This window comes from Mustela lutreola, chromosome 7, assembly GCF_030435805.1.
Source record: "Mustela lutreola isolate mMusLut2 chromosome 7, mMusLut2.pri, whole genome shotgun sequence".
Classification (NCBI taxonomy): domain Eukaryota; kingdom Metazoa; phylum Chordata; class Mammalia; order Carnivora; family Mustelidae; genus Mustela; species Mustela lutreola.
The window spans coordinates 34351637-35425219 of record NC_081296.1 but is presented as its reverse complement, the minus strand read 5'-3'; the positions used below and the strand labels follow the sequence as shown (position 1 = coordinate 35425219).

At 40.7% G+C, this 1073583-nt stretch overlaps 7 protein-coding genes, 1 long non-coding RNA gene and 2 pseudogenes across 16 annotated transcripts; 6 read left to right on the top strand and 4 right to left on the bottom strand.

Annotated features, from left to right (window-relative positions):
- Positions 1 to 33966: 33966 nt before the first annotated feature.
- On the top strand, positions 33967 to 58833 carry TSPAN3 (tetraspanin 3). Its single transcript, XM_059180295.1, has 7 exons — positions 33967 to 34222; positions 46977 to 47168; positions 47391 to 47465; positions 51753 to 51854; positions 52772 to 52924; positions 53187 to 53270; positions 57937 to 58833. Exons 1-7 carry the CDS (start codon positions 34160 to 34162, stop codon positions 58027 to 58029), a joined length of 762 nt encoding a protein of 253 aa, XP_059036278.1. The 5' UTR covers positions 33967 to 34159; the 3' UTR covers positions 58030 to 58833.
- Positions 58834 to 67933: 9100 nt separating this feature from the next.
- Positions 67934 to 115976, bottom strand: PSTPIP1 (proline-serine-threonine phosphatase interacting protein 1). 2 transcript variants are annotated; one of them, XM_059180292.1, is made up of 15 exons: positions 115490 to 115976; positions 95207 to 95307; positions 94756 to 94905; positions 86350 to 86384; positions 86002 to 86108; positions 83634 to 83696; positions 82904 to 83002; positions 82025 to 82070; positions 74149 to 74228; positions 73473 to 73571; positions 72338 to 72434; positions 71816 to 71906; positions 69507 to 69562; positions 69177 to 69301; positions 67934 to 68237 (listed from the first exon to the last, which is right to left on the bottom strand). In XM_059180292.1, the coding sequence occupies exons 1-15, from the start codon at positions 115523 to 115525 to the stop codon at positions 68106 to 68108; spliced, it is 1317 nt and encodes a 438-aa protein (XP_059036275.1). In that variant the 5' UTR covers positions 115526 to 115976; the 3' UTR covers positions 67934 to 68105. The 2 variants fall into 2 exon arrangements, with proteins under 2 accessions (XP_059036275.1, XP_059036276.1); XM_059180293.1 differs by having other exon boundaries at positions 94756 to 94830; positions 115490 to 115972.
- Positions 115977 to 148638: 32662 nt separating this feature from the next.
- On the bottom strand, positions 148639 to 164427 carry RCN2 (reticulocalbin 2). Of its 2 annotated transcripts, none has more exons than XM_059180290.1 (7): positions 164070 to 164427; positions 163572 to 163677; positions 160613 to 160809; positions 154927 to 155040; positions 150853 to 150949; positions 149838 to 149980; positions 148639 to 149471 (listed from the first exon to the last, which is right to left on the bottom strand). In XM_059180290.1, exons 1-7 carry the CDS (start codon positions 164211 to 164213, stop codon positions 149319 to 149321), a joined length of 954 nt encoding a protein of 317 aa, XP_059036273.1. In that variant the 5' UTR covers positions 164214 to 164427; the 3' UTR covers positions 148639 to 149318. The 2 variants fall into 2 exon arrangements, with proteins under 2 accessions (XP_059036273.1, XP_059036274.1); XM_059180291.1 differs by having other exon boundaries at positions 149838 to 149977.
- A 22413-nt stretch (positions 164428 to 186840) lies between these two features.
- On the top strand, positions 186841 to 708035 carry SCAPER (S-phase cyclin A associated protein in the ER). Of its 4 annotated transcripts, none has more exons than XM_059180288.1 (32): positions 186842 to 186934; positions 202855 to 202921; positions 210873 to 210990; positions 215834 to 215904; positions 223842 to 224039; positions 264358 to 264458; positions 270588 to 270704; positions 275489 to 275649; positions 316314 to 316576; positions 320257 to 320472; positions 325411 to 325581; positions 330518 to 330593; positions 330827 to 330944; positions 331217 to 331328; positions 334004 to 334144; positions 353590 to 353745; positions 360606 to 360748; positions 373829 to 373910; positions 375635 to 375787; positions 376336 to 376443; positions 431613 to 431749; positions 455273 to 455338; positions 464193 to 464319; positions 534969 to 535084; positions 558738 to 558861; positions 622099 to 622331; positions 646245 to 646400; positions 671932 to 672169; positions 677235 to 677384; positions 701643 to 701834; positions 704401 to 704452; positions 706772 to 708035. In XM_059180288.1, exons 2-32 carry the CDS (start codon positions 202916 to 202918, stop codon positions 706873 to 706875), a joined length of 4206 nt encoding a protein of 1401 aa, XP_059036271.1. In that variant the 5' UTR covers positions 186842 to 186934; positions 202855 to 202915; the 3' UTR covers positions 706876 to 708035. The 4 variants fall into 4 exon arrangements, with proteins under 4 accessions (XP_059036272.1, XP_059036271.1, XP_059036269.1 ...); XM_059180286.1 differs by having other exon boundaries at positions 320257 to 320490; XM_059180287.1 differs by lacking the exon at positions 186842 to 186934 and adding an exon at positions 189950 to 190104 and having other exon boundaries at positions 320257 to 320490.
- On the top strand, positions 662616 to 662715 carry LOC131837433 (U6 spliceosomal RNA; annotated as a pseudogene).
- Positions 708036 to 713285: 5250 nt separating the features above from the next.
- On the bottom strand, positions 713286 to 718913 carry ISL2 (ISL LIM homeobox 2). Its single transcript, XM_059179586.1, has 6 exons — positions 718760 to 718913; positions 717740 to 717929; positions 717196 to 717458; positions 715196 to 715479; positions 714442 to 714609; positions 713286 to 714032 (listed from the first exon to the last, which is right to left on the bottom strand). The coding sequence occupies exons 1-6, from the start codon at positions 718815 to 718817 to the stop codon at positions 713916 to 713918; spliced, it is 1080 nt and encodes a 359-aa protein (XP_059035569.1). The 5' UTR covers positions 718818 to 718913; the 3' UTR covers positions 713286 to 713915.
- Positions 718914 to 729312: 10399 nt separating this feature from the next.
- On the top strand, positions 729313 to 730201 carry LOC131835213 (large ribosomal subunit protein uL10-like; annotated as a pseudogene).
- Positions 730202 to 748112: 17911 nt separating this feature from the next.
- Positions 748113 to 829922, top strand: ETFA (electron transfer flavoprotein subunit alpha). Its single transcript, XM_059180283.1, has 12 exons — positions 748113 to 748269; positions 767513 to 767659; positions 769521 to 769602; positions 769704 to 769786; positions 775801 to 775900; positions 777148 to 777258; positions 777871 to 777972; positions 778296 to 778364; positions 784415 to 784497; positions 815118 to 815183; positions 820206 to 820286; positions 829625 to 829922. Exons 1-12 carry the CDS (start codon positions 748231 to 748233, stop codon positions 829661 to 829663), a joined length of 1002 nt encoding a protein of 333 aa, XP_059036266.1. The 5' UTR covers positions 748113 to 748230; the 3' UTR covers positions 829664 to 829922.
- A 9783-nt stretch (positions 829923 to 839705) lies between these two features.
- On the bottom strand, positions 839706 to 953999 carry TMEM266 (transmembrane protein 266). 4 transcript variants are annotated; one of them, XM_059180280.1, is made up of 12 exons: positions 953849 to 953990; positions 911786 to 911926; positions 908910 to 909040; positions 905072 to 905260; positions 888034 to 888188; positions 884923 to 884996; positions 873723 to 873779; positions 872499 to 872637; positions 868395 to 868510; positions 854627 to 854816; positions 842370 to 842432; positions 839706 to 840936 (listed from the first exon to the last, which is right to left on the bottom strand). In XM_059180280.1, the coding sequence occupies exons 3-12, from the start codon at positions 908945 to 908947 to the stop codon at positions 840341 to 840343; spliced, it is 1617 nt and encodes a 538-aa protein (XP_059036263.1). In that variant the 5' UTR covers positions 908948 to 909040; positions 911786 to 911926; positions 953849 to 953990; the 3' UTR covers positions 839706 to 840340. The 4 variants fall into 4 exon arrangements, with proteins under 4 accessions (XP_059036263.1, XP_059036262.1, XP_059036264.1 ...); XM_059180279.1 differs by lacking the exon at positions 911786 to 911926; XM_059180281.1 differs by lacking the exons at positions 842370 to 842432; positions 911786 to 911926 and having other exon boundaries at positions 953849 to 953999.
- On the top strand, positions 953532 to 967566 carry LOC131835744 (uncharacterized). The gene is made up of 5 exons (XR_009355358.1): positions 953532 to 953714; positions 958227 to 958288; positions 963104 to 963196; positions 963629 to 963732; positions 966279 to 967566. It is a non-coding gene; the product is annotated as an uncharacterized LOC131835744 (long non-coding RNA).
- The last annotated feature ends 106017 nt before the right edge of the window (positions 967567 to 1073583 follow it).

Sequence of the window (1073583 nt, the reverse complement as noted above, 5' to 3'; positions counted from 1 at the left end):
CCAGGCCTCGTGCAGCATCGAGCTTCATCTGCTACAGAATTCGCATAACTTTGCCTGTTCCTTAAAGTGTGTGCAGGAGTGTGTACTCACAGGGTTCTCAACGAGGGCCAACAGGCAAATATGCTGACCCTTAAGTAGCCAAGAGGCCGCCTGGCTTAGGCAGGAAGAGTCAGCAGTTGGCAGGGGTAGCAACAGCTGCATCATTATTATGAGTAGAATGGATGGAAATGCAAACGTGTAGATTCTAAATTTAGACCAGATTTTACACCTCTAAACCCTGTATGGTGGACCCTGTACCCACACTGGTGTTTCTGCTCCTCTCCACTAGCGATCATTCTGGAATTTGCAGATATTTAAGGCATATTGCTATCCGGTGGTTGCCAGACTCGAGTTTTGTGTTGTCAAAGAAGCAAACCCACACTGGCTTGGGCCTCAGAATTCCACCTGCACCATCTGGACCCGGGAGCAAGGGTTACAACAAAAGCCAGGAGTCAGCCCGCAGGGACATAGCGCTTCCTGCCACAGCTCTCAGCCTGCATGCTGGGGAGGGTCCAAGGAACTGCCCTTTCTAGCTGTGAACACAACACACCGGCTTTTGGCGGGGGGTGGGGGGGGGGTAACAGCTGGGGCGGAGCAGTCACAGAGCAGCAGCATTTACCAGCCAGGCTGTGGGTTAGAGCTCCATTGACCTGGGCCTCAAAAGGGTTTGGCCTAGGTGGCGGGACCAGTTCAGGGTTGCTCCAGCCAGACATGGCAAGGAGAGGCAGATCGAGGCTCAAGAAACTGGAAGCTCTGTTCTTCCAGGTCATTCTACACAGTATGGGATCCAGTCCTGGAAATTCTACCAGTGGGTCCTCCGCAAGACCAGTCTTCTCTTTTATTCTGGGTTGTGCGGGCATTAGGATAGAGCCTTTGGTTTCCATATGCCTACAGATTGCTTTCAATTCAGATCCAGACAATCTGGATCTTTCCCACCTGGGATTAACCAGTACAAGTTAGTCTCTGGACTCCTGGGGCTGTGAGTGTGCACCCTCTGCTCCGGGAGCTCTTTGCCTGCTCTCCAGGGCCCAGCAAATTACACTTCCTTTAAAGTGAGCCTGTGCTCTGATAGAGAGGGAACTTCATTGGTGCCTTAGGAGCCAAGAACTGCATTTGGCGGATCACACGCTGTTAAGAGAGGCTCTAGGCAATTATAGCAGAAACTTAAAAATTGGATTCTACATGGTGGGGGCAGGAGAGAGCTGGATGCCAAGATCTGGTTCTCCCAAATTTGCAGACCTCTGAATGGAAACAGGCTGCCTTGAGCACAATCCCTGACTTCCTGGATATCACAGGAAGGTCTTAAAGGTACCTGGAAGCAATCAGAAAGTGGAGTGGTTGGTGCTGGTCACCCGTCTCAGCTGGAGAATCGGAACATGGCTTGGGAAGAATGCCAGGCTGCTGGGGAAGCCGCCCAGGGGGACCAGGGGCCCTGAGCGGAGGAAACCCTGTGTGTCTGAGGCGGGGGCAGAGCTCACAGCTCTGTGTGTCCCGTCACCACCATCCTCCACTCGCCAGCCCATGCTGGAGCCAGAGTCCCCAAAACAAGGCATCAGAAGGCAAGACCAAGGGAAACCTCCACGCCCACAGCTCATCTTCCACTTTCCCTCACCCCAAGCTCCTTGCCTCCCTGCACCATGACCTACCGGAGATCCCGGTGCACGTCTGAAACCACCCCAGCCCCATTGCCCCAACCTTCCCAGCCCAGGCCCCACCGCTACCCCCTCTTCCTCCCCATGCTAGGAAGAGAACCCCACCTTGAGCATCAGCCTTGGCAGACCTCCCTCCCTCAGCACCCAGGCTCTGAGCTGCTCAGCTTCCACCCTCAACTATTCTCTGTCCTTAGCCTCCTGCCCCCAGGCCTGCCCCAGCAGGGCAGGGCAGCTGGCCTTTCCCAAGCTGTTCAGCGCGTACCTGGCCTGGGCCCTGCTCCAGAGAGCCCCCCCGGGCTCCAGCTGCGTGAGTATGGACAGCGACAGCGGTTCAGGCGTTCTGCTGTCCCACATCATCCTCACTCCACCCGTCAGGATCACTCCATCCTGTCCATTTTCCCCTCAACTCATCAAGGCCAGGATCTCAAACCAGAATCGGTGCACCCTTAACAGCCGGGTGCTCTTTCCTTATCCCCTTCCTGCCACCTAAGTGTGACCAGGATGCTGGGGGGACCGCAGCGCTCGGGGTAGAGCTGCCTGGGGGTGGGTGGAGAGCCTTCCTATTCTCATTAAGTGCCACGTGCCGGCAGGAGTTCTGCCCCAACCCTGACAGGACAGAGAGGCTGCCAGCTGGAGGGGGAGCACGGGGCACAGCCACTGCCTTACTGTGTGCCTGGAGAACAGTTTGGAGGAATGAGACCAGGGTCTGCAATGAATCGTCTTCCTTGGAAACCAGAGGCCTGTCTGCTGGGCCAGATATTTACCTGCAGACAATGCAAGGACCTCTGGAGGCCCACTTTGAGTCCCAGGGATGCCAATACCGCCTTACAGGTGCTGTCCCAGCCAGGCAGGCCACCAAGGGCCTCTCAGCACTGCCTGGGGCCAGCCGCAGTTACTTCCTGCCTCCAGGGAGCCAGAAGCCTGCCTTGAAGGGATCTCGAGCACATTCCTTAACTTCTGAACTCTGCTCAGGTACAGACTGGGGCCCCAGTTGGCCATCCCCTCCAGAGCAGGTAGCTGGGAGGATGGGTGGGTGAGGTGACATTTGTGCCAGTGTTTTAGCCTGATTTGCTAGAAAGTAGGGCGGAGACGAAGGCTTCAGAAGGAAGCTGGGGAAGGGAGAAGAATGTTTTGAGGGTTCAGACAAAATGGATCATTGCCCGCGAAGGGCCTTGGAGAGAGGGAGGCTATTTGAGGGATGAGACCCTGCTGGCCCCGTCTCCAAGCATCTGCACCCCTGATTTTACCCAGTCTCTTGACCTCCAGCCAACTTCAGGCCAATCCATCCCGTCCCGCAGAATGGGTGAGGGCCCCAGCCTGAGCGCCGGGCAGGGGTCCCCTCTTCAGAATGCCTGCGTCCCCATGGGACAGGCTCATCGGGGATCTACCTAAATGAAGTGTGAAGGAGCTGGGGGGCAAGGTCGAATACACTAGAAAACTGTGGTGGTGGTGCCTTCCAAGGTGAAGAAAGCTGGCTTCTCCAGAAAGCCAGCCCAGGGTGCTTTCCAGGAGTTAGCTTAATTTTATATCCACAACAATCAATCCTGTGAGATAGGTTCTAGAATTATTCCCATTTTACCAATGAGAAAACAAGAGGTTTTGTTTGCCCCGATCCCTCCATCCCTGTGAGGGACTGGGATTGTCCTCAGGCAGTGTGCCTCTCCCCCAGCTCCCTGGAGCCCATGGTCTTCCTCCCTCCCCCTCCTGCTGCCACCCTGGTGCCCAACCACAGATCCTAGGTCCCACCACCCAGCAGCTCTCCCTGCTGTCCAGACCCCTGCAACAACTTCCACCCTACCCGGCTGGCCCCCTTGCTGCCCTGTCAGACATGGTTCTGGATTTTTCCATGCCCACATTGTTCCTGTCCTTCGTCCTGTTCTGCAGGGTGCCACCCAGCCAAGAGGTTTTTGGGGTGACTCCAGTCAGACACATGCGCTCACCCATCTGAAATCTGCAATTTGCTCCTCGGGTTGGGCTCCTCTCTTCCTGTGAGCACCTCGGGGAGGCCTTGACTTCAGCTGTTCTCCCTGCTCTCCTCATGGGGCTCCTCAGATTCTGACTCACACTAGGGGAAGGGGAGAACAGAACTGCTCCTGGCTTCTCCTGCTGGTTTTTCCTGCACACAGGTCCTGGGCCGGGCTTCCCCACATTTAATGCTCACGAAAGCCCTATGACCCCCAAGCAACAGAGGAGCCCACTGAAACTCAGAGTGGGTAAGAAGCATGCCCAAGGCTGCACAGCCGGTGAGCCTCAGGGCTGCCTCAAGCCTAGCCTGACTGACGGGGAAGCCAGTCATCTCCCCACCACTTCACGAGCCCGTTCTCGTGCCAGGGGTACAGCCTGGGGTGCAGACACGCAGTCCAACCTGCCCAGACTGGGGCAGCCAGAAAAGGCTTCCTGACGTGGACAGGATTACCCCGCGGTGGTAATCAGTCCCCCCCCCCCCGTGCTCGTGCAGATGTAACACATGCACACATTTACCCCCACGACATGCACCACCCTCTGTCGGTTTGCTTTTCTCGTTTAGCTTGAGGGCTGACTCCAGTAGTCATGATGGTCATAGCACTTTCTTAAAAGGGAGCTTCTCCCACTAAAGATGAGAGTATTATATAACATACATATATGCAAATATATTATTCCTATTACTTCGGCTTCTCTGGGCATCCAGTCATCCTTGTAAGGATGGCTGAACAATGAAATACGAGAAACTACAAAACTCCCCTGAGAACTGTAGAGGGAAGATGACAGAGAAATGAGCCATTGGTTTGACTAGAAAGACTATGTCATCTCCCAAAATACTTCAGTAGCATTTAAATGAAAAATCTCAGTGTTTTGTGGTTGTTTTTTTTAACCTTTATAATACTTCTCAGAATCAGTTGAAAGAATGAACGGTGGAAGGATCCAGAAACTTAAAATCAAGAGGCTATTTAAACATAGGAGAAAGCTATGATCGATAAAAGTGTGATATGGGCACAAAAATAACATATAGGTCCATGTCCAAAACGGGTACCTAAAAATGAAATGTAATGAGGCACCTGGGTGGCTCAGTGGGCTAAAGCCTCTACCTTCGGCTCGGGTCATGATCCCAGAGTTCTGGGATCGAGCCCCTCATTGGGCTCTCTGCTCCACAGGGAGCCTGCTTCCCCCTCTCTGTCTCTGCCTACCTGTGATCTCTGTCAAATAAATAAATAAAATCTTTAAATAAAAAAATGAAACATAGTATGTGTAAAAATGTGACAAAGGGAGGCGCCTCGGTGGCTCAGTTGTTAGATGTCTAACTTTGGCTAGACCGTGATCCCAGAATTTCAGGATCAAGCCCCGCATTGGGCTCCTTGCTCAGGGGGAAGCCTGCTTCTCCCTCTCCCACTCCCCCTGCTTGTGTTGCCTCTCCCTTGTGTCTCTCTGTCAGTTAAATAAATAAATAAATAAATCTTTTAAGAAATAAATGTAACAAAGGATAAGTAAGACATCACTGCACAGAAAGGAAAGAAGGTCTTATCCAACAAAGTGTTCTGGTACAAATGGTTAGCTATTTGGAAAATAAAAATAATTAATCTGTACTCTGTAAGCCAAAATAAATCAAAACAGTTCACACAAACAGCTATGCGCCACAAAGGAAAGAAGAAAGAAAAGAAAGCCTAAGAACTAGAAAGAATGCTCAGTCCCTATCTGTTTTATCTCTTTTTGATAAAGGACTTCCTCAGCTAAAAAGCAATGTAAAGAAGGGGTCTGAAGCAGGGGCGTCAATAGGCAGACTCTGTGCAAAGCCGGAGAAACAAGATCGAGAAGTAGATAACCAGCCAGAAAAACTGTCTCAGTAAGTGTAACAGACATAGGGTTAAAATCTTTAGTTATGAAGAACTTAATACAAATCATTAGGAACAGAAAATGCCACTAGGCGGATGAGAACAGACAAGTCAAAGAATCCAGATGTTGAAATGTTCTAGAAATAAGAGAAATGAAACCCTAAGATGTCATATCTAAAGACCATTTTAATAGATTTCTCTGATTATAAAAGTGAAGCATGTTTATGGTGGGCAATCCGGCAAATAACACTGACCCGCTTGGTCACCTTCCAGAAATGACTAGCACTAACTTCTGCCTCCTGTCCTGCTCGTGGTGTCTCCTCGGCCTTTTTCTTATTTAGTTAGGGTTGTATTGTTGGCATCACATTTTCTGCCTATCAAATTAACAAAGATCTTTTTTTAAAGCTCATCCTCAGTGCCAGTCATGGTATATGGGGTTGCAACAGTGGCGGTGCAACTGAATCAGAAAGGTGCTTAAATCATCCTGTCCTTCGTCTGAGGCCACAGCTGAGCCTGTCTGGTGTCAGACAGGGGGTGACCCCAGGAGACAGGGTGGGTGTAGGGATTTCAATTGCCGAGGCCACAGCACCACAGTCTGCAGGGAGTTTTTTCACAGGACGGACTTGGGGGCCCCACCCGAGTGCAGTGATTCAGAGGACCTTTCTCCCAGGGTCCCCCAATTATGCTGAGCTTGCTGGCAGCCTATCTGCCCCGAGTCTGGCGGCACAGGTTGAGGTCCAGGGTCTATCCCTAGCTAGCCGCGTGGACTCAGGCACTCCCTGAGCCTTGGTTTCAACGGAAACTCCCACCTCTCGGGATCATCATGAGGGTCTAGCAAATGGTCTAGCGCACTGCCACACCATTACGCGCTCCAATATGGTTAGCTCCAAAGGACAAACTCCAAGTGAGTATTTGCTTTCTGTTTTTATAACAAAGGACTTATCAAGGGACTTTTGCTGAACAAAGGCACTATGAATTCAAATCTCTACTTCGTTGAGAACCAGAAAACTGTTGGCAGCTTTTAAAGGGCAGTTTCCCCAGCTTCCCAAATATCTCTTGGCTAAATTTCAGAAAGCCCTGCTAACAGTCCTTTCTCTGAACACCTCCTACCTGGTCAAGGTGACACAGCATGTCAGAGGCAGACGTGGTCCCAGGCCCTTGACTCCAAGCCTGCCCCATACTTCCTCCCAGTCTTGATCCTTTAATGCTCAGGGCCAAGTCACCGAGGGGGCAGAGGGACTGCAGGAGGCAGGGGGATGAGGCTGAAGGCATCTGTAGGCAGTCCCTACATAATGAGTCCAGTGGCTCATTATGGAGTCACTGTGCCCAGAAGTGTGGTCCCCCTCCCCAGACAAGGGGCTCAGGATAGGCTCTGGGCTTCCTCAAGAGTCCACTGCCCACATCCGGGGTACTATTTCTGCTCCCCCAACACACACCATGCCTTGGCATCCTAAATGCTCTAGTCGGATGTACTTTCTTTTTGGGAAAGTCATTAAATAACTTTTGTGGAAACATTTTAATTGAATTAGATTGTTTTCTGATTGTAATAAATGTTAATTAATTGAGTGGGCTGGGTGTCCTTGGATCTAGCTGGCTTCTTGCGGTTTAATTAGGAGGAGACTGTGGACTTCTTTCTTTTTGCCATGAATCTGTGGTTTGAATTTATCTATTGTGCTAATAAAGTGATCAGGGAGTGCAGGGAGCAGATTATGTCTTCTATCTGAAATTTAATAGCCTGCTTCACTCACTGAGCCAAGTGGCAAGCCCCTGCTTGGCGTCATCGGGCCGTGACCCTGTTCTGTCATCTGGGCTTAATGAGGTTTCTCCTTTTCTCTTGGGTAAAGAAAGAAGTTTTAAGTTCTGCAAACATCCCTTTGTTTCCCAAGAATACGAGTCACTTGGTTCCAGGGGTCGACGTTGCTGATTTCCATGGGCGCAGCTGACCAGAGAGGCAGGGGGAGGGCTGGGTAGCTGAACTCCCCAAGCTTTTTGTTCATACCTGGTGGAGGCAGGCAGGCCCCAAGTAGTGACAAAAAGAGACCCTGGCAGCTTCTTCATTATAGGGATGCGGAGTCTGGAGTCCAGAGAAGGAAGGAGCATGCCCAAGGCTACACAGTATGCTTCTGGGACAGTGACATCTATAGCCCAAGGAGTTTTAACTCCTTGGTTAACCAAGGAGTTTGAACCAAGTTTGGTTCAACCAAGACTGACATGATTCAAGTCCTGCATTAGATGTGAAGGCAAAGATAGATCCAAGGCCCCTAGAGAGGCTATACAACAGTGACTGTGATGGTTGTGTAAACCAGGGACAACAGAGGGGTCCACACAACATGGAAGGCAAGCCGGGGGGTCGGCATGTCACCTCACATAGTCTGGAGAGCCTTCAAGAGGAGGTGTGCCTGCACTGGGTTTTGAAGGATAAACAGGAATTCTCCAGGTGGACAAAGTATAGAGAAGGGCCTTCTAGACAGAGGTAACAGCATGTGCAAAGCCAAGTTCATTCTGGTGAACATAAGCACCAAGGATGCTCTCAGAGGCAGGACGTGTTCAGATGTGCACCGCAGGAAAGATCCTTCTGGCAGCTTCAGAGGAGAAGAGTCCAGATGGGGAATCGAGCAGCAGGGACAGCCAGGCGAGGGAGGCTAGGAGCTCCCCAGCTCGGCTCACTGCCACAAGGATGGAAGAGCAGGGCCAGATTCTAGAAATATTCAGGAGGTAGAGTCAAGAGTAGGTCAGGTCTCCCGAGGAGTCCCCTGGAGGAAGCAGGTGAGGAAGAAGGGAGAATTAAGACCCTCCCTTTTGGACTGGCTCCCCTGCAACAGCGTGGTTTTTTCTTCCTCTGAACATGCTTTGTGGCAATGAGCTTTTACGGTAACAACAACAGCTCCCGGGGCGCAGCTCTCTTTAGCTGGGAGCTGTTACCTGTGCTTTACCTGCATGCACAACACGTGGAATCTTCAGGATAGCCCTGTGACCTGTGTTCTGTTCTTAGCGCATTTCACCAGTGAGAAAACCTGGGCACAAAGAGGGTCAATGACCCCCCGAAGGTCAGTGAGCTTAGGAAGTGGGAGAGCTGCAGCTCCCCGGCTGAGCCAGGGCTCCTCCGACCTACCCCAGAGAAACGTGTGCTCCCAATCCACATAAGGCTTAATTTGCTCTTTACCCAAAATGGTCCATTCTAACAAGGCAATAGAAGTCTAAGTTTCCCTTTGAGAAATCGGAAGACCTTCTTAGCACCACACTGCCTTCCCTAGGACCAGACTGCGGCATCTTATTCCCTCCCCAATCCGTGCCCAGACCCATCCTGTCTGGTGGGAGGCGAGGGAGGAGTGCAGGTTGGAGTTCCTTCTCGAAAGTCCCAAGCAAGGAGGGCTTGGACTCAATCGCACTTACTATCTATATGCCCCTGGGCCAGCCCTTCTCCTCTCCGAGCCTCAGCAACCAACCATGTCTGTGACGGCCTCTCCCATGGCTACATGGTGTCCCCAAAGCCCAGGAACACAGAACTTGGTGGTTGCTATGATTATGGCTGTCCCAGCCTAGCTCCCGATTCTTTCCGGGCTGAGGTGGTCAGAGGACACAGGGCCACCCTCAGGAAAGGATCCTCACAAGGGCAGCCCCTAATCCCAGAAACTGGGTCCCAGGCCTGCCACCCAGGAATCAAGCTCAATGTCAGTGCAGACTCTTTCTTCAGCAGATCCTCACCCTCAGAGAACTCTTGGGTGGTTTCTTTGCTGGGGGCCCTAGAAGCAAACCCTTCCGCATCCATAGGCCAACCCCAACTCTGCCTGTCAGGATTCTGCTCACCCTTCAAGGCTTCGGTCTGCGCACTTCCTTTCCAACCCCATGGAGCATCTCCCTGACTGCTCTCTGTCCGCATCCACCCTGTCTGCCACAGGACATTGTCTAATGCTGGTGAGCTCCCAGGCCTGGTCTCTGCCTCTGACCCTGCCGGAGCCATTCTTGAGGGAGCTCCAGCTGAGGGTTGTGGGTAGTTGGAGATGGGATGGAATTTACCAGGATGGTATTCTATCTGCTCCCTGCCACCTCACATGCACACACAGAGGCGTGCCCATACACATATGCATGCAAACATACACACCATCTGGCCCACCTGCCATTTTGTGCAATGCTAACCTTCCCTCCAGCTCTGCCCAGGCTAGCCCTGGGATCTCTCTGCTCTCCACCCTTCCCTTCACTGGGCCCCTGGCAAGCCTCCCCACATCACCCTTCTCTCTAGGGCAGATCCTGACTGTGGGTCAGGGGCTGGCCCGAGGCAAGGCGCCACTACACACGGCAGCAGACCTGTCCCTGGGAGAATGAGAGGAACATGGCTTGGGAGCTGGTCAGCTACCAGCGGCAGGAAGCTCCCACAAAATCCAGGGAAGAAGCAAACCTAGATCCTTCCCATTGAGGCCAGGAAAGTGGACCATGAAAAGCAAGGTTGAGAAGGTTTTTTTCCTTCTTTCTCCCCACTTGCTAGAGAGCAAAGCAGCAGGGCCAACTTGTTCCCAAATGATGGGTTTCCTGTCAGCCCCCACCCCGACCCCCTGCAGGACAGACCAGCTGTTGGTGCCAGATTAATGGCCACGATTAAAAGCAAAATGCCCTTGCTGTGGCCGACTGTCCTCCCACACCTGTGAGTCTGGAGGCTGAGCTTTAAGCCCTGCGAATGGAAGATTTGTAATGAAATCAGACAGGCCTCTTAACCGCTGATGGTATCAGGGCCCAGGGGAGATGCAGACTTATTTCCTAATCTCCCGCGGAGCATCTGTCAGCCCCGCCACACAGCAATGTCACTCCTGTGTGCAGCAAGGACCTTCCATGGGGCGGACTGTCAGCTGCCTGCCCTGCTGCCCGCCTCCTCCCCCCCCTCCTGTGGTCCCTTCCCCTTGCTTGAGCTTGGGCGGCGCGGACATTCAGAAAGATAGTCACGCACTCGTGCACATACACACACCGGTTCATTCATAAGTTGTCTGCTCTGCTCCAGTTGCATAAATGGAAGAAAGAGAAAAATAAGAATCGCTCTTCAGCAACATTGGGAAACAGCAAAGAATACCATCGACGGAGTAAACATTCTGAGAGATTTCTAGAAGCTGAGAGGCAAATGAGAACAAAATGAGAATCCCATTGATGTCAGAGTCTGTGACTCACCAGGCAAACTCTAGGGACTGGTTTCCCCACCAGAACCCAGGGCCCCCACTCCCCAACTCTGGGCAGCAGGACTGGGTGGAAGGGTTGCAGGAGGCCTCCGGAGTAGCGACATCCAGCCTACCCTTTGTCCTCAGGATTTACTGGATTAGGACTGCGCGCTGAGTCAGTAGGGGGTCCAGGAGGCCTGCACAGCAGAAGGGGTAGGAACATACAATCCCAGCCAGGGGAACAAGGACAGGGACTCGGTCCAGCAGTGGTAGCTCCTATGATACCGGAAACTTCTCTATGGCTACTGGCTATTACAGCCTTAGGAGACCCTGAGGTCCCATTAGTAGGAGGTGTAGGAGTGGGTAGGTGGGAACAGGTGGCATGGCCTGGACTCTGCCCCTCCCTGGTCCTAGCCTCTCAGTGGTGAGAACTCCCAAGGAGACCTAGGACATGAGATGCAAGGAATCCTGCCACTCCTGTCTCTACATGGCCATTTGCTCTCAGCTCATGCTCTCATGCTATTGGGAGAGCATTTCCTGTCCACAGTCCCTCCAGGTTCAGATCAGGTCAGGAAATCCTGTGCTCCTCTTGACATTCATATTAATGTCTTACCTTAATAAAGGCTCTGAAAAGTCCTGCAGTAACTTTACTGTATAAATTACATTCAGTGCAGTTGCAGATCTAAAGTGTGCAGTTCAATGAACTTTGACAAGAGCACACTCATATAACCTAGAGTTGCAGCAAGATTTAAAGTATTTTCATTGCACCAGAAAGTTCCCCCATGCCCCTTTCTCATCATCCCCATCCCTACCCTAGAGGCAACCACTTTATAGCTTCCATAACAATAGAGTATTTTGGCCTGTCCTAAAGCTTCATATAAATAGATTCTTATACAGCCTGTGATCTTTTGTGTCTGACTTTTTTCCCTCCGCATAATAATTGCAAGATTCATCCATGTTGATCCATGTGCCAATAGTTCGTTTCTTTTGCTTATTGATCGTTTGCAGTTGTCCACTATAAAACCTTATCTATTACAGTTTGCTTATCTACCATTATTCTGGTAAATATGTAGGCTTCTTGAACAAAGCTGCTATAAACACGTCTCCAAAAGACATCATGAACGCACATTCTGTATTTTTCTTGGGCAGTTACACGTAGGCACAGAATTTGCAAGTAAATGCAAACTGCCAGGCTATTCTCCAAAGTATCAATTTGCACTCTGACCAGAAATGTGTGAGACTTTCTGTTGGTCCATACCCTCACTATTACTTGGTGTTGTTTCTGCGGTAACTTTTTAAAATTTTTTGTTTTAACTCCTCACTTCCAACACTTATTAAACCACTGAGCATTTTTTCCTATAAATCTTTCTAATACCCCATGGAAATAGTGTCCTGCAGTAGTCACTGTGGATAGTGAGGACCTGAACCTTCACTTATAAATAGAAGTCAAAACATTAGCAACAACAAATCACCAGAATATGAGGAGCAAGAGAAGGTCAAAAGAGGGGATTGAGGCAAGCACTCAGAAGAAAAGTCTCCAGGGAAAAGGAGTGAGTTTAACAAGTAACTTGGTAAAAATTCTGAGATTCAAGAGGATGTCACACAATAAAACTAGAATAGGCTACTGTGAAAGAGAAAAGAATTCGGAAATCACAAACATGACTGCCAACATGAAGGTCACCTTAGAAGCGTCTAAAAGGAAAATGCTGAAAATGCAGAGGGACGTGGAAAGAGAACCAAGAGTTCAAGAAGTTAGAGGAAAATATCCCCAGAGCAAGGGGAGGCTTGACTTCACAGACTGAAAAAGCACACTACATGTCAGGAAAGCTTGATAAAGAACAAGATCAATAGCGTTTGGTCCTGATATGTAAATGGACTAATTAAAGGGACAAAATTAGGGCCTCAGAAATACACAAAAATAATAAGAGAATCTAATTTAGGATAAAGGTGGTATTTTATTTTATTTTTTTATTTTTAAAGATTTTATTTATTTGACAGAGAGAGATACAGCCAGAGAAGGAACACAAGCAAAGGGAGTGGGACAGGGAGAACAGGCTTCCCACTAAGCAAGGGAGCCCAACACAGGGCTCAATCCCAGGACCCTGGGATCAGGACCTGAGCCAAAGGCAGATGATTAACAACTGAGCCATACAGGTGACTCAAAGGTGGTATTTTAAATCAGAGGGGAAAACTATCATTTACTAAAGGGTTTTGGTACAACTGACCATGTATCTAGAAAACAAAGAAGATGGTTTTCCTTGTTATTTCTTATTCTAAAGTAAATTCCAGATGGATTTTAGTTGTAAAAATAAAATTATAAAAACAATAGAATAAAACATGTATATCAGGTAAGGGGTTATTCAAGATAATTTCCAAAAATATCAGCAACTTAGCACAAGAATTTATTTTTTTGCTCAATTGGAGCCTGATTGGAGGGAAAGGAGCAAGCTGGAGATCTTGCTGCTTAGTATTCCAGAGACCCAGGACTAAAGAAGCTCTGGCATCTTCAACAAGTGGTCCCGGAGGTGTCCCTGAGCATTGACATCCATCGATGAGTTAGAGAATGAGAGAGAGGATCATGCATGAGAGAGCACACATATCCAAAATAGGAAAGACAAGTGGGAATAACCTTTGAAACTGAGGGATTTTAAAACTGACAAGTGGTTTCTCTCCATAATACTATGTAAATAAATTTGAAAAATCTAGTTGAAATGGTGATTTTCTAGGAATAGATTATTTATCAAAACTGACCCCAGAAAAGAAAGAAAGCCTAAACAAATAAATCTTAATGAAAAAAATAGAGAAAGTTGTTCAAGAGCCAATCCCTAAAAAAAAATTTCAGAGGGGAACTCCATAAAGCTGAAGAAATAAGACATTCTCAATGGTCATTCAATTATTCCAGAAAATAGAAAAAACAAGGGCATGAAGAGACAAAGCAAAATTATCCAACAAACCACTATGGAAACTCAGGCTGGCCTGGTAGTAAGTTGTATGTACTCGGAGGGCTACCCTTACCTCAGCAGCCAAAGCTCGATTTTTCACCAGGCTACCAGGTGCCAACAGTTAGTGTTCTAGACAGCTCTCTAAAAAACTGGTGTCTAAATTTAAATTGGACCTCTGACTCTTCTTATGACAGACTTGTCTTATTCAATAGATTAATTATTTTCTATTTATTTCTTAATATAAATAGGAAATTATATGCTCAAATACATTAGCTAATAATTTAAAGATAGGCACTAATAATATGGATATAGGATATGGAGCCTGAACACCACAAGAGGAACAAAGAAAAACAATAAAATACTTTGTCAACCCTACGAAATTCAGAAAAAGGAAAAAAGAAAATATTGAGAAAGAATAATGAACAGCAAACATGAAATAAAATGGCAGGAAGGCCAAACATTTCACTGTTATGTTATGACTATGAATTAGTTAAATTTCTTAATTAAAGATAAAGGCCTTAATACTGGGCACATATACACATATCATTGTATACACTCACACACATAAATCTGATGATACACCAGTTACAGGATACTCACTTAAAACATAATGACAAAGATTAACATCAACAGTCCAACAAAGGTATCTCAGGCAGATGCCAGCCAAAAGAAAGCAAGGTATGGTGTACTCATGTCAGACAAGTAGAATTCAAGGCAAGATGCATTTTTTCCAGTAAAAAAACACAGTCTACCAAGAAGATGTGAAATAAAAAGGGACTTGAACAAAACCATAATCGTAGTGAGAAAATTTATCATAACCCAGAACCAAATTCAGTGGAGGAAAGAGAAGGTTTGAATATCAAACTGAACAAGCTTCACGTGTAGCCCAAAAGCAAACTACCTGCTTTCTTTTCAAATTCTCATGGAATGATAACAACAACTGATCACACACCATGCCACAAAGAACTCAGTAACCAAAAAGTAGAAATTATGTGGTCCATGTTCCCCGATCACGATGTAATCAATCTAGAAAATAAACAACAAAAAGATAATGCCTTCACCTCAAGCCTAACCACGTGGAAATTCCCAAACATTCCTCTAAATACCTCAGGTTAAACTGAAAAATCAGATTAGCATTACAACCTGTCTGAAATTATTAACCACAAGAATATTTCATATCAAACCTAGATAATCTGACTGAAGAGTTCCTCATAGCAGTGGTTAGAACCTTAAACTCCTTTGGGTAAAGTCAGTGACTGACTCATCCATTCCACAAAAGTTTTCTGAGCGCCTATTGTAGGCCAGCACTGCTTCAAGTGGTGGGGACAGAGCAGTGATCAAAAAAGAGAATATTCCTCTTGGTGGAGGTTATGTTCAAGTGATAACTGTAAGAATTATTGAAAAAAAAAAAAAACATCCTGTATGTTCAATTCAAGAACCTGGAAAGGTACAATAATATGCCCTCAGAAAAGTAAGGGAGAAGAGTAAGGTAAATATAAAAATGGATGACTTCGAAAAAAAATAAAACAAACAGTAAAATTAAGATCTGAAAGTCTAGGGCACCTGGGTGGCTCAGTGGGTTAAAGCCTCTGCCTTCAGCTCAGGTCATGATCCCAGGGTCCCAGGGTCCCTGCTCAGCAGGGAGCCTGCTTCCTCCTCTCTCTCTGCCTGCGTCTCTGCCTACTCAGGATCTCTGTCAATTAAATAAATAAAATCTTTAAAAAAAAAAATCTGAATAGCTAAAATAAGAAACACAAGAAACAACAAGTGTTGCCAAGGAGGTGGAGAAAAAGGAATCTTCCCTCTTGGACTGTTGGTGGAATGCAAACTGGTGCAGCCTCTGTGGAAAACAGTATGGAGGTTCCTCAAAAAATTAAAAATAGAGCTACCCAATAATTGCACTACTGGGTATTTACCCAAAGAATATGAAAACACTAATTTGGGAGTGTATACGCACCCCCATGTTTATTACATCATTATCTATAATAGCCCAATTATGGAAGCTGCCCAAGTGGTCTATCAATAGATGAATGGATAAAGAATATGTAATATACATACACACACACACATATATATAAATATATATAACAATATATATAACATGTATATATAACGGACTATTATTCAGCCATAAAAAACAATGATATCTTGCCATTTGCAACAACATGGATGGATTGAGAGTATAATGCTAAGCAAAATAAATCAGTCAGAGAAAGACAGTACCATATGGTTTCCCTCAAATGTGGAATTTAAGAAACAAAACAAATGAACAAAGGGGAAAAAACCAAACCAGAAAACAGACTCTGAACTCTAGAGAACAAACAGATGGTTACCAGAGGGAAGGTGGGTGGGGATGGGTGACCTAGGCGATGGGGATTAAGAGCACACTCGTCTCGATGAGCACTATGTACAGAACTGGTGAATCACTGTGTTATACACCAGAAGCTAATACGATGCTGTATGTTAACTACATGGGAATTAAAATTAAAAACTTAAAATTAAAACTTAAAAATTAAGATTTGATCAGACTCTGCCATGTCTAAGAAAAAAGAGAGAAATCACAAATACGTATCCTTAGGGAGGACAAAGGGGATGATATGGCTGCAGATACAGAGAAGATTGTAAAGCTTATATGCAAATAATGTGTGTAATACAATGTCAAGAAGTGTAAAAACTTAGATAAAAACAGATGGCTACTGTGGACAAGATGAATAAATTACTAGAAGTATGTGAGTTACCGACATCAACTCATGTGGTAGAAAATTAGCATGGTCCAATAACTACAGAGAATTTGAAAAGATTGTTCAGGATCTACTCACCAAAACACATAAATACCTATACAAGTTCGAAGTAAAACTTGACAGACTATTGAGGCAAAGATAATCTTATTTAAACTATGTAGAACATAAAGATGGAAAGAGACTTTTGCAAGGCTGGAATGTCAAAATCTGAGATAGAACATGAACACTGGAATTACAATGACGAGAACAGAGGCAGGGAGAGCAGGAAGGCTGGAGCACAAACTGCCCTGAGGGAGGGCTGTCGCAGTGGGAGCTACTGTGTGTGTTTGTTTGGGTCCGTGAATGGCCTGTCACCCAAACATGGCTCTGGGGACATCCCAATCTGTGTCCCTGCCCACCCTTCATGCCCCACCACAGTCCACATCTATGGCTTTATGGGATACTCCTTACACTTAGCTGATCCCCTGAAAGTGGACTGCTATGGTGTTACTGTCCCATTTGGAGGGTGGCCCCGAAAGATGGTGGGAAGAGAAATCTTCTCAAGGACAGAATGTAGAACAATACATCTTCCTGACCACTTTCCCCAAAGGCAAGATGGCCTGAGTTACAGATTTCCATTGGTTCATGGACATTGGCTAGTGGTCTAGCTGGACAATTGGAAGCTCAGACAGAACAAGATTAGAGACTGGGGACAAGGTCATCTGGGGAGAAGAATGTGAATGGATCTCTCAGAACTCTCCCAGAGGCAGAGACTCCTCTTCAAAATATACTCTTCTCCAAAATTTTCCCCACTGTGAAGGAAATTCTCAATGATCAGGTGGACAAGATGCCCACCCAGTGGACAAGTGTATATCAGCTTTTTTCCTCAGTTACCCCTGAGCCTACTCAGAAATGAAGTGCTTTTGGAGGCAGGAACAGAGAACACCTATCCAAGTAAGGACTTGATAGCCTCTCCAAAGCTGAAGCAGCCAGTGCCATAGACAAGGCTCTAAATTCCAGCAGTGGAGACCAACTCTGCAAATTTGATATATTGCAGTAGAGATGACCTATCAGCATTTGACAGCAACTGGTTACGCTGGACTCCTTCCATCATGGAGGGTCAGTGATTTGTTCTCATTGGGATAAATATTTATATTGGAGTTCGATATGTTTTCTCTCCCTGCTTCTACCAGGACTACCTTGAGCGGACTTAAATACCACTTGAACAGCCCATATTCCATACTGTTTCTGCCCAAGAAACTCAGTTTAAAAAAAAAAAAAGTGATGCAATGGACCAATGGTCATGGGATTCACGGGGCTTTATCATATATCAGGAGAGTTTAACAGATAAAGAATAAAATGGGCCACTGAAGGACCAGTTACAGCACTGATTGACAACATCTTGTGAGTTTGGGACACTGTCCTCCAAGACATGGTAAGTAAATTCAACCAGCAATCAATGGATAGTGGTCAATTTTGGTATTTGTCACTATCGAACCAAATAACCCGCTTTCAAAAAATATGCTTCTCATTCCTGTGTCTGCTCTACATCTGCTAATTTAGAGATTTTGATATCCAAGGGAGGAAAGCTTCAGTGTGGGAACATATAATGGGTGCACTGAATAGGAAGTTAATAGTGCCAAGCCGTCATTATGAGCTGTCTGTGCCAGTGGATAAACAGGCCCAAAGAGAGGTCATAGTGTTGGTTGGAATGATTGGGATTTGTGCTGTCCAATTCTATAGCCACCTGTGGCTATTATAAATTAATTTAAATTAAGCAAAATTAGAAATTCAATTCTTCAGTCCCACTAGCCACATGTCAGGTGGTCAATATCTGCATATGGCTATTGGCTACCATATCAGGTGGTAACATATGGCTATTGTCTACAGAAATAGGCAGAGCAGATGTAGAATGTTTCATCACTGCAGAAAGTTGCATTAGATGGTGCTGATTTCAACAACCAAGAGTAATAGGGAGGTCATTTTGTGGGACACAAAGAAATGAGGTTACCTCTCTGGGACCCCGCTGCTCTATCTACTGGCACTGGTATGAGTGGAGGTCAATATGGAAGGAAGACTACAACAAACATATTTAGGCAGGACCATCAGGGTTCAGACCCCTCAAGAATAATGGTCCAGGCCACCTCACAATGTAAAGAATCCCTACCAACTGAGGTGTTGGCTGAAGGCAAAGTCAACACGGAATAAATGGTAGAGGAGGGAGGTCATACACCTTCGCCAAGGCATAGAGCCCTATATTCCCTCCTCATAGTTTCTTCCTTGCTCAGCCACATGTATATTCACATATTTAAATGAATTTCTCTTAGATTTCCCTTCAATTACATATATTGTGTGCAGAATATTGAGATAGGATTGGGACAGAATCAGAGAAGGAATGGACCTTGTCCCAGAAATCTTGGACTTGGAGTTGTATAGAGTAACTAATAAAAGAATGAAGATATTGGGGCGCCTGGGTGGCTCAGTGGGTTACAGCCTCTGCCTTTAGCTCAGGTCATGATCCCAGGGTCCTGGGATCAAGCCCCGCATCCGGCTCTCTGCTCTGCAGCTGGCCTGCTTCTCCCTCTCTCTCTCTGCCTGCCTCTCTGCCTACTTGTGATCTCTGTCTGTCAAAAAATAAATGAAATCTTTGAAAAAAAAAAAAAAACAATGAAGATATTTTCAGTTTGTTAGGTTACAACTTTGGTGGGGGTGGGGAGGGTGTTCTAAGGATGGAAATCAGGCAGAACTGTACTAAGAACTTACTGGTTGTTTTGGCCTCCAAGAGTTTGATTCTGCCAGTAGCCTTCCAGTGTTAGTTTAAGTAGATCTGGTTTCTGTTGTTTGCAAAGAGAATTTCTGATGGGTACAGAACTATAAATGTTGGCAAGGAATTGACATAGTTATTTGTGGATGACATGCTTCTCTTCCTAGAAGTTCCTGGAAAATCAAGAGAGAAAACACTAGGAAACAGCAAACAATTAACTGTGGTAACCAGATATAAATTGTCTTCCTGTTTATCCACTTTATTCTGCAAGAAAACTTAATGGTCAAAATCCCATTTTCAATGTAAAATAAAACCAGACCCTGAAGGGCCCTAAATGCCAGACCATTCTGTCTTGATGGTGGGGAGGAGCCAGAGAAGGTGTCAGAGCATCAAGACCTGTCAGCAAGCTGAATTCAGGAGTTTGGGGGCAGGGGGGTGGCAGGGAGGTGTCATGGCCCTGCCCCCTGTCCTGGCAGGTGCCTGTGGCTGCTGTCCACTGGGCCCAGGGATGGGGGCTGTCAGCTGGAGAGCAGTGACCACTCCAGTGTGCACTGGTGGGGCCGAGGGGGCAGGAGGGACAGGAGCCGTGGTGCAGTCTCTGGGGTGTGAGTCAGTGCAGCTCCTCAGGGGAGAGCAGACCTACATTTTGCCGTTCTTTGGCTTGTATACATTGGAGGACTTCTGTAAGGAAAATAATAAAAATTATAAATATAAAATAAGGTACAAACATGAATAATTACTTGGAATGAGAAAAGAAATTAAAACCATCCACAAATAAGAAAAGTCAACATAGTCCAAATATTGCATAATCTCCCCAAATAGCCTAATAGTTTTAAATGCTGCACACATCTTTGTAATACTTTTTTTTCCCCTTCATTTTTGGCTACATACCTTTTGGCGGCTTCTTCATATAATGATGCTGTAAAGTACAGTACATGACGTTTCCTATAAAGAGAATAAGTTAGCATTTCCTAAAAAGGAATAGAAAGATAATTCCCGGTGTGGTTAGCCAATCTGTTATTTTGTTACTAATAGTTTTGGAGAGTTCAACTTCAAGATCTGTCGATAAAGTTGGAAATGTTCAGGATTGTCGCCCAATTGGCGGCAACCTCTATCCAATATCTTTTACAAGTGAGCTGTAAGATTGCAGGGTGAGGGCCAATCTTAAATATTTGGAATTGACGGCTCGTTAACCAGAGCAATTCAGATGCATTCTTAAATTGCTGCTACATTGCTTTCAGCAGCGTAATTGTGTAATAAAATGACTCTTGCGCTATGTACACTGTAGTTATTGATGAATATGTACAGAAGCCTTGTCACGGGAACCCTTGTTCCTCCAGGCTGTCTTGCTCTGTTGGTGAAAATTTCATGTGCCATTTCATCTGGAGCTACCAGACCTCATCAGGACAAGACGCATCGGTCACACTGAGATGTGATTCCAAATAATGAGACACATAAAACATGCAACTTGACACAGAAGGACCGGGTGCTTGTGGAACTTGCCCAGGACTCAAGCCCTGCAAACAATGGAATCCTGATACATTTGATTCTGCATAAATCCCATGAAAGAGAAACAGAATGTGCGATGCACTTATAATTGTACATGTAGCGTTACAGAGTATATTCTTCAGCAGGAGTATATTTTTCTAAAGATTTTTAATTTATTTATTTGACAGAGAGAGAGATCACAAGTAGGCAGAGAGGCAGGCAAAGAGAGGGAGAAGCAGGCTCCCCATCGAGCAGAGAACCTGATGTGGGGCTCAATCCCATGAGCCGAAGGCAGAGGCTTAACCCACTGAGTCACCCAGGCGACCCAGGAGTATATTTTTGAGGGGAGAGAATTTCCAGTTTGACTGGGCATCCATGAGAAATGAGTCCTATGTTCTGATGGTGGAAGAATTTTTCACTGGCCCACTCTGGCTCTTTTCTCCTCCAAAACCTCATTTCTCCTCCAAAACTTGCCAGTACTGGGAGCTGACACATTCATATTTCAATATGACCTCTAGCCTGAACCTTCGTATCATGGTAATTGGTGAGCTGGCATTGTGGGTATTGGTGGGTAGGAATATTATTGCCAGAATGGCTAACAATAATTTAGGTATAAACAGGAGTGAGTATGAACTATATAACTATACCCCCACTAAGCTAAATAAACGTATCTTCAATTCAACTTCCCCTTAGCCAGACCCCAGAGATGTCTACAGCCATCCAACACCTTTCGACATGGTGGAACTATGACAGGGAAGTTACAGTGAAAGACACAATGGTCTTAACGGAAACATTTTACTTCTCTCAGTTTTACAGAACCATTATGACCATGTGAATGCATTGCTCGGATCCCTCCCAGGGCTTTGCAGAAGGCCTGTGTGAGTTTATGAAACATCACAGTATACCCACCTTGGCTTTGGCTGTCAGGGCAGGAGCTAGGGAAACAGCTGATACCATGCAACTTAGAACTTACAGAATTATTTTTATTTTTTTAACAAGTTTAATGGCTGATAAAGTCATATGGTATTAACTCATATGTGGAATTTAAGAAACAAAACAAATGAACAAAGGGAAAAAGAGAGAGAGAGACCAAGAAACAGACTCTTAACTACAGAGAACAAATGGACGGTCACTAGAGGGGAGGCAGGTGGGGGGGTCGTGACCTAGGTAATGGGGAGGGGAAGAAGAAGGGCACTTGTGATGTATGATGATGACCGGTGATGTACAAAAGTGTTGGATCACTATATAACACATCTGAAACTTATATTATACTCCATGTTAATTAACTGGAATTTAAATAAAAACTTTTAAAAAAAGACATTTTGGGGGCACCTGGGTGGTTCAGTGGGTTAAGTCTCTGCCTTCGGCTCAGGTCATGATCTCAGAGTCCTGGGATCGAGTCCCGCATCGGGCTCCCTGCTCAGTGGGGAGCCTGCTTCCTCCTCTCTCTCTGCCTGCCTCTCTGCCTACTTGTGATCTCTCTCTGTCAAATACATAAATAAATTCTTTAAAAAAATAAAAATAAAAATAAATTTAAAAAGACATTTTTAAAAAGTAACACACTATATATATTCCTCTGCATCTTGCTTTTTTCACTGAACTGTCCTGGAAATCATTCCAGGCTATAAAATGATGCATTGTTTTTACAACTAAAGTCCATGGTTTATGTTTGGATTCAGCCGACCCCACCAAGGGGTGAGACGGGGCCTGGAGGCCTGTCACTTCCTCAAAAACAAAGGAGAGGCAGGATCAGGAGATATGTCTGGTCTCTTTGCTGGTGGGAGAACAGAGAGACTGAGGCTTTAATCAGTGTCTGCAGGAGGCCAGGGCTGGACCTAGAGGGTTTGGCCCTGTCGGGGATGAAAGGCCATGGCTTGTCTTGCTGACCTCTGCCCCTCCCTGTGAAGTTCAGAAACAGGTTCCTCAATGACTTCATCATTCTGCCTCATCCTCTCTCCTACCACAACTGCTCCACCTGAGTAGGTGGCTGCAGAAAGGGGGAAGCTGCCCAGGCCTCCCTGGCTCTTCCCCCCTTCCAGTTTGTCTCCACTCCCTGAGGGGCCTCCTTCCCCTGTGGCAGCAAGGGCTGTGTGGGCCCAGAACAGGCAGCTTCCCTTGCCCTCTGCCCCTGGGGAGGGGGTTTAGGATATTGAAGGGGGCAGGAGAGGGTGCTGTGTTGGGCTCCCTTGCCTGAGCTCTGGAGATCTTTACCCTCTGCCTCCTTTCCACAGGCTTCCCCAGGGGGCCCAGGCCCCGATGGTGCCCTCCCTTACCTGTTATTTCTGTCCTCTGCCCAGCACCCTACCTTGGGCACTGGGGCTCCCCTGGATCTGACCCTTGGAATCTTACACCTTACTCCTTCTTTCTCCCACAATTCTTTATTCTATTCTTCTGTAAATTGCTTTTGTAATTCTATTCCTGCTGAAAGAAATGCCTTTTCCTGACTTTCCAGCCTGCTCCAAAACCCCACAATTTACTGCTGGTCACATCTTGTAAGGACCTCCAAAGGGTTTGCCTCTCTTTCTTCTCTCTCCTTCCCCTAACCCCGACCCCCTCCAATGTATTGTTTAGGTTATGGAAACATTAATTAAGGTCAGGACGTCTTTTCCACGGAGGAAGTTTTGTTTCTGATTCTGGTGGGGCATTCCACTGAGTCGGCGTCAAATGCGTGTCTCCACCTGAAAGAGGGATTATTTTATCTGCGTGCACATGCGCTGCAGCCGGCAGCCAGGCATGGAAGTCCCTACTGCAGTCAGTCCCTCCATCAGCAAATTCTCCCTGCAGCCTCCAGTTTGTGGGCTCTAGGCTGGGCAGCCAGGGACACACATAAGAACAGGACATCCTCGGGACACTTGGGTAGCTCAGTCGATTGGGCATCTGCCATCGGCTTGGGTTGTGTCCTAGCGTCCAGGGATCAAGCCCCACATTGGGCTTCCTGCTCAGTGGGGAGCCTGCTTCTCCCTCTCCTGCTCCGGCTGTTTGTGTTCCCTCTCTGCCTGTCAAATAAATAAAATCTTAAAAAAAAAAAAAAAATGGACATCCTCACTGCCCTCACAGGTGCCCCAGTGTGTTGTGGAGGACAAGGCATGCGCTAAGATAATCGGGAGCTACAGGTTGTATTTGTGCTGAAACTGTTTCCCCTTCAGCGATGGTGAAGCATTTTGAAGGCTCCTGTTCTGTGCCAGGCACTTATGTGGCCTTGTTTCATTTTGACAACCACTTGCAAGTTGGGCTTTGTTAACCTTACCTTACAGATGAGGAAACTGAGGCCCAGAGAGGTTGAGTTGCTCACACAGGTGACAGTGGAGGTGCAGCATCAGGATTTGATTCCAGGATAGTTTCACCCCAAGGCTAGGTTCCTTCCACTGGCTGGAGCAGCCCTCTCTCAGCTCTGATAGCAAAAAGGAGCAGATTTCACACTGGTTCGTTGCTTTGTCTCTTTTCTACCCCAAGTGTAACAGGCGGGGGATGTGGGAGAGAGTTGGGCCCAGAGGACAGAAAAGGGCAATTGGCCTGCACAGGGTGGGGGTGGGAAGCAATGCTTGTCTGTTTGCCTGCACATGCTTAAGGACACAGCCTGCGGGAACAGTAGATGTATGGGAGTGAATGAGGCTGTCCTTGCCTTTCATGCACCAGTGTCTTCATTTGTGTGGAAGCCTTAGTACCACGAGTATCACATCTGATAGGCCTTCCCAGCCCAAAAAGGAACTACACTGTTCAATCAACAACCCATGACTGCCTTCTCTACACAGGACATGGGATAAAGAGATGCTTAAGAAATGGTCCTTTCTCTTTTTTTTGTTTTTAATTTTTTATTTTTTATAAACATATATTTTTATCCCCAGGGGTACAGGTCTGTGAATCACCAGGTTCACACACTTCATAGCACTCACCAAAGCACATACCCTCCCCAATGTCCATAATCCCACCTCCTTCTCCCAAACCCCCTCCCCCCAGCAACCCTCAGTTTGTTTTGTGAGATTAAGAGTCACTTATGGTTTGTCTCCCTCCCAATCCCATCTTGTTTCATTTATTCTTCTCCTACCCACTTAAGCCCCCATGTTGCATCACCACTTCCTCATATCAGGGAGATCATATGATAGTTGTCTTTCTCTGCTTGACTTATTTCACTAAGCATGATACACTCTAGTTCCATCCATGTTGTCGCAAATGGCAAGATTTCATTTCTTTTGATGGCTGCATAGTATTCCATTGTGTATATATACCACATCTTCTTGATCCATTCATCTGTTGATGGACATCTAGGTCCTTTCCATAGTTTGGCTATTGTGGACATTGCTGCTATAAACATTCGGGTGCACGTGCCCCTTTGGATCACTACGTTTGTATCTTTAGGGTAAATATGCAATAGTGCAGTTGCTGGGTCCTTTCTCTTAAGAGCTCGTAGGTTAGCACAGTCCCTCGAAAACCAATGTGGCAAGTGACTTGACGGTAGAATGCCTGGGGGTTGGGGGCTGCCAGAGCTCAGGGAAAAGGACGTCACTCAGCTGGAGGGGTAGATCAGGAATCCTTCTTGGAGGCAATGACTGAGCTGAATCTTAAAGGATGAGCTGTCCTTCAAGGTCAAGGCAGGTGAGAGAGGGTATCCCAGCACATGTGCATGACATGTCCAAAGGCCAGGAGGCAGGGAGAGGCAGGCAGTTTTGGAGAACAGTAAATAGTTGGGTATGGCCAGAACCTCCTTCAGGCGCTTTGTTACAAAAGGTCATTTAGCCAAACTGGGAGTTTGGTCCCTATTCAGCAGATAAAGAGAATGATTGAAATCCTTTAAGTGAGGGTAAGGGATAGTCAGAGCTGCATTTTAGAAAGCTCATTCCAGGAGATGTCTTATTCTAAATGGTGCCTGGAGAGCAGTTCCTGTTGCAGCCTTCTGCACTTCTCGCACGTACTCACCCACAGAACACAAAAATGCATAACAATTCTGAAAATCAAAACTGGCAATCAATTACAAGAATCTGAAAGACAAAATAATTGCTTGTCCATGCTTGGACTAGGAAACAGAGCAATGCATTCACTTAAATAAAGGTAGAAATACACTTCATTCTGTTTGCCATTTGGAGACCCCAAATATTTAATAATTAGAAAATAGCACAACTGCCTTTTTGCTGTAAATGGGCTGCTTTTTTGAGGTAGCCAGTGCAATATTCTCATATTCCTGTCCCATATTTTTGAAGATTTACTTCTATTTTTTTAATTTGAGAGAAAAAGAGAGAGCTGGGTGATAGGGGTAGAAGGAGAGAGAGAATCCTAAGCAGACTCCGTGCCAAGCATGGAGCCCAGTGTGGGGCTCAATTTCACGACCCTGAGATCAGGTCCTGAGTTGAAACCAAGAGTCAGTTGCTTAACCGACTACACCACCCAGGTACCCTGTCTTTTTTTTTTGGTAAAGATTTAATTTTAAGTAATCACTATTCCCAATGTGGGGCTCAAACTCACAACCGCAAGATCAAGAGTCACATGCTCCACTAAGTGAGCCAACCAGGCATCCCATCAAATTCCGGTCCTCACATCTACCTTTTTGCACTAAATGAGGTTGCAATCCCCAAAGGAGAGAAAATAGGGGAGCCTACTAGGGCTAGCACTTATCATTCTGAAAGGTGAAGAATCTCAACACGAAGCCTTGAGATAGGAGGAGAGAAGGAAGGGAGAGCTGTTAATGATGCATGCTGATGCAGTTTTTCATAAACTCCACTGATCCAGAAGGGCAGAGGGACCAGAAAACAGGAACAGAAGATGTCCCCCACTTGGGGAGGAAAAAGTTAGAAAAGTAAAAAGAAGACTAAGCCCAAGTAAAGTAGAAGACATAATAACAAAAATGAGTCAAATAAGAAGACAATTCATTAATTAAATTTAGCAATGCAGCTGGATCCGCTCTATAAACAAAACTCCATAGTACTTCTACTAAGCACCTATAATTAGTGAGGTTCAAAAGCAATGCCATTTGCAGTAACATCAAAAAAGCAACAAAGAGTGCCTGGGTGGCTCAGGGGGTTAAGCCTTTGCCTTCAGCTCAGATTGTGATCTCAGGGTCCTGGGATGGAGTCCCACATCAGGCTCTCTGCTCAGCAAGGAGCCTGCTTCTCTCTCTCTGCCTGCCTCTCTGCCTACTTGTGATCTATCACCCTCTCTAAGAAGAAAAAAACAAAAACAAAAACAAAAAGCAACGAATATCTTGGAACACATCTAGTGAAATGTGTACAAGACCACATACATATTATTGGGGCACATTAAAGAAAATCTAAATTAACAGAGGAAGGGATATACCATGTTCATAGATTGAAGGACTATGAATATTCATACTGACACTATTCTAAATAGCCTAAACTGGAAACAACCCAAATGTTCCTGAACAATACAATGCACAAATTCATCATGATATAATCACCCAGTTGAATATATTCAGTAATGAAAATGAGTAAACTTCTGCTACATGCAACAGCTCTGATGAATTTCATAAACATAACGTGGAAGGATATGCACTGTGTGATTTTACTGGCCAAAGTTCAGAAACATGGGCACCTGGGGGTTCAGTCATTTGAGCATACAACTCTTGGTTTTGCCTCAGTTGCGGTCTCCAGGTCATGGGACTGTTCTCAACACAGAGTCGGCTTGAGATTCTGCTCCTCTCCCTGCTCATGCTCAAATCAATCAATCAATCAATCAATCAATAAAATATTTTTTAAAAAGTTCAAAAACAGACAAAACTCATCTCTGGTGTCAGAAGTCTGGATAGTGGGAGATAATGACCAACAGGGCCTAGGAGAGATTTCAGATGTTGGTCATCTAGTTCTTGACCTGGATGGTAGCTTCACAAGTATGTTTACTTTGGTACAACCAGATTGTGCATTTATGGTTTGTGCACCTTTCTGAATATGTCTTAATTCAGTAAAAATTTTAATAAAAAAGGAATAAATTAGGAAATGGGAAATTGTGGTATAAAGGATTTACAAGGCTACTCAGATTCTGTGATATAGTTGAATTCTGTGTCATGCATGGATACTGCAGCCCAGCAAGAGAGCTGAGCACTTTATAGTTACTTCATAGTTACTCACTTACTTATCAGCAAATGTCATTTTACAGGTGAGAAAACAGGCCAAGAGAGTTTAAAGGAACTTCCCCAGAGTCACAAAACAACTAAGCGGTAAGGTCCAAGAGTCAAACCTCAGCAGCTGGGGTCCAGGACTCACGCCCAATGCCACCCCACGGAGTCAGCTTGTCAGCTGTTTCTCTTCTGCTCCACTCCTTCCCCTGTCCCTGGAACAGTGTTTCTCAAACTCTATAATCGATTCCACAATTCATGGGGTGTCTTTGCCATGTTTGATGACACTAAGAACAATAGTGATTCCTATGGTGTTTCAGGACTTGCCAGTAATGGACAAACTTTTTAAGAGCTTGGAACAGTGTCAGGAAAATTGCCGAACAAAATGTCTTCTGTATTTTTGTCACTAGAAGCAGAGTTGTGACGGGCAGCATAATATGCATGTTCACTGCCAAGAAACTTGCATAATGATTTTCTGCATCTTTAAAGCCCTGAATCCATTAAGGCTTTTTAATTGGTATTGAGTAATATACCACATGCATGGCAGAGACTATCCATAGCCATCCCTGAGCTCCTCTTCACACTACCTTTTATCTAGAACTGTTAAAATTGCTCAGTTAACTATGCATAAATGTGTGGAATAATCAGTGTATTCTCAGCTATGTAAAAATGCAGAAAAAGATTTTTTAGGAAATACACTAAATTATGCACAGCAGTTATCTTGGGTTGTAGCTTTTTCGCATTGGTTTTTATTTTTTTATTTCTTGGTATCCTCAAATTTTCTACAACAAATCTGTTACCTTTTAAATCATATGATTTCTTTTTTTCTTTTTTTAGAGACCGGGAGGAGAGGCAGAGGGACATAGAGGCTCTTAAGCAAGCTCCTTGCCCAGCAAGGGGCCGAACCAGGGCTTGACCTTACAACCCCGAGATCATGATCTGAGCCAAAATCAAGAGTCAGAAGCTTAACCTCCTGAGCCACCCAGGAGCCCTAAATCATACAACTGTAAAATCAGCTTAGAGTATATGAAGTTTTATATAATCACGTACTTGTAATTATGTCAAATATATGTATATAGTAAAAGACTAGAAGAAGTCAATAGTAATTTTTTTCTGTTTGTAGAACAATGGGTTTTTTCCTTTCCTTTACGTTTTAGAACTTTACAATTTTTCTGTAGCAATCATTGTATCAGTCAAGATTCTAGTTTATAGGGGCACCTGAGTGGGTCAGTCAGTTAAGCATCTGTCTCTTGGCTTTGACTCAGGTCATGATCTCAGAGTTGTGGGATCAGGGTGCCACACTGGGCTCCACACTCAGCATGGAGTCTGCTTGAGATTCTCTGACTCTCCCTTTGCCCTTTCCCCCCGTTCACATGCTCTCTCTCAATAAAATACATACATACATACATACTTTAAAAAAATGATTTTAGATTATAAACAACAGAAGTTGACTCCAGTCACCTTAAGCAGTAAAGGATTTATTGTAAGAACATTAGGTGCTTCTCAGCATCTTTTGGAAGCTAAGGAAGGCTTAGTAGGAGAGAACCCAACCAAGGTCAAACCAAGATCAATGGTTTGGTTAGGACATTGTTGCTGGGACTGTCACCAGACATCCCTAGCCATCACTGCTGCTGGACTCCCGATGCCTGCACTGTTGTAACAAATATTCTTTCTAACTGTGCCTGTGTCTTCGTGTCACTCTCTCATGGTCCAGACTTCTGGGCAGAATCATCTGATTCACTAACAATAATCATGTGCCCATGTTCTAGCTGCCTGAGCACAGGAAGGACTGTTTGGCTCTTGCCAGGCTTCCTATAAGGTTCATACGGTAGAGATTCTTCCAAAGAGATAGGGTGTTCAAATGTGAGATAGCTTGAAATAGGATGAATGTCAACCACACTCAAATATTATTATTACAATTATTATTTGCAATGTCCCAAATCAGAGAGCAGAGCTGGTCTAATAAAGACACTAATTACCATAAGTAGGCATTGCTTTTATAATGGAAATAATATATTTTTTCTTTCTTGCTAAAATATAGACACTTGTATTACACAATGTGGATCAGAGTGCATTTTATTTCCCACAGTATGGACTAAAGAACAGGGTTTATAGAGGGAAATTATAAGCCAAGAATCGGTGAGAAAAAGCACAAGTGTTCCATCTTCTCCTTGTCCCCCAGACAGGAGTGTCACAGTCAGGAGCCACAGGGCACACAGTGGGTCTGTGTTTCTGAGGACGACCCTCACTCCTTGTTTGCTTTTTTTCTAGGTACAACTTTACCGGTAAAATAAGACTGCTTGAGCACGAGGCAGTAGGAATTTATAGAGGGCCAGGAGTTACCTGAGAAGGGTAATTTTCTAGAAAGGAGGAGTCTCCCAGTGGGTAGAAGGGGTCAGCGAGGGATACTGTAGGTCATGACACACTGGATAAGAAGACGGGTGTGATGTTCATTGAGCAAAACAACACAGACAGAAGAAGGGAATGTTTGGGAGAAGTGATGAGTTTGGTTTAGGACATGTTGGTCTGGAGAACATGAGTCACCCCCAGACAATGTCAAGGTTCCCATTATACACCCCCAGAACAGCCTGCAACTCTTTGTATTGCTTATCCCAATTACACTTTAATCAATAATCACAGAATTAGTATTGAATCTCCATTCCAGATTGTGAGTTCCCGAAGGTCTTGGCCCAGGTCTGACCATTTCACTGCTATAGCCCCAGCACCTGGCATAGGATCAGGCACAGAATAAGTAAGGAAAACAAACGTGTTGAATGAATTAATGAATCTACATGGAGCCCTGCAGCAGGCAGATATGTGGATAGGAAACTGAGAGACCTGGGATAAAGCTCTAGATTCAGGAGAATTCCACACTTAGATAGTAACTGAATCCAAGGCACTGGGTAAGATGGGTTACCCACCGAGCTCAGCTGGGTTGAGAAAATCAAAGAGCCTGAGCCAGAACCCCCAGGGAACATCATCATCCCAGGAAGACAATGTAGGCAAACGTAGGCAGAGAACAAAGGGAGGGCTGTTTTCTGGAAGGTAAGGGAGAAGAGAGTTATAGGTATGGAGGAGTCAGTGGAGTCAAATGCTGCCGGGAGGTCTTGTAAAATGAAAAACAGCAATGCTTATGAAGGACTGGTGGGCCACTCTCAGCTCCTAACAGCTCTCAGTGTACTAAATCTGTGTACTGAATTCAGTGTACTGAATTCTGGAGACCACATGTGCAGCAGGTGTTACCATCATCACTTCCTCCCTGCTATGAAGATACTGGGACACAGAGAGGTCACCAGCCAGTGTGGGGAGGCTGTATTTTGAACCCAGGTGATCTGGTTCCCAAGTCTGCGCTCTTCACCGTTATATATGCTGCCTCAGATCAGAGGTAACAGGTGGCTCATGGGTAACATTGGGATAACAAATGTCGGCTGTGCTGTGGGGTGAAGCCACATGGCAATGAGCAAACGGTGAGTCGGAAGCAAGAGAGTTAAGACCAGAAATCCAGCTTTTCCTTACAAAGAGTGGTCCAGCACACTGACACCACCTGGGAGCCCTTTAGACATGCAGAACCTTGAGCCCCAGCCCTATCTTCTGAATCAGACTCTGCAGTTTAATAAGGTGATTCATGTGCACAGTGAAGTCTGAAAAGTGTTGGATTAGATGATCTCAGGAATTTTGGTTGAGGAGCAAGAAAGAAAAGCACAGCATTAAGTGAAAGGTTGCTTTTTCTCTTTTTTTAGGTTGGAGAATCTTGAGCATATTTATAAACTGAGACCAATGGTTTGGAACTCCTGTAGCACATTAAAAGCACCTGGGATGGGACGCCTGGGTGGCTCCATCAGTTAGGCTGCTGCCTTCGGCTCAGGTCATGATCCCGGGGTCCTAGGATCAAGTTCCGAATCGTGCTCCTTGTCCAGTGGGGAGCCTACTTCTCCCTCTGCCTCTGCCTGCCACTCTGCCTGCTTGTGCTCTCTCTATGACAAATAAATAAAATCTTGATTTTATTTATTTATTTGACAGACGGAGATCACAAGTAGGCAGAGAAGCAGGCAGAGAAAGAAGAGGAAGCAGGCTCCCCGCTGAGCAGAAAGCCCGATGTGGGGCTCGATCCCAGGACCCTGGGATCATGACCTGAGCCGAAGGCAGAGGCTTTAACCCACTGAGCCACCCAGGCGCCCCCAAATAAATAAAATCTTAAAAAAAAAAAAAAAAAAACTTTAAGAAAAAAAATCACCTGAGATGCTGTTAAAATGACCAGTTTTCTAAGGCCTACCCTTGGGAAAGCTGTGTAGCATGTGGGATAGGGTAGAGAGCTACCAGGGGGGTAGGCACACAAAAGGAAGGACAGGATGACGGTGCAAGCACCGGGGAATGAAAAACGGATAAAGGCCTCTTCAGGGAAACAGGAAGGGATGGGATGAGAATGAAGAAAGCAAAGGAGATGTTTTGGAGAAGGAGGAAAGGCATTAACAATAAAGCAGAGAGAGGAATTTTTAGAGAGAAGGGTCCAAAAGGCAATAGATACTCAAAGGGAATTGTGCCTGAGAGCCATGATTAATTGCTTTTCTTTTTCTTTTTCTTTTTTTTTTTTTTTTTAAGATTTTATTTATTTATTTTAGAGAGAGAAAACGAGAGGGGGAAGGTCAGAGGCAGAAGCAGACTCCCCGCCAAGCAGGAAGCCCGATGCAGGACTCCATCCTAGGATTTGAGGCTCATGACCTGAGCTGAAGGCAGTTGCCCAACCAACTGAACCACTCAGGCACCCAACCAATTGCTTTCTTAAATGCTAACTAAGACATGCATGGTGGCAAGAATGGTACTTAAAGTCAGACGGGTTACTGGTCTGCTGAGTCTTGCAGTATCTTCCCATGACACATAGCTTACTAGGCACTTGGTGACTTTATTCTTGTCTTTCCACTGACCTCCAGCACACCAGGCTCTTCAGTGTTCCTTTTCCTACTTTCACATTCCAGCCTCAGGGCCTTTACACTTGCTATCCCCACCTATGGGCTGTTCTTCCTCCAGATATTCACATGGCCTGCTTCCTTACCTTCAGTTAGATCTCCTCCAGTGTACTCTCCGCAATGAAGTGATGAGGGTCATCACTCTCTATCCCCGTCCTCTGCATTATTTTCCATTACTGCCCAACATCAGTCCATAAAGCTACTTGCCTATTTGTTTAGGTCTGCTTTCCCTACCCGAATGCAAGCTCCATTGTCTTGCTCGCTGTGGAAAACCCACTGCCTAGAACAGTGAGGCATAGAGGTGCACCTGTAAAAAGTTTGGAGTGAATAAGTGGCAGATGCAACCTAGTACAAATGAATGGTTTGGTGAGATGAAAAGGTATTGCTGAGTGTGCCTGGGGAAGGTGATGAGCTAGGGAGGTTGAGGAACAACAGGGTGAGTAAGGACAAGTAAACAGGCATCTTAAGGGCCTGATTGAGGAGGAAGCACAGGGTTGTAACGGCAGGAAAGACTGCGGTTTCTGCATTAGACCACCCACTCTGTGTTGGTCTGGACAAGTTTGTTAATCTTCCTAAGATTCAAACCACCCACTCTGTGTTGGTCTGGGCAAATTTGTTAATCTTTCTAAGCCTCAATTCTCGCAACAGTGAAATGAGGCTGATAACCATAGTCCCTCCACCTAGGGTTGCCATGGGGGTTAAATGAGCTAGTAGCCAGAAAGTGTGTGATAGGCAGTAAGCTCTCAATAAATGCTAATTATTATGATCAATCCAAGATTGTGGGAAGAGAATGAAATGTTACAATGTTTAAAAAAAAGGAAAGAAGGAAGGAAGGAACGAAAGAAAGAAATTTACATTTCTGTAAACCATCGAGTCCTACTCTGAGACTGACTTGTTACCTTGCCACCTCACCACGCAAACGTGTCTCCGCCTTGCCAGCGCCGTTAGCAGCCCTTTCTCCTTTCTGATGACGCTTCTGAGAGCTGACCTAGCGCCTGGCCCAAGAAGTTCTCCATAAAAATTTGCTGGTGTTCACTGCACTTCTCCCAAACAGTGCTGCTTTGGTGCTACCTTGTCAGGAAAACGACGTGAAGTGGGAGAGATTCACGCTCCGACCTCTTTAGGGGAGAACGGGCTAGGCAGAAAGAGCCTTCTGCGAGCCCTCAATCATCTAGAAGGCTAGCATAGCAAACGTAGCTCAATAATAGGGGAGTGGGTTTGTTCCTCTGGAACTCGTCGACGAGACTAGGGCTTTCAAGGGCGGCCGGAGGCCAACAACAGGCGCTGAATCTTCGACTCCTTTAGGAGGCGTGGCCTCGCTGCAGCTACCGCGGGAGTGATTGGCTGAAGCTGGCGGGGGCGGGACTCGGTTGCCAGGGAGCGGCGCGGGGAGCCTGGGGATCTGCGGCGGCTGCGCGAAGAAGCGAGGTGCTTGCTGGGGCCGGGGCTGCGCGACGGCACCGGGGGCTGCGGTGAGCGCAGCGCAGGCCGGGCACTTACCAGTGGAGAGGCGCCGCCATTGCCGCCGCGCTCGGTGAGCGCATCCCGCTCGCCGAGCAGGGCCCCCGCGGGCCGCCGGCACCATGGGCCAGTGCGGCATCACCTCCTCCAAGACCGTGCTGGTGTTTCTCAACCTCATCTTCTGGGTGAGCGGGGCCGACGGGCGGGGAAGGGCGAGGGGCCGGCGGCGCGGCCCAGGGGAGGCCTCTACTGAGGCGCTCGACGGGCCCGGCGCTGCGGAGGCAGCGGTAACGAGCTTGCGGACGACGGGGCCCGGCGGCGGAGGCTTCCTCTTGGGCTGGGACGGAGGGCGGAGAAGGGAGCTCCCAGGGGCTTCCCGCGGCCTCCGCGCCTGGGGCTCCGGTCTCCGGCCCGCTGGCTCCCCGCCAGGGGCTCCGGGCTGTGAGGCTGCGGCCCTCTCCCTGGACCAACCTGCTCCATGGCGGGCTTTCACTGCAGATTCTTTCAGGACCTCAGGCTCGAAATAGGATACTCCCCAACGGGTCAGGCTCTGCTTCTTTGTCAGGGCCCGGAGCCCCCGTAGCTCCAGTGGCAGCCCCGAGGCGTGTGAGCAAACGTGCGGCTCCGCGGGGACGCTAGCGACTCAGGGCTGAGGGATTTTGACTTACTGCTCTTTGTGTGTAGAGAACTGCTTTGCTGGTTACCCGCCCAGAAAACTGAAAGGTTTCTACTTGATAAGCCAGATCATTCTTTGCCCAAGAAAATCGGTATATTTGTTTTGGTCACTGGGCGTGAGTAACGGGAGATCATAAGCCCTGGTTACATAGGATTCGGATGTCAAAAGACTTTGAAAGCAGTGAGTTCACTTTCAGCAAAAGGTGGCTTATGGGGGTTTTTTGGACACGCCCCCAAAGAAAGGGGTGTTTATAATCACTTCATGGCAGTTTAGGTTCTTATCTTGCCAGGAACTTTTGTAGTAACCGGTGTTGTTCCTATCACTCTCCACCCTCTAGTCCATTTGAACCTTGCACCCTGATAAATTAAGCATTTCTTCCCTCACATCATTTTATTAAAAAAAAAAAACAAAACAAAAAAAAACCAACCCCTCCCCCCCGGAAAAAATCGTCAGCAGTACAATAAGGTTCAACCTCCTCTTGGTATTGCAGCAGAAGTCTTAAGTCACCTTTCCTTATTCATGACTGGTCATGCTCTTAAATACTTGCTGTCCAGTCCCCAGACACTTCTTGAACATTCCCACTTCCCATACTTTTGTATGTCCCCATTCAGCAATTTCTCACACACACACCTCATTTGGAAAGAATCCTTGCCTTCTTACATGCCCCCACCTCAACAGAGGATGAAACTTTTTATGTTCTGTCTGCTGTAGCATAAAAAGGTAATTATATATAATAAGGCTCTACACAAAAATATTGCCATGGAGTCTTTTAGGTTATTTATGGTGTGATGGAAAGGGTCCTGCTAATACCTGTTCAAAATCACCCAGGTGACATTGGGGTTTCTATGACCTCTTCTAATTAGAGCAGTGTTTCTCACACTGTAGTTTGAGTTACAAACCTTTTTAAAAGGTAAAAGAATTCTTCAGGGATCTTCAAGTGAGAGACACTCTATTAGATAGTAAGGTACTTAGGCAGAGACTTGGTTTTGTACCCTTTACAGTTTCTTGGGATTTTTATGGGCATAGCTATTTGATTCTGAAAAACAGACTATCAAGTGAGTTCTAGACTATTCAGTCTCATGGACTGGAATTGTTGTTAATGTAACACAATATTTAAAATACAGGAACCATTTTCTTTAAATTTTGGGGGGCGATTGGGTGGCTCATTTGGTTAAGCATCCGACTCTTGATTTGGCTCAGGTCATGATCTCAGGGTCCCACGATTGAGCCCTGAGCTCAGCCCAGCTCTCACTCGTGGGGCATCTGCTTGGGATTCTCTCCCTCTCTCCCTCCCAGTTCCGAGCATTTTCTCTCTCAAACAAATAAATCTTTAAAACCATTAAAAGATAATTAAATTTTCATTTACTCTGAAATATCCGTTAATTCTAAGTGATTGCTCATGAATCTTTAGAAATGGTGTACGTATATGTACTACTGGTACTTCTGTAAAGAAAGGTTAGATTGAATTTCAGTTGTGCTTTTCAGAGTGGGTTATTGCCAAGACTAAAGTCATACTGTGTAGTAAAAATATCATTTTTCTAGGTTAGTAGGATAGTAAAGCTTTTGTGAGCTGTGATAAGTTAAGCAGACATGCAAGGGGGAGATTGTGGCTTAGAGCCGGATTAGTGGAACGTAACTAATGAGGAAACAGTATTAGATGTGTCTCCCACTAAAGGATTGGTTTAAGGACAGATTGTTGGAATCTGATGATGCTGGTAATAACTAACATTTGAGTACTTATTACACCCAGGCATTGTGCTGAGCAATTTACAGTGCTGTTCTTACCATAACCCCATCTGCCAGTAAATATTCTTATGCATATTTTACAGATGAGGGCATTAAGGTTTACTGAGGTGAAGTTGCACACCCAAGGTGTGGCAGAGTCTGTGTTCAAACCCAGGTTGTCTTATACTCTGGAGCCCGTGATATTAGAGCAAATCTTTTAAAAGATTTGGAAGGGGGAAGGAACTCATTAGCCAAGTTAGAGTCATTTTCTCTAAACCTGGCTAACTCATTAGCCAGGTTAGAGTCACTTTCTTTAAACCTGGTACAGGATTTAACTAAGGTTAGAGCCTGTACCATCATTTAAAGTACACTGACTTGTCAGTTTAAAAAATTAGGTCATTATGAGGAAGTACATACAACAGATGTTAACTGGTTTTGAGAATTTGTAATGCATTCTTCAGTTCTAATAAGTGTATTCTTTTTTTTTTTTTTTTTAAGATTTTATTTATTCGTTTTGACAGGGAGACCCAGCGAGAGAGGGAACATAAGCAGGGGGAGTGGGAGAGGAAGAAGCAGGCTTCCCAATGAGCAGGGAGTCTGATGTGACCTGGGCCAAAGGCAGATGCTTAATGACTGAGCCATGCAGACGCCCCTAATAAGTGTTCTTTTTTTTTTTTTAAGGTTTTAAAAAATTTATTTATTTGACTGACAGATCACAAGTAGGCAGAGAGGCAGGCAGAGAGAGAGAGGGAGAAGCAGGCTCCCTGCCGAGCAGAGAGCCCGATGTGGTGCTCGATCCCAGGACCTGAGCCGAAGGCAGAGGCTTTAACCCACTGAGCCACCCAGGCACCCCTAAGTGTATTCTTAAATAGCAGCCCCTCCCTCCTTTTAATGCCTTAACACACACACACACACACACACACACACACACACACGGAAGAATAAACATTCCCTGCATAGAGTATATCAAAAGTTTACCTAGGTTCCCTTGGGCAACTTTTTAAAGACTTTATAGTTCTGTAGCACCGCCTATTCACTATCAGATGGTAATGGCTTTTGTGGATAATGGCCGAGTGTGGATTAATTGCTTTGGCAAGAACTTTAAACTATTCCTTTTAAGGATGCCTGGGTGGCTCAGTGGGTTAAGCCTCTGCCTTAGGTCATGATCAGGTCCTGGGTCCTGGGATCAAGGCCTGCATCAGGCTCTCTGCTCAGTAGGGGCCTGCTTCCCCCCTCTCCCCCAGCCCTCCGCCAGCCCTCCGCCAGCCTCTCTGCCTACTTATGATCTCTCTCTCTGTCAAATAAATAAATAAAATCTTTTAAAAAAATTAACTATACCTTTTAATATCTTGATAATCCTGTTTTAGTTGACAGTTTGTTCAATGAGCTGTGGAACTAGATATGTACCTGAAATACCTAGGCTTGGCGCTAAATGGCCTGACAGTTGAAATTGTTAATATTGACTTGGTCTGTATCCTTTTGGACTGTGCAGTCTAAGAAGATTAACTGTGGAAAGGCACAAACTAAAAGGGGGAACAATTGTTACTAAAATCCTGAAGGCTGTCCTCATGGAACTAGAAAGTTCCTTACCAAATTCCAGAATGTTAGGGCCTGTAACTTGAAAGATAATTTTGGACAAGTGAAATCAGGTGTACAACTTGAATTTCTGTTTTTTACATGTTAAGTGTATTAGTGCTAGGCCATGATAATTTATGGAAGACTGGAGTGTTTGAGGACATGACTAAATGCTGAAGACTAATGGAATCGTCTTCAATTTATAATGAAATATTTCAAGAACTAATGCCTCTTCTATAAACTGCACCTTTGTACCAAGGTCAGAAAGGATTCTTAATTCACTGGGTCATTTGATCTGACCCAGAGGAGGACTCATCTAAAATAAGTTTAAATCAGTACTTTTTAATTTTCAAGTTTTTTTCTGGGAAATTGGTTGAGTATTCAGTCAAGTTCCACATTACATAAATTGGCTTTACTTTTTCTACCCTGTAAGAAAAAGCCAGTTGGCTTGTATTTATTTTGCTGATATGTGTCTTGGGCATTATAGGGACTGCAAGACAAAACTTTGTCCATGCTTGTAGAATATATAATGTGTCATATCTGTTTGGACTTTTTCATTTGTGTGAGAGGCAATAGTAATGCTAAAACATCTATGGAGTAGGAAGTACGACACGAAGGTGAGACACTTTTTAAGTGCCTTTTTAAGTAACTTCAGAATGTGGCACCTTCACTAATCATCATTCACTTATATGTAGTCCCCTATACATACAAATAATATTTGAAAGCCATATGTAACCTTTCAGATTTATCTTTTTAAGAAAAGCTTCACATCATACTTCCATCTCAATATATATAATTAAGGAAAGTTCCTTTGTTAAATATAGCACAGATACTTGGGCATTTAGTTTGTGCTTATGTTATTGATAAAATGATGGAAGAGACAGTGAAGATCTTACTCTTACTCTTACAGAACTTTCTTTTTAGGGGAGCAAGCAAAAATAAGCAAGAAAAATATCAGATACTGATGTGATTATGCAGACAATTAAAACATGGTAATATCACAGAGTGAGTGAGTTAATGGCTGCTTTAGGTTGGCAAAGAAGTCTTCCCTGAAGAGGTGAAATGTAATCTGGAGTATAAGGAGGAGCTGATTTGGGGTGATTTGGGGGTGATGAAGGCATTTAAAGCAGGGAACAGCCTGTACACCTAATGGTAAAAATATACTTGGTATATTTTCTTTTGGTAAATTACCAAAAGAAGATTTAACTATACATTCCTGCTTTTGTTTAAAAAAAAATTTATAATGAAATATTTCAAGGAAAACTTCTTGTCAGAAATCTCCTTATACATATTTTGTGTTTTCCAGCACTTCTTATGCATTTGGGTTGGGGATGTGATACTTTTAAACTGGAACTTTCATCAGACATACTGGAATTTGCTTCTCTGTTTCCCATATTTCTATCATCATGAATGACTGCTCTGACAAAGACTGTGTCATCTTCAGCTAACAGATTTTTTCCCCCCCATTATTGTTTTTTTTATATCACCAAAAGAAAAGCTAACTTTGACAGTAAGTTAGTCATGGTACATAACAGGAGACCTATTTCTCACCTTGTGTTTGCCCGTTAAGAAATTGAATGTTTCCAGTCTTAATTCATTTAGAGTCATCTGTCCACTGAACAAGTGCCTTGTGGCTCTGAGTAATTATTGACTGAAAGAACTCAGTCATTGGGACTCAAGTTCATTGGGAACTTGGAATCAGTCAGATGACCAAATGTAGGTGTGTTCTCTTTAGTTGGAATTTAAGGAATAGGTTGTTTCTTAGCTTTTTAGAATATTTGTCATGCATTAAAATATTTTCATGGATTTTGTTCCATAAGATCCAGTTCATTCTAGGATTTTTGCAGAAAACATATTCCATAAAATTTACACTTGCACCAGACAGGTATACCCTAAGAATCATTCACTCATAAATGCTTGTTGAATATCTGTGCTTTACTTGTTTCTAAGAAGTACAAAAACCAAAAAGATGGTCCCTGTTTTCTAACTGCCCATGGGGTGAGGGAGCAGATAGGCAAATTCTTCTAATACTTTATTGAATTTAATTTCTAGGTGTACCTTCCTCCCTCTCTCCCTTCAAGTAAATCTTATGGGCAGTCTCAAGTCTTCCTTTATGTCTTCTCCTTCCCCTGCCTTAATAATTTGGTAGAATCAGGTGATGAGAAAAATTACTTGTGTTTATAAATTTGTTTTTAATTTACTAAAGGTGGTATATAGTAAATGCCAAGATATTGTATTTACATTGTTGTTTCTACTGATTAAGTAGATTACTGATTAAATACTCACCTAATATGGACAAACTATAAAGTTTATGCATCTCAGGCTCCTATAGTAATAACTGATTCTTTCTATAGTCAGAGTAGATTGTGGGGACAGAAGGTCTCAGGAAGAAAATGCATGTTTAAATTCCATGCTTCTCAGATGACCCTTGGAGCCCTACAGTCTGAAAATAGCCAGTTTCCATGCTGTTAAAATAATCTGGCTCTGGTAATTATTTCATCTCCTATTTCATTACCACCCAAACTTTTGGGTCTTTCAGCTGGTAGCTATAAATTGGATTAGGTGAACAACTTTGTTAAACTAGATAAACAATGGCAAAAAACGGAATACAGAAAATGAAAAGAGGACAGAATTGAGGAACATGACCTCTGGCATATCATCAAAATAATAGCGGTGCAAAAAGATTAAGATATTTCTTCTTTAAGAATGATGACAATAATGCAGTGATACAGATAATGATGGCAGAAGTGGCTTATTGTCAAAACCTTGCAACCCTAAGTAGGAATTTTTTCATTTTTTTTTTTTACTTTGTCTCCTTGAAAGGTGATGTTTATGTGGTGATGGGGGTAGGATGGAAGGATAATGTGTACTGAAAGAATCAGAATTGTGTTAGATAATCAGAAAACATCTGAAGATGAGTCAAAGGCAGGTAGACCAGAGAAAAGTGATAAGCAGAGGAGATTGCCAGAGGTGCCTAAAGTATTTAGGGTGGAAGAGATGCCTGTTTTATGTTGGTGGTTAAGGACAGATATAGGAATTTATTTGTGAGAGAACAACAAAGTCTGAATTTCAGATATAATTTTAAATATTTTGGGATGCCTGGGTGGCTCAGTTGGTTAAGCGTCTGTCTTCAGCTCAGTCCATGATCTCAGGGTGCTGGGATCAAGTCCCACATTAGGCTCCTTGTTTCAGCAGGGAGTCTGCTCCTCCCTCTGCCTGCTGCTTCCCCTGCTTGTGCTCTGTCTCTGACAGATAAATAAGTAAAATCTTTAAAAAAATATATAAATATTTTACTTTTCTCATTATGCAAATAATGTATTTGCTTTTTAAGAAAACAAACTAATATCACCATAATTCCACATGCAGAGACAAAATTTACTGTTTTTTAATGTCCATATGTGATGTATGTTTTCCCCTTAGCACATTACATTATTAGTTATTATTATTAATTATGCTTTAACAAAATATTTAAAAGCTTTAATGCCAAGTATACCTCTGGATGCCAGGGTTTTTTCTTTTGTTTTGCTATAATTTTGTTACAATATTATAACATTTTGATAAACATACCTTCCATACAAATTCTTTGTTTCCATCTGACTTATTTTCGTAAGGATAGATTCCTAGAAGTGGAATTAATAGGTGTGAAATCATAAATACTGAGGCTAGTATGTGTTGCCAGATTGCTTTCCAAAAAGATTATTCTGTATTAATCTCTACTCCAGCCTGAGGATTCATTTCTCTGTACCCTCACACATCTTTGAATATAGCTTGGCCTGCTCGTTCCTTCGTTCTTTCTTTCTTTCCTCTCTCTCTCTTTCTTTTAGTGTACAGGAAACTGAATTAAATGTTAAAAGTTGTACATATGATGGATTTCTACTTGTTTTTTAACCCTCTGCTTTCTTTTTGAAATCTGCTTTCTTAAAAAGTCCAGAGTACACAGTGTTTTTCACCTTGCCTTTTCTTGATTGTTTTTTCTCCCAATATTCCAATCACTTTTATTTTACCAATTGATTCTTTGAGGCAAAAATTAGTCTGAAGGAGCAGTTCACACAGGTGGATAAGAACTTGTCAAACATTGTGATTTTTGCTGAATGACCTCACATGGTCCCTCAGCTGTACACTGTCTTGAGATTCTTGCCAGTTCTGGACATGAATCAATGACTATACCAGTGTAAGAAAATCACTTCTATTCTTTGCTTTATCTTCACCAGAATGTTCTATGGGATGCTTTCACCGTCACATTTCTAAACTTCCATATAGGTACACTTTTCACAACAGAACTGTTTTATTCCCTAGCTTTTAACAAGGCTGATAGTGCCACATTCCCTCCCCAAGTTGCACTGTGCATAATGTGCCCCCTTTTGTTTCATATTCCTTCTTCTTCTGAAAGAATTTAGTAGTTTTTTGGATTTCAGCATTTTATCAGCTACTTCTTTCACAGAAGTTTTGAAAAATAGAAACAGAACAAAGCAAAAAAAACCCTACTATAGTTTTATATAGCTTATAGTTTCTAAACTATAGAACAAGCAATCTTAAGTAAGAATGAAATATTTTACTTTAAAGAGACTTTACATTTGTGTGTATGTAGTAGAAGGGTAAAAGGATAAAATGAATATCATACTTCTGGAATTCTACTTCCAAAATTTGATAGCAAGATAGCTTTAGTTTTTAGAGAACAGCTTGGTATGGAAAAACACTCTCTCTCCTATAATTTTGAAATTCTGTGGCTTAATTTAGCGCATGAGTTTTTTAAAAGATAAGGAAGGATAGTTTTTAAAAAATTATTCTTTTGATAGTTTCAGCCCTCAGCCTTTCCTTTAAATTTCCCTTCATGTCTTTGGAAAAAGGATGAATATTTTTAGTATACTGTCCTGGCACAAATCCTCCTTCGAGGCTCAGATTTTTTTCAGCAGTGACTAAAGCAGTGCAGTGCAGTTTCTTCCAAGTTCTGCATTTCATCTTCTCTTCTGTGGCACCTCCCCCTCTGCAGCTGCTTTGTTGGCAAAGCTCAGATCCTTTGATAGATCCCAATCCCATCATGACCCTTCAAAAGCAGGATTTAACCCAGCTTACCTTTTAGCCTTTCTTATAGCCGTAATTCTTATATTAAACATCTGTGTGACGACTCTGCATACTAGTTAGGAATTATTTATAACTTCCTCTCTGTATGCCATACAGCTCTACCTTTGTTTTTCATACTGGTGGTTAGAATCATTGAAGAAGTTGTATATTGTTTTTAGCCCTTCAGCTATTGTTCAGATACCTACTCCATATTTTCAAAGATACTGATGTCATTTCATAAGTTGCTTATTATGCAACTTAAAATATAAACACTGTATACAGATATCAAAAGAAAATTTTGAAGTTGTCTTCAATTTAGGAAACAAAGCTGTTACGAGCCATTTGATTTATATACTCACCAGCAATCAGTGTAGTTTCTGCTTTGTGCAACTACTAAGTTGTTTCCCATCATGTGTTCAAAACAGAGTTCTATTATGTTCTCAACTCTGCTGTGTGAATTGCCTGTTGACTGCTTTGCAGCCTTGGAAAAGATACTGCTCTCAAGTCAATTAGAAAAAAATAGGCAGCCTTACAGATGGCATCTCCTGCTAGCCTTCCATTGCATTTGTTACATGTTTGGTCAGATCTGCTGTTGGTTGGTTTTCCTGCTTCCTCAGAGTCTCACTTTCAGTTGAGTGCTTCAAGTCTGGGTAAAGGGTGGCCGCACTGGAAGTATTTCCCTTGGCCCATTCCCAGGGAACACTAATTGTGAGTCTCTTTAATTGTGAGTCTCTTTAGGTAAAAGGCTCATCATTTTGTATTTAAAATGCAAGTACTTTAGTATCTATGCTTCAGATTAATTGAATACATATCTCTTCCAGTTTTATCTTGTTTTCATTCAGATTTCTGTAGGCTAAAATTTCATTTATTAGAAGCTCAAATTTATTTTAATTAAGCTTTCTAAAAAATAAGAATTACCTTTTAGAGTAAGAAAAGCTAAGAATCCGAAGGAATGAAAGATGATTAATGAAGACAAACTGGACAAAATTTGATTGATTCATATTTAGGATTCTAATTCAGTTGAAGACTGAAGATATTTACTTTAGCAAAATATGTATGTGTACATACATGTGTGTGTTTATCACACACATATATAGTAAAAAAATAATAATAGTAGTATTGGGGTGCCTGAGTGGCTCAGTCATTTGAGCATCCTACTCTTGATTTCATCTCAGCTCATGATCTTGAGGGTGAGATTGAGCCCTGAGTCCCTACTTGGCAGGGAGTCTGCTTGAGATTCTCTCTCTCTGCTTCCCACTGCTCATAAGTACATGTGCATGTGCTCTGTGCCTCTCAATTAATAAATAAATCTAAAAAATAAAAGATAGAATGTTTTTCTTTGGTAAGAATGTTAAGTAGCCCAGGTACTTCTGTAATAATGCACCCAAACTCTTAAGCTATTTTTCTTCTTTTCCCTTTCCTAGGCTTGCCTTCATCCCATAATAATATACCCCCTAAGTAAGTATGTCAGTGAACTCTGAGAACTTTTGAACAGGCATGGTTGCTATCAGTTCAGCATTTATAAACTAAAAATCTATTCTGGATGTGATGACCATCAGGAATTTAGTAAAGCAGATTAAGTTGCCAAATCATGTTTGAATAGTGAACTAAAAACTATAAAATTAGACCGAAGAGAAAAAACCAAAAACTAAATCTTATGATAGAAGAGGGGGGTGTGCGATTTCAAGGGAAAGGATAAGATGAATTATACTCAATAAATTTTGATTGCGCCAGACACCGTTCTAGGTGCTGGGTGGTGATGTGGGGCTAAAAGACAGATGGGCAAAATTTGTGCCCTAAAGGTGTGCTGAGACATGTATGGTTACTGCAGTTGTGTGTCTGCATGTGTGCACTGAGACATATTTAAGTTGCAACAGTTGTAATAAATACTCTGTTAGAGCCAGGTGATGTGGGAGTGCATAAAGGGCACCTATTCCAGCCTGAAAAGGCCAAGAACCTGCATCTTAATAGACAACAAGGAGTCCTCAGGCAGGTGTGGATAGGGCATTCTAACAAGTACAGCAGAGAGGTAAAGAAACGAGAGAATATGTGTACATTTGGGTGTAGCAGTTTTCTCTTAGGGTGTATGTAGGCTAATGGAATCTGAGGTGAGGAGCAGGGAGCAGCAGCTTTGTTCATCATGGGCCTTATTTTGCCTCGTTCTGATTTTAACCAAGCTCATGTCTTGATCTGGTTTGCCCAAACTAAATGTGTCCCATAGACTGGAGGAAAAAAACTGCGTGTTTAGGTTGAAAGAGTTAATGATATTTCTAATATCATTGTGGAGGTTGTTTTCTAGTTTGGAGATTAATGATTTATGTGTTAAATTTTAAAGGACAGTGAAACCATTCTTTTCCTGTGAAAGTCTCAAAGTGTTCTACAAATGATAAGTCATTACACTAAGTGTTTTAACACTTAGCCTCACACTGCATTTGATCATTCACATATAAACACGTGGCATTAAGCTGTCAGCATTGAGCAGGCACAAAATGATAACAAAATGACAATGATAAAGGAGAGGAGAATGCATATAAAACTGTAGTTGGAGAATGGTGTCTGGAGCAGAGGCGAAATAAGATAGATCTCTATTCTGTGACTTTCTGCACTCACTTTCCCTGTAGGAAGCCTTGTTTTCCAAAGTGTAGTGCAAGAACCAGCAGCATCAGCATCATCTGGGAATTTGGAAATGCTGAGTCTCGGGCCCCAACCCCAGACCTACTGAATCAGAGTCTGCAGTTTAATAAGGTCCTCACGTGATTCCTGTTAACTTTAGAGTTTGAGAAGTACCATTCTAAAGAATAAATTGAAGGGTTTGCAAAGTTCTTTAGTTAACTGAGCCTTCTGGCTTTACTATTGCAGTCTTAGGACAGTAAGTTTTTTGAAAACGGAGATTCAGGTTACTAACTATTATTGTATTTTCTTTTTCCAAGTAGGTGGATAAAGGTTAGAAGTGCAGATTTTGGAGTTAGATTGCCTGGATTCAAATCCTGGCTATGCCACTTGTCTATAACTCGTACATAATTTTTTTCATTCATTGAGGGCAACTACAGTGAGCAAAGGCATACCCCACCACCCCATCACTGATCTGTGGTAGACCTGTAATTGAGTTGCATATAAGCCTGTGTGTTTGGGGACGGTAGAGTTTGTTTGTTTGTTTTTTAAAGATTTTGTTTGTTTACTTGACACAGAGAGAGAGATCACAAGTAGGCAGAGAGGCAGGCAGAGAGAAAGGGGGAAGCAGGCTCCCTGCTGAGCAGAGAGCCAGATGAAGGGCTTGATCCCAGGACCCTGGGATCATGACCTGAGCTGAAGGCAGAGGCTTAACCCAGTGAGCCACCCAGGTGCCCCGGAGAGTTTGTTTTTGACAATATTTATTGGATTCATGGTTTCTTGATCTTAACCGAACCATCAGTTATTGAAAAGAAGGCAGCATTTGGGAAACTTTTCAACTTTAGTAAGGAAGTGTTCTTACTAATGAATAATAGTTTTTCAGCGTCACTGTAAAAAAAAAAAAAAGTATATGAGTAGATTTAAAAGTGATGGTCGGAGTTAGGGAAGGAAAAAATGGAACAAGATGGGATAGGGAGGGAAACAAACCATAAGAGACTCTTAATCTCAGGAGACAAACTGAGGGTTACTGGGGGTTGGGGAGGTAGGGACAGGGTGGCTGGGTTATGAACATTGGGGAGGGTATGTGCTATGGTGAGTGCTGTGAAATGTGTAAGCCTGGCGATTCATAGACCTGTACCCCTGGGGCAAATAATACATTATATGTTAATAAAAAAATTTTTTTAAGTGATGGCAAATCTCATTAAATAATATAACCTACTAAGAAATAGTAGGAACACTTTACTAACAGAGTTTAAAGATTTTTACCAGTGCTCTGATCTTGTTTTCTACAGGGGGCAGCTGGAATTTTATGCTATGTGGGAGCCTATGTCTTTATCACTTATGATGACTATGACCACTTCTTTGAAGATGTATATACTCTCATCCCTGCAGTAGTGATCATAGCTGTAGGAGCCCTGCTTTTCATTATTGGCCTAATTGGCTGCTGCGCCACTATCCGAGAAAGCCGCTGTGGACTTGCCACGGTAAGTCAGCACTTTACTGACTGTGTGTCATCATGGTATGTGGGAATATTTTGTATGTATTACTGGCTTGAATCGAGCATGAAACTCCATAGACTCTTTGGCTCTTACGATTGAAACAGAATTAGCACTTGTCTTCTAGCAGTTATCTCAGGTAACTGGTTTTATATCAAGACTATTTAGAGCAGTTTGTATTTAACTTTGACACTGTTTTCTTCCTTACAGTTTGTCATCATCCTACTCTTGGTTTTTGTCACAGAAGTTGTTGTAGTGGTTTTGGGATACGTTTACAGAGCAAAGGTATGTTGTCTGCTGTAACTCATATGTTTTAAAAGGCAGCTTAAGTATTTCAAGTGAAATAGAACAAATTCATTTTATCAGAATAAATATGTTCTTTTGCCTTACTTCAGTTTAGTCACTGCTTTAAATATCTAAAGTTCATTGGAAATTGCACAGAGAACAGATTGGTGGTTGCTATTTGTGGGAGGTTGGGTAAAATGGGTGAAGGGACGAAAGGTACAAACTTCCAGTTATAAAGGTAAGTCAGTCATGGGAATATAATGTACAGCATGGCAACTAAAGTCAGTAATACTGTAAGGCATGTCTGAAAGTTGCTAAGGGAGTAGATTTTTTTTTTTAAGATTTTATTTATTTATTTGACAGACAGAGATCACAAGTAGGCAGAGAGGCAGGCAGAAAGAGAGGAAGGGAAGTAGGCTCCCCAGTGAGCTGAGAGCCCCATGTGGGGCTTGATCCCAGGACTGTGGGATCATGACCTGAGCCGAAGGCAGAGGCTTTAACCCACTGAACCAACCAGGCGCCCCTAAGGGAGTAGATCTTAAAAGTTCTCTTATCAAAATAAAGAAATCTTATATATGGTGAAAGAATTAATTAGACTTATGGTGATCATTTTGCCATATAAAAAGTTTAAACCATGCTGAAACTAATATAATGTTAGATGTCAGTTTTGCCTTCATTTTGTGTGTGTGTGTGTGTGTGTGTGTGTGTGTGTAAGAAAACAAAATGCGTTTAGTAAATGCAAGTCCAGTTTTTGGCTTAATAAAGAATATATACCAGAGAACTGAGCTTTTGTTTTATGTTTAAGAATACTGCAGCAGGGGTGCTTGGGTGGCCCAGTCATTAAGTGTCTGCCTTTGGCTCAGGTCATTATCCCAAGATCCTGGTATTGAGTCCCACCTCAGGCTCTCTGTTCAGCGGGGAGCCTACTTCTCTCTCCCTCTGCCCCTCCCCCTGCTTGTGCGCTCTTTCTCTCTGCTCTTTCTCAAATAAGTAAGTAAAAGGAACTCTTTTTAAAAAAAGAATACTGCAACATTTCAGGCTCTTTCTGAACACTTCTTTCCACTGAAGATACCTATGTAGGCATCTAAGATTATGTTTAAATGTGGTTTCTGATCTCAGGAAGTCTCCTGAAAGCTTGACTTACTTCAGTTTTTATGTATTTTTCTACCACAGTAATTTTTTTCTATAATGTATTGTGTGCTCTGTAATTTGGGGTCTTGTAAGAAGCACATGCAAAAGTGGAATTCAGTGTACATGGATTCTGTTAGAGGAAGGTTCTGTGAGAGAACATGGGGAAGGAGCCAGGACTGGCTGTGAGCTATCAGGCCTGATGCAAGTGTACTCCCAAGTAGTTGTTAGTGTAATTATGTAGTTAATTAGATACTAAGTTTATGAAAAAATGAGTACACATAAAAGAAAATTGGGGGTGCCTGGGTGGCTCAGTGGGTTAAGCCTCTGCCTTCAGCCTCTCCCAGGGTCCTGGGATCGAGCCCCATGTCAGTCTCTCTGCTCAGCGGGGAGTCTGCTTCCCCCTCTTTCTCTGCCTGCCTCTCTTCCTGCTTGTGATCTCTCTCTCTGTTAAATAAATCTTAAAATAAAAAGAAAGAAAGAAAGAAAATTGGACAATTTGAAGAAACTTGGTAAAAACAAGTGGTCACTAAAACCTTTTTGATCAAATCAGATATGGGTATGATCACTGTATAGCTTTAGGGGAAATTTATTAATATTTAATAGATTCTACACTTTGATTTTATTGCAATGTTTCAACAGTTTAAAGAACTGGAAGTCACTGTCAATGTATTAAGGATGTGATTTGTGCAGAACAAATGATAAAGTGTTCTAATCAGTGAATCTTATGCAAAGACAAGACAGGCTTGCATCATAAGATCAGTGTGAAGTATACATTTCTGTGCTTTAAGCTAAATGAAAATGTTTACTTTTTTAAAAGCCCGTGATTTTTATGGACTTTCTCAGTTTACCAACCAAGTACTCCTTACTATGGGAGGCTTCTCCATTTGTTAAATACGGTATAACTGCCTTTGCCACTGATTTTTACATGTGAGGTAATAATGAAAAGCACAAGATAGTCTTTGGATTGAGAGAGTATGTGAAAGTCAATTTAGGTCATGATTAGGTCCTTTATTCCACAAATATTTGTTAGGAATGGTTTTAGAACTTTGTCAAAATCATAGATGGGCTGCTTGGATTTCAAACTATATTTGACAAATATATGTATATGGGTACCCATATATATACCCAGCTCACCCCCCAGTTGACCTTTGAACAACACAGGGGTTTTGTATGTATAAATTAATTTATGACATAAATCTCTGGAACTCAAAGGATAGAGATCAGCCAAAGGGTTTTCCTACTGTCTCATATATTCTCAACCCAAGATATGCTAGAGAATTTTCAGTTATCAGCTACATTACATTTCAGCTGTCTGTTGAAGGAAGGATTCATTTTAAAATTTGATTCATCCAGGCCCACTTTTAACCTCAGGCTATTTCATGTGGTTGATTTGTTCATGAAGAATTTCCAGCTAACCGTTAACTAAACTTTATAGGCACACCCTAGTGACTGTTCCACAAGGGGGAGATGTTACAGCCCTTTGTAAAAATCCTTCTGGAGCTTAAATTAGAGGCTGTTGTAATATCTGATCATAATTCACTTTCCTCATTTGAGGCAGGATAATAGAAGCATTAAACCAACAAGCAAGTGATTTCTGAACAAGATAGTTTCCTCTCTTTTCCCCTTGTTGGATTCTGCTACAGTGTATCTTCAAAAGATCTAGTCTGGGGACTCCGAATTCCTTTAGGGTGAGGCAGTCATCTTTGACTGTCCAGCAGTGGCAAGGTGTTATGATAGTAGATGAATTGGGTGATGGATTGAATAAAAAAAATTGTCAAGGCGTCTGGTCTTATTTATATAACAAAGTGTTCTGCTGTTCTAATTTGTGAGTATTTAACTTTCTTTACCTCAGTATGAGCTGCAGATGAATAGTTGGTCAGCTGAGAAGTTTGGTCAGATTTCCTTAGCCCATAAATGCCATGTATGAGAGGACGACATACAAGTTTTCTGCTTTCTGTTTTAGAAGAACTAAAGGACTTTCGAAGAACTAATGAGGACTTCATTTTCCTTTGCCTCTTTAAAAAAAATGCCTTGGTTCTGGACTTAGAAAAAGATAATTGTTAGTTGAGATCCTACCATCTATGCCCATCCGGAGGAGCAAGGGGTCCCTCCAACTTGAACACCAAGGGAGCCATTGCCAGCCACCCCCTTCTTGTCCCTTTCCTCTTTCTTAGTCACTTCCTCTTTTCTTTCACATATGTTTCTATGTTGCCCGTTTTTGCTATCTACAGTACCATTTAGGCTAAACAATCTGCCTTAAATTAATTAATTAGAGTATAACTTTAAAGCTATGATAAAGATGTAGTAGAAGTATTCCTAATGTAATTTACAGTTTTAAATGAAAGGCATAATATGCCAGTTTAATATTCAGACCATTGATACATAAGGCACCAGGGCAGCTGTGCTGCCAAAAAGGAATGCATCGGATTATACCCCTACTGGTTATCAACTTTATACTTGTATCACATAACTGGTATAATTACTAAGTAGGTCTCATCATCTTCGAAGGGTAAGGAGAATCTGGTACAAGCAAATTTTACTAAATGACACTTTCTTGCCACTTTAGTGATTGACAGCAATAAGTTAAGTGTATTTCCTGTCTCCTCATTCACACATTGAACTGCACTTTTTTCATAAAAGGCCACTGTTAGGGACTGATTTTTTTTTTTTAACTTGCTGATTACTTTTGCATATTTAACCAAATCTAAACATTGAATAAATAAAATGGAAAGCTTGTTGGTATTTGTTCCAAAGGGGAGGGGGGGCTTAAAGTTCTTTTATTTTTACCTCCCTTTGGAAAGGAAAATGAGCAAGTCCAGCCCACTAAAAGTTTATTTGAAATGGAAGGCAGTTCATTTATAATTTACAGTATCTGTCTCAGGGTTCAGCTGCTTTGTCCCTCTTGAATAGATTGTTAATCTGCCATCTTGCACACAATCTTCTCTTTGGATGGTTTTAATCTGTGTTGTAATGTGTCTGAATTTTCATCTGCATTTCTGTGGAGACAGGAAGGGAGAAATTTTTGTTTCTAATGAGAAATTCACAGAGCTATCTGGCAACTTGCCATACATGTTAGTTAGGTACTTTAGCTGGAGCCTTGACAAATGTTAATTTTACCAGTATTATTAAGGGACTGAGTTCTTTATTTTGATTCAGGTGGAAAATGAAGTTGATCGCAGCATTCAGAAAGTGTATAAGACCTACAATGGAACCAACCCTGATGCTGCTAGCCGGGCTATTGATTATGTACAAAGACAGGTGAGCTCTCTTGAGGTGAATTTCTTTTTGAAGGCCAGTTATTGTTGGGTCAATCTTAAACTCTATTACTATGTAAATTAGACATGTATTTTCATAGTCATGGTTAGCTTCATGATGTGTCTAATATTTTTACTTTCACCCTTGAAAAGTTTATTCCACTATCACCTAATCAAAACTAGATAAGAAGAATTTGACTTTTTACCAAAAAATAAATAAATAATTGGGAAGGTGATAACTGAAGAAGGGTATGGTCAATAGGAAAGGTGGATGCCTCAAGGGACTTCAGAGGTGGTAAGAGGTTTTTCATATACATTTAGAAAGCAAGACCAGGAAAGATAGCGTGGGGCTGGGGGCGGGGGACGGTGTGGAAGGACAATTTGAAGTACATGAAGGTAGAATAGTATAGTACCCATAAACCTACCCCCAAATTGTTAGTTTTTTTCAGTCTTATTTCATCTTGACTCCACATGGCTTTGCTAGATTATCTTAAAGCAAATCCCAGACATTTCAGAGAAAATATTTGAAGCACATTGTCATTGGAAATAATATTTAATTCAGAACCAGATTTTTAACATGTAAGATATGAAGATTTTTCTTAGCTATAAATTACCTCTTGTGGGTTATGTGCTTTTCATGTGGAGGTTCTAAAATTACTAGTCGTATGTGGCTATTTAAGCTAAAATTTAAAATTCAGTTCTTAGTCATCATAGCCACATTTTAAGTGCTCAGTAGCCTCAAGTGGCTAGTGGCTAACATGTTGAACATGCAGACACAGAACATTTCAATCATTACAGCAAGTTGTATTGGACCTCCTTGGTCTAGAGTAGATTAAAGCTCTGCAGTGCGCAGAACTATAAAGTTCAACACAGTTATGTGTGTCTTGTGAGGACTGATATTTCTGTTCTCTTCCCCACTAGCTGCACTGTTGTGGAATTCACAACTATTCAGACTGGGAAAATACAGACTGGTTCAAAGAAACTAAAAACCAGAGTGTCCCGCTGAGCTGCTGCAGAGAGACGGCCAGCAGCTGTAATGGCAGTCTGGCCCACCCCTCCGACCTCTATGCCGAGGTAAATTTGGTTTCTTGGCTAAGACTTGAATCTAGCTTGGTAGCCTGTTTTTCTCTGTGAATTGTCTTTACCTAGAACATCTTTTCTGTGCTCTTTTGCTTGTCTAATGTTGTTTTATGTTATTGTAAATTCTTTTTAAATGCATTGTCTCTCCTTCTTTGGGTTTCTATTATTTCCATTTCCACCACTAAAGTAGTAATATTCGACCTTGCAACTTTCACTTTTAAAAAAGACTTCTAATGAGGATGACTATGTGTTTCAGGGATGCGAAGCACTAGTTGTGAAGAAGCTACAAGAAATCATGATGCATGTTATCTGGGCAGCACTGGCATTTGCAGCTATTCAGGTAAGTGCAGCTAGCCAAGGAGTTGTTATCAGAGTGTGCTGATTCTCTAATGTCAGCCGTGAATGGTTTTAACCATTAAATGCTATTAAAACTTGGTGTATATAGATAACTTGGAAGTGATTGAGGAATAGGCCACCAGTTTCCAACATCTTCCATTTCCTGTCTCTAAATCTAGACCCAAAATGATTCTAAGAAACCAGAGATCTGGATGTGGGGACTGTGTCTGAGGGGACTTTGCTTTATTTTCTTGACTTGATTAATGAGTGGCCTCTTCAAAATACATACTGTTCCCAGTCTCAGTGTATTCTTGGAAGGTATTTCAATAGAACTTAACAGAATTTTTAAAAATTTTACTGCTTTATTTCACTTTGAAAATAGAAAGCTTTCTTTCTTTTTGTACTATTTCTTCTGCTTGCTTTTCTGTCCTCAAGGGTTTTCTATGTCCATGTATGTAAAGCAAGAACTGACTACAGCACTAGTCTCTTAAACTAGTAGAAACACTTTCTTTGCTTTACGGAAGAAAAGACCAATGAAAACTGAGGCTCTAATCTTTTCTGTATTGTGGACTTAGTTTTTTCAAACTGACAGCCATCAAGGAGCCCACGTCATCACTTGGCACCTCTGCAAATGGGTAGCCGAAGGGGCTTGTTTTACCAACTCCTACAGTCTTTTTTCCACCTGATAATGGCATGCTCAAAGTAGCTGGTGACTGTTAAATTACTTCTTACTTTACTCCTTCCTCCCTCTCCCACCAACCCCCCCACATCCTTATCCTTTACCTGAAAACAAAGAAGAAAGATAGCTATTTTTCTGCTTGTTGAAACTACATTGCTAGTTTCTCAGGTGTATACAGTATATCTTAGGGATTATATCAGAGGAATCTTAAACTGAGGAACAGCCAATTGTTTGAAATGATTGAGAATCCTTTGTGTCAGATCTAGTTCTCAGAATATTCTTTTGGTAGTTCTTGAAATATGCTTTAAGCCTAGAGAATCTATTTTAAGAAAGTGTAGGTATCTTTTAATTGTTAGATAAAATCAATGTAATTGCTAGTTTAAGTTGCTTGGGTTTCCTGCTCTCTGTATATTTGAACAAAAGCTAGTGTATTTGATGGGAAATGCCTTTTAAAATAGCAAAAAGGTGATTGTTTACTTTGCTGGTATTCAAACAGCTCTGAAATGATTCATTAAAAAGCCTAGCTCTTTATTTGCTATGGTCTCTGTCCTTCTAAGCATTTACTTTGCGGCTCAGGCTAGTAATAGGTTGATCAGCAGGCATGTTATTTCATATTTTGATTGTCTGAGCAAACACATTCATTTAGCTAAAAATAATGAAACATAAGGGAGGTCTTTTTTTCCCAAGGGAAATCCTGGTCTGTGCGTTCTTAATGATTTTACTTGTGTTACGAAATCAGCACATACTATCATGTGACAAAAAAAGCTTTGAAACTGTAAGGTGCTTGTGATCATGAAATATGCAGCATGTATAAAGAAGACCAATGAAAATCGTTACTTTAGCTATGTCCCTCATCTAGTTACGCTTATTAACCAGGCAGATATTGCTTCATTAAGTATTTTTCAGTGAGGGCTAATAAATATTTTAACTAGTCTCTTAACTTATGTATGCCTTCTCATACGCATTTTATACTTAAATCACCCTGATTTTAGGTAATGGCTGATAAAGATTTGATGTGTTCAGTTCAGCAAAACTCAGTCAAGGATTCAGAACTTTCACAGACTCAAAACCTAGTGGTTTTGAAAATTTAAAAACTTTGATTTTAAGGGAAAAAAAACATAGAGTTGAAATAGTGAGTTTTCCCTAATATGTTTTCTTTTTTAAAAGAGTACCTGTAAGTTTTCTCAACTTTTGATACTCAGAATCTGATTTAGATTGGTGTCCTCGGTGTGGAAAACCTGATCAAAGGCAAAAACAACTCAAAGATCAGTGATCTCTTGTGCTTCAAGCAAGGGAGCATGATGTAGGGCTTGATCCCAGGACCCTGGCTTGATTTTGACACACTTTTAAAGAAATATTTGAAGTAATTCTTCTTTAGAAAATTTAAACCAAGGCTTGGGAAGCTAATTCTTGAAGGACTAGGTTTTGTTTTGTTTTTATTTTAGAGGAAATTAAATCTTAATTGTTAACTTTTTTTAGAAGTGGTAAGTTTACCCATTTGATAGAATTCTTTTCAGATGATATAAATTTAGAAAAATGTAAGCCTCCCTCAGTCCTTGTGTGCTTTGTCCAGTTTCCCTCAGTGGTACCTTGAAAAACTATACTGTATCACAACCAGGGTATTGGCACTGATATAATCCACCAATTTTATACAGATTTTTCATTTCTATTTGTGTATATTCTGTTCTATGTAGTTTTATGACCTGGTTCCTGTATCCACCACCACGATCAAGATACTCAACAGTTCTACCACTACACTGATTCCACCTAGTACCATTTTATAACTAACTGCACCTGCCTCCATCCTGTGCCTCCTCCCCCCATACCCTGGCAAGCACTGATCTGTTCTCCATTTCTAAAATTTTGTCATTTCAGTATATAAATGGAACCATATGGTATGTAACCTCTGGTTCCTTCTTGTGTCTCACTGTGGCTGCATAGTATTCCATTTGGGGGACAAACTTTATAATTTAATTTACATTAATGGGCATTTATATAAGTCTTGCTATTATAGAAATGCAAGTAGTGGATAACCTCTGTATGCTTGTACAAAGTCTGTAGCAAAACTTTGTAGCTATGAAGTTGAGGAGGCCGTGGCTTTTTGATAGGTTTATTTCCACATTTTTCTTAGAAAAGGTTGTTTCCAGTGTGCAGTTCCAAAACCTTGTATAACAATACCCCCCCCTACACAGTATATTCTAGAACATTTAATCCTTGGCAGTTGTTTTTTTTTTTTTTTTTTTTAATCACCACTTGCCTCTCTCTTTAGCAATCATTTTTTGCAGTTGCTTGGTGTTATATTTAGACTAAGTGCACATTAGCTCTCATGACTTGAATATTGCAGGGGAAATTTTTATTGCAAGAAATAACTCTGGAGTTAAAATATTTCAAAGTCTGTTGTTGGAAAATTTTAATAATCAGTGAAATTTCTGTATAGCAGAGCTTTGGAAGTGAGCCTGTAGTACTTAGTGATGAGGTTTGGACTGTAAGAAGTTAATGTGTAGAGCTTAATGTTCGTAAACAGACTCATTCCCAAGCATGAGTAGGTTTTATCAAGCTTTTTTAGTTGTTTTAAAATCAGTACAAGTTGACTTAATTGAAATAAAAGTCAGGAAAAGAAATGATGCTTATTTCAGACCCCATTTTAGAATGCTGACTCCTTCAGTAGAAGTTAACCAACTGAAAGGAATCTGAGGGAAGTGGGATGGGAAGAGAGATTTTTTTTTTTCCAGAAAATCAGTATTTTCTGAGCTTAGCATTTTTATTGCTCAGTTTAACATTCCCTGGGAACATAATTGTGTTTGATTTTATAGCTGTTCTAAGAATATTTTGATGATGTACAGTGAATGGAAATGTATTTCTTTAAGAATTAGATACAAAACATGTCCAGAACTGGCTAAAGATATTTACTGAATTTTAATAATATCCACTTTTAGAATGTCTTCAAGGTGCTTTGTGCTATTATTGCACTTAGCAAATATTGATATAATGAAACTGATGGATTTAAGCAGCAAATATATATCCTGAATGGGTAGAAAGAATGTGGGTTAATTGAGGGCAGAAATTGGAGTGTGTGACTTTTATACCAGGGAGAATTCAGACTGAGGACATCCTTATTCTCTGTGTTTTGTGTCTCATTAGTAATCTTCCACTTCAGACTTTGAGAATGTGTTTATGGATCCAGTACATTTTGTTGAAATTGATTAACCCCATTTGTACAGAAAGCCTTGCCTTTTAAAATCCAGTAACCGAGACCTTTCACTGCCAATGAAAAGTTAGAACAGCAAATTAACTTACTCTTATTTAGCTCTTTGGTTACGATTTATATTTTGTAAGAAGCCAGGTCAAAATTCTAGAATCGTTTTCTCTTTAATCCATTTTAATCCTCTTGCTTATTCAAAATAACGTGGCATGACTTTATTACAATTCCAGTTTGCTGCCACAGAAGGATTAGGACTTATTAAAATAAAATGATGAAAGAAGAGTGACCTTTAAAAAGTAATGTGTGTGTAGTACCATAGAGCCAAATCGGGATTTCAAAAATAGTAAATAATTATGAAAGAGACAAAACCCTTCAAACCAATATTTTGGCATCAAGATTAGTTTTCCACCATAGGGCTTTTGGGCTATTCATGTACTGAATTTTGTGGATTGTTAATAGTCTGCGTCCCCAAGTCCAGATGCCTAAAAAGACCACCAGTAAGTTTCCTTGATACACATAGCCTTGGTCTTTCCACTCCCTAGACCTTTGTTGTCCAGTATGGTAGCCACTAGCCAGTTACATGTGTCCCAAGTTCAGATTAATCTAAATAAAATAAAAAACATAATTTTGCAGTTGGTTCCTAAAAAGATAATGCTTTCCTTACAAATTGTTTCTGTTCCTGTTTTTACTGTGGAACCTTGAAACAGCTCCATTGCCAACCAAGAAATACACACTTGCTATGAGAGGGTCTTCAGCCTTCTTTTTTCTCCTGTTATTTTCTTCCCACAGCTGCTGGGCATGTTATGCGCCTGCATCGTGTTGTGCAGAAGGAGTAGAGATCCTGCTTATGAGCTCCTCATCACCGGCGGAACTTATGCATAGTAGAACACGCAAGCCTGAGCTTTTTAGTCTTGTTATTCTGATTTGGAAGGTGAATTGAGCAGGTCGACTGCATTGGCGGCCTGAGTTCATTTAGTTAAAGCACACAGGTGTCGGACAAAGCAGCTTGGCTCTTCATGTGCCCACCTACTTCCCTACCCACCTACGATTTTCTTTTCCTCTAGTCTAGCTGACTCTCCATGTCCCTAAGTTTTTAAGTCTGGCAGTATATGTTCTAATTTCAGAACCATTTGCAGGTTGCATAGTGTGGGAGAATCAAAGGAGGGCCTGGGCCTGCTTCTGTTACCTCCATGCAGTAATGGGGCTGCTGCCAGAGTATAACTGGGCCCTTTCAGTCTTCATGATGGAGAACTCGGGCCAAAAGTTTTTGGGGGGAGGGGGAGGAAACCAGCTGCGGTTAAGTTAACACCAGATGGTGCCCCTCGTCAGTGTCCTTTTAAAAAACATATACTGTAGTCCAATAAGATAGCAAATGTATAAAATTGCTAAAATAGATTTTAGAATCATACAGTGTGTCTCTTGGTTCATCTTCAAAATCAGACTGATCTTTGAAACTAGCAGTTTTTAATCAAAGCTGGCTTTATAGGAGGAGTATAATGTATGCACTACTGTTTTAAAACAATTAGTGTGAGTGTGTGTGTGTTTTTGTATGATTGAGCCCATTCATTGTAAGTCTAAACTCGTTAGGATTTAATGTACCCATGTAGACTAGCAAAATAGTATGTAGATGTGATCTCAGTTGTAAATAGAAAAATCTAATTCAATAAACTCTGTATCACCCCTCAACATGTACTTTTTAATTATTTGGGGATACTTCAGTTCCCAAGCAGCAGTGTAATGTTTTAAATGTTGGTGCTGTCATGATTTGCATGTGTTTTAGTTATATCCGTTGCCAAATTCTAAAGGCCTTGGGATCCAGAAAACCACGGATGCTTTTCAGCCAGTATATCCTACAAATATGGAACAGCTAAGCATGTGCATACAGTGATGTGATACACCGGCATACAGTGATGGTGCCTTCCTTGCCTTTAAGGGTAATGTGGAGTCCTGTTATAGGAGGCACAGATACAGAAGCAGATAATTTCCCTACATGATTGTAGTAACAAAAGAGTGCAGAGGAGGTACCCAGAGGGGTCAGAGGCCAACTTCTTGGAGAAGAGGCCTGAACTCAGAGTTTGGATAGGCTTTGCAGGAGAGGATACACAGGAGTATGAGATGGGTTGGAGTGTGCAGGGAGCTGTAAGTAGCTTATTGTTCCTGGAGCTTAAAATACAGGGCTGGGAAAAGAAGTTGAAGTGGCAAAGCACAAGTCCTCTAGAGTGTCCCATGACATTCTGTGAAGGTGCAAGATCACCAGAAAATGGAGGCAGCCGAGTATGTGCCAATGGATGTGTTGTGGATGTCCCTGTGGCTGCAGCAGGGAGAATGATTGGAGAGAATGTGACTGGGCTTCAGTGAGGTGTGGGTGTCGTGGTTTGGGGGAGAGTGGGAGTGCCTGGAGTAGGGCACTGTTGGTGGCAGTGGGGAGGAGGGTGTCCCACTGGTTGCACGTGGGACAGTGAGAAAGGAGAGGATGGAAGGAGTCTAGCATGAGGCCCAGGTTTCTGGCTCAGTCAGTTGAGGAAACAGAATTAGAAACAGAGCTAGGGAGTAAATAAGGACCACATCTAGGGGTATGGGTTCACGTTCTGTTTTCGATCTGTCAGTTTTGGGGGAAATTATGCAAGTCTGTCCTGCCTGAAAATGGAGGTGTTGAGAGAGGAGTAAAAACTAACTCCTGTTCATAAAGTGGAAATTAACTAAAACAAGTCATGGTTTTTGAGAACTACAGATGGTTTGATATGTCCCCTGACCCATCCCCCCTCTACAGGTTGCACAGCAGGCAGGGATGTTTTGCTTGTCCGCACAACCTTTCACTAGTGCCTTCTCCCCTCCAGCCCTGTTTCTTTTCTTCCCCCTTCCGGTTTTTTATGTGTATCATTCTGTGGCTTCCCCGTCACAGGTTGGAGCTGGAGTGCGCGATGATCTGGACTGAGGTTGGTTGCCCTCAGCATTTTCTGCCCTCAGCAGAACTGAGCCTCCAAAGTAAGAAATTGCTTTGGGAAGATAGGCCATTGCTAGTCTACCCTTTGAACTTGCCCAAGATGCCCACACACTCCTTTACTCATTCTCTGCTTGCCTGGCAAAAGAACAGCTTCCTCCCTTTAATGGTGGACTAGGAGTTTGTATTACCCTGAAGTTCTTTTCCCCAGTGCTTATTTCTTCAGAGGGCAAAAGAGCCACTTTTTTGGTCTGAATTTAATGGATGAGCCCTCAGGCTGTGCCACTTTCCCCACCATTGTCTGCACATTGGAATCACCTAGAGAACTTTGGATCCCAGATCCTTGAGAGCTTCCAGAGAGCAGTGAAGCTAAGAACTGCAACCATATCCCGTTGAGTTTGGTTATTTTTAAGATTTTATTTATTTATTTGACAAAGAGAGCGAGGATCAGAAGTAGGCAGAGCAGCAGGCAGAGGGAGAGAGGGAAGCAGGCACCCCACTGAGCCAAGAGCCTGATGGTGGGGCTCGATCCCAGGACCTTGAGATCATGACCTGGGCCGAAGGCAGAGTCTTAACCCACTGAGCCACCCCAGCGCTCCCTTGTTGGCTTTTAAAAAATTTTTTTAAATTAATTTTATTTGGAAATAATCTCAAAGTTACAGAAAAATTACAAGAATAAGAATGATGCATCCAAGGCGGCCTCAAAACCCTTCATTTAGATTGACATATTCACATTTTGCCCTGCTTACCCTGTCATTCATGTTCTTGCATGTGCTGTCTCTCTCTGCACCAGTATCATGGCCTTTAGTACTTCAGTGGGTATGTCCTAAGGATAAGTATATTCTAATTGAGCACATGGAACACTGATACAATACTTAAACCTTCCATTTGTGTTTCATTTGACCTCACAACATCCTTTATACCATTTCCCCTCCAGTTCTGGATCCAGTCAAGGACCAGGTGTTATAGTTAGCTGTCCTTTCTCTTTGGTCTCCTGTAATTTAGAACATTGCCATAGCTTTTAATCTTATGACATTGACATTTTGGAAGAATATAGTCCCTTCTTTTAAATGCTGCTGCTCATTTTGGGTTTATCGGATGTTCCCTCTTGGTTAGATTAGGTTTTGCATTCCAGGTGGCTGGAGCACTACCCATGTCACGCGTCCTCTCAGGGTGTAACAACGGGAGCACACAGTGTCATCTGGCCCACGATGGGGATGTTTATTTTGATCACCTGGTGTAACATTCAGGGCCCAGTGGGGGGAAAAGTGTAAACAGGAAATGATAGAAACGATTGCTGAGTGTGGTAAAAACTGGTTAACTATGAAAAAGGGTTAAAGGAAAAAAAAAAAAAAAAAAAGGCCCGAAAGCAACTTAGTAGGAAACAGCTGCCACCCAGAGGGTCGAGAGAGAGAGGACAAGGAACTAGGAAACTTAGAGCAGGGCCCTGCAAGTCTGAGGCTCCAGCCTCCGACAGGAGCATGCCGCCTGCCCTATGCCGCAGGGTAGAGTGCCCGGAGGTGCCTGGCAGCGAGCCAGGAAGGCAGAGTGCTGGCACTGTGGAGAATGCTGCTGGCACCCGTGCCAGACCGAAACGCGATCTCCTTTAGCTGGGCCATCCTCTTCACAGGCCCCTCTTGGCTAGCTGGCGGAAGAGGAATGTCCCAGCGTGGCAAGGAAGGGAGACGCAGGGCAAGGTTGACACACTTGGTTAAGGTGGTTTCTACTCTGAAGGGTGGAGTTACAACCTAGGCCATTTCTGGAGACGTTCTACTATAAGACGAAATGTTTAACTATCCTGCTCCTCATCAAACTTCCTTCGTGGTTTAGCGAAGATCGCAGTCTGACCTGATTCAGGCTTTCTTCTGATGATTGTTGTTTTAGATTTTTTAGATTTCATCTTTCCTGTGATGGTCGTAAAACACTGTTCCATTCTGGCACTCCTTCCTAATTTACCAGTCCGTCCTCCCTCCCTTCCCCCCCCAGTTATTTTATATATCTGTTTATATTTGTTATGGACTGATGGATTCCCATTTTTTCCAGTGGTCTAGAAGATCTTATTTTCCTTTTGTGTTCTGTTTTTGGTTCTCAAATAGTTCCACATTTGGCCACTTGGGAGCCTCTTGAGGTTGCTTTCTGTGTCCTGACATTTTTGTTGAACATTTTTGTAATTTCTGACTTAATAAGATGTTCCAGGCTCTTCTTGTACCCCTGGTGCCCAGTCCTGGAATCCGTTTCTGAGGAGCCTTGGTCCCTGGCCCAACCTGTGCTCATTACTACTGGGGTGTCTTTGCCTCTCAGCCTATCAGAGCTTGTCTTACTCTTAAAATTGTTCCCCTCCCTTTTTTGTGTGTTTTACAAAAGTAACAGTTTTTTAAAAAATGTAAATCGTAACATATCTCTAAAGAAAAATGTACCCAGAGGTAGATAAGTATAGCAATGGTATGTATCCTTCCAGACTATTTACATATATATAAAACCAGATTTGGTGGTGGGGTTTAGTTTTGCTTTTCACTAATATATGAATTCTGTCCTACAAGGTCTTTTTTCCTTCTTCACCACATCGTATGTACTCTATATCAGAATGTAGACTTCTGACATTTTTGTTAGCTCCATGGATATATTAGTATCATGCTTAACAAGCATACAGTGGGCAGACATTCAGATGGAATCCAGCCTTGCTGCAGTGAATACTTCCATACACCTACTGTGAGTCATTTCAGTTTTTTTTTTTTTAATTTTTAAAAACTCTTTATTGAAGTGAAATTCACATAGTGTTCACTTAACCACTTTAAAGTGCCCAGTTCAGTGGCATTTTAGCACACTCACGGTATTGTGTAGCCACCTCCTCTCTCTGGTTCCAAAGCATTTACATCGCCCATGTTGTGCATTTTTATATGGACTCAAGGATGGAGTCTTTGTAGTGGGTTTACTCTGGACCAAAAGCCACAGTGAAGGTTTTTCATAGCTACATCCACTCGCCCTCCAAAAAGGTTATTCCAGTTTATATTCCCACTAGCAAATGAAAATGCATTTCCCTTTATCCTCGTTGACACTTTGGGTGTTATCAGCCTTTATTTTTCTTCCAGTTTGATAGATAAGAATATGTATTTTTTGACTAGTAGCTAGGCCCAGGATGTTTTCAAAGATGCCTCAATCATTTGTGTCTGTTGGATTTCCAAGTTTCTGTCATCTGCGTAGTTTGATAGGTTGTTAGCAGTGGGGTTTTTTTTTCCCTTACAGAGCTGTTTACTTAGGAAACTCTTCCGTGAAATTCAGTGCCTGGTGCTGCTGTGGTGTGTGAGCTAATCTTCCTGATCTGTTTCCTGACTGGTTATTGTTGGTGTGTAGGAACACCTGCACTTCGGATACATTGATCTTGTGTCCAGCATCCAGGGGTTCTTGAAAAAAGTTTGTATCTTCTGGGTGACTCTTTATTGCAGTGTCTCTGAGGTCTCCCGAGGGTGTTTGTGACCTTGTAGAAACACCCTAAGGTCTACCTACTGAACACCTTTCTGGATAGTGCTGAGTGCATCGCTAGTGGTGGGGAAATGGACTCACACACAGGTCTTTCTCTCCTGAGTTTATTTGCTGAAAGGAAAGTAGGTATGGAAGTTATAATAATAGGATAGAAGAGAAATTGTTTATCTTTGCATTTCCAGTACCTGGCACATAGTAGCCCCTGAGTGTCTGAAATAAGACACTGTGGTGCCATAAGAATATGATTTTTGTTTTTCTCTTTTTTTAAGCTGAAGAGCCCTTTAGCGAAAGATTCTTATCCCTGGCTGCATATTAGAATCACCAGGAGAATGTTTAAAATATTTATGCTCAAACTTAGCTGGCAGAGAATTGGTTTCAGTCTGTCGGAGGCGAGGCCAAAGCATGAGCATTTTCAAAAGACTTGTTAGTAACTGCCCTGCTTGTCTGCTACGTAAACTCTCTGAGTAGGGCTTGAGGTAGAGCGGGGCTCCCTCGCTCTTCCCGTCGGCCCCCAGCAGGGTTTGCTGGGCACAGTTTGAAAGCCAGGTCATCCCTTAGAACGTGTGGAGGCTGGTGTCCACCTGCTGGTGACAGTTTTGTTCGGGGCTTGTACTGCTGCCTCACACGCCAGGATGGGAACAAGGCAGACATCCTGGTTCAGCCAGAGGAGCTGGCTCTCCTGTGCTGAGGTCGCAGGGCCTGGGAATAGCTCTGGGAAGGTGATGGGAATTAGGTGTTGGGCCTCTGTGCATCTTGTCTGGCCAAATAATGGATTGCTTCTCCTTGACTCCTTGTCACCTTTGGAAGGGACTTCCTGGTGTAATCACAGCTCTCCAGATGGCATGCTGTGTGAGGATGGTTATGCCAAGCCCAGGGTTGCTGTTGATTATAGCCAAGATTCAGAAGTAGTGGGCCTTTTTGTTAAAAATGGCTTTTAGGTAGTGGTTTTATCTAATTTGAGCTTTATGGGGTTAGCAACTTACACAAGGGCTTATTGCACCTGTATTACTGATGATGAAAATGTGGTCCAGAGAAATGGCAGCTTGCCTAAGAGCACACAGGGAAGGCTGGGCCTGGCTCCACCCTGATGTTCTGACTTCAGGCGCCATTCTCTACCCTCCCCATTCCATCTGTCTGAGCAGCCCTCTGTTGGGAAGAGGGCTACAGTTATTTGTACCCCAGTTACACACATGCCAGCCCCCTCTTTGTCTGGCACCATCTCTTCTGCTGGGAGGGCTGTTGGTCCATTGATTGGTTCACAGCCGCTGAAGCTCTGACCAGCCTGGTGCACAGAGTGGAGAATGCTGCAGAGGCAATGAATCTGACTCAGATTCATTTGTGGGTTTTTTCCCTGGGATGAATTGTGACCCCCAAGTTGCTTTCAGTTCCATTCTCTCACTCCCTGAATGACTGGAGCGCAGGCTCTGTTATCTAACACTCATTACCCAAGTGCCCTCTGGGGCCCGTAGACACTGCAGCACCTGTCAGAGAGATGAAGATAAATATCTAGGCCAAAGGTTTTTTAAAAAATCTATGCAGTCGAATGGAATGCTCAATCAAGATGACAAGGTATTTTCAGAGGATAAATAAAGCACTGATACCTAACTTTCTCTTTTTCTTACCTCTTGGCTGCCCATACATCACCTGACCCTGGTGGGCAGTCTTCTCGGCTGCCCTGCCTCTTCTGGGCCCTTGCTCAGGCTTTGTCCCTGCTTGCTAACCCCTTCTCTGCCTCCTGCTCTGCCTCCTGTCCATCCTCAAGGCCTGGTTCAGCTCAGAAGTCGCTCCTCACCTCCTTCCTTTCCCCTCTTCCTGCTCCTATCTTACAGCCTATAAGTTACCAAGTCCTGTTGATCTGCTTCCCTTGTCCTTCCAGAATTGTTCTGCAGCCCCATTGTCACTTCCCAGACGAGCCACCATCACCTCTATGTTGGGTAACCTGGGCCTGCTCCCATCTCACCATGCTTGCTGTCTGCCTTGTGTCTGAGGGATTATGGCATCTGTGTATCCCTCTCTGGAATGAGTGAGCTCGTTGAAGGCACCCCTTTATCTTAGCACCCTTTGCCCCCATTATCAAATACAGGGTCAGTCAGGTCTCGTGCGTGGCCATCCCAGGCAAGAATTTTCATAGGCCTTTATACACTGACTACTCTGTCCTTTGCAGAGTATAAGACCAAGCATAAGATTACATTTTTATTTCTGAACATCCCTATTTATTAACGTCAGATGGGTCAGGGCATTCGGTCACTTCTCTTGTAGGATATGCCTTACAAGGGAAAAGGACATTTTCAGAAGGATTTAAGCCTCAGTCTGATTTTTCTCAGAAGCCCAAAGCCTTTCCCTACCCCATCTGCCACACATCCTGTGGTCGAAGCACTGGTGGGTGACACCCAGCGAAGGGCCAGCTGGAGTCCTGCTTCCAGGGGCCTACCCTGCCCCAGGCCACCTTGGGCTGTTCCACCCCTGCCTGCCCCAGCATGAGTAGTACTTGGGCGGAAACAACCCTTTCACTGCTTAATAGACTCGTGAGGTGTCCGCGCCTGAGAAGTGGAGAGGCTACACTCCAAAGGCACTTTCCCTCCCAGAAGAACAAAGCCTGTCCCCTCTGTCACCAGGTGCCATATTTGCTTAGTCACACACACTTGTTTGCTCAGCTGAGGAAGATGAGGCACGGCTGGAAGTCTACAGGGGCCATGGGAACAGCCCCCTTTAAGGGGCCCTCCTTGCCCTCTGCCTGGTACAGACCTTGGTCAGAGGCCTCATTTTTGTTACCGTGGCACTTAACATTTGCCTGGGCATGTGGGCTTTCGTGGGTGCCACAAGCTGCCTGTCACCAGAAATATTGACGTTGACGGCGGTACGCGGTGTCCAGTGCCCGTCCTGGGCAGGGCAGGCAGGCCTCGTGCAGGAGGTCAGATTAGATTCTCCCAGAGGCTCTTCTGGTCCTGGACCTTGGAGATTCCAGTGCTGACCCTCACTTCCTTCTCCACCACACATGAACCCTCTCTCAGCCCATGGCAGACTACTGCAGGCAGGCAGGAGCAGAAGGGAACCCCCCTTTACTCTCTCAGAATAGCCTCCCTGTTTCCTTGGCTTTTCTTGGGTCACCTATTCCCAGAAGTCTCATGACTGCTCTCAATCTCATGACTGCTCTCAATCTCAGGACATTTCCTGTACTGTCATTAACTTACTGGGCTGCTTGGTCTCTTGACTGAGTCAAGAGCTCCCTGAATAAAGCAAGGGACTGAGGCTTTACTCCTCTTGCTCTCACATGGGGCAGACCACAGAGGCTTACGAATGAGCAAGCAAAGGAACAGTTCTAGAGAAGGGTGGTCTGCAGGGGACAGTAACCCCTTTCAGCAGGATTTCTCAAGGTGTGTGCAGTGGAGAAGTATGGCATGTCCCCCTTCTGCCCCTGCAGTCTGGCCCCTTGTGCTGACAGTGTTGGGCTCCCACAGGCGAGTGAGGGGGAGGCCCAGGACTGAGAAGCCATCAGTTCGCACTGCTCTCTCCCTCACACCTAATCCTAATTCAGCAAGGGTGGAGCCTTCTGTGGCCAGAGCAGGGCTTTGGCAGGCCTTGGCCAGCAGTGGAAGTTGTGTTTCTAGGGGCCTGGGTCCAAAAAAGAGAAAGGCCTGAGAGCATGTAGAACAGAAGAGGAGTCGTCCCCGCAGGGCCCAGAGCCGGCCTGCATGGGCTCTGGAGCCCCTGCCTGGGTGGGATTTGCCGTGTCTGCAGCACTGGCTGCAGTGGCTTCCCTGTGCCTTAGCTGGGGGTGGGCGACAGGATCACTTGTACCCACGAGGTGCTAAGCCTGTCTTCCTGGACTCTGCACCATGGCCCCTTCACCTCCAGGGGACCCACTGCCTGTTTCCTTCCCAGACTGAGCTTGGCTCATCCCCAGAATGTTCTAGGCGTTTCTATCTAAATATCTTCATATCTAAATATGTGTGCCCATATTTATCCCACCTTGATGCTCTTCTCTTCTTTGTGCCTTGTCTATTGCTGCTCTTCCAAGACCCCTTTTTAGTCCCTCTGCCCCAAAGAAGGCTAGTGCCCCACTGCAGGTCTCCTGAGCCCTTTCTCATCGCCCCACCCTGTCCTCCCAACCCCTGCAGCCTTCTCCCATTTGCCCGCATGTGAGTGTGTCTCCCTCACAGTCTGGGAGTTCCCAAACTGGGGCCAGGCTCTTCTCCCCACCAGCAGACCTCAGGACAGACTGGACTGGGCCTCCGTGAGGACACTGAAAGTAAGTAAGCTCTGTCCCCCCAACCCCCAGACTTCTTCCCCCACTCCTTTGCCTCATTTTGGTCGGGGTATTTGGACATGGGGGCAGAAGAGCAAAAGGGACCCCTGAAGACCAAGGAATAAAAATGCACTCCTTTATTCCCTGCAGGAGAGACAGCTCAGGGAGCTGCCAGCATCTATCCTGGGGGACAGGCTCCATCTTGGGGCCCCAGCAAGGCCAGGGCAATGATTAGGGGTACCACTGGCCCCAGAGGCAGGGCAGGTCCAGGTGGGGGCTGCTGCCCCTTCCTCAGAGCTTTTCCAGGTAGGTACCAGGGACGAAGCCACGCTGCCCATTCCGTTCCACTGTCCACCAGCCATCCTCCCCCTCCAAGATGACTTCCAGGATGTCTCCAGCGGAGATATCCAACTCGTCGGAATTCTGGGCAAGAGAACAAAAGTGCGTTGGGCTGGAAGGGCCGCTTTGGGGGGGCTGGGGCTGGGCTCTGGTTGGCGCCCCACCCCAGGCAGTAAATGCAAGCTTGTCTCCTGGGTGGGCAGAGTCCTCAGAGCTACACGTGGCCTCCTGGAGCCACAGGACGAAGCTGCTCTCTGGGCCAGGGTGGCCTCTGGAGACAGGAAGGGGGTGGGGTATCTGTGGGACTCAGCCTCCCGCCCTCCCTGGTTTGTCACTGTAGGTGTCCCTCACCCTGGGGCTTCTTCTCCCCACTTGCCCCCTGCTGCCCCCATCCCCCAGCTCTGCTCCAGACACAGGGTCAGGTGTGCTCACCATGCTGCACACATTTCCAGGCCCACCGCATGCAGCCTCCCCGCTGCTGGTGAGCCAGCCCCTGTCATGCGAGTGCACTCTCATTCTCTTGGCCTGTCCCCCTGCCAGCCAAGGACCAGACTTTGGGAGTCTGCATGCTTTCCTTTGATCCGGGTGGACTAAGGGGGCTCTGCAACCCTCACCTCAAAGCAGGGAGCAGACTGGACTCCCAAGGATCTTGGCACAGCTGCCCAGTGGCCCTTGACCATCCTCTGTCCCCACAGACCTCGGAAAACCAACCCGGGCCCAGCTGAGGGGCTCATTCTGGCTATGGCCTGTTCTTGGCACCCACAGCCCCAACCCCAGGGCACAGAGGCTGACCCACAGACCCTTTCCTGCAGGTAGCCGCAGCCTCCATCAGCGCGCCTGCACCTGCACGCACACCTAGGCAGACACAGGCCCTCATACCCTTCATCGTTTGCTCAGCACAGGTACACAGTGGCAGCTGCTGTTCTAAGGGCACATACCCCAGCACACTTCCAGGGCACATGCCTCTCTGTGTGACCACGCTCAGACCTGGCCCGCCTGAGGAAGGGAGGGTGAGAGCCTCACCTGGGCCGTGTAGTCATAGAGCACCCTGTATCCCTGGGCTGGCAGGGTTGGGGGGCCCGGCGCCTCCTTCACTGCGATGGAAGAGTAGACAACCTCATTGTGTTCGGGCATTGGGGTCAGGGTCTCTGTGGAAGCGGAAAGCAGCATGAGAGGCCTGGAGCCCACCTGTCAGAGGCAGCGATCCCGGGAGACACCCCCGGCACGGAGCTCCCCCAGGCTTGGCTCAGCCACCCCCACAAAAGCATTTGGACAACCCATCCGTGCCATAAGGAGTCTTCTCCTTTCCCCTGGGGTTAGTTGTTTAGCAGCCCCCATGTCACCCCCAGTCACCTGCAGAAGCTGCCAGTGATATAGTCTTGGGACTTCCATGCAGCAGCCCAGAGAACCTGGGGACAAGAAGGAAAGCGGGTAGGCCCTGGAGGGAGGGGGATGAGGCAGGAGGCCTACAAAGCTTCAGGGCTAGGGCCATCTGGCCCCCAGGAACAGAGCAATATGGAGTGCCCCTCAGGCCAGAGGGCTCCCCCAAGGGTGGTCCCCTCAGAGTTCAGCCCACTCGTACCCCCCTGGGACCTTCTCCTGCCTGGACCCAGCCAATCCTAACTCCCTGCACTCCACCGTGACCCGGCCAGCCCAGCTACTACTCCCTGACCGTGCAACCTAGGGACTCCAGTGTCCACATGAGGCAGTGCCAGGGTAATTCACCCCTTCCCCTGTGCCTGGCTCAGGCCTGGGCTGAGCGGGAGTCATGAAGTTTTGTTGAATAAAAGAACGGAACAAGCAAGAAGCAGACACTCCGTGCACCGGTGGGGAGGCAGATGTGGCTACCCCATGAAGCAGGCAGTGCTGAGGGCTACATAAGTCGAGGCTGATGCTATTCCCAGCTTTAGGAAAGGCTTTCGGGTGGGGTCGAGCCAAGTCCTGAAAGAGCTTTACCAGGGAGATGGCACAAGTGTTGGCCAGTGAGCAGCAGCAGTGCAGGGGGAGCTCCGCATGGGGGAGGAGTTTGCGAAGTGGGCCCATCTGGGGGTGTCGGAGACAAGACTAGAATAGGGACCAGGCCAGACCCCAAGGGGCCCTGAGTGTGGCTCGCTACTGTGGGAGACTGTCCTGGAGTGCTACCTGGGGCACAAAGGGCCTTTTCCTACAGGTGGGGACACTCGGTGATCCCACCCTCACAAATGAGCCCCGGGCCTGGAAGTGGACACACATGCCCAGGATGGAGACACAGGGACAGGCGCGTGTGGGCCCCAGGCCAGGCAGCTGCAACAGCAGTGGCATAGTCCTGCCCCTTGGGCCACTGAGTCAGGGTAAAAGCCAGCAGGCCTGTGACTGGGAGGAGATCGTGGGCCCCCCCGACTGCCCATTTCTCTAGAATTATCTAACCCCATGACATCAGTTCCTTTAGGCACTTCCCGGCTGCTGCACACCCCTCCCCCGCTGAGCCTGGCTTCTAGCTGGCCCCTGTAGTGGCCCCTGCCCATCCTGCCAGGGGCCAGGCCCCCTCCACCCAGTTGGGCATCCCTCTCTGTCGTCCTCAGGAAGGCACCCCTTTCTCAACACCGCCCAGATGAGCTCTTCCATCCGGTCGTTTAAATGACCATCTGTGTTGAGCTCCAGGTTCTCCCCAGGGCTGCAGGGAGGCCCAAGTCCCCCACGATTCCACCAGGTAAGATGGTGGGGTGGGGGCTGCCCTCCTCCTGGGGTCATTGGCTCCTCACAGTTCCTGGAGGGGCACGCTGGGCTTCCTGTTGAGCACGGGTGGTTGACCTCTGCCTCCAGAGGCGGCCTCCAGGGGAGGCTCCAGGGTTCCTGAGGCCTCAGGAGAAAGCTGTCCTCCGAGGGCTGGGGGACCCATCAGCCCATCCTCATCCTTCCCCACCACCTGCAGCCTGGGCCTTCTCTGCGTGAGGCTGGACCGAGAGAGGGCATCACAGGGGCCTCAGAGTGGGAGTGGGGCGCAGGTACACATAAAACCCACAGATGCTCTCAGATCCCCAGCGACAGGGCACACAGCCCCCTCAGGAATCCGGCTGCTGGAGGGCTCCCTGAGAAGGCTGTAGTGCTCTCAGTGGGCTGTCACCGTTGTGCCCGCCAGGCCTGAACCAAGAGAGCCCTTAGGTTCTGAGTCTGACGCAAACAACTCAGGGGCTCCGGATCTAGAGAAAGCAAGTGACTTGTGCAGGTGACACAGTGACACATGTACGAGGGCCCTCTGCAGCCAGGCCAGAGAAGAGGCCCTGAGAAGCCCGGGAAACTCTCCCAAGAATCTCGGCCCTGCTCCTGTGTCCTGGTCCTGCCCCAGCTGGAGAGTGTCACCACTGCAGCGTGACTGTCCAGGGCACCAACCCAGGATAGCAGCTGGGCCCGAGGGACATGCAAGCCAGCCTGGGGCCTCCCTGGAGCTCCAAGCACAGTCACTGGTGAGTAGTGGGCTGTGATTATTTGCTTAATGTCTGGGACCCCTTGGGCTGTAGGTATCATGAGCCACATTGAGTCTGTCTTGTCCCCAGAGTGCCCAAGACCTAACACAGCGCCAGGTCCACAGCAAGAGCTCAATAAATGCATGTGGAAGAGCCACTTGCAGGTGGGAAGGCTAGACCCTCTTCCTGATGCTTCCCCAGCCCCATCAGGCTCCTCACCTCTTTATCATGCCGCAGGATGGCTGGACGCCAGGGCTGCCCGACGACGGGGTGACCTCCCGATCATAGTAGTTCTGGTAGGGCACAGGAGCTGTGGGCAGCAAGCTGGTGAGGCCCACGGTGGCCGAGGACAGGGCAGGCAGGACCTGTGCCACCTGATACTGCAACTTGTCCCCATCCAGAGACCCAGACTGAGGCCCCACTTTCCCATTCTGGCCCAAGGCTGCCTCCAGGCAGGGGAAGGGGCCTCTCTCTCTTCTATGAGACATGGAACCAAAGAGGTTTTAAGAGGGATCCCCAGCCCTACTCCCCTTTCTGAGTGTTGCGGCAGGCAAGGAACCCAGCCAGGGGCCTGCATCGTCCCTGACCCCTCCTCTGGGTCTGCCAAGTCTTCTTCACCCAGAAGTGAGCTGTGAGCTGCCCTATCTTGTCCCTGCAGGGGAGGCTCAGCTGGGGGCCAGGCATCCTTGGGACAGGTGGGGCTGGCCCCAGCAGCTGTGCTGCCTGCGGGCTGGGCCTCACCTGGGGGCTCAGTGCCTGTGCTCTTGGCTTGGATGAAGCCATCGATGTCGGCTTCCACGCTGCAGCCTTCTAGTGTCACCCGCACCTCCTCGTAGAGCTGGGGTTGGGGAAGAGCAGATGCTGAGGGTCTTTGATGCCCACCCTCGTCCAAGTCCTGCTCCTCAGTGCGCCTGAACTCTGGCCAGGGACCCCCATCCCACCAGCCTCCTCTCGGGCCTTGTGTGCACAGCTCAGTGCCTGTATTTAGGCACCATGGCATGAGGGGTCAGAGCCCTGGCTGCCAGCTTCTCCTGGTTCCTAAACACTAACTATGCACAAGGTCCTGTGCGAGGGGTGTCCCTCTCTCCTGCCCTCAGAAGTAGACACCGCTTTCCCCACTTCACAGACAAAGAAACAAGGCAAGTGTCTTGCCCAAGGTCTCAGAGCAAGAATTCAGTGCAGCCAGACTGGATTTCATTTGACAGGATCCAAAGCCCACACTCCTTCTTTAGGAGGCCACCAGGTGGGCTCAAGTCATCTTCAGGGGGGAAAACTCCAAACCCCGCAGTCCATGGGCAGAAGGGGTCAGGCAAGGAACAGCAATGGGCATCAGGGAGTCCCAACTACCTCAGAAGAGAGCTCATGGCTCTCAGGCTGCATTAACAGAGGTCAGAGCCCCTGGTGTGGAAGTGGCAGCCCCTCTTTCCTGGGGGAACCCCCCTGACACTCCTGGCATGTAGAGTGCAGTAAGGGGAACCAGGACACCCCACAGGGACTGGGGGCCAAGGAGGGACTCCTGCAAGCACCAGGTGGAGTAAGCTGCCCAGGGTCTTCCAGCCTCTGCAAATCTCTGAAAGGCAGTGTCCACTGGCCTCCCCAACCCCAACAGGGGGAACAGGCACTCTGCAGCCCTGAGAGCAGAGCCAAGGACCATGGAGCAGGGTAAGCAAGGAGGCAGATGCCCGGGCAACCCCTGAAGCAGCCTTCCAGGTGGGGAAGCCGGGGCCCTGCACCGAGCCTCTGTCCTCGGGACCCTGAGTACTTGTTGATGGACTCAGATGGACCCAGGCATGCTGCTGTCTGCAGGCTGCCCTCCCTAGTAACCCTACCCCCGGCTTACTCCCTGCCCCTCCCTGCCCACGCCCCCCACCCCCACCTCATCATCCTTGACACACTGCAAGGACAGCTGGTTGCAGTGCACCCACATGGCGTTGCGAAGGATGGTCAGTCGGTCAGACTCTTGCAGCTGGAAGGCCTGGGAGGTGGAGGCGGGAGGGAAGTGAGAAGTGAGGAAGGGCTTTAGGGCCAGGCCAGACTGGGCCCTGCTCGACCCAGCCGGTGCTGACTAGCTTACACCCTGCTCTGCTGAAAGCCAAGTCCAAAGGAAACATCCTTCTTGAGGGATCCCCATCCCCACCTCAGAAGCCTGAGGCTTCTGGTTCCTGCCCTCACCCACCCTCCAGGCTCCACCACACACTGGAAAAAGTCCTAGAGGAGCACTAGACCCGGAGCCCTGAAGCCTGTGTCCCAGGCCTTATCTACCAACAGGACCCAGAGAAGCTATGAGTTTTGTCTGAGCCTCCGTTTTGCCTTCAGCAAAAAAGGGGGAGGGATGCCTGCCTATAACAAAAGGGCAGGGCACAAAGCAAGATGGTGAGTTCCCAGAGACATGGACCCAGCACAGGGCCTGGGAAGAGAGTAGATGGGTGAATGAGGGAATGAGGCCTTCCTCCCACCACTGCCTTGCTTTCCCCCCATGAAGCAGCTATAGGAATGAACATCTTTCCCATTTTGCAGCTGGGGAAACAGGCTCCATGCCCGAGGTCACTTACCTCACAGGTGGTCCGGTGCTCCTGCTCCCACTCACCCCGCACCTTCTCCAGCTGCTCAATGTTCTGCTTGTACACTCGCTCTGGAAGCACAGGTGGTTCTCAAGGAGGCCAGGGCCCAGGCACACTCCCCGACCCCTACCCCTTTGCTCCTACAGTGCCCCTGTATGTACAGAGTGCCCTCCAGATCCCTGGAGTGCCCCCTCCTCCCACAGACCTGCCCTGGCTTGTGGTGCCTCATCTGAATGCCTGTTATGGCCACCTATTCTGGTACTGGTCTTTTGAAGGTGACTCTTCACTTCCCACTGTGCTCTGAGCTGCCCAGTGCTGCAGTCGAGCCCATCCCTCAAGATCAGAGTTCAGGCCTCTTGCCATCCCTGGGTCCCACCCCCTCACCCTTTGTAGATGGGAAAGTGAGGCCTGGAGAAGGCAGCACTGAAGGAGGTAGGAGCATGGGAGCTGTGGGGATGGAACCCAGCAGGTTTGGCCATGACCTCCATTCCCAGAAATCTGAGGGACACCTATCTGCCAGCCAAGGGAGAAGCTGGGTCCTGGGAGAGGCAGAGCAGAAAGGAGAGCATTTCCAGGGAGAGTGGGGGTGAGCTCTCTGGACTAGGAGGTGTACCAACAGAGACAAAGGGTGTTGGGGTTCTGGCATCAGGTGAAAAATAGAAGAGAAAGAGATCTAGAGGAGACTGTGTGAGGTGAGTGTGTCTCTCTCCCGTGATGGCAGGGCTGTGAAAGTCCTGGGCTCTGGAGCCAGAGAGCCTGGGCTGAAATGCAATCACCACCATTTCTTGGCTGTGTGACCTTAGGTAAATTACTTTACCTCTCTGTGTGTCAGTTTCCTCATTTGTTAAAAAGGGGGATGCTACAGTGTGGCCAAGCCACTAGGAGCTAACCTTACCCACTAGCACACCTGCAGCAGCTGCAGCCAAACCTGTCAGCTAGCCATGCTGGTCGGTGACTGGCCCTCCCCACCAGCAAGCCTGCAGCAGTCAAGGCCAAGTCACAACAGGAGTATATATGCAGCCCACACAGGTGATACCTCTGGAGTCCTGGTTCTCGTGAACAGGAAGGATTGTACTATTGGGCCCCACAGGAAAACTTCTACATAAGACCACTACTTTCAAGTCCAGGATTCATAACTGACCTACCTAATACATAGAAACAAACACAGAAGAAGAATATGTTCCAAATGAAAGAATAAAACAAAACCTCAAAAAAAGAAAACAAAACATAAACAATCTCCTGGTAAAGAGTTCAAAGTAACAGTCATAAAAATGCTCACCAGACTTGAGAGAAGAGTAGATGAACTCAGAACTTCAACAAAGATACAGAAAATATAAAAAAAGAACCAAGCAGAGCTGAAGAAATTAATAACTGAAATGAAAAATACACTCTAGTGTATTTTTAGCACCTGGGTGGCTCAGAGGGTTAAGCCTGTGCCTTCAGCTCAGGTCATGATCTCAGGGTCCTGGGATCGAGCCCTGCATTGGGCTCTCTGCTCAGCAGGGAGACTGCTTACGCCTCTTTCTCTGCCTGCTTCTCTGCCTACTTGTGATCTCTCTCTTTCTATGATCTCTCTCTCTTTCTATGTCAAATAAATAAATAAAATCTTTTTTAAAAAATACACTAGAGGAAATCCACAGCTGATTAGAGGATGTAGAAGAACAGATCAGTGACCAGGAAGATAGGGTAGTAGAAAATATCCAAGATACATAGCAAGAAGAAAAAAGAATTTTAAAAATGAGCATAGGTTAAGGGACATCAGGTGTACTAAAATTTGCATTTTAGGGGTCCCAGAAGGTAAAGAGAAAAGGGGGCAGAAAACTTACTTGAAGAAATAATAGCTGAAAACATCCCAAACTTGGGGAAGGGAACGGACATCTGGGTCCAGACTTCCAAGGTCCAGTAATCTCAGAAAGCCCCAAACAAGACACGACAAATCCAAAGAGGACCACACCAAAACAAATAATCATTATGAGGTCAAAAATTAAAGCTAAGAAATCTTAAAAGCAGCAAGAGAGAAGCAACTAGTTATATATAAAAGACACCATAAAGCTGCTAGCTGATTTTTCAGCAGAAACTTTGCAGGCCAGAAGATAGTGGTGTGATATGAATAAAATGCTGACAGAAAAGAAGAAAACAACAACTTAAGGGATGTCTAACTGGCTCAGTTGGTGGGAGTGTGTGACTTGATCTTGGGGTTGTGAGTTTGAGCTCCACATTGGATGTAGAGATTACTTTTTTTGTTTTTTTAAGATTTTATTTATTTATTTGACAGACAGAGACACGGCAAGAGAGGAAATACAAGCAGGGGGAGCGGGAGAGGGAGAAGCAGGCTTCCCGCAGAGCAGGGAGCCCGGTGCGGGGCTCAATCCCAGGACCCTGGGATCATGACTGAGCCAAAGGCAGATGCTTAATGATTAAATCACCCAGGCATCCCAGATGTAGAGATTACTTTAAAAATAAATTTAAAAACCTAAAATCAAGAATATTCTACTTAGGGGCGCCTGGGTGGCTCAGTGGGTTAAAGCCTCTGCCTTCGGCTCAGGTCATTATTCCAGAGTCCTGGGATCCAGCCCCACATCGGGCTCTCTGCTCAGCAGGGAGCCTGTTTCCCTTCCTCTCTCTCTGCCTGCCTCTCTGTCTACTTGTGACCTCTGTCTGTCAAATAAATAAATAAAATCTTACAAAAAAAAAAAACATTCTACTTAGCAACATTATCATTCAAAGAAAAGTTAAAGGAGTTCATCATTAAACTGACCTTACAAGAAATGTTAAAGGGATTTCCTTAAATGTAAAAGAAAAGGCAAGAAAGTGAAAGGGGAGGGAAGGGAAAGTGAAAGGGAAGAAATGTCACTAGTAAAAGCAAACATATTGTAAAAATAGTAAATCACTTATCAAGCCAGTATGAAGGTTTAAAGAAACAAGTAGTAAAATCAATTATATCTACAAAAAGTAATCAAGGAATATGGAAAATAAAAAGATGTAAACTATGACATACATAAAATGTAGAGGGAGGAGTAAAAATTGCAGTGATTTTAGAACATGTTGGAACTTAAGTGACCATCAACATAAAATAAACTGCTATATACATAGAATGTCACATATAAATCTCATAATAACCACAAACCCAAAACCTATAATAGATACACAACAAAGAGAAAGGAAACCAGGTGTAACACTAAAGTTATCAAGTCACAAGGGAAGAGAGCAAGAGAAGAACTATAAAAACAACCAGAAGACAGTTAACAAAATGCCAATAAATATACACCTATCAGTAGTAACTTTAGATATAAATGTACAAAATGCTTGAATTAAAAGACATAGGGTAACTCAATGGATAAAAAATAACACCTATCCAGGGGTGCCTGGTGCCTCACTTGGTTGAACATTTGATTCTTGATTTCAGCTCAGGTCATGATCTCAGTCTCATGGGATCAAGTCCTGTATCAGGCTCCATACTCATCCTGGAGTCTACTTGTCCCTCTCCCTCTGTTTCTCCCCTGGTCTTGCTCTCTCTTTCTCAAATAAATAAAATCTTTTTTTAAAAAAATAAGACCCATCCAAATACTGCCTATAAGAGACTCACTTCAGACCCAGAGACACATACAGAGTGAAAGTGAAGGAATGGAAAAAGATATTCCATGCAAATGGAAGCATCAACAATAACAAAACTGGGGTAGGAATACTTACATCAGACAAACAGATTTTTCAAAAAGATTGTAATGAGACAAAGATGGGCATTACATAGATAAAGGTATCAGTCCAACAAGAGGATATAACAATTGTAAATATCCACGCACCCAACGTAGGGACACCTAAATATACAAAGCAAATAGTGACAAACACAAAGGGAGAAACTGACAGAAATAACAACAATATTAGGAGACCAACTCCACTTACATCAATGGATAGATGATCCAGACAGAAAATCAATAAGGAAATGATGTCTTTGAATGACACTTTAGAGCATATGAACTTAAGATACATACAGAAGATTCCATCCCCAAACAGCAGAATACATATTCTTTTCAAGTGCACATGGAATACTCTCCCAGGTGGGTGACATGTTGGGCCACAAAACCAGGCTCAGTAAATTTAAGAAAATTAAAATACTATCAAGAGGGATGCCTGGGTGGCTCAGTTGGTTAAGCAGCTGCCTTCGGCTCAGGTCATGATCCCAGCGTCCTGGGATCGAGTCCCACATCGGGCTCCTTGCTCCACGGGGAGCCTACTTCTCCCTCTGACTCTGCCTTCCACTCTGTCTGCCTATGCTTGCTTTCGCTCGCTCTCTCTCTGACAAATAAATAAATAAAATCTTTAAAAAAAAAATACTATCAAGCATCTTTTCTGATCACAGTATGAAACTAGAAATCAATTACAAGGGGAAAACTGAAAAAAAAAAAAAAAAAGCCCACAAATGCATGGAAGCTAAACAGACATGCTACTAAACAGCCAATGGGTCAATTAAGAATACAAAAAGGAAACCAAAAAATACTTGGAGATGAATGAAAATGGAAATGCAACATTACAGAATCTCTGAGAGGTGACCAAAGCAATTATAAGAGGGAAGTTTGTTTATATCAATACAGGCCTACCTCACAAAACAAGAAAAACCTCAAATGAACAATTTATTTTACATCTAAAAGACCTAAAAAAAAGAACAAAGCCCAAAGTTAGTAGAAGGAAGGAAATAATAAAGATTAGAGTAGAAATAAATGAAATACAGACCAAAAAAAAAAAAAAAAAAAAAGATCAGATTAATAGAACAATAAAGCTCTTTGAAAAGAAACAAGATTGATAAACTTTTAGCCAGATTCATCAAGAAAGAAAGAGGACTCAAAATCAGAAATGAAAGAATAGTTACAACTGACACTGCAAAAACAAAGAATTATAAGAGACTACTAGAAAAAAAAAAAAAAACAGATGCAGGAAAACCATTTGACAAAACTCAACATCCATTCCTGATAAAAACTCTCAACAAATGGGTTTAGAGGGAACATATTTCAACATAATGAAGGCCATCATATGACCTGATCCACAGCTAACAGTGAAAAGTTGAAAGTTTTTCCTCTACGATCCGGAGTAAAACAAGGATATCCGTTCTCACCATATTTATTCAGCAATCAGAAAAGGAAAAAAAAATATGCAATTTGCTAAGAAAGAAGTAAAACTGTCACTGTTCACAGATAACATGAGACTATATATAGAAAGCTCTAAAGCTTCCACCAAAAAAACTATTAGAACTAATAAATGAGCTCAGTAAAGTTGCAGGATGCAAAATCATACAGAAGCCTGTTGTGATTCTGTACACCAATAATGAACTAGTGGAAAGAGAAATTAAGAAAACAATCCCATTTATAATTGCACCAAAAAGAATAAAATACCTAGGAATAAATTTAATCAAGGAAACGAGAGACCTATACTCTGAAAACGAAGGCCTTAATGAAAGAAATTGAAGACAACACAAATAAATGGAAAGATATACCATGTTCATGGGTTAGAAAATTTAATATTGTTACAATGTCCACACTACACAAAGAAATTTACAGATTTAGTACAATCCCTATCAAAACACCAACAACATTTTTCACAGAACTAGAACAAATTCTAAAATTTGTATGGCACCACAAAAGACCCTGCACAGCCAAAACAATCTTGAGAAAGAAGAGCAAAGCTGGAGGTATCACAATCACAGATTTCAAACTATACTACGAAGCTATACTAATCAAAACATGTACTGGCACATAAACAGATCCATAGGTCAATGGAACAGAATAGAGAGCCCAGACATAAACGCCTGCTTATATGGTCAATTAATCTATGACAAGGAGGCAAGAATATACAATGGGGAAAAGACGGGCTCTTCAATGAACGGCACTGGGAAAACGGGAGAGCTGCATGCAAAAGAACGAAACCAGATGACTTCCTTATACCATATACAAAAATAAGCTAAAATGGATTAAAGACCTAAATGTGAAACCAAAACCATAAAAGTCCTACAAGAAAACCTTGGCAGTAAACTCTTGGATGTCAGCCTTAGCAATGTTTTTCTGCATCTGTTTCTTCAGTGAAGGGAAACAAAAGCAAAAGTAAACAATTGGAACTACATCAAACTAAAAAACTTTTGCCCAGCAAAGGAAACCATCCACAAAATGAAAAGACAACCAACTGAATGGGCAAAGGACAATATTAAAAATATATAAAGAACTCATACAACTCTACATTAAAAAAAAAAAAAAAAAACCAACCCGGGGACACCTGGGTGGCACAGTCGGTTTAGTGTCTGACTGTGGTTTTCAGCTTGGGTCATGACCTTAGGGTCGTGGGATCAAGCCCCACGTTGGGTTCTGTGCTTAGCATAGAGTCTGCTTGAGTTTCTCTCTCCATCTCCTGATGCCCCCCGCCATGCATTCTCTTTCCCTCTCTAAAGTAAATAAATAAATCTTGGTGGTAGAGGCGGGGGGGGGGACCCAATCTGATTTAAAAAGTGGGCGGAAGACCTGACTTTTCCAAAAATGACATACAGATGACAAATAGACATGTGAAAAGATGCACAATATCACTCATTGTCAGGGAAATGCAAATAAAAACCAGTGAGATATCACCTTATGTTAGTTAAAATGGTTAGGATCAAAAAGACAAGAAACAACCAGTGCTGGTGAAGACGTGGAGGAAAGGGAACCCTCTTGGACTATTGGTGGCAATGCAAGCTGGTACAATTCTATGGGAAATAGTACAGGGATTCCTCAAAAAATGAAAAACAGAACTATCATACAATCTAGTAATTCTACTTCTGGCTATTTACTTGAAGAAAATGAAAACACTAATTGGAAATGATACATGCACCCCTATGTTAATTCCAGCATTATTTACAATAGCCAAGATGCGGAAGCAGCCTGAGTGTCCGTCAACTGATGAATGGATAAAGAAGTGGTATATATGAATACTATTCAGCCATAAAAGGGAACGAAATCGGGGCGCCTGGGTGGCTCAGTGGGTTAAGCCACTGCCTTCAGCTCAGGTCATGATCTCAGGGTCCTGGGATCGAGTCCCACATCGGGCTCTCTGCTCAGCAGGGAGCCTGCTTCCCTCTCTCTCTCTCTCTGCCTGCCTCTCCATCTACTTGTGATTTCTCTCTGTCAAATAAATAAATAAAATCTTAAAAAAAAAAAAAAAAAGGGAACGAAATCTTGCCATTCATGACAACATGGATGAATCTAGAGGGCATGATGTCAAGGGAAATAAATCAGACAGAGAAAGAGAACTGCCGTATGATTTTACTTTATGTTTGAAATTTAAAACATGAAACAACAAAAAACAGAAACAGAATCCTAAGAATAGAGAACTAGCGGTTGCTGGAAGGCAAGGGGCTAGGAGGACGAACAAAATAGGGGAAGGGGATGAAGAGCTATAAACTTCCATTAATAAATTACATGAATCACAGGGATGAAAAGTATAGCCTAGGGAACAGAGTCAGTAACGCTGTAATAACACTGCACGGTGACAGGTGGCAACCACATAGATCATGGTGAGCTCTACCTAATGCTTATGATTGTCGATTCACTATGTTGTACATCTGAAATTAATATAACAGCATACGCCAACTATGCTTGTTAAAAACTTAAAAGGGAGAGAGCAATAGCAGCCACCTCATAGGGTTGTTAAGCAGAGTAGTTGAAACACACACAGCCCCAAGAACACGGATGTCTTTATTTTACTCGCATGATTATATGAGAGTGGTGAGCGTGTGCCTCTGTGGAGTTATGTGTCCGTGTGCGTCCCCAGGGTGAGGAAAGAGTGCCGGGGGGCCGGGGCAGGCCTGTCTGACCACCCTCCCAGGTCAGAGGAAGCGAGCAGGGCCGCGTACCTGCCTCCATGGCTGAGTCCTTGCACTGCTTGGCCTTGTTCTGGCTCTGAAGAGAGAGAGGGAAAGCAGAGCTGAGCTGGCCCCAGCCCTCGGGGGCTCAGCCTCCCTGGGGTTGGGGGGCTCTGAAGGGCTTCTGTCCCAGCCTTCCTGAGCCACCCAAGAGGACACTCAGCAGCCAACTGTGGGCACATCCCACCATTAACTTCAGCCTCACCCCACAGAGGACCACAATCAAAAAAGGTCCAATACAAAAAAATAAAAACAGAAGCATGTAGCCCACGCCTACACGTGCGACAACTGGACGTGAAGACCTGAGGGAGAAATGTGGATGGGCAGGTCCCACCGCTCCACCTGGCCACTGCTGACCCTGCTGGCTGGGGCTTGGGCTCTGCCCTCGACTTGCTGCCCCTAACTCACCCTCAGGCCCCTGCTCTTTCTGGGCCTCAGCTTTCCTGTCTGTGCAATGGGCGAAATGCGCTCTTGGGCCCTGGTATCTCTGGCAGCCCACCCTGGTCCGGAGGCCAGAGCAGTCATGATCTTGGGCGCTTGATGACCTGGGTGTGCATCCTTTCTCCATTGCTTCCTGGCTCTGAGACCTTGGACAAGTCATTCACTGTCTCAGGGCCTGTTTTCCCTCTGTGACATGGGTCTCCTGAGCCCCTCTCCATGGGTTATGTGAGAGTTAAGCTGGCCGTGCCTGTCCATGCCCTGAGACTCCAGGAAACCCCTTTCGCAGATGAGGAGATGGAGGTTCAGAGAGGAGTGAGCAGATATCCCAGCTGCAGACCTTTCTTGGGGTGTCTACGGCACCTCCTTCCCAACCCGCCCTGTTCCAGCCCTGTATGGGTGACACCATACGGCCTCAGTGGCCCCACACACCTTCTCCACCTGCTTCTGGGGGCCGTTGGTGCTAATGCGTTCGAAGGCCTGCTCGGCATCATCAGCGTCCCGGCACTTCTGCTCATATGACTTCTTGGACTGGGTGGGAGGGGGTGGAGAAGTGTGACTGCAGGAGCGCCCACAGTGAGGGTCCCTGAACCCAGCCTCCCTTTTCCCTGTCGGGGGCCTGTGGGTGGAGTTGGGGCCTCCTCACCAGGAACAGGAGTCTGGGGGTCCAGAAGGGAGATGGAGAAGGGAGTTTTATTCCCAGGCCCTGCCCCCCTGGGGACTCTGGCCCTGCCCATGGCTGCATCCTGTTTAGAGACATGGTCCCCGCAAATGCCATGCATCCTCATGATGCTGGCCTGTGCCTGTGCTGTCCCCTCTTGCAGAACCCCTTTGCTCCCTCTCAGCTGGAGTCCCAGGGGACACAGCTCAGCAGTCTCTTGTCCCTCCACCCGAGTCCCCAACTGACAGCATAGATCATCCTGTGGGCCACTGTCTGGGACTGACTGCCTGCTCCTCAGTCAGGAGCCCCCCAAGGGCAGGGCCTGGGCCTAGCCACATGGGCCCTGGGTTCCCTGTGCATCCCGGAGCACCCAACAGGCCATGGCGTGTGTTGTTGGACAGGTGGTCAGAGGCTAGCCCCGTCCCAGGGACCCAGCTCAGGGCTCCTGGGGTCTGCACCATAAGTCCCCCACGCCTCCAGGCCCAACACCCTCACACTCACATCCATGGCCTTCTTGTAGAGCGACAGCTTGCTCTTCTGGACCCGGTCCATGACAGCCTCGTACTGTGGGGGACATGGGGCTCTGAGCAGAGGCGCTGTGGCAACCGGATGCTCCCCTAGGCCAAGAGGATGGAGTGGCCCCGGGATGAGGCACAGCATCCCCTCCTGGCTCTGAAGGGGACAGTGACAAGAAGTCCTCTCTCCCGCGCCCCACTCTTTCTCAATCTCTGTTCAGGACAGAAAACTAGAGCCCAGGACAGGATGTGTCCATCATGACTTTTTGCTTCAGACTCCAGCCAAGACTTGGTCTCTGTCCCTGGAATACCCACCCTGCACACACGCACGCATGCACGCACACAGACACACACACTTAAAGAGACCCCCTCGTGGCTTCTGTACACTGTGTTCTGCCTCACTGTGTACATACTCTGGCACACGCATGCCAAGCTCCACATGACACACACAGAAGTACACACTAACAGGTCCCCAGTGTCCCCACTGCACACACTTGCACATGTAGGCCTTCATGTGCGCATTCACAGGACGTCCACACACCACACACAAGGACACACAAGCATACTCTTGCACGTCCCTGTGCACAGCCATGGGCCTGTTCACACAGGGGAACACACACCCCTGCCACCAAACTTCTGCCGCCTGTGGGCACACAAGGCGTACACACAAGGCCAGTGCACCCTGACCTCACCTCTCAGGCTTCTTGTTCAGGCAGAGACTGAAAGGAGCTGTGACAGAGATCGGGGTGTAAGGAGGACCGGGGCTGGCTCTGCCTCGGGTCTCAGTGGGGCCAGGGCTGACAGGGAGCCCTCCAGCAAGCCAGCGGGTCACAGAGATACAGACACACACACACGAGACACACGCAGCTGCTCACAGGCAGGCACACACGTGTGCCGGGCCCCCCCGCTCCCTCCTCCCCCTCACACACACAAGTTCATAGGCACACGGGTGCATACACATGAGCCCAGGCTGTGTTCCTGCAGACTACCCCACAGTTCTTCACTGGGGGGGCCCCGGCCGCTCTGGGGAGGGCGTCTCTCTGAAACACCCGCTCTGGCCCCAGGAGAACTCAAAATAGGCAGTCTAGGGCCTCGCTGCCTCAGCGGGTGCTCTGCACCCTGCAGACAAGCCCCAGCTTCAGAGAGGCCACCTGCTCCGGCACCTCGAGGTGGAGCTGGCCTCTGGGGCTGGCTTCGGAGACCAGCTGTCTGCTCAGGGACCCAAATTTAGAATCGTGAAAGCCCGAGGCCCCGAGGTGGCTGGCTGGGTAGGCAGGGAGGGCAGCCACACTAGATTTCTGTGGTCAGAACCACTCATCAGAGCCGGAGCCTATCTGAGAAGACCGAGGGGGCGGGTGGCTGGACCAGGGCTGGGTCCCCAAAGCCTGCAGGAGGGAAACTTGAGGCACAAAAGGAGAAGAGCTTGCCCAGGACACCCAGGCCCAGCCTGGCTCCAGCCGACAGCAGGCAAGCCTTTCCCCTCACAGCTCAGTTGTGTGGACTTCTCCATTTCTCGGTTCTCTGGAGAGTCTGCAGTGATCCTTCACCTCCAAGCGAGAAGGGTTTCTGTGTGCTGGCCTCTCCCATCCTGCCTGGGGCGTCGCCCTCATCACATTGAGAGAGTGCGCACGTGGACCCAGCTGCCTTCCCAGCAGCCAAGTGCTCAGCCACTCAGAGAGTCTCAGGCCTGGGAAAGGGCCCTGGGACACTGAGATCACCAAGCCTGCCCCCACCCTACCCCTGTAGCTTCCTGACAAAGAACCTCCAGACTCTGCTTGCATATCTCCCGTGATGGGGACCTTACTTCCTTCCCATGTAGATCCTCTGCGCAGGGACAGCCACGCCCCATCCACAGGTGAGAAGTACCTGGGGATGCCAGGGAAGGCCTGGCAGCCCCCCACAGGCTCTGTCTGCCTCTCTCAGGCTGGCAGCGTGGCAGAACAGCTGCGAAGGCCAGCCGCCAAGTCTGCCTTTCTCCTGCTCAAACAGCCCTGACCCTTGGGCTGAGGACCAGTTTCTGGCGACTCCCCCAATCAGGCTACCGCCTTTGGATACTCCCAAACTGTCAGTGATCCTCCACAGTCTCTTGTAGGAGGATAATCAAGAAGACCCATGCCTTTCCCTCTCCCTGGCATGAGGCAGCTCAGGGGAAGACCCCCAGTGGGGTTCTCAGGCCTGCATGCTGGGCCCTGATTCCAGGGCCCCATCTCAGCGCACAGCCATCCTCTCACCATCAAGTCACTCTCATCCCCAAGCCTGGAGTGAGTCTCCCACCCTCCCTGGGCTCTGTCTGGAGGGACCATCCCCCACAACCTTCTCAGTGAGGATGCCCCACCCCCGAGCACCCCCCTCACCTTCTTCCTCTGCTCCTTCTGCCTCTCACGGAACTCCTCAAGGCTCCGCAGCTCCTCGCGCAGGGCCAGGGCCAGCTGGATGTGGGAGCTGCCCACATTCTCCATCTCTGGGGGCAGAGCACGGGGGTGAGGAGCTTCAACCACGCACATACTTACTTCTGCCCAGATCAGCCCCACACCCCCCAGATCCTCCACTAGCCTTAGGGCCCTGTGCGCAGCCTGAGCACCGCCCTCCTCCCCGCCTCCCACCCCCAACTAGCACCTATCTACCTCCACCTATGGGGACATGGCTGTTCCCAGAAGGTCCTGTCACTCTGCAGCCTGGGGTTGGGGACAGTCGGAACTTACGCTGCTTCAGGGAGTCAAAGGAGGCCCTCAAGGAGCTGCAAAACAGAAAGGCCAGGGTCAGCAGGAGGAGGGCATGACAGGACGGAAGTGCCCCACCCCCAGCCCAGGGACTTTTCATTTGGTGGGAAGGCTCTAGGTCACTCACACACACACTGATCCAGACCCAGACATGACCACCGCTCAGAAGCAAGCTGGGATTTCTGGAAGGCAGAGTTCCTCTTTTGGAATGGTAAAGCTATCACACCTCCTAGCTGTGGCGCAATGCTCCTGGCTTTGTGTTTTCAGAACTCTCCCTCCCTCAGCCAGTCCATCAGGACGAGCTGAAGCTGGACAACGCAGGGTACAGACCTGGCTTTAGGCAAGTGGCCTGGAGGGTGTTTGGCAGAAGCTGGAAGGGAGAGGCAAGCCAGGCAGGGGTACCAGAGGAGAGAGACGGTGGGGCAGGAAGAACAGGACGTATGGGGGAGGACAGTGAGAAACTGTCCCTGTTCCTGGCTGGTGTGGCTGGGCACACAGTGGTGACATTTCCAAGAGCGGACCCAGGATGCTGGGCGTACCCAAGTACGTGAGCCAGGAGGAGTATACAATAGGGTGCACTGAGCGGGGGTGGCTGAGAGAGCCTCTCAGGAGGAGTCAGGAGGCAGCATCGCGGCTGTTCTGGAGTAGAGATGTGGGCCCTCGAAGAGCAAGAAGGGAAAAGGCTGGCCCTGGGGGAGAACGCCCAGGGGTGGGGCTGCTGGACAGCAGAGAAAAATACAGGGCACCCAGGTACATGCGAATTTCAGACAAACAACAAATGGTGTTTTAATATAATGTAATATATGGATCACACTTACATCTAAAAAGTATTTGTTGTTTATCTGAAGTTCGCATGTAACTGGGCCTCCTATATTCTATGCAGCGGCCCGGCCCTACGGTGGGGACTGACCCCCAGAACCACAAATGAGCTAAGGTGTTGGAGCCCACCCAGGACCCAATCCTGTCTCCTGAGGGGTAATGGGGTGCCATGAGGCAAACATCTCCTTGGGTCAGAAACACAACCAACAGGGGTGAACGGCTCTCTCCAGGTCACTGGGGTTCAGGGGCAGGGACCACTCAGTGGGGTGAGCTCCCCGCCCGATGGAGCAGGAGAGTGACTGGCAATCCCAGCCTGGGAAGGCAGCAGGCCCTGGGCAGGGACTCCCGCTCCCTCCGCACTCCCACATGAATCAGAAGCAGACCCGGGAGCCAGGTAGCCTGGGTCCAGGCAAGGATCTGCTGCACACTCACTGTGCGACCTTGGGCAAAGGACTTACTCTCTGTGCCTTGGTTTCCCCCTCTGTAAAATGGGGATAATAGCACAAACAGGACGGTGATGAGGAATAAATTAATTAATAGGTCTAAAGTACCTCTGTCAGGACCTGGCTGCTGTTGTGCCACCCTCCTCCGGGTCCACATCTGTACATCCACATCTGCACATCCCCGTCCTGGGTGGGGGGTCCCCCAGGTCCCTGAACCTGACCTGAGCTATATACTGCCCCGCTTAAGAGCTTACTGGGTGCCCCCAGAAATCAGAAACCCCCCAGGTCTTGCTTTCAGTTAGGGGTTCCCTTGAGGTTCTCTCTGGGGTCCCTTCCCCCACCTCGGCCCCCCACCCCCACCCTGCCGCCCTTGCGGGCATTCGTAACAGACCGACTTGTGTCCACCAGCAGCTGTGTGAGGGATGCCTGGGCCTGTCGTGCCCCAGTGTGGGCCCATGGGTGCCAAGTCTCTGAGTGTACCCAGAGAAGGATCGCAGAAGTTGCAGACTGGACCTAAGGTAGTATTTGGAGTGAAATTCTCTGCCTGCGTTGGCAGACCCTTAACCAAGGAGGCAAAATAAATTGGGGCACCCTCTGCAACCAGGATGCCTTGAGGAGGCGCAATCAAGGCAGAAAGAGAAACTGAGTCCAGAGAGTGGCCAGACTTGCTGGATCACACAGAAGCAGCGGGCAGGCACCTCTCCCACCTCCCCCAACACGCCCCCCTTCCTCCACCGCCTCCCCCTCCGCTCCCCCCAGCTCCCCCCGGAACCCCCCGCTCGCCCCATCCCCCACTCGCCCCACCCCTGTTCCTTCTGCCCCCTCCCACCCGCCTCCACGCCCCCACGCCCCCCAGCCCCCACGCCGCGGTCGCTGGCCTCAGGCTCCGCGCTCCGCCCCTCGTGCTCCCTGCCTGCCTCTCCGCGGAGCAGCGCGCCCGCCCCCTGGTGGCCGTATGTCCTCATGACGCCCGCACGGAACAGCTCTGAGCTCCTGCCCTCTGCAGCGTCAAGGCAGGCTTTCCAGGGGCCTCCCTCTTCTCACTGGACAGTTAGGGAAACTGAGGTTTCAGCAACCTGATAGGACCCACAGGGATCCAGGCCTAGAAGAGAACTGCGGGGGTCTGGCCTGGGGTGGACACCATCCCTAAACTAAGTAGATCTCCAAGTGTGGACCCAGCACGGGCAGCCTGACCATCACCTGGGGGCCTGTCGGAAAGGCAGATCATGAAGCCGAAACTCCGGGGTGGGGCCCAGTTCCCTGGGTTTTAACAGGCCTCCGGGAGCTGCTGATGTCTGTTCCAATGTGAGAATAGTTGGCCTAAATTCTTTAATCCTCACAGCTCTGCCAGAGACAGTCCCCATTTCACAGATGAGAAAAACAAGCATCAGCGAGGTGAGGAAACTGACCCGTGGCCACACAGCGGGTGAGAAGGCAAGGCCAACCCCTGGCTTCTCACCAAAGGAAGGAGAGGGGGACTGCCAGGGTGACCCCAGCTGCCCTGGGGATGAGGGGCAGGACCCTTTTCTGACAGAATCGATACCTTGCCAGGGGCTCTCCCTCCGATCCCTCCGCTAACCCACACATCCATGTTCTGCCTCAGTCTCTCCATTCATGGTGAGAACCCCTCCAGCCTCAGTGCGTGCTCCCACTCCCCTCAGGCCCCAAATCCTTCAGGACCTCATCCCGCCACCAAGCTCAGGGCAGCCCATGTACTGCCTGGTTTTCACCTCTTTTTAGATCTCACAGCTCAGGAACACCTCAAATGCAAAGTGTTCAAGACTGGACTCAGCTCCCTCACAAAGCTTGCTTCTCAGCCCACTCCCCTCTCAGTGAAGGTGTCAGCCTGCACCTGGCTGTCTGCACCAGGAACCCAGAGTCGTCCTTTCTCAGTCCTCTCCCTCCCCTTCCACTGCCTTCTTTTTCACCTCCTCAATCTCCTCTCTGTCCGCCTCTCATTACCACCACCCCAGCCCTTGCCCCTTCAGCTCCTGTCCCCTAGCGTCACTCCCCACCTGGTAGCCCTGTTTTCTGGGCTACCTAGCCACCTGACCACCCACCAGTTCCTTCTGTCAAGTTCCTTCTCGCCTCAGGGCATTTGCACATGCTAATTACCTCTGTGCAACATCTTTGCTAGGCTTCCCCTTCTGTCCCTCTGAGCATTTGTTCCTCTTGTCACCTTGGGCGGATGCCTTGAGTGTCCCCCCACTGAACTGTGAGCCCACTGAGCAAGGTTCTCCTTCTGGTTCCGCCTGGTTCCCCTCCCCCTTATCCCTAGGGGGGAACAAATTCAACACTTGCTAAATACCAAGGCTTTTCTCAATCCCAAACCTACCCTGCCTCACCCTCCTTGGCCTGTGGACCCAGGCCCTCCCTCCCAGGCCCAGAGTGTCTGTAAGGAACACAGTCTCCTGGGACAGCTGGTCCTTCTCCCTACCCCACCCCTGGATGCTGGGAGCCCCTGCCTGAGTCCACGGCACTGCCATGTGACATGCAGTCTCTGTTTCCACCCTGGTCAGTCCTGATGATGACAAAGCCCATGCTCTCCTTAGGCTCCCATTTGTCCCCTGGCTTGCTGCCCATTGGGGCTGCAGGGGTGACGGTGCTCATTCTGCCTGGGACCAGGGTGGGAGGCAGGACTGTAGGCTGTGACCACTCCAGAAGTTCCCCTCCCCCGCCCCTTGCTCACTTCTGGGCTGCAGTCCTTCCTGCCCAGCCCTCCTGCACCCAGTGCCGGGGACCTTCAGGCCACCAGAGCTCCATTCACACAACAGGGCCCGGGACACCACCTCTCTTTCTTGGCCCCAGACTTTCAAGAAGGCCTTGGTTCTGTGGGGGGAGGGCGGTCTTTACTTCTCCTGGAACCAGAGGCAGCCCACGGTGGATTAGCCAAGACTCACCCCTGGAGAATGGCCTTAAACCCTGATCTTGTGGAGTATTTGTGGAGCATTTGTAGTCTTTCTATGCTCCATCTGACCCAGAAAAGATGGCATCTCATAGCTTTTCTCCCTCCCAGGTCCTCCCTCTTGCTGCCAGGACCTGCTCAAGCTTCTCTTCTATTGTGTCTCTGTCACATGGCAAGGACGGGGCCTCATGCAGGCCTCTACCCTCTGTTATCTCTCACCAGCATCCTTATGTGTGACTCATCTCATTGCCCTTTCTGACTTGGCTCTCAGGACGCACGGCCTGAAACGCTCGGCTCAAACATAGTCAAGAAATTCCGAGTGTGAACACCTCCTTCCATGTTCTCCCATTCATCTCGTGCCCCTGCTGGGGCCTCACTGCCCCTGCCCTCCTGCTGGCCAGAGGCTCTGGCCTCCCAGCTGCCAGCAGCAGGCTCTTCTTGCCTGTGTGCCAGAGGCTGGGCCTGGCTGCACTGCTGTCAGAGGACGCCTGATGGGACGAAGGCCTGCCTCCCTCCCACTAACGCCTCAGCATGTCTTCATTCTCTGAGTTCAAAAGAGAGATCATGAAAAAAAAAAAAAAAAAAAAATCCCTTCTGACAGGAAAACCACAGCATTTTCGGCTGTGACAAGGGCAGGTGAGGCGGGGATTCAAACCCACATGGCTGGAGGAGGTATCCTGACTTGTGGCAACAACCCCGGGGCTCACGGGAAGTAGGCCCCAGGACTGCCAGCCTTGATTTCCTTTCATTTCCAGAACCCCTGCCCTGTGGCACCTCAGGACCCTACCTGGGGCAAGGGGAGCAAGACAGGATGGGTAGGACTGCGCAGGGTAGAAATGAGAGCAGCCGCCAGAGCAAAGGCCTGGAGGCTGGAAGGGAGGGTCAAGGTGAATTTTCTGAGCCGACTATGCAGCTTAAACTGTATGGATAAGCCCGTCACCCGCGAAATGAGGTCTTCAAAGTGCACTGAAAGGGCTTGCGAGGCTCCCTCAGTGCGGGTCTTCTCGGGGCATTCTCTGTTCCACAGCCCAGCGGGGGCGTTAGCTAAGGCAACAGGCAGAGGAGGAGGAGGCGGTGGCTACTGTCAGAAATGGTGTGAAACAGAGCGTGACCTCCTTTCAGCATACAGGACTGCGCCTCCAGGCCCTAGCGAGCTTTCTGGCCTGAGGTCAGAGGATCGTGAAGAAATGCTGTCCCTTCAGGCAGCAGAAGAGGCCAGGGAGGCTGGCCCTCTCTGCCTCTCTGCTCTCACTGGGCTTCTCCTGAGGTCACTTAACTCCTCAGCTTGCATCTCCCCATTTGCTCTTGTCTAGCCTGTGCACCCCCAGTCCTCTACTTGACCCCCAAGGAACTAAGGGAAAGCATCCCATGGGACCTAGAAAGGGGGGTGGCCATGGCAAGGCTGGTTGCTGCACCCCACCGGGTGATGAGCCCTAATGGGCTGAACAGCCAGGCCATTCCCAGAGGCCAACCCCAACACACCTCCCAGTCTCCAGGACAATGAGGAAGTGACCCATGTTGTCCCGTGAGTCACACAAGGCTGAGTGTTTGGGAGGACTTCCTGGAGGAGGTGGAGCAGAAGGCCCTAGATGCAAGTGTTTTAAGGCAAATGATCGGGTAGGTTCCCCACAGTGTGCTGGAGAGAGTCTAGCTTTGGGATAGTGGGGCCATTTATTTTATGTTATTTTTAGATTTTTGAATCCACCTAACTCAGCAGGGCATGGCACGCACATCATTTAGGTGCTCCATAAACGCTTGCTGACTAAATGAATGGATGCTGGATGCTTGGCCCACCCTTAAAAAAAGGAAGGACTGCACGGTCTCACTAGTCTTAGTACATGCCACGTGGCTCAACAGCAACACTTACTGAGCACCTAGTGTGTGCAGCCAGCCCACTTGGGAGCTGCATAGGGCATGACCCTAAGGCAGGCAGCAGGTGAACCGGGTGGGGACGGTTCAACCCCTGCCCCTCTTGCCCACTGGCTTTGAATGTTCCCCAACTTTGCCCACCTCCAGCAAGTCCTCCAGCAGGAAAGTGTCTCCCCTCCCTCTCCGCCTCTCCCAGGAGGTGCCCTCCCCAGGCCACCCTGCTCAGACCACCACAGCCTGATGGCAGAGTCAAGGCCATGGTTGTTCTCACCCACCATTCCATCTGTTGTGGAAACCTGCGTGCTGGGCTGTGGGGCCCCCATGCTGGGTCAGCTGTGCCATGAGACCTGGTACTCCCAACCTGGGCTCCAGCCACCCCTTGGTAAGCAGAAGGCAGGCCCTGTCTCTACTCCTTGCTCTGGTCTGGGGCTCTACCACTGATGCTCCCACTTGGACCAAGGCTGCCCTTCCAGTGATGCTGGCCTCTGGCTTTTTGGGCCAGGGAGGGGTTGGGCCTTAAAGGAAATGGCTAGGTTGCCTGGTCAGGCTACTCGGCCCTAAACCAAGTAGGGCGAGCCCAGTTTGTCTGACATACACGGGTGCCTATAAGACTGGCAAGAAGCCACTGTTGATTGAGCACTGCCTTGACCCGGTTCTCTCTGTTTGACACGGTGATTCCAGGACACCTCCCAAGGGCAACTCCGCTTTCACAGCCCAGCACAAGACTCAGAGGGGCAGTGACCACCCCATGGTCACACCACACAGGAGGGCAGTAGACCTTGCAGGGGATCGTGACTGCCCAGACTGTTGCCCCCCCCCCCACTTCCTAGTCCTGCAGTGGGGCAAGATGCTGTGTCCCTCCCTCCCTTTCCCGCCATCCACCAGGATCTCCTTCCATTTTGTTCTCTCTGTCAATTGCTTCTCCTTCCCTATTTAAGTGCCCAGTGACTCACAGGCTTCTGAGTGTGAGTGTGCCTCACACGGCTCACCTCCAGCCTATCACAGTCCTGCCCGGAGCACCCTGTCCCCCCACCCCCAGTGGGTCTCCTCTCTTTCTGGGAAGGTTCTCCTTTTCCATCTGGCTTGGGTGGCTAAGAGGTGGGCGGGGACGCCTCCTGGGTCATACTCTCTCAATCCCTCTTCCCCAGAAAAGGCGAAGAAGGTTTTATCAGACTTCCATTCATTCCTTACCAGGTCGTGAGCCCTCCTTGAACCCAGTCTGCGTCCAGCCCCAGCCCTGCCCTGTTTCTCTGCACAAAGTGGGCAGAGGAGAACCCAACGCAACCTGCCCCCAGTCACACAGTTCGCAAAGGCCAAGTGGGGACAGGCGCTCATGCATTCTTACTTCTGGGGCTGTGTTCATGCTTTCTGGGCCCATGCACAGACCTTTGGGCATTAAGTGTTAATCTTCCCTGGCCCACACTACTTCTAAAACTTCCTCTAGCTCTTCCCATAGTTTCTCTGGCTCCTGTTTGGAAGCAGGAACCAGCCAGGGTCCCCTGTGTCTTTAGAAGACCCGAGAGTGTTGTGTATTCAGGGCGCTCAAATGAGGGAACTTGGTGCCAGGTTTTGGAACCACTTTCCTTGTGCAGAGCCAGATGCTGACTAGCTTGACCTCTGGGGGAGCAGCGGCAGGCTCTGCAGGTGGGGGCTCCTGGACAGAAGGTCCTGACCCAGGGGGAGAGTTCACACCTTCCCAAGGGCTGCCTTGGGAAGAAAGTTCTTCAGCTGCCCTCAAATCCTCACGCTCTCCCAGTCTGCACACAGGGACCCAGGCCTCGGGGCTGGAGAAGAACCTTGTTTCACAGCATCATCAACCACCCCCCTTGCCTCCCCTCCAAGCCAGGCCTGAGCTGAGCCTCTGGACCTCATGAGTCCTTTGAGGAAGGTTACGTTATTCTTCTGCCCTCTGTCAAGGAAATGGAAGCAAGGAGAGTGTCAGGCAGCAGCCTGACCCAGCCAATGATCACACAGCTGGCAGGTAAGGACATGTCCTGCCGCTGTCCCTGCTCACACCTCTCTCCTTGATGCTCGGCCTAAGCCAAGGCAGCACGGGGCACGGGTGACCAGGGGAGGCCGTGTCACCTGGCTCTCAGGACTTGGGTGGAGGCTACCCAGATGCTGAAGGCTGTGCCACAAACACCAGAGGACAGATGGCCTCTGTCCCCTGCCCACAGCCTTCTTGGCATTCAGACAGCTAGGTTTACCCCACACAAAACCTGACCTCACCCAGAATCCCCCGCCCTCGAGGGAGTTGTTCTCCAGGCATCTCTGCCCTGGAGCCATCCAGACCCTTCCTGGGCCGCCTCACTCCAACCCATCCCAGGGAGCCCAGGGGACGGGACCTCTTACTTCATCTCTGTCTGGCCACCTGCCTTCCGGGCGATCTGCACCAGCTCCTTGCCATAGCGCTCCTCGGCTTGGGCCCTGCAGGAACAAAGCGCCGGCTCCGTGTCCCCCTTGCTTCTGGCCTCAGCGACCCCTGTACATCTGTGCTGGAAACTGAGGGTCCACCCAGTCGGCTTCTGCGGGCCCTGCAGGCTCCTCCTTGAGAACGTTAAGTCCCAGCCCTTCTTTGAAATAAATGTTAGCCAAATACCTGCGCATTTGAGGGGGTGTCAGATTCTTGGCCAACCGAGGGGAGTCCCAGGCTGGGAAAGGCAGGAAAGTCACACTCCCAGGGATTGGGGGGGTGGGGGGTGGGGAATGTTTTCCTGACGGAAGCTTGGCTGGGAGGGGGAGGCTGCTGCTTCCACAGCCCCCGCCGCGCCCCCTGTAGGCCCCCACCTGGTGTCTGGCTCACCTCTGCCTCAGCAGCTCCTCCACGTCCTTGCACATCTTCCTGCCATCCAGCAGCCTCTGCAGCAGCACCTCATAGCCTGTGTGTGCTGTGAAGTCCCTGCACTGGAACACGGAACAGAGGGGCGCCTGAGGGCGGGCGGGGCAACGACCCCACTGTCGCCTCCAGGGAACGTCTCCCTGCAGCGACCCGGGCAGGGCCTGACCTACCAGCCGCCTCCCCCACACACCCACTCAAGGGCCGGGGCTCGGCTTCGCGCAGGCGCACAGCAGGGCCCTGTCCGTGGACGCACGGGGTGTTGAGCCCACCCGCGTTTAGAGCTCCCAATCCAGGACCGCAGCAAGTCCAACACGAGATGGCCGTGGAAGGGCCCCCTCCAGGGCCCGGGGATGACAGCCTTACAGGGTGTCCCGCACGGCTTGCTGCTGTCACATTCCCCATAACCCTGTCATCTCCCTGGTCCAAGGGAGCAAACCAAGGCACAGGTGGGAGAGGCTGCCGACAGGGACGCCGCTGCCTTGAACTCAGGCTGTCCGGCTCGATCCACGCTCTCCACCTCAACACCACATGGCTTCTGCAGCATCAGCACCAGATGTTTCTTGATGGTCAACTGTGTGCCATTTGCACGCCAGACAACCTGTGTGTAGACTCAGGGAATCCTCTCGAACCCGCAGGGTGAGGTGGGCATGGAGAGCGACGTCCGCCGCCAGAAGGCGCGCACACCCTAACACACACCTAGAATCCCTGGCACATGCTAGCACCCTAGGGCCAGCCGTCAAGCAAGACCGTGGGGAAAGGGGCATCTTGAAGAATTCTCCTGGCCACAGCTGGCCCTCCGACCAGGCACTTGCGCAGACTATCCTGGTGCTCCCAACCGGTCAGATTCTCCTTTCTCAGCCCTGGAATGGATTTTGAGCTGCTGCTTCTGGAAGCTGGGGAAGGGAGGTCATACTTCCAGGGTCTCCTAGGACATCCCCCCGGGTCTGAGGAGTGGGTCTTAGGGCCAGGCTGCACACAAGGCTGGCTGGCAGGGGAGGGAGATCCAGAAAGCGGTGAAACATTAAGCTGAGAGCTGGGTCTTCCTGCATCTGTGACCTGAGCCTGGCTCCAGCGTCCATGCTTGAGGAAGGACCCCTACCCCCACTCCTAACCCCCTGGATGCTAGGCCAAGCAACTGTAAATTGAGACAAGCCCTGAGATTCAGCTCCTAGTCTGTCTTCTTTTCCATGTGCATGGACCACCCCACCCAGAGCCTCGGAGACTAGAGAAACAGTCTACTTTCCTGAACATACGTATCATAACTCCATCTCAGACACAGTGAATCAGTGGGATCACAACCCTGGGGGAGGCAAGTCTAGCCCACCTTAGAGTCAAGAGCTGATGGTGCATCTTTCCCTGCCCTGTGCCTCTCCTCGAATGCTCTGTGTGGGTATGTAGGGAGAGGCAGGAGAGAAGTCTAAAGCCAGGAGAACTTCCCACAGGAAGAGTCATTCGAGCCAGTTTCTAGGAGAGAAGGTGTTGTTCTTCGAGGTATAAGTAGAATCAGACATGGTAGGAAGTTCAGAGATTGCACAAATTGCCAGCTCTCCCTCAGCAAATTCAAAACAGTGAAATTTCCAGGCCTATAGGATATATAGGACTCCAAGTTTATGCCCTCCTCCATAAGCATTCCTGGAAAGTCCTGAGGCCCAGGCTGCCTACTGGGTATCAAGCAGTGCTCATGGGCCCTGCTGGCTATTCAGGGCCCCAGCAGAAAGAAATCATCCCCAGGACCCCTGCCAGACTGTCCTGGGTCGGCGTCAGCCCCCACATTTGGGCTGGTGTGGTTGGGCCAGGCTTTCATTTCTCTGGCTTTTCTGAGTGGCCATTTGCCCACTAACTAGCCAGCAGACCAGGGCTTTCTGCCTCTTGGCCCCTGCCCTCCCTCCAAAGCCAGCTGGCAGAAGGTCGTGACAGCTGGGGAAGGGGAGGAATCTGGAGCCTCAGCCTCCTGTCCTCTCCCCAGCAGGGAGGCACCCTGAGCTGGACACCAGTGCTTTCAGGGCCCAGTTCCACAGACCACCAAACTAGGAAGCATCTTGTCCAGTGCCCCTCAGTCCTCAGGGAGGCTGAGGCCCTGAGAAGGGAAGAACCGACTTTAGGAAGCCCAGGCAGAGGCAGGAAAAGCGTGTGGACTTGCAGGGGACCTGTTGCTGCTCCACGAAGCCTGGGAGAGCCAGAAGTAGCCACCCAGCCCCTCTTCCTCCCCCTGTCCCCCACCCTGCAGCAGGACGCTCTGCTCTACCCTTCCAAGGACCCTGGTCCCAGCTCTACAGGGGTGCCTTCCATCTTTATGGAGCTGCTCAGAGTGAAAAGACAAGCAAAACCAAACCTACATTGGCCATTCCGTAGGAGGCAGAAGGCTGGATCCCCAGGAGCTCAGGTCCCCCAAGTGCCGCAGGCTCCAAAAGGGTGTTCAGCCTTTGCTCAGAGCAACAGTGGCGTCAGCAGCCTCTGTGGCCAAGTGAGCCATGGTCACAAGCGATGAGACTGTTCTGAGGAAGTGCCTCATTCCGTGGGGGCTGCTCCCTCCCAGCACTACACCCCTCCCCCAGCCTGCACCCTCCTCCTCACCCCTACCCCACCACCTCCTCCAGGGAATGAGGCTGCTCAAGCTGCTGTTGAGGAAATGAATGAACCAATCATTCAATTAAATAATCAATCAGTTCTGTAAGATCATAGTCCAGGCCCCACCACACATCACCCCTGCCGGAGCCCCCTGGCCTTCCTCCCCAACAACCCACCAAGCTCCACCCTCTAAGTGCCAAGGGCTCGCTGCAAGTCTCTCTCCTTCACTGGCTCACAGGTTCACAGTGCAGAAGCTACCAGGCAGGGCCTCGCTCCTCCTCCTTCTACCCACAGCCTCTGTTGCCCGAAACCCACCCATGGCCTTGATCTTAGTGAAATTATGGGGTCTAGGAGCCACACACTAGAAACATCACAGCGGTTTTCTTTTTTCTTTTTTTTTAAGATTTTATTTATTTATTTGTCAGAGAGAGAGCACGAGCACAACCCAGGGGTGGGGCAGAGAGAGAGGGAAAAGCCAACTCCCAGCTCTCTGGGGAGCCCAACGCAGAGCTCGATCCCAGGACCCTGAGATCATGACCTGAGCTGAAGGCAGATGCTTAACCGACTGAGCCACCCCATCATAGCATTTTGCTTATTGAAAATGCCTCTCACTCACGGAGGTAAGGACAGTGACAAGGAGACCCCCGGAGGAGAAGTGACGGCCCAAGATCTCTCAAGGGGTAAAGGTCAGAATCTGGGCTGTGAACCCAGGCCCACCTCTCCCCCAGGCCACATACCTACGTCAGTCATTCACAAGATAACCAGCACTGTTTTTCATTTTGAAAAGTCAAAAAATCATTTTGAAAGATCACTTTTGAAAATGATGACTCAAATTCTTTCCAGCTTAAATCAAAGCTGTATTTTGGGCTATCGTTCCATTCCCATGGATTCCCAGAGACAGGGTCTGAGCCCAGGCCGGGTCAGGGAAGCTCTTCCCTGGAGAGGGGCCGTGCTGGCTCCACAGATGTGCACACCGGGAAGCAGTGAACAGCCAGAATCCGGGCCTGGCCTGGTGACACCCCAGGGCAGTTCACCCCAGGGAGGGTGCCAGGTGTTGAGAAGCCACAGTCCCCTCCTTTAGAAGGCTTGCTCAAGCCAGGTGTGGGAGCCTAGGCCATCACACTGTGTGGCCATGCTGGGGCTCCCTTCCCCCCAGCAAAGCCAAATCAGAACAGCAGGAAGTCTCCCGAGGCTCTAGAAGGAAGTGCTCAGGGGAGACCTGAGCAGGTGGAAGCCTATTCCTACCTCAGCCTTCAGGCAGTGTGGCCCAGGTGCCCCTTGCTGTCCAGGGAAGCCCAGCGGCTTCCTTCTCCAGGCAGTTCTACCTGTCAGCCATTGCCCTAGTCCTGCCATGGCCCCACTGGGTAGATAGAAAGACAGTCTTTGCACCTACCACGACTTCCCCCTTTTCTTACCCATATCACCCTTTGGTGGCTGCAGGGGCTAGACCACAAAGACCAGGGCCTGAGGAATTTGGTGGGATTTGGTTTCCTCATTTAGGAAGTGGGGACAGAGGTCAACCTCTCCCCTCTGCCCTGACAACCTGTTCCTCTAGGGAACAGCCCCCTCAGGGCAGACCGAGGCTGCTGAGTCAGGGAGGTGCCTGAGAAAACTGTCTGAGAAACAGTCCAGACTCTGGCAGACTAGCTTTGGGTTCACATCTCGGGTCATTCTCCCTCTGGCAGGAAAGGGGGCCCAACAGTTCCCAGCACCTGAGGTGTTCTGAGAAGTCATGAAATGATGTGCACAGCTCAGAACGGTGAACAGAGAGCACAGCATGTCGGGTACAAGGCTGAGGATTATTACCCCCATTTTACAGGTGAGGAAGATGGAAAGCAGGGAGGTCACCTAATGTGCCTTGGGGACAGGCGGGATTTGAAGCCAGCTCTCCCAGGCCAAGATCTTAGCTCTTCACCTCCCAGTCTCACGCCTCTCTGCAACTCCCCAAGCTCAGTGGCTGCTGGGCAAGTGGTGTTCTCCAGGCGCTGCCCTGTCCCTGCCTGCCTGTCACCACCAGGCAGAGGCGTGAAAGGGGTTGGTGCGTCCAGGAACCGGCCAATGTTCTTCCTGGGGCCCAAGTGAAGGGCTGTGGAAGGGAACTGGGAAGAGCAGCTTTGGGACTTTCCATGTTCGTGAGAACTACCTGACAGGGAGGGAGGAGCCGCCACAGGGGGCCTCGTGGAGCCAACTGCTGGGTGCACTTCGAGGGGTCAGAAGTGGACAGCTGCAGGGAGCAGAGTAGGTCATCCTTGGGGGGACAGGCTCACCAAACAACCAGGAGAGAAAGGGCTACCCCGGGGGGCCTCTGCCACCTGCTGCACCACCACCAGCTCCCAGAGCTCCAGGGAAATAAGACTTTTAACCCCTTTAGAGTCACAGACCTCAGAGCCCACCCTGTCTGAGGAGACACCGTAAGCAGTGGTTATGGAGAGAACATGGCAAGTGAAGAAACGGGCCCGTCCGTTCCCCATTGTCCCCACTGTAGGCTTCCCATGTGGAGTCTGGAGACCGGGAGTGTTCAACTGACCAAGAGAGTGAAACTCTGACATTAAGGTTGAACTGGAGTGAGTTATACAGAGACTAGAAAAGGACTAGAAAAACTCTAACACATGCCCAGGCATGGGGAAGGGAGAGCCAACAGCAGCTTTAGAAGGTGGAAGAGAGAAAAATTAAGTTGCTGGCTTGTCCCCTACCAGGCTCAAAAACCATTTTGTAAAATGTTAACCATTTCTTGTTGAAAATCTTTCTAATGTCTGACATGCTATTGGGTTGATGGGCTCTTCATTCTTTTTTAATTTTTAAAATTTTTTAATTTTTTAAAAAAGATATTATGTGTTTATTTGACAGAGAGAGACACAGTGAGAGAGGGAACACAGGCAGGGGCAGTGGGAGAGGAAGAAGCAGGCTTCCCGCCCAGCAGGGAGCATGATGCAGGGCTTGATCCCACACCCTGGTGACCTGAACTGAAGGCAGTTGCTTAAAGACTGAGCCACTTAAGTTCCCCCATTCTTTTTTTAGACTTAAAAAAAAAAAAAAAAATCACCTTTTATCCGTGGGAGAGGAGACAGGAGACTAGACTCACTCTTCTCATCCCAGATGCCCCAGAAGGCTGGGACAGCTGTCGGAGCAGGCATTTGGGGCGGCACAGTCCCAGTGTCACAGAATTGACCTCTGCGGCCAGCATGCCTCCTGAGTTTGCTTACTGGCAACTATTTACTGGTGCTTGTCTTCTGTGGACTGAGAAGACAACTGGAGGTAGTGAGCACTGAGCTCTCCAGGAGGCAGCTCCCTGAAGGCGAGAAGTGGGTCTGTTTCTCTACTGGTTCCCAGAGCCCAGCATCTGCAGCACAAATACATTGGACCAAACAAATGTCTGAGGGAAGCCCTCGAGAGGATGTGGCTTTATGACTACTGGCTCAGGAGAAGTCCTATGGGGAGGACCAGATCATTGGCTTGCACTGCAATGACTCATTACCCAACACCTTTACATAAGCCAGACAGACTCATGCCCTCTACTTTTTAAACTATTGTTCTCTTCATTGTACAGACAAGGAAACTGAGGCTCAGGTTGGGTCAGTCCATGAGTAGCAGCAGGGCCCTTTCCACTGCCCTACAGCTACACCTCACAGTGGGGATCATCTCCACTATTCGTAGTTGGCAAATTGAGGAAGGCAAAGGACCAAAAACCCAGGTATGGCTTGGATGGTTGGGTGGAGAGATGGATGGCCAGAGACTTCAGTAAGCAAGCTACTTGCTTCCCTAGAGTATCCAGGGGAGGTTGGGTGAAGAGAGGGTCCCAAACCCAGGCACTCAAGAAATCACTGAGGCCTGTAGGCCTTTGTGGGGCCATCAGGAGCATAGGGAGAGTCTGTGGCTGGGGTCCCTGCCGGGACTCTTGGGAGTAGAGGGAGGGAGGCCATCTCCAGATCGGCACAAGGAAGAGCTTCCCAAGAGCCCAGCTGGTCCCAGATATGGTTGCACAGGGCCAGTTGCTGAGCAGGTGGAGAGCACCCCCCCACAGGTTAAGGATTCCACAGGGAGGGTGAGCTGGGTCAAAGTGTCCTTGACCCAAGGATAGGAGGGGTTCATGCATAAGCCAATAACTGTGGGGTGATTTACAGCTTTTCTAAGATGGCCCAGGGTAGGTGCCAGAGGGACAGCCATGAAGGCAAAGACGGACTTTTATTTTTAAAGAAAAAAAGCACACTGAATGCAGTTCGATGAGTGACCCTGGGTTCAGCTGCGCTGACAGGAGCTGGAGATTAGAAATGAGTTTCCAGAGGATTCCAGCTTTCCACTGAGCCCCAGCCTCCCTGGGGCCTTCAGGGCCCCTGACCCAAGCAGCCAAACAACAGAGCAGCCCTGCTGGCTGGGGCCCCTCCCCACATGGCCAGGGGTCACCCCGTGCCTTCCAGGGGCCCGTCAAGGCCCTGCGAACTTTCAGATCCTCCCAGGAATCCCACCTCACCAGGTGTGGGGTGAACACCAGAAGAGGGCCTCCTGTGTATGGGCCAGTAAGGGGAAGGGGCGCTTAGCTCAGTGAAACTGACGTTGGGTGCTGGAGGAAAACAAGGATGAGAGGGTTTATGCAACTAGTCCAGGCCCAGTCAGCATTTGTGTGGGCAGGCCTAACTTTCCACCAGAATCAAGCTGGTTTGAAAGTTGTGTGCTTTTAAATAAACCTCCTCAGGGGCGCCTGGGTGGCTCAGTGGGTTAAGCCGCTGCCTTCGGCTCGGGTCATGATCTCAGGGTCCTGGGATCGAGTCCCGCATCGGGCTCTCTGCTCGGCAGGGAGCCTGCTTCCCTCTCTCTCTCTCTCTCTGCCTGCCTCTCCATCGACTTGTGATCTCTCTCTGTCAAATAAATAAATAAAATCTTTAATAAATAAATAAATAAATAAATAAATAAATAAACCTCCTCAGATTAGCAGGAAGGGAAGATCTCCTGCAATCGCACTCCCCTCCCCCCAAGTTGGTGAGGCCCTGCCCACTTCCCCTTCCCTCTCTCAAGTCTTAAAGGCCCAGCTCACCACCCCCCAACTTTTTCTTCCTGCTTTATGAAACCAAAATGTGCAGAAAAAGTAGAACAGAGGAGCGACCGGGAGTGGACACCAGTCCAGGCAGCATTACGCAGATGGGAATGAGCCCCTGGGGTTCAGGAGATGGGAGGTCAGTCTCCCAGAGCTCTGACTGGTCCTAGTGAGACTTGAGCAGCTGTCTGAAGAGGGAGCCTGAAGCCAGCTGGAGGAGAGACTCAGGAGCACGTGTGGGGGCTTCCCAGGAAGGAAGGGGATCCAGGGTTCCCTTTCAGGCTTCAAGTTCAGAGGAAGGGAGCTGGGTGGGATGCAGGACTTAGAGGCCAGTGCTCTAAATATTTTGTAACATCGAATCCTCAGAAACCCCTGGAACGTCAGGACGGTGCCATAATTATCACCCCACCTTATGGAGGAGCATGTGAGACTCAGCAAGGTGAATGACGTGCTCAGGTCACACGGTTCCTCTATCGCCCCCACCACGATGATTTGGCAGCAGGGCTCCCTTGATCCAGCGCTCGGTGGAGTAGGAAGCAGATCTGAGTGGGCAAGGTGGGTCAGAGAAGCAGTGGGACGCAGAGGATGGTTGACGGAGGAAAGGAGCCATACCAGACCCTGAGCCCCGGAGGGGATGGACCCCTTCAGCAAGGACAGGCACTGTCCAGCCCCCGCCCATGGCGGGCCACACGGGGCTCCTTGCCACACAGGCTTCAGCTTGTGGTGAGCAGCCAGAAACCAGAGGCTGGCCCTAAAGGCCCACCTACTGTCCCTGCACAACCTGTTCTCCAAGTGTCACCCCTCCCACACTGCCTACCCCTCCCAGGGGAGGCCCCATGGAACCCCACCACAGGAGGAAGTCCAGGCAGCAGGACGTGGCAAGAGTTCAGGCATTGGATTCTAGTCCTGGACAGTTTCATACACACAGTCAGTGTGACCTTGGGCAAGTTACTTAACCTCCTGAGCACAGAGTCCCTCCTCCATAAAATGAATGTGAACCTACCGCCCACCTCTGGGCTGGAATACATGGAAGAGTCCAACAGCGGGCCCATAACACTGAATGTGTTCCTGGAAAACGGTGCCCACAGTGATGAGGACATATTAGGTCAAAGAAAGGAAATCAAAAATGGGAGCTAGGTTTGAATCTGGGCTGGAACACTTGTTTGGACTGGTGGCTTCTAATTTCTCGGACTCAATTTTTTTTTAATTTGTAAAATGGGAAGAACAATTGGCCCATGGGCTCTTGCAGGGGTGACAAGGGGTGTCTTTGTGGCTGTGAATGCTCCTCTCTGGGGCGTGAGACTTGCTCAGGAGACAGAGATGGAGGCCTGGAGTGGCAGAGATGGTCCATGGCCACGACCACACCCTTTCCCGAAGGCAGGGACACACCCCTGCAGCCTCTGCAGAAAGCCCTTTGGCCTCTGCCGGCCTTGGCAGGTTCTAGGTCTCAGCAATGACCCTGGGCTCTGGTTGCAAAGCTCTCTAAGCCTGTGTACAAGCTGGGCCTCTGCTCCTGAACGGGGTCTGCACATGAAGCTCCTTGCCCCGATGAGGCCTTTAATGGACATATTGCCAAGTCTCTATCTTCTAACCACAAACCTCAGTTTAATACAGACAAGAGGCCAGAGGTTCAAAGAGAAGAGGGACTCATCAGGGCCACTCTGTGAATGCAGTAGACTTAAAGCAGGGCATTGGGTTCTAAAGGCAGCGTGACAGAAAAAGATGGTGCCCTCCAAGGAAGGGTTCTGTGTTGGAGACTGGGAAATCGCTTTACGGTGCCCAATACAGCCATGTGTGCCTCTGGCGTAGAGCCATGCTACAGGAAAATTCATCTCTAAATAGAGCAAGATGCTCCCCCAGACCCTGAAGTGCTGGCCTACTTGAGGGACCCCTGGGCAAGCTGAGACCATATATGGTTTAACTTTCCTTATAGGCCACTGGGAAGTCTGGGGCCAGAAGTTTCAATTTTCAAAGGCTCCTCAGGTCCAGGCAGACCAAGACCAAGGCAAGGGCAGACATCAGTTCCCTGCAGGACGTTCCCACAATCCACCGAGGAACTCGGCGACCCGGCCGGTGTTCCTTAAGAGTGAGAGCCAGTGGGACCTCAAGGAAGCCCAGGAAGCCAGAAGGTATGGCAACTACAGAGAGGATCCCGCCATCTGGTGCTGGTGCCCGTAAGGACTATCACTCTGACATGGAAGCGGGTAGAAATTGACCCTGGGATTAAAGGAACAAATGTGGCCGATACCAGAACAGGAAAACCAGACTCTCTAAGGAGGGGGTTTCTCCAATGTGCCAGGCTGGGAGAGTTACGGAAGGTTTGTCAGAGACTGGTGGCCAGTCCAGGCTGGGCAGCCACAGGAAGGCTCAAACCTCAGCTTCCTCACATATAAAATGGGAACAATAAAAACACTTCCACAGGGGTGCCTGGATGGCTCAGTGGCTTAAGCCTCTGCCTTTAGCTCAGGTCATGATCTCTGGGTCCTGGGATCGAGCCCCTCAGGGGGCTCTCTGCTCAGCAGAGAGCCTGCTTTCCCCTCTCTCTCTGCCTGCCTCTCTGCCTATTTGTGACCTCTCTCTCTGTCAAATAAATAAATAAAACATTAAAAAAAAAAAACTAACCACTTCCATTCAAGACCTCAAATAGCCAATGATGTTGAAAAAGAACAAAGTTGGAAGACACACTTCCTGATTTCAAAACTTACTACAGTACTTTAAGTTACAATACTTTAAATAGTGTGTTACTGTCATAAAGAGAAACCAATGGAAGAGAATAGAGAGCCCAGAAATAAACACGTATATGACTTTCAACAAAGATGTCAAGATCATTCAATGGGGAAAGGTCAGTCTTTTTGACAAACAGTGCTGGGAAACTGGATATCCACATGTAAAGGAATGAAGGTGGACCCATTCCTTACACTAAACACAAAAATTAACTAAAAGTGGATTAATGATCTAAATGTAAGAGCTTTAGCTCTTTTAAGCGTAAAACTCTGAAAAGAGAACATAGGGGAAAAGCCTTAAGACATTGACTTTGGTAATGATTTCTTGGATTTGACACCAAATAGCATAGTTAACAAAAGCATAGTTAGCAGAAGAAAGAATAGATAAATTAGATTTTGTCAAAATGAAAAACTGTTATGCATCAAAAGATACTATCAAGAGAATAACAAGACAACCCACAGACTGAGAGAAGATATTTGCAAACCATATATATGATAAGGGATTCATATCCATAATATATAAAGAAACACAACAAACACAAATAATTCAAAAGTAGACAAAGGACCTGAATAGATGTTTATCTAAAGAAGATAGATGGCTAATAAGTACATGAAAAGATGCCCAACATCATTAGTCATTAGGGCAATACGAATCAAAACCACAGTGAGACATCACTTTACGCCCAGAGTCTGCTGTAATTAAAACACATGGGGGTTGGGGTGCCTGGAGGGCTCAGAGGATTAATCTCCTGCCTTCTGCTCAGGTCATGATCCCAGGGTCCTGGGATCAAGCCCCACATCGGGCTCTGCTTGGCGGGGAGCCTGCTTCTCCCTCTCTCTGCCTGCTTCTCTGTCTACTTGTGATCTCTGTCAAACAAATAATTAAAAAAAAAAAACCCACACAGGGGCACGTACACACACACACACACACACACACACACAGGTATTGGTGAAGATGTGGAGAAATCAGAACTCTCATGCCTTGTTGATGGGAATGGAAATAGAACACAGCTGGGGAACACAGGTTGAAATTACTGAATTGGTTAAACATAGGATTACTGTATGACAGCAATTCCACTTGAGGCTAAAGCCCCAATGACCTAAAAGTAGGGATTCAAATGGATATTGTACACTCATGTTAACAGCAGCATTACTCACAATACTCAAGAGGAGGAAACAGCCCCAGAACCCATCCACAGATGAATGGGTAAACAAAATGGGATCTTAAGGAGAATGGAATCTTGTCTAGCCACAAAAAGAATGAAATTCTGATGTCTGTTGGAACATGGATGAACCTGCTCTTTTTAAAGATGCTATTTATTTATTTGAGAGAGAGAGAGAGAGAGAGAGAGAGAGAAGGTGGGGGGGGAGGGGTAGAGGGTAAGGGAGAAGCAGACTTCCCACTGAGCAGGGACCCCAATGTGGGACTCAGTCCCAGGGCTCTGGGATCATGACCTGAGCTGAAGGTAGCCAGTTAAAGGGTTAACAGACTGAACCACCCAAGCACCCCGAAACATGCATGAACCTTAAAGACATGCTGAGTGACAGAAGCCAGACACAAAAGGATGAATACTCTATGATGCCACTTCTGCGAGGTTCCTGCCGTAGGCAGATTCCTGGCAAGCAGAACAGAAATAGGAGATGGGGGAAGGAAGGTGAGGAGTTATTGTTCCATGGGTACAGTTTCTGCTTTGGATGAGGAAAAGTTCTAGAAATAGTAGTGATGGTTGTGCAACAGTGTGAATGTAATGGATGTCACTGAATCACAGGTTTAAAAACGGTTAAAGTGGTAAGTTTTTTTTTTTTTAAAGATTTTTTATTCATCCATTTGACAGAGAGAGATCACAAGTAGGCAGAAAGGCAGGCAGAGAGAGAGGAAGGAGGAAGCAGGCTTCCTGCTGAGCAGAGAGCCCGATGCGGGACTCGATCCCAGGACCCTGAGATCATGACCCGAGCCGAAGGCAGCGGCCCAACCCACTGAGCCACCCAGGTGCCCCCAAAGTGGTAAGTTTTATATTACATTTATTTACCACAATTTTTAAAAACGTAATGGTAGAAGATTATAAGGCTAAAAAAACTAACACCAAGCTCTAGCCTCGACTCATTCACAAGTGAGTCAGACAAGGTCACATCAGTGATACTAGCCAGATGTGTGCTCCGTGTCCGCGGTGACACTGCACAAAGCTTCACCACGATGGTGGGCACTGATGCTTCTCAACCCTGGCCGCACAGGGGAAACACTCAAGAACTTCAGAAAATACTGTTGCCCAGCCTCCCACCCTGAGATTCAGATCTAACTGGACTTGGGTGTGACCAGGGCACTGGGACCTTGGAGAATACGGTCCTACGAGATTTGGCTCCCTGTTACATTTCCAATCTTAACTCCAAGTACTCCCCATCACGGTTCCTTGGTCCCAACCACACAGGCCCCCTTGTCCCTTGAACACATCAGGTAGCCCTCACCCCATCGTCCCTCCCCAGGAGGGCTCAGCTTCCGTTTTCCCCTTTTCTGCTGCCGGGAAGCCCTGAGCCCCATCTTGCCACCCCTTCGCTGTGCTGGCTATAATTTCTGGAGTGCCAGCTGGTGCTTCCTATTGCCCAATAGTGGATGCTGCAAACACCAGCGGGACGGGCTGCCACTCACCCACCCTCTCACCCAAAGCTCAGGGCGCCAGATCTTTGCAAACCACACACCTCCCATTAACCCCTAAGGGCACTCTGAGCCAGGCCTCAGAAGGGAGCAGCCAGGTCTGGCCCAGTAACCCCAAAGTCCACCTCGGTGCACCTCCAGGCCACACCTCCTCTGTGAGTTTTCTCTGCAAAACGGAAATAAGAATACCACGTTTGCAGGGCTATTGTTGAAATCAAATGTGTCCTGTCACTTGAAGCCATGGGAATGACTCTCAGAGGGCAGGATTCACTAGTGGCGAACAGAGTTGGGGAGGCATTCTGGGAATCAGGGGGAGCACACTGTCGCACCGTCGTAATTCTGGGACCTTGAGACCCTGTTTCTGTTCTGCTCACTCCCCTGGCCCTTAGCCCTGCCCTTCGCCTCCCCCTCTTCAAAGCCTTTGTCTGAGGTGACCATCACTCTGATGTCTTGCAGGTGAGGACACGGAAATTCAGAGAGGGGCAATCCTTTTCCAGAGCCCAGCAAGGGAAGGAGGAGGCCTGAGTGAGGCTTCAAAGCAGCATTTGACTCCTGAGTCTGGAGGGAGACCCCGCAGGAGTTGGTCCAGGGCGGGGCCCCGGTGTGGGCAGCCCCCGGGGAACAGGGGGCCGCTCTCTCTTGCTGGAAGCCCAGGCAGTTTCAGTTTCCACACCACGTTTCCCTTCATTGTGTGGTTTGTGGCATCAGCTAGACTCTGGGTGAGGAAGAAGGGCATCCCGCCCACGGCCTGCAACCTCCAGCCTCCTTTGCATGAGAGGAACACCCACCACTGGAGAGTCTGCAGCGGAGCAGAAGAAAGTGTTTCTGCCACGACCTCAGGCCGGTCAGGACCTTTCACAATCTGGCTGGGGCCTTCCCTCCCTACCGAGCTCCCTGCACCCTACTTTGAGGCAGAACACTGCCTCTAAAACCATTGTGCCCACTTCCCACTGGCACACCTTTGCCCTTGCAATTCCTTCTGCTGGAGTGCCACCTGCCCTCCTGCCACCCCCCAAACCTCTGCCCACCCTGCGAAGCCCAAGCAGGGTCCCCTGTCTCCATTCCTGGGGTTCCTGGGGAATAGCCAGGAGGGGTTCACAAGTCCCTGGGAATTGGAGTACAAAGAGGGCCACTGAGAAGCAGATCTCCTTTCCCACTTAGAATGAAAGCGAAGGTGTGGGTGACTCTCTTGCTCCACCCAGTAAACCTCCCAGACCCCCAGCTGCGGGCATCGCAAAGGCAGAGCAGGCAGAACCACTGACCTCTGCGATCTTCTCTCAGCACTAGCCAGCAGCCTGCATCCTGTGGAAGGCGCACAGGTCAACCAGCTCTCCAGCCCCTGAGCCACCATGTACCACCAGTGTGCACAGAGTGTGTGGAACAGCTAAGACTATCAGGCCCCAAATTTCGCCTAAAAACACCATCTTAGGCTTGAAAACAAGAACTGCTTAGTTTTGTTTTTAAATATTTTCCTTTTCAATGACATAAATGGGGAGGCCCCCTGGGTGGCCCCTTTGGTTAAGTGTCTGACTCTGGATTTCAGCTCAGGTCATCATCTCAGGGTTGGGACCTTGAGACCCTGTTTGTGAGCCCCACATAGGCTTCACATTGGGTGGGCAGCCTGCCTGAGAGTCTCTCTATCTCTCTCTCTCCCCCATTCTCTTTCTCTGCCCCTCCCCCAACCCCTCACACACCTACGCATGCACTTGCCATAGCTTTCTCTCTCTTAAAAAATTAAAAAGAAATAACATACATAATCTGTGTTCACTTATGGAAAATTAAGGGGCAGATAGAAAAAAAAAATAACCCTATTTCCAAAGCCACAGAAATCAACGCTAACATGCAGGGAACCCCCCACCCCCATTTGTCCTACACTATTTAGAACTCAAACAAGAATAAACTCACCTATCTCTTTGGCTTCAGGGGCAGAGTAAGATGGCAGCCCACAGGCCTGGGTGGGAGTCCCCGCTCTGTCCCGGACAGGTGACCCTGAAGGAAGCCTGCCCATGTCTCCATTCAGGAGATAGGAGGATGCTGACGGAAAGAGTCTGTCCCCATTCCTTCAGACAGACGCAGCCAGGGAGGCACCGAGAAGGCAGTGGGTAGCAGCAAGGGCAGGACAGCTAGGCCCTCCCTCTCCCATCTCCTCATGGTCTATGACATCCTGCTGCTCAGGAGGACCCATTCTTCAACCGCAGGCCTCCTTGACCTTCGAGGCCACGGCCCTGCGGCAAGTGCTCCCCCAAAGTCTGAGCAGCTTTGGTTCCCAGTAGAGTCCGTCCAGGTTCCTTCCCCCCCCCCCCCAGCCCCAACTGGGCCACTCTGGCCCCTTCTTCCTGGATCAAAAGACTCCTGCCTGTCTAGAAACGTGGTCCCATTCTCTCCCCCAGGAATGTCTCCTCTTCCAGGAATCCACTCAAGGAAATAATCCGCAAGTGAGAATTTTTGATACACAAGGATATACCCATTGCATCTCTATCCAGAATAATGAATAACTTGCAGCAGCAACCTGGCAGTCCGGCCATAGGGGATTGGATAAATGCTGAACGTCCAGCAATAGGGGATTGGATAAATGAATCATGCCTGTGTCTACAAACCCACAAGCTGGACTGGGTAGCCATTAACAATGGTGTTTTGAAACGAGGAAATCACACCCACACCCACACATGTTCAAAATGGAATTATGTTGAAAAGCGGAGGGGAGGGGTGTCCACAACAACGTGAGTACGCTTAACCCTACTGAACTGTACACTTAAACGTTAAGATGGTGAAATTCATGTTAGGTATCCTTTACCACAATTATAGACCAATTTTAAAATGCAAGAAAAACCAAACCAGGGAGAATACAACACTGTGTACACAATACACTTGCACCTGCGTGAGATACTCTTGGGGAAGCACAGCAAAATATTACCGGTTGTCTTCGTGTGGTGAGACGAAGGGTGCTTTTTTACCTGGTTTTCTCTATTTTCCTCTTTTCCTTTTAGGATCTTATACTGATTGATTTTGTTGCTTTAGGAGGTATATACATAGCTTCAAATGCTCAGAACAGAATAGGTGCCCAGAGAACATGAGCCTCTCCTGATTCTCTGTGAAGGCCCCAGGGTCATGACTGGCAGGTCCGGGGGGCGGGGCGGACAGGCCAAAGTGGGGCCTCTCTCCTAAATGGGGAAACTCAGAGTCTCAGAGCTGGGAAGAGGAAGAGGCAAGAGCCTCTTGAGCCGGCATGTGTGGGAAAGATGGGCCCATCTGTAGCTCCCTGTGTGTCCCTCGTGAGTCATCCCCCCAACCCAGAAAGTGGTGTCTGCCTCAGTCCTCTGCGTGTTGGGGAGCTCAGCCTCTCCCAGTTTGGCTGGTTTCTAGAGGAGGCTGGAGCCTCACCTCAAAGGGAAGCGATGTGGCTACAAGTCAGAGGGGACTTACTCCCTCCACCCCCTTGGCGGTTCTTGCCCAAGGTGAGGGGAGATGTCACTGTAGTATGTGGCCCAGCCTCCTCAAGCCCTTACTTTGCCTTTCACAATCTCAAAAGGGGTAGGACGTGGATCTCGCTAAAACCTGATTCAGAACTAGATTTTCCTTCTTAAGACAATATCCGGTGGCTCCTTTGCACAGGTCTGGGAGGGAGCGAGAGGGTGGGGTGAAAAGGCACAGCTCAAAGCCCAGCCCCTCCCTGGGCCTCACCCAGTCTTTAGGGAACCTTTGTCTCCAGTGCAGTACAGAGACTTCCTTGAGGGCCAGACAGTCTCATTCACCTGATTGGATGGATGTGGGGATAAGGCTAGGGATCCAGCTTAGACCACCTCCCAGAGGATCCCACTTGACAGCCATTTGTAGAATAGAACTAAAGTGAAACGAAGAAGAAAATGGGTTCAGGAAGGCGGTGGGACCATGGAGACATTCATTGTTCTTAGATTTATTGCACAAAAACTGAACACTACCTTGCTTGGTAAGGCTGTTGAAGATGCAGACAGATGTTTTCTGCAACAGAGTTGGGCTGCCTGCCTGGAGAAGAGCCACTGGCAAGGAGAGACTGGGAAGTGGGGCCAGGACCCCGCCTTCTCTGGGCTTCTGTGCCCCTCAGATTTATGGCTGAGGCAGGGTTTACAAGATCAAAAGCTGTCTCAGCTCAAGTACCTGATATTCTCATTCTCAGCTTTGTGTCACTGACAGGCCCCACTCTGAGGCCCAGCCACCAACTTCCTGCAAAGCTGCGATGCCCCTTATCATCTGTATAACAGAAATCAAATTATCCCCTCGCCCTGTGTCTAGTTCACCCCCACCTCACTCCACAAGTGGCCTGTATCCCAGTGTTTTGCCACAGGAAACAGTAGGCTATAAATAAATACCGGTGGCCACATTGATAAAATGACAAATACAGGCGTACTGAGGGACAGAACAGGCCTGCTCCCACGCTGGATGTTCCCCCTACCTCTGAGCCATTCTGTCTGCTTTTTAGAATATTTTGGTCTCCTCTTGCTCTCAGGCCACCCGCTCCCTCTGACACTGTCTTTAACCATTCAGGCCCAGCAGTATTTATCTGTCACCAACTGAATGTCAAGTTCCACATAGACCTCTCCTAACTGCTGTATCTATAAAGACCACATGACTGAGCTTGTTAAAATCATGGGTAAGATTAGGTTCATAGGCCCTAATTAAAAAATGATGGGGCATCTCATGTGAGTAAAGTATATGAGCTTTAATATAAGCTCTTAGCTCCTCAGAAAGCACTTTTGTTTCCTGCTCTTATGACGAACGAGTGCTGGGAACAGGGCTAGCTCTCACCTGTGTCCGGAATGGTTGAGGGTTGAGGGTTCTGGATGTTAACTGCAGTGCTATGGTATTAGACATGATCCTTCTAGTTCAAGGGCTTCCTCCCACTACGCAAGACTACTCATTTTCGAACTGTGAGGCTGTGAGGTTTAATGCCTTGGGCTTGGGTGGGGGCAGGTTGGGTTCTGTCTCTAGTACCCCCACAGCGATTAGATCACTGTGTCTTTCGTGTTATAGATCTGTCTGTAAATTGAGCTTCCAGTTACTTCCATCAGCCTCACCTGATCTTCTTACTTCTCTGGGTGGTAGAAGGACAGAAATTTCCCCTCTGTTTTGTCGATGCCCAAAGATCCAGTGATCCACTGGGTTGAGAGAGGAGGTTAAAGCAACCTGGGTGAGAGCCCAGACACGGAGCTAGCCTTTCAGGGTTTAATCCCTGCTGTGTGACCTTGGGCAAGCTACTTAAATTCTCTGTGCCTCAACTACCTCTTGTGAATAATAGGGATGAGATAATCTACCTCACCAGTTTAAATGAATGAATAGATAAACAGTCCTTTGAACAGCGCCCAACACATCTTTAGTACTCAGTGTTAGCAGTCCTTGTAGGCGGGGCTGGGCCAAGCCCCAGAGAGATGGGTTTAAATTCAGAGCCCTGGGGGCTGTGATGCTGACAGCGACCTTCTGGGGCATTTCCCCAGGCTCGGGGTTAGAGTCTCCTATGGGCCACTTCTCTACCCATCTGCCTCTGGCCTTCCCTGGGCTAGATCCTCACTGGAGCCCAGGGAGGCAGCAGGGGAGAGGAGGAGAAAACTGGAGCTCAGGAAGCCTGGGGTGGCGCAGAGGTGGGGCAAGCCCAGAGCATGGCTGCCTGTCCCTCAGTCACAGGTGGGCTCCTTTCTTCCTGCTGCTGCTGTCCCTGCCGCACCCTGCCCCCCACACACCATCCCCCACTGCCCAGATCCTGCCATGGGGACTGCTTCTTGCCAGAGCTCTGCCTTGGGAAGGTGGGGCCAGGAGCCCTGGGCTGTGACAGATATCCTAGAGGTAAAATGGTCAGGATCTCCTGGTCTGCTCTGGGCTACAGAGCACCCTGGATATCTAGGCCCTACCTCTTTCCCTCACTTTGCACTCTTAGGCAGAGCAGAGGTGATGACTCACTGCCCCACCCCCTACTGCCACCACCGCCCCTTTGTGTGAGCCCAGCTGCCAGCCTGGTGCTTGGCTTGGGCTGAGCCAGGTCTGTCTCCATTGGCATCTCTGACCTGAGCCCACCTCTTGTTTATAGAGTTGGGGAAATGGAGGCCCAGAGAGGAACGGGATACCCTCCCCTGATGGCCCTCAGCCCACTGTGTGGTCAGGGCAGGCAGGAAGCAGGCCATTCGCATGCTGGCCACAGGCCCCAAGCAGAGCACGGCCCGGAAGGGAAGGAAGGCTTGGCTCGTTAGCTCTCATCCTCCTGGCCGCAGGCCCCAGGAAAGGGCCCAGGGAGAGCCAGGCTGTTGGCTGAGTCTGAGCCGGCTGAGTGAAGGGCCAGGGAGTCCTCTACCGGGTGGAGGGGGGTGCCCTCAGTACGGCCTCCTTCCCCGGCTCTCAGCAGAGGGGTCTCAGCTGTTTCCCACAAGCCATTAGGAACAGCCAGAGCTTGAGAAGCAGAGGGACAGGTAGAGGCATAGCTGCAAAAAAAGCTGAGGGGATCTGGGGTCCAGAGTGGACTTGCAGGCTGTGTGTGGCCCACACTAAGCCATTTCACCTCCCGAGCCTGTTGGGGGCTATCATTTCATGGGGGAAAAGGACTTGAAGGACACCTGCCCTGAACTGAGTAAAGTAAGCAAGGAATTGCCTGGGGCCTGCAGCCTCCTCAGAGAACCCCAAGAGTCTGTGAGGAAGAGAGGTTGTGTGAGGGGCAAAAGAGTGATCATTTCGCGTGCCAGCAAGGTGCTGGGAACTTGATTACATGAGCTCGCCCCTTTAAATTCTCCCATTCCATTGAGATATTTATTAATATTGATCTGGACTGTGTAGCTGGGGAAAGAGAGGCTCGGAGAGGTCAAACAGCTCACCCAGTTGCTAAGTAGCAGAGCCAAGACCCAAATTCAAGTCTCTCCGGTCCCCAAACACTTGCTCCCCTCCCTCCTTCACCTCACATGGCCTTCTCAAGTTCCCACCCATATAGTACAGTTTCTTACTAAGATCCTGCTGTTGGGGGCAGGGTCTGTCCAAGAAGTTCAGGCCTGGGAGGACAGATGACATCCCTCGCCCACTGTGGTGAGGTTCCCAGAGCAATCAGTACCCCAGACCAAGGACCCCTCTTCCCCTTCCAACTCAGAAGGGACAGAAGCCCAGGTTATGCCCCATCATAATTAAGACCCCAAATCAACTGCTATTTTCATGAGAAAACCTCCCCCCTGCAGCCGCATCCCCGTTAACAGCCACGGGGCAATCCCAGCCCAGCTGGCCTCCCGGGGGCCCATTCCACTTGCTCAGTGTCCCAGCCAGTCTTCACTCACCCAAAAGGCATCTCTGAACTGGAGCTGGGGCATCATCGTCAGGGGACTGCCGCGGCTAAGCTCACTCTCCTGCCACAGACAGGGCTGAAGGAGGGCCAGGAGCCAGGCGCACCGTCCCAGTCCCGACAGGGCTGGCCCAGGCCCCCCCTCCCTGGCCGGCGCCGTCTGCAGCGCCTCAGAAGGCAGCCGCAAGCCAGAGAGGAGCTGCCGGAGGGAGGAAAAGGGCTCAACCTGTTTTGTTTGGGGCTAGAATCGGCAGCAAAATGAGGAAGGAGCAGTGGCCGTCCAGCGATGGGAGGGCGGGCCCTGGTGTCCGGCCGGCCCCCCGCCAGCCCTTTGGTGATGGAGGCACAGTCCAGGCTGCAGGACTGAGAGCACGGATGCCAGCCCTGGGTGGGAGGCAGTAGCCAGTGGGGAGGCAGGCTGGTGCACTAGCCAGGCGGGAAGGCAGCCTGGGGCCTGCGCAGGAAGGTTTGTGCAAGCTCCCTCCGGGGCAAGCACGGGGGCCCTCGCCCACAGGAAGTGGAGCCACAGGGCTCCCTGGTGCAGCCCCGCCTGTCACCTGCCACCCTGTGCCCGCCCCCTCTTGCCCCCTTCCAGAGCCCCAGCGGGGCCATGCTCAGAGGCCAGAAACTTTGGGAGCCTGAAGCCTAGACAAGGGAGAAGAGCTGGGGTCTCTCAAAGGCAGTGCACCTTAAGTCTCCGGGTCACACACTCTCTGGGGCAGGAAGACCCCTGCCCCTCCCCCAGAGTCTTCAGGCTGAAAGACTGTGGTTGAACTGAGAGACAGGATTGTAAAGGCAATGTGGGAGTGAGCCTGAAAACCCAGGTTGAGGTCTCTGTTTCTGTTTTGTCTGGTCCTGCCCTTGAGGGGTTGAGGGACCTTAATGTAGCCTCCAAGTCTCTTAGTTTTAGTTTCCCTATTGGCCACCCCCACCCCCCATCTTTATAAAGGAGATGATGCTGAGAATGTTACCGGGATTTCCGGTTTGGTTGCAGGCACAGGGTACAGGTCTGGTACCACCTTAGAAAGAGCCTTGGGCTGCTGACCCAAACAGCCCCAAGGAGCCAGGGCCTGACTACTCAGCAGAATATGCCTTCAGGGGGGCCTGTGCCCAGGCTAGGTAGGGAAGAAGGGATGAGTCAGCCTTGCCCACAAATCACCACCCTTACCAATGCCTGCTTTACCAGACTAGGGATGGTAAGAGAGATGAAAGCTGGTGCAGAAGAGAGCTAGGCCCCCAGGTGCCAGTTATGTGTGCCCCGGGTTAGAGATGAGGCACACCCATCCTTCTGAAATAGCCGCCCAAGACAGAATACTTTAGGGAGAACTGCAGAGCAGCGGGATTGCCCCTGCTAGACCCCGACCTCCAGAGCCCTTAGGTTTGAGCCAATAAACGTCTTCAGCACTGAAGGCACCCAAGCATTCTATTGCTTGCAGCTGATTTTGTAGTTGATGGTGTACACATCACCTTGAACTCTGAAGGCCAAATGCCGAGGCTGCACCTTATCCTACCGGCCTCTGATAGCACCACCTCCAACAGCACTGACTCAGCCTCCCGGGCCTCAGTTTTTTCATCTATCAAATGAGGTGATGCCTCTAGTGCTGGGGGCAGACTGGAAACCCTCTGGTTATAGAAGGCTTCTACCCTCTCATAGGCAGACAACTTCACAGCCAGTTTCCATCCCCTGCCTCTCCAGGGGTTCCTCCCATCACCCCCAACAAATTTCTGCTCCAAACAGACCTTTTTCCTTTCCCCAAAGGTCCCTTTCTCAGCTGCCACACTTTCCCCATCTGCTCTGCAGCCTCCCTCCTGGCATGCATTCCTTGACCTTCCTTACCTGGCCAAGTCCCCCCAGGGCCTACCTCAAGGATCCCACACAGAAGGCCTTCCTTTCCCAACTGCCCTGGTCTAGGCAGGACACCCCAGAAAGATTACCGTGCAGGTCGCAGGTCAGAGCAATTGCAGAAGGAAGTACTGGCAGGCATCTAAAGAGGCTCCCGAGTTCTCGGGTGCAGAGGTCTTCCTCCTCCCCTCACACCACCCTACCTTCTGCAGCTCCCAAGGCTGGGTGGCCAGAATAGCCAGCTTGGCTTTAGAGCCCTTGCAGAGGGCAAGGGGACCAGGAAGCTTTTCACATGGCCTACCCCTCTTAGCCCTCACCCCAGCCTGTGGGGGGCACCCTACCATTGCCTCCGCTTCCCAGGAGAGCATTCTAGGGATAAGAGTTATATAACTCACCCAAGGCCTCACAGCCCATGAACAGAGTGCTGGGCTTCAGACCCTGGTCTGTCTGATGCCAAAGCCCATGCTCTTGACCTCCATGGGTGTCTTTTACCAACAGCCCTCTCTTAATAATGGGTTTCAGCCTTCCTTTCTCCACTTCTGCCTCCTGAACATTTCACCCCAATCCAGAGCTGGATAAACTGAGTCTCGGGAGGTTGTTGGGGCTGGTGGTACTTCTGGGGGACAGTCCAGCGCTGGCACACGGTCGTCCATGTTCACTGTGTTACTTGCATCCACTTGATGCCTTCGCTACAAGAAACAAAACCAAAGTGTCTGGTGTGGAGGAAGTGTGTTGTCTCTACATACGGGGCCGGAGGCAGCGTGGTCCCCAGATGGGGTACCTCAGGGCTTCAGTGCAGCGTCTCTGTGGTTCTCCTCTATTTCTATCTCCCCCTCGGACAGCAGCAGCTCTGCTCTATGACTCCAGACAAAGCCACAAATACAAGAAGAAAAAGGCCACCTCTCCTCACATCTAATTTTCTTTGAAGTCCTCCCCACTCATCCTCCCAGGAGACCTCCCCCAGAGCCACATGTTCATACCTCACCACTGGGAAGGAGATCCCTTGGGGTGTCATGGATGTTGGGGGCCAACCACCATGACTACCACGGCTGTGTCTCAGCCAAGTCCACAAACACGGCTGGGAACTGACTCCTGCCAGATCTTGCTAGAATTGTGGCCCAGAGTGTAGGTAGCCCTGGTCTCTGTCTGGAGGGACCCACGGACAGGTTCCAGAAAGATTACTCCCAATGAGAAGTACCTTAGGGTAGAAGTTAAGGGGTGAAGTCAGAAGAGGGTGTTGTTATATTCCTAAGACAGAAAGAGTAAGTGAGATGAGGTGTAGGTGGGGCACCCAGGATGGGAGAGATGGATGTGAGTCATGGAGGAGGTAGAGAAGTAGGACAGACATCTGAGTGCCCCTCAGAAAACGGAACTCTTTTCAGGCCTCCTTTAGTCACCAGCCCCCCAAGGAGGTGAATCCAGTCCAGAAAATCACAGCTTTTAAATGACTGTTGCAGTTGCTTCAAAACACAGTTTGCCTTGAGGTGTGGGTGGCTAGGCCTCAGGTCAGGCTCTGGCCCCTCTTTTAAGGGAGAGTCCCCCCCATACAGGCAGAGCCCCCAACCTGTTTTGCCTGGTATTTGAACACATCTACCTGAAGGATTCAAGATGTAGTAGGTCCAAGGATTGAGAATACAATGCAAAATCAGTTGTCACATCGATCAACGCCTCCAGACCCTGGGCAGGGCTCCGCTCCAAAAGCCACTTCATTTAACCTTCGGAGCCAAATAAACAACAAAATCAATACTACTAGCCACCATCGAGGGCATCTCAGTATCTGCGGGACCTGCATACAGTTTGCGTGCTTTAGCTCACTGACTGCTTTCTACCAGGGCAAGCTATTTCATTTGTGGGGTTAAGGCAAACAGAAAATGAAGAAAACAGAAAGGACAAAAATTGCCGTTAAAGGCACTAAAATGTAAAGTTATCCTCTTTGCCATGTTCTCTCACTCTGTCATGGTGCTTTACTTCCTATTGAATGTGCTTCTGCCCAAACCCCATCAGCTGCTGGGTTTCCTCACTGCTGGACTGAGTTCCCTGGCTAGGGACAGGGAGGTTAGCCAGTCCTCTCCCCTTCCCCAGTGAATAGGAAACCCCTGGGGTTTTGCACACTCAAGCCAAGATGTGCTTGCTTGCTCTTTCTTCTCTTTCTTTCTTTCTTTTTTTCTTTCTGATTTTATTTGTTTACTTGGCAGAGAGAGAGAACAAGCAAGTGGAGCAGCAGGCAGAGGGAGACTGAGAAGCAGGCTCCCCACTGAGCAGAGAGCCCGATGTGGGGCTCAACCCCAGGACTCTGGGATCATGGCCTGAGCCAAAATGCTTAATAGACAGAACCACCCACGTGCCCCAAAGATGCACTTTTCACCTGTATCAGGAATGGGAGAAAGACTCACCCAACCTCCTACCCCCACCAAGTCACCTGTTGAATGTACCATGGTGCTGTCAGCCAAGGGCAGTGAAAGCCACTGACGTGCCCCATCCTGAGGTGCTACCAGGCAACCCTGAGCCTCCCCATACCTGAGCCCAGGTCCCTGCAGGGGGCAGAGAGTGGCCGTGGTTGCTAGGCAAGCAAGGAAGCTGAGAACCAATGCAGGGCAGGTAGTAGGAGCCAGGACCACATAGGAGCCCAGGCTCCAAGCCCTTCACTGTCTTGTGACACTGCACTTACAAAACACAAATTCGAAGATTATATTATTAAGAATTTCAAGGGGCTCCCCGGTGGTGTAGTCAGTTGAGCGTCCGACTCTTGGTGTCCGCTCAGGTCATGATCTCAAGGGTCCTGAGATTGAGCCCCACATCAGGCTCCACACTCAATGCCAAGTCTGCCTGAGACTCTGTCTCTCTCTCTCCCTTTGCCCTTCCCCACCCACTCACGTTCGCTCTCTATCTCTCTCAAATAAATAAACCTTTTTTAAAAAGGAAGACTTTCAAGACAGTGACTGGAGAGCATTAAGACCCAAGTGTAGGGTTCTTCTGAGCAACAGGACCCTGTGCGGAGCTGCTCATCCTTGAAGCCCGATCTCTTCACTACTGTCTGTTCCCCACACAACAGTGTCACATTTTCAGACCCAAATTTGATCTTGTGCCTTCCCATTGTCATCTTGCTATGACTTCCCATCATTCTTAGGACAATGGTCATTGTTCTTTTTTTTAAAGATTAATTTATTTGTTTTGGTGGGGGGAGACCTAAGTAGAGGGGGGGAGAGAGAGAAGTCTCAAGCAGACGCCCTGCTGAGCACAGAGCTCCATGCAGGGCTTGATCCCAGGACCCTGAGATCATGACCGGAGCTGAAATAAAGAGTTGGCCACTCGACGGATGGACCCACCCAGGTGCCCCTGATGCTTGTTGTTCTTACACAGATTAAAGACCCTGTGTGATCTGGCCCCAGCCTACCTTTCAACCTCTTCTTATACAGGAAAAATCTGAAGCAAGACCTTGGAGCATCCTGGAAAGGGGAACAGGCTCTAAAGAAGGAGTCTCTCAAAGCTGCTTGGTAACATCAGGAAGCCAGAAGGCCTTTACCATAAATTTCACTTGGAAATGGCATTGCCTGTGCTGCAAGGGGTATTTGTTTTGTTCCTTTCATTGTTAACATGCTGTCATAATACCATCCGTCATTATCCAGGCAGGCCAGGCAACGCATGCATCTCCTTCCCTCCTGCAGGAGCAGAGTGCACTCCCATGACATTGGCTGTGACTGTCAGGTGCCCAGTGGCTGAACTGGAATGTTCCTTCACCTGACCACTGTGGGGGATGCCTGCAGGGTCCTTCAAGAGGCACATGTCCCCTGAATTGGGGCTCACTCTCTCAACCCCACCTACTTTGCCTTGGAATGGGAAAAATCCCATTATAGTGCACCATGAGCTTCTGCTAAGCCTTCCTTCTGGAGACATGAAACAAGGCATGGCTCCTGCTAGTCTGGTAGGAGAGGCAGCCCAGGTGGGCAGATGTGCTGAGTGGCAGGACAGCAGTATATGCAGAAAGAGGCAGGGTCTGCTGGGAAGCCCTCCCACAGGAGGGGGATCTAGGGCCTGGTAAATGAGAAGGAACTCACTAGTGAGACCAGGCAGGAAGGGAATTCCAAAAAGACTGCCATAGCCTATTGGGGTCTCACTGTACCCGGCCCTGTGCTAAGCTCTTCATGTACCATGTGTCTCACTTAATCCAGCAGATAAACAAACTGAGGCTCAGAGAATTCATGTAATTGTCAGAGTCCCATCCTAAGTGGAATGTTACCTTCCTAGAGTGTGGGGCTGGAGGTGAGAGGCTGGGCCAGGGTCTCGGGCAAAAGAATGATGGGAGGGGAAAGAAGGGAAGTCCCCAGCTGAGGAGGAAGTGCAGATACCAGGGGCCCAGATGGCAGGGGTTGGGGCTCCCAGGTCATTTGTCTGACACTAGGAGATAGCCTTCTTCTCACAGACCCCTGATGCTTCCTGAGGGTGTGAGTCTCAGCCCCAATAGAGCTTGTTTTTCAATTTGCACGGAGAAAGCAGTTGCAACCAGTAAGGCTTCTTTCCACTCAGACAGCCCTTCCGAGTTGACAACAAGCTTTCAGATTTACTAATTTGCGGCCACAAGAGTGTGACTCTGAGTTTCCAAGTACTGTGAGTCTTCAGAAGATGGGGTGCTGCTCAGGATCATTGAGAGACGTCAAAGAGGTGCAAAGTGGCCAGTGGGCAGCTGGCAGAGTAACCAAACAGAGAACCAGCAGCTATGGGGCAGGGGCTCCTTCAGTGAGGGCCAAAAATCACTACCACCAGCTCATTGATCAGAGGACAGAGGCCTGCCATGGTGGAAAGACCCACAAAGGCCATCTGGAGGTTCTCAAACGTCAGGAGAGAAGCCTCCCAGAAGCCCTGAGATATTTTGTAAAAAAAGTGTATGGTGAGCTTCCAACTTAGACCTCCTGACTGGGAGGGGGCCAGGGAATCTGCACAGTGTGTAGGTTTCACAAGTGAGGCAGACATACACCCTTGGGTCAGAACTCCTGCTATCATCCTACTGCTTCATTTGGGGACGGAGAAACTGAGGCCCAGCTGGAGAGAACTCACCTGACTCTAGCGGGAAAGGCCGGATGTAACCACGTCCCGCCCACCCAGACCGTGGCCCCGCCCTCCACAGCCCCGGCCCCGCCCCCACCCCCACCCCGTCCAGCTTGTTTGCGTTTCCTTTTGCGCAGCTGTCTCGCCTGAGAGCTTCAGGAGTTTCTCCGCGTCCTCTCCCCAGTTGGGTTGGTTTTAATTTCGTCAGGAAATTACTTGTTCACTGTAAGGCCACGCTTGATTATGGCCTAATCGATGTTTACTTTTCACTGAGAACTTGGGGGATTCAGGGGTAGGAGACCCTTGACTTCACTTGGTGGAGGGCGGGAAATTCAGGACGTTGAGATAGGAGGAGGGGACCCTGGATGTAGGCAAAGAGAAGGGCGCGCGGCAATCCCTGGGGGTAGGAAAGTTGCGGCCCCGGTCCAGAGAGGCGGCTCCAGCCCTACACTTGGAGTAGGGACAGCGGACTTTGAAACCTGTCCCAGCCTCACCTCGCCGAGACTCGGTTTCCTTAACTGAAAAAACGGGGATAATGAGCCTGTGTATTTAAAGCGTTGCTCTAAATTAGAGCTTAAATAAGGGGCTTCGAATGTGCCTAGCCCAGAGGTTGAGAACGTGAAAAGGCGCCCAGCCAGCACACACAGCAGGCTTCCACCCCACGGTGGTGATGCGTCCTGAGAGCCGGCACTGCTGCTGCCCAAGCTGTCTTCTCTCAGGCTCGCAGCAGCAGGGCTTCTCATAGCAGAGCCAGGCTGAGGAGGGACGAGTGGCCTGGGCAGCGTGGAGAGCTTGACGGCGACTCCCCTTAGACCCTGAGACCTCTTGTTCTCGAGATGCTGTTGTCCAGCTCCCCAGTTCCCTTCCATGCCTGGCCCTCAGCAGCACCCTCCTCGCGGTTATCTGTAAGAAGCATGTTTTCCAATATGAAGGTTCCTCAAAAAGTTGGAAACAGAGCTACCTTATGACTGAGCAAGTGCGCTACTGGGTATTTACCCCAAAGATACAAATGTACTGATCCAAGGGGCACCTGCAGCCCAATGTTTATAGCAACAATGTTCACAACAGCCAAACTAGGGCCAGCCAAACTGGGCAAAGAGCCCAGAGGTCCATCCACAGATGAATGGATTAAGATGGAATATATACACGATGGACTATTGCACGGCCATCAAAAAATGAAATCATACCATTTGCTGCTATGTGGATGGAACTACAGGGTATTATGATGAGCAAAATAAGTCAATCAGAGAAAGACAATCATCGTATGATCTCACTAATATGTTGAATTTAAGAAACAAGGCAGAGGATCACAGGGGAAGAGAGGAAAAAATGAAAAAAGAAGAAATTAGAGAGGGAGACAAACCATAACCAACTCTTAATCTTAGGACACAAACTAAGGGTTGCTTGGGGAAAGGGAGTTGGAGGGTTGGGGCCACTGGGTGATGGACATTCAGGAGGGTGTGTATTGTGATGAGCACCTGGTATTTATATAAGACCGATGAATCATAGACCTGTACTCCTTAAAAAAATAATACATTATATGTTAATTAATTGAATTTAAATTTAAAAATAGTATTGGAAAAAAAGCACATTTTCTCATTTTTTAAAAAGATATTATTTACTTATTTGAAAGAGAGAGAGAGCATGAGAGTCGAGAGGTCAGCAGGAGAAGCAGACAGATGTGGGACTCGATCCTGGGACTCCAGGATCATGACCTGAGCCGAAGGCAGTTGCTTAAACAACTGAGCCACCCAGGTGCCCCCATGTTTTCTTTCATTTTTTAAAAAAATATACATTTTTATTTGGATATGATTTTAAATTTAGAGAAAAGTGTACCAAGAACTCTTGTCTCCTTTACCCAGATTTACCAGATTGTTTAACTTTTACCCCAAGTGCTTTATTATTGTTTCTCTATTTTTATACATGCATATTAATTTTTTATATTATGGACATGGTATCCCTTTACCCCTAATCTCTTAAATGTATGTTTCCTAAAAATAAAAACATTCTCTTACATAGCCACAGTACAATTTTTACAATGAAGATTTACACTGATACAACGCTATTGTCAAGGCTGCACTCCTCATTCAAATCAGATTACAGCAATCGTAATGTACCTTCAGTCTATTTTCTTCTCTCCTGCTCTCCTTCAGTCTGTGATGGTTCTTCTGTCTTGCTTTGACTTTCATGACATTGATGCTTTAGAAAACTGTAGGCCAGTCACTTTGTAGAATGTCTCTCTATTCAGGTTTGGGTCTAATCCTTTCCTCACGATGAGATTCTGATCATGCACAGACCCCAGAAGTGGTTCTGTGTCCCTCTGAGTGCATCGTATTGGGAGGCACGTGATGTAAGCTGGTCCCATGGTGGGGGTGTTGACTTCGGCCGCTTGACTGAGATGGCATCCACCAGTTTTCTTCACCACAAAGTTACTGTTTTCCCCTTTGTGATTCATAAGTATCTCATAGGAAAACTTTTTGAGACTATGTAAATATCTGTATCCTGTTCCTCATTGCAACTTCACCCACTAGTTTTGGCCTCCATTGATAATTTTCTAACTCCATCGTGCCAGATGTGTTTGTAGTTGGCATCCTACTGAAAAGGAAAGAGTCCCCTTTCCCTCATTTGTGTGTTTATCCATTTGCTCATATTAATGTGGACTCAGGGTTGTAATCTGTTACTATTATTTATTTTGATGCTCAAACTGTCCCAGATTTGGTGAGCACGAGCCCTTCCCTGGTGTTTTCTGTTTCCTTCTGATACAGCCCTACTGCTTTTTGAGCACTTCCTCAATTTCTTGCATAAGATGCAAAGGCTTATCTTGTAGGTTACCTCCCCCCAGCTCTGCAATCAACCTTTCTCCAAGGATCTTTGGTTCCTTTCAATGGTGAGCCCAAAGCTTTTGCTCTTAACTAGTTGCTCTTTTTCTCTTGTCTCCCAGAAATGGATGGAGTAGACTTTGAGGAGAGGGTCCAGGGTTTGTATGAGCAGGTAAGCCAAGAGGTTTTAGGTCATTGCTTACACTGAACCTGTAAGAGTGCCTATTCTTTGATGGAGCCTAGAAAAGCACGAGTTCTTTTATTATTATTATTGCTATTAATAAAAATAAACACTTCCATCCATTCAGTGACACTCACTGAGTCCCCACTCTGTGCCAGCCTGGGAAAAGCCAGGACCAGATCATAAAGCTATTACATGCCAGGCTAAGAGTTGGGACTTTGCGCTAAGGACACTAAACGGTTCTTGAAGGCCTTGATGGTGGCAGGTCCCATTTCCCTTCTCTTGAAGATTCAAGGCTCAGGTCATGCCTCCTCTAGGATGCCTCTCTCCCTAACATTGAGGACTCAGGGCAGATCACACAGAAATGGGAAAAGGAGAGAGATAATGTTTAACTAAAGAATAATCTGATTGCCCTCTCCCAGCAGAAAGTTTATTCCCAGCCCCAGGAACTAGCACAGGGAGTGGGGAGGGAAGTGGCAAGATGTAACAAGCCGGACTTTTCAAAACTGCCAGGACGGAAAATCAGAAATCAGTGTGCTCAGAGGATCTGACTCTCCTAACGGGGACTCCCTTGGTACAAATGCAATGATTTCTTATTTGATTTTGATTTTCTTATTTGATTTTCTTCTCCTTATTCACATTTTTTTTAAGCATCTGGACAAGGCACAGGTTTGTGTCCTCCAAAATTTCTCTTTCATGAGACTGCCTTGTATAGTTCAGCAGGTTGTTCATTGCCCAAGGTGGGACAAACGTGAAGATGCCCTACCCAGATCCCCCTTCATGGAAGGAACTGCTGCCCAGCTGTGGGGAGAGGAATCAGCAGTCTCCGGTGTCAGTTCCCTCCGAGCCTGTCTTGGCCGCAGAGTGAACCAGCACCTGGTAAGGGCGAATTCTTGTGTCAGATCCCATAGCGAGCTAGTCAGAGGGGTGCTGGGCAGCCTGTCAGAGCCCCTTGGTGCCCATTCCTGCCCATTTCTGATCACCTGGTACCTGGATTCACTTTAGGTCCTGGTATTAAACCAGCCCTTCCTGGGGCACCTGGGTGACTCAGTCATTAAGTCTCTGGCTTCAGCTCAGCTTATGATCCCAGGATCCTGGGATTGAGCCAGGCTCCCTGCTCAGCGGGGAGCCTACTTTTCCCTCTCCCACTCCCCCTGCTTGTGTTCCCTCTCTGGCTGTCTCTCTCAGTCAAATAAATGAATAAAATCTGTAAAAATTAAAAAAAACAAAAAACCCTTCCCTTTGGATCTCAGCCCCCTGGTCTTTATTTTCCTGTGGGCCCCTCCAGCCCTCTCCCTTCTCCTTCCCAGATCCCCTTCTGAGTCAGCCAGGAGATCACTTCTTCCCTCAGTTCTGCCCTCAGAACACTTTGTTCACTTTCCCTGGCCCTGGTCTCTCCCTTCCGCCCTGCTGTCTGCAGGGCTCTGGGGAGCCCTGGCTTGGTCAATGTAATGACATGCATGCTGGGGTAGTGGAGACACTTTAGAGCTAAAGTCTCACCCGGCAGCACCAGCTTACAGAAGGGCATGAATTCACACCAGTCCCCATCACGAAGTGTCACACTGGGGCAGTAAACAATTAGTGTGTGCCTGGCATGGAGTTAAATGCTTTATATTCACCAGGTCTACGCCTCACAAAGCTGCTCAAGGATTATCACTCTGTCTTACTCCCCTCAGGAGGGAGAATGAATGTGGCCAAAGCTATGAGACCCCCAGGTCTGTTTGATTCAACACCCACTCCAACCCTGTCTTTCTACTATAACCATGTACCTCCAGACAGACCTAAACACTGACAGTGCACAACTAGCATAGGGCGCACTAGGAAAACCATTTCAGAAAGTCCTTTGGCAGTAAATATCAAGGGACTGCGGAGGGGTTTTTAACATGTTGACATACTATCGGGAATTCCGTGACAAGAAATCTACTCTGAGGAAATAACAAGAAACCAAGGAAACAATTTATACACAAAGATGTTCGTAACAGCATTCTTTATGATAGGGGGAAAATAAAACCCTGAAAACAACCTAAATGTCCAAGCCTAATTAAATTATGGCATTGCTCTACTGGAAATACACTGTAGCCACTGAAAATATTTAGAGAGTTTAATAATAAAAGGGGAATGTGTTTATGACATAATGCCAAATAAAAATAGGCTTTATGCATACAGCTTGATCTCAACCATGACAACATACTCTGCAACTACAACAAAAAAAGAAGGAAGAGCGAGTCTTGAGCAACCCCAGTTCTCCGGTGTCCCCTGCCTGGTGGGGACATCGATCCAACAGCGTGGTGCACTCCTGCTTTGTCTGTCTCCCTACTAGGCCGCGAGCCTCTCAGACAGCGGGCACCTGGGTCTCAGTCCTGTCTGACTGAGCAGCAGCCAAGATAGAATCTGTTTCCAAGTGGATGCTTCCCCATTGTGGAATGAGTGAGCAAATGAAGGAACAGAAGGGGATGGAAGGGTTGGCCCCACTCCCAGGCCACTCACCTCTTTGAAATCAGTCTTCTGAGTGGCAGGATCTTAGATTTGCCACCTCCTGCTCTGAGCCCACAGCCAACCCAAGTCTCTCCGAAAGTCTTTGACAGCTTTGTAACCTGAGAAACGGGACAGTGTTTCCCCTGAGCCGTCCAGGATGGGGAAGCGGAAGTATCCCCATCACCCTGGGGCAGGGGTGGGGAATGGAGCCAGATGCCTAAGCTGCCACTCAGGAATGGGCACCTTAATACAATCATTCCTGCCAGTGCTCACAGCTCTAAAACATTAGAATTGCAAGCCCCTGTTAATATTTACAGAAACTAAGACTCAGGTTACAACTTGCAACCTGGGCTAGTAAGTTACAGAGCAGAAATTCAAACTTCTCTATCACCAGGACTGTAAAGGTGACCTTGGCCTGGTCCCTTTTCCTGTATGAGCTCTGGCTTCCCCTCTGGACAGCAAGGTTCCACTCTGTACAGTAAGGTGCTGACTCAGAGGGTTCAACTGTTCCTCCCCATCATCACAGATAACCAATGATGAGAAAATACTCTGATCCGACCCCAACCCCACCCCGATTCCCTGGGAGCTGCCTGGAGACTTGGAGACTACAGGATGGCAACCATCCAAGTGAGGTCATATCCACTGACCCCTTGCAAGCAGCCTTGGTCTGGGGAAGAGCTCCTGCCCTTTCCTGGACACTGGCAGAAAGCCCAGGAGCATAGGAGCACCTCACTCACACCACAGATCCAGACGTGAGTGGCACATTGCTGGCCATTTCCCCCTGCTTTACTCTCCCTGGGCTGGCCTCTGAGGGGCATGGGAGGGGCCTTCTGCTGGCTTTGCTCAGCTCAGGTCTTATGGCCAAGGAGCTCCAAGAAACAGTCATCTGCCTCCAGTCCCCATACATCCTCATTGCAGGCAAACCATTGTAATCACAGCCCACATCTGCACCAAATCTCCCACCCACCTTAATCCAGTAAGGTAGCCAGGACAAGGATGGGTAGTCCCGTTTTGCAGGTGGAGAGCTAAAGGCCCAGAGAAAGCCACTAGCTCTTCACAGGCCACACAGCTAGTCAGTGGCAGAGCTGGGACTAAGCTCTACACTCTCAAGCAAGTGTTTAGTATTCGCCAATCAGAGCCTGCATTTGTCCAATTTACGTGACACACGTTTATTGTTCATTAACCCCTGCCACAGGCAGGACACCGTAGATCTGTGAAATGGGCAAGACACAGCTTCTGCTGCAGAAGGGTTTGCAGCTGAGCGGAGCAGAGGAGGAAGGGTGGGGTCTCACATGGGAGGTTAATAGATGAGTTGCAGAGATCATGATACAAGGGGTGAGGTGAGTGGTGGTCATACAGTGAGACGCCTGTAATATCTGCCAAATGAAAGGTAAGCTGAAGGAGTGAGTTGTTATATTAACCAGATAGAGAGAGGAGAGCAGGATGGACAGGCAGGCTGTGGTGTGGCGGCAGGAATGAGCACATGCTGTGTGACACGTGGACAGGAGACACCTCTGAAAGGAAGGAGAAATAAAGCTGAAAGTTCAGTAGGATCACATTTTTTTTTTTTTTTTAAACTCCTTTAAATGCCAGGCCAGGAAGCTTCAGAGACCCTTTGTAGATAAAGGTCGCCATTATAATACATGTTCTCATACCATGAATTTGAAAGCAAAATAGTGAATAATCAGGAAAACAATGGCAGCTCTGGTAGATAGGTGTGAGGGGTAGGGCCAGAGACAGAGAGGCAGGGGAGGTTTCTAGAAAAGCCTGAGGAGCTTGTGACAAGGTCAGGCTGGCACAGAGGGATAGGGAAGGAGGGACATGAGTGACAAGTGTATGGGCTTGGCTTCTGATACTGTTCTGACATCGGGGGCACCCTGCTGGTCAGCCTCAGCTCCATCCCATCCCAAGGGGCAGGCCTGACCCAAGCAAGAAGACTAAGAAGCCATCCAGCAGCAGGTCTCATCAGCTCTGGCTGCTAGTCAGTTTTCCATCTGGATGAAATGCAGCAACACAGTGAGGTGCCTGACTTGGTGTCTGACACACAGTGGGCACTCAGCCCCTGGGGCTAACCCTAGACCCTGAGCTGCACCTTCCAGACCCCGTAAATGCCACTTCCTCTGGATGGAGGACTGTCCTGCCCCAGATGACAGAGCTGGAGTTAGGGCCAGGAACCCCAGGCCAAACTGCTTGTGTCCCTGATGCTAGGAGCCTCCTGGCTCCATATGTGTGTCTGTCTGGCCATTGTCAGCCTTCCCTGCTGGACCACACTACCCCGAGGCTGTGGCAGTAGAAACAGGGAAGGTGACTGGATATCAGATAAACCTGGCTGTGAATTCAGCTCTGTCCCTGCCCAGATACCCGTCCTTGGCAAGTTGCTTAACTTCCTGTCTTTGACAAGTTGCTTAACTTCTCTGGGTGTCATTTGTAGAAAAGGACCAACGATGCTCCTGGGACAGGATGTTAAATGGGTCTTTCCTGTCATCTCAGTGTTTTGGCTGACACCGAGAGGTGAAGATGAGCGAAGACATTAGGAGACTGCCTGTGCGGGTAGGGTCTGCCAACAGGGGCTCCAGATAGGTCCCGCACTGTTGCATGGCATCCGCCTCCAGCTTTAGGTAGAGTTAGGGACAGAGGGGAGAGCGGTGCAGGAGGATGAGCCCAGAGGGAGTTTTGGGGAATGCTGATGTATCTCCTCCTTTCCCCTCCTGCAGATTCAGAGAATCAAACCTGGTGTTAGAGCTTGATCAAAAGGTCTCTCCCCGCCCCCTCCTTTTCTCAGCTCTGTTCTCCTTGAGGTGGGCTCTACCCTCCGTCAGGCTCTTTCCACGTGGCTGCCCCTGGCTGTTCAAGGCTGACATCCTCATTTAGCATCCTCAGATGAAAAGGGGCACCCTTCTCCTCCAAGGCTCCAGTCAGGGTTTCCCTGGCCTAACTCCTTTGCCGCTTTGGGGTCGAGTGCCCATCTCTGAACCAATCACCGCGGCCAGGATGGGGTGGAGTTTTCTGATTGGCCAGATCTGCATCACATGTCCACTCCAGGCGCCCACGTGGATCCAGAGTGGCGGACGGAACTGAGAAAGCTGCTGCGTGAGAGGAAGGAAAGGGGTGCTGGGCAGGGGAAACATCGCTTAGTTCACAGCTTCAGCCACAGGAAAGCTCGATGTCTCCTTTCCTGATTGCCCCATCGGAAGTAGCTCCTTCCCGCCTCCTCCATTATTCTCGATCTCAGCAGCCTCCTGGTTTCATCATTGTTCTTCTTGCATTTTGTAACTATGTATTTTCTGGCAGCTTGTCTCTTCTGCCCTCCAGTGTCAGCTCCACGGCAGCAGGAAGGACGCGTCTCTTGTTCACAGTTGTATCCTGCAACTAACACAGTGCCTGACACTTAAGAGAGGCTTACAGAACGGTTGTGGAGGCAAGGAAGAAATGCTGCCCTCCCAGTGAGTGCCCTTTCTCTAGGCAGCAGCCTTACTTAGAAGGTCCGCCACCCAACACACCCCGGGCTGCCCCAGAGCGCACTGGCACCCCATGTCTCCTACTCACCTCTCCACTCTGACTTCCCCCAATCTCACTGGTCTTGCGCCAGCGTGGGTGTCCTTAACCTGCACTCATGCCCATAAGACAAGGGTCTAGAGGGCAAAGACAAGGACCCCCCGCCCACCGCCCTCCGCCCTGCTGTTTACTGTGTGGTGGTGTCTGTTATACACAGAAGTTGGGCTTGTGTCTTCCTGAGATAAGCCACCCTGGGGGCCTAGCAGGGAAGGCCACTGCTGTCCTGCTAGGGAGGAGAGGGGGCAGGACTGCAACACTAGCCAGTGGTGGGAGGAGGGCTCAGCCTGTCTCGGTCACTTTTGGAACGGTCTGGATAAATGGGAGGAGCTCCTGGAACGATGGTGAAAGGTGGTGCTGTTGGAGCAAGGTGGAAGAGAACCGAGCTATACCACAAAGGACTGGTCCGGGTTTGGGTTCTGCCTGGGCCAATTTCCCTTCATTCTCCACAAGCCATTATTTGAGTGGTCTTTACCATCCCCAGGAGGCCCACCAAGCTTTCCCTTCCGAGCTGCGCTTGGTTCTGGCTCAGACCCTCAGATGTGGAGGAACAGCACCCCCTAAAGGCCAGAAGGGTGAGACAGTGGAAATCAGCAAGAGGAGACCCTGAGGTCCCCCTTTGGGCTTGAAGAGCCTCATGCCAGAATCAGCCTGGGCATTTCTGAGTTGTATTTAGTGCAAGAAGCCTGAGCTTCCTCAGGTGGCTTCAGTCCAACGGTTAGTGAAGATGCTCCCCACCGGCCTTCCCCAGGTGCAGGGACAGGTGCAAAGGCACCATCTGATCCCATCAGATCCCAGGTATACCTGCTCAAGTCTTCTGCCTGCCATGCCTGAGTCTCCTTAGTCCTGGGTGAGAGATGGCTCTTTCCCTACTCTGAGCTGTGTTCAGTATTTAGGACTTTGTAAGCAACACCCGAGCAAATTCTTCAGAGATGTGGGGCCCCTCAACTGGATCCCAGGATGACTTTTCTCAGAGCAGAGACTGGCTGTTCCTCAACTCCGACTTTCATACCCCAAATCAATAGTTGGGAGCGTTAAAGCCTAGCACTAGGGAAAGGCAGTGTGGCTCTTCAGAGTCCAGAGCATCTCTTCCAGGCACAGGGAAAGCATTTTGGCATCTGCTGCACTAGGCAGGTTTCCAGGCTAAAGCCTCCATCTCAGTCCAATGACCCAGAAGTTCTTTCCACGGCCCGTGTTGGAGGAGGGAGCAGGTTGAGTCCAGCCGCAGGGTAGTGGATTAGTAAAACGTGGGCCATGCGCTGCAGGCACACTCAGCAACATAAATGCATCCTAAAATGGAATGATAAATAAATGGGAAATCAGATGAGATTCTATAACACGATACCATTTCTGTATATTAATAATACAGGCATGGGTGCACGCTGATTTTAGCATTGTACTATTGCCTTTGATGAATACTATCTTGTACCGGTGTAAAATATTTCAGGACTTCGCTTATTTGGGGGACACTGGGGGAATGTTTTCTCATCCAAAATTTGAATTAGGTGTCCTCCTGACACCTAACTTCATAGACCGGCATGATTATACAACATCTCACCTACGTGAAAATTTTTTTAATTTGCCACTTTTGCATCTTTCGCATAGTTGAAAGCTATTTCAGTAACTATGGTAATTCAGTACCATTCAGTAATTTGCACTATTTTAATAATAAAATTTGAAAATGTTATAAATTTACAGGAATAAGGTACATCAGTAAAAATGTAAGTATACGAGTTAATCACAATGTATTTTTGCTCCTCAAATTATTTTTCATCTTCACATTGCCTGGCCCTGGGTTTGGAAAAACATACTTATTCTACATGTGGATAAAGTTCTTGTAATGTATTAATGCTTATAATTTTCCACTTATATTAAAGAAAAATACATAGTTTTCCAGGTTAAAAATATATTAAAAATATATATACACACAGAACACATATAAGATTTCATGTAAATAAAAACATAGGTATTAAGCACATCAGAATGTTTATCTATAGTGGGGAAGGGGAAAGAAGGAAACTAGGATATAAAAGGGAATTCATCAATTCAAAATCAAGGGAGTCTCACTGAGGGGTGATAATGGGCCAAGAACACTGAGTAACTCAACCTTCCTCCTGACACCTAAGGGCAAAAAAACAAAGAAACTTGCAAAGCCCCTGTCTCTAGGCCAAAGCCAAGACCATCTTCTCCAGCTCTGGGGCCCAACTTCATCCAAGAGTTTGAATCAAAAGCCTGTGGCTTTTCACCCACCCAGAGATCCTGCATTACAGAAAATTTCTAGAAGCTTGTAGGGGAGATATTCAAGGCTCAAGTTTCACCCCATGACCTTAAAGACAGAGAAACGCACCCCCTAGAGACCAGAAAGGTGGCCTGTGGTCACAGAATTCTGTTTCTGGTCTATTTGAGTTGAACATAAACTTCCAAGAGAATGAGGCCACCATGGCTGCGAGGACAGGAACTGGATGGGCAGGTCGCTGGCACAGCGCTGGTCAACCTGAAGCCTGCTATGCCTTTGGTCCTCTACATCCAGCTCCGGAAAGAAATTCCAAAGAGACACAAGTTTCAGATTCACAGATTCTAAGCCTGGCTTAGAGAGCTCCGAAAAAGGCCAGGCGTTTTATGTCTGCGATACATTCTGTGTTCCCACCTCCTGCAGCACAGGAGCCCTTGAAGAAGGTAAACTTGGGTGGATGTCTCTACCCTATCTGAAGTCCTCTTCATTCTTCAGCCCTCCATTCAGGGGCCAGGATGCCTGAGCCTCTACTCCCCCAGCCCTGCCTGTGAGAAAAGCTGATCAACTTGTTCTCACTAAGGTGTGAGGGTCTGAAAGGTTTCCTCGGAGAAGTTGCAAGTTGCTCTAAGAGCCTGATGTATGTGTATTGCTGCTGATGCTAAGGAATGAAGCGCTGATGGTGGGACTTCAAGCAGCTGAGAAGCAGTTTCCAAACTAAGTCAAGAGACTGCCACCTGGCCAACCATCCCAATAACTCTTGGAGGCATTATTCCCTGCTGGTTTGGTCTTGGAAGCATGCCAGTTTCATCTTGGAAGGACAAGATGAATTCAATTTTAGTGAGTGTTATGACTTTTTAGAAGGTACATTGGGTCTAATTGAATTAATACTTATTTCCCCCATTATAAATAATATAATTATTTTCATAATATAATCAGAAGATGGATTCATCCTTCCAGGGTTTAAAATCTATTTAGAGGGGCGCCTGGGTGTCTCAGTGGGTTAAAGCCTCTGCCTTTGGCTAGGGTCATGATCCTAGGGCCTTGGGATTGAGCCTGCATCGGGCTCTCTGCTCAGCAGGGAGCCTGCTTCCTCTCTCTCTCTGCCTGCCTCTCTGCTTACTTGTGATCTCTGTCTGTCAAATAAATAAATAAAATCTTTTAAAAAATCTATTTAGAGTAATATTATAAATAATATAATTATTTGATATATAAACAATATATTATTATGTTATTTATATATTATATTATGTATTATAAAATAGATAATAATAAAATTGTTTTCACACTATATTATTTATATAATTATTTTAAACCCTCAAAGAAGGTTTAAAATGATTTAAGATGGCTTCCAGGATACCCTCTCCATCTGTGTGCCTTGATTTTGCTATGGCTTGTCATCTTGCTGTGGCAATAGGGTTGAGGACTAAGAAAATGATCCTTTTTCCAGCATTCTTTAGATGAAAGTCATGTATTTAATTATGGATTTTGAAAGCTCCAAGGGACTCACCATTTTGCTTCATCTGAGATAAAATTCCTGTCCTCCCAGCAACCGTCACTGGTATTACCCTGGAGACCCATAGACTCTGGGCCCCATCACAGCACTCCAACCACATTCCTCTCCATAAGGAGAGTCATAAGGAGTCAATAGGATCAAAGAGATACATCCATGCAAAGCTGTGCCCTCTTTCTGGAACAAATTTCAGACTCCTGAACCTCTGGAATAGCCTTCCCAAACTGCTTCTAAGCCTGCAAGGGCCTCTTCTTCACAACTATGTCCTCCTGAGGGTAAACTAAACTGTTGGCATGTGCGACATAGACCCAGAGGTTGGCCAAGGGGAGCTTGGGCAGACAGTGTGGACAGAGGTTGGACATGTGAGCTCAGATTTCTACGTGCATGTGCACACGTTTCGTTGCAACGTAGGACAAAGCGGGGGCCGGGGGATCAGGGAGGAAGAGGGAGCCCTTTTTAAGAGTCCATGTTTCAGCGCAGTCTTAAGTATTTTATTTTAGTAAATATTTTATTTATTTATTTCAGAGAGAGAGAGAGAGTAAGCATGAGTGGCATGAGGGGCAGAGGGAGAGGGAGAAACAGACTCCCTTCTGAGCAGGGAGCCCTATGCAGAACTAGATCCCAGGATCCTGGGACCATGACCTGAGCCAAAGACAGACACTTAACCCACTGAGCTACCCAGGCTTCCCTGTATTTCTATTTTTAAACATTTTATTGTGGAAAATCTCAAACGTATCCAAAAGTAGAATAGAAGGTGGAACAGAATAATGAACTCCCAGGTCCCAACATCCACTTTTAGCAATTATGAATTTAGAGCCAAACTCATTTCATCTCTACCCCCATTCCCATTCTTCCCCTCCTCCATTATTTCAAAGCAAATCCCAGACATTATATCATTTCATATGTAGATTTTTTCATGTATTTCTAAAACATAAGGACTCTTGGAAAAAAAAAAACCATAATTACATCACACTTAAAAACAACTAACAATAATTTTAGTGTCATCAAATATCCAGCCAGTGTTCAAAGTTTTAATTGTCTTTATTATTTTAATATTTTTATAAGATTTTCCTTCTTTTCTTCACCTGGCTAGCCAAGGAGCAGCCTGTGTAAACCAAACACTGACAATGCATGGGTGCATGGACCGTGATTTTCCTATGCCCACCCCCTTACCTCCTGGCTCCTACAAAGGGGGCTGACTTCATAGCTTCCAGGCCCAGCAGAAGCCCAGCAGCTCTACATGCTCAGTAAATGTTCATTGGATGAACATTGCCTTTCCTTTTAAATCAACAAAATCAGCTCCAGGTCACAGCCATGCCTCTCACCAACCAGAAAGTTAGCTGCACCATAATGAAATCTCCTTGGTGTTATTCTTTTTGTTATCCTTCTGAAGGGAAAGATTTTCCTGCCTGTTAGATGTTTATAAGAGTGATTCAAGTTATCATCACTATGGGGGAAAAAAAGATATCATAATTTAGAAACTCAAGGAGTCTGAGAATTTTACAACAGCTCTGGTTCTGTCGGAAAAAACAGACTCAGAGCCAGCAAGTGTTGGGCAGAGAAGGGAGGGCCCCCGAGGCCAGCCTTCCACAGCAGGTCCTTGGGCCATCTCACATTTGACCCCTTCAGAGTTGAAGATGTACAGCTCCCCCCGCCCCGTTCACCCTTGGGATTCCCACCAAGGCAGGCCCAGACAGGCTTCTGGGCTTCCATCAAGATGGGTTTCCCACAGGCATGGCAACCGTTCCATTCATGCCTACCTGTTGACTCGGGCTTTGGGGTCTGCCTGCCTTGTCATGTTTGCACTGAAGGCAGCTAAAGACTGGCAGGTCACACTTGGGTGAGCTCCAAAGACAGCCTCAGCCCCCTCCCGGCCACTGGGATCCTCAGCCTTGGCTTGCATGCACACGCACTGGGGTGCTTCTCTAGGGAGAGCAGGGGAGCCCTGTGGCTGCAGCTAGCACACTCCTGGATTTGTCACACACACACCCCCGCCCCCAAACAACGTTATCTTGTTGATGCCACATCCAAGGAAGCTCGTGGGCAGCTCAGGAGAAGCCTGGAAGGAGAAGTTCTGGTTTGAAAAGTTGTCAAAACACCACAGAATCAGAGCAACTCAAGTTGGAAGAGACCCCAAGGGTGCCCCAGGGATCACCAAAGAGGCGCCTCTTCAATCTGTTGTGTAAATTTAGGTACCACGGTGTACTATCTAGCTTGAAGAAAGAGTTCTGATGTTAAAAAAAAAAAAAAAAAAAAAGGTAGTAAGTCTGCAAAACACTCACCCTAAGGCTGTTTCATGCCTGATACAAGAATTCCCTTTCCTGTGGCATCTCTGTCACATGACCATCCAGACTTACATGCTCCCAGAGCCAGGAGGCTCCTTATTGCCCCTAAGATACCATTTCACTGCTGGGCAGCTCTCATGATAAGGAGCCCCCAAAGCCTCCAGGCTTCTCTGCATTGGTCCTATTCCTGTCTTTATCTCTTTGACTGGGCTGCATCCAGCTAAAGGCAGAGCTCCCCTCCTTCCCCCTGCTCCCCGCCCCACCTTTACTCCTTATTAAACATCCTCAGGTCCTTCATGGCTCCTTTGATATTTAACAGACCATTACCTCCCCTAAAGGGATTCTCTTGTCAGAAGTGAAAATGCTTTAAGGCTATCACTTCAATCTGTTGTGCTACTGATTCAAAACAGCAGTTCTCTCTTTAATGTTTTTCTTTTCTTGTTTCCTCCTAGTTGTGAGTTCTCTTCCCCGTGTGAAGATGGAAGGCAGGTTCCAGCAGGTCTGAGGTTGCCTCCCCAGACGTTTCCCAGCACTGTCCTTCGTCCCTTCCCCTCACGGAGTTTGTGGCTGTGGGGGTGGGGGGAGCAGCCTTATCGCCAGGTGCGGGGCGCAGAATTACACAGGAAAGGCTTTCTGAACTACAGGTGAAGAGGTCCGATGACCCACACCAACAGAAACTGTCTTTCAAGCTGGTTGTTTCCAACCTGAGCGCCTGCACTAGAATCATCTGGAGGGCTTGTTTAAACACATTCCCGGGTCCAGCGCCAAGTTTCCCATTATCAGGAGGCAAGGGGTGCGGCCCGAGAACTTGCATTTCTAACTGGTCCCCGGTCGATGCCCAATGCCTCTGCTAGTGGTCGTGGAACTACACGTTAAGAGCCACTGGGTGAAATGACCATGAGAAGCATTCACAAAGAAACCAAGGCTCCAAAGAACAGACGTGTTTCTAAGTGCCCAGGAGGGAAGCTTGTGGCCGGTTCTACACATTCTGCAGGTAGCTTGAGCCCGAGCGCGACCCCACCCCCAAATGCCTGCAGCGTCAGCCCCCAAACGGACCCTCACGGGCCTGGAAGCAGTGCGTCTGAAACACAAGCCTTGCTTTGCCAACCGTTTCATCTCCGAGACCAAAGGGAACCACTCCTCTGGACCCAATTTTGGCCATTAAAAAGGAATTGGTAAGAAAACAGCCATTTCATCTTGGTGGTGGCGACAACCAGAGAACGGAACATCCTGCTGAGCCCCGTTGTGCCCGCAACCAGCACTTAAGCGTCACCCATGTACGTCAAAGGGCCCTGCAGATGTGTCCGAGAGACCTCAACAGGGCACATTTCAAAATCCTGAGAAATACGGTTCCCAAGAAATGTGGCTCCTAAGAGATGAGAAATACTTGAACAATAGCGGCGACCTGATTTTGCAATCCCAGACCACGCTGCTCAGGAAGAGAAGCTGAGCAGGAAACCAGAGCTGGAGGCTGGGCTGTCATCGGGCAAAGAGGTGTGAGAATTTGGGGAGGCGTGAGGGAGGTTGTCAGGTTTTTAAAATTTTTACCACCATCTGAGCATCAAAGACTGACAACAGACTGTGAAACTTCCTGGTCCAAGAGAATGGGCAATTAACTTTAAGGGACAGGAGCTGTCAATTGGTAGCCAAGGTCCTTGGAAAAGGGGTTTCGTCTCTGGCATCTTAACTCCCGGCTGTGGGATTCATCTTCCCTTGCCTCCTTATCAAAGCTTTGCCCTTTTGTTGCTTAGAAAGTCACTTTATTGAGATCTTGAAATGCCAGAGTTTTCAAACCATTGTCAGCGGCTATCAGAACTTAGATGAGCTTTAATCAGAATGTGCGTATTTTCAGTTTTAACCTTCAAGAGGAACTGCTACAGTACCCACTGAGGTTTGACAAGAACTGTTTTATGACAGCAGGTTCCAGAACTTTCCTTCACATTGTATTTTGGCCGTGCTTGCTTCATCTTTTTATTATTACCTAGCAAGGAAAGAATTTCCTTTTTTTTTTTTTTCCTAGTCTAAACATTCCCCATGAGAAAAACAGTCTGCTTCTGAATAATAGGCCAAAGAGGCTGTTAATAAAAAGTAAAGTCTATTTAGAAATTAATGGTAGGTAAGAGTGAAAATAATTCATGTTAATCTTATTTTTGCTACCTGATAGAGCATAAAAAGGACATTGCCTTCCTGAGCTTACTTTGAAGGAATTGATTCTCTCCAAAATGTCTCCACTGTCTGTTGTGAAGGCAGTTGTCTTACCCTAAGGGCTCATTATTCCTTTCTAGATGAGTCAACATCTTCCTCACCCCCACCTCCCATCTCCCCACCCTACCTGTCTTTTCCTTCTCATTTTGTTAATAATCCATTTTCTACATACTTCCCCAAACACAGATCTCTCCTAGGGCCATGGATCCTCCACAGGAGGGCACCACAGAGCCCACCACCAACCTGCCTTTCCAGCTTCCCCTTGCTCAGTCTCCTAGTTCCCAGCTCCTGCCCCCATAACCTTTGCAAGTGCGTTGGGCAGCCTGGAGCTCATTCATTCACTGGACACCCACTGTGCCCTTACTTTCGCCTCGGGCTACAGTTTTAACAACAATAACAACAGCTAACACTTGCTGAGGACTTTTCAAGGGGCCAGGCACTGTCCCCCTTCAAGAACTCATTTGATCCTCATAATATTAGGTAAATATATATAGTTACTCATCATTCCCAGTTAATAGTATGAAACAGATGCAGAGAGATGCTAAGTGGCTTGCCCAAGGTCAGGTTTCACAGTTGTGGAAGAGACAATATCTAATGATTAAGTGCTTCAGTAGAGGTGTGAAAGTATAGTGGGAGATAGAGGAGGCTTCATTCATTCATTCATTCAATCAATCATGTTAGTGGTTTTGTGCATCTATCACTTTCCAGGCATTGTTCTAGGTGCTTGGAAAACAGGAGAGAAGAAAACAAAGAACCTTGCTTTCATGGAACTTACATTCTTGTGGCAAGAAATGGACAAAAGAGAACAGACGTTATTAGTCAAGTATACAGTGTGTTTGAAGGTGGCGAGTACTATGGAATCAAAAGAAGGGCTAGGGAAAGGGGAGACAGTATGTGACAGGCTGCAGTCATATGCTGCAGGTGGTCAAGATAGCTGAACCAAGCAGGGGATCTTTTACCAAGACCTGAGGGAAGTTAAGGAGTTACCCTCTGGCTGTCTGGGGGGAAGAGCATGCTCAAAAGAAGGAGCAGCTAGTGCAGAAGTCCTGAGGCAGGAATATCGAGTGCCTGGTGTATTTGAGGAACTAGAATGGTATTCTGTGTGGAGGGAGGGGAGTGGAGAAGCGGAAAGAGCAGGAGATGAGGTCAGAGAGACAAGAGGAGGGCGGCAAAGCCAGATTCTGTAGGACCCTGTAGCTCTCATAAGGACTTCGGTTTTCATGGAGTGAAAGGTGAAGTGGCGGGGAGCAAATCTATTCTCTGGTGCCCTCTAGAGAAGAGATTATGGAGAAGGAGGTGGAGGGTGGGGAAAGGGAGTCAAGATGGAGGCAAGAAATAAAAAGCAACAACATGAACCGAAGAGATATGCCCAGCAGGAGCAGCCAGGGGTGAGAAGTGGCTATGCCGGAAACGGAATGAGAGAGAGAGAGAGAGAGGAGTCAAGGACTCCAAGTCTTCCCAGGCCTCACTTAGAAGCCCAAGTGCTTTGCCTTTCACAACCCCCCTCCCCCGCCCCGCCCCCCCTACTGCCTCCTTTACAGTTTCCTCGGATTCCACTGTTGGCTCTTAAAGGGCCAGGCATCAGTTTTAGCTGGGTTTTGCATCCCCAGGGTCCAGAGGGGCCGCCCATTTGCCCTACTGCAGGGCTTTCCATACACATTGTGATCTATGGGCGCTGTGGCTGCCCTACCATGTCGCATTAAGGGGGCTCAATCAATGATTGTCAGAGAAAAAAAAAAGGAGAAGGGAAAGAAGGAACGGAGTGTCTATGAATTAGCAGCTTTGTTTGAAATCACGCACCCCAAGCTGGAAATAATTCAAAGAAGTTCCCTTAATATTAGCATTGTATTAAAAAAAAAAAACAACTATGTTAAAAAGATAACATCTACATTTTAAAATTCCTGCAGATTTTTTTTGTCTTTGAGACTTAAATTGTTAAATCCATCCTCTCCCCTTTTAAATTCCTCTCATAAAAAGGCACTGTTTCTTCCTGTCTGTTTAAATCATATTCCACACTGAAATTGGTTATGTAACTTAGGAATGAAAACAATGTCATGCCTTACTTTTAGTTTGTCCCCTGGGAGGTTGGTGCAGGAAACTTATTGAGAGGAGTGGGGAATCAATAAAGTCATAACCATAAAGCAATTTAATAAACTTTTTCTTAATTAAGTGGGAAATATAAAATTCTCTTCAATAAATGTATCAAGTATTAAAACACACTCCATTTCCAACTAGTTGCTAGGTAAAGCAGGCAAAGACAAAGAGAGCTGGAAGGAAATGTAAAGATCCGCTTTGTGTGCTATCTCTTCCCCAGCCCTCTGACAAGGACCCAGACCCAGGTAAGGAGAGAGTGCGGCCAGGATTGCAACGTCAGGCGCCAGGCTCCCTGGAGTGGCCGAGGCCCCAGTCTGCTCTGACACCAGCTAGTGCCTTTCCCAGACTCAGTGCCGCTGCTTCCTGCCAGAGCAGGCACAGAAAACAAAATTAGAGGCTTTCAAAACCAAGCTCTGAAAGCACTACCCGGAGCAACTAGACCAGTGGTTCCAAATGGGGTGATTTTACCCCCTGGGGGACATTTGGCAACATCTGGAGACATTATCTGTCACAATTTTGTGGGGGAGGGAATGCTATTGGCATCCACCAATAGAGGCCAAAGATGCTGCTCAAGAATCAGCCCCAGTTGCCAGTTGTGCTAAGGAAGAGAAACCCTGAACTAGATGGTGGCCTTTGAAATGAAGATAAAGCCAGTGAGGTGGGGCTCCCACTGTGGGGGCCAGGAACACCCCAGACTACTGGGACAGCTGCCCTGCTGATGGCCCCCAAGCTTCTGTTTCTTTCTTTCTTTTTTTCTTTTTCTTTCTTTTTTTAACATCCATTGATTTTTTTTTTTTTTTAAAGATCTATGTATTTTAGAGTGAGTGAGAGAGAGAAGGCGCATGTGATCAGGGGGAGGGGCAGAGGGAGAGGGAGAGATGGTCTTAAGTAGACTCCTTGGGGAGCCAGATTCTGTGCTCTATCTCAGGACCGTGAGATCATGACCTGACCCGAAACCAAGAGTCAAACACTTAACTGACTGAGCCACCCAGGTGCCCCCATTGATGATTTCCTAACTCCTTCATTTGTTCTACATTTATCAGTGGGCATTCTGCTATATGGAGGCAGGTTCCCTCTTCCTCTCACTTACTTTTTAACACATTACTTTATATGCCCACAGACTCATAGATTCCTTACTTCATTCAAAAGGTTATAATCTATGACCATGATTCATTTTGATGTGTAAACTGTCTATATTTGGCCAGGGGTAAACCCTACAAGCTGACTCCAGTGTCCTTTTGACATGTCCCCATTATTCTTCTTTTGGGAAATTTCAAGAATTCTAGGTTATCATTTAGTTGGTCCTCTAGTTTGCTCTGACTTCATGGTTAAGTCTCAAGAACAAAATGCAAATGAGATCTAACTAGAAATGGGAATTTTCTCACAATCTGCACATGGCAAGTTTATTTTAAAAGCAGATAAGACTGCATTATATACTTTGATTATTTTTGCATTATTAGATGCTACTAGCTTGTGGCCACATAACATCTCCAGCTCTTTTTCAATGTAAATTAACACAGGCTTCTGATAGTCATGGCTGACTGAAATCCTGCTCCAAACACATGGGAATCCTGGATAAAATATAATCTAAGACATTTAAGAATATAGACCAGAGTACAAAAGCAAGAAAGAGAAATTTCCAGGTGCTAGAAACAAAGAAGGAATAAAAACAAAGGAGGAATCTGGCCATAAAGAAAGGAAGACCTCTTTGAAATGGAACTAGAAAAACACCACTCACTGATCTAAAATGGAGCGAGGAAGTGTAGTACATAAGAAACTGGGATCCTGGGGCGCCTGGGTGGTTCAGTGGGTTAAAGCCTCCGCCTTCGGCTCAGGTCATGATCCCAGGGTCCTGGGATCTAGCCCAACATCAGGCTCTCTGTTCAGCACGGAGCCTGCTTCCCCCCTCTCTGTTTCTGCCTGCCTCTCTGCCTGCTTGTGATCTCTGTCAAGTAAATAAATAAAATCTTTTAAAAAGAAAGAAAGAGAGAAATAAATAAATAAATTGGGATCCAAAACTATACCTGTGTGGATATATGGGAGGTACAAATTCACTCAACTGTGAAGTATAGAAACTTCAGGCTGAGACATTTAACACAGAAACCAGCCTAGAACAGATAAAACCAAAGGGTTTAACAAAGGACACTTCCACAATGTTGGACATATGAGATTCCCATGAAAACAACTCTCACTAAATGTGAATTCAATCCAGATTTCCAAACTGTTATGAGGGAGAGTCAGTGGACTAACAAATAGGAATGTAACTAGAAAAAACAGAATCATTTCAAAGATACTTGAACATAAATATACTTAAATATCCAAAAAGATAAAGAACATAGAAACCCCAAGGCAAGAACAGGCTAAGAGACATAAAGAAAAAACCACACACACAGCCATTGAAATCGACTAAAATTATGCCTGCTCTCCCACCGTGTACTGTTAGTGAATTCATTCAGGAGGTGTCTACTGTGTACTGATCACATACTGGACACATGATGGTAAAGATATAGCTACAGCCCTCAAGAAGCCTACATTCCATTTTTTAAAAATGTAAGATGACACATTGATTTCTAAATAAACTGTTATGCTTTTCTTTTTGTCACACATAAATTTTATAAATACTTAGGGGTGCCTGGGTGGCTCAGTGGGTTAAAGCCTCTGCCTTCGGCTCAGGTCGTGATCCCAGGGTCCTGGGATTGAGCCCCACATTGGGCTCCCTGCTTCCTCCTCTCTCTCTGCCTGCTTCTCTGCCTGCTTGTGATCTCTGTCTGTCAAATAAATAAAATCTTAAAAATTTTTTTTTATAAATACTTAGCAGGTCTTTAAATCTGCAGGATAGTAGCATTAATGCAAACCATCCTCATCTCTTTCCCTCTGTAAGCATGTATTAATTGTTGTTTGCTTTGGTGGGTTGTTTGGGGGTTAGGGGGATTTTGCCGAGGTGTTGTGGTCTATAATGTGGAAGACTGAAGACTACATTGTTGTGTAACAATAGCTTCATCACAGCTCAGTCTCAGCTTAGCCCAGCTTCCCTTTCCTGACCGCCATGAAGGTAGTCCACAATTAAATGTGACCAAGTTTTTCATTAGCATACTTTTAGAAAATCTATCACTTGTATGATGTCACTGTCGCAGGTAGAACAACAAAACATCAATTCCGACAGTCCCTCAGAGGGCACAAAAAAGACCTTTGTTCATTATTTCAGTGTGTCCTTGTAATGGGATGGCCTCTTTACCTGTATTACCAAATACTACTAATGGTACAACAGAGCAGAACAGTGATATCCTCTGTTCGCTGGAACCTGGTCTCAGAAGAGAGGAAAAATACCTTTGTAGAACAGAGAACTAGGTAGGGCTTTATTTTTTAAGATACGTAAAACCAAGATTAAAGGCTATGTCATTTCTAAAAATCCCTTCAACCATTTTTAAATAGTTTTATAATCTCAAATGGTTTCTTTTCTATACCTCATGAACTGTCTTTGGTTAATTTGAAATGAAGATATGGTGAACTTTAGGTAATTGTTTTTCTATGTGCTTGGATTGAGTCTTTTTTTCCAAATAAAATTGAGATATTTTATATTTTGGTAGCTTCTCTGGAGGCCCTTAGGTAGCTGAGATACTCTCAACCAATACCAGTCATAAAAAAAATTTATAGCAGCCAGGAAATCTAGCCAAATATTTATTCCACAAAACTAAATGTTGAAATGAAGCAAATTAGTTGTTATACTTCTATCAAAAATTTAATTCCAGGAGCTCCTGGGTGGCTCAGTCAGTTGAACATCCAACTTTTGATTTCAGCTAAGATCATGATCTCAGGATTGTGAGATGGAGCCCCAAGTTGGGCTCTGCTCCGGGTGTAGAGTCTACTTGGGATTCTCTCTCTCCCTCACCTCCACTCTCTTTCTCTCTCAAAACAAAAATTCGACTCTAGTTGGCTTTCCTAAATCATTTTCTGAAGAAAAATTTCATACCTTAAGTAGAAATTTCTCACTTAGGAATATTGTTACACAAAAACCTAAAGGAAACAACAGCACAAATTTATTCTTACATTTAAACCAGTAAAGGAAGCTGAAAAGGCTACATACTGTTATGATTCCAGCTATGTGACATACTGGAAAAGGCAAAACTAGAAACAGTAAATTTGGTGGTTGCTAGGGTTTGGGATGGGGAAGGTTAATAGGCCAAGCATAGATGATTTTTAGGGCAATGAAACTACTCTGTACGATACTATAATTGCGGATACATGTCATTATATATTTGTCCAAACCTACAGAATGTGCAATGCCAAGAGTAAACCCTAATGTAAACTATGGTCTTTGGTCTTGGGGTAATAATATTGTGTCAATGTATGTTCATTGATTGTAACAAATACCACCTCTGGTGCAGGATTCTGGGAAATGGGAAGGCTGCAAATGTGGGGAGCAGAAAGTATATGGAAATTCACTATACCTTTTGCTCAATTTTGCTATGGACCTGTACATGCTCTAAAAAATAAAGCCTATCTAAAAAAACAAAAACAAAAACAAAAAAACCTGCAATGGAAAGAAGTAAGGCAAATATGGCATCATGGCTTTTGCCCTGAGTGTCCAGGTTTCCTTTAAATTTGTGTCACAAACTAGACACTCATTTTCTATCCTGCAAATTTGTCCAATCAGGACCACCTATGTATTGATTTGTACAAATCCTCTCCACTTTTCCATTGTGAAGTAGTACCTGCAGCCAAACAGTGGAAGTGATTACACCCTTTAGCCAGGATCAGCCAACAATTCAGAAAGCCACATTCTCTTCTTACTCTTATGCTGTAAGGATAAATTCAAATTCTCCTAATCCTATCAAAATAAAAAGCTTTATTTTTTAGAGTTTATTAAAATCCAAAAATACCCTTAAAAATAAATTTTTCTAGTTTGACTTAGCAGAAGATACAGAAACTCTTTTTAAGCAATTCTCTTTTTCTGTATGCTTATAAAAGCCAATTGTTTAATACTAAATCTTCACTCAGGAGAAGCTAGACTCCGCTGTGGCTAAACATATACACCCCCCCTTCCCCCAAATCTCAGAGGCTTAACACATACACAAAATCTCAGTGGCTTAACATAGTTAAAGTTTATTTCCTGATCATGTGAAGTCTACTCAGAGTCCAGCTGGTCTCCATGTGGTCACTCAGAAATCAAGGCCTCTTGGATCTTGTGGACCCATGTCAACTGAGGCCTTCTCTACAATGCCATGTAAAGGAAGTGGGTTTGTCCCTGGCCCAGTCTTGGAGTGACACATACTACTGTCACTCACTTTAACTGACCAGAAGTAGCTACTGTCTACCTGTAAGGGGGCTAGGAAGTATAATTTTCTCTTGACGGGAATGAAAGAACAGATATTAGTGAACACTAACAATGTCACCAAAATTCTTTTATCTGGTAATATCAAAGCTGAATATAGAATGCTAATTCTTAACTCATTAAGATGAAATTAAAATCTGTATCTAATGATCTATTAACAATTCTGGTATAGATTTTGAAGAATCTAGTAATAAAAACAAATTATGATGCTAATCAAATTATTTATTGCAAATAACCCAATTTCAGAAAGGCTGACAAGTAACAAGTGAGTGATAATGGTCTACGCTTAATTTTTAAACTGTTGTGACCAGATAGGTGTTGTAGGTTAAAATGAAAACCTTGTACTTTAGATACCAAGGGGAGAGAGCTATCAGTATGGTATGAAAGTTTACAACTTGCATTCATACTTCACATCAGCAAAGATGGGGATGGGAGAGAGGTAGGCAGATGCTGTCAGTTCTATCAGAAAAGAGCTTCTTGTTTTCCCAAATATTCATTAAGGGCTCATTAAGCCTCCAGAATGCTATGTGTGCCATAGAGGTTACAACTTAAGCCTGGGGAAAGATTAACAGAATACGTAACTGACATCTTCCCCCCACAAATAAAAGTAATTAAAAAAAAAAAAAAGAAAAAGAAAACCCGGGGCATCTGGGTGATTCGGTCGTTAAGCGTCTGCCTCCAGCTCAGGTCATGATCACAGGGTCCTGGGATCAAGCCCCACTTCAGGCTCCCTAATCAGCAGGAAACCTGTTTCTCCCTCTCCCACTCCCCCTGCTTGTATTCCCTCTCTGGCAGTCTCTCTCTCTCCCTCTCTCTGTCAAATAATAAAGTATCTTTAAAATATTTTAAAAATTAAAAAAAAAAAAAAAGAAAGAAAGAAAAACTATCTGTGGGTAAGGGCTAGAAAACACAAATTCCTCACCTTCTCACTTTTCTTATTCCTTGCAAAGGTAAATAAATTGATCTCCACAATAAGGTTAAAATTGACCATTTAGGTATAGACAAACTTACCAAGTATGATTTTACTTTTAGTATAATGGATACTGAGCTCTACTGGTGATAACTAACCAGCTCTACTGATTTCAACCTGTGTAATTCTTTTTTTATTTTATTTTATTTATTTATTTGAGAGAGAAGATAGAGGATGAGCAGGGGTGGGGAGGGAGAGAAGAGATGGAGAAGCAGACTCCTGGGGCTGGAATGGTGAGCCTGACCTGGGGCTTGGACCCAGGACCCTGCGATCATGACCTGAGCCAAAGGCAGATGCTCAACTGACTAAGCCACCCAGGTGTGCTGACCTGTGTAATTCTTATGATTATTTCTAGCATCAAACAGCAAGACCACATCTGTTACACAGCTACTGAAATATGTCAGGTATACATGCAATTGTAACATGATTCTCTTATCAAAAAGGAAAAAAAAACAAAATAACAATATGCATCAAGAATAATTCAAGGTTGGAGAGCAGTCACTACACAAATATAGGAACGTATAAGGTAAGATAATGTATAATTCAACAAAACCTAAATTCTAGGTTTATCTGGGAGATGAAAGAAAAACAAACAAAACATATAGAAAGATAGGACATTTCATTTTTAATCAGTCAAAAATGAAGAGTTCTGGACAATGTCAAATTCCACACACCATAATGCTATTGTTACACATTAAATATAATTACTATCTATACATATGCAAAAATATAAAGTTCTATTTCATACAATAAAACCCTTTATAGAAACCATTTTAAAAGTAAGCAGAACTTCTCAACATTAAAATGTGAGGTATAAGTCCTTCTAAAGGTTCCTTTAAAGGTTTTAAAACAAAATGCTAAATCTAAAAACAATGTCCTTTTTGTCAGTTCCCAAGTTAAATCTACTTAAAAGAAAAACTGATAGCTCAGTCACATACTATTTAAATAATATTGTTCAGGCATCTCTAAAATCCTCCATTTTTTCAAGTATGGATATAGAACTCAAATATCCCACAATACAGTACTAAACAGATGGAATATTTAGGAAAGACTTTGTTGTCATATGGCACAATATTGTTTTATTTCTTCAATACATTTTGAAATAAATACCAGGTTTTGTTTCATTTTTCTTCTAAAAAGCCAAAATTACAATCTACATTTAAGATAATTTTGACTGTGGTAAGACTTGAGTGTAAAATATAATATCAATATTTTATCACAAAAGTAAAGCTGGTAACAAATTATAAAAGAAGACAGTATTCTATTCTGGTCTACCCAGGGATTAAAGCTCATCATGATAGAAATATTCATCATGAAGCTGTCTGCCATAATCTGTAGCTTCACTGGTAAGAAACAAGTCCTGGTTCTCCAGAATCTCCGCTTCCGAGAGCTTTCTGTCACTATTCAAATCCATTTCATCAATTAGGTGAAGAGCCTTTAAAACAAAACAAATCAAGTACAATAAGTATTTTCAGCAAGATGTTCACGTTTCAATGTGATCTGATTTGTCAACAGTCATTCAGGTATGCCAAGTACTCATTACTGTCTGCGTATATCAAAACGCTACATTTTATAACCAGGGCTATCTATAGCTTTTCTCATTATCCTCTTTCTTAATTTCTGCTAGGCTCTGCCTCCTCCCCACTCAAATCCTATTTAGGATATCTCAAGGTTAAGCCAAATTAACAAATAAACAACTCTGTTCCTTCTTTCTTTGGCCTCAGTCTTTGCACTTTCTTTCCTACCAGCTGCACCTAACTTGGGGGAGAAAGGGGATATACAGTCCTTTTGTAACACTCACCTCCTCTTGAGCAATGCCCTGGTTATTGGGTACTACCCAAGACAACAGCTCTTGGGGATCAAGCCTGCCGTCAGTATCTTTGTCATAATCATTCAGGAATCTATCTTTCTCAACCAGTATCCACTCTGGATCTTCATTTGCTGCTTAATAGCAAAAATAAAACATACTATACATACACAAGAATGTAACATGTAGCCAATGAGAAGTACATTCCTAGAATAAAGGAAATGAACTTAAACCTCACTATAAAGGAAGCCTGACAAAATAGATCTACTTATCTAAAAAGTCCTGACATAGGTACACACTACAGAATTTTCAAAAGTGACACTTAAGTCTAAACAGCTCAGAGTTTCTTAATCGATATGTATTATCACAAACCAGTAAGTCTGTTAATTGCTGCTACTTGTTCTGGTATCTAGATTTTTTCCCCACAGTTGAGCTGGGTAATGTTTTTATGTACATCGTGTGACTATATAAAGTTTCCTACGTGTGCTTATAACGTAATACCATGTTTAATTTTAAAGTGAAAATCACAGTAAGTGATGCTTTTAAGCAACAATTCTGAAAAGACATCTGTGAACAGAAAAAGCTGCATATGCAAAATCCTCAAATTTTAAACACTCAGTGAGACACCTTCTATACCAGTATTTGTAGTATTTTGTTTCTTTTAAGATCTACATGAAAAGGTACAGGATTTTGTTTAAAAATATCAACCTTTACTTCCTCACCCATTTGAATTGAGAATTACATTATACTTGTTCGAAAAGGAAGAAAAATCTTTGAATCCTGACATGGAACTAAGAGTGAGTGAGACAGCATTCTCACATAAGCTGGGAGTCCTGCTGTTTTGCTTGTATTACATTTAACTTGGCAGAACAAGCAGAAATCATGCATACCCCTTCTTGTTCCATTTTCCTGTCAAATACAGCTCTCAGTGAGCAACACTGTCTCTCAAATCATTTCTTCTTTAATTCCAGGCTTTTCCCCCCTCCTTCCACACACCCAGGGTACTTACTTGGATCCCGCCTGTAGTCACCAAGAAATTCTTCCAAACTAACAAACCCATCACCATTTTTGTCATGTTCTTCCAAAGCCTCTTGAATGACAAATTCCTATTGCATGTTCATAAAAAACCAAAATAAAACAAGTCACAAAATTTTCCCACCACCATCTATTCCATTATGGAACTTCCTTAGCAATACTCATTTTTGTTGTCCATTCTTGCAAGGCAATCTTTCTGAACAGTGGAATTTAGAGGCAGGAATAAAACTGGAAGTACTGGGGCGCCTGGGTGGCTCAGTGGGTTAAAGCCTCTGCCTTCAGCTCAGGTCATGATCCCAGGGTCCTGGGATTGAGCCCAGTATCGGGCTCTCTGCTCAGCGGGAAGCCTGCTTCTTCTCTCTCTGCCTACTTGTGATCTCTGTCTGTCAAATAAATAAATAAAATCTTAAAAAACAAACAAACAAACAAAAACTGGAAGTACTGAGTAGCTTTGAATTCAACATCTTGAAGCTTCTGCTATCACGAACTCCACTGTGCCCTCCTAAACAACCTGGGCACTAATCTCAAACTCTTAAATTTCTGTATGTTCCCCTCCCTTCTGCAAAAGGACACCTCTTACTACCCTGGTCTTCCTTAACTTCACTTTTCCTCCACTCCATTAACATCCCTAAAAGAACCCTTATCTCAGATCCCTCTGCACAGAACTATTGTTCTGCCTCCAGATCTAAATCAAAGGTGCCAGTCCCCCATAAACCTATACTATACCTCCTTGCTTCCTCTTCAACCAAATCTATCCCATCCACCCCAAACTGCCCCAAATCTGTTCCTCATTCTATCATGGCTTATCAACCAATCCTCTCTAACCCAAAGATTTACGATTTCTAGTTACACTGGACCCAAGATGACCTGTTTAATGGCCAGCTGTTTCAGTTCTTTCCGTATTACCTTCCTATATCTTCTACCTTTTCTTACTTTGCCAGTCTCCACCCTGCACAGCAGACCCATATCATGTTCTCCTTTATTCCAGAATCATAAAGTCTAAAAGAAAGGGAAAGAGAAATACACACCTAACCCTTAAAATTAATTTTTTCCCACTTCAGTGGGCTCTCACTACAGTTTGGAAGTCTGTCTCTGCCTCAGTTTCCCTAACACATACTCTAAAGCTGTTTTTTGGAAACTCCACTTTGAGTCTTATCAAAACACTCTCCAAATAGCTCTCTCGGCAAAGATGTACCCATTTTTCCAAACAAGGTATAAGGCTTCTGAAATGCCTGTTTACCAGCATTGCATTCTCCCCTTGAATTACCTCTATTTTTATGCCTATTCCTCTCATCCTTCTCTTCAACCTCAGGAGTTAAAGTTATCTTTCCCCCTTCTCTAGGGTGAAGCCCTCAAGGGTCTTACTTGATTTCCCACCCTTTCTTACTTCTTGAGTGCTTTCTTTCACTCCTAACTGTGGCCTCTCCTAAGGCTCTACTCTCTTCTGTTAGCTCCTTCTTCTATGCTTTTAAACACATTCAAGTCCCCTGCACTCTTTAATTACCATCCTGGTTTCTTTTCTTCCATGCCAGGTCTCTTACAGGTTACGCTTACTATTCTCATTTCCTCACTACCTGTTGTCACCCAAATACCTTTCAAACCTGGATTCTTGCATCACAACTGTAATGAAAATACACTCTCAAAAGTCTCCAATTCTAGCCAAACCCAAGGGCTTCCTTTTTATCTGTATGAAATAACACTTAAATACAAATTGTTAGTTTTTAAGAAATCAAATGTTACAGATTTTATATATAGAAATCAGGGAATCTTAACCAGAGATCCAAAGATTACTTTTAGAGAATCTGAGACTCTTCTGAAATTATAATCCCATATTTTGTGTATATGAGCATATGTGATTTTTCTGGGAAAGAGTCCATAGATTGCTTATTTTTGTTTATTATTTTTGTGTGTGAGAGAGAGAGAACGAGTGTGCGCACACACATGTGAACGGAACGAACTTCGAGGAGGGAGGGGTGTGGGGGGAGGTAGAGACGGAGAATCTTAAGCAGGCTGGGTGCTGTCCTCTATCTCACAACCCTAAGATAATGACCTGAGCCGAAATCAGAAGTCAGATGCTTAACCTACTGAGCTACTCAGGCACCCCGATTGCTCCATATTTTTAAAGGAGTCTGTGATCTAAGATAAGTTAAGAATCACTGACTACAATGACTATTCCTCCATTCAAGTAATCCTCTTGGGAAACAACAGACTTATTTCAATAATGTTGCCATGGTTAAAATAAATTATATGACATAATTACATAAATTAAATAAATTTATTATATTTGTATATACTTATATTTATATGTAATTTATAACATAAAATAAATTACATAAATTAAAATAAACTACATGAATGAAGTTATCTCTAAATTCTAACTTTTAATCCAAATCAAAATCACCTCATTGATCTTGCACCCTGCCTTTCCCTTCATCAAATATATCCTTAAATGGAAAAAGTGATACAGCAGAACAAATAAAAGGTAAATAAGAATTAATGAAGGTGCTCTGAACTAGACACTTCATGGTCACACCTCTTATGTACTGCAATCAACTCCAACTCAGCACAAGCAAGTTGTGCTGACACACCCCATTCTGTCAAAGGTACTACCATTTTCATCACTTTACACAATCTCAAAACCTTAGAGTCATCTCTGACTCTTCCTTTCTCTTTTCATACTTATTTAATCAGTCAACATTCCTGCTTGCGCTTTCTTCAAAAGGTTGTTCATGTCCATTTCATTCCATTGCCACATCGAACTCTGGGGCCACAGCATATCATGCCCAAATTATTTCAATGCTTTCACTGGTCATTCTCCTCCCCAGTCTTCAATCATTCCTTAATTCCCCTGAGAATCAATATCCAGCATGCTCTGCCTGCCATGCTAGGTAGAGTTCAATTAGCTTGTCTCAACTTAACTTTGGCAGTTAAACAAATTGTGCCCAGCATTGTTCTAAATTTAAGTTGTATGTTTTGTTCCAAGGGAGAAATCAGAAGCCTCAATGGCACAAGTAGTGGCAATAGTCTTGTCTTGCCACTCAAGTATGGAGAAAAATGTTCTCTACAGCCTTGTTATTCAAAGTGGCAGCTTCTAACCATGACCCATTTAACATAAAGCTACATCTTCCCTCCCTGAAATATCCAAAGAACCAAGCCACACAGCTAGAAGCTGAGGCTAGACAATAAGCCTTAATATAAATGTTTAGTCTATTTCCTACAAAGCTATTTGTTATACTAGTCTTTACTCTCCAACATGACAGTTTCTCCTCTCAAGAAGCTTGCCAAGTTATAGTAGGGACTCAATCAATGTTTGTTAAAACTAGAGTTTTAACTGGAGTTAAAACTAGAGTTCAACAAAAATTCTGAAGAACTGGTACTTCTTTCAAGTATTGAAGGGATGAGAGGACTCGCTAGGCCTCTTGCTGTAAACATATTAGTCAGTAGGAGCTACCCCCCCTCCCAAAACCCCATGAAAGGGGATCCAAAGGTGATAAGCCTTCCCAGAACCAAAGTTTTTGGAGGTGATATAAACTAAATAGGAAGTACTGATGTTACTGATATTGGAAAACAAAGAAAATTCTAAAAGCTACAAAAAGGCAGGCAATAAAGGTAATGTGGCTGTGTGGGAGGAAATAGCCAGGAAGACTTACCTTCCCTCCTCATCAGCACTCCTCTTCCCACCACCAGTAACCCTCTCCCACCCCTATCTGAAGTGAGGAGAACTTTGGATCTTGCTGTCTCTTAAAATTCTGGTTGCCCCATATAATTCATATTAATGACTTAGAAAAAAAACAGGTTTTAAAGTTTTGGTCACCCAAGAATTCTCTCTCTTTTTTAAAAAAATTATTTATTTATTTATTTGACAGACAGATCACAAATAGTCAGAAAGACGGGTGGGGGGGGAAAGCAGTCTCCCCACTGAGCAGAGAGCCCGATGCGGGGCTCAATCCCAGGACCCCAAGATCATGACCTGAGCTGAAGGCAGAGGCTTTAACCCACTGAGCCACCCAGGCACCCCACAAATTCTCTCAAAATGTTTCTTCCTTACCGTCATATAATCAACTTCTTCAGGATGCTCAAAAGCAATAAATTCTTCAAGATTCAAACCAGGACTTGAATCTTGGTTCGCTTTCTCAAATCGCTTCTTGTCCTTTAAATGAAGCTTTGAAAATTAAATATGGAACATGATTAAGGTCTCATCCACCTGGAAACATCATTATACATACTTTGAAAATTACATACTATGTGAAATCTAAAGTACATTCTCATACATTATCTTATATTCACATTATCCCCTTGAAGGTACATTAGAAAAATCACACATATTTATGAGAAGCAATATACATAGACTGCAGAGTCAGAGACACAGATCTGAATTCCAGCAATGCCACTTACCAGCTGTGGTAAGAGCATTTTGCCTAACTTAGGGCAAAATGCTTAACCTCTCTGGTTTCCTCAACTATAAAATCAGGGTAAAAATCTCTATAAAGCAACTGGGATGAGGGCTCTTATCAAATTAGTAAACCTGATCATTTGAAAAATGTAATATGTCACATATTACATGATAGAAAATGGAAATTAAATGATTTATTGAGAGGTATGTCAGAAATACAGCAAAATAAGTTGGACTATGATTCTCCCTGTTCTTCTACAGTATTGTACACTCTCTTCTTTAACAATCTCAGCTGTTTTGAATGCCCAAAAAACAATAAATTCAGACTATGTGTTAATTCTTGATATGCCATTTTCAAATTGTTTCTGGTCCTTGTAATGACTTTGCAAAAATGTTAGTAGGTTTCAGAAAAACAGTCCTTCTATGAGAATACTTTTGATATATGTATGTTATATTTGGAAGTCTATTCTTGGTAGTCACTTTATAGTGCTAATAATTATGTATGTTCAGGCATAAACATCCAAAACTGAAGACCTATTTTGAGATTAAGTAAACACACTTTTCTATTTTCTCACACCCATCTTCCTTTTTCTCTTTTTGTAAAGTATGCTTAAGTAGTAAATCAAGTAGCAGCTATTAGGGACAAGGCTGCTTTTAATGCATTTCTCAAAGGTAATTCTGTAATCAAGAGCCTTGGAAGCCAATAGTGCTATATTGCTAATCCTGAATAAATTCCATTTTGAGCATTTCTGGGAAAAAAAAAAAAAAACCTCTCCTTTTTATAAACTGTATGTACTAAATAGCACATTTAAAAAACCACACAGTTTCAAATATTTTAGGAGCTTTTAATTTATGTGTCTTACTGTTGAAAAGAAATACTCTTTTCAGTTTTCTAGAATAGAGGTTGGGTGGCGGTCATTTACTGAACACTACTTTTACAATGACCGATTTACGGCGGAGAGGCTCACGTCTTCCCCCAAAGAATTCATCTTTTAGACCATCTAGTTTCCATTAGCCAGTTATACTTACCAAATCATGACAGAAAAACAACAAACTTGTTTCCAAATAGCTGCTTTTAACTTAACATTTCTTAATTTCAAATAACTAGACCAAATAATTTATACTTGATGTCCAGGGGTTTAACAAGGGGAGAAGCATACAAACAAGAATCTGAGATACTTTGTTGAGTCAATCAAATTCTTTTTGAATAAACCACTATTCAAAATACTAAGTGCTTAGATTTCCTTATGAAAGAACCCTTCAGTTTGGAGCAAAAAGGTCCATGTTTCAGCAGCAGGAGCTGAATTTGGCCAAATTTGCCTATGGAAAGAAAGGATCTCTTTCAGCAAGCCCAGATTGTTGTTTAAAAAAATTAAGGAAAGTAGTTTTCTGGTTCACATTTCTCAAATTTTTAAAATAAAATTAAATAATGAGATTTTAAGAAGCAGTTTTATTCGTGGTCATTTAAAGAAAACAATTAAAGAGCAATTCAAATTAAAGAAGCCAATACACAGAAAGACTGTTTTTCCAAAATGGCAAAGATAACAACAAAAAAGGCTGTCAGTTCCACAAAACCTCAGCACACTTTTTTTCCTTCTGTGTAAAAATTCTGTGTTCTAGTGGAGAGTAGAAAGTGCTACATGCAGTAGTAAAAAGGAGGAAAGGACAAAAATCATTTATTTTTATATATCAATAGAAACTTGAGAAGCACAAAACTGCCATCTTTTGGTAGACTAATGGTTTTACATGAGGAAACAGATGATGCCACAACAAAGTATAGGTCTTAAAAATTCTGATTAGTCACATGCTAGGTTGTACCTTACATAAATAAATATTGCTTGTACATGCACATTCAGCATCTGGCTTTGGGAGTTAGAACAACTGAACTTTTGCCAGGTAGGTCCCCAAACTTTAATTATCCTGCTTAAAAGTGCTGACTATAATTGTTCATCATTACATAAAGAAATGCTTTTTCAGGAACTTCATTGCACAAGAGGATCTCTACTCTCTACATGGAAGCTTAAAAATAAGAAAATTCAAGCATCAAATTGTTGTTTGTTTGTTTTAATATTTATTATTTTATTTATTTATTTGAGAGTATGAGAAGGGGGGAGCAGAAGGAGAGGGAGAGAGAGAATCTTAAGCATGTAGAGATGGGTTGTCAGAGAATTACCAATAGGACTACCATGGAGAAGTGTTCATTTTAGGGATCCATCAATTCCCTAGCACTATTAAGATCTAACTAATTCATTCTTAAAACGTACAGTCTTATAATCAACATGTACTGAGTACCTGGGTGGTGAACACAGTATTAGAACCAGACTTTTTTTTTTTTTAAAAAACAAAAACTGTTCATAAGTCGTTTATATTAATGAGTCCTATATCTCTTCAAAGTGAAGATTTTCTTCTCAACACCACCATCTGTTACTAATCACAACCTCCCAAGAATAAGGAAACTCAAGAAACCACACACACATTTCTCATGTTTTGATGGGATAGTCATTAAATTTTTGGAGTGCCAAAAGAAAAAAAGGACACAAGTATAATCTGATTCTAGAAAGATTTTAAAATACTATATTTAATGTCTCTCTTGTTACCTAGCAGGGAAGTTATAATACCATACCATGGTTTGGTTTTAGAAAAGTCTCAGAACTTGAATAGTGCTTTTAAGATTAATTCCTACAGGATATCTCTAGACAGACAAATTCCAAATCTCATTATCATTTGTTTCTTTTTTAAGCAACAAGTAGTACAAAGACTGATTTCTACTCTCTTCAGTCTGCTGTAAGATGAAAACCCAAATAAGGAGGAAAGAAAGTGAAAAGGAATCTTTTGTTTTTTAAAAAGATCTATTTATTTATTTATTTATTTGACAGAAAGAGAGAGAGAGAGAGAGAGATCACAAGTAGGCAGAGAGGCAGGCAGAGAGAGAGGAAGGGAAGCAGGCTCCCTGCTGAGCAGAGAGCCCGATGCGGGACTCGATCCCAGGACCCTGAGATCATGACCTGAGCCGAAGGCAGCGGCTTAACCCACTGAGCCACCCAGGCGCCCCGTGAAAAGGAATCTTAACTAACCTAAAGCTGATACAGTTAACAAATGCCACAAAAAATTTATTTATTTATTTATTTAATGATTTTATTTATTTATTTGACAGAGAGGATCACAAGTAGATGGAGAGGCAGGCAGAGAGAGAGAGAGAAAGAGAGAGGGAAGCAGGCTCCCTGCTGAGCAGAGAGCCTGACGCGGGGCTCCATCCCAGGACCCTGAGATCATGACCTGAACCGAAGGCAGCAGCTTAACCCAATGAGCCACCCAGGCGCCCCCTGCTACAAAAATTTTAAAAAGCTAATCATATATTAAATATTAAATGTAAACTTAGGTGGATCGCACATGCTTTCTTCAACAATATGCTCTTCAATCAACACACACCTGTTTACCAGCCCAACTGCTAGAACAGGATATTTCATAGTATAATATAATAAATATATTACTATTCCTCTATACTATTGTTATCCTCATTTTTTGATATGAGGAAACTGAGAGATAAGGAAGTTTAATAACTTACCCACAGCTACACAACTCTTAAGTTATACAGCTGGATGTGAAGCTGTGCAGACTGGCTCCAAGGCTGAAGCCCTTAAGCTCTACAATGGTGGCAGATGAATGATCATTAGCAGAAAAAGCAATACGCTTTGTGTTAGTGATGGCTATAGAGTTCAAGTGGCCAACATGATTCTAAAATAAACAGCCTGTATAATGATAAATATGGCCACAACAAAAACTAAAGGGTAGGTACTACAATGGGTAAGTTAAGGAATGAAAGAAGCTCAATGTTTTCCAAGCTTGACTAATATTTGGGGAATAACAGTTTGCAACAAGGTGTTTGGTTTTGTTTTTTTCCACATATAAAAATGTATCTTTTCAGAAAGTCCTTATTATAATGGGGTGCCTGGGTAGCTCAGTCAAGTTAAGCATCTAATCTTGATTTCAGCTCAGGTCATGATCTCAGGGTCCTGGAGTCGAGCCCTGAGTCAGGCTCTGCTCTCAGGGGGGAGTCTGCTTGTCCCTGTCCCCGCATGCTCTCTCATGCTCTAATAAAATAAAATCTGAATTTAAATTTAGAAAGTCTTTATAATTACCCTTGAAATATAGAAGTATGGAAATAGCAATTTCTTTAGCTTATAGTCCTTTGTCTTGAAAAGTTCCTACGTATCACTAAAAGTTCTTATTAATTCCTAAATAAAAATGGGCTTCCTCACCTCTGTTTAAGAAGCATTAGAACAAGACATCTTTTAATTTTGGCAAATTAAACCAGGAGAATCAACAAAACCTATAGTGATACTATATCTTCAAAAATGAGTTATTATTAAATAGTGCAGCTTCTGTGGAAGACCATATGACAGTTCCTTAAAGAATTAAAGAAAGAATTACTATATGATCCAGATGTTCCATTTTGGGATGTATACCCAAAATTATTAAAAGCAAGGTCTCAAAGAGGTATTTGTACACCCATGTTCATAGCAGCATTATTCGTAATAGCCAAAAAGTTGAAGCAACCCAAGTATCCATCAATAGGTGGATAAACAAAATGTGGTATATATGCACAATAGAATATTACTCAATCTTAAAAAGGAAATTCTCACACACACTACAACATTATGAGAACAGTATCTTAAGTAAGCTACTCACAAAAAGACAAAAAATGTAAGATTCCACTTATACGAGGTACCAAGAAGTCAAATTCAGAGATAGAAAGTAGAATGGTGGTTGCCAGAGAGGCCTAGGGGAGAAGGAATGGGAAATTGTTGCTTAAAGGGTTTAGAATTTCAGTTCTGCAAGGTGAAAAGAGTTCTGGAGATTGGTTGTATAACAATGTGAATGTACTTAACACTACTGAACAGCACACTTAAAAATGGTTAAATTTTATGTGCATTTTATTAAAATTAAAAATTTGTAATCATTATTTTATATAAAACTATCTGTTTCAAAGATGCAAATGGGTCTCTACAGTCTTCGTAACTATGATATAAAACTATTCAATAATAACAAAAATTAAAATAGCAAGATACATATTCAAAATACACCAAAAAGCAACTCGAAATGAGGACAAATGACGCCACTGAGAAAAACAGATGCAAGGATAATTTAGGTAGTGCAGAATAAGAGGCCAAAATCCGGCTAGAAAGGAAATCATCAAAACGACCACTGAAGTGGAACAAGTGATTGCCCAGAGAGCAAGGCAATCCCAGTCTATGACCTCAGACCGTCTTGTGCTCATTCATGCAGGAAGGAAAAGTGAACTGATATGATCAAAAGGAACAGCTTTTGCACAGCTACTCACCTGCCTAAAAGACTCCTCTTCGGCATCATCCAAAGCAGCATTCTCATCAAAGTCGATCACACGGTCATACATCTGAATGTTGTATTCATCCCACGACACACTATTATCACTGTTTTTGTCATATTCAACAAACTGTTGTTTTGCTTCTTGCATAGCATAATGTTTAAAAGACATCTGAATCCACGAACTGAGTTCGCCTGTGAGAATTTCCCAGACACAAATGAATGTTGACAAGTAATTTTGATATTTACAGAAGCGAAGGTTTCTAAACTTTCTCTAAAAGGAAAAAAAAACAACCTTGAGTGTTTTCAAATACTGAGAGTTGTATCCATAGAAATAGGAATAGAAGGCGTGAGAGTGGTTTGGAGCCCAAGAATATAACAATATATGATCCAAATAGAAAGCAAGCTCCTTGAATACAGAGTTCAGGTAGGTTTTGTTCATTGAGGTACTCTAAAGACCTAAAAAGTATCTGGCTCCATCACTTATTTGCTAAATGAATTGCCAACTGGCCAAAACAGTACTTGACTTTTAAAAGTTATCATCCACAAAATTGCAGATAATGTTTGCTAGCTATCACAGATCTCTCAGGAAGTACAAATATGTTAATAATGGCCTATTTATTCTAATATGTAATAGAAAAAAGTGTTTTCCACTTATGAAAGTAATATAAAGTTTCTCTTTAAAATAAATTTTATGTTGAGTTGAATCAAAACCATATTAAGGAAATAATAGATGGTAAATAGCTAGGGCCTAAATTGTGAAAATGTATTCAAGTGACTGAAGTTTGAGAAACATTGTTACAGTATATGTCCTTCGACCATCTTAAAACTTCTGGAGGAAATTTTAACAAAAGTTATGGGTAGCAATTATGAGCCAATCTTGCAATTGGCTCTCTGTCTTGGTACCTGAAGACATGGGGGAAAGTTTCTAAACCTCTAATGTCCGCATTCAGGTCAACTTAAAAAAAAATCTATTCAGAGATATTTACTACACTGTATTATAGAAAAAAGGTGGTAGGGAGAAGATGAATATTTGCAAGGATGGCAAGAGTATAGCATTTGATTTAAAGGTAATACACCATTTGGTTTAAAGAGTGCTACCCCTTTATTGGTCTAGGGGAGGTCAGGTGAATAGAAAAGTAAAGACATTGTCTCTCTGGAAACTCTAAATTAAGGCAGAATTATAATTACTATAGCAACCAAGTACTATGCTGGACTTTAAAATACAAATTAGCAAACTTCTCTGAAGGGTCCTTCAAGTACAATGAGGGTTTCTTCTGTTTTTTTTTTTAAAGAGATCATCATCACATAATAGAATACCGAACGCAAAAGGGGCCAGAAACATGGGTTCATTCTTCAGCTCTGTTATAAGGGGCAAGTTAGTCCTCTCAAGTTTTTGTTTCCTTATATGTAAAATGAAGATGTGAACTTTTAACTTTAAAAATTTTTAACTTTAAAAATTTAACTTTAAATTTTTAAAGTTTAGAGTTTAACTCTAAAGTTAAAAAAATTTTTAACTTCAAAAAAAAATTTTTTTTTTTAAAGATTTCATTTATTTATTTGACAGAGAGAGATCACAAGCAGGCAGAGAGGCAGGCAGAGAGAGAGAGGAGGAAGCAGGCTCCCTGCTGAGCAGAGAGCCCGACACAGGACTCGATCCCAGGACCCCAAAACCATGACCCGAGCCGAAGGCAGCGGCCCAACCCACTGAGCCACCCAGGTGCCCTAACTTTAAAATTTTTTAACTTTTAAAATTTAACTTTAAAAATTTTTAAAGTTTACTATTAAATATTTGAATATATACAGGCCTTTACAGAACGGAACCACAGTCTTCCAAATCAATTTTTTCTGTGTGCTTGCTAGTGTAACCAAAGATAGACCTATTCTTAGTGGACAACTAGAGTCTAAAGCTCTTGTTTTTATTTAGAGAAATCAAAACCTTAATATTCCCAAGGGCACCAAATTTACTGACAACACATCTTAAATTTACCAATTAGTTGGCAAGTCTCTCTTCAGCAACTTCAATTCTTGGATGGTGAGCAACATTTAAATAAGAGTTATAGCAAAATATCTCCTGAATTTTTTTGGAAAATCAACTTGGAAAGTTGATAGAGTTCACCACTTGAATTAAGCAATGAGGAAAGACAGTTGCAAAGCAATTGAATATTCTTTTAATATTCTGTGCATTTCATTTCTGACTGGAGAACCTAAGAGCACTCAGATTTTTTTCTTTTTTTAAAGTAAGCTCTACACCCAACCTGGGGCTTGTACTCATGACCCAGAGATCAAGAATTGCATGCTCCACCAACTGAGCCAGCCAGGTGCCCCTCAGATTTTTTTTTTTTTAAGTGAAGGATATTAAAAACTGAATTAAGAGCAAGAAATCTGGATTCTAGTCCTGGCTTTGCCACTCATTTTAGAAAGGCACTTACCCCTCTGGGCTTCAGTATCTTCAGCTCTACAAAGAGAGGTGGATAAGATAATTCTAAGACCCCTGCCAGCTGTAATAATTTGTGATTATCATAAATTCATATGCAACAGGTCTTTTTCTACTTATAAAAAAGATGGAAATTCTTAAACTCCTAATGAAACATATATCAAAACAGCAATAAATCATGTAAAAAATGCCATAAGACGGTTTCTGGCATATTCTTGACATTGATAAAAGTCCTATAAGGAATACGGTGTTTGGTCAGCGTACGACTTGCACATATCGATTAAGTCAACGATGTTTATGTATTACTGGAGAAAGTCCTGATTTATACTTGGGACCTATATCGAAAGATTTCCAGATATAAAACCTACTCAACATGTCCTTCTTTCCCCTTCTCACTGTACACCTCACATTTGTTGCAACAGGAGCAATCTACACGAAACAAACAGCCCTGCTTAAATGTTTGTGCTTTTATCTCCTACAAAGGGTCTTCTCCATTGTTAACTGTGTAGGACGTCCTTACTTTCCGTGAGAAAGCCATCTGAGTCCAAGTCAATTTTCTTTATGATTGACTTCAGTCTTTTGTGTTGCTCTTCGGGGGAGAGTTTAACATATTCATCGACTTCTTCCTTTGGGGGGTAAGCGATACACAGAGGGGTAAAGCATTACTATCACTGGGGCAAGATGGTGGCGAAAAAAAAAAAAGGCTACCAGAAGCCTTCTCTGTCCAGGGATTTGGGGGTGACCCACACCTGCTCTCCAAGGCCCCCGCCTCCTACACACCCTCAGCGATCAAGCCCGTGTACGGAGGGTGGAAGAGATCCGGCTCCCGGGCCGCGCTATTTCCTCAGAGGTAGAGGCCTCGGGGTCCCCCAGACAGTGAGCGACGCCCCGCCCGGACCCCATTGTCAGGCCGCCCGGGCCAGGCCTGGCCTGGCCGCCCCTCTTTGTCCCGGGACAAAGCCCGCGGCAGCCGCGGTGCGAGGCCCGGCCCTCCCAGCCCCCGGCCTGGCCACCTTACCTGGCCGCCCAGCAGCGCCTCACGGTCGTAGTCGCTGCGGTGCTCGCCCTGCGGGTAGTGCAGCTCCTCGGCCTCCCCGGCGCTGGCTGCCGCGGCGCACAGCAGCAGCAGCCCCAGCGCCGCGGGCCTCGGGCCCAGCCGCATCGCTCCGGCCCGCCGCGGACACAGAGAGGCGAGGAAGGAGACCGGCGGGGGCTCAGGCCCGCGGCTGCGCTCCGCGGGCGGCTGCGGACGGGCGGCGCGGCGTACGTGGGGAGGAGAGAACGCGACGCGCAGGGGGCGGTGGCCGTCGTTCCTCACCGTCTCGCCTCTTGAAGCCCGAGCGACAACTGCGGGGCAGGGGCTGGCGAGGCCGAGGCCTATATGGCCCGGGCGGAGGGGGCGGGGCGCCAGGCCGCGCCACTGATTGGGCCTCACCGCGCTGGGGGCGGGCCGCGCCGATGTGGCGGTCTGCAGCGGGCACAGCAGCTTCGCGGCGCCAGCGGTGGCTGCCGGGAGGGGAGACCCCCGCGGGCGCCTACCTCGGCCCCAGAGAAAACACGCCCCCACCTTATTCCCGCCCTGTCTCTTCCAGTCAGCCTTGTTACTGACCCTGTCCGGTCCATGTGTCCATCCGGCTTCCATCAGTGAGAAAGGCTGCCGATTTGAGTGGACAAAAAATACGGTACCCAGAAAAATGTTTGCCTTGAGGAACCAACCTACAGTATGAATTCCCCAGTCTTCAGTGTATGCCTACTTATTTATTTCACCAGAGCAGAATGAACAAACCCAGCTACTGAAGCCAGGTATTTTTATCTGATGCTCAATATCGTGACTTACAAGTTCATTGACCTTGGTCAAGTTACTTGGCCCTTGAAAAACCTGCTTGCTTATTTATAAAATGGGCATAGTAATAAGATGAGCTTAAAGAGTTGTAAAGATTACATTAAATAATATGCTTTCAGAACAGTAGCTAGGACATATGATTAAGTGTTCAATAAATGTGAGCGTCCGTCCATGCAGGTAGAAAAGCAGACGATTGTACAGAAGGAATGGCTTACCAAGTACCTAGGAAAACCTTTATGGGTAGAAACTGTATACTAGTGGGCTCTATGCCATGTTTTATCTGCGGGTCTATGTCATTTCTGTACCTCATACTGAGCACACTAAACCCGAAGAAATTTGTAGGCTGCAGCTTGAGCCCTTTTCTTTCATTGATTGCTCCACTTAGGATCAAGCCTTTCACACAGAAGAAAAGGCTTTCTCGGTCTTTTTTCTCTTCTCACAGTTTCTATTTGGATTGGGAGTAAGAATCCTGTTCCAAACTGAAAAACTGAGTGGGCACAGATCAGACAAATTTCCTGGGTCAGGGTGGAAATTTATTGTTTTTGGGCAGAGACCATTGAAAGATTTACAGAGCAGAGTAATTTCAAATGGGATCTTTTAACTGTTATAAAGAGCAATGAAGAATAAAGTCTTAAGTTTCAGAGTCTAAATATAGACTATGCCTTAGAGTTGATTTCTTTAAAACAAAAAAAGAAAAGAAAGGAAAAAACTTTTATCACCGGGCCATTTTAACTTCAGTTCCGGTTTTGAGGCAGTCTGTGAAAAAAGAGATAAATGTTCCCAACTCAGCTCTGTACCTACTGTTCTCCAGTAAGTACAAGGTAAACCTTGACTAACTTCTGATGTGATTCCAGTTCAAAGGGTAAGGGTAGGATACCAGGTATTATGGAAGTTCTTCCCATCTCAAAGGCTCCACACATGGAAGATTAGGGGCAAAGGAAATCTTTTTTTTTTTTTTTTTTTAAAGATTTTATTTATTTATTTTTTAAAAAGATTTTATTTATTTATTTGACAGGGATCACAAGTAGGCAGGGAGGCAGGCAAAGAGAAAGGGGAGCATGCAGGCTCCCCGCTGAGCAGAGAGCCTGATGCAGGGCTCAATCCCAGGACCCTGAGATCATGACCTGAAGGAAGGCAGAGGCTTAACCCACTGAGCCACCCAGGTGCCCTGGAGGCAAAGGAACTCTAATGATATCTGAAGAAGCAGTGAGGTGAACAGCATAAACATCTGAGCACCAGAAGCCATGGGTTCTGTCTTCCCTCAGTCCCTATAAAGGCTGCTTTCCTTCCTTGGGCCTATTTTGTTACTCCATAAGAAAAAAATTGAGTTAGCTCAGAAGGTCTGAATTTGAGATCCTTGGACTGCTAAGTGGGTCCTAAATGGTGTGATAATCTCTGAATCTCGTGCAAAATGTTGTACATGTGTACATTTCCGGACAGGAGGTCTATAGTTTGCTTTCATCAGAGTCTCAAAAAGATCCATTGTGGCAGCCCCCATAGAAGCCTCTAAGCAATTCTTCATCTCTCTCTATCTTTTTTAAAAAAGATTTTACTCGTTTACCTAACAGAAACAGAGAGAGAGCACATAATCGAGGGGAGCGGGACAGAGAGAAGCAGACTCCCCATTGAGCACGGAGCCCGATGCAGGGCTCAATCCCAGGACCCTGGCCTCATGACTTGAGCTGAAGGCAGTTGCTTAACCAACTGAGCCACCCAGGCACCAAGCAACTCTTCATCTCTTAAAATCCACAGCTTTATGATCTTGACAGTCAGGATTGTTAGGAAGCTGATTATAATAAAGACCCATGCTCAAGAGAGGCAAGACTAATGCCCTGTCTGTCATTACCTGTAATTAATCCATTTTACTCAGGGGAAAAATAAGTATCTAAAATAAGCAGACTATTAATAAAAAAAAAAAAAAAGGCATTGTGAGAATGCAGAGATCAGCTTTCTTGCCCTATAAAAGCACAGAACAAATTTGTTATTACTTACATTTTGAGGTATAATTAATAGACAACGAAGTGCACAAATCTTATGTGTACAGCTTAATGAATTTTTAAAAAATATTTTATTTGTTTATTTGACAGCTAGAGAGAGAGCACAAGTAAGCAGAGTGGCAGGGAGATGGGGAGAGAGAGAAGCAGGCTCTCTGCTGAGAGCCTGATGCGGGGCTTGATCCCAAGACCCTGAAATCATGACCCGAGCCGAAGGCAGCCGCTTAACCAACTGAGCCACCCGGGCGCCCCAGCTTAATGAATTTTTAGATACACCTGTGAAACCTGCCCAACACCCCCCAAATCCCCCTCCTGCTCTCCGCCACATCTCCGCCACACATAGTCAGTATTCTGACCTTTCTCCTCCTAGGTAAGTTTTGCTTGTCCTTGAACTTTCTATAGATGGCATCAGACAACACTGAAAATTACTAATCATATGCCCTTCTGCCCTGCTGGAAAGCAGTATGGTGCCATGGAAAGAACACAGGCCATCTTGGAATCAGATGTACAGAGTTTGAATCTTCAGTCTCCATAGCTCACTCACTATGTAACCTTGAACATGTGGCTTCGTCTTTTTTTTTTTTTTTTTGACTCTGTAAAAACTGGAATAATAAAAAAACCATCTGATAAGCTTTATGTGTGGAGAATATTAAATAATCTATATATCTGAACCATAGAAAGGGCTCAAAATTTTTTATTTTTCTTTCTTTCCCCCTGGAAAATTCTTATTCAATCTTCCAGACCCAACACAAGCATTCCCTAAAGGAGGCCTTTCCTAACTCCCTGGCAACCAAAATTTTTGATCTCTTAGGTCTCTCTGTTTCATCATTGTTCCAGCACTGTGCATATGTTCCTCTGCTCCAGCATTTAGCACAATCTACTGTGACTGTTTGTTGACACCCACTACAAGAAGGTGGGAGCCTTGAGGTCAGGAAATGTGTGATTGTGCCTGTATTTCACTAGTGCCCCTGCTAGTAAGAGAAGCTCAGTAAATTTTTGTGGAATGAATTCTGCTGTACTCACATTCTTTTAGTATGTACCATAGATAGGAGAGTTAGCTTGGAAACTTAAAAGAAGGACTTTACAGATTTCTTCTTGAGTTGGGTAAAATGTGTGTTATGATGAACAGCAGCTTAAAGAACAAAGCAATACTTAACACATATGGTGTGGGCACTTCTGTTATAGGCCAATTCCCATGGGGATGAGGGAGATTTGGCACAATAAACAACTGTAGTGGGAAAGCCAACAAACTCAATGAATTTGTAGCTTTTCCAAAGTTGGGAAACACAAGACAAAGGAACAGACTCTAGGGCAGTGACTGAAGGAACAACTTAGACTGAATGATCACATAATTAGAGGGATTTTGTTGGTTGTTTAATCTTTCATTCATCTTTTGAGGAGAGGAGATGTGAAAATCCCAGGGTTATAATGGAGTCCTAGATGGTGACAGAAAATAGGCAGGTGGGTGGGACTGTTACAATACCTAGAAACTATTTTGATTTCCAAGGAGTATCCATAAGTGTGTAAGTGGTCATAAAATCTTAATAACCTACAAGAAGTAATTCCAAGAAATTCAAGGTAACTGTTTCTTACCGAATGAGGATTCCTCAAATTAAACATGAATCAATGATCAAATGTAATGACAGCTCTATCCTCAAATAGGAGTCATCCTCTATATCCGGCAATTAACATTTATGGCCCCAGGCCAGTTACACCCATTTCTGCCCTAAAGCGGCCCAAGTGGACAGATATTAGTCAGATGCCTTCCCTGACTTGCTCTCTAAATCCACAGGGCAACTGCATATCTTGGTTGACCTGGCATAATTGTTAATCACGTCCCCTTTCATTCTCAAAAGTATTCCAGAATGGGGTGATAAATTATAATGTCACCTTACCTTTGGGCCTTACAATCAAACTGTTCAGCCACCTCCCAGACCTCCTCCCCAAGTCCCAGTCTTTATTAAGCCTCAGACCCCTTTCCCACACTCTTTTCCCCAGGTTTTCAACAATAGGTCCTTGAAGTCTTAGTCAAACACAGTAGCAGTAAAAATAAAGAGTACAAAGAAGGGAGGGATAAAACTTAGCTAAAGAAGGAAGTGTGACAAGGAGCAAAAAGAAGAGTAAGACTGTGGACTAAGTAGGAGTTTTTATGAATTATAATGAAATTGATTTTCTTTTGGCATTACTCAACCAGCTCTGAAGACTATTTTGTCAGAGAAACTCCAAAACTGATATGAGCAGAGCGGCTTCTTTGAAAGACAAAACTTCCTGAATGCATAAGTTTTGGGTGTTAGTACAATGAAAACTCAGGATTGCTTTATAGTCATACCATGCTTTCAAGCCTTACATGTTCTCAGATGCCAACTAACAGAGAAAATTTGGTTGCTATGATCACAATTCCATCAAAAGATGGTGTTCCGGGACTTGTGCGTGATTGGGGTTTCAGTTTTTTGGATTCAAAATCAAGCTAAGGTCTGAGGGCTTTTGAAGTTGGTTTCCATTAAAAAAAATAATAATAATAAGGTTTGTACTGTGATGTAGTGCAGAAACAAAGGAATTACAAATATAATCCATACTTATTTGCATACTTTAGGAAAGTCAGTGTATACAAATAAGCAAAAAGAAAAAAAATCACAAATCCCATTCTTCTAGATAACTGCCATTAACATTGGAGTTTAACTTTCCAGAGTTTTTCTGTATGTTATATATACTTTTGAAGCGGATATGCCTTGTGCAAAAATAAGATAAAAAGGAAGTTACTACTATCAATGAAATAGCTTAAGAAAGCAGAGGAACATAGCCTAGAATGTCATATAAGTTCTGGGGACAAGCTAAAAACATTCTGTCTCAGGAATTTCTTGGTGTCAATTCTGTGTATTGAACTTTTGCCTGGTAGGCTTTTCCTCATCTTTCCCCTTTCTAATTGCACGCCCCCCCCCCAAATCCTGCCTCATCTAGAGCCATCTCACCTCTAGGAACGTATAATCTATTTTGGAATCGAGTATAACAAACCAGACCTTTGAGTCTCCTCCAAAATATGGCTCCTGGTCTCTACTCTTACATTTTGCTCATAATACCCAAAATTAAAGGTAACTTTCATGCTCTAGCTAAACAGCCCCTTTCCCCCAGCGCTTAATAAGCGAGTGGAATTGGAACACAAGAGGGAAGGACAGACATGATTATATCTGTTATTTATTCTATTACAGAGGCCAGATCTTGGACTCGTACTGCCATTGTCTTTTCCTAAAGATTTCCACACAGTGTGCACTAGGGGAAAAGAAAAATTATATTTTGAAGTTGTTGATCGCAGTTTTCTATGTATATCTCTTAGGTAACATTTGTTTATTGCATAGTATGAATCTTTTTTATCTATACTGATAGTTTGCTTGTTTTATCAGTTACTGAGAGATACATTTCATAATCTCCTACTCTGGCTATTTCTCTACTTCTTTAAGTTTTGTCAATTTTTGTTATATATATTTGAGGCTATGTTGTTAAGGATACAAACTACTGATTTTTATCTTTCTGGCAGACTGACATTTTGACATTATGAAATATTATCTTTACCTTTAGTAAAACCTTTTGTCATAAAGACTATCTTGTCTGATGTTAGTGTAACTACATCAGAGTTCTTTTCATTACTGTTTACAGGTGTAATTTTCCTATTCATTTACTTTTAGCTTTGCTGAGTATTTATATTTAAGGTGTATTTCTTGAAAGCGGCATATAGTTGAAGATTTACATTCAGTTCTTAAAATTTTTCACTTCTAACTTACCTATTCTATTTTTGATCTAGTGACTGACAGATTGGGTTTAAAGCCATCATCTTACTATTTCTTTTCTACCAGTCTGATATGTTCTATATTCTTTTGTCTCCCTTTTCTTGCCTTTTTAAAATTAATTTTCTTTTTACTATTTTTTCTCTCATTATCTTGCTAGTTATGCACTGACCTACTGTTCCTTTAATGTTATCAAAGAGATTTTAACATACATTTCTCCAATATAAATTAGAATTTTTATTTCTTCTGTACAATGCAATGATCTTCGAATCCTTTAATTACATTTACTACCCACCACATGTCTTACTGTTATTGGTGTCATGTATTATAATTCTTTCTAGGTGTTAGGTTCTGTAAGATGTTATTATTATTCTACAAATCAATATTTATTTTACCCACATATTTACCATAGCAAGTTCCAGAAAGGGAGTCAGGGTGTACTTGGGTTCTACAGTAAAGCCATGGCATCCATGGCAGCTAAGAATTTTCTTTGAAAATGGAGTTAAACTCTATTTTAACCATTTGAAAAACATCTCTAGCTATGCTACTGTGTCTTGGTAAAGAATGAACATCTGGCTGTGATGACTTTGTGAGAATGGGTCTCCATCTTATTTCTCCCCTCAAATCAGCAATCATTGTATAGTGCTATTTCCCAGGCAGTATAATGCATTGGTTTGAAAACCAAAGAGTGAAAGTAGGAGCAGCCCCAGTCATCAGCAATCTCTAAAACCCTTTGAAAGAATTTGTCCCCCCACCCCCCAACTTTAGTTTCAATGGTAATTGACTTGGATAATCATGAGGAAACAGGCCTGCTGCTGCACAGTGGGGAGAGGCAGAAATGTGTAGTACTTGCAGGGTGCCTGGGTGGCTCAGTTGGTTAAGCATCTCACTCTTGATTTCACCTCAGGTCATGCTCTCAGGATCGTGAGATTGAGTTCTGCATCAGGCTCTGTGCTCAGTGGGGAATCTGCTTGAGATTCTCTTTCTCCCTCACCCTCTGCCCCTCCCCACACTTGTACACCCTATCTCAATAAATAAATATAAATACACACATACATACATCTTTTTTTCTTTTTTAAAGAAATGTTCAGCACTTAGATGACCACTAAGGAATCTCTTGGTACTCTCATGGCAGTTTTAACTATAAATGGAACTATAGTTGATAAGGGCATAGTAATCAGGATCTCAGGCTCCTCCAAGATGTGGATTGAGTCATCCCACCTGAAAAACCACCTACACCAGCAGAAGCAGTACCTGAGGATGAGGAGAATCTAGATTGGATGGTAGAGGAGAGAAATGGTGAATATCACTGATGGCCTTGGGTGCAGGCACAGTAGCAGAGGCTATAGCTCATCTCACAAACCCTCATTTCTTACATTTTTTTTTATAATTTTTTTTTTTTTAGATTTTATTCATTTATTTGACAGACAGAGATCACAAGTAGGTAGAGAGGCAGGCAGAGAGAGAGGGTGAAGCAGGCTTCCTGCAGAGCAGAGAGCCCGATGCGGGGCTCAATCCCAGGTCCCTGGGATCATGACCTGAGCTGAAGGCAGAGGCTTTAACCCACTGAGCCACCCAGGCGCCCCAGCTCATTTCTTACATTTTGCCAAAAATTATAATTGACCAGAATCCTGGAGAAGTTGTGACAAGATAGAATGAATCCAATATGTAAAGCACATGGGTCGAACAGTACAAGAGGTAGACCTTGGCAGACATTTTTGATGCTCTGCCTAGATCTTCTGAGCTCCCTTCTTCCACTTTGATTTTTGTGTCCATTGACCAGCTGCCATAGATATTTGGAGTAATGGGCCATACCTAGAACTTTCTTTGGAAGATTTCTCTTGTATGCTTGAAGCTTCTAGAGCTAGAAATTCCTGGGAGTTCTACCAACCTCCCATTTCATGAACTGTGGCCAACAAATGATTGGGGCAAAGGTACAAAAATTCTACTCCCTTGCTTCAAGGCAAGACAGGTCCTGCAGTGTTCTTTATACTCCCCAACTTCTTGTAGGATGAAGCTGAAACTAGATTTAACCTGAAAGCCCATTCTTGCATAATTTCTTGCCTCTCCTACTTTCCTCTCTCCCCTCCCTGTCTCTTCTGATTGTGTTCCAATAAATCACACACAAATACCCATCTCAGGTTGTTTCTAGTGAATCTTACTTGAAATTTTTGCCAAATAAACTACAGGTGCCAATTCTTTCACCAGAGTAAGAAAGCAGTCATTCATCCAATGGATTTTTAATATCTGGGAAGACCACATACCCCCAAGTTATTGTAGGAAGCAGTTCCTCAACTTCAACTTAATAAAAAAAAAATCATTCTCATTAAAATTGGATCAGAGCATATCTTGGCATACATAACAATATATTCCTAAGGCATTTTAATAGACTTTGATTCACATTCTATATGGAAGATTATGTATGTTTGTAGAAACTTCATTAACAATGAAATATGAAAGACTTCAAGATGTGAAATTAGTTTCAAGGGTATAAATTACAGTGACAAGAAATTCCATTTACCAAAGAGAACTTTTTAGCTATTAAGGTGGTCTCAGGTTAGGTTGAATTTCCTGTGCTCTTAGATTTTCAAACACAAGCTGGATGATCACCTGGTGAAAACATCAGAAGCATTGGATTGGTAGCTAGTTGATGCATTGGATTGGTAGCTAGTGATCTACAGTTGTGATCTGTATTCAGGAACTTAAATATGGTATTTTGAACCCTCCCTTGTTTGGAGAAAAATTAAACCGAGAAATTATTATTTCCAATCATTTACTTTAAAAAAATTTGCTTTCTGATACCTAGTACTAAATCCATCATTTGTTTTGTACACATTTTTCTTCAACCAAATCTCATCTTTATGGCAATAACTATGATCAAAAATATAATGAACACACTTCAATGAATTGTTTTGGGCAATGACTATGACTGGAGCTGTGAACTGAAAACCATCAGCTGGCTTCCTACAACTATAAATGGCTGTAAACCAGGTTTAATTTTCAATTGTTGAATTTAGACACTTATTGACACAGCCTTTCTCTTATGTGAAAATGAAGGCATTTATTGGGAGGTAGGATGCCTAGAATTGAAGTGGGATATATGGTAGTCTTTGGATAATTGCTGTCTGATGGTACCATTCAATATCCCTGCACACCATGCCTCAGACCATACCACCATCCATAACCCTTAACTATCTTACACACCATCATGTTATCCCATGTAATATTGCTTCTGGCAAACTCACTTCATGATGAAAGAGTTAAGGCAATGAACTGATGTCTGTGGGATTCATTGGTCTTATCATTTATTTATTCCATCACTCAGAAGCAGGTGGTCTTATAGGGAGATATAATGTCTATTGAAAACTCAGTAATAATGCTAGCAGGAAGATTTTCCAAGGTTAAGATACTACTTTACAAGGTGTGCTCTAAGTCAGCAACAAAGATATAGTCTTATTTTTTTCCACAGCAAAAGTACAGGTTCCAAGATGGAAATGGGAAATGTATGTTTTACACATAATGCAAACTAGAAAATTTTTTTGTTTTCCATCCCTATGATTCTTGATCAGCTGATTTAGAATTTAGGTCTGGTGTGCATGAGAGAAATGCTTCTGTCAGGGGACATACCAGTTCTCCTGAATTGGAAATTAAGACTGCGGGACTTACAGATCTCCTTGGGGTCACTCTTAGTAACGCCATATCCAGTGGTAATGTTAATGGAAGACTCCACCAATCTTATGGTGCAAGACCATCAAGGGCTTGAATCTCTTGGGAATGAAGATTTGGGTCATTCAAACAGGTAATGCCTGACCAGCTGGAGTTCTTGCTTTGGGCAACACAACGTGAAACAGGTGGTGGAGGATGGAGGTTAGAAATATCAATTACAGTTCTATGACTATTTGAAGAAATAAAGGTTATAGAATCTGCCTAATTTTCTCACTTGTTTTGCTATGCATATATTTTAAACTAGTTTTATATTCTTTCTCATCCCTTTCTTCCTGGGCATGCTGGTGGTGGTTAAACTTTGCAGTTTACTCATGGGTTACAGAATTCTGAGACAGGATCATGATGGGACCAGAAGAGGTCCCATAAATCAGCCGATCAAGAATCATAGGGATGGAAAACAAAAAATTTTTCTAATTTACATTATGTGTAAAACTGAATACCATATAAAGATTCAAGCTGGATTCAGCTATCAATGGGATTTGAGGTTATCATCATTTTAGGGAGGGAATGAGCACATTTTAATCTTTTCTTCTGTAGGATTAAATATGGAAAGAAGACTTCATGTTACTATTGGACAGGGGCAGCAAAAAAGTGAACTCTAGTGAATATTGTCACCTTTTTTCAACCAGCATCTGTCTTCCTCTTGATGACTGGAGAATTCCCTGCCTTAAAGTCTGCCTCTCACTCTGAAGCTGAAACTGGCAAATTCTTACTTTCTTACCTTCCTTACAGTTAGGGTATGGGTGTATGATCTAACGAGACACAATCGGCCAATACTCTATATCAAGAGTAACCCAAAGGAGGACTGTGGGGGAACTGCTAGGCAACAGCAACATTACAGAATGATCTAGTTTTTTGGGGCAGCAGTGGTATCTTCAATGACAAATTCCAGGGTATGAATCTTGGATATGTTTCTGGCTGGGTAGCAATGAGCCTGAAACATGTTCTTCCACTCTCCTGGCACCTCTAGAAACAGCTTCTATATCATGTTTTCTGTTTGCAAAGTTTGATTTTTATAAAATTTAATACTTATCAGCCAAATTGCCAAGAAGAATTAAGGAACCATATGTCCTTGGCGGGGGGTGGAGGGCAGAAAAAGAGCAAGCATGGGGAAGAATGGTAAAACAAATGAAGCAAAATGTGAGCAATTGGTAAAATTAAATGAAGGGAATATGGGAGTTACTTAACTTTTTTTTTTTTTCAGGGCTTGAATGCAGGGCCTGAACTCACAATGCTGAGATCAAGAGTCAGACACTTAACTGACTAAGCCACCCAGTTGACCAGTTCCCTAACTATTTTAGCAACACACACATACACACGCACATATTTTTTTTCTGATTCATCTGAAAATAAGTTGTAAACATTGTTCCATATCCCTAAATACTTCAGTGTGTATTTCCTAAGAAGACAGGTGTTCTCTTGCATAACCACCATACAATGATCTGAATCAGAAAATGTATCATCGATATAATACAATTATCTAATGTATAGTCCAAATTCAAATTCCTTTATCATTTAAACAAATTTATTTTCTGCTTAACTGAATCAGTGTTGGGTTCTGTGAACTCTGATTAATTCAAAGTTGCAGATATCATTTCCTCCAGGAAAAGTTCCTGGGCCCTAACTTTGGGTTAGGTGACTCTCTTACATGTACCCTCATGATACAGGGTACTCTACCTACCAGAGTATTTATAACACTCTATTCCTGATTATGTGTCTGCCTCTCCAACCTGAATTAAGCCACTTAAAAGGGTAGCTAGGTCTCTTTTTCACTGGTCTTTCTTCACTGACTAGCACAGTTTCTAACACAGTAGATGCCCATAAATATTTTTTGAATAACTGGATGGCTACCCTTTAGTGGAAAATCAAATTAAATATGTTCTAACTTGAATTAGTCATATTTGCTTTTTCAGTTGAAAGTTTTACATTTCAAGTTCCAATGCAGAAAGTAGAAAACATTCCAGGTATTTTTTACAGGAAGAAACTTATTATAAGAAACTGATGCCTGTAAGGTTTAGGAGAGCAAGAGCTAGGCTGGACCACTAGAAATTATTCCCAGAAAAATACAAAACTGGACCATCGGCAACATTCCAAGGTCATCACTGGACTTATTTAAGATATACCTCCATAGCCTTGATCCAGGAATCTGGAAACTGTAATCCAGAAGCTGTCCTCACCGCCACCATAACCGCCACCATAAATGGTATCACTGCCTCTTGGTACTCAGAAAGCTGGAAAATGGCCACTGGAATCCAGCTGTGGAAGGAATTCACATTTTCACAAGTTTTCTTGATAGTATAGAGTCTAACAAAGTGCCTTTAAACTTTATCTCATTTCTATGTGTCATATTTCACAAGTTTATCTCAATATCAGAAACTAATTCACATTCAGAAACCTAGTTGCAGAAGAGCCTAGAAAAGGCAGTTTTCAGCTCTCCCGGTTTTACAATGCAGGAAGATACTCCATGGAGCCTGAGTCAATCCCCAGGATGAACCACAATGGCATCCCCATTCATGAAGTTGCTGAAGCTAGACACCAGTGTGCAAAACTCAACTCCTTTCTGATGCCAAGATACTCTCCTTGGATGGAGGTGGTAGTGCCTCTTCTCCATGAGATTAAATGTAGAGGATTCAACTTAGTATTTGCAGAGAATGGGACAAAATACACCTTGGTTGACTGCTCCAGAATCACCGAACCTCTGAGCAGTTTTCTGCCCAAGAAAATGGCAGTCAAATGACCAACTTGGACCTTCCTCTCTCTGGAGGTGGCAGTAACATACTATCTCCTTTCCCACATACCCCGTGACCTCTGGGGTCAGTGAAGTGGAAGGAAAGTGGAGAAACCAAAGCCCAGAGAGATGAGATCTGTGTGACATTATAGAAAGAGCTTGGACTTTATAGTCAGGTGGCCTTGACTGGATTTGTCTCTTACTAAGTGTCACACTGGAATAAGTTCCTTAGTTTCCCTATCTCGATTTCCTCATATTTAAATTACCTATCTCTTTATCTCTCTCTCTCTCTCTTTTTTTTTTAAGATTTTATTTATCCATTTGACAGACAGAGATCACAAGTAGGCAAAGAGGCAGGCACAGAGAGAGGAGCACACAGAGAGTGGCCAAATGCCACTATTTGGCACGAGGGCCCCAAATAGTCATTGGCAGTTTCCTCTCTCTCATAGGAGAGAGCGGGAAGCAGGCTTCCCACTGAGCAGAGAGCCTGATGCGATGCGGGGCTCCATCCCAGGACCCTGGGATCACGACCTGAGCCAAAGGTAAAAGCTTTAACCCACCGAGCCACCCAGGTGCCCCTAAATTACCTATCTCTTATGGTTGTTCGAGGACTAAATTAGATAACACAGGTAAAATGCAGGTATATAAAAGTACATAAAAGAATGCAGGTTCCTTTATTAGTTTCCTATGGCTACTATGATAAATTGTGATCATCTCAATGGCCTAAAACACCATATATTTACTCTCACAGTTTTGGAGGTCAGAAGTCTCAATTCAGTTTGGGCTGAAATGAAGGTGTTGGCAGGGCTCCGTCCAGAAGTCCTTTCCCACCTTCTAGATTGTTTGGAGAGAGCTGGAGACATAGCCATTAATGGACATGTTGCCTGGAAGAAGTGAGAGAGCATAATGCCCTGCTTGTTCCCTCCTCCCACCCTCCAATTCTTTCAGGGCCTCTCACTGGCCAAATCTGTCTGGAAGCCACTTGCCAAGGGATGCCAGAAGATGTAGTTGCCCTAGAGTCAGAGCAGAGCAAGGGAAGATCAGGGAATGGACCAAGAGCAAATAGGCAAGTAAGTGTCACAATCCACATTGTTTGGTATTCAAAATATTTACCTCCTTTATCACGGGATCATACTTCTTCCTAACAGGATGCAACTATGCTTCACACACATAAAGATGTCCTCATCATCTGCTCAATGGGGGTGAGATAAGTTATCATTGCCATTTTAAAGTCCAAGATCTCTAGGGAATTCAGTTTTTTCCAATAAACCCTGTTTCTTATGGTCTGGTGACGTATGAACTAATTGGCAAAGTTAAATATCATTGACCTTCTTTGTGCAAAATAGTAAAGGAAGAAGGAGAAAAAAGAAAAAATGGTTAATATTAATATGTACATAAGAAAAATATGCATAGCTGTTAGTTACTTCAATAGCTGGTCAGAAGGGCAGACTTGATATCTATTATTTTCTTCTTTCACTACCCATTCCGTGCTTCTGTTGTTCTCTGTCAGTGTTTTGACTGGTTGTGATTTTTTTACCTGTGCAGTGACTGAAACCTTCATTCCTGAAGGCTCTAAGTCCTACTGCTCTTGCTTTTATTGGTTTTTGCCTTTTTTTGGGTTCTTCCTTTAAACTTCTCTGTTGGGGATGAAAAAAGAGAGGCACCCCAGTGCTTCCCCCCTGGATACCAGATAGGGTCCTCTCTGCCTTCATTGTTAATTGGACTTACCACTCCATCCAGTATTATAACCTCTCCTTTGGCTATCGGTTCATTGGCATGAGGGCCCCAAATAGTCAGATGGCAGTTTCTATTTCTCATTTACTTGGGTTATTATTGGGTACTCATGACAGTTTACCACCCTTGGGACTGTAGCAGATGAGGTAGATGCCTTTTTCCGTATCCCATCCATCCATCTGAGTTCATCTGCAGCTGCAATGGAGAGTTTCCTGCACAATGACAGCTTTTCCCTCTCTCTTGTCTCTTCTGGTGGGCTTTCTCTGGCACCCTGCCAAAGCGAAGTAGAGCCCAGAAATGTGAAAGAGTTAATGTCCTATGAGTTGGTGTTGATGAGTATATACCCTGCTTTCCTTCAAAAGGACAATTCTGAAGCTTGTTCCACACTGTTTTTCAGAGGATTCTTGGTGAGATTGAGCTTCAGTTGCCTACAGCACTCATCTACTCATTGTCACACATTTATTGGCTTTTCTCCCTTTTCTGACTCACTTTCCTTCTTTCCTCACTTGTCCTTCCTGGGACATTGCCCAGGGATCATTGCCCAGGCAAACTATCTGCACCCAAGATCTGTCTTAGGACCAGAACCCAGACTAAGACAGGAACCAAGACCTCTAAACTAGAAGAGTATGAGGTTATGGAGAAGGAAAAGTAAATTATTGTCAGTGGGTCCTTAGGTTTTTGGAACCTTGGGTATTTTGCCTGTAAGAGAAATAGCACCATCTGTTGGTCACTGGCTCAAAGCATATATTCCGTTCTGTAGGACAGCACTCTCGTCTCACAAAGGTGTTAGCCTACAGGTGGTGCTGTGATTATGAGTTCAGGAAGCCATTCCACCAATCTAGGTCAGTTGTTCCCAGATGATGGGGGTATGTGATAAGGTTGGTGGAATCCAATAATATGAGTCCATTTCTCTTGCTTTTAAATGAGACCCTTGGTGAGAAGCAACTTGTTTAGGATATCACAGCAATGAAATATGGATTCAGGACATTCCATAAGTCCACAGATGGTATTGCTGGCAGAACCATTTTGGATAGGGAAAGAGAAAAAAAAATCTATTTTAATGAAGACAAATCTCCGCCTCCCTGTGATGATAGAGGTCCACAATAATCAACATGACAGCACTGCCCCCAAAGAATCTTTACAGGGCTCAACACTGGCCTCTGCTTTTGGCAGGCTGGGCTTTCTGCCTTGGGGAGGAAGTTCATGTTGTTGGGCATACCCTTAACCCTGCTGCTGTGGCTACTAGTACACAGGCCCACTGTACCAAGACTGAGGTGGCTTCATAAAGGAGCTGATTAATATCAATAACACGGTTCATCCATCTGACTATACTGAGAGCCTTCTCTTCAGGAAATTCCTGTTGATGAGTGTTCATGTGAGAAGCAAAAATCCTCATACTATTGACCAGTTTTGAGAGATCCAACTGTATACCTCTTCCATAGATTTCCTTGTTACCAATATTCTGGTATCGTTCTTGCCAAGTCTCTGAGTAACAGGCATAATATTTAGCTACTACCCATGAACCAGAAGAGGTTTGTACTTTGGGCCATGTCTTCTTCAGGCAAAATGAACATCCAGATGTGCCGCCCAATGTTCTCCCCAATGAGAGAGCTGACTTTCACCATTTTCCTTAAGGGTGACTCCTGAATGTGATGGTAACAGTGCCACAGTCCACTACCACCTGATGATAAAATATTGCACAGACCCATCTTTAAACTAGGTCCAAGTTTTCCCCCCTGACAGCTGGTTATAAAGTACTTTTCATGAGGCCTTGGAGTCTGAGCCACCTGCCCATGCAACTTCCTTGTGTCCTGACCTGTTCAAGCGTGATCTTTTCTATACCATTTAACTTTCTATACCATTTTAATTTTTAATTGATTTATTGCTGTGTGTGCCCAGTCTTAATGGCAGTTCAAGAATGGCAGCCGAGATCACATCAATCTTGATGTCATCAGGACCCAGTCTCTACCAGTATCCAGTGCTCTTTCAGCAGAAGAGAACATGGCATTGTGTCAAAACCCTGGGATTCTGTGCTTTGGGTCTCTTGCTGGCATTTGCTAGAGGGTCCATACAGTATCCTGACTTACCATAGACACTTTGGATCTTTTGAATTATTAGGCTTGAGAAGCAATGTAGCTTGAACAGCAGTTGGACCTGCTGCAGAGTTTTTTGTTTCCTGGGAAACAGGATTTGCAGTAAATGGGTCAGAGAAATATACCCAAATCTGGTATATGTTGCCTCCAAAATCCAAAGAGGTCTATCAAGATTGTGCTTCTTTCTTAGTATTAGGATGTGCCAGGTACAGAAATTTGTCTTTCACTTTAAGGCCAGGATTCTCAACCTAATTTTGACATTTGGGCTTGATAAATCTCGGTTGTGGGGGGCTGTCCTGTGCATTGCAAGATATTTAGCAGCATCTTTGGCTTCTACCCACTAGATGCCCATAACCACTAACTCTTTTACCCCTCTTGGGACAACCCAAAACCTCTCTAGGTATTGCCTGCTTAATGTCCCCTTGGGAATAAAATTGCCTCTGGTTGAGAGCTTTTGCAACAATCATTTCACTGAATTTTTATGTCCCTGGCATTCATATGTCATATTGAAAATAGTTGCTGCTTCCTGTTCACCAAGCTCATAGCATGGTGTTATCAATGTAGTAGATCAGAGTGATGTTCTATGGGATGTCCAGATGATCAAGATCCCTGTGGGCTATACCGTGACAACACTTTGAGAGTTGACATGACCCTGAAGTAAGATTGTAAAGGTATATTGCTGACAGGTGAAACTTTGCTGTTTCTCATGATCTTTGCTAATTAATATGAGGGGGAAATGATCTGTCAGATAATAGCTGCATACTAGATGACAGGACTGTGTTGATCTATTCTAGCAAAGATGCCATATCTGGCTCAGAAGCTGCAAGTGAATCACTGGGTGGTTCTGTAACTGTCAAATGTAGGAATTAAACAGAGGGGTAATGAGCCCCATTAATCCTGCATCTATTAAATCTTTGATGGTGGCACTAATTCCTTCAATTCCCACAGGGATGTGGTATTACATTCAGCGTACTATTTTGTTAGAGAAGGAAAGTTCCAGGAGCCTGTATTTGGCTCTACCTACCACAGTAGCCCTTTCATTATGAGTTAGGGAGCCAGTGCAGAGAATCTGCTGGCTACCAAGTATGTCTAGTCAAAATACGCATTTAGGACCAAGAAATTGCCTCTGCATATATCTACAGAAGCCATTGAACCCTCTGTGTGATGGACTTGGATATAAATTTAATTTACCATCTGATCACCCAAATCTATTAATTTACCATCTGATCGCCCAAATCTAAACCTCAATCTATTCTTCTAATCTAAGCTGCCTAATGCTTGTGACGTTGTCAACTTATTCTACAGTCCTTGTGATTATCACTACTAATACATGGCAGAGTACAGAAGGTCCCCAAAGATATGCATAAACTCAGAGTCATATCTAATAATCTTTCAAAAATTTGGATATGTCCCTTTCCTCAGTGTACTCTTGTTGTGTTAATCATCACAGGTGGTTTTTTTGGGGGGGAAAGGCTTGGAGAAATATTTGTAGTATATAGTTGCGACAACATTACAGTGTCCTTCTTAAGGGGACTCAGTTTCTCCTTCAGTCACTGCTTCCTGGATATGTGGCATAATTGAGATCTGGGAACTAAATGAGAGGCTATGACTTCCTTTTGTGACCACTCAAGTCAGGTTTTCATGCACTAGATGTATAGTTTTCGCAGTTGTATATATCAAGTAATACTTTAGTAGACTACCCATCTATTTCATTCCTAGAGACCTTGTCATTGGGTCTCTTCAGGCATTCTTGGTCTAGAGTGGACAGTCATTGCAGAGTTTTCAAGGATACCTATGTTTCTCTCACTAATGTTTTCTCAGTCCCTTAATGCCCTCTTGTCCCTTCTGGGAAACATAGTCAGGAAAAGGGTGAGCCAGTTACACATAATAGATCCAGTCCAACATTCCCATCACCTTGATGCTTGCACATATTTTATCCTGTGGCTTGATCCCATTGAATAAGACCTTTTACATTCATTTCTCCACGTTGTGTGGTTGAAGTTCTGGCATCTCAGCTTCAATGAAGTCAATCAACCAAGTAAACCGTTAAAGCTGCTTCCAGGTGCTCAACTTAGTACATCAAAATCAGGACCTCAGGTAATGACGCCTGTATTCCAATTTAGCCTGGCTCATCAATATATTCTATCTTTTCTGATGTAGCATTCCTAGAATCTACTCCTATAGAGTTTTCTAGATTACTGGTGATATAAATATAGATGGTATTGCAATTCTTTGAGTGTATAAGTTTTTTTATTTTGTCCCTAGAATAAAACTTACAATTCTGTCCTGGGTTCCTGGGTTTGATTATGGAAGTGGGTTTGGAGTTAATGAGGGGTGATGCAAGGAATTTGGAGAGAAAAGACATCCATTTCTTTGCAGGGCAACTGTTGTTTATAGGATCTTTAAAAAACAGAAAGTCAGTTTCTTAAGATGGGAGATAGATCTGTGGTGGGATACTACTATTTTATATTTTTATTTCATGTAATTTCTTTACATGGATTAAATATAGTCTATGTGAAGTGCTTTAGCATAATAACTGCTACATAGTATGAGCTCAATAAGAGCTAACTATCTCTAGTATGTTATTACAGCATAATGATTCAAAGAGGGGCTTTGGAGTCAAACAGACTTGGGTTCAAATTCTAGCTCTACTTGGAGCATCTGAGTGACTCAGTTGGCTAAGGGATCAATTCTTGATTTCAGCTCAGGTCATGATCTCAGGATCATGATATCGAGACCTGCATTGAGCCTGGTGGTAATGAGCCCTGCAATGAACCCTACATCAGGCTCCTTGCTCAGCGTGAAGTGTTTTAGAGACTCCTCCCTCCCTCTGTCTCTCCCACAACTCATATACATGTTCTCTCTCACTCTCTCTCAAATAAAAAAATAAAATAGATCTTCAAATCCTAGCTCTACCCATTTCTAGCTGTCTGCCTCCGGAAAAGTAAATCTAGGGTCTTTGTTGATTTGTAAAATGGTAGAAATTACCTAATTCTCAGGGTTGTTTTCAGATGAAAAGAGATTCTCTCTATATATAGTTTGCACATAGGAAATGCTTAGGCAGAGAAAGCTATTATTATTCCAGTAATAAGGAACAACTTGAGCAAAGGCTCAGATAGGGAGGGAAAGAGAGAGAAAGAAGTGAATTTCAGGTCTCAATGTATTTTATTTTGTCTGGAACATAGAGTGGTTGAGGAAATGACCTGGAAATGAGGCCTGATTTGGGCCTTGTGGGCCATGTCAAGGATCCTGGAGAGACAGTAGAGCAAGTCATGCAGCACATGGGACAAGTAGTACAGGCTAGGCTAGGGTGCAATAACAAATGTTCCAAGCATCTGAGTGGCTTATGAAAACAAATGTTATATATCTATTGGGGAATCATGCAATTATATAACCTGGTTTTGTTCCATGTCACCCTCACTTTGGAACCCAAGTTGATGGAACAACTTTTCTCTGAAATAAATTGCTGCCAGACAGAAAAGAGATATGGTAAACCCACAAGCTGGCTCTTTAAACTTCTGCTTGGAATTGACCCTTCTGCTCATATTTTATTGGCCAGAGCAAGTCACATGGTCAAGTCTGCCATCACTGGGCCTGAGGAAGTGGCATTTTATGGAAGGGCATCAGAATATTTGGCAGAACAATAATAGAAACAGATTTTGTGGCAAAAGTTAATGAGTGGTAACCCAATTTAAAAATGAGCAAAGTATGTGAAGAGATGTTTCTCCAGAGACATACACAAATGGTCAATAAGCACACGAATAGCTATTGAACGTCATTAGTTATTAAGAAAAATCTAAATCACAACCATTGTTGATACCCACTAGGATGGCTGTAATCCTAAAGACAGACAATACAAAGGCTGGAAAAGATGTGGAGAAATTAGAACCATTATTAACTTCTAGCAAGAATGTAAAATGGTACAGCTGGTTTTGTAACTAGTCTGGCAATTTTTCAAGAAGTTAATCGCAGCTACCCTATGACCCAGCAATTCCACTACTAGGTATATACCCAAGAGAAATGAAACCATATGTCCACTCAAAAAGTCATACACAAATGTTCATAGCAACATTATTCATAACAAGGAAAAAGTCGAGATCATCTAAATGTCCTTCAGGTGATGAATGCATAAATCCAATGTGGTATGTCCATAAATTGAAATATTATTTGACCACAAAAAAGGATTGGAGTATTGATACATGCTACAGTGTGGTTGTACCTTGAAACATTATGCTGAGTGAAAGGGGTCAGTCACAAAATATTGCATGATTCCCTTTACATGAAATGTCCAGAATAAGGAATTGAAGGAAAATGGGCCACTACTAAGGAGTATGAGGTTTCTTTTTGGGATGATGAAAATATTCTAAAATTGATTATAGTGATGGTTGCATAATTCTGCGAATGTATTAAAAACCACTGAACTCTTTAAGTGTGTGAATTGTATGTTATGTAAGTTATATTTCACAAGGCTGTTTTATATCATATATAAGGAAGATAATGAGTGGTTTTTATTTTTGTCTTGTTGGTTTTGAGAGGGTCAAGTGGAGGCAACCAGGCAACCATGTGGATCTGGAGCTCAGGAGCAGAAATCAGGCCTGGTATATTTCCCAGGTATATACTGGGAAATATAAAGCACAAAAATGCTAACTGAAATTATGGGACAAGCAATCACCTAGAAAAAGTGTGTCCAGTGGGAAAAGAGAGAGCTTGCACCTATCCTTGAGTGATACCAACACTTAAAAGATGGAAGAAAGGAGACTTCAAAAGAGATGAAGAAGGGGTAGGTAGAGATGGAAAGGTGAGATCAAGAGAGTAAAGACGAAAGACAAGGAAAGAGTGTTTCCAGAAGTAAGGAGTGTCAACTAATGCAGAGAAATTAATTTAGGTCATGATGAATACGTTCACAGCACCTGCAGTTAGGAGATACCTAATCACTCTGGAAAGAATGGTTTCCATATGGCGGTAGGGCAGTAACACGAGTTACTACTGTACATGAGTTGTAGTTGAGGAAGTAGAGACATTGTTTGGATGACTGGAGAAGTGTAGCGGGAACAGGCAGATCTGTAAAGAGGAGGAAAAAACCAGATTGAAGTGGGGTTTGGTGGGTTGGGTAGGAGATTTCAAGATCAGAGAGGTATTTAAATACTATGGGAATTAAAAGAGAGGAGAAAAGGAATAGTTGAAAGGAGGAATAAAGCCCCAACCATCTTTTATGAAATTGCATTATGTTCCCTGATCCATCTTCTCCTACCGTAAGCTTATAGTCTTAATTGTGAGGTAGATTCAACTGGATTCCACGACTTCTGGATATTGTGGGTAGCAAGGGATAGGGAAAGGTTGGGTCCGAGCATCCCGGGTGGATGAAAAGTGATGTGTAATATTCATTTGACAATTACGGTCTGCCTTGAGTCTCTTTTCTGTTTGTTCAGAACTGTGATTTAAACACCGTTCGTGTGTTTACTTTGTCTTTGAAGTAGAGAAAACGCACTTGTTGGGTCTTTGTACTCTGAGCCTTTCACGGCTGGCGTACAAGGGACGAATAAAGCTTCACGGCGGAGGGTAAGCTGTGCTCAAAGCCTTTTCCCAAGTACAGATTTTTGTGAGGCGGCCCTCTAGGTCGTCAATCTCTGGGACTAACTGGCGGTAAAACGGGCGGAAGAAAGGGACTGAATCAAAGATTGTGGCTAAAAGCAGCGATGCGAGTGCAGCCCACCGAGGGGAATACATCCCGGGAAGCAGCGGCGCCGGGACGAGGAAATCTAACACCCGCCCAGTCTCCCGCCTCTCGGCCGGACGGCGCGAACCCGGCTGCGCCTGCGCGCGGGCGGCCGCGGCGAGAGGCGCGGAGCCTCGCGGCCGTGGCTGGAAGTCACGTGGTACACCGGGCAGCCGCCCCGCCCCGCCCCTCCGCTACTGCCCCTCCCCGCCCCGCCCCTTTCCCGGCGGGACGCTCGGAGCAGCCCCGAACTGCGCAGGGCGGCCGGGGGTGAGTGTCCGCGAGGGGCGCGCGAAGCGCAGACCGGGGAGGGCCTGGGCTGGGGCGCTGGTCGGCGGAATGCGTTGCGGGGTCCAAGGGACAAAATGGCGGCGACTACACCCCTTCACCCTTTTCCCTTACCTGGGAGTGCGGGCGGAGAGGGACAGCGATCGGTGCTGGGGGAGGGGAGCCGCGGCTGCCAAAGAGGGCCGGGGGTTCCCCTCAGTAGGCCTGGGGGGCGACGGTGGGCAGGCTCTCGGCCTGCCCAGTGGGTTCAGCTGGCGTGTGAGGGACGTGGGACCCTGTGCACCCCATGGGCCGGGGGGTGGGCAGGAGACTGCTCACCCCTTCTCGGGGTGCGCGGCCGCGCGCTTGTCGAGGCATCTGGAATGTCCAAACTGCAAGGGGCTCCTGGAGGGGACTCCCACAGGCCCTTCATCTGACAGGTGATCGCCATCATCATCTCATTCTCTGCAGGATTTACCACGCTTTCCCTGCTCGATGATTTGGGTCTTAGTTCTGCCAGGGAGGCAGGGCGGGAATGGGCTCTCCGTCTTAACGAGAGCCTAGAGGGGCCTAGAGGGGTGAAGAGTTGAACCAGTGCCTCGCACCTGGGAGTAATAGGACCCAGCCTTCTGCCTCTGTTAGTGCTCCTTTCCCACCACTTCCTTCGCGCCTTTCCCCCCTGCCAGTGAGTGACGGGATTTTTAGAAAGCAGACAGAAAACTGATTCTCTGAGCACCTGCTGCTGTCAAGTGGCTCTCCCTGAGATGGGGCTGCCTGCCTGAGAGCAGCTTCCTGTTGCTGGTGGACTGTATCCCTCATTTTGTTTGTGCCAAGATATTTTCCATGAACTTATTCATTATAGTCACTTGACGAACAGATAGCAATTCTTTGTATGTATTATAATTCGTTGCAATTTACACATTGATTTCACCAACATTAACTATTTCATTCTCATAAGAATGGGGAAACTGAGGTTCCAGAGACATTACGACTTGCCCCAGGGTCACCTGCTGGTAATGCTTGATCTGGGATGATGCTTTCAGACCTAGGGTTGGTAATCCGACCATTATCCCGCTCTGATTTATATTGGTGTTCCGGCCCTTTTATTTTTTTCTAACTATGACTTTTCCTCAAAATGTGTTGGATGCAGATTGATTTATGCCACATATGGAAATGATCCGAATAATATCCACTAAGGAATTAATATTTTATTTTTAGTTCGAGATTTTCTTTAAATTCAAGTTAGTTCACATATAGTGTAGTATTAGTTTCAGGGGTAGAATTTAGTAATTCATCAGTTTCATATAACACCCAGTGCTCATTACATCAAGTGTCCTCCTAGTGCCCATCACCCAGTTTCCCCATCCCTCCACCCACCCACCCACCCTCCAGTAACCCTCAGTTTCTTCCTTATATTAAAGAGTCTTTTATGGTTTGCCTTCCTCTCTATCGTATTTTGTTTTTCCTTCCCTTCCCCTATGTTCATCTGTTTTGCTTCTTAAATCCCACATATGAGTGAAATCATACGGTATTTGTCTTGGACTGATTTATTTTGCTTAGTGTAATACACTTCAGTTCCATCCATGTCGTTGCAAATGGCAAGATTTCATTTTTAAGGTATTAATATTTTAATTATTCAGAGTCCATTTTTAATATTATTTGGGAAGTTTCTTTGTGGGAGGAAGTGTGATAATGATGGTATTGAAGGCAAATTGGTAAGAGTTTGAATCCGAGCCTCACTACTTTGGAAGATTACTAAATTTTTCTGAGTCTTGATTTCCTCATCTGTAAAATAGAGATAATATCGTTCACCTCATATGTTTATTGATAGCAAGTAAATGAGGTGTCTGTGAAGAATTAAGAACTGCTCCTCCCCCAAAGTCTTCTCTCAACAAATGCTTGCTTTTTCTTTCTCCCCTCTCCCTTGTGCTGTACTTTTTTTTTTCTCTATAGTTAACCACTTTTGGTCAGTCGGCCTTGTGGATTATGCATGGAAGCATAATCAATGTTACTATATAAATCGATTTATAAATTATTTTGGTGACTAGGATTCAAAGGATTAGTGTTTTAAACATAGGCTTTAAAAATGTCCTTAGGGCTTCATAGATACTTAATAATCATCAAAAGTTTGATTTGATATTAATGTTATTAATACCTTCACTTAACCACTTTCAGGAATGTTTTAAAGATAAGATGGAAGGGGAGATTCTGTCTTAAAGGAGAAAAAAAATTATTTGGGAATCACATTGTGAACATTCTTTAAATTTTTAGAAAGTTGTGGTGGTATTTAGTGGGAAGTTAAACAGAATTCTCTCTAATGGTGCAATCTGATATCCATTGTGAAATTGGCATTTCTGAAATTGTAGAAGTGATAACTGTAAATGGCTTGAATGACTCAGTAATTAATAAATATCTGTTTACAGTTTTGTGCTTGGATGATAACCTTTTTCACAAATATGTTTGGCTTCGACAGTACATCTTATGTGGTATAAATAGCAAAAAGACCTGCAGTTCACTGGTGGAGCCACCTTAAAAAAAATTTTTTTTTTTTCCAGAGGTTCTTATTTTTATTTCAAAGATCTTACTCCACCTTAAAAAATTTTTAAGAGGAAATGATATATAGAAAGACTTTATTTACTGTGGACATGAAACACTAAAGATTTTATGAAGATTTGCTAAAATAATGACTACTTTTTATTTTATTTTAATTTATTTATTTAAAAGATATTTATTTATTTATTTATTTGAGAGAGAGAATGAGAGAGGGAGAGAGAGCATGAGAAGGGGAGTATCAAGGGAGAAGCAGACTCCCTGCTGAGCAGAGAGACGAAAGTGGGACTCGATCCCAGGACCCCAGAATCATGACCTGAGCCGAAGGCAGTCGCTTAACAGACTAGCCACCCAGGTGTCCTAATGACTACTTTTAAATAATTTCTTTCTTTCTTTTTTTTTTTTTTTTTTTTAAGATTATTTATTTATTTATTTATTTGACAGAGAGAGATCACAAGTAGGCAGAGAGGCAGGCAGTGAGAGAGAGGAGGAAGCAGGCTCCCCGCCGAGCAGAGAGGCGACGTGGGACTCGATCCCAGGACCCTGAGACCAGGACCCGAGCCGAAGGCAGCGGCCCAACCCACTGAGCCACCCAGGCGCCCCTTAAATAATTTCTTAAAGTAGTAAGTGATGTAGGAAAGACATTAGGATTCAAAGCCAACAGCCAAGAAAGATTTCTTGAGATGTCTCTGGGGGCAAAAATTTGGTTTTAGTATAGTGTGGGACAGGACCCATGGGCAGAAAGAGCTGCACTGGGGTCATGAGGAGTGGCCCATTATATACTTTAAAGCTGGGGGTTGGGGTTAGGGATAGTGCAAGTCTCTAAGGAATTTTGGAAGCAAGTTTTCCAGGACCTTGAGGGGGCTAGCTATTGTTGGGAAAAAGTCCTTTATTATTGTTTAGTAAAACCCTAGTCAGGAGACCCTTCAGATGTATATTGGTCAGTCATATGCTTGGGAGATGATTGCCAACGTGTATCTTGAGGAGTTGAGATAAAGGAAGTTTCCAAATAAATTTCTATATGTTAAAGTAGACTTACAGGAACCTGGAGGGTCATGTTAAGACTGCCTTTTGCCTTAGCAAAGTAGTAACATCAAGGCAGCTGAGTCCCTAGAGGAATGTCACTCTGCCTGTTTTAAGGACTTGTCAGTGGGCTATGGGTTGTAAGGAAATTTAATTTTTCTTTTGCCTTTTTCCCCCCATATCGATAAATTCATTATATATTTTGAAAACGTAGATTAGAATAGTAGAATTAATTGCTATGTATCAGTCTCTATATTTCAGTAATTATGTACACATGGACAGTCTTATCTTATAAAAGCTAACACCCCTTCATTGTTTTGAAGCAAATCTCAGACATATTTGATTTTTAAAGATTTCAGTTTGTGTTAGGCTTGTTTAATATAGTACTGCAAAAGAAAAGTAGTTTGGTATTTTCAAAGAGGCATGCCAGGTTCATGGGAGAAGATAAATGCTTCCTGTTTGATTCATTCATGGTAGTATATATGGGAGTGTGAAAATTGAAAAATTCATTAAACAGTTTGGAATTATAAAATGTCTGTGGGGTTCTTCAGAGTACTTATTTTACCATAATGCATTTATTTTCTACTCAGCAAAGATGTGAATAATTACTGATAGTTTTGGGGATAGTTTTTGACAATTGTTTAAGTACCAGACTCAGGGAAATACTCAGATTTTCTTCAATTTCAGAAAATGCCAGAACATTGAGTGATAGATTTTGTGAACATTGTATATTGCCAAATCCAGTTTTTCTAGAATTTACTGGCAAACATGAGAACAATTCATAGATGTACTGTCCTGGCTTCTATTAGATGTGCCTGTATTTTTTAGTTACTAGCAGTCTTCTACTATTTTGGGCCTGCCATTTACTTTTTGCCTTTTCAGGACCTGTGTACCTAAACTCAGGTAAAGAAGAGAGGCAGGCCTTTCCTGGCATTGGAATCAATCTGCCCATTGCCAGTTGTAGCACTCTCAGGTGTCTCCACAGACTTCATGGAACCGTAGGGCAGGCTAGGACAAGTGAGACTTCAGTTTATCACTGGCTCCAGATTGTTCCGGAATCTCTGGCCCAGTCAATCCTGGTGTCTGTTCCCTGTTTACTGACTTGTTTGGTTTTTGTTGTTGTTATGTGCTCTATTTTCTGTTTGCCCATTGTTTTGCTGTAACCTAGAGTTTCTTCTTAAGATTAATTTATTTGAATAACATTGCCAATATTTGCCATATCCATCTTTTATATAAACTGTTTGTTTATGGTAGCATTATAAATTTTCTTTTAAAATAGAAGTAAAAGTTTATTTAGAGAAAAATATTATGAAATATGAAATATTTATTACTTTTAAATATGAAAGTAATAACTGAATGCATAACATTTTGGAAGTTCTGGATTAGGTATTAAGTTTTTTTTTTTTTTTGAGTAGCTTTATTGAGATATATTTCATATACCATAAAATTTAGCCACTAACTTGTATACTTCAGTGGTTTTTAGTGTATTCACAGATTTGTGTAACCATCACCACAATTAACTTTAGAACATTTTCAAAACCCCAATATAAAACCTCATAACAGCCATTCCCCGTTCCTGACCTCCCTTGCTTCTCCATCCTATTTCCTTCACCAGCCCTAGGCAACCACTTATCTACTTTTTTTTTCCTCTGTGGATTTGCCTATTCTGGCATTTCATATTAATAGAATCATATAATATGTGGTCTTTTGTGCCTGGCTTCTTCATTTAGCATAGTGTTTTCCATATTCAAGTTGTAGCATGTATCAGCACTACCTTTTCCTTTAATACTTTTAATATTTTAGGGCAGTTTTAGGGTCACAGAGAAGTGGAGAGGAAAGTACATATCCTCCCTGCCTCCACTTATGCATAGCTCTCCCTGCCCTTTTTAAAAGAGTTTATTTATTTACTTATTTGACAGAGATCACAAGTAGGCAAAAAGGCAGGCAGAGAGAGACTCCCCGCCAAGGAGAGAGCCTGATATGGGGCCTGATCCCAGAACCCTGAGATCGTGACCTGAGCCAAAGGCAGAGGCTTAACCCACTGAGGCACTCAGGTGCCCCCATAGTTTCCCCTTTTATCAACATCCCCTACCAGAGTGGTACTTTTGTTACAATTCATTTAACTTACATTGACAAGCGCCTATCGCACCAAAGTCTGTAGTTTGCATTTGTATTTACTCTTGGTGTTGTATTTATGGGTTTGGACAAATGTGTAATGACATGTATTTTGTCCACCATTATAGTATCATAAAGAATACTTTCACTGCCTGAAAATTCTTTGTGTTCTATTTATCCCGCCTTCTTCGTAACCACTAAAACACTTGATCTTTTCCCTGTCTCCATAGTTTTGACTTTTTCAGAAACTTCATGTCTTTTATGGCTGAACGATATTTTACTGTGTGGGTATACCATATTCTGTTTATCCATTAGTTGATGGACATTTGGATTGCTTCACTTTTTGAATATTATGAATAATGCTGCTATAAACATTTGTAAGTTTTTCTGTGGATATGTTTTCATTTCTCTTGGGTGTATACTTAGGAGTGGAATTGCTGGGTCATATGGTAACTCTGTTTAACTTTTTGAGGAACTGCCAGATTATTTACAAAACCAGCTACAGCATATTACATTCCCCAGAAGCTGTGTATGTTGCCTCTAGTTTTTCCACATCCTCTCCAATACTTGTTATTGTTTGTCTTTTGGATTATAGCCATCCTAATGGGTGTGAAGTTGTATCTTATTGTGGTTGTGCTTTGTATATCTGTAATGACTAATGATGTTCAACATCTTCTCGTGTTCTTACTAGCTATTTGTATATCTATTTTGGAAAAATGAGGACATAGCCTTTTTAACCTCTTCATCTTTATAGATGAGAATACTGATACTCAAAGAGATTAAATGACTTCTCAAAGTCACATAGCCAGTGATTTGGTTGATTCCAATGTCTTATATACTACTCTCTGTACTATTTCATGCTTTAAGTAAAGAATACAGCTGAAATGGTCTGGAAATTCAGATGTAGAAGATCTCTGTCAGCTGGGGATGTCAGAATAGGCTTTTTGAAGATAACTTTTGAGTTGATCTGAAACAATTGGAAGGCTCTGGATATGTAGAAGCGTGAGAGTAAAGCAATTTGGTAAGCAAGTATTTTTTATAATGAACTTTATTTATTAGTAAGTAAGTATTTAATGCTTAGTCATTGCCAGGCACTGTTCTAAGTCCTGAAGCTACAGCAGTAACAAAACCAACAAACACCATGAAGCTTATGTTCTTGTAAGGAGAGATGGACAGTATACCCATTAAGTAAATAATGTGATAAATGCTCTAGAGAAGTGGGATAGGGAGTGTCAGGGGTGGGAATCAGGATAAATGGGTTGCTATTTTATTTTATTTAAAGATTTTATTTTATTTTTGACATTTTACAAATAAAGCTTTATTTTTCCCAAATAACAAGAAGTCCAGAAGAAGTACTTTCTGTCAGACATTCTGCTTTTTAATAATACTATTGGAGACCAAGCCTCTTTCTGTCTTTTTAAGTCTTTTCTCTTTATCATTCTGAGCATATTAGTTTTGAGCCTCTTACAGATTGTCTCGTGATGGCAAGATGGCTGTTATTACGCTTCAGAAAACAATTCCTCTTTTTTTTTTTTAATTTTTAATTAACATATGATGTATTATTAGGCCTGGGGATACAGGTCTGTGAATTGCCAGGTTTACACACTTCATAGTACTCACCATAGCACATACCCTCCCCAATGTCCATAACTTAACCACCTTCTCCCTACTCAGTTTGTTTTGTGAGATTAAGAGTCTCTTATGGTGTGTCTCCCTCCTGATCCCATCTTGTTTCATTTTTTCCTTCCTTACCCCCCAGACCCCCCACTTTGCTTCTCAACTTCCTCATATCAGGGAAATCATGTGATTCCTTTCTTTCTCTGATTGACTTATTTTTCTCAGCATAATACCCTCTAGTTCCATCCACATCATCGCAAAAGGCAAGATTTCATTTCTTTTGATGGCTGCTTAGTATTCCACTGTATATGTATACCACATCTTCTTTATTCATTCATCTGTTGATGGACATCTAGGTTCCTTTCATAGTTTGGTTATTGTAGATATTGCTGCTATAAATATTCAGGTGCACCTTCCCCTTCGGGTTCCTACATTTGTATCTTTAGGGTAAGTAGTACAGTAGTGCAGTTGCTGGGTCGTAGGGTAGCTCTATTTTCAACTTTTTGAGGAACCTCCATGCTGTTTTCCAGAGTGGCTGTACCAGCTTGCATTCCCACCAACATTCTCCTTTCTCTGCATCCTCACCAGCATCTGTCGTTTCCTGACTTGTTACTTTTAGTCATTCTGACTGGTGTGAGGTGGTATCTCACTGTGGTTTTGATTTGTATTTCCCTGATACCAAGTGATATGGAGCACTTTTTCATGTGTCTGTTGGCCATATGGATGTCTTCTTTTCAGAAATGTCTGTTCATGTCCTCTGCCCATTTCTTGATTGGATTATTTGTTCTCTGGGTGTTGAGTTTGATAAATTCTTTATAGATTTTGGATACTAGCCCTTTATCTGATATGTTGTTTGCGAATATCTTCTCCCATTCTGTCAGTTGTCTTTTGGTTTTGTTGACTGTTTCTTTTGCTGTGCAAAAGCTTTTGATCTTAATGAAGTCCCAATAGTTCACTTTTGCCCTTGCTTCCCTTGCCTTTGGCGATGTTTCCAGAAAGAAGTTGCTGCGGCTGAGGTCATAGCAACATCGAGGTCTTTCATCCATTTGGAGGCTGTTTTTGTGTGTGGTGTAAGGAAATGGCCCAGTTTCATTTTTCTGCATGTGGCTGTCCAATTTTCCCAACACCATTTGTTGAAGAGACTGTCTTTTTTCCATTGGACATTCTTTCCTGCTTTGTCAAAGATTAGTTGACTATAGAGTTGAGGGTCTATTTCTGGACTCTGTATTCTGTATTCTGTATCAGACACATTCATTCTATGTGTCTGTTTTTGTGCCAGTACCATACTGTCTTGACAGCTTTGTAATAGAGCTTGAAGTCTGGAATTTTGATGCCACCAACTTTGGCTTTCTTTTTCAACATTCCTCTGGCTATTCGAGGTCTTTTCTGGTTCCATATGAATTTTAGGGTTATTCATTCCATTTCTTTGAAAAAAATGGACAGTATTTTGATAGGGATTGCATTAAACATGTAGATTGTTTTAGGTAGCATAAACATTTTCACAATATTTGTTCTTCCAATCCATGAGCATGGAACTTTTTTGCATTTCTTTGTGTCTTCCTCAATTTCTTTCTTGAGTACTTTATAGTTTTCTGAGTACAAATTCTTTGCCTCTTTGCTTAGGTTTTTTCCTGTTTTTGGGAGTAGTTGTAAATGGGATTGATTTCTTAATTTCTCTTTCTTCTGTCTTGTTGGTATATAGAAATGCAACTAATTTCTATGCATTGATTTTATATCCTGACACTTTACTGAATTCCTGTATGAGTTCTAGCAGGTTAGGAGTGGAGTCTTTCAGGTTTTCTGCATAAAGTATCATATCATCTGCAAAGAGTGATAGTTTGACTTCTTCTTTGCCTATTTGGATGCGTTTTATTTCTTTTTGTTGTCTGATTGCTGAGGCTAGGACTTCTAGTACTATGTTGAATAGCAGTGGTGATAATGGACATCCCTGCCGTGTTCCTGACCTTAGCAGAAAAGCTCTCAGTTTTTCTCCTTTGAGAATGATATTTGCTGTGGGTTTTTCATAGATGGCTTTGATGATATTGAGGTATGTACCCTCTGTCCCTACACTTTGAAGAGTTTTGATCAAGAAAGGTTGCTGTACTTTGTCAAATGCTTTTTCAGCATCTACTGAGAGTATCATATGGTTCTTGTTCTTTCTTTTATTAATGTATTGTATCACATTGATTGATTTGCAGATGTTGAACCAACCTTGCAGCCCTAGAATAAATCCCACTTGGTCGTGGTGAATAATCCTTTTAATGTACTATTGGATCCCATTGGTTAGTATTTTGGTGAGAAGTTTCCCATCTGTGTTCATCAAGGATATTGGTCTATAATTCTCTTTCTTGATGGGGTCTTTGGTTTTGGGATCAAGATAATGCTGGCCTCAGAACGTGAGTTGGAAGTTTTCCTTCCATTTCTATTTTTGGAACAGTTTCAGGAGAATAGGTATTAATTCTTCATTAAATGTTTGGTAGAATTCCCCTGGGAAGCCATCTGCCCCTGGGATCTTGTTTGTTGGGAGATTTTTGATGACTGCTTCAATCTCCTTACTGGATATGGGTCTGTTCAGGTTTTCTATTTCTTCCTGGTTCAGTTGTGGTAGTTTATATGTCTCTAGGAATGCATCCATTTCTTCCAGATTGTCAAATTTGCTGGCATAGCGTTGCTCATAATATGTTCTTATAATTGTTTGTATTTCTTTGGTGTTGGTTGTGATCTTTCCTCTTCCATTCATGATTTTATCTGGGTTCTTTCTCTTTTCTTTTTGATAAGTCAGGCCAGGGGTTTATCAGTCTTATTAATTCTTTTAAAGAACCAGCTCCTAGTTTTGTTGATTTGTTCTGTTGTTTTTTTGGTTTCTATTTCACTGATTTCTGCTCTGATCGTTGTGGTTTCTCTTCTCCTGCTGGGTTTAGGCTTTCTTTGCTGTTCTCCTTAAGGTGTAGGGTTAGGATGTGTATTTGAGACCTTTCTTGTTTCTTGAGAAAGGCTTGTATCGCTATATATTTTCCTCTCAGGACTGCCTTTGCTGTGTCCCACAGATTTTGAACAGTTGTGTTTTCGTTATCATTCGTTTCCGTGAATTTTTTCAATTCTTCTTTAATTTCTTGGTTGAATCATTCATTCTTTAGTAGGATGCTCTTTAGCCTCCATGTATTTGGGTTCTTTACAAATTTCCTGTTGTGATTGAGTTCTAGCTTCAGAGCATTGTGGTCTGAAAATAGGCAGGGAATGATCCCAGTCTTTTGGTACTGGTTGAGACCTGAGTTGTGACCCAGGATGTGATCTGTTCTGGAGAATGTTCCATGTGCACTAGAGAAGAATGTGTATTCTATTGCTTTGGGATGGAATGTTCTGAATATATCTTTGATGTCCATCTGGTCCAGTGTGTCATTTAAGGTCTTTATTTCCTTGTTGATCTTTTGCTTGGATAATTTGTCCATTTCAATGAGAGGGGTGTTAAAGTCCCCTACTATTATTGTATAATTGTTGATGTGTTTCTTTGATTTTGTTATTAATTGGTTTATGTAGTTGGCTGTTCCCATGTTAGGGGCATAGATATTTAAAATTGTTAGTCTTCTTGTTGGACAGACCCTTTAAGTATGATATAGTGTCCTTCCTCATCTCTTATTGTCTTTGGCTTAAGATCTAATTGATCTGATGTAAGGATTGCCCCCCCCACCCCTGCCCCAAGCTTTCTTTTGATGTGCTGTGCATTAGCATGGTAAATTGCTTCCCCCCCATCACTTTAAATCTGGAGGTGTCTTTGCGTCTAAAATGAGTTTCTTGAAGACAACAAGTTGATGAGTCTTGTTTTTTTTTTTTTTTTTTTTTTTTTTTATCTATTCTGATACCCTGTGTCTTGACTGGGGCATTTAGTCCATTTACATTCAGGGTAACTACTGAAAGGTATAAATTTAGTGCCATTGTATTGCCTGTAAGGTGACTGTTACTGTATATTGTCCCTGTTCCTTCCTGGTCTACTACTTTTAGGCTCTCTCTTTGCTTAGAGGACCTCTTTCAATATTTCCTATAGAGCTGGTTTGGTGTTTACAAACTCTTTTAGTTTTTGTTTGTCCTGAAAGCTTTTTATATCTCCTATTTTCAGTGTTAACCTAGCTGGATATAGTATTCTCGGCTGCATGTTTTTCTCGTTTAGTGCTCTGAATATATTATGCCAGTTCTTTCTGGCCTCCCAGGTCTCTGTGGATAAGTCTGCTGCCAATCTAATATTTTTACCATTGTATGTTACCGACTTCTTGTCCTAGGTTGCTTTCAGGATTTTCTCTTTGTCACTAAGAATTGTAAGTTTTACTGTTAGAAGACAGGGTGTGGACCTATTCTTGTTGATTTTGAGGAGGATTTTCAGCACCTCCTGGATTTTGATGCTTGTTCCCTTTGCCATATTAGGGAAATTCTCTACAATAATTCGCTCCAGTATACCATCTGCTCCCTTCTCTCTTTCTTCTTCTAGAATCCCAATTATTCTAATATCATTTCATCTTACGGTATCACTTCTCTCTCTAATTCTCCCTTGTGATCCAGTAGTTGTTTGCCTCTCTTTTGCTCAGCTTCTTTGTTCTCCACCATTTGGTCTTCTATATCATTATTTCTCTCTTCTGCCTCATATATCCTAGCAGTAAGAGCCTCCATTTTTGATTGCACCTCATTAGTAGCTTTTTAAATTTCAGCTTGGCTAGATTTTAGTTCTTTTATTTCTCCAGAAAGGGCTTTTATTTCTCTGGAAAGGTTTTCTCCAATATCTTCCATGCCTTTTTTGAGCCCAGCTAGCGCCTTGAGAATCATCATTCTGAACTCTAGATATGACATATTACCAATGTCCATATTAATTAGGTCTCTAGCCTTCGGTACTGCCTCTTGTTCTTCTATCTTGTCATTTTATCCAGATAAGAATATATGAACAAGAGAATAAAATACTAAAAGGGTGGCAAAGGCCCCAGAAAAATGTGCATTAACCAAATCAGAAGAGACCCCAAATCATGGGGAGAAGAAAGGGTGTAAAAATAAGTTAAAAAAAAAAAAAGGTGTGTGTGTGTGTGTATGTATATATATCTATATCTATCTATATATATATATATATATGTATATATATTAGACTGGTGAATAGAACAGAGCCACCCACTGGATTTTGGGAGTATTTTGGTCTTTTAGAGGAAACTACCTCCCAGAATTTTAAAGAAAGAAACATACACACACACACACACACAAATAAGGGTAAACACGATGAAGGGATGGAGTATAACTGTAAAGATGAAAATTTTTAAAAAATTCTTAAAAGGAGTTGATAAGTTGGTTGGGACAAGAAAGAAAAAGAAAGTGGAGAAAATTTGCTAAGGCTGGAGACTAGAACAAACCGTGTGCTAGATTTAGGGTATATTTTGATCTATTAGAAGAAGTTGTGTCCCAAAAATTTTTAGAAGAAAAAACCCCATGTGTATACAAAAGATAAAGTTAGATTCAATGAATGATAAAATAGGACTGTAATAATAAAGGTTCAAAATTTTTTTAAAAGAAAGGTATTGTTAAGAACAGCTAGTTAAAAAATGTTAAAAGAGGAAAGAGTAAAAGCTAAAAAAATTAGAATAAGAAAAAAATAAAATAAAAAAAAATAATTTGCAAGACTAAAGAATCATGGGGAGAAAGCCATGAATTCCATGCTTTGCTTTCCCCTCCTCTGGAATTCTGCTGTTCTCCTTGATCAGTGAGCTTGGTCTTGGCTGGATTTCTTGCTGATCTTCTGGGGAGGGCCTGTTGTAGTGATTCTCAAGTGTTTTCGCCTGAGGTGGAATTGCACTGCCCTTGCCAGGGGCTGGGCTAAGTAATCTGCTCGGTTTGCTCTCGGGAATTTTTATTCCCTTGAACGCTTTCTGTAGAGCTCTGAAGGATTGGAAGGAAAATGGCGGCCTCCCAATCTCTGGCCCAGAGGAGCCGAGAGCTCAGGGCCCCACTCCTCAGTGTACCGTCAGAGAAAAGCGATCAATCACTCCTGTCTCCCTGGTCTCTGGCCGTGCTCCCAGCTCAGTCGGCCTGTGACCAAGCGTTTCTGTCTCTGGAACACAGCCCTGTTTGGAATCTCCAAACCCAGCAGATTCCTGTCGCTCTGCTCTTCTGGTGGCTCTCCCCAGGTCTGCCACTTGTGGGGTTCCTGCTCAAAGAGCAATGGTCTGGTTGTGCTGCAGATCACAGTTTAAGGTAACTCTGAGCTGAGAGCTCACTCTTTGGCTCCGTCTCTGTAGCCGGTTTCCCTGCTCTAATACCTGTGAGCTCTGCTACCCTCAGACACCCCGATCCTTCTGTGACCCCGCGGGACCTGAGACCACGCTGTCCCTGCGAGGATTCCACCCCCGCTTAGCCTCTGGAGTGATGTCCCTCAGTGGAGCAGAGCCCCTCACCCTGCAGTCTATCTTCCGGATGCTTCGGATTCACTTCTCCGCAGGTCCTACCTTTCAGAAAGTGGTCGATTTCCTGTTTCTAGAATTGCTCTTCTCCTTCTCTTTGATCTCCCATTGGATTTGTAGGTGTTCGAAACAGTTTGCTAACTATCTAGCTGAACTCCTGCTACCTGATGTCATCTCAGCTTGCTACTCCTCTGCCATCTTGATTCCTTCCCCCATTTTAACTTTTTAATGTAATCTTTACACCCAACCTGGGGTTCAAACTCAACAACCCTGAGATCAAGAGTTGCATGCTCTGCTGACTGACCCAGCCAGGCACCCTTGAATGGGTTGCAATAATAGAGTGTTTGAGAAGGCCTCACGGAGGAAGTGACATGTGAACAAAGGGAGTAAATCTTGAGTGTTGCAAATAAGTATCCAATAAGCATAAAGCCCTGAGGCAGGTGTGTGTCTGGCATTTTGGGGAACATAAAGAAGCCAGTGCGGCTGGAGTAGAATGAAATTCAAAGAGGAGAGGAGTTGAGGTGTGGTTAGAGAGGTATGAGTATGGTAGGCTACTGTGAGGATTTGGCTTTTACTCCAAGATGGAGAGGAATTGGAGAGTTGTGAATAGAGGCACTGCATGTAAAAACAAGTTAATTGAGATATAGTTCATACACCATACACTTTTGCCATTAAAATTTTTTAAGATTTATTTATTTATTTATTCATTTATTCATTTGACAGAAGGAGGTAGGGGGATAGAGAGCGAGCGCGCATGAGCACAAGTAGGGGGAGCTGGAGAGGGAGAAGCAAGCTCCCTGCTGAGCAGGGAGCCCGACATGGGGCTCAATCCGAGGACTAGAATCATGACTTGTGCCCAAGGCAGACACTTAGCTGACTGAGCCACCCAGGTGCCTGCAATTCAGACATTAAAAAAAAAGGTTTTTAGCATATTTACAGAGTTGTGCAGCCATCACCATAATGAATTTTAGAACATTTCGTCATCCCCCAAAGAATCTCTATCCTCGTTAGTAGTCAGTCCTATTTTTCTCCAAGTTCCTAACCCTAGACAGCCAATAATCTATTTTCTGACTCTATGGATTTGCCTATTCTGGGCATTACCTATAAATTATACAACATACTGTCTTTTGTGACTGGCTTCTTTCACTTAGCTTAGCATAATCTTTTTTTTTTTTTTTTTTTTAGCATAATGTTTTTAAGGTGCCTCCATGTTGTATCATGTATAAGTACCTTATTACTTTTTATGGCCCAATAATAATCCATTGTATGGATATACCAGATTTTAATTATCCATCATTTGGTGGACATTTGGGTTGTTTCCACTTTTGGCCATTATGTATAATGCTGCTATGAATACTTGGGAATAAGTTTTTATGTAGACGTGTTTTCATTTGAGGTGCTGCATTTTAAAAGGATTAAATTCACTTAGCAATGGGAATTTGCTAGGCTCTCATCCTAGAAGCACCTAGGTTCTAACTGCTGCTTTTCTTCATTCATTATAGGGTCAGGCCATTCTTTATAGCAATATCTCTGGCCCTTTGTGTTATATCTAGGTTTCTGCATGGTTTCTTTGAGTAAAGGTTTGGCTACCTTATGTTGATATCCTTAAAAGTAAGATCTGTTCTATGTGGAGGATTTTGTAATAGTAATTAAAAATTCTGATAAAATACCAGTTTTCGAAAGTTCCTAAAAAGAGGTTACAATGTTTTGTATACTAGTAGTCATTCATTAGTGGGTCTTAAATCAATTTAATGAAAGCAGCATTTGAAAAACAGAAAGATATATCAGAATGCATCTCACACAATAGGGATAAACATTACTTTGTGAAACTTGTTTCAATTAAGCATGTATTTGTGAAGGATATACTGTATGTGTGTTGTGTGCACTATATAGATGGTAGTAAAAAAAAATCTGCATTGAGATCTTACAGACTATTCATGTAATTAACAGTGTTTTTCTTCTATTTAACTTAAAAATTTTTGGGAGTGAGAGCATTAAGGTATTATTCAGTATAGAATATTTAAAATTTGCTATATTATATCCAAATAGGCAGTATAAAGGAGCAATTTTTTGTTGTTGTTGTTTAATATGATGACAAACTTGTGGTGATGAGAATTGATCTTTTTAAGTACAAACATTTTTGACAATGTTATGATTAAGAGTATATATATATATATATATATTTTATTGTAGGAGTCACATCCCAGGGGTTTATGTGCTAAATGAACTTCTTGGCATACAAGGGAATTAAAGAATGATGGTAAGTGATCGATCTACCTTAAACACTAACCTTAGGTTTTTTTGTCCTCCTTTCCTTACATCTCTTTTTCATTTAGTATCTTTGCAGCATATCCTATAGCATCAGAGCTCTTCATTTTCTTTTACTGCTTCATAGTATTTCCTACTGATTTGTCTTTTTTTTTTTTTTTTTTTTAAGATTTTATTTATTTATCAGAGAGAGAGGGGGAGAGAGCGAGCACAGGCAGACAGAATGGCAGGCAGAGGGAGAAGCAGGCTCCCTGCTGAAAAGGAGCCCGATGTGGGACTCGATCCCAGGATGCTGGGATCATGACCTGAGCTGAAGGCAGCTGCTTAACCAACTGAGCCACCCAGGGGTCCCGATTTGTCTTGTTTTTAAACAACTCTAATGGGCAAAATGTAGTAAAGCACTGCTAGTCTGCCAACCGTGACTTTAAGGAAGGTGGCCAAAAACCCAAGAGTAATTTAAAAATGCCTGTGATCGTCCATAACATACAGTGAAAGTATATTCACTGTGCTTGTAGAATTCTTGAACTTCATATTCAGAACCATAGTAGTAACATTCCCATAATTCTAATAAGTAAGAATTGAAAGCTGATGCCTGGATCAGAAGAGAAAATAATTGAAAATTAAGCTTTTGTGTTCTGCCCAATCATCAGGAAGTAAAGTAATTAAAAGGTCTAAAAAGCACTTTGGTCTGGGCCCATTTATCTTACAGGTACCATCCTCTGTACTTCTACGGCTCCTGAGGGCATATTATAATATCATACAAAAGTTGTTCATATTGATAACCTAAAAGTACCAAGAAAAGAGGAAATTCCTTTAGTAGCTTCCGTTTAAAAGTCAGGGAAGTGTGATTCAGAAATTTTTATCCAAAATGGTAAAATGGAAAAAATTTGTGCTTAGCAGGGCAGACATTAGTTATGGATTTATGTTGAATACCTCATTTCCCAATGATGTTGTTCATTTATTCATGACATACTTACTTTAGTTATTCGTGATTTCTTTATCATGTCAATTATTCGTCATTCATGGGGGAAGATAGATGGTAAATATCTAATTAAAGGATTTAAAATGTAATTGTGAGATGTACTGCAAAAGAGTACAGATTGGTTTGAGCATATAAAAGTGATCCTGGCTAAGTCTGGGGTTTAAAAAGACTTCATTCTGAGAGAGTTACTTTTTTTTTTTTTTTTTAAAGATTTTATTTATTTATTTGACAGAGAAGCAGGCAGAAAGAGAGAGGGAAGCAGGCTCCCTGCTGAGCAGAGAGCCCGATGCAGGACTCGATCCCAGGATCCTGAGATCATGACCTGAGCCGAAGGCAGTGGCTTAACCCACTGAGCCACCAAGGTGCCCCTGAGAGAGTTACTTTTTAAGTTGAGACTTGAAAGACCAGTAGGTTTTAGTTGGGCTAGAAGGAACACTATGTTAGTGTGCTTTCAGTAGCTTGTGCTCAACAGTGTCACCAAGGATTTGATTGCTTTTCAGCCATCTGTTTTGTTGCCATTATGTTAAGTTTCTCTTTGTGATCCCTAATTGGTTAGAGTCAGACTTTTTTTTTTTTTTTAAGTAGGCTCCATACCCAGTGAGGAGCCCAACATGGGGTTTGAACTCACAACCCTGAGATCAAGCCCTGAGCTGAGATCAAGAGTAGGCTAACTGAGCCATCCAGGTGCCTGTGGAGTTGGATTTTGTATTTTTTGGCAGAGTATCACATGATTGGTGGTGGTCATTTTGTTCTGTTTTAGGTCATGTTATCTTTGATCACTTGGTTAATATAGAGTATTGGTTTATCTTTTTAAAGTTTGTGTTTTCTCTTTTGAAATTAATAAGAGTTTGTTGAGATAGACTTTGAGGCTGTGTATGTACGCAGTACCTCATCAAACATTCACCTGCTAATTTTAGCACTCATTGATGGTAACATTTATTAAAGTTCTGTGAGGAAAACATTTACATTCTCCCCAACTGTCTGTGTATCTAGATTCTTGGATTTTAAAATTTTATTTGGTGTTGTAATCTGTTACTGATATTAATTTGATGCTCAAATTGTCCCAGAGTTAGCCGGTGGAAGCTCCTTCAACCTGGCTCTTGTGGTATGTCCCTATTATTCTTTGAGCATTTCTGTACTTACTGGTGTAACAAACTGAGACAGGCTCATTTTGTGCTTTCACTGTTTCCTTGTTTTTCTCACTAATTGTGCAGGTTAGGGCCTTCACTTCAGTACAGTGTTGAATGAAAGTGGTGATGGTGGGCATCCTTGTCTCTTTCAACATTATGTCATTAAATATGGTATTTGTTGTAGTTTGTGAAATTTTTATCACATGCTTTTTTTCATCTGTTGAGATAAGCATAAGGCTTTATTCCTTTATTCTGCTCATTTGGTAAATTACATTAACTGACTTAAAAATGTTAAACCAGCCTTGCATTTGAAATAAACTCAACTTGTGATATCTTACCTGGATTTGATTTACAAATGTGTGTTTGTTTGTTATTTTCACATCTTTACTCCTGAAATAGTTTGAACTGGTGGTTAACTTTGCTTGTTTATCCTCTTTGGTTCTGATATTAGGGTTATGTAGGTCTCATAAAATGAGTTGTGTTCCTTTTATTTTATTTTCTAGAAGAATTTAGTGTAATTTTTTGCTCCTGCGGTTTTGGAGAATTCATCCATGAAACCCATCTGGTTCTGAATTTTCTTTTTGTGGGATTCAGTTTCTTTAGTAGATGTTCAGATTCTTTTTATGTCAAGATTCGGTAGATTATACTTTTTAAGTCAACAATATTTCAGTATCAGTATTTCAATATCAAATATTATAAGTTGATATGTTAGTTATAATATCCTTTTATCTTTGTAAAGCCTGGAGGTTTTAGAATCTATAGTGGTGTTCCTTTTTTATTCCTCATATTGGTTATTCTTTTGTTAATGTTTTCAAATAACCCATTTTAGGTTTTGTTATTAGTTTTTCACTATCATATGTTTGTCTTTTTTTTTTTTAATTAATATGCTATTCTTTCTAGCTTCTTGAAATAGAGACTCTGATCATTGATTTTTAGCTTTTTGTCATTATGTCATTTTTATGGCTTTACATTTTCCTTTAAGGATAGCTTTGGCTGCTGTATAAGTACTGATGTGTCATATTTTTAATATGATTCAATTGAAAATATTTTAAAATTTCCGATGTGACTTCTTTGATCTGTAAGTTATTTAGAAATGTAATGCTTAATTTTCAAACATACAAGGATTTTTCTGGTTATCTCTCTTTGTTACTTTCTATTCTTTGAAATTTAGTGAGGCCTGCTTTATGACCCATGGTATCGACAGTCTGGAAAATAGCATACACTTGAAAAGAATGTATATTCTACCAGTGTTGAATGTTGGGTTCTGGATATGTCAAATATGTCAAGTTTGTTAATTATGTTGTTCAAGTCTTCTGTATTGTTACTTAACTGTTTTTGTCTACTTATTCTGCTAGCTTCTTAAAGAGGTATGTTAAATCTTCCATGATGCTTTTTTCCTATTTCAGTTTTTCTTTAGATGTTATTAGATGCACATTTAGAATTATTATAATTCACTGGTTGATGAACCTTTTACACTTATGAAATATCATTCTATCTCTAGCAGTAATCCTTGCTTTAAAGTCTGCTTTGTTCAATATTAATAAAGCTACCATTCTTTTTTTAAATTTAGTTTAATTCCAACATAGTTATTATATAGCATTATATTAGTTCCAGGTGTATAGTATAGTGATTCAGCAATTCCATATATTAGTCAGTTTGTTTCTTTTGTTTTTGTCCATTTCTTTTATTTCTTAAATTCCAAATATGATGAAATCATACGGTATTTGTCTTTCTCTACCTGACTTCTTTTTTTAAAAAAGGATTTTATTTTTTAATTTACTTGAGAGAGAGAGCATGAGTGGGGGGTGACAATGGCTAGGAACACTGGCAGTCATAGTTTAATCCTGCCAGATATTGAAATGATTCAAAATTGGCTCTGTTTTTTTGTGAGGGCTTATCTATTTCTAGTTTACCCTTATTCTTGGGGTGAAACTTCCAGGTTTCAACCTAATGCCTGGGTGGCCCTGGACAGATTTAGTTTCTGTACTTTTGCAAGTCTATCAAACCCTGCCAATTTTTCTGTTTTGGCTGTATCCGTTGGAATTGCCAGGTGCCTCTGGGGCAAAAGCAGCCCTGATTGCTGGACTCACCTTTTTAAATATCTTATGTTCCCTGATCTTGCTGTATAATTGCTTGCTTCCTTCACTTTTTTCTGGTGCTTTAAACAGATTTTTAAAACATATTTTCTTTAGCTCTTACAGTTTTTCTCAAGTGCATGGTTGGTCTGAATTACCTAGCCCTTTATAAGCAGAAAGGAAGTTTATTTTTTAATTTTTTATTATTTTAAAAAATATTTTATTTATTTATTTAACAGACAGAGATCATAAGTACGCAGAAAGGCAGGCAGAGAGAGGGGGGAAGCAGGCTCCCTGCTGAGTAGAGATGCGGGGCTTGATCCCAGGACCCTGGGATCATGACCTGAGCTGAAGGCAGAGGCTTAACCCACTGAGCCACCCAGGTGCCCCAGAAGGGAAGTTTATTATTCATATAATATTTCAGTGCAGGTATTCACTATTCAGCCTTTCACATTGTAATTCAGGAACCAACTCTTTTTTTGTTTTGTTTTGTTTTTTACTCATTTTCTAGAGAGTTCTGTGTTTGGATCATCTGCATCTGGCCAGTAAGTGGGAGAAAAGATAGACTATAAATGATGATGCATGAGAATTTCTTTATAAGCCAGGCCTGGAAATGGCTTATCTTATTTTTGCCTATATTTTAGTGTGCAGAATTTAGTCATATAGCCATCTAGCTTCAAGAGCCCAGTAAGTATTATCTAGCTTTGTAGCAGGACAAAAATGGAGTGGTTTTGGTGAACATATTATTGTCTGTCACAGAAGCTGTTATAATAATATATGTTTGACATGATGATGGCTCAGATTAGTGGATTTACAGTTTCAGAATATATTTAGGACATAGAATTAGTAAGATTCGGTATCTGTTCTAACAGATCTCAAAACAGAGCAGCCCATACAAGGTTGAAGTTTATTTTTGTCCCCTGTGATAGTCTGGACAGCCTTAGTTCATCTAGGACTTGATTTTACCTTTAGAAAGATGTGAAACATCAGTAAGATCTGTAGGTTACTGTACAGAATTCCATTCCACATCCTATGTTAGGGAAATTGTCCCAGTTACTCAGTTTCTCAGGTAAGTTTGTGGTTTGTTAAAAGTATGTATATGTGCTCCCACTCTTAGAATTTTAATGTACTCCTGGTGTTCAGTGACTGGTAATCTCTTGTCTTTGAACTACTTAAAAATATGAGGAGCTTTTTTAGTGAGAATTTAAAAGAAAGAGTTTTTGCTTAGTTATTTAGAAAGTTGAAAAATCATTTTAAAAAAGAAGGGAAATTAGTTTTATGAGCAAGTAGTATTATAGGTGTATTTTGAAGAACTGTGAGAAGCAGTAATTTTAATGGGGGTGCAAACATAAAAATTTAATAAATAGTGCTTGAAACCAGTTTGGGATTATGAACGAAGTTGCTTAAAGTAGAAATTATTTAGATTTTCTTAGCCTTAGCAGATAGGTCAAAAAAAATTTTTTTTCCCAATCTAGGAACAAGTCTCAGAAATTATGCACTTAAATCTCAAATAATTCTTTAAGTGTTAAACATAAAAACTTTAACTTAAGACTGATGGTTATGCTTTTTATTGAAACATTTAGTATTTGAACAAGCATCTGCAAAATCTCCTTATGGCACTAGGTGGCACACTGTGACTTTGGGATGCAAATAATGTATTTTGTTTAAGTCTCTTGGAAGAACCTAGATAAAAATTCTGTTTGAAGTAGGTATCTGTAATGTTATGAAGTATCTCAGAGTCATTAGATTAAAATGCTTAGATTAAAATGATTAAACTATTGTATTTAAGTTACTGCTGACATCTTTATAACAACAGGGTTATTAAAAATGACTAGTATTTGTCAGTTTATTGAAAAGAGTTCAGTTAGAATATATTACAGAATGCACCTGTGATTTTATGGAAAAATGGTTTTCAGTCAGATATTGTAGTAAGGTGAATGTTACAATGTTTTTGCATGTGAAGTATTAGAATTAAGAATTAAAGTTTTGAGTTGGTGATATATTTTTCTTTGAATTTGTGTATGTGTATTGAATACAAAAGAACTAACTTTTGGGTGCCTGGATGGCTCAGTTGGTTAGATGTCTGCCTTTCAGCTCAGGTCATGATGTTAAGGGCCTGGGATGGAGCCCCATGTGGGGCTCCCTGCCCAGCAGGGACTCTGCTTCTCCCTCTGCACCCCACACCCTGGCTTGTACATGTGCATGCTCATGCTCGCTCTCTCTCTCTCAAATAAAAATCTTTAAAAAAAGAACTGACTTTGCAAAATTTATGGTAGAATTGAAACATTTATAGAAGAATATTAGATTTCAAGTTTTCTGTTCTAGCATTATTATAACATTGCTATCTTTTGATCACTTTAGTTCCTAGAGAATTATCACTTTATGAGGACTCTTGAATTAGAGAATAATGTATAGAATAATGAATTTTATAGATTTTATGTGATTGCATAATTATCTGAAATTGTCTGAAAAAGAGCTGAAAAGTAGGCCACCTATTTAAACTTGTTCATCTGGCCTATAAGGAATAGTTATACTTCTTGCTTAAAACAATGTTTTGGTAACTTAAATGATAGATGCCAACCTAAGTTAGAGCTAATAAGCACTGGGAGATGTGTTTATTCCAAAAAAAGGAGATTTTATAGTGTTAACTTGATTGAAAAATATGGGAATAGAGATGATTCAAGAATTTTGCATAGGGTGGAGCTGGAATAGTGGTCACAGATTAATGAGTTTCAGCATAAACTTATGAATTAGGTAAGTAGATGCCATGTGGCTATCCAGGACAAGGTCAGAGGAATGAAGGAATGTGGGGGCAGGTATTTATTTTAAAGATGTGAAAGTTAAGTTCTGGCTGCTTTCACACAAAAAAGTCATGATTGACTAGTTGTCACAGAAACTGTATGACCTGCAAAGCCTAAAATAAAAAGTTGTTATCTGGCCCTTTGTGGAAGTTTGCTGACCCATGCACTAGAGTATAGTGCCTTTTTTCTTTTCTTCAAGTCAGGCTCCTTGTCAGTAAGTTACTTTGAGAATAATGTGTTGCTTTCTTTCACATATTCCCCAATAAACAAGCACTTAAAATTAACCAGTAAGTGAGGAGCACCGAAAACAGAACAGAAGAAGTGACATCTTACAAGGGAATAATGTAATCACATTGAAAGGGGTGAGGATGAGAAGAACCAACTTAAGTCATTTTGGGGAAAAAAATCCAGTACTTTGGATACTGTAATGCTAAAGATAAGAACTGTATAGAAATGTTGTGATCTTGTTAATAAATGCTGTGGGTTAGCAATTCTGAAACTATGTATGTATTAGAACTGAACAGATAAGTAAATATATTTTAGGTAATGAGAACTGGGTTTCTGACTGGCAGAGAAAGAAATTACAAATAAGAGAAAGGCTAAAATGAACCTGTGTGTAGGACTGAAATCCGAGGGATCAGACCTGTTGCTGTGTAAGTGGTGGTGGTGAAATGTGTACAAAGCAGTATTGTGCTTCTTAGGGCACATGTTCAAACCTTAGATTGTATTTATTCTTGAAAGAATTTGTTTATTCTTAAAGTTGTAAAACTAGTCTTTTCAGAAATAAAAAGATCTGTGACTTAACTTTCTTTTCTCTCTTTAACTACCTTTTCAATCCTAAATTAGTTTTAAGTGTTGCCTTTGTGAGAAAATGTGAGAAACAATTAATTTGTCAGCCAAATATATTTTATATGTTGACTAATCTAATAATCTAATATATATTTTCTGTATATAGGCATCATTCCAGCGCTCCAATAGTCATGACAAAGTTAGGAGAATAGTTGCAGAGGAGGGTCGTACAGCAAGAAATCTGATAGCTTGGAGTGTTCCTCTAGAAAGCAAAGATGATGATGGTATGTATTTTTAAACTGTTTCATTTTTGTTTCAAATTTAGGAGGGTCCATTTAGTCTTAAACAGTAGATAGATCCAAAACTTTATGATTTGAACTGTTGGGCAAATTAGCATACATGAAATAAGAAATAACTTTTTTATTGCTTTTTTAAAAAAGATTTTATTCATTTATTTATTAGAGAGAGGAAGCATGCATGCGTGGGGGAGGGAAAGAGGGAGAAGGAGAGTGAGAATCTCAAGTAGACCCTGTGCTGAGCGAGAAGGCCCCATATGGGTCTTGATCTCATGGCCCTGAGATAATGACTTGAGCTGAAATCAAGAGGTGGACAATCAACTGACTGAGCCACACGGGTGCCCCTTTATTGCCTTTTTTTCTTAGATAATATACAAATGGTTTTATGAAAGTGTTAGTTTTGCTGTTTCACATAGGAACGAAGGTAGGTTTGTTATGATTGGCAAATTAGTTTTCTTTTTTAACTTATAGGAGATTGAGATTTTTTCTTCTATTAAATTCTAATAAAAATAAACAGGTTTTAAAAAATTTACTATATTCACCACAGTTAGTTACAGGTTAATGTTTTAGGAAAAAAAGATTGTATTTCTTGAGTTGTTATTATTTGAACTAGAAAAAATACCTTTTTAGTCCTTTTACTTTCATGGGTAGGATCATTGTGAGCACTGCCTAAATCCTGGGGACTAGAAGATTGGATGGGGAGATAGAAAACAGGAGGTTGGGGTATACCAAAGAGGATCTTGCTTTGAAATTTTCTGAGGATTTGTAGACTATTCTTCTTATTGGGTTTGTGTGGTATCTTTTCATGCTTAGATTCAGTTATATATTTTTGGAGGGATTCTATAGAAATTATGTTGTTTCCTTTCCATCGGGTCATAGGAGGCATATGATAGTGGTTTTGTTTCGTTACTAGTGATGTCAACATTAATCACTTGGCTAAGGTGATATCTCCTGAGTTTCTGCATTGGAAAGTAACTATTAACTTTGTAATTAGTAGGTAATTTGTGGTAAGGTAGTTTGAGACTATGTAAATGTCCTGTTTCTCTGAAGTAGTCTACTCACTACTTTTAGCTTCTGTTGATAATTCTTAGCTAATTAAGTTACTACTCTGATGGTTGCAAAATGGTGATTTGCTGACCCCAGTGTTCTTTATTAAAAGCTGACATTCTAATGTAAGAGAGAGCTTTCCCTTTTCCCTTTAGTAGTATATGTGTAACTTTGCATTTATTTAAGTTTATATGGAGTCATGGTTCTTATTTAATGAGTTCTGATTTATCTATTTTGATGCTTAGTTCTAGGTTTGTCTTAGTTTTAGTTTTAGTTTAGTTTTGTTCAAACCTAGTCTTTAGTTCTAGGTTTGTCTAGATGAGTGGGAGACCTGTTAAGCTGTCTCCTGTTTCCTTTTGACATATTCTTTGAGAACACCCTTACCCAGGGAGATGTTTCAAGTTATATAGGAGTTCATCCATGTTTTATTCTTTTAAATTTATTTTACTTTTACATATTTTTTACGTTTTATTTTTTATACTTGTTATTTAAAAACTTATTTTTATTCTATCTTTATTTTTCTATACTTGTATCAATGATCCATTTGTAGTTTATTCATATATATAGTGTGAGTTATGGATCTAATTTTATCTTTTTCTGTAGGGATTACAAGTTGCTCCAGCACCACTTACTGTAAAGTCTATCTTTGCCCCATTTTTTTGAGATGTCACTGTATCATAAATTGAATTTCCTTATGTACTTACATTCTATTTCACCGAACTGTTCATCTAATTCATGTGTGAAAGCCACACTGTTTTAATTATAGAGGTATTATAGTATATTAAAATATCTGCTTAGACCAGTCCTCCCTCAGTAGCTTTTGTCAGTCTTCCTAATTTTTTTTTTTTAAGATTTATTTATTTACTTGTGAAAGAGAGATACCAGGAGAGAGCACAAGCAGGGGAGAGGAAGAAGCAGACTCCCTGCTGAGCAAGGAGCCCAGTGCAGGAAGGCAGGGCTCTAGGATCATGGTCCTGAGCAAAGGCAGATGCTTAACTAACTGAGCCACCCAGGCACCCCTTCCTAGGTATTTTTAAGGAGCAGTTACTTTGAATCAAAAACTACCAAATAGAGGGGGAAATTAAATTTATCTTCTTAAATTTACTCTGTACTAGCTGAAGTTTTCATAAGGAAGCTTACTGTTACTTTCATTTCTTTGGTAAAAACATATATCAACATTATTAACTATAAAAATAATAACATAAAACCTAAAAATTTCTTATGGTTGCTGTGTATGATTCATATTATTTTATGAAATTTTATTTTTTCACTTTCCATGGACTAATCAGAACAAAAAATAATCTGAGATTTATTAAAATTGCTTCTATTCAAGGAAGGAAAGAAAATTCAATAATGAATCACATATCTATATATAACCTGATTTTGCATGTAAGTACATAAAAAATTGGCCATTACAATTATAAAGCTTCATTTATGCTTGTTGCAAAACAAGTGAACTGTGAACCCATAGAATTAGAACTTTCTGAATATCTAAATGATGACAAAATAAGAATGTCAATTTCATAATTTCTGATAAGGATTATTTTATATTGTTAAAACTTTGCCAATAATAGCAAAATCTTTACTTGCTTTTTTTTTTTTTTTAAAAGCAACTCATTCTTATCTATAGCTATAATACATACTCAGATATTTCTGAGAATAATCTTTCAATTTTTATAAGTTTTCTTCTGTTGTTTCATTTCTGTGTTCTCTGATACTTGTTCTAAGCTGGTTATTCTACTGGATATTCAAAAAGTCCTGCTCCTACATTGTTCTCTATAATCAAAGGATGGATAAAGGCTGTGTAGTTGAGTGTCGAGTTCTGCTTTCATCCCTGGTAGAAGAGTTGAGGGAGGCCCACTTATGTGTGGGTAAATTGTTAGTAGGTGTTATGGCTCACTTCATTTGTACTGCTTCACAGGTCCTGGCCCAAAATTATTTTGCTGAAAGGAAAATTATTCTGTTGTACATTATAGATAGAATTTTATTTCTATTTTGAATTGCTCTCAAAAATAGAATGATTATGAAATAGTAGTTAGTATCTTTATTATAAAAAAGAGCAGGTGAGAAAGATATATCTGTTGGCAAAAATACAAAGAACTGAAAACTTCTCTTTTCAAATTAAACTGTGAATTTCATGAATCAGATAAGTTTGTCAAAACAAAATACTGGATTTTTAAATGGTAAAAAATGTATTCTCGATTTTATTGTTAAAATAAAATTTGAATCCAAAGAGTATTTTCCAGAACTGTTTATGAGTTGAGAAGTATCAAGTAACTTGGCCTTATTTATTTATTTTTTTAAATAAACATATAATGTATTTTTATCCCCAGGGGTACAGGTCTGTGAATCGCCAGGTTTCACACTTCACAGCACTTGCCATAGCACATACCCTCCCCAATGTCCATAACCCCACCTCCCTCTCCCAAACCCCCTCCCCCAGCAACCCTCTGTTATGTGAGATTAAGAGTCACTTATGGTTTGTCTCCCTCCAGATCCCATCTTGTTTCATTCATTCTTCTCCTACCCCCTTAACCCCCCATGTTACATCTCTACTTCCTCATGTCAGGGAGATCATATGATAGTTGTCTTTCTCTGCTTGACTTATTTCGCTAAGCATGATACCCTCTAGTTCCATCCACGTTGTCGCAAATGGCAAGATTTCATTTCTTTTGATGGCTGCATAGTATTCCATTGTGTATATATACCACTTCTTCTTTATCCATTCATCTGTTGATGGATATCTAGGTTTTTTCCATAGTTTGGCTATTGTGGACATTGCTGCTATAAACATTCGGGTGCACGTGCCCCTTCAGATCACTACGTTTGTATCTTTAGGGTAAATACCCAGTAGTGCAATTGCTGGGTCGTAGGGTAGTTCTATTTTCAACCTTTTGAGGAACCTCCATGCTGTTTTCCAGAGTGGCTGCACCAGCTTGCATTCCCAGAAACAGTGTAGGAGGGTTCCCCTTTCTCCACATCCTCGCCAGCATCTGTCATTTCCTGACTTGTTAATTTTAGCCATTCTGACTGGTGTGAGGTGATATCTGATTGTGGTTTTGATTTGTATTTCCCTGTTGACTTGGCCTTGTTTTTAAATTGTCAGACTATCTGACTTATTTAAGAGGTTGATGTTTTTCCTGTTCTGAGAAAGCCATACAATAAAATCAGTCCCTGGGAACATGGAAGTTTGTTTTTTATTTTATCTGTAGTTCATATTGATCACATATAGATTGTACTGTTCTGTGATCTCTGGAAGGAAATTATGTATTAGTATGCCCAAATGACTTATATAGTTCAATTTTGTACTACCCATTAAAAAATATTATTTATTTAAAAAAAATTATTTTTTAAAGATTTTATTTATTTATTTGACAGAAATCACAAGTAGACGGAGAGGCAGGCAGAGAGAGAGAGGGAGAAGCAGGCTCCCCACTGAGCAGAGAGCCTGATGCGGACTCGATCCCAGGACCGAGATCATGACCTGAGCCGAAGGCAGCGGCTTAACCCACTGAGCCACCCAGGCGCCCCCCAAAATTATTTATTTATTTAACAAGAGAGGGAGAGAGAAAGAGGAGAAGAGAGAGAACACAAACAGAGGGAGCAGCAGAGGGGGAGGGAGAAGCAGTCTCCCTGGTGAGCAAGGAGCCTGATGTGGGGCTTGATCCTGGGACCCTGGGATCATGACCTGAGCTGAAGGCATTTGCTTAATGGACTGAGCCACACAGGCACCCCTGTACTACCCATTTTTTGACCTTTATATTTGTCTATTTTTGCCTTGAAGGGAAATCCAAATGTCAAACTGGTGGAAAATCAAAGAGGACAATTCAAGGAACTCATAAAAATACTAAACAGGTACAGCATATGCAACTTTCTACTTACTGACTTTTAATTTGAATGAGAAAATGTAATTTTTCAGGATTTGAGTATTGTATATTTTGTTTTCGTATAAAATTCCAGTGTAACATTCTTCACTTAACAAATGTGTATACAGTACTGGGTGCCTAGCTAGTACTAAATACTTTACAAATATTAATTTATTTGTTTCTTGTAACAGTCCCTTCAGCATAGGCATTATTATTATCTAAATGATAATCTAAAAATGAGGAAACACAGGTAGGGAGAGGTTATATAACTTGCTAGTGAGTGGCACAGCGAAGATTTGAACCCAGGTCGTTAATTTCTAGTTTATGCTCTTAAGCCTTCTGCTACACATCCCATATTTGTGAATTCTTTTATGATTTTCTTTCTTGGTATAGTGATGTCTTTAGGTTGTAGAATAGTAAAAGTATTGTCTCTAAAAATTTCCAAATTGCTTTATTAAAATTTTGGAGAGCACAAGCTTATTTTAAAAGTGTTCTTTAGCACATTAGTACTGGCTTTTTAATTCATAGTACTTTCTCTGAACTTTTCCATATATATTATTTTGTTTTGATGTTATTAAATGTATCAATATGATTATGCAGACCCAAAACTTCACATAAGGAAAACATGAATTTCTAATCAACATGTCATTGTGAGTTCATAAAATAATCCCCAACTCCTCACCTACAATGTTACCAATGATAAAAAATTTTTTTACATTAAAAAGATAAAAGAAATAAAACAAATACACTGACAGGTGAGTGGAATTAGGGACACAAACTTAATGGACAAGTCTTAAGGGATTAAAGAAGGCTAAAATTCCCTGATTATGGTGGGGAAACAAATCCAGGCTCATGGTATAAAGTTTTGGGCTTATGCAGGGTTTGCACTAGGAGCAAAAAAAGCTATAATCTGCCTGGATTGTGCCCTGTGAATTGATGTCTGAAGCAGTAAAAGGAAGTGGCCCATGGTTTATGACTGGTTTTGCTAGTATTCTTGACAGGTGAGAGTGTTAAGTATCCAGTAAAAGACCTGTGGAAGTGGGACCACAGTGGGCTGGAAGATGGTCGCTGTAACAGTAGGATACATGGAATGAGGGTGAGCAAAATGAAGATCTAAAATACAAGAAATTCAAATTCAAAGTAAAATATCAAAGCACATGAGGAAAATAATGTTATAAAATACAGATAACACATTCTATGAGTGAGAGAATTTACCCTTGAGGTGATGAAAAAAGGCCATTTTCCTAAGGAAGACTTTCAAAAAAATGAGCTTAAGTTCCTCAAAGGAAAGAATAACTATAAACAAGAAGGAGATATTCTGAAGTAAAACAGATATCCATCTATTATATTAATTACATCCATTAATTTTGAACATTTATAGATAAAAGTGAGCCAGTTAGAAATCTTAAAATGAAAATATTGTCAATGAAATTTAAAAAACCCATAATTAATGGAATAAATGTTGTATTGGACAAAGAGAAAATTTGTGAATTGGAAGACACTACTGAGGAGAATTTAAAACATATTGCAGAGAACTAACAAGATGGAAAATAAGAGAATTTAAGATTGAGAAATTGTTATATAGGCCATATCGGACTTTTAAAAATAGAGGGTAAATAATAGTGTATTGAATATTTGAAGAAATAATGTTGAAAAATTTTCTCACTTGAGTTATGAAGAGCTTCAGAGCATGACTGTGGAGCTGAGCAGGGTAAGTAAAAATAGATTTATATACCTAGCTACATTCTAAAGAGTCTGAAGAATGTGAAGATTATGGGAAAAAAATCTTCAAAAAATACCAAGAAGTAAACAGAACCACAGAGGAATGATATATTAATACCCTTGTTATAAACAAAAGGATAATGAAGCAATATGTTCAAAGTTATAAGACAAAATTACTTTTAAAAAATGCTTTTAAAATTTTATTTATTTAAGAGTGAGAGAGCACATAGGGAGAGGGAGAAGCAGACTCCCTGCTGAGCAGGGAGCCTGATGTGGGGCTCAATTCCAGGGCCCTGAGATCATGGCCTGAGCTGAAGGCAGCTGCATAACTGACTGAGCCACCCAGGAGCCCTGACAAAATTACTTTTAACTCATAATTCTGTGCCCAGCCAAGTGCACGAATGAAATAGAACTATTTTTAGTTATTTTAGACAAAAACTAAGTGTTTGCTACCCACTGACCCTTAATGAAGGAACTAAAGATGAACTTCAGCAGGAAAAAAAGGTAACCTGGGGGAAGGAACTTGTTAAAAAGGTATCTGTAGTATGTGATATGATGAGCACTGGGTGTTATATGCAACTGGTAAATTATTGAACACTATATCTGAAACTAATAATATACTATATGTTGGCTAATTGAATTTAAATTAAAATAGATATATGTAAAATGTGTTTGTAAATCTCATTACCTGTTGATGGTTTGAAAAAAAAAACCCCTCATATGATTCGATTTAGAAAAGTAGAACTGTAGTTTTAGACAATATTAACATGAAGACTGGATTGTAGGGATTTTGGAAGGGGGCTAGAGTAATAAAATTCTTGTCTTATTTAGGAAGAAGTTTTTGTTAGGAAAATATGAATATAAGTGTGTATGATAAAAATTTAAGGTTATCAACTAAAAGCAGCCATGATTTCCAAATAGAGGAATATTAGCAAATTGTATCTTACAATATTTGAAAAGAATGATACACCATGGCCAAGTATATAAATTTAATTTTACGTAATTTATCCATGAGTTGTGCTTTTTGTTTTATCTATGAAAATCTCTCTTATTTTAAGATTATAAAAATGTCCTTCTAGATATTTTTAAATTTTTGTTTTCATAGTTGGTCTTTAGTCCATCAACAGACTAAAAGAAAAATCACATTATCACCTCAATAGGTTCAGTAAAAGCATTTGATAAAACTTGACACCCATTTATGATGAAAACTATCAATAAACTATGAGTAGAGGGAATCTTCCTCAACTTGATTAAAAAAATCTACAAAAAACCCTATAGCTAATGTGGTACTTAATGGTGAGAAACTAGAAGCTTTCACCCTAAGATCAGTTATAAGGCAAGGATGCCCCTATCACCACTGTTTTTCAACATTGTATTGGAAGTTCTAGCTAATGCGAAGACAAGAAAAGGAAGGAAAAGGTATATAGATTAGAAAGGAAGGAATAAAACTGTCTTTGTTTGCAGATATGATTATATAAAAAAATCTGAAAGAATCAACAAAAAACTGCTGGAAATAATAATCTGTTATAGCAGGTTGCAGGGTACAAGATTAATACACAGAATTCTGTCAGTGGCTTTCCTGTATACCAGTGCTTAGCAAGTGAAACTTAAAAACACAATACGATTTACATTACCACTCCCTTGAATTAAATACCTAGGTATAAATCTAACAATGTATGTACAAAGATCTATATGAGAAATACTATAAAACTCTGATGAAAGAACTCAAAGAACTAAATAAATGTAAGGGCGTTTCCATGTTCATGCAGGAAAACTGAATATTGTCAAGATGTCCTTTCTTCCCAGCTTGAGGTGTAGATTCAATACAATTCTGGCAAGTGATTGTATAGCTATTGACTGATTCTAAACTATAGGGAGAGGCAGAAGACCCAGAATAGCCAATGAAATATTGAAGAACAAAGTTGGAGGACTGATGCTAGCCAACTTTTAGACTTACTGTAAAGCTATAGTAACGATGGCAGTGTGGTATCGGCAGAACAATAGATAAATAGATGAATGGAGAGGGTAGAATATCTAGAAATAGATCCACATAAATAATCAACTGCTCTGACAAAGGAGCAAAGGCAATACAATGGAACAAAGGTAATTTTTTCAACAAATTGTCTTGGAACAACTGGACATCCCATATATCAAAAAATGAATTTAGACAGATACCGTACACCCTTCCCAAAATTAAACTCAAAAGTGGATCGTAGACCTAGATGTGAAAGCAAAAACTCTGACATTTCTGATGATAGCATAGAAAACCTAAATGACCTTGGGTATGGTGATGACTTTTTAGGTAAAATACCAAAAGTAGTGATCCATGGAAGAAATAATTGGTAAGCTAGATTTCACCAAAATTAAAAACTCTGCTTTACAAAAGACAGTATCAAAAGAATGAGAAGACAGGCCACAAACAGGGAGAAAATACTTGCAAAAGACATACCTGATGAGGGATTGTTATCCAAAATATACAAAGAACTCTTAAAATTCAAAAATAAGATACAGTGTTATGTTAGTTTTAGGTATACTATATAGTGATTCGATACCGTATGTTAACTGTACTAGAATTAAAATAATAAAAAAACAAGCAACCTGATTAAAAAATAGGCCTAAGCCCTTAACCGATGCATCACCAGAGAGGATAGATAGATGGCAAAGAAGCATATGAAAAGATGCTCCATATCATATGGCATCAGAAATGCAGATTAAAGTAACAATGAGATATTACTACATATTCATTAGAATGGCCAAAATTAGGAATACTGGCAACACCAAATGCTGGTAAGAATGTGAAGCCACAGGAATTCTAATTCATTGCTGGTGAGAATTCACAATGGTACAGCCACTTGGCAGTTTATAAATTGCGTTTATAGAGTCTTCTAAAACTAAACATATGCTTACCATATAATCCAACAGTCATACTCCTTGGTATTTACACAAAGGAGTTGAAAACTTATATCCTCACAAAAACCTGCACATGGATATTTATAGCTGCTTTATTCACAATTGTCAAAACTTGGGAGCAACCAAGATGTCCTTCAGTAGGTGAATGGATACCGAAACTGTAGTACATCCAGACAATGGACTGTTCTTCATTGCTGAAAAGAAATGAGCTATCAAGCTATGAAAAGACATAGAGTAACCTTAAATGCATTATACTAAGTGAAAAAAGCCAACTTCAAAAGGCTATATACTGTTTCCAAATATACAGCATTCTGGAAAGGCAAAGCGATGGAGACAGTAAAAAGGTCAGTAGTGCCAGAGGGTCGGAGGTAGGGGTAGGGAGAGGGAAATAGGCAGAGCACAGAAGATTCTTAGTACAATCACAGTACTATGTATGATACTGTAATGATGGATACGTGTCATTATACATTTGTCCAAACCCATAAAATGAACAACACCAAGAGTAAACTGTAAGGTAAACTCTGAACTTTGGATGATTATGATGTGTCAGTGTTGGTACATCAAGAAAATACATGTTTGACTTTATGTGCCCATGCATTTTTCTGCAATAGGTCTATAAACATTTTTAGATTCTCAGAGGAGTCAGTGAGCCCTTCTGACAGAGACAAGTCAGAAATCTCAATTTCTTCCTCTTTCCCTTCACTTTTTCTCTTTCTCTCAAAAGTCATTGATTAAAACAATATAACATCATGGAATTCAGTTGTGTCTAACTTTTCCCACAAATTGAGATTGCTTTGTCTTCTTGAGTATCTTGGAAGTAGTAGTAAGCTGTAGTATTAGGATAGTTACCTGATTTTTGGCTTTATCACTTAGTGTGAGACCTGGGGCTCATTACTTAATTTAGCTAAGCCTCAGTTTTCTCTCCTGTAAAAAGGAGATAATAATGTTACCTATGATACAAAATTGCTTCAAAGTTTAAATCAAGTACAACTGTATGGAAAGCACTTAGCACAGTGCCTGGCACCTGGCAAGTGTGTCATGCATGTGAGATGCTGCTGCAATTACTATTATCACTGCTATTGTTTTTATCAGTGGTAGGAGCCCTATACTTTGGAACTGTATACTGACTTAACCTCTACAATTTGATTTGCCAGTCTACTCTTTCACAGATTTGACAATTTTGCCATTAGTTTATTCACATTTTTTTTTATGAGCGTATTTCTTCTCTTTATCTTTCCCACTATAATCATACCTAACATTATTTGGGTACTAATTGTGTGCTTGGTGCTATGTAAAATGCTTTATTGTGTGCTTGGTGCTATGTAAAATGCTTTATGAACATGGGAAAAGTTGAAAGTCTAGGTTCTGGTTCCAGTTCCACCACTCAACCTTTTGACTTGCAAAGAAATTCAATCATTCTGAGCCTCAGTTTTGTTATTTACAATGGGAATAATAATATTTGTCCTGTCTTCAGTTTATTGTAATGATTAAATGAGATAATGTATTCAGAATTCCTTCATAAAATATGAATAAGCATGCAAGTATAAAGTATTATCATTTTGGCAAAGTTAAGTATCAAATTTGTGTAGCACATTGCATTTCAGATGGAATTATGTAACTGTAGTTTTTGTCTTACTGGCATCTTTCTTTGTAAAAGCTTCACCTAGAGCAATCACAAAGAATAGAGACATTTTAACCTGGACGCAATGGTGCCTATTTTACATTGTAAGAAAGGTTGGTAAAATATTTGATGCATGATAAATACGTAAATGGGTGAAACTGAGTGAGAGTACTTTTGAGAATTCCTTAAGATTAGAGTCTAAATTCACAGGAAGTTACTAACATTTTGCTGATCATGAAGAAGGTAAAATTGGGAAACCTCTCAAGTTAATTTTAACTTTGGATGGTGTACAGGAGGAGAAATGAGGTAGTCTGGAATATCTGGCCAAGCACTGGCAGCACAGGCCTGAGGCAGTATACTGGTAAGCCGCCAGTGTTATTGTAGAGCTCTAATGGGAAGATGGTCTTCTGTGGTTAGATGATCTTTGACAAATGAGTTATTAGCCTTGGGGCCTGTTTTCTAAACTGTAAAGTGGAGCTAATAATACCTACTTTAAAGATTGTGTGAAGGAGGTTAGAAATTTTGTGTTGTTGATTTATGATCTATAATCCTGTATAAATGGTCAGTTGTCAGAGTTATCAGGAGAGTGGACAGAATTAAGCTTTACTTCAGGACAGATGGTGCCTGAATGGGATTTTGAATTTGGTTTAATGCAAGGAGGGGATATTTGCCATTATAATAAAATTATTTATACTAGGGCTGTAAAGAACTTGGAGAGCAATTGAGGCAATGGTTTTATGGATTGTTGACATTACTTTAAATTTTATTGCTTGAGTATTGAGAATTTGTGCCTGGACCATGGCTATTGCATAAAATATTTGCTAATTTTCATTTGTGAAATCTGGCAACCCTGTCTGGATGGGGGACTTTGGAGGGAGGACAAGTAATTCCATTTTAGCCTCTCCAGCGTGTATGTATCTGTGTGCATACATGTGTTATGTGTGCTTCCTTTTTGGTGGTATACATTCTATATAAATCAATGATTGGCTATAAAAGATTGAAGTTTAGGAATCACATATATTGAAGGCCAAAGCCTAGAACAAAGCAGGAGGGCATTAACCTGTATTTCAGATACTCTCCACTCTGGGGCTCTCCTATGAAAAAGAAAAACAAGCAAACAGGAATGATACACACACATACAAAACAACCCAAAGAAACCTGGGATTGTTTGTTGCTCTAACTGTAGTAGAGGGTTAGTATTTATTTATTTTTCAGCTTAAGTAGCCAAAGAGAGATAAGCAACTCTTTTGGACTTCTAGTCAGAAGCTTTAGGTTTGCATTTTGAATTTCAGTCTTTATGTAAACTACATGCTTTTTAGTGGAATGATTCTGTGGTACAGTCTGTAAAACTATAGAATATAATCTTTATTTTCAAAGTTTGCCTGTGCAACTGAGGAAAGAGTGGGTCCTTTAGTGCTTATTTTTTGACTAAGGGTCTGTTCACTGTTGAAGCCATGCTAATCTTCAGTAAGACATGTCTGAACTAAAAAAATGACCTTACAAACCTGCTTTTAAGATGAGAAGCTTTGTTTTGATAAATTTAGTGTGATATAAGATAAAAAGAAGAATGTCCATTTTTAAGTATTTATTTTGAAAAATGTGTTTTATACAAAGATCAAATCCCTGGAGGCTTTTAAGAAATATTTTTTTAATGTTTTGTTTTATTTCACCAGAATGCTGCAGTAGACTGTAAAATAGCATCATCTACAACTGGAGATAAACACTTTGATAAAAGTCCCACTAAAACAAGGCATCCTCGGAAAATTGACCTAAGAGCTAGATACTGGGCATTTCTTTTTGACAATCTTCGTCGAGCAGTAGATGAAATCTATGAAACTTGTGAATCAGATCAGAGTGTGGTAGAATGTAAGGTAAGGTTTGCTTTGAGACTTTGTAATCCATCTAAAGCTAAATTCTCCAATTTTTATTAACCTGACCATATCATTTAACTCAATATGTAATACTGTATTATTCAGTGTAGTCACAATGCTGTGCATTAGATCCCTACAACTTACTCATCTTACAACTGAAAGTTTGACCAACATCTATTTTCCCCATTCCTTGGAACCACTGTTCTACCTTCCTTCTATGAGTGCTTCAGGTTTTTTTGGTTTTGATTTTTTTGAGTACTCTTGTGTTTTGCGTTATCTAATTGTGTAATGTTCTGAGTAAGATTTGGTACAAAGCAAGATTTGGTACATAGTCCTGGGCAAGAAATAAAAAAAGACGGATATGCACAACACAACCATGACACACAAAATTATTTTAAAGATCTCTCTTATCTGCATTGTCTAGTACTGTAGGTGGCACTAGTGAGATTTTCACATTCTTTGGTTTCATGTTTAATGTCTTTAATTGGACATTGCTTCCTTTCTGCTGAGATACTTATCACTCTTCTAATTCACTCTGGTTAGGGAAAAGTGAGATTGATGTCTAACCATAAACAATCCTGGGTGGGATTGGGATGTCATTGTAAGGTGTATTTTCTAATTTCATATAACCTTGTGTTTGTAATAGGATATTAGATACATAGTGCATCTGTCTGTGAAAATTCACTAAAAAGCCCAGTCTTTTAGAAAACAGAAACTATACACTATATTACTTTATACTGAATGAAATTATTTTGATAAAAACTAGAGTGATTTATCATCATAGACGTATTACACAGCTTGTATTTCTACAGTGAACAGGATTGAAAACCCTGGCATTCATTATTTAACCTATGAAATATATGAAGGGTCAAAGAAAAGTTACATGTTGAAACAGCAGCTGTGTTTCCTCTAAAATTGGAAACAGCTTAGAATAGCCTAAAAATATGGTTCATCAGATGCAGGTATCAGAATGAACAGTAATTGAAATCCTCCAAATTTAGTTTGGTTGTCACAAGTAATATTGAAAGCTGGGGTGGCAATCCTTATATCAGACAAATTAGATTTTAAACCAAAGACCAATAGGAGATGAGGAAGTACACTATTTTATAAGTAAAGGGTCTATCCAACAAGAAGATCTAACAGTTGTAAATATTTATGCCCCTAACATAGGAGCAGTGAATTATATAAACCAATTAATAACATAATTAAGCACATCGATAATGATACAATTATAGTAGGGGACTTTAACATACCACTTAGTGCAGTAGACAGATCATCTAAGCAGATGATCACCAAGGTAACAAGGGCTTTGAATGACACACTGGACTAGATGGACTACACAGATACATTCAGAGCATTCCATCCTAAAGCAACAGAATACACATTCTTCTTGAGTGCACATGAAACATTGTCCAGACTAGATCACATACTACATCGCAAATCAGGTCTCAACTGGTATGAGACCTGATCCCAAAAGATTGGGATCATTCCCCACATATTTTCAGACCACAAAGCTTTGAAACTGGAACTCAGTCACAAGAGGAATTTTGGAAATAACTCAGATATATGGAGGCTAAAAAGCATCCTACTAAAGAATGAATGGATCAAGCAGGAAATTAAAGAAGAATTTAAAAAGTTCATGGAAACAAATGAAAATGAAAACACAACTGTTCAAAACCTTTGGGATGCAGCAAAGGTGGTCAGTCCTAAGAGGGAAGTATATTGCAATACAAGAAACAAAGAAGGTCTCAAATGCACAAGAAAACCTAATCCTTAAATGGAGAATGAACAGCAAATAAAGCCTAAGCTCAGCAGGAGAAGAGAAATAATAAAGATTAGAGCAGAAAATAATGAAATAGAAACCAAAAGAATAGTAGAACAGATCAACAAAACTAGGAACTTGTTCTTTGAAAGAATAAACAAGATTGATAAACCCCTAGCCAGCCTTACCAAAAAGAAAAGAGAAAGGACCCAAATAATAAAATCATGAATGAAAGAGGAGAGATTGCAGCAAATACTGTAGAAATACAAACAATTACAAGAACATATTATGAGGGGCACCTGGGTGGCTCAGTGGGTTAAGCCTCTGCCTTCAGCTCAGGTCATGATCCCAGGTGGGATTGAGCCCTGAATTGGTCTCTTTGCTTGGTGGGGAGCCTGCTTTCCCCTCTCCCTCTCTGCCTGCCTCTCTGCCTATGTGTGATCTCTGTCTGTCAAATAAATGAATAAAATCTTAAGAAAAATTATGAACAGCTATATGCCAAAAAATTAGGCAATCTGGAAGAAATGGATGCATTCCTAGAAATATATAAACTACCAAAACTGAACCAGGAAGAAATAGAACACGTGAACATACCCATAACCACCAAGGAGATTGAAGCAGTAGTCAAAAATCTCCCAATAAAGAGTCCAGAGCTGGATGGCTTCCCAGGAAAATTCTACCAAACATTAAAAGAAGAATTGATACCTATTCTGAAGCTGTTTCAAAAACTAGAGATGGAAGGAAAACTTCCAGACTCATTCTGTGTGGCCAGCATTACCTTGATCCCACAGCCAGAGAAAGACCTGACCAAAAAGAATTATAAACCGATATCCCTGATGAACATGGATGCAAAATTTCTCACCAGGATTCTAGCCAATAGGATCCAGCAGTACATTAAAAGGAGTATTCACCATGACCAACTGGGATTTATTCCTGGGGTGCAAGGGTGGTTCAACATCTGCAAATCAATCAGTGTGATACACTAAATAAAAGGACAAGAACCATATGATCCTCTCAATAGATGTAGAAAAAGAATTTGACGAAGTACAGCATTCTTTCTTGATTAAAACTCTTCACAATGTAGGGACAGAGGGAATATACCTCAACGTTGCAAAGGCCATATATTAAAAGCCCACAGCAAATATCATACTCAAAGGGGAAAAACTAAGAGCTTTTCCTCTGAGGTCAAGAACCCAGCAGGGATTTCCACTATGACCACTTTTTTTTTTTTAATTTTTTTTTTAAGATTTTATTTATTTATTTGACAGAGAGAAATCACAAGTAGATGGAGAGGCAGGCAGAGAGAGAGAGAGAGGGAAGCAGGCTCCCTGCTGAGCAGAGAGCGGGATGCACGACTCAATCCCAGGACCCCGAGATCATGACCTGAGCTGAAGTCAGTGGCTTAACCCACTGAGCCACCCAGACGCCCCCCCCCCCCCCTTTTTAAAAAGATTTTATTTATTTATTTGACAGAAATTACAAGTACACTGAGAGGCAGGCAGAGAGAGAGAGAGAGAGAGAAGGAAGCAGGCTCCCTGCTGAGCAGAGAGCCCGACGCGGGACTCGATCCCAGGGCCCTGAGATCATGACCTGAGCCGAAGGTAGCGGCTTAACCCACTGAGCCACCCAGTTGTTGTTGTTCAACATAGTACTAGAAGTCCTAGCCCCAGCAATCAGACAACAAAAAGAAATAAAACACATCCGAATCAGCAAAGAAGTCGTCAAACTCTTATTCTTTGCAGATGATGTGATAATCTGTGGAAAGCCTGAAAGACTCAATCCCCAAGTTGCTAGAACTCATACAGGAAATCAGCAACGTGGCAGGATATAAAATAAGTGCACAGAAGTCAGTTGCATTCCTTTACACTAGCAATGAGACAGAAGAAAGAGAAGTTAAACAGTCCCATTTACAGTTTCACCCAAAACCATAACGTGCCTAGGAATAAACCTAACCGGAGAGGCAAAGGATCTGTACTCAGAAAACTATGGAACACTCATGAAAGAAATTGAGGAAGACACAAAGAAAGGAAAAACGTGCCATGCTCATGGACAGAAGAATATTGTGAAAATGTCTGTGCTACCTAGAGCAGTATATGTATTCAATCCCTATCAAAATACTATCAACTTTTTTTTCTCTACAGAGCTGGAACAAATAATCCTAAAAGACCCCAAGTAGCCAAAGCAATCCTGAAAAAGAAAACCAAAGCTGGTGGCATCACAATTCCAGACTTCAAGCTCTATTACAAAGCTCTAATCATCAAACTAGTATGGTACTGATAACACAGATGCATAGATCAGTGTAACAGAATAGAGAACCCAGAAATGGACCCTCAACTCTATGATCCTGGACAAATCAAGAAAGAAGAAATGGAGAAAAGACAGTCTCTTCAACAAATGGTGTTGGGAAAATTGGACAGCCACATGCAAAAGAATGAAACTGGACCATTTCCTTACACCATACACAAAAATAGACTCGAAAATGGAGGATGAAAGACCTAAATATGAGACAGGAATCCATCAGAATCCTAGAGAATACATGCAGCAACCTCTTTGACCTTGGCCACAGCAACTTCTTCTTAGACAAGTGTCCAAAGGGAAGGGAAAAAGGCCATGAACTATTGGGACTTCATTAAGATAAAAAGCTTTTGCACAGCAAAGGAAACAGTTGACAAAACCAAAACATAACCAACAGAATGGGAGAAGATATTTGCATATGACCTATCAGATAAAGGGCTCATATCCAAAATCTGTAAAGAAGTTACTGAGCTCAACACCCCCCCAAAACAAATAATCCAATCAAGAAATGGGCAGAAAGCGTGAAAAGATGTTTCTCCAAGGAAGACATATGAATGACCAACATACACATGAAAAATGCTCTCTACCACTCAGCATCAGGAAAATACAAATCAAAACCACAGTGAGATACCACCTCACACCAGTCAGAATGGCTAAAGTTAACAGGTCAGGAAATAACAAATGTTGGTGAGGATGGAGAGAAAGGGGAACCCTCTTATAGTGTTGGTGGGAATGCAAGCTGGTGCAGGCATCCTGGAAAACAGTATGGAGGTTTCTCAAAAGTTGAAAATAGAGCTACCTTAATTGCACTACTGGGTATTTACCCCAAAGATATAAATGTAGTGATTCGAAGGGGCACCTGAGCAGCAATGTTTATAGCAGGAATATCCACAGTAGCCAAACTATGAAAAGAGCCCGGATGTCCATTGACAGATGAATGGATAAAGAAGATGGGTTGTGTGTGTGTGTGTGTGTGTGTGTGTGTGTATACATATATATGTATATGTATATATATACTGGATATGTGTACACACATATACAGATACACACACACACAATGGAATACTACTCAGTCATCAAAAAATGAAATCATGGGGTGCCTGGGTGGCTTAGTCAGTTGAACATCTCCCTTTGGCTTGGGTCATGGTCCCAGGGTCCTGGGATTGAGCCCCACATCAGCAGGGAGTCTCCTTTTGCCTCTCTGCTTGCTGCTCCCCTTGCTTGTGCTTTCTCTCTCTGTGAAATAAATAAAATCTAAAAAAAATCATGCCATTTGTAACAATGTGCATGGAACTAGAGGATATTATGCTAAGTGAAATAAGTCAATCAGAGAAAGACAATTATATGATCTCAGTCCTATGTGGAATTTAAGAAATGAAACAGAAAATGAAGAAGAAAGGATAAAATAATTAAGACAATACAGGGAGGGAGACAAACCGTAGGAGACTCTTAATCATTGGAAACAAACTGGGGCTTGCTGGAGGGGAGAGGGGTGGGGGGTGGAGTAACTGGGTGATGGACACATGATGGAATGAGCAATGGGTATTATATAAGACTGATGAATTAGGGCGCCTGGGTGGCTCAGTGGGTTAAAGCCTCTGCTTTCGGCTCAGGTCATGATCCCAGAGTCCTGGGACCTAGCCCTGCATTGCGCTCTCTGCTCAGCAGGGAGCCTGCTTCCCTTCCTCTCTCTCTGCCTGCCTCTCTGCCTACTTGTGATCTCTGTCTGTGAAATAAATAAATAAATAAATGAATGAATCTTAAAAAAAAAATAAGGCTGATGAATCACTGACCTGTATCTCTGAAACTATTAATATATGTTAATTAATTGAATTTAAATGGACAAAATCTCATAAAAAAAGAGAAAGGTATGACATGCAATAAAAAGAGAGTGATATCACATAACTGTGAAGACTGTGACACAACAAACATATATATACTCTCATTGTTTCACACAGTCATTTAACATCTATTCACTGAGCATTTAATATGTTCCAGTTTCAGTACCAAGAATTGATGACAGAAGGATACAAAACAGTGGCGCTTTGGGGCACCTGGGTGGCTCAGTGGGTTAAAGCCTCTTCCTTCGGCTCAGATCATGATCTCAGGGTCCTGGGATCTAGCCCTGCATTGGTCTCTCTGCTCAGCAGGGAGCCTGCTTCCTCCCTCTCTCTCTGCCTGCCTCTCTGCCTACTTGTGATCTCTGACAGATAAATAAATAAAATCTAAAACAACAACAAACCCCCCCCCCCCAAAACCAAAACCCAATGGAGCTTTAACTAGACAGAGAGCTCAGTGTCTTACAGAGACAGATATAAAACTAAAAATACATGGGGTGCCTGGGTGGCTCAGTGGGTTAAGCCACTGCCTACGGCTCAGGTCATGATCTCAGGGTTATTTCAAATACTTGGTACGCATTTTGCCTCCATCGTCTGTCAGATACTTAGATATTTTGAAGTCTTTCACTACTATTGCAATTTCTTCAACATCTCTCTTAATTTCTAAGAATTTTTGTTACACATTTTGCTGTCTTATTATTACTTGTGTAAAGGATTATAAGAGGTTAACTTTCATTATAAGTTTAACATTTTCTCAGTATAAAAATGATCCCATTGTGCAGTTTAATGTTTTTCTTCGTGATTTCTGTTTTGTGTGATATTAATATTATAATTTTTTGTTGTTGTTTGCTCAATTTGCCCGTCACCCTTTAGCTCAGGTATTGAAATTTGCCACAGAGAACATGAGATTTTCCATGGAGATAGCAGGTTAAGAGTTCACCTGTTCTTTAATAGGAGTAGGCTTTTTTTACCTCACCATTGTCTAACATCCATCACCACACATAGTCAAAAATTTTTTTTGTTTTGTTTTTATGATGAGAGCTTTTAAGAGCTACTGTCTTGGGAACTTTTAAATATGTAATATAGTATTATTAACTATAGTCATTATGCTGTACATTAATCCCAGGACTTAATTTTTTTGTAACAGGAAGTTTGCTCCTTTTTAAAGAAGATTTTATTCACTCATTCATTCATTCACTAACTCATTTATTAGTGAGCGCTCACGTGCCTGAGTGAGGGAGGAATGGCAGGGGAAAGAGTTGGAGGAGGAGGAAAAAACCTCAAGCAGATTCTGTACTGAGTGAGCGGCTCAGTCTTATGACCCTGAGATCATGACCGAAGCCAAAACCAAGAGTCGGGTGTTTAACCCACTGAGCCACTCATGTGCCCTGGCAAGTTTTTTTTTTTTAAATTTTTTATTTTTTAGAAACATATAATATATTTTTATCCCCAGGGGTACAGGTCTGTGAATCACCAGGTTTACACACTTCACAGCACTCACCAAAGCACATACCCTCCCCAATGTCCATAACCCCACCCCCTTTCTCCCAACCCCCCTCCCCCCAGCAACCCTCAGTTTGTTTTGTGAGATTAAGAGTCACTTATGGTTTGTCTCCCTCCAGATCCCATCTTGTTTCATTCATTCTTCTCCTACCCCCTTAAGCCCCCATGTTGCATCACCACTTCCTCATATCAGGGAGATCATATGATAGTTGTCTTTCTCTGCTTGACTTATTTCGCTAAGCATGATACGCTCTAGTTCCATCCACGTTGTCGCAAATGGCAAGATTTCATTTCTTTTGATGGCTGCATAGTATTCCATTGTGTATATATTACCACATTCTTTATCCATTCATCTGTTGATGGACATCTAGGTTCTTTCCATAGTTTGGCTATTGTGGACATTGCTGCTATAAACATTCGGGTGCATGTGCCCCTTTGGATCACTACGTTTGTATCTTTAGGGTAAATACCCAGTAGTGCAATTGCTGGGTCGTAGGGTAGTTCTATTTTCAACCTTTTGAGGAACCTCCATGCTGTTTTCCAGAGTGGTTGCACCAGCTTGCATTCCCACCAACAGTGTAGGAGGGTTCCCCTTCCTCCGCATCCTCGCCACCATCTGTCATTTCCTGACCTGTTAATTTTAGCCATTCTGACTGGTGTGAGGTGATATCTGATTGTGGTTTTGATTTGTATTTCCCTGATGCCCAGTGATATGGAGCACTTTTTCATGTGTCTGTCGGCCATCTGGATGTCTTCTTTGCAGAAATGTCTGTTCATGTCCTCTGCCCATTTCTTGATTGGATTATTTGTTCTTTGGGTGTTGAGTTGCTAAGTTCTTTATAGATTCTGGACACTAGTCCTTTATCTGATATGTCGTTTGCAAATATCTTCTCCCATTCTGTCAGTTGTCTTTTGGTTTTGTTAAGTGTTTCCTTTGCTGTGCAAAAGCTTTTGATCTCGAAAAAATCCCAATAGTTCATTTTTGCCCCTGCTTCCCTTGCCTTTGGTGATGTTCCTAGGAAGATGTTGCTGTGGCTGAGGTTGAAGAGGTTGCTGCCTGTGTTCTCCTCAAGGATTTTGATGGATTCCTTTCTCACATTGAGGTCCTTCATCCATTTTGAGTCTATTTTCGTGTGTGGTGTAAGGAAATCGTCCAATTTCATTTTTCTGCATGTGGCTGTCCAATTTTCCCAGCACCATTTATTGAAGAGGCTGTCTTTTTTCCATTGGACATTCTTTCCTGCTTTGTCGAAGATTAGTTGACCATAGAGATGAGGGTCTATTTCTGGGCTTTCTATTCTGTTCCATTGATCTATGTGTCTGTTTTTGTGCTAGTACCATGCTGCCTTGATGATGACAGCTTTGTAATAGAGCTTGAAGTCCGGAATTGTGATGCCACCAACTTTGACTTTCTTTTTCAATATTCCTTTGGCTATTCGAGGTCTTTTCTGGTTCCATATAAATTTTAGCATTATTTGTTCCATTTCTTTGAAAAAGATGGATGGTACTTTGATAGGAATTACATTAAATGTGTAGATTGCTTTAGGTAGCAAAGACATTTTCACAATATTTATTCTTCCAATCCAGGAGCATTGAACATTTTTCCATTTCTTTGTGTCTTCCTCAATTTTTTTCATGAGTACTTTATAGTTTTCTGAGTATAGATTCTGTGCCTCTTTGGTTAGGTTTATTCCTAGGTATCTTATGGTTTGGGGTGCAATTGTAAATGGGATTGGCTCCTTAATTTCTCTTTCTTCTCTCTTGTGGTTGGTGTAGAGAATGCAACTCCTTTCTGTGCATTGATTTTATATCCTGACACTTTACTGAATTCCTGTACAAGTTCTAGCAGTTTTGGAGTGGAGCCTTTTGGGTTTTCCATGTATAGTTAGTATCATATCATCTGCAAAGAGTGATAGTTTGACTTCTTTGCCGATTTGGATGCCTTTAATTTCCTTTTGTTGTCTGATTGCTGAGGCTAGGACTTCTAGTACTATGTTGAATAGCAGTGGTGATAATGGACATCGCTGCCATGTTCCTGACCTTAGCGGAAAAGCTTTCAGTTTTTCTCCATTGAGAATGATATTTGCAGTGGGTTTTTCATAGATGGCTTTGATAAGATTGAGGTATGTGCCCTCTATCCCTACACTTTGAAGAGTTTTGATCAGAAAGGGATGCTGCACTTTGTCAAATGCTTTTTCAGCATCTATTGAGAGTATCATATGGTTCTTGTTCTTTCTTTTATTGATGTGTTGTATCACATTGACTGATTTGTGGATGTTGAACCAACCTTGCAGCCCTGGAATAAATCCCACTTGGTCGTGGTGAATAATCCTTTTAATGTACTGTTGAATCCTATTGGCTAGTATTTTGTTGAGTTGAGTATTTTTGCATCTGTGTTCATCAAGGATATTGGTCTATAGCTCTCTTTTTTGATGGGATCCTTGTCTGGTTTTGGGATCAAGGTGATGCTGGCCTCATAAACTGAGTTTGGAAGTTTTCCTTCCATTTCTATTTTTTGGACCAGTTTCAGGAAAATAGGAATTAGTTCTTCTTTAAATGTTTGGTAGAATTCCCCCGGGAAGCCGTCTGGCCCCGGGCTTTTGTTTGTTTGGAGATTTTTAATGACTGTTTCAATTTTCTTACTGGTTATGTGTCTGTTCAGGCTTTCTATTTCTTCCTGGTTGAGTTGTGGTAGTTTATATGTTTCTAGGAATGCATCCATTTCTTCCAGATTGTCAATTTGTTGGCGTAGAGTTGCTCATAGTATGTTCTTATAATAGTTTGTATTTCTTTCGTGTTAGTTGTGATCTCTCCTCTTTCATTCATGATTTTATTTATTTGGATCCTTTCTCTTTTCTTTTTGATAAGTCGGGCCAGGGGTTTATCAATTTTATTAATTCTTTCAAAGAACCAGCTCCTAGTTTCGTTGATTTGTTCTATTGTTTTTTTGGTTTCTATTTCATTGATTTCTGCTCTGATCTTTATGATTTCTCTTCTCCTGCTGGGCTTAGGTTTTCTTTCTTGTTCTTTCTCCAGCTCCTTTTGGTGTAGGGTTAGGTTGTGTACGTGAGACCTTTCTTGTTTCTTGAGAAAAGCTTGTACCTCTATATATTTTCCTCTTAGGACTGCCTTTGATGTGTCCGACAGATTTTGAACCGTTGTGTTTTCATTATCATTTGTTTCCATGATTTTTTTCAATTCTTCTTTAATTTCCTGGTTGACCCATTCATTCTTTAGAAGGATGCTGTTTAGTTTCCATGTAGTTGGATTCTTTCCAAACTTCCTCTTGTGGTTGAGTTCTAGCTTTAGAGCATTGTGGTCTGAAAATATGCAGGGTATGATCCCAATATTTTGATACCGGTTGAGTCCTGATTTAGGATCGAGGATGTGATCTATTCTGGAGAATGTTCCATGTGCACTAGAGAAGAATGTGTATTCTGTTGCTTTGGGATGAAATGTTCTGAATATATCTGTGATGTCTATCTGGTCCAGTGTGTCATTTAAGGCCATTATTTCCTTGCTGATCTTTTGCTTGGATGATCTGTCCATTTCAGTGAGGGGAGTGTTAAAGTCCCCTACTATTATTGTATTCTTGTTGATGTGTTTCTTTGATTTTGTTATTAATTGGTTTATATAGTTGACTGTTCCCACGTTGGGCGCATAGATATTTAAAATTGTTAGATCTTGTTGGACAGACCCTTTGAGTATGATATAGTCTCCTTCCTCATCTCTTATTATAGTCTTTGACTTAATACCTTATTGATCTGATATAAGGATTGCTACTCCTGCTTTCTTCTGATGTCCATTAGCATGGTATATTCTTTCCACCCCCTCACTTTAAATCTGGACATGTCTTTGGGCTTAAAATGAGTTTCTTGTAGGCAACATATAGATGGTTTTTTTTTTTTATCCATTCTGATACCCTGTGTCTTTTGATTGGGGCATTTAGCCCATTAACATTCAGGGTAACTATTGAGAGATATGAATTTATTGCCATTGTATTGCCTGTAAGGTGACTGTTACTGTATATTGTCTCTGTTCCTTTCTGATCTACCACTTGTAAGCTCTCTCTTTGCTTAGAGGACCCCTTTCCATATTTCCTGGAGAGCCAGTTTGGTGTTTGCAAGTTCTTTCAGTTTTTGTTTGTCCTGGAAGCTTTTAATCTCTCCTTCTATTTTCAATGATAGCCTAGCTGGATATAGTATTCTTGGCTGCATGTTTTTCTCATTTATTGCTCTTTCTGGCCTGCCAGGTCTCTGTGGATAAGTCTGCTGCCAATCTAATATTTTTACCATTGTATGTTACAGACTTCTTTTCTTGGGCTGCTTTCAGGATTTTCTCTTTGTCACTAAGACTTGTAAATTTTACTATTAAGTGACGGGGTGTGGGCCTATTCTTATTGTTTTTGAGGGGCATTCTCTGAGGCTCCTGAATTTTGATGCTTGTTCCCTTTGCCATATTGGGGAGATTTCCCCCAATAATTCTCTCCAGTATACCTTCTCCCCTCTCTCTTTCTTCTTCTTCTGGAATCCCAATTATTCTAATGTTGTTTCATCTTATGGTGTCACTTAGCTCTCGAATTCTCCCCTTGTGGTCCAGTAGCTATTTGTCCCTCTTTTGCTCAGCTTCTTTATTCTCTGTCATTTGGTCTTCTATATCACTAATTCTTTCTTCTGCCTCATTTATCCTAGCAGTGAGAGCCTCCATTTTTTATTGCACCTCATGAATAGCTTTTTTTATTTCAACTTGGTTAGATTTTAGTTCTTTTATTTCTCCAGAAAGGGCTTTTATATCTCCCGAGAGGGTTTCTCTCATATCTTCCATGCCTTTTTCGTGTCTGGCTAGAAACTTGAGAATTGTCATTCTGAACTCTAATTCTGACATATTACCAATGTCTGTATTGATTAGGTCCCTAGCCTTTGGTACTGCCTCTTGTTCTTTTTTTTGTGGTGAATTTTTCTGCCTTGTCATTTTGTCCAGATAAGAGTATATGAAGGAGCAAGTAAAATACTAAAAGGGTGTAGTGATTCTCAAGTGCCTTTGCCCCTGGCACAACCCCAGGAAAATATGCTTTAACCAAATCAGAAGAGATCCCAAATCGTGAGGGGGGAGAAAAGGGATAAAAAGAGGTTCAGAAAGAAAGAAAGAAAAAAAAATTAAAAAAGAAAACGAATAAAGAAAAGTATAAAAAAGAAAAAAATACATATTCGATAAACTAGTTAAAAAATGTTAAAAAAGAAAAGGGTAAAAGTTAGAAAAATTTTTAGCAGAAGAGAAAAAAAAATGAAAAAGAAAAAAAAATTAAATTAAGTGCAAGACTAAAGAATCATAGGGAGAAAGCCATGAGTTCTGTGCTTTGCTTTCTCCTCCTCTGGAATTCTTCTGCTCTCCTTGGTATTGAAACTGCACTCCTTGGTAGGTGAACTTGGTCTTGGCCGGATTTCTTGTTGATCTTCTGGGGGAGGGGCCTGTTGTAGTGATTCTCAAGTGCCTTTGCCCCAGGCAGAATTGTACCGCCCTTACCAGGGGCTAGGCTAAGTAATCCGCTCGGTTTTGCTTTCAGGAGCTTTTGTTCCCTGAGCTCTTTCCGTAGAGTTCCGGAGGATGGGAATACAAATGGCGGCCTCCTGGTCTCCGGCCTGGAGGAGCCGAGAGCTTGGGGCCCCACTCCTCAGTGCGCCCTCAGAGAACAGCGCCCAGTTACTCCCGTCTGCCTGACCTCCGGCCGTGCTCCGAGCTCACCAAGCCTGCGACTGGTTCAAGATAACCCTAAGCTGTGAGCTCACTGTCTGCTTGTCTCTGTAGCCAGCTTCCCCGTTCTAATACCTGTAAGCTCTGCGACACTCAGACACCCCCATCCTTCTGTGACCCCATGGGACCTGAGGCCACGCTGACCCGCGTGGGCTTCACCCCGGTTTAGCCTCGGAGCGATGTCCCTTGGTGGAACAGACTTTTAAAAGTCCTGATTTTGTGCTCCGTTGCTCCGCTGCTTGCCAGTAGCCAGCCCCTCCCTCCGGGGTCTCTCTTCCCGTCGCTTTGGATTCACTTTTCTGCCAGTCCTACCTTTCAGAAAGTGGTTGTTTTTCTGTTTCTAGAATTGCTGTTCTTCTCTTCGACCTGCTGATGGATTTGTAGTTGTCTGCAATCTTTAGATAAGCTATCTGGCTGATCTCCTGCTAGCTGAAGTAGTCTCAGCCTGCTACTTCTCCGCCATCTTGACACCTCCCTGTCCTGGGAAGTTTGTACCTTTGGACACTTTCACCCATTGTGCCTACTCCCACCCCATTAATAATTGTCCTTTTCCTTATCTGTATCTGTTCTTCTGAGTCTTATTCTAGATATTTCTTCTTTTTTGTGTTTTATTCATTTTAGGCTTACAATAAAATTTGCTGTCTGATTGATTAAATAATTTTTCTTATGTTTATAAGTTTACAAAATAGTTTGTGATTCAGTATTAAAGTTGTAGCGATAGATGAGTTTCATTTTAGTCTATTTAACATGACACTTAATTGATGATTTCCTCGTTGATAAATCTTTGTTTCTCATACCTTGTTCTCATATAATCAGTAGAGCATAGATTATTTTTCTTTTGGTTATTTGGGAGAACTTAATAACTGGATTATACAATTACCATGTCATAACTATTACTGGGGTTAGTTATACCCAAGTTATGAGCGTAGTTCTTAGGAGTAAGCCTCATACCATTTTATACCCTACTTTATTAATTGATTAATTTGTAAGTATGTTTTTAAAAATGTCATATTAATTTCAGGTGCACAATAGAGTAATTAAGCAGTTCCTTACATCACCTGGTGCTCATCTTGACAAGTATCCTCCTTAATCCTCATCACCTATATAACCCAACCCCCATTTCCTCCCCTCTGGTGACCATCACTTCTCTATAATTAAGAATCTGTTTCTTGGTTTCTCATTTTTTTGCCATTATTCTTCTGTTTTATTTCTAAAATTCCACATATTAGTGAAATCATAGGGCATTTGTCTTTCTCTGACTTATTTCACTTAGCATTATATTCTCTAGGTCCATCTATGTCATTGCAAATGGCAAGATTTTATCCTTTTTATAGCTGAATAGTATTCCTTTTTATGTATATACCACATCTTTTTTATCCATTCAACTGATGGGATGCTTGGCGGGGGGGCTTCCACATCTTGGTTGTTGTAATTAATGCTGCTATAAACATAGTATTGCCTGTATGCCATTGAAATAGTGTTTTTTTATTCTTTGGGTAAAGACCCAATGTTTGATTGCTGGATGGTAGGATAGTTCTATTTTTAACTTTTTGAGGAACCTCCATAGTGTCTTCCACAATGGCTGCACCAGTTTGCATTCCTACCAACAGAGTAAGAGGGTTCCTTTTTCTCCACATCCTTGCCAACACCTGTTGTTTCCTGTGTTGTTGATTTTAGCTGTTCTGACAGGTGTGAGGTGATACTTCATTGTAGTTTCGATTTGCATTTCCCTGGTGGTAAGTGATGGTGAACATCTTTTCATGTATGTGTTGACCATCTCTATGTCTTCTTTGGAGAAATGTCTGTTCGTGTCTTCTGGATTTTTTTGTTTTCTGGTTGTAGTAGAGGTTCTTTATGTATTTTGGAAATTAGCCCTTTATTGATTTTGTCATTCACCATTATCTTCTCCCATTCCACAGGTTGCCTTTTAGTTTTATTGATTGTTTCCTTTGCTCTGCAGAAGCTTTATACTTTGATGTAGTCTCAGTAGCTTATTTTTGCTTTTGTTTCCTTTGCTTCAGGAGATCTATCTAGAAAAAAAATGCTATGGCCTGTATCAAAGAGGTTACTGCCTGTAGTAACCTCTTTATGTTTTCAGGTCTCATGTTTTGGACCTTAATTCATTTTTTAAAAAAGATTTTATTTATTTATTTGACAGACAGAGATCACAAGTAGGCAGAGACACAGGCAGAGAGAGAGAGAGGAAGCAGGTTCCCTGCCACGTAGAGAGCCTGATGCGGGGCTCAATTCCAGGACCCTGAGACCACGACCAGAGCCGAAGGCAGAGGCTTTAACCCACTGAGTCACCCAGGTGCCCCACTTTAATTCATTTTTAAATTTACTTTTGTTTATGGTATAAGACAGTGGTCCAGTTTTCCTAACATTTGTTTGAAGGGACTGTCCTTTTCCCCTTGGACATTCTTTCCCCCTTTTTCGAAGATCAATTGACCATATAGTTGTGGGTTTATTTCTGGGTTTTTTGTTCTATTCCATTGATCTTGTGTCTGTTTTTGTGCCAGGACCATACTGTTTTGATTACTACAACTTTGTAACATAACCTGATGTCCAGAATTGTGATACCTCCAGCTTTGCTTTTTGTTGTTGTTGTTGTTATTGTTTTATTTATTTCTTGTTTGTTTTGTTTTGTTTTGAGAGCAAGAGAGTGCATGTATGGTGGGGAGGGAGTGGGCCAAATTGGGAGAAAGAGAATCCCAAGCAGGCTCAACACCCAGTATAGAACTTGATGCTGGGTTTGATTTTACCACCTTGAGATGATGACCTGAGCTGAAATCAGAATTCGGATGCTTTACCAACCCACTGAACCACCCAGGCACCTCTTTGCTTTTCTTTTTCAAGATTGCTTTGGCTATTCGGTGTCTTTTGTGGTTCTGTACAAATACTTAGAATTGTTCTAGTTCTATGAAAAATGCTGTTGTTGTTTTAATAGGGATTGCATTAAATATGTAGATTTCTTTGGCTAGTAGAGACGTTTTTAACTGTATTTGTTCTTCCAGCGCATGAGCATAGGATCTTCAGTTTCTTTTGTTACTGTTTTATAGTGTTCAGAGTACAGTTCTTTCACCTCTTTTGTTAGGTTTATTCCTAGGTATGTTGCTATTTTTGGTACAATTTTAAATAGGATTGTTTTCTTAATTTCTCTTTCTGCTGCTTCATTATTGGTGTATAGAAATACAACAGATTTCTGTACATTGATTTTGTATTCTTTAGCTTTACTGAATTCATTTATCAGTTCAAACACTTTTTTGGTGGAGTCTTTCAGGTTTTGTTTATATAGTGTCATGTCATGAGCAAATAGTTAAAGTTTGACCTCTTCTTACCAAAGCAGATGCCTTTTATTTTTTCTGTTGTCTGACTGTGGTGGCTAGGACTTTTCCAGGATTATGTTGAATAAATATGGTGAGAGTAGGCATCCTTGTTTTGTTCCTCACCTTAGGGTAAAAGTGCTTAGTTTTTCCCCACTGAGGATGGTGTTAGCTGTGGGTTTTTCATATATGACTTTTATTCTGTTGAGGTATATTCCCTCTAACCAATTTTGTTGAGGATTTTTATCAATAATGGATGTTGTACTTTGTTAAATGCTTTTTCTGCATTTATTGAAATGTACATATGGTTCTTATCCTTTCTCTTACTGATGTGATGATGTGTCACATTGTTTGATTTGCAAATATTGAACACCCTTACAACCCAGGAATAAATCCCACTCGATTGTGGTGAATTATGTTTTTAATGTATTTTTGAATTTGGTTTGCTAGTATTTTATTGAGGACTTTTGCATCTGTGTTCATCAGGAATATTGGCCTGTAGTCCTTTTTTAAGTGGTGTTTTATCCGGTTTTGGTATCAGGGTAATGCTGGTCTTACACAATAAACTTGGAAACTTTATTTCCCTTTCTTTTTTTGGAATGGTTTGAGAAGAATAGGTTTTAGCTTTTCTTTAAATGTTTGGTAGGATTCGCCTATATAGCAATCTGGCCTTGGACTTTTTTTTTTTTTTTTTTAAAGATTTTATTTATTTATTTCACAGACAGAGATCACAAGTAGGCAGAGAGGCTGGCAGAGAGAGAGGGTGGGGGGAAGCAGGCTCCCTGCTGAGCAGAGAGCCCGATGCAAGGGGGCTTGATCCCAGGACCCTGGGATCATGACCTGAGCCGAAGGCAGAGGCTTTAACCGACTGAGCCACCAAGGTGCCCCATAGTCTTGGACTTCTGTTTGTGGGAAGTGTTTGTTTATTTTTCTTACTGATTTAATTTCTTTCCAGGTTATCCATCTGTTCACATTTTCTGTTTATTCTTGTTTCAGTTTTGGTAGGTTATATGTTTCTAGGAATTTATCCATTTCTTATAGGTTGTCCAATTTGTTGGCGTATAGTTTTTCATAATACTGTCTTAAAATTGTTTGTATTTCTATGGTGTTGGTTGTTATTTCTCCTTTTGCATTGGTGATTTTATTTATTTTAGTCCTTTCTTGTTTTTTCTCGGTAAGCCTGGTTAGAAGTTTATTAACTTTATTGATCTTTTCAAAGAACCAGCTCCTGGTTTCACTGATCTGTTCAATTTTTTTTTTCTTAGTTTCTCTGTCATTTATTTCTACTCTTGTCTTTATTATTTCCTTCCTTGTACTGGTTTTGGATTTTGTTAGCTCTTTTTCTAGCTTCTTTAGGTGTAAGTTTAGATTTTTTTGAAAAATTTCTTTCTTCTTGAGATAGGCCTGTATTGCTATAAACATGCCCTTTAGAACCGCTTTTGCTGCATCCCAGAGGTTTTGCACTGTTGTGTTTTCATTTTCACTTGTTAACATGTAGTCTTTTATTTCTTCTTTTATTTGCCAACCAGCATGTTATTAAGCCTTCATGTATTTGTGTTCTTTCCAGATTTTTTCTTGTGGTCGACTTCTAGTTTCTTAGTGTTGTGGTCAGAAAAGGTGCATGTCCTGACTTCGATATTCTTGAATTTGTTGAAGCTAGTTTTGTGAGCTCTAATCTATTCTAGAGAATGTTCCATGTGCACTTGAAAACAATGTATATTCTGCTATTTTAGGATATACTGTTCTGAATAGATCTGTTAAATCCATCTGATCCACTTTGTCATTCAAAGCTATGTTTCATTGTTGATTTTCTGTTTAGGTGGTCTGTCCATTGATGTAAGTTGGTTTTAAATTTTCTATTATTATTGTATTGTTATCTATTAGTTCCTTTATGTTTGTTAGTAACTGTTTTATGTATTTGGGTGCTCCTATGTTGGATGCATAAGTATTTACAGTTATTATATCTTCTTTTGGATTGTGCCCTTTATTATATCGTCTCTTCTTACAGTCTGTTTTAAAGTCTGTTTTTTCCAAAATAAGTATTGCAACCCTGGCTTTCTTTTGACAACCGTTTGTATCATAGATGTTTCTCTGTCCCTTCACTTTTAATCTGTAGGTATCTTTAGGTCTAAAATAAATCTCCTATAGGCAACATATAAGTGGGTCTTGTTTTTCTATGCATTCTGCCACCCTGTGTCTTTTGATTGGAGCATTTAGTCCACTTTCATTCAAACTAAGTATTGATAGATATATATTTCTACTCTATGACTTGTTTTTATGGATGTTTCTGCAGAGTTTCTCTGATCCAGTCTTGTCTTTCTCTCTTTTATGTTTTGTTGATTTTCTTTAGTGATATATTAGGATTTCTTCTCTCTCTTTTTTAAAAGATTTTATTTATTTATTTGACAGAGAGAGATCACAAGTAGGCAGAGAGAGAGGAGGAAGCAGGCTCCCTGCTGAGCAGAGAGCCCGATGTGGGACTCGATCCCAGGACCTGCAGATCATGACCTGAGCCGAAGGCAGCAGCCCAACCCACTGAGCCACCCAGGCGCCCCCAGGATTTCTTCTCTTTGTTCTTTGCATATTTATTAGTGTTTTTTGACATATGATTACCATTAGGTTTGTATTATGGTTTATAGTTTGTATTGAGTTGATGGTCATTTAAGTTTGAAACCATTCTTTTCTCCTTTCCTCCTGTTTTAGATATGTTATTGGATTTTATATATTTTTCTTTTCCAAGGTCCTTGGCTGATTTTTTTTACAGAAATAGTCATTTTCACTGCTTTTTTAAAAAAAAATTACAGTATTTATTTATTTATTAAAAGAGATTTTATTCATTCATTTGACATAGAGAGCGATAGAAACTGTGAGTGCACAAGCAGGGCGACCAGAAACCAGAGGGGGAGGGAAAAGCAGACTGCCTACCAAGCAGAGGGCCTGATGCAGGGCTGGATCCCAGGAACCTGTGATCATGACTTATGTGGAAGGCAGATGCTTAACTGACTGAGCCACCCAGGTACCCCTTCACTGCTTTTTTGTTTCCTGAACTTATCTTCTTATTTTTCATTTCTCCTTTCCATTCAGAGTATCCCCTTTAATATTTCTTGCAGGAATGGTTTTAGTGGTCATGAACTCCTTTAGTTTTTGTTTCTCTGGGAAGCTCCATCACTCCTTCTATTCTGAATGATAACCTTGCTCTGGATATTCTTGGCTGTGGACTTTTCCCTTTCAGCACTTTGAGTATATCATGCCACTTTCTTCTGTTGTGCAAAGTTTCTATTGAAAAATCTCCTGCTAGCCTTAAGGATTTTCCCTTGTAAGTTAATAACTTCTTTTGTCATGCTGCTTTTAAGATTTTTTTCTTTATCACTGTTTTTATAAGTTTAATTACAATATGTCTTGGTGTGGATCTGCTTTTGTTGATTTTGATGGGAGTTCCTTGTGCTTCCAGGATTTGGATATCCCATTTCCTTCTCTAGATTAGGGAGATTTTCAGCTGTTATTTCTTCAAATACATTTTCTGTCCCCTTTTCTCTCTCTCCTTCTGGAACTCCTATAATAATAATGTAATTATCTTTCATGGAGTCACTGAATTCCCAAAGTCTATTCGTTTTATGTAATTCTTTTTTCTTTCTTTTGTTCAGTCTGATTATTTTCCATCACTCTGTCTTCTAGGTAACTAATTTGTTCCTTTGCTTCTTTCACCCTTCTGTTCATTCTATAAAGCTTGTTTCTCATTTCACTTATTGAGCCTTTGTATCTGCTATGTTATTCCTTATCTCTCTGTTTTCCATTCTTTTCTCAAGTCCAGTGAATATCCTTATGATCACTGCTTTAAATTTTCTATTAGACACATTATTACATCTGTTTTGCTTGAATATCTGACTGTGGCCTTGTCCTCTTGTTAAACCTGCATGCCATGCCCAGCTACTATGTAGGTACAAAGCTGTCACATCATGACCCATCCAGCAGCAGCACCCACACACACCCCCAGCCACTATCCCTTGCCAAGCCCATACATCAGGTTCACAGCTGCCATCTTGCACCCTCCCAGTCAGCCCAGCCATTTTCGTGCATGCCACACACTCCTGCCCCCTCTGGCCACAGTCTCCAGCTGCCACAGTGTTTCTGGGGATCCAACGTAGGACTAGTGGTATAACACAAATTTTGCTAACACTGCAATCCTCCTGAATTCCTCTGGGGGCATGCTTCCCCAGCTGGCCTGTCTGGGCCCCACTAATAACACGGAGAGCAGGCATAGTCCACAACAGGTAGAAAGTCAGTGTAGACAACTACACTGAAAGGAAAAGTGGCTCAGACACAGGAGCAGGATGTAAGCAACACATACAGGATACTCTCCTGAAGTGCCAGATTCTGGTGAAAAAGGCAGGTGTTTTTTTTTTTTTTTCCTTTATTTTTATTTTGTAACAGTATTCGTTGTTTTTGCATCACACCTAGTGCTCCATGCAATAGGTGCCCTCCTTAATACCCACCACCTGGCTTCCCCAACCTCCCACAAACAAGGCAGGTTTAACAAAATTTGCCCTGAGCCCTGGGCTGAGGCTAGAAGTGTCTGTGCAGCCTCACCTCCTATAGGTAGCTCTGTCTTTATGCTAGAAGGTGGGGGAAAAAAATGGCACCTGCTACGTACCTTGTTTTCAAAGAAGTACCCTAACACAGTCTGAAACCAGTATTAACAGATCAATCTCCCGTTGGCCCTGGTGTTATATAAACTGCCATTTTTATGTTGTAGTCATACAGGTTGCTGTTTAAAGGTGGCAACCCAGCTTTCTCACCCTCTGAATCAACTGACTTTTAAGCCCCACACTTGAAATTGGACTGATTTTACAAACTCATGGAATTCAGCCCCTTTGGTTTTTTGTTTTGTTTTGTTTTTTAAATTCATTCATTTGAGAGGGAAAGCAAGAAAGCACAAGAAAGGGGAGGGGCAAAGGGAGAGGGAGAAGCAGACTCCCTGCTGAGCAAGAAGCTGGGCTCAATCCCAGGACCCCGAACCCCTTTGGTTTTTCAAGCTATAGGTTATGGAAATAAGTCTTACCCATGTGAGCTCTATGGTTCAAGTGTCCATTTCCTTGCTCTGTGTGTGCAGCTCCCTCCCTCTCTTGGGCAGTTTCCATTTGCCTTTCTGATCTTCCTAACCTTCCAGATGCAGCTTCTTTTTCTGTATTTAGCAGTGGAGTTTGTTCTTCCAGTCTTTTTTTTTTTTTTTTTTTTAATATTTTATTTGTTTATTTGACAGCTAGAGAGAGAGCACAAGTAAGCAGAGTGGCAGGGAGATGGGGAGAGAGAGAAGCAGGCTCTCTGCTGAGAGCCTGATGCGGGGCTCGATCCCAGGACCCTGGAATCATGACCCGAGCCGAAGGCAGCCACTTAACCAACTGAGCCACCCGGGCGCCCCTGTTCTTCCAGTCTTTGGATAGTTCTCACTTGGATGTAGATGATACCTAGTAATAATGTGGGATGGGATGAGCTCAGAGTCCTCCTACTCTGCCATCTTCCCAAGCTCCCTCTCCATTCTTTTACTTTTAAAGTATTTCTTACTGATTTCTTTATTTCTGCTAATGAAACTACTGTTCTCCCAGTCACCCATATTTCCTCCTCTTGGTCAGCTACAAAGTTCCTGTCCATTCATCTTTTGCATTTTTTTCTTTTCTAATCACAGACTTCTTCTTTCCTAGTGTCAGTATGTTACATTTTAAAACCCTTATGACTCTGTGATGAGCTCTTGTCTTGTCTTTTTAGGTATGTCCTCCTCTAGTTCCCCCCTCCTTTATAGTTCTTACCAAGGACATTAATCTTTGTAGAGAACAGTTCTGATTTTATTATTCCCTTGCTATAAAATTTTTATTGGTTCTATCTCTATAGCCTTCTGAGTCCAGAATAGACTCATTGTGTTGGCTTTAAAAATCTACTATATGGTCTTCGTTGACTTTTTTCCAGGCTTGTTATAATCAGTGCTAACCTGCCTGTATACTGTATCATAAAGGGTTCATAGTTTGGGAGAGCTGAATCCTCAGGGTCCAAACCCAAATTTTAGCATTGCCTTAGAATGTGGGAGGCTTTGGGATTTCAACTGGGAACAGTTTACTGAAAATGGATTTAGTGTCTCTCATTTGAAAACTTGGATAATACAATATGGTGAAATAAGCTGTTCTCTGTGACTTCGTTGAATTTGATCTCAAGAGCAGCCACCTGTTGCTTTTAAAGAGAGGAAACTGGGTAGGATCTTTGAAAGTGGATGTTTGTTCAAGTTGGTTTGGCACAAAAGTAGTGTCTGGAGGTGAAATTCATCTCCACTTTATGTAATTTTGTTTGAATTCATTAGGTGCATAATTGTATTTTGGGGGGCTTTCTGGGCATGCCTTCTATCCATTTCATTTTTAGACATGAATTTTGGGGCACCTGGATGGCTCAGTTGTTAAGTGTCTGCCTTGGGCTCAGGTGACTGGGAGAACAGTAGTTCCTGGCAATCTCCATTCTTTATTTTAAACAAGAAAGGGTTTATTAACAGAATTTACAAACAGGAGCATATCTTGGGCAGCTGCAAGATTAGTAGGTGTCTAGTCTCTAACCCTACCTCCTATAAGACCTGCTTTTGTACCTCTAGAGTCTCTGAGTACAGTCCTATCTCAAGAGCAGACCATGAATGTTATGCCCCAAGGGTGTACTAGAGGGTGTGGTTAAACAAAAGAAAGTGTGGGTGGGGGCATGCTTAAGAAGGCTTCAGGTCACAGAGGGGTCATCATGGCAGATTTGTCCAAGATCTTCGTCTGGTCTGCACACTCTGTCCCTCAAATCTGATTCTTATAATTTCAGGAGCCCACCTCTTCTGCACTATTCCCTGAGCTCAGGTCATAATCTTGGGGTTGTGGGATTGAGCACTGCATCGGACTCTGCACTTGGTGTGAGCCTGCTTAATACTCACTCTCCCTCTGACTCCCCTACCCTCCACTTTTACTCTCTAAAATAAATAAATAAATTTAAAAAAATGCTTTTGCTTTTGTCTTCTCTATTGTTTTAACTAGGCCTCATTCCACGGTGCCAGTAATTTGGTCAGTTTTTGATTGTGGCAACATGTTAGACTTCTAGATCCTAAGTCTCTTTCTAACCATGCTTATGGCAAAGCAAAATGGGATATGTACATATAATGGAGTATTATTCAGCCCTAAAAGAGGACCACATTATTCTTGTAAAGCTAAAATTTTATTCCAGTTAAACAATAACTCGCCATTTCTTCCTCCCCTCAGCTCCTAGCAGTCTCCATTCTACTATTGTCTCTGTTATTTTAACTATTCTAGGTACCTTATGGCTTCAAGCCTGTGTATAGACTACCTCATCTTGAATCCTGTTCACTTGCTATAATCCTGTCCATGAATCCTGTCAAGGTTTTGCTCAATCCCTATTTCCTAGTATTCCGACCATGTCTTCCAATAGCAGGTTTCAGCTGTTCTGTCTATTTGCTCTGGCAAATATAAACAATTATGTACCTAATGAATTCAAACAAAATTACATAAAGTGGAGATGAATTTCACCTCCAGACACTACTTTTGTGCTTGAGATCAAATTCAACGAAGTCACAGAGAACAGCTTATTTCACCATATTGTATTATCCAAGTTTTCAAATGAGAGACACTAAATCCATTTTCAGTAAACTGTTCCCAGTTGAAATCCCAAAGCCTCCCACATTCTAAGGCAGTGCTTATCAGACTCGGGCTTCTTGTTGGAATGACTTTTACCACAATTATGTTAGGCAGATACCTCCTTATCTTTTCATGATTCCTAAAAATTTGAATAAATTGCACTTATAAAGTAGGATAACAGAATAAAACAAGGCAAGAACACTGAAAAGGTAAACATTGAATTCGTTTGAATTCGTAATGTTTACTGAATAATAAGCAAGTTTTGTTTCTTTGGTGAAAACTATTTAAAAGGAATTTACTGGTACCCTTGGACAAATCAGAGTTTGAGCTGATGTTCTTGAGAAACAGAGCAATCTTTAGGAAATTGATTTTCTAAAAGGGCTACAACCCAGGAAAATCCTGTCCTGTGTTTTTAGGCAGGAAGCTTCTTATTTCCTTTTCAGGAGAGGATGAGACAATCATTTGAGTGGGATCTAGGTACACTATCATGCAGTTGCCCTATACCATACCTCTTTTCCTCACTATTTTAAAATATTTAATAGAGGCAAAGTCCTATAAGTGAAGTGCTGCCACTGAGCTCAGAATGACAACATGCATGGTTATAACAGTATCGGAACTAACAATAATTAGCTCTCATATGGCTTATCTCTGCAGTCCTCTTAGTTGTTTTTGTTTTTTTTTTTAAGATTTTATTTATTTGAGAGAGGGAGCGCAAAACTGCGCATACACACTTGAGTGCAAATAAGAGGAGATGGAAAGTGGGAGGCAGAGAGAGGATCTCACAGACTCCCTGCTGAGTCAAGGGCCCAGCATTGGACTCAGTATCACCACCCTGGGATCATGATGTGAGCCTAAACCAAGAGTTGGCTGCTTAATGGACCGAGCCACCCATGTGCCCCCTCTTAATTTTTTTATGCACTAATGTCTCAGGTGAACATTCTCTTCAGCTATTTCAGTTTAGTTGGAATGATATACTTAATGATTATGGGATTGAGGTCTTTATACCAGTTTGCTATTCATTTCATTAGGTGCTGAAAATATGAACTACGTAGCACAATTTATTTATACAAATTATCCTCCCAACAAAAGAATGAATAAATGAAATAGAACAATTTGAGGAGTTTACAGATGTAATTGTTCCTAGTAGGACAAGTTAGACAGATTTCATGGTGATGTATTTGTGTAAAGATTCAGGTATCTTCTATGGTTTTCTTTGTTAATGAGTGTTCACATTGAAATTTGGTCATGATCTGTTTCTTATGTAGAAGTGTTTGGTGGTTTGTGTTTTTAATAAAATTGGAAGCATCTTTAATGAAGACCATGTCATGTGCTTTTTTGTTTCCACCACACTTCAGAGTATATGCAGTAAAAATGTAATAAATTGGTCTTAAATCTAGTCTGTGGTACTCTAGTAGAAATTTACAGGGCCTCCAAAATATGATAGTATTTCTATAATCTTTCCTTGGCAATTAGTTTATTTTTAACATATCATCTTTCTCATTAAACCTAAACTGCGGTGATCTTTCTCAGAGTATTTTTGTTTTAAAATTAAGTTAGTTGCCTCAGAAATAATCTTCTGATAAAGGGTAAAACTTTTTTTAAAATGTATACTTAATTTAATGGATACACTAATACTGACCTTGTAATTCAACAGTATTCACAATAGAGCATGATATTTCTTAAGAGAGTTGAGTTTTAGAAGTATTAAAGAATGAATTTATTAGGATTCTGGGAGATAGAGCAGTTTCCATAAAAGATACAGTTTTTGTTTCCTATTTATAATTAGAGAGTGTTTTCTTGTAAAATGTCACATTTAAAAAATCAAGAAATAGAAACAGACATAACTTTTAATTTAGTTTATCAGAAAAAAGAATTTAAAATGTACATATGATTTGTATTAGAAACAAAAATAACAGAACGTGAAATAGTATCATAAATCATGATACATGAATATGATTTGAGAAATTATATAATCCAGCCCTCTATTTTACCAATAGGAAACTGTAAAAATAAGTGACATATCTGACATTATGTAATGAATTAACAGTAGAGCTATAAGCTAGAACTCAAATGGAGTTATCTTTCAGGCAACAACTGTTCACTGGTTATTTATTATAGCATGTACTGTTTTGGGTGCTATTCATGGACCTGAAAAGCTGTTTCAGGTCAAACACACCAGGTTGATTTAAAAGTCAAAGTTTTATTACAGGTCACTGATAAAATAAAATTATATTAAATTTTTAAAAAGTCAAAGTTTTAAAAAATTTTATTCAAAGACTTTCTTTTAGAAAGAAGTATCTGTGCTACTCCTGTTGTGGGTATTATATTGGGTTATTTATACTTTTCATTGAGGGATTCTGTTTTTTAAATTTTTTTCAATTATTTTCTGCTGTTATTTTGAAATGATAGAAATTTACCAGATAATAAGTGCAACCCAGAACATAGATCTTCTTGGAGCCCAGATCAAAAGATGTACAGCAAAGGTTATCATTCTTTTATATTATTCCTCTGGGTTATGAAAAGAATTTGAGATTTGTTTGCTGAGGAAAGTCTGTTTATGTCTTTTTTTTTTTTTTTTTAATGGGGAGGGCATTTTAAGTATTTAAATTAATTTATTTGACAGAGAGAGAGAGAAAGAGCGAGCACAAGCAGGGGTATTTATGACAGGCAGAGGGAGAAGCAGGCTCCCCATTGATCTGGGAGCCTGATGTACTGATGTGGGGCTCAACCCCAGGTCCCCATGATTATGACCTGAGCCAAAGGCAGACACTTACTGACTGAGCCACCCAGGCCCCCCTGTTTATGTCTTTGAAATAAATTTTGCTCTTCCAAATATGGTCACTCAATAGAGGTTAAAATTTTAGAAAACCCTCATGGTATTTTTCTCTTAGGATGTGAGATGCACTATAACAAATAAATGGCATAGGGAAAAAAGTGTTTTTATCCCTTTCAGGTTCAGGAATAGCACTTAGGATTTTTGCCCATTAGTTATTATACTTGGTAGTATTTATAGCAGGAGAGGTGACTGGGCTGTAGGATTGTGGAACAGTTTTTGCATGTGGTATTTGTATTGTCGTTTGCAGGGAAAGTAGATCTCATGGGATAGTAGTTATTTCTGTGTTTCTGCTAAGCTAGTTGTATGACTTTAGAAAATTCACCAAACCTTATTCAACCTTTGTATTTGTAAATGAAGAGTTTGGTCTACAATGAAGGCTGAAGACCTTCAGTCTGAGTATAAGCTTTTAGTTTGGTATAGGGAAAATATTCTGGTAAAAGAAATGCCTTAAGCAGATGTTTAGGTAACTATGCAGGCTTCAGTGGGGAATTTGATTAAATATGTTACTTTGAGCTTTGTAACAAAATATTTTTTAGCATCTTTATTTATTCTTAGCTGCAGTAGGTCTTTTGAGTTTTCTCAGTGGGAAATACCTTAAAAGAAAAGTGTCTTCTCAAGCCAACTTGCAAATAAGTTGAGATAAAAATTAGCTACTGCAGTAAGATATTTGTATCATTACCCAGACAACTGCAAATTTTATTTATCCACAAAAATCCTGGTAAAGATTGAATTATAGGAGAATGGTTCTATTAGCATATTTTCATATATAGGTTTTCATTTATTGAATATGTTTTGTATTTCTTTTTAACCAAGCTGTTTATACTGAAAATTAAGGGGAGGTATTTGAAAGAGATGAATGATTGAAAGTTGAAGATGACCATGAATGATACTATTAGTTCTGAAAGTGGTTTACTTGGCATTTTCCTTTCAGCTGATTTCCTTTTTGATTTATTCTATTAGTAGCTTAAAAAAAATTAAGTAAGTTTTTCTTAAAAAATAATGTCTTTTAAAACTTTTCACTTTTGGTAAAGCTCTTTCATAGAAGGTCCCTTTATCACTGACTTCTCATGTGATGTATGTTTCCATCCCTGTGTCCCTACAGGGGTACACCACTGTGCTTATTCCTGTAGCTCAATCAGAGGGCTGTGTTGATGCCCTGAGCCCAAGGGCCTGTGCACTAGTATTGTGTGTCAGGAGGACAAAAGGGATGGCGCCAACCATCCTGCTCTGTGCGCCAGTAACTAGAATTAATTACAAACCAATCGAATCCGTTGCAGCCAATTGGTAAACTAATTGGTAATTTTAGCTGTATATCTATATGTAGTTATCTGAATGCCTATAACATTACTTTCAGAGCCACTTTTGTTCTGTTTCATCCTGCTTGACAAAATGGCCTTCATAGCTGTAGGGAGAAAGATGTGCATCAGTGACTAAGAGTCTGCTCCAGCTGCTTGTCTTGTTTGTATTCCCTTGTTCATAAAACATGACTCGGATTACAGTTGCATGGTACCATTCTGATCATTTCTGATAACATTGTGCTCAACATTCCTTAAAATAGGTTGTTTAAGCCACCAAATGTACTTTCTCTGTGCCAACTAGTATCAGAAGTATAGCTGCTTCTATTCTTAATCGTTAGAAGGTTTTTCTTCCTTCTCTTTTTCTTTGTCCTTTCCCTTTTTTTTAGCAAAAAGGGAAAGCAATAAAATCCTGAAATAAATTATTCTGAATAATATCTTCCTGTGCCTAATGTAGGTGATTTAAATTGAATTTAATTGAATTTGTATTATATTTGTAGAATCGAGAAGAGGAAGTCAAGTAAATTTTTTTAATTTTTCCTTTTCCGGATTGTAGAAGACTTTTTATTACTAGTGATTTGGCATGAAGGATTACCTTTGAAAGGAAATAAACAATACTTCTTTGTTCAGAAGAGTATTTTAAGTTAGAATATAACTTTTATGACTAAAGTGAAGTTGGTACTATATTTCATTTGTGACTAATTTGGCATACATTTATTATTAGTTTTGGGTCTGATTTCTGAAGTATATCTATAATTTAAAAAACATTTTTAAGTGAGAAGTGTTTTTGAGATTTTGAGTTCCACTGAAACTAGAAGGTGTCTAAGACTTACTTATGGAAAAATGATGTATTTATTAACCAAATAATCATTTTTTTAGTTGGTTGGTATTTTTTGATGATTATCTTGGGAGTATGGAAAGTTGTCTTTTATACTAAAATGAGACTGCATGTCTTTATAGTAAGGTGTGAATGGTATGATAAAATAAATACACTTTAAAGTTCTTTGTCTTATACATTTAAATGACAGCTTTAACCAGTTAACCACTGTCTGCACACATATTTACATTTGAGATAAGTTCTTTCTGAGCAATGAAATAGATCTCAGTGGTCTATGCTTTTACAATCTTTTCTTATATAAATTTTCATTGCCATTGATATGCAAGACTAGTGCCCAGAAAAAAACATCTTTGCCAGATGTGTAGAAAGTAGTGTCACAGTAATGTAACTTGGATTATCTAAAGAAGAAAATTAGATTTCCCTGCTGTAACAGTCACTGACATTTGCTCTTGCTGCTTATGTTCAGTATTGTACTTGAGGTTCTAACCAGGGAAATTAGACAAGATACAGAAATAGAAAGCATCCAGATGGAAAAAAAGAAGTAAAACTATATTTGCAGGTGACATGGGTCTACATCTAGAAAACCCTAAAGAATCTATGAACATATATAAACTATTGGAACTAATAAACTCAGCAAGGTTGCAACATACAAAATCAGTAGACAAAAAAATCAATTGTGTTTCCATCTGTCAGTAATGGACAATCAAAAAATGAAGTTAAGAAAGCAGTCGAATTAAGTTAAGTTTCATCGGAAAGAAAAAAAACATTAAGGAGTAAATTTAACAAAAGAAGTTCAAGACTTGTACACTAAAAACTAAAAAACATCATTAGAAGAAATTAAGGAAGACCTAAATAAAGAGGAAGACATCTGAACTTACAGATTGGAAGAGTTAAGATGGCAATGCTCTAAAAGCCACATACAAAAAGCCCACAGCAAATGTTCTTAATGGGGAAAAACTGAGCATTTCTTCTAAGGTCAGGAACATGACAGGAATGTTCACTATCACCACTGCTGTTTAACATAGTACTAGAAGTCTTAGCCTCAGCAATCAGACAACAACAACAACAAAAAAGACATCCAAATTGGCAAAGAAGAAGTCAAAGTCTCTCACTTGCTGTAGATGACATGATACTCCATGGAAAACTCAAAAGACTTAACCCCCAAATTTCTAGAACTCATACAGGAATTCAGCTAAGTGGCAGGATATAAAATCAATGCAGAGAAATTTCTATATACTAACAATGAGACAGAAGAAAGAGAAATCAAAGAGTAGATCCTGTTTATAATTGCACCCAAAACCATAACATATCTAGGAATGAACCTAACCAGAGTGCTGAAGGATCTGTACTCAGGAAATTACAGAACACTCATGAAAGAAATTGAGGAAGGCACAAAGAAGTGGAAACATTTTCCATGCTCATGGATTGGAAGAACAAATATTGTTAAACTGGAGCAATTTACATTTTAAGCAGTTACACTTAAATTCAAAGTGTAACTATCAAAATACTATCTATCTATACTAACTATCAAAATACTATCAACTCTTTTCACAGAGCTGGAAAGAATAATCCTAAAATTTGTATGGACCAGAAAAGACCCCAAATAGCCAAAGGAATGTTGAAAAAGAAAACCAAAACTGGTGGCATCACAATTCCAGACTTAAGTTGTATTACAAAGCTGTAAACATCAAGATGGTATGGTACTGGTGTAAAAACAGATGCATAGATCAATGGAACAGAACAGAGAACCCAGAAATGGACCCTCAACTCTTATGATCAGCTAATTTTTGACAAAGTCAGAAAGCCAATGGACAAAAGACAGTCTTTTAACAAACAGAAAGAATGTCCAGTGGATAGGGGCGCCTGGGTGGCTCAGTGGTTAAGCCGCTGCCTTCGGCTCGGGTCATGATCCTAGGGTCCTGGGATGGAGCCCCGCATCGGGCTCTCTGCTCGGCAGGGAGCCTGCTTCCTCCTCTCTCTCTCTCTGCCTGCCTCTCTGCCTACTTACGATCTCTGTCTGTCAAATAAATAAATAAAATCTTAAAAAAAAAAAAAAAAAGAATATCCAGTGGATAAAAGACAGTCCCTTTGATACTTGCAGAAGAATGAAACTGGACCATTTCATTACACCATACATGAAAATAGACTCAAAATGGATGAAAGACCTCAATGTGAGACAGGAATCCATCAAAATCCTACAGGAGAATGCAGGCAGCAACCTCTTTGACCTTGGCCACAGCAACTTCTTGTTAGATTAAGTGTCTAAAGGCAAGGGAAAAAAAGGCAAAAATGAACTTTTGGGACTTCATCTAAATAGGAAACTTTTGCACAGCAAAGGAAACAGTCGACAAAACCAAAACACAACCAACGGAACGGGATGAAAATATTTGCAAATAATCTATCAGATAAAGGGCTAGTATCCAAAATTTATAAAGAACTTACCAAACACCCAAAAAACAAATAATCCAATCAAGAAATGGGCAGAAGACATGAATAGGCATTTCTCTAAGGAAGACATACAAGTGGTCAATAGATGCATGATAAAGTTCTCACTATCACTCGGCATCAGGAAAATACAAATCAAAACCACAATGAGGTATCACCTCACACCAGTCAGAATGGCTAAAATTAACAAGTCAGGAATATCAAATGTTGGTGAGGTTGCAAACCCTTGCAAGCTGGTATTGCTACTCTGGGAAACAGTGTGGAGGTTCAAAAAGTTAAAAATAGTGCTGCCCTATGCCCTATGCATTCCTGGGTCCTTACCCTAAAGATGCAAATGTAGTAATCCGAAGGGGCACTTGGATACCAATGTTTATAGCAGCAATGTCCACAATAGCCAAACTATGGAAAGAACTCAGATGTCAGTGAGCAGATGAATGGATAAAGAGAATGTATATATATATACATATATATGTATACACACACATACACACACACACACACACACACACACAATGGAATACTACTCAACCATCAACAAAATGAAGTCATGACATTTGCAACAACATGGATGCAACTAGAAGGTATTATGCTACATGAAATAAGTCAATGAGAGAAAGAATTATCCTGTGATCTCAGTCATATGTGGAATTTAAGAGACAAAACAGAGGATCATATGGGAAGAGAGCTAAAAATAAAATAAGATAAAACCAGAGAGGGAGAGAAACCATAAGAGACTCTTAATCAGAGGAAACAAACTGAGGGTTGCTAGAGGGGAGGGTCCCAGGGGGATGGGGTTACTGGGTGATAGACATTAAGGAGGGTATGTGATGTAATGAGTACTCATTTTATATAGGGCTGATAAATCACTGACCTCCACCTCTGAAGCCAATAATACATTGTATGTTAATTAATTGTATTTAAATTAAGAAAATAAAATGGCAGTGCTCCTTGAAGTGATATGCAGATTCAGTGTAATCTCTCCCAAAATTCTAGTCTCCTTTTTTGCAGAAGTGGACAAGCTGATCCTAAAATTTGCATGGAAATGCAAGGGACACAAAATAGCCAAAACATTCTGGAAAAAGAACAAAGTTGGAGGGCCCATATTCCCTAAATTCAAAACTCACTACAAAGCAACAGTAAACAAAATAGCATGGTGCTGGAATAAGGATAGACATAGATCAGTGGAAAAGAACTGAGAGCCTGGAAATAAGTCCACACATCTGTGAATGTTGAAATTTTTAAAAAGATTTATTTATTTATTTTAAAGAGAGAACGAGTGCATGAGTGAGGTGAGGGACAGAGAGAGGGGGAGGCTTAACTGATTGAGCCACCCAGGTGACTCTGTAATCATTGATTTTTGACAAGGGTGGCAAGACCATTGAATGGAGAAAGAATAGTCTTGAGAAAATGGTGCTGGGACCAACTAGATATCCACACACAAGGAATGAATTTGAATCCCTTCCTCATTCCAAATATAAAAAAAAACTGACCTAGATTAAAGACCTAAATATAAAAGCTGAAACTATGAAATTCTTTGGAAAAAAAAAAAAACAACAGGTGTAATCTTTGTGACTTTTGACTTGGCAATAGTTTCTTAGATATGCTACCCAAATGCAAGTAACCAAAGGAAAAAAACAGATATTAATATTAAAAACTTATATGTGTTATAGAACTCTTATCAAGTGATAGGACACGCCACAAAATGAGAGAAAATATTTTCAAGGCATGTATTTGACAAGAGTCTGATACCCAGAATATATAAAGAACTCTTGCAGCTCAAAAATACAGAGGACAAATAACCTAGGTTAAAAATGGTCAGGGAATCTGGGTGGCTCAGTTGGTTCAATGTCTGACTCCTAATTTCAGCTCAGGTCATGATCTCATGGTTGTGAGATTAAGCCCTGCATTGGGCTCTGCTCTGGTTTGGGAGCCTGCTTAAGAGGCTCTCTCTTCCTCTCCCTCTGTCCCTCCCCATCCCACTCTCTAAAAAAAGGGGGGGGGCGGTGCAAATGATTTGAATAGGTGTTTCTTCAGAGAAGGTATGCTGTGTCCAGAAAGCACATGAAAATATGCTCAACAATTTTAGTCCTCCGGGAAATGCAGATTAAAAGCACAGTAGTACCACTTAACACTCATTAGGATGACTAGACTCAATAAGTTGGAAAATAGCAAGTACTCTAGGATGTGAATCATTGAGACCCTCATACAGACTTACCTTGGACATCCTGCAGGTTCAGTTCCAAACCACTGTGATAAAGTAAATACCACAGTAAAGTGAGTCAAATGAATTCTTTGGTTTCCCAGTTCATATACGTGTTATGTTTATACCGTGGTCTAAGTGCAGTACCATCATATCTAAGGAAGCAATGTGTTTGCCTTAAATAAAAATATTTTATTGCTAAAAATTGCTAACAGTCATCTGAGGTTTTAATGAGTTGTAATCACTGATTATAGATCGCCATAACAAATATAACAGCAATGAGAAAGTATGAAAATATTTTAAGAATTACCAAAATGTAACACAGAGACATGAAATAAGCACTGTTAAAAAAGAAATGGCATAGGTAGACTTGTTCAGTGCAGGGTTGCCACAAACCTTTAATTTGTAAAAAACATGTTATCTCCTAACTGCCATAAGACAAAGCATAATAAAATGAGATGTGCCTGTGTATTGCTGATCAGAATGTAAAAATGGTGCAGTGTTGATGAAAAAGCTTTGGTAGTTCATGTTAAATTTAGAGTTACATATGATTTAGTAAATCCACCGCTAGGTAATATACCCATGAGAATTAGAAACATGTTCATAGAATGATTTGTACAAAAATGTTCATAGCAGCATTATTCATAATGGGCACAAAGTGGGAACAAGCCAAATTTCCATCAACTGATAAGTGAATAAACAAAATGTGTTTATTTATGCTATTATTTAGTCTAAAAGTTACTGAAGTACAGATACATGCTATCAGGTAGATGAACCTTGAAAACCTTAAGTAAAAAAATCCAGCCACAAGAGGCCATATTCTGTATGATTCTGTTTATCTGAAATGTCCGGAATTGGCCAATCCATAGAGACAGAAAGTAGATAAGTGGTTTCCAAGGGTTGGAGGGAGAGGAATATGGGAAATGACTATTCATCAGTACTGGATCTCTTTTTGCGATGATGACAGTATTCTGGAGTTAGTTATACAACTCTGTGCATATACTAAAAATGACCAGATTGTATAATTTTAAATGGTAGATTTTATGGTGTATGAGTTATATCTTAAAAAAATGTTATATCTTGAGCAAAAAAAGTCAGTATTACACAAACTTTTCTAGAACATAGAAAAAGAGAACTCTTTTCAGCATAACCTTGATAGCCAATGCTTTTTCTTTTTTTAAAGATTTTTAATTTATTTATTTTGACAGAAAGAGATCACAAGTAGAGAGAGAGGCAGGCAGAGGGTGGGGGGAAGCAGGCTACCCGCTGAGCAGGGAGCCCGATGTGGGGCTCAATCCCAGGACTCTGGGATCATGACCTGAGCTGAAGGCAGAGGCTTTAACCCACTGAGCCACCCAGGCGTCCCGATAACCAAAGCTTTTATGAGAAAGAAAAGTACAGACCACTTAGCAGTACAGATGCACAAATACTAAAACAAATATTGATATATTAAATCTGGTGATTCAAATATCTAAAAACAGATGACAGTCAAATTAGGTTCATTCTGGTACTGCAATGTTGGTTTTAATCTTTCAGTATGAAAGTAATATTGCCAAATTAGATGATAAAGATGAAAAATCATATGATTGTCCAATAGATCTAGGAAAAGTATTTGACAAAATTCAGCACCTATTCATGATAAAAATAGCAAACTGAGAATAAAAGAGAACATCCTTACTGAAAGAAACTTCCAAAAAACCTATGTAAACATCATACTTACTGGTGAAATGTTGAGAACTTTCCTTCTAAAATTGGAAATCAGGCAGAGTCAGCTTTCTTTATTTCTAGTTAACATTGACTAACGTAATATAATAAAAATAATTAATTTTAAAAAGAGGGGCAAAAAAGGAATCTAGCCAACACAGGAAGATAAGAATAATATATAAAATATATAAGGCTTGGAGAGAAAGAAATAAATAAGTTATTATTCACAGTTGACATATTTACATTTACATATTTAGAAAATCTAGAAGAATCTAAAGAGAAATTATCAGATGTATTGAGTTATTTAAAGTTGCTAGATACAAGTTCAAAATATAACAATCAATAGTAACAGAAAATTAAAAAATATTTAAAGCAACTACCACTTATTCCTAGGGCTAAAGCTAATAAAAGATTTGCAAAACTTTTAGACAGAAAACTGATACATTTTGAGAGACATTGAATGAAATGCAAATGTATATATATAGGTATATGTGAATTTGTTCATACAATAGAAAAGACAGTATTATAAAAATGTCAGTTTTCTTCTAGTTGATCTATAGAATCAATAGTATTACAAATAAAATTCTACCTTTTTCCCTGGGAAATTGAGAAACTGTGAATTTTTATGGAAATGCAAAGGGCTGGCATTAACCCAGGCTACCCTGCAGTCAAAGATATGTTGGAGGATTTACTCTGCTGGGTTTTGAGTTTTATTTTATTATCTTATTTATTTATTTATTTATTTATTTAAGTTTGAGAAGTTCTTGTACATTTTTAGATACTGGCCCTTTATCTGATATGTCATTTGCAAATAGTTCTCCCATTCTGTTGGTTGTCTTTGGTTTTGTCAACTGTTTCCTTTGCTCTGCAAAAACTTTTTATCTTGATGAAGTCTCAATAGTTCATTTTTGCCTTTTTTCCCCTTGTCTTTGGGGACTTGTCTGGCAAGAAGTTGCTGTGTCTGAGGACAAAAAGGTTGCTGCCTGTGTTTTTTAGGATTTTGATGGATTCCTGTCTCGCATTTAGGTCTTTCGTCCATTTTGAGTTTGTTTGCTTGTTTGTTTATTTATTACATGTAGGATTTTTTTCCCCCCAAAATTTTATTTATTTATTTGACAGAGAAGCACAAGCAGGGAGAGTGGAAGAGGGAGAAGCAGGCTCCCCGTTGAGCAGAGAGCCCGATGTGGGACTCTGTCCCAGGGCCCCCAAGATCATGACCTCAGCCAAAAGCAGTCACTTAACCAGCTGAGTTACCCAGGCACCCCATTTTTGAGTTTATTTTTGTGTATGGTGTAAGGCAGCAGTCTAATTTCATTCTTTTGCATGTGACTGTCCAGTTTTTCCAGCACCATTTGTTGAAGAGACTGTCTTTTCTCCATTGGACAGTCTTTCCTACTTTGTCTAAAATTAGTTGATCATAGAGTGGAGGGTCCATTTCTGGGTTTTCTATTCTGTTCCACTGATCTATGTGTCTTTCTTTGTGCCAGTACTGTACTGTTTTGATGATTCCAGCTTTGTAATATAGCTTGAAGTCTGGAATTGTGTTACATTTTGCTTTACTTTTCTTTTTCAGAATAGCTTTGGCTATTCAGGGTTGTTTTTGTTCCATGCAAATCTTAGGATTGTTTATTCTAGCTCTGTGAAAAATGCTGGTGGTATTTTGATTGGGTTTGCATTGCATGTGTAGGTCTCTCTGGGTAGCTTAGACATTTCAGCAATATTTGTTCTTAGAATCCATGAACATGGAATATATATAATATGTAAATGTAAAACTGAAAATTAAAAAAGACTTAAAAAAAGAATTGATAAAATAAGAAAATAGCTGGGGCGCCTGGGTGGCTCAGTGGGTTAGGCCGCTGCCTTCGGCTCAGGTCATGATCTCAGGGTCCTGGGATCGAGTCCCACATCGGGCTCTCTGCTCGGCGGGGAGCCTGCTTCCCTCTCTCTCTCTCTCTCTCTCTGGCTGCCTCTCCGTCTACTTGTGATTTCTCTCTGTCAAATTAATAAATAAAATCTTAAAAAAAAAAATAAGAAAATAGCTGAAAAGGAAAAAAATATAAAACTGAAAGACTATAGAATAATACGAATGCTATATACTGTTTTCCCCCAGAGCTGGAGTTTTGCAGCTCTCTATGATCAGTTAACATGGGATTGGCTGGATGTTTCTGCTGGTATTCTGGGGAAGGGGCCTATTGCGCTGATTCTCAGGTATCATTGCCCTGGCAGAATTGTATCCTCCTTTACCAGTGGTCTGGGCTCAGTGTAAGTGGCCTGTGGTTGTCATATGTGGCTGTTTTGCTGCCTGAAGCCTTTCAGCAGTAATGGGGGGAATGAAAATGGTGGCACACTGATCTCTAACCCCAAAGCTGAAAGTTTGAGCACCCCCCCTACTCCTCAGTGAGTCCTCACAGAAAAGCAGTCAATCATTCTTGTCTCCCTGGTTTCCATCCACACTCTGTTCACCCAGCCTATGACTGAGCGTTTTTATCTCAGGCATGTGACCCCAAACCCATTTGGGAGTCTCCAAACTTTATGGACTCCTCAGGCGTGCACCTGCACCGTTCTTCCCAGGAGAGGTAGGGGATTCTCCCTGTGGGTCTACCTCTTAATGGACCCCTGCTTGGAGAGCACTTGCCCAACATCAGAGTAGTTCATGATTTATGGCAACACTGAGCAGAAAGCTGGTACTCGGACTCACTGTTTTTAGCTGGCTTCCCCACTCCAATGCTTGGGATCTCTGCCCCCATTCTTTTGGTGACCCCTGGGGATCTTGAGGCCATGCTGTTCCACCTGGGATTCTGCCCTGCTTCACCACCTGAGCACGTTTTAGGCAGACTTCTAAAAGTTCTGATTTTGAACTCTCCTGCTTGTAACACTTTCTGGTACCTGGCTTGTAGAGGCTCCCTCCCCACCGTGGTTTGTCTTTTGATATATCACCCCTCATTCACTTCTTTGCACCTTCTGCCTTGTGAAAGATGGTTGCTGTTCTATTGTAGAACTGCAGGAATTCTTTTCTCACGTCTCTGGTTGACTTCACAGGTGTTGAGAATCATTTGGTAATTCCCTAGCTAAATTCCAGGGACCAGAGGAAATTAGGGTCCTTTACATATCTGCCATACTAACTCCTCTGGGAGAGAGAATCTTAAGCAGGCTCCACATCCAGTGCCATGCCTGTCCTGGGGCTTGGTCTTACAACCCTGCGATCATGACCTGAGCTGAAATTAAGAGTGGGACGATTAACTGACTGAGCCACCCAGGCACCCCTTGAGTTTTATTTTAGAACTACAGCAGGGTAACTTAGTTTGGTATTGTTACAAGAATAAACAGACCAATATAACAGAGGAGAGACTCCAGAAAAAGACCCATGCTCTGAATGGCAGTGTTGGAGAATATCTTCCTGACCTATGGTAGGAAAATAATTTCTTAAAAATAACACAAATAGGGTGCTTGAGTGGCTCAGTGGGTTAAGCCTCTGCCTTCAGCTCAGGTCATGATCTCAGGGTCCTGGGATCGAGTCCCGTATCAGGTTCTCTGCTCAGCATGGAGCCTCCTTCCTCGTCTCTCTCTGCCTGCCTCTCTGCTTACTTAAAATCTCTGTGTGTCAAATAAATAAATAAAATCTTTAAAAAAAATGACACAAATAGTACCAGTCTTAGAAGAGTCAGAAGTTAGACTACCTCAATATTAAGAATTTATGTTCATCAAAAGATTCTATTCCATTATGAGGGTGGAAAGGCAAATATATGTGGTTAACATATATAACCAAAAAAGGGCTCATATCCAAAAGATGTAAGGAACTCCCTCCTATCAAAAAGAAAAAGTCAGGAGTGTTTAATAGGTGCTTGGGCTAGAGTCTTGAATAGGCACTTCACAAAATGAGAATGGCTAATAGCATGTGAAAAAGGGCTGAAAATCATTTATAATCATCATATTAAAACAAAAGCAAAACCATTACACAGCCATCAACCAGAATGGCTCAGGTTAAAAATAAAGAAAACCCCAAATGGATAATACCAAGTGTAGTCGAAGGTGTGGAGTAAGAGCTCATATACACTGCTGGTGGGGAGTGGCAAAGAGTTTGATGTTATACACTAGAGTAGAACATATGCTCATCTTGTGACTCAGTATTTCCTCTCTTGGGCTTATTCTCAAAAGAAATGTATACATATGTGCAGAGGACATACATATAAATAAGAGCATATAATTTGGAAATCATTCCAATGTTCTTAAACTGTAGATTGGATAAATAAATACACATACAATAAAATACTCTTCAGCAGTGACCTTGGAGAATGACAGTAAATGAATTGCAGGTTCATTCTGCAATATGAATGAACCTAGTAAAAAAAAAAATACAAAAGAAGTGAAAAAATAATAAATATGATTTCATTTATATGAATTTCATAATCAGATGAAATCAAACTATTAGAAGTCAAAGCAGTGGTTGCCTTGGAGCAAGGATAGAGTAGTCATTAGGAGGGGACACCAGGTAACTTTTGGAGACCAGCATTGGTCTGGGTGGATGGATGCATGGGTCTTTGCTTTGAAATAATCTGTATATTTTATGCATTTTTCTGTTTATTAAACTTAATAATAAAAAAAGGTTTATTAAAAGAATGGTCTTCGGGGGGGTGGTTTGAGAAGGAATATCAGTACCGTCTATCGATCCTTAGATTATCAGCTTAGATTTACTAACTTCGTCCTGTATAGTGAGAATAAAAATAAGACCTAAAAAACTTAATCAGTAGGGTTTGCTACTTTCTTGATGAGGAGTATAATATAAAAATTATTAATTCCCAAGTCCGTCAGTTCTTAAAACTTTTCGGGCTCAGGAAGGAATTTAATTATTATTGTTTGTTTTAATTAGGAGGTGCTAATGATGCTGGATAACTACGTAAGGGATTTTAAAGCATTGATTGACTGGATTCAACTTCAGGAAAAGCTAGAGAAGACAGATGCACAAAGCAGGTAATGAACTCTTATCTTTATAGCAGCTAGCAGTTTCAAAAGCAGTAATTGAAACTGACAATAACCTTGACCTAAGTTTAACTTGAAACCTATAAACAATCTAAAAATTGGGAGCTGTATTTCTCCTTCAGTTCAGTAACAAATATTATTGGGTCCTTACTAGTGCAAGGTACTTTTATCCAGTATAGAGATTTAATTGCTGAATATGATGCATTTACTACTCCCATGTTTGTAGTCTAAGGGTGGGATAAAAATAGAACTTATTACCACAAAAAAACTATTGCAAGTGTTCAGGGCAAGACGGGGTCATCTCTCTTATAGAGGATAGATCAGGAAAGATTTCATGGAGGATAGGAAGAAGTGTTGGAAAGATGTGGTGGATTTTAACAAGTGGTTGGTCTTTTAGATGAAGAGAGCAAGTTCAGACAGCTGTTGAAGTGCAGAGCATGTGTGAAGTGAAAGTAATATAGGGAAATATATATATTTCTTCCCAATGTAGGGAAACATATACTACCTTAAGAAGAAATACATATGTGAGGAAGGCAGTAAGGAAAATTGATGATTTTTGATTAGGGTAGTCATGAGAGATCAAAGTTACTTTAGAAACATTCACTTTTTTCTTTTCAATATTTAAAAATAATATACATTTAAAAAATGTAATATTACATTACATATAGTGTCATATTAGTTTCAGGAGTAGAATTTAGTAAGATATCAGTTCCATATAATCCCCAATGCTCATCATAGTTGCCTTCCTCAATACCCATCACCCATTTAATTCATCCCCCTGCCCACCTTCTCTCTAGCAACCCTCAGTTTGTTCTTTATAGTTAAAAGTTTGTTTTATGGTTTGCCTCCCCCCCTGCCAAGGTTCATCTGATTTCAGAAACTTTTATTTGGAATCCCCACACAACACCTAAGTCCTATGCACCAGGCTCTGGGACTGTTGCGAAGAAGGAAACAAGCACAGTCCCTGTCCTCATGAAGTATATAGTGCATTTGCAGGAAAAATTAATGTTAAATACTTAACAGTGTACAAAGTGTCATGAAAATACAGTGTACTTTGGGGATATAAGGAAAAGCACCATCAACCAGTTTGCTGAATCCAGGAAGACTTACTCAAGGAGGTCGTATTTAAGTGAGACAGAAATATCATGTAGGAGTCGGCATGACAACGAAAGTAAAAGAGTAACCGCATGTAGAGGGAATGGTATATGTGATAACCTGGAAGTAGAAGAGAGCATAGTAAGTCAAGGAATTTTGAGTGTAGCAGGACTGAAATGGAGAGAACAAGGGGAGTAGTAGCATGAGTTGAGCCTAGAGAAGTAGGCTGGGACCAGATCATGTAGAGTTCTGTGGGCATCATAAAAACTTTAGACTTTATTTTGAACCATAAAATGTTTTTAAGTAAGGAAGTGACCTCAGATTTGTGATTTTAAAAGATCTTTCTGGCTGTAGTGTGGTAAGGTTGAGGTACAGCAGTTTAGTTTATAGATTATGGCTACTCAGACTGGAGTAGTAGCAATGGGGAGAGTTGAGAGATATTCCAAAGATTGATGATCAGCTAGACTTAGTATTATTTCGGATATGTGCAAAGGCAGATATTCACTTATCCTTATAAATGAGACCTGATCCCTTGTGGACTAGGCCAAGTCACATGAAGCTACTATAATACATTCTCTCCCAGAGAAGACAGGCCTAGGCTGCCTCTTTTGCTTGGATTTAACCGTGGTTCAATTTCTATAAGTGGAATCATCCAGTAAAGAACAGGTTTTGTGTCCTATCAGCACCATGGGGAAACCAGGGGAGTGAAGGAATCCCACGCAATAAATCCAGAAAGTCTTGATCCCCAGGAAACCAAATCCAGGGAAACCATGTTGTGTTGGTCCTTGTAACATTTTTGTTTCTCATAATGAAAAAAAAAATGCTTTTAAATCCCAGTGTAGTAATATACACTGTTATATCAGTTTCAGGTGTACAGAATAGTGGTTCAACAATTATATACATATACTCCATGCTCATCACAATAAGTGTACTCTTAATCCCCTTTGCCTGTTTCACGCATTCACTGCCCCTCCTCCCCTGCCCTGGCTCTAGCCATCTGTTTGTTCTCTATAGTTAAGAATCGGTTTTGGGGTTTGTCTCCCCCAACCTTTGTTTTGTTTCTTTTTCCCCCCCTTTTTTCTTTTCTTCTTTTTAGGTTCAAATGTAGAATTTAGTAATTCATCAGTTGCATACAACACCCAGTCCTCATTATATCAAGTGCCCTCCTTAATGCCCATCACCCAATTATCCCTTCCCCCTGTCTACTTCCCCTCCAGCAGCCCTCAGTTTGTATCCTAGAGTTTGGCATCTCTTATGGTTTGCCTTCCTCTCAGTTTTCATCTTTATTTTTCCTTCCCTTCCCCTATGTTCATCTGTTTTGTTTCTTAAATTCCACAGATGAATGAAACCATATGATGTTTGTCTTTCCCTGACTGACTTATCTCTCCTCTCGTAATAGCAAGTTTTGATACGGTTTTTACTTGCTTTACCTACAGTCCCTGGGTAGATCAGGCCTAGTCCACATTTGTACCAAGCAGTTTCACCCTTAACCTCTGAGAAGTGATTAAATTTAGGGGTGATACATTCCTTCATTGGGTTGAACCAAGTTAAGGGATCATCATGCTGATCAGAGATTGGTGGCTCTATTGTTCTTGTGAAGATAAGTAGAAGAAAGCAAGTTCAAAGAAAATGGAATAGATATACAAGGGGAATCAGGGATGAAGGAAATCATGTGGTCTTTGAGAGTTTAAGATTGTTGCTTTTATGCTTCTTTCCTCTTGGTCTAATCCTCATGATTCTTTATTCCAGTTTTTCCCCACCTTGGATGTCCTTGACCTTTTATATAGTTTATATCCTTAGAGTAAATCTTCAACTTCTTTTTCTTTTTCTTTCTTTCTTTCTTTCTTTTTTTTTTTTTTTTAAGATTTTACTTATTTATTTAACAGAGATCACAAGTAGGCAGAACGGCAGGCAGAGAGAGGGGGAAAGAGGCTCCCTGCCGAGCAGAGAGCCCGATGCAGGGCTCGATTCCAGTACCCCAGGACCATGACCCGAGCCGAAGGCAGAGGCCTAACCCACTGAGCCACCTAGGCACCCCTCTTTTACTTTTTACATTCAACTTGAGTTTCTGTTTCTTATGTCCAAAAGGGTCTACAAATATCACCACCAATGCATAAGAAATGAGCTGATTTTTTTTTTTTTTTTTTTTTTTTTTGCCTGCCTATAAACTACAGTCAGGTAGCAGTGGCTATGTTGAGGATAGTATTAAGAAAGATTCTGAGGCCAAGTCCAAGGTGAACGCTGTCCTGGTACCATGGTTCAGAAGTATACCTGAGATTTCTCTTTTTATCTTAACTGGTTATCAGCATATCTGCTCTTTGCTTTTTGAGGCAGCTCCTGGTTATAGAAAACAACCTTAAATTCCCTAAAGATGACATTATCCATCTTACTTTCTTAAATCATGCATCAAAATTCATTTGAGATTCAAATGTAAAAACTGCAGTTGTACATAGAGAAGAAAACAGATAAATATTTATATATTTTTATTGTGGGTAAGGACTTTATAAGACAAAGGCAGAAACCACAAAGGAAAATATTAATAGGCTTGATTTAATAGGAATAAAATTTGCCTTTCTGCATAAAAGATTAAACTTTAAGTAGTTGTGTTATCTCTGCCAAAGGATATGTAACCATAGTAGTAGTAGTAGTAGTAGTAGTAGTAGTAGTAATAGTAGTAATAGTACTAAATTAGAAAATGATGAAAATCCCAGTGGAAAAAATGACAAAAGTTACCAACATGCTAATCCCGAAGAAGAAATTTATTTTTTATTTTATATATTTTTAAAGATTTATTTATTTGAGAGAGAGGTTGAGCACAAGCAGGGTCAGGGCAGAAGGAAATTGAGAGCAGCAGATTCCCCACTGAGCATGGAGCCATCAGAAGGCTTGATCTCAGAACCCCAAGATTATGACCTGAGCCAAAATCAGGAGTCAGACACTTAAATGACTGAGTCACCCAGGCACCCTCCCAAAGAAGAAATTTAAATGGCTAGTAAAAAAAAAGATCAGCCTCACTAGTAATGATAATAAAAATATATGATTTTTTTAAAAACAAAAAAAAAATTTGCTAATGAATTTTTTAAAAAACACACCATTATTGTGGTTTTGATTTGTATTTCCCTGATGCCAAGTGATATGGAGCACTTTTTCATGTGTCTGTTGGCCATCTGGATGTGTTCTTTGCAGAAATGTCTGTTCATATCCTCTGCCCATTTCTTGATTGGATTATTTGTTCTTTGGGTGTTGAGTTTGCTAAGTTCTTTATAGATTTTGGACACTAGTCCTTTATCTGATATGTTGTTTGCAAATATCTTCTCCCATTCTGTCAAACTGAGGGTTGCTGGGGGGAGGGGGGTTGGGAGAAGGGAGGGTGGGGTTATGGACATTGGGGAGGGTATGTGCTTTGGTGAGTGCTGATTCACAGACCTGGACCCCTGGAGATAAAAATACATGTTTATAAAAAATAAAAAATTAAAAAAACACACACCATTATTGAAATTTTTATAAGAAAAACACCTCGTGACTTTAGAGATTCTCTGTCTCCCTTCCCCTCTGCCCGTCCCACCACTCATGCTCTCCCCCGCCAAATAACTAGATAAATCAATAAGAAAATATTTTAAAAAGTAAAAGAAAACTCCTCACAAGACCAAAACTCTAGCATAGGAGTAAGCGAACTCTTCCTATAAAGTGTCAGGTAGTAATTTTTTTACTTTGCAAGCAATGCCATCTCTTTCATAAGCCACTGAAATTTCTAAAACAAGATCCTAACTGTTGGCAATGTTCAAGGGAAATGGGCACTTTTCATCTAGTAGAGGTGTAATTTGTTAGAAGCTTTCTGAAAGGTGATTTGACAATTAATTTAGACTTTATTTGGATAATCTTTTATCTTAATTTCTTGTTTTCTAATGACAAATACCACTTTTTTTTTTTTTAGAGAGAGGTAGAGAAAGATAGAGGTTGGGGAGGAGCAGAGAGAGAGGGGGAGAGAGAATCTCAAGTAGGCTCAATGCCCAGCATGGAGCCTATGTAGGGCTTGATCTCACAACCCTGAGATCATGACCTGAACTGAAATCATGAGTCAAATAAACCAGCTGAGCCTTGCAGGTGCCCCATCAAATACTACTTTTTAATGTGAGAAAAAAATCACAACCACTAGATTGAATGGAAGGTAAGAGGGAAGGAGATTCTGGGGAGTTATGGAGGGTTGTGCTGAGGCCATTAGAAATACAGGAAACGCTACTAGAGGAAAACAGTTTATCTATTTATTTATGTATTTATTTATTTATTTTTAAGGATTTTATTTATTTGTTAGAAAGAGAGAAAGAGTGAGAGAAAGAGCACAAGCACGTACAGGGAGAAGCAGGCTCTCCGCTAAGCCAGGAACCTGATGTGGGACTCAATCCCAGGAACCTGGGATCATGACCTGAGGGAAGGCAGATGGTTAAACCGACTGAGCCACTCAAATATCCCTGGAAAACAGTCTAGTATAGCCTGTGCATCCTTTCAAAGTTCTGGGGCCAGTGAAGAAGTTAGCTTTTCCAGCGAAGAGCAAGGAAATGTTTAAGCTCCCACTCTAATGTAGAGGAAAGGGGACTTCATATTTTCTTGTGTATTCTTCATTTAACCCTCAAAACTGTTTTTCTGTCCTGTTCTGCAACTCAGTTTTCCAGGACAGCAGACACAAGTTGATTTTTATAAGTAGTCTGATTTAGTACAATTGTCTTTTTAATATGTTTTTAGCTGAGTATGTGGAGGCTTTTAAAACGTAAATAGTATATCTCATGTCTTTGTAAACCCATGGCTTTTTTAGAGAAATAGGGTTATGTTGCTGTACTGCAGTGTGTAGAAAATCCTGGAACATGCATCATCTGTGTGGTTTATTGGGTAATATGGTAAACTTTCTGGTGACTCTAGGGAAAATTTGTGACCTGGTTATGTTTTCACCCATTAACGACAAAGGGAAAATACTAGGTTTTTCTCTTTATTCTCTGTTAATTTAATGTCTTCTATAATTTGAATTGACAGACCAACTTCTTTGGCTTGGGAAGTAAAGAAGATGTCTCCAGGACGTCATGTGATTCCAAGTCCATCGACAGATAGAATAAGTGTAACATCAAATGCTCGAAGAAGCTTAAATTTTGGGTGAGATGAACTCAAAAAAACTGACTTGGATTACAGTTAATTATTATCTGTGGATAATACAGTATTATAAACTGATATTCCACTATAAAAAATCCATGTATATGTTTGTTATGTGTTTGAAATTTTTTGAATAAAAAAAAATCCAAGAGAATAAAATTTAGCTTTTAGGAAATATAATGTATTCAACTATAGTTAGGATCCAGAAATTAAAACCCATAAACATATGTCATGCTAAATGATTCATAACATGAATTAGCAATTTCTTTTACAGCAAAAGATCTAAATATATATCATAAGCTGTGTTACTGTCATGAAAATTGTATCTTTATGCATTGTAATCCCATCAATGCAGTTTTATAATTATTGTTTTATGTGGTTATATTTTAAATTAGATAGAAAAAAGTTATAAACAAAACATACTTTTATATATTTTTTGTATTTACCTGTGTAGTTACTTTTACTAGTGTTCTTTATATCTTCATGTAGATTCAAGTTATTGTCTAGTGTCCTCTCATTTTGGCCTGAAGGACTCCCTTCAGGATGTGTTGTTGGGCGGGTCTGCTACTGACAGTTTTTCTTGGTTTTTGTTTTTCTGAGAATATCTTAATTTGTCCTTCGGTTTTGGAAGGATAGTTTCATAGTACATAGAATTCTTGGTTGAAAGTCTTTTTCTTTTAGGACTTGTGAACATGTCTTATTACTTCCTTCTTAATTTTTAAAAGTTCTTTTTATTTTTTTAAAGATTTATTTATTTATTTGAGAGAGGGAGAGAGAGAATGAGCAGGAGGGGCAGAGGAAGAGAGAATCTCAAGCAGACTCCATGCTGAGTATGGATCCTTACTTGAGGCTCAGTCTCACAACCCTGAGATCATGACCTGAGCTGAAACTGAGTTGGATGCTTAACTGACTGTGTCACCCAGGAACCCCCTCTCACTTTCTTCTGACTCCCATGGTTTCTGATGAGAAAGCAACTGTTATTCTTATTAGGGATCCATTTTGAGATGCCTCACTTTTCTCTTGCTGTTTTCATGATTTTATCTTTGTCTTTGAATAGTTTGATTGTGATGTAGGTCTCTGAGTTTATCCTATTTAGAGTTCATTTAACCTTTTGTATGAATAGATGAATGTTTTTCATCAAATTTGGAAGGTTTTTGTCCATTTCTGCAAATATCCTGCAAATATTCTTTCCTGGGAATCCCTCTATACCGATTTGGGATTTGTGATGGTGTTGCACAGGTCTTGGAGGTTCTGTTTTTCTGTTGTTTTCTTTTTTCATTCTGTTTCTCAGATAATCTCGATTGTCCTCAAGATTGTCCTTGATTGTGTTCAAGTTTGCTGATTGTTTATCTTACTAGCTCAAATCTGCTGTTGAGCCCCTCTGATGAATTTTTCATTACAGTTACTAATATTTTTCAACTCCAGAATATCTGTGTAGTACTTTTTTATATTTATTTTCTCTTTATTGATATTATAGTTGGTGAAACATTGTTTGCATACTTTAGTTTTTAGACACAATTTTCTTTTGTTCTTTAGTATCCTTTGAAGATAATTATAGTACCTGATTTAAAGTCTGTCTAGGAAGCCCAATGTCTGGGTTTCCTTGAGGACAGTTTCAGTTACTGTTCTTTTATTTTGTGTATGAATGTGTCATATCTTCCTGTTTATTTGCATGTCATGTGACTTTCTGTTGTTGTTGAAACTGAATATTTTAAGTAATTTGGCAGCTTTGGAGATTGCTACCTCTTCAGGATTTGTTGTTGTGGCTGCTTTGTGGTGGTAATATTGTTACTGTTCAAAAACACTATTGAACTTGGGACGCCTGGGTGGCTCAGTTGGTTGGACGACTGCCTTCGGTTCAGGTCATGATCCTGGAGTCCCAGGATCGAATCCCACATCGGGCTCCCAGCTCCATGGGGAGTCTGTTTTTCTTTCTGACCTTCTCCTCGCTCATGCTCTCTCTCACTGTCTCTCTCTCTCAAATAAATAAATAAAATCTTAAAAAAAAAAAAAACCCAACACTATTGAACTAGTTTTCTGCAGTCTGTTTTCTTTGTCATGTGTAGTCACTAAAGTTTCTACTTGATTTGACAGAAGTTTCCTAGTTCTGTGTATACGTTGTACCTACCTTCAGTGCTCTAGAATTCACTTCCTGCCTCCTCACAGCTTCAAGATTAGTTAGAAGTGAGGTGTTAGGGCCTTCTCAGATCTTTCTGGGGCATGCACTGAACCCTGACTTTTATATGTGGCCGTCTTGATTTTCAGGAGCATTTAGGAGCTTTTCAAAGCCCCCTGTGGCCATTCCATTCTCCAGATTTTCCTTTAAAGGTTTTTTGTTTAGACCCTTGTTTGCCCCAAGTGTTACAGCAACTTTTGGCAGCTTGTTAAACAGCCCTCACTATTGTTTTTCTTTAATGTTCCTGGGGAAATCTGTTTTTTAAGACAGTTTTGTTTGGACTCTTAATTCTTTAGAGTGACTCTTAATACTGGATGTGTAATAGAGGGGTGGTAAATAGTTTGCTCTGTCAGTTCTCTTTCCTCTGTTAAAACCTAACCTTTCTTAATTGCTTTTTATCCTCACTCCAACCATGTCACTGTCATCTTCATTTCTTGTTACTGCTGAGCCTTGCATCTACTTGTGTTATTATTACATTTGCCATGTAGTACAACCTTTTTAATGTTTCTTTTTTGTACTCATGCTAGGATCTTTAACACAAATTCTTGTCATATCTTCTGTATCCCAAGCACTTAAGATTGTACCTGGCATTTAGTAAAAGCTTATTAAGGTTGCTAGGCAGAACCAAATTTTTGCTTTCAGCTGAGATTATTGAATAGTATTGCCTCAGGTGAAAGTTAATGGATTTTGGAAACTTAGAGTGATTGTACTTTAATGGAATAGGAGAAAGGTATATAAGCAAACAAAACCAAATAATTGTATATTCAAGCACCATTTTAAGGGATGTACTTATATTATGTATTCCATTGGTCTGTGGCTCAGAATGTTGTATAATGCATGTTTTCTTTTAACATTGGAAGCCTTTAATGCATGCATGGTAAAAGTTCTTGTACTGATCTCCATATAATCATATTGTTGGATTAAATGGCACTCTTTATTATCAATGTAAAACCTGTTTTTTTCGGTGTGCTGAAAAATTGTGGTTCATAGTCTACTTTTAAATTATCTACTCACTTTTCTCCTACTGGTTGAGTTAAATGTTTACTCAGAATATATAGTAAACTAAACTTGCTTATTTAAGTTTCTTCGTTATTTTAACTCATAATTTAAATATTAAATAAAATGGTTAAGTATGATACAGAAAGAGTCATTGTTTCTGTGAAAACTTAAAGTTCTCATAAAGCTTTGATAAAGGTGAACTATTAAAGTTTTGCTGTCAAAAGATTGGGGAAAATATTGTTAAAGTTGAGGAGCATTATTCACTTAGAATGTTTAAGAGGTGTTACTAAATTCTCACTTCATTTTAAAGAGACTGAAGTTGGATATTGCCAATGAGGCATTATACTTGTGGTCATGGTTCATGTAAGAAATGTACACAAAGAGAAAGCCTGTTTTTTTTTTTTTTAAAGATTTTATTTATTTGTCAGAGAGAGTGAGCGAGAGCGAGCACAGGCAGACAAAGTGGAAGGCAGAGTCAGACGGAGAAGCAGGCTCCCTGCAGAGCAAGGAGCCCGATATGGGACTCGATCCCAGGACGCTGGGATCATGACCTGAGCTGAAGGCAGCTGCTTAACCAACTGAGCCACCCAGGCATCCCGAAAGCCTGTTTTGATAGTATCTCTGTCAATAGATTGACAAGTTAATGCACATTTATATTATTTAAAGATAGGAGTTTTTAAATCGAAATAAAATAAATGCCTAAATTGAAATAAAATATGTATTTTATAAGGATCCTCCATTTAACTGAAATTTTCTTTTAAACCGAATTAATGAGGGCTTTTATATTATCCCTGTTCCCATACAATATGTTGTACTATATTGGATTAATGAAGTATTAGACCAACATAAATTTATGACTGTATTTGACTTCAGTTTCTCTGGTTGTATGGTACTCCATATATGTGGATATACACACCCAATTTATTTAGAACTTAAATGTATTAAGTATATATTTAAGATTTCAAATTTTTTGGGGGGAAGTCGAAATAATTTTGAACTGTGCTAAATTTCATTTAAATAAACAAGATGTAAATAACAGTGATAGAAATGTGACATATAACCAAATGAGTGGGGAATAATATGTTATATTGCTTTTTTATTTGGAAATAGCCCAAGTTCTTCTTTTTTTTTTTTAATCATGCATATTGCATTAGTTCTTATTGGCTGCATAATATTTCATGGTATTTTTTCACTTTTAAATTTTTTTCAAATTTTTAAATTTTTTACAATGTAAATATTAAATATTCAATATGTAAATATTAAACAACACATTGCTGCACAAGCAGTGGACCAAATAAGAAATCAAGTGGCTAATCAAAATATGTCTCAAAGAAAAAGAAAATACAATGTTCCAAAAACCTATGGGATGTGGCAAAAGCAGATGTTAGAGTGAAATTTAGTCTATAAATGCTTGTATTAAAAAAATAATTAAAACAAATAAATTATACTATAAGGAACTGGAAAAAAAAGATACTTAGCTGAAATTTAGTAGAGGAAGGAAATAATAAAGAAAAATCAGAAAAAGAGACCCAAAATAATACTAAGTATATATTTAAATTTTAAAAATTTTAGCTTTTATATTTGATTTATTAATGCAGAATTTTCTCCATAGGGGTTCGCCTGGCACAGTAGCTGCTCCCCGTCTGGCTCCTACAGGTGTTAGTTGGGCTGACAAAGTGAAGGCTCATCATACCGGCTCTCCTGCTGCTTCAGATGTAGTTCCGGCTCAATCATGCCCACCAATGACTGTGCAGAAGACTTCTCGCAAAAATGGCAAGTGACTTTGTTTTTTTGTTTTTGTTTTTTTCATGAAGAGAGAGAGTTTCTTAAGCAGGCTCCATGCCCAGCATGGATCCTGAAGCAGGCTTGATCTTATAACCCTGCAATCATGACCTGAGCTGAAATCAAGAGTCAGATACTTAACTGACTGAGTGGTCCCAAAATGGCAAATGACTTTGAATCAATCTTTTTATATAGTAGACAGGTAGAAGCATATGGAGTTCTATATATTTTACCTGAAACTGATGCTAATAACATTACATATTTATCTTTGCCTTAAAATAATCTTAATAAAGTAATCTTAAAAACTGTATGAAAGCTTATGCAGATCATTCTAATCTCAGGGTTGCCCTGTGTAAACTTTACATCACTTCTTTTTTTTTTTTTTTTTTTTTTTTTTTTTTAAATTTTTTATTTTTTATAAACATATATTTTTATCCCCAGGGGTACAGGTCTGTGAATCACCAGGTTTACACACTTCACAGCACTCACCAAATCACATACCCTCCCCAATGTCCATAATCCCACCCCCTTCTCCCAAAGCCCTGTGTAAACTTTAAGATAATCATTCTTTCGTCAATTCATTTATGAAATCTTTATAACTCTTTTTTGACTTAAAATAGAAAAAAATTGACTACTAATTCATTCTCTAGGCAGTGTACACTTTTAAGTAGCATGTCACCATTTCATTTCATTTATATTTGAATATTATTTTGGCACTAAAATCATACTCAGTTTATCTTTGCTTACACATTTGTTTTCTATACCATGAAAATAATTATGGAGCACAAATAAATAGGGCTATTATTTCAAGGGCCTGTTTATTCCATAAGAATTTCCTTCATGGACTTTGACAACAATGGTAAAACCTAGAGTATACAGTGGAGAAGCAGAGGTCATAGGAAGGAATTTTAAGTGGACATTAAATAGTATCAGCCTTGATTTGGGAAGATAAATTTGTTGCTACAATGGGGAGGATGGGGACCAGGAGGAAGCAACTAACCATGATCGGTACCCTAGTGAGCAGTCTCACTAGGGAGTGGGATTCTTATTAATCAAAAAGAGAAGTAATGAAAATGAGAACATATCAGATCTAACCAGAATCTCTTTTGGAACATAGACATTACCTTTTCTCTCTTAGCTCAAAATTGTCTGAACTTAGAATATAAAAAGCCAAAACTGTTTATCTAATGTTAAAAAAAAAATTCTTTTCTTTCATAAAGTATTTTTATATAGAAATCCAGAGTGAATTTTTTTAATTGTACACATTTGCTAAGTTTAAGTTGTGCTAACTTCTGATATATAGAAATGTGTATCCACGTAACTGTATATTTATATGTATAAAAATACAAATATAATTCATATCTGTAGTAATATTTTGAGTTTACCTCTGGAATTAATTTTATTTTGGGTCAAATATTTCACCTTTTACTATAAGCCTAATCTGTTCATGAGCATCTTTAGTCCATCTGAGGTAAGGAATATAATCCTGGGTAGAAGAGGGATATGGTAGTAGGATGGTCAGAACAGCATTTAGCCCATACAGGGTGCCTTGGTACAGTTTAGAAAAAGGAGCCACATCATCTGAGTAGACACAGCCTTACACCAATTAACTTGGCTTGGTGAGTGGAGCCTGGAAGGATTTCAGCTTTCATTCACAGTCTTAGCCAGGTACCCTTGTAGGCACCACCTACATATAGGTGGCAATTTTACAATTATATATGTTATATATTTATATCATATATATATGTGTTATATATATGGAGGGGACTGCTCAGTGGTGGTACAAGCAGAAATTGATTAGGCAACCCTTGCAACAGCTTTACTTCTTGCTCTAAAAGACTGATTTAATTTGTCTGGCTGAGTTTGGTCAGATAGGGAGTCCATTCTTCCAACCACTGCAGTTGATTTAGTTGAAGAGGGAGATCTTGATGGGAGATCATTTTCTTGTTCAAGTGTGCACATGGCTATGCAGCATCCAATTGGACTTTAAAGGCTCAATCTTAGGAAATAACCCAGTGTTCATTCTTGACTCCTAAAAGTTATGCTGCCAAGCTGGCAGTAGGTGAGCTATGCGATTTCTCTCTTTTAAGTGTCCTTGAAATACAAACCATAAGGAAAGCCTATTCCAAAACCAAGATGAATTCTTCACTTGTAGTGGGAGATCAAACCATTGCTCTTGGAGCCTTGGTTCGCCTGCCTTTAGCCCGGGGTAGTGCAGAGAGGCTGAGGGGAGGAGAGAGAGAAGAGCCAGTGGGCAGTCTCCAGGCATGTTTTTGCTTCAGGCCCATGGGTCAGAGGACCAGAGCAGTGGACACCTTGAGCCGGGCCCCTTGGTGAGGTAGGTGTCCATGCCCTGGAGGCTGGCTTTGAGAACTCTGCCAGGCCCTCCCACTCCATCTGTCACTACAGTGGTTGGGAGGCTGTTGGACCCCAGGGACCACACTTTATTACTGGGGGCTGCCTCCATCCCCCCCAAGTGAATTTCTTATACTTCTACTGAGCCTTGGATTTTAGAATTATTACAGTGAATTTACGTTATGAATTAAGGAGCACACTGAGAGTACTGCTTTCTTTTTCTTTGATGAAAGATCCCTTTAGAACGTGTTCGTTCAAAAAGAAATGTTCTATTGGACATAACAAATGCCTTGCCATCTTTACATTACAGATATTCTTTTTTCCATTTTGGCCTCAGTAAGTCATGTTTGCTTATTTTAAATAATACTCCTTAGTCTTACCCAGTATATTGCCCTTGGTTTCTCTGTATAGACTAGTAGTAGTAGTCTATGCTGCCAAAATTGAGAGTAGTTGTGAGTTTTTTCTCTTAGGAGAAGGTAAGAGAATGTGGAACCAAGTTTAGTTTCTGTATTGTGAAAGAGTCTGAGAAAAATGTGTTAAATCTAATTGCAAAAAAATACCTTAAAGGAATCATGGTATTAAAGTATATCATGGTTTTGTTTAAAGCATTACTCTCAGATTATTTATGAGAGTGACTCATTTGGTTGAGATGAAATGATAGGTCTTGATTATAACTAGGCTTGAAAGTATCCATGTGCATATATCAGGAAATTCTGTTCTTGACTACTTTGATTTCCAGTTTTGGGGTTTTGATGTACTTTTATGAACATGAATTATGGTTTATATCATAAGTAATTTATAATAGCACTAGCTCTAGTATTGAAGTTTGTAATGATAGCCTATAAAAATGATTTTTGTTAAAGGTGACAGTTGGAGCACATACATTTACTGTCTTTCCTAAACTCAGCTAAAATGATATAAAAGGATTGAAAAATAGGACTTAAGGAAAAAGAGATAAGAGTTACAGACAAGTTTTTGGAAGCTGGAAAATAGACCAGACATTAGAGTGAGTTAGCTGAGTCCTAAACTCAGAGAGTGGGCAAAACTGTAAAGCAATCCAGTTTGTTCCACAGAACTCCCCAGAGGTTAAAAAATTGGGAACAGTTGTCTCTGGAAGTGAGGATAAAGGTAGGGTTTATATGTAGTCATCCCAAATTTCTCCCTGTTTGCCCTCAACTCTGAATAGTAGGATGACAGTATTTCCCTCACCCCAGAAGAATATTGGAGGTTTATTCTATATGGATGGTAAAAGAGATGGTGTCTTACCTGAAGGATACCAGGCACATTGGAAAGTTGGGAGTAATGATTGATAATAAGCAGATTAAGTGGAAGACTGTAAAGATAATGTTGAGATGCCTCTTCCTTGTTTCTGCTTCAAGCCCTCTTCTCCCATTGAGCTACCAGGTTTGCAGACCAAGAGAATTCACACCTGTGGAGCAAATCAAGATCCAGTATAGATCATGAGATATTGGACTTGTGATATTATGAAGTTGATACTGTAATTGGATGACTGTCTGCTCTTCTTAGGGGACTTGGGCAATCTGAAGCCACGTTGTGAACTATGGTAGATTGTATGCAAAGATGGGTGTCAACAATTTCTTCCATTCTTGTGCATGCATGCCAGTTTGATTGTCAAGTGGTAGAGTCTTTTTTTCCTCCCCATGAATTTTTGGTTTGCCCTATGACTTGATATGATCAGTAGAACATGACAAGAGTGATCGGTAGATTCCCAGTCTAGCCTGTACGAGGCCTTGCAGCTTCCATTTTTTCCATGTTGGAAGCCAGCTGCAATGTAAAGAAGTCCAGCATAGGCTGTTGAATAATAAGGGACTATGTGAGGAGAAAGAGGCCATGAGAAGGAGAACCTAGCTATCTCAGCCAACAATGGTGCCAAGACTTTAGGCATGTAGTGAAGACATCATGAACAGTCTGGCCTTAGGTGAGCCACTCTAGCTGATAATCATGTGTAGATGAAACCTCCCTCCACTGAGCACTCCTCAGATTTCTTACTCAAAGAATTGCATGGACATAACACAGTGTTTCTGGAGGGGAATGTGTACCCAAATGTTTATAGCAGCAGTGTCCAGAATAGCCAAACTATGGAAAGAGCCTAGATGTCCATCAACAGATGAATGGATAAAGAAGATACAATGGAATACTATGCAGCCATCAACCCCCGCTGAAATCTTGCCATTTGCAATGACATGGATGGAACTAGAGGGTATTTTGATAAGCGAAATAAGTCGATCAGAGAAAGACAATTATCTTATGATCTCACTGATATGAGGAATTCGAGAAACAAAACAGAGGATCATAGGGGAAGGGAGGGAAGAACGAAACAAGATGAAACCAGAGAGGGAGACTTTTAATCTCAGGAAACAAATAGGGTTGCTGGAGGGGAGGGGGGTGGCAGGAATGGAGTGGCTGGGGGATGGACATTGGGGAGGTTATGTGATATGATGTGTGCTGTGAATTGTGTAAGACTGATGAATCACAGACCATGATTATCCCCTGGAACAAATAATACATTATATGTTAATGAAAAAATAAAAATAAGTAAATAAATAAAAGATGCTAGGTTTTGGGTTTGCTATATAAAAATAGATATTGGAATTATCCACCATTTGAGTAACATGAATTTTAGAAAGCAGAAGGAGAGAATCATGAAATTAGATAATTAAAGGAGATTTCCTTTAACAGAGGATATAAGTTTCTAGACCAAAAGGGCTCATTAAGTGCCCACTTCAGTGGATGAAAACAGATTGACACCAAAACATGTTAGGAAATTTATGAATACTACAGATGATAAGAGTCTTAAAATTAGATAACATAGTCATTTTAGATACAGATGACCAGGAATCAGAATGGCATCTGCTTCTGCTAAATTGTGCCTAGAAGCCACAAGAAAATTGAGCAAAGTTTTCAGAATTCTGAAGGAAAATTATTTCTAATGTAAAATTCTATGCTCAGCCAGATTATCTATTAAATGTGAAAGCTGGCTGAAGATATTTTCATTCATGCAAGATCTCAGAATTTTTTTTTTTTTTGCCTCCATGGACCTATTCGCTACTGGAGGATGCCATCCCAGAAGAGAGGCAAAAGGTCATACTGTATGGTGGTGATCCCAGTATGATAACTGTTCCAGGTCTAGGGAGCAACCAGTCCAGATTTTTGATGGTTACAGGGCTCTGGAAGATAGGAATAAATGAAATTTTTAAAACATCTGATGTATTTGCACACATCAAAAAGAGTTTTAGAATTTAGGAGCGTTGGGATTGAATTAATTCTAAGTGCAGTAGCAAATATTTAGACTATTTAAATGGAGAAAGAAGAAACAGGAAAATGCGGAGAAGCACAGAAGAAGCATACCTATAAGTTGAGTCTGTGAAGGGGTTGAGTGAATGGTATAAAAGTAATGTTTGAAGAGATAATCCCTAAATATTTCCCCAAACCATTAAAATATCAGTCTCATATTTTAGAAGCACTGTGAACTCCAAGAAGGAAAAAAAGAAAACATATCTCATTTAGATGTAATATAATAAAAATACCACAAATCAGAGAATAAATCTTTACTAGTAGAGTAAAAAAGTAAATAAATAAATAAAAGATTTCAGATGACCCTGAACAATACTCGAAAATCCCTGTATAACCTTTGTCTCCCCCCAAACTTAACTAATAGCCTGTTATTGATTACAAGCCTTACTGACAACATAAACAGTCAACACATATTTTGTATGCTTTATGTATTATATACCATATTCTTATAGTAAAGGAAGCTAGAGAAAAAATGTTTATGAAGAAAATCCCAGGAACAGATACACTTAAAGTACTGTATCGAAAGAAATCCATATACAAGCAGACCTACACAGTTTAAACTCATGTTGTCCTAAGGTTAACTATACTTTCAAAGGAGTAAGATTAAGTTGATAGCTGATGGAAGCCAGATGATGACATCTAAGGCTGAAAGAAAATAATTGGCAAATAGTATTTTATATCAAGCAAGAAAGTGAATTACAGATAAATAAAAGTTGAGAGAACTTGAAATCAGTAGAATTACACTAAAAGAAGTACCACAAGAATTTTTCAGGTTAATGGAAGAAGATCCCAAATTGAAACCCAGGAATGCATAAAGAAATGAAGAACACCAGGAGGAGTAAACACATGGAGCACATTAAATGTTTAGTATTGACTGTGCTTGAAATACATACAAAATGAGAATTTCTGACAATATTCCAAAAAACAGGAGAAGAATAAATGGAGATTATATTTAGGACCCTTGCATTTTTTTGAAGTTACAAAAATTCTGACTTGTACTAGATATTATAAAACAGATGAGACAAATCAAAACCGAATTATAAAATGCAAAATGCAAACACCTCAGTTAAAGGTAAATGGTCTTTTAATTTTAATTTAATTTTATTTAAATTCAATTAATTAATATATAGTATATTATTAGTTTCAGAGGTAGAATTTAGTGATTCATCAGTTGCATATAACACTCCGTGCTCATTCCATCAAGTGCCCTCCTTTATTCCCATCACACAGCTACCCCATTCCACATCCCCCTCCAGCAACCCTTAGTTTGTTTCTTATAGTTAAGAGTCTCTTATGGTTTGTCTTCTTCATTGATTTCAGATTGTTTTATTTTTCCCTCTCTTCTCCTATGATCTTCTGTTTTGTTTCTTAAATTCCATATATGACTGAACTCATAATTGTCTTTCTCTGATTGACTTATTTCACGTAGTGTGATAACCTCTAGTTCCATCCGTGTCATTGCAAACAGTTAAGATTTCATTGTTTTGATGGCTGAGTGGTATTCCTCTGTATGTATATGTGTGTGTGTGTGTGTGTGTGTGTGTGTGTGTGTATCACACCTTCTGTCGATGGACATCTGGGCTCTTCCCATAGTTTGGCTGTTGTGGATATTGCTTCTATAAAAGGGGTACAGGTGCCCCTTCAAATCACTGTTTGTATCTTTTGGGTAAATACGTAGTAGTGCAGTTGTTGGGTTATAGGGTAGGTCTATTTTTATCTTTTTGAGGAACCTCCATACTATTTTTCAGAGTGGTTGTATCAGCATGAATTCTCACCAAGATCGTAAGAGGGTTCTCCTTTTTCTGCATTTTTGCCAACATCTCTTGTTAGCTGACTTTTTAATTTTAGCCATTCAGATTGGTTTGAGATGGTCTGTCATTGTGGTTTTGATTTGTATTTCCCTGATGCTGAGTGATATGGAGCATTTTTTGTGTGTCTGTTGGCTATTTGCATGTCTTCTTTGGAGAAACATCTGTTCATGTCTCCTGCCCATTTCTTGACTGGATTATTGGTTCTTTGGGTGTTGAGTCAATAAGTTCTTTATAGATTTTGGATACTAGACCTTTATCTGATATGTCATTTGAAAATATCTTCTTCCATTTTTTTGGTTGTCTTTGGTTTTGTTGAATATTTCCTTTGCTATGCAAAAGCTTTTCATCTTGATAAAGTCCTAATAGTTAATTTTTAGTTTTGGGGGGGGGCATGTCTAGCAAAAAGTTGCTGTGGTTGAGGTCAAAGAGGTTGCTGCCTGTGTTCTTCTCTAGGATTTGGATGGATTCCTGCCTCACATTTAGGTCTTTCATCCTTCATTTTGAATCTGTTTTTGTGTATGGTGTAAGGAAATGGTGCAGTTTCATTCTTCTGCACGTGGCTGTCCAGTTTTCCCAAAACCATTTGTTGAAGAGACTGTTTTTTATCCAGTGGATATTCTTTCTTGATTTGTTGAAGATTAATTAGCCGTAAGTTGAGGGTCCATTTCTGGGGTCTCTATTCTGTTCCGTTGACCTGTGCATCTGTTTTTGTGCCAGTACTATATACTGTCTTGATGATTCCAGCTTTGTAATATAGCTTAAAGTCTGGAATTGTGATGCCACCAGCTTCAATTTTCCTTTTTAACATTCTTTTGTCTGTTCGGGGTCTTTCTGGTTCCATACAGATTTTAGGGTTATTTATTCCAGCTCTTTGAAAAATGTTGATGGTATTTTGATAGGGATTGCATTGATTGTATAGATTGCTCTAGGTAGCAAAGACATTTTAATAATATTTGTTCTTCCATTCCATGGAGATGTTGAACTACCCTTGCAGCCCAGGAATAAATCCCACTTGGTCATGGTGAATAATGTAATGTTGTTTAAATATAATGTTGGATCATATTGGCTAGGATCTTGGTGAGAATTTTTGCATCCATGTTCATCAGGGATATTGGTCTGTAATTCTCCTTTTTGACCAAGTCTTTGGTTTTGGGATCAAGGTAATGCTGACCTCATAGAATGTGTTTGGGAGTTTCCCTTCCATTTCTACTTTTTGAAACAGCTTCAGAATAGATTAATTATTCTTTAAATGTTTGGTAGAATTCTGCTGGAAGGCCATCTGGTCCTAGACTCTTGTTTGTTGGTAGATTTTCGATTACTGCTTCCATTTCTTCCATTTCTTTATAGGTCTGTTCAGGTTTTCTATTTCTTTCAGTTTTGGTAGTTTATAAGTTTCTAGAAATGCATCCATTTCTTCCAGATTGCCTAATTTGTTGGTATACAGTGACTCATAATATGTTCTTATAATTGTTTGTATTTTTGAAGTGTTGGTTGTGACCTCCCTTCTTTCATTCATGATTGAAGAAAAGGGTCCTTTCACTTTTCTTTTTGGTAAGTTAGGCTAGGGATTTATCAGTCTTGTTTATTCTTTCATAGAACCAGCTCCTAGTTTTGTTTATCTGTTCCACTGTTTGTTTTTTAAATTTCTATTTCATTGTTTTCTACTCTAATCTGTATTATTTCTCTTATTCTGATGGGTGTGTGTGTTACTTGCTGTTGTTTTTCCACCTCCTTTGGGTGAAGGTTAGCTTGTGTATTTTAGTCTTTTCTTGTTTCTTGGGAAAGGCTTGTATTGCTCTGTATTTGCCTCTTAGGACTGCCTTCAATGCATCCCCAAGATTCTGAGCAGTTGTGTTTTTATTTTTATTTCCCCATAATTTTTTAAAATTCTTTAATTTCCTGGTTGATCCATTCATAGGATGCTTTTTAACCTCCAGGTATTTGTGTTCCTTCCAAATTTTCTCTTATAATTGTGTTCAAGTTTTAAAGCATTGTGGTCTGAAAGTATGCAGGGAGTAATCCCAGTTTTACTGGTTGAGACCTGACTTGTGACCCAGTATGTGATATGTTCTAGAGAATGTTCTATGTGCACTCAAGAAGAATGTGTATTTTGTTGCTTTAGGATTGAATGCTCTGAATACATCTGTGAAGTCCACCTGGTCCAGTGGGTCATCATTGCCCCTTTTCCTTGTTGGTTTGCATAGATAGACTGTCCATTGCTGTGAGTGGAGCATTAATGTCCTCTACTATTACTGTCTTATTATCCATGTGTTTCTTTAATTTTGTTATTAACTGATGTATATAATTGGCTGCTCCCAATATAGGGGCATGAATATTTACAGTTGTTAGATCTTCTTGTTGGAGAAACCCTTTTATTATGATATTAGTGTCTTTTTTCCTGTCTTATTGCACTCTTTGGTTTAAAATCTAGTTTGATATAAAGATTCCTTTCCCAGCTTTCTTTAGAAGTCCACTAAAGGCAAATGGTCTAAATATTAAATTTTTGAAATTATAATTGCATTAGAAATAATGCCCAAGTGTGTTAAACTTAAAGTGATATACCTTCAATTTGAAAACAGAAAAGTCAAAAGAAGATGGGAAAAGATATTCTGTACATGTCTTATTCAAATCAAAGGCGGTATTGCTTTATTACCAGACAAAATAGATACAGTAGCCAAGAAACATTTTAAAGAGAAATTGTTTTTTAGTTTTTAAAGGAGTATTTTAACAGAATTGGAAAATAATCCTTTTCTTTAATTTTATTTTTATTTTTTTTAAGATTTTATTTATTTATTCGACAGAGAGAGATCACAAGTAGGCAGAGAGAGAGGAGGAAGCTGGCTCCCCGCTGAGCAGAGAGATCGATGCGGGACTCGATCCCAGGACCCTGAGATCATGACCTGAGCCGAAGGCAGCGGCTTAACCCACTGAGCCACCCAGGCGCCCCCCCCCCCTTTTTTTAAATGGTAACTATTTCTTTCTTTTAGATTTTATTTATTTGACAGACAGAGATCACAGGTAGGCAGAGAGGCAGGCAGAGAGAGAGGAAGGGAAGCAGGCTCCCCGCCAAGCAGAGAGCCTGATGCGGGGCTCGATCCAAGGACTCTGGGATCATGACCTGAGCCGAAGGCAGAGGCTTTAACCCACTGAGCCTCCCAGGCGCCCCTGGAAAATAATTCTTAATGTAACACATCTTTTTTTTTTTAATTTTTTCAATTTATTTATTTTCAGAAAAACAGTATTCATTATTTTTTCACCACACCCAGTGCACCATGCAATCCGTGCCCTCTATAATACCCACCACCTGGTACCCCAACCTCCACCCCCCCCCCCCCCGCCACTTCAAACCCCTCAGATTGTTTTTCAGAGTCCATAGTCTCTCATGATTCCCCTATCCTTCCAATTTCCCCCAACTCCCTTCTCCTCTCTAACACCCCTTGTCCTCCATGATATTTGTTATGCTCCACAAATAACTGAAACCATATGATAATTGACTCTCTCTGCTTGACTTATTTCACTCAGCATAACCTCTTCCAGTCCCGTCCATGTTGCTACAAAAGTTGGGTATTCGTCCTTTCTGATGGAGGCATAATTCTCCATAGTGTATATGGACCACATCTTCCTTATCCATTCGTCTGTTGAAGGGCATCTTGGTTCTTTCCACAGTTTGGCAACCGTGGCCATTGCTGCTATAAACATTGAGGTACAGATGGCCCTTCTTTTCACGACATCTGTATCTTTGGGGTAAATACCCAGGAGTGCAATTGCAGGGTCATAGGGAAGTTCTATTTTTAATTTCTTGAGGAATCTCCACACTGTTCTCCAAAGAGGCTGCACCAACTTGCATTCCCACTAACAGTGGAAGAGGGTTCCCCTTTCTCCACATCCTCTCCAACACATGTTGTTTCCTGTTTTGTTAATTTTGGCCATTCTAACTGGTGTAAGGTGATATCTCAATGTGGTTTTAATTTGAATCTCCCTGATGGCTAATGATGATGAACATTTTTTCATGTGTCTGATAGCCATTTGTATGTCTCGATGGGAGAAGTGTCTGTTCATATCTTCTTCCCACTTTTTGATATGTTTGCCTGTTTTGTGTGGTAACACATCTTTAAAACATATAAAGCAAAAGCTAACATAATTGAAAGGAAAAATGGAAAAATGTATACTCACTCTATGAGCTTTTAAAATAACTGTCTCAACACTGACAGTACAAGTAAACAAACAAACAAACAAAAACCCAGGGTATCTAAACAATGTGATTAATGAACCTGATATAATTGATATGTCTAACAAATAAGCCTTTTTTTTAAACAAATATGCTATTCTTTTCCTTTTTCTTTTGATCCTTCAACCTGGAAACTTTTTACTGACATGTCTTCTAGTCCACTGGTCCTCTATTCTGTATGTCTAATCCATATTATCTTAAATATATTAATAATAGCTATTTTGAAAAGTCTGTGTCTGAAAATTAAAAATTCAAATATCTGAACTACCTGTGGGTTTGTTACTTTAAAAACATTTTTGGGGAGTTCTCAGGTATTTGAACCTTATTTTTTAAATGTGCCTCATAATATTTAATTGAATGTTTAACATGGTGTATTTAAAATTATAGAGGCTGTTTTCAAAAATATTGTTGTTTTTCTTTTGGGAAGAAGATAGAGCTTAGGGAGTTTACCTTAATCCTTGAAGGTTTGGTTTGAGGTTTTATTAAAGTTGATGTGTTTCAGTTTTGTCCTTATTCCTTTTGAGTCTTAACTGAAAATCTGGGGTGTTTGCCAAGACTACTACATTCCTGAATTCCTTACCACTCTATAGTTGATATAGTATCTGCTTAGTTCATTAGCATTCCAGCTGCTTCTTTTTCTGGGTATTTTGGAGTCTTGGTGTGTATGTGCAAAGCATAGTAGTTGTCAGACTCCTAAGGGAAGGTTAAATACAGTTCCTGCCTTTCCAAGACTTTTGCTCCTGAAGTCTCAGTTATTTTAGACTCATTGAACTCCAGTATTTGTTTCAGCCAGACATGACTGCTGGTTTCAGCTAGGACTCACTTCCCCCTGAATTTGAAATGTCTTCAGGAAAAGATTCTAGGGTCAATGTGGATCTCATCTTGTCCTTCTCTTTTCTCAGGAATGGTAGTTCCTCAAATCTTGCCTATCGTGATTGCTTTCCAATGCCTTTAGACAGTTCAGTTATGTAGTTGTCTAGCTTTTATAGTTGTGTTTGGCATGAAGAAGGTTAATTTTGATATAGCCTACTTTGTCTTGTAAGTCCAAATATATATTCAAGTATACATGGAATATTTACCAGACTTGACACATGCCGAGCCATTAAATTTCATAAAATTTTAGATGATTGAACTCATTTGTCTTCTTGAATACTGTAGAATTAAGTTAGAAATCCATTTAAAAAGATAGCCGTTTAATTCTCAAATTTTTGGAATTTTGGAATATATTTCTGAATAATCCATGAGTCAGAGAAGAAATCATAATGAAAAGTATAAAGTGGGAATTCAGTGAAAAGTAACATTTAAAATCTTGTGGGTTTAAGGTAATGCTGTGCTTTGAGGAAAATTTCTAGCCTCAATTTCATATATTAGAAAAGAAGAAAACCTATCTGTGGAAATTAGAAAGGAGCAAATTAAACCCAAGGAACATAAGAAAGAAGGAGAAGGTAGAGATGAGAAATGAGAAAATCAGCAGACCAAAAGGTTAATCTTTGAATAGGCTAATAAAATTAATAGACTTCTAATACTGATTATGGAAAAAGAGGAGACAAGACATAATACCATGTAGGAGATAAGGGCACGAGTGGAGATCACACAGATATTGAGAAGGTAATAGGATATTATGAACAATATTTTAGGCTAAATTTAGAAACAGAATAAAATGACAAATTTCTTGAAAAACAGTATGTAATCAAACTTTTATAGCAGGAATTACATAACAGGAAGGGATTCAATAAGTATTTTTTTTAGAAATCTGAGTGTATAATTAAACATTTTTTTCACAAAGAAAAATTCCTGGTCAGGATGGCTTCATTGTGAATTCTTTCAAACTTTTAAGGTAAAACTAACATTAATTATATGGAAACTCTTACTGAGAATAAAAAAGTGGATCTTGTTTTCTGATGCCAGTATAACCTAATAAAGGATATTATAAAATAGAACATTTTCTCTTGAAGAATGATAAATTGTAAACAGAATATTACTACATTAGATATAGTGATAAATGAAAATAGTAATATATCAGTCATGTTGGGATTATTCTGTTGCTTTTCATTTATGGTTGTATTAATTTGAATTTAATGTTACTTTATTAATGTCATCTGTAAAATATTAAAAATTATATAAGTTCTGGAGTGTAAAAACTATGATATGAAATAAAATTTTGAGTTTTCTGTATTTACAAAATTATTCTAAGTATTTAGAAGCTCTCTGACAGGTTAATTGCATGATTTGCTATTCTCAGCATACATTCTTCTTTATGGGAATAATTTTTCAATATAGTTTTTACTGAAGGCTCCTTAAAAATGTAATTTGTTCATAGCTAATTTCTTAGTGTCTAAGAGACCTGTGTTATAGTTTCTGTTTTGATACATTCCTCTGACTTGCTTCAGTTATTTCACTTTCTCTTTTTATTACATGGTAGTGTTTGTGTTGGCCATCATATTGGTTATGGACTAGGTTCAAGTGTTAAGCAGTATTTCTTTCTATAAGAAAGCTTTGAAAGAGGGTGTTTTTCTTTCCTTTAAAATGTAAAGTTATTAATCATACAGTTCCTAGGGGTGAGCCAGTTAAATTAAGTGGAAACTGAAATCTTTTGTTAAACTTAATTTCATAATTTAGTTACTTCTTTTTTTGGGTACATATGATTTTAAAAGGTTGATTTTATATTTTTAAATATACATTATAAAATTAATTAAATATAAATTAATAGAATATTTTACTAATTTTTTAATGTTAGGTTAACTATAGCACATAATTATTTTTTTTTTAAGATTTTATTTATTTATTTGACAGACAGAGATCACAAGTAGGCAGAGAAGCAGGCAGAGAGAGAGGAGGAAGCAGACTTCCTGCTGAGCAGAGAGCCCAATGTGGGGCTTGATCCCAGGACCCTGGGATCATGACCTGAGCCAAAGGCAGGGGCTTTAACTCACTGAGCCACCCAAGCGCCCCCATAATTAGTTTTAGATGTAGTGTTCAGTGATTCATTAGTTAAATATAACACCCAGTGCTCATCATAGCACATGCTCTCCTTGATATTCATCACCCTGTTACCCTTTCCCTCCACCCTCCTCCCCTCTGAAACCCTCAGATTGTTTCCTGGGGTCCATAGTCTCTCATGATTCATCTCCCTCTCTGATTTCTCCCCCTTTGGATTTCCCTCCCTTCCCTTTGGTCCTGTGTGCTATTGCTTATGTTCCACATATGAGTAAAACCATATGACAATCGACTTTCTCTGCTTGACTTATTTCACTTAACATAATCCCCTCCAGTTCCATCCATGTTGATGCCAGTGGTGTGTATTCATCCTTTCTGATGGCTGAGTAGTATTCCATTGTATGTATGGAACACATCTGTTTTATCCATTCGTCTGTTGAAGGGCATCTTGTCTCCTTCCACAGTTTGGCTGTTGTGGACATTGTTGCTATGAACATTGGTGTGCATGTGACCCTTCTTTTCACTACATCTGTATCTTTGGGGTAAATAGCCAGTAGGGCGAGGACTGGTAGCTCTATTCTTAACATCTTGAGGAACCTTGATACTCTTTTCCAGAGTGGCTATACCAGCTTGCATTCCCACCAACAAGAGTGTTCCCCTTTTTCCACATCCTCGCTAACACTTGTTGTATCCTGTTTTGTTAATTTTTGCCATTCTAACTGGTGTAAGGTGGTGTCTCATTATGGTTTTGATTTGTATTTCCCTAATGGCTGGTGATGTTGAACATTATTTCATATGTCTGTTATCCATTTGTATATCTTCTTTGGGGAAGTGTCTGTTCATGTCTTATGTTGTCGCTCTCGCCAGCAAGAACGACCAGGAGACCTCAGCGAAGCAAGCTTTATTTGTGCGTAGCTGTTGGCATCTCCACCCCCCACCCCCCACCCCCGTGCATGTCTATATATACCAAGGTTGCACAACCCATCACTCGCAGCCACATAGATACAAAATCCTAAGTTCCGCCTACTGGCTCGCATCCAGCCGCCATCTTAATGGCGTATTTACTTTCGGGCACCGAAAAAGTCGTGCGGCGCCGGGGCCCCCTGAGGGCCCAGCCGGAGCAGCTCCGCACCGTCGCCTCCGGGCGGTGGCGAGGGCTTGAGGCAGCAGCGGCCAAGGCAATGAGCGGGCACGGCGGGCCCGGAAGCATCACCGCGCATGCGCTATAAGCCCTCGGGCACCGACATTCTTTCCATTTTTGGACTGGGTTATTAATTTTTTGAGTGTTGGGTTTGAGAAGTTCTCTGTAGATCTCAGATATCAGCCCTTTATCTGTAATGTCATTTGCAGATATCTTCTACCATTTCATGGGCTGCCTCTTAGTTTTGTCAACTGTTTCCTTTGCTGTGCAGAAGCTTGCTTTCTTGGTGAAGTCGCACAAGTTTATTTTTGGTTTTGTTTCCCTTGCCTTTGGAGACGTATCTTGAAAGAAGTTACTCTGGTCGATGTTGAAGAGGTACTGGATTTTGATAGATTCCTGTTTCACATTGAGGCCTTTCACCCATTTTGAGTTTATCTTTGTGTGTTTTATTAGGGAATGCTCCAGTATCATTCTTCTATATTGTAACTGTCCAAGTTTCCTAGTACCACTTATTGAAGAGACTATCTAAGATTAGTTGACCTTAGAATTGAGGGTCCATTTCTTGAGTCTCTATTCTGTTCCATTGGTCTGTGTGTCTGTTTTTGCGCCAATACCATGCTGTCTTGATGATAACAGCTTTGTAATATAGCTTGAAGTCAGGCAATGTGATGCCCCCAGCTTTGTTTCTCTTTTTCATCATTTCCTTGGCAATTCAGAGTCTTTTCTGGTTCCATAAAAGTTTTAGGATTGTTTGTTCCAGCTTTCTGAAAAATCCCAATGGTATTTTAATAGGGATGGCATTGAAAGTGTACATTGCTCTGGGCAGGATGGACATTTTAATGATGTTTATTCTTCCAATCCATGAGCATGGCATTTTTTTCTATCTTTTGGGTCTTCCTCAATTTTTTCCATAGGTGTTTTGTAGTTTCTAGAGTATAGATCCTTTACCTCTTTAGTTAGGTTTATTCCTAGGTATCTTATGGTTTTTGTTGCTATTGTGAATGGAATTTATTCCTTAATTTCTCTTTCTACAGTTACATTGTTAGCATATGGAAAAGCCTTCTATATTGATTATAGATCAATATAGATCAATGCACAACAATGATTACTGTGCATTGATTTTGTATCCTGCCACATTGCTGAATTTCTGTATGAGTTCTAGTAATTTGGGGATGGAGTGTTTTGGGTTTTCCACATAAATTATCATGTCATTTGTGAAGAGGGAATATTTGACTTCTTTTCCAGTTTGAATGCCTTTTATTTCTTTTTGTTGTCTGACTGCTGATGCTAGGACTTCTAGTTCTGTGTTGAACAATAGTGGTGAGAGTGGGCATCCCTGTTGTGTTCCTGGTCTTAAGGGAAACGGTCTCACTTTTTCCCCATTGGGAATGATATTTACTTTGGGCTTTTCGTAAACAGCTTTTGTGTTATTAATATATGTTGCCTCTATCCTTACACTCTGAAGAGTTTTAATCAGGAAAGGATGCTGTATTTTGTCAAATACATGCATCAGTTGAGAGGATCATATGGTTTTTGTCTCTTTTATTAATGTGCTTTCTCACGTTGATTTGTTTGCAAATGTTGAGCCAGCCTTGTACCCAGGAATAAACCCCACCTGGTTGCATGGATAATCCTTTTAACATACTGTTGGATCCTGTTGGCTAGGATCTTGTTGAGTATTTTGGCCTCATGCTCATCAGGGATATTGGTCTGTAATTGTCGCTTTTTTATTTTTATGGGATCTTTGCCTGGTTTTGAGATCAGGGTAATGCTGGCCTCATAGAACAAGCTTGGAATTTTTCCTTCTGTTTCTATTTTTTGAAACAGCTTCAGAAGAATAGGCATTATTTCTTCTTTTAGTGTTTGGTAGAATTCCCCTGGAAAGCCTCCTGGCCCTAGACTCTTGTTTTTTTGGGTGGTTTTTGATTACTGCTTCAATTTCGTTACTGGTTATTGGCCTATTCATATTGTCTCTTTGTTCCTGTTTCAGTCTTGGTAGTTTATAAGTTTCTAGAAATGCATCTGTTTTTTCCAGGTTGCTTAATGTGTTGGCACATAGTTGCTGATAATAATTTCTAATAATTGTTTCTATTTCTTGGTGTTAGTTGTGATTTCTCCCCTTTAATTCATGATTTTGTTAGTTTGGATTCTTTCTCTTTTATTTTGGATAAGTCTGGCCAGAGATTTATCCATCTTAATTAATTCTTTCAAAGAACAAGCTTCTAGTTTCATTGATCTGTTCTAGTCTTTTTCTGGTTTCTATTTCATTGATCTCTGCTCTCATTTTTATTATTTCTCATCTCTTGCTTTGTTTAGGTTTTATATGCTGTTTTTTCTCTGGCTCCTTTAGGTTTAAGGTTAGCTTGTGCATTTGGGATTTTTCCACTTTGAGTGAGGTTTTGATGGCTATGTGTTTCCTCCTAGGACCTCTTTTGTAGTATGCCATAGATTTTGGACCAGTGTGTTTTCATTCTCGTTGGTTTCCATGAATTGTTTAAGTTCTTCTTTAATTTCCTAGTTGACCCTAACTTGGAAGGCTCTTTGCCTTCCAAGTGTTTTAATTCCTTCCAGATTTTTTCTTGTGATTGAGTTCCAGTTTCAAAGCAATGTGGTATGGAAATTTGCAGGGAATAATCTCGATCTTTTGGTATCTGTTGAGACCTGATTTGTTACCCAGTATGTGGTCTATTTTGGAGAATGTTCCATGTGCATTCAAGAAAAATGAGTATTCTGTTGTTTTAGGTTGGAAAGTTCTGTACATATCTATGAAGTTCCTCTGATCCAATGTGTCCCTCAAAGCTCTTGTTTCTTTGTTGATCTTCTTAGATGATCTGTCCAGTGCTGAGAGTGGAATGTTAAAATCTCCTACTATTAATGTATTATTTTCTTTATGGTTCTTTATTTTGGTTAATAGTCATCTTATATAGTTGGCTGCTTCCATGTTGAGGACATAGATATTTACAATTATTAGATCTTCTTGTTGGATAGCCCTTTAGTTATGATATAGTGTCCCTCTGCATCTCTTACTACAATCTTTAGTTTATTTTTATTTATTTATTTTTTAAATTTTATTTATTTATTTGACACAGAGAGAGATCACAAGTAGAGAGAAGGGGAGAAGCAGGCTCCGCTGAGCAGAGAGCCCGATGCGGGGCTCGATCCCAGGATCCTGGGATCATGACCTGAGCCGAAGGCAGAGGCTTTAACCCACTGAGCCACCCAAGTGCCCCGACAATCTTTAGTTTAAAATCAAATTTGTCTGATAAGAGAATTGCTACCCCAGATTTCTTTTGAGGATTGTTGGCATGATAAATTGGTTCTCAATCCCCTCACTTTCAATCCCGAGGTATTTTTAGGTGCAAAATAAGTCTCTTGTAGACAGCATATGGATGGATGCATTGATTTTGTATCCTCCCACATTGCTGAATTGCTAGATGAGTTCTTGTAATTTGGGGGTGGACTCTCTTGGGTTTTCTTCATTAAGTATCATGTCATCTGCGAAGAGTGTTTGGCTGCTTCTTTGCCAATTCGAATGCCTTTTCTTTTTGTTGTCTGATTGCTGTTGCTAGGACTTCTAGTACTATGTTGAACAGCAGTGGCAAGAGTGGGCATCCTTGACGTGTTCCTGATCTCAAAGGGAAGGCTGTCAGTTTTTCTCCATTGAGAATGATATTCACTGTGCGTTTTTCATAGTAGATTTTATGAAGTTGAGGAATGTTTCATCTATCCCTATAATTTGAAGAGTTTTAATGAGGAACGGATGTTGTATTCATCCCTAGTTACAAGCAATTATAAGTATTTTTTCCCCTTTAAATAAAATTACTTCCCTTTAGTGATTCATTTGGTGGTATGGTCTTGATACCCATAAAAAATGTAGTTTTCAGCTGTGATGTAAGTTTTCAGTTTTTCAGAAATATGTCTCAGAAAGCAGCCCACTTTTTCCTTTTAATTTTTTCCTGTTAATTTTTATACCACCTTTGTTAAGATACAATTCATATACCATACAATTCATCATTTAAAATATATAATTCATCTATTTTTAAAATATTCACACATATGTAGTACAATAACACAGTCAATTACAGAACATTTTCATCACTTTGAAAAGATATCTCTTGGCATTGAATTTTTGTATTTGACACCAAAAGCAAAGGCAACAAAAGCAAAAAGTAAGCATGACTACATCAAATTAAAGGGCTCTGTATAGCAAAGTAAACCAACAGAATAAAGAGGTAACCTATAGAATGGAAGAAAATACTTGCAAATCATATATATGATTGGGGTTAATATCCAAAATATATAAAGAACTCATACAACTCTGTATCAAAAAACAAGCAATGTAATTTAAAAAATGGGCAGAGGATTTGAATAGACATTTTTCCAAAAATGGTATCCAGCTGGCCTCAGGTACCTGAGAAGGTTTTCAACATCATGAGTCATTAGGGAAAAGCAAATCAAAACCACAATGAGATATCACCTCACATCTGTCAGAATGGTTATCAGCAAGTAGACAAGAGATAACAAATGGAGAGAATGTGGAGAAAAGAGAACATTTAACCTTGGGACATTGTTGGTGGGAATGTAAATTGTTAGAGCGACTATGGAAAACAGTATGAAGTTTAAACTTAAAATTAAAAAATTAAAAAAATACTTAAAAATACATACTTAAAAAATTAAAATAGAACTGCCATATGATCCAGCAATGCCACCTCTGGGGATATATCCAAATGAAATGAAAACACTATCTTGGAAAGATACCTGTACTTGTTCATAGCAATATTGTTCATAGCAAGATTATTTATAGTAGTCAAAACATAAAAGCGGTTTAAGTGCCCATTGATCCATGAGCTAAAGTACGTTTGGATAAAGAACATGTGGTGTATATATATTTGAGAGTTGTTAAAAGAGTAAACTTAGAAGTTCTTATCTCAAGAAAAAATATTTGTAACTAGATAAGGTGCTGGATATTAAACTTGTTTCCGTAATGATTTCTTGACATATAAATATATCAAACAATATATTGCACCTTAAACTAATATGATATTATATGTCAATTATATCTCAGGAGAACTGGAAAGAAAAAAAAATCTTATACCATTTACTTATCAGCCTTCTAATCCTAGATTCCCGTCAGTATTTGCACTATATTTTATTTAGCCATTCTGATAGGTATATTTTGATATCTCATTGTGGTTTTTAATTTGCACTTCTCTAATGGCAAAAGATGTTGAACATCTTTTGTGTGCTTTGTCATTTGCATGTACCTTCAGTGCAATGTTTGTTCACATCTTTGGCGCATTTTCTTCTTGTATTGTTTGTAATATTACTGTTGAATTTTGAGTGTTATTTGTATATTCTGGACGTTAGTCCTTTGTTGGACTGTTGTTTGTCTTTTCATTCTCTTCAGAGTTTGTTGCTGGGGGAATATTTTCAATTTTGATGAGATCCATTAGGCCTTCTGTTTATGGATTATGCTTTTAGTGTCAAGTGTAAGAACTCACTGTGTAGCCATACATTCGAAAGTTTTTTTTTTTTTTTTAAGATTTTATTTATTTGACAGAGATCACAAGTAGGTAGAGAGGCAGGTAGAGAGAGAGAGGAAAGGAAGCAAGCTCCCTCCTGAGCAGAGAGCCCGATGCGGGGCTCGATCTCAGGACCCTAAGATCATGTCCTGAGCCGAAAGCAGAGGCTTTAATCCACTAAGCCACCTAGGCGCCCCTCGAAAATTTTTTTGTTTTGTTTTGTTTTTCCTAAAGATTTCATAGTTTTACATCTTAAATTGGTGACACTTAAAAATTAATTTTTGGGTGAAGTGTGAGTTTTAGTTTTAGATATTGACTATGGATGTCTTACTGCTCCATCACCATTTGTTAAATATTCTTTTTAAATTTTGTCAAAAATCAGTTGGGCATATTTTTGTGGATGTATTTCTGGGTTTTGTATTTATTTCACTGATCTGTCTTGATTACTTGATTATTTCATTGATTGTCTTGATTACTCTTGCTATGTGGTAGACTTAATATTGAGTAGAATGATTGATTTTACTTTATTCTTCTCTCTAAAAATTGTTTTTAGGTATTTTAGTTTGTGTGTTTCTGTATAAATTTTAGAATAAGCTTCTCTAATATCTAAAAAAATGTTACTGGAATTTTTTTTTTACATTTTTAAAATTTATTTTTTATTTTCAGCATAACAGTATTCATTAATTTTGCACCACACCCAGTGCTGCATGCAATCCGTGCCCTCTATAATACCCACCACCTGGTACCCCGACCTCCCACCCCCCGCCCCTTCAAAACCCTCAGATTGTTTTTCAGAGTCCATAGTCTCTCGTGGTTTACCTCCCCTTCCAATTTCCCCCAACTCCCTTCTCCTCTCCATCTCCCCATGGGCTCCATGTTATTTGTTATGCTCCACAAATAAGTGAAACTGTATGATAATTGACATTCTCTGCTTGACTTATTTCACTCAGCATAATCTCTTCCAGTCCCGTCCATGTTGCTAAAAAAGTTGGGTATTCCTCCTTTCTGATGGAGGCATAATACTCCATAGTGTATATGGACCACATCTTCCTTATCCATTTGTCCATTGAAGGGCATCTTGGTTCTTTGCACAGTTCGGCGACCGTGGCCATTGCTGCTATAAACATTGAAGTACAGATGGCCCTTCTTTTCACGACATCTGTATCTTTGGGGTAAATACCCAGTAGTGCAGTGGCAGGGTCATAGGGAAGTCTATTTTTAATTTCTTGAGGAATCTCCACACTGTTCTCCAAAGAGGCTGCACCAACTTGCATTCCCACCAACCCTGTAAGAAGGAAGAGGGTTCCCCTTTCTCCACATCCCCTCCAACACATGTTGTTTCCCGTCTTGCTAATTTTGGCCATTCTAACTGGTGTAAGGTGATATCTCAATGTAGTTTTTTTAAAAAAAAATTTTAAATTTTTTATTTTTTATAAACATATATTTTTATCCCCAGGGGTACAGGTCTGTGAATCACCAGGTTTACACACTTCACAGCACTCACCAAAGCACATACCCTCCCCAATGTCCATAATCCCACCCCCTTCTCCCAAACCCCCTCCTCCCAGCAACCCTCAGTTTGTTTTGTGAGATTAAGAGTTACTTATGGTTTGTCTCCCTCCCAATCCCATCTTGTTTCATTGATTCTTCTCCTACCCACTTAAGCCCCCATGTTGCATCACCACTTCCTCATATCAGGGAGATCATATGATAGTTGTCTCTCTCTGCTTGACTTATTTCGCTAAGCATGATACGCTCTAGTTCCATCCATGTTGTCGCAAATGGCAAGATTTCATTTCTTTTGATGGCTGCATAGTATTCCATTGTGTATATATACCACATCTTCTTGATCCATTCATCTGTTGATGGACATCTAGGTTCTTTCCATAGTTTGGCTATTGTGGACATTGCTGCTATAAACATTCGGGTGCATGTTCCCCTTTGGATCACTACATTTGTATCTTTAGGGTAAATACCCAATAGTGCAATTGCTGGGTCATAGGGCAGTTCTATTTTCAACATTTTGAGGAACCTCCATGCTGTTTTCCAGGGTAGCTGCACCAGCTTGCATTCCCACCAACACTGTAGGAGGGTTCCCCTTTCTCTGCATCCTCGCCAGCATCTGTCATTTCCTGACTTGTTGATTTTAGCCATTCTGACTGGTGTGAGGTGATATCTCATTGTGGTTTTGATTTGTATTTCCCTGATGCCGAGTGATATGGAGCACTTTTTCATGTGTCTGTTGGCCATCTGGATGTCTTCTTTGCAGAAATGTCTGTTCATGTCTTCTGCCCATTTCTTGATTGGATTATTTGTTCTTTGGGTGTTGAGTTGCTAAGTTCTTTATAGATTCTGGACACTAGTCCTTTATCTGATATGTCGTTTGCAAATATCTTCTCCCATTCTGTCAGTTGTCTTTTGATTTTGTTAACTGTTTCCTTTGCTGTGCAAAAGCTTTTGATCTTGATGAAATCCCAATAGTTCATTTTTGCCCTTGCTTCCCTTGCCTTTGGCATTGTTCCTAGGAAGATGTTGCTGCGGCTGAGGTTGATGAGGTTGCTGCCTGTGTTCTCCTCAAGGATTTTGATGGATTCCTTTCGCACATTGAGGTCCTTCATCCCAACACCATTTATTGAAGAGGCTGTCTTTTTTCCATTGGACATTCTTTCCTGCTTTGTCGAAGATTAGTTGACCACAGAGTTGAGGGTCTATTTCTGGGCTCTCTATTCTGTTCCATTGAGCTATGTGTCTGTTTTTGTGCCAGTACCATGCTGTCTTGATGATGACAGCTTTGTAATAGAGCTTGAAGTCCGGAATTGTGATGCCACCAACGTTGGCTTTCTTTTTCAATATCCCTTTGGCTATTCGAGGTCTTTTCTGGTTCCATATAAATTTTAGGATTATTTGTTCCATTTCTTTGAAAAAGATGGATGGTACTTTGATAGGAATTGCATTAAATGTGTAGATTGCTTTAGGTAGCATAGACATTTTCACAATATTTATTCTTCCAATCCATGAGCATGGAACATTTTTCCATTTCTTTGTGTCTTCCTCAATTTCTTTCATGAGTACTTTATAGTTTTCTGAGTATAGATTCTGTGCCTCTTTGGTTAGGTTAAATCCTAGGTATCTTATGGCTCTGGGTGCAATTGTAAATGGGATTGACTCCTTAATTTCTCTTTCTTCTGTCTTGCTGTTGGTGTAAAGAAATGCAACTGATTTCTGTGCATTGATTTTATATCCTGACACTTTACTGAATTCCTGTATAAGTTCTAGCAGTTTTGAAGTGGAGTCTTTTGGGTTTTCTACATATAGTAACATATCATCTGCGAAGAGTGATAATTTGACTTTTTCTTTGCCGATTTGGATGCCTTTAATTTCCTTTTGTTGTCTGATTGCTGAGGCTAGGACCTCTAGTACTATGTTGAATAGCAGTGGTGATAATGGACATCCCTGCCGTGTTCCTGACCTTAGCGGAAAAGCTTTCAGTTTTTCTCCATTGAGAATGATATTTGCGGTGGGTTTTTCATAGATGGCTTTGATGATATTGAGGTATGTGCCCTCTATCCCTATACTTTGAAGAGTTTTGATCAGGAAGAGATGCTGTACTTTGTCAAATGCTTTTCAGCATCTATTGAGAGTATAATAGGGTTCTTGTTCTTTCTTTTATTGATGTGTTGAATCACATTGACTGATTTGCGGATGTTGAACCAACCTTGCAGCCCTGGAATAAATCCCACTTGGTCGTGGTGAATAATCCTTTTAATGTACTGTTGAATCCTATTGGCTAGTATTTTGTTGAGTATTTTCGCATCTGTGTTCATCAAGGATATTGGTCTATAGCTCTCTTTTTTGATGGGATCCTTGTCTGGTTTTGGGATCAAGGTGATGCTGGCCTCATAAACTGAGTTTGGAAGTTTTCCTTCCATTTCTATTTTTTGGACGAGTTTCAGGAGAATAGGAATTAGTTCTTCTTTAAATGTTTGGTAGAATTCCCCCGGGAAGCCGTCTGGCCCCGGGCTTTTGTTTGTTTGAGATTTTTAATGACTGTTTCCATCTCCTTACTGGTTATGGGTCTGTTCAGGCTTTCTATTTCTTCCTGGTTGAGTTGTGGTAGTTTATATGTTTCTAGGAATGCATCCATTTCTTCCAGATTGTCAAATTTAGTGGCGTAGAGTTGCTCATAGTATGTTCTTGTAATATTTTTTATTTCTTTGGTGTTAGTTGTGATCTCTCTTTCATTCATGATTTTATTTATTTGGGTCCTTTCTCTTTTCTTTTTGATAAGTCGGGCCAGGGGTTTATCAATTTTATTAATTCTTTCAAAGAACCAGCTCCTAGTTTCGTTGATTTGTTCTATTGTTTTTTTGGTTTCTATTTCATTGATTTCTGCTCTGATCTTTATGATTTCTCTTCTCCTGCTGGGCTTAGGGTTTCTTCCTTGTTCTTTCTCCAGCTCCTTTAGGTGTAGGGTTAGGTTGTGTACCTGAGACCTTTCTTGTTTCTTGAGAAAGTCTTGTACCTCTATATATTTTCCTCTCAGGACTGCCTTTGTTGTGTCCCACAGATTTTGAACTGTTGTATTTTCATTATCATTTTTTTCCATGATTTTTTTCAATTCTTCTTTAATTTCCCGGTTGACCCATTCATTCTTTAGAAGGATGCTGTTTAGTCTCCATGTATTTGGGTTCTTTTCAAACTTCCTTTTGTGGTTGAGTTCTAGCTTTAGAGCATTGTGGTCTGAAAATATGCAGGGAATGATCCCAATCTTTTGATACTGGTTGAGTCCTGATTTAGGACCGAGGATGTGATCTATTCTGGAGAATGTTCCATGTGCACTAGAGAAGAATGTGTATTCTGTTGCTTTGGGATGAAATGTTCTGAATATATCTGTGATGTCCATCTGGTCCAATGTGTCGTTTAAGGCCTTTATTTCCTTGCTGTTCTTTTGCTTGGATGACCTGTCCATTTCAGTGAGGGGAGTGTTAAAGTCCCCTACTATTATTGTATTATTGTTGATGTGTTTCTTTGATTTTGTTATTAATTGGTTTATATAGTTGGCTGCTCCCACGTTGGGGGCATAGATATTTAAAATTGTTAAATCTTTTTGATGGACAGACCCTTTGAGTATGATATAGTGTCCTTCCTCATCTCTTATTATAGTCTTTGGCTTAAAATCTAATTGATCTGATATAAGGATTGCCACTCCTGCTTTCTTCTGATGTCCATTAGCATGGTAAATTCTTTTCCAACCCCTCACTTTAAATCTGGAGGTGTCTTCGGGCTTAAAATGAGTTTCTTGGAGGCAACATATAGATGGGTTTTGTTTTTTTATCCATTCTGATACCCTGTGTGTTTTGACAGGGGCTTTTAGCCCATTAACATTCAGGGTAACTATTGAGAGATATGAATTTAGTGCCATTGTATTGCCTGTAAGGTGACTGTTACTGTATATTGTCTCTGTTCCTTTCTGATCTACCACTTGTAGGCTCTCTCTTTGCTTAGAGGACCCCTTTCAATATTTCCTGTAGAGCCTGTTTGGTGTTTGCAAATTCTTTCAGTTTTTGTTTGTCCTGGAAGCTTTTAATGTCTCCTTCTATTTTCAATGATAGCCTAGCTGGATATAGTATTCTTGGCTGCATGTTTTTCTCGTTTAGTGCTCTGAAAATATCATGCCAGCTCTTTCTGGCCTGCCAGGTCTCTGTGGATAAGTCAGCTACCAGCCTAATATTTTAACCATTGTATGTTATAGACTTCTTTTCCCGGGCTGCTTTCAGGATTTTCTCTTTGTCACTGAGACTTGTAAATTTTACTATTAGGTGACGGGGTGTGGGCCTATTCTTATTGATTTTGAGGGGCGTTCTCTGAACCTCCTGAATTTTGATGCTCGTTCCCTTTGCCATATTGGGGATATTCTCCCCAATAATTCTCTCCAGTGTACCTTCTGCTCCCCTCTCTCTTTCTTCTTCTTCTGGAATCCCAATTATTCTCATGTTGTTTCGTCTTATGGTGTCACTTATCTCTCGAATTCTCCCCTCGTGGTCCAGTAGCTGTTTGTCCCTCTTTTGCTCAGCTTCTTTATTCTCTGTCATTTGGTCTTCTATATCACTAATTCTTTCTTCTGCCTCATTTATCCTAGCAGTGAGAGCCTCCATTTTTGATTGCACCTCATTAATAGCTTTTTTGATTTCACCTTGGTTAGATTTTAGTTCTTTTATTTCTCCAGAAAGGGCCTTTATATCTTTCAAGAGGGTTTCTCTAATATCTTCCATGCCTTTTTCGAGCCCGGCTAGAATCTTGAGAATTGTCATTCTGAACTCTAGATTTGACATATTATCAATGTCTGTATTGATTAGGTTCCTAGCCTTTGGTACTGCCTCTTGTTCTTTTTTTTGTGTTGAATTTTTCTGTCTTGTCATTTTTTCCAGATAAGAGTATATGAAGGAACAAGTAAAATACTAAAAGGGTGGCAACAACCCCAGGAAAATATTCTTTAACCAAATTAGAAGATATCCCACATCATGAGGGGGGATAAAGGGGATAAAAAGAGGTTCAAAAAGGAAGAACGAAAAAAAAAAAAGAAAAAAGAAAAAAAAAGAAAAGAATTAAAAAAAAGAAAACAAATAAGAAAAATATCAAAAAGAAAAAATATATATATTAGATAAACTAGTTAAAAAACCTTAAAAAAGAAAAAGGTAAAAGTTAAAGAAAAATTTTACCAGAGGTGAGAAAAAAAATAAAAAATGAAAAAGAAAAAAATTAAATTAACTGCAAGACTAAATAAAAATCACAGGGAAAAAGCCATGAGTTCCGTGCTTTGCTTTCTCCTCCTCTGGAATTCTGCTGCTCTCCTTGGTATTGAAGCCGCACTCCTTGGTAGGTGAACTTGGTCTTGGCTGGATTTCTTCTTGATCTTCTGGGGGAGGGGCCTGGTGTAGTGATTCTCAAGTGTCTTTGCCCCAGGCGGAATTGCACCGCCCCATAAGGGCCTGGGTGAGTAATCCACTCGGGTTTGCTTTCAGGAGCTTTTGTTCCCTGAGCGCTTTCCATAGAGTTCCAGAGGACGGGAATACAAATGGCGGCCTCCTGGTCTCCGGCCCGGAGGAGCGGAGAGCCCGGGGCCCCACTCCTCAGTCCGCCCTCAGAGAACAGCACCCAGTATCTCCCGTCTGCCTGCCCTCCGGCCGCGCTCCGAGCTCACCGAGCCTGCGACCGGTTCAAGGTAACACCGAGCTGTGAGCTTATTGTCGGCTCTGTCTCTGTAGCCGGCTTTCCTGTTCCAGTACCCGCAAGCTCTGCGACACTCAGACACCCCCGATCCTTCTGTGACCCTGCGGGACCTGAGGCCACGCTTACCCCGCGTGGGCTTCGTCCCGGTTTAGCCTCTGGAGCGATGTCCCTCAGCGGAACAGACTTTTAAAAGTCCTGATTTTGTGCTCCGTTGCTCCGCCGCTTGCCGGGAGCCGGCCCCTCCCCCCAGGGTCTATCTTCCTGTCACTTTGGATTCACTTCTCTGCTGGTCCTACCTTTCAGAAAGTGGTTGTTTTTCTGTTTCCAGAATTGCTGTTCTTCTTCTCTTCAATCTGCTGATGGATTTGCAGGTGTTTGCAATCTTTAGATAAGCTATCTAGCTGATCTCCGGCTAGCTGAAGTAGTCTCAGCCTGCTACTTCTCCACCATCTTGACTCCTCCCCCTCTCAATGTAGTTTTAATTTGAATCTCCCTGATGGCTAGTGATGATGAACATTTTTTCATGTGTCTGATAGCCATTTGTTTGTCTTCATTGGAGAAGTGTCTGTCCATATCTTCTGCCCAATTTTTCATATGATTGCCTGTTTTGTGTGTGTTGAGTTTGTGGAGTTCATTATAGATCCTGGATATCAACCTTTTGTCTGTACTGTCATTTGTAAATATCTTCTTTCATTCTGTGGGTTGCCTCTTTGTTTTCTTTACAGTTTCCTTTGCTGTGCAGAAGCTTTTGATTTTGATGAAGTCCCAAAAGTTCATCTTCCATTTTGTTTCCTTTGCCTTTGGAGACATATCTTGAAAGAAGTTGCTGTGGCTGATATCGACGAGATTGCTGCCTATGTTCTCCTCTAGGATTCTGATGGATTCCTGTCTCACATTGAGGCCTTTTATCCATTTTGAGTTTATCTTTGTGTACAGTGTAAGAGAATGATCGAGTTTCATTCTTCTATATATAGCTGCCCAGTGTTCCCAGCACCATTTATTTTTATTTTCCAGCACCACTCTTTTTTCCACTGTATATTTTTTCCTGTTTTGTCGAAGATTATTTGACCATAGAGTTGAGGGTCCATATCTGGGCTCTCTACTCTGTTCCACTGGTCTATGTGTCTGTTTTTATGCCAGTACCATGCTGTCTTGGTGATCACAGCTTTGTAGTAAAGCTTGAAATCAGGTAACGTGATGCCCCCATTTTATTTTTGTTTTTCAACATTTCCTTAGCGACTCAGGGTCTCTTCTGATTCCATACAAATTTTAGGATTATTTGCTTCAGCTCTTTAAAGAATACCGGTGGAATTTTGATCGGAATGGCATTAAAAGTATAGATTGCTCTAGGCAGTATAGACATTTGAACAATGTTTATTCTTCCGATTCAAGAGCATGGAATGGTCTTCCATCTTTTTGTGTCTTCTTCAATTTCTTTCATGAGTGTTCTGTAGTTCCTCGAGTACAGATCCTTTACCTCCTTGGTTAGGTTTATTCCCAGGTATCTTATGGGTCTTGGTGCTATTGTAAATGGAATCAATTCTCTAATTTCCCTTTCTGTATTTTCATTATTAGTGTATAAGAAAGCCACTGGTTTCTGTACATTGACTTTGTATCCTGCCACGTTGCTGAATTGCTGTATGAGTTCTAGTAGTTTGGGGTGGAGTCTTTGGGGTTTTCCATATAAACTATCATGTCATCTATGAAGAGAGAGAATTTGACTTCTTCATTGCCAATTTGGAATCCTTTTATTTCTCTTTGTTGTCTGATTGCTGTTGCTAGGACTTCTAATACTATGTTGAACAAGAGTGGTGAGAGTGGGCATCCTTGTCGTGTTCCTGATCTCAACGGGAAGGCTGTCAGTTTTTTCCCCTTTGAGGATGATATTTGCTGTGAGTCTTTCATAGATAGATTTTATGATGTTGAGTAGTGTTCCCTCTATCCCTATACTTTGAAGCGTTTTAATCAAGAACGGATGCTGGATTTTGTCAAATGTTTTTTCTGCATCAATTGAGAGGACCATGTGGTTCTTCTCGCTTCTCTTATTAATTTGTTCGATCACATTGATTGATTTGCGAATGTTGAACCATCCTTGTAGCCCAGGGATGAATCCCACCTGGTCATGGTGAATAATCTTTATCATGTGCTGTTGGATCCTGTTTGCTAGGATCTTGTTGTGAATCTTAGCATCCATATTCATCAGTGATATTGGTCTGAAATTCTCCTTTTTGATTCGGTCTTTCCCTGGTTTGGGGATCAGGGTAATGCTGGCTTCATAGAAAGAGTCAGGAAGTTTTTCTTCTGCTTCAATTTTTGAAACAGCTTCAGGATAATAGGTGTTATTTCTTCTTTGAAAGTTTGGTAGAATTCTCCGGGGAATCCATCAGGTCCTGGGCTCTTGTTTTTTGGGAGGTTTTTGATCACCGCTTCAATCTCATTGCTAGATATTTGTCTATTCAGGTTGTCAATTTCTTCCTGGTTCAATTTTGGGAGTTTATAGTTTTCCAGGAATGCATCCATTTCATCTAAGTTGCTTAGCTTATTGGCATATAACTGTTGATAATAACTTCTGATGATTGTTTCTACTTCCTTGGTGTTCGTTGTGATCTCTCCCTTTTCATTCATAATTTTATGTTTTCGAGCTTTCTGTCTTTTCTTTTGGATTAGTGTGGCCAATGGTTTATCGATCTTATTGATTCTTTCAAAAAACCAGCTTCTAGTTTCATTGATACTTTCTACTGTATCTCTGGTTTCTACCTCATCGATCTCAGCTCTAATCTTGATGGTTTCCCTTCTTATGTGTGGAGTTGGTTTGATTTGTTATTGATTCTCCAGTTCTTTAAGGTGTAGAGACAGCTGCTGTGTTCTGGATTTTTCAATTTTTTTGAGGGAGGCTTGGATGGCTATGTATTTCCCCCTTGGGACCGCCTTTGCTGTATCCCATAGGTTTTGAATCGAAGTGTCTTCATTCTCATTGGTTTCCATAAATTGTTTCAGTTCTTCTTTGATCTCCTGGTTGATCCAAGCAAGGTGGTCTTTAGCTTCCAGGTGTTTGAGTTCCTTCGGAACTTTTCCTTGTGATTGAGCTCCAGTTTCAAAGCATTGTGATCTGAGAATGTGCAGGGAATAATCTCAGTCTTTTGATATTGGTTGAGTCCTGATTTGTGACCCAGTATGTGTTCTATTCTGTAGAAAGTTCCATGTGCACTTGAGAAGAATGAGTATTCTGTTGTTTTAGGATGGAATGTTCCGTATATATCTATGAGGTCCATCTGGTCCAATGTGTCATTCAATGCTCTTGTGTCTTTATTGATTTTTCTACTTCGATGGTCTATTTCTGAGAGAGGCGTGTTAAGATCTCGAACGATTAGTGTATTCATATCAATATGACTCTTTATATTGATTAACAGTTTTCTTACGTAATTGGCTGCTCCCATATTGGGGGTATAGATATTTACAATTGTTAGATCATCTTGGTGGATAGTCCCTTTAAGAATGATGTAGTGTCCTTCCATATCTCTGACTACAGTCTTTAGTTTAAAATCTAATTTATCTGGTATGAGAATCGCTACCCCAGCCTTCTTTTGAGGTCCATTGGCATTAAAGATGCTTCTCCATTCCTTCACTTTCAGTCTGGGTGTATGTTTACGTTCACAATGGGTCTCTTGCAGACAACATATGGATGGGTCCTGTCGTTTTATCCAATCTGCAACCCTGTGCTGTTTTATGGGCGCATTTAGGCCATTCACATTGAGGGTGATTATTGATAGATACGTTTTTATTGACATCGTGTTACCTTTGAAGTCTTTCTTTCTGTAGATTGTTTCTATATTTCTGTTCAATGCTATTCTTGGGCTTTTTCCTCCTTTAAAGAAGCCCCCTTAATATTTCCTGCAGTATCGGCTTGGTGGTTGCATAGTCTTTTAAGCCTTGCCGGTCCTGGAAACTCTTTATCTCTCCAGCCATTTTGAATGTCAGTCTTGCTGGATAAAGTATTCTTGGCTGCATGTTCTTCTCATTTAGTGCCCTGAATATATCTTGGCAGCCCTTTCTGGCTTGCTAGGTCTCTGTGGACAGTTCTGACGTTATTCTGATAAGCTTTCCTCTGTACGTAAGGATCTTCTTTGTCCTAGGTGCTTTCAATAGGTTCTTCCTACAATTATAATTCTTCATTCTTACTATTAGGTGTCTCGAGGACTTTCAAGAATCTGTAATCTTGGGTTGAAACCATTCGGCCTCTAGTACATGAACACTGGTTCCATTCACAAGATTCGGAAAATTTTCATGAATAACTTGTTCCACTATATCTTTTAGACTTTCTTTCCTCTCCCCTTCAGGGATTCCAATAATTCTGACGTTGGAACGTTTCATGGCATCATTTATTTCCCTGATTCTGTTTTCGTGGCTTCTAAGCTGTTTGTTCCAGGCTTCCTCCTGATCATTTCTCTCTGTTTGTCCTCCAGATCACTAATTCTATCTTCTATCTCAGTTACTCTAGCGTTGAGAGAATTTAGATTAGATTGGATCTCATTGAGAGCATTGTGAAGCTCATCCCTGGTAGCTTTCAGCTCTTCCCTAATATTGAATACATGATCTCTGGTCGTTTTCAGTTCAGCCCTAATCAATTCCGTTTGGTCACCCATGGCTTTCTCCAACCTAGCTATTGCTTGGATAATTGTTAGCCTGAATTCTCTTTCTGACATATTGTCTATGTTGATAGCGGTTAGCTCTGTTGCAGAAGGTCCATCCTCTGTATTTTTTTTCTGTTGGGCATTCCTCCTCCTCGTCATTTTGGTGAGGGATGGCTGAACGGGTGTAGCTGGGTGTATCGACTGTGGTGCAGTCAAGGTGTACCCTGGAATGCTTCTGAGCAATCAGGGTTCCCCACCCAAATGAGAGGAAAAAGAAAAGGAAAAGAAAAAAAGAGAGAGTGAGAGAGGCAGGAAAGAAAGGTGAGATAAAAGAGAAGGTTTAGCCTAAATGGGCCCCAAGTTAAGATTTATGAAGTATACAAACAGACAGACAAACAAAAAGACTGATAAAAGTATATGACAAGAGAAAAAAAAAAACATATAGATGCAAATAAAGGAAAAACCTCGTCAAAAAGGACCCTGAGTGTAAGATTTATATACTATCAGGACAAACACAAAACCACAGAAATACTGGTGGAAGAAAAAGATGGGAGAGTGGTTATAAATTCTCAATGTGGGTGAGGAAGGTTGTTTTGATTCTTCCTGGATGTATCTTGATATCTTTGTTAAAGGACTCAACTTTCCTAAGATAAGGGGGGGATTAGGAATTGTTTTACCTATAGGGGTGGCATTGATTGGGGAAAGGGGATTACCTTGAAGTTTAACTCTATATGAATATTAGAAAATAAATATTAAAAAGAGGAATAAGCTAAACTAAACTAAAATTAAAAAAAAATTTACAAAATAGAAATGGAAAAGGAAAACACAGGTGTATGTATCAAAAAGTTCAGGTTAGAAGGTTATTATGGAATTTGACATACTGGACATCTCACTGTGATGGTAAATAGGTTAAAAATTATCTATATAATAATAAAAAATTATCTATACAAAAAAAATAAGCCAGAATAGTGGGATCGAATTAATAATAAAAATTGTCCTATGACGTAGTGGTAGTTGTTCTCTTGTCGTCTTTTTTTTTTTTTTTCTTTTCCTGGTTGGTTTTCCCTGGGGAGGGGCCTGCCAGGTGGGTTTTCAGTCAATGATGTTCTCTGAGTTAAATCCTCCCGTCCCCCCTCAAAGGGGTGGGCTCTGAGGAAACTGGTTTTTTCAGGCTTTTGTTCTCTGGAGTTTTTTATATTTCTTCACTTTTGTTTTTCTCTCTCTCGCCTTGACTGCTTTGGATGGTTTTTGTAGGTTTAGAGGAAAGCAAACTACACCCTGACCTCCCTCTCAGAGAGAAGCCTTAGTCTGGCTGCAGAGCCCAAATAAATCCCCCCTTGGCCGCTGGCAGAGCAGGTTCCCAGTCGCGGTCCCTGGGGACTCAGGATTTTTTTTCTTGTACCCAAAACCTTTGCAGTGGTGGCTGTCTTGGCAGCTCCAGACTGCCAGATAAGTTCCAAGCAGGGATCGCACACAGATTTTCCCGCTGGCCCGGGCTGGGAGTGCCTGGTCTTTCTGGTCCCAGAGCACCTGGCTGGCGCCTGTGTGCACCTCTCTAGGGAGGGTGCGGGGCACGACACAGACTCTGATGGCATGGCAGGGCACTCGCGTGGGGACTGCAAAAAGGCTGTGCTTCTGTTGGCTGGCGAGGCTTCCAGCCCCTCACGGGAGCCACGCACTGTCAGGTGGGCTAGTGGTTCAGGGACCGAGACCTGGTTTCTCTGCCGTACTCTCTCTGGCTCTGCGCCAGGGGTGGCTGTCTTGGGTCTGGGGACTTAAGCCCTTGACCCTAACACCCCGATTCCTGCAATTTACCCCCGGTGATCCTTTGCTCTTTTTGAGTGCTTTCTACCAGACTCCGGAGTTAATGCTGGTCCCCAGGTGCAGGGCACTCTCGTATTGGGATATTACTTTCCAACGGGTGCCTCTGGTGGCTCTCTCCCCCTTTTGTTTATCTTCTGATATCAGTCCAACTTTCCCACTCTGCTTTACCTGCCCACTGGTGGCTTCTGCTTCGGTAGAGATCCGGACATGTATAATTCTGATCTCAGGCTGATTTTGTGGGTGATAGGAGTTCTTTGAAAGGTAATCAACTCACTTTAGGGTACGGGCTGAAAGGGTGCCTCCTCCTACTTCCCCGCCATCTTGTCTCTGTTAGTGGGATTTTGATAGAAATTGCATTATAGCTGTTGATCATTTTAGAGGAACCAACATTTTTACTAAGTTGAATTTTCTACTCAACATTTATTTTCTAATACATGTGTTATGACTTTTCATTTATTAGGTCTTTTTTTAATCAGTCTTTTGTAATTTTGTAACATATACTGTACCTTTTTTGCTAAATGTATTACTATTTTATTTTCTTCAGTGTAATTGTAAGGTTTTGTTTTGTTTTGTTTTGTTTTTTCCAGATTTTTTTTATTTGAGAGAGAGAGAGCAAAATTGGGAGAGAAGTAACGGGAGAGGGAAAAGGGTATTGCCTAATGAGCACGGAGCCAGATGTAGGGCTGGATCCCAGGACTTTGGGATCATGACCTGAGTTGAAGGAGATGCTTAACTGAGTGAGCCAGCTGGGCACCCCAATGTTGTTGTAAATTGTTTTAAATTTTAATTTTCACATGTTCAATGTTAGTATATGCAAATGTGATGGATTTGTGTGTTGACCTATATCCTACAAGTCTACTGAATTTATGTAATAATTCTGGAATTTTTATGTATATTCCCTGGGATTTTCTATGTAGACAATCATACCATTTGAAATTAAGGACGGTTTTATTTCTTCTTTTGCTTTATTTACTTACTTACTTACTTATTTTAAGATTTTATTTATTTGGCAGCGAGAGAGAGAGACAGTGAGAGCAGGAACACAAGCAAGGGGAGTGGGAGAGGGAAAGCAGGCTTCCTGCTGAGCAGGGAGCCTGATGTGGATGCAGGGCTCAATCCCAGGACTCTGGGAACATGACCTGAGCTGAAGGCAGATGCTTAATGACTGAAGCACCCAGGTGCTCCTTTTTTTTTTTTTTTTTTTTTTAAGATTTTATTTATTCATTTGAGAGAGAAAGCATGAGCAGGGGATAGGGGCAGAAGGAGAGAGAGAAGTAGACTCCTGCTGAGCAGGGATGCTGATGCAGGACTCAATACCAGGACCCTGAGATCATGACCTGAACTGAAGGAAGGCAGATGCTTAACTGGTAGAGCCACCCAGGTGCCCCTAGCTATAGGTTTTTTGTAGATATTTTTTATCAAGTTGAGTAAGTTCCCCTATATTATAGTTTAATGAATTTTTCTCTTGAGTGGGTATTAGATTTTGTGAAATACTTTTTCTGTATCAGTTGATAAGATCATATGATTTTCCTTGTTTAGTCTGCTGACCAGTAGTGGATTGCATTGATTTTTTTTAATGTTGAACCAGGTTTGCATTCCTGAAAGTAATTCCACTTGATCATGGTTTGTAATTCTTTGTATACATTGCTAGTTTTGATATGCTGTTATTTTGTTGATGATTTTTATATTTAAGTTCATGAGAAATATTGTTAGTTTTTTTTTTTTTTAATGTACTGTCTTTATGTGTTTTTCTATCGAGGTAAAACTGACCTTATAACTTGGGGGAGTATTCTTTCCTCTCCTGTTTTCTGGAATAAAAATTAGTGTTTGTCTAAAATTAGTTTTCATCCTTTTAAAAGTGTTGTGTAGGGGTGCCTGGTTGGCTCAGTGGGTTAAAGCCTCTGCCTTCAGCTCGGGTCATGATCCCAGGGTCCTGGGATTGAGCCCCACATTGGGCTCTCTGCTCGGCGGGGAACATGCTTCCCTTCCTCTCTCTCTACCTGCCTCTCTGCCTACTTGTGATCTCTGTCAAATAAATAAATAAAATCTTTAAAATAAAGTGTTGTTCAGAATTTGTTAGAGAAACCTTCTGGGGATAGAAATATTGTGAGGGAGATTTTAAAGTACAAGTTCAGTTTGTATAATAATTATAAGACTATTCAGATAGTCTGTTTCATCTTGGTTCAGTTTTGGTGTTTTGTATTTACTTTAGAATTGGTCTTTCCAGTTTATTTTATAGAATGAATATGGTCTATCATACTGAATGTTCTGTATATATTTTTTGTTTTTTTGTTTGTTTTTAATGTTGTTGAGTAGACTGTTCTGTATATGCTATTATTTCAAGTTGGTTGTATCTAGTTCTGTCAGTTCCTCAGAGTGAGTTAGAAGTCCCCAGGTATAGTTGTAGATTCTTCTCTTTTTCCTTTCAGCCTTATCATTTTATTCTCCTCTGTATCTTGAGTTTGTTTGGTGTATGTATTTAGGGATTTATATCTTCATTCACTTCATCTATAAGTGAAACCATATGGTAACTGACTCTCTCTGCTTGACTTATTTCATTCAGCATAATCTCTTCCGGTCCCTTCTATGTTGATACCAAAGTTGAGTAGTCATCCTTCCTGATGGAGGCATAATACTCCATTGTATATATGGACCATATCTTCTTTATTCATTCGTCCATTGAAGGGCATCTTGGTTCTTTCCACAGTTTGGTGACTGTGGCCATTGCTGCTATGAACATTGGGTTACAGATGGCCCTTCTTTTCACTACATCAGTATCTTTGGGGTAAATACCCAGTAGTGCAATTACAGGGTCATAAGGAAGCTCTATTTTTAATTAAGGAATTAAAGGAATCTCCATAGTTTTCCAAAATCGCTGCACCAACTTCCATTCCCACCAACAGTATAAGAGGGTTCCCCTTTCTCCACATCCTCTCCAACACACATTGTTTACTGTCTTGTTAATATACTGTGCCAGTCTTTATCATTTGGTATATTTAGATATTTTATAATTAAGGTAATTATTGGTATGTTAGGGTAGGATATAGGCCTGTCATTTTACTGTTTTTCTCTTGTCTCTGTTTCTCTTAACATTGTTTCCCTTTTTTGGCTTTCTTATCAGTAACTTTATGATTCCATATTGACTTATTTATAGTGTTTTGGAGTATATTGATTTGTTCATTTTTTTTAAATAGTTGTTTCCTTAGGTATTACATTGTACATATGTAAATTATCATACTCTATTGGCTTTAATGTTTTCCACCATGAATGAAATGTAGAAACCTAATTGTTTCCCTTTATTCTCTCAACTTCTATGTGTAATTGCCTTAATCATATTGTTTCCTGTATTCAATGGTATTTTAATTTTTTATTTCTTTTCAGCGTAACAGTATTCATTGTTTTTGCACCACACCCAGTGCTCCATGCAATACGTGCCCTCCCTAATTTTTTGTTTTACTTTCAAATGTGATTCAAGAGAGTGAGAAGAATAGTTTATTTACCTCCAGTTTTACTCATTGCAGTGTTTGTTTTTGTTTGTTATTTTTAAATCTTCTTGTCTTATTATTTTTCTTTAGGGAGCTTCCTTTAGCCATTCTTCAATGGGAGGTTTACTATTGATATGTTCTTTCAGTTTTTCCTTCATCTAAGAATGCCTTTATTTATTCTTCATTCCTGAGGGATATTTTAACTGGATATAGAATTTGCAATTCATAGCTCTTTCAGTCCCTGAAAAACATGTCACTTCCTCCTAGCCAGCAGTATTTCAGAGGAGAAATCTGCTGCCATTAGAATTTATGTTACTCTTTGGATAATATATTTTTCCCTGTGGCTGCTTTCAATAATTTTTTCTTTCTTTCTTTCTTTCCCCCCCCCCCCCCAGTTGTTTAATTATGATGTGTCTTAGCCTGGATTTGGGGAGGATACATTTCCCAATTTCTTGAATCCATAGTTTATGTCTTTCACTAAGTTTGGCTAGTTTTCAGCCTTTCTTTCATCAAATACTTTTTCTACACTCTCTTTCCTCTCTTTCGGGGACTCCAGTGACACATGTTACCTCTTTTATAATTGGCCCACAGGTCCCTGAGACTCTGTTCTTGTTCTCAATGACACTTTCCCAGGAAAACTGATACACCACATTTTACCATCTCCTTGGCTCCTCCTGGTTGTATAAGCTCATCCCTTCTTTGGGGCCCACTGAGCCAGGAAGGAAGGAAATGTTTAGTATACAATATGTGTTTATGATTGAAGGGAGGACAACTCATGCCATCTTGTTGCTGTATGGTGAGGTGGATTCTTAGGTTCCCTCCTTGGCAAGGGGAAGGGAGATCCATGTGCCAAGTAAACCTGCCCTCCAGCACTTCATTTTGTTACATTAATGTTGGTCTAGTGGGAGCTCAGCTTTCTTTTTTTTTTTTTTTTTAAGATTTATTTATTTATTTATTTATTTGACAGAGAGAGAGATCACAAGTAGGCAGAGAGGCAGGCAGAGAGAGGAAGGAGGAAGCAGGCTCCCTGCTCAGCAGAGAGCCCGACGCGGGACTCGATCCCAGGACGCTGAGATCATGACCTGAGCCGAAGGCAGCGGCTTAACCCACTGAGCCACCTTTCTATAGGGATCTGCTGATACTGGTGAAGGGGGAGAACAGAATGTTGACTAGTCCCTATTTCACACTCTGCCTTTGATGCTGAATGGAAGTGGAGGCTGTGCTTCCATTGGGCCCTGCTGACCCTGGTGTTAGGGAGGACCACTGTTTTCAGTTCTGACTTGCACTGCTTCATTCAGTCTCATTGCTGCTCAGTGGATATGGAGGTTCATCTTCCTACTGGGCCACACTGAGCGTAGGGGTGGGGGAAAAGGTCAAGTGATAAGCAACTCCAGTTCCTGCTACATCTTGGCTTTACCTTTCCTGGGCATGTGACCTTGGGAAATTACTTAATCTCTCTTCGTATCATTTTTCTGAATGACAAAGGGATAAATGAAATGACAATAATAGATTTTATCAATGATAAACTTGGGATGATATGGGACACCTGGGTGGCTCAGTGGGTTGAACGTCTGCCTTCAGCTCAGGTCATGCTCTGGCATCAAGTCCCATATTGGGCTCCTTGCTCCACATAGAGCCTGCTTCTCCCTCTGCCTGGAGCTTTCCCTGCTTGTTTTCCCTCTCTACTCTCTCTGACAAATAAGTAAATAAAATCTTTAAAAATAATTTAAAAAATTTGGGGTGATGGTACTGGTATTACAGGGTTGTTGTGAAGATTAAGAGTTATTCTGTGTAAAACACTTGGAACAGTATTAGCATATAGTATACACTGTATCAGGTACCTCATTAGCACAGTTGATAGTGCATCAGTCTCATGGTACACACTATATAAATGCTTATTACTACTTTCTGATTCTGTGGCCTTATGGCAGTCTTAATCTGAATCTCAGTTTTGTCATTTGTAAAATAGAGAAAATTATACCTACCCCACAGTGTAGCTGTATTAGATGCTACACATGCACATACACACACACATTATGCCTTGCATGAAATTAGTGTCCTGTTTGTATATTAGTTACATTTAGTGGGAATTAGATTGGAAATGTTTTTATTTTATAGATTTTTGAAAATATCATCTAAATAAATCTTGATTTATTTCCTTCCCTCAATTGCATAGAACGGAAAGATGCTGAAGGATGGGAGACTGTTCAAAGAGGAAGGCCTGTTCGTTCACGATCAACAGCAGTGATGACAAAAGTTTCAGTAGCAACAGAAGCATTAAGGTCAAAGGATGACAGTGATAAAGAAAATATACATCTTTTACCTGACGAAAGCATACAGAAAGGTGAATTTGCTGGAGATGGACTTTCTAATACTATAGAATTTCGGTCCAAAGACTCCTTACACTCTTGTGACCATCCTCTTGCTGAAAGAACCCAGGTAGTACATTCTGCAAATCCTTTTACTGCCTTTTTATAAAGGATATGTCTATGCTGGAATGTCTTATTTTCCTACTTAACTTTTTATTGTGAAATATTTCAGATCTCCAGGAAAGTTGCATGAATGAACAATGAACCCTGCTATACCCGCTTTACCTAGATTCACAGATTAAAATTTACCTCATTTTTTTCTTTTCTCTCTGTATCGATGCATCACAAACACAGATTGTATGTTGAACAGTTGAGAATAAAATGCAAACATCATAATTATTCACCTTTAAATATAGGATATATCTCCAAGGAATAAAGAAACTCTTAACCATTTTAATTGTAAAATTCAGGGAATTTGGCATCTGTATAGTGTTTTCATTTAATTTATAATTCATATTTGTGTCCCAGTGATTTCCTTATAGAATTTTTTCCCTTAGCCATGATCCAGTGTCTAAATCACTCATTGTATTTAGCTTTGTTGTTGTTGTTGTTGTTTTTTAAACATCTTTCACCTGGGGCAGTTTTTATTTTTGTCTTTCACTGTTAATGTTTTTGAAGAATACATTGCATTTCTTTTTTTGTAGAATGTCTTTCAGTTAGTTCATTATCCAAGTTAGCTTATGTATTTTTGACAGAAATAAAGCGATTGCTATGAGAGGGCATCTAGAGGCATATGATATTAATTTGCCCAAAATTGTTGATTTTTTGTTTTAAGTGGCATCCTTCTGCTTCATTTGAAGTATTATTAAAAATAATGATGAAAGTAAGGATCTTTTTGGACTTGCTCTCCTTTTATGTCCTGTAATCCAAGTGTAGAATAATTTGCTGATATTTAATACAGTTCTTTAGAGCTGTTGTTTTCGGTATTTGTGCTATTAGTCCATTTGAAATTTATTTTACTTATTTGATGAAGGAATGAATTTTTCAGGTATTTGTTTATATAAATATTCATGTTCAATTAGTATAATTTTATGTAAAATGAAATACAGGAGATATTGTATTTTAATATGTACTTTATTTATTTAAATTTATTTTAAATTGTACTTTGTGGACGACACAGGGGCTAAGTAGAAGAGTTGTAAAATAGTTATAATATTTCTCAGTTTAGAATAGTGTCCGATTTTTAATGTTTTCTTTCTTTACCTCTAGTATATTTATTATTACTAGAAACTCTACTCAACTTCCATGTTTTTCTTCTTAATGATGATAATGGCTCTTACTTGTACATTGTTCCTGATGTTCTGTAACTCCTTAATGTATATATGCCCATGTGAGATTGGAAGCTCCTTGTGAGCATTATCTTATGTTGCCTTTTAATTTCCCACATTATGGAGCAGAGTCCTAAACACATAGAAAATAATCAGTATTTTTTGGGGGGTATACCTTTAAGAAGCTTTTAATGTTAAACCTGATGAAGTCTCTCTTTTTAAAAATTGTTTTTTTTTTTTTTTAAGATTTATTTATTTATTAGAGTGAGGCTGTGCGAGGCGGGGGAGGGGCAGAAAGAGAAGGAGAGAGAATCTCAGGCGGACTCCCTGCTGAGCACAGAGCCCTACATAGGGCTTGATTTCTTGCTGAGATCATGACTGAAGCAAGATCAAGAGTCACTTAACCCTCTGAGCCATCCAGGTGCCCCAAGAAATCTTTTTTAATCACTTAACATATAGTTCAGCTTTGTTCATCCTCATTTTTATGACCTCTGCTTGGGACTGCATCTTGGTAATAGCATTTTTAATCTCATCCTGAGTAGATTTTAGTTCTTTTATCTCTACAGTAAGAGATTCTCTAGTGTCTTCTATGCTTTTTTCAAGCCCAGCTATTATCTTTATAGTTGTTTTAAATTCAGTTCAGACATCTTACTTACATCCTTATTGACTAAATTCCTGGCGGTGAGTACTGCCTCCTTTTCTTTCTTTTCATGTGAATTTTTCCATCTTGTCATTTTGTCCAGTAAAGAAAGGAGAATGAGGAAAACCAGTAAGAACAAAGACAACAGAAAAAGAAATCACTTAACATTAACACCTAGCATTTTTGCTAACATTTATTTTAGTCATAAAATTTAACAATACAATAATTACATTGGTTTTGTGTAATGAATAAGCTTACACGATTTGGGATTTTAGGAATAATCCTTACATATAGCTTTGAGTAATTAAAGTATTACTAAAATATTTCAATATAAAAAGTTCATTGCTATTGGTATCCAAGCTAATTGATAGAATTTTTCCACTGTTGTTCTAAAAATGGAATTAGCATATTTATGTATTTTTAAACATTATAGTTTAGCTTTGATTTTGTTGTATAAATGATACTGATTTTTTAATATGCAGGGTTGACTATATTGTAAACATCAGTAATGCTAATGTAAATATTGCCAAGAAGATTATAAACTATGGTGACTAATGTATAGATAATGTCGATAGTAATATAAACAATGTGATACAACTTAAATAATACTTATATTAAAATCAACACTTAGAGACACTCTAAGTTTTGACCAATAGAATTTTTATTAAAGATTTTTATTTTTTTATTTACTTGAGAGAGAGAGAGTGAGAAGGTGAGAGAGGAGAAGGTCAGAGGGAGAAGCAGACTCCCCGTGGAGCTGGGAGTCCGATGCGGGACTCGATCCCGGGACTCCAGGATCATGACCTGAGCCGAAGGCAGTCGTCCAACCAACTGAGCCACCCAGGCGTCCCGACCAATAGAATTTTTAAAGTAGTTTATAAGACTTGACAAAGTTTAATATTTATATAAATAATTAACCAAACTGGAGTTTTATAGCCACTGCCGTATTTATCTAAAGTTTAAGTAGTGATGTTAGTGGATTTTAAATTCATAATTTTAGATTTTAATTCTACCTGGAGCTCATTACTCTGAATATAATTGGAAAACACAGCAGCATTCTTCTATACTCTGTTATAATATGAAAATAAAAACTTGTTTCTTTTTACTAAATTGGAAAGTTAAAAAAAATGGATATGTATTTGGCTTAAGACAGTATTTTATTTGATTTAAATGGTTTAATGTGTTAAGTATTCCTAAAGGCTAATGAGGAGGATATGGAAATCTATATAGGAATTACATAAGTGGTGAGAATTCATGCTATGATATACTATACTTTTTATGGTATATTTCTCTTTAAATCTGAGAATTGGTATTGTGTACCATTGTGGTTATACATGAAAGATACTTTAAGGTTTGTTAATGTTATTTAAAGAGAGCAAGTGTCATGTTTTGAATAAAATGCCCTCAAAGTGTATATTTTGGTGAAAAGTGCCTTCATTTAATATTCGGCAGACAACCTTTGGAAAAACCACATAAATATCTTTAGTTATTTGAATATAAGACAAAGTATCATACTTCCAACTGGAATTTCCTTTGTGAGCTATATAAAATACTCATCAAGAATCATTACTAAAAAAATGTAATTATAATATAGCTTAATTTCATAAAGCATTTCAGACAGTGCCCTATATACATATTAGATGTGCAAATAAAATTTGTGGCTGCTTAATTTTTTTTTCTTTTTTTAAACTTGAAACTTATAAAAAAGACAAATGGGTCATCTGTCGGCTAGTCAACTGCTGCTTTAGTTGATAGGTTTAGTATAATCAGTTTTTCTAGAACGGAGTAGTTTGTGAGAATTTTTTATTATCTCTGAGTCATTCTGCAAATGTGTTTTGTTAGTTCACAGTGAGTCCGTTGGATGATGTCAAGAACTCTGGCAGTAGTACTTTACAAGACAGTTCTGTGAGAACTTCTGAAATACCTGCTGTTCATATTGATACAGAGTGTGTTTCAATTACTCAGCAAGCTGACACACCTCCTTTGCAAGCAAATGATGTATTTTCAGCAGAAAAAGCAGGGATAGAAACTGAAATGGATCCTTCAGATATTTCAAATGTGAGTGCTGCTAACTTGGTAAGAACAACTTATCAGAATTATGAGTAAATATATTAAAAGGGAATAAACCCTAGTAATAATTGTGTTGTGTGTTATTTTACAGTTTATAAAGCATTTTATATATGTTATTTCAGCTTAACATTTTATTCTTATAGCAAGCTTTTAATATAGTTAAGATTCTTCTTGTTCTGTAGAGGAGGAAAATGAGACTGTCCAAGTTAAATAACTATTGCTAAAATCATTCAGTTTGTGATCTGATCAAGTGTTCCTTAGTCTGGCATTAAGAAATGAAACCAGTAACAATAAAGTCTTCCATGCAACATCTAGCACTCTGATGGATGGGAAATGCTGCCTACTGCACTTTAAAAAATTCTCTAGCTTCTATCATTTGCTTGGAGTTGGTCTTTAAGATGAAATTTACTTACCATTTCTGTTGTGGAAATTTTAAAATGTGTTGATTTGGAATTAGAAGTTTATGTATTTGGATGACTACTTATTTATCTTCATGTCTTTCTGTTTCCAACTTTAGAATTAAGATACTTGACCAGAGGATAATCCAGAATGGATCATTCTAATTTAAAACTGACTTTCAAAAGAAGTAGGCACATATAAACAGTTGTTGAGAAAACTTACTCAAATTTTATTTTTTAGATAGCAACTATATACTATCATTTTCTTCAAGACTTAAGGCCTCATCATGCTGAAAGATGCTATCAACATATGGTATTAGACCAAATTATACATTTTTTTGACATAATACCATTAGATGTAGATGAAACTTGAGGGTTAAGAGAAAAATAAGGGTTATAGTAATAAGAAAAACATTTAAAATTTTAAAATAAGGAATAAAGAGCAAATTGTATTTTAACTTGGCTTTTTCAGTGTGACTGTTTTTAAAGGTTGAATATAATTGTGACCATATAAATACTAGACAATGTATGGGCTAGAAGTTGATCACTTTTATATTTTTTATATTCATAGCTAGATACCATATTATTACTTATTTTGTGAGAATCATATTTCAAGAGGAAAAGATCCCATACTTAAATAAGCATTAAAAAAGTATTTAAAAATTCTTCTTTCATCCTTTTTATTTTGATCACATATGTAAATAAGCTTGTGGTAGAATATTAAAAACTCTTGGTTATTTTAAGAATCAGATTTATATATTTTATGTAGTCTGCTTTATATATGACTCTTCATCTATTTTTAGAGTTGTTAGAGGAATTTTAATTAAACTAAGATTTTAAAAAAATTTGTTTTTGATTTGTCTTGGCAGAGATAAGTCTTTGGCTTGCTCTAGATGTACCTCTTTGTTTAGGTTCTCAGTGGGGGATTATAGAGAATTGCTGCAGTGATGAGAGAACTGTTTTCTTTCTTAATAAGTATCATCATATAGCTGGTTAAAGGTAAAACTCTGCAGTTGTCTCATTTAACAGAAATTTTGGTAAAAAATGACTTAGAACCTTTCTACTTTAAGGTCAACTGTTGCCACTATTGTAAAAATGTGGTAATATAAAACCTAGCTAACAATGGATCTGTGTTTTTAGATTTACTAAAATTTGAAATTTTAATGAAAATTTGAAAATTAAAAAAGTGATATATGTTGGTATTTATTTGAATTTCACAGTGTGAAAATACTAAAAGTTGTATATGAATAATTGAATCATTATTTCATCCATAAGCTGTACTTCTGCATTAAAGTCTTTTCAGATCTTCAGAGACTAAATAGAAATGTACATGTGGGGAAAATAAAATTGGGAGAGCAAATAGGCTCATGTGAGAACTTTCTGCAAAGTTATATATATTCAACTTTAACATTTGGATTTTTAAATTGTTCTTAAGTTGTAAGGTCTTTGTTGCACATTAACAACAGTCAGTTTGTATAATAATCTAGGGTTTATAGAGAAGAAGCTTATAGTGCAAAGAATTAGTCTCTCATCTAAACTCCCTCCCCCTCCCATTTTATTCCCCAGAAGCAATCTTTTGTGTTTTGGTGGGACAGAGTATCAAGAGAGTAGATAGAAGTTGGGGAGGGAGGAGAAAGCATTAATAAAGATACCAGTGCCCTTCTGCACTCTAAACCAATTCAGTTATAAGTTGGGGCTCAAGCATTTGCATATTTTAATACCTCTATTGAAGTATAATTGATTTTCAGTAAACTTCGGGTATCTAAAATATACAAATTATTAAAATTTTGATGTGTTTATACCTATAAAAACATCACTACAACCAAGAAAATGAACATACTGAATGAACAAACTCCGAAAGTTTTCAGATTTCCCTTAGTAATCCCTCCTTTCTGTCCTTCCCAGTATTTCCTTCCCAGGTCATCACTGTTCTGCTGTCATTATATAGTGATTGGTATTTTCAAAACTTTATGTAAATAGAGTAATATAATCTTTTGTTTGGCTTCTTTTACTCAGCATAATTATTTTAAGGTTCATCCATGTGGTTTTGTGTACTAATAGTTCATTCTTTTTACTGCCTTTGGAAGTATTCTACTGTATGCGTATAACACAGTATATTCATCCACACAGAATGTTCATCCATCCATTCACTTGTGGACAGATGCTTGAGTCCAGTTTCTATGTTATGAAAAATGGCACCATGAATGTTTGTCTTTGTTTTGAACATACGCTTTCATTTCTCCTACAAAGATACGTAGAGGTCAGTTTTGTTGAGAGTATTGTTCAGGTCTCTTAGATCTATGCCAGTTTTCAATACATGTTCTATCAGTTGAGAAAGAGATATTAAAATCTCTGAATATAACTGTGAAACTGTTTCTTTTTTTAAATACAACTTTATTGAGGTAAAATGTACATAGCATACAGTTTACCCAGTTAAATTTTACAATTTGATATTTTTCAGCATATTCACAGAGTTGTGCAACAATCACCATGATCAGTTTTAGGGCACTTTCATCACTACAGAAAGAAACCCAATACCCATTAGCAGTCACTCCCTTTCACTCCATCCTTCCAACCCTAGATAACCACAGACGGCTTTCTATCTGTATAGGTTTGTCTGTTCTGAACATTTCATGGAAGTGGAATATAATGTGTGGTCTTTTGTGACTGGCCTCTTTCACTGGGCATGATGTTTTCAAGGTTCATTGATGTTTTAGCCTTCATTCCTTTTTTGTGGCCAAAGAATATTCCATTGTATGGATACACCACATGTTATCCATTCATTACTTGAAGGACATTTGGGCTGTCTCTGTTTTTTTGGCTGTTATAAATTATGCTGCTTTAAATATTTGTATATACGTTTCTGTGTGGATATATGGTTTCATTTTTCTAGGGTAAATATCTTGCAATTGTTGGCTCATATGGAAACTTTATGTTTCACCTTTTTGAGGGATTATCAAACTGTTTTCCAAACTGGTAGCACCTTTTTTATTCCCATTAAGTTTTTTTTTTTTAAATTTAATTTTTTTCAGTATTCCAAGATTCATTGTTTATGCACCACACCCAGTGCTCCATGCAATATGTACCCTCCTTAATACCCACTACCAGGCTCACCTATCCCTTCACCCCCCAAACCCCTCAGTTTATTTCTTAGACTCCATAGTCTCTCATGCTTCATCTCCTGCTCCTCATTTGCCCTAGTTCACTTTTCCTTTCCTTCTAATGTCCTCCATGTTATTCCTTATGCTCCACAAGTTAAGTGAAACTGTATGATAATTGACTCTCTTTGCTTGACTTATTTCACTCAGCATAATCTCCTCCAGTCCCGTCCATGTTGTTATGAAAGTTGGGTATTCATCCTTTCTGCTGGCTGAGTAATATTCCATTGTATATATGGACCATACCTTCTTTATCCATTTGTCTTTTGAAGGACATCTTGGCTTTTTCCACAGTTTACATTTGCATTAAGTTTATTTATTTTTGTAGTTCAGTCCATTTCTGCTTCATGTATTTTGAATCTCCATTATTAAGTCCATAAATGGTTATGTTTGTTTTGTCTTTTTGATGAATTAAACCTTTTATTGTTACGAAATGACCTTTTTTTATCCCTCCTGATATTTTTGCTCTGAAGTCTGGTATTAATACTTCAGTTTTCTTTTGATTAGTGTTAGCATTGTAGCACTTTAACTGGTAATTTGTTTATATTCTGATATTTCAGTTAAGTTTCTTTTGGGCAGCATATGTTTGGATCTTGCTTTTTATCCCATTTGACAATCTCTATTAATTAAGGTGTTTAAACTATTCCACTCTATTGATTGATATGGTTCCTTTAAATATACTATCGTATGATTTGTTTTCTCTATGACTCACCTCTTTTTCACCCCCTTTTTCTTCTCTTTCTCTCTTCTTTTGGATTAATTATGTTTGATAATTCCATTTTTATCTCCTTTGTTGGCTTATTAGTCATAACTGTTTATTATTTCATTGTTTGCTTCAGAGTTTCTAGTACACATTTTTAGCTTATCATATGAATTTATTAATTAATGATTTAGTTGCATGTTATTTATACTTTTTTCTAATGTGTATTTTTAAGTTACATATACATGTTCAGAAAGTAACATTACCATTACAGAATAAAATCTTTCCTTGTTCCCTTTATATATTTTTCTTTTGTTTTAAAGATATTTGATCTACAACTGTTTTGAATTTTGGCATTCAAACTAGATTCATACTTTGAAATTAATAATATCTGTCATTTGTATAACTTCACAGTTTCTCATACATAGTGGTCTGATAAAGAAGGTAAGTCACAAATTATTGTACCATTTTGTGGAATACAAAATATGCTTTTGGTGTTAAGAAGCTTCTAAGTCACACAGGTAGCAAGTGGTTGAACCTATACTGAACCCCACATTTTATAATTCCAGATCAATGCTACTTTTTTGTATACTGTTGAATGTGTAGTTAGAACATAAAGAATAACTTTCTACTCAACTGATAATTCTTTTGTTTATTTTTAACTTTACAGTCCATGGCAGAAGTTCTTGCTAAAAAGGAAGAGCTAGCAGATCGTCTAGAAAAGGCCAATGAAGAAGCCATTGCTAGTGCTATTGCTGAAGAGGAACAGTTAACCAGAGAAATTGAAGCAGAAGAAAACAATGATATTAATATTGAAACTGACAACGACAGTGATTTTTCTGTGAGCTTTTATTTTTTTAATTTAATTTATTTATGTTTTTTATTTATTTCTTTTTAGCGTAACAGAATTCGTTGTTTTTGCACCACACCCAGTGCTCCATGCAATATGGGCCCTCCATAATACCCACCACCTGGCTCCCCCAACCTCCCACCCCTGCCCTTTCAAAACCCTCAGATTGTTTTTCAGAGTCCATAGTCTCTCATGGTTCATCTCGCCTTCCAATTTCCCTCAACTCCCTTCTCCTCTCCATCTCCCCATGTCCTCCATGTTATTTGTTATGCTCCACAAATAAGTGAAACCATATGATAATTGACTCTCTCTGCTTGACTTATTTCACTCAGCATCATCTCTGCCAGTCCCGTCCATGTTGCTACAAAAGTTGGGTATTCATCCTTTCTGATGGAGGCATAATACTCCTTGGTGTATATGGACCACATCTTCCTTATCCATTTGTCCATTGAAGGGCATCTTGGTTCTTTCCATAGTTTGGCGACCGTGGCCATTGCTGCTATAAACATTGGGGTACAGATGGCTCTTCTTCTCACTACATCTGTATCTTTGGGGTAAATACCCAGTAGTGCAATTGCAGGGTCATAGGGATGCTCTATTTTTAATTTTTTAAGTTTTTTTTTTTTTTAATAAAATTCCACTGTAGTTAACATACAGTATTATATTAGTGTGAGGTATACAGTATAGTGATTCAGCAATTCTCAACATTACTCATTGCTCATCATGATAAGTGTACTCTTAATCCCCATCACCTGTTTCATCCCCCTCCACCTTTGATATACTTTAGTTTAAATGTGTACCCTCAGTTAAAGGTATTTTTTTTACTAACAAGAACATTTTTTACTTGAAGCATACTGCAGAACACATGTTCTAAAGGATATATATAAAAGATTCCATCCAAGAAAAATTCAATACACATTTTTCTTTAAGTACACACTGAAGAATCCCCTGGCTAAATAATATAAAAAGAGACATAACAAATACTACAAATTTAAGGAGACTGAGATCATACCAAGTATATTTTCTATCCACAGTGGTACAAAACTAAAGACCACAATAAAAGTGGGAAAATCCACAATGTAAATATTAAACAACACACTACTACACAAGTAATGGGCCAAATAAGAAATGAGATAGCAAATCAAAATAAGTCTCAAAAGAAAAGAAGAAGAAAACACTATGTGTCAAACCTATGGGATGTAGCAAAAGCAGACATTAGAGTGAAATTTATGCTTTAAATACTTGTATTAAGAAAAAAAGTTGAAGTAAACAACTTAACATTATACCTCAGGGAAGCAGAAAAAGAAGAAACTTAGCTGAAATTTAGTAGTGGAGGGAAGTAAAGAAGATTCAGAAATAAATAAAATAGAGACGAGAATAAATAATAACATAACATTGAAAGTCATGACCAGTTCCCCTCCACCAAAAGAAACAAAATCGGCAGTGCTTTAACTATATAACTAAGCAAAAAAAAATTTTGAGTCAAAAACCAAAATGAGAAATGAAAGAGAAAATAATACAACAGATGAGATCACAAGAGATTACTATAAACAATTATATACTAACAAATCAGATAACTTAGGAAAAAAAACAAATAGATAATTCCTAAAAACATACAAGTTACTAAGATTGAATAATGAATCTTGAATCCAGAAAGTAGGAAGTCTTCGTACACCAATAACAGGAATGAAAGTTGAATTGGGAACCCGAAATCTCTGAGCAAAGAAAAGCCCAAGACCACATGGTTTCATTGGTGAATTCTACCAAACATTTAAAAAAAAATGACAATCTTTGTCGATATCTTATAAATAATGGAATAGAGGGAACACATTCAGAATCATTCCATGAGGCCAGTACTATCCTGATACTGAAAAAAGATAAAAACGATACAAGAAAAAGGTCTGGTTTGTCTGATATAAGTATTATGTGACAAATGTTTTTCCATCCCCTCACTTTGAATCTGCCAGTGTCTTTAGGTCTAAAATGAGTCTCTTGTAGGCAGCATAGAGATGGCTCTTATTTTTTTTAACCCATTTTGACACCCTGTTTATTTTGACTGGAGTGTTTGGTCCATTTACATTTAAAATAATTATTGATAGATGCATATTTATTGCATTTTACAGTTGTTTCTAGAGATTTTCTCTGATCCTTTCTTGTCTTTATCACTTTTGATCTCTCCTTTGCCCTGGAAGTGTCCCCTTTAATAATTCTTGCAGGGCGGTTTAGGGGTTATAAACTCATTTAGTTTTCATTTGTCTGAGAAACTCTATCTCTGCTTCTAAATTATAGCCTTGTTGGGTAGAGTATTCTTGGCTGCAGATTTTTTCCATTTAGTACATTGACTGTATCATGCCACTGACTTCTGGCTTGCTAGGTGTCTGTTGAGAAATCTCCAGTTAGCCTTATGGGTTTTCCCTTGTAAGTTAAGGACTTTTTTTGTCTTGCTGCTTTTAAGATTTTTTTTCTTTATCACTTTATTTTGCAAAATGAATTATAGTATTTCTTGGTGTTGGCCTGCTTTTGTTGATTCTGATTGGAGTTCTCTGTGCCTCCTATATTTGTATGTCTGTTTCCTTCCCCAGATTAGGGAACTTTTCTGCCATTATTTCTTGAAATAATTTTCTGTTCTTTTTCCCCTCTCTCTTCTGAGACTCCTACAAAACAGATGTTTTTACATTTAATGGAGTCACCAAGTTCCTAAATCTATTCTTGTGTTGCATAATTCTTTTTTCTCTTTTGTTTGGCTTCGTTATTGTCCATTATTTTATCTTTGAGGTCACTAATTTGTTTCTCTGCTTCTTCTAGCCTGCTGTTCATTGCATCAAGCCTGTTTCCAGTCTCATTTCTTAATTCTTCATCTCTTATTGTCTTTTATTTCTGTCAGTCTCACTGGTGTCTTCTATTCTTTTCTTAAGGCCAGTGAATATCCTTATGATTGTTGCTTTAAATTCTCCATCAGGCATGTTACTTATATCTGTTTTGCCATGGCCTTATCTTGTTCTTTCATTTGGGATACATTTCTTTGTCTTGGCACTTAGTCTAAGTCTCTGCCTTCTTCCCTGTGTTAAAAAAAGCCAGTTTTATCTCCTGAAAGTAATGGCTTTCTGAAGAAGAGGTCATGTAGTGCCTCAGGTCTGGCACTTCATGGAATATCTTTGGTATTTGTGTGCTCTGCTGTTGTGTTTTAGCTGCTTTATGCTTCAGGCCAGTTGTCTGCAGAGGCTCTCCATGCCTACTGGGGACACTGTTTAATCCCTGGGCTGAATGTGGTGAGTTTTAACTAGATGTGCTCTGGTATGTTTGTGAATTGAGACCTGACACCAACTCTCTGAACTGAGGCCTTGCAGAACTCTGTTCAGGGTTTGTGATCTGGGCAGGAGTTTATGCTGATCTTCTGTGGGGAGGGGCCTACCATTCTGGGACTGAGGCAAGCTTGACCAAGAAGTGCAGTTCTGCCAGAATGCAGGGGTGTAGGGCATGATGTAAGCAAATTAGGCAGGCAGCATTGGTGCTGAACTTCTTCCCTCAGATGGCTCTGTGTTTATGCTGAGGGGTGTAGAAGAGAAATGGCTCTTCCTAGCTCTTTTGTTCCCAGAGAGGCATCTCTGTGAACACTGTGCTGCACCTCAAGGAAATGCTCTTAGAATAGTGAATAATCTCCCACTGTGTGCCCCAGGTGTGCCCCACTGTTTCCACACTGTCTGCCCCTGGTTTTTTTGCCTGTCTTCTCTCCAGGAGCAGGGCTGTGCCCTCTGGGCTCCATCCTAGCCAAGCCTGCTGGCTTTTAAAACTCCAAATCTGTTAAGCCCTGCTGGTTGCAAGAACTCACAAAATTCAGCCCCTCTCATTTTCCAAACCAAAGGCTTTGGGGAAAGTTCTCTTTGTGCATGCCCCTTTGTGCTTGTGTGTCTCTCTCTTGCCCTTCCCTGCGACCAGTGCTCTCTCCCATTTGCAGTATCAGCAATCTGATCCATTTCTCCCCTAAATCATGTCTCTGTACTTCCAATCTTCTTCATTGTGACCTCTTCTCTCCCTTTAGTGTTAGTTTGTCCTGTCAGTCTTCAGGATGGTATCTAGGAGATGATTTGATAGTTACCTTGTTGTGTTCCCGGGACAAGATGAGCCTGGGGTCCTCCTACTTCACCGCCACGTTGGGTTCTTTCTGTGGCCTTTTAGAATTTTTAACATAATTGTTCAAAAAATTACATTTAGAAATAAAATTCATAGGGCCAGAGGGACTTTCACTTGTTTCAAAAACAATAGGAAATCCTTCTTTAGCACTTTTACCATTATAAAGTGTTTTTATACATAATTTCATTGATAAGCTGGAAGTTGTTATACATAATTTCATTAATAAGCTGGTAAAAAGTTTTACCAAGCGATAAATTGAATCTTCAAAAAAGTAAGAACATTAATCAGATTTTAATTGCAGAGATTGACATAGAATCTAAGGTATTTTAGTTTTTTCTTTTCCACTAATAAAAAGCAAATGATAATGCCTTGCTGTCACTAAGCCCTCAGGATATATATGTTGCTAAGAGGGACTTTTTACAGAATGGACGTAACCATAAATGTTTCAAATGTTTTTCTATTAAATTTTAATACCCAGAGAATAATCTTGAGCTCTTCTCATGTGTATTATGAATATGGCAGAGTTATGTGGTAATAATATGAGGCCAATATGTTTCTTTTAAATTTACTTGATTTGTTTCTGCTGTTAAAGAAAAGTAGGTTTATCTTCCTCTTAAAACGTATAGACTATAATATTTTAACTTGGTGATTAGTATATCTAAAAGAGGTATATAACGTTTTTCTGGTTTTGAACTGTTTGTTAAATGTATTAGGAAAATTACATTTGCAGTTCATTTTTTTAAGGTTATAATTATGTTCAAGTATTTCTTTTTCACTTTTCCTTATTACATTTTAGGCCAGCATGGGCAGTGGGAGTGTATCTTTCTGTGGTTTGTCAATGGACTGGAATGATGTCCTTGCAGATTATGAAGGTATTCTGTGTGTGTGTGTGTGTGTGTGTGTGTGTGCGCGTGCGTGCATGCATGCACACTGTGTGTGTAGCTAGAGGGATTTAAAGTAGATTATTTTACTAAATGGGAGTTTATGTATAAAATAAATAATTTGGAGTGGGAATGCTGATGCCTTTTAAAATTCTGTTCTCAAATGTTGGTTTTACAGAACTATGTGGTTAAACAGTTACAGTGGTTTTCTTTTCTTTGGGCAGCTCGTGAAACTTGGCGCCAAAATACATCATGGGGGGATATTGTAGAGGAGGAACCTGCTAGACCTCCAGGCCATGGAATTCACATGCATGAAAAACTTTCCTCACCATCTCGTAAAAGGTTGGGCTTTGAAAATTAATTTGAAATGTTTCACAGAAGGGAAAATAGCTACTCTTGATTATTAAATAGAGTTGCTAAACAACATTATAAGGCATATTACTCAGGATAGTTACAGATTCATTGAAAAGTGACAATGTTTTCCTGAAACGTTAGACCAGAAATATGTTTGTATACTTTTTATATTTACTTTAGGAATGTTAAAGACTAAAGGAAATATTTTGGCTTTATCATGTAAACATTTGTGTCTTCTTTCCATTTGTTTGTGTTAATAGAACAATTGCAGAATCTAAGAAGAAACATGAAGAAAAACAAATGAAAGCACAGCAGCTAAGGGAAAAGTTACGTGAAGAGAAAACATTAAAGCTGCAGAAATTATTAGAAAGGGTGAGTTTTTAATATTTAGAAAATTCTGATAGCCTTAAATTGATGGGCTGATTTTTAACTTGACTATTTTTTGTCTAAGAGAAGCTAGCAGAACTATAAAAATAATTAAATTTTCTAGGAAACAAAAGCGTTTCTACTTTTTGAATTACAGAAGGTTGCCTACAAAAAGAAAAAAGTTGACATTTCTAAACCCGCTAATAATTTTGATGTTTGCAGAATTGGCATAAGTTATTAAGCTGTGCTTTGTCTTTTGCCATTTTTATGGGGGTGTTTCTTTGGGGAGTCTTGTAGACAGTGTACGATGGTTGGTAGGATAGTCTTGAGCCTCAGATCATCAGGTTTGAATAAGTGGAGTACTGACTGAATTTATAGAAAAGATTCTCAGCTGATCAGTGTGATAGAGTGGGAAGAACATGGGGTCTGGAGATAGCCAACCAGGGATCAAATTCCGGTTTTTCCACATGATAAAATATTGCCCTGGGCAAGTTATTTGTCAATATTGCATATCAGTTTTTTTATTTGTAAAATGATAATTATAATTATTAACTTGACATGATTAACTGTGGCAATTATGTATAATAGTAGCATAGTGTTAGGATGACGGTTGCTCATTGTATGATCATTCTTATTATTACTTCAACATGCCAGATATAGGCAAGTACTATATTATTTACGTGTGCTGTATAGTAATGACCTTAAAACTGAGCCACTTTAAACAACAGATGTTTATTAGCTCACAGTATATGTGGGCAAGGAACCTGGGAGTGTCTGGCCTAATGATTTTTATTTGGAGTCTCTCGTGAGTTTGCAGTCATGCTATTTGCTGGGGTCAGTCATTTGGAACTGAAGGATCCACTTTTGGACCCACTCATGTGGTTATAGGCAGACTTAAGGTGCTGCTTACCAGTTGACCATGGTCTTCAGTTATTTGTCATGTGTGCCTTTCCACAGCCCAAGTGTCCTTGACATGGTCACTGGCTTCCCTACAGAAAACAGTCCAGGAGAAAGGGAGGAAAGTCGAAGGGGTTGGGGATGGAGATGAGGATGGAGAGAGGGAAAGAACAAATGAGCTCCAAAATTGAAGCCGCATTGCCTTTTGTAACCTGATTGTGGATGTGATATGCTGTCACTTTTGCTGTATTCTATTGGTCAGAATCCTGATACAGTGTGGGTGGGAATTACAGAAGGATCTGAATACCAGGTGACTGGGATTGCTGGGAGCCGTCTTGGAGCCTGCGTACTTTAAGTACCTATCACAACATGACAAAAGATATGTGACTGTTATAGTATAGGTGAGCTCCTTTGTTATCTTCTAGTACTAGAAAGGAGTACTAATATACAAAGATGAAAAATATTTGCTTTGGGGCACCTGGCTGGCTCAGTTGGTGGAGCATGTGAAAGTCTCTTGATCTCAGGGTTGTTAGTTCGAGCCCCGTGTTGGGTATAGAGATTATTTAAAAATAAAATCTCAAAAAAATATTATTTGCATTACTTACAATGTATATTTTAAATTTTGGAGAGATAATTGTATCAAATAATCAAATATTTTTTAAAATGAGGTGTAGTATAAGATTCTAAGTTTTGTACAATAGAAAAGTTGACTAGAAAAAGAAGGAAATCTGCAACTTTTATCTTTACCTGAATCTCAAGAATTTGTCATTATTTTTATTTTAATCATTTAGAATGAGTAAATCAAAATGAAAAAAGACTCCATGTTATGGGGTTCTGTAAGAGTTAATATATTATTTAATTTTTAGTTTTAGAGAAATGTTGTAACATAACTACAACTTCCCTCTTACTGTGTCTTTTTAAGTTTTATTTTATTTATTTATTTGGGAGAGGGCAGGTGAGCATGAGTGGGGTGGAGAGGGACAGGAGGAAAGGGAGAGGGATAGGCAGACTCCCCGCTGAGCAGGGAGCCCAGTGTGGGGCTCAATCCCAGGGCCCTGAGATCATGACCTGAGCTGAAGGCAGATGCATAACTAACTGGACCACCCGGGCACTTCTTACTGTGTCTTTAAGACACATAAAGTTATATAGTTTATTTTCTTATGTAATATAATCTGCCAGTATTCATGCAAACAGAATAATAAGTTCTTGAAATTGTACAAGATGTTAGAGGTTCTTTGGTTTAATTTTCCATTTATGTAAGTTTCTCTTTGATTTTAATGATAAATCTACTTTCTGTTTGTATAATAGGTTATAGTTTCAGCACTGTTTCATATGTGATCTCATCACCAGACTTCTTTGTAGCTCACAGAGTTGGACAGTTACTGAATTCCATTTTATAGGTGTGAAAAATGAGTCTAGGAGAGGTAAAGTACTGTTTCCAGTGGCATATGACTGATAATTGGCTGACCAAAGAGCTTTAAAGATCTGTCTTCTGGCTCCTAATCCAGAGCTGTTTCCACATCATACTTTTTTAGATGGTTAAGCACATAATTATATAGCTGAAATTCAACTGAAATGTTAGTTTTATTCCCACTCATGTTGAACCAACTTTTGCTTTTGCTAGCAAGGGACCAAGGTAGTTGTGAACTCCAGCAGTCTGGCTTCTTAGTCTGGGTTCTAAATCACAAGTCATGCTCCTTTAGGGCTTTCTAGGTTCTAGACTTTGTAATTCCTAAGCTGTTTATCTGTTAAATTACTATGTGTGATTATCTCACTCTGTATAGGAGAAGGATGTCCGGAAGTGGAAGGAAGAATTATTAGATCAACGACGCAGGATGATGGAAGAGAAATTACTTCATGCTGAATTTAAACGAGAGGTGCAATTACAAGCAATTGTTAAAAAAGCACAAGAGGAAGAAGCTAAGGTATATCTTAGGTACTTTGAACACTGAATTAGTTCCCTAAGTTCTCTTTTCAATTGTTAATATAAGAGGCTGATATTTGTGAAGTAATTATTCTGTGCCAGAATAATAGGCTCGCTTAAAACATATTAGGTGCAAAATCATATACTTAACAATAATCCTTTAAGATGTATATTAATGTTTTGCAGCTTTTTTGAGGTGCAATTGACAGACAACAAATAGCACGTATGTAAAGCATCAGTTTGATGAGTTTTGACATGTATGATTTCCTGAAACCTCAGCACAATGGAGATAAGAAGCAGTTTCCGGGCCCTCAGAAGTTTGCTCACGCTTCTTTGTATTCATTCCTTCCTCCAACTCTGTTACTGTGCAGTTGCTGATTTGCTTTTTGTCACTAAGGACGTTAGCATTCACTAGAATTTCATATGAATGGAACCATACAGTATATATTCTTTTCCTCTGGCATCTTTCACACAACATAGTGTGTATCACTTCCTTTTCATTGCTGAGAAGTATACCATTGTGTAGAAATACCATGATTTGTTAAGCCGGTCACCTGTTGATAGCTATTTGTTTACTTTCTTGTTTTTTGGCCATTATAGATCTAGCTGCTGTGAACTGTCATGTACAAGTCTTTGTGCAGATGTGTGCTTTTATTTTCTTGGGTAAATACCTAAGAATGAAATAGCAGAGCCTTATAATAGGTTCATGTATTTTTTTAATTTTTTATTTTTTATAAACATATAATATATTTTTATCCCCAGGGGTACAGGTCTGTGAATTGCCAGGTTTACACACTTCACAGCACTCACCATAGCACATAATAGGTTCATATTTAACTTATATGGTTTTCCAAAGTGGTTATTATATAGGTTTCCCCCCACTATCTGAAATTAGAGTGTTCCAATGAAACTTTTTATAATCTAAAATGGCATAAAGATGCAATTACCATTAATTTATATGGAAAAATAATATCTTTTAGGCTTTTCTGATACGTTAGGACACATCTTGCTAATGGATGCACAAAATAAATTGAGACAAAGCACAGATATTCACAAACACAATTCAAAACTGTGGTGGCCTGATGCTGAGATGCTGAGTGTAGTTTCCAGGGAAGGAGCTGGGCAGCGCCGCTCATACTGTTCGGGGTGTGCTGACTCTATAATGGCTCACTGTAAAAACAGACACTGAACATGATTTTTGTTTTTTTGCTTTTTTTCATAAAGCAGACATCCTCTTTGAATTTCTTTTGGTTAGCAAAAACAAGTGCTAGTGTAGGTCTCTCATAAAAGCAAAGTGGTATAATGAGAACTTTCAAAAAGCAGGGGATAGTTGTGGTATTAGATATTCTTACCAGCAGTGGATGAGAGTTCTAATTAAGCACATTCTAACCAACATTTGACATGGTTACACATTGTAATTTTAGCCAATCCACTTTATTATGTGTCTATGATATCTCATTTGGTTTTAATTTTCATTTTTGAACATCTTTTCAGTGCTTATTTCATATCTTTATCTCTTATTTGGTGAAATATGTGTTCAAACATCTTATTTATTAAAGTTAGATTGTTTTATTATTACATTTTTTAGCTTTATTGAGATATAATTGACAAATAGTAAGGCATATAAAGTATACAGCATGATGATTTGTTATACATATACATTGTGAAAGCATTCCCCTCATCAGGTTAAATAAGACATCCATCACCTCATATATTTATCTCTCTGTGTGTGTGTGTGTGTGTGTGTGTGTGTGTGTGTGTGTGTGAGAGAGAGAGAGAGAGAATGTTTAAATTCTATTCTCTTAGCATATTTCATTTATACACTACAGTGTTATCAACTGTAGTCACTGTGTTGCCCATTAGATCCTCAGAAGTTATTCATCTTAAACCTGAAAGTTTAAGCACTTTTACCATCCTCTCCCTATTTCTTTTCCCATTCTCAGCCCCTGGCAACCACTTTTCTACTTTGTTTTTATGAGTTCAACTTTTTTTAGATTCCAAATATAAGTGATACCATGCAGCATTTGTCTTTCTTTGTCTGGCTCATTTAATTTAGCATCTTGCCCTCCAGTTTCATCCATGTTGTCATAAATGAAAAGATTTCTTAAAGGACTTCCATGTATTTTAGATACTAAGACCTATGTTTTGTAAATAATTTCTTATGTCTTTGGATTGCCTTTTCCTTTTCTTCTCTCTCTCTCTCTCTTTTTTAAAGATTTATTTATTTGTTAGAGAGACAGAGAGAGGGAGAGCATGAGCAGGGGGAGTGGCAGGCAAAGGCAGAGGGAGAAGCAGACTGAGCAATGAACCTGATGAGGGACTTGATCCCAGGACTCTGGGATCATAACCTTAGCAGAAGGCAGATGCTTAACTGACTGAGCCATCCAGACATCCTGCCTTTTCCTTTTCTTTAAAGTGTGTTTTGAAGTTTTAAAAATTGCCAAAGTCCAATGTATTAACTTTTTTCCTTCTATACTTTGTGTTTTTTTGTGTCCTATATAAAAAATCTCTGGGGCACCTGGGTGGCTCAGTGGGTTAAAGCCTCTGCCTGGGCTCAGGTCATGATCTCAGGGTCCTCGGATTGAGCCCCGAGTCAGGCTCTCTGCTCAGCGGGTAGCTTGCTTCCCTTCCTCTCTTCTGCCTGCCTCTCTGCCTACTTGTGATCTCTGTCAAATGAGTAAATAAAATCTTTAAAAAATATAAATAAATAAGAGATCCTTACCTAAATTTATAGTCACTAAGATTTTCTCTTAATTTTTTTGTAGGAGTTTTACATTTTACAATGACGTCTATGTTCCCGTTTGAGTTAAATTCTGTATATGGTGTGAGGTAGGGTTGAGATTGATTTTTTATGTAGGGATATCCAATATTCAAGTACCAATTGTTGAAAAGATTATCTTTTTTATATTGAATTGCTGTAGTATTGTTGTTGAAAAGCTATTTGCCATACATATGTATGGGTCTGTTTCTAACTGTCTATTCTGTTTCATTTGTCTCTGTGCCTATTTTTATGCCAATACCACTTTATCTTGATTACCATTATAGTATTGTATCCCTTTGATGTATATGTCAATTTAGTGCTTTGAAGTTTTCAGTGTGAAAGTCACCTTATTTAAATTTATTCCTAAATATGTATTCTTGTAGACATGCTTATAAATTGGAATTGTTTTTTTAATTTCATTTTCAGACCATTTATTATTAGTGCATGAAAATACAGTTGAATTTTATATGTTAGTCTTGTCTCTTGCAACCTTGCTTAAACTGACTCTTTACTTCTAATAGCTTTTTAGTGGATTCTTTAGGACTTTCTATATACAAGATCATGTTATCTGCAAATAGATATAGGTTTATTTCTTTTCCACCTGGTTGTCTTTGATTAGTTTTTCTTCCTTTTTGCTTTAGGTAGGACCTGAAATTCAGTGTTGAATAGAAGTGATAAACGTGGACAGGATATCTTTGTCTTTTCCCCAGTCTTTATGGGAGGTATTTAGTCTTTCATCATAAAGTATGATGTTAGGTGTGTGTTTTTATAGATGCCTTTCATCAGTTTGAGGAAGTTCCTTTTTATTCCTATTTTGTTGTGTGTTTTTATCACAAAGGGATGTTGGATTTTGTCAAATTGCTTTTCTGCATCTGTTGCAAAATAGTGAGCTTTTGTTTTTTGTTCTCTTGATATTCGCTATAATACACCAATTGAATTTATGTTTTATATGCAACATGGAGGCTTAAGTGGGTAGAAGAATAAATGAAACAAGATGGGATTGGGAGGGAGACAAACCATAAGTGACTCTTAATCTCACAAACCAAACTGAGGGTTGCCGGGGGGAGGTGGTTGGGGAGAAGGGGGTGGGATTATGGACATTGGGGAGGGTATGTGATTTGGTGAGTGCTGTGAAGTGTGTAAACCTGGTGATTCACAGACCTGGGGATAAAAATATATGTATATAAAATATATGTTTATGAATTTATGTTTTATATATTTACCTAATTTTTTAGTTATTTAAGGTGAGAGGGTATATCTGGACCCTGTCACTCAGGGCCGGAAGTGGAAGATTTGAACTATGTATTATTATTATTATCTTTATTTTCTAGAGGGGCAATCTGAAGGTAGATTGTTGATGGTCACACAGCCAGAATTAAAATCCAGGTCTTTGTGGTTCCAAAGCCTCTGCTTTTACAACTGTGGTTTTGGTTTAGTATTCTCATTTTTTGGTCTTCTTTTCATATGATTTAAATGAATTTTGATTTGTCAAATTGCTTAATATGTTTACTTTATAAAATTATAGTTTTATTAAGCCATAGTGGCTTCATAAGCATATTAACCCAAACTACAGTTTAAAAACTCTCCATCAAGGTGAATGGTCAAGCTGCTGGCTGTCTTTACCTGAGAATATGAGCTGTCTTTTGTAATTTTAAAAATTCTTAATAATCAAGGTAAACTGAATCAAGAGTCTGTACTAAAATTATGGAAATATGAAACAGGGCTTTAAAACTATGCTACCAATTTCTACCCTATCCATTCTCTTAATTTTTATTTTATAGTTTTAAAACTATGCTACCAATTTCTACCCTGTCCATTCTCTTAATTTTTACATTCCAAAACTCCATTTTGGAATGTAGTATGTCAGGGCACCTGCATATCTCAGTCAGTTAAGCTTCTGCCTTTGGCTCAGATCATGATCCCAGGGTCCTGGGATCAAACCCTGCATCAGGCTCCCTGCTAAGTGGGAAGTCTGATTGCCCCTCTCCTTCTGCCCTCCCCCCACATGTGTTCTCTCTCTCTCTCTCTCTCACTTGCTCTCTTTCATGTTCACTCTTTCTTTCAAGTAAATAAATAAAATCTTTAAAAGTATTATAATTGAATTGCTCTTAGGGTAATTGCATAAATATCTAAAAAAGTTTTCATGAAATTTATCACATAATTTTATACCCAGACATACTAATTTATGAGACAGAATCTCTTCTTGCCTTTGGTTTTGTCACATGCCAGTGTTTTCCAAGGTTGCCTGATCATAACAGTCATCTGATTTCTAAGGTCTGTCCTTCCAGGGTCCTTCAGTAAGCTGGAGTGGGGCCAGGAGAACGTTATTTTTTATAGGTCCTCCAGGTGATTCTTAGAATCAGGAACTTTGGCTCAACATTCATCAAAGAATTGTTCCTTCTTCAAAAGTAATTTTTTGTCATATTGAAGACTGAAGTCTCTAGAGTTGGATAGAATTGAATTCAGGTCCTGACTTTACCAATTAGTAGCTGAACGACCTTAGGTTATTTTACCTTTTACCCTATTTGTTAATTTTCAAATTAGGAATGACCTTACCTACATCTCAAAAATTTTGAGGAAAGGATTAAATTAGTATATGCTTGTTTCAAAGCAGTCAGTGCCATCTCTGGTGTACTGTAAATACTTGATAAAATGTTAGAATTGTAGAACACCATATCCCATTTGTGTTCTACTTCTTAATTTTTCCTCAATGCATTTTTGTTGTATTATTACTAATCCAAGAGTGCTAATAATTCAGTCATTTTTTTACTGGCTTTAAAAAATATACTTAAGTTCTACTAAAAATTTAATTCCCTTGAGACGTATATACCAAAGACATTCATTTCTGTCCTGTTATTATTTTTTTTATATAATTTTTTATTTTTTATAAACATATATTTTTATCCCCAGGGGTACAGGTCTGTGAATCACCAGGTTTACACACTTCACAGCACTCACCAAAGCACATACCCTCACCAATGTCCATAATCCCACCCCCTTCTCCCAAACCCCCTCCCCCCAGCAGCCCTCAGTTTGTTTTGTGAGATTAAGAGTCACTTATGGTTTGTCTCCCTCCCAATCCCATTTTCTTTCATTTATTCTTCTTGTACCCACTTAAGCCCCCATGTTGCATCACCACTTCCTCATATCAGGGAGATCATATGATAGTTGTCTTTCTCCGCTTGACTTATTTCGCTAAGCATGATACGCTCTAGTTCCATCCATGTTGTCGCAAATGGCAAGATTTCATTTCTTTTGATGGCTGCATAGTATTCCATTGTGTATATATACTACATCTTCTTGATCCATTCATCTGTTGATGGACATCTAGGTTCTTTCCATAGTTTGGCTATTGTGGACATTGCTGCTATAAACATTCGGGTACACGTGCCCCTTTGGATCACTATGTTTGTATCTTTAGGGTAAATACCCAGTAGTGCAATTGCTGGGTCATAGGGCAGTTCTATTTTCAACATTTTGAGGAACCTCCATGCTGTTTTCCAGAGAGGTTGCACCAGCTTGCATTCCCACCAACAGTGTAGGAGGGTTCCCCTTTCTCCGCATCCTCGCCAGCATCTGTCATTTCCTGACTTGTTGATTTTAGCCATTCTGACTGGTGTGAGGTGATATCGCATTGTGGTTTTGATTTGTATTTCCCTGATGCCGAGTGATATGGAGCACTTTTTCATGTGTCTGTTGGCCATCTGGATGTCTTCTTTGCAGAAATGTCTGTTCATGTCCTCTGCCCATTTCTTGATTGGATTATTTGTTCTTTGGGTGTTGAGTTTGCTAAGTTCTTTATAGATTCTGGACACTAGTCCTTTATCTGATATGTCGTTTGCAAATATCTTCTCCCATTCTGTCAGTTGTCTTTTGATTTTGTTAACTGTTTCCTTTGCTGTGCAAAAGCTTTTGATCTTGATGAAATCCCAATAGTTCATTTTTGCCCTTGCTTCCCTTGCCTTTGGCGTTGTTCCTAGGAAGATGTTGCTGCAGCTGAGGTCGAAGAGGTTGCTGCCCGTGTTCTCCTCAAGGATTTTGATGGATTCCTTTCGCACATTGAGGTCCTTCATCCATTTTGAGTCTATTTGTGTGTGTGGTGTAAGGAAATGGTCCAATTTCATTTTTCTGCATGTGGCTGTCCAATTTTCCCAGCACCATTTGTTGAAGAGGCTGTTTTTTTTCCATTGGACGTTCCTTCCTGCTTTGTCAAAAATTAGTTGATCATAGAGTTGAGGGTCTGTTTTCCTTCCATTTCTGTTTTTTGGAAAAGTTTCAGGAGAATAGGAATTAATTCTCTGTTCTGTTCCATTGATCTATGTGTCTGTTTTTGTGCCAGTACCATGCTGTCATGATGATGACAGCTTTGGAATAGAGCTTAAAGTCCGGAATTGTGATGCCACCAACGTTGGCTTTCTTTTTCAATTCCTTTGAAAAATATTCCTTTGGCTATTCGAGGTCTTTTCTGGTTCCATATAAATTTTAGGATTGTTTGTTCTGTTTCTTTGGAAAAAATGGACAGGATTTTGATAGGGATTGCATTGAATGTGTAGATTGCTTTAGGTAGAATAGACATTTTCACAATATTTGTTCTTCCAATCCATGAGCATGGAACATTTTTCCATTTCTTTATGTCTTCCTCAGTTTCTTTCATGAGTACTTTATAGTTTTCTGAGTATAGATTCTTTGCCTCTGTGGTTAGATTTATTCTTAAGTATCTTATGGTTTTGGGTGCAATTGTAAATGGGACTGACTCCTTAATTTCTCATTCTTCTGTCTTTTTGTTAGTGTAAAGAAATGCAACTGATTTCTGTGCATTGACTTTATATCCTGACACTTTACTGTATTCCTGTACAAGTTCTAGCAGTTTTGGAGTGGGGCCGTTTGGGTTTTCAACATATAGTATCATATCATTTGCAAAGAGTCATAGTTTGACTTCTTCTTTGCCAATTTGGATGCCTTTAATTTCTTTTGGTTGTCTGATTGCTGAGGCTAGGACTTCTAGTACTGTGTTGAACAGCACTGGTGATAACGGACATCCTTACCGTGTTCCTGACCTTGGCAGAAAAGCTTTCAGTTTTTCTGCATTTGAGAATGATATTTGCAGTGGGTTTTTCATAGATGGCTTTGATGATATTGAGGTATGTGCCCTCTATCCCTACACTTTGAAGAGTTTTGATCAGGAAGGGATGCTGCACTTTATCAAATGCTTTTTCAGCATCTATTGAGAGTATCATATGGTTCTTATTCTTTCTTTTATTAATGTATTGTATCACATTGATTGATGTGTGGATGTTGAACCAACCTTGCAGCCCTGGAATATATCCCACTTGGTCGTGGTGAATAATCCTTTTAATGTACTGTTGGATCCTATTGGCCAGTATTTTGGTGAGAATTTTCACATCTGTGTTCATCAAGGATATTGGTCTGTAATTCTCTTTTTTGATGGGATTCTTGTCTGGTTTTGGGATCAAGGTGTTGCTGACCTCATAAAATGAGTTTGGAAGTTTTCCTTCCATTTCTGTTTTTTGGAAAAGTTTCAGGAGAATAGGAATTAATTCTTTAAATGTTTGGTAGAATTCCCCTGGGAAGCCATCTGGCCCTGGACTTTTGATTGTTTGGAGATTTTTGATGACTGTTTCAATCTCCTTACTGGTTATGGATCTGTTCAGGTTTTCTATTTCTTCCTGATTCAGTTGTGGTAGTTTATATGTCTCTATAAATGTATCCATTTCTTCCAGATTGTCTAATTTGTTGGCATAGAGTTGCTCATAGTATGTTCTTATAATTGTTTGTATTTCTTTGGTGTTGGTTGTGATCTCTCCTCTTTCATTCATGATTTTATTTATTTGGGTCCTTTCTCTTTTCTTTTTCATAAGTCTGGCCAGGGGTTTGTCAATCTTAATTCTTTCAAAGAACCAGCTCCTAGTTTTGTTGATTTGTTCTATTGTTTTTTTAGTTTCTATTTCATTGATTTCTGCTCTGATTTTTATGATTTCTCTTCTTCTGCTGGGTTTAGGCTTTCTTTTTTGTTCTTTCTCCAGCTCCTTTAAGTGTAGGGTTAGGTTGTGTATTTGAGACCTTTCTTGTTTCTTGAGAAAGGCTTGTACCACTATATATATTCTTCTCAGGACTGCTTTTGTTGTGTCCCACAGAACCGTTGTGTTTTCATTATCATTTGTTTCCATGAATTTTTTCAGTTCTTCTTTAATTTTCTGGTTGACCATTTATTTTTTAGAAGGATGCTGTTTAGTCTCCATCTATTTTGGTTCTTTCCAAATTTCCTCTTGTGATTGAATTCTAGCTTCAGATCATTGTGGTCTGAAAATATGCAGGGAATGATCCCAATCTTTTGATACCAGTTGAGATCTGATTTATGTCCCAGGATGTGATCTATTCTGGAGAAAGTTCCATGTGCACTAGAGAAGAATATATATTCTGTTGCTTTGGGATGGAATGTGCTGAATATATCTGTGATGTCCATCTGGTCCAGTGTGTCTTCTAAGGTTTTTATTTCCTTGTTATCTTTTGTTTAGATGATCTGTCCATTTCAGTGAGGGGAGTATTAAAGTCTCCTACTATTATTGTATTATTGTCAATGTATTTCTTTGATTTTGTTATTAAATGGTTTATATAGTTGGTTGCTCCCACGTTAGGGGCATAGATAATTTTTTTTTAATTTTTAATTTTTAATTTTTTATAAACATATATTTTTATCCCCAGGGGTACAGGTCTGTGAATCACAGGTTTACACGCTTCACAGCACTCACCAAAGCACATACCCTCCCCAATGTCCATAATCCCACCCCCTTCTCCCAACCTCCCTCCCCCCAGCAACCCTCAGTTTGTTTTGTGAGATTAAGAGTCACTTATGGTTTGTCTCCCTCCCAATTCCATCTTGTTCCATTGATTCTTCTTCTACCCACTTAAGCCCCCATGTTGCATCACCACTTCTTCATATCAGGGAGATCATATGATAGTTGTCTTTCTCCGCTTGACTTATTTCGCTAAGCATGATACGCTCTAGTTCCATCCATGTTGTCGCAAATGGCAAGATTTCATTTCTTTTGATGGCTGCATAGTATTCCATTGTGTATATATACCACATCTTCTTGATCCATTCATCTGTTGATGGACATCTAGGTTCTTTCCATAGTTTGGCTATTGTGGACATTGCTGCTATAAACATTCGGGTACACGTGCCCCTTTGGATCACTACGTTTGTATCTTTAGGGTAAATACCCAGTAGTGCAATTGCTGGGTCATAGGGCAGTTCTATTTTCAACATTTTGAGGAACCTCCATGCTGTTTTCCAGAGAGGTTGCACCAGCTTGCATTCCCACCAACAGTGTAGGAGGGTTCCCCTTTCTCCACATCCTCGCCAGCATCTGTCATTTCCTGACTTGTTGATTTTAGCCATTCTGACTGGTGTGAGGTGGTTAGGGGCATAGATATTTAAAATTGTTAGGTCTTCTTGTTGGACAGAACCTTTGAGTATGATATAGTTTCCTTCCGGATCTCTTATTATAGTCTTTGGCTTAAAATCTAATTGATCTAAGGATTGCCACCATAGCTTTCTTCTGATGTCCATTAGCATGGTACATTGTTTTCCACCCCCTCACTTTAAATCTGGAGGTGTCTTCAGGTCTGAAATGAGTTTCTTGTAGGCAGCATATTGATGGGTTTTGTTTTTTTTAATCCATTCTGATACCCTGTGTCTTTTGATTGGGGCATTTAGCCCATTAACATTCAGGGTAACTATTGAGAGATATGAATTTAGTGCCATTGTATTGCCTGTAAGGTAAATGTAATTGTATATTGTCTCTGTTTTTTTCTGATCTACTACTTTTAGGGTCTCTCTTTGCTTAGAGGTCCCCTTTCAATATTTCCTGTAGAGCTGGTTTGGTGTTTACAAATTCTTTCAGTTTTTGTTTGTCCTGGAAGCTTTTTATCTCTCCTCCTATTTTCAATGATAGCCTAGCTGGATATAGTATTCTTGGCTACATGTTTTTCTCGTTTAGTGCTCTGAATATATCATGCCAGTTCTTTCTGGCCTGCCAGGTCTCTGTGGATAAGTCTTCTGCCAATCTAATGTTTTTACCATTGTATGTTACAGACTTCTTTTCCCGGGCTGCTTTCAGGATTTTCTCTTTGTTGCTAAGACTTGTAGATTTTACTGTCAGGTGACAAAGTGTGGACCTATTTTTATTGATTTTTTTTTAATTAAAAAAAATTTTTTTTATTTTTTTTTATTTTTATTTTTATTTATTTTATTTTTTTTTTTTAAAGATTTTATTTATTTGTCAGAGACAGAGAGAGCGAGCGAGCACAGGCAGACAGAGAGGCAGGCAGAGGCAGAGGGAGAAGCAGGCTCTCTGCCGAGCAAGGAGCCTGATGTGGGACTCGATCCCAGGACCCTGGGATCATGACCTGAGCCGAAGGCAGCTGCTTAACCAACTGAGCCACCCAGGCGTCCCATTTTTTTTATTTTTATTGATGTTGAGGGGTGTTCTTAGCATCTCCTGGATTTTGATGTTTGTTCCCTTTGCCATATTAGGGAAATTCTCTACAATAATTCTCTCTAATATACCTTCTGCCCCCCTTTCTCTTCTTTTTCTGGAATCCCATTTATTCTAATATTGTGTCATCTTATGGTGTTACTTATCTCTCAAATTCTCTCCTCATGGTCCAGTATTTGTCTCTCTTTTGCTCAGCTTCTTTATTCTCTGTCACTAATTCTTTCTTCTGCCTCATTTATCCCAGCAGTAAGAGCCTCCATTTTTTATTGCACCTCATTAATAGCTTTTTTGATTTCAACTTGGTTAGATTTTAGTTTTTTTATTTCTCCAGTAAGGGCTTTTATATCTCCCAAGAGGGTTTCTCTAATATCTTCCATGCCTTTTTCAAGCCTGGCTAGAACCTTGAGAATCATCATTCTGAACTCTAGATCTGTCATATTACCAATGTCTGTATTGATAAGGTCCCCAGCCTTTGGTACTGGCTCTTGTTTTTTTTTCTGTGGTGAGTTTTTCTGCCTTGTCATTTTGTCCAGATAAGATTTGTTTTCTCCTCCTCCGGAATTCCACTGTTCTCCTTGGTGAGTGAAGTTGGTCTTACCTGGGTTTCTTGTTGATCTTCTGGGCCTGTTATAGTGATTCCCAAGTGTCTTTGCCCCAGGGGGAATTGCACCGCCCTTACCAGGGGCCAGGCTAAGTAATCTGCTCCGGTTTGCTTTTGGGAGCTTTTGTTCCCTGACCGCTTTCCTTTGAGTTCTGGAGGATGGGAATGAAAATGGCGGGCTCCCAGTCTCCTGCCCAGAGGAGCCGAGAGCTCAGGGTCCCGCTCCTCAGTGCACCCTCAGAGAAAAGCTCCCAAGCGCCGCCGTCTCCCGGGACTCGGGTCGCACTTGTAGGAAAGCGCGCAATCGGTCGCACTTGGAGAAAAGTGCCTGGGCCCTTCTGTCTCCGTGGTCTCTGGCCGTGCTCCAAGCTCACCCAGCCTGCGACTGGTTCAAGGTAACCCCAAGCTGAGAGCTCACTCCTGGTCTTTGTCACTGTAGCCGGCTTCCCCACTCTAATACCTGCAAGCTCTGCGACACTCAGACACCCCTGGTCCTTCTGTGACCACGTGGGATGTGGGGTTATGCTGACCCTGCATGGGCTCCCCCCGCCGTTTAGCCTCTGGAGCGATGTCCCTCCGTGGAGCAGACTTTTAAATATCCTCATTTTGTGCTCCATTGCTCTGCCGCTTGCCGGTAGCCGACCCCTCCCACCGTGGTCTATCTTCCTGTCACTTTGGATTCACTTCTCCGCAGGTCCTACATTTCAGAAAGTGATCGATTTTCTGTTTCTAGAATTGTTGCTCTTCTTCTCTTCGATTTCCCATTGGATTGTAGGTGTTTGCAATGGTTAGATAAGGTCTCTAGCTGATCTCCTGCTTCTTGATGTCGTCTCAGCCTGCTACTTCACCATCTTGACTCCTCCTTCTGCCCATTTTTAAATTGAATCACTCATTTTTGGTTGTTGTGTTTTATAAGTTTCTTATATATTTTGGATACTAACCCTTTATCAGATATGTTGTTTGCAAATATCTTCTCCCATTCCTTAGGTTGCCTTTTAGTTTTGCTGAATATTTCCTTCACTGTGCAGAAACTTTCTATTTTGATGAAGTCCTAATGGTCTATTTTTGCTTTTGTTTCCCTTACCTGAGGAGGCATAGCTAGTAAGAAGGTGCTATGGCCCCCGTCAAAGAAGTTACTGCATGTAATCATCACTAAGATTTTTATGGTCTCACATTTAGGTCTTTAATCCATTTAAATTTGTGTTTGTGTATGGTATAAGAGTGTGTTCCAGTTTCATTCTTTTGCATGTTGCTGTCCAGTTTTCCCAACACCATGTGTTGAAGAGGCTGTCTCTTTTTTCCACTGGATATTCTTTCCTGCTTTGTCCAGATTAATTGACCACGTATTTGTTCATTTCTGGATTTTCCATTCTTTAATCTATGTGTCTGTTTTTGTGCCAGTATCATACTGCCTTGATCACCTACAGCTTTGTCATATAGCTTGAAGTCTGAAATTGTGATGCTTCCAGTTTTGCATTTCCTTTTCAAGATTCCTTTGGCTATTTGGGGTCTTTTGTGGTTCCATACAAATTTTAGGATTGTTTGTTCTAGCTCTGTGAAAAATGATAGTGCTATTATGATCGAGGTTGCATTAAATGTGTGGATTGCTTTGAGAAGCTTTATTTTTATTTAAAAAATTTTTTTAAATTAAAATTCACTGTAGTTAACATATAGTGTATTAGTTTCAGGGTGCTTTGAGGATCTTTTAAATTTGATGTATTCCCAGTAGTTTATTTTTGCTTTTGTTTCCCTTGCCTCAGAAGACATACCTAGAAAAATGTTACTTCAGCTGATGTTTGAGAAAATGCTGCTTTATTTTCCTCCTTGAAAATTTTTATGATTTCATGTCTCATATTTAGATCTTTAATCCATTATGAGTTTATTTTTGTGTATGACATAAGAAAGTGCTCCAGTTTCATTCTTTAGCATGTAGCTGTCCAGTTTTCCTAGCACCGTTTGTTGAAGAGACTGTCTTTTTCCAATGTATATTTTTGCCTCCTTTGTCAAAAATTAATTGATTGTATAATCATGGGTGTATTTCTGGGCTCTTCTCTTGTGTTCCCTTGATCTGTATGTCTGTTTTTGTGTCTGTACCATACTGTTTTGATTTCTACAGTTTAATATTATATCTTGAAATATGAGTTTGCAATACCTCCAGTTGTTCTTTTTCAAAATTGCTTTGGCTATTTGTGGTCTTACATGGTTCCACACAAATTTTAGGGTTATTTATTCTAATTGTGTGAAAAAACGCTGTTGGTGATTTGATAGGGATTGCATTAATGGGTTGTATGGATGTTTTAACAATATTTCTTCTCCCAATCCATAAGCATGAATATCTTTCCATTTGTTTGTGTCATCTTTGGTTTCCTTATCAATGTTGTATAGTTTTCAGAAGATCTTTGACCTTTTTGGCTAAGTCTTTTCCCAGATATTTTATTATTTTTGGTGCAGTTATAAATGGGATTATTTTCTTAATTTCTCCTTCTGCTACTTTATTATTAGTGTATAGAAAGCAACAGATTTCTATATATTGATTTTGTATCTTGTGACCTTACAGAATTCATTTATCAGTTCTAGTAGTTTTTTTGTGAAGCATTTAGGGCTTTCTATATATAGTATTATATTATCTACAAGTAGGGGATGTTTTACTTCTTCCTTACCAATTTCTTTTTCTTGTCTGATTGCTGTGGCTAGGACTTCCAGAATGAAAGCAGTGAGAAAGGACATCCTTGTCTTGTTCCTGATCTAAGGGGGAAAGCTCTCAGCTTTTCACCATTGAGTGTGGTGTTAGCTGTGGATTTTTCATAGATAACCATTATTATGTTAAGGTGTATTCCTCATAAACCTACTACTGTGTTTAGAGTTTTTACCATAAGTGGATGTTGTACTTTATCAGACGCTTTCTTTCATCTGTTGAAATGATCATATGATTTTCATCCTTTTTCTTGTTGAGAGGTGTGTCGAGTTGATTGATTTGTGCATATTGAATTACCCTTGCATCCCAGGAATAAATCCCATTTGATCATGGAGAATGATTTTTTAGTGTATTGTTGGATTCACTGATATTTTGTTGAGGATTTTTGCTTGTGTGTTCATCTGAGATTCTGACTTGTAGGTCTCTTTTTTTTGTAGTGTCTTTATCCAGTTTTGGTATCAGGATAATATTGGCCTCACAGAATGGATTTGGAGGCTTTTCTTACTCCTCCTCCTCCTCTTCCTCCTCTTCTTCTTTTTCTTCTTTTTTTTTTAATAGCTTGAGAAGTATAGGTATTAACAGTTCTTTAAATGTTTAAATTTCATTGTTGGTGATCGGTCTTTTCAAATTTTATATTTCTTACTGATTCTGTTTTAGTAGATTATAGGTTTCTAGGAATTTATCCATTTTTTCTATGTTGTCCATTTTTTCGCATATAATTTTTCATGGCATATTCTTAAAATCCTTTGTATTTCTTTTGTGTCTGATTTTTTGTTTCTGATTTTGTTTGAAAAAAAATTTTTTTTAATGTGTCTATCTAAAGGTTTATCAATTTTGATGATCTTTTCAAACAATCTGGTTTCACTGATCTCTTCTATGGTTTTCTTAGTTTCTATTTAATTTATTTCTGTTTGTAATCCTTATTGTTTCTTTCCTTGTACTGTTCTGTTTATTTTGTTTGTTGTTCTTTTTCTAGCTCTTTTCGGTATAAGTTTAGATTGTTTATTTGAGCTTTTTCTTGCTACTTGAGGTAGGCCTATCTTGTTGTAAACTTCCCTCTTAGAAGAGCATTTGCTGCATCACAAAGATTTTGGACTGTTATGTTTCACTTATCTCCAGGTATTTTTAAATTTTCTCTTTGATTTCTTGGTTTAGTAGCATGTTATTCATTCATTGTTTAGTAGCATGTTATTTAATCTCCATATTTTTGTTCTTTCCAGAATTTTTTCTCGTGTTTGATTTCTAATTTCATGGTGTTGTGGTTGGAAAAGATGCATGGCATAACTTCAGTCTTTTGGAATTTGTTGAGACTTGTTTTGTGGCCACAACTGATGTTTGGATTCAGTTATCTATTTCTTGATGATTTTATTCAGTGGAACTCATCAGCTCACTGCTTCTGTCTTCTGCACTATCTGCTTCTCCTGAAATATGTATTTCAGATAATGGTATCACTAATTTCCCATTAACTTAGACTTGGCAAAGTTCTGATCATTTACTTTGATTCATTGTTGTTGTTGTTTTGAGTAATTCTTTTATATATAGCAAAAAGATAAGCTGATCTTTTCGACTTCTTCCTCCATTTCCCATATATATATATACTGAGCTGCAAATTTTACAGTTCTTTAGTCTCTCCTGTGTTTTTATGATAACTGCCACCAGGTTTTTTTTTTTTTTTTTTAATCTCCCTCCTAAATATTTGTAGTTGGTATGCTTGCCTTTTTTCCCCTTTTCCCTTTAAATTAATCTTTCTGCAAGATATTATTGTATTACTTCTTAGCTCAAAAACTTTCAGAGACTTTCGTTTATCTTCAAGTCTTAGTATAAATGCATTTCTTTAGCTTTCTTTAATATTATTTTATATTAAGAGTAGTAGCCATAATTATTATAGAAATAGTTTGATTTCATTTTAAAGAACTGAAGCAATATAGCAAGAGCAACTCAAAATTCCACCTCAGAACTAGCCACCAAAGAAATACCTAATGGCAAATAATGGCAAATAGAGAGATGTCCAGACATCTCTCTAGAATAATGTTCACATGGCATGAATATGTAACTTTAAAAAAATAGAATTATACTATAAATGGTACTTATGAATAAGAAGTATTAAACTTGATTTTATTTCCATTTTAGATGGAAATAAAATGGCAGTAAAATTGAGGCAATTTTTGATTTATAATAAATGTTTCTCACAAAAGGCATTGTTTTTAATAATTTCTTTTAAGATTATGAAAATTATGAAAAATTCAGAGTTTGGAATACTTATATTTACTACACTCTATTTCATTGTATAAAGTTTTGAGGAAACGAGCACTACCATTTCTTTCTTTTGTCCTAATCTCCTCCCAATAATTTTTCATAGTTTTATTGTTTTTACATTGTTAAGATAGATAACGTTTATACTTCTGAAATTATAAATTCCTTAATGTAGTTTTCCTTCTATATATAAATGGACTTACAGCTTCACCCATTCTCCATTTATGAGTTGTTTGTTTTGACTTGTCTCTGGTTGGGTGGATTTTATTAACAAGTGATTTTTTCAGGAAGAACTTATATATTCTCTATTCCTTGAGTTCTTCCATATCTAAGGCTGAGGGATTTCTTCTGAATACATTTTTGCTAGAGATCAGGTTCATGGTTCATAATGTTTTTCCTTCAAAATTTTGTAGACTATTTTCTTCTAGCATTAACTACTTCTGGGGAGAACCTGAGGCTATACTGAGTTTTCCTCCTCTCCTTCTTGTAGGTGATTTGCATTTACTGGTTGGAAGCTTAAATTTCTTCTTCTTCCTTAGCATTTTATTATTTAATAAGATTTAATAAGGATATTCTTGGTATTGAACATGTTTTCATGAAATAACATGTGCTCTTTCAATTTTCAGTTTGTTTCTTTTTTCCCCCCATAGAAAGTTTGCCATATTATATGTTGGAATATTTTCTTTTGTCTTTTTTGTTTTCAAAGATTTTACTTACTTTTTTATGAGAGAGTGCACCTGAGTGGAGGGAAGAGCAGGGGGCTGTGGAGAGGGACAAGCAGGCTCCATGTTGTGTGCAGAACCTGGAACTGGAGGCAGGGCTTAATCCCAGGACCCTGAGATCATGACCTGAGCTCTAAACCAAGAGTCAAGTGCTTAACTGACTGAACCACCCAGGTGCCCCTTGTCTTTCTTAACTATAGATATTATTCATCCTTGTATTTGGCGATCTTGGCCTGTTCATTATATTCAGAGCTTATTACTTATACAGAAATTTTCATTTTAAGTTCTGCATTAACATTGTTAATGCTATGTTAGCATTACATAATGTTAATGTTAACATTAAGACTTGCCTCTATTTAGTGATATCATTTTTTGTCATTTTTATTTGCTCCATGCTTTTTCTAATTCAGTAATAGAGTTAATTTTGTCCTAACTTTGTTTCCTTAGCTTTCTAATCTTTTATTGTTTTGTTCTCTTACCAGTTGTTTGCACCTTTAAATTCAGGGTTTTTTTTTTAACTCCTTTTATATTAAATAGTTTGCCGAGGGAGTTTTCTGGTTTTCCTTGGGTTATGTTTTCTTCTAGACTGGGTTTTTAATTTTTCTGTTAACTTCTGTTCTGTTTACTTATTTATAGCTTTATTGAGACATCATTGACATATTGAAATTATATATATTAAGGTTTACAGCATGATGTTTAGTATACATATACACTGTGGAATGATCACAGCCTAGCTAATTAACGTATCTGTCACCTCTACTTAATTACCATTTATGTGTTTGCATATATGCTGAGAAAATTGAAGATCTATCTTCTTAGCTAATTTCAAGTATTTTTTAAATGTCATCACCATGCTGTACATCTCTAAAACTTACTCATCTTGCATGATTGAAACTTTGTACCCTTTGACCAACATCACAGTTTGAAATTTTTACCCAACTTTTGCACACTCTTCCCTCTAACTTTAGTTTACTTATTTATTTTGTCTCTAGCATTAAGTCCCATTCCTATTTCTTTGATCTTGATTATGCTTAACATGTGAGCCCTGATGTAGTATGATTCCTTTTCCTTGAGTACAGCTGTTTGTCTTATACTTTCAGTACAGTTTGAAAGATGGTTATGTTATTATCCTACTTTAAAAAGTGGCCACGTGGCAAAGGGATTGGGAAATTGTTTTTAGACATATTCAAACTGTTTTGTCTGAGATTTTTAACATGCCTCATGATAGGTTTTATTCTACCAGCATGGATTCCTGGAGTCTGTACTTCTGTCAGAGTCAGTCTACCATTTCACTGTAGTATGCCTTCACTCTGGCTTTCAAAAATGAGAAATTTGATCCCAACTAACTTTTTCCAGCTTTATCTTTCGCTAAACTTTACTCATAAAAACTATGCTTTCTAGCAAAACTTGGCTAGTAAGTATCAACATATGTGAAGTTGAGGATGTCATAGATATTTTACTACCTGACAAATTGTCACTTATTTGCTGTATGTTGAAGAAAAATGATGTATTGCTTATTTTAAGTTTGTTTTCCCAAGTTCATTAGAATAACATGTATGTACCTATTTAAATCTTAATATAATTTATGTAATTGCAAATTGTAATTAATTAAGTAGAAATTTATGTTTTTTTTAAGAATCTTGATTTGTTTCTTAGCTTAAGACCTGCCACTAAAATATTTATTCTAAATCAATTCTTATGCCTTTGGGTTTCTTACATACACTGGATTACTATCCATTTTTGAGGCAAATATTAAAAGAAAAAAGCTGTTTTGTTTTATGCCTTATTAGTAGTTTATATTACTATCAAAGACTGCTGTTAGGTTTTTTATTTTTGTGGTGTTGTGTCTTAGAATTAACTTGATTTAATACTCACTTTCTTTGTTTTTATCGAAGGTAAATGAAATTGCCTTCATAAATACCCTTGAAGCCCAGAATAAGCGCCATGATGTCTTATCAAAATTGAAGGAATATGAACAGAGGCTTAATGAGTTACAGGAAGAACGTCAGCGAAGACAGGAGGAAAAACAAGCACGTGATGAAGCTGTTCAGGTAGAATTTTATTTGGCAAGCAGTTACTGAACACCTGCCATATCCTAGGCTCTGAGCTATGTGCTGAGGATCCAAAAAGGATTAAAACCTAGTCTTGACCCAAGAGTGCATGGTTTGCTATAGCATTCTGGAAACATGAAGTCTGATTGCCAAAAGACAATGTATATTCCTTCAGATAAGATAATCAGTGTTTTCATCAATACAGAGCAGTCAAACTAGATTGAGACTAGAGTCTGAATCTAGTTGAATCTCTAGTCTCAACCAGGTGAAAGACTAAATTGCTTTGGACAGATTATTTATTTTTTGCTAATTGGGTTTCATAAGAATATGCTCCTTCAATTCCACACAAAAGGATTGTGTTTGAACCAGTAGATGTAGCCTTACAGAACTGGGCGATCTTTATGCTCATGACAAGGAATGCCTATCCTTTATTGGGCAGTATCATCGGATACTTTTAGTTGCTTAGCTCTTGTCCTCTGTGGTTAAACCCTAATTTAGCTACCATTTCAGGATAGGAAGAAAGGTTAACACATAAATTGTACTGATATTTATAAACTGTTTTAGATTTTGACCATAAGACTTTATGGCAGTAGATAGTCTTGCCCCTAAGACTTTATGGCAAGTGTGCATTCTGAATTCAAATTATATTTGTGTCAAAGACTGTATTAGGAAAATAAATGTTTTTAGAGGAGGAGGATTTTTTTTTTTTTTGAGGTAGAAAACATCCTCAAATGTGGACATTCACCTAGATGTAAGATTTCAAGCTACATTTTCCTCACACTGAAAATATGGTATGACTCCAAATTTGCTTTTGAGTAGAGGTCCACAGAGAGATTTTGAGGCCACAGAAATACTGAATTTTGCTTAGAAAGAAGATGATTTCTCAGGGGTATATCCATGATTTCTCAGGGGTATATCCATGTCTTGGCTTTTCTACTCAGATTGCAAGCCAAATACAGTTACCATCTTTTCTCTCAGTTGCTATGGCACATTAAGACCAACACTTAAGCAAGTGAAGTAGTGTAGGAAATATATGATTATGACATATATATTCATACACATGTAAGCATATACATATACATAAGCATACACACAAACACACACCCACACCTACACACATTTTACCTTTTACAGCCAGGGTTTAGAAAAACTAAAAAAGAAAAGAACACAAATTTAATTTCACTTTGTCTTGGAAAAGGATATATTTTGCATATATATGTGCATGTACAAATTCACACATATATATGTGTACATGTATAAGTACTCATATACAGCCATGTTTATGTATGTATATATATTTGCTGTATATGACTCTTGCATGATTATTCAAATATAAAGGCATTGTATGATCATTCACATATTGTTTATGATTATGCAAATGAGTATTTTGATCTCTGTTCTGGACTGTTTCTGCTTTGCTGTTTCTTACCTGTGTCGTGATTTGTCATCAGTAGCCAGAGTAGGCCAAGCCCACATGGGATGAGAAGGCCAACCTCATCAGCTGGAAGTACTACTTACATGGCAATTTTTCTGGGTAGCATGGGTCATCAGAGTGGGTGTAGTGGCCAGGACTCCCAGAGAAGTGTGGCGGGCTGTTCACTTGTAGGGCGGCAAACCGAAAACTTGGGCTGGTAGTCCAGCAGGGAATCCAGTACCAGAGTGGCCTTTGATGTCAAGTGTTGGTGCACATTTCCATATGGAACCTTGGCCACCTGCATGCCAGCTGCAAGGGCCACCTCCACACTGTTAGGATTGTCTTCACAGACAAGGCCCATTTCCTTGGGAAGAGGAGGAGAAGACGTCTTTTGCCCAGTCTAGGAAAAAGGACTTGACATTTAAAAAAAATTTTTTTATAAACATAATGTGTTTTTATCCCCAGGGGTACAGGTCTGTGAATTGCCAGATTTACACACTTCACAGCACATACCCTACCCAATAGGACTTGACATTTTTGATGTTGGAAAAGTCCACTGATAATATATAGAATATATATAACTAAAATTTTTTTAATGTGTAGTCATTACTAGATGTGCAAGGCACTAATGCCACATATTCTCTAGATAAAATAATACTAAGGTCCTCTGTCTGCTTTACTTTCCCTACTTTAACATTTTAGCATTCCCATAAATGGTTACAGGCAATTGTGATCCTTCTTTTTGTAGGTAAAATACTAAGTAAATGCTGTCATCATATATTCTCAATTTGTCATTTTTCTTATGTAAATTATTGGTTAGTTTGAAGTCCAATTTCTTTAGATATTCTGCCATTGCTTTTGCCCTAATCATTTGAATTATAGGCCTAAATGGTAGGGATTTGTATTATAGGCCTAAAATGGTAGGGATTTGTATTATCCATTCTTAGGCTGCCATAAACAAATCCCTGACTATAAAGCAAAGTGTATGAGTGTTTCAGAGGTTTCAGAAGGCTAAGAATTAGACATCTTTCTAATTCATTATTTGTATGTGATTAGATTTATAATGCATATTATTTTATAAAGTTACGCTTCATTTAACAAATAGTTATGGAACTCCTGTCCTGTATGAAATGCTTATGTGGGGTACCAAGTTTCTTTTATTTAAAAAACTTAAATTTTAGAAAGGAAAATAGTAGCTGAATTTACCGATTTTATTCATTAACTATAGTTACCAATTATCTTTTTCCATTAATTAAAAACAAAAATTGAAAGACTGAATACAGTTTGAAATCCAGTTATTATTTATAAGACCATTTTATAATTTTTGAAAGTATATTTTTAAAGCTTTTAGTTTTACAAAATATGAAGTGAAAAGTTCTGGTTTAGTTTTTTATATTTAATGCCTAAGCCTTTTGGATTTCATTGTGAAACGTGTTTTCAGACATAATACAGATTTTTTTAAGCTTTTCTTTCAATTTCAGTTAACATACAGTGTTATATTAGTTTCAGTTGTACAGTATAGTGATTCAACAATTTCATACATCACCCAGTGCTCATCACAAGTTCATAAGTGCCCTTCTTAATCCCCACCACCTATTTCACCCATCCCCCCCACTGGTACCCCACCCTCCCCCCTGGTAACTATCAGTTGGTTCTCTGTAGTTACCAGTCTGTTTCTTGGTTTGTCTCTTTCTTTTTCCTTTGCACATTTGTTTCTTAAATCCCACATATGAGTGAAATCATATGATATTTGTCTTTCTCTGACTTACTTCACTTAGCATATACTTTCTAGCTCTGTCCATGTCGTTGTAAATGGCAGAGTTTTATTCTTTTCATGACAAAATAATATTCTGGGATGTGTGTGTGTGTGTGTGTGTGTGTGCGCATGCACGTGTGTGTGTGTGTGTGTGTGTGTGTGTGTGTGTGTATACCACATCTTCTTTATCCACTCATCAGTCAATGGACACTTGGGCTGCTTCCATATCTTGGCTATTGTAAAGAATGCTGCTATAAACATAGGGGTGCTTGTATTCATTTGAAATAGTGTTTTTCTGTTTTGGGCGTAAATACCCAATAGTGACGTTGCTGGATCAGAGGGCAATTCTATTTTTTTTTTAAGTTTTTATTTATTTATTTGACAGACAGAGATCACAAGTAGTCAGAGAGGCAAGGAGAGGGGGAAGCAGGCTCCTGGCTGAGCAGAGAGCCCACTGCGGGGCTCGATCCCAGAACCCTGAGATCATGACTTGAGCTGAAGGCAGAGGCTTAACCCCCTGAGCCACCCAGATGCCCCATGAGAGTAATTCTATTTTTAACTTTTTAGGAATCTTCATACTGTTTTCCAGAATTGCTGTACCAGTTTGCATTCCCACCAACAGTGCAAGAGGGAGGTTTCCTTTTTCTCCACATCCTCGCTGACACCTGTTATTTCCTATGTTTTGATTGTATTCATCCCCATACCCCAGGTAGCTCACACAATCTCTCCCTGGCCACACTGATCTAGGTTCTTCTAACTATTACTTATATAGCCTTGTGCAAGTCATTTTGCCTTAGAGAGCCCCAGTTTCTTGTGATGTCAAAACTGCTTATATAAGTATGGACTTAGCTAAGTGTTTAGCATAGAAAAAAAAATAATAAAGCTGTTCCTGTTTAGAGAACACTGAGAAGACATGAATACTTCTTTTTTTTTTTTTTAAATTTGTTTATTTGACAGAGAGAGATCACAAGTAGGCAGAGAGGCAGGCAGAGAGAGAGGAGCAAGCAGGCTCCCTGCCAAACAGAGAGCCCGATGCGGGACTCGATCCCAGGACCCTGAGATCATGACCTGAGCCGAAGGCAGCGGCTTAACCCACTGAGCCACCCAGGCGCCCCAAGACATGAATACTTCTAATACGTAATTACACTGACAACAGTAACTTCATACCTACAACAAACCCTATCTACCCCAGTGGAAGAAAATCTTTTTAAACTCGTAAGCCAGAAAGTCCCTACTTATTTTTGTTTTGGGGCTTTATTTTTTTTTTTTTTTTTTTTTTTTTTTTTTGTGGATAGGTGGGTCCAGGACAGGAAGGGACTGGGAATTAGAGAGAATGCACTGATTTCAGGAAGGCGTGTGTGGCAGATTACGGACTGCTGGAGGCATGCGGTTAGGTTTTTAAATATATTCTTTATGTCGGGTATACTATACACAAACTGGTTATAGTTATTTTACAGTACGCATAATATGTGGAAACTTGTGTTGCTCTCTAAGATCTCAAAAACTCTTTAAGAGTAAAATAATTAAATTTGGCACAGAAAATTATCTCCAATGAAGAAAATATAAACAAAAGAGTTTTCTCTTAAATTCAGATTTCTTTTTTCTTAAAAAAAGTCTGTATTGACAACCTATGGAATGGGAGAAGATACTTGCAAATACCATATCCACGAAGGGTTAAAATCCTATATATGTATCTTATATCTTATAAAGCTCAATACCCACAAAACAAATAATTAGTATTTCAGCAGAACATGAAAATATGTTCATCATTACTCAGTGCCAGGGAAATATAGATCAAAACTACAGTAAGATATCACTTCACACCTGTCAGAATGGCTAAAATTAACAACACAAGAAACCACAGATGTTGGTGAGAATGTGGAGAAAAAGGAATCTTCGTGCACTGTTGGTGGCAATGCAGACTGGTGCAGCCATTCTGGAAAATAGTATGGAGATGCCTCCAAAAATTAAAAATGGGGGCACCTCGGTGGCTTAGTCTGTTAAGCATCTGACTCTTGATATCATGATCTCAGGATCATGAGATCGAGCCCTAGTGTGGAGCCTACTTAAGGTTCTCTCTCCCTTTCTCCCTCTTTCCCCACTCACTTTCATGCTCTCTCTAAAAAAAAAAAAAAAAAAAAAAAAAAAAATCACTGTGTATAGCACCATTTTTTACACTAGCGAAGATATGGAAGCAGCCCAAGTGTCCATCGACTGATGAGTGGAAAAAGATGTGGTATATATACCTAAAATGGAATATTCAGCCATAACAAAGAATGAAATCTTGCTGTTTACAATGACATGATTAGAGCTAGACAAATGCTAAGTGAAATAAGTCAGAGAAAGACACGATATAATTTCAGTTATGCGGAATTTAAGAAACAAAGGCGCGGAGGAAAGGAAGAGAGACAAACCAAGAAACAGATTTAACAATAGATAACAAACTGATGGATACCAGAGGGGAGGCAGGTGGGGGATGGGTGAAATATAGGTGGTCGGGATTAAGGAGTGTGCTTGTGTGGAGCACCAGGTGATTAAAATACAAATAAAAAAAGATAATAGAAATGAAAAATAATATTATTAAGAGAAAATGAAGATGTAATAATATATACACTTTCCATGAAGAAAGAATAATAATTTCAAGATAGTCTTGAAATTTACCCATAATGCTGTATTAGTAAATATGGAGGTTAATATATTTAAAAGAATGCTGAAAGACATTGGAGATAAAAATGTCAACATGTGATTTTAACAAAACCGAACAAAAATATTAGAAGCCATGATGGAAACGAAACTTCTAAATACATGGTAGAAATTTTTTCTTAATTATATAACAAAATGTATCCTCATATTACAAGTGTATATAAAATGCCAAACAGAAAAATAAAACTATATGCACATAAAAATAAAATATATCAGTACAGCTAGTAATATGGTGATAGTCAGCAGTGTACTCCTAGTAGGCAAAAATATACATAGGGCATAGTATTTTTATTATCTTCTGCCTTGATGATGATCAATAATTACTGAAAATTTTCTATGCCAGGCCCTCTCGTAAGTATTTTTTATGCATTATCTCATCTGTTCTTCAGAATATCTGAAGACATTAGTAGTGTTGTTATTTGTCTTCCAGAAAACGAAGGCACATTTATAATATACCGAGACCAGTGTTCCTGAGCCAGTAAATAATAGGGTCATGAAACAAAATCAGGGAATCTGACCCAGTGCCCACTCTCTTACCCACTGTGCTGTATTATGATAGCTCTTTATCCTTGCCACAAGCCCCCCCCCCCCACACCCCTTAACTCCTTCATGAGTGCTTAGTTCAGAAATTTGTTAACTATACTTTTTCATCATGTTCTGGCATTTCTGAAATCTTCTGTAAATATGAGGGTTTAGAAGTGATTAACCACAAAATGCATGTTAGGTTCTCACAGAATATGAATAACATAGTGTCTGCTTCAAGGAGCATTTATTCTTATAATTATGTATAACACTGGTAAATGACATATGAAAACCACATATCACTGGTACTTATTATTTTTTTTTTAATTCTGAGAAGCATACCTACTAGCAAGCCAAGGATCTACTTGGCTTGATATATAAATTTATGTCAAAATGGTGCCACCTTTAATTATTTTCACTTTACACTTAATTCTAATATTTTAAACTTTTTCTTTCTGATTGTAGGAACGCAAAAGAGCTCTAGAGGCAGAACGGCAGGCCCGTGTAGAAGAATTGTTGATGAGAAGGAAAGAACAAGAAGCCCGAATTGAACAGCAGAGGCAAGAAAAAGAAAAAGCCCGTGAGGATGCTGCCCGAGAAAGAGCTAGGTACCTCATTTACTATTATGATTTTGATCCTGATGAACTTGATGTCATGAGTGGATATTCAAATCATGTCTAAAAGTAAAGCCATTTCTCGTCATGTAGATTTTTAAAGAAATAGTCACAAATACTGAAATTACTGAATTTCAATTTCCAGGAATTATGTGATTGTACTTTAAATAGAAACCTTTTGAATCTTCCTACTGAGTGAGAAACTTGATAATTCAAGACTTTTTGATGGCAGAAAACAGAATTTGATATGGGCTAGCTTAAGCAAGAGAGTTTTTGGAAAATATTGGGAGTAAAAGTGATAGGAAGTTAGAGGAACAAGCTTGGAAATGGTCAGGTGTCAAAGGCTAGGCCACAAGAGCACAGTGGTGGTCTTTTGATGGAAGCAGTCCTGTCAGCATATTGCCACTCTGATTATGATAAATGACTTTCAGCCATCCCTACATTTTGAAATCACTTAAGATTCAAAGATCCAGGAAAAGACATTTAATTGGCTACGTCCAAGTCATTTTGGTTGCTCTACACCTAATAATATATTTTCTGACCTCTTAATTGTGGCAAATTTAGTGTATGTGAAAAGATAGCTCTTTGTTGTTTTAATATACTTTTCTAGTTGGCCAAGATTAATAAGGCTGAGCAACTTTGCTCATACTTACCAACTACACAAGTTTTTTTTTTTTTTATGTAAAGTGCCTATTTAAATTTTTTGTTCCTTTCTCTATTGGAATATTTTCTTCTTGATATTTGGGAATTATCTTTACTAGATACCAATTCTTTGTCAGATATATTTGTTGCAAATATTTTTATGGGTTATTGGTTGTCGTTTTACTCTTTATGATGGCTTTTAATTAATATAATTCCTTTTCTTATTTTTTGTTTAAACTCCAGTTAGTTAATATACAATGTAATATTTGTTTCAGGTGTATAATCTAGTGACTCAGCACTTCCCTACAACACTTGGTGCTCCTCACCTACTTAATCACTCCCCCACTTGATTAATATAATTCTTGATTGCAATGCAGTAAAACTGAACAAACTTTGTGATTTGTGCTTTTTAAATCTTGTTTATGAAATCCCTTCCTCTCTGGATTCATTAGATATTCTTCAAAATGTTGTAGTTAAAGAGGACACATGTTGTGTTCAGCACTGGGTGTTACATGCAACTAATGAATCGTTGAACACTACATCAAAAACTTATGATGTACTATATGCGACTAAATAAAGGAAGGATGGAGATGAAAAAAAAACCCAAAATGTTTTGTTTTGGTGTTTTTTTAAATAGTAAAGTCATTATCTACTTAGAATTTATTTAATTGTATGGGTTGAGGTAGGAATCCAATTTCATTTTTTTTTCTCCATGTGGATACCCCATTCTAATTTAGGCATCAATTTTTTCCCTACTAATATATAAAATTTCTAATATAAATGAAGCTTCCATGTATGCATGATTCTTTTGTAGGCTCTATCTTCTGGCCCAGTGGTCACTTTTTCTATCTCCTTAAGTCTCAAAGCTTTACCATAATTCTTGGTATCTATTAGTATCCCTTACTTTATTTTTTATTATTAGGACTGTCTTGGCCCTTTTGCATTTCCACTATTAGAATTCAGCTTGCTCAATTCTATATTAAAAAAAAGGAAATTGTAAAAATTTTGTGATTTTTGGTTTTTTTGGTCTTTTTTTACTTTCAGGTATAGAATTTACTGATTCAACACTTATAAACTACACCAGGTGCTCATCACAACTGCCCTTCTTAATCCCCATCATCTATTGAATCCATTTGCCCCACCCATCTCCCCTCCTATAACCATCAGTTTGTTCTGTTTATTTAAGAGTCTGTTTCTTGATTTTCTTCTCTTTTCCCCCATGTTTGTTTGTTTTGTTTCTTAATTCCACATGCAAGTGAAATCATATGGTATTTGTCTTTGGCTGATTTATTTCACTTAGCACAATACTCTCTAGCTCCATCCACTTGGTTGCAAATGGCAAGATTTCATTCTTTTTTTATGGTTGAATAATCCATTGTATATATATACACCACATCTTCTTTATTCATTCATCCATTGATCAACATCTGGGCTCTTTCCATATTTTCACTATTATTGATGATGATTGATGATTGATTGATGATTGATGACTCACTATTATTGATGATGCTGTAACCATCAGGGTGCATGTATCCCTTCAAATTAGTATTTTTGTTTCCTTTGGGTAAATACCTGTTAGTGCAATTGCTAGATTGTAGTGTAGTTCTATTTTTAACTTTTGGAGGAACCTCCATACTGTCTTCTATAGTGGCTGCACCAGTTTGCATTCACACCAACAATTTAAGAGGGTTTCACTTTTCCATATTCTCGCCAACACTTATTGTTTCCTGTGTTGTTCATTTTAGCCATTCTGACAGGTGTGAATTAATACCTCATTGTAGTTTTGATTTCTATTTTCCCTGATGATGAGTGATGTTGAGCATCTTCTCTTCACATCTGTTGGCCATCTGGATGTCTTCTTTGGAAAAATGTCTATTCATGTCATGTCACAGATATACCATTTTTAACTGGATTATTTGGTTTTTGTGTGTTGAATTTTTAAGTTCTTCATGGATACTGGATACTAACCCTTTATCAGATATGTCCTTTGCAAATATCTTCTCTTATTCTGCTGGTTGCTTTTTAGTTTTCTTGATTGTTTACTTCACCTTGCAGAAGCTTTTTATTTTGATGAAGTCCCAATAGTTTTTGCTTTTGTTTCCTTTGCCTCAGGAGACATATCTGGTAAGTTGCTGTGGCTGATGTCAGAGAGATTACTGCCTGTGCTGTCCTCTAGGATTTTGATGGTTTCAGGTCTCACTTATAGGTCTTTAAGCCACTTTGAATTTGTGTTCATATATGGTGTAACACAGTGGTCCAGTTTCATTCTTTTGCATGTTGCTGTCCAGTTTTCCCAATATCCTTTTTTGGAGAAATTGGTTTTTTCTTTCTTTCTTCTTCTTCTTTTTTTTTTAAGATTTCATTTATTTATCAGAGAGAGAGGGGGAGAGAGCAAGCACAGGCAGACAGAATGTCAGGCAGAGGCAGAGGGAGAAGCAGGCTCCCTGCTGAGCAAGGAGCCCGATGCGGGACTCGATCCCAGGATGCTGGGATCATGACCTGAGCCGAAGGCAGCTGCCTAACCAACTGAGCCACCCAGGCGTCCCTCTTTCTTTCTTCTTTTTAAGATTTTATTTATTTGACAGAGAGAGACACAGTAAGAGAGGGAACACAAGCACCAGAAGTGGGAGAAGCAGGATTCCTGCTGAGCAGGGAGCACAATGTGGGGCTCGATCCCAGGACCCTGGGATCATGACCTGAGCAAAGTCAGGTGCTTAATGACCAGGTGCCCCAGAATTGTGTTTTGCTTTTTGTTTTTTTTGGATATTCTTTCCTGCTTTGTTGAAGATTAATTGACCATACATTTTTGGGTTCATTTCTGGGATTTCTGTTTTGTTCCATGGATCTATGTGTCAGTTTTTGTGCCAGTACCATACTGCCTTGATTACTACAACTTTGTAATAGAAATTGAAGTCCAGAATTGTGGTGCCCCCAGCTTTGCTTTTCTTTTTCAAGATTGCTTTGGCTTCTCAGGGGCTTTTCTGGTTTCCTGCAAATATCAGGATTGTTTATTCCCTGTGAAAATGCTGGTATTATTTTGATAGGGAATGCACTGAATGCATAGATTGCTTTGGGTAATATAGACATTTAAATAATATTTGTTCCAGTCCATGAGCATGAAATGTTTTACCATTTCTTCTTGTCTTCCTCAATTTCTTTCATCAGAGTGCAGATCTTTTACCTCTTTGGCTGGGGTAATTCCTAGGTATCTTATAATTTTTGTTGCAGTTGTAAATAGGTTTGATTCCTTCATTTCTCTTTCTGCTACTTCATTATTGGTATATAGAAATGTAACAGACTTCCCTGTGTTCATTTTATATCCTCTGACTTTGCTAAATTTGTGTATCTGTTCTACCAGTTTTTTTATTCTTTCAGGTTTTCTACATAGATTATCATGTCCTCTGGGAGAGTGAAAGTTTGACTTCTTCCTTGCCAATCTGGATGCCTTTTATTTCTTTTTGTTGTCTAATTGCTGAGGCTGGGACTTCCAGCAGTATGTTGAGCAATAGTGGTGAGAATGGATATTCCTGTCATGTTACTGACCTTAGGGAAAAAGCCCTCAGTTTTTCTCCATTGAGGATGGTATTAACTGTGGGTCTTTCATATACGACCTTTATGATGTTGAGGTATATTCTCTCTATCCCTACTTTGTGAGGGTTTTTTTCAAGAATGGATGCTGTATTTTGTCAGGTGCTTTTTCTGCATCTATTGGGAGGATTATGTGGTTCTTATTTCTCCTTTTATTATTGTGGTTTATCATGTTGATTGATTTGGGGATGTTGAACCCCCCCTGCTACCCAGGAATAAATCCCACCAGATCATGATGAATAATATTTCTAATGTACTGTTGGATCCTATTGACTAGGATCTTTGTGAGAATTTTTGCGTCCTTTTTCATCAGGAATATTGGTCTGTAATTCTCCTTTTTGTTGGTCTTTGTCTGGTTTTGGGATCAAGGTAATGTTGGCCTCATACAATGAGTTTGGAAGTTTTCTTTCCATTCCTGTTTTTTGGGAACAATTTCAGAAGAATATTTATTAATTCTTCTTTAAATGTTTGATAGTCCTTCCCTGGGAAGCCACCTGGCCCTGGATTCTTTTTGTTGTTGTTGTTGTTGTATTGTTTTGTTTTTAAAGATTTTACTTATTTGACAGAGCACAAGCAGCAGACAGAGGGAGAAGGAGAAGGAGACTCTCTGCTGAGCAGGTAACCTGATGCAGAGCTCTATCCCAGGACCCAGGAATCATGACCTGAACCAAAGGCAGACACTGACTGACTGAGCCACCTAGAAACCCAAGTCTGGCCCTGGATTCTTATTTGTTGGGAGATTTTTGATTATTGATTTAAGTTCTTTGTTGGTTATGGGTCTGTTCAGACTTTCTATTTTTTCCTGTTTCAGTGCTGGTAGTTTATATGTTTCTAGGAATTTATCCAATTCCTAGTCTAGATTGCCTAATTTGTTACTATATGAGAGCTCATAATATTCTCTTATAACTATTTCTATTTCTTTTGTGTTGGTTAAGACCTCTACTCTTTCATTCATCATTTTATTTAGGTCCTTTGTCTTCTTTTTGCTAAATCTACTGAAGGAGTTATCAATCTTGTTTATTCTTTCACAGAAACAGCTCCTAATTTTGTTGATCTGTTCCACTGTCTTTTTTTTTTTCTTTAATTTGATTTCATTGGTTTCTGCCCTGATCTTTATTATTTCTCTTCTGCTGGATTTAGGCTTTATTTGCTATTCTTTTTCTGGCTACTTTAGGTGTAATGTTAGATTATGTATGTGAGACTTTCTTGTTTCTTGAGGAAGTCCTGTGTTTCTATATACTTCTCTCCTAGGATGGCTTTTGCTGCATCCCAGTGGTTTTTGGATTGTCATAGTTTCATTTTCATTGGCTTCCATGTATTTTTTTTTAAATTTCTTTAGTAGGATGTTCTTCAACCTCCATGCATTTGTGTTCCTTCCAAATTTTTTCTTGTGTTTGATTTCCAAGTTTCATGGCATTGTAGTCTGAAAATATTCATGGTATGATGTCAGTCTCTTCTTACCAGTTGAGGCCTGATTTGTGACCCAGTATGTGATCTATTCTGGAGAATGTTTCATGTGCATTCGAAAAGAATGTATATTCTGCTTTAGGAAGAAATGCTCTGAATATATGTTATGTCCATCTGGTCCAGTGAGTCTTTTAAAGCCTTTGTTTCTTTGTTGATCTTCTGCTTAGATGATGTGTCCTTTGCTGTGAGTGAGGTGTTAATATCCCCTAATATTATTGTATTATTATCAATGAGTTTCTTTAAGTTTGTTGTGAATTGATTTATATATTTGGCTACTCCCAGATTTGGAGCATAAATACTTAAAATTGTTAGATCTTCTTCTTGGATAGGCCCCTTTATTAAGATGTAGAGTCCATTTTCGTCTTATATCACAGTCTTTAGTTTAAAATCTAGTTTTTGGGGTGCCTGGGTGGCTCAGTAGGTTAAGCCTCTGCCTTCGGCTCAGGTTGTGATCTCAGGGTCCTGAGATCGAGTCCTATGTTGGCCTCACTGCTCCGTGGGGAGCCTGCTTCCCTCTCTCTCTCTCTGCCTGCCTCTCTGCCTACTTGTGATCTCTCTCTCTGTCAAATAAATAAATAAAATCTTAAAAGAAATAAAAAATAAATAAAATCTAGTTTCTCTGATATAAGGATGACATATAAAGATAGCTTCTCTAGCTTTCTTTTGATGTCCATTAGCATGATAAATTGTTCTCCACCCCCTCGCTTTCAATTTGGAGTCATCTTTGGGTGTCAAATGAATCTCTTATAAGCAGTGTATCAATGGGTCTTGTTTGTTTTGTTTTGTTTTTTATCCATTCTGGTATCCTGTGTCTTTTGATAGGAGCATTTAGTTCATTTACATTCAGGATAATTATTGAAAGATATGAATTTAGTGCCATTGTATTACTTGTAAAGTCATTGTTCCTATAGATTATCTCTTCCTTTCTAGTCTTTACTTTTAGTCTCTCTTGCCCACTCACAGTGTCCCCTTTAATATTTCTTGTGGAGCTAGTTTAGAGTTTATGAACTCCTTTAGTTTTTGTTTATTTTGGAAGCTCTTTATCTCCTTCTAATCTGAATAACAGCCTTTTTGGACAGTTTTCTTGGCTACATATTTTTCTCATTTACTGTGTTGAATATATCATGCCATGGCTTTCCAGCCTTCCAGGTCTCTGTGGACAGGTCTGCTTCTAGCCTAAGTGTCAACCCTTGTATGTTAATGATCTTCTTTCCTGAGCTGCTTTCAGAATTCTGTCTCTGTTTTTGTATTTTTCAGGTTTCACTATGATATGTCATGATGTCGACCTATTTTTGTTGATTTTGAGGGGAGTTCTCTGTGCCTCTTGGGCTTGAATGCCTGTTTCCTTCCCCTGGTTAAGGAAGTTCTTACCTATAATTTGCTCAAATATACCTTCTGTACTTCTCTCTTACTTCTTTTGGACCCCAATAATTCTGACACTGTTTCATTTTATGGTTTTGCTCATTTCTCAAAGTTTTCCCTCATGATCCGGTAGTTTTTCTCTCTTTTCTTCAGTTTCCTTCCTTTCCATCATCTTGTCTTCTCTGTCACTAACTCATTCTTCTGCCTCATTTACCTTAGCTGTTAGAGGATCCATTATAGACTGCATCACATTAAAACATTTTTCATTTTGTCCTGATTAGATTTTATTCTGCACTAAGAGATTCCCCCAGTGTCTTTTATACTTTTTTCAAGCGCAACTAGTAACTTTATAATCGTTATCCTGAATACCATCTCTGACATTTTACTTATATCTCTACCAATTAGATGTGAAGCAAGAGAGTATTACCTCTGGTTCTTTCTTTTGTTGTGAATTCCTCTTTCTAGTCATTTTGCCCAGAGAAGAATGAATGGATGAGAAAACAAAATAAAAAATATTAACCACAACCCAAGCAAAATACACATTAGACAAATCAAATAGGTTGCAAGCCAAAAAAGAAAAGGAAAAGAAAAGAAGGGAGGTGGAAGGAAGTATATAATCTCCCAGGTGGACAAAACAGGGTGATTCACTTGGTCCTGAATGTAGTTTGGTTTGTTATAACACACTAAATCCAAAAATTGTAAAGAAAGCAAAACATATATACATAGTAGAATACAGTGAATGGAAACCAAAAATGAAGTTGTATCAATAAAATGTAAATGTAAAAATGAAAATTAAAAAAAGACTTAAAAAAAAGAGTTGATACAAAAAAACTAGTTGAAAAGGAAAAAAAAGAAAAAAAATTAAACTGGAAAAATAAAGACTTATGCCAAAAAACCTCTGATTTTATGTACTGTTTTACCCTAGCATAGGAGTTTTTCATTTATGAGTGATCTGTAAACTTGGTATTTGCCTGAGGATCCTGCAAGTCTTCTGGGGGTGGGGCCTCTTCCACTAATTTGCAGCTGTTTTTGCCTAGCAGAGTTGTATTACCCCTTGCCCTAGGGCAGGGCTCCTTGTAAGCTGCTTGCTCTATGTAGCTTTTGTTCCCTGAAGGCTTTTTGTATTGCTTTAGAGAATGGAAATAAAAAAATGGTAGCGCCTCAGTCTCCAGGTCTGGAACTGAATGATTGTGGCCCCCACTCTTTAGTGCACCCTCAGGGAAAGGTGGTCATTCCCTTTCCTGTGCACCAACTCCACAGACTCCTGCAGGCACAGACACACCAGTCCTGAGGGTGGGGAAGGGTATCTCATTATGCCCTGCCACTGGCTGGGCTCCTGCTCAGGGACTGTTTGCCCTATCCTGTGCATACCTGTGCCGCTACTCTGGGGGGAAGGAGCCAGATCTCCCAGAAGTTGTTGTTGCTGGGCCCCTTCTCAGAGACCTGTCACCTGATTATGCCATGGTTCATGGTTTATGACAACACTTAGCCGAGAGGCTTCTCTGGGGCTTGCTAATTGTAGCCAGCTTCCTTCTGCAATGCTTGGGAACTCTGCCACACTCAGGCACCCTCATTCTTTCTGTGACCCTGGGGATCCAAGACCACACTGTCCCACCTACAGTCTGGGCCACTTCATCACCTGAGCACCTTTCAGGCAGGGACATTCTTTTACAGGAGCAGACTTCTAAAGCTTACGATTTTGTACTTCACTGCTCTATCACTTTCCATTGGCCGGCTTACAAAGGCTCTCCCCACTTCCCGTGGTTTATCTTCTGATATATCCCCTTAGATTCCTGTGTCTGCACCTCTTACTTTGCAAAAAGTGGTCACTTTTCTGTTTGTAGAATTGCAGCAGTTCTTTTCTTAGATCTGAGGTTAAATTCAGGTGTTCAGAATGATTTGGTAGACATCTAGCAGAATTCAAGGGACCATATGAAATATGGATCCCCCACTTTTCCGCCATCTTTCCTCCCTCTTCCCAATTAAGATATTTTTAAAATTTTTAATGATTTTTTGATCCATGGGTTATTTAGAATCATTTTGTTTAGTTTCTAAGTACTTGGGGATATCCCCAATTTTCTGTCATTTTCTAATCTTTTGTAGTCAAAGAATATACTTTGTGTAAATTTAAATTTGTGTAAATTTTAAAGTTCCTTTAAATTCACTGAGACTTATTTTATAGCCTTGGGTGTAGATTATCCTAGAGATTGCACTATTGGGTATTTACCCTAAAGATACAAACATAGTGATCCAAAGGGGCACGTGCACCCGAATGTTTATAGCAGCAATGTCCACAATAGCCAAACTATGGAAAGAACCTAGATGTCCATCAACAGATGAATGGATCAAGAAGATGTGGTATATATACACAATGGAATACTATGCAGCCATCAAAAGAAATGAAATCTTGCCATTTGCGACAACATGGATGGAACTAGAGCGTATCATGCTTAGCGAAATAAGCAGAGAAAGACAACTATCATATGATCTCCCTGATATGAAGAAGTGGTGATGCAACATGGGGGCTTAAGTGGGTACGAGAAGAATCAATGAAACAAGATGGGATTGGGAGGGAGACAAACCATAAGTGACTCTTAATCTCACAAAACAAACTGAGGGTTGCTGGGGGGAGGGGGTTTGGGAGAAGGGGGTGGGATTATGGACATTGGTGAGGGTATGTGTTTTGGTGAGTGCTGTGAAGTGTGTAAACCTGGTGATTCACAGACCTGTACCCCTGGGGATAAAAATATATGTTTATAAAAAAAAAAAAAGTCAGTTAACTTAGTTGATTGTTTTGTCTAGACTTCTGTATGCTTATTGGTTTTCTGTTTTGTTTTATTAATTTTTGATAGATGGTTGTTGAAATTTCCAAATATTTTTGAATTGTCCATTTATATCTTAGTTTTGACAGTTTTTGATTTATGTATTTTGGTGCCTTAATGTTATAGGCATATGATATCTTCCTGAGGTATTGACTCTTTCATCGTTATGAAATGTTCCTCTTTGACTTTTAAAAAATATTTCTTGCCTTAAAGTCAACTTTTTTTCCTCTTTTAAGTATCTCCATTGTCATTATTTATATGATATATCTTTTTCTGTCCTTCTACTTTCATCCTTTTTTGTCTTTTTACTTCAACTGTGTCTCTCATAGACTAAATATAGTTGAGGTTTCCTTTTCCATCTATTCTAATTTCTGCCTTTGATTAAAGTATTTAGTCCATTCTCATTGAATGTAATTATTGATATGATCACATTTATATCTTCTACTTTGATACTTATTTTCTATATATCTGAAGGGTTTATTTGTTTTCTCTTACTACTGCCTTTTTTGTTAATACTTTTTAGTGCATAATTTAAATTTTTCTCTTCATTTCTTCAAAGATTTATTTATTTATTTATTTGATAAAGAGCACAAGCAGGGGAAGGGGCAGAGAGAGAGGGAAAGATGCAGACTCCCCACTGAGCAGGGAGCCTGACATCAGGCTTGATCCCACGAGCCTGAGATCATGCCTTGAGCCAAGATCAAGAGCCAAGATCAAGATGTTTCACCGCCTCACCTACCCACCAGGCATCTCTTTCTCCTGATTTTTAAACTCTTATTTTAATTTTGCTTAGTAGTTCCTCTCTTTATTATAATATTTTTGACTTAAAATGATCTACTTTTGATTAAAACTAACTTAATTTTTGTAAAATAGAGCAACTTTGTTTCATTATAGTTGTGTAGCCTTTCCCTCATGTTATTATCATCACATAAAGTATACCTACATATGTAATAAATTCAACAATGTAGTGTTATATTATCTCTTTATGTAGTGCCACATTTTTCAAAAAAATTAGAATAAGAGAGAAAATGTATTTTTATGTTCCTTTATACTTATTAACATACTTACCATTTCTGGGGTACTTCATTTATTTTGTGGATTCAGGTTACTTTTTGACATAACTCCTTTTTATCTACATGGGTTTCTTTCAATATTTCTTGTAAGAGAGTTTTGCTGTCATTCAATTATCTTGCATTTGCTTATCTGGGAATATTTTGCCTTCATTTTGGTTTTAAAAAATTTTGTTATTGTAGTATACTTGACATTTTCCTTCATTTTAAATGATAGTTTTTTTGGGTTCAGAGTTCCTGGTTTTGTTCTTTTTTGTTTTCACTATTTTGAATCTTTTAACTTCTATTTTTTCTGATACAGAAGTTAGCCATTAATTATTTTGATTTTCCTCTGTATGGGGGAATTGCTTTTTCTTTCCTGCTCTTCGAATTTTCTGTTTGTGTGTAATCAGACTATGATTTGTCTAGGTTGGTTCTATTCATGATTATTCAGTTCTGTACAATCAAGTTTGGGAAGTGTTTGGCTGTTATTTGTTCAGATGTTTAATTGTCATTTCTCTTCAGGCATCTCTGATTTGTCACATTTTCTCAAGCTGCACATAGTTTTGATGACCTTGACAGTTCTGAATAGTGGTCAGGTATATTGTAGCATGTCCCTCACGTAGACTTGTCTGATGTCCTTCTCCTGGTTAGATTGATGTTACAACTTTTTGGAAGGAAGAACACAGAAATAACTATGAATTACCATTCATAACATGTCAAAGGTTCATGCTGTCAATTTGACTTATCACTAATTTTTTTAACCTTGATCTCGGCTAAGGTAGTGTTTGTCAGATTTCTCCACTGTATAGTTACTCTAAAATTTTTTTCTATGCTATCTTCCCTGGAAGCAAGCCACTAAGCCTAACCAATACTGAAAAGATAGGGAATTTTACCTCCTTGGGAGGAGTATTCCTACGTAAATTATTTGCAGTTCTTCTGTAACAGGACATTTGTCTGTTCTCTCCTACTTAGTTATTAAATTCTTTTTTAAATGTCAGTGTGGACTTATAGATATTTATTTTATACACTGTGCTATAAACCAGTATTATTTTGTTGCTCAAAGTGTTCTAGGTTTGGATGTTGGGAGCTCTTTCTTTTAGCCCCTGTTTGCCTTCAACATACTTCATCATTTTATTTTTTGAGCACCTTCTTGCCCTTCTGGCACTGCAGGATCGTCCATACTCATCTTGTGTTTTCTCTGCTCCACCCGTAGAATCAGCTATTTGTTTAAAGATTCTTGATTCCTTTTATTGGAAAGTTGTCTTTGTTGTTTTTTTTTTACTTTTTATTTCTCTGTTGAGTTTCCCTATTTGTTGAATCATTATCATAATATTTTTCTTTAGTTTGGCATACTTCCTTTTAATTCTTTGAACATATTTGTAACAGCTGTTTTGTAGTCTTTGTCTACTAAATATATGATATAGCCTCATTCAGAGACAGTTTCAACTGACTGCTTTTTTCAAAGCCTGGTCATACTTCTTTGTATGTCTCATAATTTGTGATTGTTTCCTTTGCTGTTACTTTTGTCTTTGTGAGTCTATGCCTTTTCTGTTCATTTCTTGTGCTTTTAGTGTTTTGTTTTGTTTTGTTTTCAGAGAAAAATAGGTTTTCAACATACCATATTTAAATGAGAGCTTTGTTTGAACCCATACTTAGTGTGGGTCCAGAAACCTATTTTTATAACTATAACCTATTTTATAACTAAGAATTTGTGTTGCTTCTTAAACATTTATTGAGCAGTATATTTGGGGCTTAGGCACTCATAAAAGTATAACAAATAGCATGGAGGACAAGGGGAGATGGAGAGGAGAAGGAAGTTGAAGGAAATTGGAAAGGGATGTGAACCATGAGAGACTATGGACTCTGAAAAACAATCTGAGGGTTTTGAAGGGGTGGGGGGTGGGAAGTTGGGGGAACCAGGTAGTGGGTATTGGAGAAAGCACGGATTGCATGGAGCACTGGGTGTGGTGCAAAAATAATGAATAATGTTACGCTGAAAAAATAAAAAATAAAGGAAAAAATTTTAAAAATAATAACTCTTTAGAATATATAAGCGTATATATCCCAGTTGTATTTTTTTAATCTCATGAAATTTGTTATTCCAAGTAGTTGAATTTATAATTTTTACTATTTTTCTACAGAGATAGGGAAGAACGATTGGCTGCACTCACAGCTGCTCAACAAGAAGCAATGGAAGAGCTACAGAAAAAAATTCAGCTCAAGGTAAGGATATGATAATTTTAATTTAAAATTCTAGAGCTTTCAGTGGAGCATAAGATTAAATCTTTTATTTATGGAATGGTGAAAATTTTTTAATTAGTTTGTATTTTTAATATTAGATAATGAGACGTGATTTGGTTATGATCAGTTCTAACTCAACTATCTAAAAACTAAATTTATTTTAATAAGATAAAACAATGTGGAGAATAAGGGAATTCTAACATTTCTTGTTTTTTACTAACTAGTTTGTCAGTGACATGAAGGCATTACTATTTGGCTTCTGATATTCATACTTTCAATCATTTACAAATAAACTAGAAGATGATTAGTGTAAATCGTTTCACTTGCTCTTCAGTGCTTGTGAATTGTGCAGTTGTAACTTGGGAAATTATGATAAACTGCTATTTTCTGGAATATGCTTAGCATTAGGAATATAGTTTCTAGCAGTATATTTCACACTCTTTAACAATTATTTACACATTGGCTTCGTGCGGAGATAGAAAATTCCATAAGGTAGAGGACCATATTGTATTATTTATGTAGTCCTGGAACTTTTATCATTCATTTCAATTTAATGCAGCAAAAATTTATTGAGCTTTGTGGGAGTTATGGGGTACAGAGATGAGTAAGTCATGATCCTAAGTTTCAAGAAACTCTTAATCTAGTGTAAAATTCAGATGCTGATAATTTCCATATGGATAGAGGTGTACTTGGCATGCTATGGAAGTACAGATGAAGACACTTAGTCTAACATGAAGGGTTTCAGAAGTCAGGGGAAACATTTTAGAGATAAACTTCCGAGTTGAAAGAGAGAGGAGTTTAATTAATAGGAGAATAGGTAGGTTGGTTGGATGATATTTCCAGTCATATGAAAAAGCATGAGCATGAAGTCAGAAGTCTGGAATTGTAGTTCTTTTTAAGCTTGGTTTTTCTTTTGTTTGTTTTTGGGGGAAGTCACTGCAAGTGTATAACAGCCAGAAATGGTATGGTGTAGAGTTAATGTGGATAGAGGCCTGCATCATGATGGGTTTTGTCTGCTGTGAGGATAAGCTTAGTCTTCCCACATGGGTCAGCATTTCCCAATGTGTTTCCCAAAGTGCTTCTCAAAAGTGTATTATAGTCACATATATGTGTAATATGTTTCTTAGTATAAGCTAGGTTTAATTGAGTCATAAAGCACAGAAACATACTAGAATAGTTCTATTTTAAAAATCTGTTTAGCTTTAATTTAGTGTTTTAATTTTTTTATTTTTTAAGATTTTATTTATGTATTTGAGAGAGAAAGAGTAAGAGAGAGAGCATGAGAGGGGAGAGGGTCAGAGGGAGAAGCAGACTTCCTGCTGAGCAGGGAGCCTGATGCGGGACTTGATCCCAGGACTCCAGGATCATGGCCTGAGCCAAAGCCTTTTGCTTAAGCAGCTGAGCCGCCCAGGCACCCCTAATTTAGCATTTTTGAAATGTATTTGAAAATATATTTTTGTTTTGTTTCCACAAAATGCTTAGTATTCTCCCATGGTATAGTTCTATGAAGCACACTTTAGGAGTCACTTTTGTGCATGCAGGAGATATTGAAGGGCTTTATGTAAATTCTTATTCTTGGTGCTCAAGTTAACGCTGAATTAAGACATTCTTTTGTTCTAGAAAATTCAATGGAAATACTGTTTTTTCAAGTTCTCAGTATAATTTGGATAATTTTTTCTATTTTCACACTTTGACTTCATTCACAGCATGATGAAAGCATTCGAAGGCACATGGAACAGATTGAACAAAGAAAAGAAAAAGCTGCTGAGTTAAGCAGTGGGAGGCATGCAAATACTGATTATGCCCCCAAACTGACCCCTTATGAAAGAAAGAAGCAATGTTCGCTCTGCAATGTCCTGGTAGGTTGTCATTATTAATATTGTGATGATAGAATTTTTTACTAAATTTTATTAAACTATGGAAATATATTCTCCCAGTCTTTTAAAATTCATACTAAGGCATCTGATGAGTACCATGGATTACTGTCATGATTTTTATGCAAGGTAAGTACTAGAAAAATAGTATTGGCATTTAGGAGTGGCAGTGCAAAATGCCAATGCAAGCAGTTGCTGCTGAAATGGATGTATACCTGCTTAATTGTTAGCCCAAGCAGTATTTCTAGGTACTGGAAACAAAAAGGAAAAGAGCATTTTTAGTGCTGAAACTTGAACTTTAATACTTAGAAGAAATTATATCCTGTTAAGATTGGCTACAAAAGCATGTTTTTTTTGACCATGTATCTTCTAGAGGATTCTCAGAAGTGTGTTTTAAAGAAAATATTTGTAAGCCTAGTGTGTAAAGGCTAGAGTGATTTCAACTTGATATAATATACTGGCTTCAATATGTAATATTTACAATTAGATACAATTATATGTTGATTACAGCTGCTTTGATCTTATGCTTTTAGATCTCTTCAGAGGTGTATCTTTTTAGCCACATTAAAGGAAAAAAACACCAGCAAGCTGTGAGAGAGAATAGCAGCATCCAAGGGCGTGAACTTTCAGATGAAGAAGTGGTAAGCTTTACTTTTATTCATTTACACATATTGATTGAATATCTAATATGCGTTCTTTTATTATGAAGAATTGCATGTTCATATGTTAAAGCTATAACATTTAATAATGACTAAAATATAGTATTTAAATGTGTCACTTTAGTGTACATTTTAACAAACATAGGAATAAGAATGTAATACTGTTATTTATATAATTTTAGTGCAAAAAATGCTATTGTATTTTGAAATTTTAATATCAAAGAAACTGGAGGGTTTTATGCTAAGTGAAATAAGCCAATTGGAGAAAGGCAATTATCATATGGTTTTAAGCTCAAATGTGGAATATAAGAAACAGTGCAGAGGATCATAAGGGAAGGGAAGGAAAACTAGATGGGAAGAAGTCAAGAGAGGGAGACAAACCCTGAGAGACTTTTAACTGTGGGAAGCAAACTGAGGGTTGCTTAAGAAGAGGATGGGGTACTTTGGGTGGGGAACATTATTAAGGAGGGCGCGTGATGTGGTAAGCGCTGGGTGTTGCACAAACTGAGGAATTGTTGAACACTACATCTGAAACTAATGATGTACTATGTTTTGGCTAATTGAATTTAAATTTAAAAAATAGTAAAGGAAAGAATTGTTTAGTGATGCTCTACATTTCTTATAAAATAGTTAACAATATAAATGTCAAATGGATAGCATTTGTATAAATACAGTATGTAGAAGTTTTCAGAAATGCATTATTTATCTACCTATAATTGTTTGTAATGGAATTTAGATTTATACAAATATTTTTATAAATATTTTACAATCAGCTGTTATCTAGACGTGGATGACATTGCTAATCTATGATGTTGGTTCTATTTGTAATAGCTCATTTCTAAAGCTACTCAAAGATGAGACATTCGTGTTTGTCGAGCATCTGTTAAGATGCCCAGGAAAGGTTATTGTGGTTCTATGAGGGCAGTACCTGTGTATACATACATGTGTGTGTTTAACTCCTCTCCCGCTCCTTTGTGTACTCTTAATATATGTTAATATATGTACTCTTAACATCTTTTAAGAGTACACAAATTTCAAATATATAGCTTGATTAATTTTTACATATGTTTCAATCATATATAGATACAGATTATTTCTTGTACCACAGAGGGGTCTCTCATGCTCTGTGCCAGACGTGTCCCCAAAAGCTAACTAGTCTCTGACTCTACTGCCATTAGTTACTTTTGTCTGTTCTGGAGCTTTACTTACACCGTATCAGTGAGCATGAACTTTTTGTATCTGGTTACTTTCACCCATCCCTAACTGTGAGATTGATGTTTAATGTTTGTATGAAGCTAAAGTTCATTCTTTGTCTTAGCTTTTTTCAGTGCTTTCTAGGCAAAGACCATAAGGAACACATCTGTAGTTGAATAAAATTGGGTTTTATTAATTTATTAAAAGAATGGAAAATGCACATTGTGGAGCGTTATGGAGCTTCTCAATAAGGTGTTAGAAAGGACTTACAGGATTGGGGCTTGTGCTAGGTAATTTCATCTGGAGGGAAGGATTCAAGGATTTGGGGCTTTGGTCTGGATTGAATACTGTCAGGAAACACAGGGCTTCTTTTTTTGTGGCTGCTTCTTAATAAATCAATAAATCTTAGTGAGGTAGGAGCACTGAAGCCACTCTTTTCTTTCAAGTTTCTGGACATGACTCATGCTTGAAGGGAAATTGCACACAGTTACTTGGGCTTACTTCTCTGTGATTTTCTCCTTTTGAGGATTACCCCCTCAATTTCCAGTCACTTCGGCAGCTCCAAACCAAGTTCTCTCTCTTTAGCTCAGTAAGGCTGCTACTTTCAGCTTACAGTGTTCTCCCATGTCAAAAATAGGCATAAGCCCTTAAGGAAAAATCCAGAGTAGATGTGGAGCTCATTTCATGTGCTTCCTTTCTTTTAGGGATCATGGTCTCTCAAGTCCTGGCTCTGTTAGCTGTTCTTTAATGCCTTCAAATTGATATTTTATATATTTTGTGCAACATTTTGAGTTGGAAGATAGTCCAATATAAGCCAGTTCACTGTAGCTGGTGTTGGAAGTCTCCTAATGTTTAATTCCTATATATCCATTGTTTAACAAAATGCTTGACATATAGTAAGGTATTTAATAAAGGCTCATTGAGCTGAGTTGAACTGAAAGGTTATACATAATGGCTTTAGGTATTATTAATAAAACATATAATTAATCATCTATTAATTAAAAATTAATCAAATAATTTTTTGTCCTTTACTCAAATTGTACAGATATTTTAAGAGTGAATAATAAGGATTTTTTTTTACTTGAATCATTCATGTAATTATCCCCATTCACCATTTAAGTTTGTTGTTTAGAACTAGAGTCGTGTGTGTGTATGCCAGTTAGAAAAAAATCTTAAATTGCTTTCATTAGTTAGAATTTAATTATTCTATTACAAATGAAATTCTTCAATTTACAAAAATTATTTGTAATTAAGTTCTTTTAATTAAAAAATACATTATTTAATTTATAACAAATTGTTTAAACCTTTTCTGGAGTATTGCTATTATATAAATTGAAATCTAAATTTTATGTGTTTTACTTCAATGAGAAAAGTTGAGAAGGAAAGAGTAGTTTATGCAATTTGGAAGAAAAATGTGCAGTATTATCCAACTTTTGTAGCTATTACAGCATAGCCTGCTGTTTAGCTGTTTTGATTTGAGATTTGGTTGATGTGTTCATTTTGTGTACTATTTCAGCTCAAGGGAATTAAATTTTCTTTAAGTTCTCACTTAATTCATGTAGTTATTCTTGGTAATAGTCCTTTCTTCTTGAAAACAAGCATGCAATATAGCATATGAATTATGTGATATAGTAAAGCAATTTTATATTTACTCATGTGGAAGTTTCATTTTTAATCAGTGAAGGTATCTATAGTAAACATACTTGTTCTACTTAAAGTTATTACTTGTCATCTGTGATGTCTTTATGTTATATACACCTTGTCTGTGACCCTTCTTCTTTGACATGTAAGATTTTATTTATACCACCTCTGACCTAATAAAATTTTACCTTTGACCTTATGCACTTGACATATCAGATAACTTACTCTTGATCTTTGACACATTTTGTTTTAAGTCTGTTAAACATAATAGGTAGCTGCCCAGTAAGAAGGTTATATTGTTTTGTGTTTTTATTGTAATTTTACCAGGAAATTTTTCTTGTTTTTTAAAACTTCACAAAAAGAGCTGTTTTATGTTTTATTTTTTTCCTCTTTCTTTGTCTTAGAATCCAAATGATAAAAGTAGCTAATTTTTGAAGTTCCCAACATATGGGTGCTAGTATAAATACTTTCCAAAATTTAATTTTTATACATTGCTAAAGATATAATAAAGTATAAGTTTTAACTAAACCTCTGATTTCTGTGTCATCCTGTTTTCACACTAATATCTGAAGAAGCTAATAGTGATTTTTGTGGACATGAATGAAGTACATTCAGTCATACATAGAGAATGAAATTAAAAGGTTTTTTTTAAAAATCCATATATTTCTCTTTGTAAGACTCCTTGGGTTTAAAAACATGTAAAATATACGAGCTCTCTTTGTTAACCTGTGTACTTATATGAAGTTTATTTTCATTTGATGTATAGATGTATAAAAAGGACTTTCATGAAGGTTGTTAACTATAATTTATTGAATGTTTACAACCAAATGTGATTTTGAGAATCTCAAATTAGTATTTCAATGTGGAAAAATTATGCACATTAGGTTACTGAAAGAAAAAAATGATATTTTAAATTAGCAGAAACATAAATACATTACTGTATTTAATGAAATGTAAGCTGATTTCTTTTGTGAAAGGGTGCTGGTGTTGAGGTAAAAGAAGTCTCCTAGCTGTCCCCCAGAATTGAGGACAATTCAGAAAATAACAGATAATTCCTACTTGATTCATTTCCTCACCTTGCTTACCTTTGTAGAAGCAGAAGTATTTGTTCTTTTTTTATAATCATTTTAGGAAAACATTCTGTCTACTTTTCTACAGAAAATCAAGTCAAATAAACAAATTAGAACTCATTTAGAATAAATCTTTGTCCCCCCCACCCAGTACTTCAGTTGGGTATACTTTAAGTTAGACTGGGAAATGAGCTAAAAATGTCTTATCCTTTCTTATAGGATATAACTTCCATTGCCTAAATTTTCTTTCTAATAGGATGGGAAAAATTTTATGGAGTATCTGTGTGTGTGAGAGAGAGAGAGACAGAGAGAGTGCAAGCACCTGTGAGATTTGTGTGAGAAAGAACCTGCGTATGTATTCAGTGTATAACGCACACATATATAGTTGATAGTTAACTTCTGTATTTCTTCTAACTTTTGGAATTCTTATGGTGGTAAATTCACCCAAATTGTAACTAGAGACATGTGGAGAATATTTGGTTATTTATCCATAGCTGAGTTCATGTTCTTCATTAATTTAAGGAAGATTTTTAACTAGGTAACCAATTTGTTTTAAACCTTAGTTTGACCCAATAATTTAAACAGTTTCTCTGGTTTGTACCTATCTTCTTTTGAATAACAGCCCTCATTCCCTATATCCTTGCTTATCTCCTTGAGATAGTCCCTATATGAATTAAAGGAAGAGTATGGCTTACAGGACCCCACATTACGAGGAAAAGTTGAGATCTTTCTACATAATGTCTTCTGTCTTTTCTGATTTACGGTGTGAGGCCCTTCTCTACCTATTCACTTAGTCTTCTCTAGGCCACCAATCCTGAAGAATGGCTGATGAACCCTTGATCTGTTCTTTCCACTTAGTGTTCAGTCGAGTATCAGACATTTATTTTCTTCTTCCTGAGCAGGTCACTCCTCAGTCCTCTCTGCCTACATGTCTCTGAGTTTTTGCCATAACCATTCTGGCCCTGGCAGGCCTACTGGCTTCTACCACAGGGTTCACACCACATAAGAATTAAGAACATTTTGGAAAAGCTTAAACACAAGATCTCTTACTGATCGCATAACATGGCTATATTAATATAATAATATTTGGTGGCAGGGACAGGTGGAGAGATCATTTTTTTAAAAAAAGATTTTATTTATTTGGCAGAGAGAGAGGCAGGGAGAGAGGGAACACAAGCAGGGGATGTGGGAGAGGAAGAAGCAGGCTTCCTGGTCACCAGGGAGCCGGACCCTGGGCTCAATCCCAGGACCCCGGATGGCAACTTGAGCCAAAGGCAAGTGCCCTATGACTGAGCCACCCAGTTGCCCTGAGATCATTTCTTTTCAGAATCAAAATTACACTTTTGGTATTATTCTCACTTAGCTAATACACTGTCCCCCTTAGGATACATATTTTAAAAGTTTATTTCTCCTTTTATCTCCAAATTTTTTTGACTGGCAAGAAAAATTTTACTTTAACCATTCTTTGTCTTAATTACAACCAAGCAGCTAAGCCTTAAGGTTAGAAAAAGGAATTCTTTATATTGTAGAGTAAAACTATAGTTTGAATCTTCCAGGCCTCATTATTGACATGCTAAAGGATAAGATAGATAAATTTATTAAATCTCAGGCTCTTAGCTTGGTTTATAAACTTTTATGTTACTGCATATATCTGTTTTCCGTTTTAAAATTGATTATTAAAGAGTGTATTTTTCTTATATTTATTTTAGAATAAATTCTGATCACCTCTGTAGCCAAGTTGTATTGGACAAGTGCCATATGCTAAGAAGAACAAAAGAGATAATTACTCATAATTTTGAAATGTTACTCCATTGATACCTGTTTTTCATACTTTTTCTGTTGTAATATGACCCTTGCACTTTTACTGGTAATAATCACAGTATCTTTTCTGTACTGGTTTTCTTTTAATAAACATTCAGTTTTGGAGATATTGATCATTAATCAGTGATTCAGAACAAGAAGCCTAAAAAACTATATTTTTCTTAGAGATTTTTCAGATTCTGTCATTGGTTTGGTAAATTACAATGACATAATGTTCTCTTCCATGAATCTTTTCTTTCAGACAGTTGCTTTATTTTAAAATAAAATTTCTTATAGGTAAAATATCTCTGCAGTTTAGAAACTTAAGCTCGTTAGTGTTTGATAAAACTATTTTGTGACTCTTAGACAGTTCTCATAATACAATTAAACTATAGAAGTGTGAAAAGCCATTTCAGACATATTTCTCTGCATGAGTCCTTGGACCATATTACTATAACACATGCTGCTTTTTTGTTTGCATTACAGTGGCTATCTAATTTTACAGTTTGCCTAAAGTAATTAAGACTATTTTTTCCTCTTTACATCTGTTTATTTGGGAATTAGAATGGATAAGCTGATAATTTAAGTGTTAAAGTTATAACGTATTTTGGCTATCTTTTTGTAGCTGATACCCATTGCCTTTACACAATTAATTAAATATCTAAATACTGTTCTTTTTAAAAGACTATTTATAAATCTTTAAACTCCTTAAACTCTTGTTCAAGATCATGGTAGCTGGGAATGATTACAATAGTGACACTTGTATACCTCTACAGATTACAGACCAGTGCATTCTCATCTGGCTCTTGTGTGTCAGTTGTGAGGAGTTGCAGAATTGTGGCCATGGGCAACATTAAAAGACCAAAGCTGTTGTAATGATGACTTTTGCAGCTGCTCTCTTTCAGTTGGATGATAAAGGATCAGAAAGATTGCAGGGAGGCAAATTTATACAATCAAGCTGCTTCTACTTGAATATTCTCTCAAAGTTTTGTGATATGTACTTTATTATATGGAAATTTATGCATACCCAATCTTGAAATCCATAGTATGACAATTTCATGTTGGAAGAATAAAGAGAATGAAGGATTTATTAATAGAAGTTTATAAGCAGGAACAAGGGTGCCTGAATGGGTTGGTTATTTGAGGGCCTGACTCTTCATTTTGGCTCAGGTTGTATGTAATCTCAGGGTTATGAGATTGAGCTTCATGTAGGGCCCTGTGCTCAGCATGGAGTCTGCTTGTCCCTCTCTCTCCTCCTCTGCCCTCTTCCCCCTAGCTCGCTCATGTTCTCTCTCTCTTTCAAATAAATAAATAAATAAATAAATAATAGTCTTTTAAAAAATGGGATATTATAAGCAGGAACACTCTTTCTCTGACAAGGATAGCTGACAAGTTTAGTATTTTTCCTGCCTAATTTATATAACTCTTATTTTCCTTACCAAATAATTGATTATTAATGCTTTTGTTTTGGGACACCTGGGTGGCTCACTTGGTTAAGTGTCTGCATTCAGCTCAGGTCATGATCCTAGGGTCCTGGGATCAAGCCCCGAATCTCTGCTTCTCCCTTTCCCTCTGCTTGCTGTTACCCTTGCTTGTTCTCTCTCTGTCAAATAAATAAATAAATCTTCAAAAAAATAAATGTTTTGTTTTAATTCTGACTGTATTAGGTTCTTTATCTGAAATTCAATGGCCAGTATATTAGTTCCAAAGTAAATATTTATAGAAGATCGTATCTTTGATGAGAGTTAACTGAGTTTTAGTAATAATTATTTTGTCAATTGACTTCTTTTGGAATTGTTAGAATAGGCACATCTGTTGTGTCAGGAAATCACAAAGCTGTAAAACAAAATTTTCACAATCCCCAAATTTGGTCCTCTCTCATTTCTTTTTGGAGTTTACAAAATATTTCAGCATCGGAAAGAAGTGCAGTAAACCCCACATTCCTGCCACCTAGTAGTTAAATGATAACACTTCTTTTCTGGTCCCTCCCTACATGGAACGATGGAAGGGATACAACATATATCAAGTGTGAGTGGTGGAGCCAGGTTCAGGAAATAGAGGTAAATCCATGGTGAGAATTCCATTGATAATCTTAAAACTGAAAAATGAAGAAGTAGTAATACAATATAGATTCAGGAATATAGAGAAGAAAGATAAGTCTCCTAAAACCATTGCACCTGGATTGGGAAAGGAGTGGGGAAAGCAGTGGGAAAGTACTTTCTTTGAACCATTGACTATGTAAAGTATATTTGCTGGTAACTTTGACAAAAGCAAAAACATTTTTAAAAAAATTAAAGAAATATAACAGTGGTAATTATGTATACGCCCATGTTGCTCAGGAATCTTCTGTGTTCTGTCCATTGTTTTTTGTTCATGGTTAAATTAGAAAACACATCTGCAACCAAAGAAGGCCTTGGGAACTTGAATATTTTGGCCAGTTACCTCCTTAATTCTTTATTCTCTTAAATTTATTGCAGTATCCTTTGATGCCGTTAATCCAAATACTGGATTTTCTGGGTCGACTGGGTGGCTCAGTTGGTTAAGTGGTTGCCTTCAGCTTAGGTCATGATCCCAGGGTCCAGGAATTAAGCCTTGCATCAGGCTCCCCACTTCATGGACAGTCTGCTTCTCCTGCTCCACCACTTGTGCCCTCTCTCTCTCAAATAGATAAATAAAGTCTTTTAAAAAAGAGAAATATATGTATATTATAAAAAGCAAATACTGGATTTTCTCTTTTTTTGCTGTTATCTGTAGAATAATAATAAAACAACTATCTGTGTGCCCACTACTCATGTTAATGAGAATCTCCTGGTAGGAAATTCTGTTTTTGTTTGTTCATAGTACTTGAAAGTGAAAGATATTTTCACTGGGTGTAGATTTCTAACTTAATAATTATTTTCTCTAAAAATTGAGTAGATGTTATTTGCTGTTTTCTTGCTTCTATTCCTAATAGGGTAGATGTGTTCTTCTTTATTATTTTTCAAAATTACCTTGGCTATTCCTCTCCTTTTTTACTTGGTACATAACATTTCCAATTAACCTGTTAAACTAAGAAAATTCTTTTTTTGATTTTGAGATTGCAGTGAAATTATAGCAAGATTAAATTAATAAGTAGACATCTTTTAAATATTTTTTCTTTTCATCCAACAACATGTTTGCCTACTTATATCTTGCATTTGTTTATGTGTTCTTTAGTTAAGCATTCATTTTCTTGATTTAAGTCTTTTTTTTTTTTTAAAGATTTTATTTGTTAATTTGACAGACAGAGATCACAAGTAGACAGAGAGGCAGGCAGAGAGAGAGAGAGAGGGAGAGAGGGAAGCAGGCTCCCTGCTGAGCAGAGCGCCCGATGTGGAACTCTATCCCAGGACCCTGAGATCATGACCTGAGCCGAAGGCAGCGGCTTAATCCACTGAGCCACCCAGGCACCCTTCTTGATTTAAGTCTTAAACATTTCATAGTAAGCTTATTTTGTTTCTAAATTAATAGGTTTTAAAAGCATTTTGAATTTCAGGTGATTTTTTTGTTTTGTTTTTTGTTTTTTAGAGTTCCAAGATTCATTGTTTATGCACCACACCCAGTGCTCCATGCAATACATGGCCTCCTTAATACCCACCACCAGGCTCACCCAATCACCCCTGCCTCCCATCCAAAACCTTCAGTTTGTTTCTCAGAGTCCACAGTCTCTCATGATTCTTCTCCCCCTCCAATTTCCCCCAACTCACTTCTCTTCTCCAACTCCCAATGTCCTCTGTGTTATTCCTTGTGTTCCACATGTAAGTGAAACCATATGATAATTGACTCTCTGCTTGACTTATTTCACTCAGCATAATCTCTGCCAGTCCCATCCATGTTGATACAAAAGTTGGGTAGTCATCCTTTGTGATAGAGGCATAATATTCTGTTGTATATATAGACCATATCTTCTTTATCCATTCGTCTGTTGAAGGGCATCTTGGCTCTTTCCACAGTTTGGTGACTGCACCATTGCTACTATGTACTATGGGTACAGAAGACACTACACTTTTCACTACACCTGTGTCTTTGGCGTAAATACCCAGTGCTGCAGTTGCAGGATCATAGGGAAGCTCTATTTTTAATTTCTTAAGGAATCTCCACACTGTTTCCCAAAGTGGCTGCACCAACTTGCATTCCCACCAACACTGTAAGAGGCTTCCCCTTTCTCCACATCCTCTCCAATACTTGTTTACTGTCTTGTTAATTCTGGCCATTCTAACTAGTGTAAGGTGGTATCTCAATGTGTTTTTGATTTGAATTCCCCTGATGGCTAATGATGATGAACATTTTTTCATGTGTCTGTTAGCCATTTGTATATTTTCTTTGGAAAAGTGTCTGTTCATGTCTTCTGCCCATTATTTGATGTGATTGTCTGTTTTGTGTGTGTTGAGTTTGAGGAGTTCTTTATAGATCCTGGATATCAACCTTTGTCTGTAGTGTCATTTGCGAATGTCTTCTCCCTTTTGGTGGGTTGCCTCTTTGTTTTGTTGACTGTTTCCTTTGCTGTGCAGAAGCTTTTTTTCTTGATGAAGCAAAAGTTCATTTTTGCTTTTGTTTTCTTTGCCTTTGGAGACATGTCTTGAAAGAAGTTGCTGTGGCCGATGTCGAAGAGGTTACTGCCTATGTTCTCCTCTAGGATTTTGATAGATTCCTTCCTCATGTTGAGGTCTTTTATCCATTTCTAGTTTTCTTTGTGTAAAAGAATAGTCATGGGGCGCCTGGGTGGCTCAGTGGGTTGGGCCACTGCCTTCTGCTCGGGTCATGATCTCAGGGTCCTGGGATCGAGTTTCGCGTCGGGCTCTCTGCTCAGCAGGGAGCCTGCTTCCTCCTCTCTCTCTCTGCCTGCCTCTCTGCCTACTTGTGATCTCTCTCTGTCAAATAAATAAATGAAATCTTTAGGGAAAAAAAAAACAAAAGAATAGTCAGGTTACATTCTCCTATATATAGCTGTCTTTTTTCCCACTCCCAAGAAAATATTTTTTCTTGCTTTGTCAAAGATTAGTTGACCATAGATAGAGTTGTGGGTTCATATCTGGCCAGTAACCACTGGCCAGATCAATCTTACGGATTCTTTCAAAAAATCAGCTTTTAGTTTCGTTGATGTGTTTTACTGTATCTCTAGTTTCTATCTCATTGATCTCTGCTCAAATCTTGATTATTTCCCTTCTTGTGGGTGGGTTTGGCTTAATTTATTGTTCTCCAGTTCTTTAAGGTGTAAAGAGAGCCAGTGTATTCTGGATTTTTCAGGTTTTTTTGAGTGAGACTTGGATGGCTATGTATTTCCCCCTTAGGACTGCATTTGCCAATCTCCTATAGGTTTTAGACCAATGTGTCTTCATTCTCATTGGAGTCCATGAATTGGTTAAGTTCTTTGATTTCCTGGTTGATCCAAACATTCTTAAGCAGGGTGGTCTTTAGCTTCCAAGTGTTTGAATTCCTTTCAAACTTTTTCTTGTGATTGAGTTCCAGTTTCAAAGCATTGTGGTCTGAGAATATGCAGGGAATAATCTCAGTCTTTAGGTATTTGTTGAGCCCTGATTTTTGACCCAGTATGTGGTCTCTTCTGGAGAAAGTTCCATGTGCACTCGAGAAGAATGAGTATTCTGTTGTTTTCCGATGGAAATGTTCTGTATATATCTATGAGGTCCATCTGGTCCAGTGTGTCATTTAAAGCTCTTGTTTCTTTATTGATTTTCTACTTGGATGATCTATTACTGAGAGTGGCATGTTAAGATCCCCTGCTATTAATGTATTCATATTAATATGACTCTTTATATTGATTAACAGTTGGCTTATGTAGTTGGCTGCTCCCATGTTGGAGGCATAAATATTTACAATTGTTAGATCTTCTTGGTGGACAGACCCTTCGAGAATGATGTAGTGTCATTCTGTATCTCTGACTATAGTCTTTAGTTTAAAATCTAATTTATCTGGGATGAGAATCACTACCCCAGCTTTCTTTTGAGGCCCGTTGACATGAAAGATGTTTCTCCATCCCTTCGTTTTCAGACTTGATGTATCTTTAGATTCCAAATGGTTCTCTTGTAGACAGCATATGGATGGGTCCTGTTGTTTTATCCAATCTGCAATCCTGTGCTGTTTTATGGTAGTGTTTAGGCCATCCACTTTGAGAGTAATTATTGAAAGATACGTCTTTATTGACATCATTTTGACTGTGAAATCCTTGTTTCATAGATTGTCTATGTAAATTTCTGTTCTATGTCACTCATGGGTTCTTTCTTCTTTTATAGAACCCCCCTTAATATTTCTTATAGTGCCAGCTTGGTGGTCACATACTCTTTTAAACCTTGCCAGGCTTGGAAGCTGTTTATCTCTCCATTTTGAATGTCAACTTTTCTGAATAAAGTATTCTTGGCTCTATGTTCTTCTCATGCCCTGATTACATCTTGCCAGCCCTTTCTGGCTTGCCAGGCTTCTGTGGACAGGTCTGACATTATTCTGATGGACCTTCCTCTGTACATAAGGAAACTCTTCCCCCAGCTGCCCTCAGAAGCTCTTGTCTAAAATTATGATTTGTCTGTTTCACAGTTAAGTGCCTTGAGGTCTTTCTAGGTTCCTTGATCTTGGGGGGTGTTCTTTCTTCCTCTAGGACTGAATGCTTGTTCCATTCCCCAGACTGGGACAATTTTCATCCAGAGTTTGTTCAACTACATCTTCTAGTGTTCTGTCTTTTTCCATGCCCTCAGGGATCCTAATAAGTCTGACGTTGGAACATTTCATGGCATCATTTATTTCTCTGTTTTTATCATTTATTTATTCTGTTTTCATGGCTTCTAAGCTGTTTGTTCCAGACCTCCTCCTGATCCTTTTTCTCTATCATTTTGTCCTCTAGGTTACTAATTCTATCTTCTGCCTCTGTTACCTCTGTTAGAGTATTAGATTAGATTGGATCTCATTGATAGCATTTTAAACTTCTGCCTGGTGGCTCTCATTTCTGCCCTTAGAGATTCTATGTTGTCACTAATGGTTTTCTCTAACCTAGCCATTGCCTGGATAACTGTTTATGTCTATATCCAGTAGTTCTGATGGAGAGGGCACAGTGTCTGAGTTTTTCCTCTTTTGTGTGTTCCTCCTCCTAGTCATTTTGGTGAAAGGTGGTTGAGGGGATTTATAGCTGAATATATCAATCACGATCCAGACTAGGTGCACCCTGGAACGCTTCAGAGCAATGAGAAGTCACCACCAAAAAGAAAGAAAAAAGAGAGGGAGAAAGAGAGAGATAGAAAGGAAAAAGAAAACCCAGGCCCCAAAAGTAAGATTTATAAGGTATGTAAACAAAAACGGACAAAAAGACCGACAAAAGTAAATGACAAGAAAGAAAAAAAAAAAAAAAAAAAGAACCCAGTCAAATGAATTCCAAGAATAAGATTTATATAATACCAGAACAAAAACAAATACACAGAAACACTGATAGAAAGAAAAAGATGGGAGGGTGGTTATAAATCCTCGATGTGGGCAAGGAAGGTTATTTTGGTTCTTCCTGGGTGTATCTTGTCATCTTTGTTAAAGGACTCAACTTTCCAAAGATAAAGGGAGATTAAAACTGGTTTATATATAGGGGCAGTATTGAATAGGGAAAAAGGATTACCTTGAAGCTGATATCTATATGTATTTTTAAAAAAAGAAAAATAAAGCAGGCATATGTATGAAAAAAATTCAAGTTAAAAGGCTATTATGGAGTATGTTGTATTAAACCTCTAGTTATAGTGGTAGGTAGCTTAAAGAAATTAAAAGAACAAGAATAGTGAGAGTGAATTAAAAAAAAAAAAAACTGTATCTATGAAATATACATGTTTTAGGGCAATACCGGGAGCTTAATATATTGTTTTCTCCTGATGTTGGGGTTTTTCGGTTTTATGGGGACCCTGTGGTGGTTGTCCTCTCGTTCTTTTGGCTTGCCTTCTGGAGAGGAGCCTGCCATATTGTTTTTCAGTCAGTCTTGCTTGGGTTGAGTTGTCCTGCTCCCATTAAGGGGCTGGGCTCTGTGGAAACCAGTTTTTCAGGCTTTTGTTTTCTGGAGGGTTTTTTTTGTTTTGTTTTGTTTGTTTCTTTTTTCAGCTTTTTGCGGCTTTTCGGAGGTTTAGTGTAAAGCAAACTCCACCCAGACCTCTGCCTCAGAGAGAAGCCTCAGTCTGCTCCCCTCTGAGCAGTCCAGAACACACAGACTCTGGACCGTCCAGACTCCCCTGTGGGTAGTCCAGAACTTCCCCCTCTGCAAACTCAGCTGAACACCGCAACCTCCCACAGGCAGTGCATGTCCCCAGCCACTGTCTCAGGTGTTGTCTGAAGTGCCCATTTGTCTCTGTACCCCTGTGCCACTAAAACTGTGAGTGATATTGGTCCAGGGAGCCCACTTCTGGTGGCTGGTTTTGCTGGGACTGCTGTCTGGGGACCAGGCCCATGCCTCCAGGTGTGCGCAGTCATGAGGCTTCTGCTGCTGAGGAATCCCATCCAGGGATCAGGCCAAGATCTTTCAGGGTGGGCTGGAGCATCCAGACCCTCTTCCAGTCCTAGAGACCGCTGGCTAGTGAACACACGGAGCTCTCTCAGTCGCAGGCAGGGAATAGGGTCAGACCCCAGTTGCACAGTGCATGCAAAGCAAAGAAGGCTATAGTTCTAGAGAGCAGCCACCAGACTCCCTCATGTGCGACCACCCCACCCAGCAGTGGTGCAAGCAGCGCATAGCCAGGGGCGCAGGGACGAGGAATTGGAGGCTCTGCCACAGTCTGTCTGGCACGGGTGATCGCCAGCGGTGGCGGACCTTGGTCTATGGGTTTTGGCCTGTGCTCATGACTGCCTGATTCTACCAGTTGCCCCTTAAGATATTTTGCTCTTTTCGAGTGCTTTTAACCAGACTCCAAGTTAATGCTGGTCCTCAACCATAGGGCACTTTCATATTGGGGCATTACTTTCTAATGGGTCGCTTCTGGTGGCTCCCTCCCCCTTATTCTTATCCTCAGATATCTGTCCAAGTGTTCCCACCCTGCTTTACCTTTCCACTGGTGCCTTCTGCCCCCATAGAGATCCATAAGTGTATAATCCTACATCTCAGGCTGATTTCATGGGTGTTCAGAGTGTTCTGGTAGATATTTAGCTCATTTTAGGGGATCTGTTGAAACGGTGTCTCCTACTTCTCCACCATCTTTCCCCTCCAAATTTCAGGGATTTTAAAAGAAGGTTGTTTTGTTTTGTTTTGTTTTGTTTTTAGTTTTATTTTAGAGACAAAGAGCACACAAGCACAGGTAGGGGCAGAGAGAGAGGGAGAGAGAATCTCAAGCAGACTCACTGCTGAGCACAGAGCCCAATGCAGGGCTCGATCTCACTACCCTGAACTGTAATCAGGAGTTGACATTTAACCAACTGAGCCATCGAGGCTCAGTTTTTATTTCCTTTCATACTGAGATATTTTCAAGGTTATAGATTAAGAGGGGTTGCAGTACATTTTGTTTTATGAGGATAAGTGTACGTGTGTGTTTAAAAGATTCATGGATTCGACTGCTATTGTATATAGGGACCAGGCTCATCTTTTGGACTTGCTTTAATTTTAAAATATGTGAGGGGTGCCTGGGTGGCTTTGTCGTTGAGTGTCTGCCTTCATCTCAGGTCATGATCCCTGGGTCCTGGGATCGAGCCCCAAATCGGGCTCCCTGCTCAGCGGGAAGCCTGTTTCTCCCTCTCCCACTCCCCTTGCTTGTATTCCCTCTCTTTCTGTCTCTCTCTCTCTCTCTCTTTGTCAAATAAAATCTTTAAAAAGTATACATGTGATATTAAAATGAGTGCTATTTTGTGTTTTCAGTTTCAACTTTTATTGCATTATGATCAGAGATTATGGTTTATCCAGGTTCTACATTGGATGGTTTATTGATTTTTCTTTATTGCTTAATACATTGTAAAATTTTAACAAGAAGTCTTCTCTCTCTTTGGGTGTATATATTCGATCAGATTTGCTTGTTGTAATGCAAATATTCTGACTTTTTTAACCCATTTTTTTTGTCCTCCCTAGTATCGTTTTGTCAAAAATGGAAAGACTGTCAATATGCTATTACTATTATTTATGCATGTCTCCTGTGTTTTAAAATTCTTCATATATATATATATATATATATATATATATATCTCAATGTTTTATCATCACGATTAAAACTATTTACATAATTTTTATCTGGTGAATTTTACTTTTTAAGAATATGAAACATCTCTTTCCTATTTCATGCCTCTTCCTTGAATATTATTTTTATATGGTATTAATTTGGCAAACCTAGCTTTGCATGGTGCTGCCTGATATGTCCCTTTATTATCCTTCCTCTCCCTTCTTCTCCCTTTTGCTCTTGTCCCCATCATAGTTTTATTTTTGCATGTAGGTCTATTCCTAAAAAGTATAATTTTATTTTAATTGTTTGCTTCTCTGTTAGGTATATTATTAGGTATGTTATATATACCATGCTATATATAATCTTTTGGACTTAACTCTTTTCTACTGAATATTATAGTGCATAGATTCATATGGATTGGGAATTTGTTCTGTTTCTCAACATCTTTGAGGCCTATCATACATTAAGCTACACTTATTTTTAAGTTTACAATTTAATAACTTTTGGCATATTCAACCTATGAAACTATCATCACTATCATCACGATGAAGACAGTGAACATGTCTGCCACCTTAGAAAGTTTCCTCATTTACTATATCCTTGCTGATTTTTTGCAAACTTTTGTTCTATCATTTTTTGAGAAAGGGATATTGAAATCTTTTAATTGTGAATTTTTCTCTTTCTCATGGCAGTTTAATTGTTTTGCCTTATGTAGTTTCAAGCTGTATTAGGAGCATAAATGGTAACGGTTGTTATGTCCCCTTGAGTATTGATCCCTTTATTATGAAACGACCTTCTCTATTCCTAATAATATTGTTGTTACCTTGTCTAAATATTAATTAGGCATTTCAGCTTTCTTCTGTCTAATATTAGAGTAGTGTATCTTTTTCTTCTAACATATTTATTTTTTTGTATGTATTTTTTTCTTAAACACTTAAAAGTTAAATAGACTTAAGGAAAATCTTTGTTCTGGTGCTGTTGAGTTTGATGTGAAGCCACTGTCTCTGTCAAGTTCTTGTCACCTAGGGCTGCAAAAGCCACTCAGAGCTGAAAAGTTCTGGCCCCGTCTCTGAGCATTCCTTTTACTTTGATCTTTTTTTTTTTTTTTTTGAAAGGGTGCTGTTATTTGTGTCATATCATTACTGGGATATTATTGAAATGATTTCTAAGGATGAAGCCTAATTGCAGTCTAACATGCTGTGTTTGAAATCTGAGAATTCTCTGAATATAGCTTTCATTACAAGGCTTCGTTCAATATAACTGAACCATTTCCTGTTTTGCTATTGAGCTCAGACCTTTCTCCATCTTAACAGCATGATAAATTAATAGGCTTGTTGAACTCTGTGCTTTTCTTTGAGTCATCTGTTAAACCTCAGATCAGATCAGAAAGGAACATCAGAATCTGCAGAAGTCTTTACCTCATTTATCATCTCCACCTACCAGAAAACTGATGGAGTGTTTGTAATTGTCACTGAGTGGCAGGGGGACAGATGGCCAGCTATCATCCTATCCGAAGATGGCCTTTTCTCTTTGGCGTGGTGTCTGATTCACAGTATTTCATTAGCTATATTTTTCCTCTCTGTCACTTCAAACAATACACTATATAGACTGTAGTAGATAAAAAATAAAAGTATATCCTACACCTGTAGAAAGGGACCTTGGCAGACTTTAATCTTTTGTATAATTAAAATAATTTATTGTGTTTTAAAAGTTGTCATTGTCTTATGTTTAATTTTTCAAAAATGGATGCTATCATAAAAGACATTGTTTTGATACATTATATTTCAGATTTTTAAAAATTTACTGTTTGACAAAATTTTATTTAAATATAATGGAACCTAGGTGTGTCTGGGTGGCTCAGTCAATTAAGCTTAAGTCTGCCTTTGGCTCAGGTCATGATCCCAGAGCCCTAGGACTGAGCCCCATGTGGGGCTCCTTGCTCAGCAGGGAGTCTGTTTGTCCTTTTTCCTCTGCCCTTTTCTCCCACCCCTCATCCCCGCTCATGCTTGCTCGCGCTCTCAAATAAATAAATAAATAAATAAATAAATAAAATCTTTAAAAAATGGAGTTCTCAAACTTTTTATCTTTAAAGCATTTTCTTAGCACCTGCTTGTGCACTCTGCATTAGTCCAGGCACCAGGAAAGTACAAGTAAATAATGGCAGGGGTGCTTAACTCCTCGTTGTATGCTATCAGTCTGAGTTTCATGAATCTCTAAACACGCTCATTTTAAAAAGTGAGCTAGTTCTTTATATGGTGCTTTCATTTTTAGATAGTGTTTCAGTAATATATGTACATACTTTATTTTAATTAATTTTGCTTATTTTTAGTAGCCAAAACTATACTTTAAAAAATACTGTTTTATTTATATTCATGTATGAAAAAAATGGCTGTACTACCATGTTTACAGACATACCAGTATTGGAAACAGAATTCAATAATGAATTTCCTCTAAATTTTAAAAAGAGCACACAAACATAAAACTACTGATTGGTTATAGAAAGCAGAGCAGAGAAAAAAAGACATTTGTTATCATTTTCATTTCATTAAAGAGCAGCACCTTCTGAGAAGAATCAAGTCAATTAGTGATATTTATTTATATTTACATAGAAAAGTTAGTGATTGTACTGATTTTAGTTTTACTAAGCCAATTTATCTTCCTCACACTCAATGCAAAGAAATAAAACAATGTAAAAACTATGTCCTCATTGTTATTCACAATAAAAACAGTCTGCATCATTCTGCAGGCCTGGGCATATTATATAATAGGGAGTACTTAATGGCTCAAGTGGATCAAAATACCATTTTGATTCTGACCCACAGAATAGAATCTCACATATATTTGCAACTGGACTCATTCCATGGGAGCTGTGATGTACTGAACCATTTCTGTGGTGTCCCTAGATCTCACTAAATTAAGAAAAGATGCTGCACAAGAAAAAGATAACAATCTGTCAATAAATTATATATCTGTAGACTCTTTAGTGTCAGCTGTGAAAAGGGGCCCTTTCTTGAGTACATGAATACAAGTATTGTTGTGGTCTAAAGATTGCCAGATTGATATGGTGTCTGTTACAGTGAAAAAATGTGTACATCAAAGCCACTGCCAGATTAAGAAACTCCCACAATTTGTCTCAGTTCTTCAAATAACAGAGCAAGTTTCCTTTCTAGGCTGACAGTGAGACCTATATTGGCATTGCTGCTGGCTATGAAACTTACTGCCAAAGGTAAATGATTGAATTGAACCACTTTTGTAGGTGTTACAGTAACAGATGATTCTCTCAATTTTGGAAGTCCAAGTTTGCTCCTTTGGTCTGTTGTAAGGGCAAATGTGGATAAGAAACCAGGTCTCTAAGCATGCTCTAGAGCATTATCATTGGCCACTTAATAACAGGGACTCTGTCTCGATCTGACACAACAATAGCATGGAGCCCTTCAACATGTGGTTACTTTTTTTTTTTTTTTTTTTTTTAACCTGGTTACTTTTTAAACAGGAATCTCTTTAGGCCCTAGCTTTCTGGGTTGCTGTGTTCTCTCAGCTGTAAATTCAGGGACAGCTTGTACATACTTTATTTGATAACAACTAATTCCATCTCACAAATCCGTAATTACAAATCAGCTTTCCTCTGAAGTCATTTTGGGGTTTAATCTGCTGGAATAGTTTTATGGAGGAGTGATATCAGTCAAAATAATAGTTTACTACAGATTGTTTTGGTGTATTCTGGGTGAAACAGACATCCAGAGAATCATACCCTTTAACTTAAGCAGTTAGCATAAGCCCTTGGCAAACAGTAAAGTATTGAATTAAATGTTAGTAAACTAAATGTTAATGAGCTACACTACAATTTATTGTTTTCAGTATACCATATCTGTGGAGAGTGATATTCAAAATACATGGAAGAGTGCTATCTAAAAATACCATGTTGTTTTTAATTGAGTATTCTATTTTTTTTCTTCTCTTCCGTCATCTGGCTTCTCTTTTTCTCCCAATTTTTCTTCTTTTCTTCCCCAATGCCCTCATCTCTCCATTCCTCCACTCCTTCCTCATTCCTCACTTTTCTTACCTTCATCATCATCCAGAAAAACAAAAAAATGTTGGAGCCCTCCAGCCTCCATTTTTCCCCAGTTTTTGTAGAAGGCAATAGGGAAAGTTGTAAAATGCCTCCTATTTATCTTATTTGTTGTTCTGCCAGGCAGGCTTAAAAGAGTGGAATGCCTTGTGATATTTTTAGGAATTTAAAGAAAAACTTTATGTAACTCTGGAATAGACTGATGTCATTTCATTGGATTTTAGATTCAAAGTTGAAGTACTGGATGAGGTTTAGAAAAAAATCCTGTTTTTCCAAAGAATATTTGAAAACTCTTACATTAATTTCTCCTCTGTTTAGATTTTAGGTTTAGATTTAGATTTTAGAAGTAAGTAAGCCTCTTGTGTGTGAGATTGGATTTCTATAAAGGAAACTTGATTTTCAAAAAAAAAAAATATATTTGTGTCATTATAATGAAGCTTTAGTCCTTTTTCTTTCTCCCCAAAGGAGACATATTTAACCTTTTGAACTAGGATTCAAAGTTCTCATGTCTGTGTTACAATATTTTTTTTAATTTTTTATTTCTTTTCAGTGTAACAGTATTCATTGTTTTTGGACCACACCCAGTAGCTCCATGCAATCTGTCCCCTAATACCCACCACCTGGTTCCCCCAACCTCCCACCCCCCCCACCCCTTTAAAACCCTCAGATTATAATATTTTAAAGTAATGGAGAGCAGATTATTTTTTTTTGATGTACAACATTTTATGAACTCTGTTTATTCTGAGGTATAACTGGAGTTCTAAAAATGGCAATTTAAAAAATTCTATATTGTGTCATTTATGTTTTCTTGTGTATTCTATTTTTTTCATGTCTCTTTTAAGAAGCAAGGAACTATGAGAATCTTTAGGAGTCTGAAAGAATATTAAGGTCATAAACTTCTGTATGAATTATTTCATTAAATATGGTAAATTATAGTAGAAAAAAACATAAAAGGTAATTAAAAGAATAAGAAGGGTATAAACTGATGAGATCATGTCTGTATGGGTGTTAGTTTCTTATATATGTTATTTGTATTTCATACTATTAGCAATGGACTTAACAATTTGTGTGTGTGTGTGTGTGTGTGTGTAATTAGCCATCACTGATTAGCTTTTGGACTTGTTACATTGATTTTTAGAATGTTAGAAAAGGGAGGACTTTAGAACTTATTGTCTAATCCCTTTATTTTACTAGGGAAGAAACTGAGGCCCAGATAAGTTACTCTGTCATATGAGTTTCAGAATTTATCTTGGTGTAGGTATTTTGACCCTAGTTCAGTGCTATTTCTACTGCACCAACCTGATTTTTATGCCTATAAGAAAAACAGTGTTTCCTATTCATACTTAATTAGGATTAATAGTATCAAATAGTCAAAATGGCCAATTTCCTGCTTGGTAATAAGAGAGTAGGAGTTGCATTGAACAGGATTCCGTGAGGCTAAGAGGTGTACTTTTTTAGTTAGGAAGGGAGGAGATCTAGCAGCTTTTGGCGAGATTTTTTGGTCCCGAGTGCTTCATATTTTGAAAATGACTGAGTAAATCATAGATACTTTGTCTTAAAGAGTACATTTTGCTTTTCCTTATCTCTGTGGCATAATAGAACTGTGAGTAGATATGGAAAGTGAGTATATTTTTGCACAGTTATACTCATTATTCTGCAGCATTAATAAGCTTACAGCAGCTCTAACCTTGTATAAATCAACACTGTTTTCTTTAGAAAGCTTGCTTTCCTTTGCATTTCCATATTAGGATTAATTTTGTGATAATTAAAATATTAATATTAATTGTAGAAAACTAGATAAAAAATAATGCCTACTCTTAGCATTTTGGCTCATCTTCTGGTCTCTATATATAAATATATGTCTTACATCCTTATTTATATATAAACTACATTGCATAGATTTGAATCCTGATTTTTTAACATTATACATTGTATGTTTTTAATATCATTACTGTTTAAAATTTATCAAGTCTGTGTAGTATCATCTTAATGTATGTGCCATAATTTATGTAATCAATTCCCTACTGCTATTTTGTAAATTTTACTGCAGTGAATATATTTGTAGAGAAATATTTTTGTACCTCTCTGTTTCCTTATGGCAGTTTTGCTGAAGTAAAGTTATTTAAGCTAACTTTATTATTTTTTTTAATGGAGTGTTTTATTAAACATTAAGTAGACAGGGTTGTTTATATAGAATGGAGACAGAGAAAACAATATCTGAAAAGCTCCCTTTGTACATGACCAGAGCTATAGGTAACTTGAAGCACGTAACATTTCAAATAAAAGGAAATGAGATTGCTGTATTTTTCTGATCTCCGCCATTCCTTTCAAGAAAGGATGTCATCAAGGATTACAGCCCCAAAGGTTAGGTTCTAGGTCTCAGGGCAGCACTCAGATCATAGGAGGAATCTAGAACAATGAGGAGGGAGAGGGGGGAAAAAAAATGGAACCAGATTTTATGGAACAGATTACTGCTGAGCATAGAGTGAGAAGTGCTGCCTGTCTCTGTACACAGATGTGCAAGGATCGCTCAGATAAACTGGATGCTGGCCTTGTGCAAGATTAATTTCAGTGGATGAAATTATTAACTAGTGGATGGATCCTGCTAGTGTACTTCCTGTCACAACAGATTGGGCTATGGAATTAGGTGAAGAGCTTCAGGACCTTCATCTCTGACTCAATAAGCAGAGCATGTCTTTGTGGTTAGCACTGTTTCTTAGGAGGCTCCGGTTGTTTATCATTTTGTAATTGCTGGTTAACTTTTGCCTTGTCCCATAAAATAAAAATAAATTAAAAAATATATTTTATCAATAAAAATATATAACTACTTCTCTCAGTGAAGCACTTTCTTGTTATCTCTACTTTTTTGCAGGACATGTCTCCCATCCTTATAACAGATTTCACACTTGCAGTATGCACTTTAGTACTTGAATAGTCTGCACCTATGTTAATTACATTTTAGGTTCAGCTCTTAGATGCTTAAAAGATATGAATATATGATTTCATTTACTCCTTTTGGGAAGCCAGAGTTTTAAGATTCATGTGTACAAATTACTTTTCCTTACAAAGTGACTCTTCTGAACTGGCTATTATGGAGAATTTAAAACATAATAGCGGACAGAATAGTAAGCCATAATAATGATAAAGTCATGGTGAATCCCTCCCAAATACTATTTTGAAGTCAATTCCAGATAGTAATCCATGATAGCTATTTTTAAAAAGATTTTCTTTCTGATAATTATATATACTTATTATAAAAGAGAAAATTAAAAATCTGTCATATTCATCTGTGAAAATTTTAGTATTCTTCCTTGTTTTCTTATACTCATTTTATACATACACATAGAAGTATACAAAGATATTTATAGTTATACATACAATTTTTTGCACTATTACATTAGTTAGGGAAAAAACTAAACTATTGTAATAAAAGAAACAAAAATACAAAGATTCTTAAGAACATACAAGTTTATTTCTTACAATACAGCCTTGAGGTTAGCAGTGTAAGTTGTTAGGGTAGATTTCTGCCATGTGGTCCACCCTTCCTTCTTCCCTCCCTCCCTTCCTTCCTTCTCTCTTTAATTTTTTTCCTTTTGAGTACAGTTGATACACTATGTTACATTAGTTTCAGATGTACAACTTAATGATTTGACAAGTTTGTGCACTAGTATAAACTATGTTCACCACAAGTGTGACTACTGTCTGTCCTGCTACATCGCTAAAATAATATCATTTACTGAATTACATATGCTGTGCTTTTTATTCCCTTGATTTATTTCATAACTGGAAGCCTGTATCTGCCACTCCCTTTTTTTCATTTTGCCCAACGCCCCTCTTCCCTGCCCCTCTTCCCTCTGGCAACCATTAGTTTGTATTTATCAAATCCTGCTTTTTGTTTATTTTTTATTTTCTTAGATTCCACTTTTTAAAAAATTTTTTATTTTTTATAAACATATATTTTTATCCCCAGGGATAAAGGTCTGTGAATCGCCAGGTTTACACACTTCACAGCACTCACCAAAGCACATACCCTCCCCAATGTCCATAACCCCACCCCCCTTCTCCCATTGCCCCCCCAGCAACCCTCAGTTTGTTTTGTGAGATTAAGAGTCACTTATGGTTTGTCTCCCTCCCAATCCCATCTTGTTTCATTGAATCTACTCCTACCCACTTAAGCCCCCATGTTACATCACCACTTCCTCATATCAGGGAGATCATATGATAGTTGTCTTTCTCTGCTTGACTTATTTCGCTAAGCATGATACGCTCTAGTTCCATCCATGTTGTCGCAAATGGCAAGATTTCATTTCTTTTGATGGCTGCATAGTATTCCATTGTGTATATATACCACATCTTCTTGATCCATTCATCTGTTGATGGACATCTAGGTTCTTTCCATAGTTTGGCTATTGTGGACATTGCTGCTATAAACATTCGGGTGCATGTGCCCCTTTGGATCACTAGGTTTGTATCCTTAGGGTAAATACCCAGTAGTGCTATTGCTGGGTCATAGGGCAGTTCTATTTTCAACATTTTGAGGAACCTCCATGCTGTTTTCCAGAGTGGCTGCACCAGCTTGCATTCCCACCAACAGTGTAGGAGGGTTCCCCTTTCTCCGCATCCTCGCCAGCATCTGTCATTTCCTGACTTGTTGATTTTAGCCATTCTGACTGGTGTGAGGTGATATCTCATTGTGGTTTTGATTTGTATTTCCCTGATGCCGAGCGATATGGAGCACTTTTTCATGTGTCTGTTCGCCATCTGGATGTCTTCTTTGCAGAAATGTCTGTTCATGTCTTCTGCCCATTTGTTGATTGGATTATTCTTTGGGTGTTGAGTTTGCTAAGTTCTTTATAGATTCTGGACACTAGTCCTTTATCTGATATGTCGTTTGCAAATATCTTCTCCCATTCTGTCAGTTGTCTTTTGATTTTGTTAACTGTTTCCTTTGCTGTGCAAAAGCTTTTGATCTTGATGAAATCCCAATAGTTCATTTTTGCCCTTGCTTCCCTTGCCTTTGGCGTTGTTCCTAGGAAGATGTTGCTGCAGCTGAGGTCGAAGAGGTTGCTGCCTGTGTTCTCCTCAAGGATTTTGATGGATTCCTTTCGCACATTGAGGTCCTTCATCCATTTTGAGTCTATTTGTGTGTGTGGTGTAAGGAAATGGTCCAATTTCATTTTTTTGCATGTGGCTGTCCAATTTTCCCAATACCATTTATTGAAGAGGCTGTCTTTTTTCCATTGGACATTCTTTCCTGCTTTGTCGAAGATTAGTTGACCATAGAGTTGAGGGTCTATTTCTGGGCTCTCTATTCTGTTCCATTGATCTATGTGTCTGTTTCTGTGCCAGTACCATGCTGCCTTGATGATGACAGCTTTGTAATAGAGTTTGAAGTCCGGAATTTTGATGCCACCAACTTTGGCTTTCTTTTTCAATATCCCTTTGGCTATTCGAGGTCTTTTCTGGTTCCATATAAATTTTAGGATTATTTGTTCCATTTCTTTGAAAAAGATGGATGGTACGTTGATAGGAATTGCATTAAATGTGTAGATTGCTTTAGGTAGCATAGACATTTTCACAATATTTATTCTTCCAATCCATGAGCATGGAACATTTTTCCATTTCTTTGTGACTTCCTCAGTTTCTTTCATGAGTACTTTATAGTTTTCTGAGTATAGATTCTGTGCCTCTTTGGTTAGGTTTATTCCTAGGTATCTTATGGTTTTGCGTACAATTGTAAATAGGATTGACTCCTTAATTTTTCTTTCTTCTGTCTTGTTGTTGGTGTAGAGAAATGCAACTGATTTCTGTGCATTGATTTTTATATCCTGACACTTTACTGAATTCCTGTACAAGTTCTAGCAGTTTTGGTGTGGACTCTTTTGGGTTTTCCACATATAGTATCATATCATCTGCGAAGAGTGATAACTTTACTTCTTCTTTGCCGATTTGGATGCCTTTAATTTCCTTTTGTTGTCTGATTTCTGAGGCTAGGACTTCTAATACTATATGTTGAATAGCAGTGGTGTTAATGGACATCCCTGCCATGTTCCTGACCTTAGCGAAAAAGCTTTCAGTTTTTCTCCATTGAGAATGATATTTGCGGTGGGCTTTTCATAGATGGCTTTGATGATATTGAGGTATGTGCCCTCTATCCCCACACTTTGAAGAGTTTTGATCAGGAAGGGATGCTGTACTTTGTCAAATGCTTTTTCAGCATCTATTGAGAGTATCGTATGGTTCTTGTTCTTTCTTTTATTGATGTGTTGTATCACATTGACTGATTTGCGGATGTTGAACCAACCTTGCAGCCCTGGAATAAATCCCACTTGGTCGTGGTGAATAATGCTTTTAATGTACTGTTGAATCCTATTGGCTAGTATTTTGGTGAGAATTTTCGCATCTGTGTTCATCAAGGATATTGGTCTATAGCTCTCTTTTGTGATGGGATTCTTGTCTGGTTTTGGAATCAAGGTGATGCTGGCCTCATAAAATGAGTTTGGAAGTTTTTCTTCCATTTCTATTTTTTGGAACAGTTTCAGGAGAATAGGAATTAGTTCTTCTTTAAATGTTTGGTAGAATTCCCCCGGGAAGCCGTCTGGCCCCGGGCTTTTGTTTGTTTGGAGATTTTTAATGACTGTTTCCATCTCCTTACTGGTTATGGGTCTGTTCAGGCTTTCTATTTCTTCCTGGTTGAGTTGTGGTAGTTTATATGTTTCTAGGAATGCATCCATTTCTTCCAGATTGTCAAATTTGTTGGCGTAGAGTTGCTCATAGTATGTTCTTATAATAGTTTGTATTTCTTTGGTGTTAGTTGTGATCTCTCCTCTTTCATTCATGATTTTATTTATTTGGATCCTTTCTCTTTTCTTTTTGATAATCGGGCCAGGGGTTTATCAATTTTATTAATTCTTTCAAAGAACCAGCTCCTAGTTTCGTTGATTTGCTCTATTGTTTTTTTGGTTTCTATTTCATTGATTTTTGCTCTGATCTTTACGATTTCTCTTCTCCTGCTGGGCTTAGGGTTTCTTTCTTGTTCTTTCTCCAGCTCCGTTAGGTATAGGGTTAGGTTGTGTACCTGAGACCTTTCTTGTTTCTTGAGAAAGGCTTGTACCGCTATATATTTTCCTCTCAGGACTGCCTTTGTTGTGTCCCACAGATTTTGGACCGTTGTGTTTTCATTATCATTTGTTTCCATGATTTTTTTCAATTCTTCTTTAATTTCCCGGTTGACCCATTCATTCTTTAGAAGGATGCTGTTTAGTCTCCTTGTATTTGGGTTCTTTCCAAACTTCCTCTTGTGGTTGAGTTCTAGCTTTAGAGCATTGTGGTCTGAAAATATGCAGGGAATTATCCCAATCTTTTGATACCGGTTGAGTCCTGATTTAGGACCAAGGATGTGATCTATTCTGGAGAATGTTCCATGTGCACTAGAGAAGAATGTGTATTCTGTTGCTTTGGGATGAAATGTTCTGAATATATCTGTGATGTCCATCTGGTCCAATGTGTCGTTTAAGGCCTTTATTTCCTTGCTGATCTTTTGCTTGGATGACCTGTCCATTTCAGTGAGGGGAGTGTTAAAGTCCCCTACTATTATTGTATTATTGTTGATGTGTTTCTTTGATTTTGTTATTAATTGGTTTATATAGTTGGCTGCTCCCACGTTGGGGGCATAGATATTTAAAATTGTTAGATCTTCTTGTTGGACAGACCCTTTGAGTATGATATGGTGTCCTTCCTCATCTCTTATTATAGTCTTTGGCTTAAAATCTAATTGATCTGATATAAGGATTGCCACTCCTGCTTTCTTCTGATGTCCATTAGCATGGTAAATTGTTTTCCACCCCCTCACTTGAAATCTGGAGGTGTCTTCGGGCTTATAATGAGTTTCTTGTAGGGAACATATAGATGGGTTTTGTTTTTTTATCCCATTCTGATACCCTGTGTCTTTTGACAGGGGCATTTAGCCCATTAACATTCAAGGTAACTATTGAGAGATATGAATTTAGTGCCATTATATTGCCTGTATGGTGACTGTTACTGTATATTATCTCTGTTCCTTACTGATCTACCACTTGTAGGCCCTTCTTTGCTTAGAGGACCCCTTTCAATATTTCCTGTAGAGCTGGTTTGGTGTTTGCGAATTCTTTCAGTTTTTGTTTGTCCTGGAAGCTTTTAATCTCTCCTTCTATTTTCAATGATAGCCTAGCTGGATATAGTATTCTTGGCTGCATGTTTTTCTCGTTTAGTGCTCTGAAAATATCATGCCAGCTCTTTCTGGCCTGCCAGGTCTCTGTGGATAAATCAGCTGCCAATCTAATATTTTTACCATTGTATGTTACAGACTTCTTTTCTTGGGCTGCTTTCAGGATTTTCTCTTTGTCACTAAGACTTGTAAATTTTACTATTAGGTGATGGGGTGTGGGCCTATTCTTATTGATTTTGAGGGGCGTTCTCTGAACCTCCTGAATTTTGATCCTCGTTCCCTTTGCCGTATTGGGGAAATTCTCCCCAATAATTTTCTCCAGTATACCTTCTGCTCCCTTCTCTCTTTCTTCTTCTTCTGGAATCCCAATTATTCTAATGTTGTTTCGTCTTTTGGTATCACTCATCTCTCGAATTCTCCCCTCGTGGTCCAGTAGCTGTTTGTCCCTCTTTTGCTCAGCTTCTTTATTCTCTGTCATTTGGTCTTCTATATCACTAATTCTTTCTTCTGCCTCATTTATCTTAGCAGTGAGAGCCTCCATTTTTGATTGCACCTCATTAATAGCTTTTTTAATTTCAACTTGGTTAGATTTTAGTTCTTTTATTTCTCCAGAAAGGGCTTTTATATCTCCCGAGAGGGTTTCTCTCATATCTTCCATGCCTTTTTCGAGCCCGGCTAGAACCTTGAGAATTGTCATTCTGAACTCTAGATCTGACATATTACCAATGTCTGTATTGATTAGGTCCCTAGCCTTGGGTACTGCCTCTTGTTCTTTTTTTTGTGGTGAATTTTTCCACCTTGTCATTTTGTCCAGATAAGAGTTTATGAAGGAGCAAGTAAAATACTAAAGGGTGGCAACAACCCCAGGAAAATATGCTTTAACCAAATCAGAAGAGATCCCAAATCGTGAGGGGGGAGAAAGGGGATAAAAAGAGGTTCAAAAAGAAAGAAAGGAATAAAAAAAAGGGAAAAAAAAAGAATTAAAAAAATGAAAATGAATAAAGAAAAATATAAAAAAGATAGATATATATTAGATAAACTAGTTAAAAAACGTTAAAAAAAGGGTAAAAGTTAAAAAAAATTTTAGCAGAAGAAGAGAAAAAAAATGAAAAAGAAAAAAATTAAGTTAAGTGCAGGACTAAAAATATCACAGGGAGAAAGCCATGAGTTCCATGCTTGCTTTCTCCTCCTCTGGAATTCCGCTGCTTTCCTTGGTATGGAAACCACACTCCTTGGTAGGTGAACTTGGTCTTGGCTGGATTTCTTGTTGATCTTCTGGGGGAGGGGTGTGGTGTAGTGATTCTCAAGTGTTTTTGCCCCAGGCGGAATTGCACCGCCCATACCAGGGGCCCGGCTGAGTAATCCGCTTGGGTTTGCTTTCAGGAGCTTTTGTTCCCTGAGCGCTTTCTGTAGAGTTCTAGAGGACGGGAATACAAATGGCGGCCTCCTAGTCTCTGGCCCGGGGGAGCCAAGAGCCCAGGGCCCCACTCCTCAGTGCGCCCTCAGAGAACAGCACCCAGTAACTCCCGTCTGCCTGATCTCCGGCCGTGCTCTGAGCTCACCGAGCCTGCGGCTGGTTCAATGTAACACCGAGCTGCGAGCTTACTGTCTCTGTAGCCAGCTTTCCCGTTCCAATACCCGCAAGCTCTGTGACACTCAGACACCTCGATCCTTCTGTGACCCTGCAGGACCTGAGGCCACGCTGACCTCACATGGGCTTCACCCCGGTTTAGCCTCAGGAGCGATGTCATTCAGTGGAACAGACATTTATAAGTCCTGATTTTGTGCTCCCTTGCTCCGCCGCTTGCCGGGAGCCGGCCCCTCTCCCCGGGGTCTATCTTCCCGTCGCTTTGGATTCACTTCTCCGCCAGTCCTACCTTTCAGAAAGTGGTTGTTTTTCTGTTTCCAGAATTGCTGTTCTTCTTCTTTTCGATCTGCCGATGGATTTGCAGGTGTTTGCAATCTTTAGATAAGCTATCTAGCTGATCTCCTGCTAGCTGAAGTAGTCTCAGCCTGCTACTTCTCCGCCATCTTGACTCCTCTTCCCAGATTCCACTTTTTGAGTGGAATCAAATGCCATGTGATTTTTCAGGGACCCATCTTCTTCTTTCTCTAATATTCTATAGTATACGCCCTCCCCTTGAGACTCTGAGCTTGTTAGAGGCTCTTCTTTGTTCTAGTTTGCTGAGGAGGAATAAAGTGAATGGGCTTTCAAACACAGCATGCATTCATATTCTGTTGATTAGAATTCAGGCCCCTGGCTACCTCTACCTATAAGAGGGACTTACAAGACTAGGAAATTCAGTTCCTAGCCAAGGAATAATGTGACTTCTTAAGGCTCTATCACTGTACAGTGTGCTTCAGTTCAAGGTTTTTCTGTCTTTTCTATTACATGCCCAGGGGCAGATGAATCTAGAGGCCTGATCAGAGTAAGGTTCAACCCAAACCCATAATTAGTATTGAGTTCAATAACTGGGAAATCTATAATTGGTACTGAGTTCTTTCACCAACATGAACATAATAATGTCTTATTGTCTTTTTCTCATGTTTAATGTTTCAGCTATTGATTAAGGGGTACCTAGATCCATTAATTAATAGGTATATTCTAATTTTGCATTTTAGTTTATTATTTGATATATGTTTATAAAGAGATGCTTTCTCTCATCTATTTGGTTACTGAAAGGTAGGGTAAATTTTTGTTTGCCTGTTTTCAAAGTAATGAATTAGTTCCCTAATATTCTGCAAAGCTTCCAACTAGTTTTTTTAAAAAAAATATGTGTTATTAAACTCCTGGATTTGAACACTTCTTAGGGGTTTCAGTCATTTGAAATTCTCCTTTTTGGAGCTCAAATTATACCATATTTTGGTCAGTGGGAGCCTCTTAAAAAGTTTGCACTCATGTTCTTTTGACATGAGCTTATTAGTTGAATGTGATATTTATCCTTCTACTTGGTATGGCAAGATATTTACCCTTATGATCAGTTATTTCACTAAGAAACCCTTGTTACTTTTGCTTAGAGATGGTATTCCAAGAGCAATATTAGGATACATATTGCTACTGGGTTGGTTATTGTGAACAGAATTAGGAAATAAATTAGATATAGTGATACATATATGAGTTGTGTATGTATTAACACTCATATACATCTGCATGTGTACATATACATTTATTTTTTACTTAAAGATGATGGATTCATGAATTCTTAAAATTCAAATTTAAGATGACTGGTCTTTTATTTAACCTCCTGTGTATTGTATGTATATCTCTTTTCTTCCATACCAGACATTCTGGAAATCAAAGGCAGGGAATGATAAAATTACAATATCCAAAATACCCTTTACTTCATCCCATATTACACACACAACAGTCTAAGAACAGAATTACCTCTACTTCCACTTCCAATGTACTTACTGAGATGTAAGTTTTCCCATTCTTTCCATTTTTTAAAATGGTAATACTAAGAAAAGTCTGAGGTACAGCTGTTATATACTATTTTCTTCAGCCTTTAACCATCAGTTTAGTCTTAGCTCTCTAAGTTTGTAATGGTTAATACTAATCCTTATGTCTATGTCTTCCTAGTCATTTTGGTTTTCTAAGGCTTGTTCTTTTTTAAAAAATTTCCTTAAATTTATTTTTTTGTAGTTTTTTTTTATTATGTTAGTCACTGTTCAGTACATCATTAGTTTTGGATGTAGTGTTCCATGATTCATTGTTTTAAATTTTGTTTAATTTTTAAAATTTTTTTCATTTCTTTTCTTATTTAAAAATTTTAATTCTAGTACAGTTAATGAATATACTGATTCAGGAGTCTATACATTACTAAGTGCTCATGATGATAAGTGTACCTTTAGGTGCCCTCTGTTTCACACATCATACCACCCCATCCCCTCTGGTAACCACCAGTTACCATCTATATTTAAGATTAAGAGTTTGTTTTTTTCTTTGTCTCTTTATTCCTTTGTTCCTTTGTTTTGGTTCTTAAATTCCACACATGAATGACATCATATTATATTTTTCTTTATCTGATGACTTATTTAACATTAGATCCAGCCATGTTGCAAATAGAAAGATTTCAATCTTTCACACGGGATGGATATATATCACATCTTCTTTTATCAGTTCTACTGATGGACTCTTGGTGTGCTTCCATAATTTGGGTATTTGTAAATAATGCTGCAATAAACATAAGGGTGTATTTATCTTTTCCAATCAGTGTTGTTGTATTCTTTGGGTAAATACCTAGCAATGGAATTACTATATCAAAGGTAATTCTATTTTTAATTTTTTGAGGAACCTCTGTACTCTTTTCCACAGTAGCTGTACCAGTTTACATTCCCACCAGCAGTGCAAGAAGGTTCCTTTTTCTCCACATCCTTCCTAACACTTGTTGTTTCTTGTGTTTTTGATTTTAGCTATTCTGACAAGTGTAAGGTGATGTCTCATTGTGGTTTGGATTTACAGTTTTGATTTGCATTTCCCTGCCAAGGAATGTTTAGCATCTTTTCATGTGTCCATTGGCCATCTGTATGTCTTTGGAGAAGTATCTGTGCATGTATTCTGCCCATTTTTTAATTGGATTGTTTGTTTCTTTGGGTATTTAGTTGCACAAGTTCATTATATATTTTGGATACTGACCCTTTTTTGGGCATGTCATTTGCAAATATCTTCTCCCATTCTGTAGTTGCCTTTAATTTTGATTGTTTTGCTTGCTGAGCACAGCTTTTTATTTTGACGAAATCCCAATCATTTATTTTTGCTTTTATTCACTTGCCTCAGGAGACATATCTAGAAAAATGTTGCTATAGCTGATGTCAAGGAAATTGCTCCCTGTGCTTTCTAGGATTTTTATGGTTTCAGGTATTACATTTAGGTCTTCAATCCATTTTGAGTTTATTTTTGTTTAAAGTGCAAGTAAATGGTCCCATTTCACTCTTTTTAGCATGCAGTTATCCAGTTTTCCCACCACCGTTTATTGAAGAGACTCTTTTTTTCCTAATTGCATTTTCTTGCTTGTAGAATATAATTGACCATATAGAGTGGTTTTATTTCTGGACTCTGTTCTGTTCCGTTGATCTACGGTATCTATTTTTGTGCCATACCATACACTTTTAATTTCTACAACTTAGTGGTTTATTTTGAAATCTGAGATTGGGATACCTCCAAATTTTGTTCTTTTTCAAGATTTCTTTGGCTATTTGGGGTCTTCTGTGGTTCCATACACATTTTAGGATTATTCATTGTAGTTCTTTGAAAAATGTGATATTTTGATTGGGATTGCATTTAATCTTTAGATTGCTTGGTTGTATGGCTATTTCAACAGTAATTGTTCTCCAATTCATTAGCATGGAATGCTTTTCCATTTGATTTGTCATCTTCAGTTTCTTCTGTCAATGTTTAATAGTTTTCAGAGTACAGTTCTTTGCCTCCTTGGTTAAGTTTCTTACTAGATATTTTTTTGTTTATGGTGCAATTGTAAATGGGATTGTTTTCTTAATTTCTCATTATGGTACTTCATTATTAGTGTCTGGAAATGCAATGGATTTCTGTGTATTGATTTTGTATTCTACAACCTTAATAAATTACTATTTCTAGTAGGTATTTTTTGGTAGAGTCTTTAGGGTTTTCTATATATAGTATCATGTCATCCGCAAGTAGTGAATGTTTTACTTCTCCCTTACCAATCTGAATGCCTTTTCTTTTTCTTATCTGATTGCTATGGCCAGGATTTCAGGACTATGTTGAATAAAAGTGGTGAGAGTGTACATCCTAGACTTGTTCCACATCTTAGGGGAAAAGCTCAGCATTCACCATTGAGTATGATGTTAGTTGTGGGTTTTTCATAGATGGCCTTTATTATGTTGAGGTAAAATTTCCTGTAAACCTGCTGTGTTGAGAACTTTTATCATAAGTGGATGTCATAGTTTATCATATGCTTTTTGGCATCTCCTGAAATGATCATATGATTTTCCCCCTTTCTCTTGCTGATCTGGTGTATCACATTGATTGATTTGTGAATATTGAACCACCCTTGCATCCCAGGAGTAAATCCCACTTGATCATATTTACTGTTTTTTTTTTATTGTGTTGTTGGATTTGGTTTAATATTTTGTTGAAGATATTTGCATGTGTGTTCACCAGAGATATTGTGATATTGCCTTATTGTTCTCTCTCTCTCTTTTAGTATTTTGGTATCTGGTTTTGGTATCAGGATAATGCTGGCCTCATACAATGAAATTGGAAACTTTTCTTACTCTTCTATTGTTTTAAATAGTTTGAAAAGAATAGGTATTAACTCTTCTTTTAATGTTTGGTAGAATTACTGTGATGCCATGTCTGATGAGAGTTTTGTTGATTTAGTGATTCATTTTCATTGCTGGTAATCAGTCTATTCAAATTGTCTATTTCTTCCCAATTCAGTTTTGGCAGGTTGTGTGTTTTCAGTAATTTATCCATTCCTTCTATATTGTCCAATTTGTTGGCATATAATTTTCACAATAGTCTCTTGTAATTATTTGTATTTCTGTCGTGTTGTTTGTTATTTCTCTCTTTCATTCCTGATTTTGTTGGAGTCCTCTATATTTGTTTTGATGAATCTGGGTAGAGGTGTACCAGTTTGTTGATTTTTTTTTTTCCCCAAAGAACTAGCTCCTTGTTTCATTGATCTGTTTTGTCTTTTTTAAAGTTTCTGTTTCATTTATTTCTGTTCTAATCTTTATTATTTCCTTCCTTCTACTGGTTTAAGGTTTTGTTCTTTCTTTCTTTGCCTCTTTTTAGTATAAAATTAGGTTGTTTATTTGAGATTTTTCTTCTCAAGACAGGCCTGTATTACTATAAACTTATTACTATAAAGTTCCTTTTAGCACCACTTTTGCTGCATCCCAAGGATTTTTCACTACTGTGCTTTCATTTTCATTTATCTCCATGTTTTTTGATTTTCTATGATTTCTGATTAACCCGTTCATTATTTAATAATATTTTATTTAACCTCTATGTATTTGTGTTCTTTCCAGAATTTTTCTTCTGGTTGGTTTCTAGTTTCATAGTATTGTGGTTGGAAAAGATGCATGGTATGACTTCCTCTTTTCAATTTGTTGAGACTTATTTTCTGGTATAATATGATCTACTATGTAGAATATTCCATGTGCACTTGAATGTGTATTCTGTTTTAGGATGGATTGTTCTGAATATATCTGTCAGATCCATCTGACCCAATGTGTCATTCAAACCCATTGTTTTCTTGTCAGTTTTCTATTTGGCTATCTGTTCATTGATTTAAGTGGTTTTTAAAGTCCCCTGCTATTACTGAATTATTCCGTTACTTCTTCATGTTCATTAATAGTTGCTTTATGTGTTTCAGTGCTCCTATATTGGGCATATACATATTTACAGTTGTTATTCCTCTTGTTGAGTGTTCCCTTTATGATTATATAGATCATTTTTTGTCACTTATTAACAGTCTTTGTTTTGCCCAATTTAAGTATCACTACTGGCTTTCTTTTCACTGCTATTTGAATGATAAATGCTTTCCCATCTCTTCACTTTTATCTTCATGTGTCTTTATGTCTGAAATAGGTCTCTTGTAGGCAGCATATGGTTGGGTCTTTTTTTTTTTTCCCCCCTTAATCTTTTTTTTTTTTTTTTATTAATCCATTCCATCACCCTATGTCTTTTGATTGTCCCATTTACATTCAAAGTAATTATTGTTACTATATACTTATTGCCATTTTGGTACTTATTTTATGGGTTTTTTTTTTTTTTTTTTTTTTTTTTTTGGTAATTCTTCTCTGTTCCTTTCTTCTCTTGCTCTCTCATGGTTTGTTGGCTTGCCTTAGTGATATACTTGGATTCCTTTCTCTTTACTGTTTGCTTAACTATTATAGTTTTTGATTTGTGGTTACCTCTATATATAATATCTTCTGCATATAGTAATCTATATTAAATTGATGTCACAGAAGCTTGAACCTATTCTAAAAGCACTAAGTTTTTTCTTCTCTCTTCCCAATGTTTTAAGTATGTGGTATCATACTCTATATCCTTTTATTTTGGGAATACCTTCATTGATTATTATAGATATGCTTAATTTTACTGATTTTGTGCCTCTTACTTTTCTTATTCGTCCTTATGATTTTTCCTTCCCACACAAATAGTCCCATTTAAGGAACTGATTTAGTGGTGAGGCTGGTTTAGTAGTGATGAATTCTGTGAACTTTTGTTTGGGAAACTCTTTATCTCTCCTTCTATTCTGAATCACTGCCTTGCTGAATAGAGTATTCTTAGTTGCAGACTCTTTTTTGTTTGTTTGTTTGTTTGTTTTGTTTGTTTGTTTTTTGTTTTCAGCACTTTGAATATATCATGACCCTCCCTTCCTGCCTCTAAAGTATCTGGTAGAACAATCAGCTGATAGCCTTATGGAGTTTCCCTTGTATGTAATTGTTTTCTCTTCCTACTTTAAGGGTTCTCTCTCTCTTTCTCTCTCTCTCTCTCACTACTTTTTGCCATTTTAATTATTGTTTGCTTTTTTCTGGGCCTCTTTGGGTTGATTTAGTTGTGGGATCTCCATGCCAGCTGAATCTGGATTTCTGTTTCTTACCCCAGATTCAGGAAGTTTTCAGCTGTTATTTCTGCAAATAAAATTTTTGTCCCCTTTCCTCTCTCTTCTCCTTCTAGGATCCCTATAATGCAAATGTTACTCTGCTTAATGGTGCCCCTTTGTGTCTTTTATTATTCTCCTTTTCTATTCATCCTTTTTCTTCTGTTCAGCATGATTGCTTTCCATTACTTTGTCCTCCAGTTCCCTCATCTGTTATTTTGCTTTCTTAAGTCTACTATTTATTCACACTAGTGTATTTTTACTGTAACTAAGTTTTCCATCTCTGATTGGGTCCTTTTCTTTTTCAGCATTCCTCTGGAAATTTGGGGTCATTTCTGTTCCATAGAAATTTTAGGATTGTTTGTTCCAGCTCTGTGAAAATTGTCGATAGTCTCTTGATAGGAATTGCTTTGAATGTGTAGATTGTTCTGGGCAACACAGACATTTTCACAGTGCTTATTCTTCCAATTCATGAGCATGGAATGTTTTTCCATCTTTTTGTGTCTTTCTCAATTTCCTTCATAAGTGTTCTGTAGTTTATAGAGTATAGATCCTTTACCTCTTTGATTCGGTCTCTTCCTAAGTATCTTATGGGGTTTGGTGGTATTGTAAATGGAATCGATTTCTTGATTTCTCTTTCTTCAGTCACGTTTTTAGTGTATAGAAATGTAACTGATTTCTGTGCATTGAATTTATGTCCTGCCATGTTGCTGAATTGCTGTATGAGTTCTAATAATTTGGGGGTAGAATCTTTTGGGCTTTCAACATAAAGTATCATGTTATCTGTGAAGAAGAAGAGTTTGACTTCTTTGCCAATTTGAATGCCTTTTATTTCTTTTTATTATCTGTTGATGCTAGGACTTCTAGTACTGTGTTGAACAATAGTGGCAAGAGTGGGCATCCCTTTTGTGTTTCTGATCTTAAGGGAAATGGTCTCAGTTTTTCCCCACTGAGAATGATATTCTCTGTGGGCTTTTCATAGATGGCTCTTATGATATTGAGGTATGTTCCCTCCATCCTTACACTCTGAAGACTTTTAATCAAGAAAGGATGCTGTACTTTGTCAAATGCTTTTTCTGGATCTATTGAGAGTATCATATCATTCTTTTCTTTTCTTTTATTAATGGGCTCTATCACATTTATTGATTTGCAAATTTTGAACTACCCTTATATCCCAGGAATAAATCTCTCCTGGTCATGGTGAATAATCCTTTAATGTACTGTTAGATCCTATGGCTAGGATCTTGCTGAGTAATTTGGCATCCATGTTCATCAAGGATATTGGTCAGTAATTATTTTTTTTTAAAGATTTTATTTATTTATTTGACAGAGAGAGATCACAAGTAGGCAGAGAGGCAGACAGAGAGAGGAGGAAGCAGGCTCCCCACTGAGCAGAGAGCCCGATGCGGGACTCGATCCCAGGACCCTGAGATCATGACCCGAGCCGAAGGCAGCGGCTTAATCCACTGAGCCACCCAGGCGCCCCTGGTCAGTAATTATTTTTGATGGGGTCTTTGATTTTGGGATCAAGGTAATGAAGTCCTCGTAGAACGAGTTTGGAATTTTTCCTTCCATTTCTGTTTTTTGAAACAGCTTCAGTAGAATAGATATTGTTTCGTCTTTAAATGTTTGATAGAATTCCCCTGGAAAGCCATCTGGCCATGGACTCTTCTTTTTTTGGTTTTTTTTTGTTTTTTTTTTAAGGTTTTTTATTTATTTGCCAGAGACAGAGAGAGTACACACAAGCAGGCAGAGAGGCAGGCAGAGGCAGCAAGAGAAGCAGGCTCCCTGATGAGCAAGGAGCCCGATGCGGGACTCGATCCCAGGATCCTGGGATCGTGACCTGAGCCGAAGGCAGCGGCTCAACCAACTGAGCCACCCAGGCGTCCCCATGGACTCTTCTTTTTGTGAGGTTTTTTTTGGTTGTTGTTTTAGTTTTTGCTTTTTTTTTTTAAAGAGTTCTTTCTTTCTTTCTTTCTTTTTTAAGATTTTATTTATTTATTTGACAGACAGAGATCACAAGTAGGCAGAGAGGCAGGCAGAGAGAGAGGAGAAAGCAGGCTCCCCACAGAGCAGAGAGCCCGATGCGGGGCTCGATCCCAGGATGCTGGGATCATGACCTGAGCTGAAGGCAGAGGCTTAACCCACTGAGCCACCCAGGTGCCCCTTTTTGTGAGGTTTTTGATTCCTGCTTCAATTTTCTTGCTGGTTATTGGTCTTTTGATATTGTCTGTTTCTTCCTGTTTCAGTCTTGCTAGTTTATAATTTTCTAGGAATGCATCCATTTCTTCCAGATTGCCTAATTTGTTGGCATATAACTGCTGATAATAAGTTCTAATAACTTTGCCTCTATTTCCTTGGTATTGGTTGTGATTTCTCGCCTTTCATTCTTTATTTTATTTATTTATTTATTTATTTAATTTATTTATTTATTTGATAGAGAGAGATACAGCGAGAGGGAACACAAGCAGGGAGAGTGGGAGAGGGAGAAGCAGGCTTCCTGCCGAGCAGGGAGCCCAATGTGGGGCTCAATCTTAGGACCCTGGGACCATGACCTGAGCCGAAGGCAGACGCTTAACGACTGAGCCACCCAAGTGCCCCTCATTCTTTATTTCAGTAATTTGGGTCCTATCTGTTTTGGAAAAGTCTAGCCAGCAGCTTATCAATCTTACCAGTTCTTTCAATGAACCAGCTTCTAGTTTTGTTAATTTCTTCTGTTGTTCTTCTATTTTCTATTTCATTGATTTCTGTTCTAATCTTTATTATTTGTATAGACTTTATTTGTGGTTCTTTCTTCAGATCCTTTAGGTGTAAGGTTAGCTTGTACATTTGGGATTTTTCTAGAGTGAGGCTTGGATGGCTATGTGCTGCCCTCTAAGGACTGCCTTTGCAGTACCCCATATGATTTGAACTGATATGTTTTCATTTTCATTTGTTTTCATGAATTGTTTAAGTTCTTTTTCAGTTTCCTGGTTGACCCATTCATTCTTCAGCAAAATGCTTTTAAACCTCCAAGTGTTTGAGTTCCTTCCAAATTTCCTCTTGTGATTGAGTTTCAAAGCATTGAGGTCTAAAAATCTGCAGGGAATAATCTCAGTCTTTTGATATCGGTTGAGACCTGATTTGTGACCCAGCATGTGATCTGTTCTGGAGAAAGTTACATGTGCACTCGGGAAGAATGGCTATTTGGTTGTTTTAGGATGGAGTATTCTGTATACAGAATATCTATGAAGATATACACATATCTATGAAGTCCCTCTGGTCCAATGTGTAATTCAAAGTTCTTGTTATTTGTTGATCTTCTGTTTAGATGATCTGTTCATTGCTGTGAGTGGAGTGTTGAAGTTTCCTAATATTAATGTATTATTATCAATATGTTTTTTTATTTTTATTTTTAAATTTTTTATTTTGCTCCTGCATTCAGAGCATAGATATTTACAGTTGTTAGATCTTCTTATTGGATAGACCCTTAAGTATGATACAGTGTCCCTCTATAGTCTTTGGTTTAAAATCTAATTTGTCTCATGAGGATTACTACCCCAGCTTTCTTTTGATGTCCATTAGGATGATAAATGGTTCTCCATTCCCTCACTTTCAATCTGGAAGTGTCTTTGGCTCAAAATAATTCTCTTGTAGACAGCATATGGATGGGTCCTGCTTTTTTATCTAATCTGATACCCAGGGTCTTTTGATTGGAGCGTTCTGCCCATTTTCATTCAGAGTAACTATTGAAATATATGAACTTAGTGCTGTTGTATTGCCGAAGAAGTCCCTGTTTCTGTAGATTGTCTCTGTTACTTTCTGGTCTATATTACTTTTGTTGTCTCTCTTCACCTACAGAATCCCCTTTAATATTTCTTACAGGCCTGGCTTGGTAGTTGCCTGTTCTTTCTGTTTCTGCCTGTTCTAGAAGCTCTTTATCTCTCCATCTGTTCTGAATGACAGCCTTGCTGGATAAAGCTGTCTTGGCTGCATGTACTTTTCATTTATTAACCTGAATACATCTTGCCAACCTTTTCTGACTTGCCAGTTTTCTGTGGCTAGGTCTGATACTATTCTGATGTTCCTCTCTCCATATATAAGGAACCTCATCTCCCTAGGTGCTTTTTTGGCTCTCCAATTTCCAAGTTTCACTATTATATATATTAGAGTGTTGATCTATTTTTATTGATTTTGGGAGGGTTCCTCTCTGCCTCTTGGACGTGGATGCTTCTTTCCTTCCCCAGATTAGGAACGTTCTCAGCTATGGTTTGCTCAAATATACCTTCTAGGCCCTTGCTCTTTCTCCACCCCTTTGCAGAATCCCAGTAATTCTGACATTTGAACATTTCATGGAATCATTAATCTCTTTAAGCTTTTTCATAGGCTTTTAATTGTCTTTCCCCTTTTTTCTCTACTTCTTTCCTTTCCATCTGCCTATCCTCTACATCACTTATTCCCTTCTGCCTCATTGATCCTAACTGTCAGAGCATCCAGTTTAGACTACATCTCATTCGTAGCATTTTTAAATGCAACCTGATTAGATCTCATCTCCACCTTTAGAGATTCTGTATTGTCACTTATGCTTTTTTCAAGCCTAGGTATTAACTTTTTGATTGCTATCCTGAATTCTATTGCTGACATCTTACTTATATCCATATTGATTAGCTCTGTGGCAAAGAACAAGGTTCGTGTGTGTGTGTGTGTGTGTGTGTGTGTGAGAGAGAGAGAGAGAGAGAGATAGTTCCCCCTTCTAGTCATTCTTGCCAGAGAATAGTGGGTGGGCAAATGAACAGAGTCCAAAATATCAACCATGACCCAAGCAAAATCTACCTGAGAAAAATCCAAAGTGGTTGGAAGCCACCACAGGAAAGCAAACAAAGCCAAATGAAACACAAGAATAAAATAAAAATTTTAAAAACTTTTTTTAAAAAAGCAGAAGAAAGTGTATAATCTCGCAGGGTGGACAAAGCAGAGTGATTCTTTTGTGCCTGGGTGAATTTTGGTCTCTGTGTTAGAAGGCACCATATCCCAAAATTGTGAAAAAGTAAAAACAACAACAAAAAAACACCCATACACGGGGAGGAGTCAAGATGGCGGAGAAGTAGCAGGCTGAGACTGCTTCAGCTAGCCGGAGATCAGCTAGATAGCTTATCTAAAGATTGCAAACACCTGAAAATCCATCGGCAGATCGAAGAGAAGAAGAACAGCAATTCTGGAAACAGAAAAACAACCACTTTCTGAAAGGTAGGACCGGCGGAGAAGTGAATCCAAAGCGACGGGAAGATAGACCCTGGGGGGAGGGGCCGGCTCCCGGCAAGCAGCGGAGCAACCGTGCACAAAATCAGGACTTTTAAAAGTCTGTTCCGCTGAGGGACATCGCTCCAGAGGCTAAACCGGGGCGAATCCCACGCGGGGTCAGCGTGGCCTCAGGTCCCGCAGGGTCACAGAAGGATCGGGGGTGTCTGAGTGTCGTAGAGCTTGCGGGTATTGGAACGGGAAAGCCGGCTACAGAGACAGAGCCGACAGTAAGCTCACAGCTCGGTGTTACCTTGAACCGGTCGCGGGCTCGGTGAGCTCGGAGCGCGGCTGGAGGTTAGGCAGACGGGAGTAACTGGGCGCTGTTCTCTGAGGGCGCACTGAGGGGTGGGGCCCTGGGCTCTCGGCTACTCCGGGCCGGAGACCAGGAGGCCGCCATTTGTATTCCCGTCCTCTGGAACTCTACGGAAAGCGCTCAGGGAACAAAAGCTCCTGAAAGCAAACCCGAGCAGATTACTCACCCCGGCCCCGGGTAAGGGCGGTGTAATTCCGCCTGGGGCAAAGACACTTGAGAATCACTACAACAGGCCTCTCCCCCAGAAGATCAACAAGAAATCCAGCCGAGACCAAGTTCACCTACCAAGGAGTGCGGTTTCAATACCAAGGAGAGCAGCAGAATTCCAGAGGAGGAGAAAGCCAAGCACGGAACTCATGGCTTTTTTCCTGTGATTTTTTTTAGTCTTGCAGTTAATTTAATTTTTTCTTTTTCATTTTTTTTTTTTCTCGCCTTCGGGTAAAAAAAATTTTTTTTAACTCTTACCTTTTTCTTTTTTAACGATTTTTTACTAGTTTATCTAATATATATATTTTTTCTTTTTTACATTTTTCTTAGGTGTTTTCTTTTTTTAAAAATTCTTTTATTTTTTTTTTCTTTTCTTTTTGTTTTTTTTTTCTTTCTTCCTTTTTGAACCTCTTTTTATCCCCTTTCTCCCCACTCACGATTTTGGATCTCTTCTAATTTGGTTAAAGCTTATTTTCCTGGGGTTGTTGCCACCCTTTTAGTATTTTACTTGCCCCTTCATTTACTCTTATCTGGACAAAATGACAAGACGTAAAAATTCAACCCAAAAAAAAGAACAAGAGGCAGTACCGAAGGCTAGGGATCTAATCAATACAGACATCGGTAATATGTCAGATCTAGAGTTCAGAATGACAATTCTCAAGGTTCTAGCCGGGCTCGAAAAAGGCATGGAAGATATTAGAGAAACCCTCTCGAGAGATATAAAAGCCCTTTCTGGAGAAATAAAAGAACTAAAATCTAACCATGTTGAAATAAAAAAAGCTATTAATGAGGTGCAATCAAAAATGGAGGCTCTCACTGCTAGGATAAATGAGGCAGAAGAAAGAATTAGTGATATAGAAGACCAAATGACAGAGAATAAAGAAGCTGAGCAAAAGAGGGACAAACAGCTACTGGACCACGAGAGGAGAATTCGAGAGATAAGTGACACCATAAGACGAAACAACATGAGAATAATTGGGATTCCAGAAGAAGAAGAAAGTGAGAGGGGAGCAGAAGGTATACTGGAGAGAATTATTGGGGAGAATATCCCCAATATGGCAAAGGGAACGAGCATCAAAATTCAGGAGGTTCAGAGAACGCCTCTCAAAATCAATAAGAATAGGCCCACACCCCGTCACCTAATAGTAAAATTTACAAGTCTCAGTGACAAAGAGAAAATCCTGAAAGCAGCCCGGGAAAAGAAGTCTGTAACATACAATGGTAAAAATATTAGATTGGCAGCTGACTTATCCACAGAGACCTGGCAGGCCAGAAAGAGCTGGCATGATATTTTCAGAGCACTAAACGAGAAAAACATGCAGCCAAGAATACTATATCCAGCTAGGCTATCATTGAAAATAGAAGGAGAGATTAAAAACTTCCAAGACAAACAACAACTGAAAGAATTTGCAAATACCAAACCAGCTCTACAGGAAATATTGAAAGGGGTCCTCTAAGCAAAGAGAGAGCCTACAAGTGGTAGATCAGAAAGGAACAGAGACCATATACAGTAACAGTCACCTTACAGGCAATATAATGGCACTAAATTCATATCTCTCAATAGTTACCCTGAATGTGAATGGGCTAAATGCCCCTGTCAAAAGACACAGGGTATCAGAATGGATAAAAAAACAAAACCCATCTATATGTTGCCTCCAAGAAATACATTTTAAGCCCGAAGACACCTCCAGATTTCAAGTGAGGGGGTGGAAAAGAATTTACTATGCTAATGGACATCAGAAGAAAGCAGGAGTGGCAATCCTTATATCAGATCAATTAGATTTTAAGCCAAAGACTATAATAAGAGATGAGGAAGGACACTATATCATACTCAAAGGGTCTGTCCAACAAGAAGATTTAACAATTTTAAATATCTATGCCCCCAATTTGGGAGCAGCCAACTATATAAACCAATTAATAACAAAATCAAAGAAACACATCAACAATAATACAATAATAGTAGGGGATTTTAACACTCCCCTCACTGAAATGGACAGGTCATCCAAGCAAAAGATCAGCAAGGAAATAAAGGCCTTAAACGACACACTGGACCAGATGGACATCACAGATATTTTCAGAATATTTCATCCCAAAGCAACAGAATACACATTCTTCTCTAGTGCACATGGAACATTCTCCAGAATAGATCACATCCTTGGTCCTAAATCAGGATTCAACCGGTATCAAAAGATTGGGATCATTCCCTGCATATTTTCAGACCACAATGCTCTAAAGCTAGAACTCAACCACAAAAGGAAGTTTGGAAAGAACCCAAATACATGGAGACTAAACAGTATCCTTCTAAAGAATGAATGGGTCAACCGGGAAATTAAAGAAGAATTGAAAAAAATCATGGAAACAAATGATAATGAAAATACAACAGTTCAAAATCTGTGGGACACAACAAAGGCAGTCCTGAGAGGAAAATATATAGCGGTACAAGCCTTTCTCAAGAAACAAGAAAGGTCTCAGGTACACAACCTAACCCTACACCTAAAGGAGCTGGAGAAAGAACAAGGAAGAAACCCTAAGCCCAGCAGGAGAAGAGAAATCATAAAGATCAGAGCAAAAATCAATGAAATAGAAACCAAAAACACAATAGAGCAAATCAACGAAACTAGGAGCTGGTTCTTTGAAAGAATTAATAAAATTGATAAACCCCTGGCCCAATTATCAAAAAGAAAAGGGAAAGGACCCAAATAAATAAAATCATGAATGAAAGAGGAGAGATCACAACTAACACCAAAGAAATACAAACTATTATAAGAACATGCTATGAGCAACTCTACGCCAATAAATTTGACAATCTGGAAGAAATGGATGCATTTCTAGAAACATATAAACTACCACAACTCAACCAGGAAGAAATAGAAAGCCTGAACAGACCCATAACCAGTAAGGAGATGGAAACAGTCATTAAAAATCTCCAAACAAACAAAAGCCCAGGGCCAGAAGGCTTCCCGGGGGAATTCTACCAAACATTTAAAGAAGAACTAATTCCTATTCTCCTGAAACTCGTCCAAAAAATAGAAATGGAAGGAAAACTTCCAAACTCATTTTATGAGGCCAGCATCACCTTGATCCCAAAACCAGACAAGGATCCCACCAAAAAAGAGAGCTATAGACCGATATCCTTGATGAACACAGATGCGAAAATACTCAACAAAATACTAGCCAATAGGATTCAACAGTACATTGAAAAGATTATTCACCACGACCAAATGGGATTTATTCCAGGGCTGCAAGGTTGGTTCAACATCCGCAAATCAGTCAATGTGATACAACACATCAATAAAAGAAAGAACAAGAACCATATGATACTCTCAATAGATGCTGAAAAAGCATTTGACAAAGTACAGCATCCCTTCCTGATCAAAACTCTTCAAAGTGTAGGGATAGATGGCACATACCTCAATATCATCAAAGCCATCTATGAAAAACCCACCGCAAATATCATTCTCAATGGAGAAAAACTGAAAGCTTTTCCGCTAAGGTCAGGAACACGGCAGGGATGTCCATTTTCACCACTGCTATTCAACATCGTACTAGAGGTCCTAGCCTCAGCAATCAGACAACAAAAGGAAATTAAAGGCATCCAAATCGGCAAAGAAGAAGTCAAATTATCACTCTTCGCAGATGATATGATACTATATGTGGAAAACCCAAAAGACTCCACTCCAAAACTGCTAGAACTTATACAGGAATTCAGTAAAGTGTCAGGATATAAAATCAATGCACAGAAATCAGTTGCATTTCTCTACACCAACAGCAAGACAGAATTAAGAGATATTAAGGAGTCAATTCCATTTACAATTGCATCCAAAACCATAAGATACCTAGGAATAAACTTAACCAAAGAGACACAGAATCTATACTCAGAAAACTATAAAGTACTCATGAAAGAAATTGAGGAAGACACAAAGAAATGGAAAAATGTTCCATGCTCCTGGATTGGAAGAATAAATATTGTGAAAATGTCTATGCTACCTAAAGCAATCTACACATTTAATGCAATTCCTATCAAAGTACCATCCATCTTTTTCAAAGAAATGGAACAAATAATCCTAAAATTTATATGGAACCAGAAAAGACCTCGAATAGCCAAAGGGATATTGAAAAAGAAAGCCAACGTTGGTGGCATCACAATCCCGGACTTCAAGCTCTATTACAAAGCTGTCATCATCAAGACAGCATGGTACTGGCACAAAAACAGACACATAGATCAATGGAACAGAATAGAGAGCCCAGAAATAGACCCTCAAATCTATGGTCAACTAATCTTCGACAAAGCAGGAAAGAATGTCCAATGGAAAAAAGACAGCCTCTTCAATAAATGGTGCTGGGAAAATTGGACAGCCACATGCAGAAAAATGAAATTGGACCATTTCCTTACACCACACACAAAAATAGACTCAAAATGGATGAAGGACCTCAATGTGCAAAAGGAATCCATCAAAATCCTTGAGGAGAACACGGGCAGCAACCTCTTCGACCTCTGCCGCAGCAACATCTTCCTAGGAACAACGCAAAAGGCAAGGGAAGCAAGGGCAAAAATGAACTACTGGGATTTCATCAAGATCAAAAGCTTTTGCACAGCAAAGGAAACAGTTAACAAAATCAAAAGACAACTGACAGAATGGGAGAAGATATTTGCAAACGACATATCAGATAAAGGACTAGTGTCCAGAATCTATAAAGAACTTAGCAAACTCAACACCCAAAGAACAAATAATCCAATCAAGAAATGGGCAGAGGACATGAACAGACATTTCTGCAAAGAAGACATCCAGATGGCCAACAGACACATGAAAAAGTGCTCCATATCACTCGGCATCAGGGAAATACAAATCAAAACCACAATGCGATATCACCTCACACCAGTCAGAATGGCTAAAATCAACAAGTCAGGAAATGACAGATGCTGGCGAGGATGCGGAGAAAGGGGAACCCTCCTACACTGTTGGTGGGAATGCAAGCTGGTGCAGCCACTCTGGAAAACAGCATGGAGGTTCCTCAAAATGTTGAAAATAGAACTGCCCTATGACCCAGCAATTGCACTCTTGGGTATTTACCCTAAAGATACAAATGTAGTGATCCAAAGCTGCACATGCACCCGAATGTTTATAGCAGCAATGTCCACAATAGCCAAACTATGGAAAGAACCTAGATGTCCATCAACAGATGAATGGATCAAGAAGATGTGGTATATATACACAATGGAATACTATGCAGCCATCAAAAGAAATGAAATCTTGCCATTTGCAACAACATGGATGGAACTAGAGCGTATCATGCTTAGCGAAATAAGTCAAGCAGAGAAAGACAACTATCATATGATCTCCCTGATATGAGGAAGTGGTGATGCAACATGGAGGCTTATGTGGGTAGAAGAAGAATAAATGAAACAAGATGGGATTGGGAGGGAGACAAACCATAAGTGACTCTTAATCTCACAAAACAAACTGAGGGTTGCCGGGGGGAGGGGGTTTGGGAGAAGGGGGTGGGATTATGGACATTGGGGAGGGTATGTGATTTGGTGAGTGCTGTGAAGTGTGTAAACCTGGTGATTCACAGACCTGTACCCCTGGGGATAAAAATATATGTTTATAAAAAATAAAAAAAAATTAAAATTAAAAAAAAAAACCACCCATACACATGTGCACGCACACACACACACACACACACACACATATACGTGTGTGTGTGTGTATAATAGAGTGAAAAAAGGACTAAAATGATGCATATATCTATAAAATGTAGATTTTAAGAAATGCAAGTTAAAAACTCTGAAACATAAGTTGATATATTATGAATCTAGCTGAAATGGGAAAAAAGTAAAAAGGAGAAGAAAAAGAACAAGAAAAAGAAAAAAGGAAAGGAGAATTTTACCTGAAAGATAAATGAGTCATGAGGCAACACCTGGAGCTCAATATACTGTTTTCCCCTGGTGTTGGAGTCTTGTGGGATCCATAAGCTTGTTGTCCACCTGTTCTTTCAGTCTGTCTTCTGGGGGTGGGGCCTGCCATGCCGCTTCTGAGGTTTCCCTTCCTGGGCAGAGTAGTCCGACCCCTGTCAGGGGGATAGGCACAGTGGAAACTGGTCCTCTCTGTGGCTTTTGTTCCCTGGAGGCTTTCTGGTCCTCTCATAGGATCAGAGCAAAAATGGTTGTGCCCATTGTTTCCCTTTGATTTGTCCTTCAAAGACACTGAATCCCTACTGATGTTTTGGTAATATGACCTCACCTACTTTTTCTTGGGTTTAAGAGGATACATTGTCACCTTGTTTTATTGTAAATATTTTCTGTGATTTTTGCTTTTGAAACATAGTTGCTCTTTCTGTTCTATATAATAATTTAGAAAGAATCTAAAACTTTGCTGCCACTGCCTTCTTCCATCATAATCTTCTGTTACAAGCATTTTAATTACTAATACTTCCTCATGGAAATATACCAAAATTCTCTCAACCACTCCTTTTTCTAAAATTTAATTTAATTTTATTTTCAGTGTTCCAAAATTCATCATTTGTGCACCTCACCCAGTGCTCCATGCAATATGTTCCCTCCTTAATACCCACCACCAGGCTCACACAATGCCCTACTACCCTCCCCTCCAAAACTCTCATTTTGTTTCTTCGAGTCCACAGTCTCATGGTTTGTCTTGCCCTCTGATTCTTAATGTTGAACATTTATGCATGCTTTCCATCTTCAGAAGCCATCTCAGAAATGTCCTGTATAAAGTCTTTATGGTTTTGATGGGAAAATAACTATTATTCTCCATCATATCCAACAATGTGTTTCTTTTATTACCCAGAACCAATCTGTTTCTGACAGAAAGTAAAATAGAATGAAAACCACTAGAAGGAAATATATAAAAACTTGAAATGTGTTTATACAAACCTAGACAAAAGACACATTTTAAGTCACAGAGGACAAAATACAAATGATCTAACATACTAACACCAGTATTTCAACCAAGAGATTGAGAGATTTACAAACAAAATAGAAATACTAGGTACTGGCAGATCCCTTGTGGAGATAAAATTTAACTCCCATTTTGGTTCAGTTTGCGAACACTTAATGAAAATCCTTAAAAATATGTGTAATCTGCGATGCAGGAAGTTCATTCCCATGATTTGATCATAAGGGAAAAGTAGATTATGTGTTCAAAATTTTAACTATAGAAATATTTGTTGCAATGATTTTTATAATATTGAAAATAAAATTTTATCCAAATATCTAAAAATAAAGCATTTAGTAAAATTATGCATATTCATGGAATGGAATACCTTACAGCCACTAGATTATGTTGTTGAATATTATGTAATGGTATAAATATATGTGCAGTTTTTTAAAATTAAAATTTTTATTTATTTATTTGAGAGAGAGAGTGAGCACAGGTGTTGGGTGGGGGGGCAGTGGAGTGGGAGACATAGAATTAGTGTGTTTGGGGAGGCCACCATGCTGCTCATTCTGGGCTCCCAATTGGCCCCAAGGGGACCAGGGATGCTGTGTTTTTCTGCAGAGACGCAGAGAGTCTCCACGAATTGCTCAGGGTCCCTTAGCAGATGTGAGCCAGAGGGCTGCTTTCCGCACACCTCCCAGTTGAGCAGGGAGCCGGACAGGGCTGGATCCCAGGATCCTGGGATCATGACCCAAGCTGGAGGCAGATGTTTAGTTGACTAAGCCACTGAGGCCACACCTATATTTGCAAAGTTAAATGAAAAAAAAAAAGTTTATTAAAAAAAAAACAGTTTATAAAATATCATAAATGGTATCTCCCACTTTTACAAAAATATATTTACAAAGAAAGGTTCTGGAAGGATATAATCAAATTATTATTTTTAGGTGTTACCGTTATAGATTTTTTCTTTTTTGTTTTTGTTTCTTAATATTTTTTGAGATTTTTATTTCTTAATCTTATTCATATATTCTATAATTAACACCTACTGATTTTATATTAAGAAAGAACTTACTGAGGCGCCTGGGTGGTTCAGTGGGTTAAAGCCTCTGCCTTCGGCTCAGGTCATGATCCCAGGGTCCTGGGATTGAGCCCCGAATCGGGCTCTCTGCTCAGCAGGGAGCCTGCTTCCTCCTCTCTCTCTGCCTGCCTCTCTGCCTACTTGTAATCTATGTCAAATAAAGTAAATAAAATCTTAAAAAAAAAAAAAAGAAAGAGCTTACTATTAAAATAGTCATAAAAATCGAATATGTTCTCATTTGTTTATAGTTGTCAGATTTTTAAAAAATGTTAATATGAGTACATAATGCATGTATGTTTGCATATGTAAATGAATTGTTCTTTAAAAAGATGTAATTTTTTATAGTTCTGGATAGAGCCCCAAGTTTTCTTATGTAGTGTCTGCATTTATTTATAAGGATCCTAAGTGGATTCTATGAGATATCTAAATGACATTTATATATAGCTGAAAATAGTATAATTGGAACTTTTATAAAATTAAAGATGTCATTTAAAATATTACTTTTCCTTGGTGTAGAAATAGAAATTTACATGAGAGACTTAGTCTGTGTGAGCCATGTTAAATATTTGCAGTGGAGGGAATGTAGAGTACTAGAGAGTAGAATGTAGAGTACTAGAAAAGCCTGGTCTTGTGAAGTCAGCCAGTTGTGGTTTTGACCTTGAGCTTTGTGACTGTGGACATAACAACAACCTCTTTGAGCCACTGTTAAGCATCTTGTAAAATGTAAACATATTTCCACCTGTTTTGTGGGGTTGAGATTATAGGAAATAACGTATGCCATTTAGCCCTTTGCTGATCACACAGTAAGTATTAAAAAATGATAACATGGATGGTGATAACTTGCTTTGTACCATGTACCCTTAGGAGATATGGTAAGAGGATTATCTTTCCTTTAATTTAATTTTATTTTATTTATCTTTATTTATATTATTGCTTTCATTTGATTTGAGACCTGCATTACTTTTTCTAGTTGGATTTGAAATAAAGGGACCTAGCTTATCAAAGAAAGTAATTGCTTCTACTTTTGAGAGAATATATTCTCCCTTTGGCTATAGAGTTTTGGGTTTATTTTTAATTTTTGGTTCTTTATGATTTGAAAACTTTCATAATGAGTACAATTCTGTGGCCCAAACTTATTTTCCAGTCATATCTTCAAGGTATAGAGTATAGAAGTATAGAGGTATACAGTATAGAAGCCAAGAGTATAGAAACTAATCATACTGTCTGATTTAAATTTAGGCTTTATCACTGTACCCTCTGCAAAAGTTACTCAGTTATGATTTTGACATTCTCACTTTGGGCAAGTAATTTGACTTTTTGTGTTTGTTCTTATAATTTAAATGGGAATAATAAAAATACATATCTTCTATGTATGTAATAAGTATAGCTAAAAGGACTAAATGAGCAATTATATGTAAAGTATAGCTTAGTAATAAGCCTTCATAAATATTTTTGTGTTTTTTTAAATTGAGATAATTGACATATAACATTGTATTAGTTTTAGGTGTACAACATAATGTTTTGAATGTGTGTGTATATCTGTGTGTATATATATACATATATATGTAGTGAAATAATTATCACAACTAATTTAATTAATATCTATTACCACATATAGTTACAATTTTTTTCTTGTGATGATGAAGTCAAATTACTTGCCCAAAGTTAGAAAGTCTTCTTTCTTTCTTTTTTCTTTTCAATTTTTAATGATCTAATCTATTAGAAACTTTCAAACTTTTAATACAGTATTGTTAACTATAGTCACCATGCTGTACATTACATCCCCAGGATTTATTTAACTTATGTAACTGGAAGTTTGCACTTTTTGAGCACCTTCACTTATTTGACCATAAATACTGTTATTAGTTCTTACTACATTACTCTTTTCTCATTTAGTCATTTATTGAATACATATTTATTGATTGCCTACCATATGTGAGGCCGTAATACCCAGATACAGAAACATCAATGAACAGAACAAAGTCATTACCCTCATGAAACTTGTATTCTACTGCAGGAGATTGCAAATGAATATTTGATGTTAGGCAAGTCCTATGAAGAAAGATAAACAGAATAAAGAGAGGGCAGCTAGTAAAGAGTGTTACTTGAGATTGTGTATTCATTTTAGCTTAGACCATGCAAATACTTGGAAGAAGACTATTCTTGGCTCAGGGAACAACATAAATAGATTTCTGAGGCAGTAACAGTCCTGATGAATGTGGAGAACAACAACATCCACTCTACTGTGGATGGAGCAAAGTGAATAAAGAAAAGAGTAGTATTCTTGCCATTTGCAACGATGTGGATGGAACTAGACAGTATTATGCTTAGTGAAATAAGTCAATCAGAGAAAGACAACTATCATATGATCTCCCTGATATGAGGAAGTGAAGATGCAACATGTGGGGTTTGAGGGGTAGGAAAATAATAAATGGAACAAGATGGGATCGGGAGGGAGACAAACCATAAGAGACTCTTAATGTCACAAAACAAACTGAGGGGGGAAGGGAGAGGGTAGTGGGCTTATGGACATTGGGGAGGGTATGTGCTGTGAAGTGTGTAAACCTGGCGATTCACATACGTGTATCCCTGGGGCTAATGATACATTATATGTTTATAAAAATTTTTTTTTAATTTTAAAAAATTTTTAAAAAAGAAAAGAGTAGTATATGTGAGGTCAGAGAAATCAATGATAGAAGCTTGGTAGGCCATTGTGAGGACTTTGGATTTTACTGAAATGTGGTGAGAAGGCAAAATTTTAATATGAAGAATGATGTGATTAATATTTTTAAAATATCACTGACTGCTTTTGTAACAAAAAGACTTGAGTGTCTGATTAGAAGTTGGGAGACCAGTTAAGAGGCTGTTGTGGTAGTACAGACAAGAGCTGATGATGGTGGTGGGGAGAAGTGATTTGGTTTGGGATGAATTTTGGGATATATTTGGAAGTAAGCTCCTAAGATTTGCTGATGTATTTGTGAGCAATTGTGTGAATGATAGTACCATTTACTGAAATGGGAAACACTCCGGGAAGGGTATGTATATGGGGAGTATAACTGTTTTGTAATGGACTGTTATTTGGAAATGCTTGTGATGGAAATATATGGAGATTTTTAGACAGTTTGATATAGGAGTAGAGTTCAGAGGAGAAGTCAAGGCTAGAGATAAAAATTGGGGAATTGCCTTTGTGCAAGTAGTATTTCAAGTCACTGTATTTGATGAGTGAGTTTGGATAGAGAAGACTAGTTGGGGGATGCTCCAACATGTACTGGTTAAGCAGAGCAAAAGGGTCCAGCAAAGAAGAGTTAGAAGATGTGGCTTATAGGTTAGGAAGATAGTGTAACATCTGGAAACCTAGTGGGGAAAAAATTTCAGGAAAAAGGAGGTGATCTACAGGGTGTTAGAAATTTGAGGGGAAAGTCTAAAATAATTTCTGGAGTGTGTGGAGAAAATAGTTTGTTTCCTTGATTGCCTGGCAATACTAGAGGCCATTTGAGGTGTAATGTCATAAATTTAATGTGAGAATAGTCAACACAATTTGTAATTATAACCACTTTAATCTGCCCAGGTATGTGTACAGAGCAGGGTGAAAGTTGGATTTGGAGTTTGGATTTTGCCATGCAAGTATGAATAAAGAAGAGAGGGGAAGGGAATGTACACACAAGGAAGTGATTTTTAGTGAGGGGGATAAAATCAAACATTGGTAAGGAGGGACATGGGACCAGATTCTGCGTGCTCCAGCTAAACCAGATCTCTGTTGCCAATAACCATATTTTGTTTTCATCTCTGCTTGTGTTTTTTGAGTTGCCCTTTTTATTTTTCCTTTCTGCCACCTTCCTAACACCCAGTCCAAACACACACACATATATCCAATATCCATATGTTCAAATTCAGTCTGTCCTTCAAGAGATAGCAGACCTGGTACTTCCTTCTTGAAACCTTTCCTCCTCGCCCCCAGTGAACAGTGCTTTTGTTTCCCTTTTGAACTCCTGTAGCACTCTAACTTTCTAATTGGCACTTATTGGTTGATATTGTAGGTGTGTGTGTGTGTGTGTATTTTAAACCTCTCTACACTGTGTGGTTGTGAGGGACAAGCATATGTCCTTGTAGCCTTAGCATTTATCACAGTTGATGTGCAGCAAATGTTTGATAAGTCAATGAAATCCTTTTTTAAATTTAAATTCAGTTAGCCAACTTACAGTACATCATTAGTTTCAGATGTAGTGTTCAATAATTTATCAGTTTCATATAACACCCAGTGCCCATCACATCATGTGCCCTCCTTAAGTCAATGAAATCTTAAGTAAAACAGTTTCTTCAGTGTTTTCCAAAGCAATTGTGAAAAACAGAATTTCTTTTTTTTTTAAGATTTTATTTATTTATTTGACAGAGAGAAATCACAAGTAGGCAGAGAGGCAGGCAGAGAGAGAGGAAGGGAAGCAGGCCCCCTGCTGAGCAGAGAACCCGATGTGGGACTCGATCCCAGGACCCTGGAATCATGACCTGAGCCGAAGGCAGCGGCTTAACCCACTGAGCCACCCAGGCGTCCCCAAACCAGAATTTCTTAAAGATTGCTTTTACTTTCATCTGTGTACCCTTTTATACTCACTGTAGTCTGTTGCAATGCTGTCATTTTTTAACCAACATCATCATCATCGTTTTTTATCTTGCAGGAGCATCTCTCTTTAAAGAAGTATGTTATTGACATTGTGGTTGAAAGTGCAGCTCTACCAGAACCTTTGAAAGATGGAGAAGAGCGGCAGAAAAATAAAAGAAAAGCCAAAAAGATAAAAGCCCGGATGAACTCCAGGTACCATAAATATCCTTCAAATCAAAACAGAAACTGTTAGTGATATATCCTTTTTAATGTATATCTGAGGAAGACCCTCTGCCTCACACAAAAGTTTAAACTTGTTTGCTTTAAGAAAGCCTTGAAAATAATACTGATGAGCCTAATTTATAGCCACTTTCTTTGATTGAGAAAGAGAACTGCATATCGATCTAAAGCCCTTGCTTTCACCTGTTAAGAGCTCTTCTTATAATTGGATGCCAAAGCCCTGCCAAACTTGTGCCTTCTCCAGCATTCAGTAGTATGTTTAAGTATGTGTAAACTAAGCCTATTTTTCTTTCCAACTATTGATTTTTAAATGAGGTATCAAAGAAAATCAATAGCAATCAACAAATAGAAGTCTGCTGGCTGTAGTGTCAAATCCCATGACTAGGTTTAATCAATTTGGTTGCCTGTCACAACAAGAAAAAGTTCAAGAAATATCTTGAAATGGAAAGTGAGTTGTCAGACCTGTAGTTTATCATCAGCCTCCAAAGTAACATCCGAGGATCAGACAGCTGTGTAGTAGTACATCATTACCTCACATGCTTTGAGCATCACCTGATGACTGATGAGTCTTAGGACACAGATGTAGTTCCTCTGTAGTGTAGATAATTTTTGCACTTTGGGAGAAGGTAATCTAAATATGTTGTTTTACTTTTTTTTTTTTAAGATTTTATTTATTTACTTGACAGAGATCACAAGTAGGCAGAGAGGCAGGCAGAGAGAGGAAGGGAAGTAGGCTCCCTGCTGAGCAGAAAGCCTGACTCGGGGCTCAATCCCAGGACCCTGGGACCACGACCTGAGCCGAAGGCAGAGGCTTTAGCCCACTGAGCCACCCAGGTGCCCCTGTTTTACTTTTATTACCAGATGTTTTCAAAGTTGAAGAAGCTTGACCTGTGGGATTATTGCAATACAGTTCTAGAAGGTGAATGGTGGTTATCACTCTAGTTTCCAATTTCAGATTGTAATTAAAGGTGTCCATTTCATCTTCCAGAATCAATGAAAACTTGCAAAGTACTCATTCAAGCAAAGAATAGAAAAGGCTTTTTTGTTTGTATTTTTTGAGATCCCTCTAACTTCCTAAAAATATTTTCGTAGTATACTTGAAGGTATTCCTGACCTTCATTTCTAGTTTATGCTAAGAAGTTTGCTGCCCTGACACAGAAATGCTATTTTTATGAATTCTTTTTTTCCCTCTGTGTACACATTTCGTTGCTAAGCTCCCCCAGTCCTGTCTCTGAATATCATCTACTTAGTAATGACCACCAACTTAATATCTTCAATTTACTCCAACACAAGCTCCTGTTCTCTCCCTCACCCCACTCATCAAAACCCCTTCATCCCATAGTCTTCTCTGTCTCAGTAAATGGATACTGTATTCTAGCTTTGTATGCCAAAATTCTTGACTTTCTTTCTCCCACACCTCACATCCAGTCCAACTGCAAATTATGTTAGCCTTAATTTAAAATATATACATACATTCAGAATTCGACTATGCTTAACTTCATTGCTTCCCCTGAACCAGTCCGTCGTCATCTCTTGCCTGAATTACTGTATGAGCTCTGTGACTATTATCATTGTTTCTGACCTTGCCTCCTTCCAGTCTATTCCAAATTCTCTAGCCAGAGTATTAAAATGTAAATTAGATCATGTCACTTCTCAAAACCTCAGGTTTCCTCTTCCCACATATATCCATACACCTACATCCCTTATCTCCTTCTGGTCTTTGCCCAAATGTTCCCTTTTTGGTGGGGCTATCCTCAAGAGCTTGACTTTTGTTTTGTTTGTCTTTTGAAACATAAGTAGTGGTAGTTTATTAAAATTATAAAATTATAGGAAAAATCTCTACAGTTCTGTTCCTAATATTTTCTATACATATCTACTTCTATCTGTAGACTTTATTCTTCATTGCAGTATGATTTATTTAAGTGAAATGTAGAGTGATTCAGTATGGTTTGTTGACTTCTGACAGATCTAGATACTCATGTAATCCATACTCCTATCAAAATTGTCTTTGTGCCTCTTTCGGGTGGGTTTCTTATCACTCCTAGTCTGTGGTAATCACTGACCTGCTTTCTATGATTATAGATTACTTTTTCCTGTTCAGGAAAGGCATACCAATGAAATCAAACTCCCTTGTGGCTGACTTTTTTTTACTAAGTGTACCGTTTTGAGATATATCACTGTTTTATGTGTAGATAGTTTTGAGTCTTTTTATTATTATACATATCGTTGTGTGCATATCCTCCAATTTTTATTTATTCATCTGTTGATAGACTTTTGGGTTTCCAGTTTTGAGCATTTGTTAATTAAGCTCCCCTCAAGTCTTCGAGTATATATTTTTTCATTTCTCCTGGGTAAATACCTAGAAGTGGAATACCCTTTTCCATAGTGGTTGTACTCTTTTACATGCCTACCAGCAATATGTGGGAGTTCCAGTTGCTCCACAGTCTTCCCAGTACACACTTGATATTGTTAGTTTTTTCAAAATTTTAGCCTATTTCAGTGAGAGTGTCAAAGTATCTCAGTGTGTTTCTAATTTGCATTTCCCTAGTGATTAATAGTATATTGAGCATCTTTTCATGTGCATTTTAACCATTCAGTATCTTTCTTTATGAAGTGTCTTCTGAAGGTTTTTGCTCATTTTAAAAGTTGAGTTGTCACCTTACTTTTGAGTTGTTTATATATTCTGACCACAAAGTTCCTTGTCAGATATGTGTATTGCTAATTTGTTCTTACAGTCTGGAAAAAGCCTATTACATTTTCTTGAAGATAGCCTTTGATAAGCAAAGGTTTTTACTTGTGATGGTGTCTGTTTTGGGTTTTGGGGTTCTAAGAGGTCTCTGAACAAAGGTTAAAAATCCTTCTGTATTTTTTTCTAGAAGCTTTGTAAGTTTTATTTTTTTATTTAGGCTTATGATTAATCTCAAATAAATTAATGGTTATGATATGAAGCATTGGTCCAAGTTTATTTTTCCATATAGGTAAAGAGTTGCTCTAACATTATTAGCTGAAAAGGTTTCTTTTTCCATTATACAGGTAGCATTTTGGGGAAAAAAAAAGAAAAGAAATGGGGCTGCCTGGGTGGCTCAGTGGGTTAAGCCTCTGCCTTCAGCTCAGGTCATGATCTCAGGGTCCTGGATCGAGTCCCGCATCGGGCTCTCTGCTAAGCAGAGAGCCTGCTCCTTCCTCTCTCTCTCTACTTGTGATCTCTCTCTGTCAAATAAATAAAATCTTTAAAAAAAATAAAGAAAGAAAGAAAAGAAAAAAGAAAGAACAAAAGGAAAGGAAAAGAAGAAAGGAAGGGAGGAAGAGAGAGAGGGAGGAAGGGAGGAAGAAATCTTCCCTTTGTGTATGAGTCTGTTTTTAGACTATTTCATTCGTCTATTTTAAAACCTTGATAAAAAATAAAAATCAGCCTTTGAAGTGTAGATCCATTTCTGGACTCTCTGGTGAGTTCTGTTCCACTGATATATTCATCTGTCTTCAAACTGTCTTGGTTACCATGGCTTTATATTAAGTATTGAAATAAATTAGAAGTCTTCCAACTTTTTTTTTTTTTTTTTGAGATTGTTTTCTTTTTCTGGGTCTTTTGTTTTTCCATAAATATTAGGATTAATTTTTAGTTTCTAAAATAAAAAGACCAGTTGGGATTTTGTTTGGTGTTGCATTGTATCTACAGATTAGCTTAGGAGTAACTAGAACTAACATCTATCTGATAGTATTGGGTCTTCCACCCATGATTAGGGTGTTTAGTTTCTTTAATTTCTAGTAATATCTTGTAATTCTCAGTGTAGAAGTTTTACAAATATCTTACTAAATTTATCCCTAGCACTTTTAGTTTTTTGATGCTATTGAAAATAGTTTTACTTCTTTTTTTGTTGTTGTCAGTATACAGAAACAACTGATTTTTATATTAACTTTATATACTGGGACCTTGCCATATTGACTTATGAGATCTAATAGTTTTGTGAGTTTGTAATATTTCTTTAGGTACATAAACATATATGAGAATAAAAACAGTTTTGTTTTTTTTCAATTATATACTGTCTACTTCTCTTCATTGCCTCTTGCACTGTATTGCATCTTTGTGCAAAATTTTGAACAGATTTTGTCCTGTTCTTAGGGAGAAAGCAATTAGTTTTTCATGTTAAGGTATTATGTTAGGTGTCATTTTATGTAGATGCCCTTTATCAAGTTGAAGCTGCTTTTTTTATTCTTAGTTTCCTGAGAGCTTTTTTCATAGATATTCGATGTTTTCAAAAGCCTTTTCTGCATCTATTGAAATGTGCCTTTTAATTTTATCAACAAACTTCATTATATTGATTTTTATAATAGTTTTATTGAGATATATTCACATCCTATACAATTCACATATAAAAACTGCATAATTCTATATTGATTATTGAGATATAATTGACATATAACATTGTATTAGTTACAGATGTACAAGATAATGATTTGATGTTTTTATATTGTGAAATGATCACCATAGTCATTAACATCTGTCACCATATATAGTTATAGAATTTTTTTTATTTTTTAAGATTCAATCTCAGCAACTTTCAAATATACAGTACTGTATTATCAACTATAGTTGCTGTGCTATACATTACAACCCATGACATTTATTTTATAACTGGGAGTTTTTACTTTTTGACTCTCTTCTACCATTTTGCTTCCCCTCATGTGGCAACCATTAGTCTGTTCTTCATCTGTGAGCTTGGTTGTTTTTTTTGTTGTTGTTTTGTTTTTGGTTACCAAAATGAGATCATACGATATATGTCTTTGTCTGACTTATTTTGCTAAGTATAATGCCCTCAAAGTCCATCCATGTTGTTGGAAATGGCAATTTGCATTTGTATATGACATTCTGGAAAAGACAAAGTTATAAAAACAGCAAAAAAGATGTGTGGTTGCCAGAGGTTGGGGAGAGGGAGAGATGAATAGGCAGAACAAAGAGGATTTTTAGGTTAGTGAAAGGACTCTATATGATACTTATAATGGTGGATACATATAATTATATATTTGTCCAAACCCATAGAATATAGAACACTATAGAGTAAATTGTAATGTAAACTATAAACTTGGGGTGGTAATAATGTGTCAGTGTAGGTTCATTACTTGTAATGAATGTACCACTCTGTTGGGAGGTGTTGCTATCGGAGGTAAGCATGTTTGGGATGGCAGGTATATGGGTGTAAATCTCTCTGAATCTTTCTCTTAATTTTTCTGTGAACCTGAAATTTCTATAAAAAATGAAGTCTTTCAAAATTTTTATCATTTTTTAAACCTGTAAGAATCTATACTAACACCCCCTTTTTTATTCTGGGGAATTATAATTATTCTTTGATTATTCTGGCCAAGAATTTATCAGCTTTATTAATCTTTTCAAAAATGAACTTTTACTGTCATTGACTTTTCTTTATTTTTTCTATTTCACTTATGTTTTTTTTAACTTTTATAAATAATATTTAATGTGTTAAATAATACTAAATTGCCAAAAATTGAGTTTTTTCCCCCAAGATTAAGGTGCCACCTAATTCTAAATAGCAATGACAACAATGCACACATTGCATACAACAATGCATACATGTACACACTGGTGAGGGAGGCTGGGAAAGAGGCAGAAAGTGTCCTGAGAACACGTTCTACAGTGTAATATAGGGAAATGAGCACTTAGGAATTCAGGCTATTGGTAAGAGGAGAAACTGTTCTGTATCAGTGTTTGTATTTCACTTATGTTTTTAATTATTTTTTCTCTGCTTACTTGGTATTTTTTTTCCTAGATTCGTAAGGTAAAAATTTAAGATTGCTGATTTGAAACCTGACTCCTTTTCTAATATATGTGATTATAGCTATAAATTTCCCTCTAAGCTATGTCCCACATATTTTATATGTTGTGTTTTATTGTTCATTCAGTTCAAAATATTTTCCAGTTTCAGGCTCCTGGGTGGCTTAGTTGGTTGAGCGGCTGCCTTCAGCTAGGGTCATGATCCTGGAGTCCTGGGATTGAGTCCTGTATCGGGCTCCCTGCTCAGCTGGGGGTCTGCTTCTCCCTTTGCCCCTCCCCCTGCTCATGCTCTATCTCATTCTCTCTCTGTCTCTCAAGTAAAAAAAATATATTTTTTCCAGTTTCACTTCAAATTCATTGACCCAGGGGGGGACAAGATGGCAGGGAAGTAGGAGGAGGCGCCTTTTCAACTTGTACCCCAAAGTGAGCTGATTACCTACCAAAGAACTCCAATCACCCATGAAATCAGCCTGAGATCAGAATTATACATGTCTGGATCTCTACAGGGGGTGAAGACACCAGTGGGCAGGTAACGGCGGACTGATATCAGAAGATAAACAAAAGGGAGTCCAGAGGCGACTAGTTGGAAAGTAATTCCCCAATATGAGCCAGAGTGCCCTGCGTCTGGGGACCAGCATTGACTTCGAGACTGGTTGAAAGCATTCAAAAAGAGTAAAAGATCTCAGGGGAAGTTGTGGGAATCAGGATGGCTAGGGACAGGGGCTTAAGTCCTTGGTCCCAGGACAGCCTCCCCTGGTGCTGAGGCAGAGAGAGTGCAGCGGAGAAACCACTCCCTAAGCCACCAGCGCGCCCGAGAACAAGTGGGGTCCATTTCCTGTGAGGGTATGGGAGCCACGGGCGGTAGAACACGCGAGCCCTGTTACAGAGCCTGAGATACTCCCCTGAGAGAGGTATAAAGGCCCAGCCAGTGTCCTTTGATACGCACCATTGTTTCAGAGCCTGCACCAAACTCTCCCCACAGAGAGGTGCGCGAAGGCCCAGCCTGGTGCTCATGGACCTGCGCCCCATTCTCAGAGCCTGAGATCCGCGCGCGAACCTCAGCCTCCCCTGAAATTGGTACGCGCAAGCCGGGCACTCTTAGACCCAGAAAAACCAGGCACTCCCAGCCCGGCCAGCTGGAAAATCTCAGTGTGCGATTGCTGCTTGGAACCTCTCTGGCGGTCTGGAGCCGACCAGACAGCCGCCACTGCCTTGGCTTTGGGTAAACCTGGTGATTCACAGACCTGGGGATAAAAATATATGTTTATAAAAAATATATGTTTATAAAAAATAAAAAATTTAAAAAAAATAAAAAAAATTAAATAAATAAATAAATAAATAAATAAATAAAAAGAGCTCATCCAAATCAATAAGAAAATGAAATACTCTAATAAAAGCAATTCATAACAAAACTAAAAAAAAAAAAAAAAAAAAAAAAAAAAATCCTGCGTCCCCCGGGACCGCGACTTGGAACCTGCTCTGCCAGCCGCCAAGGGGGAACTTACTTAGGCTCTGCAGCCAGACTGAGGCTTCTCTCTGAGAGTGAGATCAGGGTGCGGTTTGCTTTCCTCTAAAACTACAAAAACCATCAAAAGCGGTCAAACTGAGAAAAAAAAAAAAAAGTGAACAAACATAAAAACTGCCAGAGAACAAAAGCTTGGGAAAAAAAAAAAAAAGTTTCCTCAGAGCCCACCCCCTTGAGAGGGGTGGGAGGACTTAAGTCAGGGAACATCATTGACTGAAAATCCAGGTGGCAGGCTCCTCCCCCAGAAAACAAACCAAGAAAGAAAAAAAAAAAAGAGGAAAAAAAAAGGAATACAAGAGAACAACCACTACTTCATAGGAAAACTGTTATTTTTCATTCATTCCCACTACTCTGGTTCATTTTTTTTTTTTATAAATATAGGTAATTTTTTTAACCTAAAAACCATCACAGCGAGCTATCCAGTACATCAAATTCCATAATAACCTTCTAACCTGAACTTTTTGATACATACACCTATGTTTTTCTTTTGCATTTCTATTTTTTGAATTCCTTCTTTTTTAAAAAATTTTAGTTTAGTCTGGTTTATTCCTTTTTATTGTTATCTTCTAATATTCATATAGAATTAAACTTCAAAGTAATCCCCTTTCCCCAATCAGTACTACCCCTATAGGTAAACTAATTTTTAATTCCCCTTTATCTTAGGAAAGTTGAGTCCTTTAACAAAGATATCAAGATACATCCAGGAAGAATCAAAACAAACTTCCTCGCACACACTAAGAATTTATAACCACTCTCCCATCTTTTTCTTCCACAAGTGTTTCTGTGTTTTTGTGTTTGTCCTGATAGTATATAAATCTTACACTTGGGGTTCTTTTTGACGAGGTTCTTCCTTTATTTGCATATATATATATATTTTCTCTTGTCATATACTTTTATCAGTCTTTTTGTTTTTCTGTTTTTGTTTGTCTACTTCATAAATCTTACCTTGGGGCCCATTTGGGCTGAACCTTCTCTTTCATCTTCCCTTTCTTTCCTGTCTCTCTCTATCTCTTTTTTTTCTTTTTCCTTTTCTTTTTCCTCTCATTTGGGTGGGGAATCCTGATTGCTCAGAAGTGTTCCAGGGTGCACCTTCACTGCACCACGGTTAATACATCCAGCTACATCTGTTCAGTCATCTCCCACCAGAATGACTAGGAGGAGGAATGCCCAACAGAAGAAAAATACAGAGGATGGACCTTCTGCAACAGAGCTAACTGCTATCACCATAGACAATATGTCAGAAAGAGAATTCAGGCTAACAATTATCCAGGCAATAGCTAGGTTGGAGAAAGCCATGGATGACCAAACAGAATTGATTAGGGCCGAGCTGAAAGCGACCAGACAGGATGTTCACAATGTTAGGGCGGAGCTTAAAGCTACCAGGGAGGAGGTTCACAATGCTCTCAATGAGTTCCAATCTAATCTAATCTCTCTCAAAGCTAGGGTAGCTGAGACATAAAATAGAATTAGTGATCTGGAAGACAAACAGATAGAGAGAAAGGATCAGGGGGAAGCCTATAACAAACATCTTAGAAACCATGAAAACAGGGGCGCCTGGGTGGCTCAGTGGGTTAAGCCGCTGCCTTCGGCTCGGGTCATGATCTCAGGGTCCTGGGATCAAGTCCCGCATCGGGCTCTCTGCTCAGCAGGGAGCCTGCTTCCCTCTCTCTCTCTCTGCCTGCCTCTCCGACTACTTGTGATTTCTCTCTGTCAAATAAATAAATAAAATCTTTAAAAAAAAAAAAAAAGAAACCACGAAAACAGAATCGGAAATAAATGATGCTATGAAACGTTCCAATGTCAGAATTATTGGAATCCCTGAAGAGAAAGAAAGAAGTCTAGAAGATATAGTGGAACAAGTCCTTCATGAAAATTTTCCCAATCTTGCAAATGGAACCAGCGTTCATGTGCTAGAGGCTGAACGGTCTCCACCCAAGATTATACATTCCAAAAAAAATCACGACACCTGATAGTCAAATTGAGGAATTATAATTGTAGGTATACTCTCTTGAAAGCTGCCAGGGCAAAGAGGCTCCTTACTTACAGAGGGAAGCCCATCAGAATAACGTCAGTCTTGTCCACAGAGACCTGGCAAGCCAGAAGAGGCTGGTTAGATATATTCAGGGCACTAAATGAGAAGAACATGCAGCCAAGAATACTTTATCCAGCAAGACTGACATTCAAAATGGATGGAGAGATAAAGAGTTTCCAAGACTAGCAAGGATTAAAAGACTGTGCAACCGCCAAGCCGACACTGCAGGAAATATTAAGGGGGGGTTCTATAAAAGATGAAAAATCCTAAGAATAGCATTGAACAGAAATATAGAGACAATCTACAGAAAGAAAGACTTCAAAGGTAACTCGATGTCAATAAAAACGTATCTATCAATAATCACTCTCAATTTGAATGGCCTAAATGCGCCCATAAAACGGCACAGGGTTGCAGATTGGATAAAATGACAGGACCCATCCATATGTTGTCTACAAGAGACCCATTTTGAACCTAAAGATAAACCCAGACTAAAAGTGAAGGGATGGAGAAGCATTTTTCATGCCAATGGACCTCAAAAGAAGGCTGGGGTAGCGATTCTCATATCAGATGGATTAGATTTTAAACTAAAGACTATAGTCAGAGATACAGAAGGACACTACATAATCCTTAAAGAGACTATCCACCAAGATGATCTAACAATTGTAAATATCTATGCCCCCAATATGGGAGCAGCCAATTACATAAGAAAACTGTTAATCAAGATAAAGAGTCATATTGATATGAATACACTAATTGTAGGAGATCTTAACACGCCTCTTTCAGAAATAGATCATTGAAGCAGAGAATCAATAAAGAAACAAGAGCATTGAATGACACATTGGACCAGATGGGCCTCTTAGATATATACGGAACATTCCACCCTAAAGCAACAGAATACTCATTCTTCTCAAGTGCACACGGAACCTTCTCAAGAATAGACCACATACTGGGTCACAAATCAGGACTCAACAGATACCAAAAGACTGAGATTATTACCTGCATACTCTCAGATCACAATGCTGGAACTGGAGCTTAATCACAAGGAAAAGTTCAGAAGGAATTCAAACACCTGGAAGCTAAAGACCACCTTGCTTAAGAATGCTTGGATCAACCAGGAGATCAAAGAAGAACTGAAACAATTCATGGAAACCAATGAGAAAGAAGACACTTCGGTCCAAAACCTATGGGATACAGCAAAGACGGTCCTAAGGGGGAAATACATAGCCATCCAAGCGTCCCTCAAAAAAATTGAAAAATCCAGAACACAGCAGCTTTCTCTACACCTTAAAGAACTGGAGAATCAACAAAAAGTCAAACCAACTCCACACATAAGAAGGGGAATCATCAAGATTAGAGCTGAGATCAATGAGGTAGAAACCAGAGATACAGTAGAACATATCAATGAAACTAGAAGTTGGTTTTTTGAAAGAATCAATAAGATCGATAAGCCACTGGCCACACTAATCCAAAAGAAAAGAGAAAAAGCCCAAATTCATAAAATTATGAATGAAAAGGGTGAGATCACAACTAACACGAAGGAAGTAGAGACAATCATCAGAAGTTATTATCAACAGTTATATGCCAATAAGCTTAGCAACCTTTATGAAATGGATGCATTCCTGGAAAACTATAAACTCCCAAAATTGAACCAGGAAGAAATCGACAACCTGAATAGACCGATATCTAGTAACGAGATTGAAGCAGTGATCAAAAACCTCCCAAAAAACAAGAGCCCAGGACCTGACGGATTCCCTGGGGAATTCTACCAAACTTTCAAAGAAGAAATAACACCTGTTCTTCTGAAGCTGTTTCAAAAAAATTGAAGCAGAAGGAAAACTTCCAGACTCTTTCTATGAAGCCAGCATTACCCTGATCCCCAAACAAGGCAAAGACCCTACCAAAAAGGAGAATTTCAGACCAATATCACTGATGAATATGGATGCTAAGATTCTCAACAAGATCCTAGCTAACAGGATCCAACAGCACATTAAAAAGATTATCCACCACGACCAGGTGGGATTCATCCTTGCGCTACAAGGATGGTCCAACATTCACAAATCAATCAATGTGATAGAACAAATTAATATGAGAAGAGAGAAGAACCACATGGTCCTCTCAATTGATGCAGAAAAAGCATTTGACAAAATCCAGCATCCATTTATGATTAAAACCCTTCAAAGTATAGGGATAGAGGAAACATTCCTGAACTTCATCAAATCTGTCTATGAAAGACCCACAGCAAATATCATCCTCAATGGGAAAAAGCTTGCAGCCTTCCCGTTGAGATCAGGAACAAGACAAGGATGCCCACTTTCACCACTCTTGTTCAACATAGTATTAGAAGTCCTAGCAACAGCAATCAGACAACAAAGAGAATTAAAAGGTATCCAAATTGGCAATGAAGAAGTCAAAGTCTCTCTCTTCGCAGATGACATGATTCTTTATATGGAAAACCCAAAAGACTCCACCCCCAAACTACTCATACAGCAATTCAGCAACGTGGCAGGATACAAAGTCAATGTGCAGAAATCAGTGGCTTTCTTATACACTAACAATGAAAATACAGAAAGGGAAATTATAGAATCGATTCCATTTACTATAGCACCAAGACCCATAAGATACCTGGAAATAAACCTAACCAAAGAGGTAAAGGATCTATACTTGAAGAACTGCAGAACACTCATGAAGGAAATTGAAGAAGACACAAAAAGATGGAAGACCATTCAATGCTCTTGGATCGGAAGAATAAACATTGTTCAAATGTCTATACTGCCTAGAGCAATCTATACTTTTAATGCCATTCTGATCAAAATTCCATCAGTATTCTTCAAAGAGCTGGAGCAAATAATCCAGAAATTTGTATGGAATCAGAAGAGGCCCCGAATCGCTAAGGAAACGTTGAAAAACAAAAATAAAACTGGGGACATCACGTTACCTGATTTCAAGCTTTATTAGAAAGCTGTGGTCACCAAGATAGCATGGTACTGGCATAAAAACAGACACATAGACCAGTGGAACAGAGTAGAGAGCCCAGATATGGACCCTCAACTCTATGGTCAAATAATCTTTGACAAAACAGGAATAAATATGCAGTGGAAATAGTCTCTTCAATAAATAGTGCTGGGAAAACTGGACAACTATATGTAGAAGAATGAAACTCGACCATTCTCTTACACCGTACACAAAGATAAACTCAAAATTGATAAAAGACCTCAACGTGAGACAGGATTCCATCAGATTCCTAGAGGAGAACATAGGCAGTAATCTCTTCGATATCAGCCACAGCAACTTCTTTGAAGATAAGTCTCCAAAGGCAAAGGAAACAAAAGGGAAGATGAACTTTTGGGACTTCATCAAAATCAAAAGCTTCTGCACAGCAAAGGAAACAGTCAAAAAAACCAAAGAGGCAATCCATGGAATGGGAGAAGATATTTGCAAATGACAGTACAGACAAAAGGTTGATATCCAGGATCTAAAAGAACTCCTCAAACTCAACACATACAAAACAGGCAATCATATCAAAAAATGGGCAGAAGATATGAACAGACACTTCTCCAAGGAAGACATACAAATGGCTATCAGACACATGAAAAAATGTTCATCATCACTAGCCCTCAGGGAGATCAAATTAAAACCACATTGAGAATTAAAAGGTATCCAATAAAGCTTGAAATCAGGTAACGTGATGTCCCCAGTTTTATTTTTGTTTTTCAACATTTCCTTACACCAGTTAGAATGACCAAAATTAACAAGACAGGAAACATGTGTTGGAGGGGATGTGGAGAAAGGGGAACCCTCTTACACTGTTGGTGGGAATGCAGGTTGGTGCAGCCTCTTTGGAGAACAGTGTGGAGATTCCTCAAGAAAATAAAAATAGAACTTCTCTATAACCCTGCAATTGCACTCCTGGGTATTTACCTCACAGATACAGATGTAGTGAAAAGAAGGGCCATCTGTACCCCAATGTTTATAGCAGCAATGGCCACGGTCGCCAAACTGTTCAAAGAACCAAGATGCCCTTCAACAGACGAATGCATAAGGAAGATGTGGTCCATATACACTATGGAGTATTATGCCTCCATCAGAAAGGATGAATACCCAACTTTTGTAGCAACATGGACGGGACTGCAAGAGATTATGCTGAGTGAAATAAATCAAGCAGAGCGAGTCAGTTATATGGTTTCACTTATTTGTGGAGCATAACAAATAGCATGGAGGACATGGGGAGTTAGAGAAGAGTAGAGAGTTGGGGCAAATTGGAAGGGGAGTTGAATTATGAGAGACTATGGACTCTGAAAACAAGTGGCAGGGGCTTGGGAAGTTGTGGTACCAGGTGGTGGGTACTATAGAGGGCACGGATTGCATGGAGCACTGGGTATGGAGAAAAAATAATGAATACTGTTATGCTGAAAATAAATAAATCTAATTAAAAAAAATTCATTGACCCATTGGTTACTTAAAAATGTAAGTGCTAAATTTTCAAATAATTGGGAACTTTCCAGATATCTTTTTTTCTTGATATTTCCTGTGGTGAGAGAAGATATTTGCATAATTTCAGTTCCTTTTAATTTATTGAAGCTTGTTTTATGCCCAACATCTGGTTTGTCTTGGTCAGGGTTGCACTTGCTTGTGGTAGGTGTGGTTTTTATAATGTCAGTTAGGTCTAGTTGGGTGACAGTGCTGTTAAAGTCTTCCACATTGTATCTCTAATATTGTCTGTTTCATATTGTATCAGTTACATAAAGAATATTCACCTTTCTGATTATTTCACACTTCTATCTCACGCTTCAGTATTGTCCAGTTTTGCTTCAAATTTTGAAGCTTTGTTGATAAATAGATACAAATGTAGTATTATTTTATCTCCTTGAAAAATTGATCCCATTACCATTACAAAGTGCCCTTCTTTGTTTTGGGTAATATTTCTTACAGTGAAGTCTACTTTATTTAATATTAGTATCATTTCCACTCAGTATTTTCATGGTAAATCTTTTCCCATTCTTTTAGTTTTATTCTTGTAACTTCATCTCTGTATATTTTTGTGCACCTTTATAATCATCATATGTGCGTCTTTTCTGACAGTCTGTTTGCAGTTTTTCATTAGTTTATTTTTAGTGAAATTATTGCTATAGTTATTTTAACCAACTGAGCTATCCAGGTGTCCCGCTATAGTTGTTTTAAGTATACTATTTCACTATCATTTGTTCTTCTGTTGTTCTTTCCTTTTTTTTCTTTTCTCCCTCCTTTTGGCTTATTTTTTTAGTATTCCATTTTTTTTTCCTTTATTGATTTAGTATCTCTACTGCTTTATTTTTAGTGTTTGCTTCATTTAAAATATGTAACCTTAAACTATCATGATAACTATATAATATTAAACCACTTTAATTATAAGTTAAAATCTTATAGTAGTATCTATATTCTCTTGTTTTTATGTAATTATTGCCTCATATTTTACTTCTATATGTATATTCCACATCCCACTATAATTTTTTCTTCTGATTTTTCAGGTATCTTTTACATAATTTACAAAACCATTCCCTGTGCTTTTCATTTTTACATGTAGTTCTCAGGTTCTATCTCTTACCTTTTTTCTTCACATGAATTACTTCCCTTAACAATTTTTATATTGCAGGTCTACTGGGAATAGATTTTCTTATCCTTTGTTTGCCTGAAAGTGTTTATTTGACTTTCATTTCTTTTTTTTTTTAATTTATTTATTTTCAGCATAACATTATCATTATTTTTTCACCACACTCAGTGCTCCATGCAATCCGTGCCTTCCATAATACCCACCACCTGGTACCCCGACCTCCCACCCCCCTGCCACTTCAAACCCCTCAGATTGTTTTTCAGAGTCCATAGTCTCTCATGATTCACCTCCCCTTCCAATTTACCCCAACCCCCTTCTCTCTAACTCTCCATGTCCTCCATGCTTTTGACTTTCATTTCTGATTGATGTTGAATTATGTGATAATGTTTTTTTTTTCTTTAATCACTTGATAGTTTTGTTCTATTATCTTATGCTGGGGTTGTCCCTGATTAAAAAGCAGCACACAATGCCAGGAACTAATAATTTATCATGTGTTAAATAACTTGAATTTAAATAAATTTTTTAAAAGAGGCAGCACACATTCTAATACTTTTTTACTACATACATACAATATTTCTGGTTTTCATTTGGCTGCTTAGTATATTTTTCATATGATGGTTTTAAGCTATTCCATTATAGTATACCTTGATACGGTTTTGTGTTTTTTTCTATTTTTTGTTCATTAAGTTTCTTGAATCTGTGAGTTTATGCTTTTCCTCAAATTTAGAAAAATTTTGGCCACTGTTTCTTCAAAGAAATTTTTTAAAGATTTTATTTGTTTGTTCTTCAAAACTTTTTAATTTTTTTATTTTTATTTTTTTTTTTTTTAAAGATTTTATTTATTTATTTGACAGAGAGAGATCACAAGTAGGCAGAGAGGCAGGCAGAGAGAGGAGGAAGCAGGCTCCCTGCCGAGCAGAGAGCCCGATGCGGGACTCGATCCCAGGACCCTGAGATCATGACCTGAGCCGAAGGCAGCGGCTTAACCCACTGAGCCACCCAGGCGCCCTAATTTTTTTATTTTTTATAAACAAAACTTTTTATGTGCCAGACCATTTATTTTTCTTTTCTGGGTTTTCAGTTGCACTTAAAATAGAGTATTTGATGTTGTTCTACAAGTCATTTTTCTTCCTCTGCATCAATTTGGATAGTTCTGTTGCCTTATATAATGTTTTTTTCTGCTCTTCGTCATCTGCTATTAAAATTGTCTGCTGAATTTTTCATTTCATATGTTCATTTTACATCTTTCAGAGTCCCTTTTAGTTCTTCCTTATACTTTCAGTTTACTTATTTCTAATTTCTGATTTGTTCTTTTTATATGTTTATGGTTTCATTTACTTTCTTAACACAGTTATGAATTTATTTGAAGTCCATCATACTTGTAATTTCTCCATCTGAGATGGTTTATTGATTGGGTTTTCTCCCCATTGATTTTGTTACTATTATTTTTATTTTTATCCTTTCATTGGACAATATGAACTCTATGTTATTGTATGTGTGGATTTTATTGTTTGTCTTAATAGAATGTGGAATTTTCTTCTCTCATACAGGTTACATGCCTTGATTGTAAGTTTTGTGAGGTGGGTTTTGAGTAACCTTTAATTCTAGATCAGATTGGCCCTGCTTCTAAATGTTTGGCCTTTATAAAGTCTCCACTGAATAACTGGAGTGTTCAATAAATTTTGTAATATAGCATTTGAAACTCAAACACCTCTCAGCTTTATGCAGACTCTGGTAATCGTTGAACTTACAGTTCCTTGGTAGTTGGTCATTCCTCTGCCCTGCAATGTCTTGCCATGCTCATTCACAGATTAATATGGCCAAAGACTTAAAGAGGACCTTTGGAGTTTTCTGGGCCTTTGTGGCACACATTCCTTCTTTTTCTCTATTCATAAATTCCACCTGTCTCCTTGGCTCATCCATCCTGTTTTGCTTTTTCTCTCATAGATAGCTACTTGGAAAGTGCCTTCAGGCAAAAGATGAAGGAATCATGGAACCTAGTTAATTTGTTTCCTTTTGCTCAGGGATTACTGTCCTAGGCTACTAGTTGTCTATAGATAAAAATCACTCATTCCATATGCTTTAGGAACTTGTATTGTTGTTCGTAACAGAAGGGCCAGTATGATGCTAGTTTGTCTATAGTGACTGAAATCAAAATTGTCAAACAGCATCATTGGCATTTCTGCAGCTCTTTTTGCTGTAGCACTTACCATCATCTAAAGTCCTCTTTATTTGGTTATTATTTACATATTGTTTTCCTCCCATTAGAATATAAACTTTATGAAGATTTTTTTCTCTGTTGCTGGCACCCAGTATATTTTCAACAAACACTTGTTAAAAAGAATTAGATGAGATTAGACTGTGGGACTAGTGTTCATATCATTAGGATTTTTTCGGCTTTTAAAAACTGGATAAAGGAACTATGAGTCTTGCTGGCTTTTTAAAAACTGATATGCTTGGATTTCTTTCTCTTAATTCTGTGCATATTGATTTCAGTTTTTTGTTTGTGGTTACAATTTTTTTTGTATATAGCACAAACTGTATATTGCAGCCTCTATTAAGCTGATGGGCTCTTAAGCTTGAATCCATGTTTTAGATATATGGTATCACTTTTTCCATATTTGTATTTTGTGAATCCTTTGACTGATATTTACAAATAATACTTACTTTTACTGCTTTTGTGTTTCCCACTTTTCATACTTTTACCTATGGTCTTTTCTTTCCAATTAAAGTATCCCCTTTAATATTTCTTCTGGCCTGGTTCTATGTACTCTTTTAGTTTTGTTTGTTTGTTTTTATTTAAGAAACTATCTCTCCTTCTATTCTGAATGATAGCCTTGCTGGGTAGAGTATTCTTGGCTGCAGATTTTTCCCTTTAAGCACTCAGCTGAATGTCATTAAGAGTGTTTAATGGCACTTTATTTTACCCTGATTCCACCTTCCACTCCCCAGCTCAGGTGCATCTTTGAAGATAACCACGTGCATCCCTGATACAACCTAGTTCTGGAGGGAGCAAATCTGACCTTACATTCAAAGATGTATAGTTGTTTTGACCTGTTTGTTGGTTCTCTGAAGGATGTTGCCTTTCTTTTATCTAACTCAAAATTCTCCCAGAATTTTGATGCTACCTGGGGGCAATTGTCAAAAACAATTTAAAGGCAAGTGTATTAGTCAGTATAGTCTGGAGCAAGGAAAAACAGAGCAAAAAATAGACTAATCAAAAACCTTGTAGGAGTTGGAGGATGCTGAGAATCTTGTAGGAGATGTTGGAAATGCTTTGAGTAATAAGGGCTTTGAAGAGCTCCCACATACTCTGAAAAATCTAGACAGGCATACTGAGGCCTGAATGCATGTTTGGAAAAGACCTGAGAAGTTCCTGAAGTCTTATCTCTGGCTGACCATCAGGCTTCTGTGCAGTAGGAAGTGAAGGCTAAGGAAGAGTTGTAAATGGCCAGAGTTTTGTCATTTTGCCTCAACCACACATACAGCTCATTTACAAATATTAGATTAAGACCTTTTTTTTTTTTTTTTTTTTTTGTCATTCCACGTATTTAAAGGAATCACTCTTATCACTAGTTGATCCCTAAACTAATTGAACAGAGACTTCAGTAGCCATAATGACAAAGAATACAAACTTTAGAAAATTAGTTCAGAGAGGTTACTAAACAAATATATGAAGCTACATCAAGCAGCAAAAACACACCCTGTCAAAGGAGGGAAATTTGATTTTCATCATTGCTACATTATAGTATTTAAGTTGTCTAGTTTTTGGCAAAATGTTAGAAGGTGTTCAAACAGAAAGAAAGTTAGCCTATACTCAGGGAAAAAAAAATTAATAGAAATGTCCCCGAGGAAACCCAGACATTGGCCTTACTGGACATACTTTAAATTAAAATGTTAAAATATGCCCAGAGAACTAAAGGACCCATGCAAACAATATCTAACCAACTGGGGAATAGTAATGATGATGTTATATTAAATTTATATTTATATTTTAATACATATAATTAGAAATTATAAAAAGGAGTGAATAGAAACTTTGTTGTTGCAAAATACAGTGACTGAAATGAAAAATTCACTTGGAGAATTGAGCAGCTAATTTGGGTAAGTAGAAGTAAGAATTAGTGAACTTGAAGTTAGATCAGTTAGATTATCTCCACAGAACAGAACGGGAAATGAATGAAAAAAAAAATGAACAGAGTTTGAAAGACTTATGGGAACAACATATACAGAAAGGAAGACCCAGAAGGAAAGTAGAGAGAAAAAAGGGCAGAACAAATATTTGAGGAAATTATGGGTGGAAATTTTCCAAATTTAATGCAAGATATTAATCTGCATATCCAAGAAGCTTAACAAACCCTAAGAGAAACTCAGAAATCCACACTATAACATACTATAATCAAACTGTTGTTAAGACAAGAACAAAGTAGTGGCACCTGAGTGGCTCAGTCGGTTAAGTGTCTGCCTTCAGCTCAGGTCATGATCCCAGGGTCCTGGGATCAAGTCCTATGTCAGGCACGCTGCTCAGTGGGGAGTCTGCTTCTCCATCTCCATCTGTCCCCTCCCCCTGCCTATGCTGTTACTCTCTCTCTCTCTCTCTCTCAAAAATAAAATCTTAAAAAAAAGAAAGTAAAAGAGAAGCAGTTCTTCATATAGAAAACATTCTTAATATAATTAACAGCTTATTTATCATCAGAACCTATAAAGGCTAGAAGGCAGTAGGATGACATATTCAGTTTCCTGGTTACAAAAACAAAAACAAATTGTCACCAAAAATTCTGTCTGGCAAAACATCAGAAATGAAAGAGAAATTAATATATTCCATGATAAAGCCCGAGATAATTTGTTGTTATGACACCTTCACTTTAAGAAACTCTGAAGTAGAAGAATAAATGAAACAAGATGGGATTGGGAGGGAGACAAACCATAAGTGACTCTTAATCTCACAAAAGAAACTGAGGGTTGCTGGGGGGAGGGGGTTTGGGAGAAGGGGGTGGGATTATGGACATTGGGGAGGGTATGTGATTTGGTGTGTGCTGTGAAGTGTGTAAACCTGGTGATTCACAGACCTGTACCCCTGGGGATAAAAATATATGTTTATAAAAAATAAAAATTAAAAAAAAAAAAAAAAGAAACTCTGAAGTATTTTTAAATATTATATATATATACATACACATACACATATACATATAGTTATGCTTGAAGAAATGAGAAGAGAATGAAAATGGTTCTCTGGAAAATATCTGACACAAAACAAAGCAGTAATAAGGAGAAATTGAAGGACAAAAGATGTATAGGAAATAGCAAAATGGCAAAAGGCAGTCCTCATCAGTTACTACATTAAATCTAAATGTAAATACATTAAATACTCTGGTTTGGCAGAGTGGATTTTTAGAAATGATTCAAATATATATATATATATATATATATATATATATATATGTGTGTATATATATATATATATATATATATATATTTTAATAATTGACACACTTCAAATAAAAGGACCCAAGTGGTTTATTGTGAAAAGGATTGCAAGATATTTTATGCAGAGTACCTCTACAAAATAATATAGCTGAAGTAACTATGTTGTCATACAACATAGACTTTAAGACAAAAATTGTGCAATAGAAAAGAAGGACATTATATAATCATGAAAGGGTGAATTCTCATCAAAAAGATAATTACAAACATTTATACACCTAACAGAGCCCCAAAATATATGAAGGAAAAAGTGACAGAATTGAGGGGAGACATAGAGATAAATCAACAGTAGTAGTTGGTGACTTCAGTACCCCACTTTAAGTAGTGGGTAGGACAAGTACACTGATGATCAACAAGGAAATAAGGGCTACACATTATAAGCTCTCATTTACTCTGCTTCGTAGACTTGGATATCTTTTCATAGTGTTATGTCTTCTTCTTCCTTGTGGAGAAGAAATTCCTTGAATATTCTTACTACATTTATGCCTCATCCTTGCTATGTTTGTACCTCTTAGTTTATACAGAGCAGACACCTGGAAATAAGTGTTTGATTGCTGAAAAGTGAATCAAGACAAGAGTCAAGTTAGGAAAAAGTGATTATCCTCAGTTTGGGTAAAGTTAGAATTTTCTGGATAATTTTTTAGTTGTATGTACATGAATGAGAGAATGGATTTGATCCGTCCCACTTTAAGTTTTAGATAAATGTATTTTTTTATATAATAGATATCCTCTTAAGCCTCAATTTCTCCTTTGTAAAATGGGGATCATACCATATCGAGTTTTTAGGACTGTGTATGAGACAATGGATGTTCAGCTCCTGGAAGAATACTTGGAATATATTTAACCTTCCATAATTGTTGCTCTTTCTCCCTTTCATTCAAGTTCACAATTATTTGCTACTACAATGGTTATTTCCCCATTTTCATATGCTTTAATATTTTGGCTTATAGCGATGAGCATGTGTAGCTTACAACAATATATATATATTTTTCATTTTTTAAAGTAATTTTTAAATTTTTTATTAACATATAATGTATTATTAGCCCCAGGGGTACAGGTCTGTGGATCGCCAGGTTTACACACTTCACAACACTCACCATAACACATACCTTTCCCAATGTCCATAACCCAGCCACCCCTTTCCCTCCCCCCTCCTCCCAGCAACCCTCAGTTTGTTTTGTGAGATTAAGAGTATTTTAGTTTCATTTATTCCTTTTCTATCCCCCAAACCCCCACATTGGCTCTCAAATTCCTCATATCAGGGAGATAATATGATAATTGTCTTTCTCTGATTGACTTATTTCGCTAAGCATAATACCCTCTAGTTCCATCCACATCATCACAAATGGCAAAATTTCATTTCTTTTATCAATGAAACAAGATGGGATTGGGAGGGAGACAAACCATAAGTAACTCTCAATCTCACAAAACAAACTGAGGGTTGCTGGGGGGGCGGTTCGGAGAAGGGGGGGTGGGGTTATGGACATTGGAGAGGGTATGTGCTTTGGCGAGTACTGTGAAGTGTGTAAACCTGGTGATTCACAGACCTGTACCCCTGGGGATAAAAATATATGTTTATAAAAAACAAAAAATTTTTTTAAAAATTTCATTTCTTTTGATGGCTTCATAGTATTCCATTGTGTGTGTGTGCGCGCGCGTGCGTGTGTGTGTGTATATATATATCACATCTTCTTTATTCATTCATCTGTTGATGGACATCTAGGTTCTTTCCATAGTTTGGCTATTGTGGACATTGCTGCTATAAACATTCGGGTGCACATGCCTCTTTGGATCACTACATTTGTATCTTTAGGGTAAATACCCAGTAGTGTGATTGCTGGGTTGTAGGGTACCTCTTTTTTAACTTTTTAAGAACCCCCATGCTGTTTTCCAGAGTGGTTGCACAAGTCAGGAAATGACAGATGCTGGTAAGGAAGATGCAGAGAAAGAGGAACCTTCCTACACTGTTGGTGGGAAAACAATACATAATTTAATGTTTAACTCTAATATATTCTTTTGCTCCCATGTTTAACCTGTGTTAGTTTCCCTTTTCCTTATTAAAGCTGTTATAGGGACAACTGAGTGGCTCAGTGTGTTAAGCCTCTGCCTTCGGCTCAGGTCATGATCTCAGGGTTCTGGGATCGAGTCCTTCATTGGTCTCTCTGCTTAGCAAGGAGCCTGCTTCCCCCACTCTCTGCCTGACTCTCTGCCTACTTGTGATTTCTCTCTCTCGGTCAAATAAATAAAATATTTTTTAAAAATCTGTTACAATTTGCATCTTTCATGATTTTTTTTGAAGTATTACTTATTTTATCATTGCAGTCTAGATTGGTATACACATTGTGACTAATTCTCTCATAGGTCACTAGACTAATTTCTTTGAGACTAGGACCCTTTGGGTGAGCAGATAAAATTTAAATTAGTATTTTCCTCTTTTTCAAATTTCAAAAGGTGACATTTAAAATTAAGGCAATAATAATGGATTACTATAGTGACACCTATGTTAGATTGATTAACTATTGATGGTTCTCTGTATTGGTTCAAGTAAGCTGGAGCCTAGTTAGACAGTGGCAGAGAAATGTTATCTCAGATTTTTCCAGACTTTAGGTATTTAGCAAATATAAGTAACAAAAACAGAAGAAGACAAATCTTTGAGTGTGTAGTCATTTCCACGGCCTTTTAAATTATTTCTCATGGTAAATAACTCTTTCTTGTATTCAGTTTTGCATTGTACACCTCTTAAGGCATATGGCTATTTAGTTATTTCAGCTATCTTGTAGAAACTTCTGTGATTTCCAATTTAATTATCATGATTTTAACATTTCTGAAAAATAAGGCCCATTCTATATTAAGTCTGTAAACTGATAATTGTTTTTATGAAGCTCTTCTTTATCTTATGAGGAAATAACTTATTTTTTAGTCATTTTTGATAGCATTTATAGTATTTTAAAGACATATTCTCAGAAATCAAAGTGTTACACTAGTTTCTAATACTGGGATAGGAAAAAAAATAGGAATGTAGTTTGTTTTAAAAATTGGCAGCAAAATAACTAACAGTGATACTTTTTTTTTCTCTTCAGGGCCAAGGAATATGAGAGTTTAATGGAAACAAAAAATTCTGGATCTGACTCACCTTATAAAGCAAAGTGAGTATATTACTCTGCATTTTACTTCTATTTTATTGATGTCTGTCTTTATAGAAGTTTACTTGAACTTGTATTCCTGTGACCCTAAACTTTATATCTGAAGCCTAGAACTTCATTTTTCTAACACAATGGTGTCCAGCAGGGAACAGTTGTGGCAGGGGACATTTGGCTATGCTTGGGGATACGTGAGCACATTTTGATTACGATAGCTGGGAGAAATGGCGTTATTCCTGTCAAATGCATAGAGACCCGAGGATGCTCTTAAACACTCTTCGTTGGGCAAGACTGAAGCAAAGAATTATCTCATCCAAAATGTCAGTAGTGCCCCGGTAGAAAAGTCCTGCTCTTACAGAATAGGTTCTGGCAGCACTGCGCTGGTTCTTGCTCTGAGGAGGTCTTGTTCAGGACTGTTGCTAATGCCACTTGATAGATGAGGACTTAGACTCCACCACTGGGTGTTAGTTTCACTACACAATAGCTATACAAAACCACCATCATTTTGCTTCTCTCAAATATATTACCAGTAGAGGTGCAGTGAGGAAGGTACTCAAAAACACTGCTGATGGGACTGCAAGTTAGTGTAGTCTTATTGAAAGGTAACCTGAATCCAGAACTTAGAACATCTACTTTAGGCTGCTGAGAGAAGTAATGCAAAGTGTACCTGAACATTTATGTACAAAGATTAACTATTTATGTACAAATATTACTCCTCATAGTGAAAAATTCAAGAAAGAACTTAACTGCCATAAATTGAAGGATATCTGTAACCAGTGGTTAGTGTAGATATGCTATAGCATTTTGATGCTGCAGTTATTTACATTTAAAACAGAAATATTGTTGCCTGTGAGAAATGAGATAACCGATCAGAAAATTACTTTTATTAATTATTGTTTTAGTCATTGCCATTCTAAAAGAAAAAAAATTTGTAAAATAGTAAAGAAGTTAACAGAATTATCAAGATTATGATGATACTGCATATCTGAAAAACCCAAGAGAATAAAGTGAAAAATTAGTAGAAATTAGAGAATCAATTCAGTAAGGTGGCTGATCACCAAATTAATGTGATAATATTAATAATAGGTAGTTTTTAATGAACCTTCGCTTCATTCCAGGCTCTTTACCTGTGTTGACTCTTTTATTTCTAACAATAACTCAATAAATTTCATTAGGGACGCTAAGCCTTACAGAGGGTGAGTAACTTGCCTTGAGGTTATGCTGCATCTAGTCTACAAAAGTAGTATTTTCTTTTCTTATAATCACTTAGGAAACATAAACACCATTTACAATAGCAATAAAAAATAAACTAAAAATAAACTTAAGAAATGTGAAGTCTCCATAAAAATTAAAAACCTTAAAATCCTAACAAAGGGTATTAAAAAAGACTTAAATAATGGAAAGACAAATTATACTCTTGGATAGAAAACATGGTATAGTAACTTCTCTAAATTCTCCTACAAATGAAACATAACCTGAATAAAATAACTACCTTTTAAAAAATAGAATCATTTTAAAGAATGTATGGAAAAATAAAAGAATTTCTAGGAAAAAATGTAAAAGAAGAATGAGGTAGGTCTGTGCTAACAGATACTTAATAATATTTTGATGGTACCTATGTAGTTAAAATAATTTTGCATCAGCACATGAATAAAAATGTAAATTGATAGAAGCAGTTTTTAAAAACAATCTAGAAATAGATTCAAATATTTGAGTAAATTTAATATATGATGGTGGGATAGTGTTTACAAAGATAGCCAGAAGTTGAACTGTTCCTGGAGGCATGCCCCTATGTAATATAATATAACTTTGCCACTATTCCATCAAGAGGTGAACTCTCTTTCCTTTCCTCTTGAATTTGTCTGACCTTTTGACTTGTTCTGACTACTGTGGAAGCAATAGGTGATAACAAGACTTGGCCATAGAGGTCTTGAGCCTTCTGCTTTCAACCTCACTTTCTTGCTCTCGGCTGTGATTGCCCTGTAAGGAAGCCTGGGTCAGCCCTCTTGAAGATAAAGCATCACTTAATCATGGTGATAATCCTTTTAATATGTTGTTGGATTCATTTTGTTTGTTCTGTTGAGGATTTTTAAATTAATGTTCATATGGGATATCAAGTCTTATTAAGCCTCTGCTTATGTTATTTTGCTTATGTCACATTGGCCAAAGCAAGTCATTTCACCAAGTCCAGAGTCACTGTAGGAAACTATACAAGTCTTGGATAGCAAGACAATTCAAGGGGAGCCTTTACATAACAGTGTATTACAGAACTTTCTCTGGATTCACCTAACTGGCTACTCTTTTTCAGTATCTTGCTTGGTTCTTTTTTGTCTCCTTGACCTCCAACATCCGCATACCTTTGTCTTGAGAATTCAAATGCAGAATTATTCCCTTGGCAATTTTACTCAGTTTTGTAACGTTAAACATATAGTCACTGATGGATTTTAAATATATGACACCATACCAGTCCTCTCCTCAGAGCTCCAGACTCATATATCCAGCTTCCTGCTTAATATTTCCACATGGATAACCCACCCACAGAGGTTCAGGTAGACCCCTCCTGAAATTTCCTCCCAATCTTTACCCCTCATATTTTTTTGCTCATCTTTAGGAAATGGTAAGTCCATCCTTTGAGATTAAAAGCTTTAAAGTCAACCTCTCTTTCTTTTCATTTCATTTTTGGTCCATCAACAAATTCTGTTGGCTCCATCTTTAAAATATATTCAGAATCTGACCACTATTCATTACCTTCATAGTAACTACTGTAGTCTAACCTATGATCATCTCTCATCTGGGTTATTGTAGTAGCCTCCTAATTAGTCTTAAACTGGTTCTGCTTTTCCTTACTACAGTCTATAGGCCACTGGGCAACCAGGATGTTCCTTTAAATTAGAAACCTAGAAAAAAATGTCAGTAACTACAGAAGCATAATTTTGTAGTGTCTCCAAATCCTCACATAGAAACAAGATAAATAGTTAAAACCAAAACCCCCTGGCAGCATTTACAAAAAAAACCCACATTACCAGATAGCTCCAAGAAATCCAAAAAAAAAGCAAGCAAATCCAAACAGCTACAAGACTTGCATGGCATTTACATCAGTGTGAAAGAAAGCAAAAAGAAACAACTGAGATAACATTTGTAAAGAAAGGGAACGAACCCCCAAATAACTAATATTTTCACTGCAAAGTATAGGGAACCAATTTGACAAAAGCACGTGAATTACATTTTCATATTTCATTATGTTCAGTTAGCCACTGAACATGTTTTTGATGTAGTGTCCAGTGATTCATTAGTTACATATAAACACAGCGCACATAACAACACATGCCCTCCTTATTCCTTACACCATAAACAAATATATAAACTCAAAATGGTTGAAAGACATCAGTGTGAGACAGAAATCTATCAAAATTCTAGAGTAGAACATAGGCAGTAATCTATTTGATATCAACCACATTAACTTCTTTCAAGACACATCTCCAAAGACAAGGGAAACAAAAGCAAAAATGAACTTTTAGGATTTCGTCAAGATAAAAATGTTCTGCACAGCAAAGGAAACAGTCAACAAAACCAAGAGGCAACCCACAGAATGGGGGAAGATACTTCCAAATGACATTACAGATAAAGGGCTGGTATCCAAGATCTATAAGAACTTACCAAATCAACACACACACACAAAAAAAAGGTTTAAAAATGGGCAGAAGACATGAACAGACACTTCTCCAAAGAAGACACAAATGGCTAACAGACACATGTAAAAATGCTCCACATCACTAGCCGTCAGGGAATTACAAATGAAAACCACAGTGAGACACCACCTTACACCAGTTAGAATAGCAAAATTGACAAGACAGGAAACAACAAATGTTGTTGAAGATGTAGGGAAAGGAGAACCCTCTTCCATTGTTGGTGGGAATGCAAGCTGGTACAGCCACTCTGGAAAACAGCATAGAGGTTTCTCAGAGAGTTGAAAATAGAGCTACCCTATGACCCGGCAATTGCACTACTTGGTATTTACCCCAAAGATACAGATATAGTGAAAAGAAGGGGCACTTGCACCCCAGTGTTCATTGCAGCAACATCCATAATAGCCAAACTGTGGAAGGAGACTAGATGCCCTTCAACAGATGAATAGATAAAGAAGATATGATCCAGTTTCTGCAAAGAAGACATCCACATGGCCAACAGACACATGAAAAAGTGCTCAACATCACTCGGCCTCAGGAAAATACAAATCAAAACCACAGTGAGATACTACCTCACACCAGTCAGAATAGCTAATATTAACCTGTCAGGAAACAACAGGTGTTGGTGAGGATGCAGAGAAAGAGGATTCCTCCTACATTGTTAGTGGGAATGCAAACTAATGCAGCCACTCTGGAGGAAAGTATGGAAGTTCCTCAGATAGTTAAAAACAGTGGCTGTTGAAACCCAAGCATGGTGAGAAAGTATTACCACCCAGACTGGGGAGTCAGAGCCCAAGGGGACATAACAGCATACATATGGAAACAAAGATGGGAGGTGCCTGGGTGCCTCATTCAGTTAAACACCAGCTTTAGACTCAGGTCATAATCTTTGAGTCCTGGGATCTAGTCCCATGTCAGGCTCCCTTCTTAGTAGGAAGTCTACTTCTCCCTCTACCCTTCCCCTGCTCGCTTCCCCCCCCCCCCGCAACTAAATAAATAAAATCTTGAAAGAAAGGGAGAGAGAAAGGAAGGAAGGAAGAAAGAAAGGAAGGGGGGGTGGATGGGTGATAAATTACATGTGGGGAATTGGTCAAATACATAAGATAAAGTTAAGAATGATGAAAGGCAGATTGCTCGCTGTTGGAGAAGAGTTAAAAATATCTAGGGACAATAGAAAGACCCTGTAGCAAATTGGAATTGTAGGTATTGGTTTTAATTATATTTTCCAATATATAGAAATAGAAATATAGATGTAAATATGTAGGGATATATATGATATATATTTTAAATATTTATTTATAAAATAATATATGCATTTCCTAGCTCTTTCCACTGAGAGCGAGGGCCTGGGAATAGCAACATCCTGATAGCAGTGAGCACATCAAGTACACCCATGTAAATGAAGGCAAGGTGGTTCCTTAAAAGGGATAGATGGGTTCTTTTTCTACAAGAAGGGATGCTGGCACGTAAAAATGAAAGGTGTGCAATGTAGGAGGCAGTGTATGTACACGGATTTTTTTCATCTTATGTAGAGATTTCTTAGGCTCTTATATTTCAAAATAAAGCCTTCAACATATTACTTAAAAATAGAAGGGGAACCAATTGCCCTGAATTTAGACTATGTATCTTTCAAATCGAGAAAGTGAAAGAAAAAAATGTTAATGTGTTCATGTCTTCCTGTCCATTGTACTAAAGAGCAACATTTCCTAAAGTGGGCTCAATCTCCTTAAATTTTTCTAATCATCCCGGTGATCCTAATGAACTGACCAAAATTTGACTGTGATACAGATTAGGGCTTCTTACAGAAATTTATTTACATTTCACATTTACCAATGACACAGTTGAAGTTGGAATTGTTGTGGGAATTAATGTTTTAGTTTTGAGAAGAGAGTATTTGACCTTACAACATTCTCCACAAAGCTATTTATCTGACAGATAATATTCATGCTCTAGGCTAGGAGTTACAAAGCCTCTACTTCTTCTTTTCATGCTAGAAAATTTTTCTGCCAGAAGTAACTCAGATAACAATTTCTGTACTAAAAACTGCACCCTCTAAACAGCTTCTTTTCTTCCTCTATAGGGAAAATATACTTTTCAGGGCCTACGTCCTGACAGTCTGTAATTACTCATAGTATGAATCAAAATCTGATGGTTTTCTCCTTGAGAGGGGCTATATTATTTGTGGTACTTCTGTGGAGGCAGGGAATGAAACAGAGTTTTATCTCATGTTACCAAAGCATCCCCTTGATTTGGCATTCTCCCTTGAAGGGTAGGTTCATATGAATCCCAGATTTGATTTACCTCAGGGTGAAATATAAGCCTCTTGTATTCTGTGAATTAAAATGGTCCTTTTGCCTCCCTAAGTACCCCTGGTTTTCAGTGGAATGTGACCATTCTTGGTAAGAATACTGCTAGATTCATATGCATCCATGGCTATGGCTGGATATTTAGTTACATGGTGTGCAGGCTTTATTCAGCCAAAAGCCGAAGTGGCTACTTATCTATCACACGATAAAGTTCGCTGCCAATATTCCTCAACATGATAAGGTCAGTAACTTTAATCGGATGGGACTCCAGCCCATATTCGATTGAAAGGGAAAAGAAGTATGTTGTTCTTATTCTATTTCTGTGTTTTTTATATTCTCTTTTTCCTTTTGTTGGATTGAGACCTTCTGTCAATGAATAGTAATAATAGTTGACCATTTATTGAATGTCTACCTTACTCCTGAATGGTGTTAGGTACATTACATTAATTACTTTCAATCTTCAAAAGCTCTGAAAGGGGGGAAAATATATATATATATACACATATATATATTTACATGTAATATAAATATGTATTATTCTATGGTATTGTTTATTTGTGAATAAAATGTCCTTATTGAATTGATTAGTATGGTTTGGATACAAAAGCATGAGATTTGAGGACCAAAGGGCTAGTCCTAGTAATAACTTTTACCCCTTGTGAGACCTTGGGAAAGTCATTGAATTTGTCTGAGCCTTAGTTTCTTCATTTTTCAAATGGGAAAAATACTAATGGACATTGTTTTCATAGGATTACATAAAATCATGTAAATTAATGTATTTTTTAACCTATGAAGTTATAGATATTATTAAGATTAGAGAAGAAATTTTTTCTTAGTACACTAATCATTAAGCATCTTTTGAGTGCATTTATGTTAACGTATTAGGTGCTGTGGATAGGCAGTGAACAGGTAGACAGGAGCCCTCTTTCATGCAGTTAAGACTGTGCTTCTGCACTGTTTAGTAAAATAGCTTCTAGCTACAAGTGGGCATTTAAATTATTAAGATTAAATACAACATAAGGGGCACCTGGGCGATTCATTTGGTTAAACATCTGACTCTTGATTTAGGCCTAGATAATGATCTCAGGATTGCGAGATCAAGCCTTGCAAGGGGCTCTGTGCTGAGCATGAAGTCTGCTTAAGATTCTCTCTCTGCAAAAAAAAAAAAAAAAAAGATTCTCTCTCTGCCCTTCACCATCCCCAACCCCTGCTTGCACACTCTCTCATAAATATAAATAAATAAATAAATAAATAAATAAGACTTAAAATTTAGCTCCTTAGTGATACTAACTATACTTCAGGTGCGTAATGACCACATTTGCCTAGCAGCCACCATAGTGGGCAGTACAGATACAGAACATTCCCATCATTGCTAAAAGTTCTGTTGCAAACCTCTCCGTGGGAAAGACTTGTGATGAGTGATTTAAAGGACTAGTCAAATCAGAAAAAGCAATGTCTGAGCTGAAAAATCAGGGATAAGTAGAAATTTTCTAGATAATGTGGAGTTGAGGAAAGCGTTTCAGAAGGAATGAAAGAAGAGTGTTTGCAAAGACACTGAAGTGGAAGAATAGGGTGATTTTGATAGAAGGACTTCATGTACACAGATTCTGTGTGGCAGGATTAGGCCTACATAGGAGGAATTAGTCTTCCTTGATTGTAATAGGAGAAGCAAAGGAGGGTATGGCTGAAATGCAGATAGGTTTGTAGATTTTGTGGCAGAAAGTGAGGATTTTCCTGTTCCGGTAGTTCCACGTTTATTCTGAAGTGAAAGATCTTCTTTTGAAAGCAAGGGGGGAAAGGAAATGATGGAAGAGAATAGATAATGTATGAAGCAAGTCTTTGTGGAGAGTGGGAGAGTGAGAATGCTAAATGGATTCACTAAGATTCTGAATGTGTGGTCATACCAAGATCAGAGATGGAAAAGGCTGGCAGATGTTCATTATCCAGCCAACTAAATTAATACATCAGGACACTGAGAATGGTGCCTACAGAAAGAGTTAAATATTAGTGACTATTACCACTGCTGGGGTTTGGCTAGTAGGAGTAACAAACAGAACAGCAGAGAAGGAATGTAGCATGTTTGCCAGAAAGTGACTATAATGATGGCCTACAGAATCTATCATAGGTAAAAATGAAAGTGAGACAACAGGGGAGTGATGTAAAGGGGAGAAGTAGAGAGATCTGGGAGTGTGTCTGGTGAATATCTGTTGGTGGACTACTTAAGCAAGTTAAGTGGAAAGGAGAGGATTGCTAAGAATGAGGTATATGAAGCAGAAGAAGGAAGGGCTACAAAGAAATATTACACATACTTCACTCACTAAAGAATCCCACAGTCTAAGTAATGTGTGTTATTTCCTGGTGAAAAGCAAATAATTGCTTTGTTGCCTAAGTAAATGACATCATCAGTGGCAGGCAATCCCCAAATGGCTTGTAAACTGAAACATGGGGAGTTTGACATTTTGAGAGTTTACAATGCTTACAACATGATATCCAAGTCTACCTTGAAGATTTAAATCCAAATATGAAAACCCAGAGTTTCTTATACTCATTTTCTCTGCCTGCATAGTCTCACCTTCTCCCCATCTGCAGTTCTGTTCTAGTTTAAATGTCACACAGAAACTGATGGTAGCTGTTGTTCTAGCTAATCTACTGTCCTCTAGTTCTATTTTGTGCCATGAGGACTAGGTCGATAATCATGAATTTAAGTAATATCAGCCTGAGGAGTGGTTTGTTTGTTCCTTCTCAGAGCTGTTCTGTGAAGCAGTTTCTAATACAATAATGAAAGTAACTTTTCTTTCAAAACGTTGAGGAAAATGAAATATAGTCTAATTCATTAAAGTCATTCTTCCCTTTCATTTTATTTTGAAGGCTTCAGCGATTAGCTAAAGATCTTCTAAAACAACTACAAGTACAAGACAGTGGCTCATGGGCAAACAATAAAGTTTCTGCTTTAGATCGGACCCTAGGCGAGATCACTAGAATTTTGGAAAAAAAGGTATGTAACTAATCTTTTGCCTTGCTTGGCCTTAATATTTGTGGTTCTTTCTCACTATGACAGGGCATACATAGGACTATAAGGCTGACTCTCATTTATGCAATTTGTCTGTGTTTCCAAAACCTGGTCAACCACTGATCAATGTTTTTTTTTTTTTTCCTTTCATTAATTAAACTGATGTTGTTTTCAGTCACTTAAATTGGAATCCTCAATAGCAAAAACATGATCATTGGGTCAATCATATTTTCCCCCATACAAACAAAAACAAAATTATTTTAAATGGAATCACAGTAATGAAAGTATACAACTTTATGGCAGAAAATATAAAACTTTGAATTATAGAACTCATGAATCACAACCAGATTTCTACAAAGCACCAATTTCCTTACAGTTTCCAACAGAAAATTTGGCAGTTTTCTTTAGTGACTTAGAGACAGTGAATGTTCTTGTGATAGTTAAAAGATGTGTTTTGGTGAGTGCTGTGAAGTGTGTAAACCTGGTGATTCACAGACCTGTACCCCTGGGGATAAAAATATATGTTTATAAAAAATAAAAAATTATATTAAAAAAAAGATTCTTAATGATTTCTAAAGTATTTATTACTCAATATAGAAAATTTTCAATGCACAAAGAAGTCAACTCCCTATAGTACCCACTGTTGACATTTTATTATATTTTCTTCTTACTTTTTATTGTACATTTCTCACATAATTTTTTTTCATATTATTTATTTTTTTTTAATTTTTTATTTATATCACTTAGTTGGTTTCTAATTTTTCCATTTGATGTAATGGCCATCTTTGTTTATTACCTGCAATTTTTGTTTGTTTATTTTTTTGTTTTCTGGGTTTAAATTTATAATATTTGAGATACACAAAAGAATGTAGTGATAAAAATAACCTAAATATAATGAACAGCTGTGAATTCACCACCCAACTTAAAAACTATACTGTTCCCAGTACACCTGTGGTTCCTGGTGTGATTCTTCCACCCCCATTCCCATCGCTGCTCCCTTTGAAGGAAAGGGATATCTTTTCTTTGTTTTTTAATAAGCTTTTTCTTTATCACCTTTATAAATGTATTACATAATATATTATTTAGTTTTGCTTATATTTGACCTTTATAAAATATCATACTATAGACTTCTATGATTTTTTCAATCAAAATTATGATTCTAAGTTTTATTTAGGCTTATAAATATAGCTGTTTTTTATTTATTTTCTCTATTATGAGTGAGTACTTCATTGTGTTAATAATACAGTTTTTAAATCCATTTTCCTGAAACGGACGTTGTTTTCCAGGATTGATTCAGAGTTGAATGTGTATCGGTTTGTGTGTGAGAGAGAGAAAAGAAACTGAGCAGTTAGAGACAGTGCTGCTCCAGCATTCTTGTATCAGAGCACATAAACAAATTTCTCCAAAGTGGGGAGTCTCAGACTTTAGTCTACATCAGAATCATTAGGACTTGATAAAACACAGCCGACCTTCGGTTTCTGATTCATTAGTTCTGCAGTGGGTCCTAAGCATTTGTATTTCACAGGTGACACTGATGCTGCTGGTCCAGGCATCATATTTTGAGAATCATTGCTCTTGTCTAGGGCATATACCTCAGTGGTGGAATTACTGGATTCTCAGGCATATTCACAAGATGGTGTTCAGCTGCATTTTGGGGTCAGATTGTACAGTTCTCTGTAGGAACTGAGAGCAGCATATTCACTGAGGCATTGCAGCAGAGCCACAGAGTCAGTTCTGTGGAACGCATCCCTTTCAGAGTGTCAGAGTTCAGAAACTGGTAGTTATCAGACATGTGCTAGATGGGAGTGTTTGGAGATTTGATATACCTTGGAAAAAATCTCTATTTTAAAAATTAGCACTGATTATTTTTATAAAGGGTACTTACACTTTGAACTAAAAGGGATTTACTTGAAGATACAACTATGTGCACCTTATCTCATGAATATTGTTTTAGATTGAAGTAATCAGAGAATTTTTGAGGAAAAAGTAAAATGATCTGTATAAGAAAGGTATTCAGTATGAAAAGCTAAGTAAAGTTATTTCATTCACAAAGGGGCAATTTACTGGAATACCACTGATTCCTTATAATTTGGGGGAAAAAAATGTAGTCTGGCTCCTGGTCTAAATGGTCTGTGTCAGAAGCCTTGCTGTAAAGCTGTCCTCAGAGTATAAACTGCAGGACCACCTGAGAGTCTAAACTTACCTACAGTAAGATCCTTTTGCTATTTTTATAACTAAAATCCCTTTTTTACCTAGCCAAGACAGACTCACTTTATGTGGAATTCTGTTCATAGAGTTATACTGACATTTCAGTGTAATTCAGCTGATATTTATGATTTCAGTTTAGGAATTGTAAATAACCATTCGTTTTTGTTTGGAAAACTCCCTGGAGTAAGAAAATCATTAGAGCCAAAGCCAAGTACCCAGTGAAGGAATTGAAGACAGCCTAGAAGTGACAAGGGTGGGCCTGGTAGAACTTGGGCAAGCACTCCCTGAGGAATGGTGAGAGATCAATCTTGAGGTCTTTACCTTCTTAATTGAGATCTCAACACACTGATGCTTTTTGTTAATGCTTTGATACAGTTTTCCTTAGATAATTCTTCTGGAACTACTTTAGAGATAGCAGGTTAAACTTTGTGATGCGCAAAGTTGTAATGAAAGATCAGGGAACTGAGGAAACATGCCTATTAGTACTTACCATTTGTGTCAGGTCCCTTCTTACTTTCAGGTTCTCTGATTCTGTTTAGAATTAAAAAGCCTGTAGGCTGTGTTGCACATGTTATAGTTTTTAACAAACTCCACCCAGTTCTGCAAGAAATACAATGGTCTTGGGTACTTGCACCCACTCTACCAACAAAAACATCTAAAAATACTGGTTTTTCTGTCCCATTTTTATGCCTCCTTATTTGTTTCTCTTGACTAACTGCAATGGCTAGCACCTCCATTATAGTATTGGGTAGAAGTGGTAAGAAGAGACATCATTGTGTTACTCTGGTCTTAGGGAGATAGTGCTGAGTATTTCAAATTTAGGCATCTTATCAGCTATAGGTCTTCCTTAGATGCTGTTCATCACATTGACAAGTTGGCTTGAGTTTGTATTTGTATCATGAATGGTTGGCAAGTTGTGTTAAATACTTGTTTAACATTATAACCTAATTAAATGATTAAAAAATACTGGGAAAAATTTAAAGTAGCTTTCTTAAAAACATCAAATTGCTAAGAAAAAATTGAAGAATTACCGGGTCAAAAAAAAAAAAAAAAGAATTTAGGAAGTTGTATTCAGTTATAACTGAATCCCCCAAGAGTTATGATTTGCAAGCCTCATGGGGTAGGGAAGAAAAGTAAAAGCTTAAGGGCTGCCTAAGGTATGACCTCTAATAGGTTTTCTGTTTACAGAGATAAGACCACCATAACCTATTCTGTGATATAACCATGAACCCACTTACTTCATTCTTAGAGACTGCAAAGAAAGTGTTATGGCATAGTGCAGAAGTTATAACTATAATCCAGCCCTGGAGTAGACTTTCAGCCAAAACTCATATCACCTGTATCATTTCAAATGGTGAATTGAATTTGAAGTAGTCCCAGATTGATTAGTGATATCCCTAGACACTTGGCAGAAGGAAATGCAAGTCCTCACTTAAAGAAGACACTTATAATCCTGGGCTTTAGATCATTTCTGTCAAATAAGTTTCAAGAACAGATAGCCACAGCCCAAAAAAAAGGTGTGCAAAAGTAAATAAATCATTATGAGTTATAACAAGCAGAGACTAGAATTGCAAATCTTTGTAAATACCAGTTACAGATTGTAAAACTATGATTTTTATCTTCTAAGGAAATAAAAGGATTGAAAATATCTAAACATATGGGCAGGGTATATAAATCAGAATAGTTCTACTGATGCCAATTAATAAAGCTTGACAAAATATAAACTGGAGCTGAATTGCTAACAAAGTGGTAAAGAATTACTGGGCTGAGATCTGGAAACAAGGCATTTTGGGGCTGGGTATGATTGGTGATCCAAAAGAAGTGGATAAGAAACTGAGTAATATTTTTGACATTATTCAAAATTGGTGGATTAAAAGTGTTGTAGTCTAGGACTGTCAAGGGTAGATTGGAAGTATGCCAGTCATTGCACAGACCGCAGCTTAACTTCAGATCATCTGGGTGGCTGAAAAAAAAAGAAAGAAAGAAAGAAAGAAAAAACAGTTGTTGGGGGGGAAAATAAACAAAGTGATCTTGGATTGCTAATACCTCCAGGTGCCTAACAAAAGCAAATGGGAAATCTACTGTGAAGAAAGATAATATCAACCTAAGTCTCAATTATTTTGACAAAATAAGTTTCAAATACAGTGTCTGACAGAGAAAGGTAGTGAACCATATAAAGGGGCAAGATAACATGGATAAAAATCACTGGGAACAGACCAATGGGGGCTATGCTTCCTATGTTCAAGGATGTAAGTATTAACCATTTTTAAAAAGGTATAGCACATTTGAAAGAAAATAGAAAATCAAGAACTGAACGTTTTGGTAATCAAAATTAAGAAAACTATTCATCATGTAACAGCAAAATAAACCCACTGAAGAGAAAATAAGTATATTCTAAGTCCTAAGACTAAAACATGGAGAGAATATATGAAAAATAGAGAAAAGAATAGAAGCATATCAAATATAGTGAGATTTTTAATTTATGTATAATTATTCAGGAAGAGAGGAGAGAAAAGGGCAGAAACAGTACCTGAAGTGATTCTCATTTAGAACTTTCTAAACCTTTACAAATAAACTCAGATATTCAAGAAACCCAGTGAAGCCCAAACAGTGAAAATAAAAAAGAAATCTACACCTATGTTTATAGTAGCAATGGCCACGGTCGCCAAACTGTGCAAAGAACCACGGACGAATGGATAAGGAAGATGTGGTCCATATATACTATGGAGTATTATGCCTCCATCAGAAAGGATGAATACCCAACTTTTGTAGCAACATGGATGGGACTGGCAGAGATGATGCTGAGTGAAATAAGTCAAGCAGAGAGAGTCAATTATCATATGGTCTCACTTATTTGTGGAGCATAACAAATAGCATGGAGGACATGGGGAGTTAGAGAGGAGAAGGGAGTTGGGGGAAATTGGAAGGGGAGGTGAACCATGAGAGACTATGGACTTTGAAAAACAACCTGAGGATTTTGAAGGGACAGGGGGTGGGAGGTTGGGGGAGCCAGATGGTGGGTATTAAGGAGGGCACGTATTGCATGGAGCACTGGGTGTAGTGCAAAAACAATGAATTCTGTTACACTGAAAAGAAATTTTAAAAAAAGAAAGAAAGAAATTTACACCTGAATACATCATCATGAAACTGTAGGAAATCAAATTATAAGCCAATCTCATTCATGAACTTAGATTCAAAATTCCTTAACAAATTTTTGTCAAACAAAATGTTGCAATGCATACAAAGAATAGTATATCACAACAAAATTGGGATTATTCAAGGTATTCAAGTTGATTTAACACTGGAAAGTCAATCAGAGTTTATCATATTAATAGATGAAAAGAGAAAAAGATGTGAGCATCTCAAAAGACCCAGCAGAAGCATTTGATAAGTTCAGCATCAAATCAATTCATCATTGTAAACAAGGAATAGAATACAATTTCCTTAACTCACAGATTGTATCTAAAATAAAAATGTAGCTAATCTCATAAACTAATAAGTTTAAAAAGTCTACTAGGTTACAACAACAGTATATAAAAATCAATCTTATTTATATCACCAACAAAATATTAAGTATCTAGGAGTAAATAAATCATGTTCATGGATTGGAACCCTCACTATAGTAATATACCTTTTCACCACAAATTTATTTGTAGATTTAGTGCATTTGGAATGAAAATTCTTTATTTTATGGAAATTGAAATGCAGATTCTAAAATTAAAATACACAATTTCAAAGAACTAATAATGGCCAAGACACTGTTGAAAAATAATAATATGGGAGGATTTGCTCTACCAAGTATCAAAACTTACTATAAAGTTGCAGTAGTTAAAATAATGTGTTGTTGGAGCAAAGATGGCAGAAACGAAGAATGGAACATACTTAATTAAATTCATATATAGTATGCTTAATGAACAATGTGAGGCAGTTTTTTATGTATATATAGAAAAAGGAAACATGGCAGAACATTAGGGGAAAATATGGTCCCTTTTGTAAATGTTGCTATAATGATTGAATATCCTTAATCTTTTAAAAATAAAACTTGACCCCACCTAACATCATAATCAAAAAATCAGATGGACCTAAATGTGAAAAGTAAAAACAACCTTTTAGGCAATAACAAAGAATATTTTAACTTTGGGGCTTTGCTAGAACAAAAAAAGGACACGAGAAATTAGCTATATAGGGAAGTGAAATTTTAGTTAAAAATCTGGTATCAAAAGATAACAGAAAAACAGTTAAAAGACAATATGATGGAAGAAAATCTTTATCTTTATAACTCATGAAGAAGTGGAATCCAGTGTATATAAGGAATTCTTTTTTTTTACTTTAAGATTTTATTTATTTATTTGTTAGAGAGAGAGCATGCACAAGCAGGCAGAATGGCAGGCAGAGGCAGAGAGAGAAGTAGGCTCCCTGCTCAGCAAGGAGCCTGATGCAGGACTCGATCCTAGGACCCTGGATCATGACCTGAGCCAAAGGCAGCGACTTAACCGACTGAGCCACCCAGGCATCCTGTATAAGGAATTCTTAAAGTTAAAAAGGAAAAGAAATAAACAGCACGTAGGAAAATGGTAATAGGCATTCCAAAAGACGTCTAAGTAGCCAGTAAGTAAATGCAAAGATAGTCAATCTCTTTGGTAATCAGAAAATTCCAAATGAAAAACATAGTGTGATGCTATGATTCACTTGTCAGAATGGCAAAAATTAAAGACTGAAAATACCAACTATTGCCAAAGATCTAGAGTAATGGAATTCTCATACTCTGTGATTATATAAGTTGGTACTACCACTTTAGAAAGCAGTTTGTTATTATTGACTAAAGCTCAGGCTTTTTTTTTTGCATCATATTTTTCTTCTAGGTCTATACCCTAAGACAGCAATGCATTTATGTACCAGGAGACACATATACAATTGTTTGGTGGCATTTTTATAATTACCAAATACAGAAAAAAGCCCAAGTATCCATTAACAGTTAAATATATAAATTATGATACATTTGTGTAATAGAATATTATTCAACAATAAAAATGAACTACAGCTATTGGTAATAGCATGAATGTATCTCAGAATGTTTCGTGGGCAAAACAGGTCACCAAAAAATATATGTATGAATATATGTACATGTGTATATATATATATATATATATATATATATATATATATATACACACACAGAGGTGAACATACATAATACACTGTTACATTTCCAGTTATGTAAAGTCTAAGAATAGCCAAAAGTACCTATATTCCTTTGCAATAGACACATAGAAGAGAAAACTATAAGGAAAACACAGGAAATATTTATCATAAAAATCAGGATAATGATTATTCAGAGAGTTGGGAGGGAGATGTGATCAGGAAGATTCATGTAGGTGGCTTCTTGAGTGTGTCTGGTCTTCTTTTTCTTGACCAGATGGCAATGATATACAATGTTTAAATTACAGTTATTCTTCAAATTGTACTTACATGTTTTCTCATTTTTCTCACTTTTCCGTATGTCTGTTATGTTTCACAATGAAATTCCATTTAAAATTCAAGTTAAAATAAATGCTCCAAGAACCCTTTTGTTGCAGAAATGTTTAATTATTTCAAATAAAAGTTTCTAAAACCTCCTTATACATGCAGAGGAATTTTCCTTGTTTGTGCCATTTTATGAAATTTGGTCCAAGTGAGCATGATTTGTATTTTCATTGACTTTTCTCATTACTCTGTGATGATGAACATTGCATTTGATTTTGGATAGTAACAGCATCCCAGAAGCTTTCTGTGGTTTATCAGTAACATGAGACATTTGTATGCTGTTACTGTAAGTAAACAGTTTAAGCAGATGGATTGGATATGGAGTTTTTCCAATTCCCTTTCCTGGCTTTTTTTTTTTTTTTAATCCTGCCAAATTTAAATAGAGATTCAGCTGTGATTCTCTTGAAGCTGAATAAGCAAACAACATAGCTGACAGCAATCATAATTTGAACTGAATTGAGAGATAGATGTCAAATCACTTTTTGATACCTTTAGTAAACCCTGCCATGTTTCAGTGTTTTTGAAATTTATCTTGCAAAATTTCACCAACAAGTAACTATGAAAGGTAGAAACATACAAACTTTTCCTGACCCTGCCCTTTTTTTTCCTGCTTTTTTGCCAACTGAGGTTTGTGGCTATTTTACACATGCGTATACTCAGAGAAGATAAACAAGTCATCCCTCAGAGCTTTTTCAGTCTAATTGCATTCAGAAAATTGTGTTCAGGTCTGACTAGACACTGCCTGTCTTCCAAATTTCATTCTCTTTTTCATCTGTCTTGCTATTGGTGTAAAGAAATGCAACTGATTTCTCTGCATTGTTTTTATATCCTGACACTTTACTGAATTCCTGTATGAGTTCTAGTAGTTTTGGAGTGGAGTCTTTTGGGTTTTCCACATAAAGTAGCATATTATCTGCAAAGAGTGATAGTTTGACTTCTTCGCTGATTTGGTTGCCTTTAATTTCTTTTTGTTGTCTGATTGCTGAGGCTAGGATAGCAGTGGTGATAGTGGACATCCCTGCTGTGTTCCTGACCTTAGGGGAAAATCTCTCAGTCTTTCCTCATTGAGATTGATATTCACTGTGGGTTTTTCATAGATGGCTTTTATGATATTGGGGTATGTACCCTCTATCCCTACACTGTGTAGAGTTTTGATCAAGAAAGGATGCTGTACTTTGTCAAATGCTTTTTCAGCACCTATTGAGAGTATCATATGGTTTTTGTTCTTTCTTTTATTAATGTATTGTATCACATTGATTGATTTGTGGATGTTGAACCAACCTTGCCGCCCAGGAAAAATTCCACTTGGTCGTGGTGAATAATCCTTTTAATGTCCTTTTGGATCCTATTGGCTAGTATTTTGGTGAGGTTTTTGCATCCATGTTGATCAGGGATATTGGTCTGCAATTCTTTTTGAAGGGGACTTTGGTTTTTGGATTGAGGTAATCCTGGCCTCATAAAATGAGTTTGGAGGTTTTCCTTCCATTTCTATATTTTGGAATAGTTTCAGGAGAGTAGGTTTTAATTCTCCTTTAAATGTTTGGTGGAATTACTCTAGGAAAACATCTGGTCCTGAGCTCTAGTTTGTTGGAGATTTTTGATTACTGCTTCAGTCTCCTTACTGATTATGGGTCTGTTCAGGTTTTCTCTTTCTTCCTGGTTCAGTTTTTGTAGTTATATGTCTCTAGGAATACATCCATTTCTTCCAGATTGTCAAATTTGCTCATGTATAGTTGCTCATAATATGTTTTTATAATTGCTTGTATTTCTTTGGTGTTGGTTATGATCTCTCCTCTTTCATTCATGATTTTATTAATTTGGGTCCTTTCTCTTTTCTTTTTGATAAGTCTGGCCAGGGATTTATCAATCTTATTACTTCTTTCTTTCTTATTTTCTCAACATAGTATTGGAATATATATTATATGTTTTATTTTTTAATTTTATTTTTTCAGTGTTCCAAGATTCATTGTTTATGTACCATACCCAGTGCTCCAAGCAATAGGTGCTCTCTTCAATACCCACCACTAGGCTCACTCATCCTCCCACCCCCCTCCTATCTGAAACCCTGTTTGTTTCTCCGAGCCCACATTCTCTTACGGTTTGTCTCCACTGATTTCCCCCAACTCACTTTTCCTTTCCTTCTCCTAATGTCCTTCATGTTATTCCTTAAGTTCCACAAGTAAGTGAAACTATATGATAATTGACTCTCTCTGCTTGACTTATTTCACTCAGCATAATCTTCTCCCGTCCTGTCTATGTTGATACAAAAGTTGGATAGTCATCCTTTCTGATGGCTGAGTAGTATTCCATTGTATATATGGACGGCATCTTCTTTATCCATTCGTCTGTTGAAGGGCATGTTGGCTCTATCCACAGTTTAGCGATTGTAGACGTTGCTGCTATGAATGTTGGGATTCATATGGCCCTTCTTTTCACTATGTCTGTATCTCTGAGGTAAATACCCAGTAGTTCAATTGCAGGATCAAAGGGAACTCTATTTTAAATTTTTTGAGAAATCTCCACACTGTTTTCAGAAGTGTTTACACCAGCTTGCATTCCCACCAACACTGTAAGAGGCTTCCCCTTTCTCCACACCCTCTCCAACATCTGTTGTTTCCTGGCTTGTTAATCTTTCCCATTCTAACTGGTGTATGGTGGTATCTCAATGTGGTTTTGATTCAAATTTCCATGATGGCTAATGATGATGAACATTTTTTCATGTGTCTCCTAGCCATTTTGTATATCTTCTTGCAGAAGTGTTCATGTCTTCTGCCAATTTTTTGACATAATTATCTGTCTTTTGGGTTTTGAGTTTGAGAGGTCTTTATACATCTTGGATATCAGCCATCTGTCTGTAGTGTCATTTGTAGAGATCTTCTCCCATTCTCTGGTTTCCACTTTGTTTTGTTGACTGTTTCCTTTGCTGTGTGGAAGCTTTTTATCTTGATGATGTCCCAAAAGTACATTTTCAGTTTTGTTTCTTTTACCTTTGGAGGTATGTCTTGAAAGAAGTTGCTGTGGCCAAGTTGTAGAGGCTTTTGCCTATGTTCTCCTCTAGAATTTTGATGGATTCCTGTCTCACATTGAAGTCTTTCATCCATTTTGTGTTTATCTTTGTGTATGGTGTAAGAGAATGGTCACGTTTCATTCTTCTATACATAGCTGACCAAATTTTCCAGCATCATTTATTGAAGAGACTGTCTTTTTTCCACTGGATATTTTTTCCTGCTTTCTCAAAGATTATTTGACCATAGAGTTGAAGGTCCATGTCTGCACTATCTACTCTGTTCCATTGGTCTCTATGTCTGTTTTTGTGCCAGTAAAATGCTGTCTTGGTGATCACAGCTTTGTAGTGAAACTTGAAATCAGGCAGTGTTATGCCTCAACTTTGTTTTTCTTTTTTAACATTTCCTTAGCAATTCTGGGTCTTTTATGGTTCCATACAAATTTTAGGATTGTTTATTCCAGTTCTTTGAAAAAAGCCATTGTTAATTTGATCAGGATGGCATTGAAAGTATAAATTGCTCTGGGAAATTATAGACATTTTAACAATGTTTATTCTTCTGATCCATGAGCATGAAATGTTTTTCCGTCTTTTTATCTCTTCTTTGATTTCTTTCATGAGTGTTCTGTAGCTCCTTGAGTATAGATCCTTACCTCTTTGGTTAGGTTTTTTCCAAGGTTTCTTATGATTCTTGATAATATAATAAATGGAATCGATTATTTAATCCCCTTTCTATGGTTTCATTGTTAGTGTTTAAGAAAGCAACTGATTTCTGTGGATTGATTTTGGATCCATCCTGCCACATGACTGAATTGCTGTATGAGTTTTAGTAATTTGGTGGTGGAGTCTTGGAAGCTAAAGTCCATCCTGCTCAAGAATGTTTGGGTCAACCAGGAAATCAAAGAACTTAAACAATTCATGGAAGCCAATGAGAATGAAGACACGTTGGTCCAAAACCAATGGGATACAGTAAAGGCAGTCCCAAGGGGAAAACATATAACCTTTTTTTTTTCCAAAAAGAATTGAAAAAAATCCCAAGTACACCAATTCTTTTTACACCTGAAGAACTGGAAAGTCAGCAACAAAATAAGCCAGTCCCCCCACATCAGAAGGGAATAATTAAGATTAGAGTAGTGATCAATGAGTTAGAAACTAGAGATATAGTAGAAAACTTCAATGAAACTAGAAGCTGGGTCTTCGAAAGAATTAATAAGATTGGTAAAACACTGGCCAAACTAATCCAAAAGAAAAAAGGGAGGACCCAATTTAATAAAATTATGAATGAAAGTGGAGAGATCACTACTAACATCAAGGAAATAGAAACAATCATCAGAAATTATTATCAAGACTTATATACCAATGCATTAAGCAACCAAGAAAAAATGGTTACATTCCTGGGAGCCTATAAACTTCTGAAACTAAAACTGGAAGAAAGTGACAGTCCAAGTAGACCAATCTAGTAATGAGATTGAAGCACTGATTAAAAACCTCCCAAAAAACAAGAGTCCAGGACCTGATGGATTCCCTGGGGAATTCTACCAATGATTTAAAGAAGAATTAATACCTGTTCTCCTGAAGCTGTTTCAGAGAATTGAAGCAGAAGGAAAACTTCCATATTCTTTCTATGAAGCCAGCATTACCTTCACCGCCAAACCAGGGAAAGGCCCCATCAAAAAGAATTTCAGACCAATATCCCTGATGAATATGGATGCCAAGCTTGTCAACAAGATCCTAGCTAATAGGATCCAACTGTACATCAAAAAGATTATCCACCATGACCAGGTGGGATATATCCCTGGGACACAAGGGTGGTTCAGCATTTGCAAATCAATCAGTGTGATAGTACAAATCAATAAGAGAGAAGTGCCACATGGTCCTCTCAATTGGTGTCGAAAAAGCATTTGCCTAAATAAAACATCTATTCCTGATTATAACTCTTCAAAGTGTAGGGATAGAGGCAACATTCCTCAACTTCATAAAATCTATGAAAAACCCACAGGGAATATCATTCTCAATGAGGAAAAGCTGAGGATGACAAGGATGCCCACTCTTACCACTGTTGTTCAACATAGTACTAGAAGTCCTAGCAACAGCTATCAGACAAAAAGAAATAAAATGTATTCAGATTGGCAAAGAAGAAGTCACTCTTTCTCTTTTCCCAGATGACGTGATACTTTATATGAAAGACACGAGAGAACCTTATTAAATCTTTCAGAGAACAGGCTCATAGTTTTGTTGATCTGTACTACTATTGTTTTCTATTTCATTTATTTCTGCTCTGATCTTTATTATTTATCTTCTCCTTCTGGGTTTAGGCTTTATTTGCTGTTCTTTCTCCAGTTTCATTAAGTGTAGGGTTAGGTTGTGTGTTTGAGATCTTTCTTACTTCTTGAGAAAATCTTGTATTGCTATATACCTTCAGGACCACCTTTGCTGTATCCCAAAGATTTTGATTTCATTTTCATTTGTTTCCATGAATGTTGTCAATTCTGCTTTAATTTCCTGCTTGACCCATCCATTCTTCAGTAGGATGTTCTTTAGCCTCCATGTATTGGAGTTAGTTCCAACTTTACTCTTGTGGTTGAGTTCTAGTTTCAGAGCATTGTAGTCTGAAAATATGCAGGGAATGATCCCAATCTTCTGGTAGTAGTTGAGACCAGATTTGTGACCCAGGATGTAATCTATTCTGGAGAATGTTCCATGTGCACAGAGAGGAAAGTGTATTCTATTGCTTTGGAATGGAATGTTCTGAATGTCCATCTGGTCCGGTGTGTCATTTACAGCCTTTATTTCTTTGCTGATCTTTTGTTTAGATGTACTGTCCATTTCAGTGAGGGGGTGTTAAAGTGCCCTACTATTATTGTATTATTGTCAGTGTGTTTCTTTGATTTTGATATTTATTGGTTTATATAATTGGTTGCTCCCATGCTGGGGCATAGATATTTAAAATTGTCAAAACTTCTTGTTGGACAGACTCTTTAAGTATGAGTGCCCTTCCTCATCTCTCATTATAGTCTTTAGCTTAAAATCTAATTTGATACAAGGATTGCCATCCTAGCTTTCTTTTCATGTGCATTAGCATGGTAAATTGTTTTCCCCCCTTCACTTTAAATCTGGAGTTGTCTTTGGGTCTAAAATGAGTTTCCTGTAGACAACATATCAATGGGTCTTGTTTATTTATCCATTCTGATACCCTGTGTCTTTTGATTGGGGCATTTAGTCCATTCACATTCAGGGTAACTATTGAAAGATATGAATTTAGTGCCATTGTATTGCCTGTAAGGTGACTGTTACTGTATATTGTCTCTTTTCCTTTCTGTTATGTTGCCTTTTGGCTTTCTCTTTTTAGAGGGCCCCTTTCATTCAGTATTTCCTGTAGGGTTGGTTTGGTGTTTGCACATTCTTGTAGTTTTTATTTGTCCTGGAAGCTTTTTATTTCTCCTTCTCTTTTCAATGACAGCCTAACTGGATATAGGATTCTGAGCTGCATATTTTTCTCATTTACTGATCTGAATATATCATGCCAGTCCTTTCTGGCCTGCCAGGTCTTTGTGGATAGGTCTACTGCCAGTTTAATATTTCTACCATTGTAGGTTACAAATTCCTTGTCTTGAGTTGCTTTCAGGATTTTCTCTTTATCTCTGAGACTTGTATGTTTTGCCGTTAGATGAGGAGTGTCCACTTATTCTTATTGATTTTGGGGGTGGGGGTGTTCTCTGTGCCTCCTGGAGTTTGATGCTTATTTCCTTCCCCAAATTAGAGAATTTTTCTGCTGTAATTTGCTTCAGTATGCCTCCTGCCCCCCTCTCTCTTTCTTCTTCTGGGATCCCATTTATTCTAATATTGTATCATCTTATGGCATCACTTATCTCTCGAATTCTCACCTTGTGATCCAGTAGTTGTTTATCTCTTTTTCTCAGCCTCTTTATTCTCCATCAGTTTGCCTTCTATATCACTAATTCTCTCTTCTGCCTCATTTATCCTAGCAGTAAGAGCATCCATTTTTTTTTTTTTTAGAGTTTATTTATTTATTTGACAGAGAGAGACCACAAGTAGGCAGAGAGGCAGTCAGAGAGAGAGAGGAGGAATCAGGCTCCCCGCTGAGCAGAGAGCCCGATGCGGGACTCGATCCCAGGACCCTGGGATCATGACCTGAGCCGAAGGCAGTGGCTTAACCCACTGAGCCACCCAGGCGCCCCAAGAGCATCCATTTTTTATAGTACCTCATTATATAGCTTTTTTAATTTCAACTTAGATAGATTTTAGTTCTTTTATTTCTCCAGAAAGGGGTTTTATTTCTCCTGAAATGGATTCTCTGTTATCTTCTATACTTTTCTCAAGCACAGCTAGCATCTTTATAGTTATCATTCTGACTCTTGTTCTGACATCTTACTAATGTCCATATTGATTAGGTCCCTAGCAGTTGGTACTGCCTCTTATTCTATTTTTTTGAGTTGAGTGTTTCCATTTTATCATTTTGTCGAAGCACAGATGAACAAGAGAACAAAATGCTAGAAGGGTAACAACAACCCCATAGAAATATACACCAAGTAAATCAGAAGAGACTTGCAACCAGGGGAGGAAGAAGAAAGAGAAAAGAGGGGGAGAAAAATATGATCGCTGGCAGTCCATACTGCCTCTCATTCTTTTTTTGGAGGTGTTTTTCTGCTTTGTCATTTTATCCAGAGAAGAATAGATGAATGAAAGAACAAAATGGTAAAAAGGTAACAATAACCTCCGAAAAATAAACACTAATGAAATCAGAAGAGACCCAAAAGCAGGGGGAGAAGAAAGGGTGAAAAAAAATATCTATATGATTAGGCTGGTGAAAAGAACAGAGCCACACACTTGATTTTGGATATGTTTTGGTTTGTTAGATGAAACTGCTTTCCAAAAATTTAAAGAAACAAAAACTTATATATGTTGAAAAATAAAGGTAAACACGATGAAGGGGTGGAATATAACTAACTGTGAAGGATGACAAGTTAAAAAAGATTTTAAAAAAGGAACTGATAAGAAGTTGGTTGACTAAAGAAAGGAGAGAATGTGATCACGCTGGTGACTAGAACAAAGTCATATGCCATATATAATGTATATTTTCGTCTGTTAGAAGAAACTCTATCTTATGATTTTAAGGAAAGAACTTATATGTATAAAAAATAAGGTTAAATATAATGAAGGGCTGGATAGAATATGACTATGAAGGTGAAAATTTAAAAAAGACTTTTTAAAAGGTATTGATAAGATAAAATAGTTAAAATAGGTTAAAATAAGAAAGAGGAAGAAATTTTAAAAATAGAAAAAAAAATGAAATTTTTAAAAATTTAACTTTGAAAGACTAAAGAATCATGGAGAATAATCCATGAATTCTATGTGCTGTATTCCCCTAGCACTGGTGTTTTGCAGTTCTCATTGATCAGTAAACTTGGTGTTGGGTGGATATTCTTGCTGATCTTCTGGGGGAGGGTCCTCGTGCAGTGATTCTCAAATGTTTTTGCCTGAGGTGGAATTTCACTGCCCTTGCTAGGGGCCAGGCTAAGTAATATGCTTGGGTTTTCTGTGGTTCCTTTTATTCCCTGAATGCCTTTCCCACAGCTTTGGACAGTGGGCATGAAAATGGTGGCCTCCCAATTTCTGGCCCCAGAGGAACCGAGAGCTCAGGGTCCCACTCCTCAGTGAGCCCTGAGAGAAAATCAGTCTATCACTTCTGTCTCCCTGGTCTCTAGCTACACTCTGAGCTCACCCAGCCTGTGACAGAGTGTTTCTATCTCTAGTGTACAGCCCCATTTAGAATCTGCAAACCCAGCAGATTCCTGCAGCATACTCCTGCACCACTCCTCCCAGTGGAGGAAGGGAGAGTCTCCTCAGATCTGCCGCTTGTGGGGTCCCTGCTTAAAGAGCAGTAGCCCAACCATGCAGGGGATCACGGTTTAAAGCAATGCGGTCTGAGAGTCCACTCCTCATATTCGTGTCTGCAGCCAGCTTCCCTGTTCCAATACCTGGAGCTCTGCGACACTCAGGCACCCCTGGTTTTTCTGTGACCCAGAGCATCCAGAGATGGCACTGTCCCAGGAAAGGCTCCACCCCCTGCCTCCAGGAGTGGGGTCCCTCAGTGGAGCAGACATCTAAAAGTTATGATTTTGTGTTTTCCTGCTCTACCACTTGCTGGCAGCCAGCCCTTCCCCCCAAGGTCTATCTTCCTGTGTATCACCTTGGATTCACTTCTCTGCACATTCTGTCTTCCAGAAAGTGGTTTCTTTTCTCTGGATAATACTGCTATTTTTCGCTTTGATCTCCTGTTAAGTTTATAGGTTTCAGAATGGTTTCATAACTATCTAGCTGAATTCCTGGGATCAGATTAAATTTAGGTCTCCTACTCCTCCTCCATCTTTTTCCTCCTTCTAAGTATTTTATAATTTCTCTAATATTTCTTTTTTTTTTTTTGCTATTATTATTTCTTCAATTTTAATTCCAGTGTAACTTACAATGTTACTTTAGTTTGCGGTGTATAATGTACTCTTAATCCCCTTCATCTGTTTCACCCATCATGCACTCACCTCTCTTCTTTAAACCCTCAGGTTATTCACTAACTTCAGAGTCAGTTTTTGTTTTTTTATTTGTTTGTTTCTACTTTTCTTTGTTCACTTGTTTCTTAAATTCCACATATAGGTAAAACCATATGATATTTTCTTTCTTTTACTTATTTTCCTTAGCATTACACCTTCTTATCCATTCATGTTGTTGGAAATTGCAAGATTTCATTCTTTTTTATGGCTGAGTAATATTGCATTTATGTATTTAACAACATCTTCTTTATCCATTCATCTGTTGATGGATATTTGGAGTTTTTCCATAATTTGGATATTGTAAATAATGCTTCAATAAACACAGAGGTGCATAGATCTTTTTGAATTAGTGTTTTCATACTCTTTGTGTAAATACCAGTAGTGCAATGACTAGATCTTATAGTATTTCTGCTTTTAACTTTTTGAAGAACCTCCATATGGTTTTCCATAATAGCTGTATTCCAACCAGTAGTGCGCTAGGGTTTTATTCTTCACATCCCCACTAGCACTTGTTTCTTGTCTTTTTTATTTTAGCCATTCTGACAGGTCTGAGGTGCCCTTGGGATTTCTTATTTCACACATTGGTTGTACAAGAATGTCCGGTTTAATTTCCACATGTATTTGAATTTTCTAGAGTTCCTTCTGTTACTGATTTCTAATTTCAGTCCTTTGTGGTCAGAGAAGACAAATTGTATAATTTCAGTCTTTTAAAATTATTTACATTTGTTTGGGGCATATTGTGTTTGAACAATTTTTTAAAAATTAAGAATAATTTGAGACCTAATATAATGGTATCTTCCTCTGGAAATATTTTCATTTACTTGTGTTAGGTGATAAGAGTACCAGTGTTTCTGGAACCATCTTAATCCAAGTTCAAATTTTAAGGTTCCCAAGGCTACATGGATGTCCTGAACATAGGCCACAACTTGGTTGATTGGCCAGTTTCAGTTTCATGCTTATTATAAGGATGAAATTTTTTATGGTCTTGCTTAAAATGGTTTACCTTTTATCATTCATAAAAGTTTCTTCTAGATTAGCAAAAGCACCTTTGAGAGGGCTATGCTGCTGTCTCTTGGTTTTCACCCCCTCCTGGATTTTGACTTGCAGTTTTCTCCCTGGTAATTTTAATTCATTTAAGGATATTTTTATTTTTATTTTTTAAAATATTTTATTTATTTGTTTATTTGACAGAGAGAGAGATCACAAGTAGGCAGAGAGGCAGGCAGAGAGAGAGGGGGAAGCAGGCTCCCCACTGAGCAGAGAGCCTGATGCAGGGCTCGATCTCAGGACCCTGAGATCACGACCTGAACTGAAGGCAGAGGTTTAACCCACTGAGCCACCCAGGTGCCCTAAGGATATTTTTAAATGTTACCTTTTTTGGTTTCAGTGGGAGGACTTGTCTTCATTGCCTTACTTGCCATTTTTTAATGAAGTAGTCCTTCTAGTATCATTTTAAACCACTTTATCAAAGTAAAATATAGAAGAGGATGGAAAATATTAAAATAATGTCTGTAATGGGACATCTGGATGGTTCAGTCAGTTAAGTGTTGAATTCTTGATTTCGGCTCAGGTCATGGTCTCAGGTGAGATGGAGTCCTACATTAGGCTCCCTGCTCAGTGGAGAGTCTGCTTCTCTCATTCTGCCCCTTCCTGCATTTACATATTTGCACCCACTCTCTAAAAATAAATAAATAAAATCTTTAAAAATAAAAAATAATAATAATATCTGTAACATCAGGATTTGGGGAAATGGGTGTTCCAGTTATCTAGTGTGGATCAACCTTTTTCATATCAAGCCATGTTGCGAATCTTGGAAAAGAGATGTATGTTGTCTAAAAGTATCAACTTTGGAGGATTAGGTTTTTAAAAAGATTTTGGAGGTCTGTATTTGCTAACTGAGCATAGTGCAGGTCCTCATTCAGAGAATTATTATTTGAGTCTTGACTAGAACTGCAAAAAAAAAAAAATTAAAAATTAAAAAAAATTATAACAATCTCAGCTACTCACTTTTTTTTGGTGATTATTAGTTTTTTCCTCTTTGAAATAAGGAGAAAGTCATATGCCTCATGAGAGGTAAGCATGATGACCAAACACTATTCATCTGACTAAGTGAATGCTAATCTACTATGATATTTTTCCTTAGAATATTACTAAAGGAAGATACTCAAAGCCATTTGATTTTTTTAAAAAAAGTATACTTCCCTAGTGTGTCAATTTTATTCAAACATTAGAGGCAAAAAAATGATTAAAATTTTTTATACTCTTATGTTTTTATCCATATCTATACAGAAGAATATTTTAATATTATCTTGTGAAGAAAGTTAATTTATAAAATAGTTTGTGGTAAAGTAGTTGATAAAGAAGTTTTCAACAAGATACATTTAGTAAGAAGTGTTGTAAACATGATATTTGAGAGCTGGAAGTAGGACCATGATTATATAATCTTAATGTATTTGCTAAAATTACAATGCTATTGATAAAATTAAAAACAGATTGTTAAAATTTTTCACAAATAGTTACTTGTTGAGTATGTCTCTGTTTTAATAAAAACAAATAAATAATAGATAATAGTGTAAAAGAGCACCTGTTCACACAAAAATAGACACCTATGTCCATGGAACAGAATAGAAAACACAGAAATAAAACCACAGTTATATGGTTGGTCAATTCACGTTCAACAAAGCAGTAAAGAAAATCTAATGTAAAAAAGAGTGTCTGCAACAAATGGTGTTGGGAAATCCGGAGAGCAACATGCAAAAGAATAAAACTGGACCACTTTCTTATACCATCACAAAAATAAATTGAATAAAAAATTAAAAACCTACTCTATGACCCAGCAATTGCACTACTGGATAATTACCCCAAAGATACAGATGTATGAAAAGAAGGGACACCTGCACCCCTATGTTTATAGCAACAATGTCCATAATAGCCAAACTGTGGAAGGGGCTGAGATGTCCTTCAACAGATGAATGGATAAAGATGATGTAGTTCATATATACAATATAAAACTACTCAGCCATCAGAAAGGATGAATATCTGCCATTTACATTAATGTGGATGGAGCTGGAAGGTATTATGCTAAGTAAAATAAGTCAAGCAGAGCAAGACAATTATCATACATTTTCACTTATATATGGAACATAAGGAATAGTGCAAAGGACAGTAGAGGAAGGAAGGAAAACAGAAGGGGGAGAAATCAGAGGGAGACAAACATATGAGACTCTTGACTCCAGGAAACAAACGGGGTTGTGGGGGTGGGGAAATTGGGTGATGGGAATTAAAGAGGGCATGTGATATTATGAGCCCTGGGTGTTATATTCAATTAATGAATCATGAATATTATTTAAAAATCTAATGATGTACTATACCTTGGCTATATTGAATTTAAATTTTTTTAAAAAGGAAATAAAATAACTGATACAACTTAACAGTCCCCAAAACAAATAATCCAATTAAAAAATGAACAGAAGACATGGACAGACAGTTCTCCAAGGAAGACATCCAGATGGCCAACAGACACATGAAAAGATGTTCATCATCACTCCTCGTCAGGGAAATGCAAATCAAATACATAATGAAATATTGCCTCACACCTGTCAGATTGGCTAACATCAACAATCCAAAGAACAACAGGTGCTAGTGGGGATGTGTAGAAAAACACTCATGCACTGTTGGTGGGAATGCAGTCATTATGGAAAACAGTATGGAGGTCCCTCAGAAAGTTAAAAATAGGACGCCTAGGTGGCTCAGTGGGTTAAGCCGCTGCCTTCGGCTCAGGTCATGATCTCAGGGTCCTGGGATCAAGTCCCATATCGGGCTCTCTGCTCAGCAGGGAGCCTGCTTCCTCCTCTCTCTCTCTGCCTGCCTCTCTGCCTACTTGTGATCTCTCTCTATCAAATAAATAAATAAAACCTTTAAAAAAAAAAAAAAAGAAAGTTAAAAATAGTACTACTCTAGTATCCAGCAATTTCACTACTGGAATATTTACCCAAAGAATACAAGAACACTGCTTCAGAGGGACACATTCAGCCCTAGGTTTATAGCAGCACTATTTACAATAGGCAAGGTATGGAAGCAGCCCAAATATACATCAATTGATGGATATGAAGATAAAGGGTGTGAGATAGATAGATAATGGAATATTATTCAGCCATAAGAGAATGTAATTTTACAACAGCATGGTTGGAGCTAGAAACTATAATGCTAAGCGAAATAATTTAAAGATAAATATCATATTATTTCATTAATACATAAATATATGGAGTATATTTTATATACATATTTAAATATATGGAATTTAAGCAAAGGGAGAGAAAAGAGAAACAAATGAAGAAACACTCTTAGTTATAGAGAACAGATTGATGGTTACCAGAGGGGCAGGGTATGAGAGTTTGGTTCAATAAGTGATGGAGATTAAGGAGTGCACTTTTTGATGAGTACTGGGCAATGTATGGTGTCATTGAATCACTAAATTGCACACCTGAAACTAATATGATGCTATATACTAACTAGAATTAAAATAAACACTTAATAAGAGAGCGTCTTCAACCCAGCATATGCCATGAGTGATTTCACCTCTCAGTAAAGAGCTGTGATTATTGAAGTTTCTACCCATAGCAACCTGACAGTATTCCATCATGATACCTCTCTAGCAATTCTGTTCTTGGGCTTACCTTAGTGATTGATTGCTTGATGCAGTGAGTAAACACTTACTGTTTTTAACCACATTTATATAAATCTACGTTCTCGGAAATAGTGACAGTAAAAAATGAGAAATTGCCCATATAAGGACCTTGATGCTAGCTATCTTCAATTCAGCTCAGTGCTTTTCATTAGTAGACTCCATTTCACGTATCTTACATACTAAGTAAGGCAGGTAGAACACTCTTCCTTCTCCTTGGCATGTAGTACAAAAATTATTTTTTGCTTAACATAAACATTGAAGAAATCATGAAAAACATGCAAAAAATATTTTTCATGAAACCTTATTTGGTGCTGTTACTAGGTATATCCTTACTTAGATATGTCATTTACATATGTATCTTCTGTCATTCAGTAGGTTGTCTTTTAGTTTTGTTGATTGTTTCTTTTGCTGTGCTGAAACTTTCTTGATATGACAGTCCCAATACTTGATTTTTGCTTTTGTTTCCTTTGCCTCAGGACATATATTTAGAAAAATGTTAATATAGCCAGTGTCAGAGAAATTGCTATCTATGCTCTCTTCTAGGACTTTTATGGTTTTAAATCTCATGTTTAGGTCTTTTGAGTTTATTTTTGTGTATGGTATAAGAAAGTGGTCCACTTTCATTCTTTAGAATGTAGCTGTCCAGTTTTCCTACCACCATTTGTTGGAAAGACACTAACCCTTTACATATTCTTGCCTCCTTTGTCAAAGATTAATTGACCGTATAGTTATGGGCTTACTTCTGGGCTCTCTCTCCCGTTCCATTGATCTGTGTGTCTACTTTTGGGCCAGTACCTTGCTGTTTTCATTTCTACAGCTTTGTAGTATATTTTGAAATCTGGGATTTTAATACCTCTGGTTTTGTTCTTTTTCATGCTTGCTTTGGCTCTTTAAGGATCTTCTGTGGTTCCATATATATTTTAGGATTGTTTGTTCTAGTTCTGTGGAAAATTCTGTCAGTATTTTGATAGGGATTACATGAAGTCTGTAGATTGCTTTGGGTAGTATGGATATCTTAACAGTATTGATTACCCCAATCTGTGAGCATGGAATAAATATCTGTGTCGTCTTCAGTTTTTTTCATCAGTGTTTTATAGTTTCAAGAGTACAGGTTTTTCACCACCTTGGTTGTATTTATTCCCCGATATTTTATTATTTTGGATGTAATTGTAAATGGGAATGTTTTCTTAATTTTTCTTTCTGCTACTTCATTGTTAGTGTATAGGAATGCAGCTGATTTCTGTTTATTGATTTTATGTCCTGTGACCTTCCTGAATTCATTAATCAGTTCTAGTAACTTTCTGTTGGAATCTTTATGGTTTTCTATATAGAGTATCATGTCATTTGCAAATATTGGAAGTACTACTTCTTCTTTACCAATTTGGATGGCTTTTATTTCTTTTCTTTTTTTTTTTTTTTTTTGGTCTAATTGTTACGGCTAGGATTTCCAGGACTGTGCTAAATAAAAATGGTGACAGTGGACATCCTTGTCTTATTACTGATCTTAGGGGGAAAGCTCTTAGTTTTTCACAGCTGGGTATAATATTTGCTGTGGGTTTTTTTGTGGATGGCTTTTATTATGTTGATATATAATATTATGTTATCCTTCCAAGCCTACTATGTATAGGTTGTGGTGATGAATGGTTACTGTACCTTATCAAATGCTTTCTCTGCATGTGTTGAAATGATCATATGGTATTTATCCTTTCTCTTGTTGATATGTGATGTATCACCTTGATTGATTTGTGAATATTGAACCACTTTTGCATCCCAATAATAAATCCCACTTGATCATGGTGAATGACTTTTTTAATGCATTGCTGGATTTGGTTTGCTAATGTTTTATTGATGATTTTTACATCTGTGTTCATTAGCAATAGGCCTGTAGTTCTCTTTATTGGTAGTGTCTTTACCTGGTTTTGGTGTCAAGGTAATGCTGACCTTGGAGAGTGAATTTGGAAACTTTCCTTCCTCCCCTATTTTGAATAGTTGGAGAAGAAATTAAATCTTTAAATATTTGATAGAATTCACCTGTGAAGCCTTCTGGGTTGGACTTTTGTTTACTGGGAATTTTTTGATTACCAATTCATCATTGGAAATCAGTCTATTCAAATTTTCTATTCTTGATTTTGTTTTTGTAGGTTATATGTTGTTAGAATTTTATCCATTTCTTCTTTATTGTCTAATTTGCTGGCAAATAATTATTCATAATATTCTCTTATAATCCTTTGTATTTCTGTGGTATTGGTTATCATTTCTTCTCTTTCACTTTTGATTTTCTTTATCTGAGTCTTTTCTCTTTTCTTTTTCTTTTTTTTCCTTTTTGATGAGTCTGGCTAGAGGCTTATCAATTTTGTTGATCTTTTCAAAGAACCAGCTTCTGGGGGCACCTGGGTGGCTCAGTGGGTTGAAGCCTCTGCATTTGGCTTGGGTCATTATCTCAGGGTCCTGGGATCGAGCCCCGCATTGGGCTCTCTGCTCAGTGGGGAGACTGCTTCACCCACTCTCTCTACCTGCCTCTCTGCCTACTTGTGATCTCTGTCTGTCAAATAAATAAATAAAATCTTTAAAAAAAAAAGAAAAAAAAAGAACCAGCTTCTTTTGTCATTGATTTGTTTTGTGGTTTTTTGTTTTTGTTTAGTTTCTATTTTATTCCTGATCTAATCTTTATTATTTCCTCCCTTCTACTGGTTTGTTTTTTATTTTGTTCTCTTTTTCTAGGTCCTTTAGGTGTAAGGTTAAGTTCTTTGAGATTTTTCCCTACTTCTTGGGCAGGCCTGTGTTGCTATAAACTTCCCTCTAAGAACCACTTCTGCTACATCCCAAAGGTTTTACACCATTGTGTTTTTATTTTTGTCTCCATTTTTAAAATTTCTTTTTTAATTCTTGTTTGACCATTCATTGTTCAGTAGCATGTCATTTAACCTCTATATATTGCAGTTCTTGTCAGATTTTTTTCTTGTGGTTGATTTCTAGTTTGATAGTGTTGTCAGAAAAAAATGCATGGTACAACTTCAAGCTTTTTGAATTTGTTCACATTATTTTGTGGCATAACATGATCTATTCTGGAAGATGTTCTTTGTACACTTGAAAAGAATGTGTATTCTGCTGTTTTAGAATGGAATGTTCTGAACATATCCTTAGATCCATCTGGTTTATTATATCATTCATAGCTACTGTTTCCTTATTGATTTTCTATTTGGATGATTTGTCCAGTTATGTGAGTGGAGTGTTAAAATTTCCTACCCTTATCATATTACTATCAGTCATTTCCTTTCTGTTTGTTAATAGCTGCTTTATGTATTTGGGTGCTTCCATGTTGGGTGCATAAATATTTACAATTATTATATCAGTCATTTCCTTTATGTTTGTTAATAGCTGCTTTATGTATTTGGGTGCTTCCATGTTGGGTGCATAAATATTTACAATTATTATATCATCTTGTTGGATTGTTTTCTTCATGATTATATAGTATCCTTTTTTTGTCCCCTGTTACAGTTTTTGTTTTAAAGGTATTTTGTCCAAGGTAGGTATTGCTATCCTGGTTTTCTTTTCACTTTCATTTGCATGATAAATCCTTCTCCTTCCTTTTACTATTAAATCTTCATGTCTTTAGGTCTTGTAGACTGCATAGAAGTAGGTCTTGATATTTATTTATTCTGTCATTGTATGTCTTTTGATTGGAATGTTTAGTTTATTTACATTCAAAGTAATTATTTGATAGGTATGTATTTATTGCCATTTTGTTACTTGTTTTATTGTTGTATTTGTAGTTCTTTGTTCCTTGCTTCTTTTGTTCTGTTCCCTCACATTTTGCTGACTTTCTTTAGTGATTTTTACTTGGATATTTTTCCATTTATTTTTTGCATATCCCTTACCAACTTCTGATTTGTTGTCATATATAACAACAAACATACAACATGCAGAAGGCATATAGCAGTCTGTATTAAGTTGATGGTTGCATAAGCTTGAACCCATTTTAAAGGCACTAAGTTTTTACTCCTTCTCACCTATTAGGCATATGGTATCATACTTTAAATCTCATTGTTTTGTGAATTTCTTGACTCATTTTTGTAGGTATACTTCCTTTTACTACTTTTGTGCTTCCTGTTTTTCTCACTCCTGCTTATATTCTTCCTTTTCCATGCAGAGTACCTTTAACATTTCTTGTAAATCTGGTTCAGTGGTGATGAATTCCTTTACCTTTTGTTTGTCTGGGAAACTATTCATCTCTCTTTCTATCCTGAATAATAGCCTTGCTGGATAGAGTATTCTTGGTTAAAGATGGTTTGTTTGTTTGTTTGTTTGTTGTTGTTGTTTTCTTTCAGCACTTTGAATTTATCCTACCACTGGTTTCTGGCCTTGCATAATTTCTGCTGAACAATCAGTTGATCGCCTTTTTGGGTTTCCCTTGTATGTAACTGTTTCTTTTCTCTTGCTGTTTTTAAAATTCTTGATCACCACTTATTCCCATGTTGACAATTATGTTTCTTTCTGTGAACCTCCTTGGGTTGATTTTGTTGGGGGTTCTCTATGCCTCCTGGATCTGGATTTCTGTTTCCTTCTCCAGATTCGGGTTTTCAGCTATTATTTCTTCAAATAAATTTTCTGTCTCCTTTTTTTTCCTTCTCCCTCTGTGATCCCTATAATGTGAATGTTATTATGCTTGATAATGTACCTGAGTTCCCTTAGTCTATTTTTATTTATTATTATTATTTTTTTCTCTCTCCTGTTCAGCTTGATTACGTTCTATTACTCTTTCCTCCAGGTGCTGATCTGTTCTTTTGCTCTGTCTGGTCTACCATTTATTCCCTCTGGTGTATTTTTAATTTCAGTTATTGAATTCTTCATTTCTGACAGGTTCTTTTTTAAGTTTTCTATCTCTTTAATGAGGGTCTCCGTGAGGTCCTCCCCACTGGTTTTCAAAGCCAGATGTTATGCAGTTCATCTTGGCACTGCAGTTCCATTGTTCTTGTGGTTCCTGGGGTAGGTTTTGCTCCTGTTCCCTCTCCAAGCCTGTAGTGTCCCTCTCTCCTGTGACCATCCCATGGTCACAGGCCAGTTTGGCTCCTGACCACCTCTCCGTCCTTCCCATCCTTTTGAACTTGGTCTTTTCTCTACATTTAGCTGTGAAAGGTTTGTCCTGCCAGGTTTTTTTTTCATTGTTTTATGGGTTATTTACACTGCTGTAGGTATTAACTACATGTTTCTGTGGGAAGACATGAGCCTAGATCCTCCTTCTCCATCATCTTCCCTCGAAGTCTCAGTTGTTTTTGCTTTTTGGGTATTATAAATAATTCATAAACATTCATGTGCAACTCTTTGTGTGGCTGTATATTTTCATTTCTTTGGTGTATGTATCTAAAAGAGAAGTTGCTTAGTTTTATAGTAATTTATTTATTTAACTTTTCAAGAAACTGGCAAACTCCTCTAAAGTAGTGAACCATTTTACATTCCGACTAGCAGTATGTGAAGATTCCAATTTATTTTCATTCTTACTAATTTCTCTCTTTTTAAATATAGACGTTCTAGTGGGTGTAGAGTGGTATCTCATGGAGATTTTGATTTGCATTTCCCTGATAACTAATGACACTGAGTATTTGCATGTGGCTAATTATATATCTTCTTTGAAAAAATATGTATTCAAATCCTTTGTTCATTTCTAAACTAGGTTATTTGTCATTATGTCTTTTATATGTTGTGGATATAAATCCTTTATCAGTAGTATGATTTGCAGAAAATATTTTCTCTCATTATTTGTGTTATCTTTTAATTTCCTTGATGGTGTCCTTTGAAGGATAAAAGTTTTAAATTTGGGGTGCCTGGGTGGCTTATGCAGTTAAGCATATGCCTTTGGCTCAGGTCATGATCCCAGAGTCCTGGGATTGAGCTCCATGTCAGGCTCCCTGCTCAGCAGGGATCCTACTTCTCCCTTTTCCCGTTGTTTATGCTCTCTCTTGATGTCTCTCTCTCAAATAAATAAATAAAATCTTTAAAATAAAAAAGTTTTAAATTTGATGTTTAATTTGTATGTTATCTCTTTTGTTGCTTGTGGTTTGGGTTCTCAATCCAAGGTTATGAGATTGAGGTCTTAGTTTTCATGGCATTAGGGAACCCCATACCTTATGAGTACAAGCTTTCCCAAAATGGAAACAAGAAAACTATTTTTTTCCAGCTTTCCTTACAGCACATATGATCTAATAAGTTTTCCCATTTAGAAACACCCATGTCATATTTTGTATCAGAGTTTAAGGAGATAAAAAAGAAAAACATAAAAAAATGGATTCATTCCAGTAAGGATAGCAACAGATTCATGCAGTTTTCAGATTTCAACATTGTGAGGTGTTAGAGGTAGCATATAGTTCCTTCTGTGCAGTGCAAACTACAGTGCTATGCCCAGTAGTTGCAAGCAGTGTCCACACTGAAAATCTTCCTCTTGCCATTAGTAATCCATGGATTACTGCATCAGGATGCTAACTGGAAGCCTACTTCACATTACTTTAAATAAGAAAAAAATGTGTTTATTTCTATCTTAAACCTGAGCCAGTTTCCTAAACTATACTAAAATATAGTAAAATGGCCATATAAATAATAGACACATTATGATATAAAATATTTAAAATGTCATAACAATATGGTTAATAGTTTGCTTTGCACACAATAGCATATTACACATCCCCTTTGTTGACAGTGCATTTTTTTTCAAAATGTTCACATGTAATCCTGACATTCTGCAAGTTCTGTTTGGAGTGTAATTCAGGTTGTGTTCTTCTGTATTTAAAATGTACTGGTTTGGGGTACATATAAATTTTTCTATATACATATCTACTGAAAAACTTTGTATTTAGAAATAAGTGTGTTTTATGAATTTTGAGTATTAAAAACCAAGAGGCATTCCAGGAAAATGTTATCCATAGAAACATTTTTCAGAGGTATGCTTGGTTTACTGAGCATCTATACTGTACAAGGAGTACAATTCTTGTCTATAAGCATGTTTGTGGTTCCTAATGCCATCCTGGATACCCTGAAACTTATACCGCAAGCAAAAGACATAAAATTCTTCCTTTTTCATGAACTAGATAATCAGCTCTATCTACTCATCTTACTTTGTGGAAAATCATAAAACATCTTATCAGATGAGTTCTGTATTCTAAAGCTAGCTTTGTTTAGATATAACCATAGACAAGTGAATTCCCTTCCCTAGGCTCTACTTGTTTATAATAAGAGAAGTAGTTTGAATTAGGAGATCTTTATGGTTCTGTCCAGTTCAAATTATTTGTTTTTCTTTAAGCACATCATATAAGCAGAAAATATTGAGATCAGCAAAACAGGTTTTAAAACATCTGCCTTATAATGCTCAGATTTTTCCTCAATGGCTTTTATCTTGTAATCATTCTCAGAGAAATCCAGGTATTCCCCTTATTTAGAAATTATATACTGATCTTTATCAGCATTGGAAGACAGTGATCAAAAATTGTTTTTATGTCTATTTTGTTCATTTAAAATATGTTATAAGCAGTATTAAGGAAAAAACATATGAACCACAAAATTGATTATTAACTTTTATCATATATATTTCTAGGTGACTGTCTATAATAGGAAAGGGGCAATGGGAAGATAAATTTGGCAGTGTTAATAGGCAAGCCCTCATTGGAGTATTTTTTTCTTTTTCCAAGCATTACTCTGCCACTGGTGAAGTCTCATTATTTCTAAGTGTCCTAATCAATAAGGTCATGAAAGATTGATTTCAGGAGCTGTCACTGTGTTTATGACAAGAAGCATATAGAGTCATTTATAGGAGTGGGCAGTAATTCTCCTGTTAACTAGCAAGTCAGGGAATCAGTAAGCCCATCATACATGTCTTAAGGTGGTGAGGGAGAATCTCAATGGTGTTCATCATTGACAGAGGAGGAGACTAATATTGTTAATTGAATTTCCCTAAAAAGAACAAAAATAAACCATCATGTAGGGGGAAGGGGAGAGGAGCAAATCTATACAAATCTCCAGTAGGTATGAGTTGATTGCATTGATTTTCCTCTGTTAATGGCCTGGGATGGATACAGAATTGTTGTCAGAAAATATAAAGTTGATTATTGCAGCTCCTTTCTACTTATGACTTTCAGAAGTCCTAAGAGTGGCAACCAACAATTTTTCAAACAAAGCATATGTATTAAAGTATATGTAATTTTAAAATAAAATATTGTAGCTTTATTTTTTAAACTGATGTGTGTTGTAGAAAATATGTAACACTTAAACATTCTCTCATTATTTCTGATGAATATGATTTTAAGGACCACACAATATTCTGTAATATGGGAATAGTATAATTTATTTAGCTAATCCTCTACTTAGGGGATCATTCGATTCACAAAGCCTTTCTTAAAGGAAAAATGATCTTTAATATACTTTAATCATAAAAAATAAAGCAATATAGAAATACATAAATAGGAAAAGTGAAATCAACCCCACTTTCCCCTCCTCGTCCTTCTCCTCAGACATACCAGCTATTAACAGTATGGAAAGTATCTTTCCCTCTGTTTTGTCTGTATATTTTCCTGTATTAATAAACATACCTTTTTTCTTATTAAAAATATCAAACTAGGGGCAAGCACTTGGGTGGCTCAGTGAGTTAAAGCCTCTGCCTTCGGCTCAGGTCATGATTTCAGGATACTGGGATCAAGCCCTGCATCGGGCTCTCTGCTCAGTGGGGAGCCTGCCTCCCCCTCTCTTCTGCCTGCCTCTCTGCCTACTTGTGATCTTTGTCTGTCAAATAAAGAAATAAAATCTTTTTTAAAAATCAAACTATAAAGCTTTCCATATTGGCATTAAGAGCTACCTAATTCCTTTTTAATTAACCAGATTTTTTTTATTTCTTTATTTATTTTCAGCATAACAGTATTCATTATTTTCGCACCACACCCAGTGCTCCATGCAATCTGTGCCCTCTATAATACCCACCACCTGGTACCCCGACCTCCCACCCCCCGCCCCTTCAAAACCCTCAGATTGTTTTTCAGAGTCCATAGTCTCTCATGGTTCACCTCCCCTTCCAATTTCCCCTGGGTTTATTTTTTTAATTTAAAAGAAGTGGCTTGAAAAATTAAACTATCTTCCGAAAGGGAATATAATGAAAAGGAAATTCCTCTTTTACTTAATGTTGGCAGTTTTTTTCAAAACTGCATAGTATTTCATGGATTAGTTGTACTAGTATTTTCCTATTTCTTTTATTCCTACAACTATTTTCCTATTGATAGACATTTGTTTGGATTGTTTGGGAGATTTAGCTTTTTCAAAAATGCTTCAGTGACCATCCCTGTACATATGTCATTATGGACTTGGGCTTATTTTCCAGGATAGATTTACTAGATGTGAAACTGAAATTTTGATTTTTTTAAGAAAAGCCCAGATAATCCTTCAGACATGTTAAAAAAAAAAAAAAAACATAGTAACCTCAGAATCAGGGAAATACAAATCAAAACCACAGTGAGATACCACCTCACACCAGTCAGAATGGCAAGTCAGGGAATGGCAGATATTGGCGAGGATGTGGAGAAAGGAGAGCCCTCCTACACTGTTAGTGGGAATGTAGGCTTGTGCAGTCACTCTGGAAAACAGCATGGAGCTTCCTCAAAAAAGTTGAAAGTAGAGCTACCCTACAACCCAGCAATTGTATTACTGGGTATTTATCCTAAAGATACAAATGTAGTGATCTAAAGGAGCAGGTGCACCCAATTGTTTATAGCAGCAATGTCCACAGTAGCCAAACTATGGAAAGATCCTAGATGTCCATCAACAGATGGATGGAGAATGAAGAGGTGGTATAGGTATACAATGGAATACTATGCAGCCATCAAAAAACTTGCCATTTGCAATGACATGGATGGAACTAGAGGGTATTATGCTAAGGGAAATAAGTAAATCAAAGAAAGACAATTATCATATGATCTCTTTGATATGAGGAATTTGAGAGGCAGAGTGAGGGTTGTTGGGGGAAGGGAGGGAAAAAAAATGAAACAAGATGGGACCAAGGAGGGAGACAAACCATAAGAGACTCTTAATCTCAGGAAACAAACTGAAGGTTGCCAGGGGTGGAAGGGGAGGGAAAGAGTGGCTAGGTTACGGACATTGGGGAGGGTATGTGCTATGGTGAGTGCTATTAGTTGTGTAAGACTGATGATTCACAGACCTGAAGCAAATAATACATTATATGTTAATAAAATTTTAAAAAATAGTAACCTTCTTAGCCAGTATAATTGGTATTAGTAGTTTGGTCAGTTGCCCAAAAGTCAAACCAAGAAAATCATGAAAAATCACCTAAATATTTTTGATACTTGTTTTAACATAAAACTTTCTAAAATGTATATTCATTTGCCAATCTTCTGATGTAGGGGCAAGGCTTTTCTTTATGAATAGTTGTCTTCTTTGGAATTCCAGTAGTTAGTTATACTTAAACAAGTAATACCTATCATAGCTAAAAATTCCACTTTCAGGGTTCTTTTAAGTACAGAATAATTCAAGTTCATAATCATCCTGTGATTTTTACATTTTTCCTCCACCATTAAACTTGTATAACTTATACTTAATTTGCTCACAGTTTTGTATAGTAACTGCTATTGTTGAATCTTTCTAAAGCATTCAACTTAGTTTTTATAGAAACTTTTTTTTTCTAATTTTTCATTAGTTTACTTGACATTTAGTTAAATTACATAATTTAGTAAATAGTCAATTGACATAAACTTGTCTGGTAACAGATACAACTTACTCAAGGTAACACTCAGAGGCAAGAATGCTCCCTGGCATATAGGCACCAAATCTACAAGTTTTACTGAGGAAATGAAGAATGTCTATTATTCCATCATTTTGGCTATATGGAGATCTATTAAAGAGTTTCATATTATACTGATTATTATGCCTGTCTGTGGATTGCAAGAGCCCATTTATGCTCATCCTTGATAAAACTAGGCATTATTAATATATTAAGCATTTTAAGATTGGAAAATGTCAGTGAACAACAACAAAACTCTAGAATTTATTGAATATCTACTCTTGTAACACTTTTTAATGTTGTTTTATAAACTCATTTGAGTAACTCTATAATGTTTTTCCCATTTAAAAAATAAAGATGGAAAAAACAAACAATAACTAATTAAAATAAAAAGACATTGTAACACAGAGAGATTAACTTATTTGGCCAAGGTCACATAGTACGTAGTTGAGCTAAGAGTCAAAAATATTTTTAAGACATTTTTACTTGACAACTAAGTATACTGCATGAATGAGATATTCAGCTTTTCAATGTCATATTCACAAAAGGAGTTAAAACCTTCTGAAAAAAAAAAATAGAAGTAGTCTCCATAGCATAGGGAATGTATTTTCCTTTCATGATATAAACTTACAGAGTGGTTGATAATATTTGACAAGTATAGATTGAGTCTACAAGGTACTTTCCTATTTTTAGAAATTATTGGATGTTACAGAATGTTAGAAGTTAAGTAACCTTAGTAGCTATTTAGCTGACTCTCCCATTCCCTTATTTGTAGGATTTTGGGGATGCACTATGCTGATGCTTCAAATCTGAAAAGGCCTTAACAACATAAATTAAAATAGAATTTCCTATCCTCTTAGCAGAAGAGGACTGCATGGTCATGATGGACATGATAAACCGTTAGGTCTAGAATCAAAGATTTTAAATTCATTTCTATAGTGTGTCTGCTTGACCACGTTTCCATCATGCAGGTAAAGACATGTGTTCCTCTTTACATTAAGTTTTGCCTATTATTATGGGAAGTATCCAGATGTAAATGAGAGAGACAGACACAACATCTTGCTAGGCCACAGTTTCTGAAAATGTTTTGTTTGATAACCCTTTTAATTGGTTACCTTGAATTCTCACATACTCCATCCTTAAGTTGATATTTTTGTCACTACAATTCCAAAAGAAGAATAGCTATTCTTGATTTTTACCTTATGCTCTTAAATTTTTTCTAGAACAAAGAATATTAGTAAAATTTGAAGTTGGTTGAATAAAATTATGATCTATATACCTTGCTGAATACTTGTATGAGTATTTCTATAGGACATATTTCTAGAAGTAAAATTACAAAATGCACTGTTACATCCAGGCTTTTATGAGAATCTTTTCTTCATTCCTTGTCTTTCAAGATCCCCATATTAGGGTAAACTCCTAAAGCATATAAAGTGCTATTCAACTAAGGAGAGGTGTAGTTTCTTCTCCACTGGGAATTCTAGCTGAGCCAAGAGGAGAGCTTCAGGAAAAGGGGCTGTAGCAGTGTTACTGTTAAGTAAGCTTAAAATGTCCATGGTAGAACCTCCATTTTTCTGATTGGAAATCTCGTTATTAAAAGACCAGCTTATGTGTCATATCCTCTAGAAGCTTTCCCAAGCAGGCTGCCCCTTCTGTATCCATATACTCATACACCCTGTCTGTCATCACACAGAATGAGCTGCTCTTCTTTTATAATCCCATCCATTCGTGTTTACCTCTCTCATAGTCCTTCTCATTAGTGCATTGTAGTGGTTCTCAACTCTGTGTCTCAGAATTACTTAGGAATTTTATTTTTTATTTTAGAAAGAGAGCATGCACAAGTGGGGGGAGAAGGAGAGAGAATCCTCAAGCAGATTCCCCTCTGAGCACAGAGCCCAGTATGGGGCTCAATCTCTGGACCTCGAGATCATGACCCAAACTGAAATCAAGAGCCAGATGCTCAATTGACTGAGCCACCCAGTGCCCTGGGAATTTTGTTAAACTAAATATAGATGACTACTGTGTTTGAAATTTTTTTTAATCACAAAATTTTTTAAAAGAATTCTTCGGGCCTACCACAGACTCACTAAATAAAAACCTCCACTGAAAATTTTGAGATGCAGCCAGTACTTTACAACAGTACTTCATCAGATTGTCTTCTCTTTTTTTAAATTAATTTATGTATTTCTGCAGAGAGAGAGCTTGAGAGTGAGTTGGAGGGAGAGGACCCGAAGGAGAGAGGAAGAGAATCCCAAGCAGGCTCCCCACTGAGCATGGAGCACAATGTGGGGCTTGATCCCATGACCCAGAGATCATGACCTGACCCAAAACCTAGAGTTGGTTGCTCAACCAACTAAGCAAGCTGGCACTTAGTTTGTTTGTCTTCCTACAGGATTGTAGTCTTTGGGGGGCCTCTTGTCTCTGTGTCCCTAGAACCCAGCCCTGTGTCTGACCTATTAGCAGAAACTCAACAAAGACTTACTGAAGAAACCACAAAATTAATGAGTGATTTATATTATTCAGTTAACTGGGAAAATGGTAAAGAGTAAACTTATGAACTGTGTACATATAAAAGGTTTTTGTAAAAGGTATAAGATGCACAATTGCAATTTCTTTGAGGATTGAAGGAAAAATAGGCCAAAATTGTAGACTGTGCATTAGGAGGACTTTCTTGCCTATAAAGATTTCTAAACTCTATCAATAAATAGATAATTTATGAAGGGTATGGATTTCTTCCCATAAACTGGTAGCTAGAGATTTTTTCCTATACACTGAGAATTTAAGCCCAAGCATGCATGCTCTGTAGTTCTAGACTTTAGGTCCAGGACAATGTTGGAGGAAAAAGTTAGAATAATCTGGTCCTACGGTGAACCAAACCAAGACTATAAAGTGCTTACCTAAGGCTCTTCTGATGTGGTCAGGTTCTTAGGTATAAAAATGGGGCTGAGCATCTTGACTGATATAAAAGGCAAAGGAAGGGCACAAACAGAAGAAAAAGCAACATGACTGTACCTGGGAGGAACAGAAGCATATGGAAATTGCCAAGTAGCTTGGGTCAAAAAGTAAGTTAGCCCGAGGCTATGACTGGAGAGTATTGTTGAGCGACTTCTTTTCCTGGTATTGGGTCTTTTCAGAGACATGCATGGTAGCTTAAAAGAAATTTTAGAGGGCTGAACCTAGAACTCATATTCGATGAGAAACAAGACTGAGCCAACCGGTGGCAAGAACTAGACCAGGTAAAAAAATTCATGCTTTTGTCTTTGATTTTATAATCGCATGTTTTACAAAGTGAGTCTGGCAGTTTGGATTTAAAATAATAATGGTATCATAAGAATAAAGCTCTGTCAGTTATTTTAGTTGATGTGATCAGGGTAAAATATATAGATTCCTCTGTTTTCAGTTGTATAGTAAGACTTTCTCCCTTCTCCAATCTTTTTTTTTAAAGAGGTCTTTGCAGTGTGTTTTATGTATTTAGATTATTGGTAGAATGATGGAAGATTAACCATAAATCTATTCGAAAAAAGTTAAGATTTTAATTTGCCATACAGTATAATATGAATACCTTATATTAAATATGTGAAATAATTTAATTGTGGACTATAAGAAACCAAGTTCTTGGTTTTGGACTCATTTAGTAGATTGGATACTATGTCTTGAAGAGACCTCCATTCCATTTCTTTAATCCTTTTAAACATACTTAGAAATTAGAAATTCTCATATATTTGTCTTTCATGTTTAGAAGTCATCATTAAGCTGTAAGTGAATGTAGCCTAGGAATGCAGATGTGGGAGTTAGAAACATTTATGGACTGACATAAAAAGTCAGCAATATTCTAACTTATCCAGGTTTCCCATGCTGTCCAAAAGTAGAACATTCTCATGCAACCTTTCCTAAGCCAAAATGGCATAAAATGAAGAGTATTTCCTACCTTCCAAAAGGTTCATATTACCCCACTTCACTTTTATGAAAAGATCTACATTGTATCTGTTTTTGCTAACTGAAAGAGATCCGAAGAGGATTTTCTTTTAGAGAATGGTAATTGCTTCTTTGCTTTATGCCATTTCAGCTTACAAAAGGTTTCATAGGAGAAATAATGCTCTGCTTTCAGGTAGCAGGAGAAACCTGTACCAGTGTAGGGCTTTCATAAACATGAAGTGGCGTAATGTGAACTTTCAGAAAGCAGAGGTACCTGTAATTTATAAATATAAATGTAACTTAACCTTATTTATAATTGTAAAATAATAGATTTTGGCTTGCAGTGCCATCTTATAAGCTAACTTGATGTCTTCATAAGAACTGGACTGGACTTAGGTAACTTTTATTCACTGGATTTGCATAACTCTTCAGGAAAACACTATGAAGAAGTAATAATAAATTTTCTTATATAATTGAGGAATGGAAAGAATGAGATTCATTAAGTTTTATAGAAAATAAGAAGTATACATTTTATTCCATACTCTTCTACCCAAAATCATTTCAAAACCAAAAATTAAGGCTAACAAGATTTTAAATTTTATTCTAATAAAAAACTGTCCTTAAGAGTAAAGAGAAAAATTTACCCTTTTCCTACTGGTTTGTAATTCTTTTGTCTCTCATATTACTTACTCTTGCCTCAACTAAATTGCAACAATATCTTTGGTGCATATTTTTTGAAGACTGATGACAACACTTATGACCTCCCAAAGCTGCTCCCTTGGTGACCACTAATGGTTTATCTAGTGTCAAACAAGATCTTTGTTTTCTCGATTTTAGATAAATTTGCAGCCCACTGCTTCACCAGTCATGATGTCAGTTGTTTACATTTCAGCAAAATGTTTGTCGTAACTTTCAAATACAGGGGAACTGTGGACAGACGGTGTTTATCATGTTGTAGAGACTGTCAGAAATGGTTGGCCTCAACATAACTGAGTCGATCTTGGTGTTTACATTTTAATCTGCAAACTGTCAGGCCTGCTCACATTAGTGACCAATTGCAGCATGAGAAGATGAATAACACAGAATTTTTATACTAGTTGCCCTACATTGCTCTGAATTAGTCTTTGTAAAGAGTGTTTTACAGTGATGATGGCTAAAGGATGAGGAGAAGCCATTCCAGGTTTGGAAATGATACTACTATTTTGGTTAATGACCCTCTTCCAAAAGTGAAATATGGAAACTCATATGTAGAATGTGTTTCCTGTTGGTGATATTCTTGCCTGTCTTTTCCAAGTGAGTTCAGGAGAAAAAGTGCTGACAGGTAGGCAGAGGAGGAGCTCCTAGAAAGGAGGAATAGCTCCTTGCTTGCACTATGCCCATGTCAACTATTATAGCCATTTAAAGCCTGTTTCTCAATTTCAGGCATTTACTCAATCACCTGTTGAACAGGGGTGTGGGGAAGTATATAAATAAATTTAGTATTGCTTAAGCTGTGTCCATAGATCAAGTATATGTATATAAATATTGACATACTGAATTTTTAACAGTGCACTTCCTTCCTGACTGCCTACATGCCATTTCTTCTGGAACACCCATTCCCTGAATCCACCCTCTGCTCATTCTTCAAAACTAATCTCAGTATCCACCTTCAGAAGCCTTATCTAGTCTACTGTTTGACTTTATTATCGTCCCTACCCAGCTTTGTTATAGCTGCATACTATAACTTGTCACTTCTACTACATAATACAATACTGATTTTCTTGTTTATCTCCCCCTACTAAGATATAATCTCCTAAAAGGTAGGGACTCTTTTATTTAAACATGTGTCATTAATGTAAAGAAGAATGTTTGGCCTATATTAGGTGCTAAATAAATGCTGACTTATTTAATTTAGGACGCCTTATTGCTAATCTAGAATACTAGCATTCATGGCCTCCCTCACTTGTTTTTCATTCCTTGTCTCTCCAAAGGCATTATTACTTGTTGATCAGAACAGCATCCTCTATATTGTGGCTACACCATGCTTTTTACTGCATTTCCTTATGACACTCTTTTTCTTTACTCTCTCCCTCTCTCTTTGGGTGGGGGGTCATCAGGGAGGGGCAGAGGGAGAGAGAAAGAATCTGAAGCAAGTTCCATGCCCAGCTCAGAGCCCAACGCAGGACTTGATCTCACCACCTTGAGATCATGACCTGAGTCGAAATCAAGAGCTGATGCTTAACCAACTGAGCCACCCAGGTGCTCTGTGATATTGTTTCTGTCATAGGCCCCCATTTCCTCTCCTTATCTATGTGTCCTGCTTTCTCCAAGACCACATTCAAGATGCATCTCCTTTGGAAAACCCATGTTTACTCAACCCCTTGATTGATTTAGAGACTGTGGTGAATGATATAGGTCCTCAGGATACTTACTGAAAAAAATGTATGAGACTATAGTTAATAATACTGTATTGTATATTGAAAGTTACCAAAAGAATAGATCTTAAAAGTTCTCATCACAGGAAAAAATTTGTAACTGTTTATGGTGATGGATGTTAGCTTAATGTAGTGATCATTTTGTAATATATACAAATATCAAATTGTTTTGTTGTGTAGCTGAAACTGTATATGTAATATACAATGTCATATAATGCTATATGTCAATTATATCTCAATAAAAATAATAATCAGTAAAAAAATAAATGATAAGTAGATGAGTAAAAAGTCGACATTAGCCTGAAGACTTATAAGGAACAAAAAGAGTAAACAAAGAGGAAAATAAATGATGAGGAAATTATCTTAATGGAATTTAATATACTGTCAGTGTAGTCATGTCTATGGTGAGGAAGAGTAGCACCTGAAATGATAAGCCTTAGTTGTCCCATTACCTGGATGTATGCGCTGGGGAATGACAAAACCTTTAACTTGTATTTCCTGATGTCTATAGCAGTTGTGTGTTTTTTTTTAAGATTTTATTTATTTATTTGACAGAGAGAGATCACAAGCAGACGGAGAGGCAGGCAGAGAGGGAGATAGAGGGAAGTAGGCTCCCTGCTGAGCAGAGAGCCTGATGTGGGACTCGATCCCAGGACCCCAGGATCATGACCTGAGCTGAAGGCAGCGGCTTAACCCATTGAGCTAGGCGCCCTGTAGCAGTTGTTTTGAGAGTTCTTTTAGCTCTCCAGTCTAGGATTCTTGCAGATAAGTAAGAGTGGCAAAACTCTTTTCTGAGTGGAACTATTTGGGAGAGTGATTTGAACTTAATTAACATGTGTCTCTGGAACCATACTGCAGAAGCTCTCCCTCCTGGAAGAGTTGTGTAGTCATGGCAGAGGGGGAGTTTTAGGTTATTATTTGACTACAGAGGACAAGCATTATAGGAGTTCAAGACAATGGTTGTATCCTTTAAAAAGAATTTAAATGTACTTTTCCCCCCTTTGATTGACTCAAAGCACAATTATAGAAGAGTAGAATATGAATTAGAAGCTTTCAGCAAGCAGCATCAGAAGTTGGTAAAATCTCAGAATAGATACGCCATTTCTCTAACTCCAGGCTATTAATAATGCTTATATTTGTAGACTGTGCCATGGTTTCCAAAAGATCTTTTTCACTCCATTCCTCATGTGAGCAAATCCTCTAACAAAAGTTAGACCAAAGCTGATGGGCCCATAGGAGTTGGAATGAGGACAAAGGAAGTAGAGAGTACCCGGTGGGGAGTGACAGGTGGGAGAGAGCCTATGTTCTAACTTCTCCATCCCAGAGATGATGTGTATGGTTGTTGGGGGATGATTTTGATGATCCATGTTTAACAAACACAGATACCAAAGGGACAGGGAATCTGCTGAGTAAAAGAACATAAACACAACCTAGTCATCTAATTCATTGACTGTACTGAAGATTGGTAGATAGGCCACTGACTCTCTGAGGGATGCTGAAGGCTGTCTTTACTCAGAGCTAGAAGATACTAGAGTATAGGAAATATCTCTAAGCAATATAATTAAGTAGGTACAGACTAATAATCATAATTAACACTTATTTTGTGCCAGGTACCATTCTAATTTTTTAAAAAAGATTTTATTTATTTATTTGACAGGCAGAGAAGCAGGCAGAGAGAAAGGAGGAAGCAGTTTCCCTGCTGAGCAGAGAGCCCGTTGCGGGGCTCGATCCCAGGACCCTGGGATCATGACCTGAGCCGAAGGCAGAAGCTTTAACTCACTGAGCCACTCAGGGGGCCCCCCATTCCTGTTCATTTGACAGACAGAGATCACAAGTAGACAGAGAGGCAGGCAGAGAGAGAGAGAGAGGGAAGCAGGCTCCCTGCCGAGCAGAGAGCCTGACGCAGGACTTGATCCCAGGACCCTGAGATCATGACCTGAGCCAAAGGCAGCGGCTTAACCCACTGAGCCACCCAGGCGCCCCCCCCCATTCTAAATTTTTAACCTATATTAACAAGTTAATCCTCATAGCAACCCTCTTGCTTTTATTATCCCCATATTACGAGGGAAGAAACTGAGGCTGTAGTCCAAGTTCCCACAGCAAGTAGGTGGAGAACCAGGAGTTGAAAACAGATAGCTTCCTGTCAGAGTCCATGCTATTAATCACTATGATATACTGACTAAATAAAGCAGGTTGGTATTTATCTTGCTTCTTGTTTGCTCAAGTGTGCATCTGAATGTGACTGTCTTTAATTCCCCCAGCAAGAATTTTGGATCTGTCTTCACACATTCTCATACGCTACAGCTGTAAGAGTCATAGTTTCAGTATCATAAAGATTTTTTAAAGGGAGTGTTTTTCCAGTCCGGTAAGGAAAACAGATATCTCATCCCAAGTGGCTTGATCTTCTGATTTCCTCTACCAACTTAAGTAGATTCTTCTAGCACATTTTAATTTAGGATCTCTATGCCCTCAACTTTCCCTCAAATATTCATGAAAAATAACCAGTATTCTTAAAGGCTAACATAATCAACTTTTTAATTCTGAGATTTGCAAACTTCCACCCTCAATTTCTGTTATATCGAGTTAAGTAATAGCTTTTATCTATATAGTCCAAAACTGATTTTTAACTACAGTTGATCTTGAAGAGTGTGGCAGTTAGGGGAGCTCCTCCTGTGCAACCTCCTGTGCAGTTGAAAATCCATGTATAATTTTTTTTTCATGTATAATGTTTGAGTCCACAAAACCTTAACTACTAATAGCCCGCTATTGACTGGAAGCCTTACTGATAACATAAACAGTCAATGAACACAGATCTTGTGTATGTGTCATATATTATATTCTTACAATAAAGTAAACTAGAGAAAAGACAATGTTACTGAGAAAATCATAAGAAAGAAAAATACATTTACAGTACTGTACTATATTTATTTTAAAAATCCTTATATAATTGGATCCATTCAGCTCAAACCCATGTTGTTCAAGGGTCAGCTTTCTGGTTTCGGTTAAATATAGCATATATTTATATATTTATTATATATATGTATATATATATATATATAATATCACATACAACTTTAAAATTCTTTGATTACAAGAAATATGTTTCTGGATATTTTCTTCCATTGTTACACATCTCTCTCTGTCTCTCCCTTCCTTCCTTCCTTTTCTTTTTCTTCTTCTCAGCACTGTAAAGTTGTTCTGTGAACCATGGTACATGATTAACATATGATGGTGATGATTTCCAGATACATAGCCTATTCACAGGAAACAGATGCTCTCTAGTTCCCTTGGTGCACACTCAGAAACCATGTGCAGGTACACACTCTCACCACCTTCAGTTTTTGGGAAAACAAATGTAAGAACAGGATCCTCATAAGTAAGTATGTCAATGAAGGGGTTGATAAATTTGCCATGGTGTCTCTAGAACAGATCTTTCTGGACAGTGGAACCCAGTTCATGATACCTTTAAAATATTCTCATTCTCGGACCACATTAAGATTATCTAAATGTGTTTAAAATGCTCAGTACATGAGTTACAAGTTGATAATGCCCACTTCTCTTTCAAAAGAGTACAGTGACCAAAAACTAAACAGGGTACCTGAGAGTAGGATTCCCTTGGTCTTTGAAAGCCAATAAGTCACATGAGCATTAAAACATAAAGCTGGTATATAACTTGGCTGATGGATGCAGACTTCATTTTGTGTGTGTCCTGTCTTGTACTTTGGAAGGATATTTCATCTTTCCACTGAAAGTCACACAGTGTTTGTTATGCAATATATTCTTATGAGTGCATGTTCCTGCATTCCTGAAAACTATGTGAGCAGATCCTTAGGAAGTAGATCATTCTTCCAACAAATATAAATGCCTAAATGGTGTACCAGATCCCGCCCACAAGTTGCTTAGGTCTAATAGCTGACTACAGAGAAGTAAAGAGGCAGTTAGAATAAGATAGAATAAGCCATGATAACTGGTCTTCTTGCTTTCATCCTTGCTACTTTCAGTCTGTTCTCTACATGGCATCCAGAGTGATCCATAAGTCACATCACATCACTTCCCCACTCAGTCCATTCCAGTGGCATCCCAGGATACTTGGAGCAAAAGCTAAAGTACTTACAGTAGACTAGAAAGCAATAAATTTACCCCACAATTACATTTCTGACTTTATCTCTGACACTTTTCCCCCCTCACTCTGCTTTTGACTCATGGACCTCCTGTACTTAAACACTCTTCTGCCATAGGCCCTTAAATCTGCTCTTCTCTCCTGAAAAGCTGCAGGCTTATTCCTCACCACTTTTGGGTCTACACTCAAATGTCATCTTCTCGGCAGGTCCTCTCTCACCACCCCATTTAAAACTGCAACCCCTTCTCCCTCCACAGCCCGCAGCCACTCTTCTCTACTTTATTTTCTGTAATCACCATGTAACATATTTGTTTATATTGTCAATGACTTTCTGCACTAACTGCAATATAACTTTCATGAAAGTACAGATTTTTGTCTGTGCTTAATCAATACTTATTGAATTAGTCACAGATGAAAGCTAGATAGAAGGTACTATGTACTCTCATAATCCTTCTCTGAATATCAGAGAAGACTTTTAAGTTACAGCCATGATTTCACAGATGAACAGAAAGTTTTTAACAGTGTTTCAGGCAGAGAGAACAGCACTTGCAAAGACCCAGAGAAGCACAAAGGAATGTGTGGTACTCTAGCCATTCATCACAACTGAAACACTGCAATGATGGAGAGTGGCAAGCAGTGAGACTGGAGAGATAATCAGGGGCCAGAAAATGAAGGGGCAGATAAAAACTTGAGGAGCCACTGAAGGATTTCAAACAAGGAGTGATTAGGTTTGCTACTTCCTTTGAAAAGAACCTTCAAGCTGCAGTGTAGTTAGTAGATTAGAGGAAGCCAAGCCTGTAGCAGGAAAGCATTTTAGGAGGCTATTTTTTCTTTATTTTTTATTTTAATCCAAGTTAACATACAGTGTACAATATAGTGATTCCACACTTCCCTGCAACCCCCCATGCTCATGACAAGTGCGCTCCTAAATCCCCATCACCTATTTCCCCCATCCCCTCATTCACCTCCCCTTTGGTTTGTTCCATATAGCTAAGAGACTTTCTTCATGGCTTCTCCCTCTTTCTTTCTTATTTTGTCCCCTTGCTTATTTATTTTGGGTATTGAAATGAGATGGTGGCAGACCAAAGTAAGCTGATAGTGGTAGGGATAAGAAATAGATGCATTTGAAAGTATGTAAGAGACAGAATCAATACTGTCTGTGAGAAGTAAGGAAAAAGAAGCTGAGAATAGAGTAGATGATGGTGGCTTTCAAGGTCAGGTCTATAAGAGAGAAAAGTAACAAATTTCATTTTGGACATGATATGCTTGTATGACATCCAAATGCTACTGAGATCCCTAGTTGAAAACCATAAAAACATGGTACCCCACCCTCCAACACACACACACACACACACACACACACACACAGGGCTTAAAAGGCACACAAAAAGATGCTCAGCGTCACTAATCATCAGGGAAATCAAAATCAAAATCCACAATGAGATATCATTTCACACCTGTCACGATGGCTAAAGTAAAAAACAAAAGAAACAACAGGTGTTGGTGAGGATGTATAGAAAAAGGAACTCCCATGAACTGTTGGTGGGAATGTATAGCCTGGTGCCAGCCACTGTGGAAGACAGTATGGAGATATCTCATAAAATTAAAAACAGAATTACCATGTGATCTAGTAATTGCACTGGGTATTTACCCAAAGAACACAAAAATACTAATTCAAAAAGATCTATGCATCCCTATGTCTGTTGCAGCATTATTTACAATAGCCAAACTATGGAAGCACCCCAAGTGTCCTTCAATAGATGAACAGATAAAGAAGATGTAATGTGTGATATATGTATATATACATACATACACATACACATACACATACAGTGGAATATTACTCTGCCATAAAAAAGAAACATCTTGCCATTCACAGCAACATGGATGGATCTAGAGAATTTTATGCTAAGTGAAATAGGTCAGAGAGAGACAGATACCATACGTTTTCACTCATATATGGAATTTAAGAAACAAAGAACAAAAGGGAAATAAGTGACAAACCAAGAAACAGACTCAACTACAGAGAACAAATTGATGATTACTGGAGGCAGCAGGTGGAGGAGGTGGGTAAAACAGGTGAAGGGGTTAAAAAGGACTTATTATTACACCTGGGTGGCTCAGTCAGTTAACCATCTGCCTTTGGCTCAGGTCATGATCTCAGGGTCCTGGAATTGAGTCCCTCATCAGGCTTCTTGCTCAGCGGGGAGCCTGCTTCTTGCTCTGCCTGCTATTATCACTCTTTGTGCACGCGCTCTCTTTCTGACAAATAAAATCTTTTTAAAAATTTATTTAAAAGTATACTTATCATGATGGACACTGAGTAATGTGTAGAACTGTTGAATCACTGTATTTATTGTACACCTGAAATTAATTGTTAACTATACTGCAATTAAAACTAGAGGCATCTAGACTATCGATAGAGCTTTGGGATCAGCTTGATATAGTGAAGAAAACAATGGAAATGGGTAATAATCTCTAGAGTAGAGGGGTGAGGAATAATATTATTTACTCCACAGATTGAGACTGGCAGGCTACAGCCCATGAACCAAAGCTGGCCTACTGCCAGTTTTTTAATGGCCCACAAACTAAGAATGGCCTTTATGTTTACTAATGATTACATTTTACATAATGCCCTTAATTTTGCATCTTGGCCTACAAAAGTTAAAATATTTCCTATCTGGTCCTTCAAGGAAAAGCTTACTGATTTCAGCAAAAGAAGACAAGCTTTCAAAGACGAAGATAAATGTTGATGAGAATGATGGGGGCAAAAAACAGAAGAATGAAGTGCTGTGTTTACCAAGAGGAGAAACAAGGGTTTTCAGATAGGGAAACTTTAAGCATGTTAGCATATCTCTTCTGCTTCAAATATATAGAAATAAGAAAAAAAATTATTTAAAAAGAAAACTAAGAGGACATAGCCAGGTCAAAATCAAAGTTGGGAATTTAGTGGACCAGAAGTGGAATAACTAGAAACACAAAGTAAAAATAGCAGAAACCATAGTACCATGGTAGTGCTGGTCCAGAGGCTCAGTGATGACAAGGATTGGGTTCCTGCAGGCTAAAACCAGGTAGATGCCCTGTAGAAAGCCATGTTCATGACCTAAGGTCAGAGCTTGGGGTAGGGACTTTTCCACTAATGATAGGAAGCTGAATAAAAACTGCTGTTGACCACTGCCTAGTGCATCAGCTTGTGGGAAGCTTCAGGCCTAGTAGAGAAGAGAACACAGTGCCTCATGACCAACAATTAAACCAAACCACCTGCCTGCTCAGTGACTGAATCTATGGTATTCTCAGTGTTATTGCTGCAGCTCTAACCTCTGAATTGCCATTTATGGGACCTGAAGTCCTGGGTGCACCTGTGAAGCTGCTAAATAAGGGAAGAAAAGGATTGAATAAAACCTGTCTCTCAAATGTGCCTGCAAACCAAAATTACAGACATGAATAAATCAAATTTTAGGAAATACAGCTGTGAAACAACCTTTTAAAATAGAATCATGATTTATAAAAGATGACATTAGTTTTATAGAACTGGCTGAAAAAGATTTTTGAACATATGTAATATGCTCAAGGAGATAATGAAAGCACCTAAGCAGAAATGAAATAATAGGTAATATGAAAAAGGACTGACAATCTAGGAAATAATACAATATTTGAAATTAAAAAGAGCCCTGAGAACCAAACCAAGGGTTTTGGAGGGGAGGGGGGTGAGAGGTAGGGTGAACCTGGTGTTGTGTATTAAGGAGCGCACGTATTGCATGGAGCACTGGGTGTGGTGCATAAACAATGAATCTTGGAACACTGAAAAAAATAAAATAAAAAATTTTTTTTAAAGTCATATAGAATGTAGACTGAGGTTCCATAGCATTTTTCTGGGAGTTGTAGAAGGAGAGAATGGAGAGAAAAGTGAAGTTAGTATTTTACACTTAATATCTAAGAATTTTCAAGAATTAAAGAAGGGCATGAATTCACACATGTAGATCAAGAAGAAGAAGAAGAAATTTAAGACTACCAGAGTAAAGACAGATTACCTAAAAAGTAGTTAAACTGATAGCAAACTTCTTGTCAGCAATAGGAGTTGCCAAAGGACAACAGAGCAGTATCTTCAGAATGTATAACAACAGATATTTAATGCCACTGAAACATGATTCAAGAATGAAGGCAGGGGCACCTGGGTGGCTCAGTGGGTTAAAGCCTCTGCCTTCGGCTCAGGTCATGATCTCAGGGTCCTGGGATCGAGCCCCGTATCAGGCTCTCTGCTCAGCAGGGAGCCTGCTTCCTCCTCTCTCTCTGCCTGCCTCTCTGCCTACTTGTGATCTCTGTCTGTCAAATAAATAAATAAAATTTAAAAAAAAAAAAAAAGAATGAAGGCAGAGAAGACGTTTTCAGACACTCAAGAAAAAAAGGAAATTAGAACTACTATAGGCCCTCAGTAAATCAATTAAAGGATCTATTTCAGCCAGAGGAAGTAAGTTCATACTAAAGGAATGGGTTATGTAAAAATGGTGGGCCTAGAGGCTGTGAAAATGCATCTGTTGTTTCATTAACCATTGACAGTGTTAAAACACTTTTTAAAAATTTACCAGAAAAGGAAAAAATATAACCCTTTAGTTCCTGATAACAAAAAAGGAGAAGGGTATATAACTGAAAGTGAAGGTATCCTAAGGGCCTTATGCTGGAAATGGTAAAATAAGAGTTGAAATAGGTGAAGATTTTAAGTAGATTACTATTCCTATGAATCAAAACTACTCCACAGGAATAATGTTAGATTAAGGATTCAAAATTAGATAAGTCAGGGGCACCTGGGTGGCTCAGTCCATTAAACATCAGACTCTTGATTCAGGCTCAGGTCATAATCTCAGGGTTGTGAGATCAAGCTCTGCATTGGGCTCTGCACTGGACATGAGGTCTACTTAAGATTCTCTCTCTCCCTCTGCCCCGTCCTCCCTCACTCTCTCTCTTAAAAAAAAGAAAAGAAAAGAAAAGAAAAGACATTTTAAAAATTAGACAAACCATAGGAGGCCAATGATATCATAAGACAAAGATAAAATTATTTGATCTGGCCTTGAAAATCATTACCAGGGTAAAATTCTAATAGTGATTCATTTAAAAAGCCACCTTGGTAAGGGATGTCTATATTTTCTAAGTATATAATAGAAAATTCAACTAGAAAATATTAGTGTATATTAAGTACAGATAGAAATTTCAACCCAAAAATAGGCGCCTAGATAAGGGATGCCTATATTTTATACATATAGAAAAATTTCCGAAAAATAAAACCACCTTATAGTCATATACAGGCTTAGTCAATATTATTATGACCAATAATAGTGTTTCATTTTTCATCATTTAAGAGGCCTGTGATGGCTTGTTTGAATGGTCCAGGTCTCTTAGAAAATCTTCCCTCCATATAAACCTATAGCTAGCAGAGGCATTTATATTTATTCCTGAGATCTTTCAAAATTAGGCTCCAAGGCTTGTTTCATTTCAAGAACATACTCTTCATGTATTGACAAGTTTCTACATGAATGATGAAAGACATCAGAAACTGTTAAAGAATATCCCCAAAAGTACAGAATGAACATTTATAAGTAGAATATCAGAATATCGTAATATCCTCATTTCCTATTTCTGATTATCAAAGATAATGCAGAGGCAAAAACAACTATTCAGTAAGGTATTAAAAAATAATGTATTTTAAAACATTCACTTATATATATGTTGGTCTTATTTCTAATGAAGCCACCCATAAAAGCCTAGTAACCAAAATGAAAATATTTTCCCAGAAGTAATGATCGATCTCTCTGCCTTTTCTTTTCTTTCTTCCCTTTTTTTCTTTTTTAAGATTTATTTATTTGATAGAGAGAGGGAGCGTGTGCAGGAGCTGGGGAAGGAACAGAGAAAGAGGGAGAGAAGCTCAAGAGTGTATCTGCTGAGCGTGGGGCCCTGCACAGGGCCTGGGATGCACCGCCCTGAGATCATGACTTGAGCCTAAATCAAGAGTTGGATGAGCCACTCAGGTGCCCCTGTCTTCTTAGAACCCAAAATACTTTGTATCTTTCTTAGGACAAGTGCCATGTTTTGCCTTAGTTTAGAGCTGCTTGTCCTGACTTTTATCTCCCCTCATAGACACTGGTCTCCTTGAGGTCTCATACCATGGCTCTTTATCCTTCACAGGGCGCACCAGCGCAGTCCACATGCACAACATGCCACTGTTGCATGAGCGGCTGTTCACATATTGGAGTTTTGTTTGTTTGTTTTTCACTATAAACAAATTCTTTTTTTACAGTATGTAAAAAAAGCTTTGTCTTTCAAAGCGATGAAATTTTTATAGATATGCTGGTAAAGTTTCTATTTTAATAATTGGACCATTACATTAAAAAAGAAAACAGATGAACATAGGAAAAGGGAAAAAAGAGGGAGGCAAACTATAAGAGACTCAACAATAGAGAACAAACTGAGGGTTGCTGGAGCGAAGTGGGTGGGGATGGGCTAGGTGGGAGATGGGGATCAAGGAGGGCGTTTGTGGCGATGAGCACTAGAAATGTTAAATCACTATATTATACACCCAAAATTAATATTATGCTGTATGTTAACTAACTAGAATTTAAATAAAAGCTTGATACCAAAAAAAAAAAGAAAAGATTTGTGTACTGACAATTGTGTTGATGTTTTGAAAGAACTTCAAGCAATGATTTAACATAAAAGAGTCTTATTTAAGTCCCGACTGTCATTTCAGTCCTAACAGAATTAGGAATTGATGACATATCTGAAGAAACTGAAGTGGGAGAGGTTAAGTGAATTCACCCTGATCACATACAACTGTGGGGATTTTTGATAGTTGATTTATGCACCTTTTTTTTTTTTAACTGACTAAGACAGTGAAGTGGAAAATATATCATCTTTTCTAGCATGGCTGATAACATGCTGTAGTTGTTTTTCATATATAAAGCATGTATTTCCTTAAAAAAGAAACAATAAATAGCAGTTTCTCCTCTTCTCTGCTCTCAGAGCCCTCTGATCATACTTCTATTAGAGCATCTACCATAGAATTATGGGGTGTTCTCTGTCTTCTTAATACAGACCCACCTCAGTACTGGCATTGGATGGATACCCCCCAAAAACATTTATCGAATGAGTCCCTGAATGTAGTTTAATTGCCTTTGTAATTTGGATCCTTAAGGCTGTTTACATTATCACATTTTCTGAAGTACATCATTCTGAGTCTCTTTGTTGATTATGGGTTGGTTCTATGAGATTCCCATAAAGTGACCATCCTGAAACCAGTAACTGAGCACTTCGATGGCCTCAGTCTTGGAAATGTACTAAAATGTTCTGTGAGAGAGAGAAACATGTCAGTCTATACAAGAAGCTAACATCAGAGACTTTTGTCTGATTCCCAAGTTTTCCTCATTTTGTGCAAATATATATTTCTGATCTAATATTTAAGACTTTATAACTCCGGTCCTGTCAACTGAGTCTGAATCTTTAGTAAAGTAGAAAATTTTTTTTAAAGATTTATTTATTTATTTGACAGACAGAGATCACAAGTGGGCAGAGAGGCAGGCACAGAGAGAGAGATGGGGAAGCAGGCTCCCTGCTGAGCAGAGAGACCGATGCAGGGCTCTATCCCAGGACCCTGGGATCATGACCTGAGCCAAAGGCAGAGGCTTTAACCCACTAAGCCACCCAGGCACCCCTAAAGTAGAAAATATTTTTATAAAATAGTGTCCTAATTTGAATTTTATGTATCATGTTTACTTAAAGCGTTGTGCCACTTTTATTAGAGTAAATGCTGCATGATAGTTAAATTATTCAGTCTATTTCAAGATTGCTGTAAATGTTTCAGAAACCAGTATTTCAAGAAGTTGTATTTTTAGACCAATTTGTTAGCACTTTTAATCACTTTATTAAGATACAATTCACATAACATAAAATCCACCTATTTTAAAGTATACAATTTACTGTTTTTTAGTATATTCACAGAATTGTGCAACCATCAATATAATCATTGTTAGAACATTTTCATTACCACATAAGAAAACTCCATACCCTTTAGTCATCACTCCCTAACCCTCCCATACCCCCTAGCATTTTGTTAACTTTTACACTCGTGATTGAAATACTTATTTCCTACCTTGTATTAGTATTAGAATCAGAAGTTCACTCTGTGTGTGTTTCAGATAATCTGTTTCTCTGTACAGTCCTGATTTGCACATTTTGTTACAAGTTATATGTTTAAATGAGCTCCTGATGTAGTAATTTGTATATTATCACTTTATTCTTTATCCTACCAAGAATAAAACTTAAAAATTATTATATTGTTTGAAGACTAACTGTTGCTTTGACAGAATTAAAATCATAGTCTTTTAACTGACTTACCATCAATGATAAGTGATTGCACAGTGATTAAAGAGCTATCTCTCCACCAAATTCATATTAGAAGATATCATATGGGGTTAATCTCTCTCTTTCTGTCTCTCATAATTTGGATTTTGTGTGTTCAGTTTATACTTCTTGACCTAAATTGTTCTTCATAGATTTAGACAATTATTAGAAGATTAGTCACAAAGCATTTTGAATTTTTCAGAATAAAAAAGCCCATGTATGTGAATGACAAGCTTTACTATACATTAATAGTCTATTTTGATTAATAGAAATGTAAATCACTTGTCAAACACATGAAATGATTTTTTTATCTGTGTCATTTACACTAAATTCTTGCCGGCACAGAGCATTTTCTGAATTAAAATCTCTATAGACAAGCAGTAAAATGCATAATGTACTTATGAATAATACATTAACAGCCTTATAGTCAAGATCAGTGATAAACGAATTGGTAGCCTAGCATCTGGGGACACATTAGACTGCTGAGTCCATTTGATAGAGGACTTTTTGGACTTGTCTACTATCTTTGTATCAAGTGCCATAGAAACAAATTCAATAAGTTTCTTATCTAATTTGAAGGAGGGTTTTGGTAAATCTGATGAGTCTGTGCAGCTTTCCTGAGGTCTTTGTATCTGCTTTGTGTATCCCTTGTATACCCTCTGTATAAGTTGTATCATTTATGTGTTCTTTTGATGCCTGACTGTAACATCAGGGACAGGAATGAATTACTAAGGGTGGGATCTTCTTATCATTTTGATTTATTAACTAATAAAAATTACTTTGTATATTTTGGTTAACATAAAGCAATAAACTCAATTTGAGAGGTCCTTTCTGATAAAAGCATTCATCATGGTACTTCTTGATCTTACTGAGTTTATAATCCTTACATATTCATGAATAGAAACTAATTATACCAAATTAGAATGCTACACTCTAAATTCCATAAAGGTGCGGACATGTCTGTTTTGTCTGCCCCCAATACCTAGTATGAGAGCATAGTGGTCACTGATAAATGGTTGTTGAATAAATGAATGGCAGTGTTGAGCACTGGGACACGGACAGTACTAACGCCCTGATTAATGGCTCGGATGGTATCCATTCAGGAAAATAGTAACTGCTGTCAGTATTTATTTCAAAAAAAGGGGTATTTTAACCAAGGATTTCATTACAAAAATTATGAGACATGCTAGAAGAGAGAAAAGAGGAGAGCAGTGCTACCTGAAGACTGATAGCCACAGGAGCTGTTCTCTACGCGTGTTCTACCACCCCGCCGCTCGGGGCTGGAGGAGGAGATATGGGAATGGTACGCAGTGACCACTGGCAATGCCAGAGCTCGATCTCTGCCTTTTAAAAAGAATAGTTTTGAATGATTACAATGTATTAGGTACATACAGTACGTTAAATTCTGGTACCAATAATGTGTATTGGGCAGAGGACTCTATATAGAATATAGTTCTCCTTTGCAGCTTGTGTATTTTGGTATTTCATATATTTAGGGACTTTTATCTTGTGATTTATTCCTTCTGTATGCTGGGAGCTGATTTATCAGTACAAAAATCACTAGTACCTACTTGGTGCCAGGCACTATGTTAGATACTAGGATTATAAAAATTAATTTTTAAAGTGGCAGATAGCATATTATAAAGTACAGCATTTTTTTTTTAAGATTTTATTTATTTATTTGACAGAGATCACAGGCAGGCAGAGAGGCAGGCAGAGAGAGAGAAAGGCAAGCAGGATCCCCGCTGAGCAGAGAGCCAGATGCAGGGCTCAATCCCAGGACCCTGAGACCATGACCTGAGCCAAAGGCAGAAGCTTTAACCCACTGAGCCACCAAGGCACCCCTAAAGTACAGCTTTTAATATGCAAGTTAATTTACCTGATTTAGGCTCACATCTTCATGTAAATATATTCATACTGTGTATATTAAGTGTTAAGGTTGTATAGAAGTTTTTCAGGGTTTTGACTTGCCAGGTTACTTTGAAATAGCCATAGTTCTTACTATCAAATTGTATTGTTCTTTAAAAAAAAAAAAAAAAAAAGTAACATAACTGCATATCTGCTGCAGTCTCCTGACTGTTTGGCAGTGCAACTCATTGGCCATCTGAAATACAGTAACTATTTCTTGGCAGATGAGAGAAGAGGTGACTTGTCAGAAATAGGTTTACTTAACAAAATGCATATTCTATGGGATGCCTGGGTGGCTCAGCCAGTTAAGCACCTGCCTTCGGCTCCGGTCATGATTCCAGCATCTAGGGATTGAATCCCAACATCTGGCTCCTTGCTCTGCGGGGAGCTTCTCCCTCTGCCTCTGTTTACCACTCTGCCTGTCTGTGCTCTCTCTCTCTGACAAATAAATAAATAAGATCTTTTTAAAAATAAAATAAAATACACATTCTGAGAAGACTAAATGGTGTCTGTGAATAGCTAATAGCTCTCAGAGCTTCAGTAGGCACTGCCTCTGAGCTTATAGATTCTGGCTAGGGCTTGGGAAATGAGCACAAGGGCGCACAAAAATCACTCTGAGTCTAGCCTCCTCTTTGAACTGTTTTGTTTTCAAACAGGTCCACTCTCTAAATTTTGATACAGATTTTAGTGTCCTGTGATGTAGACCCTGATGCTGTGTTCAGAGAAGAGATGTCAAACCAATACCTACAAAACCTTCAGAGAACATGCAATCCTTGTAAATTCAAATTAAGGAGAAGGAAAAGTAGGCGTTTTTTGTTGTTGTTGTTCAGAGTATATGGCAACCAATATATGACAGCTATTAGAATAAAAATTGCCTTTCCTAGAAGAAGCACCATATGTTCTCTTTCTTTCCCCTCCTCCATATTTTGCTTCTTTATCTTTTGCATGGAATTAATATTGAGCAAGAATGGCTAATTAATGACAAATACAGTAAAATATCCAGTTTTCAATCCTATATACAAATACCCAATTTGAGCTACTGTTTACTGTCACCACGGCTATATATTAAAAAGTTAAAATGGTTTTTTGAAGTGTTTTTCATTTGGCATTATGAAAAGGAGTCATGAGAGCTCTTTCTGCCCTGCCCTGCATGAGCCTGGGTTCTGTGACTGCCACATACTCATTTAGTACTTAGACATTATCTTGGAAAATCATTGGATTTTTTTTTTATGCCTACTTTACCCAATTAGATTCTAAGCTGCTTCATGGAGGAGACTATGATTCTGTACCAAACCAGTTCATATCCCTTATGCCTTATGTATACAAAATGATTGGTAAATTGGCTCTTCTTTCTCCCCTTTCTCCTCACGTCCAATCCATAGCCAAACCTATAGCTTTCACTTGTGTATATGTATAGCTTCTAGCCAGCCATCTATCTTCTCTATTTGAATTGTCACTGATGGTGCTGGGTTCCTGCTCATTTCTACACTTGATCTTAGCCAAATGCTGAGAAGAGATTCCTGCTCATTTCTAAATCAGAATATGATGATCTCCTATTTGAGGTCTTTGTTTTAACTCTCTCCACTGTATCGTCCTTATAGCTTCCATAAGTGAAAATCTGGGTGTGTCACTGTCTCCTTTAAACTGTTTTGTGTCTCTCTGATGTGTTAGAATAAGAGTCATACTCTCTAATATTTTTGTATACAGGATCCCCTGTAAAATATATTTTCTTTCTACCCCTCTGTCATCATGTCTCAATACTTCTCCCCTCCCATGTTACACTCTAACCATTTTAAATGGGTTATGATCCCTTGAATGGGTCCTTGCACCCTCTTATCTCCATACATCTCACCCCCTACCTCTCTCCCACTCAACTTTTTTGCTTCCCCCAACCCTCACACTGCCCCCATCCCAACACACACATTTCCATCCTTATCACATAAACAAATACTTAACGTGGATGGCTTCATGTTTTTTGAGACTCAGCTCTGGTGTCCCCTCCTCCAGAAAGTATTCCCTGTCATTCCCCTGATCTCCATCCAACCATGTTAGGTACCTACTAGGTAAGCTCAAGGTGTACCCTGTACCTATGTCATACATAGGACTTACCACGCTATGTACACTAACTTGTTTTCAGAGCTTTCCCCATAGAATGTGAGGTCTTTGAGGGCAGATGCTGATCCTCTCTGCTTCTATATTTCTACCACTTAGCAAGCACCAGGTTCATAGCTGGCAGACAATAAATGCTTGTTTAATTAAATTCAGTGGGGTTTTGTTGTTTTAGTTTTGTTTTGTCTTTAGTCCATCCCTTGCCTTAAGTCAAGCAAATGCCTAAATACTCAAGACAGATGCTTGTGTGGGCCAAATAGCGTCCTTTTCAGAAATGGCCAACTTGGTAGATTTGGTGATACCAGGAAACACTTAGTTCTGGGACTACATTACAGTCTATTCAGAGGGAAAACTGGTATTAGAGTGTTGCAGTACTAGCTGTGACTCATTATTTTGTTGTGCTTGCTTTCTTTAACATATCCTAAGTTTATTATATTTATGTCAAGGACCAGAGGAAACTAGAAAATAAATTTTTTATCTCAAAAAACCTTATAATTTATATTGTTCCCTTCAAAATCCAAAGTATTCAAAATCCATTTTTTAGGTTCGGGCTTCTACAGCACCAACTATTTCCTTATATATTCTAGGTACTAGGTAGTTTGTTTGAGGAATTGATATGACAGGCTTGTTCATATATAACCCCAAGCCAATAAGTTGTAAAATATGCCATTAAAAATCTAGTAAAATTATAGAGCACATAATATTTGCCAAACTACCCAAAAAGGCTACCTTACTATATTTTGGCACATCTTGGCCTCATCTAATATGTTTAACTTTCATAAGGAAGTTACATCATTTTCAAGTTCCATCTAAAATTTTTATATTTTGTAATTCTTTCCTGTCTCTTTCCATTTATTTTTAACTACTTGAATAATGGCCCTTTTCCAAAGCTTCAGGGGTCTCTCTCAAGAACAATATAGAGCCCGCCTAAATCTAGAAGTTTATGGTTTGCCTGTAATGCTATCATCCTTTCTAGGGAAACTTCTCAACACTAGCTCTATCATTCATTACCCCTACTTTGCAGACATTTTAGTTCAGTGAAACAATTTTATTTTTCAGTGTCTGCTGCACAGAGAGGCAATACAGAGTGATGATTAAAGCTGAGATTCTAAAGTCAGACATATCTGGATTTGATTCCTAGATCAGCTCTTACTGGTTAAGTAATCTTAAACAAGTTACTTATCTTCTTGGAGCTTTAATTTCACCAACTGTGTCCACCTCACACTGTCGTGAATATTTTATAAGACATGACCTGCAAGGCAGTAATTGGAATACGTGGGGCGTGGACACATGTGCTCAGCAAATGGAGATTTTTTTTTAACATACCAAGCACATAGGAAATAGCAGTAATTAAGACAGATAGAGGCCCTGTTCTTCTAGACAATTCAACAAGCAGTTACAATTAAGAGCAATGAGTGTTTGAGGAAAGGATTGAGGAAATGCAGAGGTGCTCATGAATGTAGCAGGAAGACTGACTACAACGTAGAGGTCAGAGAAGGCCCGTTGGAGGAAAATGACATGAAAGTTGAGACTGATAAGGCAAAAAGGTAGACTCATAGCTAAAACAGAGATATTTGTGTGAGAAATCACGCTTTAGTACAATTTCGAGATGTCACAAAGATAGGGGTAGGAGCTGGTATTTGATGACAGTATGGCAGGTAGCAAGAGGAGGGAGGGCATGTAAAGAAGATGATGATCACTAACATTTGTGCAGCACAGCTGATTTAATCCTCTCAGCAACCACTTAGAGTGGAATTATGTGTCCTAACTTAGGAGTAGGAACACTAAGGCATCAAGGGGATAGGTGACTTGCCTGATGTTATATAGCTAGTAAGTGTGAAAAGGTTGGGATTCAAACCTTCGCAGAATTATTCCAGAGGCCATGCTGACAGTTCCCGAACAGTGACTAAGACACAGTTTGTATCCACAGGGAGCTCAGTCTAGAGGACAATAATTGTTCTGGGAGACAGCTGCCAGGACAAGAATTATTTTGCAGTCTTTTATATCACGAAGTTAGCAACCTAAATGGTCTTTTTATGTGAGTCCCCCATGCAGTACATTATTTCCGCACATCCTTCTCAGATCCCTCCCTCTCCTACTCTCTGCTAAAAAGGTCTAGCACTATGTGCCATTTCACGTTCACACACGAATGCCTTCAGAGGGACAGATTCTTTTTAGGATCTTTACCAGATGATGACTTTACTTATCGTTTTGGAAGGATATGGACTGGCATGCTGATTTAAAAGCAAAACTGGTTGCAGGCTTCTGACTAAAGGCTTTGTATAAATAAAAATTGATCATCAAATTTCCCTTCAAATGAACTTGAGTAATCCTTTTAAAGAAAAATGAATTTATTTTCTTTTTCATAAAGCAGAAAGATTCTGTAATGGCCTGGTGTTCTCCAGACTTAAAGACTCTTCTGGGTTTTATTTGCCTTGAATAAGCAGACTTTTAAACGTTTTGGTTCATCTTTACTAGAGGTCTTATCTATTCTCACTAGCTAAAAGTGGTAGCACAGAGCAGCTCTAATGTTAGAATTCAGGCGGGCAACATTAACTCTTCAGTCAACATACGATTTTAAAATTAAGAAGAAAGACCAGATATTCTGAAAAAAGCCTTCGCACTATTCTCCACAGAAGAAGGTACTATTTGCAACATTGTCATGGAGAACAGAAGTTCTGTGTGATTAAGCAGTTTTCTTCCATAACCAAAATATAAGTTAACATGATCAGCTTCAGGTCCCAAATCTGAAGGACTCCTTATTTTTCCCTCCTTCCTTGCCACATTTTATATCAGTCTCCTAAGTAACAGATTTAGCCCTGCCTTTGTCTCCTGTTTTCTCTCTATACCTTTTAGATGCTAGAGAAGGCCTCAACCAGAGTGCTGGCTCCAGATAATCGCTCTTAAAAAGCATTGTCTGTCACTAGCCATTTCTCTCCTTTTATTTCCTCTGGACTAAATAAAGCAGACCCTAGCAGATTCATTTCTAAAATCAGTTCTTAACTTTCCTAGTACCCAGTCACAAGGCTTTTAACCTAGTTGCTTCTGGGGAAAACAACAACAAAACCTGCAATAAATATCCTACCGTGGGTGCAAGTGGAGAAGGCATACTCAAAAGACTGAAGCAATGTCTGAGCTGAAGTTAGAAGCCAAGCCTACAGAGACTTCACTGACGTTCGGGAAGGAAAGGGTTTTGAAAGTCTGCCCCAGCTAAAAGTGTACTGATGGTCTTTGGGGACTGGAGCTGTGGAGGGAGTGCATCTTGGGCCACCTGGAGTCTTTTCTAACCCTGGTCCCACATTCCCTCCCTCCTCACTCAAAGTCTGCTTCCCTCCTGCTGTGTGCACATTACTTCCCATTTCCTGACAGTCTCAAGAACTGCACCACCAGTTAAAAGAACTACTCGTATTTCAGTCCCTTAGAATCTAGTTTGCTCTCATTTCCTTTCTTATTTACTTGTGATGGTCAAACTTGGCATTCCTTTACATTCTCTGAGTCTGGATTATTTCAAGAATTTTTTTTAAGTTGTTAGTGAATTCTTATATAAGAGAGCTAAGGATACTTCCTCTAATGCTAAAAGTAACTTCACCTTCTCTTCAAAATACTGTTGCGCTAAATTCAATGTGGTATTCTAGACTTGATGGTGAACAGAAAAAAGCATCAGTGGGAAAACTAGGGGAAAGCCAAATAATGTCTAGAGTTTAGTTAGCAGTATACTTTTAATGTGATTTCTTAGTTTTGATAAATGTACAGTGGTTATGTAAAATTTTAACATGAGGGAAAGCTAGATTAAGGTATACAGGAATGCTCTAGTGTCCTTGAAACTTTTCTAAAGTACATAATCTAAAATAATAAAAGATCTAAATAATTTCCAAATAAAATTTTCTTTAAAAATTTTTAAACTTAATTTTTGGGGGACCTGGGTGGCTTAGTGGGTTAAGTCCCTGCCTTTGGCTCAGGTCATGATCTCAGAGTCCTGGAATTGAGCCCCGCATAGGGCTCTCTGCTCAGTGGGAAGCCTGCTTCCCCACCCCCTCTCTCTGCCTGCTTGTGATCTCTCTTTCTCTCTTTCTCTCTGTGAAATAAATAAATAAAATATTTTAAAAAGATAAAATTAACTTAATTTTCATTTTTTAAAAAGACTAAGATTTTATAAAATTGGGATGTTTAGTGATAAGTATGCCAGGAGCCAAGCAAATTTCGATAATAATATGCCAGATTTTCCCACAATATTCTTTGAGTAGATCCATCATATGAAGTCAGATAAGCCTAGACTCCATGCCAAGCTCTGCCACTTACTAGGAGGAAGAACTTAAGTGACTCCTCTAAGGCTGTTTTTCTTATCTATATAATGGATGATCATTCCTACCTCATAGGGTTATTGTGAGAGCTTAAATGAGAACAGCCCAGGGCCTGCCACATGATAAGCCCTTGAAATGTCACTGTTAGCCCTCCAGGATGGCACTTTGAGAAAAGTAAAGTTTGGGTCCCTGTTCCTTCCTTTAGTTTGCTTTCACTTTTTAAAACTGCCTTCCCCCTCCCTCTTTCTTCTGTGTCCCTCCTTAAAGACATGAAAGAGTCTGAGTCTTCTTGAGAATAGAGTAAAAAAAAATGGTGCCAACACGAGTAGGGCAGTGTGTAAGCAAAGATGCTGTTGGCCTTTACCTCTCTGGGCTTGTCTTCTTCAAACCAGGGCTGTGCTGGCCTGGGCTGGGCTAGGCTGGGCTTGCCTTGCCTTGCCTTGCCAACACAGGCAAGAAGTACTAACCTCTTCCACATTTTCTAGCTTACTTGTACCTTTATCTTGACTTCCCCAAGCACATTGGTGTTTCTACACCTTTTCTTTCTCATTGTAGGCTTGATGGATTTTTTCTCTCTCCTCTTAGGACAGTTTCTGATGTTAAAATCCTTGCAACTAGGCTGTACCTTTATTTTTTTTGATTGAGCAGCCATTTGCTGAATGCCTACTCTTTTTAAAAAATTTTTTAATTGAAGCATAGTTAGCATATAGTGTTACATTAGTTTAAGGTGTACGATATAGTGATTCACAATTCTATACATTGCTCAGTGCTCATCAGTTTAAGTGTACTCTTAATCCCCTTTATCTATTCCATCCATCCTCCAACCTACCTCTCCTCTGGCAACCATCAATTTATTCTCTGTATCTAAGAGTATGTTTTTTTGTTTGTCACTTTTTTCTTTGTTCATTTGTTCTGATTTTTTAATTCCACATATGAGTGAAGTCATATGGTCTTTGTCTCTGACTTATTTCACTTAGCATTATGCCCTCTAGGTCCATTCTTTTTGCAAATGGAAAGATCTCATTCTTTTTTAATGATTGAGTAATCTCAAACCTACTTTTCCCCCTAGATTCTATATAAACACAATTCCAGCTGTCCAGGAGCTCCTAGTCTGCTTTGTGATTAAGTAAATAGATAATCAGTATGATCTAGTCTATAATTAAATAATAAAAAAATGAGTCAAGAACTATAAATATAATGATGGAGAGAGAACAGAGTGGTGTAGGAACACTCTCCCTTTCCTTGCCATCGAGGTGGAAAAGAGCCTCTGAGCCTCTCAGGTCCTGCCCTGTGGTTACTGCTAGACCTAAAGGAGTTTGTCCATGTTACTCACTTTTGTCCATATCACATTCTTGGCCAAAAGAGATTTTCCTTGGTCTCACAGTCCCAAGTTCCTTTTGCCTCTAAGTGTTAGAATATCCAGGACCCCTGAGATGCAGAAACGGGGGGGAAAAGGAACTTCTTCAGTAAGACTCCTCAGTTCTGCTGTAAACCAGCAGGTACCTGGAATTTGGGAAGGGTGGGGCAAATAAAGCAGTTGTTCAAGGAGCCTTATATGTAGGTCCTTGACTCTGGGTTTTTGTCTTTTTATGTGATAAGTATAGTTACTCAGAAAACTGTTCATATGGATGACCCTGTGTCCTGAAGAACTAGTCCCAGGAACCATTTCCTTGTGGGCATACGGTTCTGTGTACATCCCTCCGCTCTGGCACTCACTGCATTGCATTTGTCACTAGGACTGTGAGCGCTGGGCCTGGCCAGCGCCTGCCATGAGGCAGCATGACAGCATGTGAGGATGAGGGAGATGAGAATAACTTTAATTGTGAGTTTTGTTGGATTGCAGTAGTGAACTCTGTACACTAATCTTTGGTCATCTATCTCATAACAGCTTCAACGGAAGAACAGGAGGTCCTGTGTCCTGCTTTCATCCTTGAGTTTCCGCACCACCCCCTCTCACTCACCCTGCCCTCATCTCACTTAGTCCAACCAGGTCAAAAATGGCACAATTCAGCTCCCTTAGGGAGAGCCTTCCAAAGGGTCCACGTTCTGATTAGCATTACAAAGGAATTGTTTCTGTCATCTTGAGATAGCTTTTCCAGCCTCTCTCAGCTCCACTTACCTTATTACACAAGCCTTCAAGTGGTATGTTTTGATTTTACTCTTTCTGGCACCGCATTTCCTTAAGTTTCTGATTTCCTTGTGATATTCTTGACCCCAACACCTGAATCCTTTCAAGTGTGAGAGTACAGCTGAAAAGCTGAGCCTAGACATTTATGTAGATTATGGGAATTTGAAGAAACCAACATTAAAAGGCTCAGAAGGGAAAAATCATAGAACAAGGACTATCAGCTCATCATGTTAGCTTCTTTTAAGCTAACACTAACAGGTGAAGATAGTAGAGGAATGAAGATGTCCTTTCGGTGTTAGCAAAATTTTCCATGTGGGAAAAATAACCATAAAAAAATGTACTCCAGGATCTCCTCATCTCTATAAATTGGGCTATTGAGTTCTAAATGTATGGACTTGCCTGAAACCTGCTTGTGTTGTCTCTAAACAGGGCCCAAGGTACCACCAGATGCTCAGAACAAATCTAGCCTATCCTGCTAATGAACAGGCAAACAGTTTTCCCCATCTGCCACCTCTGTCTAAAAGGCTAGGAAGGCCTTCCTCTGTGATCACAAAGAACATAATTAGCGTCTGTAGAGAAGTCAAGTACAAAGGCCACCAGCCTTTGTAGGCCACCAAAGATTAACAGCTGCCTCTTCTTTGATTGGGAGAGGCAATAACAGTTACTCTAGTTAATAATTGAATGGATTCCCAGGCCATGTAATTCAGATTGAAGCTGTCATTTTTTGCTGGCCTTCAGCTAAGCTGGGTTATTAGAATGGAGCCACTAATCCTATTAGTCACTTGTCATTCTCAGAGTCAGCGAGAGCAGAGGAAGGCAGAGCTATTAAGGTGTTATGCCAGGTACGTTAAGTAAAGCCACACATTTCCTCTGTAGGGGTAGTTTTTCCTCACTCAAATCAGAACTCCGTTTTCACATGTCTGAATATAGAGTGTTTGGATAAGGAGTAAAGGGAAAAAGGAAAGGTTACCTTTCTAGATGAGATATTATCTGTCATTAAACAAACTTTGCTCGGTGCAAAGTGAGCAGCGCTAGAAGTCAGTGTGGTGGCCTCAGAGAGGAAGAGGAAAGGGGAGACTCTCTGCATCCTTTGAGGTTGTGGATTGTTGTGTGAATGTGATTTCCATTTTGTCTTTGCTCATAATGCCATGTGCTTAAGAAGGTGGGTTTCTTCCTCAATTTTAGCATTTGGGCAGCTCATCATTGAGCCAGATTGATTTTCCCTTTCTGTCTGCCTGAGGTGAAAATGTCATAGGCTATCATGGGATCGTTTCATCCACGTTATGTGTGGAGAGGAGGAAAAGCTATTCATCTGCACTGCGTGAAGGAATTTCCTCCTTTCTCATGGGCCTGGGTGTTGTATTTGCCTCTAAGAGCTGACAAGGCATTTTTTGCCCTCTGAGAGAAGTCTTTTCCATTGTTCATCCCTTCGTTCAGTCTCTCATCCCACAGGTATTCACCGCGCCTGTTCTTTTGTTGTTGTTGTTAGAGAGAGAGAGAGAGAGAGCGAGCAAACACAGGCAGACAGAGTGGCAGGCTAGAGGCAGAGGGAGAAGCAGGCTCCTGCCAAGCAAGGAGCCCGATGTGGGACTCGATCCCAGGACGTTGGGATCATGACCTGAGCCGAAGGCAGCCACTTAACCAACTGAGCCACCCAGGCGTCCCTCACCGCGCCTGTTCTAAGCTAGAACTGGGGCCAAGGAGGTGAGCCAGCTGTCACACTTACGGGGCTTACAGATGGAAGGGGGTCCTGAGGTAGGGCAGAGATGACAGGATGAAGACAAGTTGATACTGGAGATGAAGGAGAAGTTAGGAAGATCCTAAACAGGGTTGCCATCGGGCTGAGTTCTATGGAAGAGAATCCTGAAATGGCTTGTTGCATGTGCAGCGCTGAAGTCCATATAACCAGAAACCACCATGACTCCAGAAGGAGATGTGTGAGATTTTTCTTATTTCACAGTTGGTTTTGCTTTTTGGTTTATCTCCTTGAATAGCTGCAAGTGATAAATTAAAACTTCAGTTTTCGATAATACATTAGTAAGAATTTGGCTTTGAATGGCTTTTATCTTCCTGCCACTGGCATACTTCTTCCTGCTTCATGTTAGAGCCTATATCTTACGTTTCTCAAGAGGTCACGTCCATGTTGTTGGCACTGCATAAAAGGCTTTGGGTTTTGTTTTGTTTTTAAAACGTAGATGTATACATTAAAATGGTCTGCTTTTACTCATTCCTTTTCCCCTCCACTTGTGCAATGTTGACCCAGTTCTCTCCCATTGTGGAAAAGTCTACAAGAACAGCCGTGGTGCTGCTTTATTTCCCTGTGGACAGATTGCATCAGTTGGTCCATCTGCTTGGCTTGAGGTATAACATACTGTGTTTCTGAACTAAGAGATATCAATATATCAAGGCTTTACATTGAAATGGCTGTACCTTCCCTGAATGGCTATTAAGGAGGCTCAGTCTCGAAAAACTGAATTTTATTCTTTGGTCATGAAGCTCACTTATAATGAAAAACGATTCTACAAGGCATACACATAACAAGTGCAGGATTTTAACCTGCAGAGAAGTTATTGACTGTATTTTCACTGTCAAATCATGTCCAAGTACCCTTATCTACCTTCTTTCTTAAAACTGTCACTCACAACCATTGAGCACTCACTGAGTGCAATCCCCTCTGCTCAGTGTCGAAGCTGTGGTGAAGCAGACAAGGTCCCTAACCTCAGGAAGCTCTGAGTTTAGTGGGCAATACAAAGATAAAATGCTGGAGGATCATCCACCTGGGAAGGTGGAACAGTAGATGCAGCACAGAGGCATGAAAGAGAAAATGGGCCTGGTTGGGAATTTGGTTGAAGGAGAGGCAGGAGCATGGGAGGGAAGAAGGCTATTAATGGGGCATCAGATTCTGAAGATTTGTGCTAAGGAATTTGAGCCTCCTGCAGATAGTGAAGAAGAATTTATTCAAGTGTTTTAAGCAAAAAAGTAGCATGATTACATTTACTCTGGAGATTATTATCCTCATTGCACATATAGGCATCCAGAGTAGGACAACTCGAAAGGGAATCCCCAGTCCAGTGCTGGGCCACTGTCACTACAACAGGGTGAAATAAATACGCAAATCAAGAGTAAGTTTTAGTAAATTGGCAGAATAACTTTTGTCTGTTGTCTCTAATACTTTAAAATGTGGTTTCTTATTTTGTACATTTTTTCCCTCATTTGTTCAGTATTATTTTTGTATTGTATTTCACAAAAGTATTGGTCTATAGTGGAGTAAAAATCAAAGGAAGGAAAGGAAAGGAATAACTTTTATCTTAGGATACTTGGGAAATACTACTCCAGAGAATAGGCTTGTTTGGGCTGAGCCCAGATCCAAAGATACTAGTTAGGTAATTGCTGCAGTACCTCTAGCAGGAGAGCTTGAAAGTCTGAACTGACATGATAGGAGTAGGCAAGAGTTGAGAGCTCCAACAGAAATGGAATAATCAGAATTTAGAGGCTGAATCAGTGTGAAAGCTGAGAAAGAGGGAAAAGTCTAGAAGGGCAAATATTCTTTTTGGACTCTTGCCCTATGCTTTACTTTGAGCTTTTCCATCCCTGCTTCACAGAGATGTTGCATTTATTTTTTAAGGTGGTTGTGCATTTTTGACATTATTAAATATTTTATCTATAATTCCTACTTCTTTTCTTCACTTTTAAATTTTATTTTATTTTTTTTCAGTGTTCTAAGATTCATTGTTTATGTACCACATCCAGTGCTCCATGCAATACATACCCTACTCCTTTTGAGTATAAGAAAAAAGGAGGTGTTTGTATGTGTTTACTTCCCTATCTTGACTCAGTGGTTCTCTGCTGTACTCCGTATGCTTTATATGTTTTCATGGTACCAGATGCAATAGAAACATTGCTGGCAGGATGACCATTCACTACCAAATTAAATCCAGAAAATATTCACGCAAACTATATTATCTCATTTATATGAAGTTCTACAAGAGACAAAACTAACCTGTATTTTGTTTCTTTTTTTACCTTTTGATCCTCTTCACCCATCCCACTTTCCGCACACCCCAACCTCTGCAACCACTGATCTGTTCTCTGTATCTGTGAGTTAATGTTGTTGTTTGTTAAGATTCCATATGTTTTTCTCTGCCTGACTTATTTCCCTTAGCATAATGCTCTCAAGGTTTACCCATTTGTCACAAATGGCAAAATTTTATTCTTTTTGTGACTAAGTAATAGTCTGTGTATCTATATACCACATCTGTAGAGGTTTTACTTATCATTGGACACTTAGTTTGCCCCCACATCTTGTTTATTATAAACAATGCTGCAGGGAACAGAGGGGTGTATATAGCTTTTCAAATTAGTGTTTTGATTTGCTTCAGATGAATACTCAGAAGTGGAATTTCTGGATCATATGGTCCTTATATTTTTAATTTTTTGAGGAACCTATATACAGTTTTCCATAGTGCTGTACCAATTTATATTCCCACCTGAAGTGCGTAAGGATTCCCTTTTCTCCCCATCCTCCCCAGCACTAGTTCTTCTGTCTTCCCTCCCCCTTCCCCTCCCTCCCCCTTACCTTCTTCCCAGGCTTCTTCTTTCCTTCCGTCTTCCCTCTCTCCCTCTTTCCTTCCTGCCTGCCCTCTCTTCCTCTCTCTCTCTTTCTTTCTTTCTTTCTTTCATAATACCATTCTAACAGGTGTGAGATGTATCTCGTTGTGATTTTGATTTTCATTTCCCTGATGATTCATGATGTTAATTGAACATCTTTTCAAGTACCTCTCAGTCATCTGTATGTCTTTTAAAAAATGTATATTTATCTCTTCCCATTTTTTTAATCAGATTGTTTGTGGTTCTTACTGTTGAGTTGTATGAGTTCTTTATATGTTTTACCAGAAATGTGACTTGCAAATATTTTCTCCCATTCGGTAGATAGTCTTTTCATTTTGTCAATGGTTTCCTTTGCTGCACAGAAGCTTTTTAGTGTAATGTAGTCCCACTTATTTATTTTTGCTTTTGGTGTGTCATCTATGGTACTGTAAATCAAATCTGTAGTTGCTTCAAGAAGAGGGGAGCAACTGTAAAAGTGGCATGAGGGAACTTTCTAAGGTGATGGAAGTGTTTGGGTTTTTTTTTTTTTTTTTAAAGATTTTATGTATTTATTTGACAGAGAGAGATCACAAGTAAGCAGAGAGGCAGGCAGAGAGAGAGGAAGGGAAGCAGGCTCCCTGCCGAGCAGAGAGCTCAATGCAGGACTCGATCCCAGGACCCTGAGATCATGACCTGAGCTGAAGGTAGCGGCATAACCTACTGAGTCACCCAGGCGCCCCAGTGTTTGGGTCTTGATAAGCATCTCAAATTTATTTGAATGGTATGCTTAAGATCTGAGCCTTTCATGCAATTGTAAAGTGTGCCTCAATTTAAAAAACTACTCAGTAAACATAAGGTGTTCGATCCCACTAATTATCAGGGAAAGGCAAATAAAAACCTCAATGAAATGCCATCACACACCATTAGCATGACTGAAGTGTAAAAAAAAACTGATAAAATCAATTTTGGTGTGAATGTAGAATAACTGAAATTATCACTGCACTGTATTGTGTACACAAATTGTTCCAAATGCCTTAGAAAGCTGTTTGGCCATAGCTAGTAAAATTGAACATGTATATATACTGTGTGACCCAGGAATTCCACTTTTAAGCATAAGTGCAGCACAACTGCATGTCACATTTGCACAAATACTTGTACCAAAATGTTTAAAACAGCATCTTCCAGAGTCTGAAAGTGGAAACAACCCAAATGTCAGTTAGCAGTGAAACATTTAAGTAAGCTGAGTAAGATAATAAGATAGTAATCATCTTCAGCCTATAATGTTAAAAGTGAAATTAATGTGGGAGGAGGGAAAAAAGACACTAGAATAAAGTAAATTCTTCTGTTAAAAAAAATAAGTTGAGGTATATAATCAGACAGAGGAATATTATATTCTAACAAGGAAAAAATGAATGAAATATTGGTATAGACAGCAGTAAGGATAACTTAGGGGAAAAAATGAGCAAGAAAAGCTAGATTCTATGGAATATGTAAAGTATGATTACATTTTTATAGAACTGAAAAGACAAAGGGAGTCTGTGATTCTTTACATTTGGGGAAGAAGGAGAGAGACTTCATGTGATGGGTATCGAAGATATGGGATATTATAAAGATTCATTTTTTATTTTGGAGTTGTTACAGGGTATGTTCAGTTTGTCATACCGCATCTAGCTACACAGTTATGATTAGTGCCGTTTTCTTTGTGTTATGTGCTAATACAAATTTTTAAAAAATATTTATTATTTGAGAGAGGGAGTGAGTGGTAGGAGGGGCCTGCGGGAGAGAGAGAAAGAAACTCTAGCAGACTCCTCATTGGGCTTGGAACCCTAGGCTGGGCTTGATTTCAAGACCTGAGATCATGACCTGAGCCAAAACCAAGAGTTCAGACATCTGACTCTTGGTTTTAGCTGGGTTCATGATCTCAGGGTCCTGAGATTGAGCCCCATGTTGGGCTCCATGCTTAGCATGGAGTCTACTTATCCATCTCCCCCCACACACACACCTCTTCTCCACCTGCTCATGCTCACACTCTCTCTCAAATAAATAAAGTAAATAAAATCTTCAAAATTTATTACCATTTTCTAATCACACTGACATCCTAGCATAAGAAGAAAGAATGGTAATAGCATTATGGTTGCATATTACTGAATACATCTGGGTTTTTCAATTTTTTAATTGTTAGTTTTATTGCAAAGAAAATTATCTGTCCTCAAAATATGAGTTCCTGTCTAGGATTCACAATAAACCTATTATAGTCTCAAACTGTATTTTATTGTGCATGTAGTAGGTAATTGAATGACTAAGGCACTATACCACCAGAGTCTAGACCTATACTAGAGCCAGTCAGTAATCAGTAGTCCATATCAAGCAGAGCGCTGTGCTTAGAACATCAGAAGAATCAGGCAAACATGTTTGACAGAGCCTGTGTATAATTCATATCCCTCCCCTCCGTATCCCCCCCAAAAAATACTTAAGTATGTCAAAGATATTTCAAGGCTTCATGAATTGTAAAATACTATTAGAAGAAACATAAGGTGATGATATAATAAGGGGGTTGTGCATTTTTGTGCTGGGGCTGCCGTAACAAAGTATCACAGACTCCAGCGACTTAAACAATAGAAATGTATTTTCTTACAATTCTGGAGGCTAGAATTCCGAGATCAAGATGTTAGCAAGTTTGGTTTTTCCTGAGGTCAGTTTCTCCTTGGTTTATAAATAGCAGGTTTCTCTCTGCCTCACACAGCCTTCTCTCTATGCTCTTGGATCTCTGGTGTCTTTTCCTCCTCCTAGAAGGATACCAGTCATTCGGATTAGGGCCCTACCCTAACAGTCTCATTTTAACTAAATCGCTTCTTTAAAGACCTCCTCAAAACAGTCACATGCTGAGGTACTAGGGGTTGGACTTAAACCTAAGAATTTGGGGGCAGGGGGACAGACACAATGTAGCCCATCACAGGTTGCTAGCCTACTTTTTTCGGAATATGATGCAGTGATTCTGTGTGTGCGTTAAAAACCAGTACAGTGGGGCGCCTGGGTGGTTCAGTGGGTTAAGCCTCTGTATTCAGCTCAGGTCATGATCTCAGAGTCCTGGCATCAAGTCCCGCATCAGGCTCTCTGCTTTGCAAGGAGCCTGCTCCCTCCCACCTACCCCCCCCCCCCCGCCATCTGCCTGCCTCTCTGCCTACTTGTGATCTCTCTCCATCAAGTAAATAAATAAAATCTTTAAAAAAACAACAACAACAACAACAACAGTACAGTGGACCATAGAATGGCTCTGGCCTCTCCCCATGCCACAGGAATGCAAAGAACCCAGAGATGGTCCCTTCATGAGATTTGTAAACAATCCAGAAATTATTTACAGAAAGAAAGAATCATAGGTTGAGTTCTAAAATGGTAACTTAATATCCTCCCTAAAATAGCTGAAGTGGTGAATAAAGACATGTGGATGGTTAGATATTAGATTATCTTCTGCAACTGAAAAGGAATAGGACAGGAAGTTTTTATGGCAGTCCATTTGTCTTGTTAGGTGGGAATTAACATGACAAAATGATGTGGTCCTTTAAAGTATTGCTAAAAATTCTGTGTGAAAAGATTTTGTCCTCTGCTTAGAGTGCTCAATCTTTCCCTTTTCTTTGGCCTGCTTCAAAGCCTCAACTTTCCCAGAAAAGCCTGTGCTGACCCTTTCTCCAATCTGTAGTCGGTTCCCCATTATTCTTATAGAGCACCTTTCCTTTTTCTTTAAGGTACTTATCATAATTGAAATTATTTTATTTATGGTTTTTGACTGGTGTTGCTCTCATCCACTAAATTTTAAGCTTCATGGAGGACAGCGATTCTGTCTTATGTGTTCACCAGTTTTGACCTACTGTTCCTAGCACTGGGTAAACATTCAATAAATATTTGCAGAATAATGGAACCAACACAATGTTTGACACTACCACTAAATATTTTATTTGGTGATAATTTTATGTCTGGGAAATTGGGCTGATTTCTGTTTGTTTTTCTGTCTAGAATGTAGCAGATCAGATTGCATTTCAAGTTGCTGGTGGATTAACAGCCCTTGAACACATTCTTCAAGTAGTAGTCCCAACCACAAATGTGAACACAGCTTCACGAATTCCTCCTAAGTAAGTATAGTTTTTTAATCTGTCTTTCACGTTTCATTTGTGAGTCATTTCTGCCCTATGGTTTCCATATGGAGGACCATAAGAAAATTGTATATGTATTCAGGCTTGCATAGCAAAAGCTTACACCCCCCCCATTAGGGAGAAAAACAGAGGAGCTCAACTTCACTTACAAAACTCAAATCGAGCCAAAAAAGCCTTAGAAAGGAAATCTCTTTGGTCTGTGACCTTCTTGAATCCTAAAACAAGGAGACTGGATGAACTCCTGGGCAGCTGTACTGCTTACATAAATTGCATGGAGCTGAATAGTAGTAACAGAAGGGTTACTTTCTGCGTTGGGTACTAGAAGAGGTAAGTACATTAACAAAAGCCTGAGCTGTGAAATTTGAAGAAATCCCTAACTAACGGAAGAGCAGTCTGAAGCCAAGACTGCCGTAGTGGAGAGTCCCAGCCAAATAGCTGGGGACTGAACTGCAGTTTGGTCTTTAACTGCAAACTGCTCTTTGTCATAAGAATCCTGTGTAAGATTTCCACCCAAGATCTGCTTTCCCCTTCTCTTCAGTCACTCGGTGAGCCCTGGCCACCTGGGATATAGTAGCAGACAGCTTTATTTCAGAAGTATTACATTCCAGAGACATAGCATACACAATTCCTGGATATTTTGCGGAGACTCTTATTTAGAGTTTAAGTGAGTTTTGATAAAAGTTCACTTATATCACTGAGAAAACCTAAATATTTAGTTAGCCCAACATAAGTGAGTACTTTATTTGTCCACTGGATACTATAGAAAAGAAATTCCAAGAATATGTTATCTTTCCTCTTGAGAGACATTTTGGCAAAATAAAAAGAGCACTGGCTTTGGAGTCGGATGAACCTGGATTCTGTTTTACTTCTGTTGGTTCCTAGCTGGGAGAATTTGGGCAAGTGCCTTATTCTTGTTGCATCAGTTTCCTTTAAACAGGGGTCATCATATTCACCTCTACTGTGGGGATCAAGTGAAATACATGTGAGAGTTCTTTTTATATAAATCTGAGCTGACGGTTTCTAGGTGATAGTCTTGCCTCTGCCTTAAGACAGTTTTGTCTTTTTGAAATGAGACATTTCTAAGTACAAACTGTTTGATGCCGAAGTTACTTTGAGTTCCTTTGCTCTGCTGACAAAGTGCAGATTAATAAAAGAAGGTATAGATAGCCTTTGAGTCAGGTTCTAACCCGGGAGAGTTGGTGTTCCTCTTCAAAATGAAATTTATTGACAGTATGCTGTTGAGCATGTTGTCATCACTCAGTGTTTGTTAATTGACTGGGAGAGAGAGGGGAAGGAAAAGAATGAAACAATAAATTTGAGGTAAGAAAGGAACTGGCTTTTGACTCTTTGGGACAGTGCTTCGATAACTGTTAATCATTCATACTGTTCATCTTAAAAGTACCTGCAGCTTCTTGTTTTGTTTTGTTCTGCTTTCTTTGTTTGTTTGTTTTCTGGTAGGTTTCCGCACGCATGACACTGAGTTCCCTGGCTGGTAAGCCAAACTACATGCCTGTTTCACAAAAGCTACTTTTGTCATTGTGGCAAAAAGCATGCTCTGGTATTTACCTGTACCATCATTTAGGGAACAGAAGAGATTTCCATGGTTCCTAAGAAGACCTAAGCAAGAATTAGCACACCAACGTTGGCAAGGAGCCCTGGAATCCGGGGAGTCCAGGCCGGCTGACCACAGTGCCAGGACTGAGAGTTTGTTTCTTCATCTCACCTTAGACCAATAGATTTGTGTGTTCAGCCAGGCACTGCTTGAGGAGTGGGGCTCCACTCGGGTCATTGGGCATCAAGCAGCAGCTCTAAGATTCTCTTCTCCTGAGCATTGATCAAGATCATGACTCTACTTTCTAAGTTAGCCTCATTTCTCGGAGCTAACAGATTAAGACTATGAGAGTATTATGCTGCTTACTCAGAAAGGGGCAGGAGACATGCCCCAGCTCTGTGAGAATTAGTATAGACTCAGAGCACTCTGGTAGGCATGAGCAGTGGCTTAACGTAAAGTGTTCTTTCTTATATTCCTTCCAGTTACCGTTGTACACAACCCCTCGCCCCCTGCCCTGCTCCTTAGACTTCCATAGTCCCTGGGGACTTCCTTTGCTCTCAGCCTGTCCAAGCCCTCCCCTTCTGACCCTGATGAGCTCCCATCCCTCTTACCCAGAGAGGCTGGGTTTGTTGTTGTTTTTTGATTTGTTTGTTTGTTTGTTTTTTACTATCCTGCATTAATTTTTCTCAATAATAAACAGCAGAGGTTTTGAGAAGTGTCAGTCATTATCAGGAAATATTCACCGTGTGGCTCATCGAGACAGTTACTATATGGCTCACCTGTGATTGGAGACCTAGCATTTCACTGCCCCTGCAGCCCTGCAGCCCTGAGCTCTGACAGTGGAGAGACCAGCTCCCTGCTTCTCCTTTCTCACCACCCTGCCTCGTTTCCTTTTTGTTCTATGTAGTACCTTAGCAGTTTCCCTATAATTCTTGCTGTGTAACTTACTGGGAGTGAATATTTGCTTCCAGCAGATTTTTTTTAAATGTAAAATTGAGAATTATACCCACTTCTGAAAATTTAAGTTTGTGAAACCTTTCTGAAATCGTTGGTGGGTTGTTTTGCCTTTGTTAGAACCAGAAAAGCCCATATAACTGCTTGAATCCTTGAATTCTTGAGAGGACTTTATTAAGATGTGATATTCCAAAATCAACCTTCTTAACAAATGTGCTCCAATAAAATTGTTTTTGGTGCCAAGAAAGATCAGCCTGAAACAAGGTGATTTTCATTTCCTGTGGTATATACTTTGGAGAAGCCTCCTATTAATGTACTGCTAACTTAAATTGCAGAAGACAAGTACAAAAGAATGAATAAATATTCTAGCCTTTTTTTTTTTTTTTTTTTTTTTGGTTTAGGCTAATAATAGTTGTTTAACTTAGCTTTTAATATTTGAAAATAAATGTTGGTCTGTCATTTTCTTGGGGCATAGAGAATGCCCTGGGTGATGTAAATAAGAAAATAGATCTGCTGTGACCAAAGCTTTGTGTTGTGTTTTTATCATATATTTACAGAGCAGCAATGATACTAGAAGGGAGAGTTGGCACCCAGTGGCACTCCACATCTCCAGACCATTTCGGGCAGCAATAGATGGTTACCTGCAAACCTTTGGGGCCATGAAAAGCAATCAGTGGGCTAAATCTTCCCAGGTTGCCTCTTACTTACTTGGTATCCTTAGTTCTTGATACTCACAGACAACAAAGGGGCCAAATGGTTAACTCACCAAGCCACTCTAGGTTTTCAATTGGAGTACTCACCAGGCCGCCATTTCTTCTCTGTCAGCCTTGCTTGTCTTCCTTCTTTGTCCCTCTGGACCCAATTTTTTTTTAATATAAAAGTAGTCTCATCGATACGAACCAATGCAGACTGCATAGCACAGAAGAAAATACACAGGTTCTGGAGTCACGTCTGAGCTTAGATTCTCTGCTTTTCACTTATTAGTTATATGACCTTGGGCCAAGTTGTGTGTTCTCACGGAGCCTCGGTTAAGCAGTAACACTACCCTGTGGTGTAGGACTTGTTAGCTGTTGTGAGAATTCAAAGTACGTGTGCCACAAAAACACTTAACTCATATTGGTGGGTTTTGTTTTAGTTGTTATGAGGTGGACTTTGCATGACCCTACTTAATTACTGAGCTTTAAGTCCCTCACTCTGTGTCACTTTGGCCTCTAAAGAGCTGTAATATACTCATTTTACTTGGGCATTTGTTTTTTTGTCTTAGGCCCAGTCTTCATCCTGGTCAGTTTTAGCCTCACCTGTCAAGATCGTTTTTGGATTCTGACTTGACCTCTAACTTAGTGTCTTTTTCTTAAACTTTGTGCCAGACCTAAAGTTGATCTGTAGAATACCTGCGTCTTCGTCTAAATCACTGATGCCCCAAATATTAGGAAGTAGTTCCATTTAGCATCTTATTAATGTGCTGTCTTGCCAAGTATTCCATCTGTTGTACTGTCATCTCCCCATCTCTGTACAGACAGACTGTAATTTCTTGGTACTGGAAACCATAGTAAATGTATTACTTTTATTATTATAAAAACATTATTACTATTTATTATAAATCACCATGGCATCTTAATAAATATCATTTGGATATGTGAATAAATTCTTTTCCCCATACATGGAAATAAAGCAGTAAAAGAACCCACTGCATTAAATATTTGACTCTGTGGACTTAGCCAAATAGGGGCCTCTTGATATTGACCACTCTCTTAGCTAGACTTTAAGTTTTCTTAATTCTGTCTTTAAATTTCTGTGTACTTGTAATTATGTCAAGTATCTGTACTGCTACTTATTCAAAAAGCCAAATGGGAATGCTAGAACTGAATTCTTGGTCATCCTTATCACAGTTTTAGAACCAGGGCATGTCAGTATATATAAGATTGTCCCCATTTTAATCTTTGTTGAAAAACAGATCCTTCGGACTGCTGTGTTCTTTATGAAGTTTACCTATTTATTCAGATCAAACAAATTAAGTTGCTTATTTGCTTCTTCATAGTATAGACCTTTTCCTCTAATAAACCAGTCTTTCTCAGGTAAAACAGTAGTCACTGAATATAATAATAAAAGGGAATGAATTTAGAAGGATACGAGGTGGAGTTTTGCTTCCTAAGAAGATCATTTATAAGATATCACAAATTTATTCTCCTAAGTGTAAAATAAAATGAAACCCACTTGGCAGTATTGCATTTACCAGATCCTTTCTATTGGTGAGGAGACAGACCTTAATTAACATTACCGAGTGTGTCCTCTTGCCAGACACTCTTCCACCTGTATTACCTTGTTCACTCCTCACAGTCACTAGCAGCCATGCCTATGGCCCACTACCAGAATGAGGGTTGGCAGCAATCATATTTGGACCATGACTGCAACCTGAAAGAGCCATGATATCCCTCTTGAAAGCATGTTTATTCATTCCCAATGGCAAAGAGAGCATTCAGAATTGCTTTCCCATGATTACTGAGGTTTTGTCCCTAAAGGCTTCTGTTCCCTTTCTTGGTCTTGTTATTCATAATAGAGACTAGTAGAGTTCATCTTATAATGGCAAAGAGATATCCCGTTGTGTTCCAGAAGCAGGTGAATGATCTAGGGCTTCCAATCCTAATAACCAGGAGAAAAACTATTTTCTTGGCAGTCCCCTTAGGGGCAGTTGTATGCATGTGTGGACATGGGAACGGAATTGCCACATCTAGGAGCCATTCAAAACAGACCCTGTCCACAGGGAACTTAGGGTCATAGACAGTGAGATGGATTAAACTTCAAATATCGTTAGTAGTAGCCTGCTGTGTACCTTTGCACGGCTGGCACTCTGGTGGTATACACTAACTAGTCATAAAAGTACTGTTTTGCTAAATATCCAGTATCTGTAAACGTAGTTTCCTGAAATGCCCCCCCTCGTGTGTACTATAGCTTACTTCTTATTCTGGTCTCTTGACTCACTTGTCTGTTCTTTTGGGGGCTTATTTACTTTACATTTTGGTGGGAGTGGGTAGTTGTTTTATTTTGTTAAATTTGTTACATCTTTGCCTTTCTCTTCAATTTGCAACACAGTCCAGACCCCGTTCATCCAATTTTACCAGGAGTTTCCCTCCTTATTATCCTTTCATCTCTCTTGCTGCTTTGTCACATTCACTTCATATTTGTCGGCTCCTTGTTTTTCTGGGTGTTGTGAATACCACCTGTTCTAAACATTGCACCCAGGCCTCTTCTTAGCAGCTCATCTTATGCCATGCGATGCCTCCCTCAGTGGCCATACCTGGTTAAACCAAAAGTGGACATTTGAATTCAGCAGCCAATCTATAGACCAGCCAACAATATCAGACTTAAAAAAAGTTAAACTGAGCCAGTCAGGCTTCTCTCAGGAATTTTCAGTTGGAAAGTTGTATAGCTCCAACTCATTTTTTTCTAGTGTATTTGAATTTGAAAAATCATGTAGAGTAACTTCTGGGATGGCCATTACAGGGCTCTCAGTTTAGCAGGGCCAACAAAAGGCCATTTGGGAAAAAGGGAGAACAGAACTGTTTCAGGAGAGAGAAGGGAGATGGAAATGAGAGTGGGTCCAGTCTACAGAGCTGGCATTGTTCCTGCCCTCCTGAGGTCTAGGAGTTCATATTCTCCTGGATTCGTGGGAAGTTCCCAGTAACCTTATAGCAAATGCCTCTTTTTACTTGAAATATTCTTAGTGAATTTCTGTCCCTTCAAACCAAAAGAGCCTAATACTTTTAAATAAAAAATGGTAAAGGTTTTTTCAAGATTTATTTATTTATTTGGGAAAGAGAGTGTGTGCTCGCACCCAAGCTTGAGGGGAGGGGCAGTGGGAGAGTGAGAGAGAGAACCCTCCAGCAGACTCCTAGAGTCTGAGTGAGGAGCCTGACACAGGGCTAGATCCCAGGACCCTGAGATCATGACCTGAGCTGAAATCAAGAGACGCTTAACCGACTGAGCCACCCAGTCGCCCCAATATTGAAGATTTCTTAAACTCTTGATTGGCTTGAAAATACTTGACTGTGTTATAGAACCTTCCTTGTGACTTCCTTTGTTTTTCTAAAACAAAGAATCAAATCAATAATGAATGAATGAATGAATGGCCACAGTATAAAGTAGAAATAGAGAGAAAGCACGCTCTGCAGGTTCTCTAGGGTATAGTTCGTTGTGAACATTAAATGTTTCTACAGGCTGAACTTCCCTTTTCTCTACTAACCCTAACTTGGAGAATCTGTGTAGAAAATAATGTAGATTAAACTTGCTATTATCCCTGGTTTCTAAGGCAAACACACTTAAGTAATATACTCTAGAGTATGGAGCTTATCTTCAGAATCAAAGATAAGAGAATGTATTATGTATTGGTCTTTAAGAACAAATAACAGTACTGCTCATATTTTTTTTTATAGCTCTTAAGTGTTAACTTTCTTGGTGACCCTTGGGTCCCTGGTTGGTTACCTCAGCATTAACTTGATAATTAGGACTTAGTTTGAATCCCAGTAACATTGTCTTATATTTATAAACAACTGAAATATCTATTTCTTTAGACCCTCCTCTCTCAAACTGGATCATAATGGGCCATATTCCAACTTTTTAATAAAGATAACTTTGTTCTTGAGAAACTCAATCATTTCACCAGTTATTTTCTGAAATTGGAAACCAGTTGCCAGTTGAGATGATGAGGCTGCAGTGTTCAGAAGGTGAGAAGATTGCACGAGCAGCTATCCTGCCCCCGCTCAAGTCCTGGCAGTGTGATGCAGCTCAGAATGTTAATCCTGTGCTCCAAGATAAAGCTTCATTACACTTTTAAGAACAGAATAATATGCCTTTAAGGGCACAGTTTCAATTGCTAGGAGAGGGAACATTTGTAAAAGACAATTTGTTCTCCATTAGTTAAGTCATTTTATAATATGTAACAGAAGAACTAAAAGCACTGGCTTGTATCTTTTCAGGGCAACCTTTCTTGGGATTGCAGTTTTGTTTCTCTCAGGGGAAACCAAGCAGTATGTCCATATTATTCGACATCTACCCCAGAGCATGGCATACTCAAGCAGGTGATGCAAACTTCGGAGCATTGCATCGTCTCTTCTTCTCTCTCTCTCTCTCTCTCTCTCTCTCATCCACTAAGAAATGTAAGACTTCATTCTGGAGGGGATGGTGATTTTACCAAAATTGCATCTTTAGGTGCTGGATTCACATTTTCTAATAAAATTAGCAGTTTCAAAATTTTGTTTTCATAGTTCAGTCTACATTAAGGCTTTTGCTTCCTAAGTAGAAAGCTCTCAAGTAATGTTTTGTCAAACATTTTTGGTTACCTATCTACTCAAGAAAATCTTTAACTAGACTATCAATGTTAAATCACTCCTGGGACAGTACTCACAACTTATCTGAGGCTCTGTTTTCTTTACACTATTACCTTCTCCTGAATTATTTTCACCAAGTCTAGCTATTGATTCAGTTCAATTGCTTTACTGAAAATCAAGATGCATATGGATAGTTCTCTGCACTGGCATTTGAGTTAAGGTAAATACAAATCTCTCACCTTTCAAAATGATGTATTCTAGCAAAGATGATGGTAAAGTTAATTTCTACTAAGTGAATCCAATTTTCTTATTAATTTTCTTCAAGTCAACGATGAATTTCTATGGGCAAAGTGTCAAAGCATTAAACAATCAGTGGGGAGTTGTAGTCAAGTCCTTTGGTGTTCTAGACAGTGTAACACAGCAGTCTTGTTGAAAACACGCTTCAGCACTTTCAGAATGATAAATTATGTAGCACTTTCCTAACTTTGCAACTCTCTTGTCACCTTCTGTGGCTTGAATTCTTGAAAAACACCTACAGAGGATGAAGATTATATCATATTTTACAAATACTACCACAGTCTAACTTGTATCTTAGGTGAAAATTCATTTCTATAAACGTAGTCACCTTCCCACTTGGTTTGTTTTGGAACTCAAGCCAGAAATACCTGTATATCGAATTAGAAAAGAGGGAATATAATGCACTAACAGATTAAAGTCAACTGGGACTTGGTGTAAGAGCATTAGGGTTCAGATACCAGCATTGCCAGTACTTGGTGTGAGACCTGTCTCTTAAAACCTTACTAGCTGTAGTATTTTTCATCTAGGAAATGGGGGAAAGATGCCTATCTTACAGGGTCACTGTGATAATGAAATGCTAATATGTATAAAGGGGCTTTGTGAATTGCCATGCTTTAGCACAGGACACCAGTGGCATTTGGGGCAGAATGCAGGATTGTCCTGCCCACTGCAAGGTATGTGACATTCTTTGGATCATTAAATGACGTTAAACACCCATTAGATACATGTGTTCACAGTTGTTTTCAAAACCAAATATGTCATTACACATTTCTATGTTTCACCTAAAGAATTTATATAATCCCGATTGTGAACTATGTGCTGGGCAGTAGAGTTGTAGAAATAAATAAGACATTGTCCATATCCTCGGGAGGCTCACTTGTGTTAGGGGGTGAGCTGAACAGGGAATGATGTAATTCAGTACAGTGTGCTAAGTAAAACTGTAGAAGTATGCACTAAGTACATAAATAGCACAAAGGATAGAGTAATTAACTGCCAGAGGAGGACACCTGAAGGTGATAACATGTGAACTCAGTTTTTAAAAAGATTCAGAGTTTGCCAAATTAACAAATCCTCATAAGTGAGCTGAGAGCACAGCATGTGCAAGATCATGGAGGCCTGAAATAATAGGATGTGCTTAGGGAGCTATAAACATTTGGTATTATTAGACCAAAAATGTCCTAATGTCATTAGAATAATATCAGAAGTATCTAGGTATGAGCAAATTGGGCAAATGGCAATTCTGTGAAGAGTAATATGTATTTATTCCTTATTTCTTTCACATTTGGGGGAGAAAAAAGTCATAATCAGTTTTATTCACTCATCTATTAATTGCTGCTACTATCTTACCAAATACAAAGAGGAATTCAGTCATTTAACACACTTTTATTGCCAGCTACTTGGCACTTGCTTTATCCACATGGCTAGAAGGTGAACAAGAGAGGGAGAACTTTTGGAAAGGAGTACTCTAACCCCCTGCAAAACACTTGGCATTTTCAGAAATACAAGAGCAGTAAAGCTGCTTTATAAATACATTAGACTTATTTAACAGTCTTTGGCATATCTTCACCAATATTATCACTTGTATACATGAAGAAACTGAGGCTTAAAAAGACTAAATGATTTATCATCAATCCTCAAATGGGCAGCCAGAAATGAGCATCCTGGTCTGGTGTCCATTTTTCTATACCTTATTGCCTTATTGTTTCTGCTACGTGAACACTTAGCTCTCACTATTTTAATAAAAATAAAGCACCATTTCATTGATATCTTAGAAAAAATTACTGTCATTATTCCTGTGAGTTGCTGGAGGTTTTTTTGTTGTTATTGTTACATGTTTGTTCTTTAGCTTTTGACTTTTGGTAGGGAAGATGTTGTTTGATAGGTTTGGGATTTTTAATTTAGGAGTTTTGGTGGTTGTTGGTGTAGGTATAGGAAATGCTTGCGGAATCATTTTCCCCACCTAGGAGTCAAAGAGGGACAAGAGGAACTGATCTAACAGAAATTGGGAAACAGTAACCAAAACCACTTAAAGCGATATGTATGTATAAGAGTAAATGCTCAGGAAAGATCTAGCAATGAAGTTGAAAAAAGAAACCTAACATTTCTTTGTTTCCTTAAACACCCTTTTCAGAACTTAAATCAGGTGGCACACATGGAGTAAATTTCTCATAGTGTTTACTTGCCATCAGTAACTGATAGAGATATTCTGAAGTTGGAAACCACATGCTACCTCCTGTGTCCACTACATGATAGCCCTCAGGAAGTGTTAATAAGATGGTATTTGTGGGTGCCTGAGTGGCTCAGTGGATTAAGCCGCTGCTTTTGGCTCAGATCATGATCTCAGGGTCCTGGGATCGAGCCCCACATCAGGCTCTCTGCTCAGCGGGGAGCCTGTTTCCCCCTCTCTCTCTCTCTCTCTCTGCCTTCCTCTCTGCCTACTTGTGATCTCTCTCTCTGTCAAATAAATAAATAAAATCTTAAAAAAAAAAAAAAAAAGATGGTATTTGCCACTGTAAGTGAAATCTGGAAGACAGCCCATTGTTAGTAACTCCTTATTTCTAAGCAGGATTCTTAGTATAATTCTAAATATCTATTTTTAGATCAAGGTTTAATAAAAGTAAATAACTTTCCCTAAGACAATAAAGGTAAAAAATTGTTTTGCAAATTAGCCATAGTGATTGATAAATACTCTTCTCCATTTGACATATTGAGACATTTTGTTTGTGTCTCAAAGGCTGCACAGAGATGGTTACAGTTGACAGCTGTTGTACCACTAATAAGATTAAAGTAAAGAAATTAGTTTTGTAGACTTTAATCTGCTGTTTAACACTGCAAACCACCTGGGGTCTTCTCCAGGGCCCACATGTTTAATTGTGAATTTAAAATTACATAACCAGATCCTTCTTACGAACATATCTGAAGACTGGCTAATGGTAACTGTCTTGTTACTAGACAAGACAGAGTTAGCCCTAGACTTTAGAATTAATGTTTTAATTTGATGCCCACCCTACATTTTTAAATGTATTATTCTAATCTTTGAAACATAACACCTTCTCAGTGGGAGGTTAATTTTAGGAAATGAAGAAAGTTTAATTAGGTCGGTACTTAAGATATATATGATTTTCCCATCTAAAATTAGAATATGTCTCTGTGGAATAATTAAATTGCCAATTCTTATTGTACCAAATTGACCAATTAAAAAAAGAAACCCTTGCAATAATACATCTAGTTGAAGGTTTCTTACTCCTTGCTCTGGGCATCATTTTAATAAGGAAAATAGTTTAATTTAAAAATTAATTTTGGGGGCCACCTGGGTGGCTCAGTGGGTTAAAGCCTCTGCCTTCAGCTCAGGTCATGATCCCAGGGTCCTGGGATCGAGCCCCACATCGGTCTTTCTGCTCACCCAGGAGCCTGCTTCCCTTCCTCTCCCTCTGCCTGCCTCTCTGCCTACTTGTGATCTCTTCCTGTCAAATAAATAAATCTTTTAAAAAATTAATTTTGGTTTTATCAAAATATGTGGTAGACTGTGATAAGCAGTGCAGAATCCTCTGTGATGATTACATTGAGTTTTAATGCAAACTGAAGTGTAGAGCCTATATCATATATATCTCCACAGTGAAGATCATTTGGTCAACAGCATTATTAACGTCCCTTGAAGAACCCCCATCTTGAGCTGAGATTTGCTGTTCCTGAATGTTGGCTCCCTCACTAGCCCCACCCATCCCACATGTTGTGGCAACAGACAGATGGAGCAAGAGCAAGAAAGGCAGTATGAGTTTAGACTAGTCTTCACAGTGCCACGTTTCCTCTTCATCCGTGGCTCATGCTGATCCACATGTCCCCTTACCCACTGCAAAAAAAGCCTTCCCAAATTCTGTCACAAGTTCATCTTTTCTGTGGACACAAGAATGTCAAAATTGAATAATCCATACCTACATCAGTCATCACATGGGGAATGGAGTTCACTCTGCCTGCCTGCTGCCTCCTCCAGGATCAACACCTTGAAAAAAGTTGGTGGGCACCGCCTCATGGTTCTTATGGATTACGTGGTACTGCTTCACATAGGACCTCCCATCAGCCTCCGTCCTGCAAGTGGACCCAGACACACATGACCTTTCAGGGCTCCCAGGGTCTGGTTAGACCTTCTTCAGGGAGCTTTCCCTGACCTCCATCTTGTGGCCATCTGCAGACTGTCTCTCAGCAGGAAACTTCTGTGCCTTTTGAGGCTTCCCCAGGAGACTAGGTGCTCCCTCCAGGGTAGAGACTAACTTTTACCATTTCCCTTATGCCCATCACTGGGTCAGGCAGCATGGGTCATGGCAATAAATACTGCTGAAAGAAAACAGATTAAGAGGGAATGTATGTTAGGAAATGACCATAGTGTAGCTGATAATCTGATAGTGTAGCTAATATAACCTCATTAGAGGTGAGGAATGCATACGGCATATGCCAAAATATGTTTTAACTGTTTTTAGTAATTATAATTAGTGGTGGTACTATTAATTTTGTGTTTCTGAAACTCTTGTGTGTTGTAGCATAATACAAATGAGTACCTAACAGATACACTATTTCTGTCATCCTTGATGCCTATGAGCGCCAAGATTTTCAGTGCCAAAGAAAAGATAGAGAGCTATGATTATATAGAAGAGATTAAAGAGGAAAAAATCCCTTAATCCTGTTTTGAATTTGAAATATCACTATGCATTCATAAGATATTTTATCTTTAAGTAGGTGCATGATTCCTACTTCTACTCATTCTGGTGACTGTTTTAAAAATAGAATAGTAGAAAGTGTAGGTAACTAAGGTGTTAATATAGTCCATAGTTGTATATTCTTATATATTCTGCTTGAAACAAGGAAGACAGTTGCCCCTTCATTAGACATCTCTGTGCTCAGCCAACTTGGTACCATATACTATGATGGCTCCAAAGAGGAGGAATCAGGCAAGGACCTTATCTAGAAGAGGGGTGCTAGGGTGGCTCAGTTGGTAAAGCGTATGCCATTGGCTTGGGCCGGGATCCTGGGGTCCTGGATCAAGCCCTGCATTGGGCTCCCTGCTTGGCAGGGAGCCTGCTTCTCCTTCTCCCCACCACTTGTGCTCTCTCTTGCTATCTCTCTCTCTCTCGAATAAATAAATAAATATCTTTAAAGAAAAAAAAAAAAGTACCTCATCCAGAAGTAACTTAGAGTAATCGTGTAATGGAATAGAGTTCTCAGTGGTTCGACAGGAATCTCCGTTTTCTGCCTCAAGAATTGGCACCTGTGGTTCTCAGGTGGGCCACTCTGTGCAAGGCCAGACCTAGGTTACAGGCTTCATTCTGTGGGCAGCCACTCACTTGGTGAGTCCAGTTAAGGCATTTGACAGGCAGAGATCACAAATAGGCAGAGAGGCAGGCAGAGAGAGGGGGAGGCAGTCTCCCCGCTGAGCAGAGAGCCCAACGCAGGGCTCGATCCCAGGACTCTGGGATCATGACAGAGTGGAGTGGAAGGCAGAGGCTTTAACCCAGTGAGCCACCCATGCGCCCCAGGGCATTAGAATTCTACCTGCAGTTGGATCTCCCTAGTTTCAGATAGCTCTTTTTAATACTATTGAAATAAATTACCTTACGGGTGCCTGGGTGGCTCAGTCAGTTAAACAACTGACTCTTGGGTTCAGCTTAGGTCATGATCTAAGGGTCGTGAGATCAGGCCCTGCGTCAGGCTAATTCTGTGTCATTTGCTAACCATTATCTGTGTTTTCTAAGGATCTGTCACTTTTCCACACTTATCTACATCAGGGTAAAAGAGTAATTGATGAAAATTCCAAGTTGCTCTTTGCAGCTCTCTTGATGGGACTCTGGGACTTGCTGTGCCTACTTGGCACAGAATTTTGCTCTGCAGAAACGTAGTCATTCACTCTCCCCTGTGTGTGTGATTACATATCATTTATTAAATGCTTAATGCAAACCAAAGGAATTTGGTAAGTTACAATATGTGCTGGGGCTCCAGTTTTAAAATGCCCATGGCAGTTGTTTTTAAATGTCTGCTGTCTTGACACAGGTGTAAGACGGTGGATTTTGGTGAACAGTATTTTCCGAAAGTCTTAACCACTGCAAACTGCATAAGGATATAAAGTAAACTATGTACTTCCTAAGTTATATTATCAAATCCTCTTAGGCTACAACCACCTGGGGCTTTTCTGTTTAACTATTTCATCATATATAAGTACTAATCTTAATGTCTGAGTTGTACTACACTTGTTTTCTACCACTGTCCTTTTTGTATCTAAATGTGTTACTGTAGTTATTGCCGAAATACCCAGTTTTGTGATTCCTTTTCTGTCCTCTGTTTTTCAGAGGCAAGGTCTTCAATGAGAAGACTTCCTGACGTAAGACTCATTCATGTAGTTGTGATCTTTTGGGACACAAAGCCCTTATCTCAGCCCAGCCACAGTGTACTTTTGACAGAATGGACAGTAAGATTTTAATGTCTTCTCAGAAGATACTTTTAAAATCTGGGGCTTTCTGTTTGATGTTTAAAAGTGCTTCTAGTCATTTGAGTTTTAAATTACAGGGAAAGCTCCTTGAGCAGACCACCCAGGCTGGGTTCAAAGAAGTGATCTTTCCAAGACAGGTGCTTTTCAAATAGAGGTTGTCTTTCAAACAAGTTTTACTGAGTGGACAAGTTTTTCCTGACCTTGAGATTTTTGGTTCCCCCCCCTTTTTTCTCATCAAAAAGTAGTTTCTTTGTAGAAGTTTCTTGGGGGAGTTTTGTGAGCAAAAGATTATATAAGTGCACATTCCACAATTTACCAGGAAATGCATTTTCTTTAAAGTACAGAAAGCATTAGGACAAAATCTTATACCTTGTGTTTTTTATGGGCATGTTTTATGATATGTATGGGTATGCTTTATGATATTCTACAAATGACTGTAGACAAGTTGTGTTTCTTGAATAAAACAGAAAAAAGAAATTAAAAATCAAGTTTATAAAATTTATAGATCAAAACAAAAGCAAAAAATAAGATACAATTATAGAGCTTTAAGATTCCATAGGTAATCTAAATGTAATACCCTCATTTGTTTTAGTCTTTAGGGATCTATAATTTTATATTTTAATCCTACTATAAAGCTACAATACTCAAAATCATATAATATGGCACAATGCCTGACAAAATTATCAATTAGAGTAGGAAACCGGGGAATATGTCTTATATTTAGTTACGATAAAGATACCATTTCAAGCCAGTAGAGAAAAGGTGAATTTTTCAATAACCTATTAAAGGAGGGGGGATGGTAAATTTAGCTTCTGGCTCTCATCATATGCCAAAATAAATTCCAAATGATTTGCTAGTGAATTACAAAACCCTAAAATTACTACACACAGTGATAATTCAGGAAAAAATAAATACAAAGGGTTGGGTACAAATGTATAGCTACCCCATCTCATTTTGGAATAAGAACTTATTAAACAATCAAGGGAAGGGACAAAAAAATAAAACTACAAAGAAAAAAATCATTAGACTACATAAAATTGTTTCACTTCCATACATTAAAAAAAAAAAAAAACCAGCAAAATGAAAGGCAGTGGATAAACTGGAAAAAATACTAACAAAGTGAATTAACCCTTTGCTATATTTATGAGAGAACCCTTCTAAATCGTTGAGTAAAAGATAAAAACCTCCAGTAAAAAATGTTTAGAGGATAAGAATAATTAATAAAAAGATGAGTATGAATGGCAACTTCATTTTGAAAAAAAATCTAATAAATCCCTCCCTTATACCTTATCCCACAATCAATTTTATATCATGAGTTTAAATGTGAAATCTATGGAAGTACCAGAAGTAAATTTAAAAGAATACTTTTAAAATCATGAAGTGGAAAATCCTTCTAAGTCTGACACAAAACTCAGATACACTCAAGGAAAGTTTGACAGATTTCATCCAATAAAAATGAAAACATTCTTTATGACAAAACTAAGTTCAGATAAACAGCAAATTGGAATATTTATTTTCAACATACAGTGATCAAATGTTAACATCTTTATTATTGGTAAAGAGCCTTATAAGTCAGTAAGAAAAACACAAACCTCCCCCAATAGAAAAATGGGTAAAAGGTACACAGTGACAATTCAAAAAAATATAGATACGCATGGCCAATAAGCACATGTAAAGGTCTTTAATCATACTAGTAATAAAAGAAATGCAATCTTTAAGAATATTATTTTTAGCTGTCAAAATGGTAAAGATTTTTTAATGAGATAATCCAGTTTTGGTAAAGGCATGGAGAAAGTTTTTCTGAGAGGATAAATCAGTTTAAAATATTTTTTTTCTGATGAGGAATTTTGTCAGTTGTCAGTCAAAAATCTTTAAAATGTTCTTATCTTTTTACCCAAATTATTATTACTGGAAATTTATCCCAAGGAACTAGAATAATATTTTTGGTATAGCTATAATGAGCACAAGTTTTACCATTGAGCATATCCTATGTCTGCTGAGTTCCCAAGCATATAAGGTGGCCCTCCCCCGTAGTACCTGAGAATTGCTGCCCAGTTTTCATTGTGTCTAAGATATAGTCATGAGACCTAAGCTTCACAACCCAGTATACATATTCCAGGCTTCCACTCTGAAGCTGGTAAGTAAGGAGTAGAAAATAAGGGTAAAATAAACAAATATATATATTAAAAAAAAAAAAAAAAGTAAGGGTAGAGGAGTAAGGAGATCCCAACCTCTCTTCTTTGGACAATTAGAGACAGCTGCAGCTGGCATCCAAACTCACAGTGTAAGTTCAAGCTGTGGCATATGGTGCCCGCTGGTTTTTTCATCAGATCTGTATAGTAGTGTATGAATTGGTATTGGTCCTGGCCATGTAACTTTAGTGCCTGTGTGTTTTCTAAATCTTACAATATACCCAATAGCCTATCATTTAATTTCCTTTCTATTTAAGTCAACCAGAGCTTTCTTCCTGTGACTTGTAACTAAAAGACTATTAAAATAGCATTATTTGTAACAGTGAAAGTTGAAAACAGAAATAGTAAGGGATTAATTGTGGGGAAAAATGTTATATCCTTAGTATAACACTGTTCATCCTTTTAAAATTGTGCAGTATTTCTCAGAAAGGAAATTTAAAATACTAGATGCTTGTAAAATTGTTGGAAGCTGCCACAGCAACATCTTCCTAGGAACATCGCCAAAGGCAAGGGAAGCAAGGGCAAAAATGAACTATTGGGATTTCATCAAGATCAAAAGCTTTGCACAGCAAAGGAAACCGTTAACAAAATCAAAAGACAACTGACAGAATGGGAGAAGATATTTGCAAACGACCTATCAGATAAAGGACTAGTGTCCAAAATCTATAAAGAACTTAGCAAACTTGGGGCGCCTGGGTGGCTCAGTGGGTTGGGGCCTCTGCCTTCGGCTCAGGTCATGATCCCAGGGTCATGGGATTGAGCCCCGCATCGGGCTCTCTGCTCAGCGGGTAGCCTGCTTCCTCATCTCTCTCTGCCTGCTTCTCTGCCTACTTGTGATCTCTGTCTGTCAAATAAATAAATAAAATCTTAAAAAAAAAAAAAAAAAAAAAAAAAGAACTTAGCAAACTCAACACCCAAAGAACAAATAATCCAATCAAGAAATGGGCAGAGGACATAACAGACATTTCTGCAAAGAAGACATCCAGATGGCCAACAGACACATGAAAAAGTGCTCCATATCACTCGGCATCAGGGAAATACAAATCAAAACCACAATGAGATATCACCTCACACCAGTCAGAATGGCAAAATCAACAAGTCAGGAAATGACAGATGCTGGTGAGGATGCGGAGAAAGGGGAACCCTCCTACACTGTTTCTGGGAATGCAAGCTGGTGCAACCACTCTGGAAGACAGCATGGAGGTTCCTCAAAATGTTGAAAATAGAACTGCCCTATGACCCAGCAATTGCACTACTGGGTATTTACCCTAAAGATACAAATGTAGTGATCCGAAGGGGCACATGCACCCGAATGTTTATAGCAGCAATGTCCAGAATAGCCAAACTATGGAAAGAACCTAGATGTCCATCAACAGATGAATGGATCAAGAAGATGTGGTATATATACACAATGGAATGCTATGCAGCCATCAAAAGAAATGAAATCTTGCCATTTGCGACAACGTGGATGGAACTAGAGCGTATCATGCTTAGCGAAATAAGTCAAGCAGAGAAAGACAACTATCATATGATCTCCCTGATATGAGGAAGTGGTGATGCAACATGGGGGCTTAAGTGTGTAGGAGAAGAATCAATGAAACAAGATGGGATTGGGAGGGAGACAAACCATAAGTGACTCTTAATCTCACAAAACAAACTGAGGGTTACTGGGGGGAGGAGGGTTAGGAGAAGGGGGGTGGGATTATGGACATTGGGGAGGGTATGTGCTTTGGTGAGTGCTGTGAAGTGTGATTCACAGACCTGTACCCCTGGGGATAAAAATACATGTTTATAAAAAAAAAATTTTTTTTTTTAAATTGTTGGAAGCCATTGTAGGCCTCTGTGTTGACTCCAGAACAATACCAAACATATCCACTGGAGGCACTGCTCCTCTCTGGCCAGCACAAGTTGGAAAGGAAATGAGTGCTGTGAAGTGTGTAAACCCGGTGATTCACAGACCTGTACCCCTGGGGATAAAAATATATGTTTATAAAAAATTAAAAAATCAATAAAATAAATAAATAAATAAATAAATAACATTACACAGCTGTGTCTCACACCCAGGAAACCACAGAACCAGTACAGATCAGAGATCAGGAAATCAAATAAAGTAGCACAGTCCCACTGTGTGTATTTAGAGTAATACTCTTCAGAATGCATAGATTATGCCTGGAGGAATATGTAAGCTAGTAACCATGGTAATTTCTAAAGTGGGAAATTGGGTGGCTGAAGGACATAAGAAAGAGGGAGATGGTTTTCACCATATACCCTTTCTTGTGCATACTGTACTATGGTTTTCATTCCTAGTCAAAAAGCTACAAAGCTAAATTATATTACATCAGAGCTCAGTAGTTTTGGGGTTTTTTTTTTAAGATTTTATTTATTTATTTGATAGACAGAGATCACAAGTAGGCAGAGAGGCAGGCAGAGAGAGAGAGGAAGGGAAGCAGGCTTCCTGCTGAGCAGAGAGCCCGACTCGGGGCTCGATTCCAGGACCCTGGGATCATGACCTGAGCTGAAGGCAGAGGCTTTAACCCACTGAGCCACCCAGGTGCCCCAAAGCTCAGTAGTTTTTACTGCACTTCATGGGAACATACCCTCAGGTCTCTGAAGAAACTTTCAAGGCTTTTTGAGAGGAGAAAACAGAGTAGGACCCTGGCTTCCACACTGCTGCTTCAGTCAGAGCAACTCTGGTTTTATCAGTTCTCTGGTTTAAGCATCGAGGATTTTTTAAGTTTTGTTTTGTTTTTAGCTTATTTTTATTTAAGTAATCTCTACACCTAATGTGGGGCTCGAATACACAACCCTGAGATCAAGAGTCTCATGGTCCTCTGACTGAGCCAGCCAGGCACCCCCAAATTTTGTAAGCTTTTAATCTTCTGAGTAGGAAAGCATTCTGCTGCTTTAAAAAACAAACAAACAACAAAACCTGAAGACCATTATTACAGAATATTAAATGTCTTGGAGAAATATTCATTATGTATTTGTTAAATAAATGTACATTTATGTGAGTAAGGGAACAAAGACCAGAAGTACAAATACCAAATTGCTTCTTTCTTTTATTTTTTTTTAAAGATTTTATTTACTTATTTGACAGAGAGAAAGAGATTGCAAGTAGACGGCGAGGCAGGTGGGGAGGGAGGAAGGGAGAGAAGCAGTCTTCCTGCTGAGCAGAGAGCCTGATGTGGGGCTTGATTTCAGGATCCTGAGATCATGACCTGAGCGGAAGGCAGAGGCTTAACCCACTGAACCACCTAGATGCCCCCAGATTGCTTCTTGATAGTTTTGTACTATTTCTTTGTCCTTGTCTTTCCCAAATTTATTACAATTACTTTGAAAATTATGTTTATAAGGTGACACCTTCAACGCCCATGCTGAGTGTGGAAGCTATTTTTTAAAAATAAAATTAACAAAAATTATTTTTGTCATAAATACAAGTTATTTTTTAATTTAAAAGAAAAGCACTCTTTTTTAAAAAGTGTTATTTATTTATTTATTTATTTGACAGAGAGAGATCACAAGTAGGCAGAGAGGCACAGAGAGAGAGTGGGGGTGGGGAGCAGGCTCCCTGCTGAGTGGAGAGCTCAATGTGGGACTTGATCCCAGGACCCTGCGATCATGACCTGAGCCAGAGGTGGAGGTTTAACCCACTGAGCCACCCAGGCACCCAGAAAAGCACTCTTTAGCAACATCTAGATATATTATCTGATAAGTGAAATGGTGCCGATTTACATTTATGAAGTACTTACCAAGTAGAGCCTCCAAACAATTTATCATAAATGAGTTTAGTATGGTCCAGGTTTTTCTGTACAGGCCTCAGGGATGGAGTGAAGCCAGACAGAATTGAGTCTCCTGCTGCCGTGCTGCCTAGAGTCCTTTTTTCATTCATGCCAGTGTACCAGGAAAACATTTGGGAAACAATGTGCTTCATGATCTTGGGAATAATAACTTTTATATCATGCTTTAATTTGACTCAGTTTATTAAATTCCATTTGTGCCTTATTCATAACAAAAATAATAAGATTAGTAACTTAAATAAAGCCTATCACTTATAGTTAACCATGTGCCAGGCACTTTCCTATGTACTTTACATGTATTGTCTCATTTACTATTCATGATGCTTATGTGAAGGCTGCATATTATTATCCTGGTTTTATATGTGATAAAATGGATACTAAGATGTTAACTTACTAATTTACTAAGATGTTAATTTACTGATTTACCAGTGCTAAGATGTAGCTTCCTAAAATCTCAAATGGCAGAACTGGGATTCTTTTTTTTTTTTTTTAAGATTTTTTTTCATTTATTTATTTGACAGAGAGAGATCACAAGTAGATGGAGAGGCAGGCAGAGAGAGAGAGAGAGAGAGAGAGAGAGGAGGAAGCAGGCTTCCTGCTGAGCAGAGAGCCCGATGTGGGACTCGATCCCAGGACCCTGAGATCATGACCTGAGCCGAAGGCAGCAGCTTTAACCCACTGAGCCACCCAGGCGCCCCAGCAGAACTGGCATTCTGACCTAGATATATCTTACCCTAGGGCTGTTGCTCTTAACAATTATACTCTTAGGCCCAGAGTTCAGGAACCTATCAATTATATGAAGCAAGGTCCAACCAAATCAGACAAACAGATGATCAGAAGTACAACAGGAGCTTTCTCACTCTCTCTCTTCCAAATGAGGACAGAGAGGTTGGCTGTTTTTTTCACCTAACAATGCCTGGAAAATCATAGGCACTTAGATATTTGTTAGGTGAATGAATACTCATATGGTGGTTCTTCAATTCTTAACTTTATACGCACATCAGAATTGCTCCCATAGAGCTTTTGAAACACGCAGATGTCTGAAAGTCACCCAGCTGGCATCTTCAGGGGAGGAACTCAGGCAAGAATGTATTTTTAAAGATTCCAATGCTCAAACTATAGAGCCTCTATTCTAGAGCCGGGGGTCTCTTACTAGAAGGTGAATCTGAATTACCTGCAGAATTTGTTAAAGCACACAGTGCTGGACTCTACTCTCTGAGTTTTTATTTAGCAGGTCTGTGGTGGGTCCCGAGAATTTGCATTTCTAAGAAATTCCCAGGTGATATTGATGCTTCTGATCCTGTAGGATCATGGTCCTATAGGATTTGTTCTAATAGACTACGTTATTTCATTTGTACTTGGGACTTAAGCAGGAGATTTATTTAGACAGGCCAGAATCCACATTGATCACTCGGGCAGTGTTAGTTTTAAATAGTTTTCAAAGTACCCAGAAGAGTGCCCATTGAGTTTGTAGCTCCAAAAGTTTCTTTGAATGATGGCATATGTAAATTGGTTTTATCCCTTAAGAGGAAAACATAAATTTGAACAGTTTGACCTTAGACTCTTGTACTCTCTAGGTTTTCTTGTGTTGAGGTGCTCTGAATCCTTATCCATACAGTCTCTAAGCAGGCGGGGTACTCACTCCCCAGAACTCTGCAGTTCTTAGAGAGAAAGCATCTAGTTTGTCCTCATGTATTCTCCCTTCTTCCATCATCTGCCTTGATCTGGGACCAGGAGATCTGGGAAGAGGAGCTTTGACAGACCTTTGTTTCATGTATTATTCAAAGTTCCAGGTCCAGAGTTCCTGGGTGATAGGTATCTAATCCTTAGATTATTAAGACATTATCAACTGATGAATGGATAAAGAAGATGTGTGTGTGTGTGGAATATCACACACACACACACACACACACACACACAATGGAATATCACACAGTGATCAAAAAGAATGAACTCTTATTACCATTTGCAACATGGATGGAGCCAGAGTATATTACGTTAAGTGAAATGAGTCAGAGAAAGACAAATACCATATGATCTCACTCATATGTGGAATTCAAGAAAGAAAACAGATGAACATATGGGAAGTGGTGGGGGGGGGGAGAGAGAAACAAACCGTAAGAGACTATTAACGTTAGAGAACAAACTGAGGGTTGATGGAGGGAGGGAGGTGGGCATGGGCTAGATGGGCGATGTGTGATAAAGAGGGCACTTGTGGGGTGCCTGGGTGGCTCAGTTGTTTGAACACCTGACTCTTGATTTCAACTCGGGTCATGATCTTAGGGTAATGGGATTAAGTCCCATGTCAGGCTCCTCCTGCAGCAGGGAATATACTGGAAATTCTCTCTCTCCTCCTTTCCTTCTCCCCCACCTCCCTCCCAAACCCCGTGCACACATGTGCTCTGTCTCTCTCTCTCTCTCAAATAAATAAGTCTTTAAAAAAACATAGTGGGGGTACCTGGGTGGCTCAGTCAGTTAGGCATCTGACTTTGGCTCAGGGTCCTGGGATCGACCCCCTCATCAGGCTCCTTGCTCAGTGGGGAGCCTGCTTCTCTCTCTCCTCTCCATTTGTGCTGTCTCTCACTATCTCTCTCTCTCTCAAGTAAATGAATAAAATCTTTAAAAAAAAAAAAAAAACTTTCTTAACAAAGAGGGCACTTGTGATGAGCACTGAGTGCTGTATGTAAGTGATGAATCACCAAATTCTACTCCAGAAACCTGTATCACCCTATGTTAACTAAGTAAATTTTAAATTAAAAAAGACATTATCAGATAGACTATTAAATACATTTCCATTACCTGCTATGTAACTAAGAAATTAGTAAGAGACAACTAACTAACAAACACCTGGCCTTGGATAAAAAATTATAAGCCTTTATATCTAGCTGATGGGCCTTGTACTTAATATTTGGCGTTTTTTTTTTTTTTCTCAGAATGATTTCCATCTTGTGCCTGTTGCTTTTGTACCATTCGTTTTACATATTTTAAACTGTGTATAGAAGAGCTGCTCAAGTTTTACAAATGGTGTTTCTCTCCATTAGGTCTCTCTGCAATGCAATCAACGTTTACAACCTCACCTGCAATAACTGCTCAGAAAATTGCACGGATGTTCTGTTTAGTAACAAGATTACCTTCTTAATGGACCTCCTGATACACCAGTTGACGGTATGTAATATTACTGCTTTAAGTTAGAAGCAGTTAAGTTTTGAGAAATATTCCCTGTGGAGAAAACTCAAAGAATTTAGCTTATTTACCCTCTAGATGAAAAAGAGTAAAGATGATGGGGTGAGTAAATTACGGACTGGCAAAGAAACCTCTTAGTTTGGAAATCTCTTATTGGATTCTCCTAAGTTCCAGTATTTAATAGATAATATATTGTAACATTTGCCAAGTTCGCAGATTTACATGGTTAGACTGGGACTTCAGAGTCAGCTGGACTCCAAGCCAAACCTCTGAGCCCACAGGAATGAGTGCTGTAGGAGGGAAGAAAGCTTAGGAAAGCCTCATAACTTCTCTTGCCAACTCAGTTAAAAGGGTGGTTTATAAAGGACTTTTTGATGGCCCTTGATAACTGTTTTTTGAAGCAAGAAACTTCTCTGGCAAAAAGGGGCTAACCTGTTATACTTTGAAATGGGAACAAGCAACCAGTTATGGCCTTAAATTTTACTTCAGTTCACAGATGTTGAAAGAGGTAAGCTCAGTATAATATCCAAAGGTTTAGGTCTGTCAACTGCAGCCTCCAGAACACAGCCCTGGGACCAGAAGTTTCCTGGTGAAGTTTCTGAGCCCCTGAGGTATTGACACAAAACATCTCTTAAGCTACAAGTTTACAACACAAGAGATTTATTTTTCAGAACCAATTTACTTTTACTCAGCACATACTTCTAATACCTCTTTCTAAACTACTTGCCTTGTGCTATCTTTCTTTCTCCCTTCTGATTAATTTCTGTACATTCTACAGACCTTAACTAAAACATAATGGCATCCTTCATCATGAAACGTTCCCTAACCTGACTCTCCCCAGGTCCAGGTTAGGAAATTTTTATGTGCTCCTAGGCATTAAATTATTCATAGAATTCATCACATTGAATTAACTGTTTAATTGTCTGTCTACCCATTAACCATAAAATCAGCAAGGATAGAAGATAACTTATCATCTTCTCCAGGATCCTAACACAGTGCCTGACACTTAGTAGGTTTAGTGTATCATTGATGACTATGTGAGAGAAGTGGTGGATCCCCACGCATCTCAAGCTGAGAATCAGAAAGGGAATGAGGAGGCCCTTCCAGGCAGGCATACTAAGATGAGAGGGGTTGCCAGTGAGAGAGAACAAAGTCACAAACCTAGAACTGATTAAAACAGTACAGCAATGGCTATTTATCATGGTGATACTGTGTCATCACTTGAGGGCCAATTTTATTTGGTTCTATCTGTAAAAGAAAGCATTGAAATACGGATAAGACATTTTGGCACAAAGTTCTACTCAATATAGTTGAAAGGCAGGGATAAGGAGAAAAGACTTATTATTTGTTGTATGGCCTTATATTCCAGATATTTTAATATATATTGCCTCATTTAATTTTCTTAAACACAAAGTCAGTATTATTATCCCTTTTACCAACAAGGAAACTGGAGTCCCAGAGAAAGTGGCTTGCCCAACACTACAGAGAAAGAAAGTCACAGAGCTGAGAGTCAAACCTATGTCTCTCAAACCCAAACTGAGAGACATTCCATACAATAACTAATTGCTACTTTTCAAAAATGTCAATGTCACAGAAGACAAAGAATGGAGAACTGTCACAGATTGGAAGAGGTACTGACAAGTAAATGAAATGTGGGATCCTACACCAGGAAGAGGACGTTAGTGGGAAAACTAGGAAATTCATTTAAGTCTACAGAATAGTTAATTTCCTGCTTTAATTAGAGTATGGTTTTGTAATTTGTTAACAGTAGGAGGTACTAAGTGAAGAGAACTCTGTTTTTGAACCATATCTCTTAGTTTAATATTATTTTAAAATAAGACATAAAATAAGATGTGAAAAATTAAAAAAAAACACTATGTTTCATGCTGCATCATCTGGCAGAATTTATTCTGTGAAACTTATTCTATACTGTAATGGAAGAAGAGACATTTATATACTTTGAACAGGAGAGGTAACAAAAAAGCCTTTGAAATGTGAAGAGATGGGTAAGAAGATTTACAGACAGGATCTTCTATTCTAGCTTTTCAGTCTTTTCTGTTCAAAACTTATTCTTATTAGGAGATATCATAGAAAAATAGTTTATTATTTTCATACTTAATAATTAAGTGCTTACTGGGGTGCTTGGGTGGCTCAGTCAGTTAAGTGTCTGCCTTTGGCTCAGGTCATAATCCTGGAGTCCCAGGATTGAGCCCTGCAACAGGTTCCCTGCTCCTCAGGGCATCCGCTTCCTCTGCCGTCCCCACCTACCCCCTCCACTGCTGGTGCCTGTGCCCACACACTCTCCCTCTCTCTTTTTCCTGCTCTCACGCTCCCTCAAATAAATAAAATCTTTTTTAAAAATACTGTTAAAAAATAATTAAGTGCTTACTATTTCTACTTCCAGAGAAGCATGGACTATAATCCCCATCACCTGGCAAACCCCATTTTAGGAATGGGAACAGATACACAGATTCGATGTAGCAAACACTGTGATGGCAGCGTATACAAACTACATTGGGAGCACAGAGGAGGGCTTTTGTAGTCTGACACATCACAAAGGGAGGGACATTTGAACTAGACCTTAGCTCTTCATAATAGCTATCATTTACTAAATGTCTACCATGTGCCAGAAGCTTGTAAGTGGCTCCATGCTCCCCCTCTACTTTGAAAGCCCTAGTTTCCTTTAAGTAGTATTTCTTTGCTTGTGACCTCATGGTTTCTTGACACTCAGAATAGCTTTTAATCTCCCAACCAGTGGATTTTGGCATATTCTGTGTTTATTTTGCTCAGTTCAGAGCTGTAATCCTGGGACATGTTTGGCAAACACATTTTCTTCCTCCTTTCCTTATACGTGGCACTTCCTGGTTTTTACAGTTCCTTTTAGGTTTCTTAATCTGTAGCTGTCAATTCTAGTACTGCTATGACTCAGTTGGTGACACTTGGGAGAAGAGGTTGTGTTTCCTAATTTGGAGAGACGGGGTAGAGATGGCTAGGGATGGTGATTTTTACATTTCTTGAAATCACTTAAATACATTTCCATTTTTCTTGATAATTGGTTTGATACTAATGTAACAAAAATATGGACCATTAATTTGCAGTACCCTGTAAGTAATGGATAGAAAATAGTCATCAACACGTTTTCCAGAAGGATGAGAAGGAAGCGTAAAAGAAGCTAATTAATTGAGATCTGGTGGGATTTATAAGATACCCAATAATGAGGCACTTCAGCCTGTTTTGGTTCTTTAACAAACTAAGGTGGTTTAGAAATTTTTTTTTTTTTTTTTTGTCTAGCTGCTTTGCCTTTGTTTTAGCATTCCTGTATTTCATATAGATTATGTGCAAAGCACTGTACAGATGCCAGGGTTGCAGAGGTAAATTGGACACATTTCCTTCACTCCAGAAGCCCAGTTAAGAGAGGAAGAATGTGCACACATGAATAGCTGTAAGAAGTTATGTCACATAATGAGAGCTACAGAGCCTAAGCAACCTAGAAGAGTACCTGGCGCATAAGAGGTGCTCCTTAAATATTTAATGAATGAATTCTAACTTGGAGGATTAGAAAGGTTTTGGGAAGAAATTGGATTTCAATATGCTCAGAGGAAGGGTAGAAATTCTACAATTCTGAGTTACGATTTTTACAAAAGATAAATTAGCACAGGTGGCACTGTAAAGTATACCTTGCAGTAGAGATTCAAAGTAGGATTTTGGGGATAAGTTCTTGGGGAATTTATTGGGAGCCCTGTAAAAATGGTACATTGAGATAGACATGATCTAGGATAAAGTCTCACATACATGTATTATTTTCCAAGAAGCATGAGAGTTTTTAAATATGTTAAAGCAGATTACTTCTGCCATTCTAGAAGCATGGTTAAGCACTTTTTTTTCTGTGCCTAAATCTTTCCAGTGCACAGAACATGAGTCTCTAGCTTCAAAATGTCTCCTTGAGGAGACCAGACATGAACACTGGAAGGCAATAAAATCACCAGCAAAAAGAGCAAGGTGGCAGAACAGGAAGTCCCAGCCCTCACTACCCCACAGAGACACCAACCAAACAGTATATGGACCAAAATACCATTATGAGAATTCCAGAAGACAGTTAATATGTTGCAGTACCCCCAGCCAATCTCTGATATGTCGTTTGCAAATATCTTCTCCCATTCTGTCACCAAAGAAATACAAACTATTATAAGAACATACTATGAGCAACTCTACGGCAATAAATTTGACAATCTGGAAGAAATGGATGCATTCCTAGAAACATATAAACTACCACAACTGAACCATGAAGAAATAGAAAGCCTGAACAGACCCATAACCAGTAAGGAGATTGAAACAGTCATTAAAAATCTCCAAACAAACAAAAGCCCAGGGCCAGACGGCTTCCCGGGGGAATTCTACCAAACATTTAAAGAAGAACTAATTCCTATTCTCCTGAAACTGTTCCAAAAAATAGAAATGGAAGGAAAACTTCCAAACTCATTTTATGAGGCCAGCATCACCTTGATCCCAAAACCAGACAAGGATCCCACCAAAAAAGAGAGCTATAGACCGATATCCTTGATGAACACAGATGCGAAAATACTCAACAAAATACTAGCCAATAGGATTCAACAGTACATTAAAAGGATTATTCACCACGACCAAGTGGGATTTATTCCAGGGCTGCAAGGTTGGTTCAACATCCGCAAATCAGTCAATGTGATACAACACATCAATAAAAGTAAGAACAAGAACCATATGATACTCTCAATAGATGCTGAAAAAGCATTTGACAAAGTACAACATCCCTTCCTGATCAAAACTCTTCAAAGTGTAGGGATAGAGGGCACATACCTCAATATCATCAAAGCCATCTATGAAAAACCCACCGCAAATATCATTCTCAATGGAAAAAAACTGAAAGCTTTTCCGCTAAGGTCAGGAACACGGCAGGGATGTCCATTATCACCACTGCTATTCAACATCGTACTAGAGGTCCTAGCCTCAGCAATCAGACAACAAAAGGAAATTAAAGGCATCCAAATCGGCAAAGAAGAAGTCAAATTATCACTCTTCGCAGATGATATGATACTATATGTGGAAAACCCCCAGCCAATCTCAAAGCCAAGAATGGCCACACTGAAATGAGTAAGAACTGTTTCATTTTACTTGTGTTCCCCCCCTTTCCCCAACCAGCACAACTCAGCACTAGCAGAAAATACCCCAGTTCATGGGTTCTCCTTAAGAGGGGAGAGAGGAGTAGAGTGGCATTCTGGCTTTTGGGGGGGCTACCCAAGGGTCTTGAACCTGTCTCACCTGACTCAAGACACTGACAGAGAGCTGGCATACTTTGAATGCCTAGTATCCCCTGTTAACAGGAGAGCAGGGCAGCTTGCTGCTCAGAACCAGAGAACTTAAAATGTTGCAGACAGACACCAGAGGGAGCAAGAGATTATGATGTCCTGAAAAAGAAACTAAAATAAACCAACAAAACTCTCTAATTGAAAAATTGTCTCATAATCCACAAAAAGGTTTCAGAAGCCCCCAGGTTTCCTAGCCAAGGTGATTGGTGTCTTCTTTTTTACAAAGTCAGGATGTAAAGTCTAGAAGAAGTCCCCCCCCCCTTTTTTTTCCAAATGTGCAGATCCCAAAACAAAGGTATAAGACACACAAAGAAACAGGGAAATATGGCACATACAAAGGAACAAGATAAATCTCCAGAAACCAATCTTAAAGAAACAGGTATATGAATTAACTGACAAAGAATTCAAAACAGTTATCATAAAGGTGTTCAATGAGCTCAATAAAATGATGCATGAAAAAAATTTTAAAAAGAAAAAATTTTTTAAAACCAGTTTTAAAGCTGAAGAATACAATAATTGAACTGAAAAATTAGGTAATTGGGTACAGGATTTCAAGAGCAGGCTTGATCCAATAGAAGAAAGAATGAGTGAACTCAAAGACAAGTCATCTGAAATCATGCTATCACAGGAACAAAAAGGAAAGAGAATGAAAATGAATGAAGAAAGCCTAAGAGATGCATGCGGTACCATCAGATAGACCAATATACACATTATAGTACTCCCAAAAAGTGAGAGAATGGGTCAGAAAGCTTATTTAAAGAAATAATAGCTAAAAATTTCTCAGTCTGGGGAAGGAAATGGATATCCACTTTCAAGAAGTCCCACAAACTCCCAACTATAATGAACCCAAAGAAATCCGCACAAAGCAACATAACCAACTTGTCATAAGTCCGAGACATAGAGAGAATTTTGAAAACAGTGAGAGGAAAATGACTTGTCATGTACAAGGGAACCCTGATAAAATCAATGATTTCTCACCAGAAACCCTGCAGGTCAAAAGGGATAGACTGATGTATTAAAAATACTAAAAGAAAAAATGGCCAACCCAGAAAACTATACCCAGTAAAACTATCCTTCAGATATGAAGAAGAAAAAGCTATCCCAGGTAAATAAAACCTAAGGGAATGATCACCACTAGACTTGCCTTACAAGAAATTCTAAAGCGAGAGATGCCTAGCTGGCTTAGTCCACATAGCATGGCAACTTTTGATCTTGGGGTGGTGAGTTTGAGCCCCACATTGAGTGTAGAGATTACTTTAAAAAAATCTTTAAAAATTTTTAAAAAGAAATTCTAAAGTGAGTCCTTCAAGTAGGAACAAAAGGATGCCAAACACCAATATGGAAAGCATATGAAAGTCCAATTGATCCTTTAACAACATGGGATTGAAATGCATGGGTACAGTTATATATGGATGTTTTAAATAAACATATGGTACCATAAGTGTATTTTCTTTTCCTTATGATTTTTTAAATAACATGGTCTACTCTTTAGCTTACATCATTATAGGAATATAGTATATAATACATGTAACATTCAAAATACATGTTAATTAACTGTTTATGTTATCATAAGTCTTCCAATCAGCAGAAGATTCTTAGTAGTTAAGTTTTAGGGGAATCAAAAGTTGTATTAGGATTTTCAACTGTACATGGGGTTGGCACCCTTAATCCCCATGTTGTTCAAAGGTCAACTGTGTAAAGCTTGCTGGTGATTCAGAATTGTGCATTACTATAACAAGGAGGCTATAAATCATTTTAATTCTGACAAAGAATTATAATATAGAAACTTTATGGTAACAACTTGTATATTTCTATATAAAAGTATAGTAATAACTATAAAAATACATTAATGAATACCTAATATACAAATAGGTATTTTGTGGGACACTTGGGTGGCTCAGTCAGTTAAGCATCCAACTCTTGATCTCATGGTCATGAGTTCAAGCCACACACTGGGATCCATGCATAAAAATATACATATATATTGTGACATCAATAAAATAAAATGTTGGGGAGATAAGTAAAAGGATAGCATATTTGTTTACAGTTGAAGTTATTATTAGATTAAAATGGATCATTACAACTATTTTATATGTAAGCCCACTAGTAACATAAAGAAAATACCTATCAAAGAAGATACAGAAGAAAGTAAGGAATCAAAGCATGTTACTACAAAACAATCTGCAGAACAAAAGCACAAATCTACAGCAGGAATAGAATGAGGGACAGGGCAACTACAAGATAGAAAACAAAATACTCCCTTTTCTACCAATAATTACTGTAAGTGTGTTAAACTCCCCAATAAAAAGGCACACAAAAATCAAGATCCAATTATATAGTGTCTACTCAAATAGACTCTAGAGATTCACTTTAGATTTAAGGACACACATAAGATGAAGGTGAAAGAATTGAAAAAAAGATATGCCATGTGAATTAATAACCTGAAGAGAGTAGAGTGGCCATACATCTATAAGACTAAATAGTCTTAAAGTGACTATTACTAATAGTCCTAAAGTGACTCAGAAGATATAAAGGACAATTTTCAATTTTCCAGGAATATATAACAATTTAAATACAAAGACACTATCAGGACACCCAGATATAAGAAGCAGACACTGAAAGAACTGAAGGAAAAAGAAGATGGCAAAGCAATAAAGGTAGGGGATTTCAGTACCCAAATTTGGATAATGGATAGACATCCAGAAAGAAAACTAATTAGGGAAACAGATGCTTTAAACAATACTGCAGACCAAATGGACCTAACACATGTATACAAAATATTCCATTCACCAGCAGCAAAATACACATTTTCCTCAGTGCACATGGAACATTCTTCCGTAGAGATCACGTTAGTTCACGAACAAGTCAGCAAATCTGAGATATGCCATGGTTTTATCCATTAATCTGTCATTGGACACTTGGACTACTTCTATAATTTGGTTATTGCAAATGCTGCAATAAACATGGGGAGCATATATCTCTTTTTATTAGTGTTTTCATATTCTTTCAGTGAATACCCAATAGAGGAATTACTGGATAATAAGGTAATTCTTTTAATTTTTTGAGGAATCTTCATACTGTTTTCCACAGTGGCTGTACCAGTTTGCATTACCACCAACAATGCACTAGGGTCCCTTTTTCTCTAATCCTTGCCAACACTTATTGTTACTTGTTTTTTATTTCAGCCATTCTTACAGGTATAAGGTGATATGTCATTGTGGTTTTGATCTGCATTTCCCTGATGATTAGTGATGCAGAGCATCTTTTCCTTTCATATGTTGGCCATCTAGATGTCTTCTTCTGAGAACTGTCTGTTCATGTCTTCTGCTCATTTTTTTTTTTTTTAGATTTTATTTATTTATTTGACAGAGAGAAATCACAAGTAGATGGAGAGGCAGGCAGAGAGAGAGAGGGAAGCAGGCTCTCTGCTGAGCAGAGAGCCCGATGCGGGACTCGATCCCAGGACTCTGAGATCATGACCTGAGCCGAAGGCAGCGGCTTAACCCACTGAGCCACCCAGGCGCCCCTTCTGCTCATTTTTTAATTGGATTATTTATCTTGGGTGTTGAGTTGTTATTTTGTTTATTTGTTTGTTTAGCCAACATATAATACATCATTAGTTTTTTTTATTTATTTTTATTTATTTTCAGCATAACAGTATTCATTATTTTTTCACCACACCCAGTGCTCCATGCAATCCGTGCCCTCTATAATACCCACCACCTGGTACCCCAACCTCCCACCCCCCCGCCACTTCAGACTCCTCAGATTGTTTTTTAGAGTCCATAGTCTCTCATGGAGAGAGACTTTCCCTTTCAATTTCCCCCAACTCCTTTCTCCTCTCTAACTCCCCATGTTCTCCATGCTATTTGTTATGCTCCACAAATAAGTGAAACCGTATGATAATTGATTCTCTCTGCTTGACTTATTTCACTCAGCATAATCTCCTCTTTTTGATGCAATGTTCAGTGATTCATTAGTTGCATATAACATCCAGTGCTCATCACATCACATGCCCTCCTTAATGCCCATCACCAAGTTACTCCATCCCCCTACCCACCTCCCTTTCTGCAGCCCTCAGTCTATTTCCCAGATTTTAAGAGTCTCTCATGGTTTGTCTCCCTCTCTGATTCCTTCCCATTTGGTTTTCTGTCCCTGTCCCTGTGATCCTCTGCTCTATTCCATATCCCATATGTTGAGTTGTATCAGTTCTTTATATATTTTAGATACTAACTCTTTATCAGGCATGTCCTTTGAAAATATCTTCTTCCATTTACTAGTTTATCTTTTAGTTTTGTTGAGTGTTTCCTTTTCTGTGCAGAAGCTTTTAAATTTGAAGTAGTCCCAAGAGTTTATTTTTACTTTTGCTTCCCTTGCCTCAAGAACATATCTAGAAAAAAAATGCTGTGGCTGATGTCAAATCCGTGTATTCCTCTAGGATTTTTATGGTTTCAGGTCTCACATTTAGGTCTTTAACTCATTCTGAGGGTCTCTCTCTCTCTTTTTTTTTTTTTTTTTTTTTTTTTAGTATGGTATAAAAAAAGTCATCTGGTTTTATTCTTTTGCATGGAGCTGTCCAGTTTTCCCAAAACCACTTTTTGGAGAGGGTTTTTTTCCCCCCATTGCATATTCTTGCCTCTTCTGTTGAAGATGAATTGACTGTATAATTGTGGATTTATTTCTGGGTTTTCCATTCTGTTCCATTGATCTGTACATCTATTTTTGTGCCAGTTCCATACTTTTCTAATTACTGCAGCTTGGTTGTATATCTTGAAATCTGGGATTATGATACCTCCAGTTTTGTTGTTCTTTTTGAAGATTGTTTTGGCTATTTGGGTTTTTTTAATTCCACACATATTTTATGATTATTTGTTCTAGTTCTGTGGAAAATGCTATTGATATTTTGCTAGGAATTGCTTTAAATCTGTAGATTGCTTTAGGTAATATAGACATTTTAAGAGTATTTGTTGCCATAAATCTTCCATGTGAAGCACATGAACATCTTTCCATTTGTTTGTGTCATCTTTAGTTTTATACTTTATACTCATATATATATATATATATATAAATATAATATACTTTATACTTATACTTTATACTTATATCATCATGTTTTATACTTTTCAAATTTAAAGATCTTTCATGTCCTTGATTAAGTTTATTTGACAACTTCTTTAAATAAGACAACAAACGAATTAGCTGCATTGGTTGACTCTTCCTTTCACAAATGATTTTTCTGTTACATGTGATGCAGCTTGGTAGCATTTTACCCACAGTACAACTTATGTCAAAATTGGAGTCTGTCCTCTCAATTCTTGCCACTGCTTTACCAGCTAACTTTATATAGTATTCTCAATGCTTTTTTGTCATTTCAACAATCTCTCTAGTGCCTTCATCAGAGTCCATCTCAAGAAATTACTTTCTGTCCTAATCCTTAAAAAAGCAACACTTTATCCATTAAAGTTTTGTCACGAGATTGCAGCCTTTCAGCCCCATCTTCAGGCTCCACTTTTAATTCTCTTGCTATTTTCATCACATCTCCTGTTACTTCTTCCACTGAAGTCTAGAACCCCTCAAAGTCCTCCATGAAAGTTAGAACCAGCTTCTTCCAAATTCCTGTCAATGCTGATATTTTGACCTCTTCCCATGAATCACAAATATTCTTAATGGCATCTATGGTGAATCCTTTACAGAAAGTTTTGAATTTACTTTGTCTAGACCCATCAGAAGAATCACTGTCTGTGGCAGCTACAGCCTTACAGGTGTATTTCTTAAGTAATAACTCTTGAAATTCACAGTAACTCCTTGATCAATGGAATGGATGTTGTATTAGCAGGCATGAAAACGACATTCATTTCATTGTATATCTCTGTCAGAACTCTTAGGTAATCAGGTGCATTGTCAATAAGCAGCAGTATTTTGAAAGAAGTCTTTTTTTCCTAAGCAAGTAGGTGTTTGTAAGTAGACTTAAAGTATTCAGTAAAACAGGTTCATAAACAGATGTGCTGTCATCCAGGCTTTGTTCCATTTATAGAGCAAAGGTAGAGTAGATTCAGATTAGGTAGAGTAGATTCAGTAGATTCAGGTAGAGTAGATTCTGAAGGGCCCTAGGATTTTCAGAATGGTAAATAAGCATTCATTTCAGCATAAAGCTACCAGCAGCATCAGCCCCTAACAAGAGAGTCGGCCTGCCCTTTGAAGGTTTGAAACTAGTCATGGATTTCTCCTCTCGAGCTATGAAAGTCCTAGATGGCATCTTCTTCCATTATGAGGCAGTTACATTTACATTGAGAGAATCTGCTGTTTAGTGTAGCCACTTTCGTTAATTACTTGACCTAGATTTTCTGGATAACTTGCTGCAGCTTCTACATCGACACTTGCTGCTCCACCCTACACTTTTATGTTATGGAGATGGCTTCTTTCTTTAAACCTCATGAACCAACCTCTGCTAACTTTTCTTCTACATTTTTCTCACCTCTCAGCCCTTATAGAATTGAAGGGACCTAGGGCCTTCCTCTGGATTATGTTTTGGCTTAAGAGAATGTGGTTGCTGGTTTGATCTTCTATCTAGACAACTGAAACTTTCTCTATCTCAGCCATGAGGTTGTTTCACTTTCTTATCATCTGTGTGTTGACTGGAGTGGCACTTTCAATTTCCTTAAAGGAAAAAAAAATTCCTTAGAACTTTTCCTTTGCATTCACTGCTTGGCTAACTGTTTAATGCAGGAGACTAAACTCTTGGCCTGTCTCAGCTTTTGACATGCCTTCCTCATTTAGTTCAGTCATTTCTAGCTTTTGATTTAAAGTGGGAAACCTGGAAATCTCCTTGTCACTTGAACATGTAGAGGCCAGTATAAGGTTATTAATTGGCCTAACTTCAGTATTGTGCCTCAAGGAATAGGGAGGCCCAAGGAAAGAGAGTTGGGGGAATGGCTGGTAGGTGGAACAGTCATAACGTACACCTTTATCAAGGTCATCATCTTATATAGGTTCAATTCATGGTACCCCAAAACAACTAAAATGATAACATCATAGATCACTGATTACAAGTCACCACAACAAATATAATAATGAAAAAATTTGAAGTATTTCAAGTATTTCCATATGTGACACAGAAACATGAAGTGAGCAAATGCTGTTGGAAAAATGGCACCAGTAGACTTGCTCAGTGCAAGGTTGCCATAAATCTTCCATGTGAAGCACAATAAATAGAGGTGGGCCTGCATTTGCACTCTCATGTTCAATGTAGAATTATTCATAATAACCAAGAGGTAGAAATAACTTAAATGTCCATTGACGATGAGTGGATACAGAAAATGTGTGTGTGTGTGTGTGTATACATACACACACACACACACACATATATATATGGAACACTCTTCAGCCATAAAAAAGAAGGTGGTCCTGTCTTATGCTACAACGTGGATGAACCTGAGGGCAGTGTGCTAAACAAAATAAGCCAGTCACACAAGGACATGTACTGCATGATATGATTTCACTTATTTGAGATACCTGAAGTAGTCAGACTCATAAAAAAGAAAGTAAAATGGTGGTTGCCAGGAGCTGGGATGAAGGGAAGTGGGAAGCTGCTATTAAGTGAGTATTGAGTTTCAGTCATGTGAAATGAAAAAGTTCTGGAGATTTGTTTTATAACATTGTGCTTATAGTTAATTAGATTGTAATATATACTTAAAAATTGTTAGAGGGTAAATTTATATTACATGTTTTTATCATTTAAAAGACCAGTGAAAGTACTACTACGGGAAAATAGATTAACAGACTTCTGTTTGAAATTGTAAATAGTCCATATTACAGATGAGCAAATTGAAATGTGACAGAGAACATATAAGTTCCTAGTAATGAAACCATGACCTGGGTCATAGTCTCCTGAGCCCTTATCCAGGGTTTCCCTTCCTGTAACCTGAATCAATGTGTCCTCATTTTACTGAATTGACAAATGAGACAAAGCAACATATTTGTGACTTTAATTTTATACATATCTAATATTGTCTGAGTAGGATTCACTGAAAAAGCATTTAATTAAAAGACATAATTTCTTGATGTTTCATTGCATTTTAAAAAGCGTTAAATATTTTATTAGCATCCTTAGTTTTAATTCATAGTGACCTGTTCTTCAGGGAATATTTTAAAGAATATGCTGATATAGTATGTGTATATATTTTCTTAGCCAAGGAGTTGGTTAATTGAAAAGTGATGTACATGGGGCGCCTGGGTGGCTCAGTGGGTTAAGCTGCTGCCTTCAGCTTAGGTCATGATCTCAGGGTCCTGGGATCGAGTCGCGCATCGGGCTCTCTGCTCGGCAGGGAGCCTGCTTCCTCCTCTCTCTCTCTGCCTGTCTCTCTGCCTGCTTGTGATCTCTGTCAAATAAATAAATAAAATCTTAAAAAAAAAAAAAAAAAGAAAAGTGATGTACAAACCTTAAATAATTTGATATGATACTGTTGGATCTAAGAGTCTATTGGTGAGCACTTCAGAAGGTGACAAGAAAGTTCCTTATATAAACAAAGAAAATACAAGTGCAACCCTACAGCAAGGGGATTGTTTTTTGCTGAGTCATTTGCAAAGCCATGCAGGTGCCTGTTTGATTTTCATTATAAGAGCAAAAGCCTGGAACTGGCCGTTAACCACATTGTTTTCTTTGTATTAAGGAGCCAGAACATGGACTCCGTAGTTAATTACATGGGATTAGAAATCCTTCAGTCCTCCACAGGTAATGGTACTCTTCCTGATGCCAATTGCATATTAGTACCTCCTTTCACTGTGTGTCACTTATTCAGGCTGTCAAGGACAACCTGCACTTTTTTCATCAGTAATGTGAAGTCTGTGTCTAATAGACCAAATAAATATCTTAGTGACACAGAGAATATCAGAACCAGAGAGGAGGCCTTCATAGTATCTGGTCTAGTTTAGTCCTCCTGTTTTATAAATGAGAGCAGTGGAAATCAAAAGAGGAAAAGAATGGAAGATGTATGGGGTGGAGTACTTGCCAGAAGTTTCACAGCCTGTTACCAATAGAACTGTGATTCAAATTCAGGTTTCCTAAATCCCAACCTAGTATTCTTTCCACTCAGTTACTTGACACACTGCTAATTTAGGTATGGCAAGAACATTTAAGTGATGTTTTGATTGTTGTAGAGCTTTGCCCTCAAAGCTACATTCAGAATTGACCTATCAAAAAAAAAAAAAAAAAAGTGGGTCAGATTATAACTTTTTTTCTTTTTTAATTTAAATTCAATTAGCCAACATATAGTACATCATTATTTTTTGATATAATGTTCAATGATTCATTAGTTGCATATAGGACTTGGTCATCGCATCCCTGCCCTCCTTAATGCCCATCACCCAGTTACCCCATCCAACTACCCACCTACCCATTTGTAACCCGCAGTCTATTTCCCAAAGTCAGGAGTCTCATATATATGGTTTGTCTTCCTCTCTGATTTCTTCCCCTTCAGTTTTCCCTCCCTTCTCCTATTGTCCTCTGCTCCATTCCTTGTGTCCCACGTATGAGTGAAACCGTATGATAATTGCCTTTCTCTGATTGACTCATTTACTTCACTTAGCATACCTTCAAGTTCCATCCATGTCGATGCAAATGTTGAGTATTCATCCTTTCTGATGGCTGAATTAGATTCCATTGTATATATGAACTATATCCTCTTTCCATTCATCTGCTGAAGGGCATCTTGGCTCTTTTGGCTATTATGGATATTGCTGCTATGAACATTGGGGTGCATATGCCCCTTCTTTTCACAACTTCTGTGTCTTTGGGGTAAATACATAGTAGTGCAGTTACTGGGTCATAGGGCAGCTCTATTTTTAACTTCTTTTTTTTTTTTTTTAAGATTTTATCCATTTATTTTACAGAGAGAGAGATCACAAGTAGGCAGAGAGGCAGGCAGAGAGAAAGAGGAGGAAGCAGGCTCCCCACTGAGCAGAGAGCCCGATGTGGGGCTCGATCCCAGGACCCTGAGATCATGACCTGAGCCGAAGGCAGAGGCTTTAACCCACTGAGCCACCCAGGTGCCCCTCTATTTTTAACTTCTTGAGGAACCTCCATACTGTTTTCCAGAGTGACTGCACCAACTTGCATTCCCACCAACAGTGTAGGAGGGTTCCCCTTTCTCAACATACTTGCTAACATTTGTTGTTCCCTGTCTTGTTCATTTTGTCTGTCCTCATTGGTGTAATGTGGTACCTCATTGTGGTTTTGATTTTATTTCCCTGGTGGCTAGTGATATGAAGCATTTTTTCATGTGTCTGTTAGCCATTTGACTTTAAGCTATCCTACAAAGCTATGGTCATCAAAACAGTATGGTACTGACACAAAAACATACACATACATCAATGTAACAGAGTAGTGAGCCCAGAAATGGACCCTCAACTCTATGGTCAACTAATCTTTGACAAAGCAGGAAAGAATATCCAATGGAAAAAAGACAGTCTCTTCAACAACTGGTGTTGGGAAAATTGGGCAGCTGCATGCAGAAGAATAAAACTGGAACATTCTCTCACATTATACACAAAGATAAACTCAAAATGGATGAAAGACCTAAATGTGAGACAGGAATCCATCAAAATCCTAGAGGTGAATACAGGCAGCAACCTCTTGGACCTTGAACACAGCAACTTCTTGGAAGACACGTCTCTAAAGGCAAGGGAAACAAAAGCAAAGATCAAGTATTGGGCACTACCTGGATGGTTCAGTAGCTTAACTGTCTGCCTTCAGCTCAGGTCATGATCCCAGGGTCCTGGAATCAAGCCCCTTATCAGGCTCCCTGCTCAGCAGGGAGTCTGTTTCTCCCTCTGCTCCTCCCCCACTTCCACCATGTGCTCTCTCTCTCTCTTGCTCACTCTCTCTCAAATAAATAAAATCTTTTTTTTTTTAAATAAACTATTGGGGCTTCATCAAAATGAAAAGCTTCTGCACAGCAAAGGAAACAATCAACAAAACTAAAAGGCAACCCATGGAATGGAAGAAGATATTTGCAAATGACATTACAGATAAAGGGCTGGTATCCAAGATCTATAAAGAACTTCTCAAATTCAACACCCAAAAAACAAAGAATCCAGTCAAGAAATGGGCAGAAGACGTGAACAGACACTTCTCCAAAGAAGACATGTAAATGGCTAACAGATTATAACTTTATTTTTTTAAGTATGTAATTGTCATTTATTGTATGATGTTTGCAGAATGCTGTTTTCAGTGTTAGAATTTTACATAATAGAAATTTTTTAAAGATTTTTATTTATTTATTTGATAAATACTTGATCCCAAGTAGATAGAGAGGCAGGCAAAAAGAGAGGGAAGCAGGCTCCCTGCTGAGCAAAGAGCGGGGCTCAATCCCAGGACCCCAAGATCATGACCTGAGCTAAAGAAGGAGGCTTAACCCACTGAGCCACCCAGGCACCCCCATAATAGAGATTCTACATCATTCTCTTTGTATAAAACACTCAAATTGTTTACCATGTTAATTAAGGATTCTATGTAATTATTGGATGTATGTAATGTTATAAGAACATTATGGTATAACTTTAATTGTCCTTCCAGTGCAGTCATATGAAATAGTATCATCACCATCATTGTGACTATAACCTAAAATCATTAATTGACTGCTTGAGGAAGAAATTGACACATCTAGCTTCATAACAGAGATTTTACCACACTGCCTTCAAATGGTAGGTAAAGCAAATGAAACTATTAAATATGTAAAAATTAATAAACTTGGTTTAACACAAAGAACCTTATATCCAATATTAGAAATATACATGCTTTATAAGAACACATGGAAAATTTATAAGAATTGACTGTGTAATAGACCTCTGAGCAGGTCTTCATAAATGTCAAAGAATCAGTTATACATAGGATCCTGTTCTGCTTTAGGTTTGACTGAATAGGCTCCTATAACTGGGTAAAGCATGAAAAAAATACCTAAAGGTACTAGAGGTCATTCAAAAACTGATACTTTCTGATTGGAATAGACACTTAGAAGAGGAGAACAGCATTGTGTGAGTTCCCTGGTTTATGCCTTTTTACCTGAGAGCAGGGCATAGTTGGTACCACATGCAGCTACTAGAATTACCATAGAAAATCCATTCTTTCTGGCCTGAAGAACTAGAGGACAATTCAAGACAAAAACAATTGCTAGAATGTGACGATTAAGTTCAGAAATGAGAGAGCCAGAAAGTGGGATCCCCTAATTATTTATAAATGTCTGAATTATCCTAGTAACATAAATGTATGGGACAGACAGAGCTAAAGACAAAAGAGCTGAAGGGAGATTTCAGCTGCTATCCATGAATAGTTTTGCAGTTTGAATCTAACAAAGTCAAACTTCTGCTCTAAAAAAGAAAATCAAATTAAAAAGTACAGTAATTGAAATAAAAAATGTACTGAATAATAAATGAAAGGGAGTGATGATAATTAGAAAAATTACCAGTAGACAAATACCACAGTAATAAATACTGCAGGAGAGAATCATTAATGGATGTCAAAATTAGTGAGCAAAAGTGTGACAAGAAACAATATTTTCGAAGCCTCAAAGTAACTCCCCGCAAGAAAACTTTTAATTACAAAAAGGGAAAATAGAAACCTTACAATTAAAAACTTGGTAGATATTACCTTAACCATGTGATCAAAGCTTATCACCAGAAACAACATATCAGCATCATTTACTTTCTGATATTATCTACTTAGAAGTTCATAGCATCACTTTTGAGGTATTCTTATAAAAAATGCATAACCATCACTTAGTCATGAGAAAACATCAGATAGATCCAAATTGAGGGCAGTCTATGAAGTGACTGACCAAAATGCAAAGATTGAAAAACTCACAGATTAGAGGATACTAGAGAGATGTGACAACTAAATTTTTTGTGGGATCCTAGGGCCAATAAATAAATAAATAAATAAAATAACATTAGTGAGAAAACTGGGAAAATTCTAATAAGATCTATTTTCTGGTTTTGGTAGTTGTGAAATAAGTGAGATTGAGAAAGACAAGTATGATTTCACTTATATGGAGTATTGAAAAACAAAACAAAACAGAAAGAGACTCACAGATACAGAGAACAAAGTGGTAATTACCAGAGGTGGTGGGAGTGGAAGGATAGACAAAATAGGTGAAGAGGACTGAGAGACAAACTTCTAGTCATAAAATATATAAGCCATGGGCACATAATGTACAGCATAGGGAATATAGTCAATAATATTGTAATACTTTTGTATGATAATGAATGGCAATTAGACCTATTTGATTATTTCATAATATGTAAAAATATCAAATCACTATCTTGTACACTTGAAACTGCTATAATTTTGAAAGTCAATTATAATTCTATTTATTTATTTAACTGGTCAGCCTTTCTTTATTGGTGAATAGGCAGGCAATGGGCAAGTTAGGGTGCAGGGAGCAACTGGGATAAGTGTTCTGCATTTGCTATCACAGCAATTCCTGCAGCCTCTGTGACCAGACTACTACCCCCCTGTAACTGGGTGTATGGACAGCCAGAGCAGTGAGGGGGCAGATAGGGCCTACCAGCAGCCACATGGTCCAAGCTGTCTCAACTCACAACACAGACCCAAGGCAGCCCACCAGAACTGTCTTCAGATACTCAGGATATTCATACCATGTACAACATTTTACCCCTCTTCAAGGCTCCCAACAAGGCCCAGCAACTTTAAGAGGTAGACCCCAGAAAAAGACCAGGCTACCCTTCACAGCTTCTGTGATAGGCTAAGAAGCTAAATGGCCAAGGAACATGGAGGGGATGGGTTAGGGGGAGGGCAGCAGGGTATAGGCAGGAGACAGTGCTAGGACAGGAGGGACAGGTGCAGGGATCACAAGGGGACAGGCAGAGGACAAGAGGGGTCTCACAGGATGCTTATGGCTCCCCCAAGGTACTTACAAAATGGTTCAAAAGGACAAACAAAACCCTAAAGAACAGAATTCTACATGTAGAAAAACCTATTTTAGTTTTAAAAAGGAAAGAAATGTGATCTAACCCATGGCATGGTCTGCTTTCATGGGGCAGGTCTCCCTTAAGAGGAAAGAACATGGCATCTGCAAATACCAGACAGCTAGGCTGCACTGAACAGAGGCTGGAGGCCTTTGTTGGAGTTCCTCAAGCAAATGTTCTTGCCTTTATTGTTCACATGCCCAGTGCTCTTCAGAGGAACAGAACCCATGCCATCATCATTACAGTACATTGTCCAGCTTCTGCCGTTTCTCATATATGAAAATAACTTGTGATCAGCACCAGCACCTCAACTACTACACCCAGGAAGGGCAAAAGCATGGCAAAGTGGTTTTTCACATATGGCACAATGATGGTCTGGCTGGTGGTGCCCTCCAAGTTGGTGCCATTGCAGGCATATTTGCCAGGGTCTGCCTCAACATCCAGATTCGAGATATGCAGCTCCATCTTGGTCTCCAAGGCCACCACGAAGGACTTACTCTGTGAGCAGTTACTGAGGACCTGGTCCCTGGAGCTACTAATTTTACCACACCTAGTTGCTAACCAGCGATTAGGAGTCCAACTTGCAGCCCAGCATGACTATCTCCCCCTCAGTGGCATGCTCTGACTTATTCCTGGCCTTGATGTTAGGGAGCCCCTTCATTTCAATGCTGGTCTTGACTGAATGCTCTGGGAGGAAGATGCATGCATACTCACTGGAGTGGTCATCCAAGTCCACCTCATACTTCTTCTCCAGGCAGTGTGTCTGTACTTCAGCACCTTGCCCCCCCCCCTTCACCCAGCAGTGGCTGACAATCTCAGTGGCACTATCATTCAAAGCATGTTTTGGAGCCAATATCATCTGCAGAAGTCCAGAGCCTGCTTCCTGCCCCAGAGCTGCCCTTGGTGCTTGGCAGTGCCAGCACCACTAGCTGCCATGTCACCATGTCATCACTGTCCATGCCATCTCCTATAATTCAATTTTTAAAAGGAGTGGAGGTAGCAGAAAGAATAGTTGTTGAACCTGAGTTGTATTAAGATGAATTATTCAATCTGAAGAATAGAAAAGATGGGGGAAAACAAAGAAGAAAAGGAAAAGGAACAGAACCTTGAGCATTTATTGAAGTATCAAACAGTGTAATACACTGTAGTATACACTGGATATCTACAAGGAAAATAGAGAATGAGGCATCAAAATACTTAGAAAAGGGGCGCCTGGGTGGCTCAGTGGTTTGGGCTGCTGCCTTCGGCTCGGGTCATGATCTCAGGGTCCTAGGATCAAGCCCCGCATGGGGCTCTCTGCTCTGCAGGAAGCCTGCTTCCCTCTCTCTCTCTCTCTGCCTCTCTGCCTACTTGTGATCTCTGTCTGTCAAATAAATAAATAAAATCTTTAAAAAAAATACTTAGAAAAAATGATGGCTAAAATTTTGCCAGATTTGGTGAAAGACATACACAAAAAGATGAAAGAGCTCAGCAAACTCCAAAAAAAATTACAACAAAGAAAATCATGCCTGGTCAGTCAATCTACTAAAAATCAAACCTAAAGAGAAAAATTTGAAAATAGCCACACTGTATACAGGCAAATAATGATTCAAATAGAGTTCAATACATCAACAAAATCTGGAAGACCCTGAAAATCCTTAGAAAAAAACAATCCAGAATTCTGTGTCTAGCAAAAACCAAAACAAAACCTTTAACAATGAAGGTGAATTAAATACATTTGCATATTAAAAAGTAGATGCCCAAGAGAATCTGTTGACAATAGGTTTGCACTACTAAAAGTGTTAAAAGAAGTCTTTTGAGGGGGCACCTGGGTGGCTCAGTGGGTTAAAGCCTCTACCTTCGGCTTGGGTCATGATCCCAGGGTCCTGGGATCGAGCCCCGCATCTGGCTCTCTGCTCAGCCTGCTTCTCCCTCTCTCTCTGCCTGCCTCTCTGCCTACTTGTCATCTCTGTCTGTCAAATAAATAAATAAAATCTTTAAAAAGAAGAAGAAGAAGAAGTCCTTTGGGTGAAGAAAAAGATACCCAATGAAAATTCCCACCTTAATGACAGAATGAAGAGTACTACAAAAATGAAAATTTTTTTCTATTTATTTATTTATTTTAATTATGTTAGTCACCATACATTAGTCATTAGTTTTTGATGAGGTGTTCCAAGATTCACTGTTTATGTGTAACACCCAGTGCTCCATGCAATACATGCCCTTCTTAATACTCCTCACAGGCCAACCCATCCCCTACCTCCCACCCCTCTAAAACTGACAGTTTGTTTCTCAGAGTCCACAGTTTGTCATGGTTCATCTCCCACTCTAATTCCCCACCTTCATTTCTCCCTTCCTTCTCCTAATGTCCTCCATGCTATTCCTTATGTTCCACAAGTAAGTGAAACCATATGATAATTATCTTTCTCTGCTTGACTTATTTCACTTAGCATAATCTCCTCCAACCCCATCCATGTTGATGCAAAAGTTGGATATCCATCCTTTCTGATGGCTAAGTAATATTCTATTGTATATATGGACCACATCTTCTTTATCCATTCTTCTGTTTAAGGGCATCTCCGCTCTTTTGGCTATTATGGACATTGATGCTATGAACATTGGGATACAGATGGCCCTTCTTTTCACTACATCTGTATCTTTGGGGTAAATACTCAGTAATGCAATTGCTGGGTCATAGGGTAGCTCTATTTTTTATTTTTTTGAGGAACCTCCACACTGTTTTCCAAAGTTGCTGCACCAACTTACATTCCCACCAACAGTGTAAGAGGGTTTCCCTTTCTCCACATCCTCTCCAACATTTGATGTTTCTTGCCTTGTTAATTTTTGCCATTTCAACTTGTGTAAGGTGTTATCTCAATGTGGTTTTGACTTGAATCTCCCTGATGCCTAGTGATTATGAACATTTTTTCATGAGTCTGTTAAACATTGTATATCTTCTCTGGAGAAGTGTCTGTTCATCTCTTCTGCCCATTTTTTGACATGATTATCTGTTTTTTGGGTGTGGGTTTGAGAAGTTCTTTATAGATCCCGGCTATCAGGCCATTGTCTATAATGTCATTTGCAAATATCTTCTCCCATTCCTTGGGTTGCCTCTTTGTTTTGTTGACTGTTTCTTTTGCCGTGCAGAAGCTTTTCATCTTGATGAAGTCCCAAAAGTTCATTTTCACTTTTGTTTCCCTTGTCTTTGGAAATGTGTCTTGAAAGAAGTTGCTGTGGCTGATATTGAAGAGGTTACTACCTATGTTCTTCTCTAGGATTTTGATAGATTCCTGACTCACATTGAGGTCCTTCATCCATTTTAAGTTTATCTTTGTGTATGGTGTAAAGAGAATGGTCGAGTTTCATTCTTCTATATGTAGCTACCCAATTTTCCCAGCACTATTTATTGAAGAGACTGCCTTTTTTCCATTGGATATTTTTTCCAGATTGTTAAAGATTAGCTGACCATAGAGTTGAGGGTCCATTTCTGGGCTCTCTGTTCTATTCCATTGGTCTGTGTGTCTGTTTTTGTGGCAGTACCATGCTGTTTTGATGAACACAGCTCAGTAACATAACATGAAGTCAGGCAACATGATGCGGCCAACTTTGGTTTTCTTTTTCAACATTCCCTTGGCAATTCGGGGTCTCTTCTGGTTCCATAAAATTTTAGGATTATTTTATTCCTGCTCTTTGAAAAGTGCCAATGGTATTTTAATAGGAATGGCATTAAAAGTGTAGATTGCTCTAGGAAGCATAGACATTTAAACAATGTTTATTCTTCCAGTCCATGATCATGGAATGTTTTTCCATCTTTTTGTATCTTCCTCAATTTCTTTCATAAGTGTTCTGTAGGTTCTAGAGTACAGATCCTTTACCTCTTTGGTTGGGTTTATTCCAAAGTATCTTAAGGTTTTTGGTGCTTTTGTAAATGGAATAGATTCCCTAGTTTCTCTTTCTACAGTTACACTATTAGTGTATAGAAATGCAGCTGATTGCTGTGCATTGATTTTGTATGCTGCCACTTGCTGAATTGATATATGAGTTCTCATAATTTAGGGGTGGATTTTTCTGGGTTTTCTACATAAAGTATCATGTCATCTATGAAGAGTGACTTCTTCTTTGGCAATTTGAATGCCTTTTATTTCTTTTTGTTTTCTGATTGCTGTTGCTAGGACTTCTAGTACTATGGTGAGTAATAGTGATGAGAGTGGGCATCCCTGTTGTGTTCCTGACCTTAAGGGGAAAGCTCTCAGCTTTTCCTCACTGAGAATGATATTCACTGTGGGGTTTTCATAGATGATTTTTATGATATTGAGGAATGTTCCCTCTATCTCTACACTCTGAAGAGTTTTTGTTTTTTGGGTTTTTTTTTTAAGATTTTATTTATTTATTTGACAGGCAGAGATCAAGTAGGCAGAGAGGCAGGCAAATAGAGAGAGAGGTAGAAGCAGGCTCCCTGCTGAGCAGAGAGCCTGATGTGGGGCTCAGTCCCAGGACCCTGCGATCATGACCTGAGCTGAAGGCAGAGGCTTTAACCCACTGAACCATCCAGGTGCCCCCACCCTGAAGAGTTTTAATCAGGAAAGGATGGCTGTATTTGGCAAATGCTTTTTCTGCATCAATTGAGAGGATCATATGGTTTTTGTCTCTTCTTTGATTGATTTGCAAATGTTGAACCACCTGGGAATAAATCCTACCTGATTGTAATGGATAATCCTTTTAATGTACTATTGTATCCTGTTAGCTAGGATCTTGTTGAGTATTTTGGCACCCATGTTCATCAGGGATATTGGTCTGAAATTCTCCTTTTTGATGGGGTCTTTGCCTGGTTTGGGGATCAGGGTAATTGTGGCCACATTGAACGAGTTCAGAACTTTTCCTTCTGTTTCTATTTTTTTGAAATAGCTTCAGTAGAATGGGTTTTATATCTTCCTTGAATGTTTGATAGAATTCCCCAGGGATTAATTTCCATTCCTCGATTTCTCAAACCCAGGTTTAAAAAAAAATCTAAGGAATACTTACCAAAATCAGGAAAATTAACGTCTGCCTAGTTATTTTTTTAACGTCTGCACAGTTATGAATCAAAATTTTTCTACTGCAACCAAGTTGCATACAATTACGTCAATTGATTCCTTATATAATCTCAAACTGAGCAGGACAAAATTTAGAACAGAAATGCTGTAAGAAATAGATTCCAACTATAGAAGTTGTAAATTTCAAACATGTATGAAACTGGTGTTTATTCTTCTTTATCCATTTTTTTTTTAAAAATGTATTTTTTATTTATTTTCAGCATAACAGTATTCATTGTTTTTGTACCACACCCAGTGCTCCATGCAATCCGTGCCCTCTGTAATACCCACCACCTGGCTCCCCCCAACCTCCCACCCCCACCACTTAAAACCCCTCAGATTGTTTTTCAGAGTCCATACTCTCTCATGGTTCACCTCCCCTTCCAATTTCCCCCAACTCCCTTCTCCTAACTCCCCAAGTACACCATACTATTTGTTATGCTCCACAAATAAGTGAAACCATATGATAATTGACTCTCTCTGCTTGACTTATTTTACTCAGCATAATCTCCTCCAGTCCCGTCCATGTTGCTACAAAAGTGGGGTATTCATCCTTTCTGATGGAGGCATAATACTCCATAGTGTATATGGACCACATCTTCCTTATCCATTTGCCCATTGAAGGGCATCTTGGCTCTTTCCACAGTTTGGCAACTGTGGCCATTGCTGCTAAAAACATTGGGGTACAGATGGCCCTTCTTTTCACTAAATCTGTATCTTTGGGGTAAATACCAAAGTTGCAATTGCAGGGTCATAGGGAAGTTCTATTTTTAATTTCTTGAGGAATCTCCACATTGTTCTCCAATGAGGTTTTTTATCCATTCATCTGTTGATGGACACTTGGGCTGTTTGCATAACTTGGCTATGGAAAGTAGTGCTGCATTAAACGTGGGTTTGCATATATCTTTTCCATTAGGGTTTTTGTATTCTTTGGGTAAATACCCAGTAGTAGAATTACTGTATCATATGGTAGTTCTATTTTTAAGTTTTTGAGGAACCTCCATACTACTTTTTTTTTTAAGTATCTGTACCAATTTGCATTCCCACCAACGGTACATGAGAATTTCTTTTTCTTCACATCCTTGCCAGCATGATGTTTCTTGTGTTTTTTATTTTAGCCATTTTGACAGGTGTAAGGTGATATCTCATTGTGGTTTTGGTTTGCATTTCCCTGATGATTGGTGACATGGACCATCATTTCATGTGTTTGTTGGCCATCTGGATATCTTTTTCAGAGAAATGTCTGAAAAAGTCTCTCATGATTCCCCATAGTCTCTCATGATTCCCCTACCCTTCCAATTCCCCCAACTCCCTTCTCCTCTCTAACTCCCCATGTCCTCTGTGCTATTTGTTATGCTCCACAAATAAGTGAAACCATATGATAATTGACTCTCTCTTCTTGACTTACTTCACTCAGCATAATCTCTTCCAGTCCCGTCCATGTTGCTACAAAAGTTGGGTATTCATCCTTTCTGATGGAGGCATAATACTCCATAGTGTATATGGACCACATTTTCCTTATCCATTCGTCCGTTGAAGGGCATCTTGGTTCTTTCCATAGTTTGGCAACCGTGGCCATTGCTGCTAGAAACATTGGGGTACAGATGGCCCTTCTTTTCACTAAATCTGTATCTTTGGGGTAAATACCCAGGAGTGCAATTGCAGGGTTATAGGGAAGTTCTATTTTTAATTTCTTGAGGAATCTCCACACTGTTCTCCAAAGAGGCTGCACCAACCTGCATTCCCACCAACAGTGTAAGAGGGTTTCCCCTTTCTCCACATCCCCTCCAACACATGTTGTTTTCTGTCTTGTTAATTGTGGCCATTCTAACTGGTGTAAGGTGATACCTCAATGTGGTTTTAATTTGAATCTCCCTGAGGGCTAGTGATGATGAACATTTTTTCATGTGTCTGATAGCCATTTGTATGTCTTCATTGGAGAAGTCTCTGTTCATATCTTCTGCCCATTTTTTCATATGATTGCCTGTTTTGTGTGTGTGTTGAGTTTGAGGAGTTCATTATAGATCCTGAATATAAACCTTTTGTCTGTACAAACCTTTTGTCATTTGCAAATATCTTCTCCCATTCCGTGGGTTGCCTCTTTGTTTTTTTGACTGTTTCCTTTGCTGTGCAGAAGCTTTTGATTTTGATGAAGTCCCAAAAGTTTATTTTCGCTTTTGTTTCCTTTTGTTTCGCTTTTGTCTCCATACTGTTTTTTGGAGACATATCTTGAAAGAAGTTGCTGTGGCTGATATCGAAAAGATTACTGCCTATGTTCTCCTCTAGGATTCTGATGGATTCCTGTCTCACATTTTGGGGTTTTAGGTTGTGTAAGTTCTTTATATATTTTGGACACTGACCCTTTACTGAATAGATCATTTGCAAACATCTTCTCCCATTCAGTAGGTTGTTCAGTCTCCCATTTTAGTTTGGTGATTATTTGCTTTCCTATGAAGAAATTTAAATTTTGCTTTTAATTTGATTTAGAATAAATCTATAAATTTATATGTCCCAATAATTTATTTTTGCCCTTGTTTCCCTTGCCTTAGGAGTTCTATCTAGAATGATGTTGCTACAGCTGATGTCAGAGAAATTACTATGGTCTCTTCTGGGATTTTAATCATTTCAGGCTCACATATAGATCTTTAATCCATTTTGAGTTTATATTTTAGTATGATATAGGAGAATGTGGTCCAGTTTCATTCTTTAGCATATAGTTGTCTAGTTTTCCCAGTACCATTTGTTGAAGAGATTCTTACCCATTGCATATTCTTGCCTCCTTTGTCAACGATCAATTGACCATGGTTTTATTTCTGGGCTCTTTATTCTGTTACACTGATCAATGTGTCTGTTTCTGTGCCAATTTCATACTGTTTTGATTTCTACAGCCCTGCAGTATATCTTGAAATCTGGGATTATGATACCTCCAGTTTTGTTCTTTTACAAGATTGTTTTGACTACTTGTTGTCTTTTGTAATTCCATACAAATTTTAGGATTCTTTGTTCTAGTTCTGTGAAAAAATGCTGTCAGTATTTTGATAGGGATTGCATGAAATCTGTAGACTGCTTTGGGTAGTATGGACATTTTAACAATATTTGTTCTTTTAGTCCATGAGCATGGAATGTCTTTCCATTTGTTTGTGTTGTCTTCACATCCTTTATAGTTTTCAGAGTACAGGTCTTTCACCTCATTGGTTAAGTTTATTCCTCTAGGTACTTTATTATTTTTGTGTATTGATTTTGTATCTGTGACCTTACCAAATTCATTTATCAGTTCTGATAGTTTTTTGGTGGAGTCTTCAGGATTTTCTATATAGTGTATCATATCATCTGCAAATGGTGAAAGTTCTACTTCTTCCTTACCAATCTGGATGTCTTTTATTTCCTTTTCTTGACTGATTGCAGTGGCTAGGACTTCGGTAGTATGTTGATAAAAGTGGGGAGAGTGGACATCTTTGTCTTATTCCTTTTTTTTTTTTTAAGATTTTATTTATTTATTTGAAAGACAGAGATAATATATTTGAAATAATGATTTCAAATTCATTCTATGAGGCCCACATTATCTTAATACTAAAACAAGATAAAGAAAATACAAAAAAGAGAACTACAGGTCAATATCTCTGATGAACACATGCAAAAATCCTCAACAAAATATTAGCAAGTCCAACAATACATTAGAAAAGTCATTCACCAGGACAAAGTGGGATTTACCCCTGGGTTGCAAGGGTGGTTCAATATTCACAAAACAATGTGAAATGGTAAATAAAAACTGTATGATCATTTCAATGGATATAGAAAACACACTTGACAAAATTGAACATCCATTCTGGATTAAAAACTCTCAAAGGGCTAAGGGGGAACATACCTCAACAAAATAAAGGCCATCTATGAAAAACCCACAGCTAACACCACACTCAATGGTGAAAAACTGAGAGCTTCCCCCCTTAGATCAGGAATAAGACAAGGGCGCCTAGGTGGCTCAGTGGATTAAAGCCCCTGCCTTCCACTCAGGTCATGATCCCAGGGTTCTGGGATCCAGCCCTGCATAGGGCTCTCTGCTCAGCAGGGAGCCTGCTTCCCCCCCTTTCTCTGCTTGCCTCTCTGCCTACTTGTGAAAAATAAATAAAACCTTTAAATATATCTGATAGATCTGTTTGGTTCATTGTGTCATTCAGAGCCATTGTTTTCTTATTGATATTCTGTTTGGGTGATCTATGCATTGAATTAAGTGGGATGGAAAGTCCCTTACTATTATTGTATTAATATTGATTACTTCCTTTATGTTTGTTAATAGCTGCTTTATTTATTTGGGTACTCCATGTTGGGTGCATAAATATTTATAATTGTCATGTCTTCTCGTTGGATTGTTTCCTTTGTGATTATGTAGTATCCTTCTTTCTCTCTTGTTACAGTCTTTGTTTTAAAGTCTGTTTTATTTTGTCCAATATAAGTATTGCTATCTGAGCTTTGTATTTACTTCCATTTGCATGATAAATGCTTTTTCATCCCTTCACTTTCAGTCTACAAGTGCCTTAGGTATGAAATGAGTCTCTTGTAGGCAGTATATACATGAGTCTTGCTTTTCAATCCATTCTATCACCCTACGTCTTTTTTTTTTTTTTTGAAGATTTTATTTGTTTATTTGAGGGAGAGAGAGAGTGACAGAGAACATGAGAGGGGAGAAGGTCAGATCCTGGAACTCCAGGATCATGACCTGAGCCGAAGGCACTCGCCCAATAAACTGAGCCCTCTAGGAGTCCCCACCCTATGTCTTTTGATTGGACTGGTTTACATTCAGAGTAATTATTGATAGATATGTACTTACTGAGATTTTGTTACTTGTTCTATGGTTGTTTTTGTAGTTCTCTGATCCCATCTCCTCTTGCTTTCTTCTCTCACAGGTTCCTGGCTTTCTTTCATGATGTACTTAGATTCCTTTCTCTTTACTTTTTATATGTCTGTTACTGGTTTTTAATGTGTAATCATCATTAGGTTTATATATAATAGCTTATTCATATAGCAGTCTATCATAAGTTTGAATGCAGTCTATAATAAGTTTGAACCCAAGCACTGAATTTTTCCTCCACTGCCCTCTGCATTTTAGGTATATGATCATACTTTATATCTTTATATTTTGTGACTCTCTTGACTGATTTTTTAAAAGATTTATTTACTATTTTAGAGAGAGAGAGAGAACACACAAGGGGGAAAAACAGAGGGAGAGAGGAAAGAAAATACCAAGGAGACTCCATGCTTAATGTGGAGCCCAACATGGACTTCAATCCCACAACTCTGAGATCATGACCTGAGCCAAAATCAAGAGTCGGACACTTAACTTCCTTTGCCACCAAAGCTCCCCATCCCTTGACTGATTTTTATAGATATACTTTATTTTACTTCTTTTGTTCTTCCTACTTTTCTTATTTCTTCTTATGTGGTCTTTTCTTTCCACTAAGAGAGTCCCCCTTAACATTTCTTATTAGGCTGGCTTAGTGATGATGAATTTCTTTAACTTCTGTTTGGAAAACTCTTTACCTCTTCTTCTATTCTGATAGCTTTTCTGGATAGAGTATTCTTGGTTGCAGGTTTTTTCTTTCAGCATTTTTAATATATCATGCCACTTTCTTCTGGCTTACAAAGTTTTGCTGAAGTGTTAGCTGATAGCATCCAGGGGTTTCCCTTGTATGTAAATGTTTTCTTTTCTCCTGGGGCTTCTAAAATTCTTTCTTTATTGCTACCTTTTCTTTATTACTACCTTTTGCCATTTTAATTACCGTGCGTTTTTGTTTGGACCTGCTTGGGTTGATTTTGTTATGGTATCTCTGTGCCTTCTGGACTGGATTTCTGTTTCCTTCCCCAGGTTCAAGAAGTTTTCACTATTTCTTAGAATAAACTCTGCCCCCTTTTCTCTCTCCTCTCCTTCTAGGATCCCTATAATGCAAATGTTCTTACACTTGATGGTGTTGCTGAGTTCCCTTAACGTATTTTCATTCTTTATTTGTCTTTTTTCCATATTCTGTTCAACTTGATTGCCTGCTATTATTCTCTCCTCAATGTCACTGATCTTCTCTTCAGCTTCTTCTGGACTGTTTATTCCCTCTAGTGTGTTTTTAATATCAGTTATTGAGTTTTTCATATTTTGTTGGTTCTATTTTATGCTTTCTATCCTTTTATTTATTTTTTTTAGGGTCTTCCATTCCTCTCAAATCCAGTGATTTCTTTATGACCATTATTTTGACATCTCCATCAGGTATATTGCTTATCTCTCTTTTGCTTAGCTCTCTTGCTAGAATTTTGTCCTGTTCTTTCACTTGAGACATATTTCATTATCTCCTCATTTTGTCTAACTTTTTTGTTTCCTGTCTGTGTTAGGAAAGTCACTATGTCTCCTGCTCTTGAAAGTAGTGACTTTATGAAGAAGAGGTCCTGTAGTACCCTTTATGACCCCTGTTCACCAGAGCATGGCACTTCAGGACATCTCCCATGTATATTATATGTGCTCTACTGTTGTGGCTGAGCCATGTTTCCCTTTAGTCCAGTTGTCTGCTGTTGATCTCTTTCCCTGTAACAGGCAGTATTTGGTCCCTGAGTTGTTAATGGGCTAGTCTGGGCTGCCTTCAGCTTGAGTTGGGTCAGACCATGCATTTGTCAGAGCTGTCGTCATACTGAACAGCAGGGCACTTTCCCAGTGTTGTTTCCCTGAGAGGCTTTCATTGGTGGGTAGGGCCTATAATCAGACCCTATAATCTGCCCCCAGACCACTACTGGGGCCACAGTGAAACTGGTGTATGTGGTTTTCTTCCCATTTCCCCAGGCAGGAGTCACTTTGGAGGGGTGCTGACCCCTTTCAGGCTGTTTGCACACTGCCACTTCTGTCGCACTGACTTAGATGGGCCTGCTGAGTGCAAGTTGGAGGGGGCAGGTCACAGGGGAACATGGGGTCTGGGCATGCAGTGTTAACAAAGTTTGCACAGTTTTACTATGGGAAGGGACTTGGAGCTGTTTTAGAAAACTGCCAAGGCCAGGTCAAAGGGAATGGTTCTGCAGAAGCACACAGTGGCAAAGCATGATATAAACAATCTACATGGAGAGTATTGGCACTGCACTGGTTCCCCATGTGTCTGTGTATCTGAGCTGGGGTTGGGTAGAGAAAAATGGCACTGCCAGCTCTTTTGTTCTTGCAAAAGTCTCCCAACAATTCCTGCCTCTCCAGCATACACTCTGAGATTAATAAACAAATCTCCCTCCCATATACCCCTGGCATCATTCATTCAAACTACTTTTTTTTAAATGTATCTTAGAGGGCCTATTTGTTGTGCTGTCTCTTTAAGGGTAGAGACTATGTTTTCTATCACCACCACCACCCTGCCCTCCACCCCCCACCAGTTCTCTCAGAGCCAAGTTCAGTGTTTTTAGTTTCAGGGTTTAAGCCTCACTGATTGTAAGAACTGGTGAAGTTAACCACCCCCCTCTGGTTTTCAAAGCCTAATGTTTTGGGGATTCATCTTCTCAGTGCAGCTCCCCTTGCCTGGGGTGCCTGGGGTACCTGGGGTAGAATCTGCTCTTCTCCTGTCTCCATGCCTGGGCATCCCTCCCTCCTTCAGACAGTCAGTTTGCTTCCTGTCCCCATCTCTACCCTTCCTACCCTATAGAACAGGTCAGTGTGACCTGTTCTATACATTTAGCTCTGCAGAGTTTGTTCTGCCAGTCTTCAGGCCATTTTATGGGTTATTTAGAGTGATGTGGGTGTTAATCTAGATGTACAAGGTGAGCCTAGCCTACTCTATTATCTTCCCACTGATTTATTTTTTAAATAATTTTTCATAGTCATAAGGAAAACATAAATTTATTTAGTTTCCACCATGAACCAACCATTGCTTTGTATGTAATCACAGAATTTTCTTACTAAATCTTTTTTTTTAACTTCATTTTATTTTTAACATGTTCCAAGACTTGTTTATGCATCATACCCAGTGCTCCATGCAATATGTGCCCTCCTTAATACCCACCATCAGGCTCAACCATCCCCCTGCCTCCCTCCCCTCCATAAAGTTTTTATAAAGTGTGAAAGCAAGGAAAACTAAACATTATATTCTTTAGGGACATATACAAATGTGATAAAAAGCTTTTTAAGCAAGAGAATGATAAATAGAAGTCATGATCATGATTACTTAGGTACAGAGGCAGGGGAATGGGATAGCAGAAAAGATCAAAAGTAGTTTAAATCTCATGGTATTGTTATAGTTAAATTATTTAATTTTTAATTAGTAAATTAAAACCATAGTCTCAGTCTTCTTGGAATTTACAGTGTCATAGATAAATAACTGAAACAAGTAAACACATATACCACGTTTTAAGGCTTATGATGAGTCAAGACAGGGTGTGAGATATGAAAAGTCAGGGAAAAGTTCCTGGAGGAGGTGATATTTAAACTGAGACCTGAAGGATGAGTAATGTAATCTTTATGTAGGGAAATGAGAGAAAATGTCAGTCTTAGCAAAGCTTCCAGCCTAAGTAAAGGCAGGGGAAAGAGGAATGAGTGCTAGTGGAAACAGCTTTGGCTGGACATAAGCAAATATCAGGTTATGAGAGATAATGAGTTGATAGTGAAATTACATGGCTTTAGCTATCTCTCAGGTTTCACATTTGATGGAAAATGTGAGGAAAGAATGTACCTTTTAAAAAAATTATTTCTTTTCAGCATAACAGAATTCATTGTTTATGCACCACACCCAGTGCTCCATGCCATATGTGCCCTCCATAATACCCACCACCTGGCTCCCCCAACCTCCCACCCCACCCCCGCCCCTTCAAAACCCTCAGATTGTTTTTCAGAGTACCTATTTTTTAAAAAGATTTTTAAAGATTTTTAAAATTTATTTCAGAGAGAGAGTGTGCAAGCATTGTGGGGGAGGGAGAGGATGAGAAGCAGACACCACCAAATGCAGAGCCCTACATGGGCTTGATCCTGAGATCATGACCTGAGCTAAAATCAGGAGTCGGACATTTAACTAACTGAACCAACTCAAACTGAAGTTTGAGATTTTATATAAACACACACACCCACAAGTATCTTTTTAAAAAGTGCAAAAGTCAAGTCCTAAAACCTGGGCACCCTGAAAGAATATTTCTATTGTACAACTGCTTGGAGAAACAATGGCTTATATTTTAAATTGATACAGATGATAATTGATCTCTCAGTTTAAGCAGGAAGACTTGTATCTCCAGTTCTGTTCCAGGTATCATTCTGCCATTTTTTTAACAATGAAAGATAAATACGTATTTCATGTATGAAATACACTGTACCAATTACTTAAGAATAATGAAAGTGTAATGAGGAATGGAATATTTACCTAGTTTCAGAGTACATCCCTACAGAATTATATTTTAAGTTTTTATTTAAATTCCAATTAATTAACATACAATATGATATTAGTTTCAGGTGTACGATCTAGTGACTCAGCAATTCCATACAACACCCAGTGCTCATCACAAGTGCAGTCCTTAATCCCCATCACCTGTGTATCCCTTCCCCCCACCCACCTTCTCTCTGCTAACCATCAGTTTATTCTCTATAATTAAGAGTTTCTTTCTTAGTTTCTCTCTTTTTTTCCCTTTATTCATTCGTTTTGTTTCTTCAGTTTCACATATGAGTGTAATCATATGATATTTGTCGTTCTCTGACTGACTTATTTCACTTCCCATAATATTCTCTAGCTCCATCCATGTCATTGCAAATGGCAAGATTTCATTCTTTTTTGTGACTGAAACATATATACTGAAACAAAATGTGATATATTTTGTTTATCTGCTTTTGTTTATCTGCTTTTCAGCCAATGGACACTGGACTGCTTTCATATCTTGGCAATTGTAAATAATGTTGCTATAAACATAGAGGTGCTTGTATCCCTTTGAATTAGTGTTTTTGTATCTTGGGAGTAAATATCCAGTACTGTGATTAATGGATCTTTTTATCAGTGTTCTCTCTTAAATTTTTATTTATTTTTATTTTTAATTACACTTTTAATTTAATTTCCAGTATAGTTAACATTACAGAATTATTATTCATTACAAAATGAAGGTAACTTCATAGTGGAAAAACCTGGCTCACACTACCATATCAGGTGATCAAAGTGTACATTGTCAATAATGCACAAATCAAAACTGTCTGCCACCTGATAGGCTGCACTGAGAACATAGCATCACTTCTGTAATATGGCTGCCAAAGATACATGACCTGAATCTAATCAGGAGGAAACATCAAACATACCCACGTTGTGGGACATTATTCAGAATAGCATATAAACTTCAAAAGTCTCAAAATCATGAAAATTCAAGGAATCACTGAGAATTTTTTTTGGTGGGCAGAAAAGAGACACAACAACTATATGTAACTTAATTCTGGACTAGCAACTTTTCCGAAGTTTGAGATTTTATACAAACAAACACACACAAGTATCTTTTTAAAAAGGGCAAAAGTCAAGTTCTAAAACCTGGAATGATTTAAGACTTATGTGGTTTCCATCAACTACATGCATTGACCTCAGTGATTGAGACACTTAGTAATTTAAATACTAGGGCTTATTTCTTGGGGCTTAAAAATGACCTTGAACTAACAAAGATCTCCTTTTTGGAAAAAAATGATTATTCCTATGAAAGGAAAATGAAGCTGTCATGGTAGACTCTATATCTATAGTTACATAATTGAAACACATTTATAATACTTGCAGAGGAATTATTAACAGAGCTGTTTATGAAAGTTCTTTAATGGGGAGGACAGCTATTCAATGTAAATTTTGTGCCAATTTGAACGCACTCTTGTCACTCTTTAACATGGAGATTCAAAGTAATGTGCAGGTCCAGTACTCAAATGGGAGCCTGTAGTATAATGTTCTTAGTTGCAGGGAGGAAACTACAACTGAAAAGCATGAAGGCCATCAACAACTGCAAGGCAATAGTTCTGTTAGTTTAGGAATAGTTCTCATAGTTTAGTTCTAATAGAATATAGTTTATGCCTAACATTTCTGGAGGTACAGATTTGGTAGCTTTTGTTCAGGAAGAGAAGAGACTGGGAACAGAAGCCTGAGATAAAGAAACCTAGCAAGGATAAGAGTCCTATGCATACACATGTGTGCATGAAAGGTGAAAGAAAATGGAAGATTGAGACTAAAGGAAGACAAGAGTGAGACCCAGGAAGAGAACCAAAGCAGATACAAGAGGAGGGCCAAGGAAGGAGAAAGGATGGAGAAGAGAAGAGACTCAAAGTCACGAACGGGCCATGCAGAGAAATGGGAAAGGCAAATACAGAGAAATCCTGTTTAGGCCTTTGCCAGCACTCTGTAGTAATGCAGTCTCTCTGCCTGCCCTCTTGAAGCTTACATCTCCATGTCTTCATATTTATACTATTATATTTCATGCAGAAGGCCTTTTGGCTTTTTCAGTAAATGAAAGAAAACAGTAACCCCAGACATTAAAATGGTCATACACACAGCTAAGTTCCTGTTTTTGTGCCCTTTCCCATTCTTCTTGGGGTTTTATGAGATGTAGGAAATGGACTAAAAGCATTCTTTGTGGTTGGCCTCTGCTCTTGCTCAGTTGATTCTCACCTGTGAAAGCAGTCTGGTTAGAGAAGTAAAAGCAGCAATATTAGGTCTCATTAATGCCTCTGACTGCAGCAAATGAGAATCCATTAAGTCTGTACACTTTAGTATGTAATTGTGTTCCTTGAAAGATAACTTTCTTTCTCCTGAATCTTGACAAGTAAGTTAACAAATCCCTATATTTTAAAAAATGTGACTTAAGTTTGACTGTTTATTTTAAACATACACTTACCCTACTTCCAAGCAATTTCACTCCTAACTATTTACCCAAGAAAAATGAAAATATTTCTTCACTAAAAAGATTTGCACAAGAATGATCATAGCAGCCAATTATTAAAATTCCTAAACAACACCACCAGTAGGTGAATTGATAAATTGTGATATATCTATTCAATGGAGTAATACTTTGCAATAATAAAAAAGAATGAACTATTGATACATTAAGCAACATGGATGAGTTTTTCAGAATCCATGGAAGCATTATTCAGAGTGAAAAAAATGCCAGATTCAAAAGTCTACCTATGATATGATTCTAGTTATTTGAAATTTTAGAAAGTACAAAAATAATCTATGACACTGCATATCAGTGATTGCCTAGAGCCTCAGGTATGGAGAGCACAGGGGAACTTTTGTGGGTGTTGAATATGTTCTGTATCTTGATTATGATTCTTCTTACATGGACATATACATTTGTCAAAACTTAATGAAGCACTGGTGGGGCCTCTCTAAGTACCACTCACAAAACTGTGGAGTTTCTCTCTGAGGAGTTTTTACCCCTCACACTTGTCCACACAGAGCCTCCTGCAATTCATCCATTTTTGTCTCACATTTTCCTGTCCCGGCACTGGTTCCTCTGGAGATTTCTGCTCCATGTATATTTTTCTGGAGTTGTTGTTATCCTTTTATCATTTTGTTCTCTCATTCACCTATTCTTCTCTGGACAAAATGACAAGGCAGAAAAACTCACCTCAAAGAACAAGAGGCAGCACTGACTGCTAGGGACCTAATCAATATGCACATTAGTAAGATGTCAGAACTAGAGTTCAGAATGATGATTATAAAGATGATAGCTGGGCTTCAAAAAAGCATAGAAGATACCAGAGAATCCCTTTCTGGATAAATAAAATACCTTTCTGGAAAAACAATGAACTAAAATCTAGCCAAGTTGAAATTAAACAAGCTATTAATGAGGTAAAATAAAAAATGGAGGCTCCGAGGCACCTGGGTGGCTCAGTTAAAGCCTCTGCCTTCGGCTCAGGTCTTGATCCCAGAATCCTGGGATCAAGTCCCGCATCAGGCTCTCTCCTCCTCAGGAAGCCTGCTTCCCCCTCTCTCTCTCTGCCTGCCTCTCTGTCTACTTGTGATCTCTGTCTGTCAAATAAATAAATAAATATCTCAAAAATAAAAATGGAGGCTCTTACTGCTAGTGCAAATGAGAGCAGAAGAAAGAATTAGTGATCTAGAAAGATCAAATGATGGGGAATAAAGAAGCTGAGAAAAGGAGATATAAACTACTACTGCATCACGAGAGAATTTGAGAGAAAAGTGATGCCATAAGATGAAAGAATATTAGAATAATTGGGTTCCCAGAAGAAGAAGAAAGAGAGAGAACATCAGAAGGTATATTGGAGCAAATTATAGCAGAGAACTTCCCTATTCTGGGAAAGGGAATAGGCATCAAAATCCAGAAGACACAGAGAACCCCCCTCAAAATCAATAAAAATAGGTCAACACCCTGACACCTAATAGTAAAACTTACGAATCTCATGAAGAGAAAATCCTGAAAGCAGCTTGAGACAAGAGGTCTGTAATCTACAATGGTAGAAATAGTAGACTGGTAGCAGACCTATCCACAGAGACCTGGCAGGCCAGAAAGGACTGGCATGATATATTCAGAGCAATAAACGAGGAAAATATGCAGCCAAGAATCCTATATCCAGCTAGGCATCACTGAAAATAGAAAGAGAAATAAAAAGCTTCTAGGACAAACAAAAACTAAAAGAATCTGTAAACACCAAACCAACCCTACAGGAAGTATTGAACGTGGTCCTTTAAGCAAAGAGAGAGCCTAAAAGTAACATATCAGAAAGGAAAAGAGACCATATAACCATCACCTTACAGGCAATACAGTGGCATTACATTTATACCTTTCAGTAGTTATCCTGAATGTATGGACTAAACGCCCCAGTCAAAAGAGACAGGATATCAGAATGGGTAAAAAACAAGACCCATCAACATGCTGTCTGCAAGAAACTCATTTTAGTCTCAAAGGTACCTCCGGATTTAAAGTGAGTGGGTGGAAAACAATTTACCATGCTAATGCACATCAAAAGAAAGTTGAGATGGTAATCCTTATATCAGACAAATTAGATTTTGAGCCAAAGACTATAATAAGAGATGAGGAAGGACACTATATCATATTTAATATCATATTTAAAGGGTCTGTCCAACAAGGAGATCTAACAATTTTAAATATCTATGCCCCTAACATGGGAGCAGCCAATTATGTAAACTTATTAATAACAAAATCAAAGAAACGCATTGACAATAATACAATAATAGGGAACTTTAACATCCCCTCACTGAAATGGACAGATCATCTAAACAAAAGATCAGCAAGGAAATAAAGGCTGTAAATAACACACTGGACCAGATGGACATCACAGATACATTCAGAACATCCCATTGCAAAACAATAGAATACACATTCTTCTCTAGTGCACATGAAACGTTCTCCAGAAGAGATCACATCTTGGGTCACAAATCAGGTCTCAAGTGGTACCAAAAGATTGGGATCATTCCCTGCATATTTTCAGACCACAATGCTTTGAAACTAGAACTCAATTATGAGAGGAAAGTTAGAAATAACTCCAGTACATGGAGGCTAAAGAGCATGCTGCTAAAGAATGAATGGGTCAAGCAGGAAATTAAAGAAGAATTGAAAAAATTGATGGAAACAAATGAAAATGAAAACGCAAATGTTCAAATTCATTGGGATGCAGCAAAGGCAGTCCCAAGAAGAAAGTAAATAGCAATAAAAGCTTTTCTCAAGAAACAAGAAAGGTCTCAAATATATAACCTAACCCGGCACCTAAAGGAGCTAGAGAAAGAACAGCAAATAAAACCTAAACCCAGCAGGAGAAGGGAAATAATAAAGATCAGAGCAGAAATCAATGAAATATAAGCCAAAAGAACAGTAGAACAGATCAACGAAAGTAGGATCTGTTCTCTGAAAGAATGAATACGATTGATAAATACTGCCAGATTTATCAAAAAGAAAAGAGAAAGGATCCAAATTAATAAAATCATGAATGAAAGAGGAGAGATCACAGTCAATAACAAAGAAATACAATCAATTATAACATATTATTAGCAACTATACGCCAGCAAATTTGGCAATCTGGAAGAAATGGATGCATTCCTAGAGACGTATATACTACCAAAACTGAACCAGGAAGAAATAGAACACCTGAACAGACCCATAACCAGTCAGGAGATTGAAGCAGTCATCAAAAATCTTCCAACAAACAAGAGCCCAGGGCCATTGCCTTCCCAAACATTTAAAGAAGAATTAATACCTATTCTCCTGAAACTGTCAAAAAAAATAGAAATGGAAGAAAAACTTCCAAACTCATTTTAGCATCACCTTGATCCCCAAACCAGACAAAGATGCCATCAAAAAGAATTATAGACCAATATCCCTGATGAACATGGTTGCAAAAATTCTCACCAAGGGGCACCTGGGTGGCTCAGTGGGTTAAAGCTTCTGCTTTTGGCTCAGGTCCTGGGATCGAGCCCCACATCAGGCTCTCCACTCGGCAGGGAGTCTGCTTCCTCCTCTCTCTCTGCCTGCCTCTCTGCCTACTTGTGATCTCTGCCTGTCAAATAAATAAATAAAATCTTTAAAAAAAAAATCCTCACCAAGATCATGGCCAATTGGATTGAACAATACATTAAAAGGATTATTCACCATGACCTAGAGGTATTTATTCTTGGGCTGCAAGGATGGGTCCAACATCTGCAAATCAATCAATGTGATACAATACATTAATAAAAGAACAAGAACCATACAATACTCTCAATAGATGCTAAAAAAAAGTTGACAAAGTACAGCATCCTTTCTTGATCAAAACTCTTCACAGTGTAGGGATAAAGGGTACATACCTCAATATTATAAAAGCCATCTATGAAAAACCCACAGTGACTATCATTCACAATGGGGAAAGACTGAGAACCTTTCCCCTAAGGTCAGGAATACAGCAGGGCTGCCCACTATCACCACTGCTATTCAACATAGTACTAGAAGTCCTAGCCTCAACACTCAGAGAACAAAAGGAAATCAAAGGCATCTGAATTGGCAAAGAGGAGGTCAAACTCTGAGTCTTTGCAAATGATATGATACTTTATGTGGAAAACCTGAAAGACTCAACTCCCAAACTGCTAGAACTCATATAGGAATTAAGTAAAGTGTCAGGATCAATGCATAGAAATCAGTTGCATTTCTATACACCAATAATGAGACAGAAGAAAGAGAAATCAAGGAGTCAATCCCACTTACAACTGCACCCAAAACCATAAGATACCTAGGAATAAATCGAACCAAGGAGGCAAAGAACATGTACTCAGAAAACTACAAAGTTCTCATAAAAGAAACTGAGGAAGACACAAAGAAATGGAAAAAAGTTCCATGCTCATGGATTGGAAGAACAAATACTGTGAAAATGGCTATGCTGTCCAGAGCAATCTATACTTTCAATGCCATCCTGATCGAAATACCATCAATTTTTTTTCAAAGAAATGGAATAAATAATCCTAAAATTTATATGGAACCAGAAAAGACTCTGAATAGCCAGAGGAATGTTGAGAAAGAAAACCAAAGTTGGCAGCATCACAATTCCAGCTCTATTACAAAGCTGTAATCATCAGGACAGTATGGTACTGACATAGAAACAGACACATCAATCAATGGAGCCATAATAGAGACTCCTCAACTCTATGGTCAACTAATCTTTGACAAAGCAGGAAAGAATGTCCAATGGAAAAAAGACAGTCTCTTCAACAACAGTGTTGGGAATATTGGACAGCTGCATGCAGAAGAATGAAACTGGACAATTCTCTTACACCATACACAAAGATAAACTCAAAATGGATGAAAGACCTTGTGAGACAGGAATCCATTAAAGTCCTTGAGGAGAACACAGGCAACAACCTCTTTGACCTCAGCTGCAGCAACTTCTTCCTAGAAACATCACCAAAGGCAAGGGAAGCAAGAGCCAAAATGAACTATTAGGACTTCATTAAGATAAAAGATTTTGCACAGAAGAGGAAATAGTCAACAAAACCAAAGACAACCAACAGAATGGGAGAAGGTATTTGCCAATGACATATCAGATTAAGGGCTAGTATCCATAATCTATAAAGTATTTATCAAACTCAACTCCCAGAGAACAAATAATCCAATCAAGAAATGGGCTGGAGGCATAAACAGACATTTCTGCCAAGAAGACATCCAAATGGCCAACAGACAAATGAAAAAGTGCTCAACATCACTCAGCATCAGGGAAATACAAATCAAAACCACAACGAGATACCACCTCATACCAATCAGAATGGCTAAAATTAACAAGTCAGGAAACAACAAATGTTGGCGAGGATGTGGAGAAAGGAGAACCCTCCTACACCTTTGGTGGGAATGCAAGCTGGTACAGCCATTCTGGAAAACAGTATGGAGGATCCTCAAAAAGTTGAAAATAGAGCTACCCTAAGACCCAGCAATTGCACTACTGGGTATTTACCCTAAAGATACAAATGTAGTGATCCAAAGGGGTATGTGCACCCAAATGTTTATAGCAGCAATGTCCACAATAGCCCAACTGTGGAAAGAACCTAGATAGTCCATCAACAGATGAATGGATAAAGAAGATGTGGTGTATAGATATACAATGGAATACTATGCAGTCATCAAAAAGTGAAATCTTGCCATTTGCAATGACGTGTATGGAACTAGGGGGTATTATGCTAAGGGAAATAAGTCAATCAGAGAAAGACAATTGTCATATGACCTCTCCAATATGAGGAATTTGAGAAACAAGACAGAGGATCATAGGAGAAGGAGGAGAAAATGAAACCAGAGAGGGAGACAAAGCATAAGAGACTCTTAATCTCAGGAAACAAACTTAGGGTTACTGAAGGGGAGGGTAGGAGGGATGGGGTGACTGTGTGATGGACATTGGGGAGGATATGTGCTCTGGTGAGTGCTGTGAATTGTGTAAGTGATGAATCACAGACCTGTACCCCTGAAACAAATAATACATTATATCTTAATTAAAAAATTATTGAAGCATACACTTAAAATGGGTGTAATTTAGCATAAAATTTTTTTAAAATGTGCTTTTGCTAATGTGGCAAAATATCAAGTGCTAAGTCTGGGTAAAGAGTATATAGTTCATGGGGCGATGGGTGGCTCAGTGGGTTGAACCTCTGCCTTTGGCTCGGGTCGTGATCTCAGGGTCCTGGGATGGAGTTCCACATCAGGCTCTCTGCTCAGCAGGGAGCCTGCTTCCTCCTCTCTCTCTCTCTGCCTGCCTCTCTGCCTACTTGTGATCTCTCTCTGTCAAATAAATAAATAAAATCTTTTTTTTTTTAAAAAGAGTATATAGTTCATTGTATACTAGTCTTCGGCTATTATGACAGCTTGACATTTTTCAAAACAAAAAATTGAGGGAAATGTGCTTTTGTGTACATGCGTAAGGGTCCTTTGACTTCTGGCATTGTATGCTGAGTGAAATTTTATCTTGCCCTAGATTTAGAAGGGGAAAAAAATACTCTGTCCAAAATACAATGATGTGAAGACACCAACTAGATTATCAAAGGGAGAAACAAGCCAGAGGGCTGATGACTAACACATCTTCATATGCATTCATATTCATTCTTTTTTTCTTGATATGAAATAAATTGAGTTAATGGCTATGGATTTTTCTTTCCTCATATTTTAAGTGAAAACAATTTAACTTATTTGTATGTCCTCTGTGTCAAGAATATGCTATGCTAGACATCACAAAGAATACAGAGAGACTATAGTGTAGAATTTGCTCATAGGAACCTTATAATCTAGCAAAACCATCAGGTGTTTGTAAATAAAGTTTATTGGAATATAGCCACACCCACTCATTACATTTGGCTGCTTACCCCCTACCGTGGTATAATTGAGTAGCTGCAAGACTGTGTGATATACAAAGTATAAAATATATATTATCTTGCCCTCTATAGAAAATGTGCACCACCCTCTGGTCTAGTAAAATAAAACATGAATGGCAAAGAAGAGAATGCTATAAGCAAAATAAAAATCAGTGTTCTGAGAGGTCAGAGGAAAGAGATTCCTTCCTAACAGGAAGGCTGGAGAAGGCCTCATTGAGGAAGTGGTGTTGAAAACCAAACCTATGTAGGAATTAGGCAGGTGGGAACAGAGTGTCAAATAGCTGGAACAGAAGGCATGGAAGGAAATCTTTCCATGTGCTCTTGAAAGAGGGAGAAAAAAGCTAATTCAACAACCTTAGACCCACTTGTCAACATATCATAAAATATAAAGAGCTGTAAAGAACTTTAAAAAGATTCTGTCATACAGCCCTTTCAAATTTCAGGTCAGGGAACACACTCAGAGTCTTAAATAACTCTTGCAAGGCCACATGCAAAGTTATTGGGGAAGCCATACTAAAACCCATTGCTTTTCCCTCCAAACCTTGTACCACACTGAGACACTTCAGCATTTACTGAAGTGCCTCCTAGAGTGGCTCTGTGGGAATACAGGCAGACTCTCCAGAAGACTTTTTTCATATCACACATATTCTCCCTTCCTTTGAGATTTAGTGCATGCAATGAGAAATACATGGGATTTTGTTCCCCAAATCAAAGAGGAAGACTGAAACATTTTTTTAAATTTTATTTATTTTTTTTTTAACACCACTGGTCAAAATACTTTATTTTTTAACATCTTAATTTTATTTTTTTCATGTTCCAAGATTAATTGTTTATGCACCACACCCAGTGCTCCATGCAGTATGTGCCCTCCTTAATACCCACCACCAGGCTCACCCATCCGCCCACCTCTCTCCCCTTCATAGCCCTCAGTTTGTTTCCCAGAATCTACAGTCTCTCACCTATCATCTCCGATTTACCCCAATTCACTTTTCCTTTCCTGAAACCTTTTTAAAAAATTGTAAGTTTTATGTAAAGTTTAATTTGGTAGGTATTTTTAGAAAAATGAATAAATGGCATGATTTTGAAAACTTACTATTGCCTATCATTAACTTGGGAAGATCGCCTTCTTTGTTGAATCACATTACCTGTCTTGAGACTAGCACTTTCATATTTTTATGACAGTTTAATTCCTGCATGTGTTTTTCCCCAAGCTGCCAAAAACTAAGCTATCATGTATAAGACACTAGCATCATCAGGCTTCATTGTATCATGTCATTAGGCACTGTTCTTTCCCCAATATAAGAGAAGTCATAGCTCATGGGCTTCTGTCCCACTTACCACCCCTTTGTGTCACAACCAAGCATCTTAAGGAGCTATCTGCCTTCACTCTTCATTTCAGCACTACACACTCACTTTCTATCCACCATACTTGGGCTTTTCTTCCCACCATCTACTCAGAGCGCTTTCACCAAGATCACCAGTGACTTCCAGGTTGAAACTCTTTCCTCCTTTGGCTTATATAAGTTCTCCTTTGGACTGTCCTCCCAGTGGGCCATTTTACAAATGTTGATGTTTCCTAGGATTCCTTTTCGAGTTTTTCTTTTCCTCCCCATCAAGCTGTACAACCTTCTTGGACAGTTTTATGTTTATAGCTTCGACTGTTATCCAGACCCTAGTAATCCTAAATCAGCATCTCCATACCCAGTATCCAAAACTTAGCATGTCTGAAACTGGGACTGTCCTCTTCTCTTCTTCTCTATTCCCTATCCTGGTAAATAATTCCTTCTTCCCCATTACCCAAATATGCAATTTAATCAGATTATTCTCCATTCCCCATCATCTTTTAATTTTAACAATACAGTAGCCTCCTTCCCTGCCTTTAGTTTTAACGTCTTCTGTAACAGCCTACACATTGTGACAAGTCCTCTCTCTGAAATAAATCCTTCGCTGGCTAACCCATCACCTTCTAGATTAAGAGCTGAATTTCTTAATGAAGTGCACCAGGCCTCTGTGATCTAACAGTCTGATTTCCCGCTGCTCTGGCTATACCCAGCAACTTGCAACTCCCTGAATGTCCACACACTCTGATGCCTTCTTTCATGCTGTTTACTTTGGTGCACTCTGCTGCCCCACACTATCACCACCCCACCAAGTGAAGTTCATCCCTTGATGGGGATGCTCAGGAGGTGCCTCCTTTGGGCAGTGTTCCTTGCACCAGTCCTCAGTGCCATGAGTTTATTTCTAGGGTTGTTGCACTTATCACTTGGAATTCTAATTCTGGTGTACTTATCTGTGAACTCTTGAGAACGGAACTGTGTCTTCGTGATCTTCACCAATTGAGCTCACCACAGAGCCTAGGAAGTATTTGAAAAATAAAATACTAGTAGTATTTGAAAAATATTTGATAAGTGAATAAAAGAAATTGTTGTAAGCTAATGTGTTTTGTGGATCAGAGAATTACAGTTATTTCAAATATAGGTGAAATGTGGATGGCATACATTTCGTTTCTCATGCGAATTCATGTACTTCGTGATTTACATATAAGTGCTTCCTTAAACTGAAGTTCCTCCACAATGCTAATGTCCTTTCTGTAATGTAGATAAGCATGGCTCAAGGATTATTTATAACTTGTCTCTCCTCACAAGTTTCCACTCAAATCTTTTTGAAGAGATTAAAGCAAAATTCAACTCTCATTTCTATGTATGCAAAATGTAGAAATACCTATGAGAAAGTAATATGTATGTGTATTTTCCTAAAGTTCTACCTTTGAAACTTTCAGAGGTACTTGCTTATAGCTTTTGCTGAATATGAAGCATCATCCTTTGAGTAGCTGTCACAAAGGGAAACAATGTTTAAATGATTAACATTGGATGAAGCTTGCATTTTGATTTACCTAATCATGGTCACATGTAAAGACTCTGGAAAGTGGTAATAAAAATTCCCTCACACTTGTTTAGTGCTTTCAAATTTCCAAGCGCTTTCACGTGTCCTCTTGATTAACCCTCACTACAGTACAGTCAAGTAGTTAAAGGCTCAGGCTCAGCAGGAGAACCACCTGGATTGAGATCCTGACTCTGCCATAATTTAACCTCTCTAAACCCTAGTTCTCTTTTCTGAAAATAGGGATAATAGTACTGCTCTGTGGGAGTATTATGCGGGTCAAGTGTGAGGATCTGGGTGAAGTTGTCAGCACAGGATCTTACAATGCTAATGTAAGCTGTTACTAGCACTACTGCCTCTTCCACCACTATTACTGCTACAAGAAAAATCCTTGTAAAGTGACAGTGGGTATTACCCTCTGGAAAAATCGGAGGCCTTAAGAAGCAATTAAGCACTTGTGCAATGCCCTTCCACTATGGTGGTTTCAGAGAAGGTTGAGTAGGAGGAAACTGGGACTTAACCACCTTTTCCTAGTAACATGCCCCACCACCCTCCTTTGGAGGCCATTTGGGGAAAAGTAACACACTACCTCTTCCCCGCTCCAAACCAGTGTGGTATCAGTGGAGAAACTATGTGAGGAGCCTGAACTCCTACTGTCACCAAACTAGAATGGGACACCATCCCTTCCCCCTGAGAGTGTCAGTGAAGGCCAAGTGGGCAACCTGGACTTCATCCCTACCTAACAGTAACAAGTTGTCGCCCCTACCCCCCCAACAGTGTGGTATCAGGGGAGGTATTCTAAAATGCAAGATTTAGGTAAGATCCAGTGTTCTTATAACCTATAATCCAAATGTCTAAGATACAATTAAGAATCAGTCATCATACCAAGAGCTAGGAAAATTTATACCTGAATGAGAAAAGAAAGCCAAATAGAAATACTGTGATTATCTCACAGGATTTTAAAGCAGCTATCACAAAAATGCTTCAACATGCAATTACAAATGTGCTTTTATTTTTTTATTTTTTTAAAAGATTTTATTTATTTATTTGACAGAGATCACAAGTAGGCAGAGAGGCAGGCAGAAAGAGGAGGAAGCAGGCTCCCCGCTGAGCAGAGAGCCCGACGCGGGGCTCGATCCCAGGACCCTGAGATCATGACCTGAGCCGAAGGCAGCGTCTTAACTCACTGAGCCACCCAGGTGCCCCCAAATATGCTTTTAAAATGACAAGAGAGAAAGTCTCAGCAAAGAAATAGAAGATACAAAGATAAATCAAATGAAAATATTAGAACCGACAATTATAAATCTATGAAAGTGAGGGCATGCACATGCACACACACACACACACACACACACCCCTCCCCTACACATACTTCTTACCCCTAGCCCATTAGTCCCAGTTGCTTCTGTTGTACAAATGGCATGGTTTGAATTCCCAAAAGAGAATGAAAGCTATTATGGTAAGATGTATCCCAGTGTGTATCCCTGGGTGAAGTTGTGTGTTCCTTGGTTGACTATGTGCATTCAGAGAATTCAGGCTTAAGTCTGTTGTGTGAGAGGCATAGAAAGCAGGCATATCACCTTTGTACAAAAGTAGGAGGAACAGATAATTTTTAGAGTGATAGAATTGGGACTGATACAGATCCTGATGGTCTGGTGTTCAGTTTGAAAAAAATTAGCTCCAGAATATAAGGTGTGCTAATAACTTAGCTTCTCTGTTGCATCAGTGTAAAAAGCTCAAGGTTAGAAGAAAGACCTATAGGTTTTACATGACTGTGAACTTAGTATGTCAGGGGTGTTGCATGACTTCTGAAAAAACAGGTGATAACATGTAGTTGAATAGTGTTTTAGAACAAGAGTATGATAGTCCTTCTCAGAACAGAGAGTAACCAGATAGGTAAAGAAGTATAAACCATGCCCTATAAGAAACAAATGAAAAAACTGGGACTCAGTATTTTTTGAGTGGTTTTCCTGGGAAAAGGGGAGCACTCCTTATTCCCACAGAGGAATGAAGAGACCAATGACCAGTGAGTTGGTGAGGAGCTAAGAGGTTGGGGGAAAGGACAGACATTGCCTTAAACACAATAATTAGAACTATCTAAAATTGGAAAGCCCTGCCTCAGTGAGCACCCTCTGGCTGGGGATGTCAGACCCATATTAAGAAATCCCTCTATTGTTTGAGAAGATGGACCAGATACTGACCTAACTATGGAGCTGTCCAGTGCTGAGAGTCTCTAATTCTCTATTCTAACGGTTCCTCCCTCTAGCATTATTATTATATTATTTCTTAAGTGGTAGCATCATTATTTTACCTCTGTTTTCACTAGTTAACTGTTTTCTCACTGGCATCAGTATGCCTGCTTCCATCTCCTTTTTCACTGGTTTTGTTATTTCCTGGTTCTTGTTCGTATTCCAGATAGATGACTTTACTTAGATAACTTCATGATCATAAGTAAAGTCCTACAGAATCATAGAATCTGGGGATTGAAGGAGGCCTTGGAGATTAACCAGTCTAACCTTGTACAAGGAAGATACAATGATGTTGATTGTGATAAATCACTAAACATAGACTCCAGTTTCTGATTTGAGAAACTATTCCACCATTTACTGACTTCACAATCTTATGCAAGTTGCTTAACCTTTCTGAGCTTCTGTTTTCTCGTTTGCATAAAGGGAGAATAATATATTTGAGGGTTGCTATAAACATTTAATGAGACAAATGCATATAAAAACACTTCATTCACCCAGTAGACTCTCAGTATATATTAGTGAAAGCTGAATTCCCTGATTTTATAGATGAGGAACTGGAGGCACATGGGTCATCCTGGTACTAGTGGGTAGGCTAGACTGAGACTCAGGCCTCCTGGATCCCAGCAAAGTACTCTCAGCCTACCAAAGCTGCTTTGTAAATGCCTCTAGAAGCTACTCATTCTTTCATTCCACAAATATTTAGGAGTACAAACTAGACCATAAGCACCAGAAGTATAGAAGCAAATAGTAGCTCACAGTCTAGTAGGAAGGACAGTTAAGAGACATTTAAAATGCATGTAGTTAGTGTAATAACGCAGAGCATTCCCAGGGGCTCAGTTGAGGCATAAAACTTATGTTGTTGGTGGGGAAGACAGAATATGTATCACATAGACTGCAGCAACTGAAAGAGGAATAAAAGGTGAAGAAGAAGTAGGACATTGTGTGGACAAGAAGTAACCTGAAAGATTCCTTTGTTCCTTTTACTCACAAATTTACCCAAGGTGACAATATACTATACTTTTTTTTTTTTTTAAGTGCTGGTTTTATTGATACATGGACCTTCTGAATGAGCCACAGTTTTTGGATGACATAGTCTTTTTCATTAAGTATCAATATCTACATGTAATCAACAATTATTTTTTGAGCACCTGTACTACATAGTTGTTTTAGGCCCAAGAACAGAGAAGTGAACAAAACAAAGTCTTGCCCTTATGGAGCTTATATTCTAGTTGGGGGAAAGAAGAAATGCATTTTAGGAGATGACCATTGCAGTGGAACAAAAAGCTGAGTAAACAGTAAAGAGAAAGTGGTTTGGGGGAAAATAATGTTACTTTAAAAAGGTAGTCTACAAAGGCTTAAGGATAGGGTAGCATTTGAATAGAGACAAGAGACACAGTGCACTATATGAATTTAGAGAAGTAACTGAGGCAATAGATCAAGAAAGGCCTTGTTGGCCATTATGAGGTTTTAGGCTTTTAGTTTACAAGAGGTAAGAATCCAGGGAATGTTGGGACACCTGGGTGGCTCAGTTGGTTAAGCCGCTGCTTTTGGCTCAGGTCATGATCCCAGAGTCCTGGATTGAGTCCCAGATGGGGCTCTTTGCTCAGTGGGGAGCCTGCTTCTCTCTCTGCCTACCATTCTGCCTGCTTGTGCACATGCTCTCTCTCTCTCTCTCTCTCTCTCTCTCTGACAAATAAATAAATAAAATCTTAAAAAAAAAAAAAGAATCCAGGGAATGTTTGGAGCAGAAGAATGATATGATTCAACACTTAAAAACAAGACATTTCCAAGCATCATGACCATTAAGGCATGTCCTCTAAAGTTTGTTAAAACTATATTATTTAGGGCTCTCGCTCTCTCTCTCTCTCTCTCTCTGACAAATAAATAAATAAAATCTTAAAAAAAAAAAAAAAAGAATCCAGGGAATGTTTGGAGCAGAAGAATGATATGATTCAACACTTAAAAACAAGACATTTCCAAACATCATGACCACTAAGGCATGTCCTCTAAAGTTTGTTAAAACTATATTATTTAGGGGGCGCTTAGGTGACTCAGTGGGTTAAAGCCTCTGCCTTCAGTTCAGGTCGTGGTCTCAGGGTCCTGGGATGGAGCCCTGTGTTGGGGCTCTCTGCTCAGCGGGGAGCCTGCTTGTCCTTCTCTCTCTGCCTGCCTCTCTGCCTACTTGTGATCTCTCTCTGTCAAAATAAATAAAATCTTTTTAAAAATCTATATTATGTAGGACTTTGCATAAAATATGTAAACAGACTAGAAGTTCTAACTATTAGAAAGGGAAATAACATTTGGGATAAAATTTAACATTCTCTTTAATATAGTCATATTATTTGTGGAATTTAAAAAAAGATGTTGAAAATTATTAGCCATTCCTATTTGATTTTATACTTTGAAGCCAAGTAAATCATCAGGGTAAATATCTTTCACTAGTTCTCTTTTTATGCATAAAAACATAAATATAGATGTTTTATAAAAATCAATAGGGAAAAAACTGTTGTATGTCTAATGACAGTAACTAAAGGAAATAAGATAGTGCCAACAGTATAGAAACATCTTCTGCTCTTGGAACCCTTTTGCATTTTTTGCCCTTTTTTCCTTACTCTGACACGGTCTTGAGAGGGCTTTCCTCTTTTTTTTTAAGTTTTTGTTTAAATGGCCGTTAATATACAATGTGTTAATACTTTTGGGTGTACAATACAGTGACTCAACACTATCGTACGACACCTGGTACCCATCATAGCAAGTGCCCTCCTTATTCCCCATCACCGATTTCACCCAGCCCCACCCACCTCCAGTCTGGTAACCACCAGTTTGTTCTCTATACTTATAATTCTTTTTCTTGGTTTGCCTCCTTCTCTGTTCTTTTTTCCCCTTAGCTTATTAGTTTTGTTCCTTAAATTCCATTTATGAATGAAATCAAGTGTTATTTCTCTGACTTATTGTACTTAGCATTATACTCTCTTGATCCATTCCTATCATTGTAAATGGCAAGATTTCATTCTTTTATGGCTGAGTAATATTCCATTGTATATATATACCTCATCTTTAGCCATTCATCAGTTGATGGGCACTTGGGCTGTTTCCATAATTTGGCTATTGTACATCAGGGTGCATGTATCCCTTTGAATTAGTATTTTGTATTCTTTCAGTAAATACCTCATAGTACAATTGCTAGGTCAAAAGGTAGTTCCTTTAACTTTTTGAGGAAATGCCATACTGTTTTCCAGACTGGCTGTACCAGTTTGCATTCCCACCACCAGTGTAAGAGGGTTCTCCTTTTTCCATGTCCTCACTAACACCTATTGATTCTTGTGTTGTTGATTTTAGCCATTCTGACAGGTGTGAGGTGATAGCTCATTGTAGTTTTAATTTGCATTTCCCTGATGATGAGTGATGTAGAACATCTTTCCATGTCTGTTGGCCATCTGTATGTTCTCTTTGGAGAAATGTCTGTTCATGTCTTCTGCCCATTTTTTAATTGTTTTGGTTTTTGGTGTTTTGTAAGTTCTTTATATTTTTGGAAACTCTTTATTGAATATGTCATTTGCAAATATCTTCTCCCATTCTGTAAGTTGCCTTTTAGTTTTGTTGATTGCTTCCTTTTCCTGTGCAGAGCTTTTTATTTTGATGAAGTCACAATAGTTTATTTTTGCTTTTTACTTCCTAGGCTCAGGAGACATATCTAGAAAGAAGTTGCGGTGGCTGATGTCAAAGAGGTTACTGCCTATGTTGTCCTCTAGGATTTTATGGTTTCAGGTCTCACATTTAGGTCATTAGCCATTTTGAATTTATTTTTGTGTCTGATGTAAGAAAGTGGTCCAGTTTCATTCTTTTGCATTGTTCTCGTTTTCCCAACATCATTTGCTAAGGAGACTGTCATTTTCCATTGGAGAATCTTTCCTACTTATTTGAAGAATAATTGACCATATAGTTGTGGGTTTGTTTCTGGGATTTCTATGTTAATGCATTAATCTGTATGTCTGTTTTTGTGCCAGTACCGTACTGTCTTGATCACTGTGGTTTTGTAATATAACTTGGAACCAGAATTGTGATGCCTCCAGCTTTGCTTTGCTTTTCCACAGTTGCTTTGGCTATTCAGGGTCTTTTATTCTAGGATCATTTAGGATTTCAGGATTGTTTGTTCCAGCTCTATGAAAAATGCTTTGGTATTTTAATAGGGATTACATTAAATGTGTGGATTTTTTGGGTAGCAAAGAACAATATTTGTTCTTCCAATCCATGAGCATGGACAGTTTTCCCATTTTTTTTTGTGTCATCTTAATTTCTTTTGTCAGTGTTTATAGTTTTCAGAGTACAGGTCTTTGATCTCTTTGCCTAGGTCTATTCCTAGGTATCTTACTAGTTTTGTTGCAATTGTGAATGGATTGATTCTTTCTCTTTCTGATGCTTCATTGTTGGTATATAGAAATGCAAGATTTCTGTACATTGGTTTTGTATCATGCGACTTTACTGAATTTGTGAATCAATTCTAGCAGTTTTTTTGGTGGAGTCTTTCAGGACTTCTATATAGAGTAGCATGTCTCTGCAAATAGTGAAAGTTTTACTTCTTCCTTGCCAATTTAGATGCCTTTTATTTCACTTCATTTTCTGATTGCTGTGTCTAGGACCTCCAGTACTAGTTAAATAACAGTGGTGGGGGTGGACATCCCTGTCTTGTTCCAGACCATAGAGGCAAAGCTCTCAGTTTTTCCTCATTGAGGAGGATATTAGCTGTGGATTTTTCATATAAGGCCTTTATTATGTTGAAGTATGTTGAGGTATTCTCTCTAAACCTACTTTGTTGAGGGTTTTTATCATAAGTGGATGTTGTATTTTGTCAAATGCTTTTTCTGCATCGCATGAAGTAATCATAAGGTTCTTATCCTTTCTTTCATTAATGTGGTGTGTCATGTTGATTGATTGGTCAGTATTGAATAATAAGTCCCCCTTGATCATGGTGAATGAGTCTTTTACTGTATTAATGGGTTCAGTTTGCTAGTATTTTAGTGAGGATTTTTGCATCCATGTTCATCAGGGATGTTGGCTTTTGGTTCTTTTTTTTTTAGCGGAGTCTTTACCTGGTTTGTATCAGAGTAATGCTGGCCTTATAGAATGAATTTGGAAGTTTTCCATCCTTTTCTATTTGGGGGAGTAGTTTGAAAAGAATGGATATGAATTCTTCTTTAAGTGTTTGGTAGAATTCACCTGGAGCCATCTGGTCCTAGACTTTTCTTTATTAGGAGCTTTTATACATTTCTTTCAGGTTGTCCAAATTTGTTGGCATATAGTTAGTTCTTCATAATATTCTCTTATAATTGCTTGTATTTCTGTGGTGTTGGTTGTTATTTCTCCTTTCTCCATTGTGACTTTATTTATTTGGGTCCTTTCTCTTTTCTTTTTGATAAGTCTAGCTAGAGGTTTATCATTTTTATTAATTTTTCAAAGAACCTCTCCTAGTTTCATTGATTTTTTTTCTATTAGTTTTTGTTTTTGTTTTTGTTTTTGTTTTTTAGTTTCTCTTTTATTTATTACTGCTCTGATCTTTATTATTTCCTTCCTTCTACTGGCCTTAGGCTTCATTTGTTGTTCTTTTCCTAGCTCCTTTAAGTTTAAGGTTTGGGGGGCGCCTGGATGGCTCAGTCCTTAAGCATATGCCTTTGGCTCAGGTCATGGTCCCAGGGTCCTGGGATTGAGCCCCACATCAGGCTCCCTGCTCAGTGGGAAGTCTGCTTCTCCCTCTCCGCCCCCCCCTGCTTGTGTTCCCCCTGTCACTGTTTCTCTCTCTCTCTGTCAAATAAATAAATAAAATCTTTAAAAAAAAAAGTATAAGGTTAGGTTGTTTATTTGAGATTTTTCTTGGTTCTTGAGCTAAGCCTTTATTTCTAAACAATCTCCTAGTGGTTCTCAGTGAACTTAATTCATATACTTACCATTGTGAACAAATACACTATACAACTTAAAAATACATAAACCCAACTTCACAATACTAAAAATAAGTTGGATAGAATTACCACTGGATTACCAAGTTAATTTTCTCTCTCTCTTGGAATCACGTTACAGAAGGATGGATTTGTACTACTAAGAAAAGCATCCTCCTGTATTTTGAAAAAGAATGTAGAAAGTTTTTGGAACAATTTTGGTAGTATGAGATAGTGGTGGATAAAGAATGTGAATTTGCCTTTTAAAAGTGATAATGACTTTTAATTTAATTTTATTAAAACTCTTTGCCTCAGGGCTTGGTCCTAAAAATATTGAATTTCTCCTTGGAGCAGGTTTAGAGAAGCAGCACAGTACTTATTCCAACCCTGATGATTTCTTTATCCTCAGGAAAGTCTCCTCCTCTGGACCATGGTTTCCTCAAATATAAAGTAAAAGAAAAAAATTGATTGTGAGGTTCTTTCTAGATCTAAAACTATCTGAAATATCTGCAGACTTTACAAAGGTCAAATATATTTTGAGAGGAAGGGGACATTTTGCAGTAATAATATATACATGAAATCAATTTTTAATTTGCAACTATAAGATAATGGCCACACCAGTGTATTCTGAAGAAATATACTAAAGGAAATACCTTTAGTTGTGGTTTTAGATTTCTGCCTCAGAAGTGACAGATTTAGAAGAGCCAAAAGCTACATAGCTCTGTTTTTTCCCAGGCCAGACCTGGTGCATACCAGCAGGTGGTAGTTACAAGCACTGCTGCATGCTGGGAAAGTAATCTTCCCCTGCCCTTCACAGACCACCCACCCCAGGATGGAATGTGTTCCAGATTCAGGTAAGCCAGGTGTGCAGTAGATCAGGGCAGTGAGCAGGGGGGTGGGGAAGATTTTGCTAGCACACCTTTCCTAAAGGACAGGGTCCTCAACCTGCAGTGTGCTCTTGGCCAAACAACTGTGCTGGAAGTTAGTTCAGACTCCAGTGTTGGTCTATAAACATGTATGAGAACTCGAGGTGTGCCTTTCATCTACTAAGTGTCCCAAAGAGCAGACTGCTAATGAATTATTTTACCTCTGGCAAGTAAAGATGATATCCAAGTAGACAAAAGACAACAGTATAGAGAATTGCTCTGAATAGTACAGTATAGATACCTTCTGCAAGTTTCTTTTTATTGAATCTCATTTTTAAAGAGGAGAAAGAATCTTTTGTCTCACTAAAGATAAGCCCCTCCTTACCTTAATTTAGGCAATTTTGAAATTCTTTCCTTAAGAGCTTGTTTGGAAGTCCTGGCTGGGGAGCGCAGCTGCTCTGTACCCTTGACGGAAGAATGATCTTCCTCTATGGGGGAAGGTGCTCCTCTTCCACCAAGCACGCAGCTTCGGGACAGTTGTACATGGACCAGTGAGGGAGGAAGGGGACACCCACCTAGCCAGCCGGACCAGCCAAATCAACCCTGGTGATCAGTGGGGTGGCAGATGTCGCAGCCAGATCACCCTCACATCCTGAAATTCTTTCCTATGGATGCCTGGGTGGTTCAGTTGGTTAAGCGTCTGCCTTTGGCTCAGGTCGTGATCCCAGAGTCTTGGAATCGAGTCCCCCATCAGGCTCCCAGCTCCACAGGGAGCCTGCTCTTCCCTGTGCCTCAGCCTCCCTCCCCCCGCTCCCGTCTCTCATGAGTAAATAAATAAAATCATAAAAAGAAAAAACTCTTTCATAGATGAAACATTGGTTTCTTATTAAAGCATTGCTGTTAAATTATTTAAAACCAGCAAAAGAAAAATCTATATAGAAGGATAAGGAAATTTTTTGTGACCATTTGAATAAAATGTCCTGATAAGACAAAAAAAGACTTCACTAAAGATTTCAGGCAAAAGAAAACTCTGTTCTTAGCAGTGAAGTGATCAATACTAATGAAAAAAAACCACAGATATACATGCACAGAATTCTATGGGAAAATATGATGAGGGACTGAACTGAATGTCAGACTAACTTAGACTGTTGGAAACTAGAAAATTATGGGGAGAAAGTAAAATACTGTTCAGTACAGTGAGGGCCTTAAGACCTAGGTCTGAAATCCCAGGATTCAGTGCAGCAAGCCTAATAAGGGAAGGCTGGCTCCTGCAGGCCACAAGCGTTCTTCATCTAACTGCCAGATTGTTAGAGAAGTTTTTCAATTTGTGTTTATGAGAAACTGCCAAGTGGTGTTTCTAAAATCAAGTAGAAAGCCCCAATGAAATAGAAAATCAAAAGTTGTCAGCAGTGGACAAAGAACATAAGAATATCATAAAAATATATCTGATTTACATTATACTGAGCTTATTTTCTTGGGGCTGATGAAGAAGTGACATTTCACGCTTAAACCACATTGACAGTTTCTGAATAATGAGATTAGTACATTTAACCCAGAATTATCCCCATCAACCCTTAAATATATTTTCTTGCCCTTTGGCCAAAATGAAGGTCTAAAAGAATTTTTCTTCTTCTTCTTTTTTTTTTTTTTTTAATGGAAGAGACATCAGAAAAACAATGTTTGGCCCATGACCAATTTTTGCTTCCCTCCACCAAAGACAGAGTTTCTACAGATTCCTCAATAAAAGAGATACCCACTGAGAGGAAATCTGCAGGGGGTAAGAGAAAGCACATGGGCTTTAAAGTCTCATAAATTCAGGTTCAAGTCCCAGACCTTCCATTAACTAGCATGTCCTTGATATCTCTGAACTTGAATTATTTATTTGTAAAAATTAAATGTGATGATATAAGAAAAAAGCTTAAGCATTTTTGGCTTAGTAGAAAAACCTCATAGATGTTAATCTTCATCCTTTCTTCTCTTATCCCCTCCCAGTGAGTGTGACTCATAATTTAGCCCCCCTTTTGGGGGGTTATCTTTAGGTTGTCATTTTGAGCATAAGCTAGTTATATGTAGTAAGTAATAATATCAGAAGAAATAAAAATGAGTAAGTCTTAGTAATAACTGAGTCTCACAATAAAGTTCCTTTTTTCACTCATATATGTCCTTTTTTGTGTTTCCAGAACTGGTGTCACATTTTGCTACTACGTGCTTCTAAAATGGTCACCGCTTTTCTCTTTTATATTGTTCTTTCTGTTCTTCTATAAACCATAAAACCACAGTTTGTTACAGTTTTTTGTAAAATCAAAGTCTACAGGCTCTGAATGACCCTTAAGGTCAACAGAGCATCACTCTGATCCCTTGACCATTTATGTAGTAGATATGCAAATGCCAGATAAGCAAGTGATTAAATAAATGACATTAATTTTGGTATTTCAGATTTTTTACATTTTTCCTTAATTCTCAACTATATTCTTTAAAGATGCAGTAGTGGATAAAGTACTTCTGATTTAGTGAAAGATTGCCAAATACACATGCATAGTGTTTTATTTGAAATACATGAAGGAAATTAGTACAGGTTTCTTGAAAAGAAAGGATTATGAAAATTTGTGATGATGAAAAACCTTGACATTACCCAGAAATGTATTTCTCATATTCTCTCTGTAGTGTATAAAAGAAAAAGTTGTGTTTTTCGTGGATTTATTGAGTTAATTTTAAAATGTGGCCAATTTGAACACACAAGTTACATTTCCTCTGCCGGGGGCCCACTAATATTACAGTAAGTAGATACAGGCCTGAATCCTTAAAAACAGAGAGAATGGGAAGAAAAGGAATGCAAATATGTTTTAATCTGAAAAGGAGATAGTTGAAAGATGGTTATCTAAAAGCTAAAACCTAAATTAACAGGAAGAAAAACGCCAGAAGAAAATTTGTTCCGTAGAACCCCAAAAGGCTCAAGAATTAAAGTCACCAGGATTATCAGAAAATGAGGTTGAAAGTGGGGCTATAAAGTCTAATTGATTGACAGTCTAAATAAGAGGCAGTTTAAATGTCCTAGATTTCATCTGCCTTGTGTATAGCAAGTGCCTCCTCCCCACAACTGTGGCAGAAGAAGAAAGAGTTTGAACCAAAGTTACTCCAGGCATGGGGACACCATCTACAGCCACAAAAAGTCATACAAAAACAAAATGATTGGGTGCCTGGGTGGCTCAGTGGGTTAAGCCTCTGCCTTCAGCTCAGGTCATGATCCCAGGGTCCTGAGATCGAGCCCCACATCGGGCTCTCTGCTTAGCAGGGAGCCTGCTTCATCCTCTCTCTCTCTGCCTGCCTCTCTGCCTACTTGTGATCTCTGTCAAATAAATGAAGTCTTTTTAAAAAAATGATTAAGTGAAAAACTATTCCTTAAATAATGAGCCTCTCAGCCTTCTTCAGAATTCTATGAATCTGTGCAAAAATGGGCAGCCCATCTTATGTACTCCAGGCTTGGAAGATACAGGATTTCATTCTTATGAAACTAACTCTCCTGGAAGAACTGATATATAAATACTAATATTTGGGATTCCCACAGTGGAAAAGCTAGGTATCTGTTTAGTCATCCAAACTGAAGCCCTTCACACAGAATTTGTATCCAGCTTGTGACTGGATCAAGATTGTGATACACTAATCTGTCTGTTTATCAGTCTTGAGTATGAACAGAATGTCCCACATGACCACATATGTAAGGAAAGCTTAAAATATAAAGTACAGGGGTGCCTGGGTGGCTCAGAGGGTTAAGCCTCTGCCTTCAGCGCAGGTCATGATCTCAGGGTCCTGGGATCAAGCCCCGCATCGGGCTCTTTGCTTAGTGAGAGCCTGCTTCCTCCTCTCTCTCTCTGCCTGCCTCTCTGCCTACTTGTGATCTCTGTCTGTCAAATAAATAAATAAAGTCTTAAAAAATATATATATATAAAGTACAGAGAAAGAACTCAGAGGAGATAGAGACCATGTAGGAAACAAAATAAAAATCTTTAAAAAGTGTAATCTCACGGAGATGAGAAATATTGTATCCGTAGAACAAAAAACTATAAAAACAAAACATATACGGAGCCAAAAAGAGCACCTAAAATTAGAGACATCTGGGTGGCTCAGTCAGTTAAGTATCCAACTCTTGGTTTCCGCTCAGGACATGATCTCTCCCGGGGTAGTAGGATTGAGCCCCTTGTGGGGCTCCATGCTCAGTGCAGAGTCTGCTTGAGATTCTCTCTCTCCCCCTCCCTCTCACTCTCCCCCCACATGGTGCTCTTTCTCTTTCTCTGAAATAAATAAATCTTTAAAAAAAAAATCTCCTGAAAATTAGAAATATAGTAGGTGAAAAACTCAGAAGGAGGATTGGAAAATAAAGTTAGGTGATCTAAGAAGTAAGATAAAAAAACAAAGGATGAAAAGCAGGAGAAAACAAAATACTAGAAAGTTACAGGCTCAGTTCAGGACCAGAGTCCAACAGAGAAAATGAATGGGAGGAAATTAGCGAAGAAATAATGCAAGAAATTTCCCCATAAGTGAAACATGCAGTTTTCAGATTAAAAAGACAACTGAGGGGGCGCCTGGGTGGCTCAGTGGGTTAAGCCGCTGCCTTCGGCTCAGGTCATGATCTTGGGGTCCTGGGATTGAGCCCCACATCGGGCTCTCTGCTCAGTGGGGAGCCTGCTTCTCTCTCTCTCTCTCTCTGCCTGCCTCTCTGCCTACTTGTGATCTCTACCTGTCAAATAAATAAATAAATAAAATCTTTTTTTTAAAAAATGGACAACTGAGTTTTTACACACACACACACAAACACACACACACACACACACACACACACACACACAATGAAGAAGGACCTATACAGGAAATCAGAGATAAGAAGTTCCTAAAAGTTCTGAGAAAGGATGAAACAGACTAGGTACAAAAACATTAAGAATTAGATTGGACCTCTTAACAACAGTGCTTGAAGTTGGAAAGAAGGGAGCTGTCTTTCAAAACTCCAAAGGAAAGTTAGTTCCAACCAAGAATTCTCTATTCAGCCAAACTATCATTCAAGTATAAGGATGAAAGAAAGATATTTACAGATACACGGGTCTCAAAATTTTTCTTCCCAGGTACCATTTTTTAAATTATTATTATTATGTTAACCAGCATACAGTACATGATTAGCTTTTGGTGATTCATTAATTATGTATAACACCCAGTGCTGCACCCTTTCTTAGGAAGTTGTTGCAATATATTCCTCAACAAAATGAGAGAATGAGAAGAAAAGGAGGAATCCAAGAAATAAAGGGAATCTAACCTGGGAAGAGGTGGGAGGAATTCTTAAGATGAAGATAAAAGACAGTCTCAAAATGAGAGTCATACAGTACAGAGCAAGCAGGCCAGGTTAGTGCAGGGGGTGTGGTAGGGTTCAGGAGAATGTCTCCACTGAGGGAGCTAAAAAGAACCAATAATTCCTGATGCATCTGAACTTGAGAGGAAATTCCAATTCAGCCAGAAAGGTTGACAATGCATTAATGATAGGTAAATAGGAAATTCAGCATACAAAAAAAATTACCGAGGGGCACCTGGGCGGCTTAGTGGGTTAAAGACTCTGCCTTCGGCTCAGGTCATGATCCCGGGGTCCTGGGATCGAGCCCTGCATCGGGCTCTCTGCTCAGTGGGGAGCCTGCTTCCTCCTCTCTCTCTCTGCCTACTTGTGATCCGTCTGTCAAATAAATAAATAAAAATCTTTTTAAAAAGTTACCCAACTAAACAAAAAACTTGTATAAGAAAGTAAATATAGTCATCATATGATAAATAGCTTAACTGTGAATAATATATGTATAGTCATAATGGAAGAAACAATACCACGCAGTCAGTAGTACTGCAAACCAAATATTCTACTTCTCTCTTTCCAAGTACATAGTAGGATGACATTTCTTGGCTCCCTTATGGTTGGGTTGGACTATGTGATTAGTTCTAGCCAATAAGGTGAGCAAAAATGGTGTCACTTTCAGATACTGCATTAAATGTTGATATAGGACCTTGCAGAGATCTTTTTTTCTTCTCTGCCACTGTGACCTGCAGTGCCTTGTACTGTCCCTGATAAATTAATTTATTGGACTATTCAAATTAAAATTAATTAAAATTAAAAATTCAGTCCCTGTGTTACATTAACCACATTTCCAGTGCTCAAAAAAGCCACTTGTGACTAGTGCAGATATAGACAGTATAGACTGAACACTTTGATCATCTTAGAAAGTTCTTTGGGTCATTGTTGCTAGAAATGATAGTTGCTTTGTCACCTGGGCTCCCGAGTAAGGACAATAGGGATGCAGAGTTTCAGGCAGCCTGACATGGACATGTCATGTGAATGAAAAATAAAGCTTTATGTTTGAAGCCACTGATATTTTTGAGGAGTGTTTCACTGCACCATAACCTGCTCTTTCTGACCTATGATAGTTTCAAACTCCATTCATCATATACCACCTTCTGAATTGGGACAGTCTAGGTTACACTAGTCACAATCTGAAAAGCTTTGTGTGACTGTTTTATAACTGCTATAGAATTTCAAAGGGAACTTTCATCAGTTAACTGGAGTACACACTGCAGAAAAATTCTACTCTAATTACTTGGGCTTCAGAATGGCTCAGTGGTCAGAGATAACTTATGGTCAACAGTCTTATAACAGGCTAGTCTCAGTGAAGTGATTTTCATGAAATGTCTAATTAACAACAAAAGGAATGGAAGAAACATTTGCTTGTGTTTATAAAGATCCTTTTCTTTTTTAATCCAAGTGATTATTTGTTCCTCTGTCTTCTGATAGAACTGGTGCAGGTATAGAGTGAGGATAAGTAGAGGGTGATTGTTACTAAGTAAGTGCATTTGTAAAGTGTCATCATTTGCCAGGTGTTTTCCCCTTCCTCATTTATTTGAACTTTATAGTAGTCTCAGCAGGTAGGCAGATATAGAAACCAAGTCTCAGAAATGTAAAATTATTAAAGTCCTATAATCTGCTGAAGAAAAACTGGATCTTGAATATAGTACCATCTGATTCCAAGTCCATACCTCCTTTCTTCTCATCCTTAGCTTACTGCCTCAGCCCCTTTCTTGGTAGTAAGGCCTTCAGGAGGCAGCTGCTCTTCTTCTTGGGAAGAGTGAGCCTTTAAGTAGCCAATTGCAGAACAGGGACACAGACCTCCTAGCCTGGCAGTTATGTATCTAGCCATTGTACTTCTTAAGTCATCCTTCTTTGTGACAGCTGATGTTCATACACAGTAGTATTTACTCCTAGTAATAGGAGGAATCATAGTAAGATTAGCAGTTGTAGTAGCAGATAACATGTCTGTGGGGCTTACCTATGTGCCACACATTGTTCTAAGAATTTACACAGGTTGATTTACTGCTATGATTATGATTATCCGCATTTCACAACTGAAGAAACTGAGACACAGAAAAGTTAAGGAACTTGTCTAATACCATATAGCTTCAGAGCCAAAACCCAAGCCCAGGTTCTAACTCCTAGTCCCACTTTTAACCATGTTACTTCCTGTAAACTATACACAAAGATGGCCAAATATGACCCTATATATTAGAGGAAAAGCTGTTTTGCCATTTTGTGATAAAAAAAATACAAATTTCACTTTAATAAAGAAATTTAGATTAGATATTTTTAGAATTCAATGAAAGAAAAGAATTCAATTCAAGAAAACAATGCTGCTGTCAGTTTACCCATTAGTTCATTTTCCAGGCTCATACAAATTTTAAAAATAATTTATTCAATTGAATAAACAATATTTATTGAGTACTTACTATATACATAGGCATGAACTAAGCATTTTATACAGATTAGCTCACTTAATCCTCACAAGAACCCTAAGATATAGGCACTGTCGTCGTCCCTGTTTTATAAATGAGAAAATGAAGCTTGGAAGTATTAACCTGGCCAGGGTCGCTCAACTCGCAAGGACAAAGCTGAGACTTGAACTCAGCAACATAACGTCAAAACCAATACTTGAACATTTAACTAGCCACCTCTACAATTTCAAAATTACTTGTGATTCCAGAAAGGTTCCAAATTATCTCTGTCCGTTTCTGGTGGTTTTACTGATATATAATTACTGTATTTTTTCCATCTAGGTGTATGTTCCAGATGAAAATAATGCTATTTTGGGAAGAAATACAAATAAGCAAGTTTTTGAAGGTTTGACAACTGGACTTCTCAAAGTCAGTGCTGTGGTTTTTAGCTGCCTGATTGCCAATCGACCAGATGGAAACAGCCAGCCAGCTACACCAAAAATATCAACACAGGAAATGAAAAGCAAACCTTCACAAGGTGATGCTTTTAACAGTCGAGTTCAGGACCTCATCAGGTAAAATTGCTAGATTTCTTCAAACTTTCTTCTTCTTTAAAAAAATACTAAAATTATTTAAATCTCAGTGCCCATGTGAAGGCATTGGTTCTCACAACACCATCCATAAATTCTTGGTGGAAAATACACTACATTTTGTAACACAGAGAAGAAAAGTCCTGTTAATGAAAAGCAATACAGTTAGAACTCATCTGTCATTCTTGATATTTAGATATTTGATATTAGAATATGTTGTGTCTTAGCTTTTATAACTTTCTTTCTGTCAACTATTTCCCAACTCAAGAATTTCTAAGAACTCCCTTATTTCAGGTCATCTCTGGTTTTAAACTTGGTTCAGACTTAAAACAATAATAGCTATTATTTATGGAGCACTCATTATGTAAACATATTGTAATAGAAGCTTTGCAGCCCTATAGGTGTAGGATTTCTTTTTTTTTTTTTTTTTTTTTTTAAAGATTTTATTTATTTATTTGACAGAGAGAGATCACAGTAGACAGAGAGGCAGGCAGAGAGAGAGAGAGAGGGAAGCAGGCTCCCTGCTGAGCAGAGAGCCCGATGCGGGACTCGATCCCAGAACCCTGAGATCATGACCTGAGCCGAAGGCAGCGGCTTAACCCACTGAGCCACCCAGGCACCCTAGGTGTAGGATTTCTAATTCAGACTTTGTAGGTGGGGAAATTGCCAGAGAGCTTAAGTGCTTTGCCTAAGTTTATGTAATAAATAAATATAAAAAGTAGGTAGGAGATTTGAGATCAAAACTCAGGTCTAGCTAGATTCCTAAAACTTGTGTGCTTTCCACTACACAAACGTAGCAATTTCTGACACCTGCTCAAGGTCAACCCTTGTTCACTCCTAAGGTCACCTCTTCTCCAGGGAAATTTCCTCCTATTCTGACATCTGAACTCTTTTTCCCTCAGGAATCTTGAATCAGGCAGGGCATTTAATTTCCCAGTAGGGTTCCATTTGGTGTTAAACAGTTTCTTGCCCTACCTATCAGTAACTTTTCTGTGATCAGCACAGATCTCTGGTTTCCGAAATCCTTGCAGTTTATTGCTCTGAAGCTTATGGTAGGTTAATAGGTTAAAAGAGAATGTCCTCTTCTACATTTGTCTCAAAAGAATTTATAAATTTCCTCTGGTTTTTCTGTAGTGGTTTCTTGTGAACAGTTGTTTCATTCAGTCTTTTTCTTACCCTTGATTATTTTGTTCACTTTTCCCTTCCATTTACCTGTCCTCTTTCCCCAAGCGTATTTATTGCTAGAAAGTACTAGGCCCTTTGGGTTCACAACCGTTTATCTTATAGCACTTGACTTTCATCCTCCCTGGCCTTTCAGTTTCTTGATCCCCTTCAATTTCCCCCACCTCCTTAGGTCACTGTAGAACCTACAGCGTCTCTGCTAATACATGCCATTCTGTTCCAGCATTCTCCTTAGGGCTGCCGTGTGATACAGCAACCCTGCATTCTTGTCCATGCCTCAGCTGTGATGAGGTAGAAGGATCAGCCAAAGGCTTCAGTGTAATTCTAATGGACTTTCCAGGAGAAAATACATACGTTTTCACATATATTATCATGGTTCCCAGATCGTTCCTTAATGAGGAAGGTATTGGGGAAAAAAATAACTGGTAATCTGCCAAACCAAATCTCATGTATCTTAAAATGGATAATGGACAATCACAGTCCTTTAGAACAAAACTCTGCCACTCCTTATCTCTGACTTGAACCACTTTTGGTGAAGGTTCTTTTCTTACATATAATGCATTGTTAGTTGGCTTCATGATGGCTATGTGCAGAACCACCAACTGTAGTTTAGATCTGCCTAATGAAGCAAACAGAACATGTCTAATTCTTTCCATGCTTGCTTTCTCACCACCTCAGATATAATGACTAGAAATCTCACTCCAGTCCCTGCCATAACCTGGAAATTTTTTTCAGTTTATTATATCTGTAGAGTTGTAAAGCTGGGCAGAGAAAGTTCGAGCACAGTCTTTAGTGCTATTCTCTGGCTTGTGCTCCTGAAATAGAGCTAGAGCAGAGCACAGGACCCTAACACATGGCTCCTCCTCCTTCTTCTCATCTGGGAGAAAAGAAGCAAGAGGATTTCTAACAAAGATGGTAATACCAGGATTTATTGTCATTATTTTACATGGTGCAGTCTAGATTAAGGACGTCTCAGAAATATTTATCCGTTCATGCAATGGTCACCTGTAGCACTTGGTGCCAGACGCCATACAAGGTCCTGGGATACAAAAACAAATAAAAGGACCTTTAACAAGATGCCCTTCAATGGACGAATGGATAAGGAAGATGTGGTCCATATATACTATAGAGTATTACGCCTCCATCAGAAAGGACGTATACCCAGCTTTTGTAGCAACATAGACAGGACTCGAAGAGATTATGCTGAGTGAAATAAGTCAAACAGAGAGAGTCAATTATCATATGGTTTCACTTATTTGTGGAGCATAACAAATAGCATGGAGGACATGGGGAGATAGAGAAGAGAAGGAAGTTGGGGGAAATTGGAAGGGGAGGTGAACCATGAGAGACTATGGACTCTGAAAAACAATCTGAAGGTTTTGAAGGGGCGGGGGGTGGGAGGTCGGGGTACCAGGTGGTGGGTATTATAGAGGGCACGGATTGCATGGAGCACTGGGTGTGGTGCAAAAATAATGAATACTGTTTTGCTGAAAATAAATAAAAAATAAATTTTTAAAAAAGACCTTTAACAGAATATCCAAATATTACTGTTTGGCTGTCAAAAATCAGAACTTCTTTCTAGAAAGTGAAAATATTGGCAGTGACAGTGTTTAGCACAGTTCTATGAAAGCAGTATTGTTTGTAGGATAGAAGCAGATTGCATTTTTTAAAAATACTGATTTGAAATTTGTTCAGGAAATGGACCAACCCTGAAGCTCCACAATTCTGTTTTCCAACTTTCTTCAGATATGATTGACATATAACATTGTATAAGTTTAAGATGTACATTGTGATGGTTTGATACAAATATACTGCAAAATAATTACCACAATAAGATTAGTTAACACCTTTATCACCTCACATGATTGATTACCTTTTATATGTGTGGTGAAACATTTAAAAGCTACTCTCTTAGCAACATTCAAGTACATGATATAGTACTGTTAACTATAGTCGCCATTGCATCTCCAAAACGTATTCATCTTAGAAATGGAAGTTTCTACCCTCATACCCTTTGACCAACATCTCATTTCCCCTGGGCCCGGGCCTTAGTAACCACCATTCTATTCTCTATTTTTAGGAGTTCAGCTTTTTTAGATTCTACATATAAGAGACATCATACAGTATATATCTTTTACCATCTAACTTATTTTACTAAGCATAGACTTAACATGTCTTCTGGGTCCATCCGTGTTGTTGCAAATGGCAGGATTTCCTTCCTTTTTTGGATAATATTCCATTATCGCTTCTTGACCTTCTGGCTAAGATCAAGTGTGGATAATATTCCATTATACACACACACAGACACTCACACACCACATTTTCTTTATCCATTCATCCGCTGATAGACACATAGAGTTGTTTCCATGTGTTGGCTGTTCTCAGTAATGCTGCAGTGAACGTGAGAGTCCAGATATCTCTTTGAGATGGTGATTCATTTCTCTCAGATATATACATAGAAGTAGAATTGATGGATCATATAGTAGTTCTATTCTCAGTTTTTTGAGGAACCTCCTTACTGTTTTCCATAGTGACCATACAAATACACATTCCCACTAAAAGTGTACAGGGGTCCACTTTTCTCGACATCCTTGCCAAAATTGTCTCTTGTCTTTTTGATAATAGCCATTCTTAGAAGTACAATGTGGTATCTCATTGTGGTTTTAGTTTGCATTTCCCTGATCATCAGTGAGGTTGAGCATCTTTTCCTGTACTTGTTGGCCATCTCTATATTCTTTGGAAAACTGTCTATTCAAGTCCTTTGCCCACTTTTTTTTTTTTAAAGATTTTATTTATTTATTTGACAGAAAAGAAAAATCACAAGTAGGCAGATAGGCAGGCAGACAGAGAGAGAAGGGGAAGCAGGCTCGCCGCTGAGCAAAGAGCCTGATGCGGGGCTCGATCCCAGGACTCTGGGATCATGACCTGAGCCGAAGGCAGAGGCTTTAACCTACTGAGCCACCCAGGCGCCCCCTTTGCCCACTTTTTAATCAGATTATTTGTGTTTTTACTATTGAGTTGTAGGAGTTCCTTATGTATGTTGGATATTGACCCTTTATCTGATACATAGTTTACAAATATTTCCTTCCATTCAGTAGGTTGCCTTTTCATTTTGTTGTTTGTTTCTTTTGTTATGCAGGAGCTTTTAAGTTTGGTGTAGCCCCACGTCTTTATCTTTGTTTCTGTTGCTTATGCTTTTGGTATCATATGACAAAAAAAAAAAAAAAAAAAAAAAAATTACCAAGTCCACTGCAAGGAGTTTTTTTTCCCTGTGTTTCCTTCTAGGAGCTAAATGGTTTCAGGAGGTCGTAAATACTTAAGTGTTTAAGTCTTTAATCCATCTCAATTTCATTTTTGTGAGTGGTGAAAGATAGGGGTCCAATTTCATTCTTTTGCAAGTGATTATCCAGTTTTTCCAGCACCATTTATTGAAGAGACTGTCCTTTCCCATTGAGTATTCTTGGCTCCCTTGTCAAATATTTGTGCACTACAGATGCATGGGTTTATTTCTAGATTCTCAATTCTGTCCCATTTGTATAGACCAATGGGACAGAATTGTCTTTGTGCTGGTACCATACTGTTTTGGTTACCTCAGCTTTGTATTATAGTTCAAAATCAAGAGGTGATGCCTCCATCTTTGTTCTTCTTTTACAGGGTTGCTTTGGCTCTTTAAAGACTTTTGTTGCCACACAATTCTTTTCATCATATCCAATTAGAAATTTATATTTATCTCTCAAAACAGGAAAATGAAACAGTACAACCAAAAGGCAAATAGATGAGTCCAAGTCACTGAAACCAGTCTTTTGGAATCAAAAGTTATTAAATGTAAGGCATCTATTCAAGAAGTTATAAAACTGTGCTTTAGCATTTTGCTAGCCAACAAACCCTAGCCACATACAAGGAGGTAGCATAGGCACATCAGTCTCCCCAAATTCAAAACTGAATACATAATCTTTCCACCCAGAGGAACTCCTTTTCCTGTGTCCTCTGTACTTGTCAGTGGCACCAGTATCCCATTCAATTACTTAAGCCCACAATCTAAGCATTGTCAGACTCTTCACAGAGACTCCTTTACCAAACCAACATTCAAGTCAGTCTTTACTACTTATTGATTCTCCTTGTCACTCTCTCTCAGATTTACCACCTTCACTCTACTGCTTGTGTCTTTAAATGTGCAGGTTCTCTTGCAATAGCAGATAGTTTGGCTATTTCTCTCTCATTTCTCCTTTTCAAAATAACTTCTTTTTCCTAATTATAAAACTACTCTGTGCTCAATGAGAAAAACAATTTGGAAAACACAGAAGAGAACAATGGGTATTTTTATAAACACACAAAAATTACCTCAATTCCTTCCACCCAAAGATAATCACTGGGTTGGTTTTGATATACAGACATGTGCTTTTTTTTTTTTTTAATTTTAAAAATACTGTAATACACGTACATATTATTTATCATGTTTTTATTTATTTTCTAAATCAATAGGAACTTGCAAATTACTTTTTACTGGCTTTCCCAGTATTTTATTATATAGCAATGATTTGCTTCAAGTAACCTATTATTACTCATATAGGTTTATTCTAGTTTTTTTACTACAGATACTACTATGAAGAACAACTTTGTACATTCATCTTTCCCTACAACTGATTGTTTTGTTTTCTTTGTTTTTAGTTGATTATGTACAGGTGAGATTTTATTTTATTTTATTTTATTTGAATTTATTTTATTGAATTTTATTAATGAGCTTGTTTTATTTATAATTTATATTTTTTAATTTAATTTATTTTTTTCACTGTTCCAAGGTTCATTGTTTATGCACCACACCCAGTGCTCCATGCAATATGTGCCCTTCTTAATACCCATCACCAGGCTCACCCAACCCCCCAGTCTTCTCCCCTCCAAAACCCTCAGTTTGTTTCTCAGAGTCCAGAGTCTCTCATGGTTCATCTCCCCCTCCAGTTTCCCCCAACTCACTTCTTCTCTCCTTCTCCCAGTGTCCTCCGTGTTATTTCTTATGCTCCATAAGTAAATGAAATCCTCTTACACTGGTGGTGGGAATGCAAGTCGGTGCAGCCACTTTGGAAAACAGTGTGGAGATTCCTTAAGAAATGAAAAACAGAGCTACCCTATGACCCTGCAATTGTACTACTGGGTATTTACCCCAAAGATATAGATGTAGTGAAAAGAAGGGCCATCTGTACCTCGATGTTCATAGCAGCAATAGCCACAGCCGCCAAACTGTGGAAAGAACCAAGATACCCTTCAACAGAAGAATGGATAAAGAAGATATGGTCCATATATGCAATGAAGTATTATGCATCTATCAGAAAGGATGAATACCCAACTTTTGTATCAACATGGATGGGACTGGAGGAGATTATGCTGAGTGAAATAAGTCAAACGGATTGTTTTCTTAAAATAAATGCTAAGGAGTAGAATTTCTAGGTCAAAAGAATATGCATTAAAGTTTTTTGTCCATATTGCCAAATTGACCTACCCAAAGATTACCTATGAGTAATCATAGATTTATACAATATTTATACAGCAACTCAATTGAGCCAATTGATGGATACATATATCAAGAAACAACAGTGATCTTAAATAAACAACCTAATTTTACATCTCAAGGAACTTGAAAAAGAACAACCTAAGCTCAAAGATAGTAAAAGGGAGGAAATAATAAAGGTTAAAACAGAAATAAATGAAAAAAAGAATAGGAAAATGATAGAAAAGATTAACAAAACTTCAAATGGACAAACCTTTAGCTAGACTAGCCAAGAAGAGAGTGGACCCAATTGAGCCTTCATACTTTAAGAATACTAGGTACATGTACAGAGGGACAACTGTGGAGAGGCAGCAAAAGGGCAGACATCTAAAAACCAAAGAGAGTCCTCAGAGGAGCCCAACATTGTCAGCCCTTTGATTTTGGACTTTAAGCCTTCAGATTGCTGTCAATCCCACCTTCAGAACTTTGCTGAGATGTGGATGGAATGTACTAAAACATTACCAACCATCCTACTATGAAAGTGGTAGCACAGGGCCACAGGTAATGCCTCTGCTTATTTGGAGCAGTACTAGTTCCTTGGGGTAGGTCCCTATTTACAAGACCTTAGTTCTCTGCTGTAGAGCTGACTGTGTCACTGACCAAATGGCAACATAGGTTCCTGCCAACTGCAGTTCCCCTCACAGGAAGACCAGCTAACAACTATCTGTAGATAAGATGCCATTGTGAAAATATCAGAAATTGAGGGTGGGTGAGGCTGAAGTAAACCTCCCTGAACAACAGGGACCAAGAAGAACTGCATTATAAGGGTAAAAGGAAGAGCTAACACTCTGACTGCATCACCCCTCCCGCAGACTGGCACAGTGCTACATACACTGAGAGGGTCCTGCTAAGCCTATAGTTTGTCCAGTGCAAAAAGAGATCCCAGAGTGAACATCCAGCTCCCCTGGGGCACTGGGACACTCCCTCAGAGGCCCACTTGGGTTTTGCCTCATGAGAATCACTGGGGGAATCTGTAGGGCTATCATACGATGGGGGGTGGGGGGGATTGACAGCAATCAGCTCTCAAATCCTGGTGGACTGCATTCCTGAGCAGAAATCTCAGATTGGATTTCTGCCCATTCATAGACATAAACCAATAGTCCCATCTGGACAAGGAGCTTGGTTAGCAATTCTCCCTGATTTGGTTCCTTAGTCACCAGGTTGTACTGGCTGTAGAGCCTGTTCTAGAGTCCCACCCAGGCAGGGGAGCAAATTGACATCCCTGCCCAGCTGCTCAGCATTACCTCGGGTCTCGACCAGCCAAAGAACCCAGGAAGCCATGAAGCCCATCCAACAGCTGTGCATAGGCAGGTAGCCAAGCCAGCATCTCTACCCAACTGTTGATCATGGTTTCTTGCCCCACACATAAACAGGAAGCCTGAACAGTGACCCTGAGAAACCTCAAAGCATAGCCTATAGCCCCATCCAACTATGAGATATAGCTGGGAACCCCTCACAACCAGAGAACCCAGCTGGCAAACTTGCCCAACATCAGAGTACAGCCAGCAGCCTACCTAGAGTGCAGCCTGCAGCCCTGCCCAACATCAAGGCACCACCTTTCAAAATATGGCAAGAAAGAACAGCCAACCAAGAATACTGTACCTGGTAATGCTGTCCTTCAGAAATAGGGAAAAAATACTTTCCCAAATAAACAAAAGCTGAAAAAGTTCACCACCATTAGACCCGCCTTACAAGAAACGCTAAAGTGTACTCTTCAAGCTAAAACAAAAGGAGGATAACAACAAAAATACATGGACATGTAATAGTCACTGGAAATAGCAAACATATAGGCAAAGTCTGAATGTCTGATACTGTAATGGTGGTGCACAATTCACTTAAAACCCTAGTTTACAGGTTAAAAATCAAATATATTGAAATTAACCATAACTACAGTAATCTGTTATTGGATAAACACATATTAAAAATATAAATTATTATATCAATATAATAATATAAAATATATAAATTATAAAAATATAAATTATATAATATAATAAATATCTTTTATATTTTTAAAATATAAATATATTTTCTATATTTATACATAAATATATATTATAAAAATTAAAAAATATAAATATAAATATTACATCAACCTGTAAAAATATATATTATAAAATATAAAATATGCTTTATATTTTAAAATATATATATTTTATAAAAATATATAAATTATTACAACAATATCCTAAAATATATATAAAATATGTACTTTATGTATATAAAAATATCAGTTGTTATTTATAAAATATATAAATATTTATTTAAAATATAAGTTATTTCTTAAAATATAAATTATTTTTATAAAAATATAAAGACAAATTATTAAGAATATAAATTATATAAAATATAAATTATAAAAAATATAAATAAAAATATAAAAAATCACATCATTAACCTAAAATGTGAGCAGGGAAGAAGTAAAAGTAAAAGCATAAAGGTTCTATATGCTGTCAAACTTAATCTGCTTAAAGTAAGATGTAATAAATATATTTTATTTAAGACTCTTGATAACTACAAAGGAAAACCTGTTGTAGATACACAAAAGATTATTATAAAGAGTCAAATCACACCACCACAAAGAGTCATCAGATCACAAAGGAAAGCAGCAAGAAAAGCAAAGAATAAGGAAAGTATAAAAACAATCAAAAAACAGCAAAATAGTAAGTCCTTACTAATAAATAATTACTAATGGTGTAATTGGATTAAATTCTCTAATCAAAGCACATAGAGTGGCTGAATGGAGGAAATAACAAGATCCAACAATATGCTTCCTATAAGAGACTCATTTTAGCATTGAGGACATACATAGAGTGAAGGGATGGAAAGAGATATTTCAAGGAAATGGTAACTAAGAGAAAGCAGGGGTAGCTATATTTATATCAAACAAAATAGATTTTAACCTAAAAAGAGACAAAGAGGGTCATTGTATAATGATGAAGGGGTCAGTCTACTAAAAAGTTACAACAGTGATAAATATTTATGTACCCAACTCTGGAGCACCTAAATATATAAAACAAATACTAATAGAACTAAAAGAAATAAACAATAATATGATAATAGTTATTGACTTTAATACCCCACTCCCAACAATAGACAGATATTCCACACAGAGAATCAATAAGGAAAGAGCAGATTTAAACACTATAGACCAAAGGACCTAATATACATAGAACATTCTATCCAACAGCAGCAGAATATATATTCTTCTCAAGTGCACATGGAACATTTTCTTGGATGGATCATATATTATGTCACAAAACAAGTCTCAACAAATATAAGAACATAGAAATTTTATCGGGTATCTTTTCCTACCACAATGGTATGAAACTAGAAAATGGTAATGGGAGGAAAGCTGAAAATTAAACAGCACAGTCCTGAACAATCAGTAGATCAAAGAAGAAATTTTTTAATATTTTTAAGACAAATGAAAATGGAAGCACAACAAGCCAAACCTTACACTACACAGCAAAAAGCAGTTCTAAAATGGAATTTTATATTGATAGACACATATTTCAAGAAACAACAGTGATCTCAAATAAACAACCTAATTTTACATCTCAAGAAACTAGAAAAAGAACAACCGAAGCCCAAAGATAGTAGAAGGAAGGAAATAATAAAGATTAAAGGAGAAATAAATGAGAAAAAAAGAATAGGAAAACAATAGAAAAGATTAGCAATACCTTTAATACCTTCTTGGCTAGACCAGCCAAGAAGAGAGTGGACTGAAATATAATTATACATGAAAGAGGAGATATTATACCTGATATCATAGAAATACTAAGGATCATAGGAGACTATTATGAACAATTATATGCCAACAATTTGGACAACATAGAAGAAGTGAGTAAAGCTTACAAAATACAAGTACCAAGACCATATATCATAAAAAAAAAAAAAAAAAAATAGAAAATCTGCACAGACTCGTATTGAGTAAGAAGATTGAATCAATAATCAAAAACACAACAGAAAAAAGCTCAGGACCAGATGGTTTCACTGGCGAATTCTACCAACACTTAAAGAATTAATGCCAATCCTTCTCAGACTGTTCCAAGACAAGCTGAAGAAAAGGGAACACTGTTTTTACACTCATTTTACAAGGCCAGCATTACCCAAAGCCAGAAAACAAATTACAAGACAAGAGAACTACAGCCCAATATCCCTAACAAAGGTAGATGGAAACATTCTCAACAAAATACTAGCAAACCAAATTCAAGAGCACATTAAAAGTCTCATACACCTAACACCTAAGTACCAACTGATAACATTTTTCAGTAACTGATGACATTTTTTTATATTGCTTTAGATTTTTTTTTCTTATTGATAAGAAAACCAAATGTCGCAGATGCAGCTAACTTCCCATCTTCATGCTTTTCCCCTTACTCCCTCTCAGGAGCTAAATCACTATTTTAGTTTGTGTATGTCATTCCCATGCATGGTTTTATAATATATATATGTGTGTGTGTATGTATGTTTTATATATAAGCAGTCTATAAAAATATGTACGTGTATGTTTTTGTAAACATGTATAAATTATTTGTACATCTGTATTTAAAGATCAAATAGATATCCATAAAGTACATTATCTACCTTCTATTATTTCATGTATTTAAGATTTGCATAAATGCCATCATACTGTTTTGTCTACTTCTTTTTTCACCCAACATGTTGTTGAGATTTATTTATGTTAATGCATATACATCTGATTAATTCATTTTAACTGCTCTACAGATTCTTTTAAATGTATAGATTCACAGTTTCCTTATCCATTTTCCACCTGAGGACAGTAATTTTTACTTCTTCAGCATTTCAAGAAATGATGTAGTGAACATCCTTGTAGAACTCTTTTCTTGCACCTAAATGGGAGTTTCTTGAGTTTACATGTTTATAATGTGAATTTATGAATGCGATGATAAATGCATGTTTAACTTTATTAAGTAATGCCAAATTGTTCTCCAAAAATAAGTATACAAACTTCACTTCTCATCAGCAAAGGATAACAGTTCCATTTCCCCATATCTTTATCACTGTTTTATGTTAGCACACTTATGAATTATCAGTCTGATGTGTGAAATGGCATTTTGTGTCATCTTCATTTACATTGTGTTTATCACTAGTGAGGGTGAATATTGTTTATTGGCCTTTGTTATAATCAGAATTCATTTGTAGGAAACAAACCATCAAAACTATTTTAAGCAGAAAGAATTTAATACATGGAGTTATGTGCTTACCAAATTGTTACAAGGACTGAAATAGCAGGTTGTAGACTAGATCTCTGGAAATGACTCCTAGAAGAGCACTGCAAAACTGAAAAGCTGCTATTTCTATCAAAATCAAGAGCTGCTGTATCATGAATTGTGTTTAACCATTCGTATTGTTCCATCCAGGAGCTCACTGCTGCTGGAACACACTACATTGGCTAGATCTCTGCCCCTCAAAAATATATGACCCAAATTCTGTCTCTCAACCTCCAGAATACTGGGGAATGCATTTAAAGACTTGAAGACCCCCAAATAACCTGACCCACTGAGCCAAAATTAGGTCTTCCTGCTAAACTGTAGTATTACTTTGAACATCCCTCTTATAGAAATTATTAGGTGTCAGTCTCTAAGAGGTCCTTGAGGTTAGCATCAGTATCATATTTAGAAATTATATATTATCAGAAATAATAATATTATCAATATGTTAATAATAATCTATATATATTAGAAATAATTGAGTGGATTAATGCATGATTACAAATAGTTATCCCCCACATCTCTTGCATCATTTATAGGATGAATTGGTGATATTCAATTAGACAATGTTGGCAGATTTCAGGAGAAGAGTTGATGAGCTTTTGTTTGAACATATCCATGAACTTCTGGAAAGAAGTCCAGAAAAGCAGTAGACCCAAAGATAGAGAATTGGGAGTTATTGACATATCGAGGATAGTTGAAACCATGGAAAAGCATGAGTTTACTAAACCTAGTTCAGAAATAGAACCCTTCGGACATTTCAGTTGGGGCAAAAGTGGGTAGCTGAACAAGGGTGGGCAAAGAAGAAGAGATAGATAATCTTGCAGCTTACACATTCCAGTGGCAAAAGCTGCAGAGGGACTCGTTTTTAATTTCAAATGGTAAAATAAATGGAGAGGCCCATTTCTCTGGAGCATTCACAGCAGCCTCTCTTCCAGGATGTATATTCTAAGAAGTCCATGTTAAAGTTTTTACATCTAGTATATGGGTAACAGTCTCAACATTATAATTTCAGGCTAACAGTTAGTGTAAAAGATATGTTGCTGCTGATCCCAACATCCATTGGAAGATTCAACATTCTTCCCTCAAAACTGTGAAGTTGGCAAAATGAATTTTTCTACACTGATCCTTCAGAGCCATTTAGTTTCACTGTCTTCATGGGCAAATCATCTAAAGATTGCCAGAGCAGAGATTCAGGACCCAGGAAGTTTAGAAAAACATTGGTCAGACTCAGTAGGCACCATTGATGGCCCTCAGTAACCAAAGGAGGCCTTGCTCAGAAAGGACCACCCACTCAATGGTGTTCATTTTGGTTTGGTTTGATTTTTCTGTGCTGCTTCATTCATTCTAGAAGTCTTTCCTCCTTTCTGGCTATTTCAAGATCAGTACAGGAAATCCAGTTAAGCCGTTTTCATCTCAAAACTAGGTGGTTTTGAAGTTTTGTGTGGTCATTATTAGTCTCAGGAATGGTCTGAGAAAATATTTTCCATTCTTGTTTAAAAAACTCATACCTCAGGGCGCCTGGGTGGCTCGGTCTGTTAAGCTTCCAACTCTTGGTTTCTGTCCAGATCATGATCTCAGGGTTGTGAAATTCAAACCCTACATCAGGCTTCATACCCTGCTTAACATTCTCTCTCTCCTTCTCCCTCTGCTCCTCCACACCCACCCCGAAAAACAACAACAATAACTCATACCTCAGTAAGGCAAGAGTGTACTTTATGGGAAGAACACTCTTATCAGGAGTCAGAAGACCTTAGGATATCATATCTCTCCTGACTAGGCTAGTACTTCACAATCCCTGAGCCTCAGTTTCCTCATCTATCAGATGGGAATAGTAATACCAGCCCCCACAGACTGAATGTGGTTTTCTCATACCCAACAGGGAGGATTATAAATTGATTCAAGATTTTTTTAATGTAAGGGGGATGTACATATCACAAACTCTGAAAATCTGCATACTCTTTGGCTCTGTAATTCTACTTCTAGAAAATAACTTGAAGTCTGGCAAGGATTTATACACAAAATGTTTATCCCAACATGGTTTATAGTGATGGATACTGAAAACTACCAGAAGCTCCAGAAATGTTCCACTGGTAGGAAATTACTCACCCATTAAAAAAAAAAAAAAAAATGATGTTCATGAATGCAATCAGATCTCTAGAATCTAGATCACTTTAAAGGAAATACATAGTTTTTAAAAATATGGTAAATGACAAGACAGGGATATAATCAGCAAGATTTAGATTGCAGGAAACTATAAAATAAACAACCAGATTTTTTCAACAAATAAATTTACAAAGGAAAAAAAGAGAGAGATGGAAGGTTAACATACAGAGTAAGAAGAGACTTAGAAAGATATAGTAAACAATTATAATGTATGATTCTTATTTAGATGCTAATTTTTTTAAAAAACTACCAAAATGTTAAGACTTTGTGATACTTTTGGAATTTTAAATACTAGTTCCTTGATGGTGCTAAGAATTACTGTTATTTTCAGATGTAATGGTATTGTGGGGGTTTTTTAAGTTCTTATTTTTTAGAGATACAAAGTAAAACATTTATGAATGAAATTATGTAATGACTTAGACTTGCTTATGCATAATGCAAGATGTGGATGGTCTGGATGGGTAGGACTGTCCATGGTTGTTGGTGATCGGGATGAATGATAAGTGCATGGGGGTTTGTTATCCTAGTCTGTCTTTCTTTGGCTTATGTTAAAACTTTTCAATAATACAGTTTGTTTGTTTGTTTTTTTAATTTTTTTTAAATAAGCATATATTATTATCCCCAGGGGTACAGGTCTGTGAATCGCCAAGTTTACACACTTCACAGCACTCACCAAAGCAAATACCCTCCCCAATGTCCATAACCCCACCCCCCTTCTCCCAACCCCCCTCCCCCCAGCAACCCTCAGTTTGTTTTGTGAGATTAAGAGTCACTTATGAGGGTGGCTGGGTGGCTCAGTGGGTTAAGCCACTGCCTTCGGCTCAGGTCATGATCTCAGGGTCCTGGGATCGAGTCCCGCATCGGGCTCTCTACTCAGCAGGGAGCCTGCTTCCTCCTCTCTCTCTCTGCCTGCCTCTCTTCCTACCTGTGATCTCTCTCTGTCAAATAAATAAATAAAATCTTTAAAAAAAAAAAAAGAGTCACTTATGATTAAAAAAAAAAAAGTCACTTATGATTGTCTCCCTCCCAATCCCATCTTGTTTCATTGATTCTTCTCCTACGCACTTAAGCCCTCATGTTGCATCACCACTTCCTCATATCAGGGAGATCATATGATAGTTGTCTTTCTCTGCTTGACTTATTTCACTAAGCATGATACGCTCTAGTTCCATCCATGTTGTTGCAAATGGCAAGATTTCATTTCTTTTGATGGCTGCATAGTATTCCATTGTGTATATATACCACATCTTCTTTATCCATTCATCTGTTGATGGACATCTAGGTTCTTTCCATAGTTTGGCTATTGTGGACATTGCTGCTATAAACATTCAGGTGCACATGCCCCTTTGGATCACTACGTTTGTATCTTTAGGGTAAATACCCAGTAGTGTAATTGCTGGGTCATAGGGCAGTTCTATTTTCAACATTTTGAGGAACCTCCATGCTGTTTTCCAGAGTGGTTGCACAAGCTTGCATTCCCAGAAACAGTGGAGGAGGGTTCCCCTTTCGCCGCATCCTCGCCAGCATCTGTCATTTCCTGACTTGTTGATTTTAGCCATTCTGACTGGTGTGAGGTGATATCTCATTGTGGTTTTGATTTGTATTTCCCTGATGCCGAGTGATATGGAGCACTTTTTCATGTGTCTGTTGGCCATCTGGATGTCTTCTTGCAGAAATGTCTGTTCATGTCTTCTGCCCATTTCTTGATTGGATTATTTGTTCTTTGGGTGTTGAGTTTGCTAAGTTCTTTATAGATTTTGGACATTAGTCTTTTATCTGATATGTCGTTTGCAAATATCTTCTCCCATTCTGTCAGTTGTCTTTTGATTTTGTGAACTGTTTCCTTTGCTGTGCAAAAGCTTTTGATCTTGATGAAATCCCAATAGTTCATTTTTGCCCTTGCTTCCCTTGCTTTTGGCGATGTTCCTAGGAAGATGTTGCTGCAGCTGAGGTCGAAAAGGTTGCTGCCTGTGTTCTCCTCAAGGATTTTGATGGATTCCTCTCTCACATTGAGGTCCTTCATCCATTTTGAGTCTATTTTCATGTGTGGTGTAAGGAAATGGTCCAATTTCATTTTTCTGCATGTGGCTGTCCCAATTTTCCCAACATCATTTATTGAAGAGGCTGTCTTTTTTCCATTGGACATTCTCTCCTGCTTTGTCGAAGATTAGTTGACCATAGAGTTGAGGGTCTATTTCTGGGCTCTCTATTCTGTTCCATTGATCTATGTGTCTGTTTTTGTGCCAGTACCATGCTGTCTTGATGATGACAGCTTTGTAATAGAGCTTGAAGTCCGGAATTGTGATGCCACCAATTTTGGCTTTCTTTTTCAATATCCCTTTTGCTATTCGAGGTCTTTTCTGGTTCCATATAAATTTTAGGATTATTTGTTCCATTTCTTTGAAAAAGATGGATGGTACTTTGATAGGAATTGCATTAAATGTGTAGATTGCTTTAGGTAGCAGAGACATTTTCACAATATTTATTCTTCCAATCCAGGAGCATGGAACATTTTTCCATTTCTTTGTGTCTTCCCTCAATTTCTTTCATGAGTACTTTATAGTTTTCTGAGTATAGATTCTGTGCCTCTTTGGTTAGGTTTATTCCTAGGTATCTTATGGTTTGAGGTGCAATTATAAATGGGATTGACTCCTTAATTTCTCTTTCTTCTGTCTTGTTGGTGTAGAGAAATGCAACTGATTTATGTGCATTGATTTTATATCCTGACACTTTACTGAATTCCTGTACAAGTTCTAGCAGTTTTGGAGTGGAGTCTTTTGGGTTTTTCACATATAGTATCATATCATCTGCGAAGAGTGATAATTTGACTTCTTCTTTGCTGATTTGGATGCCTTTAATTTCCTTTTGTTGTCTGATTGCTGAGGCTAAGACTTCTAGTACTATGTTGAATAGCAGTGGTGATAATGGACATCCCTGTCGTGTTCCTGACCTTAGCGGAACAGCTTTCAGTTTTTCTCCATTGAGAATGATATTTGCAGTGGTTTTTTCATGAATGGCTTTGATAATATTGAGGTATGTGCCCTCTATCCCTACACTTTAAAGAGTTTTGATCAGGAAGGGATGCTGTACTTTGTCAAATGCTTTTTTAGCATCTATTGAGAGTATCATAGGGTTCTTGTTCTTTCTTTTATTGATGTGTTGTATCACATTGATTGATTTGCAGATGTTGAACCAACCTTGTAGCCCTGGAATAAATCGCACTTGGTCGTGGTGAATAATCCTTTTAATGTACTGTTGAATCCTATTGGCTAGTATTTTGGTGAGAATTTTCACATCTGTGTTCATCAAGGATATTGGTCTATAGCTCTCTTTTTTGATGGTATCCTTGTCTGGTTTGGGGATCAAGGTGATGCTGGCCTCATAAAATGAGTTTGGAAGTTTTCCTTCCATTTCTATTTTTTGGAACAGTTTCAGGAGAATAGGAATTAGTTCTTCTAAATGATTGGTAGAATTCCCCCGGGAAGCCATCTGCCCCTGGGCTTTTGTTTGTTTGGAGATTTTTATTTTATTTTTTTTTAAAGATTTTTTCTTTATTTATCTGACAGAGATAACAAGTAGGCAGAGAGGCAGGCAGAGAGAGAGGAGGAAGCAGCCTACCTGCAGAGCAGAAAGCCCGATGTGGGGCTCGATCCCAGGACCCTGGGATCATGACCTGAGCCGAAGGCAGAGGCTTAACCCACTGAGCCACCCAGGTGCCCCTGTTTGGAGATTTTTAATGACTGTTTCAATCTCCTTACTGGTTATGGGTCTGTTCAGGCTTTCTATTTCTTCCTGGTTCAGTTGTGGTAGTTTATATGTTTCTAGGAATGCATCCATTTCTTCCAGATTGTCAAATTTGTTGGCGTAGAGTTGCTCATAATATGTTCTTACAATACTTTGTATTTCTTTGGTGTTAGTTGTGATCTCTCCTCTTTCATTCATGATTTTATTTATTTGGGTCCTTTCTCTTTTCTTTTTGATAAGTCGGGCCAGGGGTTTATCAATTTTATTAATTCTTTCAAAGAACCAGCTCCTAGTTTTGTTGATTTGCTCTATTGTGTTTTTGGTTTCTATTTCATTGATTTCTGCTCTGATCTTTATGATTTCTCTTCTCCTGCTGGGCTTAGGGTTTCTTTCTTGTTCTTTCTCCAGCTCCTTTAGGTGTAGGGTTAGGTTGTGTACCTGAGACCTTTCTTGTTTCTTGAGAAAGGCTTGTACCGCTATATATTTTCCTCTCAGGACTGCCTTTGTTGTGTCCCACAGATTTTGAACCGTTGTGTTTTCATTATCATTTGTTTCCATGATTTTTTTCAATTCTTCTTTAATTTCCCGGTTGACCCATTCATTCTTTAGAAGGATGCTGTTTAGTCTCCATGTATTTGGGTTCTTTCCAAACTTCCTCTTGTGGTTGAGTTCTAGCTTCAGAGTATTGTGGTCTGAAAATATGCAGGGAATGATCCCAATCTTTTGATACCGGTTGAGTCCTGATTTAGGACCAAGGATGTGATCTATTCTGGAGAATGTTCCATGTGCACTAGAGAAGAATGTGTATTCTGTTGCTTTGGGATGAAATGTTCTGAATATATCTGTGATGTCCATCTGGTCCAGTGTGTCGTTTAAGGCCTTTATTTCCTTGCTGATCTTTTGCTTGGATGATCTTTCCATTTCAGTGAGGGGAGTGTTAAAGTCCCCTACTATTATTGTATTATTGTTGATGTGTTTCTTTGATTTTGTTACTAATTGGTTTATATAGTTGGCTGTTCCCACGTTGGGGGCATAGATATTTAAAATTGTTAGATCTGGGGCGCCTGGGTGGCTCAGTGGGTTACGCCACTGCCTTCAGCTCAGGTCATGATCTCAGGGTCCTGGGATCGAGTCCCGCATTGTGCTCTCTGCTCAGCAGGGAGCCTGCTTCCCTCTCTCTTTCTCTGCCTGCCTCTCCATCTACTTGTGATTTCTCTCTGTCAAATAAATACATAAAATCTTTAAAAAAAATTGTTAGATCTTCTTGTTGGACAGACCCTTTAAGTATGATATAGTGTCCTTCCTCATCTCTTATTATAGTCTTTGGCTTAAAATCTAATTGATCTGATATAAGGATTGCCACTCCTGCTTTCTTCTGATGCCCATTAGCATGGGCTTTTCCACCCCCTCACTTTAAATCTGGAGGTGTCTTCGGGCTTAAAATGAGTTTTGGAGGCAACATATAGATGGGTTTTGGTTTTTTATCCATTCTGATACCCTGTGTCTTTTGATTGGGGCATTTAGCCCATTAACATTCAAGGTAACTATTGAGGGATATGAATTTAGTGCCATTATATTGCCTGTAAGGTGACTGTTACTGTATATGGTCTCTGTTCCTTACTGATCTACCACTTGTAGGCTCTCTCTTTGCTTAGAGGACCCCTTTCAATATTTCCTGTAGAGCTGGTTTGGTGTTTGCAAATTCTTTCAGTTTTTGTTTGTCCTGGAAGCTTTTAATCTCTCCTTCTATTTTCAATGATAGCCTAGTTGGATATAGTATTCTTGGCTGCATGTTTTTCTCGTTTAGTGCTCTGAAAATATCATGCCAGCTCTTTCTGGCCTGCCAGGTCTCTGTGGATAAGTCAGCTGCCAATGTAATATTTTTACCATTGTATGTTACAGACTTCTTTTCCCGGGCTGCTTTCAGGATTTTCTTTGTCACTAAGACTTGTAAATTTTACTATTAGATGATGGGGTGTGGGCCTATTCTTATTGATTTTGAGGGGCGTTCTCTGAGCCTCCTAAATTTTGATGCTTGTTCCTTTTGCCATATTGGGGAAATTCTCCCCAATAATTCTCTCCAGTATACCTTCTGCTCCCCCCTCTCTTTCTTCTTCTTCTGGAATCCCAATTATTCTAATGTTGTTTCATCTTATGGTGTCACTTATCTCTTGAATTCTCCCATTGTGGTCCAGTAGCTGTTTGTCCCTCTTTTGTTCAGCTTCTTTATTCTCTGTCATTTGGTCTTCTATATCACTAATTCTTTCTTCTGCCTCATTTATCCTATCAGTGAGAGCCTCCATTTTTGATTGCACCTCATGAATAGCTTTTTTTATTTCAACTTGGTTAGATTTTAGTTCTTTTTTTCTCCAGAAAGGGCTTTTATATCTCCCGAGAGGGTTTCTCTAATATCTTCCATGCCTTTTTCGAGCCTGGCTAGAACCTTGAGAATTGTCATTCTGAACTCTAGATTTGACATATTACCAATGTCTGTATTGATTAGGTCCCTAGCCTTCGGTACTGCATCTTGTTCTTTTTTTTGTGGTGAATTTTTCCGCCTTGTCATTTTATCCAGATAAGAGTATATGAAGGAGCAGGTAAAATACTAAAAGGGTGGCCACAACCCCAGGAAAATATGCTTTAACCAAATCAGAAGAGATCCCAAATTGTGAGGGGGGAGAAAGGGGATAAAAGAGGTTCAAAAAGAAAGAAAGAAGAAAAAAAAATGAATTTAAAAAAAGAAAACGAATAAAGAAAAATATAAAAAAGAAAAAATATTTATATTAGATAAACTAGTTAAAAACATTAAAAAAGAAAAGGGTAAAAGTTAAAAAAATTTTAGCAGAAGAAGAGAAAAAAATGAAAAAGAAAAAATTAAGTTAACTGCAAGACTAAAAAAATCACAGGGAGAAAGCCATGAATTCCGTGCTTTGCTTTCTCCTCCTCTGGAATTCTGCTTCTCTCCTTGGTATTGAAACTGCACTCCTTGGTAGGTGAACTTGGTCTTGGCTGGATTTCTTGTTGATGTTCTGGGGGAGGGGCCTGGTGTAGTGATTCTCAAGTGTCTTTGCCCCAGGTGGAATTGCACCGCCCTTACCAGGGGCCGGGCTGAGTAATCCGCTCTGGTTTGCTTTCAGAAGCTTTTGTTCCCTAAGCGCTTTCTGTAGAGTTCTGGAGGAAGGGAATACAAATGGCGGCCTCCTGGTCTCCAGCCCAGAGGAGCCGAGAGCCCGGGGCCCCACTCCTTTGTGCCCTCAAAGAACAGTGCCCAGTTACTCCGTCTGCCTGACCTCTGGCCGCGCTCCGAGCTCACCGAGCCTGCGACTGGTTCAAGGTAACCCCGAGCTGCGAGCTTACTATCGGCTCTGTCTCTGTAGCTGGTTTTCCCGTTCCAATAACCGCAAGCTCTGCGACACTCAGACACCCCCGATCCTTCTGTGACCCTGCGGGACCTGAGGCCACGCTGACCCGGGTGGGCTTCGCCCCGGTTTAGCCTCTGGAGTGATGTCCCCCAGCGGAACAGACTTTTAAAATTCCTGATTTTGTGCTCCATTGCTCCCCGCTTGCCGTGAGCCGCCCCCCCCCCCGGGGTCTATCTTCCCGTCGCTTTGGATTCACTTCTCCGCCAGTCCTACCTTTCAGAAAGTGGTTGTATTTCTGTTTCTAGAATTGCTGTTCTTCTTCTCTTCGATCTGCCGATGGATTTGCAGGTGTTTGCAATCTTTAGATAAGCTACCAACTGATCTCCTGCTAGCTGAAGTAGTCTCAGCCTGCTACTTCTCTGCCATCTTGACTCCCCCCCTCAATAATACAGTTTTTAAAGGTTTAAAAAGTAATGCTTACAAAGATACTTTTCATGACTTAGAAAATGCCTAAAATACTTGAATAAAATTCAATTTAATGTCAATCATATAGAGGAAAAAATCAAATAGAAAAAAACAAAAGGAAACATCAAATTGTAGCTGTCTTTGGGGAAATTATGGCAAACTTATTCTGTTTTTTCCTGCTTTTCTTTGCCTATGCATTTTTATAATGAGCCTCTATTACTTTTATAATCAGAAAAAGTAATTTTTTCACTTTCTGTGGTTAGAACTCTTTTGGAAACTTAACCTGAAATAACTTAAGCAAAATGGCTAGTAAAATGGCTTCTCTAACTGGAAAGGTAGAAGTTTAGAGCTAGATGCTAAGACTCCAATTATACCATCTGGGTTTTGTCTGTTTTTTCACTCGGCTTTTCTCTGCTTGGCTTCATCCTATAAGCATATATTTGTGTAACAAGTAAGTTAGCTACCAGCAAACCCCAGTTCATATCTCTCAGTTTAGATATCCCCAGAGAAAAGAGATTCATCCTATGGTCTTCTGTTAATCCCACAGAAGATCCTGATTGGTCCTTTTTAGGTCATGTACCATCCTAGAGCTCATTGTTATGACCTAGCTGATGAATACTGTGACTGTCCTGGAGTACATACTAACTTCTGCTGTTGTAGGAGAGCACAATATTTAAGAATCCCACCATGACTTCATGGAATAGGAGAGGGGAATATGCTAGGTGGACAAAAACCAAACTGTCACTATCTCCTCTCTCATGGGATTGTTGGGATAATTCATTGGGATGATTAATATAAAACATCTTCTAAATTGAAAAGTTTTGTGCAAATGTAAGTCCATTTTTTTAGTCTGATTCTATTAAATCAGAATATGATAACATCCTCATTGTGTACATGTATCTGTCAGTTTTGCTCATTACAAGAGAATAGATCTGGTGGTCATCATTTCATACTTCCCAATTTTAAAGCTGTAGGAGATGTTGAGTAGCCTGGGTGAATATATTTCCTAATGTAAAAGGAGAAAGGAGGCATTATATTGAACCTTCTAAGTAGTAAACTTAGAAGAAGCTCCAGATAGAGTTATTCATCAGATTTTCCTTACTTTTACAAAAAGGTATATTGGTAAATGAATAGTGATGGGGATTACAGTGCACATATGAACGGAAGCATCAGTTCCTTTGCATTTATTGCTAGAAGTTAACGTGTTGATTTTCTCCATATTCAAAGTCCTGCTCTTTTCATATACAAGAGCACTGAATCAGTATAAAATCTCTACGCTAAGGCTGATTTATCTACAAGGTCATTCATAATCTTAAAATACTATTTTCAATAATAGCTGCTTTGCAGACTAATAAAAGAACTACTATTTTTGGTCCAGTTTAACAAACAGCTCTGGAAAGCTGTTTGTTAGGCTGAAAAGATGAAAGTGACTTCTTTTTTTTCCTAAAGATTTTATTTATTTGAGAGAGAAAGAGATCACAAGTAGGCAGAGAAGCAGGCAGAGAGAGAAGGAAGCAGGCTCCCTGCTGAGCAGAGAGCCCAATGTGGGGCTCTATCACAGGACCCTGAGATCATGACCAGGACCCTGAGATCATGACCTGAGCCAAAGGCAGAGGCTTAACCCACTGAGCCACCCAGGCGCCACTGAAAGTGACTTCTTAAATGCTGTTGTCAACTGTCAAGACTAGTACTTTTTATAACAGAAAGCAATTAGATTCTCACTGTTATACTTTTAATGGTGATGAGGTTTTGAAAAATAGAGAACCTACATATGGCATTAGAAATTTGGGTTGTAACAAGAGTATATCTGGGTAGCATCATCTTATTTTCTGAATCCCTACATTCTAGTGAACTGGCTGTCTGGTACTTTAAAATATATTGCTTTTCAAAAGTGTAGAGGTAATTATAAGTCATTTTAACTATTGACAGGCTCTTTAGACCACTAAAAATGATCACATAATCATTTTCACTCATCTTTCTTGAAGAATAGGATCAGACTAACCAAGAGGGAAGAGAATCACTTACAGAAATAGCTGATTATTCAGGACTAAATCTAAGGAAATTATTAGTTAAGATGCTTTACCCAGACCTGTGTTGTTTGCTTGTTAGAGGGGTCTAAGCCTGTGTTTTTCAAACTTATCTTTGAAGATATTGCCAGCCCGTGCAGACTGATAACACAGATGTTTCTTCCTACATCTAGCTATGTGGTGAACATAGGTCTGATCAACAAGCTTCATGGCTGCTTCCTCTCGGTACAAGGACCAGTGGATGAGAATCCCAAGATGGCCACGTTTCTGCAGCACGCTGCAGAACTCTTACATGGAATATGCATGCTGTGCTTTGCTGTCACCAGAAGGTAAGGCTTCTACTTGATATCAGTCTGGACTCAACTTTGGAAAGATCTCTTAAATTTTGCCCATCTTGAGGTTACTTCATAGGGATACAAGTGGTCATCTTGGCCTCTTTTCTTTGCCCTGTCTTTGTCCTTATTGGTCTCCCATATTGAGACTAGCCTTACCTTTCTTGTCTTTCCCTGGCTACATGCTCCTGTCAGAGTCTGTTTTTCTTGTTGGTATCATACACTTAACTATCTTTGCTGGAAGAGATGTTAGAAAGCATCCAGTCCTAACTTCCACTGAAATTCAGGGGAAGCAAGTGATTTTCCTTGAGTTAGTGAGTCAGTAACAAAGCCTACACCAGATCAAGCCAGACCCTCAGTGCAATACAGTACAGCCTCCTAGTGTCTGTGACTGTGTTCACATGCTTTATTTACAGCCTCCTCCTAGGTTTGTTTATTTTCCCCCTTTTGCCTCTTTCTCCAAGACACCTTCATGTATAAGGGAAGGGAGCCATCCAAAAACAGTAGCTCCCTGAAGTTACATATGACCAATGTGTAGGACAGACAGCCTGAATAGGTAGAGGCCAGTAGCATGGGTAGTGAAAGAATTCTCCCAAGGCATAACAAAGGAGATAAATTTTATTGAATATACTGCAGGGAGCAGCAGGCGGGACAGCAGAGGAGAGACAGTCTGCCCTGAGGCAGTGGTGGGGGGCTGTAGTTAAGGAGGGAGTAGTGAAGAGGTGTGGGAACATAGGGAATTTTCTGTTTTTGGTACCTGTGCCTGGTAGCCCATTGGTGGAAGTAGCCCATTGGTCAGCTGGGGCTTATGGATATTCTGAGGTGGGTGGTCTAAGGGACCTATTCGTATTCACCATGGGGGTTGGTCACTGTGGGCCCTCTACCTTACTCAGGTTTCTGTTACACAAGTTGGTTGCCCAAAAGTGGCCTCTACGCTATGGACATAATTATGGCCAGTGTGCCAGGGACAGCTGCTGGCCTGGTTGGCTCTTTAGACCCCTCCCCTTATGCTGTATACTGTCCTCAAAAGTAATAATTCTCTAGGACAGGCAGAGTAAACCCACATTATGTTCTTTTCTTTCCCTTCTCACCAATTAAGAATTATTTGCAATAATGATTCAGTGTTTCTGATAGGAATATGACATAGCCCTCAGGCATATTAAGAATGTTTAGTAAAATAATTTTCTTACAATTAAATTCTAAATAGCACTGCATATAATTTTTTTTTTTCTGTAGCCCATTTTGTTTGTATTTTATATACTTTTGCAAACATTCCTAAAATGAAAGGGTACAGTGATGAGCCCTGATAGTATCCATTTTCTAGCTCCAACTATTATCAGTATTTTTCCAGTCTTATTTTATTCCCCCATTCACCTCCTCAGTTTTTGTTTTGTTTTGTTGGATTTTTGTTTCAGGTGAAGGGAGTTATAGCTAGAGCATGTTATAACAAATTTCAGGTATTCATTTCAGGGAAGACACTAAAGCATGCATCTCTGATGCCATTATCACACCTAGCATAATAAACAGTAATTTTGTAGCATACCTGGTCTATGTTCACTTTTCCCCACTGTCTCAGACATCTTTCTACCTTAAGTTTCTTGGAACCAGAATTCAAATTTCAGGTGTCATTTGGTTGTTATGTCTCTCAAGTCTCTCTTATTCTATAATAGTTCTCTTTCCCCTCTGCCTCTTTTTTTATGCCACCGATTTGTTAGAGAAAGAATTATATGGTTTTTAAGGACATGTCAAGAAGAAAATTAAAACTAAAATAAAAATTAAAAATTTGAAACTTCGAAAGTCTAGGTGCTTGAGAAATATCCATCCATATTCAATGTACACAGAATGCCAGTGACTATGTTCAGAATATTTTAAAAGAGAGAATTTGCTTTCTGAAATGAACTGGCTTAATATTTTTTTAGTCTGTTATACATAGGACCCCAAAACCCATCTATTCTTCTTTATGTTAACCTCCCTCTACCCCTAGTCACATTTCTAGGAAGATTAAGACTACCTGAAAGTTCGGGAGGCCAAGCATAACCTATATTCAGTGTTCCTTTCTAGAAGTGCAGACAGAGCCTACCTTCCAGGGATTAGGTGAGAACTTAGGAAGTGGCTCTTCATGGGTCTATAACCTAAATATGATCAAGTGCTACCACACACCACAGAGAGGCTCACAGAAGGAACATGGTTCCGTCCAGGGCATTGGCGCCTGCCAACTTAGGGTTGGCCATGCTGCCCAGCTAGGCCCTGTGCAGTAGCCAGGCTGCTCATTGGGGGGTATCCTCTCACCCAGGAGACCCCTTCTGACAGCGGTTCTTTTGTTTACACAGCATTATAAACCTGCCAGCATCCAAGTCTTTGTCACCTATATTCTTTCCTTAAATCCAGATGAATATCACACACATAAGCTTTTCCTTATGTGTTTGTTGTACAGTTTGCGGGCTTCAGCTTTCACTTACACTCACAGATTTAGTCACCTGAAATCTGTGGAGCTTGAAAAGAAGCTTAGAGGCCACTTTTATAGGGAAAGCAACTGAGCCAACCTAACTTGAATTAGGATACAAGATTCCTACTCAGCACTCTCACGCTTGACTTGGTATAATTCAAAATGGTAGGAGCCTATACTTAATTTCTTTTAAGATTTTCTCAATTACATATATGGAATATAGGATCCCTTTCTCTTTAACACACACAGTCATTTCCTCTTCAATAGACACTGAGCATCTGCCCTGTGCCAGATGCCAAGACAGGTACCCAAGATACTGCCCTCAGGGAGCCCAGAGCCTGGTCTGGGGTCAGACCTGTAAACTAACAGCTGCCACAGAAGAGACTGTTCACAGACACGGAGGTAAAGCACTCCTACAGGAGGTCAAGAAAGGTTTCTTTTTCTTTTCTTTTCTTTTTTTTTAAGATTTTATTTATTTATTTGACAGAGAGAAATCACAAGTAGATGGAGAGGCAGGCAGAGAGAGAGAGAGGGAAGCAGGCTCTCTGCTGAGCAGAGAGCCCGATGCGGGACTTGATCCCAGGACTCTGAGATCATGACCTGAGCTGAAGGCAGCGGCTTAACCCACTGAGCCACCCAGGCGCCCCAAGAAAGGTTTCAATGGACTAAATCTTAAAGGACCCAGGAAGACAGTAGCGGGAAGAATGCAACAGAGAAAGGGGACATAATACATGCACTGTGTGATGTAGCAGATGTTATTGCTGTCTTTGGCACCCCTGGAGGTTGCCTGACAACAGATTCCTGAATTTCTCTGCCTGCCTGGGGATATTCTCTGGACAAGTAGCTGTTTGCTACAAGTGCCAGGGAGTTGATACCTCCAGGAGTGACTCTCCAGCAGTAAATAGGTGGATTACTCTGCAGCTCCGCTAACCCCCAGTGAGGCAGTTCCAAGGTGTTCTGTACAGTCTGTCAGAGGGGCACTGGTGGTAAACTATGTGGTAGCACATCCTTGATCGGCTTTGTCGCAATTAAACTCCTTGTACCCATACCCTTGTTTCAGGACCTGGTTTGGAAGCAACCCAAACCAAGAGATACAGATAGACAAGATATTTTCTCAGGCTCAGTTTGATGTAGCTGCACAATAGGGTAACTATGAAGAGTGACAGGAGTTGAAGTATTAAATGAATCCCACAGATGTTAGCTCCTAGGGGGCCAAAAGGGAGACAAGAGCTTATAGCTATGGAAAGTCACTGAAGTTGTTTAAGAGAGAGTAACAGGATCACATTTCTGTTAAGTGAAAAGTGTAGAAAGAACTGGAATGGCATGACCTAGAAGTGGAAGGAATAATGGAGAGGCTCTTGCATGAGGCAAGTGGGAACTGTTGAGGGCTGTGGGAACAGCAGAAATAAGAGCAAATGCATTAAAAGGAGGCGAAATATATGTAAGCGAGATGGCATAGAGCTTGGTGGCATGGGAAGTAAAAGGAAGCGGGGAGGAATCTAATGGCTCCCAGGCTTCTGACTTGAAATTTGTGAGTGGTAGATGGTATTATCTCCAGAGTAGGGAATATAAGCAGTTTTCCATAGAGGAACTATGCCTAAGGATTATCCAAGTAGACCAGTGTCTTTGTATATATGTATATTGTTTCTATGTTCATGTGCAACTGGATTTTAAATAAATCAGTGGTTAACACATGGTGTTAACACATGGCACATGGTGGTTTTTGAGAGTCCTTGGTCCATATTTTTCCCCTTATAATTTCCTTCTCCATCTTTAGTTACTCAACCAATTTCTATTAGTAGGCCTTGCTACAAAAGCAGATTATTCTAGGAAAAAAGGTCCAGGTGGTTTCCTGGCTTAATTTACCTAGGAAATTCTTAGCAGGATAAGTATCAGCCGCTTGTGTGAATGGGTGAAAGAAGGATCCCTAATTGCTGCTCTCCTCATCCTTCAGTCCTCAACATTTCCTGAACGCCACCAAGCCGCAAGAATACAGGGCTTTCTGACCTCTTCAGATTAGTTTGCCTCTGATATTTACAAGACCATTTCAGACTACTTCCCCTTTTTTCATGGAAATTTTATTTCTAAACTACAACCTACAATGGCCTGTTGAAAGCACTTTGTTACATGTGTCAGAGTTTCTCTCTAGAAGGTCACACTGTGTCTAGGGAGAAAGGTAGTGTGGCTGTTGTATCAGAGTCATTCACATAATGCCTATTTTGGCTATCAGGACAAACCAAGGAGCCAGAAAGTTGGGGAAGGCTTGTTGTCAAAGCTCTTTTATGACCAGCAGAAATAGAAAGACAAAGAGGAGCCAGAGAGGCTTTCAAAAATCACTTCTTATGAGTTGGCAAGCCCTGAGATAATTAAGTACACTGATTAGCCCAGGGCTCTGGGTAAACACTGCAGTCTGCTGGTGGCCCAGCCTTTGTGACGGTGATTACAGCAGGGCTGCCTTTGCTCTACTCTCCTATTGTGCCCTTAATCTTCTCATTTTTACCTAGGTTTTGTGAAAGACAATTTGGGTGTCAGGGGGTTATGTTAGTAATCTTTGCTTTAGCACTGGTGTGGGAGGGGGTGGGGGAAAGATGGATGATTTTTGTACCAGGCCTGGTTTTGAACTTGTATTTAAGTAAAAATTGAAATTGTGATCTTCTGCTGAAAGGATTGATTTTATGTTAGGATTACTCCAGAATGTGAATCCAAGAACTTTTTGCGAGTTACAATTCTTAATCACTTAAGCAGAATTCAACCCTCTGTAATAGGACTTTCAAAAATGCTCATTTGTTTGGCCTTCACTGTTGTCACTTTTCCATTCTTGTCCTTTAAGTAGTAAAGAGAAAAGGATAGTTTTCAAATCTCAGGGCAGCATCTCAACAGACTTAATTGGCTGAGACTTACGGAGGCCCCCTCAAAGATGCTGACTCCTTAGCTGAATAATAGGATCTGAACAGTAATGAGTGATTATAAATTGCAGCCAACACAGCCCTTTCACTGAGTCAGCAATCACTTCCTAGTCCATAACCATACTAGGCACCACAGGGAGAGGGCTAGAAGCAGTAGTCCTCATGTAAGGAGATGAGCTTATAAAACCTAGCTAATTTTGACTGGCTAGAGAAGACTATTCTGAATTCTAGAATGTATTTACACAAAAAGGAGTTTGTTGTTATATGTATTTGTGGGTTTTATTTTCATATCCACAAACTACACTAAAATCCATAATTTTCATATCCATAAACTACACTAAACTACACTAAACTAAAATGGGTTCTAGCCAAGGTCCCTGGAAACCAGTGTCACAAAATGATAAGAATGATTTATAATTTAGCTCATTAACTATGTGGATATAAATGAGTGCTTCTCAAGTGTTTAAGGGTGCTTGAAAACCATTTGTTCAGGCAAAGGTAAACTTTAACTTTGCCTGCTTGAATTATTGACTCATGCATTAAACAAATATTTATGTAGCACTTGCTCTGTGCCAGGCGCTGTGCTAAGCTTGGGAGAAAGCAGAAATGACTCAGACATCACTTGTGTCCTCAAGGACCTCGTCAACTAGTAGAGGAAAGAAGACGTGTATACAGAGACCCACTGTATAAGGCAGAGAGTGATACAGAGGATAGAAGATAACACATGGAAGCACTTAGCACACTGCCTGGCATGTAGTACATGCTTAGTAAACATTGGCTACTGTTATTACATCATTATCGATGGAGTTAAAAGGAGGGAAAGACCATTCTTTGTTGTAGGAATTAGCGATTCCCTAGAGTGACTAAAATTTAATATAGACCTTGAAAGACAGGAAAGGTTGGAACATTTAGAGCTGAGAGAAAGGCAAATATAGAAAAGAACTAAAGCCAAGACATCATGGGAGAGATACATGAATAACCAGTGGAGTACTTCCTTGAGCTTCATTGTGAGATGTCTGTAGTGGTGATTTTAGTGCCCCCCAGATTGTTAGGAGGTTAGATAATAAGTGTAATAATAAGATAGATAAGATAGATAGAAAAGATTAGATAATAAATGTAAGAGTACTGTGTGAACTATATAAAATGACTTGCTGAGATGTGGTTATAGTGGTGTCATCAAAAACCTTTGAAGTGGCTTGCTAAGAAGCATATTCTGAGAGCATTAATCAAGTATCAAGAGTACCTAGTGGAGAACGTATTAGAGAGGAGGTAGAATGTGGGAGAAACCATTAACAATCACCCGGGGAAGAAGCAAAAGGAATGAAAAAGAATTTATTTTAATCCTCTCTAAGTCTCTCTATATATGACCTCATCAGACTCCAGACATTGTCATCTCTGTCTCATCTCTCTTCCTTGTACCCCAGATCTAATCTGTTGTCACATTTTGCTGATTGGAAGGAGCCTTAATGTTACCTTAATCCAGTCTTCTATTCATGTGTGAATCTCTTCAATAACCTCATCCAGTCTATATTTGAATATCTCTTTTGACAGGGAACTCATTACTTATTAAGGGAATGTATTCTGTCATTGGTAAGTTTTAATGCCTAATAAATCTCTCATACCCATCTATAATGTGTTTTCCTACTGCTACCCATTAGAACTAGTCCTGATTGCTCTTTGACAACTTACAGAATATTCTAATCCTGCTCTTCTCCCTGAACTTCTCTGGTCTTACCCTTCCACATATTTTCCTTTGCTTTTCTTCTCCTTGTTACAATTACTATGACTATATAACAAATCACCCCAAAATTTAGTGGCATAAAACAGCCATCTGTAGGGGCACCTGGCTAGCTCAGCATTAGAGCGTGCAACTCTTGATCTCAGGGTCATGAGTTCAAGCCCCACATCAGGGGTAGAGAGTACATTTAAAAAAAAAAAAAATCTTAAAAAAAAAAAAAAAGCCATCTATTAATCTCACAGACTTTGTGTCAGGAATTTTGTCAAGATACATAGAGAATGGCTTGTTTTTTTTTTTTTATCAGCTATTTAATTTAATTTTTTTTTAATTTTTTATTTTTTATAAACATATATTTTTATCCCCAGGGGTACAGGTCTGTGAATCACCAGGTTTACACACTTCACAGCACTCACCAAAGCACATACCCTCCCCAATGTCCATAATCCCACCCCCTTCTCCCAACCTCCCTCCCCCCAGCAACCCTCAGTTTGTTTTGTGAGATTAAGAGTCACTTATGGTTTGTCTCCCTCCCAATTCCATCTTGTTTCATTGATTCTTCTTCTACCCACTTAAGCCCTCATGTTGCATCACCACTTCCTCATATCAGGGAGATCATATGATAGTTGTCTTTCTCCGCTTGACTTATTTCGCTAAGCATGATACGCTCTAGTTCCATCCATGTTGTCGCAAATGGCAAGATTTCATTTCTTTTGATGGCTGCATAGTATTCCATTGTGTATATATACCACATCTTCTTGATCCATTCATCTGTTGATGGACATCTAGGTTCTTTCCATAGTTTGGGTATTGTGGACATTGCTGCTATAAACATTCGGGTGCACATGCCCCTTTGGATCACTATGTTTGTATCGAGAATGGCTCGTTTTTGTTCCACGATATCTGGGCCTCAGTTGGAAGAAAGCTAGAAGTTGGAAGGCTAGCAGTTGAAATCAAAGTGCTTATTCACACAAATCTGTAGTTCATATGGCTGTTAGCTGAAGACCTTTCTATCTGGTCACTCTGCAGTGCTAATTTGGATTTCCAATGTGGTGCCACATTCCAAGAAGGAGTATCTTGACAAAGAACTAAGTAGAAACCATATTACCTTTTATGAGCTAGCCTCAGAAGTTATGCAGAATGACTTCCTCTGAATTCTGTTCATCAAGAAAGTCACAACATCCCCCCAACTGCTTCAAAGGGAGGAGAAATAGGACTTCACCTCTTCATGGGGAATATGAAGGTCCTAGAAGAGCATATAGGACCAGAAATATTGCCATAGTTGTGTTTGAAAGATGCAATTTTCCACGTTCCAGCCTACTCTGAAGATAAATGTGTTTCCAATATCCTGTTCTCATCTGTCTTCTGTTCTCTCTGCAGTCTTATATCTGGTATTGTCACCCTATCTTTTGACATCACTTCTGTTAACTTTCAAACCTTTTGTGGTCATTAGCTACTGTCCTCAGACAAAAGACTTTCTGAGATTGGGAGATAGGGAATGAAGTAAATATAATAGGACTCAGCAAGTAAAAGTAAAGGAAGTAACATTTGGTGAACACCTTTTATGTGTCCCAGGCTAAATGCTCCTTGTAGAGTTACATTCCAGCAATGCTGCTCATACCAAGGGAGCATGGTAGCCTCTAAGAGTGATAAGGAGGAGTGACTGCCGCATGCTTCAGAGCTAGAGAGTGAGAAGAACACAAGAGCAAAACTTCTGGGCTATTTCTATATTCACAACTGGGTAATGGCTAGTTTAGAGATTTCTGAAAGATCCATCCCTGCTAATAATAAAGACTTAGTTGAGTTATAGAGACAGAATGATGACCATTTCATTGCTACAATTCAACTTGTATGTCCACTATGTGCCAGGCACTGTGCCAGAGAAAGGGAGCTTTCTGGATCATACCCCACAAGACCAACGTTTAGGGGTAGACTTCAGTCGCTTACCACTCCCAGAGGGGATAAGGTATGACGAAGGCAGACTGTCAGTACATGTGTGGGCTCACCAGGCTTAGAGCAGCAGAATATATCCAGGATATATTTGCAGTTAGACTCCTCCTGGTTCTAGAACTTTGGAGGGCAGGATCTCAAGAAGAAAACCTTTGTGTGGGGTTGTGTTGAAGAGCACAGATTGGGAGTCAGAAAAAGGTGGGTGCTGTTCCTGCTGTCCTAGCTCTGGGACCAATGGCAGATTTGGCTTCTCAAAGCCTGTTTCCTCACATTGTAAAAGTGAATTTGATAATTCTTCCCTTACAGGCTTAGACAAGGCAGGGGCAAATGGGAACTAACACATCTGTCTCTTGCCTGAGGTGCTGTTTTTAATATATATTTATTGTTCCCCACTTTTTTCCAAACAGATTTGTGAGAGAGTACAGTATATTTTTTTAGTGAAAAAACTAGAACAAAAGAAAATAGGAAAAAGTAAAGCAAGGCAGGAGCAAGTGAATTTAAGGCACAGATCATATTCATAACAAAGCCCTGATGGACATGTCCTCTTGGAATTCCTACTGGCAGCTTCTACCAAGAAGTTATACTTAATATGTCAGATTCTAAAACCCATTGGCTTTCACCCAAAGTAGGCTATTGCTCTTCACCTCCTTATTCTGCTCATGATTCTTGTCATGTGTCTTTAGTTACCTCTAACTTATCCCCCAGAATCCATTTCAGTCCTCTATGATATAATCAAAGGGATGCTTGCCTCCGAAATATGAGCTGGAACCTACTATTTATACCTCTTACTTAATATTTGCCTACTGCTAATTCATTAGTTCTCTTGTCCTATGTATTTGTTTTATGTCTTCAACTAAGATTTCCCTAAGGAAGGATTCTCCATGTCCTAGCAGTTCCCCTTGAGGCACATAGCACCAGCCAAAAACAAAATAAAAAGGAGATAGCTTGTGACTGGCAGAGTTAGCAAACACCAGTGTATATAGTTAATCTATGCCAGGACCCCATTTCCTGCACCTGCTCTTCACATGGGAAGAACGGCTGCCCACATCTCATATTCTTCTCCCTCTGAGGTGAGAAGATATTCAAGACCTTCATTCCTTGGGCAGGAATGAGACTAATTCTTACTCACTTCCTTCCATTGCTTTATTTATTCATCCCTTTATTTATTCTTTATCCATTCATTTATCTTATATTCTTTATTCATTCATTTGTTTACTCCTTATTCATTACAAGTTATTGAGCAGTTGATATATGCCAGACATTTGTCCAGGCATTAAGGCTGTAGTAGTAGATAAAACACCTCCACTTATGGAACTTACAATCTAACAGGAAAAGAAGACAATAAATCAGTAAACAAATTAGATAATATGAACTAGTGGTGGCAATACGAGAAAATAAAGTGGGTAATAGTACAGTGGCTTGTAGGTGGAGAGGTTAGGGAAGCCTCTCTGGGGAGATGACACTGAAACTAAGGAGTCAACCATGTAATGATCCAAGGGAAGAATATTGTAGTTGAGAAGAAACGCTAAGTTGATGACTCCCAAATATCTGGGGCAGGTGTGTTCCAGAAACAGAGAAGGCAGAATACTAGAATGTGACGAGCAGGAAAGAAAGTGCTCGATGAAGTCAAAGTAAGGGCCAGGAGTTGAGGACCGAGAGAGAAGAAGTCTGGATTTTATTCAATGTATGATGGGAAGCCATGTGAGGATTTTAAGCCAGAGAGTGGCATGATCTGATTACTTAAAAAGTAGAAAGAGCATCTGTTTACTCTGTGAGGAATGGATTAGAGGCGCCAGAAGGGAAGCAGGGAAACTCAGGCAGGAGGTACTGCTGCCCCAATATGACAGTTTTTCCTCCCAGTTACTCACCCAGCAAAAGCAATTGCCTTCATTTGGCCGCACAGCAGAGCCTCTGGAAGAGCTCCTTCAGCCTAACTGCCAAATTCTGAAGATAGGAGAAGCCAGAACATCAGCAAAACCAGCCAAAAGCAATACAGGGCCCTTCGCTACTTACAGTGCCTATAAGAAAGCTAAAGTTAGGAGGTTAGAAATGTCCGCTCGGAGAGACATGTTTGGACAGTAGCCCTAACCCACAATTCCAAGATCCAGAACTAGATCCTGTTGTCAGTCACCCAGAGCTGCTTGTACTCTCACCTCCTGGGCTCCTCCCTGACACTTCTTCCTTCTACCTTTAGTTGACTATCTTGAGGCCATCACCTCTGTATCTTCCACTTTCTTGGGCCTCTACTCAGACCTCTGTCAGAGCCCCAGTTTCTTCTTAGTGGCCTCACCCTCTACCTCTTGTTTCCATTGGTGTCCTCCTGGTCTTCCTCTTTCTCCAGCCTCTTCCAGGTTGTCAGTTCTAACTAACAAGAATGTCCATCTCTTTTCATCATCTATGACTTCTCTTCCCAGGAAGGTTTCCTTCCCAGAAACTCCTCTTGGAGTTAAACTGAAACTTATCATCAGGCACTTTGGAAATCCTCCCAAATATTAGCTAGCCTCACCCTACTTGATAATCTTATTGTAATTGTCCCTATACTTCTTTCCTTCTCTAACCAAATATCCAGGTATCTTACAATGCTTACACATACATCTTTCCCTCCTTCAGTTTTCTTTCCTCTTACATCTCCACTAAATCATCCGCATTCCCTTCAGTGGGGCTCCAAATTAGATCTGCATCAAACAAGCTACAGTGTGTGTGTGTGTGTGTGTGTGTGTGTGTGTGTGTGTGTGTGTGTAGGAGTGTGTAGGAGAGTATAATTTTCCAAGTAGATTCACAGCTGTTACAGCAACCCAGGAGTGAACAGAATCTTAGACATCGTTGTGTTCCATGCCCAGCTGAGGTTTGAGTACCCTCTGCCACTTAAGTGGATGTGATCTTCTACTTTTTCCAGAATAGGGAAGAATGTAATACCTTACCAATATCCCATTTAACTTTGGGGTGTTCTAATTCTTAGAAAGATTTTCAGAAGTTTATCTACTATCTGTTTTCAGGTAATGTCTTTTCTCTGGGGTCGTAAATAACAATATAATACCTCTTCAGTTTGAAAATAACTTCTATGGCCTTCAGTTCTGAGAAACTTCTGAGATATTTCAGCTCCAGATACTTCTACCACACAAGTCACTTTCCTAGGGAACTTTCTGATACATCAGTGTCCTGAATGTGGTATGGCACCCAGTGCTGGAGCCAGTGCTTCCAAGGTAGTGGAAGGTTCCAAGGTTCCCAAACTGAACCTTTCTTGTTATGTACATTGTGCTCCTATTAATTCAGTCAGAAATGGAATAATATTCATTGGTAAAAAAGCAATACTCTTTCCTCATTTGAACTGTTAGGCAGCTAATTTGCTAAGCCTTTTCCCCCAGTTACCCCTGAGAGCTGTGTTCCAATCCCCGTCACCATACCATCTTCCCATCCCAGACATATGCAGTTAGTTTTTATAAAGATCTAAAAATAGGATTTAACAGTCATTTTTATAAATTTCATCCTTTTTTCAGTTATCATTTATTTTTAGTTACACTTTTTTATTGATTCCTTCCTTCTCCTTGAAACTATCTTCACTTTGCTTCTAGGACACCATTCTTTCCTGGTTTTCTTCCTACCCTGTTGGTTTCTATTTTTTAGTTTCCTTTGCGATTTGTTCTTCTCTCCCCAACTTCTAAATGTGTGAGTATCCCAAGGTTCAATACTCAAACCACTATCTGTGCTCACTTACTGGATAGGCTCCTGACTTTAAGTACCATGTATGTGTTGGTGACCCCCACATGTCTCAAGTTCAACCACTCCTCTGACCTTTGGCTTATATATTTATTCAGTCATTCAACAAATGTTTATTGAGTGGCTACTATGTCAGACCACTGTTCTAAGCCCTGGGGACAAAACTGACAAAAATAGCTACCTTTGGAAAACTCATTTTATCCAATTTCTAGTTCACTATCTCCACTTAGATGTCTAACAGGCATCTTGAGTTTAACAGTTTAAGACTGAACTCCTGGTTTTCCACCCCAGTCATGTTCTATCCACTGTCTTCCCCATTTCTATAAATGACAGCCACATTTTTCTAGTTACTCAGGCCAAAATCCAGTGAGCCATTTTTTACTCCTCTTTCCTCACACCTACATCCTGTCTATCAAGAAATCCTGACTTTCCCATCTGAAGACTCTCAGAATCCAGCCACTTCCCACCACAGTCATAGCTACCAACCTGGTTCATCCACCATGATCTCTCACTTGGATAATCCAAACAGCCTCCCTGCCTCTGCCTTGGCTCTTCTAAAAGCTCTTCAACCAATTAGCTATGTGATATTTTTTTACATTTTTATTTTTTTATTAACATATAATGTATTATTTGCATCAGGGGTACAGGTCTGTAAATTATCAGTCTTAAACAATTCACAGCACCCACCATAGCACATACTCTACCCAGTGTTCATCACCCAACCACCCTATCCCTCTCCCCACCAGCAACCCTTAGTTTGTTTCTTGAGATTAAGAGTCTCTTATGGTTTGTCTCCCTCTCTGATTTCATCTTGTTTCATTTTCCCCTCCTCCCCCTATGATCCTCTGTCTTGTTTCTCAAATTCCTCATATCAGAGAGATCATATGATAATTGTCTTTCTCTGACTGACTTACTTCACTTAGCATAATACCTTCTAGTTCCATACACGTCGTCGCAAATGGGAAGATTTCATTTTTTTTGATGGCTTCTAATATTCATTCATATATGTAATCTATACACACACACCACATCTTCCTTTTTAATATTTTATTTATTTATTTGACAGACAGAGATCACAAGTAGGCAGAGAGGCAGGCAGAGAGAGAGGGGAAGCAGGCTCCGTGCTGAGCAGAGAGCCCGATGTGGGGCTCGATCCCAGGACCCTGGGACCATGACCTGAGCCGAAGGCAAAGGCTTTAACCCACTGAGACACCCAGGCACCCCACCACATCTTCTTTATCCATTCATCTGTTGATGGACATCTAGGTTCTTTCCATAGTTTGGCCATTTTGGACATTGCTGCTATAAACATTCGGGTGCACATGCCCCTTTGAATATAGTGATTTTTTAAAAATATTTTATTTGTTTATTTGACAGAGAGCTAGAGAGAGAGCACAAGTAAGCAGAGCGGCAGGGAGAGGGGGAGAGAGAGAAGCAGGCTCTCTGCCAAGCAGGGAGCCCGATGTGGGGCTCGATTCCAGGACCCTGGAATTATGACCCGAGCCGAAGGCAGCCGCCCAACCAACTGAGCCACCCGGGCACCCCTATAGTGATTATTTTTAAACTTAAGTCAGATACATCACTCCTCTGAACCTTACAATGACTTTCCTTCTCATTTAGTGAAATCCTTTTTTTTCTCTACAGTGGTCTATAAGACCCTACCTGATCTTCCTGGCCTCTCTGATCTTGTCTCCTAATTCTTCTATTCCCTCAGTCTGCTATAGCCACACTGGCCTTGCTATTTCATATATATATATATGATTTTATTTATTTATTTGACAGACAGAGATCACAAGTAGGCAGAGAGAATGGGGGAAGCAAGCTCCCTGCTGAGTAGAGAGCCCAATGCAGGGCTCCATCCCAGGACCCTTAGATCATGACCTGAGCTGAAGGCAGAGGCTTTAACCCACTGAGCCACCCAGGCGCCCCTGGCCTTGCTATTTCTTGAACATGTCCTGCATTTTCCTGACTCCCAAGACCTGACACCTGCTGCTTTTCTGTAAAAAACACTCTGGTCTCACAACCTCGTGGCTTCCTTCCTCACTTTCTATAAAACTCTTCTTACTTAACACATTAGAAAGAGCTTCCCCTGGGATGCCTGGGTGGTTCAGTTGTTAAGTGTCTGCCTTCAGCTCAGGTCATGATCCTGGAGTCCTGGGATCCAACTCTGCATCAGGCTCCCTGCTCAGAAGGGAGCCTGCTTCTCCCTCTCCCACCCCCCCCTGCTTGTGTTCCCTCTCTCACTGTCTCTCTGTCAAATAAATAAACTATTTAAAGGAAGGAAGGGAGGGAGGGAGGGAAGGAGGGAGGAAGGAGCTTTCCCAACTATCCTGTATAAAATAGTATTATACATTCACCTACATCTTCATATCTGGCCATGTCCCCTGCTTCACTGTAGCACTTTGTATACCTGCCATACTATTACATATATAGTTTATTTGTTCCTAATATCTTCCTGCACTAAAATATAAGCTTTATCAGGAAAAGGGCATAGATTTTACTGCTGATCCCTAGTGCACTGAGTAGTCCTTGTCACAAAGTAGGTCCTCCATAAATATTTGTTGAATAAATGCATGGATTGTGAATAACGAGTCCCATTGTGATAAGCAGAATGATGCCTCTCCTGAACACTACCCAGAAAAAACAAGTGCACATGGGACATGTTCCAGGATAGACCAGCTGTTAGGCCAAAGATGAAGTCTCAGGAGATTTAAAAAGATAGATACCATTCAAAGTATCTTCTCCAACTCTAACAGGATGAAGTTAAAAATTAATTATAGAAGTAAAACTAAAAACTTCACAAATTTGTGGAAATTAAACAACACTCTTAAACAACAGATGGATTGAGGGAAAAAATCACAAGGGAAATTTGAAAATTCTTAACAATGAATGAAAATGAAAACAATATAATATATCAAAACTTAGAAGACACAATAAAAGCACTGCTGAGGGAGGAAGTGTATAACTATAAACATTTACATTAAAAAAGAAATATTTCAAATCCACAACCTAACTATACAGAGGCAGCTCTGTGGCTCAGTCAGTTAAGTGTCTGCCTTCAGCTCAGGTCATGATCTCAGGATCCTGGGATCAAGCCCCGAATCAGGCTCCCTGCTGAGCAGGAAGTCTGCCTCTCCCTCTCCCTCTGCCCCACCCTTCCCTCCCACTCATGCTCACTCAGTCCCTCTCCCTCTCCCTCTCAAATAAATCAAATCTTTAAAAAAAAAAAAAAACTAACTGTACAACTTAAGGAACTAGAAAAAGAAGAGCAAACTAAACTCAAAGCAGAAGGAAGGAGATAATAAAGATTATAGCAGAGATCAATGAAATAGAGAACAAAATAACAAAAAGAGAATCAATCAAACCAAACTTTGAGTTCTTTGAAAGGAGCAAGAGAATTAACAAAACCTTCAACTAGATGAACAAAAAAAAGAGAGAGAGAAGAATCAAATTATTAAGCTCAAATGAAGAAGGAGTGCTAAAACTGGAACAACACAGAGATTAGTATGGCTCCTGCACAAGGATGACACTCAAATTCTTGAAGTGTTCCATATTTCCTATAGTTATAATATACTTGACATTTACTAAGAGAGTAGATTTTAGGCATTCTACTATATAACTATGTGAAGTAATGGATGTGTTAACTTGATTGTGAGAATCATTTCACAATGTATCCATATATCAAATCATCATGTTGTATACTTTAAATAAGTTATAATTTTGTTTGTCAATTATACCTCAGTAAAGGTGAGGGAAGAAAAGAATGTGGGAACATTACTATCAATTCTACAGAAATAAAAAGGATTATGAGAGAGAGCTATTAACAATGTATGCCAACAAATTGGATAACCTAGATGAAATGGATAAATTTCTAGAAACAAAATACCTACCAAGGCTAAGTCAGAAAGAAATAGAAAATCTGAATAGAACTAGTAAGGAGATTGAATCAGTAATCAAAAATGTTCAAAGGAAAGCCCTAGACTTGATAGCTTCAGTTGTGAATTCTACCAAATATTTGAAGAACTAACACCAATCTTTCTCAAGCCTTTCCCAAAAACTGAAGGGAAGGGAACACTTTGACTCATTCTATGAAGCCAGCATTACCCTGAAACCAAAGCTAGACAAAGGTGCAACACAGAGAGAAAATTACACACTGATAACCCTTATGAACATTGATGTAAAAATGTTCAACAAAACTACCAAGCCAAATCTAGCAGGCGTGGTAAAAGGATTATGTACATCATGACCAAGTGGGATTTATTCCTGCAATGCAAAGACGGTTCAGTAAATGAACATCAGTCATTGTAATTAGACCACGTTAACAGAATGATGGAAACAAAAATGCGTGATCATCTCAATTGATACAGAAAAAGCATTGGACAAATTCAACACCCTTTCATTATAAAACACTTGGGGTGCCTGGATGACTCAGTTGTTTAAGCATGTGACTCTTGCTTTCAGCTCAGGTCATGATCTCAGGATTGTTAAAGTCAAGTCCCACATCAGGCTCCTTGCTCAGAGTGGAGTCTGCATGAGAAATTTGCTATATCCCTATCCCTCGCCCTTTGTCTCTCCCCTGATCATACATGTGCACACGTTCACTCTCTCCCTCACTAATAAATAAAATCTTTTTATTTTTAATTTTTTTTTTTAAATTTTTTATTTTTTATAAACATATATTTTTTATATACATATATTTTTATCCCCAGGTCTGTGAATCACCAGGTTTACACACTTCACAGCACTCACCAAATCACATACCCTCCCCAATGTCCATAATCCCACCCCCTTCTCCCCAACCCCCTCCCCCCGGCAACCCTCAGTTTGTTTTGTGAGATTAAGAGTCATTTATGGTTTGTCTCCCTCCCAATCCCATCTTGTTTCATTTATTCTTCTACCCACTTAAGCCTCCATGTTGCATCACCACTTCCTCATATCAGGGAGATCATATGATAGTTGTCTTTCTCTGCTTGACTTATTTCGCTAAGCATGATACACTCTAGTTCCATCCACGTTGTTGCAAATGGCAAGATTTCATTTCTTTTGATGGCTGCATAGTATTCCATTGTGTATATATACCACATCTTCTTGATCCATTCATCTGTTGATGGACATCTAGGTTCTTTCCATAGTTTGGCTATTGTGGACATTGCTGCTATAAACATTCGGGTGCATGTGTCCCTTTGGATCACTACATTTGTATCTTTAGGGTAAATACCCAATAGTGCAATTGCTGGGTCATAGGGCAGTTCTATTTTCAACATTTTGAGGAACCTCCATGCTGTTTTTTAAAACCCTCAAAAAAACTAGGAACAGAAAGAAAGTACCTCCACATAATAAAAACCATATATGCAAATCCCACAGGGAACATCATAATCATGGTGAAAGACTAGATTTTCCTTTAAGATCAGGAACAAGGCAAGGATGCCCACTTCTGCCATTTCAACTCGACATAGTACTGGGATTTCTGTCCCAGTTTTTGCCATTAGGCAAAAAAAAAAAAAGTAAAAGGCATCCAAATCAGAAGTGTAGTGTTATTAGAATGATCTCTGTTTGCAAATAATATGCTCTTAGATGTAGAAAACCCTTAAGATTTCACACCAAAAAAAAAAAAAAAGAAAGAAAGGAAAAACCTGTTAAAAATAGTAAATGAATTTGGTAAGGTAGCAGAATACAAAGTCTAGTAACAAAAAGCGATTGCATTTTTATACATTAACAATGACAAAGAAAAAGTATTTTTCTCATGAAAAATTTTTAAATTTATGCATTAAAAGATGGTATCAACACAGTATAAAGGCAACCTGGAGAATGGGATAAAATATTTGCAAATTATATATCTGACAAGGAATTAATATACGGAAACCATGGAAAACTCCTAAAACTCCACAACAACAAAAACACTTTAAAAAATGGGCAAGGGCTCCTGGGTGGTGTGAGGTCATCATCCCAGAGTGCCAAGATTGAGTCCCGCATCGGGCTCCCAACTCAGCAGGGAGTCTGCTTCTCCCTCTGACCCTCTCCCTTCTCATCCTGTCTCTCACTCTCTCTCTTTCTCTCAAATAAATAAATAACACCTTTTTTTAAAAATGAGCAAAAAAACTTAAATAGGCATTTCTCCAAAGAAGATATACAAATGCCCCAATGAGCACATGAAAAGAAGTTTAACATTACTGATAATAAAATACAAATCAAAACTGTAGTGAGATACCTCATCATACCCATTAGGATGGCTACTATCAAAAAAAAAAAAAAAAAAGGGGGCACCTGGGTGGCTCAGTGGGTTAAAGCCTCTGCCTTCAGCTCAGGTCATGATCTCAGGGTCTTGGGATCGAGCCCCACATCGGGCTCTCTGCTCAGCAGGGAATCTGCTTCCTCCTCTCTCTCTGCCTGCCTCTCTGCCTACTTGTGATCTCTGTCTGTCAAATAAATAAATAAAATCTTTAAAAAAAAAAAAAGACAATAGCAAGTGTTAGTGAGGATGCAGAGAAATTTGAACCCTTGTGCATTATTGCTGTGAGTGTAAATGATATAGCTGCTGTGGAAAATTTGGCAGTTCCTCAGAAAATTAAAAATAGAATTACCATGTGATCAAGCAATTCCACTTCTGGGCATGTATCTGAAAGAATTGGGAAAAGAGGATTTTAAAAACCTATTTGTATGCCTGTGTTCACAGAAGCATTTTTTGCAATAGCTAAAACACGAAAGCAATCCAGGTGTTCATCAGTGGATGAATGGATACACAAAAAGTGGTGTATACATTCAATGGAATATTACTTAGCCTTAAAAAGTAGGGAAATTCTGGCACATTCAATAATATAGATGAACCTCGGGGACATTATGCTAAGTGAAATAAACCAGTCACAAAGAAACTAAATATTCTGCGATGATTTCACTTATATGAAGTACTTAGAGTAGTCAAAGTCATAGAGACAGGAAGTAGAATGTGGTTGTAGGGGGAAGTGGAGGTGGGGAATTATTGTTTACTAGGTATAGATGAAAGAGTTATGGGGATGGTTGGTAGTGAAGGTTAAACATCATAATGAATGTATTTAATATCAATGAACTATACACCTAAAATAAGATGGTAAATTTTATGTTATATGTATCTTAACATTAAAAAAGGGGGAGGGGGAGAATAATGCCCTGCCAGAGATATCTATATCCTAATCCTCCAAAACTGTAAATGTGTTATTTCACATAACCAAAGAGATTTGCAGAAATTAAGTTAAGATCTTGGGATGGGAAGAGTATCCTGGTTTATCCATGTGGGCCCAATGTCGTTACAAAGGCCCTTGTAAGTGAAAGAGGGAACTGGAAAAGTGTTAGAGAGACTTGAAGGTGCTTTGCTGCTTACACTTTGAAGATGGAGGAAGGGGCCACAAGCCAAGGAATCCGTTTGCACTCTAGAAGTTGTGAAAGGCAAGGAAGCTAATTCTCCCGTGGAGCCTCTGGAGGGAACACTGCTCTAATAACACCTAATTTTTAGCCCAGTGAGATTTATTTTGGATTCTGACCTCCCAAACTGTACGAGAATAAATTTGTAGTGTTTTGAGCTACAAGCTTGTGATAATGTGTTCCATCAGCAGTAGGAACTAATACGCATGCCTGCGCCTCGTGTAACCTCCCTGGGACAGGAACCAGATCTTCTTTGGCTGCACATGTTACAGTTGGTCACTGTTCTGGGGGCACAGGCACTTTGGCTTTTCAAACTGAGAGTATCTGACAGATCATCATGCCCCTTGTGCTTATCACAAATCCTGATGAATGATATCACTGGATGTAGATCAGCTTTCCCAGAATATCCCTGTACTTAAAAGCCCACACTGGACTACCTCTAAAAAAATAATTCACTTTTGAACAGTGAAGTTTACATCCATCAGTAGGAGAGACAGTGACTTAATCCCATCCATTCCCAACACTATCCAGATGACTGAGTGGAATCTCAAGGTTCAGGGACTAAAATGGGAAGTTCTCACAAGATCCCTCAGAATTCCAGAACTGAAGAAATGAACAAAGCCAAAATCCAAGAAGATAGTAGAACCATCTAGAAGATCACAGTTGGTGTTACCAAGCCAGAAAAATGGGTACCAGGCAGAAGAGAGTAAACAAGCCAGGAACAAACAACCCCTTTACGGGGTTGTAGTATCCCAGCCTGTTGTACTTGCTTTGGGGGGCCAACTAAATGTGAAGCTTTTTATCTTGATAAAGTCCCAAAAGTTTATTTTCACTCTTGTTTCCCTTGTCTTTGGAGATGTGTCTTGAAAGAAGTTGCTGTGGCCGACAACAAAGAGGTTACTGCCTATGTTCTCCTCTAGGATTTTGATGGATTCCTGCCTCACATTGAGGTCTTTCATCATTTTGAGTTTATCTTTGTGTATGGTGTAAGAGAATGGTCGAGTTTCATTCTTCTGTATATAGCTGTCCAATTTTCTAAGTACCATTTATTGAGGAAACTACCTTTTTTCTATTGAGTATTTTTTCCTGCTTGTCTAAGATTAGTTGACCATAGAGTTGAGGGTCCATATCTGGCCTGTCTATTCTGTTCCATTGATCTATGTATTTGGTTTTGTGCCAGTACCATGCTGTCTTGGTGATCACAGCTTTGCAATAAAGCTTGAAATCAAGCAACGTGATGCCCCCCAGCTTTGGTTTTCTTTTTCAACATTTCCTTAGTGATTCTGGGTCTTTTCTCATTCCATACAAATTTTAGAACTTTTGGGACTTCATCAATATAAAAAGCTTCTGCACAGCAAAGGAAACAGTCAACCAAAAAAAGAGGTAACCCACTGAATGGAAGAATTGATTTGTAAATGACACTACAGATAAAAGACTGGACAAAGAACTTCTCAAACCCAACACCCCAAAAACAAATAATCAAGTCAAAATATGGATAGAAGACATGAACAGACATTTCTCTAAAGAAGACATATAAATGGCTAACAGACATGTGGAAAAATGTTCAACATCATTAGCCGTCAGGAAATTTAAAATCAAAACCACATTGAGATTCCACCTTACACCAGTTAGAATAGCAAAAATTGACAAGGCAAGAAATAACAACTGTTGGCAAGGGTGTAGAGAAAGGGGAACCATCTTACACAGTTGGTGGGAATGCAAGCTGGTACAGCCACTCTGGAAAACAGTATGGAGGTTCCTCAGGATGCTAAGAATAGAGCTACCCTATGTCCCAGCAATTGCATTACTGGATATTTACCCCAAAGATACAGATGTAGTGAAAAGAAGGGTCACATGCACCCCATTGTTCACAGAAGCAGTGTCCACAATAGCCAAATGTGGAAGGAGCCGAGATGTCCTTAACAGATGAATGAATCAAGAAGATATGGTACATATATACAATGGACTGTTACTCAGCCTTCAGAAAGGATGAATACCCACTATTTTCATCAACCTGGATGGGACGGGAGGGAATTATGCTAAGTGAAATAAGTCAAGCAGAGAAAGACAGTTATCATATGGTTTCACTTATATGTGGAACATAAGGAATAGCATGGAGGATATTAGAAAAAGAAAGGGAAGAATGAAGAGGGGGAAATCAGCAGGAAGATGAACCATAAGAGACTATGGACAACAAGAAACAAACTGAGGATTTCAGAGGGGAGAAGGGTAGGGAGATGGGTTAGCCTGGTGATAGGTATTAAGGAGGGCACGTATTACATGGAGCACTGGGTATTATACACAAACAGTGAATCATGGAACACTACATTAAAAACTAATGATGCACTGTATGGTGACTAACATAACATAATAAACTTTAAAAATAAAGTAAAATTCATCAAATAAAAAAGAAATACCAAAGGTGAATGGATGGCATTTGATTCATGCCCACACAAATCACTGCGCTTTTTTTTTTTTTTTACATCTATACTGTCCAATAAGGCAAAGTAGGGTTTTTCATATGCTGTGCAGGAATATTGATGGTCCAGTTATAGTTTTTCCTAATTGAATCTGGCTTTTAATGAACAGAACTTAATATACCACCAAGATCTCTAGTTCTAGAAAATAAACAAAAACACTTTAAAATTCAGTAAAATTAAGATCTCAGAATGTAGTACATAAAGTTTCAGATCTGATTTTTCATTTCCACATATAAGTTATTGAGTGATCATTTAATTCATTTTTCTGAGTCAACATTTTTATTTCACCAGGAGAATATTGCAAAAATCCCGGGTTGTGTTGTTTATAGTTTGTGATTAATGTTTTCCCAAATAATAGGATGGAATGGAGAGAGGAAGAATAAGTAATCTGATGACCTTCACTTTTTAAAAATTTTTATATATTCTTTTGAAGAAGTAATAGCAGTGAATTCATGTCATTTAAATGTTTGGCAAGATTAAGTATGACAAATTGCTTTAAAATGATAAAGTTATATTTCTGAGTACCTGTATTTGTATATGCTAATAATCAGTTTTTAAAAAACACAGGCGATAAGGGTAAGGTCAGCATTCTGAATCACAGAGCAAAAACCCTGTTGTCACCAATACTGATGTTACTCATGCCTAAATTTCCAAAAGCCTAGTGGAAACTAGGTAAAAATGCCTTCTGACTTGCCTTTGGTTCTAAAAGGCAGTCAGTGTTAAGCAAACACAGATCCCTTTTGGGAGCCTATATAATAAAGTCAGACACATCAATCTCTACTCATGTCTCTAGTCAGGATCTGACCCCAAGCTCTTAGGGTATAATGGAAGAAAGGAAAGAGGGGCGGGCCGACTGACATTAGCTAACAGAGTTTGTGTAGCTTACAGATGTTCCTGTAAGCAAATAAATATCATTTCTTGACTTTGTGTTCATATCCTGTCCCATAAAACAAAACGTATCTCTCCGTGATGATACAAGATTACATTATAGTCTCCCTATACTTTAATGGCTTTCAGTTAACCCCAAGATTTGACTTAAGAAAAGGGATGGAAAGAAAAGTCACCTCCTGGTTATCCTGGATGTTTTGGTCCTCAGATTTGCCTTTGCCACCGATAAGTGTGTATGATCTAGAGTGTCTCAACTAATCTTCGTGGGTACAGTGAAGGGGAGCAATACAATACCTTCCCTACCACCTGTGAAAAACCGATGAGGTAAATGATGTGAATGTACTTAGTAGATCCTGTTATATGACAATGAGATGACAATGCCTCCTGAGAGACCTACTTTCTTGAAAAGAGAATGAGGTAACCCTCATATAATATATATATATATATATATATATATATATATATATATATGTATATATATATATAATGTATATATCATAATATATATCATAATATATAATGTCATCTCACTTAGTATTAGAAATAGTCCACATTCAAGAAATAAATGTTTCCCATGGTTATGAATAAAACTCTACTTTGATGAAACTAGTAGCAAATTAGAAAACTAGACAAGAGACCAGAAACTTGCCAGCCAGCACTTCGGAATTTTTATTAGTACCATCTCCCAGAGTGTTTCTGGGCAAGTTAATGAGATTAGCATAGATCTTTAATGCCCCTCTCACATTCCAGATTCCATCTGAAAGGAACAACAACAAAACAACCTTGGAGGGTGGGCACGGTGGGGGACCTGTATCCATGTTACAAATAGGGAAGAGTATCTGTCATAAAGGAAGACGCTGAACAGGGACTTGTAACTTCTCTTCCTGGGGGGGGGAAGAAACGTATGTCCATGAAAGGGAAGACCGGCCCATGTGGAAAGGCACGGAGAGACCTGAGGATCTGTGTAGAATATGCGCTGTAGCAGCTGCAAACCTTACATCTTCTCAGATTCAAGCCCAGGGGAGAAAAAATAAGGGCTTCTTTCCAAGCATCTCAGCAAAGGCATCTCCATTGCTTCCTTGAGCTCTAACTGTGACAGGTGCCATCCCTGAGCCATACTGGACTGCCAGAGAAATGAAGTGTGCCTTTTAGTACCTTGGGCCCTGGAGTCAGAGTGAAGCGGAAGGAGGCCCCCTGGAGCACATAGGTTATAAGAGAGAGTGGGGGGCTCATTCCTCAGAGAGAAATCTGGGTGCAGTGTCTAGGGGGAAAAAGTGTGGACAAATGCTTGGCCACCACATTTACTAAAACCACAGGCTCTTGATCACTAGCTGCTTTGTGTAGACCCAAGTTCAGGAGTGAGATGGATTTAGTAAACCCTTGCTGGCTCTCCTGTTGACTTGAGGAACTCACTTGCCACAGCCTTTGCTTCTTGTTCACCCATAGCCCTGCCTGCCACAGCTACTAAGCTGGCTTCATGTTGATTTGTGTAAGGCTAATCCAGCACTTGCTTGTTCTTGGGAGTTCAGCCCCTACAGCCCGTCCTGCCAGTATTCCTCCATGATGGAACTCTGCTTTTAAAAGCAGGTGAAGTGTCTCCCTACCACAGGATACCAACATGCTACTGAGTTTTTGAGGCCTCACACTTTCCTGGTAGCTGCCTCCCCTGAGAAGATTGTGTATCCAGAAAGGAGACTATGCTATTTCGGAGTTCCAGTGGCTCTCCTGGACTCTGTCCAGTTTGCCCAGACCTAGAAGCTAAAACAAAGCAAGCCCACCTAGGTTACAAAGCACAGGGGGGTTCTCCCCAAGGAGAACGGGGCTAGCCGCCCACCCTCCTGGGCAGGGAAAAGCTGCAGGCTGTGTCTATTCCCTGAGGTTTCTAGTTACCTTACTCCATGACTCAGATGGTTTGCTTTTAACGTTCTGCTTGTCTTATTCCATTTGGCCTATAAAAATGCTCACATCCTTAGGTAGATTTCTTCTAAAGAGTTGAATGTTTCTTTGTCAGGTCATACAGCATATTTGACGATAATCGCCAGGATCCCACGGGACTGACCGCTGCTCTTCAGGCTACGGACCTGGCCGGAGTTCTGCACACGCTCTACTGTGTCCTCTTCCACGGCACCATCTCGGACCCTAGTACTGCCAGCCCCAAGGAGAGTTACGCTCAGAATACAGTCCAAGTGGCCATTCAGAGTTTACAGTTCTTCAACAGTTTTGCAGCTCTTGATCTGCCTGCTTTCCAGGTACCAAGCATTGGTCAGTGTTGATGTTAACTAACCAAGAACTCAGATTTTATTGTAGGTAATGGTGTGAGGTTCTTCTGCATTTGGGACAGAACGAATAAACCACAGTAAAGGAAATCACAATACATACTATTTATGAAGCTACTGTCTTCTGCGAACCATGTTAGGTGCTCTACATATGTGTTCTCATTTATTCTCATGATGGTCCTGCAAAATATTATACCCATTCTACAGAGGAAAATGCTGACAGTTAAATAATTTGCCCAAGGTTACATGTGGCTTTGCCAGGACTGGTACCTGTGGTTTTCTGACCCCCAAATCTGTGCCACTCTGCTCCTAACAAATCTTGTCTTGATTTCTTTATGGAAAGGCATTATTATCCCATCAACTTTTAAATATTAAGGAAAGTCATGGTTTCTTACATAAACAGAACCAAAATTGTTTTGATTGATAGGACTTTCTGTGGATGATTTAACTGACTTGTGTCCAGTATAAAGTGCATGTGTAGTTATATGTGCACACCTCTATAAATTCAGTTTTTATAGCTGAAGAAAGAAAAATTGCTTTATGCTGTAACACCAGACTGTCAGCTGAGAAATAGATTTTTTTTCATGTAGGAAATTTAATTTTCAAAAACACTGAACCTTTGGAACAGAGCAAGCCCCAAGGAGTAGACTTCTCTTTCGGTTTATTAACTGTCAAGCGATTTCATTAAAAAAGGAACAAACTTGGCAGATGATGAACCCATAATTTAGATGAATTGCTTTGCTCAAAGGGAAAAAGGTTATAGAGATACAAACGTATGAAAATGGTGGACTTTGGCCGTTCCCAATTAGAAGAAACATTTGTTTTGTAGCCAGTGACAAATGTGGAATTCTTGTCTTCCTGTCATTCCATTCACAACAGGAAATTAGTAAGTTGTATCACTGGATTCGATATCTTTCCACTTTGAAGAGTTAGTTTATCCATCCCAAGAACAGAAATCTCTTTAGGGTTAATGCATTTCAGTTTCCAAAGGGCTTGAACTGGTCTGAGGTAATAACTACTTAATCTATATAAAGTTCTGAGAGTTTATAGGCACACCTCACGTTGTCTACTCCAGAAAATGCCAGTGGTTCATGCCATCTGGGTTTTGTGAAGAACCAAACCCATTTGTTCAGTGTCGAAACAGCTTGGAAATCAGGAGATACTAAATTTTTGTCCTGAGAACACGGAGACTAGCAGTCACCCATCAGCTAGTCCAAGTAAAGTGATTTCCTTTGTCACCAGGGATCATGAAAACAAAATATCTGAAAACTGTCTCTTAGCTTCTAGTGGCAGAGGTCTTCTGACCAGGATTCGAACTGCTGCAGGGTGCTCCACGTGATAAGCAAAAGCACCTGTGTTAAGTCAGCCGTTCCATCAGTCACTCTTGAGTGTCAGGGAGCCCAGATCCATGCACCCCCACACCATTCCTGTGAGCTTGCAACCTGTTCAGTCTCACTCAAAAGGAACACCACTGAACCCCAACCCGCCCTGCTCCCCTAGTGGCCCTTAAGTGCAATGACAAATAATATTAGAAAAATCAGAAGCTTATTTTTGGAGCCCTTCATGGCAAATGAACATAAAAACCAAGACTTCTCTCTACCTCCTCACCATGTCTAGCCTGAAGTGTATTCCCTACTTGAGCTCCTTTTGTCCGAAACAGCAGGGAAAATGCCAGGGTGACTCAAGAGTGTTCAACCCATTCTTAGACTCAAATGCCCTGTTTCCCAAGTGGAATGCCCTTTCTTGGCTGGTTCCTGACAGTTCTCTGGTACATTTATGTCTTTTTCTCTGTCCTTCATGGAGTTCCAAAGTTCTCTTAACTTTATTTTCTATTTTCTTCTTCTTCTTCTTCTTCTTCTTCTTCTTCTTCTTCTTCTTCTTCTTCTTCTTTCTTCTTCTTCTCCTTCTCCTTCTCCTTCTCCTTCTCCTTCTTCTTCTTCTTATCTCTGTTCTAACTCCTGTTTTATCTTATCTTAGTCAGTTTGGCCATAATTATTTCTCATTCTCTCCCCAGACATTATTCCCACGTACCCTTTTCCTCTTGACTAGTGCATGGGCCAGGAAAGCCTACATGAACCTTCCTCTTGGCTGTCATCCTTTCGAAATTCAAGGTCCAGCTCATTTTTTCTTACTCCTCATCAGCACATGCGGGCCCCCAAATGCCCAGAATTTCTAGCATCAGGGCCTCTAATACATCTACCAATGATTACCTTATTGTTCCAGTTACTTTTATACATTTAAAATAAAAAACCTTAATAGGCAATAACCACTTTATTATGATCATAGTTTCTATGGGCAGAATTCAGATAGGGGTGACTTGTCACTGCTCCATGATGTAAGGCTTCGGCCGAGACCCTCAGACGACAAGTGGGGGAATGGAGGGACAGGTTGACACAGAGAGCTGGGAGCTAAAATTATCCAGAGGCTCCTTCACTCTTCTTTTTGATGCCTGGGATGACTTAAAGACTGGGTTCACCAAGGACTGTTGCTAAAGACTCTACACGGCTTTTCTGTGCGACTTGGGCTTAAAATATCATGGTGTCTGGGTGCTGAGTGAGTGTCCTGAGAGGAAGCTTCCAGAAAACAAATGTTCCAAAAGAAACAGAAACTGCATGGCCTTTTATGGCCTAGCCTTACAAGTCGTATAGCTACCTATCAACCATACTCTCTGTTCAATCGGTCATAAGCCCTCCAGATTCAATAGGAGAAGGCATAAGCCCCACCTCTCAGGGGGAGGACTGTCAAGGATTTATAGGCATTTTTTGGGACCACTGCACTCTGTTTGGCAAGCTAAAGTAAAACATCCACCAGATATCACTGATGTAGATGGACATCTGATCAAGCATGTAACACTCAGGTAAATACAGTATAAAATAACAGTGTATGCATCACAAAGCAATGGGCAAGTGTGGGAGAAAAGTGCTATTGTGATAAATATGATCAGAGAAACTCAGGTTCTAGTTCATCAAGACAACTTACTTGTCACAAGTGAGATCTTAGGAACTACATTTATAAAAGACAGGAAAAGAGATTTTAGGTACACATAGGTCTGACCTCAGGAAAATATGGGAGACAATTTATGAATTGCCTGAGAGGACCACAATCGAAATGAGATAAATTGTCTGACCTGCCAAAGAGTTGAATTAGATGGTGTGAGATGTGTTGACCATTTGAGGCCCAGGGCATCACAAGAATACGGAGCTGCAATGGGCATCCTTATCAACCTTTGGATCTGGAGTCACTGATGTGACTTTGGGCCATTACACTACCAAGTTTTATGACCCTAGACAAATCGTTTGAACTCAGTTACTCATCTGTATAATAAACAGAAAACACCTACCTCACAAGTATGAGGGCTAAATGAGATTAGGTAGAAGCACCGTGCTAGCTAGCACATAGTAGGCCCTCAAGGAATGTGGAAGAAGAATTTGCCCAAATTGCCTTTGCAGACATTGGTTCAGAAGGTTGACTTTTGAGTGCAGCATTCCCAGTGCCCCTCCACACTTCTGCCCAGCCATAAGCCCATGTGCTCGTTTCATGTGAGAACCCATCATGTAGTCGCAGCATAAGGTTATCCATTCAAACATTTTCTTAGCTTATTCCATTTCATTGTATACGAATAAGGCTGTCAAAATATTTTCCCCCTTCAGCAAAGAGTCTGATTTCACTGTGAATTCATAGGCACAGATGGCCTTGAGATCCTGGATATTGTATATTGCATACACTTTGACAGATTTTACAATCGAAGGTGGTCTCAAGAAACAAATCAATGTACTGACTTGGCAATTAATTCTGGCTAAAAAGGAAATATAGTTTCCTTGAAAAATTGGTTTAATTTTTATATTCAAACTTACATGCCCCTTGACCTGCTCTTATCAGTGAAGGTTAAACAGAGGGTACTGGGTCACAGCATGCTGGACACAACTAATTAAATAAGGGCTGAGCTGAGAAGGTGTCATTACTTGATTTAAAGGAACAAAGCTCTCGTGAAGCCTCTTTGGGGCTTGAAAAACATTTTGTCTCAGGGCAATGAAACTGAGACAGAAGGCACTCTTAAAATTTAGTGGTCATTTTATTTCAGCAATACTCACTAACAGAACTGTGTTTCACCACCGTTCGGCAAAGTGAATTCATTACAACTTCCAAACTGCAACGTATCTGACCTGGTTCAAGCCCAGCAAGACCTCAAATCAAGAGATGAGTTTAAAACACGGCCTTTTCCCACAGGCCAGCAGTGGTGCTTCATTCCAGTGTCGGCTGCGAGTGTATTCTGTGGGCTTTGCCTCTCCCCTTTGCCCTCCTGTCGCTCTGTCTGTTTGACATGTTTATTAAATAGAAGCTTCAGGCTGCACAGACAGAGTCAGGCTCTCCTCCCGCGTTGCCCACCAACAACAGCCCTCTGCCTGTCTGGAGAAAGGATCCCAGAAGCCTTACAGTTGAGGGGGCTCCGTGGTTTGTTTTTATTGGGGGGAAGTGGGTTGTTGGTTTTTTTACATTCTTTTGGGAACGCTGGGTTTCTAGAGCCTTTTATTTGAATAATAAGCAGTCATTATTCGTATTGCTTCCCTATTTGAACATCAGTAAATATTTGGAATTGTGTTTTTATACCTGTGTTGAAGAAAATGTTTTCTCCTTCAGATTAAAAAAAAAAGTGTTAGAAGTTAGCTAAATGATAGATTCGCAGAAGAATTTTGGTATTTTGTATTTTTCCAAATTTTCTACAGTGAGAGTATTTGTACCATGAGAAAAAAATTCCATACTGCAGATGGAATAAATAACCATGGTTTAGGCGGATAGAATCTTGATCCACATAGTAAAGCGTATTTCTCCATGTCTCTTCTCAGGTTAAACATTCAATTTATTGTGGTCATTTATTAGAGCGGGAATCCCTGAACTGAACTCTGAAACATAGTGCTCTAGAAATTTCCTATGCTTTTCCAGCACCATAGCAGAAAGTGCACAGAGTCCAGTCTTGCTCTGTGATTTGCAGCCCCTCTCCCCTAGCTGAGGAGTTCTAACCGCTTCTTGTCTTTGTCAGTCTATTGTAGGGGCAGAGGGCTTGTCCCTGGCTTTCCGGCACATCGCCAGCTCCTTGCTGGGCCACTGCAGCCAAGTCTCTTGTGAAAGCCTCCTTCATGAGGTCATCGTCTGTGTGGGCTACTTCACTGTCAACCACCCAGATAACCAGGTAAGAGGCCCTGGACACTTCTTAGACTGCCCCCCCAACACTGAGAGTGTGAGGTATTGGAGTGAGAAAAGGCAGGCTGGCCTGCTGGAACCCATCTGTCCTGTGTGAGGCCCTTCACCCAGGGTCCAGGGACAGGTCTCTGACTTATTCTATCCAAAGAGATGTGGTCAGCACTAGATTAGCACCAAGGCCTCCTCTTAGAGCTGTAAAAATAAAAGATTTGTAATACAACCTTCACTCCACAGAAGCATCAAACCCTTACCACACAGGTTCTGATGTTCTATCCATGTCTTTGTTTTGTTTTGAGGAGGTCAGTCGCACCTTTCCGCTTGGATCACTTTGCAGATAGCATTAGAGTCAGGGGCTTTCTGAAGCCGCTTTTGGTGCTTGGCTTTTGCCTAGGTGCTTAGAGGCTACTAGGTGGTGTTGGAGGGGGCCCTGAGAAAACAGGATTTGGGCTTCTCTCCCTTGAGTCACCCAGAGTAGTTTTGCTTTTAACTGTTGGGATAATGTAGTTTTCAGGCAAGGGTTCATTAGTAAATAGGGTTCTGCTGCTTTAAGAAGTTGGGAAGACTATGTTACTGATTTTGGGTGATTCACAGACCTGGGGATAAAAATATATGTTTATAAAAAATATATGTTTATAAAAAATAAAAAATTAAAAAAAAATAATAAAATAAAAAATAAAAAAATAAAAAAAATAAAAAATAAAATAAAAAAGTAGTATATGTTACTGATTTTGTAAAAATAATAATAATGATGATGATGATGATGATGAGCACTTTATTTCTCTTTATTTTTAGAACCAGAGTAATGGCATAACTAATGTATCAAATAGTAGTTCCTGACAGCATCATTTATCTAAAGCCTACTGCAACCTTAACAGTATGGATTATAGCTGAGAAAAAAAGCCTCTGGACAACTCTTAACTCTCACTCCAAACTTAATAAGTTTTATCTTAGGCAGATCTCTAACAAGCATGCTCATTAGGTCTTTTTAGCCTACAGCAAACTAGACTAGGGCAGGAGAAGGACAGGCGCTGGTTACACTGATAGAGCCGATTACAAGGTAAGAAGGTGTAGACTATGAGCTGAAACTGTCTACCTAATAAGGAGAAAGAGCAAAAGAAAAAATAAGGCAGGGTCCAAAACTCGGAAATTGCAGTCATCTGGGTTCAAAGGTACCCTGAACCCTGTACTTTATTTCCAAGAAGATTCTTTATCTCCTCAGAGCTAACTCTGAATGAGCATGGAAGCAAAATGTATGTTCCCTGCATTTCTTTTTAGGAGTGAGGAACATACAGTTCATTCTAGAAAGATCTTCATGATTAAAATATAGAAAATGTGGACCCTCACCGGAACAAGTGTCGTACATAGAAAATCCCTGTTTTCAGACACAGCTCTTTCTCACCACCACCCCACACCCATCCCTGGAGCATTCTGGCAGTGCCCAGCAGGTTCATGAGTCTCTTACAAGCTGCTCAGGGAAGGAAAGCTGAGGGAAATCTGTGTGATTTTCTTTTCTTCACATGTATTCATTCATTCAGCCTACTAAATTGTATTTTATTTTCCTTTAGAAGTTTGTTTTTATTTTTCTCATTACAAACGTGTTCCTTACTCACCATGAAAAAGACAGGCAAGCATAGAGAAGGCGGGATCGCTGTTATTCCTGACCTTACCATCGGAGATAGCCACTGTTACCATTTTGGCAAGTTCCCTTGCAGTCCTTTTTCTATGAATATTTTTTCCAGTTTTATTGACATATAGATGACATATAACACTGTATTCATTTTAGTGTGCAAACTGGTAATTTAATATATGCATATCATACAAAATTACTACCCTAGTAAGTTTAGTTAACATCCATTACTTCACAGAGTTACAGACTTTTTTCTTGTGGCGGGAACTTTTAATATCTCCTATCTTAGCAACTTTCAGATGTAGGATACAGTACTAGTCACCATGTTATACATTACAATCCCCAGAACTTCTCTATCCTATAACTGGAAGTCTGTGCCTCCTGACCACGTTTCACAAACCACCACCCCTGTATGAATATTTTACTTAGCCGAGATCATACTGTGCAAACCCTTATGTCCTGGTTTATACATGTGACATTATAGGTCTTCCTTTCCTTGCACTGGGGTTATGTCCCAATAAACCCATCATACGTTGAAAATACCTTAAGTGGAAAGTACACTTCATACACCTCACCTAGCTTCAGCATGCTCAGAACACTAACAGTTGGGTAAAATCATCTCCCACAAAGCCTATTTTATAGTAATGTGTTGAATATCTCATCTAGCTCATTGAATACTGTAGTGAAAGTGAAAAACAGAAGCGCGTCTGAGTACAGAATGGTTGTTCAGTCTGTCAATTGTTTGCCGTCATGATCACGTGGATGACGAGGCCGAGGAGGGGGGCTGCTGGCTGGGAGCTGCCAACACTGCACATCTCCAGAAAGTGTCCTATCACTAGCCTGGGGAAAGATCAAAATTCAAAGTACAGTTTCTACGGAATGTGTATGCTTTCATAAAGTTGAAAAATCAAAAGTTGAATCATCATAAGTCAGGTGGCATTTGTATATCAAAATCATACTTTGTGGGTATTTTTTTTATTGACATATAGCTGACGCACACTGTTGTATCATTTTATTGGCTGCATGCTTTATGTTGTATAGACAGACCGTGGTTTACCAAACGATTTCCTGTTTTAAACTTAAGTTGTTCAACATATATGGCAATGCTATCTACCGCGCTTGTGAAGAGGTGAGGATTTTGCTGTGTTACAGTTTCTCAGCAAGAGTTCAGCTCCTTCAGCACTCCCACATTTGGGGATGGTTTGAAACTTTTTGTCGAAGCCAACTCTTTTGTGATGAATTTACTGAACTCAGAGTTGTGTGGGAGTTAAAAGAGTTTTGCCGCTGCTGCTAGATTACAGACTGATCCTTTTCTGTAGATCAGGCATACCTCCTAAGTTTCGTAGGCTCACCAGAATGAACAGGAAATGAGGTCGAGGGAACTGGCATTTGGAGATGGCATGGCAGCAGTGCCTGGGACCAGGGGACAGAGCAGAGACTGGGCACACTGGGACACGAGGAAGCAGGCAGAGAGAGTACCAGGCGGCACAGGCAGGAGACAGGTGCTCTGTGGCTCATCAGCTGAGGAGGAAGATGCAACAGGGATGTGGAGACAACTGTCGAGAGGTGAGCTCATTATGAAGAAGAAATGAGAAAAGGGAAAAAAGCCAGATCCCCATTTTGACGCCTGCCTCCCAGAAAGACAACACTAAACTGGACATCACTTCTGACTAGAAACAAGATCAGAGAAGTCACTGCAGCCTCAGGCAGTTGATGAAATGACAAGAAGAAAGACTATGATAAAAAGTAGAGAAATCAGAAATTGAAAGAAATTATAATAATTGTCAAACACTGAGACACTGTACATTACGGAGGTGCTGTTTCTAAGCATAACCCCTGATATTTGTAGAATTCTTGGTACTGTTCTTCCCATCTGTTGTCTTTTGGACCTCATTAGCTCTTCAGTGAGGCTCTACAGGGTATATTTCTGCCTCTCAAACAAGTGAGGAACCAGGGTCTGAAGAGGTGAAGCAAGTCCCGGACATGACATGAAGAATCACTAGAAGACCAGGACTAGAACCCAGGTCTTACAGAGTAACTTGCACTCGACTCAGTGTACTTTTCATTTCGTGTTGCTTAAGAAAATCCCATGTATCACAGACCCCATCTACTGGGGATCTCTAATGTGTATCCTGGGCAGGGGTTGGGGTACAGAAAATAATGCCCACTTACCAAGACAGTACACTGAGAAGCTGTTGTTCCACAACTCTGAAGACCGATTGGAAAGCTGCTGGGACATACCTGTGTGTTTTGTTCAGGAAACTTGTAAAAATCCTGGCAAGTTATAAATGAGTGCATTTTATGAGCATAAAATCGACTGCAGTCTAGCAAATAGAAGGCCTGGGTTCTAACCTACCTCTCTGCCACAAGCTGTGTGATCATTTTTGGTTTGTTGTTGGTTTTTTTTTTTTTTTTTTAAGATTTTGTTTATTTATTTGACACAGAGAGAGAGAATACAAGCAGGGGAAGTGGGAGAAGGAGAAACAGACTCCCTACTGAGCAGGGAGCCTGATGAGGGGCTCAATCCCAGGACCCTGGAATCATGACCTGAGCCAAAGGCAGATGCTTAACTGACTGAGCCACCCAGATGCCCCTTGTGTGATCTTAAATTAATCATATTCCCTCTTGAGATTTGAGCATTTTTGACAATACAGGGAGGTATACTGGTTCTGGAAATGTTGATGGTTGATGGTTGATGATGGTGTTGATGGTTGCATGATGTTGTGAATATACTTCATGCCACTGAATTGCAGTCTTAAAGATGGTTAAAATGGTAAGTTTTATGTTATATATATTATATCACAATAAAAAAAACTTTGTTTAAAGAAGTGGATTGTTCTAGATGACCTCCCTTATGAGTTCCATGAGCCTGTGATATTTTAAAAGCTGAGATTAGAACCACAGACAGAGAAGCCTTCTGATCTCATGGGAACTCCAAGCCATTTTGTGGTTTTTCAGACGCTCCTTGCTCTGCTCCAGATTCTGTCAGCACCAGATGGCTTATTTAGTGGCCTCCATGACAGCTCATCCTTAAAAGCTGAAAATACCCTGGAGCCCCCTGGCCCCCAATTAGTAGAGGAGCTCCACTGACAGACACTGATGAGCTGGGACTTACAGGTGAGATGTCTGGGCCTTGCTCTGTGGAGCCATCTCTGGCCACAGTTCTAGCTGCATCAGAGGCTTGTGCTCACCGGCTCTCAGCCACGCTCCGTGCCATCCCACTGCATTGGGGGAAAGAGCCTCAGGCTTACTAAGATGATAACTGCTCCTATCCCAGTAGAATCGGGGAGTTTTCTGCAATTAAAAAGCTAATTGATTATTTCATTCTAAAAACCTGTTTTATTGAATTCCCTTCCTAATCTCCCCAAAACCCAGTAATTTGCTGAGTGTTTGCTGAGGGGATGTGGTAAATAGAGCTTTCAGCTCTCTTCCCAGCTCTGGTCAAGATTCATGGAGTCTTCACCTGGAAGCGCTCTGGAGTCTCCAGTCCAGCTGCCTCAGATTGCAGGTGGAGTAGCTGAGGCTTGGAGGAAGGGAAGGAATTGCGAGCAGGACCTGGGATGCCCCTGCCCCACCACTGGCAGTGCAGTCAGTGCCCTTTCCACCTCTCTTCTGTTCTTGGGAAGCGAATGTATTTAACCTGATGCCACGTTCTCTAAATCAGAGGAATTTCAGAGGAGAAATTATGATGCTCAATTCATTTAATGCTTCTATATCATTAGTCAGAAGTCATGTTAATTTGCAGGCCTGTATGTCCGCAGTGGGTCCTTTATTTCCTCCTGGGGAAACAGCTTGTGTCTTTATAAGACAGGAGATTTTGAACAGCCAAAGGCTGTTTTATTAGGCAACTGCTTTGCATAAAGGATTGGCACTATTTTTTTGCCACCATTTAGTCTATTAACTGGAAGTACTGAGCCCCCCTGATACCAAAGATGACTTCAGGAGAGAAACCTGAATAATAAAATATAATACCCCATTCTTGATGAAACCAATCATCTGTTTCCTATCGGGCTGCAGTATCTAATTAAAATGTTGTTTTTATAATCAAAAACTTCCTTGTATATTATGGTAATTTTGTGACTCTTTTGAAATCCCTTCCCATTTAATTATTATAATGAACATAATTAGTAGTGCTGTCAGCCCTTCACTTTATTTACATTTTATATTGAATAATTAAATGCAGTCTGATAATTAAATTAACTCGAATGACAGATTGTTTGACTGCCTGCATATTACTGTATTGGGAATAAGCACCTTTGCATATTCCTTTTAGTTAGTGACTTTTTCATTTGGAAAGACCCCATAGATCCCAGCTCCCAGAGCCGGAGTCTCTTGTGGCAGGTGAGAGGAGGGATTCCTGTGGCCCCCTGCCCCCACCCAGCTTCTCCAGAGGGAAGCCCTTGCAGATCCCTGCACTGTACCAGAAGCTCCAGCACTTCTGGGGAGATCAGAACAGGTGAGGAAGTTGAACAGTGAAGCCTTTGAAACCAGATTCTGCCTGAGCTGGGTGACATGCATATCCCAGGTCTTCTGTAATTTGATGACTTAGTAAGAAAACCTAAACATTGATTGATTAAACATACCTGAACTGTATCTATTGTGCTCACCTTGGACATTTCCCTGCAAACAAAAACTGGTCACTTTCTTCGTTGTACAGCATCTGCAGGTGAGGGAAGCAGAGTGACATTTTCAGAGTGGCAGTTTTCCAGAGCCCCATTTCAGCTTTTAGAACTTACAGAAGGGGCCTAATTTTTCAAACATTCTTAGGTCTTTGTCTTTCTCAAAGCGGATGGTCGCAGGTCACACCCATTTGGGAAACTCCCCTGGCCCCACGCAGGTCCATGAATGAAGTCCAGTGTGGTGGGCTCAGGGCAGAAACGCCAGTGTTTGAAGCCTTCCTGTCCTCCCAGTGTTGGCAGCTCGTTCTTTAGCTGTCACACAGGCATTCAACCTTCCGTATCTTTCTTTGTGTGACAAAGACAGTTCCTCACATAAAATGGAACTGTATGTCTAAGAAAAGCTTAACAATTTTAACAATATAACCATTTTGAAGTTACACTCTGTTATAGTACCAAAGAAAAATGTGGGATTTTTTTCCCTCCAAAAAAAGAACAATAACTTTCCTAACTATACATTAACTTCTGCCCATCCAAACATGTAACACTTCTAGTGAGTGACCTGGTTAGTATTAGAATGGCAAAATTTGCCAGTTGCCAGTTTGGGTTGATTATATTGAAAGTTACCAATTTCAAAGAAGCTAAATAAAAGGCACCTCTTACTCCCCTCATCTCTTCGGATGGGTTTTCCAACACAAGGGTAGTTTGGAACACCACATGCTCACCCCATGTAAAGCCCCTGAGAGCTTGTAGGGAATGCCTGGCTGCCTCCCCAGGGGATCAGCTGGAGCTGATGGCAGCCCCCACCGAGCTTCAGATGGACCCTTGCACCACTCAGCACCAACCCTGGCCATGGATGCTTGTACTGTGTAACTAAGAAAGGAATGTTTTTCGCTCTTTGTGTGGGATTGCTTCCTGATTCGTAACACTTGTAATTCACACAGATCCTCCTTTGTGTGGTCCAGTGGCAGTTGGTAGGGTGGTACCTGAATGGATTCATATTGTGAATCAGTCTGCCCTGAGGTTTTGAACTCATCTCCAGTGGTTCCTAAAGTCAGATGTCATAGAGGATAAGAGCACGGATGCTTAAGTCAGCTGCCTTGGAAACCTCTATTCTGCTTTATGCTAGCAGGATGACTCTGGGCAAGTTACTGGCCGCTGAGCCTCAGTTTTCTCATCCGGAAAATGGAGGTGTCACCACTACTTCCCAGCTTGTGCAAATTGGGTGAGACAGCCTAATAGGGCCTGACCCACAGTGAATGCTCATGGACGGAGCAGTTGATACCCCCTTAGCCTGTTAACACCATCTCACAGCACTAAATAATACACCTGCTTTAGCAATGGGCTAAATTCATAATTTTGACATAGTGATCTAGGAAAAAAAAAAAACAAGCAGGATCCTATGGATAAGCTGTCTTTCCTTTACCAGTTTCCTCAGTTTCTTGTTTTTGAGAAACTCAGATCCAGAACATTCCAGGAAAATAATTATCCTGAAGTCTAACATTAAAGCTTTGAAGTTGAAAGCTAGCCATAGCTTCATCTCAGTGGGACCATAAAAAGCTGGGAACCCACTAAGCCCCTTCAGCAGGCTGTGAGACCAGGAATGTGAGTAGTGTCATTCTGAAGGCTAGTGTCTTGTGTAATTAAACTGCAAAGGGACACGAAGCTAATCACTCCCTTCCGAGTTCCATCCCAAGATGAGGCAGAGCTGTAGAAGACGCATAAGGGAAGCCAAGAAATAAACTGTCGGCACCCTCTTCCCAAAGTACCTGAACCCAGACCCTCTGAGCAGGGTGAATACAGTTAGGACAGCTGCGCACGCAAATCCCAGTCATCCTTTGCTCCCTGGAAAATCCTCTATTGGGTCATCAAATACGTATAAGAAAATGATATCAAAAGGAACGTCTGATCAGAGTTTAACTCCTGACTGATGGTAGATCTAATTTTTCTGGGCCTGCCTCGGTCTTCAGTCACTGAGGACCTTTTTCATAAATCACCGAGACAGATTATAAAGAATTAAAGTATAACCGGGCGCCTGGGTGGCTCAGTGGGTTAAGAATTAAAGTATCATCACAAAGAAAACCCCTCCACTGAGATAGGAAATTCTATCAATTCTATCACGGAAAGCCCATCGCCATGGATCAAATGCTGGTGCAGCAGTGAGGGCGGCCCAGTCCTTTCACGGCTGCTCAGCCAAGCCGCCCTGGGCACGTCTCTGCTCTTCTCTGGGCTTCACTTTCCTGCTGTCAGAAGAGCCCTTCCTACTCTGATAGAAGATGGGTATATAATTCTGAGACAAAGTGCGAATACATGGCCAGACCAACATAAGTAGATAAATTTAATCATTTTCATTTCTAAGGATAGCATTCACAAATATTCCACTCTAGCCACAGCTGGTCTTGTCACTGTTCCACCAACACACCTTAAGCCTTTGTCCTTGCTGCTTTCTACCTCGAATACTTTTCCCTCAGAAATCAGCATGGTTTGGAGAGGCTTCCAGATTTTTTTCTCAGATGTCTTATTATCTTATCTGACTTTCCGTGACCACTGTATCTAAAACAGTAGATAAGCCCCATGGTTACTGTTTCCCCCTTTACCTTACTCTATTTTCCTTTCTACACTTCCTGCCATATATTTCCTTTGTCTGTCTCCGCATTCCCACTCCCATCCCCACCCCATCCCACTAGAATAGAGGTACCTTGAGAGCAGAGTCTGACCCCAGTGCCACAGCAGTGCCTGGCACTTAGCAGTTACCTAATAAGCATGCGTTTAATGAATGATTGGGTGTTGCAAGAATACAGCTTTCCTTGGGCATAATACTGCAGAAAAGGTTAAAATGGTCCCAGGTTTGGAACCATACAATACTTCTGTTTTACTGACCACACTTCCTGACCTGATATAGAGCTAAAAATTTAAGAGCCATTTCCTCGGCATTATGGGTTATTTGTCTTCTAATCTATTCTAAAAGAAACCCCGTAGTTTCGTTTTTGCTGGAACCAGTGTTCTGAGATCCAAAGGAAGCTACTGTGTTTGAAGATTTTGCAAATACTGTACTTGAGAAAACAGTGATATGTGAGAGAGAGCTTTGGGGGCAGATTTAGGATCAAATCCTAGCCACTCTCCTTTCACTTGGATGATAAACGTGGGCCAGCTATCCTGAGTGTCACTTTCTGCAACTATAGCATAGAGACAAACCCCAGCTCCTAGGATTGTTGTGAAGAGTAAATTGTCATCCTTATTACTCCGGTCTCAGATTTAACTCTCAGCTATGGCAGTGGATGCCTGTGGAGTCTTTACTCACTTAGTTGGCAAATCTACTCTGACTTATGATTGGGTTTAAAAAAAGAAGACGTTTTTTGACGGGTATGTCCCACTCTAAGAAATCACACTGCAGGAAAATCTATACTCAAAGGCTCCCAAACCACCACATCATTCATTCATTTTTTTAACACATTTCCTAAGGGCAACTTTAAATATTTTTCTTCAATCTCTTCACATGCAGGTCCTTTGGGAACGTGTCCCCTTAGTGGGGCATCAGATGCCGCACACCACGAGAGAACCTGGTGTATGAGAGGCCCTGTCGTGGCAGCGGCATGTGCTCTGGCCTCTGCTTTAAGGCCTCAGTAGTATGTTTTTCTAGCTTGATAAGAGGAACATGGACTCTGGAGCCTGGCGACCTAATAATTTCTTGTCCCAGCTCCACCATCCTGCACAAGCCTGCTTCCTCATCTATAAAATAGGGATGGCACCAAGAATACTTCATGGCATTGTTGTGCAAAGTAAATTAGACCATGCATAATGGTGATGAGCACTTTTCCTGGGCCAGAATGATGTTGATGGTGATGTTATTGAAACGGTCACTGTCTGCCTCCAGATTCCCTGCTCGTAGTGGGAGAAGCTATGGAGTATGCACTTGCTATTAGCATAGATGGGCCATCTCTGCTGTCTGAGTATGTGTTCCCACCTAGGGAGAAGCTAGAGAAAGCTCTATGCGTCCCCTGCCTCCAAGGTCCCTCTGTGGACCTGAAAGATGCAAAAGCACCAGAGGATCCTCTTGTAGATGTCTCTGGGCCCAGTGCATTCAGTACACTGCTCTGGTGTAGCCGCCGAAGGGGGTTGGGAGGGCCAGTCTGGCTCTGGCCAGCTGCCAGCCACCCCCTCCCCCAAGGGGCATGCCTTGTTCAGCTGGACATACCTGACAGGTGATAAACATATGCATGACTGGAGGACACTGAAGGAGAGTCTCTGCTCAGCACTTTGGGCTGGAGAAGTAAGAGGAAGGGAGACCTCACACCCAAATAATTCTCTTTTGTACGGGCAACTGCTAAACTGAAAACACACCACAGAGATAACTCAGAGGTGCATTGAGATTGTGTTAGGAAAAGAAACTGGAAAATGGCTCGCATGAATCAATGTGAACATTTAATGGGTCTTAATTGGAACCTTATCCTACTGTACTTAGAGCAGCGAGATGAAAGCAAAAGAAATCTGAGAGACCATTTATTTCACTCAAGAAAGCAGTAAACTGAAACTACAAAAAGATTTGACTACTATTATATTTTTATGATTAAATAAAATTGTCATAGACTAGTGCTAGTGAGCCCATAAATGCTCCATGGAATGCATCCGTGCTCTCTGACTGCTGTTAGGATGTGACCAGAAAATCTATCAGCCTACGCTCTCCATTTGTTAGCCCTGCTGTTCTCACACCACCCAAGATTTGACCCAAGTTCTCCTCACAGGAATGATCCGAAGTCCCCTTGGAATGTCTTTTTTAAGACATTATTAAAAGCGTCATCTGTCCACCTCCTTCACACACGTCCTGTAATGTCTGTAATGGATGTGTCTGTGTCCATGTGTAATTATAAGTTCTCTTTTTTTAAAGAAGCTGCTTTAGAAATCAGAACAGCTACTAGTTGAGAATTTGTGGGCAGCATATTTTGCATAATAACTATTTTATTCATGCTTAAGAAAAAAGAGTAAGTTTTTTTTTTGTTTTGTTTTTTTTTTACCATATTTAAGTGTAATATCTGCACAGGTATAGGCAGCATAAGGAGGTCCGATGTGTGAATCCTCATAGCACAGGATTTTAATATTTCTGCAAGTTTACAGGTCTTCAAAGACCATTTAGCCCAGCTCCCCTCATTGCCAAAGAGGAGGAAGACCTGCTCAAAGTCACCAACCTCGAGCCTCCTGACAAACTATCTAAGGCTTTCTGTGACCAGCCTTCCCCCTCTCCTCCTCCCCCCATCCTGTGGTAGATGGAACACAGATAATGCAAATAAACAGAAAATCCAAAATAAAGTAGTCCCTCAAATGTATGATGATGAGTCTGTATTATTTCCAAGGTCTGTGCTCTTTAGACAAGGTTCTTTCTGAAACATAAATTGAAATGGAACAGCACTTCTGAGCATAGTCCCTGACAGATTGTAGAATCCATGACTTTTAGGGTTAGCCAAGTGTTTAAGATAATCTAGCCCAACCTTCTTGTGCTGCAAGATGTGTTTGAAGGGAATTTAGAACATGCTTCATTTGAAAGGTAACTCTTCTCACAGAATAGGCAACATGAAAGAAGGAAAAAGAAGCTCTAATACAGAACAGAATGCTGGAAGTGACTTATTCTTGGGGCGATGCCAGGACCGTGTGCTTAGTGTCCATGTGAGCATTCATCCCTCATTCCTTCTCTCGCATATCCACTTCTGCCAAATGCCCAGCCTCTGGGAGATGCAGAAAGGAATACAACCCAGATCTTGTCTCGTGGAACCCATAGCCCCGGAGCAGTACTGTCAGTGCAGACAATTCAGTCCCTCCTTGTCCTTCCTTCAGCAAACATTTAACAAGTGCCTTTGGTGGCCCAGGCACTCTGGACACCCAGGATGCAGTGGGAAGCAAAATAGACCAAGTCTGCCCTCCAGTTGCTGACATTCTGGGAGGGAGAAAGGGACAGACCATGAACAAACCTGGCTCTGTGCTGGAGTTCCTCTAGGGGTATTTCATGGTGGAGGTGGTGCTTTGGCGGATGTCTGAAAGATACTCACTGGGTAGCAAGGAAGGAAAGACATTCGAGGCATAGAAAAGACCATAAGCAAAGGCACCGCCATGTAAAATAGCCTGGCAGGTTCAGAGAACAGCAAGCTGTTCACTCCAACTGGAGTTCAGGAGGTGGGAGAAAGAACACGAGCTAGGATGCAGAAGTGGGCCAGGTCCAGGTCAAGAAGGGACCCGTGTGCTAGATCAAGAACTTGGGCATTTCCCCTCTGGAAGAGGATGAGAAGCCCCTAAAAGTTACTAGCAGGAGATGATATGTTCAAACTGTGTCTCAAAGTTACTCCAGTTTGTGGGAACAGGAAAATAGGCATCAAGAGATTCATACTGGAGCCCCAGGATGGAGCAGGTGCCCCTGGTTCTGAGGTGTTCTCCGCTATGGGAGCCTAGTGGTGTTGGAGGAGCCCAGACGCCTCTTCTGCATCCTTCTGCTGGGGGTAACCAGCACTTAGCTGATCTCCCTGAGGAAGCAGAGAACAGCAAGTCAGGGGCCTTCTCAGTTTCCCTGGAGGGATACAGGAGGACAGCCACTCACCCCTCACTACATGAGGAGACCCTTGTTCCCATAGGATCACCTGCTCTCCGAAGCTTGTGAGAGGCCACACCCCCAACTAAGGGCTTTCGTCTCTCCTCCTGACCCTGGCTGCTTTCCTTCCTCTTTCCCTTCTTCCCTCGCTCTCCTTCCTCCTGGACACTGTGCTGGTGCCTGACAGCAATGAATCCCTGGGACCACCAGGAAGAAGGCTAGTTCTTAAAGGACCTACCTCCCACACAGTCTGCCAAGATCTCTGCATTTAATCTCAGCTTAGAAATCTATTTTATGGCAAGAGCAAGTCTGGGAGGAGAAAAACTTCTTGCAGTGCTAACCAATGGACTTTTCGTGTTTCTCTGCTTTAAATTTGATTGGCTTATGTATGTGGACAGACAGACTTCAAATTCCTCTCCTGTGATACTTAAATAAAGCCACTCCATACCCTCCCTACTCTATCCACAAGGTATCAGTGAGTTTGGGGCATGCCATTTTCTTTCTATGATTCATAGAGGTCACTGACCTCAAGGCCCCTCCTGTCACATTGTTACTATCCCGGGCCCGGGCTTCCCGTATGAATAAGACTGGTCAATAACGATGTGGACAGAGCGACTTGGCCTGGTTGCTGTGACTGCTGCCTCTTTGCCCCAGCATTTGTAGCAGGACCAGTTTTACAGAAAGGAATGTAACTACTTTTGTTTCTGGTCTGCTAGAAAAAATATTCTTTGTTCCAATCATTTACAGACTCTCTCTGCTGTCTCTTTTAATGAATCTAGATGTCTAGACACCTATATTTGCCCCTCTGTTGAGGACATCTTGTCTCTGACAAGAAAAAGAAAAAAGCAAAACAAGAATTCTTAAGCATGAAGAATTTGCTTGGTAAGATTTAACTATTTGTATACATGTGTGTGTGAGTGTATGCTCAACTTACCTTACCACCTGACCGACAGAACCGGCCTGACCTGCAGTTTGACCAGCTCACAAGGGTTGCAGAAGGCAGCTGCCACCACCCCACCCACCCCTGCTTACTGTTCTGTTGTCCCAGGAGGTTGTTGAATTCCACAGGGTGCTGCAAAGATAGTATCACTTGACAACCTTGACGTCTCTGAGCCAAGCAAGCCCGGGCCCCCGATGCAGCCCTTGGAATTGGGTTTAGGGACCAAACCTCAGCCCTAATTCATTCATTCCCCTGATACTCACTAAGCATCTATCATTTGTCAGGCACTGCGCTAGGCACCATGCCAGATAGCAGAGAGAGAGCAGTGAGTAAAAGGAGCACAGCCCCTGTCCCTACCGAGCTCACAGCCTTGAGACTTTTGAAAACTGGGGATTTACGTCTGTTCTTTGCCTGAACAAGTGCCCATGTGCCTGGAGCCAAGCAGGGCCATGTGTATGGTTCCATCTTCTGGTCCATGGCAGACATGGGGCTGGGGTCCTGAGGAAATAAGTTATTTAGAAACTTGCCGGCAGGCATTCTGAATATCTGAATAACTAATAAATAAAGAAATAAAACAAAATGCAGAGCTTCCTAAAACCCATGAGGGAACTCCTAAATAGGGGGAAATTCAGGATCACTCTTGGATCCTAGCAAAATCAGCAGGCTTCATAGAGTACAAGTAAATAAAACAGAATTTGGCCATTTTCCATTTTGTTTCCTTGAATGTGGATGATCTCTAGAGAGCTAAAAATTTCACTAGAGACCACCATGGTTGTATCCATGATTGACGGGTAGACACACACATATATATATATTTACGTACGTAGGTAAGAAACCGCTATGGAACCTTTCTCTAGCTTATTGCTATTATGTAGTGCCATGGTTTTGGTATTGTCGGGGAATGAATTGTTCCCACATAAGTGGTCATTTGCAAATTACCAAAATTACCTTTAAAACATGATGTTTATTTGACATTAACTATTTGTGATCATTTTTTTAAAATATTATAGTTCCCTGCCTTCTTAAACTTTAATTCTATTTAATATATTATATATTTTTTGATGCCTTGAGAAATAATATGTAGGTGCACCTGAGTGGCTCAGTCAGTTAAGCATTGAGCTCTTGGTTTGGGCTCAGGTCATGATCTCTGGGTTGTGAGATCGAGCCCCGAATGGGCTCCCTCACTCTCTGCCACTCCCCCTGCTCGTGCATGCACGCTCTCTGTCTCTCTCTCTCAAATAAATAAATAAATCCTTCTTTAAAAAAAAAAAAGAGAAATTAATATCTACCATAGTGTTAGGCACATGAGGATTACTGTGTGTGTGGAAGCAAATTTTAAAGTGTAGAGTACTAAGTAAAGATAATGGGTTCTAATAAGATACTTTACTACAATATGGTAATGTTCTCAAAACTAAATGAAAAGGGTAGGGATAGTTCGTCTTCTACCAAGTGGTTCCAGACAACTTTCTGAATTTTCATTTCTGTTCAATTCCCACCTCTTCATTTATTGGTGTTGACTGATACTGATACTTCTTTCTGTTGTCAGTTTATCCCCAGCAGTCTCCTAATTTGCTGATTCCAATCTATTATAGGCCAGAAAACCACTTTTATTAGACTTGCTTCTGAAACATGAGTTGGTAGACTGAATTGGAGCTTGCAGAACTTTCCTGTGAGTAATTGACATAGATTTTGTGGAAAGACTGGGCCTTCTGAGGGCAGGGATGTCTGTGACTTATCTCTAGCTCCTTCCAGGTGCCTCATACTGCACTTGGCCAGAGTAGATGCTCAGTAAACCTTTCATGAATAGACTAATTTGTCTGCTCGGAGGCCTGCTTGCTTGCTTCCTGGTTCTGGGCTGGATTCCAGGTAGTCACAGTTGGAGGAAAGGGGCCCTCTGGGTAAGGAGAATCCGGCTGTTTTCCATTTACATAACAGGATAGACTCCACAGCCTTCCTAGCCACTCTCCTTGGGATCCTATGCAATGAGTGCAGCAGTTGTCATTTTACAGACATAAAATCTACAGACTCTCCCAGGCCTGTTCCATTTCTAAACCAGACTCACCACTACTCAGTACCCCACCTCCACTTTCCTTTTTTTTTTTCTTTTTTAAATTTAAATTATTCAAGTTATACCAAGGATTCACGTTATCAGTATATTATACTCAATAGCATCTGTTTCCAGAGTATCAGACCAGCTTTGCGGGCACTCAGAACTCAGAAGACCGATGGCGGCAAGAGTCACAAGCCAGCGCTCACCGCAGAGCAACACCGCCCGGCAGCCTGCCCTGGAGCGTCTGGCTCTCTCCCCGACCCCCCTTTCAGATCCTTCGGTCTTATGGTTTGAGGCAAACCCTTGGCACCACCCAGCACAGCCAAGAACTGGTTATTTGATACCTAGCCAAGCAGAATATAGGTTTTTGAAGAAAGGCCTTTTGTGTTGGTTTAATCTGTGTATGTCAGCTGGTTTAGTCTTTGTGTGATGGCCGTGTGTCATCCTCATCTTCACGTGGGCTGGCAGAGGTGTGCGAGAAGCTGGCTGGCAGCCAGACATGGGAAGGAACTCCAGCGAAGGGACAGAAAGGCTCTGTACCCAGGAAGGGGCGGCCTCAGGACTCTCCTGGGCAGGCCTGGGAGGTGAGAGGCCACCACTCAGTCAGAGGAGTTTTCCAGACCCAGCTCCACCAGTGACCAGCTGGGGGGAGCTGGGGCAAGTCTCTCGAACTTTCTGAGTGTTAGATTTCTTCTTATAAAAGAGCAGAGTCATCCCTGTCTACCTGCTTCAGAGTGTTCAGAGACTGAGACCATGTAGGTAAGGAGCTTTATAAACTCTTGAGTACTGGCTCTGCCCGTGACAGGCTTTACATTGTGGTGAGTGTTGCTGAGCTTCTAGCAATGCAGTGTCCTAGAGGACTTTGGATTCCTTTACACCAAATGAGAGAGCAGTGTCACTCATGACCTGCTTTGGTGGGGGGAGGGTTTGGATCTTTTCCAGACCCTTCTCTATGACCAGGCCAAGGAGAGCTGAATTGGTACTCAGGACCTTGAGGTTCCCAAACCCAACTTCCTTCTAGGGTAGAAGATAGCTTATCATAAAATTCATTCTTTAGGGAAGTCTTAGGAGTCAGTTCGGGCTGTAGTGTGGTTCTCACAGTTCTGGAGACTGGACGTCTGAAATCAGGGTGCCAGCCTGCTTGGGTTCTGAGGAGGACTCTCTTCCAGGTTGCAGACAGCCAGCTTCTTGTATTCTCACAGGCCAGGAGCAGCCCTGAGAGCTCTCTGAGGTCTCCTCTATAAGGACACTAACCCCATTCATGAGCGCTCCTTCGTTGTCATTTTCAGTCACCTCCCGAAGGCCCCACCTCCTGATGCCATCACACTGGGGGTTAGGATTTCAACATGAGTGGAGGAGGGACATGAACATTCATTCTATAACAAGGGACAACATATACAGACCTGCGGCAACATGACGTGAAGCCCATTGAAACCTCTGAGTCAGAAAATGGGCTCTGGACCTAAGAAGAAGAGATATAGTAGGATTCTTCCCCAAGGCCAGGCACAGATGAATTTGTTAACTATAAACCCCCTGTCACTTTGATTCACTCATTCCAGTAACTCTCATGTGTCTAGCCCTCCAGGAGAGCAATGGAACACACAAGAGTGAAAGACACAGTCCTGGCCCTTTTGGAACTAGAAATGAAGCTATACACACTTACATCGTAATTGCTGCTGCCATGTTTTTGGTTTGAAAATGAAGGACTGTTGCTGGCTGTGCTGCCTGGGCAGACTTCCTGGGCTTAAGGATTTCCTTATGTGCTTTAAGGGAAGCTCATCACAGGTCTGAATCAGGAGCCCACAACACAAGCCTATTAGCTTTAGCCCTTCTTACTCTGTTTTCAGATTGACAAGTCTAGCATAACAGCCTCAACAGCCTCAACACACACACACACACACACACACACACACACACACAGAGTTAGCTAAGCCTCTCTTTCTCTGTACCACTCATCTTTGTTTCTTGGATCGTGCTTATGCTGGGATTTTCTTTTCAGAGCTGTCAGAATGCACTTCCTACCCCACCACCGCAAGATCCTGGCTGGCATCCCCAGCTCTGTTTGCAGAGCTCTGTCCTGTGCAGGCAGGGCCAGGGAGAGGCCACGGCAGTGGCTTCCCAGGTAGCCTGAAGCTTTCTGAGGAGTCTCCGCCAGCATGCAGGGCCTGCTGCTGCCAGACCCCCATTCTAATGTGTGGCCCTTATGGAGAGAGGAGGGTGGGATGATGGAAAACACTCATTAGGTCTCGTACTGGGAGGGGGCTTCTGGTCCTACAAGTATATGGAAGCCAGATCCAGCAGGAGAAGACTTGGAGCAGCAAAACTGGTGAGATAACCATTCACATTATAGTCACAGATTCGTATTATATTCTAAACCCTGAAGGCTACCATCTATCTCTCTCCCTGTTTTTTTCTTTTAATTCCAGTGTAGTTAACAGACAGTGTTACAATAGTTTCAGGTGTCCAGTATAGTGATTCAACAGTTCTATACAGTCCTCAGTGCTCATGATGATCCCCCCACCACCTCCCCTCTGCGAATAATTTATCTGTTCTGTACAGTTGAGAGTCCGTTGTCTTTTCTTCTTTGCTCATTTGTTTTCTTTCTTAAATTACAAATACGAGCATCTGTCTCTCTCTGACTTCTTTAATAATATTTTTTAAAGATATATTTATTTATTTGAGAGAGAGAACACGAGCAGGGCGGGGAAAGGTGCCCCTCTGACTGACTTCTTTCACTTAGCATTATACCCCTCTAGATTCATCCACATAGTTGCAAATGGCAAGATTTCGTTCTTTTCATGGCTGAGTCATATTCCATTGTGTATATCCACCATATCATCTTTACCCATTCATCAGTCGGTGGACACGCAGGCTGCTTCCCTAAGTTGACTATCGTAAATAATGCTGCAGTAAACATATGGGTGCATGTGTCTTTTTGAATTAGTGTTTTTGTCTTCTCTGGATAAATACCCACTAGTGGAATTACTGGATCATATGGGAATTCTATTTACTATTTTGAGGAACCTCCATACAGTTTTCCCCAGTGGCTGCACCAGTCTGCATCCCCACCAACACTGCACGAGGATTCCCCTTTCTCCACATCCTTGCCCACACTTGTCATTTCTTGTGTTTTTTATTTTAGTCATTCTGAATGACACCTCACACCTCAGGTGATATTTCTTTGTGGTTTTGATTTGCATTTCTCTGATAATGAGTGATGTTGAGCATCTTTTCATGTGTCTGTTGGCCATTCAGATCTCTTCTTTGGAGAAATGTCTGTTCGTGTCATCTGTCCATTTTTTAATTGGATTATTTGGGGTTTAGGTGTTGAGTTGTTTAAGTTTGGTTTTTGGTTTGGTTTGGTTTTCTTTTGTTTTTTTAGAGAGAGCATGTGTAGGAGTGGGAATGGGCGTGCAGCAGAGGAAGAGAGAGAGAGAGACAGAATTTTAAGCAGACTTCATGCCCAGCCAGGATCCCAAAGCAGGACTCAGTCTCAGGACTCCTGAGATCAGGACCTGAGCTGAAATCAAGAGTCAGACACTTAAGTGACTGAACCACCCATGTATCCCTATAAGCTCATTATACAGTTTGGATACTAACCCCTTATGTCATTTGCATATTTTTGCTCCCATTCTGTAGGCTGTCTCATAATTTTGTTGATTGTTCCCTTTGCTGTGCAGAATATCTATCCCTATTTTATAGAAAGGACCCTGAGGCTCAAATTGGTTAACTGACCAGAGCTAGCCTTAGGGCCCAGGGCTACCCAACAGCAAGCCCTCTTGAGCCTGTAGATTTGTGACTTACGGCCACTGAGAGACAATTGATTCCCCATCAACTCTGAAATATACCTGGTTAGCGAGGGTAGTCTTTCTTTCTTTTTTTCTTTTAATTTTATTTATTTGACAGAGAAAGAGACAGCGAGAGAGGGAACACAAACAGGGGGAGTGGGAGAAGGAGAAGCAGGCTTCCCGCTGAGTAGGGAGCCCACTGGGGGGCTCCATCACAGGACCCTGGGATCATGACCTGAGCTGAAGGCAGATGCTTAACGCCTGAAATATTATGCTGGCCAGGAGCAGTTGAGGAATCAGCGCTGTGCTATGGGCTGAATTGTGTCCCCCAAAATGCATATTCTGTCCCTTAACCCCCAATGTGACTGTACTTGGAGATGAATAAGGTCATAAGGTAGAGTCTTAATGAGATAGGATTGGTGGCCTTCTAAGACTAGAAAGAGAGCTCTTTCTTTCTGTGTACACTCACCGAGGCAAGCACTCATGGAGGTGTCGGTCTACGCACCAAGAAGAGAGCACTCGTCAACCATGCTGGCACCCTGATCTTAGACTTTCAGGCTCCAGAACTATAAGAAAATAAATTTCCGTTGTTTAAGACATCCAGTCTATGGTATTTTGATACGGCAGCCGGAACAGACTAAAGCAGGCTGGTATTTGCATCTAGGAGCTTCTCTCCACCTAAAATTCCTCCCCACCCATCTGCCCTGAGGTCCAACCCACCCTCACAGTGCAGCCTTCCACCTTTACCTAAAAGTAATCCTTCCCTCCCACGGGGTCCCCTAATCCTTTGTCCTTCCCTTCTGATGACCCAGTCTCCTTTGTATTAGCTGTCATTTGCGTACATACCTCTGCTCCCTGAGAGCTGAAGCATGGATTCTGTGTTCCTATAGCACTTGGCACAGGAGGCACTCAGTAAATGTCGGCTGAATTTAGAGCTCTCTCCCGGCTTTGCCTCTCACTGCATCAAGTTATACTTCACCTATACTCTCTACTTTGTGAAAGCACAACAATTAGAGCTGGTGGATGGCCAGAGGTTGGCAGATGAAGGAATCAGCACATCCAGTTATCTAGTCCAGATTCCTTTAAAAAAAAAATTTTTTTTTACTAGATTCCTTCTTAACACTAGCATTCAGATCCTCCTGGCCCTCCAGCAGGCTGTAGTACACATTGGCAGCATGTAAAGCCTTCTTATAAAGCCCCTTCTTCCCAGAACTGTTGATAGTTCCAAAACAAAGAGAGAGTGGGCGGTCCTCCCCCCTCCCCGCCACCATCATTCCCCCAAACCCCTGTCAATCATACTAACGAAAAAAGTGGTGAATACCAGGACATTTGGGTAAGAGATGTCTTTCACTGATGGTGGAATTATGCCCACCGGTTTCTGCTGAGAAGACCAGAGGAGGGACCCATGGTGCTCATAAGTACTCTTTCTTGTGTTCTAGCACAGGCAAATAGTTTCCGTATGATTTGTCTTAAATTCAAAGTGTAGGAATCTAGTTTTGAATGAAAAGGAATATATTTAAAGATCCAGCACCCTTGGTCATGTTCTCTCTCTTTATGGGGGCACTGGTGACACAGGTGTTTTCACTTTATAAAAATGGAGCTGTTTACTTAAGAGGTGCATGTATGTTATGCTTTGATGAGAAGTTTACTTTTGAGAAAATTCTCTACCTTGAAACCCAGAGAAACTGGACCATTTTCCCAGCGTTACACAACAAACTGGTGCCGGGAGTAAAGGCAAGAACCCAGGCCTCCCAGCTCTTTAGTTAGTACCTATGTGGAACTGCGCCTAAGAGCAAGTGGAAAGTTCAATTTCAATTTCTTTTGATCTGATTGTTGCTGGAAATTCCCCTCATTTCCTTGGAGCGCTGCTGTGCATCTGAAAGTGGACATCATATTGGAGAGGGGGTCTTCTCGTTATTATGGAGCCATCCTGGCCCCCTACATGCTGTCTAACTGATGACTGTGACCCCCAAAGAAATCTATAGCCAAGCACCTCCTTTCTCTCAGGGCAGTGGTCTGGAAAGGAGCTCTGTGGGAAGCCCCTTTGGGTGTGTGTTGGCCTGTGTGCCCTGAAAGGAAGGGCAGGTGGCCTGGCCAGGCTCAGGGTAGAACTCACCTTAGGCCTTATCAGCAGCCACTGGTCTAGAGAAAGGTGACAGACCGATAATTACAGCTCCATCTGGAAGGCAGAGAGAGAGAAAACATCCTTGTAAATCTGAGATTTTTCTTAACCGTTTGCATTTCATTCATTTGCCAAGACTTTCATATTCCGTGATGACTCTCTAAACCTTGGAAAGCTGGAGCAGCTCGTGTGACATTTGACCATGCCAAGGCCTGAGAGCGAGTGACTGGATAAAATAAACCTGAGCCTTGCCCTCAGCCCCTGATCTGCACCAAGCCTCTCGGGCAACTCTCTCCTGGCCCCGAAGGCCCTGCTCAGCAAGATCATGCTCTCTGTGCCCCAGCCTTGCTTCCCCGCCCTTGTGGGAAGTGATGAGCCTAATGACCACTCACCTGTGCTCACTGACAGCAAAATGCCACCCCTCTGTACCAGAATTACCCAGGAGTGGTCTTGCCCACTAGGTCTCAGTGCCCTAGTTTGGCCCCACCCCGGACTTCCTAATCTTGTCTTCCCACAGTGTCAGAAATATGGTTCAAAGGACAGTGCTGATGAGATATCCCACTGCCTCACAGCCAAGCCAGGGGGTGTGGCTCTTAACCACCCCCCCCCCCCCACCTTCCCCAGCAGACCTCTTACCTATAACCTGATTAAGTTCTCTCCTGGGTGGTCCTATGGGTAGAACACCCTACCCAAGGTGACCAAACTTCCTAACTCCATTTGTGTCTTCTGCACTATAGAGACTTAAAAATAGTGGCCTCTGGTAGGTCATCTCATGAGACTGCTGGTGACCTCTGTAAGCTCACTTCTTCAACGGGCAAGTGAGAGCCAGCTCCATTCCTGGAAGGAACTTCCAGGCCCCCGAGGGGCTCTGCTTTGGCCCATGAGGGTCAGGAGTCCAGGTGGAAGAAGTTCTCATTAAGCTGGCACGTTCTGTGCTCATTTACCAGGAACCAGGAGCTGTCATCTTTGAGTTAACATTGTGCCTGTGCCAGCCAGACTGGCTGGTTTAATATCTTTTCAATTAGTGAATCTTCCAATAATAGCATTTTAACAATGAAGTTCCAAAGAAAAAAACTTCTGCTTCATTTTTGGACAAGGGGGAAAAGAGACTTATAATAATGGGATCATTATAAATTCTAAAGTGGTGGTCATTTGGCTGTGCTACAAAATTTGTAGCTAATAATTAAAATAAAGCTTTAAGTAAATGCTTTATCAATAAAATAGATGATGGGACATATTTTTCTCAGCCAGTGGTCAGAAACGGCTGCACCTAGCCATGTGCTGAATTGTCACACTGTGAGTCTTTAAAATTCCTGCTGGATTTGAAGGTATTAACAAGTCCCTATCAACATTCTCTAAAGGTTTTTGATGTCATTTTAGCTATTGAACTAAAATATGTGAACTATTACTTTGTTGATTTTGTTCTTAAACCGAACTGCATTATCATCTGAGAGTGTGTTCTTAAAGTATTGTTAAAAGTACTTTGAAAACTTGTAAATCCCTGTAATTTATGTTTCTCCTGCCTCTGCTATTTCACTCTGTCCTTCTGGTTTTAATTTGAATGCAGTCCTGTCTGGGTGTGTACCTGTAAAATTATGTTTTTCCAAGTACAATTTACAGTCCTGACCTTAGATTTTACAGTGTTCCTAGCTTTCTATGAGCTTCCTCTTATACCAAGAAGTGGGCTTTGGGTCACCAAGCTCTTTCATATTAGAACCGTCTAATCAAGGTTACTTGAAACAGATCTGATTTTGACATTTCCTTAGTTTATCATGGAGGACTAGGGAGTAAATTAGGAGGGCTTCCCTTCAAGCCCATTAATTGCATTGCCCCATTTCTTAAAATGTACACAGTTGTAAACCTAGACTGCTTCAAGACAAGAGTCTCATTTATCTAAACAATTCTCCTTTTAGACTCAATGGCACTGATGGAAACACAGATAAGGAGTATGGATCAGAGGAAGGATCTTTTGGAGCCTGTGCTTGCTGAAACTTCCCACTCTCCTTACAGTCCCCTTTTCTTTGCAAGGGCTCATCTGCGTAGTGAATAGGTCTGTCTATTCCAGGAGCTAGGTTCGGGGAAGACTGCAGCAGGCAGAGGGGTAGGAGAGGGCATCTTTCTTCTGAGCGAGCTTTTGGCAGGTTTCAAGCAATAGGGCGGCTCTGCTTTAAGGGGGAGAAGGGGCAGGCGCGTTATTAAAGCGGTGTGTATCCTGAATCCATTTCGTAGGCACCCTCTCTCCTTTGGCAGCCATGCTCTTTACTGTGGAGTGTAAATGGCTGCAGAACTTTGGGAAGGAGATTTCTTTCTGTTCCTTTCCAGTAGCACTTAGGAGTTCCGAGTCTCTCTTTTTTGTTGTTGTTGTTTTTTATTTTTTGTTGTTGTTGTTGTTGTTGTTGTTCTTTTTCCTCTCCCTCTCTCCTTCCACTCCTTCTGCCTGTCCTCCATGTTTCTTACAGACACTATTGGGGCTGCAGGAGGAAGGAGCAGGCACGGCTCTCTGGCAGTTGACATAGGTTCCCTCCTGTTTCAGGTAATCGTACAGTCTGGCCGCCACCCCACGGTCCTGCAGAAGCTCTGCCAGCTGCCCTTCCAGTATTTCAGTGACCCACGGCTGATCAAAGTGCTGTTCCCTTCACTTATCGCTGCTTGTTACAACAACCGTCAGAACAAGATCATTCTGGAGCAAGAGATGAGCTGTGTTTTACTGGCCACGTTCATTCAGGTACCTTCTGTCTCCTGCCTGATCCCCTGGCTTTATGTGTAAGCTAATGCAGTGGAAAAGTAAAAGTGAACCAGCTGTTTATTCTTGCCATTTTGAATTTTGCGCGTATCTCTGTGCTTGAAAATTACTTTCTAAAATATGAGGGTAGTAAAACTGGGGTTGAGTGTTATGCAACTTCTACTTGGAGGATTTCAAGAAAAGGACATTTTTCCAGTTGATGAAATGGTAAAACCCACACCAAGGAAATGTTTTTAAAAAAATGGCCCAACTTCTTTAAGGCTTTAGCACTGACATGCATCTAGCTTTCAGCCTTGCTGCAGGGAACAGATAAGGATTACGGAAGAAAGATCAAGTAAAACTTCAATTGATTTGTAAGTTTTTAAATAAATATGATTCATATACACATCTGTGTATGTGTCATAAAATCTTGTTATATTGCTTTCTTAAAAGATCTAATGCTTGTAAGAATGGCCTTATATTTTTCTGATCCAGCTCAAGTCTATAGGACTGGAATCAGAATTAGCGCTGGAGCAAAGTATAGCAACGTTTCCGAAGCTAAATTAACTCAGTCAACTGACAATAGAAAATCAAGTTGGCTATTCTTTTTCCCGTCATTGTAGATCATTAATTGTTGAAAATCTTCCATTTTCTTTTAAATGTTCTACCATAAAAACCAGTGTGTTTTTGTTCCATGACGTACGTGTGATTAACAGACAATGTTTTCTGTTTGTAATAATGAAACAGAAAGCAGAGCTCTGTATTAGTGTTTTCCCTTATCCTGGCTAGTATGCACATATCATTGTTGAAAGGATGCGATCCTTCCTGGCTGGTTGGGATGGCTGAAGAGTCTAGCTTTCTTCACCTTAGACAGCAGTTCGGGGTTTACATTTTTTAAACTATCCTCTATAAGATGACCAATCAATAAATACAACTAGATCAGTTGTGTTTAGAAATGTCTACTTTCAGCTTAGTTATTCTCTTTGAGTCTGGGTTCTATTTTCTGAAAAATTTTTCAAAGCTATTCAGATCCACAGGTAGGGTATGGATTTTCAAAAAAAAAAAAAAAACTTACAGTTAAATTAAAATCTTGATGAAGTCTTATGTAACCATCAATTCAACATTTAAGAATTCTCATATATTCTTAAAGCCTTATGGTTAAAAATTAAATAGAAAATATGATATAGAGGTTTTTTAAGACTGATCTTAGAATTCTTTCTCTTGTTCAACAGGTAATTCTTTCCCTCCACCGCCCCCGCTCTGGGGTACTGGGCACTGTTCTAGGCACTGGGAATAATCAATCAAAAATAAGCAATCAAAAAATACAGCAATACAAAAAAAAAAAAACAAAACATAAAAATCCCTGCCTTTATAGATCTTTCATTAAAGTTGGGGGAGTCAAACAAACAAACCAACAAAAAAATAAGTCAAACAAATAGCATGTCAGATGGTGTTAAGCGCTGGAAAGAGGGGTAGGGACTTCCAGGGGGTGATGAGCAGAGAGGCCTCAACCAAGACAGTGATATTTGAGCAAAAACAATCTTGCTTCTATACCAGCTTAGTCCCTTACATTTTCAACTGCCTGGAAAACAATTTATAAAAGTACAAATGATATCAGACTCTAAAGTAAAGAACATACGTATTACTTGTTTTTATCTCGTATTGATCTTAAAGTATTTCTCTCTCTCTTTTTTAAAGATTTTATTTTTTATTTGACAGAGACACAGCGAGAGAGGGAACACAAGCAGGGGGAGTGGGAGAGGGAGAAGCAGGCTGCAGGACTCAATCCCAGGACCCTGAGATCATGACCTGAGCCAAAGGCAGATGCTTAACAACTAACCCATACAGGCACCCCATCTTTAAAGTATTTCTAAGACAGTTAAATGTAATTTAACACATTTAACATACATTGGGACACACACATTTTGTAAATGTTATAGAAATTTCTTATTTGAGATAGCTTCTTAGATTAGTGAAATTGAATCAGGTCTTCATTTCTATAATTATTATCAGGGGAATAAATATATATTAGATTTGAGTTTATAGAATGGTTCTTTGAGGTCCCCATGTGTTAGAGTATTAATAGTCACTAGAAAATGATACTAAAAATAGGAGCTGGTGGTATGTCATAGGTTTATGAAAATTTACGTATTATGTACGATATTTTTCACTTTCCCCCTAAAAGTGAAATTTCTAGACTTTAAAGATTTAGATGTAGATTGTAGAAGACCTTTTAGAATCATGCTTTTTTAAAAAGTGTTAAAAACCTGTCAATATTTTAGGATAATTAATCTGCCCAAAGCCTTCAGTTTGTTAGCTGAAAGAAAGTTATCGTTTTTACAACAGACAGCAGCATAGCCACTACTGATCCTTAGCAAGATGTAAGTCATCACTGTTCAATTTAAATTGAGAGAACCTGAACATCAACTTCATAAGCTTTTATATTTGGGCTCCAGAGTATTCATGCTAAGATGGTTCTCTCAGAATTCAGAAGCACATCTGAAGCTGCCCTCAGCGGAATTCTCTGTGTCTAGCTTTGGTATAAAAACACTTTCCTTGTCTCACACAGGATTTTGAACAGACATCAGGTCAGGCAGATAACCAGCCTCATCAGCCCAAAGGTACGTCTCTATTGAAATCAAATTGTCGTGTGTTTGTTAGCCGAACAGACATGTTTCTAACTCCACCCTCTGGAACTGTTACAGGAATCAATTTATTACACCACCTAAAACATTTGAGATCTGGATATCAAGTATATTTCAATGAGTAAAGAAACAGACTTTGTCATCAACATGAATGCATCAGAACATACAGAGAAATCTATGGAAGTAAAAATCTATGGAAGTAAAAGAAAAGCACAAAACATCTTTCTGTAATTTATATTCACCTCATGCAAGATATAATAAATGGTGACTAATTACTAAAGAGCTGCTTCATAATACAGAGACAAGCAGATCATTAAGATTCACCTACATTCCTCACATAAATGCTAAAATCACATGGGTTTGGTTTCCTATGTTCAGAATAAAACTATTAATGATAGTAGTCCATATTTTCCCCCTATTTTTTTTTATTGAGAATATAAAGTATAAAATTGTTTTTCTTGGAGAAAAAGCCAACAGATTAGCAAGAGTTCAGAGACCAAAGATTTATAAGCTTTTTTTTTTCCTGTAGTGTTCCTGATGAGGTGTTTCCTATGATCAGAGCAAGAGATGTAGAATCTTAAAGTGCATTTTTACTTTTCTACTCACACTGTAATTGAGAAGTATTTTTACTTTTCTATTCACACTGTAATTGAGAAGTACAAGTTGCTCGTTGTCTGACTGTCAGGACAACATCTCTGATTAATGAGACCCTAATACAGATTTTCCCCAATTCTTCCATTAGTGTGATAGTCTTTAAAGTGGCCAGAGGCCCACTTCCAGCAGGACCCTCTAGGGCCCCCACAAAGTAGCCCCTACTTAGGGGGGGTGAGGAGTCACGTTGGACACACACACACACACACACACACACACATGCACCAATTGTTTATGGGGACAGGTGTTGAAAAGTACATAGAAAAGAATATAAAGCTGTAACAATATCATGAAAAAAATGTCATGTTTTATTGATCAGGCATTCAGAGAAGTAAACAGAAAGCTATGCCCCTTTTCAGAAATTCCAGTCAACATCATAGTCAGTACCATTTGTCTAAGCCAGAATTAGCGTGCAAGTTCAGGTCTGCCCTGACTCACTCACAGCCTCTTTTTTAAGCTATTGGAGGCTGCATGGGAGAAATCAGTATAATTTGTTACCATTTCTTATAAAGCAATGTCTTAAATCTTGAATATATAAAAATATCTTTAAAAATCTTCTAATGTATTTATTTTTAACAGTACAGCATTTTTTTTTTTCGCCAGTAAGAAGTATAGACATTGTTTTTCTTCCTTTCTCTAGGCTGTAAGGATGAGTCACCATTTGCTACATATCTGGCAGGCAGAGTCCTAAGAGCCCGGACTGTCTGCATGGTGGGCTGAGGCCTGTGGGAGTTTCAACTTACTTTCTTTTCCCAGGGCCCATCTTCTCTGATGTCCATGCTTTCCCCAGTTACGATGGGCTTAATCCACAATACAGCAAATGGGGCCTTGTTCTCTGCATTTGTCAGAAAGAGTCATCATTATATTGGTGACAGCTCCTGATATGCTTACCTGGTTTAAAAGAAACGATTATGCCACACTAAGTGCCAGTCTGCACTTTGGATGTCTGTTCCCCTTTGGTTAGATTTAGTCCCCATAAAATGTTTCAAGGCATTTTGAGTTCATCGCCCAGGAAAGCTCCGCATGGTAAGTGTAAAGCAGCTCCTCATAGCACCATATTCTTAATTGCTAAAGAATTCTGGTGTTCCAGTCTCACTGCTTGATCACTCTCCAGCTACGAAGATTGTTTTCTTTGCCCACATCATAACCAATAAAGTTCCTACTCATCCCCTCTGCTTTGTTAGATGGCTGAACACCAGATTTGAGCTTTTTAAAAGTCATGCTTAAAATATTTAAATTAGACTATTTTAGAAGATAAACATCGAGTTTACATACAGATTTACCTTTTCAAGGCTATCTTAAGAATGGAATATCTATCATTTTATTTTGTTCACCATACTTACTTTCCCCTGTTTTCTTATTCTGGAGTCCAAAAACAAAACAAAATGTTTTACAGAGGGGGGTTAATGTCTGAATATGTGAGAAGCACAAAATCAATTGCGATTTTATATATATATATATATATATACATACATAAATATATATAGTGCTGTAGGTAGAGATAAACAGATCAATTACTTTCTTTATATAAACTTACATCATGGTTTATTTGAAGTGAATGACTCCATTTTGTAGTCAGATATCAAAATAATTTCAGTTGCTTAAACTTCAAAGAATTTAACTATTTTCTTTTTTCCCTCTCAGGAAAATCCCTTGGTTCCCAAGACTATCTTGAACTGGCTAACAGATTTCCTCAGGAGGCCTGGGAAGAAGCTCGACAGTTTTTTTTAAAAAAAGAGAAAAAATAAATGACTTTGTTAGTTCTGTATTTGAGTACCCTTGTTAATATTTTAAATTGTTCAAACAAATGTTCTAACTGTTCCTTAAGAAACTCATTTTCACATGTTTATACTCTACCCCTGCACTGTAGATATGGTATATACTTTGCACTATTTATAATGACTGTAGATACTTTAATGGTCTAATTCTACAAGTTGAGTTTATTTCACTTATGCACAATATTTTGGAGTTCAGTAACCTACATCCTATGATAATATGTACTTTGCATTTATTTGTAACATGGGTGAAATTAGACATTAAATTAGCAAGTCTGTTTTGTTCTTGTAATAAAATAACTTATTCTGTTTGCAGTGGTGACTTTTCTTATTAAGGCAGTAAAATTTGGAAAGAAAAATGTTAACCCCAACTCTGGGAGTGTCTTAGTTAAAGACTTAAAGTTAACCTCTAAATTTCCCTTTTTAAGGTGTGGAGTAAAGATGTTTTAACGCTTGGGTATTCTAATTATATAATATGTTTAGGGGACCATTTGAAATGGACTGGGAACCCTGTGTTCATTGGTCTGCCCAGCTCTTCCTGGCAGATAGTACTGAGAGCCTCCTATAGCATTGCTGAACTGAAATTATTCTCCAGAATAAACATAAGCGATTCAAAATGATGAGCCACAGTGAATCACCTTGAAGTATTTTCTCAATAATTGTGAAGTCAACGCTGAAGTAAAAGTAAAACAGAAGGCCACGAGGGCTCTGGGTAAAAGTTGTAATCGACCCCCGTGCACCGCTCACAGTAGAACATGAGAAGTCCGCCCGGGAGACGTCGACCTTTTCCCAGCTCCTGCTCATCGTTTCTCCACGTTAAGCCGATGGTCAGTGCTAAGCTGTTCATTGAGTGACAACTGTAATCATTTCTGTCAGATAAGGATCAAACATTATCAAGAAAAGAAGATCTGGTTGGGAAAAAAGTGGCCTGAATATGTGTCAGAGACCAGAGTACAGGGAAGTCGGATGGGCGGGACTAGAAAAATTTAATCGGTTTTTTTAAAGCAAACTTAGCCTACCTAATGTTCAGGACACTTCTTTCTGGAGCCTCACAAAACTGCTGAGTTACATGTATGTTGTTTTTACTTTTTTGCAAATCGGAAGAAATAAAGAGGTCCCCAAAATTCAAACAATCCATCAATCGATCGACGGCGACCGTCCCCCGCACCCCCAGCCCCGCGCACCTCGCCCCTACCGGGTGCGCTGCGGGACCCGGCCGGCGCGGGACCCGGCCGGCGCGGGACCCGGCCGGCGCGGGACCCGGCCGGCGCGGGACCCGGCGTCTTCCGCGCGTCGGGCCACTGCCTGGCGGCGGCTCCAACCCCACCAATCTCGCCAGGGCCGCGGGGCGGGGGCCGCCCGCTCCCGAGCCGGTGGGACCCGCTCCGGGGGAAGCCCCTCCTGCCAGGGCTCTCCGGGGGCGACTCGGTCCGGAGGCGCGGAATCCGAGACACCGCCCGCGGCGCGCGCAGAACCAAGGCGAGCCGGGCTGTGCGCCGGGACCCTCCTCCCGGAAGGCTGCCGGGGCTCTTCTGCTGCCCTGGGTGGGGAGCAGGCAGGTGTGCGCCCCCCGCTCGCTCCGCGACCCGCAGCGGCCAGCCCGGGGCGCCCCAGCCAGGAGAGGAGTTCCCGAACACCGCCCGCCCAGCGCGTCTTGGGGCGTGAACGCAGAATCCTTGTAGCTGAAAGGAATAATCAAATATTTATAAGATTTCCTGCACGACGCTTCACAATAGAATATACTTCTTATCTAGTCGGAAATTTGCCAGAAAGTCATAAATAATTGAGACAGCTGTGATTAACCTCCCAGAAACCATACCAGAATTCGCAATTAAACATTTAATTGAAAAGTGTCTTTTGCCCCCTCGTCCGGGAGGGGAGGGGGGGTGGTTGATGGAGACAAATGCCGGCTCCGCCCGGCTAGGGAGTTTGCGAGAATCCGGCCTGGAGTTCCGCGGCGCCCCGCGACTCGCACGGTTTCTTGTGTCTCTCGAGTTCCCTCCTTTAAGGCGCGTTTGGCGCGGCCATTGATTTAAGCTCTAACTCCCTTGAGTTTTACGACTCCCAAACTCTCCAGGGATCGGGGAGCGCGGCGCGCAGGTGAGCGCCGGCACATCTCGTTCCAATCTGCGGGGACGAGTGCCACCCACTGGCTTTCTCCTGCGGCGGGGGCCGCGTCTCGGGTCTCCCGAGGCTCCGGAGCCACAGGTGGGTCACGCTGCGCCCAGGCGAAAGGCCTCTGCTGGGGCCAGCCTGTAAAGCTGACGGTGTGAATGGGCACAGCCGGGGCAAAAGCAACTATTTCGCTCGGGCATCAGAGCCCAGAATCTAAGCCAAAGAGGAAAAAAGCTGTCCGCGGCCCGGCAGCGATGACATTTGAGCGCCCAACTCGGTTGTCCAACCGAGTTTCCTGCTCCCGGCCGCAGCTCGCTTTCCGGGGAGCCTGGCAGGGCTCGTCGTCTTTCTGGTCGCCCAACAGGATGTCGGGGCTGCAGCTTCCTGCCCGAAGTTCCGGAGCCTCTCCCAGGCTCCAGACACTCGGGGCCTCTGTGACCCCCCCCCCATCCCTGACCGCCACCCCTGTTAAGCCCAGGTCTGGACTTCACCGGCCGGACCAGCCTGCCCCTTCGTCCGTCCGTCCGTCCGTCCTACCTTCCTCCCTTCCTTTCTTCCTCCTTTCCTCCCTTCCGTCCCTCCCCCAGCTCGGAAACTTGGGTCCTTTCTTCTAGATCTCCTTGCCAGCCTTCTAAATTCTTCGTTCTCAATAATCTGCAAAGAGATTACTCCTCACCGTCCCTATTCTTGCACTGCTCTCTCCAGTTCCCACACCCTGACACAGGGGTTCTCCCGCCTTCTGTATTCAAACCACCCCCTTATCCAGTTTCCCGGTGAGGAGATTCTCAGCCTTACTGAACCCCTGCCCTGTTGCCCACTCCCTGACTCACTCTCCTGCCAGCTCCTAACCTTCTGGACAAAGGCCCCACTCACCTAACACTCCTGCCTTTCTTTCCCGATTGCTGTGGGGCCCCAAACTTGCTTTATAAATTGAGCCAACCCCAAATCCACGTCTGGATCCCAAAGAGTATATCCTTGTGCCCTTTCTCTCTGCCATTACTACTCTCAGTCCAACTGCATTTATCTTCATCAACAAGGTGCTAGTCTGTAATTGGTCACCCAATCCCCATTATTGCACTGAATCCCAGTATCTTGAGGAGAGTTTACCTTTACATCAATCAGACCCATATTTAAAAGCCTCTAATCTTCCCTACATCAGTTTAATAAACTCTGAATTTCCTGCTTAGAACTTCTCTTCAAATAGTTTATTATTCATTCATTGTTTCCTCTCCAGCATGCTGCTATTCAGCTAATTCTCTTGCTCTCTTTGGTCACCATTTTTATGGGAAAACACAGCTAACTAAATGTAAGGCAATGTATATCCTCCCCTAGGCAGCAGTGGTAGAATCTGAACATTTTCTAGAGAACAATCTTAGACAATGTCTCGTTTAAACCCAGTATTTGCAGCTCTGAGCTTTAAGTCATCCCACATTCAAAACTGAAAGGCTGATTTCTGTTCCACAACCCATTAAATATTAAAGTTCATTGGGAATACTGCCACAGGGACTCTGAATTTCCCAGAATTGTGCAGCCTTTCAATATGTATTAAATTTTGTGGTATAATGGCCATAAAGTTTTCCATCTCTGGGAATCCCTTTCCTGCCTCAATTACATAGAGCTATCCAAATTATTAGATAAATCTTCTGGAAAAAAATATTATTCTAAAGTGAATCTAGTTAAATAACTCCCATTTTCCACCTATAGCCCCTTTTCATTGAACTGACTTTTTACCACACAATGGGGTTTCTCACTTACAAAGTTCAGTAAGCATAAAATACAAAATTTGTGATTGTTACAGGTAATTTAATTTACAAGGAAATCCCAGCTGTATTACTGAACATGTTTAAAGATGACCTGGGAACCAGTAAAACTGATATTTATTAATGTGGCTAACAAGCCATAGATTTGACACCTCACCAGCGACCATTGTAATAAGGTTTCAAAGTCAAAGCCTTTCCCCAGTGTAACCCACATGGGAAATGATCTGCCCTTTCGGGCGGCTAGCAGCAAACTGCAGGAGAAGAGCTTATCATGTTTTCTACAGTAATACAGACAGTTTCAGGCATCCTGATACACAGTAACCACTTTTATCTGGGTAATTTCCCAATATTCAAAATCAGCACACTCACATAAATATCAAAAAGGGGAATTAGATATCTGATCCAAGAGTAAGAGTTCACTGTAATTAGATAGGCAGATGTTTCCATTCATAGCATTAAATAGTCTGTCAAAAGCAAAAATTCAGAGCTAATGAACAATATGTATTAATGAAATTCTTTGCTCAAGAACTTGTTTCCTTTTTTAAAATGACAAAACCCAATAAGCCGGATTAATCAAAAGTTTTTTTTTAATTAAGTTTTCTTGGAAGTTTAGCCTCCTACCAATGGCCAGCCAGAAGGTAAGAGGAAATATCTGTATTTCTGTTTGGGAGGGAATGGTCTCAGTTAAGGGAGTGAAGCCTCAAAGAACCTAACTCTGATGATTAAAACCGTTTCTAAGCACTTGAGAGGTAAAGCTGGTCCTCATTAACTCTACAGATCTCCTCCCTTATCTCTAAGTTTGTGCCACTATTTCCTAAATCCCAAAGAAAGGGAATGTTCTCTTCAAATTTTGTGCTGGCATCACCTTGACTTTGAGGAAGTAAAACATAAATTTGGCTTGATTTGCCCACCTCCCATTTTCTTTCAATAATTGACTGCCAGCCCTCCAGCTTTCCTTTTCTAATGGGGGCTCAGGGTTGGGGACTGGGTGGGGTCATGGAATCCTGCCATCAGCTCCGCTGAAAAACCTACAGTGACCTCTGGCCATCCGAGCAGCACATAGCTTCTTAACAGAAGGCACCTACTCCTCTATCCAGCGGCCACAACTGCCCCACGGACACATTTTTCCTTACCAGACTCTACCTGAGCCATCCCCTTTTCAGGGCATTTCCCTCTTTCAAAACAAATCCTGGACAAAGGAGGATATACTTGCGGGTCATTTATCTCGAGGGACAAGGAAGCAGAAACCCAATGCCAGAGATTCTTCAAGAGTAGTGGTTTGACTGGTAGGGTGGCAGCTTCCTGAGTCCACCAAGTGAGGCTTGGTCTGAGGAAAAGAACTGTCCCAGGCTGTCAAAGGGTTAAATATTTGTTAAGGGTAAAACCTGAGCCTCCTGTTTTTTGTGCTAGCCCGGGGGCCTGCTGGAGATTCAGTATCTCTCGCTTATTTCCTGCGATCACTAAAGCCCGTTTTCAAGAAAACAAGTCGCAGGGGTTTGAAATGTCACACCAAGTGACCTGGGCACAGCATATCCAGGGGCCATTCCCAGCCCCCTCCCACCCGGGCCATTCCCCGCCCCCTGCATTTAGGCTCTGGAAAGAAAATAAACCAAGGACACGCCAGACTGGTTCTGGGTGGACTTATTTTCCCGGCCAGCCGCGATCGTAGCGGGGGCTTGTTGTGGCTCCTTCAGTGTATCGCTTGCAGGTGATGCCAAATGCAGATAAGGAGCCGCCGCCCGGCCTTCTCCTCTGTCTAGACGGGGGAATTAATAAATGCAGCGAGATTGATCACGTCGCGCATCCACTCTGGGGACAACGCCGAGGGTGACCCGTCACAGGCCCCCTGTCCGCTCCCGGGACTTGGCCGGAGTGGCAGGCGGGCGAGACGCCCGGGGCAGAGGGGTCTGCGTGGGGGAAAAGCACGGGCAGGGCCCGAGTGCACCGGCCGAAAATGCAGCTAGGGACCGCAGACTCGGTCCTTGGCCGGCACCAGGCTCCACCCGAGGCAAAGCCGAGGGAGCAAGACGCCCTCGCGAGCCTGACTGCAGGCGGGAGTCCGCCGAACTGCCGCCAACCAAGCGTCGCAGGTTTCCCGCTCAAACGAAGTCTCCCCATCTGCCCCGCGGGCTTCAGTTGCGAAGCGCGAGGGACCGTGGCGGAGGGTGCCCGATGCCGAGAGCCGCCCGAAGCAGGGAGCGCGCCCGGGCTTCCGGGAGGGCCGCGGCACTTTCCGCCCGGGCAGGAACCGCCTGGGGGCGCACCGACCCAGCCCCGCCCCCCCACGCGGCGCCCAATCCCCGCCGGGCCCGCCCCCGGCCGTGCGGGAGGCCTCGGAGCAGCGGCGCGCGAGGCGCGGGCACGAGCAGCTGGACCCACCCCCGGGACCCCACAGCGGGTGTCGCCGGGCCGCCTTTTCGTTGCACCGAGCTCCCAGCCCCAACCTGCGGCCGGCCGGCCCTCCCGCTGCGCCCACAGCACACAGCAGCAGCATCGCATTGGGTTATTATTTTTTTTTTATTAAGATCAAAATATCCATCCCACTGTGAACTGGCCGTTCTCACAATAAATAACAATAACTTACGTTTTGTTCGGCAAAGGCTCACACACTCTGTCCTCCGTCGACTGATAATTTAAAACATTTTCAAGGAAAGTCTCGTTTCTACTTTTTTCCGGCAATCATGCGCTTTGGGGATTCAGTGTCTGTTCCATTTGGATTGTCCCCGCCTAGAGCCCGGACAAAGCCGCCGGCTTTGGGGTAGGAACCGGCCTGAACGAGCTCGGGGTAGCCCCGCGCCGGATGCGCCCCGCCTGTTCTCCACGCGTGGGGCGCGCGGACAGAGCGGCGCTGGCCACGCGGATCGAGGGAAGAGGAGAGGGCAGAGCTAACGCTAGTAAATCCCAAATTCTGGTTTTGAAAAAATAAAAGTTCTCGAATTAGGGCTCTCCGGTCTGGTGAAAGCAGGTTGTATCCTGGAGCTTTGGGCTGTCCTGACCGCTTCTCTCTCCTCTCTCATTAAATAACAATAATAATAATTACAAAGGCGAGAGAGTTTTCGGAGCTGGAATGGCTTGAGCACGGGTGAGTCTCATGCAGGGAGCATGCGAGGTCCGCGGGCTGGCGTGGATGGGGTCCTCTCACGTCTCCACGGGACTCGGCACCATGCTGTTGGGGGTGTCCGGGAGCTGCGAGGACAGGGAGGTCACATCGCTGCCGGAGGAGTTGCCTAGCGAGCCAGACTCAGAGAAGGAGACCTGGGGATGTGCAGACACCAAGAAGAGGAGGGTGAAGAGGCACCGGAGCTGCTGCTCCCTGGCCGAATACTCTGAATTGAGGAGGTCCCTTAGGGACAAACCACCAGCTGGGAGCAAGCCCTTCAGAGATGTGGGCCAGATCCCCAAGAGCTCGCTGGGGTATTAGGGAGGGAGATCAAGTTGGTTAATCTCTCCATCTCCCTTGCAAGTGCTTTAATCCAGCGAGACCTGGTTTAGAGCGAATTATGGGCTAAGGTGCATTTGCAGTCCCCTTATCTATCCCTCCCCCTTGCCTAGAGCTGTCCCCAGCCCCTCATCCCCTGGGAAGTTCCTCCATGCCACCTTGATCAACTGGCTAAATCCCACCCCACCCAGTCCTGAGGTCTGGGTGAGTAGGGCAGGACCTCACCAGCTGCTGGAAGGCCGGTTGGTCCAGGTCACTCTGGAGGGCAAACTCGCTGAGGGCTTTCCAAGGTGGCTGGTATGTCTGCACCTCCACTGCGCTGCCCTGCACAGCACTCTCGTGACGGATGGGGCTGCCCGCCACCAGGGGCGTTCCGGTCAATCCCTGGAGGCTCTAAGGGACAAGCGGAAGTCAGGGTGAAAGATGCTCAAGTTAGGCACTGTGTCTCCCACCACGTCCTTGACACTGAGGCTCGAGATTTGGGACCTGAAGCAGTTTGGGGGCCTGAAGCCCTTTTGGGGGAGGCACTCCCAACACCACAACCCGGTAGTCCTCCTTCCCTTTTAAGACACTCGGGACCCAGAAACCTCCACCATAGTCCAGCCTCAATGCTGGAGCCAACAGGGGGCCAACAGAGCAAAGGACTTCAAGGTTCCCGTTTTTCGGGAGGAAAAGTGTCCAAACCAAGCCATGCCAAGAGGACACAACCTGTCCAGACAGGAGCTGCATAAGCCGCCTCAGGCTCGGAGCTTCCAACTCAGGTCTGCCGCTGGGACAAGATCCGACCTCCGGTACAATGATTAAGCAGCCTTAATCTCCAAGGCAAACCTTGCTCTGAACGCGCAGACACACGCTATTTGGACAATCCAGTTGCCCCTGGATCTCCCCAGAGCGCGCCCAGAAAAGGGCCCGCAGATGCCTCGGCGAGAACTCGGGGCCCTGCCCTACCCGCTCCTGGTGCACAGTCCCTCACCCTCACCGTCTTGTCGTTGTGCTGCTGCTGCTGCAGCTGCTTCATGAGGATGGATTTCTTCTTGTCCTTGCAACGCTTGTTCTGGAACCAGACGCGGATGACCCGTGGGCTCAGGCCAGTCATCTCCACCAGCTGCTCCTTCATGAGCGCGTCGGGCCGCGGGTTGGCGGCATAGCAGGTCCGCAGAGTGTGAAGCTGCTTCTCGTTGAGCACCGTCCGCACGCGGGTTGTCTTCTCCGTCTGTTTGTGCACGTGCGGGCGCAGCGAGGGCTGCCGGCCCGACCCGGGGTCTGCGAGGGCAGGCGGAGAGGTGAGCGCGGGGCCGCCCCCCCGCCCTGAGGCGGCTGAGCCCTCCCAGGACCTATTTCGTTTCTCTTCGTTGCCGGTGATTTCGCTTTATAGTTCCTCTCCCTTTCTAGCTGTGCGCCCTACCCGGCGAGAGCTATGCATTTTCGTCCCTTCCCAAGTCCCCGAGCAGGCAGCCCCGGAGCGCCAGCCGGGCGTGGGAGTCCCGCGCCAGGCCGCTGCGGGACGGGAGTGGCCGCTCCCGGCTGTTCCTCCTCCACTTACCCTACCCTAGGAATGCCCCCTTGGGCCCTGAGGGACGTAGGAAGCCTTCCGGAAGAAGTCGGAGATTGAGAGGAAGAAGAAGGAGGAGCTCCCGGGACTCTCTGGGCTGGGAAGGAGGCCGACAGGGACCCCTGCGCCGCGCCGCTTCGGGATTAGGGGGCTTGTCTCCTGCCCCTAGGGGCCTGCAAGAGCCCTTCCTCCTCCTTCAGAGACCACTAGGACAAGGCCGCGAAGACCTGTCCTGGAGCGCCGATGGGCCTCCAGGGACAGAAGGGGCTCGCCTGCCAGCGCTCGGGCCTCAGCTCCCGGGTCTCCTGTAAGGTCTCCTCCTCTAACCTCCTCTAGATTCCCCGGTGCAACGGCCGCTCACCCTCCCGGCCCGAACGCAGCCGCTAGCATTCTCGCTTGGCTTTGGGTTCTTTTAGCCCCCCGGTAAATAGAGCCTGATGCCCACGGGCCCGCAAGCCAAACCCCCAACAAACAAAAGGGAGCCCCTCTGAAACCCGAGATGTAGTGCACTCGGCACCGGCTTCATCCCGTTTCACACCCCCATCCGATAAACCAGGTTCACACACCCATGGGAAAAAGTCGCACTGTTTGAATTTTTATCCCCCCACGGGCATAACTAGGTCTGGATAAATATTTACAAATAACCCATCTAACCCAATTTCCTCACTCTATAAGGGAGGCAAAACGGGGATCAGAGAAGGAAGGAGCACTAGGAGACCATACAGCATCCAGAGGCTGAGACTGGTGCTCCAGTCTGTGGCTGCCCAGCCTGGGGCACGATCTCTGGCCACTAATGTGCACTCAGATCCCATCTCTGGGCAGCTCCTGATTCAGACCCAGAGCATCCCTGGAGTGTTCTCTATGATCCCGAGTCCACTGTGGCTGCCACACCCTCCTCCCCGAGAAGCACTTGGCTAAGTTGTTCATCAAACTGGGCCTCAAAACACCAACACAGACACCCAGTCTTTGTGGGGGCAGCCAGCTAGCTAGCCGTCTGGCTGGTTGAACTCAGGCCCAGCTCTAGGATGGGAACTGTATTTCCTTACACACATACCCCCAGGGGCAAACCCACCTTTCCTCTCTGGCAATACCACACACTACTTGAAATTCCCCATGCAAACTCCCCAGACGGACACCATTTCAGATTCTGTGGTTATTCACCTTGGTCCGGTATTCCGGGTCATGGAGAACACAATTCTCCACAATACCCCATATGCACACACAATCCCGGTTCGTGGTGTTGTGTCCCACCCCACCACGCGACCCCCACCCAAACACACACTTAGCTGTGTTCCTAGCCACAGTTCTGCACTCAAAAATCCTGGCAAACGGGACCACACCCGAGTGACAACTTTTCATCGGAGCACAAGCACCCCGTACACACAGGCACGCACTCACAAAGGCATTGGGCCCCGCGCGCGGCTTACCTGGCAGATGCAGGCCTCGGGCGCCAGGGAGCGGGCCGGGGCTGCGCGGGCTGCCGGCCGCGGCGCGTTCCAGCAGGAGGCCGTGGTCCGCGCGGCAGAGCAGCTCGTGCTCCCGCAGCGAGAACTCGTCGCCGGGCAGCAGCTGGCGGCTGCACACGGAGCAGCGGAAGCACTCGATGTGATAGACGCTGTCCCGCGCCCGCATCACAAGATCGCTGCTGCTGAAGCCCACCTGGCACTTGGCGCACTTGATGCCGAACAGCCTGCGGGCCCAAGGCGCGGTCGGTGTCAGCGAGGAGCCTGAGGCCTGCCTCGCCTCCGGGGCTGCAACCGGCTCCGGGCACCCGCGCCCAGGACGCTTTGTGGCCCAAAGGGAGCTTGCGGGGACCCGCCCTCGGGGAGTTCGCGGGCCCAGATGCGCACGGCGGCCCACGTGCGGAGCTGGGGTGGCCTTCTCCCCCAGCCGGGGAGCGCGGATGAGCCGCCGCGGGCAGCCCCAGCCCTCGGCAGGCAGTAGCTGAGCCCGGGCTCTAGTCGGCCTCACCTGACATAGTCCCGCTTGCAGTAGGTCTTCCCGTCTCTCACGAAGCACGTGCACGTCTCATCCAGGTACTGGCTGCACTCTGCGCACTTGAGGCAGGCGGCGTGCCACTCCAGGTCGGGCGACACCCGCAGGATAAACTGGTCGTGGATCTGACTCCCGCAGCCCACGCACATGGCCGTCCCGGGCTTCTCTGCCGGGGAAGGGCGCGGGGCCCGCGTCAGGCCAGGCTGCGCGGACCCGGGCGGGCCTCGGCCACTCCAGCCCCAACCCAACCCGCTCGCTCGCTCGCTCCCTTTCAAGAATTGCGACCACAGGGAAAAGTGGGCATTCTAAACGTCCAAACAACTGAAAACGAAAAAACAAAGTCTTCCGAATTTGAGAAGGCTTTATGTCTCCCCTTCACCACCCCCCCTTTTTTTTTTCTACTAAATTCATTTGGATACAGTCGTTTTATCCATGTATCTTGTAACTGAAAGCTAATACATAGGTGAGAAGAAGGAAAAAAGACATTTAAGCACTGCGGACGCCACCGCATCAATACTGAACGGTGATGTTCCGGCATTTCTGTCCACACACTCCCTCTTACAGCGACTCCCTCCAATCCCAACACAGACACATCAGCTTTCAGCGGAGTCTCTTCTCGTCCTCTCTGACATTTCTTAAATATCCCAGATCAAACTAGAGAAACCTGCCTTTTTCGAAAAGCCAAAAGACAACGCAAGCAAAAAAGCCCACATCCCCAGATCAAACCTAATTGCCCTAGCGCAGAACAGAAGCAGATTTCACAGCCTGAGGTCAGCCTAGCAGCCTAACATTGAGAAAGAATGTTTAATTTTAAATTAAAACAACAGGATTCCAAAGGCTAGGTGGCCTGCAGGGGAAATGCATTCGTTTTGTTCTCTCCCAGTGTCCTGTCAAATAGAAGCCACTTGTAGAATCCGCTAAACATTCTTCTGCATTAGAAATATTGCATATTAAGCACACACACATACACACCCACACAGAGAGAGAAAGACTTACTCTTGGAATGATCCCCCATAGCACCCAGAAAAGGATAATGAAAAATAATATCCACCATGCAGAAAAGAGATGTGCGCAAAGTGTGCGGCCAGGGGCAGAAGGACGAGGGTCGCGCGCCCAGCCTCGGCTCTTTGGTAACTAACTCCTCCTGCCCCGCTGAGTTGAAGGAGCGATTCCGCACCGGCCCGCACGCAGCATGACGTCAGCACGCACTCGCCCGGGGCTGGAGCTGGGGGCGGGACCTGTGGCGTCACGAAGCTTCCCCAGAACCGCGAGGGATGCGGGGGAGGTAATGGGGACCTGGGGGCTGCGGGGCGGGGTGGCTTGGGTGGAAGGCGAGGGTGACGGGGGATTGGCTGCAAGGAAATGGGCAAACTCTGATTGGCCCTGAGTGAACAATGGAGCGCAGCCCCCTAGTCCGAAATCTACAAGGATCCTCTCTCTTAACCCGGGTCGGGCTATCCCTGCTGGACCTTGCGTCACCGCCGAGCTGGCTTCGCCGCCACCGCAGCTCTGAGCTTCCTCTTGGACTTGCAGGGCGGTCTCCCAGGCGTGCCCGAGGAGGGTGATGGATACCTGGGGAGTGTAGGCAGGGGGAGGCCTCTCCTTTAAATGCTCCTTTCTTTCACAAATTAAAAAAATAAAAATAAAAATCCACTGTTTTGGAACGAGAGTTGGGTGAAAAGGGCGTCTGTTAGGACATAACCATCACCGTCCAGCCCGTCACCTTTCTCTTCTCCTGCGCCTTTGTCCTCAGGGTCCAAGCTAGAGGGGGAAGTTAGGGAACGACCACTGCGGGGGTTTGGATAAACTCTTTATAGACTTCCCTATCCCCACACCCCGACCCCCGCCTGTGGAGACTTCTCCAAGTTGGAGCATTAGGTGGGTAGCGCCAGAACTCAAAATCCGAAGACGTTTGTCGGATCCTGATTCGAGCATTGACTTTAATTTGGAGATGGGGGCCGGGAAAGGAAGGTTAATTTGACACGGACTCCCTCATCTTTCCCCTAACCGAATAGCACAGCTCCTTCTAGGAACAATGCTGGGGTCGAATGTGTGTCCTACTTCCCAAATAAACGATTTTTATAACCTCTTTTATTTCATTTCGCAAACCAAATGCAAAGCAAATAATCAAAAACAAATGTGGTGCGCGGGGTAATTTACTATCTGTGCAGCGGTTCGTGGGTCCTTAGAAAACCCAAGACTTCTGAGCAGAGTGCAACCATTTTTTTTTTCTTTCAAAGAAATCGCTGTGGGTTTTGTCTGAAAGGGTTCAAAGACTAGCCCATGAATTATAAATAACACCTATCTAACCAGGAAGGCTGTTGTTGTTTTCCCGTTAAAAGGTGTACCAGGAACTTGGTGCGAGCCTGGGCGGGACGCGGTGCCCGCCTGTCTCCACTGGAACCCCCGACTCTGACCCAGGTCGGGTCGGCTTGACGGCGTGGTGGAGCGCCGCAGCCCTTCTAATAAAAGTCTAAAGCTGTTTGGCCTCAGGTCTCTAGACTACTCTCCGGAAAATGGGTGCAGCCAAGGGCGCAGGGAGAGACTTTGCGGGGAGCAGGGGCTAGGCCCTCCATGCAACTAAACTAGCTGCGCAACGATGGTCCCCTGCACAGCCCGCGAACGCCCATCCGCAGCCCGCGCTGTGTCCAGCGATTCACTCTGGCTGTCCCGTCGTCGTCCCGCAAGGCTTCTGATCATCCTTTGAAACGCAAGGCTTCTGATCATCCTTTGAGACGTGGTCCTGTCACCAATCTGAAATCACTCTGCCAAGCCACGTCTTCGGTCTTTGGCTACTAGCTCCCAAGGGGCGCCCACCCTGAGTGTGTATGGAGCAGGTCTTGGGCGGTTGGGGCGGGGGCAGGTCTGGGCGGGGTTGGCAATGCTTCCGCTGAATGTATCCTTTAAAAAAAAAAAAAAAAAAAGATTGAGCAGCAAGGGGGAAGGCAATCGGTGCTTGTGTCTGCGCCAGGCCCCTCTGTGACCTAAGATATCTTATTTTACTTTTCAGTCCTTCAGTTTCCTCATCTGTAAAAATAGGGAACAAAATAATAGCTATCTCTGCTTGTAAGAACTAAACTATTCTCTGGAAGAGGCTTGGAATAATACTTGGCATATAGTATGTGTGCAGTAGGCGTTAACTATGGTCATTACTATTATTGGCTATACCCTCCTGTTGGGAGCCTCTGTGTGGTGGGGACGCCTGTGTGTGGATGTGGAGGGGAGGCCTAACTACGTCTGTATATCACCTGAACATTTCTTTGTATGGCTCCATGTGTATTTGCTCTGTGTGGGTCTGCTGTGGGGCGGACAATCAAAAAGCGTGGCCTGAGTGTGGAGTTTGTATACATAGGTGATGTCTCTGTATCTGGGGGCACAGTCCTGTAATGGGGGGGGGGGGCATTAGATGAGTGTCCTGGTGAGCTAGGCTGTTAGCTTCTCTTTCAGGCCACCAGAAGCCTGGCCTGACTCCCAGGACCTGGCCAGGAGCAAGGGAATAATCAATTACTCAAGGAAGAAAGCCACCAGGAGAGGATGGCTCCAGCAGAATCTTAGGCCTTGACTTTAACCCTTTCCTGCCAAGAGGAGAAATTCTTCACCACAGGGTGGGGAGAATTTCTGTGACCATTTTAGGGGGAGGGGAGGCATAGTCACCTCTCCAGGGATGCCAGGAAGCCAAGTCAAGAATTAATATTTGCTCAGCCCCTACCAAGCGCAAATCCTCTGTTACAGCCAGGACTTAAGAGCGATGTTGTGAGGTGGGTAATATCAGACTCATTCAGTCCCCAAGGAAACTGAGGCTTCTGAGCAGACACGACTGTTTCTGGTCACACACTAAGTCAGAGCTGGCATTCACAGCCAGGTTGGCCTGGCTCCGTCTGCCTTACTTCTTTCATTGTGCCCTTGAACACCCACAGCAGTGTGATTCCACATTCACCCCCTTCACCTCTCTGGAGCTGTAAAACCAGCAGCCTGTTCCAAGATCCCTCAATCCCTCAATGTGAGACCTGCGTCTCCTGGGTCACAGCCCCTCCACCCCCCTGGGAGATCAGCGCTGGTGTGGAAGGAGAGAAAACCTCTTCCCCTGGCATAGCCACAGGGCTCCATTAATCTGGCCATGCCCAGTTTCTCTGCCTCCTGGCTGCTCCCAGGCTGCCCTTTGGGGAGAGGCAGGGGCCACACTGCTCTGCACATCCCAGGCTACCACACGCAGGAGACCTGGGTGCCTCTTTTGTTGGGCTCTGGAGCACTGTTTTCCCTTAGTAGGAATAGAGCTTAAGCTCCATAGCTCTGTGTTATCCCGTAAAATTAACCCCAACTATGACCCTTCTCCTGGGAAGATTTCAGAAGCACAGAGAAGTCTCCCTGAATTTCTTCTCCCTAAATCTCCTCACCCCATCACTGCTGCCTAAAACTCCGCTCACAGTTCCACTGAAAGATCGACTCACTGTGTAAAGAACCTTGAGAAAGAACAGACCAACAGCTGGTCATTCACACTGCAGTGATAGAGGCTCTCACCCTGGGAATGAGACCTGAGGGCCCCAGAGCCGGAGTGGGGGAGGGTCAGCAAAGCAGGCCAGATCACTAAAACAAAACAAAACAAAACAAAACAAAACAACTTGTATTATTCACAGTTTTGCTTACTTAGTCCTCTCATCCTTCCTCTTCCTTCTTCTACAACTCTAGAACTAGAAAGCTAGATGAGCCTCTAAAGACATTCTCTTCTGGCCCTGTGTTTGACAGAGAAGGAACTGACTACCAGAGAAGGTGGTCATCCTCTTCCTGCCTGTCTATCCAAGACTAGATCCCACTTGGGGGGCCCAGACAGCCCGGGCACCTGCATACCCACACGTACACGCTCGCCCACACGTACACGCTCGCCCACACTGGATTTCCTTCCCAACTGACTTCCTTCCCATTCCACTCGTGAGATCTTGACTGGCACAAAGATGTTTTGTATCTTTGTTTTCATGGAGTCACTTATGTGAGGAGGAATACTGGATATAACCTACACCTTCAGTATCGTCACCATGATGGCTAAAATACTGGCCTCTCGCTTGGGGCCACCTTCACACGCATGATGGTCCTTATCCTCACAATGATTATGGAAAGAAGTTACTATTGTTGAAATTGTCCCTGCTTTACAGATGAGGAAACTGAGGCTTGGAGAGGTTGAGTCATTTGTTCCAGGTCACAAAGCTGGTGGAGCCTATGAACCAGTCTCTCTGCCTGCAGATCCTGCTTATGGAGTCATTGCACCATCTCACCTCCTGATCACTCACAAAGGGAACTCCACAGGCACAACGGAAGCTGATGCTTGTGGAAGGAGCATTAATCTTTACCATGAGTATCAGTAAGGAAACGGAAGCTTGGTGACCTTGTATCCAGCAGGTAAGTAACAGAGATGGAACTGAAAACCAGGGATCTCCCTGCTGGTAACCCTGGAAATGGGCTTCTGCCATTGCCCCTCTGAGGACCAGTCCCATGCCCAGAGTCCTCTACTATTCTCCCAAGGCAGTTGGAGATGTTGTAGAGAATAGGCCAAGGAGGACCTCAGCATTCACAGCCTCACCCACCATACAATTCTCAGAGCTGGGTTTTGGTGTAGGAGTTTGGCACCATGCTTCAGAGAAAATAACTAGGGCCTGAGAAAAGGCAGAAACTTGACAAGATTCTAGGCCTCTTGACATCAAACTGGTGTTCTTGCCCCAACCTCTCTTGCCTGCCTCCCACCAAGTCCCTTAGAACACACAGGCACCCCCATGGCATGGCACTGGTGGGTGCCCTCTTTCTCCTTCTGAGCTCTTTCCCTCTCCCATAATGCCCACTGGGCATCTGCTGCAGGCTGGGTCCTGGGCTAATCAATTGCAGACTATCTCATTTAATGCACGGGTCGCATGCCTGTGAAGCCAGCCCTGCCTCAAAGGTAGGTAGGTCTTCAACATTTTTAAAAAGATTTTATTGGGGCGCCTGGGTGGCTCAGTGGGTTAAAGCCTCTGCCTTCGGCTCAGGTCATGATCCCAGGGTCCTGGGATTGAGCACTGAATCGGGCTCTCTGCTCAGCAGGGAACCTGCTTCCCCCTCTCTCTCTGCCTGCCTCTCTGCCTACTTGTGATCTGTCTGTCAAATAAATAAATAAAATCTTTTTTTAAAAGATTTTTTAAAAAAGATTTTATTTATTTATTTGACAGAGAGAGAGAGCACGTGCGAGTGCACAGGTTGGGGGAGGGGCAGGCAGAGGGAGAGAGGGAAGCAGACTCCCCACTGAGCAGGGCACCCAGTGTGATGCACGTCTTGATCCCAGGCCCCTGAGACCATGACCTGAGCCGAAGGCAGACATCCAACTGACTGAGCCACCCAGGCGCCCTGACCATGGGTTTCTTAATTCACAATGACTTCAGCACATGTCCATTGTAAACCAAGAAACAAACGAACAAACAAGACCATTCCCATGTGGATAGACTCATTAGCACAAATTACTAACTAGTCTCATAGACTAGTGAGGGTGTGGATTTGAGTCTCCGTCCCACCTCTTATTGGGCATTAACAAGTGAAGTTATTGATTTCTTCATTTCTGAGCTGCTGAACAATGAATATAAGACCTACCTAACTTTGGGGTGCCTAGGTGGCTCAGTCAGTTAAGTGTCTGCCTTGGGCTCCGGTCATGACCTCAGGGTCCTGGGAATCGAGCCCGCATGGGTCTCCCTGCTCGGCAGGATTCTGCTTCTCTTTCTCTCTTCTCCCTCTACCCCAGCCTTTGTTTCTTTCCAAATCACACCCCGAAGATAGCTGCAGGGACGACCGCCATCCTTAGATTTGGGGACTGGAGGGGTCCACATGGAAGAGCTGTGTCTGGTGTTTTAGGGGAAAGCTGCATTTTTCCTCTCTCTCCAGAAGGGGGAGGCCTAGCCAGCTTGGCACAGCCTGGGAGCGCTTCTTGAGCCTCTGGCCGGGTGCACTGGAGTTCCTGTCTCCTGCCAGCCCGCAGCCGGACTGGGCCTCCCTTCCAGTTCTCCGCTTCTGCTCAGAACTATTCCTTCCCTTGCTCTGCAGGGGCACGAGCAAAGTCACAGCCATGCCATCCACAGTAGGTGAGTGTGGCTGGACTGTCACAGAGGAGACCGCAGAGCAAGAGACTGAAGGAGAAGTTTGGGTTCCACTGTAGGAAGCCTCACTTGTCAGACGGAGGGCATTCCCCCAGCAAAGGAGAACTTCTGTGACCCTGTTGTAGCGTGAAGAGATTCAGATGGGAACACGGCGTGAACATCTTTCTGTGGAAAGATTAACACAGGGATGAGTCAAGCCAGGCAAGAAATAACCAGGCCGTAAATCAGGAGGGTGTGGGGGAGGGGTGTGAGGGAAGAAGACCTGCCTGTGGACTTTGGGCCAGCGGCTCTCTCCTTAGAAACGGGCAGTCCTGAAGGCAGGCTGGTCTGAGGAAGAGGTGGAGGGTGATCAATTGATCTCATCCAGTTATGGGGGGTAAAGAGAAGAATTTCTATATGAAATCCTGAGGCAAGAGGAAAAGAATACCACTCATTTGTAACTTACTTGTTAAAGATATTGAAAAAAGGTACTGAAAATCTGGGTTAAGATTCAGACACCAGTATCAGAGGGACCAGTCTTGCATTGTGAATCCTATTTCCCGGGGTGGGAGGAGACTACAGGTTTTCTCTACAGGTTCTGTCTGTTGGTGGTTGGTGGTTGGTGGTGGGGGGAGGGATCTGGGCTCTGGGAACACAGGCGTGGAATCAAGATCTCCCTGACTGCCATGGTCCCCGTATTTCCTGTTAGCAGTATTTCTAGATAAAACTTGGGGAACTGTCTGCTATCTGCTTGACTTGAACATGAGTGATGCCTATTTTCCAGTGGATTTCCCCAGCAGAAAAATGAAATATTGTCACAAGCTCTGCTCTCCTTTACAGATGTGTGTGGGTTCAGGTTTTGCAGATTTGGAGGGCCAGTTACTGTCCCCTTACCAATCAGAGGTGCTTGCCCTTCATGAGACTCACACAAATGGATAATGATTTATCGTATATTCTCAAATGTGAGGATGCCTCTTCATAAAGCTGTTGTCATAATCTTTTAAGAGATTTTTTGTTTTTTGTTTTTTAAAGTAGGCTCCACACCCTGTGTGGAACCCAGCGCAGTGCTTAAACTCATGACCCTGAGATCAAGACCTGAGCTGAGATCAAGAGTCAGATTCTTAACCGATGGAGCCACCCAATGTCCCTTAAAGGTTTTAAGGGATGTCTTTTATTCTTTCCAACACACATTCATAAGATGCTAACTATGTTTATTTTTTTCTCGTAACAAGGACCACACTCTCCTGCCCTATTTTGTCTCTTCGACACCTTAAAATAAAATAGGAATTATAAATGACACCAACTATTTGGCTACAGTCAAAGTACTTCAAGCAGAATTTTAAAAAGAAATGCACAGATGATCCTCTTTCACTGGAAAACATGTTCTGAAGGTTACTATTACCAGAAAATTCCAAAAATAGACTATAAATGAGATAATAGAATCTGGGTTGTCACCTCTACTCCAATGGGATTATCCTATGTCTAATCATAGACAGATTGTGATTAATGTGATTGTGGATGGGGCATTAATCCGATTCAGAAGGGAATCCAGTCAGATTTTCATCTGCTCCAAATGTGTAATTGGTTTGGAAGCAGCAGAAAAGCAGCTTGTACCAGATCTTGCCGCATCACGGTGATGAGGTCTATTTTGATCAGCTTGAGTTATGGACAGTATAAATTATTTATAGCCACTTTAGACGTGCCTTATACTTGTAAAGACCTTCAAAACAAAATCACACTCTTCTTGCTGTTGTAGGACTCTCATTCAGCTGGATCCCTGTGCCCACAGCTTATAAAAAGCAAGGAAGCGAAGAGATTAAAGGCCGGTAGGTTCCTCATAAAGTACTGACTGAACATTACAAGGAGCAAGAGGTTGAGCCAGGCAGTAGAAAAGGCCAACGGATGCATACAGAATGGTCTTGGCCCACAAGGATTTTGCTCTAGTTGAGAAGAAGGACCCAGCCTCAGGAAAGCACAGGCATCCGGAGAGAGCAGTATGTGGTGAGGCTTGTTCAAGCTGAGCATGAACTAGACAAGTTTCATGAGGGTGGTGGGATTTTGGCTTTAAAGGAGAAAAAGCTTCCAGTATGGCCCATGAGTGAGGAGGGAGTGTGCCAGGGCCAGAGGCTGGGCTGCACCTATGCCCTGGGGGCAGGGAAGCATGGTTTGGGGAGAACAGAGGGAAGGGAAGGTACTATATCATTGGTTGAGCCGCTGCTATGCCCTGTGGCTGGCAGGTCATACATCTCTTTCAGTCCTCATGCATCAGCAGGAACTCTGGGCTAACAGAAAACCTAGAGAAGAGCGATATAAACGGAAATGAGCTGACTCAAACAACAAGCCCAGAAGTAGGGTAGACGGTATAGTTAGAGGAGCCTGGGGTCTGAAGGTGTCATTAGCAGGTTCTTTGTTTCTCTGCTGTACTGTCCATAGCTTCCTTCTGGGGGTGAGTCTTAGGGTCACATAATGGCTGCCAAAATACTTGGGTCCATATGCCTCCAGCCTGTGACCAGTGAGAGAAGCTGGTGTCTTGGGGCTCTCACCAAAGAATCTCCTAGAAAACCTGATTTCTGTTTCATTGACCCTGGCTTAGATCTGCCCCCTCCTGAACCAGTCACTGAAAGGAATTAGGGATTCCCATGTTAGTTTAGACTAATTGGCACATACCCCACTAGAGGGGTGCTGATAAATGTTTTAAGAACTGGCTCTTTAGGGCGCCTGGGTGTCTCAGTCATTAAGCATCTGACTTCAGCTCAGGTCATGATCCCAGGGTCTTGGGATCCAGCCCGGCATTGGGCTCCCTGGTTGGCAGGAAGCCTGCTTCTCCTTCTCCCACTCCCTGCTTGTGTTCCCTCTCTTGCTGTGTCTCTCTCTGTCAAACAAATAAATCTTTATAGAACTGGCTCTTTAGTAAAGAATATATATATATATATACATACATATATATATGTGTTTATTATAAATTTATTGATACAAAGGAAGCATAGCAAAGAACTTATAAATAATAAAATATGCAATTACAATCACAATTCAAATACAATATGCATTGTAATTTGAATTGTGATTGTAAATATGTAATTGTATTTCAATTCTAATTTCCACATAGTCAATTGATTCTTATAGAATGCTTTCACTGATTTTTGCCAGACTTTTGCTAATTTACAGTTGCCTAATTAAGTAAATAAATATCTTTCTTATAATCTAGCAATAAGCAATTATAAAAATGTACTACAATTAGGGGCACCTGCGTGGCTCAGTTGGCTAAGTGTCCACCTTCGGCTTTGGTCATGATCTCGGGGTTCCGGGATTAGGTCCCACATGGGGCTCCCTGCTTAGCGGGGAGTCTGCTTCTCCCTCTCCTGTCTGCTGTTCCACCTTCTTGTGCTCTCTCTCTCTCAAATAAATAAATAAAATCTTTATCTTTTTAAAGATTTTATTTATTATTTAACAGAGGGAAACACAGTGAGAGAGGGAAACAAGCAGGGTGAGTGGGAGAGGGAGAAGCAGGCCTCCCGCTGAGCAGGGAGCATGACGTGGGCCTCGATCCCAGGACCCTGGGATCATGACCTGAGCCGAAGGCAGACACTTAATGACTAAGCCACCTAGGCGCCCCTAAATAAAATCTTTAAAAGATATGCCACAATTAATATATTTTAAATGAAAACATTTAAAACTGTATCATTAAGTCAACAGGAAATGTAAGAAGGCATTATGAAGAAAACTTTCTTGACTAGGGCATTGAAAAACAAAAAAACACATAGAGTGCCAAAATATGTTCCAGTGTAGAATTATATATATAGACATCAATTTTCCTCCAATTTCTCTTTAAATGTATAAATCTATAAACGTAATTTGGTTTACCACAAATATAGTTAAATTGCCCATGGAATTTGACACAATAACTCTAAAAATAAGATGAAGAAAGAAATGTGTGAGAATTAGTGAGGACAGTTTACAAAAGAAGAGCAATGAAGGGTGCTTTTCCCTATCAGATATTCAAATGCAGTATAAAGTTCTAATAATGAAAACTGTTTGATACTAAAGAAGAACTTGGTAGATTTAATATAACATTGAGAAGCTCCAAAATCAGACTTTTGTTTTAATAGGAGTTCAATAGAAGAGGAATAACAGAACAATTATTCAGTATATATTATTAGTACATTAAAAAAAAATTTAAGTCAGATCTCTCTGCATTGCACTATTCACCACAACCTTCTCCAAAGAGATTAAAGATTTAAGTGTAATGACAAAAAACACAAAGGTACTGGACAAAAATATGTGACTCTTCCTGTAACCTTAGGATGACGATGGGTCTTCCAAGTGGCACAAGGAAGGTAGACCCCAGACAGGAAAGACTAATGAATTTGACTGCATAAGAATGCAATGAGTTGCTCTTTCCAGGCATCCCTGTGAGGGTGACATCGCCCTTAAACCCTGCATGGCACTCCCTCACACACTGTCATGATGCCCAGGGAAGACAGGGTCACCTGGAAGTCCAGCTGCTTCCTTAAGATCATCCAGCTTTTGGATGCTTATCCCAAATGCTTCACTGTGAGAGCAGACAACATGGACTCCAAGCAGATCCACAAGACACAAGATGGGCAAGAACACCATGATGCACAAGGCCATCCAAAGGCATCTGGAGAACAACCCAGTTCTGGAGAAACTGTTGCCTCATATGTGTGTGGGGGGCTGTATGGGGGGTCTTGTTACCAAGGAAGACCTCACTGAGATCACTGTTGCTGGCCACCAAGGTGCCAGCTGCCTCCCACACTGGTGCCATAGCCCATGGGAAGTTCCTGTGCCAGCCCAGGACACTGGTCAGGGCCTGTGAAGACCTCCTTCTTCCAAGCTTTAGGCATCACCACTAAAATCTCCAGGGGCACCTGAGTGATGTGTAGCTGATTCAGACTGGAGACCAAGTGGCAACCAGTGAAGACACGCTGCTGGGCATGCTGAACATCTCCCCCTTCTCCTTTGGGCTTTGGGCTGATCATCTAGCAGGTGTTTGACAATGGCAGCATTTACACCCCTGAAGTGCTTGACATGACAGAGGAAACTGCATTTGCACTTTCCAGAGGGTGTCTGTGATGTTTCCAGGATCTGTCTGCAGGTAGGTGACCCCACCCTTGCATCAGTGCCCCATTCTGCCATCAATGGATACAAGTGCATCCCGGCTTTGTCTGCGGAGACTGAGGACACCTTCCCACTTGCTGAAAAGGTCATAGACTTCATGGTGGATCCATCTGCATCCACGGCTGTCGCCTCTGTGACCACAGCCCCAGCTAAAGTGGAAGCAAAGGAAGAGTTGGAGGAGTCCAGTGAGGATATGGGATTTGGTCTCTTAGACTAACTAACAAAAGCAACCAATTCAGCTAACCCTATTTGTGAAACAAGGAAATGTAGGCTTACTTCTTGTACAAAAGAAAATGCAATGGCTGTTTATTATTTATGACAGACAAATGGGTTGATAGCCTTACAAAAAAAGGTTTAGTGTATTAATGATTTAAATAAGAAAATGATGAATTCTAACAGAAAAATGGGCTGGAAAGAAGAAAAAAAATCATGATCAAGTACATGAAAAAATTACTGTCTCACCATAAACTCCATAGCTTAATATAACACCAATATATTGTCTCCCAGTTTCTGTTACTCAGAATTCTGGGCATGGCTTAACTGGGTTCTCTGCTTAGGGTCTTACAGAACTGAAATGAAGATGTTGGCTGGGCTGCATTCTCATATGAGGCTTGACTAGGGAAAGATAAGCTTCCAAGCTCCCAAACTGGTGGTGGGATTCATTTACTTGCAACATGTAAATGAATAATTGCTTCTTCAAAGCCAGCAGCAGCAGCAGCAGCAAGAGAGAGAGTGAGAGAAAGAGAGAGATTCTGTTGAGTTGAGTTTCCAACTTGATGGGGCCTTTAAAAAAAGTTACTTATTTATTTGAGAGGGAGAGAGAGCACAAGCATGGGGAAAGGGAGAGGGAGAAGCAGACTCCCTGTTGGACAGGGAGCCCGATTCAAGGGCTTGATCCCAGGACCCTAAGATCATGACCTGAGCTGAAGTCAGATGTTTAAACAACTGAGCCACGCAGGTGCCCCCTTGAGGATGCCCTTTTAAAGGGTTCACCTAATTAAGTAAGGCCCACCTACTTTTCATGAGCCCCAAATCAACTGATTAGAACTTCAATTACATTTGCAAAATCCATTCACTTTTGCTGTACTTGTTAGAAACAAATCATAGGTATTCAAGGGGAGGGGATTACACAGGTTTGGATCATGGGGATCATTCTAACCTTAGAATGTACCCACCACATTAGTAATGAAAGAAAAGCAAATTAAAGCATTATGAATAGTCATTTTTGGCATCTCACACTGGCAAAGATTTAAAAAAAATAAAAAACCCCAAAATTCCCAGTGTTGGCAAAGTGTGAGAAAACTGGCCCTACCCTAGCCCATTGGAAGGGGTGTTGGGGGGGGGGGTACAACAATCTGAAATGCAATTTTGCCAAAACTTGTCAAAGACTTAAAACTCTGTGGTCTCTTTGGCCCAGCATAACTTCTGCTAGAAACTATTCATGGAAATACTTACGGATAATGTACTAAAGATTTAATCTTGAGTTGTACACTGAAACCTTATTTATAAAACCAAAAATGGAAAAAAAAAAGAGGAGGGAGATAAAAATAAATAAAAGTAAAAGGCTGGTTAAATAAATTGAGGTAAAAATAAATAAATTGTGGTAAATCCACATAATGGAAGTGAACTGATTCACACTGTTTTACAGTTTGAGCTCCAGTGCCAGGCAACCATAGTCAGAATCCAGGCTCTAGCATTTAGGGGCTCTGCAAAATGGGTGTGTATCATAACCTCTCTGAGCCTCAGTTACAAAGAGGATAATGACAGTACCCATCTCATCGGGTTGTTGGGAGGATTAAATGCTCATTCATGTACCTGTTGTGCTAAGACAGCACTTGATTGTGGAGCAGGTTGGGGAGGATAGGGTATCATGACCTTACCAAGCAACTTATGCAAAATAATTCCATTTTTATTAAGGAGTTAAATGACAAACTCAGCAAATAGAACAGAAAGTAGTCTTTCAGATTGTTACATTTATTTTCTCTAAGAAGTGGGTTTATAGAGGATGTCTATTTTCTTCTTTGTGAGTTTTTAAATTTTACCAACTGTTCTACACTATATACTTATGACTTTAGGGGGGAAATACCCAAACTTTGTTTTTTTAAAGAAAGGAAAAGTGGGGCGCCTGGGTGGCTCAGTGGATTAATCCTCTGCCTTCAGCTCAGGTCATGATCTCAGGGTCCTGGGATCGAGCCCCGCATTGGGCTCTCTGCTCAGCGGGGAGCCTGCTTCCCCCTCTCTTTCTTTGCCTGCCTCTCTGCCTACTTGTGATCTCTGTCTGTCAAATAAACAAATAATATATTTTTAAAAAATAAAGAAAGGAAAAGTAAGCCATCAATAATCAGGAAGTCCTGAAAAAATGAGCTGGGCACTGAACAGGTGTTGTATGACAATGGTTCTCAGACTTGGAATTCAAGGCCTAAGAAAAAAACAATAGGGATAACATACGGGACTGCCACTATTCTGTGGTGCTAAGTGAGACATTTTTAAATTTTTAAATTTTTTAAAATTTCATTTGTTTATTTGACAGATAAAGTGAGAGAGCACAAGCAGGGGGAGCAGAAAGAAAGAGGGAGAAGCAGGCTCTCCATTGAGCAGGGAACCTGATGTGGGGCTCCATCCCAAGACCCTGGGATCATGACCTGAGTTGAAGGCAGATGCTCAACCGACCCAGTCACCCAGGCACCCCTGCCAAGTGAGACATTTTTTAAAAAGTTACTATCTAGCATCATCACTTCATATGAAAGGAAACATATTAACATGGAAAAAAGAAAAGATTCATTTCAGAATAAATATTCCTTTTCATTGAGTTTTGTGAAAAACTCATTGCATCATTTTTATGTTTCTCATTTGCCCAAAAAATGCTAAAAACTTCATCTTGGGCTGAATATTGGGGGCAACTGAGATAGGGCCTTAGGAATGAAAAGGGTCACCAGCAAAGCAGGGAAGCAGCAATGTGGACACTGTGGAAGATATGGCCTCTCTGCTTGTCCCCAAGGCTCTCATTACCGTTTCATGTGTGTGAGGTGAGTATGGAGAGTTCTGGGGGCCAAGTGATGATTTAATTCTCAGGGATCCTAATGAAGATAACTTGAAATCCCTTTTCTAACCACTGAGAATACATCTGTGAATAACACACATAATCCCTACCCTTTCTCTATGGAGGAGGAGACTATGGGACAAGTGTCTTTCATTGAACCTGTGGGATCAGTCTCCTCTCCTGTATTTTCTACAGGACTGGTGGGGACAGCAAGCTCAGCAAAGAGCTTCTGAACCACAGAGTCTTCAGGTCCCCTGAAAGTCTGGCTGAGGGCATTCCAGGGAAGGACAGTCATCCAGTGTGACTTCCAATGGTATCTCTTGGGCACCTGCAGGCTCTTTGCACCAACAAATGTTTCAGTATTCATTTCTATCTATGGGTATATTGGAAAGATATGCATGTTTTATTAAGCTCAGAATAAGACTTCAATATTTATGTATAAAGCTCAAGCTTCACTTCAGCATTATGAAGGCAAGCAAAATGCAAGGTTAACTTGATAATGTAGGCAAATTCCTTTGCCATTAATCCCATGAATCATACATGTCTCCTCTAAGAGCCTGAAATCTGAGTATTTTAGCACAAGTAGAGTATCGGGAGAGTAAAAACCCACTAATTGGGACAAACTGGAAGCAGTCAGAATGCATTCTAGATGATGTTAAACTCAAAGTCATCTTCTTATATAATCTATACATGTCTGTATATACACATTATATTAAACATCAACAAAATTGATAGTAGATGAGTCATGGCCAAATAGAGGTCCCACCTTGGCTGCTTTCACATGGAGCTAAGAATGCCATGACTTTAGAAGCTTGTTTATTAGTGGGCCTAGAGATGCTGCCAATGTCTGGAAGAATAGTTTTGGAAAATAATCACTTTTCCACAATGGTAGATAAAATCAGTTTGCTTATTACACCTTTTTCTCACGGATGATTATAATGGATGTCATTACTTCAGCTAGGATTCTTTATTTATTGAGGTGGGGGAAGAACAAACAGGGAGAGGGGCAGAGGCAAGGGAGAGAGAGAATCCCAAGCAGACTCCACGCTAGATGTGGAGTCCAACACAGGGCTCGGTTTCACGACCCTGAGCTCATGACCTGAGCTGAAATCGAGAGTCAGACCCCAAATGACTGAGCCACTTAGACTCTCTTCAGCTGGTATTCTTACTCTAAATTTGCGGCCTCTAAACTAAAAAGTGCAGAGTCTTCCACCTTGTAATTGTCACATATGGGGAGGGTTTCCCAACTTTCCCAAGTGGGAATTAGTTGGACTGTGGCTATACTTCTGATTGGCAAGGTCTCTTTTTATAAAGTACTTTTGTTTCTTTCTCATTAAGAGAAAACCTATTTCTTAAGCACTTATGAGGAGCTTCTAGGATGGAAGCCCTTGAGGGTGAGGACTATGTCTATTTTATACCTCTAGGCTCAGAATAGAGCCTGCATATAACTGCTCAATAAATGGTTGTTGAAGTAGTGGTATCCAGATGTCCCTGCTTAGGTGGAGGTGCTAGACAGCTTTCAAGATGGCCCCCAATGATCCCTGCCTCCTGTTATTTTCACCCTAGTGTAGTCCTCTCTCACACTCTATTAGGGTCGGTGAGTGTCACTGGGGGGATATGGCAGTCATGATGATAGGTCACTACCAAGATTAGGCAATAAAAGCGTAGAGCTTACATCTTCATATCTCTGTCCTTTTTTCTTTTTTTTTTTTAAGATTATATTTATCTACTTGAGAGAGAGAGAGAAAACCAGGCAGAATGACAGGCAGAGGGAGGAGAAGCCCATCGAGCAGAGAGCCGAAATGGGGCTTGATCCCAAGATCCCAATATGATGACCTGAAATGAAGGCAGATGCTTAACCTACTGAGCCACCCAGGTGCTCAGATATCTCTATCTTTATCCACCTCTCTGATCTCTACCTTTGGGAAAAGCCACATAGATAGGTCCCTGTGGTAAGGAACTGAAACCTCCTGCCAACAGCTGCACAGGTGGTCTTGGAAGAGATTCCTCAGCCCCATATAAGTCTTCAGAAACTGCAGCCCTGGTCAGTAGCTTGAATGTAGCCTTGTGAGGAAGTTTGAGCCAGAACCACCCAGCTGAGCCGTTCTATGATCCTCCAAACTCAGAAACTGTTAGATAATACATGTTGTTTCAGGATGCTCTATGTGGAGGGTAATTTGTAATTTGTGACACAGCAGTAGATAACTAGTACAACATGAAATCCCACTCATTTCTCACAAAAACCCTATGAGGAAGGCATTAACAACACTTTCTGACCAGTGAAGATACAGAGGTCAGCGAAATCAAGGAACCTGTCTAAGACACCTTGGATACAAACTCAGGTCAGACACCTGTTATCTCTCAGAGAACAAAAATACCACATTTCTCTTACTCAAAAAATATTAACCTTTCAAGTCTGTCTCTCTGTTATCATTTGGGATTTTGGCATCTGGTAATAATAAGAGCAGTGACTATTAAAAATATACCAAGGGAAGCTGTTTGCATAACCCATAAATGTTTGAGGTTTCATGGTCATGATTTCCAAATAGAGAAATGACAACACATCAGAAGGAACAGAAGAGTTGAAAGGAGAATCTGAAAATGGCACAGTTAAAATCATCTGTAGGTATTTTTAGCACAAAGAAAGAAGTCCTGTTGGCAGACACTGCTAAAACGTAGGACCATTTTCATGTGCTATATTTAGAAAGTCAGTGAATGTCCTAGCAAAACAATAGCTTGTTGAGAACGTGGATGAATCTTGAAAATATGAATATAGGCCCACTTCTATGTGGCCCTCATTGAAGCAGAGGGGGGAACTCCCCAGAAGCAGTTCTCTGGGACCCAATCTCCATCAGCCTACAAATGGTAAGGGGAAAAGTGGATCTACTGGGCAAACACAGCTTTAAGACACATCCTTGGACCTCTTTTTCTTCCAACCAGACTGTTGCCCCTGTACAGAAATTCTAGGGTGGCTCTCGGAAGCACCAAACTTGAGCCATATTGATGGATAACAGAGAGAACTGAGGGGTTTTAGATAGATCAAATTAAGGTGTAAAGCTGCAGTGTTCACTCCTGGAGTCCTGAAACACTGGTGGGTCTAAGTTGGTGTGTGAGATATGTCTGAGACCTTTGTAATTACCAATGATTAAATTATAGCCTTTTTCAAAGGATTTGTTAAAACAGAAAATAAATGAGAGAACTTACCATAACATTGCTCATCCTCATGCGTGATGTGTGTGTGTATCTATGTTGTGCGTATATCTATATCCTATGCAATTTAGACACTTAAAGTGTACAGTTTATTGGGTTTTAGTATATTCCCAGAGTTGCCCACCATCACCACAATTTTGACATTTTCATTACCCCCCACCAAAAGTACATCCCCATTAGCAGTAACTCCCAATTACTCATTCCCTCCTCAGCCATAGGCAACCACTCTTCTACTTTCTATCTCTCAGACTTGCCTATTCTGGACATTTCATGAATAGAAGCACATACTCTGTCCTGTTTTGTGACTGGCTTCTTTTCCTTGGCATGATCTTCTCAAAGTTCATCCATGCAGTCGCACGCATCAGCACTGCATCCTTCCTTGTTACTGAACTCTCGCTCAGTCTGTTGTGTGGACATATCACACTTTGTTTATCCATTCATCAGTCGATGGACATTTGCGTCTTCACTTTTTGGCTATTATGAATAATGCCGCTATGAACATTTATGTACAAGTCTTGTGGGAGCACACATTTTCATTTCTCTTGGGCACACACCTCAGAACAGAATTGCTGGCCCCCGAGGGAACTCTACGTCTAACATTTTGGGGGAGCTGCTAGATTGTTCAGCCAACCAACTGCATAGGATTCCACTTTCTCCACATCCTCCTCAACACCTGTGATGGTCTGTCTGAGGATAGCTGTTCTAGTGCATGTGAAGCTATCTCATTGTGGTTTTGATTTACGTCTCCCTGATGACTTATGATGTCAAGTGTCTTTTCGTGGGCTTATTGACACATGAAGAAGACATTTGTATATATATTCTTTGGGGGAAAAAGTCTATTCAGATTCTTTGCTCATTTAAAGAAAATGGGTTCTTTTTCATTATTGGGTTGGAAGAGTGCTTTATATATGCTGGATACAATTCCTTATCAGATATATAATTCACCAATATTTTTCCCATTCTGTGAGATGTCTTTTCACTTTCTTGATGGTGTCCCTTGAAGCACAAAAGCTTTAAATATAAAGTCTAATTTATCCATGTTTTCTTTTGTTGCTCATGCTTTTGGTGTCATATCTAAGATGGCTTTACCTATACTAAGGTCAAGATAATTTACTCATGTTTTATCCTAAGAATTTTATAGTTTTAGCTCTTGTGTTTTGGTCTATAGTTTGAGTTAATTCTTGTGTATGGTATAGGGAAGGGGTCCAGCTTCATTCTTTTGTATGTGGAAAACCTCATAATGAGTTGCTTTTTCAAGAAGAAGGGGAAGAATGAGATTTTTGATGTTTGATCTTTTGTTATAACATTTAAAATTCAAATGGTTATGTTTTAACTTCCCCTGTAGCTCTGAATTCCTGCTCCTTCTCTCCCTTCCTTCCTTCCTTCTTTCCTTCCTAGTTGTTGCCAACTTCTGTTGTGATTCTTTCATACAATTAACAAATAGTTAATAGCTGCATGTCTGGCACTTCACCATGGGATGAAGGGAATATGTACAAAACATAGACTCTGTCCTAAAAGAGTTTACAGTTCAGTTGAGGTAGTGAGTGTCACATATATTAAACATTAACTATTAACAAGGTCAATAACAACCTAAGGTTCAAACTGGTTCCAGAAATACAGTGAAATGTTTGTATTGTGGCAAGACAGCAAAGCCACATATAGATCAATGAATACAGTTGAAGAGTTGTGGGGATCAGAGCACTCACAGGTTGCTAGTGGAAATGTAACATGGTGTAGCCACACTGGAAAACAGTTTGGCAGTTCCTTAAATGGTTAAGCATAAAGTTGCCAATTCGAACCCTAGAGAAATGAAAACATATCCAGATGAAAACTTGCACACAAATGTTTATAGCAGCATTATACATAAGAGCCCCAAAGTGGGAAAAAACTCAAATGTCCACCAACTGATGAATGGATAAATAAAATGCACTTTACCCATATAATAGAATATTATTCAGTCATTGCAAAAAATAAAATATGGACACATGCTACAATGTGGATGAACCTTGAAAAGATTATCCTAAGTGAAAGAAGCCTGTCACAAAAGAGCACAAATTATATGACTCCATTTACAAAAAATGTTCATAATAGGCAAATCCATAGACAGAAGGTAGATGAGTGACTGTTTAGGGTTTGGGGGGTGGGGTGACAGGGGTGTGACAGCCAGAGTTCAAGGTTTCTTTTTCTTTTTCTTTTTTTTTAAGATTTTATTTATTTATTTGACAGAGATCACAAGTAGGCAGAGAGGCAGGCAGAGAGAGGAGGAAGCAGGCTCCCTGCTGAGCAGAGAGCCCGTTACGGGGCTTGATCCCAGCACCCTGGGATCATGACCTGGGTCGAAGGCAGAAGCTTTAACCCACTGAGCCATCGGGGCGCCCCTCAAGGTTTCTTTTTGAGGTGATCAAAATATTTTAAAATTGACTGTGGTGAAGGTTGTAGAACTCAGAGTTCACAAAAAATAATTTATCTGTAAGAATTAAATGGGTAAATTATACGGCACGTGAATTATATCTCAATAAACCTGTTTTTAAAAAACAAACAAAAACACAAAGACAACCAAAGCCAGAAGGATGAGGGAAAGGAAGAGAAAGGTGCAGGCTGGGAGGTCTAAGAAGGTTTCATAGGAAAAAGCTCATCTGTTTATCCTCTACTCATTTGTTCATCCAAAAAAGAATAGGCACTGGGTATGTACATGTGCCAGATACTATTCCAGGCACAAGGGATCCAGTAATGAATGGAGCAAAGCCCTTGCCCTGAAAAATAAAGCATAGTTAGGAGAAGGGGAAAATGGAGAAGGGTCTACATAGCTGTGACTGAAGAAAGCCTCTTCTGGGAGGTTGTATTTAAGCTGAGACCTGAATGAAGAGGGGGAGCAAATTCTGCAGAAGCTCTGGCGGAAAAGCATTCCAGACAGAGTGAACAGCAACTGCAAAGGCCTCAAGGTAGGAGTGTGCTTCTGTGTTGGAGGCAGAGTAGAAAGAGTACCCAAAGTGGAGGGAATGAAATAAATCAGAGCCAAGCATGGGCCAGATCAAGGAAAGATTTGAAGCCACAGCAAGATCTTTGGATTTTTCTTCCTCAATGTGATGGGGGAGGGTTTTGAACAGAGATGATGGTATAATGTGGTTTATATTTTAAGAGCATCTCTGTTGGTTCTGAGGAGAGCCTGTGAAGGCAAGAGCAGAGGCTTGGAGACTGGTTGGGAGGTTGCTGCAAAAGTCCCAGGCAGAGAGAATGTAGCTTGGACCAGAGTGAAAGCATAAAGCTAAAAGCCAAGAACATTTGCAGGTGGATTGAAGGGAGGACTGTGGGTCAGATTTTAAAATGAAATGTTTCGGTTATGTTTCTACCAACATCCTGATTGTAGATTACAGAAGCAGAGCTTTCAAGCTAGTGACCTGCTGTGCATATTTCTGTGTGCATGTGTTTTAAGCAAATTTATTGAGGTGAAATTTTGTAAAATTCACCGATTTCAAATGCACAGGTTTTTTTTTTTTTTTTAAGTTTTGGTAAATGTATACAGTCATTGCATATACTGCAGTCATGTTATTGAACCTTTTAATCCTCCTAGAATGTTCTCTCGTGCCCATTTGCCAGGCCTAGCTCCTAGAAACCACTCGCCTGTATTCTCTTCCTTTGGTTGCCTTTTAACAACTGTCATAGAAATAGAATCATATGTCTTTTGCGTCTGGCTTATTTCACTTAGTATAGTGCTTTTCAGGTGGCTCCTTGTCACTCCATGTGTCCGTTTTTCACTGCTTTACAGTGAATGCAATAGACCATACTTTGTTATTTTGGGAAGCCCTAACAAAATACCTTAGACAGGGTAACCTAAACAAGGGAAAGAGATGTTTTCTTGCAGTTCTAGAAGTCTGAGATCAGGGTGTCGGCATGGTCAGCTTCTCGCAAGGGCTTTCTTCCAGGCTTGCAGACTGCCAACTTCTCTCTGGGTGGGTCATCATGTGGGGCAGCGGGGAGGGACACAACATTAATCCCATCATGAGAGCTCTGCCTCAGAGCCTCCTTCACACAAAACTACCAAAGGCCCCATCTTCAAATATCAAATTGGGGGTTAAATCTTCAACATATGAGTTCTGGGGAACAGAACTCAGTCCACGGCACAACTGAATATACCAGATCATGATTTGTTCCATGATTTGCCAGTAAATAGATGTTTAGTTTATTTCCAGTTTGGGGCTGTGATAAATCAAGCTGTTATAAACATTTGAGAACAATTTCAATGTTAACTCATCAAAAGCCAAGGAAAGCTACTGGAAATAATCTGCTTTGGCTCTCAATTGATTACTGACTTGCTTCCTCATGTTCTCTTCTGCCCTCAAATCTCACAGTAGCAAAGGAGTTCATTTTTGCTGGACATATTTTGTCAGCTGCTGCAGTCAGGCCCAGTTTAAGTAATTCCCCATCAGTAAATGACCCTCCTTGTTCGGCTAGCAAACCAACTACTCAGTAACTTCAGTTGCAGCTCACTTGTCTTCTCCACCGTTTTGAAGAAATTCTGATGTAATGAGATAGTCTGTTTTAAATATTTCACGTAGATGATATTTTCCCTTTTAAATTTTCTAGTTTTTCTGATGGTTGTTCTATTATGAATCGAGAATGTTGTGTTGGGTGGTTAGTTAATATAACTGTATTATTTTTAGCATGGCTATCATGTTATTGTGTTATTGCATATTAAACACAATGCACTGTCCTCTAATTCAATAACAGAAGAATTCATATTCCCTTGGATTACTTTCAGGCTGGCATATCAGCCCATGCTCTCCTTCTGCCCAATTCTGCTTCTGTCTCACTTTACACAGGGGTGGATCCTGACAGCATCTGCTTGTCCAAGAGAAAGGAGCAAGAGTGTAGGAGTGCAGGCGTGCTCTGAGAAAGCAGGGGATGAGATGGGATTTGGGAGCCATCTTTGCTAGCCTCACACTTGAGGACCCCTGCACTGAAGGGACCTGGAACACAGATAACTCTTAGCAGAAAGCGGAGGTCCAGATGTGAAGACTTTCCCTGATGGTGAACTGGGATGGTATGCATCCAGAAGGGAATGGACGAGGCACGTGGGAAACATGGAAGTAAGGAAATAGCACGATGGGATTGTGGGGCAATTATTATGCTTCCTTGAGGCCTTACAGAAGAAATTATTTTAAAGATGAAGAGCAAAGGTGCCTGGGTCGATTAAACATCTGCCTTCAGCTGGGGTCATGATCTCAGGGTCCTGGGATCGAGTCCTGTATTGGGCTCCTTGCTCAGCAGGGGGTCTGCTTCTCCCTCTCCCTCCACTGTTCTCAATCTCTCTCTTTCTCTCTCTCTGTCAAATAAATAAATAAAATCTTAAAAAAAATAAAGACAAGGAGTTATAAACAGGCAGTTGTATAAAAGATAGAGGGCCTCCTACAGCAACGCAAACTTCAAGGATCAAACGGCTCCCCATCCTTTTTCTGTTGAATTCACCAGTATTGCCCCTGTGAAAATCAGATGAAACCTAGAGGATAGCAGTAAACTACCACAGACTCACCCAAGGAGCAGCCCTATGCAGCTCCCGCACCAGATTTCCTCTCTTTGTTGGAGAAATTAACACAGCCCCAAGTATACTTCCTACAGACATTGACTTGATGAATAGTTGTTTTTTTTATTTTTAAAGATTTTTTTGGTTTCTTTTTTAATCCCTATGAGAAGAGTGGCCCAGAAACAGTATGTATTCACGTGAAAGATACAACAGTATATGTAGGTACATTTGTGGTCTTCCTCCAAAGCTATGTTAACTTTCAGCCTGTCACAATGTGGGCTGCAAAAATCAGGAACGTTTGAACATTGCCCAGAACATCACACTGAATCTATTTCATTGATGACATCATACTAATTCAGCCTGATGGACAAAATGTGGCTAACCCATTAGAGGCCTTGGTGTGACACATATAGTCCAGAAGGTGGGCCATAAATTGTATAAAGTTCAGGGGCTGTCATATCATGAAGTGTCCAGTGTCAAGGGCATGCCACATATTCCATCCAAAGATAAAGAGAAATTACTGCCTCCTACCATGAAGAGGAAGCATAATACCTGGTAGCTCTCATTGGATTCTGGACACAGTATATTTCACACCAAGAATATCGCTCTGGGCCACAAACGAGGAGACACAAAAGGCCACCAGCTTTCAGTGGAGCTCAAGGCAGAAAAAGCTTATAGAGCAGTTTCAGGCTGCAGTGCAAGCCATCCCTTTATGCTTCTATGGATGGTATAGATGGTATCAGTGTTTTCAGTGGTAGAAAAAGATGCTGTGTCTAGTTTATGGCAAGTTTTGCTGGGAATCACAATGTTGGGGTGCTGGAGCAAGGCTGTGCCATCTGTGGGAGAGATTTATGTGCCTTTTGAAAAAAACTGCTTGTGCCCCACTGGGCCTGATCATAATAAACCAAGTGACCACATGTCAGAACTACCCATCATGAGGCAGGCTCTATCAAACCCGCCAAGACGTAACATCAGGCCGGAGCAGCAATCCATCCTCTGATGGAAAGGGTGCATCTGGGATTGAACGCAAGTGGGATCAGATGACAAGTCTGGCCTGAGGAGGCAGCCCAGACAGCAGGTCATCACGCCACCATTAGACAAGCACATCCTCAGCTCACACTGATGGCTCTATGTAGGCTTCCTTGCCACCAGCTGCAAGAGGACAAAGCCTGTATTTGGCTTATGGAGAGTTGCCTCAGCATGTGACTGAGAATGGACGTCAGTTATGATACAGCCCCCTAGGGGTGATCTTGAGAAACAGGGTGAAAGAAGAGGTCAGTGGGCAGAGCTTCAGGAGGTATGCCTGGGCATCCACTTTGTGGACAGAGAAATGTCCCAAGGTTAGAATATATATGACCTCAGGAGAAATGGTGAAAGGGCCTGGAAGAAGAAATTTGGGAAGATTAGGGACAGGTGGTTTGGGATAGAGGCACAAGGATGGATAAGATGTATGGGAGTTGCTACAAGGTATAGAGATCTTTGTTTAAATAGTCTCCACATCCAACGTGGGGCTCAAACTCATGACCAAGATCAAGAGTCACATGCTCTACTGACGGAGCCAGCCAGGTGCCCTAGAGTGTGAAGATCACATGTTAAGACCCACCAGAAAGCATCCACCTTAGAAGAGGCGTTAAGTAACTAAGAAAGGCAAAATTCACTTGGTCAGGTGAACTTAGCCAATCTCCCTCATCAGCCACCCAATGCTGGCACTAAGGACACTTAAATGAAGTAGCCACAGTGGCAGATATAGCATGGGCTCCCACTTACAAGGACTACGGTTAGCTCTAGTTGCTGCTGAATGTGTCCCCAGTATAAAAACAGTCCTCCAGGAGACCAGTTGGCCTTGTAGTGGCAAGTTGACTACACTGAACCCCTTCCATCCTGGAGGAGCCGTGATTCATCCTGGCAGGAATTGACATATATTCTGGGTACTGTTTGCCTTTCCTGCCCACAAGATCCTATTCAGTACCACTATGCAGGGGGCATTTAGAATATTTCATTCACCAGCACAAGATCTCACATAACATCATGTAAGATCAGGGACCCCATCGGATTCATCGGATTCACTCATCTCTTCATAGACTGGATCACCCAGAAGGTGCTGGCCTGATAGGGCATCAGAATGGCCTCCTGAAGGCCCACGTGAAGTGTCACCTTGGAGGCAATACTTTATGAAGATGGGGTTCGTCTTCCAGGATGCCAGGTACATCTTACATCAAAGACCTTTATATGGTGTTGTGTCTCCAGTCAGAAGAATACATGGGCCCAGTAACCACCGGGTAGAAGCAGGGGAGACCTACTACCATCACTCTCAGGGGGCACTTGTAGAATTTGGGCTTCCAAATCTCACAACTCTGGGCTTGGCAGGGTTAGAGGTATTTCTCCCCAGAGGGGGAATCTTCCACAAGAGGACACAGCAAGAGTCCTATTGAACTATAAGCTACAGCTGCTCCCTGAGCACTTTGTCTGTGGGGACCAGCAGGCAAGAAGAGTCATCATCTTGGCCAAGAGTGATCTACTTGGGTGCTTCTCAGTACTCTCTTGCTCAATTTTGGCAATAAATGGACAAGTGTAGCAGCCCCAAGCCCCTGAGAATTTGTGGCGGTCAAAGGCTCAGATCCTCAGGTAAGCCACCAAGACCAGAGAAGCTGCTACTTGAAGGTGAGGGGAATTTAGGATTGAAAACAAGTAGGGAGACAATGAGTATGAGTTGTGGCCCCCGGACAGGTGCAGTAGCTGGGTCGGTAGTTTGTCCCACTAACCCTCCTCTTCTAAGTTCTCATCAGGAACCTGGAGGAGTGCTCCTGAAGCTGGCTTGTGGAGAGGAAAGAAGATGATGACACGTTTTCCAAAATAGACTGGAGTTGGCCTTCCATGGTTGACTGGTAAATCCACCCTCCCTTTCCCCCACCCATCTCTTCCTTTTCCGCTCACTAAACATCCACAGACGTGAACCAAGTAGTAAAAACTGTGGGTCTCACTACCAAAGCATCTTATAACTGAGTGGGAAGGACAGACACCCAAATATGTATACAGAAGATCTTCCAATACAGTGTTCACATTTTGGTAGTACTTGACCTCCATGTAAATATAAAACTCCTCCGCACCCCCCTCAACCCCCACAAAATCCTTAGGCAGCGTCTCATGTGTGCTCAGGAACAGGTCTTGTCTGTTATCGCAGACTTTGGCAGTTTTCAGCCTTCTCCTCTGCTCTGCTAGGAAACACTCTACTCCACGGGTATTATGCCTTGAGAACACAGATGATGCTGATTCACACAGCCTGGAAGGTGACAAAGCTGTCTCATGGGGGTGAGGCTGGGGAATGTTCTCCCCGCTTTTGTGTTTTGCTTTGTCATGGGTGGGGAGGCATGGAAGGAGGTTAGTTTGTGTACCTATCTTTGACATGGTTTTTAGTTAAATATCCCTTTCAGTTTTTACTGACTCTTCCCTCTTCCTTCCACTTCCACAGGACTCAGATGAGTTGAGCTGGGGACCAGATTTGGAGGCAAATGCAGGGATAAGTGGAATACTAAATTGTCCCTTCCACAGATGATTCACTGGGGGAGGGGGGGCGTCCAAAAGCTCCAGTCTCCTCATGGGTACAGACATCATCTACGTGGTTGCATGTAGATGTTCAAGCTAAGTTCTCACCTCATTGTTCACAGAACCAGGAGGATGAAGAGGGAAGGATTCATTTATCCTGGAAGATCAGGGAAGACCCTACAGAAGAAATGGCCCCTGAGTGGAGTGTTAAAGGTGGACTCGACATGAGAAAGAGGAAAGAGGAAAAAGCAAAAGCTGAGCACAGGGTCCTAAGAATGTTTGTTGACTCAAAGTTCTTGCTCCAGAGAACCTACATTCCCATGCAAGTAGATCAGCAATAAGCAAATGAACAAAAATGTGTATCCTATTAGGTGGTGACAAATGCCAAGCAGAAAAATCAAATGAGAGAGGAGGGTGCTATTTTAGCCCAAGTTGTCAAGGTTGGTCTTTCTGAAAATGTGGGTTTTGAGCAGCAATCTGAATGAAGTGATAAAAAGAGCCATGTGGATCCTCCGGAAAGTGCATTTCAGGCAAAGGGAACAACCAAAGTGTAAAGCCCTAAGATGGGAGCCACTTGGTGAGTTCAAGAGCAGCAAGGCCTGTGTCTGGGGCACAGTAACAGAAGAGGGGATATTCAGTTTGCTGTTTGGGGAAGAAAATGCAGGAGGCCAGGGGATACACAGAACAGATTGGATGCTCCTGCAGTCATCTGTGTGAGAGAAGATAGGGAAGGTGGTAGTGGTAGAGGAATAAAGAGGTGTTGGTAGAAGTTATTGATTTCTAGAAATCTTTTGAAGGTAAAGCCAGTGGGATTTATTAGTTAGGATGGAAAAATGGTGTAAAGATAGGTGGTTGATAAATTGGGAATTGAGACCATTTTCTTTCTTTCTTTCTTTCTTTCTTTCTTTATTTTTTTAAAGATTTATTTATTTATTTGAGAGAGAATGAGTGAGAGAGAACATGAGAGGAGAAGGTCAGAGGAGAAGCAGACTCCCCAAGTAGCTGGGAGCCCGATGCGGGACTCGATCCTGGAAGTCCAGGATCATGACCTGAGCCAAAGGCAGCTGCTCAACCAACTGAGCCACCCAGGTGCCCGAGACCATTTTCAAACATATCACTCCCCTGCCTAAAAATTTTATGGTAAAGTTCAGACTTTTTTAACAAGTCCTTTTTTGGTTTGTTGATTTATTTAACAAACACTGATCGAATGCCTACTATGAGCCAGGCACTGTGGAAGGTGTTGGAGACGCAATAAAAAAAAAAAAAAAAAGAGGTAGGACATACCCTCTGCCTTTGTAGGCCTTACAGTCGGATGGGTGAGACAAAGAAGTAACCAGGTCATTACAGCCCATATGACAATTGTCAATATAGGGAAAGTACAGGTGAAAATATGGGCACATGGGAGAGGTATTTCATTCAGAGTTAGTGGGGGGAGGAATGTCCAAGCCAAAATTTCAAAAATGAATAGTTATTAAACAGTTGAAGGAGTAAAGGTAGAATGAGGAAGAAGAGAGTGGGAAGGCAGAGTGGGTAGGGCATTGGAGGATGTGAAGGTGTATGGCCATAGGGGATGAGGGTCGGGGGAAGACAAGGCTCAAGAGAAAGGAAAGGATTAGTTCATGTAGGGCTTATACATCATGTTAAGGGGTTTGCATTTTATCTTAAAAGCCCATGGTAGTGGCACTGAAGTGTATTCAACAAGGGAGTAACATCACCAATCTACTCTTTTGAAAGAGCCCTTTGGTTGCAGTGGGAAGTGGATTGGAGGGTGAAGAATAGAAGCTGGGTGAACAGAAAGAAGGTAACTAGAGCAATTCAAACACAGAGTGGGGTAGAAGAGAGTCTTAGATGGATTTGGGAGCTGTTTGGGAGTGGAACTGCTAGAACTTAGTGACTGGTAGGATAAGGCAATGAAAGGGAGAAAGGAGTCAGGGATGGTCCCCCTAGGTTTCTGGCTTGAGCAGATGAGTGGAGGTGGAAAGCATTTCTGAAAAAAGGGAATACAGGAGAATTAAATCGAGAAGGGAATGCAGTCAATTGCATGGGTTTGAGATGTTGCAGGACTTCCTGAGAAGATGCCCATATATACATGGATCCAAAGGTCAGGAGAGATTTGGCAGCCAAAGGCCCTGAAGCCAGGATGTGGGTGGTGCGCCCAGTGACAGAGTGGGGAGAGGACAGGGCCAGGGTGGGCCCCAAGTCACCCACTTTCAAGGCCTTGCCCAATCTGTTGTTCCAGCCATTTTGCCTCTTTTTGTGGGCGGCACACAGTCATATCCCTGTCCTTGAACCTTCCCCTTATGGGTTTTTGCCCACACGGTGGACAAAACCTAGAACCTAGCTCAAATAGCAACAGCCTGGCAGATCCCTCTTTCCATTGAAGGAACGATTGTTTCCTTCAGAGTCTGGTGAGGTCAGCATCTCATGCATCCTTTTATTATAATCCCCTGACCTGGAAAATGTGTTCAGCACGTTACAAGTGTAGCGCTATGTGTGAACAAATGAGCGAGCAAAAGATATAGGAGTGTGAGGGCCGGGAAGCCAGGAAAGTGACGTCAGCCTCCCAGGGGGAAAGTTCTCGGTAACTACGGTGCCCACTGTGCGGCGGAGAGGCCTTCTGGGCCACCGTAATCTGCAAATGACCAGCTCCGCTAGGCATTCTCCCGCCGCACTTCCCCGCGGACTCTCAGAGGAACGTCTCACCTTTGCCCTACTTCTAAGTCTGGTCCCTAACTTTCCGCCATCCCCATTGGCTGCGCGACTGCCCAATGGGCAGACAGAAACCGTGAACTCGTGCTCTTGCCTGAGGCGTTCCCGCTCTCGTTCGCGCGTCTCGCGAGCGTTATAGTGACTCGCAGAGGCGGCCCAGCTGCGCTCGGCTGTGGGTTGCTGGAAGACTGACGTTGCTGCGAGGCGGACGGGAGCTGAGACCATGTTCCGAGCTGCGGCTCCAAGGCAGCTACGGCGGGCGGTGAGTCCCGGAGGGGTGGGCCGAGCCCGGTGACGGGCCAGCCTCAGTGTGCCGTCCCCGTGAGTCTTGGCGAAGGTCACCGTCTCCCACGGACCTGACCGACCTTACCGCAGGCAGGCCCAGCCTGGTCTGTAGCTCGGGCTCGGGGTTCTGGAGCCTGCTGTGAACTCCTTCCGGGTCGCTTGCGTTGGGGGCGGGGGCGAAGTCCGAGGTCAGAGTGACCTTAATTAGAGGCTGAGCGTCTGTTTCCCACCCCCACTCCGTGCTCTGGGTTTACTCTGCTCTCTACCAGGCCGCCAGGTTCTCTGTGTTGGCTGGGAGCAGGCTGCCACATCCCCGGAATCACTAATGGAGGGAGGAAAATGTCGCTGCTGGGATGCCCTCTGGGAAAGTTGGGAAAGAGTTTGAATTCGAAAACCTTTTCTCTGGGCCCGTCGTGGCTGCTGGCATCCGCTCACAATCTGGGGGACGGAGGCTGGAAGGGGAGGTTTTGTGGAAACTTGCTCTGCTCCCTGGCTTTTGGGGCAGTGCTGAGTATAGGTGAATGTAGTGTAAAGTCAGTCATCCAATTTGACAGCTTTAGCCAGTTTGGAAAGGCAGGCATCTTTTTATACTGCAGTAGTAGATTGTTGGCCAAAGAGCCAGGGAACTCTTGATAGTGGATGAGTTTTCGATGCTTTCTTTTGTGACAAATCATGAGTTTACCACATTTCTCTCTTGTGGGAAATACAGATGGAAAGTATATCTTTGTCTTTATGCTATGGGACAGTAGTATTTGGAGGTTGATCAATTACAAGTCAAATAACAATTTATATGGTGAATCGTGTAAGTGTTCCAGTTTACAGTTAGGCTAACTGAAAAACAAGATTGTTAAACTGGGTCAGAAACCTTGCTGACGTTTTGTACTTTTCCTGCAGGTGGTTTTATCCATGCATATTTTCCCATCCCACAGAGATTTTCTCTCTGAGACATAGCTGGCAATATTCCTAGATGTCTGTAGGCTCTTTTTCTGTGTATTCCTTGTTTCATTAAAAAAAAAAAAAAATCTCGTGTGTCCCTCTTCCTTGTAAAAGTTCAAATCTCCATCCTTCAAGGCAGTGTTCATTCTTTCTCTAAGGAGATTTTTTTTTCCTCAGAAGATAAAGACATAAACAAGTTAAAGTCATGGATTTGGGGTAATTCACCTATCAGTGTCAGACTGGCAGAAAAATAGCTACACAGTAATTAGAAGGTAGTTTTGTGGACTGGTTAGGAGTCTGGCATAAGTGAAATAATTTGGCACCTAGGTGGCTCAGTTGGTTAAGCATCTACCTTTGGCTCAGGTCATGATCCCAGGGTCCAGGGATTGAGCTTCATGTCTGGCTCCCTGCTCACCGGGAGTCTGCTTCTCCTTCTCTCTCTGCCCTCCACCCCCACTGTGTTCTCTCTCTCTAAAATAAATAAAATCTTTTAAAAAAATGAAATAATTTTAGTTGGGGGCAGTTTAAGACTCAGGTGTTTTTTAGATCTAACGGAAAAAATGGAATGATTAGCTTAAGTAATTCTTGTCAACACAATTTACCGATAGACATTCACAGTATTTCCAAATCTTTATTGTGGTTTGCCAAGAAGTTTGACCTTGACTTATTTTGAAAATATGAAATCAAGCTAAGTAGAGTAGTTGCTCTAAGGTCATAAGAATGTTTCAGAGTTGAATTTCAAGAATATAAGGAAGTGGTGGGAACACTTCTAAAATAGATCCATAAATACCCATACATATTTAATTTTTTAAATTTTGAAATAACTTCAAACTTACAGGAAAGCTCTAAGAATAGTGTACATAATTCTCAAAACCCTTTCAGTTTTACTAGCTATTAACAGTTTGGCTTATTTGCTTTCTCTCTTTTTATATATACTTATTATTTATCTTTTCCCCCTTTTTAAAAAGATTTATTTATTTGAGAGAGGTAGCTTGTGTGTGAGAGGGAGGGAGAGAGAGAGAGAGAGAGAGAGAGAAACGTGCACATTTGTGCTGGGGGAGGGGCGGAGGGAGAAGGAGAAAATCCACAGGATCCCATTTGTGGAGCTGAGATCATGACCTGAGCTGAAACCAGGAGTTGGCCACTCAACCAGCTGAGCCACCGAGGTGCCCCTTGTTATTTTTCTGAACAATTTGAGAATGTTTTGCAGACATGCCCCTTATTCTTAAGTAAGTCGGTGTGTATTTTCTGAGAACAAGGAGGTTCACCTTTCATTTCCGCAGTAAAATTGGCAAAGTCAGGAACTTTAACAATGATACAATACTGTTATAAAATCTGTAGACATTCAGATGTTGCCAGTTGTCACATTAATATCATTTATAGCAATTTTTCTAGCAGTTTGGTTTAGGGTAGTCCAGGATCATGCCTTGCATTTAGTTTTCATCTCTCATTTAGTCTTTGTTGGAAAAGCCCCTCAGCCTTTCTTTAGCTTTGATGGCATTGACATTTTTGAAGAGTACAGGTCTTTTTTGTTGACTGTTTCCAATTTAGGTTTGTCTAGTGTTTCCTCATGTTATTTTGGCAGGAGTTTTGCAGAAGTGATACGTGTTCTCAGGGCATCATTTTAGGAGGCTAATAATACTGATTTATCCCATTATCGGTGGTGTTAACTTTACTTGGCTTAAGTGGTATTCACCAGGTTTTCCCACTAACAAGTAACTACTTCTTTGTGATTTTAAACTAATTTGGAGGGAGATATATTGAGATTATGTAAATCATTTGTTTCTCTCAGGCTTTCACCCACTAGTCTTTTTTTTTTTTTTTTTTTTTTTTAATTAACACATAATGTATTATTTGCCCCAGGCATACAGGTCTGTGAGTCAACACATTTGACTTACACATTTCACAGCACTCACCATAGCACATATACCCTCCCCGCTGTCCGCAACCCAACTACCCTGTTCCTACCCCCCATTCCCCAGCAACCCTCTTTGTTTTGTAATTTATCTCCCCCGCCATGCCATCTTGTTTCATTTTTTCCTTCCCTACTCCCCCAATCCCCCCCACCTGCTCTGCCTCTCAAATTCCTCATATCAGGGAGATCATACGATAATTGGCTTTCTCAGATTTACTTATTTCACTCAGCATAATACTCTCTAGATCCATCCATGTCATTGCAAATTGCAAGATTTTGCTTCTTTTGATGGCTGCATAGTATTCCATTGTGTATATATACCACTTCTTTATCCATTCATCTGTTGATGGACATCTAGGTTCTTTACATAGTTTGCCTGTTGTGGACATTGCTGCTATAAACATTTGGGTGCACATGCCCCTTCGGATCACTACATTTATATCTTTAGGGTAAATACCCAGGAGTGTAATTGCTGGGTCTTAGGGTAGCTCTATTGTCAACTTTTTGAGGAACCTCCGTACTGTTTTCCAGAGTGGCTGCACCAGCGTGCATTCCCACCAATGGTGTAGGATGGTTCCCCTTTCTCCGCATCCTTGCCAACATCTGCCATTTCCTGACTTGTTAATTTTAGCCATTCTGACTGGTGTGAGATGGTATCTCATTGTGGTTTTGATTTGTATTTACCTGATGCTGAGCAAGTGATGTAGAGCACTTTTTCTTGTGTCTATTGGCCTTCTGGATGTCTTTGCAGAAATATCTGTTCATGTCTTCTGCCCATTTCTTGATTGGATTATTTGTTCTTTGGGTGTTGAGTTTGCTAGGTTCTTCATAGATTTTGGGTACTAGCCCTTCATCTGATAAGTCATTTGTGAATATCTTCTCCCATCTGTCAGTTGTCCTTTGGTTTTGTTAACTATTTCCTTTGCTGTGCAAAAGCTTTTGATCTTGATGAAGTCCCAATAGCCTCATGTTCCCCTTGCTTCCCTTGCCTTTGGCAATGTTTCTAGGAAGAAGTTGCTGCAGCTGAGGTTGAAGAGGTTGCTGCCTGTGTTCTCTTCAAGGATTTTGATGGATATCTGTCTCATGTTGAAGTCTTTCATCTATTCTGAGTCTATTTTTATGTGTGGTGTAAGGAAATGGTCCAGTTTCATTTTTCTGCATGTGGCTGTCCAGTTTTCCCAACACCATTTGTTGAAGAGACTGTCTTTTTCCCATTGGGCGTTCTTTCCTGCTTTGTCGAAGATTAGTTGACCATAAAGTTGAGGGTCCATTTCTGGGCTCTCTATTATGTTCCATTGATCTATGTGTCTGTTTTTGTGCCAGTACCATACTGTCCTGATGATTAACAGCTTTTAATAGAGTTTGAAGTATAAAATTGTGATGCCACCAACTTTGATCTTCTTTTTCAACATTCCTCTGCTATTCGAGGTCTTTTCTGGTTCCATATAAATTTTAGGATTATTTGTTCCATTTCTTTGAAAAAAATTGATGGTATTTGGATTGGGATTGCATTAAATGTGTAGATTGTTTTAGGTAGTATAGACATTTTCACAGTATTTGTTCTTCCAATCCATGAGCATGGAATGTTTTTCCATTTCTTTCTGTCTTCCTCAATTTCTCTCATGAGTACTTTATAGTTTCCTGAGTACAGCTTCTTTGCCTCTTTGGTTAGGTTTATTCCTAGGTATCTTATGGTTTTGGGTGCAATTGTAAATGGGATCGACTCCTTAACTTTTCTTTTTTCTGTCTTGTTGTTGGTGTATAGAAATGCAACTGATTTCTGTGCATTGATTTTATATCGGGACACTACTGAATTTTTGTATGAGTTCTAGCAGTTTTGGAGTGGAGTCTTTGGGGTTTTCCACATAAAGTATCATATCATCTGCAAAGAGTGAGAGTTTGATTTCTTTGCTGATTTGGATGTCTTTAATTTCTTTTGTTGTCTGATTGCTAAGGCTAGGACTTCTAGTACTATGTAGAATAGCAGTTCACCCAGTAGTCTTAACATCGATCGTTTTTAAGAGAAATTATTACTGTGGTGTAAAATGGTAATTTTTCTAATTCCATCATTCTTTCTACATTTATTAGCATTCCATTTTAAGGAAGAACATTTCCTTATTGCTTATTTATGTATTTATTATGGATCCGTTAGTATGTTAAAATCCACTAATATAACATTTTTTTAGAAAATATTTATTTATTTATGAGAGAGAGTACATGTGCCCCTGAGCTTGTATGGGTAGGGTAGGGGCACAGGGAGAGAGAGAATCCTCAAGCAGATTTGCTGCTGAGTGCAGACAACAACATGGAGCTCAATCCCAGGATCCTTAGATCACGACCTGAGATGAAATCAAAAGCTGGCTGGTTGACTGAGCCACAAAGGTGCCCCACTATCTTAAATTTTCTGATGCTTTCAAGTTGTCGTATATTTCTATAGTGGGAGTCCCTTCTGGCTCCTGTTTTCTTGTGATGATGTGGGAAACAAAGCCAAAAGAAGAAAATTAAATTTTCTTATTGCCTACAGTCTACCGACAAGTCCTTGAAACAGGTAGAGTGACCTTCCTCTAGGAACTCAGCTGCCTCTATGATTAACATTATCCTGACCTCCAGGATCCTGTAAGTCTTCTTTACACATACAAATTCCTTTGGAAACTTCCTTTATCTTTACCACTAAGATACATGTTTGCAATCATCCTCTAAGAATATGGCCTACTAATATACATCTGAAGGGTCTCATGACGAAGGTTTTACTAGATAGTAATAAGTGACCTTTCCCTAACAATGGCTAGCGCCTCAGAAGCTAGTCATCCGTCATAGCGCCAGTATAGCTCTTTCTTGCCATGGATCCTGTCTCTGTGCTTTACTAAAATCACCCTTTTGCACTGAAGACATCTCAAGAACTCTTTCTTGGACATCAGCTCTGAACCCCAACATTTATACATCGGTGATGTCATAAAGTCAAATAGCTTATCCAAAATCCCTACTCTTGAAATTTTAGAAAATTGGTTCTGTAGCTAACCATGGATTATTTAGGAAGATACAATTCCATAAAATATATTTTTAATAATAGATTATAATCTATTAAAAGATTATCTTGAACTGTTAACGATGTGTACATAGCTAACCACACACTTAAAAATAATTAAGATGATACATTTTATAAGTATCTTTATATCTTTAAAGAAAAGATATCTTAAATTATTGGAATGTAAGTTAAATGACTTGCATTTGGTTTCCAAGTTCTATTTCCAGTATTGACCTGATATGTGCCCTTGAGCAAAGTCTTTCATCTTTGGGGGGCTCTTCAATGTCATCTGTTTAATGAAGGTGGTATTTTATGTCTACAGTAAAGAACTAGAGAACACATTAAGAGGAAAATAGGTAGTCATTTGCAATTAGTTAACATTCTTGTGGGGATATCAATCTGAATTATGAGTATTATTTTATATTCATTTGCATTTGAAATTGATTTGTTGACTAATTAAGATACCAAAGATATACTTTATGTGGAGAGTGAAGCAACCCTTTTCAAGGGCATTTGAATGTTCCTGTTTTTGTATTCATTGCCACATGGGGAGGCATAACAATCACGATTCAGAAGCTGTGAAACTGGTGTGAGGGAACATGGCATTTTTCAGAGTCCATGCCCTATCATTGACAAATAAGATTGAACTGTGTAATTTGCATGCAAATTTTAATTTCTTTTGAAAGAAGAAAGAGAGCCAATTTTGATGGTTCTAAAAGATTTATTGTATGAGATGAATTCTGTAAAATTATTCTGCCTGCTAGTGTGTCTACTAAGGGCCTTGTCTGTTTTTAAAATGAAGTAAATTGAGTGTGTTTTTAATATTATAACCAATGTCATGACATTTCTAGTCATGATTAAAAGCTACCATATTTTGTCAAAGAGGTTAAAGTAAGTTATTTAGTTTAAGTACAAAAATGTAATAAAATGTATAAGGAAAGGTGATTTTAATTACATATGATTTATCTTTTTCATTAGACCTGGGAAAGTTTTTTTTTAAATGATATTTATTATTTGAGAGAGAGAGGGAGAGCATAAGCGGGGTGGGTGGTGGCCAGAGGGGAGAGGGAGAAGCAGGCTCCCTACTGAGCAGGGTGCTGGACACGGGGCTCCATCTCAGAACTGTGGGATCATGACCTGAGCTGAAGGCAGATGCTTAACCAGTTGAACCACTCAGGTGTCCCAGAACTTGGAAAGATTTTATAGCTTATTCTTGCCTTTTTATTTTTGAGTTAAGAAGCAAAAAGATCCTCATGCTGTCCTTCTCCTTACCTATATCTCACTTAGTTTTCAAAGATGGTGGGGGTGGGGAGAGGAGTAGGTTAACATTATTCTTACTACTTTAGGTTTTGAGTGGGTTTGTAAGGGTAAAGTAGGGAATTAGAATCCAGCTTTTTTTTTTTTTTTTTTTTTTAACCCTTATGGTAGTTTACTACATGAACACAGACTTGAAGTCATAGCGGGAACTCCTGAGTAGTAAATTTCTGTGGTTACACCTAAAAGACTGAAAAATGAAAAGCAGTGTCAACATTGTTAAGAGAAGGACCAAAATTTATCCATTGGACTTAGCTATAACAAGGTTGTTAGTGACTTTGAAAAAACTGGATTCAGTGTTATAGTGGGTGTGAAAGCCAGTTTGCTGTGAGTAAAGAAGATAGAGATGAGGCAGTAATTGATGATTACATTATTTTCAAGAAGTTTGGCTCTGAAAGCGTGGAGAGAGAATGATAACCCCTTTAAGGCTTGCCCTCAAAAAGTATACCATCTCAGAAGGGCCAGCGAGCTCTGTGAGGTATGCAGTTGGTATGTGAAAGAAAACTTCACATTTTACTATTTAAACTAAGTCTGGTCAGTTTTGGTAAGTTTTCTGAAAGTGTGATGGGGTATCTTTTGTAGTGGTTTAACAGTTTATATACTGTTCTTGGTAGGTAGACATGTAAGTGCTTAGATAATGAAGTTACCAGTGAGATACAAAGAGTTTAGTTTATCATTTTGGGGAAACTTCAGTTAGTCACTAAACATTCATTGAGTGCCTGCTATGTGGCAGGCACAAAGGTAGGTACAAAATTCACTGTGGAGAACAGATACACCTAATTTCTGCTCACATGGTGTGAGTAGATGAGGGAGGACAGACGTTGAACACATTATTTTAAGTATGATCATTGTAACAGGAAGGTGTATAGGGTATTTAGGAAACACGTAGTAGCAGGGAGGATAATCTAGTTGGGGGTTGGGGAAATTAAAAAGATATCTGAAATTACTTTGTAAACTGAAAATTACTTTGCTTTTTAATTGTTATTGAGCGATGAAGTAATAAAGGTGAAGGATTTTCTTTAGGTAAACATTTTTGAGCTTTGGCTATCTTTAATCATTTATTATTTTAATTCTGTTTATATTGTATGTGTTCTTATTAGATATTTTGGTTTTTAAATGGATTATTTGCAGGGTTGAGCTAGAAACAGAAATAAAGCATCAGTCATGTTAGTTTGATTGTTAAAATAAAATTGAAAGTGTATGTGAATTTTGTCCAAGGTAAGGTCCAAGCACATGCTGAAGGAGCCCTGGAACTTAAGAAAAGAAAAAAAAATTAGCCCTGGAGTAATGACACACATGAAAAGGAAGATCTGTAGCACCCTTGTTTCATTTCTGTGTAACTCTGAAGGGCCATCATAGCTCCAAGATTCCTTGTGGGATCAGCTGAGATCTTTTTTGTGACTGCAGTGCAGTCTTGCAGTTTAGCTTCTTCCACCACATGGTCTTGTCTCCTTGATGCCTCATAGACGTTGTTTCCAGGAGTACTCCCCAATAAGCTTCTTGTACACTCACACACACAAAAGGAAGTTAGTAAGTGTAAGGTGGCAACAAACATTTAAAGCACCCACTATATGCAATGAATTAATTTCTCTCCTATGTTCATTCTTGGGAGAATTAAGAGAACAGTCATTTAGATTTTCTCTGAGTTAGATGAGCAGCCTTGGAGAAAGGCTGATCTAGAGTCTTAAAATAGTTTTTTATATATATACACATATTTTTAAAAAGTTTTTATGTATTAATTTGACAGAAATCACAAGTAGGCAGAGAGGCAGGCAGGAGGGAGGTGGGAAGCAGGCTCCCTGCTGAGCAGAGAGCCCAATTTGGGACTCGATCCCAGGACCCTGAAATCATGACCTGAAGCAAAGGCAAAGGCTTTAACCCACTGAGCCACGCAGGTGCCCTTAAAATTGTTTTCTGTAGCTCAGTGCATAGAGTAGAACTATTCAAAGGATGTTTTTAAAGCAACAGAAGATTTTTAAAAAATAGACTATGTGAAAAAAAAAATACACCATTTGGGGGAGCAGTTTGAGATTTACCACAGAATTGAGCAGAAACTACAGAGAGTTCGCATATATTTCCCTCTGCCAGTCCCCACCTTTCTACACTATCAGTATCCTGCACCACAGTGGTGCTTTTGTTCCAGTTGATGAAACCACATTGACATATTATCATCCAAAGTCCATAGTTTATGTTAAGGTTCACTCTTGGTGTTCTACATTCTATGGGTGTATCCCAAATGTACAGTGGCACATATCCACAGTTATGGTATTATACAGAATAGTTTCACTGCCCTAAAATCTGTGCTCTGCTTGTTTCCCTCTCACCTCTCTGCCCCCAATCCCTGGCAACTGCTGATCTGTCTCTATAGTTTTGCTTTTCCAGCATGCTGTCTAAGTGGAACTGTACATTATGTAGCCTTTTCATGGTCTGATATGCCTTTTTTTTTTTTTTAAGTGCTGAATATTCTGTTTTCTGGATGAATTACAGTTTATCCATTTACCTACTGGAGGACTTTTTGGTTGCTACCAAGTTTTGGTAATTACGAATAAAGCTGGGGTAGATATCCATATTCAGGTTTTTGTGTGTAAATAAATTCAGCTCATTTGGGTGGATACCAGGAAGTATGACTTTTGGATTATATGACAAGAGTATATTTAGTTTTGTGAGAAACTGCCGCTTTGTCCTCCACAGTGGCTGTACAATTTTTAATTTCCACCAGAGTTCCTATTGCTCCTCATCTTCACCAGCATTTGGTATTGTCAGGGTTTTGGATTTTCACTATTCTTTTTTTTTTTTTTTATGATTTTATTTATTTATTTGACAGACTGAGATCACAAGCAGGCAGAGAGGCAGGCAGAGAGAGAGAGGGGGAAGCAGGCTCTCTGCTGTGCAGAGAGCCTGATGCAGGGCTCCATCCCAGGACTCTGAGATCATGACCTGAGCTGAAGGCAGAAGCCTAACCTGCTGAGCCCCACTGGCACCCAGGTTTTCACTGTTCTTATAGGTATGCAGTATTTCTCATTTTGTTTTAATTTGCAGTTTCCTAATACATGATGTTGAACATCTTTACATGTGCTTATTTGCCATCCACCACTTCTTTGGTGAAGTGTCTGTTCAGATCTTTTGCTTATATTTAAAAATCAGTTTGTTATTGTTGAATTTTAAGAGTTCTTTGTGTTCTTTTAGATAACAGCCTTTTATTATATGTCTTTTGCAAATAGTTTTCTCCCAATCTGTTGCTTGTCATCTCATTCTTTATTTTTAAAATCAATGTTCAGTTCATTTACTGGATATCTCCTCTGAAGTAGAAACTGGGGTTAGTGGTAAGAAAATCAGATATGGCCCCTGTCCTCAAAATCAATGTCAGGGTACCTGGGTGGCTCAGTCGTGAAGCTTCTGCCTTTGGCCCAGGTCATGATCCCAGGGTTTGGGGATCGAGCCCTGCATCAGGCTCCCTGCTTGGCAGGAAGCCCGCTTTTCCCTCTCCCACTCCCCCTGCTTGTGTTCCCTTTCTCGCTGTCTCCCTCTCTCTCTCTGTCAAAAAAATAAATAAAATCTTTTTTTTTTTTTAAATTTCTTTTCAGTGTAACAGTATTCATTGTTTTTGCACCACACCCAGTGCTCCATGCAATACGTGCCCTCCCCAATACCCACCACCTGGTTCCCCCAAGCTCCCACCCACTGCCCCTCCAAAACCCTCAGGTTGTTTTTCAGGGTCTATAGTCTCTCAAATCTTAAAAAAAAAAAAATCAGGTGGACATGGCAGAGTAATTGAGTGAGGATAGTCAAGTGTGATAAGTGCTGTAATGAAGGCAATTCAGTGTACTGTGCTGGTGCTGGCAAAGTTAACTCGTCCAAGGAGATCCAAAGAAAGCTTTTCTGTATAGCTAATGTTTATTGAGCATTTATGTTCTAGGTACTATTCCAGTAATTAAATTCTCACAACTCTGTGAGGCCATCATCATCTCTATTTTATGATCAGGGAACTGAGACACAGAGAAGTTGCAGTGGTAGTGGAATTTAGACCTACGCAGGGTGGCTCCAGAGCCTGTACTGTTTGCCACTGCACTGTACTAAGGCTTCTTGGAAAGTCTGACATTTAAGCAGAAAACTTAAGGATGATTGACTGGAAGCTAATCAGGTAACAGGGGAAGAGGTCCTCTAGGTAGAAGGAACAACATAAGGGAAAGCTGGGGGTCAGAGAGAGCAGAGCAAGTTCAAGTATCTGAAAATAAGGTATAAATGAAGAGAGGAATATATGGATAAATATATCACACCATGAAATGAATAGAGAGATAGAGCACACCATAAAATAAATGCCTGGTAAGCCGACCTAAAGAGTTTAGTGGGCAGGAAGCTATTGATGTTTTTAGGCAGGGGAATAATATGCTGGATTTGTGTCATGGAAAGGACAGAGAAATGGAGTGGAGAGGAGAAAGCTGGTTTGGGAGATGTGGAGTGATAGAGGAGAAGGATGATGACGTATACTAAGTGTTGGCATTGATGATGGAGAGAAGTGAATGGATTTAGGAGATGCTGTATTTAGAAGGAAGAATTGGTATGACTTTTTTTTTTTTTTTTTTTTTTTTAAGATTTTATTTATTCATTTGAGAGAGAGACAGTGAGAGAGAACATGAGTGAGGAGAAGGTCAGAGGGAGAAGCAGACTCCCCATGGAGCTGGGAGCCCGATGTGGGACTCGATCCCGGGACTCCCGGATCATGACCTGAGCCGAAGGCAGTCGTTCAACCAACTGAGCCACCCAGGCGCCCCTGGTATGACTTTTGTAGTCTGTTGGATGTGAGGGTTGAGGAAGAAACTCAGATATGACTCTCAGATCCTGGTTTGGGCAACTTGTTAGAGAGTGTGGTACATCCCTTAAAGACCTCTGGAGAGGCAGTCTGGTAAGGGGCTAGAAGATCAGGGGAAAGATGAATTAAGATTAGGATCTGCTGAGTTGGTGAGTGCTTGATGGAGACAGGCAAGACTGACATCCAAGTCAGTTGGATGTGCAGATGTAACTTAATTTTAGGTCCAGTACTTAGGAATAAGATTTAGTATCTTCCTTGTTCCTCCAATATATATATATATATATATATATGATTCTTATATAGGTCATAAATTATAAATTAAGCCATGCAAAATGAGAAGTGAGTAGTCAATAATTTCAAATATTCCTGAGAGAATAAGTAAGGTAAAGCCTGAAAAGTATCTGAGGGTAATTTTGGTGAGGACATAAGCCAGAGTGCCAGTAGTTGAGGCATGAATGGAAGTTGAGGAATTAGAGAATTGGAGTGGAAGGCGGTGCTAGTGGGTTTTTAATTTTGGGCTTCTTTAAAATTGGGAGAGCCTCAAACATGTTTAAATGTTGATCAGAGGGAGCCCTGGAAAATGGGAGAGGTTAGAGATATTACTGAGAGATTATAGAAAGAAGTCTTCAGCTAGATTTAAGAGGACAGAATCTAGAGCTCAGATAAAGCTATCAAATCTAGGACCTGTAGTAGCTTCTATTTTGATAGGACAGGGACAGTAATTTTTGTTGGATATCAGGAAGGTGAAGCAAGTTCCCCCACTCTAAGGGCTTCAGTTTTCATTGTGAATAAAGTAGGAAATGAGGCTTCTTCTCACAGTAGGAAGCTGACTCTATTAGCATTTGAGAAACATCAGAAGGGGTTATTTGAAATAGTTGCTATGGAGAGTGAGCTTGCCAATGTGGGTAACATAGTAACATTGTCAGGCAATTTTGAGGGCCCAGGTCAAATGAGCCAGAATTTATGGTGACAGCCTCCTGCGTTAGTAGTTTCAGTGTTTTGAAGAGGTTGAGATTCATTTCTGGGGCTGTTACCTTATTAAGTCTTTCTATAGTTATCTCTGAATGTTTAAAAGAATTTGGCTCCCTCCCCCCCCCCCCATTAAAAAGAAGGCCCTGGGGTGCCTAGGTGGCTCAGTGGGTTAAAGCCTCTGCCTTCGGCTTAGGTCATGATCTCAGGGTCCTGGGATGGAGCCCGGAGCCTAGCATTGGACTCTCTTCGTCAGATAAATGCCTGCCTTTGCTTGGGTCGTCCCACGGTCCTAGGATCAAGTCCCCGCATTGAGCTCCCTGCTCAGCCGGTAGTCTGCTTCTCCCTCTGCAGCTCCCCCTGCTTGTGCTCTCTCTGTCTCTCTGTCTCTGACAAATAAATACATTCTTAAAAAAAACAAAAAAACAACAAAAAAAAAACATAATATAACTTCTGTTTAAAAACCTTTTCAGGAAAAAAAAAACCTTTTCAGTAATGGACCTTTTTGAATCTTTAGTAGTTATCTATATTGCTCTTATACCTAAAGTAGGATTTTAGGGCTATAGAATGTTTAGAACTGAAAAAGAGGATTTTTACATCATATTTTTTTGTTTCTGTTTGATTAATGCTATTTATTTAAAATTAGGAAAATATTGCTAAGTGAAATCTTATAGGAATAGACCCATCTACAGGTTTCCCTTGATATGCAAAACAGAGCTTTTGTTTAAAACCTTTCCTAAGCTAAAATGGTGTAAAGTGAAGAAGCAGTTGCCATTAACTTACAAGGAAACATTTTTTAGCGTTCTCAGACCCAAAAAATAACCTTAGGTTTTTCTCATATTGTAGGATACATTTTTTTTTTAAGATTTTATTTATTTATTTGACAGAGAGAAATCACAAGTAGACGGAGAGGCAGGCAGAGAGAGAGAGAGGGAAGCAGGCTCCCTGCCGAGCAGAGAGCCCGATGCGAGACTCGATCCCAGGACCCTGAGATCATGACCTGAGCCGAAGGCAGCGGCTTAACCCACTGAGCCACCCAGGTGCCCTGTAGGATACATTTTGTTAATGGATGCACAAAATAAGACAAATCACAGATGCTCACACAGTTCAAAGCTATGGTGAGTTGATGCTGAGTGTAGTTCCAGGGAAGGAGCTTGATGGTGCCCCTCTTGCTGCTTTGGGGTATGTGATGCTTTGGGGGTACAGCTTGCTGCAAAACAAATGCTCAGTGCTATTTTTGTTTTTCACCTTTTTTCATAAAAATGAAAATCCTCTTCAGATTTCTTTTGGGTAGCGGAAACAGGTACATCCTTCATAAAAGTGAAGTGTCATAAAATGAATTTTTGAAAAGCTAGGGATACCAATATAAAACAGCTTAAAAATGATGGTACTTTGTTGTGAGCTAGTAATTAAAAACGCAAATTCTGGAGTCTGACTGCTTATGCTTTTCAAAAAAAGATTATCTGAGAAAGAGAGAAAGCTTGTGTGAGTGGGCATGAGCAGGGAGAGGGCAGGGAGAGAAATCCACAAGCAGATTACCCACTAAGTGGCTAAGTGTGGGGCTGGATCCCAGGACCCTGAGATCATGACCTGAGCTAAAATCAAGAGCCAGCTGCTTAACTGAGCCACCCAGGTGCCCCTGACTGCTTACACTTTTAAACAGGCTCTGCTTCCTAGCTATGTAGACCCTAAGCTCCAGTTTCCTCATCTGTAAAAAGTTAAGTTAATAATAATACCTACATCAGAGAGTTGTAAACTTTAAGTAAGATATACAGTTGGCTCTTGAACAACATGGATTTGAACTGCATTGGTTCACTTGTATGTGAATTTTTTTTTTTTTTTTGATAAATAGAGTGCAGTACAGTAAATACATTTTATCTTCTAATGATTTTCTTAATATTTTCTTTTCTCTGGCTTACTTTAAGAATATGGTATATACTATGCAGCCATCAAAAGAAATGAAATCTTGCCATTTGCGACGATGTGGATGGAACTAGAGGGCATCATGCTTAGTGAAATAAGTCAGTCGGAGAAAGACAACTATCATATGATTTCCCTGATATGAGGAAGTGGAGATGCAACATGGGGGTATAGGGGGTAGGAGAAGATTAAATGAAACAAGATGGGATTGGGAGGGAGACAAACCATTAGTGACTCTTAATCTGACAAAACAAACTGAGGGTTGCTGGGGGGAGGGGAGTCGGGAGAGGGGGGTGGGGTTATGGACATTGGGGAGGGTATGTGCTATGGTGAGTGCTGTGAAGTGTGTAAACCTGGTGATTCAGAGACCTGTACCCCTGGGGGAAAAATATATGTTTATTAAAAAAAAGAATATGGTATATAATAATATATGTAACATACAAAATAATGTATTAATTGACTTGTTATTGGGAAGGCTTCTGGTCAACAGTATGGTATTAGTTTTGGGGGAGTCAAAAGTTAATGTAGATTTTTGACTGCATCAAGGGTCAGTGCCCTAACCCCCATGTGTTTCCATGGTCGACTCTCTCTCAATGTCTGTATATTTTGGTTTAGTTAATTTGGTTAAAGCAGAGCTGGGGAGTCATTCTGGCAACCCTGCTTGCCTGGTTTTCACTTTATCCTATGTAGTGGTTCCTGAGGTATGTCTCCCTGACACCCTTAGTCTTATATGGAGTGTAGTTTGAATTCCTCAGAGCTAGCTAACCACCCTCAATTTGCAGATAAAGAAACTGGGCCCTATATTGAGGCATAACATTTTAAAGGCTACAGACTAGTTTCTCCTGCTACACATAACTATTACTGCTGAATTAAGCCACATAACCATGTTTAGGTGCTGTAGCTTCTCTTCAGGTTGTATCTGAGGAATAGAAGGTAGAAAACACTAAGTTAGAAGGAAACTTAGTGTTAAAAACTATAAGGAGTCAAGTGATAAAGTAATATAGAGTGCCCGAATGATGTAACAATAATTAGTAAATATTGATCAGGTAGATAACTGAGTGGGTTCTTTTGTATGTTCTTTTGTTGTTGTTTACTTTTACAATTTTGAATACTCTTTTAAAAAGAATATACAGCGTTCCCCCAGAAGTTTAAAAAGCTTGATGATTCCTTGGGAGAACTGCCTAATTTATCTTATGCTGAAACTATAATTTATGGCAAGTATGGGCTTTCTGCCACCAAATCTTGGATTTATTCTTGAAATGATGATGGAAATCTCATAATTTTTATAGTAAATGATGACTGAAACATAATCAAAATATGGTATCTGACATATATTGGTAATAAGGAGTTTGTTACTGGCAATTCTTATGAAATGTGATTTAAATAATAAATTATGCCACTGAGTCCTAATTAGAGTTCTTTGCAAGGTAACTGTGATCATCTGATTAAAATAGAGAAAATGCTATATATTTCTACAGATGTAGATTAAAAAAAATTGTACTAGGTTCTTTGAATAGGCATGGTATTTGCCTTCTAAGAACTTTTATTCCATTCCAAGAATTGTGAACTGTTGTGAATTGCTACAATTTTCTGGGGAACAGTTTGTGTCATTCAGTATTAAAAAATTTAAAAAATTTAAAAGTGTGCCTTCCTTTTGATTTAACACTTCTAGGAATTTGTCATAAGAAAGAAGCATAAGATATGCATAAAGATTTCTAACCTTACTTTAACCACCTCCTGTAAGAAGACAAGTTTTTTTAATTGTAAAAAAGAATAAGTTATACAAGCAGGTACTTGATCTGGCAACAACATAAGTCTCATTTCCCCTCTTTCCTTGCTTCCTTTGAGTAAGCAGAAAGGGAAGAAAAAGACAAGAAATGCCATCCATGATACATAATGCAACTATTCCTTCCACTGGCATATCCCTAGAGTTTCTGGGCCCCAGCTCTGGGATTGGTTCCTCAAGGAAAGAGGTGATTTAGAGGACTGAGGAGAAGGTTGAGGATGAACTGGTACAGGTAGACAGCTTAGGGGAAGAGGGTCTCTATAACTGATTAAAGGTTGCAGAGAATCTGGCTTTGGAAGCAGAGCAGCTAAGGTCTGGCCAGGTTCCAGTCAGAAGGGTCTTTCTACACAAAAACAAACTCTGTTTTGTTGAGGGTGAGTACAAAGATTCAGCTATAAGGATGGTTTTCTCTGGATTGTTTGATTTTTATGCATTTTATTATTTTTTAAAGTAATCTCTACACCCAGTGTGGGGCTCAAAACTATAACCCTGAGATAAAGAGTTGGATGCTCCGCTGACTGAGCCAGCCAGATGCCCCTGCATTGTTTATGATAATAAAATTACAGGGGCACCTGGGTGGCTCAGTCAGTTAAGCATCTGCTTTCGGCTCAGGTCATGATCCCAGGGTCCTGGGATCCAGCCTCATGTTGGGCTCCCTGCTCAGCAGGGGGTCTACTTCCTCCCTCCCTCTCTCTCTCTCTCTCTCTCTCTGCTGCTCCCCCTGCTTGTGCTTTCTCACTCTCTCAAATCAATACATGAGAAAATCTTTATAAACAATAATAAAAAATTACTAATTACCCAAATGATTACAGAACTGGTTAAACTGGTATGCTCATATACTTAATAGCAATAAAAACATAAAGAATATTAAAATATAGCAATTGGTATTTACAGTATAGTAAATGTATTTTGTAAATTTAGTTGTGTAATGAGCATTAGAGTCCCATGCCTGCCTGCCTTTCATTCATTCCCTCCTTTGTAAATTTCCAGTTCTGGTGTAAATTTTGTACCATGCTTTCCTCACTCCAGCTCCAGATCAAAGATTATTGCTGAATTAAGCCATACAACCATGCCGTTTGATCATCAGCACCTCCTTTTCTCATTTCTCATTGTGATTTTTCATAAGGATAGTTCCAGAGTTTTCTTATTTTGTCACATCTGTGGTAGCCTTCCTCATGTTTTCATATGACAAGAACACCTAAATTTCTTCGTTTCTTCCTCTTGATTCTATATTTCATGATCTGCAACCTCCAGCCTTTTGGATCTCTTCATTGATTGAAAGACTGTTCTCATAATTGTATGAAAACAAGTCATATTTTCCTTAAAGTCCTTGAGTACAGTGACCATTCTTGTTCATCTTTGTGTTCCTGGTGTTGGAAATTATTCCAGATGACTGTGAGCTATTGATGGTCTCTTGATAGTCCACAGTAGATACAGGTGGATACTGGTTGGTTTCAAGATATGGTCTGCAAGCTTCTTTTTTGAATTTAGAAGCATGTTTTAAACAGTTGGAAGCCCACCAAAATAACTGTGTGATACTGTGTTTTAAAGACAGATTTACATTATCAGTTATTTGGGTATTGAATGCATTTTGCCTGAAAGCAATAAAATCAACTTTAGTAATTGGTTTCAAACCCATTATTTCTGGATATACTGTATCTTTAGCAGTTGTGGTACAAGCGGATATAACTAGTAATAGTTTGATTCTGAGTTTGATAGTTAATGTGTTCTACTTAAGAATTTTACATCTATTGGGATACCTGGGTGGCTCAGTGGGTTAAAGCCTCTGCCTTCGTCTCAGGTCATGATTCTGGGGTCCTGGGATCGTCGGGCTCTCTGCTTGGCGGGGAGCCTGCTTCCCTTCCTCTCTCTCTCTGCCTGCCTCTCTGCCTACTTGTGATCTCTATCTGTCAAATAAATACATAAAATCTTTTAAAAAAGCGGGGGGGGGGGATTTTACATTTATTTATTTATTTATTTGAGAGAAAGCACATGTGCCTGAGTTGGGGTGGGGATGAGGGGATGAGGGAGAGGAAGTGAGAGAATCTTAAGCAGACTCCAAACCCAGGGCAGGGTCTGCCGTGGGTCTCCATCTTACGGCGCTGAGATTATGACCTGAGCTCAAATCAAGAGTTGGATGCTTAACCAACTGAGCCACCGAGGCACCTCTCGACTTAAGAATTTTAAATTTAGATGCAGTTGGCAGTTTCTCATTGGACACATAATATTCAGAAACATAGATCAATGGGAAATTTGTTTTGAAATAATTAAATTTTTCTAATAGAATATAAATTCGCACTTTTTATTATTAGTGCGAATAATATTATTAGTAATATTTGTATTATTTTAATATTAGAATATTAGTAATAGAATAATAGACACAAATAGTTTATTTTTGCCATTGAGCAAGTACTTTATGAATACATTTATAGAACTGAGTGTTGTGTGCATTTTTTTTAAAAGCACACATGCTTAACAATTAGGGTTTTAAAAACCTATTTGTATTATAATATTCTGTTCCACCTTTTTTTTTTTCCCCTTTTAGGCCTCATTGCTACGATTTCAAAGTACCCTGGTAATAGCCGAGCATGCAAATGATACCCTAGCACCCATTACATTAAATACCATCACTGCAGCCAAACGTGTTGGAGGTGAAGTGTCTTGCTTAGTAGCTGGAACCAAATGTGACAAGGTGAGAAATCTTTAAGGTCAGCCATAGCAAATATAATCTCCATCAAGAGACAGGGAAAGATGGCAACAGAGAATTATGCTGAGGACTATAACCCAAACTGGGCTCTAATCCTCATTAAATGGCCAATGTCATAGTCATTACTACATGTGAAAAAGGAACTAAAAGGTTTGCTCACTAAGCATTTTGTCTTTTGAAATGAGTTAAAATACTTGATTTAGTTCCACTGGCACCATCGTGTGCCATCAGGTACCAAATAGAATGATAATATTTGAGTCTCCTTAGAGGTTAATAGCCGATCCCTTTTTTGTATTGATGAATATACTAGCTAATTGCTTTTAATTCCTGAAAGTGGTAAATCTGGAGTATCATGGATTTTAATTTTTAATTGGTATAAGACTTCAAATGTTAAGTACTATGCTTTTCAAACTATAGCTCTTAGTAAAAGGTATTCTTCGTTTTGTTGTTGTTGTTGCAATGAGATAATGGCTTTGTGAACTAACTCTCTAGAAGGATGCTAGAATATGGTTTGCAGGATCTGTACTCCTGGGCTGCAGTGTAGTTGAAATCATGCTCCAGTTAAGTTGAGCTACCAGTTCCCTCCTGTACCGTGCAGGAGCTGCCAAGTGTGCAGCTGGGGACTTGAAATGCTGTTTTATTCACACTCTTATTGAGAATAACCAAAGCAGAAATCATTTTCTCTTTAGTTACGATCTCGTTTTGTCACAGTCTTATCTGAAAGAAAAATAGTACTTGTGTAAAGAAACAGTTAATAGCTTAGGCAAATTTCAGTTTTATACTGGTTTTTTTTTTTTTTTTTTTTTTTGTAGTTATTTATTGTAAGCAGTAAGTGATTTTTCTGTGTAGTGTCAGAAGTTTTTTCAGGTAAAAAAGACAGTTTTGATAGTACCAGATGGTCTGCCAGTGAATACTTGGTTTGACAGAGGTACTTTTGCGACCTTGGAAACCGTGAATATTGTTGCAGTCTTACCTTCCATTGAATGGGGGCAGGAGGCACAGCTTTTCATGCCTACTCATCTGCGAATCATCATGGAGGTGAACAAGAAGACAGGGACCATGATATGATAGCTATGTCCCTTCTAAAGCAAAAGCCAGTCTTGCTGTAATTAGAGAATAAAAGGGATTCTACTTACCTTCTGTATATAAGAATTCTGAGTAGTCAAAAAATTTTCCCAGAACTTCATTCTGATTCCACACAGGAAGAAATGAGGAATTAATGTAAAAATTATTTTGCTTTCTCATACCTAAATATATGTAGTTGGGCAAGAACTCAGAAGTTGACAATGGATCATTATATAAGATTTTTCTCTTGCCTAAATTCAATAATTTTAAAGTCAGCAGAAATCATTATTGCCAAATAGAGTGCAGAGGCCTGTAAACCAGTGTGGTTAGGTCCTATTCTTTGCTTCTAGCAAACCCATAGGCTGTGTGGTTATTGTTTGTGTGTCTGAGAGAGAGAACTAACCATTGCCTCATTTTCACCATTTCTAAAATGATGAATTTATACTTGAATTAATTGAAAGGTAAGAAGCACAATTTATAACTAAGTTTGAGTAGAAAGCTGTGCTAATTTTGGCTTATCAATTAATACTTTTCTTTCTCAAGGCAGGAATTTTTGTTTAAGATAATTGGTAGTAAGATCAATTGGCCTAAGATTTTTTTTTGTTGTTGAAGAATTTTTGTTTTTACTTAAGTTGCTCTTTTTCTGTTAAGAACTATTTCTGTAGTCTAAAAAGCAATGATTTCTGTAGTTCGCCATCAAGATTTTATGTTCTGTGGTTTTTGTGGTGGTGGCTCTGTTTGTATCTTTCTGTTAGGTGGATAATTACTCTTTTAATTACAGGTGGTACAAGATCTCTGCAAAGTAGCAGGTGTAGCAAAAGTTCTGGTGGCTCAGCATGATACATACAAAGGCTTCCTTCCAGGTGAGCTTTTCCAGTGGAAAAAGTGTAGTGTCTGAGTATGCCTGAATATAAGAATATGAAAATATCACAAAGTGTATTTCACAAATGTGTTTAATTCTCAGAGGAGCTGACGCCATTGATTCTGGCAACTCAGAAGCAGTTCAATTACACACACATCTGTGCGGGAGCATCTGCCTTTGGAAAGGTGAGAAGATCGAGAATGTGGAGTCTGATGTCATTACTTGGAGGGGTTGGATTTCATTATGCTGAAAATGTACAACAGACTCTGTTTAGGTAGCTAATCCTGGCTTTCTGAATTAATATGGTAGTTTTGCTAAAATTTTTTCTCTTAAGACTTTGTTACAATTTCTTTAAAAATGCCAACTCCAACTCCATGTTTTCAAATTTTGTCACAGAGACAAATCTGTTCTTTCAAGATTTTGTCAGAATTATTAGAATGCTACTTCCACATGTTCAAATTTTGTCATGGAGAAAAGTAGGATCTTTTTAAAGATTATTTTTCTTTAAAAACAATGTTGAATTGTCTGTGTGTAAATGTCATTTGTAGTAGTAACCCACCCTAAGCAGTGGTTTATTTGAGTGGCTGATGGATATTTACAAAGGCCAAATTCTGTCTCCTTGGAGAATTTGGAAGGGCTGCGTGGTAGTTAGAAACAACCTTAGGATGAAGAAAGCTGTAATCTGATCGTGTGCATTGTGATATGTCTGAAGAAAGAATGTGCCATCAGATGGTTAGTTATCTGCATGAAATTTTTAAAAAGAGGGAGATAAACTAAGGGGGGGCCCAAGAGAATTTGTCACTGGGTTGTTCTTTCTCTCTCTGTGGCCATGGGTATTCTTTTTTTTTTTTTTTTTGTAAGATTTTATTTATTTATTTGACAGAGAGAGATCACAGGTAGGCAGAGAGGCAGACAGAGAGGAGGAAGCAGGCTCCCCACTGAGCAGAGAGCCCGATGCAGGGCTCGATCCCAGGACCCTGGGATCATAACCTGAGCCGAAGGCAGAGGCTTTAACCCACTGAGCCACCCAGTGGCCCCGCCACGGGTATTCTAATTCCCTTTTCTTCTATCCCATTCTTAATAAGTTGCAGTTTTTAGTTTTAAAGATTATAAATTAGGTTGTACACAAATACATTTTTATTAGAAAGGATGCATATAGTACAGTAGTATGCAGAGCAAGATATCAAAGTTCCCCTTTCTTCCCAACTCCCTCTTCCTATTTCAGAAATATAGGTGTTAACAGTTGTATATTATTTTAGTCCCCTTGCTATGGATTTTGAAATTATAATACCTGTACACATTTTTTTTTACTCCTAAAATGTAATATTATATCATGAATTGTTTTGTGACTGATGGTTTTTACTTAAGACTGTGTCTTGAAAAATAAAACATGTCTTTCGTTTTTTTTTTTTTTTTTTTTTTTTTTTTTTTTTTTTTTTTTTTAAAAATTTTATTTATTTATCAGAGAGAGAGAGGGGAAGAGAGAGAGCACAGGATGACAGAATGGCAGGCAGAGGCAGAGGGAGAAGCAGGCTCCCTGCTGAGCAAAGAGCCCGATGTGGGACTCGATCCTAGGACGCTGGGATCATGACCTGAGCTGAAGGCAGCTGCTTTACCAACTGAGCCACCCAGGTGTCCCTGTCTTTCGTTTTTTAAATGGCTGCATAATATTCCATATTTAGCCAGGGCTGGACAGTTAGATTGTTTCTAATTTTTTGCATTTGTAAACCTTGCTGTAAGGAAATGTGCCTGTACATACATCCTTGTATACATGTATTTACTTAGACTAGAGATCTAGAAGTGAAAGAGTTGGGTCAAAGACGGTGTACATTTAAAGTTTTGATATGTATTGCTAAATTGCTGTCTTAAAAGGATGTCTCAAGTTGCATTCCATGAGTCGCATGAGAGGGTGACTTGCCAATACCTGGTATTGTACATTTTAACATCTTTTTCCCCAATATGATGGGTGAAAAACTATATCCTTTTAAATTGTGCATTTCTTTGATCATGAGATCAAATACCTTTTCATACAGTTACTGGTTTTTATTTCTTCTTTGAACTGTCTTGATTTGACTTTTTTCCTTTTACTATCATAATTCTGTTGTAATTGATTTTAAAATATGTTTGAGGAATAAGATACAATCTCTTAGATCAACTAATTATGTTGAGTGACAATAACAGTGAGCTTCCAAGACCTTCATCTCTTTTTGTGCAAAATGAGTAGTTTGTGAATATTTATCTGTGATGCAGTATTGCTTCTAGACATGAATCACTGCAACCCATCTAGAGAACTTGCAGAATAACCCATGTAAATTGCTTGTAGTTTGTTTTTAACCTTTAGAATTATCAGTTTGAACTCATTAAATTTTTTCTTTTAAAGTTAACAGAATTTCTAGGCGTTAACAATGTAAACACATGAGTTTAATAAACAGTTATCCTTCTATTATTAGGTTGTCACATTGTAGACTATCATAAATTTTTAGGTTTTTTGTACAACTTAGTAATTGGTAAGTAGTTCCACAGACCTGTATGGCCTTAGACTAGTCATTTTACCTTACTGAAGTCTGTTTTTCTTATATGTAAAATGATGCAGTTTAACCAAGTGATGTCCAAGATCTGCCAAAGAGAGATGTTAAAAAAAAGGGGGGAGGGTGGGTGTCTTTCCTTACTCTGGAGAAGATTTAAGTCAGAGGATTAACATCCAACTTCTGTTATAGATGAGCATCGAACTGAAAGATCTTTGTGCACCATTCTATCTCTGAGAGTTTTGCTTCTGTGTTAGATGAGTTAAACAAATTTCATGAGTCTTGAGTTTGTGGTGACAGTTCTCCGAAGAGATTATTAAACTCAGACAGGGTGTTTGTTGCATCTAAGTAGCTAGATTTTAATAGTCTGACTTTGATTGCTGTGTTGTAACATATGAAAGTTGTTTTTTTAAAGATTTTATTTATTTATTTGAGAGAGTGAGTGAGGGAGAGAGAGAGTGAGAGAGAGCATAAGTGGGGTGGGGGGAGAACGGGGTGGGGGTGAGAGATGCAGAGGAGAGGGAGAAGCAGACTCCCTGCTGAGCAGGGAGCCAGATGCGGGGCTCCGTCCCAGGACTCTGGGATCATGACCTGAGCCAAAGGCAGACACTTAATTGACTAAGCCACCCAGGCGCCCAGCATATGAAAATTTTGAGAACAAGGGTCACATAAGAGTAGCCTGTGCTGTAGCCTCTGAATGGGTTTGGAATGAGAAAGAATCCATTAGATGAGGCTAAGCAATCTGCTCTTTAATAGTCCTTTACCAACTATGGTTTTGAGATAGCACACTTTTATACTGGTATGCTAGAATTTAAAAATCTGTCATCTTTTTATTTTTTTATTTATTTATTTTTTTTTTATAAAGATTTTTATTTATTTATTTGACAGAGAGAGATCACAAGTAGGCAGAGAGGCAGGCAGAGAGAGAGAGAGGAGGAAGCAGACTCCCTGCCGAGCAGAGAGCCTGATGCGGGACTCGATCCCAGGACCCTGAGATCATGACCTGAGCCGAAGGCAGCGGCTTAACCCACTGAGCCACCCAGGCGCCCTGTCATCTTTTTATGTATGAACAAACACTCTGACAGTTGTGCCTCTCTTCTGAAACCAATGTGGTGAAGCCTGCTTGGAGAGTGTAGAGAGAGAGATCTGTTTACCATCTACCCTCTCAGGACATTCAAATGAAAGATCATACCTGGAGATACATACTTTAAGCACCATGGTCTTTTTTTTTTCAAGATATGTTAAAATGAAATATGGGATAATGGAAGTACAAAAGATACTAAGTTTCAAGCAATTTAGAAAGTTTAAAACTATAAAGAGAAACATAATCTGCATAACATAATGTTTGTTAGAGAATTTCTTTAGCCAGGTAACAATATTCCAGTGGTATTTCCTAAAGAGTTGAAGGAGATTTTAAAAAAAGAGTTACTTAGTGAAGCAGGCTTTAAATGCTATCAAATTTGATTTATTTTGAAAGTAGGTATCCTCTAAACTTTGTATTTACCAAGTTAGAAGTATGTTTGATGGCATTTTAATTGTTTTCCCAAATGCTTTATTTTTTAAGAGATCTTAATTTTTTTCTAACTGCGGTTTTTATAAACTGTGGTACTTTTCAGTAGTTCTTCTGTTGTGGTTGAAAGAGGACTGCTGTATAATAAGGTAAAAATAAACTGAAAATTAGAAGATCTTTCCTGTTGTAGATACAACATGAGGAATATTGACTCAGGCTGTCAACACTTGTTAGTTAGCATCAGTATATTTAAAACCACTTAGTATATAGAGGACACAAGAGGAATGGAAGACACAAAATCTCTACCCTGGGGGTGCTTAAGTTTAGTTGAGGGTCATTATAAGTATGTATATTAAATTTTTTTTTTTTTTTTAATTTACAGACAGAGATCACAAGTAGGCAGAGAGGCAGGCAGAGAGAGAGAGGGGGAAGCAGGCTCCCCGCTGAGCAGAGAGCCCAATACGGGGCTCGATCCCAAGACCCTGAGATCATGACCTGAACCGAAGCCAGAGGCTTTAATCCACTGAGCCACCCAGGCACCCCATATTAAAGTTATTTTAAAACAAACTATATGTAGTGCCAATTAAATAGTGTAATTGTACATGCACGCAGGAGGATACAGAATAAAGGAGTAATTAGAAGGTAATCTTGGGAGAATTCTTAGAGAAAGAGGATTTGGGGACGGAATTGAGGAGAGGAACTTGAATACTGTTATAGTGAGAGTTTGCTCTCACTAGGTTTCATGTACCAAGTTCAGTAGCTGCCATGGAATAAGATCTATGTAGACAGCCGTGTATAATTCATCTATTTGTGTGATAAAAGCAACGCGGGGTGCCTGGATGGCTCTTAAGCATCTGACTTCAGCTTGGGTCGAGTCTTGGGATGGAGTTCCACGTTGGGCTCCCTGCTCAGCTTTGGGTCTGCTGCTCCTTCTCCCTCTGTACCCCCACCCCTGCTTGTTGGCACGTGCATGAGCACTCCCTCTCAAATAAATAAATCTTTAAATTAAAAAAAATAAATATAACACTTCACTTTTTAAATTATGCTTAGATGATGTTATCATCTAAAGAAACCTTTGAGACTAGAAAGTAATGGATATTCTGGCTTCACTAACTCTTTTTTATAGCCTTAGAGTCCTTGAATTTTAAGCTAAAACCAGGAATTCTCTTTCTGTCATTTGTGAGATGAAGTAACTGAGACTTGGGGATATTGTGGCTTTCCCATTGATCCCTGCTAGTAAGGGTGCAGTTAGTGCATGTGTCTATTTCAGAGATGTTATGTGCATATCTAGAGAACTTGCAGAATTTACATTAGTTTTGTTGCTCCTGTACATATTATTCAGGCTGCTCCTCACCTTTCTCATTCTTGTTTGCTTTATGGTTATGTAGGATTTCAGTATGTGGATAAGCTATAATTAATAGACCTATCCCCTGTTGATGGATATTTAGGTTAGTTTTGATTTTTTTTAATGCAATATTTAGTTTTTAAAAAGGTGAAAATGTCTGCTTTGAAATCTTTTCTTTCATATACAGTAAGTAAATATATACATGTATATCTGTTTTAGTATTTGAGAATTTTATTGCTCTTCTAAATATTTGTCTGTTTCACCTAAATTCAGTAATCCATGGTGGTCACACTTTGTGAGTGATACTCATTAAAGTGAATATCATATCTTGTAATTCAGCATACTGAGTTAAGATGGTTTATGGGGTGCCTGGGTGGCTCAGTGGGTTAAGGCCTCTGCCTTCGGCTCAGGTCATGATCTCAGGGTCCTGGGATCGAGCCCCGCATCGGGCTCTCTGCTCAGCAGGGAGCCTGCTTCCTCCTCTCCCTCTGCCTGCTTCTCTGCTTACTTGTGATTTCTGTCTGTCAAATAAGTAAATAAAATCTTTAAAAAAAATAAAAAAGATGGTTTATTACTGTAAAACTCATAAAACTCTTAATGTAGTTATAGGAATTATAGTTACAGGAATTATCTTATTTAATCTCAAAGACTATCCAAAAAATTGTGCTTGAAATTATAGTATGTCTAATGATGCATATGAAATATAAAAGTTTTGAATTAAAACTTCTGCAGAGTATGCGTTTTAAGAATGTTAGTGTTGGTAGTTGATAGCCATCCATCAGTATATATTGTGTAATTCAAAGCTATTTTTGCTTTTAGAACCTTTTGCCCAGGATAGCAGCCAAACTTGATGTTGCCCCAATTTCTGACATCATTGCAATCAAGTCTCCTGACACATTTGTGAGAACTATTTATGCAGGTGAGTAGCCAAGGAAAATAATCAACGTGTTAACTTTTTGTGAATTTTAAAAGCAGAAATTAATTTGAAGATAGTACTTTAAACAAGTCATGCTTTAAATGGACCATCTTAAACATGTCTGAGAAAAGTCTTAATCCTAGATTTGCTGCTAGACCATGACATGACATTGTGTTTGATAGATCCAGAGCACAGTTCTTTCCTGCTTGGTTATTCAGTTTACAGAGCGATGAGATTTTTCAAGTCATCAATAAAAATTAGATTCACTATTCAATACATTTTGTTAAGTGGCACCTGGAGAAACAAAGCTTTTCCATTTAAAAAAAACAGTATTCTTAATCTTCACTGCTTCTACTCCCATTTCCATCTGCATTAAGATATTCATTTCAGTTTCTCTTTAGTTGATTGCTCTTCTGCTAAGCACACTAGTCTCTAGTGGGGCTAGAGAAAGCAGTGGACTCTTTGTTCTTTCTGATTAAAGTTGTGTGTTTCAGTTTAATGCTCAGTTCTCAAATTAGATCTTTCATCTTTGGTAGTTTTTGAGGGGGAAATATTGGTCAAGTTTAGGTCACTCTTAAGTGATTGCTAATCCATAATTCTTTTAAAATCTTGGAGTATCAACACCTCTTGTTCTTTATGCCCTATTGTGTTTTCTTTCTTTTTTAAAAAAACGATATTATTTGAGAGAGAGAGAGAGAGAGAGAGCACCCATGCAAGCATGAGCAGGGGGAGAGGGAGGGGTTGAGAGAGAAGCAAACTCCCCATGAGCAGGTAGCTTGATGCCAGGCTTAATCCCAGGACGCTGAGTGGAAGGCAGACGCTTAACTGACTGAGTCACCCAGGTGCCTTCTGCCCTATCATGTTGTCATTTATTTTCCTCTCTTAATAAGCCTAGTAGCTGTGTTCCTAAGTTGTTGCAACTCATATTCTTGAGTTACTGTGTTTTTGGAGAAGAAAGCTTTTGTTTATATTCCTTTTAGAAGAAGTATGCCTTCTTATTGTGGCTGCCTAACCTATTCCAGTTTCTTGCTTCCAGGCAGGTCAGCGCTTGCCCTGCTTTTAAAAACATCCAAGGTTATACAAATCTCTATTGATGAATTTCCTCAGTGTTATGGTACCTTTTCCTATACTTAGTAGAAAACAACTGGTTCATAGTTACTTCTTCCTTGTTTTCATGAAGTAAATTCTGAACCTCAAAGGATTACTTGCCTTTCATGGGTATTTAAAAAAAAATAAATTGTGTATTTCAGGGAATGCTTTATGTACAGTGAAGTGTGATGAGAAAGTGAAGGTATTTTCTGTCCGAGGAACATCTTTTGAAGCTGCAGCAACAAGTGGAGGTAGTGCCAGTTCAGAAAAGGGTGAGTGTTTGTTTGAAATTTGTTTTGTTTCTTGTTTTTCAGTTCATTGATTATATTAGAATAAGGTATGGCCTCTGGTTAAATTTCTTGAACAGTGTCTGAGAGCTCAGTCTAAATAATATTTCCAAGCTTTCCAAAAAAAAGAAATATTTATAACATGCCTTTTCATATCATTTTTGGTACTATTATAGTTGCTTTGATAGATCAAAGGGGTGTTGCTTCACTTTTTTCTCACTGTTTCATATTATAATACTTGGGAGACTCGGTATAATGGAAGAATGTAATTAATAGTAAATGTATAGAGGGTGTTACTCTTTAATATATATATATCGGTACTGTGTTTGAACTTCATAGAGGGTTATTCCAGTTTTATAGATAGACTAGAGAATTAAATGACTTCTCAAAGGTCATATAGCTAATGAGGTAAAGGCTGGAATCTTATCCCTTCAATTCTTAACAAAAATCAGAGAGAATGAATTTAGAAGCACAAAAAATTCACAGTAACTAACAAACTTGAATTTCATGGAATTCTTCATGTATTTCTTTAAAAAAATGCTATTATTAAATTTTAACTCACGGTCATTGTTTTGTTATCTGTATCAATGTATGCAGCATCAAGTCCTTCCCCAGTGGGGATAGCAGAGTGGCTTGACCAGAAATTAACCAAAAGTGATCGACCAGAGCTAACTGGTGCCAAAGTGGTAGTATCTGGTGGTAAGTGGAATATTATAATTTATTAATTTTAAAAGATGTTATAAACTTAAAATTGATTTTATTAGTATTTATTATAGAGGAGTACAGATTTTATTTTTTTCCCCAAATGTAAGATAGGTAGGTTGCAAGTATTATTCCCATTCTACCAATTAGGATAATGAAATCATGAGCTTGATAATACAATTTCGTCTCTCAGTTGCACATCTATATCACTGGCACCAGGGGGAGCTTGGTACAAGTCATCTCTAAAGTGTATAGAATGGAGTTTATGTTTACTTACTTACTTAATTAATTAATTTATTTTTCTTGTCTTCTTCAATGAGGTCGGGGTTTGAAGAGCGGAGAGAACTTTAAGTTGTTGTATGATTTGGCAGATCAACTACATGCTGCAGGTAAAGGTATTTTCTTTAGTAGAAAAATACTCCCTTTTTGTTGGAAATATGTTTTCTTTATTATTTCATTTGTATGTAAGTCACTGAAGCCTACAGATTATTTTGCTTTCTCTGGTTTTCAACTTTTCTCTCTGAAATGGTTTTTCTTAGTTGCCAAGTAAGTGATATAGCATTCAGTGTACAGAGGGCCCTTGTACTTTTTTATTGTTTATGTAACACTCTTAAAGATGTGAAATCTTTGTTGTTTTTCCATTTAGTTATTTATTTATGTATTTATTTAAAGATTTTATTATTTATTTGAGAGAGAGAGGACGAGAGCAGAGGGAGAAGCAGACTGCCTACTGAGCAGGTAGCCTGATGCGGGGCTTTATCCCAGGACTTGATCCTGGGACTCAGGGATCACGACCTCAGTCGAAGGCAGCCACTTGACTGACTGAGCCACCCAGGCACCCCTGTTTTTCCATTTCAAAAAATCTTTAAATGTCAGCTTCAGTGCCTATTTAGATTCAGGAATGCCCTTGTTTTTCTCGTTATTGGTAGTCTGATATCAGTCTCTCATAAAAATAGAAGTTAATGTTATTTTAAAATTGTAGTTAACCATTTAAAGGAAAGATAGAATGTATTAAAAATGTACTGAAGAGAATGGAATGGTTTTTGAAATCAGAAAATTGGAAATATTTTAGTTTTTAATTATAGAACTATTGCATGAATATGATCTTTATACAGTGGGGCGCCTGGGTAACTCTGTTGGTCAAGTGTCCAACTTTTGATTTGATCGTCAGATGGAGCCCTGTGTCGGGCTCCACACTGGGCATGGAGCCTGCTTAAGATTCTTGCTCTTCCCTACTCTCCCTTCCTTTCCTGCTTAAGATTCTCTTTCTCCCTCTCCCACTCCCTCCCCATCTCTTTCGCTTGCTCTCTTTCAAAAAAAAGTTTCCATTCTTTTCTTCTTTCCCCTTTTAAAGAGTTTTGAGTATAACTTTCTAGGTTTTTTTATATGCTTTTATATTAGCTAATACATGTACTCATAGAAACAGTAATGGTTTTGTCTGAATAAGGGCATTATGTTGACTCTATAATCAGATGGTTTTCTTTGAGGGTGTTTATTTCCTTCATTTATTCTTTAATTGAACAAATATTTATTGAGGGTCTGCCATATGTCAGGTATTATTTTAGGAGCTGGGAAATAGTAGTGAGCAAAATAAGCAGCCTCTCTCCTTATAGAAGTTACATTTATATTTGAGTGAGACTAGTATTATTTTTCTGTGGCTACTGTAACAAATTGCTATTAAACTCTGTGGCTTAAAACAGAAAATTATTCTGACAGTTCTAGATGCCAGAACTATGTTGAAATCATGGTGTTGGTAGGACCACACTCTGGTAGCAAATCAGTTCATTTCCAGTTTTTTTTTTTTTAAAGATTTTATTTATTTATTTGACAGGTAGAGATCACAAGTAGGCTGAGAGGGAGGCAGAGAGAGAGAGGAGGAAGCAGGCTCCCTGCTGAGCAGACAGCCGAATGCGGGGCTTGATCCCAGGACCCTGGGATCATGACCAGGCTTTAACCCACTGAGCCACGCCAGTGCCCCTGTTCATTTCCAGTTTTTAGAGGCTGCCCCAGTATTCCTGGGTATGTGGCTGCATCACTCCAATCTCTGGCTTTGTCTTCAAATCACCTTCTTCTCTGTGTATCTCTATCAGACCTCCTTCTGTATCCCTTTTATAAGGATACATGTGATGATATTTAAGGGGCGACCTAGATAATTCAGGATAAGGATCCTTTCTTAAGATCCTTTGTATTGTATCTTTTGCCGTGTTGGTAATACAGGGGATTAGAAAGTGAATATATTTTTGGAGGGGCCGTTTTTCTGCCTACCACAGACACTAAATATAATACATTAGCATATAATAGTATGTTAGAGGATAATAAATGCTATGAAAAGGAGGAGTTTAGAAAGAGGAAAGATGTCAGTTTTAAGTAAGATGTCAGAGGAGGCCTTAATAAGGAGACATCTGAACAAAGGTGTTTTTTGTTGTTTTTGTTTTTGTAAGATTTTATTTATTTGGCAGGGAGAGAGAGAGTGAGAGAGGGAACACAAGCAGGGGGAGTGGGAGAGGGAGAAGCAGACTTCCTGCTGAACAGGAAGCCCAATGCAGGGCTCCATCCCAGGACCCTGGGATCATGACCTGAACCAGAGGTGGATGCTTAATGACTGAGTCACTGAGGCATCCCTGAACAAAGGTTTGATAGAAGTGAAGGAGCAAGCCATGAGGAGATCTGAGAAAGAGAATGTTTCAGGTAAAGGGATAGGTAAAGTACAAAGGGTCCAGCGAAGGGAGAAGTATGTCTGGTTTATGTGACAAATCGCAAGGAGGCCAGTGTGGCTGGAATGGAAAATGCAAAAAGGGAGAGTAGTAAGAGATAAGATTGGGAATAAAAGACCAGTACACATAGGGCATTATGTGCTTTAGTAAAGAGATTGCTTTTTTCTTGATGAAATAGGAAACCATTGAAAGGCTTGAGTGGAAGAGTCACATGACTGGACACTCTAGCTACAGTTTTGAGCACAGATATGTGTAGGGGAATAAGTGCATTAAGAGGGAGATCAGTTAGGAGGCTATTTTAATCATTCAGGTAAGAGATACTGGCGGTTTTGATCAGGTTAGTAGCAGTAAATGTGGGGAGAAATAGTTTTAGGATATATAGTTGAAGGTAAAGAAACTGGGATTTCTTGAAAGATTGGATATATATTGTGAGAGAGAGTTTTTATCTGGCAGTTGGTAGGATGAAGTTACCATTAGCTGAGACAGTGAAGACTCCAAATGGCACAGTTTCCAGGGAGAGATCAGGAATTCCATTTTGGGCATATTAAGGTTTTTTTTTTTTTTTTTTTTTTTTAAGATTTTATTTATTTATTTATTTATTTATTTGACAGAAATCACAAGTAGGTGGAGAGGCAGACAGGGAGAGACAGAGGGAAGCAGGCTCCCCGCTGAGCAGAGAACCTGATGCGGGACTCGATCCCAGCACCCTGAGATCATGACCTGAGCCGAAGGCAGAGGCTTAAACCACTTTGAGCTAACAATGAAGAAACAAGTAGAAATGTCAATTAAACTGTTGGTATAGGAATGTGGAGTTCATTGGAGAAGTTTGGGTTGGAGTATAAATTTGGTAATCAGTTGCATTTAGATGTTATTTAAAGCCATGAAACTGGATGATATCGTCAAGGGAGTGAGTGTAGATAAAAAAGAGGTCCCAGGACTAAGCCCTAGACATTGTAAGATTAAAAGGCAGGGGAGAAGGAGAGAAAGACCAAAAGGAGTGGTAAGTAAGGCAACAAAACCAGGACAGAGAGCACGATGTTTTGGAATCCAATTGAAGTGTTTTAGTCAGGTATTGTAATAGGTCAAGGAAAATGAGGACTGAGGGTGACTAATTTAGCCATTTAGAGGTCATTGGTGACTGAGCATTTTTAGTGGAGTAGTGGGGACAAAAACCTGAGTGGAATGTATTTTAAAGAATGATCCAAAATGGTGTTTACATGACTACATTGACTTTATGATAAACCATTGAGCAGTACATTTGTAATTTGCATGTGTTTCTATACATGTGTTACATTTTAATAAAGTTTTTAGAAATAGATTGGGAGGCCTGGAACTGGAATCAATACAGACAAATCTTTAGAGAGATTTTGCTATATGGGAAAGCAGAGAAATGAACAGTATTTGGCAGGGGAATATTTTAAAGAAGGAACAAATAATAGCATGCTTCTATGCTGATGGGAATGCTCCAGTTGAGAGGGGAAAATTAATGATGCAGGAGAGGGAGGGGAGATATCTGGAGTGGTATCTTAAGTAGGCAGAAAAGTATATGGACACAGCTGTAGGTTGGTGGGTGTATGTTAGTTGGAGCATATGGAAGTTCACTTGTGATGATATCAATTTCTTAAGTCAAATAGGAAACAAGGTCATTGGCTGAGAGTGAGGATGGTAAAGATGTGGGGTGTTTAATGAGAGAAGAAAAGATTCAGAGTTATAGTTTAGGAAGCAGAGAATTCAGGTCTATTTATTTAAAGTAAAACCCAGTGCACACAGCTTTAGTGTTGGTGTTTTTCTCCAGTTATGCTGAACTACAGGGGGACAGGTATGGAAAATGTAGATAGGTTATTTATCTGTTAACTGTTTATCTGTTAATCTGTTAACTGGAGATGGAGTTTTTCCAGTTGAGTGTGATCTCCAAGGCAAGGAGATTGAAGGCATATGCAATGAAGTGATTAGAATCATTGATCATAGAATTTAAGCTAGGTTAAAGAAAAGACAATATAGTAGGAGAGAGGGTCAGCAAATAGAAATGTGGATCCCAGTGAGGTCAGAGGATTGTTAGAGCTGGGTGCGAAGGGAGTCAGCTAGAAAGAGTAGGTCACAAAGAGACATTGGAGATTGAGATTGTCAAAGGATATTGATAATGGAAAGGTTGGGGATATGACCACGGGTGTGGCTGAGGACCCAGATGATTGGAGAAGAGTTTAAGGAGCCAACAGGCCAGGTGTTGATATCTTTGAGAATTAAGACTAATATTGGAGAAAGTGGCAATGGCCCAGAAGCTAAAAATCATTGAGAAATGAAGGATAATGGACTTGTGGTTAATAGCCAGCACAGCAATAAATGGGTGACATGATCTGGTCATGTGAGATTCAAAGCTGAAGACTTTTAAGGAGGAAGGAGGGAGAACTTTCTGAAGGTGTCAGTGAGGAGTCCCACCTCCAGGACCAGTGGTATGAAGATGGTGGCAGAGCAGCATCTGCTAGAAGGAACTGCAGGGGAATCATTGTCTTCAGGGAGCATCTAGACAAAGGGGAAGATGGGTGTAGATTAGGGAGTATGCAGGGCTTTATGGAGATTAGTTTGTAGGTTATGAAGGATAACCTTTGAGTCTGGACCTTGTTGTAGTGACTTAAGTAAGTAAAGGGCAGTATGTGACCAGTCCTCACTTAGGTAGTGTCGAGACTGTGTGCATTAGGAGGTAGTGAGTACTGTCTGTGGCTTCCTTTTGTCCTCTCTAGATGAAGATGAAGAAGACCTAAGACTCATTTCGACCCCTGCTGTGAGAGGGGTGACTTCACTCGAAGTACAGGGCTCCTTGTTGACATCTGCTGAAGGAGGATGAAAGGCTACTTAACTTCTCATTTTTTTTTAGATAGGTTAAAACTTATCTTGTGTTATGTATAACGTGTCTTTATCTGATCACAGATGATATCAAAAATTGTGAAGTTACTGCATAAAGGGACATTATATAATGGCGTGCCAAACAGATTATAGTGTATCTTTTATGAATGCCTAGATGCCTTTTTGATAAAGCAAGCAGAGGACTTCAGCCAAATTTAAACTTTTAAATCCTTCGGTTTAAATAGAAGGCATTTCTTGGGGCACCTGGATGGCTCAGTGGGTTAAAGCCTCTGCCTTCGGCTCAGGTCATGATCCCAGGGTCCTGGGATCGAGCCCCGCATCGGGGGGTGGGGGGGGGTCTCTGCTCAGTGGGGAGCCCACTTCCTTCTCTCTCTCTCTCTGCCTGCCTCTCTGCCTGCTTGTGATCTCTATCTGTCAAATAAATAAAATCTTAAATAGAAGGCATTTCTTGAAGTTTTGTGAATAAAATGCTCTAGTACTTCCTTTTAGAATTCTTGATCATTGATAAGGGGATTTTTTTTTTAATAAACAAGGCTTTTATAAAATAAATTTGTAAGTGTACTTATCGGTGTCTTTTTTTTTTTTTTTTTTTAGGATTTTTTTTTATTTATTTGACAGAGAGAGAGATCACAAGTAGGCAGATAAGGAGGCAGAGAGGGGTAAGCAGGCTCCCTACTGAGCAGAGAGCCCGATCTGGGGCTCAATCCAGGATGCTCGCGATCATGACCTAAGCCAAAGGCAGAGGTTTACCCCAATGAGCCACCCAGGCGCCCCTCGGTGTTTCTTTATACAGTTATTAGTGAATATCCCAACCAGCTGATGAATAGAGCTTAAAAAAAATGACAAATATGTTTCTCCTTTAGTTGGTGCTTCTCGTGCTGCTGTTGATGCTGGCTTTGTTCCCAATGACATGCAAGTTGGACAGACGGGGAAAATAGTAGCACCAGTGAGTATTGCAATAAAATATGTAATGCAAAATTCTGTAAGGATAAAAAGTTTGTGTGTACATCTATATATATATATATTTGTTGAATAACCATCTCAGATACCTTTCAGTGTTATCTAAGCAGTTAACTATTACAGTGGGGAACATGTCTTCACAAGTTCTGTGGATTTCTTGGTCTCAGTAAAATGCTTAGCAGTTCTTAAATCTGGCGTTGTCTCTCAGATTTTTCTTTTTAAAATTTTTATTTAAATTCCAGTATCTTGGGGTGCCTGGGTGGCTCAATCGATTAAGTGTCTGACTCTTGATTTCAGCTCAGGCCTTGATCTCAGGGTTGTGAGTTCAAGCCCCATGTCAGGCTCTGTACTAGACCTGGAGTCTGCTTGATTCTCTCTTTCCCTCTCTCTCTGCCATTCCCTGTCTCTCCCTCTCTTTTAAAAAAAAGAAAAAGAAAAAAATTCCAATGTCTTTCAGATTTTTTTAAAGCAGTGGAACACTGTCAGATTCACGTCAAATCTTTTTTTTTTTTTTAAGATTTTATTTCTTTATTTGACACAGAGAGAGACCGTGAGAGAGGGAACACAAGCAGAGGGAGTGGTTGAGAGGGTGAAGCAGGCTTCCCACTGAGCAGGGAGCTGGATGTGGGGCTCGATTCTAGGACCCTGGGATCATGACCTGAGCCAAAGTCAGACACTTAACAACTGAGCCACCCCAGCGCCACTCAAATAAAAATCTTTAAAAAATATTCAGATTGCACACTAAATATAAAATTGGTGAAAATAACATTTTGTTAGTAAATGGATTTTATAAGGTCATGTTAACATTTATTTACCATAAAGCCTATTTACTATTAATAAAAACTGCATTAATGAACACTGAATCTTGAAATCAGGAGCTATGAATAATAGTTGTCTCATCCTGTACAGCTACCTTCTCTCTCTTATTTTGTCTAGCTGCATGAAATTCAGAAAATTATGATCCATATAGATAAGTGATACTGGAATAATTTTCAGTTAAGCCTGTCCCAAACTTAGAAAATGAATACTTTGGTTTAAAAGTTCAGTCCTATGTGCCTGGGTGGCTCAGTTGTTAAGCATCTGCCTTCAGCTCAGGTTATGATCCTAGGGTCCTGGGATTGAGCCCCACATCGGGCTCCCTGCTCAGGGGGAAGCCTGCTTCTCCGTCTCCCACTTCCTTTGCTGTCTTCCCTCTCTTGCAATCTCTCTCTCTTTCTGTCAGATAAATTAATAAAATCTTAAAAAAAAAAGTCACTAGGGGCGCCTGGGTGGCTCAGTGGGTTAAAGCCTCTGCTTTCGGCTCAGGTCATGATCCCAGGGTCCTGGAATCGAGCCCCACATTGGGCTCTCTGCTCAGCAGGGAGCCTGCTTCCTCCTCTCTCTCTGTCTGCCTCTCTGCCTACTTGTGATCTGTCTGTCAAATAAATAAATAAATCTTAAAAAAAAAAAAAGTCACTAACCGTATCTAATGATTGTTCACATTACACATTCCATGGGTAGACATCTTCAGGCTTGAATTTACAGAAGATCAGACCCACAACGTTCCTAATTAATAATACTTCTACAAGAAATTAAGAATGCACTGAGGTGGCAGACAAACTTCTATTTAGTTTGACTGAAAGGCAGCCCTTGTTAAGTAGGCTATCTGAATGATGGAATGACCAGTGGCATCTTTATCTGTATTGAAAATAAATGTCATACAGTAGTCACCTTTCTTCAACATTGCCATTATGAATATAGAATTATTTTGGTTATTTCATAAGGAATTTAAATATATTGAATACTTTAAAGACTTTCTTTAACATAAATCATATGATCCCCAGAGATTCTGCTTCATTAATTCTGAGTCAGGCCTGGTCACATATATACATATTTAATTGTGTTTATGCGCTCATGTGTTTAAGCTTTAAAACTTTTGAAACAATCTAGGGGTGCCTGGCTCTTGGTTTTGGCGCAGGATGATCTCAGGGTAGTGAGATCAAGGACCTCATTGTGCTCTGCCCTGAGCATGGAGCCATCTTCAGATTCTCTTCCCCTCCCTCTGCCCTTCCCTTCTCTGCTCATGTGTGCATGTGTGCTCTTTCTGTCTCCTAGAAAAATCCCCCAAAACCCTTTTTGAAACAATCTCAAGTGTATAGAAAACTTTCAAATACAGACCAAAAACCTTTATTTTTGTGGGCCGTTTGAAAATAAGTTGCTGAGATGATACTCCATCATTCCTAGATATGTTATGTAGAACATTCTCCCATATAACCACCATACAGCTTTTAAAAATCAAGACATTACTGTTGATAGATTAATTCCGTCTTATCATCAGATCCCATTCAGATTTTGCCTATTGTCCAGTAATGTCCTTTATAGGAAAAGGCTTTAGCTCAGAATCACATGATGCCTGTAGTTGTCATGTATCCTACCATCTTAAACAATTCCTGTCTTACCTTGACTTTCATGACTTTGGCACTTCTGAAGATTGATTATAGGATAGCCATTTTGAAGAGTAGAATATCCTTCAAATTAGGTTTGTTGTATTTCCTCACAATCCAATTTAGTTTATGTATCTTTGACAGGATTATCACAGAAGTGGTATTTCATCCTATCAGGTGGTACACAATTTCATTTTGTCTTGTTACCAATAATTTTCACTTTCATTAAGGTGAAATCTGTGAAATTTCTCTGCTATATAGTCACTTTTCCCTTTGTAATTAGTAAGTGTTTTATGAAGAGATACTTTGAAATGATGTGAACATTCCAATTTTCCTTAGACTTTCAATTCATATATTTATATCAGTTTGGACTTTTGATTCCCATTTTACCACCAAGTGGGTAAAAATCCATCATCATCATTATTGTACAAATTGTCCCACATTTGGCCAGTGAGAACGTCTTAAAGGTGGCTTCTGTGTCTTTTTTGACATGTTCCCATTTTTCTCTGAGCACTTTCTTACTTTCTAACAGAACACTATGTTCAGGCTCATTTTGTACGTTTCTTGTCTCAGCCCTGGAATCCATCTTTCCTCTAAAGAGCCCTGGTTCCTTTTAGTGAAGAAGAGTATTTAGCAGCCAACAGCTGGATGTTAGCTGCTTTCGTCGCTATTGGGATGTTGTTATTCCCAGGACCTCTCAGTGAGAAAAGCTGTGGAATGTGCATAGCTATGTGTATGTGTAGGCACATAAACACACATTTACATTTGTATTTCTCTATCAGTCTCTATTCCATATATTACTGAAAACAGTAGTTTACTCCGATACTGCCAATTCCAGTCCAATACCGCAGGATCAATTCTAGTTCTCTCTCTTTCCCTTTTTGTAATGCCCTTTTCCTACTGAACAACCTAGACTTTGCCCTTAACAGATGCCCTCCTTGCCCCACTCTGATACCTGCACTGAACAGTACTTTCATATAGATACCCTCTCCGCTTTGCTTGGACTCTGACACTCCTGTCTGGATAATTTCTTCCCAAAGTACAATTTTACATTCCCACCAACTATGTATTTGGGTTCCAGTTGCTTGTCATTTTTACCAACATTTGGTGTTTTAGCTGTTGAATGGTGAATATGTAGTGGTACATTATTGTGGTTTTAATTTGCATTTGCCTGATATCTAAATGATGATGAACATCGCTGTGTTTTGGGGATTCACATGTTTTCCTCAAGAAGTGTCTGTTTAGGAGGCCTGGGTGGCTCAGTGGGTTAAGCCGCTGCCTTCGGCTCAGGTCATGATCTCAGGGTCCTGGGATCGAGTCCCGTATTGGGCTCTCTGCTCAGCAGGTAGCCTGCTTCCCTTCTTCTCTCTCTACCTGCCTCTCTGCCTACTTGTGATCTCTCTCTGTCAAATAAATAAATAAAATCTTTAAAAAAAAAAAAAAAAGAAGTGTCTGTTTAATTCTTTGGCCCTTTTTTATTGCTTGTCTTTTTGTTACTGAAATGTGACACACACGTGTGTGTGTGTGTATAAAATATGTATATAATTACTTCTGTAATAACTAGCTATAATATATGAGCTTTTTGTCAGATATGTTTTGCACATACTTCTTGCAAGCTAAGCCTTGCCTATTTGTTTTCTTAATGGTACGGAGTTGAGGAATTTCCCCTCTGTTCCATTTTGTTGAGAACTGTTACCATGAATGGTTGTTGAATTTTGTCAGATATTTTTCTACATTTACTGAAATGATCTTCTGTTTTTTCTCCTTTATTTTGTTAATATGATGAATTACATTGTTTGATTTTTGAATATTAAAGCACTTTGAGTTACTGCGATAAACCCTACTTGGTCATGATATCTTTTTAATATATTGCTGGTTTTGATTGACTGGTATTGTGTTAAGGATTTTGGGGTCTATCTTGATCAAAATAATCTATAACTTTATTTTAAAAAATATTTGTTTAATTTTGGTATCAACATTACTCTGGCTTCAGAAAGATGTTCCCTACTGCTCTATTTTCTGAGTGGTTTGTGTAGGATTGGTATTTTTGTTTTGTTTTTTGTTTTGTCTTAAATGTGATAGAATTCACCAGTGATGCCATTTTGGCCTGGAGTTTTCTTTGATGGAGTGTTTCACAGTTAACACAAGTTCTTTAATGGTTTTAGGGCTATTCAGAGTTTCTATTTTATTTTGAGAGTGTTCGGCTAAGGGATATATTTCAGTGAATTGGTCCAATTCTTCTAAGTTGTCAAATGTATTGGATAAAGGTGTTTATAATACTGCCCTATTTTCTTTTTTTGTCTGTCAGATCTGTAGTGATAGCTCTTCTTTAATTTCTGCAGTTAATTTGTATCTTCTCTTTTTTGTTCACTTTCTCTTCATCAGTCTAGTGAAGAGTTTATAAAAAATTTTTTAAAAATCTCAGTGATCCATCTTTTTTAGAATGACAGCCTTATTGAGATACAATTCATGTACCACACAATTCACCAATTAAATGTTTAATTCAGTAGCTTTTAGTGTATTCACAGTTATACAACCATCATCTCACTTAGTGTTAGAACATCTTCGTTGCCCCCAGAAGACACATACCTGTTTTTTTTCCCCAACTCCCCAGGCCAAGGCAATTAAGATTCTACTTTCTGTCTATATAGATTTGCCTATTCTGGACATTTCATATTAATAGTTCATAATATTAATAACTATACAATTGGTGGTCTTTTGTGTTTTTTTTTTAATTTAGCAAAGTGTTTTCAGAATTTATCCATGTCATAGTATTACTTTTTATTGCTTATAGTATTCCATTATGTGGGTATACCACATTTTATATATCCATTTGTAATTTGATGGACATTTGGATTGTTTTCACTTACTGGCTATTCTGAATAATGCAGATATGAATATTCATTTGCAAGTTTTTGTGTGGACATATATTTTAATTTTTCTTGGATATATACCTAGAAGTGGATTTGCTGGATCATATAGTAACTCTTTGATTAACCTTTAGAGGACCTGCCAAATTGTTTCCCATGGCAGCTACACCAGCAGTGAGTCAAATTTTAGCTTTGTTAATTGTTTTCGTTGTGAGTTTTTTTTCCTCTTAATTTTCTTCTTCTAATTACTTACTAATTAATTACTAATTACCTTGCTCCTAAGGTAGAACTTCATTTATTTTGTATTGTTTATTTTTAAAAAATTTTTTGAAGTTTATTTAAGTAATCTTTTTACCCAATGTGGGGCTTAAGCTCATGACCCTGAGATTAAGAGTTGCATGCTCTTCTGACTGAGTTGGCCAAGCTGTGTTGTTTATTTTTTAATGTAAATACTAAAGGTATAAATCTCTGTCTAAGCACTGCTTCAGCTTATTCCACAAATTTTGATATATTTTTATCATTTATTTAAAAATACTTTCTAATTTATAAAATTAGAAATGTTTAATATTTGTGTTTTTTTTTCCTAGAGGGCTTTCTGTTACTGATTTATAATTTAATTTTGGAGAATATCTCTGTAATATTTCAGTCTTAATTATTGAGACTCATTTCATGGTATGGTAAATGCCCTCTCTTGATGAACTTGAAAAGAATGTATTGTGCCATTAGACAGTGCAGGAAAAAAGAGTGAACTTGAAGATATGGTAGTAAAACTCCAAAATGACACACAGGGAAAAAATAAGAAAAACAAACAAACAAACAAACAAACAAAATGGACAGAGCATTGATGAGCTGTGGGACAATTTTAGCAGGCCTAATACGTGTATAGTTGGAATAGCCAAACTTTTTGTAGAAATAATAACCAGAAAATTTTTAAATTTGATGAAACCTATAAACATTACAGATCTCAGAAGCTCAGCAAGCCCCAAGAACAGTAAACATGACAGAAGCTACAAGGCACATCATAATCAAAGTGTTTAAAGGATGATAAAAAGACATTCTTAAAAGCAGAGAAAAATAGGAGTTAAATGCTGCAGTCAAAAAGCAGAGACTGGGGGCATCTGCGTGGCTTAGTTAGTTAAGTTAGTTAGTTAAGAGGCTGCCTTTATTCCAGGTCATGATTCTGGAGTCCTGGGGTTGAGCGCTGCCTTGGGCTCCCTCCTCGGTGGAGAGTCTGTTTCTCCCAGTGTTCTGCCCTCTTCTGTGCATGTGCTCTCTCTCTCCCTCTCTGTTAAATAAAGAAATAAAATCTTAAAAAAAAAACAAAAACAAAAAACAGTGAAACAGACACTGTCAGAATGTGTAAAAAGTAAAACCTCATCTATGTGCCACCTATAATAAATACATTTTAATATAAAAAAGATACATATTGAAAGGGAAGGGAAAGAAAAAGGTAACACCAGGGGTGCCTGGGTGGCTCAGGCCCTTAAGCATCCATCTCTTGATTTTGGCTCAGGTCATGATACTAGGGTTGTGAAATCAAGTCCTGTGTCTGGGCTCAGGGCTCTGTGCGCTCAGCAGGGAGTCTGCTTCAGATTCTTTCCCTTTCTGTCTGCCCCTCCCTGTGTGCACATGCTCGCTCTCAAGTAAATAAATAAATAAATCTTTATCACTGACTTTTACCTCGGAAACCAGTAATATGTTGTAAGTTAATTAATTGAATTTAAGTAAAAATAAATAAATCTTTGGGGGAAATAAAGAGAAACAGATACACCATGCAAGCAGGAAGCATAAGAAATTAAGAAATCTGAATGTCTTTATTAATATCATAGAAAGTAGACTTTAAGACAATAACTACTACCAAAGATAAAGAGAGACATTACATAATAATAAAAAGATTAATTTTCAGGAAGACAGAACAATCATGATTGTGGAAGTGCCCAAAAACATAGTTTCAAAATACTTCAAGCAAAAACTAAGAGAACTAAAGTTAGAAATAAACAATCCATAATCATAGTTGGGGATTTTAACACTTTCTCCTAATAATTGATAAAATAACTAGACCAAGAAATTCAGTAAGAACATAAAAGATCTAGACCAGGGTCAACAGACTTTATCTGTAAAGAGTAATATAGCAAATACTTTTGTTCTATGGGCTATAGAATGTACAACTATAGACAAATAAGTAAATGAATGACCATGGCTCTATACCGTAAAACTTTATATACCGAAACAGGCAACAGTCCAGATTTGGCCTGTTGAACATTTATAGAACAGTGTGTCACCTGTACTTTTACCCTGGAATTCCAGTTACACATATTTTAAATGCATATTTAAATAATTTCTGTTGGTCTATCATCAGGATCACTGACTATTCCATAATTTCAAATTTGCTGTTAAAACCACCTAGGGAATTTCTTAGTTCAGTTTTTTTTCAGTTCTAGATTTGCATTTGGTTCTTTTTATAATTTTTAATTTCTCTGTTGAGATTTCTTATTTGTGTAGTCATTGCAGTTAACTTTTCTTTTACATTCTTTTTTTTTTTTTAAAGATTTTATTTATTTATTTGATAGAGATCACAGCAGGCAGAGAGGCAGGCAGAGAGAAGGGAAGGGAAGGAAGCAGGCCCCTGCTGAGCAGAGAGCCTGATGCGGGACTCGATCCCAGGACCCTGAGATCATGACCTGAGCCGAAGGCAGTGGCTTGACCCACTGAGCCACCCAGGCGCCCTCTTTTACATTCTTGATCATACTTAACAGTAACTGCTTTAAAAGTCTTGTGTGCTAATTCCAAAATCAGGGTTATTTCGAGGCTTATCTCCTTTGATTTGATTTTCACATTTTCCTGTTTTATTCTGTGTGTAGTACAGTGCTTCTCAAATTTTTTGTCTTAGGATTCCTAAGGCTCTCAAAGAGTTTTATTATGTGGGTCATTGTATTAGAAATTCAAATCGAGAAAAATTTAAATATCTTTAAATATTTACTTGAAGATAATAAAACCATTTTTCTTAATATTAATAACATTTTGATGAAAATAACTTATAAAACAAAAATTGATTTTAATGGGGATAGTTTCATTGCTTTACATTTTTGGCTTCATAGTTAGCTTAATAGAAAATTACTAGATTCTTATTTCTGCTTCCACTATGTTTTCTTTTATTAGTTTTATTAAAATATATGAAGAAAATCTACCATCACATAGACATATGTTTGGGAAGAAAGGAGTATTTTAATAGCCTCTTTGGAAAATTGTGGATATCTTTCTTTTACTTTTACATTATACCAGAACTTGACAAGTAATAATTTCTTTTTTTTTCCCCCAAGATTGATTTATTTGAGAGAGAGAGGCAGAGCAAGCAGGATGAGGGGCAAAGTGAGAGGGAGATAAGCAGGCTACCCGCTGAGCAGGGAGCCTGATGTGGGGCTTAATCCCAGGATTAAACTCAGCGGGTAGCCTGCCTCTCTCTCAAATAAAAGGTCATTGATATGGTTTCACATTCCACACTGCAAATAACCCTTAAGAAATTACTACTTGTTGGGGCATCTGGGTGGCTCAGTCAGTTACATGTCCGACTTTTGATTTTGGCTCAGGTCATTTTGATTTTGGCTCAGGTCATGAGTTCATGAGTTCATGGCTCAGGTCATTTTGATTTTGGTCGGGGTACCAGGTGGTGGGTATTATAGAGGGCACGGATTGCTTGGAGCACTGGGTGTGGTGCAAAAATAATGAATACTGTTATGCTGAAAATAAAAAATTAAAAAAAAAAAGAAACAATGAATCTTGGAACACTACATGAAAAACGAATGGCATACTACATGGTGACTAACATAACATGATAAAAATAGTAATAAAAAACAGAATTCTAATTATTACTTAAAAGCTCAAATTTTGGGGCACCTGGGTGGCTCAGTCATTAGGCAGGTATCTGCCTTTGGCTCAGGTCATGATTCTAGGGTCTTGGGATTCCCTTGGGAGGCATGCATCTCCCTCTCCCACTCCCTGCTGCTTGTGTTCCCTCTCTTAATGTGTCTCTGTCAAATAAATAAATCTTAAAAAAATAAATAAAAATAGAAGCTCAAATTTTGTGATTGGCAACAAAAACTTCTAAGTTGTTTTCTCAGAATTGATAAGCTCATTTCATTTCAATAAAATGTTTGCTAAAACATCAAATACCTGCCACTTGTTCTTTGAATTTAAAGTGTTATAAAGTGGCTGGTTCAGCTTGTAACTTGAACCATCACCCAAGTGATGTTCCTCATGATAGTTATTGTCCTTTGATATACAGTGGAAGTACCTTGTGTACTTCACAGTTTATAATATGGAATTCTAGAACATGTATACTCAAAGGTCAACTTTTAATAAAACTAAAAATTGATACTGCTTCATCAAGAGCAATCTTAAATGAAATTAGCTTTTTATTTTTCAGGTTTTTGTTTTTTTTTTAATTGAGTGTGTGGCCTTGAAGAATATAGTGACAACTAGTTCAGTTTTGGTGCAGCGGTCTGGATTAATGCAGACAGTAGTTTTACTATTGTTCTTTTTGCATCATCAGTGCAAAGGTTAATACAGTTTTTCCAGGATAAATAATGAGATTCAAAAAAGTTATTTAATCCTGAGTATTTATTTCAGCACTGTGCTTGTTGCCAAGCATTCATATAAAGGAATTCTTCAATAATTAGTTGGTATTGATTCTGGACAAATACAACTAAAGCACAAAACACAAAACAAAACTGAAACTCCAAACTGTTTTCTCTTTCAGTACTAGCCAAACAACTAAGAAGCCACCTTGCACATCTCTAATATGGGGGTCACCAGAGTTTTAAGCAGAGTATATATGTAGAGTGTGTGGTTCTCTTTCTGGAATTTTTTCCTTCCTTTCCAGCAAATATGGCAGCCACAAATTGTGTGTTTCCTCAGCTAATAAGACTGCAGGTTTCTGTCTGAAGCAACTGCTTTCTGATCGGCTTTTATCCCCTGTGAGAAATCTGCAAATGCCCCAAGGGAGAAAGTAGTGGTACAAGGTAAATTCATCTTGTGCTTCCCTCCCCTACAGAATTCAGCCTTCTTAAGTGCTGTCTTGGTTGATCTCCAAACTATTTACATAGTTCTTGTCTGTATTTTAACAAGTTTTCATAATTTTTCTCTGCAAGAAGGTTCATTTAGTCTGACAAAAGCAGTTCCCTCAGGACCATGTGCAGGAGTCCTAAGGCCAGAATCAAATGCATTACTTCACATGTACTCTAATGAGTACAGAATTAGATTATCATCTTCCTAAATAATATTTTAATTAATTCTACTTAATATTGCATTAGGTTTTTGGCAGGCATATCCCAGTGTTGGCATGTATTACACTTGTAGACTTCCAAACTTCTCCTTCACCTCTGTTGTCTATTAAACCATGTCTCGCCTATCTAATAATAATGAATTGTTCTTTGTGTTTAAAGCTGAACACTGTCATTATTAAATTTGGGTTTTTGTTCTCCACCATTGAAGTCTCTTGATTCTTTTAAAGTTTGATTTTTTTTTTTCTATTCACATTCCTCTCAACTTTATATTCTTTGAAGATCCTGTGTTCTATTTTGTTGCCATTTGGTAATAGCTATGGGAAGCATCACTGTGGTTGTCTCTGATGAAAACAGTAAAAATTCCCTATTCAAGTAAGGGGACATAAAGGCAAATTTTGTTACCCTCACAAAAGTTTTATTACCAATTGAGAAAATAGGAAAAAGATGCCGTGAGTTTAGTTATACTTTTAAATACATTTGTATCATTCACAGCTGTTTTATACGTGCATACTGAAGATAGAACAGTTCTTAGTATGTTTATGGATTCGTGTTCCCTGCAAGAATTCAGACCTAGTGATGGGGAACCACTAATCTATAGCTTACTATTACAAGTTCTTCTATATTAGTCTTTATTTTTTTTTAAAGATTTTATTGATTTATTTGACAGAGATCACAAGTAGGCAGAGAGAGAGAGAAAGGGAGAGGGAAGCAGGCCCCCCACTGAGCAGAGAGCCCGATACAGGGCTTGATCCCAGGACCCTGAGATCATGACCTGAGCTGAAGGCAGAGGCTTTAACCCAATGAGCTACCCAAGTGCCCCATAGTCTTCATTTTTTAATGAACTTTTTATTTGGAAATAATGTCAAACTTACAAAAAGTTGAAAATTAGAAATAGTACAGTGTGTATGTATATACACATAGACACACAGGGTTTGTTTTTTTTTTCCCTGAACATATGACAGTAATATCTTGATCTCTAAATACTTAAGTGTGTATTTCTTTTATTAATTTATTTGAGAGAGAGAGCAAGCATAGTGGGGGAAGAGGGAGAAACTTAAGCAGACTCCCCACTGAGCATAGAGACCAACGTGGGGCTCAGTTCCATAAGACATGAGATCATGACCTGAGTCAAAATTATGAGTCAAACATTTAAGCAACTGAGCCACCCAGTGCCCCTTTAGTGTGTATTTTCTAAGAATAGAAATATTCTCTTACACTCCAAAGTACACTTACATTCTGTATTTGGACTTCGTCAATTTAAGTTGTAATTTGTTTTCCATATTCTAATGGGATATTCCAGTTTTCTCATTTAGTTTCATAATGCTCATTGTAGTATTGTCCCATCTTCGTACAGAATCCAGTTTAGGGTTAGGTATTGAATTTAGTTGTCATAGGTCTTTAACCTTTAAGCTCATGGTTGTAGTAAGGAGTAACTCTTCTTTTTTTTGTTAAGATTTTATTTATTTATTTGACAGACAGATCACAAGTAGACAGAGAGGCAGGCAGAGGGGGGTGGGGAAGCAGGCTCCCTGCTGAGCGGAGAGCCAATGCCGGGCTTGATCCCAGGACCCTGAGATCATGACCCGAGCTGAAGGCAGAGGCTTAAACCCACTGAGCCACCCAGGTGCCCCTAACTCTCACTTCTTATTTAACCTCAGTCTTGAGCAGGCCTTCTGTACCCTTCTTAGTGTTCCTACTCCTATTCCCCCACCCCCCATACCTGTAGTAACCAAACTGCCTTTGTCTCTTCAGGGGAGTCACTGGGTGACAGTTTGGTCTTGAGAAAACTCAGATAAACAAAGGTTGGAAATATGTTAAAACTGGGAGAGAGGTTTTAAAGAAAATAAATTCTGTATCATTCTATCCATTTGCAGATCTAGTATGCAAATCTGGCACTAGGTTTTCTGAAAGCCTGTTCATATTGGGAAATAAGATCAGTGTCCTGATTACAGTGTCCCTAAGGTTAAAAACAAACTTAATGCGCATGGGAAGGATAATTTGGCCTGGTATCAAGATCAGAGAGAGATTTATCCCTTGAGCCCTTATATAGAGGACAGTATTGATTAACATCCTCAACAATGTCCTTACTATAAATAGGACAGTGGTTTCATAAGGCTGTTTTTTTTTTGTTTTTTAGATATATAATGTCCCTCAATGTCAGCCAATTGCCCAATATTTAAATGCATTTCCATAAGGAGCCAGAATTATTTGGTTTGGGGCTTGCTGCTCTGACTTTTCTAGGATAAAATTTCAGAGTAGTAGTGAGTTAGTTGTAGAACCCTTCTTCAGGTGATCTCTTGTCAGGAAGCCCTATGAATAATAGGAAAAGTGGAGTTGCAATGGAGTGGTGTAACCTCAAGTGCTGCTAACATAGCTCTTTTCTTTCTCATTTTTCTGAAAGAGTCTCTATTGGCCCCTCTGCAGAATGACTAGAGCCCTGAGCACATTTTGAAAACCACTTGTCCAGGAAAAACTGATGGATTGCATAGCGTCACTTCTCCACAAATAGATCTTCTGAACTGAATTTTGATTTTGTCCTCTGTTAGAATATATGAGCATTATCTTAAATTGGACAAATTTTTAAAACTCCTTATTTAGTACTTTTTCCCTTATTCTTAGGCATTGATCTTTCCTTCTACTTCACAAGCCAACTTACTGTCCTCTCTCTAAAAGCAAAACAATACAACTTAACTTATATACATCAAAGAAAGAGGTGAGCCTTTTCTAATTTAATGCTTATCTCTCTACCTGTATCCTTGGATCTCATTACTTCCTACCTCCTTCAGGACAGTATTCCATTTTTTACCCCCATGTTCTGGGTTCAGAACCTCTCCCTCTCTACTGGCTCCTTTTTAAAATAACCTTAAGAAGGAAAACTCTTGGGGCACCTGGGTAGCTCAGTGGGTTAAAGCCTCTGCCTTCGTCTCGGTCTCGGTTCATGATCCCAGGGTCCTGGGATGGAGTCCCGCATCCGGCTCTCTGCTTGGCAGGGAGGCTGCTTCCCTTTCTCTCTCTCTGCCTGCCTTTTTGCCTACTTGTGATCTCTGTCTGTCAAATAAATAAAACTTAAAAATCTTAAAAAAAAAAGAAAAAAAGGAAAACTCTTTTGTCTATCCTTTTCTAATTTAATGCTCATCTCTCTACTTATATCCTTGGATCTCATTATTTCCTACCTCCTTCAGGACAGTATTCCATTTTTTACCCCCATGTTCTGGGTTCAGAACCTCTCCCTCTCTACTGGCTCCTTTTTTTATAATCTTAAAAAGGAAGACTCTTTGTCTGTCCAGCAGCCTCTTTTCCCTACTAGCTTTTCATGTCTCTTGGTAGGCTAATCTTCTTTTCTATTTACTTAAAAAAAAAAACCCAAATATATATATATATATATGCATGTATATATGCATATATATATATATATTTATACATAAAGAATACAGAATACACCTTTGTTTTTACTACTAAGTTTAAGAAACAATATTATAATGCAGTTTAAAGCCCCTGTGTACTTTAATACATATCCTTCCTTTCCCTCAGAAGTAACTATTATCTAAATTTGATGATGATTTCAGTACTTTTACTGGATATCTACAGTTCCATAAACAGTATATAGCTGAACTTTTCAACTTGAGTACCGTGCATGATTTACAGGTGTGCCAAGATGTTGATCCTCTCAGTCTTTGGAACATAATAAAACATTATTATTGTGACTAGACTTGTTCACGTAGCCCAGGGTACCACATACATGCTACGGTCACATGCTGTGTTCCATGATATAAAAAAATTGGAAGACACTGATAGGTTACATTGTTTTGTATACATTTTTAAAACTTTACAGCAACAGCATACTGTATGTGTTTTTTAGTCTAATGTTTGTGAGAATCATCCATTTTAATTCAGGTAGCAGTTCTTCATTTGTGTTTCATTCATGTATGGTATCCTATTAAATAAATACGTCACACTTCACCCATTTTTCCAGTAATGGATGCTTATTTAGGTAGTCTATAATTCCTGCTGTTACAAATAATGTTGCTTTGAAGATTCTTATGTCTCCTTGTATGTTAGTGTTTCCCTAGGGAAGTAAGCCTGAGTGTAACTCTGCTCAATTATAGGAAGTGTTCAGCTTACCAGATGTTGATGAAGGGTCAAGCACAGTAACTCTTTATATTTACCAGCAATTAATAAAACTTACCTTTACTCCCATCCTCTTTGAACTTTGGTATTTTTGGTTTTTTAAAGTTTTGCTGTTCTGGAGATAGCAGTAATGGTTGCATAACAAGGTGAGTATACTTCATGCCACAGAACTGCTCCTAACAATGATTAAAATGGTAAATTTTATGTTATGTGTATTTGCCACAGTTGTTTTTCTTTTCTTTTTTTTTTTTAAGATTTTATTTATCTGACAGAGAGAGGTCAATTAGGCAGAGTGGTAGGCAGAGGGAAAGGGAGAAGTTGGTGCTCTGCTGAGCAAGGAGCCTGATGTGGGTCTTGATCCCAGGACCCTGAGCCACCCAGGCATCCCAAATATCTGTTAATGATTTTTTTCCCTCTGAATTTTTTTTCATGTCTTTTTGCCCATTTTGCTATTGAATTTTTTTCATATCAGTTCTTGGAAGTTTTTAATATGTTTTGGGTTCTAGTCTTTTGTTGGTTATGTGTGTTGCATAAATTTTCAGTTTTTAGCTGTCTTTCCCTTTTTTAAAATTACAGCTTTTGATAAACAGCTTTTAATTTTAATGTGGTTGAACTTAATTTGTCCTTTTTAGTACCTGCCATCTGTGTGTTAAGGAATCTTTCCTAAGACAGGGTCATAACGATATTCACCTGTGTTTTTCTCCTAAAACTTTTATTTTTCAAGATTTTATTTATTTATTTTTGAAAGAGAGTGAGCATGAGTGGGGCGGGGGTGGGGTGGGGGATAGAGGGGGTAGCATACTCCCCACTAGCAGGGAGCCTGATGTAGGCCTCTATCCCAGGACCCTGGGATTATGACCTGAGTTGAAGACAGATCCTTAACTGACTAAACCACCCTGGCTCCCTTTTTTCCCTAAAACTTGTAAAGTTTGCTTTTCATATTTTGGCTTTTAATCTACTTGATTTGGTTTTTATGTTTGGTGTGAAGTAGGTTTTCACTTTATCCTCATATAACTAATCTTCGATTATACATTCTCTTTCTCTTCCACTGGTCTCTAGAGTCACCTTGTACATGTTTATATTACCTGCACAAGCCTATTTTTGGGCTCTCTGTTTTGTCCTGTCAGTTGTTTGTCCTTGAACCAGTACTACCCCTAAAGCTGTAATAAAAAAATACCTAGTTGGGCAATTTCCCTCTCCTCTCTTCTCCACAATTGTCTTAGCTGTTGTTGGTTCTCTGCCTTTCTCTTGCAGTTTTTGAATTAGTTTGTCAAACTCCACAGTTGAAGTTTTGATTAGAAATGTAGATTTATCTTATTCAAATTTAGTGTGATTTTTGAAATTGTTTAGTTGATGAAAATTCCAATTTGATGAAAATCAAATCAAAGTTGATGAAAATCTAAATCTGTTTTATTTTTTAAAAGAGAAAATTAATAACTAGTTCCCAGTCCACCCAAAACCCTTAAATAATAAAATCAACCAAGATTTTCAACATAATATAAAATATTTAAAATCAATTACTTAGTTGTTTCACACTTATTAAATTCATTAGCATCTTTCTGGACAGAATACAGTGATACTGGACAATGTCAGATATTTCTTCTGTACTGCTCCAAACATGTACAAATTGTAATGTAAACAAATGATGAAAAAGTATGCTAAAGATATATGATAAAGGCAAATAATTCTTAGCTAATAACCAGGACCATTAAAAAATGATAATTTACTGATTGAGGACTTTCCTGGGTGAGATTTGGTAGCGGGAGTTGGGAGAGTTACATGGTGAGTTAGGGTGCATGGGAAGGAGTTGGTAAAGGGGCTCACATTCAGATGCTGAGAGGTATTGGGCAGTTTTCTCTTCATGGCTCCCGAGACTCCAGAAATAGATGCTCTGAATCATTGTCCAAAGACTTTAGTTAAGCAACAAGATGAAAAAAAATCTCAAAATAGATACCTCCTTGTGTTCTTGTTACTTATAGTTATACAGTGTGAGGCTGAGATACAATCCTGTCAGTTAAATAGCTGAGACACAACTGCTGAGTGGACACAGCAGTCTCTCTGAGATTCATAAGCACCTTAAATGTGCACTCACTCAAGTTCATTATAATTTTTTTAAATTATTTGATTAGTGACTTCTGGATTTGTAAAGGACACATTGTAGCAAATACTCAGTAGCAGAAATTCTTCAAGTAAGAAATTATGGAACCATAAGAGAGTAGGGACTCTGAAAAACAACCTGAGGGTTTTGGAGGGACGGGGGGTGGGAGGTTGGGGGAGCCAGGTGGTGGGTAATAAGGAGGGCACGTATTGCATGGAGCACTGGGTGTGGTACAAAAACAATGAATTCTGTTACAATGAAAAGAAATTTTTAAAAAATTATGAATGCATGATTTTATTTCCTCCATTTATTTAGGTAGTTTTATAATTCCTGTATAAATGTAGATAGACAAATAGGAGTGTAATTTATGTTTATGTACTGCTTTTATTAATTTATAGATTCTTGGGTGTTGTACATACATAAATCATCTGGGAATAAGGAAATTTTGTTTCATCCTTTTGTTTAATTTTTTTTTTCTTATTACATCAGCTGTGGCTCCCTGGACATTGTTCATGGAATTGGTCATAATAAACATTCTGTCCCTTATTTTCTAGTAATTTCTAATAAGTTTCACCATTAGGTGTGATGTTTGCCATCTCTTTTTAGTAGATCTCTTTTATGAGATTTAAAGTTTTCTATAATGGTGTCATATAACAGTTGCTTGCTTATGTAACTTGCATTTAACTTCTGTGTACCACAGTTTTTTCAATTATATCATGGTGATGATAGTCATTCCCTCTTGGGAAATTGTGAAGATAGAATAAGTATATGTAAAACACTTACAACCAGGGCATATAGTGTAAGTGCTATGTGTTAACTATTTTTACAGTTACAAATCCTTGTTTGCTAAGAGATTTTTTTGTTTTGTTTTGAAATCATGAACAGGTATTGAAATCTGATTTCTATAACTCATATTTGATTGTCTCATTGGATTATTAGGACGTTAATTAGTATTTGTTGAGCTTAGTGGAGTGACGTGTTTATGTTATAATGACTAGAATTTAGCTCAAATGACTTTATAAGCCTTGGCATATTTAATGGTAGTTCCTATTTCACATTTTTCTCTGGGTTGCCTTTAGAAGCTCTTTTTGTGCCTTAACCTTCCTATTCATCCTAATATAAGCATACTGCAGTCATTAAAGAATCTGTTACTTACTGCCAGGGAAATGTTTATTTTTTTTTTTAAAGGTTTTATTTGACAGAGATCACAAGTAGGCAGAGAGGCAGGCAGAGAGAGAGAAGGAAGCAGGCTCCCTGCTGAGCAGAAAGCCCGATGTGGGGTTCGATCCCAGGACCCCGATATCATGACCTGAGCTGAAGGCAGAGACTTAACCCACTGAGCCACCCAGGTGCCCCAGGAAATGTGTTTTTACACTTAGCACAGCTTCTTAGTGGAAGTAGATTACTTCGTCTATATTTTGGTGTTTTACTAACAGATCAGTGGTCTGTTTATAACTCTGAGAATAGATTATAGTTACTAGGTGAACAAGCAGTTTGGGGGAATTTACCAATACAAGAAATTTTGTTTTGGGGTTTCTCTTTTGAAAATTGACTAATGTTGAAAAGTCGCTGTAGGAACAAACTTGATAGAATTATTTGTATACAGCTGGGACTGACTTTAGGGACTGCTTTTCTGACTTGCTAAAAAGCTAAAGATTGACAAGCCCTTTCATACTGCATTATCCAGCTTGGCTTTTAACTCCAGGAGAACTATGTTCACAAATTGATGCTCTATTCCTTTGGGGTTGGTATAGAAGCATTAAATTGTACTAAAATATTCATATGTGAGTGCATTTAGCTGAAAGCAATTGATGTTTTATTCCCAAGAGGGCAGAGAAAACTGCTGTATGGACCTGCAGTCCAGAAAACACCCTTAGCATGCTTCTTAAAGGTAATTACGTGGCCTGGATGATCAGAGTCCTGACAGTGAAACTTAAAATGACAATGAAGAAGTTGTAGAATTTATAAACTGGGGTAAGGCTATATAAATTGTTCAGTTGTGCAATAGTTAAAAACTTTTTTGCTAAGTATTTTTTTTTTTTTAAGATTTTATTTATTTGACAGAGAGATCATAAGTAGGCAGAGAGAGAGAGAGAGGGAAGCAGGCTCCCTGCTGAGCAGAGAGCCTGATGTGGGGCTTGATCCCAGGACCCTGAGATCATGACCCGAGCCGAAGGCAGAGGCTTTAACCCACTGAGCCACCCAGGCACCCCTTTTGCTAAGAATTTATTCTGATAATATCTTTGCATTCAAATTATAGCTTTGATTTCTTAGCTAATTTTAATTAGACGGATTTCTTTAAACATTTATTCCAGAGGACCAATATCAATGAGGTTTTTTCATTCATTATCATTTTATATATAAGGTTGAAATTTTTAAGTTTTTGGAGAGTTCTTGAACTCTTTTTCCATATATAACTGTTTAAAAGCATGCCATGATTATGATAAATTGACATATCATATAGGCAGTCAATCTAATTTAACAGCTGGCATGAAAATCGATAAGAGTAGACAACAGATCTTTATCTTAGCTATCCTTGTGTGGTAACTGGAAAGGAATAAAACTATTCTAAATTCTGGGGCGCCTGGGTGGCTCAGTGGGTTGAAGCCTCTGCTTTCAGCTCAGGTCATGACCCCAGGGTCCTGGGATCGAGCCCCGCATCAGGCTCTCTGCTCAGCAGGGAGCCTGCTTCCTCCTCTCTCCTCTCTCTCTGCCTGCCTCTCTGCCTACTTTTGATCTCTGTCAGTCAAATAAATAAATAAAATCTTAAAAACAAAACAAAACAAAACAAAAAAAACTATTCTAAATTCTTATTCCTACTGTATTTTTGGTTCTTTCACATAAATGCTAACTTATTTTCTCAGGTATAGCTTCAGATGTGATAAAGATGCACATGAATGTCAGAGAACATAAGACACTATAATAGAAGGAAATGTTTATTTATTTATTTATTTATTTTTAAAGATTTTTATTTATTTATTTGACAGACAGAGATCACAAGTAGGCAGAGAGGCAGGCAGAGAGAGAGGAGGAAGCAGGCTCCCTCCGAGCAGAGAGCCTGATGCGGGCCTCAATCCCAAGACACTGAGATCATGACCCGAGCTGAAGGCAGAGGCTTTAACCCACTGAGCCACCCAGGCACCCAGGAAATGTTTATTTAACAGATAATTGTTCATTTAGAATATGTACTTCAGACCTTTTGTTCACTTTAGGGCTAAAGATATGAATACTTGAAATCTTGTACAAAAGAATATTTGAACAACTGAGTCTAATTATTTTATATATATAATTAATATATAATGTTATATATTGATAGTAACCAAATTTAGTTTGGTGAAAAGGAATTTGGGAAATGGTGCGGTGTCTGGGACAAAAGAATGTATTCCATTTCCTTGACATGAGATTACTTAGAGGGTCTCTAGTTAGGTTGGATCAATAGTAAATTTATTATTTTATTATAGGCACTTTCTTTTTCCACATTATTAGCACTGCTAAAATTCTTAGAACTTTAGGAGTCCCTGGGTGGCTCAGTTAAGCATCGGCCTCCAGTCCAGGTCATGATCCTGGGGTCCTTGGATCAAGCCCCAAATTGGGCTCCCTGCCCAGCGGAGAGCCTGCTTCTCCCTCTCCTTCTGCTTTCCCTCTGCTTGCTCTCTCTCTCTCTCTCTGTCAAATAAATAAGTAAATAAAATCTTTTAAAAAAAATTCTTACAGCTTTAGAAAGTACTAAAAGGAGTCTTTTAGTTCTTTTAATTCAACTTGGGTTGAATTTCACAACTCTGGTTGCCTTTTTTTTTTTTAGTAAACTTTACTTTTGAGAACAGTTTTGGCTTTACAGAAAATTTGCAAAGATTCTTCAGAGAATTCCCATAAATCATGTACTTGGTTTCCTCTGTTATTGTTGTTATTTTTTTTTAATGTTATGTGAACTGTTTGTTTTTGATAATTGTCAAAACCACAAGATTCTAGAGCTCAAGTTTTTTGAAGGTGGAGAATTAAGTGAAGGCTTCTGTCAAGGGTGCTAACTTTTTAATGACTATTTTATTGTAAAATTTTAAAAATTTGCCATTTTAACCATTTATGAGTGTACAATTCAGTGGCAGTAATTACGTTCACAGTGTTATGCAACCATCACCATCTATGTCCACAATTTTTCATCACCCCAAACTGAAACCCTATATCCATTAAGCAGTAACTCTCTGTTCCCCCCATCCTAGTCCCTGCTAATCTTTCATCTACTTTATGTCTCTGTAATTTTTGCCTCTGCTAGATATTTCATAAAAGTGGAATCATAACAGTATTTGTCCTTTTATGAGTGTCTTATTTTATTTATCATGTTTTCAGATTTCATTTATATTGTAGCACGCTTTAGAACTTCATTCCTTTTTTATGGCTGAAGAATATTCCATTAATATACCATGAACATTTTGTTTATCCATTTATCTGCAGGTGGATACTTGCATTGTTTTGTTTTCACCTTTTGGCTATTGTGAATAATGCTTCTGTGAACATTCACATACAAGTATATGTTTGAGTCTGTTTTTGGTTCTTTTGGGTTTATATCTTGGAGTGGGATTGCTGGGTCTTATGGTGATTCTGTGTTTAGCTTTTTGAGGAATTGCCAAATTGCTTTCCTCTGGTTACTTTGTAGCTCTCATGAGGTCCTTGGCATAGAAGTTATCTTAAGAATTTTAGAATAAAGATCAAGGAATGCTATGCAGAAGCAATGACTTAACTCTTAGTAAGTTTAGGAAAGAGGCAGCTTGGTTGAGGGAAAAGAATATTGCTTGGAAGTCAGGTCCTGGTGCCATGTTTGTTTTGTGGGGCCACAATTTTTTCATTGTTAAAATAAAACAATTACATAGATAATGTCAGAGGTGCCTTACTACAAAATTCTATGTAGGACTATATAATTTAGCATGTTCTAACTGATTTCAATCAATTAAAAAATCTTGCCGACAAAAAATTCGATAATCAAAGTTTTTATTTGACCCACTAAAATACAAAGCTTTGTAATAAAGTGATTCTATATCTAAGTGTTTTGATGGCATATTCCCAGGTATTTCATTTTAATCATCTGAATAATTTTAGCAAAGTATATGATAATAAACTTGGTTTTCTGTTATTCCAAGTATGCATAAAGAGTATTTTCCCACAGTGGGAAATCCGGGAATTAGCATAGAAGTGAATTAGGTAAATGTTGCACATTTAATTGTAAAATAGCTAAATATTTAAAGATTATATTTTATTTACTTGAGAGAGCATGAGAATGAGAGAGATTGAATGAGTGGGGAGAGGGGCAGAGGGAGAAGCAGACTCCCTACAGAGCAGGGAACCCCATGTGGGACTCAGTCCCAGGACCCTGGGATCATGACCTGAGCTGTAGGCACCTGTAAAATTGATGGTACTTTAAACTTAAGTTAGCTGTTCATCTCATCTTGTGTTAATGATTTTTCTCTAAGATAAATATATTTATTGCCGTTTTAAAGACTAGTGGCTTGAGTTAAAGCATATTACCAGTACTGTCATAATATTCAGTTATCTATGGTATAATAGAAAAAAGTACTGAATTTAAAAATCAAAGGAATTGGGCTAAGAAGCCAGCCTTTTACTAGGTACACTATACATAACCTTGGACAACACATAGCCTGCCTGAGCCTATGCTTTTCTCTTCCGTAAAATGGGAGTAATTCCTATCCTATAGAGTTGTCATAGTTATATGAGATCAAGTTTGTAAAGTACAGCGTAGTTACCAGAATATCATAGACAGTGTGTGTAACTGTAATGATTTGTATGCTAGCTTGACTCTTGATAAAAACCTGAGCTAGTCCTAGTACAGGAGCATTGTCTAATGGCTGGGACATATGTTCGGCTTCAAATCAAGAGTATGTGTAAAGTCCTCCATTCATGTAAAACTCAGTTTAGCCATAATCCTGCCTGAGAACTTCGTAACACAGGCATAGAGCTCTTGGAGAAAAGAGCCACAGTGAGTTGTGCTTTGTGTTTTGGGGCCTCTTCCAAAAAGAGAAGAGACTTAACACAATTTGGCAAACAGAAGAAATAGTTTGGCCTTTTAAATGAGCAACAGGATGAAATATAGCAATACTAATGCACAGGAGACTTGCAGTAATTAGAAAATATAGCTCTGTTAATCTGCTTCTCAGAGACATTCATTATTTGCTATGATAAATTCCATCTAACTCCTAACCTGGCATTTGTCCTATATATGTGTGTGTTGTGTTTTAGCTGTAACAGTTGCTGTTTAAAGTAATGCTTCTGTAGTCTTCTAAATAAGAAGGTTGAGAAAGCATTTGCCATTTTGTAAAACTGGTGTCCTATCTGAAGCTATCATGAGGTTATTGTTATTGGTTATTGGATCTCCAAGCTCTAGAATTACTTTTAGGATGTCTTTTCAAATTTCTGTCTTTGAAGAAATGTAGTTTTTATGTTCCTTCCCCAACTCTATCTAGAAAGGGAGACTCCTGGTAGAAAAGAAATTTTAAACCTGATTTTTAAAGAGATAAAGCAATGTTGGCTTGGCTTTTCTGCTCTGAAAGCTTCAGATTTAGCTACTCCACTCATTCATATTTCATATAAACAAAAAAGTGAATCTTTAAATCTTTCTACTTTGTTTAAAGTAAAGCATATCTGAAGTTGCTGCAGGCAGAATACTGTCCAATTCCAGAAAAAAGGGAATGTATGAATTTACAACATAAACTCATGTAATTTCAACTTCATATATATGTGTATGTGTATATATATGGATTTTGTTTTGAGAGAGAGAGAGCATGCAAGTCAGGGGTAAGGGCAAAGGGAGAGGGAGAGAGATTCTTAAGTGGAACCCAACATAGGGCTTTATCTCAAGACCCAGAGATTAGGATCTGAGCCAAAACCAGGAGTCACCCAGGTGCCTCATATATATGTTTTATATAACCAGTATGATATGTCTTGGTACCTGAATCTGGGGTATATATTTCTATATAAGATTGCATTAGAATCTTGGAAAGAAATTTACCCCAACTTTCTAAGCAAGCCAACACTATCTAGAAAGTTGGGCAGAATTTCCAACTTTATTGCCAGTACTATATGCAGAGTATCAGTTAAGTAAGTAAGTATCAGTTAAAAGAAATTTTCCCAGTGCATTATCCCAGAAGAATTATATCAAATTAATAACAACTTCCTTGAGGTGGTGGTTGCCACTTCAAATTGGAATGTAGATAATAGTTGGCTGTCTTTTGCCTTCTAGTTTAAGGAATTAGTGATCATTTAGTAGTAATAATAATAGCATAAGTATTAACATCTAACCTATTTAGAACACTTCACATGCACTAGGTTATTTAATGATCACAACAGTCCTATTAGCTGCAGTTTATCTCCATTTTGCACACAAGATTGAGATTCTGAGAGGTTAAATAACTTGCTTGAGAATATAGAGGGTATGTGTGGAACAGTCAGGATCTGAACCCATCTCTGATCCTATTTATTTAGTTATAATAGTGATTGAATAAATGTACTGGCTTTGTATACTTATTTACAACTTTTTAAAAAAGTTTTTTTTTATTTATTTGAGAGACAGACAATGGGAGCATGTGCAGAGGGGGAGGGGCAGAGAGAGAGGGACAAGCAGACTCCTCACTGAGCAGAGAGCCATGTGCACAGCTCAATGTGGGACTCAGTCCCAGGACCCTGGGATCGTTACCTGAGCCAAAGTCAGATGCTTAACCGACTGAGCCACCTAAGTGCCCCTCATTTTTGGCTTTCTTGAATTGAGATCTTAGCTCATTAATTTTTGATAATCTTGTTTCCTAATATAAACATTTTAGAGGTGTAAATCTTTTTTTGTATTACTTTAGCTGCATCCTACAATTCTGATAAGCTTTGCCTTTTTTGGTGTTTCATTCCAACTACTTCTAAATTTCTATTTTAAAATATTGTTTTTACTCATTACTTAGATACTTTTTTGAAAAAAATGTGTTTTTAAGGATAGATTTTTGAGTTCTTCTAGAGTTTTAAGAAAAAATCATAACCTACAAGAGGGTAAAATTTAATAGTTTTCTTTTCAGAGTATAAATTTACCATATTAAGCCAGTGGTTTTCATCTGCCTTTGGCTTTCCTGTAATGGTCCACACAACCTTAAATTTGATGGACTTTTGTCATCTATTTGTGATTTATCTGTTGTTGGCTGCCCTCTTATTTAATCCTGCTGCTTCTCATGCCGGTCTTCAGTTTTGTTACACTGCTGACTTTCCTTTTCGGTTCTCTCTCTGAGTTTAAAACAACCTATAAATGATCTTGTTCTGAGCCAATCCAAGCAAGGCAGACACATGAGACTAATATCATTTTATCTTTACATCCACTGTCAGACCATGTAGTATAGTACCCTTGTAGAGTTTACAAGAAAGCTGTTCTTTAGCTTATTCTAAAATTATCTTGGATCTGTGCTGTCTAATATGGTAACCACTAACCTACATGTGGCTCTTGGGCACTTGAGATGTACTTAGTCTGAATTGAGATTGCATTATTAAAGTTAGTTTTACTTTTTTGTTTTGTTTTGTTTTACTTTAATTAAGCTTAGTCAGTTAAGCTTCTGGGTGGCTCAGTCAGTTAAGCTTCTGCCTTTGGCCCTGGTCATGATCCCAGAGTCTTGGGATCGAGCCCCATGTTGGGCCCCCTGCTTAGCAGGGATGCTTCTGCCTCTGGCTCTCCCCTCCACTTGTGCACACTCTCGCTGGCACTGTCTCTCTCAAATAGATAAAATCTTTTTTTTTAATTAATTAATTTTTTTTTAGGGATTTTATTTATTTATTTGATAGAGGGAGACACAGCGAGAAAGGGAACACAAACCAGGGGGAGTGGGAGATGGAGAAGCAGGCTTCCTGCCGAGCAGGGACCCTGATGTGGGGCTCAATTCCTGGACTCTGGATCAGACCTGAGCTGAAGGCAGACGCTTAATGACTGAGCCACCCAGGCACCCCTCAAATAGATAAAATATTTTTTAAAAAATTTTTAAATTAAATAGGTGACTCACACATTTTATATTTTTTTGTATCTAACAACAGCGTTAGACAAAAATCACAATGTACAAGTAAGAGACCACTTTACTCCTTAGCTTCTGCACTAAAATCCTCTGGAGAATAGGACTCAGATAATACCTTTTAGAATTCCAGGTTTCCTGTACAAGGTTTGGGTTAAGCAGGAGTGATGTTCCTTCTTTCCAAAGAAAGTAACCAAAACTCAAGTCACGTATCAGAGAATACTCTGGCCGTGTTGATTCCACAGGTTGGTTAAATTTCTGTAAAAGTAGTTAAGGTTTCATTCCAGTCATCTTTCTGTTTATCAGACATTCAGGTTTATCATTTAGTTAGGACCAATAAAACCTGCTTTTAAAAGTGTGTCTTGAAAAAATTAAATAAAAGCTTGTTTTGTCTGAAGGACTAAGGAGCCATAGCAGATGGGATAAGCTGCGAAAGTGGGCTTCTGTCTGGCAGAGAGTAGAAATGACTACAGAGGAATGTCGTCCCCTGATCTGCTTCCTGCTTTCAGAGACCTCTCCACTTCTCAGTGGCAGGTACTGAAAGCATTTACACAAGAGACCAGAGCTCTGACATACTTAGATTTTTTCCCCCCCAGATTGGATTATAGACTATTATGATTTTATCTTAACCTATGTTGTTAGACTGTGAGCTTCTTGAGGACATGGGACAAAGAACAGTGTCTTTATATAGTCTCTGTAAGATGTATCAACAAGAGTAAATCATAGTTTATGTCTCTCAACTTTTTCCTGGTATGGCATACTTAGAAAACTACAGTGTTCTTGTATCACAGAGGATTCTGGCTTCTTTGTACTTCTAGTCCATACAACTTTTTTGTACGAATTAGGAGAAACATATCTCTTTCTCAAGTTACATTACTGCCATCTGTTGGAAAATTATTGTAATAAAAATGTGTTCTGTGATAATATGATGTAAGTGACATGACACCTCCCTCTGGAGCTGTTCAGTGTAGTAGCTCAGCTGTATGTGGTGGCCTTGAGACCACCCCAGGAGCCTAGCTGGCCAGTCAGTGGGCTGAGAGAAACAATATTTGAGCAAACCTCAAGACACATCAGTATCTTGAGAAACTAGTTATTATGCTAAGGACTGAAGCCTCACCGTACCCCTCGAAGTAGGGATACTTAATAATCCCAGTTTTTCAAATGAGCAGGCCGAGGCATGGAGAGGTTCAATAGCTGGCCCACAGTCCTGTGTCTGTCAGGTGGCTGAGTTGGAATTTAAACATAGGCGATGAGATTCTAGAGCCTAGGCTCTTAACCTCAGTAATGTATTCCTCTTGCGAACTGGATGCAGCAGTTTCCAATCCCTGTTCCTATTTTCATCTCAGCCCACTGTAAAGTGTTTTAGAGCCTGGCCTCTGAGTTCTTTTGATGAGTCTACAGCTATAGTCTTTCTAGGTTGTTACAAAGAGGGATTTGTGCTTTGTTCTGCTGGTTCTTGTTTCTATTGAAGTAAGAGTGCTGTCCCTTCTTTACATTTCAGAATAACCTCTGGTCCTGTTACTGCCCTGGTGGCTTTACTTCTTCCCACCAGTCCCCATTCTTTATTTGCAGAATGACCAACGAGAACTGCTGCCAACTCATGTAGGCTGATCTAATCTCACTTCTAGATTCCTTCCCTTAAGGCTCCTAGGAATTTATCTCCAGAACTTCCCCTCCTTACTTCTCTGTCTGCTCCTTTCTTTAATCCTACCTTTTTTTGAACCCTTAATTGCTGCTCCCTCCAAAATCACCTCTCATTTTTCTATCCAAATTATCTTACTTTCTGATTTTGGAAGGTAAGTGCCTCAGGGCAGGGATTGCCCTGTTATGTTGTGAAGTGGTGTCTAAAGTGCTCCATAAATTAGCATCTGTAGAGAGTTTTATACATACTAATTATTATTATTGAAATACAGAAATGCTTTCTGAGCCATAAGGAAGCATCTTAAGGTAATAGTCTAATTGCCTGTACATGTTTTTTAAAAAAGAAGAAAAAATTCTCTCTTCCTGCCAGAGAGAGCTATCAAATCGCAGAACAGATCTCAGAACAGCAGCCCAAATCCCAGGACTCTTTCTGGTTATTGTTTTAATGCTTTTATATTTATTCAGAGAATCATGTTTGTAAGACAGTAAAATGAGGGCCTGTTGGTCATGTGAACCCATTTGGATTACTTAACCCTGGTCAGAAAAGCAGGAATGGCCCTTTGGTTTGCTTTGGTCCAGAATCTTTAATTTCCTTAGTGTCATTTATAGTTAAAGCCGATGGTATTCATTTCTCAGGGGGTATAAAATAAATTTCATTTATATTATATTTATGTAGATGTTTATTGCCAGAATGATCAACGTTTTTTATTAGCATTTTATGATGCAGATGGAGCTTTTAAGACTTGTTGAATTTTAATGTAGACATGTATGTTAGAAGGACTCATTTACAGAGCTATTGATTTTTTCCAGTGCTTGCTTTGAGAATGTACTTGGAAGAGTGGTTAGTGAGATAGTTTTCTGAGTCCTCTGAACCTTGAAGACAACCCTTTAGGTTTGTTTTTTCTAAATAACTGCTTTGAAAATCTTGTTGGCCTAGTTTTCCTGAATGTGAGATTTAATAAGTATATATTTTTGATAAACAATTTAATGATTGTCCTTTAAATGAAAGAAATGCCAGTCAGAATAACTGAAATGATGTTGAAATTATCAATTGAAGTTACCTGAAGTCTTAAATAAAAAATAGTGGTGCTTTCTCAAAGAAAAGAAGCTTGTTTATCACTTATGGTAGTGACCATGCTTGATGAAGTATGACAGGGTCTTATTGCATTGTCCAAGTGTAAGTGGTCATAACAGACTCATTGCTTATGTTTGAGAGAGAATCATGGAGTTGGGATTTTTTTTTTATCCTTACCCGTATGTTTTACTTCCTGCAGCCTAAGAACGTCTTTTTAGGTCAAATTGTACCTACTGAAATTTAGGCTTTTGGTGGTAACTAAAGAGCAAGTTGAATTGGAAAACAAGCCTACCTCATTTTTAGATGATTGAACTCACTTTGGGGACTAGGTTGTCTCCTTTCCCAGGGTTTATAATGGTATCTTGATGCCTTAGAAGTGGTTGGACACTTCATGCCTTTTTTTTTTTTTTTTAATTTTATTTATTTATTTGACAGAGAGAGTGCACTAGCTGGGGGGAGGGGCAGGCAGAGGAAGAGGGAGAAGCAGGCATCCTGGTTGACGTGGGACTCGATCCCAGGACCCTGGGATCATGACCTGAGCCAAAGGCATATGCTTAACCAACTGAGCCACCCAGATTCGCCCACTTTATGCCTTTAAAGATAAAGCCTGGGTATATAGCATCCCCTGGCCTGGTCCTATTGGAAAGAATTTAGGTTTTAAGCTGCATAAGAGCTGAGCGATCACCTTTCTAGTGGTTCTTAGCTCTGGCTGCATGTTAGAGTATCCTGGAAAGCTTTTTAAAGAATCTCTAGTTTGGGGGCTATACCCCCCTCTGTTTACAATTGAGAAACTGAGAAAGGGGGAAATTGACTTGTATACAGCCACACATGTTATGTGTTATGAAAAATCATAGCATTATTTACTGACATTATCCTCAGATCTTGGCTGAAATGCTCTCACATTTTGGGGCAAGCAGTTGTTAAATCATAAGCAGTGTAGAAAACAAGGTGGGACTACCTAACACTGTCATTAAATAATAAAACTGAGTGTGACAAAGCCACTTTCAGTGCCTTCCACCTTATTCATATTGAGGAGTGACTGCTGTCAGTTGTGGCAAATCCGTAATGTCAGTTTGGTTATATGGTAGATAAACATCCTACCCAAGGCCAGACTTGGTCAGTTTATGTGTGAGGGAAAGCTTTTCAGTTAAAGCTTTAATTGTATCTAGTAGACAGAATGAAGCAGCTAAACTCTTTTAAATTAAGCACTTAGTAGTTTTCTAAACATGGACACTAAATTTTTTAGGTAAGGGGGCAGAGAGCAGTAATCAGTAGTCATTCTCTGTTATTACTAAGGGCAGAGGGCCGGGGCGGGGAGTGCAAATATTGTCATCAACATTTGCTCAGAAACTACAGTCTGGGGGTCCTTTTATAAATCTTGAAATAGGCTTAGCCTATTCCTTCAAGAAGTTTGTATTTCTTAGGGAGGTTGTGTATGCATGTGCACATGTATGTGTGTCTGTGTTTAGAAACCCTTAAGGCTGTTTTGTACTTTTATTCTAAATATGAAAGTTTAATGACTATATCTTATCATTTTAATAAATACTCTTTTATGAGGAGGCAAACAAGTCAAAATATATTTTAATATGTGTATGTGTTTATATGTACATTGTGTATATATTGTGAATGGGTATATATGGATATGTATTGATATGTGTGTGTGTGTGTGTGTTTGTGTATAGTGAATATATACAGAGTGATGAATTCAAATGTGGTATCTAAATGAGCAGCCCAAACAAAAGTGCTGCCTCACAGCAAATTATGAGATTAAGTGAAACAGTTGATGTCAAATGCTTAGCACATACTTACTGCTCATTGATTTTCATTACCTGCATATTTATTATTATATCACCACTAGTATAGGAATTCAGAAGAAAAAGAAGACTATGGGTTAGATCAGAGAAGGAAGAAAACATGATTTAAGTAAAACATATTGCATCTATTTTATTTAAAATATCTTTAACCTAAGACTTGAATTGCTAATGCCAGTATTATGGAGGATACAATACAATATATATAAGTACATATTAATGATATGGTTTCTTTTGTTTCAGGAGCTTTATATTGCTGTAGGAATATCTGGAGCCATCCAACATTTAGCTGGGATGAAAGATAGCAAGGTAACTACACAATAATAATCCTAGAAGAAAAATTACCTTATTTTAAAATTTTGGTTTCTTTCGTTCCGTATAGTTACAGTGTGTACGTTCAACCATTCAGATTAATATTCTGTCTAGGAATAGAAAGAAATATAAGGTGCTGTTCACGGCTTGAAGCTGTCCCATTGGTAGGAGAGGCATTGTTATGTCATGGAAAGAAGTGTGACCCTGAGTCCCAACTCTGCCCCTAGCTTACTACATGATGTGTCTTGTCTGTTCCTCAGTTCTTTGCCTAATACATGTATTCATTGATGATGTTTAAGGTCCCTTTTAGCTCTGACCATCTATGGGTAGAAAATTTAGGGTGAATAAAGCTTGATGAGGTTCTGACCATCTAACTAGTTTGTGAAGTTTCTGATCCCTGATTGTCTGCTTCACCCTGGTCCCCTTAAAGTCCCACCTTTATATGGCAGCAAAGCTCCTCTTCTCAGGTATGTTACTAAAGTGTGACAGAAACATTTAGGGTTGGAGCATCTCCATATCTCAGTAATTGTTAGCAATATAGTGTATAGAAGAAACACTGGATGCTGACTTGCTACTTAGGACTGTATTGGGAAGCCCTGTGTAAGGATTCTCTGAGCATATATTTCAGAAGGTGACACATTAATTCATGCATACCAATGCACACTTTGAATTATGAACTTAGTCTTTCATGAAGACAGAGATGCTTCTGACACTTCAGCTTTTATCCATTCAGATGGAAGTTTGATATAAAGGTAATAAAACTTTTAACAGGTTTAACTTGTAACTTGAAAAAATACATTCACTACCTCCTTGTAACCTCTAAATGAATTGGCTCAAAACCAGTCAGATTTCACAGTTGGATGGCAGGTTTCTTTACTGAGCTATGAAAACAAGCAGTGCCAGTGGGGAAAATGTTACTGCTGCATTAAAGGGAAAAAAAAAAAAAAAACCACTCCAAAATCAGCAACCTTAAAAAACATTTTTAGCGGGGCGAGTTCAGACATATCTAGAATTCTACTTCTCAAACGATTCTGCCTGCCAAGAAGATCCTGGTAAAAATTGTCATGCCATGGCAACAGGACTGGATTAGGGGAGAGAGGATCTAGCTAGTAGGTTAAAGCAAAAAAGGGAACGATTGAAGTAAGGAGACCAGTGTTGGGAACTGTTTATAAGAATAAATTTGAGCCAAGATGTTGTCTGTTTATGCAGTCAACAAATTTATTAAGCATTTACTTTTGTACTAGATGCAGGAGATGTTTAAATGAAAAAAACAGCTCTTGTCATCACCAACTTGTGTAGGAGATGCAACAATTTCTGGTTATAATTTTGGTTGAGGTCTAAAATGGAATATTAGAGTAATTGGCTTAAATCTAATAATCATACTGCATACAAGTTATAGTTTTAACATCGTCATATAGTTTGAAGAATGAGATTTGATTGTTATATGAAACTATTCGATGTAATGAGAGTACTTTCTGGACTATATACATATTAATATCATTGATTATAATCTGTGCTTTAAAAGCTGTGTAAGGAAGAGGAGCATGAATTTATAAGGACATATTAGGAGAGCTCTAGGATACAAGCAAGATTTTATGATACTCATTTACAGTTGACAATCCAGGAATATTCTTTTAGTAATTTGAAAAACTGTAACCATCCCAAATCTTTTTTCTTAAATACTTTAATGGTTCCTTGTCCACAGTTGTGTGCTTTTGCTTTAAAAATAACTTTTATATGGTTGGAATGAAAAAGCTTTCACATGATTAAAATGTCAGATGTTTGACTAGGTGGCCTCCAGGAAAATCATTAACATCATTAATTAAATAAATCTCTGCTAGTTCCTGTGAAGCAGGCTTACATATTCCCAGAAGAGAAACACCTCGATGCAAATCAAATGCCTGTGATTTGAAATGTTTGTACTTGTGACTTTGGATTTGAGGCTTATACTGAAACCATCATTTCTTGTCTCTGACCACACATCTTTTAATACATATGGCATGTTTGACTGGAATAGTAGTAACCTGGACTACCACTATGCTTCAATCTCAGATATTTTGGAATATTTTCATCTTTTTTGAGAGAACCTAGGGGAGTTACACATATGTCTTGTAGCCTGTATGTTAAGTCAGACTGTATCAAAATTCTCTTAAAATATGTTTCAGCTATTTTCATGTGATAGAGTAACAAGCAGGTAGAAACTTAATTTTACTTCTATGGAGATAAATCATCATACTGTATTAAAATAACACCACATAAGAATCAAATATTATAGTCAAAACTTTAATTTTACTTTAATTGCAGTGGTGTTTGAAGCATCTGTGGAGGAATGCCTAGGTGGCACACTTAGTAAAGCATCCAGTGGCTGGTTTTGGCTGAGGTCGTGATCTCAGAGTTGGAGGGTTGAGCCCCACCTTGGGCTCTGTGTTTTGCGCAGTCTGCTTGAGACTCTCCCTCTCTTGCTGCCCCTCCCCTCTATATGTGTGCACGTGCTCTCTCTCAAATTAATAAATAAAATCTTTTTAAAAGGGGCGCCTGGGTGGCTCAGTGGGTTAAGCCTCTGCTTTTGGCTCAGGCCATGATTCCAGGGTCCTGGCATTGAGCCCCGCATCGGGCTCTCTGCTCAGCGGGGAGCCTGCTTCCCCCTCTCTCTATGCCTCCCTCTCTGCCTTCTTGTGATCTCTCTTTGTCAAATAAATAAAATCTTAAAAAAAAAAAAAAACAATGGAGAATACCAAACCATTTGTAATATATAATCCATTACTAATAAAAGAATAATTGGTACATGTAGCACTGTTTTTAGGACTATTTTGCCTTAGTTTGCTCATCTGTCATTATAATCCTTCACATAAAAAATTTTATAGGAGATAATAGGATCTTTTGGTGGTTCGTGTAGGAGACATAGTAATTTACTTGTTGAAAAGGCTGTCCTTTTCTCATTAAATGATTTTGACACTCTGGTCAAAAATCATTTGACCATATATGTGAGGGTTTATTTCTCAGTTCTCTATTCTTATCCCCCAAGTCTATATATCTGTCTTTATGTCAGTACCACACTGTTTTAATTCCTGTAGCTTTGTAGTAAGTTTTGAAATCAGGAAGTGTGGGTCTTCCAGCTTTGCTCCTTTTCTAGATTGTTTTAGCTATTCAGGGTCCCTTGCGATTCCATATGAATTTTAGGATGGGTTTTTTAAATTTTTGCAGAAAATGTCATTGGAAGGACAGTTTCAGTGGATATAATACTTTTGGTCAACAGTTTTTTTCTTTTAGCATTTTGAATGTTCAGCTCACTGCCTTCTGGATTCCAAAATTTCTGAGAAATCTGTTGATATTCTTATTGAGGATCTCCTGTGTGTGATGAGCCACATGTCCTCATTTTCAAGATTCTCTTTTTATCTTTGGCTTTTGAAAGTTTGATTATAATGTGTCTTGGTGTGGGTTTCTTTGAATTCATCTTTCTTGGAGTTTGTTTAGTGTCTTGGATGTTTATATTCATGTCTTTCATCACATTTAGAAAATTTTCAGCCACCATTTCTTCATTTATTCTTTCTGCGCCTTTTTCTTTCTTCTGGGACTCCCACAGTGCATATTTTGGTTTGTTTGATGTTGGTCCAGAGGACCCTTAAGTGCTCTGATTACATTTCTTTAATCTTTTTCTTTCTGTTCTAAAGACTTGTTTCTGTCTTCTGATTGCTTAAATCAGCCTTTGAATCTTTCCAGTGAATTTTTCACTTCAGTTATTAGACTGTACAACTCCAGAATTTTCTTTTTGGTTTCTCTTTAGGTTTTGTCTTTTGCTTTTTCCCTTTTGTTCATACATTGTCTTCTTGACTTTCTCTACATCTTTTAATTCTTTGAGTATCTTTAAAATGGTTGTTTTAAAGTCTTTTCCTCATAGAGATGCCATCAGACCTTTCTTAGAAGCAGTTCTCTTGATTTTATTTTCCTTGAGTGGTCCCATACTTTCCTGTTTCTTAGTGTTTTTTTGATTTTTGTTGTTGTTGTTGTTGAAAACTGGGATTTGAATCTAATAATCTATTCCTGGAAATCAGATTCTCCTCCTTCCCCAGGGTTTGCTGTTTTGTTGTTGTTGTTTTTATTTATTATTGTTGTTTTTTGGTTGTTATAGGTTGTATATGTGCCAAAGATTAACCTGAGGTATAAACTTAAGATCTTTTTGTGTCCTTTTTGAGCCGGTATGTGAGGTTAGTTTGTATATCCAGTTTCTTCTAAGTGTACTAGTCTTGAATGTCTGGCTTCCAAAAGGGGAAAAGAACATTGAAGAGAGGCAGAAGTGCTTTGACATTTTAAATCCCCTAGAGGTAACTTTAGCCAGAGGAGGGGAGGGGCTTCTAACAATGGGGGAGGTGCAATAAGCAACATCTTTTTGATCAGTAACAGCAATCCGGAATCAGAGCACAGGTCCCCAGTCCCTAGAGGACAGGGTTCTTTTTGTCCACTCTGTCTCCTGCAGGCTGTGTACAAGCAGCTGCAAGAACATGTGCACAGTTGCTTGCCACTGGGGCAGGGACTGAGTACCTGTTACTGCACTAAGAGCTACAGCTCATGCAAGCCTTCCCCTGGAAGTTGCAAGCATTCAGTAGACTCTAGATTTCCAAAATGGTTACATTAGACAGATTCTGCCAGTGCTGTTGTTAACAGTGTAGGTAGGAAGACAGATTCCTCCTGATGCTTCCTAATTTGCCATCTTCCCAGATTCCTCTCCTCTCATTTGTTACTTCCTAAAACATTGTTTTTCATGTCAGAAAAGAACTTAGAAAAATAATGGCTTAAAACCTTTTTAAATACTGTGATGGGCTAGTGGTGGTGTAGGAGATAATTGTATGTGCAAACCCAGAAATCCCTAAATTTACAGTATTGGCACAAATGAATCAAATTCATCTTATTTAGTAAACATCTTTAACAATATAAATTTATTGTTGGGAGTGTTAAAGTAGAAACATCAATCTGTGGTATGTTTTCTTGATAAAGACCAAAGTCTTTGTTTTTATTTCACAGACGATTGTGGCTATTAACAAAGACCCAGAAGCTCCAATTTTTCAAGTGGCTGATTATGGAATAGTTGCTGATTTATTTAAGGTAAGCTGGCCTTGGGAGAGAGGGCTGTTACCTAGCTTGTCATCCAGGAACCTCTTAGAGTTGGTCAGAGAGGAAGCCATTATAGGAAAACACTGTGTGTTTGTTTGTGTACCTGTGTATCTGTGTATGTATTAATATTTGTACACAGTTTTGAACTGTGAAGTTGTCCTAATAAATACGTGAAGTTTATATAGAGTATTATAACTTTTACCTTTAAGGAGTCCATATTGTCTTTAAAATATCCACATGGCTTTTGGCATCTTGTGTTCTAAATTAGCACACAGTGTGAAGTGATTCAAGTAATTATGACCGAGAATCATATTTGGCAGGTACCTTAAAGAAATTCACATCAAATACCCTTACTCAGAGATTTGCCAGAAATGCTACAGCTTTTCTTTTAAGTTTTATTTGTTTGAGTAATCTCTACACCCACCACAGCACTCAGACTCATGATCCCGAGATCAAGAGTTGGATGCTCTGGGGCACCTGGTGGCTCAGTGGGTTAAGCCGCTGCCTTCGGCTCAGGTCATGATCTCGGGGTCCTGGGATCGAGTCCCGCATCGGGCTCTCTGCTCGGCAGGGAGCCTGCTTCCTTCTCTCTCTCTCTCTGCCTGCCTCTCCGACTACTTGTGATTTCTCTCTGTCAAATAAATAAATAAAATCTTTAAAAAAAAAAAAAAAAGAGTTGGATGCTCTTCCGACTGTGCCATCCAGGTGCCCCCGTGCTGCAGCTTTTCAAGGGAAGATTGGGCACTCAGGTCCAGCTTATCTGACTCAACAAGTATGCTCTGCTTCCTGTGTTTGAGAGTTAAATGCCTTCCTAATGTGATATATGTAGGGAAGAACACTTACTCTGCACTCTCCTACTCTTCACATTTTTGATTGTTCTTTCTACCCTGCCATCACCCCCATCTTTGCCCTCCCCATGAGCAAAATTACTTTAGTGATACTGATGTGTACCATTTGGCCACATTTAAAGGTTCTTAGCTCATGCCTGGCCTGGTTTATTTCTGTCCCTCAGGGCTTGCCTATAAACTTCCTGGTTGCCTTATGCAGAAATCACTCATGCAGCCATTGAGGCTCTGAAAGTAACACCTAACACTGGGAGAAGTAGGTGGGTTTGCTAGAGTGAGGAACCCCTCGCACAGAATTACAACAAGTTACTGTGGGCTTTAATAGAGAGGCTGCAGCCTGAGAAGAGAGCCAGGGTAGTCCCCTTGACAAGAGAATTGGTCCATTACCATGGCTTCATCAGCACTGTATATGATCCAGATGAACTAATGAGTGTACTTTGAGAGCCCATTTGTACTTTGAAGTTCATGCTCAAATATATGTTCATGCTCAGTGAAAATGGACCCTTCAACTCCTCATGCAGAGACGAGAATGGAGCTGTTTCCCTGGGTCAGCCTTCCCCTCAGCACCCCCTCCCTGCCTCTGGCCTCCCAAAGAGCCTATATCTTGCCCTAGGAAGAATACAGCCCCTCTTCAGTGATCCTGGGGTCCTGTAATTGAAAGTTAGAATTTAGGTAGTTCTGCTGCTCCTGTTACTTGGTCCAGCTCTGTAAGAACAAACAATATTTAATGACAGTCATTTGACCACTACAGTAACATCAGTGGGAGGAAAAGTTAGTATGAAAGAGAAATTTTTAAAAAATTTCTGTACTGGGCACCTGGGTGGCTCAGTGGGTTAAGCTGCTGCCTTCGGCTCAGGTCATGATCTCAGGTTCCTGGGATCGAGTCCCGCATCAGGCTCTCTGCTCAGCAGGGAGCCTGCTTCCCTCTCTCTCTCTCTCTCTGCCTGCCTCTCCGTCTACTTGTGATTTCTCTCTGTCAAATAAATAAATAAAATCTTTAAAAAAAAAAAAATTCTGTACAAGGATAACTTTGTTCAGGTTGCTAGCATTTAGCTACAGTGAGAAGCTTAAAGGAGTAAAGACCTTTTAAGTAAAAATGAAACACCTCTGAACCCTCACCAGGTATCGGGTTGACGTGTTTGGAAACAGACATCTACTGTAGTTGCCTTATATTTTTCTCCAAGTGAATATTTAAATAAGTTTACAAGTAATTTTGCTTATTTTGCGATACATTTTTCTGTTTTCTTGTGTACTATATATTGCAACCTACAGAGTGGGCTTCCTTGATAAATGGATGAAGTGTTAGACAATTGGAAATTTGTGATGTTTATATAGTGGATACCTGCCTTGGGGCAGGACCATCTTTGTAGCAATTATTGATGGAATGGTGTCATAATGCCTCTTGCATTAAGGGCAGCTCCCAGGTTGAACATGAAAGAGAAAGTATGTGAGCGAGTGAGGGTTGTGTGCATGCTGAGAGAGGTATTTTGGTGAGAGTCCTAAGACAGTAGAAGTGGAAAGGAATTTCAAGAATCAGCAAATTTCTAACCAGACATTCTCAAGCTATTTTTGGTGTTTTAAGAAGCCCGCATTTGATAATGTGTTTGGACTATTTGTTAATAGCTAGAATTATATTAAGGTAGTGGTTACCTCATGCTCAGAAGTTCTGAACACAGGTATATACACCTTTTTTTAAAAAATTTTTAAAGACCTTTATTGATTTGACAAACAGAGATCACAAGTAGCCAGAGAGGCATGCAGAGAGAGGAGGAAGCAGGCTTTTCGCTGAAAGAGCCCGATACGGGGCTCGATCCCAGGACCCCGGGATCATGACCTGAGCCAAAGGCAGAGGCTTTAACCACTGAGCCACCCAGGTGCCCCAGTATATATACCTTTTGATTAATATAAAGTTAATCCTTTAAAAAGCAGTCTGTGGGGGGAAACAGATTAGATTATGAAAATATTAAAAATCTGCTTGGGAGCGGTTGGCTAGCTTGGTTAGTAGAGCATTTGACTCTGGATCTCAGGGTTGTAAGTTCAAGCCCCACGTTGGGTGTTGAGATTACTTAAAAATAAAATTTCAAAACAAAAAAAAGCAGTGCTGCTTGAGTTGTAGCCTCCTGGTTGCTACTACATGTATAAGACAAGTAATATGTTCTTTTTAGGTTATCTATTTTCCCAGAGAGATGTGATTTGCGGAAATTACTCAGCAAGTTTTTGGCACAATTAAGCCAGGCTCCTGATTCTGTTCTTTTACTCATCACCCTGCCTTTCTAACTCATCAGGGACTCTGGCCAGGTGGTTCACCAGGACTCCTCTACCTTTGATAAGTTGCAGTAAAAAGGACCTCACCTTTGGCAGACTCTAGGAACCTAGACAGTATCTATCAAATTGTTTTTTCAGTTGAAATTAGAATGAATATGGCACATGAATATTAGTAATTCTGACTAAAGAATGGACAGGTGGTGTAGTGAATAAGCTCCTCAGGGCCATGCTCTGTTTTTTAAAAATCAAATATTTAAAGGTATAACAGCACATAAAAATATGGCTATACAAATTATGAATGAGATAGCATTATCTATTTCAGATTAAGATTTTAAAGAAAATAGTTTAAGTCAGGGGCACCCACCTGGCTCTTGATCTTGGGATTTTAAGTTTGAGCCCCAAATAAATTATAATAAAATCTTTGTTTTTATTTTTTTAGAGAGGGAGGAGGGGTACAGAGGGAGAGAGAGAATGTTAAGCTGGCCCCACGCCCAGTGCAGAGGCCCATGCAGGACTTAATTTCACAACCCTGAGATCATAGGAGTTGGATGCTTAACAGACTGAGCTACTCAGGCATCCCCAAAAATAAAATCTTTAAGAAAAAAAAAAAGAAAAAGAATATCATGAGTCACATAATAGTTGTGCAAAAAGGACTTTTTAAGACTGAATTTCTGTGTAAAAATTTTAAATTTCAGACTATCACATAATAGACTAATAATGCTCTGAATGATATGGTATCCACCAAACTTTATTATGTCTGGAGTAAAAATGTGTATGGATTTTAATTTTTAATTATTGTTTTACTTCCTCCTTCTAATAATCACGAATTAGAGACATGAGGGGTTTTTTTTCTTTCTTCATATAAGGAAAATAATACAGTTCAGTAGTTAAGAGCTTTAATTCAGATTTTGTCTTGGCCACATACTAGTTAAATTATCTTGGCCAAGTTATTTAATTTTTCTGAATGCAAGCTTACTCAAAAGTAATATAAATATACTACGTACCTTACAAGGTTGTATTGAAGGTTAAATGAGATTATACTGTACCTAGTACAGTCTGTGTTAAATATTAAGCTCCCTATTTATATTTCCTTTCATACATTATAATAAGTGTTCAATAAATGGTAAATATTATAATCAGAGTCAGAGTGACAGAGTATGGGATACTATGTGACTGATGGTTGTTTTTTTATATAGCTTTCCTGAGATTTAATTCATAAATCATAAAGTTCACCCTTTTAAAATGTATAGTTCAGTGATTTTTAGTATATTAGGAGTTATGTAGCCATCAACTATCTAATTCCAGAACATTTTCATCACACTGAGAAGAAACCACAAACATATTTTCAGTCATTTCCTGTTCCCCCACTCTCCCCAGACCCTGGCAACTACTAATCTATTTTGTGTTTCTATGGATTAGCCATTCATGGACATTTCTTATAAACAGAATCATGTAATATATGGTCTTTTATAGCTGGCTTCTTTGCATAATGTTCTAATGTGCTAAATAATATCCGTTGTGTGGATATGCCTCATTTTGTTTATCCATTAATCATTTGATGGACATTTGAGTTGTTTCTACTTTTTTGCTATTATAAGTAATGCTGTTATGAGCATTTAAGTTTTCATGTAGATACATGTTTTCATCTTGTGTGGGTACATATATAGGAAAGGAATTTTGGGGTCACTTGATAACTCTTTTAACATTTTGAAGAACTGCCAGCCTGTTTTCCTAAGTGGCTGCCCTATTTACATTCCCACCAATAATACTATTCCCAGTAATAATGTTTCTTTTCTCTTCTTTCTTTCCTGTCCTTTCCTTTCCTCTCCTTTCTCCCCTCCCCTCCTCTCCCCTCCATTCTCTTCTTTTCTTCACCCCCTCCCTCCCCCTCCCTTCTTTATTTGTTTATTGTATTATTGACTTTATTAAACAAGTCATGTATCAGATAGCATCCCATGTAGCAAGTAGAGGGGAGCCCCTGTCTTTTCACATTCTTTATGTCCTCTGATGCACAAAAGTTTACATTTTGTTGAAGTCCAGTTTATCTATCTATTTTTTATTGCTTTCCCTTTAGTAAGTGTACTATATGTGAAACTTCTGCCTAATCCAGTACAGTGATTATAGGCCTACAAGTATCTGTTCAAGTCCTCACTTTCATTTCCTTTGTGTGTATGCCTGGGGATTGCTGGGTAATATGGTAATTCTGTGTTTAGCTTTTTGAAGAACTTCCAAACTGCTTTCTCTAGTGGCTGCACCATTTTACATTCCCACCAGCAATGTGCAGGCCTTCCAGTTTTTCCGCATCTTTGCTCACACTTGTTACTTTTTATTTTTCAAATCAGAGCCATCCTGGTAGGTATAGAATGGTATCTCATTGTGGTTTTGACTTGCATTCCTTAATGACTAATGATGTTGAGCATCTTTTTATGTGCTTACTGGCTATTGGTGTAGCTTCTTTAGAGAAATGTTTATCCAAATCTTTTGTCCTTTTTTAATTGAATGTGTGTCTTTGTTCTTGAGTTGTAGGAGTTCTTTAAATATCCTGGATATTAACTCTTACCAGATACATAATTTCCAAATATTTTCTCCTATTTTGTAGGTAGATTATCCTTTCACTTTCTTTATAATTACCTTGGCACAAAAGTTTTTAATTCTGATGAAGTCCAGTTCATCTATATTTTTCTTCTGTTACTGTTGTTTTTTGTTTTTTCTCAGATATGTCTGAGAATCCATTGCCAAATCCAGAGTCTTGAAGCTTTAGCCCTAAGTTTTCTTCTAAGAGTTTTATTTTAGCTCCCATAGTTAGGTCGTTGATTGATTTGGGATTAATTTTTGCATATGGTATGATGTGAGGTTCCATCTTCATTCTTTTGCATGTTGTCACAGCACCGTCTCTGTTGGAGAGACTCTTATTCCCATTCATTGGACTTTGCATACCACCTGTTTTTTAAAACTTTTTCTACTTCTTCCTATCATAGCTGCCCATTAGAGTCATTCTAACCCCTTATGCTCTCTCTCTGGAACTTGCAGGGTTGGGTTTATCTCTGTCTGCCTCCTCAGTTTTTGTCCAGAATCCTTTTCTCCTCCATGTTAATGTTCTGATTTTTCTGAGCCCACACTTAATCTCTTCCTTAGAACCCCTGGATTGTGAGCATTTAGTGCTATTCTTTTCATCTTCTTACATTACAGTGTAAGATGGGTACATTTTTGGTTGTGTGGTTCATAGATCTCGGTCTTTTCTCCCCAGCTCGGGGGTAGAACTCCTTGTGGGCAAGAATTACACCTGAACTTTATTTCCCGTGGTGCTCACCCTGGGAGAATACTAATTAAATGACTCGAATGTAGTTGTGTTTTGATTTCTATCAGTAGATTGTCTTATTTTATTTTATTTTTTTTAAGATTTTACTTATTTATTCAACAGACAGAGATCATAAGCAAGCAGAGAGAGAGAGAGAGAGAGGAGGAAGCAGGCTTCCCACTGAGCAGGCTCGATCCCAGGACCCTGGGATCATGACCTGAGCCAAAGGCAGAGGCTTTAACCCACGGAGCCACCCAGATGCCCCTAAATTGTCTTATTTTAAATGTAAATTCACTTTCATCTGGTCTTACTGACTAGAGAGCTGGGCCTGCACTATCTAAAATAAAAATAAGAATCCGAATCTCTGAGTTAGTGCTCAGGCTGTCAGACATGCAGTGAACTTGAGTGGCATTTTTCTTTTCCTTAACTGATAAGGCATTATGTAATATGCTTGGAAAGTCTGAGGTTGATCTAATAAAAAAGGATATAGATGGTGGACAGAGTGCCTTTAGCCCTTTTTGGGGGGTTGTAGCAGGGAGACATTCTGGAAGATTTTTAAAAATTATATGTTCCAAATCAAGTTAATGTTTAAAAGTTAATGTTTAATGTTAATGTTTAAAAGAAGTTGGGCTCTAGCCTATTTTTCATGAAACACATAGGTCCCACAAGAGGCCTCTTTAGCGTGTCATCTGTGTGCCTGGCATCAGCTCATGGACTCTCCACTGAGCAGAGCTGGGAGAAATGGTGCCAGCTCTTAGTGCTGCCCCTGAGCTACTGCCCACTGGCTCATGGTAAACATGGGCCTTTAATAGGCTGGAGACAAAGTGACATTAGGAGGAAACAACATGTTGACAATTTCCTTAATAAATTTTGTACGAACACATTATTTCCACCTAATGGAAATGTAGCTCTCTTAAATAATTGAGAGGCTGTATTCATCAGTGGCGAGTTCAGCTGGGATCTCTCTGAGCTAGGACAGTCGACGGCCCCGTGGAAGACTGGGTAATTGATATTTTACACAGATGGCTCAGCTAGTTTTCAGGTGGGCTCCATGTGACACCACCTGCAGTCCCCGTGCCCAGGGCACCTGTGCTGTCAGGCTACCCCAAAGCAGCTCCGCGTGGAAAGCTCCAGTTGCAGCCACTGAACTGCGGAGACTAAGAGTTAGTAATTCATCCTTTTTAAAATGGGAGCCGGGGCGCCTGGGTGGCTCAGTGGGTTAAAGCCTCTGCCTTCGGCTCGGGTCATGATCTCAGGGTCCTGGGATCGAGCCCCGCATCGGCCTTTCTGCTCGGCAGGGAGCCTGCCTCCCCCTCTCTCTATGCCTGCCTCTCTGCCTACTTGTGATTTCTGTCTGTCAAATAAATAAATTAAAAAAAAAAAAAATGGGAGCCAACTTGGTCAGTTTTCCCTCGCTGTGGTTTCTTACTCTGTCTGCTGACCAGACACCGCATTAGCACAAGGCCTTTAACAGAGCATGATGAAACTGAATGTTCAGCATGCAGCTCATTCTTATGTGCCAAAAGATAGGAACGTGTGCTGAGGAAGCAACTACAGTGTTTGTCGAATGACAGATGTGTAAGCAAATGAACAATGAGAAAACAAGTGCTAGAGCAGATTGACGGGGTCATGTCTGAATATTGCTGTGGACTTTGAAGGAAAGGCAGGAGAGCAGTAAGGGTAGGAAGAATAACCAGAAATCACAGAGGTGAAAAATACACCTTACTCTCCTCACAGAAGAAAAATTGGACTCCTGTTTCTTGTGGTGCCTTTCTGAGGTTTGTGATTATGTCAGAAGGTTCCTAGTCAGGGCGTCTGGGTGGCACAGTCGGTTAAACATCTGATTCTTGGTTTCGGCTCAGGTTATAATCTCAGGGTCATGATCTCAGGGTTATGAGGTCAGGCTCCACGGTCAGTGTGGAGTCTCTTCATGATGCACTCTCCCCTGGGCGCCTGGGTGGCTCCGTCACTTAAGTGTCTGTCTTCGCTCACATCATGATCTCAGGGTCCTGGGATAGAGTCCCTCATCGGGCTCCCTGCTCAGTGGGAAGTCTGCTTCTCCCTCTCCTCAGCCCCCCAAAATAGAAAAATAAATCTTTATTTATTTAAAAAAGAAAGAAAGAAAGAAAGTAAAGTTCCAAGGCAGTGTGTGCACTCCTGATCCTGCCAGCAGTGTGTCCAGGTGGTCTTCCCTTCAAAGGCTGTAGTCTTGGAGTGCCTGGGTGGCTCTGTCGGTTGAGCGTCTGATTCTTGATTTCAGCTCAGGTCATGATCTCAGGGTCATGAAGCCAAGACCGCTCCCCCCACCCCCATGGGGCTCTGTGCTCAGTGGGGAGTCTGCTTGAGATTCTCTGTTGACCTGTGCTCCTCCCCCCACTCATGCTCTCGCCTCTCTCTCTCACTCCCTAAAGTAAATAAATCTTTAAATGTAGTCATTCCACAGACCCCACATTCTCACAGATAAGAGGAGAGCCTAGAGGAACATGTTGGGGATGGGGACACACCTCAAGCCTCAGCAGCAACGCGCGCGTAGCTTCTTTCGGCTTCTGTATACTTTTTTTTTTTTTTTAAGATTTTATTTATTTATTTATTTAGAGTGAGAGCAAAAGAGAGAGCATGAGCAGGGAGAGAATCTTCAAGCAGACTCCCTACTTGTGTGGAGCCCAACTCAGGGCTTGATCCCTTGACCCTGAGATCATGACCTGAGCTGAAATCAAGAGTCAGACCCTCAACCGACAGAGCCAGCCAGGCGCTCCAAGACTGCAGCCTTTGAAAGGAAGACCACCTGGACACAAGGCTGGCAGGACCAGGGGCACACACGCTGCCTCAGCGCCCCATCTCTGTGTACTTCCTATAGAGCTGTGACCATATCACACTGAAGGCTCAAGTTGCTTAATTACTTTTTTTGTTTTAATTTGCAGGTAGTTCCTGAAATGACTGAGTTGTTGAAGAAGAAATGAGTTACAGTGTTTTAAGAAGGAAAATATATCAAAGTATTCAACTGAAATAGAAATTCATGGCTATTACAGTAATCATTGGAAAGTATGGAGAGCTACATATCATAATTTGAGAAAAAAATTCTCACAGATGCCAGAATGCTTTTTTATGAGCCTGTTACTATATTTCTTTTAATTATTTGTGGCTCCAAGTAATAATTTTTTAAATTTTTCTAATTCTGTAAAAAATATATAATAAAACATTTCCACGGCTTTAAAACTACTAACAGAAATATGCCTAGCTTTGTAAAGAAAGAAAATTGAAGAAATGGGGTGAAAATTTATTTTTTCTCTGCCTGTCTTTTTCATGGAGGACTCTGTGATTTGTTTGTTTGTTTGTTGTTTATTTATTTGACAGAGAGAGAGAGAGGGAACACAAGGAGGGGGAGTGGGAGAGGGAGAAGCAGGCTTCCAGTGGAGCAGGGAGTCCGGCATGGGTCTTGATCCCAGGACTCTGGGATCATGACCTGAGCTGAAAGCGGGCGCTTAATGACTAAACCACCCAGGTGCCCGAGGACTTTGTGTTTAGGCAAGATTGTGAACATGATTGTTCTCTCCAGACTAATCATTTAATTTAGTTGTTGAGAGAAGGGACCTAGATTGGCAAATTCCGAGTTAAAAAAGCATGGCCACAAAGCATGAATATTAACTTAAATATACTCCAGTCTTCAGAAGACCTTAATAGGACCAAAGCAGACCCGACTTAAACCTGAACTTGCTGAATGAATTTAGTTGGCTTACATTAAATTTAATTTTCCATTTCATTTCAAAGTTTTGTCAGCTTATAGGACTTTGTGTCTCTGAAGGAGAGGGAGAAGGACGGGCTGTGGTGATGCAACGTGGCCTCTTACGCTGACAGATAGTGTGATTAATATGAATGTTTAATTCCTGCTCAGAGAATGCTTTGGCTTTTCTCTGGCCCTCCTGATGCTTCCTTTGAGCTGTCTTAGAAAACAGCCAAGCATGTGAGATGACCATATGTTTGTTTAGCTTTGGCATTCTCCCTCTGCTGCCCTGAGGCATGACTGAGATGGAGAGTGTCACAAGGGCTAGAAGCCAGTGCTCATGCAGGCCCAAGAACGGGGGCTGGGGAGGCTTTGGTCTGTCCTGTGGGAGGGTGTCCTGGAAAGGTTCTGGAAAGGCCCGGGTCAGCAGCTGAATAACATGAAGACAACTGCCACCTGAAGCAGATCTGCAGAAGGTACAGTAGTTAACAGACTAAGGACGACAGCAGGGAGGAGCTGGGAAGTGGCCAGTGGTACAAGAGGGGATGGGGCAGAGGTGGTCAGCCCGTCCCTCTCTTTGGCCATCCTGGGGCTTGGCTCCTTGAACTCTTTGATTTTGTCACAGTCACTGGCTTTCGAAACACTTTTGGAAGTTAAATGTCTCTGGGATTTCAACCTTCTTGAACCTAATAGGATGAGAAGATAGCAATAAAATGAACCACAGCATCCTAGAGTGTCAGAGCTGAGAATGACCATCTGGTTCAGCCCCCCTGTTCACAAAGGATTACTGAAGCACAACCAAGTGACTTGTCCAAGGCCATGTGGTTTGAACCACTCTTGTGAACCTAATTCCCATATCGAGTTGTTGGGTTTGAGGCTCTTCCCAGCGGAACTAACCTTGCTTATCAGGGCCTTCTCCATTTACCCTGTTGGACACTATAACTTGGGGAGAGGAGAAATGCGAAGGTGACATGGTAGAGGTACCCTGAGTCTAGGGTATGCTGGCTCAGGGAGGGCCAGTCCCGGGTGGTACATTTGCATGGCTCCTAGCCTTGAAGTGGAATTGATGGTTCTTTCTCTCCGTGTCCTCCTGTCACGACTGCCATGTCCCACCTTCAGGCAGTTCACTCCAGTTTTACTGGGCACAGCTCATCATCACAGTAGCACTGAGTGGTGCTTACTGTGTGCTAGGCGCCACAGTAATGCTGTACACATACCGAACCCCTGCTGTCCGCAACACCCTTAAGATTGATGCTATGATTACCATCCCTGTTTTACAGACATGGAAGCTGAGGCACTGCAAGTTCTGTAACTTGCCCAAATTCAGATCACCTGTAATGAGAGCCAGGGTTTGAAACCAGGAAGTCTGGGTCAGAGCCATGTTTCTACCTCACCTTGGCTCAAGGAACAGGGGGAGTCACTGCGCAGTAAAAGGCACTAGTGCTTGGTGCCGGTGGACAGGGCACACATTCAGGATCCTCGCTGGGGAGGAGACCCTGTGCTCTGGGCTTGTCTCTCCAGTGGGATTTTATTCAGTTCTAAAAGCCCTTCTTAAGTGCCCACATAGAGTTCACCTTAAAAAGGCAGCTGTGTGAGGTGGAGGCAATTATTAAAACCATAATACATGCCAGAAGGTGCAATTTGATGGGTTCTTTTTATCCTGTTTTATTGGGCACCAAACTGTCAGCTCCTGATGACTCTGCCCCTGCCTTAGGCTTGGGGACCCAGAGCCGCAGCTGGAAGCAACGTGGGGAGAGATGTTAGGGGTAGCTTTTGTTACCGTGTTTGTGTATTTTTCCTGCGTTTTTCCCTAGTTTCTTTAAGTCTTCGGTTAACCTCATACAGGCCCTGGGAGTTTGGTGGCCTGGTTACTCTGGCCACGTTTGGAAAGGCGGCCCTGTGAGGGCAGAGCTGTATTCCGGTCCTTGAGGCCAGCCGTCTGGATCAAGCAAATGCCCTCCTTACTCTATGGACTGAGACCCAGTGAGGGTCTGGTTGGAGCTTCTCAGTAGTTGAGAAAGCACAACATCCAGCATTTTCTGTGGTCCTGGTTCTCAGCAGAACTGTGGGGGAATATTCCCTGCTGGACTCACTGGCTAACGTATTTCTGTGTGGATCTCTGCCCTGCAGGAGTCTGGCCCAGCCATTGTCCTGAAGCAGCACCCTGCTGGTCTCTGAGAACACAGGCCTTTGAAGGCACAGCCCTGCCCCCAAGATTTTGCATTTAAGGTGTGATTAGAAAGGAGACTTGTATGAATAGTGTATACAGAGAGAGCTCCCTTAATGGGCCAGCCGCAGTCATTCCTTCTGGCATGGAGGCTTTGATATTTACATGTGGGGCAGATGTGGAAACAGCTCATGTGAATGCTTGAAGCGGTGAGGAGCAGAAACTGGGGGCTGAGGGTGGTAGGGTGGAGGCCACTGACTTTTAGGTGAGCAGTTTGGCCTTTACCCCATTGGTCAGTGGTTCTCAAACTTTGCCTTCAAGGAATACTGCCATTTCAGGAGCTAGACCAGGAATGATACTGTGAAAAGCCTTTTCTGATTTGCGGGGAAAATTAATAGAATTTTCCCAATCCTAAGTCTTGCACACTTTTTTCCCTTCAAACTTTGGTGGCTGCTATCCCTTGTCTTGGGAATTTAAGCAGATTCCAAAGTGAAATAACAAGTAGCAAACGGATATTAACTAAGGAGGTAAGCAGCACGACTCCCTGCAGCTTTTGTTCAGTGGACATGTGTTGAATTCTTAAAAATACCTTCTGATAGTTGCTAATTGTTCCTTGCTTGCATGTTAGAATTAAACATGTCTGTATATCCGGAATGTTCCATAAGTGCTACCTGACTGCCACCTGAAGAAGTCATAAGCAGCCTCCTAGCAACAGGGAGAGATTGACATTTTTTTTTTTTTTTTTTTTTTTTTTTGAGGAGGGTCCCATACCCTAACCTTGAGGAGTAGCTTGAGCTGGTGGTGCACACAGGATGGCTAGAGGGAGGAGAGGGCGGAAGGCATTGGGAGGCTGTTGCAGGAATCTTCTGGCCTTATGCCCCTGATGGGTTTGGCTGAAAGCTCTTTGGTTACAGAATGAGTCCCTGGAGACTGGAAATGGGTCCAGCGCTGTGGGCGAGGCTGGCAGAGAGTAGGGGCCCTTCCTCCTGGGACGGTGTGGGAGCCTCACTGCCGGCAGCGCCTGGGCGTGTCTGCAGGGCACTGGAGGCCTTGAAACCCCAACCATAAGTGCTCTTGGCTGTCTTTTTGAAAGGGATCATCAGCTTGGTTGCATTTCACGCTGTCTCTCATGAGGGATTTTTGTTTTGGTTTACATAAAAGTGGGCTTAAAAGGCTGGGAAACCCTAAGAACACTATTGATTACAACAGATGGATTTGGTTAGCTGTTGCTGAGGGGGCTTAAAGGGGGCTTGACTGAAAACCTTGTAAAAAGCCCGTATCGGGTGATATACGGCCACAATTTCATATAGCCCTAGGTTTTAAAAAATGTTTTGTGAGGAGCTCAAATGAAGAAAAGTTGCTGATAACTATTGGTTTATAGAACACTTTCATGTAAATTACCATGCCAGAGGTGGAAAGGGTAGGAAAGGTGAAGAAATCAGACCCTCAGAAATGCCCCAAGTCATAAAGCAAATGGTAAAACTAGAACACAAACCAATATTTTGGCAAATATTATTTATTAAGAATCTACTAGGGGCATTATATAGCCTTATCTGATACAACGATCCCTAAATGGATATCATCATAGGGATGGATATCATCACCCGTACCTTCTGGATGAATAGGCGGGCTGAGAGGTAACTGACCCGAGAGGCACAGTCAGTGAGATGTGCAGCCTGGATGGGATACCAGGTCTGGAGAACTTGGCCTTTCCACCATACCAGGCTGCCTCCCAGCATCTCCTAGCTTCTCCAGGACTCTCAGGCTGGTATTACTCAGAACAGCAGCCTGTCATTAGAAGCATGGTACAGAGGTGGAACTGGGAATTTATTGGGAAGGAAATGGCATATTACTTTCTATGGTGCCTGGATTGGTGAGTGGCCAGGTCCTCGTGAGGGTTCACTGACCTGGGTTTCACCTGTGTCTCCCACAGCTGGCTGTGGGAGGGAAGGCAGGTTTCCTACTGACTTTTAGTACACCCACCTCCAGCCAATGTGGGGGCTGCATGGGGACCACTGGGGTTTGGGACCTGGGGACACTGAGTTGGCTGGTGCCAGGGACACTTGTGCTCTTATCCTGGTTCTGTCACTGCCTCAGGGGCAGCCTGTTCATGCTTCTTCCTTCAGGCTTCATTTTCATTGACTGTGAAATGGCAAACTGAACTTAGTGATCTCTCAAACTGTCATCAGATTTCCCCTGTGAATGTGTTGGCAGATCTCAAACAGCTTAGTTAGGTAGATACAAAAATTATTTTTGAGAGCTGCTTATGCCCACAATACTCGACTGAGGCCTTTATATCCATTAGCTCATTCAAGCCTCCCACCCCACGAGGCGTAGCAGTAGTCCCCACTCTCCAGATGAGAACACAGAAGCCTGCAGAACTTAGGACACATGCCCATGGATTCACAGCTAGTACATGGTGACCCTAGGCCAACATCTACTCTCAGCCACATGTCCTGTCCACTCTGGGATCACAGTGAACATACCTAGTGAATGCAGTCTGGCTGAGGCAAGCTGAATGGAGAGGCGAGATGAGGCTGCTCAGCCAGGTTCAGAAGAAGCTGCCAAAACAACTGATCAAGAAGTGTGTCTCAGGCAGAAGGCCCAGCAAGGACAAGGTACAGAAACACCAAGAACAAGAGAGACCCTGACCCCCAGTCCTGGGTCCCCATCTAGCCTGATACTCCTCCATTCTGAACCACTCTGTTCAGGGAGGCAGGGGTCTTTGTTCTAGAATCTGGATCTGGTCTGCACACTGGCTCCCTTTGGAACATGGAGGAAAACTGGCTCCCAGAACCCCACGCCCCTTCTTTATGCGGCAGAGGCAGAGGTGAACCTACCTAGTTATGAAGCCTAATTGATGCTGAGGAGGCTTCTAGAGCGCTTGGTGAAAGGTGCCCAGTAAATCTCAGACACTGAAGAATTCTTCCACATTCATCACAGTGTTTAATGTCCTGATTGATCTCCAGGGTAGTCCATTTCATTTGCTTATTCAGGATGAATAGGCAGTCTGTTCGGCTACGCTGTAGCCTAGGGCTCTGCATAAAATTATGCTAGCATGTCTCTTTGGTAGCTTGCAATAAATTTAGCAGCAAATGTTTCATCATTTTATTTGGATAATTGAATTAACTCTTCACCAGGACACGATACCAAACTTTTCAGTGCTGGCGTGAGAAAAAAAAACAAACCTCGCTCAGTTTGTGTCAGAAAAACAAAGGCTTTTATCTTGTACTGGAGAAGGGAGAGGAAGGCAGGTAAGGTGCCTCCTGTCTGGAGAACAGTGCTCTCTTGCCTAACTCGGGCTGACTCCAAGGCATTATTTACAGAGGAACCAGTGGGGATTTGCCAGCAGGGAGAGCTCGGAGGAGCAGATAGTGTCTTGGCTGGCCACTGGGGCTGGGGGCAGGGCCCTCATGTCCCAGCACCCATACACCCCACTACCATCCTCCCCACACCACACACTGCAGCAGCCAATGAAATAACTAAGCATCTCCTGCACAGCCTTCCCCAGAAGTGCTGAACACGGCAGGCAGTGCAACACCCCAGGCATCTATTATTAATAAGGATGGTTTCTGTGTCTCCCTTGAAACATTCTCAAAGGGATTTCCCTTCCATTATGTCATTAGCTATCCCAGCAACCCTCATGGGGGCAGGGGGCTCAGGAGTTATTATTCTTGCCGTATGGGGGGGTGGGCCCAAGGATTCACTTGGAGCCACATAAATGGAAACGGGGCTGGGCTGAAGATCCAGGTGCCTGGGCTTTGACACCCTAGGTGCCTAACAGCGCCTGAGGTAAAGGATGGCGGAGTGATCCTGACTTCTCTCCAGCCCTGAGAAGTCCATTCAAAAGCTGGGGTTAGCCGTGCCAGTCCCTGGAGTTGTTGAGTGTCCTTGCTAGGCAACTCCACACAAGTACCCTGTTGACTAGTTAGTAAGATACTCTCCTTTTAAGAAGGCTTCCTTGGACCTGATCTCATTTGAGGCCCCCATAGCTCAGAGAGGGGAGTCCCACTCCTAGTGTTTCTCTTTAGAAATGAGAAAGTTGTCCCTGGAAAGGAGCATGGAGGCAGCCCCAGGACAAGAGCTTCAGTCAAGAGTAGTCCTGGAGTGAGAAAGGAGGGCCTGAGCTGTGGTGGTGGATGGAATGAAGGCCCACCATGCTAAAGAGAATTCCAGGCCACTAGCCTCTGATCATGCAGGATCTGTGAAAAATCTCACAGTCGTGGACTTAATCTGAAAAGCCAAGGTTTGGGCTTTGGGCCTTGGCTGAGGGGCTGGTTGGAGGGGAGCCAGTACGTCATTCAGGGAGGGCCTTACAGGTCCCCAGTCCTGGGGAGACTTTGAACCAGGTCCGCAGGGCTCTAGCCCAGCTCCGCTGTGAGGTGACCAATAGCACTTTTAGCTCTGAACCTTGTCCTTGCTGTCAGATTTGGCAGTCAGGGTGGCACCCTGGCCATGGGGTTGGCTCCTCTTCAGCTCCAGGGGCAAGGCTGAGAGGGAAGTCTGGCTCTGTAAGAGAGGCCACCAGGCTCTGAAGACACAGTAGGCTGGTCCCTCTAGACCGAGGGGGCTGTGTGGGCTGATGGATAGATGGCCTGGGGGCCAGAGTCCTGATTTTTATCTCTGGCTCCCTTGATGACACCTGGTTTGATTCCAGGAAGCTCATTTCAGCATAGCCGTCATGGCATGTCACCCAGATAGACCTGGGTTTGAATCCTGCCACTCGCTTACCACTTAGCTCTGTGTCCTTGGCAAATCATTTCATTATCCTGTGCCTGTTTTCTCTGGCAAGCAGGGAAAATAGCCCCACTTTGCAGATTGTGATAAAGAGGGAAGATGGCAAAGAGCACCTGTGACACCAGGAAGTGGATACAGGAGAGTCATTATTATCACCCCCCCTTGTTGGCTTACAGGATACAGGGGCTGTTACCCAAGCTCTCCTGCCTTGTGGGAGAGCACCAGAGTGAGTGGGGACCGTTAGCAGGCAGACGAACAAGAGGGAGCCATTTCCCAGAGCTGCAAACTTCCCAGGGAGTGCTCAGGCTCCATCTCCACAGACTACCAGCTGCCCACCAGCCATAACTCTAGGCTATGGCCCCTTGGGGAGCAGTGAGAGCCAAAGCTCTCCACCTCCTGCATTCCAGGCCTTGAGGCTCCACTCCACGCCTGTCCCCAGGCAGGCGAGGGGCTTGCTCTAACTGGGTGCAGCCTCCCACACTCTAACTGTGGACTCTGCCCTCTGAGAGCTGGGGACCACCTCTTGGTCTCTGTCGTCCTGTTTTAATTGGCTCATGGGGCAAGTCTAAACTGGACCAGCCAACATCGAGTGCTCAGGCAGAATTTCACATCACAGCGGTTTGTAAATTCCCTCAGAAATCAGCTTTCAAAAAGTAGAGCTCTTCTGTAAACCCCATTTCTAGGTGGGAAACTGAGGCAGAGAGCAGGTGCAACTCACCTAGCCTCTTACTCCATTGCCCTTCTTCCTGTCCTGTGGTTTTCTCTGGAGAAGTCCAGAGCAGAGGTGAGTGCTGGCGGGTGGCTGGGTCTCAGTGCTGGAGCAGGGCAGGCTCCTGAGCCCGTTGGAGTAGCCAGCATGAGCTTCAGAGCTAGACTCATGGGAGCTCAGTAAGTTAGGCCTGGCTGAAGGCAGCAGCCGTTTCTGGCCCAGCAGACACAGACCACTAATTACAGGCCCCTGTGGCTTCCGCCCTAGAGATTAGCAAACCTAGAGATTAGCAAGTAATGCCCTCCACACCCATCAGGTGACCACCTTGCTTCCAAAAGCTTGGCACACTATCAGGTGAGTGTGGGCTCCAGTTCCGGTGCTTCTCCTGTTAGGGTCTGACCTCAGGGAAGTCTCTTAAACCTCTCTTAGCCCCAGGTTCTTCCATTTGTAAAATGGGGCTAGAAATACCTGCTCACAGGATTGCTGGCAGGATTCAAGGAGCCCGAGAAGAGGTCTTCGTACAGTGCTCGGTACTGGAAGCTGTAATGACGCCACTGGTGACTCGGAATGCCTCCAGTTTCTCCCCTAAAGGCTCGGGTGCAAACTGCTCATCTCCCCGTGAATCAAGGTGTGGCTCTTTGCCAGCATGTGGAAATATCTTCCAATTTAGCTATCTTTCCCAAGTGGCTCTGGAGCCCTACTTTTGAGGACCAAGGGAAGGCAGGCAGGAAAGCAGATGCTGCTGGCCAAGCCATGGGATCACTGCACTGTCTCAATGAGCAAGGGGCCACAGAAGCCCCGAGGACACCCTGACCTATAGTGAGAGACTAACGAGACACAGAAGCACCCGAAGACAGAGGCAACAAAGAACAGGTTGGGAGGGTAGCCAGAGAGACAAATAAGCTAAGGGGCTGTGACCATTCTGAGTTCAGCTGGGACAGTGGGAGCCCTTGAAATTAAAATGAAGTCTGCCCTTTGGTGTAAATATAAAAGAAAACATAGGGATTATAAACACAGAACCCCTTGGAGGCTCTCTGGCAAGGGAGACACCGATTAGGTTCAGCTTGGGAGGAACTACTCATGGGACGTGGAGTCAGAGGCTGTACCTGGGCCTCAGCAAGGCTGTAATGGGGTCTAAGACAGGTGCCCTGAGGGTCAGAATGGCCAGGCTTCATGACTGCTTATGAGGGATGAGACGGGAGTCAAAGACACCAACGCCATGGCTGGGTGGATGATGGTGCCCCAGCTGGGAACCTGGAAGGCAGAGCGGGCTTTGGGCAAGATACTGCCTTCAGCCCTGGACCTGTGGAATTTGAAGACTCCAAGAAATGGAGTCTTGGCTCAGGGAGCTGAGTGTGGGAGTTTCAGCAAGGAAGGCAGAATTCTGAGCTATTTCCTCGGGAAGATGAAGGGGTGGGGGGGAGATGAAGGGGGGTGAAGAGTTGGGGGGAGAGATCAGCGCAGTCGCCTGGCCAGGCAGTGTGAGAGCTTCCCGCCTGGGGTCCACGGGTCCTTCTTTGGAGAAACCTGGAAGCAGTGGGAGGGGGCTGGGGCCTCCCTGGGTGGCTCTTCATCAGGCCAGGCCAACCCAAACCCAGAAGAGTCATGCTGGCTTCTTACCTGGGCCAGCAATTGCAAAGGAACACCTCAGTCAACCAGATGTCTCAGTGCAGTTGGTTTTTATTATTAAAGCCAAGATTGGAAAACGGCTGTCCCCACCCGCTGTCACCCTCCCAACCCCCTCCAGGTTCATTCCCTTATGTCCTATGGAGGTGAAAACTAGATTTGTCTGGAAAAGACTCCGAAATGCTCATGCCAAATGAAAGAATGACGGCGGACGAAAGAGGCTCAGATGGTGGTCTTTGTGATTGTGTCGGCTCCACCCAGGATTCTGGGAAAAGACGGCTTGGGGGTGGGGCTAAATAGCCCCTGCTCACAGTGCTGTTCCCAGGGGTCCAGGGTGGGAGCCAGGAACGAAGGCAACGGAAGAGGCGGGGCTGGTCCCTGCGCTCTACCCTGCTGAAGCTGGGCCACAGGCTGGTTTTGTAAAAATGGTTTAAAAAGACCCCAGCCAGGAGCACCACCCTCCCCTGAGCAGGGCCGGAGGAGATGCCAGCTCGAGGCTCTGAGGTCTGAGGCATGTGGCCCCCTGGCCTGGTGACACCTCCCCGGAGGCAGGCAGCACCCTGAGGGAGGCCAGGTGGGCTCCTGGGCCCAGCGTGTGGCCCCTGGCGGCCTCCGGGGCCCTAGGAGAGCATCCTGATCACTCTCTGCTCTCCTCCCACCCTGCCCACCGGGAGGCTCTAGGCTTCAGGGACCCTGTGCAACTTTGGCTCTTTGGATTCCAAAGATCTGAACTTCTCCTCCAGCGTGGGTGCAGCAGGCTGGAAGTGGACGACAGGCTTGATCTGAAAGACTGTGAAGCCCTCCTGATTCTTCTGGTTGAAAAGACTTACCCTGTGCTCCAGCTCAGGGCTGGTCTGGGCTGAGCCCGCAGGGCTGGGCCAGGTGAGAGGGGCTGGGTCCAAGGCCCTCTGGGATGGGCAGGGGTCCTCGGACAGGGAGGACAGCAGGTCCTGGACCGTGGCCTCTGCCATCTGCTGCTGGGGTGGCGGCGGCAGTGGCCGAGGAGAGGGGCTGGGCTCTGAGGAGGGCTCCTCTCGGGCGGTGCTGCAGTCTGTGGAGGAGCCCAGTGTCTGGCTGCTGTTGCTCTGGGCCCGGGTGACGGAGCTGCGAGCGGAGCGGGAGGCGCTCTCGGACGTGGCACTGGCACAGGTGCCATTGCTGCTGAGCTTCAGGGGCACGTCGATGGAGAAGAGGTCGGAGGAGATATTGGGCTGGTGGATGTCTATGGCAGCTGTGGTGACGACACACACGGCGGGCTCTGGGACACCACTGTCTGCAACAAAGGAGGGGATGCTGGTCACATTTGGGCCTCTGCTACACCTCTGTAGGCCCTGCTGGGGGCGGCTCTGACCCAAATGGCAGGCAGGGAGTTTGCGCAAGCTCTGCAGGGAGCGGGGGGGGGGGGGGGGGGTGTGGGGGGGGGGGTAGGGAGGTCTGGCTCTGCCGTCCCATCTGCCTGTGTCTGCTGCCCTGCCCCAGGGAGGGTTATGCCCTGCCCTCCTCTTGCCACGTTCTCTGGACATGTGACACGTGCTGGCCAATGATCCGTGCGACTGATCAGCGGTGGCAATCGAGACAGCCGTGCTCTGCCTGCAGTGAGCAGTGTTTTCGAACAGAGGGTAGCTGTTCCACCCCCAGGCGATGGAGGAAAGATGACAACCCGGGAGCAGCGTCCCTGGCTCATCTGCCAAGGACCTGTTTTGATTTAAACCACGGAGATGTTGGGATTATCTGCCACTGCAGCATAGCCTAGTTTATCCTAATTCAGAAAGCCTGAGGCACAGGATTAGAATCTGGGCTTCATGGTGGAGTCATAGTTTTAAAAGGGGCCAAAACGAGAGTGACATGATCAGAGCTGTGGCTTCAGCAGGTTGCATCACCCCTGTAGGATGCCTTGTAGGGTGAGGACAGACGACACTCCAGAAGGTTTTTAAGGAAGTACCAAGGGGCTGCATGACAGTGGGTGTAGTGGGGCAAGGTCTCTCCCCAAAGTGGTGGGGAGAGTGCACTGGGGGTCTGAGCTAGAGATGGTGGTCTCTGATATCAGCAGATTGGATGCAGCTTTGAAAGAGAAGGAGAGAAGAGCTCTTTCGGGATGACACTGTAGGCAAGAAAACAATCCACTGTATTATACATCACACAATGTAACACTCTAGCCTCAGAAGGGAGTATATGAGGGTTCATGGACTGTCAAAGACAAATTATGAGACTCAAGACATTGGCTAAGGAGAATGGGGTATTCTTGTAAAACTCAACCTTGCCCACAAATGAGAACCACTGAGACTTCTTTCCAGAGCACGAATGAAACAAATCAAGCAAGGACATACCCCATAACTGTTGCTTCTCAAGCCCAACTCTGCTGTTAACCTCACCCCATCGTCCTCATGCCATGAGGGGTGTGGGTTGAGAGGCACTGAGGTCTCTTAGATTTCTAGATTCCAGCCCCATTTCCACATGAGGGTCCCACATGCTGTCCTCATTAGTGATCACAGAGCACTCCTACCTTCACATCCATAGCCCCGGCACTGGACAGAGCTGGGAGCCAAAGCTACAGGTACTTGAACCTTAAACTCTGTCTGCAGTTATGGGCCCACAGGCACCAAGGGATGGGCACGCCAGGCCAAGCTATCCCCATTCTCAATGTTAGGGGCTGCGTGGGGCCACAGGGGTCTGGTGTGTGTAGAATGGTCCAGGACACAGACTCACCACTGCTGGGCCCGTTGTAGTATTGGCTGACGTAGCTGTTCATGTCATCTCTCACTGCGGCACCTTCACAGAGGAAGCAGAAAGGGCAGCGTGGCGGCATGCCGAGAGTCTGAGAGCAGGCTGTGGCCAGTTTGTGCCCCTCCCTCCAGACCCCCACCCCTATCCATCACCACGGAAGGAGGCCCTGGTCTTCCTGGAGCTCTCTGCAGCTTCCCAGTCCTCAGTGGGGGATCTGCCCCAGGGCTGGGCTGCACTGGGCATCAGCGACCCCGGTCCTCATGAAGTATCTAGCTTGACACAGGACAGAGGCAGGGCCTTTTCCTTCTCTGTCTTCATTTTCCCCATCTCTGAGATGAGGGATAAGGAAATAGTTGCCCAGGGCTTTTCCTGCCTGGATGGCCCAAGTCTCTGAGTCTACCCGGGGCTCTCAGGGTGTCTGGAAACACTGTCCTTGGTACAAAAGTCTCAAACCCTTGTTAGTGGCCCGACACAGCCAGCTGCAGGGGCCGATTCTTCACGATAGCCTGCTGGCTCGTCCGTCAGAGGACCCTGTCTCCCACACGGTACGGGGATGGCCTGGGGGCTGCGCTTCCCTCCCCCTCCCCCGACCTACACAGTTCCTAGCAAGCAGTGAGCGCTCAGTAATTCGTTATTGCATGAATAATGCGTGACAAGGTGTAAAGCCGTCCAAGGAGAGAACACAGGAACGAGAGTCTCAAGGAAATGTTGGTTCATCTTCTTGGTATTAGTAAAGAAGGAGTGGGAGAAAGAAGTGAGAAATTCCAAGTGGCCTGAGATTGGGAGGAAAAGCAAATGACCAGAGACCCCGAAAACCATCCCAAGGATCTTGGCCTTTTCCCAAAGACAGTGAAGAATGACAGGAAAGTCTGAACATGGCCAGCTGTGACTCACTCCCAAGGTTGTGGGGAGAGTAGTTCAGAAGGTGCCAGACTTTATGCAGGAAGATCAGAAATGATGCCCAGGAGAGGATGACAGGTTCTGAGGTGGGGACGGGTGGTGATGCCTGATGAGACAGAGAGAAGGGATAAGGGTCAAGTGATAATTAGGAGGAACCTGGCAGGGTTTGGAGAGTGACAAAATGAGGACCCTTGACTCCACTGAGTCAACTTGTCAGACTGAGCTCAGGGGTTGCTCTTTAGCAACTGGTCTACCCTGAGTCCTAGCGTCCTGAAAGGGTACTAGAATCAGACCTAATTTCAAACCTCAGCCCGACCACATTTTAGCTAAATGGTCTTCTCTAAGCCTCTGTTCGCTTACCCATTAAGGAGGATAAAGAGGCTGACAAATGTCAGACTTCCCGAGTGGGCTCGGGCCCACAGCCTTCTGCGCCCTCAACACACAGGAGTGTAGTCCTTCCTTTCCTACAGAAGTCTGCGGGAGCCCACCCCCCTGGGCGATTCTCCCAGGAGTGGTGGTCTGCAAATGAATGGGCCAGATGCTTTCTGTGGCTGCCTTCCCTGGCACACCTGACATCCCTCCAAAAGCCAATCAGCACAGACCCTGGAAGGCTGCGTAGTGACAAATATAGACCTGGCTCTTAAAACCTTCTTTGCCCTCTTTTGATCTTAAAATGCCTTCAGTAAGAGATGTGTTTTGCATTAATGGCTGAGTTGAGGGAGGGACCTAGGCCTGGGTCCAGGATCAGGCAGCAATGCGCCCTCCAAATCACACAGCCATACAGTTCTCTGTGGCTCTTCATAATTCATGTGGTAAATGCTCTCTGTCCCTGCAGGTCACCCTGGGAAGTAGGTGGAGGCTGGTGTAGCTGCTCCTGGCAAGCAGTGAGAGGAGGTGGTGGCACCAGGTCTCTTGGGCCAGACAGGAGGTTCTAGTCACTTCCCTTGGGATTATCCTTCAGCCTTGGCTGAGGGGTCCTTGTATACATGGGCAGAACTATTAACTATCAACAGACACATGAGAACTCATCCCAAGGAAGTTACTCATAGAAGGTGGCCTGGGGTGAAGAAGAAAAACCCAGACCCCAGAAAACTGGACAGCTACATGCAAAAGAATGAAATTGGACTGCCTTATTACACCATACTCAAAAATAAACTCAAAATGGATGAAAGACCTAAATATGAGACCTGAAACCATAAATTCCTAGAAGAGAACACGGGCAGAAATCTCTCTGATGTCAGCTATAGCAATGTTTTTCTCAAAATGTCTCCTAAGGCAAGAAAAACAAAGGAAAAAATAATATTACTGGGACTAGACCAAACTAAAAAGTGTTGGCACAGCAAGGGAAACCATCAACAGAATGAAAAGGCAAACTACTGAATAGGAGGAGATATTTGCAAATTATTTTTGATAAGGGCTAATATCCAAAATATATAAAAATTCATAGCCCTCCACAGCAAAAAAAACCACCCAAACACCATTAAAACATGGGCAGTGGACTTGAACAGATATTATTCCAAAGACACCCCGATGGCCAACAGACATATGAAAAGATGCTCAATGTCATTCATGATCAGGGATATGTAAATCAAACAACAGGTGTTGGCAAGAATGTGGAGGAAAAGGAACCTTCATGCACTGCTGGTTGGGAATGCAAACCAGAGCAGCCACTGTGGAAAACAGTATGGAGGTTCTTCAAAAAGTGAAAAACAGAGCTACCTTACAATTTCACCACCTGATCCCAGAGAAAACGAAAACATTAACTGGAAAAGATACATGCACGCCTATGTTTAATGCAGCATTATTTACAATAGCCAAAATATGGGAGCAACCCGAGTATCCATCCGTAGATGAATGGATAAAGGTGTGGTACACAGAAATGTGCGCATGTGCGCGCGTGCTTGTGCGCGCGCGCGTACACACACACACATTGGAATATTGTTCACAAAAAAAGGATGAGATCATGCTCTTTGAGGCAACATGGAGGGACCCAGAGGGTATCATGCTAGGTCAGAGAAAGACAAATGCCATATCACTTCACTTACAGGTGGAATCCAGAAAACAAAGGAATAAACAAACAAAAAGCAGCAACAGACCCATACATACAGAGAACTGGTAGCCGCCAGATGGGAGGAGCTGGGGGATAGGAAAACAGGCAAAGCAGGGTGGGAGCTGTGGGTTTCTGGTTATGGAATGAAGGGTACAGCACGGGGAATCCAGTCGATGATACTGTGTGTATGTGTGGTACTGTGTGGTATGGTGACAGATGGCAGCCACACTTGTGAGCACAGCGCAACGTACAAACTTGTAAAATCACTGTTGTACACCTGAAACTAATGCGACATTGTGAGTCAACTGCACTTCAATAAAAAAAAAAATTATAAAAAGGGAAACCGCAAATCTTAATAAAAAAAAACAAAAACAAAAAAAGCCAGATCCTAGTTCTTGTCCGTGTGTGCTGCTGCCATGAGAGCTTGAGCCGGCCGTATTCCCTTGTTGGGCCCCAGTTTCTTCCTCTGTACCACCAGGGGCTGGGGAGGCTCTCGAGGAGCAGATCCTAATGTGGCCTGGCTGGAGGGCTCACGATACTTCCGCCAGCTCCAAGAGGGGTGAGACCAGTGCGGGAGGGGACCAGAGGTCCCAGGCTGTGGCCCGCATACCTGGGCAGGCATCGCTCACTCCTCCTGCTGGGGGCTCTCTACCCCGGCCTGTGTACCTGGAAGGGAGCGCCCACCTCTCTGTTGAACAGCTGGGATAACCAGCTGTGGGCAGCTTCTTGTCTGTCTGTGCTCAGTAGGATCTCAGCGTGCCCCACCCCGCATGGGGTACCCAGGCCAGGACTCCTTGCCTCTGAGGCACACAATCAGGGCCTCCGCAGGGTGTCATGCCTTGGTCAAACAGCTCATCTTCATTTAATCAAGCCTTGCGGACAGTGGTCCTGCCTTCACAGGTCCCAGGGCTAAGACTCCTGCTCTTCACCATCTATGTGACAGACATTCTGATCCTTAAAAAGCCCTCCTGAGAGTCTCTTCTGGGAAGAGACTGTCTGTTTCCCAGGAGGGAGCTAGCATTCACTGTGCCTTTCAAGCGCCACACCTTGGCTTTGGCACACACCACGCTTCTTTAATCCTCACCTCTGCCCTGCGAGGCCAGGGTGACTCAGGAGACCTGTCCTTCCCCAGATCTTCTGGCGAGATCACCCCCTCACGCAGCCCAGTGCCTTCCCTGTGCATACAGCGACCGCCCTACTCTGCGGACTCATGAGCCACCAGGGCTTTGGTGCGGTGGCAGGGCACACCAAGCCCTGACCACAGTTGGCTGGGTCACCCCCATGGAGGACTGGCATGTTCTGGAGCACTCTTAATCTTGGTTCAGTGCAGGGATCAAAGCTTCCTCCTAGCTCCGTGCTAACCAAGGATGACCCATCTTCATCCACGCCATTGAAAAAAACCAGCTAGGCCAGGCCCGATGTCTCTCCTGAGCTCTTGGCTGATCTGGCCAACGAGACAACTTCTCCTGCAGGACCTGAAGCCACCTCTGACGCATCATGTCTGCAACAGAGCTCAGTTTCTCCCTCCACCTCCTTCTGGTGAATGGTTTCCTTGCCCACCCAGGCTGGGACCCTGGTCATTACACGGTGCTCTCTTTCTTTACCAACAGCCCAACTCCTACCAAGTCTGTGACTAGTCCAGGGACCCCTGATGCCTCTGCTGTGGTCCAGTGGTCCAACTGTAGGTCAGACCTTGGACTCTTGTCACGGCTGCGGGTTTAATGAATGGGATCACTAGCTCTGTGGATATGTATGACACTGAGCCCGGATCTCACCCAGGTGGCCACTGCACGTTTGTCCAGGCTGCATGTGCTCTCTCTGCTCCAAACCTGGACCCACACAGGGGCCTCAGAATGAGCTTAAAGACACATATCTGAGGGACACCTGGGTGGCTCAGATGTTTGAGTATCTGCCTTCGGGTCAGGTCATGATCGAGTCCTGCATCAGGCTCCCTGCTCAGAGGGGAGCTTCCTTCTCCCTTCTGCTTCTGCCTACTTGTGCTCTCTCTCTCTCGACAAATAAATGAATAAAATCTTAAAAAGAAGAAATCTGAAAGCAAGGCCTGCCCAGACTCTTCTAGCAATGCTGGCGCTAGCCTTCCCCACTCTCTGCCTCAAGCAGGCTCTCTTCTCCAGAACAGACCAACTGGGCTGGGGTCATGTCCCCACCCATGGCAGGGGCTGAGAGCTTCTGAGGGCAGGGGCCTCATCTTGGCATCTTCCTCGCACTCCCCACAGGGCTTGGCACACGGCAGCCTCCACTCGATAGTGCTGGTAGGACGGATGACCGTGTCTGGGTCAGAGGCCTGCAGGGTCTCCCGGCACCGTCCACCTCACCCTCTGTGAGGCCGTGTTATCCTACAACACACAGCCTTGTTCCCGGTCACTGGTACCTGCCTGGACACTAGTGACTGGTGAGGAAAGGAGGGGAAGCAAGTCCAGAGGCTTGTGACAAGGAATAGGACACCACTGAGCCTCCACAGGGGGTCTGCTCACCTTTCACCTAAGAATAATCCCCTGCTCCAGGGTTTGTCTTGACTCAGCCCCAAGGCACCCCAGGACCACAGAGGAGCCACCCCACACTGAGGATGGAGCTCAGGACATAGGCTCCTGGACAAACCCGCCGCCTTGTGGTCCCAGGCAGATCCCTAGGCACCCTGAGTCTCAGCTACCTCCCAAGTAAAATGCGGATGAAACACCTGGATGCTGGCGAGCTGTGAGGTTTACTGAGATAACGAATGTCAAGTCTAGCCTGGGGCTGTTCCTCACCCCTCTGAATCCTGGCCCACAGTGTTCCCAACCCACCCCAACGTCTTTTTTTTTTTTTTTTTTTTAAGATTTTATTTATTTATTTGACAGGGATCACAAGCAGGCAGAGAGACAGAAGGGGAAGCAGGCTCCCTGCCGAGCAGAGAGCCTGATGTGGTGCTCGATCCCAGGACCCTGAGATCATGACCTGAGCCGAAGGCAGAGGCTTTAACCCACTGAGCCACCCAGGTGCCCCCAGACCCCAAAGTCTTGAGCCTTCTGTGGCGGCTGTTGCAGCTGCTCTTGGCTGCCTGGCGCCTTTCTTCCTGGGGTGAAAGCATTCTGCAAATGCATCCTGACTAATCCGCCCAAAGCCCTTGGAGTGCTGGTCATGGCAACGCTCATTATCTGTGTTTGCCCCTTGGGCGGAGCCCCAACCTGCCTGGCAAGGCAGAGGCTGAGAGAAAGGGTGTGAGTCAGCTGGGGCCCCTGGAGGGGGTGGGAGGAGCTGTGCTGTGGGGTGGGGTGCCAGGACCCCACATCCTGTGCAGACACAGCCCCCAATGCTCAGACGGAAGCCCTGATTCTTAGTTTGGGGTTTCTGCTTCCTAACTCCACTTTGCTGCCCATGCCTCAGCAGCCCTCACAGGAAGGCACCTGCTGTGTGCCATGCATGAGGGCTGTGTCTATGACCCAAAGCCCAATACTTCTTAGAGAAGATATGCTTCTGCTACTGTTCTTATTCTGGAAAAACTGGGGCTCAGAGACAGGACCAGCAGCATAATTGTGGGGTCCCTTGTTCAAAAAACAAGAAGGCCCAGAAATAAACCCATGCATATGTGGCCAATTAATTTATGACTTTATGACAAAGGAGCCAAGGATATATAATTGGGAAAGGACACTCTCTTCAATAATGGTGTTGAGAAAACTGGACAGCCACATGCCAAAGAATGAAACTGGACCACTATGTTACATCACAACAAAAATTAACTCAAAAAGGATTAAAGACCTAAATGTGACACCTGAAACCCTAAAACTCCTGAAAGAAAACATAGGCAGTCGGCATCTTGACATCAGTCTTGGCAGTGGTTTTTTTGGATTTGACACCGAAAGCAAAGGCAATAAAAGTAAAAGTATACAAGAGGAAATACATCAAACTAAAAAGATTCTGCACAGCAAAGGAAACCGTCCACAAAACAAAAAGTCAACCTACTGAATGGCAGAAGATATTTGCAAGTCATATGATAAGGGGCTAATATCCATAATGTACAAAGAACTCTTACAGCTCAACAGCAAAAAGAACCAAACCCATTAAAAAGTGGATGGATCTGGATATTTTTCTCGAACAAGTCATCTAGATGGCCAACAGACACATGAAAAAATGCTCCACATCACTAATCACAGGGAAATGTAAATCAAAACCACAATGAGATATCACCTCACATTCGTCAGAATGGCTAAAATCAAAACCTTAAGAAACAACAAGTGCTGGCGAGGATATGGAGAAAAGGAACACTCGTGCACTGTTGGAGGAACGCAAACTGTTGCCACCACATGGAAAATGTATGGAGGTTCCTCAAAATATGAAAAAGAGAACTTCCATAGAATTCCACTTTGGCGGGGCGCCTGGGTAGCTCAGTGGATTAAGCTGCTGCCTTCGTCTCAGGTCATGATCTCAGGGACCTGGGATCGAGTCCCGCATCGGGCTCTCTGCTCAGCAGGGAGCCTGCTTCCTCCTTCCTCTCTCTCTGCCTGCCTCTCTGCCTACTTGTGAGCTCTCTCTGTCAAATAAATAAATAAAATCTTAAAAAAAAAAAAAAAAAGAATTCCACTTTGGGGTATTTATCCAAAGTAAACAAAAACACGGACTTGAGAAGAGGCACCCCCACATTCATTACAGCATTTATCACAACAGCCAACAACGTGAGTGTCTAGTGGTGGGCAGATGAAGATGTGGTATATATGGACACACACAACACGCATGCACACACACACAACAGAATATTATTCAGCCACAAAAAAAGAAAGCAATCACAGCACTTGCAACATGGATGGCCCTGGAGGGCATTACACTAAGTGAAATAAGTCAAGCAGAGAAAGACAAATACTGTATGAGCTCACCTATGTGGAATCTAAAGACTAAACAAAAACAAGAAACTCGGAGCTCACAGACACAGAGAACACACTGGTAGTTTTAGAGGTGGGGGCTGGGTGAAATGGGTGAAGGGATTCAAAAGGTACAAATTTTGTTATGAAATAAATAAGCTTGGAGATATGATGTTGCACGGTGACTACAGTTAGTGGTGATGTATTGCATTTTTGAAAATTGCTAAGTGAGTAAATCTTAAAAGTTCTCATCAAGAGAAAAACACTTTGTGACTGTTTTGTAACATGTTAACTAGATTTATTAGGATCATTTTGCCATATAAATAAGTATGGGATCGTTACACAGTATACCTGAAAGTACTATGCTATATGTCAATTACACATTTAAAAAAAAAAAAAGCATTAAGAATTTCAGGAGGGTGACAGCAGAGCAGTGAACCAAGTTCAAGGCTGGGACACCCAGGGTCACCCAACCATGAAGCCAGTCCTACTCAGAGAGGTTAAGTCACTTGTTCAAGGCTGAGCTGAGATTCAAACCCAGCCTGAGTTTGCCACTCTCGTACCTTCCTCAGGATTGCTGTAGCCTACTCTGCCCTGACAGCTGCCTCACTACTTCATGCGAGGACCTCCTGGTCCAGCTCGACAGCTCTGGAGATCCTCTGGATCCTCAGGGTCCCCCAGTAGTATTCCACTTGTATATACACCCCATCTACTTCATCCATCCACCATTGGACACTCACGTGGTTGCCCTACATTGGCTATTATGACGGATGCTGAAATGAATGTGGGTGAGGGAACTTCTTAAGTTAGTACCTTTGTTTACTTTGGATAGTAATACCCCAAAGTAGAATTCTATGGAAGTTCTATTTTTAATTTTTTGAGGAACATGAGGAGGCCAGTGGTGGCAGAAACCCCAATTGGTCTCCACAGCACATGGGCCTCCCCCTCCTAGGGTCCACATCAGAGCCAGCTCTGCTTGGCAGAGGGGAAGCCCAGACCGGCTGGCCTGGGGCAACTCTGAGGGTTTCTGTGAGCGCCAGGGCAGCACAGAGGGACTCTGGGGTTTGCCGTGATATACAGTGCACCCTGTAGCACTCTCACTGGCGGGTATAATTCATAAATTATGGGCTAGGTTCAAGACTAATAAATTTGGGAGGGAAGTATTAATGACCACACAGGGCCACCGGGAACTTGGCAGGCCCCAAAGCCTGGAACTTTGCAGCCTGGGTTTTAAAAATGATTTGTGCTAGAGCAAGTCTAAACAGAAGCTGGTCGGCATTAGTCTGGGTCTGACCTGCTGACAACTGTTGAACCTCAGGAACCCCTCGGCACTCTGCCCGCCCTTTGGGGCTGCTCTCCCGCAGCAAACACGACCCCCTCCCCAAGCTCCTGTCACTTCTTGCTCAGTTCTGCAGGTTAATCCCCGGACTGCCTGTGCACGCTTGTGACATGGTGGACTTCAGAGCCCTCACTGGCCTGATGGTCATCAGAAGAAACAAATGCTGCCCTTTCTCCATCCCCAGAGTGGCCTGGAGCACCCCTAGCTTGCTGGCCATAATTCTAATGTCATGGAAATCCCTCCCTGGACATAGCTCCTGGTCAAAGAGAAATCAGCCGGGAGATGCCCTCTCTCCTGGGCCCACAGGAGGCTGTGAATCACCCTCACCACTTGCTGCCCTCCTCCCCCACTTCTGCCCTCTGCCTCAGAGGTGTTGGCTTTGCTACTGATGGCTCTAGAGGTTGGCTGGGAGGTGGCCCAAGAGGCACACGGGGGAATGTATGGGGCAGGCGGCACAGACTGGGACTGGTGGAGGGCAGGTGTGCATCCAAAGAGGGGGCGGTGGGGGTCTCACAGGAGAGAGAAAGGAGGCCAGGGTGGGGGTCCAGGACTAGATGGGAGGGGCATCTGCAGCTGCTCCCAGAGGCACAGGTTTGGCATCTCTCTGGGAGGCCCGAGTGCCATGTTCAGACCCCCCCCCCAACCCGTTCTGACCCCCAAGAGGGTGAACACAAACCAGTGACATCCTGGTTGGTGACATCAAATTGACCCTAAGTGGGCTTCAAGTGTGACCCAGCTTTCTCCAGTCTTACTCTGCCTCCTTCTTTTCCTACCTGGAAGCCACATCTAAGGGGTCTTGGTTCAGAACAGAAAAGCAAGAGTGGCCCCTTAGCACTCCACCCTGGTCTTGCAGCTCCCAAGAACTGCATTTTGTTCTGGATATCACTCCAAGAGGAACCAAAACAGTGGAATGTTCAAGGAGGGACAAAACAGCAAAAACCTGGGGAGATTCTCCCCTGAGGATAGGTGTAGAAATGTAGTGACAGTCCCTGGACGAGAAAACACTTAGCGGCCAGTCTCCAAAAGGATGCCCTAGTGTGACATTGTGTCAAATATACCTCAATAAAAGAATAAAATGAAAGAATGCCTCAGCCCACACCAATGAGTAAAAACTGCAGCCAAGTGGGAGAGGTGGTACCTAGGGGCAAGACCTCAGCTCAGTCTGAGAATTACTTTTTTTTTTTTTTTAAAGATTTTATTTATGAGAGAGAGAGAGTGTGTGTGCGTGAATGGCAGGGAGGGACAGAGGGAGAGGGAGAAGCAGACTCCCCGCTGAGCAGGAAGCCTGCTGGCTGTGGGGCTCGATTCCAGGACCCTGAAGCCAAAGGCAGACGCTTAGTGGATTGAGCCACCTAGGTGTGCCTGAAGACTACTTTCTAATAAGCAGAGCCATTTGAAGCTGAGTTGGTGTGGGCTTCCCTGGGAGGCTGGAGCACCTACTGTTAAAGGAAGGTAAACTGAGGCCAGTAAGAGTTTTAGATGGGATTAGTGTGTCGGCTGGACTCCAAGAAGTCTCTCCCAGTGCTCAAATTCTACAGTTTTGAGGTGTGAAGGTCTCTCAGAAGATCATAATAGCAATCACTCCACTCCACAAAAGTCATTCCCAGTGCCTTCTCCAGAGCTTCCTCACACCCATCAGCTTCCTCATGTTTCCTTAGAGGCAGTCAGAGCTGGAGCTGTGAGTCCACTTTACAGAAGGGAACACTAAACCTCAAGTCATAGAGTTGTGGAGTAGCAGAGTCTGGGGCTCCAGCCTCCCGCCTCCCAACTGCCCAGCCCTGCCTGGCTGTTTTGGCAAGGGGAACATGGCATGGGAAGGTGAAGGGGCCCTTGACCAAGCTCTGGTTTAGGGTCCCACAGCCTGGGTTCCAAGCTCAGCACCATCATTTCCAGTGTGTGACCCTGTGAAATTCTTTTGACCTTTTTGGGTCTGAGTTTCCTGCTCCACAGGAGACAAAGGAAGTGTGAGGATTCAACCAGCTCACACTGTGAAAACTTCCCTTGGACGGGTTTGATAAACTTTAGTACCTTTACCTTTAAAGGTGAATTATTCTGAATTATTAGGGGAGGTCAATAATTAAAAGAATTTCTTAGTAAAGTGAAATAACCCCTTACCCATCATTTTAGTGGTAACATTTTCAGGTGCAAGTAAGGAAGGGAGGACTCAGACATGAACAGGAAATGTGCCTGATTGGGGGATGGTCTGTGTTGGGAGCACTCAGAATCCCTTTGGGGCCCTAAGGCGGGCACAGATCCTGCCTCCTGCCTGGCTCCCGATGCCACTGAGCTGAGGTAGATCCCTGGCCCGAGCCTGTTAGAACATAGCCTCCTGAAAGCCTGAGAAGACCCAAACCTGACCCATCTGCGTCCCCAAGTGCTGGTATTTTCACCCCATCACAAAACAATACCTGGCATTTGTGGGGCTTTTTGCAGCTCCGGAGGCCACGTGCACAGGCTTTCCTGAGCCTCCCAACAACCCTGTGAGGAAAGCTCTGCATTGTTCGAATTTGTTAGCTAGCAAAACCAAGGCTCAGAGGATTAAGTCCCCAGTCTGAGGTGACACCGCCGGCCTTCTATTCAGTGTCCTGGGTCATGCCCCGTGCTCCCATTTCCATTAACATTACCCGCCATCCATCCATTCACTACCAGTGCCAAGACAGGTTTCTGGGCCGTACTGGCCGTGGCCCTAGGCCTGGACTTCCTCTCTGGGCCCTTGAGGGCTGCGCGGTCCAGTAAGGGTCTCAGGTCTCTGGCTTGAAGCCTAGCTCTGCCATTTATTGGTGATGCGCCTTTACGACTTTTATTTCATCCACAAATAGTCAAGTCATACTTCCTATTGGCTCGGAGGACCGGGGAAATAACGCATGCAAAGCACACCAGCGACCCACAGGCATGAAATGGGTACAAGTCACTAGGATCGTTTGGAGATTGGGTCGAGGTATCTTGGCTAAATGCTTGCTCCCAGGCTCAGAAAGGTTGTCTTGCACCCTCCACCCCGCCATCGGAGCCCCGCCCCAGTCTCCCCGAGACCCAGGCACTTCGGCACAGAGCCCTTGCTGGGGCCGGGCCGGACCGTGGGGGCCGTGGGTGGGCTCACCTGGCGAAGGCTGCAGCTCCTCCACGACGCTCTCGGCCGTCCTCTCCTCCGCCCACGTGCCGGCCTCCACCACCTTGTAGCGACTGCGCGGCTGGCTGAGCACGTGAGGGGCCTGCAGCGCCGCCTCGCGCTCCGCAGCCAGGTCCAGGTCCTGCTGCGCCAGGTGTGCCCGCAGCTGCCGGATCTCAAACTGCAAGAGGAGAGGAGCGGTGGGAGCGGGGGGGGGGGGGGGGGGGGGGGAGGGAGTGGGCGGGGGGGGGGGAGGGAGTGGGCGGGGGGCGGCGGGCGGAGCTGGAGCCAGAGCCTGAGCCTGAGCCTAGGGGCCGGAAGGTGTGCGCGGAGCGTCTGCAGGGTGGGTGGGGTGGGCACTACAGGGCTCCAGTGACACCGATCTGGGTCGCAAGAGCCGTTTCTGGAGTCTTCTCCAAGTACTACAGCGTGTTACTGTGTCTCATTCTGCAATACTGTACAGTGTCGCTGCATTGGGAAGACAAGGTGGCCATGAGAGGAAACACGGCCATGGTCTGTGGGAAGGGCGCTGAAGGAGGGATCGGAAAACCTGGATTGGAATCTTTTTCTGGTTCCTTGCCTAAATGTGTGACCCAGATGGTGCTTGTCAAAGCGAAAGCCATAGTCAGGGGTCTTAGACGGATGCTGAATGGAAGACCGCATGCCCCGGAACAAACAGCGCCAGCCTAACCAGCCTTGGGAGCCCACCCTGGCATCCTGTGCTCCCTGGGCTGTCTGTCCATTGGCCATTTGTCTTCCAGCAACACCCACTTCCCTCTCCTACGAGGTGTTCAGAAAGGACTGGGCTCCATTCCCCGCTCTGCAACTTTCTGGCCCTGTGGCCTCTGTTCCCTTGTCTGTATAGTAAGGGGTTCTCGCCCCCTAGATCTCTTTAAGGACATGAATGAATGCTATGTAAGGGCTGTGTAAAACACTGCACACATTTTGATTTTGGTTAATTTTGTTGTTGGGGAACCAAAGAGGTTCCCAGATGCTTCTTGGGTTTGTGGCTGAAATGGCTGTTTACACTCTGGGACCTTTCTGGGCCATCTGGGCCAAGACAGCTCGGGTCTGACATTGAAGGACCTGGCTGTGGGTTCAGCGGCCAGGAGAGCTTTCACTGCCACCTAGTGCTCCAAGCACACATTGCATCGCTGTGCATAACCTGCTGGTAAACCCGGAAGGCCTGAAACAGGTGTGTAGGAGCTTGCGTGCACATGCAGGGTGGTCCCAGGGAAGCCCAGTGACTGGGATCCCTACCTAGATTACCTACTTGCTCATGATAGTCAGCGTCTAGCCCTGACCCCTCCCTGTAAAGTTAGCTTCACACCTCCTACTCCTACCTGACAGCAACACAGAATTGGGAGATAGGAATCATAAACTCAACCTGGTAAGAATAGGAGTCTTCACTATATCCAAGAACTTGCTCCTCACGTGGTTTTATCTCATCTTAGCTGGAGCCAAAAATGTCATCACCTCCCTTGCTTCCTTGCTTTCCCTCCCCCACCATCCAGTCTGTCCCCGTGTCCGGCTCCACCTCCAAGTGCTACCCCAAGCCTGTCTACCCCCCTCCACCTCCACCACGTGGGCAACTGCAACTTCTACAGCCTTTTACCATCCCCAGTAGGAATCAGTGGGATTCTCACAAACCTAGATCAGATCATGTCACCCTCACGTTGTCTACAGACCTCAGTTGGGAGAAAACCCAACTCCTTACCCTTGACTTACAAAGCAGGTGCACCGTCTGGCCCTGCCCATCTCAGCCTGACCCCCATTCCCCCAAGGTAGCCATCCATGTACTTTGTCACACCAGCCTCTTGAATGTTCTGCATTATACTTATCACCTTCTGATATTTTAAAATCTATTTTAATATTTTTCTTTTGGTGTCAGTGAAATGCACAATTAAACCACTCACTAACATTAGGGTCGCCAGGCAGCAGACTGACATCAGGGCAACCTCCCAATGTCACTGTCCACATATTTTGTCTCCAGGATCACTCAGTTTTTCAGAAAACCCATCAGCCTCTGGCTGCCTCTGTGTTGGGAGCCGGGCAGGGGAATGGGGTAAAGGAACCCTCTATTACATGGAAGGATTTCCACTGAATCCTTGGTTTCAGCCCTGCGCCTCTCCCCAGGCTCTTTTCTAACCCAGGGCCCACCTGCAGAGCCCTCTGGTTCAGTTTCTCCAGAGAACAAACCTCTGTGATTCCTGTACAGTGGGGGAGATGTGGTTTCTTGGCTGTGTAGGATTGGGATGGCATCTAGGGGGCTCAAATGTTGTGTGTACAGGCATTTAGCCAACCCCTCTCCCTTTGGTCAGCTTCCGGTTTGTTCACCCCAACTCTCAGGGGTTTTGAGGGGAGAATTAGCCCATTTCCCTCACTATGCTCTTTCGTTATAATTTCTCCACTCTGGTAGATTGGTTACCCCTTTCTCATCCTCTGTCCATTTTCCTCAAATCCACTGAAATCTCTATCCTCTTGGTTGTTATGAATAGGCCTTTCAGGGACACTTTCTTAATTCTTATGTGTTTATAGTTTTTAAATTATCATTTTAGTGGAGTTTGGGAAAGAAGATCAGATAAATATGTGTGATCATTCTACCATTTTCTATAAGGACTGCCTATTGGTTTTCCCTCTCTTACTTCAGTGATAGTACACAGGTTAAAAACAAACAAACAAACCCTGATGAGTAGTTCATACTAACCTCTGTGGTGTAGATACCCCTCCAAGACCAACTGCAAACTACCAACACAATGTCATGGAGAGCTGGGAAGAAGTGTACTTAACTGGCCCCCAGGAGTGAGAGCTCCAGCCCATGACCGCAGCCCTTCACCCCTTAATAAAATATAGTCTCTGCAAGAGCAGGGGTATTGTCTGTTTTGTTGCCTGGTAGAGAGAAGGCACTCAATAAATATTGTTAGATAAATGAATGCATGAACTAATTAGCTTTTCTCAATTCTGTGGTTTCAGACGGAGCCCCAATCCTAGCCCAAAGATGAGACAAAGTCTGAGCCCTGACCCTGCTCGCACACTAAACTCTGACCATGGTCACAAACTGAGCTCCAACCATAGTTATGCTGTGAACCCTACACCTGCTCACACACTGAGTCCCAGGCCTGATCCCATACTGAGCCCTAACACTGCTCTTAGTCTAGGCTCTGACTCTAGACTTCAAGAACCCAGTACTCGAATGGGTCTATTATTTGCAGAGGCTGAGAAAGTGAGGCTGGCTTTCTGTGGGGTGGCCTTCTGACCATGGGGAGAGAGGTCAAACCACCCCTCTGGCAGCAGGTTCTCAGAGGTCCCATAGGGCTGATGAGGCAACCCTCCTGAGCTCCACGGGGGCTAGAAGCCCCTCTTACCCAGGCTGATCTGAACTTCCCATGGGCATACATAGCCCACTTTCTCCAAGGCTGCTCATCAGGGCCAGGAGGCTAATGGCCTCCTAGGCCACTCTGAGCAGATGCATTATTGATAACTTGTAATTGATCCAGAGCTGCCCGTTAGTGTCCCACTGGAATTTAGGCCAGACAGCCAGAGGCCAGGGCTTGCCCAGCCCCAAGCCCATATGTAGAGACATAGGCACATACATTAAAACAAGGTTTAGGCTAGAGATATGAACCCCAAGTGTATGGAATTCTCCTAGGCAGGCAGGCATGCATTCATTCACTCATTCAGGTAAAGCATGGTGAGGGCTATGTTAAAACTCTATTATGTGGTTTGCAATGGAAATGCCTCTCCCAGCTTGGAAGTGAGTCCTCAGTGGCCCCAAGTGAGGGGGGCCATGTGTGCTGCACTGCAGTAAATCTCCCACACCAGTCCTAGGGGCTGACCCTGGGTGGCATTTGTTGCAGGGAAGGCCTGGTGTGTCTGCAAGACAGAGGACTGGGAGGTGAGAGAGGCTGGGGAGATCAGCAGGGTCCACTCCAGGCACAGCCCGTTAACCACAGTAAGATGTGATAAGATGTTAGTCTTTTTAAAAAAAAAGCGACAAGAAGCCTCTAAAATCTTTTGAAGAGAAGGCATAGTGCTGGAGGAGGTGGTGTGCTGATTGAAATGAGCACTTTGGAAGGCCCATGCTGGTAGCAGAGCAGAGAAGGACTGGACGGAGATGGGCCAGGTTGGAAGTAGGACCAACAGTCGAGATGCTACTTCTGCAGCCCAGGCTTGATGACCAGAATTTGGACTGGGTTGGAGACAGTGGAGACAGGAGGTGAGGAAATTATTTAGGAGGTCAAAGTGTCAGCATGGGCGTGCACTGGAACGGGTGAAGGAGAGGGATGTAATTTTACAAGCTTCAGAGGGTGTGGTGGCTGGATGCTCTCAGCCCTTGGCCAAGGAGGAAGGACAGACGCTTTACAGGGAAACTGCAGATAGCTCTCTGGCTCTCAGCTCAGCCCAGCTCAGTTCCAGGGGACTGGCAGGGCCCTGAGACCCTTAGAGCCTGGCTGCTGCTTTCCCTATACTGAACAAGGCTATGTGTGCTTCCCTAGCTGACCAAAAGCCTGTCAGGGGTCCTAGGATATCAGGACCTAATTAGTCAGTGGGTAAACTGGGGCTCCAGGTGGGAAGGAGTCTCTGTCCTGGGAGACAGGGTAAGGGAAAAGCTAAGACTACAGGATGCATCACAAGCAAAGCCAGGCCCAGACCCCAGGCTTCTGACCTCTAGCTTCACAGACTTTGTATCAAGGTGAAGCCTTAGGGACCAGATGAAAGAGACTGAGCTCAAGCGGTACACAGAGGGCTTCAAGGCTACAGGGGCTAGGAAAGAGCAGGAGGCTCCCAAGTGGGGAGAAAGTAAGGGCTGGAGGAGGCAGGAGCCTGAGTTCTCAGCCCATTGCGCTCCCTCACCCTGACTTGTGGTGAATCTCTTCCTTTTTGGGCCTCAGTTTTACTGTGTTTTCAATAAGGCAAATAGACTAGCTGAACTCTTGAGTCTATGACAAGGACCATGCTGGCTCTGGGACCCCAGCTGGGAGGGAATAAAGCACAAGGGACAGGTAGCTCCTGTCTTGAGGGCCACCCCAGCTCCCTGATGAAATGCCCCACTCCCAGAGGGCCGACTCTACAGAAAGATAACATAATCCAGAATCCCTAAAGCACATTATCAAAAATGTGTAGCACACAGTAAAAATTACTATTCATGCAAACAAGCAAAAAAGAGAATTGATTATAAAAACATAGAGCAGTTCAGCACAAAAAGAATTGATTATAAAAACATAGAGCAGACACCTGGGTGGCTCAGTCGGTTAAGCCGCTGCCTTCTGCTCAGGTCATGATCTCAGGGTCCTGGGATTCAGTCCTGTATTGGGCTCCTTGCTCAGCAGGGAGCCTGCTTCTTACTCCTGCTTCTTACTCCTGCCTGCCACTCTACCTGCTTGTGCGCATGCTCTTTCTCTCTCTGACAACAACAACAACAACAACAACAACAACAATAACAAAAACATAGAGCAGTTCAGAGGCTGCTTAGAATTTCCACTGAAGATGACTTAGGTCTATTTGAGTTAGCAGATAAGGACTTCAAAATTACTGTGATTAATATGTTAAAGTGGGGGAAAGATGAGCAGAATGGATGTAGCATTTCAGCAGAGAAACAGAACCTGTAAGAGGAATCCAGTGGAGCTCCTAGGACCTCAACACGCAATGTCTGAGATTGGGTTTTCCACTGTGTAGGTTTAGCAGCAGACTGGACATGGTAGAAGGTAAGACTGTTGAACTTGAGGATAGGTCTATAGAAAAATATTGAAACTTATGGCCAGAAAAGAAGAAAAAAAAAGGGAGAGTGAGTGAACAGAAGAGGGTGTAAGATGGAAGGCATGCTCCAAGCGCCGAACATGCAACCAGAGCTCCAGGGGGAGGATGGAAGGCTGAGACAGAAGCAATCGGTCAAGAAATCGTGGCCAGGAACTTTCCAAATCTAATGAAAAATATCAATCCACAAATTCAAGAAACACAGAATCCTAAGCAGGATAAACACAAAAACCCCACCCCTGGACATGCTGCAGTCAAACTGCTGAAAACAGGTAAGAAGGAACACCCAGGCTCTCAGGGCTTGCCTGGGCCTCCAGGGCTGAAGACACATGGGGAATTCAAGACCAACCTGAGACCCAGGAAGAATGAAAGTGCAATCACAGCCCTTCTTAATGTGCATCATTAGCTAAGTATTTCTATCAGATAACCGGACCAGATCCGCCAGGATCCACAGGGAAGCCCTCACTGTGCATTACAGAGCAGTCAGGCCCCTTCCATTGGGGCTGGGCTTTTAGTGGCTACCCAGGTGGGGCCAGACCCCTGGGGCGGCAGGGCCGGCACACCCAGTCCATCTCTGCCTTTAATGGTCTGGTTTGTGGAGTACACTTGACACGGCCTTGGCCTGATCAATGCACACTCCGGCCAGAAGCTGGACGGTATCTAATGCAACAGCAATAATTTTCTTCCATCCAAATAGTGCTGTCTGCACAGAATGCCCTGCCTTCAAACCTATCTGCCATTGGGATGGCATCCAATGTTTATTTCCATTAGTTTTGCCATTGTTGGTAACAATAAAAATCAGGAGACAGTTGCAAACTAATGATTTAGGAGCGGGGGAAGCTGAATTCGACCTTGGCCCCTTTCCATCCTTTGTGAAGATGACTGGTAGTTGGCCATAAATTTAAATTATGGCAAAAGGATAACATAAGTTATTCCTCTGATGGCTAATTTTATCAGCTAAATAGGCCTGTCATTAAAGCTATCTGCTGTTTTACAAATCACTTCCCATGCTTAAACACACACACACACACACACACACACACACACACACACACTTCCCTTCCCACAGTGGAATCTTGAATAATCCAGGTAACAAAGACAATTGTGCTGAGCTGGGGACTTGTGGCCTCTCCAGGAAAAAAGAGGGGACTCTCTGGAATGAGCTATCAAGCACCACCCCCAGAACCAGGATGGGACCACTTTTTTACGATTTCCAATCTCTTGATGGCCACAGAGGCCCTGCTCTGAGTTGGCTGCCCAGCCTCAAAGGTGAGAATTTGTGCAGCCATTGGCCTTCTGTCAGGTGTGCTGAGTACCAGGGAGCTGTGGGTGCAGAGCAAGGCCCCCAGGTCACCTCTCACGACCTAACAAGTGGACTATAACCCCCTGCCATGAGGGTATAGTGGATGGAGGGAAAGGTGTGTGGCGGGGAAGGAGGAAGGGGAGGAGCAGGACACCACCCCTCCTACCATTGCCTACCACCACCAGAAATGCCTGTTGCTTGAGGTCAAGATTATTATCCTGTTTCTTCTAGAAAAAGGCCAGGGAGACTTGCACCACCCAGGGAGGATTACTAAATGTGACTATGTCCATGGGACTAGGGAGAGGGGCAGAGAATGTCATGAGCCCATGGGCGTCATTTCAGGTGACTGTTTTCTTCTTGGGCACATAGACCACTTCGGTCAGCCTCTGGTGCCTCAAGTGTGCCTGTGTGACTGAGTTCCACTGACAAAATGGGGGCAGAAGCCTGACTAACTGCATAACTCTCTACTTCTCCCCCATTGAAGGGAGAAAGCCCCAAGGACTTAGCAGCAGCAGTTAGAAAATGACCGGCTCCTGGAGGCCAGAGTGACGGGGGACTGGGGAGCCATCACCAGCTGTCCATGGCAACTGCACTGGGCTGTGATGTGAATGACAAACTCCTCTTGTGTTAGGCCACTGTGATGTCTGGATTTGTCTGAAGTAGCAGCTTATGTCACTCCTGCCAGTGACTTGTCCAGACACCCTGTTTCTGGCGGAAACAGGCAGACGGACCTGATGCTGAGTTCCATCCCCCCGCCCTCCACCACAAGGCGACCCTGGGCAAGCAACGGCCTCTCTTAGCTGTTGTCTTTCCATTTACAAAGGGGTTAATCAGACCTAGCCTATGCACTCTGACTGTAAGGTCAAAGGAAGCTAAAATACACGGGGGTGCATTTGTAAGTGGTCCCAATTATATGAGTGATTATTTTACTCTCTTTCCTTTTTTTTTTAATATTTACTGAAAGACTCCAGTAGACCAGACTTTATATATGATACTTGAATTAGTCTGATCCTTAGAGCATCCTCATGACATAAGCCTTGTTTCCTCCATTTTTTCCAACAGGGAAACTGAGGCCCAGGGATTAAAGGGGAGATTAGCCGCTGGCAGAGCAGAGGTCAGAATCTTGCTTGTTGGCCCCTTGTCTAAGCAGACTCCCTCCACCCCTCCGGGCTGCCCCCACAGAGGACTCCTCATCCAGGGACTGATGCTGGCCCAAGGCCCAAGGCTGTCCTAAGAGGTTCACAGAGCTCCATGGGCCTCCTTGCAGGCTGGGCCTCAAGTCACCCTCAATACCTGGGTTTTTGCGAATGGTCTCAGGGTGGATGGTACTGAGGAAAGAGAAATGAACTTTCTTCCATCCTTCCCACAGGACCCAGCAGAGAAGAGAAATACATTTTGACAGTGAGCCAGGCTGGATCCTATTAACTCTAGGCCAAAGGCAAAGCTTACGGGGCAAAGAGCAGGTACAACGAGGACTTCAGAATATGTCTCAGAATTAGAGCTAGATCCTGCACACAGCTGTACATAAACCCTCAGAAGCGGTTTCTTAAGATGAGCTGGAAGAATATATCATTGCAGTGACTTAACTATTGCACCTCAAACAGTCTTAATCTCGGAAGCGGCCAGTACATGGAGACAAAGAACTCACACCATCTCTCCGAAGGATAGTAACTAGTATCCCACCTCTGGAGCTCACCTGTGTACCGGCAAGATTAACTCCGAAGAAAATCTGGCCAAGATCCAGACAGAGAGCAAAATACAAGGGAAAGGGGAGGAACTTTCCACAGAGGATCGGAGGCTATCTGCTCCCGTCACAGAAGGGAGCAATCTGGAAGCAGGCCGCCAAAGGCCAGCCAAGGCTTCGGAAAATAAGACTGCCTAACATTAGAGTCTCCTCCTTTTTGCTGGCCCCAGATTTCCAGGAGGAATCTAAGGATGAGGTGAGCCTAGCAGGCAGAAGAGATCATGGACATGAGGGAAACACCGTGTCCTGTCTCCCTGTGAAGACCAGAGGCCAGTGTGATTCTAGACGCAGGGGGAGCACTGCAGTGAGGGGGGTAAGAGACCCTGTTTGCATCCTCATCTCCTAATCGCTGTGTGATGTTGGGCACACTTCTCCCCTTCTCTGGGCCTCAGAGCGCCCCCGTGTGCCGAATCTAGAATTGTGTCAGATGCCCTCTAAGGACACTTTCATTTATAACATAAGGTGGTCCGGGGGCACAATGGGTGTGCCTGTGGTAAGAAGGGAGCTGCCACGTGGCACAGAAGATCAAATGTACAAGATATTCATGCAAGAAACCAGCAAACTATGTCACCCAAGAGTCCTTACAGGGTCACAGCGACAAGCAATTTAAGCCTTCTAAAAAAGCCAAGATGAATAAAACAGAGTAACTTTACAGAGCAGAGATCAGACAACGTCAGACGGTGAGAAGTCATGTTGACAGCAGGTTCCCTCGATGTGATGTGATGTGACGATCTTCCTCCCCTAAAACCCATTACTCCAGTCTAATCATGAGAAAAACATCAGACAAATCCCCATCATGGGGCGTCCTACGCAATACCTGAACGGTACTCCAAATGGTCAGTCATCAAAAACAAAGAAAGTCAGAGGAACTTTTATAGCCAGGAGGAGCCTAAAGAGATATGATAACCACATGTAATGCGGTGTTCTGAATGGGATCCTGGAACAGGTCAAGGACATTAGCTAGAAACTACAGAAATCGGAACAGTGTATGGACTTTAATAATAACACACCAATATCAAGTCCTTAGTTGTAACAAATGCATGATACTGATAGGAGATGTTATGTTAACAGGGAAATTGGGTATGGGGGACATGGGAACTCTGTACCATCCTCACAACTCTTCTATAAATCTAAAACCATTCCAAAATATAAAGTTTATTTTAAAAAGAGCTAAGATGAATAATGTCTTGGGAAATATATACACAGATACACCCCAGGAAGAGAGTGGAATGAATACAAATTGGCTGTTTCATTTAATCTGAGATCCTGAACATTTCATGGGAACTTTGGTAAATTTCAGCGTTTTAAGTAGCACCTATGAATCTGATGTGGAAACTGCTTTATTAAACTGAGAATTCCAGCAGGAAGAGAGAGCGCACGAGTTTTTGACAAAGAGGGGGTTTGGGGGTGGGCAGGGAGATGGATACAGTGGGAGAGTCTGGAAATACCACCAAGATGGCTGAGTGCCGCTACATCTGTCCCTGTCCGAGAGCTGTGCTCAGGCTGTGGTTTAAAGACATCCTGGGGCATCATCTGGCCAATGTCTTCACCGAGCACCGAAAAGTGACATGGGTAGAAAAACGACATAGAACGCGACCCTAAGCAAGGTGGGCTGGGAAAGAACAGTGTTCCATTAGGACAGCTGGGTCTATTCCTGGCTCTCACAGCCCTCGACTAGCTGTGAGCTCTCAGGCGAGTCACCCACACCTCAGTCGTCTTATCCATAAAATAAATGGATGTACCTGGGGGAGAAGGGGTGGGCTGGCAGTCACCATTCGTCATGGGTCAGGTTTCAGGCTACACCATGTCACAACCATCCTTCATGGAATTTGTCACTATTCCTCTTTTTCAGATTAGGAAAACCAAGGGCCACACAGGTCCCATCAGGGACCAAAGCCACAAGGCCCATCAGTGGGCCTTGCAAGCTGGCTTTGCACTCAGGTCTGCCCCTAAAGTCTATTCTCAACCATTCTGGGCGCTCTTCTCCCAAAGTGTCTGGCCGTCCTGGAGGTGTCGTGAGCCAGCACTCTCATTTCTTTAAGGCTGTTTGTAACCCAGTCAAATCTCAAACCTGGTCCTGAAGAGACCTGGGAATGAGGTGTCCATGTGCCTACCCCATGGAGAGGGCAGTGCTCAGCTTTGGGACAGCAGCAGCCCTGGTTTCTCTGCTCTTATTGGGCTCCTCCCGCCTTCCCTGTGAGCCACTGGGATTCCAGCCCAGCTGGCCCTTTTTGCTGCCTCAACTAAGATGACAGGCTTCAGGTGTTTTTTAAATTAAAATGGTTTGTTTCTGCTCATTTCTTTTCCAGATGTCATTACCTAGAGGAAATCTGTCTTTATTTATTAGCTCTTTCCTGTGCAGAATCCAAGGGAGTCTCCCCTTGGCCGGGACCCCAGGGAGGAGGCCACATGTGGGGTCTCTGTGGGCTGGGGACGGGGGTCCTAGTGGAAAGAACTGGGGGTGGGGCTGCCGGTAGGGTTTTCTCTGGGCCATGTGGCTCACGGCTCACGCGCTGTGACTATGAGGCTTGCAGTGGGCCAGCTTGTTCTCTGCCGGGCTGGAGGGCTGTGTGAGAGCTTATGAAGGGCAGATGAGGTATTCTGTCGCTGTGTGTCACGTGGCCAACTGCAGCCACGTGGTGTTCATTTTCCTATTAGTAGACTGAAAGCTGCCTGACCAAGCTCCAGCCAGATCCTGGCTGACACCCAGATGTGTCCTCTCCCTCCTCCTCTACACCTCCGTCTACTCTGAACCCAGGCCTCTCCCTGCTGGGTGGCTGAAAAAGCTTCTCAGCCCAGGCTTCTTATCTCCGTTCCTCACTCTTGCCCATCCCACCTCCAATAGCAGCCGGAGAGATCCATCAAAAACGCCAACCTGAGACTTCCCACCCCTGCTTCTAACACCCCAGGCCTCCCCTTTCCCTACGGGATGGAGCCCAAATTCTTAGATCAGCCATGTAGGCCCTTCCCAAGCCAGCCTCCTCCTTCCTGAATGGCCTTGAACTCCCCTGGTACAACACCCACTCTAACGCCTCACCTGTCCCCTCTGACAGGCACCCTTCTCCAAGTGGCCTTGCCCAATGCCAGCTCCTCTGGAAACCCATCCGCTCCCCTGCCCACTGGCATGCAGAACTCCAGACATGTCCCTGCCCCAGGCAGGCACCAGACTGCCCCTGTTTGCTTTTGGGCCTGCCAGACTGGAGCCACACAGAGCCTCCTGGGGGTAGGGGCCAAATCCTCTCCACCACAGTGCCCCCAGTGCCCAGCACAGGTCGTGATGGTGCTGGCAAACTAGATGCATGGGTGAGGGTGAAGCTGATGCCAACCACTTAGGGACTAGAACACTGGTCTTCCCAGGTCCACAACCCTGTAAAGACTGCCCCATGCCCAGTATCCTGAGGAGGAGGATGTTCTCCTGAGGGCTGTGTCCCCTGATGTCCCCTCTTGTCTCTCATAAACATTTTGTGCTAAAATGAAAGGCCATCGTGTTCCCAAAGTAGATAAAAAGATTTGGTTCCCTGACCGACATTCCAAAGAGATGATTTTGAAGACTCTGTGTGCCTGTTCTTGTGGACAATTCTAGGGATCAATTTGTGGTGACATTCCACAGACTTCCCACTCCCTCCAGCTCTTCTTCTAGCTAGGAGAGGTTGGGGTTGGGGGCCCTGGAGACCCACCATGAGAGGGTGCTGGGCTGTGGGCAAACGTAAGTCAGACGAGGTCTATCCTGCGGGAGCATGCCATTCCATGGGAGCAGCAGTCCCGGGTGCAGAGAACCAGAGCCCGTGGCAGCGAGCGCCCAGTGCTCAGTGGAGGCCCACAGCAGGGCCAGGGGTTAAGGGAGCAGTGACTGCTGCAGGAGGACAGTGCTGTGGTTAGTGGAAAAGCCAGGACACGCAGGCTGCACACAAATCAGTTAGGCAGGGCTGACAAGGGGCAAGGGCTCAGGCAAGGGGTACATCACAACCAAAATGAAAGATGGGACGGCACAGCGCTTGTCGGAATGGGAGGTGACTCTGTCTGACTTCTTCAGAGTGTTTATGTACGACATGAAGGATGTATGAGGGTGAAAAGCCAGGCAGATGCATGTGGCCCTCAGACCCCCACAGAGAGTGCCTGTGGGCTCCACAGAGGAGCAGGGGGAGGGAGCAAGGGGTGTCCATCCTCACTGCACTGCAAGCCAGAAGCACTCAGCCCCACACGGGATAAGTAGCTGGGGCACTCTGCCTGGGCTGGCCCTGGGGACTAAGGGTGGGGGGCAATAGCTTATGTGGCTCATAGGGTAAGGGGCAGTGGCCTGTCTTCCTCCCAGAATCCAACGGAGAGGCCAGAATGACCATATATTTCATTTCGTCTATTCTCTTCCACACTTTCCACCACCTCGCTTGCTGGTCCCCTCTGCGGCAATCTCACTGGCATTCTCACCAGGTACGAGAACATCCCCTCCCTGGAGGCTGTGTTTTTACAGAGCTCTGTAGTCTTGCTGCAGGACCCAGCTGGCCCCCCGCCCCGCCCCACTGGCTCTGCTGAGCATGGCCTCACAGGGCCCCTCTCTGTCTTCCCCATAGCTCCTGGAAGGCACAGAGAACTGTGAACACCTCTTGTGTGGTGACTGGTCCACAGTGGTGCCCAGCAACCTCTGCAGACAGAAGCTGTCCCCTGCTCTAGAGACCACTGTGTCCAGAAGACTCTGCTGAACTAAGTTGGTGATGGCTGGCTCAGGCTGGAAGGCTCACTGGTCACCATGGTACAAAGAGAAAGCACCCTGGCCTGAGAGTTGGTGCTGAGCCCAGGCCTGGTGAGGCCGAGCAGGAGTGACCTTCAGAGACTGGTTTCCCACTCTGTGGGCCTTAGGTTCCCCATGTGTCCTCGGGGGCCCTGCAGTTCTGGTCTCCTGCGGTTTTAGGCATCACCGGGGCCCTTGGCTCTGGACAGACCCGGGAGTGGCAGGGCATTACCCCTTGCTCCTGACAGATCTGCGTCAGTCTCTCCAGCTGCTCGTCTTGGATGACCTTGGCCTTCTCGTACTGCTGGATGACCATCTCCATCTCCACCTTCACCGGCAGGACGTAAGCTGGAAGACAGAGACAGCTCCATGAGGAACTTGGCAGTAGTGGGGCTCAGGAGGGAGAGGGGCCAGTCCCAGCAGCCAGCCAGCGGCAGGTTCAAGTCCGGGAGTGGTTCCTAGAGGAGCCGGGGGGTGCAGGGGCTCAGGGGTTGTCTAGGCACCCCACAGTACCCAGACAGTATAAAAGGGCTAGAACCCCAATCTGCAGTGACCAAGAGAACTGTTTTCCTCCTTTGTCCTAGTGACAGCACCCTTCCTTCTGGCTGTGTGCACAGCTGCCCGGAGCAAGGGCTGGACTTCTGAGTATCCTGTGCAGCTATGGCCAGCTGTGAGACCACAATCTGGACATTGTGAGGCAAGTGCAGGTGTCGTGCAGCAGCTTCCGGGAGCTGGCGGTAACAAGGAAGCAGAAATCCTGGAATCCTCACTCACAGCTGGTGGGAAAGTGACATGGGGCAGCCGCTCTGGAAAACAGTGGAGCAGGTCCTGAGATGGCTAAAACAGAGTGACCACAGGGCAGGGCGAGTCCATGCCTAGGCACTTCAGAGAAATGAAAACATACCGCCACACAAAAGCTTGGACATGGATGTTCCCAGTAGTCAAATGGGGAAACAAGCTAAACGTCCAGCAGTGGATGAGGGGATCGAGAAAATGTAGCCTGTCCATACAAACGAGCATGATGCAAAAATAAAAAGAAATGAAACACAGGCTACACATGGATGAAACGCTTTTGCTCAGTGAAGGAAAGCAGACACACCAGAACACCTAGACTATGATCCTACTCATAGGAAATGTCCAGAAGAGGCAAATCTACAGAGACAGGAAGTAGGTTAGTGGCTGTCTAGGGCTGGGAGGGTCATGTGAAGTGACTGCTAATGGGTACGGGCTTTCTTTTTGAAGTGGTGAAAGGCTCTAAGCTTAGGTTTTGGTGATATTTGCATGACCCTAGCAATATACTAAAAGCCATGGAATTGTGCACTTTAAATGGGTGTTTCATGTGAGAACTATATCTCAATGAAGATGTCTAAAGAGGAAAGGCAGCTGGGGCTTTCCTTTTGCCTCTTTATCTTCTTCCTCTCTTGCTTCTTCCTAGTGGCCGAGATAAGGATGTGATGGCTAGCCCTGGAGCAGCCATCCTGGGCCATGGGGTGACTTTGGAAAGTAGACAATGTATGGCAGAGCAACAAACAGGAAGAGCCTGGAGTCTCAACCACAGAGAGTGCCACATCAGCCCGGGACTCCGACCCCTGCAGACCTTCTTGTGAGAGAAAGGCTTCTGCTTTAAGTCACTGTCATTCTGGGTCTCTTTTACTCATGGACAGTCCTATTCACCCAGAGAGAGTCTAGCCTCGGGTTGGAGGGGCCCCAGATCTTGTAGCCTGTTGGTAGCCACATGGGCCCTTCCCTTGGGCAGTTCTCCAGGCTCTGTGAAGTCTCAGTATCAACTCCTGACCCGACCCTGGCCTTTGGCCTTCATGCTCTTCTCATATCACAGAATTCAGCTTTTCCTGACTAGTCAGAAATTTTGGTCACGTGCCTCTCTTGCCGCTGTATTCTACAACTCTCCACATCTCCACTCTTCGATTCCTTTTCCACCCATGATCTCCCACCCTCTGGGTGTTCTCTGGCTGCTGCAGGAATGATGTGGGGCAGAGAAAGCAGAATTCTCATGTTTGCTTCTCAACTGGAGGGCAGCCCACTTGTCCTGCAGGCCCGTCTCCAGGCTCCCAAGGCTGGACCCAGTGGCTTCTGCCTCCTCAGAGCTCTGCTGAAGCCAATTCACACCCAGGGTGAGAGAAGCAAATTAACACCCACACTTTCACCCGGCACATCCCTATCCTGAGGCTTCCAGTGGTACAGCCATGCCTGCTATGTCAGGATAAAGGGGCAGCAGCTGGGAAGAGCACTCGCAATGGGCTGTCAAGACACATCACTGTGAGGGTGACCAGCTGTTCACAGCTGGCTGAGAAGAGCCAGAAGGCGCTGTTCCTGCTCTGAAGGGAGACGATGTTCTTGTGAGTGGACCCACCCTGAGCAGATGAGGGTGAGTGTACAGATAAAGAGCACACTGGCACTTGCCGGTGGGCCTGAGCTCCAATTTGCTTTGCTGTGCGACCCTTATCCCTCTTGGCCTCAGTTTCCCCATCCGTCAAATGACAGGAATGGACGAGACGACCTCTCAGAGCCTTCCCGGTTTGGACCTTACAAAGTCACATTCCAGTTGGATGAAGATTCTGGATTAGGAGCTAGCTCCCTGAAAAGACATCACATCCCACAGTGCTAACGGGGTGGAATGTGGGGGCAGGGACTAGCAAGAGGAAACCCTGCCAGCGGATGAGAAACCCCAGAGGCTGTCCTTCCTGCCCCATACCCTTCCCCCACTCCCCTGCAAATGCTGTTGAGGTATCCTCATAGCCACAGTTTCTGACATTTGCAACCAAATTTCAGGGCCAGAGTGACCTTACGAGTCTGTATACGATACAATCTGTAGTCTTAATAGTCTATCTAATGGTGGTCTGAACCTGCTCCAGAAGGTCCTTAGAGATGCCCCCAGGAGGGGCGCCTGGGTGGCTCAGTGGTTTAGGCCTCTGCCTTCGGCTCGGGTCATGATCTCGGGTTCCTGGGTCCGAGCCCCGCATCGGGCTCTCTGCTCAGTGGGGAGTCTGCTTCCCCCTCTCTCTATTTGCCTGCCTCTCTGCCTACTTGTGATCTCTCTCTGTCTATCAAATAAATAAATAAAAATCTTTAAAAAAAAAAAAAAAGAGATGCCCCCAGGAGAAGAGAGGGCAAGGAGGTGGGCTCTGCCCACCCCCACTTCAAGTCAACAAAAATACTTCCCTTTTATCTTTCACACTGGCGAGCTGCATAAGATTTTGCAGAAGAAAGGTTTTGCTACTTTAAAAAAGCTCAGGAATCGTCATCTATATAACTTCCTTGTTGTGCCTTGCCCCTCCATGTGACCACCTGGCTCAGACTGCCCCACACTCCTGCAGGAGCCCACCTCCTTGAGGGGCAGGCCAGCCCATCTGTGGTGGTTCTGTGCCTGGTCTGTGTCGAGTCTGGCTGAGGTGAGGTGGGCCTCTCTGCCATGTCCTGGGAGGTCTAAGGACCACCTTCTGGAACCTGGAGCTGGCTTCTCCCTCTTCCCCATCCCCAGGCCACCCCATCCTAGTACCCTGCCCCATTCTTCAGGGACAGGGTTTCCAGAATTCTCTCATTTGGGTGTCCTCTTCCGGGGGGACACTCTCAGGTCTGTCATTTCCTGGAAATAGAGGAATGACCTAAGTCAGGGCAGAGCTCTCCACAAGAGGTGGCTCCTTTGGGAGGGTGGCCTTTGGCTCTGATGGTAGCAAAGGCAGGTAACAAAGAGCGGAGGTAACAGACACTCTCTGGGAACGGAAGCTCAGATGGGAGCACGTGCCACTAACACTGACAAAAACAAGCCAAAATGCAGACCAAGCCAGCACCTCTCCCAGAAACCATCTTGAGCTGTTTGCAGGTCGACAGGTTAGGGGCGGGGCACCCCTTGCTGGACAGAGGGGAGATGGGCCCCACAGGGAGCAACCCCTCGACCAATAGGCTGGACAAAGCCAGTGGTGAGTTTGTAGGCGGCGGGCGGCAGGCGTGCGTCCAAACCCTCAGGCTGTGGAATGCTGGTGTTCCAGAATGGCAGGCCCTGCTGTAAGTTCTCATGGGAGGCGCTGGCCAGCAGGACATAGAATAAATAGTTATGTTGGAACGAACACTCAAGTGCTTGCACGGGACATCTGGGCAGTGTGTGCAGCTCCTGGACATGTGACATGGAGTGAGTGGTGACAGGCTTGTTGTTTCTGCACCAGCAGGCTCTGGCCTCCAGTCCCTGAGGCTGGCAGGGTTATGCCTCCCACCTACCCCGTACCACGTGGCCTCCCTCTGCTCTTAGTCAATAGTGCCAGACTCAGTAGTGGCCACCTGCCACCCTGCCAGCGCCGCTGACCCTTCTTGGACCACTCACCATCAATGACCCTCTTCACCCGCCAGATCCGGAGCATGATAATGAGGCTGATGGCATCCCAGGGGCTCCTGGGCCCATTGGCCACAGTGGACGCCACCATTGGGGCCAAGGACAGGATGATCACAGCCCCATCAAACACCTGTGAGAGGAATTGGATTTCAGTGCCATGGGCCACTTCCTGGATGTCCCAGAAGCAGGTCAGACAAAGCAGCTGGTATGGCTGAATTCTCCAGGAGGTCTGTCCCCACATCAGTTCTCCCCTATCCCCACCTCAGGTCTCCCCTGACCCTCCTCCATCTCTTCAGTGACCTCTCCACTCCTAGACATGCCCATGGTACTCTCTTCCCTCTTAAGTGACCTAAGCTCATCCACAGACTTTGTTCCAACGGCCTGGGGTTGCTCCCAGCATCTTCCCAGTGTCTCATCCCCTCCTGGGAGTGGGCTTGTATTCCATGCCCCAGTGTTCCTGTTCTAGCCTTTCTGAATCCCTCACTGGCAGGGGGCTGAAGGCTGGATCCGTTGGGTAGCAGGAGCCCAGAGCCTACATCTTATTTCTATCTGACGCTGAGTCTCTCACCATAAGGAGGAAGGGCTAGGAGAAGAGGGGGCCCGGCATGGGCAACTGAGCCTTGGGCCCCGACCTTCTACCTGTCTGCTCAAGCTTGGGTTCATCTGGACTTCCATGGGCCAGGCCCCTTTATGTCTGTTCCCAGCACGTGGCCCAAAGAGGCTACAGCGTGGATGTGGGGCGGGAGGTGGGTGAGGAAGGAGTGGACAATGGACATGGTCCTGGTCCTGCATGTACAAAACTCCCAGCGACAGCCAGGCTTCCTTGGCCTTTCATCCCCACCTACTAAACCAGACACTTTTACAGGAAGCAGAGCGGCGGGATACTCTACTGAAACAAGCTTGCCCAGCTCTCTGACCACTGGGCCATTTTAGAGTGGAATCATTTGTTTTAAGACACATTTCAAAGCTTTTCCAACTGACTCAAAAAAACTTCTCAAATCTTGCAGAATTTTGAGGAGAATTTTCAGACTGTCCCTTTGCCAGGAACTTTCTCCACCTGCCTGTCCCCTGCCCTCCAACCCCAACAATACAGCCACAGGGACTTCTGCACCCAGTGTGGAAGGATCAGGCCTTTTTGAGGTCCCACCCAGAGGGATATTTTCCGGCTCCCAGAATGGCCAGTGTGGGGGGGTGCGCACTGACACTGGCCTTTACCTCTATTTTGTTTTCGATATAATCCCAGATCCCAAGCACCACGATCCGAAGTACAGTCTGGGGAGAGGAAATGAGAGAAAAGATTATGATTACTGCTCTCCAGCCCCTGCCCATACCCCCAGCAGAGAAGATTCCAGAGCTCAGAATTGGGGACTCTGCCTCCTTGTTCAGTAATGGAAAATGTCTTTACCACCCTCTGAGAGTTTCTCAACTTACATGCCCTCCCCATCACACTTTGCCTCAGCTCCTGGTTTGCATCACGATCCATGCAAAAACAAAAACCTCTCCCCCCTCCACACCCTAACACACTGCAGTGCTCCCAGGACATACAGAATATACCCCGATCCCACTTCCCTCTCCAGATTCATCGCCTGCACACCTGTCTATGCCACAAATCTACAAACATGCAAGCTCTTTCCTCTTTGCACATGGCAGACTGCCTGTTCGCTCCTCTCCCTTCTCCCCCAATCTCCTCTCTTTTTCTTAGAGAATAATTGGATAATTAGCATGGTCACCCAGCCACAGCCAACATCTCCCAGCTGTTGAAGGCATCAGGCTCCTTCTCCTCTTTCCCTCTTCCCAAAGACTAGACGGTGCAGTTATGGTGGGTGAGCCGTCTTTGGTAGGGAGGGCTGGGCAACAAGATGGAGGCCTTCTGGGTCCCCAGCAGCCCCAAACGACCACATCTGCCTGAACTGTTCACCCCACTTGTCCTTCCGTGAGAGAGAAATGGACCCCGCCTCGTTAAAGTCCTTGTGTTTTCTGTTTTCTTTTTAGAGCAGTGTGGCCAGTGTGCTAAGCAGCGGTACCCTTTCCCTTCTCTACCTGGAAAAGGCCTTTCTGTCCTTCTGGCCCCTGCTGGGATGTCACCTCCGTGAAGGACTCCCACACTCCCTGGGCTCAGTCTTTCCTTGGTGTTCCTGCAGAACTTGGGGACATCAATCACTCTCTGGGGTGCTTCATCGTACCTTGTGGTGATTACTTCCCTGATCCCCCAGGCAAGGCTCAAGAGACACTGATTTCTCTCACGCAGGGTAGACACAGAATGCAAGTGTGGCTTGAGTCCATGAACAAATGCACGCAGGAAGGACGAATTCCTTAAGACCCCTAGTAATTTACTCCAGTGCTGCTGCCTTCAGGAGAGGGCTCCTTCCCAGGACTATGTCTCACTCCAAAGAGAGTATGTACATGCCAGTCTCAGAGGACCCCGGTACATGTGTCTGGAGGTCCTTCCTAAAGCAAGACGACTAGCTCCCAGTAATTCACACCAGATGGTGTCTCTGCTGGCATGGGCTGCAGTATAAGACCAGCCATCTGAACTCAACAAAGCTACTGACTGCCCATGGATCTCCACCCACACTTACAGCACGAAAAGGTTTGGCTGATAAAATTCACCTCCTCCTTGTTAAAGCCTATCCTGTCTTCATGAAGGAATGAGTAGGTGGGATCCTGGCGGCATCTTTGACAACAGAGAGGGTCATGTGATAGCCCGATGTCCATTCTCACATGGCTTCTTGATAGGGGACCAATGCTTAACTGCTGGACAAACTCCAGAAACCTGGGTTGAGGTCCAAGACATCTTGAAGTCACAGCTCAGTAATGTGTGGCCTTGGGCAAATCAAATTGCCTCTCTGTGCCTCAGTTTCCCCTCTGCCAAGGAGATGGGTTAAATGACTCGAATCTCCCAATTCCTTATGAAATTAACCTTTGCCATTTACTACATACCAGTAAGTGCCAGGCCCTGGGCCAGTACCTCACATGTGGTTCTCATTTTGCCGAGAGGGAAGCTGAAGCTCACAGAGATGAAGTGGGCTTCCCAGGTCACTCGGGCATTGGATGGTGAGTTGGCCTTTGGACTTGGACGGTTTTGACTCTGCGTGGCATTCTCCAGCAGTGGAGCCACAGATGGACCTCATTTCTTTGGTTGTTATTCCATCCATCTAACTGTGCTGACATTGAAATGTGGTGTTTATCTCCTCTGAAATCTCACTTTGGCTACATCCACTCCAAATTCCCAGTTGTGAGGCTCCCAGAAGCAGAAAGTCTGGGCCAAGAGAGAGGGGAAGAGGGCCTGGTCCAAATAGGATTTCTCCTGGGGTTGCTACTTCTCCTTTTTCCTCTTTTAAAATTGTGGTAAAATACACATAACACAAATTTTACCATTTTAACCATTTCTAAAGTGTACTGTGACATTAAGTACATTCACACCGTCATGCAACCGCTCATCTCCAGAAGTTTTCCATCACACTCATTAAAACCCAACTCCCCATCCCCACCCCCCCACCCCCACTGTGCCTGTCACCACCACTCTACTTTTTGTTTCTGAGTTTGACTACTCTAGGACCCTCATATAAAAGGAATCCTCTCACTTCTTGATAAACAAGGCAGCAGTCCAGGGGATGCAGGGTTGGGGGATGAAGAAGGGAGCCAGCCAGGCTCGAGATGCAGCCAGCAACCCCAAGGGGAGGAGCAGGCAGCAGACAAGACACATGGAGCCTCTGTGCTCCGGGAAGGGATGGAAGTTGAATGGCTACCAGGCTAAAGCTGAGCCACAGAAACCAGCGGAGCAGCTGGAGCATGGGCTACTTGTCTCTCTCATTGCTGGCCCATCCCACTGGGATCCATCCTCTGAGGTCCGACTCAGGTCACCCTCCTCCTTCCTAACCCAGTCCATGGAAACACAACAGCCAAAGGCAGCTGTGGAGACACCTCCTGACCCAGCCTCCCACTGCGGAGGGGGAACTGGTGGCGTGGAGAGAGCTGCTCCAAGTCTGAGTCAAAGCTAGAATAAGAACCCAGCTTGGAGACAGCCCACCTGGCAGCCTTTGTCTGCGGCATCCTTTGCCAAATTTCCCTGCCCATGGAGACAGGCACCTGGCCACACTGCCTGCTAGGGGCTGACTGATCCAGTCACAGCTGTGTTTCTCAATAGGCAGGCAAGTCTCCCTGCGTCAGCATCTGGGGATCTGTCTCAAATGCAGATTCCTGAGCTTGCATGGAGATCCAGGTATCCGAATCTATGGGGGCAGGGCCCAGGAATATGCCTTTTTCACAAACTTCCCTAGGGCACCCACTGGAACCACAGGGATTTATCAAGCAACAATGTCCCATGTTGGAAACAGGGAGGCCACATGCCTAGATGCAACAGGGAGGAGAATTACAGTAACAGTCCAAAATCTGATCCTCGTTGGGGCTCTCTCCCTTACTAAGCATGTGCCATCGGCTAGAACGAGGGTGGACCAGCGACCCAGGCTGCCTGCCTCACCAGGCTGCTACGAAGCTCCACAGGGAAGGCAAGAGCAGGGCAGTAGGGAGGGGCTGTTTTATCACTCACCTGTTTCTCACCTCACTCCAACCTGAGGCCCCTTGTCCTGCAATCCTGTCCCCAAGAGTTGCAAAGGGCTTTGAGCAAGGGTCCAAGGAAACCCAAATCCTTGGAATTCCTGGAGCTTGGAAGCTCCAGCTGCCTCTTTCCTGCCTAGGACTGAAGGTTTTCAGCCCCTTCAGTCCAACCTTGCCTCCAAGAGCTAAGGATGCTCTGGCACATGGGATAGGCCAAACTCTTAGCGAAACTTCAATGAAAGCATCACATATTTACTATAAGCCCAGCTCCCCTGCCATCTTGCAGGTGCAGAAACAGCCTCAGGGAGAAACAGGTACACCCTTTGGTCCTCAGCCCCTCCTCATTCCCACCTCAGATGCCCACATCTTTTCCCCTCAGGAAGCCCTGCTTTCTGGAAGGACTCTTCTCCCCTCTCCCTGGAGAAAGGATTTAGGCTTTAGGCAGCAGGAGGGAAGAGTGAGACTCTGGCACCTGCTCCAGACTCTGTCTTAGTCAGGTGGCAGTAAGGCCTCCTGTGCCTCCTGAGAAGGCCCCACCTTCTCTCCCTGGGATGGGGTCTGATGAGCTTCTACAGCTTGGGAACCTTGGGGGATACAGGCAGAAGCACCTGCTAGTCGGTAGAACGCCTCTATGAAAATTTTAAAAAGGTACCCCTTTTCCAGACCCTGGCTCACTGCCTGGTGAGCAGAGTAGGGGCTGGCATCCTTGCTCCCTGCAGAGCCATCCCCGAAACCAGGCCCCACCAGCGGGGGAGAAGGGAGCAGCACGCACCTGTCTGAGCCTGTGCCCCGGCAATACTATAGCTGGGCAGGGTCGGGGAGTGTGGTGCAGGCTGGCCTTGGGAACACCCGCGGTGGGCACAAGGTGGCTGGGGGCTGACCCCATGCATTTCTTCCAGAAGCACGTCAACCCTTGGGTGAGTTTTCTCTGCTAAGGAGTTGCTGGCTCCTTCCTCTTAATCCCCCCATCCCCAGGTTAAGGGAGAGCAGCAAGAGGAAGACATGGAATTCAGGATCCAGCCACAAGGAAGAAGTAAGAAATGTGAGGAACCTTTGTAGGGTCTGAAAGCAGTCTTGAATTGGTGCGCACAAGAAAGGCTTTCTGGGGGCACCTGGGTGACTCAGTGGGTTAAGCCGCTGCCTTCAGCTCAGGTCATGATCTCAGGGTCCTGGGATCGAGTCCCGCGTCGGGCTCTCTGCTCTGCAGGGAGCCTGCTTCCCACTCCCTCTCTCTGCCTGCATGTCTGCCTGCCTGTGATCTCTCTCTGTCAAATAAATAAATAAAATCTTAAAAAAAAAAAATAAAGGCTTTCTGGGTAGCAGGTGCCGATTGGGGGTGATGGAGGAGCACAATGGTGTCTCCCAGGCTTAGGTGCTGATAAAACAGGAGCAAAGGGACCAGCCTCCCCTTCACTCCTCCATCCTCACACTCTCAAAATCCATGGGCATGGAGCACAGCAAGCCTCCTCCCCAGGAGGTTGGTGTCTTCCCTAGGGGTCTACACGTGAACTCCAGACCAGACACAGTAGCCAATACCTCCATCGGACCACGGCTCATGGGCAAACTGCTGCGCTCTCCCTGGTGCTGGCTTCATTCTGGCAGGAGGTGCTCAACTCCCTTGAAAGAATGGGTATGAGACCCATAGGGCAGACAACACGACCAGTTGTCAGTCCCTTCTACATTGTGTGTGTGCACTCTGTGCCAGCCCTCGGGTAAGGAAGCAAGCGTGAAACACACAGGCTGTGCAAAGCTGAGTTCCAGAACTTCCTCTCAGCCCCCAAACCCTCTCAGTCTCCTCATTCTAAAACATCCCTCACTGATCCCATGTCTCCCTTCAGCTGCTGCCTTCCCTCTTCTCCCAGGTGGAGGTTTGGAGGTGGCGCCTCCACTTCACCCGCTGCAATCTGCCATGAGCCTCACCACAGTGGTGGAACCTCTCCTACCTTGTTAGCGATGCCGGCTCTCATGGATAAAGTCCTGCAATTTATCTCAGTGTGGCAGTGTCTAGTGTGCTGGGCACTTTCCTCCTCTTCAAGAACCCCCCTTCTGTCTCCAGGGTACCAGCAGCTCTGGGTTCTCCTCCCACTTCCCTTGGCTACACCTGCTTGTTCATCTGGGCTTTCTTTTCCTCCGTCCATACCGACAGTGCTTCCCAGGGCCCCAGTTTCTTCTCTACTCCCTAACCCCATCCAGGGACGATCGCTACCTTGGCTGCACTTCCCACCCATAGCCACTAGCCCCCTAAGTCCATGTGTCTGGCAGGAGCTCCGCTTGGCACATCCCATCACTGTTGCCTCTTTGGCTGGCCTTCTCCACTGCCATGTTCCCCTCCAACCCCTGGCTGCCAGTGATGATCTGTGATCAGTGTAGCTCTTTAATCTCTTTCCCCTTGTCCCTTTCTCCATCTCCCTCCTACTTTCTGGTTCAAACCATTAACCTTGAACAGCTGAGCCATGCCTCCTAAATGGTCTCCAAATTCCAGTCTTCCTACTTCCTCCCGACCTGGATGTCAGGGTGACTTCTCTAAAAAGCCAATGTCATCACACCCCTCTCCTGCTTAGCGGCCTCCAGCGGCTCCCCACTGGCTTTAGATCAAGACCCCAACCCCTGAGCAAGACATTAGGGGCCTCTGTGATCTGGTCTTGCTGGGGTTCCCCAGATGTCTCACCACCTCCCCTGCCATAGTGGACAACCAGACACAGGGTTCTGGCTCCCGCCTCTGTCCCCTATGCATTCTGTGACTGCTGCCTGAGGTCCTTCCAGCTCACCCACCTGCAAGCTCACACCTCTGCAGACAGATTGCTTCCATGACTACCTTGAGCTTGAACTTCAGCCCCTTTTCCAGGGCTCTCATATTTGCTTGGCTGCTTCCCAGATAACTACAGACACCCCGAAGCTGGGCCTGCACAGTGGCACCAGATTTTTATCTCTGCACAGCACCTCAGGTGCCTGGCTGAGGTATGCGAAGACCAAGGGCTCTTGGCAGTGGTGGAAGAGCAGCAAGAAGTCACAGCAGGCTTGCTCCAGTGCTGGTCCCACGGGGGTGGTGGGGCACACGGGCCAGGCTGGGGATGGCAGCCTCGCACCTTCTGAATCAAGCCTGATCCCTTGAGAAGTCCAGTGCTCTGGGCTCTTACCCATTTCCTCCTCTTCAGTCTTTTTAGGACAATTTCATAATCCTATCAGGCTTTTCCTGTGAGGTGGTGGGGCAGTTGCTGCGCACATTATGGAAGGGAAAAGTGCAATCAGAAGTGACAGGATGTGTGGCTCTCTCAGCTGGGGGAAAGGCAGGCTTGGGGCCCTGATTTCCCTCCACCTCTCTGAAACGTGGAAAGGCAGACAGGGAAGCCAGATTCTCTTCCTGAAGTGCGCCCCCTTTGGGCCTATCCCAAGACCCTCAGGTCAAAGATGAGGAAGCCAAGGCCCAGAGAGCGCCCGTGACTTGCCCCACATGCTGCATCCCCGTGGCCAAACTGGCTCCCTCTTGTTGCATCCTCGTCAGACACAGAGGGGACGCAAATGCATCATTTCTCAGAGCGTGAAGCCCAGCACTGCTTCTTGCCATCTGTGGGATGACCAAGGCTCACCCCTGGGAGGAAGTGGCAGGTGGGAAAGGGACCCCCTCATGAGTCCAGAGTCTTGGGCTGGCTCCTGATTTGGAAAGCGGAAGCTCTGGGTCAGTTTGGCTTAGTTGGCAATGGCCTTCCCTTGGTAAAGGCACAGGTAAGCCAGCAGGCCAGGCTCCCTTGAGATGGAGAGGCTGCACTGGAGAGGAGAGGGCACCCACAACTGATGGCGAAAGAAGCCTTGACCAACTGACAGGTGGAAAAACAAAATGTGGCCTCTCCATCCAATGGAATCTTATTCAGACATAATAAGGAATGACTCCCTAAGCCATGCAACAGCATGGGTAACCTTGACAATGCTACATTGATGGAAAAGATCATGGGTCATATGACTGTGTTTATGTGAAATACCCAGACTAGTTAAGTTCCCGGACAGAGAAAGTGGATCAGTGGTTGGAGGGGCTGGGTCAAGGGGGAATGGGGAGTGACTGCATCGTGGCTTCAGGCCTCCTCTGAGAGGGAGGAAAATGTTTTGACACTCAAAAGAGGTGACCTAGCACAGGGTATGCTCTAAATGCCACCGGATGGTACAGTTTAAAGAGTTATGCTATGCGAATTTCATCTCAATAAAATAATAAGAGGAAGAGGAGGACAAAGCAGCAGCTGCTTCCACCACTGTCTTGAGGCTCCTATCTAGAGGGCCAGCCACAGGTCAGCTTTCTCCTCTTCCAGGAAAAGAGCTGGGCCTCTCTACCCTCCCCCTCCCACCACGCCCAGAATTAGGGGATGGGGCCAACACCTCCTGGCCCGTGCGAGAACCCTGCTACTGGGTGGCCCAGTCTGGCTAGGCCCCAACCCCGTACAGTTTCAGGAAGAGAAGCAGCTGGGCTCCCCGGTTGTACGTGGCTGGCTGGTTCCGATGTCAGCCAAGGGTGGGGTTGTATGATTTGCACACAGCATTTGTACAATTCTCCATCTGGACTCCAAAAGTTTTGCTCGTTCTTGGGTGCTACAGAGCCGTCTAGAAGCACAGTCACTATCGGGGCCCAGGAAACTCTGGGGGCACCTGCTTTCGCCTTGGGCCCTTTTAGGGACCCCACCCAGCCTGCCTGCCTGATACCCACTATCACAACATTGAGAAGCATCTCAGGCAAGTAGCACAGCCTGTTTGAACAGATGTCCTCAAACTGAGCCCAGAGCAGCCTCAACTTTCTCTTCTTTGGGTCTAGACATGTCTCCTGGGGCTGCACAGCACAGGGTGACCCAGTTGCCTTGAAGCAGCCCTCAGAGCACTGAGATGGGCAAAGGATGGGGTGGACAGAGCCTGCTTCTGGTCCCACCTGTCATTCCTGCAGACCCTGGGCAGCTTGCCACTCTTCTCCAGGCCTCACTGTCCCAACTTGTCAAATGCCACACCCACATTCTGGGTTTCCCTAAAGCTTAATTGAGACAAGAGCTAGCATACTGCTCAGGACTGGTCAAAAGGCACCTACCACAGCATCAGGAGCCTTGTAGGTCAAACCTTTGCAGAATCTGTGAATTAACACCCATTCTTTAAGTCCTGCCAGGCTTGGAGTCTTGGAATGACCCCACCCTCGGCCCATAGCCATGTCTCTAGGTATTTCCTGAGGAAAATGGGGCCAGACTTCAAAGGAGAGATGTTCATTTCACACAAGACGAGGCGGGTGTGCTGGTTGGGTTGGGTCAGGGGTCCAAGGCTTTGAAGGGTTGGATCTCTTCTTTCTTGGTTCCTGGCCCTGGCCCTTCCCCCAGAGTCTCGGTTCCCTCACAGCCTTTTGTCACTAGGACCACAGAGGGATGCAGTGGTGACAGCCTAGATTAGGAGCCCAGAGGCCTGGGCCCAGTTTTGGCCAGAATTGGCCAAGTAACCCCACGCCACTCTCTTTGTCTGTACCATTTGAAAAAGTCCACTGAAAATGCACAGCTGAGGGACACTGGCTTCCCTGGCCCTTCTCACCAGAAGTGCCCTAGTCACCAAGGAGCACAAACACTATCCCACAACTCCAAACCCACTGGGGAACAGGGGTGGAGGGCTTTCTTGCACTTGCTGATGCTTGGTTCTTCGGGGCACTCCGTGACATGTGCAAACCCAGGTGCATGACTTGGGCTGCTCCATCTGGAGAGCAGCGTGTAGCAGCCCTGAGTTCCCACTGGGCAGGGTGCCCTGTTACTCCCCTGCTAGCCCTCTGTTACCCCGTGTTACTCCTCTGATGCCACCCGGTTATGGCTCCACTCGACCTGGTCTTCGGTCTTTGACAAGGCCAAGGGCAGGGACTGGTGGGAAGCTGGTGGGGAGCCCTGGCTCCTCTCACTCTGGGTGTGTGTCTGGGAGTGGGTGGTGGCGGTTTGAGGCTGAGATTCCTCTGCACAGGGGCTTGTCTGTCTCAGGCATCTTGTCTCTGGCAGTGACAGGAAGGGAATGCCAAATTCATGCTAGGAAATAAATTCTGCAAAGTCAATAAAACCAAAGCAGAGGGATAGAGGAGAAAACTGCAGCAACTGATGAAACATTTTTGTTGGCAGTCACAGGCACAGGACACATTTTTCAAGGTTTGCATCAAGGAGACATCTGGCCATGGCCTGTGTGTCTGCGGGAGGGAATCATGGGGAGTGGAGGCAAGGGAGCTGGGGAGGGCAAGACCCTCCAAAGGGAGGGAGGCTGGGAAGCAGGCACTGTGGAGGGGCTGCTGAGTCACCTCAAGGGCAATGGTTTCAGCGAGCTGGTGGGGACGCTACCCGGGAGGGTCAATGTTGGGATCTGCCCCCATAGCCAGAGCTTCAGGCCCGGGCTTGCCTGCCAACTCTGTGGGCTGCAGGAACCGAGGCATGCGGAGGGAATGTTCTATGCTTGGATTGCCTGCCACCCAGCCCCACCACACCGCATACCCAGACTCAGGATTCAGGACTGATCTTTGAAGGCTACTGAGGGCTACTACAAGGGGCCAGAGCCAGCCCACAAGAGGATCTCGGGACTCTTAACTCTTTAGGTTTCCTGACCATGTCTCCAAATAGTCTGTACTTCCATACCTTCACTCATGAGGTTCCTCTCGCACAGCATCCTTCTTCCCTTCGAGGCACTGCTGTGCTCTGGGACCCAGAGCCCCCTGAGCCTGTGGGGTAGCAGCATCCATGTTGACGTGAGCCGTGTGTGTGTGTGTGTGTGTGTGTGTGCACGCATCTCTCCAACAGGCTCTCTGCCTTTTCTTTCTGCCATTCTCCCCATGCTTTGACCCTGCTGAAAGGCCCCATTGGGCCCTCTGCGTGAGCTGATGTGGGCTTGTGGCCGTGGAGGTGGGGCAAATGGGCGGACAGGGACAGTGAGCAGCTTGACTTGGGCTAGTCTTTTGTTCCATTGGGAAGAGCTGGATTTCCACAGGAAATTCTCCCATCTTTCAATGACTTGCCACTGCTCACAAGATAAAAAGTCCAACCTTCCCAGCCCCCTGGGAGACCTGGCCCATAGCAGTCCGAAGTCAACGGCACTGAAATGCAGGCCAGGGTATCACTGGGATGGTCTGGGGACTACTCGGAAGAAGGGTCACTCCCCGCTGTGGACAGGCAGAGCAAGGTGCTATTATCCTGGCTGCCCATACGGTTCAGTCTCATACTGGGCAACTAACGCACACTGAAACCCAGTGACCCAGGAGTCCCCAGGAGCTCGTTCCCTCTTACCTCACACAGGGAGATCCCGACTTGGGCTTCAGTTGGCTGGCTATAGCAATGGTAAAGGGTGTCCGTGATCCCCGATCCCACCACTCCATTCCTGTGGCCCTGTGCTCATACGCGGCCTAGCAGACCCCACAGTCCTGCATCCCCTGCTCAAGTCCACTGCCCAGGCTTGGGACTCCATTCTCTCTGCCCACTGTGTGCCCAAGCCGCGGGTAGTTCTCACCACCTGCAGGCCCCCCGGGCATCAGCCCAGCCCCCTGCCTGCTGCTCACCACACATGGCCTTTTGCCCTCCCTCAGCCACTTCCTCCTCAGTCTCACTTTCACACACGTTGTTGCCTACCCCTTATTCAGAGGACACCTGCTTGTCCTCTGGGATTCCACGTGGGGGTCATGAGCTGGGGTTCAGGCCTCCCTGGAGGCGTCAGCAGTGGCACAGACACCTCCTAGCCCAGAGCCCAGCTCCCTGCCCTGTTTTCCCCTCTGTGCAGCCTTGAGGGCCAGCAGAGGGCGGGACACTGGTAAATATTTAGGGAACAGAGTTTGGTCTCCCCACGGCAGGAGTTGTCCTAAAGAGATCACAGGACCCAAGTCTTTACCTACCTCTGAGAAGAATACAGAAAGAATGACCAGGCTGATCCAGTGAATAATGCCGGCAAACTGGAATGCGCTGGAAACTGCAACAAACACAATAATGGGCCAATGTTAGGTGGAAGGAGTTAGGTGCATTGGTAGAGGGCCTTCACAGCATGGAGGCAGACCACTGGGAGCCCAGGGCCTGCTCCTGGGAACACTGAGATCTGGACAGAATCAGGCCAGAGAACATCAAGGGCAGCTTAAAATGGTGTCTGCGGTGGAGGTGGGGGGAGGACGGCTGGCCAGTGGTGCTGTTCTTTCCTTCTGAGAGGCCTCCTCTATCTCCCCCATAGGCCGCCTCCCAGAATTCCAGCGCAGTCCCATCAGCCTTGTGGGCTTCGAGCTACAGCCGTCCTCCTAGAAGGGGCCCTCCAGAGCCAGGCTTAGGAAGTCCTCCGTGGCTTTCAGAGCTGGGAAGGCAGCTTCAGTCAAGTCCAGATGCGCTTTCAGAAACTCCCACCACCATTCCCCTTCAAAAGTGTGGGCTCAGTTTTGTCCTAAAACTGTCAGTGGGACTCAAGGCAAGCTTCCTTTGGCTTTTCACTGTGAAAACTCTGAGTGTAGCGAGGCCAGTTAGCCAGAGTGTCTGGGGGATGAGGGTGGACGCAAACCCTGTACAGGGGCCTTCACCTCCTGAGCATGGATGGACAAGCATTCGGGCTCTGCTATCCTTCCAGGTGGCTCCATTTGCCCTCCAGACTCCAGAGTGCAAGTGGAGAGAGCTGTCAGCCCCCGAAAGCTCCCACCGCACCTTTCACTAGAGAATCCTTGGAGTGAAGGCGCTTGCTCTGAAAGACCCTCTTAAAATACAGGAGCCAAGACCAGCTTCCAAGCCTAAGAAGGGCATAGTTCATCAAGTAGTGAGGTCAAAAGCAGGGTGCTGGGGCCCAGGATGAGATGAGGGTCAGGTGGGCTCTGATGGAGAATAGATGGGTGGGGATGCTTCTTAGAAGGCAGGCCTGAAAGAGACAATGCAGGGCAGTGGGCAGGGCCCAAACAGGGTGCAGGAATGTTGCGGAAAATGCGCCTTGCCGTTTCTCTTCTGGGGTTGGGCCAGGCCTGCTTAGCGTGTAGCCTGAAGGGCTAAAGGAAAATATCCAGGGCCTCAGTGGGGAAGCTGGCTTGAAAGAGAAGAACCCACAGTCTCCCCCAAAGTGCTGAGATCAGTGAGCCCTGCGGGCGGGCAGAACCCCAGCCCTGGAGCATGTCCCCAGAGCATATACAGCAAGGCTGCAATACCAGGTTCCAGGTGGGAGACCTCGGGGTACCCTGGTATTGGGCCAATGTGACCCTTAGAGTATGAGGCCTGGATGCACTGTGGATTCTTTCCATCCCAGGCCACATGAGGACTAGTGGGAAGGGAGAGTCTGAGGCCTGTGTGACTCTGAAAAGACCTCCAGATGATTCTGAAAACATAAAATCTCTCCCCATTATTTCTCAAATGAATTCCTGTGCCTTTTTTTACGGTTTGCTTTAGAAGAGCAATAAATCTCTGATTGTGCATTTTATGGAATTTAAGATGCCTTTTATGAGCTGCTATTGGATCTCCCACCAAAATCAATCTCCTGGATACTTAATTTTAAGCAAAATTCCAGTGTTGGCCAGGTTCTCAGTTCTACTCAATGCCATGTCACAACCTGAGCAGCCGAGGGCCCCAAGTATAACCTACGACAGGGAAAGAAAGACTCTGTTATGGCCAAGACCTCATAAAAAGCAGACATATGGATGAGTGGGAGGGAAAGTATACAACATGGTTTAATTGAAGACAGGTTGAGTTTAAAACCAGTGCTGGTCACTTTATGCTGGAAGATACTTTGATTGGAACCAAGGGGCCACCAGCTGCACAAAACCCAAGGAGGCTTATCAGACAAAAGCAATTCTGTACTCCCTGTCATCCTCTCTTAGGGAGTAGGGAAGGCTGATGGGGCACGGAAGGAGCTCTGATGGATCCTAAAAACAGAGGCTCCAGTAAAAGAATTGGGGACATTTGAGAAAATAAGTCGAAGACAACTTAATGGGTTTGGGGGTGGCTAGGTCTATTGTCTTAGATTTTGCCAATGGCAGAATCTTGGGGGCCAATAATTTCATCTCTTTTTTATTTGCACTTGAATAATCTGCTTCCTGAATCAGAGAAATGTGTGTGTGCGGCGGCGGGGGGGCGATCCGAGAGTTCTACCAGAAACTACTCACTCATCCAAAGCCAAGAGTGAAGATGCCTGGCTCTCCCCACTGGAGTACTAAATAGGGGTCTGCAAGGGTCGGGGACAGGAGGTGTCCCCCCCCCAGCAGTCACGTTACCTCGGCACATCCAGAAGGACAGAAGAGGGAGCAGACAAGCCATCGATGACCATGTGCATCAGGCTCCCTTAAACACAAGAGTAGGATGAATACCAAGAGAACTATGGTGGGAAGGAAACTGGCTGGGCCATTGAATGGCCTGGTGGCCTGAAGTCCTTTACCTAGGGGAAGTCTCTAACTTCTCCAAATGTTAATTCCCTTGCCTATAAGATGAGATAAAATCAGTCACAGCCACCTCCCATGGTTCCTGCTAGGGTCACAGGTATGGAGAAGGGCTTTCAGGATGCTCACAGCCGTAAGTAACTCTGCCAACTGATGGCTGGATAACAATACAAGCAATCCTATCATCACTGTGGTTGCTGTTCCTTTCAGTGACTACAAGGCGATCGCCTCCACATGTGAGAACTCTCTGTAAGCTACAGAAAAATCCAACCTGGAAAATTCCAAATGGGAAAAATTAAAAAACAAAACAAAACAAAACAAAACAGTGCACACAGGGGTCCCCAACGTTTTAGATCTCATCAGTTTCTGATTGTGAAGGGCAGGGGGAGCTGGAGAGGCCACACTGGGGAGAAAGAGTAAACAGATACTGGAGGTGATGGGGAGAGGAACTGCCAGATTTCCTCCCTGGGTGGCAATCCCCATGAGCCATGGGGCCAGGGGCACGACAGTGGCATGGGGCTGGGGGGTCGATTGCACTGCTGGTTGGGGACCCCTGATGGATGCACATTGAATATTGACATCATATGTATTTGCATATGTATCTCTCTTGCTACTCACACTGGAGAAGCTTTATATCTATTAGAAGTTCCAGAGTCAGGAGAATCACCACCAATATTACACAGGCTACCAGGAAACTGTTGAGACTCGCACTGAGCAAAAATACCTGCCACACGGCTGCTCTCTTCCCACAGCACGGCTTCAGCCAGGTAGACCTGTGGGGAAAAAAGCGGGACAGGAGGGGGGACAGAGGGTGAGATCCCGGCCATAGCTCTGCTCTCAGACCCACCCTCGTCATTCCTCCCCAGCTCTGCATCTCTCAGCAAAATGCAACCTTATTTGAGAGGCCACTGGGTAGAATCACGAAGAGGAAAACCATCTCAGGAGGAGATGGAGCTAGGTACGGAGGCTGACCTGGGCAGCTCAGCAGCAGCAGCTCGTGCTTCGGACTCTGCAATGGGTGTGAAACCCACATGGCATAGGTTCCTTGTAATCACTGGAGGAGATCATGAAGGTCAGCAAAGAGCCTGGCTGGGTGTAAGAACTGCATGAAAATGAGCTGTTATTATCGTACAACTTGTTTGCTCTCGGAATCTAGCATAGGCTCTAAAGTTAGGAAGCCCTCAGCTCACCTCTAATAAATGCTCAATAAACTAATGAATGAATTTCCAGAGCTTTTTATCTATGCAAAGATTTGAACTAAATCTCTGTTTCTCAAAGTGGGTTGTATGGAATCCCAGTTCCACAGAATGTGAATGGTTGTCACTTGATAATTTCTATGGTTGGACATGTTTTGGAAAATTTGGGTCAAATTCAAATGGACATTTTTCTAGGTTGGACATTTCAGTGGCTTGAATATGTTATTATGCATCACCATGCTCAAAAGGGATCACAGTAGCCATGCTTTCCAAACTCGCTGGATCATAACAATGTCTGGTCACCGAGTATCTGGTGGGACTAGTGCTTCATGGACAATCTTTTGGGGAACCCCAACAGGTGGAGATGAAGCCACCAAGGGCAAAATTTTTCCTGAGTAGGACTGAAGGTGGGAAGAAGGGGTGGAACCTCAGAGCTGGGTAGGTCTCTCAGGGCATTTGATGTACTCCCTTCCAGAACACAAGATCCTGGGAAAGAGGGATGCCTCTAGGGGGGTGGGAGTGCTGAAGCCAAGCCTCAATGCCTTGGTGAGGAAGAATTAGGCATCCTGAAGGAGCAGAGACAGCACTTGGCAGGGAAAGCCCTCACTTTTGGCTCCACCTTTGGACATCAAGGACTATGTGTGAAGGTATCTCTGCATTCTGGGCCTCAGTCTCCCATTCATAAAACTCCTTAACTCCTAGGGTTATTGAAAGTTAAATGAGGGAATGTATCTGACCTATGAAGTACCATGTTGCTGAAATGGGTTGATGAGAATGTTGATGTTATTTGATGACCCAAACACTTGGCTACCTCCCTCCTCTTCAACCAGAGGGAGCAACTGCTGAGGGGGGTGGTCAGCACCCGCATTCCCCCCCACCCCTTCCCTGGGATCCCAAGGATGTCACTGGAAGAGGGCATTCTGAGATGCTCCCTTCTCTGCAAAGGAATACTGTGAGTGCTTTGAGGTGGAGTTTCTTTCTCATGAACCATCTGGGGAAAGCTTGGAGGAGCCCCCAGCTGTTGGAAGGTGGTACAAAGACCCCAAACCGACATCACACAGAGCTCAGGAGGGTTGCCAGAGAAAACACAGAACATCCAGTTAAATCTCAGATAAACAAGGAACAATTTTCTAGTATAAGTACATCCCAAACACCACAAAGGATAGAGTTATACTAAAAAATTATTCATTGTTTGTCTGAAATTCAACTGAAACTGGGTGTCCTGTGTTCAGAGCAGAGGGGTGTGGAGGGGGTCTGGTGAGGGTGGCTATGGTTTGGTCCTGCATCGGGCTCCCTGCTCAGAGGCACGCAGGGGAACCTGGAGTTGCAGGTGAGAAGCCAGAGCCAGGGAAGGAAAGGCCCCCAAAGGAGGACGAGGCTGCTGAAGCCTCTACCTCACAACTCAAGAGGCTCAGAGAGGCCTAGAGGCTGCCGCCCACTGTTGCTACCAGCAGCTGCTGCTTTTGGATATGAATTGAATTGTAAGATCTCCTTGGCCTTAATTACTCAGCTGATTGCTCCTCACCTGTCTGCACCGCTCACCTACCCTGCCTTCTCCTTTTCCCACAGTGTGATATTCCTGCCCCCAACAGCCCAGGGGCCCTATTTTAATCCTTTCCCCTTTCACACCTCTCTCATGCCAGCCTGCAGCTGCCTCAGCACTTTCCCTCCTGCCCCGCTGTCAGCTCCTCCCAGCTCACTCATCTCCACAAGCACCTTGCTTGCCAGCTCCCAAAGAGACTCTGCTCTACTTCCACATCCTCTCGGAAACCCAGTCCAATTATGGGTGGCCCCCCAAACTGATGTCGTTTTATTGTCATCTGAAATGGGAGGCAAGCATGTCCTATAGTTATAACTAAAAGGGGTAGCTGCGAAGGCCATCTGGCTGGGCCGTGTCACCCTGAGCAACTGGCAGAAGACTGTCCGCGTGGTCAGTGCAAGGACCCAGGGCATTTGTTGGTTTCTGTGCCTTGTACACCCCAGGTGAATGGATGTGCCTCTCAGAGTCTGCTCCCTCTACCACAACAACAAGGTCCCAAAGAAAGGTGAGGATGAGTGGGCGCCAGTGGGGGGCTCAGTCAGTTAAGTGTCTGCTTCCGGCTCAGGTCAGGAGCCTAGGGTTCTGGGATTGAGCCCTGCATCGGGCTCCCTGCTCAGAGGGAAGCCTGCTTCTCTCTCTCCATCTCCTTCTGTGTGCGTTCTCTCTCTAGCTCTCACTCTTTCTCAAATAAATTAAAAAAAAAAAAAAGAAAGAAAGAAAGAAAGAAAGAAGAGGATGAAACAAAACATTTGTTTCTCTACAAAGAGCAGACTCCAGTCTCAACTGACCTGCTTCCATGGGAGGGAAAAGTCATTTTACGTTGGTGCTTGAAATGCTGAAATGCTGATTTTCATTTTCTTGTTTGGGTTAGAAAAACTTCCTAACCGGCCAGGGGCTGGTTATTGGGAAGCTGTAGGAGCAAACCGGGGTGGCTGAGACTGGGGACTCGTGGCCCAGTAAACAGCAGGTGTCTGGAGTCCGCCCACAGTGGGCAATAGCCTTGCCCTGATGCCACAGCGCTCCTCGGCCTCGGGGAGCAGCCAGGCAGGGAACCAGGCACCCAGCAGGATTCGGAAACCAGGCAGGGAAGTCAAAGGAATGCCAGGTACCCGCCGGGTGCTAGGGAGGTACTGTGCAGTTTACATCTCAGTGGAGGAGGGAGTCCAACAGTAAACACAACACATTTGCAGATTATGTGGTGGGTACTACAGTTGGGAGGTACTGGAGGCGGGGATGGGCACCGAGGGTGATCTTTTAAATAAGGCAGTCAGGGAAGACCGCTCTGAGAAACTGACATTTGAGAAAGAGCTGGAGGGAGTGCGGCCTGGCCCATCTGGGGTGTGGTAGGATGTACACTACAAAGCAACTATTGATGGCAAAACTCTGCTCAGGCCTGAAGAGCTTCCAACAGAATAAACAGGAGAGGAACAGTAGCCAGGAGCTGGGCTGGGAGAAGACAGGGCTTTCCCCTTCATTGCTGAGTGCAGTTTGCCAAAGCCCACCAAGGGCAGACGCTGCAGGCATTCCTATGGCCCAGGGCATAACAGGCACAGTTCCCAGAGAACCCCAAGGCAGCATCAGAATGGAGCCTGTGACCACTGCGCTGGTCCTGCTCTTCCATCTGCGCCAACCCGACTGTCCCTCATGCCTGCCCCAACTTTGCTTTCAACTACCAGCACTCAACCAGGCCCACCACGGAGGAACCTCAGGCAGCCCCCATTCTGCACAAGGTCAAGCAGTTCTATTTGCATCACGGTAGATGTGGACCCCAAGACCCCACAGCAACACACACGGGGGTGGACTGAACTGAAGCAGGTGGAGGGACAGAGCAACTGACGAGGAGCTGGGCCTGGAAATCTGCAGTCTGCACTGCGGTTAGTGGTTCTCCAAGCTGGCTGCATCCTAGGACCACCCAGAGAGCTTTCAAAAGTTCCAGGACCCAGGTCACACACCAGACCATTTCTACCACAACCTCTAGGGTAGGACCCAGGCCTCAGTATTTTTTGATCTTCTTGGGTGATTCCAGTGCATGGCCGAGATTAAGAACCAATGTTGGAGGTCCTTGAAGCCGAGTGGTCTCCACGGACCAGCAGCATCAGCACATCTGGGACCTGGTTGGAAATGCAGAATCATGGGCCTGCTCCGTGCCCACTGAGTAAGAGTTCGCATTTCAGTGTGATGGCGATGGGGGGAACTGCTTTGGGAGAGGTGAGGTATTTCGGAGGACAGATGGAGCATGACAAAGGGAGTCTGGGAGCAAGAGCTACAAGCCAGTGAATGCAAGTGGGTGCCAGCTCAGCCTGTGACACCCCCCCCCCCCCCAACCCCGGCTCAGGGACACTCACCGAGACTGAGTGTGTACCTTTGTGGAGGTGTTGAGGGCCTCCTTAGCCAGAGATACGAGGCTGAAGTCAGAATCCAAATAGGCTCTTGGCTTCTAGCTCCTTGAAGAGCAGGACCCTGGACCCCAAGGCTCGAGGACAGAGGTTGGGCTGAAGCTGTACTTTCTGGCTGAGGGGCTGTTTGGAAATCCCAAACTGCTAATAAAATTCCTGTGAAATTCAAATGACTCAGACATTCCTAAGAGACTGTGTTTTAACAGAAAAAATAGAATCTGTCCAGTTTCAAAATATCCCCGAGTGGTTAAATAATGAGTCAAGGAGCTTAATGGGCCAGAAGGGAAATCAGCATTGACTTGTTAATTAGAGAAGATACTTCTTTCAGCATCCAGCCCAATCAGGGCCCTGGAGCTGGGCCTCAGGGTGGTGTTATCCCTGCAATTGCCACCAGAGGGCAGGCGTCTCTCAATTTCAGGGCTTACTGCAGCGACAGCAAGGGGCCAGCTCCAAGAGGCAGGCTTGGGCTGCCAAAGTCTGTAAATATCGGCAGCCAGATGGCATCTCCTGGCAGGTAGGCAGGTGTTCTACTGTGAGGTTCTACTAGTTCCTGAGGCCTCCGAGAAATCCTGGGGTGGGAGCGGGGATGCTGGGTACCTTTACTTCTGCTTTATATTCTGAGGTGTTTTGATAAATATTTGAAAGAATAACTTCTAGAAAGTTAGGACGAACTTTGGCAAATTTCCGTCCTATCTTCCATGTGAGGTAAGGCCACGGAAGTGGCTCGGAAGCAAGCAGTTCCAGGTCACTGCACCATCAGGCCGCATTCCCAACGCTGGAACTCACACAGCCCCTTTATGACAGGCAAGGCAGAAGCTGCAGTGCCAGAAGAGGAGGCTGTTTGCTCCTGTGGCCTCTCCCGCCCCCACAATCCACTGACCAGTCGGGCCACCGTGCCTGCCTGCCATGCTGGCGTGGCTGGGAATGTGCATGATAGGGGAAGGGGGTGGGGCGAGAGTGTGGGTAATGGGGGGCCCTTCAAGTGGTGGGAAAAGGTGCTCCCAGGCAGTGGAGAGTCACGGTGTCCTGGGAGGAGGCAGCAGACGACAGAAAAGCTCATTTCCCTGCAGGCAGCCAGACCAGATGGACCTGCCAGTCCTACTTGGTGATTTTTCATCCATCAAGTGCCCTAGAAAAGTAACTGGGAGAGGGGTGGAGGGAGTCAGAAGCCTGTTTGGTAGCAAGAGTGGAATGAAGTCCCAAGGACTAGGATTTCCTCCCTGCCGCTAACGCGGACCTCAGAAGGCACTGCTAGACCAGAGCCTCAAAACCCTGCTGGGTCGCAGAGCTCTCTAATGGGATGAAAACTGTGGCCCTGTGCCTGAAAAATGCAGAAAACCACAACACTGGGCATCACATTCTAAGGGGTAATGGACCTTTTGAGTCTCACTGAGGGACTGTCGAAGGACATGTGAGCTCCAGGTTCAAACTCCAGGACTGGGCAGTCTGAGACCCCTTCTAGCCCCAGAGGGCTCCAGTTCTGTGATGCCTAATACCTGTGGCTTGGATCCTGCCGCCCCTGTGGTGTCAAGGGTCAACACAACAGCCCAGGGCCCCACCTGACTTTACTGCACTTGTTCCTGGTGATTAAAACACTGTCAGAGAGAGCTATGAGGCGAACTTTAATCCAACTTCTGGCGTTGACCTAGGCTTTATTTTTTATTGACTTAACAATACAATACAGCATTTACTATGAAACAGGATTTTTCTGGGCACTTTACAAATGTTAACTCATCTAGTTGTTTTAGAAGACAATTCCTTCCATTTTTTTCTCTGTTAATGGATGGTGGGGAAAGCCAGACTTTTCCATCAGTTAGGTTTGGGTGGTGACTGGAGTCTCCAAGTCACACTCCTGCAACAGACTGAACTCTGAGTGTAATCTTTGAGTCTTAATTTCCTCATCTCCAAAAGAGGGGTATTATTTACCTTTGCAGGGTTGTTGTGCTAAAATATTGAAAATAGCATATGTAAAGCACATAACATAGTGCTTAGTTCATGCCTACTATGCACATCTACTGTGATGATGATTTAGGTATGTGGGCGTTAGAAAAGGGATTAATTATCTAAGCAAGGGAAGTCTCAATGTTCATTCCATTCCAGGCAGAATTATTATGTGCCCCCTAAGTGCCAGGCACTGCATTATGTGGTGAGCATAAGACAGTGGGCAGGGTCTTCATCCTCACGGAGACTGAAGATTTGTAAAGGAATTCTGACTGGGCCCTGGCCTTAGGCCACTCCGAAAAGCAAAATAAAGGGAGGAATAAAAAAGCAGGAGAGGGAAATGAGCTCACATGCACAGACTTCTCCAAAGAGGCTAATATCCACTCGGGAGAACCATCAACCCAATGCCCACAGGGACACACTTTTGCTAAATATCTGAAAGGGTCACTGGGGCTTCTTTCTCTCCCAGGGAGAACCAGAACAACAGGAAAAGCGTTGTCAGGCATCTTCTTTGTTCCTGCATCCAATTCCAGGAGGCAAGCCACTGCAGTGCTCTCAGACCCAGAAAGATGAGCACATAAATCTACATCATGTAACAGGAACTCCAGGTTGGAGGTGAGAGATGACTCCCCCAGCCATTTGGGGAACTAAAGAAATTGGTTTCCATACTGGCAGCTTCAGAGCTAAAGGTTAGCCTCACTGCCTTGGGGAAGAGAGCAGGAGGAAGGCTGTGTGCAGTGGGGGTCAGGAAGTCTGACATTTGCTTGTCCCAGAATTTCAGGTTTCTTGCATCCTGGGAAATGCCTACTCTGGGAAAGACAGCAGAGTGTGGCGGTACCAGCTAGGGTCTGGGAGCTAGGAGCTGTCACCCACCTTGGTGAGGCACAAAACCCCTCTCTGGGGACACAAAGGCAGACACACACCACAGACTGGCTGCTCCTACTTGGGGTGGGGGGTACCCAGGGCATTGTCTATGCAGGTCTGAAGGGCCACACCTGATTTGTAAGGGAGGGGGTGCTGCTGGACAGTGGCTCTAAGGCTCCCTCCCACCTCAGGAGTCCTCAGTTTGCAGAACTGGCCACAAGTCTGAAAATCTCCCTTGCCAAGTTTTGCAGCAGGGACACATGACTTAGGCCAGCTTCTTAACCTACTGTTTTCCACTTCTTTGTCCATCTCTCTGGTTCTGAGTTGTGTTCTGGCAAATCCTGAGGCAGCCACACTCTTTCTATTGGGAAAAGTGTGGGTTCCAGGTGCCTCCAAAGGTGACCGAGGACCCCCAAACACCAAAAATTCAGCCCACTTAGAGCGGGGGACTTGTCCGTGGGGTTACATTTTCCTCCGCCATTCCAGGCAACACTCACGCACCCGGCGAAGGCGGTCAGAGGTTCTCTGCCGCCACCTAGTGCTAGTCTGTGGTCGTACACCCTGCACCTGCGCGTCAGAGTGGACAGGTGATTTATATTGCAGAGAAAGAATCAATCCGTGAATTTATCGTCCTCTTAATCGAAGAAAAATCTTTGAGATTTTTGGACTACAGAGAAGAAGATAACCTGTGTTTACCAGGAAATTTCTTTAATCTTAATTAAACCTATATTGCCCGTTTGGGGCATCAAGAAGCCCCCGGCAAATCTTAGCCTCTGAAAATACAGAGTCACTGGGACTGCTTGGGGCCGAGTTGGTACGGCCGAGGAAAGAGGGGCATTTTATTATAGACAAATCTTGCTGACATCAAGAAGATGGATTAATGAAGCTCCTTCTGAACCTTTTCTCCTTGGGGGGAAAATGCAAAAGATGTTGCCTGCCAAGTGAAGATATAGAGCTTTTAGGCTGCACTTGCAAGGGCATGGCTGGGATGCACTTGTCTTTTAACCCTGAACCCCAAAAGGCTTTCCCTCCCTCTTCTTTTTAAAAAAATATTTTATTTATTTATTTGAGAGAGAGAGAGCGAGCGCACAACTTGGGGGAAAGGACAAAGGGAGAAGGAGATGCAGGATTCAATCCCAGGACTCTGTGATCATGACCTGAGCCGAAGGCAAAACCAACTGAGCCACCCTGGTGTACCAGGCTTTTCCTTCTTCTAGGTGAAGTTGTTTTTTGGGGGGATTTTTTTTTTTTTTTGCTTTATATTTAGTTTTTTTAATTAATTTTTTTTCAGCCTAACAGTGTAACTGTTTTTGCACCACACCCAGTGCTCTATGCAATCCGTGCCCTCTCTAATACCCACCACCTGGTACCCCAACCTCCCACCCCCCCGCCCCTTTAAAACCCTCAGATTGTTTTTCAGAGTCCATAGTCTCTCATGGTTCACCTCCCCTTCCAATTCCCCCCAACTCCCTTCTCCTCTCCATCTCCCCATGTCCTCCATGATATTTGTTATGCTCCACAAATAAGTGAAACCATATGATAATTGACTCTCTCTGCTTGACTTATTTCACTCAGCATAATCTCTTCCAGTCCCGTCCATGTTGCTACAAAAGTTGGGTATTCATCCTTTCTGATGGAGGCATAATACTCCATAGTGTATATGGACCACATCTTCCTTATCCATTCGTCCATTGAAGGGCATCTTGGTTCTTTCCACAGTTTGGCGACTGTGGCCATTGCTGCTATAAACATTGGGGTACAGATGGCCCTTCTTTTCACTACATCTGTATTTTTGGGGTAAATACCCAGGAGTGCAATTACAGGGTCATAGGGAAGCTCTATTTTATATTTCTTGGGGAATCTCCACACTGTTCTCCAAAGTGGCTGCACCAACTTGCATTCCCACCAACAGTGTAGGAGGGCTCCCCTTTTTCCACATCCTCTCCAACACATGTTGTTGCCTGTCTTGTTAATTTTGGCCATTCTAACTGGTGTAAGGTGGTATCTCAATGTGGTTTTAATTTGAATCTCCCTGATGGCTAGTGATGATGAACATTTTTTCATGTGTTGAAGTTGGTATGTTTTGAGGTAAATCTGATTTAGTTTTTCTGGGATGACTTTGTGGAGGGATGTGAAATTAGCAGGGATGCTCAGAGGTGGGCCAGCCACGGACCACAGCCTTGCATTCTGGGGCATTAGAAACCTGTTCCCTCCCTGTGGCTCATCCTTGACCCCACCAAAGTCTGGGAACCAGCCCCAATTTTCCCCAAACAGAGCTGGCTTCCCCTTCTGTTCATCCTTAACACAGTCCTATCCATCCACTCATTCACTCATTCATCCAAATCATTCCTTCTTTCCATCAACACCCTCTCTGTTTCAGGCTCAAAGGATCTGATCCTTGCCCTGAGGGGAGCACATGGTCCAGTACTGGAAGCAGACTGGTGAGCAGGCCAGTAGAGCCCAGTGTCATGCCTGCTGAGACAAAGGGAGACAAAGGGCTAGGGGTATACAGAAGTGAGGCCCTGCCATGGGCGGGGTGGGGGCACAGAAGTCTTCTTGGAGGAGACAGTCCTTGAGCTAGACGGTGTAGGGAGAAAGGACAGTATTTGGGGCTTTGGTTTAGTACGTTCCTCCCCTTCCACCTTCTTTGCCTCCAGCCTTTGTTTGCTGGTATATCTAAAATTAGTTTAGTCCTTATTTAAAGATGTTGCTATATTGGACCTAACTTCTTCTTCTTCTTTTTTTTTTTTTTTTTTCCTCCCAGCCTGACATCTAAAAAGCCATTCCTGTGCTCCTGTTATGCCTTCTTCCTGTGACTGTGAAGTTCTAACAGAAATGTGACATTGGCATCATCTTTAATAACATCCTTCCTGTCTACCCATCCTCCTCCAAGCTTCTGTTTTCTGGGGGTCTAGCCTTGAACTCTCAGGTTCAACCTTTTAGAACACTAAAATAGAAATAATTACAAGGGGCTGAATATCTTTCATTTCTTCCTTTATTTTTAGATTTTTGACAAAGACTATCCCACCACATCTCATGACCCTCTCTGTGCCCTCTTTCCGCCAAAAATATGGGGAGCACTGTTTCTTTCTGTGGCCACAGAGTCTCCTCTGTAAAAGGGGAGGTGAATGACTCTTGTCTTATACTGCCTTCCTCGACACATTCGATCACCATCATCTCTCTGGGGTGGAGACCCTGGGCTTCTCTGAATTTCCTTTTGTGGCCTCTTGTCTAGCCCAGACTCTGCAATCCAACCAGGCCTCCAATGCCATGTAGCTGGTTAGGAGAAGGTAGAACTTCCACTCTGTGCCATGAGTTAGCCTCCTGCAAACCTAGTTTCCCGCATCTAAAAGCGGACAGTTGGTTCACTGAGAAGAGCTCTGTGCCTCACTTCCCCACCCTGAATGGGGGGATGTCCAATGGCAAAGAACAAGAACTAGGCAGAAGGGATTTGGTTACAAGGAAACAAAGCATTGTCAACCGGGATGACAAACACAAGTGAAACTGCAGAGAATCAAGTTGACAAAGTTACAGAAGAAACAGTTTTAAGAAGGCAGACAATGGTCCTAGACCTTTCCCAAATGATGACAAGAAAAGCTGAAGAAAAGATTTAATTCTAGATCAAAGGCTATGAATGGAGACTTGGTGCTCTTGAAGACTGTAGTACGTTGTAGGTGATTCTCCAATATTCATTCCACTCCTGCCCCATCGGTAACAGCAATGTGTTTTGGCAAATGATAGCGTTCAAGTGATGGGTCCCATATCCCTTGTGACCCAATTCTAGCCAATGAGACATGAAGAGAGAGCAGGTAAATGTTTCTGGGAAAGTTCTCTGTTCCTCTTAAGACAGCATAGTGCGCAGTCATTCTCTCTTACCAGACATGAATGAGGAATGTAGGCAGCTCTCTCACAAACTGAAGGAAGCCTTAGTGTGAGGTTGAAGCCAGTACTGCTGGCAGCAGAACAGAGACATGGAAGGACTGTGGTCCTTACTGATGCTGTTTAGCCTCTGGACCAACCCAGATGCTGCCTGACTCTGTGCTCCATATTACATGGGCTAATCAAAGTCTGACTGAGTCTGAGATGGGCTTTCTGTTGTACGCAGTTCAAAGTAGCTGGCCTATGGTCACCAATCCTTTGTGAGAAGGGTGGTATAAGGAAGAGGTATTAAGACAATAGGAATTTACAGGACGTGGAGATGGCAGAACATGAGAGGTGAGAGCAAAGGAACTGGCCTGGTCTCTCAGGTTACTACTGGTGTAGTACGGCATTGTGACCAGGTTGGGTGGGGCTCAGACACCTTCTCTGTTCCCCCCTTCCCATCTCTTGACCGTTCGTCTGTGGACATACTTGCGGGTTTGTGCTGTGTCACTATTGAAGGAAGAGGCACCCAGCCGGCAGCGTGGGGGGGGAAGAGGCAGGGAGAGAAAGGATGATCACCACAGGGGCAAGGTGTGCCAGCCTCCCTGTGGATTAGATTGGACAGCTGCTGCTAGAGGGGTGAAGGTCAGCAGCAAACAGGACCAGAGCTGTGGCTGTAAGCAGAGCCAATTCTGGGTTCACAGATAGTGTAGGGTGGGCTGGGGCTGGTGGGGGGAGGCTGTTCTTCCCCACCTGGCGTGGAGCCCACACTGCATGGGTACCTGTGGTTCTGGGGTTTCTGAAGCTCCTGAAGTGACAAACATTGCCACAATAGGCATTGCTGGTGGCAGTGGGTTCAAGGGCTGTGGATATGGATGAGAAGGAGCCAGAGCAGGCGAGGAGGAAGGACACAAACTCCAGTGTGACCACAGCTGACTGACTAGCTTTACAGAGTTGTGGTCGCTCCTGTCAAGGTGGCAAGGTAGCTCAGAGTCATTCGAAATGAGCCAAAATACACATGTGATTCATTCTGGCAGGAACGGGTCAGGAGGCCAGGCAGCTAGGTATAGATCCACTGATGGGAGCTACAGAAAATGCATTTTGGGAAAAGACCGCTCAGGTTCAGATTTGGGTTTAAGGTGGCCAGAAGTCCTGGAGTGGCAGGTTGTGGCTCCCCAGGCTGCACTTGGGTGCTGTTACTGAGACGGCTCTTTTTAGCAATGAAGTGTATGGAGACAAGAACTCTCCTGTCAAATTCGCAGACGACTCAGGAGAAGAATAGACTATTCCACGGATACTTGTTAGGATTCTGAGGTGTGTTTGGAATCCCGGTGAAGATGTCCAGGAAGTGGTTGGATATGAGCCGGTAGACTGAGAGAGAAATCTGCACTAGAGACATGGCTTTCAAAGTGCAAGCTGAAAAATATTCAGTTATGGGACTGGATGAAAGTAGAGAGAAAATGACCAAAGACAGAAAATGAAGAGCCCCAACCCTGAGGGACCAAGCAGAGAAAGAATAAGTTTTAAAAGGCTTAGAAGGGCCAGAGGGGCGGGAAGAAATCAGGAGAGTGTGGTAGAGCAGCAGACCCAGGGAGGCTGGGTTTGAAGAGGGAGGAAGTGGCTGCTCGTTTCCAGTCCTGGCCAGAGGATAACCGAAGGGCCCCAGCAACACGGGACAGTCCACTACGCAGATGGGGCTCAAGCTGGACTGCGCAGGCTGAGGAATGACTGGGAGGAAAAGGGACGTGGCAAGTGTAGATGAGGCTTTCAGGAAGTTTGGCCATGAAGAGGAGAGAGAGGGTGGCAGCTAAAGGGGACATGGAGTCAAGGGAGAATGTGAGACCAGAGTGCGTGGTGAATCAGGGTGAGAATGTAACTGATGGAAACACACACAGAAGGTGGGAGGGGAAGGGGATCAGAGGTCCAAGACGAGGGGGGCCCTTGAAGGAGCGGGGGGCCTGAGGGATGGGGTGCAGGCCCACTGGAACAATTTCTGTTTCCTGAAGAAGAAACAGAGGAGGTCATCTGCTGAAGGCAAGCGGGGGCTTGAGGAAAATAGAAGCAATCTGAGATGAGCACCTGGGACCAGGAGTGCCTGCCAGCCAGGACCACAGGGGGACATGGTCAGGCGGAACCGAGAAGCAAGTTGAGAGTAGAGACGTTGAGTCTTGGGGATGTGCTATTATGGGTCGAATATCTGTACCCCCCTCCCCCCATGTTATATTGAAGCCTTAACCTCTTGTGTGATAGTATTTGAAGGTGGGCCTCTGGGAGGTGATCAGGTTTACATGAGGCCAGGGAGGGGCCTGCAGGGTGGAAACACTGGGGTGGGTATGTGTTGTAGGGAGCGCTGTGTGTTGTGTAAGACTGATGAATCACAGACCTGTACCCGCGAAACCAATAATATATTACATGTTAGTAATAAAGAAATAAAATACAATAAAAAAAGAAGAGGTGGAGTCCAGAGCTCGCATTCTCCCTCTACCCACATGTAATGTGTTAAGGCCATGTGAGGACAGAGCAAGAAGGCGGCCATCTATAAGCTGAAGTGTCCCTGCCAACCACAACTCTGCTGGCACCTTTATCATGGACTTCTGTCTCCTAGAACTGTGAGAAGATAACATTTCTGATGTTTAAGGCACCAGTCTTTTGTTGTGGCAGCCTGAGCTGACAAAGGTGCCAATCTGCACAGATGGCTGGTTCTCCTCCCCGAGCCCTCCGCAGCCTGGGTGTGGAAGCGCAGAGAGCAGAGTGGAGAGCTGCGGTCTGGGCTGCGCTAAGCAGGCACATGAGAAGGACTACAGGCTCTTAGGAAAGGCAGGGAGCTTGGTGGGGACGGGCTCTTCCCCATGGCTGGGGGCTTACCCACATCACAGCGACTGCTTCTTCACATGGCTTTCATGGGCAAAAGGTATCTGACGCCTCAGTGGTGTCACGTGGGCAAGCCATGTTAACCACAGTCACAGCTGTGATGTTGTAAAGGGTCAGGTGACAAACAGAAGCTCAGTGGTACTACTCTGGCTCAGGAGCCAGGAGATCAGGCTCTGTTTCAGAGTCTGCTGCTGTGTGACCGTGGGCAAGTTCCTTGTACTCTCTAGACTCTAGAATATTAGAATACTTAGCATAGATGTTTCCTATAGGTCTTTTCCAGCTCTAACATTTTCGGATTCTGGGTATTGTAAAAGCATTGAGACATCATTGAGTTCAAAACTCAATGGCAGGGCAGTGGGGTCCCTAAACATTTTCTTGCTGGGATCCCTGAGGTCTCCTCTTCCTACAGACAACATTGATGTCTGTATATCACACTTCCTCTGGCAGTTTTAAAAAAGACATAACAAGCCCAGAATGGGAGTCACCCATGCTAAGCCCCACATCAGTAAACTGAGATTTAACACTTAACGTAATTGTAGCTTCAGCCTCTCCCAGGAATATAATCTTTAAGCAGTCCCCCTGGAATTCCCTGGTCAGCACCAGTGAGGTCATCTTGCTTACAGACCCTGCCATCCCGCATGGAAGAAGGCCTTGCCCGAACAAACCACTCTTTCCTGGAATAACTCTCCTGCGCTGCCTCCTGTCTGGCAAAGTCTTTCGTGTCGTTCAGCTCCTCAGACCTCCTTTCTATCTGCTAGATGGCATGGCACCTGATTCATGAATAACTGAATAAAAGCCAGTTAGATCTTCAAATTTACTCAACCAAATTTTGTTTGTTAACAGCAAGAAGAGGTATTTTTGAAGACTTATGTCACACCTTTTGGAAGGTTGACCCAAAGAGTTTAGGTAGTGTTGTTTTGCAGTGTTTCAGAAAAGGCCAGCTTGGATTTTCTGAGAAACCCCAGGAAATGCAGCAAGAGCCAAGAAGCCTTGTGAAGACAGGCCTGGCCCCTCCACAGTGTGCTTTTGTTTCACTTCCTCTTCTCCTGGCTTCTGCCCCATGCCTGCTCTTCCTTCCTCCAGGAAGCCCTCTGAAAGCCAGGGCAATTCCTCATCCAAGAGCTCGAGCAACCTGCAAATCCCTTCCCCGGCTGCTTCCTATTGACCCAACAGGAGCAGCTTTCTGGGCACACCTGGAGGCTCAAATCAAATCAAGAGCCTCTCCGCCGGGCGCACTTCATTTGTACTCTCCCTAATCAAAAGAAACCTTGCAGGGGTCTAATTCAGGAGCACCGGGAATGACAAAGCAGGCCTCCCTTCGCCCTTCCTGGGGCAGGGAGGGAGCGGGCCAGCGAGTACTTGAGCCCGGAGGCTGCCCATGGGCACACTACCTCAAGCCAGAACCCTTAGAGGTCTTCCTGCCCCACGTTTCTCTCCACACCTTCTGACCACAGACCTGAAAAGGGCCTTGCTAACACTAGCTCAGGCTGAGCGCAAAACGGGTCCTTGGGAAAGATGGGGATTTGTTACCGGCCGTACTACCACTTCTGACCACCAGAATGCAGTAACACAGAGACAGGGTGCTCAGGGAAGTACCCAACCTAAGTTGTGAAAATGCAAGGCTTTTTCAAAACCGATTAATTTCAAGGCTGCAGCAGCAAAGCATTAAACCAGAAACAGGGCCTGTGCAACAGCACAGGCTGCAGGACTTGACACTGGCCCTGACTTGGAGCCTCAAGGATCTGGAGATCCAGGAGCCAGCCCTGCCCTCAGACAGGTGCCGACAGTGCTCAGGGTGCCAGGCATCCCCTCACTATCTCCACCTGCTTGCCTGCCCCTTTCCCCCAATATCCTCCTGACTCAACTATGCACAATAACTAGAGAAAATTATATTTTCAGAGAAAGCCCTAAGGGTGCAGTTTTTGCAAAAGGTGTATGGTTTCACAATTATTAGGAAATTTCTCTGGGGAAATGGGAGAGCCCCTATGGGAAACAAACACAGAAAATCCAAGCTCTGCAAATTTTAACTTTATCTAAGCCCTCTCATTTGCTTCTAAAACAACCCAGAAACCCTTCATTTTTATATTCAAAGCAGCCTGCATGTTCCACACTATGGACAGGTACCTGAGCAAGAAGAGTGGCCCAGAAGTAGCTCCAAAGGTCCTAGCCAATGTTTATAATTCTCTAAGAGCAACAGGATGGGGCTGAGAAAAGTCTGACCTGCTGGGAGACCCTAGTACCTGTTCCCATCTTTCAGGTTCCGCTACATAAAAGGGGAGCATTGAACTGGTGTGTCTCCCTGCCTCATTCAGCTCTAACACCCATTCACCTTCAGAAGGTTTGTAAGACAGACCAGGCTAATGAGAAATTCACTGGGGAACAAAGGCATCCAACCTGCTTGACAAGCTAAGTAGGAGTCGGTAGCGGCCACTCGTCTGAATCAAGGACTAGCATATCCTACATGTCCTTGCTGAAAAGAGAGCAGCTAATGTCTGCATAGTTCCCAGCTAAATGCTGCTAAATTCCCTTACACACTCAGCATGTTACTGTGTGCAGAATGCTTTCTTCCCAGCCTCTTCCCTGGGCATAATAATAATAATAATTATTATTATTATGGGCATTGCGGTCCAAGTCCACCCCATATGGGATCTGTGAACTTGGGCCAGTCGCTAATCCCTATGGGTCTCCTGATTCCCAAATGTACAGCAAGGAGGTTGGATGGGCCATTAATGAGCAATTCAGTCCTAAAACAATGTTATGAATCTCTGAGTTTCAAGCAAATGTCACATAAGAGGTTGTCTAGCAGAACAGATATTTCTGTGGCCAAAGCATTTTTCTGAGGAAGCAATGTCTGAGGAGAAAACGAGCTTGGGTGGTTGATGTGAACTTCTGATCTCTAATCTCTGTGCTGCCTCACTGAGGTACCCATGGAAACTCGGGGGATTATGCAAGAGCCTTCTTAGCTACTCAAAACTCCCCGCACCTACCCTTCTCTTTGGTAATCTTCATCCAGATTTGACAGGAGCTGTGAGCCTGCCGTGGAGAGGTCAACCGCAGCCAGGGGCAGGTCACGATAGGCAAAGTTCACCAGCTGCACGGGAGCAATGCTCTTGGTTTCTTCGTCTACTTGTTGGGAGATGATCTCAACTTCAGAAATTCCTCCTTCTATGGCAGGCCTGAGTTGGGGAGAAGAGCGATAGGGCAGTCAACCTTCAGGAGCAAAGTAATTCTTCTACTCTCCAAGGGAAGCAAGAAGAATGCATCAGAATCCATGTGCTGGGGGTGAGTGGAGGAAGCTTGAGGTCGCCAATCCTCCACACTGGCTACCCAAGGGACTAGATTGAAGCCCCTGTCTCTTCCACCAGTTGGAGAATGGTGGAGGAAGGCTAGGAGGAATTACTCACATCTGCAAATAGGAGCTATGGAGGTAGGATCCTTATCAAGGGGGCTATAGACCCAGATCGAAATTCTGCCCACCAGCAAAATCAGGGGTTAGACTTTTCAGACATTTTTGGTTCCTTTACTTTATATGGGAGTAATATATATATTTTTTTCTTTTAAGATTTATTTATTTGAGAGAGAGAGAGAGAACACAAGCAAGGGGAGGGGCAAAGAGAGACAGAGGGGAAGCCAATTCCCTGCTGAGTGGGGAGCCCAATCTGGGGCTCCGTCTCAGGGCCCCTGAGATTGTGACCTGAGCCAAAACCCAAGAGTCAAATGCTTAACTGACTGAACCACCAAGGCGACCCGAAGTAATAAACTCTTTTTAAACTGTCTCCTGGGTTTCTCTGTAAAGGTTCTCTGAAATGTTCCTACTCTCTGTACCACAATAGAGGGAAGAGGCTTCTGTATGTGACTGGATGTCCTTCTGGTGGTTGGGGAACGGACCGGGAGAGACCGTGTGGACCTTGGACAGTGAGGACAGAAGAGGACAGCTGTCCCTGGCTGCCGCTTTCTTCCTACATGAAATGGTCCTATTACATCTCCCCTTTTAAGGCTGAGAATAGAAAATGGAGGCCACTTGATCAAACTTCCATGGAGCTGCCTGTCGCCTACATCACGGCATGCTCCCATCACTGTGGGCCCCTGTCACTGCGTGCCCTCATCACTGTGTGCCCATGTCACTGAGGGCCCACGTCACTGCTCCCAGCGGATGTGTGGCAGTCTGCCTGGCATGGAGACTACAGGGAGCCACTACTGACATCAGGAGGACTGGAGGATTACATATCCGGCAGTGTGGCAGTGTCCTGTCCAAATACCAGCAGAAACCCTGCGGAGAGATGCTGGGTAAGAGCACTTTGGTTTAACTTCCTGGGGTGCCATCTTTGGTCCCCCAACACATCCCTGACCCTCTCTTAACCTGTAGAATCTGAGGGGCTCGGTCTTATGCTTCTGGCTAAACAATGAAGGTCAGAAAGAAAAATGGCACGAGTGGAGAGGAGTAGAGATGAAATATCTGGGGGAACATCGAGAGGCCAGTTTTAAAACTGGGGTGGCAGTCAGTCTTGGTGCTGCTCTTGGGCTCTGGTGCTGACTCCGATGCTGACGTCCCTGGGGCTTTTCTGGAGCCTCAGTTTTTCCAACTGAAACACAAGGAGGTGAAACAGAGGCTTCCTAAGGGCCATTCATTTTCACCCTAGTGTCTGATGTGGAGAAGAGACATGGACCTTAGCGGAGGAACTCTGCAGTGACTAGTCCCTACACGTGGGCGGGGATCTCTAAGTTCCAGACTTTTCCTTCCCAACCATCACTGAATTCTAACCAGTCATACACAGCGGCAGTTATCGAGGAAGTTTAGAGCTGAATCTGCCTGCTGTTCTCTTGCTTGAATCATCCAGATAACTGAGGAAAAAGTGGGATTTTTATCTGAATGCCACGGGTTGGCAGCCTAAACCACCTGGATTCACCAAGTAATTTCCAGCGCCCCAATTCTCTTTGGTAGGGCTTATTTAAACCTTGGCTTTTTCCTACCTGTCAAGCACAGAGAGTAGTACTCATCATTGTGTGACATTTACAAAATGCCTCAAGATCTTCAGGGAGAACAGTCATAGGATGTGAGGCTTCTGTGTTTCTCAACAATTGAAATAAAAATGTGGGTGTTTGGTAGGAAATCCTGGCTCCTCCAGGTGTTTCCAAAAAAGTGATGCTGAGTTGAGTTTGTTCTCTTTTCTTCTGGGCTACTCACGGAAGCTACAGGTGGCTTACTGGACACAGAGAACTTTCTGATCCATGGGCTGTTCAGAGGGCTGGAGTGAATTTCTGAGACTAACAGGATGTGGCTTTGAGCAGCAGGGGACAGACTACTTCAGCCTTCCTGACTTTTTGCAGTTTCCCCCTTGCCAGTGGTTACAGCAGCTCAGCACCATTTCTGCTTGTGTGGTCATCTCCGTAGGAGAAAACAAGGCCTCCCTAGGTGAGAGCGAAGGTCCCACAGTTCATAGTCTGGGTGTTGAGACTAGACTCTGATCTCAGATATGAAGAACACTATGATGGACAATGTGCATTAATGTGCATTAATCCATTCTTCAGCCTCTCCTTTCAACCATGGGACCCTGCAGAGCTCCTCCCATCAGAAGGAAGACTGTGATTCTCCACCCTTGATGCTGGGCTCAGTTTTATGATTTGTTTTGGTCAAGGGGATGTTAGCAGACATGACATAGGCAGAAACATGAAAAGGAGCTTCAATTTCTCCTGTAACTCCAATATTGCCATTGGAAGGTGACCAGCCTAGCCTAAGGGAGGATGAGCAGAGCCCAGTTTTATGCAGATCAGCTGACAGCAAGCCAAGCCCCATGTCGAAGAGTGATTCCAGATCGGCAGCTATCTAGCTGGCTACCCCACACATGGAGGAATAAAAACTGACTGCTGTATTCTACACAGGTTCCAGAGCTCATTGTTACACAGCATTACTGTGGGCAAGAGATAATGGGTTCCTGCTCCATGACGACAGCAGCCAGCCCCATAGCTAGGCAGGCTGGGGCCATGCAGTGTGACAGAAAGAATGCTGTTCCCATCTTGGTATTTTTGCCAGTGAGTTGCAAAACACAAAATAAGTGTTTTGTGTTTTTGCTAGTGTTTGGTAAGAAGTGGTGGTCCACATGGCATCTCAGATTTGGGAAATGAAAGCACTTCTGCCTTCAGAGTTCTGCCCTCAAAGCCTGCTTTTAGAAACCCTCTCATGATTTCTAAACTTCCTTGCAATTCCCATTTTGTTAATTCACCTTAAACATGTCCTAATCTTCCTGAGGTTTGCTTTTGAAGTTTTCCCCAGTTTCTATGGCATCCTGCTAAAGAAAGTGTGTATAGTGAATCAGAAGATCCTTGTCTTTTTTCTTTTTTTTTAAATATTTTATTTATTTATTTGACAGACAGAAATCACAAGTAGGCAGAGAGGCAGGCAGAGAGAAAGAAGGAAGCAGGCTCCCTGCTGAGCAAAGAGCCCAATGCAGGGCTCGATCCCAGGACCCTGGGATCATGACCTGAGCCGAAGGCAGAAGCTTTAACCCACTGAGCCACCCAGGCGCCCCAGAAGATCCTTGTCTTAAGGAAGATTTATAGCAACAGTTTTGGGCTACAGAATTCCTCTGCTTTTTTAAACCAAAAAAAAAAGTGATGATATCAGTCAGGAAACTCAGAGAAAGAGCTGATTTTTTTTTTTTTTGAAAGAGCTGATTTTTAACATGTCATTTTAACTTTGGGCTTGAGGGCAAAATTGCCTGGAGCTCCTCCATCTTCCCAGGGCTGAGGAAGGAGCTCCTGGTTGCGCCCATGATTCTGAGGTACTAACTCATCATCCCCAGAGCAGAGATCCTGCCTGTTACTTACTGTGGATTGGTCATGTTGAAAGATGCTCCCAGAGCCATGGGTTTTCTTGGTGTCTACTGGGGGTCAGCCGTCTTGAAGCCTGCTGTCAGCATTGCTAAACGTGAGTTCTTATAAGACTTACAGAATGGTACCTTGAAAACAAATAATTGAATGGTAGGAATTTATTACACTCAGATGTCGAACCTAAGTCCTCCTAAACTCGTCTAAAAATAGAAGTCCTTAGAACTTTCTTCAATATAGCACTTTTCTTCAAAGTTATGTTTGAACAAAGTATATGTTGAACAGATTCGTACAATTATGTTCTTGTGGGTAAGAACAGGCAGAATTACTCTCCATTTTAGAGATGAATAAATATGTCCAAAGTGACAAAATCACTTTTCTGTGTCACACATAGATGACAGAAGAAACCAGACTGGACCCCAGGTTTTCTAAATTTTTATCTATCGTTCTTTCCACTTTTCCAGCATGTGTAAGCAAACCAGGGTAATTTTATACTCCAGCTTTAGGAATCTCAAAAATCTCAAATGCTTTCCCACGAGAGAGGCAGCACATCCCGGAGTCAGACTGCCTGGGGTCAGAGCTTGGCTCCCACTTATTAGCCTTGTCACCTTGGGTAAATTACTTAACCCCTTTGTCCTTAGTTTCTCCACCTAAAAGGTAAGAGTGATAATAGAACTAACTAACTGATTAATGCATATGAAACACTTAGAATAGCGCATGGTGTGTAGTGCTGGCTTTTATTATCGCAAGTATTATTTAATCAATTTAAGTTGTATGGTCTGTTGAATCTGAGCACATTCCGAAGCATGTGGACAGCTGGGTGTAAGATTTCCTCTTAAAATCTGGACTAAATAAACAGAATACATTTTTCTATAAACCAGCACCATGGCACTACCTGGACGTCTTCTAAGATACAGTAACAATCTGGCAGAGGGTACACAAAGAGACAGAGCTGGGTTCTGGGTGATTCTGTACACGTTACAAGGGAGGTTGCTTCAAGGGGCAATTCTTGTGGATACTGCATTCTGCTGCAAACTGCCTTTGCTGCAAGACATCACCATGAGAGAGAGCCCCTCTCCCAGTCCCAAAGCTCAGCAAGCAGAGACACTTGAACCCGAGAGACAAAAGAAGTATGACATCACGTAAAAGGCATAGGCACTCCCAGGACCAGAAGATGGATAGTAAATCTGCAAACTGGGGAAGCTCCCTGAAGTTCTGTATAATTAAGAAATGACAGCTGAAGTTTAAGGTAATTGAGGAAATCTTGGGAATGTCTTAGTGCAACTGGAGGAGAGATAGAGAACTTTCTAAAATTAGAAGGACCTTAATATATGAGGCCACTGTTTCCACAACAGCTGTACGAGGGGCCCAAAAAGCAAGAGATGAGGGCAGGGAGAATTTGGAGAGGGGTTTTGTAAACACCCCCTGCTGAGGGTTTCCCCTTACCTTAGTATACCTTAGTAAGAAGGTTCTAAACACTAGAATCAAAACTCTCCTTTACCAGTATTTGGAATTGGGTATTAATTGTACAGTAAGCTTTTTATGGGTGTGCATCCTATAATAGAGACATATTCGGTCTTAATCTTTTCTGTTCTTAATCTTCTCTGTTCTCTGCCTCAGTGATATCAGGCTCAGGGTATGTACAAATGGGAGACCATGTGAGCAATGACCTCTTTAAGAATGGTGTTTTAACAAGCTGTATTTCCTAGTGAGCACTCTATAGGCTGCAAAAAGTTATCAGCCCTGTGAAAGATATAAAAGGAAGATCTTTGCATTTATGGACCTCCCAGTCTGGTTGGGCTGTCAAGTTTGAAACACATAAAATTCAAAAATTTGTGTGCCCCTAGTCATGAAGAATGAGCAAAAACTGGGAGTTCTGTAAGTAATAAAGATGAACTACTGTGCTAATATAATATGGCCGGTATAAAATAGAAACAGAAATGAAAATGACTTTTAAAGATTCTTGGACTATTTGGGAAGGAAAACTTCAAATATATAGAATTATAAAGAATTACAGAATGAATTTCTAGCTATCCATCACCCAACTTCAACAGTTATCAATTCATGGATAGTCTTGTGTTCTCCATATCCCTGTCCATCCCCACCCCTCATGATTATGTCATTTCAATCATCTGTAAAAGTTTCAATATGTAGCTTAAAGAATAAGGATTCCCTTTAAAAGACATAACCACAAAACTATCACTGCTCCTAAGTCAGCAATATTTTCTTAACATTATTAAATATCCAGGCATTGTTTACATTTCTCCATTTATCCTATAGTTTTTAAGGTTTGTTGAGTCAGAAGCCAACATTATGATTGGTTAATATGACCCTTAATTCTCAATGAATATGTAGGTTATCCCCTCTATACAATGTTTCTCCCTGCAATTTATTGGAAAAGCTGGGTCATTGGTCCTGGAAAGTTTCCCAGTCTGGATTATGGTAACTGTATCCCTTTCATGCCATGATTCTGTCCTCTACCTTTCCTGCAAATTTTAGATAATCTCCAGGGACTTTAATCAGATTCAGTTTTCTTTTCTTCTTCTTCTTTTTTTTTTTTTTTGGCAAGACTATGTAGGCAGTGTTATGACTTTCCTTAGGAGATACATGTCTTCTTGTTCTTCTTTTCATGATAGTAACAGTCATTGGTGATCACTTCCTAGATCCATAAATTCATTAGGATTTGCAAAAGGGGTATATTGATTTTATCATGCCTTTGCCATTTACCAGCTTATATGTAGACAAACTCTTCCTCATCAACTATTTGATTACCTGCTTTAAGATACCTAAGATAACCTAAGATAGAAAAGGATAAATGCTTAACTTTTCCTTTTATGGACTGATTTTCAAAATTTGATTAATTGGTATCTTGTTACCTTCCAAACTCAGTCAACGAGGGTTTGGTTGTTGTTGTTTGTTTGCTTGTTTTTTTAATTTTCCACAGCATCATGGAATTAACTAACTTGGCAGGAGTTGAATGAAGGAACAGAATCCCTGGTAAGCGGGATGGTAGTTTCCTAAAAAACAGATATGGGGGTGGGTAAGAAATGATTGGCATCTCCAGTAGAAGGCAAAGATGAGGTAGGACAGAGAGTAAAACATATTTGGATGGGCAGTGAGTAGGCTGCTTCAGTTAGTGGTTTTGATCCTTAATAAGCAGCACATTTTAGAAAGCAAGCTCCCTGAAGGTGATATTATTTAAAAACAGTATTCTCCAAATAAAATAACCCCAAAGCACAAGCCTAGCACGAAGCAGGTGTAGTCTAGCACTCTATAAATGAACATTTGAAGTGCAAACCTGCTGTCTCATAAACCTGGTAGAAGCAGAAGAGAAAACCTGTTTTGGATTTACAGGGTCTGGCTATGGTGGGTAGTGAGGCTCCTTTTTTGACTTTAGTAAAATCCATGTGTTGCTCAACAGCCTTTGTAATTACCAATATCATTTGCTTGTTCCAGCCAGATTTGCAAAATTCAGGCTGGCATCCTAGGAATTTTAAAGCTGAAAAAGACTTCTAAGATCAAGTGGTCAGTTCCCTCACTTGTCAGGTGAAAAAGTCCGTAATACAGTTCACCTGCCAGCAGAGGCACCCTGGTCATCCCTTACTTGTGTATCAGCCCCTTGGCTTACGTGACCTGCTTTCATATGCATCCCACTGGTTTCCAAGTCTGGTTTACTCAGAATCACCTGGGGGCCTTTTGGAACGCATAAATTCATAGGCTATATTGCAGAACTGCTGAATCATAACTCTGCAGGTGGAGTTTGACAATCTTGAAGTTCCCCAGGTGTCTGACATGCAACCACTCCATTTGACTGACTATTATATATATCAATGGTTCTCAAACTTTCCATCATACCAGAATCACCCGGAAAACTACTGGCCCCATCCACAAACTTTCTAACTTAGTATGTTTAGGGTGGGAGCCTGAGATTCATGTTTTGAACAAATTCTGAGGGGATACTGTTTGCTGATCCATAGACCACATTTTGATCTTCTGAATCAGAAACTACTTGAGGTAAAGATGGACTTTAAAAAAAAATTTTTTTTATTTCTTTTCAGCATAACAGTATTCATTGTTTTTGCATCACACCCAGTGCTCCATGCAATCCATGCCCTCTCTAATACCCACCCCCTGGTTCCCCCAACCTCCCATCCCCCGCCCCTTCAAAACCCTCAGATTGTTTTTCAGAGTCCATAGTCTCTCATGGTTCACCTCCCCTTCCAATTTCCCTCAATTCCCTTTTCCTCTCCATCTCCCTTGTCCTCCATGTTATTTGTTATGCTCCACAAATAAGTGAAACCATATGATAATGGTTGACTCTCTCTGCTTGACTTATTTCACTCAGCATATTCTCTTGCAGTCCTGTCCATGTTGCTACAAAAGTTGGGTATTCATCCTTTCTGATGGAGGCATAATACTCTATAGTGTATATGGACCCCATCTTCCTTATCCATTCGTCCGTTGAAGGGCATCTTGGTTCTTTCCACAGTTTGGCAACCTCAATGGATAAAGATGGCCTTTTAATCCCTATTTTGCAGTCAGAGTGGACTGGTTGCAAAGCTTACATGATGGAGCTGTCAGCAGAATCTACCCTGGCCAGGTTCAAGGAGGCCAGGTTTATCAGTTGGAAATACTTTCATTTGCAATAACAGAATATCTGACTACCAGTGACTCAGGCAGTAAAGACTTTTAATAATCTTACCTCGCAAGAAGCCTGAAGGCAGTGGCTCTGAGATATCACCAAGGACTCAAACCCTTTCCATCCTTTCCCAATCCTCTGTGCATTACTCACACTTATTGCCCTACGGTTGCCAGAATGGCTGCTGTAGCTCCACCTTGCATGCCAGCTCCCCAACAGGAAGAGAGAACCAAAGGCTTTCTCCTCACAAAGTTCTGATCTTTTATTATGCAGGAATTATCTTTCCAAGCCCTCTAGCCAACATCTCCTGATATCTCCTTGGGCAGAGCTGGGTCACATGGTCACATGGCTGTGAAGAAGCCTGGGACAATGGGTAGCTGGCCAAAGGAATAAGGCCAGATAGGAGAGCCCAGTTCAGTCATAGTTCATCCCTTGGCGCTGGGCATATTGTTTCCATAAACAAATCTCCATTCTCTTCAGCAAGAAGTGGGAAGGAGCTGTTGCAGGTGTAACTAACTGTCTGCCAGGCCAGGTTGGGATACTTCTGATACAGTTCTGAGGCTCAGCTGCATAAGTTTCCTAGCTCTCCAAATAAGACTGACCAAATATTGGTAAGTGGGTGGCAGGAAATATAAAGGATGCACTCTCACAAAATTTCAGGGCTCTTTTATTTAGAAAGCATTGGATGTCTGAGGTTCAATTTTGACATCATCAAGCTTGCTGTAGAATCTGTTCCCAGAGAGAAGCCACTGAGCACTGGGGCACCTTTCACAGACTTTATGTTCCACACCCTCAGGAGGAGAAAGTTGTGTTTTTTGTGCCGAATGAGAAAAGTTTCTGTATAACAGCACAAAGTCATCCTTGTTGTTACCTTGACCCATTAATACCTTGCTCCATTAACAAGGAACTAAAATGAAGACAATCAATCATGTACCCAAGCCTTCTCCCACCGTAATCTCCAGTCTATTGCATAATTCTCAGCTATCAAATGAGTGGACAGGTAGCCCACAGTGGCTCTCTTTTCTAGGTGTAGTAAGTGTCCTGTGGATGCCTCTAACTTTCTATTGTATTTGCTCCTCTTCACTTAGATAGTCATGCAGCCTATCAATTATTCTCAGTCTCACCAAGTATGGGAAACACAAAGCAAGATCACACAAAACTAGATCCCATCGTCCAGATTATTTGGATATTCCAGGAAGAAAATCAAGAGGACCAATATCATAACCTTTTCATTCCCCTCAATAATTTTTTCCTAACAAACATTCCCTAAATTGAACATTTCATGTCCCTGATGGACAAAGGATCCCCTCATGGCCTCCTTACCCCTAACTGGCCTGGATAGGAAAGAATGCCACTTAGCAGGCACTCCTCAGGCTGTCATTTTCCCTCTGGAACTCTGCAGAGCTTCTGGGAAACTCTATTATCGATGGTTTTGGGAAGTGCCAACAATGAGCAGGGGGTATAATGGTTGTCCCAATTACCCCTTACTGGATAAGGCAAATCTTAAGTATTTATGCCACACCTTGCAAATCTCCAAAGCAATATTTGCTTTATGTGATATTAACTAGATATAGTTAATTTTGCTGCTAAATCCTCATGACACCAGGTAAGTGACCATTCTTAGTTAAATGGAGGGAAAAAGTCCTCTTTCTTCAATACTTTCATACTACAAATGGTATGATGTAAAAGCGGCCCCCATTCTTTATCCTCCTATATCAATGCTTTGTTACAGCCTGTTTTTCTCCATCTCATGAGTCCTATGTTGAAATCCTAACCCCAGTCTGGTGGTATTAAGATGTGGGTCTTTGGATAGATCGTAGGGGTGGAGCCCTCATGAATTAGATTAGTACACTCATAGGAAGAGATTCTTGGCTATGTGAAGATTCAGCAAGAATACAGTTATCTGCAAACTAGGAAGAGAGCTCTCACCAGATACCATCTACCATCACCTATCCTGGACTACCCAGCCTCCAGAACAGAGAGAAAGAAATGTTTGTTGTTGAAGTCACCCAGTCTCTGGTATTCTGTTACAGCAGACTGAATGGACCAAGGTAGTCTCATAACTTTTCATTGCCCTGTCTCTGGGTTTAGCTATGTGACTGGATTTGTCCAAGTAGATTGGAGGTTATGATGGTTAATTTTATGTGTCAACTTGACACATAAAATGATATTTAAACATTACTTCTGGGTATGTCTGTGAGGGTGTGTCTGTATGTTTAAGGTTTTATTTATTTTAGAGAGAAAGAGAGAGAGTGTGTGTGTCTCTGTGTGTGTGTGTCTGAGAGAGAGAGAGAGAGAGCATGAGCAGAGGGAGAGGCAGAGAGAGAGGGAGAGGGAAAGAAACTCCAGCTGACTCCATGCCCAGCATGGAACTCAATGCAGGACTCAATTCTATAACCCCAAGACCACTACCTGAGCAGAAACCAAGAGTTAGATGCTTAATTAACTGAGCCACCCAGGCACCCCTGTGAAGGTGTTTTTGGATGAGATTAACATTTGAATTGGTATACTGAGTAGAGTAGTTTGCCCTCCCCAATACGGGTGGGCCTCGTCCAATCTGTTGAAGGCCTGAATAGAAGACTACAAGGTTGAATAAGAAAGAATTCTTTCTCTCTGCCTCACTGTCTTTGAGCTGGGACATCATCAGTCTTTTGCTCTCAGACTTAGACTCCAACTTATACCACTGGCTCTCCTGGCTAGACTTTTCAGGTTCTATAATCAGCCAGCCCAATCACATGACCATGCTTCATGTTTGCTGATATATTGGGGAACTACAGAGAAACAGAATAAAAAATGGGCTGGCCCTCTTTCATGACAACATACACACTCGAGCTTGCCTGCTGCAGGACGTCCAGTCGCCTCAGTCAAGGCCTGCCAATGGCCAACTGCTCCCCTGAGTGAGCTCAGTCAAGACCAGAAGAAACACCCACCTGTGCCGAGCCCAAATTGCCAACCCAGACTCATGAGCTAAATAAAGTTTTTTTTTTTTTAAATTCATTATTCAGTTCTTTATTAGCATCTTCCATGTTCCAGGAATAATACCAGACATTGACATTATCATGATAAATGAGACATGGTCACTGTACTCCAGAAACTTGTGGGCTAGTGATAGAGACAGAAAGACATAGATAGACAGATGCATAGATGGAAATTAAAATTCAAAAAGGTGAGAATTATGAAACATTACAAGAGTGTTTTCAAAGCTCTGAACCTCTTCATAAATATTAAGCAACTAATGATTCCTCACACTGGCAGGCACAATCCCCTCTACTTTCAGCCATCTTTCAAGGAAAGGTTTGTTTTTTTTAAGCCCACCAAGTTTTGGGGGTATTAAATTATGTGGTATTATTGTGGCAATAGATCACTGATACATTATAGAGAAATGTCCACTGCAACACATAAAATACAAAGATGTATATATATATATATTTTTAAAGATTTTATTTATTTATTTGACAGAGAGAGTGAGCACAGGCAGATAGAGTGGCAGGCAGAGGGAGAAGCAGGCTCCCTGCCGAGCAAGGAGCCCGATGCGGGACTCGATCCCAGGACGCTGGGATCATGACCTGAGCCGAAGGCAGCTGCCCAACCAACTGAGCCACCCAGGCGTCCCCAAAGATGTATATTTTTAAAGCATGACATTTCCCTGCATCCTCCGTCTTCACCTTTCACATCTCAGCTGAGGTCCCTGTGTTAACACCCAGGTGTAGAAATCCTTGCTCAGAATCATGCAAACCCATACTCACAACTACAGGTTAATTTTTGTGGGTTTGTGTTTAACAAAAAAACCAACTGCAGTTTGCTTTTATCACTCACCAATATATAATGGACATCCTTTCTGGTCAACAGGCAAAGATCTATACTTTTTTCTCATTTCTTAATTCTTACATATACACACATGCACATATATAACTCTACGTAAATGGCTTGTCATAAAATTCAAGTTTTTAGTGGTGCCTGCTTCCCCCATGTTACCTGCTTTACTGTTCTCTCCCCCAACAACATAACCATGTTAAACCTATATGTGTCTTTCCTAACTGTTCTTTGTGCTTATACAATTGTACAAAGTTGTTTGCTTTATTCAAAAATATGCATTATTCATACTTATTACTTTTTGCTTTTCCTAATCAATATCTTCCAAGTTCACTCTCAAAAACGTCTCCCAAGTAAAGCAGAAAACTCAAATTCATTCTTTAATTGATGGCTGTATAGGATTCATGGTGTGAATGGGCCATAATTTAGTTAACAATTTGCCCACTGATGGGCAGTTTCTTATTTTTTTTTAGGCCACTGTGAAAAATGCTATGATAAACATCCTTGAAATAAACATTTCAATTTGTATTTATTTTTCTGTGTATGGGATAGATTCTCAGGAGTGACTTAGCGGACTGAAGAGTATATATTTAAAATTTTAACAGTTAAAATAAGATTGCTTTCCCAAGGACTGTAATAATTCATACTCCAGCATAACTCTTTGAGGGAAGAGTCTTAATCATTCACAAGCTGCTAAGGGTGGCTGTGAACACTTGCTTAATTACAGCCCCTTCCCATGGAGCTCTGGAGTGAGAACAGGAGACAAGGATGAAAGCAAAACTAATAATACATACTTTTATGCCACAACATACTCACTTGACGTAGGGACCATCCTGTCAAAGTATTCCTATGTGTTGTTTCGGCAACAGTCAACCCTCAAAATCCTACTTTTTTCCTTGTGCCATAAACCCTAACCATCCAAAGCAAACCAATCAAATAATCAATTTCTGGGTTCTCTTGGGAACCCACCCCAGGCCTACTGCCAGGACTGACAAGCTGGCAAAGAGAATGGGTAAAAATATGGCAAGCTTAAACTAGATATAGTTCCTTACCAACTAGATATCTTATCAAAGGAGAAGAATTTTAGGAAGAGCCACCTCTTTTTCACAACTTCAGTGTACCAATATATAAGACAGTGCCCATAACATCACCAGACACTGTCAGAAGGTGACACCAGAATTTCCTGAAGTCGTCCCCTCCACTGTTGTGCTCGCCTGTCCTCACTCCCAGGAGAGTCAGGTGTCCTTTCATTGATCACAGGTCTTTGAGATGACAATGGTCAAAATATTGGCCAATGTCCCATTTGAACACCAATGGCATAGTGCTCATTGGCACAAAGCTGGTTCTCTGGTTCAGGTCATGATTTGGGGAGAAGTGCCACTCACTAATACCTCTCTTTGGATAATGTAGGTCTTTTTAGAAGCTTCCCAGCTGGAGCTATCACTCTATATGACGTTGCTATGCAACTGTGCTCTACAGACATCTCCTGGGATGCTGGAAAGACTTCACTTCCTTCTAGACAACATTGTTTATTTATTTATTTATTTTTTTAATATTTTATTTATTTATTTGACAGACAGAGATCACAAGTAGGCAGAGAGGCAGGTAGAGAGAGAGGAGGAGGAAGCAGGCTCCCTGCTGAGCAGAGAGCCCAATGCGGGACTCGATCCCAGGACCCTGAGATCATGACCTGAGCCGAAGGCAGCGGCTTAACCCACTGAGCCACCCAGGTGCCCAACATTGTTTATTTTAAAAAGGGTAGAGACTGGAGCAAATGCAAGGCAGGTATCCACATGCCTTTCTATCAGTCAGGGCCCCTCAGATAACAGGCATTTAGAGAGATCCCAGAAAGTTCAAAGCTTGGTGTTTAGCACTGGGATACAACATGGTCTAAGGACAACCCTGCTCTCAAGTTTCCAATCTCATCAGATTGAAGGTTCCAGAGCAGCAATATGTGAAGTAACGATTGAAGGGGACATGTGCTGAGCAGTACAGAGTGAAGGTCTGGCAAGAGGAAGGCAGGAGGGAGGCAGTGTGGCCTGTACAATGAAAAGGCAGTGCTTCTTCACACGGATGTTGTGACCTGGACTTGCCCCACACCACTTACCTGGTCAATGGCAAGAGTAATAAGACAACATCAGCTTTTCAGCCTCAAGACCAATGATGTCCACCAGAGGATCTAGCTGCATCGGGCCTGAGAACCACATGTAGAGATTGTCCAAAATACAGATTACTGGGCCACTCTAGTGATCCTGATCCAGGAAGCCGGGAACTAGAGTTTCCTTGCAGCCCAGGTGACTGACCACCTGAGAAAACCCAGCCTGCCTAACTTACCCACCCCCTACTGGCTGTACTTTTATGCCCCTCCTTCAAGAACCACAATTAGGGTCTCTTTAATTACACAAATATCTCCGGGCCTCAGTTCATTCCATTCCCCTCTCCTGCCAACCCTCTGTGAACCAACTGCCATTCCCAGCTTGTCTACACTTGGAAAATCCTCCATCATCTCTAGAAGCTCTGGGCCCTGAGTCCATTTCTCCAGCCTCAACAGTCCTTTCTTATCTGCCCTCCACTCAGAACAAACTACAGATACTCTCAACAAGGTTTACATCCAGGCTCAGAAAACACAATAAAACAACTCTAAGACCCAAACTGGGCTTTTAACGCAGTACAGGCTTCATGGGACAGATGTATGGAAACTGGGAAAATCCCTTAGTCAGAGCCCAGTATTGCCACTGGCATGAGGTGACAGACCCGCCTCAGGCACCATCACAGTATTTCCTTTGATCCTGGTAGGTGGCAAAGTAGTATGGCATGTGAGAAATTTTTATTGTTATGACCATGTACCATTGTCTCTAAGAAGCCTCGATATAATGTACACAATTTAGTAACAGCTTGTCCACGAGAAAACTTACATACTGTCACATTAAATCTGTGCATCAACTGGAAGACCCTAATAGTTTTAATACCAGGAAACCATTAATTCAGTGTTAGCACTGAAGATGGTGAATCTGGGGTTATTATTAATATTGAACATTTAAAACATAAGAAGATAAGAATAAATATAAACTAAATATAAGGATGGCTGAGGAAGAAAGCAGTCTAGAGCCGCCTTACAAACTCTTCCTTCTGCTACTAAATGACCAAAAAGCCAAGGGAAGGGAGAGAGGGAGTGCAGATGTGAAAGTACAAAAGGGGAATTCAGACCATAACGTCCTGTCCATCAAGAGAGAAGCAACCCGAGGAGTCATAAAGAGCCATATCCCTGAGACTCCTAAATCTGGAAGGGTGACAGAAGTCTCTTGGGAGAGCCAGGAGAGATGTGGCTGCCACACTGGAGGCAACTTTAATCTCCTGCATTATCAGCAAGTGCCCCCAGGCAGCAGAGGTGGGCTGACAAGAGTGCGGCCTTACCTGCTCTACCATCTGCTCCTATGGACCAGTTTCTAAGTGGTGTAGACCTGCTCAGGTGCACCTGCAGGGGCAGGTCTAATCGCGGAAGAGACCAGGGCCAATGCTAGCCTTGAGGGGCCTTCTCCAAAGTGGCTGTTCAAGGGGGAGTCCCATAGGGAGTTCTCAGAAACCAAAGGGTGACCTGCATTAAGCTTCCAACAGGATAGCACATCCTTCCAGCTCAGTGGATAGAGAGCCCAGCCACAGCCTCACTCAGGGGTGAAGACTAGGGAGGCTGGCTCCTGGGGCTATTTCCATAAAACAAATAAAAGTCACAGACCCTAAGATGGCCCACCTTATCAGTAAATAAACAAAAACACATAAATTCAAACCATTTTTCTCCAAATGGAGTGGGAAAGATTTATAAAACCTAGTATTGATGATAGTGTGGGAATAATGGCCATTCACACGCACTAGTGATAGGACTGTAAATTGTTGCAAATTTGCTGAAGGGTAATTTGATAATATTTATCTAAATTATTTTAACATGCATTTTTTGACCCAGCAATTATACTTTTAGGAGACAGATTTTAAGGAAATAAGCTATTAAATATACACACACACAATGTAAGTTTGTTGGATCACTGTTTTACTAGCACCATGCCTAGCATGTAGCAGATGCTCCAAAAATATTTGATACAGAATCAATAAAATTATGAATTGAAAGCAACAAAAATGTCTATCAATAGGAGACTGGTTAAATAAATAAGGAACTCATATATTCTGGGATTGTTATATAGCTACTGAAAAGGATGTATGTCACCTAGAGCTGAGGGTTGGAAAGGACTGACTGCAAAGGGATATGAGGGAATTCTCTGGAAAAATGGAAACATTCTTTCTTTCTTTCTTTTTTTTTTTTAAATATCTTATTTATTTACTTGAGACAGAGATCACAAGTAGGCAGAGAGGCAGGCAGATAGAGAGGAAGGGAAGCAGGCTCCCTGCTGAGCAGAGAGCCCGACTCAACTCCTTGCTGGATCCCAGGATCCTGAGATCAAGACCTGAGCAGAAGGCAGAGGCTTTAACCCACTGAGCCAGCCAGGTGCCCCTAATGGAAGCATTCTAAGTCTTAGTTTTGGTGATGGTTGCAGTGTCCATTTAAGTGAGTGCTTTTTATTGTTTGTTTATTATACATTCAGCAACATGGTTGATTTTTTAAAAAAATGGATGAACTACTGAAACTAATGAAAACTATTGTCATTAACACAGAAAGTTGTCTGCAAGGTAACATTAACTAAAAAAAAGATGATAAAAGAACATATATGATGATCCCCATTTATGAAAAATATGTAGAAAATATGTGTATGACAGACTGTGGCAGCAGACTTTCCTATTGTTCTAGAGCTCTGTAGATTCCCTAAAGTTAAGGACAAACGTGGTAAGCACTCACATTTTCTAAAGAAAGATGCCAGACCATCTATTTGGAACAGATGGTCAAGCTGGTCCAGTAACGACTACTCCCCGCAGTCCGTTGGAGAGAAAGCTAGAAAAATGCATGCCAGACTCCCAGGCTAGCTGGGGCAGTGGGAGATGGCCAGGTGAGGACACAGGACAGTGATGGGAGCAGCCTGTCCTTAACTACCAACTAAGCAAGGATATGGCACCAAAGTTCTCAGTGAAAATTAATAGTTTAAGCAGAGTATGTATTTATTTATTTATTTATTTATTTGGCATAGAGAGAGAGACAGCGAGAGAGGAAACACAAGCAGGGGGAGGGGGAGAGGTAGGAGCAGGTTTCCCACAGAGCAGGGAGCCCGATGCAGGGCTTAATCCCAGGATGCTGGGATCATGACCTGAGCTGAAGGCAGATGCTTAACCAACTGAGCCACCCAGGCGCCCCAGCAGAGCATGGATTTTTAAAGGATACTGAATCGTGGGGTGGGCCAGAGAGCCAAGCATAGAAACTGCATGGTCAGGATCACCAAGCAGACCTGGGCACTGCTCCAGCCAAAGTATCACTGATGCTGTGGCACCACACAAGCATTTTCTCCTTCTCCCTTCCAAGTTCTGGAAACCACAGCTCCATCTCATTGGCAGAGATAGATCAAACAGCTGCACCCTGGAGGCAAGGGAGGCTATTCCTTGGATGGTGGACTCAATCTGGGAATTTCCCTGAAACTGCAAAGGCCATTTAAAGGGGATGGGATGGTCACAGATATGGAAAGTACCTTCTGATGTTACAGATTTCCTATGGGCATGTTGACCAGCTACCTAAGAAGGCTGCCTCTTAGGCTAGAGGGTCCCAGCAGCATAGTGCCAAAGCAGGAACTAGAAGTAGCCCTAAGAATTCAGGCAGCATGTCCAGTGGAATGGTGCATGCAATGCCCTCCTCTCTGGCCCTGCTGGGGAGGGCTGTGAGTAGGCTAGACACAGGAGCTGGGTTCTGAAGGAACTTACAGAAGCATCAGAGGAGGCAGAGTGTGCAGTGGGAGTGGGATGTGTCAGGGCAGAAGAATAGCTGGTCCACAGGTCAGGCTGTGCTGACTGGATGAGAGTCTGAAGTATTGATTTAGATGGAATATTTCAATTTCTGAAAAATGAGCCTTTCCTAAATCTTGAGAGTGATTAGAAAATCTAAGGTGCCTCCAAACATTCATATCTAGTGATGGAAAAGGGAAGACAACAGAATATGGTGGATAAAGGCACATTGTTTCCTATCAACTTCCATTCATCTAAGAGGTCTGGGTAGCTCTATTCCCAATCACTAAGGGCAGTTACACATAGGGAGGCAGGGAAGTGGTATTCTTGAGGAGAATGCTTTTTGTTCATGAGCATTTTTTTAAAAGGATATCTCCATTAAAAAAAAATTTAGATATGATAGACTTGAAAACATTGAACTAAGTGAAAGCCAGCCATAAAAGGCCACATATTGTACAATTCCATTTATATAAAATATCCAGAACAGATAAATCTCCAGAGGCAGAAAACAGATTAGTGGTTGCCAGGGTGTAAAGGGACAGAAGAATGGGGAGTGACTGCTTGATGGGTACAAGGTTTCTTTTCGGCTTATGAAACGTTCTAGAACCAAACAGAAATTGTTGTACAAGAGTGTGAATATACTGAATGCCAATAATGGTAAATTTCATGTTTTGTATACTTCACAATTTTAAAAACTGGGAAAATGAAAACAAAAACCAGTGAATGACAACAAACACTTAGATATAATAATTGACAGGGAACTATATTCACCATAAATTAGAAAAAGTAGGTTTTAAAATTATGCCCAATATAAGAAACCCAATGTGTGAGTTATAAAGAAAGCAATTTGAAAGGACCTATCCCATGACGGTAGCAGTCATTATTTCTGGGTGGTGAGACTACTGTTAACTGTTTATGTTTCTAAATGGTCTAATTTTCCTTCATAATGAATTAAGTCTACTGTTTAAAATATGTACATAGGCTAAAAATTGGTATGTGCATAAGAGGTACAGAGAAGGGACTGTGGACATTCGGAGGCAGAAGACTTGGCTGGGTTCTTGTTACCTTCCTTAAAGTAGCTTCCTCACACATGTCCTTACCTCCATACTTCTTTTCTCAGACACACCTTACAGTTGCCACCAGATGCCTTTTCTGAAGCATAGCTGTGATTTGTTTATTCCTTGACCCAAATACCCTCAGTGGTTCTCCACTTCCTACTGAACATAGTCTCAATTCCTTGGCCTATGATTCAGAGCCTTCCACTATCTGGCCTCAACCATTTAAACCATTCCTCATCCTTCTCTATGCACTATACTCCAGCCACCTTATTCAGATGCCATGTTCCTAGTGCATGGACACACACACATACACACACACTGACCACTCTGCCACTGCTTCTAGAATTTTCTCTGCTTGGAATATGGATTTCCTTACTCCAAAAGCCCCCACTCATGTCTGGTTCTCCAATGCAACCTACTCTAAACCAGTGATATTGCTTCCACTTGAGGACATCTCTTTCTTCTCTCCCACCCATTTCAACTGTATCTCTCTCAGGGTACGAATTACTTTTCTACTCCCTGTTACAGTGGTTTATGGTCATGTTCTATCTACTCTAGACTGATGTTCCTTAAAGCTCAGGGTTCATAATCAGCAAATTGAAAAAAAAAAACAAAAAAACAAAAAAACCTCTCAGGCACATTTCTATGTGCCAGATTTAGTCGGTGGCTTTTCTAAAGACAAATAAATAAATAAATAAATAAATAAAATAATGCAAGGCTCTTGGATGGCCCCATGAGTGTGCTTCCCACATTCAAAAAGTATTCCTCAATAATCCGTCAAACTCGAGAATAGCTCTCAGCATGTCAATGCCGTGCTAAGGCAGCTTGTAGAGGTGTCATTAGCAGTGAACGTGCAAGGTCATTTTTGTGTCTAAGGAGAAACTTAGCTGAGCTGTTATCCAGCAACTCATCTTTCTTCAGAATTCAGGAGCACATTAAAAAAAATTAATAGACTTTATTTTTTTTAGAGCAGTGTCAGGCTTACAGGAAAATTGAGCAGAAAATACAGAGTGTTCCCATGTAGCTCCCTCTTAATAGTTTCCACCATTATTAACTTGTTATTTTGGCATGGTACCTTTATTACAATTGATGAACCAATATGCTACTTCATAAACTCTTCAGTTTACATTAGGGCTCACTGTGTTTTACATTCTATGGGTTTTGACAGATTCATAATGTCATGTGACCACCCTAGCAATATCCTACACAACAGTTTCATGGCCCCCCAATACCTTCTGTTACAGCCATTCATTCCTCCCTCCATCCCCCTGAATACCTGACAGCCACTGATATTTTTACTGTTCTATAGTTTTGCCTTTTCTTTCTTTTTTCAAAGATTTTATTTTTTACTTGATAGAGAGAGAGAGAGAGCATAAGTAGGGAGTGGCAGGCAGAGGGAGAGGGAGAAGAAAGCTCACCAGTGAGCAGGGAGCCCATATGGGACTCGATCCCAGGACCCCAGGATCATTACCTGAGCCAAGGCAGACACTTAACCAACTGAGCCACCTTAGGGATCCTAGTTTTGCCTTTTCTGAACATCATATAGGTGGAATCATATAGCATGTTGCCTTTTCAAATAGGCTTCTTATACTTAGCTATATGCATTTAAAGTTGTTTCATGTCTTCTTGTGGCTAGATAGCTTGTGTTTTTTCATTGCTGTTTAAACCCCATTGTTTGGATGCACCACAGTTTGTTAATCCATTCACCTATTGGACATCTTGGTTTCTTCCAGTTTGGGGTGGTTTTCAGTAAAACTGCTATAAGCATTTGTGTGCAGGTTTTTGTGTGGACAACTCCTTTGGGTTAATACCTAGGAGTGCAACTGCTGGATCATATGGTGAGAACACATTCAGTTTTGTGTGAAACCACCTGACTGTTTTCCAAAGTAGCTGGACCATACTATGTTGTATTCCCATGGGCATTCCTCATTCTCCTGAGTGAGAATTCCTGTTGCTCTACACCCTCACCAGGGTTTGGTGTGTCAGTGTTCTGGGATTCTTCCATTCTAATAGATGTGTAGTGGAATCATGTTGTTTTAATTTGCAATTCCTTAATGACATATGATGTGTAGCATCTTTTCGTATGCTCATCTGACATCTGTATACCCTCTTTGGTGATGTAACTGTGCAGAGATTTTGCCTACTTTTTGACTGGGTTATTTTCTTATTACTGAGTTTCAAGAGTTCTTTGTATAATTTGAACACAAGTCCTTTACCAGATATGTGATTTTCAAATATTTTCTTCCAGTTTGTGGCTTGTCTTTTCATTACATTTGTTTTTTATCTTTGGGAAAATAAGCACCAGAGCAGACAGACAGACTGAGCCATCTTTGACCTCCAGCTTTACTGGGCAACTCTGTTTGGCAGAGTCTATTGGCTTTGATTGGCTCTGTGTGGGTGCTCAATTCACTGGCTTCAAAAGAGTAACTGACTTTTAAGTCAAATAGGAAACCTTGCCATTGCCACTTCTGAAGTGTGCCAGAAGTGTGTAATCATTGCTAAGCATGTGGAATTTGACGTTTCATTATTACTGCTGCATGTTTTTTGACCTTCACTGGTGAATTTATTCCTCAAATGTTAGGGCCCTTGCAGGATTCAATGCTGGGCCTGGCTCCTTGCTTGAAAAGCAGCCTCACTGTCTCTGCCACATGCCCTGGGCACCACTGAATGAGATTCTCTCTCAATCCATGGACTGAACTCAGAACAACTCAACACGACCTCTCGACTTTCTGCCAACTCCCACACTACACCTTTCCCACTTCCATCCTCACCTTGTTCTTCAGGTTTGGTATCTGCTGAGGTCTTCTGGCACCAGCTTCTGGTCCACTCCACTGTGCCTCTGATCCCAGGAGCACCTGGTGCAAAGACCCTTCCCATTGGCCTCGCTCCAGGTCACTGTGCTTTCCACAGCTCATGTGGCCACTCAGGTGGGACTCAAAGGGTGACACACAGAAGAATAAGATACAGACTTGCTTCCAGCAGTCTAGTTGGAAGAGGATATTAACATAAAGTAATCTGTGATAAATGCCAAAGAATTCTGCAGATAGCAAATATAGCTGGTTAGTGTGGCTAATATTAGGAGACTTGTACTGTGGTTTTAATTGTAATTCCTCCCCCTTGTTTCCTCACCTATAACAAGGGCTGATAGGGATGGATGAGATCCATTCTTTTATTCAGAGTGTGGTCCCTGGACCAGTGGCAGCATTGGCATTACTTGAGAACCTGTTAGAAATGCAGATTCTCATCTTGTCCCAGACCTAATGAATCAGAGATCTGTACCTTAAGATTCCCAGAAGATTTATAGGACATCACAGTCTGAGAAGTATTGGGAGGCATGATCTTTAAATTCCCTTTCAGTTCTAAGCTTCTACAATCTGTGTCATTTCTTTTGACCCTGTCAGGAGGGAGGCTGCTAGGAGTTCCCTGGTAGGATCCTGACTTGGCTGGGCCTGAAGAGAGCCTGAGGGTGCCTTAGCAAGCAGGCTCTAGTGCCAGGCATCCAGGCTGCTGGTCAGCATGACCCTCCAGGAGATTCATGCTGCCCTTCTGCCAGGGGAATGGCTCAAGTTGTTACAACAGAACATGACCCAAGATGGGAGCTAGGGGTGGTGCTCATGTGACATGAGCTCTGCCCGTTTATGCAGCTTCCCTTAGAGACCTGGCTCCCCATCACTGAGCAGGCTTGGCTGTTCTGCTCGCCTTTTGGGCTGCTGAGTAGAGAGAGTGAAGGGAGAGAAGGGAGAGAAGGGAATTTGCAAGGAACATTTTTGGCAAGTTCTGAGGCTGTAGACTTAGTAGTGGGGGAAGGATAGTGTGTGCTAAAATCTCTCCCTGTAAATACAAAGAACATTCAGATATCAAATTCCTTTGCTTTCTTTGGGCTGATCACTTGTACAACAGAAGGACATGGGACACAAATTATGCCGTGGGAACTGGCAATGTAGGTTCTAGCTCTGACTTCCCTCTTTTTTAATTTTTTTTATTTTTTTTACAGATTTTACTTATTTTGAAGGAGAGAGGCAGACAGACAGACACACAGCATGAGCAGGAGGGGCAGAGGGAGAGGAAGAGAGTGAGTCTCAAGCAGACTCTATGCTGTGTGGAACTTGACAACCTGATGCAGGGCTTGATCCCAGGACCCTGAGATCGTGACCTGAGGTGTAATCAAGAGTTGGACACTTAACAGACTGTGCCACTCAGACACCCTCCACACACCCCAAACTTATCTATTTTGAGGCATTTGAACAAGTCTCCTTCCCTTTCTGGACCTCAATGTTCACATCTGGAAAATGAGACCGGATTTGCTCATTCAAATATCTCAGCTCCTAGGATGAGCCTTACACTGGGCTAGGTGCTGGGAACACAAGTGATATTTATGGAGTCGACAGTTTGCAAACACTTTTAGAGAAACTTCAGTTCAAATATTCTATTTTAAAGAAAGGCTTTGGGGCGCCTGGGTGGCTCAGTGGTTAGGCCGCTGCCTTCGGCTCAGGTCATGATCTCAGGGTCCTGGGATCGAGTCCCGCATCGGGCTCTCTGCTCAGCAGGGAGCCTGCTTCCTCCTTTCTCTCTCTCTGCCTGCCTCTCTGCCTACTTGTGATTTCTCTCTGTCAAATAAATAAATAAATAAATCTTTAAAAAAAAAATAAAGAAAGAAAGGCTTTGGACTCAGACCTAGGATCAAATTTGAGCTTTGCAACATACTAGCTGGGCACAAGCAACCTCTTAATTCTTGGTTTTCTGATCTAGAATATGGGGGTAACAGTTGCTCTCTCATAAAGTTGTGATGAGGATTAGACCCGCTTCAGGAGGAGGAGGACTCAGTGGGATGGATGCCTTACACACCGACCACATGCCTTGCATGAGCTACATCTTCTACTGTGCGAGCCACTAGCCACATGTGACTAGTAAAAGGTACACTGGACACTGGAGAGCTACTATAAATAAAATGATTTTTTATATTTATTCCCAATTGAAATAATATTCTGGATATATTGGTTAAATAAAATACATTAAATTTAATCTTACCAGCTTCTTTTTACTTTTTTTAATGTGCTACTAGAAATTTAAAATTACACATGTGGCTTATACACTGCACAGCACTGGTCTCAAGAAACAAAACTGGGGCACCTGGGTGGCTCAGTGGTTTAAAGCCTCTGCCTTTGGCTTGGGTCATGGTCCCAGGGTCCTAGGATGAAGCCCCATATCGGGCTCTCTGCTTGGCGGGGAGCCTGCTTCCTCCTCTCTCTCTTTCTCTCTCTGCCTGTCTCTCTGCCTACTTGTGATCTCTGTTAAATAAGCAAATAAAATCTTAAAAAAAAAAAAAAGAAACAAAACCATACTCTGCTGTCCTTGTTAGTTTACATTGTGGTAGGAAAAATAATATCCACACATGAATCCATACTCAAGAGAACCCCACCAGGGTGGAGAACCACAAGCCTACAAAGACATGGAAAAGAAGGGGGAATCAGATGGGTTGGGATGGTTATGGAAAGCTTTGAGGAGGAGGTCAAGTGTAAGTATGGCATGGGTAGGCAGAAGGCATTCTCAGTGGGATGCACCAGGCTATGAGCTTCTGCATGGAAGGGTATATAATTCTCCCATCATGCCTTGTATATGGTAGGTACCTGATGACTATTCACTATTTGTAGGGGTTGGGGGGCAGAAGAGGAACACAGGGAAAACACCAATATAGCTGAAATTTATAGGGCTTGTTTGTGAAGAGGCTGGTCCCACTGAACTGGGGGATGTGCACCTGGGAACAACTGGGCAAGAGGTTGTCTACACAGGGTGGGGTCTTAGCATGGATGTAATAGACAGTAAGCCCATCTTTCCTGAGTATCCAGGGCTCATGCTCCCAAGTACTCTCCTTCCATAGCCTCAGCGTGAGTGTAGTAAGACCAGTCACTGACAAATTACACCAGAACTTGTCTGTACAAGGGAGCATTGCCTTTAATATATGTACCTTGGCAGGCCTAAACACTTTTTCTATTCATCCCTAATCCTTTCAAATATTTCCCTAGCTCCTTGCTGGTACTCAGAAACCACACTAGGTATGGGGGCCATAGAAATAACTGAGACATCATCCCTGTCATCTTCTTGAATGGGGCTTGGCAAGCTAAGGTCTGCAGGCCAAATCCAGCCCATGGACTGTTTTTGTAAACAGAATTTCGCTGGAACATAGGCCAGCCTATTCTTTTATGTATTGTCTAGCTGCTTTTGTGCTACAACGGCAGAACAAATAAAGTAACAGAGAGTATACGGCCCACAAAGCCTAAAATATTTACTACCTGGTCCTTTACAGAAAACATTTGCTGACCCCAGCCTTCGAGCAACAAACATGTAAGCAAAGAAAGACCGTGTGACGTGATGAGAATTTGAAGAGAGGGATGGGAAGAAAGGGAGGGAGGTGCCAGAGGAAATTCCCAAGCTACGCCTTGCAGTACCATGGGTTTGTTGGGAAGACAACCTGGTAGGGAAGTAGAGGGGACCCTCGAAGAAGAAAAAACTGCATATGTGACCACAGAGAGGCAAACAGGGTCCATTCTAAAAGCTGGATCTGGCAAGAACACCAGCTTCAAGCAGACGCTTGGGGTAGCCCAGCAATCCCACTTCTATTGTTAATCCCATCACTCAACCCTCTTTCCGAGATGACTACTTGATGTCTTCTCTCTCCTCACACCTTCAATGTCTCTGCTCGTACTCAGCTGATGACGTCCTTCTTATGGCCCAGAGGAAACTCAGACAATCACCAGAGAAGCTCTAGACATTGCCATTCTGTCCCCACCGCCCGAAGTCTCCCTCTTATCTGCAGCCTTGCCATTGCTTCTGCCTTCCCTCCTCTCTTCCAATGAACAGTTAAAATCCTAGCCAGTGATCACCCTACCACTAAGGACCAGATCCCATCTGCTTAATAATTCTCTCACCTGTCCCTCTTCACTCCTGTAGAGCTAATTACTCCCTCTCTGCTGGATGGATCCCAAGTGCTTTGAACATGCTACAGTACTCCTCCTGTCCTGAAAGCATCCCTTACTATCACCACCCTCTCCAGCAGTACCCTTTTTTTTTTCTGTTCCTTCCTAGCACATTCATTTGAAAATGTGTGCACATGGGCTGCTTCCAATTCCTTTCTTTTTTTTTTTTTTTTTTAAGATTTTATTTATTTACTTGACAGAGATCACAGGTAGGCAGAGAGGCAGTCAGAGAGAGGCAGGGAAGCAGGCTCCCAGTGGAACAGAGAGCCCGATGTGGGGCTTGATCTCAGGACCCTGAGATTATGACCTGAACTGAAGGCAGAGGCCTAACCCACTGAGCTACCCAGGCGCCCCCCCGCCCCCCCAGTTCCTTTCCTTTCATTCTCTTTTAAATCTACAATTTCACTCAAGGTTTTGCTTCTACTTCCTTAAAACTGCTCTCATTGAGTTTACCAACAGCCTCCTTAGTACATCTATTGGCCAATTCTCAGCTTGCAATCTCTGTGGCCTAACTGCAGCATTTGACCTGATGAATCTCTCCCTCCTCTTCAACACATGTTCATCACCGGCATGTAGGAATCCACTCCCTTCTGGATTTGTATCCTCATCTCCCCAGCTAATAAATGCTCACTTTTTTTGGACTCACACCTCTGGGAATCTAACCCAATCTCAAGATATATAAGCACTGTCCAACAGAACTTCCTGCAACAATGGAAGTATACTATGTGCTGTCCCACATGGTAGCCCTTGGCCATACCTGGCTGGTGAGCACTTGAAATGCGACTAGTGTGACTCCTGGCTGGTGGCTTCTATGTTGGACAGGACAGATGCACTTGCCAATGACTGACAAATACATCTTTATCCTCAAGTATTTCCCTTAATTCCAGCCTCATGGGCCCAACTGCATAGCAGACCTCTCTGCCAAGATGTCTCACTGGCCCTACCACAGCGTTTCCCATCTCTGTTACTGACAACTCCATCATTTCAGTTGCTCAGCCCAAAAAGCCTTGGAGTCATCCTAGACACCCCTTCCATGCCCCACGCCTGAAGTGTCAGCAAATCTGTCAGTTCTACCTTTCAAATACATGCTCAGTCTTCTCATCACCTCTCTCATCCTGGTCTCAGTCCCTGTCATCTCTCAGCTGGGTTACTGCAATAGGCAACTAACCACTCTCCCTGTCCCCACCCTCACCTGCCCTCCACACAGCAAACATATCACTTCCCTGCTTACTAGCTCCTGGTGCTTTCCCATCCTGGCCAGTGTGTGATGGCTTTTGCAGTTCTACACTTCCTCCTGCAGCCTCTCTGACTTCCAGCCCTCTAGCTACACCGATTTTTTCTTTTCTACAACACACCAAGCCCACTCCCACTTCTGGGGCTTTTCTATGCCAGAAGTGCTCTTTCTTCAAGATGTCTCATAGCTCATCCCCTCCCATCAGGTCTTTGCTCAACTGTCACCTCACTGGTAAGGTCTTCCCTGACCACCCTCACTCAAATAGGATGCTCTGCCCACATTTACTATCTCTTCTCTCTGCTTTATGTTTCTTCAAAGTATGTCCCACCATCTACATAGTAAATACAGTCATTATTTACTTATAGAGTGTCTCCTCCATTAGAATGTAAGCTCCTTGAGTGGAGGGTTTTTATCCCCAGCACTCAGAACTATAGGTGCTCAGGAAACATTTGCTGAAAAAATGAATTATAGGTATAAGAGTAGGGAAGATAGAGAGCTAGAGGGGCAGATGGCTCATGAAGAGACTGGGGACACAAAATGCTGGGGGTCTGGGCACAGGTGGAGAGGCTCTGCATGTTACCCAATCTCTCTATGCCTCTGTCCAGGTGGTTTCTTTATCCTCCCAGTACTGCTGACCTCCCACAAGCCTCTGTCTTTAGGGAGTAGGAGGAAGACATACCCTTGCTTCCAGTTGGAAGCCAGATCTTTTTTTTTTATTATTATTATTTTTTTTATTTTTAAATTTTATTTATTTATTTGACAGAGAGAAATCACAAGTAGATGGAGAGGCAGGCAGAGAGAGAGAGAGAGAGAGAGGGAAGCAGGCTCCCTGCCGAGCAGAGAGCCTGATGCGGGACTCGATCCCAGGACCCTGAGATCATGACCTGAGCCGAAGGCAGCGGCTTAACCCACTGAGCCACCCAGGCGCCCCCCCCCCTGTTTTTTTTTAAAGTCTTCCTTCCTTCCTGTAGTCTCTACACCCTACAAAGGACTTGAACTCACAACCCCATAATCAAGAGTCACACACTCCTCCAAATGAGCCACGTGGGCACCCTGGAAGCTGGATTTTTACTGTGTGAGTAGCTGGAGTAGTTCCCAACTTTTTCATTCAACCAGAAGAATTCTGTGAAGTGTAATGATCTGCTCCTGACCCCCACTCCTTCACCCAAATGGAGTGGGCAGCTGGCTAGGGTTGGGGAGGTTACTTGCTTTCAGGGTGCCTCCCTCTGCTCTGGCTTTCTCTAGGTGAGTGGAGACTGAGGGTAATAAATGGGTAAGGAGAGGGGTATTTCCTTTTTGTGAGCCTGAGGCTGGAGTCCCCAAAGGAGCAGGATCTGCCTTTTCAGGGTACTAACGAGACAGTTTGTAGTGGTGGTGTTAGGGCATTTTCATGCAGGAAGAGCAGCTGGACATCACCATGGTACTAGTCGAACCATTTCACTTCTTAAGTAAGAAAATGACACTCAGAGACAAGTGTTGGGCTGCCCACAGTCACTTAAGGAGTTAGTGTCTGAGCCACTACTGGAATCTGGGTTGGTCTCCTGCATCTCTTCACAACATGGTGTTGCTTGGATTAACAGTATCCTTTGGGTCCATCTCTCTCAGCCCCTCTTTCAGACCAGGCCCGGTGCTTTCAAAATGCAGATTCCTGAGTGTAGGAGAGGCTGCACTGTCACAGCCTGGGTAAGGAGCTTCCTCTTTGGGGCCTTAACCTCTGGGGCTGTATTTAAGGGTCCGACCCTGATCCTTACACAGATGATGGAAATTAGAGAACAAATGGTAGTTGTCATGGCAACTCTGAAGGGCTTTTACACCAGGTACTTCAGCTGCTTGGCATCCCTAGTGATATGGTTTGCTAAATCTCAGCAATGACCAGCCATGTTATCCTGAGAGAAAGCCACTAATTCATGCACCTCTCCACCCACTCATTATTCACTGACATCCAAAAAGAATTTGTGCCAGCTTGCAGTATGACAACCAAAGTGTGGCCACTAAAGGAAAAACAGAATCTAAAAACCATGCTCAGATAAAAATATAGAAATATTATAGGGGAAAAACCCCCAAGCTACGCACTGAACATGTATTGCCTTGGTAAAAATGAAAACAAAACAAAATAAAACAAAAACAACCCTGAAGAATCTAAGCTGATATAGTTATTACAATTTGGTTGTGGGCTTTCAAGTCCTTTCTACTCACTGGGCTCAGCTTCCTCATCTGTAAAATGATGGGGTTGAACTTAATGATCTAAAATCTATGTTGATGTTGTTATTCTGTGATTCTGTCTTTCTGGATGGCTGGGACAGTGTCCACTCCACATTCTTCTCTCTTCCCACCCCATGACCCAGTGGAAAACGATGCCTGACACATGGACATACCTAAGCTACATTTTCTAAGTCCCCTGACATGAAGAGAACAGACATAGTCTGGCATCAGCAGAAGCCACTCATCCAGTTTATTCAACATTTACTGAACACATACCATAGGGAGGGCATGGTCCCAAGGCTATGGAAATAAGCAAGAGAAATCTGACAAAGATGCTGTCCTCAGGACAATTTCTTTTTTTTAAAAATTAATTAATTTATTTTCAGCATAACAGTATTCATTATTTTTCACCACACCCAGTGCTCCATGCAATCTGTGCCCTCTATAATACTCATGCAATCTGTGCCCTCTATAATACTCACCACCTGGTACCCCAACCTCCCACCCCACCCCCGCCACTTCAAACTCCTCAGATTGTTTTTCAGAGTCCATAGTCTTATGATTCACCTCCCCTTCCAATTTCCCCCAACTCCCTTCTCCTCTCTAACTCCCCATGTCCTCCAAGCTATTTGTTATGCTCCACAAATAAGTGAAACCATATGATAATTGACTCTCTCAAGACATTTTCAAAGGCAACTGTAGTAAAGTCAGCAGTAATAGGTTCTAAAGAGGCAGAGACAAAGCCCTTTGGGAGCTCATAGGGTGACGAGGCCATTTCTTACTGAAGGAATTTGGGATACTTTTGGAAGAAACTCTTTCATATGGCCTTAAAGTAGAGGCAGGATTTGTAAATGATGAAAGCAACCCATGCACATAGTAAAAACAATTTACATGGTTCTAAAGTATATAAAATGACAAAGTAAATGTTTTCCCCTCAGTCTCCCAATCCTAACCTTAACCTACAGAGACAACTCCCCCAGGTTACTTTAAAAAAAATATGCTTCAGCATCTTGCCTGATGCATCAACTTGGGTTAGTATATCCCATCCCTTCCATGTGTATGGTGGGGTCACTGGTTCCAGGACTGTCTCTCCTGAGGAGACAGAACAGTGCAATGCAGAGGCAGGCCCTGGAGCCAGACAGTGGGGGTACCAATCTCAATGCTTCTATTTTCTAGTTGCATGACTGTGGGCAGCTTACTTGACCTCTCCATACTTCAGTTTCCTTATTTGGAAAATGGATAGGAAAATCACACCTAACTGGTAGCATTGTATGAATTCAATAACCCACAAAAGGCTTAGGATAGGGACTGGGACATGACAGAGATTCAGGAAACATTAGTTCATATACTTCTCAACAAGCCAAGTTTGAAAGGCTAGGCCAATACTTTTTTTTTTTTTTTTTTACATGTGACAGTTTAAATAATTTAGATTCTGTTCTGAAGCTATATATAAAGTTCTTCATGCTTTGCAAATTGCTCATAAATTGAATTTAAAACTTCAAGACCAATAAGTAACATTTATGTTTATGCTTATATTCACTGCAGAATCAGGTAGTGTGAATAAATCATCACAGAAAGGGATATAATACTATTTCATTAAACCCATATTGCTGGATGGAAATGCTCAAGTATGTGGGTTTTTTTTTCTTTTCTTCTTCTTTTTTTTAATACTCCATCAAATTGCTCAAAATCATGCCACATTTCAATGTGCTTCATATTTGGTCCAGACTTCTTCCACAGGTTCTTCCTTTTCTTCCTGAAGTTTCTCATTGCCTTTTTCCTAACAGAAAGAAGAAATACATGTTTTCTTTATGATGGGATTGTCCAGATCCCTAATTATCCTGTGAAACAGTCAGTTTGGGACACATCACTCTATGGATCTGCTGCATGGCTGTCATCCTGGCTTGGCTACATTTTTTTCTCTCACATCTTATATCTTCTTCTTTGCTGGATTCCTTTTATCTTTGCAGGAGTACATCCTTAAGTAATTTTCTTCAGTAAAATTGTGTGGAAAGAAAACTCTCCGAGTCTTTACTTGTCTGAATGTGACATTATTTTACATTATACTTCCTCTAAATTTTCTCCTCCAACTTCAACAGTGACTTCCATCTCTGGCCTCCAATGGAGCAGTCTTGCTGTTAGCCAGTGATCAACTAACTAATTACCAAAAGCAGTGGACACTTTTTAACCCTACACCTTTCTGTAGAATTTGACATGGTTGATGACCCTCTGATTCTTAAAATTCTCTCTTCTCTTGCTTTTGAGGACAGTATGTATTTTTTTCCTCTTCCTCTTTTTATTTCCTTTGATGTTTTTCCTCCTCTTCATAACCCTTCAAAACTGATATTTTTTTGATGTCACATCTCTGCCCACTGATGCCCAACCTCTGCACGGGTTTTCTGAAATAGCTCATCTAACACTAGGGCTTCAGCCACCATCTGTGTGTTAAAACAGAGCTCTAACTAAATGTTGCATAAGAACTTCAAAATTAATAGGTCCAATTCTAAATTCATTATCTTACCTCAGTCCAAAGGCTGTTTCTGCTCTTGTGGTTTTAATCCCAGTTCATGGAGTCACCATCCACCCAAATCTCCTTATTTAAGAACTATGGAGTCATCCTCAACCTTTCCCTCTCTCATTTACCAGCCAGTGACAAGTTTTCCCAAGTTTATATCAGAAATATCTCTGGGATTTCATCATCATCTCTGTTCTCATTACTACTTTAATTCAAATCCTCACTATTTCTCACTTGTATTCCTGAAACACCCTCCTAACTGGACTCTCTGCCCATGCTCTCTCCCCGGTCTCTTCAGCCTTCATTCAGCTAGTTATCTTCCCCCCAAAATTGTTTTTTGTTGTGCCTTTCCCTATTTAAGACCCCATATGTCTCTCTACTGCATATAGAACAAAGCTTAAAATCCTGCACAACACTTTGCAATTTACTGCTTTACATTTATTTATATTTTCTAGCTCCTCTCACCCTTCAACCCCATATTTTCTACACTTCAGCCACAGAAATTCCTGAGGATCCCAGCCCTCTCATGCACTGTTCCCTTCACAGCTTTCTTACTGGTTTGTTCCTAAGTTCTTCAAGCCCATTTGTTCCCTCTACATTCCCAGAGTACCCTACTAATAACTTCTGAACGTACGATATTGTTGATATCTATTTCTACCTTCCTTTTGTAGCTTTGCTGTCCAGTTCTGACACCAGGCCTATGCTTTACTCACTGGTATCATCAGCACCCAGCACAAGTCGAACCACTAGAAGATGCTGCAATTCAATGTTGAGGGAAGAAAAGAAGAGAGAACCTTGGGGAATGATCATGTTCAGGAACAGGTAGAGGAGCCTAGGTAAGGGTCAGGTGAGGGTAACAACCCTGCTGTGCAGTAAAGGACTAAGGGAGAGAATTCCAAGGTTGAGGAAATGGTCAGCAATGTTGAATGCTGCAGGGAGGTTGAAGATGAGGCTGGGCAACAGGTCTCTGGATCTGGCCACCTTTAGGAAAAACATTCCGGAGGCATGAGAAAAGAGTGGAGATTTGAAGGGCTTAAGAGAGACGGAATGGTGAGGACGCAGTTCTTTCCTGACCTGACTACTACAGCATTTGACATCCACCCCTCCTTTATTTAATCACTTTCCCCTTTTTTGGCTTCTATGATAGAACATTTTAACATCACCTCAGATTCCTTCAAGGGCTCCTTGTTCTCTATCACCCTCTAAATGTCAAGGATTCAAGGGTTCTGTTTTTAGCTCTTGTCTCTGCTTACTGGATAAACTCTCCTATTCATGACAAGTTCAATGATGCCTACCCCTAGGCAAACCCACATACTTATCTCCAGTCAGGGAGTCTCCCCAGGCTTTAGATCCAGATTCTTTAATTAATTAATTAATTTTTATTTTTAAAAGATTTTATTTATTTGAGAGAGACACAGAGAGAGAGAAAAAGAGAGAAAGAGAGATAAACGGTGTGCATGAGCAGGGGGAGGGGGGAAGGGAGAGGAAGAGAACACCAAGCAGGCCTTGGACTGAGTACAGAGCCTGATGTGGAGCTCTATCCCATGACCCTGGGATCATGACCTAAGCCATATTTAGTTCTGCCCATTGCTTGTATAAATGCCCCAGAGGTACAACAACCTCACATTTCTAAAACTCAACTCATCTCCTGCAACCAAAACTCTCCCCCCAACACCTCCTTCTCAATTTCCACTGATTATACCTCTATTACCAAAGAATCTACTACCCACTACCACTGCTTAAATCCTGGCCCTAAAATTTCTCAGCTGCATTATTAAAATCGCCCTAAGTCAAGTCTCAATCCTGTCTTCCAGCATTCTCCACCCTGCTTCCAAAGATGTCTTTTTTCTCTTTCATGTAAAAAAAATTGATGCATAATTTACACACAATAAAACACACACATTAAAAGTGTACAGCTTGGCCGGTTTGAACAGAATTCTCATCCCAACTGAGATACAGAATATTTCCATTGTTCCAGAAAGTTCCCTGATGACTCCCTGCAGTCGAACCCTTGATACCCAGAGGCAAATAGTATCCTAATTTCTAGTACCAGAGATTGGTTCTATGCCTTAAAATCACATGGCATAGATTATTTTGTGTGGAGATTCTTTAGTTTAACATAATGTCTGTGAGGTTCATCTAGCTTATTGTGTTTATCAGTAGTTTGCCCATTTATATTGCCGAGGAGTGTCCAACTGCATGGATATGCCACAATTTATTTTTCCATTCACCTGTTGATGTAAAATTGAGTTGTTTCCAGTTTGGGCTCTTATGAAAAAGTTGTCATGAGCAGTTCTGTAAAAGTCTTTTTTGAGTATATAGTTTTAATGTTAGGTAAATATCTAGGAGTAGAATTGCCAGTTTGTAGGATAGGTGTATGCTGAACTTTGTAAGAAGCTGCCAAACAGCTATCCAGAGTGGTTATACAATTTTATAATTCCACCAGTCACATATGAGAGTCCCAGTTGTCAAAAGACATTTAAAAAATGCAAATTTGTCATACTATTTGCCTACTTTAAACTTGTCTCTGGCTTTTTCCACACAGGTTCAAATTCCACATGACATAGCCGAGGCCCTCCATTTTCCATCCCAATTGTCCAGTCCCAACTCTAGCTATTTCTCAACATGCTCCCTTCTCTCCATTCATACCAGTTCCCTCAACTCATGACGTTCTTTCACAGTTCTGCACAAGCCCTTCCCTCTGCCACAATGCCATTTTCTCCCTCATTTGCATAGCTAATGCCTGCTCATCTTTTCAGAGGTGTTTGCTGATTACTTCACACCTGCACCCACACCCCTGTGAGCTAATTGCTGCTATTCCCTGCTCCCCTGACATACAGAGTTTAACTCCATTATAATACTCTGCTTGAAGTATTAGAATACATTATTTGCTTCTTTCTACCTGACCAGTTCCTGAAAGACACTCTCCTAATTTTTCTATGATTGAATGACAGCCTACCTCTAGACAGACTCTATGCTAGGAACTGCACATTGAACGAGGAGTAAAAACAGTCGTGGTCTAGGAACCCACACAGCTTAGGGTAGAGTAGAAAAGACAGTCAACGTAATTATACTAATAAATGCAAAATTAGAAACTCAGTTGAGTGTTCTAAACAAAAGGAATGATGAGTCTATAAGAATGTAAAAGACAAATCTGTCCTAAATGGGGTGGAGGAGGGGGCATGAAAGGAAGGTTTCCTTGAGGAAATAATGTTTGAACTGGGATCAAAAGGAGGCACAAGGAATTAAGTAGGTGAAGTGTGTTCCCTCCTTGAGGGTGAGAGAGAACTTGGGACTGTTAAAAAAAACAAAAAACCAAAAACCCGAAAGCAAGTGGGTAAGGACAGAAGACAGAGTGATGGTCCCACAGGAGGACAGAGAGCTGGGCAAGGCCAGAGCACAAGTTGCTGAGGACTTGGTCCTTGTCTTGCCTGAGACACAGGAGCAGGAGAACCAGGAGTATATCCTCTGCTGACAGTCCTGATGGCTGCCCATTTTCTGTCACGATACCCAGCACAAGGTCGTATGTAATAGACATTTATGAATAAATTTTAGAAGGGTTCAAGAAGTTGACAGCTGAAGGAAACAGACTATATGTATCCTGAGTGGGCTGCAGTATCAAAGGAAGAGTGTTTTTAAGAAAAGCCACAACTTGGGCGCCTGGGTGGCTCAGTGGGTTAAGCCGCTGCCTTTGGCTCAGGTCATGATCTCAGGGTCCTGGGATCGAGTCCCGCATCGGGCTCTCTGCTCAGCGGGGAGTCTGCTTCCTCCTCTCTCTCTCTCTGCCTGCCTCTCTGCCTACTTGTGATCTCTCTCTGTCAGATAAATAAATAAAATCTTAAAAAAAAAAAAAGAAAGAAAAGAAAAGCTGCAACTTAAAATTTGTTGAGGGACCACAGCCAACAGAGATCAAAAGATGAAGTACATAAATACAGTTCTGACAGAGCTGGGAAGGGACGCAATCAAGAATACACAGATTTGTAGTTTTAAAAAAGAAGAACAACTCTTCCTTTGAAGTGAAAGGGCAGCAAAATGGGAAAAACGATAGAGAAAACAAAACAAAACAAAACAACACTGTTGGGAGAGACATAAGTCCACAAACCAGGTCACCCTAAGTAATGTATTGGGTATTTCCAAATTCACATTTTCAATTTCCTTGTTCCCTTAATAACTAATTCCACCTGTATGAATTTCCTCTGGCTGCTCCAACAAATTACCACAAACCTGGTGGTTTAAAAGGACAGAAATACATTCACAGTTCTGGAGGGCAAAGGTCCAAAATCAATGTGTCAGTAGAGATGTGCTTCTTTCTGGGGGAGAATCCGTTCCTTGCTTCTTCCAGTTTCTGGTCACTTCAGGTGCTCCTTGGCTTGAATCCACATCACTTCCTCTGTCTTTGTGAACACACTGTCATGTCCTCTTCTGCTCTGTGTCTAATCTCTGTCTTCCTCTCTCTTACGAGGACACTTGGGATAGTATTTTTCCAACCACCGATAGGTAATCCCCCAGAATGATCATCTCCTCATTTAAAAAATCTGTCACTTAACCACATCTGCAAAGGCCCTTTTTCCAAATAAGGCAACGTTGACAGGTTCCAAGGATGTGAGGTGGATACATTTTGGCATTTTGGCATTTTAGGGCCTACCATAATGCCAGTTGTGGATTTTAAGACTGGGAACTATCTTGATTTATCTTCAGTATGTCACACACAAATGGACTGAATAGGTAAAGTAAAGCAATCTTATCTCCAAATTCTAAGGCACCTCACTACCACTAAATACTACCAACATCACTCCAAAAGGTAATCCAGAACTTTTATACAGCAGACTTTTCAAGCACAGTCAGCATGATAGGGTTTCATGTGTACATGATTCAATGTGAATTATTTCTGACAGTGAATCCATCCCTTCAGGCCAATCTGTCAGTATAAATGTAACCACAATCAGTGTCATCTCTGACTATGATATCAAGTATCTTACATGATTATCCTATGTCCTTCCTACTCAAATCATTTCTATCCTTTCAGGCACAGCTAATGACCCACCTTCCTGGGAACCCCCCATGACACTATCTGACCTTCACACCTCATGATCCTGTCTTCCTCTGAGTTCTTCCTTCCCTAGCCAGAGGAATCATTTCTGCCTGGGACTTAGTAAACTCTTCCTGAGTGGGATTTTCTTTCCAAATAACACTCAATAAATATAACATAGTATATTGTTGGCATTTTGTTAAATAATTGTTGGTTGATGAATATAAGGGGAACTCCTGATTGTTAGAGTGCAGGTTAGAGTCCACAACAAACTAAGACTGTTCTCTATACAGAGCCAGAAAAACAAAACAAACAAACGAAACCCCCCAAAACACTGGTTTTCTTAGAGGGCCCAAGAAAAGATGTTTGTTTTGGGTCAATGGAGTTAGAAAATCAGGTGACTGTCTCCTGGAGGATGAGATATTTAACATTCAGCTAGAAGGGAACGTTCTCACATAACTGGTAACTGGTAAGAGTCAGGAAATGAGAGAAGTGATTTTCTAGCAAGAAGATTCATGGGAACCAACATCTTCCAGTAATGCACCAAAATGACCAACATAAAGAGAGGAGAGGTACCTGCTACGCATTCTCTAGGCCTTTTAGAAAACAAGGAGTTGTTCCTTTGGCCACATACATGCAAATCTTCAAGAAAGGTGGTATTGTGGACATCAAGGAGATGCGCAGTGTTCAAGAAGGAACACACCACAAACATTACCGCAGCAAAACTGGAAGAGCCTACAGTGTTAATCAGCATGTGGTTGGCATTGTTATCAATGAACAAGTTAAGGGCAAGATTCTGGCCAAGAGAACTGATATATGTATAGTGCTCTAAGAGCCGAGATAGTTTCCTGAAGTGTGTGAAGGAAAATGATCAGAAAAAGAAGGAAGCCAAACAGGAAGGTGTTGGGTACAACTAAAGTGTCAGCCTGCTCCAACCAGAGAAATATACTTTGTGAGAGCCAACGTATACCTCGTATAGTATTTAATTACATAAAAATCTGATAATAAACCATATGTGTCACTGGCTATGAACCCCAAACTCCCCACTGAGTGTCATCAATTTTAATAGATTCATTTCCAAAGGAACTGGACAGGAGGTCTTTTAATCTCAGTATAAGAGGGTCAGATTTTCAAATGCAAACTGTGGATGCTACCCGATGCAGGCCAATCATGCCACAGATGAACAAGCTGTTGCAATGACTCCAAATGTCTCTGCACTGTGTCACTGGATAATGTGGTGTCTTTGACACAGACCAAGCTTCAGAGCTGCCTACAGTGTATAATTAAGGGTTTCAGATGTACTCTTGCCAAATGCCATTCATCTATGTTTGACTCTTCCAACAACTATAACTGAAGTATAATTTATAAAGCAAGATCACTGGGTGAATTATTTTGTCCTGCTGTCTTAAGGCATTGCATGGTTCAGAGGAATTATCCTGGGATCCCTAAACCACAAAGCCTAATCTCATTATTTGACAAGAAAGGACACCAGGACTCAGAAGAGTGAAGTGACTTGTCCACGGTTACACTTCTACTGTATAGAATAGTGTATGGGCTAGACTCCAGAAATTCTTATGCCTTAATCTGATGCTTCTTTTCAAAATTTAGAATATTACCTCTGGAAAGAAGAGTAACAAGTAATAGCCTCAATGTGGTTAAAACTAGAAATGACTTTATTTATAACATTTGTCTCTAGACTGCAGAGCTTTCTGGTTACACTTTCAAGAACTACCTCATTTCAGCAATTAAGACTAGGCTTCAGGTGTTTTAAAAAAAAAAAAAAACAATTTTCAAAGGTAGAAAGATTCCTGATAATCAGGCAAAATCCGAGTTGAGTGATACCTACATCTGTAAAATATTCTGTTTAGAAACTTACATTGTCTTTTTTTGTACCATTTAATCCATCCTTATCACAATCCTGAGATAAACAGGGCAGGTATAAGGACCCTGATACTCAAAGAAGAAATGAACCACAGGTTCTAGAGATAATTAACAGAAGCCTATATGACCTGAGGTGGTACAAAAAGGGGAATGTACAACAGACTAGTCAGGAAAACTAGGTCTGTGTTCTAGATCTGCCACTAACTAGTAACTTGACCTTGGGCAAGTCATTTGCCTCTCTGGGCCCAGTTTCCTTGTCTATACAACAAGGATGCAGAATGTGTTAGCTGGGGCTGTGAAAACAAAGGCATACTGAATGACTTAAACAACAAGAATGACTTAAACAACAATGATTTTTTTTTTCTCACAGTTCTGAAGGCTAGAAATCCAAGGTGAGGGCACCAGCATGGTCAGATTCTGGTCAGAACCCTCTTCCCAGCTTGCAGATGGCCACCTTCTTACTGTGTCCTCAAAGGGTGAAGAGAATGAAAGAGAAATCTTTCATTCTCTTCTTCTACCCCTTTAAAAAAAATTCATTATTATTACTTTGTAATTTCTACATCCAATATGGAGCTTGAACTCATGATCCTGAGATCAAGAGTCACAAGCTCTTCTGAGAGAGCCAGCTAGGTGCCCCTCTCTTCCTCTTCTTAGAAGGCTTCCTTATGACCTCATTTAACCTTAAGTATCTTCTGAAGACCTCATCTCCAGTCATGTTGGAGGTTAAGGATTCAACATATGCATTTGAAGGGGCACACAATTCAGGCCATCATGGTTACTGGAGTTTCTTGGCACGAGCCTGGAACACAGATGCTCACCATTGTCTGTAGAAGGAGTAATTGTACTTTGCCTCCCAGATTCAAGACACTGCACAGGGCCTATTTCTAGACTATTGGTCAGGGATCATCTTGAAGGTCTGTATGCTCTCCCTTTTCAAAGGCAGATAGGTGGTCTCTGGCCACAGCAGGTCTCTCCCAAGGTTGGAGCCTTAATGTTTTCTCTGCTCCCTGCCCTGCCCCCACCCCCAAGAAAGTACTACGTTTAACTGTTGCTTTCAGCCTTTGGGGAAGCCATGTATTCTGCGCTACTATATTTAGACGGAGCGTAATGGTGAATGTCAATTGGAGGTGGGCTTTAAATCAGACGTCTACAGCTCGATTATCTAACAAGCACAAAGGATCCTGAGCAAGTGGGGCTATTAACCAAAGCACAGAGTCCCTAGTCATTCCTACTTCATCCCTGAAGCACTTGATGTGCTGTCTCAGGGCAGCTTTGGGGTCAGAAGCAGCCTCTGCTAGGGAGAGTCAGCTTCCCTCAGCTCAAACGTAATTCCCTCCAATAGTGATCAACTAAGAGTTCTCCAATCATTATTTTTTGATTTAATATACTTATTGTCAAAAGTAGAAAAGTAGTTTGGGGACTTAAATACAATTCCAACAAAAATATTCTAAGAATGATTGGAGCACTGCTTTGGAGTTGTTGTCTTTAGACCCAAGTCCTGTAGGGGGAAGATGATCTGAATTTCTGTAACTACTTTATTGGTTTACTTCTCCCTATTCATGACAGAATCCATAACTGCTTATACAGAGGGTCCCCCAATTGTAATGGCTCAGCCTATGATCTTTTGATTTCATGATGGTGCAAAAGCAGTATGCATTCAGTAGAAATCATACTTCGGATTTTGAATTTGGCTCTTTTCCCAGGCTAGTGATATGCAGGATGATATTTCCTGCTGCTGGGCAGCAGCTGTGAGTGGCAGCTCCCAGTCAGCCACAAGACCACCAGGGGAAACAACCAACACGTTTACAACCATTCGGTACCCATTCAACCAGTACTTTGTTCACCTACTGTATTCAATAAATTACACGAGATAGTCCACACTGCCTTATTAAATGGGCTTTGCATTAGACAATCTTACCGAACTGTAGGCTAAGGTCAATATTTTAAGCATGTTTAAGGTGGGCTGCAGTAAACAATGATGTCCAGGGGTAGGCTAGATGTATTCAATGCATTTTCCACTTAACCACATTTCCAATGTACAATGGGGTTATGTACCAAAGATCAGTGGATGCTAAATTTTCTCTATGTTAGTAATTTCGAACCCAAATTGATTTTTCACATCTACTATAATTGTCATCTTCATTTGATCCACACTGTCCAAATTCTGATATTGTGTGAAATGGGAACATACTGAGTTTTCTGGATTGGTCCTATAGAGCAGTGGGTCTCAAATGGGGATGATTTCGTGTACCCTAAGTGACATTTGGCAATGTTTGGAGGCATTTTTTATGATCACAGCGGGGGTGGAGGTAGTAATGCAATGGGCACTCATTTTGCTTGGAAGGGATGGCATCAAGACAGGAAGAAGTCCCAAACACTGTAGAAAATCCTGACAGCTTCACAGGTTTGGGAGAATGTCAAACTCCTTTTAAAAAGAGTTAAGTTACTCCCTGTGCTCCCATTATTTTAGTGATTTCTATATATCCCTCCTCATTCCAAAAGGTTCTGATGTGGTTAACTCTCCCTGTAGTTTGACTCAATTTTCCCATATAAAGCTTATATAGGCTTTATGACTGATCAATACAAGTTTCAGTTTAGGAGGAAAAATAATTCTAGAAGGACCAAGAAAAACTATCATGTTTTGGCAGTTAGAAGATAGGAGTTAAATTCCTAGTATGTATATAACGCTAAGTGCTGAGAAGGATATTTTGAAAAAATATAAATCACAGCTAGTGTCCTTAAGTAATTTATAATTTGCCTGAGAGAGAGAGGCTCAGTGCCTAAGAGAGGATAGCTTCCATTACACATGGCCTGTGCTCAGGGCCTTGAAGCAGGTGGGCGCAGCCCTCAGTACTCTCCCTCCTCTGGCCAGGGAAGGAGGGGCAGAGCTGGAAGGGGTGAAGGTGGTCCTCAAGTGCAGACTGCATGGATAAGGGCTTGGAGGTGGGCACACACTAGGAAAGGCTGTGGGCAGTAAGTAAGCTAGTTAAGAGTTAAAGTTAAGGTTTTATCCTGCAGAGAATAAGGGAGCCTCTGAAGGTATCCAAACAGGAAGTTATAGTGATGAAAGACCGCGTTTACTAAGTGCTTACTCTTTACAAGGCACATTCATTTAATTTCTTCCTGACAGCCCTATGACTTAGCTACTCTTCCTCCCATTTTACAGATGAAGAGACTGAGGCTCAGGGGGGTTAAATAACTCAAGTCACACAGTTAGCAAATATAAGAGCCAGGATTCAAACCCATAAAGGCCAGAGTCCACACTCTTAACCACTTCTCCAGACTGCCTCTCGATAGGATAGGAATGATTAAAGCAGAGGAATAGACCAGACACCTTTGGGAGGGTGCTGCCAATAGAGCATTTCAAGGAGTAGAAGTCGATAGGCTCAGATGTTGCTGAGCCATCAGGAACGAAATCTGAGAAACAGCCATTGGATCTGTGATTAGGCAATCATGGGTCACCTTTAAGAGTTCCGTTTCAGTAGAGGGGTAGGGACAGTGGTTCCTTGTAGGACATGTTGGGAGGACTGACAGCAGAGAGAGCACCAGGAAAGAAACTGGACAATGAAAGGACAGGCAAGAGATGGGAGAGAAATTCCCAACATTTTCTTTTGAGACTATGCCCCCAAACAGTGGAACACTTTCTTTACTTAAGGGACTATATATATTTCACCCTGTTCTCTGTTTGGAAGGGCAAGACTAACACATTTCAGCAGGCATAGTTAAAGGAGAATTAGCAAGTGTCACCGAAATTATTCACTAAAAATACTGCATCAAGTGGAGGTACAATGCAAAGATTTAACTGTCTGAGGGGCCTTGTTATGGAGAAAGTTACTTGACCTCTTGACCTTATATACTGTATTGGCAGGGCCTGATGGCAGTTTGGAAACTAAGGTAGGAGACCATGAGGGAATCACAGATGAAATAATTCATTTCAGACCTGTTCTGAGCCAAGAGAGAGCAGCCAAAAGCAATGTGTGTGTTATGGTTTTAGACAGAAATCCCGAGAACAGCTGCCTGATTGCAGCCCGGACTTCCCAAAACCTGGGCTGCAAAGGGCAGAATACTTATTAAAATTCTTTGCTTTAATCAGCTGTGGGAACCTGAGTTATCAGCCCCTGCTCTAGCTACTGAGTACTTTTCATGACAAATCAAAAGTTTTAGGGAGGCTACATTTTTTTGGAAGGGGAATTCTCTCCACAAGCGGGTAATTCAGACTGCCTAGGGTAGCAATTAAGGCCACTGAGGAGAAGGTGAGGAGGAGGAGACGGAGGGCTTCCTGTGGCTGAGGAGCAGTTTCACTGACATTATCCTATAACCATGAACTCCGTCCAGCACCCCAGTGTACTCAACTCTAAAATGAATTCTTCCCCCCATACCCAACATTTTGCTTGGGCCCAAGAACTCCTGCAAACAAAAGATGTATGCGAGGTAACCAGGAGTCTGGGACTGCTTGGGCCAAAAGAATCTCAGACTGTGATGCTGTTGGAACATGCTTCCTGCCAAAACTCAGACTCGCGAGCTAAGTGCTTTGGCAATGAACTCTCACACTCTGGCTTAAACGGGAAAGATACCAACAGGTATTTAATCTTTAAAAAGTGCAACAGTTTGATGCTGGTAGTGCAGTGATTAATCTACCTGTGTGAATGTCCATAGATTGTTTTTCCTTTCTAGTAACGTAGGTCACTAGGAAAGTTGGTGGAATCTGGTGTCTTCTCCTTTGGATGTCTTCAACAGAAGTATGTATGCCAAATAGAGGGGAACCTGAATAGGTCTCCTCTTCGTTCCTGGCCATTCCCACCCCCTCTCCCCACCATGTACTTTTAGCTGCCTTATGCCACAACTCAGCCCTCAGGTGACTTTCTTTCCATCCTCCTTTGTCTACCAGGGAGGAGGTTTCTCTCTCCCTGACACTCATCTAAGACAAGATCCCTCCTGATTCCTCTCTACTTCACCTGTTATTCCCCCAAACACACACATAGAGTCTTTGCATTTTAGAGCTTCACTGCTCACTATGGGGAAGTGTAAGGGCTAACAAAAACAAGGAGGGTAGGAGGCTAAAAAGATTTAAGATTGCCACAGTGACTTGTCAGTTCTTTTCCACAACATCAAGGTTCTGGACTGAAGTGAACAAAAGAGACAAAATGGAGCATTCATTCTCTGGGGAGATGGACAGTAAATAAAACAGCCAACTTATAGGGTAAACTAGAAGAGGGACTATGAATGAAAACAAAGTGGAAAGGAAGGCAAAGAATGCTTTTGGGAGAGTGCTTAGTTTTATAAAGGAGTAGTCAGACTTTGAGCAAAGCCAAAAGGAGGTTCAAGAGAGCAAACAAAGCAGTTGTCTGTGGGATGAGCATTCCAGGAGAGAAAATCACTAGTGTGAAGGCTCTGAGGCAGGGGAACAGCTAGGAGGTCAGTGTGGAAGGGCAGAGGCAGTGTGCTCTTCATTCTGAAAGAAAAAGCCCTGAATCTGAGCCACAATGATCTGGGCTTGAATCTTAGCTTGGCGCCTTAAATCTCATGGGCCTTGGACTCTGTCTCTCCTCATCTATACATAGTTAAACATGAAGGGTAATTGCAAAGGGTTAAATGAGATACAGAATGTAAAAACACCTATCACGGGACATGGATCATGCCCAGTTCCTACCCACCACACATTAGTCCCTTGCCTCTTCCCCTGGTTACAAGGCTCCTCTCATCTAGTTCCTACTGTGGCTGAATAAAGTGTATGCCATTCATGGGCCTCTAAGGGAGCAAGATAAATAACCCTATGGAAGAAAAAGAAAAAAACCCTGCAAACCATATCATCCATACATAGTATTATTGGCAAACAGTAACAACTCAGTATCCACATTAAAAAATACAGACTTCAGGGACACCTGGGTGGCTCCGTTGGTTGAGTGGTTGCCTTCGGCTCGGGTCATGATCCCAATGTCCTGGGATCAAGTCCCACATCAGGCTCCATGCTCAGCAGGGAGCCTGCTTCTCCCTCTGCCTCTGCCTGCCACTCTGCCTGTGTGCATGCTCTCTCTCTCTCTGACAAATAAATAAATAAAATCTTAAAAAAAAGATATTAAAGCTTAAAAAATATAAACTTCACAGCAAATTATTTACTGACTATTGCTATTAAGATGACTAATGATTCTAGCCATGGATTTCCTACCTTCTATATTTATGTAATGCTTAAGCATTTTACAACGGGTACACACTATCTTTACAAGTAGAAATCACAATATAGGCTAGTGTTGCTGCAGGAGAAGTGATTCCCTGATCCTCCTAGATCAGTATCAAGTAGCCACTATTCTACCTCACTTACCCAAGCAAGGCCTGTCTCATGGGACCTGACTTTAGGAATCCTTACACCTTCTTTGTGGGGAAACTGGGTGCAAATAAGGCCAAAGGGAGTTACAGGGTTCACAGATGAAGGTCCTATGGGAGTGTGCCTGGCCAGCAACTGTGAACTCTGGTCCCAGTTGGAAAGGGGATGGATTAACTCATGGATTGTGAACCATTTTCTTAATAAAATTAAAACTCTTGCAATGGCTGCCACTAAGGAAAGAAAAAGAGACCCATGAAAATAAAGTATCTTGAATTAAGCTGACTGAACTCCTTTTATGATTCAAGATTGTTGACACTGGAAAAAAACACACATCTCTTTTTAAAGAATACTAAGTTAAGCATACTATAACAAAAACACATTTCACAACTAAGTAGTTTACGAGGTTGGTCAAAGAGAGATACATAAGCCAGTTCCCAGTGTCTTACTCAAGGATGCATTAAAATGTGCATTACAATCATTCGTTGCAATGCATGCTACCCATTTCCTGGAAAAATTTCAGTTGTTTTCCTCACTTCCAAAAAAACCCCAAAAGACAGTTGGTGAGGGGAAAAAATAATGCTTCAGCATCCATAGTTGATCATATGGCTTTCCCCAGTTTAGATATATGATTCAAGGAAAAAAACAAATGTAGTCCAGAAACATTTTTACATGCCTCATATTGACCATTGCACCCAAAAGGATACTCAGCTTTGCATTAAATACAATTTTGCTTGAATGGAATAGAGTAGACTTCTACTTCTTGGATGCTTTTTAACTAAGAGATTTCTGACTGAAGAAAATAGTGATGGTCTACGTTGGACAACCGAGATCCTGTCCAGAAATCAAGCAATACCTCTCTCTGCTTTCTGCTGCTTCACCAGTAACATCAGGACTCCTCCTGAGTTTATCTGATCATAGACTGGAAATCCTCAGGGTGGAAAGACTCCATCTCAGCATTTCTATAAGCACTGGGGAATATGCTTTTCTAAAACCCAGTGTTTTCCACGAGGCAAAATGGCTATGTAAATTGCTTTACTGTCAACACAACAAAGTATAATGAAAAAAGTAAGATCATGGTGTTCTAAAACCAGTTGTATTGCCCAAGGGGGGGGGAGGAAAACAGAGCTTACAGAATTTATAAGAGAGTCTTATATTTCCTACTTAATATTAGCCATCAATTTATAATTCAAAGCTATTAATTTCCATGGGATATTTCAAGTAATCCCTTATATCTACCTTTACCTTTCTCACTACCATTATAAATACATGTCCTGAATACAAAAGTCTGTAGCCCCATTGAGTGGATTTTCCATTGAAGATGCAACTGTAGCAATTTCTAAGTTTATGAGAACTACTGGAATGTGGAGCAAAATCCAATATTTGTATTATGATAGTGCACTTGTAGAACAAGATGAAGTAGACATTCATAGTTGAATGCATGGATTACAAGATTTTCAAGTGAATAATTGCTACTATCATAGAGACTGGATTATGGGCCATGACTGGTCTGCATTCCTTCACCCCATCAAGGCACTCACACAGGAGTGTGTTAGACAATGTTGTTTTTAATGACTGGCACTGACACCAGAAGCCAGTGTGCAAGGTGGCAAGAAGACTGGAATGGGATGCAAGAATGAAAAACATGAGTGACTCATTCTATCTGATGCACATACATTTTATGAATTTAAATCTGAAGGGAAACAACTTTTTTTGAGCTTAATTGCTTGTTTGAGAAAGTTAAATGGAAACGTGTCTAGGACACCATTTTTTATAGGCTCAGTGCCACCTCAAAAAATTCCATACAGACCCATTCTAAAACAGCCGATTCCGTTTCTAAAAATCCACAAAGAGGGATGTGGAATCTATGAAATGGAAAATCAGATCCAAGCATGTATGTTTATGCAGAAACTTGATCTTAATTACTATATAGATGCAGGGGCAGCACCAGGGGTAAAGTTTCCTCCCAATGCCCCTCCACCCCCAGCAATCAGATACACTTGAGTTTGCATCCTTATTCTGATTTTGGGCTGTGTGACCTTGGGCAAGTTAGCTGACCTTTCTTAGTCTCACCTTCCTCACCTTCAACATGGAGATAATAGGTTTGTTGTGAAGATTAAACGAGATCATGCACAAGTACCCTTTAGCTCCGTACCTGGCACATATGAGCACTCAACAATGTGTCCACGTGATTAGATGTGGCACACTGACTATAGTTTACAAGCACTTAGTTCTGCCGCCATACCCCAATGTTTTGTGATACGCATTTCCATTTTATGCTTCCAGCTTGTACTTCTTACCATGGCATGGTGGTGGGGGGGGGGCAGAGAAAGGTAATCAGTTACATATATTCCACTTTTTTTTGGACTGCTGCTAGAAGCAAGGTGAAAAGCTAGGAAATCGGTTAACGGGGACACTGAAAAGAAATTCAGTCTTTTCGATACAATGTTATACAAATTTTGTTGATGTTATACAAATAATGTAATTTATAACATATGGAACATAAAATCATGGATTAAATTTTAAAAGAAATGACAAGCAATATTAAAGAAGATAGGAAGAACCAGGATGGGCCTATTGCTATGTATTAGTGACTGAAACGGATTGGTGGGCTAGATTATGGAGGATTTCATGGGGTCTGACTTCCAACAGGTGGCAAGCTTTAGTCCTCTTCAGATGCAAAACCTTAACGAGTTTGAGTATGCAAGTCTGGAGGATTCTGTTCAAGGCCTCTTCTCAGTAATCACAGAAACGATGTTCTGGGTTTAAGCGTCCTTGGCAAGTTAGCAAGCAGGGTACTGTGTGCACCTGTCCCCTGAAGGGGATTCTGGCCTGATACTGAATGCCCACCATGCTTTCTTGACAGCCCAACCTGCCGCTGTAGCGCCTCCAGACAAATGAGGGAAGCCCACTAGTAAGTGCTCACGACCAAGCAAGCCACAAATGCCCAGGGTGTGGAATTTCCACCTCAGTACCGTGCCTGAACACTGAAAATAGGCGCCACTCAACCCATACTGCAATGGGATTCCCCCCAGAAGCAATCCACCTCCCCCCTCCACACCCCAGCTTGCATGTTTTATTAATAAATGCAAGATGGCACACGGAGGCAAAGAACGGGAGCTAAAGCATCTGCAGCTGGACCCCAACCAGAGCAGTTTGCAAAAATAAATAAGAAGCATGTGACAAGAAGCAGATTCCCCAGGCTGGAGCTGAAGCCCTGGATTTCCCCACACGCCCTCCTCCTGCTTCCCTCAGCAAGCCAGGATGAAGGTCAGTGGTAAGATACTAGCCCTCCCGGACGCGCACCCTGCAAACCTTGACCGGCCCCCACCCCCGCCCTGGCCACAGGACCCCAACATAGAGGAGGGGAAGCCCTGGCCACGGCCGGCTTCGAAGACACATACCTGCTGCCTGGGCTCGGGATTCGCTAGGCTCTGCATTGGCGCCGGTTGCAGCTCGCGCTCCCGGGGCTCCCCTGTCCGGTCCCCCCTCCCCCCGCCCCCTCGCGGCTCTGCCGCTCCCTGGGCTCCTCCGCCCACCGCGCTCGGGGGCGCGCGTGCGCGGCCTCGCTCCAGCAGCTCGCCGGTCGGCGCCTGCGCCCTTGCCTAACGCGGTTCACCGGCGAGTGCTTACTGTGGCGGCTCCCCAGCCGCGGCGCGGCTGTCTAGGAAACCGCGGCTTGGGCTGGTCCGACTGGCGGCGGGAGCCGGGCAGGGGTCGGAGGCTGCACCGCCAGCAGGGCTCCAACACCGCGCGCCCGCGTCATGGCGTGGGTGAGGGGTTCGCGCGGCCCAGTCAGGGGGCCCGCGTGTGCTCCTGTGAAGAGAAGGGTTTCACGAAGAGAAGGTGTGAGGTGAAGGTGGACGGGCGCCCGGGGGAAGCAACAAGTGCGGAGGCCCAAAGGGTCCCGCTAGGGTTTCCTACAGTTGCCGGCAAAGAAGCCTCCTCTGGCTTTGGTGCCGGGCTTGGCAGTTTGCAGAGCTCTTCGCCAGTTTTTCCTTAGGTCGGCACAGGGCATCCTTTGAGGCAGCGAATGGCAGGGAAACACCGCTGTCTGGCCCAGATCTTGACAGAATCCGAGACCACTGACCCTCCGTGTGCTGTCTTGGGAGGAAAATGCCTCTCAGGACCTTCATGTGATGAATAGTCTCAGCCCAGGAGCCCTGCAGGACAGTGTTTCCCCACCTTCCCCCCCACCTTCCGTGATCGGCCTCTTAGGAGAGCTTTTCCGACATTTTGGTCACGAATCACCGCCGCCCCTTCACTTCCTTCCCCTCCCACCGCTGTGAGGTTCAGATATCAGGGATAAACTGTATAGCTGTTTATGGACGTTATGTGTAGTTGCGCTTTATACGAGTAGTAAGATCTCTCCCCTTGGCGATGGTATCAGCCTCTCTGAGAGTGTCTGTTATAGCACTGTGTGTCTGGGTTAGCAGGTGGGGTCAGTGGAGTGGGTGAGGATTCTGGACGTACCCACAAATATTCTCTGCAGGTTTGAAGAGTCTTCACACATGTATATGTACAACTCTAATGTCTGCAAGTCCTGCCGTGAGTAGTGGAACACGGTCACTCGGGCAGTTTCTGAACTCCTAGCTTTTATTTTCAGTCTCCACCAGTTCATGCTGAACATACAGCCGTGGGGTCCTGACATTTTTGTTAAGGTATTTGAAAAGTTTGGAAACGCTCCTTTCTAGAACACAGTCCAGTGTAGCCTCTGGCTCTGCAGAGAAAGTGAATTTCCAGTTCTCCTACCTCTTCTGAAGCTATTTGGTTTTTGCTTAGGCCCATTTGGCCTCCCAGGAATGTTTTAGTCATTCTTTTCTAAGATTTTATTTATTTATTTGTATTTACTGAATTTTTAAAAGATTTTACTTATTTATTTAACACAGAAAGAGCAAAGGGGAGAGAGAGAGAGAGAGAGAAGAAGAGACCAGGCACAAGCAGGGGGAATGGCAGGCTAGGGGAGAAGCAGGCTCCCCACTGAGCAAGGAGCCTGATGTGAGGCTCTATCCCAGGACCCTGGGAGATCATGACCTGAGCTGAAGGCAGCTGCGTAATGGACTGAGCCACCCAGGTGCCCCAGGATTTTATTTGACAGAGAGTGAGAGCATAGCAGGGAAAGCAAGCAGGGAGAGGGAGAAGCAGATTCCCTGCGGAGCCAGGGATGGGGGACTGGATCCCAGGGCCCTGGGGTCATGACTTGAGCTGGAAGGCAGATGCTTAAGGACTGAGCCACGCTGGAGCCCCTGTTTGTCATTCTTGCCTCCTCCTCCCCTTCTGCTTTTCTAGCTAAAAGGTGGAAATTGTGGAATTGAAAAACTTCCAAACCTAAGTCATGGAATTGCCCCAGAGCCTGGATCATGCTTTTCTGAGACCAAGAAATATCTTAGGTAGGGCGTGCATATCTAATTTGACAAGCTGGGAATAGGTTAACTTTCTTCAGGTCATCCCTCAGATTTCAGTGCTTCCTTATGCTAATGGTGGAATTTCAGAGGGAGAAAAGCCCTTGGAAGTGATCTTTGTAGAAGCTACCTGGGTTGCTAGAGGATCTTTCTTTAACATTTCCAGAAGGAAGAAATGTGGACTGGAAGGGAAAAAGTGATTGGATGGGTCAAGAAAATTTGGGATTATGGATGACATGGGTGTGTGAGGGGAGTATAGTTTTCTGACAAGTGTTGGCAACATTTCAGTTATACTTGAAAAAAGCAGAGTGCCTGGGTGGCTCAGTCAGTTAAGCATCTCCCTTTGGGATTGAATCCCACATTGGACTCCCTGCTCTACGGAGGGCCTGCTCTCCCTCTCCTTCTGCCTACTTGAGCTCTCTCTCTCTCTCTCTCTGCCAAATAAATAAATAAATAAATAAATAAAATATTACTTTTTAAAAAAGTGTAAAAACAAAAACAAAAACAAAAAGCCTTGGCAATGTCGGATCACACTGTTATCCACTGCCTTTTACCCCACTTAGAGAACTCTAAAGTGTTGATAACACCATTGAAAAGCACCCAGTTCCAATGCTAGTGGAAACTACATACAAACTGGAAGAACACTATGGTTTACCTGGAGTCTTTGTAGTCCAATACCATTTTTGGTTCCATGAGCAATGCTACTTCAGGGGAACTTTTTTGTCTACAATGGTTGCAGTAAAGACAGCCAGTGAGAGAAAAAAATACATTGAAATTATGTGGAACATCTTTTACCTGTATCATCATCATCATCATCATCTTCTTCTTCTTCTCCTTTTTTTTTTTTAAAGATTTTATTTATTTATTTGACAGAGATGACAAGTAGGCAGAGAGGCAGGCAGAGAGAGAGAGAAGAGGAAGCAGGCTCCCTGCTGAGCAGAGAGCCGGATGCAGGGCTCAATCCCAGGACCCTGAGACCATAATCTGAGCCAAAAGCAGAGGCTTTAACCCACTGAGCCACCCAGGAGCCCCTACCAGTATCTTCTAAGTGTAAAGCCCCAGCCCCCCCTTTTTTTTGGGTGGTCTGAGTTCCCCTAAAATGTACATGTGACCATTTTATACAGTGAAGTTAAAAAAACAAACAAACAAACAAACAAACAAAAAAACCCAAACGTGTATAATTTGTCATCTCTATGCTGCCCCCTGGTGGTATTCTACTTCACAGCACGTACTCAAAATTAAATTTTAATTAGGTAAATTTAGGGTATTGAAAACAGAGGTAGATAGGGTGGCATTCAGCTTTCTCCAAACGGGTCCTGCTCTTGTTTTCAAACACCCCTGACACCCAGCGGAGGACCAGCCCTTGAGGCTGATCAGTTTAGAGGAACTGTGAAGAGCTCTGGCAGGCCTCTAGCTTGTTCTTAAACTTGTCTGTAAGAATCACTTGGGGACTCTTTTTTATTTTTTAATTTATTTTTTATTTATTTTCAGCATAACAGTATTCATTATTTTTCACCACACCCAGTGCTCCATGCAATCCGTGCCCTCTATAATACCCACTACCTGGTACCCCAACCTCCCACCCTCACCTCCCCTGCCACTTCAAACCCCTCAGATTGTTTTTCAGAGTCCATAGTCCCTCAGCATGAGACAGGAATCCATCAGAATTCTAGAGGAGAACATAGGCAGTATTCTCTTCGATATCAGCCACAGCAACTTCTTTCAAGATATGTCTCCAAAGGCAAAGGAAACAAAAGTGTAAATAAACTTTTGGGACTTCATCAAAATCAAAAGCTTCTGCAGAGCAAAGGAAACAGTCAAAAAAACAAAGAGGCAACTCACGGAATGGGAGAAGATATTTGCAAATGACAGTACAGACAAAAGGTTGATATCCAGGATCTATAATGAACTCCTCAAACTCAACATACACAAAACAGACAATCATATCAAAAAATGGGCAGAAGATATGAAAGACACTTCTCCAATGAAAACATACAAATGGCTATCAGAGACATGAAAAAATGTTCATCATCACTAGCCATCAGGGAGATTCAAATTAAAACCACATTGAGGGACTCTTTTTAAAAATAAGATTCTAGAGCCTTACCTCAAGCAAATTAAAATCAAATCTATAGGAAAGTGGCATTTTTATTTTTAACTGCCCCAGGATTCTTATCAATAGGAGAGGTTGGGGGAATACTGGAGTTATAAACAGAGCAGGTACTGTTTCTGAAGACCAGGTGACTAACCAGAGGGAATTTTGTGGGTGAGGAAGTTCCATGCAATAGGAAAATTGCTATTCCACAGCAATAGAAAAAATATAAAGCAGGAGTGGAAGAAATTAACTGGGTTTAAGCCTTCTATGTCACTTTCTTGCCAGATATACCTACTTCTAACGTGGCTGTCGTTGGCATCATATCCCACTCCAAAACATCTTTTGAGGTAAGTCAGATTTTTTTTTAAGTGAACTCTACACCCAATGTGGGATTTGAACTCATAACCCCAAGATCAAGAGTCATATGCTCTAACAACTGAGCCAGCCAGGCATCCCAGATTTTCTTAAGTTAAAAAGTCTTTTCAAGAGTACCAGCATCACATAATCAGAAAATTTGTGCATGTGTGTAGCTACAAGATTATGAGAGGGCAGATTTGAGATTATGTGGATCTTGTGAATGTCTGAAAAAGATTGATATCAGAATTAAAATTTGTTCTCTTGAGGTTGTTGCTTGTAAAAATAGAACATATGAATCTGACACCCACATGATTTGTGAAATTTAATAGCAAGAGATCTTAAATTGTTAATGTTTATGTATCTGTTAATATTTTAAAAACTTTTCTAAGTGTTGATTTAGAATACAATCTTATTTACCTAGAACACACAGGGAGAAGGCCAATCTGGGTTAGTGAGAATCCTGAAAAATGGAATATGCATGACTTTGTGTCATTCTTATTTAAACATTTACATATAAATACACGATAAGTGCTAACAAAACAGCTTTTAAAAAATCCTGCTGAGGGCGCCTGGGTGGCTCAGTGGGTTAAGCTGCTGCCTTCAGCTCAGGTCATGATCTCAGGGTCCTGGGATCGAGTCCCGCATCGGGCTCTCTGCTCAGCAGGGAGCCTGCTTCCTCCTCTCTCTCTCTGCCTGCCTCTCTGCCTACTTGTGATCTCTCTCTGTCAAAAAAAAAAAAAAAAAATCCTGTTGAGGGGCATCTGTATGGCTCAGTTGGTTGAGTGACCGACTCTTGATTTCAGCTCAGGTCATGATCTCAGGGTTGTGGGATTAAGTCCTGTGTCAGGCTTAGCAGTTTAGTGGTCCCTCTCCCTCTATTTCTCCCCACTCTGGAGCTCATGCTCTCTCTCTCTCTCTAAAATGAATAAATAAAATCTTTTTAAAAATCCTGCTGAAATGGCTTTAATAAGTAAATATGATTGACTTTAAGTTAGCCAAGTTCATGTGCATACAATCTGTGTGGGTAAAATATAAAGCATACTACCATGTACTCAGTAGGTCCTCAGTTAATATTCATGTTAAAAAGTTTTTCTTGAAGTAGGTTAAATATACTTAAGGCAACAAACTCATCTTTACAGATGGTACTTCAATGACAGATTTCACTCTGAGCAGCGAAATACCAAGAATGGGACAATAAGAACCTCATTGAGTGTAGATAATAATAATTCTCATTGTCCTTAGAAAATTTAAATGGTAATAAACCCACCCAAAGTCTCTGTGCTTTTTATTACTGGTAGGTTTTTTTTTAAAGATTTTATTTATTTATTTGATAGAGACACAGCAAGAGAGGGAACATCAACAGGGGAGTGGGAGATGGAGAAGCAGGCTTCCCACTGAGCAGAGAGCCCGATGTGGGGCTGGATCCCAGGACCCTGGGATCATGACCTGAGCTGAAGGCAGATGCCCAACAATGGAGCCACCCAAGAGCCCCATATTACTGGTAGTTTTTATATATCAGAAATCCCAAGCAGCATTGGTGATTAAAAAAAAACTAAGTTCTAAACAATTTCTGTAGTTATTGTTAAGTTTTAATAATGTATATGTAACCTTAAATTAGCATATTTTAATTATCATTTAATAAATATATTCTGCATGGAAGTTAATTCAGAGAACTCCCCATTAAATAGTTGGCCTTAATAAACATAGACTCTTCAATATGGGTATTTTCTTAAGTAAATTCATAAAAATTCAGGATAATTCAGAGCTTTGGGCATAGTTCATGTCCTCCTTTGGTCCATTTCCCTCACTTAAATAATTCTTTATTATTAATAAATAGTGGCAACATTGTGCTTGTAAGGATGAAGAAACAGAACCTGATTACTTCAGTGTTATTATTGTATGTGACCTTAAAACTTTCAAGAGTTTTCATTTCTGTGAAAAATGTAAGAGTGAGACAAAGTGCAAACTTTGAGATGTATTTTTTCTGGTTGGTAAGTACAAATTTTAGTTCATTAGTGAAACTATTCTTTTAAAGAACTGAATCAAATATTTTTAACATTGAAATTTATTCTTTTTGTAAATATTTGCTTCAAAATTGAAGAACAAATCAAGAGAATAGGAAGTGTATTGTTTTTATTTACCACTTCAACAGACCAATATGTAGGTTTAAGTTTTTCCTTTCTTCAAAAACATTAATTCCACTACTCTTTTTTTTTTTTTTTTGGTATTATAATATTTATTTTATATTGGCATATAGATGGAGTTGAATAAGAGAATTTTCACAATCTGGGGGTGCCTGGGTGGCTTAATTGGCTAAGCATCTAACTCTTGATTTTGGCTTAGGTTGTGACCTCAGAGTTGTGAGATCAAGCCCGGAATTGGTCTCCACATTCAGCGTGGAATCCCCCTGACGTTCCCTCCCTCCACCCCTCCTCCCGCTCGAGAGCTTGCTCATTCACTCTTGCTCTCAAAAAATAAATCTAAAGATAAAAAAGAATTTTCACAGTCTTCTATCCTGGCTATTATTATTTGTTTCATTTCATGATCATTACTTGAAATTTTATCACACGGGGGAAGGGGCATTAAAAATGCTACCCCTCTCTGTGTCATATTCTGAATATACCACGGGGCTAAAATGTTCATAAAGTGAATGGTATTTAAATTAAGTGAGCTTTACTGTAAGCTTAATATTTAGAATTTTACTTGTCCTTCATGAGGAAATTGTACTTTTGGCTACATAATTCATGGGCTGAAATGCAATAGCATTGAATATATCTATATCTATATACACATACATTCATTTTTTAAACATGAAAATGATCCAATATTCAAATTCTAGTAAAATTGGGCTATTTTATAAATTAGCAAGCACATGTCTATGGAATCCTAGTCGTTGCTGACATTTATTAAATATTATGTCTCAGATATCATTCTGTGTGCTTTATATGTATTAATTTTGTATGAACAACCTTAATGGGAAGGTAGAGTTACCTCATTTTATAGAGAAAGAACTGAAACACAAAGGAATTAAGTAACTTGTTTAAGATCATACAGCTAATAAGTGGAGGAATGAGGATTTACTCTGATTCAGAGAGCACAGGTTCAACCCCAGTGTCTCAATGACTCACATATATACACCTACTGTGCCTCCGTGAGTTTGAGAAATCATTTTGCAGTGAGAAAAGCATGTTGGATTTTAGAGTTCCATCATTAATTTATTCTGTAACTTTGAATAAGGCAATTAGGTGAATGTCCTTATTTAGAGAGAATTGAACTTACTCCACCTAGAAGTTCTCTGAATTTCTTTCTAGTTACAAATTTTGATGATTCTAGGATTATTTTTATGTAAAAAAAAGAAAATTTGATTTTTCATTTATCCAATAGACTAAATTGAATTTAAATTTCTGATGTTTTGCAGTTGCAAAATTATACTACTATTTAACCTTTTATGTTCATTATTTCTTTGACTACAAAAAGACCATAAATGTCTTTGGGATTGATAGTACATTCCAAAAATTGGCTTAATATAAAAACTATTACTCATATATGCTACTTTTATGTAATTTAGGTGTTGTGAGCCACTGCTTTGACCTTCTCAGTGCCATGTAAGGTAAAGCTCTTTGGGGGAAATGAACTATTAAAGGTGAAGATAGGTCATAGTGTATACCACTTTTCCTCCTTTCTCATGACCGTTATCACCTTATTGAAATGACAGTGCTTATTAACTCTGTATCCATAATATTTTTTCTTAGTAGACACATAATATAAAAAATAACCTTTTAAAAAAAGATTATTTATTTGAGAGAAAGGGAGAGATGTGAGGGAGCTGAGGGAGAGAGGAAAGACTCCCCACTGGGTATGGAGCCTGAGGTGCTGGGCCCTATTTTAGGATCCTGAGATCATGAGCCAAGACCAAGTGTCCAATGTTGAACCAACTACATCACCAAGGTGCCCCACAAAGAAACTTTTTAAAAAGAGATTTTTTATTCATTTGAGAGACAGCAAGTGAGAACATGAGCAGAGGAGCAGGGGGGCAAGTCAGAGGGAGAGGGAGAAGCAGACTTCCTGCTGAGCGGGTGCCCCACGAGGGGCTCCACCCCAGGACCCCAGGATCATGACCTGAGCTGAAGGCAAACTGATTGAGCCACTCAGGTGTCCCCCAAAATAAATTTTAATTAAATTTCTTTTTTATAAAAATATATATATTTATATATTTGTTTATAAAAAAAAGAAATATAATTCCTTGTCATCCATCCACCCATCCAAACTCCCTGCTTTAAAGGGCATTCTCCTCCTCCATTCAGTTCTCTCTCTATATATATCTTTTTTTCCCACTTTTCAGGGAGGGAGAGAGAGAGAGAGCATGTGAGTGGAGGGAGGAGGCAGAGGAATTATCAGACTCTGTGCTGAGCATGAGCCCCTCATAGGGCTCAATTCTACAACCCAGAGATGATGACCAGAGCTGAATTCAAGAGTGAGATGCTTAACCAACTGAGCCACCTAGGCAACCCAGTACTCTTTTCATAGAATTCCGTTTCCTTCTTAATCCAACTTTTAGCCCAGTATTTAACAGTAAGTTGTTTTCCTGGAGGAAAAAAAAAGTTGGGGGGTGGGGATTAAATATATTAACTAAATAAGATTTCTGCTGCTTATGAAGTCCTCAGGAGTATCACCAAGTAAAAGAAAAATCTCATATGAAATTTGTAAACATTCTTCTTTCCTTCTCTTCATGTGCTCCTAAAATTGTTATGTAAACTATTTTCCATTTTTATTTTTCTTTATGGCTGCCATGATTTCTATCAAAGCAGAGGAAATAGACGTGAATTATAAAGTGAGAGACAGTTTCTTCTCTACTCTGCAATTTAGTAGAAAAAAACTTTTACTCAATGACAAATCAGGTAAGTGTTGATTCATTCTTTCTAATGTTTTGGTGCCACACATGTAGCTGTAATTTGTCAACTATAACCATAGATCATGGGTTTAATTTAACTAAGAGACAATAAGGTAGACTCCACAGTATATAAAGTTCTGTAAATATTAATTTATAGAAGCTTGGGTCTCAATTTTAATATTTGAGAAGTTGGTAGAACCATACAAACATTAAAAATAACAAAATTCTGTAAACTGGTTAAATTTAAGTTTGGTCTTCATGATTTAAAAACAATATGAATAGGGCTAATGAAGGTTAAAGTTTTGGAAACTAGTCAGAGTCTGGAAAATAGTCCAAGTTGTTGAGCTTGGAAAAGCAAAGGGTAAGGGGTGATAATACTTTTCATGTAGGTAAAATATTGTCATACTAAGAATGCTGCCTGTCCTTTTCCTATATCCAGAGGAGAAATGCAGCAGGATGATTTTACATTAGAAAAATCAAAGATTTTCAAAACTACAATGAGATACCACCTCACACCAGTCAGAATGGCAAAGATTTAACAAGGTAGGAAACAACAAATGTTGGAGTGGATGGGGAGAAAGGAGAACTCTCTCTCTCTCTCTCTCTTTTTTAAGATTTTGTTTATTATTTGACAGACAGAGATCACAAGTAGCCAGAGAGGCAGGCAGAGAGAGAGGGGAGAAGCCGGAAGCCGGCTCCCCGCTGAGCAGAGAGCCCAATGCAGGGCTCAATCCCAGGACCCTGAGACCATGACCTGAGCAGAAGGCAGAGGCTTAACCCACTGAGCCACCCAGGCTCCCCAGAAAGGGGAACTCTCTTAAATTGTTGGTGGGAATGCAAACTGGTACAGCTACTCTGGAAAACAGTATAGAGGTTCCTCAAGAAGTTAAAAATAGAGCTACCCTATGACTCAGCAATTGTGCTGGGTGTTTACCCCAAAGATATCAATGTAGTGATCCAAAGGGGCACTGTACCAAAACATTTATAGTAACAATGTCCACAATAGCCAAACTGTGGAAAGAGCCAAGATGTCCATCAACAGGTAAATGGATAAAGATGTGGTTTACGTACAGACACACACACACAATGGAATATTACTCAGCCACCAGAAAAGATGACTATTTACCATTTATATCAACATGGATAGGACTGGAGGGCACGGGTTGCCTCAGTGGCTCAGTCATTAAGCATCTGCCTTCAGCTCAGGTCATGTTCTCAGGGTGCTGAGATTGAGCCCTGCATCAAGCTCCCTGCTCATTGGGAAGCCTGCTTCTTCCTCTCCCACTCTCCCTGCTTATGTTCCTTCTCTTACTGTGTGTCTCTCTGTTAAATAAATAAAGTTGTTTAAAAAATTTAATTAAAAAAAAAAGAACTGCAGGGCATTATGCTGAGCAAAGTAAGTCAGTCAGAGAAAGACGATTATATAGTTTCACTCATGTGGAATATAAGAAACAGCACAGAGGATCATAGGTGAATGTAGGGAAAACTGAATGGGAAGTCATCAAAGAGGGAGAAAAGCAGGACTAAGAAAGGGCACATATATGTGAAAAGTCACCAGTCTGACTGACCCTTTATTTCAAGAAAAGTTTTCCTAGGACAGTGTTCAGAGCCTTAAATCTGGATGTTGATTGTAGAGTGTCTGGTATTCAAGGACACAGGATAACTCTAGGAAGACCAGGGTGCCAGGGACGACACTAAGGGGTCAGTAAGTTTGGGAAGAAATTATCTTTAACTTCTTTACATCTCTGTGTAGAGCAGTAGCATTTTGTAGCAGACCTTCATAATTCAAGACTATTCTTGGCAGTAAAGAATGCAGAGTTTGCTATTGCCATGTGGCAGTAGCTTCAAAGAGTTCTTTAAATCACTCACCATGGGGCGCCTGGGTGGCTCAGTGGGTTAAGCCGCTGCCTTCGGCTCAGGTCATGATCTCAGGGTCCTGGGATTGAGTCCCGCATCGGGCTCTCTGCTCAGCAGGGAGCCTGCTTCCCCCCCCCCCCTCTCTCTGCCTGCCTCTCCATCTACTTGTGATTTCTCTCTGTCAAATAAATAAATAAAATCTTAAAAAAATAAATAAATCACTCACCAACCGAGTTCAAAACTGTGACTCTTGATGAATTATTAATTTGGGGAATTTGTGTTATTTTGTATTTTACATATAAAAATGAATCTTTATTATCCATTCATTTCCTATTTGCAAAAATGTAACCTTAAAAGGAAAACCAGTTAGGTTTTCCTGTTAAGAGTAAGGATAGCTAACATTTGTTGAGGGCTTCTTATGGCCAGGTGCTTTACGTGTATAGATTGACATTCTATTCAGAAAACTCTTTGAAGTAGGCACTATTATTCTGTCCCAAGCTCTCTTGTATAGGTGAGGAAGCTGGATGCAAAGATTTTTTATCCAATGTCACACACTTACTCTGTGGTGGAAATTTCTTTCCAGTGTGGAACAGGGATTTGCATTCCATCTTTCTGGCTCTAGAGCCCATGCTTTTACCCCCACCCCAAACTATGTATACCTTTTTATGTATAAAAATTGTGAGTTCTGGGTTGCCTGGAAACTATTATTCTTGATCTGTTGGTTATTTGAGTATATTGATAGGTGGCAGAGTTTCAGTCAAAAAAGTGGCTTTTGTGCACTGCTCCTTAGATTGAAAATTGACGTATTGCTTCTCTATGTCTTAGACAAGTTCGTGCTGATATACTTAGTGATGTGAAGGGCTCTTGCCTTGGTCAGGCCAGTTGCTGTAATTCAAAAGACTACATTGAGTGGTATAACCTTAGTGAATTAACCAGGATTTGACTCAGTTTTGTGGTCTTAGAAACCTGGTCTGGTCATTAAGTGTCCCAGAGAGGATTAAATTAATCTAACAATCTCATCAGCCAAATATGTAAAGCCAGAATGCAAGTTTATTAATTTACAATGAGATAAAACTGTCACATAAACCAGTCAGACCAGGAGGATCAATGTATTTTCTTTCAGGTTGTGGGCCTAGATGGGAAATCAAATTATAATCAAGAGGTTTCTTGGTGAACAACAGGCAACATAAATATCTCATGTGCCCCCCCCCCCCACTATTTGTCTCTTTCAGAAATTCCTCAAGGATATCATCAATGATAGCTGCAATTGGCATGAACTGGCAATCCTTAACTTATAAATAGCCTCCATCCCTGTCCCCCCCCCCCACCAGGGGCTCTGCTGCCATAGAAACAGTTGTTAATAAACATGGGTATTTAGAGAATCTGTGGGTTCAGAAATGAAGGAAGAGAAAGTCTGTGAAAAGCAGGAATTGCTAAAGGGTGCTAATTCCAGGGATGGAACTCCGAGGTAGGATGAGTAGGGATCTCTTGACCTAAAATGTACTTTTGTAGCACTGCCTGGGGGGCTTTTCCCCCTTCTGTTATATTGCCTGAAATTTCACCAAATAGAGATTGGTTTCTACGTGTCAAATGTTCTCTTATATCTATAAATATCTATGTGTGGCAGTTATTCTTAGTGACCTTACTAATACCCATTCTGTGTTGCTCACTGTAATTTTCTTAGGGACCATGGTGTAACCAGCTTTAAGTAAAAAAACCTTGGTTAAAGCCAGTCATGACAATCCTATTCCATTTTGCCAGTGATCCTGAAGACAAGTCTATTGACTTTAGGGAAGGCTTTTGTTTTCCTGATAAAGGGACCATAGGTGGTTGGTACTCTCCTTTTTCTACTTTCTTTGTGCCTTGAATGCAGATATGAAGCTGGGAGATGTAGGAGCCATCTTGTAATCATGAGATGACAAGTATGAGGCTGAAAATGTGATTCCAAACAAATGGAGGATCATGGAGGAGATAGATCATGAGAGTTTGGAACATTGTTGGACAATAAATCCAATCTTGGACTGCCTACCTCCAGGCTTATTTTGAGGGGAAAATTTGGGGGGGGGTGAAGGTTTTAACCTTTGTTATATGATAGCAAAGCTTTGATTAACCTGTGACTGCTGCTTCTTGGAAGGCTGACTATGTGCCTCTGAAGCTGCAGTGTTAGGAAAAGCTTAGAATATTGTCATGTGTTGGTTACTTTTTGTGACTTTTCTGAAGGATCCTAGAGAAGGGGGTGAACTCAGATTAGTGCTCCTCAGCATGAGAGCAGAGAGGGCAACAAAATACAGCGTAGGTTCAGAAGTATTCTGGCTTTAGCTCACAGTCTAAGTTGACAAAGAGTCCCATATTTTGGAATTTTGTAGGGATTGAGGGAAGTACCTCCTCACCTAAGACTATTTCTACAATTGCTTCAAATCTTTTATGAGAGTTCAGTAGCTAAGAGATGAAGATCTCCAAGCCTAAAAATTATTTCAAGAAATATTCTTTGGCTGTGTTTACTCCCAGGAATTGATCTGAAAAAAAAAAAAAAAAAAAAAAAAAAAAAAAAAAAACAGCCCAGAGGCTTGATATATTTTTGAGGACATTTGAGGGAAGCTGGAAATTACTTCTGATGGCTTTTACCTTCTAAGCAATTCTCATACTTTCCTCCCTAAGTCAAACCAATATGAAGTAGATTACAAAAACTGTGGAACCCCTGAGAAGGGCAACCACTTGAAAACCTGTCTTAGATATGGTTATACAGGACAGTGACAAAGCAGATACTCTAGAGATTTAAACTAACAGCTGCCACTGACTAGTCAAGGAGTTTACTTTATTGCCTGCCAAGGAACCTGTGATTTCTCATCAATAAAATTTGATATGGGTTTTGAACTACTGACCACTGTGTGCTTCCTATTATCCCCTTTCTTAATGGAGTTTTTATTGATGTCACTCTTTTCTTTTTCATTATTATAAATATATATAGGAAGAGAATGGTTCAGAGACAAGTTATCTTCAGCCATACAGATGGTCAGATAAAAGTTGCTATGTTTGTACTACCTAGAACAGAGAGAAAATCACCCAGAGATCTTATTTCAGGCAATAATTGTTGAAGTAGTGGGGTTGAAGACAGTATGGTAATGACACAAAACCAAACACATAGACCAATGGAAAAGAATAGAGATCCCAGATATGATATGGACTCTCAACTCTATGGTCAAATAATCTTCAACAAAGCAGGAAAAAATATCCAGTGGAAAGAAGACAGTCTCTTCAATAAACAGTGCTGGGAAAATTGGACAGCTATTATAGAAGAATGAAACTCGACCATTCTCTTACACCATACAGAGAGATAAGCTCAAAATGGATGAAAGGCCTCAGTGTCAGACAGGAATCCATCAAAATCCTGGAGGAGAACATAGGCAATAACTGCTTCAACATCAACCACATCAACTTCTTTCAAGATATGTCTCCAAAGGCAAAGGAAACAAAAGTGAAGATAAATTTTTGGGACTTTATCAAATTCAAAAGCTTCTGCACAGCAAAGGAAACAGTCAACAAAACAAATAGGCAACCCACAGAATGGGAGAACATATTTGCAAATGACACTACAGACATAGGGCTGATATCCAAGATGTATAAAGAATTCCTCAAACTCAACACCCCAAAAAACCCAGATAATCATGGGCGCCTGGGTGGCTCAGTGGGTTAAGCTGCTGCCTTCAGCTCAGGTCATGATCTCAGGGTCCTGGGATTGAGTCCCACATCGTGCTCTCTGCTCAGCAGGGAGCCTGCTTCCTCCTCTCTCTCTCTCTGCCTGCCTCTCTGCCTACTTGTGATCTCTCTCTGTCAAATAAATAAGTAAAATCTTAAAAAAACAAAACAAACAAACCCAGATAATCATGTCAAAAAATGGGCAGAAGACATGAGCAGACACTTCTCCAACGAAGACATACAAATGGCTAGCAGACACATGAAAAATTTTCAACATCATTGACCATCAGGGAAATTCAAATCAAAACCACATTGAGATACCACCTTATACCAGTTAGAATGGCAAAAAGATTGACCTATGGAAGATTGTGGGGAACTAGGAGGAGGTGCCGTTTCAACCTGTACTGTAAAGTGAGCTGATTACCTACCAAAGAACTCTGATCACCCATGAAATCAGCCTGAGATTAGAATTATACATGTCTGGATCTCTACAGGGGCAGAAGACACCAGTGGGCACTTAAGCAGAGTGGGAACATTGGACTGATATCAGAAGATAAACAAAAGGGGGAGGGAGCCACCAGAAGCAACCCATTGGAAAGTAATACCGCAATACGAGGGTGCCCTGCCACTGGGGACCAGCATTAACTGAGAGTCTGGTTGAAAGCACTCAAAAAGAGCAAAGGATTGTGCGGGGAAATGTGGGAATTGGGGCGGTTAGGGACAGGGCTTAAGTCCCCGGGGTTAAGGACAGCCACCCTTGGTGCTGAGCCAGAGAGAGTGCGGTGAAGAAACCAGGTCTTGGTCCCTGAGCCGCTAGTGTGCCTGAGAGCGCCTGGGTGGTGGCTCCCATGAGGGGCTGGGAGCCTCACCCCTGGCAGAACCAGAGCCCTTTTGCAGTCTCCACGAGCGGGCCACACCATGCTATTAGAGTCTGAGTCGCGCCCTGTACCTCCCCCTGAGAGAAGTGCGCGCAGCACCAGCCTGGCGTTCTCAGAACCAGAAAGTCTGAGCACTCCCAGCCCAGGCCAGCAGGAAAATCTCAGTGTGTTATCGCTGCTTGGGACCTCTCTGGCGGTCTGGAGCTGCCCAGACAGCCATCGCTGTCATGGTTTTGGGTACAAGCAGGAGTTCCTGCATCCTCAGGGACTGTGACTGGGAACATGCTTTGCCAGTGGCCAAGGGGGAATTTATGTGCTCTGGAGCACCCAGAGGGGAACAGACTGAGGCTTCTTTCTTTCTTTCTTTCTCTCTTTTTTTTTTTCAAAGATTTTATTTATTTATTTGACAGATAGAGCTCACAAGTAGGCAGAGAGGCAGGCAGAGAGAGAGGGGGAAGCAAGCTCCCCGCTGAGCAGAGAGTCCCACGTGGGGCTTGATCCCAGGACCCTGGGCCAAAGGTGGAGGCTTAACCCACTGAGCCACCCAGGCACCCCTGAGGCTTCTTTCTAAGAGGGAGGTCTGGGTACAATTTACTTTCCTCTAAACCTCCAAAAACCATCAAAAGCTGTCAAGGCAAGAGAAAACAATTGAACAAACAAACAAAAAAACCTCCAGAGAACAAAAGCCTGAAAAACCAGTTTCCTCGGAGCCCATCCCCTTGAGGGGTGCAGGAGGACTTAACTCAGGAAACACTGCCTGAAAACCCATGCGGCCAGCCTGTCCCCCAGAAAGCCAACCCCGGGGGTGGGGGGGGAGACAAGAGAACAACCACCACTACCTCATAGATACAACTTTTATTTTCTAATTTGTTCCCACTATTCGGGTTCATTTTTTTTATAGATAATTTTTAACCTATTTACCATTACAGTGAGATGTCCAATACATCAAATTCCATAACAACCTTTTAACCTGAACTTTTTGATACATATACCCATGTTTTTCTTTTGCTTTTTTATTTTTAAATTCTACCGGTATTCTTCAAAGAGCTGGAGCAAATAATCCTAAAATTTGTATGGAATCAGAAGAGACCCTGAATCGCTAAGGAAATGTTGAAAAACAAAAATAAAGCTGGGGGCATCACATTACCTGATTTCAATCTTTATTACAAAGCTGTGATCACCAAGACAGCATGGTACTGGCATAAAAACAGACACATAGACCAGTGGAACAGAGTAGAGAGCCCAGATACGGACCCTCAACTCTATGGTCAATTAATCTTCGACAAAACAGGAAAAAATATACAGTGGAAAAAAGATAGTCTCTTCAATAAATGGTGCTGGGAAAACTGGGCAGCTATACGTAGAAGAATGAAACTCGACCATTCTCTTATACTGTACACAAAGATAAACTCAAAATGGATAAAAGACCTCAACATGAGACAGGAATCCATCAGAATCCTAGAGGAGAACATAGGCAGTATTCTCTTCGATATCAGCCACAGCAACTTCTTTCAAGATATGTCTCCAAAGGCAAAGGAAACAAAAGCGAAAATAAACTTTTGGGACTTCATCAAAATCAAAGCTTCTGCACAGCAAAGGAAACAGTCAAAAAAACAAAGAGGCAACCCACAGAATGGGAGAAGATATTTGCAAATGACAGTACAGACAAAAGGTTGATATCCAGGATCTATAAATTTTTAAAAAATTTTATTTTAGGTTAGTTTATTCTTTTTTTTATTTTTATTTTTAAATATTCATATAGAGTTAAACTTCAAGGTAATCCCCATTCCCCAATCAATGCTACCCCTAGAGGTATGAAGTGGGACACAGAGGCAGAATAATTACCTACTGACAAGCCCTTGAAACAGAGTGGCTCTCCCCTGGGGATTTAACTGCCCTCACCTTGAGGTTTTGCTCGGGACAATCCTGGCCTGACCGACCCCCTACCCCGACAGTTCCAACCAGGATCCTGTAAGTCTACTTTAACAATTCCTTTAGGAAACTTTTTCTCTAAACCTCCAAGATAGTGTCAGCAATCATTCCCAAGCATATGGCCCACTGATATACATCCAAAGGGTCTCACGAGAAGATTTTTATTACTGGTAATAAATAACCTTTCTCCCAACAATAACTAGCCCCTCAAGGTCCTGGAGACCTTGATTCCTTAGAGACTTATATCAAACATAACATAACATAAAACAAAACATAACATAGGGTCCTCACCCACCACCGAGTCCACCCTTACTCTGCCTTTAAAAACTCTGACTATAATCTGGTTTGGGGTCCAAGTCCCTACTCCGCTGTGTCGGGTATACTTGGGCCCAAGCTTAAGATTGTCAAATAAATCCTCTTGTGATTGCATTGGTGCTTTGCTCCTTGGTGGTCTTTCAGACATGAAAACTTGGGCATAACATTTGGAGGTCCCACCGAGATCTGGGAGACTCCCAGAACCCCAACCTGGAGGGTCTTGCACCGGCTGGTGAGTGCACTCATTGTCATCTATTTGTGCACATACTTTGGGAGCTCCAATCTGCATTTTTATCCGTAGGAATTCCAACTTGTATCTGGGTCAGCATTGGCTCAAGCGGGCACGTGGCGGGCTGTTGACCGGGGGGTCTTGTGGAGACGTCCCTTGCCCCCGCAGGGGGTTCGAGTCCCCAGCCATTTCAGGGGGTTGGAGTCCCCCTAAGCGGTCACCAGGGGGTTTGTGGTCCCTCAAGACAGCCAGGGGGTTCAAGTCCCCCTAGGTGGTCAGGCATCTTGTTTTTGTTGTCTGTTGTGCTATTTGTTTGTTTTTTTTGTTTTGTTTTGTTTTTTTAAAACTTTTTAAAATTTTAATTAATTAATTAATTAATTAATTTTATTATTATTATTTTTTTATGTTGTGCTGTTTGTTAAGCTTATGGGGATTTTTGGAAGAGACGTCCCTTGCCCCTTTGGAAGAGATGTCTCTTACCCCCACCTGGAGGACCAGGCTCTCCAGGAGAGCTGGCTGCCATTGCAGTTGGATTCTCCCTTAACTTCCTTTCAGTTTTGTCTTCACAGCTGCACCGGATTGTTTGTCTGTGTGAGTGTGTTCTTGTTAATTGTTGTAAGTGTATGTGCCTTGTTGTGGACTGAAGGCATGATGGGACAGACACAGACTACCCTTCTGTCCCTGATGATTGACCACTTCTCGGACATCAAGGAAAGAGCTCATAACCTGAATGCAAAAGGGAAAGTCACCAGGACGGCTTCCAATCTTAAGACTCCCATGTGAGGTTTCCTCCTGGCTGATCTAATGTGATCCCCTCCACATTCCTGGTCTAGCCACTTCTGGCCATGGGACCTCCATTGGGAGCCAGCCAAAACCAGTACCCATTTGAATTAAAATGCAACCGGGGACTATTTCCTAGGGAAGTTGTCTGTAAGAACCACATGTGTTGGAATGTCGCATAGACCATGATAGATTTCAGCCTTTACTGTTTCTTGTCAGTGTCTTCTACTAACTACTTAAAGCTGTACCTTCATTGCTCATACCTAGGCCTTCATTGCTCTACACTAGGACCCTGATCTAAGGGCCTTTTGCAGAATAAGCCTTCTAGTAAACCCTGGTTGCTGGGCATCCCTAGCAAAGGGGACTCTGATTTTATCTCTCTATGTTCCTTCTAATAGATATGGGTGCTTATCCCTCATTCATTTCCCGTGTTAATGGCTATCACTGGAGCCAACTGTGGTTGGTCTAACTTGAGACAGAGTCTTTAAGGAATATTCCCAAGCAGCTGCCAAAACTACCTTTGTTTTGGGGACAATCCTTGCCCACTCTGGCCCGACGTGGACTGCCTACCCCTTCTCCCCCTTGCTGGTGTCTGCTCCTCTGTTGGAGTTGATGAGCTCTAAACTGGGAATCCTTTCTCTGCCTCCTGGCAGCACTTTATTTCTTCTGTCTCCCCTTCTCGTGTTTCTGCACCAACGTGCATGCAGCCTGCATGTCTAGCCTCTAGATCATGCACCATGGCTCCTTCTCTCCTCACTGTCAGGGAGCAAGAGGAGCACTCCCTGGACCTAACACCCCCCCACTCCAGATCTTCCCACCCATGTCTCAGGTAAACATTTAAAGTGGAGTGGGCCCAGGTGGAACATAAATCAGTATTTAAACTAAGTTAAGTTTGTTGGTTTAATTAAGATATACATGTCTTTTAAGCTATTAGTAGTAAACGTGAAACTTTGAAGTTTACTAAAGGTCAAATAAGCTCGTATTATTTATTAAAATTTGTTAGCAAAGAGATGACTAAACTGATGGTTAATTATCTGTCTCAAAGTTTTAATGGGTAATTGCTGGGATAGCTTTCAAAGTCTTTGGTAACCTGAAAGTTTAAAGTTTTGCTTGGATGACAAATGGAATTAAATTTGTTGGACATCTATGTCTTTTCCAAATAGGATAAAATGCTAAGGATTGATTCCCGAACATAGGTTTGTGCTTTTGACTTCCTAGAGCAAAGAAACTAAGAGTATTTAAATCTGTTGGTAAACATGGTTTGTGCTTAACTGATTCATAAATTGGCATCTAAAGAATTCTGTTACAACCATTCACAATTGGTTAATAGCTGATAATTCATTAATAACTAAACATTTTTCTAAGAGTACAAATTTCTGCTAGGTGTAACTAAGACTGATGGAAATAAAGAAAGCAACTCTGTATATAGGAAAGTAGGAGATGTGTAAGAAAGATTTAAGGAATGGGAATACATTTTGTTGAAAGTAAGAGAAGGTAATTTTGTCCTAAAGGAGATGGTTGTTTGGAAGGAAATGCCTTGGGACAAAACCTGGATGCAAAGGAAAGTTGTAGAAGGTTTGTGAAGGAAAATCTTTGGAATGGAATTTAGGTATGGTCAGGATGGACTAAGAAAAAAGAAAAAGACCAGATGCTTGATCCTGTTTGAAAAAGAAAAGCAGCCCTGGGGCCACTGTGGAGCCAGACCCATTTGTATAGAATGGAAGGGGAGACTGATGACCTCCCAATAGCCAGGGATATCCAGAGGCAGGTATCCAACCTGTTTGAATCTGAAGAGTGCCTGAACGTGTGAATCTGTCTGTATGGCTCTACTGCTTCAGCTACGGAGTCTGAGTGGACTGCACCCTGAGTCTCGCGGGGCATCATATGGCATAATGATCATCTTTATCTACTCCATGGAGTAGCCTGGTCCTGGGCTTATACAGACCTTAGCTAAGACACTCCTAAGTTCCTTTCGAGGGATGGGAGCAGGACAGCATCTGAAAGATCCCCTTCCCTTTGTCTGCGACATCATTCACGATGGGAGGAAAACCCAGTAAACTCACTATCTTAAGACCCCATGCTTAAGAATATTAAAAAAAAAAAAAAAAAAAAAAGGAAAGACACTGGTATAGAAAAGCTGGTTTTCTCTCTGTTTGAAAGGACAAAGTTTTCTTAGATTGGTTGTTCTGCTGTTAAGAAGAAAATGTAAATGGTTTTCTCTTTGCCCAGAAAAACCAGTTTCTATGTTTTATTTTATCATATCTTTAACATCCTTAATCCTATCTAGGCAAGTGCTTTAAAAGGTTTTAACAAACATCCCCAAGATTTAAATCTTGAACTAAGTCTTGATTCTCTTGTAAGATGAGTTTTATCTTCAAGGAGATTCATATAAAGTACTTTCAGGACAAATACAGGTATTCAACATATTAAAAGCTGCATTCAGACTAAACCAGAATTAGCAACATGGGACTAAATGAACTAAAAAATTGTAATGTTGTGTCTCTTAATGTATTGTCTTATTTTAAACATGATTGGTTCTGTAATGTTTGCTCTTCCAGACTAAGGAAACTTTTTCTTAAGTTATCTGTAACTTACAGAGCTGTAAAAGTATTCATTTGTAAATGAATCAAGCCATTCAACTTTTCTCTCCATCTGAACCCTCTGAAACCAAAAGGTCTCAGTAAGTATTCTTCTTCCATGGCAATCAGTCATTTGCATAAGTTCAATAAGAATCTGTTCTCCTTGTAACAGGACACCATTGGAAACACTGGTTATTTTACCAAGGCTTTGACTGGAATGTCATATTTGAGAAAGACATACATAGACTCAGATATGACCAGACAACTTAAAGGAACTAAGGTTGACTTTATAAAACCTGGAGCCATAAAGCCCTTTGGAACTGTTGGCCTGACACCTTGCTTACAGAGTTCCCAGCAGCCTCACCAGGTGAGTAAAGAATGTCACTCCCTGGTAGGTGCAGAGCCTCAGGATACTTTGGGCACCTCAGGAAGAGTAATTCACCCAAATCGACAGGTATTGCAGGCATGTCTGTTGACAAGTACGTGGCTTGGTTTCTGGCCCGGAGAGGCTACTAAAAGTTCAACCTAGATATTCCTTATAAGAAGTTCCAGCCAAGCCGATTCTGAAAGATCTTATGATCACACTCATTGTTCTTGCTGAGCTTATGTAAGTAATTAGGCCAAGTTTGTTAAAACTGGACTTGTTTTTCTAATGAATTAGTCCTAATTTGGCTATCTCTGGAAATGAGGGTTATTTTAGAGAGAAAAATTATGTTTTAATAACACACCTTTATGGGTGTCAAATTCTAAATTTGATTGTTTTTATTTTTTTTTATTTTTTTATTTTATTTTTTTTTTTTTTAAAGATTTTATTTATTTATTTGACAGAGAGAAATCACAAGTAGATGGAGAGGCAGGCAGAGAGAGAGAGAGGGAAGCAGGCTCCCTGCTGAGCAGAGAGCCCGATGCGGGCCTCGATCCCAGGACCCTGAGATCATGACCTGAGCCGAAGGCAGCGGCTTAACCCACTGAGCCACCCAGGCGCCCTAAATTTGATTGTTTTTAAATGTTTGTTTGCCTAAGCTAGACAATTTGAGGTAAACTTCAGAAAAAGTTGCACAATAGCTCGTTTACACGATCTTGCTTATTATTCTGTGGGGATGATAACAGAACCCCATGGCACATGATTAAACAACTAGAAAATGGGATTGATTCCCCAACAATTGGATAACTTAACTATCACCTTGTGTGTGGCTGGGATAATGAAATTGCCTAAAAGCCAGCATACTGCACTCCATAGGATTAACTATGGACTTGTAGAGATAATGGATGACCCCACTTTCTTTATGATTGGATTGGATGATGCATGTGGGACTCCCCTTGTCTCTTGACAAGTTTTCTTCCATTTTCCAGTGATCCTCTGTAATCAGAATATTGTTAAGGCTGGACCACTCAAAGGGCTTCTTAATAGTTTCATCCCTTAGTCATATTTATTCTAGAAGCCACCTCTGTTGAGATATAATTGCAAACAAATGCTTTGGCTAAGAAAAGCTAAGTATGCCATAGTTCTCACTAGCACTTTGCAATTGCCAAAGTTTTAAAAATTAATATTAATAGTGACTACAAACATGCCTTCCTGGTACTAAATGCCCATGTGGCTATTTGGAAGGAAAGGGTATTGCTGTCAAGCTATAACTCCCCAATCAAATATAGGCCTTAGATCATAACACTTCTTGAGGCTGTACAGCTGCCCAAGGAGGTAGTGGTGATTCACATCAAAGGACATTAAAAGGATATGACCTTAGAATCTAAAGGAAACAATTTAGCAGAGCACACAGCTAAAGAAGCATCAAAAGGAACCCAGTGAGTAAATTAACGTGCCTTCTTACTCCTGTGAGCCCACATAAGATCTCAAACTTCTCTTCAAACAAAAATAAAGGTTGTATATATTCTCTTTCTCTTCCTCTCACCTATCTTAAGTGACAGTTCCTTTCTACAGTGGGCACAGCATTATGCTGAACTTCAAATCAAACAGATTGTTGGATATGTGGAATTTTGCATATGTCAAGTATGTCTGGTTACCCTGGTGGGTTTCCCCTATACAGGGCACTGATTGGCATTCTCTGCAGGATCCCCCGCCCCCCGTGATTGGTTAAGTTCCTGGTTTAAAGGAGGACTATGGCCAACTTTTGGACTTCTCATTCTTATAGCCTTATTAATCTTAATGTGTTGCCTTATTCAATGTTTCTCTACTTACTGCTGAGACTCCATTGTTGCAATGACTTCATGATGACAGATGATCCTTACCATGCACAGAGACACTTCTCTGTCAGTGCTGGACTTAGTTGCCTCTGTCGTTCATAACTCCCCTATACATTCCTTAACTGATCAGTGTTGACCCGAGTGGGTAGGGACAACTCTACACCCCTATTCAGCAGGAAGAAGTTACAGAAGATGAGACCTTCCACCTTCAACAACCTTAAAGATTTAAGGGTCAAAATTGTTCAGGGGGCAATGAAGTGGGACATAGAGGCAGAAGAATAATTACCTACTGACAAGCCCTTGAAACAGACAGAGTGGCTCTCCCTTGGGGACTCAACTGCCCTCACCTTGAGGTTTTGCTCAGGACAATCCTGGCCTGACCGACCCCCTAACCCGACAGTTCCAACCAGGATCCTGTAAGTATACTTTAACAATTCCTTTAGGAAACTTTTTCTCTAAACCTCCAAGATAGTGTCAACAATCATTCCCAAGCATATGGCCCACTGATACACATCTAAAGGGTCTCATGAGAAGATTTTTATTACTGGTAATAAATAACCTTTCTCCCAACAATAACTAACCCCTCAAGGTCCTGGAGACCTTGATTCCTTATAGACTTACATCAAACATACATAACATAACATAACATAACATAACATAACATAACATAACATAGTCCTCACCCACCGCTGAGTCTACTCCTACTCTGCATTTAAAAACTCTGACTGTAATCCCGTTTAGGGTCCAAGTCCCTACTCCGCTGTGTTGGGTATACTTCTGACCAAGCTTAAGCTTGTCTGTTCTTGGCTCCTTGGTGGTCTCTCAGATGTGAAAACTTGGGCATAACAGGTAAACCAATTTTTAATCCCCCTTTATCTTAGGAAAGTTGAGTCCTTTAACAAAGATATCAAGATACTTCCAGGAAGACTCAAAATAACCTTGAGTTATTTTAATAACCTTGCCCACACTGAGAATTTAGAACCACTCTCCCATCTTTTTCTTCTGCCAGTGTTTCTCTGTATTTGTGTTTGTCCTGGTAGTATATATATCTTATATCTGGGGTTCTTTTTGATGAGGTTCTTTTTTTGTTTTGCTTATATATATCTATATATCTATATATATATATGATGCATATATACATCATATATATATATTTTTTTCTCTTGTCATCTACTGTTATCAGTCTTTTTGTTTGTATGTTTTTGTTTGTATACTTCATAAATCTTACCTTGGGGCCCATTTGAGTTGGGCCTTCTCTTTTATTTTATCTTTCTTTTTTTCCTCTCTCTCTCTATATCTCTTTTTTTTTTTTTTTTCTCTTTCTTTTTTCTTTCATTTGGGTGGGGACTCTTGATTGCTCAGAAGTGTTCCAGGGTGCACCTTGACTGCACCACAGTTGATACATTCAGCTACATCCATTCAGCCATCTCTCACCAAAATGACTAGGAGGAGAAATGCCCAACAGAAGAAAAATTCGAAGGCGGAGCCTTCTGCAATAGAGCTAATGGCTATCAACATAGACAATATGTTGGAAAGGGAATTCAGGCTAACAATTATCCAGGCAATAGCTAAATTGGAGAAAGCCATGGATGACAAAATGGAATTGATTAGGGCAGAACTGAAAGCCACCAGGGATGATGTTCACAATGTTCTCAATGAGTTCCAATCTAATATAAATTCTCTAAAAGCTAGGGTAACTGAGACAGAAGATGGAATTAGTGATCTGGAGGACAAACAGATAGAGAGCAAGGATCAGGAGGAAGCCTGGAACAAACAGCTTAGAAGCCACAAAAACAGAATCAGGGAAATAAATGACACCATAAAACATTCCAACGTCAGAATTATTGGAATCCCTGAAGGGGAGGAGAAAGAAAGAAGTTTAGAAGATATGGTGGAACAAATTCTCAATGAAAATTTTCCCAATAAGGGAACCAGTGTTCATGTACTAGAGGCAGAACAGTCTCCTCCCCAAGATTATAGAATTTCAAAAGTCCTTGAGACATCTGATAGTAAGAATGAGGAATCATAATTGTAGACAGGCTCTCTTAAAAGCAGCTAGGACAAAGAGGCTCCTTACTTACAGAGGAGAGCCCATCAGAATAATGTCAGACCTATCCACAGAGACCTGGCAAGCCAGAAAGGGCTGGCAAGACATATTCAGGGCATTAAAAGAGAAGAACATGCAGCCAAGAATACTTTATCCAGCAAGACTGACATTCAAAATGGATGGAGAGATAAAGAGTTTCCAAGACCGGCAAGCCTTAAAAGACTATGCAACCACCAAGCCGACACTGCAGAAAATATTAAGGGGGGTTCTATAAGAGAGGAAAAATCCTAAGAATATCATTGAACAGAAATATGGAGACAATCTACAGAAAGAAAGACTTCAAGTTAACATGAAGTCAATAAAAACGTATCTATCAATAATCACTCTCAATGTAAATGGACTAAATGCACCCACAAAATGACACAGGGTTGCAGATTGAATAAAATGACAGGACCCATCCATATATTGACTATAAGAGACCCATTTCGAACCTAAGGATACATCCAGACTGATAGTGAAGGGATATAGAAGCATCCTTCATGCCAATGGGCCTCAAAAAAGGGCCAGGGTAGTGATTCTCATATCAGATAAATTAGATTTTAAACTAAAGATCGTAGTCAGAGATACAGAAGGACACTACATCATTCTTAAAGGGACTATCCACCAAGATGATCTAATAATTGTAAATATCTATGCCCCCAATATGGGAGCAGCCAATTACATAAGAAAACTGTTAATCAAGATAAAGAGTCATATTGATATGAATACATTAATAGTAGGAGATCTTAACACACCTCTCTCAGTAATAGACAGATCATCCAAGCAGAGAATCAATAAAGAAACAAGAGCATTGAATGACACACTGGACCAGATGGACCTCATAGATATATACAGAACATTCCACCCTAAAAATCAGAATACTCATTCTTCTCAAGTCCATATGGAACCTTCTCAAGAATAGACCACATATTGGGTCACAAATCAGGACTCAGCCGATACCAAAAGACTGAGATTATTTCCTGCATATTCTCAGATCACAATGCTTTGAAACTGGAGCTCAATCACAGGGAAAAGTTCTGAAGGAACTCAAACACCTGGAAGCTAAAGACTACCTTGCTTAAGAATGCTTGGATCAACCAGATCAAAGAAGAACTGAAACAATTCATGGAAACCAACGAGAATGAAGACACTTTGGTCCAAAACCTATGGGATACAGCAAAGGTGGTCCTAAGGGGGAAAAACATAGCCATCCAAGCCTCTCTCAAAAAAATTGAAAAATCCAGAACACAGCAGCTGTCTCTACACCTTAAAGAATTGGAGAATCAACAACAAATCAAACCAACTCCACACATAAGAAGAGAAATAATCAAGATTAGAGCTGAGATCAATGAGGTAGAAACCAGAGATACAGTAGAACATATCAATGAAACTAAAAACTGGTTTTTTGAAAGAATCAATAAGGTCGATAAACCATTGGCCACACTAATCCAAAAGAAAAGAGAGAAAGCTCAAATTAATAAAATTATGATGAGAAGGGAGAGATCACAGCTAACACCAATAGAAACAATCATCAGAAGTTAGTATCAACAGTTATATGCCAGTAAGTTAAGCAACCTAGATGAAATGGATGCCTTCCTGGAAAACTATAAACTCCCAAAATTGAACCAGGAAGAAATTGACAACCCGAATAGACTGATATCTAGTAACGAGATTGAAGCAGTGATCAAAAATCTCCCAAAAATCAAGAGCCCAGGACCTGACGGATTCACTGAGGAATTCTACCAAACTTTCAAGGAAGAAATTACACCTATCCCTCTGAAGGTGTTTCAAAAAAAATTCAAGCAGAAGGAAAACTTCCAGACTCTTTTTATGAAGCCAGCATTACCCAGATCTCCAAACCAGGCAAAGACTCCACTAAAAGGAGAATTTCAGACCAATATCACTGATGAATATGGATGCTAAGATTCTCAACAAGATCCTAGCAAACAGGATCCAACAGTACATTAAAAAGATTATCCACCATGATCAGGTGGGATTCATCCCTGGGTTACAAGTATGGTTCAACATTCACAAATCAATCAATGTGATAGAACAAATCAATAAGAGAAGAGATAAGAACTACATGGTCCTCTCAATTGATGCAGAAGAAGCATTTGACAAAATCCAGCATCCGTTCCTGATTAAAACACTTCAATGTATAGGGATAGAGGGAACATTCCTGAACTTCATCAAATCTATCTATCTATGAAAGACCCACAGCAAATATCATCCTCAGTGTGAAAAAGCTTGCAGCCTTCCCATTGAGATCAGGAACACTCTCACCACTCTTGTTCAACATAGTATTAAAAGTCCTAGCAACAGTGATCAGACAACAAAGAGAAATAAAAGGTATCCAAATTGGCAATGAAGAAGTCAAATTCTCTCTCTTTGCAGATGACATGATACTTTATATGGAAAACCGCAAAGACTCCACCCCCAAACTACTAGAACTCATACAGCAATTCAGTAATGTGGCAGGATACAAAGTCAAGGTACAGAAATCAGTGGCTTTCTTATACATTAACAATGAAAATACAGAAAGAGAAATTAGAGAACTGATTCCATTTACTCTAGCACCAAGAACCATAAGATACCTGGGAATAAACCTAACTAAAGAGGTAGAGGATCTGTACTCGGGGAACTACAGAACACTCATGAAAGAAATTGAAGAAGACACAAAAAGATGGAAGACCAGTCCACGCTCTTGGATCGGAAGAATAAACATTGTTAAAATGTCTATACTGCCTAGAGGAATCTATACTTTTAATGCCATTCTGATCAAAATTCCACTGGTATTTTTCAAAGAGCTGGAGCAAATAATCTTAGAATTTGTATGGAATAAGAAGAGACCCCGAATTGCTAAGGAAATGTTGAATAAACGGGGGGCATCACGTTACCTGATTTCAAGCTTTCCTACAAAGCTGTGATGGTACTGGCATAAAAACAGCATGGTACTGGCATAAAAACAAACACATAGACCAGTGGAACAGAGTAGAAAGCCCAGATATGGACCCTCAACTCTATGGTCAAATAATCTTCGACAAAACAGGAAAAATATACAGTGGAAAAAAGACAGTCTCTTCTCTACATATAGCTGGACAGCTATATGTAGAAGAATGAAACTGGACCATTCTCTTACACCATCACAAAGATTAAAAAAATGGATAAAAGACCTCAATGTGAGACAGGAATCCATCAGAATCCTAGAGGAGAACATAGGCAGTAATCTCTTCGATATCAGCCACAGCAACTTCTTTCAAGAGATGTCTCCCAAGGCAAAGGAAACAAAAGCAAAAATGAACTTTTGGGACTTCATCAAAATCAAAGCTTCTGCACAGCAAAGGAAACAGTCAAGAAAACAAAGAGCCAACCCACAGAATGGGAGAAGATATTTGCAAATGACAGTACAGACAAAAGGTTGATATCCAGGATCTATAAAGAACTCCTCAAACTCAACACACACAAAACAGACAATCATATCAAAAAATGGGCAGAAGGTTGGACAGACACTTCTCCAATGAAGACATACAAATGGCTATCAGACACATGAAAAAATGTTCACCATCACTAGCCATCAGGGAAATTAAAACCACATTGAGATACCACCTTACACCAGTTAGAATGGCCAAAATAAGCAAGACAGGAAACAACATGTGTTGGAGGGGATGTGGAGAAAGGGGAACCCTCTTCCACTGTTGGTGGGAATGCAAGTTGGTGCAGCCTCTTTGGAGAAGAGTGTGGAGATTCCTCAAGAAATTAAAAATAGAACTTCTGTATGACCCTGCAATTGCACTCCTGGGTATTTACCCCAAAGATACAGATGTAGAGAAAAGAAGGGCCATCTGTACCCCAATGTTTATAGCAGCAATGGCCATGGTCGCCAAACTGTGGAAAGAACCAAGATGCCCTTCAACAGACGAATGGATAATGAAGATGTGGTCCATATACACTATAGAGTATTGTGCCTCCATCAGAAAGGATGAATACCCAACTTTTGTATCAACACGGATGGGACTGGAAGAGATTATGCTGAGTGAAACAAGTCAAGCAGAGAGAGTCAACTATCATATGGTTTCACTTATTTGTGGAGCAAAACAGATAACATGGAGGACAAGGGGAGATGGAGAGGAGAAGGGAGTTGAGGGAAATTGGAAAGGGAGATGAACCATGAGAGACTATGGACTCTGAAAAACAATCTGAGGGTTTTAAAGGGGCCAGGGGTGGGAGGTTGGGGGAGCCAGGTGGTGGGTATAATGATGGCACGGATTGCATGGAGCACTGGGTGTGGTGCATAAACAATGAATTCTGTTACGCTGAAAAGAAATAATAAAAAAAAAAGAATGGCAAAAAGATTAACAAGACAGGAAACAAAAAATGTTGGAGAAGATGTGGATAAAGGGGAACCCTCTTACACTGTTGGTGGGAATGCAAGCTGGTACAGACACTTTGGAAAACAGTGTGGATCTTCCTCAAAAAATTAAAAAGAGAGCTACCCTATGACCCAGCAATTGTACTACTGGGTATTTACCCCAAAGATACAGATGTAGTGAAATGAAGGGCCATCTGTACCCCAATGTTCATAGCAGCAATGGCCACAATAATCAAACTGTGGAAAGAGCTGAGATGCCCTTCAACTGATGAATGGATAAAGAAGATGTGGTCCATATATACAATGGAAAATTACTCAGCCATCAGGAAGGATAAATACCTAACTTTTGCATGAACATTGATGGGACTGGAGGACATTATGCTGAGTGAAATAAGTCAAGCAGAGAAAGTTAAATTCGTTAAAAGTTAAATTTGTGGAGCATAAGGAGTAACATGAAGGGCTTTAGGAGAAGAAAAGGAGAAGTGAATTGGGGCAAATCAGAAGGGGAGATGAACCATCAGAGACTGTGGACTCTGAGAAACAAACTGAAGGTTTTAGAGGGGAGGAGGTGGGGGGATAGGTGAGCCTGGTGTTGGGTATTAAGGAGGGCACGTATTGCATGGAGCACTGGGTGTTTTACATAAACAATGAATCTTGGAACACTGTATCAAAAACTAATGCTGTATTTTATGGGACTAATATGACGCAAGAAAAAAAAATAGTGGGGTTGTCTTCCTTGAGAAAATGGAAAGTCTGTTCTGTTTAACATATATGTATAAGAAGTGTGTGAGTGCATAGTGAGTTGTGGACTGGCAGACATTGTTGGTGGCAGCCCATATCCATTCCTTACCTATACCATAAAAATTAGAAAGTTGAATATTTGATTTTTGAATCTTACTGCTACAGTAGCCATGCAGTAAAATTCCAGATTCCAGTCTGGAATCTGCTGGGGAACTTCATGGAAAGCTTTCCATTTTTTAAAATAAAAGCCATACAGGGCGGGCTTAAGCCTTTTTCTTGCTTTGACCTTAGAGATGATGTTTGGACCTGCAGTTATCATATTGGCATTATTAGACAACAAATATGAATGTGAAAAGCTCATATGTTCAGGATGGTAGAGCAAAAATATTAAAGGTATTGATAGCATTGTTGATTACTAACCCAACCTTAGCAATCACTGAGTTCAGGATTTTTTGTTTTGTGTGAAAATTGGATCCATATTTGTATATGCTATTGTAGACTGGGTTCTCTGTTCCCTATAACCCAAAGCATCTTTAGAGTAACAGTATAAATGTCTCTTTTCTGGACTACAATGTCAAGGATAGTTTTTGTTCTTCTTAGTCTTGATATCTTACTAGTAAATAATGGCTATATGAAGAGAAGAAGAGATTTTTTTTCTAAGCTTTCAAAGTGTTACTATGTACAGGCATCTTCTCAATATGTGACCCAGATTGCCTTTTTTTTTTTTTTTTTACTTTTTTGAATAGAACATTGGCATATTTCAGCATTGCACTTTTAATATAATGAATAACCACCTTTGAAAATTGGTTTCTCATGCTGAGTTATATAGTAAGAAATGCTAAAGATTGTTAGAACCATATAAAAGTCTTCAGGAAGAAATTGCTGACTGCAGTGGAATGGTTTGATATAAAAGTCTTGGCTTTTATATGGAACAGTCTTTTAGTTATGCATCATTGACTACTAGTAAATGTTTATTCCAGAGTTGTTGACTCTACAGAGTTGTTGTTGACTACTAGTAAATGTTTATTCCAGAGTGTTGTTTTACTTGTTAAATGCTTTACATTTACTTGTTAATACTTTACATTAGAGTACATACTTGTTGCGCCAATGTCCATTTAACTGTTTTTGTTCATTTCAGAAAATTGTTTTATTCCAATTGTGACTCAACCATATGAGGTTCAAGATTGTGCTTTTCTATTTTTGCCCTTTTTAAAATTAATTAGAAATAAGAACCAAGTGTGCCAGGAAAATGCTTGAACACCAAACAAAGGTAAATAAGGAGCTAAGCAGAACAGACCTATTACTTTGGATGTATTTTATAGAATAAATTTTTTTATAGAAAAATTATATTTGGCTTCAAGAAAACTAGCTTTCTAATACTTAGTCACATTGGCAAGTTGTGATCAAAATACTTTCTTAGGAAGAGAAAAAAAAATTTCATCTGAAGGGTTTTTTTTGTTTTGTTTTACATGTAAAAACAAAACCTTTCAAAATTATTTTGAGAACAAGTTGAAGGGCCTAACACTGAAGATTCTGTTATTACCATGGCTAAACACATATGGAGTGATTTTGAGGTGTTGAGATATACTAGTCTGCACTGTGGTTTTGTTGCAGGCCTCCTCCATAATATTTTGCTTTCCTTTCCTGAGTGAGGTCTGACAAAAAATATCATAAAGCTAACAAGCTGACTTCTAAGTGGGAGGCTTTTAAATGTAGATAAGGGTGGTTCAACCAACTGGCTGAAAAGGCTGATTTCTACTGAGGTTCGTACATTCTACAGAAAGGATTCAAAGCAAAATTTAAAGCTTTGTGTTGGGCACCTGGGTGGCTCAGTTAGTTAAATGACTGCCTTCAGGTCATGATTCCGGGGGTCATGGGATTGAGTCCCACATTGGGCTCCCCTGCTCTGTAGGGAGCCTGCTTCTCCCTCTCCTTCCGTTTGCTACTCCCCATCTTGTGCTCGCTCTCTTTCTCTCTCTGTGTCAAATAAATGAATAAAATCTTTTAAAAAAATTAAAAAAACTAAAGCTTAGGGTTTTTGCAAAATTTAAATTACTCTAATTTTTAAGAATGTGTTGTTATTGGGGTGCCTGACTGGCTGTCTATAGAGCGTGTGACTCTTGATCTCAGGTTTGTAAGTTCGAGCCCCATTTTGGGTGTAGAGATTACTTTAAAATAAAAGCCAGAATGTGTCAGTTATTAAAGTGGTGGCTTTTATGACTATTCTCTAAGATGTTTCTGCTGGGCAATTCTCTTATCAACTTTTTATGACTATCTTGTTTGCTGGCTGTTCTTGAATTGTATTTGATACACACATGCCCATATTCTTTCACTGTGGGAGACAGCATGGCTAAGTGGATACCTTTCTCTTGGACCTCCTCTTCCAGTATCTGCTCAAACTGCACAGGTATTCTAGTTATCTCACTATTTACTAAGTCCCCACACTTATGAGATTGCAAAGGGAAGCTAAAATTATATTCACTAATGAACAGATCACTTATGGTTTCAGATCTCACATTTAGGTCTTTAATCTATTTTGAGTTTGTTTTATGTATGGTGTAAGTGAACCAGTTCCATTCCCTTGCATATAAGTGTTCAGTTTTCCCAACACCATTTGAAGAGAATGTCATTTTCCCACTGCATATTCTTGCTTCATTCTTGCTCCATTTAACACCCGTCAATGATTAATTGACCATATCATTGTGGACTTATTCCTGGGCTCTGTGTTCTGTTCTATGTGTCTCTTTTTGTGCCAGTACTACCCTGTTTTGATTGTTATTGCTTTATAGTGTAACTTAAAATCTGAGATTTGTAATTCAAGTTTTGTTCTTTTATCCCAAGGTTGTTTTGACTATTCTTTTGTGATTCCATACTAATTTTAAGATTATTTATCCTAGATCTGTGAAAAATGTTGTTGGTATTTTGATAGGGATTACATTAACTCTGTAGGTTGTTTTAGATAGTATGACATTTTAACAATACTTGTTCTTGCAGTCTAAGAGCATGGGATATTTGCATCATTTTCAAATTCCTTCATTTATTTGCATCATTTTCAAATTCCTTCATTAATATTTTACAGTTTTCAGGGTACAGATCTTTCACCTCTTTTGTTAAGTTTATTCCTAGGTACTTTATTATTTTGGGTGCAGTTATAAATAGGACTGTTTTCTTAATTTCTCTTTCTCCTACTTCATTATTAGTGTATGGAAATGCAAGAGATTTCTGTATACTGATTTCATATTCTGTGACCTTTCTGAATTTATCAGATCTGGCAGTTTTTCAGTAGAATCTTTTGGGTTTTCTATATGTAGTATCATGTTACCTGCAAATAGTGAAAGTTTTACTTCTTCCTTACTGATTTGGATGTCTTTGATTTCTTTCTCCCATCTGATTAGTGTGGTGAGGACCTCCAGTTCTATGTTGAATAAAAGGGTGGGACTGGGCATTCTTGTCTTTTTCCTGATATTAGGGGAATGCTCTCAGTTTCTCCCATTGAGAATGATTTTAGCTGTGGGTTTTTCATAGAAGACCTTTATTGTGTTGAGGTATGTTCCCTCTAAACTTCCTTTGTTGTAAGTTTTTATCATGAATGATGTTGTACTTTTTGAAATGCTTTTTCTACATCTCTTGAAATGATCACATGATTTTTATCCTTTCTTAATGATGTGATGTATCTTGTTGGTAGATTTGCAAATATTGAATCACACTTGGAATAAATCCCACTTGATCTTGGTGAGTGGTTTATGTAATGTATTATTGGATTTTGTTACCTAATACTTTATTGAGGCTTTTTGCATCTTTGCTCAACAGAGATAGTAACCTGAGTCTTCTTTTTTGTTTTTTTTTTTTTGTTGTTGTTGTTGTTTCTTTGTGGTGTCTTTTTTGAATTTTGTTATTAAGGTAATGCTGGCCTCATAGAATGAATCTGGAGGCTTTGCTTCTAATTTTGGGAATATTTTGAGGACAGTAGGTATATTTTAAATGTTTGGTAAAATTCACCTGTGAAACCACCTCTCCCTCACTTTCAATTTGGAGGTGTTTTTGGGTCTACTTGAATCTCCTGTAGACAGGATATGGATGGATCTTGCTTTCTATACAATCTGATACCCCTGTGTCTTTTGATTGGAGCATTTAGTCTAACATTTACATTCAAGTAATGATTGAAAGATGTGAATTTAGTGCCAATGTATTACCTGTAAGTTCACTGTTTCTGTAGATTGTCTCTGTTCTTTTTGTTTTTTATTACTTTGGGGTTCTCTTCCCTCAAAGGATCCCCTTTAATATTTCCTGCAGAATTGGTTTAGTGATCATTAATTCTTTTAGTTTCTGTTTGTCCTGGAAGCTCATTATCTCTCCTTCCATTCTTAATGATGACCTTGCTGGATAAAGTATCCTGGCTGCTTATTTTTCCCATTTTGTACCTGAATATGTTATGCCAGGCCTTTCTGGCTTTCCAGGTCTTTGTGGCTATATCTGCTGCCGTCCTGATGTGTCTATCCTTGTAGATTAAGGATCTCTCATCCCTAGCTGCTTTCAGGAATTTTTCTGTGTCTCTGAAATCTGCAAGCTTCATGTAATAACATGTCAAGGTGTTGACAAGTTTTTATTGCTTTTGGTGGTGGTGGGGGGTGGTTCTCTGTGCCTCCTAGACTTGAATGCCTATATTCTTTCCCAGATTAAGGAAGTTCTCCACTATAATTTGTTCATATAATCCTTCTCCTCGCTCTCTTCCCCTATTATTTGGATATGATTTCACCTAAAGGTATTGCTGATTTCTCAAAGTTAGTCTGCATGATCTAGTAGTTTTTCTCTCTTTTCCCAGATTCCTTACTTTACATCATTTTGTCTTCTATATGACTGACTCTCTCTTTTGCCTCATTTATCCTACCTGTTAGAGGCTCCATTTTTTTTTTTTTTTTACTGCATCTCAGTAATAACCTTTTAAATTTTGACCTGAGTAGATTTTAGTTCTTTTACTTCTCTGGAAAGGGATTCTATGGTGTCTTTTATGTTTTTTCAAGCCCAGTTAGTATCTTTGTAACTATTGTTTTGAATTCAGGTTCTGATATTTTACATATATCCATATTGATTAAAAGCCTAGCAGTGAGTAGTACCTCTTGTTCTTTTGGGGTGAGTTTCCTCATCTCATCATTGTGTCCAGAAAAGAATAGAAGAAAGAGAGAAAAGACAAAAATAACACCACCAGAAAAACAATCAAACCTTAAAAAAAATCGGTCACTTTCCTATTTGTAGAATTGCAGCATACTTTTCTCAGTTCTTTGATTGATTTTGCAGATATTCAGAATGATTTGATAACTATCTACCTGAATTCCAGGGGCAGACAAACTTAGGGTCTCATACTACTCTGCCATCTTAACTCCTCCCCCCCAGGAGTTCCTCTTTCTACACATCATTGCCAATACCTGTCATTTCTCCTGTTGTTGATAATAATAAATCACTTTCCATCTTGGAATAACGCCCACTTGATTGTGATGAAAGATTTTTTAAATGTATTGTTGGATGTGGTTTGCTAGTATTTTGTTGAGGATATTTGCAACTGTGTCCATCAGAGATATTAGCCTGTACTTTCTTGTAGTGACTTTATCTGGTTTTGTATCCGGTCACTCTCACCACTTTTATTCATAGTACTGGAAGTCCTGTCTGTACAATTAGGCAAGAAAAAGATTTAATAGGTATCCAAATCATAAAGAAAGGTCTCTATTTCCAGATGTTATGTTATATATAAAAGGCTGAAAGACTCCAAGAAAAATGGTTAGAGGAAATCAATGAATTAACTAAAGTTTCAGGATACAAAATCAATACATAAATATCAATCATGGCTGCTAGAGGAGGGAAGATGACAGAAGAGTAGGGGACCTCTTACTTTCTTGTCCCTTGAAATCAACTAGATATCTACCAAATAATTCTGAACACCTGTTAATTCAACCTGAGATCTAAGAAAGGCATTTCTGAAATTCTACAAATAGAAGAGGTGCACTATTTGTATGATTTGAGGTGCAGAGAAGTGAATCTCAGGGAAATATATTAGAAAATAAGCAATGAGGGTAACGAGGAAGTGATAGAAACCTGGAGCACAAAATCAGAACTTTTAGAAATCTGCTCTTGTGAGGGTTGTTCCTCCCTGAAAGGTGCTCACGTGGTGAAGTGGGGCAGAAGTGGGACAGTGTGGTCTCAGAGTCCCTGGGGTCATAGAAAGAAAGGGGTGTCTGAGTTGGCAGCATTCCCAAGCATTGTTGCAGGGAGACTGCCTACAATGAGCAGGGCCCAAGAGTGGGCTCACAGTTCTGTTTTCCATTAACCATGAACTACTGCAAAACTGGGCAACTGCTCCATGAGTCGGGGCCCTGCAAGCATCTAACTGTTGTGTCCCTCCTTCCCCAGAGGACTGGTGCATGTGTGCAACCACATTAGTCTACAGAGTTTGATGCACACAAAAGTGGTTAATTGATTTTCTCTGAGAGTTCACTGAAGAGTGGGGTCCACGATCTTTCAGGTCCAGGGATGGAGATTGGTGTGCCAGCTTGTTAAATTTTTTCCCCATCCTCTATGTAGTCAAAGCCTTCAGGGATCAAAAGCCACACAGAACAACCTGAAACAGCTTTCACTGAGCTCAGCCTCCTGGCAAGGGGTGGTGCAGCCACACTCAAAGACACCTAAGAATCATTGCATCAGGCCCTTCCCCCAAAGACCAGCAAGAGCATCAGGCTAATACAAATTTTATGGATTACACAGAACTGAAAAACCCTGCACTATGGGAAAATAGTATATATAATTTGAGTGTTTTTTTTCCATGATGACTTCAGTTTAAAATTTTCATCCCTTTTCTTTTCCTCCTTTCAATTAGTTTATTGTATCAACTGTTTAAATGTTTTAAATTTTAATAATTAAAATTTGTAGATATTTTCTTCCTTTTTAGCTTCCTTTCATTCTATTTGCATGTGTGTGTTTCTTTACAATTTTGGGATCCAGTGTCTGTTAGATTATATTCTCTCTTTCCCCTCCCCTCCTTTTCTCTGTTTTTGGTTTCTGACCTCTTCAGATTTGTCTAGTGTCTATTTCACTGAGATCATGTTTGATATTTTTGATTTTGTTCTCTCATTCATCTATTCATCTCTAGACACATGACTTAAAAGAGAAATTCAAAACAAGAGAAAGAACCAGAGATAATACTCTCTGCCATAGATTTAATCAATATGGTAATGTAAGTAAAATGTCAGCTAAAATTCTGAGTTACAATTGTAAAGGTAGCAGCTGGGCTTGAAAGAAGCATAAAAGACACAAGATAATCCCTTAGTGCAGAAGTAAAATAATTAAACCTAACCATGCAGAAATTAAAAATCTTTTAACTGAGATGCAGTCTAAAACAGATGCCCTAATGGCTAGGTAAATGAGGCAGAGGAGAGAGTCAGTGACATAGAAGATAAAATGATGGAAAGTAAGGAAGCTAAGAGAAAGAAAATCAGCTAATGGATGATGAGGGGAGGCTTCAAGAAATCAGCAGTACCATCAAGTGAAACAATATTAGAATGATTGGGGTCCCAGAGGAACAAGAAAGAGAGGGACAGAGGTATATTTGAGCAACTTATATCTGAGAATTTCCCTAGTCTGGGGAAGGAGATAGGAATTCAAGTCCAGGAGGCACAGGAAACCCCCTCAAAATTGATATAAATAGATCAACCCTCAAGATGGTAAAACTTGCAAAGTTCAGAGATTAAGAGAAAATCCTGAAAGCACATCAAGAGAAGAGGTCCTTGGGGCTCCTGTGTGGTTCAGTCGGTTAAAGTCTCTACCTTCAGCTTGGGTCGTGATCCCAGGGTCCTGGGATCAAGCCCTGCATCGGGCTTTCTGCTCAGTGGGAAGCCTGCTTCCCTTCCTCTCCTTCTGCCTGCCTCTCTGCCTACTTGTGATATCTGTTTGTCAAATAAATAAATAAAATCTTTAAAAAGAGAGAGAGAGAAAGAGAGAGAAGAGTTCCTTAATGTACAAGGGTAGAAACATTAGATGGGCAGCAGACCTGTCCACAGAGACCTGGCAGACCAGAAAGCGCTGACATGACATACTGATTGTACAGAATGGGAAAAGTAGGCAGCCAAGAATTCTTCATCCCATAAAGCTATAATTCACAATGGAAGGAGAGATAAAGAGCTTTCAGGACAAACAGAAACTAAAGAGGTTTGTGATCATTAAGCCAGCCCTGTCGCAAATATTAAAGGAGATCCTTTAAGTGAAGAGAGAGCCCAAATGTAACAGAGACCAGAAAAAAAAATAGAAACAATCTATGGAAACCCTGACTTTACAGGTAATACAATGGCACTAGATTCTTATCTTTCAGTAGTTGTTCTGAATGTAAATGGGCTAAATGCTCCAATCAAAAGACACACGCTATCAGATTGTATAAAAAAACAAGACCCAAACATATCCTGTCTATAAGAGATTTATTTTAGACCCAAAGACACCTCCAGATTAATGGAGGAGGTGGAGAACTATTTATCATACTAATGGACATCAAGAGAATGCTGGGGTAAAAATTCTTATATTAGACAAATTAGATTTCAAGCCAAAGAGTGTAATAAGAGATGAAGAGGGACACTGTATGATACTTAAAGGGTTTATCCAACAAGTTATAAATATTTATGCTCCTTATTTGAGAGCAGCTAATGATATCAACCAATTAATAACCAAGCTGAACAAATACATTGATAATAATGCAATAATAGTAGGGGACTTTAATACTTCACTCACTGCACTGGGCAGATCATTGAAGAAAATTAACAAGGGAACAAAGGCTTTGAATAGCACACTGGACCACGTGGACTTCACAGGTAGATTCAGAGCATTCCATCCTAAAGTAACAGAATACATATTCTTCTTGAGTGTACATGGTACATTCTCCAGGATGTATCACATTCTGGGTCACAAATTAGGTCTTATTCAGTACCAAAAGATTGGGATTATTCCCTGTGTGTTTTCAGACCACAATGCTTTAAAATGAAGTCAACCATGAGAGAAAATTTGGAAGGAACAAAAATACATGGAGGTTAAAGAGCACTGAACTAAAGAATGAATGGGTCAACAAGGAAATTAGAGAAGAATTTTAAAAATTCATGGAAACAAAAGAATATGCAAGCACAACTGTTCAAAATATTTGGGATACAGCAAAGGCTGTCCAGGGAAGTCCTTAGCAATACAAGCCTTTCTCATGAAACAAGAAAGGTCTCAAATATACAAGCTAACCTTATGCCTAAAGGATTTGGGGAATGAACAGCAAAAAACCCTAAACCTAACAAGAGACAAGAAAGAATAAAGATCAGAGCAGAAATCAATGAAATAGAAGCCAAAGAAGAGTGGAACAGATTGGTATAACTAAGAGCTTGTTCTTTGAAAGAATTAATAAGATTGATGAACCCTTGGCCAGACTTATCCAAAAGAAAAGAGAAAATGCCCAAATAAATAAAATCATGAATGAAATGGGAGAATCAAAAATGAACACTGAAGAAATACAAACAATTTAAGGAACACATTATGAGCAAATATATGTCAACAAATTTAGCAATCTGGAGGAAATGGAAGCATTTCTAGAGACATATAAACTGCCAAAACACAAGGAAGAAATAGAAAAACTGAACAGGCCCATAACCAGCAAGGAAATCTTGCAACAAACAAGATCCCAGAGCCAGATGAGCTGGAATTCTATCAAACATTTAAAGAAGAGATAATACCTATTCTTCAGAAGCTGTTTCAAAAAATAGAAATGGAAGGAAAACTTCCAAAATCATTCTATGAGGCCAGCATTATCTTGATCCTAAAACCAGACAAAGACCCCACCACAAAGGATAATTATAGACCAATATCTGTGATGAACATGGATGCCAAAAATGTCACCAAAATACTAGCCAATAGGATCCAACAGTAACTGAAAAGGATTATTCACCAGGACCAAGTGAGATTTATTCCTGGGCTGCAAGGGTGGTTCAACATCTGCAAGTCAATCAATTAATAAAAAAATCATTAATAATTAATAAAAATTAATTATTAATAAAAGAAACAGCAAGAACCATATGATTCTCTTGATGCAGAAAAAGCATTTGACAAAATACAGCATGCTTTCTTGATTAAAAGTCTTCAAAATATATGGGTAGAGGGAACATACCTCAATATCCTAAAAGCCATCTATGAAAAGCCCACAGTGAATACCATTCTCAATGGGGAGGAAACTGAAGAGCTTTCCTCTTAAGGTAGGAACACGACAGAGATGTCCATACTTACCACTGTTGTTCAATATAGTATTAGATGTCCTAGGCTCAGCAATCAGATATCATAAGAAAAAAAAAAAGGCATCCAAATTGATAAGTCAAACTACAACTCATCATAGATTACAAGATACTCTATATAGGAAACACAAAATACTCTACCCCAATATTGCTAGAACTTATACAGGAACTCAGCAAAGTGTCAGCATATAAAATCTATGTGCAGAAGATTATTTGACCATAGAGTTGAGCGTCCATATCTGGGCTCTCTACTCTGTTCCACTGGTCTATGTGTCTGTTTTTATGCCAGTACCATGCTGTCTTGGTGATCACAGCTTTGTAGTAACTTGAAATCAGGTAACGTGATGCCCCCCATTTTATTTTTGTTTTTCAACATTTCCTTAGCTATTCAGGGTCTCTTCTGATTCCATACAATTTTTAGGATTATTTGCTCCAGCTCTTTGAAGAATACCAGTGGAATTTTGATCGGAATGGCATTAAAAGTATAGCTTGCTCTAGGCAGTATAGACAATAGTCTTCAACAAAACGGGAAAAAATATACAGTGGAAAAAAGACAGTCTCTTCAATAAATGGTGCTGGGAAAACTGGGCAGCTATATGTAGAAGAATGAAACTGGACTATTCTCTTACACCGCACACAAAGATAAACTTAAAATGGATAAAAGACCTCAACGTGAGACAGGAATCCATCAGAATCCTAGAGGAGAACATAGGCAGTAATCCCTTCGATATCAGCCACAGCAACTTCTTTCAAGATATGTCTCCAAAGGCAAAGGAAACAAAAGCGAAGATGAACTTTTGGGACTTCATCAAAATCAAAAGCTTCTGCACAGCAAAGGAAACAGTCAAGAAAACAAAGAGCCAACCCACAGAATGGGAGAAGATATTTGCAAATGACAGTACAGACAAAAGGTTGATATCCAGGTTCTATAATGAACTCCTCAGACTCAACACACACAAAACAGAAAATCATATCAAAAAATGGGCAGAAGATATGGACAGACACTTCTCCAATGAAGACATACAAATGGCTATCAGACACATGAAAAAATGTTCATCATCACTAGCCATCAGGGAGAATCAAATTAAAACCACATTGAGATACCACCTGACACCAGTTAGAATGGCCAAAATTAGCAAGACAGGAAACAACATGTGTTGGAGGGGATGTGGAGAAAGGGGAACCCTCCTACACTGTTAGTGGGAATGCAAGTTGGTGCAGCCACTTTGGAGAAGAGTGTGGAGATTTCTCAAGAAATTAAGAATAGAACTTCCCTATGACCCTGCCATTGCACTCCTGGGTATTTACCCCAAAGATACAGATGTAGAGAAAAGAAGGGCCATCTGTACCCCAATGTTTATAGCAGCAATGGCCACGGTCGCCAAACTGTGGATAGAACCAAGATGCCCTTCAATGGATGAATGGATAAGGAAGATGTGGTCCATAGACATTATGGAGTATTATGCCTCCATCAGAAAGGACGAATACCCAACTTTTGTATCAACACGGATGGGACTGGAAGAGATTATGCTGAGTGAAATAAGTCAAGCAGAGAGAGTCAATTATCATATGGTTTCACTTATTTGTGGAGCATAACAAATAGCATGGAGGACATGGGAAGATAGGAGAAGGGAGTTGGGAGAAATTGGAAGGGGAGGTCAACCATGAGAGACTATGGACTCTGAAAAACAATCTGAGGGTTTTGAAGGGGCAGGGGGTGGGAGGTTGGGGTACCAGGTGGTGGGTTTTATAGAGGGCATGGATTGCATGGAGCACTGGGTGTGGTGCAAAAATAATGAGTACTGTTATGCTGAAAATAAGAAATAAATTTAAAAAAATCAATGTGCAGAAATCAGCTGTGTTTCTATACACTAACAATGAGACAGAATAAAGAGAAATTAAGGAATCAATCCCACTTACAGTTGCACAAAAAACCACAAGATATCTAGGAATATATCTAACCAAAGAGGTAAAGGATCTGTATTCTAAAAACTAAAGAAATCGAGGGGGACACAGAAATGGAAAACCATTCCATGCTCATGGACTGGAAGAATAAATATTGTTAGAATGTTTTTGCTACCCAAAACAATCTACACATTCAATGCTTTCCCTATCAAATACCATTGAAATTTTTCTTAAAGATTTTATTTATTTAATTATTTGAGAGTGAGAGAGTGATTGATTGATTGATTGATTGATTGCAGGAGCATACAAGCAGAGAGAGAAGCAGAGGGAGAGAGAAGCAGGCTGTCAGCTGAGCAGGAGTCTCAATGTGGGGCTTGATCCCAGGACCCTGGGATCATGCACTGAACTGAAGGCAGATGCCTAACCAACTGAGTCACACACCAGTTGCCCCACCATTGACATTTTTAACAGAAGTGGAGCAAAAAAATTCCAAGATGTGTATGGAACAAGAAAAGACCATGAATAGATAGAAGAATATTGAAAAAGAAAACCAAAGCTGGTGACATTATAATTATGGACTTTAAGCTGTATTAGAAAGCTGTAATCATCAAGACAGCATGGTACTGGCACAAAAACAGACACATAGATCAATGGAATAGAACCCAGAAATGGACCTTCCACTATGGTCAACTAATTTTTTTTAAAGATTTTATTTATTTATTTGACAGACAGAGATCACAAGTAGGCAGAGAAGCAGGCAGAGAGAGGAGGCAGGCTCCCCGAGGAGCAGAGAGCCCAATGTGGGGCTAGATCCCAGAACCCTGGGATCATGACCTGAGCCGAAGGCAGAGGCTTTAACCCACTGAGCCACCCAGGCGCCCCTGATCAACTAATTTTTGACAAAGCAGGAATGAATATCCAATGGAAAGAAAACAGTCTCTTCAACAAATGGTGTTGGGAAAATTGGGTTGCCACACACAGAAGAATGAAGCTGGACCACTTTCTTACACTATACCCAAAAATAAACTCAAATGGGTGAAAGACCTAAATGTGAGACAGTAATCCATCAAAATCCTAAAAGAGAACAAAGGCTACAACCTCTTTGACCATGGACTCGGCAATTTCTTGCTAGACATGTGTTCAAAGACAAGAGAAACAAAAGCAAAAATGAACTATTGGGATTTCAGATTTCATCAAGTTCAAAAGTTCTGAACAGTAAAGGAAACAGTCAAGAAATCTTAAAAGCAACCAACAGAACAGGAGAAGATATTTGCAAGTGACCTAACAGATAAAGGGCTAATATCCAGGATCTATAAGGAACTTAGCAAATTCAAGATCCCCAAATGAAAGAATCCTGTCACTACATGACACAAGACATGCACAGACATTTTCCTAAAGAAGACATACAAATGGCCAACAGACTCATGAAAAAAATGCTCAACATCACTTTGCATCATGGAAATATAGATCATAACCACAATGAGATACCACCTCACACCAGTCAGAATGGCTAAATGGAACAAGTCAGGAAACAAAGGGGGTTGGTGAGGATGTGGAGAAAGGGGAACCCTCTTACACTGTTAGTCGTAATGCAAACTGGTGTCACTATTCTGAACAGTATGGAGGTACCTTCAAAAATTTAGAAATAGAACTGCCCTATGGGGGGCGCCTTGGTGGCTCAGTGGGTTAAAGCCTCTGCTTTGGCTCAGGTTATGATCCCAGGGTCCTGGGATCGAGCCCCGCATTGGGCTCTCTGCTCCTCGGGGAGCCTGCTTCCTCCTCTCTCTCTCTGCCTGCCTCTTTGTCTACTTGGGATCTCTGTCTGTCACGTAAATAAATAAAATCTTAAAAAAAAAAAAAAAAAAGAACTGCCCTATAGCCTAGCATTTGCCCTAGTAAATATTTATCCAAGTGTATAAAAACATAGTGATTTGAAGGAGCACCTGCACCACAGTGTTTATACTAGCAATGTCCATAATAGCCACGCTATGGACAGAGCCAATATAGATATAGATATAGATATATATGCACACAATAGAGTTTTACCCAGGCATCATAAAGGATGAATATTTACCATTTACACTGACATGGATGATATTGAAGTGTATTATCCTGAGGGAAATAAGTCAATCAGAGAAAGACAATTATCATATGGTTTCACTCACATGTAGAATATAAAAAATGGTGCAGAGGATAATAGGGTAAGGGGGGGGTACTGAATGAGAAGTAGAGAGGGAGACAAACCATGAGAGACTCTTAAGTACAGGTAACAGAGTTGCTGGAAGGGAGGTGGATGGGGGAATGGGGTAATTGGGTGCATGTGATGTGATGAGCACTGGGTGTTATATGGAACTGATGGATTACTGAATTCTACATCTGAAACAAATGATGTAGTGTATGTTGGTTAATTGAATTTAATTTTTAAAAATGGGTAAGAAAATTTCATGGTAGAACTACTTTATGATGCATCAGTCATTGTAATCAGTAGGTATCCAAAAAATACAAAACTGTTAATTCAAAGGAACACATGCACCCCTTTGTGTATCGCAGCATTATTTACAATAGCCAAGGTATGGAAGCCTCCGAGATATCTATAAAATTATGAATGGTTAAATAAGAGGTGTCATATATAGAGAATGTAAAATTATTCAGCCATATAAAGGAATGAAGACTTGTGATTTTTAACAGATGGTGCTAGAGAGTATCATGATAACATAAGTCAGTCTGAGGAAGACAAATAACATCAGATTTCACTCATATGTGGTATTTAAGAAACAATCCAAAGGAGCAATGGACAGAAGGAGACACACCAAGCAGCAGTCTCTTAGGTATAGAGAACAAACTGATGGCTCTCAGAGGGAAGGTGGGTTGGTGAATGTGTGAAATAGGTAATGGAGATTAAGGGGAGCATTTGTGGTGAGTACTGGGAGATGTCTGGAATTGTTGAGTCACTATATTGTCCACTAGAAGCTAATATAATGCTGTTTGTTACATTTGCTAAAGGAAATTAAACAATATGTGGTGGCAGTGAACATCCTTGTCTTGTTCCCGATCTTAGACGAAATCTGATTCTCTTTTTACCATTGAGTATGACATTAAATATGGGCTTGTCATATAAGGTCTTTATTGTATTTTGGTAAATTAACTATGTGCCTAATTTGTTGAGAGTTTTTTCTCATGAAAGGATGTTGAGTTTTGTCAAATGCTTTTCTTGCATCCTTTGAGATTATTGTAGGGTTTCTCTCATTTTGTTTATGTGGTGAATCACATTTATTGATGTGCATATTTTGAACCATCCTTGCATTCCAGGAATAAAGCCTACCTAATTATGTTGTATGAATCTTCTAATGTAGTTTTGATTTCAGTTTGCTAGCATTTTGTTGAGGATTTTTGCATCATTGTTCATCAGGTATATTGGCCTATTTTTTTTTTTTTTTTTGGTAGTGTCCTTCTCAGGCTTTGGTATCAGGGTAATGCTGGCCTTGTGAAATGGGTTTGTAAGTATTCTCTTCTTTTCATTGATGTGGAAGAGTTTGAGAGATATTGGTATTAATTCTTTAAATATATGCTCCCAAATATTTGGTAGAATTTACCAGGAAAGCCATCTGGTCCTGGCCTTTTGTTTTCTGGGAGAGGTTTATTTACTGGTTGAAACTTCTTAGTGGAAATCTCTTCAAATTTACCACTTAGTGGGTGGCTTAGTTGGTTAAGCATCTGCCTTTGGCCCAGGTATGTTCTGGGATAGAGACCTGTGTTGGGCTCCCTCCTCAGCAGAGAGCCTGCTTCTTTTCCCTCTGCTGCCTCTCTACCTGCTTATGCTCTCTCTCTCTCTCTCTTTCTGTGTGTCAAGAAAATAAATAAAATTTTAAAAAAAGAACAAATTTACTGCTTCTTTATGATTTGGTCTTGGTAGCTTTTCTTTTTCTAGGAATTTATCTATTCTAGGTTATGTAATTTGTTGACATAGGATTGTTCACAGTAGTCATTTATGGTCATTAGTTTATCTGTGTTCTCCATTGTAACGTCTCCTCTTTTGTATCTGATTTTGGGTCTTGTGTCTTTTTATTAGTTCATTCAATGTTTTGTTTACTCTATCTTTTCAAAAACCACCTTTTGGTTTCATTGCTGTTCTCTGTCATTCTAGTCTCTCTTTCATTTATTTTCACTCTGATCTTTGTTATTTCCTTTCTTCTACTAACTTTGGCCTTTGTTCTTTTCTAGTTTCTTGAGATGTAAGGCTAGGTTGTTTATTTGAGAGGATTCCTTTAAAAAATATATTGTTTCTTGGTATAAAGTTTGCTCTTAAAAGTGCTTTTGTTTCATCCTATGTGCTTCAGTATGTTGTGTTTCCATTTACATTTTCGAGTTTTTCTTTCTTTTTTAAAAAAAGTTTTATTCATTCATTTGACACAGAGAGAGATAGTAAGAGTGAGTGAGCACAAGCAAGGGGAGTGGCAGGCATAGGGGGAGAGAGAGGAAGAAGCAAGCTCCTCACAGATCAAAAAGCCCAACGTAGAGCTCAAAGGCAGATGCTTAGTCAGCTGAGCCACCCAGTGATGCTTTTTTATTTCTTTTTTTTTTTTTTTGACTTATTTTTTGACCAGCTAGTTGTTCAGGAGCATGTTGTTTAATCTTCACATATACATGACTCTACCAGTTTTCCTCTTGTAACAAAATCCTACGTGCTTATTATTGTGGTCAGAAAAGATACTTGATATGATTTTAATCTTCTCAAATCTATTAAGATTTTTATTTTGGTGGCCTAACTTATGATATATTCTGGAGAGTTCCATGTGTAATTGAGAAAAATGTGTATTCTACTGCTGTATCCTGTATCTGTTTGGTCCATCTGATCTATTGTATAGTTTAAATTCAGTGTTTTTTTATTGGTTTTCTGTCTGAATGATATATCCATTGATGAAAGTTGGATATTGAAATTCCCTGCAGTCCTTGTATTGCTGTCTGTTTGTCCCATAAGATCTTTTAATATTTGCTTTATATGCATAGGTATTCTGATTTTGGGAGGATTTGTATTTATACTTGTTATATTCTCCTGATGAGTTGACCCCTTTATCATCACATAGCGATCTTGTTTGTGTCCTGTTTCACTTTTTTTTTTTTTTGCTTAAAAACTTTTTTTTGTCTGATAAATACATCTCCCCTGTTTTCTTTTGATTTCTATTTACATGGATAACTTTTTTTTTTATCATTTCACTTTCAGTTTATGTGTGTTCATAAAACTGAAGTGACTTTCTTGTAGGCAACATAAACTTGGTTTTTAGGTTTTTAAAAATTAACATTTAATGCATTTGTTTCAGGGGTACAGGTTAGTTTTAGTTTTTTTAAAATTTTTTATTTTTTATGAACATATATATTTATCCCCAGGGGTACAGGTCTGTGAATCACCAGGTTTACACACTTCAGAGCTCTCACCAAAGCACATACCCTCCCCAATGTCCATAATCCCACCCCCTTCTCCCAAACCCCCTCCCCCCAGCAACCCTCAGTTTGTTTTGTGAGATTAAGAGTCACTTATGGTTTGTCTCCCTCCCAATTCCATCTTGTTTCATTGATTCTTATTCTACCCACTTAAGCCCCCATGTTGCATCACCACTTCCTCATATCAGGGAGATCATATGATAGTTGTATTTCTCTGCTTGACTTATTTCGCTAAGCATGATACACTCTAGTTCCATCCATGTTGTCGCAAATGGCAAGGTTTCATTTCTTTTGATGGCTGCATAGTATTCCATTGTGTATATATACCACATCTTCTTGATCCATTCATCTGTTGATGGACATCTAGGTTCTTTCCATAGTTTGCCTATTGTGGACATTGCTGCTATAAACATTCGGGTGCACGTGCCCCTTTGGAGCACCACATTTGTATCTTTAGGATATATACCCAGTAGTGCAATTGCTGGGTGATAGGGTAGCTCTATTTTCAACTTTTTGAGGAAACTCCACACTGTTTTCCAGAGTGGCTGCACCAGCTTGCATTCCCACCAACAGTGTAGGAGGGTTCCCCTTTCTCCGCATCCTCGCCAGCATGTCATTTTCTGACTTGTTGATTTTAGCCATTCTGACTGGTGTGAGGTGATACCTCATTGTGGTTTTGATTTGTATTTCCCTGATGCCAAGTGATATGGAGCACTTTTTCATGTGTCTGTTGGCCATCTGGATGTCTTCTTTCCAGAAATGTCTGTTCATGTCCTCTGCCCATTTCTTGATTGGATTATTTGTTCTTTGGGTGTTGAGTTTGCTAAGTTCTTTATAGATTTTGGACACTAGTCCTTTATCTGATATGTCGTGTGCAAATATCTTCTCCCATTCTGTCAGTTGTCTTTTGATTTTATTAACTGTTTCCTTTGCTGTGCAAAAGCTTTTGATCTTGATGAAATCCCAATAGTTCATTTTTGCCCTTGCTTCCCTTGCCTTTGGCGATGTTCCTAGGAAGATGTTGCTGCGGCTGAGGTCGAAGAGGTTGCTGCCTGTGTTCTCCTCAAGGATTTTGATGGATTCCTTTCTCACATTGAGGTCCTTCATCCATTTTGAGTCTATTTTCGTGTGTGGTGTAAGGAAATGGTCCAATTTCATTTTTCTGCATGTGGCTGTCCAATTTTCCCAGCACCATTTATTGAAGAAGCTGTCTTTTTTCCATAGAACAAATCAACGAAACTAGGAGCTGGTTCTTTGAAAGAATTAATAAAATTGATAACCCCCTGGTCCAACTTATCAAAAAGAAAAGAGAAAGGACTCAAATAAATAAAATCATGAATGAAAGAACAGAGATCACAACTAACACCAAAGAAATACAAACTTTTATAAGAACATACTATGAGCAACTCTACGCCAACAAATTTGACAATCTGGAAGAAATGGATGCATTCCTAGAAACATATAAACTACTACAACTGAACCGGGAAGAAATAGAAAGCCCGAACAGACCCATAACCAGTAAGGAGATTGAAAATCTCCAAACAAACAAAAGCGGGGAACAAACTGAACCGGGAAGAAATAGAAAGCCTGAACAGACCCATAACCAGTAAGGAGATTAAAAATCTCCAAACAAAAGCCCAGGGCCAGACGGCTTCCTGGGGGAATTCTACCAAACATTTAAAGAAGAACTAATTCCTATTCTCCTGAAACTGTTCCAAAAAATAGAAATGGAAGGAAAACTTCCAAACTCATTTTATGAGGCCAGCATCACCTTGATCCCCAAGCCAGACAAGGATCCCATCAAAAAAGAGAGCTATAGACCAATATCCTTGATGAACACAGATGCGAAAATTCCCACCAAAATACTAGCCAATAGGATTCAACAGTACATTAAAAGGATTATTCACCACGACCAAGTGGGATTTATTCCAGGGCTGCAAGGTTGGTTCAACATCCGCAAATCAGTCAATGTGATACAACACATCAATAAAAGAAAGAACAAGAACCATATGATACTCTCAATAGATGCTGAAAAAGCATTCGACAAAGTACAGCATCCCTTCCTGATCAAAACTCTTCAAAGTGTAGGGATAGAGGGCACATACCTCAATATCATCAAAGCCATCTATGAAAAACCCACCGCAAATATTATTCTCAATGGAGAAAAACTGAAAGCTTTTCCGCTAAGGTCAGGAACACGGCAGGGATGTCCATTATCACCACTGTTATTCAACATAGTACTAGAGGTCCTAGCCTCAGCAATCAGACAACAAAAGGAAATTAAAGGCATCCAAATCGGCAAAGAAGAAGTCAAATTATCACTCTTAGCAGATGATATGATACTATATGTGGAAAACCCAAAAGACTCCACTCCAAAACTGCTAAAACTTGTACAGGAATTCAGTAAAGTGTCAGGATATAAAATCAATGCACAGAAATCAGTTACACTTCTCTACACCAACAGCAAGACAGAAGAAAGAGAAATTAAGGAGTCAATCCCATTTACAATTGCACCCCAAACCATAAGATACCTAGGAATAAACCTAACCAAAGAGACACAGAATCTATACTCAGAAAACTATAAAGTACTCATGAAAGAAATTGAGGAAGACACAAAGAAATGGAAAAATGTTCCATGCTCCTGGATTGGAAGAATAAATATTGTGAAAATGTCTATGCTACCTAAAGCAATCTACACATTTAATGCAATTCCTATCAAAGTACCATCCATCTTTTTCAAAGAAATGGAACAAATAATTCTAAAATTTATATGGAACCAGAAAAGACCTCGAATAGCCAAAGGGATATTGAAAAAGAAAGCCAACGTTGGTGGCATCACAATTCCGGACTTCAAGCTCTATTACAAAGCTGTCATCATCAAGACAGCATGGTACTGGCACAAAAACAGACACATAGATCAATGGAACAGAATAGAGAGCCCAGAAATAGACCCTCAACTCTATGGTCAGCTCATCTTCGACAAAGTAGGAAAGAATGTCCAATAGTTTTAGTTTTTTAATTAATTCAGCCAATCTGTCTTTTGTTTGGAGAGGTTAATTCATTTAAATTTAAAGCAATTATTGAAGGTATAGATTTCCTACTGACATTTTGTTTATTGTTTTCTCAAGGTTCTGTAGTTCCTCTGTTTTACTTTCTTTCTTTGTGATTTGATGATTTTCTGTAGTGTTATGATTATATTCCTTTCTCTTTCTCATTTGTATCCCAAGTATAGGTTTTTGTTTTGTGGTTAGCAGCGAGCTTATAGAAAACATCTTGTAGTAATGATAGTATACTTTAGCTGATAACAACTTAACTTTGAATGCAAACAAAAGTACACATTTACAGCCTTCTTCCTGCTTTGTTTTTGATGTTACAATTTGTATCTTTTAAAATGGCATAGCCTTAAGAAATTATAGTAGTTATACTTATTTTTATTACTCTTGTCTTTAACCTTTATTCTAGATTTGTAAGTGACTTACCTAACATCATTACAATGTTAGAGTATTCTGAGTTAACTAAGAATTTAAACAAAAAAAATTTTAATTAACATATAATGTATTATTAGCCCCAGGGGTACAAGTCTGTGAATTGCCAGGTTTAAACAGTTCATAGCACATACCTTCCCCAATGTCCACCCTCTCCCTCCCCCCTGCAACCCTCAGTTTGTTTTGTGAGATTAAGAGTCTCTTATGGTTTGTCTCCCTCTTGATCCCATCTTGCTTCATTTATTCTTTTCCTACTCCCCAACCTCCCCCACCCAAGTTGCCTCTCAACTTCCTCATATCAGGGAGGTCATATGATAATTGTCTTTCTCTGATTGACTTATTTTGCTAAGCATAATACCCTCTAGTTCCACCCACATCATCACAAATGGCAAGATTTCATTTCTCTTGATGGCTGTATAGTATTTCATTGTATATATATATATACTACATCTTCTTTATCCATATATCTGTTGATGGATGTCTAGGTTCTTTTCATAGGCTATTCATTGGCTATTCATTTCTCTTGATGGCTGCATAGTATTCCATTGTATATATATACACCACATCTTCTTTATCCATACATCTGTTGATGGACGTCTAAGTTCTTTTCATAGGCTATTCATTGGCTATTGTGGACATTGCTGCTATAAACAATCAGGTGCACATGCCCCTTTGGATCACTACATTTGTATCTTTAGGGTAAATACCCAGTAGTGCAATTGCTGGGTCATAGGGTAGCTCTATTTTCAACTTTTTGAGGAACATCCATGCTGTTCTCCAGAGTGGTTGCACCAGCTTGCATTCCCACTAACAGTGTAGGAGGGTTCCCCTTTCTCCATATCCTCACCAGCATCTGTCATTTCCTGACTTGTTAATTTTAGCCATTCTGACTTTAATTTTTAATTTTTTATAAACATATATTTTTATCCCCAGGGGTACAGGTCTGTGAATCACCAGATTTACACACTTCACAGCACTCACCAAAGCACATACCCTCCCCAATGTCCATAATCCCACCCCCTTCTCCCAAACCTCCCTCCCCCCAGCAACCCTCAGTTTGTTTTGTGAGATTAAGAGTCACTTATGGTCTGCCCATTTCTTGATTGGATTATTTGTTCTTTGGGTGTTGAGTTTGATAAGTTCTTTATAGATTTTGGATATTAGCCCTTTTTCTGATATGTCATTTGCAATTATCTTCTCCCATTCTGTCAGTTGTCTTTTGGTTTTGTTAACTGTTTCCTTTGCTGTGAAAAAGCTTTTGATCTTGATGAAGTCCCAATAGTTTATTTTTGCCCTTGCTTCCCTTGCCTTTGGCGATGTTCCTAGGAAGAAGTTGTTGCAATGAGGTCAAAGAGGTTGCTGCCTGTGTTCTCCTCAAGGATTTTGATAGATTCCTTTCTCACTTTGAGGTCCTTCATCCATTTTGAGTCTAATTTCATGTGTGGTGTAAGGAATTGGTCCAGTTTCATTTTTCTGCATGTGGCTGTCCAATTTTCCCAACACCATTTGTTGAAGAGACTGTCCTTTTTCCACTGGGTATTCTTTCCTGCTTTGTCGAAGATTAGTTGACTATAGAGTTGAGAATCTATTTCTGGGCTCTCTATTCTGTTCCATTGATCTATGTGTCTGTTTTTGTGCCAGTACCATACTGTCTTGATGATGACAGCTTTGTAATAGAGCTTGAAGTCAGGAATTGTGATGCCACCAACTTTGGATTTCTTTTTTAATATTCCTCTGGCTATCTGAGGTCTTTTATGGTTCCATATAAATTTTAGGATTATTTGTTCCATTTCTTTGAAAAAAAATGAGTGGGATTGCACTAAATTTTTGGATTGCTTTAGGTAGAATAGACATTTTCACAATATTTGTTCTTCCAATTGATAACCATGGAACATTTTTCCATTTCTTTGTGTCTTTCTCAATTTCTTTCATGAGTACTTTATAATTTTTCAAGTATAGATTCTTTGCCTCTTTGGTTAGGTTTATTCCTAGGTATCTTATGGTTTGGGGTGCAATTGTAAATGGGATTGACTCCTTAATTTCTCTTTCTTCTGTCTTGTTGTTGGTGTAAAGAAAAGCGACTGATTTCTGTGCATTGATTTTATATCCTGACACTTTATTGAATTCCTGTACAAGTTCTAGCAGATTTGGAGTGGAGTCTTTTGGGTTTTCCACATAGAGTATCATATCATCTACAAAGAGTTATAGTTTGACTTCTTTGCTGATTTGGGTGTCTTTAATTTCTTTATGTTGTCTGATTGCTGAGGCTAGGACTTCTAGTACTATGTTGAATAGCAGTGGTGATAATGGACATCCCTGTTTTTATCAGGAAGGGATTCTGTACTTTATCAAATGCTTTTTCAGTATCTTTTTGAGAGTATCATATGGTTCTTGTTTTTTCTTTTATTAATGTATCGTATCACATTGATTGATTTGCAGATGTTGAACCAAACTTGCAGCCCTGGAATAAAACCCATTTGGTCGTGGTGAATAACCCTTTTAATGTACTGTTGGATCCTATTGGCTAGTATTTTGATGAGAATTTTTGCATCTGTGTTCATCCAGGATATTGGTCTGTAATTCTCTTTTTTGATGGGATCCTTGTTTGGTTTTGGGATCAAGGTAATGCTGGCCTCATAAAATGAGTTTGGAAGTTTTCCTTCCATTTCTATTTTTTGGAACAGTTTCAGGAGAATAGGAATTAATTCTTCTTTAAATGTTTGGTAGAATTCCCCTGGGAAGCCATCTGGCCCTGGGCTCTTGTTTCTTTGGAGATTTTTGATAACTCCTTCAATGATAGCCTAGCTGGATATAGTATTCTTGGCTGCATGTTTTTCTCATTTAGTGCTCTGAATATATTATGCCAGTTCTTCTGGCCTGCTAGGTCTTTGTGGATAAGTCTGTTACCAGTATAATATTTTTACCATTGTATGTTACAGACCTCTTGTCCCAGACTGCTTTCAGGATTTTCTCTTTCCAAGACTTCTAAATTTTACTATTAGATGATAGGGTGTGGACCTATTCTTACTGATTTTGAGGGGGGTTCTCTGCACCTCCTGGATTTTGATTTTTGTTCCCTTAGCCATATTAGGGAAATTCTCTGCAATAATTCTCTAATATTCCTTCTGCTCCCCTCTCTCTTCTTCTTCTGGAATCCCAATTATTCTGATATTGTTTCATCTTATGGTATCTCTTATCTCTCGAATTCTCCCCTCATGGCTCAGTAGTTGTCTTCCTTTTGCTCAGCCTCTTTCTTTATTCTCTGTCATTTGGTCTTCTATGTCATTAATTCTCTCTTCTCCTCATTTATCCTAGCAGTAAGAGCCTCCATTTTTTTTTATTGCACCTCATTAATAGCTTTTTAAATTTCAACTTGGTTAGATTTTAGTTCTTTTATTTCTCCAGAAAGGGCTTTTATTTCTCCAGACAGGGTTTCTCTAATATCTTCCATGCCCTTTTTGAGCCCAGCTAGCACCTTGAGAATTGTCATTCTGAACTCTAGATCTGACATATTATCAATGTCTGTATTGATTAGGTCTCTAGCCTTTGGTACTGCCTCTTATTCTTTTTTTTTTTTTTTCCTGTGGTGAGTTTTTCTGCCTTGTCATTTTTTCCAGATAAGAATATATGAAGGAGTGAATAAAATACTAAAGGGGTGGCAATGACCCCAGGAAAATGTGCCTTAACCAAATCAGAAGAGACCCCAAATTGTGGGGGGAAGAAAGGGGGTAAAAAGAGGTTCAGAAAAAAAAATTTAAAAAGGAAAAAGAAAGAAAAATATAAAAAAAGAAAATATATATATTAGACTGGTGAATAGAACAGTCACCTATTTAATTTTGAGAGCATTTTGGTCTCTTAGAAGAAGCTACCGCTCAAAATTTTACACACACACACACAAAATAAGGGTAAACATGATGAGGGGATGGAATATGACTGTAAAGATGAGAAGTTTTTTTTTTTTAATTTCTAAAAAAGGAGTTGATAAGATAAGTTGGTTGGGAGAATAAAGAAAAAGAAAGTGGAGGGAATTTGCTCAGGCTGAAGTCTAGAACAAAGTCTTGTGCTGGATTTAGGGTATATTTTGATCTGTTAGAAGAAGCTGTATCCCGGATTTTTTAAGAAGAAAAAAGCTCTATGTGCATACAAGAAATAAAGTTAGATACAATGAAGGACAAAATATGACTATAATAATGGAGGTTCAAAAAAGATTTTTTTAAATGAAAGGAATTGCTTTCTTCTTTTAGGGGAGTCACGGCTTTGGGAATTATTCTGCATGGTCTTCTTAGTTCTACAAACAAAGATAACTTTGTGAGGCAATGCCACCTGGTGGAGTTTCTATGACTCACCAAGAAGCAGATTCACTTTGGTTCAGTAACAATTTCAAATTTAGATTACAAAACTATAGTAATTAAAGTAATATGACACTGGCATGACATAGCAAACAAACTGAGGGTTTTGAAGGGGGGGGTACATGGGGGTGGGTGAGCCCGGTGGTATTAAGGAGGGCATGCATTGTATGGTGCACTAGATGTGGTGCATAACAATAAATCTTGCAAGACTGAAAAAATAACATAAAATTTTAAAAATAAATAAGTAAATAATAAATACATAAATAAAACAGACGTGTATAATGATGGAACAGAATAGAAAGCCCAGAATTAAACCCTTGTATATAAATCAACTAATCTTTGAAAAAGGAGACAAGAACACTGGGAAAAGGACTGTATCACCAACAAATGGTACTGGGAAAACTGGGTAACTGTTTTAATTTTTGGAAGAATCTCCATACCTTTTTCCATAGTTTACATTTGCACCAACAGTAAGCAAGAATTCCTCTTCTCCATATCTTTGCCAACACTTGCTTAGCCAATCTAACATGTTTGAAGTGAGATCTCATTGTGTCTTTGATCTGCATTGCCCTGATGACTAGTGAGAGTGAGTCTCTTTTTATGTACCTGTTGGTAATTGTATGTCTTCCTTGGAAAAACATCTGTTAAATTTTCCTAGTTGTAATCAGTTTGTTTTATTTTGTTGCTATTAAAATTATATGAGTTATTTATATACTTTGGTTATTATTCCTAATCAGAAGATGGTTTATTAATATACTCACCCATTCCATTTGTTGCCTGTGCAGTTTGCTAATTATTTTATTTAGCTGTGAAGAAGGTGTTTAGATGGATATACACTTGCTTACTTATGCTTTCATTGTCTGTCTTTTGGAGGTCATATGAAAAAATTCATCATCAAGGCCATTGTCAAGGAGCATGTGTCCTATGATTTCCTTCAAGAGTTTTACTGTTTCAAGCCATAATTTAAGTCTTTAATCCATTTTTTAAATTTCATTTTTGGGAGTGATGTAAGTGACCAACCCAATTTCTCTTGCATATGATGGTCCAGTTTTCCCAACATTATTTATCAAAGAGATTATCCTTTCTCCATAGAGTCTTCTTGGTTTCCTGATGCAATATTAGTAGATGATTTAGGTGTGAGTAAAGGTATGGGTTCTTGATTCTGTTCTATTAGTCTATACATGTGTTTTAGGTGCACAATCTACTGTTGTAATTGCCATAGCTATGTAATATAGTTTGAAATCAGTACTCTGATGTCTCCAGATTAGTTCCTTATTGGGTCTGCTTTAGTTGTTAGAATCTTTTGTAGTTCCATGCCAAATTGAGGATTATTTGTTCTGCATCTTTGAATAATCCCATTGGATTTAAATACGAAAGATATTGAATCTGCAGATTGCCTTGGGATTATGAACATTTTAACAATATTAACTCTTCCAACCCACTGGGATGTGTCTCCATTTGTTTGCATCACCAACCATTTTTTCATCAATATCTGATAGTTTCCATTGTACAGTTCTTTCACTTCTTTGCTTAGAGTTATTCTAAGTATTTTATACTTCTTAATGCTATTTTAATGGGAATGTTCTCATCTTATTTTTCAGAAGGATGATATTAAATAAAAACAAATAAAATAGTGAATAAGATGTAAATAGAGAGGTCAAAGACACTAAGAGTTTGGTTTTTAAAAAACATAAAAAAACCTGATAAACATTTGTATACATTCACCCATAAATGAAGAGAAAAGATTCAAGGAAATAATATTAGAACTGAAAGAGGAAACATGACAACTGATACCACAGGAATACAACAGATCACCAAGAGATCACCATAAATCACTATAAGCCAAAAAATTGGAATACACAGAATTAATAGATAAACTGCTAGAGACATACAAACACTTAGACCAGCTCATGAAAAAATAAAATCTTAGCAGACCAATAATGGTTGAATTTCCCAATCAAAATCCCAAAATTCATAGGAAATCACAAAAGAACACAAATAGTCAAAGCAGTCTTGAGAAAAGAAAAGTGAAGGCATCACACTTTCTAATTTCAAACTATACCATAAAGTTTAGTAATCAAAACAATATGGTACTAGCATCAACACAGACATAGAAACCAGTTAAGAAGATATACAAATGGCCAACAGACACATGAGAAAATGCTCAACATCACTCAGCATCAGGGAAATACAAATCAAGACCACAATGAGGGACAGGAGGAAAGATGGCAGAAGAGTAGGGAACCTTAATTTTGGCTGGTCCATGGAACTTTCCTAGATAGCTGTCAAAGCGCTCTGAATACCTGTGAACTCAACCTGAGATGAAAGGAAAAGAATTGCTTCAATTCTACAAATAGAAAAGCAGCCACTTTTTGCAAGGTAGGAGGTGTGGAGAAGTGAATCTGGGGGGATATATTGGAAGATAAACTGTGCAGGGAGAGAGCCTCCATAAGCTGGCTATCAGAAAGTGAATAGCAGCAAAGGCCAAAACCAGAATGTGTAAGTCTTCTTCATTGAGGGATGTCTCTGCCTGAAAGGTGCTCAGGTCACAAAGCAGAGAAGAATCCTAGTTGGGCCAGTGTAGTTTCAGGATCACCAGGGTCACAGAAATTTACAATTTTGGATCTACTGCCCTCAAACAAATGGATGAAAATATACCTAGGACCTCGTGTACCACCCTATTCTGTCCACCTGGTTGAATATATTCTCTTTTTATCCTTTTTTCATTTCTGATCTCATTAGATTTGTCTAGTGTCTGTTCTGCTGGGCTCATGGTTGATATGTTTGTATTTAATTCTTGCATTTGTCTTTTCATGCCTGGACAAAATGACAAAACTGGATAAAAAATTACAGAAAGAAGAACAAGAGACATTATGAATTGCCAGAGACTTAAATATGAATACTAGCAAAGAGTCAGAAATAGAATTCAGAATAACAATTATAAAGATACTAGCTGGGCTTGAAAAGAGCACAGAACACACTAGAGAATCCTTTCTGGGTAATAAAAGAACTAAGACCTAATCAGATAGAAATCAAAAGGCTATTAAAAAGATGCAATACAAAACGGAGGATCTTACTGCTAGGATAAATGAAGCAGAAGAAAGAATTGGTGACATAAAAGATAAAATTATGGCGAATAAAACACTGAGCAAAAGAGTGATGAACCATTATTGGATCACAAGGGGATGATTCAAGAGATCAGTAATACCATAAAGCAAAACAATATTATAATAATTGAGGTCTTGGAATAAGAGGAAAGGGGGATGACAGAAGATATATTTGAGCAAATTATAGCAGAGAAGTTACCTAATCTGAGGAAGAAAATAGCTATTCATATCCAGGAGGTGCAGAGAGGCGCCTTACAATTCCACACCCTGACATATAATAATGATGCTTACAAATTTCAAAGATAAAGAGAAAATCCTGAAAGCAGATCAAGATAAGAAGTTCTTAACCTACAGGGTTAGAAATGTAAGGCTGGGGCGCCTGGGTGGCTCAGTGGGTTAAGCCGCTGCCTTCGGCTCAGGTCATGATCTCAGGGTCCTGGGATCGAGTCCCGCATCGGGCTCTCTGCTCAGCAGGGAGCCTGCTTCCTCCTCTCTCTCTCTCTGCCTGCCTCTCTGCCTACTTGTGATTTCTCTCTGTCAAATAAATAAATAAAATCTTTAAAAAAAAAAAAAAAGAAATGTAAGGCTGGCAGCAGACCTTCCCACAGAGAACTGGCAGTCCAGAAAGGACTGACATGATATATTCAGGGTGCTGAATGAGAAAATTATGCATCCAAGATTACTTTATCCACCAAGGCTGTCATTCAGAACAGAAGGATAGGTAAAGAGCATTCAGAACAAACAGAAAATAGAAGAATTTGTGATAACTAAAGGAGTCCTAAAAGAAATATGAAAGGGAATCCTGTAAGCAAAGAGAGACCCCCAAAGTAACATAGACCAGAAAGGAACACAGACAATATATGGAAACAATGAACTCTAGGTAATACAATGGCATTAAATTCATATCTTTCAATAGGTACTCTGCATATAAATTGGCTGGATGCTCCAACCAAAACACACAGGATATCAGACTGGAAAAAAAGCAAGATCCATCCATATGCTGTCTACAATAGAGTCATTGTAGACCTAAAGACACCTCCAGACTGAATGTGAGAGGGTGCGGAAACATCTATCATGTTAATGGATACCAACTGAAAGTTGGGGTAGCAATCCTTATCACATAAATTAGATTTTAAACCAAAGAAAGCAATAATAGATGAATAGGGACATTACATCATACTTCAATGGTCTATCAGACAAGATCTAACTTCAAGATCTAAATTTTAAATGTTTTTCACCTAACTTAGGAGCAACCAATTATGTAAACAAATTAATAACAAAATTAAAGAAACACACTGCTAATAATATAATAATTATAGGGGCCTTTAAAACCCCACTCACAGCAATGGACAGATAATGGGAGCAGAAAATCAAGAAAGGAAACAAGAACCAGATGGACCTACACAGATATATTCAGAACATTTCATCCGAAAGCAACAGATTACACATTTTTCCCAAGTGCAAATGGAATATTCTCCAGAACAGATTACGTCCTGGCTCAAAAATCAGGTCTCAACCAGTAGAAAAAGATTAGGATTATATCCTGCAGGTTTGAAGATCACAGTGTTTTGAAACTTGAACTCAATCACAAGAGGAAATTGGGAAGGAACTCAAATACTTGGAAGTTAACAAGCATCCTACTACAGAATAAATGGTCAACAAGGAAATGAAAGACAAATTTTAAAAATTAGTGGAAACAAATGCAAATGAAAACACAACTGTTCCAAACCTTTGGGATCTGGCATAGGTGGTCCTAAGAGTGAATTACAGAACATTACAAAACTTTCTCAAAAAATTAGAAACACCTTGGGGCACCTGGGTGGCTCAGTGGGCTAAAGCCTCTGCCTTCGGTTGAGGTCATGATCCCAGAGTTCTGGGATCAAGCCCCACATTGGACTCTTTGCTCAGCAGGGAGACTGCTTCCTCCTCTCTCTCTGCCTGCTGCTCTGCCTATTTGTGATCTCCAGTGGTCAAATAAATAAATAAAATCTTTAAAAAAATTAGAAACACCTCAAATACACAGGCTAACCTTATACATAATGGAGATGGAGAAAAACATCAAATAAAGGCTAAACCAAGTAAAAGACAAAAATTAATAAAAGTCAAAGAAATAGATTACCTTTGGGGCCCATTTGGACTGGATATTCTCTTTTATTTTTGATTTTATCTTCTCTTTTATTTTTTAATATTTTTTCCTCTCTCTATCTCTTTTTCTTTTTTTCTTTGTTTTTGGTGGGGACTCCCAGTTGCTCAGAAGTGTTCCAGAGTGCACCTTGCCAGCACAATGTTTGATACATTTAGCTATACATCTGTTCAGCTATCTCTCACCAAAATGACTAGAAGGAGGAATGCCCAACAGAGGAAAGATTCACAGACTGTGCCCTCTCCATCAGAGCTATTGGATAATGACATAAACAGTATGTCAGAAAGGGAATTCAGGCTAACAATTATCCAGGCAAAGGCTAGGTTGAGGGAAGCCTTTAATGACAAAATGGAATTGATTAGGGCAGAAGTGAAAGCCACCAGGGATGATGTTAGCAATGCTCTCAATGAGTTCCAATCTAATCTAAATTCTCTAGCAGCTAGGGTAACTGAGACAGAAGATAGAATTACTGATCTGGAGGACAAACTAATAGAGAAAAAGGATCAAGAGGAAGCCTGGAACAAACAGCTTAGAAGCCATGAAAACAGAATTAGGGAAATAAATGATGCCACTAAATGTTCCAATGTCACAATTATTGGAATCCCTGAGGGAGAGGAGAAAGAAAGAAGAATAGAGGATATACTTGAACAAATTCTCTATGAAAATTTTCCCAATCTGGTGAGTGGAATCAACATTTGTGTCCTAGAGGCATAAAGGTCTGCACCAAGATCACAGAATCTAGAAAGACCTCAAGACACTTGATTGTGAAAATGATGAATCATAATTTTAGACAGAAGCGCTTGAAAGCAGCTAGAGGGAAGAGATTCCTTACATACAGAGGAAAGCCCATCAGAATAATGTCAGACTTGGGGCGCCTGGATGGCTCAGTGGGTTAAACCTCTACCTTTGGCTCAGATCATGATCTCAGGGTCCTGGAATTGAGCCCCACATAAGGCTCTCTGCTCAGCAGGGAGCCTGCTTCCCGCCCCCCTCTGTCTGCCTCTCTGCCTTCCTATGACCTCTGTCTGCCAAATAAATAAATAAAATCTTAAAAAAAAAAAAAAAAAGGATAATGTCAGACCTGGCCACAGAAACCTGGTAAGCCAGAAAGGGCTGGACAGATGTATTCAGGGCAATAAATGAGAAGAACATGAAGCCAAGAATACTTTATCCAGCAAGACTGACCTTCAAAATGGATGGAGAGATAAAGAACTTCCAAGACTGGCAAGGTTTAAAAGAATATGTGACCACCAAGCCAATACTACAAGAAATAGTAAGGGGGGTTCTATAAAAGAGGAAAAAGCCCAAGAATATCATTGAACAGAAATTTATGGAGACAATCTATAGAAACAAAGACTTCACAGGTAACATGATGTCAATAAAAACCCATCACTCAATAATCACTCTCAGTGTGAATGGCCTACATGCACCCATAAAATGGCACAGGGTTGCAGACTGGATAAAATGACAGGATGCATCCATATGCTGTCTACAGGAGACCCATTTGAACCTAAGGATACATCCAGACTGAGTAAGAAGGGATGGAGAAGCATCTTTCATGCCAGTGGGCCTCGAAAGAAGGCTGGGGTAGTGATTCTCATGTCAGATATAGATTTTAAACTAAAGACTGTAGTCAGAGATACAAAAGGATACTACATCATTCTTAAAGGGTCTATCCACCAAGAATATCTAACAATAGTAAATATTTATGCCCCAATATGGGAGCAGCCAATTACATAAGACAACTGTTAATCAAGATAAAGAGTCATATTGATATGAATACATTAATAGTAGGAGATCTTTTTTTAAAAGATTTTTATTTATTTATTTGACAGACAGAGGTCACAAGTAGGCAGAGGAGATAGGCAGAGAGAGAGGAAGAAGCAGGCTCCCTGCCGAGCAGAAAGGCTGATGTGGGGCTTGATCCCAGGACCCTGAGATCATAACCTGAGCTGAAGGCAGAGGCTTTAACACACTGAGCCACCCAGGTTCCCCAATAGTTGGAGATTTTAACATGCAACTCTCAGTAATAGATATATCATCCAAGCAGAGAATCAATAAAGAAAGAAAGTATTGAATGACACATTGGACCAGATGGACCTCATAGATATATCTAGAATATTCCACCTTCAAGAAGAATACTCATTTTTCTTGACTGCACATGGAACCTACTCCAGAACAGACCACATACTGGGTCACAAATCAGGGCTCAACTGATACCAAAAGATTGAGATTATTCCCTGCATATTCTCAAATCACAATGCTTTGAAACTGGAGCTCAATCACAAGGAAAGGTTTGGAAGGAGTTCAAACACCTGGAAGCTAAAGACCACCTTGCTTAAGAATGCTTGGATCAACCAGGAAATCAAAGAAGAACTGAAGCAATTCATGGAAACCAATGAGAGTGAAAACACTGTGGTCTAAAACCTATGGGATACAGCAAAGGCAGTCTTAAGGGGGAAATACATAACCATCCAAGCCTTCCTCAAAAAATTGAAAAATCTAGCATACATCAGCTGTCTTTACACCTTAAAGAACTGGAGAATCAACAACAAATTAAGCCAAATCCACACACACGAAGGGAAACAATCAAGATTAGAGCAGGGATCAATGAGCTAGAAACTAGAGATATAGTAAAATGCATTAATGAAACTAGAAGCTGATTTTTTGAAAGAATCATTAATATCTATAAACCATTGGCCAAACTAATCAAAAAGAAAAGAGAGAAGGTCCAAATTCATAAAATTATTAATGAAAAGGGAGAGATCACAACTAACACCAAGGAAATAGAAACAATCATCAGAAGTTATTATCAACAGTTATATGCCAGTAAGTTAAGCAACCTAGATGAAATGGATGCATTCCTGGAAAACTATAAACTTCCAAAACTGAATCAGAAAGAAATGGACAACCTGAATAGATCAATATCTAGTAACAAGATTGAAGCAGTGATCAAAAATCTCCCCAAAAACAAGAGCCCAGGACCTGACGGATTCAGTGAGGAATTCTACCAAACTTTCAAAGAAGAAATAACACCTATTCTCCTGAAGCTGTTTCAAAAAAATTGAAGCATAAGGAAAACTTCCAGACTCTTCTTAGGAAGCCAGCATTACCCTGATCCCCAAACTAGGCAAAGACCCCAACCAAAAAGAGAATTTAAGATCAATATTCCTGATGAATGTGGATGCTAAGATTCTCAACAAGATCCTAGCTAATAAGATCCAACAGTACATTAAAAAGATTATCCACCATGACCAGATGGGATTTATCCCTGGGTTACAAGGATGGTTCAGCATTCACTAATAAATCAATGTGATAGAACAAATCAATAAAAGAAGAGAAAAGAACTACATGGCCCTCTCAATTGATGCAGAAAAAGCATTTGACAAAATCCAGCATCCGTTCCTGTGTAAAACGCTTCAAAGTTAGGGATAGAGGGAACATTACTCGACTTCATCAAATCTATCTATGAAAGACCCACAGCAAATATCATCCTCAATGGGAAAAAGCTTGCAGCCTTCCTGTTGAGATCAGGAACACAAGGATGCCCTCTCTCACCACTCTTATTCAACATAGTATTAGAAGTCCTAGCAGCAGCGATCAGACAACAAAGAGAAATAAAAGGTATTCAAATTGGCAATGAAGAAGTCAAATTCTCTCTCTTTGCAGATGACATGATACTTTATATGGGAAACCCAAAAGACTCCACCCCCAAACTACTAGAACTTATTCAACAATTCAATAATGTGGCAGGATACAAAATCAATGTACAGAAATCAATTGCTTTCTTATACACTAACAATGAAAAATACAGAAAGGGAAATTAGAGAATCGATTCCATTTACTACAGCACCAAGAACCATAAGATACCTCAGAATAAACCTAACCAAAGAGGTAAAGGATCTGTACTCGAGGAACTACAGAACACTTATGAAAGAAATTGAAGAAGACACAAAAAGATGGAAGGCCATTCCATGCTCATGGATTGGAAGAATAAACATTGTTAAAATGTCTATACTGACTAGAGCAATCTCTGCTTTCAATACCATTCTGATAAAAATTCCACTGGTATTTTTCAAAGAGCTGGAGCAAGCAATCCTAAAATTTATATGGAATCAGAAGAAACCCTGAATTGCTAAGGAAATGTTGAAAGAGAAAAACAAAACTGGGGCATCATGTTGCCTGATTTCAAGTTTTACTACAAAGCTGGGATCACCAAGACAGCATGGCACTCTCCTAAAAACAGACACATAGACCAGGGGAACAGAGTAGAGAGCCCAGATATGGGCCCTCAACTCTATGGTCAAATAATGAAAAAAGCAGGAAAAAATATATAGTGGAAAAAAGACAGTCTCTTCAATAAATGGTGCTGAGAAAATTGGACAGCTATGTGTAGAAGATTGAAACTCGACCATTCTCTTGCACCATACAAAAATATCAACTCTAAATGGATGAAAGATCTCAACCTGAGTCAGGAATCCATCAGAATCCTAGAGGAAAACATAGGCAGTAACCTCTTCGACATCACCCACAGCAACTTCTTTCAAGATATGTCTCCAAAGGCAAAGGAAAGAAAAGTGAAAATGATTTTTTGGGATTTCATCAAATTCAAAATATTCTGCACAGCAAAGGAAACACTGAAAAAAACAAAGAGGCAATCCAAAGAATGGGAGAACATATTTGCAAATGACAATACAGACAAAGGGCTGATATCCAGGATCTATAAAGAACTCCTCAAACTCAACACACACAAAACAGATAATCATGTCAAAAAATGGGCAGAAGACATGAACAGACACTTCTTCAATGAATACATACAAATGGCTAACACACACATGAAAAAATGTTCATCATCACTAGCCATCAGGAAGATTCAAATCAAAACCTCATTGAGATACCACCTTCCACCAGTTAGAATGGCCAATTAACAAGACAGTAAACAACATATGTTGGAGAGGATGTGGAGAAAGAGGAACCCTTTTTCACTGTTGGTGGGAATGCTAGTTGGTGCAGCCCCTTTGGAAAACAGTGTGGAGATTCCTTAAGAAATTAAAAATAGAGCTTCTCTATGACCCTGCAATTGCACTACTGGGTATTTATCCCAAAGATACAGATGTAGCAAAAAGAAAGGTCATCTGTACCCTAATGTTCATAGCAGCAATGGCCACAGTAGCCAAACTATGCAAAGAATCAAGATGCCCTTCAACAGATGAATGGATAGGGAAGATGTGGTCCATAGACACTATGGAGTATTATGCCTCCATCAGAAAGGACAAATACTCAACTTTTGTATCAACATGGACGGGACTGCAAGAGATTATGCTGAGTGAAATAAGTCAAGCAGAGAGAGTCAATTATCATATGGTTTCACTTATTTGTGGATCATAACAAATAACATGGAGGACATGGGGAGATGGAGAGGAGAAGGGAGTTGAGGGAAATCGGAAAGGGAGATGAACCATGAGAGACTATGGACTCTGAAAAACAATCTGAGGGTTTTGAAGGGGCCAGGGGTGGGAGGTTGGGGGAGCCAGGTGGTGGGTATTATTGAGGGCACATATTGCATGGAGCACTGGGTGTGGTGCATAAGCAATGAATTCTGGAACACTGAAAAGAAATTAAAAAAATAAAAAATTATTTAAAAAAGAATAAAAACTTAACATCCACAGATACCATTTGCCAATAGGATGTACATGAATTTATTTGGCTCTTTACTCTTGATTATCAACAGAGAATCTATTAGTTTAATTGTTGAACTGGTGGAAAATTGCCTGGTTCCAAAGTGTGGCAATACTTTCCTTAAATCTTGGTTGGTCTCATAATTCCATAGTTACATCTTGGAGTTTATGTGATTGTGGATGTTTCAAGTGTGCAGATGAGACAATACATATGGTTAAGCCACTGCCTTCGGCTCAGGTCATGATCTCAGAGTCCTGGGATCGAGCCCCACATCAAGCTCTCCACTCAGCAGTGAGCCTGCTTCCTCCTCTCTCTCTGCCTGCCTCTCTGCCTGCTTGTGATCTCTCTCTGTCAAATAAATAAATAAATAAAATCTTAAAAAAAAAAAAAAAAGAAAATTAAAGAGAATACCCAATCTTTCAATTTGCACAAGATACTTCTCCAGATTTGAAGTATTAATTCTGTATCTGAAAATTAGATGCAGAGATGATGTCCATTATAGTAAATACCATCATAGAGGTACATGCATGCAGTAGGTGTGTAGCTCTATATTTCTTTTTGAATGATAGTCATTCAGAGTACTAGACCTTACCAGTTTCAGGCATCTGAGCAATTGTCAGGGAGATAACTGTTTCAGATTATGGTCTTATATGTGGCAGAAATGACAGGCTACTGTTAACACCTTCTTAATACAAAGCATTTATAAAATGCATTTTCAAGAGAGTAGATTCTTAATGGATTTGTTCACAGATTTCTAGGTTCAAGATATCTGACAAATCAACAATTACACAAGTAACTCAAATAAAACAACAATATCTTAGTGCAAAATATCATGTGTTAAGAGCTTATTTACTTAAAAGCTTACAAAGGATACAATTACCCAGTTAAAATAATCTAAAAATCCACATACTTAACAAAAAATCCATATACGTCATCTTTGGCACTTTCAAAAAGTTGGACAATTACCCTCAGAATCATAATTACATTTTGTATTTTACTTCCACATTTTACTTCCTCTATGGTTATGCTTCCCAAAAGCTACATTTGAATCAAGTTACCCTAGATTTTTTTTTTTTAACTGTGTGGGAAGTTCTTAAAAAAAAAAAACAAAAAACTGTGTAGAAAGGGAAAAAAATAAAAAGCTTTATGCACACACAGGAACATCCAAAAAGGCCTTTCTCACTAGCTTGGTAGAACAGAGCCAGTTAAAGGAAGCTCTATTAAACTGCAGAGTCCAGCCAGTGAAGGACACTGTTTACTCTACTAGTCATACATCTCTGTTGATAGTTTACAAAACCTAGGGGATGATTACTAGGGTTGTAGGTTGTGGCTGGATGGGAATGGGTTAAAAAAAAATTGAGGGGAGGATGGGGATGCCCTTGAATGATAAATCTAAACACAAGTACAATGTGGATTTTTTCTTCATCTGTGCTAAAGCTAAATGTTTGGGATGGGAGTGAGGAATGGAATCCACTACTGTGGCCAGTGAAAATGCTGGGGAGAATTCCTTCTGAGACAGAAAAGGGATAAGGAGTAGAGTGCTCCAGAACTTATGGGGTTCTGGTCTCTAGTTTCAGTTGATAGGCAAAAGGAACTCTAGGATTCCCTGAGACCGGGAACCACCTTGGGTTTGAGTAGCCTCCAGGAGTCACAGGGGGTCCAACTCAGAGAAGTCAGGGAATGAGGTGCAGCTTCTATGCTGAGGTCTTCCCTTCCAGAAGTCTGGGAATGCCCCAACACACTGCCCTGCGATTTTGGGGTGTGTCATTTGAAGGGGGAAGGGGGTGCCCAACATCCTTGCCAATCCCAGATGAGGGGTTGCCTCCCTGTTGGTGCCCAGCTCTGCACCCTCACCACACACACAGCTCCTTACAGATCCACTGCCAAAGGTGGTGATAAGTTGTTTGGGGCCAGAGACTGGAAAGGGTGAGTGGGTGAGTCAGGTTCAGCCTAGCCACAGCCCCCAAGCTTCCGACCTGAGGAGGGGCCTCGCTTCTGCTCCCACTGCCACCCCTCAATTTCCTCAGCCCCAGTACCCCCATGGCCGCGACCCAACAGTGGACTCTAAGCTCCTGACACTTGACACTTGCTCCTCTGATAATCGGAGGCTCCCAGCATTCCCCATACTCCAACAGCAGCTGCCTCTTCTGACGGCCTGTGTTTTGGTCTCAGCTCCAGATCCTCCTGCTGGCCCCAGCAACTGCCATCTCCAGCTGTCCCAGCAGCCTGGGCTGTGCTACTCCCACCCCCCCACTGGCCAACCACTGGCTGCAGCTGCCCCCATTGCGATCAATAGGGTAGTGACTCTAAATTCTGTTTTGCAGGCCATTCATGGGCCCTCCAAGCTGGAGTTTGGGGGCATCAGGGCTGCCCCAGTGCTCCTGTGTCTTCTGCAAGGGGTCATTGGCCCTGGAGACCTTCCCAGCGTATGAACTGCCACCAGCGCCTGCAATGGATGGCTTCTGCAGGATCTGCACCTGCAATGGATGGCTTCTGCAGGATCTGCACACTTTCTAGATCTGGGCCTGGGAATGTGCATGAACTAAAACTCTCAGCAGGCAGCACAGGTTCTCTTGATGGCTTTCCAGCAATGGCCAAAGAGCTGGCAGCAGATTTTCCTCTCTCCAGTGTAGTGGAGGGCTCCTGGAGTCTTTGCAACATGTGCTTATTTATTACAATGGCTGCTAGGAGTTGAGTGTGGAACCACTTTTGTCTCCAACTAGATGAGTGGCACTCAGGAATCTCCTAATCCTTGTGGCTCCTGGAGATACAGTTCCAACTTTGTGTACCAGTGACATCCATGAGAATCGTGGGTGTGGGCCTGGTGGGACAGTGGCCTCTTAGTAAGAGTCTTATTGGAAGAGGCTACAGCACAGGGTCTGGTTCTGAATTCCCTTCCATACCTGGAGCCTTCTCTTTGCTTGTGCAGCCTTATTCAGGGCAACACATGGGCCTGTATTGCCTATCCTTTTGCCCAGCTTGCTTGTCCAGTCATTCTCCAAATGGATCTTGCTGTTCTCCAGGTCTCTCTTCATCCCCATCACCTCAGCCTTTCCTAGAGACATCAGCATTGTCTTTGATGGTCCTTCTGCTTCCTGACTGGCTGCCCTGAATCCTCACTCCCAACCCATACTGCCCCTTAGAGTGAAAGCTCTGCACCTCCTTGCCTCCCTATCACTTGCTGTCCCCACTCAGTTACACTACTCAGGGCCTCGTCTCTCAAAGCCAGATCTTTCCTTTAGGGTGGGACTTTCCATTCTTCTGTTCTGGTCTGGCAGAGTTCAGCACTGAGGCCTCCATCATGGGGTCATCCTTTGCAGGAGTATAATATGTATGTGTTCTCATGTGCACAACACATTCTTTCTTGCTCACTGTGATGTTTGACTCACTGCTTGTGCAGGGCCCCTTTGCCAGTAGCATCCCACAGTGCTGCTGAACACAGGAAGGAACCATGAGTGGGACTGGTCCTGGACTTGTTCCCCAGTGTTAGAGTGCGATCTCTTCCAGGTAGCCTCCTCTGGACACACTGCTTTGTCCATCTCTCCAATGCTGCATCTGTTTCTCTTGATGTCTGGTTGGAGTGGATGTGGGCACTATGGAATTTTGGACAGCATCCCTGGCTCTTGCCCCTAGGGTGGGTCCTTTGTTCTAGTTTGTGGATCCCTAGTTAAGCTGCCTTCATTGCTATTTCCTTCAAGAAAATTTTTAGTTAGGGGGGGGATAAGATGGCGGGGAAGTAGGAGGAGGCGCCTTTTCAACTTATACCCTAAAGTGAGCTGATTACCTACCAAAGAACTCCGATCACCCATGACATCAGCCTGAGATCAGAATTATACATGTCTGGATCTCTACAGGGGCAGAAGATGCCAGTGGGCAGGTAAAGCAGAGTGGGAACGGTGGACTGATATCGGAAAATAAACAAAAGGGGGAGGGAGCCACCAGAGGCGACAGACTGGAAAGTAATACCCCAATCCAAGAGTGCCTTGCATCTGGGGACCAGCATTAACTTGGAGTCTGGTTGAAAGCACTCAAAAAGAGCAAAGGATCACGGGGGGAGGGGGGCGGAATTGTGGGAATTGGGGAGGCTAGGGATAGGGGCTTAAGTCCCTGGTCCCAGGAGAGCCTCCCCTGGCGCTGAGCCGGAGAGAGTGCGGTGAAGAAACCAGGTCTTGGTCCCTAAGCCACCAGCGCACCCAAGAATGTGTGGGTTCTGGCTCCTGTGAGGAGATGGGAGCGACGTCGGAGCGCAGAATGTGCAAGCCCTGCTACAGAGCCTAAGATACGCGTGCCCCTCATCCTACCCTGAGAGAGGTACAAAGGCCCAGCTGGCACTCTTTGACCTGTGCCATTGTTTCAGAGCCCAAACCGTGTGCCCCATACTCTCCCCTGACAGAGGTTCGCGAAGGCCCAGCCTGGTGCTTTTGGACCTTCACCCTGTTCTCAGAGCCCGAGATGCGCGCGCGACCCACAGCCTCCCCTGAAAGAGGTGCGCGCAAGCCGGGCTCTCTTAGACCCAGAAAGACCAGGCACTCCCAGCCCGGGCCAGTGGGAAAATCTCAGTGTGCGATGGCTGCTTGGAACGTCTCTGGCGGTCTTGAGCTCCCAGACTGCCGCCGCTGCCATGGTTTTGGGTACAAGCAGAAGATCCTGCGTCCCCAGGGACCACGACTGGGAACCTGCTCTGCCAGCGGCTAAGGGAGAACTTATTTGGGCTCTGCAGCCATACTGAGGCTTCTCTCTGAGAGGGAGGTCGGGGTGCAGTTTGTTTTCCTCTAAAATTACAAAAACCACCAAAAGCAGTCAAGATGAGAGAAAAAAAAAGTGAACAAACATAAAAACCGCCAGAGAACAAAAGCCTGAAAAAAAACCAGTTTCCTCAGATCCTACTACCTTGAGGGGGGCAGGAGACCTTAACTCAGGGAACAACATTGACTGAAAACCCACGTGGCAGGCCCCTCCCACAGAAAACAAACCAAGAAAGAAAAAAAAAAAGAAAGAAAGACTGCAAGAAAACAACCACCACTACTTTTTAGGACAACGTTTATTTTTTAACTCATTCCCACTATTCTGGTTCATTTTTTTTTTATATAGATATTTTTTTAACCTATTTACCATCACAGTGAGCTGTCCGGTACATCAAATTCCATAATAGCCTTCTAACCTGAACTTTTTGATACATACACCTGTGTATTTCTTTTGCATTTCTATTTTTTGAATCTTTTAAAAAAAATTTTAGTTTTGTTTAGTCTAATTTATTCCTTTTTATTTTCTAATATTCATATAGAGTTAAACTTCAAAGTAATCCCCTTTCCCCAATCAATACTACCCCTATAGGTAAACCAATTTTTAATCCCGCTTTATCTTAGGAAAGTTGAGTCCTTTAACAAAGATATCAAGATACATCCAGGAAGAATTAAAACAACCTTCCTCGCCCACACTGAGAATTTGTAACCACTCTCCCATCTTTTTCTTCCACCACTGTTTCTGTGTTTTTGTGTTTGTCCTGATAGTATATAAATCTTACACTTGGGATTCTTTTTGATGAGGCTCTTCCTTTATTTGCATATATATATATATATATATATATATATATATATATTTCTCTTGTCATATACTTTTATCAGTCTTTTTGTTTGTCTGGTTTTGTTTGTATACTTCATAAATCGTACATTGGGACCCATTTGGTCTGAACCTTCTCTTTCACTTCCCTTTCTTTCCTGTCTCTCTCTCTCTCTTTTTCTTTTTCTTTTCTCTTGTCTATTGTTTGGGTGGGGAATCCTGATTGCTCAGAAGTGTTCCAGGGTGCACCTTGACTGCACCATGGTCGATACATCCAGCTACATCTGTTCAGTCATCTCTCACCAAAATGACTAGGAGGAGGAATGCCCAACAGAATAAAAATACAGAGGATGGACCTACTGCAGCAGAGCTAATGGCTATCAACATAGACAACATGTTGGAAAGAGAATTCAGGTTAACAATTATCCAGGCAATAGCTAGGTTGGAGAAAGCCATGGGTGACCAAACGGAATTGATTAGGGCCGAGGTGAAAGTGACCAGAGATGTTGTTCACAAGGTTAGGGCGGAGCTTACAGGGCTGAGGTTCACAATGCTCTCAATGAGTTCCAATCTAATCTAAATTCTCTCAAAGCTGGGGTAACTGAGACAGAAGATAGAATTAGTGATCTGGAGGACAAACAGATAGAGAGAAAGGATCAGGAGGAAGCCTGGAACAAACAGCTTAGAAACCACGAAAACAGAATCAGGGAAATAAATTATGCCATGAAACGTTCCAACATCAGAATTATTGGAATCCCTGAAGGGGAGGAAAAAGAAAGAAGTCTAGAAGATATAGAGGAACAAGTTCTTCATGAAAATTTTCCCAATTTCGTGAATGGAACCAGCATTCGTGTACTAGAGGCTGAAAGGTCTCCACCAAAGATTATAGATTCCAAAAAACATCAAGGCACCTGATAGTCAAATTGAGGAATCATAATTGTAGGTATAATCTCTTGAAAGCCGCTAGGACAAAGAGGCTCCTTACTTACAGAGGAAAGCCCATCAGATAACATCAGACCTATCCACAGAGACCTGGCAAGCCAGAAAGGGCTGGCAAGACATATTCAGAGCATTAAATGAGAAGAGCATGCAGCCAAGAATACTTTATCCAGCAAGACTGACATTCAAAATGGATGGAGAGATAAAGAGTTTCCAAGATCGGCAAGGCTTAAAAGACTATGCAGCCACCAAGCTGACACTGCAGGAAATATTAAGGGGAGGGGGTCCTATAAAAGAGAAAAAATCCAAGAATAGCATTGAACAGAAATATAGAGACAATCTACAGAAAGAAAGACTTCAAAGGTAACACGATGTCAATAAAAACGTATCTATCAATAATCACTCTCAATGTGAATGGCCTAAATGTGCCCATAAAATCAAACAGGGTTGCAGATTGGATAAAACGATAAGACCCATCCATATGTTGTCTACAAGAGACCCATTTTGAACCTAAAGATACACCCAGACTGAACGTAAACGGATGGAGAAGTATCTTTCATGACAATGGGCCTCAAAAAAAGGCTGGGATAACAATTCTCATATCAGATAAATTAGATTTTAAACTAAAGATCATAGTCAGAGATACAGAAGGACACTACATCATTCTTAAAGGGACTATCCACCAAGATGATCTAACAATTGTAAATATCTATGCCCCCAATATGGGAGAAGCCAATTACATAAGAAAACTGTTAATCAAGATAAAGAGTCATATTGATATGAATACATTAATAGTAGGAGATCTTAACACGCCTCTCTCAGTAATAGACAGATCATCGAAGCAGAAAATCAATAAAGAAACAAGAGCATTGATGACACACTGGACCAGATGGACCTCATATATATATATACAGAACATTCCACCCTAAAAATCAGAATACTCATTCTTCTCAAGTGCACATGGAACCTTCTCAAGAATAGACCACATACCGGGTCACAAATCAGGACTCAGCCGATACCAAAAGACTGAGATTATTCCCTGCATATTCTCAGATCACAATGCTTTGAAACTGGAGCTCAATCACAAGGAAAAGTTCCGAAGGAACTCAAACACCTGGAAGCTAAAGACTACCTTGCTTAAGAATGCTTGGATAAACCAGGAGATCAAAGAAGAACTGAAACAATTCATGGAAACCAATGAGAATGAAGACACTTTGGTCCAAAACCTATGGGATACAGCAAAAGCGGTCCTAAGGGGGAAAAACATAGCCATCCAAGCCTCTCTCAAAAAAATTGAAAAATCCAGAACACAGCAGCTGTCTCTACACCTTAAAGAATTGGAGAATCAACAACAAATCAAACCAACTCCACACATAAGAAGGGAAATAATCAAGATTAGATCTGAGATCAATGAGGTAGAAACCAGAGATACAGGAGAACGTATCAATGAAAATAAAAGCTGGTTTTTTGAAAGAATCAATAAGATCGATAAACCATTGGCCACACTAATCCAAAAGAAAAGAGAGAAAGCTCAAATTAATAAAATTATCAATGAGAAGGGAGAGATCACAACTAACACCAAGGAAGTAGAAATAATCATCAGAAGTTATTATCAACAGTTATATGCCAATAAGCTTAGCAACCTAGATGAAATGGATGCATTCCTGGAAAACTATAAACTCCCAAAATTGAACCAGGAAGAAATTGACAACTTGAATAGACTGATATCTAGTAACGAGATTGAAGCAGTGATCAAAAATCTCCCAAAAAACAAGAGCCCAGGACCTGACGGATTCCCTGGGGAATGCTACCAAACTTTCAAAGAAGAAATAACACCTATTCTCCTGAAGATGTTTCAAAAAATTGAAGCAGAGGGAAAACTTCCTGACTCTTTCTATGAAGCCAGCATTACCCTGATCCCTAAACCAGGCAAAGACCCTACCAAAAAGGAGAATTTCAGACCAATATCACTGATGAATATGGATGCTAAGATTCTCAGCAAGATCTTAGCAAACAGGATCCAATAGCACATTAAAAAGATTATCCACCATGATCAGGTGGGATTCATCCTTGGGCTACAAGGATGGTTCAACAATTGCAAATCAACCAATGTGATAGAACAAATTAATAAGAGAAGAGATAAGAACTACATGCTCCTCTCAATTGATGCAGAAGAAGCATTTGACAAAAATCCAGCATCCGTTCCTGTGTAAAACGCTTCAAAGTATAGGGATAGAGGGAACATTCCTGAACTTCATCAAATCTATCTATCTATGAAAGACCAACAGCAAATATCATCCTCAGTGTGAAAAAGCTTGCAGCCTTCCCATTGAGATCAGGAACACTCTCACCACTCTTGTTCAACATAGTATTAAAAGTCCTAGCAACAGTGATCAGACAACAAAGAGAAATAAAAGGTATCCAAATTGGCAATGAAGAAGTCAAATTCTCTCTCTTTGCAGATGACATGATACTTTATATGGAAAACCGCAAAGACTCCACCCCCAAACTACTAGAACTCATACAGCAATTCAGTAATGTGGCAGGATACAAAGTCAAGGTACAGAAATCAGTGGCTTTCTTATACATTAACAATGAAAATACAGAAAGAGAAATTAGAGAACTGATTCCATTTACTCTAGCACCAAGAACTATAAGATACCTGGGAATAAACCTAACTAAAGAGGTAGAGGATCTGTACTCGGGGAACTACAGAACACTCATGAAAGAAATTGAAGAAGACACAAAAAGATGGAAGACCAGTCCACGCTCTTGGATCGGAAGAATAAACATTGTTAAAATGTCTATACTGCCTAGAGGAATCTATACTTTTAATGCCATTCTGATCAAAATTCCACTGGTATTTTTCAAAGAGCTGGAGCAAATAATCTTAGAATTTGTATGGAATAAGAAGAGACCCCGAATTGCTAAGGAAATGTTGAATAAACGGGGGGCATCACGTTACCTGATTTCAAGCTTTCCTACAAAGCTGTGATGGTACTGGCATAAAAACAGCATGGTACTGGCATAAAAACAGACACATAGACCAGTGGAACAGAGTAGAGAGCCCAGATACAGACCCTCAACTCTATGGCCAAATAATCTTCGACAAAAAAGGAAAAAATATACAGTGGAAAAAAGACAGTCTCTTCAATAAATGGTGCTGTGAAAACTGGACAGCTATATGTACAAGAATGAAACTCGACCATTCTCTTATGCCGTACACAAAGATAAACTCAAAATGGATAAAAGACCTCAGTGTGAGATAGGAATCCATCAGAATCCTAGAGGAGAACATAGGCAGTAATCTCTTCGATATCAGCCACAGCAACTTCTTTCAAGATATGTCTCCAAAGGCAAAGGAAACAAAAGCGAAAATGAACTTTTGGGACTTCATCAAAATCAAAGCTTCTGCTCAGCAAAGGAAACAGTCAAGAAAACAAAGAGGCAACCCACGGAATGGGAGAAGATATTTGCAAATGACAGTACAGACAGAAGGTTGATATCCAGGATCTATAAAGAACTCCTCAAACTCAACACACACAAAATAGACAATCATATCAAAAAATGGGCAGAAGATATGGACAGACACTTCTCCAATGAAGACATACAAATGGCTATCAGACACATGAAAAAATGTTCATCATCACTAGCCATCAGGGAGAATCAAATTAAAACCACATTGAGATACCACCTTACACCAGTTAGAATGGCCAAAATTAGCAAGACAGGAAACAACATGTGTTGGAGGTGATGTGGAGGAAGGGGAACCTTCTTACAGTGTTGGTGGGAATGCAAGTTGGTGCAGCCTCTTTGGAGACAGTGTGGAGATTCCCCAAGAAATTAAAAATAGAACTTCCCTATTACCCTGCAATTGCACTCCTGGGTATTTACCCCAAGGATACAGATGTCGTGAAAAGAAGGGCCATCTGTACCCCAATGTTTATAGCAGCAATGGCCACAGTCGCCAAACTGTGGAAAGAACCAAGATGCCATTCAATAGATGAATGGATAAGGAAGATGTGGTCCATAGACATTATGGAGTATTATGCCTCCATAAGAAAGGACAAATACCCAACTTTTGTAGCAAAATGGATGGGACAGGAAGAGATTATGCTGAGTGAATAAGTCAAGCAGAGAGAGAGTCAATTATCATATGGTTTTACTTATTTGTGGAGCATAACAAATAGCATGGAGGACATGGGGAGATAGGAGAAGGGAGTTGGGAGAAATTGGAAGGGGAGGTGAATCATGAGAGACTATAGACTCTGAAAAACAATCTGAGGGTTTTGAAGGGGCAGGGAGTGGGAGGTCAAGGTACCAGGTGGTGGGTATTATAGAGGGCACGGATTGCATGGAGCACTGGGTGTGGTGCAAAAATAATGAATACTGTTATGCTGAAAATAAATAAAGAAAAGAAAAATTTTCATGAAATTCCAGTTAGTTAAAAGGAGTTAAGTTGGCAGAGTGAGGGGGGACCCAAAGTTTCTTTCATCCCTTGAATGCAAGATAGTTATCAACACATTCTGAACACCCAAGAAATCTGTCAGAGTTCTGAGAAAACAAATACCACAAGTCTACCAATAGAAAAATGACACCTTTTGAAATATAGGGGGTGCAGAGACTTGCATCCAGGGTGATAGAGCTGAAGGTATGACAGCAGGGAGGTAACCTGTTTAAAAAAGGCTACCACATAGATTTATAAGCAGCAGAGCACAAAGTCAGAACCTTTAAAAGTCTGCTACAGTGGGGGAGGTGTCTGGCCAAGGTGCTCAGTTGGTGAACTGGGTCAGAATCCCACGTGTGACACTGTGGTCTGACAATCCCCTAGACATAAAAATGGGTGGTGCCTAAGTCTGGCACTGTTCCTGGGCATAGGAGTGTGGAAGCTGTGATGAAAACAGTGAGTCTCAGTGCTGGCTTTCTCCTCTGTGTTGCCATAATCTGTGAACTACTGCATGGTCATGCAACTGCTTTCCTGGGACTGGTCCAGCAAAAGGCATCAGACTGTACCAGGACCCTCCTGGAAAGGATCAGCCTGAGTCCACACTGAAGGAGCCCCTAACATTTATAGGGTTTTTTTTTTTTTTGGTCTTTTTTATTATGTTCATTTAGCCACGGTATCATTAGTCTTTGATGTAGTGTTCAATGTATCATTGTATATTCAATGTAGTGTTCATAGTATCATTAGTTTTTGATGTAGTGTTTTGATGTAGTTTTGATGCAGTGTTTTGATGTAATTCAGTGATTCATTAGTTGCATAGAACACTCAGTGCTCCTCACCACATATGCCCTACCTAATACCCATCACCCTGTTACCCCATCCTCCACCCCTCTCCCCTCTGAAACTTTCAGTTTGTTTCTTGGGGCCCATAGTCTTTCATGGTTCATCTTCATTTTTGATTTCTGTCCTTCTAGATTTCCCTCTCTACCCCTATGGTCCTCTGTGCTATTGCTTATGTTCCACAAATGAGTGAAACCATATGATATTTGTCTTTCTCTGCTTCACTTACTTCAGTTTGCATAATCCCCTCCACTTCCATCCATATCGATGCAAATGGTGGATATTCATCCTTTATGATAGTTGCATAATATTCCATTTTATGTACATACCACATCTTCTTTATCCATTCATCTGTTGAAGGGCATCTTGGCTCCTTCCACAGTTTGGCTATGATGGACATTGCTGCTATGAACATTGGGGTACAGGTGCCCCTTCTTTTCCCTACATCTGTATCTTTGGGATAAATACTTAGTAGTGCAATTGCTGGGTGATAAAGTAGCTCTATTTTTAATGTCTTGAGGAACCTCGATACTGTTTTCCAGAGTGACTATACCAGCTTGCATTCCCACCAAGATTGTAAGAGGATTCTCCTTTCTTCACATCCTTGCCAACATTTATTGTTGCCTGTTTTGTTAATTTTTGCCCTTCTAACTGGTGTCAGGTGTTATCTCATTGTGGTTTTGATTTATATTTCCCTGATGGCTAGTGATGTTGAATATTTTTTCATGTGTCTGTTAGCCATTTGCATATCTTCTTCAGAGAGGTGTCTGTTCATGTCTTCTTCCCATTTTTGAGTGGGTTATTTGTTTTTTGAGTGTTGAGTTTGAGGAGTTCTTTATAGATCTTGGATATCAGCTTTTTATGTGTAATGTGATGTGCAAATATCTTCTCCTATTCCATGGGTTACCTCTTCATTTTGTTAACTGATTTCTTTGCTCTGCAGAATATTTTTATCTTGATGATATTCCAAATGTTCATTTGCATTTTTTTCCACTGCCTTTGGAGACATCTCTTGAAAGAAGTTGCTGTGGCCAATGTCAAAGAGGTTAATTCCTGTGTTCTCCTCTAGGATTTTGATGGATTCCTATCTCACACAGAGGTCTTTCATCCATTTTAAGTTTATCTTTGTGTATGGCATAAGAGAATGGTCTGGTTTTTTTCTTTTGTATGTAGCTGTCCAATTTTCCCAGCACCGCTTATTGAAGTGACTGTCTGTTTTCCATTGGATATTTTTCCCGATTTGCCAGAGATTAGTTGAACATAGAGTTGAGGGTCCATTTCTGGAGTCTCTCTTCTGTTCCACTGATCTACATGTTTGTTTTCTTACCAATAACATGCTGCCTGGGTGATCACAGCTTTGTAACATAGCATGAAGTCAGGCAACATGATGCCTCCAGCCTTGTTTTTCTTTCTCAATAATCACCTGGTGATTCAGGGTCTTTTCTGGCTCCATACAAATTTTAGGATTGTTTCTTCCAGCTCAGTTGAAAAATATCCATGATGTGATAGGGATTATGTTGAAGTGTAGATTGCTCTAGGCAGCATAGACATTTACACAATTTTATTCTTCTAATTCAAGAGCATGAAATGTTTTTCCAACTCTTTGTGTCTTCCTCAATGTCATTCATAAGTATACTGTAGTTTCTGGATTATAGATTTTTCCCTCTATGGTTAGGTTTATTCCTAGTTATCTAATGGTGTTTGGTGCTATTAGAAATAAAGTCAATTCCTTAATTTCTCTTTCTTCAGTCACAATGTCAGTATATAGAGATGCAACTGATTTCTGTGCATTGATTTTGTATCCTGCAACATTACTGAATTCCTGTATGAGTCCTAGTAATTTGGATGTGGAGTCTTTTGGGTTTTCCACATAAAATATCATGTCATCGGCAAAAACTGTGTGACTTCTTTGCCAATTTGAATGCCTTTTATTCCTTTTTGTTGCCTGATTGCTGATGCTAGGACTTCTAGTACTATGTTGAACAAAAGTGGTGAGAGTGGGCATCCCTGTCATGTTCCTAATCTTGTGGGAAAAGCTCTCAGATTTTCCTCTATGAGAATGATATTACTGTGGGCTTTTCTAGATGGATTTTATGATATTGAAGAGTATTCCCTCTATCCCTACATTCTGAAGAATTTTAATCAGGAAAGGATGCTGCATTTTGTCAAATACTTTTTCAGCATCAATTGAGAGAATATGATTTCTGTCTCTTCTTTTGTTAATGTGCTCTATCATGTTGATTGATTTGTGAATATTGAACCACACTTGCATCCCAGGAATAAACCCCACATGGTTATGGTGAATAATCCTTTTGCACTATTGCATTCTATTGGCTAGGATCTTGTTGAGTATTTTGGCATCCATGTTCATCAGGGATATTGGTCTATAATTGTCCTTTTTGATGCGATCCTTTTCTGGTTTGGAGATCAGGGTAATGCTGGCCTCATAGAATGAGTTTGGAAGTTTTCTTTCCATTTCTATCCTTTGAAATAGCTTCAGTAGAATTGGTATTATTTCCTCTTTAAATGTTTGGTAGAATTCCCCTGGGAAGCCTACTGACCCTGGACTCTTGTTTTTTGGGAGGTTTTTGATTACTGCTTTAATTTTCTTCCTGGTAATGGGTCTGTATAGGTTTTCTATTTCCTCCGGTTCTCGCTATATAGAGAGAGATATTAAAATATTGTGCAAAAATTAAAAAAATAAGAAAAAAGAAATCTTGCCATTTGCAATAATGTGGGTGGACCTAGAGAATATTATACAAATGAAATAAGTCAATCAGAGAAAAGACAATTATCATATGCTGGTACTGATACGTGGAATTTGAGAAACAAGGCAGAGGATCATGGGGAAGAGAGGAAAAAATGAAATAAGACAAAACCAGAGAGGGAGACAAGCCATAAGAGACTCTTAATCTTGGGAAACAAACTGAGGGTTTCTGGAAGGGGGGCGGTGAGGGGAGGGGTAACTGGGTGATGGACATCAAGGAAGCTATGTATTGTGATAAGCATTGGTTGTTATACTCAACTAATGAATTATTGAACATTACATCAAAAACTAATGATGTATGTTGGCTAATTGCACTTAAATTTTAAAAAATATAAAAGAAAAGAAAAAAGACTTGGGGGATGTTTGGATAGACAAAACATATATGCATGTGAAAAAGACATAAATTTGGGGGTCCAGGAGCAGAATGTTCCAGAATGAATATTTGTTCCTCCCCCCAAATCCATATGTTGAAATCTAAATTCCAAATGTGATGGCATCATAAGGTAAGTGTTTTGGGAGCTAGTTAGATGAGAGTAGAGCCCAAATGAATGGAATTCATACCCATATTTAAAGAACCTCAAAGGTTTTTTTTTTTTTTTTTTCCCCTCCACCATGTGAAGACACAGCAAGATGACAATTTGTGAGACAAAAGCAGAGCTTCACCACACACCAAAATTTTCAGGATCTAGATCTTGGACTTCCCAGCCTCCAGAACTATGAGAAATTCATTAGCATTGTTATAAATAAGCAACTGAGCCTATAATATTCTGTTATAGCATCTCAAATGGACTAAGACAACATACTATCACAAAAATTATTTTTTTCACATGCAATGAAATTTTATCACTCTTAGAAACATATTTTATATCTGAAATCTTGCTATGGCTATACTGGGCAACGTATTGTGGGGAATACATCCTTTCAGTGAAATTATACTGTGTTCTATCACATTTTCAGCTGGAATTCCTACAAAAATGGTTGATGATACTTGCACCATTATAGAGTGTAGTAAATGTTGCACTTATTGGCAAGAACCTTTACTCACATAAATACATTGTATTTTTTTAAATTTTTTATTTTTTATAAACATATATTTTTATCCCCAGGGATACAGATCTGTGAATCGCCAGGTTTACACACTTCACAGCACTCACCAAAGCACATACTCTCCCCAATGTCCATAACCCATTGTATTTTTTTAAATGTATAATTACCATTCCCAGAATATTTCTTATTTTCTAAGGTAGGCCTGTATCACTATAAAATTCCCTCTTAGAAGTGCTTTTGCTGCATCCTCAAAATTTTGGAACATTGTGTTTCCATTTTCATGTGTCTCAAAGTATTTTTATTTTAAATTTTTTACTTAAATCCAATTTGGTCAATATATAGTGTATTATTAGATTCAGGGGTAGAGTTTAGTGATTCATCAGTTGCACATAACACCCAGTGCTTATTCCATCAAGTACCCCCCTTAATGCCCATCACCCTGTTACCTCATCCTGCCACCCACCTCCCCTCCTGCAATCTTCAGTTTGTTTCCTATAGTTAAGAGTCTCTGACAGTGTATCTCTCTCTATGTTTTTATCTTATTTATTTTTCCTTCCATTCTTCTATGTTCATCTGCTTGGTTTCTTAAATTCCACATATGAGTGAAATCAATCACATATTTGTCTTTCTGACTGACTTATTTCACTTAGCATAACACACTCTAGTTCCATCCACCTCATTGTAAATGGCAAGATCTATATCTGTATACCGATAACTATATATCTACACAAAATGGAATTTTGTATATAGATATAGATCTATATAATTTTGTATATAGATATAGATCACATCTTCAAAGTATATTTTTATTTGTTCTTTGATTTCTTCATTGACCCATTGGCTATTTAGTAACATGGTGAGTAGCCTCCATGAATTTGTGTTTTGCAAGTGTTTTTCTTATAACTGATTTTTAGTGTCATACTGTTGAAGTTAGAAAAGATGCTTGATGTGGCTTTAGTCTTTTAAAATTTAATAAAAAATTTATATGACCTAATATGTGATTATCCTAGAGAATGATCAATATACACTTGAAAAGAATGTGTATCTTGCTGGATTTGATTGGATGTACTATATGTTGACTAATTGAATTTAATTTAAAAAAAAAAGAATGTTTTGTATTTATCTATTAAGTCCATCTGGTCTAATTTGACATTTAAGGCCACTGTTTACTTCTTGATGATCTATCCATTGATGTAAGTGGGGCATTAAAGTCTTGACTATTATAATATTATTCAAATTTTCCTTTTATGTTTTTAGTAATTATAGTTATGCTTATGTGATCCTGTGTTGGATGCATAAATATTTACAATTGTTATCCTCTTGTTAGATTGATCCTTTTATCTATGTAATGCCCTTCTGTGTCTCTTGGTACACTGTTTGTTTTAAAGTCTATTTTTGTTTGATGTAAGAATTGCTATCTTAGTTTTCTTTTCATCCCCATTTGCATGGAATATCTTTTTCCATTCCTTTACTTTCAGTCTGTTTGTGTTTTAAGGCCTCAAGTGAGTCTCTTATATGCAATCCATCTTCTTTGTCCATTCTGCCACCCCATGTCTTTTGATTGGAGCACTTACTCTGCTTACATTTAAAGTAATATTGATAGGTATATACTTATATCCATTTTGTTTATTGTTTTCTTATTGCTCCTATAGTTCTTCTCTTGTTCTCTTTCTTTGTGATTGGAGATCTGTTTGGATTTATTTCTCTTTGTTTTTTGTGTATCCATTTTAGGATCTTGTGGTTATCAAGAGTTTCATATAAAACACCCTGTGTATATAGCAGTATATTTTAAGTTTATGTTCACTTAAGTTTTACTCACATTTTCATGTTTCATGTATTATATGTCATATTTTACATCTTTTAATTTTTTGTATCCCTAAACTAATTATCATAGATATAGTTTATTTTACTACTTTTGTTTTTTAACCTTAATATTAGATTTATAAATGGTTGATCCACTTTTAACAGTGAGCTTTTTTTCTCTCATAATTTTTATATTTCTATTTTTGGCCTTTCCTTTTATGCTTCATGATGCTCATTTAACATTTATTATAAAGCTGATTTAGTAGTGAAGAGCTCCTTTAAGTTTTGTGTGTCAGGGAAAATCTTTATCTCTCCTTCAATTCTGAATGATAATATTGCCATGTAGATTATTCTTGGGTTGTTTTTTTTTTTTTTTTAGCACTTTGAATATATTATGCCACTCTATTCAGACCTGCTAAGTTTCTGCTAAAAAATCAATTGACAGTCTTGTAGAGTTTCCCTTATGACTAAATGCTTTTCTCTTGTTGTTTTTAATATTCTCTAGTTACATTTAATTTTGTTTGCTATTTTAATTATTATGTGTCTTGTGTGGACCTCGTTGGATTGATCTTGTTTGGTATCTTCTCTGTTCCCTGGACCTGGAAGTCTGTTTCCTTCCCCAGGTTAGGGAATTTGTCAGCTATTATATCTTTAAAGAAGTTTTCTGCCCTGTTCTATCTCTCTTTGCCTGCTGGGATCTCTATTGTGAATATTAGTATGCTTGACGTGTTCCAAAGGTTCATTAATCTTTCCTCATTACTGGTTGATTCATTGATTGCTGTTCATCTTTGGTGCTTTCAACTACCTGTCTTCCATATTGCTGATCCCTTCTTCTGCATCCTCCAGTCTACTATTGATTCCTTGTAGTGTGTTTTTCACTTCAGTTATTGTATTCTTCAGCTCTGAATTGTTCTTTGTTTATATTTTCTATCTACTTTTTAAAAGTTCTTACCGAGTTAATCCGCTATTCTTTCAAGTGTGGTAAATATCTTTATAATCATTATTTTGAACTCTTCATATAGTTCTCTTGTATAGTTCTTTTGTCTTGTTCTTTTCATTTGGAACAATCTAGTTCTAAGAGTAACACTCCGTTCAGCAACTATAAGAAAAACATTATAGCCATTGCAAATTTGTTTTTCTCCATTTGTCTTTTAATTTGTTTTTCTGGTGTCTCACCACATACAGAGTTCTGCATAACGAAATATATCAAAATGTGGATATTCTCACTAGTAAAAGTGCTTGTCAACTAAGGAGAAAAAGACAAGCATGGTAATAAGAAAAATGGGTCCAGGAAATGAAATATAATTCAGAAAAGAAGAAATACAAATGGCTAATGAACACATAAAACAATATTCAATATCACTGAATAAAAAATGCAGACCTAGTGTTAATAGGGTTTAGGAAAATGGGCCTTTCTTACACTGCTTGAGAATGTAAATTGGAGCAGATTTTCTGGAGGCAATTTCTATGTGAAGATAGGAGATCTGGAGGAATACCTATCGAAATATCTATCAAAAGCCTTAAATCTGACTAGTAATTTCTAGTAGTTAATTTTAAAGAGCTAATACTGTAAGCCATCAGGGAGATTCAAATCATAACCTCATTGAGATGCCACTTTACACCAGCTCGAATGGCCAAAATTAACAAGACAGTAAACAACATGTATTGGAGAGGATGTGGAGAAAGGGGAACTCTCTTACACTGTTGGTGGGAATACAAGTTGGTGCAGCACCTTTGGAAAACTGTGTGGAGATTCCTTAAGAAATTAAAAATAGTGCTACCCTATGACCCTGCAAATGTACTACTGGGTATTTACCCCAAAGATACAGATGTAGTGAAAAGAAGGACCATCTGTAAATGTTCATAGCAGCAATGGCCACAGTCACCAAACTGTACAAAGAACCAAGAAGCCATTCAGGGGACAAATGGATAAGGAAGATGTGGTTCATATACACTATGGGTTATTATGCCTCCAGAAAGGATGAATACCCGACTTTTGTATCAACATGCATGGGACTGCAAGAGATTATGCTGAGTGAAATAAGTCAAGCAGAGAGAGTCAATTATCATATGGTTTCACTTATTTGTGGAGCATAAGAAATAACATGGAGGACATGGGGAGATGGAGAGGAGAAGGGGGTTGGGGGAAATTGGAGGGAGATGAACCATGTGAGACTATGGACTCTGAGGATTTCGAAGGGGTGAGGGGTGGGAGGTTGGGTGAGCCTGGTGGTGGGTATTATGGAGGGCACGTTTGCATGGAACACTGGGTGTGGTACGTAAACAATGAATTCTGGTACACTGAAAATAAATTTAAAAAATAAAAATAAATTAATTTTTTAAAAGAGATAATATTGTATATAAACTATGACTTAACTAAGGAATATTTGTTACAATGTAGTTGATAATATTTTAAAAGCTAAAAACAACAAAAATATTCACAAATAAACTTGGTTTGAGTTACTAAGCAACATTCCCATTATGAAACACCTTCAGAAGAGCCTCAGCTTGAAGCTATAGGACTTATAGCATTCCCTGGTTTCCTACATTTTCCAAATTTGTATAATTTTCCTATGTATAATAAGGTATATAATATATATAACATGGTATAAAGCCCTATAAAATAAATACTTTATTTTAAACATTATATGTAAAGTTTTCTTTTCTAGATGTAGACCAGGGAGCTAGAAGTAATACCTTATCATAGACTAGATTTATAAAAATAGTTACTACCAAGTAGCTTGAGAACATTTTATTCACTTAAGAGGATTCCATATTCCCCACAAAAAATGAAAGTCCCCCACCAACACTTTACTATAATCTGTTTGCTTACCCAGGACTTTCCTTGGAAGTATCAAAGTAAAATATACTTCTACCTAACTCTGGGATTGTAAAAATCCACATAGAAGTGGTTTGACTCTATGTAGCCTGGGCTACATAGAGTATGGGCTATGTAGCCTGGACTCTATGAGTCCAGTGATCCAGAGAGTATCAGGAAGGAAGGCCTAGGCTCTCAGCTGATGTGGGTTCAAATGTCATACCCAAATTCTTCTAAGGAGGTCACCTTAGACAAGTTACTTACTATCTCTGAGCCTCTATGTTATCCATGAAAAAGGTCTAAATCACCTAGACTTGTTGAGAAGCTTAAGAGAGAAACACATCTGTAAGGTGATTGCACCATGATGGGCACCAAGCCAGTTCCAGTCCCTTGCCTGTGTCAACTTCACTCTCCAGTTGCAAAGTTCTCTGATTTTATTTAGTCACCAGCAGCAGTATGTTCCCCATTGAGACTAGACTTCAGTTGTGAGTTTCTTTGCTTTCTTTGATTTGTTCCTCTCTCAGGGCAGCAATATCCCCAATAGCCAAAATACGGAAAGAGCCCAGATGTCCTTCAAAAGATGAATGGATAAAGAAGAGGTGGTGTATATATACACGATGGAATATTACTCAACCATCAAAAACAATGAAATTGTGCCATTTGCAATGAGCTGGATGGAACTAGAGCATATTATGCTAAATGAAACAAGTCAGACAGAGAAATACAAATACCATATTGTTGATTGCACTCATATGTGGAATTTGAGAAACCAAACAGATGGACATAGAAGAAGGGAAGGAAAAATAAAATAGGATAAAAATAGAGAGGGAGATAAACTATAAGAGACTCTTAACTATAGGAAACAAACTGAGGATTGCAGGAAGTGAGACGGGTGGCAGGATGGGGTAACAGGGTGATGGGCATTGAGGGGGGCACTTGATAGAATGAGCACTGGGTGCTAACGTGCAACTGATGAATCATTAAGCTCTACTTCTGAAACTATTAATTAATTAATTGAAATAAAATGAGATGTTTGGACCAATTATCTCCAAAGCTTTTTCTGTGGCTTTAAGGCAATGTATTTCTTTTCAGCTGGAAGAGGGGCTGGCAAAACTACTTCTAGTTTATTTCTAATCTAGGCAACTTAGCCAATGTTGTAAAATGTCCTCACATATTTGAAGGCAGATGATGTCCTCACATATTTGAAGGCAGATGATACCCTGCCTGCTACTGGCACCTCTTTTAGAGGAACAGGCCTTTCTGCCACCATTTTGTGGCACTTCAGAGGGAAAGATCCTTAGCTGCTACCTGCCTTTCTTCAGCTCCATTAAGCATCCTAATTAAGGCCAATTTCAAAAGGCACCAAATGTTCTTTAATTCTGTTTCCACAGATAATTCACATGGGATGTGGCCAGCTTACCTGTTCCCACAATTTCATCACCATTTTATCTGTCCAACAATTTGGAATTTGTAAGTTTTCTCAGAGAAATAATTCCTGGCCATTTGTGGGGTAGGGGTAGAGCAGATAAAGGGTTATGGAGGGGAAAATTATCGCAGGCCATAAAGGGTACCTATACCACGTTGAAAAAACAGTCTTGAAAGAGAGGTATCCCTGCTGGGTGACATCTCTGATGGATTATATTCATCCATCTGGTGGTGGTGTTCATAAAGGCTTGGCTTGGGGAGATGCCTGAGGAACTGCATAGAAGGTAAGAAGGGTACTTTCTTTTCTGTGGAAGGTTTTTCCAACAGCAGAACAGCTGAAAGGACAGGGAGTAGGAGAAAGTCCTGCAAGTCCCAGAAAGAAAATGGTCTGTGGATAGGGCTGCATAATTGGGGCTGGATTCATCTCATTAGAGCAGGAGAGACTGAAATTCCTGTGATAAAAGAACGTCCAGTTTCTGTCAGAGCTACAAAAGAAAGGATGACTCAAGGGTAGTGGAAATGGCACTGGATTTGTTTTTGACCTTGGAGAGTCACCATCTTTACTATATTTCTCCATCTGTACAAGCAAAGGGTTTGAACTAGATCAAAGTGGCCATATAGGTTTAATCCCATACAGCTGCCTGGAAGGCAGGCAGAAAGGATTTTGAGGTAGATCAGGCAAAGTGTGCCACAGTCAATTAGCAATGTCTGTCATGGGCATGGGTTTGGAGAGTAGTGGCATATGTGCTAGCTGTCTACCATCTCTAGACAAGATGATCTCTATAGTTATTTCAGTTCTAAAATCTATTTTGTTATACCCAATGACATAAACAGACCTGGAGAAAGCCTTGTTAAGTCGGCATCCTATAAAAAACTTGGGTCAGAAGAAGTCAACTATAAATTTATTATGGGTTAATTTTGTAGAAAAATTAGAATGCTGACTGGACAATTTGCACCTAAATTCTCACTTGGGTTAATTAATAAATTAGCCTTCTGCTGAATTGCTTTAAAATATAGCTTTCTATAAAGGCAAGCTTCCTTTCTTGTTTGCCTCTTCTGGGTGCCAGAATTTTGAGTGAAATTGCCAGGTGGAGGTCCGCCTGGTCAAGCTTCTGTCTTCAGTAATACCTGGAAGCATTCTTTCTTTCTTTTTTCTTTTTCTGTCTACACCAAATTACCATTTATTTTATTTTTATTATTTTTTATTATATTATCTTAATCACCATAGAGTATGTCATTAGTTTTTGATGTAGTGTCCAGGATTCATTGTTTACATAGAAAGCCCTGTGCTCCGTGTAATACATGTCCTCCTTAATACTCATCACAATAGCCAAACTGTGGAAGGAGCTGAGATGCCCTTCAACAGATGAATGGATAATATATACATTGTAATAGATTCATATATACAATGGAATATCACTCAGCCAACAGAAATGATGACTATCTAACTTTTACATCAACATGGATAGAACTGGAAGAGTTCTTTAAATCAAGACTTCATGAAAATGACAGCTGGAAGATATTAGCAAATGAAGTTTAAACTTTCATTGCAAATTTAAAAACCGTCTATAATTTACTATAGAGAACCTTGAGAATGAATGTTTCTCCACTTTGGGTGTAGAGAATTGGTCTGATCTAACCCCTGGCTTATGACAAGCTCTCATTATTGGTGCACTTAAAAAAAAAGATTTTATTTATTTATTTGACAGACAGAGATCACAAGTAGGCAGAGAGAAGGGCAGGTGGGGGGGTGCGGAAGCAGAGAGCCCGATGTGGGTCTGGATCCCAGGAACCTGGGATCATGACCTGAACTGAAGGCAGAGGCTTTAACCCACTGAGCCACCCAGGCACATGTATTGGTGTACTTTTATACATTTGTTTATTTTTTAATGCAACTAGCTTTGCATTAAATTACCATTTTTTGAGTATTCACCACTGAAAATGAAAATAAGGGTCTTTTTTTTTTTAAAGATTTTATTTATTTATTTGGGAGAGAAAGAGAGAATGAGAGAGAGAGAGAGAGAGAGAGCATAAGAAGAGAGAGGTCAGTGGGAGAAGAAGACTGTCTGCTGAGCAGGGAGCCTGATGTGGGACTTGATCCCACGACTCCAGGATCATGACCTGTGCTGAAGGCTGTCACTTAACCAACTGAGCCACCTGGGCACACAGAAAGGGTCTTGACAACAACTTGGAGCTACATGGTACTTCCCCATATCCTATCTTCCCATCATTAACCTTGCTTCACACACACACAGGTCATCACTTTCCTGAACCTCATGTTCCTGATCCTCTTTACTTCCTTTTTGTTTGTTTGATTGTGGTATAATGCACATAACAGAAAATTTACTCTCTTAACCATTTCTAAGGTTTAGACAGTTTAGTATGGTTGAGTACATTCACATTATTGTGCAACCAATCCCTAGAACTCCTTTCATCTTGCAAAACAGAAACTCTGAACTCATTAAACAACTCCCCATTTCCACCCACATCCACCCTTCTACTTTCTGTCTACGAATTTTGACTACTCTAGTTACTTCATAAAGGTCATCATGTAAGATTTATGGCTGGCTTATTTACTTAGCATAATGACCTAAAGGGTCATCCATATTGGAGCATGTGTCAGGATTTTTTTCCTTTTAAAGCCAAACAATATTCTATGGTATGTATATACCATACTTTATTCATCCTTTCATCCATAGTTGGACATGGGTTCCTTTCACCTTTTGGCTGTTGTGAATATGGCTGCTATGAACCTGGATTACAGATATCCCTTCCCCTTGAGTTGTTTTTGATATAGCTTTATTTTATCTTTATATAGTCCTAATATATACATAATTTCCAAGCTATGTAAAATATACTGTATGCATCCTTCTGGGATTTGCTCTTTTCAGTTAAATTATAATTTAATTATAATTCTAATATATTGCTAAAATTCACATGACAACAATGTTTATATCTGGTGTTTATTCTTTTTGACTGTCACTTGACGACACCAAAGGATAAAGATCCCAGGATCTCTTATGCACTGCTTGCTAAGAGTGTAAAATGATACAGCCACTTTGGAAAACAGTTTGGCTTTATCTTATAAGGTTGAATATTCGTATGCCTCACAACTCAACAATTGAATTCTATATCAAAGAGAAATTCTCGCTTATGTAAAATAGAAGATATATACAAGGAATGTTCTAAAAATTCTTCACAATATCCAAAACCTGCCCATCAATTGAAGAGAAGATGAATAAACTGTGGTTCAGTATTAACGTTTTTAATTCTCTTTGAGTTCCTGTAACCATATGATGCAAGTGGCTTACTTGTGATTAGCTTGGGAAGAGGGAAGACTCTTACAGCAATCAAGCTTATAGTGGCAGTCCTGTCATCCCTAGGTCAACTGCTTCAGCCCAAACCAGGAGTGAAGAGGATGAAGGGCCCCACGGAGCAAACAACTGTCTCTGGGGATGTGGTTAGGTGAAGATCTGCATCTTAAGAAATAGCCATTATTTAAGTCAGTCTTTTCAAATGCTTTTGTCTTTGGGCTAAATCCAAGATACACCCTCCCCTACAGCACTGTAGAATTTATTGGGACTACCATTCATAGAATACGTACAATGTGCCTGTTATGTACTAAGCTCTTCATAGGTGTCATTTCACATAATTGTCACCGTCATCCTATAAGAATGCCTGGTGGTAGATGTTTCATACATATAGCTGTTATTATCACTCTGTTCACAGATGAAAAAGCCAAGAATCAACATAGTCAAGCAACTTCATGAAGGCTGTACAGCTGGAGAGTGGCTGAGCTAGGATTAAAAGCTGGGACTACAAAACTGGCGCTCCAGTAAAAGAGAAAAACCTCTTGAGGGCTCAGACTAGCTTCCTCCCAACAAATCTTTCTTCAAATGTTCTGACAGTTCAGCCACAGCTCTGCTTTTAATAAGGCAAACAGAACTAGTAGTCCCTTTATTTTAGAGAGAAAAGAATTGTTAGCTAAGCTCTAGGGCATCCCGTTTCAATTCTACATATGTAGAAGGTAACTGCTAGGGAAGCTCCCCAAATCAAAAGTACACTACACAGCTGTCTATGTAGGCACAGTGTGTCTATGTATGGAAAGAGTCTCTAAGAGTGCTTAAGGGCCAGACATCAGCCTCAGTTACAAGGGAAGCTAGGCCTGATGTGGTAGGCACCATTGCAGGAATCTGCCTGGTTTTCCAAAGAGTATATTATTTTGTGTGGTCAAATATGCCCTGAGTAGAAAGGAGTGTGGGTGGGCAGTCTTCTGATTTGAGGTCTCCTGATCTGGGCAAAATCTCCAATCTCCATCTCAGGAAACAAGAGATTCAAATCATGCTCTCCCCACCCTACCCCTGCCCTTCCAACCAGATGTTCACCCCTCTGCTCCTCTTTCATAGACAGCCTAGAGCTGCTGGCAGTCTCTTAGGACCTGTGGCCTGGGGCCTGGCTTAGTCTCTTCTCCAAAGAGCCATCTGCAGGACCAGAGGATGACTGGCTTTGTCCTAACTCATTACCTTTTTCTCATCTTCAATGATTCCTACCAGGACTGTTTATTTTCCTTATCTATCACCAGAATTTCTCATTCTCCAAGCATTGCTCACTTGAGCTGACTGAAGCATGCTATTCCTCTTGACACAGATAGCTCTAGGTCCATGGCTGGTGCTTAGAAAAAAATAAAAATTAAAAATTAAAGAAAAATAAAGTATTATGTCAGTTTCATTGATCTGCAGAAGTAAAGAGATCAGCTCAACAGTAAAGTAAACTTGATACTATCTGAATCGAGAACCTCACTAGACTAGGGGCTCTGAGTTAAAATACCAGCATGAAGTGTCTATTCATGTCTTCACAGACACTTCTCCAAAGAAGGCATACAAATGGCTAACACACACATGAAAAAATGTTCATCTTCACTAGCCATCAGGGAGTTTCAAATCAAAACCACATTGAGATACCACCTTACACCAGAAAGGCCAGAATTAACAAGACAGTAAACAACACATGTTGGAGAGGATGTGGAGAAAGGGGAACCCTCTTACACTGTTGGTGGGAATGAAAGTTGGTACATCCACTTTGGAAAACAGTGTGGAGATTCCTTAAGAAATTAAAAATAGAGCTTCCCTATGACACTGCAATTGCACTACTGATTATTTACCCCAAAGATATAGATATAGTGAAAAGAAGGACCATCTGTACCCCTATGTTCATAGCAGCAATGGCCAGTCACCAAACTGTGGAAAGAACCAAGATGCCCTTCAACGGACGAATGGATAAAGAAGATGTGGTCCATATACACTATGGAGTATTATGCCTCCATCAGAAAGGATGAATACCCAACTTTTGTATCAACATGGATGTGACTTTAAGAGATTATGCTGAATGAAACAATTCAAGCAGAGAGAGTCAATTATCATATGGTTTAGCTTATTTGTGGAACATAAGGAATAACATGGAGGACATGCAGAGAGGGAGAGAAGAAGGAGGTTGGGGGAAATAGGAGGGAGAGACTGTGGACTCTGAAGAACTAACTGAGGTTTTGGAGGGGAGGAGTGGTGGGAGGTTGTGTGAGCCTGGTGGTGGGTATTATGGAGGGCACATATTTCATGGAGCACTGGGTGTGGTGCATAAACAGTGAATTCTGGAACACTGAAAAGAAATTTTAAAAAATAAATAAAAATTGTAAAAAAAAAAAAATTAACAGCATGCACACACATGCATCTCTCCTGGTCTGAGAAAATGGGGATGTTTGGGTGTTGATCTTGAGTACTTTCCTGACTCATTAATGCAAGTGTAGTTGGCATGATATTAATCACAGCTAATAATGCCTCGCCCTGAGTGAGGCAGTATGCTGAAGATTTCCCATAGACTATCTGGTTTAAATATTTCTGTTTTTCACTTATGGTTTGTCTCCCTCCCAATCCCATCAGTGACTCTTGATCTCACAGAACAGGCTGAAGGTTGCTGGGGGGAGGGGGTTTGGGAGAAGGGGGTGGGATTGTGGACATTGGGGAGGGTGTGTGCTTTGGTGAGTGCTGTGAAGTGTGTAAACCTGGTGATTCACAGACCTGTACCCCTGGGGATAAAAATATATGTTTATAAAAAATAAAAAATTAAGGTCACACTAATTAAGGTAAAAAAAAAATTTCTGTTTTTCAGAATAAGAAACTGAGGTTTAAAGCTGTTAAGTTTTTTACAGCTAACAAGTGGTTAAGTTGGGATTTGAACCCAGGCAGTCTAGCTCCACAATCCTGTGTCCTTATCTATTATAATATCCAGCATTAGCAACACACAATTAATGTGACTTTATTTTCAATTATATTTTAAAGGGGTGACTTTGTGTTTGGGGATCATTCTACTTACAAAATCCATTGAACTAGAGATTAACTGAGGATACATAAAAACTAATAAACTCTGAAAAACATAAAGCATGAGTAACATAACATCACTGCAATAGATATAACAGCAAATCGCTTCTTGTGAACATATTTTGCTGACAAACCATGAGCTAATGATCAGCCTTCTTCCCTTGGGACACATACACACACACACACACACACACCAAGTTGCTTGTTTGTGCCACCAATAGAAACCCAGGAACTACCGTGGACAAATAGAGGATGAAGCACTACATAAGCAACCCAGATTAGAAAAGCAAGTGTCTGTAGTCAGAAACCAATAGTAATACTGTAGCTATCAATCATCAAAATGTCCAAAATGGGAATGAATGTGGCAAAGACAGCAAATTTGTGTCAGACTGTGCAAAAAGACCAAAGGGGAACCACTGTAAGAAGGGAAATTGCTCCGTGAGAAAAATTGCTTCAGACTGGGACTTGAGTCTAAGTCTCCCAACTCATTTTCTTACGATTTTATCATAAGCAAAATGGCAATGAAAAAAGCTCATCTAACACAGATGATAGGTCCGGGCATCTTAGGAGTGTGGGTAAGAAAAAATAAAGTATTGAGAAATAGCCAATTTGGAAGATGGAAGTAGCCTGTTTTTTTTAATTTATTTTTTATTTATTTTCAGCATAACAGTATTCATTATTTTTTCACCACACCAAGTGCTCCATGTAATCCGTGCCCTCTAAAATACCCACCACCTGGTACCCCAACCTTCCACCCCTCCGCCACTTCAAACCCCTCAGATTGTTTTTTAGAGTCCATAGTCTAGTCTTTTTACAGTTAACTATCCACACCAAATTCAGCTTTACATAAACTTCTCAAATCATTAAAATTTGCTTTTATGGTAATAACTCCCTTTTCCATTTATAGTTCATCAGTTTATATAATGATTAAATTCTCAATTTAATAAGTACAACTCTTTATAAACAAACCTGGAAACAAGCTCAACAACTCAACCCATAGGAACACAAATGTGTTGGCTTACTAAAAGTATAGCTTTTGTTTTTCATAAGTATAGCATGCCATCAGCATCAGTATGAATGTTTTACAGTAGAAATGATGAATATAGTTCAGGCCATCAGGGTAGTTAAAGGGAGGTCAATAAAGAGATCTCCTATATCAACAAATCTCTGTTGAGATGTAGATTTCCCAATGGAAATCTGAATTCAACATATAAAAAGTAAACTATTTTCCCTGTTAAATTCCCAATTCTTTATTTTTTTTATTTTTCTGCCACTTTTATCCACCCACACTTACCCATGAAATAATTCAGAAATTATCTTTAACTTCTCATGTTCCTTCATTTTTCCTCTTAAGAATAACCCCAATCTATCTCTGTGTTTGCTATCCTACTCTTTTTTTTTTTTTTCCTGGTTTTTATGCTTTTCGGGCTCTCCACAGAGGAAACAGTGGGAAAGCAAATGTTAGTCTTAGTCCCTTCTAGCCCTCATCCCCATTTTCCCAACTCTGGCTTGCTCCCCTACTACTAACAGTGGTTAAGAGCACGGATGCTGGAGACAGACTGCCTGGGTTCAAATGCCAGTCCTTTTTACTTGCAGTAGGAAATCCAGCTATTCCCCAAACTCTCTGTACTTCAGTTTCCTCATCTATAAAGTGGGAATAGCAACAGCATCTCTTTGGTAATGTTGCTGGAAGTATTAAATGAATTAATACATATCAAGGACTTAGAACAATGTATGGCACCTCCCTGAGGCTTAACTATTACTCATTATCTCTACTTTTTTCTCTTTCACTCTCTCTCTCTCTATTTCTTTCAGATAGGGAGAGTACATGAGAGTGAGGATGGTGGGTGAGGAGGGGTAGTAAAAGAGGGAGAGAGAGTATCTTAAGCAGGCTCCATGCTCAGTGTGGAGCTGGACATAGGGCTTGGTATGATCCTGAGATCATGACCTGAACTGAAATCAAGAGTCAGGGGCTTAGATGACTGAACCACCCAAGCTGCCTTTCTGCTCCTCTCTTAATCCAGACTTTGGTATTTTCTGCTTTTCTCTGGTGGTTTTTGTCTTTATCTTCCTTTTTATTTGTTTCAAGCTTTTAAAGTCTAGCTATCATAGTGTAACATTGGTTTCGGAAGTAGAATTTAGTGATGCAGCACTTACACATAACACCCAGTGCTCATCACAAGTGCCCTCCTTACGACCCATCACCCATTTAGCCCATCCCCCACCCACCTTCTTCCATCAACCCTCAGTTTTTTCTTTATAGTTAATAGTCTCTTGTAGTTTATCTGTCTCTTTTTTATCTTCCTTCTCCTATGCTCATCTGTTTTGTTTCTTAAATTCCACATATGAATGAACTCATATGGTATTTGTTTTTCTCTGACTTATTTCACTTAGCATAATAAGCTCTAGCTCCATCCACATCACTGCAAATGGCAAGATTTCATTCTTTGTTATGGCCAAGTAATATTCCATTGTGTTTATATACTACATATTCTTTATCCATTCATCAGTCAATGGACATTTGGGCTCTTTCCATAATTTGACTGTTGTTGATAATGCTGCTATAAACATCAGAGTGCATGTGCCCCTTTGAATCAGTATTTTTGTATTCTTTGGTAAATACCTAATAAAGCAGTTGCTGGATTGTAAGATAGCTGCATTTTTAATTTTGGGGGGAATCTCCATATTGTTTTCCAGAGAGGCTGCACCAGTTTGCATCCCCACCAACAGTGCAAGAGCGTTCCCCTTTCTTCACATTCTCCCCAATATCTGTTCTTTCCTGTGTTGTTAATTTTAGCTATCCTGACAGGTAAGGGGTGGTATCTCATCATAGTTTTGATTTGTATTTCCCTGATTGAGCATCTTTTCATGTCTTTGTTAACCATTTGTATATCTTCTTCAGAAAACTATTCAGGTCTTCTCCCCATTTCTTAACTGGATTATTTGTTTTTGGGATGTTGACTTTGATACATTCTTTATAGGTTTTGGATCCTCCCCATGACTTTTTTTTTAAATTTAAATTCAGTTATCCAAATAGAGTATATCTTTAGTTTCAGATGTAGTGTTCAGTGATTCATCAGTTGCATATAACACCCAGTGCTCATCATATTACATGTTCTCCTTAATGTTCATCACCCAGTTACCCCATCCCCCCACTCATCTTCCCATCTGCAACCCTCACTTTGTTTCCCAGAGTCAAGAATCTCTCATGGTTTGTCTCCCTCTTTAATTTCTTCTTAGTTTTCCCTCCATTCTCCTATGATCTTCTGTGCTGTTTCTTATATTTCACATATGAGTGAAACCACATGATAATTGTCTTTCTCTGATTGATGTAGCATAATACACTCCAGTTCCATCCACATCAATGTAAATAGTAGGTATTCATCCTTTCAAATGGCTGAGTAATATTCTATTATAGATATGAACCACATCTTCACATCTTCTTTATCCATTCATCTGTTGAAGAACATCTTGGCTCCTTCAACAGTTTGGCTATTGTGGGCATTGCTGCTATCAACATTGCGGTGCTATGAACATGGGGGTGCCCCTTTGTTTCACTAGATCTGTATCTTTGGGGTAAATACCTAGTAGTGCAATTGCTGGATCATAGGGTAGCTCTATTTTTTTTTAAAGATTTTTATTTATTTATTTTACAGAGAGCGATCACAAGTAGGCAGAGAGGCAGGCAGAGAGAGAGAGGGGAGGAAGCAGGCTCCCTGCTGAGCAGAGAGCCCGATGCGGGACTCGATCCCAGGACCCTGAGATCATGACCTGAGCCGAAGGCAGCGGCTTAACCCACTGAGCCACCCAGGCGCCCGGGTAGCTCTATTTTTGATGTCTTGAGGAACCTCCATAGTGTTTTACAGAGTGGCTGTACCAGCTTGCATTCCCATCAACAGTGTAAGAGGGCTCCCCTTTCTCCACATCCTAACCAACATTTGTTGTTTCCTGTCTTGTTAATTTTAGTCATTCTGACTGGTGTAAGGTGGTATCTCATTGTGGTTTTGAATTGTATTTCCATGATGAGAAATGTTGTGGAGCATTTTTTCACGTGTCTATTGGCAATTTGTATGCAGACAAACTAGATATTTTATTTTATTTTAATTTTAAGTTTTTGATGTAGTGTTCAGTGATTGACTAGTTCATTAGTTGCATATAACACCAAGTGCTCATCACAGCACATGCCCTCCTTAATACCCACCACCCAGCTACCTCATTCCTCCATCCCTCCCCTCTAAAACCCTCTGAAAATTCTGTTTGTTTCCTGGAGTCCAGGGTCTCTCATGGTTTGTCTCCCTCTCTCTGATTTACTCCCCCTTCCCTTATGGGCCTCCTTGTTATTCCTTATGTTCCACATGTGAGTGAAACCATATGATAATTGTCTTTCTCTGCTTGACTTATATCACTTAGCATAATACCCTCCAGTTTTATACATGTCAATGTAAATGGTGGGTATTAACAGAGACTGTAAAAAGAGACCAAGAAGGACACTATTTCATAATTAAAGGGTCTAACAATTGTAATATTTATGTTCCCAACATGAGAGCAGCCAATTATATAAACTAAATAATAACCAAAGTAAAGAAGCACATTGATAATAATACATTAACAGTAGGGGACTTAAGCACCTCACTCACAGCAATGGACAGATCATTTAAGCAGAAGATCAACAAAGAAACAAGAGCTTTCAATGACATGCTGCCAGATGGACTTCCAGAGGTATACAGAACCTTCCATCCTAAAACAACAGAATACTCATTCTTCTGGAATGCACATGAAACTTTCTCCAGAACAGATCATATTCTGGGTCACAAATCAGGTCTCAATAGATACCAAAAGACTGAGATTATTCCCTCATATGGGATATCCACATATCTCAAATATGTGATATTTCAGATCACATACTGGGTCATAAATCAGATCTTAATATATACCAAAAGATTGATAATTTTCCCTGCATATTTTTAGACCACAGTGCTTTGAAGCTTGAGCTCTCAATCACTAGAGAAAATTTGGAAGGAATTCTAACAGTTGGAGGTTAAAGAGCATCCTACTAAAGAATGAATGGAGGTTAAAGAGCATACTACTAAAGAATGGATGGGTCAATCAGGAAATTAAAGAAAAATTTAAGAAATTCGTGGAAACTAATGAAAAATGAAAACACATCTGTTCAAAACCTGATACATCAAAGGTGGTCCTAAGAGGGAAGTACATTGCAATACAAGCCTCTCTCAAAATATTAGAAAAATCCCTGTGGCTTTTTAGTTCAAGACTTTCTCAGTCTTTGCTTCTGTAGCATAAATCTAATACCTTTTTTTTTTCACAATAAAGTCAAATTCCTTTCCCCAGAGTAAGATGCCCCATGACCGGAAGAGTCCCACCTCTCCTACCTCGCCCCTCCATTTTATGTTCCTGTCATTCAGCATCTACACCTTTGAATGGGCTGTTCTCTTTGGGCACACTTACCCTCATTCCCTGAGGCCTGACTCCTGGCTAACGGTTGTACTTTCTTCATTCTTCAGCTCAGATGTCCCATTTCCTAGAAAGCCACTCCATACCTAACTACTACTGGCCCCAAACTAACACCTAGGCTGGGTTAGAAGGACCTTAGATTAGATGTGTGTTCCAATAGGATACCAGTTTTCCTTATATCTTGACACTGATTACACTGCCTTTTGGTTGTGTGTTTGCCTATTACCCCCACAAAGACAATCCACACTTTGAGACACAAACTGTGGCTTTTATTTTTGATCTCAGTGCCCCCCAAAATGTACCTCCCCTGTCCTCCATTTTGCCTTCTGCCCTGGAGGCTGACCTGGAAGGACCACTACTCTAGGGTTCCTTGCCCTCTGGGTTCTGGTTGGTTTGGGTCAATGGGAGAGGCCCCAGCAGGAGACTGGAGGGCAGGGAGGGAGGTCTTGGTGTTTGTTCCTGGCTTCCTCCTTAAAAGATGGCTTCAGGCTGGCTGTACCACTGAATCTCACAGTCCTCTTCTTTCTCCTCAAACTATCTGGGGTGAAGATTCAGCTTATTTTGCTTCCAGTCAAGTGCATAAAGTTATATTTTAAAAATATAATTGGAACAGACACGGGGAAAAGATTACAAAACTTAGACATGTTGTTCATTGGGAGTTTGCATTCAGGTAATTAACAGAGAATTAACATGCATAGATTTATTCTGTAATGGTATCTAAACCAAAAATTAGGAAGGATATAGTAACTTTCCCTGCTAAATGTTTACACACACTTTGAAATAACAATGTGTATACCAATTTTGAGTTTTTAATGTGACAAACATCTAGCTTTTTACTTGTTAATTCATCTAATTTAGGTTGGATGGAATCATTGAAACTGACAAGACATGATATGTATATAAACTGTTTCTCAATGTTGTTTTTTTAATTTTAAATTGCACTATAGCAGAGAAATCAATCTGAAAAATGTATGTTGACAGGAATAGAAGAAGAGATTCTCAATCTCAATAGGCTCAGGCTATTTCATATTTATTTCTATATGAAATGAGGCAAGTGATGCTATGTTTCAAAAGTCACCAATTCTTTATCAATAGCCATGAACTGTTTATCCCATTAAGTTATAGTTCTGGATCTATAACTTTAACTTTAAGTTTATCTTCACCCCAGATAGTTTGAGGAGAAAGAAGAGGACTGTGAGCTTCAGTGGTACAGCCAGCCTGAAACCATCTCTAAAGTTTCTTTAACTTTCTTATGTAAGCAGGGCTCTTCTTTTGATGAAAAATAAAACTGAAAATGTTCTATCAAATTTGTAAGACATTTGGTGTTAACCTTTTACGTTTATGAAATATCAGGATTTTAGCAACTCCATCGATCATTGTTAATACAATGTACTATCGCAATTTGTACAAACTCTGTTTTTCCAAGCTAGTATTCCTTCCTTACGTGAAACTGTTAGGATCGCTAAAAATACTCAGGATACCAATGAAATAACAGGTCTGGCTGATCAGTTCACCATCTGCAATGGTTGGAAATAAACTGGTGCTTTATTTTACAGAAATGCTAAGACTTCATTCTGTAGATCAAACATTCTTTTTTGAGAGAGAAAGAGAGAGGGAAAGAGAGAAATTGCACACATGTGTGTGAGAGCAGTGGAAGAGGGGCAGAGGGAGAGAGAGAGGGAATCTTAAGTAGGCTCCACACTCAGCATGGAACATGATGCAGGGCTCAATCTCAGGAACTTGAAATCATGACCTGCTCCAAAATCACGAGTCAGATGCTTAACTGACTGAGCCATTCAGTACCCTGTAGTGCAAACATTCTTTTTTTTTTTTTTTTTTTTAAGATTTTATTTATTTGAGGGAGAATGAGAATGAGAGAGACAGAGCATGAGAGGGGGAGGGTCAGAGAGAGAAGCAGACTCCCTGCTGAGCAGGGAGCCAGATGTGGGACTGGATCCTGGGGCTGTGGGGACTCTATCCCATCGAGTGGGAACTCGATCCTGGGGCTGCGGGATTATGACATGAGCTGAAGGCAGTCTCTCTACCAACTGAGGCACCCAATTCAAACATTCTTGACAGAACTTTTCCCTTTGCTAACGGTCATACTTTAGCATATAATTACAGTTGTCCATGATCAGCTTATCATATAGTAAGGAAAATAATCTCAAATTGAAAGCATCAGCTAGTCTTTAGAGAATTAACACTTTTTACCATGTCACCTAGCTAGAGTTTGGCTGACTTTACTAATTTACGTATTTCACTTTCTTTATTTAATTAGTTAAATAACAATTAACATTTTTTTTTCATTTTTTAAATTTATTTTCAGCGTAACAGTATTCATTGTTTTTGCACCACACCTAGTGCTCCATGCAATCCGTGTCCTCTCTAATACACACCACCTGGTTCCCCCAATCTCCCACCCCCCACCCCTTCATACCCCTCAGATTGTTTTTCAGAGTCCATAGTCTCTCATGATTCACCTCCCCTTCCAATTTCCCTCTTATAACAATTTATATTGTTATATATTGTGTATATAACAATTATACATATATTATAACAAATGAAAGCAAACAAATTACTATGCTATGTGAGAAGAAATAAAATATTAGCTGTTTAACTTTCTCTAGATAGAATAAAAGCATTTTGACAAATGCCTACACCAACCACACAATATTTATCTATTATCTATCTATCTATTTATCTATCTATCTATGGGAGGAGGAGCATGACTTTCTCCATGAAGGAAGCAGCATGTTGATTTGCATTCTGGCACAAGCTTTTTAATCTGAATAAATACCCCCAAATATTTCCTCATCATTTCTGTTGCATCATTAGAACATATTCTTACACAAAAGTAAAGTTTCTTTCTCTTTTTTTAAAAGATTTTATTTATTTGAGAGACAGTAAGTGAAAGAGAGAGAACAGGTTGGAGGAGGGGCAGAGGAAGAGGGAGAAGCAGGCACCCCTCTAAGCAGAGAGCCTCGTTCAGGGCTTGGTCCCAGGAACCTGGGATCATGACCTGAGCCAAAGGCAGCCACTTAACGATTTAGCCATCAAGGCGTCCCTAAAGTTTAGTTTCATATTATAACTTCTGACACTAATCATGTACTTTGATATTATGGCAATGTCAAATTGCTATAAAATTTTCTAAGCATCTACTTTTTAAAATTGCCATACATATTTCTTCGTCAACTAATAGTGTGTGGACCTGCACAGTTCTTCAAATCACATTTTGAGTAATACTGCATATTCTGTCGATTCTAACTTGCAGTAATCGCTGCATCCCTTTGTCTCTTCAATCTAGGTGTGGTAACAGCATGGCTACTCTAGTTTACTGCACTATTCTGTGTGATTTTCCCCAAGTGCACCTTCACAAATTATTATTTTGTTAATAAACTTCCTCCTTGAATTATCCTAATCTGAGAATGTCATCTATTTTTCTTGGGAATGTTTTCTGATATACCTCCTAACATAGTACTCTGCCCAAGACAGAGAATATGGATGATACAAGTCATAAATAAATGACCAGATACTGCTTGGGAAAATAAGGTAATGTTTTGCAGGAAGTTGCAAAAAGGTGAGAGCCAAAGACACAACAAGAACTATGTCTTTTCCTGGGGTATTCTCTCTAGTTCTGGAGGCCTCAGCCAGAGCCATCACTAGCTCATACTGGGCCTTTGTGTGAATTAGGAAAAGGTGCAAGGTCTGGAAGGAAGCAACCACCAAAACACAGGGCTTGAAGCATTGAGGGTGGGCTGGTTTTCAGCTCCCCACAAACCAAGCTTTCTTCACTTGAATGAAACACAAAATCTTTGAAGTTTTTAATTCCAGTTAATTAACATATCGTTACATTAGTTTCAGTTGTAAAATATGTTTCTTAATTTGTCTCTTTCTTTTTCTTTTCCCTTTGCTTATTTCTTAAATTCCACATAGGAGTGAAATCATATGGTATTTGTCTTTCTCTGACTGACTTATTTCACTTGGCATTATACTCTCTGCTTCCACCCATGTTGTTTCAAATGGCAAAATTTCATTTTTCTAAGGCTGAATAATATTCTATTGTAGATAATGCTTCTATAAACTTGGGTGTGCATATATACCCTTGAATTAATATTTTATATTTTTGTGGTAAAGACCCAGTAGTGCAATTGCTGGGTTGTAAGGCAGTTCTATTTTTAACTTTTTGAGGAACCTCCATACTGTCTTCCAGAATGGCTGCACCAGTTTGCATTCCCACCAGCAGTGCAGAGAATGTTCCCCCTTCTCCACATCCTCGCCAATACCTGTTTTTTCTCACCTTGTGATTTTAGCCGTTCTTACAGTTGTGAGTTTATATCTCACTGCAGCTGTGTTTTACCTTTCCTTGATGATATGATGTTGAGCATGTTTCTATGTGTCTGTTGGCTATCTGTATGTCTTCTTTGGAGAAATGTCTGTTCATGTCTTCTGCCCACTTTTTAAACTAGATTTCTTATTTTTGGGGTGTTAAGTTTACTAAGTTCTTGATATATTTTGGGTACAAACCCTTTATTGGATATGTCATTTCCAAATATCTTCTTCCAGTCCACAGGCTGCCTTTTAGTTTTGCGTTGAGTTTCCTTCGTTGAGTTGAGTTGAGTTAGTTGAGTTTCCTTTCCTGTGCAGAAGCTTTTTATTTTGATGTAGTCCCATTAGTTTAGTTTTGCTTTTATTTCCCTTGCCTCAGGAGACATATCTAGAAAAAAGTTGCTGTGGCCCATGTCAGAGATGTTACTGCCCATGTTGTCTTCCAGAGAACAAAGTCTTAATGCAGCTGGTCTACCCTGGGCTGAGCAAGCCCTCAGGTCACTCCATCTTAGAAATGTGATCTATTAAGCATGGTTCTCTGAGAGTGCTTATTACAACTCAGATTTTGTGGGCATGTGATATTTTTGTTGGCAGGGTGATCCTTTTCACACGTTTCCTCCTTAGTTTCCTTAATGTGAGAGGGGAGCCCTTGCTGGCTTAATTCAAATAGGTAGCATTATAGTCCAACTGGGTCAAGGATCTCTCAGGGAATATGCTTGTAGATAGAACTATGTTGCCCCTGAGAGGCATTTGTAACCTCAAACTGCATGGTTTATGACTTAGAGTAGCTCCAGGGAGTGGGATGGGGTGGTATTATGAATGAGCTCTTTCTGGCTAGAACTGGGTACCACTTACAGAGAGGGTGCACTTATCCCTGGGGTGGGTTGGGAAGCAGGGAAGAAATCATTCCAGAGGCAGTGTAGGGAAACTGGACAATTATCAGTGTCTTGTACTTTCAGTCCTTCTTCTTGTAGAGAAGTAATTTTGTTTGATATGGATTCCCAGAATGCCTGATACACCCACATGCAAGTGAGCCCAAACCTATCTCAGAGTCTCGTGAGAATGAGCCAAAGGTTTGAACTCATTTCTACCATCAGCACCATCCCTTGTTCCCACCTGAGTGGACTTCCCCCTCATGAATGTGTTAGTGAGAATTAGGGGTTTGGGAAGATTTCAGGAATTTGCATTAAATTTTCTCCATAATTCTCAAGTAGGAGAAGGAAAGTTGTCTAAGGGGAACCAGTTTCCTGTCTTGGCTTGAGGCTTGACACATCTTAAGCTTTCTTCTTGTTTCTCAATTTCCCAAACAGAGCAGTCAGGTGTTGATTTGTGGTGATGACAGTGATACTTATGCTGTGATCAAACCAAAAGTGCTAAATTGGGAGGACCTGGGAAAGGTGATTGGGGAACCTGGGGAAAGGTATTGCTATATCTTTGCAGAGCTCGAGTCAATACAGAGTATGTGGTCACCAAAATTATCACTAGAGAGTAAGACTCACTGGTTTAGAAACTGAAAAAAACCATAGAGATTTCTCTTCATTTTAAAGATTAGGACCCTGAGGTTCAAAGAAACTTATTATTGCTAAAGATTATCCAGGAAATGATGAACCCAGATTCAGAACCCAGATTCAGAAATCAGTCCAGTGTGATTTCTGCTATGCTATGCTGCTTCTCTAAGTAGCTTTCTTATAATCCACTCATCCGTTTAGTCATCAAACATATGACTGTGCCTAGAACAGTGATATGTAGTTAGGACCACATGCAGTGAACAAAGCAGACATTGTACTCATGGAGCATAAGTGTAGTGAGAATACATATTAAAATAATTATTAACATTTTTGGGGGGGTGCCTGGGTGGCTCAGTCTGAAGCGTCTGCCTTCAGCTCAGGTCATGATCCCAGGGTCCTGGGATTGAGCCCTGCATCAGGTTCCCTGTGTGGCAGGAAGGCTGCTTCTTCCTCTCCCACTCCCCCTGCTTGTGTTCCCTCTTCTGCTATCTCTCTTTAAAAAAATAAATAAAATCTTTAAAATAATAAATAAAACTAATAAAAATTATTATTAACATTTTTAAAGATTATTTATTTGAGGGGGAGACAGATTGAGAGAGCACAGCAGGGAAGAGAGAGGGAGAGGGAGAGAGAGTCTTAAGCAGTCTCCATGCTAAGCCTGGAGCCCAACCTGGGGCTTGATATCACAACTCTGAGATCATTAACTGAGCCCAAACCAAGGGTTGGATGCTTAAGCAACTGTGCCACCCAGGTGCCCCTTAACAAATAATTATTATAAGGTGATCAATGCCAAGAAGAATTAGAGGATGCTATTAAAGCTCATAAACACAGACATTTCTTAGCACAGATGACAGGGATAGTGGTTAGATCTTGGTTCTTCTTCCCTGGGGAAGTGATATTTAAGCTAAGTCTTAAAGAATGACTAGAGGATAGTGAGCTGAAGAGCCCAGGATATAGGAAGGGAAATCCGGGCAGATAGATGTACAAAGGTCCTAAGGCAGTACCAAGAATGAGTTCTGAAATGACTGAAAGTGGGATGGTAGGCAGAGTTTGACCTTTCAGAGCCTTGTAAGCCATGGTCAGAATTCTAGACTTTAACCTGAGGGTAATGGGAAACCAGCAAAGGGCTTTAAACATAGAAGTGTTATGATCATATTTGTAAGGGATCACTGAGAAGTCTGCACTGGTGGGGACCAAAAGTGGATCCAAGGAATTGCTTAGAAGACTACTGTGACAGCTCAGGTAAGAGAAGATGGTGGCTGGGACCAAGGCAGTTATAGTGAATGTGGAGAAAAGTGAAGACATCCGAAGATATTGAGAAGGTAGGCCCACAGAATTTGGCATTAAAGGGATGTGAAAAATGAGGAAGAGGTGAAGTATTACAAGTTTGGACACAGGGTGCCTGGGTGGCTCAGTCGCTTGAGCATCAGATTCTTGGTGGCTCAGGTCATGATCTCATGGGCTGTGGGATTAAGCCCCATGACAGGTTCCATACTCAGCAGGGAGTGTACTTGAAGATTCTTGCCTTCGGCCCTTCCCCCCCCCACATGTACACTCTCTGTCCTTTCGCTCTCTCTAAAATAAACAAATCATTTAAAAAAAAGAGTTTAGACACATTAAGTTTTAGGGGTCTGAGAGACAAAGGGGAGAAGATACAGAGAAGGCAGCTGGATATACAAGACTAGTGCAGGGAAAAAACGTCTGCCTTAGAAATAGAAATTTGGGGCTAAGTTCATAGAGACAATAGCTGGAACCCTGGAAGAGATCATTGAGTTTATTCCATTGATCAAGAGTTTATTTCATTGATCAAGAGTTTATTCCATTGTAAAAAATAACCTACAGCTAACATATAACAACTTTTATTTTTGAGATCTGTTTCTTAGCTTCAAATCCACCCTTCAATACTCTGCTTGGGGTGTTGTGCTTTGGACCATATTTCTCTTTGCCTACAGGGCAGTAGGGGTTGCTTGATGGAGAAGGAAAGGCTGGAGAAAGAAAGAAGGGTTTGTTCTTTTCTTGTTTTTTCCTTCTTATTCCTGTCAGCATTACCCCAGCAGCAGTCCTCCATCCCGGTGGTGGCAGTTGGTCTCAAGAGCAGCAAACAATTCCTTTTGCAGTATGTATATACTCTCAAATGCAGTCTTGCCACATCCCCTCAAAGACATCAGGCTTCTGCTCCCAAATACTAATATCTTCCTCACCATTCTTACCCAAAGGTCATTTTCCCTGAGACTGGCCTCCTTATCATGTTCCTCATCTATCCATTCAAGGGTATAGCAAAACCGTGGTCAAATGCCTGCACCCTAACTTCTAGAGATGTGAGTTCCCACTCCTATCCTGAAGATGTGGGATTCATACTGCGAGAACTGAGAACTACGGAACCACTCATCACAAACACTCATTCAATCCCCTGCACTAAGAGAGTTGACCAAAATTTTACATGGCTTCAACAGTCTATGGCTGCATCTCTGGGACAACCCAGTCCCCTCTTGAGTTCCTGTCTGGAAAAGCTTAGGGCTGTCAAAGGAATTTACTGCCAATACTAGCCAACAGATGAGGGTCTCTGATCTCCCTTTCCTAGAGGATTTATTAAAAGACTTGCAGTTGTAAATTCTTCCTCTGTCCCTTCAAGATGCATGTGTATGTCCTACAATTCAGAAGTGTCTTTCATTCCTTTAAAAAGTTGGGATGCCTGGGTGGCTCAGTTGGTTGAGCAGCTGCCTTCGGCTCAGGTCATGATCCCAGCGTGCTGGGATCGAGTCCCACATCAGGCTCCTTGCTCGGCGGGGAGCCTGCTTCTCCCTCTGCCTCTGCCTGCCATTCTGTCTGCCTGTGCTCGCTCGCTCCCCCCTCTCTCTCTGATAAATAAATAAAATCTTTAAAAAAAATAATAAAAAATAAAAAGTCATCATTAGGAGGGATAGAGCCTCTGTCTCCCAGCCTATGCGGGAGAAGAGAATCCTAACTTCCACAATTGCCAGCCAAGAGACACAGCTGGTCTAATTACGTTTATGCTGAACAACCTTTATAATTTTTCAGGAGTCCCTTGCTCTCTCCCTCTTCCTGTTACTTTATTCTCCCTTTAAAATGCCCAGTCAACTCTGCACAAATAGGAGTGAAGATCAGTATTTTCCCATGCTGTCAGCAGTTACTTAATAAAATCTGTTTAATATCTAGCTGTATTTGCATTTGACATAAACTTCCCAAATATAGAGAGAGGATTTAAGGCATGATTGCAGCAATGAGTAGGGCAAATATCAAAAACAGGGTTTGATGGTTCTTCATTTTTTAAATTGCTTGTTCCTTTTCAGGAAATATACAAAATGACATCCAATAAAAGTTATAAAACAAGACTAAAAAGGAAAAATTTAAAAAAAGTCTTAAGAGGGAGGGAGTGTATTGTTTAAGATATAGGCTAAGCTGATAAAGCAAAGAGACACCAAAATACAATGTTTAAACCAGAATCTTTATTTCTGTGTTATGTAATAGAAGATACATTCAAGAGCTGGAAGAGTGGCTCAGTGTCTTTTGGCTTAGACTCACTGAGTCCAAGCTGGATGCCTTGATCTCAGCATCCCCACTAGAGGGAAATGGGAAATGGGAGCGGGGAAGTAGTAGAGTACCTGCCCCATCCTTTTAAGAGTAAGACTTGGAAGTGGCATCTTGGAAGGATGTTTCTTCTCGGCACACCCCGTTGTCCATAACCAGGTTATTTGGCCACACTTACCTGGGAGGAAAGTTGGAAAGATGGTCTCTAGTTAGGTGACTCTATGTCCAAATAAAACTCTTATTTTGAAAGACGGGAAGGAATTGGGGTTAGGGTGGTGGGACAGCTAATAATCTGCCACAGAGGGAACATGAATATCCAAAAATAAGAAATCTGCAAGCATTTGCAACTCTCTGTCATGGAGTGTGTTCTGTTGCTCCCAATGTAAGCTGGATGTGCTGGAGTGAGCGCCTCCAGAAGCAGCCCATAACCAATAATGAATGAGGGGCTGGTGCATAGATACACCAGCTTCCTCTCCCCTAGTTGGGATAACTTTGAGGCATATTCTATGTTCTCAGACTAACCTGGAAGGGATAGTACTACAGTTCCCCACGTGGTAACCTGTTTTTCTTCCATGTCTTATTGCCCCAATCCTCTATTAGCACTTCCTGGGATCCCCTTCAAAACAAATTGCCTGCACTGGAATCTTTGTCTCAGAGTTTACTTCTGGGAGAACCCAAGACCAGCTCTGGACTTCCTCGAAATCTAGAGGGAAGCTAAATAATGTAACTGTTATATTTAGAAAGTAGAAAACAGGGAAGCCTGGGTCTCTCAGTTGGTTGGAGGTCTACCTTCAGCTCAGGTAATGGTCTTGGGGTCCGGGGTCCTGGGTTCTGGGTCCTGGAATTGAGCCCCATGTACTTAGGCTCCCTGCTCAGTGGGGAGCCTGCTTCTCCCTTCCCGCTGCTTCCCAATCGTGCTCTCTCTTGCTGTCTCTGTCTTTCTCTTTCTCAAATAAGTGAGTAAAATCTTTTAAAAAAATTAGAAAACAAATCAGTCCCTCAATCAAGACAAAATTTTTCTCTCTGTCTGGCTCATCCCTCTCATTCCCCCCCACCACAACCACCAAAAAAACAGTTTTTACCATCCTATTCTCACACTGTCTGGTCTTTTACCATGTTCCTGTTTGTACTGCTTTAAGGAGTAAAAGTTCCTTGACACTTTATTCCTCTAGAGCTAGCAAACTGTCTTGCACAAAGTTGAAATTAAGTAAGTGTTTGAACAAAACTCTGAATCTTGTCAAACACATAAAGAACCCCAGACACAGGGTACATGACTGGCCAAATGTTCCATGGAGAGTAACCAGGGAAGCCATAACTGGCTTCCAGATCTCCTGACCACTCCTCTGATTTTCTACCACAAACACTCATTCTCCTCCCAGGTTTCCTTTTCATCATCCCTGTGTGGAGCCCAAGGCTTTTAGCAGGAGAAACATGTTTGTAAATGTTAAAATTATACCTGTCCTGAGTGAGCTGGGGCCTCGTCTCCTTGGCCCATCAGTTCTTGAAAGACTGTGCTTGTTGCTACTTAATTTTTCATCTTGCAAAATGCACCTAATTGTAACCAAGAAGACAACTATAGATTCTAGGCATTTTGGCGATGCCAAGTCCTAGTATAATTGATTACAGAAAACCCAAACATAGAATCAAATCTGTGTTTCCATAAATTCCTTCTGGAAATAGCACCAGCTCGAAGCACTGGATTGTGGGCAGTGCTCAATTCACCCAGAAGTTACTCTGTAGAAAGGACTAAAGGCTCACTAAAAGACCTGACAGCAAACACTTAAGGCATAAAAAGCTTTCACTCACCTTGGTCTAGGGAGGAGGAATTAATATAAAAGAGGATAAAATAAAAGTGTCAGTTAAATTGATTGTTTGTATCACCTTCTGAGCTGCCTCTATGCCAGGTGTCTTTTTGTGATCAAAAGAACAGCAGCCACATAGTCACTGGCCCTTTAAAATTTCTTTGCAAAATCCTTCTCTGACTTACCTCTCTCTACCTTAAACATCAGTAAATTAATTTAAAATGATTTCATTACATAAATAACACATTCAATGAAAATATTTCAGAAAATATAAATAAGCAGTAAGAAAATTGAAGTTGTTTGAAAAGTCACCAAGATATGACCATTGTTAGCATTTTGGTGTGTCCTTCCATATCTGTATACAACTTCATTTTGATAGCAGCATGTTATTCCATTGTGTGGATATACCAACCTTACAGCATATCCAGTTCTAAGACCGTTGGTTCTTTCTTGTCTTTTACTACTATGAAAGAGGTGGAATAAATATTTTATTCAAATCTTTGTTCTTTATTTCATCAATAAATAGCTCTAAAAGGTAAAGATGCTCATTTAAAAAATAAATAATAGTGTTATTGTAATAACATTGTAATAAATAATAATAATGTTATTGTAACACTTATAAAATTAAGTAATAATTCTATAGTATCATCAAATATTTAATGTTAGATTTCTCTGATTGTCTTATCAATGTATGATGTTTTTAGTTATATTCCTTCAGTTTGGGTAACTAAGTCGATATACATGCTTAATTAGTCCATTTTTAAAAAATAAGGTTATTTTGTCTTTTCTCTTTTTTAATATTTTATTTTTTATTTGACAGAGAGAGGGAGAGATCACAAGTAGGCAGAGAGGCAGGCGGGGGGGGGGGTGGGCAAGCAGGCTCCCTGCTGAGCAGAGAGCCCTATGTGGGCCTCAATCCCAGGACTCTGGGATCACGATCTGAGCCAAAGTCAGAGGCTTAACCCACCGAGCCATCCAGGCGCCCCATGCTTAATTAGTTCTTTAGAATAAATGCTGAGATTTGAAATTACTGGATCAAAAGTATGTTATGCCTACATCTAGAAAAATGTTCTTACCCATCAACCTTAAATATTCTAAAAGAACATTTTGTAGGAATGTGACTGTAGAAGGCATGAGGAGGAAATTTTTTTTCTTTTTTTAAATTATTTTTTATTAAAATACAATGTATTAGTTGCTTCAGAGGTACAGAACTGTGACTCATCAGTCACAATTCACAATTCACAGAGCTCACCATAGCACATACTCTCCCCAATGTCCATCACCCAGGCACCCCATCATTTTCACCTTCCCTCCACTCCAGCAACCCTCAGTTTATTTCCTGAGATTAAGTCTCTTATGGTTTATCTCCTGAGGAGGAAATTTTTCTATTTGAAGCTTTCCTATGCTAGTGACAGAGGGAAGATAATACTCAAAGGCTTCTGGGTATTCATTATGGTAAATTCCAGGCTGATTTCTTTCCTGCCTCCCTTTGTCAGTTTCATCGAGGTCAGGAGGGCTTAACAGCACCTGCTCCTTCTCAATAACCCAGGTGTTCTTAAAGAGTTGGCATCTCTCACCCAGGAGTCAAGAATCTATCTATAAGATGAGGGGAATCCTGAGGAATCAAGAATCTACCTGTAGAATGAAATACAGACCTAAAAGGAAGGTCTGTATTTCAATCCAGTATAGCTTCTGTGCCACCCTGCGCTCTCAGTGCTAAGTCATTTTATATTATCTAAAATATTTACATTTATAATTTATATAGAAGCAAAGAAAAGAAAAGCTGTTTATATAGAAACAGCTATATAGACCTGAGTTCAAATTCTGACATTGTCAGTTATTGGCTACATGAGCTTGGACAAATTATTTCCCTTCTCTGAAAGTCAGGTTTTTGGGCAGTATAATGACAGTTTCCTAAAACTGCTACAGTGATAAAGTTACTTGGCACACAGTAAGTGCTCAATAGGTATTTGTTGTATGAATGAATATTTCCTTACGAGAGTCTTTTTTTTTTTTTTGAGCTAGAATAAATCTAAGTGTATATCTTTTTTGTTTTAGAAATGCAAAACCTAAGTTCAGAGAAAATATGAAATTTGGCCTTCCAGTGATTCATTCAACAAACATTTATTAAGCACTAAGTCTGTGTCAGGCACTGAAGATATAATAGTAACAGATGGTCATTGTTCTCAAGGTGTAGGGATGACATGTTTTTTAAAGTGCTATACTGAGCTATATGTGTTTTTATAGTTATCTAGCAGTGTGATGTCCAATATGGTAGCCATTAGCCACATGTGGCTCTTTAAATTTAAGTTAGTTACAATGAAATAAAATTAAAATCCAGTTCCTCAGTCACATTAAGCACTTTTCAAGTACTCAGTGGCCACACGTGGCTAGTGGCTACCCTATTGGACAGCAAAAGGATCAAACTTTCCATCATTGCGGAAAGTTCTACTAGACAGTACTGCTTTAGACCTTCTCCCCAGAATCACATTCATATGCAGTGTATTTGCAACTTAGTCTGAAAGCCCCTTATATACAAGCAAGAGGGAAATGATGGGTGTTAGGAATGAAGTTGAAATCAAAGGTAGTTTTAATATAAACCAGGGTCCAAACTTATGAAAATTTTAGCTTAGAACAGTTTCTCACTGAGTTGGCTGCAGCAGAATAATGAGTCACTTGTTCATTTTAACAGGGATGGGCTCCATATCCTGTGCCTTGTGGGGAGCTCTGTGGTTGTCTGGGCCTAAGTGATCACATGCTGATGTGTGCACAATTCAGACAGGGAGATGTCTTCATAGATTCCCTGAGATTTCAGTGAAACTAGATCACTCTTCTCGTTTATGTGTCTTGAATTGAAGACATTTCATGGATTTCACTTCTCACAGGCTATGTCTGCTCAGTGATCACTTATTGGGTAGTTTCTATGTCCCAGGAACTGCACTATGTGTTATGGATATGAAGATGCTTAGACAAGTTTATAATCTAGTAGAGGAGACAAAGATGAAACCAGGTAGTCAGAGTCAAGGTGAAACCAAAAAGTAAGTGCTGGGACAGATGAGATACTGGGAAATTGGAGAAAAAGAGATATTAAATTTAATTTAGGGAGTAGAAAAGGTAGATAAAAGAGATGGCATTTGAGAGCAGCCCTGCAGTATATGCTGGGACAGAATAGCATGAAATATGCTATCACTGAGAGTTAATCCACGTTGAAGTCCTTGAAATTAAAAATTCTTTCAAAAAAAATTATTCCATACAAGTTGTGATTTCTCCCACTCCTTCTTTCATACTGAACCTGCTCTGCCTTTCTGGAGTCTTCCACTCTTTTTTTTTAAAACATATTTTTAAAAGATTTTTTATGTATTGACAGAGAGAGATCCCAAGTAGGCAGAGAGGCAGGCAGAGAGAGGAGGAAGCAGGCTCCCCAGCCCGATGCAGGGCTAGATCCCAGGACCCTGGGATCATGACCTGAGCCGAAGGCAGAGGCTTTAACCCACTGAGCCACCCAGGTGCCCTGGGACTTTCACTCTTACGCCATCTGATTCTCATGGTCCTTCGTGCACATCTAAGTGGGATTCCTCAGTCAGAGTACTCAAACTATTTTTGTTAGCACTCCCTTGTACTCAGGCTTCTGTATTTCTGTCTTGCCCATCTCCGTCCTTGCCTTGCTGAAATCAAGGTCATTCAGTTTGAGGCCTCTCAGCAATCTTTCATTCCAACTCAACATTTCTTGGTCTTTCCTTCATTCTCCAGCGAGTAACTCCTTATCCTGTCCTTTCCCTCCTCTTCCAGGACCTAGTTCTTGGTCTTATCTCACCACTTGTATCTTCGGTTTTCATTGCCTATAAATGACTCTCTTTTTAGGGGCAGATACAGGTTTTGTAGAGCCTGAAGCTTATTCAATCTCTGGAGCCCTCTTCAAGAAAAAGAACACAAAATTACAAATACCAACTTAGGAACAAAAGTTAACAAAAGTTAACAGTTGACCCTTCAACAATGTGGGGTTAGAGGTCCTGATCCACCACATAGTCAAAAATCTGTATACAACAATTTACTCCCCCAAACTTAACTACTAATAGCCTATGATTGACCAGATGCCTTACAGATAACATACAAAATTAACAGATATTTTATGTCATATGTATTATACACTGTATTGTTATAATAAAGTAAGACAGAAGAAAGAAAATGTTACTAAGAAAATCATAAGGAAGAAAAAAATACATTTACAATGCTGTACTGTATTTATCATAAAAAAATATGCATGTTTAAAAAACCTGCACAGTTTAAACCTGCATTGTTCAAGATTGAAATTTAATTAGAAGAGGCTTGTGCAAGTGTAAGGGCCCTTGAAGTTTAAGCTTCACAGTAAATCTACCTCTGTCTGCATTATAAACGAAACAAAACAAAACCCTAAAGCCCACCTTCTCTTTTTCTCATCACACTGAAACCTCTCCAAGTAGTAGTCTACATACAGTGTCTGCTCCTATTTCTATTGCAATGGTTTTCTCTAAAACACCACTGACCTTCTAATCGCTAAGGGCCAAAGATTTTTCTTAGTCGTGATCTTTCTTGGTCTTTCCACAGATAACCTGACACACAGGTCATCCTCTTACTTCTCCAATGATTCCTTTATCATTAAATTAATAGTGGTGAGACTTACTCAATGGCCTGAGTTGACTTCCCTCCCCTGTGATTCAGTGGTCATACCCATTACCTATGGCTTCTACTATCATTCTGTGTGGCTGATCTGCAGTTGTATCACTTGTGCTGACTTCTCTTATAAACTCAAGGCCTATAATATAAATTCTCTACCTGAGTTTCCACAATCATCTCAAATTCATCTTTTTCTGGGTGTATCAATAGCATTACTCCCTCCCAGCCACCTGCTCAAGAAATCTCAAAATCACTTTAAACAAAACACCTATCTCTCCCTCTCTTCTTGCATCAACTCTAACATCTATCAGTTCTCTCATGGAAATATCCATAGCATCAGTGTAGTCCTTTCTATTTCCACTGCCACGTTTCCTACTTCAGTGTTTCTCCCTATTGACTTGGACCAATCCAAAAGACTCTAATGTTTGGAGTGGAAGGAACTCAGAGCTGGATGCGACTTGCCCTACTGAATTAATGGCAGGTCAGATCTGGAATCTGGGTTTCCTGCTTCTTCTTGGGGCTACTTCACAGTCCTAAACCTACTGAAATCTGTTTTGTATACATTAATGCCAGGTTAATCTTAAAAGTGATGATTTACCACATGAAATTGTAGTCCCTAGCATGGTATTTCAGGGCCCTGAAATCAGGTATCAGATAATATCTCAACTTTATCTTCTTCTTTCATTGTACTGATATATATATATATATATATATATATATATATATATATTCTAATCAATTATGGTCTGATGTTGTCTTTATTTGTGTGTTTGTAGTAAAATTGTGGTTTTCTCAAAATCCATCCCACACCAGATGATTGAATTACTCCCTCTTCAAGAAAAAGAACACAAAATTACAAATACCAACTTAGGAACAAAAGTTAACAAAAGTTAACAGTTGACCCTTCAACAATGTGGGGTTAGAGGTCCTGATCCACCACAGTCAAAAATCTGTATACAACATTTTACTCCCCAAAACTTAACTACTAATAGCCTATGATTGACCAGATGCCTTCCTGATAACACATAAAATTAACAGATGAAAGAGCCTATCCATTTACCATGACTGGCTTAGGGATGGGCATGCGATACATTTCTGGCCAATGACACAGAAGGGAAGTCAGTTGGGCAGAATCTTGGGAAGGTCCCCATGTCTTAGGAGATATTGAAGAGATAGTCTTTTCTGACTCTGGATATTGACATAGCTGGATGTGACCCACAAGAATAGCTATAGCTACCTTGCTCTCAGACTGACAAAGAAAATGGAGAGAATCTGCGCTATTGATATTATTAAAAATCTAATCAACCAATCCTGGAGCCTGCCCTGACTCTGAACTTCTTATTATGTGAAGTAATACATTTCCTTATTGTCCAAGCCATTTTAAGTCACAGTCTTCTGTTCTCTGGAACAATGTTTTATTTCCAATGCTATGTGCTAGATCTTAAACTTCTTGAATTCAGATTCTATTTCTGACTAGCTCTCTTATGGCTTGACACACAGCAGATGCTCAAAAAATGAGTTTGAGGGGCAACTTGGTGGCTCAGTTGGTTACGCGTCTGCCTCCGGCTCTGGTCATGATCCCAAGGTCCTGGGATGGAGTCCCACATTGGGATCTCTGTTCAGCAGGGAGACTGTTTCTCTTTCTCCCTCTGCCTGCCCCTCCCCGTTTGTGTGCATGCTTTCTCTGTCAAATAAGTAAATAAGATCTTTTTAAAAAGGAGTTTAAAAAATGATTGTGATTTTGATATTTATGTATTTATTTCTGATAAAACTAGTAAAAGCATTTGCAACTTATAAAGCTCTTTATTTACTCAAAGCAATTTAGAGATAAACAAAAGCTTAGATTAAATAACATGTTCAGGGCATTTTACTTCTCAAAGTCATATAGGTTCTGAATAGGTTGTTCCCCTTTGTCTGAAATCCTTATCCATGACTACCATGCCTGTTAGGGTCCCAAGAGTACGGGGGGGCTGATGGAAAAAGCAAGCAGCAGGCCACTCCAGTGTTTAATCCAGCATTAATGCCAGTATACTACTCTAGTTATTTCTGACTTGGCGCTCAGGCCTGGAACCTGGAACCCCTTCTCCTCTCAGTCCCAATTCATAATGCTATCTCTAGTGCCAGGACCATGAATCCCCATAAATACATCACTTTATATGCAGAGGTGTTTTCCCGGGAAAACGGATCATGGCTTTTTATTAAATTCTCAGGAAGGTCTGTGACTTCCTTAAAGGTTAAGAAGCACTATGATACAATATCTCAGAAGTAAATGAAAAAAGCTTTAAAAATATTCCTCATTCAGTGGACCTAATAGCTCCCCCTGTTGTTCTATATTTTGTCATCTAAGGACCAGTAGATCAGGAACCACTTGTAGATCTTGAAGCAGGAGACATATAGGAAGAGAGAACGCAATACCTCCAATCAAGGCCAGTGCAAAAGGAAAATGCAGATCCCTTTGTTGAAATGTTATTAAGCGATGTGCCACAGGTTGTATTAAAAGCTGGGCCTTCCTGATAGGAGCATCCATTCAATAACACTGGGTATCTTCAAAGGCCTCGTTCTAGATGCTGAGGAAACAACTCTGAATAATTCAGACGTTCGTCTTGGGCAGAGACAATTAACAAATAAGAAAAATATCAGACAGTGATAGGTGCTGAGTGAAAAATTTAACATAGGATTATGCGATATAGGGGGACTGGTTGGCTATTTTAGATTGGTGGTCTGGGAGGACCTCTCTAAGATGACATTTGAGCTTAAGACTTTACTGAAAATAGTCCTGCCTCCATGGGAGGTGGAGAGGATTTCCTTAAGCTTGGGAAAGGGGACAAAAGCTCAAGGCAGGAAGGGAAGAGAACCCATGCTTGTGAACCGGTGGCTAGGTACGGGGTTAGCGAAGGTGAAAGTAAGTGAGCCCATTTGCGTCCAAAGCGCTGCCAGCTCTCTGCCACCTCCCATTAGGGCGCCGCCCGGGTCAGGTGAGTGGGTGGCTCGCTCAGAGCCCAGCAGAG

Coding starts and splice junctions, on each gene's coding strand:
- TSPAN3 (XM_059180295.1), top strand. CDS start 34,160: ATGGGCCAGTGCGGCATCACCTCCTCCAAGACCGTGCTGGTGTTTCTC. Junction 52,925..53,186: donor CCTCCGACCTCTATGCCGAG/GTAAATTTGGTT, acceptor TATGTGTTTCAG/GGATGCGAAGCACTAGTTGT. Junction 53,271..57,936: donor TGGCATTTGCAGCTATTCAG/GTAAGTGCAGCT, acceptor TTCTTCCCACAG/CTGCTGGGCATGTTATGCGC.
- PSTPIP1 (XM_059180292.1), bottom strand. CDS start 115,525: ATGATGCCCCAGCTCCAGTTCAGAGATGCCTTTTGG. Junction 83,697..86,001: donor AGAAGGAGCAGAGGAAGAAG/GTGAGGGGGGTG, acceptor TGTCCCCCACAG/TACGAGGCTGTCATGGACCG. Junction 73,572..74,148: donor AGCACCGGACCACCTGTGAG/GTAAGTGACCTC, acceptor TCCACCTCCCAG/GCCTTCCAGCTGCAAGAGTC.
- RCN2 (XM_059180290.1), bottom strand. CDS start 164,213: ATGCGGCTGGGCCCGAGGCCCGCGGCGCTGGGGCTGCTGCTGCTGTGC. Junction 155,041..160,612: donor AAGAGGAGTCTTTTAGGCAG/GTGAGTAGCTGT, acceptor TAATTTTCAAAG/CTTCATTTAAAGGACAAGAA. Junction 149,472..149,837: donor AGGGCATTGCTCAAGAGGAG/GTGAGTGTTACA, acceptor TTTGTTTTAAAG/GCTCTTCACCTAATTGATGA.
- SCAPER (XM_059180286.1), top strand. Junction 325,582..330,517: donor ACAACGACAGTGATTTTTCT/GTGAGCTTTTAT, acceptor ATTACATTTTAG/GCCAGCATGGGCAGTGGGAG. Junction 334,145..353,589: donor CACAAGAGGAAGAAGCTAAG/GTATATCTTAGG, acceptor TTTTTATCGAAG/GTAAATGAAATTGCCTTCAT.
- ISL2 (XM_059179586.1), bottom strand. CDS start 718,817: ATGGTGGATATTATTTTTCATTATCCTTTTCTGGGTGCTATGGGGGAT. Junction 717,930..718,759: donor TATGGGGGATCATTCCAAGA/GTAAGTCTTTCT, acceptor CTTCCCCGGCAG/AGAAGCCCGGGACGGCCATG. Junction 714,610..715,195: donor AGCAGCACAACGACAAGACG/GTGAGGGTGAGG, acceptor CTTGTCCCTTAG/AGCCTCCAGGGATTGACCGG.
- ETFA (XM_059180283.1), top strand. CDS start 748,231: ATGTTCCGAGCTGCGGCTCCAAGGCAGCTACGGCGGGCG. Junction 769,603..769,703: donor ATACAAAGGCTTCCTTCCAG/GTGAGCTTTTCC, acceptor TTTAATTCTCAG/AGGAGCTGACGCCATTGATT. Junction 775,901..777,147: donor TGTGAGAACTATTTATGCAG/GTGAGTAGCCAA, acceptor TGTGTATTTCAG/GGAATGCTTTATGTACAGTG.
- TMEM266 (XM_059180280.1), bottom strand. CDS start 908,947: ATGGCTCTGGGAGCATCTTTCAACATGACCAATCCACA. Junction 905,261..908,909: donor TTCAACATGACCAATCCACA/GTAAGTAACAGG, acceptor TCCCCAACTCAG/GCCTGCCATAGAAGGAGGAA. Junction 888,189..905,071: donor GAAGATTACCAAAGAGAAGG/GTAGGTGCGGGG, acceptor TTTTCCCCACAG/GTCTACCTGGCTGAAGCCGT.